This window comes from Saccopteryx leptura, chromosome X (genome assembly GCF_036850995.1).
Source record: "Saccopteryx leptura isolate mSacLep1 chromosome X, mSacLep1_pri_phased_curated, whole genome shotgun sequence".
NCBI lineage: Eukaryota > Metazoa > Chordata > Mammalia > Chiroptera > Emballonuridae > Saccopteryx > Saccopteryx leptura.
The window spans coordinates 78,483,315-79,636,747 of record NC_089516.1 but is presented as its reverse complement, the minus strand read 5'-3'; the positions used below and the strand labels follow the sequence as shown (position 1 = coordinate 79,636,747).

The 1,153,433-nt window shown below is 36.1% G+C and overlaps 3 protein-coding genes and 3 non-coding genes across 8 annotated transcripts; 3 read left to right on the top strand and 3 right to left on the bottom strand.

The window, feature by feature from the left end:
• Window positions 1–151,078: 151,078 nt before the first annotated feature.
• Window positions 151,079–151,154, bottom strand: TRNAV-AAC (transfer RNA valine (anticodon AAC)). Its single transcript has one exon. It is a non-coding gene; the product is annotated as a tRNA-Val (tRNA).
• Window positions 151,155–250,787: 99,633 nt separating this feature from the next.
• Window positions 250,788–833,997, top strand: IL1RAPL2 (interleukin 1 receptor accessory protein like 2). Its single transcript, XM_066357822.1, has 10 exons — window positions 250,788–250,836; window positions 251,120–251,393; window positions 276,243–276,429; window positions 299,535–299,688; window positions 505,812–505,886; window positions 753,297–753,426; window positions 772,313–772,458; window positions 784,356–784,499; window positions 819,590–819,760; window positions 833,295–833,997. The coding sequence occupies exons 1-10, from the start codon at window positions 250,788–250,790 to the stop codon at window positions 833,990–833,992; spliced, it is 2,028 nt and encodes a 675-aa protein (XP_066213919.1). The 3' UTR covers window positions 833,993–833,997.
• TRNAT-AGU (transfer RNA threonine (anticodon AGU)) lies at window positions 481,588–481,663 on the bottom strand. The gene has a single exon. It is a non-coding gene; the product is annotated as a tRNA-Thr (tRNA).
• LOC136386675 (small Cajal body-specific RNA 20) lies at window positions 789,559–789,674 on the top strand. The gene has a single exon (XR_010748023.1). It is a non-coding gene; the product is annotated as a small Cajal body-specific RNA 20 (non-coding RNA).
• Window positions 833,998–893,080: 59,083 nt separating the features above from the next.
• On the top strand, window positions 893,081–1,048,299 carry NRK (Nik related kinase). Of its 3 annotated transcripts, none has more exons than XM_066357136.1 (28): window positions 893,081–893,197; window positions 900,177–900,242; window positions 973,286–973,342; window positions 974,729–974,800; window positions 988,922–989,047; window positions 990,984–991,094; window positions 992,563–992,653; window positions 995,252–995,382; window positions 997,077–997,131; window positions 1,001,956–1,002,034; window positions 1,003,036–1,003,211; window positions 1,004,761–1,004,824; window positions 1,005,256–1,006,423; window positions 1,007,986–1,008,093; window positions 1,014,739–1,014,806; window positions 1,016,935–1,017,029; window positions 1,019,811–1,019,905; window positions 1,021,043–1,021,287; window positions 1,023,211–1,023,541; window positions 1,026,655–1,026,841; window positions 1,027,297–1,027,452; window positions 1,029,227–1,029,370; window positions 1,031,278–1,031,436; window positions 1,036,426–1,036,526; window positions 1,038,585–1,038,734; window positions 1,041,879–1,042,014; window positions 1,045,838–1,045,977; window positions 1,047,741–1,048,299. In XM_066357136.1, exons 1-28 carry the CDS (start codon window positions 893,141–893,143, stop codon window positions 1,047,834–1,047,836), a joined length of 4,464 nt encoding a protein of 1,487 aa, XP_066213233.1. In that variant the 5' UTR covers window positions 893,081–893,140; the 3' UTR covers window positions 1,047,837–1,048,299. The 3 variants fall into 3 exon arrangements, with proteins under 3 accessions (XP_066213233.1, XP_066213232.1, XP_066213234.1); XM_066357135.1 differs by having other exon boundaries at window positions 1,041,855–1,042,014; XM_066357137.1 differs by lacking the exon at window positions 1,031,278–1,031,436 and having other exon boundaries at window positions 1,041,855–1,042,014.
• A 42,692-nt stretch (window positions 1,048,300–1,090,991) lies between these two features.
• SERPINA7 (serpin family A member 7) lies at window positions 1,090,992–1,094,820 on the bottom strand. The gene is given in 6 exon segments (XM_066357372.1): window positions 1,090,992–1,091,195; window positions 1,091,730–1,091,876; window positions 1,092,591–1,092,880; window positions 1,094,205–1,094,510; window positions 1,094,513–1,094,628; window positions 1,094,630–1,094,820. Coding segments are annotated over 6 exon segments (1,254 nt in total).
• Between the last annotated feature and the right edge of the window lie 58,613 nt (window positions 1,094,821–1,153,433).

Here is a 1,153,433-nt window from a genome sequence, read left to right as displayed (position 1 = left end):
TTCATTTCTCTTGCATATATACCTAGGAGTAGAATTGCTAAGTCAAATTGTAACTCATATGAAGAAATACCAAGCTGTTTTCCAGTGTGGCTGTATCGTTTTTGCATTTCCATCAGCGATGTACAAGTGTTTTAATTTCCCCACATCTTCACTAATGCAATAACATTATTCTTGATCATAGCCAATCTATTGGATTTTAAGTCATATCACATTGTGGTCTGTATTTACTTTTTCCTGATAACTAATAATGAGCATCTTTATATAAACTTAATGAAGAAAAGTCTATTCAGATCCTTGGCCCATTTTAAAGTTGGTTTCTTTATTTACTACTGAGTTGTTAATTATTTATATATTCTGGCTTCATATCTCTTGTTAGAGAAATGATTTTTTTCATTAGGTAAACATATTTTCCCATTCTATGCGTTGTCTTTTTCACTTTCTTGATTGTATCCTTAGAAGCACTAACAATTTTAACTTTGATGATATTCAAATTATTTTCTTTTCTTGCTTATGTTTTTAAAAACCATCATCTAATTAAAGATCTAAAGATTGACCTGTATTTTATAAAACATTTAATATTTTATAGTTTTAGCTTTTACATTAAGGCCTTTGTTTCATTTTAAGTTAACATTTTTGTATATAGCATGAAATAGTGGTGTGAATACATTCTGTTGCTTGTGGATATTGAGTTGTCCCAGTTTCATTTGTTGAAAAGAACTATTATTTCCCCATTAAATGATTTTGATATCCTGTGTAAAATCAATTGACCCTGTCAGCAACTCCTAGTGATTTATTCTTCCCCCTCCCCTTCCTCCTCCTCCTCCTCCTCTTCTTCTTCTTCTTCTTCTTCTTCTTCTTCTTCTTCTTCTTCTTCTTCTTCTTCTTCTTCTTCTTCTTCTTTTCATCCTCCTCCTCCTACTCTGCCTCTTCCTCCTCCTCCTCTTCTTCTTCTCCTCTTCCTCCTCTTTCTCCTCCTCCTCTTCTTCTTCTCATACTCTTCCTCCTCTGCCTCTTCCTCCTCCTCCTCCTCTTCTTCTTCTTCTTCTCCTCCTCCTCCTCCTCCTCCTCCTCTTCTTTTTCTTCTCCTCCTCCTCCTCCTCTGCCTCTTCCTTCTCTTCCTCTTCTGCCTCTTCCCCTCCTCCTCCTCTTCTTCTTCTTTTCATTCTCCTGCTCCTCCTCCTCTGTGTCTTCCTTCTCCTCCTCCTCCTCTTCTTCTTCTTCTTCTTCCTCTTCTTCTTCTTCTTCTTCTTCTTCTTCTTCTTCTTCTTCTTCTTCTTCTTCTCATCATCATCTTCCTCCTCCTCTACCTCCTCCACCTCATTCTCCTTTTCTTTTTCTTCTTTCATTTCTTTTTCTTTATCTTTTTAAATATAGTATTTATTATCATCATTAAACTCTTAGTATTCACTATCACATTGTCTGGTTGTTTAATGCTTTTGAGGACAGGAATAATGAGCTATGAACATTTATATTCCCCAAAGCACACTGCCCAATATTTTATATACAAAAAATAGGTTCTAGATTTGTTGAATGAATGTTGAATGGATGAAGAGTTTAAAATATTATCTGAACCTATTATCTTAAATTTATAATTTGAAGTGTGATTGAATCTTTCCCACCTCTATTTCCCAAAAGAAAACATAATTTTGAAGATATGTAAGAAGATGTTTTAATAATTGGATTAAATTTTTAAAATGACTTTAAATATAAACCACTTCTCTTTCAGTCTCCAAATTTTTTTCTCTCCATAATGTCAAGATTGCTTCCTTCTTAACATAGTGCCCTGCCATGAAAACATTTTTCTCCTTTTATATTTTTATAGAGCACAACATAATTTAATCAATTGGTATATGACTGGCATATTATTTTCTAATATCTTAAGAAACATGACAAATTACATTGCCAGCATTCAAGGAAATGTTTAGTTACTTGCAAGTACCAAAGCCAGTTCTCTAGTATTTGATGAAAATAGATGGTAGCATTTCAACCACAAGGAGTACTTTCCTTCCACAGGTGTGTATAAGAGCAAAGTCAAACTTAATATTCAGGTCAACATCTGATTGGATTTACTATAGAAATTATCCCAGTTTTTCCCAATTTCTTGAGAGTTTGCCAACAAATCTTGTGAATTGTTTATTATTTCTTAGCCTGCATAGTGTATGTGTTGAAACAGAGTGCTTAACAATTCAAAGTTAATTTAGCCCCAGAGACTTGAAACTTTTTAGATTTAGTCATGCTGAGGGAGCTATGTTGTTTCTCTATCAAGTTGAGACTGTGCCAGTAAAGAAATTTCTGAAAATAAAAAAAAACTGTTCTTAATTTTCTTCATATTTCATTTGCTTAAGGAAACAGTATCCTTTTTCATTAGGGTATCAGGAAAGGGAAAAATGATTTTCCTTTTATTTATTACCATTTATTAAAAGAAAAGGTATGCCATACTCTGAGTTGGCTTGTATACAAAATCAAGATTATAAAAAATTAATACATCTTGTTTCCATGAGCCCTTAGGCATGATAAGGAGCTTAAGACTGTTACAAATGTATTTATCAAATGTGACTTTGGGCTGATTTGTGGAACTCATGACATTTTTTATTTATGAATATGACAATAAGAATCATCAAAAAACACTTTATTTAGCTTTTTGTTTGTTCATGAGCCAGCTTCTCTTGACCCAATAGACTCAGCCTTATATTAATCACTGTGCTCAAGAGAACTCTATAACCACCCTGCAGGGGCCCACTTTCTATGCCATCTGCTGATTTTTGTTCCATACTATCAGTATTGACTGGTCTAGTTGCACCCTCTCTAGCAACACTAGTCCCAAAGAGCTTGGTCTGCCAATATCATCATGCAGTATTAGTTCCAGAATTCTAGCATCGTACCTCAAGTGTCACTTGTGCAGTGTTTAATTATGCTACTGCTTCATCAGATTTTATTTCTCTGACTCAGCTCCAGGTAATTTTTGCTCAATCTTTGGCAAGTTGTTAACCAGCATGTGTGTTTGAGGTAGCAATTCATTCATCCATTTTGACATCTACACCTGACATCTTCATTAATGCTCAGCACAAGTTTCTCAGTTTCAGGATCTGTTTCATGTCTCTGTATTCGTTCTGCGTTCAGTTCTTTTCCACAAAGTCTATTTTATATAAATGCCATTTCCCCCCTAAATGTTTCATATATTCTACAGTGAAAGCATATGCCTTATAGAAATGGTGACTTTCCAAGACTGTATCCAAACATAGCTTGTCAAGGACCTTTCCCAAATTCTAAGTCAGATTGTAAGCTTTTGCACTTTTCTGAAATAATTTCTTTAGGGCTTTTAAACTTCTTGCTATATTATTGCCTGTATTCTGTACTCCTGTGTTTTTTTGTTTGTTTGTTTGTTTGTTTTTATATTAACCACAACCACCTTACCACCTTTTTATTGTCCTTTCAATTAATCACTTTCAGCTGAACTACTGCCTCAGAAAAATGCTTTTTCTCTCTGCTTCTTAAGTTTTGAGCTATCTATGTCACAGAAATTCTTCTACTTTGGACTTTCTTTGATCCTGTGACCATTTGCTAAACTCTTCAAATGTCAGTGATGTTCAGTTCTTAAAAATCCTACGTTGTGTAAGAAATAGTATTGCAAATATTAGGAAAATATGTTAAGCTTTATGGTCAGTACTGTGAGTTGCTTACTTGAAGATGAGCAAGGAACCCCAAGAGAGCCATATTGACAGGCAAGTAGGTTGTGGCCTGATCTCTAAATATGATTTGAGAGTTGTTGGTTTTCTTCATTTATTAAATTGTCACCGTTGTTGCACAATTCTTAATATTTATTTAGTGTTCACTATGTGCTAGAGGGCTTTATGTGAAATATCTCATTTGATATTCAAAGTAGCCTTCTCATTAAGTTCTATTATTATCTCTGTTTTACAGATGAGGAAACAGATTTATGAGGGTAAATGACTTATTAAAGGACATATACCCAATAAGTGATAGATCAGGCAGTTGATCTTAGGTAGTATAACTTTAGAGTCCATATTTCAGAGTGCACAGCTTTCTTATAACAATATCTAAAGTTTATTGTGCATTTATGATGACCCGTGCACACAGTATAGTGAGTAATCATGTTTTTATTAATTTATTGAATAATTTTATCAGTCCTTGAAGACAGGTGACATTATTTTTCTTTTACAGATGAAGAAACTAAGGCTTACAGAAAATAAGTAGTGTCTCCAAAGATTTGAACTCATAGCTGCAAAATTAATATTTTATCTATAATGGAATTAAAACCAACAAACAGAAACCCTAATCTACAGGTTCCTATAACAAGAAGTGAAACTTATACCTTTAATCCTACTGTTTGCAGGGTCTATTTAAAAAGATGTTAAGATATATAATCAATATCAATAGTGTATGTGTAGTTATTCCTGATTTTAAAAATGTTGAAATTTGCCAAGGTGCATGGAATCAATACATTTCTTCATTAAGAGATGTGGCTTACCAGAGAATTTGGAACTATCTTGCAGAAGTAGCACTAAGGAGAGTTGGAGTAGACTGTGGTATGTACCCTTAGGAAAAGTGAATATGTATAAATGAGTATTACACTGAGCACAAAAACATAACAAAAGAAAGCATAAACTAAGGATTAAACTCTTATAATCTACCCCATCCCCACAAAAGAAAAACTTTCCAGTGAGCTCCTAGAATCTATAACTGTCCATTGGTCAGAAGAGAGTGACAAATTGAAGAAACAGGACATTTGACTTGAAAAATTGTGAAAAATTATTTAGGAATATGAGCTGCTGCCCAAGGAAGGCAGGCCAGAATGGATGAAAGCCCTAGGTCATAGGGGAATGTGTGGCATTAATTCTGAATACCCCACTGAGAAGATAAGAAAATCTATCAGAGATAGATTTTACCTATTTCAGAACTTTAATTATCTTTAACCTTTAACATATTATTTATTTCTACATCTGAGAATCTTAAAATTAACTGAAAGAGATGAAAAGACTTTTGTTTTAATTTTAGTGTTTAGGCTGGTAAACTTCTGCTTCCTAACATACTGATGATACCAGGGATTTAGAATTTGCTGCCAGGTTTCTCTTGGAATCTTCTTTCTTTGGCATAGCCTTAGAAATGCTAACTTTGATAAATGGCATCTGGCTGGCAGCCCCTAATACAGCCACTCTTGAATTTCCACTAAAGTACATATAAAGACAGAAAATGATAAAAACTCACAAAAATACTGATAATTTGGACTGACAACTCATTGCCAGAACTTGGCAGAAATTTCCATTTTCAAAATATTGAAAGAACTGGATTAAAAAGTGCAATCAGTGAATCACTCATACTATGCTACTAAAAATGTGTAAAGTAATGCACTGAGACTAGATAGAAAGATCTGTGCTTTGTACAGTCTAAATAATAGTTCCAAAACACAAATTCTATACCCCGAAAAATGGGGTAGTTGTCCTGTTGCATGGAAGGTACTATTTTAGAGTTAGATGGCTGGCCATTACTCTCTAAAATATTACCAGTTTTTCTATTTATACTTGGGAACTAAATTGCCAGAAAATAATTAGAGAAGAAGATAAATGATGGCCGTGGCTTTGGGAGTTTGAATATGAAGCAGTGGTGGATCATACCATTAAGGATCAGTCCCTGCAAACAATTTGCTGTATGTAGTAACAGAGAAAAGAAGAATCTTGGTAGGAGTTATAGTTTTTGTTTTGTTTTGTTTTTGTTATTGTTTTTTTTTTTTAATTAAGTGAGAGGTGGGAAGACAGAGACAGACACCCAAATTTCCAAATGTACCCAGACCAGTATCTACCTGACAAGCCCCATCAGGGGCAATGCTCTGCCCATCTGGGGCTATTGCTTTGTTACTGAGCAACCAAGCTATTCTCGAATTAATTGAGCCATGGCTGTGGGAGGGGGAGAGAGAGAGTAAAAAGGGGGAAGAGTTAGGGGTGGAGAAGCAGATTGTCACTTCTCCTGTGTTTTGTGACCCAGAATCAAATCCTGGACATCCTCATGCTGGGCCATTGCTCTACCACTGAGCTGACTGGCCAGGGCCTATGTATGCTTTCTTTGGCATATTTTTAGTAGACCAATAAAAAAGAGTTGATTTTTCCAATGGTTAGAAGAGGCACCAGCAAAGCCCTGGTTATTGAAAGAATTTTTGTACAGACTCAAAGAAAGAGCACATTTCTCAAAATGAATTTTTCAAGTAGTAAGAAAAATATGAAATATTTTGTTATTTTTAACTAAAATGCGATATAAATAAAAATAAAATTATTAAAATTAAAAACAAAACAAAACAACAAAAAACAAAAAAAAATAAAAAAATAAAAAAAATAAAATGCGATGTGACATAGCTTCTACAAGGCAAGGTGTAAAATGGCAAGTGTTCAGACCTTTTGTAGGTTCATGGGCCACTTTGAAAATTGATGAATATTAGACCTTCTGTCCATATAACATAAATTTGTAAATATACTCATTTATTTTTCATTCAGTTCCTGGGGTTTCACATATCCTCAGAAGTCTGTTTATAAAGTTCAATTTAAGAAACCCTGCTATAATCAAAGAACAGATGAAGATAATAACAGAATTTATTAAACATGAGTGATAAGATTAAGAAAGATTACAATTAAGTAAAACTCAATCACAGATTTATATTGTGAATGGATTATAGAGAGTACAATTGACAATGTTGACAATCAAATCAGTGAAAATGTCACCCATACTTGAAAAAAAAAAACATCCTCAGAAAACAGTGAAAAGTCAAAGACCCATGAGAGAAAAGATGATTAGTCTGGCCTAACCAGGCGGTGGTGCAGTGGATAGAGCAGGCATGGCCAACAGTTTTTGCCCCTGGGCCAGATTAGAAAGAAAACTTTTTTCATGGACCTGATGAAATATTAAAATTAAAAAATGTTAAATACAAGAATGATTCATTTAAGTAAACAAAATTTTATTATGTAATTTGTTTATGAATAAATGTGAGTGAAAAAATTAATATACAATATTATTTTAATAAAAATATATTTTAATAAAAATATTGCATACCATATAAATATCCAAACTATCACAATCAATTGAAACAATATTTAATTAATAGAATGAGCTTGAAGGAGTTATTCGCAAAAAAACCAATTATTTTGTTTTACAAACAGCCTGTACACGTTTTCAGTTATCAACTGCAGCTATTGTCTATGCTACAATGTCACTTGATTCAGCACAACTGACCACAAAAATAACAAATTCTTTGACCTTGGGTGCACACTGGAAAACTCTGTCGAAAAGAATGTAGGTTTCACATTGCCACTAAACGTCAAACAGTTCATATCTAGTACAGACGAGTATAAAAGTTGTAAATCTTTACAATGGGATTTTTTTTAAAAATAAAGAAGTATCGGAAATCCATTCAACCAATTATTAGAAGTTAACCCTAGATTAGTCACATGTGGACTTCTTTTCCGCGTATCACTATCTTCTTAAATATCTTGATTTCCAATAATCAAAGACGCTTCCACTTCTGAGTAGCTGAGGTTTTAAAGTAGCAGAAAATATTAAAAATTTAATACGGGCCACATAAACTCATTACACAGGCCAAATCTGGCCCATAGGTGTATGTTGGCCATGCCTGGGATAGAGCATCAGCCTGGGATACGGGGGACCCAGGTTCAAGAACTTGAGGTCACAAGCTTGAGCAAGGGCTCATCTGGTTTGAGCAAGGCTCACCAGCTTGAGCTCAAAGTCACTGGCTTGAGCAAGGGGTCACTTGGTCTGCTGTAGCCTCCTAGTCAAAGCACATATAAGAAAGCAATCAATGAACAACTAAGGTGCTGCAACAAGGAATTGATGCTTCTTATCTCTCTCCCTTCCTGTCTGTCTGTCCCTCTTTCTGACTCTCTCTGTCACACACACACAAAAAAAATGAGATGATGAGTCTGAAAATGGTCATCCAGTCTAATAATTTTAAATATTCCTAAAGAAAAAGCTAACTAAAAGAATAATGAGACATATATAAAGAAAAAGAAATGTTTTCTGAGTTGAAAAAAGACTTGAGTAGGTCCATTAGAGTCTAAGCAAAATTAGTAAAAAGAGAGAAGAAAGCCACACTTTTTAAAGTATTGATTGTTTGTCATACAAATATAGGTAGCCAAGAGAGATTATAAATAAGAAGAAATAGAAACAGGAAAAATATGACATAATGCTTAAGACCTTGTGCTGTGGAGTCAGGCCAGTTATACCACTTGGCAACTTTGTGTATTTGGACAAAGTAAGTAATTCTTTTCAATTTGTTTTCACATCTCTGAAACAGGACTATTTATAGTTACCTCACAAGACTATGGTGAATATTAGATGAGATCATTTATGAAAATGCTTTCAAAAAGGTCAAGTACTTAAGAGGCACTGCTTGTCTGTGAATAATAGTATTGCTGCTATTATCATTATCGTTATTATCATTATCATCATGGGTGTTAGAAATCTATATAATTTTTAATTTACTATTTTCTATATTTTCCAAATTTCCTACAATGAGCATATATTACATTTATGATCAATAAAATATGTTATTTTAAAAATAACTATACAAATTGGTATACAGAGTTGTGGGCCAACATAGAGGCATGACAAGGCCATAGAAATATCAAATTTTAGACACATTTTTCTAATTTTTGTTAAAAAGCTTATATTAATTTTATAATAAAAACCTTATTTTATTTTAAAAACTTGTTTTATTTAAAAGACATTTGTGCTATATATGCTCACTGTAAAGGGTTGGGACCTTGTAAAAGCACAAGAAATGACCACTGGTGACTATTGGGTGTACATTTGTGTGTACATTTTATATGTTTATTTCCATCTATGTTTATTGTACATATTAGATCATACCAAACATAGAGTTTCATATCTTGATATTTTAACCTAATATTTTACTGGGAAAACTTATCTATACAATTGAAATATCCATAAACATCATTTTTAATACTTGCTCAGATGATTCAGATCTTCTCTGATTGTGGTTTATCTAGATAGTTTATGTTTGTGGTTATTATATTTGATGGTATAGCAAACATCCATGACTGTACCCCTTATTCTGAATTTCTAGAAACAGAGATAGTATGTCAAAAAGTATGCATATTTTTAAGACACTTGATGAATTTTGATGCTGTCCAGAAAGGTTGTAATAATTTGTACTCCTCTTCCAACAACTCCTTTAACTCTCAAATAGATCAATGGAACAGAATAGAGACCCCAGAAATAAATTCACATAAATGTAGACAAGTAAACTTGGACAAAGGAGCAAAGGCAATACAATGTAGCAAAGATAGTATTTTGGACAACTGGTGCTGAAACAACTAAACATCCACATGTAAAAATAAATGATTAAATCTAGGTACAGACCTTACACCTTTCAGATAAATTTACTCAATAAGGATCACAGACCATAAAACATGAAACTATAAACTCCTAGAAGATAACATCAAAACTTGATAACCTTGTGTAGATGATAACTTTTTAGATAAAAAACCAAAGATGTGATATATCAAAGAAATAATTGATAAGCTGAAAGTCTTTAAAGTCATGAACTTCTCTGAGGAAGACAATGTCAAGAGAAAATATTTGCAGAAGGCACATCTAATAAAATATTATTATCCTAAATATACAAAGAACTCTTGAATCTCAATGATAAGAAATAATTAACCTAATTAAATAATGGCCAAAGATATTAATAGACACCTCACCAAACAATATACAGATGGGAATAAGCCTATGAAAAGATGCTCCACACTATATGCTGAGGGAAATGGAAATCAAAACAATAATGACATAATATTGTACATTTATGATATGGCCAAAATTCAAAACATTGACAATACCAAATGGTAGCAAGGATGTGTACAATAAGAACTCTGGTGGGAATGCAAAATTGTACAGCAACATTGGAAGACAGTTTAGTGGTTTCTTATAAAACAAAATATAATCTTACCACATTATCCAGCAATTGGGCTCCTACATATTTACCTAAAGGAGTGGAAAACTTACATCTACATAAAAACTTCCATAGAGATGTATATAGCAGCTTTGTTCATTATTTCCAAAACTTAGAAACAACCAAGATCTCATTCACATGATGAATGGATAAATAAACTGTGATACATTCAGACAGTGAAATAATAGTCACCACCAAAAAAAAAAAAAAAGCTATCAAGCAATGGAAAGACATGGAGGAACCTTCTTAAACGAATGCTACTGGTGAAACAAGCCAATCTGACAAGGCTATATACCATATAATTCCAATGATATAACCTTATTGGAAAAGCACAACTATAGAGGCAGTAAAGAGATCAGTTACTGCCACAGGCTGTGAAGTTGTGGATAAGAGACTGAATAGGCTGAACCCAGAGTATTTTTAGGGCAGTAAAACTACTCTGTATGATAACATAATAATAGATACATGTCATTATACATTTTTCCAAACCAATAGACTGTGCAGGGGTGGACAGAAGTACGCTTACAGTTGTGAGTACAGAAAACACAGTTTATTCTTGTATTATTATTCATTAATTATTGTATTATTTTCCATACAAACAACTATAAACCTATTCTTGCACACCCCTATACAACATAAAGAGTGAATCTAATTGTAAACTATGAACTTTGAGTGATTATATTGTGTCAATGTTTGCTTATCAATTGCAACAAATATACCACTTTAGTGAGGGATATTGATAATAGGGGAGATTATTAATGCTGTGGGACTAGAGGATATCTAGGAAATTTTTGTAGCTTTCCCTCAATTTTGCTGTGAACCTAAAGCTGCTCTAAAAATAAACAATTTAATAAATAAAATTTTGTTTTAAAATATGAAAAATTTTATAATACTTTTTAGCAATGTGACCAGAGACCATAAGTTTTATGGAAAAGGGGAAAAAAGAAAGAAGGCTTCATATATCAATACTGTATATAAATGTTCCTTTGGAGAGAATCTGTTACTTCTAGCCAAGGCTTTCCTTCTAAGCATGTGAAAATTAACATATCATCTGTTTTAACCCATAAATATACTCTTCAACAATCATTTTCACTTGAAGAGTGTGTCATACTTGCAGAGCCAAAATGTTTTTTTCATTTGTTCTGTGCTACTGTCTTAGAAGGCCCAGAACGAATTGGACACTTTCCAAGGCTGAAATTAAATATGATCTTACAGAATCTCAGTTCTTGGAAATTTCATGAATGTGTATGTAACTATTGTGACAGAGCAAGAATGTAGTATAGTAAGAGCATAAAATTCTCAATTAGTATGGCCCCGGCTCTTTTTTCTCAAGGTTTTTCAATATCTTCTTGTATATATTCAGAACTGAAACCTCTGGCATTACTCTTACCTAGGCAAAATCTTCCTATTATTCCACAGTTGGACTACCTCAGACACTGTCTCCTAATACAATATAAACAGAGCCAAAACATTCCCATTGAGAATATATTCTACATTAGCATAGTTGATTATGTTTTATCATTCCTTGATAATATCTTCTCTTCCATTTCACAAGTACCATTATTTCTTTCTCTCCTTTTTTTCACCTTTAACCATTTTACCATACTTTTCTTTCTTTATTTAATTCCATTTGAGTTTATCTTCCCTTTTTCATTCCAAAAGTCAAAGCCAAATACCAGTCAGAAGGGTCCATCAAGACTGTTTTTCAAACTATGTTATGACCCACAAGTGTATGTGTAAACCATTTAATGGGTTGTAACTAGCACTTTATTATAAAAATGGGGAAAAAAGAGAATATATGAGAGTTTATCATGTTTTCAGTCACCTTTCTCATAAAACAAACTTAGGAGGGTCCTGGATCCAATGTAAAAAAAATATTTTGTACTGTGGGCCACGGTCAAAATGCTTGAGAAACACTGCTATAAGCACAATTCAGGTTGTAAAACAGATTTGGAGCCAGATTAAGTGCTCTACCAGCTGGACATCTGCACTGTGTGCCAATGTATACATGCAAAAACATTTTACAGGTACTATAATCAGATGGAAAAATTGCATTTACTGGGACTCTTTGATAGGAGAATAGTTTATGTAAGGTAGATGCCTTTGTAGATAAGATTGTATTGTTTAGAGCAGCAGGCAGAAACTGAGACTTTGTTCTTCCCCATCTTCACACAGAGGTTAGCCTGCTGTTTCAACAGATGTTGAACAAATATCTAAAATATTTTGACCCGAGGGCACCAAAATAGTAGCCTGAATTTGCTCATATGTCTTGACTTAAATCTGTGTTCAGCTTTTTCAGAGGAAAAAATGATGTTATAAAAATGTATTTATCAGTTAAGATGGTAATAGCTTCTGTAACATTTCAGTGCCTTTGCACAATAGATTTCTTCTTATTCATGTAATTCACAGTGCAGGTGTGGACAATTAAGTGGGTAGCTTTGCTTTAAATGTTGATTCAGAAACTCAGATTTCTTCCATGCTATGGCTCTCCCATAGGGTTTTCAGAATCTTCTGCATGCAGCCCAAAGATAGGGAAAGAGCTAGTGGAAAAGACGTATCCACTTACTAAAAATTTCCATCTAGAAGTTATAACCATCACTCTGATCACATTTCATTGGAATGAACTGGTTACATGGCCATGCCTGGATGCAAGGAGAGGCTAGGAAATGTAGTCCCTGACTAAGCAGCTTCCTCTAAACACATCACAACACCATGAAAAGGGGCATACATTTTTGTTGAACAGTCAAAATAAGTGACAGTACTCATCAAAGCGTCTCTGGAAATTGCCAACACAAGGTTTTGGACGTTCCTCTTTTTTTTAAGCATGCTCTTTTGCAGTGTGACAGGGTTGTGCTCATCACTGGTGCTTATACTCTTTTGGATAAAAATAATTTCTATCTTAATAAGGAGGTGATTTTGACATCTTCACATTCAGATGCATATTACTTTTAGTTTAAATGAATGCAGTTAGCTAGCATGAAGTATATAAGATAGTAAATCCTAAATTGTAGGCAACCATCTCATTTATTCAGCTGCTGATTTCCATTTGATTGACCAGAGCACTTTGCAATCTGTTTTTTTGATATTTGGATTCAGTTGAATGGTTTAAGTTTTTATTAAATAGAAAGCTTGAAAAGGTATGAAAGGTAAGCCAGTAATATTGAAAACATTATAATCTGTTTTAAATAAGCAATTATCTGAATGAATTGGATATAAACATTTATTTTGAGAAGAAAGCACTTGTTTAGAAATTGCTTTTATGATATAACTTTTACTTAAGCTTATGAATATTAAAATGTTTGTAGTTATGTATGAAATAGTTAGCAAATGCATCATCATTTTATTAAAATTCTTGCCCAATACTATATGGTACTATTATTTCATTATCACTTTAGTTTTTGTTCTCTGGTGATTAGAACAAAATATTAAAATTTAAAATCTTCTAATGGCAATGCAAAATTTTTCCAAAGATACCTGTTAGTGCTGTGAGTATGGAAAATGGCGCTTCCTGTGTCTGATATGCGATGTGCAAATATCTTCAAAATAATGAATGCAATACATTTGTGAAATTACTACTGGTAAAATAACTCTGCCATCACTAAAATGAATTGCGCTCTCTTTCTCTCTCTCTCTCTCTTTTGATTTGTTTCCTGCTTTTGTTTAGTGAACAAGCTAATTAAGTGCTAATAATTAAATTCACTAGAGTATACAAAAAAAAAAACCCCAAAAATAAAAGAAACACACAAAGGAATAATGTGTGCACTGTTGATTAAATGGCTAGGTAGAAGACTGGCCATGATGTTTAACCATAAATGTGGGAGCTGTTCGTTTCTTTATTTATGATGATTAACTGAAAGTTGATTTTTTTCAAACAAATGACCAAGAAAAAGAGGAAAATGGTGACATCAGTAAATAGCATTTTCTCATTTTAAAAATAATTGATAAATAGCCATATGGAATTAGTCATTACTTTACATCAGTGTTTTGCAATGTGTGTTCTACTGAAATATCGGTCCTGTGTAACACTCTACAAAAAAGTCTCCAAAAACAAATGTTAGGGAAACCTTGAATCCTTTTACACAGAGCATGACACGTCAGTATTTTATGGACTTTGAGAAACCCTTTAGTTAGGAAGCCTATTTGCCTTTTTATTTATTTATTTTTCACCTGGAGACTTCGTTTTAAGTCACTAGTTTTGTACAGGAAGTAATAACTATAATCCCTGGATCTCTTCCCAACTTCTTTTTCCCCCTTAGGAGAAAGAGGTAAAAATATTGCTTGTAGTTTTAAAAAGACAGAAATCGTTCTTGTTTTCAAAACCAAAGGTAAAGTATATACCTAAAACAATTGAAAACAGGTTTTCAAACAAAAACGTGGACACAAATGTTCATAATAGGACTATACATAATACTTAAAAGGTGAAAACAACTAAACTACCCATCAATAAATGAATGAATTTTTTTAAAATGAGGCATATCCATATAATAAAATATTATTATTTGGCCATAAATGGAAATGAAGTATTGATATCTGCTACAACATGGATGAACTTTAAAAACATGTTAAGCAAAAAAAGCCAGTCACATAAAAAACATATTAGATGATTTCATTTATATGAAATGTTCAGAATAGGCAAATCTTTATAACAGAAAGTAGATTAGTGAGTGATTGCTTGTGACTGGGAAGATGAGGTCTCCTAGGGGGATAACAGCTAAAAGGTATAGGGTATCTCTTTATGGTGATGACAATGTTGTAAAATTGATGGTGGTGATAATGGCACATATCTGTGAATATACTAAAAATCATTGAATTTCACATTTATAATGAATTAATTGTATGGTATGTGAATAATATCTCAATAAAACTTTTACAAAAATGGTAATCCTCATTTGGTCCTCTTCTTAAATTTAAGACATTTTTTTAAAAGGTGGGGCTGTAGTGAAAAAATTTCTCACAATTTTATGATTTTTTAAATTTAAATCATTAATAATAATATTATATACATCATATATATATGCTACATATGGATTTTTATTCATGTGTAGGTATATACATATTTTCCAATAGCCTAGTTTGGAGTAATATGTAAAAATATATTATCAACATTTTCAAAGAAGGTTTAGTAAAAATATAAAGTAATATAAAAATGTGAACAACCCAAGAAAACATATTTGGGAGAATTCAGGCCTCAATATTTTATTGTGAATTCTAAACAGGGTAGACCAAATTAGCATTTTAGGGTCTGTTTATTTTGGTTTGATCTCACTGGCTTTCATCTCAGTTTCTTTCTCTGGCTCTTCTTCTTTTTTTTGTGACAGAGACAGAGAGAGGGACAGATAGGGACAGACAGACAAGAAGAGAGAGAGAGATGAGAAACATCAATTCTTCATTTCAGCACCTTAGTTGTTCATTGACTGCTTTCTTATATGTGCCTTGACCAGGGGGCTCCAGCTGAGGCAGTGACCCCCTTGCTCAAGCCAGTGACCTTGGGCTCAAGCTGCTGACCCTTGCTCAAACCAGATGAGCCCGCACTCAAGCCGGTGACATCGGGGTTTCGAACCTGGGTCCTCTGCTTCCCAGTTTGACACTCTATCTACTGTTCCACTGCCTGGTCAGGCTGTCTCCTCTTCTTATCTTGGATTTCTTAACATTGGAGTGCCCCAGTGTTCAATTCTTAGACCCATGCTTTTCTTCCTCTCCACTGATTCCCTTGAAGATCTAATCCAGTTTTCTGGATTTAAATATCTTTATGTTAATAATGCCAACATTTCTCCCACCAGACTTCTGCCATGAACTCTAGACATGTATAGACAACTTGCCTACTTATCATCTCCATTTGAAAATCTAATAGTTATCTCGCATTCAACATGTCTCCAATGAAACTAATCTTTTTCTAAACCCTGCTCTATGTAATCTTCACTTTTCAGTTAACAGCTAATCCATCTTTCTTATTTCTAAGGTTAAAACCTTTGAGTCATCTTCATTCATCTCTTCTCTCACACTTCAATCATGCTGCCACATTTAGGGCCTTGCACTCAGTTTTCTGTCTGCCTAAAAAGGTTCTTCCCCTGATATCTATATGCTTGGGTACCTATCTTCCTTCAATTTTTTGTTCATACATCACCTTCCTTGTTCAGTGAAGGCTACATCAATAACACCATTTAAAATTGCAAACACTCAGAACCATTGATCAATTTCCTACTCTGTTTTTTCTATAATACTTACCAACAGCTAACATACTATAAAATTTCCTTACTTGTCGTGTTAATATTTAATGTTCTCTCCCTACTAGAATGTAAACTCCATGAAGGCAGAGGTTTTTCTCTTTGGGTTCCTATATGCATCCAGTGCCAGAAATTGTGACCAGCACATGATTAGCACTCAATAGACATTTGTTCAATGAATGGATTGTATGTCACCATATAGTCTCCATTAATTTTAATGACCCTAAAAATGGCTCATGTATTTGGAAGTAACTAGTATGGATTTTCCAAAACAAACAAAACACTTCTTTTCATAGGATAAAAGATGTGTGTTTTCTGACTGAACCAACATGTACAATTTAATTATAACAATCATCATATGTGCTCTCTACCCACAGCTATCTACAACTCAAATAAATATCAATTTACAATCTTAAACAGTTACTGAAAACAGTTTTATACTTTCTCTACTAGAAAGTCAGCAAGGGCCTTGATTTCCAGATTTTCTCTTCTTTCTTTTCTAAGCATTTCCTCCTGACACATATAGTCTATAAGTCATATGGTGTCCAGTGAGAAACACTGCTTAAGAATTCATTTTCTAAGCCTTAGTTCCAGTCATTTCATTAACTTTTTGTGTGATTTCAGACTAATTATTTAATTTCTGTACCTCGGGGGTTTTTAAATATAAAAATTCAGAAAAATATTCTTCTGCTCTACATGTCTTAAGAAAAGGATTCATTAATGTGTGCTGGACAGAGCACAGGGTTTGGAATCAAATTCTGTCTCAGTGACTCAATAGTTTTGTGGTTTTAGGGAACTCAATATTACTGAGCCTTATTTCTGTCATCTACATAATGGTGATAAGACATGCTTTGCAAGGTTGTGAGGACTAGGTAAGTAATTTGGAAAGTGCTTGGCATCTTAGCATAGTGGCAAGAACAATTATTAGTCCTTTTTCTCTTCTTATTCCTCCACTTGCTTCTGCTCTGGATGTAAAGTGAGGTATATGAGTATTGCATTTCATTTAAGTGACTGTCATGTAGTAGGGGCTTAATAAGTGTTAAGTCTCTTGGATATGCTATAAGGTAATTAATTAAGGGTACTTAATAAGGAAGAATAAATATAATAGTGGGAAAAGAAAAATGAGACAATAATTTTTTTTAAGAACTTGAGAACTTATACTATATGTTTATATGCTCCCAGAGTGAAATAGTATATACGAATATGTACTAAAGATGAATGTTTGTTAATGTCTTGAGGAAAGGCTATTATTAGCAAGTTCATTGATTGTGGTCCTATTACAATGAGAATTTATTTGTAATACATCTTGCCTTGATTTAATTCACTATTAGTCATATATAAGTAACAATGTGTTCCAATCTATATAGAACATTTTTTATATTTATGCAATTAACTATCTTCTTTCTTAGCCTATTTTAGAATCAAATGAGTTAACACCTTTTTTTTCTATTTTAGAATTATAAGAGTAGTCCTATTCCTCTGAGCTTTTTAAAAGATACATAAATATAGCTTAATTATGAGATGCAAGCTGATTTTACTACTTTAAACTAAATTAAAAATGTATGATACATAATTGCATAGCATTGTTACAATTCCATATCTAGATGTCAGGAGATACATATTTTTAAATATAAAATAGATTAAAATATTTTAAACACTCATTACCAAAAAAGAAATATATAGGTGAGAAAATGTAAGACCTAAAGTTATAATACTCTTTTTTATACTTCTATTATATTTTAAAATTAGAAAAATACAACTCAAAGTGAATATAGTCATTATATTCAACTGTCTGAGTTGATGTTACCAAAATAGAATGAAAGTAACACATTTTTGCCTCCTATTGGAAAATGCTAAATAAAACCTAATTCATAAAAGTAACTTTAAATTTTTGATGTTCAACTTAGGAGTTCAGTTTGACAAACATCTGCCCTGAGCAGTCTACTATGATGTTTAAGAGAATGAGCCTTGCAGTCAAATGACCTGGGTTCATTTCCCCATTACAATTTACTGTCTGACTTTGAGTGAGTTATTCAACCACTAATTGTCTCAGCTTCTTCATATATACAGCTGGACTCTCATACCTACTATGCAAAGGCATAGTTAAATCCTCAGAGTCAGGATTTAACAAGAAACTATGTCAGTGCCTGGCTATAGTAAGCACTCAAATGTGGCAACTGCTAATACAAACTATGTAACAGATTATATAAGTTGGTTATAAAAAAAGATAAATAAGACATCATCTAGTATTGAACTGAGAATAAACTATAAGCAGAGTATATACTGAGACATGACTGAATGCAGTGTAGCTGACTTGACAACCCATATCAATAGCCACATTACTTACTTGTCTGTATAGCACATATTATAGGAAATATATACCATTCAAATAATGTTAAAATGGCTCTCTGTGATTCGATGGATGTATAATTCTCAAATCCTGATATAAAATCCTTGTGGAAAATAAGTTTGTTATTTCTTTACAGTACAAACTATGCTAGTTATAAAATGTAAATTAATTTTACCTTTAGCATCTTTGGAACGATATCAACATTTAAGAAAAGCAGTTTTCTTGGCTTTAAGGTGACTCATTTAAAATAAAATCGGCATTTTGGAAAGTAGGTATGATTTTTTGTTGTTCAGAAGCTTCACATGAAAGTTTCTGAGTCCAAAAAAGAATGCCTCCATCTTCTACAGGTTTATTGCACAATCTCTGTAGATAGCTTTATAGTCAAAACAGCCTCCAGAATACAGCAAAATTATAATAAATCATAAGAACACAATATGATACTTTTTCATGCAAAGAGTGTATTTATTATTTTAACAAGGGAAACATCAACAAACAAAATAATATCAAAATTATCTCATTGAGAGTTATGTATTAATTTCTCAGAAGGGAAGAACTTTTGGGGTATGACATAGGCCCTGATCATTCATGAGTTAAAGGCAACCTAGATATTAGGTTATGTGGTAGATAAATTTTAAAAAAGTTGTTTTCCATAACATCTACTCCCCTCCTGCATCCACAAACTGATAGAGCTACAAGAGTATCATTAGACTAATAACAAATACTTTTTTTGTGTGTGTGTGTGTTTCCGAAGTGAGAAGTTTGGAGTGGCAGACAGACTCCTGCATGCTCCAGACTGGAATCCACCCGGCATGCTCACCAGGGGGTGATGCTCAACCTATCTGGGGCATTGCTCAGCTGAAACTGGAGCCATTCTAGTGGCTGAGGCGGAGGCCATTGAGTCATCTTCAGCACTTAGGCCAACTTTGCTCCCATGGAGCCTTGGCTGTGGGAGGGGAAGAGACAGAGAGAATGGAGAGGGGGAAGGGTGGAGAAGCAGATTGGCAGTTCTCCTGTGTGCTCTGGCTGGGAATCAAATCCAGGACTTCCATATGCTGGGCTGATACTCTACCGCTGTGCCAACTGACCAGGGCCTCCAAATTCTTCTTGCACCTAATTTAAAAAATTCAGTTGTCCAATTAATTTAGCATTTTATGTAGAAAGAGCTCTTTGTAAACTAGCAATCTGTGTTTTCCAAATTCTGATCAGAGCTCACAAAGCTGACTTCCAAGGCTGGCAAGGTTCTTTTTCAACAAGAAAAAGAGATTCATGTATATCCATTGTAATACTTAAGTATGGGCTATATTTCCTTGTATCCTTTAGCAATTCATCATTCCTAGACAGTATATTAGATGTGATTACAAATAATGAAAATGTTCTTCTTGGGTGGCTTGTAAATGGATTTTAAAGGTAATTGTAAAGGGAGAGTTCAAAAAGTATCTTCAACAACTCCATTGTTATAAGAATATGTACATACTTACCTCCCATAGCTACCACACTGAAAAGTCACTTTGTTATTGATACTGTTCACAGCTGAGAGGTTACAGAGCTGAGAAAGACTTGGCCCTGTCCTCAAGGATGCTATTGTTGAAGAGGTTAACAGGTGACCAGGCATTTATAGTACAAATGGCAGTGGTCTTATACAAGAAAACACAGATACTATGGCAGCCCAGAGGAGAAGCACATAACTAAGTTAGAGAAGCCTTTGTAAATTGGTATGAAAACATACATTTGGATAGATAAGTTCTGAGATTTACATGTAATATTATATTATAACATCTATGATTATATGTCATATTTTGACAGATTTAAATTTTTTTAATGTTTATTTTATTGACTTTAGATAGAGGAATAGAAAGAGTGAGAGAGAGAGAGAAACAGGCAGACACATAAGAGTATTGATATTTTCGTGCATGTACCCTGACCAGGCATCAAACTGGCAACCTCTGTGCTTCAGAACAATGCTCTAACTAACCAAGTATCTGGCCAAGGCATATTTTGACATCATCTTTAGTGACAAAATCCTTAACAAAACATCCTAGATGAGAAAAAGTTACATAATTATTTTATATTCTCTCTAGTCCAAGGAATTCATAATATACCCAGTCTCAGAAAGTAGATTGAGAACTTTATTTGGCCTCTCTGTTTTGATACCCTGAAGCCAAGCTAATTGGCTTAGTATAAAATGAACAATGAATCAAGAAAATAAGGTTAAGTTTACAAAAAGGAACAGTGGTATTCATCATTATGAGTATAAATGTTCATTTTTTTTTCCTGTTAACTGCAACTATGGTATGTGTTCTAATGTGTTTCTGATTTTCCTGGTTATGTGAATCATAGATTCAATCACCCTAATCAAAGCCAAGCATGCTGTCTTGGACACTAACATATCTAATATAAGTTTTCTTAACATAAGTAGTAATTTAATTTTCTTTTCCTCCTCTTTGCACTATCTGTAGAGTGACGGTTCTTGTTGGACAGTGAATTGAACCAAAGTGAGGTGGATGGGCATTAGGCTGTGTTCCAAACTGAAAAAAATTAGGTTGTGCAAATCAAAAGGTGTCTAGAGACAGTTACACTGAACAGAGTTGGGGGATATTCTTCCTCTGTGCCTTGGGCCAATAGGTCCAACTAAATTAATTCAGCTGGCAAGGTATTTTAAAAATGCTGTATGTGTAAAATGTATTCAAAGGAAACAGTGTTACCCCTAAAGCACTTCATAGATAAGGAAAATTTTCACATAAGAGACACTGACTCCAGAGAAGAAGAAAGCCACAGTGGTTTTCATTTATTAATAGTAATATGTCTTCAAATCATAAGTAAATGTAACAGAGAAGTAATTTTTTTTTCTTCTTACCATCGTGATCCACAAAATGGTGGCTATTTCAAAGCATGAAATCAATTCAATTCAATATATATGTCTTGAAGTTCTTCTATGTCATATGTTCTGGAAATACACTGGCACATAAGAAAAACAGAGTTCCTGTTATTGTAGAGTTTCCAGTTTGGTGAGCAAGGCAGCTATTATCCAAGTAGTTACAGGTGTTATGACTGTTAAGAAAGTAAAGTCCATGTTGTTGTAAATGATCCAATGTCATTTCTTATGGCTGAATAGTATTCCATTGTATATATGTACCACATCTTCTTTATCCTATCCTCTATTGAAGGGCATTTCAGTTGTTTCCATGTCTTGGCCACTGTGAACAATGCTATGATGAACATGGGGGTGCATGTGTCTTTACGTACCAGTGGTCACAAGTTTTGGGCGGTATATATCCAGTAGGGATTGCTAGGTCATATGATAATTCTATTCTTAATTTTTTGAGGAACCACCATACTTTCTTTCATAATGGTGGTATGAATTTCACATCCCATGAACAGTGAATGAGGGTTCTTTTCTCTCTACAGCCTCTCCAACACTTGTTATTACCTGTCTTGTTGATAATAGCTAATCTAACAGGTGTGAGGTGGTATCTCATTATAGTTTTGATTTGCATTTCTCTAATAGCTAGTAAGATGAGCATCTTTTCATATATCTATTGGCCATTTGTATTTCTTCTTGTGAGAAGTATCTGTTCATTGCATTTTTTATTGAATTGTTTGCTTGTTTGTTGCTGAGTTTTGTGACTTCTTTATATATTTTGGATATTAGCCCCTGGATCTTGATAACATTATACTGAGTGAAATAAGTAAATCAGAAAAATCTAAGAACTGTATGATTCCATACATAGGTAGGATACAAAATTGAGACTCATGGACATAGATAAGACTGCAGTGGTTACCAGGGTGAGGGGAGCAAGGAGACAGAGGAGGACAGGGGAGTGGGAGGGAAATTAAGAGAGACAAATATAAGGTGATGAAGGATGATTTGACTTTGGGTGATGGGTATACAACATAATCAAGTGTCCAAATGATGTGGAGATGTTTTCTCTAAATCTATGTACTCTAGTTTACCAATGTCACCTTGTTAACTTTAATTGTCTAAATAAAAATATATTTTAGAAAAAGAAAGTAAAGTCAATGAGGTTATGGGAGTTTAAGAGAGAAACTCATCTAGCTTTGGAGCCTGTAGGTATGGTCAGAGGCCCACCTACACTGTAGCTTAGAGATAGTAGGGGCAGAAGAGAGAATAGTCAGCCTGTATTATCTGTCTGTAATTTTTACTGTAGCTGAAATAAGCCTCAAATTCACTTTGATACTTTCTTCAGGGGATTTGGGTGTAGGACAGCCTCTCCCTGGTTCACATGCTTTATACAGGGCAGGGCAAATGTAGATTTCATATGGAAAATAATACAATAATTAATAAATAATAATCCAAGAATAAAATCTGTGTTCTGTGTACTCATAACTGTAAACCTACTTTTGCCAAATTCGATATGTAGGTATTTTCTCTCTAATCTGAAATACTTGTTACTTTTCATCCCCCCACCCCAAGAAAGTGAAGTTAGTTCAATGCTAACCTCTCAATGCTCTGTAATTCTTCCAAGAAAATTAACTCTCTCCACTTCACCTGGGAACTTTTAAAGTATGTTTCTCAAGAATTCTATAGCATTCTCAGGCCCAGCACAATGCCTTTACCCTACTTTCATTTGGATTCAGAAGTTTGTCTCCCAGCAGGAAATGTAAAGAGTTAAATTTGATTTCAGCCACTGCTATATTTCATTTATTGAGCGTCTCCTTTGCTGAGCAGTGTATTGTCAGTAGGAGTTAGATTTCTCTATCAGTGAAAAACTACCAGAGAGCAAGAAGGTAATTAAAAGGGGGGAACTGTGAAATCCAACATTATTTGTTTTTGAACACAAAGTGATTCAGACTTGTTCTCTGGGGTGAAAGGAAGTTTATACAAAAAAGTTGAGGATCAGTACTTTTTTCTTTGCTCCGCAAGTTTCTGCAGAGAGCATGTCAAGTTATCTTTTTGAAAGTCTGTCCTGTTGTGGCCCAAGTAAAGGGCATAGAGAAGAGAGTGTCACTTTTCTTTCACACCCAACACTAGCTGACTTGGCAGGTACAAAAACATTCCTGGAATATGCTAAATCGTAGAGGGAGATCTGGGTTCTTATATTCTAGGCAGTTCCGCTGTCTCACACTAACCCCAGCCAATTAATTTTCAATGTCTTGGACTCAATTTTACCATCTGTAAAAATGAGAAGGTTCTACTATAATTCTGTGGCTTTCTTCATAGCCATTTGGCATTCAATGGATAGACCATTAGGAGGAATTCTGGTGGCTAAGTTTGCAACTCACACACACACCCAGCCCCTTGTTTTCATTAAGAGCAGCTCAGGTTTATCTGCTTTTATGTTTTCATTTTCATAAATAATTTCATTTGGCCAAAGAGGTCCATGTCTTATTTTTTTTCTATATGTACTTATTCATTTTTATTGAATTTATTAGGATGACATTGGTTAATAAAATTATATAGGTTTCAGGGGTACAGTTCTATAATATATCATCTACATATTATATTGTGTGTTCACCACCTCATGTCAAGTCTCCTTCCATCACCATTTATCCCCCCTTTACTATTGTCCATGTCCCTTTACCCTCCTATTTCTCTGGTGATCACCATACTGTTCTCTGTAAATTTTTTTCTTAATCCCTTCATTAAAAATATTAAACCCATTGGATCATAATTTCTAAGAAGTATGATTATTTTTATTGCTTTATATATTCTGCTCTGAAGGGTCCTCATACTGCTGGATAATTTAGAATGCCAGCTGATATAAGAGGATGTGGCTTAGCCAGAAGGTGCTTAAAAATCCTTGAAGCTCTACAGGAAAATAATTTCATCTTCTTGCATGCATATTTGCTGCTGCTGAGTTAAGATATGACAGAAGTAGCCCTGGCCGGTTGGCTCAGCGGTAGAGCGTCGGCCTGGCGTGCAGGGGTCCCGGGTTCGATTCCTGACCAGGGCACACAAGAGAAGCGCCCATCTGCTTCTCCGCCCCCCGCCCCCCTCCTTCCTCTCTGTCTCTCTCTTCCCCTCCCGCAGCCAAGGCTCCATTGGAGCAAAGATGGCCCGGGCACTGGGGATGGCTCCTTGGCCTCTGCCCCAGGTGCTAGAGTAGCTCTGGTCGCGGCAGAGCGACGCCCCAGAGGGGCAGAGCATCGCGCCCTGGTGGACAGAGCGTCGCCCCTGGTGGGCGTGCCGGGTGGATCCCGGTCGGGCGCATGCGAGAGTCTGTCTGACTGTCTCTCCCCGTTTCCAGCTTCAGAAAAATACAAAAAAAAAAAAAAAATGATATGACAGAAGTGAAAGGTGGGCTGCTCCTATGGGTGTAACCAGAAAGGTTTCCCTTGAATGAGGTTAGTGGATCTAAGAGTCGAAGCCCAGAAAGGTGTAGGTTAAAGAGCAGGTGCCCCAAAAGCATCCTTTTCCAGTGCCCTGGAGTTTTACAGTGAGCTAAGAAAAGCCTAAGGTCAAGAATTGCTTCTGAGTACAAAGTCTCTAGGAGTAAGATAGGAACAAGCCTTAAAATGTTCTGAGTTGTAAGAGAATTGTCCTTTTTCTTGGGATGGGATAAAGTGGGCAGGGAGACCAGTTCTAAAGAAGTGTCGAGGCAGGGTGACCCATAGGGGCCGTAAGACTGAGAGGTGAGCTGGGATTTGGAGCCAGGGAAACATGTACTGCTTCTATGAACCCATCCCACCTAATCAGAATGTGATCATTGTTATGTACTAAATGATATATCCCTAAAAAATTAATGTGTCGAAATTCAAACCCGTAAGACCTAATGTGATGCTATTAGGAGGTGGGGTTTTGGGGAGGTGTTTATGTCATAAAGGCAAAACCCTTATAAATGGGATTTGTGCTCTTAGAAAAGAAGCCCCAGAGAGATCCCTCACCCCTTCTACCATGTGAAGGTACGAGAAGTCTGTAGCCTGTAAGCATGCTGGCACCCTGATTTTAGACTTGCAGCTTCCAGAAACATGAGAATTATATTTCTGTTGTTTATAAGCAATGCAGTCTATGGTACTTTGTTATATCAGCCCTAATGAGCTAAGACAATCATCTTAAGGGAATTTGAAGGGCTTCAAGATCCAACAAAACACCCAAGTTGCTTTTATTTAGGATTTTTATAATCAAAGACTTGGTATTTGGAAATACGACTTTATACTGTTTTTATTATTACAATCATAATTATTTTGTATAGTTTCTTCTTTGTTTTGCTAAAGCTGTTTTTGAAAATGTCATGCCTTCATTATGTTCCAAAGGAAATGTGTTCCTTAGAGCATACTTGCCAGGGCTGGCATCATGGTTGTGTGACCCATGCAGTTGGTTTCTTGAAATTCTTAATAACCTTTGAAACAAGTGATCCTGCATTTTATTTGTTCCAGGTTCCACAAATTAAGTCAGTAATCCTGTCCCTTGGTGTGTATTTTATCCTACTTTTACTAGGTTATGTGGTCCATAGGTGGTTTGAGGGAAGGAAGTAGACAGAAAGGGTACAATGTGATTCGTTCTAGGCCCTGGGCAACCAGAATATGTCATCAAGCCTGACTCCGGGTTGATTGGCTAGAAACTGAGATATCCCTGGTTCTAGAGATTGAGAGGTAAAGTGTGAAATTCCCTGAGGTCTAGTTATAGTTATTTCTGTGTTGCTGCTTAAGTAATTCATACCTGTTACTTACTAATTATTTTTCAGGTACCTCCTGTGAGCTCTTCTGTAAAGTCAGAGTCAGAGCAGATAAAGTACTGGATAAGGGGAATTCCTATTACTCTGGAGTGCTATGTACAATACAGATTAATACATGAATGCTGGCACATGTCTTTCATTATCAAGATTCTTTATTGTTGATATATATATATAATCTTCATAGAGCCTCCTGGATGAGGCCTAATATGATGATTATCACTGCAGAGCTGTAGGAAGCAAAGAGAAGAAATAGATCTCAGGTTTAGCAACCTGGAGATAAGCTCCAAGTCAAACACAACAGGTTAAAAGCCTGTTTCACATGACTATAATGGCACCAATAGAGGTGTTAGTTACTGAGCTTCCATCACTGGGAAGTATACGTACTGAGGGGTTCTCAATGAGAAGCACTAGGTCACCTTTCCTTTCATAGGATCTCCTGGGAATGAGAAACATATATATATACTGGATATATGGAGACAGGGTGTGGCTGTAGGAATGTAGGAAGTTATTTTTTTGTTTGTTTTTGTTTTTTGTTTTGTTTTGTTTTTGAGAAAAGAAAGGTTTTTCAAGAAGGCCCAACACAAGAAGATAGGAGAACTAAGCTTTAAATCCATCTTAACCAATCTGGAATCTGGAATTCAGGCATCCTTTTTTTGACAGAGGAAGCGAGGAGGAGTGGAGCAAGGGGTAAGTACAGGCCTTAGCAGGTAGGCAGGGAAAAGGATCCAAGGAATAGCGTGAAATTTCTAAACCCCTTTGTTTTCAGTTGGTCTGTTGACCCCTGCTAATCTGAGTCCAGTCCTGGAGACTCCTATAAACTTTGAAAAACAATCATTACTTTGTGCCTATATTTAATTAGTATATTTATAGCAGGACCTATTAGCCTAAAGGCCATCATAGAGAGCAAGCATTTCACTCTGTTACAGTTCACACCTTTTCTGTTCATCTCTCACTCTTGAGGGAAATAGGTCAGCTGGCTCCAGGTTCAGTCAACAAGGAGGATTAATTAATTTATAAGATAGAGTCAGATTTGTTTGCCCATCATGACCCTCTTATCTGGATCTTAAAATCTCAATGTCCACCTCTTCCATGTTTTAAGACAAATTAGTTTGTTGGTCAATAACCAGGGCCTTTCTGGAGCCTCTTCTAACCACATGAAGAATCAACTGTCTTTTCTTGGTCTATTAAAAAATATTCTAAAGAAAGCATTTATATTCTAACTTCTCTCAGGCTAGGGAAAGAGCTTTAAGATGAGTATATCAGACTAATGGAGCTTTTCTGTGATAGTATTTGTTATTTTCAGCTTACATTGCTTTATCTGGAAATGGGGTGTCATGTGTCTTCTCATTTTTAAGCTAGGACTTGCATTTAATACAAAGCAGAGCTAGTATGCGGGTTTTCTACCAGCACATACTGTCGGTGCTCAGGGACTTACAGCAGTCTCTTACAGTTTCTGAAATCAATCTTGCTCTGAAATGAGGCCACCAAGTTTGTAGCTTCTCCCTCATACAGTCATTTACAGTTATTGATTTTCACTGAAAGAAATGAAAGCTAGAGCACATTTTTAATATATTCTCTTTTTTTCAAAAAAAAAAAAAAAAAAGCAGTAGAAAGATTGGCCCCTTTTCAAATATGATATAAGTTATTTGACTTAGTGCCTCATGCTTGAGGGTTTTTCTGGCATTTGAGGATACCAACTGGGGATCAAACCCTGTGAGCACAGTTGATTATATGTGTGGGTACAGCCAAGTAACTATTTACATTAAAGGACCCCATTCCTATGCCTCATGATTTCATTCTCTCTGGCCTGCTACAATGTCAGGAAAGCCTATATTATGCCTCTTCTTTGCTTCTATCAACCTCCCTGACTACAATGCCTTCCTTCCTTCTCACTCCCTGCCAAAAACAAAACAAAAAAAACAAAAACCCAAAACAAACAAAAAAACCCCCACAAAACCCCCCACATTCTTCTGGACTCCTTCATGTGCCACGATCTTCATGAAACCTTTTCTAAGTACTTCATTTCAAACCCATTATGCTGCCCTTGAAATTCAGATGGTGCTTAAGCTCTGGAGAATATTTTTTTTTTGTTTGACAGAGACAGAGAGAGTCAGAGAGAGGGACAGATAGAGACAGGAAGGGAGAGAGATGAGAAGCAACAATTCTTCATTGTGGTTCCTTCATTGTTCAGTGATTGCTTTCTCATATGTGCCTTGACCAGGGCAGAGCTACAGCAGAGCAAGTGACCCCTTGCTCAAAACAGCGACCTTGGGTGAGCCCACACTCAAGCCAGAGATCTCGGGGTTTCAAACCTGGGTCCTCCACATCCTAGTCCAACACTATCCACTGAGCTACTTCCTGGTCAGGCATGCAGAATAATATTTTATATTTAGCTATCCGCTACCTTAAGTTTCTTTTTTCTGTTATTGTTTAAGGTCTCTTTTGCCATTTAGCTCCTACAGGGTGTGTATGTATGTGTATGTATATATATATATATATATATATATATATATATATATATATATACACATATATATATGTATATATAATTCTGCAGAGCACGTACATCATTTAAAAAATATAGGGTGGGACAAAAGTAGGTTTACAGTTATTTGAATTGGAAATAATACATTTATTAATAAACAATAATCCAAGGATAAACGCTGTAGTTTGCACACTCACAACTATACACCTATTTTTGCCCCACTTTGTACATGATTGATTACTAAGTCAGTTGAAGGGGTAAATCTTTGATAGCTTGATTAAAAATGTAAGCATTATCTCAAAAAAAGCAGCCACTTCCACTTTCACAGAAACTAGCTTGTTAGTGTCACCTGAGATATAATGCTAGGGGTAGTGTATTGGAGAAAAAAGGAAAGGAGTCATTCTTAAGATGTTATTAGAGTAATAATCATTTAACAAGATAATCCTTGTTTTAAAAGGAGAAAATCAAGGCAGAATGATGTTAGCTGCCTTGCCTAGGATTATACATCTAATAAGTGACAGAACCAAATCTTGAACCCCAATTCTTCCACTAAATGCTATGGTCTTCCTCACGGTAAAACATGATAACCTGGCAACCTTGGGTGGGTAAGCGTCTTTCAGTTTTTCTGTATTTCTTAAAACTCAGCATATAGGAGAGTATGTGTGTGGGAGGGGGAAGGGAGAGGGTAGGAGGAACAGAAAACTATCCACTTACTTCTTAGAAATGTGAGTGCTGGCTAATTGCCATATGTGAATCAAACTGTAATGTTAATCTTTCTTCATCTTCCCCCTCATTCTTCTAACAATTACTCTCCTCCCCCATTTCACTCCTCTTCACATTCCACCTCCTCTCCTTCTCCCCCCAAGTATCTAATTACAGTTTTGCAAGAAAAATTACAGACTACATACTGTTAAATTCACACCTGGGATTTACATCAATTTTACTGAATTAAGATCTGAATGCTACTTTGCATTGCATTCTCATAGCAACATCAAATGGTAGAATGAGAGAAAGAAAAGAAAAGAGAGAGCTCAGCAGCCAAAACTCCTGAATCTTGTGCATTTATGACTTTACTTTTCCTGGTAAAGTTGCCTATTTATCTAAGTTTGTTTTTGAGAAGAAGACACAAATTAGAATGATATCACTTCATATTCTGATAGATTTGCATTTGAAAAATGCAATGAAGGGTGTTGCTCTACAGTAATAGAAAGTAATGATTTTTGGATAAGAGAAAGAGGAGAAGGTATTAAAAAGTTAAGAAAAAGCATCCTGAGAATTCTAGTCTCTTTGGCCTACTGCAGAAATAATCAAATAAATCTGGGAGACTCTGACACAGTCTTTTACCTGCTTCTTGGACCAATGTCACCTGTATGCAGAAGGAAAAAAATTAAATTATATGTTTCAGAAATTGAATTTTAAAAAAATCTGCCCGAGTAGAAAACATAACAAAACAAAACAAAAAGTAAGAATGAACAAACCAGAATATATGCGGGTATTAAAAGCTAGACTAAAGAACTTTGATTGTATTCTAAATGCAATCGAGAAACATTAAAAGCATGGCAGAAAGAGAACAAACAAGGTGTCCAGGCTCTAATGGCTAATTTGTGGCTGAGCCAGAGCCAAAATCAAAGGCCTTGACTCTAATTCCTGTCCATTGGTTTGCCTCTCTAAGTAACAGCATTTGTGATATTAATATAAAAGCAGTGATGGTTAAGAGGTTGGTCTCTAGCTTCAGACAGCCTTTGTTCCCATCTCAACTTCACCACCTTCTGACTGTGTGACATTTGACCCCAGTTTTCATATCTGTAAGTCTCCTGCCAGTCTCAGTTCAGCTGTCACTTCAACTGAGAGTTATTCCCTGACCAATTTATATGAAATAGCTCTCTTTACCACATCTCTTCTGGAAATGTCAATCTAATTATTTTATTTTGTTTTATTTTTCAATAGAATATATTATTGTAGAATGCACTGTAAAGAGGGAACACTATTTTCCCTGAGTGCAGAGGGTAGGAAACTCTAAATTGGCAGCCACGACTAATGAAAACCACCACCAAGACCGTTTAGTGCATAGCTTATTCTACACCAGGCACCATGCTAAATGTATTTACTCTGAAGAAGAGAAGGACACTTTAGGGCGGAGGCTGAAAGAACTTCATTTTTAGTATGTCATTAGGTCACTTCTTTAACTGAGATAAGACCCATTGACTACCTACTTTAGGGATGTTGGAAGGAGCAGTTTTACAGACCTCCATTGTGATTCTTTATTCCTCTCCACAATCCTGGGGTAATTCTACAGTCTCTATCTCTCAGCCTAGTTATTCACTCAACTTCTCTCAAACCCCAAATCCTCTATTTGTACAGTGAATTTGATGCTACAAGCCCTCCCTACCAAATAGGAGTGTTGATGACTATCTCATTTTCTTCATCTGGTGACTAGTTCATATAAATGCTAGGCATTATTTTGGCCATTGTTAACGGTAATCATTATGTGCCTCAGTTTTTTCATCCTGAAGAGCTGCTAATAGGAACCATTTCTTCTTATTAAATGTGTCTGCCTGCCAGAATCAAAGTACCCACAGTCTTTGGGGTCTCAGTGATCAGATATTGAATATTTTGCTGAATCTGATAGTATTTTGTTAGTGGAAGCCATGGTATTTCAGAAATAATATTTACATTAAACTGCATTATGATAGGTGTGTGTTTGTCAGGCTTTCCTTTTTAAAAGTTATAAAAATATATTGTTTGCACATTTTTTGATTCAGAAAAGAATTTTGAATATTCTTAAAGCAGTAGTTAACACATTTGCTCTTCCTACCAGGATATTTCACCATAAATCTAATTATTCATATATAATCTCACACAATAATGTTATTTGCATAGCAAGAAACCCTTTTCTTCAGAAATGTTGAAAATGCCCTACACACACCACTATGGCTTTATGGAAAACATTCTGACTTTGAGGTGTTTTCTTTTCTTTCTTTCTTTCTTTCTTTCTTTCTTTCTTTCTTTCTTTCTTTCTTTCTTTCTTTCTTTCTTTTTTCCTTTTTTTACAGAGACAGAGAGTCAGAGAGAGGGACAGACAGACAGGAATGGAGAGAAATGCGAAGCATCAATCATTAGTTTTTTGTTTGTTTTTTTTTTTCATTTTTTTTTTCTGAAGCTGGAAACAGGGAGAGACAGTCAGACAGACTCCCGCATGCGCCCGACCAGGATCCACCCGGCACGCCCACCATGGGGCGACGCTCTGCCCACCAGGGGGCAATGCTCTGCCCCTCCAGGGCATCGCTCTGCCATGACCAGAGCCACTCTAGCGCCTGGGGCAGAGGCCAAGGAGCCATCCCCAGTGCCCAGGCCATCTTTGCTCCAATGGAGCCTTGGCTGCGGGAGGGGAAGAGAGAGACAGAGAGGAAGGAGGGAGGGTGGAGAAGCAAATGGGCGCTTCTCCTGTGTGCCCTGGCTGGGAATTGAACCCGGGTCCTCCGCACGCTAGGCCGACGCTCTACCGCTGAGCCAACCGGCCAGGGCTCAATCATTAGTTTTTCATTGCAACACCTTAGTTGTTCATTGATTGCCTCCTCATATGTGCCTTGACTGTGGGGCTACAGCAGACCAAGTAACCCCTTGCTCAAGCCAGTGACCTTGGGTCCAAGCTGGTGAGCTTTGCTCAAACCAGATGAGCCCACACTCAAGCTGGCGACCTCGGGGTCTTGAACTTGGGTCCTCCAAATCCCAGTCTGATGCTTTATCCACTGCGCCACCACCTGGTCAGGCCGAGTTGTTTTTCAAAGACATTAATGAGGTCAATGCCTTCACCTGCCATTCAAAATTAGAAATCGCTAGTGGATCTTTTTGTGTCCTTAGGACTACTAAGTAGATCTCATGACCCTAGATCCAAACAACATATTAGCAGTGTCCATTACCTTCCTTGGGGTAGTCTAAGGAATAAATGAAGACTTTAAGTTGTAATCTGAATTGAGTTAGAAAAGAAACAAAATGCTTCCTTTGTTGACTTCTCCATGATTTGTTCACTTATATTCTAATATTTTTTATACCAAGTTTCTCTTAATTCTGTGTTGAGAAGTTCTTTCTCTAAAATTTAAAAATAAACAGGTTATCTTTGCAAATAATAATATATAAAGTTATGTATCTTTTAAGTATCTAGTATCCATTTTCCATAAATACCATAAATTAATGAAGGCACATGTGTGCATTTTTGTGTATACAATATTTATGTGTTTGGATACTAACTACTCTTTATGGATTTATGATAGGTTCAGAGGTAATTTGATAATCTGTGAAATCTGATGGTGAGCAAGTATTACTCAAAATTCATTCAAAAATCCAACTTAGGTGTTAAAATTTCCCAATAACTGCTTTACAGAACTAATATCATGTATATTAATAAATTTCACCCAATTTCTAAACAAAACCTTCAGTGAAAAAAAAATCCTTTGACTTTGCCTGAGAAATATGTGTAATGGTTGACTTATCACTTGTCTTTATTATCATACTACATTGGGCCAGAAATTAATTTTTCTACCTAAATCAGTATGAAAGATATACAGATATGATTATGAATACTATTTGGAATATATGGCAGACCAGATTGCCTTGGCCTCAAGTAGAGTGTCTTAAAGAAAAATCATCATGCATGACCAGGTGGTAGTGCAGTGGATAGAGCATTGACCTGGGATGCTGAGTGTCCAGATTCAAAACTTCGAGGTCACTGGCTTAAGTGTGAGCTCACCAGCTTGAGCATGGGGTTGCTGGCTTGAGCTTGGGATCATAGACATGACCCCAAGGTCTCTGGCTTGAGTCCAAAGGTCATTGGCTTGAAGCCCAAGGTCGCTAGTTTGAGCAAGGGGTCACTGGTTCAGCTGGAACTTCATGCCCCATCAAGTCACATACTAGAAAGCAATCAATGAACAACCAAAGAGCTGCCAACAAGAAGTTGATGCCTCTCGTCTTTCTCCTTTCCTGTCCATCTGTCCCTATGTGTCCCTGTTTTTTTTCTCTCTCTCAAAACAAAACAAAACAAACAAACAAAGAAACAAAAAAACAGTTCATGCATAGATCCAACCTAGGGATTCTCTTTAAGTGGTAGGTTTTGGGATTCTGGCATAAGTCTATTTTAAAGTATCCTGCCTGAACCAAATGTTTGGCCAAGGTGGAAAACCACTGCTCTAAGTCAGGGTTGGCAAACATTTTCTGTAAAGTGCCACATAGAAAATATTTAAAGTTTTAGAAGCCAGACAATGTGTATTGCAACTACCCAACTTCTCCATAAACAATATATAAATAAGTGCGGCTGTGTTTGAACAATACTTTATTTATAAAAACAGGAAGCAAGACCAGATTTGGCTTAATGGCTGTGATTGCTGATCTTTGTGCTAGGCCAGTGGTTCTCCAATTTTAGCATGCATTACATCACCTGGAAATCTTATTTAAAAAATACAGATAGTTGGGCTTCTCCCTAACATTTCTGATCCAGGAGATGAAGGAGGAAAGCAAAAATTTGTATTTCTAATAAGTTTCTAGGGATGCTGACGCTGCTGGTCTTGAAACCATACTTTCAGAACCAATGATCTAAAGGGGTCTACCCTTTTAGCTCTAGACCATTTTGTACATTGCTTCAGGGCTAGTCTACTACACTTTATATTTAGATGTCTAGATAAAGTTACTGGGAAAGCATATAACCCCTTGATAAAATGATGAAATATATTAATAAAGTATCAATACAAAATCAGCATAATAATTAGTAATAAAAATGTAAGAACATTCTCATTAAATCTGGAAATTCAGCCATATCACCACTATTTTATACTTAGTTGTCGATGTACCAGCTAATGCAATTAAATGAAAGAAAGAAGTAAAATACTTAAAAATTGAAAAAAGGATGCATAATGATTACTATTTACAAATTATATGGTTGTTATATCTGGAAAATCCAAGAGGATTAGCTGAAAATTATTATAATAATATAATATATAAATACATACATAGAAATATAGAAAATATATAATGGGTTCTCTGTATTAAAGGAGCCAAAACCAAGAATAAATATTTACTGATCATTAAGAAAAGTATTGAACAAATATGAAGATAAAATTTAAAACATATTGAGGGACATGAATAAAAAGAAAGAGATATCTTGTATTTAGATAAGAAGATATATTGAAAAGATATTAAAATATAATGTCATACAACTAAAATACCAAGGATACTTGAATTTGGCATCATAATTCAAAAATGCACACAAAAATGAAAATAAACATGTAAGGATATCTAGGAAAAATATGAAAAATAGGAATAATAAAGAATGGTTAACTTTATAATAAATATATATAATATGAAGTATAGTAATTAAGGTGCAGGAATCAGAAGACATGTAAAAAAATATTTTGTTTTATGCCAGAAATAGACCCAAGTAATGTTGTACAATTAAAGACCCATATTATTAGCCTGACCAGATGGTGGTGCAGTGGATAGAGCATCGGACTGGGATGCGGAGGACCCAAGTTCAAGACCCTGAGGTCGCCAGCTTGAGCGTGGGCTCATCTGGTTTGAGCAAAGCTCACCAGCTTGGAACCAAGGTCGCTGGCTTGAGCAAGGGGTTACTCGGTCTGCTGTACCCCCTCTGTCAAGGCACATATGAGAAAGCAATCAATGAACAACTAAGGTGTCACAACAAAAAACTGATGATTGATGCTTCTCATCTCTCTCTGTTCCTGTCTGTCCGTCCCTATCTATCACTCTCTCTGACTCTCTCTCTGTCTCTGTAAAAAAATAATCAAATGTCAAAATAACCTAGAGATGTTTTCTCTGAACATATGTACCCTGATTTATCAATGTCACCCCATTAAAATTAATAAAATAAATAAATAAAATAAAATAAAGAACCATATTAAAATAGAAAATTATATTGAAACTGACTATTGAGAGAAAAACAGGAAATAAAAATTACTCCCTATCTCATTCTTTATACCATCACTAATTCCATGGTGATCATAGATTTAAAAACAAATATGTGAAAAATAAAAATATTAGAAGTAAACAGCAGCCATGAAAAGGGGAAATGGTCTTGAAATATAATAGGCCTAAGACACAAAATATAGTCAGCTCTCAGTATCCATGGGTTCCACATAGATTCAACCAGACATAGTTTAAAAATATTTTTTCTTTTATTTAGAAAATTACATTTGAAATTTAATGGGATGACATTGATCAATAAGAATACAAAGGTTTTACATAAGCACTTCAGTAATATCTTTTTTTTAATTGGTACACTGTTGCTCATATATACTATGTAGTTAGGCCAATAATGGTTGCAATTGCTTCTATACTAAACATCTATAGTATATTTTTTCTTGTCATTATTCTATAAATAACATAACAACTATTTACATGTCATTCAATTGTGTTAGACATTATAAGTAATCTAGAGATGATTTGAAGTATACAAGAGACTGTACAAAGGTTATATGCAAATACTATATAATTTTATATAAGGGACTTGAGTATTTGTGAATTTTAGTGTCCATGGGGGTCCTGGAAACAATCCCCCAAAATACCAAGGTCTGACTATACAGAAAATCTAGTTGTAAATAGTAATAAATTTCTCTATATAATTTTTAAATTTCTACATAGAAAAAATAAAGTGATTATAGGCAAAAGCTAGAAAATATTTTGCAACACAGATGACAGCTAAACGGCTAATAATCTGCATTTCTATGAATCAATACAAGATTACCACCCAATACAAAAGAAGAGATAACAAGCAGTTCAATTAGATAGAAATTCAAATAACTTATAAACATAGGAGACAATTTTCAGTTTCACTCATGAGTAAATGCAGATTAAAGTCAGTGATAAATATTAATTTTGATCTTATGCAGTGCTGGCAAGTGAACATGATAATAGAGAAGCAAATCCATTACTAGAGATTTGTTCTACCAATTGTGGTTCTCAACCTGGGGTGACTTACCCTTAAGGGGACATTTGTTAATGTGTGGAGACATTTTTAATGGTCACACGTGGGATGGGGGAGAAGCTACTGAAATCTAGTGGATAAAAACCAGGGGCATTGCTAAACATCCTACAATATATAGAACAACAGCCTACTACAAAGTAGTATCTGACCAAAAGTGTCAATTGTGCTGAGGCTGAGAAAGTCTGCTATAAATATACATGTGTACAGAGATGTATGTTCAAGGGTATTTTGCAGCAGCATTGGTAAAAGCAAAAGATTGGAAGCAACCTCCATTTCCATTAACAGGAATCAGATCAAATAATATATGATGTATCCACAGAATGCTATTATACAGTCTATAAAAATAATAGGGTAGCTATATGCTGACAGGAAAATATTTACAAAATATGATAAAGAAAAAATCAGGATACAGAATAGTGCAAGCAATATGTCCCTATTTGTGAAATAGAAAGGTTATGCATATAAATATATTTAATGCATGCATACATATGTAATCATGTATGTATATATGCATATGCATGTGAAAATCTGTAATGATATACAAGAAATTATTGAAAACGGTAGTTGTTTATTCTTGTGTAATTGGTTTATTATAGAAAAATCACCTTTTATAGTGTTTCCTTTGTGTCATTTGAAATTTTACTTTATGGAAGTGTTATTTTTATAATTTTTAAGAAACCCAGGCTAATATTACCCCATCTTACTTTCCTAAGCCTTCTCTCCCACTTCCTCCCTAAACAGAACCTACTCTCCAGGGAAGATGAACCAAGTATATATAATTTGCTCTGTGAAGTTCTTCTCCTTATTCTCATTTTCTTTGTAAAATCTCTCAAGGAAAGTCCCATCTGAAAGCCCACTGTCTACATCTATTTTTTGGGGAGGGGTGTTGTTGTTTTTTTCTTTTAGCGCGTGCATGCGCGTGCGCACGAGAGAGAGAGAGAGAGAGAGAGAGAGAGAGAGAGAGAGAGGGACAAGAAGGGAGAGATGAGAAGCATCAATTATTTGTTGTGACACCTTAGTCGTTCATTGATTGATTTCTCATATGTGCCTTGACAGGTGGGCTCCAGTTGAGCCAGTGATATTGGGCTTCAAGCCAGCGACCTTTGGGCTTAAGCCAGTGACCATGGAGTCATGTCTATAATCCCACGCTCAAGCCAGTGACCCCATGCTCAAACTGGATGAGCTTGTGCTCAAGCCAGCGACCTTGGGGTTTTGAATTTGGGTCCTCTGTGTCCCAGGCCGATGCTCTATTCACTACACTACTGCCTGGTCAGGCTACACCTCATATTTTCTAGTACCCTCAGTCATGTGGGATCACCCTTCATTTGCATATACATAATACTGCATATTTTAAAGCATCCATATCATGGATTGTATTGATTTATGAAATCTTAAGATTTTCTTACTGCCTCCACCCCAAGCACCCAGATTAGATTATGAGCTTTTAAGGATATAATCATATTCATCTTAAGCTGGTTATAGTGTGCAATGTAGTGCCTGAGGTCATTGGTCAATAAATATTAGGATGAATTGAATTGAATGAGGATTTATAATATATAGGGAAATAGAAGCAAGTAAACATAAAACCAAAAACAAATAAAAAAAGATTTCCTCAGTCTGTTAGCAGCTTAAACTCTGGTGTTCTTTAGTAATTTTTTACCTTAATAGTTAAGTATATATTGCATTTTTTTAAAAAATGAAAACCAGCCCTGTATACTGTAATATACCTAGATAATGTTTTTATATTGTATTTGCTTTAATAAAATCTTTTCAATTTTTAAAGCAGTTCTACTGAAATTATAATTGCTACTTTTAAATGTCAGTCATTTTTTGTAAGTCTCACTGGACAAAGTAATATTTGTTTTTATTTGACATGCGATGCTTCAACTGCACAAGTGAATGAGACTCTTCCTTCTCTATTTCTAGCCTCTGTGTTTCCTGACTGTTATAGGATTCTGCTGAGAATCAGTATTTCAGATATGCATGATGCTGAAACATGTTCACCATCATCACACCCCCCTTTTTCTTCAGAAGCAACATGATATATGGTGGAGAAACTGATTAAGATGTTTCTTGAGGCATGCTTTATCATATATTTTATACCTATTCTATGATAATGTCAAATTATGGTAGGCATTTTATTATGAAATTAACAGTTATTGATCTTTTGAAATATTATAGGTTCTCCCAAAACTTTTTTAAAATCAGGTCTGAACTTGGTTGTAGGTGTGACAGTATTGAGTCTTGACATATCCTAGTCTTTCCTATTAGCTTAATAGGCTCTTCATGCATATGTATATTTCATAAGTGTTTCCAAGTAAGAATTTGACATATTTATTACTATATCTCTGATTTTTTTACTAGAAGGGAGAAGAATTTGGCAGTATCTAATAGTTCATATAAAGAGAACTCTTCATTCCTGGCACAATTCTAGTATCTAATACACATGGGGCATGCTTTTGTCTCCCTGGTAAGCAGTACTGAAGCCAATAACTGCCCACACACTGTACTTCAATGCCCATGCTACTGCTGGAATGCAAGCTCATCCCTCAGTACATCCTCCTTGTAACTGCAAAGTGAATGAGCTCCCTTTCTATTTACAGTATACTAGCTATACAGAAATTCTGCTTGTTTTCCAATGTAAAAATCAAATCACATTAGCAAGAGTAGATATAGAATTTTAGGAACCTCTGGCCTTTTTACAGGTACTTTCTTTGGCAAGGGCCCAATTGAGTTAGCCATTTAGTAACCTACATTTTGAGGGCATATTAATAAAAAGCACACAGACATACATCTAGATCTAACTTTTAGCTCCCCAGATAGAAGTCACAATATAAAAATGAGGTGTTGCAAAAGTGTGGTGGTTACATGGGGGGGGGGAGAGGGAGGGAGGGGGGGGAGAGGGAGGGAGAGGGGGGAGAGGAGGGGCACAAAGAAAACCAGATAGAAGGTGACAGAGGACAATTTGACTTTGGGTGATGGGTATGCAACATAATTAAATGACAAGATGACCTGAAGATGTTTTCTCTGAATATATGTACCCTGATTTATTAATGTCACTCCATTAAAATTAATAAAAATCAAAAAATGAGGTGTTGCAGTCATTACTTTTATTATTTTAGGCAGTTGTAGTGTTTATTTGATTTCAGCTTTGGATAAACTTAAGGAAGGAAAGGGGAGATAATTAATTTATATTTAAAAAACATAAAGCCAATATAAAAAAAAAAAACCCGTACTATGGCTAGTTATAATGTCCAAATAAATAACTTTCAGGCTCTCCTAGAATAATTTATGAGCTAATCACACCTGTGGGATTTTCAAAACCTTTAATTTAGTAAAAATATGAAAAGCGCTTTTGAGAAAACGTGGTGTACAACAACCCCATTTGCCCTACTCTCCAACTTCCCCACTGCTGTTATTAAACTTAATCATTCCTATCTCTGACCTTGCTAGGTGCTATGTGAGGGCATAAGACTTGATCTTTGCCTTAAAGCAGCTCTAGAGATTGTAACTGATATGAAAAAAAAAAACAACAACACTGCATTGGGTGACACCTAAAAGTATGACAGAAACGGAATTTCAAATGGACTGAGGTAATCAGAACAGGTTATGTGATGTAGGTGGGTCTTGAGGATGGAATACAACATTACTGTAGTGTCAAATAAGGCTAATTGTGGGTTAGAGATTTCATCCTACCTTCAGTTCAAGGAATATTTTCAGAATACAGAAAATATGTTTTAAAATAGCACCCTTAATGCATTTGGAAGTGTATTTACTGTTTTGTTATTGGAAAGTAGCAGACAGCAGAAATGAAACTGATCTTATTATTTTTAACTTATACTTAAGAACTAAATAGAAAGAAAATGATTAAGTCTTTTTCAAGTAATAGAAATAAAAATAATTAAAAAGTATGAAGGTGGTATTTAGAAAAAAATTGATGAAAATTTGTTTTGATTAAAGCACATTAAAAATCAAAATCACCTCATTTTTCTTTCTTTATGTTTATAGATTAGATTAAATGACCTTTCAGTTTCAAAATCTGTAAACTTATTAAAACATTAGTGCTTATAAGTTTCTAGAATAGATTTGAGTATTTTCAGATAATAGTGGATCTAATAGCAGAGTTCCTTATAGCAAATAATTTGATTACAAAAATAAACATTAAAAAGACCTCATTGATGTTTCACAGCTAGACTGATTGACCATATGACTGATAAGTGAGTGATGCCAGGAATGATACATGCTGGGAATGGGTAGGAATCTTACTCTAACCTGTAACTGTTCTCACAGATGTTAACTTATAATTATTGCCTTTGGTCAGAATAACCCTGCCCACATGGATTTCCCAGAATTTAGCAAAAGGTGTCAAAGTTGAGAGAGTAATGGAGCTTCTGGCTTGGTGCTAAAAGGATGGGACTATAGAACAGTTTCTTTTGCTAAAAAACAACAAACAAAAACCTTTCTCAGCATAAATGAAGTATTTAATGAATGTCTTTGGAACTAACAAATACTTGTCTTTCTTTAAGATCCAGCTGCATCACATTTATAAACTGCCCCTTTGTGTGTACCTGGATTTCAGTGTTGGCATTTTAGCTTTGAAAGTCTTGATATACAGAAAGAAATGAAAAGCTGGCAGTAGACTCTCCATGTCAATCTTATAAACTCAAACCAATCTGTTAATTTTGTATTAGATAATGTCACCTGTTTGTCTTTGGCATCTTTGGTCACATTATTTTCCTTCCTACTTACTATTTTGCCCTTCAGGGTTCTGCTCTAATTCTAAGCGTTTCCTTTCTGTTTATCTCCATATTCTTCTTCCTGTTATCTGAATGTCTCTGTAGCACTAAGGGCTTGATTTCACATGATATTACATTGGTCTCTAGATTCTTATTTTGATGTGCCTCATCATAGCGCTTGCTCTTCCAGTACTTGGCAGTTCTCCAAACCTGTTTCTTTCTCTATACCATGGAGGTGATAATATAGCTTGCTTAAATGATTTTTTGAAAGATTCAATGAGATAAACCATCGTAGTTGTATAGCACAGAGTCTGGCACACAGTAAAGAGCCAATAAACTATGGCTATTATTACTGTGCACTTCATAAATGCTTAGTAATTAATAGTTTGATTAAGCTTCAATTCTGTATTCTAAGAGAATACAATTATTTTCCTGCTTGAAAGAGCCTCAGGCCATGTCTACAAGAGCAAAACAACTAGTTAAAAATTGAAAATACCATTTGGGTTATATAATTAGCTGCTTAGGTGTCTTGGCATCAGAATGTGCAAAATACATAGATTTCCACAAAAATCATTGCTAAGGAAAAGAGGGCAAAGAATAAAATCATGTCCTAAAAAATGGAGCATTTAGATAAGCTCGCCATATAACTCAGTAAAACAACCATTTGACAGGTATTTAAAAAAATTTCTCACTTCATCAGTTGATTCTCTAAATTGATAAATCGCCTAGGATTTTGTATATAGAAACAAGTTCACACTCTTTTAGTTCTGTCCTGATTTCTTTTAAGTACCAAATATGCAGACCAATACTTAGTCTCTTTATTATTCCACTCTGGGAAATTTTTCCAGTTGCAACAAAGCATAAAGGAATGGCATGAAATGCACGTGCAGCATCTGCCTGCCTCATAGACACTATGTTAATATGATGCATTTTTCTGGGCAAAACAGCACTACACGAAGAAAGACTTTCTTACACATATTCTTCCATATAGTGGTCTGCACTGCATCCCCGTTTCTTCACATTTTGGTGGTGAGAAATGCATTCCATTTTGAAATGGACTTCACTGGCTACCCAAACAATAAGCACACAATTCCATCAGACTGTGTGGAAATACCTTACTCAGCAGTCAAGGCCATGCTGGGGAATAACCCTTTTAGCACAAGAAATAGTATTGTTCCAGCAATGTGAGTCAATGCAGCTTCTGAAAAGGATAATATACCTTGTTGAGAATGTGATTCAATGTGATATATGCTTCTGTCAAATGTACAGAATAATTGTAGTAATTTATTTATTTGGAATTTATACCTCGATTTCTTTCAGAAGCTTTTGAAGTAGTTTTTAAGTTGAGCATAATGCAGAAAATATGAACAAGCAGGGACTAAATCAGAAAAGACCATACTAATAATGAGTACAGCTATGCCTTTCCAAAATATGAAATAATACTGCTCCTTACTTATATAATTAGTGAGTTGTGTTTTTTTTTTTTCTTGCTCTGCGCCCTATTTCAAATTAGGCTCTGAATGAATTGTTTGGGACATGCTTTATTGTTGATTATATTCCTGATGGTCTCAGGTTTCTGCCCCCCTCCTTCGCCACTGATCAGAAACATTGCCCACTGAGATGGTCTACATTGTAGCTTCATCAGAAACAGACTGGGGACAAAGACGGCCCCACTGAAATACCTAGAGCATCCCTCAGCTCCTTTATGACAGCAAGTACAAATGGGTATGACTTGCATGTGTGCTTCTCAGTGAAGCATTCATTACCTGCATGATGTGTCTCTCTCCAGACAATAGCATGATGGCACAAACCCTGCAGTAAAGTGTGTCTGATAAATTTTGTAGACTGTTAGTAGAAAATTTCAGTGTTTTTCTTTTTAAATGCTTTGGTTTATCTTGCCAACCAAAGGCATTATACAAACACCTTTGCTAACATCCATGAGGCTCGAAGACCAAGCTCTAGTTTTAAACATTTTGGGAAATGACTTTTTAAGTCTTTAGTCTACCAGAGTGAAGACTTACTGTTTTCACAGCTATGGCTTTGATGGTTTTCCCTTGACCACTGGCCGACTGTTATAGTGCAGAAATATTTCCTACAAGGATACATGCCTTAGCAAATTTTTGTCACCACTGTCATATAAACTCAGCATTTTCTTGTCATCTTTCAGTTCTTATAAACTGCTTCTGAATTGACAGCTGTCACTAAGATGCTTAGGTAGCAATTTAGAGGTTAGCTTAATTGACCAAGGTTAAATTTTCTACTTGCTCACTAAACACTAAGAAATTGGGGGTGATATATAGATAGGATCTAATGTCTGGTTATGTATAATTTTATAAATGAATTATGAGACATTGTAGTATCTATGGATCCTCATAGAAATTCCTCATACAGAACTGGATGTAGTATTTTGTTTCTTTATTTATTAAAGATTAAATTCTCAGGCATTTAAAAGCTCATTTTATTTATTACAGCTTTATTCCTAAAAAAGCACCAAATATTGACTTTGTTATCTTTTGTTAACACGTGGTATCTAATCTTATTCTAGTTAAATCTTGAGTGTCTGAGAAGGTACTGTGACAATATTGGTACGTATTTTACTTTCTATTGTGCTTTCAGTGAAGACTATTTTTTTAAGTTAAAAACATGCACTCCACACAAAATAAAGTCACAAAAGGACACGTACTGCATGATTCTACTTGCTACAGTTCAGCAACTTGGACAATTGGATTATATTGTTTAGGATGCAAACATATGTGGTAGAATTCTAGGGGAGAAATAAGGCAATGAGCATCATAGAGCTTAGGATGCAGATTACCTCTGGAATGGGTGTGGGATGGGATTCTGACTAGGGCAGGGTCCTCAGGGCTCCTGAAGTGTTCTTATCCATTCTCTGTCTTAACCTAGATGGTGGTCACAGGACATTTGCTAAATAATTGTGCAACCGTATAAATGCATTCTATGCCTTTTACTTTATGTATATCATTTCACAAAAACATAACACCTAAGGTAATAAGTAAAATAAAATAAAATGCTCTTGAGAAGTTATATTTTGAAAACTATGTGTCCAACAAATTCACTGATTAAGGACAGCTACCCTTAATCTTCAGTTGGATGTACTATTTTTTTAGTGAGCATGGACATATACTTTTCTTTTTTTTGTTTAATTTTAATGTTTTTATTAATTGTAGAGAGTGGAAAGGAGAGAGACAGAGATAGAAATATCAATATGTTCCTGTATGTACTCCGACTGGGGATTGAACACACAGACTTTGTAAATTGGAAGAATGCTCCAATCAATAGAGTTTATCCAGCCAGGGCTGTACTTTTCTGATTTCCAGCCACGCAAACTGCGTGACGATAAGTGAACTGGTGACAGTGTTTGCACTACCCTTCAGATAATATAGAGTTTTACACAGAGCTGACTACAAAGTGAGCTTGCAGAAAGTGAAATATATTTTTTCTATTTTATTACTTTATTGTTCTTCTTTTCCTTTCCATCTAGATAGGCAAGTGCCAATTGTGATTACCTCACCTTAGCCACAATGTCACAGTTGTTAGACAAATAGTATATACTCTTGTTCAGACAATCCAGGTAATCTTCTGGAAATTCACTATATAAGAAATGTATGTGCTCTTTCACTCAATACCTTGCCATTACTTTCACTGCAGACATACTGGGGTGTATACCTTAAGCTCTGATGGCAAATGAAGCATAGAGCTTAGTCTTTCTTAGGGTACTTTGGATAATGAATACCCTAACATCATTACAATTTCCTCTAGAATGGGTTTTCTTTCTTATAAATCTGTACTTCTAGTCCTACAGAGGATGGGATGAGTGAGGGTGAATGGTTCAACCTACCATAAAAACTGGGAGACCAAATCAGAATTCACAGTTTATCACTGATGCTGGGAGTGAGCAATACATGTGAGAAAGTCAAGAATCATATTATTGGCAAGGGTAATGTTCATTAAACATTTTCTCAGGTTTATGACTTTTTTATGTCCATCATTGGCAGCTCTTGCTTTGTTGGACTATATCTTTTCACAGGACAAGTGTCATGCCTGTTATTTACTCTTGTATAATGCCTCTCACTGTCCAATTTTAGATGTTTTAAGTTTGGGGATGAAGTGAACATGTCTTTCATTACAGAATTATTTTCTATGTCAGTGATATATATATCCCATATATGTATGGGATTCAAGTACAAGTTTATATCAGATGTTGTTTGTAACCCCTTCTGAGTTACCTTTCTGGAGCTATCACTCTGTTTACTGTTTGTGGCTGTATCTGCTGTGCTTGGGTGTGTATAGGAGGGGTCAATCTGTGTATAAGGTTCAACTTCCTCCTGCTTATAGCAGAAGGAAGCTCTATAGAAGGGCCAAGCTCCCTGAAGTTCACTTTTACCTGTCACCTGCTTCACCTCCCTTTGCAGTTTCCTGGTCTTTCCACAGAACCTTCTGCAGAAAGATGGTAGGGTGGGCCCAGATTGGCCTCACCCACAGACCCTTCCACAAGCTCAATTGGGCACAAAAACCAGGGTCAGAAGGACAGCATTAGTGGGTCCCTACTTGGGAGTCACTTAACAAGCACTTATTGAGGAGAAAGTTGTCCCTACTCCAGAGCCAAATCCCTCAGTTACTGCCAGAGAGTTCAACTCTATCTCCCACAGGAAGGATGAGATGCAGGTTTAGGTTGGGTAGGGCCAGCAGTATCCTCTGGAAGGGTGCTTTCAGCTGACGAGCCACTGGTCTCAGAGATCCAGATTGACAGTCTTCCACTGGGGCTGATGGTGGCCCAGCCCACAGGAAGGGGCTAAACACTTTGTCTGGATTTCTGACAATATGCTCCAAGGAACTCACACTTTGAATGTTTCAGCTCTAAGCCCCTCTCCCTCCACTCTACAGAACTGAGGCCAACGAGGTGGGAAATCTAGTGCTTGGCATCGCTAATCCAAACAGCTTTCCCTTGAAGGGGTGTGCCTGCAAGCCTGCAGAAAGGGATTGGACACTTCTTCTCTTCTGGAGGTAGATCAAGCTTAGATCTCAAGGGAGGCAGAAGTCACTCTCTTACTGCAAAGTTTCCACATACCCTGTACCTGCCCATCTGGCTCTTGGAACAAAACTTCCCTGAGGTAACATGCTTGGGAAATCCTGGCTTTCTGTACAGCATTCTGCTCTTCAGTGTACCTTGTGTGAGGCTGTATTCTAACATCCTGGCTCTTTGTGCAATGCTCCACTCTTCTAGCATACCTTGCTCTCTTTCCATAGCCCTAACAACAGCCCCAATTTGGGGATGGTGCCTGCAAACCTGTAGAAGGGGAGCAGGTACTTCTTACCCTTTCCAGAGTAGCTCAGGCTAAGCTCACAAGAAAGACAGTAGTCATCCCTAAACCCTCACTGTGAAACATTTATACACCTGTCCATCTGGCTTCCAGACCAAAACTTGCCTAGGACATCAGTCTAGGAAGCCCTGGCTCACTTCATGGCCCTGCTCCCTCTCAGCACTCCATGTGTGTGGTTGTTGTAGGCAAGACCAGGTCCTAAAGTCCTGACTTTCTGCATGGCACTCTGCTCTCTCAGCATGCTATGTTCTTCTTTCAGGGCCCCACCAAAATTTTCCCTTTGGAGATGGTGACTGCAAGCCTGTTGAAGGGGAGCTGGGAACTCTTTCCCTTCTGGGGTAGTAGGGGTTGTGCTCACCAGGGAGAGAGTACTTGTGCCCCCATGATGCCTTCACATACCCCAACTCCCACCCTTCTGGTTCCTGGACAAAAGCTTCTCCAGAGACAGCTTGTACTGGAGTTAGGCGAGGCTGGTCCTCTTTCCAAGGCCACACAGTTTTATCACTGTCTGAGTCTTTACCAAAATCCTCCCCAGAAAAGGGGTGCCACAAAAGACACTGCCAGGAATATGCATGGCGTATGGGCCCCACCAGCCATTGAAGATGAGCTGTGTTACTCCCCTGGCTGGTTCTGCAATAATACGAGTGCTGGTACTTAGGAAGATGGTGTCTGGTTCTCTGACTTTTACTACCTGAGAGCATGTGGGGTCCTCTTCCTGTCTCTGTTGTTCTGCGCTGGGGGTGGTAGCTCCACGGCTGCAATATCCCTCTGCCCTCTGCCTTTTCAGTCCTGCACATGAGTGCAGGGGCTAGCCCTTTCTGCACCTCTGCTCTTCTTACCTATTTTTATGTGGCTTCTTCTGTAAATCCTTGGTTATAATATTTTAGTTCAGCTAGCCTTCTGTTGGTTATTCTGGTTGATTGCTCTATATTTTAGCTATAAATTGATTTTGGGCTGAGAGCAGGTAAATATGGCATTTACCTACTTTGCAGCCATCTTGAAAATCTCTAGTACAAGGAATAATGTTCAGTGATTTAGCTTGAGAAAAAATAAAATATATTTTAGATTTTAGAATTTAAGTTGCTCTTGATTTGGAGTTCACAGCTACATCAGTGATTACAGTTTCCTTTGGAAGCAAAACCAAAGGTCATTGTTACGTGTTTTGCATTGTGGCCTTGGCATTTGCTACAGTTATGAAATTAAACAGCTGGAAAGAATTACTAAAAAGGAAAGAAAGATTCCCCTGATATTTGCATATTTTTTCATTGCTTAATACTAGCCAACCAAAACTATATTCAGCAGAGTCTATAATTGATTTTATTGGAATTGTTAAGTAAAATATATAAATTAGTAATTGACAAGTCATAAAATGTTTTTTATAGCTTAGGCATCTTTATGCGTAGGTCTGACATTAATTGTCTCTAATGATGTTGCTGAATTGATCCTCCTATTAATATTATGCAAGTTCAGCTGTTATTATTGGCACTCTCTGTGAATGTCAACAATCTATTCACAGGGAAGTGAGAACGTATCAGGCTTATGTATCTAAACTAACATTATTTAACAAAGAGATATGACGTTGCTTAAGATTAAGTTTGTCTGAAGAGTGAAGGTAAACAAGTAATCGATATTTGGTTGTGCATGAATTATTAAGGGGATCATTTAACTTTAATGTTTCTTATTAAACTCAGTTTTGTCTTTCATTGTGACTTAATTACATAACTTTTGGTGTATACTACTTCTCATTATGCTGTTATATTCACTGAAGCATTCAGAGAGGTACAATAGAGCCTAGGTCCCCTGTTCCCCAAGTCAGTATTCATTGAAAATTTATGAAGTTGCTAGGTTCTCTTTTAACTACTTTTAATCTCCAATACACAATCATATGAGACAAATGTATTTTATATATAACAAATCCAAGGTCCACGGACATTAAATAATATACTAAAATGTCAACTTAGGTAGTCTAAGTTTAGAAACCTTACTCATTAGCTACTATACTATACTCTTTTATACAGTGTTGTTGTTTTATCCAGCAAGAGTCAAGACTGTCAGCACTCCAAAGAAGGTTCTTACCAGCACCAACAGGTAGTCTAGCTACAGAGCCAATATATAATATACATTAAAATTCTTAATCTTATCATATCCTGTGATTCAACTTCCTCTCCTAGATAATTACCTCAGAGAAATAAAAACCTATGTCCACATAAAGACTTTTCTCAAATGTTTATAACTGTTTTATTTATAATAACCTAAATAGAAAAAAATCTAATTTTCTATCAATAGGTAAATAGATTGTAATATACTCATACAATAGAATACTACTCAACAATTAAAAGAGATTAATTGCTAATATATACAACATGGATGAATTTTACAGACATAATGATAAATGAAAGAAGCCAGGCACCCCCAAGTATGTACACTAAGATTGCATTTATATAAAGTTCAAGAATATCCAAATCTAAGTTGTGGTGAAAATAATCAAAATAGTAATTACCTCTGGAGAAGGATTGACTAAAAAGGCTACAAAAGAACATTCTAGAGTAATGGAAATAGCATTTAACTTGATTGGATTATGGGACACATAGGTTTATGCATTTGGAAAAACTCACTCAACTATATACTTAAGATTGTACATTACATTCCTTAGAAATTGTACCCCAGTAAAACTGTCACCAAGCAATAACAAAAGCAAAACTTCTCCCTCAAAATAACTTTCACATAGCCGAATTGTATAGAGCACAGGCCAAGGGTCCAGAATCAAAGGAATCTACTCTGAGGAGACTGGGATAGGGCTTTTTAAGAATCACAGTGTTGTAGATGGAATGTGTCTAGCCAGGTGATACAAAGAGTTTTGGCCAAAATGACAGGATATCAGAGCTCAAGCCTATCCCAAAGAAATGACTGTGATCTACTGGAGGGAAGACCCATGGATTTTGATCTCTGTAATGCCAGTATTAAATACACTAGAAAAAGATCCAGTAGGTAACTGGGATGCCAGATGACTTTTTTCTGGGTACCTATTATGGAGGGGAACCGCAAAAGCCTGGGTATTTCAGACTTTCCAAGCAGAAGAGGGTCACAGAAACAGGCTGAAACATTTCTGAAATGTCTTAACTTAGGTTAATAAAAGAAGGGGAAATTATGATACTAAAAAATACATAGTTTTATGTTTATTATCCTCTCCTATCATAGAGTCATTTAACAAACAAAAATTTCAATTTTTACTTTCTAGCATTTATAACTGAATATGACAATTACCTATCCACTTATCAGTCATAGAGCCGTAAGCTTTGTGGTAGTAAAGACTTACTGTGCTTGCCATTATATACTGTGTCTAGAATAATGCCTGGAACATGGTAGATGCAAAATAAATAACCGAACCTCCCAAGTACCAGCTCTCTTATGCCTTCATTTCCAGTAAATCTCCTTCTCTCTCTCTCTCTCTTTGCCTTTGTACAAACTTCCAATTCCTTGAACCTCCATCTGCTGCTGACCCTACCAAACCCTCATTTGCATAAAGGTCTCTCCCTTGAGTCTTGTAGACTAAATTCTAACCTAGAGTATGAAGGGCAAAGCTCCATGACACAGGGCAAAATACAACTGCTGACGAAAGAACATTTACAGAGGAGTTGTAATGCATAAAATCACCCCTACCAAGCCCTCTCATGGTCTTTCTCCCCCTCCCATTTCTAGCTCCTTCATACCACCCTCCTTCATAACTAGGTTTGGGCTCTATATTGAGCACTTCAACTCTTACCAGCATCCTTGATTATCTTATATCCTTACATTTCAAGTGTGTCATGCCAGAACACCAACCTTTAAGTAAAGTCTTGTAAAAATTCTCTGAGCCACCTACATTTTGTACATCAATATAAACTTACAGTCATCAGCTTCATTCTCAGGACTACCTGTTAGTTCCTTCACTATTACAGCTTCAGCTTCCTACTATCTCCTTTTACCATTCTTTGCAACTTTCCTCAGTCTACTTCTGATCCTAAATCAAGTTGTTCATATACTCTCTTATTATCTTTAGTGTCTGTGGGTCTAAAGTTATCTCCCCTCTTTTATTCCTAATACTGGTTATTACATATGCCTTCTTTTTTTTCTTGGTCAGTCTGGCTAGAAATTTATCAATTTACTTAATTATTTTTTAAGAGTCAGTTTTGGTTTCATTGATTGTCTCAGTTATGTTTCACTCCTCAATTTCATTGATTTGTACTCTATTATTTCCTGCCTTCTCTTTCCTTGGGCTTAATTTGCTCTTCTTTCTCTAGTTTCTTAAAATGGAAGCTTAGATTACTGACTTATATACATATATATTTTTTAATTAAATGAGAGACGTGGAGGCAAAGACAGATTCCCACATGTGCCTCAACCAGGATCTACCCAGCAGGCCCCCTACCAGGCCATGCTCTGCCCTTCTGGGCCACTGCTCTGTTACTCAGTAACCAAGTTAGCGCCTGAGGCAAGACATCCTCAGCTTTTGCTCTAACCATTTGAACCATGGCTGCAGGAAGGTAAAGAGAGAGAGAGAGAGAAAGATTAGGGGGGGAGGTGGGGAAGCAGATGGTTGCCTCTCCTGTGTGCCCTAACCAGGAATCAAACCTGGGACTTCCACATGTAAGGCTGACACTCTACCACTGAGCAAACCAGCCAGGGACATGACTTAGATCTTTATGATTTGTACTATAAGTATTTGTAGTAGCTGCATCCACAAATATTGACATAGTGTATTTTCATACACACACACACACACACACACACACACACACACACACATATTTATTTTTATTTCCCTTGAGATTTCCTCTTTGACTCATGGATTATTGTGGGAGGCACAATAATGTCTTTCTTCTTCCTCTTATTCCCACCTTCCACAAGGTGTTTTTTATTCTTTTTTCTTTTTAGTGATTTTAACTTATTGTGTTTACATAGATTCTAGTGTTACCCAAAATGCACCCCCCGCCCCCATATTCCCCTCAACATCTCCCTTGCCCCCCTCCTTATATAGTGCCCTACCCCCTTCCCTTCAGGTTTATCCCATCCTATCATCCCCTTTCCCTCTGTCCTCTTTTCCTCTGGTCCCTTTGATCCCTCCTCAGTCTCACTTCCATTCCTCAGTTCTCATTATTCCTTGGATTCCTCAAATGAGTGAGGTCATATCATATTTTTCTTTCTCTGCCTGGCTTATTTCACTTAACATAATAGTTTCCATGTCCATCCATGTTTTCACAAAAGGTAAGATTTCCTTCTTTTTCACAGCCCAATAGTATTCCATTGTATATATGTACCACTGCTTTTTAATCCACTCAACCACTGATGGACACATGGGCTGTTTCCAGATCTTGCTATTGTGAACAATGCTGCCATAAACATGGGGGTGCATTTCTCCTTTTGAAACAGTGCTATACTGTTCTTGAGGTATATTCCTAAAAGTGGGATAGCTGGGTCAAAAGGCACTTCGATTTTTAATTTTTTGAGGAATCTCCATACTGTTTTCCACAGTGGCTGCACCAGTCTGCATTCCCACCAGCAGTGCAGGAGGGTTCCCTTTTCTCCACATCCTTGCCAGCACTTATTCTGTGTTGTTTTGTTGATAAGCACCTTTCTGACTGGTGTGAGGTGATAACTCATTATGGCTTTAATTTGCAATTCTCTAATGATTAGTGATGTAGAGCATTTTTTCATATGCCTATTGGCCATCTGTATGTACTCTTTGGAGCAGTGTCTATTCATTTCTTTTGCCCATTTTTTGATTGGACTCTTCATATTCTTGGTGTTGAGTTTTACAAGTTCTTTATAAATTTTGGTCATCAAACCCTTATCAGACTTATTGTTGAATATGTTCTCCCATTGTGTAGTTTGTCTTTTTATTCTGTTCATAGTGTCTTTAGCTGTGCAAAAGCTGTTTAGTTTGATATAGTCCCATTTGTTTATCCTGACTTTTATTTCACTTGCCTGTGGAGATAAATGAGCAAATATATTGCTGCGAGAGATGTCGGAGGGAGAGCTTACTGCCTATGTTTTCTTCTAAGATGCTTATGGTTTCACACCTTACATTTAAGTCTTTTATCCATTTTGAGTTTATTTTTGTGAATGGTGTAAGTTGGTAGTCTAGTTTCATTTTTTTGCAGGTACCTTTCCAATTTTCCCAGCACCAATTGTTGAAGAGGATGTCCTTACTCCATTGTATGCTCTTACCTCCTTTGTCAAATATCAGTTGTCCATAAAAGTGTGGATTTATTTCTGGATTCTCTGTTCTGTTCCATTGATCTATATGCTTATTCTTATACCAGTACCAAGCTGTTTTGAGTACAATGGCCTTGTAGTATAACTTGATATCAGGAAGTGTGATATCTTTTACTTTATTCTTCCTTTTCAAGATTGCTGAGGCTATTCGTGTTCTTTATTGGTTCCACATAAATTTTTGGAATATGTGTTCTATATCTTTGAAGTATGTCATTGGTATTTTAATTGGTATAGCATTGAATATATAAATTGCTCTGGGTAATATAGATATTTTAATGACGTTTACACTTCCTAACCATGAGCACAGTAAATGGTTCCATTTGTTTGTATCTTCCTTGATTTCTTTTATAAATGTTTATAATTTTCCAAACACAAATCTTTTATTTTTTTTTAGGATCTATCTACTCTCCTTTTTAAAATAATTTTATTAATTTTAATGGGATGACATTAATACATCAGGGTACTATGTTCAAAGAAAACATCTCCAGGTTATATTATCATTCAGTTATCTTGCATACCCATCACCCAAAGTCAAATTGTCCTCCATGACCTTCTTTCTGGTTTTCTTTGTGCCCCTCCCCTACCACTGCTCCTCCATCTCCTCCCTCCGCCCCCCACCCCAGTAACCACCATACTCTTGTCCATGTCTCTTAGTCTCGTTTTTATGTCCCACCTATGTATGGAATCATGCAGTTCTTAGTTTTTTCTGATTTACTTATTTCACTCTGTATAATGTTATCAAGATCTATTTATTTTGTTGTAAATGATCTGATGTCATCATTTCTTATGGCTGAGTAGTATTCCATAGTATAATCTATTTGTACCACATCTTCTTTATCCAGTCATCTATTGAAGGGCTTTTTGGTTGTTTCCATGTCTTGGCCACTGTGAACAATGCTGCAATGGACACGGGGCTGCAAGTGTCTTTATGTATCAATGTTTCTGAGTTTTTGGGGTATATACCCAGTAGAGGGATTGCTGGATCATAGGCAGTTCTATTTTCAGTTTTTTGAAGAACCACTATACTTTCTTTCATAATGGTTCTACCACTTTACATTCCCACCAAGAGTGAATGAGGGTTCCTTTTTCTCCACAGCCTCTCCAACATTTGTTATTACCTGTCTTGTTGATAATAACTAATCTAAAAGGTATGAGGTGGTATCTCATTGTAGTTTTGATTTGCATTTCTCTAATAACTAATGACGATGAGCATCTTTTCATATATCTGTTGGACATTTGTATTTCTTCCTGGGAGAAGTGTCTGTTCATGTCCTCTTCCCATATTTTTTATTGGATTGTTTATTTGTTTTTTGTTGAGTTTTATGAGTTCTTGGTATATTTTGGATATTAGGCCCTCATCTGTGCTGTTGTTTGAAAATATCATTTCCCATTTAGTTGGCTGTCTGTTTATTTTGTTGTCAGTTTCTCTTGCTGTGCAAAAGCTTCTTAGTCTGATGTAGTCCCATTCATTTATCTTTGCCTTCAATTCTCTTGCCTTTGGAGTCAAATTCATAAAATGCTCTTTAAAGCCCAGGTCCATGAGTTTAGTACCTATGTCTTCTTCTATGTACTGTATTGTTTCAGGTCTTATATTTAGGTCTTTGATCCATTTTGAATTAATTTTAGTACAAGGGGACAAACTGTAGTCGAGTTGCATTCTTTTGCAGGTGGCTTTCCAGTTTTCCCAGCACAATTTGTTGAAGAGGCTTTCTTTTCTCCATTGTGTGTTGTTGGCTCCTTTATAGAAAATTATTTGACCATATATATGTAGTTTTATTTCTGGGCTTTCTATTCTGTTCTGTTGGTCTAAGTGTCTATTTTTCTGCCAATATGATACTGTTTTGTTTGTCGTGGCTCTATAATACAATTTGAAGTCAGGTATTATAATGCCCCCAGCTTTGAGCTTTTTCCTTAGAATTGCTTTGGCTATTCGGGGATTTTTATAGTTCCATATAAATCTGATTATTTTTTTGTTTCATTTCTTGAAAAAATATCATTGGAATTTTGACGGGAATTGCGTAATGTGGTCATTTTGATTATATTTATTCTTCCTATATAAGAACAAGGAATATTTTTCCATTTCATTGTATATTTTTCAATTTCCCTTAACAGTGCTTTGTAGTTTTTATTATATTGGTCCTTTACATTCTTTGTTTTGTTTATTCCTAGGTATTTTATTTTTTTGATGCAACCATGAAGGGTATTATTTTTTTGAGTTTGTTTTCTAATGTTTCATTGTTGGCATATAAAAAGGCTATGGAATTCTGTATATTAATTTTGTATCCTGCGACCTTACTGTATTGGTTTATTGTTTCTAGTAATCTTTTTGTGGAGTCTTTGGGGTTTTTGATGTATAGGATCATATCATCTGCAAAAAGTAATACCTTTACTACTTCTTTTTTGATATGGATGCCTTTTATTTCTTTCTCTTGTATGATTGCTCTGGCTAGAACTTCTAGCACCAAGTTAAATAAGAATGAAGAGAGTGGACAACCCTATCTTGTTCCTGATTTAAGGGGGAAAGTCCTCAGTTTTATTCCATTTAATATGATGCTAGCTGATGGTTTATCATAAATGGCTTTTATCATGTTGAGATATTTTCCTTCTATAGCCATTTTGTTGAGTGTTTTAAACATAAAATTGTGTTGTATTTTATTGAATGCCTTTTCTGCATCTATTGGTAAGATCATGTGGTTTTGTTCCTTGTTTTGTTGATATGGTGTATTATGTTAAGCATTTTACGTATGTTGAACCATCCTTGAGATTCTGGGATGAATCCCACTTGATCATGATGTATTATTTTTTAATATGTTGTTGTATTCGATTTGCTAGTATTTTGTTTAGTATTTTAGCATCTGTATTCATTAGAGTTATTGGTCTGTAGTTTTCTTTTTTTGTGCCATCTTTGCCAGGTTTCGGTATGAGGGTTATGTTAGCCTCATAAAATATGTTTGGAAGTATTGCTTCTTCTTCAAATTTTTGGAAGACTTTGAGTAGAATAGGAACCAAGTCTTCTTTGAATGTTTGTTAGAATTCACTAGTATAGCCGTCTAACCCTGGACTTTTATTTTTGGGGAGGTTTTTAATAGTTTTTTTTCTATTTCCTCCCTGCTTATGGGTCTGTTTAGGTTTTCTGCTTCTTCATGACTCAGTTAGGAAGGTTGTATTGTTCTAGGAATTTATGCATTTCTTCTAGATTGTTGAATTTGTTGGTATATATTTTTTCATAGTATTCTACAATAATTCTTTGTATATCTATGATATCTGTGGTGATTTCACCTATTTCACTTTGGATTTTGTTTATATGAGTCCTTTCTCTTTTTTCCTTGGTGAGTCTTGCCAAGGGTTTGTCAATTTTATTGATCTTTTCAAAGAACCAGCTTTTTGTTTTATTAATTTTTCTATAGTTTTTCTGTTCTCTATTTCATTTATTTCTGCTCTGATTTCTATTATTTTCTTTTTTCGGCTGGTTTTGGGTTGTCTTTTTTCTTCTTTTTTCAGATCCTTAAGATGTAAAGTTAAGTGGTTTACTTGGGCTCTCTCTTGTTTGTTCATATAGGCCTGAAGGGATATGAACTTCCCTCTTATTACTGCTTTTGCTGCATCCCAGAGATTCTGATATGTCATATTGTTATTTTCATTTCTTTGTATGTATTCTCTGTTATTTTCATTTCTATGTATCTTTTGAAATCTGTGCTTATTTCTTCTTTGACTCACTCATTTAAAAAAATATATGTTGTTTAGTTTCCACATTTTTGTGAGGGTTTTTTACCTCTTTTTTTGCAGTTGAATTCTAGTTTCAAGGCTTTATAATCAGAAAATATGCTTGGTACAATTTCAATTTTTTTGAATTTGCTGATGTTATTTTTGTGGCCCAACACATGGGCATTCTTGAGAATGTTCCATGTACACTAGAGAAAAATGTGTACTCTATCACTTTGGGATGTAATGTCCTGTAGATGTCTGTAATATCCAATTGCTCTAGTGTTTCATTTAAGGCCAATATATCTTTATTGATTTTCTGTTTGGATGAATGAACTCGAGCCACCAGCGTTGTATTGCGGTCTCAAAGTATGATTGTACTTTTGTCAGTTTTTGTTTTTAGGTCAGTCAGTAGCTGTCTTATATATTTTAGTGCTTCTTGGTTTGGTGCATATATATTAAGAAGTATTATGTCTTCTTTATTCTGTATTAATCATTATGAAATATCCATTTTTGTCTCTGATTACTTTTGCTGTCTTGTAGTCAGCATTGTTAGATATGAGTATTGCTACACCTGCTTTTTTATGGATGTTATTTGCTTGGAGTATTGTTTTCCAGCCTTTCACTTTGTATTTGTTTTTATCCTTGTTGCTTAGATTTTTTTTTTTTAGGCAGCATACAGTTGGATTTTCTTTTTTAATCCATTCTGCTGCTTTGTGTCTTTTTATTGGTGAGTTTAATCCATTTACATTTAGTGTAAATATTGACACTTGAGTGTTTCCTCTTGACATTTTATATATTGCTTCCTGTTAGTTTTGTATCTTCTTTAATTGTTCTTTCTTGTTTTTCTATCATTTGTTTTTGTTTGGTTGTAATCCATACTTCTTTCCTCTGTTACTTCCTTTTTCAAGTCATGTGCTTTTGTGGTGCTTTTTCAGGGGTGGTTACCATTAAGTAATGGAAAGTGTATCTACCATTTTGATTGTAGTACACTATCTCATGAGTGCTTCTGCACTCCATCGTCCTTCGCTACTGTTAATCTTTGTCCCTTCCCCTTTTTTGTTTTTGTTGTCACAGTGTAAATTTGGTATTATTGTGTTCTTGGTGGAGCTTTTACTTATAGTTTTGTTTTGTTTTGTTCTTTGTATCTGGTTGGAAAACCGCCTTTAGTATTTCCTGAAGTGAGTGTTTTTCTTATGATAAATTTTTTCATCTTTTCTGTATCTGGGAGTGTTTTTACTTCTCCTTTGTATTTGAAGGATAACTTTGATGGGTATAGTATTCTTGGCTGGAAGTTCCTCTCTTTCAAAACTTTAAATATTGGGGTTCACTCACTTCCACTTTTTACAGTTTCTGCTGAGAAATTTGATGATAATCTAATAGTCCTTCCTTTATATGTTGTATTCTCCTTTTCCCTGGCTGCCTTGAGAATTTTTTCTTTCTCTTTGGTTTGTGCCAATTTCTTTATGATGTGCCTTGAATAGGTTTGTTGGGGTTAAGATAACTCGGCGTTCTCTTTGCTTCTTGAATTCGAGGCTTTAGTTCTTTCCACAGGCTTGGGAAGTTTTCATCTATTATTTGTTTGAATATGTTCTCCATTTCATTTTCTCTCTCTTCTCCTTCTGATATACCTATTATTCTTATATTCTGAGTACAAGTCTTTAATCTTCTTTGTTAAATTTACATCTAGGAACTTTATTTTTTTGGTTGCAGTAGTAAAGGGGATTGTTTCTTAATTTCTCTATCTGACAGTTCATTGTTGGTGTATAAAAGTGCCTCTGAATTCTGAGTATTAATTTTATATCCTGCCATCTTGCTAAATGCATTTATCAGATCCAGTATTTTTATTTTTTTGACTGAGACTGCAGGGTTTTGTATATACAATATTAGGTCATCTATAAATAATGATAGTTTTACTTCTTTTTTTCCAGTTTGGATGCTTTTTATTTCTTTTTCTTGTCTGAAATCTTTGGCTAGGACTTCCAGAACTATGTTGAATAAAAGTGGTGAAATGGGACACCCTGCCTTGTTCTTGATATTAAGAGGATTGCTTTTAATTTTTGCCCATTGAGAATGATGTTGGCTGTGGGTTTGTCAGAGATGGCCTTTATAATGTTGAGTTATGTTCCCTGTATTGCCACATTGCTGAGAGTTTTGATCATGAAGGGGTGCAGAATTTTATCAAATGCTTTTTCTGAATCTATTGAAATCATCATGTGTTTTTTCTCCTTTCTTTTGTTTATGTGATAAATCACATTGATTTATTTGCAAATATTGTGCCAGAGTTGCCTCACCAGAATAAATCCCACTTGATCATGGTATATGATTTTTTCCATATATTGCTGGATCCAGTTTGCTAGTATTTTGTTTAGGATTTTAGCATCTAAATTCATCAGGGATATTGGCCTATAATTTTCTTTGTTTGTGTTGTCTTTGCGTGGTTTTGGAATCAGAATTATGCTTGCCTCATAGAAAAAGCTTGGAAGTCTTTTGTCCTCTTGAATTTTTTGAAATAGCTTGAGAAGAATAGGAGTTAGTTCTTCTTTCAATATTTGGTAAAATTCACTTGTGAAGCCATTGGGCTCCAGGCTTTATTTGTTGGGAATTTTTTGATAACTGTTTTGATCTCATTTGGTATAATCGGTCTGTTTTGATTTTCTGATTCTTCCAGATTGCTTTTTAAAATATTATATGTTTCAAGGAATTAGTCCATTTTATCTAGGTTGTCTAATTTTTCACATACAGTTGTTCATAGTATTTTTTTACAATCCTTTTTATTTCTGTTGTGTCAGTTGTTATTTCTCCACTCTCATTTCTAATTTTATTTATTTGAGTCTTCTCTCTTTTTTTCATGGTGAGTCTGATTAAAGGTTCATCAATATTGTTTACCTTTTCAAAGAACCAGCTCCTAGCTTCATTGATCCTCTGTAATGTTTCTTTATCCTCTATGTCATTTATTTTTTTCTTTCTTCTACTACCTCTGGGCTTTGCTTGCTGTTCTTTTTGTGGTTCTTTTAGATGCAGGGTTAAGTTTTTATTTGAGGTTTTTTTAGCTTTTTAAGGTATACTTGTAATGCTATGAACTTCCCTCTCAGTACTGCTTTTGCTGTGTCCCATAAATTTTGAGTTGTATGCTCATTATCATTCATTTCTAGGGATTTTTTTATTTCTTCTTTGTCTCATTGTTAAGCCATTCATTATTTAATAACATGCTATTTAGTTTCAAAGTGTTTAAGTATTTTTCAGTTTTTCTGTTGTGGTTGATTTCTAGTTTCATGCCATTGTGATTAGAGAAAGTGCTGGATATGATTTCAATCTTCTTAAATTTGTTGAGACCACTTTTGTGCCCTAACATGTGGTCTATTCTAGAGTATGTACCATGAGCATTGGAAAAGAATGTATATTCTCTTGCTTTAGGGTGAAAAGTTCTGAAAATATCTATTAAATTGAGTTGATCAAGGGTGTCCTTTAAGTCTGTTATTTCTTTGTTAATTTTCTTTTTTGAGGATCTATCTAGTAATGTTAGTGGGGTATTGAAATCCCCTGCTATTATAGTGTTGCTCTTGATCTCGCCCTTTATATCCATCAAAGTCAGCTTTATATATTTATGTGCTCCTATATTAGGTGCGTAGATATTTATAACGGTTATATCTTCCCGTTGGATCACTCCCTTTATCATTATGTACTGACCTTCTTTATCTTTTACTATATCCTTTGTTTTAAAGTCCATTTTGTCTGATATAAGTATTGCTACCCAAGGTTTTTTTTAATTTCCATTTGCATGAAATATTTTTCCATCCTTTTACCTTAAGCCTATGTACATGTTCTGTTTTGAGGTTTGTCTCCTATACATAGCATATGTATGGGTCCTGTTTTCTTATCCACACAGCTACCCTATGTCTTTTGATTTGATCATTTAATCCATTTACATTTAAGGTTATTATTGATATGTAGTTGTTTATTGCCATTTTATTCTTTAAAGCTGTATTCCTCTTTTGCTTATTCTTTCCCCCCTTTGATCTGTTTACAACAGGCCCTTTAACATGCCTTCTAGCATTGGTTTCATTGTATTGAATTCCTCATGGGTTTGTTTTTTCTTTTGGAAAGCTTTTTATTTCTCCTTCAATTTTAAATGATAGCCTTGCTGGATAAAGTAGTCTTGGTTGTAGGTTCTTGTTCTGCATTACTTTGAATATTTCTTGCCATTCCCTTCTGGTCTCAAGTGTTTCTGTAGAAAAGTTGGATGTCATCCTTATGAGGGCTCCTTTGTAGGTGATAGCCTTTTTTTCTCCAGCAGCTTTTAATATTTTCCCTTTATCACTTAGGTTTGGTATTTTAATTATGATTTGTCTTGGTGTAGATTTCTCTTTAATGGAATTATGTGTGCTTCTTTAACTTGTGTGACTTTTTCCTGCATTAATTTAGGAAAGTTTTCAGCTATGATATGATTGAACACAGTCTCTTTACCTCGTTCTTTCTCTTCTTCTTCAGGAACCCCTATGATGCAGATGTTATTTCTCTTCATGTTGTCACAGAGCTGTCTTAGAGTTTCATCATACTTTTTGAGTCTCTTCACCTTTTGATGCTCTGCTTCTGTGCCTTCATTTATCTTGTCCTCTAACTCACTGATTTTATCCTGGCTTCATCCGTCCTGCTTTTAATTCCTTCCATTGTGGTCTTCATTTCTGATATTTATTGGTCATTTCTGACTGATTCTTTTAAATTATTTCAATGTCCTTTTTATACTTGCTATCTATTTAGTTGTTCATTATGACCATCTATTGTTCTAAGATCTTTGCGCATCCTAACCATCATTGTTTTAAATTCTGCATCTGGTAATTTGGTTATATTTGACTCATTTAAGTCCTTTTCTGGGGATTTCTCTTGATTCAATTGGGTTGCATTTCTCTGCCTTCGCATTTTGTCTATGTATAAGAAGTGTGTGGCCACTGCAGTCCAGTGGGTGTGGTCTCTGTGTTCTCTAGGTCATCCTGTCTGAAGGCCCACCACCTCCTCTGCCACTGCCTCAGGAATTTGGGTATGGGCATTGCTGGTGCCGACCAACTGTGGCTCTTGCTGCGTTTTCTGCCTCTCCTTCATGAGTGGGGCTGTGTTCATGTTCCTGGGTCTACAAACCTCAGCTGGCCTCGACCATTGCCCTGCCCCTGTGTGTGTGGCTGTGCGCCATGCCCAGGGCTGCAGCCTTTGCACCGCAGGCAAGGGTGAGCACCTTTTCTCAGCTGCAGGTCTCTCCCTATTCTCGGGCTTTTGCCCCACCCCTGCACGTGGAGCTATGCTTGCGCTTTGGACCACAAGCCCTAGCTTTGCAGGCCCAGTGGAGCTGCACACCTGCACTCAGCCAGGGGTCCCCACCTGTTCCGGGGCTTTTGCCCCACCCCCGCAGGTGGAGTTGCGTTCATGCGTTGGCCACAAACTCTGGCTCCGTGTGCCGGGCTGGGCTACGCACCTGTGCTCAGCTATGAGTCTCTTCAGTTCCCATGATTTTGCCTTTCCCCTGTGGGCAGGATTGCAGGTGGGTCCACAGCCAGCCATACCACTTTTGTGCACCCCTTTCACCTCTGCCAGGTGAGGCTGAGCTCATGCCAGGTCTCAGTCAAGGCTGGCCTGGCTTCCGCCCCCACCAAGATCATGCTTCCGCATCCTGCAGCCCACTCTCCATCAAGCCCTCAGCAGTGTGGGTGGTGGCACTGCAGCTCAGACCCTAGCACTCAATGTTGTATTCCTTAAGGCTCCCTCCTTCTAAGCGACTCTGCTCTGAGTGCCGCAAGAGAGCTTTTTTGGCTCATGTCCTGCTTTCCTTTGCTGGTATTGTTGGTTTCAGGGTAAATATTCACTTCAGATTTGGGGATTGACTCAGCCCAGAGGTTAGGGTGGCTGTCCCTCAAAGTGTTTCTGTCTGTGCCTCCTAGATTACCCTCTCTTCCTGCTACTCTGAGTCTCTCCTCTCTCCCCATCTCCTGGATCCCCAAGTGAGTGTTTGTGAGAGAGGTGTCTGCATGGTTCCTTTAAGAATAATTCTGGTCTGAGAAATCTGTCTCTTTCTCACAAACAGTATCCTGACTGTTTCACAGCTAAATACTGTCCCTACGCTTCTTCTAGGCTCTGGGGCTACAGGTTGGGGCTTTGTTCCTAGGGCCCAGGACCCTCTCCTCTCCACTAAACTCACTTCCCACCACGTGAGTCTCCGGGCTGCCATTCACTCTCGGGAGCTGGGCAGCCCTCTCCGCATTTCCGCTTTTCCTACCAGTCTCAGTGTGGCTTCTTTGGTGTTCCTTGGTTAAAGAGTCCTCTTAGTTTAGTCCAAAGTTGGTGTTTCCAGATGATGATTCTTAACATTAAGTTGTAATCCACTTTGGTTCTGGGAGGTGGAAGTTGGTACATTTGCCTTCTCCATTGCCATCTTGCCACCCCCTCCTCAAGATATTTTTATCCTAAAAAATTTCAATTTTCTTTCACAGTTTCTTAGATTCACTCCATATTCAAGTATATACTGAGGTTCAGACTTACTAGCCTTAATATCAGTGTCAGCCAGTTCAGTTCAATTAAATCCAGTAAATATTTAATGAACCCTTGCTCCATGTTAGACACTGTACTAGATAAAGTGATAAACAAAACCTCATGGAGAATATAGTCCACAAGTATGTGACAAGTAATTAAATGTATAACAAATAACATAATGGCGGATATGATGGGTAGATAAGTACAAACAGCATTAAGAAAATAGTCTTTAGGATCAAAAAATGTTTCCCTAAGGAGTCAATATTTAAGAAAAAAACTGCAAGAAATGTGAAAATTAAGCATGAATAGAGTAAAAATGGTTATTGTTTTCCACATAAAAGACTACATGTTTTAATTCTAGCATACATGCTAGCATACAACATTCCAAACCTATTGGTATTTTTTACACACACACATACACACACACACACAATTTATTGAAATGACATTGGTGAACATAATTATATAGGTTTCAGGTGTACAATTCTATATTACATCATCTCTATATTGTATTGTGTGTTCATAACCTCAATTCATGTCTCCTTTAATCACCATTTATTTACCTTTTAAAATCTTCTATCTCCCCCAACCCCTTTTTCCTCTGGTAATGACCATACTGTTGTCTGTGTCTATGAGGTTTTTAATTTCTCTGCTTAATCCCTTCATCTTTTTCACCCACTCCCAAGCACCCTACCTTCTGACAGCTGTCAGTCTGTTCCCTTATTTATGAATCTGTTACTATTTTGTTTTTCAGTTTATTTATTTTTATTAGATTACACATATAAGTAAATTCATATGGTACTTGTCCTTCTCTTCCTGGCTTATTTCATTTAATGTAATAATCTCCAGATCCATCCGTGCTGTTACAAAAGGTAACATTTCCTTCTTTTTTACAGCCAAGTACCATTCCATTCTTTAAATGTACCATTGCTTTTTTTTTTTTTTTCTAAAGCTGTCATCTTTTTTTTTTTTTTTATTCACTCATCTACTGAAGGGCATTTGGTCTGTTTCCAGATCTTAACTATTGTAAATAATGCTGTAATGAACATAGAGGTGCATATATTCATTTGAATCAGTGTTTCAGGTTTCTTCAGCTATATTCTCAGAAGTGGAATCACTGGCTCATAAGGCAGTTCCATTTTTAAACTTTTGAAGTTACTACATACTGTTTTCCACACGGCTGCACCAACCTGCTCCCCTACAACAATGTATATGGGTTCCCTTTTTTCCACATCCTTGACAGTACTTTTTGGTTGTTGATTTATTGATAATAGCCATTCTGACAGGTTGGTGATATTTCATTGTGGTTTTAATTTACATTTCTCTGGTGATTAGTGATATTGAACATTATTTCATATGTCTATGTCTTCTTTGGAGAAATGTTTATTCAGGTCCTTTGCTCATTTTTAAATTGGTTGTTTGTCTTCTTGGTGTTGAATTGTATATGTTTTTTGTTTTGTTTTGTTTTTTGTTTGTTTTTTGTTGTTTTTTTTTGTACTTCTCTGAAGCTGGAACCAGGGAGAGACAGTCAGATAGACACCTGCATGCGCCCGACCGGGATTCACCCGGCACACCCACCAGGGGCAACGATCTGCCCACCAGGGGGTGATGCTCTGCCCCTCCGGGGCGTCGCTCTGCCGTGACCAGAGCCACTCCAACGCCTAGGGCAGAGGCCAAAGAGCCATCCCCAGCGCCCGGGCCATCTTTGCTCCAATGGAGCCTTGGCTGCAGGAGGGGAAGAGAGAGACAGAGAGGAAGGAGGGGGTGGGGGTGGAGAAGCAAATGAGCGCTTCTCCTATGTGCCCTGGCCGGGAATTGAACCCGGGTCCCCTGCACGCCAGGCCGACTGGCCAGGGCCTATATGTTTTTTTTTAATAACCCCTTATCCAGTGTATCATTAGCAAATATGTTCTATTTGGTGGATTTGCTATTTTTTTTTTCTGTGTAAAATAATTTTAGCTTGATGTCCCATATATATATAATCAGTATATATTGCTACAAAAAAATGTCTGAAATTTTACTGCCTATGTTTTCCTCTAGGATTTTTATGGTATTAAGTCTAATATTTAAGTCTTTATAATCCATTTTGGTTTTATTCTTGTGTTTGGTATAAGAAGATGATCTAGTTTATTTTTTCACATGTATCTACCTAATTTTCCTAACACTATTTATTGAATAGATTATTTTGCCCCATTGTATGTTTTTGCCTCCTTTGTAAAATATTAATTGACCACAAACATATGGGTTTATTTCTGGGTTCTCTATTCTTTTCCATTGATCTATAGGTCCATTTTTATGCTAGTACTATGCTGTTTTGATTACAATGGACTTGTAGTATAGTTTGATATCAGATAGTGTGATTCTTTCAACTTTATTCTTCTTTCTCAAGATTGAAGTACCTATTTGGGGTCTTTTGTGGCTCCACATAAATTTTTAGAATGTATTTTCTAGTTCGGTTAAATGCACCATTGGTATCGTGATAGGAATTGGGTTGAATTTATAGATTGTTTTATGTAGTTTGGACATTTTAATGACATTAATTATTCCTATCCATAAACACAATATACATTTCAACTTATGTGTCTTCTTCATTTTTTTGTTTAGTGTTTTATAATTTTCTGGGTACAGGTTTTTTACATCCTTGGTTAAATTTATTTATAGGTTTTTTAAAATATAATTGTAAATGTAGTTGTTTTCTTAGTTTTACTTTCTGATAGCTCAATATTAATGTATAAAAAGTAACTGATTTCTGGATGTTTATTTTGTATTTTTCTAATTTACTGAATTCACTTATTGGTTTTAGTAGTTTTTTGGTGGACTCTTTAGAGTTCTTTATATACGGTATCATATCATCTGCAAATAATGACAGTTTTACTTCTTCTTTTTCCAATTTTTATGCCTTTTATTTCTTTTTCTTGTCTGATTGCTGTGGCTAGTATTTCTAGTACTATGTTGAATAAGAGTGGTGAAAGTGAATATCCCTTCTTTTTCTTGATCCTAAGGAAAATACTGATAGTTTTTGCCCATTGATTATGATGTTGGCTGTGTGTTTGTCATATTTGGCCTTTATTACATTGAGGTCTGTCCTTTTTATTCCCATTTTGCTAAAGGTATAGTTTTTTATCATACATGCTAAATTTTATAAAATGCTTTTTCTGTATCTATTAATTGGATTATATGGTTTTTATCCTTCATTTTGTTTATGTGGTGCATCATGTTTATTGGTTTGCAGATATTGTATGAATCTTGCTTCCCCAGAATAAATCCCAGTTTATCATGGTTTATTATTTTTTAAATATATTGCCAGATCCAGTTTGCTAATATTTTGTTGAGAACTTAAGTATTTATGTTCATCAGGAATAATATTCTTTCATTTTTGTTTATCTGGTTTTGTAATAAGGATAATGCTGGCTCCATAAAATGAGATTGAGGGTCTTCTCTCCTCTTGATTTTTTTGAATAATTTAAGAAGATTGGCATCAGTTCTTCTTTAAATGTTTAGGAGAATTCACCTTTAAATCCATCTAGTCAAGGACTTTTGTTTATTGGGAGTTTTTTTTTTATTACTGCTTCAATTTCATTGCTTGTAATCTGTTTATTCAGATTCTCTGTTTTTTCTGGTCAGTTTTGGAAGAATTTATGTTCCAAGGATAAGGATAATTTTATTAACCTAGCCTGAGCTCCAGGAAAAAAAATGCATATCATTACTATGGAATTATAATTAAAAGTCTACTTTATATTTATTAATGTAGATTTTTTTATCATTTGATATTAATAATTAAACTGAAAATTGATTGTTGAAGACTTGAGACAGAAAAATACAGATAAAAACTTGAGATATTTCATGGGTAGTGCTAGGAGTCTGGGACATGTTTGTCCTTTGTTTGTTAAGATAATAGGTGTTAGGGTTTTTAACTGAGACTGTTCTGTGAATCTGAAAGCACTGATCATAGTATCATCAGTCTCCAGACTTATTGTTGGCATAAATATATATTTTTATTTAGAAAATTAAATTTAATGGAGTGATGTTGATCAAGGAGAGCTTGTAGGTTTCAGGGAAACATTTTCATAGCATTTGAACTGTTGACTGTGTTGTGTGCCCATCACCCAAAGTCAAATTATTTTCCCTCACCATATATTTGTTTCTCTTTACACTCTTCCCTCTGCCCCCCATAACCACTTTACTTTTATCTATGTCCATGAGTGTCAGTTTTGTATCCCACCTATGAGTAAATCATATAGTTTTTAGCTTTTTCTAATATTTTTTCACTTAGTGTAATGTTATCAAGGTATATCCATGTTGATTTTAATTTTCAAAAATAGTATTATGACTTCCTCATTAACTCTAGTTCTTTTATGAAAAACAAAATAAAATAAAAAACAAAAAGAACTCTCACTTAATCATTAATTACATGTACTGAAAATTAACTTTGAATTAAGAAAGCTTTTAAAATGCTTTCAAGAAAGTCTCATCTCTGATATTTTTAAACACTCTAAATATTAAAGGTCACATTAAAATGGAACCTATTGTTTACAACAATTACACTAATCTCAGTGTGTTATACAAATTCCAAAAAGCTAAAGGTTGATGATAATTAAATTACAGTTATTAACCACTAGAATCTGTCAATATCAAACTTCAGCTATAAAATTGTTTTTCTGTCTCCCTGCCTTTAGTCTCCATGGCTTGCACATTTTTACCCCAAGCATTGCACTAGCACCTGAAGACCATATGGCCCCTTATCAGAGAAAATATTAAGATCTATTAGAGCCTGTAGACTAACAGCAACTCAAACGTCATCTACTCTTAATTGTTTCTTGTGACCACATCCTTGTCTAAGTTTAAGTAACTGGGGTCCCATTTTTTTCCCTCATCACTTGATCTCCTTACCCTGTATTTGGTCTTCTCTGGTACTTCCCACTAACCTATTGATCCCAAATTACCCTAAAAATTGGCCCAACTCACTTATTGAGATGTCCTACATTACCTAACATTGGGTCCTCTTATTGTCACATGCTTATCTAATTAGAATTCTAATATTGTTTTCTGCTGTGATCTATACAGAATACCTGTAATACTCAGGTGAATATATCTAGTCTACAGGATTTGGGGCATCCCCTCTCTAATATGCTCTATAGTCATTTTCTCTATGCCTTCTGTAATAGTTACTCAGTGTAATCATTAGCAAAAGAACTGAGTTCTTTAATTTTGTTCACTAAACAATAACAGATCAAGGTGAGGAAGCTGGCTTCAGGAGGCTAAACCTGTTTTATCATTAAGGTATTAATATAGCAGGCAGTGAGACAGACATGAGCAGAGCAAGAATGTTAAGCCAGGTATGGAGGACCACTAAGTCATAAAGCCCTGGCTACCTAGCAACAGGCAGAAATGTGAAAAAAAAATATTGTACTGTAGGACCTTGCCCCTAAAGTGACCTTCCTCACTGGTCGTGTGGTTCAGACTCTCCCCTGATCTTTTCTCCCTTGGCATGTTGTTAGTCATGTGGTCGTTCCCCTTACAGGAGGAAAAGGGGACCAGAGAAAGCTTCATATGACTCCCATACAAGTCCTTGCATGACTACATCCTTAAGCATTAAGTCCCCAAGATGATGAGGTTTTGACCCACATCAAACAATTTTAGAAACAAAGCCTGGGGTCTGTTGACCACAGAGAAAGAGTTCTGGTCAAACTGGAGATAACATTTAGGTCTCAGTTGTATTTCACCTCCAAGCCCAGAAAAGCAGCAAGGCCAGGAGAGGCAATGCCATGGCTGATATCAGGACCAGCTTCGATGACTAATGACCCCTTACCCTACTGCGAAACAATCATTGAATACCAAGACCCTGAAAAGACACACCTGGAAAGCTGATGAATATTCCATTGAGGTCTTCCCCTGGGACCTCTAAAACCTTGGCCTTTAAAAAACAGATAAAAACCCTTAAGACAAAGGACCCAGTGCATGTGCACTCTCTCTCTCTCTAGAGCACACCCACACCTTTCCCCACCCCCTTCTTTCCATAGGTACCCTCTCCCTGGAGTATGCCAGAACCTTCCTTCCTCTCCTTCCTCTAGGTGTGTATTCTTTGTTTGTTTTTTCTCCTAACAACCAGCGGCCCTTCTTTTGCCTCTCTAAATTTTTTCCTAAGTCCACAACAGCCCAGCTTGCTCACTTTTTCCATGGCTTACTTCTACCCCTGTGACTTTCTAAATAAATTTTGCTTGTATTTGAGTTCCTTGGCTCTAAATTCCTTTCTTAGACAAACTCAGTGACTGAGTGAGGTCTAACATCCTGTGCCATTCACCATTAACAGTATGATTATCTTATCTCTATTTGAGGCTTTCTAGACAAACCATCATAACCAGAACAGTAAAATGAAACTTTGTTAATGCTTAAATCAGATAGAATTAAGGACAGTTAAATAACTGCTTCTAAAGAGGGCAAACCAAACAAAGGAAGCTGGAGAGTGTTGACTCTTAGTAGAATGAACTTCATAGGAAAATTGGGCATCTTTTAAAGTGAAGTTTGGAGGTGATAGATGGATATACCAAGCAATGTGATAAGGACATGGTAAAGGGGATTCTTATGACACAGTAGATAAACTCAGGAGAGGGAAGGCAGAAGTAATTCATAGGTTTAGGTTTGCATATCAAAAGACTAAAAAATGATGTGAAAAAAATATGTGAATAGTGGGGGTGCTTTTGAAGTGAATGAATTCAGAATCTAGTTAAGTTGGTAATTGGTACCAAAGTGAAAGAAAAGGGGGTAAACATAAAAGTGATGAGTTTCCATAGAATAAATTTGGGAAGATTGCAGGAAGAGCTGTGTGAAATTAAATGAGTGGAAGCAGGACACAGCTAAGAATAGAAATGCAAAGCAGTAAAAGTCCTTCAATAGGTTCCTAAGGGTTCAGCCTGTCATCCACCAATAACAATAATAGGAGCTAAAGAGGCCTTCTGTGTCTGAACTGCTGTATGCAAAATGCATGGCAGGACAAAGGGATGTCTATTCAAGGAATAAAACATCAGGTTTACAGGGAAACAGAAAATTATCACCGAACAAGTTTGAGTGTAAAATAAAGATAAGCCTGACAAAGAAAGAGAATGAAAAGAACTAACATACATAAGATGCCTCGAAAGCCCATCCATTCCACAATTTTTGTTTTCTGATTTATAGGCACACATAAAATCCACCTAAATAGCACCTTTTGTGATCTAAAGTTGTGCCTTACATATTTTGAAATGTCTCCTTGTTGGGGAATGAAGTCTTGGAATCCTTTTTGAAGTCACAGAAACTGAATGTTCTAAATTTTGTAAATGATCATTGGCCTCTGCATTCTCCAGGGAAGACAGTATTAAACTTTATTTTCTTTATGGTAGAATTAATATTGTTTACATTAAAAACTATCCTTACTAAAGTAAAGGATGTCAGTAGTCATGATCTCAACCCTCGGAACATACCCACACATGCACCAAAGACATTATGTATTCATACTAGAGGGAAAGGAACTTTTTTCTGAAGAGATTCTATAAATTAAGGCCTTCTGAAATAGAGTATTCTTAAGGATGAAGAATGGATTAAGGAAAAATATGTTCTATGATATCATAGAAGACCCACAACTTCAGATGATATAGCTCTGTAAATGCAAACATAATGTTATTTCATTTCATATTGTCTTACTGAGATGACATAATTCTAAGGTTTTTCATGTCCCAGATTGTTGTTGAGATTGGTAAAGAAATGGGTTGTTTGTTTAAAACAATAGTATTACTCTGGATCGGAGACTGTAATTAGTGGGATTACTGTGTTGCTGTACCTTTTTTCACCTTGTCATGGTATTTAGATATGATAGACTTGCTTATATATCAGTATTAAGTAGTAAAATTGCCCAGGATATGCTTAAATTATATTTCAGCCCCTTTTGTCTCTCCCAAATACATAATGCACAGTTGTTTTTAAACAACCATTCAGCATGTTATTTAATTTTTATTATTTTGCCTTACTCTAAAAGTCCAGTGAATATGAGAATGAAATCTGGTATGGACTCTAAACTCAATGAGCCATCAAAGACTTAACAACAATTTTAATAGATGTTTAGAGTTATTTTATCACCCAAAGTATAGGTACTGAATTTAATATTTGCTCCACATGCTTCTTATAATAGCAAATACTTAGGATCCTCACTTAGAGATTTGGTTGTTCAGGTGAACATAACAAAGCCCTAATTTATAGTACTTAACAATTTTTTGCATCCAAGGTAAATTATGCTTGGTTGCTTGCTCTCTCTCTCTCTCTTTCACATACATACACACACACACACACACACACACACACACACACACACACCCTCAAACATACACACTCACACTCCACAGATATTTACAAAAAGATAATCACTTTTTTATCTTCTGTATGTCTTTTTGTAATAGTTTTCCCTATATTTCCAATTTTCTGTAGCAGGTTTTATTACTGTTCGTTTATAACCGGGTCACCTGATAAGGGAGGAAGAAGAAGCTACTCTTCTTCTCCATCACATCTTGTATACCTAATTTTGAAGGTTTTTGCTTTAGTTATCTGTTCATTCACTTATTACTCATTATTTCCCCCTGTATCTCTGGCTCCCCCATTCTCTCCTTCCATTCCCATACACTCACAACCATACCTGCAGAAATCATTCCTCCTCTCTTCCAGGATGAGAAATAATAATTGATATTAAAGTAGCTATTATTTATTGACTTCTTACTATGTGCCAAGCGCTATTCTAAGAGATTTATAGATATTAACTCATCTAATACTCATTATAGCCCTATAAGATTGGTACTATTATTATTTTATTATTATTATCATTATCATTATCACTTAACAGATGAGGAAATTAAGGCATAGATAGGCTATATAAATCTCTTAAGTTTTCACAGTGGCAAAGACAGAATTCAAATTCCAAATTATTTGGCTCCAGAAACAATACTTATCAATATATTGTTATATTAGTTGAAGAAACCTAAGATGCTGATCTATCTCAAAGATTCCCTACATGGAATGCTAGAGTTTTTTCTAATTTTATTCCAAAATTCCAAGAAAATTTCAAAATAGTAAGGTAACAAAAAGAAAAAAATCAGATTTCTCACTCATGAGATATCCTTCTCCAGGTTTGAAGAACCTTAAAGGAAAGATACTTTAAGATTTTCAGATCATTAACCACCAAGAAAGGCTCCCCATTCACTATTGCAGTTAGATTTCTTGGTGTCTTTGTTTAATGTACACATCTCTGCTGATGAAGTTGTTTCTAAGTCATCAGAAAAAAAAGGAGAAACTTGGATTTCAAACGATGAATGACTACAATAAACATCATGAAGACAGGTTGAAATTAAAATGCTCGATAAAGTGCTTGGACAGGGAGAAGTTGAAGCTGAAAGCTGCAGCTTAAAGTCATAGTAGTAGAAGCTGATGTCACAAACATGGAGTAAACTTTTTTCTTAATGTTTAGAAAAAAATTTTGTAATGCTAGATGTAGAATTTTATTTTTTTATATTGGGTCATTACAAATTATGAGAAACATGCACTTAGTGATAAGAGAACAAGTTGAATCTGTGATAAAAAGTGGTATCTTGACCCTGGCCGGTTGGCTCAGCGGTAGAGCGTCGGCCTAGCGTGCAGAGGACCCGGGTTCGATTCCTGGCCAGGGCACACAGGAGAAGCGCCCATTTGCTTCTCCACCCCTCCGCTGCACTTTCCTCTCTGTCTCTCTCTTCCCCTCCCACAGCCGAGGCTCCACTGGAGCAAGGATGGCCCGGGTGCTGGGGATGGCTCTGTGGCCTCTGCCTCAGGCGCTACAGTGGCTCTGGTCACAACATGGCGACGCCCAGGATGGGCAGAGCATCGCCCCCTGGTGGGCAGAGCGTCGCCCCTGGTGGGCGTGCTGGGTGGATCCCAGTCGGGCGCATGCGGGAGTCTGTCTGACTGTCTCTCCCTGTTTCCAGCTTCAGAAAAATGAAAAAAAAAAAAAAAAAAAAAGTGGTATCTTGCTCTCAGAGTTCAGCGATATAATTTTATTTTTATTGCAATCCGACCTATCCCTAACATTGACTATAATGGTAAGGAAGAAAATGTTGAGGAGTGTGTACCTTTCAAAATTTGGGAATGTAATTTGATTTTTACCCAACTATGATTACAGGAAATGTTAAAAAACTCATTGAAGGATAAAATGTTGAGAAAACCTTAAATCTTATTTTCACCTATTTTTAATAAAGAACTTGTGATACTGAGAGACCCACAATTTGTCTTAAAATGATGTTCACCATACCCCTCCTTTATATGTTGTTAAATTTCATCTTTAGAATATGCTATTTAATTCACACATTTATTTCAAGGTTAAATGCCCCCCCCCCACAATGAGGAGGGAAGAAGAAAAACACTTTGTTCAATGTTAATGGAAAAATTTGTACCTGTGAAATAGCTTCAGAGTGTGAAATTAAATCCTGCATCTATGTTCTATGCTCACTCCCTCAGTCTTCCTCCCTTTATCCAACCAGCACTGTCTTTGGATTCTCCCAAGAAAGTATATATTTAAACACCATGTTGCACGGAGGGTAAATTAACAGGTCTGACCATGAAGGACAATTTTAGAGACCTTAGAGAAAAGTATTCCTTTTAAATATTAACTCTCCAACCAGATTATAAGATTAATAAGAAAGGGAAGAGATATTTACTTTCCTGTATCCTCTTATAATGTCTCGCATAGGGAGGGTGCATAATAAAGGTTTAATAATGCTGATCTGAAAAAGGCAGTATATTTGACCAGTAACACCCCAGAATATTCAACATCTTGGTTGTCTATGAACATGTCTATGTCCATGTCTATGGTGTATAGGCCAACAAGAGCATCACCCAGAAGCTTATAATACATTCAGAATCTCAGGCCCCCCCTGAGACCTACTCAATCTTAATATGCATTGAAGAAGATTTCCATAGGATTTGTATGCACATGAATATCTGTCAGATACTGTTCTACTACATTAAGGCTACATTTTACTAATCATCCCAATAATACCTTTCTTTTTATCTTATATTTCTTCTTGTGTGTCCTAAACAATTATTTCCCCTTTCTTTTTCTTCTGCTTACATTAGTGGCCTACTAATTCTACCTTATTAGGTCACTATATAGTTCCAAGTTTTATAAGGGTTAGTCCTCACTGTAATGTTCTGAACTCTTTATAAAATAACAATTAATCATCTCTGCCTTCTCAGCTAGCTTTGTTAAAATTATGTAGATTTATATAACAGAGGGGATAATTTTCAGTCTTCTCAGTCTTGTGTGTCCTATGCTGAAGTTACCTGTCATTTACTCTAAAAACATGAATTACAATGTTATTTCCTATAAATAATGAGGTTTTTGGTGGGGATATAGTTTACACAAAGGAAATGACTTTTGATTCTAATCACTGTGGAACCTTACTTAACGTTTTGTGGTAAGGGGCAAGGCAACTAAAATAATCTTATTCTGAGATTTTAGACACTTAAGGAATTTTTATCTTTACCAAATGTGGATTTTTACTGTCTTTTGTCTTTCTAAAAGCCATGATGCTTCAAAATTTAATGAGATTATATGATGTATTATAATTTACGAATGTAATTATCAGCTGTGATTAATCTTACTCCTTCCGAGGAGCAGTATTTGGTGTTATTTTTTCCCTTCTTGGTGGGTATTTGAATCAGTCTTACTTTATAAATGTTGACCACAAAGACTGACCAAGGGAGGGGAAAGCAAATGAGGTGTTTGAAATACGACTTTTTATGACTGACTTTTTTATGGGCTGTTGCGAGAGTCTGGGAGGAAACACCTAACAAAAACTCACATCACCTGGAAAGAAAACAACTTATATCTTTTTTAAAAAGATAATTTTCTGAAGTGAGAAACTGGGAGACAGAGAGGCAGACTCCCACATGCGCCCAACTGGGATCCACCCGGCATGCCCACCAGGGGGCGATGCTCTGCTCATCTGGGGCCTTGCTTCATTGCAACTGGAGCCATTCTAGCACCTGAGGTGGAGGCCATGGAGCCATCCTCAGCGCCCAGGCCAACTTTGCTCCAGTGGAGCCTTGGCTGCGGGAGGGGAAGAAAGAGACAGAGAGAAAGGAGAAGGGGAAGGGTCTCAGCAGATGAGAGCTTCTCCTTTGTGCCCTGACTGGGAATTGAACCCAGGAGTTCCAGACACCATGCTGATGCTCTACCGCTGAAACAACTGGCCAGGGCCAACAATTTAAATCTTTATATAAAGACATATATTACTAATTTATAGAAGAAATAATAATAGTTAATATTTCCTGTTGAATGAAAGCATGTGTTTGCTTAAATTAGAGGAACCTCACCTCCTTTTATATGAGTTTCTCGGGACACCTGTGTAGGCCTTGCATTTCAAGGAAGATACAGGTGATTAGCTCAATAGTTCTGAGATCTATACAGGGAAGCAAATATAAGTCTAAAGCAATTCTTCTATGCAATTAAGCAATAAATTTTTATAGTCACAAGATTCCAAACCAGTTAATCAATTATTAAACAGATGCACCCACCTGAAATCCTGAGAACCATGATCTGCAAGAATGAACCAAGAATATATTTGAAGATTCTGTCACTGTTGAGTGCCTGTTGTGACATCTTTCTACCACCATATCTCTACCCTTTCAGAAGCATGATAACTGAATCCTTTGTTACTTCCTTTCTTTAAGGATATTTTAAGGCCCTAGTTTTTGGGACAATCCCTTTAAAACACTCATCAAGTTGTTACTACTCATTGACAACTTAGTGTCAATGAAGTATCTGAGCTCGAATTTGTAAAAGAAAGAATAGACACAACAATGAGGGTCCTAGATCTCTAGTACAGGCAAATGAAGCACAATATAGATGCTAGACAGTGACAGGCAAATAACCCACTTCACAATTTTGCCTCAGATGGGCTTAGAGGTTTATTAGGCAAGTGAATGGATAATATTAATCCCATTAATTGGATTTAGGAGGTAGTGAAGTTTGGGGCCATACTACTAGATGCTGAAGGAGACACAGAAGAAGCAGAAGGCATAGTCATAGGCTCTCAGAACTAGAAAGAATTTCAGCAGATACAACAAAGACTGAAAGAGATAAAGCAACTTGTCCAAGATTTGAAAAGAGGAACAAGCTCTGACCAATGAATGAGAAACACTCATATTTTCTTTTTGTCTTAGATTTTCAATTACAAAACTAATGTGGTGAAAATAGAGTTTTCATTTCTTTGTAATACTGTTTTTGTTATGTGTAACTTTCCAAAACAGTGCTTTTCATGGAGTATTTCCCTCTGACTATGGCAGATGCTTACCACCCTCTTGAAGAAACCTCTACCTGATACCTTAAATAAGCTTATCTTTTAGATCTACACACTCTAAAAATAACCTGTGCAGAATTTTTAAATTCAATTTTAATATTTTAAATTAACTGTGCATGTTTTAACAATTTATCTTCTGTCACCTCACAAAATAATTCTTGTCATCCTTTCTATAGAGTTTTTATTTTATTTTATTTTTTGCCAAACTATGTTAAGAGCAGTTGGGTCTCTAGAATAAATAATGAGCCCTGGCTGGTTTGCTCAGTGGTAGAGTAATGACCTGGTGTGTGAAAGTCCTGGGTTTGATTTCCGGTCAACACACACAAGAGAAACGACCATCTGCTTCTCTTTCCCTCTCTCTCCTACTATTCTCCCTCTTTCCCTCCTGCAGCCAGTGGCTCAACTGATTCAAGCATTGGCCAGGGCACTGAGGATAGCTTGGTTGGTCCAAATGTGTCAGCCTCAGGCACCAAAAATAGCTCAGCACCAGAGCATCTACCCAGATGGGGTTGTCTGGAAGATTCAGTTGGGGCGCATGCAGGAGCCTATCTCCTCTCCTCTCAGTTAAGAAAAAAGAGTAAATAATTAATTTCATATTTAAATGACTTTTTGTAAAAGTTAGAATAGGCCCTGGCCGGTTGGCTCCACGGTAGAGTGTCGGCCGGGCATGTGAAAGTCAATTCCTGGTCAGAACACACAGAAGGACCCATCTGCTTATCCACTCTTCCCCTTCTACTTTCTCTCTATCACTCTCTCTTCCCCTCCCACAGCCAAGGCTCCATTGGAGCAAAGTTAGCCCGGGTGTTGAGGATGGCTCCACAGCCTTCACCTCAGGCAGTAGAATGGCTCTGGTTGCAATAAAGCAACACCCCAGATGGGCAGAGCATTGCCCCCTAGTGGGCATGCCAGGTGGATTCCTGTCAGACGCATGCCAGACTCTGTCTTTCTGCCTCCCCTTTTCTCACTTCAGAAAAAAACAACAACAAGAAAATAAAAATAAATAAATAAATAAAAGTTAAGATATATATATATTTTTTTTTTTTTCATTTTTTCTGAAGCCGGAAACAGGGAGAGACAGTCAGACAGACTCCCGCATGCGCCCGACCGGGATCCACCCGGCATGCCCACCAGGGGCGACGCTCTGCCCACCCTGGGGGTCGCCATGTTGCGACCAGAGCCACTCTAGCGCCTGAGGCAGAGGCCACAGAGCCATCTCCAGCGCCCGGGCCATCTCCGCTCCAATGGAGCCTTGGCTGCAGGAGGGGAAGAGAGAGACAGAGAGGAAAGCGCGGCAGAGGGGCGGAGAAGCAAATGGGCGCTTCCCCCCGTGTGCCCTGGCCGGGAATTGAACCCGGGTCCTCCGCACGCTAGGCCGACGCTCTACCGCTGAGCCAACTGGCCAGGGCCAAGATATATTCTATTAACCCAGAAATTTCAGTTTGATGTAGTGCAAATAGAGGGTTTTTTTTTTTCAAAATAGCATTTGGCACTTTGCCAGTATGCCTATTTCTGCCTATTTTATTACTTATTTAACTGCAAGAATTTTATGCTCATTCTGGGATGGACTTTGAGTGTTTCATTTGTTTGCTTGTTATAAAGGTAATAAATTATAATGTTTTTGAAGGTACAGCTTTACTTTTTATCATCACTTGTTTCTCTTTACAAGACTAAAATTTTTCTAGTTAGGCCCACAAGGGAGATATTTCTGTCTTTAAATGTTTATATTAGAAGGTTTAATGGAAGAGAGAGAGTGTCATCATGGTAACTGGCCATTTACCCCACCTTAATAGCATTTCAGAGCAAAGTTTTTTTAGATAACAATGCTCAACGAAAGGAATTTGTGCCCTTTCATCTTTGATTCATCCAGTCTTACATTTTCATGAATGTTTTGAAGACCTTTGCCAAATGTGCTTACCAAGGATTCTAGGCCTGCTGTTTGGCATTTGTTGCATGGTTGGAGCCAGAGGAAGGATTAACTAAGAAAAAATTAACAAAAACAATTAGAGATTTTTGAAACACTGGAGAAATAAAAATTAACAAGTGTTTATGGTATTGGATCAGTCCCATCTACAAAACAATTTAAATTATTTAGAAAAAACTCTCAAATTACTTATCATTTCATAATGGAAATTACAGGAAGTAGGCAGACTGAGGATAAGTCAGTGGAAAACTGAGGGAAGGGTCTTGAATGGGAGTTAGAAGTAAGAAATTTACTTGAGCCTGACCAGGCAGTGGATAGAGCATTGGACTGGAATGCAGAGGACACAGGTTTGAAACCCTGAGGTCACTGACCTGAGTGCGTGCTCATCCACCTTGAGCACGAAGTTGCTGGCTTGAGCGTGGAATCACAGACATGACCCCATGGTCACTGGCTTGAGCCCAAAGGTCACTGGCTTGAAGCCCAGGGTTGCTGGCCTAAACCCAAGGTTGCTGGCTTGAGAAAGGGGTCATTTGCTCTCCTGTAGCTCCCCGGTCAAAGCTCATATGAGAAAGCAGTCAATGAACAACTAAGGTGCCACAACGAAGAATTGATGGTTCTCATCTCTCTCCCTTCCTGTCTGTCTGTCCCTAGCTATTCCTCTCTCTGTCTCTTTCTCTATGTCTCTGTTACACACACACACACACACACACACACACACACACACACACACACACACACACACACACACAATTTACTTGAAAATTACAGCATACAGTAAGTATTTGGTATTTTTCTCCAAAGCCTGGTTCTGCCCTTTACCAGTTGTGTGACTTTGGATATTTTACTTAAATTCTATGAGCCTGGTCCCTAATATATGAAGGTGGTATAGTAACTCAAATTCATACTGTTGCTGTGATATTCAAAGGAGATAATCTACATTAGTGAAATGCCTGGCACATAGTAAGTTTTCAATAAATGGAAAATGACATTGCTCTTTTACTTAAATCTCATTGTTTATTATGACCTCCCCCAGTTTCTCCTTTTATTGAAGTATCTCCAAAAAATGCTGTTTTACCTTTCTTCCTTTTTAAAAAAATTTACTGAGGTATAACTTTACATACCATAAAAATAATCTATTTTTGGCCCTGGCTGGTGTTGGCTCAGTGGTAGAGTATCAGCCCAGCATGTGGAAGTCCCAGGTTCGATTCTTGGCCAGGGCACACAGGAGGAGTGCCTATCTGCTTCTCTACCCTTCACCCTCTCCTTTCTCTCTATCTCTCTCTTCCCCCCTTGCAAGCAAGACTCCATTGGAGCAAAGTTGGCCCTGGCCCTGAGGAAGGCTCCATGGCTACTGCCTCAGGCTCTGAAATGGCTCCAGTTTCAACAGAGAAAAGCCCCAGATGGGCAGAGCATCGCCCCCTACTGGGCATGCTGCGTAGATGCAGGTCGGGCACATGTAGGAGTCTGTCTCTCTGTCTCCCTGCCTCTCACTTCAGAAAAATAGAAAAAGAAATCTGTTTTAACTGTTCAATTATATGAATTCTGTAAATTTAACAAATTTACAACCATCATTATAATTAAGGTTAGAACGTTTTCATCAAAACCATTCCTAGGCAACCAATAATCTACTTTCTGTCTCTACGGTTTTGATTATCCTGGACAATTCATATAAATGTAATATACTATTTTTGCTCTTTTGTGACTGGCTTCTTTCACTTATCATGATGTTTTTTTAAGGTCCATGTTGAAACATCCATGTTATAGCATGAATCAGTACTTCATTTCTTTTTTATAGCTAAGTAATATTTCATTGTGTGGATACCATATTTTAAATCCACTTATTAGTTGGTAGGCATATGGATATATTTTTTCTTTTTTGCTACTATGAATAATACTGCTCTGAACATTTGTGTAACAATCTTTGTGTAAACATATTTTTCTCATCTATTTGGTAGATGCATAGAAGTGGGATTTTGGTGGCATTACTATTAGTATTAGCTGTAGAATTTACCACTATATCATAGTTCAACTGACAGTCAGGTGATTGATTCCTGTGGCAAAACAAAGTAAGTACCTTATGATGCCTTTAAAGAAGCATCTTTAGAAACAAACAAAACAAAACAAAAACAACAACCTTTAAATAAATTTAAAAAATTAAAGATTCCTGCAGTAAAACAAGATTTATCGCAGGACAGAGTGAAGACATTTTACTCATATCACCTTAGGGAGAGTTCTGCAGACAATGCTTTTATTTAGTTTTTAACATCTCAAGTTTTGTCTTTTCTATACTTTTGTAAGATAATTATCTGAATGTCAGTAGGACATATGATGCCTCAGGATGGCACAGATATCCCAGTGATTAATACAAGGTATAAATATCAGTGTCTGAATCTGGGCATCAAAGCAAGTAGGATATATCTTGTGACATCCTTGTTTATTTTCCCCCTGGGATGCACAAATCAGACCTTAACAGAAGTGGGGGAGAAAAGGAATGCTTTCACAACAGCCAGTGGAATTAATTATAATTATATGGCAAGGAAAACTACAGTGGTTTTTCCACTGTGAAGGCACTAGAACTTTCTAGGTTTCCAGCAGAAGGGTCATTCATATTCTGATGTTTCTCACTTAAAGCAATGAGTTACTGAAAAGTAGTAGCTGTTTATATTGTGGGCCTATTGTTGGTATGCATTTTAGTACCAACTGTGTGTACAACTTGTAGAATTGGTCTTTTGGCCAGAGAAACAAAACTATATGCATACACATTCCAACAGAGAATGACAAAATACAATATCTTTATGTTCTAATTTATATGAGACCATGGGATTTCAACAAAGGCAAGGTAGCTTAGTATACTCAGGTTAAGAAATCAATGAGACCATATTTTACATTTTCTTTCATCATAGTGTTTTTGGTTCCTAGGCCTTCTCCTATTCACATCTTTTATATGAAGGAAATGAGTTATTCTGATTTGAACTCTGATAGTAAAACCCATTGAGTAATACGCCGTGTCAAAAGTATTTAGTCAGGTTAGATGGCTGTGGCGCAATGTTCCTCAAAGTATGGTCCAGGGAATTTTCTTCATCCAAATAACCTAGAGCAAATGTTAATAATGCATGGAAGTGGGGCCTAGAAACATTCAGTTTAATCACACTCTCCAAATGACTGTGATGCCCACTGGCTTGAGAACATTGAAGTGGAGATCTTGATATTATCTTTGCTTTCCCTGTGTCAGTTACTCAAATGTAACTTCATGGAAAAGAATTCAGTGGGGTATTAAGTGTAAGCTATAACTGAACAAATAGTTGATAGTATATATGTAAAGCCTCCCATTGCTTCCATCAAAGTCTCAAGCAGTCTATGACCCAGGAAAGATTTAGAACCACTGTTATGGCTGTCTCGAGTGAGATCTCTTGCTTTAGACACATTTCTTTTGTGCATCAGAGCTGAATCCATAGACCTGACTATCATGTTGGGAGGGAGTAGTGGTCCCAATACAACTTCACAAGTACTAGGGATGGCTGTAGAGGACCCATATTGAAAGAGGCCTCTAAGAAGTACAGACAATCATCTTCTATCCAAAAAGTTTTCCATACTTCCTGACCATAGACAGAGGTATCATGTTAATCAGATTTTAGAGTAGTAATATTTCATATGGTAGAGGAAGAACCTGAGTCCTTATTTGCTGGTATTTGTGAATAAACTAGAGAAAGGTTTCTGGGGTGTGATGGTGTATATAGCTCTAGGCCCTGATGACTCTTATCCCTCTCTGAGGAAATCACCTGTGTTCTACCCACCGTTTTTTTTTTTTTTGGAATGCCCAATTTCTTGCCCTTCTACTTACCAAAAATCATCTCCACTATTGAAAGACTAGTTCAAACTTTATCTCCTCCAAGTTTTTCCAGGAATACTTTTCTATCTCACTGATTTCTTTCTTTTACCTCTTATAGCACATAAGTAATGTCTCATATTGCCTTAGTTGCTGCATGTGTTTGTTTTATCTCCTCAGTTAGATTGTAAACTACTGGTACACAGGACAAAGCTGCTTTCATTCCTATGGTATGACTTAACTTATCTAGCATAATATGCACTAGATTTATAGTAGGTATCCAGTCACCCGAAGTGAAGTGCCTGGAATGTTAATTTCATAAGGGTTTTTCAATACAACACCACCATATATGCCTAATTGGCATATTGGCTACTTTGAGCTAAATGCAGTTTAGAGAAAGCAGATGTAGGAAGTATTCTGTGACCTCCTCCTTTCTACCTAAAAGCAAATCACAAAAACAGAAGAACATTCTTATCACTGGAGGCTGACAGTCAGTGCTAAAATGGATCTGTACAAACATACCTATTGACATTACGCTTATTTTATAGATTGCCCTATACATTTGTACTCATTGTCCCACATTTACTGACCCTAGTCCAACCTCCTTTGTCTTGTCACATCTCCACAATTTATTTTTCTTTGTTTCAAAAAATATACAAGCTTTTGGGCCTAATGGCTTCTTTCAGTAATTATTTTCTTTTTTAAAATTAATTAATTAATTTATTTATTTTAATAATTTTATTTTTTTAACGGGGTGACATCAGTAAATCAGGGTACATAGATACAAAGATAACAAGATAACATGTTCAGGTTATCTTGTCGTTCAATTATGTTGCATACCCATCACCCAAAGTCAGATTGTCCTCTGTCACCTTCTATCTAGTTTTCTTTGTGCCCCTCCCCCTCCCCCTTTCCCTCTCCCTCTCCCGCCTCCCCCCGTAACCACCACACTCTTATCAATGTCTCTTAGTCTCACTTTTATGTCCCACCTACGTATGGAATAATGCAGTTCCTGGTTTTTTCTGATTTCCATATTTCACTCCGAATAATGTTATCAAGATCCCACCATTTTGCTGTAAATGATCCAGTGTCATCATTTCTTATGGCTGAGTAGTATTCCATAGTGTATATGTGCCACATCTTCTTTATCCAGTCATCTATTGACGGGCTTTTTGGTTGTTTCCATGTCCTGGCCACTGTGAACAATGCTGCAATAAACATGGGGCTGCATGTGTCTTTACGTATCAATGTTTCTGAGTTTTTGGGGTATATACCCAGTAGAGGGATTGCTGGGTCATAAGGTAGTTCTATTTTCAGTTTTTTGAGGAACCACCATACTTTCTTCCATAATGGTTGTACTACTTTACATTCCCACCAACAGTGGATGTGGGTTCCTTTTTCTCCACAGCCTCTCCAACATTTGCTATTACCTGTCTTGTTAATAATAGCTAATCTAACAGGTGTGAGGTGGTATCTCATTGCAGTTTTGATTTGCATTTCTCTAATAACTAAAGAAGATGAGCATCTTTTCATATATCTGTTGGCCATTTGTATTTCTTCCTGGGAGAAGTGTCTGTTCATGTCCTCTTCCCATTTTTTTATTGGATTGTTTGTTTGTTTGTTGTTGAGTTTTATGAGTTCTTTGTATATTTTGGATATTAGGCCCTTATCTGAGTTGCTGTTTGAAAATATCATTTCCCATTTAGTTGGCTTTCTGTTTATTTTGTTATCAGTTTCTCTTACTGAGCAAAAACTTCTTAGTCTGATGTAGTCCCATTCATTAATTTTTGCCTTCACTTCTCTTACCTTTGGAGTCAAATTCATAAAATGCTCTTTAAAACCCAGGTCCATGAGTTGAGTACCTATGTCTTCTATGTACTTAATTATTTCAGGTCTTATGTTTAGATCTTTGATCCATTTTGTGTTAATTTTAATACAGGGGGACAAACTGTAGTCCAGTTTCATTCTTTTGCATGTGGCTTTCCAGTTTTTCCAGCACCATTTGTTGAAGAGGCTTTCTTTTGTCCATTGTGTGTTGTTGGCCCCTTTATCAAAAATTATTTGACTATATATGTGGTTTTATTTCTGGGTTTTCTATTCTGTGCCATTGGTCTGAGTGTCTACTTTTCTGCCAATAGCATGCTGTTTTGATTGTCGTGGCCCTATAATATAGTTTGAAGTCAGATATTGTAATTCCCCCAGCTTCATTCTTTTTCTTTAGGATTGTTTTGGCTATTCGGGGGTTTTTATATTTCTATATAAATCTGATGATTTTTTGCTCCATTTATTTAAAAATGTCATTGGAATTTTGATGGGAATGGCATTAAATTTGTATATTACTTTGGTAATATGGCCATCTTGATTATATTTATTCTTCCTAACCAAGAACAAGGAATATTCTTCCATCTCATTATATCTTTTTCGATTTCCCTTAACAATGGTTTGTAGTTTTCATTATATAAGTCTTTTACATTCTTTGTTATGTTTATTCCTAGGTATTTTATTTTTTTGTTGTTGCAATTGTGGAGGGGATTATTCTTTTGAGTTAATTCTCAAATGTGTCATTGTTGGCATATAGAAAGGCTATTGACTTCTGTATGTTAATTTTGTATCCTGTGACCTTACTGTATTGGCTTATTGTTTCTAATAGACTTTTTGTGGATTCTTTGGGGTTTTTGATGTATAGGATCATATCATCTGCAAAAAGTGATACCTTTACTTCTTCTTTTCCGATATGGATGCCTTTTATTTCTTTGTCTTGTCTGATTGCTCTGACTAGAACCTCTAGTACCACATTAAATAAGAGTGGAGAGAGTAGACAATCCTGTCTTGTTCCTGATTTAAGGGGGAAAGCCTTCAGTTTTGTGCCATTTAATATGATGTTAGCTGATGGTTTATCATATATGGCCTTTATCATGTTGAGATATTTTCCTTCTATACACATTTTGTTGAGAGTCTTAAATATAAAATTGTGTTGTATTTTATTGAATGCCTTTTCTGCATCTCTTGATAAGATCATGTGGTTTTTGTTCCTTGTTTTGTTGATATGGTGTATTATGTTAAGCATTTTACGTATGTTGAACCATCCTTGATATTCTGGGATGAATCCCACTTGATCATGATGTATTATTTTTTTAATATGTTGTTGTATTCGATTTGCTAGTATTTTGTTTAGTATTTTAGCATCTGTATTCATTAGAGATATTGGTCTGTAGTTTTCTTTTTTTTTTTACCATCCTTGCCTGGTTTTGGTATGAGGGTTATGTTGGCCTCATAAAATGTGTTTGGAAGTATTGCTTCTTCTTCAATTTTTTGGAAGACTTTCAGTAGAATAGGAACCAAGTATTCTTTGAATGTTTCATAAAATTCGCTCGTATAGCCGTCTGGGCCTGGACTTTTATTTTTGGGGAGGTTTTTAATGTTTTTTTCTATTTCTTCTCTACTAATAGGTCTGTTTAGGCATTCTGCTTCTTCTTGACTCAGTCTAGGAAGGTTGTATTGTTCTAGGAATTTATCCATTTCTTCTAGGTTGTTGAATTTAGTGGCATAAAGTTTTTCATAGTATTCTACAATAATTCTTTGTATATCTACGGTGTCCGTGGTGATTTCTCCTCTTTCATTTTGAATTTTGTTTATATGAGTTCTTTCTCTTTTTTCCTTGCTAAGTCTTGCCAAGGGTTTGTCAATTTTGTTGATTTTTTCAAAGAACCAGCTCCTTGTTCTATTAATTTTTTCTATAGTTTTTCTGTTCTCTATTTCATTTATTTCTGCTCTGATTTTTATTATCTCCTCTCTTCAGCTGGTTTTGGGTTTTCTTTGTTCTTCTTTTTCTAGTTCCTTAAGGTGTGAAGTTAAGTGGTTCACTTGGGCTCTCTCTTATTTGTTCATATAGGCCTGAAGTGATATGAATTTCCCTCTTATCACTGCTTTTGCTGCATCCCATAGATTCTGATATGTCGTATTGTCATTTTCATTTGTCTGTATATATCTTCTGATCTCTGCACTTATTTCTTCTTTGACCCATTCATTTTTTGAAAGTATGTTGTTTAGTTTCCACATTTTTTGGGGATTTTTTTCCTCTTTTTTGCAGTTGAATTCTAGTTTCAAGGCTTTATGATCAGAAAATATGCTTGGTACAACTTCGATTTTTCTGAATTTGCTGATGTTGTTTTTGTGGCCCAACATATGGTCAGTTCTTGAGAATGATCCATGTACACTGGAGAAATATGTATACTCAGACACTTTGGGATGAAATGTCCTGTAGATGTCTATCATATCCAGGTGCTCTAGTGTTTTGTTTAAGGCCACTATTTCTTTGTTGATTCTCTGTTTGGATGACCGATCTAGAGCCGTCAGCGGTGTATTGAGGTCTCCAAGTACGATTGTATTTTTGTCAGTTTTGTTTTAGGGTCAATAAGTAGCTGTCTTATATATTTTGGTACTCCTTGGTTTGGTGCATATATATTAAGAATTGTTATGTCTTCTTGATTCAGTGTCCCCTTAGCCATTATGAAATGGCCATTTTTGTCTCTGAGTACTTTTGCTGTCTTGTAATCAGCATTATCAGATATGAGTATTGCTACACCTGCTTTTTTTTGGATGTTATTTGCTTGAGTATTGTTTTCCAGCCTTTCACTTTGAATTTGTTTTTATCCTTGTTACTTATATGAGTTTCTTGTAGGCAGCATACAGTTGGATTTTCTTTTTTAATCCATTCTGCTATTCTGTGCCTTTTTATTGGTAAGTTTAATCCATTTACATTTAGTGTAATTATTGACACTTGTGAGTTCCCTATTGCCATTTTATAGATTGCTTTCTGTTAGTTTTGTGTCTTGTTTGATCCTTTGCTTTCATTTTTCTATCTTTTGTTTTTATTTGGTTGTATTCCATACATCTTTCCTCTGTTGGTATCTTTTTTAAATCATGTGCTTCTGTGGTGGTTTTTTCAATGGTGGTTACCTTTAAGTTATGAAAAGGGTTCCTACCCTGTTCATTGTAGTGCACTATTTTGTGAGTACTTTTGCACTCCAGCATCCTTTGCTACTGTTAATCTCCATCCTCTCCTCCCCCTTTCTTTTTGTTGTTGTCACAGTTTAAATTTGGTTTTATTGTGTTCTTCTTGGAGCTTTTACTTGTGGCTTTGTTTTTTTGTTTTTTTTTGTTTTTTTTTTGTTCTTTGTATCTAATTGGAGATCCCCCTTTAGTAATTCCTGGAGTGGGGGTTTTCTGATGATAAATTCCCTCATCTTTTCTGTATCTGTGAATGTTTTTATTTCTCCTTCATATTTGAAGGATAGCTTTGATGGGTATAGTATTCGTGGCTGAAAGTTCCTCTCCTTCAGGACTTTAAATATTGGGGTCCATTCTCTTCTAGCTTGTAGAGTTTCTGTTGAGAAATCTGATGATAATGTAATGGGCCTTCCTTTATATGTTGTATTCTTCTTTTCCCTGGCTGCCTTGAGAATTTTTTCTTTGCTGTTGGTTTGTGCCAATTTCATTATGATGTGCCTTGGAGTAGGTTTGTTGGGGTTAAGAAAACTCGGAGTTCTGTTTGCTTCTTGAATTTGAAGTTTTAGTTCTTTCCACAGGCTTGGGAAGTTCTCATCTATTATTTGTTTGAGTATGTTCTCCATTCCATTTTCTCTCTCTTCTCCCTCTGATATACCTATTATTCTTATGTTATTCTTTTTGATGGAGTCAGATAATTCCTGTAGGGCTATCTCATATTTTTTTTAATTTTTGAGTCTCTTTCTTCTTCTCTCTGTTGTGCCTCAAGTTGCTTGTCTTCTATTTCACTAATCCTACCTTCTATCTGGCCTGTTCTATTAGCTAAGCTTGTTACCTCGTTTTTCAGATCGTGAATTGAGTTTTTCATCTCTGTTTGATTTATTTTTATAGTTTCAATTTCCTTGGAAATATATTCTTTCTGTTCATTGAGTTGTTTTCTGAGCTCCTTAAATTGCCTTTCTGTGTTTTCTTGTATATCTCTGAGTATTTTTAGGATTTCTATTTTAAATTCCCTGTCGTTTAACTCCAAGGTTTCCAATATATTAAATTTTTTCTCCATATATTTTTCCTCATCTATCTGTGTTACCTCTCTTTCTTTTGTATCCATGATAATCGATTTTCTCTTTCCTAATGGCATCTGAGGGTGGTTTTGTTGATAGTATTAATGAGATTTAATAAAGAATAAAAAGTTACAAAAATAAAAATAAAAAATCAAAAAGAGTTGTTTTTTAAAAAAATTAATAATTAAATGAAGAAAAATAAAATAAAATAAAAATGAAAAAAATTATTCCCCCCCACCATTTTTCCTCTCCTCTTCTCTCCCCTCTTTCTTGAGAAATCTGGTGGTGAACTGTGAATTATATTGTACTGAATAGAACAAACAATGACTGTACTTGAGGGCCTGAATTGGGGAGAAGTAATAAAGGGGCAAAAAAAAAAAAAAAACAGAAAAAAAGGTGGTATGAACCCACAAAAAGCAAATAAAGAAAAAATTTGGGTCAAGAATAAAATGATTTGCTTTTAGGTGTTGGTTGACTAAGAGTTATGGTGAAAGGAATAAGAGGGAAACAGGAAAATGGGGGGACAAATGAAAAAATTACTATTGTATTTAGTGGCACAAGAACTAGATAAAATGGAGAGCCAGGGATGGGAGCACTGCTAGTGAGTTAAAAAGGTGAAGTAAAAACCCCCCAAAATGCCACAAACATAAGTTTGAGTCCCAGATAAAATAATTTGTTCATTATTGAGGTTTGAATGAGGGGAGATGTAAAGGAGAAAGGAAGAAACTAACATAGAGGGAGAAAAGAAAGAGATAGAGAAAAAAAAGAAGGAACCACTAAACAAAGTAAAACGATAAAAGAGGAGAAAGAGAGAGAGAGTTAAGGGTTTTACAGTGCAACCCTTATAGAGAGAAAGGAAGAGGAAAGAAAAGATAATGGGAGATGTAACACTTATGGGTAGTGTAGTTCAAGGAGAGGAGAGCGTAAGACCGGCAGAGAGTTAAACAACAAAATTGGAGGAGGGAAAAAAAATCAAGAATGAAGATAAGAGAAACAAACGAACAAATATAATAAAATGGGATAGGTTATAAAGTCTGCGGATTATTCTTGATTTTGAGAGGTTATCTTCTTGCTTTTTCTTTTCTCTCCCTCTTCCTGGTCGGTGACTCTGTACCCCGGGTTCTGCCCCTTTGGCATGCTCAGGTAGAGGTTTGCAGTTGATAAGTCTCTATGGCAATGTCATGTATTGTGCTTCAGTCTCATTGGCAGTTGAGGCTCATTAGCATTTATAGGCTCTGCCAGTGAGAGAGTCCGTGTTCCTGGAGCCTCTCTCCTAGTCTTTCCTTCCTCAATTAGTAGCCTGATAATCCAGCTATGGGGTTGCTGCTGCCTCTGCCTGGATAGTAAGAGGCTCAAAGAGCTGGCAACGCCCCACTCTATTCCCACTCAGCACAGGGCTCTGGGTTAGGCTCAATCAGTCAGAGTTGTTAGCATAATCAGGCAGGGCTTCTGCCCACTCAAAGACCTCTGGCTCTGCCACTCTGTCCGGTAACAGGGGCGGGCGCCCACTCCTGGGGCGCTTGGAGGAAACTCTTGCTCACTATCTGTGCGCAGACCAGGATATCAGGCCGAAAGTCTCACACTCTGAGTGAAACCCCTGCCCCCACGGAAAAGTTCCAGCATGGGAATTGGCTCTCACTCCCTCCCCGTGTGCGGCTTTTTCATGGCACTGGGGCGACCAGAAATTCCACTTTTGGCCCACACAAAGGCCTCTGACTCTGCCTCTCTGTGGGGTAACACGAGCGCCCACTGCTGAGGCACTCGGACGAATCTCTCGCCCACTATCTGCACGTGCTGACCAGGAGATCGGGGAAAATGGCTGCCCTGCTTTTCTTTCTTTGTCTGGGTTTGGCATGAGTGTTAGCTTGTATTGCCTGGGTTGCCAGAGGCACAGTTTTCCTCGGCTTGGATCTCCGTGCCACAGCCTGGTTCAGCCGTTTGTGCCACGGCCTAGATCTATTCACCCCCTTTGCCCGCCTCAGTTTCTATATTCTCAGTTCCCAGTGAAAGCAGCCCTATTTAGGTTAGTGAGAAAAGCAGAGCATTTCTTACTCCCTATGTCCTTCGGTGTTTGATTATATATTTAGCCAATTTTTCGCTCGACCGTACCTTCGGGTGTATTGCGAAACATCTGGAGCCTCCAAGGATAGGTTTTTCTGTTTCTGGTTGAAGATCTTGTTGAGTTTTGGGGGAGATTTATCGGTATCGCTTCCTACCATGCCATTACTCTGATGTCATCTCTCAGTCATTATTTTCCTTTGAAGATTCCTCTGTGCATCTAAAAATATTAAATAAAATGTGCATGCTTTTCTCCTGTTAACCTGTCTTTCATGATTTTATCCTAGGCCTAGCCAGAGAAACTATGAACATAGAAGGAACTTTTTTTCTTCCCTAACATTACATATAATTCTATTCTTATAATTGTATATCTTCAAAGCTAATGTTCTATAAGGGATGTAGGAAGAATGCTGGTAAAGATATGGGAAGTTCATAGAAGAAGAAAGACACTTTTATTAAATGATAACCAACTAAATTGAATATGGAAAGATTTAAATAAATAATGCATGCATCTGAAAGTCCTTAGTTCAGCTATTTTAAGCCTCTAGATATAGAAAAAATAATAAAAATATAACAAGAATAGGAGTCAAGAAAATTGAGTGCTATTTTGAATTTCTGCATTGACTCACTTTATATTCCCAGCAAGTTATTGAAGTCCCTTATTTTTTCTATTTCCTAAAAAGAAAGAACAAAAGAACAGAAAAAAATCAAAATATTGTTGTCACCATAACTATGAGAAATACATTTTTGTGGTTTATAAGGGAAAAAAAATATTGGTCTCTTGCATTTTCTATGTGACTATTGAGTTTAAACAGGGAGTAACCTAAAAGGAGCTTATAGCTTCTCAGAGTGAGATTTCTAAGAAATGCCAGGTGTTGTTATGGCCATCTGAAAAATAACTAATAATTTAATAACAATTGTTACCATTTCTTGAAGGCTTACTTATAATCTATTTTTAATCAAGTATAGACCAAGGCTGATTGATCACCAAATATGCAATGAGTTTCAGCTATGGAATAGGGTAGCCTGGCAGTATATAGCTCCAGTTTTCTTTTTTTTTTTTTTTTAATTTTTTATTCATTTTAGAAAGAAGAGAGAGAGAGAAGGGGGGAGGAGCAGGAAGCATCAACTCCCATATGTGCCTTGACCAGGCAAGCCCAGGGTTTCGAACCGGCGACCTCAGCATTTCCAGGTCGACGCTTTATCCACTGCGCCACCACAGGTCAGGCCTAGCTCCAGTTTTCAGTAGCATCTTTTGCTTTCTTATTTTTTTTTACAGAGACAGAGAGAGAGTCAGAGAGTCAGAGAGAGGGATAGATAGGGACAGACAGGAATGGAGAGAGATGAGAAGCATCAATCATCAGTGTTTTATTGTGGCACTTTAGTTGTTCATTGATTGCTTTCTCATATGTGCCTTGACAGAGGGCAGCAAACCGAGAAACCCCTTGTTCAAGCCAGCGACCTTGAGTCCAAGCTGGTGAACTTGACTCAAACCAGATGAGCCCACGCTCAAGCTGGCGACCTCGGGGTCTTGAACCTGGCTCTTCTGCATCCCAGTCCGATGCTCTATCCGCTGCGCCACCACCTGGTCAGGCTCTTTTGCTTCCTTACAGAATCAATTTTCTCTTCCCTTTCCATCCCTTTTCTTTGTGTCCCTCTAGACATTTTTTCTTTGTTCAAAGCAACATGAAGAGAACTACAGTATACCTTCAACCATTCTGTGAAGTCCTATAGTCACATCTGGAAAATAGTTCACGATGAATGCTAAAAAGTTGAAACACCGGCTTTATTAAAACAGCCATAAGTGCCTTATTACTGGAGTAAAGTTGCTGTTAGGGTATAATTAGTAGTAACACATATATTAGTAATTAGAAAGTCAGGGGAATCAAGACATGAACAAAAGACCATCTGTTATGAGAAAAATATCCAACCCTCAAAATCAGTACGTAATAGATGCTCTCTTCAAACATAATAAATAGTTCAAGAATAGCAAAAGAATGTGATATTGCTAGCTAAAAATATCATACTCCTGGGAATTCCTCCAGAAGAACTACACAATAGTAGTAAAAGTTCTGATTTTTAAAACAATTGAGCTAGAATGAAGAAATGGAAACAATTTTCCTGACCTTATTCCAATACTGAGGGACGCCCTCAAAAGTAATTGCAGACCTAGACTGTTAATTGTTCAGAAAAGCAATTTCTGTTTATGATTAAAACAGACTTTGAATTAAAATGTCTTCACCTCATTTATGAAAATCACATGAAGAACATTGGTTTTCCTTGTGCAACAAACAGACCACAAGGAGTCTCAGATGACCCTGGGGGGCTGGGGAAAAGGCTCAGATTTTAGAACCAAGACCCCTGAGTGATTAACATCTATCAGCCTTCCACTTAATGTGGGAGCCTGGGGCATTTCTCAACTTCATTAATCCTCAGTTCCTTTCTCTATAAAATGGAAACAATATTTCCCAGCACATAGTGTTATTAGGAAGTTTAAAAGAAACAATTTAATCAAACATTTAACCTGTAGAGTAAATGTTGCTGTTTTTGTTGCTTTGTTGTTTCGTTGTTGTTGTTATCTCTGTGACAAAGTCTGATTTTTTTACCTCATGGAGGCAGATTGATCTGGAAATCTGTAAAATGAGGGTGAATAGTATTAGTACTCACTAAATGAGACAATGAGAACACAAGAAAGTGATACAAGTAAAAGAGCACATGTACTAAGCACTCAATATATTTTAGCTACTATTATTATTTAGCACAGTAGTTGGTGGGCTCTCAATATGTATTAGCTCTTTATTGTTTCTCCTTAGAACTCATAGTAACAATAAATAATTATCAGAGAGCAAAGATGCCTCAACTTTGGCTAGTATTTGGGGAAAATTCTACACTGCTGGTGGACTTGAGCCATGACTCAGGGGACAGATAGAGAGAGACAAAAGAAATGATACCACTTCTATAATGTAGATCTTATTTGAGGGACTGAGGACTTTATGCTACATTAAGATGATGAAGCATTCATTTAAACATGTTCCATCCCTGCCTTAGCATATCCACTTTTTATATCATTTATCATAATTATTGGAACAGTATCAGCAGGTTTCTAAGACAAAGCTACACTGCTAAATAAGTTGATGTCCTGTTTTTCTTCAGTTTCAATTTGATTGTCAGATCTAAATTGGGGAGGTAGAGTTGAATTATTTCCAGATAATCTATGAAAACATTCTGCAGATCTTTTGAAACATACTCAAGTCGAAGTTCTGGCTTGCCTTCAGGAGTAATGTAAGGCCAGAGCCTCCAATGTAGCTGTCATTTCAGTCTTTTAATGCTTATTTCCTCAGCATTGATTACTATTGTACTTTCAGGGTGCCGTGGCCTTAGGGCCATCTAAAGGATGGTGTGTGCCAAGAAGAAGTGCCCTTCATATTTTTAGTCCCCAAAAAACTGATTAAAAGTATCAAAAGCAATTTGTGAGAATGAAGGGTAAGCAATCTCTGAGGATGGGTGTGATGCCACGAGTTTGTGGTGGTTATGGGGCTTGGACATAAATGAACAAGCTAGGGAACTGAAGAATTCTCCATTGGCTGCCTCAATGGGTCACTGCTCAGTCCATCAACAGTGTAGGGATTCCCATAACACCAGCCATGGCCCAGATGTTTCTGCTGATGGTATGAAAATTGTTTCAGAAGGCTCAGATATTAAAGACAGAGTTCAAAAAAAAAAAAAAAAAAAAAAAAAAAAGAAAAAGACAGAGTTCACCTATTCACTTGTTACTCCCATAGTGTTAAGTTTATTTGTTTGGATGGTTTGAATCATGTCTAAGATTGGATTGCCCAAATCAGTAAGTGGGTGTTTGCCTGAGTCTCCTTTCCCCCTTGATTCCTTTATCTTTCCCTATTTATTCAACAAGTAAATAATACTTGAACGCATACCTACCATATGACAGATAGAGTGTAGGTATGTAGATACATAATGGCAATCGAAGTATGCATGGTCCTTGCTTACCATTAGTACAATTGTGGTTTAAGCAGCGATATCAATGATAAAATTGTAGAAAGTGACAAGTCAATGGGGGGTACTCTCTAATACACACTTCTGAATAGGTATATGTTAACATCCTTTACAAAATTTATGTCAGTTCTCTTTTCTCATGAGGAACTTTTTTTAAAAAAACCCAACTAAAATATGTATTAAGATGCAGAGTACCATTCTCTCTCTCACACATTCTCTCTCTACATATATATGTATCTATGTACACTCATACATACATATATACATATATGTAAATTTTAGCATACAGATTTGAACTATGTATAGTTCAAGGTTATTGAAATTCTTGTAAAGATAGGGACCTGACACATGGGGGAATGAGGAGTTTTAACAGATGTTACTGCTTCTAAAGAGTTTACTTATTTTCATTCCAATAGAAGAGAAAATCAGGAAGTACGAGAGGGTAATCTTTCTTTTCTGACATGTACTATAAGTGCTAAGTGACTTATAGATGCGTCCTTTCTCTATCTCAGTGAAGTGCTTGATCAAGAAGCAGAAAAAAAAAAAAGAAAAAAAAACTTAAGTTATCTTCTCCTCCATATTCCAGGCTATTAGAGTAATAAGAAGTGTCTGTTTTAGGGATGATATTCCATGCTCCCTGGCTTTCAGCTCTGTGATCATTAACAGGTGCTGACCCCACAGGTAGATGGCATAAGAGACTGCCTGTTAAATAGGATGCAAGAGACACTGAATTTCAGTCTCCAGACTCCTCAGAAATAGACACTTTCCCATTTCAGAGACTCCTTTTGGGCCCATGGGAACCTGTATTTGAATGTCAAACATCTGATCTGAGAGGACAGTGACACATAGTTCTATCTCATGCAGGAGATGGTTAGTGGGCTAGTGGATTTTCCCGTGTGAAGAACTCAGAAAATGTCCAAAATCTGAAATGCCTTCAGGTAGATTTCTACATTTTATGTTCAGTGGGTCTGAAAGCTACTGAATCTTGTTACTTCTTGATACCAGCTGCAAGCTTATTATCTATCATCTATCTATCTATCTATCATCTATCTATCTATCTATCTATCTATCTATCTATCATCTATCATCTATCATCTATCTATCATCTTCTATCTATCTATCAATGAAAAACATAGGCCACTAATTGAGAGGAAAATAGACATGGAAAGGAGGTAGATTGTGAATGACCTAACATAAACCTTCTTTATTTCATAATGTTTTTAGGTAGACACATTGCCAATCTTTATAGGGCTGATTGCATTGTAAGAATTAGAGTCCTCAGGTTTTGTGTCTATCTGTTCCATTTGAATGCAAGCCCTTTAAAGGTGGGAACCTGAATTTTAGTTGTATTGTATCACTTGTCCCTAGGTCTGGCCTGATACATGATAAGTGTTCAGACGTGTTGGAGAAAAAATGTGTTTTCAGGTTTCTGAAACTTCTGAATTTTCTCTTACATTCTTTAATCTGGTCAAATATCTTCTTATGGGATGACTTCCTTGAATACCCTATCTAGAATTGTACCTTCATGCTGCAGTGCTTTAACTTGCTATATTTTGCTCTATACCAATTTCAGGTAGTGACCTGAAATTATATTATATAATCAATTCTTATTTTGTTTATTGTTTGTCTTTGCTGCTAGAATATAACCTTCATGATGACGGAAGTTGTTTGTTTGTTCAATGCTGAATATCTAGTGCTCAAGTAGTGTCCAACACAAAATAGTATCTCAAAAATATTTTATTAAAATAAGGTAAAAAATATGAAAATATAATAGCAATAAATACATATTCACTAACAATTGAATCTAAAAAAAGTAAATAAACAGAACAGAAAAATAAATATTTGTTGAAGAATGTACCAACAGCTCTAGAAATGGTTGCCCAAACAGTTTTACTTGATTAATTTTGTTAGATTTGGTTTCCAAAGAATGTTAGATAAATTCAGAAGATTATATTAAACAAAGCACCTTGAGGAGTGAATTTTTTTCTTTTTCCAGGTTTCATTGCCCCAAATAGTCAATTAAATGGTAAGAAGAATAAAAAGTAGAGCAAGTATTGAATAAGAAATCTTCTTGGTAACATCAGTATGCTTTCGCTTTATCAAGGGTTGGTGGCTTTATAAGTATTTGTTTATTTCAAAAGGGTGGCATTTGACTTAATTTACTGGTTACAGCCCTCAGTGCCTAAAATTTATTTTTCCCATTTAAATTATCTTCATTTTCTAAAATATTTTCAAGGACAGTGACTTTATGCTGAGGTTAAAGAACATGCTTGAAAAGATATATTTAACTCATGATTAACTGAACCTCTGGGCAATGAACCTTTTCATGTGTTTGGCAATTATTATACTTCTTTAAAATAAGATCCAAATGATAGAAAGCATATTTTACAACCAAAATAAACTTATTTGCCTTGATTTATTGAATGTCCTGCACCTAATACCTCACTTGGTGAAAACTGTCCTTGGTGTCAAATTCAAAATCTCATTTAGAGTTCTTTGAAGCAAATAGCTTTCTACCCATAATGCAATTTTTCCCTGAAGCATCTTGGTAGTGGACAACATAGGGAGACTTAGAATCAAATTCTGTTTTTAATCTAAAACCAGAAATAATCCTTTTATATTCTAGGTTAATCTTTAGATGTTATATATGTGACACTTTCATTTTCAGAAGTTTCCTCTCTGGATTAAGCTATGGACACTGTTGTGTGTAGACAGTTAAAAACTTAAGCTTTTACCATGTTTAAAATAACACAGTATTGAGTGAAAAAGGACAAAAATAAAATACCACAAGACAAGATAGTAGATATGACCATTGTGTTAACAGAAATAATAGCAAAAAACTTTCTATGTGGAATAAGACATGATTAAATAAAGCAAAAACAATTTTGTGATAAGCAAATTTTGACTTAGAGGTTTTTTGTTTGTTTGTTTCTTAAACAGGTGAAGAGTGAGTAGCAAAGAAGATATTATGGAAAATAGATATTGCTGATTTTGTTGTTTGGAGCTAGTAGTGGTGGTTCCTATAATATTTAGTGGTTGAACAGAAGGTGTATTTCTACAAACAAAAGGATAAAAAGAATTATTACCATTAGCTGCGAGTCTTTACAACTCTGTTCAATTTCCCTATAAAGTATAGATCCTGGGAATTGTATGGGAATAAGTGAATGAAAAAAGAGACGTCGCTAAGGACAGAGAACATATAATGTGGCGGGCAAATGGTGGTTTGTTGAGTTGTGTACTTGAAACTTGTGTGGTTTTGCAAGCTAGTCATGCCAATAAATTCAATAAAATAATAAAAAGAAAGGAAAAGACAGAATATTGATGTTGAAAGAGGTGGAGCAGTTATAAATTTGGCAAGTAATTTTCATTAATTGTCTTTCTGTTAACTTCTTTCCAACTATTGATTTGTGAGTGGAGTTGCTATGTTGTTTTTCACACTTTTCTTTTGCTTTTCTTTAGTTGCATTGCTGGGGGTTTTTTTGATGGAAATTTATTTTCTATGACTACTGATATCAGGTCAATATTTTTCTTTCCCAGTTATTTTCTCTGTGATGACATTTGAAAACAAAGTTGCAATGTTTTCCACTGTGTATGCAGGGGAATTATAGACAAAAAACAAACAAACAAAAAAAAAACTCTCTTAAGTTTTCTTCTTTTGTTCCTGCTTATAACTATTATCAGTTTCACACAATCTTTAGTCTTTTTGTCTTTAAGTAAGATCGAAGAAGAGAGAAATCTCAAAATTTATTTTTCTAGTTCTCCCTGACTATAATTATCAGAAGAAGAAGTAAAACTTCCTTACTTAATACAACTGGATCATTTAATATGATTTTACTTGAGAACTTTTATTTATAATTTTACACAACTATGTTGTCAGGATCAATTTTTTAAAAACAGATTTGAAGAAAAAACCATTCCCTATGCCCTATCAGTAGCTAGGCTACTTTACTTTCCTTAAGCAGGCAACTAACCAGTCTTTATCTTTGATTTTAGCATATTTATGTCATGCCTTAAATGCCATATTAATCTTAAAAAAGTCAATGAGATTAATGTTAAAAATTATCCCTGTGACTGACCTGTGGTGGCAAAGTGGATAAAGCATTGACCTGAATGGATAAACCAGCTGAAGTTGCTGGTTTGAAACCCATGGATTGCCTGGTCAAGGCACATATAGGAGCTGATGCTTCCTGCTCTCTCCCCCCCCTACTTCTCTTTCTCTCTCTAAAAATGAATAAATAAAATCTAAAAAATATTCCTTTTTATCTGTTAGTTCAGCAATACCACAATACACTACCCTTTTCATCTTTTGGGGGGTGTAGGGGCTATATACTTCATTTGATTTCTTGAAGCACAAAACAGTCGCATTAATAACATAACTTAACTCATTAAATTATGTAACTTCAAAAGAAAAGTAAAAAATTACAATGTGTAAAGGTATTTATAAGTTATTTACAAGGTAAAGTCACTCATAAAAGGTTGTCTGTATTTTTTATAATCTCTCCCTTTTCATGTTTTCAGGAATCCATTAAGAGTCCCAATATTCTTTTATATTAGAGGAAAGGTATTTGTTGTAAGAAAATATCATTGTTTAGATAACTATGGATGTTTCTGTAATCAAGGTAGGAAGAAGAACAAAGACAACTGGTTTATTTAAGGAAAAACATTAAGCATTTTAGTTATGAAGGAAAGGCCTGGAGCTGAAGGTAGAGGTTAAAGCAAAGGCGCTTAATTGTTCTTCCCAATAAGGGAATAGCATTTCAAATTTCCCACCAGGAAGCCAAAGAGACAAGAGTAAAACTAAGAATATGTGGCAAAGAGTTGATAGGGGAATGGGCTCCAGAATCCTGGCAACTGGCAAGTAATGACACATAAAATTATAGCAAGAACTGATGTCTGAGTGTTTTTACAAGTTGTTAACTGCCTTGTGTACTAATCTCCCTCCATTAGCCCACCGTTAACATTAGCAAAAGCACTCTGTCAGTAAATTGAGGGGTCATGGAGAGTGGGTTTTATCTGCACATGGAATGAAACAGTGCAGACAAAAGACAGTTATCAACAAGAATGGTGCTGAAGTAGATAAAGAATTGAGCTAGAAGCAGGAACATACAATTAAAGGTAAATAGTGATCAGGAAATACAAGGGAATGTGGAGAAGAATGCTAGACTTCTTGCAGTTATATAAGAATAGGGACTTGAGTTCATTAAATGCTAAAAGGAAGAGCTAGGGGCATTTCAGTTTAAATATATGAGGGAGCCCAAGCATAAACACATACCTCTGGGGCATGGTAAATTTGTGAATATTGGTGTATTCATATTTTATATATTTTTTATTATTGTACTTGGTCAGATTTGCTATCTTTAAATAAAGTTGTTCAAGATATATTTGCAGTACCTTTATATTTTGCTTGAGTACTTCATTTTGTATTTTAGATTTATAAAGTCCAGTTATGATTTTATATCTTTGCTGAAGTCCTTGGTATATTTGCTAGTTGTTCTTTATCCGAATTTTAAGTTAATGATTATAATACTACCAGTATTTTATGAGTTTCTTATTAAAAACTGTTTCCTAGAATGTTCTATGACATACCTAATTCCCTTCAGAAATGGAATCATGTTAAAACAAATTTGAGAAACACTGACCAGATTTTACCAAGAGCAGATTCTCAGTTTGAATCAACAAAATAATAGCTCTAAAAGGTAACCCGGAGTGGGGGTACTATTTAGGGTGGTTTAAACAGCTTTATTTGACTACTGAACTCACTTTTTACCTAATACCTATTTATATCTCATAGATCTAATGTTCATTGAAACAAAAGAAACCAAAGTGGTTTTATATTCTCAATTATTTCCCAAATATAGTTTAAAAAAGGAATTTACTGGTCAAAGAGGAAAATCATTTAGCTCCATTTGTGTTTAATGCATCTTTATATATATATATATAAAGAAATTATACTGAAAACAATTTTTTGCTTTTTATTCCATACAAAAATTAAATTCAATCGGACTTCTTCCATCTTATACTGGTGCTACTTACACTTACTGAGCATTTTGTTCTCTCTTTATTCTCTTCAATATAAAGTTAACTATAGATATATTGTGTTCCACTGCATATTACAAAATATTTATCTGATGCTTTAATATAGTAATGTAGTTTTTTTCTTTTTTTTTTTGTATGAGTTCTTCATTTCTGAATCTAGCATCTCATGTAATTTATACAGCTTCTTCTACCAAAAGTGACCTCCATGGAAGATCACAGAGCATCCTTATCATTCTTTTAGTAATGAGGCAAACACAAAAATAGCATAAACAACTGTCTATGAGAAAGAAACTTTACTTTAATTTAAGGCTTCTTAATTCTAAAACTTTGGTTAACTTAGTACTCTCCTCCACTCCCAGCAGGCCACGATATGGGTTCCTGAAATACCTTGGAGCATAGATAACCATGGATCCAAGCAAAATCCCCTCACTAAGATTATAAGAAATCAGAGCACAAAAAGTTTAATCTAATTAGCCGAAATTACACAACTAGTTAGTAGCAAGGTAGAAACAATAACTTAAGTTGTTCAACTGAGCCCTGGATTCTCTTTCCTTTAAAATAATCCCATGTACTTTGGAGTTTCCAAAGTAGATTGTTCTACTTTCTGCTGTCGTAAATAAACAAGCAAATGAAACTTCTCAATCTTCACTCCTCCCTTAGCTACTGCCCCATTTCTCTATTCCCTTTTATAGAAAAAACTTCTTGAAAGTTTTTCATACTCATTGATTTCAATCCCAAACCTATAATTGGCTATTGAACGTAGTTAGAGGTGGAGTAGGGGGAATACTCTTTCCTCTTGAAGACAAATTCTCTACAAGTATTATGTTGTCATGAAAGTCATTAAGAATATAGTATAGTGTAAAATTGTTAGGGTAAGCTGTGGAAAATCATGACCATATAATAGAGAAAGTATTTAAAAGTTTTTTTGTCTTTATATAATGCACTCTACTCGATTCCCTACCAATGGCTTAAACCTTGCCCCTTTGGTCTGGACAGACCCACAGTTTCATGCTTACACTTCTGCTAGTCAGTGCACTCCAATCTGGCCTATGTCCATTCCAATCAATGAAAATAGATCTTGTTAAAATCACCAATGATCACCATGTTGCATAATTAAATGTTAACTTCTCTGTCTTCTTCTTAATGTCTCAGAAGCACCTAATACTGTCAGTCATGTATTTTTGAACCACTATTTCTCCTGGATTGCATGACATTATATTCTCCTGGAATACTGTCCAGTTATTCTTTCTCTCCTTTCCTTGCTGTTCTTTCTTTACCTGACCCTTAAATCTTGGACTTTAAGACACTGTGGCAGAGGAGGAGTGATATTAGATATCTTATCATGCCACTTTGGTAGAAGAGCACACTGGGTATAGAATCTCTTTCTAGATACAAAAATAATGACTGAATCTTCAGTGTCCTATCTCCTGGTGCTGGAAGGTTAATATCTACATCTTGCATTAACTTTTAGTTCCTTCTTTGTACCTATGCCTTCTGTCTGCATTTTGTGTCCCTTCAGGAATGTGTCCTTTGAAATTTATCCATTTGAATCCACATCTTAACTAAATTAACATATTAAAGGAGACAAAAAGAAATATAAGGTAAGAGGCCTATAAATTACAATACCATATCAAGGAAAATGCTATATTTCATTAGTATGAAGAAATAGGCATTCTTTGGTTTAAGGACTAAGAAGGGGTTATTTACAAAGATGATTAAAGGAACAAAATAAATATAACTTGGCTTAAGGGGAGTGCTAAAGAGCCTCAAAATATCTCCAACTGGGCAAACATTAGCAAGGAAAATATTTTTTTAATTTTTTTTAATATTTAATTTTTTCTTTTATTAATGTTTAGAGAGGAGAGAGTGAGCAAGAGAGAGAGAGAGAGAGAGAGAGAGAGAGAGAGAGAGAGAGAGAAGGGGGAGGGAGGAGCAGGAAGCATCAACTCCCATATGTGCCTTAACCAGGCAAGCCCAGGGTTTTGAACCGGTGACCTCCGCGTTCCAGGTCGATGCTTTATCCACTGTGCCACCACAGGTCAGGCAGCAAGGAAAAATTGATTTGCTCAGTAAAAGATACATTCAGACTGTAACTAAGAATAATGAAATTACACTTAAAGAAACCAGAGGGGATGCAATGGACGTATTAGAATAAACATATGGAATAAGTCATAGACAGTCCTTTAAAAAGGAGTTTTTGCTAATAAAGGAAAACCAACAGTATGCAATGAAACAATCAGCCATTATGCAAGATCAATGACATCCTCAATTCTAAGTCTGCACAGAAGTCAAGAACACTATTCCATTTTTCTTTTTTCACTGTCTTTTAAGATTGCAGTGAAATAATTCCCTCCTTTTTTCCCCTTTACCCATCCTCTTCTTTACCCAGTTATTGCTTTGATAACATAGTCCAATTTTCCCCAAGACCCATACAATGTAGAAAGAGAGCCACAGTCAATACATCCTCAGGAAGCAATTGGGAAATTTTTTAGTTCTCTAGGAATCATCTGAGTTTACTTCTACCTGGTGGAAGGGAAGCAATTTCCACAAACTTCATAAACTGTCCAATGAAAGTTTACCCACTTAATATTTAGGTTGTTCTTTTCATCCTGAAAAAAGGCACAGTTTATCAAATACCACCATGGAGTTTTAATCTTTTTGAAGTTGCTAAATCAAAATAGGAACAACAAAAAAAGATTCTAAAGTTATTGAATCTAATTTTAAGAAAGCAACTACAATATTATAATTATGTAGTCTTCAACAAAACTAGGGTTAAATATTGTTTAAAAATTAGCAAAACAAATAATTCTTAGAACAACAAACCAACATGTAATACACAGGCCTCTAAATGCCTTAAACCTTTACTCAAAATTCATAATACAAAGCTATAAACACTTCTTAGAATGTCAAAACAATTGAGAAGATAGCAGTCTTTGCATCTGAGATGGTCAGAAGAATAAGTGGAAAGTGAACTGAACCAAGATTTAGGAGTTTTTGGTTTTCTCTAGACCTGATTCTATTTTTTGCAAATATTGTTGACTTTAATCCCAGGGCTTGATTGCCTCATATTTTTAAATAAATGAACTTATACATGGTGCATTGAACATGAACACATGTCTCCATTCCATCTTCCAAACCCCACTAAAATCTAACTGAAGCACTAAAAAAATGCATAGTTACCAAAGATAAGAAAACAACCTTAACTGTCTAAATATGGCAATAGACAAGCTATGGAAACAAAAATTTGGAAGTTGGAAAGCAGTTGGACAAGTGTTAACACTTACTCAACAATCTTTGGATAAATGAAACCCTAATCCTACAGAGGAGACAGCATGGGGAGAAAAGAAGAAATCCCATTCTTATCATAGATCGCCAGAAAGTTTCAATAACTAGAAATATCAAATACTTCCTTAGGCAGGATGTAAGGTGAGATGAAAAACGGGTATCCTGATGAAATGTCTTTAAAGCAAAGAACTAGGCTCCCAAACCAGATCCCATTCCCACCCTGTACTCCAAGACAACTGCTTCTGCTACTGCCATTCTGATTGAAAACAATACATTTATTGCTTACATTAAAAATTAATTTTTAAAAGAATGCTAAGTTTGACTAAATAGTCTTTGATGACCTCTATTTTGAAAATGTAGTGATTAGGAAAAAATTTACTACTTTCTTCTCCCAAGATACACATATTTAATAAATGACATTCATTATTATATCAAAATATTATCAGAAATTTAGTAACTTATTTATTAAATGGATACTACTTAGGAACTGAGTACATTAAGAATTCTAGGCCCTGGCTGGTTGGCTCAGTGGTAGAGCGTCGGCCTGGCGTGCAGAAGTCCTGGGTTCGATTTCCGGCCAGGGCACACAGGAGAAGCGCCCATCTGCTTCTCCACCCCTCCCCTCTCCTTTTTCTCTGTCTCTTTCTTCCCCTCCTGCAGCCGAGGCTCCTTTGGAGCAAAGATGGCCCGGGCACTGGGGATGGCTCTGTGGCCTCTGCCTCAGGCGCTAGAGTGGCTCTGGTCGCAGCAGAGTGATGCCCCGGATGGGCAGAGCATCGCCCCCTGGTGGGCAGAGCGTCGCCCCTTGGTGGGTGTGCCGGGTGGATCCCGGTCGGGCGCATGCGGGAGTCTGTCTGACCGTCTCCCCGTTTCTAGCTTCAGAAAAAAAAAAAAAAAAAGAATTCTAAACCCTCATAGACTCTCGAGTATATGAAAAGATCAAGTTACTCATGTTGGTTATTTACACTGCTGTTTAAATTCAGTTTGGTGAATGTACTCCCTGCCACAAATACATGGCTCTTTTTACTTTGAATATTGCATGAGCTTCTCACGTTTTTTTTTTTTTTTTTCTGAAATATTGATGGAAAGCAAATATGTCCTGAAGCAACAAAGGAATAAAGGCTATCTTGAATAGTATTCTGACTAAGGAGTGAATTGTTTTATGTCCAACAACTGACACTCACCCCATCTCCCAGGGTAGGATGGGAAGTGTTCCAGTACTGTTTGCTTCCTGATCTTAATTTCTCCCTGGATTATAACTTTTAGGCTCTTCACTTTACTTGATTCTTTTTCTTTCAACAGAGATAGAGAAAGGGATAAATAGAAACAGATACACAGGAAGTGAGAGAGATAAGCATCAATTCTTTGTTGTGGCACCTTAGTTGTTCATTGATTGCTTTCTCATATGTGCCTTGATGAGGGGGGGTGGGCTACAGCAGAGTGAGTGACATTGGGCTCAAGCCAGCGACCATTGGGCTCAAGTCAGTGACCATGGAATCATGTCTATGATCCTGTGCTCAAGGTAGAGTCCCCGCACTCAAGCTTGTGAGCCTGTGCTCAAGCCAGTGACTTTGGGGTTTTGAACCGGAATCCTCTGTGTCCCAACTTGATGCTCTATTCACTGCACCACCTCCTGGTCAGGCTATTTGGTTCTTGTTTCATTAACAATTCCAGGTACCAATTCTTACAGACCTCACTCGCAGTAGCTTTGAAATTTTAGACTAAACTCATTTCTTGTCTGTTCATGAATTCAAGGGCTTATTCTTCTCTTTCAATTCCTGTCTTTGTACAGCACCTGCATTGTATTCAGTGCATTCCAACAATAAATAAATTATACTTGACTGAATAAGAAGCTCATTTTTAAAATAGCAGGTTGGTGACTATAAAAATGACATGCAAGTCTTGCTTACTAGTAGCTTTAGGCACACTGTTATTTCTTCTTATATTCTTACTAGTTGCTTCTCTGTTTACATGCTCTCCTTTTATTGTCCATTCTCCACAGTGCTTCATTTACCTTCATAAACATTAAGACATTTTTTTGTTGTTTTTGTTGCCAAACCTAGTAAAATGGCCAACACAAGCTTATTTGTCTTTGGGGCATTACTTTAACTCCCTTACTCTTCTCTCTTCCTCCCATTTGTCAGTGCAGACCTTTTCACAAGGATCAACATCCTCATCTTGCCTTCTCCCTTTGCTTCTGAATGTCTAAAGAAACCTGGTATGGTTCTTTCCAGATGTGATGAAACATCCTGTATCTAGACCTACAATATTTCCCCAGGTATTAGATGCACCCTTTTTTGAAAACTTGGGGTCTAAAAACTGGGTGTGTCTTATATAGTGGTTGTAAACTTTTTTACTTGCATTTCCTGCTTTTTCGTGCTTGTGGTCTTTGTGCTCATTGTTTCATGCTTGTTACCAGTGTATTACAATAGGTTATGTTTTGCTATGTTCTGCCCGAAAATGGCTCAGAAAAGATATTTGTACAGTGCTGAATTCAAGTTAAAAGTGATTCAGTTTGCAAAAGTGAGTGGAAATCATGCTGCTGAATGTAAGTTTGGTCCTCTTCCAACTGAGAAATCAATCCAAGACTGGCTACGGGAGGAAGAAACCCTACTGAAAACACTACAGCAGAAGAAGGCCATGAGAGGCAAGTCAGCAAAATGGCCTGACTTAGAGAGGGAATTGAAGATATGGATTGAAGAACAAAATGCAATTGTAATTCCTGTTTCCACAAAGATGGTTCAGCATGAGGCAAGAAGAATTGCTGATGAAAAAGAAGTTACCGATTTCAAAGGAAGACATAGTTGGTGCTTCAGGTTCATAAAACGGAATGGACTAAGTGTGTGTACACACACCAACCAAACTTGCCCATAAGTTGCCTTGAAAGCTATGAGCAGAAGGTCCTTGAATTTCATCATTTTGTCGTTCAATGTCAAAAGACACATCAGTTTGAGTTGGGACAAATTGCAAATATGGACGAAGTCCCCCTTCAATTTGAGGTCCTAAGTAACAGAACTGTTGATAAGAAGGAGGTGAAAATTGTAATTGTGAAGACAGGTGGACATGAAAAGAGCCATTATACAGTTGTTCCAGCTTGTTGTGCCAACGGAACCAAGCTGCTCCTATGCTGGTTTTCAATGCAAAGCAATGCCAAAAGAAGACATTCCTCAAGGAGTGATGGTCCACGTTCATGACAAGGGTTGGATGGATTGGGATGGGATAGAGATGTGGTTGAAGAAAGTTTGGAGAAGGAGGCCAAGTGCACTGTTATGCAAACCTGTCCTATTGGTGCTTGATAAGTTCAGGGTACACGTAACAAAAAACACAAAAATGATTGCTGCAGAGCTTAAAACAAAACGTGCCATCATACCTTCATACCTAGAGATTTGACTTCTGTAGGGCCAGTAGTCGCGGCCATCACCACCATTCACATGCAGATTCCCATGAGATTTGGAAAGATGGTAAAGAAACTGCAGAGCCAAAAACTGGTGATCCATTCATTTATTCTAGCCTCGCACGTGGCAGGTGATTAAAAACACACAGGGCTCTAAAACCCACTGATTCAGCGCTCACAAAGCTACTGACACATCCAAGTTTTCTTAGAATCAAAGTCCCCCCCTCCAGTCTAAGTCACCTCTGGTTCCCCATCTGCAACATGGCTTCTTACTCTGCACAACTGGCTTCTCTGTCCTTCCCTTCCATCTTGGCTTCTTCTTCTCCTTCTTACTCACCACTCAAGGGTGGTGGCAGCTTTATACCAATCTGATCCGAATCCTGCCACAAACTACACCAAATGTAAGGCCAACCAGGTTCAGGAGTTGTGCCTGGAAATGGAGCGGTCTCAGGAAAAGGCCATATGGGTTTGTGAGTTGTAGTTTTGCCCTGGAAGTTTAACATTGGCAGAAGCAGTTGTTGGAAGAACAACTCTGGGTTCACCTTCATGAGAGCCGCAGCTGCAAGAGCCTAAGATGGATCCGTGCCATTGGAGTAGATCTGAGTCAGTGGGAGGAGTCATTTTCAGCTTTTCTTCAAAGGATGAGGAGAATTGGGCTGATGCTTCTGTCTGCAGACTTCAGAAGGTAAAAACCCAGCAGCAAGGAGTACTTACTAAGCCTCTGATAAGTTTGTGCAGAGAGAAGAAGGGAGACGGCATGCAGATGGGGAACCAGAGGTGAATGAGGCTGGAGGGACCCTTTGATTCTAGGGAAAACAGGAAAAAATTCTCCTAGTTGTGGAACCAGAGAATGTGTGAGTGGGTTTTGGAACCCTATGTGTTTTTACTAACCTGCCAGATGTGAGGCTAGAATAAAGGAATTGCCCACCATTTTTTAGATCCACTGTTTCTCTACCATCTGTCCAAAGCTAATGGGAACCTGCACCTCCCTGGGTGTGATGGCCATGACTGCTGGCCTTACAATATCCCAGCTCCAACCACTTAATTTCAGCATTAACAAACCATTCAAAGTTTCCAATGGAGACTAATGGATGGAGTCTTCTGGGAATAATTTGAGACCAGCAGGATGAGTGAAGAAACCAACTATAAGAGAAGTTTGTACCTGGGTGAAAAGATCCTGGGATAATATCAAGAAGAGATCATTGTCAGGTCATTCAAGAAGTGTGGCATTTCAAATGACATAGATAGAACTGAGGATGAGGCAATATATGAAGATAGTGATTCATCATGAGACACAGATGAGGACAAGCTATTGGATAGGAGTTTTGACAGTGATGAGGAGTTGTCTGAATTTTATGATGAATAAAACTTGAGTTCAATAACTTTGTGTAATACTTTATTTTTTTTTTCAAATTTTGGGCCCCAAACTTAAGGTGTGTCTTATATATGGGGAAATACAGTATATCACTTTCCCATACCTAATAAAACATAGCTGTCTAGATTTCTGTTTACCATGGACAATGTTCTCTGCTAGGAAATTGAAACTGAAAACCTAATTAAGATGGTAGTTGAGATTCCTTCAATCTAATTCCCCTCCCAGGCAATAGTTGTACCTTAATGGTTTCCTTCATTCTACATTATTTAAAGACAGTACAGGTGTGTGTATGTGTGTGTGTGTGTGTGCGCGCACGCACATGCACATGTATGCACATGTGTGTGCTTGTATAGAAAAGGATGGTTAATAATAGTGGTAGGGGAAGAAGAAAAGAAGGTGGTATTCCTGGTACCTTTCACTTCTCACCATGTGCAGGGAGATGCATATTCCCCTTACATAAAGAGTTCTGTTCTTTAAATTTTTTTTTTTAGTAAATTAAATTTAATGGGGTACATTGATCAGTAAGAGTACATAGGCTTCAGGTAAACATTTCTATATCTTGAACTCTTGATTGTGTTGTGTGCCCATCACACAAAAGCAAATCATTTTTTGTCACCATATATTTGTCCCTCTTCATTCCCTTTCCACCCACTTCCCTCCCCTAAAACCTCCTTCTCCTAGAAACCTCTTCACCTTTATCTATGTCCATGAGTCTCACTTTTGTATCCCACCTATGTGTGAAATCATACAGTTCTTAGATTTTTCTGATTTACTTATTTTACTTACTATAATGTTCTCAAGGTCCATCCATGTTGATGTAAATGGCAATACATCATCATTACTTAGTAGTATTCCATTGTATATATGTACCACTTCTTCTTTTTCAAATCCTCTATTGAAGGACACTTTGGTGGTTTCCATGTCTTGGCCACTATGAATAATGCTGCAATAAACACTGGGGTGCATATGGCTTTGCAAACCTATGTTTTCTAGTTTTATGAGTAGATACACATTAGAGGTTCTATTCTTAATTTTTTGAGGAGCCACCATACTTTCTTCCATAATGGCTTTGCCAGTTTACATTCCCACTAAGAGTGAATAATTGTTTCTTTTTCCCCAAAGCCTCTCCAACACTTGTTATTACCTGTCTTTTTGATAATACCCAATCTAACAGGTGTGAGATGGTATCTCATTGTAGATTTGATTTAAGTTTCTTTTATAGCTGGCAAAGATGAGCTTCTTTTCATATATCTGTTGGCCATTTGTATGTCCTCTAGGGAGAAATGTCCTTTCAGGTCCTCTCCCTATTTTTTAATTGAATTGTTTGCTTGTTTTTTGCTGAGCTTTGTGAGTTCTTCATATATTTTGAATATATTAACCCCTTATCACAGCTATTGTTTGCAAATGTCATCTCCTATTTTGTTGGCTGCCTTTTTGTTTTGTTGTCTGTTTCTTTTGCTTTGCAGAAACTTTTTAGTTTGCTATAGTACTATTCACTTATTTTTGCCTTTACTTCCCTTGCCTTTGGGGTCAAATTCATAAAATGTTCACTATGGCCAAGGTCCATAAATTTAGCACTAATGTTTTCTTCTATGCAATTTGTTGTTTCAGTTCTGATACTTAGGTCTTTGATCCATTTTGAATTAATTTTTGTTCAGGGAAACAAGGCATAGTCAAGTTTCATTCTATTGCATGTGACTTTCCAATATTTTCAGCACCATTTATTGAAGAGGTTTCTTTTTCTCCATTGTGTGTTTTTGATTCCTTTATCAAAGAATATTTGTCTATCTATACATGGCTATATTTATGAGCTCTTATTAAATTTTGACTTGGAGGATGGCAAGTATTTAATAGGCATCATTCATTATTATATCAAAATATTATCAAAAATTTGGTAATTATATTTTATTTTAACTTCCTTTTTCTTTCATATCTCAAATAATTTTGAAACTTCTATGCATCTTTGATATGCCATTTTATTGTGTGTAAGATTTGTGTGATGTTTTATCCAGTAAAAACAGAATATGACTTTTATATTGTTTTAAGTAATTAATCTATTTGTTCATTTATTTTTGTCAAGAAAGGGAATTCATTTCTCTGAAATATTTCCTTCTAGTTGATAATTCTTGACATTAGCTTAGATATTATGGTTTCTAGTCCAGCTGCTAATGATATCGGATTCCTAGGCTCTATAGAGAAGATTTTAGAAGTAATTAAGTGTAAATGCCTCATCATTTACTTGTCTTCTAGTTTAAAAAGAGCTTTTCTGCTTAAAAATTTAGCTCTTGCCCATTTCTTTCAGCATGTGCACTTTAGGATTACTGAGCAGGCATGTAGTCTCTTCTTATTCAGTCCTCTTATTTTGGAAAAAGAGACAATATGTTGAAAAGTGAGGATGCTAACAACAACAAAAACTGTCAATTTCTATCACCAAGAGAAATTGGATGGCATCATAGAAAATCATTGGTGGCAATCATGCCTAAAACATGTTTAATCTGAGTAAAGGACTCTCTTCCTGGGTATCAATAGATTAGGAGGAGGGAAAGAATAGAAAGAAAAGGGGATGGCAGATATACAACAAACCTAATAAAAGAATGATGACTGAACAGCTTGAAAGATCTGTTATAGGTACAACTTCACAAACCTCCGCTGAAACCAATGCAAATGCAGAAATAAGGAGAGATGTAGAGATATAGAGAAGGGAGTATTATAGCTATGAGGGACAATAAGATATGAAGTATTCATGACATGTGTCATGAAGCACATGGTAAGGAAAGTGCTTGTTTAATAGTGGATTCATCAGTCAACGAATTGCAAAGTTTTGCAGCATTCCTTCAATGCTTTTTCACTGATAAAGTATTTTCATGCCTAAGGAATGAAATTATTGGCCTGATTTCTTTAAGCAGCACTGTCCAATAGAAATTGATGTGTTACATTTTCGCTTTTAAAATTTCTAGTAGCCAAGTTTAAAAATGTAAAATAAAATAGGTAAAATTAAACTTCATAATTTCACACACTATTATTAAAAATATAGTTTCACCAGGTAATCAATATTAAAATTTCAATGGAATACAATTAATACTTTTTTTCATACTAATACTTAGAAACCCAGTGTGTATTTTGCACTTACATTGTATCTTAATTTAGATTAGGACCATTTCATGTGCTAATTTTATATGTGGCTACTGGCTGCTATATTAGGGAGTACAGGTTTAGAAGAATCCATGTTTGCATCGCAACCTATGAAATAGTCTAGGAAATAAAACAAAAGAAAATGAAATTTGATTATATTGCTAGGTCTGCACTGTCCAATACAGTAACTACTAGCAATATGTAAAAATTTATATCTAAATGAATATAAATTAATTAAAACTAAAAATGTAATTCCTTGGTTGCACTAGAAATATTTCAAGTTTGGAATAACCATGATATTAGGCTAGTGCCTACACTATTAGGCACCACAGATTTAGAGACTTAATGCTTTTATAATCTAGACAGAATATTAGAGAATAATGTCTATATCACAGGGAATTTGTAATACCCTTGATGAAAACAAATATTTCTTCTTTTCCATTTCATTCCAACATCCTATTTTACCCTGTGAATTTCTTTCTGTCCTCTCCTTTCAATAAAACTTTATGATGACCTTGCCTATAGGATGCAATATGTCCAAGAGAATTCTGAAAAATTCAATTATGTGTATCATAATAATTGCACTTTTTAAAGTATCATAAAGATGTGTGGCATCTTGAGTTTGGAATATATGGCACATCTGGAAAAGAATTGTGAGGACTGATTTTTTTTTAATATGCTGACATACCTTCTAAAACATAATTGTAGCTGGCACTATGACAATTGTAGGATATGCAGTTGGGAAATTAAAAAGAAAGATGCAAATATATAGCAATACTCTTTCTTCCCCTTTCTCCTACAATTTAGGCATTTTTTTCTTGTCTGTGCTCTGGGCAGTGTTCTAACTTGATATTTGCAAGTCAATGGCAAAACCCGCTCAGCGCAGAGGGAATTACATAGTCACAGACAATTAGTCTTTTAAAAGGTCTGCTGCCTGGAAATTTGCCACTAAACTTAGTATAGCCTCAGCACATAATGTAAATTTTTAATGATTATAACTTTTCTAAATTCAGCCTTTAACAAATCTTATAGTAGTGTTTTGAAACTTTTAAATCAAACATAACCCAATTAGGTTTGTATTTGATTAAACTAAACTGCCACTTCACTGAACTGTTTAAATAAATCAACATTAATATACTTTTACTACAGTAAATAAAGTTACGTCTATATAGTTGAAATGTCAATACTCACACATGGCTCTTGAAAATTAAGTACTCCATGCACTCTGAATAACAAATCCAGTATTAATTTAAGGAAAACTATTGATTTCTTTTGAAAGCCTGTGGAAGTACTTTGACCCCCCAAACTATACCTGTTCTTAGTTCTTAAAAAATAATAAACCAAATAGTTGTTGAATTTTAAAATCACTGAGTTTTCCTAATAATGATTCTGATTAATGATTTCCCCCCTAAAATACAATACTGATTGATTATCCAAAGAATAGCTATAAGGAAGCTTTTTCATTTTAATAAAATAAAATCATTAGAATACCTTGACTGCATTGCTTCTCCAATCTACCACCAAGGACTTGCTTTGTTTGCCTAATAATAGATTTTATATAACATATGGTCTTCATCCATGGTCAAGTAAAATCAGCCAACAGGGAAAAAAACCTATGCTTCTGTCCACAGGTACAGCATGATGAATTAAATATCTCATCTAAGGGTAGAAGATTTTTGGAAGCAGAACTTAGGTACACTGAAAAATGTAGCTTTCCATTTCTATTTCTATTGCTGCTCAAGAGAGACTTACTTGAAGATGGTCCTACATTTTCCATGGCATTCATAGTTCTACATTTCATTGATATTTCCTACTTGTGTGTCATTTTTTTAAATTTTTTGGCAGACAGAGAGTGTGCCAGAGAAAGGGACAGATAGGGCCAGACAGACAGGAAAGGAGAGAGATGAAAAGCATCAGTCATTCATTGAGACACCTTAGTTGTTTGTTCATTGATTACTTTCTCACATGTGCCTTGACTGGGAGGCTACAGCAGATCTAGGGACCCCTTGCTCAAGCCTCAAGCCAATGACCATAGGATCACGTCTATGATCTATGATCCCACGCTCAAGCCAGCAACTGCGGGGTCAAGCTAGTGAGCCCATGCTCAAGCCAGATGAGTCTGTCCTCAAGCCAGTGACATTAAGGTTTCAAACCTGGGTCCTCCATGTCCTAGTCTGATGTTCTATCCACTGTGCCACTGCCTGGTCAGGCTATTTTTGTGTCCTGTAGCAGCCTATTTGAGTTTTGACTGGTCCCCTGAATCCTGTATAGGATGAGCTTCAAAGTACACTAAATTCTTATTTAAGTACCGCTAGTTACCTTTAAAAAAGGTAAATCAAAACATGTCTGCCTTGGAACTCATGTTCACTGGGAAGAGATGTTTATACAGTCTAAGCTGGAACACCTATGATGAGTTAGAATTAGGTTTGACTGCGAGTGACAGAAATCCTTAAATAAGAGTGACTTAAACAAGATAATTTGTTTGTCTCATGCGTTCAAGTGCAGTGGTACATAGCAGGGCTGGTATGGTCTAGACCAGGGGTCGGGAACCTTTTTGACTGAGAGAGCCATGAACACCACATATTTTAAAATGTAATTCCCTGAGAGCCATACAATATGTTTAACACTAAATACAAGTAAATGGGTGCATTTTATGGAAGACCAACACTTTTAAAGTACAATAAGTCTCTGAATTCTTTTTAATAACGTTGTTATGTTGTTGCTAACCAATGATGAATAAAATACTTCTTACCATTAATGCGACTTCTGGTGCTGCATGGTTTTGCTGATGGCTTTGTAGTCTGGTTGATACATGGTGAGGTTAAGCTTCATGCAGGCGTTGAGACTTCCATCCGTTACATGTGATCGTAGGTTGGTCTTAACATTCTTTAGATGTGAGAAAGACTGCTCACATGCATATGTAGAGCCAAACATTGTCAGTACAACAATACTCACAGGCTGCAGTGTGTGGTATGTGATGGGAAGCACATTCCAAGTTTTGACCATCAGCTGGTCCGCAGGTTGAAGTTTTTTTCATTTTTCCCCACTTGTGTTTGCTCGCCAACTCTGCTTGCTGTTGTGCAAGTCTTTCCAAATCTTTATTCAGTGACTTGAACTTATTCACTCACATGTCTGAGGCCTTAGCTCAAAATCTCTGATGGAATACCGGGAATGTAACTCAGGTCGGCGCTGTCCACTGCACACTTGTGTGGATGGGTGATGAACTTAAAAAGACGAGTGCACTCACGAAATTCTCCAAAGCGCACTTTGAATGAGTGCAGGAGATTAGATGTGAAGCCCGCTAGCTGCTGGAGATCAAGATGTTGAGCAGGGTCACTTGCTGTGCATGCATCTTTAAATTCTCCCAGTTTTCCAAAGTGTAGTAAATGACCTGTCTCAATGTCAGCAATGAAGAGTTCCAGCTTGTTTTCAAATGCAAACACTGCTTGTTTAAGGGATAAGACTGTATTTCCAACACCTTACATTTTCACATTGAGATGGTTTAGATGTTCAGTCATTTCCACAAGATAGTAGGACTTCAGGAGCCACTCAGTGTTAGCTAACTCATGATGCTCGATGTTTTTCATTTCAAGAAATGTCCGGATTTCGCTCAGACAAGCCGCGAAATGGCTGAGCACCTTCCATCTTGACAACCAATGCACATTGCTGTGCAGAAACAGACCAAGATAATTATTCCCAACTTCATCCAGCAGTGTTTTAAACGGACAATCATTTAAAGCTTGACCAACAATAAAATTGACCACCTGAATGACCAGCGACATCACCTCACCAAGCTGCTCGACACACATCTGAGCACAAAGTGCCTCCTGATGTAGGATGCAGTGAAAACTTAGGATGGGTCTCTTTTCATGTTCATGAAGAAGCACTATGAATTCTCTGTTTTTCCCCACCATGCATGGAGCACCATCAGTACACATCGAAATAAGTTTATCCATTGGTAGATTTTTTCTTTAGCGAACTCAGTGAAAGACTTGAATAAATCTTCCCCTCTTGTTGTCTCTTTCATAGGCAAAACAACAAGACTTTCCTGTACTGTGTCACTGACAACATACCTTGCAATCATGCTGAACTGGGATAAATGGCTTACGTCTGTTGACCTATCCAATGTGAGAGAAAAGAATGGTGCTGCATTTATGTCCTTCACTTGTGTTGCCTCAATTTGATTTGCCATCATGGTGGTATAATAGTGAACGGTTCTTGCCGACAGAGGCATGTCTTTTATTCGTTTATCTTGTCTTTATCCGAAAAGTCGTCAAAAAGTTCATTGGCAACATCAAGCATAAATGTTTTGTCATACTCTCCATCTGTGAATGGCTTTCCGTTTCTCACAATTGCTAAAGCACCAGCAAAGCTAGCCAAACTCCAGTCACCTTGTTGGGTCCAAACACGAGTTGCTGCTGACTAGCTTGCACTCTGCACAGTAGCTCTTGACATGCTTTCTTCCTGCTGTCCCTCACTGGATATTTCGATGCAAATGTAGGATGGCGTGTGACAAAGTGCCGCTTTATATTTGACTGTTTCATCGATGCAATTTTCATTGCATATTAGACACACTGCAGAACCTGCTCTCTCCACCAAGGCGAATTCCTCTGTCTATTTCTGCTGAAAAGTATGATACTCCTCTTTTTTTCTTTTAGCCATCTTCTTCGTCAAAAGGGTTTCTGCAATTAGCTAGCTGACTACTTGATTAAAAGGAGGGAATTTTACTTCCTGACCTCACAATGACTGGTGTATATTATGCATTATCTAATAAAAATTTGGTGTAGTCCCGGAGGACACCTGTGATTGGGTCCATGAACATGAGCGGTAGGAAATGAATGGATTGTAATACATGAGAATGTTTTATTTTTAACATTATTAATTTTTATTAAAGATTTGTTTTATTTTTAATGTTATTATTTTATTTTTAACATTATTTTTTTTATTAAAGATTTGTCTGCGAGCCAGATGCAGCCATCAAAAGAGCCATATCTGGCTTGTGAGCTATAGGTTCCCGACCCCTGTTCTAGACTTTTGATCTTGTAGATTTCTTGTGCCTGACCTCCATTCTGATCTCATAGTCAAAGAGGGCTTCCTCCAGCTGTTATGTCTGCATTCTAGCCAGCAAGAAGGAAAAATGGGAAGAGAAGGAAAAACTCCTCCCTTGCAGAACATATCCCAGAATTTGAATTTGCATGCTCCACCTCCACTTATATCCCTTTTAACAGGACTTAGTCTCCTGGCCAAAAGGAGTCTACTGGGAAATACAATCTTTATACTGGGTGACCATAAGGTCACCTAAAAATTTAGAATTTAGTTACTACAGTAAAAAAGGGATATTGGGAGGGAAACAAGGTGTCTGTGTCATACTGTTCTATGCTATGCAACTTTTGGTCAGCAAAAGACACTTTCAGAGTCTAGCAGTGACTGCTTGAAAAATAAAGGAAGTGACTAAGTTCCTGGTATCACTTCCTAAAATAATTACTTATAATGCCTTTATTATTTTCTGCACCCCTCTCACTATAGCCTATAAAACTTCTGATCCTCTCATAGATTTTAAAATCCCTTATATTTCAACTGATTCTTATCAAAACTTCCTATACTGCTGTGATAAGTAGTAACTTTCAAATTTTCTCCCTTGGCACAATATGTCATGAAGAGAAAAAAAAAAAGTTGAATGCTTTTCTAATATGCCTGACCATTTAATTCTTTTATGTTCAGGTTTTTTTTTTTTAATTGTCACACATTGAAACACTTCTGTTGATATTAAAACTGTCTACTTAACCCAAAATTAATTGAAGTTTTGAAGTTGATCAAGTAACATTAATATCCACTGTGTTTTCAGTGGTTATACTATGCTAAGCATTTCACTGTGGGTTTTACTTATAATATGTCATTGAATCTTCATAACACCTCTATGAGGTAGAAATAATATTATTGCCCTTAGTTTCTAAATGCAGAATTGAAGTTCATAGAGATTGCATAACTTGTCCAAATCCCCACAGCTAGTGAGTGATAGAGTCTAGGATTCATCCCGAGAAAAATTTAATCCAGATATCCACCTGCTGTACCACAACCACCCTGAATACTCCCCTATCTTAACCACAATATGCCCTGATCCATTGACATTATTCTATATGCAAAAAAGTTGTATCTATGTTGTCTAGTATGGTAGCCTTTAAGCACATATGTTATTTACATTTCAATTTGAATTTAAGCAAAACATGCACAAATAATTTGAGTGAAAATGTGGAGATTCATTGAATACTGTCTTTAAAATCATCCCAATCTATTATTATGACCTAATTATAGCCCTTATTGTTATATAAATGTTTATATTCTACTGATGAAACCATGTCAGACATATATCTATCTTATATAGTCATTGTCTGATATAATACTACTTGATGTATATAATATCTGTTAGTTCTTTCAGTATTATATTGGAATAACTTGCTTCTTCTTTTCACATTATGCAGTGAATGCTTTGACAATGATAAAATGAGAAGCTCAAAAGTGCATACCTATAGGCACCAAATAGAATCATTTCTAATCTTATCCTTTTTCTATTTTATAAATTTATATTAAAGACCAAAGGGTGGATACTTAGAAATGAAGCTAGAGTCATCTGTGGATTTGGTATACAGTCAAATTCAACATCTTATCCTTTAGAATCGCCAATAGTTATGGCTTCAAAACCTTTGTGGTAAAAGGGCCCAGTCTCACTAAACTGAAAGAGCTTTTACTGAAAAAGCCCAGTAGGTATGCCCATTTGAAAATTCTATATTAAGAGAACTCTGGTAGTTGGCCAGGGAAAGAGCAACCAAAATGAATTAATACACTGCAGCATTTGATTAGGCCTACTTTTCTTTTTTCAAAGGTGAAAGGAGGAACTTCTAACTTTAAGAAGCAACATCTCCCTGTAATTGGAATATTTATTCTTTGTGTGCCTGCGAAAATATATTCAGAAGATAAATTACCTTGGTTATTTTAATTTTGAAAAGAAAAAAAGGGCAGGTTTCTTCCTGTGAGCATCACAGTCAAATCAGTAATTTTCCTAACTGTATTCCTTTTGAATTAAAGAGCTCCAACTGAAAATAAGATGTCATATTAAGGAAGCTTATATTCTAATCTCCATATACTGGACTTTTTCTTAGCACTAGTTGGTATTTTAGAAAAAGTAGATTTGCATTTCAATCAAAAGAACGTCAGCCATTGGACAGAAGAGATTGATGATCTTTCAAAGTTCCATTTCAATGAACTTCTGAGATAAAAAGGGCTTTTAACCATTTTCATCACCCTGTGTTGCACAGTCTAATTTGAAGTATTGTGTAAAATCCAAAAATGTGCTTTGTCATTACAATACCCATCCTTCTGAACTAATTATTATTTTTTAAGCATTTTAAAGCAGCTATGGTAATTACAGTCTTGATTTGAAGAAATCAAAAAATTTAGGGTTGGGAGAGACAGTTAAGATCATGAAGACTAATCCTGTATTTGAGAGAAAGGAAAACATAACGCCAGAGAATTTTTGATTGGTAATGGGTGTATAACTCAAACACTGAATTCTGAAAGAGGAGATCTGGATGTAGGGATAAGCACTAAAATTACCCGTGGGACTTTGGCTAAGTCACTTTCACTTCCCCCTGGATTTTGTTTCTTCCTCTATAAAAATAAATAAAATTAAAAATATTAAACTTTTCAGTTCTTAGGATCTATGTATGATTACTAGTTATTTGCCAAAATATTAAGCAACTAGTAAATATTTTAGCAAACTTCTCTAAACATGTAATTAGCCAGAATAAATCATTACATTATTATTATTATTATTGCTACTATTTTTATTATTTGTTTAATTGGGGGGGGGGGGTAAAGAAGCTATGACCTGAGCAAGCTAGTATCAGGGATTCGTTTTAAAAATGGCTCTCAGGAAATGTTTTTAGGTCAAACCACAGTCTTAAACACTATAATTTTTCATCTTTTGCTCTAGAGAGTGAGTGTTGGTGTGCTCTCTGATGACTATAAAGTCTTAAATGATTCTAATTCCTCAGTAAAACTGTAACTCTGTGTACTAGGTTTCACTGGAAATTTACCTTGACCATTTAAAAATAATGTTTAACAAAGGTTAACAATAAGAGAAATGTTTTCTGCTCAACTTTTGATTAGACAATTCAGTTACCCATAATATTCTATTCCCAATGCATACCAATTAATAAAGGTATTACTGTGCATTCTTGTTTTTTTTTGAGACAGAGACAGAGAAAGAGACAGATAAGAACAGAGAGACAGGAAGGAAGACAGATGAGAAGTATCAATTATTTGTTGTGTATCTTAGTTGTTCATTGACTGCTTTCTCATTTATACCTTGACTAGGGGGCTACAGCAGAATCAGTGACCCCTTGCTCAAGCCAGCAACCTTGGGCTCAAGCCAGTGATGTTGGGCTTCAAGCAAGCAACCTTGGGCTTCAAACCAGTGACCTTTGGGCTCAAGTCAGCGACCTTTGCACTCAAGCCAGTGACCATAGTGTCATGTCTATGATCCCATGCTCAAGGCAGCGACTCCACACTCAAGCTGGGGACCTCAAGGTTTTAAACCTGGGTCTTCCACATCCCAGTGAGATGCTCTATCCACTGCTCCACTGCCTGGTGAGGCATACTGTGCATTCTTTAAACTAGCTAGTAAGTTAATTAATTGGAGTAAATGAATGAACTGTCTAGATGTCTGAGTAATGTGATTGCTTGGATTTTATTATTCTGTTTAATAAAGAGTAAATTGCAGGAAGAGTCACATATGTAGGTTTAGCTGACAAAAATAACACTTTATATATGATGACCATGGTCAGTCTTTAGCAGAAGTAGTTGAAATTACTGGACCATGATGATAGTTTCCCAGCCAACTCAGTAAATGATATTGAGTCCCTTTACCTACTTCTAGAAGCAATTGCTAGTCAGTTTTATTCTCTGGCCTTATTTTCCACTCCAAGTCATACTCTAGCTACCTCCACCTCCTTCTAGCAACTTTCTTTTGTAGTAAATGGTAGAATCTCTGTATTGTGAGGAAAGAACTGAGGATTTCATCATCACAACTCTAGCACATAGTAGATGCTTCATAAATAACTAATGAACTAATCAGTGGAAACAAGGATTATCTTTGACTAACAGATTGCTATTTCAAAGTTACTTTTGTAGTTATCTTAAATTAGATTCCTCAAACTAATTTTAGCTAACATGAGACAGCAAGTTTTCTGAATGTATTTGGAAAGTTACTTCTCACTTTCTTTCTCCTTGCTGTCCATAAGAAAACATTGGCAAAATCATTGATAACAAATGGCTTTCATAGACACACAGTAGAGATTCAATTAAATTGTTGAGTGAATGTGTTAGAAACAAAGGCAGCTTACAAAACAATAGCAGAACCGTTTTTGCAAGCCTCTTCTTTTGCTCCAGAAAGGAAAAAAAAAACTACAACTATATAACTTAGAATTAACTCAGTTTAGTTGATGCAATTGACAAAAAGTAAAGAAGGTATGCACACGGAAAAGAAGAGTCGACATAATAAAGAAACATTTTTTTCTTAAATGTGAATGTAACTTAACACCAAGTGAGAAAACTTCCATGTCAGTTTTCATAATAAAAACCAAAAACAGTAATGAAGGCAGTTACTTACTTCAATGCTTAAAAATGCAAGAGTAGGATTAAGTCAGTTTTATCTCCAAGTGGTATCTTGAAAACCAAGAGCAAACATGGCTGTAAATTGTTGGCAGATGATTATCAACAATTACCTGCTTCGGAGAAACACAAATGTGCACACTAAGGCCATGCTTCATGATAGTCTTGGACTGACTGGACATGAGGTGCTGAAAATGCTATTCATGTAGAAAGAGGTTGGTTCCTGCTTCTTCACTGAGTAAAGAAGAACCTGGTTTAATACCAGCTACAATGTTAATGGTTTAACTCATGGTAAATAATAATAGGCTCTCACCTCCATCAATAGAACACAAGCTAGACCTTATTGCCACAAATAAAAATTCTTGGTTAGTCTTTGAGGATTTCATGTTTTCATCTTTGATCTCTGTGCCAAAGAATCAGGAATTGGTTTTATCTTCATTATACAGGGTGTGGCCAAAGTATGTCTGCAGTTTTGAGTACGTGAAGGTTTATTTTGTATTAATATTTATCAATCACTGTATTATTTTCAATACCAACAACTGTAAAACTACATTTGCCCTACCCTGTATACATTCCATGCCCACTGCAAACTAAATGCTGAGAAACCTGAAATTTACTTCATGGAAAGTATTGAACAATGTTCTTTTTCAGTACTCCTGAAAAAAATTTGGAACCACGTGGTTTGAGTAGCTACTACATAGGTGTGAATTTTCACCATCAGTCTCCTGTCAGCCAGTTTTCTTTGAGTCAAAGGAAAAACAAATCTGTTGGCCAAATGTACTGAACCTATAAATGAAGAAATCATTTTAAATGATTTAAAAGATTGCATGTTTCATATTATGTAGTTTTTAGAAAAAAAGCTATGACGATGAAACAGGCAGTTCTATATCGTAATAGCATTTGATTGGGGAGGAAAAAAACCTTGCTGGTAATGGAGTATTAGCCCCTGAAGATCACCAAGTACAATTTAAGTGTTTAGAATGGTCAACTAGAAAAACAAGACTTTGAGGATTCAAATGCATACACATAAGCACAATACAGTTTGGTTTTTATTTTGACATATAATAGAATTTCTCTAATGGAGTTTGATAGAAACTGATGGTTATAAAAATACCTTCTGGCCTGACCAGGCGGTGGCACAGTGGATAGAGTGTTGGACTGGGATGTGGAAGGACCCAGGTTCGAGACCCCCAGATCACCAGCTTGAGTGCGGGCTCATCTAGCTTGAGCAAAAGCTCAGCAGCTTGGACCCAGGGTCGCTGGCTCCAGCAAGGGGTTACTCAGTCTGCTGAAGGCCTGCGGTCAAGGCACATATGAGAAAGCAATCAATGAACAACTAAGAAGTCACAATGCACAACAAAAAACTAATGATTGATGCTTCTCATCTCTCCGTTCCTGTCTGTCCCTGTCTATCCCTCTCTCTGACTCTCTCTCTGTCTCTGTAAAAAAAAAAATGTCTTCTGGGTAGTTTGACTCCTGATATTATACTTACGTGATTATTTATATTATTTCTATTAGACTCATATAAATATCTCTTATTAACATCTTGACCTATAAAGCAGTAGTTTCTTACTCTGGGTAGGCATATCTTTCTGCTCCCTCACAGGATAAGACTTGAGATGATGGAAATAGATAAAAATGAAGTTGTTACCTGGATAAAGGGAGTAAAGAGGGATAAATATATGGTATGGTAACAGAAAATGATTTGACTTTGGGTGATGGGCATACAACACAGTCAAGAGTTCACCAGAAACATATGTACTCTTATTAATCAATGTCACCTCATTAAATATAATTTCAAAGTAACAAAAAAAAATTGGGAGCTGGTGAGGAGGAACAGGGAGTCAGGGCTAAAGCTATTTTGAGAAAAATAAAAACCAGAAATATGGTCTTAAGAGAGTAATCTACTGTCAATCTTAGAGAAGAGCTAGAACTTAAGAGTATGAAAGACGTTGCAAAAATGTATAAAAACTCTCAATGTTCAAATACATAAAAACTCTCCCTTTTACAAAGAATGCTGACAGTGGGGTTGTGTTGCCATTGTTTATTAAGTAATTTTTTTCTGTACTTTGCTTTAATTGTTGTTTACATGTTACAGGTATTAAGACCTACTGCATAGAAGCTGTTATGTTAGGCAGGGGTTGTATGAAATTTGGTAACTGAGAGGCTACCTGGCTGCTGGAAGGTGATCCTTCTTAAGTTTTCATATTTGTGTCTCCTATTGCCATTCCTTGCTTTCCAAATCTGGAGTGAAGTTCCCTGAGACGATTTCTAGATTAGTACTGGTTTAGGCAGAGGGTGAAAAGGAGGTTGGCATTAGCTGAACACTGTGAGTTACTGGTGGTAGGAGAGACGGGAAGTATGCTGAAGGGAGGGGTGAAGACTGCTTGTGAGGCAGGCTGAAATGCTTTGGCACAGGAACCTGAAAGGCTTTTACTGTTTTTGAAACACTGATGCCAAAATTCCCCTTTCTCTTTGGACTCTCAGAATTCTATCTCTTTTTTGCTTCTCCCTAGTACTTCAGTGAGGCAGTTGTCTCTGTTCTGGTCTCAGAACATCTGTTCATCAGTTCCGCTTAGCAATCTTGCCTGCTTACCCCATCCAACCCTTGTTGCCTAATAAATTTTAACCACTTCATAGCCAAAATTGTACTTGATTTTTTGATTAAAATTTTATTAAAGAAAAACTTACTAGTACCAACTATGATACTAGTTAAACTCAAATGTGTCCTAGGAGCAACTGCTGACATTCTGACTGACACATATATTAATGGCTGTGAGGACTGTGTAAATAATTGAAACTGAGAGCCACCACCACACCCAGTACATATAATAAATATTTTGAACTTAAAAAATAATAATGGTTGTAAAGGACAAAGTAAATGAATTTTATGAAATATATATATATATATATTTGTCTCAGAATTGTGAAACCCAACAAGAACCATTATGAATTTAGTATTGATAGGGCAGCCTTTACTTTATTACCGTGACCCCCCTTTCCTCCTCAGCACACATTTTAATTGGCTGTTATTAAATATGCTTCATTGCCAAGAAAAATCAGGGCAGGGTATAAAAAGTAGCTTTGGGCCTGACTAGGCAGTGGCACAGTGAATACAACATTGGACTGGGACACAGAGGACCCAGGATCTAAACTCTGAGGTTGCCAGCTTGAGCATAGGCTCATCTGGCTTGAACATGGGCTCACCAGATTGTGTGCAGGGTTGCTGGCTTGAGCGTGGGATCATAGACATGACCCCATGGTTGCTAGCATGAGTCCAAAGTTTGCTAGCTTAAAGCCCAAGGTCACTGGCTTGATCCCAAGGTCAATGGCTTTATCAAGGGGTCACTCACTCTTCTGTAGCCTCCCCAGTCAAGGCACATATGAGAAGCAATCAGAGAACAACTAAGCTGCTGCAATGAAGAATTGATGCTTCGCATTCTTCTCCCTTCCTGTCTTTCAGTCCTTACCTATCCCTCTCTCTGTCTCTTTCTCTCTGTCTCTGTCACCAAAAAAAAAAAGTAGCTTTGGAAATATTACAGTGAACTTTCCTTTAAGCTAAGGTAGAGGAGGCAGTAGATTTCCAAATGATATGACAAAACTCCAACTTCCCAGAATCCTCTTTGAAATGCTATCTGAATTAATATGATCTCTTTAAATATAGACATTTTAAACATATTTTAGAACAGAAATGGTTCAGAAGGCTGCTTCAGGAATTTTGTACTTGGGGTAGTTTGGAAGGATTGGTTAGTACTAATGAATTAAAAAGGAGTACCAAATTCATTAGCTCAGGTTTCAGGATTCCATAGAAAGCTAGAAAATGCTTCACATTATCACTAGTACCCAGACCAAAGGTTCTTAACCAAGTGTATCTATAAACTTTAAAACATAGAAACTTATATACAAATACAAACATACACATGTGCACAAACTTACAGAGAACATTTCTACTCAAATTTTCTCTCTACTGGAAGCTCATCAGTAGATCTGAAGTAGGGCCTGAACATCTGAGTTTTGAAATAATTTCTAGAACATTCTGATATAAAGACAATATTGAAAAAAACTCTTGCCCTAGATGTTTACATTTGGTCCCAAGTTTGATAACATGTAGGTGCTTTATTGGGTAACAAATTTATTTAATAAATACAATTTGCCAAACACTGTTTCAAGTACTTTAAAAATTAACTCATTTAATACCTTCATATTAATCCTATGAAGTAGATACTATTATCACCATTCTCATTTTATAAATCAAGGCGAAGAGAGGAATCTAGCTCTATAAGTAAAAACCCCCCCACAAATTATATTTTATAAATATATTGATTATTAAGTTTGGATATCAAAGTTTTATGAACCTTGTAAAATAACTATATATGATGAAACATACAACATTAACCAAAATGAAAGGCAATTGGACCTGGTTTGTGAACATGAAAGCACATGAATGACCTTTACTCTCTAAATCTCTAAAACAACAGGAATAGCTGACTAAGTTCTCTAGTGAAACTTCATTCCTGGGGAAGGGAAGAGGAAAACAAGACACAAATAAAACACTTTATTATATGAACATTTACTACTTTCATTAAAATTTGGGATTGTAATTACCTTTCTTGCATTTTTTAGAAATCCAGAAAAACTCTGGTTTTCTCAATGAACTTAAAATAAACTCCAATGATCTGACCTGCTACTACCAAATCCAGCAACCAGAACTTAGAAACTAGTTCATAAATTCGGGCTTCTGTCTTTGTTAATCCATTGTACTGTGCTGACCTTTCAAAAATAGTATTTTTATTGATTTTAATTTGTGTTTACATAGATTCAAGTGTCCCACCGAATAAATCCCCCCATCCCTGTGTTCCCCTCAAAAATGGTATTTTAGGCCCTGGCCAATTGGCTCAGCAGTAGAGCGTCGGCCTGGCGTGCGGGGGACCCGGGTTTGATTCCCGGCCAGGGCACATAGGAGAAGCGTCCATTTGCTTCTCCACCCCCCCTTCCTCTCTGTCTCTCTCTTCCCCTCCCGCAGCCAAGGCTCCATTGGAGCAAAGATGGCCCGGGCGCTGGGGATGGCTCCTTGGCCTCTGCCCCAGGTGCTAAAGTGGCTCTGGTTGTGGCAGAGCGATGCCCCGGAGGGGCAGAGCATCGCCCCCTGGTGGGCAGAGCATCGCCCCTGGTGGGCGTGCCGGGTGGATCCCGGTCAGGCGCATGCGGGAGTCTGTCTGACTGTCTCTCCCTGTTTCCAGCTTCAGAAAAATAAAAAAAAAAGGTATTTTATTAGTAAATTAGACCAGAGAGTAATCTAGATATAAAGGGGCTTGGGTTCTAGTCTCAGATCTGAGATTAATGAAATCTATATTCTTTTCCCTATCTAAGCCTCGGTTTTTTCAATTACAAAATGAATGGGTTTGCCCTATATAATCTCTCCAGGGTTTCTACCAGTATTAACATGCTCTTAAGAGCCATTGTGACAAGAAGCTAATAACTTCTATTTCTTCAAAGTAATAATTTGTTCCTGCCTACTTTCTCAGGGTTTGTGACTGAGCATCAATTAGAAAGAATTTAGTACTTTATGGTGGACAAGCTGATTTCTCCTACCTAGCAGAAATGAATCTGTCAACTTTCATTAGGTGTTGTCAGGTAACATCATACTCAGTGATAGACTGCACCAGAAGTAGTATTAGACTAACATTCAGTTATACCAGGCTTCTGAAGAGGCAGTGCATTTATCAGTCTTTAAATTCCTGAGAATTGAGGATGTTGCCAAAATGTAAAATGGTTGAAAGGATGCAAGAAATTGTGTCCTGTGCAATTTAATATTTCCATTTTGAAATGGTTGACCCTGAGTCTCGTTTTATCAACATTTTTATTTATTTATTTATTTTTTACAGAGACAGAGAGTGAGTCAGAGAGAGGGATAGACAGGGACAGACAGACAGGAAAGGAGAGAGATGAGAAGCATCAATCATTAGTTTTTCATTGTGCGTTGCAACACCTTAGTTGTTCATTGATTGCTTTCTCATATGTGCCTTGACTGCAGGCCTTCAGCAGACGGGCAACGCCTTGCTGGAGCCAGCGACCTTGGGTTCAAGCTAGTGGGCTTTTGCTCAAACCAGATGAGCCTGTGCTCAAGCTGGCGACCCCGGGGTCTTGAACCTGGGTTCTCTGCATCCTAGTCCTATGCTCTATCCACTGCGCCACCGCCTGGTCAGGCGTCAGCTTTTAAATTTTGTCAAGATCAGAAGAAAAGGTTTTTGGAAAATCTCAATCTGGCAAACTTTTGTGCTTTTAGCAAAGTTACTCCTTGGCCTGCCCCCCAAGATAACAAAAGGTGAGATGAGCTTCCTTCTAGGAAAAATGGCCTAGGAAAGAGCAAGGATGGGTGATGTTTTTAGGAAGTGGGGGAAGGCTGAGGGCTTTAGGGAATATTTTTTTTTCTTCTGACAGGAGTTGAATTGTCAGAGCCCTTTTTATGATCAGGTTTTCTTCTTTAATCTAAAAGTTAAAAGTGATTGTAGATACTGGGATTGATTTTCTGTTTCTTGCTTTCCTTCATCAACCTTTTGGGAGAGGAGACATGGAATAATTCAGAAAATTCTCCCTAAGGTTTTAAACAAGTTGGCACGGCTAGCCCCAGCTCTTTGGCCCCTTGCCTGGGTGAAGAAGCGCTCACGATAGCTTCTTTTGGTGGGCATGATTTGTGATTTTCTTGATATGCTTATTGCTTGATATTTCAGGACATGCTCTAATTTTGGCTTGGGAATCTTTTGGACTGTGACAGGGCAGGCTGAAGAAGCTGTTTTTACCCCTTGGAAAATTGTATCTTACAAAGTCTCCTTATTAATTGAGCTCAAAGAAAAAACCCACTCCTCTATCCCTGGCCATAGCATAGCCTCTTTCTAATTAATACTTTATTTGGCAGCAAGTGTTTGCTGTGTACCAGATACTGAGGAAACAGTTAAGCAGAGTCCTTATCTGAATATTTTTTATTAGGAAGAGTACCTGTCCTTATCCCTTTAGGCTTTTTTAGTTTGCTTAGGGAGAACTTCCTTATTCTAAGGTCTGAAAATAATATATCATTTTTTCAGTTTGTTTACCTTTTGGAACAGGTATTTTTCTTAGATTTCAAAAATAATAATTAATTTATTTCCTTCAAGAAATCAGAAAGCATACAGAACAAATAATGAATGTCCTTCTTAAACTCCTGCCCCATCCTAAATGGTCTCATTTGCATCTTTTCTATTCATTTACATATACATATATATAGAAAGCTAAGTGTTTTTTTTTTTCTTTGTGTCCAATGAAAATTTCTCTGATGTGGAAAAGTATTCTAAATGTGAGCTACCCAATATGTAGCTATTAGCTACATGTTTTTGTTTAATACTCTAAATGTAACTAGTGTGACTAAGAGACTGAGTTTTCAATTTTGTTATTTTAATTTGTTTAAATTTACATTTTAATAGCTGCCTGGGGCCATTGGCTATCATACTAGGCAATGCAAATTGAACTAGCAGAAACTAGGAACTCAGACAAGAAAACAGCAACCATGTAAAGAATATATCTATGCGTGCTAGCTAGAGTATTTATGTTTTTTCTGGAGTTGCATCATCTCACTTAATCTTTACAACCCCATGAGATAGGATCTGTCATTTACAGATGAAATAACAGAGGCATGGAGAGATTCGGTACCTTGTCCAAGACAGAAAGTGTTAGAATGTGTATTCAAACCCAATATAGCTCCAGAAAGTACCACCCTGATTTTAAGCATATGGGGAACCATGTGGGGAACTGGAAATGAGCTTCCTCATAGACAAAACTAGGTTTGAACTTTGATCCTGACACTTACTACTGAATGCCTTACTATGTGACATTAAGCCGCTTAGCCTTTTTGATTCTTGGTTATAAAATTTATAAAACAGGGCTTATAATATCTTCTGTCTTACCTTTAATGGGATATCTACTCTAAGACAGTTCATGTACTTCCTCTTGTTTCATACCTTTTCAATAATATTTGCTTTTGGGTGATAATCTATCTAGAGTTGAGATTTTGTTATGGGCCATTACACACACATATTTAAAATAAATGGCTTTAAAACAGTTGAAAATTAATCACTCATTGGTACTTTAGGGCCAGACCTTATTAGCACAGAAATCTCACCAGCTGAGAAAATTGAGAATTTGCCCTCAAGGGAGGCCAGAGAGTCTCTTGAACTACTGCACTGAGTATAAAGCTAAAGATAGGGAGGGAGCAGTTGGTTTGCTGGAGACAATCCCTTAATGCTTAGGATTGGTAGTCAGACTGTGGGTCATTTCCCAGTTTTAATGCTTATTATGACTATGTGAAGGTCACCGACCCTCTTTCTGTATCAGTCTCCTCATCTATAAAATAAAGGGAATACTAGGATGTACCTCACTGTACTGTGAGGATTCAGGGAAAAGTGCATGGTAAATTTAGAGCCAGATGCAGTGTGTACAGCAGCAACTGTTGCATCTGCTGCTACTGCCATTTTCTCTTCTTTTAACAGCAGCAACTGCAGTACCTCAGTCATCACCACTACCAATCAGGGGCTGCAGATGTTGGTGACTTAAATTCTAATCTCTACTCTGCAACACCCTCAGAGACAATGAGCAGTTACCCAAACCCTTATGTGCTCCAGGTGTTCACTCTGTCCAAGCAATATAATGACAACTCTTTCTACAGGGTTGTTGTGATAATTAATTAGAAACTGTAAAGCCAGAAGACAGGGCTGCCACTATCAAAGCCGCCGCCCAGCCTATGCAGGTTCGCACTGGATTCGGACAGTCAATAAAGAAACAACGGAGCCAGAAACTGATGGGCCAACATCTTTAATCCTAGCTTGCACCTGGCGGGCAAGTACAAACACACACTGGGCTCCAAAACCCACTCACATTCAGTGCTCACAAAGCTACTGACTTAATCCGAGTTCTCCTAGAATCAAAGGTTTCTAGCTCACCAGACTTATTCACCTCTGTTCCCCATCTCCTTCCTTCTCCCTGCACAAACTCTGCCCAAACTGGCTTCTCACTCAACACTCCGCCATCTTGGCTGCTTCTCCTGGCCTCTTCCACGTGGCCTTTCTCTGCTCTCTGCTCTCTCCTCTAATGATAATCTCAGGAACCAAGAGAGCAAGCTCCCGTGCTGCCCCCATTTTATAGTGTAGAAATCAAAACCTTTAATCCAATATACAAAATAGGGAAGTCTCTAATACAAAGTCACTTATCTGGGGCATGATGGGATTGTACCACCCCACATCAAAAAGGGTAGGAAAGGCTTAATCCCAAAACCAAGCCCCAGGCTACAAGGATTCTGCCTGCCCACAGCCTACAGAGACACACATTAATATCACCTGGGCAATGGCCTACACATGGGCAGCGCCATCTTTAACAAAGTGAGCATAATACATTTTTATCTGCCCAACAGAAACACTTACCAAATCTTTTGCGTAGCTATGACATGCACATCTATCCACTTGAAAGTGTTGTTTTTAAGAGTTGGTGCCTATAAAGGAGACAGTTGCTTATCAAGATTTTATGATATATCTAATTTTTTCACTGGGCCCTGTCTCCCACTTAATCACACCCCAATTCCATAGAATGATGTTACATTTAAGGAAACAAAATATTTAAAGTGTACTTCCTTGAAATTTAGTGCTGGGTTGTTTTTTATTCTTGATTCTCCCTTCATTTTCTTAACTCTAAGAGAAACAGTCATTTCTGACTATGTGGTTTTTGAATCTTGCCATGTTTCAATTAGAATAATGTATTTTTGTAACATATTTGAAATATAGGTTTGTGACATACTTCCTTGCATGATTCTTTCTCTAAGGTCTACTGGAAATGTCAGTGGGTTTAAAAGGAATTTTACATGTTATCATAAGAATGGTTTTGAAGCTCTGCCAGAAAAAGATACTGTGTAATCCAAATGGTCAAATAATTAGCCACTATTAATTCAGACTAATTTTGGAACAGACCATGGTGATGAATCTAAATAGTAAAATATGTGTAAAGGATATTTCACATATCCTGGGTAGTTGATGAGTAAGAATCATGTTGGGCCTGCTTTAATGAAAGGTAAGATTCGTTTGTAATTGTAATCACTGTAATAATAGGATGGAATTAAAGTATTTGAAAGCAGAGTTTGGTCTGTTAAGTAGTTTGAGTATTCCTTCAGGATTTCTGTTTATATTGTTAATTTGCTTAGCAAAGACTTTATTCATAGATGAATAAAGGTCAACTTAAACCCAGCCTGTTTGCAAATGATCACAAAATATGAGTTTGTAAGGTCCACATTGATGAGGAATTATTACAATAATAAATCGAAAAAGATTGAAACCTAGAGAACACTATAGGTTATATTGTTTTTTATTTTATTTAATTGCTTTGGTTTTTTGTTATGGTTTTCACCTTTAGTGCCACTCTATATGTGATGTTGGGATTAGACTGGTCCCTTGGAAACACCAGAACTAAATGTGTATTTTTAAATGGAGACCCACTTATTAGTGCCAGTTAAATTTCAATGGGTAAAATCATCAGTAAAATAAGTAGATGATAAAAGAATATTAAATTTTATTACTAATCTTAAAATTCTGCTTTAGGGTGAACAAAAATAATAGTATTATGGCTAGAGTCAAGTCACACTAGATTAGTGTTGTTGTACATTAATGAAAAGAACTGAGTCTGATTAGTGTCACTTAAAGTTTTCTGAGTCAGAAATATAGCCTTACAAATTAAACAGTTTTAATACTGAATAAAGAGTCTAGGAAAATAATTCTTATTAAAAAGTTAAAACCTTCACTTCTCTTCAAAAGGAAAATTTATCATTGGTATAAAATGATATACTCTGTAGCATAAAAAGGATGGAACTTTGTGGACCATAAAAGTGTAAAAAAGTAGCTACTAAAATTGATTTTCTTTAAGTAGATTAGCAGTGTTTTTATTTTTTCTTAAATGGAGGAAGCGATATTTACTCCTCCTAAATATTTTCTGCCACAATGCTTTTTCTACATGCATGATTAGACACCACCTTATTTGAGAATGCTTAAATACCTCTTGTTATTCCCATCCTCCAATCCAAAACCTTCATCAGCCTAGCAAGAGAATAGGAAACCTATAGAAAAATTTTGCAAAATTTTCCATGTATAAAGGTAAACCAATCTTTTTTTATTTAAAAAAATAAATGTAACAGGGTGACATTGATCAACAAGAGTATACAGATTTCAGGTAAACATCACATCTTTGAACAGTCAATTATATTGTATACCCATCACTATAAGTAAAATCATTTCCCATTACCTTGTATTTGTGCCTCTGTACACCCTTCCCCCAACCTCCTTCCCTTTCCCTATCCAATATTCACCCCCCTTGGTAACCAATGCACTCTTATCTATGTCCATGAGTCTCAGTTTTGTATCCCTACTTATGTGTGAAATCGTACAGGTTTTAGCTTTTTCTGATTTACTTATTTCACTCAGTATAATGTTCTCAAGGTCCATCCATGTTGTTGTAAATGGCACTATGTCATCATTTCTTATGGCTGAGTAGTATTCCATTGTATACATGTACCACATCTTCTTTATCCTATCCTCTATCAAAGGACACTTTGGTTGTTTCCATGTATTGGCCACTGCGAACAATGCTGTGATTAACATGGGGGTGCATGTGTCTTTATGTACCAATGTTTTCAAGTTTTTTGGGTTATATACTCAGTAGAGGAATTGCTGGGTCATATGGTAATTCTACTCTTAATTTTCTGAGGAACCACCATTCTCCAAATTTTGAGGTAGGTTGAGTAGGTCCACATTGTCCTTCTTACTCTGCATGCTTCTTCTTCTTTAACCCTACCCAACTCTAATATGTCCAGTGGTCTTTTCACTAGCCCAAATCTTCTAGTACAATATCCCAGAGAAGCCTGTACACCCCCCCCTCACCTTCTTTTCTATCCTGGACTTGGAATTTACATAACTTAACTTGTACTGATCCCATTTTTTCAGACCCCTGGTGTCACTCAAGAGTGTTATTATTATTAGTAATGGCTGTTGGGGGAATTATAATGTAACAATGAAAACAAGAGCCAGTGTTGAGTATACTGACTGTTTTATTTTCCTCCAGGCAGTCTTTGAACATTTTACATTCACTACTTCATGTAATCTTCACTTTTAAAGATGATGAAATTGAAGTTTAGAAGGATGAAATTACTTTTTAAGGTCCCACAGTGAGTACACGGACTCACTTTTGTTTGTTTAATTCCAAAGTTCCAGTCTCTAAACCTCTACTACTCTATCCTGCCTTCTTATTTTTGGAAAAGTAAATAAGAGTTAATATCCCAGAAAGCAGTTTGAAAAAATGTGTTAATGGTTGTTACCTCCTAACTATTTATAGTCCATTATCAAATTTTGCTGTATTCTGTCTGTTTGAAAAATAGAGGGAAGGAAGAGGGTAAAGTAAAGTGAAGAAGAACAGAAGGAAGAGGAGGAATAAGTAATTCTCAGTATGGAATAGATAGTTTGCCCTAGTTAAAAACCCAAGTAAAGAACTACCTCTAGGCTTCTTATTCTCCTTGGTGAGGTGTGAGCCACCCAAAGCTGAGACGATGCAGTAAAAATGATGTAAATATTCCTCCATCTTCCTTGCCTATCTGTGCACAAATTTCTAATCCAATCATCTGTGGCCAGGGTAGCAAGGTTGATTTCACCCAACACAAGTCATAACAACTTATGTGAGAAAGAACAAATTTAGGACATCTTCTACAATCCTGGCAGGCATGCGAGGTTACCTCAACTTCTCTTAGAGCTCATCAAATACAAATCTATATAATTCTCCTAGGGCTAAATCAATTGGTGGACAATATAAAAATTGAGGACAGCCTCTAGATGACAGGAAGTGGCCTTGTCTCAGTCAGGTATGAGAGTTCTTCCAACCCCGAAACTATGTCCTGAAATATTTGCTGCTACATCTTTGCTTCTTCCCCACTTCCAAAACCACTAATCTCTCCTGGGTACACTCTGGGGTCATAACAGTTTTCAACTTCCATTCTTAATTATCCATGCATGATTCTGACTCTCTGAATATAAAAATTATTTTATTTTCAATATGAGCCCTAAGAGCTCAGGATCCAGCTGGCCCTAAATCCTTAGGGGACCTGTTATGCACTGCATTAGTGGCAATTGTCTTTGCTGGTTGAAAGCTCCATTTTGCTCCCCAACTGTGTTTTTCTGTGACATATAAATTAACTTCTTTTGAAACTGCAGGTGATTTTAAGATAAAAACTTTACTTTTATAAAAGCATAAGTGAGAGCCATAACTTTTAAAACTAATTTGAATCTTCTGTTGCTCATTAGAAATGGTTCTTTATAACATCCACACATAACAAGAATTGTCTTTACAACAAGAAGAGCCAAGTCACTGGATACTAAACTTTAGAGTGAGCAACCATCCTGGTTTGCCGAATATTGTTCTATGTTTAGCACTGAAAATCCTGACAATGGGAACCCCTTAGTCCAAAGCAAAACAGGATGCTCGGTCACACAACTTGGTCTATCTTAGGCCATATAGAGTATTAAAACACTAGCTTTAAAATATATGGACTGAAGTCCTGTCAGTGTAGCTTATTATTATATTTAACTATATCCACTTCAGTTTTTTCATAGTATTTATCAAACTTTTAATTCTATATTTTGACATTTATTTGTTTAATGCTTGTCTCTTTTACCAGAAAATAACCCCATGAGTGCTACTGTCATATCTTTTTCGTTCCTCACTCACTGCATCACCAACACTTCCTCACATGATGCCTCATATGAACTAAGTACTCAACCTTTCCCCACTGAGTACATTAATTAATAAGTCACTTAACTGCACTAGTCCTCATTTATTTTCATGTGTAGTGTAGATATTGATTACTTAAGTCCAAGAATCATAGAAGAATTGAGACAATGTATAAATGAACGAAACAGCATATATATTTTCTAAGCCATTCAGAAAAGATTATTGGTGATAGTGATTATGACGTGTACCTGGTAATAACACCTGCCTTTTATTGAGGAGTCTACTGAAGCCATTTTAATGTCTTATTTTATTTCATCTTTCTAATAATCCTTCAAGTAGGTAGGTAGGCATCAGTCCTATTTTAGAAATGAGAAGAGTAATGTTGCAAATATTTCGGACCAACTAAAAGTTAGAAGGAACATTCCTCAAAACAACCCTCACTTCTGACACCAAATACAAGTTGTAATGGTTCCCAAAACCACCCTTATATAAGTAAGATATTTCACTTGACTCACAAAACTTACTGAAAGGTGCTATATACACAGTTATGGTTTATTACAAGAAAAAATACAAATTTAAAACCAACAAAAGGAAGAAGCACATAAAGTAGAAGAATGCAAAAAATAAACAAGGAGCTTCATATATATGTATTTTTTTAAATTGACCTTGTTATAGACAAGGGTGCCAAAACTCTTCAATCAGGAATGAATAGTCTTTTCAACAAATGGTGCTGAAAAAACTCGATATCCACATGTAATATATATATTACAGATATATATATATATTAGAACAGAAATAGATATAAATTTCTGTGACCAGTGATTTCTTAGATATGACATAAAGCACAAGCAACTAAATAAAAAGTAAATAAACTAGACTCCATTAAACTGAGCAACTTAATGGTTTAAAAGTTGTGCTTTAAGGGCACTATCGAGAAAATTAAAAGACATCCTTAATAATGGTAGAAACAATTACAAACTGTATATACAATATATAAAATACATCAAAAACTCTTACAAGTCAACAATAAAAAGATAACATAATTTTTAAAATGACAAATTATTTAAATAGACACTTCTTCAAAGAAAATATACATATCACAAATAGGCACATGAAAAAGATTCTCAATAGTATTAGTCATTAGTGAAATGCAAATCAAAACCACTACTAGATACAACTTCATATCACTTAGAAAGGCTATAATAGAAAAAGGAGGGGGAATGTTCGTGGGGACATGGAGAAATTAGAAACCTAATTCATTGCTGAAGGGAATGTAAAATGGTGCAAAAATGGAAAATAATTTGGCAGTTCCTCAAAAAGTTAATCCTAGAGTTACCATATGACCTAGATATATATACACAAGAGAAATGAAAACATATTTAACTTGACTCACAAAACTTACTTTATATATATATATATATATTTGTACATGGAATGTTCATAGCAACATTATTTATACCAGTCAAAAGTAGAAACAATACAAATGTCCACTGCTTGATAAATGGGAAAAAATGTGTGTTATAGCCACACCATGGCATGTTATTTAGCCATGAAATAATAATAATAATGTACTTCAGCCTGACCAGGCAGTGGTTCAGCGGATAGAGCGTTGGACTGGGATGCGGAAAGACCCAGGTTTGAGACCCCGAGGTCACCAGTTTGAGTGCAGGCTCATCTGGTTTGAGCAAAGGCTCACCAGTGTGGACCCCAGATCGCTGGCTTGAGCAAGCGGTTACTCGGTCTGCTGAAGGCCCATGGTCAAGGCACATATGAGAAAGCAATCAATGAGCAACTAAGGCATTGCAACGAAAAACTGATGATTGATGCTTCTCATCTCCCTCCGTTCCTGTCTGTCTGTCCCTATCTATCCCTCTCTCTGACTCTCTCTGTCTCTGTAAAAAAAATTAATAAATTATTTCATACATACGACAGTATGATTGAACCTTGAAAACATTATGCTAAGTGAAAGAGGTCAGATACAGAGACCAGTTATTGTGTGATTTCTTTTATTTGAAATATCCAGAAGAGTCAAATCTATTGAGACAGAAAAGCAAATTAGTGGTTGTTGAGGGCTTGGGGAGGGGAGAATAGGGAGTCACTGCTTAATAGAAATGGTACTTCTTTTTGGATAATAAAAATGTTTTGAAATAAAATAGTGGTGATAGTTGTACAACTTTGTGAATATACTAAAACTGCTGAATTTTGCATTTTAAAAGGGTGGTTTTATAATTTGTTAAATTATATATCAATAAAAGGATAACTTTTGATCCTAAGAGCTGTTAGAAAACAACAACAACAAAAACCTGATCTGAGTCAGAAATACACACACACACACACACACACACACATACACACACTTACAATACAAATACTAATCTCCTGCCCTAACTCTAGTCAGATAAGCTATAGCAGTTTAAAGGTGCCAGGGTCCCCTCAGGATACTGGCTCAGGTCCTGACTAACAGATTTTGTAGACCTTTCTTCTTAGGCAACAGAAATGAACAAGTGTGTCTCATTTCTGGGAGGAATAATAGGGATCAGAATACCATGGTTTTATACCTTCAAGGTCAACTCAGATAAAACCTCAGCCTGAAGGTTAAGCAACATTCAACTGCAGCTGGAATTGCATATCTTTTTTTTTTACTTCCACTGTATAAAATTCCTCCATTTAAGATGACACCAAAGCCTATTTGTTCAGTTGTACACACTACTAAAATCTGAAACTTTGACATTCATATGTTGTTGTTGCTGTTTTTGTATGGCAGCAATGAACTATAATTCGGAAAATATCCCATTTTATGGTTCTCTGAACTCTTTCATTGATATTTTCCCCTACTTCCTTCCTTACCCCTAACTCCAACTATATTATAGCTTGACTTTTCCCCTGACCCACACAAAAACTGCCTTGTTAGAAATTTAAGTAACATTTCCTGCATAAAATTTTAATATTTGCAGGGATCCTATAAAATCTCCTAGGTTTGGGCTATCTTTAATATATGTGATTTTATGCCTGAAAATGTAGGGAACAGAGCTGTAAAATATACCCATCAAATAGGTAATAAGCGTTCTAGTATCTTCATTTTTGTCCTTCTTACTTTCCTTAAGAATGGAACACAAAAGTCCATTCTAACCTGACAAGCCTGTGGCACAGTGGACAGAGCATTGGACTGGGATGCGGAGGACCCAGGTTCGAGACTCTGATGTTGCCAGCTTGAGCGCAGGCTCATCTGGTTTGAGCAAAGCTCACCAGCTTGGACCAAGATCACTGGCTTGAGCAAGGGGTTACTCAGTCTGCTGTAGCCTCATGGTCAAGGCACATATGAGAAAGCAATCAATGAACAATTAAGGAACCACAACAAAAAACTAATGATTGATGCTTCTCATCTCTCTTCGTTCCTGTCTGTCCCTATCTATCCCTCTCTCTGACTCTCTCTTTGTCTCTGAAAAAGAAAAAAAAAAGGACATTCTAGAAATATATGTGGAAAATACTTCTGAAATAGCATGGGTAGAAACATCTACACTTTCATACGGGTCCCCAAGAGGCAAAACGTGCTTTTTAAGGCTAGGAAATTCTGAACATTAGATTATCACCCTCCTCATTCTATGATATTCACATATATCTCTTACAGAATTTTTATCTTTTACTGACCCCCTTTCATTTCTTTCTTTTGCCTCTTGCTTTCAATCCATAGTTTTCATTTTCTCTTTTTTTCTTTCGCATTCTGTTTCTTTGATAAAGCACAGCCTATAACTATTTTATTTTTTATTATCTAAACAGGATTTTCATAAGTAGGTATGCCTACTTTTCTTGATCAGTCTCCTGTGTTCTATCCTGACTCATCTCTTTCTGGTTCAACCCATAATTCTTAGCTAGACTTCACGCTTGAAACTATTACAGGTGATAAACTACCAGGAAAAATCCCTCTGGAAAATCTTTCATTTGAATTTTTTTTTTCTTTTGTCTTATTTCAGCATTACAGAAATTTGGTCACCTAAGTAAAATAAATATATTTTTAAATACTTAACAAAGTATTTTCATTGGCTCGATCTGAAATCACTCCTAGGAAAAATTTCTGACCTTGTGGTCCCAGATATTTAGATTAATTTTGATCTGTAGGCCTATATACTATCCACACTTTGTTTGAAAGGAGTGTGCTTTGTAAAGCATCGGACTGAATACAAGAAAATCAATAAGCAATCTGTGTGATAATTAATTAAGATGCCAGAATGAATTACTGTTTTTTACCCTCATGGTTTGGGTCAGAGTCACGTTTGATTTGGGAAGTTGTTCATTTTCAATTATGGTTTGTTCTGTGTTCTTTTGATGTGACTGGAATGAATGACTGGCAAAACATCAGGTTATGGCAGAAAATTATGAGGTAAGTTGTATTAGGCAAAGGTGTGAGTTGAAAAAGTTTTCTTCCAAACAGGCCTGATATCACATGGCAAGGTAGTGTGGGAGAAAGCTCTTTCTTCACATATGTAGACAAGAGTATGGTAAACTCAACTTTGTTCTCTGTGGATTGCTTTCAGTTTTTGGTATATTTATTCAGCAAACATTTAGTGAGCAAATACTCTATGTAAAGCATTGTGCAGTGTGCACTAGGGGTACAGCCATGTCAAGAATGGCATGGCCCCTGGGAGAACTTAGTCTAAAAGGGAAACTACATTAAACAAAGTCATATACATAATTGATTAATGACAATGTTTAAGTACTACAAAAGTAGTACTTTGTGGATTTTTCCACAAAGATTACTATATTAAGAGGATATCTTGATAAGATTTATATTTTAATATTATATTTTCTTCACTGATGAGATGAATTTGAGCAAAAGGTGAAAATGACTTGGATTATAGCAGTGGTGAAGAGAATGAAAGTAGAGGGTTGGGCATTATTTTGTGGTATAACAAAAACTAATGTTCATTGAATGATACCTATATTTCAGGTACTGCTCTAAACATTATATGTGGATTAATGTATCTAATCCTCACAACTATTCTATAAGATTGGTACTATCATTATCTCCATTTTACAGATGAGGATGCTAAACACAGACAGAGTTAATAATAACCTGTAGTTCCATGACTCCAGAGCCTGTATTACTTAGTACCATAGGATACTATCTTGTAAAGTAGAAAAAAGACAGACCTGTGGTGGCGCAGTGGATAAAGCGTCAACCTGGAAACGCTGAGGTTGCCGGTTCAAAACCCTGGGCTTGCCTGGTCAAGGCACATATGGGAGTTGATGCTTCCTGCTCCTACCCCCCCTCTCTCTCACTCTCTCTCCCCTCTCTATAATGAATAAATTAAAAAATCTTAAAAAAAATTTGCCTGACCTGTGGTGGCACAGTGGATAAAGCTTCGACCTGAAAGGCTGAGGTCGCTGGTTCAAAACCCTGGGCTTGCCTGGTCAAGGCACATATGGGAGTTGATGCTTTCTGCTACTCCCTTCTCTCTCTCTCTCTCTCTCTCTCTCTATCTCTCTCTCTCTCTCTCTCTCCTCTCTAAAATGAATAAATAAAGTTTAAAAAAATTTAAAAAAAAGAAAAACAAACAAACATGATTAGATCCTTTGAGGCATTCACCTGCCCTTCCCTAACTATATAATTTAAGCATTAATATCTAGTTTTGTTTTTCAGATTGCCTAGATAGAAAGTCATTACTCACTAAGGCTGTTGGAATGGCACAATCATTGCCAAAGTTTTCATCAACACATTCATGCCCAGATAACCACATACTCAGTTTACTGGTTGTACAAATATCTTAAGATGCTAAAAATCATATATGTTTAATATCCTTCAGATCAAGCAGATATTGGTTATAGCTTATATGCAAATAGAGTCAGAATGAGCCATACAAAAAATGTTATTCACAAAAGATATCAGAAATGTTCTACATACCACGTATTCTGCAATGGGGCTAATTATTCAAATGCAGCATCTTTGGGCATAAAGGTGTACCAGACAACTAACATTTAGTATTTGTCTGGCATAGATGCTAGGTAAAACTCTTGTGCATACTTCACGTTTTTCCAAGTTGAATGAAGTAGGGCCAACTAAACTCTATCTAGATTTAAAACCTGACCTTTGAGAACCCACTGGAGTTTAGGTCTGTGTTGAAGACATTTTTACTATAAAACTAATTAATCATATGCCCATAGGGGAGAGAAAGGGGCAGTTACTCATTCCCTAAGTTAAGTATAATTACACTAAATCAAGTTAGGAAAATTGAGCGCTTTTAGGCTAAGACCCTCACATCGGATATAAGTAATGTCTCTGTCTATGTGACATATACATAAGAAGGTACATAGAGCTAAAAATAAATTGGCACCAACAAGTGATCTTTAAATGTGTGTTTAAGAAAAGTAAAGTTGACATTCAGCCATTCTTCTAAGAGTGCTAGTGCCTCAGCAACTCAAACTTCATAGAATTGTATATCTGAAGAAATCTGTTGCAGGTCCCCTGCCTTCCAGCTGATGATACCTATATCTTCCAGAATAATTATGAACCTTTTCATTTGTTGAAGTCCTTCAACTTTCTTCAATCTTTCTGATACTTTTAACACCAAGCAATCCAGAAGTACTTTCTATTAAGAATACTTCTCTGTCAGAGATTGGATCTGTCATAATACCCCTCTCCCACCAGCATTTATTGACTATAACACAGCCTATTCATTTTCAGAAGTTTAAATCAACAATTTACTTTTTACATGTTTTTATTTTTCAAGATTCTTATTATTGGCTTGTCTTCAAGGCCATGTTCAATGACGACTAGTTATCACTAAGTAAAACAAGCATCAGGGAAGCTGAGATTGGGACCAGGTAACAGGTAACAAGGTGCATTACAGGATTGAAGGCTTTCCTTAGTTGGAACAAGCTGTCTGAAGCTCTGAAAACTGGAGTGACAGGGACCTTTGACTTCATGCCTGGGAAGGAGTTCCTTTATTCATTCTTTACTTTGTCTTTGACCTTTATGATATACAGCAGGCCATAGAAAGCTTTCAAGATGTTTTCTGACCTTAGTTTAAATGTACTGCTCACAAAAATTAAGGGATATTTTATCACTTCATATTCATTTTGAAAGATCCCCTAATTTCTGTGAGGTGTATATTTATTAAGGGCCTAAAATGTGCCAGACCCCACTCTAGGGCTCCTGGAACATTATATTTTACATTGTATAATGCAATTGCATTGTGCATTACATAATACAGATAAAAAAATCACTACACTCTTGAAGATTATTTTCTACTAAGTTTGGATAGACAGTAAGAAAATAAATAATAAACTATATCATATGCAAGATAAAAAAGCAAAAACAAAAAAAACAAAAAAAACAAAACAAAAAAAAAAAACAAGTGGAAATAATAATAATGAATGCCCTATGGTTAGTACTGGTGGTGGTGATGGTGGTGGTATGTGTGTGTGTATATGTATGTGCATGTGTGTGTGTGTGTCATTTTTAAATAAGAGTGTCACGAATGACCTCAGGGACAAGGGCATATTTGAGTAAAGACAAGAGGCTGAGTGTTGAAGCCATCTGTATTTTGAGGGGAAGGATCAAGTACAAATACCCTGGTGTAGAAGAAGCAAGCATAGTGTATTCAAAGAACAACAAGGGACCCACTGTGCCTGGAGTAGAGTGACTGAGATGTGGAGTGGCAGGAGGTGAGATCAGAGTAAGTAATGTAAGGAGGGGTGGTCAGATCATGTAGGGCAAAGGAGTCATAGTAAGGTCTGTGGGTTTTCTCCTGAGTTGCATGGAGTGCAAGTGGCTCAATTTGTATAAACGAATGACATGATTTATGTTTTAGAGGCCTCTATCTGGCTTCTGAATGGAAAATATTCCATAGGAGAGCAAGGGTAGAAGAAGAAAGGATAATTAATAAGCTATTTCAATAATACATAGTAGGAGATGATGGTGATGTGGACTTAGTGGTAACAGTGAAGATGGTGAGAAGTGGTCAGGGTATACTCTGCACATATTTTGAAAGCATAGGCAATTATATTTGCTGATGGGTTGAAATGAGGGTTATGAGAAAAAGGCATTAAGTTGACAGCTTGTTTTTTTGTCCTTAGAAACTGAAAAGATGAAGTTGCTATTTTCTATGACAAGAAAGACTGTGAAAGGTTTTTGGGGGTTAAAGAATGATTAATGTAGTTTTAAACACATTAAGTTCAAGGCCTTATTTTATATTATTTAAATGAGAGGAAGGAAGATAGTGAAACAGATTCCTGCATGCATTCTGAATGGGATTCACCTGGCAACCTTGTCTGTGACTGATGCTCAAACCTACCAAGCTATTTTTAGCACCTGAGGCCAATGCTCACACCAACCAAGCTATCCTCAGTACCCAAGGTAATACTTGAACCAATTTGAGCTGCTGCTGTGGCAGGACAAGAGCAAGAGAAGAGGAAGAGGGAAGGAAAGAGAAACAGATGGTCACTTCTTTTGTGTGCCATACTGGGAATGAAACCAAAATGTCCATATGCCGGGCCGACATTCTATTTACTGAGCCAGCTGGCCAGGGCCAATTCAATACCTTTTAGATTTCATTTTTGAGATACAAATTAGGTATCTTTTTTACCTAGAACAGTGCCAACAGTGGGGTAAGCACTCAATAAATATTTTTAACTGAATGAATGAATGCCCTTTAAGTTCCCTCTCCATACTCTCGGTTATAAACATATCATCTTACCAAGTGAGTGTACTCCCTCTCTAGGATGGATTGTCTCATTTGATGTCAAGTGAGCCTTGAAAATATGATAATTTCCTTTGACCTCTTTCTAAATTATCTTTACTTAGTCTTACACATTTTCTGATTTCTAGAGGTATCAAGAAAACACGATTTGCTCTGGTTTCTACTCAGCAGTGAAAAAAACAACAACTAAGAACCCTGTTATTAATCTTGCATCAATGGTTACATTGTAAATTTATACCATCTTCTTTCATTAGTGACAGAGAAGATTAATCATACTGACCAGACCAATGAACTCAGTATGCAAGTGTTCATGTAATGAGATAATCTGCTCAACTTTCCACTGCAGTTTAGCAAATATTTCCCTAATCCAGATTATACAATAAAGCCAGGAAATTTCAGAAAATGTCCACAGTTTACTAATGTTAATATATGAATATGTATGTGTACATTTTTGGTCTTAGAGGCTCTGGGTACATAAACATGTACAACCGGGCATATATACACATCTTTAAAACATGATGATGGACAAAGCAGAACAGGGTGCTCAGCCCAAGAAAGGCATCTCATGAATGTCTGTGTGTTCTAGGATTGTATGATAGAGATTTATAAACCAGCACCAGCACAGATGCATTCTTACAACCTGAGGGAGAGCAGAGTGATCCAAGATTATCTCTACTCTCCTAATGGTAAACGGGAAGATTAAGAACATTACTGATTCCTAAATAAAAGACAAACGATTCATTATTTTGTGTAGGGAAGCTCTCAAATGCCTAGTTTTTTTTTCCTGAAGGGATGACCTGACTCACTAGAAGTTACCCAGCAACTCCAATAACTGTGATGATCATTGTGAGAAGTTGGCAAACAATATTCTTGCCAGAGAAAAGTGAGCTTCAGGGCCTCTCTCTTCATTGATGGGTTTTAGTGAGGCTGAGACCTGTGGAATGAAGATAATGTAAACTCCTGAGACTAGCCCTGTAATAACAGCTTTAATTCCAGAAAAAAAGGTCTTTTGTAATGCAAAATGAGTCATTGGCTATAACTTTTATCTCCAGAAACAAAGAGCAGTAATTAAAGATCATGTGTAATAGAGGAAACATTCTGTTTTGACTAAAAATGACAAAATAACCTAGACATGTTTTCTTTGAATATATGTACCCTGATTTATTAATGTCATCCCATGATCATTAATAAAAATTTATTAAAAAAAAAAAAAGCCTGACCAGGCGGTGGTGCAGTGGATAGAGCATCAGACTGGAATGCGGAGGACCCAGGTTCGAAATGCCGAGGTTGCCAGCTTGAGACCAAGGTCACTGGCTTGGGCAAGGCTCACCATCTTGAGCCCAACGTCATTGGCTTGAGAAAGGAGTCACTAGGTCAGCTGTAGCCTTCCTCCCCCACGCTGGTCAAAGCACATATGAGAAAGCAATCAATGAACAACTAAAGTGTCACAACGAAAAATTGATGCTTCTCATCTCTCTCCCTTCCTGTCTGTCTTTCCCTGTCTGTCCCTCTCTCTGACTCTTTCTGTCTCTCAAAACATTTTTTTTAAATCCAGTGAGTCTAACATCACTAGATAGATCCTCAAGAAAGAAAATTAACAAAGAATCAGCAGACTTAAAGACACACTAGATCAACTCGATTTAACAGATATCTTCAGAATCTTTCACCCCAAAGCAGCAGAATATATATTCTTTTCAAGTGCTTATGATACATTCTCTAGGATAGACCACATGTTAGGGCACAAAAGCGGTCTCAACAAATTTAAGAAGATTGAAATCATATTAAGCACTTTCTCTGATCATAATGGCATGAAACTAGAAATCAACCACAACAGAAAAACTGAAAAATATTCAAACACTTGGAAACTAAATAGCATGTTATTAAATAACGAGTGGGTTAACAATGAGATCAAAGAAGAAATAAAAAAATTCCTAGAAACAAACGATAATGAGCATACATCAACTCAAAATTTATGGGACACAGCAAAAGTAGTCCTGAGAGAGAAGTTCATAGCATTACAGGCTTACCTCAAGAAGCTAGAAAAAGCTCAAATAAACAACTTAACCCTGCATCTAAAAGAACTAGAAAAAGAACAGCAAGTAAAGCCCCAAGGTAATAGAAGGAAGGAAATAATAAAGATCAGAGTGGAAATAAATGAAATAGAGGCTAAAGAAACAATACAGAGGATCAATGAAATCAGGACCTGGTTCTTTGAAAAGGTAAACAAGATCGGTGAACCTTTACATAGACTCACCAAGACAAAAAAAGAGAGGACTCAAATAAATAAAATTAGAAATGAGAGTGGAGAAATAACAACTGACACAACAGAAATACAAAATATTGTAAGAAAATACTATGAAGAACTGTAAGCCAAAAAACTAGACAACTTAGATGAAATGGACAAATTCCTTGAAACATATAATCTTCCAAAAATTAATCTAGAAGAATCAGAAAACCTAAACAGACCGATTACAACAAATGAGATTGAAACAATTATCAAAAACTCCCAACAAAGAAAAGTCCTGGGCCTTATGGCTTCACAAGTGAATTCTACCAAATATGCAAAGAAGAACTAATTTCTATCCTCCTCAAGCTATTTCAAAAAATTCAGAGGAAGGAAGACTTCCAAGCTCCTTTTATGAGGTGAGCATAATTCTGATTCCAAAACCAGGCAAAGACAACACACACAAAAAAGAAAATTATAGGCCAATATCTCTGATGAATAAAGATGCTAAAATCCTCAACAAAATGTTGGCAAACCGAATCCAGCAATATATGAAAAAAAATCATACACCATGATCAAGTGGGATTTATTCTTGGGAGGCAAGGCTGGTACAATATTCGCAAATCAATCAATGTGATTCATCACTTAAACAAAAGAAAGGAGAAAAACCACATGATACTTTCAATAGATACAGAAAAAGCATTTGGTAAAATCCAGCATCCTTTCATGATCAAAACTCTCAGCAAAGTGGGAATACAGGGAACATACCTCAACATGATAAAGGCCATCTATGACAAACCCACAGCCAACATCATACTCAATGGGCAAAAATTAAAAGCAATCCCCTTAAGCTCAGGAACAAGGCAGGGGTGCCCCCTTTTACCACCCTTATTCAACAGAGTTCCGGAAGTCCTAGCCACAACAATCAGACAAAAGAAAGAAATATAAGGCATCCAAATTGGAAAAGAAGAAGTAAAACTATCATTATTTGCAGATGATATATTGTATATAGAAAACCCTAAAGTCTCAGTCAAAAAACTACTGGACCTCATAAATGAATTCGGCAAGGTGGCAGGATATAACATTAATACTCAGAAATCAGAGGCATTTTTATACACTAACAATGAACTGTCAGAAAGAGAAATTAAGGAAGCAATCCCCTTCACCATTGCAACCAAAAAAATAAAGTACCTAGAAATAAATTTAACCAGGGAGATTAAAGACTTGTACATGGAAAGTTATAAAACATTGACAAAAGAAATCAGGGAAGATACAAACAAGTGGAAGCATATACCGTGCTCATGGTTAGGAAGAATAAACATCATTAAAATGTCTATATTACCCAAAGCAATTTATAAATTCAATGCAATACCAATTAACATACCAATGACATACTTCAAAGATACAGAACACATTTTCCAAAAATTTATATGGAACCAAAAGCGAACACGAATAGCCTCAGCAATCTTGAAAAGGAAGAATAAAGTGGGAGGTATCACACTTCCTGATATTAAGTTATACTACAAGGCCATTGTACTCAAAACATTCTGGTACTGGCATAAGAACAGGCATATGGATCAATGGAACAAAACAGAGAACCCAGAAATAAACCCACACCTTTATGTACAACTGATATTTGACAAAGGAGGTAAGAGCATACAATGAAGTAAAGACAGCCTCTTCAACAAATGGTGCTGGGAAAATTGGACAGCTACCTGCAAAAAAATGAAACTAGACCACAACTTACACCATTCACAAAAATAAACTCAAAATGGATAAAAGACTTAAATGTAAGCCATAAAACCATAAGCATCTTAGAAGAAAACATAGGCAATAAGCTCTCTGACATCTCTCGCAGCAATATATTTGCCAATTTATCTCCACGGGCAAGTGATATAAAAGGATATACAAATGGGACTATATCAAACTAAAAAGCTTTTGCACAGATAAAGACAATAAGGACAGAATAAAATGACAAACTACACAATGGGAGAACATATTTGACAATACATCTGATAAGGGGTTAATAACCAAAATTTATAAGGAACTTGTAAAACTCAACACCAGGAAGGCAAATAATCCAATCAAAAAATAGACAAAAGAAATGAATAGACACTTCTCCAAAGAGGACATACAGATGGCCAATAGGCATATGAAAAAATGCTCAACATCACTAATCATTAGAAAAATGGAAATTAAAACCACAATGAGATATCACCTCACAGCAGTCAGAATGGCACTCATCAACAAAACAACACAGAGTAAGTGCTGGCCAGGATGTGGAGTAAAGGGAACCCTCCTGCACTGCTGGTGGGAATGCCAACTGGTGCAGCCACTGTGGAAAACAGTATGGAAATTCCTCAAAAATTTGACCCAGATATCCCATTTTTAGGAATATACCCCAAGAACACCATAGCACTGTTTCAATAGGAGAGATGCACCCCCATGTTTATGGCAGCATTGCTCACAATAGCGAAGATCTGGAAACAGCCCAAGTGTCCATCAGTGGATGAGTGGATTAAAAAGCTTTGGTACATATATACTATGGAATACTACTCACCCATAAGAAATGATGACATCAGATCATTTACAGCAACATGGATGGACCTTGATAGCATTATACGGAGTGAAATAAGTAAATCTGAAAAAAACTAAGAACTATATGATTCCATACATAGGTGGGACATAAAAATGAGACTCAGAGACATGGACAAGAGTGTGGTGGTTACGGGGGGAGGGGAGGAGGAAAGGGAATGGGTTGGGGGAGAGGAGGGGCAAAATGGAAACCAGTTAGAAGGTGATGGAAGACAATTGGACTTTGGGTGATGGGAATGCAGTATATAATCAAATGTCAAAATAACCTTGAGCTGTTTTCTCTGAACATATGTACCCTGATTTATCAATGTCACCCCATTAAAATTAATAATATATAAAAATAATTAAAATGATATGAATGAAAAATAAATAAAAATAAATAAAAATCTAGTGAGTAGGCTTTATGACAGGTATTGGAGGAACAGAGTTGTTTTGTTATTATTGTATGTATGTGTATGTGTGCACAGATGTGCAAAGAAGATTAGTATAACACCTCGGAATTAAATGAAAAGCAGATAAGAATTGGGAAGTAAGAAGAAAATCTATTTTGAAATCTAGTGAGTACAGCTGAATGGACAGCGGATCCAAATGTGAATAGCTTGGCATGTCCAAAAGTGGGGTAGAGCCCTTGCTTGGACTCTAGAATAGTCAGGGACAGGAAGAATTTACTGATCCAGGGGTTCTAGGGGATCAGAAAGAGAAAACTTAGTCATTCTTTCATTATTCATTTATTTACTCGATCAACAAACATTTTTTTCAAGTGCTTTTATTTTATGACTAAAATACTATTTTGTTCTGTGATATATTGAATATAGTTCTAGATTGAAAATAGATTTTTTTCATATAAATGAAGGCACTGCTACATCTAATGGTTGTCTTTCCCAATTAGCAAAAATTTTAAACTATTATATGCAATATTTATTTCATATAATGTAAAGAAACTATTGAAAATTCTATGAGTATTATTTACTTGATATCAGATTCCCACTGCATATGACTTAGTATTCATTTTATACAGATTTCCTAATATTTTATTGCATTGCTTCAGTGTTGCTAATGAGTTGGTACCTATATAATTATCATAACTTTGTATATAATTTTTGCTTCTTGGAAGTTTGTTGGTTCTTGCCTTATTTATTTATTTTGTGAAAGAGACAGAGAGAGACAAAGAGAAGGAGGGAGAGACAGACAAGAAGGGAATGAGATGAGAACCATCAATTCTTCACTGCAGCACCTTAGTTGTTCATTGATTGCCCTCTCATATGTGCTCTGACTTGGCTACAGCCAAGTCAGTGACCCTTTGCTCAAGCCAATGACCTTGGGTTCAAGCTGGTGAGCCTTGCTCAAACCAGATGAGTCTGCATTCAAGCTGAGGACCTCACGGTTTCAAACCTGTGTCTTCAGCATCCCACTTAGATACTCTCTCCACTGCGCCCCTGCCTGTTCAGGCTTGCCTTACTTTTCATGTTCTAAAATTTCACCTTGTCCTGTCTAGTTATGAGTTTGCTTCCACATACATGCATTGTTGTGTTTTGGTGAAGGTGTGTACATGTCCACACATGAGTGTTTCACTGGTCACCCTGGTCTCTATTGGGGCCTTAGTTTACATTGGTAGATCAAATAGACCTGATTGTTCTGGAATTCATATCTCACTGGCCAAAACAGGTAAATACAAAAGGAAATAAATATAATAATAAAAAGTATGATAAATGCAATTGATTGTTGATCATGTGACAAATACTGTACAACATAACTAAATCTTATTTCAAGCAAGGATGGATTCTGCCACTTTCTAGCATTTTTGACTACTTGAAATTATTTTAATTCTTCATTTTTATATTTATTGTCTGTTTCCCCCAACCACACTCAAAGCTCCATGAAAACAAGGACTTTGCATATGTTTTTTACAACTATACATGCAAGGCCTTACACTGTTCAATAACTATTCGTTAAGTGATTGAATGAATGGATCTTATCTTTATGTTAGCTCTGTTATATTGTAAGTATATAAATTATTATAACCTTCCAGAGATAAAGATATGAGACTTTGGAAAGAATATGGACCTGGCAACCAGAATTAAAAACACCACTATGATACTAATTATTAATAATACTTTTTTTTTTTTTTTCTGAAGCTAGAAACGGGGAGAGACAGTCAGACAGACTCCCGCATGCGCCCGACCGGGATCCATCTGGCACGCCCACCAGGGGGCGACGCTTTGCCCACCAGGGGGCGATGCTCTGCCCATCCTCGACATCGCCATATTGCGACCAGAGCCACTCTAGCGCCTGAAGCAAGGGCCACAGAGCCATCCCCAGCGCCCAGGCCATCTTTGCTCCAATGGAGCTTTGGCTGCGGGAGGGGAAGAGAGAGACAGAGAGGAAAGCACGGCGGAGGGGTGGAGAAGCAAATGGGCGCTTCTCCTGTGTGCACTGGCCGGGAATCGAACCCGGGTCCTCCGCACGTTAGGCCGACGCTCTACCGCTGAGCCAACCGGCCAGGGCTAATAATACTTTATTGAGTGCTTACTATGTCTAAGAAAGTGTGCTATGTTCCCCATGTGGACTATGTTGTTGAATCCGCACAACATTATGTAAGGTCAGTACTATTATTATTCCCTTTTTATACATGGAGAGTCTGAGAATCAAAGAGACGAAGTGATTCATTTAAGGTTAAACAGCTAGGAGGTGACAGAATCTGGAGTCAATTATCATGTCAGTTTTCAAGGGATAGGCTTTTTCCACTACACCAACATCCTTGTCTTGGGCTGTGAGGCCTTCTTAGGCTCTATGTACTACAAAATAATGCCACATACTGTATTTCTGACTTATTTCACTGGCATTTGTGCTCATTAGGTTAGTTGAAGTAAAGAGGAAGAAATAGAATCATAAAGGGAAAGTTAGTTGCTCAAGGTTTACACAGTCTCTTAGGATAAAGCTAAGACCAAAACTAGGCCTCTTGACTTCCAGTTCAGTTTTTCTTTAACATAAACATATTATCTCCTTCCTTGTCTCAGTGGCTTTTTAAATCCCTTCTAGAAAGGGTTGCTTTCTGAATGGGGTTACAAATATTAAAAGCTCCTGGTCTTTCAGCACCTTGAACTTAAAGAAATATACATGACAACTGTATGTATCTGGGCAACCTCCAACTCCATAGTTACTATTGAGTATGAAGAAAATGACCTGAATGCCTGACCAGGCGATGGTGCAGTGGATAGATCATCAGACTGGAATGCAGAGGACCCAAGTTAAAATCCCAAGGTTGCTAGCTTGAGCATGGGCTCATCTGGCTTGACTGCAGGCTCACCAGCTTGAGTGCGGGGTCACTGGCTTCAGCCTAAAGGTCACTGGCTTGAAGCCCAAGGTTTCTGGCTTGAGCCCAAGGTCACTGGCTTGAGCAAGGGGTCACTCGCTCTGCTGTAGCTCCCCTGGTCAATGCATATATGAAAAAGCAGTCAATGAACAACTAAAAAGGAGCTGTAATGAAGAATTGATGCTTCTCATCTCTCTTCCTTCCTGCCTGTCTGTTCCTATATTTCTGTGTCTGTGACTCTCTCTCTTTGTCTCTGTCACAAAAGTAAATGACCTGAGCAAAATAGAGTATAAGTTCTCAGTTTGAAAACCTATTCTCAGCTTTATTGTCCTCAAAATAAATCTATAGCATATTTGTAGAAGAGAAGTGGTCAAAAGACCCCAAAATAAAAGCAGATAGTGTAAAGACAGCTAGGTAAAATGAGCTCAGTGAAGGTTTTTTTTTTTCTATTTTATTTAGAAAATTAAAAATAAATTGAAATTGACCAATAAGAGTACATAGGTTTCAGGTAAATATTTCAATGGCATTTGAACTGTTGATTGTGTTATGTGCCCATTATCCAAAGTCAGATCATTTTCCATCACCATATATTTGTTTCTCTTTACTCACTTCCATCCTACCTCCCTTTCTTCTAAACCACCCCATTTTGAAGAGTGCAGATATAGTAAGCAGCATCCTATTTGATGTGGTCTTCAGGGACCTCAACTCCTGACAGCCCCATCATTCCCTTTAAAAAACTATTTGTATATGAATTTGATTTAATTTAGAAGTGTAAGAACATCTGAAATAAGGAAATATAAAAATGTAATGGCACTATTTGTCACTGGTTCATTTATCAGTACATCTGTCACCTAGGAAAGTAAAATGAATGTAACGTAGAATAATGAAGTTCAGATGAGAGACAGTGTTCATAGTTAAGAGCTTGGCCTTGGGAATTCTAACTGCATTTGAAGCCTGGACCTTTCATTTTCTAGTTTTATCGACATAGAGGAGTCACTTTATTTTTCTGATGCTCAGAGGCCCCATCTATAAAATGGGGCTAATAATAGTACCTACAACCTAGAGTTTTTATAAATACTAAATGAGATTATATGAACAAATGTCTTAGAACAGTGTCTGGTGTAATTAAAAATGATAATAATTGTGATTATATTGGAAGAAAGACCTAAAAATTAAAAATTGTTTCCTTGTGATTCAGCAAACATTTATTGTGCCTTCCCTCTTAGCCAACCACTGTGCTAGGCACAGGGGAGAGACATGAGATACACCCTCTGCCCTCCTGGATTGCTCAGTCTAAGAGGGTACAAACTAAATACAATGCCATTTCTTTCCTCAATAAGCAATTCCAACCACAAGAATTATTTGTCATTATTTATCTCCTGTTCGTCACTTAGCTATTCAGCATACAGAATGTTAAGACCAGATGGTGTTAAGCTGCCTATTTCAGGACTAGTTGTAAAAGTTCATTACTTATATTTAACACAGTATCTTAATGAGAAAATTATTCACAAAGCATTTATAAAGTACTTACCCTTAGTGGGTATCTTGAGAAGAATATAAAATGAAATGCAGCTATGAGGCTTTGATAAATGTTTCAGACTTAAAATCGGAAAATTTGGGTTTGAGTCAGGGCTTTCCCATTGACAAATTGAGTGACCTTGAATGAATCACTCAACAACTGTGTTGCTAGTGATATTAAATGAACTAGAAAAAGGAAAAGCAGCTGGCTTAAAGAATTATCCAGTAATTCAGTCTTTCATTCATTCAGCAGAAGACACAAGGGAATCTGCTTATAATGAATTCATTCTCTTTGAGAATATTTAGAAAAACATGAACAGCCATAACTGGCTTCCCATTCTCTCATCCTCTATCATATCACCTAATTGTCTTGCTAAGTTTATTGTTGACTTTATGATCAATAAACATGGTAGTCACTTCTGAATCTGCATTTTATCTGACTTTTCAGCAGTATTCACCATAGTTGACCCCTCTCTACTTCTTAATATAATGTCTTCCTTGGGCTTCTGTGACACATTTTCCTGGTTTTCCCTGTAGTTGCTCTTCTTTGGTCTCCATTTTGAACCCCTCCACTCAGTCCTCAAGGCTGAATCTTATATCTTCTTTTGTTCTTGCTGTTAGTCTGTCTTTCGTAGACTTCAATTACTGTCTGTACATGCCATAAATGGGACCCAGATTTACTCACCTTTAGCCAAGCTCTCCTGGGCTCCAGACCCACATAGCCAATTGCCTTGTCAACAGTCTCTCGTGACAGAGTTAAAGCCAGAATTAAGACATCAAGATGTCCATATTCTACAACCATCTTAAAGTCAATATGTCACAAGATGAATTCATCAACTAACCTCCCCCACTGCCGCAACTCATTGTACTCCTACACTTTTTTTCCCATTTCAGTAAAGGGTAAGACCATCCACTTATTTATTTAATTTGGAAACCTAGGCTTCACATTTGAAATTATTTTTCTTCCTTGACAAATTCTGTTATTTTTACACAAAAATATGTCTTGTCTTATGTTAGTCTCTTAATCTTCTTTGCCACCACCCTATTCTAAGTCTCAATTCAGTGTGCTAGACCACTGAAACATTCTCTTCACTGAACCTGGCCTATGCACTCTTCCCCATTCCCTCACCCCAAGTTTATTTGCCTGAGTAATCTTTTACAAATTATCAAGGAAATAAAATTAGACAATTATATTTCCTTGTTTAAAACTCCTTATTAAGGCCTGACCAGGAGGTTGTGCAGTGGATAGAGCATTGGACTGGGATGTGGAGGACTGAGGTTTGAGACCCCGAGGTTGCCAGCTTGAGCTCAGGCTCATCTAGTTTGAGCAAGGCTCACCAGCTTGAGCCCAAGATCGCTGGCTTGAGCAAGGGGTCACTCTGTCTGCTGTAGTCCCCCGGTCAAGGCACGTATGAGAAAGCAATCAATGAACAACTAAGGTGCTGCAATGTAGAACTGATGCTTCTCATCTCTCCCTTCTTGTCTGTCTGTCCCTCTCTCTGTCTTTCTCTGTCTCTGTCACACATACACACACAAAACAACAACAACAAAACAAAAAACACTCCTCATTAGGTCCACATTGTGCTCACAATAAGGCCTCCAAATTATTATCCTGCTCTCTAAGGCCCTGCATGACCTGACACATGATCACTTCTCCGACTTCGTCTAGTACCATTCTCTCATTTGCTTTCCTCTCCTCATGCTACAAACATAGTGAATTTCCTGTCTTGGCATCTTTATCATGCTCTTTCTCTTTCCCCTCCTCACATTTTAGGTTTTAGTTTAAATATCACCTCCACTAAGATACCCTCCCTGACTAAGCCTTGACCCCAAGCCAGGTTTGTTTACCTGTTTTATGTTCCACAAAGCCCTACATTTTACTTATTACTCATTCAGCAACCATTTAATTATTTGTTCAGCCTTTTTCCTCCACAGTAAATAGTAATTTACATAAGGGCAGAAACAGTTTGTTTTATTCTTCAAGCATGATACCTGACGTATAAGTATATACTTTAAAATGAATCTCACACAAATGTTCACAATAACATCATTCATAATAGCAGAAAGTAAAAAATGTAGGATAGCCATACCACAGAATATTATTTAGCCATACAAAATAATACATCATTGGTTCATGCTACAGCACAAGTGAACCTTGAAACATTGCCATGAATGAAGAAAAGAAAAGACCACACATTGTATGAGTCTACTTAGTGACAAATGTCCCAAATAGGCAAATCTATAGAGAGAGATTAATGGTTGCCTGCCACTGGAAAGAAGGAAGAATGAGGATCGCCTACCAACAGATATGGGATTACTTTTTAAGGTGATAAAAATGTTTTAAAATCATATGGTGCCCTGGCCGGTTGGCTCAGTGGTAGAGCATCGGCCTGGCGTGCAGGAGTCCCAGATTCGATTCCCGGCCAGGGCACACAGGAGAAGCGCCCATCTGGTTCTCCACCCCTCCTCCTCTCCTTCCTCTCTGTCTCTCTCTTCCCCTCCTGCGGCCGAGGCTCCATTGGAGCAAAGATGGCCCGGGCGCTGGGGATGGCTCTGTGGCCTCTGCCTCAGGCGCTAGGATGGCTCTGGATGCAACAGAGCAACGCCCCAAAGGGGCAGAGCATCGCCCCCTGGTGGGCATGCCGGTGGATCCTGGTTGGGCACATGTGGTAGTCTGTATGACTGCCTCCCAGTTTCCAGCTTTGGAAAAATGCAAAAAAAAAATAAAAAATAAAAAAAAATAAAATCATATGGTGTTTTTGGGTAGATAACTCTGTAAATATATTTTTTAAAAACCCACTAAACTTTACATTTTAAATGAGGAGATATATAGTGAGTATATTATATCTCAATAAACTCGTTAAAAGTGAAGGTACCTACTGTAAACTTATATCAGTATAAAAACTATCTATAAACACTGTAAACTAATACTGAGTGATTTTAACATTACTGGAGGGTAAGAAACCCCAAAGAAAATAGGAAAGTTTCATCTTATGAATTGCACACATTCACTTCATGCCTCTGGTTACTTTTTTTTTTTTTTTTTTTAATATTCTTGGAACTTGGCAACTGGGAAAGAAAGCAGATGGTCCTAAATTTGGAAAGGACCTCAGAGTATATGTAGTTCAATTGTCTGACTCTACATATGAGAAGATGGAGGTTCAGAGGAAAAGTTACTCACCAAGTTCACACAGCAAGTTAGTAACCAAATCTGTATTAAAGCTGTAATCTCCTGACTTTCACTTCAGAGTTTTCCTGTTATACCCAGCCAAGTCAGCCTCCTTAATAATTCTCCCAGAGGCCTTTTACAACAACTTTTGCTTACAAATTATTGTTCACCCCTATCTGCAAGGAAGGCTGAAAAAATGTAGTTTCTGTTAGTAAGAAAGAAAAGGGGAATGAACTATAGGGAAGAAACTTGTAGTTTCTGCCACAGATTCTTTTGCTGAAATTTTGGATGGGCAAGTATTTAGTTCTGAAAGATTCCAGTATTCTCTGAGGTTATTTCTGAAGACAGCATCAGCACTTCCAGTACAGTTTGAATACAATAATCACACATTGAACCCTTTCATGATAAACATCTCCAGGTTCAGTCCAAAGGCGCAGCAGTTCCTGAGTAAATTGCATTTGGCCGGGACTGACTGCAAGGCGTCACTAGCTCAAATGAATGCAACTTTACTTTAGAAACAAATCAAGACAACATTCACTATCCTGGAATAAAGAAACAGAAGGTGAAAGGCCTGTTTTGAATGCAAATTGCAACCTGGAAGGTAAAAATACTAACTTGTGTGTTTTTTTTTAAAGCTCAAGATATTTTCTTACATGTCTTCTTTGCTACATCTAATTACAGTAGCTTAAGGAAAAGGGCTGACAAAAACAAATAATATTTCTATTTAAAATTATTCATAAATATAACAAAAATTCTGGAATTTGAATATTTTTAATCTTCCAGTTTACTCTTGACCATGCTAGTTTTTTAATAAGAAGTGATTGACAACACTGTCTACATTTTTCTATTTGTTTTCTCTATTTCTTGGAAACAACTCTTCTAAAGGGAAATTTTATTGGAGATGTTTAGGTTGCATATCATAGTGGCCTCTTATCTCTTGAAACTTGCAACAACTTTCCCCAAGGAAATTAATGTTAATGGTACTGAAAATACCTAGCAGCTTTAAGTCTAGAGGACAAAAATGAAAGGGTGGCTATTTCTTGCCTATACACTGTATTGATTAAAAACAAGGACTGAAAAAAATCTCTTTTACTTTTCTGAGTTTCATATCTATCTACCCCAAGAGCCATGGAATATTGTTCATTTGCAGGTATTGACCTAAAAAATAAAACAACTGTTTTACCAGCAAAAAATGGGTTTATTCAGAAACAACAAAGAATTGCAATTTAGGACATGCACACTGTGGCTAAATCATAAGCAAGTCTACAGAACTAAGGAGAGGAGCGTTCCTTAATAGAGGAAAGAGAGGGGTGGGGAATTAGGATGGGCTGTTTCAAACAAAAAGCTCATTAGAGGAAACTGAGTGTTCAAAATGTAGTAGCTTTTCATTGTGACAGCCTGTCATCGGCCGAGCTATTGCTAGACAAGGAGAAAATCTTCCTTCTGCTGGGGTAGTAAGTAGAAAACATCCTTCAGAGTAACTGAAGATTAATAGTAGGGCAAGAGAGCTCCCCCTTCTGGCTTCGTGACTCAATTTTAGTGAGCTTTCGTTTTATTAATTTTTCCACAGGAAAGAATACAATAACACTTCTTTCAGATAAGTTAATTATCTGCCTTGAAGAATGCTTCAATTTTCTTGATCTACTAATGATATTAGATAGCATGGGTTGTTCTGAGGCATTTTGTTGCACCCATGAAGCAACAACAGTTTTTAGGAAAATATTTCTTACTTCTAATTAACTTATAAAGTTTCCTTGTTCTTTGTTTGTTTATTTTGAAATTGAAAATGAGGGAAGGAAATTATATGGTTGGTAGTTAATGCATTCTTTCTAAATCTCTCTCTAGATGACATAAATTAATGGCTGGTCTCATTTTTCATGCTCCCGTGCATGAAAAGAAAGATATTAAGATAGTGGTGCTATTTAACTGTTAAAAGAATATATCTTTGATCAAAATTTTCTAGAGCTTTTTACCTCTGGCATTTATGTACTTTACTGGGCATCTCTCAGGCCCATGAACCAACTCATGTTCTGCCAGGTGGAACCATTTAATGTTTAGCGTGTCTGGCCCCAAACCTTACTATCTGTGTCAACAGCATCAAGAGGACACCTATTCTGAAGCATGAGGAATTCTATTATCCAGCAGCTTGGGCCAAGTTAAATTAGTCTGTAGACAATTTAACTACAGGAGCACTTGCCTCTAGGAAAACCATTAATTTTGTTTAAAGTGACTATATTGCTGTTGTTGGGGCCTTTCCAAATTATTTTGTGCTCACAGAGCCTTGCTTAAGGAGAAGAATGTTGATTGACTACATATTTTTGTGCTCCTCTCCCCCCTCACCAAAAAAAAAAAAAAAAAAAAAGATTACATACACAAAATGGCAAATATTCTAGCTAAATTTTGATTGAACTTTTTAAATGGGTTTTCTAGACAATTAAAGTAGGGCTTTTATAGATTCAAAAGAGAAACAAGACTCTGGAACTGGACTTACACTCAGCTCTGCACTAATTAAAATGTCTCACATACAGCCATTATATAGAATAGTGAACAGAAAGGAATTTGCATAAGACATTTTGGGTAATGTAAGATTTGTAGCCTATTAGTCAAAAGCAGAAGCTCACTGCTTGGGCTCACTGCTTGAATATATTTGTCAGAGTGCATGTTTGTGACATGAAAGCCTCAAATGCAACCCAGGTTTTTATATGTTAAATCTCATGTCCCGCTCCACATCTCTGCATATACAAGCATATTTGCATCCATAGTTGCTACAAAGGAAACTGGTAAAATAGATTAATTCTGCTTGTAGCTTTCTAGATGTCCTTAAGGTCAGCAAAAATTCTTTGAGGGGATTATGCATTTTCGTTCTTGACTGTTTGCTCTAAAGGGATCACATTATCAGTGATATGCCCTATTTGTCTCAGACCTATATTAGAAGTGGTTTTTAAAGATTTCTAGGCTGCCTAGCAAGTAAGTAAAAGAAAAAGTCAGTCTGCACAGATCTCACCTCTGGTAACCAAAGGCCAGCATCTTGGCTACAAACCTTACATCTGTTGCAATAAGTACAAAGGGAAATGGCTGTAATTATTTCAGGATGATACCAAATCTCTACTTAGAGATCAGAACTCTATTAGAAGTGCGTTCTCCACGGTCTGACTGCCATCAAACAGGAAATAAGCCTATCTACCTTGAGGAAGCATATCTATTTCCTTAGGGAGTTTCATTAGGGATAGCAGTGATGCTGTTGTGAGCTACTACTGGATTGGGCTCTTCTCTGTGTGGGTCATGTTAAGTAGAAATTAAGTTATTTTCCTAGCCTTTCTGCTCACTTCCTCTATCATAAATAACCGCATTATGAGGCCTTGAGTATCCTTCCACAGCTATAGGACCAAGTATTATTCTGTGTGTGTGTGTGTTTATATGTGTTGAGTTTTATTATTTTTGTATTTTTTTACATTTATTTATTTATTTATTTATTTATTTATTTAGCAAGAGAAACAGAGGGACAGATAGGGACAGACAAATAGGAAGGGAGAGAGATGAGAAGCATCAGTTCTTTGTTGCAGCATTTTAGTTGTTCATTGATTGCTTTCTCATATGTACCTTGACTGGGAGACTCAACTCCTTGCTCAAGCCAGTAAGCTTGGGCTCAAGCCAGTGATCCTTCGGATCAAGCCAATGACCATGGAGCATGTCTATGATCCCACACTCAGGCTGGAGACCCCATGCTCAAGCTGGTGAGCCTGCACTTAAGCTGAATGAGTCCACACTCCAGTCAGTGACCTCAGTCGGGGTTTCGTACCTGGGTCCTCAGCATTTTAGGCTGATGCTCTATCCACTGAGTCACCATCTGGTCAGACTATGTGTGTTGAGGGTTTTTTTATTTTTTATTTTTTATTTTTATTTTTATTTATTTTTTTTTTCATTTTTCTGAAGCTGGAAACAGGGAGAGACAGTCAGACAGACTCCCGCATGCGCCCGACCGGGATCCACCTGGCACGCCCACCATGGGGCGATGCTCTGCCCACCAGGGGGCGATGCTCTGTCCATCCTGGGCGTCGCCATATTGCGACCAGAGCCATTCTAGCGCCTGAGGCAGAGGCCACAGAGCCATCCCCAGTGTCCGGGCCATCTTTGCTCCAATGGAGCCTTGGCTGCGGGAGGGGAAGAGAGAGACAGAGAGGAAAGCGCGGCGGAGGGGTGGAGAAGCAAATGGGCGCTTCTCCTGTGTGCCCTGGCCGGGAATCAAACCCGGGTCCTCTGCACGCTAGGCCGACGCTCTACCGCTGAGCCAAGCAGCCAGGGTGTGTGTTGAGTTTTAAAAGAGATATCTGAAAGTGGTGAGTATAGCAAAATAATCTTTGTCACATAATTATTCATAAATATGTTAAACAACAGTTCATGTACAGCAAAATGAGATTTTCTGTGTTGCCAGTTTTTCAGAAATAGATGCCCATTCACACTGCCTTCTTACAGTGGAACATTGTGCTTCCTCTTTGATTAGTACCGTGCTTTGAATTCTAGCTATACTTTTGTATCCCTACCGTTTGTCTTCCAAACTCCATTTGCCTTCTCTGAATCCTCTCTGATATTCAGCTTATTGTAAATTTTATACTATAATAATGAAATCTAACCAAATTTTTTCATTTGTTGTTGTTGCTATTGTTTCTTTTTCTTCTCCATATTCGGACTTCAGATTGAGGAATTGTTAAAACTCTTGATTACCTATGATAATTGTGGGTGCATGAATGCTATTAATTCAAAGTGTAGTATTGAAAGAGTGCGGATTTTAGAGCTACAGAGGCCTAGATTCAAGTCTTAATCCTTCCATTTATTAGTTACCATATTTGGGGCACATTATTTTACTTCTCTGAGCCTCAGTTACTGTACTTCCTCCAGAAAATGGGACTAATAAGAGTACCAAGGGTTGAGATTTTAGGATTGAAAATAATTTCCCTTTTTTTTTTTTTTTTTTTTTTTTGTATTTTTCTGAAGCTGGAAATGGGGAGAGACAGACAGACTCCCGCATGCGCCCGACCGGGATCCACCCGGCACGCCCACCAGGGGCGATGCTCTGCCCACCAGGGGGCGATGCTCTGCCCCTCCGGGGCGTCGCTCTACCGTGACCAGAGCCACTCTAGCGCCTGGGGCAGAGGCCAAGGAGCCATCCCCAGTGCCTGGGCCATCTTTGCTCCAATGGAGCCTCCGCTGCGGGAGGGGAAGAGAGAGACAGAGAGGAAGGAGGGGGTGGGGGATGGAGAAGCAAATGGGCGCTTCTCCTATGTGCCCTGGCCGGGAATCGAACCCGGGTCCCCCGCACGCCAGGCCGACGCTCTACCACTGAGCCAACCGGCCAGGGCCAATTTCCCTTTTAATATTCTAAATTATGAGCCACTCTTTGAGTCAAACAAATGAAGATCAAAATTTCAACCTCATAATTAATGAAGTTTATTCAAATCCAAGTCTAATTACTGCTAATAGTTTCCTATATCACCAACTTGAATGAAATGTACCCAATCAGGCAGTCACAGGCAGAACAAAACAAATAAAATCCTTCCCCTCAAGGGCAAATCCTTCCTCAAAATTTTCCTAATGTTTGTTCTTGGAAAGAGAAAAGACTGAAAACTCAGAAATGAATAATTCATACTTAAACAGTCCATTCTTTCAGTCTTGCCAAGTAGAAATGTCCTTCTTCTATTAGGCAGGAGTGGTGAAGGATAGAGAATTAGTCCTCTTCTACTTCTAATTCCCCTCTACACAAATTTGAGTATTGAGGCATGAAAGTTCTCCTTTTAACAGCTAGAATTCTTGTGAAGATTAAATGAGATATTGCTTATGAAGTATCTTACTTACACAGTGCCTGACTCATAATAGAAGTGCAGGCAGATGATAAAAATCCAGTTCTACTAACTTACCGGGTGGTTTATGGCAAGTTATCAAACGTTTCTGAACTTCTAGTTTTTAATCACTAAAAGTGGCACTTAGTAAATGACAACTGTTATCATTATATAGTTATAGCAATTTGTTTGTACAATATTTCACACATTTTTTTCCCACAGCAAATTGATGTTTCTAAATTTAGTTGGCATTGACTTATATGGCTTGGCAGCCACAGTGCTCAGATTTATTGATGCAACTAGTCAAGAGGCAGATTGGTGTTAAAGTAGCAGAGAAGTAATACCAGAAACCAAAGAAAGTATAGTATGCTGGGAATGAAAGAATTTCTGTGGCTCATTCACAGAACTGCAAACCCACATGTAAATATTTGAGAGGTGTCTGAAGTATAAACTGTCCTTTATAATTTAATAATATTTTTGAAGATAAAAAAAATGTGTTTTTTCTTGTTCTGTTTTGTTTTGCTTTTGCAAAAAGGTTTTTTCCAGTATAGACTAATTTTTTGTTAGGAATTTAGAATTTTAGAGCAAAGGTTTTAATGTTTTTTTACTCTCTTTTGGATGAATATTCCCTATCTGGGCCCCTGGTTATTTTTGGCTGACTTAACATTGCTGGAAAATGTGCCTATGGTTCAACTAAGTCTTATTTAAATCCAGGGAAAAATTGCCAAGCTATTTCAGAGAACTGGTCTTTAAAAAAATGAAGTTTTTCCCTAGAGAGTAATTTGGTCCAATGGCATCTTCTTGAAACTTTTTTTTGACCTTTCAATTTGGTGAGTTTATAGCTGTTTTACTTTATTTCTGTGTATCTGTGTTGTACCTTCTATACCAAAACCACTATTCAAGATACTTTGTGATTTAAGGTAAGATATACTTTTTCAAGAAGAATATGGCTTTTTTTCTTATATAAGTTAAGTACAAATGTGAGAATTCAGTATCTAAAAGTCAGGATTGGATTGTCCAGTTGTTTGTGGGAAACTAGGGAATTGGATCAGCAGTAGAGTGGGGAGACTGGTATGGTAAAGAGAATGAAATATTTTGTCTTGGTGTCTAGGTTTTTTGTTTGTTTGTTTTTGCAAGGGAATCTCTAGAAATGTTGTTTTCTTTTTTTTTTTTTTTCAGAGATAGAAAGAGAGTCAGAGAGAGGGATACACAGGGACAGACAGGAACGGAGAGGTGAGAAGCACCAATCATTAGTTTTTTGTTGCGACACCTTAGTTGTTCATTGATTGCTTTCTCATATGTGCCTTGACCGCGGGCCTTCAGCAGACCAAGTAACCCCTTGCTCGAGCCAGCGACCTTGGGTCCAAGCCGGTGAGCTTTTGCTCAAACCAGATGAGCCTGTACTCAAGCTGGCAACCTCGGGGTCTCGAACCTGGGTCTTCCGCATCCCAGTCCGACGCTCTATCCACTGCGCCACCACCTGGTCAGGCGAGAAATGTTGTTTTCTTTTTTTTCTTTCTTTTGGTATTTTTCTGAAGCTGGAAACGGGGAGAGACAGTCAGACAGACTCCCGCATGAGCCTGACCGGGATCCACCCGGCATACCCACCAGGTGGCGATGCTCTGCCCACCAGGGGGCGATGCTCTGCCCCTCCGGGGCATTGCTCTGCTGCGACCAGAGCCACTCTAGTGCCTGGGGCAGAGGCCAAGGAGCCATCCCCAGCGCCCGGGCCATCTTTGCTCCAGTGGAGCCTCGCTGCGGGAGGGGAAGAGAGAGACAGAGAGGAAGGAGAGGGGGAGGGGTGGAGAAGCAAATGGGTGCCTCTCCTGTGTGCCCTGGCCGGGAATCGAACCCGGGACTTCTGCACGCCAGGCCGACGCTCTACCACTTAGCCAACCGGCCAGGGCCAAATGTTGTTTTCTTAACATCTCATTTATAATGGAATAATAGTAATCATTGGGTTCAACCCTTCAAACAAAAGCAAGGCAACACGTGATTACAAGCCCTCTGACCTTGACATTGTACTATTCACTCCGTAACCCAGCCACACTACTATATAAACAAGCCAAAGTTTCAAGTTTTTGTTGAGGTCATTAACATAATTTAGGAGTATGAGGTAAATGACCTACTTTTTACTTTGCAAAACTTTGCAGAGCAAAGACAGAAATAAACTGCACTTTTAAACTTGTCTCTATTAGTTGTTGCCTGACAGCCTCAAAGTCACATTTGGACCCATAAACCTCAGCAAATATTCAAATAGAAATTCTGAAATAGTTGTTGAAAGTGACTAAATTATCACCCCACGGTAGAGACCAAAATAGTCAGGGTGTACTGTTACTGGTTCAATAAAATATTCAGGGTGGCACTATCCAACAATTTAAATGGAGCCTTTGGTAATCCAGAAACAAAAAGCCACTGAACAAGGTGTTAATCTATGTTATCACCAAAGGCCAGGCAATAGTGTAAAAGAACACACTTACTCCATTCACAAATGTGTGAGTAAATTGAAGCCAATTTGTGTTAGGACTAAATTTACCACAACGAGGTGGCTCACTTGACTGGTCTGAGCAGACTAGCATTTTAGCTGCTACAGCTCTATAAGTTAGTTTAGAAATATCAAGTTGACAATATAAAAATGTTTAAAAGAAAAACATATTACAGAAGTCTAAAATCTCCATGGCTTATATGCAATTTCTGGTGTTCTGAAATATATTGCTTTTTTTTCCTCCAGATTTGGTATTTAAATGATATGTGTTTCTTCTTTGGAAAAGCTCATAGAGGGATATCTATTTCCCTGTAAACAGAGATGTGTGAGTATATTGTGAAATGTAGTTCGAAAAACATATGGTACAGAACCCTAATAAGAATGAGATGCAAATATCTAATGGATGGGTGTTTCTGGGTTTTTGTTGTTGTTCATCTCTTACCCATATGCAGACTTTATTTTTTTAAGTGAATTACTGATAGACTGGTTAGCCAAACCACTATCTTGGGAATAGGCCTTATAGATATCAGTCTTACAGAGAGACCATTCTCAGCAGTACCACTGTTATAATTTATAGGACTCACTTAGACCTGTGATGTAGCCAAGTTTTTAGCTACATGCTCTATCATAACAGGGTTCTGTTGTGCTTTACATAGTTCAATAAATCGACTTGAACACCTGTGTCTGATGTTGGGAAGAACTTAGGCCAGGTTTAAAAGAAATGAAGAAGCAAGTAAGGACTTGAACACAAATTGAGGTATACCATTATGTGTCTTAGATGTTATTTAATTGCAAGAAACAGAAACCATCACATGCTCAGCTGGGGTAAAGGAAAATGCATTTTAAGGGGAAAGAGAGTCTCATGGAACCTCATCTGACAGGGAATTGGAAACTGCCTGGAAGTTCATCTATCCATCTCTTGTTCTCTGTAATCACACAACCTGTCCTCTTTGCATCTTCTGCACAGTTGCTTCATCCTGTCTTCTGCAGAATGGCTTCTTCTGTCTGGTTCTTAATTTTGACTCCAGAATACCTCCAACTCACCTGGGGCTTTAGGTTGTCTTCACAAATATTCTGTTGTCAAATGCTTCTGACCTTACATTTCCAGTGCTACATAACTTCTGATCTAGTCTTTGTTTCTCTTTGTTCAAATTCTTAAGAGCATTAGACTGGCTTTTGTTAGCCACTGGGTTCACTCATTTCCAGCATGAATGTTCACCTACTCAGTGCTGGGGAGAAAGGGTGTTGACAAAGGATGCACAACTGTGAGCAATGTAGTTTAAGCCAAAACAGTTAGTTGGGCATTACTGAATATGTGACTAATATATTTAATAGAGTCATTATTGAAATGATGGTGATAACAATAACTATAGTAATTAAAACAGCTACACTTGTGAAGCTCTTGTCAAGCACATTACATACACTCTTATTTAATCTTCTCAAACACCCTGTAAGCATATTTTATTATTATCCTAATTTTTACTGACAGGAAAATTTAGGCACAATGAGGTTAAGTGACATGACCAAGGTCACAAACCCAGACAGTGTGACACCAGAACCTGTGCTTTTCACTAATATGGCCTTAAGGCCTTAATTAACTGATGATTCTCACACTATCATAATAAATTTGTAAAATATGGGATACTTTCTTTGTGAAGAAAAAATAAAGTTCATTTTAACCATCAAAAATTTTATATTATGTATGTATAATCTAAAGGCCTCAAAAATATTTGTGTCTGTATGTAAGTGAAAGAGAAGAAATAATCTTATATTTGAATTATTCTAGTGTTTTCAAATAAATGAAATTACCTTGAAATATTTGTAATCAGAGCATTACCCATTTGTGTTCTTGCCTTAATAATTTTTTGAATGCAAATTAAATCTGCGTTTTAGCAAAGACCAAGATTAAAATCTCTTTTGAGTGCAAGCTGAATATGGTGTATTTGATATTACTGCCCTCTTCCCAAGCTACCATTTTATTGCCTTTCTGGGAATCCAGTTAAATTACAGCTGCTGATATATTATGGACTGTGGATCTAAATTCTGGCTTTGACCAAGTCAAGGGCTGGTTTCTTGGGGCATATTTTACCTCCTGTTTTATCTGTGTTGTCACCTAAATTTAACACTTAGACTATACTCCCCTATGTCTGCAGAAGTCTTAAATTATTTTCTAGTGATGTATACCATGTCCATGCAGAGTTGCATGTGACAGATTTGCAGTAAAATCTCGGAGTTCCCCAACTCTTTTTTAAAATAAATTAGATCAGTAGCTCCCACAGATTTAACTTTGGGATAGATTGTAAGGTGATGTGTTTCCCACAAAACTGATTGAGTTTTCTCCAGGTTATTTTTTCCTGCTATGCATTTCACCATTTGGCAGACCAATCACTTTCTTGAAAGCAAAAGATGGGTGCCCTTGCCTGGATCTGAGGAGATGTCAAATACCTGGTGCATTAAGACACTTCCCCACTGGTAGCAGGAATGATGGCTCTGTGCAGACCTAGAATAGTGCTCTAAATTGAGGAATCTTGAATAAGACATAAATCCAAATTCTACACCTTTTTATATGGTCTTCAATAAGCATAAGCCGTAATTGGTAGAACAGACTGACCTATTAATTCATAGATAAAAATAATTCAATTAAAGTAAAATATAAACATTGAAGGTAATGTAAAATCAAATGAGGCACATCACAGAATTTATGTGCAAATAAATTCACTGAATAAAAATTATCCAGTACATACAAAGTCCATATGCTGTCTTGGTAATGCTATAATTAAGTCAGAGAGTCATGTCATATTGGCTTTTTCCATCTGCTCTGTGATCTGTTAAGGGACCCATTCAAACAGAATGACAGTTGGCCTCAAAATGATACATTTCCCTAATGCCCATTTTAATAGGGCTGTTCGTTATGCACATTTTGTCTTCATTTCTACTGGGCTATGAGTGATTTTCTGTTAAATCAAGTAAAATAAAGCACCTGGTTCTCTATTAAATAGTTTATTTAAACTACCATTTCATTTTCTGAATAAATTATTTTTTCAGTTTTCACAGGCAATACATGGTGTAGCAAAAGTAGGCTTACAGTTTTTTGTATGGAAAATAATATAATAATTAATAATGCTAGAATAAACTGTTTTATGTACTCACAGTTATAAACCAACTTTTGCCTTACCCCATCAATTGTGTTGGAGAGTTTTTTAAATTGTGTTTTCTATAAATTCAAGTGGTATTAGAAAGAGACAATGATTAGAAATAGCAAAATAAAGGCATCTATCTCTCTCTTTTTAGTTTTTGTTATCTGATTAAAGCAAGGTGGTGGTTAATTCTTGGAGCCTCAAGATTCTATGTATGTGTAATTGACATGAAAGACATGTGAGTGAGGAACGAATATTTATAATACTAATTGATTTCATTTATTTTGCTTCCCTTGTGCATGCCTCTCTGTCATTCTTGCCATTATCTTAATGTTGTTGTTTCCAATAACACTCAGAAAAGTCATTTTAAAGGCAGGGGATCTGGAACACAGATGTGTCAGGTGTAAAGGACTCTCATCCTCAGAGACATTCAAATTGGCTGAAGGAAACCCCACTGAATGATGCAGCTGAAGATCCAGCATTTGTCCATCTGTTTGTATCCAGGTTACCTTCTGACAGCCTATTTAATTTCTGGTCCCTGGAGTGTCTCTACTTCAATAGTACATGCATTTATTTTCATTATTATTAGAACTGCACAAAAGGAAAATTGGCAACCCTTGGAATCAGGGTGACATTTAGTACATTATATTTGTGTCTTGTTTTGTACAAACAGTACAACTAACAAGAGGATTTGCTCTAGTTAAGCTTCCAACTTCTTGAAGGGGATATTTAATGTCTCTTCTTTGGGTTTGAAGGAGAAGAAAAAGGAAGAAAGAAAAAAATTACACAGAAAGTACTTTGAAAACTGAGGTTTATAATATACATCAATTTTAAAACTTCTTAAAGAAAATCTGATCCACAATCAGGGACAAGCAGTATCCATGGAGAGAATCAGAGTAACTCATATAACAGGCTGAAAAATTATAAGAGAATGACAACCAGATAAATGCCCATTATTCTCTGGGGAAGTGTGACTTTGGCACAGTGGTTTCTGAATTAAATCAGAGAAGCTAATTTGCCAGTGTAAAAACTGTCACATTAGGCCCTGGCTGGTTGGCTCATTGCATAAAGCGTTGGCCCAGCATGCAGACATCCCGGATTCAATCCTGACTCACAGCACACATGAGAAGCGACCATCTGCTTCTCTTCCTCTCTCCCCTTTCTCTCTCTCTTACCTCTTTTCACAGCCAGTGGCTCAACAGTCAGCTCCGAACACTGAGGATCAGTTGATTCGAGCATTGGCCCCAGATGGGGGTTGCTGGGTGGATCCCAGTTGGTGTGCATACAGAAATCTATGTCCTCTCCTCTCACTTAAAATAAAAACCCTCACATTATATGTGGGATCTTATTTACAGATAACTCAAATGGAATTTCCTAGCAAAATGTAAGGGGGTATGCCTACAAGAGGCAGGAATCATTTTCATTTATGCATTCAGGAAATATCTGCTAAAAATCTAATAGGTTCCAACACTGTTTTAAGGTTGAAGGGATTTTCTAGTGAACAAAACAAAGTCTATGTTCTCATAAAGATAACATTTTTGTGGGGAGAAGGCAGGCAACAAACAGATAAACCTGTTATCTGTTCTGTACAGTGCCCAGGACACATTCATTAGTCTTGTATTTGGATGTTGTTTCAAGAATAAGGATAAATATTTATGATGCTTTCCTGATATTCCAAACTGTATACTGAACAACACCTTGATAAGCAAAACTGAAATGAAACATATATACTCATTACAATAAAATAATGTTGTTAGCCATTTACTATGAAAATTTCCCTTTTGTTTTCCCCAAGTCCATGTAGTTCTTGATTGTAGGATGGTGGGAATAATAAAAAATTACATTCTGCCACCCTGGCCAATTGGCTTAGTGGTAGAGCATAGGCCTGGCATGTAGAAGTCTCGGGTTTGATTCCTGGCCAGGGCACACAGGAGAAGCGCCCATCTGCTTCTCCACCCCTCCCCCTCTTCTTTCTATCTCTCTCTTCCCTTCCCACAGCCAAGGCTCCATTGGAGCAAAGTTGGCCCAGGCACTGAGGATGGCTCCATGGCCTCTGCCTTGGGCACTAAAATGGCTCCGGTTGAAATGGAGCAATGCTCTAGATGGGCAGAGCATTGCTCCCTAGTTGGCTTGCTGGGTGGATCTCAGTTGAGCACATGCGGAAGTCTGTCACTCTGCCCCCCACTTCTCACTTCAGAAAAAAAATTACATTCTGCTTAGACAACTTTATCTAAGGTTCTTATATCTTGATAAGGAAGGAAGGGAGGGAGGAAGGGAGGAAGGAAGGAAGGAAGGAACAAGAAGCTGAGCCAGAGAAGGAAAGATGGTTGTAGGGGTCAGGAAAACATTTTCATGTGATCCTATTTAATGAATTTTTTTCGTATTGGTACAATATCCAAGTAGCTTAGTTTAGTTGGTTGGACTCCCTGTTAGGATGGCATCATAGTTAAAGATTCAGTCTTTTTTTGAACCAGTTATCTCAGATCTAGCCCCACAGTCTCCCCTGGCAACCAGTCATCAAATGCAAGCCACAGATCTCAACCAGGTGCATGTATTTCCCCCACTCCTGAAAAAAGGAATGGAATGGATCAAACATATCCTCTTTCTGTATGATCAGTGATGCATGGGAATAATTGGTAGATATATTATCTGAGATTTAGTTTGTGAATTAGAACTATTAATTCTACAAGAGCTGTCAGAGCAAAGAGAATACTGAATAAAATTTTTTGTGGGTGGTAATGGCTGTTTTAATGGGGAAGAGGTATATTTAAACGCCTATTTGAACATTCAAAGCTGTACACAAATACTGGTATGTAATGAACAATTATATCTGTTGCCTTCAGTGACCTTAATATAAGGCTTCAGTTATCAAAGTTCTTATTTTATCACTCTCTGTTACAGTCCTCCTTCAAAACAATAAACACCCTCCATGTCTAGTCAACATATCTGTTCCTGGGTGTCTTCCTCAAGATAATTTAAAGATAACTAACTTCAAACGTGACTCGATTCAGTGCTATAATCATTAGTGATATCTTTTGGAGGTAGCAAATTCTTATGAACTTCAATCCTACTAATCATGTACATAAATGTAGCATCGTCAGGACATTTCAAGTTTTTAATTTATTTTTTCTTAAGATAAAACCTTGACTTTCTATCATTTTTAAACTGGCTCATAATGCCCTGGTATTCTGCTAAAGTGATTAACTGGTCATTATTTCTTCCTGTACTACAAAGCTTTTAAGTTGTCAATAGCCCATGTCACCTTTCTGGTGTGTCTTGACATGTTACCATAAAAACAATGATTTTTAAAAAACTTTTCAGTGGGTGGGTTGGAAAACTAGAACGAGTCACAGACCGTTTCTGAGAATTGAAGAAAAATTTGAAATCTCTCCACAGAGAAAAAATATACATATATGCAGGTTTTTCATACATTTTCAGGGGATTTATAACCTTGAGAAGCCCATCCACAGACCTCAGATTCCAACATCTCAGTGTCAAGATTATATGATTAACAAATATATCTATTTGGAGTAAGTATTTCCTGTCCCCACTTATAAGCTCATTTATATTATCATATTTTAAAATGATTTTATTATAAGGTGTACGTATTTCTGTTTTTTTCTCCACTGAATTTCCTTTGAAATTTTTCACCTGCTTCAAAGGGCTTGACTTCATTAAGTTAATCACATTGACAAATGTATAAAATTTGAATAAATTACCGAGATAATCAATGGACATACAGACCAATGGAACAGAATCGAGAGCCCAGAAATAAAACCACATATATATGAACAAATCATATTCAACAAAAGAGCCAAAAACACACAATGGAGAAAAGAAAGCCTCTTCAATAAATGGTGCTGGGAAAATTGGAAAGCCACATGCAAAAGAATGAAACTTGACTATAGTTTGTCACCCTGCAAAGAAGTCAATTCAAAATAGATCAAGGACCTAAATATAAGATCCAAAACAATAAATTACATAGAAGAAAACATAGGTACTAAGCTCATGGATCTTGGCTATAGAGAACAACTTATGAATTTGACCCCAAAGGTAAGAGAAGTAAAGGCAAAAGTAAATGAACAGAACTATATCAAACTAAGAAACTTCTTCTACACAGCAAAAGAAACTGACAACAAAAGAAATAGGCAGCCAACTAAATGGGAGATGATATTTTAAAAAAACATCTCCAAAGGAGTTAATATCCAAAATATATAAAGAATTCACAAAGCTCAGTAACAAACAAGCAAACATTCCAATTAAAAAATGGGAAAGGACCTGAACAGACACTTCTCCCAAGGAGACATACAAATGGCCAACAGATATATGAAAAGATGCTCATCTTCACTAACTATTCGAGAAATGCAAATCAAAACTACAAAGAGATACACCTCACAACTGTTAGATTAGCTATTATCAATAAGACAGATAATAACAAGTGTTGGAGAGGCTGTGGAGAAAAAATAACCCTCATTCACTGCTAGTGGGAATGTAAAATAGTACAGCCATTATGGAAGAATGTATGGTGGTTCCTCAAAAACTCAAGAATAAATTTTGGTTATTAACCCCTTATCAGACATATTGTCGAATATGTTCTCCCATTGTGTGGTTTGTCTTCTATTCTGTTCATATTGTCTTTAGCTGTACAAAAGCTTTTTAGTTTGTTATAGTCCCATTTGTTTATCCTGTCTTTTATTTCACTTGCCCGTGGAGATAAATTAGCAAATATATTGCTGCGAGAGATGTCGGAGAGCTTACTGCCTATGTTTTCTTCTAAGATGCTTATGGATCTGCCTTTTGACCCAACCATTCCACTTTTAGGAATATATCACAAGAACACCATATCACCGACTGAAAAAAAGAAATGCACCTCCATGTTTATGGCAGCATTGTTCACAATAGCGAAGATCTGGAAACATCCCAAGTGTCCGTCAGTTGGAGAGTGGATTAAAAAACTGTGGTACATATATATGTACAATGGAATACTATGGGGCCATGACAAAGAAGGAAATCTTACCTTTTGCGACAACATGAATGGACATGGAAACTATTATATTAAGTGAAATAAGCCAGGCAGAAAAAGAAAAATATCATATGATCTCACTCATTTGAGAAATCCAACGAACAATGTGAACTGAGGAACAGAATTGAGACAGAGGAGAGATCAAAGGGATCAGAGGAAAAGAGGACAGAGGGAAAGGGGATGATAGGATGGGATAAACCTGAAGGGAAGTGGGGAGGGCACTATAGAGAGGTAGATAAGGGAGATGTCGAGGGGAATACGGGGGGAGGGGGATGCACTGAGGCAACACCAGAATCTATGTAAACACAATAAATTAAAATCAATAATAAAAAAATCAAGAATAAAATTACCATATGATCTAGCAATCACTCTACCTGGTATCTACCCCAACAATTCAAAAACAAAGACACATGCACCCCCATATTTATCACAGCATTATTCACAGTGGCCAAAATATGGAAACAACCAAAGTGCCCTTGATAGAGAGTTGGATAAAGAAGTGGTACATATATACAATGGAATACTGCTCAGCCATAAGAAATGAGACCTAATGACATTATGACAACATGGGTGTACCTTGAAAATATTATACTGAGTGAAATAAGTAAATCAGAAAAAGGTAAGAACTGTATGATTTTACACATAGGTGGGATATAAGACTGAGATGCATGAACATAGATAAAAGTGAAGTGGTTACCAGGGGGTAGGGAACATGGTACAGGGAGACCGGGATGTGGCGGATTGGGGAGGAAGGAGGGGGTAGGGCTAAGGGTGAAAAGAGGGACAAATATAAGGCGACTGAAAATGATTTGACTTTGGGTGATGGGCATACATCATAATGAAGATTTCAGATACTATAGAAATGTTCCTCTGAAACCTATGTACTCTTACTGATTAATGTCACCCTGTTGAAGTTAATTTTCTAAATAAAATAACAAAATAAATAATTAAAATGTTCTCAATATGTTTTTATGTTTCTTAAATGTATTTTCTTGCTTTATTTATTTGTTTACTTATTTTTACTTAAAGAATAATTTTTAATGTATCCACATCTTTCACAACCATATATTTATTTAAAAACAGTCTGAACTTTCCTTGTTCCTATGACACAAAGTTTGTGTTACTTCCTCTTTCAGCTGCTTGTGGTTAATTTCCAGGCATTTCCAAGAGAGGATACTGTTTGTTAAATACAAATACATGTCTTCACTAAAATTACAATGGTCAATGTTATAAACTCTAAAAAAAGGGTGTGTATGTTTATTTTCCTTTGTATCTATTCCCAGAGTTTAGCACAGTGCCTAGCAAACAAAGTACACAAGAAATGCAGGTGAAATGTATAATGAGGCATTAAATATTGCTAATTTGGAAAATATTAATGTTTACAAATGTTGTTTAATCATCCTAATTCTGCAATTTTCCTCAATGCTCATCTATTTTTTTCAAAGTCATATGCTAACTCTTTACTAATTCTGACTGAATGGTGATTATAGTGATAGGTGTCCCATAGGAGGAAGGACAGTCAAAATAACAAAATATACTGCTCACAAAAATTAGGGGACCAGAGAATGTGCAGATACTCCAGTACTTTCAGCCTTTTGTATATAGTTCATTTTCACCGATGAAATAAAAGTTGGTTTTGCATCTCATTTGCATAATCAAACAACTTTCTTTGACTTGTCATTTGCTTTTCTGATGTTCTTTTTAATAAAATAATGAAATACTTTTTTATCGCTTCATATTCATTTTGAAATATCCCCTATTTTTTGTGAGCAGTACATTTAAAAAAAAATTTTACAGAGACAGAGATAGAGTCAGAGAGAGAGATAGACAGGGACGGAGAGATGAGAACCATCAATCATTAGTTTTTTGTTGCGCGTTGCAACACCTTAGTTGTTCATTGATTGCTTTCTCATATGTGCCTTGACCACAGGCCTTCAGCTAACTGAGTAAACCCTTGCTTGAGCCAGCGACCTTGGGCTCAAGCTGGTGAGCTTTTGCTCAAACCAAATGAGCCCTTGCTCAAGCTGGCGACCTCGGGATCTCGAACCTGGGTCTTCTGCATCCCAGTCCGACGCTCTATCCACTGCGCCACCACCCGGTCAGGCGTGAGCAGTACATTTTTTAAAGTCATGTAACTTTATTTCACCCAAGCGTAGAAATATACCCAAATTAACAAAACCTGTTGCTAAATAGGTTTTCTTTTGGTTGTGTTTAAGAAAGAGGTAAACAAAATTTGTTATTATTATTTTTTCTAATTAAGTATATGCCTACTTAACTACTTAAAATCAGTTATCTCCAGTAGGTTAAACATAATCCTACCAAACGATTTTGGAAACTATGCAGTACAAACTCCCAACCAGTATAGGAAATCCTTTGACAATATCCATCTACAATGACAGAGAACAGTCTATTTTTTTAATAAACTTTGAAGAATTTTTATTATGCTTACTAAGCATTAATACTATATTATTAATTCCAATATGTATGCATTGCAATATATATTAGAATTGCTATATGTTTGCATTTTTAACAAATAATTCCCAGTTCAAAATGACAGCTATAAAGGGTCCCTCTTAATTAGCAGTATGATTAATAAGATAGTCATTTATTCCTTTATTGTTGTTAATTTTATTCATTAGATTCCACATATAAGTGAAATCATATGGTACTTGTCTTTCCCTGACTGGCTTATTTCACTCAATATAAAACTCCCAGGTCCATTCATACTGTCACAAAAAGGTAAAATTTCCTGCTTTTTTATGGCTGAGTAGTTTCCACTGTGTAAATGTACCACAACTTTTTTATCCACTAATCTATTGATGGATACTTCAGCTGCTTCCAAATCTTTGCTATTATAAATAGCACAGCTATGAAAATAGAGGTGCATCTATAGTTTTGAATTAGTGTTTCAGGGTTTTTTGGATATATTCCAGAAGGAGAATTGCAAGGTCATAAGGCAGTTTCATTTTTAATTATTTTTAATTTTTAATTTATTGTGATGACATGGTTTCAGGTGTCCCATTCAATATAACTCCCTCTTCACACTACATCATGCTTCTCATACCCCATACAAAGTCTCTTTCCACCTCCATGTCCGTCCTTTGCCTCACACCCCCTACCTCCACATTCTCTTTCCCTCTGGTTATTGCTACCCTGTTGTCTGTACAGATGTAATATATATCTATCTATATCTATCTATCTATCTATCTATATATATATTTGAAGTAACTCCATACTGTTTTCCACAATGGCTGTACCAACCTGCATTCCCACTAACACTGTGTGACGGTTTCCTTTTCTCCACATTCTCTCCAACACTTGTTTCTGCATTTATTAATGATAACCATTCTGACAAGTATGAGGTGATATCACATTGTGGTTTTAATTTACATTTCTTTGATGATTAGTGAGGTTGAGCATCTTTTCATATGTCTGTTGGCCATTTTTATGTCTCTTTGGAAAAAATGTGTATTCAGATCCTTTGCCCATTTCTTAATTGGCTAGCTTGGGGGTATTTTGGTGTTGAGTTTTATAAATTTCTTATAAATTTTGGATATTAATCCCTTATCAGATGTATCAACCAATATGTTCTGCCCTTCAGTGGGTGGTCTTTTTATTTTGTTGATGATTAGCTTTGCTTTGCTGTACAAAAACTTTTTGAGGTAGTTCCATTTGTTTATTTTTTCTTTTGTTTCACTTGGCCAAGGAGATATACCAGAAAAGAATATTACTGCAAGACATATCCAAGTTTTTACTGCCTATGTCTTATTCTGGGATTTTTACGGTCTCAAGTGTTTATTCCATTTTTAGTTTATTCTTGTAGATCATGTAAGAAAGCAATCCAATTTCATTTTTTGCACATATCTGTTCAACTTTCCCAATGCCATTTAATGAATAGACTATCATTACTCCATTGCATGTTCTTACCTCCTTTATCAAATATTAATTGACTCTAAAGACATAGGTTTATTTCTAAGATCTCTATTCTGTTCCATTAATCTGTATGTATGTTTTTATGCCTATGCCATGCTGTTTTGATTACTATGACCTTGTAGTATAGGTTGATATCAAGTAGTATGATTTCTCCAACTTTGTTTTCTTTCTCAAGATTGCTGTTCTATTTGGAGCCTTTTGTGGTTCCATATACATTTTTAGAATATTTGTTCTAGTTCTGTGAAATATACCATTGGTATCGTGACAGGAGTTGCATTGAATCTATAGATTGCTTTAAGTAGTATGGACCTTTCGATGATGTTAATTTTTCCAATCCATGAACATGATATGTGCTTCCACTTACTTGTATCTTCTTCAGTTTCTTTTTCTTCAGTGTCTTATAATTTTCTGAATACAGGTATTTTACATACTGGTTAAATTTATTCCTACATATTTTATTGTTTTTAAAACAATTGTGAGTGAGATTGTCTTCTTAGTTTTCCTTTCTGGTAGTTCATTATTGGTGTATAAAAATGCAACTGATTTCTGGATATTTCTTTTGTATCTTGCTACTTTACTGAGTTAATTTATCAGTTCTTGTAGTTTTTTGGTTGAATCTATAGAGTTCTCTATGTACAGTATCATATCATCTGCAAATAATGGTAGCTTTACTTCTTTTCAATTTGAATGTCTTTTATTTATTATTCTTGTCTGATTGCTGTGGCTAGTACTTACAATACTATATTGAATAAGAGTGGTGAAAACAGACATCCTTATCTTTTCCCAAACTTAAGGGAAATGCTTGCATTTTTTGCACATTGAGTATGATATTGTCTGTGGGTTTGTTATATATAGCCTTTATTACGGAGAGTCATACTCCCTCTATTTCCACTTTAGTGAGATTTTTTTTTTATCATAAATGGATGATGGATTGACAATAGGCTATTTTTGTAGGCAATCTATTCCATTGCTGAAAAGATCTCCTTTTGTTCTGAATCAAATTAGGCCTGGTGTAATTGTTCTATATTTGGTCCTAGTTAAACCTCTATAGCCACAGAGGATAAGTTTATTTTGTCTTCTACATGAAAATGCCTCATGTATTTGATAACATCAAATAGAGCTTACAGACTGACCTATTGACCAAGCATGTAACTCTACACTGATATGTCCTAGCTGGTGTCTGAAAAATTTCAATCAGCGAACCGTTTGGAGACTATAGATTACATCCACAATTTTCTCTTTTATCTGTCTCCTCTCTATAGGAAATCACTTCTGAAGATGATTATAAGCACCATTCATTTATAAGCACTATTTTCCTTTTTTTCTTCCCAGATATATTAAAAAGCAAACTTCATCAAAGTTTTTTTCTGAATTGTTACAAGCTCCAAACTAGTGGTATTTATGTAGTTTTGCTGTGATGCTTTTCCCCACCCAAAGATTAAATAAGCTCCACATTTAGCCATTTGCTAGAGTGGAAATTTTTTTTCTTATTATTTGGAGTTGAGTATAACAGATACATCAAAGTGAATTAATATGCTTCTAAAATATGTCAGAAATTTTAATATGGAGACCATTCTCTTCATCTTAGTTGTCATTACAGATGATTGAGCAAAAGAGGTTTATGTTGTGATATAGGTGTCAGTTGTATTAATTTTCTCCAAATGCCAGCAGAACATTTCTCTGAATGCCAGGAGAACATTTCCTTAGTAACAAATATAACAAATCAATATTCCAGAGACTAGGTATTTTTCCCAAGTTGGTAAGGTATTGCTACAGAGTTCTGTCAGAAGGGTGTCACCACATATAGGAGAGAGCATAGCCCTCCCCTTTATGACCTTTGATATTGTCCCCAGAAATATTGTTGAGAATTAATTATAGTGTAGCAAATAGCAAAAAGCTACACACATCAGTTAAAGGTTTATCGTTGCTTCCATTTTTTTCCTTTTTGAAAATTTGAGTCCTATGATTTTCCTCTAGTTTTTACATGTGTTCTATAGAGACACACAGAAGAGCAAGCAAGAAAAGAAATTTAATTGCTAGATACATTTGAGTAGATCTCAGCTAAGGACAGGGTAATCAGTAAACTTATAAAGTAGTAAGAAATCAATAACTTTTTCCCTCCTAACAATGGTTTCAATATTTGAAAGTTTGACAGCCTTACAAATAGATTTTTTTCATTTCAACATAGGAAGAGCTATATTGCTAACTACTTCCCCAAAGACTGTCAACAATATTAATTCAATACATTTATCATGCTTTATTATTCTATTTTATGTGCAGTATCTGCATGATATACTGAAAAATGCATGTGAGTGAGGACCATCAGTGCCTGGTTTGAGCATGAGTGTAAGTTTTGGATTGTTGGAAACAGATCTTTTGAGATTCCAGCCACATTAAACTAAGCAAATAAATGATAGACTAACAGGACTAGAGTGACTTTTCCAAAGCCACACAGCTGGTGCATGAGAAGCATAGTGATAGAACATTTTATATGATCCTATTTAGAAGTCCTTGTATGAAAAATATGAAAAAGCCACTAAAATAATATCTTCAGTCTTTAAAACAAATTTATGCCTTAGAAATAAGTTATATTAAACAAAATATTTCTTTTATGAAGCACATTTTTGATGCCTAAATAGCTGTATTAACTTTTAGATCTTGAAGATACCACAAGAAAAGGTAAAACAAATGAAAACAAATTTTTATTGAGAATTTTAAAACAATTAAACAACTGCCAAGTATAAAATATCCAACTTTGAGAGTGTACTACTTACATACATATTCAGTCTATTCTCCTACATCATTTCATTTAAAGATATGGGAAATTTTATAATATATATAGTACAAAGACAGAGATATTTTTGTGAGAATGCATTATGATTTGGTATGTATAGTTCCATACAATCAAATCAAAATAATATCCAAAGGACTCTGCTATCCATTTCCAATTCCTATTGCCTAAGGAACTTATACTAACCATTAAACAGTAGATGAGAGAAAGATCTGATCCTCCTTTTTGTGTCCCTAGGCTTCTCCCAGTAAGATTTTGGTGAAATATTTCTTCTTTTCCTCAAGACCATCATTGCTTACCCTTTGTTTCTTTGGTTTTTTTGAAGCACTTGCTCAAAAATTATACTATGTTGTCTTTTTCTTACTCTTTCCATTTCCTATTACCTTATAATTAATTCCCCATTCCCTCAAAACCTCCGACCTACCACTATCCTCAAGTTAATATTAACAACCTGGTGTATATCTTACATAACTTTCTATACACATAAGCACATACATGGGAGAATGCTTTGTTTTACTATATGGGTTTATGCTGCATACATTTCTTGTCATTCTCATTTAATGGTACATGTCGGAAATTCCTCCAAATAGTCTGATGTGGTATGTCTAACTAATTTTTAAAATTATTTTATAATGTAAGGTATGAGTATATCATAATTTTTTCAACCATTCCTACAGTGTTCCCTGACTCCATACATTTGATAATGGTGCTGACTCACCCTGTTGATGCTGCTACTTTAGATCCCATGTTTTCCAAGTGCCACTTCTCTTACTGCTATTGCCCTGACAATCCCACCTGTTCTGGCATTTGCTTCTAGCATGTCTTTCATGGCTCTCTAGTGATTTTTTTTTTTGTATTTTGGTCTTAGCAATATAAATTAATTGTAAGTTCCTTAAAGGCTTGCATGGATTATGCCAAATATCAACCACAGTTAAAAGCACTCACAGAGCTAGTGTCAGTTTAATAATTTGGCAATGGTGGAGTAGAACTTTTAGAGCTGTGAGTCTAGACTAATGAAGAGTAAAAGAATCTCAGATCCTTAATTTTTCTTTGTGCTGTTATTTCTGAGAAACATTTCGTTTTTTTCTAAACACAACTCAAATATGTCTTTTATATAAAGATGCTTAGTTTTATGCATTTTTGGTCCCCATTAAGTTACGGTTTCCTCCTAGACCTTTGAGGTTTTTTCAGCCCCTTGCCTAATCTTAGCCAATGTGATTGATTTACTGGCAAAATAGAAATACTTCAGGAGTTTTAGATCTGAGGGTCATTCTAAATCTCAGGTGTCTCTGGAATTGCTGAGAAGGTGTCTCTGAGATACCAAGATATCTCTGATAAAATATTATCTGATCAACTATTATCTAACTTACATATTGAAAATGTCTAGGATTAGAATTCTTAGAATTCAATGCAATACCACAGATCCTGTTGAGAACTAAGTAATCCTTCTTCACCTTTTTTATTCTAGATTCCCTTACTATCCACCAAGGTCAAGTTCATTGAAACTTGAGTGACACCTCTGCTAAAAACTTTTCAGTGGTTCTTTGGTATGTGTAACTTAAAGTACAAGTTGATTAGTGTGGGATCAAGGCCCTAGATGATCTCTTTTCATCTCACCTACACATTGAGTTTAACTTTTCACCACTCCTGACAGTAATGATCATAATGATGATGCTGGTAGTGCTGCTGTTCCTAATCCTGATGATAATAGCTAATGTTTACTGAGTGCTTACTATATGCCAGACATACTTATTCTATAAATAGATTTTTACAAATCCTAAATGGTTGTCATTTGATTATCCTTATTTTACAGATGACTAACCCAAGTCTCACGTTGGCTAAGTAATGTGATATCACAGAGCTATTAACATTAAGTGAGAGAACAAGGAATGTTTCAAAAAAATATATTTTTAACCACTACTTCAGTGCTTCTTAAATATTATTATTCATTTATAATAATCTCCTGAAGTGTTTTAAAGGAACATAATTTTCAGACCTCATACAAGGCATTCAGATTCAATAGGTATAGAGTCAGGGCCAACCAATATGCACCTTCACTTAGTCCACCCCAGTGATTCTTTATGTATCAAAGCCCACTGTTTGGGAAGTACTGTCTTACACCAGTGCTTTTTAAATTTTAAAATGCTAGAAATCATTTGGAGATCTTGTTAAACTGCAGATGCTGATTCAGTAAGTCTAGGGTGAGTCCTGATTTTCTATACTTCTAACAGGGTATACATATTGCTTGTTCAGAGACCACATTGAAGTAGAAAGTTTTTATACTACCACATGCCTTAGTCAGTGGACCAAGATTGAATGTGAGTTTAGCATAAACATGGGGTTAATTTTAGTTAAATAGTATGTGATATAATAGATAGATCCCAGAAAACTCATGTGCAAATTTAATTTCTGTTACTTGAAATAGATAGATCCCAGAAAACTCATGAGTAAATTTAATTTCTGTTACTTGAATTCTATTTTCTCATTGATTTTCATGATCATTTTAGAGTCACTGCCATTATTTATTTCTGATAGATCTCTAATAGTTTACCACTTTAATTTTGTTGATTAGTCAAGTGCTTGGTAAGGGATGACCTCTTGCATAAATACTCAAGTACTCTATAAGGAAGAACTTGTCAGAAATAGATACTGTTTGGTGAGTCTTTTAGAAAAGTGAATAATCTTTTTGTTATGTATTTAAGAAATTTAAAAACAGAAGAAGAAAATCTTAGGTTCCTATAACTGAGAAAGACCACAGAAATCATTTTATTCAAACTTTTAGCTTTATAGTTATGAAAGGAACAGCAAGAAAGGGAAAATAGTGTGACTAAATTCACACAGGGAGTTTAGTAGAAGAACTGGAATGCAAACCTTATTCTGGTTGGAGTTTTTATTTGTCTTTTTTGGCTAGTTGTTTTTGTTTTCACAAAGTATTCTCAATTCTATCTTGGCCTAAGTGTTTGAGAGCTGTATTTTTACTGCTTCAAGTAAAGGTAAAGGGATCAACACTTATAGCTGTTTTTCTCTAATTAAATATGACTTTAGGCCAGGTTCAGTAAACTCTTATTCTGAAAAGATCCAGGTACTAAATAATTTAGGTTTTATGGGCCATCTGGTCTCTGTCACAACTACACACCCACAGTTGTATCATGGAAACAACTATATATAATATACATAAGAGATACAGCTATATTGATATTTATATTGATGCAGATATATATAAAACAGATGACTATGGCTTTGGACACATAATTTTGAATTTTTACATGCCATGAAATATTGTTCTTTCATTTTTTAAAACCATTTAAATTAAACTGTAAAATCAATATTTAGGTCATAAGCCATTAAAAAATAAGCCACAAGGTAGATTTGGCCAAAAGGCTATAATTTGCTGATCCCTCTCCTGTAAATTAGTTTAATTTTTCCAATCAAATGTTAATATAATCTTTCTTCAAGTTGAGCAGGTATTTATTTCTTGAACATCATGGAAAACAAGTTAGCCTTTCAAAGTTCACTTGTAGCTTGATGGTATTACCTGAGTTCTATTTATAAATAGAAGCTTAGTGTTAAAAAAAAAAAAAAAGCACGGAGCAGTTTATGAAAGAACACTTCTTCTGTTTTCCTACATTATTTCTAATTTCTGGAATGGGGGAGGGGAAATCCCAAATAGTAGGCAAGTATGCTAAAAAGCAATTTGTTTCACTATATTTACACCAGTTCTTTTGTTTATTTTTGTTTTTGTTTTTAGTTAAGGACATTGCATTTCTTTTAAAGCAGATCTATGTTACTCACAGGTTAGGGAAAGTAAATGAAACTTTAATGTAGGCTGTTCCTTTAACTCATGGCAAGAAGGCCAAAAAATGACAATGGTTTGAAAGCAACTGATGTATAGGTGGCAGTTGGTCAAATACCAAAGGTTTCAAAAGATGTCTTCTTGGTTCATTGTCAGATGATACCCAAGTACGAAGAAAAAAATGAAAATGTCATATTAGCATAGTTGTTTTGCAAATGTCAGCTTTAACAATGTCCAGGTGACAAAGTTGGGTCTCTACTATTTATTTATTTATTTTAATCAAAAGAAAATCACAGCTGGAAATCCAACCAGAATGATGTCAAATGTCACTAACCTTTTCATGCTTTCTTCAAAATGGTGGGCAGGCTGCCTCTTCTCAAAAAAGGTTCAATTAAGATAATTTTCTGCATTTAAAAGTTGGTAAGATCCTTATGGTCATCATCATCATCATCATTATCATCATCAACAACAAAGAATTCAGAATTCGTTTAAAAAAATAAGATTCCCAGGAGAAAACACAAGCATGAAATTAATCATTCCAGTGTGATATTTTCACTGGCTTCTCAGCCTTGGGATAACCAGCTGCAGCAAGAAAATGGTTTAGAAAGAAGGGCAGTGTGCTTGGCTGGTTTCCCATCTTACTTTCTTTCCTAAGTCAGTGTCTTCCCTTATAAATAGTTAACCCATAAGAAAACTTAGGAAAGGATTCTTGTTAAGAATATATGTGAAAGAAAGAATTAAACTCTCTAAATATTTACTAAGAATAGGTCATGCTGTTTCTTGTAATCCCTGTATTGTGGTTAAAGCAGAGAGAACGCATTTTGGGGAAACTCATTACTGGGAAAAGAGCACAGTTTGAAGTTTCTTGGGTTCTCAGAGGTGAAACAACTAAAATCAATATAAGAAAATGCAAAGAGTAAAAAGTGCTGCTTTCCATGTAGAAAATTTGAATCAGCTAAAAGCATGATATATGTAGAGTTCCTGTGGAGTCGAAGTTAGTTCAATAAAAATTTATTCTATGAAGTTATGTTGCTTTTCCTATTTCACTGGCAACAGTTGAGCCTCAGAATTCACCATTATTGTTTCTTTTATTTTAAACTTCACACATTCATAAATCTGAAGATATCTATAATTATCTAAAAATCTACCGAAATATAAAAATGGAGGCAGACTTCATTTTTCCCAGTAAGGGTATTACTGGAAATATTATGTATAAATAGAATCTCTGAGTCAAATTCTATTTACAGAGACTTTTAACACTATTTTTATTATTGATTTTCAATAAACTATGGTTGCTAACACTTCAGTATTGTTTCTTTCCCCTCCTACTACTAGCTTCTGTCAAATAGCAAATTAGAAACAAAGATTTAAATGTACTTGCAACTTAACTTTTATATATTCTACATTATGAAAACAATTTTTACACAAATAACTATATCAATATATATGCTTTTAATTGTATATAATTTTAGTGAATTCTACCTGCATGTGTATATTAGTGTGTGTGCATGTGTATATACCCTAAGTATCTTTCATATACATTTATAAATTTTCTCTCAGGATCAACAATCAAATAATTCCTAAATATTATATTATTATTTCTTTACCTTATACCATCACAGAAAGACCTGCAGATGAATTTGTATCAGAAAATAAGGCATTATACTACTTTTCTATTTCTGTGAGATCTATTATAGTATTATAGCTTAGTATTTGTAAAATTGTCTTATTAATCTTGGACTGAATTCTATTTTCTGATTGACTTCTTCAGCTTCGGTGATGTCTAATGCCACAGAATGATTTTATTAACTGTAAACATTTACCTCTGATTCCAGAATAATTCAAAGTTGATTCCATCATAGTATTTAATTACCTGATTAACCCAGTAATCAAGTTCAATTCAAACTCTTTTCTGATGGAATTGGCCAATGGTTTGAATGAAATTTCTGGTCAATTAAGTAAAAATTGTAGAAAAAGTAGTTTTATGTAGACACAGCCATACTATGAGATTTTGCCCTTCTACTCTATGTTGCTGAGGTATTGCAATATGTTATACACTCATTCATTCAACAAATATGTATTGATTTCCTATTATATGATAGACACTGTACTATGCTCTAAAGATATAGTGTGGGATAACACAATGTCTCCCTTCAGTATCCTTACAGACAGCATTATTTAAAGGCAACTGCTTACTTAGTTTTTCTTACTCTAGTGTCAATATCGTGATTTGAATAGCTAAGTAGAGTTCATTAGATCAGGTATTTAATACTATCTACAGGGGCTCTTTATCTGAGGGGCAAGAAGAGACTTTATGAGTAAAAGTGTTGATAATTATGGAATTCCACTCTCTCTAATTAGGATTTATATGCATTATACAAGGTGATATGGTGGTTTCTAATATCAGTCTCCATTTATTCTTCAGAAAGGATCCAGTGCTGTTTTGGTCTAGGATGGATCTTCTTGTGTGTGCCCTATATTTGTGCCTATTCCACTGAGTTTGATCTGCCTACCGCCTTTTTCCCTTTGTAAGATCTTTAATTATAAGATTTAATCTTTGGTCCATAAGTGCAGAAATTACTGTGAAATTGCCATACTCTGCATCTCCAACTGTCTTATATCAGTCCAGTCTCTCCACTGAAGTTGTTCTGAGGATTGGGTCCCAGATGGAGCAGAAAAAAGAGGAGTGCTACTTTGGAAAAAAAATCTTACTTAGATTTGGAGTGAAAATATGGAACGCTACTTGGTACTCTTAGTGCTAGTTGTCCATGCCATTTTCTTAGTAACACAATTAAGCATCTCCAGGTAACAGTAGTTACTATTTAATATATTTAATAAGTATGTCTTGGCATACCTTGTCATATATCCTCCTGTTGCTTTTATTTCAGTTGTTCTCAGGACTTTAACTTCTATAGTTGGTCACTGGTGGTTCAGGACTTAGAGCAGCCATTCAATGATTTATTGTGTTTGTAGGCTTCCCTTAAGAATACATATGTTACTGTTATTGAGTTTTATTTTTTGTTTGTTTAAAGGCTGATAAAATAGCACATTTATCGGTTGTTTTCTAGATTAAAATAAAAGGAGAATTTCAAAAGTAATTCTTTATGTTATCTAAACATTTCATTATCCATTTGCATACTACATGATATTGGAAAGTCTCATTTTGCAATAGTACAGATAATGGCTAAATAAATATTTTTGACATTACTAAATACATGATAGTAGAACTAGAGTGGAGAATTAAACTGTAAGGCCCTTGGGAATGTGAGCTTTATCTTAAATCATATTTTTAATCCTTTGTAACTGCACAATGATAGGCACATACATGCTCAAAAATTATTTGATGATTTTATAAAATCAAAATGATTATGTTGGTAATTTTTTACTGCTCTAGCTTAGGGAATCTCAGAGGAATCTTAGGAAATATTTACCAGCCACAATCTTCCACTAGAAGATATTTTATGCTGGTGGCCAGATCCTTCTAAAGACTACTGCCTTTGCATTTTGTGTCAGGAGCAGTTTAGCATTTTTAATTAGTAGATGTTGTTCTGCTCGACTAAAACCTTAAGCAGAGGTTCTAAAATCTCAAGCTGTGGATTTGGATCTATATCCACACCATAGCACTTCTTTGGGATTGCCACCTCAATGAGACCTGAGAGAGAAAACAGTTCCACAGAGAGCCTAGAGGGTGGTATCATTAGCTTTAATGGAGTTGGTTCTATGCATGTCAGATAGTGTGGAATTAAAACTAACTGCGAGCACCAGGGAAGGTAGTGTTTTGTGACTTCATGAATTATCAAGTGTATTCAAGAGCTAACAAGATGATTATTCATCGCATCTGAGTATCCATCCAGGTTAGTGTTTCCCTATTGAAATGAGATTTCATTAGGATGGTATTTAGTCCACATTAATCCAGTTGACATTAATCCAGAAGATTTGTCTACAACCAACAACTTTTATAAGTCCCAAGCTTATATTAGATTTTCCCTAGTACTTATTTTGATTACTTTAAACTTTATTATATGTTTCTCCTAAACCCTTCTTTCTGGGCAGTTGAAAATAGGTGCAGTAAATATTTTCCACACAGGCATGTACAAATTTTATCTATATTTTCTGTCACCCTCTGCTACATGCAGTGCACAAATGCTATGCAGCTAATGAGCACCTGAATGACTATAGTGAGTCATACGGTTAAGGAGGCTGTGCTCAAGTATAATGTTTATTTACATGCGCTACTTGACTCTAAAAAATGTGATCATAATTTGCTCATGGTGTATGTATTCAGAATTTTTCTTTTAAAAAACTGAAGTCATAGCCTGACACCAGGTGGTGGCGCAGTGGATAGAGCATTAGACTGGGATGTAGAGGACCCAGGTTCGAGATCCCGAGGTCGCCAGCTTGAGCGAGGGCTCATCTGGTTTGAGCAAAAGCTCACTAGCTTGATCCTAAGGTCGCTGGCTTAAGCAAGGGGTTACTCGGTGTGCTGAAGGCCCATGGTCAAGGCACATATGAGAAAGCAATCAATGAACAACTAAGGTATCGCAACAAAGAACTGATGATTGATGCTTCTCATCTCTCTCCATTCCTGTCTGTCTGTCCCTATCTGACTCTCTGTCTCTGTAAAAAAGCAAACAAAAAACAAACAAACAGAAAACAACCCGAAGTCATCATAAAAAATTACAGTATTATTTCAATATTTGGCAGTAGGTTGTAACAGCAAACTCTTTTTCTTCTAACCCTTCCACATTGCATCACTGACTTTGTTCATTGTATACTAAAATGAATTAGCAATTAGCAAAAGATTAGTGGAATAGGAATAGAGAATGGGTAGGCCTAATGTGACATTTTCTGGGAAAGTCAACTTCTAATTAGTTTGTAAGATGTGAGGGTTAGGCATCAGAGAGCCAGAGAGTCAAACTAGAATGTCCATCTAAGTTTTCTAATGCCCTGGCTTAGAGATATCTTGACCAGAGATAAAGCTATATAAGTGCTTATTGGAGAGAGTAGTCCCACTACTGTGAGTAAGTGAGCAATCGCCTGCCCTGCCAAATAAGCCAAGTTAAGACTATGGATTAAAAATATACATGGTATCTGAGTCATTCATTGTCTGCTTTCCAGTGGGAGAATGAAGACTTTACAATAGGAGAAACTTGACAAATAAAGAAGGAAGAATACCAGATAGCCTGAGGCAGGTAGAGAGTAGACAGGACTGTGTAAAGGGGCCTGTTTTTCCACATATTCAGGAGTTGTGCTGTCCAACGCAATAGTTACATGTGCCTATATAAATGTAAAATACAAACCAATTCAATTACAAATTCAGTTCTTTAGTCACACTAGCTACATTTCAACTTCTCAATAGCCACATGTGGTTAACCACTACTCAATTGTATAGCACAGAAATAGGACATTTCCACTACTGCATGAAGTTGTGTTGGGCAGCATTTTTCCGAATCAATGAGCAGGAATAACTATTTGATGTATTAGGTGATAGGTGGCTCCTAGAGAGTTATGATTGCCAATATGACCACAAAACTCTTTTTTGTGGAGTAAATGAGAACACCAGTGATATCAAACGACAAAGCAGAAATAAAAAACATGTAAGTTTCAAGTTCATGCTCCTGGAAAGTTCAAATGCACTTCTGTAATGGTTTTTACTGGATGAGTAAAGTTGGCCATACACTGTCACAAACAAGGTGATTGAAGGTTTATTCTTTTTCTTTTTGTTTGTGTTGATTGGTCTGGTGCTTCTCATTAAAGGCTTCTATTTGGTAAACTTACTGGTTAAAATCTTACCTATTTTAGTCTGGTTTAGGCCCAATCCCTACTCTGTGTGGGGCTATTGCTTTTATGTCAAGGTATACCAAACTGTTGCTGCCTGCACTTCCAGTATAAAAACAAAGCTGTGTAAGGGACACTATATTCTGTGAAAGGAAACTTATTTATTTATTTCTACTGTATAATAGTTTGTTATCAGCTTCAAGTAGATAAGGGATAAGGAAGCTTCTTGACAGGCATTAAGTACTAATCAAGCTTCCAGCAAAGATGCCATCATAGGTAAATGCAGTACTTGCATCCTCTCAGGACCACATCAAAATTATACATAAGCTACAGAACAACCTTACTGACTGCCTGAAGTCTAGCTGGACAGAAATACTATAACTAAGACTAAAGATACAAAGAAAAAGCCATGTGAAGACTGGAAGGAAGAGTGAAGACACTGATGGTACACACACATGTGGTGATTAAAAATTAGGAGAGACATTTTGGTAGTAGAGATCCCCCCTGAGGAGTGGGGAGTCCTGGTCCAAAATTGGGCTATCCAGTTTAACGTTCCAGTGCCAGGAGAAGAAGTCCCCTTAACTTAACTGTGAAAATCAGGGAAGGTTGTGGTTGAGTGAAAAGGAAAATTGTGGGAGTCAAAGGCATTCCTCCTAAAGGGCCCACACACAGATTTACTCAGACTCAGTCTCTATGAGCCTTAGCTCAGGGGTAGCAGCTCAAAAAGCACTGGAAATATTTGGGAAGAACTGAATTAATTGGCTGCAGTATAAGGATTAAAGAGCCAGCTTTCTCCCAGACAAAAGTCCTGGCAGTGCCTGACCTGTGGTGGTGCAGTGGATAAAGCGTCGACCTGGAAATGCTGAGGTTGCCGGTTTGAAACCCTGGGCTTGCCTGGTCAAGGCACATATGGGAGTTGATGCTTCCAGCTTCTCCCCCCTGTCTCTCTCTTCTCTCTCTCTCTCTCTCTCTCTCTCTCTCTCTCTCTCCTCTCTAAAATGAATAAATGAAATTTTTTTAAAAAAAGAAGCAAACATTATTTGCCTGACCTGTGGTGGCGCAGTGGATAAAGCGTCGACCTGGAAATGCTGAGGTCGCCGGTTCAAAACCCTGAGCTTGCCCGGTCAAGGCACATATGGGAGTTGATGCTTCCAGCTCCTCCCCCCTTCTCTCTCTCTGTCTCTCCCTCTCCTCTCTAAAGTGAATAAATGAATAAAAAATAATTAAAAAAAAAAGTCCTGGCAGAAGCCATTGTTCCTCTGATGGGTCCACCCCTCTGCATGCAGGCTCAGGTTGGTGCAGTATCTGAGTCATTATCAACTTGGCTAACACTGTTCACTCTGCCCTGGTGATTCCCTGAGACCACACCCCACTAAAATTTCAGGGCCACCCAAACTGTTTCCAGTGGCTTTCCATACAAGTGGCCTGTCGTGAATCATGCTTAAGTCTCTTAAAATCCCTAAAGGATCCACCAAACCCAAACAAGCTGCATCTGGCTTTGGCAAGCCTTATACCTCTTGCTAAGTATGCCCAAGTCCATCAGTTGAAGCAACCAGCCCCAGCTCTCAGATTAGCCTCTCTCAGGTACTACCTCCAAATAACACAGGTGGCAATTTTTTTATGGATTGATTTGTAGCTAATGGTGGGTGGCTTCAGGCAGAGCACAAGCAGTTGTTGACATTGGCCTGCACGTCCTCTTAGCCACAGAGTCAGGGCACCCAGTGGATAGCTTCAGACCACACCAGAGCACCATTCAACCACTGCCATGAGTGACACACTCCAGAGGCATATTCTATGGGCATAAAAACTCTTTGGAAGTAAGTCCTGTTCCACGGGGTAGGTCCCTACACAGCACCTCCTCCTCTGTAGTCAGGGCCAGTTCTTACAGCTGATTGGCCTAGGAGTAGGTAAATCTTTCCTACTGTTGTGCCAACAGCAATCAAGGCTCAACTGCAATAGAATGTGCACACAGACTACACACAGGGCACTCCTAGAACAGCCCACCTGGGGGACTGCAAAGCCTGCACCACTGGGCCCTATGGGACACCTATTAAAAAGGCTACTCTAGCAACCCTGAAAGACATAGCAGCTCTACCTAGTATATAGAAACACAGGGAGACAGACAAAATGAGGAGAAAAAGAAACATGTCCCAAATGAAAGAACAGGACAAAACTCTAAAAAATAACTAAACAAAATGGAGACAATTTACCAAATGTAGAGTTCAAAACACTGGTTATAAGGATGCTTAATGAGCTTAGGGGAAGAATAAATCAACTTAGTGAGAATATCAACAAAAAGATAGAAAATGTAAAAATGAAAATAGAAAACAAAAAAGGGCCCAGTCAGAAATGGAGAATATAATAACTAAAATGAAGAATATACTAGAAGAAATCAAAAGTAGATTAGATGAAGCAGAGGATCAGATCAGTGATTTGAAACAAAACATAGCAGAAAAAACCCAATCAAAACATCAGAAAGAAAAAAAAATTCAAAGAAATGAAGATAGTCTAAGGGTCCTCTTGGACAACATCAAGCATGCCAACATTTGCATCACTGGAGTGCAAGAAGAACAAGGCAGCAAGGAATTGAAAACCCATTTGAAAAAAATAATGACAGAAAACTCCTAACCTCGTGAAAGAAATAGACATACAAGTCCAGGAAGCATAGAGAATCCCAAACAAGATGAACCCAAATAGGCTCATGCCAAGACATATTATAATTAAAATGCCAAAGGTTAAAGACAAAGAGAAAAAATTAAAAGAAGCAAGAGCAAAGCAGTTCTAAAAGAGTTAACACTAAACTGGTATTATAAGAAATGTTAAGGTGTCTTCTTTAAGAAGAAAGAGGAGAAAGAGTAGAATGAGAAAAAAAAGGGAAAAGTAGAAGGAAGAGGATGGGGAGAAGTAGAGGAGGAAAAGGAGAAGATGAAGAAAGGGGAGGAAAAGGAAAAGAAAAATAAGGAGGAGGATGAGGAGGAGGATGCAGAGGAGGGGGGAAGATAAAAAAATTAATAATAATTTTAAAACTATGAATAATAAAATGACAATGAATACACATCTATCAACAATTACTTTAAATGCAGATGAATTAATTTTTCAATCAAAATATACAGGGTGGCTGAATGAATAAAAAAACAAAACCCATACATATGCTGTCTACAAAACATTAACTTCAGGTCAAAATATACATACAGACTGAAAATAAAAGGATGAAAAAAGATATTTTATTTATTTATTTTTTTTGAAAAAAGATATTTTATAGAAACGGAAGTGAGAAAAAAAAACTGGATTGCAATACTTATACCAGACAAAATAAACTTTAAAACAAAGGCATTAAAAAGAGACAAAAAAGGACCCAGCAATTCAATTTCTGGATATTTACCCAAAGAAACACGAAACACTAATTCAAAAAGCCATATGCATGCATATATTCATTGCAGCATTATTTTACAATAGCCAAAATATGGAAGCAATGTAAGTGCCTATGAGTTGACGATGGATAAAGAAGAAGTGGTGTATATATACAATGAAATATATCTCAGCCATAAAAAAAAAATGAATTCTTGTGGTTTGAGACAATATGAAGGGACCTAAAGGGTATTGTGCTGAATAAGTCAAATAAAGAAAGACAAAAACAAATGCAGAATCTAAAGAACAAAATAAAGAAACCTAACAGAAACAGCCTCTCAGAAACAAAGAACATCTTGATGGTTTTCAGAGGGAAGGGGTGTTGGAAGACTAGCTGGAAAAGTTGAAGAGATTAAGAAGCACAAATTGGTAGTTATAAAACAGTGGTGGGAATGTAACGTGTAGAATAGGGAATATAGTCAACATTGGTGAGAATGTAATGTATAACATAGTGAACATAGTCAATAGATAACTATGTATGGTGCCAAATGGCTGCTAGATTTATTGAGGTAATCACTTTGTAAGTTATTTAAATGTCTCTAATCACTACGTTGCATACCTGAAACTAACATACTATGGTACATCATCTGTAATTGAAAAATTAAAAAAAAAATTAAAGTACTAATGAAATGTAAAGCTGTAAGAAAAAATGAAATACTGCCATTTGTGACATGGATGAATCTTGAGAATATTGTGCTAAGCAAAATAAGTAAGACAGAAAAAGTTAACACTTGTATGGGGGATATAAATCTGCAAGAAAAAAGAAAAACAGAAACTTAGAGATATAGGCAATGGTATGGTGGTTACTAAAGAGAATGGGCATGGGAGAGTAGTGAAAAGTAAAGGAGATTAAATATATGGTGACAGAAGAAGATCTAACTTTGGGTGGCGGGCACACAATACAATATATAGATGATGCACTATAGAATTATACGCTTGACACCTATATAATCTTATTAACTGTTGTCATCCCAATAAATAGAAATTAAAAATAATAAAAGTAAATAAAAAAGCAAGTAAAATTTCAAGCTCTATAGTTATATTACCCACAATATTTAAAAGGTTATACACATTTTTATTTTTTGCTTTTATAATAATGTTTATTTGTTGTTTGTTCTAATGACATTAGCATACAAACTTATGATAATTTTAAAATACATAGATAGATAAGTAAAAAATAAGGAGAAATCAAATTACTTATAATCCAATTATCCAGAGAAAATTACATTACCATTTTGGTTTACAGTGGTACCTTGAGATACGAGTTTAATTCATTCTGTAACTGAGCTCATAAATCAGTCAACTCATATATCAAACAAATTCTCCCATTTTCAATAACTGAAATAGATTTAATCTATTCCAGCCCTGTGAAACATCCCCGAACCATCCTAAATTATGAAAAAAGATATGTTTTTTTGAAAAAAGGTATGTTTTTAATTAAGAAACACACATGTATACTTTACCAATACATAACAAAATATATGAAATAAAAGAAAAATGTTATTTAGTACTGTATTCTTACCTTGGAGACAGATGAGTGTAGCTAACGGAGGTGAATGGCAGAGGAGGGAGGGAGGGAGGAAGGGATGCAGGCACTGTAGACACGTAAACTAAAACTGCACTTTCTTAACACTAAATATAAACTAAAACTGCATTTTCTTTAAACAAAACGAAAACTGCACTTTCTTTACTTAAAATGAAATCACAAAAACTTAATTGTAAAAAATGCACTTTCTTAAACTTTAACTTAAACTTAACATTATGTATTTTTCATTTAATCATCACCTGTTTTTGCCTTTTTGGCTGCACTTTCAGCACTTTCACTTTCAGAAATTTTGAATAAAAATCTATCCAAAGAGGTTTGCTTTTGCCTGCCTTTTAAAATGTTATGGAACTGTGACAAACAAGTATCATTAAAAAGTGCTGAAGCACAACCAGTTGAAGCTTTTCCTGGGTGTTTCTTTTCAATGAAACTTGAAAGCTTCTCCCACATTGCCAGCATGTCTTAAACTTCACATGTAGAAATCACTTTCTCCGACTCTACCTTCTTCTCACTACTAATCTCTTGCACAAGCTCCATAGGTTGCATCATTTGTAGCTCCTTCAACTCCTCAGTTGAGAGTTCCTCCTCATGTTTCTCAAGGAGCTCATTTACATCACCCTCATCTACCTCCAAACCCATCAACTTTCAGCGGGACACAATCTCCTCCAATGCTTTTACCTCAGTCTCCGTCTCTGGTTAGAATCCTTCGAAGTCCTTATCTGCAACAACATCAGGCCATAACTTTTTCCATGCTGAGTTCAAGGTTCTTTATGTAACCTCTTGCCATGCCAAGTCAATAATGTGTAAACATATCACAATGTTGTAGTAATCTTTCCAAAACTCTTGAAGGGTTAGAATTGTATTCTCAGTCACCTCAAAGCAGCGGCAGAACAAGTGCTTTGTGTAAAGCCTTTTAAAGTTGAAAATAACCTGCTGATCCATAGGTTGCAAGATTGAAGTCGTGTTGGGTGGGAGGTAGAGGACTTTCACGAATTTGAACTCATCGAGAATGTCATCTTCAAGACCAGGTGGGTGGGCTGGAGCATTATCAAGGATTAGTAACACTTTCATCAGGAGTTTATTTTCTTGAAGATATTTCTTCACTGCAGGACCAAAGATGAGATTTACCCATTCAATAAAAAACTGCCAAGAGAAATGGTGCCATGAGTAGGGCTCCCGATACCTCTCCCCAAAATTTCAACAAATTCGACAACTAGAGACAGAAAAATGATTGCAGGAGCATCTGAAAGACACACACACTGAACAAAGGTATGATTGGGCAAAAAAGTGGCTAAATATATAATTGACCCAGAAGGAAATAAAACAGAGAACGGAACACTCTGCCTTCCTCACTGACCTGAGCAAGGACTGTTTTCACTTGGAACTGAGAGAAAGTGAGGGCTGGAGGTGTGGAAGTGGCTCAGCCCATGTGAGCTAAAGCCGATGGGAGACCCCGGCAGAGGTGGGCGAGCAGTTGTCTTGTTTACTCCTGAAATCCTGGTTGGCAAGTGTGGAAAGTGTGAGAGTGGTTCCTCCTAGCACCCCAGGTGTGGGCTCCTGCATTCCCAGACAGAGAGGCAGGGCTGAAGACTGTCAGCAGTAGCCTTCTTCATGGGCTGCGACCAGAGTCTCAGTGTAATCTCTGCTCCCCAAAAAACAGCACGTGGGAATGCACGAAAGCCGACTTCCCTAAGCCCGGACCACTCCAGGCAGGTGGGGCACCTCCACCAGCCATACAGGCTAACAAAGCATATTCCTGGGGAAGAAAAAATATGGAAGTTCTAGGGGGAAGGACACGCAGGCAGCTTGCAGACAGTCTCTGGAGCAGATCGGTGGATCCAATTGCTGAAATTAGCTTAACACACAGTCTGCTCACTGCCCAGCTGGCTTACACTGGCAGCGGCTCTGGCTGACAAGGTCTTCTTTCTCAGGTCAGCGATCTAAGAGAACTGGATGGAGAGACATGATATTTTCTAGTGCCTCTTGCTCTGAACGCAGGGGTGGGGGCAACTTTCTGCCAGCCGATACAGGGTGAAAAACACATTCCTACGGAACAGACCTCAGAGAACACTGAAGAAGTTGGCAGTCTAGGCTGTAGGCTTTTTAACAAGGGAGAAGCCTGCAGTGAGCAATCCCATGGAATGCTAAGGTAAATTTAACTAGATATACCCAGGGAACCTTAGAAAGGAGCCTGAACAGAGGTCAACACGCCCCCTACCTGCTTATGCTGGTAGCTCTGATTGGCAGAGCTTTCATACTCAGGGCTGTGCTCTATAAGGAGAGACTTGGCAGCTTTTAAGACCTCCTGTTCTGCAGGCAGTGACTAGGGAATCTTCTACCTAGCCAATACAGGTTACAAAGTGCAAAAAGCCTGGAGAGAGTGGTCCCACAGAGTGCTGAGGCATACTAGAAACACCTGGAGGCTCAAAGAAAGACACCTTGAGAGTAATTGGCTCCAAACCCTGGCTGATTAAGCTGGTGGCTCTGACTGGAAGAGCCTTACCCACAGCCCTGCATTGAGAGGGGATATTGTGGGGATTTGCCAGCTCTTAGGGCCTCTTACTCTCCAGGCAGGGGCAGCAGCAACCTCATAGCTGGATCACCAGGCTGCTGGTTCAGGAAGAAGAGACTTGGAGAAAGGCTCCGGAAAAACAGACTCTCCCACTGTTGGAGCCTGCAAATGCTAACAAGCCCCAACTACCAATGAGACTGAGGCCTAGTATATGTCATTGCCATAGCGACACATCAACTGCAAATCTCTACTTAACTGTGCCACAGAGGCAGAGCCTGGGGTACAGTGCCACCAACTAGGAAGAGGGAGAAGAAGGAAAAAGGAAGAAGTTAATCTCTCAGAATCAAGAAAAATCCACAGTCTTTATAACTTTTTCCATTTTTTTTTGTTTCTTTCATTTCCTTAACTTTATTTTTTTTCTTCCACCTTGGTCCTTTTATCATCTTCTCATCTTATTCTTTTCTCTTAATCTTGAACTACATTACCCATAGGTGTTACATTTCCCATTTTTTTCTTTTTTCATTCTCTCTATGAGGGTTACACTCCAAAAACCTAACTCTCTCCCTTTCTTCTTTTTCTTTTTCTATTTTCTCCCTCTCTCTTAGTTTTTTCTTTTTCTTTCACTTTTCCTCTCATTTGATCCTCACTCACAAACAAAATGTTTGATTTGGGATTCAATTTTTTTCTTTGTGGCATTTTGTCTGCTTTTTACTTCGCTTTTTTAACTCATTAGCATTCCCCCCAACCTCAACTCTCCATTCTATGTAGTTTTTGTTCCACTTAGTACAATAGTATTTTTATTCTTTTTCTTGTTTCCTTCCTATCTCTTTCACTATATCTCTCATTCGACCCTCATTTACAAGCAAATTATTTTATTCTTGATCCAAATTTTTTTCTTTTTTGCATTTTGTAGGTACATACCTCGTTTTTTGCCAGTTTGTCACTTCTCCCCAACTCAGGCCCTTCATTCTAGGTAGTTTTTGTTCCATTTAGCACAATATAATTTTCAGTTTTTCATGGTATTATCTCAAAAATAATAATAATTATTTATTTATTTATTTATTTTACTTTTTATTATTTATCAATTATTATTAGTGTCATTAACAAAACCACCCTCAGATGCCATTAAGGAAAAGGAAATTGAATATCATAGATACAAAAGACAGAGATGTAGCACAGATAGATGAGGAAAAATCTATAAAAAATTTTTAATAGATTGGAAACCTTGGAGTTAAATGACAGAGAATTTAAAATAGAAATCCTAAAATTACTCAGAGATATACAAGAAAACACAGAAAGGCAATTTAAGGAGCTCAAAAAACAACTCAATGAACAGAAAGAATATATTACCAAGGAAATTGAAACTATGAAAATAAATTAAACAGAGATGAATAACTCAATTCGTGAACTGAAAAATGAGGCAACAAGCTTAGCTAATAGAACAGGCCAGATAAAAGAGAGAATTAGTGACATAGAAGACAGGTAACTAGAGGCACAATGAAGAGAAGAGGAGAGAGACTCATGAATTTAAAAAAATGAGAAAGCCCTACAGGAACTGTCTGACTCCATCAAAAAGAACAACATAAGAATAGTAGGCATATCAGAAGGAGAAGAGAGAGAAAATGGAATGGAGAACACATTCAATCCAATAATAGATGAGAACTTCCCAAGCCTATGGAAAGAACTAAAGCCTCAAATTCAAGAAGCAAACAGAACACCGAATTATCTTAACCTTAACAAACCTACCCCAAGGTATATCATAATGAATTTGGCATAAGCCAATGACAAAGAAAAAATTCTCAAGGCAGCCAGGGAAAGAAGAATACAACATATAAAGGAAGGCCTATTTGATTATCATCAAATTTCTCAGCAGAAACCCTACAAGCCAGAAGAGAGTATACCCCAATATTTAAAGTTCAGAAAGAGAGGAACTTCCAGCCAAGAATACTATACCCATCAAAGCTATCCTTCAAATACAAAGAAGAAATAAAAACATTCACAGATACAGAAAAGATGAGGGGATTAATCACCAGAAACCCCCACTTCAGGAAATACTAAAGGGGGTTTTCCAACCAGATACAAAGAACAAAACAAAACAAAACCACAAGTAAAAGCTCCACCAAGAACACAATAAAACCAAATTTAAACTGTGACTACAAAAACAAAAACAAAGGGGAGAAGACAAAGATTAACAGTATCAAAGGAGGATGGAGTGCAAAAGCACTCCTAAGATAGTGTACTACAATGAACATGGTAGGTACCCTTTCCATGACTTAATGGTAACCACCCCTGAAACAACCACCAAAGAAGCACATGACTTGAAGAAAAAAGTAACAGAGGAAAGAAGTATGGATTACAACCAAACAAAAACAAATGATAGAAAAACAAAAAAGAGAAGCAAGATACAGAACTAACAGGAAGTAATTTATAAAATGGCAATAGGAAACCCTCAAGTGTCAATAATTACACTAAATGTAAATGGATTGAACTCACCAATAAAAAGACAAAGCCTGACCAAGCGGTGGTGCAGTGGATAGAGCGTCGAACTGGGATGTGGAGGACCCAGGTACAAGACCCAGAGGTTGCCAGCTTGAGCACAGGCTCATCTGGTTAGAGCAAAAGCTCACCAGCTTGGACCCAAGGTCGCTGGCTCGAGCAAGGGTTACTCGGTTCACTGAAGGCCCGTAGTCAAGGCACATATGAGAAAGCGATCAATGAACAACTAAAGTGTTACAATGCACAAGGAAAAACTAATGATTGATGCTTCTCATCTCTCCGTTCCTGTCTGTCTGTTTCTGTCTATCCCTCTTTCTGACTCTCTGTCTCTGTAAAAACAATAAATAAATAAATGAATAATAGTAAATTTTAAAAAATAAAAGACACAGAGTAGCAAAATGGATTAAAAAAAGAAAATCCAACTGTATGGTGCCTACAAGAAACACATCTAAACAAGAAGGATAAAAACAAATTTAAGGTGAAACGCTTAAAAACAATACTCCAAACAAACAACATCCAAAAAAAAAAGCAGGGATAACAATACTCATATCTAACAATGCTGAATACAAGATAGCAAAAGTAATCAGAGATAAAAATGGTCATTTCATAATGATTAAGGGACACTGAATAAAGAAGACATAACACTTCTTCATATATATGCACCAAACCAAGGAGCACCAAAATATATAAGATAGCTACTGACCAACCTAAAAACAAAAACTGACAAAAATACAATCATACTTGGAGACTTCAATACATCGCTGATGGCTCTAGATTGTTCATCCAAACAGAAAATCATTAAAGAAATATTGGCCTTATATGAAACACTAGAACAATTGAATATGATAGACATCTACAGGACATTTCATCCCAAAGTGTCAGAGTGTACATTTTTTTCTAGTGTACATGGAACATTCTCAAGAATTGACCATATGTTGGGCCACAAAAATAACATCAGCAAATTCAGAAAAATTGAAATTATACGAAGCATATTTTCTGATCATAAAGCCTTGAAACTAGAATTCAACTGCAAAAAAGAGGTTAAAAAACCCACAAAAAAGTGGAAACTAAACAACATATTTTTAAAAAATGAATGGGTCAAAGAGAAAATAAGCGCAGAGATTAAAAAATACGTACAGACAAATGAAAATAACAATACAACATATCAGAATTTCTAAGATGCAGAAAAAACAGTAATAAGAGGAAAGTTCATATCACTATAGGCATATATGAACAAACAAGAGAGAGCCCAAGTAAACCACTTAACTTCACATCTTAAGGAACTAGAAAAAGAAGGTCAAAGACAACCCAAAACCAGCAGAAGAAAGGAAATAATAAAAATCGGAGCAGAAATAAATGAAATAGAGAACAGAAAAACTATAGAAAAAATTAATAAAACAAAAAGCTGGTTCTTTGAAAAGATCAACAAAATTGACAAACGCTTGGCAAGACTCACCAAGGAAAAAAGAAAGGACTCATATAAACAAAATCCAAAATGAAAGAGAAGAAATCACCACAGACACTGTAGATATACAAAGAATTATTGTAGAATACTATGAAAAACTATATGCCACAAAATTCAACAATCTAGAGCAGGGGTCTCAAACTCGCGGCCCGCAGAATAATCCATGAAGTTCAAAATATTTTATCCAACTTTAATGAACTTCATGGATTAGTCTGTGGGCCGCACAAAATTGTTCGGCAGGCCGCATGTGGCCCGCGGGCCGCGAGTTTGAGACCCCTGATCTAGAGGAAATTAATAAATTTCTAGAACAATACAATCTTCCTAGACTCAGTCATGAAGAAGCAGAAAGCCTAAACAGACCCATAAGCAGGGAGGAAATAGAAAAAAAAAACTATTAAAAACCTCCCCAAAAATAAAAATACAGGGACAGATGGATATACTAGTGAATTCTATCAAACATTCAAAGAAGACTTGGTTCCTATTCTACTCAAAGTCTTCCAAAAAATTGAAGAAGAAGCAATACTTCCAAACACATTTTATGAGGCCAACATAACCCTCATACCAAAATCTGGCCACGATGGCACAAAAAAAGAAAACTACAAACCAATATCTCTAATGAATACAGATGCTAAAGTACTAAACAAAATATCAGCAAATCGAATACAACATATTAAAAAATAATACATCATGATCAAATGGGATTCATCTCAGAATCACAAGGATGGTTAAACATACGTAAAACGGTTAAAGTAATACACCATTATCAACAAAACAAAGAAAAAAGCCCACATGATCTTATCAATAGATGCAGAAAAGGCATTCAATAAAATACAATTTCTTGTTTAAAACACTCAACAAAATGGGTATAGAAGGAAAATATCTCAATATAATAAAGGCCATTTGTGATAAAACATCAGTTAGCATCATATTAAATGGCATAAAACTGAGGACTTTTCCCCTTAAATCAGGAACAAGACAGGGTTGTCCACTCTCTCCACTCTTATTTAACGTAGTGCTAGAAGTTCTAGCCAGAGCAATCATCCAAGATAAAGAAATAAAAGGCATTCATATCGGAAAAGAAGAAGTAAAGGTTTCACTTTTGGCAGATGACATGATCCTATACATGGAAAACCCAAAGACTCCACAAAATGATTACTAGAAACAATAAACCAATACAGTAAGGTCGCAGGGTGCAAAATTAATATACAAAAGTCCATTGCCTTCCTATATGCCAACAAGAAAACATCAGAAAACAAACTAAAAAAAATAATCCCTTTCATGGTTGCAACAACAACAAAAATCCCTAGGAATAAACATAACAAAGAATGTAAAGGACCTATATAATGAAAACTACAAAGCATTGTTAAGGGAAATAGAAAAAGATACAATGAGATGAAAAAATATTCCTTGTTCTTGGATAGGAAGAATAAATACAATCAAAATGACCATATTACCCAAAGCAATATACAAATTCAATGCAATTCCCATCAAAATTCCAATGACATTTTTTAAAGAAATGGAACAAAAAATCATCAGATTTATATGAAACTCTAAAAAACCCCGATTAACCAAAGCAATCTTAAGGAAAAAGAATGAAGCTGGGGGCATTACAATACCTGACTTCAAATTGTATTATAGAGCCACGACAATCAAAACAGCATGGTATTGGCAGAAAAATAAACACTCAGACCAATGGAACAGAATAGAAAGGCCAGAAATAAAACCACATATATATGGTCAAATAATTTTCCATAAATAGTCCAACAACACACAATGAAGAAAAGAAAGCCTCTTCAATAAATGGTGCTGGGAAAACTGGAAAGCCTCATGCAAAAGAATGAAACTCGACTACAGTTTATCCCCTTTTACTAAAATTAATTCAAAAATGGATCAAAGATCTAAATATAAGACCTGAAACAATAAAGTACATAGAAGAAAACATAAGTACTAAACTCATGGACCTTGGTTATAAAGAGCATTTTATGAATTTGACTCCAAAGGCAAAGATAAATTAATGGGATTACATGAGACTAAGAAGCTTTTGCACAGCAAGAGAAACTGACAAGAAAACAAACAGTGAACTAAATGGAAGATGATATTTTCAAACAACAGCTCAGATAAGGGCCTAATATCCAAAATATACAAAAAACTCAACAACAAACAAACAAACAATCCAATAAAAACTGGGAAGAGGACATGAACAGACACTTCTCCCAGGAAGAAATACAAATGGCCAACAGATATATGAAAAGATGCTCATCTTCATTAGTTATTAGAGAAATGCAAATCAAAACTACAATGAGATACCACCTCACACCTGTTAGATTAGCTATTATCAACAAGACATGTAATAGCAAGTGTTAGAAAAGCTGTGGAAAAAAAGGAACTCTCATCCACTGTTGGTGGGAATGTAAAGGAATACAGCCATTATGGAAGAAAGTATGGTGGTTCCTCAAAAAAATAAAAATAGAACTACCATATGACCCAGCAATTTCTCTACTGGGTATGTACCCCCAAAACTCAGAAACACTGGTACATAAGATACATGCAGTCCATGTTCATTGCAGTATTGTTCACAGTGGCCAAGACATGGAAACAACCAAAAAGCCCTTTGATAGATGACTGGATAAAGAAGATGTGGCACATGTACACTATGGAATACTACTCAGCCATAAGAAATGATGACATTGGATCATTTACAACAACATGGATGGATCTTGATAACATTATTCAGAGTGAAATAAGTAAATCAGAAAAAACTAAGAACTGCATGATTCCATGTATAGGTGGAACATAAAAACAAAACTAAGAGACATGGACAAGAGTGTGGTGCTTATGGGGTGGGGAGGGGAGGAGAGGGAAGGAATGGTGAGAGTGGAGGGGCACAAAGAAAACCAGATAAAAGGTGACAGAAGACAATTTGACTTTGGTTGAGGGGTATGCAACATAATCAAATGTCATAATAACCTGGAGATGTTTTCTCTGAACATATGTACCCTGATTTATTAATGTCATCCCATTAAAATTAATAAAAAAAAAGAAAAAAATAACTGCTGCATAACCCATGCCCTAGCATTGGTGCGCCACATAACCTGCAGTTATTCTTTAAGAATCTTGTGAGTCTTAAAGGCTCAAGGATTTTTGGAATGATACACTAGCAGTGGCTTTACTTTACAGTCATCGCTAGCATTTGCACACAATGAAAGGGTCAGAAGGTCCTTCATGGGTTTATGGCCTGGCAGCTTATTCTCCTCTGTAATTATGAAAGTCCTTCAGGGCATTTTTTTCCAAAACAGTCCTGTTTTGTCACAGTTGAACATTTGTTGGGGGATGTAGCCTTCCTTTGTGATAAGCACTGCAAAACGTGCAATGTACTCCTCAGCTGCCTTAATGTCAGCACTCGAAGCCTCACCACCGAGTGTATGCCAGATCTCTTCTTGACATTTTCAAGCAAGCCGTAACTTGCCTTAAATATATCTTCTGCTGCCTCTTTTGAGGTTGATGGTTCTTTCTTCTTCAAGTCACCATAAATAATATATACGTGCTTTTCCGCATATTGCAGTCTCTGTCACTGTATCTCCTGCCAGCTCTTTCTCTTTCACCCACACCAGCAGAAGCTTCTCCATTTCTTCATGGATATTTGTCCTTAACTGGGACAGAATTGTAGTTCCTTTTGCTGGATTTGCACTTTTGATTGCATACTTTTGTTTAAGGATGGTACAAGTTGTAGATGTATTGCGGTTGTAAAGCCTTGGTGCAATCACTCGTACACCACGCTCATGTTTTTCTGTTATTTCTTGCTTTACTTCTATCGACATCATTCTCTTCTTCTTCTCACCACTGTCCTTTACACTCACTTTCTTCGGCCCCATGATAGCACACAAAAAAGTTAGTTAAAAATGCAAAAATGATGCAAGAATGAGTACAACGCATGAGATTCAACTTGATTCTGCAAGTAACAGGTATGAAAGAACGAGATGCTAGTGTTGGGCTGCCGATACTGGACCCATGCGTCAACACGCCAACTAGTGGCAGCTTCCCATCATGACTCGTTATCTCGGAATTTCGCTCAAATCTCGAAAAAAATACGGGCCAAGTCACAGCTCGTATCTTAAAAAAAAATTTTATGTTGGTCTGATCATAGCTCAAGGTACCACTGTATATTCTTTTATATACACTAGAGTCCTGGCTATGTTGGCTTATGGCACATATCATAGAAGCTTGTGAGGCTATCTTTGTTGGATCTACGCTGGTTCTTTTAGATTTTCACAAAGATAAGTACTTTTAGATTATTGATATTAGAAAAATATAAATAGAAATAAATGTCTTTATTTGTAAAAGTGATAATTTCTTGTTTCTAACTTTGCCTATAGTACTAAAAGAGCACTTACCATACACAAGGGGTAAGGTGGGAAAGTGGCTGTAGAAGCATAACACTTTGTTTGCTCCCTCTCTCAATAATCACATACTTATATTATCTCATGTAATCATAAAAGATTTTGGGAAAGACTTAGAAGGAATTGAATATTTAATTTGGTAGGAGGACAAGAGCCAGGGTTTCTTTTTCTTTGTCATGGCTTGTTTGTTTTCTTTTTGTTCAGTTAAGCATATTACACAAAGTAGTCACATATACATTAAAATCAGAACAGTGAGTAGTTCATTTTGAGTAAAGAAATGGAATATGGAAAGGAGCAGTGGGACATAAAGTTTAAGAGATTGGTAGAGAGAGACGATTTTGGAGAGGGTCTCAAATTCCAGGTAGAATTTATTGATAGGAAAAAGAATTATTAGAATTATTTGGTAGGAAAAAAGGAGCCACACTTCCATCCAATGTGACTAGCTTTTTTAAAATGACACACGTTCCTTGCTCTCTTTTTATGAACTAAACTCATATTCACACAGAAAAATGACATCTAGTTAAATTAAGTGGTACAAGAGAATTGTGGTAGAACTGCCTAGTTGGTTCATTCAATTACATCAGACATGGAACGGTTCAAGTATGCTAAGTGAAGGAGGGAGATACAAAAGAAATAAAATTAATAACCTATAACATGAGAGAGTCTATAGTTTAATTAGGGAATAGATTTTGGTCAGACTTAACATGACTGGAGAACATTGTAGCACTAAATGCTACTGAAATGTCATTAGTCATTCCCGTTTTTACCAGAGCCCTGATTTTGTGGAGTGCCGCAACTTGCCTTCTCAGATTCACTTGCAATTATGGTGACTCCGTGATAAAATTCTGTTGAAGAGCAGAACTATTGAGATTAGGCACTACCTATCTCTTCTTTCTTTCCTTTTTTGAATAGCATACAAACATTATTAGGCTGGAGGTAGAGTGGCCATTCTGCGACAATGAAGTGACAAGCACAAGGATGAAAATCAAATGCAAAGGATAAAGTATAAGGATATAATGAACCCGGAATGCTGATGACACTGTGAAGGAGCTATACAAGCCCTGGCTGCTTATCTCTGGTCTGTCATTATGCAAGAGGGGGGAAACCTGCCTATTTGTTTCAGCCACTGAGGTTGAGTTTTCTGTTACACTCAAAGCCAAATGCAAACCCAACTGATACAATACTTAAGAAGTAGTAGCTTATCCCAAAGTGCAAATGAGTATGTAAATGCTAACAACCTAAGAAGGCTTTATGGAAAAAAAAATAAGCTTATGTGGAAGCTTTGAAGGATTAAAGGAGCAACTTCAGATGTTTGATAGCAAATGCTAATACAGGTAATGAGAAATTATGTTCATGAGAGGAAAGCATTTTTAAAAATCCAGTTGTAGAATGAATTAAAATTATGGGTTTAATAAGTGTATGTGGATGGGTGTGTAGAGGAGAAGAAGTGCAAGTTGTGGGTATCAGAAATCTTGGGGTTCAAACAGTGACTATAAAATCCTTCAACTTAATTGGCCCACAAAGAGGTTGCAGGGATGTGACCCAGACAAAATGCAAAGCCCCTTCCCTAGGATTCACATCCTCATTTATTCTTATAAATGGATCTATGCTGTGTCTCAAGACAAGCCTAAATTATGTCATTCTTTTTCATTAGAAAGTTATTTAAAAACAATAATGTTTTCTTTAAGGGAAGCTTTAGCTTTTGCTAATTTATATCTCATTAACTTTTTACTTTGTTTCCCAGGGTTTGATCTAAGGTACATCTTTCATTTAGATTTTAAGCAACAGATTGTATATAATTCTATGGCTATACCCTGGACAAATTGGGTGTTTGAAACCCATTGGTGAACATTGGTTTAGAAAACTTTGAATTTTGAAAGCCTTTGGAGAAGGTTATCTTTATAGGTCACTTAAGGAATTTCAAGTAGAATTAAATGGTGGTATCATAGGTGAAAGAGAGAGGAAGGGTGAGAGAGAGAGAGAGAGAGAGAGAAAGAGAGAGAGAGAGAGAGAGAGAGAGAGAGATACCTTTTCCCATCTTAAGTTTGTAACTGAAGATAAATTAGGTTACTTCTTTTTTTTTTTTTTCTTATTATATACAGAAGCTAAGGCAGCCTACTATGTCTCAAAGAAAGGACGCCTCATATCTCATTCTGGATGCCATATTTAAGGATATTTTATTTTAAATAGGACCACAAAATAACATTATATATATAAGGTTATGTAGCTTAAGGCAAGCTGTCACAGAGACTAAAACCTTAATATAGTTTTCCTACAAAAATAGTTGGCTCAAAATAGAACATCAGTACCTTTATATTTTCCTTGCATAAAATTAACATCACAACCAATGATTATTTTCAATTACATGGCATCAAATGAGTTTTAAAAGAGATTACAACAAGATCTGTAGTAGCTTCGGAGAATTCATACAATTGACAGTTTGACACAGCATGGTTTCAGATTATGTCAAATTCTACAAAAGCACGTGTAGTCTTCTTGGAAGGAGGGATTCTTTTCAATTTCATCCTGTTGGAAATATTTGCCACAAAGTAATAATAATGCCTTTAATATGCAAATGCTTATAATTGCATTTATTACACTGTCAATACAAGTTCAAACAGGGATTCTTTGTTTTGCAACCCAGCACATCACACAAAACAAGACAAATGACTACTTTCATCATTGAGTTCATAAGAGGAAGAACAAATTCTCTTCTCCCCAAAGTTTTTTTTTCTTTCAGATGTATTCTTTGCCTCCAACCTTGAGAAATATTAAAGAGTTTAGCTGATAAATGAAGTATTTTGGCATTCAGATTTTCTCTTTAGTCTTCATCTGTATCCCAACAGTTCTATATGCACACAACACTTTTTCTAAGACAAATTGTACCTTTGAAGGGGACTTTGCAATAAAGTACCCGTATAACTACCTTTATTCTTTTTTTTTCTACCTTTATTCTTATCTATTATTTGATCTCATTGCATGTTTTAAATCTGTCCCAGGTGACTCATTTTTCCCTCATCACTTAAAAAAGAATAATGTTTTGTCTCATTAATTTTTCTAGAAACCTCCAGTTCATTCATCGGGGCTCATTTTATCTCCCACTTCTTGCTGGAGAGGCCTTTCCCTGGATGTGCTTTACCCATTGTTAGGAACTTGGGGGTGCTGAGGGAAAGGTGGGAAGGAGCAGTGAGGATTATTTATATCTGTGACTTTCAGAAGACATTTCTAGTATATGGCACTTGTCTGTTTTCTCACATAGAGATTCTTTGATTTGGAACATTAGATACTTAGTTCTCTTGATATACCTCCTAAATTTAAAAGATTACAGCCAGAGTCTCCTTTGGACTAATAGATATGAAAGTTTGCAAATGTATTCTTTCCTCTGTTTCTGTGCTTCTCCTATTTGCTCCTGCCAAGCTTTCCTGTTCCCACAATTTCTTTTCCTCCCCCTGCCCCTTGGTGGAAGCAAACACTTATACCATTACTTCACTGTTAGCAACACTATTTCTTTTTTTTTAATTATTTTTAAGTTTTATTGAATGTATTGGGGTGACATAGACTCTGAAAAGCTTTGTTACATTCACACAATGGAATACTGCTCGGCTGTAAAAAAAGGAAACCTACCCTTTGAGACAGCATAGATGGACCAGGTGATTATTATGCTAAGTGAAATAAGCCAGTCAGAAAAAGAAAAACGCTGTACAATTTCACTCATATGTGGAATCTAATGAACAAAAAAAGCTAATACACAAAACTGAAACAGACTCATAGATACAGAGAACATACTGGCATCTGTTAGAAGGGAGGGAATTGGAGTCTGGATAAAAAAAGCTGAAGGGATTAAAGAGCAGTATTTCTTTAGGTTTTCACTTTCCTATGTTTTTCCTTCCATCTATCTCTATTATAGGTAAATGAGCAGACTTATCACCAATACTGGGAGTTTCTGGTCTAAGACATTTTGTTCTTTCTTTTCTCTCCTTTGAATCACAGACAATTCAAAGTCTTAAGATGCCCATTTTAGGAAGGCAGTTGTTAAACTCAATGTCAGCTATTAACTCCTCTATACTAATTAGGTTTTTAAAAGTTGGCTTTACTATCAGTCAGTCTCTAAGGGGAAGGAGAGCTAAGATATAAGAGATAAATTTGGATGCCAAGGGAGAAGGAAGGGCCTGTATGTGGGATCCTCACAAGAAAGGTCTAATCTCCTCATACCATTGTCCTTATGCAAGCACTTTATTCAGTAATTTCCCCAGTGTCAGCCCCTCAAATTAATTGTCTGCTCTGCAGCCAGAGTGGTCTTTTTAAAACTCCCGTATCCTACTTAAACCTTCAGTAGCTTCCTATTGTTTACAGGATTAAAAAAAAATTGTTCTTTAGCTTAATTAAGATCCTTCCAGATTTGGCCTAATGCCTATTTTCTCTCTCACTGTTATGCACCATCTTCTCACTTTGCTTTCTCGTCATGCAGAATTGTTTCTACTTGGCCCATGTACCACAGGTGGCTTGATGCCTCTGTGTTCTTGTTCATAATATGTCCTATACCAAAAAGAAAACACATTATTTTTCTCATTCTTTGGCAGACTATGCATCACCAGCACCTACCACAAAGCCTGGTACTAGTTGATTCTCAAATTATATTGGTTAGAAAATTGATGAATTAATAATTTACATATATATCTCTCAAGACTTTGTTCAGGGATTCCTTCATTGACTGTATCCACATAGCTTCGTAACAAGTCCAAACTAGGTAGGAACTTCTCCTTGCTCCCAAAGCATCCTACACTTTCCCAGCATATCATTTTACATGGAATAAGGATGTGAGCCTCTCTAAAGGCAAGGACCATGCTTTATTCTGTTCTATGTTGCCAAACCTGACAAAATGCCTGGTCAAGAAGGGGTGTTCAGTAAATTCTTCTTGAACCAGTTCTTATTTTGGAGAATAAAAAGCTACAAATCCCTGGTCAAATGAAACCTAATTTCTGTTCTTCCAACATCAAACCAACCGCCTGAAGTCACAATGATTCTTAAGTCCTTTTAACAGTGGTCACTACTCTGGATATTACACTGAGATAGTATTATAAAGTTGCTTCTTGAACTCTGAACTATTACGCTAATAAACTGCATGATTATACACTTTATACATGTCAACTGAGAGAAATTACTCAGATCACTTCCACTCAAATTCAGGGCCCTACATTTTTCTATGTGAACCTTCTGCTATTCTCTTTGGTTCCTAAAACCCCTAGATTTCTCCAGCAGTAGTTCAGTACACTGAATAATGTAGGTTGGTGAGAAACTATCAGAGTGGAGATTATTCACAAAGGATTGAATTAGTTAAGGTATATCTTTCTTAGATTCTAAATCACCTAGCTGCTGAGATGGCCCTACAGACTTGGGTTTACCAGGTACTCCTAGCATGGCCATTTCCTTTTAATATGCTCCCAGTCTTTGAGAGCTATACAAAGTTCTTCTTGGTCCCTGTGGAAGCCTGGTCATTTATTTTGGGGATGCAGGTCTAACACAGTAATCCACACTACATCAATACCACAGTCATCTCCTCTGATACTAAGGCTATATACCTCTCACTCATAAAAAACAAAACAAAACAAAACTCATACTGGGCTATTAATGATATTAATCTTGTTCTGCCACTTCTTGCTCTGCCTTTAATCTAGGCTGGTCCAAGGTCCAAGGGGATACTTGGATACTCTAATATTGATCTTATGCCATATAATTTGCATTGTAGACCTTCATTGGGTCTCTACTTCCTATTCTTGCTTTAAAGTTTTAAAAAGTATGAGTTAATATCCTATAGCCCTGATCTATGAGAGGGTTGGGGAAGATTCCTGACCCCACACATTCCATTTTTTTCTCTGAGCACTCTAGAGTTTTTCATAATCTCTCATGTAGCTAATATAAATCTTTTGTTGGTATTTTGTATTTCAGAAGCTACTGTACTTGCTTTCTAATTTACTCCTAATTTTTATTATAACAGTTTTATTGAAATATAGTTCAAATATCATACAAATCAGACTTTTAAACTGTACAATGTGATGGTCTTTGGTATATTCACAGAACTGTGCAACTATTACCCCAATAAGTTGTCAAACATTTTCACCACTCTCCCCAAAATATTCAGACTTATTAACAGTCACTCCTCCACCTTTCCAAACTGGCCCTGGGCAATCACGAATCTAATTTGTGTCTCTGTTCCTATTCTGGACATTTTATATAAAAGGGATCATATACGTGGACTTCTGTGCCTTCTTTCATTTAGCATAATGTTTTCAAAGGTCATCTATGTTGTAGCTTGTGTCAGAACTTCATTCTGTTTTATGGTTAATACAGTGTGTCCATAAAGTCATGGTGCACTTTTGACCAGTCACAGGAAAGCAACAAAAGATGATAGAAATGTGAAATCTACACCAAATAAAAGGAAAACTCTCCCAGTTTCATACCTATTCAGTGCAGTTCGATGTGGGCTCATGCACAGATTTTTTTAGGGCTCCTTAGTTAGCTATCCCGTATAGCCTCTACAGACTCATCACTGACCGATGGCCTCTCAGAACGGGGTTTCTCCACCAAACTGCCGGTTTCCTTCATCTGCTTATCCCACCGAGTAATGTTATTCCTATGTGGTGGGGCTTCATTATAAACACGCCGATATTCACATTGCACTTTGGTCACGGATTCAAATTTAGTGAGCCACAGAACACACTGAACTTTTCTCTGTACTGTCCACATCTCGATTGGCATGGCCGTGGGCTGCTCCGCTCTATATACGGTGTTATGTCATCATCTGCGCATGCACACATGCTGCCACATCATCCTACAGAAACTGGGAGGGTTTTCTTTTTATTTGGTGCAGATTTCACATTTCTATCATCTTTTTTTGCTTTCCTGTGACCGGTCAAAAGTGCACCATGACTTTACGGACACACTGTATTTCATTTTGTGGCTATACCATATTTTGTTTATCCTTTCATCAGTTGATGGACATTTGGGTATTTCTACTTTTTGCCTATTAGTAACAATACTGCTATGATCACTCATGTACAGGTTTTTGTGTGGACATGTTTTTAGTTCCTTTGGCAATATCCCTAGTAGTGGAACTGCTAATTCATTTTTAATATTAGGGCTCCAGACTTCTATAGAAACACAAGTATCTTCTGTGTTTCCTTATGAGGGTACAAGAGGGCATTGCCACACCCACCCCTATAAATTAGTAAACAAACCTAATTGTTAAAGAAAGTTGCCTTTTTCCTGCCTTCAAAGTAAACAAAGCAGGGTATTCTTTTGTTTACAAACCCCATGTAATGAGGTAATTGTTCTCTTTTTTACTGCCTACTCAAAGTCAATGATAAATTGACATTTGCATGATGAACCATCTCATTCCAAAGTGATAACACATCCTTCTCCCAGGAAACTATTTTTCTCTACATATGAACAAGCTAATTACCAAACATCCCTATACACTGTAACCCATATTCTTTAGTCTCAAGAATCAGTATCAGTACAAATAACAAATCTAATGGCAAATATAATGTCCTTTTATTTTATAACTGAGCAACAGCATATATTGACAGTATACAAAGAAATTCATTTGAAAGTGTACTATCTGGATTTTATAACTAGTATGCTTATGAAAGTGTCATCTGATTGATTTTATGAACACTCTCTTTTTCTTCTTAAATTTACTGAACATTTTATTGGAATCTAGGAAGGCTGTTTCGTTGCATAGAAAACTTGTTTTGGAGGCAGGTGTGAGAGTGGAGAAGATGGTGATTTATAGTTTTCCCTTAAAGAGAGACCTGAGTTGCCATTTCATATCTATTCATGAATTTTAGTTTCTTCCTGAATTTAAGACATTCTTTTAAAAAAGTGTCCTTGTTTAGCAAGGAAATTTTCATAGGTCACCAGATGTACATGATCTTTGACTCTGTCTGTAAGGCCAAAAATAAAACAGTACATTCATGAAGGATGAGAAGATGAGAGCAGCGGAAGCCAACTCCCATGCACTGAGGATTAACGACAACAGACCGCACTATTCTTTTAGTCTAAGACCTTATCTTCAATTTTTTTTATGGGAAGAATCTATGGAATCTTCTTTTAAAATGCCAAGCATATGGTTAAGATATGTTTATATGCATGATCTCTATAGACTAAATTTCAATTGAGTGACCTCAGAACCAGGATGAAGGAACATAATGAAAGCGCTTAAGTGGAAAATATGCAAAATCTTTAGAAAGTGGCAGGGATAGGGGAGAAAGAGTAGTAAACTAATTTAAGTCCTACTTCTGCCACATACTATTGCTTAACTATTCTGTGCTATAACTTCCTCATCTGTAAAATGGGGGAAAATAATAAAAATACCTACCTCATAATGTTGTGGAGATTGAATGAGGACATGTATCTGAACGCACTGTGCAAATGAGAAATGACAATAAATATTTGCACTTTAAGTCATTATTTTTAAAAATTCATTTAAATTTACTCTTTGTAAAGTATATAACTGTCTAAACACTATTCTATACACTTGAAACTAGTAGAAAATAACATTGAATGTAAACTGTAATTAAAAAACATAAAAATAAAAAAATAAAATAAGTAGAAATAAATTTTAATTTTAATTAATGACATAAAGACATTGTTCTTTATAGAAAGGCAATTCTATGATATTTGAATGAAGTGAAGGAGGAGCTTAGATTTAAATGTATTTAAATTTTCATTAGTTAACAAATGTTCCTTTCAAAATCTAGACTTTTGTACTATGTTCCTTTACTTTTTCACAGTAAAATATATAAAAGGAAGACACTCACGTATCAGATTAATTTGGCATCAGTATAAAATCACTAGCCATGCAGGGAAGTCACATTACAACACAAACCAAATGCTAGTTTATTAACTGAGCACTAAAACATCCAAACAGTATTATCAAATGACACACTGCACCTTCACTACTTGATTGTAGTTATTCTCTTTGCAATTGGGTCAGAGTTTGGTATTTAACATTTGTCTGCAACTATGGCAGATTGGTAGCAAGGTAGACCAACCTCTATCTCCAGGGTCCTGAGGTAGAAGCCAGGTCCCAGCTGCATCTGTTTCCATGAAACCCACAGCGGGTTAAAAATCTGTTAGGAATTTCCCTGGACCAAGAAGAAACTGCTAGTTTAAAGGGCCCCCGGTTGACTTCCTCTACACAGCACATTATTTCTGACCTTGCCTTACTTCCTGATCTTGTTAAACATCTTCATTCCTTTGAGTAAATGAACAGCTGCCACAGTAGGAAGGATATCACTGTCTGTCTCAGACTGGACTGAGCTGACAGTTCTCAGGCTGCCTAAGCCTTAAGTGAAAGAACTAAGTGGTTTGTCTTTCATGGAGGTTAATAAGTGCTTCTTTTCTTGGTTCATCTATAACTGCTCAGGTTTGACACTCAATCTGTCATGGATCTTAATAAATCACCCTTTGGTTATGAACTAGAAACAACAGTTACATTACTAATAGAGAAAGCAAATATCAAAGCAAATCACCATAGGTGACAAACAAAGCTTAAACCATTCGCCCCACTGTTTCCTTGACCTGTCGCGGAAAGCGAAGAAATGACAAAAGAATCAGGTGCTAGGAATGTCCTACATTTGTGGAAAAACAGGAAAAAAAATCCCTGTATTTTTAGGAAAAACGTATTTCAACCATTGTATATTATTAGAGAGATTGTTTTAAATATGTCATTGTTTCATAGTTTGTTTTAGATTTCAAATTGTCAGAAAATCTTTGTAAATGATGTTTACTTTTCTATCTTAACAAAATGTTACTCAAATTGAAAGAAACTTTTCTTTAATGATGGAACTCTTGTAGTGTTTTTGAGCAACTTTATTGTGTAATTATGTTGCCAAGTGTCTCCGGACTATCAATCAGCAATGTCCACAGTCATAGACGGAGATGTAAATGGTTTAGATTGAGCTGGAATGTATTGAGCTCTTCATCCATTCCCTGGAAGTGTTTTTAATAAAATTACTGCTATGATTTTGGTCTCCACACATGGACTGCTACTTCCCTTTTTCTCCATGTGATTTGCCACTTCCTTTTCTTTGTAGAGTATTCAAATCACAAGTTGAGAGTTTTCTTGATTGTGCTAATTGTGACCTAGCTAATCAAGACTTTATTCTAGTAGAAAAATTAGGAGTAGCAAAGAAAAGAAGAGGAAGGGCTGGACAACCAGGAGGAGAGGGAAGAAGAGATTACAATAACCAAAAATGGTGTGTCCATACTATGGGCACGTTTACAGTGTAGAAGGTTTCTTTTTTTTTTTTTTTTTCTTCAAACTTCACTGTTGTTTTATTTTAAGAAATTGCCAGTGTAGAAAGTTTTTAGAAGGTGTTCAGATTTATCAAAATGGACAGGATAGTGGACAGGAGAAAATTAAAGTAGAAGGAAAACTCCATTTCTATTATTTTACTGCCTATTGGGGATAAGGGTAAGATGGCGAACATAAATTTAAAAAAATGGGATAGTATTCAGAGCCTATGTTATTTCAACATATTAAAAATGGGCTATATGACTACTTGACAAATTTTGGCTCCTAGAAAAATTATTTTTTAGGTATATACTGCTGACTATAGTATATTCAATTCATCTGATAAAAGATAAACTTTTTAGCTGTCTGACTATCATCCTTTTTATTTATAGTTCATTGAGTGTGCTCTATGGCCCATAAAAATAACAAGGAGCATTTTTATTATTAGATACAGCATTATTCTAAACAGCCACTATATAGCAACACCTACTTCATTTGCTGTTTACTAAATTCTCCAATCAAATTAAATGAGGCATTTTATATGCTCTGTAATTCATTTAACCCATTTCACATGTCAGAGATGATGTGCAGAATCCTGACTATTCATAGGTAGCCTGCCTATGCCCTGTTTGAGGGCATTTAAATGTCTAGAGACAGAAGACTCAATTTATGAACATCCAAAATGTAATTCAATCAGTTAATTGTTTTGTTTATTTAGCTTAGCTGAACTCAGAGACAACTTGACATCTCTATATTAGTCCTCTTTCAACATGCATTAACACCAGGGTTGAATTTGAATAGTTCTTACAACTCAGAATATTGGGCAAATGTGTATGTGTCTGTTAAGGGCCAATGTATGAACTCAATCATGTAGAAATAATAAACACCATCAAAATAAAACTAACATGTATTGAACATCTTTTATATTCCAATCATATAATCTATATTAACTTAATTTAGACAACAACCCAATCAAGTGGTATTATTTTCATTTTCCTCAATTCATATATATGGAAAGTGAATCAGAGGGGGATTATACAAATTATCCAATTTTCCACAGGTTCAAAGTGGCAGGCCTGGAATATCAGCCAGGCTGACATTAGAATCTATACTCTTAATCACTAAACCAAACAACTCAGCAATGATAAAGCCCCATTACAGCAAAATTATGGATTTGCCCTTCTGTGCCTTTTAGTTTCTGTCTCATTTTTTCCCTTATTTTAATCTCAGTGCCAAATACCTATTGCCCTCATTTTCTTATCACTCAGGGCATCCTACATCCAATGCTGATTGCTTTGGTCCCAAATTTCTGCCATTATAGTGGATACTACTGATCTTCTAGTAATCAGAATCAGTGTAGTTGAGGTTTTTGTTTTGTTTTGTTATTGTGTTCAAGCTCTTTGTTTATTTAACTGCTATTTCTTTCTAATGCTCCTGTGTTCCCTCAACTGGATGCTCTTCTCTTGCTCCTTCCCCCTTGTTTTCTCATTCTTTATTCTTTCTCTTTATAAATGTATTTATATTAGTGGCTTCAGTTACTACCTTTATGCAGCTTTCTCTTCAACTTTATCACTAGCTCTCCTTATTTTTACCAACTCTTTTCTCCCTAATCACATACTCTACTCTGCCAGGAGCTTAATTAGCCTAAAAACAAACTTATAACCTCCTTCACCAAAACAATTTCACTCTTTCTTTTCAATTGTAATGGTTTGATTCAACTTCCAAACTCATTTGTTATTTATCCCTTTCATTCCTTTATTTCCTCAATTATCAAGTCCTATTCATCTCTCATTTGTAACATACCTCACCCATTAATTCCTTTGTATTCTTAGGTCCTGAATATTTTCCTGGCATCATTAACTCTTGCTTGTGAAAGTACAATAACTTTCTAATTGATCTCCTGGCTACTGTGGTGCTTACCCCCTAGTGTCTTTTCATATACCTATGGCCGTCTTGCTAAGGTTAGGGGGGAGAAATACACCCATAAAAATTAGAGTGAAAATAAGTGCCATAGAATAGTTTGAAGTCAGGGGAGCAAGGTCTTGTTAGCTGGGCTATCAGGGAAAACTTTATGAAGGAAATGAGATGCAGAATTTATATCAATAAAGAAGACTGCGAGAAACGTTTAAAATTAGGATAATTGTGTGAACAGAAACTTTAGATGGAAATATAAGAGAACTTTAGAGATAGATAGTAGCCTGGGCTAATCCAGAACATTACTGTAGGAAAAATGAGGATAGAAATATAGCCTGGGCCCTCATTGTAGAGAGCTCTGAAAAGCAGGCAAAGGAATTGAAAGTATATCCTGTATGAAATGGACAGAGACATGATGAAATTGGCATTTCAGGAAGATGAATCTAGCAGCTGTGTGAAGGGCAAATTAGTGAAAGAAAAGACTGAAGGAAGGCCTGGTTAGGAGGTTGTAATGGAATTCAGATGTGAGTTAATGAAGACTTTCAATAGAATGACAGTGGGAACAGAACTAATGAGATGGATGAAGATGTGAGAAGCATTAGGGGAGGAGATTTGATAAGGCTTTATAAAAGACTGAATTTACCAAGAGTCACAAGGCGAGAGTGAGTGAGAGGGTTGGAGTCCAGATAAGCAGGAGACTATCTATCAAAAATTTTCCATATTTCAAGCACCAGTGCTTCTTTCTATAAGACTTGTCCTAAAAGAGCACTGAGCAGGGTTCTTGTCCGTAATTGATGCTCACAGACCAATTGAAAGCTCACTGGAAGTGGTGTGCTTTGAAGTCCTAGAGACCTAATGACTATACTTTTAGTAAGCACTTAACAGAAACTTCTTAGCTTCTAGTAAACTGGAGTTTAATTTGAGTATGTTTTACTTCTACTGTAAAAGAGATTAGGAGCATCTTAAGGGAAGCAACCATGTCCTTAGATCCCCATACTATCTAGTCCAGTTCTTAGACCCATAGTAGTTGTTAAAATCATTTTCCTTGATTGTTACCTTTCATTCTCTCAAGGGGCTTGGATCAGGCATTTTACAGGCCTATTTCTCTGTCCAATACTTTGAGAAAGATTACATTTTAACCAGATATCTGAGTCTCAGGTATTCACAGACACTTTAAGTATCTCTTCCATAGTCTCTTTTCTTCTTACAGTGGTAATCGCTGAATAATATCACTTATTTTATGTTTCATGAGTTTTTTGGTAATTGTTGGTCAATTTTATTCTAACACTCCTGGCTGTGGTATGGGCTTGGCTTCATAGCTAATACAGTTTTAACTCTATTTTCAAACTTAGGAACAATCCAGAAAATAAATGTATTTGCACAAATAACAGATTTTTTTTTTTGGTTTTGTTTTGTAAACTGTTTAAAAATTGGTTCACTTTCAAATATTTTTATTGAGGTGTACTATATAACTATTCATATCTGAAAATATTTGCTACTGCCTGAAAAACACAGTTTGCTTTTTGATCCTAATATTATAAAGCAACTAGACAATGCAAGATCTCTATAAACACAATATTTGATTATATAGGTTAAGTCAAGTGCCTAACATTACTCAATTGATTACATAGGTTAAGTCAAGTGCCTGCCTAACATTACTCAATTAATGATATCATATAACTTGTTTAAAGAGCTAACAGACATGTTGTTATTTCTGTTGTTTGTAATGAAAATGTATACTTCACAGAACATAATCTGTTGGGACCTGACCTAGTGATCCGACCAAGGCCCATGCTCCTTTGAACATTTGTTATTATCTAGATTCCAAAGAAAACCTTTACCAACTTCTGTTTTCCTGTGTTTCTCCTTTCCAGAAAGGTAGACAGTGAGGATCCACAGAACTATTAAACTTTCTTTGCAGTTCATTTACAAATGTGTAATTCAATTCTTGTTTCTCCTGGATGATTATGAGTAATCTCATAGTTTTTAATAATTCATTGGTCTCTGCACTCATTTCACAGTCCAATGCAAGCAGATATGGAAATTGTTCTGGTATCTGTATGCATTCTACTGCATTATTTCTGTTCTACTATGTGATGAAATTTTATAATTGTGTTTACACCACATCCAGGGATGTCTGCACAATTTAAGGGCAGTGCTACCATTAAAAAGAAGAATGTGAGAATGGACTTGGAAATATATATATATATATATGATTGATTTTAGAGAGACAGAGAGAGAGAGAGGGAGAGAGAGAGAGAGAGAAGAATTCAGGTGTTGTTCTACTTAGTTGTTGCATTCATTGGTTGCTTTCCGTATGTGCTCTGACTGACGAATGTTCTTCTAATCTTGGTGCCCTGGGATAAGTCTCTTACAGGCAGGGGTAAACTATCCAGGGCCAAAGTTATATATATATATATATATATATATATATATATATATATATATATATATATATATATATATATATATATTGCTCCTTATACCTTTAGGGGATTTCCGTATTCAATTTTGCAAGATCTCTGAAAAGTTTCTCTGAATGTTTATGTGTATATATTCAAATATTATATGTATGTATGTGTGTGTTCAAATTTTCAAACTAGTTTATCTATCTGGCCTTCATTCCATACTCCCCAAACTAGTTATTGAGAATTTAAAACAAGTAAGCCATAAATCTAAAAAGAAGGAAAGGAGGAAGGGATGGGGAGGAGCTATAGTTTGAGATTGATTAATTTCAATTTATCTGTGATCACCAAAAGGGCACCTAAATTTCCTATTCACTCTTCTTTCAAAATTCAGAAGTCTACCCACTTAATTTATCTAAATATAGGAAAGGAAACTCAATAGTATATGTAATTGAAAAATCTGCTCCAGGCCCAAGACATGCAACTACTTGAAATGACCTGGCTTGTAACCTCTAGATGTTACCTGATAAGTAGACTGTGCTCCCTTTGAATTGTGTATGATTAAGATAACTTGCTACTTAACTCACTAGCCTGTTTTAAAAAGTACATCATCAAATTACTGTGATTTTTTAAATTTACCTGAATTTATAATTAGATTTAGGGTAATAACATTTGAGACAAATGAACATAACAACTCTATAGTAAAAATTGTTCCAGGTGACATAGCAAAATGATTACAGGCAGATTTAAGATGTAAAATTATTTGACAGCAAGCAGAAAGACAAATTACTCAGAGACTGTGTACATATGCTTTTATAATTGCTCATAAATTATTATGGTTCATGCTAAAATTTACACTGCCCATCTATATCATATGATTTTATTTTAAATAAAATCTGCAAATTGTTAGGCATTGGAAAATATAATACACATTATAAATTGAATACTAACATTGGAACATGGCAATTTGTGTGGAATTTTTCATTGGTTGTCACCTATTTGTCTAAATCATTTCATGACAGCTTTTAAGACCACATACTTGCAAAACCAGAGCAGAAAAATGACACTGTAATTTCACTAAAATATTATTTGCCAAAAATTAGGGTTCATTGTAAAGTTAATATACTTTCGACCTTCTCCAAGGGGATTTAGTTACTGAATGGCACAGGTACTTTCTATTATAATATGGCTTTCCTGGCTCTGATACTAAAAACTGTGTTAGGGGATGCTTCAGCAAACTTATCTAGGCCTAGCTTTTAAAACTGAGTTTTGTATTCAGAATAAATTTCCAAAGCCCCAAAGTAAATGTTTAGTTATTCAACTCAGTTTTTGTCTATTCACCATGGTTAGATAATAGTTTAGTTAAAAAGTTATATAATAATATAAACTATGTAGTTGTCTTATGGTACAGTAACAAGAGAGCATTGGCTGTGCAAACAGGAATGGAGCTTTAACTTAGTGTGTGACATCAGTAAGTTACATAGTTTCTCTAGGCCTGTTTCCTATATAACTTGTAATAATCATGTACTCATCTATCATCCATGATTGTTGTGAGGAAAAAATAAAAGTTTGTGGGAAATGTTTCAAAAATGAGGAAATGGAAGGTATATATTTTGCTGCTGAAATGAACATCAGTTGTTTTACAATGTTATTCAATGCGTATGTGTTCAGGAACAGCTGTAGAATTTAGGAAACACTTAACTCAGGCACAAAAGTTTCAGGGCATGTTACATATATAGTGGCTAAAATTGTCTGAGGAGAAAATATCCACAAATCTAAACAATTAGATCTCTTGTTTCAAATGTATTAGGGCAAGTATGTTTCATTCATTACTTCAAATAACTGATTTGCTATGTTTATTACAATACTGAAGGAAATTTAATGAGTGCTCTTTTACACACACACTAACATACTAAATGACGTATAAAAAGGTGGACAGTGGCCATAAAGTCTTTGTATGGTAGGAGAGTTACACAATTGTCTTGGAGTTCTTCCAACCTCTAGATCAGGTATAAGCAAACTATGATCAAGGGATCAAACCTTACCCACTGCCTGTTTTTACAGAGTTCTATTGAAACACAGCCATGCTTAATTGTTTATGTGCTGTGTATGGCTGCTTACTAATTAAAATGGCAAAGATGAGTATTTATGACAGACCGTATAGCCTATAAGCTGAAAATATTTATTATCAGACCCTTTACAGAAAAAGTTTGCTGACTTCTGTTCTATTCCTTACAGAAAAGGCTGCTCAAAAAGTCCTTTCTTCTTCCACATGAAATGCACCTGTTTCCCCTGATGTGCACCAGCGTTTTAGGGACTTATTTTTGTCCAATGAAAGCAGCTGCAAAGGTCAGCTGACAAGGTCCCTGCTTTTGCTTTTGGTTCTTTTCAATATTCTTTTCAACGTTGCCCATAAAATCAATAAGAATAGTAGGTAACCTTCACTAACTGGAGTTCCCTAGCAAGTTTCAAATATTTTTCATACAAGTATTAGAGGGAGGTAAATCATGTTTTCTATAACCATTAATATATCTCTGCTAATATATCATGCATATTTCACATTGAATTAGCAGAGCTTGTACGTGTCATATATAACAAATACCCTCAGTACTTTCTACCCTGTCTCTGGGATTTTCTATCATGTCTGGATCCCCAGATCTTGTGGATGTCTGCAGAAACCACACCCCATTTCTAAGAAGATGGCCATTTCATACTCAGGAAAGAAGAGCTGCTCATAGTCAGGCCTGGTCCAAGGAAGGAAGAGACTGGTCTAAGGTCCTTTCTAATTTGCACTTGTTCCTCATGTCACTGGACTCTATTTAAAGGCCACATTTGCTTTATGCCCTACATGCATTCTAAAGAAGAGAGTTAAGAACTCTTCCAAGGGTATGAAACTCTATGCAAAGTATATGGGAAGCTGGTGAATTAGTTGTTGTCATAAATTGAGGACATTCATATGTTCCTGTCAACAGCTGAAGGTCAGGAAAAATAATCTAAAGGATATCAAATATTTTTGAAAAACCAAACAGAAATATTGTACTATATTGGAATTTCCTAATCCTGACCTGACAAAAGATAGTCCAGTAATCAGGCTGTGTCCCAGAAGCAGTGAATCATCAAAATCTCATATTTTTCTTTAGAAGAGAGATGTTGGTATGATTGAAATTGGCCAGGGCTTATCTCAAAGCTTCCTATTTTTGACTATGTTTAAATGTGTCCAGGGCAACTGATTTATACTGGTTTGCCCAGAACTATTGTAGTTTTAAAACAGAAAGTCCTGTGTTCTGGGAAACTTTTTAGTATCAAACAAACTGAGAAAAGTTGGTCATTCCATGTATGCCTATTGGGTAATACAATAGCTCAACACTAGGTACTGTGCAAAAAAACATGGAAAAGATAGGTGACCAAATGCCAAGTGGTTGTAGAGGTAAGATGTGTTAACAAGCAAAATGAACAGGGCAAGGAAAAGCGCTCTGTTAGGTTATTGCAACAGACAACATAATGCAGGGGTTCCCTGGATTAACCACATCTTCCGTTAGGTACTTTCAATTCATGTGCTGTCTCTTCTATGGATTAGCACTATTGCATAGTGCTTAGAACCTCAATTGTGGGAATTGGACAGGGTGGGTCTAAGTCTCAGCTCTACGACTTATAAGCTGTATGTCTTTGAATAGGTTATTTTAACCTGTGTCTTAATTTCACTATTTCTAAATAAAGATACTTATAGTAGTAGCTAAATTGTGCAATTTAAAGAAATATTAAGCAAGTCATTACAAAGCACTTACGAACAGTGTCTAGAATTTAGAATGCACTTAGTGTTAGCTACGGTTTTGTAAATCATTTAAAATTTTTTTTCAATGACAGTTGGCATAAAATATTATATTAGTTTTACGTGTATACTCCAGTGATTAGATATTATAAACTTACTAAGTGATCATCCTAAGTTTCGTACCCATATGACACCATACATACTTACTAGAATATTATAGAATATTTTCTCTATACTGTACTTAACGTCCATCATGCTATTTGTAACAACCAATTTGTACTTATTTATCTCTTCACCTTTTTATCCATCTCCCAACCCCTCTTCTATTTGGCAACCATCAAAATGTTCTCTGCATTCACGAGTCTGTTTCTGTCCTGCTTGTTCATTTATTTAGTGTGTTTCTTTAATTCGATTATTAATAGGTATATATTTATTTTCATTTCATTGTTAATATTTTATCTTAATTTTTTCTTCTTCTTAAAGTATACCCTTTAACATTTCACATAATACTGATTTGGTGGTGATGAACTCCTTTAGCTTTTCTTGTCTGGGAAGCTCTTTATATGTCCTTCATTTTAAATGAGAGCTGTACTGGGGACAGTAATCTTGGTTATTAATCATTATTTGTCATCATTTTTAATATTTCTTGCCACTCCTTTATGGTCTTCAAAGTTTTCATTGGGAAATCAGCTGCAAGTCTTGTGTGTGTGTGTGTGTGTGTGTGTGTGTGTCTGTGACAGAGAGAGGGACATATAGGGCCAGATAGAAAAGAAGGGAGAGAAATGAGAAACATCTTTGTTGCAGCACCTTAATTATTCATTGATTGCTTTCTTATATGTGCCTTGACCATGGGGCTACAGCAGACTGAGTGACCCCTTGCTCGAGCCAGCAACCTTAGGCTCAAGCAGGTGAGCTTTGTTCAAACCATATGAGCCCATGCTCAAGCTGGTGACCTCAGGGTTTCAAATCTGGGTCCTCTACATCCCAGTCCGATGCTCTATCCACTGTGCCTGGTCAGGCTCAGCTGTTAGTTTTATAGGAGCTCCCTTGGAGGTAACTAACTGCTTTTCTCAAAGAAACATGTCCCAAATGAAAGAACAGGTGAAATCTCCAGAACATGAGCTGCACAAAATGGAGTCAAGCAAATTATTAGATGTAGAATTCAAAACAATAGTTATAAAAATGCTCAAAGAACTTAGTGAGAACTTCAATGAAGAAATAATAATTATAAATAAAGACATAGAAAGCACAAAAAAGAACCGATCAGAAATGACAGATATAATATACTGCTCACAAAAATTAGGGGATATTTCAAAATAAATATGAAGCTATAAAATAGCCCCTAGTTTTTGTGAGCAGTGTAATTGAAATGAAAAATAATTTATAAGGAATCAACAGTAGAGTAGATGAAGCCAATAATCAAATCAGTGATTTGTAATATAAGGAAGCAAAAAGACATCCAAGCAAAACAGCAAAAAGAACCCCAAAAATGGAGATAGTGTAAGAAGCTTCTGTAACAACTTCAGGATTACCAACATTTCCATGATGGGGGTGCTGAAAGGAGAAGAGAGTGAGCAAAAAGTTGAAAACCTTTTTGAAAAATAATGACAGATACTTTTCCTAACCTGGTGAAGAAAATAGACATACAATTTCCGGAAGCACAGAGAGTCCCAAACAAGATGAACCTAAAGAGTCCCACATAGGCACCTCCAACTCAATGTATTTAAATTTGAATTCCTCATTCCTGTCCCCAACTGCTCCTCCTCCTCCTGTTTTGCTTTCTCAATGAAGGAAGGAACTTATCTGAGTCAGAAATCTTGACCATTCTAGACTCCTTTCTTTATTTCACTCTCTACATCCAGGGAATGACCTTTATACATTCTAAATATCTAACAGTGACTATTCATTTACTATTTTATTAATACAGTATTCATTTATTATAAAGTTTTTTTTAATTTTTTTTTTTTTTTTACAGAGGCAGAGATAGACAGGGACAGACAGACAGGAGCGGAAAGAGATGAGAAGCATCAATCATCAGTTTCTTGTTGCGCGTTGCGACTTCTTAGTTGTTCATTGATTGCTTTCTCACATGTGCCTTGACCATGGGCCTTCAGCAGACCGAGTAACCCCTTGCTCAAGCCAGCAATCTTGGGTCCATGCTGGTGAGCTTTTGCTCAAGCCAGATGAGCCCGCACTCAAGCTGGTGACCTCGGGGTCTCGAACCTGGGTCCTTCCGCATCCCAGTCCAACGCTCTATCCACTGTGCCACCACCTGGTCAGGCTACTATAAAGATTTTAATGGTTTCCATTAATTGTGTTAAAAATTTTGAGAGCTTGGTCCAAGAAATATGGGAGCCACTAACTTCTTCCTATTCCTCATTTTCCCCATGCAATTTTGTACAAGGCCAATCTTTCTATCTCCTTAGCATTGCTTATATTCATCCACTCTTCTTTTTGCCACCTGAGTTCATATTCATAATTTTTTAACTCACCTGTGGTAATAATTTCATAGATAATGTCTATGCTTCCAGTATTTTCTCAATATTATAACCACAATTATCTGTGTAAAACAATGATTCTAAAGATACTTCAGTGGCTCCACAGAGCTTTCAAGATAATTTTCAAACTTCTTGCTTTACTCTACAAAGCCTTTTATGATCTGTCCTTTATTTACCTCAGTAGAATCTTTTCTGGACATTTACCCATATGTTACAGCCATATAGGTATACTTGTGGTTTTCTGAACATATCACAGTGTTTCAGGCCCCCATGACTTCACATGCGTGGTTTCTTCTGCTTGGAATGGCCTCTCCTCTGTATTTATCTCATATTGGCCCTTCATTCTTCAAAACTTAGTTCAAAACTCACACTTTCTACAAAGCCCTCCTTGAACTTTTGATCTGGTTTAGCAGCTCTCATTACACCTCTTTCCTCTGTAGTATCACCTTTTTAAAGAGGTGCTATGCTTAATAGTTGAAAGCATTACCTCAGGAACAGTCTCCCTGGATTTTTATATTGGCTCTCACACTTTACAACAATATGGTTTTGAGAGGATAACCTAATACTCACTGTCTTTATTTATAAATTTGGGAAATAATAATAATAGAAACTAACTCAAAGAGTAATTGTGAGGATTAAATGAGTTAATACATGTAAAAGGCTTAGAATGGCACCTGGAACATGACGAGCATTTTGTATTACTTACTAATATCACTATTAACACAACCATTTATTTATTAATACTAGTAGACTTTAAGCTTCCTGAGAGCAAGGACCATGTATTTTTTGACAGTTTGGCCCCAGGGACTACCCTAATGCCTTGAGACATAATTGCTCAATAAATGCTTGCTATAAAAATCACTGTGTAAATAAATGAAATAATAAGATGGAGTACTGTAATGCCTTCTCAATAAAAAGACAATTACCATCTTGACACACCAAGCCTCATTTAGCTTCACATACCTGTAAGAGGCAAAGGCTAATGGCTTCAGCTGAACTTTTCTTTTTGCATACGTAGTATCTACTGTGATAGTTGGGGGATGGTGGACAGTATACAAGTTTAGTTGCATTTTCAATTACTAAGAATTTTTGCCTTTACTATCACTTTAAGCCTTGGAAAAATAATCAAAGAATAACATCATGCCCTATTCCAAAAGTAAAGTCCTAGCAAATTGTAAAAGAAGAAAATAGTAAAAAGCCTTCTTAATCATGTAACTAGCTGTGCTCCATCCAGCTCATTTTAGACACATGGAGAGATAATTCTTGAGAAATGGCCAGATTTCAGATTAATCAGAAAGCACATGAACTGGGATGACTGACAGCACAGTAAGAAGAACATCTCTGCTTCACATAAACAGAGACAGGCTGACCTAGATTTGAGACTGCAGTTACACAAGAGAAGACTTTCTGATGACATATTTTAATGGGGAGTGAAGAAGAATCATTTATTTGATAAGCAACACTTTTATAATTAAGATTCAGACAAAACTTACTGTAAGATCATTTTTTAAAAATGCTATCAATGTTACAAGCCTTATTATAAATTATTATATTACTTCCATCCATATCACTTTGTCATCATTACTAATCTGTGAGATTCAATCTTGCCTTTCTCCAACAACAAAAATAGGCAAGTTGGTCTTACTACTCCAACTCCTCACCTCTTTTCTGAACCTACAATCAAGGAGTCCTAGATCAATGACTAGAGCAGTGAAATAGATGTTTGAATTCTGATATTCAGAGATAATAAGGTGAAGGAAACTTTGGCCTGGCACTCTGTGATGAAGAAGTGGAAGTATTAATCATTTCAGGACCAACAATTTTGCTGGCCCCCCATAGGGGGCCTCTTATTAAGAAATGAATCCTTCACTGTAAGCCTTCTCTGTGGACTAAAACCAGATTTTCAGGCGATAAATATTACTTTTTTAATCAATTTTATTTTTCCTTCTCATGGACTTGCTCTAGCTGCAACACCACACTCTTGGACTGTAGCTAATGATGGCAAAGCACCTGGTTCATGTGGTTGATTCAGTTGGTCCACTGGTCAATCACTTTAACAGGAGATGATAAACAAACACATTTCTGTGAAAACAGCTTTGAGAGTGTTATGGGCAGAACTGAGAGAGCATGACACTGTCCTACTCTATCCCCTTGACACATACATACACACCAACATAGCAGCTTCCAGAATAGCCTTGCCTGCAATAGACATGGGGGCGGCTTCAACACAATTGTATAAAGCTGGGGAAGTGTGTCTTCAGGAAGGGCAATGAAAGAACATGCACTTTGGAATCAAGATATTATTTTGCTATTTTATTGTTATTATTATTATTATTGTTACTATTAGTGGCTGAATTCATATTTATAGAATATTTACATTAATTCTCTAATAACTCAAGAGAAAGGTACTCTTATAATCCTCATTTTATAGATGGGGAAACTAAGGTACAGAGAGGTTTCCTATTTGTTCAGTGTCACACAGCTACAACTGATAGCAGATTCTGATTTCAAACATAGGTATGCCTAATTCCAATTCCTAAATTCTTAAAAAAAAGTTCCTCTTCTGATTTTCTAACAAACATGTAACTGTGACCAAGTAGTTTAAGCACAAATTTCCTAATCAATGTGCCACATATAAGCTATGAGGCTTCTAACACTTTGATCTTTCAACTCTTGGTATGCCCAGTAAGGCCTAGGATGGCCAGTTATTTCAAGCTGCTAGAAATCTTGCCATTTCATCCCAATGAGTAAACATATTTTATTATTTTTATGTATACAGTTGTATGGACAAGTTTAGGCAGTACATTTTAATTTCTGTGAAATTCAGTGTCCTCCTCTATAGTGTAGGACTAATATATTTATTGTGGGTTTTGGTGAGGATTAAATAAGACAGTGTACTTAAGTCACTGTATTAGTGTTCTTCAGAGAATATCTATCTATCCTTAGACTGTGTGTGTGTGTGTGTGTGTGTGCGCGCACACACACACACACACACACACACACACGTATAAAATAAGGAATTGGCCTATGTGATTTTGGAGCCTGGCAAGTCACAAGACCAGCAGTCAGCAAGCTGGAGACCCAAGAGATCCAATGGTGTAAGTTCCAGTCCAATTACCAGCAGACTCGACCTAGGAAGAGCTGATGTTTTATTTTGAGTCCAAAAGCAGGAGAAAACCAATGTCCCAGCACAAATCAGTCAAGGAGGAGAAAATTCTCTTACTCAAAGCTAAGGTCAGCCTTTTTGTTTTAGTGAGAAATTCAACTGATTGGATGAAGTCCATATGCATGTATAAGAGAAATTTGTTTTACTCAGTCTACTGCTTCAAATGGTAATCTTACTCAAAAACATCTTTACAGACATACCCAGAATAATGTGTGACCAAATATCTGGGCACCCTGTGGCCTAGTCAAATTGACACATAAAATTGACCATCAGAGTTACCTAGCATTATGTCAGACATGTGATAAGGACTTAATAAAAGATCCCACCCCTCAGGCCTTTTTCCTCGATCTTTTATTTACTTATTTATTTATTTATTTACAGAGACAGAGAGTGAGTCAGAGAGAGGGATAGACAGGGACAGACAGACAGGAACGGAGAGAGATGAGAAGCATCAATCATTAGTTTTTCATTGCGTGTTGCAACACCTTAGTTGTTCATTGATTGCTTTCTCATATGTGCCTTGACCGTGGGCCTTCAGCAGACCAAGTAACCCCTTGCTGGAGCCAGCGACCTTGGGTTCAAGCTGGTGAGCTTTTTGCTCAAACCAGATGAGCCCGCACTCAAGCTGGCGACCTCAGGGTCTCGAACCTGGGTCGTCTGCATCCCAGTCAGAAGCTCTATCCACTGTGCCACCGCCTGGTCAGGCTCCTCGATCTTTTAAACAGTCCTCTACAATGACTAAGGCTAGTATCTCCATTTTACAGAGAATAAAATCAGATTCAACCCAGATATTCTCAAGTGTTGTGTTTTTTTGACTATACCATCGAACCTTCAAGTGACTGTTTCATGAATGGCATGACTTACTAAGGTTGAGAGAACTCCTAAGAGCCAAGTACACCTTTTCTATTTCCTTCTCCCATCTCTACTTAATCAAAGCTATCCATTCCGGGTCCCATTTTCTCAATAGAGTAGTGCTGGGTGATGATAGGGGTAATGAATTAATAAGATAAAGGAACCCATGGTAATATATAATAATAATAATATCTCTGCAAGGAGGTTTGTCACTCTTCCTAAGGAGCAATGAATTCTAATTCAGCAAATCTGCATGCTTCCCAAAGATTCTAAAGGTTGACACAAAGGACGTTAACCCAGGTAAATACCTTTCATTTGGGAGACCTTTCAGTGCCCCTCAAAATGAACATGATCTGGTGGGTGTAAGTGGTGTGGGGCGGGGAAGTTCTCTTGTTCCGCCTATAAATTGAGCTGGTCTTCAGGATCAGCCAGGAAGAGCCTCAGGCTTTGAATGCTAGAGCTTTGAAAGTGAGCAGACACTAGCAAGGTGTCCACCTCAGAGCTCCTCTCCCAGTTGCCTCATAATACTGAAGTCAATGTCACAAAGGACAAAATATAGGTAGCCACACCTTTGGCCTTGTTCCAAAAAATTTTCATGAAACTTCCTAATAATGAGCCAATACAAAGAAATGCATGACAATGTTTTGAATCTCTTGTATTTGTAATCTGGAAAGCATTGTGCAAATATCATGGTAATTGGAAGAACAATTTTAAATGATCATATTAAAGTATAATATTTTAAGGGGAGATTATCAGGATAATTAGTTAAATTACAGTTCTCAGTGTAAATTGAATTATCACTACTGATATTATACATTATTTCTAATAAAATATTATTTGTAATATTAAACATTATTTTAATACCATTCATTATATTACTGATAAGAATTATTACTCTGCTAAAGTTATAAATCAAACTATATTTACTATCACTACTATTAACAATAACAAATACCTATTGAGTGCTTAATAGTTGCTAGATACTGTGTTCTGAGTGCCTGGTATTTATTCATCATCAATTCCTTACAATGATGCTATGAAATAAGCACAGATACTATCTCTATTTTGCTAATATGGAAACTGGAGCATGGAGATGTTAAAATGACTTCTCTAAGAAAGCACAGTTTAGGCATTGCAGGAGTTTTACACTGCCTGTCTAGTAACTTCTTTTCTAGACTTTTCTAGTACTTCATCCACTTTAGAATCTGTTGGAATTAGAAAAAGAGTAGTCTAAAGAGTCCAAAGAGGCCTGGTTTTTTTTGAGGGGTGGGATGAAACCCTGCTCTTTTTTTTTAATAGGGTACAGAGAAGTATAGACACTGGCTAGAAATCACACAGCATTAAGAAAGTCAATCAGAGACTGAAGCCTGGGCCTGCAGTCCCTCATTTAGCAAGGTGACAGGCAGAGGGAGAAGGTGGTAGACTTATCACAGTGATGTCAAGCTCGTTTGGGAGTTGTTGAGCCAGGAGGACCTCAGACAGGAGCATTTAAAGAAGAAAGTTCAGTTTTGGAAGGGGTCTAAGGTACTCTGTCAGGCTCCACCTCTGCTACAGAAAGGACATTCAAATATGGGAATTGACCTTTTGACCTTAACATTCAAACAGAATGGCCCCATCTAACAATAGGAGCTGTGGTATCTCGGGCGGCAGACCACATTCTTAGCTGGTTTTCCCAGAGTGTGTCCCTAAAGAGCCTGTGACAGAGACTTCTGGGGCCAATGGTAAGAGGAAGTTTCTGTGGGGAGGTCCTCTGGAATATCCTACATCTAACATGCAGTACAAGGTCTGTGGATGTGAATGCAGAAGACACACATGTCACTAAAGATGGTTATATGCAGAAATAGAGTGAACAGGATTACAGAAGTTAGGGAAGTACATGGAGCTTATGGTAGGTGGCAGAGACAACAAGCTCTCCTCCATCTAGCTTGGTCCCCATCCTCTCTTTGTTCCCAGTTCCTACCCACCTGCTGCATGGGGAATAAGGCTAGGTTTATATTTTGAGAGATAGTATTTTTATACTGCCACATATTTTGGGGGACTCTGGAGGAAAGTGTTCTAGCCTCTATCATACACGAGGGAGCATATCTTGGGACTTTGGTCATGACATCCCCATTTATTTTTGTTTAGGTTGCAAGTCTGATAAGCTCAGTACTGACTAAAGTAGTCAAAACCTCTGTGTGTATGTGTGTGACTGTGGCCTGCGCAGACCCTGTTAAGCATACTTCTTCTAATCTATACCCCAACTCACCTGGCCTGCTGACCTTTTTATGTCTGTCTAGAACATACAGACCCCAAAGGGTGGAGGCTAGTGCTGGAGAAACAAGGAGTGTCCGTACTTGGCTACCAACACCCCACAGGTGATTCAGGAAATCTTTCTGAGGATTCACAATGTGACTGAGTCAAATCTGAGATCTCTCTGAATAAAAACCCTTCTCTGTTTTAGAGCTCATGTTCTTGATATAGTGAGGATATAGAGAATGATATGGAAATGGAATTGCACCAAGAGTGTGGGTAATGGGTCAAAGAGAGAAGTAAGAAGCAAATGAGGAACTGATAAAAAGAGGAGGAAGGTTCATCAATGGTGGGGGTTGTTGTCAGGGTATTTGTTGTGGGTCAATTTTATTAAAGTATAAAGATGTGTTCCTACACAGCTTGCTGGGTATGCCTAGAGTGCAATGTCCTGACCACTCTTTACTTGGGCCATTCCTCAAAGTTGTGTTTGAAGCATGCAGCCTTGAAGGATAAGATAATGTCTCTCTCTGGACAAAGAGCAAGTTTATTTACTGCTTTCCACAAGTTGGTGGGTTCCCTAAGCCCATTGTTCCTCAATTCTAATGCACAGCAGCCACATGGACTGCTGTGTCATTCCTGTGAAAATTGTGGGACAAAGGGAACCTATGCAAATATACTGATGTTCATGCTGCAGTTATTCCACAAATTTGTTTCGAACCCAGAAGTCTTATCCTTCTACCTGCATCCATTAAACAATAATTTATGAGCTTATAAGTAACATAAAATAAAGTCTCAGACATGGCATAAGATGTATAAAATGTGAGTGTATTTTAAATCTACAGCTTGAGAAATTGACTCATACTTGAGAAAGTGAACATACTTGTGGTTAAGTAACCAGATCAATAAACAGAATCTGACTAGCACATCAGAACAGCCAGGAGCTGATGCTCTTGGGAAGGTTGAGGATCTTAAGGAAGATGATCATCTTCAGAAAAGGAACAAGTCATGGGGAGCCTGCACCAGGTGTAGGACTAACACCTGGGACCACAAAGGATCTTGTCACATGTCCAAGGCCCCTTGGGTAGGCAGCATGTGGCATTGTTTAGTTGATGGGGTGGTTGATACTCATCAACCCACAGGCATTATGTGTCACTGACTTTGGAGCATGGAGTTGGGCAAGGAAGTCAGGGAAGCAACTGTGAGTGGAGGAGTAAAAGCATTTCCCCTTTCACCTCCACTCTTCCTCTAGCCAAAAATGAGAAAAGCAATAGGGATCTTAAGAGAGGCATAAGGACCAGGGACAACTGGAAGTCACAGGGAGCAGACCCTGAGTCAGCAGAAACACCTAGGGAGGGAACATTCACAGAGCTGTCACATCTTTTCTAGGAGACCTTGTCTCAGCTAAGCTTGTACAGAAGTACAGCATATTGCATTTTTTTAATAAATAAATTTTTATTTTAATGGGGTGATATCAATAAATCAGGATACATATATTCAAAGAAAACATTTCCAGGTTATCTTGTCATTTAGTTCTGTTGCATACCCATTACCCAAAGAGAGATCGTCCTCCGTCACCCTCTATCGAGTTTTCTTTGTACCCCTCCCCCTCTCCCTCCTTCCCTCCCCCGACCCCCCGTAATCACCACACTCCTGTCCATGTCTCTTAGTCTCGCTTTTATGTCCTGCCAATGTATGGAATCCTGCAGTTCTTGTTTTTTTCTGATTCGCTTATTTCACTCTGCATAATGTTATCCAGATTCCACCATTCTGCTGTAAGTGATCCGATGTCATCATTTCTTCTAGCTGAATAGTATACCATGGTGTATATGTGCCCCATCTTCTTTATCCAGTCCTCTATTTTTTTTCAGTGATTAAAAGCCTTTAAGCAAACTCTTGGCCAATACAGCAAGAATCCATAAAAGAGTAGTGTCCTTAACATGTTCACCAAGTCCAAGTTGGCCCCGTCACCATGCCAAATCCCTGAAAAATGCAACCCAACCACAGTTCAGTCTGTTAGGAGCTGTCACAGGGAGCAGGAGTCCAGGAAAAGTCCACACAGGAAAAGTCCGCATGGCACTGGAATTGTTGTCACCATTCTATACCTTGCAGCTCATGTCCAAATCCCAGTGACCGTTGCTTCTAGCTGGTAATGATTCAGGTAGAGCATATTGCATTTTTGAGAATTGCATATTCTTAACCCTAAAGACCTTGAAAAGGGGCAGAGACCTTGCCAAGAGAATCAGCATAGTGTGCCCCTGGACAAAGATACTGTGTGGTCTGCCGACCATCAGTATCAGAGGGCCAAGATGTTCTGGGATGAGGAGAAAATCAGCTCTGTATGCCCGTCCTGGGAGGACATTTAGGGGAAACTCAGTGGGAAAAATGCATGCAAGGAAAGTCTAAGGGAAAAGAGCTAGAGCAGGGGCAAAGGCAGGAAGGGCAAGAGGCTAGGAACACTACCTTATCGACAAAAGCAGACAAACTCCTGGATAGTCAAGGAAAGGAACTAATGTGTGAGGCCTCCTCAAGGCCCTGAAAATCTCTGAAGGGAAAGAGAAATGGGTAAGGATTAAGAATTTATATTAGAGTGCCTGACCAGGCAGTGACACAGAGGATAGAGCATTGGACTGGGATACAGAGGACCCAGGTTCAAAACTCTGAGGTTGCTGGCTTGAACACAGGCTCACCAGTTTAAGCACAGGATCTCTGGCTTGAGCATGGAATCATAGATTTGATCCCATGGTTGCTGGCTTGAGCCTAAGGTCGCTGGTGGTTTGAGCAAGGGACTCATTCTGCTGTAGTCCTCCAGTCAAGGCACATATGAGAATGCAATCAATGAAAACTAAGGAGCTGCAATGAAGAGTGATGCTTCTCATCTCTCTCCCTTCTTGTCTGTCTGTTGCTCTCTCTCTCTCTCTGTCTCTGTCACACAAAAGAAGAATTTATATTAGAGTGACATTGGTTAATAAAGTATATAGGTTCCAGGAGTATAATTCTATTTTACATCATCTGTATATTGCATTGTGTGTTCATTATTCCAAGTCAAGTCTCCTTCCATCACCATTTATCCAATCTATGCACTCCTCTACATCCCCCAATCCCTGGCATTCATCATATTCTTCTTTGTGTCTATGAGGATTTTTTTTTAATAAAAACAAGTATACTTAAAAGAAAATCACATTTATATGTGTGTGTGGGGCTAAGGTATCATATTTTTAAAAGCATTAATGTTATAAGCAAAATGTTGCAGATATAAAATTCAAAACACACAATATCCTTGAAATTTAAAAAGATTAAGAAATTTCTTTTAGAAAGAAATTGATTGATATGGAAAATATATTATTGTTGCTAAAGAAATTGCAATCTTGACATAGATATGAACCGCTCTGTTGTAGACACAAACTAAAAGTGAGAAGAAAATCAATTTTTAAAAGTAATATTAGTTTTCTATTGCTGCCACTGTAAATTACAACAAATTTAGCACCTTAAAAGTATACCCATTTATTAGATCAATATTTTGTAGATCAGAAATCTAGGTGGGCTTACCTGAGTTTTCTGTTTAGGGTCTCACAGGCCAAAGTCAAGTGTCAGCTGGGCTGAACTCTTAGATGGAGGCTCTGGAGGGAATCCCCTTGTATGCTCATTCATGGTGTGGGCAAGGGTCAGGAGTCTAGTCACTCTTGGTGCCTCAAGGCTGCTTTTGTCCCTCCTCAGGTGTCCCTTTCCATCTTCAAGCCAGCAATCCTGAATTGTATCATTTTCACACTTCAACTTTCTGTGACTTCCCTTTCTTCTGCGAGCTAGACAAAGCTTCCTGCTTTGCAGCTTCCATGTGACTAAGTCAGGTCCACTTGAATAATCGGTCAATTTCATGGTCAAATGTGCCATATAAACTTACTATTATCACAGAAGTAATATTTCATCATATTCACAGGTTCTGGGGAAGAAAACAGGGCATCTTGGTTGGAGGGAGTCATTGTAGAATTTCTGTCAACTATTGTAAAATAGTGTCTCTGAAGTTTGGGGACAAGGGCTCAGTATTTGACTAGGAACATCAGGCTCCAAAGACCCACCCCACATCAGCCAAATCAGTGTCTAGGAGGTAATGCTTTGTTTGAGGAGATAGGTGTGTGTGTGAGGGGAAGATAGGCATACCCTGACAATGACGAGCTCTTAAAAATTTACGGTCTCCTGATGTTGATAGGCCCCTGAAATTGACCTGCAATGACCGGGGGAGAGGGTGGAAGGAGGCAGAAACAGGTCAGAAGGGCCCTTTGAGTTCTGGGGCTTAAGATTCTCACATTTTTACATCTCCAATAAAAGAGTGTGGAGAGTCCTCCTCATGACCCAGCCACCTAAATCAGGGCAGTACTTATCCCTCTGAAACTTCTTGGTGAAACGTATGTGGCAGGAACATATCTGGTGTCCAAACTCATCTGCATCTGAGACACACTGAATTACCTAGAAATATGATGGGTGACAACTATAAGCTTGCTCAGGAGTGGTTTGGGATAGATATAAAACTAAAGCAGGGTCCCTCGGCAAAAGGAGATCTCTGGTATGTAACTCTGGTTTTCTAAGAGTGTTGAAGGAGGAAAAGGGATTGTTCTGGCTTTTCACAGTCTGGTGGAGCGAAGGAACACTGAGTCTGGGACTCCTTATCTCAGTGACTCTAACTCTGGTGTTCTGGGATATGCTATCCTCAAAAGGCTCTACAAAATGCCCAGGACCTTTGGTAGATAAATAATCATTAACAGGAAGCTGTGGCCTGGACTGTGTAAGCATGCCAGAGACCTTTCATCCAGCCTTCTACTAGTGTGTGGCAATGATATTGGGGTGAAGTACCTGGGGTTCTATTTCTTAAGCATACTTATAACCAATCCTGTTTTTAAGTCTTACCTTCAATTTTCCACCACTCCTACAATGGACTCTTGCCTCCAATTGCTGACAAACTTCTATCCCGTTAACATCTCTCCTGTTCCTTTTCTCAGTTTCTCATTCAGGCAGACATCATCATCATTCATCCCTTCCTCCTCCCAGGGAAGGGAGTCTCATTTCATGTCCTTCATGGGATCCCAGGCCATATCAATTGAACTGGACTTTTTCCAAGTACATACTGGACACATGAAGGCCAGAAGCCTTGTACTACTGTGTGATATCAAATGCTAGCTACATAACTAGCCATAAACAACAGGCTATTGACATGAATGTATCTTCCTTTGAGCAGTGAGGGCAGGACAGTTGTATAAAAGTGAAGAGGGAGGGGCCACAGATGGAGTGAAAGAAGAACACTCATTAAAACACTCCATGACCAAGCAGTATCTTTGCATTTTTCCTTTTTAAAGTTTGCTTGCTCTTTTTACCTAGACTACTAAGAAGCTAAGCACCATAATAAAGAACAAACTAATATTTGAGAAGCATTTATTATGCACCAACACTCCACTGGGTGCTTTTGGCCTGAGCTATTTAAAATGAGTCTCCTGACAACATCTGGAGGGAGAGATCTATCCCCCTCACCTGTACAACTGAACAGCTCCACCCCTGCCTAGATCCCCAACATCAGCACTTCTAACACAACCACTGTATGTGCCTATGACCATTTTATGATGAAAAAGAAGAAACACTCTTTCTTATACATCACAATCATAAGATAATGACTTAGATAAAAAATATTAGTTATATGTGATAATTCTTCCCATTAATACCCAGGGGAGCAGTAGAGGTTAAAATAGAACATGGACTTAAACTGGCTGGGAAGGCAGAGGCAGGATTTTTAACCTCTCTGAGTCATAACCAGTATAAACTGAGGATATCTGTAATACCTATGTTATATATAAGGTTGTTCTGAAGATTACATGAGCCAATGCATGTGAAGCATTTAAAGCAGTGTCTAATACATGATAAGGAGTTAAGAAAATCTATTATTAATATTATCATCATTATATTGTACTATGTACCAGGTTCTAACTCTTTAAATCTCACAAAAATCCCATGAGGTCTGAATTTCTCCCTAGTTTATGAGAAACACTCATTCCTAATAGTAGCATTAATTACAAATATAGTATCAACATAAATGCTAATCAGAATACTAGTGATGCCTCATAATTAGGTCCATTTTACAGATGCATGCCAAGACTCTCAAGAGTGGCATTAATTATGAGTATAATATAATATATTATAAATTATCATATTCCAAAACCATCTCCACTTCACAGTCAGAGAATAGATAACACTATTATTCTTATACTGGTATCCATCATTAGGATAACTGTAATAATAATAATTATTATATCTATTATTATACTAGTAATAATAATAGCATTAACCATTTCCCAAGGGGAAAATACCACACCATAGTGGTTAGATCAGGGGTCTCAAACTCAACTCAGCATGTGGGCCGCAGAGCAAGATCACAGCCGTTCGGCGGGCTGCACTAGGTCTACAAAAGGCAACTGTTACGCAACACTTTTCTCACTGCAGTTGAAAACAAAAAAAAATCAGTACAACAAGCACAATCGTACATACAGTTTACTCAGTGTCACAAAACGACCAGAAACTGTAGTTCGCATCACAACTGCTGTTAACTGAGCTAATATCTAACTAGGATGCTAGAGAAATGAAAAATACAAGTAGGCCCCTAGGCTTACTTAATTTTATCCAAAATATTTTGAACTTCGTGGATTAGTCTGCGGGCCGCACAAAATTGTTCGGCGGGCCGCAAGTTTGAGACCCCTGGGTTAGATAATCATGTACTTTACAAAGTATTTCCCCCAAAATTTCTTGGCACTATATATATTTGTAATATCACAATAATGCAAGTAACTGCATTAATGCTTTGCCTCAGTTATCCTGATTCTGTCAAGATGAAAAGGTTAACACAAGGGTTTCTTGTCAGTATAGAATTTAGTTATAGTAATTTATTAGTGAATTATTAAAACTGTATTGCACTTACTCTAATACTTATAATAAATAATACAATTATAGTATATGTAATATTTGGTAATAATACAATTTTGGTATTCATTATAATAAATAATGATATAATCATTTAATTATGATAATTATAATAATATGTTATAAAGATAGAATAAGTAAATAATATAAATAAAAAGTAATAGTATAAACATAAATAATAACTGTGGATGCACAATTATACTTGATTAACAAAAGGTAAAGCATACATCAAGCCTTCCTGGTGTTGTTGCCTACTTAACTAATAGTATAACATTATAGCCTGACAAGGTAGTGGCACAGTGGATATAGTGTCAGACTGGGATGTGGAGGACCCAGGTTCGAGACCCTGAGGTCACCAGCTTGAGCATGCGCTCATCTGGTTTGAGCAAAGCTCACCAGCTTGGACCCAAGGTCGCTGTCTCAAGCAAGGAGTTACTCGGTGTGCTGAAGGCCCATGGTCAAGGCACATGTGAGAAAGCAATCAATGAACAACTAAGGGGTTGCAACGAAAACTAATGATTGATGCTTTTCATCTCTCTCTGTTTCTGTCTGTCTGTCCCTGTCTATTCCTCTCTCTGACTCTGTAAAAAAAATTTTTTTAGTATAACATTATAATATTAATATAACTACAAATAATATTATATGGATACACTATAATTTTGTATCTTTTACCACGAGGATGGACTATCAGTACCTGGGCACTGTGGCATATATGAATCCTCTAATGTTATGCTAAGTGTGCATAATGGTATTATAGACTGTCCTGTAAACATACCCATTTCTGAGAGGGAAGTGAAACTGATTATGGTGCTAATACTCAGATGCAGGCTATATCCAGGAAGTACTCTGAATGTGGCCATTTCCTTGGCAGGAAAGGCCTGGAAAGCTCTGCAGTTACTGCACCCCCTTGAGCATGGGACTTGGCCATGTAGGTGCTACAGGTACCTAGCCTCACAGAGCCGCACGTCATATATACTGCACCCCCTAAGCTCATCACCATTTTAAAGGACCCAGCCAGCGTTCCCTCATGGCACAGCATTCTTCTCCTGGCTGTCTTGGAATGCATTATCTTCTGCTGGTTGCTGAAGAGTGGCTCTCTACCTACCGTGCCAGAGGCTTGGAAATTTCCTCCTTGAGGCCATGCAGGTTGACCAGAACTTCGAGGTGTCCCACAGTCCCCATGGCCCCAAGGAGTCGAGTAGGCTGCCACCGGGGAAACAGAGGGGAGAAACTGTTTGCATCTTTCTTGACAGTACCTCTTCCACACCCACCTGGATGAGGCTGGGGATCATGGTGCAGACTGTGAGCACGTTCCCAGTGGATGGGAATCCACTTGCTCAGGGCCTGGGGTCTGTGTCTGCAGGTGATATGAGTCTGTAGAAGGTGGGAAGCCACCCATCTCTTTGTCCCATCAATTCAGGGACCAATAAATTTCCTTACCCTCCAACTTATTTGAACAGATAAATGAAAGAAATTGCCAGCCAGTGAGCCATGTAGATATCTGAAGGAACAGTGTACTAGTCACCCGACATAGCCATTGCAAAAGCCTGGAGCCTAAGAAAAAGCTCTGCTGGTTTTATGAACTATCAAAAGGGCCCTTGCAGGGACCGATTTGTGTTGACAAATAATAACAGTATTTACCAAAACATAGAAGTTCTCAACCCTATCTTGCTTTATCTCCCCTTTTTAAGATAGTTATAATTTTATATAATGAATGTTTACTTAAGTTTATGATACTTCATGCAATATTTGTTAGGATTAATCATATGAAATTGTCAATATTTGACCTGTTTGACTTATGAAAACATCAAATTAATACAATTCAATCTATTATAGTTAACTTATAAATACATCACAAATATAGTCATAAAAATTTATTTATATTATAAACTGATGTTATATGACTATATAAATATAAAATCAACAGATTACACAAATGTCTGTGTAAATGGCAAATGGTACCAGATGTTAGACCCGAGAAACTATTCAGAGGCCAGACTCAACTACAAGTGAAAATTTATTTAGAAAGTTCACAGCAGTAGAAGTGAGCCATAGAAGAAGTGAGCTAGCTGGGCTGTGTGGACTCAGGAAACAAGTTAGAGCTGAAAGAAGGGCCCTTGGAGCTTAGGAGAAAGAAAAGCAAAGAAAACAGACCTTGAGAGAATAAAGGGGGAGGAAAAGCGAGGATGTGCTCAAAAGAAAGAGAGAAAGCATGCCTGAGGAAAGAAGGGGTTGGAGAAAAAACAAGTATGAGAAAGAGAGAGAAAGAGAAAGAGAGAAAGAGAGAGAGAGAGAGAGAGGTAGAGTCCTTCTTGGTTGGCCCTAGTGTATGGGTCATTAGTCAGTACAGCTGGTCCTAATGTAAGCCACAACATTACTTCATCTGATTTTGCTGCTTTTCTGGGCCTGTAGTTAAAATACAATTGAGGCTTCGATGTAATCTTTACTTTGATCAAAAACTGTGTCTCTGAGGTCAACAGATCTGAAGCTTTTTTCCTAAGATTATTTGATGCAGGCCAGACCCTCATAGGCCTGAGAGCTTAATGCTTCAAAGAGTGGTTGTGCAAGGGTTTGTATGGGAGTCATATGAAGCTATTCTCTGCCCCCCCTTTTCCTCCTCTAAGGGGATCTACTGCATGTCTAGCGACATGCCAAGGGAGGAAAGATCAGGGGAGAAACTGAACCACATGACCACCAATATGCTAGGGGAGGAAAGGTCATCTGGGGGTGAAGTCCAACCTTACAACAATTTTCCCCCCAATTTTGCCCATTGCTAGGCCAGGAAATTTTCCTGGGATTTCCCTGGTGATCTTCTGTACACTATGGCTATGTGTGTAAGAGGTGCAGGGTGCTTGTGTATCGGGAGTGTGCATACCTCAAAGGACACCCTCTTAGACCTAAGTTGACCGGTCACAAGAGTGAGTAAACTGACATTTATTCACATGCCCCCACTCACTGTAAGGCAGATTTTTAATAACTAATATAACTTTTCTTCAGAATACATACCTATGTTATGCAGGTCTAAAAGTTGGAAGAAATAGTGGTTATATTCAGTCAGGGACCTGAGGTAGGAATGGGACTGTGTACGGTGTTTAAAGAAGACATTAACTATATCTGCGATGCTTTATTTCTTTAATAAAACAAAGCTACTGAAAGCAAATTGGGAAAAAAAAGTTAGCATTATTAAGTCTGTATGGTGAAATCATGGGAGTTTGTAATATTGTTCTTTTTATTTCTCTATAACTTTGAAATTAAGAAAAAATCAAAACAAAGATTACTAGGGGAGAGTTTCCAATTTAGAACATGTGCAGCTCATCTTTATGGGCAGAGACCTTAGTAACCATCCAATAATCAGCTTTCTCTTTCTTTCTTTCTTTCTTTCTTTCTTTCTTTCTTTCTTTCTTTCTTTCTTTCTTTCTTTCTTTCTTTCTTTGTTGTTGCTGGGTTAGAGTGTGTTTATTTTAATGCCTCCATTTCTTTTGGGAGTAGAAATTGACTTTTTCAAAGTCACATCTCCTTCAGAAGGTAAGGGTGGAATGGGAACTGAGAGTTTCTGACTTCTACCTCATTCTATGCTCTTTTCACGCTGCTCTTCTTATACTGCCTTGACATTGGGGTCTATGATAATGACCAAGAGGGCCTGACAAATCTTCAGATAACCCAGATAGATTTTATTCTTTTCATGGTTCTCTACTTACTGAGGAAGAAAAGTATATTTTTACATTTTGAAAATAGTTTTAGCAATCCAAAGGTTAACCTAAACCTAATATAAAAATTACTTGATTAAAGCAGTTTACTCCACTAGCAATTAATTGTGTGATATCTCATGGCATGAGGATACATACACGTACATTTAGTAAGACGCACTACCTATCTGGTCCAGGAGGTACTTGAAGAAAAAAGAAAAAAAACAACAACAAAAAAACATAAGGAATCTGTGATTATGACTAATATTTAATATGCCAATCAATATGGTAGAAAAACCAGGATGCCACTTCTAACTTGACATCTACGCAAACACAGCTCAATGCATGGCTAGAATTTGGTTGGAGAAGCCTGGAAGTTGGGAGAAGTGGTACGAGTTTAGGTACAAGAAACAGCTGAATGAGCAAGAGCCCACAGCATAACTGCTCTCCGATGAGGCGAGCTAGGATAGGACAGGGAGGGAGGAGGTCAGCCTGTCAACAACAGGATTTTTCTCTTGGAGAATGGTAGGCAGCCATTTTCATTGGGCAGAGACTGATTTGGAAAGGCTTGAGTAGTAGACTGGGTGATTTTGGCCTAGTTCCCAGGGAATCGTAACTTCTGGAGCAGGGATGTGGCAGAGTTCATTTTGTTATTTCTGTTTCTAGTGATGCTAGCTAAGAGAAGAGAAAGGTGGCAGTCATTTGTTATGGGGAACCCATATTGTTCATTGTGGCCTCTCCTCTGACATTCCTATCAGAGATTGGCCATAACACTGATCTGCTGTGTAGCAGAAGAAGGAGGAATTTAAAGATATCTTATGAATGCAAAAAACTCTTGACTATTAGGAAATTTGGAAAACAAATGCATGATTTCATTCCATAAATATTTAATAAGTGCCTATTATGTGCAATGCACGCACCCACCTAACTGAGAAGGAGATGTGTAGACAAACACATGGACAACAGGGGAAAGAATTCTCTTGGAGCAATGAAGTACAGTTTAATAAAACAAGTGGCATTTGAAGTTGGACCTTGGAATATGGGTAGGATCTCAATAGAGAGGCACAGAGGCCAAGGACATTCTAAGTCAAATGAATCAGAATAGCAAAGGCAGAGAAGTGAATAGTATGTGCAGGGAACTGTGAGTCTTGACTGAAGTGTAGGATGTGTGAAGAGCTGTGGATGGGAGTAGAAATGACAGTCTGTCTTTTCAGGTAAACCAGGGGGAAATACACTTAGGGATTTGCATATCAGGAGCCACTGCAGGTTTTGAACAGTAAAGAAACATGGCCATATACTTCAGGGAGTTCACTTTGGTAACAGTTTGAAGAACAAATTGGAATGGAAATGTTGAAAGACCATTCAGAGGGTATTGCAATAGTCCTAGCAAGATATGAAAAGGGTCAGGACTTTCATATCTATGAGAATAGAGAGGAGGGAAGGAATTTAAGTTACTTTTTAGAAATTGCAAATTTTAATGTTTTATGGGAGGAGCAGGGGGAGATCAATGAGAAGGGAAAGACAAAATTCAGGGATGGCTTCCAAAGTTTTGGGCTCAGATGACTGTTCACATAGAAGGCAGAGATTTGGCAGGGGAGATAAGCTCACTGCCAAGCTTCCTGGATTTGAGGGAGCAGCAGAAAGCCTGCTAGAGGGATTGGCGGGCAGTTCTGATATCTTGTCTCCCACAGGCACATTTGCTGCTGTAACCTTGGAATTAACATCAGTGTATCTGAGAAGAGCTCCTGGTTAGTGGCTGATTCCCAAGGAGGCTTATCGAGCCTCAGGTAATCAGGAGTTGAGGGTTTAGTTGTAATGCCTTACATGGCTTTATCTCCACAACGTAATTGAGGCTCATTTGTCGGATAAAAATCGAAGGAATGATCTTGACAAAGCATAGCACAGATCCTGTAATGAAAGGGAAATGAAGATGGTTACCAGCCCATTATTAAGCGTAATAACTAGGTTGAAACAAGATGAAAGACTTCTTTTAGGCAAAATTTCCCATTGACAAATAGTAGGGGGTAAAAGTGTGAAAGGAAAACATCTAATCCAATTCATAAAAAAATGTAGAAATGCTTTTTAAAACCTGAAGCAATAATCCTTCATTGCATTTATAGAGCTAAAGTGAGGGATATTCTCTCTATTGATGGATATTGATGCTTAGATGAAATTTTAGAAATCCAATTCTTTTTTCCCACTGACAGAAAAATATTTTAAAAATGAAGAAACAGCTCTGTCCATATTTCCAGGCTGGGGGCAAGGAAGCAAGGGTCCAAAAGCAGGAGTAAAGGCCACTCACTTCATGAAGAATTTGACTTCTTGGGTTTGGAGACAGCCCACTTGAGGCAGGCAGCCTCCACCGTGATAGGTATAAATAAAAAGAAATTTGTCATTAAGTGTGTGTTTGAGGGATAACATAGAGATTCAGAAAGCATTCAACTTCCACATTAAAATATTAAGAATGAGAAAAACTTTATATTCAATTAATATAATACATAAGTACAAATGTTAAGACAAATACAATCTGGTTTATAATTTTAGGAGTTGAGTGATCATTCCTAGATATTTAATTTTAAATATATCAATACAGGTCAGATATAATTTATCCAAGATTTAGATCTGATCTTCAGAGGTTGAAACAAGTACACAAAATATTAATAATGCATTACTCTCTAAATATTGTGTGTAGTTCATTGATAAATAACTCGCATATGTTATTTTATGGCTGTTATTTCCACAATGGTTATTATTTGAGGATATAATATTACTCAACTGGAAAGGTCTACTCTACTGGACAAGTATGTGCTCTTTGGAATACACATGACAATTTGGATAGCACCAAGTGAATTTTAGCCTTTTAATGACTCATGTGCTAGGCTGAAGATTATAGGGGGCAGTATATGAAACATACAGTAATTAAGAACATAGGTTCTGGAGTCCAACCTTCTTGGGTTAGGGTCCGAACTCTGTTACTGCAACCTGAATGACCTAGAGCACATTGCTTTAATTCTTTTTTTCTCTTCAGTTATAATGGGAATAATGAGAGTCACTACCTACCAAAGTTAACATAATAATGAAGTGAGAAAAATAGGTACAAAGCACCTAGCACAGCGCCCCACTGTTCTGTGGTAAGGGCTTGATGAGCGCCCAATAACTGCTTCTGTTGAATCTTTCTGTGCTTGGTCATACACCTGGCGTGTATGCAACCTGGTCACCAGTTTGAATATGCTTAACTTGGCTGCATCCCTAGAGGTGTGCTGTGATTCCTTCTCAGTATTCAGTGGTTGGCAGACAGCAAATCCTGAGTTTTAGAGATTAGATAAGGAAAATGTTAAGTGCTACAGAAAAACTTGGACAATCTGCCCTCTAGTGGTTATTTGATGAACTGCCCCCAACAATTGTTCTTGATTGAAAAACAGAGCAGGCCATATAAATGCATGGAATGTAGTTGAAATACTTCAAAGGAAACCTGGTTTAACAAACGAAATTAGTAAACAGAAACACATAAAGATAATATTGAATGTACATCTCCAAGCAAATGACCTAAGTTGCAATTAATGTCCTCAAGATATCTGTAACTTCCATATTTTTAAATTTGTGAAAATGAGCCATTTTACTTAAAGGGATTTCCAATTTGGGGCAAAAATCCAAAATATAAAATTACAAAAAAACCTCTCAAAAACAAACAAAAAAACCCCCAAAATACAGAATTTTCAATTCTTTCCATTTCCTGTTCCACCAATAAAAATTGTCATGTATATAGCCATTAGAGTTTGTAGTTTTACAACACACAATACTTGTTTTATAAATTAATATTATAATCATTGTTGATGATAATAACATATCATCCTCTTTTAGGGATTTATAAACTTTTATCAGGACTTCATTTTCACAGCAGGTAGGAGTGATAGGATTTGTTCTACTGTTGTATTGAGGAGAAAGCAGAAGCTTATTAATAAAGAGGCTAAATAGGTTTGCTTTGGTCACCCAGGGTACTTTCCAGGGTATTGAATTAGTTTTTACCCCTGGAAGTCTCTTTTTGGAAAAATAAATTGTATAGGCTCCAGCATGTGCCTTTATATACTTCATACACTCCCTTTGTTTGAATCTTAATGTCAAATACTTTCACCATACACTTGTTTTTCAGATTGAAATAAAAATGATTAAAATAGAGACCTGGGTTTTAAAGTGACTTCCTTTGCTCCATTATAATTATTTTGGATAGCTTAGATATTAAAGCATTTCTGCCAACAAGGCTAAACCAAGAGTAATAACTGTGAGCCTTACTGAAAACTAAATCAAGGGAGTAGAGATGAGAATCCAAAGAAACACAACTGTTATTTAAAATACTTGAATTGCTGTTCATATAACTCAATAATGATCAGAAAATGGATAATTTTAAAATAGGAGGTGTTTGCAAATGCAATGACAAGAATATTTAAAATACCAAATGATTGTGAAGCAGAGGATAGGCATGCACTTATACTGGGTTTAATCTGTAGCAAGCTTCACTCCAACTGCAGAATTTTACTGGTTTTTGAATAAAAGTGTTTTTCTTCTAGCAATGCCTTATTTACACTTTCGGCTTCATCAGTGAAACCCAGTTAGGAAACCATCTGAGGGAGAAGCCAGTCTGATCAGAAACCACTTTTCTCAGAAGCCCGTCAAGGGCCAACAAAAACAGGTGCCACTGGAAATATAAACAGAATAGGGCGAGATTGCTTTCTGAATAGAGACTTGTGCTGATGAGGTCAAGCTTGACGGTTGGCTTCCACTGTAGGCTACTCAGTTCCACGGTGTCTCCAACTTATATAGACTGCACCCTTGCCAGTTGCCTCACAGAACTATTCATTCAGCTATTTGCCCAATGAGTAGAGAATGTCAACATGCAAGAAGCTGTGAAAGTATGGCCTGTTATTGCAAACTCTCTCTCATTACGGAGTGTGACTAGCACTGGTGACTTCAGATAGCACCATCTTTGATTCCTGGAATGGCCTTTGACCAATTGAATTTCATGTGATGTTTTTCTCCCTTCTGCCTTTCTGTCACCCTCTCACACCTTTCAGTGCTTAAACTCAAGGTTTCAGTCCCTGCATGTTGCCTTGCCATCAGATTGTCCAGGTCTCTTTCCTTATATGTCCTTCTTAGTTGGTTCACTAGTCCTAGATCTAAAAATAAATGCACTCTATCCTATTCCATCCCCTCTTGCCCCACTATTGGTTTGTTTTCCTAAGAGTAGAAAGTCAATAAAAACAAATTATACCATTTTTTGCAACCTAGTAGTGATCTAGAACCCCCTAGAGGAAGCTTCAGTATGGGAAAATATTTAGTGGCTGGTGGGCTTCGTGGATCCCTGGCATCATATTTGTCTACTTTTTGGAAAAATTTTCTCAGGTCTCTTCAGATGCCTTATATTGTTACCTTGTATTGTGAATACTAAAGTAAAAGAATAAAGGAGGTGATGTTTGGCAATAATTATCCATTATTATCTGTCCTCTGCCTACTGACAACCTTAAAACCAATACTCCCTCTCTGCTACCCAAAGCAAGAGAACATAAGGAAACAGTCTATTAAATCAAAGACATTTTGTTCAAATAGTACTTAAAAGAAAATGAATTCTTGGTGAAATCTCAAGGTCTGTGTGATAAAGCTAATTGTAACAGCAGTTAAATGTCTTCAACTGACTTTGAGCATGATTGTTGTGTCTGAGGAGCAGATATTTTGATTATCTTCAATTACAATCGTACTTTGTCACTAATGGGTGAAACAGGCCATTAACATTGTAAAGGTATGGATTATGCAAAAGATGGTTTAAAGGAGGTAACTAAAGGGATTTAGCAAATGGAAGGACCATTCTGAAAGTTTTTTTTTTTATCAGTTAGATAATTACAGAGGTTGAATCTACTTTGCCAAGATAACATTTTTAATTCAAAAATACTTGTTCTGCACCTTAGGGTTAGGGGAAAACAAAACCGTGAATATTAAAGAGGTTTTTTTTTTTTAAATTTATGCCCATGTTTTCTTTCTGTTAATGAACTTTTGAAATAAAGCTATGAGAAACTACATATTTCTTTTAAAATATTTATATCGTTACCTCTCAACTGTGTTAATTCATTGGAACAGTCATACAGATAATCCATAAAGAGGAATAATATAAAAGTAATTCAAATATGATAAACAATATTAATATTAAGTATTAAATATTAAATTTGCATTTGATCTAGAGATGTATCACCTGCAATTTATCATGACCCAGAATGTTTAACTTATGCAGATTTTCCTCTCTGTTTTTGACAGTTATGAGAGAAATGACACGTAAATGACTGATGCCAGGGAGTGAGTGAAAAAACCCCCAAGATATAGCCAGTAATCAGCACATTCTTAGTCTAATACAGATGTGCTTTCTTGACTTCAACAATACACAGTCCGTAGTGATGGATCTTGTGCCATTTGATTCTTGAAGAAAGTTCAGATGCCCTACAACATAAATTTAGAATGAGTTGTTTATTTACCTGTCTGAAATGGATAGTTCACATATTATAAGAAGATTTGGAGAAGCTTATAATTAAAATTCATATGCAGCAGGGCAGTGAAAAATAAAACCAGACAGATTAGAAACCACAGAGTTCAAAAACTGTCTTGGGCCCTAGACCCCTGTGAAGATCTAAGAAAGAGCTGTGGAACATCGTCCCAGAAAAGTTTAACCATGCATATAGGCACATTTTACTAACGATCGAGAAGTCTATTCAGGTACCCTTACCCCTCTGTGTTCTTGAACCTCATGTAAAAAAAAAAACCCACCAAAAAACCTCTTATATAGAAAGCAAAATTCTGAGGTAAGATAGTTATTACACTTGAGCATTGCATTTAGCTTTAAGGTTGCTGTTAACTGAGATTGAAAGAGTAACATGTTGGTTTATAGAGTTCTCAACATCTAAAAGAAGGATACAGATCAGTTCATAAATTATGAAACAACTTTTAAATGATAGTGATTATATAATTTATGAGAGGATTATTTTATAAAGGTAATCAAGTAATATTAATGAATATAGCATAATATGATGCAACTTCTGAAAATATACAACTGGAGGTAGAATTTCTATGCTAATTGACTGATTAGCATATTAAATTAACCACAGTGTCTCATTTCCAGACCTTATGTAAAAGAGGGAATTTACTGTATATGTCTTTTTTAATGGTAGACTTATCAAGCTAATATTATTTGATTAAACCTGACATTAATATAACATAGTCCCATGAGCACACACCAGCAGCAAGGGAGGCCTAAGGGTATAAAAAGAAATCAAATTGTGATTAAATGTCTGCTATTAATAGGTCATACTATGGAAAACTGGCATGTAGATAATGGCACATAATTATTTTAGGTTTCTACTACTTCCATCCTGGGCATTTACTTTCTCGAAAACATATAAAAAGTGTAGTGGTGCGTGTTGGTTTTAAGCAAAGGTAGTATAGTGTAGGGGTTAAAAACACAGTCACTGGAATCAGAGACTGTTTTTCTACCACTTATTAGCTGTGTAACCTTGGGCAAAGTAACTGAAATCTGAGTCTCTTTTTTCTCATCTGTAAAATAAGAATAATAAAAGTGTCAATCTCAGGGTTGTTCCTAGGCTAGACAGGAGCCCTGTGGAAGTATTTGTTTTGTGGGGCTCCTGTCTATATAATCAATTTGAGTCAACTAAAATCAACATGTCAATGTCACTCTGGCAATTCAATCTCACACTGTGTTGGCATTGGGACCAAACAATGGGGCCTCAGGCAAACCCCCGAGGCATGAGTCCTGGAGCTCCTTTGGGTACCTAATCAACCCAGGCAGGCAGAAGGTTATACCATACAGTATTGGAAATAATCAAAAGGCACAGGGGTCCATCAGGAATACTGCTTGCTCAGGCCTATGAAAGACATTGCTCTGCCTCATAAGACCACTGGGAAGACTGAATGAGGTGATCTATGTAAAGCAATTGACATAGTGCCCGGCTCATAGTAAATCCTCAGTACATGTTGGCAATGATTGTTGCTCATAGCATTATCATCTACAACGCTCACTGTATCTCATACCTCATCTGGTTTTCTTTCAGTGGATGGATGCATTGACTGGTCAGTGGATCTCAAGACATACATGGCTTTGGCAGGTGAACCAGTCCGAGTGAAATGTGCCCTTTTCTACAGTTATATTCGCACCAACTATAGCATGGCCCAGAGCACTGGGCTCAGACTTATGTGGTATAAAAACCAAGGAGATTTGGAAGAGCCCATAATCTTTTCAGAAGTCAGGATGAGCAAAGAAGAAGATTCAATATGGTTTCACTCAGCTGAGGCACAAGACAGTGGGTTCTACACTTGTGTTCTAAGGTGAGTGTGTGCATGAAAATATTGCTCCATTCCATAGCTGGTAGCCTTTTGATTGGAGCTGTAGTGTGTTCAGATGTTCCTCACCTCATACAGTAGGTAGGGTTTTGAAAATTTGTAAGAAATGCAGAGATTAAATAAATTCAATTCTAATTATTGAAAGTACATTGCAAATTGTGTACAACTTTCATAAAACAAGACTCACATTTACTGTGTGTGCTTATTTATTTAGAAGATTGTGTGATTAATTTCTTCCCCAACTCCACTGCTGCCCCAGGGCCTTATTAACAGTTGCTTTTGCATAGAGCCAGTTGGTTCAATGGTCTCCCTATCTGGCCATGAAAATAACTTTAAGTATCACTTAGGCCAATGTCTGTCCTTAATTTTTGATGGAAGATAGCTTCAAATGCTGTTGGGAGATCTTTTTACCAATGAGCTACTGTTGAGATTCTTCATAGTATTGCAATGTGAGTTTGGGTCCACAGTTTTGAAATATTCAGCATGGACCCCTGTAAACACACAGTCAGCCTGAGTTCCTAGGTACTATGCAAGGAAGATTTCACATACAATTCTTGTATGCAAGAAATGTACAGTGAAAAACAATCTTTTTCCCTACGGATTCCACAATATGTATGCTCTTCCTTCCCACTCCACGCCAGTGCTAAAATCTAGAATCTAGAGTCTCAGAGAAACTGCACTAGGTATTGAAGTAGGTAGCTGATATGACCTTTAAACCACATTTCAATGCTGCCATTTTGGGAGCCTCTGATCTTGCTCACCAGGGACCTGCATTCTAATATTTTATTTTACCTTCTTAGAAATGCAGACCCTTCCTATTTTTGTCTACTGTGGCCTTTGTCTGATGCTAAAGCTATGTCACCTCTTCATCAAAAGAACTTGGAAACCCCTAGTGAGGGCTTATTGTTCAAAAGGCTGGGAGAACAAGGTGTTGTATAAATAGAGAACGCTCTTGATACTCTTAGAATCACTTTTATATATTTGTGGAGGGAGTTTGGGGGAAGCAAATAGTGAGTTTAGTTTTTGTTTGTGGTGGGCAAAACCTACAGGATATTAGCAGAACTAGAAATCATTCTGATCACAACCTTAGTGATAATCAATATTTCACCTACTTGGGCAGCTTTTGGCAAAATTGGTAGGTGGGTTTAATTTAGCCTCTGTAACTGACACTATATTCTTTAGTGTGCTGTTACCCTGACCTGATTTCCCACTGTCCATCTCCCACCCTCATCAAATCCTGCCAGTCAAAATAGAACTATTTCCCCCTCCAACTCCATTTACTTTTTGTTGTTGTTATTTCTTGTTTTCACAAATCTAAAATTTTATTTGCAAAGCCTCAGCCCACCATATACATTCACAAGTGGAACTTCCCAATGCCCTTGAAATCCTTTCCTGTAGCTGTCCCTGTGTTTCAAGTACATATGAGTTGACTGTCTTTGTATCTACCATAGATAGCCTCTAAGTCACTGGTCCTCAACTCACATCTAGCTCAATAGAAGAAAAAGGGATGGTATTCCACTGAGCAGAGGCTTCATTCAAGTATAACTAGTGATCTATTAGTTAGGGATTTGAACTGATATATGTGGGTGAAATTTTAAATATTATCCTTCATGTGTGCCTTGATAAGAAAAAAAGTTTGGGAACTGCTTTTCTGAAGGAAGCAACAGTGTTTTGTCAACTTAGACATATAGGAATCTCTTCTAGAATGACATAAATAAAGTAGGTAGCATTTGTTTGTGAATAATAAACATGTTTTTCAGATCTAGCAGTGGCTACTGATTCCAGATATGTGCAAGTGAGAAAGTCAATTCATAGGTGTGATTTTGTGCCATTGCCAAGAGCATGACATAGTATAAAAGGCTCTGAATTCGGCAATGTCTATATTCACCTAAAGTCTCTAATTTGATACCACATTAACATAATCATGGATAATTTTATATGCTTTATTGACCTCATTAAAATTACTCTATTGCTGAATTATTAATGTCATCCCATTAACATTAATAAAAATTTATAAAAAAAATTACTCTATTGATTTTTTGTGTGCTTAAAAATGCAGATATGAGGTATTTATTAATATTCTCCCCTCAATTGAATCATAGCAAGAAAAGTTTACTATTTGTTATCTTTCAGTAGCTAATTAATCTTTTATTTGCTTGTTTTTCTTTGGCCAGTCTCAAGAGTGATTTGTTGAATTTTTTAGCATGTTAATTGTTTGGTAATAGCAAAATTGTGGACAAGTGAGTCATATTTTGAGGAGCAGTTCCAGATTAAGAATTACTGTCTCCCTCCCTCTATTCCCACCTGAATCTTTTTAGTGGAGGAACTTGGTAGGAAAAATGAAGAAAGTAATCTTATTTGACAAAATCTCACACATTACTTTCTCAGTAAGTTGGTACAAGGGGTGACTTAAGCTATGGATGAAGATAATGTATTCATATAATCTTGAATTGAACTCACAGCTATTGAAAAGAACGATTAAATATAATTGAACATCTGTAGACATTTGTGTATTTGGGGATCACAATATTCAAGTGCAGAGAACCTGTTATCGGTTCAAAAAACATTGTGACCATTTACGTCTCCAATTAAGTAGGCAGAACAAAGAAACTTCTTCTTAAATGGGAACATAATCAGATAATTCTTGGTCTTTGGTAATTATTTAAGTAAATGAGGCTCTCAAAATATGAATGCCTCAAACTTTCTAAGGCTCCTCAGGGCATTTATCAGCTCTGAGGTATGACTTTACCTTGCTATTCATTGCATTTGTGTAATTCTTACTCCAGAAAAGCAACATCGCCTGAAGAGTTGAGGGAGGTGGAGATATTTGAAATAAGAACTGCATCATGTTACTAATTATTGAATCTGTGAAATGAGTACATGAGGGTTCATTATATTGTTATTTTTATTTTTAGTATGTTTCAAATGTTTTATAATATAAAATAAAAATAAATAATTGTAAGTGTAAAGTAATTGTGCCTGATTTTAATGATCCTTAAATGATCCTGACCTTTAAGTAGCTGTGCAGGATATATTAAAGAAGTTTACATTTCAAAGAACAATCACTAAGCATTTGTCATAGGAATCACTTTATGTCATATTGCAAAAAAACCTATCTCTTTAAAAAGAGAAGTAATTGTCTTATCTTCCTAAGACTCTAAGAAATAGCTTTTATCACTTTCATCCTCCTGCTCTACTCCCCATCATGTTTGCCAAGAGATTTTAAGGACAGTGCGCATTTCTTATAATGCAATTCCAACTTAACTATTGATCTTTAAAAATAGGAGTCAAAAGTCAGTTAACTGGGCAGCAATTTCCAGGAGAGAAGATAATTTCTTGTAGAAAAAAATTAGAGTCTAGATCTTGAAGAATTAATTGACTTCAGAAAAGGTCAAGATTGTGCAGGATCTTGAGAAAGTGACAACGCCTTCTCTGGCCTATGTAGGCTAAAGTGTAATGTGATCAGTTTTTTTCTACATATTTTTGGTTTTAAGTGAGAGTGCCTCACTTACTTATTTTTTGTAGCAATTTTGCATAAAGGAACACTTACGTAACCTGAAAAGTTTATTTTCTAAACCTTCAAAATTTAATAATCTACTTGTTTATAAAATTGTAAGTAATTTAAACAACAAAGTAGTGGAAATTTGTATCTATTTTTATTTTATTAATAGTGAATTTCATATGCTGTAATGTTTAAAAATATAGCCTGACTGTTGTTCATTAGCTCAAAGATATAATTATATAGTACAATACCTACATAATTTATACTCTATTTAGTTTGTTTATTGGGAGGAAGCAGATATTTAGAGTTTAGTCAGTTAGCAGAGTTATCTACTTTGTAAGAATTAATGGATTATATTTGATAATCATAAAACAAGAATTGATTTCAAATAATTACTGGTGAGCTAGCTGACATTGGTATTCATTTTGTTGTTTTTTATCTCTTTATCATTACACAACCTTAAGTGTCTTTTTGCTCTATGTTTGTTTTCTCATATCTAGATTTTAACTTATTGCTTGAGTTGCAAATTCAAAAATATTTTCAGGGGCCAAGAAGTAATAAATGATTATGGCTGGCCATCTGAAACATTTTGGAGGATTGCGGACTGTAACAATCCCTCCATAATTTTATTTTCATGTATTTTATTCTTGCCACCACTTCTAGCTCACTCTTTTTATACCCCAATTCCACTAATCTATTGTGCTAACCCAGAGTTGCAGCTTATTGGTCCCACGATTTTTTTATTCCACTTTGCTTTATTCTCACCTAGCATAGTTTACATCCCATGAACAATCATTTTTATCACTTCCATAAATATCTTCTTGATTTGCTTGGCCCTTTCTCCCTTTATCTTACTTATTTATAAAAACCACACCACTGTTTAAACCCAGCCCTTCATCTACACTTGTATCTGCTTCCTTACTGCTGAACTTGACAGAAAGGAAATAAATAATGTTATCTGGTCTCACTTTAAATTTGTCATCATGAACCTCAAATGTACCCCTAATGCTGCCAAGTAATCATACTATATAGTCTTATTCCATTCATTCTCCTGTCCTCTTAGATGACTATTTCACATTGCCTGCTCTCCTGAAACTTCCAACATCTCCTCCCCTTTCTTCCTAATTTACTAAAAAAAATAGAAGCAATGAAGAAAGAACATCCACTACTTCTATTTGTCTACTGGCATCGGTACTTACATACTCTGCTTTCAAGTTTGTTAACATTGATGGACTGTTCTTGCTCCTATGGAAGACCAATCGCTTCATTTGTGCAAACTCTCTAGAAAACTTTTGACTTTGATTCAATATGACCTTCAGCAAATATCAAAAAGCATTGTTGTTTCTAAATAAAATATTGCTTTAGTTAATTTACTTTATTTTAGAGACAGATGTAGTCAAATTTGACTTGCTGGTGTATAGATAGGTCATTAGAAAGAGGAAAATCAACAGAGACTCCTTCCTTGGTCATTCTCTTTCACTACTTTGATTGCTTTTATCTCAAATGACAAGCCCATTGAGAATCACTACTATTTTTTCTAGAGATAAAAATTACTGGTTTTGACCAAAACATTAGCACCCTGTGAAATTTCTACTTTCTTTCCTTACCCATTAGTGCTGGTTTTTCTTCCAGCAACATTGTTTTTAAAGCTGTCTTTTAAACTGTTCATCTCACTAAGCATGCTAACACAATGATTTTTAACTGCTGGTCCACAGACCAGTGATGTTCTGATATAAATTTTAGGGTCCAGAAAAGTGCTAACCATCCATATGTTATATGAAGATTACAGAGTCTATAATCATTGGGTTTATTCAGCCACGGTTGAAAACCACTGAGCTAGTTGATCTAATAACCTAGTCAGTACTAATGTGTCACTCATTTTGTACTACGTACGTGCCCCTTAAATTCAGGACAATGCCTTAATCCAGCAGACAATTTTACTCTCAAGAACTTCTTGCAGCATGGCTAGCTGAGAAAGAAAATAGTTGGGGGAAGGCAGTTTCTTTCTTTCTTTCTTTCTTTCTTTCTTTCTTTCTTTCTTTCTTTCTTTCTTTCTTTTCTTTTCTTTTCTTTTCTTTTCTTTTCTTTTCTTTTCTTTCTTTCTTTCTTTCTTTCTTTCTTTTTTTCTTTCTTTCTTTCTTTCTTCTTTCTCCTTCCTTCCTTCCTTCCTTCCTTCCTTCCTTCCTTCCTTCCTTCCTTCCTTCCTTCCTTCCTTCTTTCCTTCCTTCCTTCCTTTCCTTCTTTCTTCTTTTCCTCACTGGATTGCTTATTTACTATCATAGAGTTTTGCTTTTTTTTAAAAGCTGAAAATAGATTTGTAGTTACAAAGTGGTGATAGTTTTCTGTCATCAGTGAACTTAGGGAACCACTTTGTCTCTGCACTACTCACAGAGAGCACAATTGCAATCTAAGGAGCTCTCACCCTCGTTCTCGTCTGAGTCCTCAGGTGGGACAATGAATGGAAGGGCAACAATCAGAATATGATGATAGATGTAGTACAAAACCATCCCTGAATCACTGAGTGGGTAATCTGGGGAGCTGGGGAGCCATTTTCCTGTGCCATGGGTCTCAGCAGTGACCCTGGGTCCACACATGATGTGCTTGGATGTGTCCTCCCCACTTGGGCTGCCTGACTCACTTGGGCCAAGGACTTCCATGGCAATGCTGGTGGACCACAGACCCAAGAACTGGAATGAGAAAAAGCCACTGTGTCCCTGAGCATTTGGAGCTTTCTCTTAGGCTTTTCGGTTGGCTTCTTTGGTGCTTTCCTTATGGTGAATTCATGCGGCCACTTGCTTCTTTTTCTTTGGAGGTGTTACACTGGTCCCTGACCAAGCTGTAATCATCCAGTTGCTTTTTCTCTTAATGTTCTCAATGAGCCAAGGTTTGTCTCTTTGAAGATTGGAGTTGCAATACATCTGAGGAAAAAAAAATTATCTTAGTTATTCTGAGTGAAAATATATCTATTTACCATCAACTGGATTCTCAGAGTCTTTAATCATCCCTACAGGTTACCTCTAAGGGGATTATATATAGTTTCATATGAAAATCTATATTTCGCCACCTTTCCATAAATACTGTCCCTTGTGAAATAGAGTTATCCCTTGAAATGAAATTCTTTCAGTAAATCATTCTCCTTGCTCTACTAAAAAGATGGTCAAGTCACAGAGAAGGTGGGAAACAGAAGGACTTTCTCTGTAACCATCATCCTGTTGTTCTCTGGCAAATAAATAGAAAAGTTATTTGGACCTACTTTGCTAAATCCATTCTACTGGTAGATGAAATTCTCCAGCCTGTCTGATTCAATGATTCTCTGTATGCCCCTCTAGCCAAGAACCTCCATCTGGAAAAGATCTTGGTTGGTGATCACTGAGTCTTTATTGTCACTCCAGCACACAGATGTGAAGGTGTTGTCCTCCACTATCCTCCAAAGCTTTCTTTGGAAGAAGAGCCTGCAAAGACCTTTGTTTCTTTCCATGTTATTGGCACCTTGGTTTGGGTCCTGTGGTTGCAGGTTGACACTGGTGCTTAGATTGTGACTCCCAGATTGGTCCCCATGTCTTCCCAAAGTCTCTCTTGGATTTATATCTGGATCCAGGTATTATATTGGAACCCCCTTGTTGGCTCTCCATCTACTGATGGGGCTGGCATGTCTTCATCTATCTCATCAGTAATCTAACTAGCCATGGCTAAGCTCAGAGATGCCTTTGGTCACAGCCTCTGCCCACTATATATTTTTATTTATTTATTTATTTATTTTTGTATTTTTCTGAAGTGAGAAGCAGGGAGGCAGAGAGACAGGCTCCCACATACGCCCTACTGAGATCCACCTGGCAAGCCCACCAGGGGGTGATGCTCTGCCCATCTGAGCTGTTGCTCCATTGCAACTGGAGCCATTCTAGCACCTGAGGCAGAGGCTGTGGAGCCATCCTCAGTTTTTCAAGCCAACTTTGCTACAATGGAGTGTTGGCAGCGGGAGGGGAAGAGAGAGGACAAATGGAGGGGGAAGGGTAGAAAAGCAGATGTTTGCTTCTCCTGTGTGCCTGGCCGGGAATCGAGCCTGGGATTTCCACACTCCAGGCCGACACTCTACCACTAAGCCCACTGGCAAGGGCCAGAGAGATGCCCACTATATATTGTCCTCAAAATTGTAGAGTCCTGATTAGGGGTTGACCGGCTGCAAAAATCACTGTTGTGTGATGTCACAAAAATGGTTCAGCACTGGCCTAAGAGTGGACCCTGTTAAAGTATGGGAGAATGGAAAATGTAGGGCCTCCAGCTTCTCTCTTTTTATAAAATTTAGTAAAATAGGGTTCAGATCACCAGAAAGTGCTCCCATATGCTAAGGCAGCCTGTCTTGTACCTCTGGAAGAGCATCATGTATGTAGCTATCTAGTCTTCCTGGGTCTACTATCTTTCATTTCCCATCAAGGACATTTTTCAAGTTAAACTGTTGTGGTTTCATACTCCATCTTTATGATCTTTGCTTTTCATATGGGCATCCTCTGATAATTGCCTCCCCCTGGTAAAGATGAAGGATTAGCCATCTTGACCCAGGGACCAAATCCAGTCTGCCATCTGCCTTTGTAAAGAAGCTGTATTGCCACACAGAGCTGCCCACTATTTATGTGACTGCTTCCACACTGAAATAGCAGTGCTGAGTCGCTGAGACAGAGGCAATATGACCCACAGACTAAAAACATTTATTGCCTAGTCCTTTACAAGAAGACCTTGCAGACCTTTAACATAGAACATATAGACAAAGGTGTCGAGGACAGATTCTGACTGGGAGTTCACAGACAAGACAACCCCTTGCTTTTCAGCTTTCAAATGCAGTCTTTTCTTAAGGGGGTATAGCTTTTGAGAAAATGGGAATTTGGAGTTTCCTTGGAAGAGATGTGTTTTCATGGTTGTTGATTACCCATCCCTTTCCCAGTGACGTTTTCTTCTTTATACATTGTCCCTGAGGCAGATATATTGCACTTCTCTAGAATGCTGAGCAGGACAGCTGCAGGGACTTAGCCCAGCCTCAGTGTGTGAAAGCCACGTTATGCTCAGCTATAAGTCCTGATTTCACCCATACATCCTTGGAGAGAAAAGACACACAGTGCCTGTATCATATAGAAATTCAATATATACTTTATATTCCAGATTTCCTCCCACTCTACCTATAGTGTGATACACAGAGCCTCATCAATGGAATGGTCTTTTGTCCTAATGAGGCCAGGATTTCTTGGTTTTGATTTTCAGTAGAAAACTCTCCTCAGTCTATATTTTTGGATCCCCATCCTTCAGTCTTAAATGTGAGCATCACTAAGGGTATACTGTTGGTCCTACAAAATTTTTCTTGTGCAATTTATATCTATTCTTTCCTGAGTTGTGATTTTATTCTTCAGTTCTAGACTCAAGTTTGTTGTTTGTTGGATGCCTATAACTAGATTCCCACAACTGTCTCAAGCTCAGTGTACTCAGAACGGAACTCATTACATCTTTTCCCAATTTCCTCCCATATTCTGTTTTGGTTATTGGCACAACTTGATATTTTCTTCACCATTTATATCTGTTCAATTCCAAGTGTATGTTGATTCTACCTGAAAGATCTTCATTTAACTGCCCAAGTGTTGGTATTTGCTGTCTTCCCCCCAGACTACTGCAATAATCTTTCCAGTCATCTGACTCCAGGCTTGCACCCTCTAAAATTAAAAATGAGTTCTCATAAGACTCAACAATACCATTTAAAGATATTTATCAAAATGACTAATTTGAAAATATATATATGCACCTCCTTAAGTTCATTGCAACATTATTTACAATTGGAAGATATGGAATCAGCAACCTAAGTATCTGTCAACAGATGAATGGATACATATGAAGTGGCATTTATATAAAAAATATTACTCAACAATAAAATAGAGTGTAATCTTGCCATTTATAACAAAGTAGAATGACTTAGAGGGTATTATGCTAGATGAAATAAGAGTGAAATACAAATACTGTATGATATCACCTCAATGTGGAATAAAAAAATAAGTAAATAGGAAAACAAAGCAAAATAAGAACAGATTCTTAGATATAATAAAAAGGTTATGTTTGCTAAAGAGGATAGAGGTGGAGGATAGGTGAAATAAGAAAGTAGTGCTTAAATCATAACAGAATAAAGTTTGTAGAAAAAGAATACTCAGCTTGTTTCAAAGGGAATCTTGTCTCATGGTTAATTTGTAAAAGTTGATGATGAGTTAATATTTCTATTGTTTTATAAAAAAGAAACCAGCCAATCTGATTTTGTAAAGATGTTTCTTTACTATCTGCTGTCTTTACCAGGATATCAGACATGGGTTTGTGCCTGCCCATAGGCCCTGCTGTCTACCTAGTGTTAGATAGTCAAAGAACAAACAAACCATGATTAAGTCTTTGAATATGGAAAGACCTAGTTGAGAGATTGGATAAGTGGAGAATTTTGAAACAGAATTGTGATGACTGTTAAACAATTTTATAAGTGAAATAAGTATGGGAAGGTGGAATAGAGGATGATTTTAAGGAATCTTTCTTGAGAATGTAGGTGATATGACTAGTGATGCCTCTAATCATGATAGCTATTATAGGAGGAAGAGCAGTCTGTAGGGGAAGGATAACAAGTTCAGTTTGGGATTTATAATTGTCTTTATGATAGTCATATAGAACCATAGTTAGATGATTCTGGATTGGAAAATAAGTGAGAGGACAGAACTGGAAAGTATTGTAGGCTTGAATATTTTCAGCACTTACTGTATTTCCTCATGTATAAGATGCTCCCATGTATAAGACATACATTAATTTTAGGGCACAAAATTTGAAAAAAAATACATAAAGTTATTAAACTTAAGTTTTATTCATCACAAAATTCATAAAACTCCTCAGCACTGTCAAAACTCCCACCCATTAGCTTGTCCTCATCTGTGTCTGATGATGAATCCCTGTCTTCAACAATTAGTGCAAAAACAAGCATGAAAAAGCGGAAAATGAAGTAAAAAAGTCTACAACCGTTGTATAAGACACACCCAGTTTTTAGACTCCAAAATTTTCGGGAAAGGGTGCGTCTTATACGTGGCAATTATGGTAGTTTATTGTTGAAACCTAGTGCTTAAACAAAATTGCTGGAGATGAAGGTTGGAGGGAGAGAAGAAAACACAGACAAACAAACAAAACAGAGGAAAGAATCCTAGGGTTTGGACAGAGATGGACATCATTTTGAGGATAGGACGAGGCAGAAAAGCCAGTAATAGAGTTATAAAGAATGATCAGAGAAGCAAACAATAATGAGGAGGTCTTAGAAGTAAGGAGAGGTTTAGAGAGTTGAAGGAGTTACAAGTTTCAAATCATGCACAGAGGACAGAGAGGATGAAGATGTTTAGATTTGGCTAATAAGATACTCAGTGAGTCTATAATAGCAATTCAATAGAATGATGGGACAGAAGCCAGATGATAGTGGGTCATAGAGTGAAATTAGAGCAGCACACAGAAAATTTGAATGTTGATAAGTTTTTCAAAATCTCTGAAAGTAACAGCTATGGTGGGTTGGCAGTGGTCCAAAAACAGATCATGGAGGCATAAGGTATGACAGCATAGTTGTTAGAGCACTTGTCAAATACAGTTTTCAACACAAAAACAGGGAGAAAACTATGGCATCTACTCTGTAGAGAGGAAGGTAACTTCATGTAATGAAACCTGAGTGATTTTGAAGACCTTGCAATTTAACTCAGGCAATAAAGCAAAACCTTTATAAATGAGATGGGAAGTAATTATGAAACAACATATTGGCAGATATGAAAATAGCAATGTAATCTAAATAAGAAGAGTGAAGAAGTATTAAATAGTTATTAGAGTCAGTGAAATTTTTTTTTTTGTATTTTTCTGAAGTTGGAAACGGGGAGGCAGTCAGACAGACTCCCACATGCACCCGACTGGGATCCACCCAGCATGCCCACCAGGGGGCCGATGCTCCACCCATCTGGGACGTTGCTCTGTTGCAACTAGAGCCATTCTAGCACCTGAGGCAGAGGCCACAGAGCCATCCTCAGTGCCCGGGCCAACTTTGCTCCAATGGAGCCTTGGCTGTGGGAGGAGAAGAGAGAGACAGCGAGGAAGGAGAGGGGAAGGGTTGGAGAAGCAGATGGGTGCTTCTCCTGTGTGCCCTGGCTGGGAATCGAACCTGGGACTCCTGCATGCCAGGCCAACACTCTACCACTGAGCCAACAGGCCAGGGCTAGAGTCAGTGAAATTTAAGGGGACTTTTTTCTGGAAGAGCGTTTTGTTGTTTTTAATATAAACATCTGGGTTCTCCACAGAAAAACTCTTTGGTAATGGTAGGATGTATAACAGATTGACTTTCTTAAAATTGTCTTCAACCACACAATAAAGTAGGGATCACTCATACTTTGGTAGATGTGATGGTGGTGGAAGGGAATCTATTAAATTTACCGTGATAATTTCCTTGTCTTTGCCTACAACTTGTTATTTGCAGACAGATTTTGAACTACATAGCCTTAAGTGGCTGCATGCAATTGCTTTATTTGAGACTGGTGACTTGAATTTACAATTGGAAATATCTATAGTCTTCAGTAATAAATGGATGAATGATCACATTTTTAAAGTTTTTTTTTCTTGAGTGGGTATCTGATTTAAATGCTGAGCCCCACCAGAGCAAAGGGTAGGTTTGCATAAAGCGTTAGAAAATATAGATAGCATCTCCTTCTGAAGTGAAGTGCTGTCATGCTTATAAGCCATTATTAAAAGATTAGTGTTTCCAGAGCTTGGAATTCTTCTCCTGTAATACAATTTACCACTTGTATCTGGACCTCTTTGTATTGTCTTCTAGGAGTTGGATTCCGAAAGGAAACACAAATGTTGATACCCTGGTTGCTTCTATTGCCGTGAATAATTAATTGTCTACTATGACCAAGGAGTTTCTTGTCTTCTACCAACACCCATGAAACTTTCAGGCTAATGTGTTAGTTTGAAAGTATGGTAAAATCTTAGACCCTTCACTGTTCTTAACACTTATGTAAATAACAATGCAAAAAGGATAACTGTTTTATTATCCTCATAGTATAGGTTCAAAAATTAAACCTCAATGAGCTGTCCAAAGATCCATAGTTAGCACATAATAGAGCTAGGATTTGAATCCAAGTCTCTCTAATTTCCAAGGCCACATTCTCAAGCAGTGAGCTACTCAAATCCAGTTCAGTTCAAGTCTCTGAGTTTACCTTGTATCCAACTGCATCATGAACCAGAAAAAAATTATTTTGGGATAATCCTGAGTCTAAGATGATCACCATCATCACCATCATGCAAAAGGCTGTGCATTTTTGTTAGGAGGAGAGAAGAACAATTAATAAATTGTTCTTTGCTCATACCTCCAATGAACTTTTGTTTGCTTACCAATTGGGTGTCTTCCTAATGAAGAAAAAGTACATAAACTCAATACCTTTAATATTGACATTCTTATAGACTAGAGCTGTCATCCATGAACAATGAAATACTTTGTTAAAAACAGACCAGAATAAAAAGACAAACTAGGCCTGACCTGTGGTGGCGCAGTGGGTTAAAATGTCAACCTGGAACACTGAGGTCGCCCATTTGAAACCTTGGGCTTGCCCGGTCAAGGCACATATGGGAGTCGAATCTTCCTGCTCCTCCCCCTTCTCTCTCTCTCTCTCTCTCTCTCTCTCTCTCTCTGTCTCTCTCTCTGTCTCTCTATCTCACTCCTCTCTCTCTAAAAAATCAATAAATAAAATATTAAAAAGACAAACTACTACACATAATGGGAGAACATATTTGAAAATGTGTCTGATAAGGGGTTAATAACCAAAACTTATAAAGAACTTGTAAAACTTAATACCAGGAAGACAAACAATCCAATCCAAAAATGAGCAAAAGAAATGAATAGACACTTCTCCAAAAAGGACATACAGATGGCCAATAGGCATATGAAAAAATGCTCAACATCACTAATCATTAGAGAAATGCAATAACCACAATGAGATATCACCTCACACCAGTCAGAATGGTGCTCATCAACAAAACAACACAGAATAAGTGCTTGCAAGAATGTGGAGAAAAGGGAACCCTCCTGCACTGCTGGTGGGAATACAGACTGGTGCAGCCACTGTGGAAAACAGTATGGAGATTCCTCAAAAAATTAAAAATCAAACTGCCTTTTGACCCAGCTATCCCACTGTTAGGAATATACCCCAAGAACACCATAGCACTGTTTCAAAAGAAGAAATGTACCCCCATGTTTATGGCAGCATTGTTCACAATAGCGAAGATCTGGAAACAGCCCAAGTGTCCGTCAGTGGATGAGTGGATTAAAAAGCCTTGATACATATATACTATGGAATACTACTCAGCCATAAGAAATGATGACATCGGATCATTTACAACATGGATGAAACTTGATAACATTATATTGAGCAAAATAAGTAAATCAGAAAAAAACTAAGAACTATATGATTCGATACATAGGTGGGACATAAAGATGAGACTCAGAGACATGGACAAGAGTGTGGGGGTTATGGGGTGGGAGGGAGAAGAGGGAGGGGGATGGGGGAGGAGAGAGGCACAAAGAAAACCAGTTAGAAGGTGACGAAAGACAATTGGACTTTGGGTGATGGGAATACAGCATAAGCAAATGGCAAAATAACCTAGAGCTGTTTTCTCTGAACATATGTACCCTGATTTATCAATGTCACCCCATTAAAATTAATAAAAAAAAACAGACCAAAAACAAACAAAACCTGAACTCTTCACAACTCTAAATATATCTAATTAGAGACTAAAAAAGGCAAAAGTGAGTTTTGCAAAGATCTTCAGTTCTCCCAACTTCTTATTGTTGCAAAAATACTTTAATGATTGTATTAAATTTATATCTGTTTTTCAATATATTTTTATAAGCAGGATTGCACATAACAGGTGCTCAATAAATGTCATTTTAGTGTATTTAAAAAGTTGTGACTCTTCATAAAATTGCATTAGGAAATTGGTCAGAACTTTAGTTCTTGTCCTTTTTATTAAGACTCCTTTTTGGAGAAGTTTTAGGTTTACAGCAAAATTGAGAGAGATACAGAGATTTCTCATATGCCTCCTGCCCTCACACATGCATGCACTATTATCAACATGTCCCACCAGGACAGCACATTTGTTACAACTCATTACCCTACATTGACACATCATTACCACCTTAAGTCTATAGTTGTCATTGTATTTCAACTTTGATGATGTACATTCTATGCATTTGGCCAAATACATAGTGACATGTATCCACCATTATAATATTCATACAGAGTATCAGTGCCCTAAAAATCCTCTGTGCTCCACCTACTTATCCCTGCCCCCTACCCTTTGGCAACCACTGATCTTTTTGCTGTTTCCATAGTTCTGACTTTTCTAAAGTATCATGTAGCTGAAATCCTATACTGTGTAGCTTTTTCAGATTGTCTTCTTTCACCTATTATATACATTTAAGGTTTCTCCATACCTCTACCTGGCTTTTTAGCTCATTTCTTTTTAGCATTTAATAGTATTCCATTGTCTGGATGTACTACAGTTTATTTATCTATTTACCTACTGAATTACATTTTAATTGCTTCCAAAACTTGATGTTTGTATAGACATAATTGTTCCACTTCTTTGGGTAGATTTGAAAGAGCATGAATGCTAGATCATACAGTAAGAGTATGTTTAATTTTGTAAGAAACTGCCAAACTATCTTCCAAAGTGTCTGTAACATTTTTTTTTATTATTATTAAGTGAGAATCAGGGAGGCAGAGAGACAGACTATGACATGTGCCCCGACCGGATCAACCCAGCAAACCCCTACCACAGGGATGCCCTGCCCATCTGGGGCTGCTGCTCCATTGCTTGGCACCTGAGCCATTTTAGTGCCTGAGGCGAGGCCATGGAGCCATCTTTAGTGCCCGGGGTGAACTTTGCTGGAACCAGTTGAGTCATGGCTTCAGAAGGGGGTAAGAGAGAAGGAGAGAGAGAGAAAGGGGATACTTAGAGAAGTAGATGGTTGCTTCTTCTATGTGCCCTGACTGGGAATCAAACCCAGGGCATCCACACTCTGGTCCGATGCTCTACCACTGAGCCAACTGGCCAGGACTAGCTGTAACATTTTGAACTCCTAAAAGTAATAAATGAGAGTTCCTGTTGCTTCACATCATCACCTGCTGTTAGTGTTGTCAGTGTTCTGGATTTTAGCCATTCTAATAAGTGTGCAGTAGTATCTTGTTGTTTTAATTTACATCCCCCAGTTGATATATAATATACATCTTTTCAAATGAGTGTTTACCATCTGTATATTTTCTTTGGTGAGACATAGGTCAAGGTCTTTGGCCCATTTTAACATTGGATTGTTCTATTTCTTATTGTTAAGTTTTAAGAGATTTAAAAAATATATATTTTGGATAACCTTCAACAGATATCTTCTGCAAACATTTTCTCACAGTCTGGAGCTTGTCTTCCAATTCTCTTGACATTGTCTTTTGTACAGAAGCTTTTAATTAAGTCCAGCTTATCAATTATTTCTTTCATGTACAGTGGCTTTGGTGTTTTAATTTAAAAATTATTGCCATATCTAAGATCCTCCAGGTTTTCTCCCACATTGTCTTCTAAGAGTTTCATAGTTTTGCATTTTTCATTTAGGCCTGTGATCTATCTTGAGATACTATTTGTGATGGTTGTAAGATCTGTGTCTAGCTTCTCTTTTTTTGTTGTTGTTGTTTTGTTTTGTTTTGTATGTGGTCCAGCTCTTTCAGCATCATTTGTTGAAAAGATTTCTTTTGCTCCATTGTTCTGCCTTTGCTTCTTTGTCAAAGAGCAGCTGGCTGTATTTATGTGGGTCTGTTTCCAGGATCAATATTCTGTTTGATTGATCTGTTTATCTAGTCTCTCACCAATGCCACATTGTTTTGATTACTGTAATTTTAGAGTAAGTCTTTTTTTTATTTTTTTATTTTTTTGTATTTTTCTGAAGCTGGAAACGGGGAGAGACAGTCAGACAGACTTCCGCATGCGCCCGACCGGGATCCACCTGGCACGCCCACCAGGGGGTGACGCTCTGCCCACCAGGGGGCGATGCTCTGCCCCTTCGGGGCATCGTTTTGTTGCAACCAGAGCCACTCCAGCACCCGGGCAGAGGCCAAGGAGCCATCCCCAGCACCTGGGCCATCTTTGCTCCAATGGAGCCTCGCTGCGGGAGGGGAAGAGAGAAAGACAGAGAGGAAGGAGAGGGGGAGGGGTGGAGAAGCAGATGGGCACTTCTCCTGTGTGCCCTGGCCAGGAATCGAACCCGGGACTTCTGCATGCCAGGCCGACGCTCTACCACTGAGCCAACTGGCCAGGGCCTTACAGTAAGTCTTAAAGTCAGGTAGTGTTATTTTCAATTTTGTAGTAATTCTTATATATACCTTGTACATATTTATTAGGTATACCTAAGTACTTCATTTTGGGGTTTTCTTATCTAAATGGTATTGTTTTAATTTCATATTAAAAACTTGTTCATAGCTGACATAATGGAAATTAATTGATTTTGTGTATTAACTTGATGTCCTACAACCTTGCTATAATTGCTTATTAGTTCTATATTAGTTCTAATTTTTTGTCAATTCTTTCAGATTTTCTACATAGGCAATCATGGTTGTTGTTGTTTTTTTTTTGTGAACAAAAATAATTTTACTTTTTTTTCCTCTGAATCAGTATAACTTTATACTTTTTATTTCATTTTCTTGTCTACTGGACTAGCTAATATTTCCAGTGTGATGTTGGATAAGAGCGGTGATAGGGTATAGCCTTGCTTTATTTCTGATCCCAGTGGGAAAACTTCACTTTTCTCACCATTATGTGTATTGTTAGCTATAGGCTCTTGGTAAATATTCTTTATCAAGTTGAGGCACTTATTCTCTATTCCTGGTTTACTGAGGAATGAAGGAGTCACTCCATGAATAGGTGTTGAATTTTGTCAAATGCTTTTACTGATATTCTGTGAGTTTTCTTTTTTAGTCTTGCTATGATGGATTGCATTAATTGATTTTTGAATATTGAACCAGCCTTTCATACTTGAAATAAATCCCACTTGGGCATAATATATAATTCTTTTTATACATTGCTAGATTTAATTTGTTACTATTTTACATTTATGTTCATGGAGGTATTGATCTGTAATTTTATTTATTTATTTATGTTTGTAATGTCTTGGGTTTTGGTATTAGGGTAATGCTGGCCTTATAGATTGAGTTAGGAAGTATTCCTGCCACTTTTATCTTCTGAAAGAGATTGTAGATAATGGATATAATTTCTTCCTTAAATATTTGATAGAATCCACCAGTGAATCTATCTTGTCCTAGTGCTTTCTGTTATGGAAGTTTATTAATTACAGATTCAATTTCTTTAATTGCTATAAGCCTATTCATATTGTCTGTTTCTTCTTATATCAGTCTTGGCAGATTGTACCTTTCAAGGAATTGGTCCATTTTACCTAAGTTATCAAATTTTGGAGCATGGCATTATTTGTAGCAGTCTTTAATTATCTTTTTACTATCCATGTGACCTGTAGTTATGTCACCTCCTGTTTCATTTCTTTATTTTTCTTTTCTTTGAATTTTTAAAATTATAGTTAACATTCAATATTATATTAGTTTCCATGTACAACTTCATGGTTAGACACTTATATAATTTATGAAGTAATGACCCCAATAAGTCTAGTACCCATCTGCCATTAATAATAGTTATTACAATACACTGACTATGTTCCTTGTGCTGTATTTTACATTTCTAATGACTATTTTGTAACTGCCAATTTGTACTTCTTAATCCCTTCACCTTTTTTACCCAATCACATACCCCTTCCCATCTGGCAGCTTTGTATCTATGAGACTGAAAGTAATAATTTGGTTCCTCTCTCTCTTTTGTCTCTTCTTGATCTTTAAAAGTATTAATGCTAAATAATTTTAGTTATATACATTTATTTCTGCACTTATCTGAAGGTCTCTTTTACAACAAGATCAAAGATATTTTTCATCAAATTTTCTTTTTTTGTGTGATGATTTTCAAAAATGGACTTCTTCAAAAATCCTGAGATCCTGTTTACTTATTTATTTGTGCCACTTCCCTGAATTTTCTGTAAAGTCATTTCATAGTTCTTATGTTTTGAGGAAGACAATATCATCCAAGGATCATAGATTGATTAATTGATGTGGCTTTGCATTGCAGTCAATTCACATTTCAAAAACATCAGAAAGCAAAGTTTGTTTTAGTGTACTGGTCATCAGATGGTTCTGGAATTTGCAAGGAAAGACTTTTGAAGTAAGGATAAAACAATTAAAGTAATCATTTAGAAAAAAAATTAACTATATCCTAAGGCATTTTATCTGTGCTTCTGTTTTTAGATGTATATAAAAAAGTTTTCTAATTTATTTAGTTTCTTTTCAATAGGTTAGCTCTGGTGATATAACAAATTCACATAAACTCAAATTTTGAAATAAAACTTTAGATTTAATAAAGTAATCTTGTTTTATAAGTGGGAGTTAGAAAGAGACATCTGAATTTTCATGTATATTTTTAATTCTGAGTCTTACTTTTTTCCTCAGCGACCCCAAGATTTGTCAAAAATTTTCCTTAGAAATACTTATCAAAAAAAGTATAATTTATGACTTAAAGTAGCTAATATTAAAATTTTGGAATTGAAAGTGAGGTTTGCTCATAAATTTGTAAATTCTTCTGTGCTATAGCATTTTTATTTAAATATTACCTTTACACATCTGTACTTATTTATATAAGCTTCTCCAAGTTGGTATGAGTTATTCCAAAGTAACTATGAGTTATTTTGATTGTCAACCAATGCTAGCATCGATTTGTGAGAATAGTGGAGGAGAAAGTTTGGCTTTCATCCACTGACCATGTATATGAGCTTGACTAGGTCATTTGTCTTCTCTGTGTCCATCTTGTACTTCTCTGCAAAGTGTAGGTGACACCCTGTACATTTTCCTAGATTATTAGCAGAATTATGTAAAATAAGAAATATGGAAGTACTTGAAATGCATGCAAATATATAAAACATTGCTGCAATAGCACTGCAAAGGTCCTCTGCTCCTATTGAGTCTAACCGTGCTCCTCATCTTCAGGATGTGAAGGGAAGACAGAAAAATACAGTCCCTGTTCTTGCACACTGTTCAGTTGGCCTCTTCAAACTTGCATAGCTCTAATTGTACCTAATGAAAGACATGTAACATTTTTAAGACTTAGTTGCAGAAAACATTTTAAATAGAACTGGCCTGGGGCATTTTTCAAAATAAAATCTAAATAATGCAAGAGTGTTAGTGGGAACTATGCCAGGGCTAGATTACACAACTAATAAAAATCACCCTGAGTCTCAAACTATCAGGCAGCCTTGATCACACTTCATCCAGGTCAGCAACAGAAACAGTAGCCTTAGTAGCCTTTTCTCTGAGTTCTAGAGACCTTGGTTATCACCAGGCACTTCATACTAGTGCTTGACAAACAAGCAATTTGTCAGCAGCCTTTTACATGAGAGAGACCAGAGCAACAGTGAATTCATGCAGAGCTCTGGCCTAAGGTTGTTTATGGGTAAAGCTTAGAGAAGACTGAAACCCATATTTTTTTCCTCCTTCTATCCTTCAGCCATCTCCAGCATGCGTTCTCTGTCCTCATCCCCATCCCAAGTCAATAAAAGTACTGGTAGCATGACCTACTTTGTTTATACTCTTGAGGGATAAAGGAGGGAGAATATTAGGAGTATTTTTTGTCCTTGATCCCTGGAAAACATGCCTAGAGAGCTGGTCATTATTATAGAAGTCATTTGTCTAAGGAAATCCCAGAAGGCTTAGTGTAACTCTTACTAATAATTTGACCTCCAAAGTTCTGGTTTTTGCCTAGTAGCTCATATTCATAGTACCTGGAAGATTTTCCTAACTTAGCTGCTTTCTCTTGATTCACTTCTTTTTGTGCCTATATATATATATTTCATTTTAATTTATTGTGTTTACATAGATTCTAGTGTCCCTCCCGAATGTATCCCCTCCCCCATGTTCTCCTCAACATCCTCCTTGCCCCCCTCCCCATAGCACCATCCCCCTTCCCTCCAGGATTTGCTTTTCTGCTCTCTATAATGCTGTGTTAGGTATATATAATTTCACCAATCTCTTTTCCTTCTCTGATCCCCTTTCCTTCTGACTAAATATATATTTTTAAATCCAGAGAGCATATCATGGCTCTCTGGTACTAAGCTTGTTGTTCAATTGACCTCCTCTTGATGCTTTCCTATCAAGTAGCTCTCCAAACACAGTGGCATATCTTAGCCCATTGTTACCAGTATATTGTTTTTATTATATTAGTTGTTGTTCATAATCATTATATCACATACAAATTTTACTTATTACTCTTTGAAATATGCATAAAATAATCCTAGAAACAATACCAATTCTAACTACAATTTATTAAATATATACTATGTAGCAGATGCTGTATTATGTGTTTTATATCTGTTATTTTAATAGTTACCACAGCCTGGAGATGTCAGGTATTTTCATCATTCCAACTGAAAATGATAAACATATTTTTGCCCATGTTTGTACAAGGAAAGGAACTCCTTTAATAGAAACACCACAAAGGACTTCTTATTCTCATTTTTCAGTTGAGGAAACAGACTGAAAGACATTATATAATTTTCCCAAGTACACAGAGTGAGTTGAACCCAGTGAATCTTACTTCAAATCTGGTGCTTTGTTAAGAAACCACTACATTATTATTGATCCCACAGTCCACCTTATTTTCTTCCCAGGATTAAATACATTTCAGATAGATTCTTTCAGAGCATTAGATACTTTATCTACTTCTGTTGTTGAGACTGCTGGTTAATAGCTCTCTTTTGTTGGGATTAAAACATAATAATGGCGAGATATTTAACAAGTAAGTTTCTTTCACCTATGTAGATGAACATCATAGAACAGATATGATCAATGTCTGTAACATTAAAAACTGTTTAGAAAACAGCATACCTAGCAGAAGCAATTATTTTTCTTCTGTGTTTTTAATTCAGAATTAAAAACTGAATATTTATCTTATTTCCATCCTCTATACCTACCCTGCTTCCGTTTATCTTCAGATGTTGCCAGTATATTCTTTTTTGATGAAATGCTGATGCACAAAACCTTCACTAATCCTTACTGTTGCAGTACAAGAATATCTGAAAAATTACTCTGAGTCATATTTAAATAGGAAATGTGATATTTTACCAGCCATTTACCTGAACCTATAGTATGGAGAGGGAGGGTCGATGCAAAAGTGGAGCAGAAAGAATGTGTCTCTTGAGTACATAATTTTTGATATCTACTCATTTAATCAGCTAACATTTACTGAGTATAGAGTCTGTATTCATTTAGATCCCAGCAGTAGAGTGATTGAAAATAGCAACAAATTTTTTTGCTTGCACTTACCAAATAAACAAATAATAAGATATCAGCGAGAAGAACAAATGTAAAAGTTTCTATTTTGAGTAGGCTTAGTGTATGCAAGGAACAGAGGATATGCCATTGTGACTGTCCTCTAATGAGTGAAGGACAGAGTATTATGATATAACAGATCATATAGGGCCTTAAAGGAAATAAGAAGACATAAAAATGTTTATCACTGAAGTATTGAATATGGGGTCAAGAGGAGCCAAATTGATCAATACAAACTTTAGATTCTTGCCTAAGACTTAAAAAAATTCTAGTGAATTTAGCTTTCTAGGTTTTGGAGAAGCTGTCAAATATCTAACAAGAGAATGAAATGGTCTTTTATTTAATCTCCAAGAGGCGTAAGTTATGTCATTAGGTTCTAGAAACCTATACAGCTAGTGCACGACTTACGACCACGATTAGTTCCAACAGACTGGTCGTAACACGATTTGGTCATAAGTTGAGTAAGCTATATGTACAGTACTGTGAAATGATGTTATAAAAATCTTTAAGTCATATTTTATCATAATTTTCTTTCATTATTGTTATATATCATAATTTTCTTTGTTCATTTTATGCCATTTGTATCATCTGTACACCATTTTGTTTCTTATTTTTACATTCGTCAGGTTTAAGTAAAACACTGCATTACCAGTACAACTGGTTTAATATTTGCAAAGACAATTTCCTCTTGGTAGACATCTTGGGAGGGGTTTGATGAAAAATATCCAAGACACAAAACACAAATTGCTGTACCGAGTCTGGGATAACAGGTGAAATGGTGCACACGGAGATGGTAGTGCTGCCAGAAGCTGGTCCGTACTGTCGTATGCCCAGCTGGGCAACACTTGTGCTGCCAGATGCGGAGCAGTCCTGGCTAGCTATTGTGGTCGTAAAGTCGAATGGTCATAAGTTGCATAGCTCATAAGTCAATCAATATTTGTACTTAGGAATAAAAAAAAGTGATAGTGCACAATTTACATTGAATAACAGGGTTGCATCTGAACATCAGAAAGGGAGTGACTTGTTAGCATCATTCACAAATGACAGAGACATGGGCATAGTCATAAATACTTGCCCAGTAATTAACTTTACTAGAACTCCAAGTAGCAGTTATTTTGATTAACTTAGTTTATAAATTCAATGGGCAGCAGTAATATGATATGTACTCCTGTGATTTCTATCAGTGGTCCCCAACCTTTTTTGAGCCACTGACTGGTTTAATGTCAGAAAATATTTTTACAGACCGGCTTTTAGGGTGAGGCGGATAAATGTATCACATGACCGAGACAAGCATCAAGAGTGAGTCTTAGACAGATGTAACAGAGGGAATCTGGTCATTTTTTAAAAATAAAACATTGGCCTGACCTGTGGTGGCGCAGTGGATAAAGCATCGACCTGGAAATGCTGATGTCACCGGTTCGAAACCCGGGGCTTGCCTGCTCAAGGCACATATGGGAGTTGATGCTTCCAGCTCCTCCCCCCTTCTCTTTCTCTGTCTCTCCTCTCTCTGTCTCTCCCTCTCCTCTAAAATGAATAAATAAAAAATTAAAAAAAATAAAATAAAAATAAAACATTGTTCAGACTTAAGTAAAATGAAAATAATGTAAGTTATTTATTCTTTCTCTGTGGACCGGTACCAAATGGCCCACAGACTGGTACCGGTCCATGGCCCAGGGGTTGGGGACCACTGGTTTATATGATACCTGGTATTTTGTGAAATTTCAGTGAGTACTAAGTAGTATGAATGCTAACAATTTTTTGAGACCATGTTAAACTTATTGGTTTCCATGCTCATCTGTCAGTACTGTTATTACTTGATTTTTAAAATATTTGGTTTTAAAGTACTCTTAGAATTTTTAATTTTAATAGCAGTCATCCATTGACATTTAGAACAGATATGGTTGTGATATAGCCCATAAAGAGATAAGATATTTAACCTTGTTTTAAGTCTTACTAGATTATTTCTGATTTTTTCTTCACACTTTTCAGTTTTCTTTTCTGTGGTTGATATCTTCTGGAGGCCATGTATAACAAAGCAGGGAAAGGTGATGGAGTATATAGAGGGAAATGAAGGCAGTATTGTTTTCCATAAATACCCTTATATAATGAGTTAGCCAGTTAATGGCCAATTCCTAAAATGGCCTTATGGTCAAATCCAATGTTGAAACTCATTTACAATGCCAGTTTGGGTGGTAAAAATTAATCCAGGTTGACCATTTTCTACTAGCATTTGGCCTTTGTAGAAAGCCAGAATTTTACCCCTTACATATCTCAGTAAACACTGTACAAAGCTATGTAACTTAACAGGTATCTTCTGTATGTTGATCTGGTTTTTGGTGTATATCCTATAAAGGTACCTGTTGGTTTATAAATCAATGGAAAAATTAAAGAAACTTTGCAATACCTAGTAAAGTACTGGTCATAAGAGCAGAGCAGAAATAGGTATGTTTCTAGTTACAGACTTTTTCACAAGTTTTCAGTATCAGATTTTCAACATAAAATAATTATCTCTCATTAATCAATGCTACCACAATAAATTTAATAAAAAATACTTATCCCGGGGAAAGATGTCTGACCATACTACAGTTCAGAAAATGGGTACAGCTGTTCTATGTAGCTCTGTAGCTACCTCCTGGTCAGAAATGTTGATATTAACATTTTGCTTCATATCTTCCTGTCAGTCAAAGTAGAAAATGGTTCTGTGGTTTTTTTATGTTGTTTCTGATTATCGGTAATGTCCTAAATGAAAAAGTCAATGCTCTTGAATATATAGAGAGTACAAATGAAGTTGTATATACCCAATAAAGCCATTTTGCTATTTCTCTATTCCTACAGAAACTCAACATATTGCATGAAGGTGTCAATGTCTTTGACTGTTGCAGAGAATGAATCAGGCCTGTGCTATAATAGCAGGATCCGCTATTTGGAAAAATCTGAAGTCACTAAAAGAAAAGAGATCTCCTGCCCAGACATGGATGACTTTAAAAAATCTGATCAGGAACCTGATGTTGTGTGGTACAAGGTAACTCAACATGGTGTTAACTATATTTTTGTACCTTAATTCAATAACTAGTTTAGGAATAGGAGAAGAGAGATATTTTGTTTCTAGTTTTTGGTATTTTTACTGAGAAATCACCACATGTATAGCTAAATAATTCAGAGCTATAAATTGTATATACTGCTGGTTTTCATGCACTTCAATCAACAGGTGTCAGAAGCAATCCCACCTTTTCCAAATACTAAAAAATAAGTAAAATTTCCCTTCATCCAAATCATGAGAGCAAATAGGAAGAAGTGCTAAAGTTTAAGAAATTATTTGAGTGATGTATAATTTACTATTAAGAACAAAGGCCCATTACTATTATAAGTAATCATACTTATGAATAATAACAACTGTTATCATGGTCTATATCAGAGGTCCCCAAACTTTTTACACAGGGGGCCAGTTCACTGTCCCTCAGACCATTGGGGGGCTGGACTATAAAAAAAACTATGAACAAATCCCTATGCACACTGCACATATCTTATTTTAAAGTAAAAAAAAAACCCAAAACGGGAACAAATACAATATTTAAAATAAAGAACGAGTAAATTTAAATCAACAAACTGACCAGTATTTGAATGGGAACTATGGGCCTGCTTTTGGCTAATGAGATGGTCAATGTGCTCCTCTCACTGACCACCAATGAAAGAGGTGTCCCTTCTGGAAGTGCGGCGGGGCCAGATAAATGGCCTCAGGGGGCCACATGAGGCCAGCTGGCCATAGTTTGGGGACCCCTGGTCTACATTGTCAAAGCCACTCAGTTCATACAAAGTAGAGAAATGGGACCAGTGTAGAGTGTGTGGACACCAGAAATAACATGTTTAGCTAGAAATAGACCACACTAAAAAGTTGAATAGAAGAGACCTAAAATAATTATTTAAAGATGTGTGGCAAGGAGAAGGAGTAGTGTCCCTGGAACCTTGCAAAAGTGGTACAGACCTGTCCAGAGTTGTGGTCTTAGTAGAACATATAGACTATGGCAAATAGAGAGACAGTGAGAAAGATAAATACCCTAACCCTTCTTAACTTTTGCCTTCTAGTTTGCAGCTAGTACATCTCCCACCCTGCCCCCCACATGAACTCAAGCAGAAGTTGGAGGGCAAAGCCAGAGACAGCATAGTCTTCAGCTTCCCTGGGGACACAGTAGGTGAACAAAGGCAGAGTTTGGATCTAAGGGAGGAAGCAGAGAAATAACCTTACATTCTAGTTATGATACTTTGAGTGCTGGCTAGAGGCCCTGTGGTCCTAGAACAGGACTGAGCATTTTCTGCCCACTCTTTCTTTCTTTTTTATTTTTTTCTTGGCATATATATATAAGGTCTACCGGAAAGTTCTGTCCGTTTCTATCACAACAAGTTTCTACACGTAAGCACGTTTATTTGGCGCATGTGAGCCTCTCTATTTTTTATCACTTAATGTATACATACTGACGTAGCAAATTAACTAAAACAAAGTTGATTCACGTTAGTCTTAGGTGTGAAGCGATAGTGTACCCATGGCTACTGATAAAGTTCATTTACGCCACTATAATTTTTATGAATTTCAACAAGGAAGAAATGCTACAGAAGCATGTCTGTCGCATCCACCATATTCCCCGGACTTAGCACCCTCCAACTATCACTTGTTTTTGTCCTTACAAAATTTTTTGAAGGGCAAAAAATTCAAAAATGAAGAAGATGTCAAACAAGCACTGGTTCAATTTTTCGCATCAAAAGATAAAACATTTTTCAAAAATAGGATATACAAATTGCCCTCACGCTGGCAAGAAATCATCAATAATAATGGTAATTATATTATTTAATAAAGTTTATTGATGGTAAGAAAATTTTATTTTGTTTTATTTCAAAAATGGACAGAACTTTCCGGTACACCATATATATATATATATTTAAAATTGGAGAAAATAATAATTTAGGGTTACAGAAAGCAGTTGAATACATTTATTCCCCTACTCAAATACAGGCAGTCCCTAGGTTACGAACAAGGTAGGTTTGAAAATGTTTAAGTAGTTATATGCACAAAAAGGTAAAAATAAATACTATGTTAAAACAAACATCTGTCTAAGTTGCATTTACTAGATCTATGTACCTGTTCCAACTTAAATACAAATTCAACATAAGAACAAACCTATAGAATTAATCCTATTTTTAACCTGGGGACTTCCTGCAAGAGTTTAAGGAAAACTTACGAAGAGGAAAAGGGAAATGACAATGATTACTAGCTGAGCACTAAAGAGTATGTATGTGTTCAACATGTTACACCCTACCAGTGTTTGCCTATTTTATAATCTTGACCAGTTGTATTAGTTATTTAAGGAGATGTTACTTAAATAATTGGGCTGTTTAATGAGAAGCTTTAGGTAATTTTAAAGTGATTTGAGAAACTCTATTCTTTATAATATAGGTTCAGGTATTTCTGAAGTCCTTGGGTAATTTTCTATTCTAATCAAATTTATATAATCTTTCCAGTAACGAGAACCCAGTGAATTAAAATCTACAATTGTACATATTTTCAGAAAATATGTTTTTTTTTCTGCAGGTTATAAGGAAATTATTTTTGAATATAAATTAATCTGCCATTAACATCTCATTCCCATATATCCTAGTCATGTAACCACTTTAACATAGCATTTTTGCTTCGAATTTTATCTTCTAAACAAAGCCTCCAATTTGGAGAGTAAATATACAGTCTGATTAAAATGTTTAAATATATCAAATACATAAAGTATATAAGAACCTAATTGCTATTGATCCACTGATCCTCTTTTCCTGTTTCTTTCTTCTTCTCTCGGTGGTGATCTGCAGTCCAAAATGTGAGTTTTGGAGTATTTGCTGCAGAAGTTTAAGAGAGATGGAAGATATTGACTTTCTAAAATTATAGTATTTTTACCAATGCAGTCAAGATACACGGCAGAGTTTTAAGTGTGATGGCCAAAGATGAGCAAAAATGTTTTCTGTACAGGCCCGTGTGCACATAGTTGAAAGCAAACTTACATGAATTGTGGAATAGTTGTTTCTATAGAATCTGACAGACCCTCAGTTCCAGGGCAGCCTGAACCTAACTCCAACAGCTGCCCATTATTTTACATTTGGAAGCTTCTTCATCTGATGCCCGGACAACTCACCAGTAGGCACCAAGAATATGTTGTGAACTAGGACCTCAAGTCTCTATGTGAATTGCCCTCCCCATTTTTTTCCTTAAGGAAGATAAGCTTCTGACAGATAAAAAAGAACATGATGTTCATTATGCATAAATATATAATAGTCACACATTTGTAGATTTCTTCATGTCACTATTAGCTTTGTAAGTATTATGCACTTGCTATGTGCCATTCATTGTGGTATGCTTGGTCACTGCATTACCTCATTTAGATCCCAGTGCAAGTCTGTGTGGTGGGCACTAGTATCCTCATTTAATAGAGAAAAAACTGGAGCCTAGAGGGATGTAGAAACTTGTCAAGTGGTAATCAGCTAACAAGTCTGGTTTTATATTTAAGGTCTTGTGAATCCAGAGTTTATTAAGGGTCTTAATCACTACCCTCTCCTAAAATGGTCCTGGGGCTAAATCCAGTCTTGATCACATGTGCTTCTCTAAGATGTAGCCCTGGTACAGAGGCTCCCACCAAAAGACAGAGTAAGACAGTTTTATTTCATTTTTATGGTTGAAGAACGGAAGTTAACCAACTTAAAAGTTAGCAGCTAGGAGTACAATTCAGTTCATTAGCCTTCTCTTACAATATTCATTCTATTAATTCATCTTCTTATCTTTCTGCTAAATTCTTTCTTCCCTTTTCTTTATATCTGTATCTGTAGACTTTATTATCATAATTATATATGAAAGTGATGTATTCATTGATCAATGCTCACCCTCAATATTTCTTAGAAATAGACCAACAATGGTGAAGCAAATGGCTTTTCCTGCTATGCCTGGATAATATCATTTAATATTTATATTATATTTTACAACTGATGAATAGTAATTATAATAATAGCTAATACTTATTGATTACTTACTATATTCCAGGCTCTGTCTTAAGTGCTTTATTTGGATTAACTCAATCTCTAGGTGATGTAGGCATTATTATCTCCATTTTATAGAAATGATTGGAGACTCAGAAAAATTAAGTGACTTCACAAAAGTCACACAGCAGTTTTTAACTTACAGTTTGGCTAGTAGACCCATCCTCTTAGTCACTGTGCTGTATTAGTGGATCAAGATAAAATGCCAGACTCCAATTTAAACAGTCCCTGAAACTCCCAGATAGGTGTTAACTCCACTTCTAACACAAAGTTTCCAGTAAATCTTTGAAAAAATTGTATTGGTGTATTAGTAAGATGTTTCTTTTTTAATCAATATTTCAATCATCTTCCCTGCTTGCTTTGCAGTTGTGCATTCCCTGCCAGGCTGAGCGTGAAGTGATTTTGCACTGGTTACATCAATATAAAGAGTAGGACATACTTGTTCAGAATTTGTTCTGTTTTACACTCAAAGTTAGAAGTGTATAATGTATTATCCCCAATGTTTTAACATTGAAAAGCAGGTGTATAGCATGATACTTTTCCCTGTTATATTTTCGGATATATGTAGTATTTGAACTGGTTTCTTTTTCATACATTCTGTTTTTTGTTTACTCTCCAATCATATCACTCTCATGTTCTGTTATGGTTTCCTAGCCTGTCTGGAATATGCTATGGTAGGCCTTTAAGACCTATCTTTTCTTTTGTGCCTGCACATAATCACAGCTGGATAGCAAGGTAGGGACAGATCAGGTGGCACTGGATCAAGTTCATCAAGATGACTGAGTAAGACTATCCTGGCTGTTCAGGGAATGTAAAAGATATGTGTAAAGGGGCTATATCTCCTTTATTTTACTCTATCAGTTGTCAAAAGGAAGTAAGGAGAGGGGCTATGCTTTTAGCACTTCCTCCTGATACTATTTCAGTGAGGCTTAGACTTTAGAAAAGGATATATAGTAATATTAGTGTTTTTAGAAACAATTTTGAAATGACAGCTATGCATTTTTGTTCAACTAAGAACACTAGAATAGGCCCTGGCCGGTTGGCTCAGTGGTAGAGCGTCGGCCTGGCGTGCAGGGATCCTGGGTTCGATTCCCAGCCAGGGCACACAGGAGAAGCGCCCATCTGCTTCTCTACCCCTCCCCCTCTCCTTCCTCTCTGTCTCTCTCTCTTCCCCTCCCGCAGCGAGGCTCCGTTGGAGCAAAGATGGCCCGAGCGCTGGGGTTGGCTCCTTGGCCTCTGCCCCAGGCACTAGAGTGGCTCTGGCGGCGACAGAGCGACGCCCCGGAGGGACAGAGCATCGCCCCCTAGTGGGCAGAGCGTTGCCCCCTGGTGGGCGTGCCGTGTGGATCCCGGTCCGGCGCATGCGGGAGTCTGTCTGACTGTCTCTCCCCGTTTCCAGCTTTGGAAAAATACAAAAAAAAAAAAAAAAAAAAAAAGAACAAAAGAACACTAGAATAATCTCATTATTCACTGAGAACACTTGTCACAGAAGTATAAAGCCCCTCCATCCCATTTCTAAACAAAAAATACCCTAACTTTAACAAAACATCATTAATGAAAATACAACTACATACCTTGGGGTAAACAAACAAAAAACAAAAATTCATCTGTGACTAATTACCTCAGTTGATAAAAAAAGTGATGCTAATGTGGGCTACCAGTTTGAATCTTCCTTTTTTTTTTTTTTTGCTACAATGTTCTCAATTTCAGTTGTCTGTCATTAGTTACATAGGATGGATTGGGACATTAATGGATGGTTTAGTGAAAATTTACTAATTCATATGAAACAACTCTTCATTTTATTGAACACATTTATTGGTTACCTACCATATGCTACGCACCACACTAGGAACTGGGAATAGTGAAGTGACCAACATAAAGATATTCCCTTGTTCTCATGGATGCAGATAGATAAGTAAACAGTTCTCCTCAACACTCCAGGAAGGAGCTACATCAATTACAACATGAAGAACAGTTCCTACTTGAAATCAACAACATTTGTTTCAAGTAAAGGGCAGTAGACATACCTCTGTTTTAAACCATAGTCATGAATATGTTTGCAAATGCAATTTTCTAAATGACTATGATGGGTTAATATTTCCACAGGAAGGTAATTGGGTGACCTGCTCTGAGGGCTTAGGCTGTTCCAGAGACCATGTGACTGATTTAGGGCTGAAATACAGATCACTGTGTCTATTCATTAATCTATTTGCTAGGATCCCACTGTGCTGTGGCCCAGTGGTCTGGCCTATTGATCTACTTTTCCACAAAATGTAGCATATAATTATTTACTTTTTTGAGATATAATGATATTAATATGTGCTTTACCACCATAAAATTGCACTCCATTTTTAGCTTTTTAATATCATAACTGGAACTTTCAAAGATATTTTTTCTCCAGATGACCTTTGAAATCCATGAAATCTTCAGTTTGGTGTGCCCAAAAACCACACTCTGTGACAAAAGATTAAAGACTTATTTTTCCTTGTATATTTTGCTCCATAGATATGCCATTAGAAGTGAGAGAAAGATTTTTACTACTTCTAAATTATAAACAATATGGATTAATATGTTCAGAATGGATATTTGGTATCTGTAAGAATCACCAATCTTTAAGTCAGGGGACCTGGACTCTGATCTCTATTTCACCATTAATGTGTATAATTAATATCACTGAACCTCTATTTCCCCACACATAAATAGATGGAACAATGTCTACCGTATATCCGAGACTTGTTACAAAAATCTAGTGACTGAAGTTCTGCCTTGATATTTGCTGCTACTATAGAAATGGAAATACTACATGGGAAGCTAGCCATATGGTTACCCTAAGTCTCAGACTCTAATTGACAATTTAATACTGAGAAGGGTTTTTTTTTTAATTTTTAAAATGTCACTTATAAAATTAAATTTAATGTGGTGACACTGATCAATAAGAATACATAAGTTTCAGGTAAATATCTCTATAGCATTTGAAATGTTGATTGTGTTGTGTGCCCATCACCCAAAGTCTAATAATTTTCCATCACCCTATATTTGTCCCTTTTTACTCCCCTCCACTCCTCAACTCCCTCCTCCTGGTAACCATTTCAATTTTATCTATGTCCATGAGTCTCATTTTTATGTCCCATCTATGTATGAATTCTTAGCTTTTCTGATTTATTTATTTCACTCAGAATAATGTCCTCAAGGTCCATCATGTTGTCATAAATGGAAATATATTATTTCTTCTGGCTGAGTAATATTCCACTATATATATGTACCACTTCTTCTTTATCCAGTCCTCTGTTGGGGACACTATGATTGTTTCCAAGTTTGGGAACTGAATAATGATGTGATGAACATGGAGGTGCAAGTGCCTTTACATGCCAATGTTTTCAAGTTTTTTGGATATATACCCAGGAGAGGGATTGCTGAGTCATATGGTAGTTCTATTCTTAATTTTTTGAGGCACCACCATACTTTCTTCTATAACGGTGATACCAGTTTACATTCCCACCAGTAGTGAATGAAGATTTTATTTTATCCACAGCCTCTTCAACACTTGTTAGTACCTGTTTTGTTGATAACAGCCAATCTAACAAATGTGAGGTGGTATCTCATTGTATTTTTATTTGCATTTCTCTATAAGCTAGTAAAGATAAGTATCTTTCCATATATATCTTGGGCATATACCATGTTTCCCCATGTATAAGAAGCTCCCATGTATAAGACGCACCATAATTTTGGGGCTCAAAATTTGAAAAAAGTGTATTATATTAAGCTATTGAACTCAAATTTTATTCATCATTAAACAATGAGTACAAAGACAACAAGCTTGAAAAAGTGGAAAATACAAATAAAAAAATCTACAACCACTGTTTAAGATGCATCCAGTTTTTAGACCCCAAATCTGGGGGAAAAGAGTGCATCTTATACATGGGGAAATATGGTATGTGCCATCTTGGGAGAAGTGTCTGTTCAGGTCCTCTCCCCATTTTTTAATTGGATTGTTTACTTGTTTGTTGCTGACCTTTGTGAATTCTTTATATATTTTGAATATTATCCCCTTATCAGAGCTGTTGTTTGTAAATATTATGTCTCATTTGTTTGGCTGCCTTGTTGTTTTGTTGTTGATTTCTTTTGCTGTACAGAAGCTTTTTAGTTTGATATAGTCCCATTCACTTGTCTTTTCCTTTACTTACTTTGCTTTTGGAGTCAAATTTATAAAATGTTCTCTATGACCATGGTGCATAATTTTAGTAACTATTTTTCTTCTATGTAATTTATTGTTTCAGATTTTATATTTAGGTGATTGGGCCATTTTGAGTTGATTTTTGTGCAGGGGAACAAGGTGTAGTTAAGTTTCATTCTTTTGCATGTGGCTTTCCAATTTTTCTCGCACCATTTATTGAAGAGGCTTTCTTTTCTCCACTGTATTTTTGGCTCTATTGTCAAAGTTTATTTGTTCATATATATGTAGTTTTATTTCTGGGCTCCCAATTCTGTTCCATTGGTCTGTATGTTGGTTTTTCCACCAATACCATGCTGTTTCAATTATTATAACTTTGCAGTATAATTTGACATTTGGTAATGTGATGCCTCCTGCTTCATTTTTTTCCCCTCAGGATTGCTTTGGTTATTCAGGGGCTTTTTGGTTCCATACAAACCTGGTGATTATTTTGTTCTATTTCTTTAAAAAATTACATTGGAATTTTAATGAGGACTGCATTAAATTTTCATGTTGCTTTGGGTAATATAGCCATTTTAACTATGTTGATCCTTCTAATCCATGAACATGGACTATTTTTTCCATTTCATTGTATCTTTTAAATTTCTTTCATTAATGCTTTGTAATATTCAGTATATAGGTCCTTCACATTCTTTGTTAAATTTATTCTTAGGTATTTTATTTTTTGTTGTTGCAATTTTAAAAATAATTCTTTCCTGAAATCTCATTGTTGGCATATAAAAAAGCAATAGAGTTTTATTTATTGTTTTTGTATCTTGTGTCTTTACTGTATCGGTTTATTGTTTCTAATAGTTTTTCAGTGGAGTCTTTGGGGTTTTCTATATATAGGATAATGTTATCTGCAAAATATGATACCTTTATTCTTCTTTCCTGATATGGATACCTTCTATTTCTTTCTTTTGCCTGATCGCTCTGGCTAACACTTCCAGAAAAATGTTGAATAAGAGTGGAAAGAGTGGGTAACCTTGTCTTTTTCCTGATTTTAAAGAAAAAGTCTTCATTTTATTTTGCCATTTAGTATATTAGCTAATGTTTTTTCTTATGTGCCCTTTTTTTATGTTGAGCTACTTTCCCTTCTATACCCATTTTATTAAGTGTTATCAACATAAATGAATGTTGTATCTTATTAAGTGCCTTTTCTACATCTATTGTAGGATCATATGAATTTTGTTCTTTGTTTTGTTGATGTGGTGTATTATGTTGATCAATTTCTGTATGTTAAACCATCTTTATATACTCCTAGAATGAATCCTGCTTGATTGTGATGTATTATTGTTTTAATGTGTTGCTGTATTCGCTTTGCTAGTATTTTGTTCAGGAGTTTTGAATCTCTATTCATTGGAGATATTGGTATGTAGTTTTCTTTTTTGTATGTTGTCCTTGCCAGGTTTTGGTATCAGGGATATCTTGGCCTTATAAAATGTGTTAGGGAGTATTGTTTCCTCTTTTTTTTTATTGGAAGACTTTTAGAATAGTTACCAAATCTTCTTTGAATGTTTGGTAGAATTCACTAGTGTAGCAATCTGGTCCTGAACTTTTGTTTTAGGGGAGGCTTTTGATAGTTGTTTCTATTTCCTCCCTGTTTATGTATGGGTCTATTAAATTTTCCAATATTTCTTCATTCAGTCTAGGAAGACTGTATAATTCTAGTCACTTATCTTTTTCTTCTAGATTGTTAAATTTGGTGGCATATAATCTTTCACAGCATTCTTGTATGAATCTTTTTATATCTATGCTGTCTGTGGTCATTTCTCCTGTTTCGTTTCAGATTTTGTTTATATGAGGTCTTTCTCTTCTTTCCTTTGAGAATCTAGCCAGTGATTTGTCAATTTTATTGATCTTTTCAATGAACCAGCTTTCTGTTTTAGTAATTTTTTCAAAAAAAATTTTTTGTTTTCTATTTTATTTAGTTGTGCTTTGATTTTTGCCATTTCTTCTGCTGACTTTGGGTTGCCTTTGTTCTACTTTTTCTAGTTCTTTAATATGTGATGTTAGGTTTTTCTCTTGAGATCTCCCTTGCTTCTTGATATAAGCCTGTTGCAATATCAACTTCTCTCTTATTACTGCTTTCACTGCATCCTAAAAATTTTGATGTATTTTGTTGTCATTCTTTTTTGTATGTATATATCTTTTGATCTCTGCTTTTATTTCTTCCTTGACCTAGTCATTTCTAGAAATATGTTGTTTAATTTTTACATTTTTATAGGTTTCTTTACTTTCTTTTTGCAGTTGAATTATAATTTCAAAGCCTTATGGTCAGAGAATATGCTTGGTATAATTTCAATATTCCTGAATTTGTTGATGTTAGTTTTGTGGCCCAGCATATGATCTATCTTTGAAAATATTTCATGCACACTGGAAAAGAATGTATAATTTGATGTTCTGGGATGAAATATCCTTTAAAAGTCTATTATGACCATTTGGTCTAGTGTATCATTTAAGGTGGATAGATCTTTCTTGATTTTCTGTCTAGATTATCTATCTAAAGCTAGTAATGGTGTGTTGAGTTCTCCAAGTTTGATTGTGTTTTTGTCTGTTCCTATTTTTAAATCAGTTAAGAGATGTCTTACATATTTTGATGCTCTTGGATTCAGTGCATATATATTAAAAACTGTTATGATTTATTGATATAGTGTCCCCTTTATTATTATGAAATGTCTGTCTGTCTCTTGTTACTTTGTTGTCTTGAAGTCAGCATTATCAGATATTAATATGACTACACTTGCTTTCCTTTGGGTTTATTTGCTTGGAGAATTATTTTTCCAATCTTTCACTTTGAGTCTACTTTTGTCCTTGTCACTTATGTGTGTCTCTTGAAGGCAGCATATGGTTGTATTTCGCTTTAGAAATAATCTGCTACTCTGTGTATCTTTATTAGTGAGTTCAGTCCATTTACATTAGGGTAATTATTGATGCTTGAAGATTACTGACAACCCTTTTATATTTTGTTTTCTGGTAGCTCTGTGTCTTCTTTGGTTCTTCTCTTTTGTGTTTCTGTCAGCTGTTTTTATTTGGTGGTATTCCATACTTCTTTCTCTTGTTTCTCCTTTTATAAAGCTATCTGCTTCAGTGTTGGTTTTTTGTGGGTGGTTTCCATTAAGTTATTAAGAGAAAAAATTTTATATATACAAGAGTCCTTTGTCTTATGAGTGCTTCTGCACTCCATCCTCATTGCTACTGAAGATCTTTATCCTCTCCTACGTCTTTAAAAAAAGTTACTGATTTTTTTGGAGAGAGAAAGGAAGAGAGTGAAAAAGAGGCAGGAATGTTTATTATTGTAAGTGATCTGACTGGGGATCAAACTGGAAACTTCTTTGCTTCAGGACAATACTCCAACCAACTAAGCCATTCATCCACGGCATCTGCTGCTTTTTTATGTTATTGTTTCTACAGATTATCCTTGTTTTTATTGTAACATTTTGGGGGTTTTACTTGTGGTTTTCCTTTTTTATGTTCTTTGTGTTCATTAGAATAATAACCCCTTTGACTATAAACTACATTGGGGAGTTTCTGGTGATAAATTCTTTCAGCTTTTATGTCTCAGAGTTTATATTTCTCCTTCATATTTGAAGGATAACTTTGATGGATATAGTATTCCTGCCTGGTAATTTCTCTCTTTCAGTTCTTTGAATGTTTGGGTCCACTCTCCTCTGCCTTGTAGAGTTTTTGCTGAGAAGTGAGATGATAATCTAATGGGCTTTCCTTTTTTTGTTATGTTCTTCTTATCCCTAGGTGCCTAGAGGATTCTTTCTTTCTCATTGATGTTTGACAATTTTATTATGATGTGCCTTGGAAAAGATTTTTTTGGGTTGAGTTGACTTCATGTTCTGTTTGTTTCTTGGATTCAAGGATCTAACACTTTCCATATGCTTAGCAAGTTATCATCAGTTATTTGTTTAAGTAATTTCTCCACTCCCTTCTCCCTCTCTTTTTTTTTCTGATATACCCATTATTCTTATATAGCTTTTTCTGATGGAGTCAGATAATTCTTGTAGAGCTCCATCATTTTTTTTAAGTTTTGTGAGTCTGTCTTCTTCTATCTGTAGCATCTCTAGTTGCTTGTCTTCCATATCACTGATTCTCTCCCCTATTCAGCATGTTCTATTAGCTAAACTTGCTGCCTCATTTTTCAATTCATGTATTGAGTTCTTCATCTCTGTTTTTAAAGTTTCAGTCTCCTTGGTGAAGCAAATATTTTGTTTACTCCTTGGTTTTATGAACTAGTTAAATTGCCTATAAGTAGTTTCTCACATGTCATTGAGTATTTTCAGAACTTCAATTTTTAGTTCTCTATTGCTTAACTCCAAGGTCTCCATGTGATTGAGATTGTTTTTTAGAGATTTTTCGTTTTCTTTCTAAACTATGTTTCTTTCTTGTGTAGACATGGTATTCATTTACTTTTTCCTTAATAACATTTGAGAGTGGTATTATTAAGAAATTTAACAAAAAATAAAATAAAATAACAACTAAAAATTAGAAATACAGTGGAAAGTAAAAAAATTAAAATAATGAAAAGATAAAGGGAAAATTAACAAAAATCAAAGAGCAAAACCAAGAACATAATCCAATGCACACAAAACATACACAAAATAAGAATAAAAATATAAAAATTAAAGAAAATTAATTTCAAAAGAAAAAATAGATTTATTTTCAGAGATTTTTTTGTTTTCTTCCAGTAGGTGGCACTGTATTACAAGGTTTAGCTCTGAAATCATTTGGTTGACCTCTGCTGGGTCATTGCTGTTGCAATCATGGAAGCAGGGCTGTAGTGCAATGGTGGGTAAAGCATGCTGTGAAGTCTTTATTGCTCTAGCAATGGCTATCTCAGGCTTCCTGGCACTCCTCCCCATGATTCAACAGATGAGCAGACTAGACACAGAGCACATCTGCTTTTCAAGGGAGAGAGTGGCTCTGGAGAGTTAGTTGTGAGATCTGTCTCTGCCACTCTCCTTATCCATGAGATGAAGGAGGCAGAATCTGGGAGGCTGGAAGCCACACTTTGGTTTTCTTTGTGCTGTGTGTGGGCTGCTGGCAGATCACAAGAATGCTAGCCATGATCCCTCATTCTGCTGTCACCTTGGTTTAGTATCTTCCCCTCTGCCAGTCAGTCTCATTGTTTCTCCCAGCAGAAGGTGACCCAGTCACTCCGGACCTCACTCCTCTCTGGAACTGACCATGAGTGTGTCTTATCTTCAGCCCCTTTTCTCAACCTTTCTCACCTTTAATCCATTTGGTGGACAGATCTTTTAGACAAGACTGCAAGACCAGCTGGGGTTCCTTCCTTGAGTTATAACTATTTAATTTGTTGAAATTTCAAGGGGAGAGTTCAAGGTTATCTCTCATGTTGCTATTACTCTGAAGTCCAGATCAATAGTGAGTTTTTATGTCATGCTATTTTGTATAATCTACATACATAAAATTCATCATTTTTACTTATGCAATTTGATGTTTTGTCAAATGTAACCACAATTAAAGTATAGAACATTTTCATTACTCAAAGTTTTTCTATGTCCCTTTGTAGTCAATTCCCTCCTCCTAGCCCCTGTCCTTGATAAAAACCCAGCTGTTTTCTACTTCTGTAGTTTAATATTTTCAAAAGTGTCATATAAATGGAACTGTATGAAATGTGGCCTTCTGTGCCTGTCTTCTTTTATGTAACATAATACATTTGATATTTGTTTTGTTGTGCTATGTATTAATAGTTCAATCCTTTTGTTTTGAGTTGGAGAACAATATTGTACTCTAGACTCGTACCAATGTTTATCCACTCACCTTTTTACCATTTGGGTCACCAATGATTTTTGGTGATTAGGAATAAAGGTCTTGGCCCTGGCCAGTATGCTCAGTGGGAAGAACATCAGCCCAGCAAGCAGACATCCTGGGTTTGATCTCTGGTCAGGGCACACATGAGAAGTGACCATCTGCTTCTCTTCCCCTCTCACTCCCCATTCTCTCTCTCTTCTCCTCTTGTAGCTAGTGGCTTCAGTGGTTCAAGTCTCAGCCCTGAGAACTGAGGATAGCTCAGTTGGTACTAGCATTGGCCCCAGACAGGAGTTGCCAGGTACATCCTGGTCAGGGTACAGGTGGGAGTCTGTCTCTCAATCTCCCTTCTGTCACTTAAAAAAAGAAATAAATGTCTTATAAGTCTGACTTTTCAGTGTACAATTTATTGATTTACTGAAATGATATATTTTGTCAACATTTATAATCTTCCTACTATGTGTATGTTTCCCTCTAATTTTACAGGAGTTTGCAGTTTATCTTTCCCACTTTGTTGTTAGAATCCAGGCTTAGAAGGTACTTCTTGTACACCCTTAATGACATTAAAGTGATACAATCTGGTCAAAGCAAATTAAACCCTCTTGAGCAATGTCTGTTTATAGTCAAACCACCTTCTGTTTATCCACTTGAATGACCTCTATGATCTCTCAGAAATGCACATCTGAACATAGGATGCCACTATTTTAAGTGTTCGAATAATTACATAAAACCATTGAATGGATAGCTTCTTTTTATTGTTTATAGGGTCTGACCCTGTTGCAAGCATGTTTATTAACTATCTAATTCAATTCTTAGAACTTATGAGAGATATGTTATACATAGAAGAGATGATATTTGATCCCTGACAATGTGTCTTGGATTGGAATTTAAGGTTTTTAGTATCTGATATGAGCGTACTCAGTGCCACTCTCAACAAGGAAAAATATTTATATATATATATATATATATATATATATATATATATATTTTTGTCCAACCCATGCTTTTTCGCATCTGGGTGCTTCTGCACATGTTATTTCTTTGTTCAGCATGTTCATATATTGTTCAAAACTCGACTTAGATGTGTAAAGAAGCCTACCTTGCACTAGACTTCTTTGTCTATGCCCAGTCTGCTGTAATCGTGGGTGTTCCAGAATTAGAATTACTTCAACTACCTTTGTTCCTTTCTCCCTTTCTTCTTCTAGTGTTCCCATTGCACTAATGCTATACCTCTTTTGTACTTCTCCCGAAGTTTTAGATATCATTTTATTTCCTATTCTTTTTTCTTTTAGCTTCTCAGTTTGATGGGTTTCTATTGACATACTTTTAAACTCACTGATTCTTTTCTCAGCCATATCCAGTCTGTTAATGTGCCTTTCAAACGCATTCCTTATTTCTGTTACAGTGTTTTGATTTATAAAATTTTCTTTTTCATTCTTTCTAAAAGTTTCCATGTCTCTTCTGTTTTTACATGCTGTCCATTATTTTAGTGCCATTAATATTAATTATAAAAAATTGCAATACTCATAATTGTAATTTAAAATTTTCTCCCATATCTGAATGTGGTTCTGAAGCTTTCTCTCTCTCTTCAAATGCTATTTTTTTGTCTTTTTGTATATCTTATAAATTTTTGTTAAAAACCATATATAATGTCCTGGGTAAAAGGAATTGAGGGAAATAAACCTTTCATGTGAGCTTGTTATATTTATACTCTTAACCATTGTGGGGTATCAACACCAAAATTTGGACTGTGAAGATAGAATGTTGGAGAAATAGACTTGGGGAGAGGAAAGGTTTTATGTAGTGGGTTATTCTAGGTATTTTGAGTAGAGATAGAGATGAGAAGAGCAAAGTTGATATCCAGTTTACAGTTGTGCTCCTATGTTTCCATCTTTAAGTTGAAGAAAGTTCAGGATTCCTTCAGACACTTAGGCAGATGCCTAGATACTCTCTGAAGTAGCTCATTTTGGGGGGAGAAAGATAGAAATTAAGTCTGAGAGGTGTTAGTTATTTGAACAAAGGAGATATAAAGATAAGAGGGTATATCATTGACTTAGGCTTGCACAGCTGTTTTGTGCCTAAAGTTAAGCATCAGTGTCACTATTTAAATAAATCTTCCTGGTATTCTTGCCATGTGAAATGAGTCATGTGACCTGAATAGCACTGAAGTATCCATGACCAACAAACCAGACTGACTGAAAAATACTTGTGGATATGATGATAATGTATTGGAAATGGGCTGTGAATACAGAAGTGAATATTTCAGGGTGGAAACACCAAGATCCAAATATAGCTGGCAACAGGTAACTTCAAGGGGCTTGGTTAATAGATGTTTTTGTTGAACATCCTGAACTTCTAACCCAGCAATTGTTGGCAAATGACACCTGCCACTCAGAGAGGGAGAGAAGGACACTTGTTTTTAAACCTGATATTATTTTGACTAATCAAAGATGGCCTATAACAAACTGCTCTGAGAGAGGACAGCCAGACTGTAAAGTGGAAGTATTTGTTGAACTTAGGCATTTCCAGAGAGACTGGCCTTCAACAAAACTTTCAAGTTTATGGCACTATTTTAATGTTCTCAGGGGCATTAAATAATAGAGAAATTATATACTGAAGACAATATTAGGGACCTGTTCATACTTGAGCCTTTGATGGTATGTTCTTGCCTCAGATAAATAACCATCTGACACTGGACCAAAACGTTTTAAACTTTTTTGCCTATCAGGCTACCAGAATTAAATAAATAGATCTGGAAGCAATGAGTATTGGGATGTTGTGTGTCCACTAGGAAAGAGATGATGTGATGATTGCAGGCAGGAAATAAGTGACAGTATTAACTCCAACAGCCAGCAGTTTGAGGAAGAGATACTGCAAATAATGTAATAAAGGACTTGGAATACCTCTGAAATTGTATATAGGCACCCAGATGTGAATTGGATAGCCAGTGACTCTGTGAAGGATGGGTTTGTGGGTAACAAGATGGTCATCTATAAAGCTCTTTTGACCAAAATATAGTTCCTCTACTTACCTACTAAAATTAATGTAGTGGCCTTTTAGGAGCTATACATGTTTCCTGTGTTAGAGTATTATGTTACTTGAGAATGGTTAAACAATTAGCATAGTTTTTATTTTTATTTAGTTATTTGTTAGTACTAACTTTCACAAGCAGATTTGGGGGTTTGGAAGAAATGTTATTCAGGATTGCAAAAGTTTAGGGATGAAAAACAATATATGTGATGTATAACCATGAGTTTAATCAATAAATCCTGCAAGCTTCTAGATTCCACCACTCACATGACAGTGTATATTACCCCCGTAGGCAGTGGGGTCCCCAAATGGGACCTAAAGAAGTTAAGCAAGTGTGCCCAAGATTACAAACCTTGAATGAACCCCAGATTTTGAGCTAGAGTTGTCTTGCTCTAAATCAATTTGCCTTTTCAATTATATAGCATTGTCTGAAGAAGGGTAGAGTTGACCTGAAGATTATATTTTTCTATGCCACAGTTAAAAACCGAGCAACCAAGCAAACAAAGCTCTATTGTGTGTAAATAAGGCTAGATGGCAACTTGGAAAGTACTTAGGACTATCTAGATCTAGCCCAAAGAACATGTAAAGATTGTAGGCTATTCTTCATCAGGAATTATTTTCTAATTTTTATATGTGCTTTAGATTTTACTTCCTAAGTAAAAAACCAAGGCAGTGTGCAGAGAAAATGAAAATGGATTGGAGCTAATTGCATATGAATGTTCCCTGCAAAATGACATTAGAAAACAATGCCATTTGTCTTTGATTAAAATAAGTGTGTGGGCTCATTTGTTTGCCCTCACCACCACTATGTGAAAGTGAAGCAGCTTAATTTTCATTTTCCTTTCCTCTAAAAATGCCCAGAGGGACCATATTTTGTTTAATGACCTTCAAAATTATTCTTTAGAAATCTGAGGCTATCAGAGTTGGAAGCAATGCGGAAATAATTGTGGATTATTATTGTATGGTGATAGTGGCAGCTGGGCTATTTTTTTCTTTCTGTTCAGACTTCTTATTCATTTTCCCAGAAACCTGATATCCCAAGGTTTAAGTCAGAAGCAAATTTCATATAGGTGATAAAACTCGCCAGACATGGTGTGTAATGTAATTTCAGACAGACCTTTAACTGTTCTTTGGAAACACCCTAGGGAGTGAAGCAGTCTTATATCTAGATGCCCTAGATAATTTACTTTTATTTACTCTCTGACAATGTGTGTAGGTAGTCGCATTGGACATAAAGAAAGCATATCTCTTAAATATTATACTTGTGAACTTAAGTGCTAGTTTTTGTGTTGTTTTTTTTTTTGTCTAAACTCCCGTTATCATAAAAGAAAAAAATTGTTACAATAAAAAGTAATAACTAATAACTGGAAACTTGCTTTTCCAAATTATGTATATACATTTACAAAGACACACAAACACATATGCAGAGCTGGAATTTGAACATCAACACTGCTTCTATCTTTACATGAATTTTTAAGATGTGTTTAAGGAGGGCAGGAATGAATGGGTGAGGAGAGGTCGAGAAGATTTTTTTGTACCATAGTTTGAAAAGTAGAAAGTGCTCTCAACTATTATTTACATAATCTGCCTCACAATCAATTTTCATTTCCTTAATTAAGAGATTCAGAATTTACATGGGATTCCAAAAATAAAGTGCATTAATTGGAAAAAATAAAAAGAGGCCCTTGCCTTTTGGTGCAGTGGTAGAGCTTTGGCCCAGCATGTGGAAATCCCGGGTTCGATTCATGACCAGTGCACACAGGAGAAGCGCCCATCTGCTTCTCCACCCCTCCCCCTCTCCTTCCTCTCTATCTCTCTCTTCCTCTCTTGCAGCCAAGGCTCCATTGGAGCAAAATTGGCCCGGGCACTGAGGATGGCTCCATGACCTCTGTCTCAGGTGCTAGAATGTCTCTGGTAGCAATGGAGCAGTGGCCCAGATGGGCTGACCATTACCTCCTGGTGGACATGTTGAGTGAATCCTGGTCAGGTGCATGTGGAAATCTTTCTGCCTCCCTGCTTCTCACTTCAGAAATATACAAAAAAAACAAAACAAAAACAAAAACGAATTGATATGGTAAAATACTTTACCTTATTTCCTTGTTTATTAAGCAGTCACTCACAGCTCTTTCTTACATCTCCACTGATGTTTTTACAGTTTTTGATTACCGCTTTGTTTGAACATTTGAGATGAGTGACAAACAAACCAGATTAATATTTTAAGAAAAGTCTGAGAATATTCCCCAAAGTTAAAGCTACTTGACTGAGTATTCTTACATATTTTGCTATTGTTATATCCTTCTTATTCTCTGGAAAAGGGTTATACATTCCTTGATAGGGAAGTTCAATCCCAGTAGCAAGATTCCTTTACATTCTTATTAGGGGAGTAGAAGAATTCACTTCTTATTCTCTGGTCATTTATCACTGAACCCAAAAAATAGATTGATAATATCTCCATTCTGTTACTAAAACAAAGTATGCCCTCATTTAACCTAGCTATTTTTCTAAAGAACTCTTGAAACCTAATTTTCTAGACCACATGTGCCACCACCCAAATGAATCTCTTGACTATGAGGAAGGAAACTTTGGAATATTATTTTTTTTAGTATAAGAACTAAATAATTAAATCATTATAAACATCACTGCTAATGTAAAAGCCTATTATACATTTTTTTATTTTAATAATTTTATTTTTTAATGGGGTGACATCAATAAATCAGGATACATTTATTCAAAGAAAACATGTCCAGGTATTCTTGTTGTTCAATTATGTTGTATACACACCACCCAAAGTCAGATTGTCCTCTGTCATCTTCTATCTAGTTTTCTGTGTGTCCCTCCCCCTCCCCCTTTCCCTCTCCCTCTCCCCCCTCCCCCAGTAACCACCACACTCTTATCAATGTCTCTTAGTCTCACTTTTATGTCCCACCTACGTATGGAATAATGCAGTTCCTGTTTTTTTCTGATTTACTTATTTCACTCCGTATAATGTTATCAAGATCCCACCATTTTGCTGTAAATGATCTGATGTCATCATTTCTTATGGCTGAGTAGTATTCCATAGTGTATATGTGCCACATCTTCTTTATCCAGTCATCTATTGACAGGCTTTTTGGTTGTTTCCATGTCCTGGCCACTATGAACAATGCTGCAATGAACATGGGGCTGCATGTGTCTTTACGTATCAATGTTTCTGAGTTTTTGGGGTATATACCCAGTAGAGGGATTGCTGGGTCATAAGGTAGTTCTATTTTCAGTTTTTTGAGGAACCACCATACTTTCTTCCATAATGGTTGTACTACTTTACATTCCCCCCAACAGTGAATTAGGGTTCCTTTTTCTAAACAGCCTCTCCAACATTTATTATTACCTGTCTTGTTAATAATAGCTAATCTAACAGGTGTGAGGTGGTATCTCATTGCAGTTTTGATTTGCATTTCTCTAATAACTAAAGAAGATGAGCATCTTTTCATATATCTGTTGGCCATTTGTATTTCTTCCTGGGAGAAGTGTCTGTTCATGTCCTCTTCCCATTTTTTTATTGGATTGTTTGTTGTTGAGTTTTATGAGTTCTTTGTATATTTTGGATATTAGGCCCTTATCTGAGCAGTTGTTTGAAAATATCATTTCCCACTTAGTTGGCTGTCTGTTTATTTTGTTATCAGTTTCTCTTGCTGAGCAAAAACTTCTTAGTCTGATGTAGTCCCATTCATTAATTTTTGCCTTCACTTCTCTTGCCTTTGGAGTCAAATTCATAAAATGCTCTTTAAAACCCAGGTCCATGAGTTTAGTACCTATGTCTTCTTCTATGTACTTTATTGTTTCAGGTCTTATGTTTAGATCTTTGATCCATTTTGAGTTAATTTTAGTACAGGGGGACAAACTGTAGTCCAGTTTCATTCTTTTGATGTGGCTTTCCAGTTTTCCCAGCACCATTTGTTGAAGAGGCTTTCTTTTCTCCATTGTGTGTTGTTGGCCCTTTTATCAAAAATTATTTGACTGTATATATGTGGTTTTATTTCTGAGTTTTCTATTCTGTTCCATTGGTCTGAGTGTCTATTTTTCTGCCAATACCATGCTGTTTTCATTGTCATGGTCATATAATATAGTTTGAAGTCAGGTATCAAAACTAGGCAAGGATGGCACAAAAAAAGAAAACTACAAACCAGTATCTTTTTTTTTTTTCAGAACCACACATTGTGTGGTCTTTTTTTTTTTTTTTTTTGTATTTTTCTGAATCTGGAAACAGGGAGAGACAGTCAGACAGACTCCCGCATGTGCCCGACCGGGATCCACCCGGCATGCCCACCAGGGGCAACGCTCTGCCCACCAGGGGGCGATGCTCTGCCCCTCCGGGGCGTCGCTCTGCCAGGACCATAGCCATTCTAGCGCCTGGGGCAGAGGCCAAGGAGCCATCCCCAGTGCCCGGGCCATCTTTGCTCCAATGGAGCCTTTGCTGCGGGAGGGGAAGAGAGAGACAGAGAGGAAGGAGGGGGGGTGGAGCAGCAAATGGGCGCTTCTCCTATGTGCCCTGGCTGGGAATCGAACGCGGGTTTCCCGCACGTCAGGCCGATGCTCTACCGCTGAGCCAACCGGCCAGGGCCCAAACCAATATCTTTAATGAATACAGATGCTAAAATACTAAAGAAAATACTAGCAAATCAAATACAACAACATATTAAAAAATAATACATCATGATCAAGTGGGATTCATCCCAGAATCTCAAGGATGGTTCAACATATGTAAAACGGTTAACGTAATACACCATATCAACAAAACAAAGAACAAAAACTACATGATCTTATCAATAGATGCAGAAAAGGCTTTCGATAAAATACAACACAATTTTATGTTTAAGACTCTCAACAAAATGGGTATAGAAGGAAAATATCTCAACATGATAAAGGCCATATATGATAAACCATCAGCTAACATCATATTAAATGGCACTAAACTGAAGGCTTTCCCCCTTAAATCAGGAACAAGACAGGGTTGTCCACTCTCTCCACTCTTATTTAATGTGGTACTAGAGGTTCTAGCCAGAGCAATCAGACAAGACAAAGAAATAAAAGGCATCCATATCGGAAAAGAAGAAGTAAAGGTATCACTTTTTGCAGATGATCTGATCCTATACATTGAAAACCCCAAAGAATCCACAAAAAGACTACTAGAAACAATAAGCCAATACAGTAAGGTTGCAGGATACAAAATTAACATACAGAAGTTCATAGCCTTTCTATATGACAACAATGAAACATTTGAGAATGAACTCAAAAGTATAATCCCCTTCCCGATTGCAACAAAAAAAATAAAATACCTAGGAATAAACATAACAAAGAATGTAAAGGACTTATATAATGAAAACTACAAACCATTGTTAAGGGAAATCGAAAAAGATATAATGAGCTTGTTCTTGGTTAGGAAGAATAAATATAATCAAGATGGCCATATTACCCAAAGCAACATACAAATTTAATGCAATTCCCATCAAAATTCCAGTGACATTTTTTAAAGAAATGGAGCAAAAAATCATCAGATTTATATGGAACTATAAAAAACCCTGAATAGCCAAAGCAATCCTAAAGAAAAAGAATGAAGCTGGGGGCATTACAATACATTTTTAATAATGCCTAACATTATTTTGTAATATAGTATGTTGCTAAGTGAACACTCTCCTCTTAGGACTCTTAGGAAGTATCCCTGTCAAATAAAAAAGTATCAAAACATTATGATGACATTTAGAGACTTTTGAGGTTTTGCTATACCAATTTTGTATTTGAGGAGCTTATATACTTTTTTATTTAGACAGAATGTCTCTAGACATTTTTGCAGCTAAGATTGGACTTTTAAAATGGCTCTTAGTATGATAGTTGTAATATATGAACTGGACACATCCTAATGTTGTCTTGTAATTGACTTAACTCTTCAGTTAGATATTTTGAAAACTAAAGAGAAGAGTACAAACAGTGAAAGTACAAACTTGTCAGTGCTAAGACAGTGATAGGAATATTTATTTTTCGCTTACTTGAAAATTTTTTCTCTGTAGGAATGTAAGCCGAAAATGTGGAGAAGCATAATAATACAGAAAGGAAATGCTCTTCTAATCCAGGAAGTTCATGAAGAGGATGGAGGAAACTACACTTGTGAACTTAAGTATGAAGGAAAACTTGTAAGACGAACAACTGAATTGAAAGTTACAGGTAGGAATTGGTTCTTCCAAATTATGGCAAGTGCAATTTTAAATATAATTTTGTATGGGGAAAAATTCAAGTTTCCTAAAAAATCCAACTTGCTTTGAATTTAGAATTAGCTGCAAATCAAATAGATGAGAAGCTTACTATTAAAAAGTTTTACTGATAAGCTATATGCATAATATGAACAATTAATTTAGGAAACAAGTGCCCAATTACTGTTTATCTGTTCTGTGCCTTTATGAAAGATTCTTAACTCTTCAAAATGTCATTGATTGTTACTGAACATCTCAGAAGAGGTAAGATATACTAGAACCACTCTAGAATGCTGATTTACCCCATTTGTAGAAGCTCTGTGTGAAAGCTGCCTCAAAATGAAGTTCTTTTGAACTTTTGGAATGAAATCTTCTTTGATTACATCCCAAATATAATTTATGCAAAATTGATTATGAATGAGTGATGTTATTGTGAGCTTCCAGTGATTCTTGAATGGAGCCACTCCAAAAGACTGGTGTGCATGTGTTTTTTAAATCTGCACTAAAATTAAAGCGTGAACTAGTAATTATACATATAGTAATGGAAGAGAGAAACTCAGGATATTTTTACCTGGTGGAGAATGTTAGAAAATAATCTTCGAAGACGAAGGACATAACCTGGTACCATAAATGTTATCCTTGACAAAAAATGTAGTGTACCCTAAGAAACCATATGACAAGTCTACCTGCCTTTTTTCCTCAACAAATCTTGACTAGTTTTCTTCTTATATATGTTTTAGGCATGTGTATAAGTACATACTCACTTGTATTGTAGATAAAATCTGAAGCATGGTCAAATTTGACATTCTGATAATTATAATATTTATTGTATTAATTAAATTTTACTAATTCACTTGGATGTTACCTATTTAGATATATAATGTTGATATTAACTTATTGGTTAATTATATTATACTCTCACTTATGATAGGGATACAAATTTTCTTCCATGTTACTTTTGTTTATATCTAGCAACATTCAGGATTTGAGATAATTTTAAAATCAGCCTACTGATAATGGCACTTGCTTAGTAAGTTCATTGCTATAATTCATATATTTAGTTAAATTTTTGATCCCTGAGTGTCAAGTTGTCTTTGTGTCAATTTTAGAATTCTGAATGTTATCACTAGGAGTACAAAATATATTTTATTAGAAATGTATACAGACAGACACACACACACACACACATGCACTTTAGGTCACTCTGTATCCTAATATATGACAGTTTTACTTCTTAGTCTGAATTTGTAGAGTACCTTCTATGAAGGTTTAAATTATTCCTTTGATTAGAACTACATGTTCCTTCCCCATTAGCCTTCAAATTAACTACAATATTGGGCGAATCTCAAATTAGCAAAGATCTGCTTTTGCTTAATTTCTCATTTCCTCAACATGAACTAGACTTTTTGCCTCATTCAAGCAGAAGAGTCAATCATAGGCAATGAGGCATCATTAATAAGTGACTTAACTGTGTACAGATCCTTGCAGCAGCAACACTTTGACCACAGTCACACAATCCTATTAGACGCTTGCAGAGCATTTCCATTTGGAAATCATTTACTAAAGTTTGAAACAATATGATATTTGGCTAGGGTTTTAAGTAGGACCAGAATAAAGTAAATGCCAAACCTGCTTATACTTCTAGCTAATTGGTAATGATGATAACACATTTGGTTCTTTAGTTTCCTTTTAGAATCTGGAAAAAGAGTCTTAGAGCTATTTATTTTGTGTACTTTGTAAGGTGTTAATTTGCGTGCCCCAAACTTTCAGTGTAGCTGGACTACAGATTTTGAGTCTCACCTGAACTCAATATTCCAGAGGTTCTCCAAATGTAGTGTGTATAAGAATCATGTGGAAGAACCCAGATAAGATGGAGATAAGGCTCTTTAGATACAGATTTTAGGATCTCTCCCTCAGATTTTAATTCAGTGCATCAACTTGGAATTTGCCTTTTTGTACAGGTAATTCTGGTGTCTGCCTTCTAAGGATTATGCTTTGAGAAACACTAGTTGAGATAATGGTGCTAAATTAGTCAAAAGTATAGGTTTGAATCCTTTGAGCATCTGTTAGTCCAAACACACACACACACACACACACACACACACACACACACACACACACCTGAAAACTAATTTTCATAGGCTCCAAATTGTTTCACCTACATTCTTAACAGGTATCATGAAAATACCTGTTCACCAAGATTCTTAGTCACCAAGATAAACCTGTCAAAGAAGTGTGTATATAAAGCAACATTAATCACTAAGTAGTCATATGTTCATTTACTATTTAAATAAAGAAGTATTGAATATGTATTTTGCTAAAAATAATTTAAATTGATTTTGGATCAACAGTCATTTGTTTATATAAGAAGATATGAGGTTTATTTATTAATTCAAACACTAATCCTTACTGTTTTCTCACCTCTTATCCTTAGCTTGAGTTATTTTTTTTCTTAAGTGAGAAGCATGGAGGCAGAGAGACAGATTCTTGCATGCACCCCAACTGGGATCCACACAGCAAACCACTTATGGGGCAATGCTCTGCTTATTTGGGGCCACTGCTCTGTTGCTCAGCAACAGAGGTATTTTAGTGCCTAAGATGAGGCCATGGAGCTATCTTTAGTGCCCAGGGCCAACTTGCTCCAACAGAGCCATGGCTGTGGGAGGGGAAGAGAGAGATAAAGAGAGAGAAGGAACAAGGGGAAGGGTGGAGAAGCAGATGGTCACTTCTCCTGTGTGCACTAATTGGGAATCAAACCTGGGACATCCTCATGCCCACCAACTCTCTACCACTGAACAAACCAGCCAGGGCCAGCCTGGAATATTTCAACCCTTATCCTTTAGTTCTACCTGGAGGATTTTTTTTTTAAATAACTCAAAGTTAAGGCCACTTACCTTAAAATACGAAGGTTGGTAATTCTAAGAAAAACTCACCTAAATTCATCTTATATAAAGCTAAGAGTTGGGCTCCTGCTAGTATATAATATGACTCTGGGTCTGCAAGTTGATCCTGAGCGGGCTTCTTTAGAATCCTGCCACAGTATGCCAACTAAATATTAATATAGGAAATGTGCAAACCTGTAAAAAGTTTTATGAGTTTATTTGAGCAAAAATGACAATTGCCAGAAAGAAAATTCTCAATGGATTGGGAAAATGTTCCAGAAAAAAACAGTTTTGCATCTTATTTTATATGTTAGAATCAAAGGGGAAGATATAAGGGGTTTACTTGAAATATAGTAGTGATAGATTAGGGAAGTGGGAGAAAGCAAAACAGGGAAATCTCTGAAATTTAGTAAAAAGTGAAATGGATCAATACTTCTTTTAGGTTGGTGGATTTAGGATAGTTAACAATTAATATTTACAGCACATAGAGATGGTATATGGGGAATAAGATAACAATAAGGAGTTCTGTAGTCCCTATTCTTGTGGAAGATTGTGTGCTGAGGGGTCTGGATAAAGAAGATTATTCTGACATTCCAAAGGCATGTTATTGTAGATGCACAAAGACAACAGAGAGGCTCAGTTAATGTAAAGAATGACCTTTATCAAAAAAGAGACAGTCCTAGGAACTGACTGCCCACCATGACTCATTTTTAGTTGGAAAGTTTTGATTATAAACTTTCTTATGTAGTTATTTTAGCTCTCAGTATGTAAGACTGGTCATGCAGGCCTTCTTTGAGCTTGTCAGGTTTAGTATGCGGCTCCTTTTTCATCCACAAATTCAAATATTCTGCGTGATGTAGAAAGAAAATGGCTTCTTGGTAGAGAAGTTGAAGAGGTTGCTCTGTGAAGGTTTATTCTTATTTGCAGTATCTTATAGTTACATTTACTTGATATGCTCAGTATTAAACAACAATGAACATATTTTTTTCTCATCATTCAAAATATAAGGTTGGAATTATTTAAAGAGTAACCCACTCATCCTTGTTTTGAGTTTAGCAATAGGAATTTCAATATGAAATTAGTATGACTGGTTCAATAACAAAATTATGTAGATTGCAGTTTTTTTAAGACTGTGTATGATGTGAGTATACAAGTTTTGAAAGATTATCAAAGTTTTGAAAGGTAATTTTATGACACTTCTTTTTAAATTTATGAATCTGATAAATATTTCTTCAGTGTAAAGCCAGTAGCCACGGCCACCATCACAACTTCCTGGCACATGTAGGTTTGCATTAGATTTGGACAAACGGTGTAAAGCCAGTAGCCATGGCCATCATCACAGCCTCCTTGATCATGCAGGTTCGCATTGGATTCAGACAGTCGGTAAAGAAACAACAGAGCCAAAAACTGATGGACCATCATCTTTAATCCTAGCTTGCACCCAGGGGGCAAGTAAAAACACACACTGGGGTCCAAAACCCACTCATTCAGTATTCACAAAGCTACTGACTTATCTGAGTTTCCTAGAATCAAAGGTTTCTAGCTCACCAGACTTATTCACCTCTGTTCCCCATCTCCTTCCTTCTCCCTGCACAAACTCTGCACAAACTGGCTTCTCACTCAGCACTCCACCATCTTGGCTGCTTCTCCTGGCCTCCTCCACGTGGCCTCTCTCTGCTCTCTCCTCTAATATTAATCTCAGGAAACCAGAGCGAGCTCCTGTTCTGCCCCCATTTTATAGTGTAGAAATCAAAACCTTTAATCCAATATACAAAATAAGGAAGTCTCTGATACAAAGTCACTTATCTGAGCCATAATGGAATTGTACCACCCCACATCAATAAGGGTGGGAAAGGCTTAGTCCTAAAACCAAGCCTCAGGCTACAAGGATCCTGCCTGCCCACAGCCCACCCCCAAATCACATTAATATCACCTGGGCAACAGGCTTCCATGTGGGCAGTGCCACCTTTAACAAAGTGAGCACAATATATTTTATCTGCCCAACATTCAGTAAAACAAGTGTTCTTTAAAGTATATAGATGCTACTGTCTTTAAATAAATCACTTATAAAAAGATCTAGATATTCAAAACTAATAAATTAGAAGGCAGTCATTGACTTTATAAAATTATTTTTGAAGTAATTTCTCATAGGATTTCTTTAAATAATCAGATTTCTTACTGCATTAGAATAGAATTTGATTTAAGTGCAACTTTTCTATAACACACTTTTAATATATAAATCATAAAAGACCTGTGTGATATTATTGTGGAAATTTCATTCTTTTTGAAACCTGCAAATGAAAGGGGGAGGGGGTTAACAACAAATAGGCATATGTAATAGTGTGCCCTGGTCAATTGGCCAAAGTGCCAACAGTTAACAGTTTTATTTCCCACAACATATTTTAGTTGGCTACTTGTTATTTTACAAACACATTTTCTTTTCTTCTCACATTGTATTTTGTGCAGTGGGCATAGTGAGAAGGGAAATTTGGTGATATGATGGTGAGAATGTAGAACTAGAACAGGTGATAGAGGAAGAAGGAGGAGAAAGGAGAAAGGGTGGGCATACTAATGGAATAGTCTCCCAAGATTAGAGGAGACAAGCTGCTTTGAGAAGGTCAAAGGCAGACATAAATTATAGAGGCTTCTAACACAAGCAGGAAGCCAGCACTAATTAACTGTATTTGGAAGATAATTCACCATTCACCTTGCAAATAATTCACAAATGCATGATTTTATGCACCTTTTAGGAAATGCTATTTAGAAAAAACACTAACTTGCCCTCAGGTGAATATGCAAATAATGCCCCTTCTTGGGGTTATTGTTGAGAGCTCTAGAGTTCCTAATTTTGGACTTTTCACACACAGGATACTCTCTTGACCCATTGGTATCTGAAGCCATGGCTAAAAAGAAAGGTTTATTCTATGAATATATGCCAAAAATTTGCTGCTGGGTTACTGTTAACTTGGTAAGTGTCAAAGTGGAAATTGTTGAAGATATCATTCAGACTGCTTAGCTTGTTGAATAACCCTCCTCTGGTGTGGATAATAACAGCTATTTACACATAGAGAAAACAATTTTTTGGGCAGATAAAATATATTATGCTCACTTTGTTAAAGATGGCACTGCCCACATGGAAGCCCGTCGCCCAGGTGATATTAATGTTGGGGGTGGGCTGTGGGCAGGCAAGATGCTTGTAGCCTGGGGCTTGGTTTTAGGACAGCCTTTCCCACCCTTTTTGATGTGGGATACTGCAATCCCATCATGCCCCAGATAAGCGACTTTGTATTAGATACTTCCCTGTTTTGTATATTGGATTAAAGGTTTTGATTTCTACACTATAAAATGGGGGCAGAACGGGAGCTTGCTCTCTTGGTTCCTGAGATTATCATTAGAGGAGAAAGCAGAGAGGAGAAAGAGGCCACGTGGAGGAGGCCAGGAGAAGCAGCCAAATGGTGGAGTGCTGAGTGAGAAGCCAGTTTGTGCAGAGTTTGTGCAGGGAGAAGGAAGGAGATGGGAAACAGAGGTGAATAAGTCTGGTGAGCTAGAAACCATTGATTCTAGGAAACTCGGATAAGTCAGTAGCTTTGTGAGCACTTAATGTGAGTGGGTTTTGGACCCCAGTGTGTATTTTTACTTGCCTGCCAGTTGCAAGCTAGGATTAAAGATGATGGCCCACCAGTTTTTGGCTCTGTTGTTTCTTTACCGACTGTCTGAATCCAATGCGAACCTGCATGGCCCGGGCGACTGTGATGGTAGCCCTGGCTACTGGCTTTACACAATTTTACATCATATTTGAAAACAGGCCTTTTATAGCTTTGGCTTTTTGTTCCCTTATATCTCTACAGTTATTGCTGAGACATTGGAGAGAGAGAGGATTTAGGAAAAACAGAGGAACATAGGGATATGGTAGAAGTTGGGGAATAAACACAACTGAATATTTTGATTCAATAATGGTAACACAACATAAAGGGTCTTCAAACCAACATAAAATCATAATATGGAGTTCCAGAGGGCTAATGTATATAGAAAGCTCACTGTGGGTAGACATTGTTGTTGGGCAGATAAGATATATTATGCTCACTTTGTTAAAGATGGTGCTGCCCACATGGAAGCCTGTTGGGCAGATAAAATATATTATGCTCACTTTGTTAAAGATGGTGCTGCCCACATGGAAGCCCATCGCTCAGGTGATTGCTTGGGATGGGCGTGATTATGTTAATATGTGTTGAGAGAGGGCTTTCATGCCAAAAGGTTTTTGAAAGAAAAAAGGATCACGTTGTTCCAGGGGAAGAGTGATTATGTTCTAGGAGGAGCCCATGCTGTAGAAGAGCAGAGAAAGGCCATGTAGAGAAGAAGTGAAGCAGCTACGATGGCAGGGTGCTAAAGGAGAAGCCTGTTTGTGCAGAGTTTGTGTAGAGAGAAGGAGATGGGGAACAGAGGTGAATAAGGCTGGTGAGCTAGAAACCTTTGATTCAAAGAAACTCGGATAAGTCAGTGCTTTTGAAAGCCCTGAATGGAAAGGGAAGTGTCTTCCCACTGTGTGTATTGCTTGCCTGTCGGGTGCAAGCTAGGATTAAAGCTGATGGCTCACCAGCTTTTGGCTCCACTGTTTCATTACCGTCTGTCCGAATCTATTGTGAACCTGCATGGACCAGGCAGCTGTGATGGTGGCCGTGGCTACTGGCTTTACAGTTGTGCTTAGTGATTCCTACTCATTTTCTTATTTAATCTTCACAACAACCATATGAAAGTGGATACTATTATTGTCTTTGTTTTATACAGGAAGAAACTAAAATTTAGACAAGTATTAACATAAGAAAATTTCGAACCTATAGAACATTTTATGAATTTATTTAAGCCAAACTGTTGACAATTGCTAGGAAGTAAAATCTCAATGGATTGAGAATGCTCTGGAAAATGGCTGTTTCACCACATATTTTATACATCAGAATAAAAGGGAAAGATGTAAGGGAATTACATGAAATTGACTAGTATTATATTAGGGAGGCAGTAGATACCAAAGTGGAAATCTCTGGTATTGGACAAAAAGAAAAAATGTATATACTGAAACTTTATTTATATAGGCAGAAATAAGATAGTCAATAGTTAATTAACATGATAATAACAACATTGGGAATATTTATTGGTTCCTGCTCTAGTAAATGCCTGCCCTGAGGGGACAGGAAAGGAAGATTACAAACTTGTTATCAGGTATATTATTGTAGATGCAAAAGACAACAGACAGTTTAGAAAGTTTTAATTTCAGACCATCCTTTGTGGTTACTTTAAGTCTCTGGGTCTGCAAGACCACCATGCAGGCTTTCCCTGAGCTTGCCAGGTTCAACATGTGGCCCCTTTTTTATCCACACAGATGAATGATGTGCCCAAAATTATACATACTTTATAATGAATTGGAAGAGCACAGATATGAATCTAGGTCTTTATGACTCTTACATACATGTAACTTTTAAAGTACTTCCAAGCACAAACTATAAAATTAATTTTTTTTCAGAGAATACCTCTTACATACTTTTGGTCAAGTAAGTTTGTAAAATATGATTTTTATGTTTGCTCACTTATAGTTTCCATTGGGGGCTGGGAAGTGCCAGGTATATGTGGTCTGTGAAATTGCAAATTACCTTCTTGCTTGGGAAGGGCAGTTGTTTTGCTAATGTGTGCTGGAAGAAAGGTTTTTGCACCAGAAATTTTTGAAAAGGCAGCAGAAAGAGAAAGAGAAAGAAGCCATGTTGGCAGAGAGAGAGAGAAAGTATGCATGTGGGGACCAGAGAGGAGGTGCATTTGCGAGCTCCACTAAGACTGGTGCAGCCTTTGATTCTAGGACAGTGGTCGGCAAACTCATTAGTCAACAGACCAAATATCAACAGTAGAACAATTGAAATTTCTTTTGAGAGTCAAATTTTTTAAACCTAAACTATATAGGTAGGTACATTGTTATTATAACCTGCATGCCTTCATGTGGTATTTTGTGGAAGAGCCACAGTCAAGGGGCCAAAGAGCCACATGTGGCACACAAGCTGCAGTTTGCTGACCACTGTTCTAGGAGGAACTGGAAGACTCTCCTGGTTGTGGAACCAGAGAATGTGTTGGGGCTTTGGAAGCTCTGAATGACTGAAAGGGAAGTGCCTGTTTGCTCGTCAGCCAGTGTGAGACTTTAATGAAGGAATGGCCCACCATTTTTTGGCTCCACTGTTTACTTACCATCTGTCCAAATCCAATGAGAATCTGCATGTGCATGGCCGTGATGGCCACAAGTACTGGACATACACAATGAAAACAAATGCTGAAATATCAACCACGAAGTTCATCATTCCATTATGTGTTTTTTGTTTTGGCTGTTCACTATTTGGACTTCAATAACTCTATTGGAATTTAGATACTCCTAAAAAGGATAAATTAAACACTTTGGAGCCTAATACTTACCTTTCAGTGTGCACCTTAGAGCATATTGGTAGGAATGTGTTGGGCAACTGAGTTTGTAAAATTTGTATTTTTTGAGCTTGCTCACTTTTATTGTTGGAAAATGGCACTGGGCAGCCAGGTGTGTGCTTGCCTTCAGTAAGGGGCAGTTAATGCAAATTGCGGATTACATTCCTGCTTGGGAGGGACCATTGTTTTGTTAATGTTTACTGGAGGAGTGGTCTTTGTGGGCCCCAGCAGTTTTACAGGGATGAGTGGAGAGAATGCAGATTGCTGAAAAAGAAACCAGTTTATGCAGAGGAGGGAAGGTGTGCAGATGGGGAACCAGAGCTGAGGGGCTTTTGTGAGCTCCACTGAGACATGTGGGGCCTTTGATTCTAAGAGGAACCGGTAAAGATTCTCCTGGTTGTGGAACTGGAGAATGTTTTCACTGGCTTTGGGAGCCCTGTGTGTTTGCTTGTCAGCCAGTGCAAGACTTGACTAAATGAATGGCCCACCATTTTTTCGATTCACTGTTTCTCTACCATTTGTCTGAATAAATGAGAACCTCTATGGCCATGATGGTGGTGGCCCCTGGCCCTACAGAATGGAACACAGAATTTTTTATTAATTTTTAAAAATATTTTATTTATTTATTTTAGAAAGGAAAGACAGAGAGAGAGAGAAAGAGAGAGAGAAGGGAGGAAAAAGGGAGAGGGACAGGAAGCATCAACTCCCCTTTGTGCCTTGACCAGGCAAGTGCAGGGTTTCAAAACTGCAACCTCAGCATTCTAGGTTGACCCTTTATCCACTGTGCCACCAGGTCAGGCCAAAATACAGAATTAAATCTGAGTTATGATGTGCTAGAAGAGAAGCAAGGTAAAGTGTAGTACCAGAAAAATCAAGAATGTATGGTGAAATTTTCTAAGTTTTATGTTTTGTTGTCAGATGGTCTTTGTAAAGCCAGTATCCAGGGCCACTGTCACAGCAGCCCGGCCCATGCAGGTTCGCATTGGATTCGGACAGTTGGTAAAGAAACCATGGAGCCAAAAACTGGTGGGCCATAGCCTTTAATCCTACCTTGCACCCGGCGGGCAAGTAAAAATACAAACTGGGCTCCAAAACCCAGTCACACTCAGTGCTCACAAAGCCACTGACTTATCCGAGTTTCCTAGAATCAAAGGTTTCTAGCTCACCAGACTTATTCTCCTCAGTTCCCCATCTCCTTCCTTATCCCAGATACAAACTCTACACAAACTACCATCTCACTCAGCACTCCGCCATCTTGGCTGCTTCTCCTGGCCTCCTCCACGTGGCCTCCTTTAGCTGCTGGCTCTACTCTCTCCACTCTCTCATGCTAACCTCAGGAACCAAGAGCCAAACTCCCGCTCCGTTCCCATTTTATAGTGTAGAAATCCAAACCCTTAATCCAATATACATAATAGGGAAGTCTCTTAATACAAAGTCACTTCTCTGAGGCATGATAGGATTGTACCACCTTACACCAAAAAGGGTAGGAAAGGCTTAATCCCAAAACCAAGCCCCAGGCTACAAGGATTCTGCCTGCCTTTAGCCCACCCCAACACACATTAATATCACCTGGGCAACGGCCTCTTTAACAAAGTGAGCATAATACATTTTATCTTCCCAACAGTCTTATAAATATGTAAATCCATATTGAGAAAAAATGGACTCCAGGAAGGTTGGTTTATAACAGCTGATATGATTTTAAGACAGTGAAAGTGAAGCAATGGAGAGTAGTCTAGTTAAATAATGTTGATTCAGTTGGTAAAGACAAATAATACATAATCAGTGCTCACTCTGTGCAACAAAGTATTCAAGATCAGTTTCTAACATGGTTTTGAATGCAGTAAGGTACAGACAAAATTATTTTTCTTCTGGAAACTGTGAAAAATTTAAATTTATTTCATTAGAATAGTATATCCAAAACTGAGTTTTGGGTGCTCTAATTCCAAGAGAGGTTAATAGTTATTTCTAGGAGAGAGAAACAATAAGAGGGAAGGAGAGTGGACGGAGGTTCTGTGGCAATGTGTTTATCTGCTAGGTCAAAGTTCAGAAGTTTTCTTTGTTGCAAGGTCTCTCAGGGTATCTTAGTGTTTGCAATTTTCTAATATGTATTGTAATTTTCTAAAAAGAGAATGATATATAGTTTAAGACCTTTCCAAAACATATATGACCATATAATATTGTCCTCTCCCTACCTTAGAATATCTGTGGATGCTAAATTTCCACAAGAAAAGCCTCTAAGAAAACTGAGTAGTCAAGTGAGTACTTACCTTTATTGGCATCTTACTATCCTATTATCTTCAACAGTTTCAATAACATAATTAACAAGCATTAACTTTATGTAACAATTATAATCTTTTATTGTTTTCTTTTTTTCATTAATTTTTTTAATTTTTATTTATTCATTTTAGAGAGAAGAGAGAGAGGGAGAGAGAGACAGAGAGACAGAGAGAGAGAGAGAGAGAGAGAGGGAGAGAGAGGAGAGAGAGACAGGGGGGAGGAGTTGGAAGCATCAACTCCCATATGTGCCTTGACCAGGCAAGCCCAGGGTTTCAAACCGGCGACCTCAGCATTTCCAGGTCGACACTTTATCCACTGTGCCACCACAGGTCAGGCTCTTTTATTGTTTTCTATTGTTTATTTTATTTCCTTAAAAGGCTTATAAGCTCATGAGTGGATAAAAAAGCAGTGGTACATTTACACAATAGACTATTAGTTGGCCATAAAATGAAACTAGATCACCAACTTACACCATTCACAAAAATAAACTCAAAATGGATAAAAGACTTAAATGTAAGCCATAAAACCATAAGCATCTTAGAAGAAAACATAGGCAGTAAGCTCCCTGACATCTCTCGCAGCAATATATTTGCTGATTTATCTCCACGGGCAAGTGAAATAAAAGTCAGGATAAACAAATGGGACTATATCAAACTAAAAAGCTTTTGCACAGCTAAAGACAATAAGAACAGAATAAAAAGACAAACTACACAATGGGAGAATATATTTGACAATATGTCTGATAAGGGGTTAATAACCAAAATTTATAAAGAACTTGTAAATCTCAACACCAGGAAGACAAACAATCCAATCAAAAAATGGGTGAAAGAAATGAATAGACACTTCTCCAAAGAGGACATACAGATGGCCAATAGGCATATGAAAAAATGCTCAGCATCACTAATCATTAGAGAAATGCAAATTAAAACGACAATGAGATATCATCTCACAGCAGTCAGAATGGCGCTCATCAACAAAACAACACAGAATAAGTGCTGGCGAGGATGTGGAGAAAAGGGAACCCTCCTGCACTGCTGGTGGGAATGCAGACTGGTGCAGCCACTGTAGAAAACAGTATGGAGATTCCTCAAAAAACTGAAAATCGAACTGCCTTTTGACCCAGCTATCCCACTTTTAGGAATATGCCCCAAGAACATCATAGCACTGTTTGAAAAGAAGAAATGCACCCCATGTTTATGGCAGCATTGTTCACAATAGCAAAGATCTGGAAACAGCCCAAGTGTCCATCAGTGGACGAGTGGATTAAAAAGCTTTGGTACATATATACTATGGAATACTACTCAGCCATAAGAAATGATGACATTGGATCATTTACAACAACACGGATGGACCTTGATAACATTATACTGAGCGAAATAAGTAAATCAGAAAAACCTAAGAACTGCATGATTCCATACAGAGATGGGACATAAAAATGAGATTCAGAGACATGGACAAGAGTGTGGGGGTTACGGGGTGGGGGGAGAAGAGGGGCACAAAGAAAACCAGTTAGAAGGTGATGGAAGACAATTGGACTTTGGGTGATGGGAAAGCAGCATAATCAAATGTCAAAATAACCTAGAGATTTTTTCTCTGAACATACGTACCCTGATTTATCAATGTCACCCCATTAAAATTAATTTAAAAAATAAAGAGATCTTACCATTTGCAATAATGTCTACATACATTTTTGTTTGTCATAAATAGGAAGGAATGATGTAGCTGACATCTAGTGTCTCTTACCATGAACAGGATGCCCTAACAACAGAAGTTCAATGAATCCAAAATGACAAGAATACCAAGGTTAAAAAATTTTGATTTAGTTTGCAAATTTTTGTTTTTATGTGTAATAATTGGCATAGATGATTTTTCATGGAGTATCTCATACCATATTTATGTTTTTCCTTCTAACTTTTATTCTATCCCTGTTGTATAATATTAATCAAGATTTTACCATTAAAAGAAAAAGCTTATAAGATCCTTAAGGACAGATATTTGTTGATCATTTCCTTTCTATCTCCCCAAGTGCTGAGCCTGTAGCAGGTACTCAAACATTATGTAAATCTTGAATTGGTTGGGTGCTTATTTCATTGTTGAGTATTTTGTTTAGGTACACATAAGACAGTCTTGTATTTGTAGAGTACTTTAAAATTTCAAAACATTTTTACTTCTGGAATCTCATTCTGTTTTTTACACAACTTTATGTAGTTCACAGCAAATATATATATTATTATTATTAACTTGTATTTTTCTGAAGAATAAACTATGGCTCAGAGAGTTTAAATCATTTTCCTTAGGGTAGCATCTGGTGAATGGCATGGCCAGAACTAGCAGTCTAATATTCTCATCTCTTGCATAATACTTTCCTGTCCTATTTCACTTTTACTTTGTCCATAGTCTCCAAATCCCGAGTTCTGATAGGGAACAAAAGGAGATACAACCCCACGAGGACTCCAAAGTTGGTGACTGCAGACCTTAGGTATAAGAACCTCAGAAATAACCTGTTTCTTATAATGTTTATTTGCAAATCCATTGTTTTGTCTTTAAAAAGAAATAACTCAGATTCTATTCCTATAAATAGAAAAATATTTGCTGCTAATGGCTGAATCCAAGCCAGCAAAGGGGTAATGTGCTAATCAATCAATATTCAAATGGTTCTAGAAACTAGGCAGGTTATGTACGTGAGTGGGTATGCAAGGCAACAAGGAGGGGCAACCTGCAGAGTTTTAGCAACACTGACTCAACACTAGCTGATTGCTGTCATGTGAAATTGAGTATCTAATACTGCTAAACCCTGTCATTTTGAAGAGATGCTAGAAGTCTGGATTTTATGTGGAAATCCATGACTTGTAGAGTACTGTGATAGACCTAATAAAACATACCTTTAAGCTAAATTCAGTTGAGGATCTGCCTGATTGTGGCTTTTGTCTTAAAGTATTTTGAGAATGTGTCTGGCCCATACTCTGCTCTACTGTTTCCATCTCCAGCAGCAAGTGTGTGTGTGTTTGTGGGCGGGGGGACAACCCTTAAGTGGCCTGCACAGCAGTTTATAGACAATCTGAAAAGAGCACTCAGAAGGCATCCTAATCACACCATCCAATAGACTGGTCGATCTAAGCAGAGAGTGAAGGGCACAATTTATGGATTCAATACTACCAGAGGGATATTGACAAATTGATCACCTTACAGAGAAGAGCCATTTAGATGATGAAGCAAACTAGTCTCAAATGTTACAGATAAATGAAGAGCCCTGGGGATAAAGCACCTTGAAGCTGCCCTAAAGCAATGTGATGTGAAGTACCTAGGGGAACAAATCAATGGCATATGTTCCCTCTCCTTCATGTTCTCTGAGCAGCCAGATAACATGATTTTTTTAATTTTTTTATCCTTTTTAAATTAATTTTAATGCAGTGACATTGATAAATCAGGGTACATATGTTCAGAGGAAACATCTCCAGATTATTTTGACATTTGATTATGTTGCATACCCCTCACCCAAAGTCAAATTGTCTTCTGTCACCTTCTATCTGGTTTTCTTTGTGCCCCTCCCCTCCCCCCATCCCCCCTCTCTCTCCCTCCTTGCCCCCTCCCCACCCCCCTTACCATCACATTCTTGTCCATATAACATTATTTGAATGCAGTTGTCCTGATTATCACGTGAGAATATATCTCCTTTATACCATTTGTGTGACTTAATGAGGAAAGATTCAGCAGTCAATAGTTCTTGGCTACATTAAGGGAATTTTCGCATGACTGACTGTGCATTTCATAATTGACTGTTCTTTTGCACAGTCGCAGGTACAGAAATCTCATGACCAAAACCGGCTTGCAGCAGCTCATTTGCCTTTTTTCCTAGGCTTCTCTCTCCCTTCCTGGATGACGCTGGCCTTTCTTAGCCTACCCAACCCACCCTGAATGACATATTTGTCCTTTATCTGACTTTTAAATGTCCTAATGTCCTGCATTTTCTGTTGTCCATCTCCTTATATCCTTCCTTTCTGCTGGGGCTAATCTAGTACCTAAGTAAGATAAAGAATTCATAACTAATAATGGACAAAAATGTTTTCCTTCTCAGCTAATATATTTGCAATTTAATAGATATTTTAGTTCTGTAACTCATAGGCATGACTAATGGTGGGAACTTCTGGCAGCTTTACAGCACCTGTGGGGGGCCATTCCCAGAGTGTCACAATTTATACCCTGAAGGGTGACTGCTTGCTCTTTCTAGACACAAGGTTAACTCTACTCATGACCTTGGGGAGTAGGAGGAAAAAAAATCCTGCTTAAAATTAATAGTAGGAGGGCCTTGAATGTCAGTCTAAAGAGTGATGCTTTTCACCTTCCTCTTCTGCCACTTTTATTTTTTCTCTCCTTATTTTCCTCCTTCTGCCTTAACCTATGGCACAGGGCTATTCATTAACCTTGTTGGTGACATCCAGGATCAAAGAGATTTTCAATCTCTGTCCTAGCAAAATGTTAGTATCATGTTGTTATGCCCTACAGGGAGATGAAAAAATACTATGAACTGTCCCATCAGCAGAAAGATGGTCTTGTTTCTCTGCAAAATCAGGGACTGTGAGAACATTCATTCCCGTGGTTTATTTCACAAATAGCTGCGTAGGAGACCTGCTTGCAGGGCTAAGGGTGAACAAGTTAGAGCACACGGCAGCAGGATATGGCAAACGTGCCCAATCCAGGCCAGTTCCGCTCAGTTGCTCTCTTCTAGCACCTGAGGTGATCATTGACTGCTTGGCTGACTTCTCTCACTTTAATTAAAGATGAGGAGGGGGTTCTTGGGAAGGGATTGCATTGTGACTCTTAGGTGTGTAGACCCCTGAGGAAATCCATGGGCACAAATTTTCCTAGGTCCTTTATGTTTATTTGTGAGAGTCTTGGCTACTATGCTCTCCCATAACCTGAAAGCAGTGGTTTGAGCAAGCTGAGATTAGTCTATCAAGCACCTCTCTAAAATAATAAAAATTAAGAGCTTGGTATCGCAAGAGATCAGCCATGAACTGTACTCAGTAGAATGGAATACATGCTCAGGGAACCAACATTTATTGAGTCAGCATTGTATTTTATGGTAAGTCAAAATTTACAACAACATTAGAAATTTGGGGATTTTTTTTGTTTTATAAGGGAAGAAATAGAGACTCAGACTTGTCTCTGATCACACAGCTACTATCTGGTGGAGCTTGGATTTGAAGCCACATTTATTCCAAAATCCTGCTCTTAAAACAACCTGCTACAAACTCCAGTATAGCTCCTGCAAACAACAGTGCTCAATAAATGCCACTAACCCTGGCCAGACAACTGAGTTGGTTAGAGCATTGTCCTGAAGTGCAGAGGTTGCTGTTTTGATCCCCGTCAGCACACAGACAAGGGTATTTCCTTTGTTCCTCTCTCTCTCTGTCTCTCTCTGTCCCTTCTGCTCTCTCTAAAATCAATAAATAAAAAATAAATAAATAAATGCCACCAGGTCCTTTCTATCATGATTGCTGCCTATTTCTTCCCTTTCATTCCTCTTTACCAAGACACATTTGCACTTCTGTACTTTCTTCATGAAGCCTTCACAGATTAACTTCATTTTACAATCACCTGTTTCTTCTTTCTTTGGCAATTTTACAAAAATGTTCACTACACTATCTGTTGCTAATTTATAATTAATTGTCTTAGAGATCTACTTTGCATAGGTTTTGTCTTACCATAGATTAATGTCCTCCCAGAGTCAATGTTCCCCATAAAAAGGTTTATGTTACCATTTCGATATAACATACAACTATGGAACTTGAAGCTTCACTCTGTGTTTTCACATATATGGTCTAATTTAAGCATCTCAAGATCTGTGAAATATTATCATTTAGCCCTATTTTATAGATGTTGAAGTTAAAATTCGCAGAAGTAATTTTTCTCAATTTTCTACAGCAACTAAATGATAGAACTGAAATAAAGATGAAAGTTGTTATTGTTTTCTCAAAGCCTGAACCCTTTCCACTAATAAATGCTTATAAAAATATATTGCTCATAGAACTATGATCTGATTTGACTAGAACTAATTTTCTTATATGTAGAAGGATGAGTAAATATCTTGAAAAATATCTAGAGAAAATTGTTTCTAAGAAATATATATATATTTATAACAATATATATATATATATATAACAATATAAACAAATTATATATATATATATAACAATATAAACAAATAATTTAACTTGAAGGGAAATCCTATAAAAAACTTGGAAAAAATAACTTGCTTCCTTGGACCCTGCTTCAGAACCACATAAAACATGATTCATATCCTCGTTCTGACAGAAGCTGTATGACCTTGAGAAAAATAATTTACTCTTCTGAACTTCAGTTTTTTCCTTTGTAAAATAGGAGCTGTTGTTGTGTTGAAATTAATATATGAAAAATACTTATGGCTGACCAGGCAGTGGTACAGTGGATAGAGTATTGGGCTGGGACACATAGGGTCCAGGTTTGAAACCCCAAGGTTGCCAGCTTGAACATGACCTCATTGGCTTGAGTTCACGGTCACCAGCTTGAGCAAGGGGTCGCTGACTTGAGCATGGGATCATAAGCATGACACCATGGTCACTGGCTTGAACCCAAAGGTTGCTGGCTTGAAGACCAAGGTCACAGGCTTGAGCCCAAGGTCACTGGCTTGGCTACAACCCCCCAATCAAGGCAAATATGAGAAAGCAGTCAATGAACAACTAAAGTGCCACAATGAAAAATTAATGCTTCTCATCTCTCTCGCTTTCTGTCTGTCTGTCCTTTTTTCTGTCTCTCTCTTGCTAGCTAAAAAACAAAACAAAACAAAACAAAAACCCTTATAATTGTGCCTGGGAAATAATAGGTATGCAATAAGTGATATTATTATGGTTATTATTGTTGTTTGTATCATTGTTACTTTACTGGAAAGCTTGTAAAGATGACCTCACAGCCATTTCACCACAAGAAAACAATCTGACAAATAGTCCAAGACAAATTGCTATTTTTAGTAGGGTGCTTCATTTATAGGGGATGAATTTTAAAAATTAAGAAGTTAACCAGTGACCATGACCAACTCATGCAAAGGGTTACTTACATAGGTATTGCAGACTAATCTATTTTGTTCAGGGAAATGCAATCATGTGGAATAATTTGTCAATTAAGGTGGTCACAGGAAATATTGTTGTCTGCACAAATGAGCTTTTGCAATCAGCAAAACATTTTAATGATGTGTGAGCCAAGAGCAAAGACTGCTGACACAGTTCTGAGGTAGAAATGGGTCCCAAGGACAAGTATGTTAAGGAGAGTGGCCTTTTCCTGTCCAGCAATTCCTTATGTCATTATGATTCATTACTGGGGGTTTATAATGACAGTTAAATAGCCTACTTTGGCTGTCAAATAGGAAAATAATTCATCAGTTCAAGTTCATAAATCATTTCTTGGTACCAGGAGTACTTTATATAGCTAGAGATCTCTTCGTGATTTGGCACTATCCTTCTTTGGGGATCCTGAGGAACAACTGGGAAGTACCAGATGCAAAAGACTAAGTGATGAGCTAAATAGGCATGGGTTTGCAGGCACAGAAAGTTAACTCTTTTTGTGGGTACATGGCCTTCATTCTCTCTGACTTGTTAGGAAAAATACCCACTGTGTGTGGGATATAATCGTCACTTGGTCTGTTTGTTGTGAGTGAATTTAGATGTTTGTGTTTGTGTGTTTTGAATACTTTGCATCAGAGCCTACCTACAGTGTCTGATAACTCTTTCCAGCCACATTCTGGGGAAATGAAATGTCAAGTCAGTGATAATTATGTTCAGAAGATATTGGCATAATACCCTAAGATGTTTGCTCTATTTTGATAAGGTATCATAACTTAACTATAAACTCAGGCTTAAAAATTGCATGAAAAATAATTAGGCTTTATTTTTTCTAATAAAAAGCATGTAAATCATAATTTAATATTCTAATCCTTATTGCTCCTAAAACCTAACATTGATATCTTATCTTTATATTTTGTGGCAGTATAATTATCTTCATGTTGTTATTTAACTTATTTCCTGACTAGTATATGAAGTGAAAAGTAAAAAGAACATTCTAGGACAAGTAAATAATTATTGATTATCTTATCTAGTGATTATCAAGCTTGGTTCTACAATTAATATATTTGATATTTTTTTTAACTTTCATTAAATATTCATAATACATAGTGAATAGAGAAAAACTTAAACAAACAAGCAAAACACATGGTTTCTGCCCTAATTGGGCTTATAGTGTAATGGGAGGAGGAAATAGAGATTAAACAATTAAGCATGTAATTAATAATTGCAATAAGTGATAGGAAGGAAAATAACAAAGACTGAGAGATAAATGGGCCTCTATTTTATATTGGAAAATTGGAAAAATACTTGAAGCAAGATACCATTTAAACTGGACTCCGAAGTTTAAGAAAAAGACATGTGCGTGAGGGATAGTCAAAACAATACTTCAGAGACAACAGAATATGCTGGCTTTGAGGTGCCAAAGGTCTTTCCATGCTTAGGGAACAGGCTGGATTATGGGAAGTAGTGGGTATAGTGGGGCTAAATGAGATTAGAAAGGTGGCAAGAACCAGAAAACATAGGGTCATATTAGATTTTCTTTATCCCAAGAGCAAGAGGAAGATCATCAGATGATTTTAAGTAGAGAAATTTAACATTCTTTTTGTCTTACATTAAACAAAATAAAAAATTTTCCCTACATGACCCATCAAGAATAGACTGAAGGAGGCAGGAAGACAAGATAAGAGGCTACTATTATAGTATTTCAAAAATGTTGGTGTATTGGATCAGATTGGTGGCACTAGAGATAGAAAAATGTGGGCAGATTCAAGAACTTTGTAGAGAGAAATGGCTGAAATTTCTCATGATGAGTCAGATGACTTTTGTTTTAATCATACAGTAGTGCTATTTACTGAAATGGAGGAAACTGGAGGAAGGCAAGGCTTTGTAGCAAGATTCAACAGTTCTGTTTTGGCCATGTTGTATTTGAGATACCCATTAGATATCCTAGAGGAAATGTTGAGTAGACAGTTGGATATATGAGTCTGGCATTCAGGGAGAAGCCTGGGATAGAGATATAAATTCTGGAGTTTATCTGCATGGTATATAGGGAAGGATACAATAAAGTAATAAATTGTGTAGAGCAACTGATGATTACTAGAGGAGATCGATGTAAACTGTAGTTCCTAGGCTCTGTGTTTCGTATTTTTTCCATAATTATGATAGTGTAAAAAAGATACTTGTCATGATTTTTTCAAACCTCATCAAATTATTAAATATCAAGCATGATTTTTGTACCCATATTTTTCCTGATGAGTGGGATGACATCCTACATTTAGCTGACATTTGAATTGCTCAGAGCTAGAGGTATATACTTGATGCCATAATAAATATAGTCAATATTTATTAAATTTGCCAGGCACCATATTAATCACTTTACATATATTTATTTCTAATCATTACCACAACCGTGACAAAATATGAGACCCAATTCATAGATAAAGAAACTTAGACTGAAGAAGTTATATGACTTGTCCAAGGCCATACAGAAAGTATATAGTTGTCTATTCCCCATTACAATCCCACATTTTAGGAAAATTACTCTAAATTTTCTTTCAGATTTTTTCCAATTTTCTAGGTCTTTTACACCCTTGGGAAAAGGAAGAAAAGATTGAAATGGGCAAACTTGCTGCTAGTTCTCTTCAATTTTGAATAAAAGACTGCTGATGTTGAATTGTGGTACAGAGCCTGTCCCTAGACTTCTGCTGCACTTTCACAGCCTGCTGTAGGGATACTATCACTTTCTGGTCATTCTCCACACATCCAGGTTTACTGAGATAAAACTGACATATAATCTTGCTGATCATTCTAAGTGACTACCTGCCTAAACTAATAGTAATTATCTTCAAAGCCTCTAGATACTCTTTCTGAATTCTTAATTTGAGGTGTACACCCAAGAGGAGGACAACTCCCTAAGTGTGGTACAATAAAAGGAGCTTAGAGCCTGGTATATAGTTGATTCACAATAAATTATAACTACTGCCTGACCAGGTGGTGGCGCAATGGATACAGCATTAGACTGGGACACAGAGGACCCAAGTTCAAGACCCTGAGGTAGCCAGCTTGAACGTGGGCTCATATGGTTTCAGCAAAGCTCACCAGCATGAGCCCATAGTTGCTGGCTTGAGCAAGGGGTCACTCAGTCTGCCGTAGCCCCCCCCCCCCGTCAAGGCACATATGAGAAAGCAATCAATGAACAACTAAGGTGCTGCAACGAATAATTGATGCTTCTCATCTCTCTCCCTTCCTGTTGGTCTGTCCCTATCTGTCCCTCTCTGACTCTCTGTTTCTGTCACAATAAATAAATAAATTAATTAATTAAAAATAAATTATAACTATTATAATTTTCATGATCTCATTGTACGATAACTTCACAAAAGCCCTATCAAGTATGTGTTGTTATTTTTTTTTATGTGTTGTTATTTTAACTGGTGAGAAATGATGACAGTGAGGTTATCTAACTTGCCCAAGGTCACACAGCTAATAAAGGACTGGATTGGAATTCTTAGATTGATATTTCTGATTCCTAAGCTTATGATTCATACATTCTCAAGCTTAATGACCAGGTGAAACCAAGAGACTACATTAGAAGCATTAGGAGGTAATGTTAGATAGGTAAAGTAGACTGAGTTGATTACTGGAGAATCTTGAATGCCAAGGAGAATAATCATATTCTTGGAACATTTGGGAATATGCACAATGTGAGAGTTATGATTTTTCTTCAGTGATAAATAAGGTTCAGCTTTTGGACTTTAGGTACTGATTTCCCAGCTGAAATCCTTCAAAACTGTGCTTCTTAACTTCTGCCTGTTAAAGCCCAGAAGGCACGCCTTCCCTGTGCTGTCTGGTTTGCAAACCTTTCCTTCTTGCAGTTTCTCATGTTAACACAACTCAAGGAAGATTTTTCTGAATCTCTTCTCTGCAAAGGCACTATCTAGTTACTACTGCATTGGTTATTGGAAGTGTGCAGGTACACTTCATTGCACCAGCTGGTTCATGTAAAGTCTGGGCAATGGGGAGAATAGGAAAAATGATACTGGAGAGACAGACAATATTATTTTTTGGAGCCTTTACAGGAGAAAGCATGCATTTGTCCTGTCTTGCCAACCAATATTCTTCAATTTTTGTAAGCTTTTAAAAAAGTAATTAATTAAGTACTTCCTACTTACTTAAAGTTCTAGCTACACAGACTTTTAACTCATCCAGTAATATTTGCAAACTAGAAGTAGCTAAAAGAGTGGACAAGAGCTAGAAAGAACTGTGAAGAACATACAATCTGGTCCTCCCACTCTGTAGATGAGGTAGCAGAACCCAAACAAGTTAATCTGTGTGACCAAAGACACAGTTTGGAGTAAATAAACTGTGACTTTTTTTCCAATACAATACTTTTTAGCATTCCCTGGTGCCTTTCTAATTTAGTCTGAGATCTTGCCTTGGAGGTTTCTTTTTTAATGCCAAATGCAATTGGTCTTCATAATAATTGAAATATTTAAGTCATATTAACGTAAAGCCTTAGGAGAATTCTACTGATCTAGTTTATAAAAGTCATTCAAGCAAAACTGTGGAAGTATATGGGATCTTTGACATTTTTCAGAAGTCACTAGCTTACATTCTTCAATACCTCTCAGAATTTACAATAAAATAGTGTAATTTTCAAGTTAACCTTTCCAGACTCCATATTTATTCCCTTTGGTTAGTTCAAAGTCAGTTTTCTAGTCCACAGATTTTTTGATTCTCAAAACATGCATCCTTTCTTAGTGATTATATAAATATATATACTAAAATATCACCTCATGAACTGCTTCATGAACACTAAAGTCTATTAACAGAAAGATTCTAGGAAGCAGAACTGAGAAAATAATTTCTGCAGCTTCTGTTGCTCTAGAGGAAATATTATTAGAGTGAGAAGAGCACAGGATAAAATCAGAAAGATTTGGTTTCAAATTTCATCTTTACCATTAACTTAACTTGCTGAGTGACTAGGAAATTTATTGAACTTAAGTCTCCCTTTTTACATCTGTTTGCATATCTTTATCTTGCAGAATTCTTGGGAGAATTTGAGGTAACACTTTAAATTATAGCTATTTCTACTATTGTTGCTGTTATGATTATTATTTTCTGCTCCTATGACTATTAGTAGTACTACCATTGCTGTTACTATTACTATCACTAATCTATCTAATAAATTGTAAAGGAGGAAAATACCCCCATGTATATTGTTAAGCCTAATCCGGAGGGACTGAAAACATTGAAGACACGAACAAAATCCGTCGATTCCACACCATAGCTTTATTGTCTAGCTTGGCCAAGCGGCGGCAACTTTGACAGAAATCTGAGGGAGAGCGCGCTGGCCCTTTGTTCTACCTAGTTTTTATAGTTTTGTAAGTGGGAAGTACAGAAGCAAAAATTGTAATTAGGAGGCCTTTACCATTATTGGTTATAGTCTTATGTCCTTTAACATGATAGGACCATGTACAATTTACAAGCCATACATCATTTTGGAGAAAACAAAATTTGTAAGTCAACACAATGGTAGAAAGATGTCTCTTTACATATTAAAAGTGTTAAGCCTAATCCAGAGGGACCCAAAACATTAAAGACACGAACAAAGTCCGATGATTACACATCAAAGCTTTATTATCTAGTTTGGCCAAGCAGCGGGAACTCCAACAGAGGTCTGAGGGAGAGCGTGCGCTGGCCCTTTGTTCTACTTAGTTTTTATAGTTTTGTAAGTGGAAAGTGCAGAAACAAAAATTGTAATTAGGAGCCCCTTACCACTATTGGTTATAGTCATATGTCCTTTAACATGATAGGACCACGTTCAATTTGCAAGCCATACATTATTTTGGAGAAAACAAAATTTACAAGTCAACACAATGGTAGAAAGATGTCTTTTTACATATTAAAAGGCATTCCTATATTATCTAGTGTTTATCTGCTATCTCTCTGTCCAGAGTCACACGTGTTAACCACACGCATTTACATAGGAGAGGTAGTTTCTGTGGGGACAAATGCCCACAAATGATTCATTGCTATAAGAAAAGGTTTATTTTGGCTTTTCTCTCCCTGCACCTGGCTAGCCATTCACCCCTTTCCCCACAGGTGTGTTGGAATGTCTGGGGATCCATGTTTTCCTCCCCTTTGCGTTTACAATACAATGCCAAGGGCCATCCTGGTCATGCCAATCACACAGTACAGAGACTATTTCTCACAATTTCTCTGCACACCTTAACCCAAATTAATAAAATGTTCTTCAAGCCTCCCAAAATATTAATATTAATTCTATAGCTTTTGGTACTTTACAACACCTGCTGGTGAGGTGGTGCAGTGGCTCCTCAAAGGCATTCCTATATTTTGTAGTGTTCATCCACCATCTCTCTGTCCAGAGTCACACATATTAACCACATGCATTTACATAGGAGAGGTAGTTTCCATGGGGACAAATGCCCGCAAATGGTTCATTGCTATAAGAAAAGGTTTATTTTGGCTTTTCTCTCCCTGTACCTGGCTAGCCATTCACCCCTTTCCCCACAGGCGTGGTGAAATGTCTGGGAATCCATATTTTACCCTCCTTTGCATTTACAATACAATGCCAAGGGCCATCCTGGTTATGCCAATCACACAGAACAGAGACTATTTCTCACAATTTCTCTGCACACCTTAACCTAAATTAATAAAATGTTCTTCAAGCCTCTCAAAATATTAATTCTGTAGTTTTTGGTACTTTACAACACCTGTGGCTGAAGTGGCGCAGTGGCTCCACATATATATTGGCACATGGAATCAGCTCAAGGGCAGAAAGATTTGAGATAGGGTAAGACAGAAAAAAATAGAACCAAACAGCTTCTAATAACACATTACAAGCCAGAAAGTTCAAATAACCTACTCAAGAAAAGTAGTAGCTTATTTAAGTTATAGAAAATATAACTTTATAAATGAAATTATTGGAAAAATAACCCTTTGGTTAAACTAGCTAATACGTTCCATTAGGACAGAAATTATATCTATCTTCCCTCTTTCCATTTCTACCACTTTAGCACAGTGCTTGACACAGAGTACACAATTAAAGAATATTTGTTGAATGAATGAAAGAAATTCCTAAAAGTAAACATATGTATTATTTAGTTGCTATTATTTTTATATAACTGCATTTATTTATTTATTTATTTAAAATATATTTGGGATCCTACTGTATGACAAGCACTGTGCAAAGCCCTGGGAATTCAGTGGTAAGAAAAATCACACATAACTATTACCTTTAATAGTTTAAAACTTAGTGGGATAAACAGACCTTAAACAATTACAAATAAATATGAAGTTTTAATTTTGAAGTGCTGTGAAGGATAGAGGTCCAGGGACTAAAAGAACTTGTATTAGGGGGATTTGACCTAATCTGAGAGGTCACTTGAGGCTTCTTAAAGGAAGGAAAGCTTAAGCAGAATTAGAGAGGGAAAGTAAGCATTAACAGGAAAGGGGAGAAAGGAAGGAATTTTTCAGCAAAAACATCAGCCTGTATAAGGGTGCTCTGTGGAAAGATCATGGTAAATACTGGCAGCTAAAGTAAGGCTGACTGCAGGAGGCTGGAGTGAAGTGAGCGAAGAGAAAACTAGAACAGGCTGAGACAAGAAGAGTGGTAAGGAGGCAGTGTTGGGCAGATGAAATATATTATGCTCACTTTGTTAAAGGTGGTGCTGCCTCCGAGGAAGCCCGGAACCCAGGTGATGGGCGTGATTATGTTAATATGTGTTGGGGGAGGGCTTTTGCGCCAAAAGGTTTTAAAAGGAAGAGAGATCACGTTGTTCTGGGAGAAGAGTAACTACGTTCTAAGAGGAGCCCATGCTGTAGGAGAGCAGAGAAAGGCCACATAGAGGAGAGGAGAAGCAGCCAAGATGGTGGAGTACTGAAGGAGAAGCCCATTTGTGCAGAGTTTGTGCAGAAAGAGGGAGATGGGGAACAAAGGAGAATGAGGCTGGTGAGTTAGAAACCTTTGATTCTAGGAAACTCAGATAAGTCAGTAGCTTTGTGAGCGCTGAATGAGTGGGTTTTGGAGCCCAGTGTGTGTTTTTACTTGCCCGCTGGGTGCAAGCTAGGATTAAAGGTAATGGCCCACCAGTTTTTGGCTTCATTGTTTCATTACCAGCTGTCTGAATCAAATGCGAACCTGCATGGGCCAGGCGGTTGCGATGGTGGCTATGGCTACTGGCTTTACAGGGAGTCAATACTGAATCTTTTCTTTTTTTTTGACAGAAGCCAGAGGTGGATTAAGGTTGGTTGATGCCCTGGGTGCAGAAGAAAATATTGGGCCCCTTAAGAAAAAAGATAGGAGCAGGGAAATAAAAATACATGTTAACCATATTTTTAAACAAATAAAAAATATTATGTATGATTAATGTTAAAATTGCACATATGAAACCAAACTTGGTGTCATTGGAAGAAAGTGTAAAGTTGGGGTTTTGTGGGGCTCTTCAGAAGTCAGGGCCCAGGGTGCATGCCCGGTGCACCTGCCATTAAATCCACCTCTGACAGAGACAGAGAGACAGACAGAGAGGAAGGGAGAGATATGAGAAGCATCAATTCTTCATTGTGGCTTCTTAGTTGTTCATTGATTGCTTTCTCATATGTGCCTTGACTGAGGGGGGGGGCTCCAACCAAGCCAATGACCTCTCGCTCAAGCCAATGACCTTGGACTTAAGCCAGCAACCTTTGAGCTCAAGCCAGTGACCATGGGGTCATATATATGATCCCACACTCAAGCTGGGTGAGCCCATGCTAAAGCCAGCAACCTCAGGGTTTCAAACCTGGGTCCTCTGCCTCCCAGTCTGATGCTCTATGCTCTATCCACTGCACCACTGCCTGGTCAGGCAATACTGAATCTTTTTGCCACATTAAGGATTTCCTCTTTATACTAAGAACACTGGGAAGCCATTAAAATGAATTTAAGGAAAGACATGGGTGTGCTATCACCAGGTGTGTTCAATATGGAAATTGATAGGAAGGTAGCCAGAATTGATGTTATTTCACTAGTCGATGCTAGAGATATAGTAATGAATGAGAATGAAAGTGTAGCTATGGAGAGAAGTAAGGGGACTTAAGGGGCTAGTTGGAGGATAAAATCAAGAAGACTTGTTGATGAATTAGATATGGAGTATTATATTAGATAAACAGATTGTCTGCCTCTTAAGTGATGCTTAGGTCTCTTGCTTGTTCAACTTGATGGGTGGTGGGACCTGTTAGTGAGAGGTCCAGATATAATGAGGTTAATTCAGTCACAAATAATTCTTTATGCTAGTATGTACCATATACTTTGCTAGGTTTGGAAATTAGAGATGCATAAATTATGGTCCTTATTCTTAGGAAGCTCAAAATGTAGTGGTAGAGGGATTACAGAAAATCATCAGATAGTTTCAGTGAGTGCAATGATGGGCTAAATATTTTTATAGCTCTCTACTAAGGGTGCAATGGAAACCCAGAGGAGGGAAATCACTTCAAGCTGGACCGATTGGAGGAATTTTTGATGGGGGAGGCCAGGGAAGAGAAATGCCAATACCGAGTTGAGTTATTTTGAATTTGATGCACATTCATTTTTCAGACCTGTTCACTAGACATTAAACTTTGAAAGAAAAATACGTTTTTTTCCCACTTCTCATCTCTATCCTCTGTTTTGTATAATAAGCATCCTGGCTGTATATTTCTTGCCCATGAATCAAGAGGCAATTGCTAGTGTCACTGACTGATTTGTTCATCTCTGGCAGTGTTACTCTCCCTTTACAAGATACAAAACCTCCCGAAAAGTAGTGTGTAAATTATATTGGGGTAAATTAAATCTTGCTTTAAATAAACTGAGTAGTTTTTCATCTATTTCTATAAATTAAAAAAAAAATCTTTTCTAATCTCTTCCCATAATCTTTCATTTCATTCCTCATGTTTACTAAAGGAAGCACCCATTTTATTTTTTATTTAAATAGGTTTTCTCTCATGCATTTATTTTTAAACAGACTTTAGATATAATTCACATTTCATAAGATGCACCCATTAATGAGTTTTGACAAATACATGTACCCATGTGACATTAAATGCTGCAGTTAATCTCTTTCACCCCTGATGTCAAGCAACCATCTATCTATTCTTTTGTCACTAGATTAGTTTTGGCAGAGCTCACATTTAATGGCCTCTGGTAAATATGGTTGTGTGCATATGCCTGGGAAAGCCACCCTCCACTTTATTTTTTATTTTAAATTAAAATATGTATATCCCAATCTTATGGCTATATATGAGTGACTACATAGAATAGGGAAAAATGCCAATCACATCATGCTTATTTTAATATGTTTCCTGTAGTTGTAGTTGAACTAGTATTTTCAAAGAAGACATTTTGGGAAAGACAATTTACGAGAGATACAAAATAATGGACCTTTATTCACAGGCAGTCAGTCTTTTCCACACAACCTAAATTACCATTATGTATTTCCACTTTCTTTTTGTTTTTGCTTAAAACTGTTATTTTGATTCTTCACAGGCAAAGGGTATTTTATTGGAGTGGGTACAAAACTTGCCATACAGACCAGGATTTAAATCTTTGCTTTACTCTTTTGTCAGCTATTTGAACTGGAACAAGGCAATTAGCCTTTCTGAGCCTCAGTTTCTCCCATCTTTAAATTGGAAATAATAATATATTCCTTATGGGATTAGTGTTAGTTTTAAAGGAGATGTTGTATATAAAAACTGATTAGCACAGAAGAGCTCTTAACAAATACAGGTCCTTCAAATCCCAAATCATAGACAATAAACAAGTATTTACTAAATATATACTGTCCATAATAGTGTCCTAAGTAATTCACAGAGGATTCAGAAGTATACAGTTAATTCAGAGAAGGATGAAACTGGAGAAAGCCTTAGTCTAACTAAACCTTTTATTTTCCTGGATATCACAAGAATCTAAAGGGTTAATGTGAACTTTAAAAAAATATTTTATTTATGGATTTGAGAGAGAGAGAGAGAAAGAAAGAGAGAGAGAGAAAGGGTGAGGAAGAGCAGGAGGCATCAACTTGCCATAGTTGCTTATCGTCTGTGCCTTGACTAGGCAAACCCAGAGATTTCCAAAATAGCAACCTCAGCATTCCAGGTTGACACTTTATCTACTGCACCACCACAGGTCTGGCTTAATGTGAACATGCTTGAGGTCAACAGCCAGTATATTAATTCATCCATACAGTCAACAAATATTTATTGAGTATCTACTCTATTCTGGGTGTTGTTCTAGGAGATGAAGATTAGCAGTGGCTAAAAAAGAATACAACTGTCTTTTTAAATAACAAAAGAGAGAGAGACAGACAGGCAGACAGAAAGGAAATGACAGAGATGAGAAGCATCAATTCAACTCATAGTTGTGGCATTTTAGTTGTTCATTGACTGATTCTCATAAACACCTTGATTGAGAGGCTCTAGCCAAACCAGTGACCCCTTTTTCAAGCTAGCAACCATGGGTTCAAGTTGATTATCCCATGCTTAAGCCAGTGACCCTGTGCTTAAGCCATATGAGCCCATGCTTAAACTGGCACCCTTAGCGTTTTGAACCTGGGATATCAGCATCCGAGGTCAACATTCTATCCCCTGAACAACCACCTGCCAAAACCCAACTATTTTTATGGAGTGTACATTCTAGTGTGGGAAGATAGGAAGATATACAGTAAATAAATGAGCATTGTGTGTATGTGTTTGTGTGTGTGAGAGAGCGAGAGAGAAAGAGAGAAGGAGCTGAAGGTGGGAAATGGAGAGAGAGAGATGCTATAGAGAAAAGCAAGCAAGATGCCAGAAAATTGTTACTGTATTATACAGAATGGTCAAGGGAAGCTTTGATAATTAACAGAAGGGATGAAGTTAGCCGTGCTGATATTTCAGGAGCACTTTATTCTAGGCAAAGGATAGCGAAGAAAAATGCCCTGGGCTGGAGCCTTTAAACCACAAAGAAAAAGAAGGATGCCAGAGTGGCTGGAGCAGCGTGAGTAGTGGAGAGAGAATTAGAAGATGAGGTCAGAGAGGTGGTAATGGTAGAGTCAGATATTGTGGGACTGTAGAGACCTTTGCAAGGATTTGGGCTTTTACTTATAAATGAAAAGCTTTTACTTATAGAGGGTTTTGAAGAGAAGATCAACCATGGTCTTGTACATTTTATAAGGAGCATTTTGGACTTTGGGTGGAACACAGATGGAAGAGGAAAGACTGTAGAAGTCCAGTCCAATTATGAGGGTATTGCTGTAGTCCAGAAGGAAGATGATGGTGACTTGATCTAGGGTGTTAGCAGAGAACAGAATTAAAAATAATAGAAATATGATTGTATTTTGAAAGTATAGACCAGTGGTAGTCAACCTAGTCCCTACTGTCCACTAGTGGGTGTTCCAGCTTTCATGATGGGCCGTAGTGGAGCAACCAAAGTATAAAGAAAAAGATAGAATTAACTATAGTAAGTTGTTTTATAAAGATTTATTCTGCCAAACTTAGCAAAAATCTGACATAAAGTACTTGGTAAGTAATTATTATTATATGCTTTAACCTGCTGTAACTCTGCTTTATAAATTTTATAAAGTAAAGTTACTTCCCTACTTTATAAATCACCATTACTGTGAAACCAGTGGGCGGTTAAAAAATTTTACTACTAACAGAGATACAAAAGTGAGCAGTAGGTATAAAAAAGTTGACTACGCCTGGTATAGATAATATGTTTTTTGATATATGATTTTAATTTTTTTGTTCTGTGTAATTAAAAGATTGGAGTTGTTGATTATTGAAATGAGGAAGACTGAGAATCAAGATTTTGGTTTTGTACATGTTATATTTGAGATGTCTCCTAGGCATCTAAGTGGAGATTTTGGATGGACAGTTGAATATGTGACTTTAAAGAAGTTTACCATGGAGAAATAAATATGGGAGTGAACAGCATATAAATGATAAGCAAATCCATGAGCTCATGTAGGAAATGTAGGTAATGACAGATATCCAAATTCTGAACCTTCAATATATGCCCGCATCAGAGTCTGGAGAGACAAGAAGGAAACTGCAACGGAGATTGAGGAGAGCATCCAATGAAGCAGAAGGAAAACCAAGAGGAGTAATTAAAGACAGTTAATCAGGAAGAACTGTGTTGACTGCTGTTTGGTCATACAAGATAAAATCAGAATTGACTTTTTGATTTAGAAACATTCATACTGCTAGATGACAAAAAACATTAATCTTCAACTTTATGTTCCCTTCATTATACCATGCTGCCTTTTGAGATTTTGTCCTGGGAAGTATTTTTCACTTCTTTACATAGCATTTACTTAAGAGCTTATTGTGTGCTAGGCATTGTCCTAAGTTCTAGAAACCCAAAGATAAATAAGCTTTGGTCTGTTCCTTTACAGAGACCATGGTATAATAAATAAATGAGCTGAATTAACAGTGATAATACAGTATGTTTACTGCTGCATCAGAAACATGTATAAAATATTATGGAAACCCAGGATTCATCTTAGGTGAAGATGAGACATGGTGGAAGGTTTTGCAAATGGGTGAATTTTAACAAACAGAATTCAGTGATGAGTTAAAAGTTAAGAAAAAAAGTAAAAATATACAGGAATGTTTTACAGAGCTTAAATATCTGAGTATTGTTTTGAGAAACAGGTTGTAATTTACTAAGTGGACAAGTTGGAGAAGCACTAGAGAGATAAGCAAGGGCCAGATAAATCAGGGTTCTTGGTGCCATGTTAAGGACTTCAAATTTTATCTTGTAGATGATTGGTTGCTATTGAAGACTTTCAAGTGGAAGAATATTTCTATACTAGAGGATTGGGTGGTAACAAATTGGAAAAGGAAAGAGAAAAAGAGTCGAGTGAATGACTTTCTCATTTCTGCTTGGGTGATTGAGTTGATGGTTATTCCAAAATATACTAAATTCACTGAAGTCGCATTGAGTATATCAAAAAGAGTACAGATCTATTGCTTAAATTTGATTAGACTTGAGTACCTTTATACTAGAGAACTGAACACTGAATATCCAGATGCCTCTCTAAAACTTAATGGAGTTGGATTTTTCTCGAAATGAACCATCTGAGTTAATCAAACTTTACTTTTTTAATAGGGCTATTTCTCTTTTGTTAAAGCAAAAGTGGGTCAAGTTCTAGGACACACAGCTCTGAAGGGCTATCACATGAGATCCACAGCTGGGCCCTTAGCCTGTTATACAGATCATTTCTGCCTATTGAAAACCTCTTTTAGGCTTGATCAAAATCAAAATCACTTTGAGATATAATGAATTATTACATTTTGTGCTATATTGCTATTTGTTGAAACCTCGTATAAAACAGGATGTTTGAGAACTAAGTTCACAAGGACATTTTTTAACATTTGTGCCTTAAAAAAGAAATGAGACTCTTACAAAAGAAATATGTTAGAAGTATATATATTTTTTGTGGCAAAAGGCCTGCATACTGCCATTAAATATTTGTTTACTCTTGATTAATCACTTAACAGAAAGTCAGTAGAACCAAGAATGAAACTCATGTGATGATCTGTGTCCACCTGAATTATAATGCTTTTCATGCTATCATGATGAATTTGTGGTATTTATAAAATGATCCCCAAATCATCAGGAATATAAGCCATAGTTATAAACCATAGATGTTTTGCTCTGTTAGGAATTATTGTTAAAATAAAATAGTTTTATTAAGAAAGCTAAGAGAATATTTCTGCCAGTCTTTATTTATTTATTTTTAAATTTTAATTTATTAATTTTAATATGGTGACATTGATAAATCAGGGTGCATATGTTCAGAGAAAACATCTCCATATTATTTTAACATTTGATTATGTTGCATATTCCTCACCCAAACTCAAATTGTCTTCCGTCACCTTCTATCTGCTTTTCTTTGTGACCCTCCCCTCCCCCCAACCCCCTTCTTCTTCCTCTCCCCCCTCTCCCTCCCCATTACCATCACATTCTTGTCCATGTCTCTGAGTCTCATTTTTATGTCCCATCTATGTATGGATTCATATAGTTCTTAGTTTTTTCTGATTTATTTATTTCACCAGTATAATGTTATCAAGGTCCATCCATATTATTGTAAATGATCCAATGCCATCATTTCTTAGGGCTGAGTAGTATTCCATAGTATATAGGTACCAAAGCTTTTTAATCCACTTGTCCACTGATGGACATTTGGGCTGTTTCCAAATCTTTACTATTGTGAACAACGCTGCCATAAACATAGGGGTGCATTTTTCCTTTTGGAACAGTTTTATGGTGTTCTTAGGTTATATTCCTAAAAGTGGGATAGCTGAGTAAAAAGGCAGTCTCCAAAGAGGACATACAGATGGCCAATAGGCATATGAAAAAATGCTCAACATCACTAATCATTAGAGAATTGCAAATTAAAACCACAATGAGATATCACTTCACACCAGTCAGAATGGCGCTCATCAACAAAACAACACAGAATAAGTGCTGGCGAAGATGTGGAGAAAAGGGAACCCTCCTGCACTGCTGGTGGGAATGCAGACTGGTGCACCCACTGTGGAAAACAGTATGGAGATTTCTCAAAAAATTAAAAATTGATCTGTCAGTCTTTATATATGACTACACAGTACATATACAAAGTAAACATTTTAATGTAAAAATGTGTGTACACTAAAAAAATTTGTCTTCCACCTCAAACTCCTTAATCAGATGTAATAATTTTTTTCTAGTGTTTTGGATATGTTTCATAAGCATTCTATTGCATGTAACAGTGGTTATCAAAGTGTGGCCAAATTATTCTTAGGGCCCCAAGACCCTTTTATGGGATCCACACAAGTTCAAAATTATTTTTATAATAATGCTGATAGAATCAACAGTATTGTTAACAAATACCCAGAAATTCAACTTCCAGGAATTGTATACATATGTCTAATGACACCAACAGCATATTAGGATACCTGATTGTTCAAAATCTTGTTAACACAGTTTTTCTACAACTGTTTTGTTTTTTGTCAAGCAGATTGGAGAAACCATGTACCTCAGTTGTTGGTTTATTTGTATCTTATTATGATTGGAGAATCAACAATATAAAGAAGGAACATGCCATATGCGTTAATGGGATTAATCAATCTACATTGAACATGAGGAATTGTAGAAAGTGAAATTGGATTAGAAAGGTGGAGATACCGTATTTCCCCATGTATAAGATGGCACACTTTATGGAAAAATTTGGGGTCTAAAGACTGGGTGCATCTTATATGGTGGTTGTAGAAATTTTACTTGCATTTCCTGCTTTTTCAAGCTTGTTGTTGTACTCATTGTTGTAGCTTTTTTTACTTACATTTCCTGCTTTTTCACGCTTGTTGTCTTTGCATGCATTGTTTCGCACTAGTTCCTGATATATTATGGTAGGTTACATATTTACACATTATTCCCAGAAATGGCTCAGAAAAGATTTTCATACAGTGTTGAATTCAAGTTAAAAGTGATCCAGTTTACAAAAGTGAATAAAAATAGTGCTGCTGAACGTAAATTGGTGCTCCACCAACTGAGAAATCAATCCAAGACTGGCTACAGGAAGAAGAAACCCTACTGAAAATGCCATAGCAGAAGAAGGCCATGAGAGTCAAGTCAGCAAAATGGCCTGATTTAGATAGGAAATTGAAAATATGGATTGAAGAGCAAATGGCAATTGGAATTCCTGTGTCCACAAAGATGATTCAGCATGAGGCAAAAAGAATTGCTGATGAAAAAGAAGTTACTGATTTCAAAGGAGGACACAATTGGTGCTTCAGTGTGGACTAAGAATGTGTACATGAACCAGACCTGCTCAAAAGATGCCTAAATCTTATGAGCAGAAGGTTCTTGAATTTCTTCGTTTTGTCATTCACTGTTGGAAGCTACATCAGTTTGAGTTGGCACAGATTGCAAATATGGATGAAGTCCCCCTTCAGTTTGATGTCCCCAGTTAACAGAACTGTTGATAAGAAAGGGGTAAAAACTAACTGTGAAGACAAGTGGACATGAAAAGAGCCATTAAACAGTTGTTCTAGCTTGTTGTGCCAATGGAACCAAGCTGCCTCCTATGCTGGTTTTCAGACACAAAACAATGCCAAGAGAAGATATTTCTCAAGGAGTGATTGTCCACGTTCATTACAAAGGTTAGATGGATCAGGATGGGATGAAGATGTGGTCGTAGAAAGTTTGGAGAAGGGGCCCAGGTGGGCTCTTATGCAAACCTGCCCTATTGGTGCTTGATCAATTCAGAGCATACATAACAAAAAACACAAAGAAGTTTGTTGCAGAGAAAAAAACAAAACTTGCCATCATATCTGGAGGCTTGACATCCCGGCTCCAATCACTTGATGTCAAGATAGCAAATGTTGGAGAGGCTGTGGAGAAAAAAGAACCCTCATACACTGTTGGTGGGAATGTAAAGTAGTACAACCATTATGGAAGAAAGTATGGTGGTTCCTCAAAAAACTGAAAATAGAACTACCTTATGACCCAGTAATCCCTCTACTGAGTATATACCCCCAAAACTCAGAAACATTGATACGCAAGGACACATGCAGCCCCATGTTCATTGCAGCATTGTTCACAGTGGCCAGGACATGGAAACAACCAAAAAGCCCATCAATAGATGACTGGATAAAGAAGATGTGGCACATATACACTATGGAATACTACTCAGCCATAAGAAATGATGACATCGGATCATTTACAGCAAAATGGTGGGATCTTGATAACATTATACGAAGTGAAATAAGTAAATCAGAAAAAAACAGGAACTGCATTATTCCATACGTAGGTGGGACATAAAAGTGAGACTAAGAGACATTGATAAGAGTGTGGTGGTTACGGGGGGAGAGGGGAGAGGGAAAGGGAAAAGGGGAGGGGGAGGGGCACAAAGAAAACTAGATAGAAGGTGACAGAGGACAATCTGACTTTGGGTGATGGGTATGCAACATAATTGAACGACAAGATAACCTGGACATGTTATCTTTGAATATATGTATCCTGATTTATTGATGTCACCCCATTAAAAAAATGAAAGTATATAAAAAAAAAAGATTAACAAACCCTTCAAAGCAGCCATGAGAGGCAAACGGAACCAATGGATGAAGTCTCCCAGGACAATTTGACACCAGCAGGAAGAGCGAAGAAACCAGCTATAGGAGAAGTTTGTACCTGGGTGAAAAGACCCTGGTATAATATCAAGATTGAGATCATTGTCAAGTCATTTAAGAAGTGTGGCATTTCAAATCTGATAGATGGAATTGAGGACGAGGCAATATATGAAGACAGTGATTCATCATCAGACACAGATGAGTACACGCTACTGGGTGGGAGTTTTGACAGTGATGAGGAGTTGTAGGAATTTTATGATGAATAAAACTTGAGTCCAGTAACTTTATGTAATACATTTTTTTTTCAAATTTTGGGCCACAAAATTAAGATGTGTCTCATACATGGGGAAATACAGTTTAATTTTCTTGTATTTTTTTTTTTTTAGCTTCTTAATGTAGAAATTTAAGTAATTGATTTTCAACTTTTTTCTTGTCTTTTCTTTTTTCTTCTTTTTTTTTTTTTTTTTGCATTTTTCTGAAGCTAGAAACAGGGAGGCAGACAGACTCCCACATGAGCCCGACCGGGATCCACCCGGCATGCCCACCAGGGGGCGATGCCCTGCCCCTCTGGGGTGTCACTCTGTTGCAACCAGAGCCATTCTAGCGCCTGAGGCAGAGGCCATAGAGCCATCCCCAGCGCCCGGGCCATCTTTGCTCCAATGGAGCCTTGGCTGCAGGAGGGTAAGAGAGAGACAGAGAGGAAGGAGAGGGGGAGGGGTGGAGAAGCAGATGGGCACTTCTCCTGCGTGCTCTGGCCAGGAATTGAACCCCGGACTCCTGCACGCCAGGCCGATGCTCTACCACTGAGCCAACCAGCCAGGGCCGATTTTCAACTTTTTAAACATAAACATTTAAATTCTGAAATTTCCTGTAGGAAAGGGAAGGGTGTGAGGAGATAGAAGAAAGTAAAGGGCAATAAATGGTGCTGGAAGGAGACTTGGCTTGGGGTTGGTGAAAACCATATAATATACAGATGATGTATTATAGAACTATACATCCGAAACTTATATAATTTTATTAACCAATGTCACCCCAATAAATTCAATTAAAAATAACAAAAATTACAGGCAATCCCTGGGTTACAAACAAGATAGGTTCTGTAGGTGTGTTCTCAAGTTGAATTTGTATGTAAATTGGAACAGGTACATTTACCTATTAAATACAATTTAGAGAGTTGTTTATCTTAATATAGTATTTATTTTTACCTTTCTGTAGATATTAATACTTAAACATTTTCAAACCTGTAGAACCTCTCTTGTAGTAACCCAGGGAATTCTTGCAGTGCTTTCCCTAATTCACTGCAGCATTATCCACAATAATCACAATGTAAAAACAATATAAATGTCTACTTATGGGTGATGGATAAAGAAAATGTACTATACATATATGTGACAAGTATATATATACCTATATCTATATCAATATAATGGAATATTATTCAGCTTAAAAAGAAAAAGAAATCTTACCATTTGTGACAACATGGTTGAACCCGTAGGACATTATATAAGAAAAATGTGGTATATATAGATATGTGGTATATCTGTATACACCTACACATACAACTCTATCTACATTTGTATTTATATCTATACCTATATCTATATCTACAGAATAGAATACTATTTAGTCTTAAAAAAGGAAATCTCACCATTTGTGACAACATGGATGAACCTAGAGGACATTATTCTAAGTGAAATAAGTCACACACAGAAAAACAAATAGTGATTATTTCTCTTATATGTGAATTTTTGAAAGCTGAATTTCATAATAACCAAGATTAAAATGGTAGTTAACTAAAGCTAGGGTGTGGAAGAAAATGGGGAGAATAAAGGAAAAAATGAAAGTAGAACGGTGGTTTCTATATGCCAGAAAGACGGAGTCATGAAAAGCTATTGTTTAAAAGGTACAGAGTTTCCGTTTTGCAAGATGAAAAGAATTCTGGAGATGGATAGTGGTGATGGTTGCACAACAATATGAATGCATTTTATACCATTGAACTGGACACTTAAAAATGGTTAACATGATAAGTTTTGTGTTCTGTGTATTTTACATTAAAATAAAATGGTACTAAAGATAAAATAAAATTTCCTCTAATATTTCTTTAGCCAAATCCCATTTTTTTGTATGTTGCATTTTCATAATTATTTAGTTTAAATATTTCTAGTTACTGTTGTGATTTGTTGTTTAATTAATAGCATATTTAGACTTGTGTGGTTTTACTTTCAAACATTAGGGCTTTTTAAAGCTGCCTCATTGCTTTATTGTTATTCTTTCCTAATTTAACTTCAATGCATTCAAAGAATGTATTTGTAATATTTTAAAATGGAAATTTATCAGAACATAAATTATGGCACATATCTATTTATTCTTCTCTCTCTCTCTGTTTCCCTTTCTTTCATATATATATATATTTGGTATATATTTCTATTAGTCTCATCTGATCTTTTTTCTTCTATTATACTTCTGTGCCTTTTTTGGGGAATTAATAAAATATCTCTAGTTTTTTATGGCCATTTAAACTATATTTCTTTACAATCTTTTTTATTTTATTTTTATTTTTTATTTAGAAATTAAATTTAATGGGGTGACATTGTTCAATAAGAGTACATAGGTCTCAGGGAACATCTCTACAGCATTTGAACTGTTGATTGTGTTGTGTGTCCATCACTCAAAGCCAAACCATTTTCTGTCACTGTATATTTGTCCCTCTTTTCTCCCCTCCCCCACACTTTCTCCCCCTAGTAACCGCTTTACTTTTATCTTTGTCTATGAGTATCAGTTTTATATCCCATTTAGATGTTTCTATAGGGATGAAAATCTGTGCCTCTATTTTATCCCAGTATACTTAGAGTTAATTTTCTACTTCATATAAAACATAGGAACTTTGAAACAGTATATATTTTTATCTACCCTCATCCTTTGTGGATGATTGTGTGTATATATTTATAATTTATATTTGTGTTTATGTTACATTTTATATATATTATAACCCAATACAATGTTATAATTTTTAAATAAAAAAGGAGCTAGGGGGCAACTACAAGTAAGTATATAGGCAGCATCAAAAAGTGACAGTTAATAAACCAAGAGCTAGAAGGGAGATAGAAAAGCTATAGAAACAGAACTAAAATTTGATAGCCTACTGAGACCATGTAGTGTGAGTAAAACTCTAAGATAACTGCAACGTAACACAGAAATTGCTGGTCTTAGTGATATTGCACATCAACAATATTAAATATTATTAAGTATTAATTACCAAGGATGATTTCCAAATGCAGTAAGTAAGTATACAATAATATTTTAGAAAGCTTTCAAATTCAGAGCTTTATATAAAAACTTTGCTTACATGAATATAGTATTAATTCCTTGGTAATACAGGATAATTCACAAGTTACTATCAATTTATGTGTATGTACATTTACATAGCAAAATATTTGTGTGCAAATTCATTTGTGTGACATTATTTACAAGGAAATTGGGCAAAGGAGTTACCAATTCAAGAGTCTCTTCTACTCATGGTTGTGATCATGTTAACTGTCCTCTTTATACACATCATTTAACCCTTTGAGTAGTGAGGTTTTTTCCATGCTCGCTGACCTGTGAGAGTAAGTTTTTTTTCAAAAAATGAAATTAGTTCCAGTTACACTTTTATTAACTTAAAATCATATTTGTTTGATAACCAATTTATGGAAACAAGAAGAACATATGTTTGCCTTTTTTTAATGTTGCCTTACACATTTTTAAAATAAATTGATCATACTCTGTATGGTCAGGAGGCACGAGGACGTACATGAACATTCGTACTTCTCAAAGGGTTAAACACTTTCTTTGCTAATAACCATGTGAACCTAAGTTATTACTTTAGTACCTAGATAGAGTGTAAAACAAATTATTTCAGGTTAGGACAGGACAACTTGACCTTAATTGCAAAGAATGAGCAGAAATATGATACTCCTTCTAAAAAATTAAAATAAAATACACAATTTAGCTGAAGCAGTGACATGCATCCAATTATCTTTTATTGGAAGTATATATGATCTAGTTTAGCATCTAAAACTTTAAGAAGTCACTTAACTATAACTTTGAATTAGATGTTATCATAGCAATACTGCCAGTGGCTCAAAATAGTTCCATTATGGAAAAGGTCTTAAATTTCAACCTTATGTGATATAATCAGATAACTTGTATTCTACCATTGTTTTCTGAGAGACAAACTACTCTTTGTTCTTCATCAGAAAATCTGTTCAGATCCATAAATACAAATTTGACATGGCAGTTCATGTATTTATGTAGTATTACACATGAGGAAGGCTCAAGAATTAGTATGAAATGTTTAAAATTTTGAAAGCATATTCAGAACTTTAAAAATTATAGTTAATCTCAGAATTTATATATATATTATATATATATATTATATATTATATATTATATATACTGTATAATAGTTAAGATAGAAGGCAACTTTGGACTTTTGCTCTTTTCCCATGTGCCCACTAGATTCAAACAACAATTGAGTATCAGCTGAATGAATTAAAGGCATAAAATAATTAAAAAATTAAATTGTGAGAAATATGTATTGAACTGTGGTTAAATGTATTGTTATTTCTAATGCTGGTATCTCCTTATGTGAGCACTCACATAACTTGCTATTATTTACTTTAAAAATAACTTATATTAGTGATAATTTGGGAATTAATTTATCCTCTGGTAGATATTGATATTTCCAAGTATTAGCTTGACACTCGGGCTTTCAAAAGGGTTCTTTTCTTTGTATGTATTCATATGATTATTGGCTTCTGAGGAAAAAAAAAAAACAAGACCAAAGAAACTCCACCTGACTGTTTCAGATCACATCACAAGTTATAGGCAGATAGATTTTTGTCAATCTAGTGTTGCTTTTGACTCATTAGGTCACTCAGCATTTTCTCCCTCCTTTTATCTTTTATTATTATTTTTTTTTTTCTTCATTTCTCTGAAGCTGGAAACAGGGAGAGACAGTCAGACAGACTCCCGCATGCGCCCGACCGAGATCCACCCGGCACGCCCACCAGGGGCGGTGCTCTGCCCCCCAGGGGGCGATGCTCTGCCCATCCTGGGCGTCGCCATATTGCGACCAGAGCCACTCTAGCGCCTGAGGCAGAGGCCACAGAGCCATGCCCAGCGCCCGGGCCATCTTTGCTCCAATGGAGCCTTGGCTGCGGGAGGGGAAGAGAGAGACAGAGAGGAAGGAGGGGGGGGTGGAGAAGCAAATGGGCGCTTCTCCTATGTGCCCTGGCCGGGAATCGAACCCGGGTCCTCCGCACGCTAGGCCGACGCTCTACCGCTGAGCCAACCGGCCAGGGCCTATCTTTTATTATTTTTATACCCCACTTCATTCCCCAAAAGGCTGGAACCAGCTTATGAAAATACATAAAATTTGTGGAAATGAATTAAGGGTGACTAAGCTAAGATGAAGCCAAGATAAGGTCAGGTAGCAAATGCAAGCCATCCTCCTGTGAGATTCAGCTGCAGGTACTGAAGAACCTTTTTTAACATAACCTGATGCAACAAGGGTCAACATAGGGTGAGATGAGGAACACAAAAGTATTTAATGTTTGCAGCACTTCTGTAGCCATCTTAGTCTAGCTCTCCAGGGAAATGGTCAGTCTCTCTGGAAAAGAAAAAAGAGGGGAAGCAGAAAGAATGCATTTATTTTTAAAATTTGTCAGATGATTAATATTTTTGAAACAAAAATTTAATAGAAAACAGGCAAACAACGTGGATTTTTACCACCTCCATATATATCTTAATGCACTCCTCAGAATTATTTTGTTCTTCTGTTGAGAAACTGTTGACTTATTGCAAGCAACCATTGACCAAAATGTCTATTGAAATTTTAACCAAAAATATAAGTGCTTCCATTTACTTATAGAAATAGAAGGTCTAAATGATAATCAATGCCAGCCCTGATCCAAAGTGTTATTCTTATTTAATACAGTTTTGGAAAAGCAAAACAGAACAATAGACAGAAAATGAGTTGACCTCAGAGGCTCCTCAGAAAAGATAGTGATTTTTTTAGTTTCACCAAAACTTCAAGTCAGAAAAAAGCAACTTTGAATTGATAGTCCTCCAGATTCCTTTGGGACCTTGGGGCCTTTGCATTTGCTATTTCCTGAGCCTGGAGTACTCTTCTACTTTATATCATTTTGCTCACTTTTTTAGTGTCAAATCTTTACTTAATGCTGGCCTTTCAGTGAGGTCTTCTTTTAAAACCATATCCCCTTTCTCCAGTACAAACTTGCTTAATTTTTCTCTTTGACATTTTGTACCTTTTAAGATAGAATATAATTTACTTTTTTTTTAACATCTTTCTTCCAGTAGGATATATGTGATGTGTCAGCATATAATTCTTAGTACATTCACAATTTTGTGTAACCATTACCTCTGTTTAGTTAAAAAATATTTTCATTGCCCCTAAATGAAACTCCATATCATTAGCTAGTCATTCCCTATCTCCACTGTCCACCTAGCCCCGGGTAACCACTAATTTGCTTTTTGTTGTACATCCATTTTTGACTGTATGCCGTTTGATGAGTCTGATGAAAACAGATGGAACTAATTCTGAGTAAATTAGCCTGGTGCAGTAACAAGGTTATTAAAAAATAAATATAGCTAGATATGGGCCATCATAGAAAATCAGCTTGTTAATCAAATGAAAACAAACAAAAAAAAGCATGAAATGAGTGATGGCTAGGACTGTGTACTCAATAGTTATCTGGCTTTAACCATAAAAATGAAGCAAAGATATGTAGACAGTTTGGTTATAATAAAGACATTTCAAAAACTATTTGATGGAACCAGGCAGGAAAAAAGAAAAATCAGGAAATTTGAGTATTTACATGTGTAGGCTTTCCACCTTAAAGAGTAAAGAATCAGTTACTGTATAATACAAACACTGTTCTCTTTTGTAAAATGAGAACTTGAAGACAAAATTAAAGAAACATATAATAAAGACATTGACTCATAAGCAGCAAATTCAACTTAATTCATATTTAGATGTTTGATCATGTTGTTCTGAAGCAGCGGCTAATGGGTATAAACTGACAGAACGACAATGGGTATAAACTGGAGAAGCCATTTAATGCCAGATAAAAACCCAGTTTTGCATTTGCTGCCTAATGGCACAACTCATCTTCTGTTCAGTGACTCTTGAGTCTCTTGGAATCAGAAGCACTAGAAACATGGAGGGGGGTTGATTTAGGCATTCAATTTTAACACATGACTCAGGGGTAAAGGTCTCCAGTATATATATATTGAGGAAAAAAGCGCATTATCTATCAAGCCAAACCAGAGATAGCTAGATTAGGAATCACGAGGTTGTAATCTGGGCTTCATTTGCAATTAGCTTGTTAACCTTTAGATAGTAATTTACCCTTTCTCATCTTGTTTTCTAGTTTTACTCTATCTCATACTGATATTTCAAAGTAAAAATAATCTCTATGTTGAAAATCTTTTAAATAAAACTCAGGAATTTATAGTTTGACTATATACAGGTATCTGTTGGGTGAGTGAAAATCAGGAAAAAATATCCTTTCTATGGGACTTAAAACTTTTTAATGTCTGACCTGTGGTGGTGCAGTGGATAAAGCATTGACCTGGAACGCTGAGGTTGCCAGTTCGAAACCCTGGGCTTGCCTGTTCAAGGCATATATGGGAGTTGATGCTTCCTGCTCCTCTCCCTTCTCTCTCTCTCTCTCTCTCTCTCTCCCCTGTCTAAAATAAATAAATAAAATATTATAAAAAACTTTTTTTTGTAATAATTTTATTTTTTTAATGGGGCAGCATCAATAAATCAGGATCCATATATTCAAAGATAACATGTCCAGGTTATCTTGTTGTTCAATTATGTTGCATACCCATCACCCAAAGTCAGATTGTCCTCTGTCACCTTCTATCTAGTTTTCTTTGTGCCCCTCCCCCTCCCCCTTTCCCTCTCCCTCTCCCCCCTCCCCCCATAACCACCACACTCTTATCAATGTCTCTTAGTCTCACTTTTATGTCCCACCTACATATGGAATAATGCAGTTCCTGGTTTTTTCTGATTTACTTATTTCACTTCGTATAATGTTATCAAGATCCCACCATTTTGCTGTAAATGATCCGATGTCATCATTTCTTATGGCTGAGTAGTATTCCATAGTGTATATGTGCCACATCTTCTTTATCCAGTCATCTATTGATGGGCTTTTTGGTTTTAATTATTAGAACAAATTTCCTCTATAAAATACAGTCACTAGTATTTTAAATTTTTAAAATATAATTTGCAAATACAAAAAAAAGCACTAATCGTCTCTATCCATTTGCGCATGGTTTCTACTCTTTTTGCTCTGAGTGTCTGATGAAGATTCTCTTAAAGCCCTCAGCAACCTCTTGTATTCCTTTCATCTAAACCATGATATTTTCTCTCTATGTCCTATGATTTGAAAGGAGCCAGGGCATTTTTGAAGAATGTAATTGTTTTTATTGTTTCAATATATATTTGGGGAAGGATGTGCTTATAAGAGTTTACCTGTACAGTTATACATAATTCAAGTCATGAAGTATCTTTTGTGATGTGAGTCAGCTTAAGAACTTTAATTTTTTCATTATTAATGCAATTGTGAGCCACTGAAAAGTTTTATGCAAAGTATGATATTAACAGTTTTGTATTTTAGAAATATCACTCCAGCTGTCCTCCAGACTAGAAGTGGGAAAGACTAGAGTAAAGAGACCAGTTAAGAGGCAAGAGATGGTGACAATGCCTAAACTAAGGTGGTGACTCTGGGAAAGAAGAGAATAAACAGATTTAAGAACAATATGGGAGGTAGACTCTATGGGATTTGGTGAGTCATTGGATGTAGAAGGTCAGGGAGAAAAATTAGGCAAGTATGCCATTCAGATTTCTGGTATCATTCACTTAAATTTAAACCAACCAATCTACCTTGTAACCATATTTATTTGGAAAACTAAAATTATTAGGTTTATTTTTCTTTTCTTTTTTTTCTAAATGTTACTGAAGACTCAATATGAAATAATGATTAGAAACACAAGTTGTAGAGCTAGATAGATCTGGATTTATACCCTGTCTCCTTACTCTCTATATAACCTTAGGAAAACTGCTTAATCCTTCTTTACCTCAGACTTCTTATCTATGACATGAGGATAATCATAATACCTACCTCATAGCATTCTAATAAACACAAAATGAACTAAATTATGGAAATTCTTTAGAACAGCACCTGGCACTTAGTAAATACTGAGGAAATGTCAGTAAATGTTAGAATATTAGTTGTTGTTGTTGTTATTATTATTATTATTATTATTACTATTAGTTTTAGGCCACTTTTGAAAATATTACCTCAGGCTATGTTTCTTATTTTCAGCAACTTTCAGGAGCCCACTTTTAGGATATGAATGAGCATCAGTGATTCCTAACATTCCCATTAGTACCTTGAGTTTAGATTTGAAAAGATAGGGGGTAAAGTTATGAAACATCCCCTATTTGTAGTTCCTTATTTTAGGTAAAAAATTATGTATCATGGCCATTCAACCCAGTGAGTCAGTCTATCTGCAATAGCCCTCTTATTAAGCAAGGTAGACCAAAGACTGTTGGAAAGGAAATTTATCATATTTTTTTTCTCTAAGAAGTAAAAGCAATGTAAATATGATAATAGAAATAAACTTTGTGGAAAAGACAGAGTTAATTCTGTGAGGTAGCTATTTTTATAGTCAGCCCTCTGTATTCACAGGTTTTAAATCTACAAATTCAACCAACCATGCATCCAAACAGTATTTGTTAAAAATTTTATTCAGAAAATTAAATTTAAGGTGGTGACATTTATCAATAAGACTACATAGGTTTCATGTAAACATTTCTATAGCCTTTGAATTGTTGATTATGTTGTGTACCCATCATCCCAAATCGAATCATTTTCTATCACTGTTTATTTGTCCCTCTTTATTCCTTTCCCCCTTCCCTCCCCCTGGTAACCACTTCACTCTTATCTATGTCCGTGAGTCTCAGTTTTATATTCCACCTATGTGTAAAATCATGTAGGTCTTAGCTTTTTCTGATTTACTTATTTCATTCAGTATAATATTCTCAAGATCCATCCATATTGTCGTAAATAGCAATATGTCATCATTTCTTATGTCTGAGTAGCACTCCATTGTATATCAACACAAAACAATATTTTTAATATGCAATTGAGAACTCACATATGCAGAAGGTCAATTGTATGCATAATTCTACACCATTTTATATAAGGGACTTGAGCATCCGCAGACTTTGGTATCTTCAGGGAGGTCTTGGAACCAATTCCCTATGGATACCTAGAGGCTACTCTATTTCCATTTCACAGATGTGGATCCTGGATTTTAGTATAAAAATTAAATAACTTGCCTGTAATCACAAACATAACTTTAGAGTTGAGATTCAAAGATCACACATTTTACCACTGAACAGTAAGTATTTTAGAAATTCCTATGTGATGAACATTCTTAGGCATTATGGGAGTATAAGTTCCTTATCTCCAGAAGTTTTATATTAGAGAACATGTAAAAGCAGGGACCAGGCTATATGGTGCAGCTAGGAAGCACTAAATAAAGAAACAGAAGGAAGATATCACTGGGCTTTGTTAAGTAAGGGAAGTCTTTTGGAAGGAGATATGACCTGGGTAGCTCTCAAAGGAAAATGTAAGAAGTAGAATGTTTGAAGTTGGAAGTAGGAGAGGGGATCATTCCAAGCAAGTCAAGAATAGAGTGAAGACACAGGGAGAGGCCCTGGCCGGTTGGCTCAGCGGTAGAGCCTCGGCCTGGCGTGCGGGGGACCCAGGTTCGATTCCCAGCCAGGGCACATAGGAGAAGTGCCCATCTGCTTCTCCACCCCCCCTTCCTCTCTGTCTCTTCCCCTCCCACAGCCAAGGCTCCATTGGAGCAAAGATGGCCCGGGCGCTGGGGATGGCTCCTTGGCCTCTGCCCCAGGCGCTAGAGTGGCTCTGGTCGCAACAGAGCGACGCCCCGGAGGGGCAGAGCGTCGCCCCTGGTGGGCGTGCCGGGTGGATACCGGTCGGGTGCATGCGGGAGTCTGTCTGACTGTCTCTCCCCATTTCCAGCTTCAGAAAAATACAAAAAAAAGAAAAAAAAAGAAAAAAAAAGACACAGGGAGAGGAATGAGTATAATGTGTGCTGAAAGAATTCATGACCTGTTCATGGTAGAGAGCAGTGAACTGAGGTCTGGTGTGGGAGAGTAAGCTAAGCAGAAAGTCTTGAATGGCAACCTCAGGAGTTTCCTTCTGCCTTACAGTTGTTTATTCAATAAGTAAATTTCTGCTTGTTCTAACTTAATTTTACTATTTGTATTCATCAAGCAGCACTTGAGACACATTGGCTTTCCAAAGTGCTGTTTCATATTATATTTGTAAGGGGAAATGTGACGAGTTCAAGTGGCCAAAGGGAAACGTAACTATTACTTTCAATATAAGACATGATTCCACTCAAGCTTCTGGGATTTTCATGGTCACCAGCAGCTTAGAGACACATTATTTAGATTTCAAATTATATCATTTTTTCTCCTTTCTCTAATGGGCCTATGTTTCTTTCAATGCTCTGCCAATTCTAGCAAGTCCAGCTGTTGCTGTCACACTCAATAAGGCCATTGTGGAGCTGAAATATTGTGCTACTGCACAACTTTCCCACAGCCCAGGAAAAGAGCTTTGAGATGAGCTGTTCTTTCGGTATTGGCTAATGTTTAGGTTTCAACCTAACAAAGATTCCCAGTTGACCTGCAGCTTATGAGTAAGGAGGTAACAGTCAGTAAGCTTTGCTCTCTCTAATGCCATAGCAAGGTCACTCACAAAGCTGGTAGCTTGTCAAATTGTATGAAATGATCCAAGCTACAGCAAAATTCCCAATGTATTAAATGTCGGTGCTTGCATCTGCAAAGACAGGCATCTGAATTTTGCCTGGTATGAAGCATTAGGCAGGGGTAATAGTAAATTGAGCTCAATGGTGGAAACATCATAACATTAAAATTATTGGCATTGACATGCTTATTTCCACCCATTGTGATGGGAATATGTTCATAAAAGAAGGCAGATGATTTTGAAAAGTGCCATGGAATTATGAGCTATTGGTGGATTTAAAAAGGATGCTTGCTTTTCTGCTACTGACTTTTTGTTCCTATTTTATTTATGTTAGTCTACATGTCAGTCAAATAAAATATAATTCATATTGTTTACTATTTGGTGACTTTAATTTTGATTGTATAACATATGCAGATGTTCTGAATGTGTCAATAATTTTAGGATATCACAAATAAGTACATATATAATGGAAATAACACTGTATACACTCACACACACACAAGCAAAGAGGAGTCTGATCTTGAGAGACTCAGATAAACCATAGATGACTCTTATGGAAAAGAATGCTAGCAAAAGAGGCAGAGCTCACATTTCCACTGACAAAATAACAGAAGTATTTATGTCCTCAAAAAGAGAAGTGGGAAAAAACAAAACATGGCCAATTTGTTTATACACAAACAAATTGTGTGTATGTGAGTGTTTGTGTGTGTGAAGTGCTCAATGATACAGAAGAGGACTGTGGGCCACAGTGAGAGACAGTACCAGACCTTGATAGGAACCAGCTCATGAGCCCATGCTTTGTACCTGTTATCATTTCTCTCTTTGTACATAAATGTTATCTCTCACTGTAAAAATATTTCCCTCCATATTTGTCTGGGAAACCCTATCCTATCCCTCATGGTTCAGCTCAAGTAAAGCCTCCTTCATGAAGCCTCCCTGGATTTCATGTCCCCCACCTCAAAACATGTGTCCTCTCAAGTGGCTATGGGATAAGGGTGGGACATCAGCGCTTGGGTACAAGGGATTGTTAGAGACAATGGGGTGAGAGCAAGCTTGCAGAAAGAATTAGAAGCTTACACTCAGAATTTATACTTTATAGTCATAGCAGTCATCCTTGGTGATTCCTATCATCAGGGAAATTTGGGAAACACTGACCCAGTATCATCCACTTAATTTATAGAAGAGACAACTGAAGCTCAGAGAAATAATTGACTTATGTAAGATCATGCAATCATTTAGTAACAGACTATAATATAGATAACCCACTATCCTTTTAGTCCACTCATGTAACCCTATAGCAAGGCTTGCTACATAATTTGTAGAGCCCATTGTAAAATCAAAACATAGGGTACCTTGTTAAAAAAAAAACGACTAGAAATTTCAAGATTACAAAGAAAAGCATTAAAAAACAGGCACAGAGACCTTCTACATACTGAATTCTGTGCAATTGCACAGATCACAGACCCTTGAAGCTGGCTCTACCCCACAGAGAATGTTGATTGTATCTAGCATGTGATAAGTTATTCTGTTAATATTTGTTGGATGAATGCATAGATCAGGTTAATACCTCTAATTTGCTAAGAATCTGTGAGAATGGACACTAGACAAGTATGTTTTGTTGGAAACATAGGAGAAAAGACATATAAGTCTGGTACATTAGACATGGGGTTACCAATGTTTATGTTGGGATAGGAATGTGAATTTTTGCACAAAATCTGATATTACAGGGGCTGTTCAGTATAAGCTACTTCTAAGTAACTAAGGCAGGGTTTATGATTGGTAAGAACAATGAATTTCAAACACTTAGCAACCATGACTGGAGAGGAGATTTGGCAACCATATCAGGCCAAGGGGCTTGGAGGAAAAGGAAAATAACTGTCTATTGGGCAACTGTACATATTTAATAAGTAATGGTTCAGGGTGAAAAAATAAATTTGAGTTTATTAGATCTAATCTGCCTGGGGAATTGGTGTATAACTAGTTCCCTTATTAAAGTTTAGACCTAAAAAATAATCAAAGCTTTTCTGACAAAACTGAAATTCTTAATGCTACCACCTGACCTTTGAAAGTCACAATGTCTATGGAATATTGTATGCACAGTCCATATTATCCCTTTAGGCCACAGGTTAATAGTTTATTGTTGTATTAGTTTTCTATTGCTATATAACAAATTACCACAAATGTAATGGTTTCTAAGCCACCTATTTTTATAACACCTTTCCTATAGGTCGGAAGTCCAGGTATAGGGTAGTTGGATTCAATGATCAGAGTGTTACAAAGCTGAAATCAAATTAATGTGTGGGCTGTGATCTCATCTGGAGCTTTGGGGTTTCTTTAAGTTAATTCAGGTCATTGGCAGAATTGTGTCTCCCGTGATTATAAGAATGTGGTCTTCATTTTTTTCCTTCACTGTAATCTGTAGTTCATTCTGAGTTTCTAGAAGCTGTTTTCAGATCCTAGTTGCATGGCCTTCTACAGAGGTAGCTCCTGAAATCATCATTTGCTTTCTTCCAGACCAGCAGGTGAACATCTGTGCTACTTAGAATTTCTCTGACTTTTCTAGTCTTTTGAGGTTTCACATGATTAAAGAAAGATTAAATCAGAATAATCTCCCTTTTAGTAACTCAAATCAACTGAACTGGGACATTAATTTTATCTGCAAAATTCTGTCACTTTTACCATTGAACATAACCTAATTATGAGGATGATATTTTATCATATTCACACATGGGATTACATAAAGTATATATACCAGGGATCAGGATTCTTGGAAGCCATTTTAGAATTGATTCTACCAAAATGTGCATAAATAAATCCCTCCTTCAGTTATACCTTAGTTTCCGTCTTTGACAGAAGTACCAACAAACGATTTATGGGAGGAATGTTTTTCAAAAGAGGAACTCAGCAAATTCTTGCTTATTGTTACAATTTATTTGGCAGATTCTTACTACATAATGAAAAGCATTAAAATGCTTTTAAATATCTATGCATTAAAATCCTTTTAAATATCTATGCATTAAAATGCTTTCAAATATCCATGCATTAAAATATCTATGTGAAATAATGCAAATATTGTTTCTAGTACTGATCAAAACTGCACATATGATGTGTATGTTCACAAACCAAACTTGAAAGTGAATTGAAAGATAATAAAGTATAAAAGATTGTGTGGATAGGCATGGGTAAAGAGTCAACATGATGGCCCTGACTGGTTGGCTCAGTGGTAGAGCATCGGCCTGGCATGCAGGAGTCCCGGGTTTGATTTTCGGCCAGGGCACACAGGAGAGCGCCCATCTGCTTCTCCACCCCTCCCCCTCTCCTTCCTCTCTGTCTCTCTCTTCCCCTCCTGCAGCCAAGGCTCCATTGGAGCAAAGTTGGTCCGAGTGCTGAGGATGGCTCTGTGGCCTCTGCCTCAGGTACTAGAATGGCTCTGGTTGCAGCAGAGCAATGACCCAGATGGGCAGAGCATCGCCCCCTGGTGGGCATGCCGGGTGGATCCCGGTCGGGCGCATGCAGGAGTCTGTCTGACTGCCTCCTCGTTTCCAACTTCAGAGAAATACAAAAAAATAAAAATAGAAATAAAGAAAAAAAAATTGAAAAAAAAAGAGTCAACATGAATATGTAGAAGTTTAGGAGCAACCAGGAGGGGCTGATGAACACCAAAATGGCCTCACAGGCCTCTTTGGGTATAAATCCCCGCCCCAACAGATCAGAATCAGGAATTTTTCTTTTTATTGTACCAGAGATGATTAGGTCCAAGGATACTGATACTGACCAAGTTCACGGGGGCTGATATATAAACCCAGAAGGCCAATTTATTTAACTTAGAATAAGATTTATAACAGTTAGAGTGGTTAGTTGCTGTCATCTACCGGTCCTTGCTTTCTCGCTTTATGGGCAACATACAGGGAGAGTCGAATTATTATTTTCAGAAAAACATATAGAATCAGAATGAGCACATTAACTAAGTATTTTAAAAGTTTAATAGACTCAGGATAAGGTGTCTGGGATCCTCCTTCTCTGCAAATGAGGTTTGCCTGAAACTGATACCAGTTAGGCAGGGACCTCTGTCTTAGACTTTTCTGGAATGAAACGCATGCACTTTTATGGCTGAATAGTTCCCTAGAATTGAAAGTTTTTCCTTTTGCTGCCCTAGAAGATTCCTCTAAGGGTATACAGTTATATGAATGAACTTTGGAGGCATATAGAAAAATCATCTAAAATGTTATGCAAAAAAATGTGCATTTTTCCTGGGAAACAATTGTCAGTTTTCATTAAAGGAGGTTCATGCCCAAATGCCATTAAGAACCTCTGATGAGACAGATAGTATTCATTGACAAGAAGTAACTTAGAAGAAAATACCTATTTGTAAAAGAAGTTTACCAGTGTCTCTTCAGGGAACCAAATAATTTGAGTATAGTGTTTATTAAAATGAGACAGGAGATAGCTCAGTTTTCATTTAAGACATCTTTTGTTGTGCAAGTTTGTTTTAAACTAATGACTAATGGACATTTCCAACAAACTTTGTTAACAGTGTGCTTGTTGGCCTGACCTGTGGTGGCGCAGTGGGATAAAGCGTCGACCTGGAACACTGAGGTCGCCAGTTCAAAACCTTGGGCTTGCCCGGTCAAGGCACATATGGGAGTCGAAGCTTCCTGCTCCTCCCCCTTCTCTCTCTCTCTGTCTCTCTCTCTCACTCCTCTCTCTCTAAAAAATCAATAAATAAAATATTTTAAAAAAGAATTAAAAAAAAAACCAGTGTGCTTGTTTGTTTTTAGTTTACCATTGAGGGAACATCTGCCCTTCTATTGCATTTGTTTAACTGTGTCTCTCCTTTCCTTCTCCATCTTGGCTAATGATAAGGAGTGGCTATGTCAGAAAGAATTTACTGCTGGGTCAGACAGTCACCAGCTCTGAATGCATTACATTTTGTTTCCTATCATTTTGTAAATTATTGCACATGAAGCTTGGGATCTTCTGGCTAGGCTGTAAGCAGCTTGAGGACAAGAATCAGGTTCTATGCCGTACTCTATCTAGCATGATATTGGGCAAACAATACCTATTCAGTGAATTTACTCCAATTCAGAAAATAATTTCAAGAAAGCACTGTGTGTAGGAACTATAGTAAAGAATACAATAAAATGCTGTACTTCAGGTTTACCATCTAGGGAGTAAAAAATGATCACAACCTAAAGACTGTAATGTGATACTAGGTTAGAACAGTGCCAAATGAAAGATATGAACAAAGTATTAGTTCAGTTCTGTCACATCTGGAAAACGGGGATTGATGTGTAGCGTACTGTACCAGAGAATAGCAAAGCAGTGGAAATTTGCAGTTTGTGAATAGAAGTGGAACTCAGATGGAGAAAGCCTTTCAGTTGTAAGAAGGGATAAGGAAGCAAGAAACCATACTTTCGATAAACACATGTGTATTACATACCCTTTGTGCATCCCACACTTCTCCTGACTTTTCTGTCTTGTCCCCCTGTTCTTTCTTTACTGGTTCAAATAGAAATAGCCATCATGGTCCAGTTTAAATATCAGCATCTCCATGAAACTTTTCTGTTCACTCAGGCCAAAAAAGAAGCATCTCTTCTTTCTCCAAAATTCTGTAGTACCCTATCTATATCTCTCTCAGGTCACTTTCTGCTCTTTAGCATAATTTATGTATTTGTACATTTTATTTTCTCTACCATTACTAATAAAATGTCTCTTTAATATATATTATAATTTATGTTTAAAAAGAAATTTCAAATAAATGGTTATATTATTCTCTTGGTTGTAGATTGAAAAAAATAAAATTAAAAGCTTACAAAGCCTCAAGTTCTACTGTTAGAGCCTGAATATGAATTCAGATTTTCAGAATTCATAGCCCGTTTGTCTTTTTTTGTTTGTTTGTTTTCACCAGATCATTTTTTTTTGTGCACATGTACATAAAAATAACTGTGAAGGTAACAGAAGATTTGCTGATATTTAAAATATTGCTAGTTCTGATCACTTCAGTTCAGATAGATGTCCAGGAAGATGTCTGCTCACCTGGCATATCCGCCTTTATAAATCATCATTTTCATAAGCAAATTGTGTGAAAGGTTGAGTCTAATTCTGTTTCATATTCCTACATTCCTTTTAATATGGGTCTTTAATACATATTTCACAGATTTATAAAGATTTAATTTAAATATTATAAAATTTATTCATTTTAACTGTACAACTAAATGATGTGGAACATTTTTTCATGTGCTTGCTGAGCATTTGTATAATATATCTTCTTTGGAGAAAAGTCTGTCCAGACCTTTGCCCAATTTTAATTATCAATAGATTGTCTTTTTATTCTTAGAGTTTTAAGAGTATATTTATGTGTATTAGATCCATCTTTTTTATCAGATATATGATTTGCAAATTATTTTTTCCCAATCTGAGACTTGTCTTCATTTTCTTAATGGTGACCCTTGAAGCACACATACATTTTTACATTTTGATGAAGTTTAATTGACCTATTCTTTATTTTGTTACTTTTGATTTTGTTATCATTGCTAAGAAATTTTTGCATATCCCAAGATCACAAAGATTTACTACAATATTTTTTCTAAGAATTTTATAGTTTTAGCTGTTATATTTAGGTCTATAACCAATTTTGGGTAAATTTTATATGATATGAGGCAGAGCTGTAAATTAATCTTTTTCTGTTGTCTCAGTACCATTTTTTTTAAAAAGACTATAATTTTCCTACTGAAATCCCTTTCTACCTTTGTCAAAAATTTGCTGACTATAAACATGAAGTTCCATTGATCTATATGTCTGTCCTTAGGAAAGTATAAGTCTTCTGACTTTGTCCTTCTTTTTCAAAATTGTTCTAGCTATTCTAGGTTCTTTGCCTTTCCATACAAATATTAAGATTATCTTGGCAGTTTCTTTGAATTAAAAAGAAAAACTACTTGGATTATTATGATAGGTATTTTGTTGTGTTTATATATCAATTTAAGGATAATGTGGTCTTAATAATATAGAATATTTAATCCAGGGACATCAAATGCTTCTTCATTTACTTGGACTTTTTAATAATATGTATTTCTTAAATAAATACATAAATGATATACTTGATTCTGTAAGCTAGTGAGCTTTCCAGTTTTATTGTAGCTAAGTCTGTTCATATGAAGAAGGAAAATGCTGGATGGTATACTAACACAAATTATGTTGTCTAGCAGTTTTTGAGAACTTAATCAAAGATGAGTGATTATATTCTTTTTGTATTCATGAATGAATGAATGAGAAAGAGATAAAAAAGTTGAGTGGAAAAATTCTTCACTGCTCAACAACCTATGGACGTTTTGACAGGCCACCAGTTAGTCCTCAAACCAAAGTCTACCAAAAAGGTGTTTTCTGTCCTTCAGGAGTAGACCTGCAGTAGAATCTCTGCCATGGCTCAGTTAGTGATTGGGAGAAGCCCATGGGACAAATGGTCCCAATGTAAATGTGGTAGTGCATTTCACCACACAGCAGCTAGAGCCCTTGGACAATTATATTCCTTATAGTTGGAGGTCTGAGGTACATTCCAATGGCCATCTTAACACATCTCAATAAAGATGAGCTTCAAAAAATGGGTCTAATACTCTGTCCAAGAACAAGTTTCCTTGATGTTCAGTCTTACTGTATGCCTAATAGTATGCAACATATAGTTGCCTACATTCAGTCTGTCACTGCATTCATGTGCTTGACTGAATCATGGTTTTCCTGGAGAAGTAGCAAGGAGAATGTTACTGGACCTCAACAACATTGATTAAGATCTAGTAGTAAGTCCTGCTAAGGAACTTACCAGGTAAATTAAATATGAGATTACCTCTACATACCTCTGTGCTTCTTGCTTTTACACTATGAGAGCAAACTGAGTAGGACAGTCATGGGGGATGGTGGGAGAGCTTCATTTCAGAGGATGTGGACTTTGTGTCTATAAAAATGAACGTTGCCTGACCAGGCAGTGGCGCAGTGGATAGAGCATCGGACTGGGATGCAGAGGACCCAGGTTCGAGACCCCGAGGTCGCCAGCTTGAGCACGGGCTCATCTGGTTTGAGCAAAGCTCACAAGCTTGGATCCAAGGTCGCTGGCTCGAGCAAGGGGTTACTCGGTCTGCTGAAGGCCAGCGGTCAAGGCACATATGAGAAAGCAATCAACGAACAACTATGGTGTTGCAATGAAAAATTGATGATTGATGCTTTTCATCTCTCTATGTTCCTGTCTGTCTGTCCCTATCCCTCTCTCTGACTCTCTCTCTGTAAAAAAAAACAAACAAACAAACAAACAAAAACCCAAAAATTAATGTCACAGAAGAGTTAGGTTAAGGAAGTAGACCAGAAGAATGGTCTTGGGAACAGCATGTAGGTACAGTAGGGAGGCTACTGAGAAGGTGAATTCCCTGAAGCAGGCACTTCAGTGGCATCTCACCTTCTACACATATGAGGGAATTTTACATTTAAGTCAGTAAACTATGGGGTAGTATAATTTCTCATCTATGCTTTAATCTCTTCATATCTCTAAAATTCAATCTTCTTCTGAGGGTGATTTAACAATGAACCCCATGCTATCCTGTGATTTTAAGGTACTTTCTATTATGATGTATTTTTAGCTTCCAAAGAAGACAAGAGATGAGTTGAGAACTGAATAGTTCTTTATACATTAAGACATTTAAAAAAAGTTGTCAATACTACAACTATGAAAAAAAAAAAGCAGGAGTACTGTCTGAGGCAAATAATTTATTTTAATCTAACTAGTACATCTAGTCCCTTTGTTAAATTCTTTTGTGGACATAAGAGGAAGTTGTAACAGTCTTAAAATCACCCCATGTGCTCCAAAAAAGTCAGTAAAATTTCAATAATATATTCAAACTTTTTTTGGAAGCCATGGGGAGCCTCACCATTATAAAGTTAAATTATGCTTTACTTTCTATGATTTTAACTGTGCTGATTCCATTTAAGTTGAATCAGTTAATTTTCATGGCTTCTAACTCATCCTGATATACTTACACATAGTAGATTAAGTAGTTTTTTCCAACTTGAAACAGGCAAGATATTTTAACTTGTTATAGTTTTGTCATCCGAGTGGCATAATAGATAGACAAATTCTTTTCTTTTTTCTTGATTTGTATCTGCTTGCTTAAATTTGACCTTGGCATGACCTGTTCCAAGCAGCAAAACCCTACAGAGTTCAGTTGAGGATTTAGGCAGCTAACTCTGATTGAGTTGTTGGGTGGTGTTTATCAAAGCTCTATTCCTGGCCAGTCACTGCTGCCATAGCAAAAGCTATTTCTCTTTGTTGAGTGATTGTAGATTCAGTTATTAGAAAATATTTGGCTATTGATTCTCATTCAAAGCTCATTAATCACCATAATTGATATATTGTTGAAATGACTCAGGGCCTAGAAATGTTGGCTTATGTCCATCATTGCTTCAAGTGTTGACTTGTACTTAGAATGTGCACACAATGCATAACATTAGAAACAGATTAGTAAAAAAATGAAAACTGAGAGGAATTTTAGAGATCATCTGCTCCAACTCCTCTCCGCCCCCTGACACACACACACACACACACACACACACACACACACACACACACACACATTTTACCAAGCAGAAAACTTTGTATGGGCCAAGTCACAAGGAAGTAAATGGGGGCAAATTGTTGAGCCTGAATTGATATCTCCGACCTCCTACCCTGGTGCTCATTCTACTACCTGTTCAATTTCTTAAGAGGACTGGTCTGAAATGAGTTTATCACATATTTGGTAGCTACATGGAAATTGAAAATGAACATATTCTAAGCTAAATGACTGTATGACTTCACATTAAAAATTAAGGCTTCCTTTTGGTGGCCAAAAATTACCTATATCCCATGCCTGTGTATTTAAATACATTTGTGAACTGTGGTTATCTAAGGCTGGAAGTGTATATTTTTCACTTGATAAATGTCTAACTGGAATGTATGGCTACATTTCAGGTTTTACTTCCACGGACATTCAAATCAAAGTAACCAAAGCTCTCCCACACAGTGAACTGAACAGCTAATTTTTGTAAACCAAACAGCAGGTGGTCTCCTAATTTATACAAACTCAGAGGAAAAAGGTGCTTATAACCTTCAAAGAGGTACTGTTAATGTAAAAAATGAATTTGGTCAGCTTGTTTATATGTAAAGTTTTGAAGCATTCTTGCTTGATGTTTTTCTCCTGTTTCATTTGAAATAATGAATTCTAATTAAAATTACAGGCATGAATTTCTAGTCTAGAAGAGATATAGTTCAATGAAATTATTTCAAATAGAATATAACTATAGTGGCATTAAGCACTGTGGAATTTAAAAGAATCTAATAATGACTCCTACAAGATGTCACCTCCTAAAAATATTTCCTTAAGTGTGGACTCTGAAAACCTGCATCAGCATCCCTGTTAAACTTCCTAATTCTTCAGCAGTACCCAAGACCTATTGAAGCAAAATCTATGGGAACAGGTTCAAAATTTTTCATTTTTAGCAAACCATCCCCTAGAGTAATTCAGATATACATAAGTGTCTGAGAACCACTGTATTAAAGCTTCAGTTTTGTCCATGTACATTTGCTGCTGATTCCCAACAGGAACCTTCTGCTATAGTTCATTTGTATTGCTATGCTAATTCTTTGAACATGGCATTGCTCCTTTGTCTCTACCTAGCTCTTCTGTCTTTGATCAACATCTTATCATTGTCTCTTATTCCCATCTTTCACTATTTTATTTGTTTTTCAAATATTCTCTACTTAAAAATGCTTTCTCTAGATTCTGCTGCTGGGAACAAACTCTTTCTCTTGGTTTGCCCTTAATATATAGAACTCATGAAATCTTGCACATATTGACTTGAGCTCCTGATATGTGAATTTACATCTTAGTTTTATTTCTCCTCAGATTAATCTCAATGTCTTATTTGCCATTCAAATCCTACATTTGCATATGAGCACACACAACATTCTTCATACAGTAAAAACATGATACTAAACTTGAAAATTAATTAGAAGAAAAAGTGAATCAATTTTTATTTTATTATTTTTAAAGAGGTTATTTAAATATTTATTTTAATTTTATTTAGAAAATTAAATTTAATGGGGTGACATTGATCAATAAGAGCACATAGGTTTTGCCTGACCAGGTGGTGGCTCAGTGGATAGAGTGTTGGACTGGGATGCGGAGGACCCAGGTTCGAAACCCTGAGGTCGCCAGCTTGAGCGCAGGCTTATCTGGCTTGAGCAAAAAAAGCTCACCAGCTTGGACCCAAGATCACTGGCTTGAACAAGGGGTTACTCGGTCTGCTGAAGGCCCGCGGTCAAGGCACATATAAAAAAGCAATCAATTCACAACTAATGGTGTTGCAATGAAAAATTGATGATTGATGCTTCTCATCTCTCTCTGTTCCTATCTGTCCCTATCTATCCCTCTCTCTGTCCCTGTAAATTAATAAATAAAAAAAGCACATAGGTTTTAAGTAAACTGTTCCATAGCATTTGAACTGTTGATTGTGTTATATGCCTATCACACAAAGTCAAATCATTTTCCATCACTATATTTGTCCCTCTTTACTCCCCTACCTAAATCCTCTCCCCTTGGTAACTATGTCACCTTTATCTGTGTCCGTGAGTCTCAGTTTTATATCCCACCTACATGTGAAATCATGTAGTCCTTAGCTTTTTTTGAATAATTTATTTCACTCAGTATAATGTTCTCAAGGTCCATCCATGTTGTCATAAATGTCACTGTCATCATTTCTTATGGCTGAGTAGTATTCCATATTAGAGATGTACCACATCTTCTTTATACAATCCTCAATCGAAGGACATTTTGATTCCTTTTTATATAGAGGTTTTTAAAAGTATTGGTATAATTCAGCAGGGTGACTGGATGCTAGGGAGAATCCTTGAAACAAAGGCTTGACTTTGTGTGGCTTGGTATAGTAAAGCCTTAAGATATAATCTATAACTTCGACTTCCCAGCCTCCTGTAATGCTGAGGCCCTCTCTGTTCTTCTGCCTCCTATATGCCAAAGGTTTCTATGTTGCTTCTCTAGTATTGTGACCTTATATGGATGCCTCCATCAAGAATTTGGCCTTTGGGTTCCTTTTCTCTGATATTTTTCTCTGATATTAGACTCTCATTCTTAGCCAGATTAGCTATATTATAGCTGTTTGGTGGTAAGGGCAAGATCCTGTCCTTAATAAGTGTATGTATGTATGTATGCATGCATGCATGTATGTATGTATGTATGTATGTAAGAAGATGTTTTCTCTCAATTGATGATGCAACTAACTTTGAGCTAATTAATGTCTGTTGTGGCACAGAGCAGTGTCACACGATGAAATCTCAGTGGGTCTCTCTGAAACAAAGAAAAGGGTGATTGTTATTCTGATATCTTTCTTGTAGCAGCCACAACATTGCCTTAGCTCCTTGCCTAATTATTTCAAATTTAAAAGCCATGATATTGAACCACGACATAGTTGAAGCCCAGGATAGAGATTTTAAATGAATATCTGAATTATACAATGATGTGAGAGCATAGACACATACATGTAAAACCCATTTATACCAGATACCAGAACATAGATGGAAATGATATTTCAGTTGATTACCTTAAATAGCTGAATCCATTTTTAATCAATGTTGTGCTGTTTTGGGAAAACCATTTTTGAATTAAGACCAGAAGTGATAGATGGTTTAATGTTGCCCTGTTGTAGAAAACTCTTTACATTGAGAATCTGGTCTCACTACACAAAGCAGAAACCATGGGTGAGAGACATTGATGTCCTTAGTTTTTCTCTAGAGATATCCTTTTGCTTTGATACAGAATATTTACCAATAAAAATGCACAAACCAATAGTTACTGGTAGAGATTAAATGTTTCTCATTTAGATCTTTCATGGCTCTTTTGAAGAACACTTCTGCAGCCCTTCACAAACCTTGAAACTGAGTTATAGTACTGGTCAGTAACCACACACCTTTTCCATTTGGAAGATACATGTGATTAGAGAGCAATTCAGCTTGAAAGAAAATGATTACTAGTCAAGCAGGAACTTTGTTGAGCCTCACAGAACAGAGCAGCTCAACCTGTAAAGTTATAGTATCCTCACTTACTGCAGTTATAATTGTGATGCCCAGTTGCTGGTGGGAGCTGAGATGCTCTTGTCTAGAAAAGTCCTCTAATGTGGCCTGATTTTCTTGCTTTCTCTGTATTTTTCTGAAGCTGGAAACGGGGAGAGACAGTCAGACAGACTCCCGCATACGCCCGACCGGGATCCACCCGGCACACCCACCAGGGGCGATGCTCTGCCCACCAGGGGGCGATGCTCTGCCCCTCCAGGGCGTCGCTCTGCCATGACCAGAGCCACTCTAGCGCCTGGGGCAGAGGCCAAGGAGCCATCCCCAGCGCTCGGGCCATCTTTGCTCCAATGGAACCTTGGCTGCGGGAGGGGAAGAGAGAGACAGAGAGGAAGGGAGGGGGGGTGGAGAAGCAAATGGGCGCTTCTCCTATGTGCCCTGGCCGGGAATCGAACCTGGGTCCCCCGCACGCCAGGCCGACGCTCTACCGCTGAGCCAACCGGCCAGGGCCCATTCAATAAATTTTTATCATATGTTTACTATGTGACAAACACTTTGATAATCTTTCAAAGCTATCCTATTTTATGAATGCAGCCTACTTTTTTCTCTATTGATCTATACAAATGCAGGTGTTTTCTAGGGCTTTGTCCTTGGTTGTTTTCTGTTCTTGTTCTACACCCTTTCTGGGTAACATCACATACTCAAAATGACACTTAAAATCTATATCTCTGCCTCTAGCTTTTCTCCTGAGTTCTACAGAAAAACTTCTAGCTTCTGTCCTGGGAAAGTCATCATGGCTACTCTGTTGATACCTTATTTAATATCTGAACCACACATGTTATCTTCTATCTAATACTAATCTTTGATGTTACCAGAGTGCACTGTTCCCTGAAACTCTACCAAGCCTAACACATACATACACACACACACACACACACACACACACACACACACACACACACACACACACACACACCAGGAGATAGAGAGAGAGATAGAGAGAGAGAGAGAGAGAGACCACTACATCTTACCTTAGAGTGCTCCAGGCTTAATCTATGCATTTGCTTTTCTTTTCTGTCTGAATTTACTCCTTTAAGTGATTTGCATATGCTTATTACTCTCAAATTATTGTCTCTGTATTTGTACACCTGCGAGCTCCACATCTGTACATGGAATTCTAATAAACACATCACATATATTAACAAAATTAAATTTCTGATATTATTGTAAAACCTGTATTCTTCCCCATCTCAGTTGATGGGAACTTTGTCCTTCTAGTTGCCAGACCAAAAGTCTTGCAGTCGTCCTTGACTCATTCTCCTCCCAAACAGCACAACCAATCCATCAGGACATTATCTTGGCTCTAACTTTAAAAAAAATTAGTTTATAAGGACTTCTGTCTAAACCACAATTATCTCTTGCCTTATGTATTGTAAAACCCTCCCAGCTGGTCTCATTGCTTTACTAAGAATAGAAACTGAGGTGCTATTAAGGCCCAGAAGACCATAGACATCTGGTATCCTGACACCTCTGTGATGTCATCTCCTACATCACTCCCTTCGCTCAGTGACACTGGACACTTTGCTTCTCCTTGAACATACAGAACACTCCCTAGACTCCCGGGAATTTCTTCTACCTGTAATGCTCTTCCACCTTGATATTTGCATGTTTCACTCCCTCCTCTCCTTTAGGTCTTTGTTCCAGTAGCACGTTCTCAATGAGGCCTATCCTGATCTGCCTGTTTAATATACAACTTGTCTGCACTTCATGCCTATCTCCCCACACTGTCTATCTACCTTACCATAATCTAAATTTTTCTTTTTTCCATATAACTTATTAAGTGTTGACATTCTGTGAAATTGACTTATTAGTTTTGCTTATTGTTTACTGTCTGTCTACCTTCAGTATAAGGTAAGCATGGATTTTTTTCTTTTGTTCATTCACATATTCCTAGTGCCTAGAATAGTTATTTGTGATGTGTACTATGTATTCATTAAGTTATTGTTGAATAAATAAATGTATTTTATTTAACTACATCTGCCTCGTTGCTTATGAAAATAACTAACAGGAGATAGAGAAATACAGGCATGTGGCAGGTCTATACAGAATAATCAGGCACTTCAGTATAAACTTGCTTGCACTCTGAAAAATTTGTAGATGCTTGTGTGTTGTATTGTTTAGACTATAACCTAATTCTTAACAGAAATTGTAAATACTTACTGGTATACACTTGGAATCCCTTACTCTCTCCCAACCTAGATGGAGAACACATTATAAGAACAAGACTCCTGTTTCAGCAAATGTCAGTTACACTAATTCCCTCTTACACATCAGCATATTCACTCTTTGTGTGGTTTGTTTTGTCCATTACTGAGTATTGTTTTGAAAGTAACTACACTGGACTTTTTTCAGTCTGCATGATGTTTACCTGTTCACTCAATTACCCAGATATTTTCAGTGAGAATAAAGTAAAGCAACAAAGAGAAATCACCTAGAATTTTACTAAATTAACTCTTAATTAACTGGCATTTAATACTAACAATTAGTCTCTAATTGATCTGTAAACAAAATATCACTTTACTACTTTGAGTTATGTATAAACAAACAGGCTTTATCATATGTATAACCTTATGAAATCCTCTGCCAACAACACAACATGTTAAGATTTATTTCCCTCTTGCAGGTAAAGAAGGTAATTCAGTAATTTCTTACAGAGGCCTATACTGAAATTCTTTTTTCTGTTTTGTTTTTTATTTATGATTTTAATTTTATTGTGTTTACATAGATTTCAGTGTCCCACCAAATATATCTCCCCCCTCTTGAAATGTTTTATTTTAAACATTTTTAGTTATCTGATCTTTTCTTTTCAATCATTACTCATGATTTTTCTTTTCAGATTCTCTTTACAACTTTTCACAAGGAGATACTGCTGATACTTTTAGCCACATATAGCGCAATTGTCCCCAAGGGCTTTTGTTGAAGAGGGAAAAAAATCAGTAACTAGCTTCATAAGGTAGAGTAGAATAGGATGAGAAGTATAACCTCAGAGGAGATTCAGTCCATTCTATTTTAACCATCAATCATCCAGGGAAACCAACTGTAGTTATAAAACTGAACCAATGGTTGAAACAGGCAAAATATAACTATCTAGGACAAAATGTAGAAAATATCAATTCTATAATAAGATTAAACCTATTTGTTATTTAGTTAATCTCAATGAAGGCATAGCAGACCATTTATTGATTTATTTAAATAGAAACAAAAAGAAATATGTTGCAGTTATATTGAACTTTTAAGTCAAAAGGACCTGGCAATTTGGTCTTATACTATATTACTCTGGGGAATAAATTTTGAAAATTTCTACTCTGCATTAAGGAAGACTTCATTTCTATCTTTCCAAGGTCTCATACATCATGTTTTATTTTAAAAGAAAAACAGCAAAGTATAGCAATTGGCTGTGTACTAAATGTAGGCAATAGATCTGCCATAGCTACCCATTGAAAAAAATGAGGAATCCTCTAAAATAGAAAGGCTAGTCAGATAGCTAAGTTGAAGAGTTATAGTCCTTTGAAGGCATATTTATCTTCAGAAAATCATTAAACATAGCTATTGAACTTCTGACTTTCTGACTTTGCATTAAACAAGACGAGACTAGCCTTATACATAGGTAGTATATTCTTTCAAGTATTTGTTTATTTTATGTATTTAAAATGGAAAATAATTATTAGAAAAACTGTATTATAAACATTTATAAAATATAAAATGAATTTTATAATATTATCCAATTAGTACTGTTCTTATAGAACTCTATTAAATTTTTGGTGTATGTGACTTCAATCTTTTTTCCCATCCATAAAGTTTACATAGCTGTAATTGCACTACCCTTACAATTTTCTATGCTGCTTTTGAAAACTGCATATTATATCATAAACAGTTCCCCAAACTGTTCCAAAATTCTTATAATCATGATTTTAATGGCCATAGAATGGCCCATTGAATAAATGTACCATGATACATATTTTTATTGGAGTATAATTGACATACAATATAATATTAGTTTCATGTGTACAATGTAGTAATTTAACATTTGTATACACTGCAAATGATTAACACAATAAATCTAGTTGTCATCTGTCACCACACAAAGTTAATACAATGTTAACTGTATTCCCCATGCTGTACATTTTATCCCCATGACTTATTTATTTTATAACTGAAAGTTTGTACCTCTTGGTCCCTTTTATCCATTTATTCCTTCCTTACCCCCCTACCTTCTTACTTTCTGACAACTACCAATCTGTTCTCTGTATCTATGAGTCAGGATTTTAAAAATTTGCTTGTTTGTTTTTTAGATTCCACATATAACATGTGGCATTTGTCTTTATCTCCATCTGACTTCTTTTTCTTAGTATAATGCCTTCCAGGTTCATTCTTATTGTCACAAATGCAAGAATTTCATTCTTATTATTGTCCATAGTATACTGTGATAAAATATTCCCTAATTTTTGTGAGCAGAATATTATGGTCACTACATCTTTGTATTATAATTTGAATTCAGGGAGGGTGATACCTTCGGCTTTGTTCTTTTTTTCTCAGGTTGTTTTAGCTATTCAGGGTCTTTTATGGTGCCATAGGAATTTTAAAATTTGTCGTAGTTCTGTGAAAAATGCCATTGGAACTTTGAGAGAAAATGTTTTGAATCTGTTGATTGGTTTAGATAGTATGGACATTTTAATACTTTATTTTTTCTCCGATTTTTTAGCATAGAATATCTATTTGTGTCTTCCATTTCTTTTATTGATATCATATAGTTTTCAGCGAATAAGTCTTTCACTTCCTTGGTAAAATTTAATCCTAGATATTTCATGTACTTGTCGATAGGATAGTTTTCTTGATTTTGTTTCTGTTAGTTCATTATTAGATGATAAAAATGCAACATATTTATGTATGTTGCATTTATGTAATTAAGTTTGTATCTGGAAATCTTACTGAATTTACTTATTAGTTCTAAGAGATTTTTTTAATGTAGTATTTAGGATTCTCTATATATGTTTCATCTCATCTCTAAGTAGTGTCAGTTTTACATCTTTTCTAATTTGAATGCCCCCTTTCTCTTGCCTAATTGCTATGCCTAGGACTTCTAATACTGTGTTGAGTAAAAGTAGAGAAAGTGGGCTTCTTTGTTTTGTACCTAATGTTAAAGGAAAGTATTTCTGCTTTACATCATTAAGTATGATGTTTTCTGTGGATTTGTCACATATGACCTTTATTATCTTGGCATTTCCTTTATATTCATTTCACTGAGAGTTTTTTTTTTTTTTCCTGATGGAAATTTGAATTATTTTCAATTTGGGCCATTGAAAATAAGTATTCTGTCGGCATGTATCTATGTCATTATTACTCCCTAATTGGATAGTTTTCTTTGGAGTTGGCACCCACAAATCAAACCATTAGGTAAAAGAGTATAGTTCTTTATAAAATGATATTACATTTAGATTTTATTTTTGTAAAAGGTGTGTGTGGGACTTGTCTAGAAAGATAGATATACTTAAATTAACCAGCGACCTCAGCGTTCCAGGTCAATGCTTTTATCCACTGCGCCACCGCATGTCTAAAATTAAACAGTGATTATTTCTGCTGGTGGGTTTGAAAATAAAGAACTGCTTTTATTTATTTTGTATTTTAGTTATTGTCTAATTTTTCTACAATAAATATGTACTACTTTATAAATTCAGAAATAATAATTAAACAAAAGCAGAGTAAAGTGTATTGACTTACAGTACAGGCTCTAGAGACAGCCTGCTCAAGTTTGATTTTCTGTATCTTTGTATTACAGTTTGAATTCAGGGAGGGTGATACCTTCGGCTTTGTTCTTTCTAGCTTATTTGCTCTGTGATTTCAGGCAAGTAACGTATCCTCTCTTTGACTTTTGTATAAATTGGGATAATAATGGTGCATAGCTCATAAAGCTGTTGACTCCATAACTGTGAATTGAGGATTAATGAGTTAATCCATGTAAAGTGCTGAGAACAATGTCTAGTATATAATAAATACCCCACAGATCTCAGCTATCATTATTATTTGGGGCTGATATAGCAACTAAATCCTACCACTGCTCACATTGATCACCCCCTATGAAATTCTAGCATCAGCAATTCAATTCAGTACAGTCCATTTGCAGAAATACACATCACTTTACTAAAGAGTTTCCGTGATTAAGGGAGGCAGCATCTAAAGCTGAGATTTTTCTACTATTATATATATGTATATATTGTATATACATTGTCTTGTCTACTCTCCAAAATAGTTTTATGAAAGAAGAAAGCAGAATATCCTGAGAGCTCTGGGTACTTGGACAGGGAGAAAAACAAGCTTTTAAAGATAATCTTCACATCCCTTACAAATTTATCTATGATTGGTAGTGAAATATAAATCTGAAAATTTGTGGGAGTGTAAAAGTCATGCTAAAAATCTGTATAATTTCTTTTACAAAGGGGCTTACCCCTAAAAGCAGAATTGAGTTACTTCATCAAGCATTGAAAAACTAAATATCTTGTTTGATGTTTCTCTTACATCAAAGATTTACAAGATACAATCAGTCAGTAACTATAAAAATAAAAACTAGGTTTTATTTAATAATTTCAAAATGAATAATCTACTTAGAGACTCACATTTAATTCTGGGTAACAATTTATAAATTCTTGAACAGATATAAGATATTAATGCCTATTTATCACAAGTGCTTCCATTTAAAACTTATTTACCAATACCTTCTCAATTATCTACTCCCTACCGTTTTAGTTTCCTAAAACATAAATAAGCAAGTATACTAGAGAAACTCACTATGTGAAGGAATGCCAGAGACATTATTTCAATCAGTAAATAATTATTATTTTACATATGTGGATGATGTCTTTTTAACAGGAGGCCTTTCTGAGACCCATAATAGACCTTTTCAGCCTTCAGATACAATAATTCTTTGAAGAAAGAAAAGTAAATATCTATATTCATCTAGTTATGTAAAAATTTATTTCATTCCAAAGGTTTTAAAGCATATGTGAAATGGATGCCAAATCAGTACCTTTCAATTAAAATCTTCTTGCTGTTATCGTGATAATGGCACTTTAGGCCATTCACCAAACATTGTGCCCTCCTCCAGATGTTACCATCTTGTCTCCACACCCTGGGGTATATACCACAGAATATATCCTCTGGAGGTGGTTAGGAATTTAATTTGCTTACTCCCCTAACCCTCAAATCAAAAAATACTTCAACTTCTGGTATATGTTAGTTATAGCATAAACACAATATATATTTAAGGTATTTGTCTGTATTTCTATTGTAGGGAACAATATGAGAATTGCACCAACATTATAATAAGGTACTTGAAGCTTAGGGTATAAAAGTTATCTCCTTTGTGGCAAGCTCCAGACAAGAAGTTATTATCTGGGCCATCAAGGTAGGGAGTGTACCCAATAACTATGACATCACTAAAGACTACTCTCAGTTTTTCTTAAACTCTCCCTCACTTAGGTATAAAGTACTATAAAGTTAACACGCACATACACACACACACACACACACGCACGCGCACGCACACACACACACACACACACACACTTTATCTTAAGCAGAAGCCACTAAATATAAAACCTAATAGGATTTTGAACAAGTTACCCCTTGCTTAGGCCTAATAAACTCTGATTGAATTTAGGAAATGCAGTTTAATAATTTATGTAAGCCAGAAGTTAGTAATTCTGTGTCCCAAGAAAATAAAATGGAATGCAAACAGTTGGGTAGAATTGAGAACATGGAATACACAACACAGTGTCTGAACCTCTAGGCATTTCACTTTTGATTTCTATGAACAGGTGATTTTTTTTTCTGCTTTAAAAATAGAAAAAGAAAACTACTGATATGTTCAGATATTCACTTCCCCTTACTACTACAATCCACAAGAAAACAAAAGCCCTGCTTTGGAATAAGGCCTAAAATCTATCAGACATGAAAGTGCCTTCATTTTCATTGTCACCAGTGAGTATTCTACTAAATGAGGAAGTAGATGTTGTACTGACTTAGTCTTTATTTTGTGACTACAAGAAAATAGAATCTGACTATAAAGGCCCTGAAGAAGAATGTCAGGCCTTTTTATTTCTGGTTTTGAGAGACAGGACTAACGTCAGTGTCACAAGCTAGCTGGGGTAAAGCTGGCTTTGACTGAATGAGGCTGTTATACTTCCAAGATGCAGCCTGGTTTCTGGATATCATACACAGCTCAAATGTAAAGGGGACCTACTCTACACCAAAAGCATTTTTTTTAAAGACTTCATTGTGTAATAATCTAGCCTCAAAAAATAGTAAACATTGTTATTTTTCTTCAGGTAGAATTGTTGAAAGGGACAATTTTAAAAAGCTTTCTCCACTTTTAACAGAGATAATATATAGGTTGTCCTTGACGAGAAAACAGTCTGGCTGCTAAGCCTAGAAGGAATGTGAATGTGAAATTGAGTTTGAAATAAATTGATTTTCAATGCTCCCTTTCATAAAACTGTCTACAAAACTGCTTGTCAAGTGATACAGAATCTATCAGAAAATTGATTGATTTATATCAGTGATTTTTTCTTCTCAAACTCTTCTTCATGGACATCCTCCTCCTCTTCACCTCTCTTCAGTACCTAGAAAGATTTATCTTGTATCCAATTCTGGCTCCTGAATCTTTAACTAAGTGCTAGCCCTTAGCCATTTGTACACTAGTATAATGTGTAGAATGTAATGGTGTCTGGGGTTAGACAGACTTAGATGTCAATCTTGACTGGGTCACTTGCTAGTTACATTATTCTGGAAAAGGTACTTCACTTCTCTGAACCTCTTTTTCCACATATATAAAGTTGGACTCATGTCACTTATGTCATAGGTTTGCTTTGAGAATTAAGTAAGATAATGTAATAAGAGATTTGCACAGTGTCCAATAAACTCTCAAAATGGTAGATTCTGCTTTTTTGTTGGGGTATTTAATTCATACTTCTTTGTTATTATTATCAACGACATGACCATCACCATCATCATCATTGTCATCATCCTTGGCCAACATAGTCTATAGATTATGACTCATTGGGGTTGATCACAGAATAAAGGTGATCTCTACAGGATAGAATTTCTTGATAATGGTATCCTTGCCATTTGGAGGTAGATAATTATTGGCTGGAGTGGAAGGGAACTGTCCTGTGCATTATATTGAATAGGATGTCTTACAGCATCCTTGGCTTCTATCTCCCGGAAAACAGTAGCATACCAGTATTTCTATTCAAGCTGTGCATCCAAAATTGTCTCCAGACATTGTCTTATGTCCTTTGGGGCCGATATTGCCCCCCAGTAGAGAACAACTACTCTAGATGATTATTAGTTTAATAATTTCCTTTAAAACTTTCTGCCATTTTACCATTCAAATATACTTGTTTTTTTCCATTATTATTATTATTATTTTGTATTTTTCTGAAGTGAGAAGCAGGGAGGCAGAGAGACAGACTTCTGCATATGCATGACCAGGATCCATCTGGCAAGCCCACTAGGGGGCAATGCTCTGTCCATCTGGGGTATTGCTTTGTCGCAGCTGGAACCATTCTAGCACCTGAGGTGGAGGCCATGGAGCACTCCGGCCAAATTTGCTTTGCTGTGGGAGGGGAAGAGAGAGAGAGAGAGAGAGAGAGAGAGAGAGAGAGAGAGAGAGAGAAGAGGGAGAAGGGTGGAGAAGCAGATGGCCACTACTCCTGTGTGCCCTGGCCGGGAATCGAACCTGAGACTTCCACATACTGGGCCGACACTCCACCACTGAACCAACTGGCCAGGGCTCTTTTTTCATTATCTTGACTCAACAACTTTGGTCTTTATTTTTAATTTTCCTTTAGTTTCTCAGGTGTTTGTCTTTATTTTGGAACCTGAATTCTATTCTTTACTTGACTTATTTCAAACCTGGCAACTCTGTGACAGCCAGTTCTGAACCTTAATATAGCTCTGGACCAAAAACTTATTGTTACCTGCTTTGGCCTTCTAGCCCTTATCCATCATTCATTTTATTATTATTATTGATTTTAATTTATTGTGTTTACATAGATTCTAGTGTTGCCTCGAATGCATCCCCCCTCCCCCGTATTCCCCTCAACATCTAACTTGCCCCACTCTGCATAGCACCCTCACCCCTTCCCTTCAGCTTTATCCCATCCTATCATCCCCTTTCCCTCTGTCCTCTTTTCCTCTGGTCCCTTTGATCTCTCCTCTGTCTCAATTCTGTTCCTCAGTTCACATTGTTCATTGGATTCCTCAAATGAGTGAGCTCTTATGATATTTTTCTTTCTCTGCCTGGCTTATTTCACTTAACATAGTAGTTTCCAGGTCCATCCATTTTGTCGCAAAAGGAAAGATTTCCTTCTTTTTCATGGCCCCATAGTATTCCATTGTATACATCAGGAGTAGTCAACATTTTTATACCTACCACCCACTTTTGTATCTCTGTTATGAGTAAAATTTTCTAATCGCCCACCAGTTCCACAGTAATGGTGATTTATAAAGTAGGGAAGTAACTTTAATTTATAAAATTTATAAAGCAAAGTTATAGCAAGATAAAGCATATAAAAATAATTACTTACCAAGTACTTTATGTTGGATTTTCGCTAAGTTTGGCAGAATAAATCTTTTTATAAACAACTTACTACAGTTAAATCTATCTTTTTATTTATACTTTGGTTGCTCCACTACTGCCCACCATGAAAGCTGGAATGCCCATTAGTGGGCGGTAGGGACTAGGTTGACTACTACTGATATATATGTAACACTGCTTTTTAATCGACTTGTCCACTGATGGACACTTGGGCTGTTTCCAGATCTATGCTATTGTGAACAATGTTGGGATGCATTACTCATTTTGAAATAGTGCTATGGTGTTCTTGGGATATATTCCTAAAAGTGGGATAGCTGGGTCAAAAGGCAGTTCGATTTTCAGTTTTTTGAGGAATCTCCATACTGTTTTCCACAGTGGCTGCACCAGTCTGCATTCCCACCAGCAGTGCAGGAGGGTTCTCTTTTCTCCACATCCTTACCAGCACTTATTCTGTGTTGTTTTGTTGATAAGCGCCATTCTGACTGGTGTGAGGTGATATCTCATTGTGGTTTTAATTTGCATTTCTCTAATGGTTAGTGATGTTGAGCATTTTTACATATTGGCCATCAGTATGTCCTCGTTGCAGAAGTGTCTATTCATTTCTTTAGCCCATTTTTTGATTGGATTATTTGTCTTCCTGGTGTTGAGTTTTACAAGTTCTTTATAAATTTTGGTTATTAACCCCTTATCAGACGTATTGTCAAATATGTTCTCTCATTATGTGGTTTGTCTTTTTATTCTGTTCATATTGTCTTTAGCTGTGCAAAAGCTTTTTAGTTTGATATAGTCCCATTTGTTTATCTCGTCTTTTATTTCACTTGGCCGTGGAGATAAATCAGCAAATATATCACTGCGAGAGATATTGGAGAGCTTACAGCCTATGTTTTCTTCTAAGATGCTTATGGTTTTATGACTTACATTTAAGTCTTTTATCCACTTTGAGTTTATTTTTGTGAATGGTGTAAGTTGGTGGACTGGTTTCATTTTTTCTGCAGGTAGCTGTCCAATTTTCCCAACACCATTTGTTGAAGAGGCTGTCTTTACTCCATTGTATACTCTTACTTTCTTTGTCAAATATCAGTTGTCCATAAAGGTGTGGGTTTATTTCTGGGTTCTCTGTTCACTTCCATTGATCTATATGCCTGTTTCTATGCCAGTACCAAGCTGTTTTGAGTACAATAACCTTGTACTATAACTTGATATCAGGAAGTGTGATACCTCTCACTTTATTCTTCCTTTTCAAGATTGCTGAGGATGTTCTTGTTCCTTTTTTGATTCCATATACATTTTTAGAATATGTGTTCTATATCTTTGAAATATGTCATTGTTTTTTAATTGGTATTGCATTGAATTTATAAATTGCTTTGAGTAATATAGACATTTTAATGATATTTATTCTTCCTATCCATGAACACGATAAATGCTTCCACTTGTTTGTATCTTCCTTGATTTCTTTTATCAATGCTTTATAATTTTCTGAGTTATTATTCTCCTTGCTTAATTTTTTTAAGCAAGTCTTTAATCTCCTTGCTTAATTTTTTTTCTAGGTACTTTATGTTTTTGGTTGCAATAGTGAAGGAGATTTTTTTCTTTAATTTCTTTGCCTGACAGTTCATTATTGTTGTATAAAAATGCCTCTGATTTCTGAGTATTAATTTTATATCCTGCCACCTTGCTGAATTAATCTATCAGGTCCAGTAGTTTTTTGACTAAGATTTAGGGTTTTCTATATACAGTATCATATCATCAGCAAATAGTAATAGTTTTACTTCTTCTTTTCTAATTTGGATGCCTTTTATTTCTTCTTCTTGTCGATTGCTAGGATTCCAGGACTATGTTGAATAAGAGTGGTGAAAGGGAGCATCCCTGCTTTGTTCCTGATCTTAATGGGATTGTTTTTAATTTTTGCCCATTGAGTATGATGTTGGCTGTGGGTTTGGCATAGATGGCCTTTATCATGATGAGGTATGTTCCCTGTATTCCCACTTTGCTGAGAGTTTTCATCATGAATGGGTGCTGGATTTTTTCAAATGCTTTTTTTGCATCTATTGAAATTATCATGTGGTTTTTCTCCTTCCTTTTGTTTATGTGATGAATCACATTGATTGATTTGCAAATGTTGTACCATCTTTGCCTCCCCAGAATAAATCCCACTTGATCATGGTATATGATTTTTTTCATATATTGCTGGATCTAGTTGGCTAATATTTTGTTGAGGATTTTAGCATCTAAATTCATCAAGAATATTGGCCTATAATTTTCTTTCTTTGTGTTGTCTTTGCCTGGTTTTAGAATCAGAATTATACTCACCTCATAAAAGGAGCTTTGAAGTCTTCCGTCCTCTTGAACTTTTTGAAATAGTTTGAGAAGGATTGCAGTTAGTTCTTCTTTGAATATTTGGTAGAATTCACTTGTGAAGCCATCTGACCCAGGGCTTTTGTTTGTTGGGAGTATTTGATAACTGTTTCAATCTCTTTTGTTGTATTCTGTCTCTTTAGGTTTTCTGATTCTTCCAGATTTTTAAAAGATGATAAGTTTCAAGGAATGTATCTATTTCATCTAGATTGTCTAATTTTTTGGCATACAGTTCTTCATAGTATTTTCTTACAATCCTTTGTATTTCTGTTGTGTCAGTTGTTTTTTCTACACTCTCATTTCTAATTTTATGTATTTGAGTGCTCTCTCTTCTTTTCCTGGTGAGTCTGGTTAAAAGTTCATCGATCTTGTTTACCTTTTCAAAGAACCAGCTCCTTGTTTCATTGATCATCTGTATTGTTTCTTTAGCCAGTCTATGTCATTTATTTCCATTCTGATTTTTATTATTTCCTTCCTTCTACTACCTCTGGGCTTTACTTGCTGTTCCTTTTCTAGTTCTTTCAGATGCAGGGTGAAGTTGTTTATTTGAGCTTTTTGTAGCTTCTTAAGTTATGCTTGTAATGCTATGAACTTCCCTCTCAGTACTCCTTTTGCTGTGTCTCATAAATTTTGAGTTGTTGTATGCTCATTATCATTTGTTTCTAGGATTTTTTTTATTTCTTCTTTGATCTCATTGTTAACCCATTCATTATTGAATAACACGCTATTTAGTTTCCAAGTGTTTGAGTATTTTTCAGTTTTTCTGTTGTGGTTGATTTCTAGTTTCATGCCATTGTGATCAGAGAACATGGTTGATCTGATTTCAATTTTCTTAAATTTTTCAGACCGCTTTTTTACCCTAACACATGATCTATCCTAGAGAATGTACCATGAGCACTTGGAAAGAATGTATATTCTCTGCTTAAGGGTAAAGTGTTCTGAAGAAATCTATTAAATCCAGTTGATCTAGTGTGTCTATTAAGTCTTCTGTTTGTTAATTTTCTTTCTTAAGGATTTATCTAATGGCCCTGGCCGGTTGGCTCAGCGGTAGAGCGTCGGCCTAGCGTGCAGAGGACTGGGGTTCGATTCCCGGCCAGGGCACACAGGAGAAGCGCCCATTTGCTTCTCCACCCCTCCGCCGTGCTTTCCTCTCTGTCTCTCTCTTCCCCTCCAGCAGCCAAGGCTCCATTGGAGCAAAGATGGCCCGGGCGCTGGGGATGGCTCTGTGGCCTCTGCCTCAGGCGCTAGAGTGGCTCTGGTTGTAACATGGTGACACCCAGGATGGGCAGAGCATCGCCCCCTGGTGGGCAGAGTGTCGCCCCTGGTGGGCGTGCCAGGTGGATCCCGGTCGGGCGCATGCGGGAGTCTGTCTGACTGTCTCTCCCTGTTTCCAGCTTCAGAAAAATGAAAAAAAAAAACAAAAAAAAGGATTTATCTAGTGATGTTTGTGGGGTTTGTGATGTATGTTTGAAATCTCCTACTATTATGGTATTGCTGTTGATCTCGTCCTCTTTATCCATCAAAGTCTGCTTTATATATTTAGATGCTGCTATATTAGGTGTGTAGATATTTATAATGGTAATATCTTCCTGTTGGATTGCTCTCTTTATTATTATATAGTGTACTTCTTTATCTCTTACTATAACCTTTGTTTAAAGTCCATTTTTTCTGATATAAGTATTGCTACCTCAGCTTTTTTAAAATTTCTATTTGCATGAAATATTTTTTTTCCATCCTTTTGTCTTCAGTCTATGTGCATCTTTTGTTTTAAGGTGTGTCTCTTGTAGACAGCATATGTATGGGTCTTGTTTTCTTATCCATGCAGCTACCCTATGTGTTTTGATTGGATCATTTAATCCATTTACATTTAAGGTTATTATTGATATGTAGTTGTTTATTGCCAGTTATTCTTTAAATCTATATTCCTCTTTTACTATATTCTTTTCCCCCTTTTATATGTTTACAACAAGCCCTTTAACATTTCTTGCAGCATTGGTTTGGTTGTCATGAACTTTTTGTGTTTTATGTTTGTTTGTTTTTTGTCTGGGAAGCTTTTTATTTCTCTTTCAATTTTAAATGATAGCCTTGCTGGATAAAGTAGTCTTGGTTGTAGGCTCTTGTTTGCATTACTTTGAATATTTCTTGCCATTCCCTTCTGGCCTCAAGTGTTTCTGTTGAGAAGTTGGATGTCATCCTTATGAGGGCTCCTTTGTATGTGATAGCCTTTTTCTCTCTAGCAGCTTTTAATGTTTTTTCTTTATCTCTTAGCTTTGGTATTTTAATTATGATGTGTCTTGGTGTAGATTTCTTTGGGTTTCTCTTTAAGGGAATTCTCTGTGCTTCTTTAAGTTCTGTAACTTTTTTCTGCATCAATTTAGGGAAGTTTTCAGCTATGATTTGATTGAACAAAGTCTATCCCTTGTTCTTTCTCTTCTTCTTCAGGAACCCCTATGATGTGGATGTTATTTCTCTTCATGTTTTCACAGAGCTTTCTTAGAGTTTCCTCAGACTAATTGAGTTTCTTTTCTTTTTGCTGCTCTGCTTCTGTGCCTTTGTTTATCTTGTCCTCTAACTCGCTAATTTGATCCTCAGCTTCATCCATCCTGCGTTTAATTCCTTCCATTGTGGTCTTCATTTCTGATATTGTATTTGTCATTTCTGACTGATTCTTTTTTTATTAATTCAATGTCTCTTTTTATACTTGCTATCTCTTTATTTAGGTTTTTGTTATGTCCTTTATTCTAATATCTTTGAGCATTCTAGCAATCATTATTTTAAACTCTGCATCTGGTAATTTGGTTATATGTAACTCTTTCAGTCCTTTTCTGGGGATTTCTCTTAATTCATTTGGATTACATTTCTCTGCCTTTCATTTTGTCTGTGTATAAGAAGGGTGTGGGCACTGGAGTCAAATGGGTATGGCCTCTGTGTTCCCCAGGTGTGGTCTGTCTGCAAGCCCACCACACCCTTTGTCATTGCCTCCGGCATTCGTGTATGGGCGTTGCTGGGGTTGCCTCAGTCGCTGTAATTTCAATCTCTCCTCCACCGGAGGGTCTGTGTTCATGTGCCTGGGTCTACAAACCTTGGTAGGCCTTGGCTTTCACCCTGCCCACACGGGTGGGGCTGCACATCTATGTTCAGCTGCAGGTCTCTGCCTATTCCTTGGCTTTCACCCCACCCCCACAGGCTGAGTTGTGCTTGCATGTTGGGCCAAATGCCCTGGCTCCATAAGTCGGGAGGAGCTTCACACCTGTGCTCAGCCACAGGTCTCTGCAGTTCCCCGGCTTTTGCCTTTCCCCTATGGGTGGGATTGTAGGCAGGACCGCTCTTGCTCACCTGGCCCACAACCAGGTTGGACTACTTTTGTGCATCCCTGACTGAGCTCACGCCGGCCTCATTCATAGCCAGCCTGGCTTCTGCCCCAGCTGACGGGACCAAGCTTCCATGTCTCACCAACACCCGCCCTCCGTCGAGCCCTCAACAGTGTGTGTGGGGGCGCTGCTTCTCAGACCTTAGCACTCAATATTGTATTCCTGATGGTTCCCTCCTTCTAAGCAACTCTGCTCTGAGTGCACAGGAGAGCTTGTTTGGCTGGTGTCCTGCTTCCCTTTGCTGGTACTGCTGGTTCCAGGGGAAATATTCACTTTAGATTTGGGGGATGACTCAGCCCAGGGGTTAGGGTGGCTGTCCCTCAAAGTGTTTCTCCCTGTGCCTCCTAGATTACACTCTCTTCCTGCTACTCTGATCCTCTCAACTCTCCCAGTCTCCCAGAGTCCCAGGTTAGTGATTGTGAAAGAACTTTTCTACACATTCCCTTTAGGAAGAATCTTGGGTCTGAAAAATCTGTCTCTTTCTCACAAACAGTATCCTGACTTGTTTCACAGCTAAATACTGTCCATACACTTCTTCTAGGCTCTGAGGATGCAGGCTGAGGCTTCGATCCTGGGGCCCAGGACCCTCCCCTCTCCACTAAACTTGCTTCCCACTATGCGAGTCCCTCTGGGCTGCCATTCTCTCCCGGGAGCTGGGCAGCCCCCTCTGTGTTTCCGCTTTTCCTACCAGTTTCAGTGTGGCTTTTTCAGTGTTCCTTGGTTAAAGAATCATCTTAGTTTCGTCCAAAGTTTGTTTTTCCAGATGATTGTTCTTAAAATTAAATTGTAACCCACTTTGGTTCTGGGAAGAGGAAGTTGGTACATCTGCCTACTCCATTGCCATCTTGCCACCTTCAAAATCAACTTTAAATGATATCTATCATTCCTTAGTGCTAAAACAGTGGCCTCCTACTGCTGACTTTCCTTTACATTTTTGAATAGAAAGTAGTTAAAATGAAGATTCTGGTGCCACATATACTGAGTTGGAATCCCAGCTCTGCCAGCTACTGGCTTAGTGACCCTAACCTTAACTTTTCCATTGGTAAAATAAATATATTAATAGTTAGTACTTTCTGGTTTGTTGTGTAATTTAGTGGGTTAAAATATACTTAGAACATTGCCTGACACGATGGTAAACACCATGTAAATGTAAGCTATTATTATTACTACTCAAAGAATCTTATTTGAGATCTATTAACATAATGCAAGAGTTAACTAACCTCCTCCAGGCACCATCTTGGTACTCCAAAAAGGCTGCCATTTTTTTCATGCTATGTGCATATTGAAAATTATAAATATTTGTTCAGCAAAAGAGTAAAGGGATAAGAGTCTGACCACCTGAGTGCTGAGGATATCAATATATCAGCCATGTGTAACCCATTTGTGACATGCAGTAGTCTATAGAAATATGGTTTGAAAGCTTTATACCAGGCTCATCAAAATTAAAGGAGACTGTTTCCAAATTGTGTTCCATTTAGAAATTTTGATTTTGAGTTCTGACACTGAGATGCCAGCATCTTATATGTCTACAGGCCTGCAAGGTCTGTTGCTGTTTTGTGATTTTCCTCTTTGAAAAATTAAAATTAAATGAAACAAAGGCAACTTCTGTTGAATATCGTGACCTTTTATACATGTATACATTTTTTTCTCTAAAACTTTAGAATCTAGCAAATTCCACAAGTGTAAAATTATGATTTTTTAACTCAATAATCTTATAGTAGTCCTTCAATCAAATTTTACATGATGACTCATTCTTTTTATTTTGTAATTTTTATTAAAATGGTTGGGCAAAAATAGCTCAGGGTATAAAACGGACTATTTTCTCTGATTTTCTTTTTGACTCCTTTGGCTTAGATTTTTATGGCATGATAGAACACCCTTTCATTTGTGACCTCTCCAGCACTTATTTTAATCAACTTATTAGCATATGCTTCGTCTGCATGATTCATCCTATTCAAGCGATTGATTCCTTGGTCTCTTCAGTACGTTATGAATAATATACTATCTTTCACCCAGAGACATTCTAAATTGTAGTTTGAATATGTTAAGCCAGGAAAATATGCTGTTTGTGAGTTAAGTTCCTGAAAAGTCTATTACACAAAAAGATGGACCTTTTGAGGTAAATAGTTGGCTAAAAAAGTCAACTCTCCCAATCAAAGTCTGGCTTATACAATATACTAGTACAATCTATAACACTGGACACATTTAATTTTTCATTCCTATTATCAATGTCTTTGTGTCATTGTTAGTCCATGGTTCATCTTTGGTGTTAGCTATGTGAGTGAACTTACTTTTCTTTTTCTAAGGTTTCCCATAATAACTTCCTAAAACATAACTGATAATATCATTTCACTCCACAAAGTTCTTTATATGATCCCTAATGCTTTATGGATAAACTCTTAGGAATCAGAGAAATCTTAGAATATCCTCATTGGAAGGAATCTTAGAGTATAATTCAATAGTTATCAAATCCTGGTCTCTGGATCAGTGCCAGAAATTTATACCAATCTTCAGTGTAAAGAGGAAAATGAAGACAAGTGGGTATTTCGTAAAAATAAATTTATTCATTTAAAATTATTTGAAATTAGCATATACTTTTGTTTTGTAATATCCTTTATTTTATGTCATAATGCTACTAAGTGGATGGTCATTTTTATTTATTTTTTTGTTTTTAATGTCTATACTTGGCAAAATGATATTGGTAACACTTTGTTGTTTCATGCTTACCCCTTTTCAAAAAGAAAAGAAAAATTTACTTATCCATGAATTCCAAAAGTCAGGGAACCACTCATTTTATAACTTAAAAAATTGAAGAAAGAAAAATTAAGTAACTTACCTAAAGTCATACTGCTAGTGTCAATCCTGGACTGCAAACCTTGATGTTAACCTCAACACTATCATGGTATTCAATACTTGCTGTATTTACTTCCTATATGACTTTGCATCTTTACTATCAGAATGTCTCAAAAAGAAACCTTATGTCCTAAATAGCCAAAATGGTAGGCCATTCCTTGAATGTGCCTTGCATTCTTTCACTAACCTAACTATTCTCTTAAAATCCCACCCAGTTCAAGTTCTGCCCCACTTATAATAATTCAATGTCAGAAGGTATCCTATTCTTTTTTGTGCTCCCATACATTTATACCACTTATCAGCATACCATATTTGCTCAGGCTTTCATCATTCATAGTTTATAACCCCTCCTATATTCTCTATCTCAGAGAATATCATCACTATCTACCAAACTGCTTAAGCTGGAAACCTTGAAGTTATCCCTTACCAATACCTACTAACTAATTAAGAAACCCTGTCATCTTTATCTCCTAAGTTCATCTTGTATGTGTTTACTTTGATCCTTTAAATGGGCTACTGCAAAGACCACTGTTTCTCCTCTTGTTTCACCCTGCAATTCATTCTTTACTTCGCCACTAATTTTAGACTGATACCTCTCCTTATAAATTCCTTGAGTGGTTTTCTTTAGCCTTTAAGATAAAATCTAGAATGTCCAATGTTATATAAGATATATAACATTCTTGCTGACTTTCCCAGCCTCATCTCTTGCTATTCTTTTGTTTGCACACTTTCCTTCAGGTTTACTGAACTTTTAATTCATTGAATGCATTATTCTTGCTATTACATTCTCTTGCTTGCTGACTTTAATTGCCTCTCACCTCTATGAACATAAACATATGCTGTTTACATTATGTGGAATACTTCCTCCAGGAAACTTTCCTTTAATCTCTAAGATTTTATTGGATGCCCTGTGGCATAATACACTTCTCTTACCATAGCACTCACCAAGTCATATTATAATTGCTTGTTTAATTAACTTCTTTACTGGCTAGTCTGTATGAACTATGAAGTCAGAGATCATGTCTATTATGTTTAACATTATATTATAGCTCTTACCTCTAGTATATAGTAAGCACTCAATTAATTCTGTGTGACTGAAAGTCTCATACTACATTTCTTCTTATACTATTGAGACTTGCACACCTGTTTTATTCCCTTGGTTTGATTATAATTACTTTTATGATGTCTTTTATGAAATAATACCCTTTTATAATACCATACATATTATAGACTTCTGGTAAATATCAATACATGATTAAGCTACTTTTCTTAAGGACCAGAGAATAGGGTACAGCCAGGTGTAAGAATTACCATACACATTTTTAATAAATGTAAGATGCAGCAAAGTCTTATACAATCCAAGGATTTTAGGCCAATACTAGATTACTAGCACTAATTATTTATAGCCTTGCATTTTGGGTGCTGTCCCCCCATTAAATATACCTATCTTACCTGTTTTAAATTAGGAAATATCCTAAAGCTTCATTAAGGTAAAATATGATGGTACAAATAGGGATTCTTCTGTATTTGGATAATAAAAGTTCTAAAAATCTTAAAGTGACCTAGGATGCTAGGGCCTTAATTTGTGTGTATGTGTGTTTCTTGAAGAATGATCTTAGGGTGGACTTTACAGAAAGGTATAGTTTGGATGATAGTTTCATATTGAAAGCAAATATTTTCCTTTAACCATCTAAACGTCAGTCCAAGGTTGTTGTCTTCTCTCTTTCTTTCTCTCTCTCTCTCTCTCTCTCTCTCTCTCTCCCTCTCTCTCTCTCTATCTGGAGGAATTTTATATATTGAAAAGATATTTTTGAATTTCTTGTTTATTATTATCTTTTAAATAGCCAGTACATAGGAGATGTTGTCAATCATAGATACTTCATATTGCACATAATGGACTCTAATCTCAGCCTCTTTGCAGGCATCATAATACCTGAATTTTTCAACAAAATAACCTATAAGGCAAAAAGGTTCTCTTAGATTTGATTATTTGTTTGTTTTGTTTTCAACAGACTTAATCAAAATGGATAGTTTTCTTTTTTAAAGGTGAAGTAAACATCTGCACAGGTAATTTGCTTTTACAGGTTGTGCCTCAAGCCTGGCTCCCTCCTCCTGCATATAAGTGTATTCCCTCCTCAGTTTGGATTGGTTGAATCAAGAGCAAACTGAAACAGAATGATGAGAATACTGTGTAACTCTTAAGTGACCAATCTGAACAATAGCAGATTATTCAGAAATAAAGTAAATAGAAATAAAGTAAAAAGGTTAAATCGAGTAATTTGGGGACAGAATTAATCTCCATTTTATTTTCAAACTAAATAAAATATTTTATATAAGGGGTTAATAACTCTAAAAATCCAGATTTTCTGTCATGTTTTGAGTCATTTGCACCAATAACATGATCCTAGAGAAAAGTGTGACCTTGTTGATATGGTAAGTAAGCCTGAAAGTAGCTGCCTATTGATATAATCATTAAAATATTTATAAATGTATTGATGACCTGTTTATTCAAAAAAGGAATTTAAACAAGCTACAGAGCTCTGCATATAAGGCACAAGACAAAAAAAGATAAAATTAGGAGGAAATAATAAAATACAGAGAGAGAGTTAAGGTATGATGCAAGTAGAATAAAACTGCCTAAACTGCATGTTCTGTGATCCTGTAGTTAACTAGAGAAAAAGAATACACATAAAGCCCTGAAATATCAAAAAACAACTGGAATCACCCAGGAAATGATTTGCTTTTGTTTTATATGTAGCTCCTGTAAAATAAAAATTAACTAGAAGTTCAAGAGTGACAGAAGAGAAATTTTGTCCTCTCTATGGCAGACCGAACAGCTTGCAACTACTAGAAGTAGAGTGTGATTCCCTGACTGAGAGTTATCAAGAAGATGGGACCTCAGTCCTACAACCACATAAGGATAAATTCATCAACAATATGAATTAACTTGAAAGTAACAAAGGGAATGAAATGGGATGGGGAAAGGGGGGAAAAGGAGGGAAAGGGAGATAAGATGAGACTTTGCTCGGGGCAATAGTTGGCCAATGCAGTGTGCAGATTGAGTTGTGTTTTATTGAGTTGTACACTTGAAACCTGTATGGTTTTGCAAACCAATGTCACCCCAATAAATTCAATTAAATTTCTTTAATTTTTTTTAAAATAAGAATTACTTTGAAAGGAGATATTTCCTTGTTCACAGGTATGTTAGGACCACAGCACCAGCCAACATCTCTATTGTAGCCTGGGGAGACCTGGTAACAGTGGGTCTAGCTAAGCTCTGCCTGGACTTTTGATTCGTGGTAACTATGATGTAATCAACTTGCCTTCTTTTAATCCACTAAACGCTGTTTCAAATTCTTCTCAGGTCTCACTTTTTTATAGATGCATCACCATAGGGATTTGGAGACTAATTTCAATGGGACTTTTCACTTCTTGTTGAGGTTTTAGCAACAATTATTATAGAAGCAGGATAAATAAACTATGTGGCTAAGGTTTCTAGATCTTTTCTCATATACAGAACCTTGCCTTGGTTTTTGAGCTACTTGAATATACCAAACTAAAACTTCTAGAATAAAGTATGTCACCTTCTGCATGGGACTCTCTTTTGTATGGTATCTACTCTTGCATTTTGAACACTTTGGGCTCTTACTTAGTGTGTAATTATGCTACTGACTGTTAAATAACAATATCATTTACTGAATTCCTTCATTACTATGCACATAATCATCTGTTTGAAAACAATTATGCAGGATTCTCATTGATCATCAGAATGTCTTTAAAGCTTTTCAGCTTACAGTTAACACATATACTTGCATTCTTTGCTTTAGCAAATGTGAAACAGAATGCTTTCTCTGCTGTGGAAGTTTGATCATTCTCCTCTCTTTGCTGTAATCCTTGAAAATGTGAAGGTGGATGGGTGCTTTTTTCTTAACAAGTCAGTGTGATAAAAGCTATAGCTATTGGCCCTGTCCGGTTGGCTCAGTGGTAGAGCATCAGCTTGGCGTGCAGGAGTCCCGGGTTCAACTCCTGGCCAGGGCACACAGGAGAAGTGCCCATCTGCTTCTCCACCCTTCCCCCTCTCTTTCCTCTCTGTCTCTCTTCCCTTCCCGGAGCTGAGGCTGCATTGGAGCAAAGTTGGCCCGGGCGCTGAGAATGGCTCCATGGCCTCTGCCTCAGGTGCTAGAAGGGCTCTGGTCGCAACAGAGCCATGCCCCAGATGGGCAGAGCATCGCCCCCTGGTGGGCATGCCGGGTGGATCTCAGTTGGGCGCATGCGGGAGTCTGTCTGACTGCCTTCCCGTTTCCAACTTCAGGAAAAAAACAAAAGCTATAGCTACTGTTCGAGTTTCATTTAATTTTAAAGAGAAAGGGACAGCTTTTATTCTAAATTAATACATTTTATCATGCAGGATACTGATGGAAATATGTAATTATCTTAATTGAAGTAGATAATAAAGTATTAAGACATATTTTCAACTTTTCACTCTCATAGACTACATGGAAGTCTAGACTTTTTTATTTTTCTTCACAGCATGAGGGAGTAAGAACTTTTGCAAACTACATCTTTTATGAAGAAATAACAGGTTTTATCCTCAACAATTTCCAACCTTACTTTTTCATAAGTGAAGGAAAATATTCTGAATAAATAAACTAGTTATTTCTTTAAAATACTGCTTGTGCCTTCCAAACCAAACTCTACAGCAAATATTTGTGAAAGGAGGCTGGTTATCAATACTAAACAAACAAACAAACAAACAAACAAACAAAAAAGGAAACACAACAGAGCATTTTACTTAAGTAATAATCAATTTGATGTATGGCCTTGAACTGTTCATTCATTTTGTTCAGGGTGAATTATAGTCATAAAAGTTAGGACTAAAATCAACATGGGCATTTGTAGGGTTTTATTTCCCACCAAGCTAATGGCATTGCATTCAAATGCCATGAAACTACTAGGAACAGAAAATGTTTTCCTCTACCCTCTTAGGTTTAGTAGCTGAGGCCTGTGAATTGAACTGGCAAAAGACAGGAGAAATGGTTTATTTTGCATGAACATGAGAATTTCACGGAAAAGAAGTGAAGACTCAAAGAAGTGTTTAGGCTTGAGAATTTATGTGCCACCTTATCAAAGGGCAATGCATTGCAAAAATGTGACAAGACAACAGAAAAAGGGGGTTTGTGCTTCTAGGGGCCTTATATAGTGAGAAGGTAAATATATGAGGAAACTAATGGAAGATAAAGATTATTTCAGTAAAGTTTATGCTGATCATTCTGACTTTCTTCCTTCTGTTATATGTTTTCCTTGATATGGGAGAAAGCAGAGAGGACATTTTCACAAAAGAACATTTTTATTCTGCTTTAGGTAGGGTAAAAGGGCAGAAAGTTCCTCTTATATCTGCTGTTTCTTCATGGCTTTCAGTTCAAAATAATCCTTATGCCAAAATGAGGTTTTGGTGTGGCATATTATGATTCCCTTCATTACTGAAGTCTTGATTCATCAATATGCAAAGTATTGTGAATCTAAATTAACAAAACATTTTTATTCACTAAATCATTAGCAATCAAACTGATTTTAAAAATATTTTTAAGGAAATCAACAACTCTTGACATGGAGTCCCCATACATATAAGATTGGTCTACATATTTTTCTGTCTCCATCTTCTACCCTTTTCAATGAGTGGTGATTCTTCTGCTCATGGTGCTGAGACACATGTAAATAAGAGAATCACTACAGTAAGTATATTAACAATAACAGTAGTTGATATTTACTGTTTAGTTCTCATAATACTTCACTGTAATTATTTACATTTTTAAAGTTAGAAAAAAATGCAGCTTAGAGAAGTTAGTAACTTTCCCAAGGTCAGTGGGTAGTTAGTAAGGCAGAAATAGGACCAAAGGCCAATTTTCCTAGTTCCTTGTCTATTGTATTTTCCATTAAGTTTTCATATTCATTCATAAGGTAAAACTAATGAAATCATAACGTTTAAAAATAGCATAAAGTCATATATATTCCAAGTTTGTACTACTAGATATATGGTTTAGGGAATGTTACTTAACCTTACTGAAATTTAGTTTCTTTATTTGGAGTTCTTAGCTGTATCAGTATCATAGGGTTAGTTATTGTAAGCGTTAAATGAGGCAAACCATATAAAGTATAGAGTATCTTATCTATAATAAGTGTTTAATGTCGATTATATAGTTATTATTGCCAATAATAACATTATTAGTTGTACTAGTTTATCAGTCAATTATCATCATAATCGTTTCCGCACAGTTGTTAATTATTTCCATAGGCCAAGCCCAACTTTCAGGCCAACTAGTCACACCTGATTAGAAATGCCTTGAGGGTTTATTACTAGACCTCCTTGAACTTAAATGTCTTTCCATAGACCTCACATAATATTCTGTCATTAACATTAATTTTATAGACTTTTTGAATATGCATGCACACACATTAGCTTTCCATTAACCCATTCCTAGTGAAGACCAATGCCCTTAGGGAAATGAAAATTGGGTCAGTCATTTTTAATGGGACTGGCCATATGAAAAACATTATCATTATATATACACTGCCAAGCAGTATTCTAAGTTTTTCACTTTAATCCCCAGAACAAACTTATAAAGTAGGCTTTACTGTTCTCCTCATTTTACTGATAGGAAACAGAGAGATAAAGGGGTTAATTGACTTGTCCACATTAAGTCACTACTACCAACTAGGATCAAACCCAAATTTGACAAACTGCAATATCACTGCTCTCAAAGACAAGTGTATGCTGCTACCACATAATCTTCTCAGTAGTAGAACTCAGCAACCAGATGGACACAAGACTGACCTGTTACAACCAATATTAGCCCATTATAAAAAAATGAATCAAATATAGCTAAAATGGCCATTTACCCAAAGCAATATACAAATTTAATGCAATTCCCATCAAAATTCCAATGTCATTTTTTGAACAAATGGAACAAAAAATTATCAGGTTTGTATGAAACCATAATAAAACCCCAAATAATTAAAGTAATCTTGAGAAGAAAAAAAGCAAAAAAAACAACAAAAACAAAACAAAACAAAAAAAACAAAGCTGAAGGCATTACAATACCTGACTTCAAATTAAACTATAGAGCCATGATAATCAAAACAGTGTGGTACTGGCAGAAAAATAGACACACAACCAATGGAACAGAATCAAGATCCCAGAAATAAAACCATATATATATATATATATATATATATATATATATATATATATATATATGAAAATCATCTTTGATTAAGGATCCAAAGATACACAATGGAGAAAAGAAAGCCTCTTCAATAAATGGTGCTGGAAAAATTGGAAAGCTGCATGCAAAAGAATGAAAATTGACTACAGTTTTTCTCCTTGCAAAAAATAAAAAATTAATTCAAAATGGATCAAAGACCTAAATATAAGATCTGAAACAATAAATTACGTAGAAGAAAACATAGATACTAAACTCATGTACCTTGGCCGTAGAGAACATTTTATGAATTTGACCCCAAAGGCAAAGGAACTAAAGGCAAAAATAAATGAATGGGACTATATCAAACTAAGAAGCTTCTGCACAGCAAAAGAAACTGATCCTGTTCAATTGCAAAGAACTGAATTTATCATTTCGGTTATTAGTCAAGTTGTTCAAAGGAAATATGTTAACTACTTATTGTTACATGGTTTGCGTTTCAGATAATTGACATTTTTCCTCATCTATAAGATATTAAAAGCTAGCTCAGTTTGTTGAAAGGTCATCATCAATGATCTGAACTGCAATATTCATAATCTGTTCTTTATAACCCAGACTTCCTTACATAATGACTTTTATTATTCTCTAGTTCATGTGCACAAGTCTTTTCTTGCCAACTGTTTCATAAGCCTTTTGGATCCAAGGCTCATGTCTTTTATTCCTTTTGGTTCCCTCCACACCGACTCTGCCACCTCACAGCATCTAGTACAGTTAGCACTTAATAATTACTTCTTAACTAAACAAGATCTGAATGTGGGCTGTGTAGCTTGGCTCCATTTTGACATTGCAGTTTATGCCATTAACCCCACCCAGCTTTCTAGGAAGACTTCAGTCACATGGGAACTGGGCAGGCAAGTTTAGATGACTTAGAGAAGCCAAACTTCAATACTGGATGGAAAACTAAAAGTTTCTGTGCTGCTGCTTAGATATCAGGCACCCCACTCATATAGACAGTGCATTCTTTGAGGCTAGCTGATCCTAGCAAGTTTAAGGCTTAAACATGCTTTTTGGGGACCACTGATAAAGAGTGTTTACAGATTAGGTCAACTGCTCCCTCAAGTCATGATTTCATGTTTACTTTGGGAAATTTACTCTTCCTTCTGGTGAATATTTCTTCCTCTTTCTCCTGTAAGAAATATGAATTTTGTCTCCAGTCATGAAGATTTTTATATTAACCTATTTTTCAATCTTCACTGAAGAAAATCCTTTTTTTTGCTGCTCTCATTTTGATCAACTGAAATATGGCAACCACCTTATTCTAGTGCCTCTAAGTCTAGTACACAGCATTTTTCAAATGACCTGAGATTTTGTTGTTCTTCACGATAGAGGACAAACCTTTATACTCCTTTTTTCTTTCATTCTTTTTATTTTTTTTTATTTTTTTAGAAATTATCACTACTCTAAAAGAGCCACTGAGATGTTCAGATTAAAAAAAAACAAAACACAAGTGTTCCAACCATTCTTCTCTCCAAGTAATGTTAGCACAATAGAAGTATATATATGGAAGGAAAACTATTTATTAAAGAGATTTTATTAGTACTGAATGTCCTATTTTATAACATCGACCTGTAGAGAACTCTTAAGATAAAATTAGCAGTTTTTTTCTTCTTGAATATCTACATGTGGTTTGTTAAATATTGAACAAAGATGTCAAATCAGCTATACCATCAGTCATCTGATAAATTCATACATCAAAATTTAAAACTAATAGTTTTATTACTTGAAAAATGAATACTTATATAAAGAGAAAATATTCAAGCACATTAACACTGCATGTAACAAAAGTAAGTCTATCTTCTGACACACACCTTCTGTCTTGCTTATGAGCAACAATAACTCTTAATAAGATTTTGTATGAAGTACTCCAAAATTTTTATAATATAAAGCTCTATATCCTGGGTCCCCCCCCCTCACTTCATAATATATCATGGAGATCATTACAATTCAGCATATACTGCTTTGCTCATCCTTTTGAACTATTGCATATAAATTTAGTATATAATATTTCATAGTTTATTTTTACCTCCCCATCCAGGATATTCAAGTGTTTGTGTGTGTGGGGGGGGATGCTGAAAGAACCTTAACTATTCAACTTTTCAATGTATGAATTCACCCACTAGATTAAACTGACCATATGTTAGCATAATCTTTTTCTTGATATTTCACAATCACTGCAGTTGGGCAAAAAGAAAATTACCAATTCAATTCTGTAAGTATTTATGAAGGTTTACTCTGTGTTCAGTACTGTGCTAGACATTGTTGTATATAACAATGTACAAGAAAATATTCTTGCTTACACATATTTTTCTTGGTAGTTAAGACCAGAGTCATACACATGAAATAATTAAGAGTATGTGATTGACTACTCTGGAAAATTAGTTCCAATGTAAACTCCTTAGGTACTCATTATAAACAAGGAGGCACACAGATAGAAGCAGGCTGTGAATGTAAGGCATCTGAAGTGACTCTCTCCATTGGAAGAATTGTATACTGGGAACGTGGCCTGCTTCTATGGTACATCTGAGCTTTATCAAATTTGAAGTATGTGGACAAAATTTCAGGTTTATTTCCTCACAGAGACAACTGTATAGGAAATTTAAAAAATCTGGCAAAACAATCAAACAAACTACAAATTAAAATATTTCTCTGTATAAAGGCATATAAAGGCTATTTTTGTCCTAAGAAAAACTGAATAGTAGTTTTTCCAGTGTGCACAGATATGAGTTTATCTGCACTACAAAGATGCAGTGGCATGACCATTCTAATTTAGTTTTAAAAGGACATTCTACTTGTTTCTCTGGAAACTGCTCTTTGTGGGGTGGAGTGGGGGAGTAGTTCCAATTTCAGAGAAACAAAGAAGACATAGTAAGAGAGAAGCCTGATGTTTGTTAAAGTGCTAATTTTTGAGGTTTTGGAATGATAGAAGATTATTGAGATTTACAACATTGTACGTAGATATTGAGAGGCTAAGACAGGCATGGCCAACATACAGCCCGTGGGCCGTATCCGGCCTGCGTAATGAGTTTATGCGGCCCGCGGTTAAATTTTTAATATTCTCCCCTGCTTTAAAATCTCAGCTACTCAGAAGCGGAAGCATCTTTGATTATTGGAAATAGAGATATTTAAGAAGATAGTGATATGAGGAAAAGAATTCCACATGTGACTAATCTAGAGTTAACTTCCAATAATTGGGTGAATGGATTCGTGATACTTCTTTATTTTTTTAAAAAAATCCATTATTCCTGCTTGGGAAGAGCCATTGTTTTGTTAGTGTTTTCTGGAGGAGAGGTTTTCACACCAGAAAGTTTTGAAAAGAAAGAGAAGAAGGAGAAGAGGCAGAAAAAAGCTATGTTTGCAAAGTGAGAAAGGAGAGAATCCAGGGGTCCCACAGGAAGAGACAGCGTCAGCACGAATCGAGTGAGTGAGCCGAATTCTTTTTTAGCTCATCTGCCAGGCATGTCTGCCAGTGGCTAGTATAGCTTTATTTTTATACACTGTTATAATTACATGCTATGTGGAATACATTGAAATTACAATCAAATGGAATGCAGAATAATTTAACAGTTATTTTTGCTTTAATATGAGTAAATATTCCATGACAGGGTTAGGACATTTCTTTAAACTATGAATCAGGTGGTAAGTCATTAAGTACAGTTATACAATAACTTGAGCAGCAGCAACAACAATATTGGTGCAAGCTTCTAAAAAGACCCTGTTTATTCTATCTTACTTAGCAACCTATTGTCTAGTAAAAACTATGTTTGCCTACTATTTTTCATCTATTAGTAATTTCAACTATTACTCCCAGAACATTCCACTACCTGAAGGCTAGGTATGTGAGAGGCTATGTGAGACTAAAGTTTTTCTATTCTTTTATAATGAGTAATGGACTAGGGGGGTAAAGCAGTAGAATGGGTAAAGGCTGAAAGGTGCTTTTGTGTTTAGTCTCTGAATCCTACCTATTCATAAGTCGCAATCTTTATTTTTCTAATAGGATTTTAGGAGGGAGTTTTTCTATAAATCTAGCCCCTTTTGGGGGGCTATCATAGCCAACCTCCTAGATCTATGAACCCAGGTAAAGATGTTTATAGGCTTTTCTTGTGGAATTTACACACTCTGTCTCACTTCCAGAGAAATTACTGCAAATCTGCAGGGAAAGTACGGTGCTATTCTCCCTGTGTCATACATGATAGCACACACACACCCCAGAGAAAAAGGAGGGGAATAAAAAAACAAATTAATTCAAAAAGTTAAAGGGGGAAGTATCATTGTGCCTTTTCTTTGCTGAGACTGTGTAAACTAGCAATTGTTGATCTTCTTTCCTGTGACTGTGTCCAACAAGCAGTTGTTGATCAGCTTTCGACATTGATCTATTTTGAAACACACACACACAAATATTCTCATAGAAAAGTTCGGTTCCCCCAAAATTCCATTTTGCAAAATACTGATTTGAAGGTAAGAATATACACACAGAATTATTGTGGCTTAATACATTACAACATTTCACTGTCTAAAATAAAAGTAATTCTGCCCTTGATGATCATATAGTGAAGGTGAAATTAAAAGGATGAGCCGTCAACCTGGCTCTGTCACAATCATGTTATGGAACCTTAATGAAAGTGTTTTACCTCTCTGAACCTGTTTTCTTTGTCTATAAAATGGGCAGTTGGGAGAAAAAGAAAAGATAAACAATCAAGATCTTTAAGTTCCTTCTGATTCTCAAGTCTGCCATTCTTTTGAATTTTAAAGTAGATGAAATACACATATATGTATTTTGGAATGCAGAACATGACCCCAAATTCATGATAAAGTTTATTCATTTTGCTGCTGTTTTGAACCTGTAATCAGACATTGTGTGTCTATTTGTTAATTTTGCCAACTGTGTATCTTTCATCACAACTTTCACTGTTAGCATTTTCTTAAAATGTATCTAACTTAATAATTATAGGTGGGCAGTTCTGTTTCATTTTATTTATGCAATTACAGTAATCAAGATAATTTCTTTACTATGAAATTTATAAAATTACTACACTCCTAAGTGAAACATTTCATTACAATGTGTAATTATTTCATCATGGCATTTAATTTAATAAAGATTTATTTGCAAATTGGGTAATAAAGTACTTGGCATTTGCAATACACTTTAAGAAATTAAGTCCTCTTCAGCTTCTAAAGAATTTAGGTTAATTTATGGAATGGAAAGTGATTGGCTTGTATTATGCTTTGTGTCACTAGAAAATGGGCAATTGAAGAAAACAAGCCAATCCATAAAAGAATAAATTAGTAACTCTGAACATGTCAGCTGTCACAATTATGCCTGCCTAAACAAAGCATTTGGAATATACATACTTATATTGAGAAACACCACAGGAAGTTTGAGATCAAAAAAGTACTTTTCTAAAACAGAAAGTTCTTGTTACGAATCACAATTCAAAGTTAACACCATTAAAAAAAATTGTAACTACAGATTTTCTGCAAACATCATTTAAAACTTGGCAACTTTATGATTATTAGTGGAGAGGTCTGTATAATTTCCAGCTTAATGTCTTCAAGTTGTAAGAACAAGCCAGTTTTATCACTGGGGTGGGGGAAGGAGAGACAGAGCAATAATCACTCTATGAGGAGATCAATGCAGTAATTATCTAATTTACCTTTTAAAATAGTAGAAGGCTTGCATCTCTCTATCTAGCAGCCAATGACTATTTTATTCTTGAAATCACCCTTTAATTAAAACAAATTTTACATTTTCTTGTGTCTAAATTTGTAAGATTTTTTTTGCATAAAGTCTCTCGCATCCACAATTCAGCTTTATTTAATACATCCTGATTACATCTTGTTATCATTTTTTGTCTTGATTTGCTTTGTGTCTAATTACATAAAAAGGGGTACTAATCTTTGGGAATTAGCTCCTTATTAGAGTCAATTGAAATTTTGCAACTTGAGTTCCAAGCTTGTATTTCTGATTATAATTAATTGACTACAAAGGAAGTCCTAGTATAATATATTATCAGCATAAATTTTTATGTTATAATTTTAATGTGTTTTAAAAATATACTCAAAAGAATGGTTTCCTCCTTAGTTTGCTAGATTAGCATGTTTTCCCACTCCATTTCTAATTTGGATTCCAAGATACATCACTTGCTTAATAGTGCCATTTTGTTACTATTGGAAAGGACATTTTATTCATAATTTTAAAAGTTTATTTGACATAAAGTGAATCACCATATTGAGTTGGATTTTTTTTTTATTTTGGAATCAAAGTATATCTTTAGTACTAAACACCAGCTGACACTTACTGGCCCAGTCTAGAGATAAACCTTAAAAAAATTCTTTTTCAAAAAAGATATTGCCATTTCTTGGATTCCTCACTTTCTTTTACAGCCAGGAGCTGTACATAGGCATTAAATTGCCATTATTTTATTAGATGATTCATTCTATTATATGACTCCCTCTCCTTAATTAAGTTGCTACTATTATAACTTGAACTTAAGTATATACAATTGTTACGCAAGAACTATTCAGAATATGTGAATGTCTTAGAGAAGTTTCCCTAGAGTAATTATACTCAATGTTTTCATGGTAGGAAATGAAAAATAGTCAGCCATAGGTTTTAGAAACATACCATTAGCTACCCCCCTTTTTTCCCTTTTAGGGGTATTTTTTTGCCTTTTGCAGTAGAGTCAATGTAGTGGATGTTTCAGTTTGTTCTGTCTAGATGACCAGCTGGGATCTCCAAGATAGTTCCTTTTTAAATTACTTCCAAGGTGGTGAATTGATATTTTGTTGGTAAAGGTAACCTTTAGTTAGGCTGGCTTATAATTTATCATCTGTAAGGCCAGGGGCCACGGCCATTGTGACCATTCACATGCAGGTTTTCATTGAATTCGGGCAGACAGTAAATAAAGAATGGAACCAAAAAATGGTGAGCCATTTCTTTATTAAATTCTTGCACTGGCCAATGAACAAACAGGCAGGGAAAACACTTCCTTTTCATTCAGAGCTCCTAAAGCCCTGATACATTCTCTGGTTCCACAACCAGAAGAATCTTCTCCTGTTTCCTCCTAGAATCAAAGGCCCCCACAAGCTTCAGGAGGACTCCCAAAGCCCCTCAGCACTCTGCATCTTTACTCTTTCTGCAAACATGGCTTCTTCTTCAGCACTCTGCATTCTCTCCTTTATCACTTTGCAAACATAGCTTCTTTCTGCCTCTTCTCCTTCTTCTCTTTCTTTTCAAAACTTCCTGGTGTGAAAACCTCTCCTCCAGCAAACACTAGTAAAACAATGGCTCTTCCCAAGCAGGAAGGCAATTTGCAATTTCACAGACCACATATACCTGGTGCTGCCCAGCAACATTTTTTTTTTAACAATAAAAGTGAGCAAACTAAAAAACTACAAATTTTAAAAACTCATTTGCCCAACATCATCTTAATTGAAAAACCTGAGAATAGAAGAGGTTATTACTAATAATGATGCTGGAACAATTGGCATAAACTGGAACTGTCCCAGACAACTAACTGCCTTATACAATACACTCAACTTTGAACAACATAAAGACTTGCCTCAACCCTACCTCATTCTCTGCCCTCACACTTTCTCTTACCCACTCCCTGAACTTCCCTCGCCCCAGTGTATAGAAATATTCTATATAACGTACATATCTCAGAGTCAACTTCAGTCATATTGATTTGTGTTGTTTCAGGAGTCACTTAAAAAATAAACATCTCCTACTCTGTCTTCAAGTAAAAAAATAAAGACGTTTTTCATCTTATATTTCCACATACTCCTCCTCTGTTGTTGTGCACCTTAATAGACAGACTTTCAGAGAAAAAAGAAGATGACACCATGTTCTTTCTAAAATGCAAAATCTAATACTACATTATGCCTGACCAGGCAGTGGTGCAGTGGACAGAGCGTTGGACTGGGATGTGGAGGACCCAATTCGAAACCCCAAGGTCGCCAGATAGAGCGAGGGCTTACCAGGTTGAGCCCAAGGTTGCTGGCTTGAGCTACGGGTCACTGGGTCTGCTGTAGACTGGTCAAGATACATATGAGAAAACCATCAATGAACAACTAAGGGGCCACAACAAATAATTGATGCTTCTTATCTTTCTCCCTTCTGGACTGTCTGTCCGTATCTCTCTCTCTCTCTCTCTCTCTCTCTCTCTCTCTCTCTCTCTCTCTCTCTGTAACACACACACAAAAATATAATCACATTATTTCACTACATAAAACACTTTAGAGGGTGTCCTTCACCAAAGTCTTGGTAATCTCGTCCCCACTACCCTCCTTTCACCACTCACAAATTTTTCTCTGCTTATAAGATGGCATTCCAATGATACAGAAACATTCATGCTATTGAATCTTGGGCTAATAGTATGCCTGTACAATAAAAATTGTCTCATTATCTAGCATGGTGCCTGTTGTATAACTGATATTTAATAAATATTTGCTGAATAAGGGATAACTGAAGAATTAAATAATCTAGGATAAATTGTATTTAAGGAAATTTATTTGTAAAATGAATACAGTAACCATTATCCTTTTGATCTGTTTAGTAGGATGTTTCCTACATTATTTTTAAACATAGTACACAGACATTGCTTTCTAACAAGTATTCCCTACTATCATAATGGGTCTTTAATATGCTTAGGGAAAGTTAATGTGTTAGTAATATGAAGCCAATTCCCAAGAGCTTAATTAACCAAATTTCATTTTTTTCAATTCTGTGTGAGGAAAATAAATTCATAGATAGTTACATTATGCATAGTATGCATTTTTGCCTCTGGTTATATAGGTTGAAAAGCTAACCTTGCAAATATGCATTTCACATGCCTTTCTTCAGATAAGTCTGGTAAGAAATTCACTGATATAAAATAAATTTTTAAAATCAACATGCAAAGAATATATGTGATAAAATAGTATATTAAAGATCTCAAAACACTATCACCAACTTTACAATAATGCTTTACATGATAACATACAAACAATTTTCACAAAAATTTTCTTCATTTAATCCTTGGACTTATGGAAAGCACTCTGTAAGGTAGACCAGACAAAGCAATTTTTATTATCCATTTTTTACACATGAAGAAATTAGCTTGTGATATTTTGTTCATTTATTTCAGCCAATGTAATTAGCTTTCAATTATTTTTGAAATATCCGAGTGAATAATAATCATGTTGTAGAGTACTCCAAGAAATTAATGATATCTAAGGAGCATCTGACCTTAGCATAACTTTAGTTTATTGAAAAGATGCTGTTCTGAAAAACCAAACTACTAGGCTTGAAGAAGACTGACTGTGTCTGAAGAGTAGAATGACAAAAATTAGACAGGTTTTATTCACTATTTACTCTGAATTCTTAAGAGGCATAATCAAAAGCCAGTGAGATTTTATTTACTTGTGCATTTAGGTCCTCTCGACAGCAAGCAACAGTTCACAGAGCTAATATAAAACATCCTTAAAAAACAGAGATTGTACAAAAAAAATATTTTGTTACTCTCCTCTGTAAAAAAAACTAAAAAAAGATAGGAAGGAAGGAAGGAAGGAAGGAAGGAAGGAAGGAAGGAAGGAAGGAAGGAAGGAAGGAAGGAAGGAAGGAGAGAGAATAAATGATGTCCTCTGATCTTGATCTCAGCTGAGCTCTAGCTGTAGACTAGTTATGATTATTTGCCATTTCACTAATATTTGGAGTACTAAATTGTTACCAAAATGTATATTCAATATTTTTCACATTTAAAACATTGTACAGAACATCACAGATCCCAGGAGAAGATGACAAACTTTAACAGTGACGTATTTTTAAAGGTGCAAGTGGCATATTTTTTAGTTATGAGCCATATTCTTAGTGGTCATAATAATGTATTTATCCCCCTTAGTGAAAGGGCCTCATAAATTAACTGTGGCAATATATAGTATCCTCAAATTCATATATAAAGATATATGTATACCTTTAGTATTCCCATCAGTTGTTCTGAAATGAGTGTGTTTCCTCTAGACTTTGACTTTGATGAAAACATTCAAAATTTCAAATAGACCCCTTCCTCAAGTTATAAAAGCTTATTACATGCCTTTTGTCTGTACTCTCTAAGTTCCTGGTTCTTTTGGCATACATTTTAAATTTGGGATACTTGCTGCAATATAATTAGAATTAAGGCATAGTAGAAAGGAATTTTCTTAGAATCTGGTGATCTCATAAAATTGTCAAATAAATTAATATTTTGATTATATATATAATGCATATAGACAATTCTAGACACTTAGACATACCTTATCTCATCTACTATAATTACAACACACATTTTAGTACTTAAATTCTCTCTAATTACTTGATAAATGTCGGTTTTGTCTCTATATCCAGACTATAATTCTCCAGAGTCTAGTGGAATACTACACAGTGAGTACCCAATAATTAAATAAATATTCTTATTTGTTTATGAGCCAGACATTATAGAGGCTCCATGAATATAACAATATCTAATTTGACTATACAGAATTAGGAATAGTGTATATGGTGATGTATATTTTTCTGTCATTCACAAATATATGGGCTTTCTTCAAATACTCATGTATTGACACTAAAAGATACCAGGTACCACTTCTCCAGTCAGTCTTCCTCCCTCAGGCTTAAGTATTTTCTTATACATCCTTATGTAACAATCATAAAGAAAAAGATATATTATTCTTTTTTTTTTTTTTTTTTTTTGTATTTTTCTGAAGCTGGAAACGAGGAGAGACAGTCAGACAGACTCCCGCATGCGCCCGACCCACCCGGCACGCCCATTAGGGGCGAAGCTCTGCCCACCAGGGGGCGATGCTCTGCCCCTCCGGGGCATCGCTCTGCCGCGACCAGAGCCACTCTAGTGCCTGAAGCAGAGACCAAGGAGCCATCCCCAGCGCCCGGGCCATCTTTGCTCCAATGGAGCCTTGGCTGTGGGAGGGGAAGAGAGAGACAGAGAGGAAGGAGGGGGGGTGGAGAAGCAAATGGGTGCTTCTCCTGTGTGCCCTGGCCAGGAATCGAACCCGGGTCCCCTGCACGCCAGGCCGACGCTCTACTGCTGAGCCAACCGGCCAGGGCCAGATATATTATTCTTAAGCTCAATTTAGAAATGAGAAAGTAGAGACTATGAAGGGATGATTAAAAGGATGGTGAGATGCTTAAGTTGAGTCATGACAGTCAAGTAGAATATTCACAAGAAGAAAAGGTGAGAGGAAAAGCAATTTCATATATATGAGTTCCCAGAAGAGAGACATGATATATCTTCATTACATTAAATGTCTTCTAAGTGGCACAAGATGGCCGGAACCTAAAGTTAGTTCAAGGCAAGTAAGGGTATGGAAATAGAGGACAGAGATTAAAAAAAATCTTTAACATTTCCCAAATTGAGCTTATCCCGCCTTTGCTGTCCTCTTTCCAACTAACTCTACATATCTTTCTTTTCAGCGATTGAACCACCATCCAACCAAATTCTTACATTTCTAGTGACAGAATTTCAATTTTCCTCTAGACTTCTCTCTTGTTTCTCTACTTGCCCAGCTATGTGTTAAATTCTTCTATATATGAATACAAATTAACCTGAAAAAATTATTAGAAAAAAATTCTGAGACCCAACACCAAAGCTGCTGAATCAGAAACCCTCAGGAATAAAGCTGAAGGTAATAGGACCACTTGATAGTAGAATTTTTAAAAAAATCCAAAATGAGATAGATGAAAATATAGATTTATGAGATATTAAAGAGTTATAATATATCAATTATATTACTATTTGGATGCACAGGATGACAAAGAGGAATTAGGTGACTGGTCTTGTACACCAAATATGATGATCAGGGTTTGAAGAAAATGAATGCTCTATTTTTATTTTTACCCTTCTATCTTCTCTTCTCTTCTCTTCTCTTCTCTTCTCTTCTCTTCTCTTCTCTTCTCTTCTCTTCTCTGCTCTGCTCTGCTCTGCTCTGCTCTGCTCTGCTCTTCTCTCTTTTTCTCTCTTGAGTAGAGTAAATTTAGGGTTCCAGGTATCAATGTAAAATACTGGATATTTGAATATTTGAGTCTGGACCTCAGGAGAGATGTCATGGTCTACAGATAAAGCTTTGAAGTTAACTGTGTTAGGTGGTAAAAGACATTTTCTGAATGGTCTAAATAACAAAGAAGAACATTTGGGGTGAGAAGAGGACCAAAGATGAAATTGTGGAGAACCCCAATATCTAAAGAGGCCTACAGAAATGACTGAGGAATAGTTCGGGATAAGGTAGAGATCCAGAAATATGTATCTTGGAGGCAGGAAGATAGAATTTCAATGAGGTCAGCATCATCAAAGCCATAGAAAAAGCAAGTTAAGATAATAACTAATCAATTATTTTTGTCATTTAGGGAGTCACTGATGTTATTAGTAATCATAACTTTGGGAAAGTTTTGAGAGCAGAAAACAGCAGTAAAGTGAGGAGTGAATTTAAAAAGATAAAGTAGGAAAATTAAGTAAAACTTGTATATGAAAAGAAGGAAAGAGGGAGGGAGTGACAGCTAGACTGAGATTCAACATCAGTAGAATTTTTTTTTATAAAATGAGAAAAGTGTATATGTTTATAATCTGAAAGCAAAAGAATGAAATAGAAAGGAAAATTTGAAAAGAAATAGATGAAATGGGTCAATGATGGAATAAAATCTCTGAGATTAATGAGGAGATAAGATCCAAAATACAGAAGGAGGTATTGGCATTGAATATTGTGCTATTATTATTTATTATTATTTTTTTGGTAGTTTCCCAAAGAGAGAAGCTGCAGACTCCCGCATGCACCTGACTGGGATGCACCCAGCATACCCACTAGTGTCCGATGCTTGTCCCCTCTGGGGCATTGCTCTGCTGCAATCTGAGCCATTGCAGCACCTGAGGTGGAGGCCATGGAGTCATCCTCAGTGACCGAGCCAACTTTGCTCCAATGGAGACCTGGCTGCAGGAGGGGAAGAGAGAGAGAGAAAGGAGAAGGGGAAGGGTGAAAAAGCAGATGGGCGCTTCTCCTGTGTGCCTTGGCCAGGAAATGAACCCGGGACTTGCACACACCAGGCTAATGCTCTATTGCTGAGCCAACCTGCCAGTGCCTATTTTTATTTATTAATGCATCTGCATCACTCTACAAAGCTGAGAACTTCTCAGGTGAAAGACAGTCTTTTTTCAGTATTTACTATATACAAGGCTCAATAAATGTTTGTTGAATAAATAAAGATCATTTCTTTCTTTTTTTTTTTTTTTCTGTGACAGAGCCAGAGAGAAACAAGGAGAGGGACAGAGAGGGATAGACAGACAGGAAGAGAGAGAGATGAGAAGCATCAATTCTTTGTTGAGACACCTTAGTTGTTCATTGATTGCTTTCTCATATGTGCCTTGACTGGGGCAGGGGGGGACGGTGGGTGGGAGAGGCTACAGCAGACCTTGCTCAAGCCAGCGACTTTGGGCTCAACCTGGTGAGCCTTGCTCAAACCAGATGAGCCTGCACTCAAACCAGCAACCTTGGGGTTTCAAACCTGGCTCATCTGTGTCCCGGCCTGATGCTCTATTCACTGTGCCACCACTTGGTCAGGTAAGACCATTTCTTTTGATACAGTGGTACCTTGAGACATGAATTTAATTCATTCTGTAACCGAGCTCGTAAGTCAGTCAACTGGTATATCACACTGCCGATACTGGACCATGCGCCAACACACCAAGTGGTGGCAGTTTCCCGAATCACGACTCGTATCTCAGAATTTTGTTCAGATCTCTAACAAAAATACAGATCAAGTCGCAGATCATATCTTAAAAATTTTGTATGTTGGTCTGTTCATGTTATTTTTTTTAATAATTTTATTTTTAATGGGGCAACATCAATAAATCAGGATACATATATTCAAAGATAACAACTCCAGGTTATCTTGTCGTTCACTTATGTTGCATACCCATCACCCAAAGTCAGATTCATATCTCAAGGTTACCACTGTACTTCCTCTGTCCCCTATTTATTTTTTGTTGGTTTTTCCCCAATTTTCCATCTTCACCACCTTTCTTTTGTCACCATATGCAAGCTCTTGAAATCTCACCCATGTCCAATGTTTTCCTTTCTGAGACAGAAGATGTTGAATTTTGAGGAGATCTTTTATTTGTCTTTTTTGCTAAATTTATTTGGCTAACATTGGTTAATAAAGTTTCATGTGTACATTTTTTATGATACATAATCTTCATATCGCATTGTGTACCCACCATCCAAAGTCAAACTTTTTTCCGTCACCATATGTTTGACCCCCTATATCTTTTACTATCCCCCATCACCACCCTTCCCTCTGGTAACCACCATGCTGATGTGTGGGTCTATTTGTTTTGTTTGTTTGTTTTTCTTATTTATTCATTTGTTGCTTTCAGTTTTATATCCCACATATGAGTGAAATCATGTGGTTCTTAACTTTTTCTGTCTGACTTATTTTCTTAGCATAATTATCTCAAGGTCCATCATGTCACAAATGGCAATATATTAACATTTCTTACAGCTGAGCAGTATCCCATTGTATATACGTACCACATCTTCTTTATTCAGTCATCTAAGAAAGGACACTTGACTTGTTTTCATGTCTTGGCCACTGTGAATAATGCTACAATGTACACGGGGTGAATATATCTTTGCAAATAAATGTTTTTATATTTTTCAGTTAGATACCAGAAGAGAAATTGCTAGGTCATATGGTAACTCTGTTCTTAATTTGTGAGATCCATTCATATTGTTTTCCACAGTGACTGTACCTGTTTACTTTCCAACCAACAACGAATGATGGTGACTTTTTCTTCATAACCTCTCCAACCCTGTTATTACTTTCTCATTAATAATAGCCATTCTAACAGGTATGAGGTGGTATCTCATTGTAGAGTTTTCTTTCCTTTTTATTGAATTTATTAGGGTGATACTGAACAAAAAAATTATACAGATTTCAGGTACGCAATTCCAGAATATATCATCTGTACACTGTATTGTGTGTCCACCCCAAGTCAAGTCCCATTGTAGTTTTCATTTTCATTTCAATAATAGCTAGTGAGGTTGAGCATTTTTCATATATCTGTTGGCCATTTATATGTCTTCTTGGGAGAAGTGTCTGTTCAGATCATGTGCTCATTCTTAAATTAGATTGTTTGATGTTGAGTTGTATGAGTTCCTTATATATTTTGTATATTAACTCCTTGTTAAAGTTATTGTTTGCAAATATCTTCTCCCTTTCAGGTGGTTGCCTTTTTCTTTTGTTGGTTGTTTCTTTTTGCTGTTTCTTAATTTGATATAGTCTCATTCATTTATTTTTGCCTTTACTTTCTTTGTCTTTGAGGTCGAATTTATAAAATCTTCTCTAAGACTAAGTTCCATAAGTTTAGTACCTATATTTTCTTCTATGTAATTTATTTTTTCAGGTATCAGGGAAACACTGAATAATTATACTGCCCCTAGTTTCCTGGTTGCCTTCTCATTGTGCTGTCATAAGTAGAACTGGATTGGCTTGGAGGATCATTTTCCAATATGCTGCAGATACTTAATGTACATTATGTCAACTCTTAGTCTTCAGGCTAGGCCCCTTTTGAAACCATCCATCCTCAGAAATATTCTATTTCCAGTGCTCACTCAGTTCCTTCAGTAGGAAGTAACCATTATTGCATATCTTCTTGATCTGGGAAGACCTTCAGAGAAATTTATTTGATGGTGATTCTAAAAGGCATCAGAGTATGTTTCTGTTTTGTGTGTTCATTTATATTGCTCTTTAGGATAAACTGTAATTGAAAAAAAATAAATAAATGAAAGGCATCATTGTAACCTACCTGTCCCAATAGACTTTGTTGACTCATAATTTGCTGAAAGATATAAATAGCTTCATGATAAAGGTATGAATATTAAATATAGGTTGAAACAAGATAATTGTGTTCTAAGAGATAAATTTGATCTAAAGATATATTTTATTTTTCCATGCATGTAATTAGGAATGACCATTTGTAAAAAGAAACAGAGATGTCCAAGAGTCCAATTTCCAAAGTAGTAATTTGCTATATTTATTTTAAAGTAAGACTTTAAGGCTAAATTGAGGAAAGGACTTGAAACTGACCCAATATGCTTTAGAAAGTTTTGGATGTTTATTTTTTAATCCTTCTATATTGCTTTAAAATTTTTAATAGTGGCCTATGAATTAGATATGTTATATGTATGAGAAAAAGTATATTTCCATTTCAGTGTGTTTATGCAGCAACTGGCAGGTGACTTAGAATGCCAACTATTATAAAAGAGAACATTAATCTTCCTCTAGGGAAGTACTGGTCTTTTTCTCCTGCCTTTTCCATAATGCCTAACACAGTGCCAGGGGAAAAGTAGAAACATAGTTTATACTTGTTGACTTGAAAGTTTACAGAAACAACATCTTGTCCTCTGCCATTTCCTTGAGTATATCCCTGTCAATGACAAATTTAGAAAATAAGTTCTTGTCTAAGTCTGGAAACAAGGTTATATCTGTGGAACAGATGCTCATTATAGTTTACATGCATACTGATCAAAACTGCAGAAAAACAATGAGGTACTTTATATAATCTTCAGAAGTCTCTTCATAGGAACCACAAGCATGGGAGACAGGTAAACTCTTCCTTCTAAATTAGATGACTTAATCTAGGAGAAAGTGATAGTTGAGCTAAGATATGAAAGATTACTTGATATTACCTAGGTAAATAGTAAAAGAAAATGTTCCAGAAGTAAGAACAGTGCCCTACAAGGTTTGATTAGAGGCAGCAAAAGGAAGAGATGAAGCTGGAGAAATAGGCAGGTGCTAAATCATGTAGCACTTTACATAGGCCATGTTAAGGAATTTTTGTCTTTATCCTAAAAGCTATGGGAAACATATCTCACATTATATTTTGTCTTCATGTTGTTTTACAAAACTATAAATCTTAGTCTTCATACTTCTAACTACTGTATTTTCCACTTGTATTCTAATCACCACTTCTTTCCAATAATGCAGATTGTGTAAGTCATTCAGGTATGTCATTCAAAATTATTCCTTGATTATATCAGTCCAGATGGAGTAACCTTTTAATTTTTATAGCACTGATTTTTACTATTAATATACTCATTTAATGGCTCATATATCATCTGACCTTGTATGTTTATAATGGCTTCATATATGTCTTTAATTTCCTAAATATTCATAGTCTAGTTCTTTATTCAGGTATGTGACCACATACCAACCAGTACTTAGAGTAGAAGAAGGGAAATACTTTGAAACTCATGTTCTTCCTGATGATACAAAGCAACCATTCAAAAAATAAAAAACAATCACATCAACTCATTTTATTGGTTATGACATAGCAATTATTTTATTAAGGTAACTTGTCTTCTCACTACATTTATTAATTATCATTTTAATCATTCAAGAAGAATATAGGCCTGGCCTGTGCAGTGAGTAAAGCGTCTACCTGGAATGCAGAAGTCAGTGGTTTGAAACCCTGGGCTTGCCTGGTCAAGGCACATGTGGAAGTCGATGCTTCCAGCTCTTCCTTCCCTTTTCTCTCTCTCTCTCTCTCCTCTCTAAAATTAAATAATAAAAAAATAAAAAATAAAGAAGAATATATTGAATGCATATTATGGGGATGCCATTTTTGCAAGTAGGTATGGAGAATAAAAGATGAGTATAACATAGACTTGCCCATTACAAAGCTCAAAAAGATGGTATCCATAGTTATTAACATATTTTAATTCCCAAAAATGGTTAATATGGATTCGTTGACACTCTTAATTATTAAGCAGTTTGCAAATAATGCACTTTATTTTCATAAGGAATGCAATCTCACCATAAGATTAGAAAAAGCAAAACATGGCTATTGTAAGATATATTTAGTATTAAAATATTGCAAAAAATTATTTCCTTTACTATTGTAGTTATTAATATTGAACCTCTAAGCATTGTATAGGTAATGCAAAAAGCACAGTTTTTGTAGTTATTAATATTGAACCTCTAAGCATTGTATAGGTAATGCAAAAAGCACAGTTTTGTGGGGATAGCAGCTCATCCACATTTTATAATAGTGCTAGGCAAAATTGCTTCCAACTGTGAGACAATTCATAGCCAGGACTCCCTGACGTCTGATTCCCTTTTTGATGCCACTAACAAGTAATGAAGTCCACAGATAAACATCAGCAATCAACCACTGAGTATTACCTTTTTTTTTTTTTTTTTTTTAGAAAGACTTTGGCCAGTTATGTAAAAATCTAATTATTCACTCTAATTTATGATGCTGACTAAAATCTGAATAAAATCCATGTTCTGTCAGAGGGATACAGCAAGTCAATTATTCTAACATCAATCAGCATATGTTTTTAAATATACTGAAGGTAATTAAAACAGTTTAGGTGCTTGAAAACAATTTCTGCTTCCTGAACTGACATTTAAGAAATGTTTCTAAATCTAAACAATTTAATAAATCATTTAATTTATTAACACTTGATTGATTAATTAATGTTACATCAGAAGCTTTTGCTCAAAGACTTCATAAAGAATTAGCCAACCTACTTGACCAGGCGGTGGTGCAGTGGATAGAGCATCGAACTGGGACACAGTGGACCCAGGTTCAATACCCGAGGTTGCTGGCTTGAGCATGATCTCATCCGGCTTGAGTGGCTTGAGTGAGGGATCATAGACATGACCCCATGGTCAGTTGCTAGCTTGAGCCCAAGGTCGCTGGCTTAACTGAGCAAGGGGTCACTTGCTCTGCTGTAGACCCCTGGTCAAGTCTCATATGAGAAAGCAATCAATGAGCAACCAAGATGATGCAACGAATTGATGCTTCTCATCTCTCCCTTCCTGTCTGCCTCTCTCTCTGACTCTCCCTTAAAAAAAAAAGAGTACTCAACAAAAGTTACAAAAATGAAATGAAAACAAAATATAAAAATAAACTAATATACACTGAGATATTTTTTTTGCATCTTTAGATGTTCTATCTATAGCAATACAGTTTTAAATCATTCTTATTAAATTATAAGATTTTCAAAAAGGGTATAATGCCCTGCTATGATATGCTCATTTAAAAATATTAATGATTGGGTGCATGAACTTCTGTAAACATACTTCTCAAGTTTGAATACTGGCAAAGCTTTCAGCAAGAGTTTGAAGAATGATAGTAGGAGGAGTATTGTAGCTATTTCCTGAAAGGACTATTTAAGTCTGTTTTTGTTCATACCTTCTTTGTCTCTACCTTATCAATTGTTATCTTATATGATGAAAATAGGATAAAAGAAGATAACTGAAAGTATCTACATTGTCTTTGTTGCTGGAGGACAGACTGTAACCCAAGTCACGGGCTGCTTCGGCTTTGATTAAAATTAAAATCTTGTACAGATTCCAATTCTGAATATATGTCTCAAACTATATACCCACAGTATGATGCATTCAAAATATTTTATATTAACGCATTATAGTGGGTAACAATATGCTTTGGTTTCCTGCAGAGGAATAAGTCAGTAAATTGTTCTACTTAGTGGTAAAAAGGACCAGTTCAAGATGAAAATATATCCCAATAGTTCTTTACTATATCCCACTGTAATTCCTTCTACTTTAAGACATTTATGAACTCATAAAGGAAGCTCAAACTCTTTGTATTTCTAGCTTATTTTATTTATTTTTCTCTTATCTGTTCCACCAAAAACTTTGGAAATCTTGATAATCCTGTAATTAAAGGAGAGACTTTATCAGTTAAATGGACAGTAACTAATAAAAAAATAGATCCATTGTATGGATCATAGAGCACAATATGATTTATATGAGTTTGTTTTTCTTTCTCTAATTAGTTATACCAGCCAACGTTACCTAGTCATCTAATGATTATAAGGTTTTAAGTTCTTCACTTAGACTCTTATTTCAAAGTACCTGTTTTATTTGTTGAGAAGAATGCCATTTTTATTTTTACAAAGAGGGATTTGGTGAAACAGAGGTTAATGTAACACTTTTCTTTCTAAATGCTTTCTATGAATAAGTAAAAGTATATAGTTTATTAAAGAGATTCAGTAGTGTCATATTTCTGTATTCTTACCAAGTTAATGACATTTTGAAATACTCTTTTTTCCCCCCTAAAGAATAAAGTACTCATTCAACCATTATATAAAAAGAAGAAACTCTACTTGTGTTAATGTCTTGAATCTAGTCTCAGGGTAGCTGTTTTATGAGATTTACTGATGCAGTTTGGTTGCAGATGCTTGTGATTTATAAAGACACTCATGGAAATAGACAGAATCTGTATAAAGAACCAAAACAAAAACAAAGGCATTAGGTAAACTCACATGGAGACCATGTCACATCCATCATGCTTTTGCCATGTTGGTTTAGTGATAATGTCCTGGGGAATATTTTGGACTCATGTTCTGTGACCTTCAAGTGTCTTGGGAATGGTTCAGGGTGAAACTCTGATAAGAATCTCGTGTGATAATATTTGCATTACCCTTCACCTCAGCATCCATGATTTGAAACTCTCCCCATATCCTGACCCTAACCAATTTATCTTAATTTTCAAAACACTTTAAAGCTTTCCAATTCTACTACTGTTAAGTTCTTTGTTCCTTCTTTTGCTAATGTAATAATTTGATAACTAATTTATCTTCAGGAAACAAAAATATATTGCTGCAATAGCTGATATTTGTATGCAATGTTTTAGATGGCACACTTTTTACAGATAGGTATATAGACATATATTTCTTTTTCCCAATATACCTCACACAGTGATAACTATAAGACTGATGTTCAGGAAAGATTTATTAATTGATAGATTCTTGTCACTCAAGTAGTTTTAGACATTTAGTCAGAAGGTAAATAGAGGAGAGAATTTTTCACTTTGCCTCACGGCTCCTCCAACTGCAGAGACACGAGCCCCCTAGTGACAAAGTACCAGAAAAAAGATCAGACAGTAAACTTCATTCTTATCTATCAGAGCATGAGACTGGTTCAGATGATTTTCTTAGTTAATGTTAACCGTGTTCTCATTTCACATGTTCAGCCTTCCACATCACCTAGACTACAGTATTGTCATAACATATTCTCACATCTTTTTCCATCCCCTAAGGTACTTCCTCTCACTACCATGGACTAAACTGTTAGTAGTCATTGCTTTTGTTGCAGATGATTTCTAATATGTAATTTGTTTTCCCTGCAAGACTGTGATTTTTATTTCTTCCCTAAACTTTTTTTCTTTCTTTTTCTGGTTTTTTTTTCTCTTCCCTACAGAGACAGAAGGGAGAAAATTTTTTTTCTGACAAAGAGGACAGATACAGTGGTTAGTAAGAATGGCAGGGTTTCCTGATCTTACAATTCTATATTTTACATATTTATATTCAAGTTGTCCAACAATTATGTAAGCCTGTATCCTACCATTTTCAGCACTGGTGATAAGTCATCTGAACAGGGATTTCTTCCTGTTCAATCAAGGCTCTCAGTATACATTCAAACTGTATGATGAAAAAGAAGAATATTTTGGCTTCCAGCATGAAGACATAGCATATTAATATATTTTATTATAATTTTTCACAATATTATTTCATAACCAGGTGATATGTTTCCCTAACTGATAAAAATTCCATAAACTAGCATATTTTTCATACAAGTAGATTGTTTGTGTTTTGAAAACATTCTAAGCCAATGGTATATACTTTATTCTAACATATAATAATATACAATGTGTCCATAAAGTAATGGTGCACTTTTGACCGGTCACAAGAAAGCAACAAGAGATGATAGAAATGTGAAATCTGCACCAAAGAAAAGGAAAACCTTCCCAGTTTCTGTAGGATGAGTGGCAGCATGTGCACATGTGCAGATGATAACGTAACACCGTGTATACAGCAGAGCAGCCCACGGCCATGCCAGTCTAGATGTGGATGGTACAGAGGAAAGTTTAGCGTGTTCTGTGGCTTGCTAAAGTCAAATCCGTGACCAAAGTGTAACATGAATATCGGCGCGTTTATAATGAAGTGCCACCACATAGGAATAACATTACTCGGTGGGATAAGCAGTTGAAGGAAAGTGGCAATTTGGTGGAGAAACCCCGTTCTGGTAGGCTATCAATCAGTGACGATTCTGTAGAGGCTATACGGGATAGCTACCTAAGGAGCCCTAAAAAATTTGTGCGTGAGCCCACATGGAACTGCACTGAATAGGTATGAAACCAGGAGAGTTTTCCTTTTATTTGGTGCAGATTTCACATTTCTATCGTCTTTTGTTGCTTTCCTGTGACCGGTGAAAAGTGCACCATGACTTTACGGACACACTGTATAAGTATAGGTATGTTTATTTTTGATAGGTGGTGCATGATTTATGTAAAATTTCACTGCAATTGTTCTGTTTATGTTAGTTTGGGCAGATGTGTTTAATTTGACTTTTTGAATTTTATAACTGAAAATTGTTTTGGTTCAGAATAATATATAATATAATTAATAAAATCCATATGATTTTTATATATCTGTACAGAACTTTCACTGAGCATATAAATACTCAAACATTCTTCCTTTATTTACTCCTAAGTTTCACTTTTATTTCATTTAGTAACATCAGGTTAATGATGAGATAAATTTGGTTTGCTCTTTGGAAAATAATATTTGAGACCACTAAAATGAAATACCCTGCATTAATATCCTGTAATTATATGAGAATTTACAGGGAATCAAAATATAATATATGATAGGATCATTTTATAACATCATATAGTATTTACTTTGAGCTTGACCTGGAAGTTAGGAGAAATGTAGCCTAGGATTTATTTATACCTCTACCACATAACTTGGTATATGACCTTGGGCAAATTATTTTTCATTTCTGGGTCTTAATTCCATTTTCTGTAAAATACAGTATTGCAGCAGATCATTCTAAGTAAGAGCCTAAAACTAATTTTTTTCTTATTGCTGTCACTAGGTTTACATCCTAAATTTCTATCTAATGAAATGCTTAGGTATGTCTGCAAGCATATAACTTAAATGTCAAGCAAAATGTTCATCTTTACCTTTATTAACTTTTTTCATAAGTTTAATCAGTGAATTCTGTGTATAATGTATTTATTGAAAGCATACATAAAATTCAAAGTAAATTACCACTGGCCCCCCAAAAATGCTACAGAATAACTATTATTTAAAATTTTATACAATAATTACTTTTTAAATTCTTTTTAATTTGTTGAGTTTAGAGTGAGAGAAATATGGATTTGTGGTTCCACTTATTTATGCATTCATTGGTTGATTTTTGTATGTGCCCTGACCAGGGAACAGATCTGTAACATCTGCATATCAAGATGTCACTCTAAGCAACTGAACTACCTGGCCAATTTTCAAGATTCTAGTATGTTTTAGGCATCGTTTTAGGAGCAAGTGATATAAAAATGACAAATAAGGCCCCTGTACTCACAGAGAATATTTACTTTGGAAAAGGGAGAAAATGTGGATAAGGAAACAAACAATAAAAATATCAACTGGTGGAAAACACCATTCAGGGAAACAACATGTGTGTTGTGGTAGAGAGTGATAAGATGGGATGTATTACATAATAGGTGAAGGCCAAGATCTGAGTGCCACAAAAGAACCATCCACATAAAGATGAGTGGAGAAAACATTCCAGACTGTTGTTATTCAAAGGCCCAGAGCAAAAGTAAGCTCAGCATGTTTGAGAATTTTAAAGGATATTAGACATTCCAATATTTAGAAGCTACACAGAGAAGGAGGAATTGGCAAAGAGAAAGGTTGGTCATTGAGGTAGGAGGAAAATGAGGAGAGGCTGGTATGAAGGAAGCCAAGGGAAAGAAAACATTTCAAGAGGGAGGAAGTACTAAACTAAGTCATATGTTGATGAAAGGATAATTAGGATATAAGAACTGGGAAATAACAATTGAATGTGGCGGTATACAGATCACTGAGCACTGTAAAAGAAGCCCAATTAATGTTGACTGAAAAGAGAGAATGTAGAGTGATGAAACAAAGTCAGCTATTCCATGCAACTCTCAAGAAATTTTTCTGTGAAAGGGAGAAGAGCTATAAGGCTGTAGTTAAAGGGGCATATTAAGTCAAGAGAGAGCTTTAATTTTATTGTTTTGAGTATGGAGATACTGAAGCTTTATATTTCTTGATGGGAATAAATCAATAAAGAGGGAAATATTTTTGCTAGAGAAGAGAAAAGGGATAATTGTAGGAACAAAGTTGATGAAGAGATGAAAATGGCAGTATCCATTGCACAAAAGGTGATGTGACCTTTTAAAGTAGAAGCTTTTTATCCATAGCCACAGAAATAATGAAAGATTCTAGCTATTTATATTTAAATTTTTCTTTCTGCATTCTTACATTTTCTTTTTTTAATGATTTAAAAAATTTATTTATTTATTTATTTATTATTACGTGGAAGCAGAGAGGCAGAGACAGACTCCCCCATGCACCTCACCCTGTACCACCCCACAAACCCTCTATCAGGTAGTGCTCTGCCTGTCTGGGACACTGTTCTTTTGCTTGGCAACTGAGCTATTTTAGTGCCTGAGGCAAGGCCATGGAGCTATCCTCAGCAACAGGGTCCAACTTTGCTCAAACCATTGAAGCCATGAATGTGGGAGGGGAAGAGAAAGAGAAAGAGAGAGATAGAAGGAGTTGAGGGTTTGAGAAGCAGATGGGCGCTTCTCCCGTGTGCCCTGGCTGGGAATTGAACCCAGGATTTCCACACGCTGGGCAGACACTCTACTACTGAGCCTACTGGCCTTGGCCTTTTTAAATTTTTTTAATTACAGTTTACATACCCTATTATATTAGTTTCCAGTGTACAACCCAGTGATTAGATATTATATAACTTACTAAATTATCATCCTGATAAGTCTCATGACCATCTGACACCACACATAGTTGTTTGAATATTATTGACTGTACTTCCTCTGCTGAACTTTATATCCCTATGACTATTGTGTAACCACAAGTTCGCATTGCTTTAAGCCACTAAGTTAATGGTACTTTGTAACAGCAGCCATAGAAAACAAATATATTTGATTTCACCCATCCCTCTCCAGTTTGTTCTCTACAGAAGCTCAAATAAACTTGATAAATCTGCATTGCTCAGTATTATAGTCACTGGCCACTGTGGCCGATAAGCACTTGAAATGTGGGTGGTTTGAACTGGAGTGTGCTGAATGTGTAAAACATACCCTGGATTTTAAAGACTTAGTATAAGAAATGCAAAATATTTCATTAATGATTTCTTACATTTACTTCAATTTGAAATAATAACATTTTGTAAATACTGGATTAAACAAAATACATTAAATTAATTTACCTCTTTCATTTTACTTTTTATTTATTTATTTTGATTAAATTTATTGGGATGACATTGTTTAATAAGATTATATAGGTTTCAAATGTACATTTCTACAATACATGATCTGTATATTGCATTGTGTGCCTACCACCCAAAGTAAAATCATTTTCTATCACCATATATTGGCCTTCTTTGCCATCGATGACCTCCTACCCACCTACCCTGTGGTAACCACCATAGTGGTTTGTGTCTATGAGTTTCAGTTTTATACCCCATGTATAAGTGAAAACATGTGGTTCTTAGTTTTTTCTGACTAACTTATTTTGCTTATCATGATGTTCTCAAGGTTCATTCATGTTGTTGCAAATGGCAGTATTTCATTTTTCTTTGGCTAAGTAGTATTTTTTTATTAATTTAATGGGGTGACATTGATAAATCAGGGTACATATGTTCAGAACAAACATCTCCAGGTTATTTTAACATTTGATTATGCTGCATTCCCATCACCCAAAGTCAAATTGCTTCCATCACCTTCTATCTGGTTTCTTTGCGCCCCTCCCTTCCCTCACTCCTCTCTCTCCTCTCCCCGCCCAGTAACTACCACACTGTTGTCCATGTCTCTGAGTCTCATTTTTATGTCCCACCTATGTATGGAATCATATAGTTCTTAGTTTTTTTTCTGATTTACTTATTTCACTCCATCTATGTTGTTGTAAATGATCTGATGTCATCATTTCTTATGGCTGACTAGTATTCCATAGTATATATGTACCATATCTTTTTTATCCAGTCATCTATTGAAGGGCTTTTTGGTTGTTTCCATGTCTTGGCCACTGTGAACAATGCTGCAGTGAACATGGGGCTGCATGTGTCTTTACGTACCAATGTTTTTGAGTTTTGGGGGTATATACCCAGTAGAGGGATTGCTGAGTCATATGGTAGCTCTATTTTTAATTTTTTGAGAAACCACCATACTTTCTTCCAAAAAAGAAAGTATGGTTGTACTACTTTACATTCCCACCAACAGTGGATGAGGGTTCCTTTTTCTTCACGACCTCTCCAGCATTTATTACCAGTCTTGTTGATAATAGCTAATCTAACAGGTGTGAGGTGGTATCTCATTGTAGTTTTGATTTGCATTTCTCTAATAGCTAATGAAGATGAGCATTTTTTCATATATCTGTTGGCCACTTGTATTTCTTCCTGGGCGAAGTGGCTGTTCATGTCCTCTTCCCATTTTTTTATTGGATTGTTTGTTTGTTGTTGAGTTTTATGAGTTCTTTGTATATTTTGGCTAAGTAGTATTCTAATGTACATATGTATCATATCTTCTTTTTTGGGGGGATCGAAGAATTTTATTGAGGGCCTTCGGGGGAGGTTGGAAGGGTTGGAAAGACCATAAAATCTGATGTCCTCGACCCAGCCATGATGTCTACATCTTCCCAGCTGCCGAAAGCCCATATCTTCTTTATCCAATCCTTTATCAAAGGACATTTTGGTTGTGTCTATGTTTTGGTCAGCATGAATAATGTTGCAATGAACATAGAGGTACATATAACTTTGCAAATAAATGTTTTCAAAATTTTAGCATAGGTACCCAGAAAAGGGATGGCTGTGTCATATGGTAACTCTATTCTTAATTTTTGAGGACCCTCCATACTGTTTTTCACAGTGGCTTTACCAATTTACATTCCCACCGAGAGTGGTGAGGTTTTTTTTCTTCTTCATAACCTCTTCAAAACTTGTTATTACTTGTCACGTTAGTAACAGCCATTCTAACAGGTGTGAGGTTCTATCTCATTTTAGTTTTGATTTGCATTTCCCAGTAGCTAGTGAAGTGGAGCATCTTTTCATATGGCTGTTGGCCACTAGTATGTCTCTATGGGTGAAGTGTCTGTTCATGTCCTATCCTCATTTCTTAATTGGATTGATTCTTTGGTGTTAAATTGTATGAGTTCTTTATATATTTTGGATATTAACCCTTTGTTGCAGTCATTGTTTGTAATTATCTTTTCTCATTCAGTTGGTTGGAGCTTTATTTTTTTATTTTATTTATTTATTTTTGGTGGTGGTGGTTTCTTTTGCTGTGCAGAAGCTTTATAGTGTAATATATATCCATTCATTTATTTTTGCCTTTACTTCCCTTTTGTCTTTTAAGTCAATTTCATAGAATCTTCTCTAAGACCAAGCTTCATAAGTTTAGTGCCTATGTTTTCTTCTAAGTCATTTATTGTTTGAAGTATTATGTTTAGGTCATTGATCTATTTTAAATTAATTGTTGTACATGGGAACAAACTGTAGTCTGGTTTCATTCTTCTGCATGTGGCTATCCAATTTTCCTTGCACCATTTATTGAAGAGGCTTTTTCCCCCCTTCATTGTATATTTTTGGCTTCATTATCAAAAATCATTTACCCATATACAAGTGGCTTTATTTATGCACTCTCAATTCTCTTCCATTGGTCTTTGTGTCTGTTATCCTGCCAATATCATTTCCTTAGTATCTTGGTTTATATCTTCAAATCATTGGGAATAAATAATAAAGTAGACAGATATATTACACTGCCTTATTAAAACACTTGTATTTTCCAAGACATATTTCTTCTTAAAGGAAGTTCATCTTAAATTTACATGTCTTTCTCCTTGAAAAATGTTTTCTTACAAGAAATTTTTAAAACTGCTTGCGACTCAGATTCCCACTTGCCTTCTTTAAGGCATACATCTCTATTTCCACAGTGGAAGGCACCATAGCAGTGGATTGGGACGGGTAGAGAAAGAAACATAAAAACAACACAGCAAATAATTTTTATAGTAGTTATATAATGAGAAATTGTAATATAAATGGATCAATAAAAATAATATTTTTACCATCCATTGACACCTTTGATTTTCTATTTGTCTATTTTCTCCTGCTTCTCTTATTTCATCACTCATTGGGAATTTGAACAACTGAAGTTATCATTAACAGCACTATTCACAATTTTTTAAAAATTAAATCTAGAATCATTGATGTACTAGCCTTGGGCAAATACACAGAGGGTGTGAGAAAGCATTTACAAGCCATTGCGTTGGGCAGTAGAGCATGAATCACTATTTTGGAGGTCTAAAATAGGAAATTGAATACTGAGGAAGATAGAGCTTTGGGGAGATTAAGGAAGTCCCAAATAAATAACAAGCCATTCTGAAATCACTCTTTTAGGGCCTTGAGTAATTGATCATATTTAGGAGAGTAGTTGCAGTGGTAACAAGTATTTGCAGTCTGTCAATTCACTATTTGTACTATAGGTGAAGCTATTCAGAGATATATGTCTACTTCAGCCTGTTAGGTTTTGCAACACTGAAATGAAATAATTGCCCCTTAGTGTAATGCTCAGCAGCATTGCTATAAATAAGTATGATTGCACTGTGCTTTCTTTATATTTTTTCTAATATACTTCTTTTTTCACTGACAAAGTCAAAGTTTAAGCCTAGCCTTAGTTAAATGACCTAAAAGTAAATTTTCTTACCTTTATGGCTTTTCAACAATAGTTTCTGTCTTCAAATTAACCTTTACATTAGCATTTTAATAGACAGAAAATCTACTCTGTACATAGTTACACATTATAATATGCATTTAAATAGGAATGTTGTAAAAGAACAACATAAAATTACGTTAGAAAAGTTGTTTTCTGTGGTGTTTTCTTTGTGTTTTTCTCATGGCATAAGTTCTCTCTATATTAGACAAAGAAGAAGGCCATTCTTTGAAGTCACTGAATTAATTTTTGAGAAAAGGTTATCAGAGCTAATCTTCTTTCTTTAGTAAAAATATTTTAATTTGATATGTGAATTGAATTGAAGCTTTCAGAGTGAAAATCATTCTGCTCATTTCAGATTTCGAAAATCAAAAGCAAACTAAAATATTTTAGCACATATTTGTTTGATGTAGATAGAGAGATGATAGATAGATAGATAGATAGATAGATAGATAGATAGATAGATAGATAGATAGAATCAGACTTAAGACTGTTTAAATAATAGAAATGTCACATTATTCCAAGATACCACTTAATAAGCCACAACCCAAAAAGTACTATTGCATAATTCCTAGATACCTCACGTTATTTGCCATAGGTAAATTTTTATCTCTTTTTGGCTACCATCTTCCCCTACACCCATACACACATCAATTTTATCTCTATTAGAGTATCCCAATTGCTCCCATCTCTGCTTCCATCTTCTCCAGTCATGATTTTCTTAATTCGAACTGCCTGAGTTCAAATCTCTTTTCACTGATTCCTAGCTTTGACAAATTATCCAATCTTTCTGTACTTCAATATTCGTATCTTTAAAGTGGGGATAATGATGATACTCCTTCACAGACTTGTTATGAGGATGAAATTGATGCATGTGAAGTACCTTAACATGGTGCTTATAATAAAGGTAAGCTATTATTTTTATTACTTTAAATTATGCTTTTAATGCTACTACTATTTTTCTACCATCAGCTCTCTAAATGCCCTACAGTTATTAAACCAGCTCCTTAAAGCATCCTTTTCCTCAGCCTTCCTGTGTTAAAGAGAAACTATAAGGTCTTTTTCTTCACCCCACTTTTGCCTCAGTCTCATTGTCAAGAGAAAGAGACCAGCAAGATTAAAGAGGCATATTTTTGGCTAATGTACTCCAACCCCAAAAAACAAAATATTAAAAACAATGCATAACATCAAAGCTAGTTCTCTAATAACTCTATTTTTCTCAGCTTCCTGACACCTAGGCCACAGTATTTATTCATACTTTGTCTTAGTCCCCTGTCCTATGTCTTCTCAACCTAACTTCACTTTTGAAATTGCAACACTTTCTTCCTTATTCTGTAGTCAGTTAATTTCATTCTGGATCAACAAGTGTTTACTGAGCAACTGGCCTTGTGCTAGGAAATCCAGAGAGATCAGGGGAATTTTTATAAAATACAAGTCTTGAAGTAGCATCCCCCTTTTTTTTACCAAACAATAAATTAAATTTGCATAAAATTAAAATAGTTAGAAAATCCTGCAAGAAGATTTATTTATTTCATTTTATCTATTGCAATAATTTGTTTTTATGTTTTTCTTTATCACCATAATATGAGTTCCTTCAGGGCAAATCAGTGCCTCAATGATGCTGTCTACCTGTTGTACTCTTTATTTTGTAGGGGATACTCAGAAGATATTTATTGAATGAACAGGTGGAAGGATAAAAAGATGAGACCTGGATTTGAACCTCAAGAAGCTAATAGTCTTGTAGAAAAGACAACTTGTGTATACATAAATAACACTAATCCTCATCTTAGCCTACTTTTCTAGTTCCCAATCTCCTCCCCTCCCTCCCAATCACTCAGTCCAGAGAAAATATGACCAGTATGCTTACACCTCTCTTGCACAGTTTCTTCTGCCTAGGATGCCCTTCCTGCCATTTTCTTCCTAGTGAACCGTTATGTATTAGGTATAGCTCTAATAGAATCTTCTGAGTTAAATCTTTTCTGAGCCTCCTTCTCAAGCATAATGAATACCTCTGTTTTCTGTCTACCTGAATTCATTTTCACATACCTCTCTTAACACTTAGCACATTGAACCATATTTACCTATTTATCATCTTTTCAGCTTTAATGTCATTGAGACTTTAATTGATATGTGTAATTTTAGGGCTCATGACAGTGTTTGGTATATAGTTACTTCTCAATACACAAATGAGTGAGAAAATGAATGATTAATTAATCAATTCAATAAATAATTACTATAAATACTGTAAGAATAGTAAAATAAAGATAAAATTGCTATATTGTGTTCTGTGGTTTCAGGTGCCAAGTTCAAATTCCCCTTTTCATGGTTAAATTTCTTACCACCTCAATCCCACTCCTCTTTTAATTTTGTCAGTTCTTGTACCGTCTATCTGTCCTTGACTTTGTCATTAGTATTGTCTGTTATTATGGTAGACTCTGTGAACATCCAACACAGATGTGTGTAGAGAAACAAACAAAACAAAATTAACCATAGGTGAAATTATATCACCTGAAGCACAATATTAACATATATAAGTAATTGAGAGATATTCTGGTTAATTGCAGTTTTTTAAATTCTTTTGCAGAGAATAATTATTGACTAATTTTCATGGAATTGGAAGGCAGTAATATATACTCAATATTATAATTATACTAAACATCACTGAACTTTGATCTGATACTTTCTGATGCATCCTCTGATCATTAGGTGATAGAGATGGCAGGAAAAGAAGATTGGTTTAAATCTACACTAATTCCAAAATGTACATGACCATTTGTTAATGACAACCTGCTCATTTGTTGCTTACCTTATTACTATAAAAGTTAAAACAGAAAATACTACTTTTGCTTTTTAGTTGTCTGGAGATTTGATAAAATGAAGCAATTTGAAAGTGACTGGACTATAACTTACAAAAGCCCATAATAACTTATATATTTCTTTATCCTCAGTAGCACCATTGATTTATTTTACCGGCATTAGCAGATTCCTTAATATCTGTAGTTGTTGGATAGGGAGTGAAAATATACAGCCCCAGAAGTATATCATGTAGTTGCCACCACAAAAAGAGATTAGTTCTATATCTGAGTGCTTTAAAAATTCAGAATAAGAAATGAGAAATTTAATTATAACAATTGGAAAATGGACATCTACAATTTATATTTTCTTAAAATTTACACTGAAACAAGTAGGTCAGCAGCCACATCATTAAAATCTACTTGTTATATAGGAAAATTCCTATGTTCTAATACTTGTTTTCATGGAGTTTGTCCTGTATTATCAATCTACTATTACTTGAGAAATATGACAGTAATCTTTTGTTGTTATTTGTTTTTATTTAGATTTTCCTGGTTTTCTAAGTACTGATTGAACTTGTGGGAGAAATACTCAATATAATAAGCACTTTAGAGTCATCATGTACAGTTGTTTTGAATGTTTGCTTTTATTCTATATGTACCAAGGATTCTGCGTGTATTTTCATAAGCCTTTCTCAATGTCTGAATTCCACTGAATTGAGAGTGGGGGTGTTGTTTGTTGTTTTCCAAAATTAAATTAGCATGCTCCTATATTTTGGACAAATGATCACAAACACATCCATATAATAAGGCAACACATGTAAAGAAAAAAACATTGTATTTACTTCAAATCCAGAGAGCAAAGTAAGTATCACAGAAAATTTATGCCAATTATTATATATATTCTATTGCAGACAACATGGTCTACAAAGCTGATATATGTAGTGCAGCAGCAAGTGTAACCCAAATTCAACTCCAAACTGATAGATACTATTTGATTCATTAAATGAAATCAAGTAGGAGTTTTAAAACCAGTTACATATCCTTTCCTCAAACATTTCTTCATCTTGTCACTTTTTTATGTATTATACAGTAGAAGTAATATGAAATGTTATCTGCAGGCTATTTTCCCCTTGTTGTCAAACAAGGCTATTTGTGAAAGATGGGAATCATTATATATGCATGTTTGTTACCGATAAATAATAGTATGTATGATCCAGGGTATCACAGTCCCTTTAATATTAAAAATAAGTTTAAGATGAAAAAAAATGAAAGCCAGGTGTTTTGTTTTAAGTACAACAGATAGAAGGAAATTTGAATCTACAAGAGATTTTTGAAGTTTTTGGTTTGCTGATTCCCAAACTTCTCTTAACATTATAAATCATCTACAAGCACTTTTTAAATTTTATACTTATTGATTTTAGAGAGAGAAAGGGTGAGGGAGAAGTAGCAGGGAGCATCAACTCATAGTAGTTGCTTCTCATATGTGTCTTGACCGGGCAAGCCCAGGGTTTTGAATCAGTTACCTCAGCATTTCAGGTCAACACTTTATTCACTTTACCACAACAGGTCAAACTATGAGCACTTTTTAAAAATACAGGCTTGGGCTTCACTCTGAGATTTCAATTCAGAGATCTGAAATGGGATCTGAGAACCTGCATTATAAGCAATCCTACTATATATTTTCAGTATAATATGTCCATGTACTATTTTAGAACTACTGATGTAGTCCAACTTCTTTATCAATATGAAATCCCTGTTATAAAATTCTTAACATGTGGCCATTCAGTGACTTAAGGCATTTCATCCCAGTGTTAGATGATTCTATTAGAAAGTTCTTGCATATTAAACAAAAGTCCTAGAAATTTATCCCCAATAGTGTGTTTCCAGCAACTTCAGAATAAACCCTCTATAGTCAGACATGCAGTTGGCCTATTGGGGATTCATCGTTTTATTTTAAATAATTCTGTTTCAAGGACTGAAGAATGTGTTTATTAAAGAACCAAATTGTGCCTGACCAGGTGGTGGCACAAAGGATAGAATATCAGACTGGGATGCAGAGGTCCCAGGTTCAAAACACCAAGTTCTCTGGCTTGAGCATGGATTCATAGACATGACCCCATGGTCGCTGGTTTGGGCCCAGAGGTCTCTGGCTTGAAGCCCAAGGTCGTTGGCTTGAGCCCAAACATCTCTGGATTGAATCCCAAGGTCGCTGGCTTGAGTCCAAGGTCATTGGCTTGAGCAAGGGGTTACTCTCTCAGCTGTAGCCTCCCAGTCAGGGCACATATGAGAAAGCAATCAATGAGCAGCTAAAGTGCTGCAACAAAGAATTTATGCTTCTCATCTTTCTTCCTTCCTGTCTTTCTGCACTTATCTCTCTCTCTCTCTCTCTCTCTCTCTCTCTCTGTCTCTCTTGCTAATAAATAAATAAATAAATAAATAAAACAAAGAAAAAACACACAAGAGTTTTTTTCTTTTTTTATAACACCACTAATTTTCCAGATTTAATTTAGTTTATTTCAATAAAAAATGCTAAAAACTCCAACAGCAGCTAAAAAATTAATGTAAGTGCAGCCTAATCAGCTGGTGGCACAGTAGATGGAATGTCGAACTGGGATGTGGAAGACCCAGGTTTGAGACCCTGAGGTCGCTGGCTTGAGCACAGGCTCATCTGGTTTGAACAGGGCTCAGTAGCTTGAGCCCAAGGTAGCTGGCTTGAGCAAGGGGTCACTCAGTCTGCTATAGCTCCCCTCCCCCCCTGGTCAAGGCACATATGAGAAAGCAATCAGTGAACAACTAAGGTGCCATAACAAAGAATTGATGGTTCTCATCTCTCTTCCTTCCTGTTTGTCCCTCTCTCTGACTCTCTCTGTCTCTGTCACACACACACACAATAATTAATGTAAGTGCAGCTAGATGCAAAGCCTCATGTCACGAAATTAAATTGATTAAAGGGGATCCTCTCTCTGTTATTCTTTATAACAGCAGTTATCAATTTCTGCCATAGTACTTCAAAATCTGTAATTTTGTTTATTTTTTCTGTTTTCTGATTTACTGCCTATCTCCCAGTAGAATGTCAGATCATGAAGGCAGGAATTATTGACTCTTTTATTTCCTATTACGTATATTCTCAGGACCTGGAAGAATACCTGTACATAGCAGGAACTCATTAAACATTAAATGAATGAATAAATGAATGAATGAATGAATGAATGAATGAATGATGAGGCTCACTGAGCAGGCAGAAGAAACCCTTTGGAGACATTCAAACTACTAGCCAGTAAACTCCTGTGTCTTCTAAATCCTGTCTACTTCCCAAACCTTATAATCTGGTCTTCCCTAGGCATTTCAATTTCTTTCACACACCATGTACTTCCTACCTCAGAATATTGTCACATGTTCCATTTCATTTAACTAAGATGCTTCTCTGTAGCTTGGCAACCTCTCATCCTTCAGTTCTCTTTCAGAAAGGCAACTAAGTGAAAACACCTAGGCCATCCCTCCATCTAAGTAGTTTCAACTTTACACCTTGCTGTTCTCTCACTTTACCCTGTTCATTTCCTCCAAAGCACTATTTTTGGTAATTTTTAATTAAATATCAAAATGCTTCTTTATTGTCTATACTGCTCCCCCCACTGTGATGTTCATAAAGACTGGGACTATATCTATTTTTGCTCAACACTATCCCCAACACCTAAAACTATCTTTGGCTAAGGGATGATAATGAAATATTTGCTTGTTGAATAAGTACTCACAGAAATGAATATATCCTTCCCCTCTCCCTCAAAGTGTAGGCATGCCATCCTGAAGCCTAGTGCTTTTATGATATTCTAAGAATAGCCATATGATCTCAGCCCACACCAGAAGAAACCTCAGGTAAAGAAAGTCTTGATAACGTCAATTATACATCAATGATTTGTAATGAAAAATACAAAAGTAATTTATATTGAAAGGGGGAACTATAAGGAAGGGATACTATTTTGTTTTCATTTCTTATGCCCAAAGTAGTTTGGGTCTAAAACTATATTTTCTTTAGAACTATAATACACTTTCAGCAACACAATATACCATCTTATTATTGCCACAAGCAGTAAATTCCCAATTGGATGCTACAGAACCTTTTGGGAGTTTATGTATTTAGGCCTACTAAGGCATTTTAATTAGTTTACCTTGGATTAGTTGCTATCCAGGGCTGAGCTTCTTTCTTTCTTTTGCTTGCTTGAGGCAGAGCTTATATAGGCTCCTGATAAGTCCTCCTGATGCTAGCACTAGCTGTCCCCCTCGCTCTCCTGATTCTTTATCCTCCCACCTGTTCTGGAACTTTCTAACACTCCATGACTTCTAGCAGCTGTTTTCTCTGCTTTTTGGTCTGGCACATGTCCAACGGGGGGGGGGTGTATACAATTTGGCCCTGAGAGGGAATTTTCTCAATTGAGCCACCTCAAATATTTTATTTACTTTAGGATAAATCATATCTGCCATCCTATTCTTTCTAGTAAGTATCATGACTCTAAAGTTTCTAGAGTCATGTTTATAAATACAGCAGATGTATGTACTACATATAGATCTTGTTGATTTGTCTCTCCTGACTCCAATCCTTGTCTCTACCAGACATTCAGTAAGTATTGTTTAATAAAATTGAATTAAATCTGTACACTGTTGATGTCATCAGAGGAAGTATAATCCAAAAATACTGTCCTCCTAGGACAGAAATATTTTCATCTTTTTTGAGAATTACATTTGTGTAACTACCATGTGTAGGTAAAATTTAGACCATAGTTTAAGAAAAGTTACTAACTACAGGCCTCTGTCAGTAATGGGAGAGGTATTTAGTAGTAAGTCTGTGGTTGAATTTCTGATTTAGTTACTACTGAAAGAATCTAAAATAATATATATACAGAGTCATTTTAACTAGATGTTGATGGTTTGGAATATTCCAACAAAGATTCTGGTATAAAATACTGAAAAATATGTCTTTAATATACACAAATTCAAAAAGTACATGAGACAATTAAAAGGAAGATAGGAATCATAAACTAAAAGTTTTAGTTAATGCTGGAACAGAAAATAAAATTGAATCATATAATGAAATCTAGGTTTCTTGATTTTCCAAAAATCAGGAAACAATAATATCTAAAAGAAAAAAAAAAAACTATAAAATAGTTGGTGCTCTCCATCAGTAGATGAGTGTATTAAAAAGTTGTGGTACATTGCCTGACCTGTGGTGGCACAGTGGATAAAGTGTCAACCTGGAACGCTGAGGTCGCCGGTTCAAAACCCTGGGCTTGCCCGGTCAAGACACATATGGGAGTTGATACTTTCTGCTCCTCCCCCCTTCTCTTTCTCTCTCTCTTTCTCTCTCTCTCTCTCTCTCTGTCTGTCTCTCTCTCTCTTTCTTTCTCTCTCTCCTCTAAAATGAATAAATAAAAATAATTTAAAAAAATTTGTGGTACATTAACACAATGGAATACTACTCAGATGTAAAAAGAAAAGAAAAGAAAAAGATAAAGAAGGAAATCTTACCTTTTTCAACATCATGGATGGACCTGAAGATTATTATGCTAGATGAAATAAGCCAGTCAGAGAAAGACAAGTAAGTACTACATGATTTCACTTATATATGGAATGTAATGAACAAAATAAACTAACAAACAAAATAGAATCAGACTCATAGATACAGAGCACAGAGTGGAAGGGGGTTGGGGAGCTGAGTGAAAAAGGTGAAGGGATTAAGGAAAAAAAACCTTATAAACACAGATAACAGTATAGTGATTACCAAAGGAAAAAGAGGGTGGGAGAGACAGAGGAGGTTAAAGGGGGATAAATGGTGATGGAAGGAGACTTGACTTAGGGTTATGAACACATAGTACAACATACAGATGATGAATTATAGAATTGTACAGCTAAAATCTATATAATTATATTAACCAATTTCATCCCAATGAATTCAATATAAAAAAGAAATATTTGATACTGTTGGGCAGATAAAATGTATTATGCTCACTTTGTTAAAAATGGCGCTGCCCACGTGAGGCCGTCGCCCAGGTGATATTAATGTGTGTTGAGAATCCTTCTAGCCTGGGGCTTGGTTTTGGGATTAAGCCTTTCCCACCCTTTTTGATGTGGGGTGGTACAATCCAATCATGCCTCAGAGAAGTGACTTTGTATTAGAGACTTCCCTATTTTGTATATTGGATTAGAGGTTGTGAAGCTACAATATAAAATGGGGGCAGAACGAGAGTTTGCTCTCTTGGTTCCTGAGATTATCATTAGAGGAGAGAGCAGAGCAGAGAGCAGAAAGAGGTCATGTGGCCAGGAGAAGCAGCCAAGATGGTGGAGTGCTGAATGAGATGCCAGTTTGTGCAGTTTGTATCTGGGAGAAGGAAGGAGATGGGGAACTGAGGAGAATAAGGCTGGTGAGCTAGAAACCTTTGATTCTAGGAAACTCAGATAAGTCAGTGGCTTTGTGAGCACTGAATGTGAGTGGGTTTTGGAGCCCAGTGTGTGTTTTTACTTGCCTGCCAGGTGCAAGCTAGAATTAAAGACTATGGCCCATCAGTTTTTGGCTCCATTGTTTCTTTACCGACTATCCGAATCCAGTGCGAACCTGCATGGGCTGGGCGGCTGTGATGGCAGCCCTGGCCACGGCTTCTGGCTTTACAGATACATTAAATAAATTGATCTACCAAAGATTTTCAAAAGTGGCAAGTTTCTTACATAGAGTCACTAGCGGTCAAAATTTGTGTGAGTTTTACAAACTCTCCTGCTCCTGACCCCAAGTATACAAATAAATATTGTAGTTTTCCCTTTCTTTGTTGAAATTGAATTCCACTAACTTTTCGCCTTTTTTTATTCCTGGATCATGACATCGCTAACTCAGTTTACTTTGTCTAAATGCCATTTACTTTGATAATCTCAGAAAACTTTTACTTCAGAGATCCTGACAGCAGCAACCAGCTCTGTCTGAGACTTCCTAAATTTCTAGGGGTCAGTTGACTCCACCTCTACTGTGCATTTTCTGCTTCTTTCATTTACTTCCACAACAACAACAAAAATGGTTTACTCATTTTATTTTTGCATTTAGCCAAAGATACTAACTAAATAGTATTTACAATGTTCAACATACACAATTGAGAGATAATCAAAACAGAAAAAATTTAAAGCATACTTTCAAGATGTACTCAATAATAAATCTATAGTACATTTGTATAGTATCTTGATCTAGGCACTTTGGGGATGTGGTGTTCCATTTATAGGGTTCGCCATTTGTGCTTAGCCATCATTTATTTTCTTACTTCCAATATTAGCATGATTTATGTAAAATGAGTTTAAAAATGTCTGTTCCCTTTAGAATTTAAATCTGGTTGAATGACTTAGAAACTAGGTGGACTGTGCTTGTTTTCATTTTGTTTTGTTTTCTGAATCTGAAAACCTACTTTCCCTTTCCCTGGAGGCAGTCTGCTGGATTAGATGGAAACAAGTCCTTTTCAAAGACAGAAGCTTAAGAACACCCAAATATATCTTGATCTGAAATAAAAACCATGCAAGACTACATTGAAGAAAGCTTTGGAATATAAAAATAAGATTAGAATTAGAATTTCAGAGTCTTACCCTACATCTTACATCTTAATAACATAAATCATTCGCTACTTACCATTTGATCTAATGGTATACAGATACTAAATAAAAATGTGATTATATAAATTAATATAATAATCAAAATTTTGAATATTCAGAAGAAAAACAGATAAAATTTTCATTATTTAGTTCTAGCAACACCATGAAAATAATCTTGCAAATTAAATATACTGCAGATATCCCTTACTATGAAGATATTTGATTCACACTGTACTTATAAACTTTGGAGACACAAAATAATAGTTTCATGCACTTAATATGCACTTAATTTTGGTAAGATGCAGATATTTGGCCTCTAACCAAAGAGAGTCAATTTGGTGTTGTTTCAGGAATCTGCATTTTAATGAACAAAGCAAGGTGATCATAGACTACATTGGAAACTACTCAACTCTGCTGTTGTAGCATGAAAGCAGCCATAGACAATACATAGCAAATGGTACCAACTGTGTTCTAATAAAATTTTGTATATAAAAACATGCCCAATGCTGGTTTTGACCCATGGGACATTCATAGTAAGCATTACTTTCAGACCCTGACCATTGACCTATAAAATTAACTCTTTTTACAAGCTTAAAATTTCCAATCTCATTATTATTATTATTATTATTATTATTATTATTATTGTAATAGATTGTATACAGTTTATGTGAGAAAGAAACCTCTATTTGTCAACTATGATAGTGAAGCCCAGCTCCACTTACAAAATAAGAGGAAGAATAAATTTTCTTGAGTTGTACACATAAAATAAAGAATTTTTATTATGAATTTCCTCCAGAAAATCTTTCTAGTTAACCAAGCTCTATTTCTAATTAGCCAACACACTCTTGTGCATATGTTTTTTTATGATTCATATTAGTAATTTTTAACCCCTCTATGATAATAGTTTGAGGCAACAGGATTGAGCAAAGACCATTTTGATAGAGCAAGGATGGAATACACTGGCATTTGTGCTGTCATTTCTTATACCCATGGCACATTGCCAACAGTTTATAGTACTGCTTACTTTCAAGTAAATATATGGCTATGAAATCTTTTTTAAGAATTCCAGTTATTAATTACCATCTAACCAGAGATGAAAATTATATGTTATTCCTTAATAAATTTGACTATCTATGGACAGTGGTTATTCTGTCTGGGACAGTTCATATGATTTCTATTACATCTTAACCAACATAATTATAAGCCTTGCCCAATGGAGTTCCATAGTATATATTTTGATTAGTTGTCATTGTTTTCTTGTTAGAACATAAATATTTTAAATTTAGGGACTATGCCTAATTTATCATGTTATACTCTAATGTTATTCCAGAAACACTTGTTGCCCATTTTATACAGCATCTTTTTTCATTAGAATATTAATGGTCATGACTATAATATTATTAGTGTACTAAAATTGCTATTAATATTAAATTAATTAAGGGGTATATTAAGACACAAAAATGATGTTATTGGCAATTTAGAAATTGAAGAAAACTTGGTTTGCTTTTTTGATCATATATATGTACAAAGCTATAGCATTTATTCAATATAACATTTTAGAGCAATTTGGGTTGATAGTTACTGTTAAAAATGTTTGGCTACATAATCAAAATGTTTGCTTACTAAGTACAATATAGTTTATACCATTAAATAGATTTGGTTGCATAGCATAGTACTGACTCTGCAAACTCATTATGTCATGCTAGCTGTTTTAGTAACTTCTTGAGTAAAACTTAAAGAAAAATTACCATTTGACAAAGCCAAGCAATTTTTAAAGAATTTCCAATTTTACCCTGGTTCATAAAGCTCGTATGTAATATGACTGCATCTAAATATTTATAAGCTCACAGTGTTTACTGTTGGTAGAATTGATTACTAAAATGAGTTGACCAGAAACTCAAATTAAAACTAAGTGCAAAGGCCTAATACAATCTTACCGTAGCTTATCTCAAAATTTCTAGGATAAAATAATCAGTAAATGTGACTTTTTCAGTGGCATGTGAATTGAGAAGTAATCTCCATCAGACACCCAGCTTTTTAGCTAACAAATTTGATAGAAGCTCAAATACCAAAATAAAAGAGATGGCTATTAGCATCACTTTATATCTAATAAGTATATTTCAGCACTAAAACCTCCCTTTTAGCCAAAACATATGCTCCAGCTTTTCCTACAGTCCCATTTTAGGCCTTAGAAATCTATACCTGACCTCTGAAATTTCCAAATCCTCCTAACAGGGCATTACTGTTTATTTTTAACCAGCTTGCTTTTCCTAAAATATGGAAAAATCTCTTCTTGCTACTCAACAAAACTGTTAACAGCTTAAGGCAAAGAAAGGGTATTAGAGAGTCTAGGGAGAAACTTCTCCAGAAATGGCATGTTCCTCACCTTCATAATTTTAATGGCTATCGTTGAGACAGATAAGAACCTGTGTACTATAGGTATTCTCTAGTCTTGACACTTACCAAGAGGATACAGGAAGTAGGAGGAGTTTGTAAGTGAATTTAAGAGAATTAAAAACATGGAAATTATGTGCAAATTCTAGAAAAAGAAAAGACATTGGAAAAGAAATGTTGGTGTAAAAGGAGCCTTGTAAAAGAAACTAAGGTTAGGAAATCTGTAATAAGATCTCTAAATATATTGCAGGAAATCAGATCCAGATGTTTTTAGGACACATTTTGACCAAAACTTTGACCAAGCTTGTAAACTACTTATTGACAATCTCAGTTTAACAAACCAGAACCCTCATGGTACAAGGTGTAGGTAAGCAGAACCAGACCCCAGTAAATTTAGATAAAAATTCAGTGTCCTTAGTCTGTATATTCTGTACTTTTCTCACCCCAGAATGTTCCCACCATAACTGTCATGTCTGCTGCTTAGTATACTCTCTCTGGAAAATCATAGCATCTGGAAAAAATTTAGGGGGTCCATTCACTCTACAGTGTTAATGATTAGTGGGGGAATTCATTGTTTTTCCTTTCCCATAGGGATGTATCTTAGGTGAAGGAATGACCTATTTGAGCAATTTAGGATATTCCTCAGTCACATAGATGAGATATTGGTAATATAGCTGGGCTTCTTACTGCCATTGAAATCATAATACCTATAGGCAATTGACCACTCATTAAGTCTCCTCTGTGGCTAACCATAGGAATATAGGTAGGGAAGTTGGGATAAGCTAGTTTTCCCAGTGTTTGACTTGGACCTGTCACTAAGATTTATTTATATTTTTGCTTCTGTTCAGGTAACTTTGAATTTAGTTTTCTTTTTTATATAATAATTTTATTTTTTTAATGGGGCGACATCAATAAATCAGGATACATATATTCAAAGATAACATGTCCAGGTTATCTTGTCGTTCAATTATGTTGCATACCTATCACTCAAAGTCAGATTGTCCTCTGTCACCTTCTATCTAGTTTTCTTTGTGCCCCTCTCCCTCCCCCTTTCCCTCTCCCTCTCCCCCCTCCTCCTGTAACCACCACACTCTTATCAATGTCTCTTAGTCTCACTTTTATGTCCCACCTACGTATGGAATAATGCAGTTCCTGGTTTTTTCTGATTTACTTATTTCACTTCGTATAATGTTATCAAGATCCCACCATTTTGCTGTAAATGATCCGATGTCATCATTTCTTATAGCTGAGTAGTATTCCATAAAGAATTTAGTTTTCTTTAAATGAAACTATTGTACAAGTGCTAGAGAGTTCTGAAAGATGTATCCAAAGATTTTCTAAAAAATAATGTATATTTTATTTTTTCTATAAAGTTATTTGGGGAATGAGATTGAGGAGCATTTAGAGAGTTCAGGGTAAACCCCTAGGATATAGAAACCAATTATAAAATCCCAGCCAGACCTTGGGGAACTACTTTCCACACCTAAAAGGCTCATTGCTAAATAAAGTGACCAATTTGTTGTTTTTAATCCATTAAAAGCCTAATAAAATAGCTAACACAAAAAAATCCCAACAATACCAATTGCTGACAAGGATGTGAAGGTGCTAGAATTTTCTTATACCCTGGTAGGAGTGGAAGATGGGACAGCCACTTTGAAAAATAACTGAGCAGCTTCTTATAATGTTAAACATATATATATATATATATACATACCATATTTATCCCAGCAATCTCAAAATGAACCCCTATGCTCACAAGAAAACACCTGTGCACAATTATTTATTGCAACAATATTTATAATTGCCACAAACTAGAAAAAACCCAAATGTCCTTCAACAAGTGAAAGAATAGAGAAACAATAATGTATCCGCACAATGAAACGACATTCAGTAACGGAAAGGAATAAACTATCAACACAAGCAATAACATGAATAAATCACAAATATATCATGTTTGGTGAAAAAGACCAGACAAAACAGATTATATAGTGTACTATATTTAGACAACATTCTGAAAAATGTGAAACTATGTGGAAAAAAAAATCAGTGGTTACCAAGGCTTTAAGGATGGTACTGGAGACTGACTTTACAGGGACAGCATATGGGAAGTCTTTGGGATGTTAGAACTATTCTGTACCCTGTTTATGGTGGTAGTTACAATAATCTATGCATGTGTTAAAACTCATAGATCTTGATATGTAAAAATGTTAATAAGATAATTATTATGCATTAGTCCTTATAGTTAAAATTTACCTTAGCAAAAATTTTAAAATAAGTGAGGTTTGAATTCAGCACCACATACTACTTTATTTTCATCAGCAACACTCCTCTAGGCATTGAATCTCTCATCATTTCCTCATTTCAGCTTTCAGGATATTATCTGATGAACTGATTCACACAAATATTCAAATGACTGCTAATGGTTACAGAAGTTTCTTCTACTAGGGTCAATTTAATTTGAGCAAGTTACCAAATTAAAGTCTTAAAGTAATGCATCTCAGTGAGTGGGATTCCAAACATTGGCCAGTGAGTAGAAGAGGCATTGTAGGGAGAAAGACCCAGGACAGCCTTTCATGTATTTCTGAATTGGAAGCATGATTACTTAACTTTTTACTTTTTATTTGGTGGTTGTATAAGAATATGACATAGTCTATGTGGTCCCATAGATTTATAAATGAATGAGTGAATGAATGAATGAATTAATGAATAAATAAATAAGCAAACAAATAATCTATCACCTTCCTGAATACTAAATACATTCAGGCCAGGAAAGGAAATCGTAGTTGGAATAAAAATAAGGGTCTTAAAACCTTAGCTTCTTTTTATTTATTTATTAAATTTAATGCGGTGACATTGATAAATCAGGGTACATATGTTGAGAGAAAACATCTCTAGATTATTTTGACATTTGATTGTGCTGTATACCCCTCCCCCAAAGTTAAATTGTCTTCTGTCGCCTTCTATCTGGTTTTCTTTGTTCCCCTCCCCTTCCCCAACCCCTCACTCCTTCTTCGCCCCATGCCCCCTCCCCCCACCCTCCACCCCTGTTGCCATCACATTCTTGTGTCTCATGTCTCTGAGTCTCATTTTTATGTCCCTTCTATGTATGGATTCATATAGTTCTTAGTTTTTTTTTTTTCTGATTTACTTATTTCACTCCGTATAATGTTATCAAGGTCCATCCATGTTATTGTAAATGATCCGATGTCATCATTTCTTATGGCTGAGTAGTATTTCATAGTATATATGTACCAAAGCTTTTTAATCCACTCGTCCTCTGACGGACACTTGGGCTGTTTCCACGTCTTCGCTATTGTGAACAATGCTGCCACAAACATGGGGGTGCATTTCTCCTTTTCGAGCCGTTCTATGGTGTCCTTGGGGTATATTCCTAAAAGTGGGATAGCTAGGTCAAAAGGCAGTTCGATTTTCAGTTTTTTGATGAATCTCCATACTGTTTTCCACAGTGGCTGCACCAGTCTGCATTCCCACCAGCAGTGCAGGAGGGTTCCCTTTTCTCCACATCCTCGCCAGCATTTATTCTGTGTTGTTTTGATGATGAGCGCCATTCTGGCTGGTGTGAGGTGATATCTCATTGTGGTTTTAATTTGCATTTCTCTAATGATTAGTGATGTTGAGCATTTTTTCATATGCCTATTGGCCATCTGTATGTCCTCTTTGGAAAATTGTCTATTCATTTCTTTTGCCCATTTTTTGATTGGATTGTTTGTCTTCCTGGTGTTGAGATTTACAAGTTTTTTATAAATTTTAGTTATTAACCCCTTATCAGACGTATTGTAAAATATGTTCTCCCATTGTGTAGTTTGTCTTTTTATTCTGTTCTTGATTTCTGTAGCTGTGCAAAAGCTTTTTAGTTTGATATAATTCCATTTGTTTATCCTGTCTTTTATTTCATTTCCCCGTGGAGATAAATCAGCAAATATATTGCTCCGAGAGATGTATGAGAGCTTACTGCCTATGTTTTTTTCTAAGATGCTTATGGTTTCACGGCCTACATTTAAGTCTTTTATCCATTTTGAGTTTATTTTTGTGAGTGGTGTAAACTGGTGATCTAGTTTCATTTTTTTGCAGGTAGCTGTCCAATTTTCCCAACACCATTTGTTAAGGAGGTTATCTTTACTCCCTTGTATTTCCTTACCTCCTTTGTCAAATATCAGTTGTCCATAGAACTGTGGGTTTATTTCTGGGTTCTCTGTTCTGTTCCATTGATCTATATGCCTGTTCTTATGCCAGTACCAGGCTCTTTTGAGTACAATGGCCTTGTAGTATAACTTGATATCAGGAAGTGTGATACCTCCCACTTTCTTCTTCTTTTTTAAGATTGCTGAGGCTATTCGTGTTCTTTTTTGGTTCCATATAAATTTTTGGAATATGTGGTCTATATCTTTGAAGTATGTCATTGGTATTTTAATTGGTATTGCATTGAATTTATAGATTGCTTTGGGTAATATATACATTTTAATGATGTTTATTCTTCCTAACCATGAGCACGGTATATGCTTCCACTTGTTTGTATCTTCCTTGATTTCTTTTATCAATGTTTTGTAATTTTCCGAGTACAAGTCTTTAGTCTCCTTAATTAAGTTTACTCCTAGGTACTTTATTTTTTGGGTTTAATTGTGAAGGGGATTGTTTCCTTAATTTCTCTTTCTGACTGTTCATTGTTGGTGTATAAAAATGCCTCTGATTTCTGAGTATTGATTTTATATCCTACCACTTTGCTGAATTCATTTATCAGGTCCAGTAGCTCTTTGACTGAGACTTTAGGGTTTTCTATATACAATATCATATCATCTGCAAATAATGATAGCTTTACTTCTTCTTTTCCAACTTGAATGTCTTTTATTTCTTCTTCTTGTCTGATTGCTGTGGCTAGGACTTCCAGGACTATGTTAAATAAGAGTGGTGAAAGGGGGCACCCCTGTCTTGTTCCTGATCTTAAGTGTATTGCTTTTAATTTTTTCCCATTGAGTATGATGTTGGATGTGGGTTTTTCATAGATGGCTTTTATCATGTTGAGGTATGTTCCCTGTATTCCCACTTTGCTGAGAGTTTTGATCATGAATGGGTGCTGGATTTTATCAAATGCTTTTTCTGCATCTATTGAAATTATCATATGGTTTTTCTCCTTCTTTTTGTTTATCTGATGAATCACATTGATTGATTTACAAATATTGTACCAGCCTTGCCTCCCCAGAATAAATCCCACTTGATCATGGTGTATGATTTTTTCCACATAATGTTGGATCCGGTTTGCTAATATTTTGTTGAGGATTTTAGCATCTATATTAATCAGATATATTGGCCTATAATTTTCTTTCTTTGTGTTGTCTTTGCCTGGTTGTGGAATCAGAATTATACTTGCCTCATAAAAGGAGCTTGGAAGTCTTCCTTACTCTTGAATTTTTTGAAATAGTTTGAGAAGAATAGGAGTTAGTTCTTTGAATATTTGGTAGAATTCCGTTGTGAAGCCATCGGGCCCTGTACTTTTCTTTGTTGGGAGTTTTTTGATAACTGTTTCGATCTCATTTGGTGTAATCGGTCTGTTTAGGTTTTCTGATTCTTCCAGATTGATTATTGGAAGATTGTATGTTTCAAGGAATGTGTCCATTTCATCTAGGTTGTCTAGTTTTTTGGCATACAGTTTTTCATAGTATTTTCTTACAATATTTTGTATTTCTGTTGTGTCAGTTGTTATTTCTCCTCTCTCATTTCTAATTTTATTTATTTGAGTCCTCTCTCTCTTTTTCTTGGTGAGTCTAGTTAAAGGTTCATCGATCTTGTTTACCTTTTCAAAGAACCAGCTTCTAGGTTCATTGATCCTCTGTATTGTTTCTTTAGCCTATATGTCATTTATTTCTGCTCTGATCTTTATTATTTCCTTACTTCTACTACCTTTGGGCTTTACTTGCTGTTCTTTTTCTAGTTCTTTTAGATGCAGGGTTAAGTTGTTTATTTGAGCTTTTTCTAGCTTCTGAAAGTGTGCCTGTAGTGCTATGAACTTCCCTCTCAGTACTGCTTTTGCTGTGTCCCATAAATTTTGAGTTGTTGTATGCTCATTGTCATTCGTTTCTAGGAATTTTTTTATTTCTTCTTTGATCTCATTCTTAATGCACTCATTATTTAACAACCTGCTATTTAGTTTCCATGTGTTTGAGAATTTTTGTGCTTTTCTGTTGTGGTTGATTTCTAGTTTCATGCCGTTGTGATCAGAGAAAGTGTTTGATATGATTTCAGTCTTCTTAAAGTTGTTGAGAGCACTTTTGTGCCCTAACATGTGGTCTATCCTAGAGAATGTACCATGAGCACTTGAAAAGAATGTATATTCTGCTGCTTTAGGGTGAAAGGTTCTGAAGATATTAAATCGAGTTGATCTAGTTTGTCCAATAAGTCTGCTGTTTCTTTGTTAATTTTCTTACTTGAGGATCTATCTAGTGATGTTAGTGGGGTATTGAAATCCCCTACTATTATAGTATTGCTGTTGATCTCGCCCTTTAAATCCATCAAAGTCTGCTTTATATATTTGGGTGATCCTATATTAGGTGCATAGATATTTATAATAGTCATATCTTCCTGTTGGATTACTCCCTTTATCATTATGTAGTGGCCTTCTTTATCTCTTACTATATCCTTTGTTTTAAAGTCCAATTTGTCTGATATAAGTATTGCTACCCCAGCTTTTTTTTCATTTCCATTTGCATGAAATGTTTTTTTCCATCCTTTTACCTTCAATCTATGTGTATCTTTTGTTCTAAGGTGTGTCTCTTATAGACAGCATATGTATGGGTCCTGTTTTCTTATCCACGCAGCTACCCTATGTCTTTTGATTGGATCATTTAATCCATTTACATTTAAGGTTATTATTGATATGTAGTTGTTTATTGCCATTTTCTTCTTTAAAGGTATATTCCTTTTTGCTATATTCTTTTTATACTTTGATCTGTTTACAACAGGCCCCTTAACATTTCCTGCAGCATTGGTTTGGTTGTAATGAATTCCTTGAGTTGTTTTTTGTCTGGGAAGCTTTTTATTTCTCCTTCGATTTTAAACAATAGCCTTGCTGGATAAAGTAGTCTTGGTTGTAGGTTCTTGTTCTGCATTACTTTGAATATTTCTTGCCATTCCCTTCTGGCCTCAAGTGTTTCTGTTGAGAAGTTGGATGTCATCCTTATGGGGGCTTCTTTGTAGGTGATAACTTTTTTTTTCTCTTGCAGCTTTTAATATTTTCTCTTTATCACTTAGCTTTGGTATTTTAATTATGATGTGTCTTGGTGTACGTTTCTTTGGGTTTCTCTTTAATGGAGTCCTCTGTGCTTCTTGGACTTGTGCGAGTTTCTCTTGCATTAATTTAGGGAAGTTTTCAGCTATGATATGATTGAACAAACTCTCTATCCCTTGTTTTTTTTTTTCTTCTTCAGGAACCCCTATGATGCGGATGTTATTTCTCTTCATGTTTCACAGAGCTCTCTAAGGGTTTCCTCTGACTTTTTGAGTCTCTTTTCTCTTCTCTGCTTTCATGCCTTCATTCCAGTTGTCCTCCAACTCACTGATTCGATCCTCAGCTCTATCTATCCTGTTTTTAATTCCTTCCATTGTCATCTTTATTTCTGAAATTGTATTTGTCATCTCCGACTGATTCTTTTTTATACTTGCTATTTCTTTATTTAGGTGTTCATAATGACCATCCATTGTTGTTCTAAGAACTCCGCATGTGGAAGTTTGATTATTTCCATATCACTCAGTTCATCTCCTGAAGGTGTCTCTTGTGGTTTCATTTGGATTGCACTTCTTTGTCTTCTCATTGTCTGTTTTGGGGTGTTTTATTTGTAGAGTTGGTTGAGTCTAGGCTTGGTGTTGTCTGCCTCCAGTTTTCAGTTGTGTTATTTCTAGGTCTTCTTGGGTTGGTATCAGCTGTTATCTGTAATCCACTTTCGGATTTTGGCAGCTTTGAAGTCTTGATTTGTTTGTTTTCTTAACAAGTGTTAGTCTTGTTAATGATCTCAGCAGGGGGCTTCCTTGAAACTGTATCCAGGAATGCTATGGGTGTAACCTGAGACTCTGAAGGCCTCTTTAGTCAACTAATCTCACTGGAGGCAGGGTGTTTTCTCAGCTTCAGTAGGGGCAGGTGTATCTCAGATCTCCATGGAGACCTGAGTTACTGCCCCTCCTCCCCACTTGTTGTTTTCAGCTGTGTCTTGTTGCGCTGATTGGAGCTGGATAGATGTCCGGAGATCTCTGCTCTGGAAGCACTTCAGTTCTGTTTTGTGAAAGGTTCAGTCCCTCCCCCAGCTATGGCCACCTCCAGCACAGATGATTCAGCTTTTTTAGGTCATCTCCTTCATTCCTTAGCCCCTCACAGTCTGTCCCTCTCTCTTTTTTTTCCACTTGGGAGATAAGCTGGTCTTTTCAACACACCTTGCTTCCTGGTCACCAAGCAAGTGGCTGTGAGCAGTAGTTTCTGCTCTTTTCCCTTGTGTGAGATCCCCTCTGGGCTCTCAGCCTCACCCCCCTTTGTTCCTGTAAGCAGGGGAGATTCAGGCGCTACCTACCAGGTTTGTTGTGGCTTCTTCTTTGCTCCTAGGTTTTTGAGAGCTGTTCTTGCAGTTCAGAGTTGGTTTTTCATGCTGATTTTTTCTAAATTAATTTGTATTCCAGTTTGGTGGTGAGAGCTGGGTGTCTGTGCATCCGCCTACTCCGCTGCCATCTTTTTCTCTTCAAAACCTTAGCTTCTTATTAAAAGAAAGCACTAAATTGATGACTTTGTTATGTCAAAATTTTGAATCTATTCAAGCTTGTTGTAACTGTAAATATATACATACATACCATGGAATACTAATTAGCCCAAAAATGATGAAATATTGCCATTTGAAACAATGTGATTGGATCTTGTGAGTATTATGCTCAGTGAAATAGGTCAGATGGAATTGGAAAAGCATTGTGATTTCACTAATAAGTGGGTTATAAAATAAAAAGTAATGAACAAACTCATAAATACAGACAACAGAATGCTAGTTACCAGAGGGGAAGAAGTTTGATGGGGGAGGATGAAGAGCATAAAGTGGGTCAAACATATGGTAATGGAAGGAAACTATACTTTTGCTGGTGAGCAACAATAATATATAAAGATATAGAATTATATTGTTGTATAGCTGAAATTAATTAAAAAATTTTGAGGAATGTCCATACTTGTTTTCATAGTGTCAATATAATTTAAACACCTATCGGCCCTGGCCGGTTGGCTCAGCGGTAGAGCGTCGGCCTAGCGTGCGGAGGACCCGGGTTCGATTCCCGGCCAGGGCACATAGGAGAAGCGCCCATTTGCTTCTCCACCCCTCCGCCGCGCTTTCCTCTCTGTTTCTCTCTTCCCCTCCCGCAGCCAAGGCTCCATTGGAGCAAAGATGGCCCGGGCGCTGGGCATGGCTCTGTGGCCTCTGCCTCAGGCGCTAGAGTGGCTCTGGTCGCAATATGGCGACGCCCAGGATGGGCAGAGCATCCCCCCCTGGGGGGCAGAGCGTCGCCCCTGGTGGGCGTGCCGGGTGGATCCCGGTCGGGCGCATGCGGGAGTCTGTCTGACTGTCTATCCCCGTTTCCAGCTTCAGAAAAATGAAAAAAAAGAAAAAAAAAAAAAAAAAAAAAAAAAAAAAAAATAAACACCTATCAACAGTGCAGAAGATTATACTTTTCTCCATATCTTGATGAACATCTCTTATTTGCTGACTTTTTGAAAATAGCTATTCTTTTTGTGTGTATGTTGGGATTATTATTTTTTTATTATTAATTTCAATGGGGTGCCATTATTAAATCAGGGTACATATGTTCAGAGCAAACATCTCCAGATTATTTTGACATTTGATTATGTTGCATACCCCTCATCCAAAGTCAAATTGTCTTCCGTCACCTTCTATCTGGTTTTCTTTGTGCCCCTCCCCTTCCCCCACTCCATCTTCTCCCCCCCATTACCATTACATTCTTGTCCATGTCTCTGAGTCTCATTTTTATGTCCCATGTATGTATGGATTCATATAGTTCTTAGTTTATTCTGAGTTATTGATTTCACTCAGTATAATGTTATCAAGGTCCATCCATGTTATTGTAAATGATCTGATGTCATATATATATACACACACACACACCAAGGCTCTTTACCATTCATCCACTGGCGGACACTTGGGCTGTTTCCAGATCTTCGCTATTGTGAACAATGCTGTCATAAACATGGGGGTGCATTTCTCCTTTTGGAACAGTTTGATGGTATTCTTAGGGTATATTTCTAAAAGTGGGAGAGCTGGGTCAAAAGGCAGTTCAATTTTTAATTTGTTGAGGAATCTCCATACTGTTTTCCACAGTGGCTGCACCAGTCTGCATTCCCACCAGCAGTGCAGGAGGGTTCCCTTTTTTCCACATCCTCACCAGCATTTATTCTGTGTTGTTTTGTTCATGAGCGCCATTCAGACTGGTGTGAGGTGGGATCTCATTGTGGTTTTAATTTGCATTTCTCTAATGATTAGTGATGTTGAGCATTTTTACATATGCCTATTGGCCATCAGTATGTCCTCTTTGCAGAAGTGTCTACTCATTTCTTTTGCCGATTTTCTGATTGGATTATTTGTCTTCCTGGTGTTGAGTTTTACAAGTTCTTTATAAATTTTGGTTACTAACCCCTTATCAGATGTTTTGTCGAATATGTTCTCCCATTGTGTAGTTTGTCCTTTTATTCTGTTCTTATTGTCTTTAGCTGTGAAAAAGCTTTTTATTTTGATATAGTCCCATTTGTTTATCCTGTCTTTTATTTTACTTGCCTGTGGAGATAAATCAGCAAATATATTGCTGCGAGAGATATCGGAGAGCTTACTGCCTATGTTTTCTTCTAAGATGCTTATGTTTTCGCGGCTTACATTTAAATCTTTTATCCATTTTGAGTTTATTTTTATGAATGGTGTAAGTTGGTGGTCTAGTTTCATTTTTTTGCAGGCAGATGTCCAATTTTCCCAACACCATTTATTAAGGTGGCTCTCTTTACTGCATTGTATGCTCTTATTTCCTTTGTCAAAAATCAGTTGTCCATAAAGCTGTGGGTTTATTTCTGGGTTCTCTGTTCAGTTCCATTGATCTATATGCCTGTTCTTATGCCAGTACCAGGCTCTTTTGTGTACAATGGCCTTGTAGTATATCAGGAAATGTGGTACCTCCCACTTTATATTTTCTTTTCAAGATTGCTGAGGCTATTTGTGTTCTTTTTTAGTTCTATATCTTTGAAGTATGTCATTGGTATTGCATTAAATTTATGAATTGCTTTGGGTAATATAGACATCTTAATGATGTTTATTCTTCCTAACCATGAGCACAGTATATGCTTCCACTTGTTTGTATCTTTCTTGATTTCTTTTATCAATGTTTTATAATTTTCCGAGTACAAATCTTTAACCTTCTTGGTTAAATTTACTCCTAGGTACTTTGTTTTTTTGGTTGTAATAGTGAAGAGGATTGTTTCCTTAATTTCTCTTTCAGACAGTTCATTGTTGGTGTATATAAATGTGTCTGATTTCTGAGTATTAATTTTATATCCTGCCACCTTGCTAAATTCATTTATCAGGTCCAGTAGTTTTTACTGAGACTTTAGGATTTTCTATATACAATATCATATCATCTTTTTTTTTGTTAGAGATTTTTTAAAATTTATTTATTAAATTTAATGCAGTGACATTGATAAATCAAGGTACATATGTTGAGAGAAAACATCTCTAGATTATTTTGACATTTGATTGTGCTGCATACCCCTCCCCCAAAGTTAAATTGTCTTCTGTCACCTTCTATCTGGTTTTCTTTGTGCCCCTCCTCTCCCCCAACCCCTCACTCCTTCTTCGCCCCATGCCTCCTCCCCCCACCCCCACCCCTGTTGCCAACTTATTCTTGTTCATGTCTCTGAGTCTCATTTTTATGTCCTTTCTATGTATGGATTCATATAGTTCATAGTTTTTTTCTGATTTACTTATTTCACTCCGTATAATGTTATCAAGGTCCATCCATGTTATTGTAAATGTTCCGATGTCATCATTTCTTATGGCTGAGTAGTATTCCATAGTATATATGTACCACAGCTTTTTAATCCACTCGTCCTCTGACGGACACTTGGGCTGTTTCCAGATCTTCGCTATTGTGAACAATGCTGCCACAAACATGGGGGTGCATTTCTCCTTTTGGAGCCGTTCTATGGTGTCCTTGGGGTATATTCCTAAAAGTCGGATAGCTGGGTCAATCTACAAATAATCATAGTTTTACTTCTTATTTTCCAATATGGATGCCTATTATTTCTTCTTTTTGTCTGATATCTGTGGCTAGGACTTCCAGGACTATGTTGAACAAGAGTGTTGAAAGGGGGCAACCCTGCCTTGTTCCTGATCATAAGGGGGTTGCTTTTAATTTTTTCCCATTGAGTATGATGTTGGCTGTGGGTTTATCATAGATGGTCTTTATCATGTTGAGGTATTTTCCTGTATTTCCACTTTTCTGAGTTTTGATCATGAATGGGTGCTGGATTTTGTCAGATGCTTTTTCTGCATCTATTGAAATTAACATGTGGTTTTTCTCCTTCCTTTTGTTTATGTGATGAATCACATTGATTGATTTGCTAATATTTTACCAACCTTGCCTCCCCAGAAAAAATCCCACTTGATCATGATGTATGATTTTTTATATATATTGCTGGATCTGGTGTGCTAATATTTTGTTGTGGATTTTAGCATCTAAATTTATCAGGAATATTAGCCTATAATTTTCTTTCTTTGTGTTGTTTTTGCGTAGTTTTGGAATCAGAATTATGCTCGCCTCATAAAAGGAGCTTGGAAGTCTTCATTCCTCTTGAATTTTTTGAAATAACTTGAGAAGGATAGGAGTTAGTTTTTTTGAATATTTGGTAGAATTCACTTGTGAAGCCATTAGGCCAAACATTTTTCTTTGTTGGGATTTTTTTTTTTTTGGTAACTGTTTTGATATCATTTGTTGTAATCCGTCTGTTTAAGTTTTTTGGTTCTTCTAGATTGATTTTTGGAAGATTGTGTGTTTCAAGGAATTTCGTCCATTTCATCTAGCTTGTCTAGTTTTTTGGCAACAGTTCTTCATTCTATTTTCTTACAATATTTTGTATTTCTGTTTTGTCTGTTATTTCTCCACTCTCATTTCTAATTTTATTTATTTGAATCTTCTCTCTTTTTTTCTTGGTGAGTCTAGTTAAAGGTTCATTGATCTTGTTTACCCTTTCAAAGAACAAGCTAATAGTTTCATTGATCCTCTGTATTGTTTCTTTAGCCTCTGTCATTTATTTCCACTCTGATTTTTATTATTTTCTTCCTTCTTGTACATCTGGGCTTTACTTGCTGTTCTTTTTCTAGTTCTTTTAGATGCAGGGCCAAGGTGTTTATTTGAGCTTTTTCTAGCTATGTAAAGTATGCCTGTAGTGCTATGAATTTTCTTCTCAGGTCTGCTTTTGCTGTGTCCCATAAATTTTGAGTTGTTATATGCTCATTATCACTTGTTTCTATGAAGTTTTTTATTTCTTCTTTGATCTCATTCTTAATCCACTCATTATTTAACAACCTGCTATTTAGTTTCTATGTTTTTGACAATTTTTGATTTTTTCTGTTGTGGTTGATTTCTAGTTTCATGCCATTTTGATCAGAGAAACTGCTTGATATGATTTCAATCTTCTTAAATTTGTTGAGACCACTTTTGTGCCCTAACATGTGGTCTATCATAGAGAATGCACCATGAGCACTTGAAAAAAATGTATATTCTGCTGCTTTAGGGTGAAAGGTTCTGAAGATATCTATTAAATCCAGTTGATTTAATGTGTCCTTTAAGTCTGCTGTTTCTTTGTTAATTTTCTTCTTGAGGGTCTATCTAGTGATGTTAGTGGGGTATTGAAATCCTCTACTATTATAGTATTGCTGTTGTTTTTGCCTTTATATTCATCAAAGTCTGCATTATATATTTATGTGCTCCTATATTAGGTGTGTAGATATTTATAATGGTTAATTTTTTCTGTTGAATTACTCCTTTTATCATTATGTAGTGACCTTCTTTATCTCTTATTATAGCCTTTTTTTTAAAGTCCATTTTGTCTGATTTAAATATTGCTACCGCAGCTTTTTTTTTTCATTTCCATTTGCATGAAATATTTTTTCCATCCTTTTACCTTCATTTTATGTGCATCTTTTGGTTTAAGGAATGTCTCTTCTAGACAGCATATGTATGGGTCCTGTTTTTTATCCATGCAGCTACCCTATGTATTTTATTTGGATCATTTAATCCATTTAAATTTAAGGTATTATTGATATGAAGTTGTTTTTTGCCATTTTATTCTTTAAAATAACTTGAGAAGGATATATTTTGCTATATTCTTTTGCTATATTCTTTTTCCACTTTAATCTGTTTACAACAGGCCCCTTAACATTTCCTTCAGCATTGGTTTGGTTGTAATGAATTCCTTGAGTTAAGTGTTTTTTTGTTTTTGTTTTTTTTTTTGTCTGGGAAACTTTTTATTTCTTGTTCAATTTTAAATGATATCCTTGCTGGATAAAGTAGCTTTGGTTGTATGTTCTTGTTCTGCATTACTTTGAATATTTCTTGCCATTCCCTTCTGGCCTCAAGTGTTTCTGTTGAGACGTCGGATATCATCTTATGGGGGCTCCTTTGTAGGTGATAGCATTTTTTTCTCTAGCAGCTTTTAATATTTTCTTTTTATCACTTAGCTTTGGTATTTTAATTATGATGTGTCTTGGTGTAGATTTCTTTGTGCTTCTCTTTAATGGAGTCCTCTGTGCTTCTTGACCTTGTGAGAGTTTTTCCTGCATTAATTTAGGGAAGTTTTCAGCTATGATATGTTTGAACAATGTCTCTATCCTTGTTATTTCTCTTCTTCTTCAGAACCACTATGATGCGGATGTTATTTCTCTTCATGTTCTCACAGAGCTCTTTAAGAATTTCTTCAGACTTTTTGAGTCTCTGTTTTTTTTTTTTGGTTTTTTTTTTGCTCTACTTCCATGCCTTCATTCAACTTGTCCTCTAGCTCACTGATTCGATCCTCAGCTTCATCCATCTTGTTTTTAATTTCTTCCATTGTGGTCTTCATTTCTGGTATTATATTTGTCATCTCCAACTGATTCTTTTTTAATATTTCAATGTCCTTTTTTATACTTGCTATTTCTTTATTTAGGTGTTCATAATGACCATCCATTTTTTTTCTAAGATCCCTAAGCATCCTTACAATCATTATTTTAAACTCTGCATCTGGAAGTTTGGTTATTTCCATATCACTCAGTTCATTTCCTGGAGGTTTCTCTGTGGTTTCATTTAAATTGCACTTCTCTGTCTTCTCATTATTTCTGTGTGTTTGGGTGTATTGTTTGTAGAACTGGTTGAGTCTAGGCTTGGTGTTGTCTACCTAAAGTTTTCAGTTGTGTTCTTTCTAGTATCTTCTTAGGTTGGCATCAGCTGTTATTTGTAATCCACTGTGGGATTTAGCTTTTCTAGTAGAGCTGCTTTGAAGTCTTATTTTGTTTGTTTTCTTCTCAGTTTAATTAACATGTGGTAGTCTTGTTTACTGATCTTAGCAGGGGGCTTATTTTAAACTGTATCCAGGAATGGGTGGGTGTAACCTGAGACTCTTTAGGCCTGATTTGCCAGATACTCTGTCTGGGGGTGGGGTGCTTTCTCTACTTCAGTAGGGGGATGTTTATCTCAGATCTTTATGGATTCCTGAGTTATTGCCCTTCCTCTCCACTTGTTTTCAACTGTGTCTTGTTGCACTGAATTGAGCTGAAGAGATATCTTGAGATCAGTGACCATTTTAGTCTTGTGTTATGTGGAAGAATCAACCTCTCCCCCAGCTATGGCTACCTCCAGCACTGGATGAGTCAGCTTCTCAGGTCCTCCCATGGATTCCTCTGCTCATCACTGTCTGTCTCTCTCTCCCCCTTTCCTTTTGGAAGATAAGCCAGCCCTTTCAAGACACCTTGTTCTCAGGTCTTCAGGCAAGTGGCTGTGAGCAATATTTTCTACTCTTTTTCTTGTAATGAGACCCTTTCTGGGCTCTCAGCATACCCCCCCACTCCATTCCTGTAAGCAGGAGAGACCCACTGCTCCTTGGCACTCCACACCAGGATCAGTATGGCTTCTTCTTTGATCCTTGGTTTTTGAGAGCTGTTTTTGTAGTCCAGAGTTGGTTTTTCATGCTGATTGTTTCTAAATTAATTTATAATCCAGTTTGGTGATGTGAGCTGGGAGTCTGTGCATCTGCCTACTCTGCTGCCATCTTTGGGATTATTTCTTTAGGTAAATTTAATGGGGTGATATTGGTCCATAGGAACACTTAGGTTTCAGGTATACATCTCTATAACATTTGAACTGTTGATTATGCTGTGTATCCATCAACCAAAGTCAAATCATTTTTCATCACTATATATTTGTCTCTCTTTCTCCCCTTCCCCACCCCCTTCCCCACATCCCTCTCCACCAGTTAACCACTTTACTTTTATCTTGTCCATGAGTCTCAGTTTTATATCCTACCTATGTGCGAAATCATATAGCTTTTTCTGATTTACTTATTTCATTCAGTATAATGTTTTCAAGTCCCATCCATGTTGTCTTCAATTGTAATATGTCATTGTAAAGCCAGTAGCCATGGTCACCTACAGAGCTGTCTGGCCCATATAGGTTCACATTTGATTCGGACAGACAGTAATGAAAAATAGAGCCAAGAACTGGTGGGCCATTACCTTTAATCCTAGTCTGCATCTGGCAGGCGAGAAATACACACAATGTGAAAACACTTTCCTTTCCATTCAGTGCTCCCAAAGCTACTGACTCATCTGAGTTTCATAGAATCAAAGGTTTGTACCTCACCAGCCTTATTCATCTCTGTTTCCCATCTCCTTCTCTCTGCACAAACTCTACACAAACTTGCTTCTTCTTCAGCACTCTGCCATCTTGGTTGCCTCTCCTATGCAATGCTAATTTCGGGAACCAAAAGAGAGAGCTCTATTTTATAGGGCACAAATCAAAACCTTTAGACCAATATACAAATAAGGAAGTCTCTGATTCAAAGTCCCTTATCTGGCATAAATGGGATTCCTCATAAGAGAACACCACCCCACATCATGCAACAGCCAAGGATGTGGGGAAAATATTAGTGCTGAGAAGATTTTAGGATTAAAAGGGTGGGAAAAGCTTAGTCTTAAAACTAAGCCTTAGGCTATAAGGACTCTGCTTGCTTACAGCCTCTCTCCACACACAATGCAAACTATAAGTGAGCAAACATATATATCATATTTGCAAGGTTATTTGACCCACAGTCATCATTTCTTCCATTGTATATATGTACCACATCTTCTTTATCCAATGTTTAATCTTGGACACTTTGGTTGTTTCTATGGCTTGGCCACTGTGAATGATGCTGCAATGAGCATGGGGGTGCATGTGTCTTTGCATACAAAGGTTTTCAAGTTTTTGAGGTAGATACCAAGTAGAGGGATTGCTGGGTTATATAGTAGCTCTATACTGAAGTTTTTGAGGAACCACTGCACTGTCTTCCACAATGGTTGTACCAGTTTACATTTCCACCCTCTTGAGATTGTAACATCCCCTGGGACCAGCCCTCAAGCAATGACTGACAGAAGTTGCTGTATGAATATCCCAGCTTCCTGGAGTACCACACGGTGGGTGCCATAACTTGATAATAGCTATTCTGACAGGTATGAGGTGAGAGATACCTCGTTGTTTTGACTTGCATTTCCCTGATGATTGGGGATGTTGAGAATTTTTGTGATAGTGTGTTTACCTTATTCATCTAGAGGCCAGTGCTAGAAACTCTTAGTATTGGATTGTATCTACCCAATCCCAATATCACTGATCAATTCCATTTAAAAGCACACCAAGCCAGTGTCTTTCTTGAGGAGAACAACAGTATAATAGAAAATGTTACAACAGGTTAAGAAAAACAGTTGAGTAGCAAAATATTTGGCCACATATATTAAACTTTAATCTGAATGGTTTGGATCTAGGAAGAATACTTTTTTTCAGCATGATATATGAATCAATTAATGATTTGATTTAAGGTTATAAGAGTTTAGAAGTATGAGATGGGATTACAGTATCAGAGATGCTAGTGAAGCCACCAAATACATGATTTCAACCTGAAGAAGAGAAGAGTTCATTAAAACTACAGCCAAGAGAAGCCTAAATATTTGCATTTTATCAAAATAAAATGTTTGTGATTCAGTGTTTAAGTATTAACAGCTCTTTGTTCTTCTAGGTATTCTACATCCTTCCATCCCCTCCAACTCTAAGCACATTTCACCTTTCCAAGATCCTCTAAGTAGGAAGATGTCTAAGATTAAATGAAGAGTTGAGAATGAAGGTGGATTACTTGGGAAATACTGACGTGGTTAAAATAAGGATATATGCCAAGGATTAAGGAAAAGCTTTGGCTAGAAACAAAGGAATGATTGCAATGGTATAAGACATAAGATCCTGAAGCAGTCAGCTCCGTAAAAGGATATAAGGAATATTATTAAATCAATCAGTCAAGAAATAGGAAATAGAGGTAAAAGACTACACTTGGTAACCTAAAGAAGTAACTATTAAGGGGTGACTGAAGAAGTAAGTCTGGGATGGGTTATCTGTATGCCACAAAGAGAAGTGCTATGTAGGGTATATGTATCTTGGAGATATAGAATCCCTTTTTGTGCTATGCTTTGGACTAAGCTGAAATTGCTACAGCTTTTGATCTTGTCAGATGGGCTGCTTTCTATTGAACTGCAACAAAGTTGGTTTTACTTAAAATTGAGTTTTTCAACACATCGCAGTGGCAAGATTGCATTCTCCCTCTCCCTTTAGTTCTCAACACCCCAAAGACAAATAACTGGGAATAAGGAAGTTGTGCATACTTGAGGTTCATGTAGAAAATGAGAAGCCACATTGTGACCTGCCTTTTGTCAGTTAGTTATCCACCTTTCTGCCCCTACCCTGTTACTATATGTGAGCTTGAACCCCACCTTTTCTGTGATCTTGGCTGTGTTATTGGTCCCATCTTGTATGCTTATGGCCTCACTTCTTATTTGCTGTGTTTGCTTTATTTCAGATCCTGATTAGATTCTGTGTTTCTGAGCCTAAAATTGCAATTATAATCCCTAAGTATTCCTGGCATGAATGTTTGCTTTTAGAATTTTTACTTAGACTGTGTTCTGATTCTTGTTTTTCCTACTTCAGGAGCTCAGCCCAAAGTGTCCAAGATCCTTCCCCTAGCAATGTGACCTTTTATGAACAAGAAAATATAGTAAGAAGAGGGTTAGAAGGGAAATAATACTAAGGAGTCATTAAGGTAGTTCAGAAATCTTGCTTAGCATTTTGTATTTCATTTCAGGGAATAAGGACCACCTTCTATAAAATGTTTCTTGGTACAGGTTAAAGAAAACCATAGTGCACAGGACGGATAATTGCTGTGACCCAGAGTAGTGTTATATAGGTCTGGAAAGGAACCAGGCCCAATGAGGACAGAAAATACCAATGAGAACAGTATACAAAATAGAAATTCAAGATTATCCTGCATAATGAAAAACATGTGGTGACCTTAGCTGACTACTAAATTAAACCTGACTTAATATATGGTTTGGGAATTTAGGAACAAGAGTCTTCAGGTATATTTCCCTTTGAAAACTGTTTGTGACAGCAAAACAAGATGAGGGCTGCCTGGGTGAATGTCTTTCACAGCTAAATCGAAACATACAGACACACGTAGAAAAAAAGTCACAGAGGTATACCTTTCAAAATAAATTCATATACCAACCCAGAAATCATCCCCCTAAATGACAGCACGTGAAAGGCTGTCCCCTTGGAAAAGAAATTCAATTTTGAATTATCTATACTGTAGACCTTGAAAGTCTTCAGTCACTTCATCCAAGGAAAAATGGAGATTTTGGACTCTGTGACAGATGATCTGCGCAACACTGTCTTCTTTCTTGTATTGATACTTCAATTGTATATTTAGTGAATTATTTGTGATATGTGATAACATTTTAAGCAATTCCTAGTTTTTCTGGTAAAAAATATGACATATTTAACTATATTAATAGTTTTAAGTGTAAATGCAGCACAATACATTTTTATAATCCTTAAATAGTGAAACCACAACTTATACAAATGGATACATTCTGTCTTTAGACCAAGCAACTCTGATGAAAAGATGTCATTTAAAGTTTAAAGTAATGTTCATGGTTCAGAGGTACAAAAGCTGAAGGCTACATTGTCTGATATGGAGTAACTGTGGTTTTGAATGCCTGGTAAAAATCTGTATATACTACTAACAATAACTTAAGCCAAATGTAATCTTGAGGAGAAAATATTACCACATTTTTAATTTTAAAATAAATAATAAGACTGAAGAAAATTTTGTTCAGAAATACAGAATTTCCTAAAAACTGGTAATGCAATATTCAAGCAATTTAAACATTTATTAATATAAGTGCATTATATGTTGGTAAATACAATAGAGAGTAGGGTAGCTGTTTTACCTTAGGTACTATTATTTGGAGGTTGATATATATATATGAAATTTAGAGTGAGTGCCCTTAAACTTTAGAAGAAATTATATCAGTGGAATATTTTCTACTTGGTCTATTCCTCAGTGAATAATAATAGTTTATAAACTTATTTAGTAAATATCACTGTGAGATAGGAAATACAAGGGTCTGTTAATAATCATCTCCTTCAGTATAATTACCACATTGCAATACTTTATAGCTCTTAGTGGTATGTAAATGTTAATAGCTAAGTTTTATAAATGAAGAAGAAAGAATTTGGGAAATTAATTGATAAGAGATGAAGTTCTTTCTTTGTAGTCCAGATGATGAAGTATTCACTTAAACCCCCAGACCATGAGGAGAAATCTCAATAATTCTAATAATGAATGAACTTAAATCTCTCCTAAAACATCACCAGTTCAAAATATTATAATCACAAGATTCAAATCATTCACTCAGCCTGACCTGTGGTGGTGCAGTGGATAAAGCGTCGACCTGGAAATGCTGAGGTCGCTGGTTTGAAACCCTGGGCTTGCCTGGTCAAGGCACATATGGGAGTTGATGCTTCCAACTCCTTACACCCTTCTCTCTCTCTGACTCTCCTCTCTCTCTCTCTCTCTCTCTCTCTCTCTCTCTCTCTGTCTCTCCCTCTCCTCTCTAAAATGAATAAATTTAAAAAAATTTTAAAAAAATCATTCACTCATACTGACAGCCTTGAAATGAGATATACTAATTTTTTGAATTCAAATGTAGGCATGACAAGATTTGAAAGACATGTAAGCATAACTCTAATAAATGTGCTGGAAGTTGGAATTTCTTTACAGGTAATAGCCTCCATTTTGTTCTAGATAAGTGTGTAAACATCTGAAGTTTTGATATGTGTATGTGTTTCTGTAGAGCCTTTGGATGGTGCCTCATCAGTTACAGGGAGATAGTTGGCACCCAGAAATAAAAGACTTCCTTTGCAGGTGATGTATAGTAGTACCTTGATTGATCCATGCTTACTAAGGTTTGAAGTACACATAATACTATAAATGGTTTTCACATAAAGTATTTGATTTATAGCATTCATAAGTAACAACAATTACAAAAAAAGGCTCATTATCATGAATTAGGTTTTTGTATACCTAGAGTATAAGAATCCAGTCTCCTGATCATAAGCCCAGGCAAACAAATTCATGATGGGTAAACTTTGTTGAATACCTTCAGTAATACCCTTTATTGCTATTCACAGATATTAACTCCCTATTGTCCCCAAACTTGGCAGTATATTTAAAAGCTGTCTCCGATCTCTAATGACCACAAATAAAACCAAGCTCCTATATCCTTCATGATTATAACTTTCAGCTCCAACAGAAGCACATATAAAGCTCTGCCTAAATTCCCATTATTAGCACCCCCACCTTTGTCATACTTCCACACCTGACCCCCATAATAATCTGCAACAGAGGCTCTGTGTCTATATTGCAAGGGTCGGGAAACTTTTTGGCTGAGAGAACCATGAACGCCACATATTTTAAAATGTAATTCCATGAGAGCCATACAACTACCCATGTACATTATGCATTATCCAATAAAAATTTGGTGTTGTCCCGGAGGATAGCTGTGATTGGCTCCAGCCACCCGCAACCATGAACATGAGCAGTAGGAGATTAATGGATTGTAATACATGAGAATGTTTTATTTTTTAATGTTATTATTTTTTTATTAAAGATTTGTCTGCAAGCCAGATGCAGCCATCAAAAGAGCCACATCTGGCTCGCGAGCCATAGGTTCCTGACCCCTGCTATATTGTTTTGTTATATGTTTATATGCTAGGTCTTTTCTTTAAGGGAGGAAAAAGTGTTATTTCACAGGGCATATCATAATCTATGAGCACTTCAAATAGAAAGTCTTCATTGGGTTGAAAATGTAAACCTATGTAGATGGTCTCTAGTTCAGTATAACAGCCAACTAGTAACCAGTTAAATCCATTAAACCACTAACAAATTTAGATTTTGCTTGTCTGATAGCTAGCCTCATACCCTCAATTGTCTTCATGGAGCACTTCATAAATAGTCCAGTGAAGAACTCTGAGAGGAAGAAGCTAAACAGTTTTTATTGAAGTTTTCAATCAGTGTTTCTGGGGATTTTCCAAGAAAAGATGTTTGTGAGGAAAATATTTGCATACTGTAGTATAAAAAAACTAATCTCTTCCATTAGAGTAATCTTTATATTTACAGAGCACATTCACATACATTTTTGGATTGGATTTCTATAGCAATCTTAAGAGGAAAGTAGGACAGTCTTTGTTATTTTCATCTTAGAGATGAAGAAACTTCTTGCCCTGGCCGGATGGCTTAGTTGAAAAAAAGTGTCAGCCCAAGCACAAAGGTTGCTGGTTCGATCTTCGGTCAGGGCACATACAGGAACAGATAATGGTTCCTGTCTCTTTCTCTCCTCTTCATCTCTCTCTCTAAAATCAATCAATAAATGGTAATAGCTATCTGCTGTTAAAAAAAAAAAAGATAAATTTCATAAACCTGGTCAGGGATGCACAGACATAAATGATGGAGACAACAATTCAATCTTCAATTTCTTCTTGGTTTTTTATTTTTTTATACTTCTCTCTTAGAATTATAGACATCATTGTTGGTATTAGTTTTTTTAATGAAATAGATTAATTGATGACATTACTCAATGGTATTTCTGTGTCCTTTCACAATGTGTTCTGTTGCCCAGAATTGTCTCCTCTCCTTTCTCCTAGGCCTAGCTTAAATCCTTGAAATACCTCCTTCATGAAGCCTTCTCTGGTTATTCATAGATCACCCTCTTCTCAGTATTTCTACAGGACTTCTTGTTTATACCCTAAAATCCATCATTTAATTTCCATTAATTTTGACCAAATCGAACTGTGGGAACAGAACAGAAACTGCTCTCTTTGTTCAAATGGCCTTTAAACATCTTTATGGGCCCAGCACGTTTCCGCTGTGCCACTCTGCTGCCTTTAAACATCTTTATCTCTGCCCTCCCCCTTCCTCCCTCAGGCCTATCTGATGGCCTATGCCCAGAATTATTCATTCACAGGGAAATTTCCAGACTTATCTTTCTTAGTTTTCTTTCATGCCAGATGGGGATAATAATGACTATTTTACAGGACTGTGGAGGTTGAATGTGAATGAATGCAAAAGTGCCTGTCATTGTTTCTAGCACAAGGTAAGGGACTCAATAAATTGCATTTACTAGTATATAATACAGGTATTATTTTTTAAAAATTTTTAAAAGAAAAAGTAAAGACAGTTTCAAGGCAGATTTAGCATTTTTAGTGATTTCCTTTGCTTTAAGCATGTTGGCATTTTGCTGGTCCCTCTGTGAACATCTGTGCTTTGATTACATAAGTATTCTTGTTTCCTAGATTAGTCTTTCCATAACAATATCTGTGAAAAGATGAGGTATGTGCATAGGCATAATATACTGCTCACAAAAATTAGAGGATATTTTAAAATGAATATGAAGCTATAAAATATTCCCTAATTTTTGTGAGCTACTGTATATCTATAAAGAGAGTTTAAAAACACATCTGAACACATATTGTCTGCAGGTCTCCACGTTACTCAGTCCAATTTTATGCTCCTTTTGGGTGTGTACTAAATAAAAGATACGAAGATATATAGGGGCTAACACACTAACCACATTTAATAGATAAGTAGAAGTCTTAAAATAAATAAGCATATTTAAGCCTGACTTGTGGTGGCACAGTAGCTAAAGGGTCAACCTGGAACACTGAGGTCACCGGTTTAAAACCCTGGGCTTGCCTGGTCAAGGTACATATGGGAGTTGATGCTCCCTGCTCTTCCCCCTTCTCTCTCTCTCTCTCTCTCTCTCTCTTTCTCTCTCTCTCCCTCTCTCTAAAATTAATAAAGTCTTTAAAAAAGATAAGTATAGTTTTTCTCCACTGATAATCATAAACTTATAGATATTGTCTCATGAGTGTCCTGTGAAAAGTCTTCCAGTATATAATTTTTAATTCAAATATAATCATGTGGCTCAAAATAAACTATCTATAATACTTTACTTTAAAATGGTTCCTAAGGCTACATTTTCAATTTTATCTTTTGATGTGAGATACTTAAAATATGCTTTATCCCTGGCTAAATCTCCAATGTCGAATCCTTTCCGTTATTATAAATAACACCATTGAAATAATATTGGATTTTAGTTGTTATGAGGACTACAGACAATGTCTAAAAGGTATAGGGTCTGGCTCAATAAATAGCAGTTGTTATTATATTGTTGATTCTAATACATTAGTGACTAAAAATAAATGTTTTCAATAAAAAAAATAATATTGGGTTATCTTGCAGTGATCTAAACTTGGAGTATACATTAAAACAAGTGGTGGAAAAATCAGCATATATATATATATATATATATATATATATATATATATATATATATATATATGCATTGCCATTTTGGTTAATTTTAGAATCAAATTGAAACTCTCTTCTATTTTTGAAGCTGATAATTATCTTTTTAAACTTGCTTTTTCTAATAAAGTAGAAAAAAGAATACAGTTATGAGAAATCAAGACTTTTGACACAGGAAAGTTTCAGCTGTGATCATACCCAGCTTCCTTCCCAAACTAGTGAATAAAGTGTCACTACTAACTGATGATTTAGAAACACTACCTATGGAAGCCTTAGTAAAACTCATATACAGAGAACTTCTGAGTAATTTACATTCCATTTAACAAATTTCATTTTGATCCTTTATACACCAAGAAAATCATAAAATATTCCCCATGAGGAAGACTTGACTTCTTGATATATCTGACATATTTTTCTACTTTTATTGGACTCTGCCTTTATTGCTCCATGGAGAGCAAGAACTGTTTCTTGTTGCATTTACATCTAATAGATATTAAAAGGGGTATTGACTGTCTTAAAGATTCTCAATATCATAAATTATGATCTTAAGTTTTCCAAGGACCAAATTCTCAATCAAATATTTTTTCAGACTCAATTCTACTTGTCATTTTTCTCTTGTATGTCTCAATTATTCATCCCACTAAAGCATGAAAAATTAGAAGAATTTTGACAGATTTGGTGCTGAGTTTTAGATATAAATAATTTTAATCCTACAATTGGACATTTTTATTGACATTTTGAAAATATTTTTAAAAACTTGTAAAACATGGAATTGAAGAGACTTGATGGGTATAATAAAATGATGCATGGTGTGTATTCACTTCAAAAATAAAAGTTGAACATTGTAGAAAATCTTTAATGGTTGATATCTGCTTTACAGGAGGAAAACTGGGCTATTCAAAATACCTCCACTCAGAAGCAAAATTGAGAAATAGCCTAAGTGTGTTTTTAGGATTCCCCTCCCCCATCCCACTCTCCATACCTGTTTTTGGTGAACTTTCACCAATCAAGTGTCTTATGTCATCACACGGACACAGAACCACACACAGACTCTTCCATATCTTAAACATGGGTAGACACTTGTCAAGTATTGGCAAATGGTGAGAATAAAACTCCCCTTGATATTATTTTAGCCACTTTGCCCCATGCACAAAGCTGCTTTCATCAGAGGTTATGGATTAATGGTTCCAAAATAATTTACGCTTGTTATACTCCATGTCAAATCAGTAATCTATGTTTCATTCAATTTTTTGACCATTGATACTGAATCCAATCTAATCCACTTGTTCAGTCCTATTTAATCATTAAGGTAAATCATATAACCTTGACAAAATTTGCATCCTAATGAATTTGTATGTCCAAAAAATCTAATCAGATTGACATTTTTGCAGTCTAGTCTGTTGCTTAACGTTTGACCTGTAAATAGCCAGTCCAGCCAGGAATAAAGATGCAGCCTTAAGCAGATACAAAATATCAAGTCTCTTTTCCTCTTAGATTCTCTAAATTCCCATCCTTTAGGGCAAGGAAGAGAACTCATACATCCTGTGTACTTTTTTCATGCTATTATTCATCTTTATGATATAATTCTATCTTTATCCCTATCTCCTTTCTTTTTTCTTTATCCCCCTCTCCCTGTCTCAATCCCTCTGTTCCTTGACCTTGATATCTCTCTCTCTCTCTCTCTCCCCCCACACACACACACCTCTTTGTCTTATATATCAGCCACTGCTCTAGTAATTTCTCTGAAGTGAGATCATAGAGCCAAGTCAACAGGAAAGAGGGGATAAAAAACAAGTCTTTTAGGACATCATACAAAATTATTAAAAATGCTGTATATTCTTTACATTTATAACATGTGGAATATAATTGGTCTAGGCAAGCTGTGCTTCCAGTTCTTTTCAGTTACATTGCAATCATCTTAGCCTCTTAAAGCAGCTTTAAATCACTACTTGTTTGATTTTAAAATAATTGCAGATTAAAATGTAGCTATAAGATACAATGTAGAAATCCCATGTACTCTTTACCTAGTTCCTTTCCAACGGTAACATCTTGCAAAACTATAGTATAACATTATAGTCCAGATATTGACATTGATACAATCCACTAAGGGAAGGATGGGAAGGAACTGAGTCACTCATATATTGCTGTCAAGATAAAATAGTACAAATAATCTGGAAAACACTTTGTTAGATCCTTATAAAAATAAATATTTTCCTACTATATAACTTAACAGTTTCAGTTTGAGGCATTTATCCTAGAGTAATGAAAGATTACTTCACAGAAAAACCTGTCCACAAATGTTTATAGTGGCTTTATTCATAATAACCCAAAACTGATAAGAGTCCAGATATTCTTCAACAAGCAAATGGTTAAACAAACTGTGGAATATCTATAATAAGGAATACTGTAGTCCTCCAGCCTACTGAGAACTACTGACATAATGTGGATAAAACTGCTCAAGATACAAACTGTTGTAAAGTGAAGAGGGAGAGGCAGTCAAGAGAGACTAAGCTGAATCTACCTTCTCCCAGAGCTCTTATTGATCTGAAGCAGAACAAAGGTAAAGGTAACAGGATTACAGGGGAGGGAGATCAGGTCATAAGAGAAAAGAATGACTAATGTTCTTGTTGATGTGGAAAAAAGGCTAGTTTTGGTCAGTACATTCTTTTTCTTTAGCTAATTAACAAGCACAAAAGGAAGGGGAAATCTAGAACCTCTAGGCTAATTTTCTAAACCCTGTGCACATGCATTCCTTTGCGTTTGCACAAAGGTCACTCACACAGTTTCTTGGTGTTTGCATCCAAGTAACCTGCCTCCCCCATGTCTGCATCAGGAGAGCACATTCACATCACCATTCACAGTCAGGGCTTTTTAACTAAAGTTCCTTAATCCAAGTTATAGAGGGTCCAAGATCAAATAGGTGATTCCCTACAGAATGCTATTCAGCAATAAAAAGGAATAAACTTTTGATAAATGCACTAACTAGGATGAATCTCCAAATAATTATTCTGAGAGGGGAAGAAAGCCATCCAAAATGTTACAGCCTGTATGATCAATTTATGTAACATTTTAAACCAGATTAGTGATTGCCAGGATTTAGTACTAGCAAATGTGAGGCAAGAGCAAGAGGGAGGTTAATGTAGTTATAAAAAGGCCTCAGCTTTGTTTTTATTTTCATTTTTAATGAATATTTTTTTCCATCCCTTCATTTTAAGTTTGTGTGTATCTTTATTCTGGGGTGAGGTGGGTCTCCTGTAGACAGCATATACATGGGTCATGTTTTCTTATCCATTTAGCTGCCCTATGTCTTTTGATTGGAGCATTTAAGCCATTTACATTTGTTTATTATTGATATGTACTTATTTATTGCCATTTTATTCATTATACCCATAACCTTCTCTTGATTTCTTTTTTCCTTTCCTCCTCTTAAAGCAGACCCTTTAACATTTCTTTCAATACTGGTTTGGTAGTAATGAACTCCTTTAGCTTTATCTTCTTTGGGAAGTTCTTTATTTTCATTCAATTTTAAATGTTAACCTTGTTGGGTAAATTATCCTTGGTTGTAAGACTTTGCTTTTCACCACTTAAATATCTTTTTTTTTTTTTTTTTTTTTTTTTTTTTACCAATCCTTCCCGGCTTGAAATGTTTTTTTGAAAAATCAGGGAAAGTCTTAGGGGAAGTCTCTTTCTTGTAGGTAACAATTGTCTTTCTTTTGCTGTTTTTAATATCCTCTCTCTTTTTAACCTTTCCCATTTTAATTATAATGTGTCTTGGTAAGGCCCTGTTAGTGTTCATCCTGTTGAGACTTTCTGTGCTTCCTGAACTTGTGTGCACTTTTTCTTCAGCGGGTTAGGGGACTTTTGGTCATTATTTCTTCAAATAAGTTCTCAATCTCTTGCTCTCTCTCTCTGCCCCTACAATATCATTATAATGTGGTTGTCATTACACTTCATATTGTCCAAAATGTCCCTTAAACTGTCCTCACTTTTTAATTTTTTTTTCTTTTTGTTGTGCTGGTTGAGTGTTTTCTGCTACCTTGTCTTCTAAATCACTAATTGAATCCTTTGCTTCATTCAATCTACTCTTTATTACTTTTAGAGTATTCTTCAATTGAGATATTGCATTCTTCCTTTCTGAATGTTTTTTTTATTTATGGTTTCTATGTGGGGTTTTTTTTCTATCTCTTTGTTGAAGTTCTCACTAAGTGCCTTGAGCATACTTATAATATTTTTTAAACTCTATATCTAGTAGTTTGATTACCTCCATTTCATTAAGTACTTTTTGTTTTGGATATTTCTCCTGTCTTTTTTTTAGGGGGGGGGGATACACTTCTTTGTATCCTCATTTTGGCTGCCTTGCCGTGTGTGTGTGTGTGTGTGTGTGTGTGTGTGTGTGTGTGTGTGTAATAGGTAGATTTGTTAAATCTCTCAGTCTTGGTAGTGTGGCTTTATGTAGTAGGCATCCTATGGGACCCAGCAGCATAGTTTCTTTGATTACCTGGTGTAAAGCCAGTAGCCACGGCCACCATCACAGCCCCCTGGCCCATGCAGGTTCACATTATTTTTAAGAATGTTGTTCAATTTCCAAGTTTTTAGAGTTTTTGCTGTTGTCGTTCTGTTATTGATTTCTAATTTGATTCCATTATGATCAGATAATTTAATCTATATGATTTCAATTATTTTAAATTGGTTGGGGTTTATTTTATGATGCATGATATGGTCTGTTTTGATGAGTGTTCTCTGGGCACTTAAAATTGTGTAACGATATTAGGTGAAGTGTTCAATGAGATTGAGTGGTTGATTTTGTTTTCAGTTTTTCTATATAATTGGTGATTTTATATCTGGTAATTCTATTAGTTGCTGAGATGAAGTTGTTGAAGTATCCAACTGTAATTGTTGATTTGTCTATTTCTCTTGAAAGCTCCATGAGGTTTTCTGGGTTTTTTTTTTTTTTTTTTTTTTTTTTTTTTTGTGTGTGTGTGTGTGTGTGTGTGTTTGTTTGTTTTTTACTTTGTTTTGTTTTGCTTAAACAACAAGCATTTATTTCTTACAGTTCTAGAGGCTGTGAAGTTCAAGATCAAGATGTTGATAGATTCACTCTCTGGTGACAACTGGATTTCTGGTTCTTTTTCCACCTCTCTTTTATTTAATATAAGTCTAGTCAGCCATCTTCTCATTCTGTCCTCACCTTTTTTATAAGGTTGCTCCCAATCACAAGACCTGAACGCACATGATTCATTAGGTTTTGCTTCTTGTATTTTGAGCTGATTTGTTTGGTGTGTACACATTTTAGGATCATTGTGTCTTCTTAATTGATTGATTGTTATGTACTATGTTATATATTATATGTGTAATCTAAATAATGTTACTATAATTATTTTTATTATTAAATATTATATAATGTACCTCTTTGTCTATAGTTACTTTCTTTGCTTTGAAGTCTACTTTGTCTGATATTAATATAGCCACTCCTGCTCCTTTTCTGGTTAATAATTATGTAGTATATCTTTTTTCATCTTTTTACATTAAACATATCTCTACTGTTGAAATTCAAAGAGTTCATATAATCAGTATATATTTGAGTGGCACTCTTTTATCCATTCTGCCAATTTCAGGTATATGGTGCATTTAGATAATTTCTATTAAAGATAATCATTGCGTTTATTATTTATTTATGTTTAGTCTTTGTATTACGATAACATATACATCACATAATATTTATAATTTTAAGAAATTTCAGTTGTATAATATATTGACATTAAATACACTCACAGTGTTGTGAATTGATGACCACTGTCTAGAACTAAACATTTTTCAACATCTTAAATACAAACCCTTTATGCATTAAAAATAGCTCCTCATTTCCCCTCCCCCATTTTCCTATAACCTCTTTTTTACTTTCTGTCTTTATTAATTTGTTTATTATAGGCACTTCATATAAATTAACTCATATATTTGTCTTTATGTTTCTAGTTTATTTTATACAGCATCATGTTTTCAAGGTCCATTCATGTTGCAGCATATATCAAAATTTCACTCCTTTTAATGGCTGAATAATATTCCATTATATGTATATAACATATTTGTGTTCTCTCTCTCTTTTTCTCTCTCTCACATTAATAACAATCTTTGCAATTTATTTTTATCCAGGCCTACCTGAGAATGAAAAAAAAAAATCTTTTTCCCAAAAGATTATTTTACCAATTTTTCTTATAGTTCTTAAAACATAATATTTATATATACCAAACATACATAATATACATGTATATTATAAAATTATATAATAAACACTCAATAACTTATTTATCAACCAAGAACCAAATATTATCAGTGACTTATCCATACTGTTTTAGCACTAAACTTCATTACAATGTAAATTTATCTTTGTGTCTCTGACTTTTCTGTCACTTCTTTTCTTTCCTCCTTCCTTCATTTTCTCTTTCTTTCTTTCTTTCTTTCTTTCTTTCTTTCTTTCTTTCTTTCTTTCTTTCTTTCTTTCTTTCTTTCTTTCTCTCTCTCTCTTTCTTTCTCTTTCTTTCTTTCTTTCTTTCTTTCTTTCTTTCTTTCTTTCTTTCTTTCTTCTTTCTTTTATTTCCCTTCCTTCCTTCCTTCCTTCCTTCCTTCCTTCCTTCCTTCCTTCCTTCCTTCCTTCCTTCCTTCCTTCTTTCCTTCCTTCCTTCCTTCCTTCCTTCCTTCCTTCCTTCCTTCCTTCCTTCCTTCCTTTCCCCCCCCTCTATTCTTTACTTCAAGGCATATGTAAAACATTTTTTTCTTATACTATGTCTCTCAAATATAGAATATTAATCACATAAGCATATACATAACAACACACTGTTCATCTGGGAATTTTTCCAAGCAACAGAGGCTAAGAAGTTATATATTGAGCTTGCTGTAATCCTTCCCCTTCCTTCACCCTGATATAAATGATAAGAATCTGTAACTAAAATAATACAATACTAAACAGACCAAACATCTGAAATTGTTTACTTACCAATGAACAGTAGATCTTTCCTTGGACTCTTCCATCTTTATGTTTTTAATCCACTTAGAAACCATTTATATTCAGTATATCATAAACTTTTATACCGATGTGTGCTAAAATTCAATCACCTATCAGCCTACACTAAAGAACAGAAGCAATTCACTCATTTACCCAGAATAATGCCATGCCTTTGAGCATACAAAGAAAGTGTAATTAAATGGGTCATTTCAATTTGTCTCTGTAGAGAAAATATTGAAGGAATACAGACACTTTAGTAGGACAAGACAGGTTTAAATCAATGTTTTGTTATGCATTTGCCAGTTTTCTTATATATAAAACATTAATTTCTTATATCATACTGAGGGTTGAGATTTTTGAGATCAGGAGGAATAAATAATAAATACAAAGTGCCTAACACTGCGCCTGGCACATAGTAAGCACTCAGTGATTATTGGGGAATGCTTATGATATTTAAGGAAATGTTTCAGGGCCCCAAGAGCCATGGATTCCCAAATGGAGCTGCATCATAATTTGTAAACAATTTTCTATATTGTCAGTTTTTCTTAGTGCCTTCTAGCAAGAGAAAAATAACCTTTCAGTATAGAGGGAGATGATTAAGGACTGGGGCAAAAAGAAGCTAGTGAAAATGAGGTTTTATCACATGAAACACATTTTTGGTTTTTTGCTTGTTTGTTTTTCAACATCACCAAAATCTATTTGAGTTAGAGTTTGTATCTTAATAAATATTTGAAAACTTTAATTTATTGGGGTTGACATTAACCAATAAAATTATACAGGTTTCAGGTGCACAGTTTTATAATACATCATCTGTATATTGACTGTGTGTTCAACACGCCAAGTTGTCTCCTTCCATCACCATCTATCCCCCCTTTACCCTCCTCTACCTTTCCCAGCCCCTTTCTCTCCTGCAATCCCCACAGTGTTGTTTATTTCTATAAGTGCTTTTCTTTGGTTAATCTCTTCACCGTTTTCACCAGCCCTCCAAAACTCACACCATCTGACAGCTGTCAGTCTGTTCTCTGAATCTATGCATCTGTTTCTATGTTGTTTGTTAGCTTATTTTTGTTATTAGATTACACATATAAGTAAAATCATATTGATACTTGTTTTTCTCTGACTGGTTTATTTAACTTAGCTTGATATACCAGTTCATCCATGCCGTTGCAAAAAGTAAGATTTCCTTCTTTTCATGACTGAGTGGTATTTCATTAGGTAAATGTACCACAGCTTTTTAATGCACTCATCTACTGATGGGCACTTAGGCTGCTTCCAAATCTTGGCTATTTTAAGTAACACTGCAATGAACATAGTGGTGCGTATATTCTTTCTAATTGGTATTTAGGGTTTCACTTACTATATTCCCAGAAGTGGAATTACTGTGTCATAAAGTAGCTCCATTTTTAATTTTTTGAAGTAACTCTATACTGCTTTCCACAGTGGCTGCACTAGCCTACTTTCCCACCAACGGTGCCCAAGGTTTCCCTTTACTCCACATTCTCACTAACACTTGTTCTTTTTGATTTAACAATGATTGTCATTCTGACAGGTGTGAGGTGATACCTCACTGTGGTTTTAATTTGTGTTTCTCAAATGATTAGTGACATTCACCATCTTTCCACATGTCTAGTGGCCATCTGTTTATCTTCTTTGGAGAAGAATCTATTCAGATTCTTTTCCATTTTTTAATTGGATTGTTTGGTTTTTTGGTGTTGAGTTTTATAAGATCCTGGTAAATTTTGAATATTAAGCCCTTATTAGATGTATTAATGAATATGTTCTCCTATTCAGTGAATTGTCTTTTCATTTTGTTGTTTCCTTTTCTCTTCAAACCCTTTTTAGTTTGATACAGTCCTATTTATTTATTTTTTTGTTTTACTTCCTTGCCTGAGGTTATATATCAGAAAAAATATTGCTATGAGACATGCCTGAGATCTTGCTTATGTTTTCTTCTAAAAATTTTATGATTTTTAATCTAATATTTACTTAATTGTGTTTTAGCTTATTCTTATGTATGGTGTAAGGAATTGGTCTTGTTCCATTTTTTTTTTTTTTTGCCCATATTTGTCTAATTTCCTGACACCATTTATTGAATAGTTTACAGTTACCCCATTGTATGTTCCTGACTCATTTGACAAATATTAATTGACCATAAAGGCATTAGTTTATTTCTAGACTTTCTATTCTGTTCCATTGATCTATATGTCTGTTTTTATGCCAGTATCACGCTATTTTGATTACTATAGTTGTAGTATCATTTGATATCAAGTAAAGTGATTCTTCCAATTTTGTTCTTTTTTCTCAAGATTGTTGGTGCTATTTGGGGTCTTTTGTAGTCCTATATTTATCTTACTAAATTTTACCCTAGTTATTTGAAAGAGCTAATGCCACTTTCAAAGGGAGCATGTTAGGCCCTAAAGAAAAAGAAATCTGAACACAAATCCTTATACATCTGTGTGAATTAATCTCAGTCTGTTTTGTTGGTTTTTTTCCCTGTGAAAGCTCAAGCTGTCTAAAAAGTAAGCTTATAGATTCTCTTAAGCAATCTGATTATTAAACTTTTCTTTATAAGCAGTTTGTGTCATTGTGGCAAACAACCATATCCTGTCATAAATCCACTGCACTAGAAATAAAGTAAATAACAGTAGCAGAATATAGTTTAATTGCAAGAAAAGAGGCTTAGGTTAACTATTGGCAGTAAGTATGTGAATGCTTAATTCAATGTTCAGAAGAAGGAAGCAATATCTATGCATATGTTTCCTGTATGTGTGTATGAATTTATATGAGTGTGAGTCTGTATGTGCATATAATTTATAAAGTATAGATCTTTAGAAAATACATATCTTATTAGACATGTTTCTCTATTCATTCCTAAACAAACTGGACATGTGAAAACATCCACCTTCAGAGCTGTTCTCTTGGTTTGCATTGCCCTCCCTCTCTGCCTTACTCTCCCATGCAAATCTTTCATAAGGAATTATTAATTCCTCCTGCCTGAGGATAGTCTTCAAATTATCTCATTACTAGGCTGCTTAGTGCTTTCAAAAGTTAGATTATTAAGGAGCTGTGTGAGGCCTTGCTTCCTGATAACTAAGGCACAATAGCCATCTGAATGAAGATTAATATCTCACTTGGGCTCATGTAATATTTTCTTTATTTTATTCCATTTGCAGCCCTCTTTCATAATTTTTCAAAATGCCACTGAAACTCATTTTATGAAATCGCAAAATAATCTGATAGTGATAAATCATTTTTAGAAAGAGAAATTTGCTGAAGCTATGAATTTGCATTTCCCATGTCATTTTACTTAAAATAAGGAATGATTGGAATTTGTACATAAACATTATTGTATTTTGTCCTTATTTATTAAAGAATGCTCTTGAGTGCCCTGGCTCGTTTGGTTACAGTATCTTCTTAAAATGCTGAAGTTGCTGGTTTTATCACTGGACAGGGCACATACAAGAACAGATCCATTGTTCCTGTCTCTCTCTCTCCTTTTCCTCCTTCTCTTCCTCTCTTACTGAAAGAAAGAAAGAAAGAAAGAAAGAAAGAAAGAAAGAAAGAAAGAAAGAAAGAAAGAAAGAAAGAAAGAAAGCTCTTGAAATAATGTTGGTTTTTCTTACACTCTGCAATTATTTAAAGAGAGAAAAAGTGTTTTCTTGCATTTAGGTATTTGTTGTCAGTTTAGGACTTTTAAGGGATAGTTTTAAAAATATTATTGAAAGAGTTGTCAAAATGATTGTTCTCAAAGACAAATCTGTGAATTCTCTGTCTGGCAATTTATCAAACCAGGGGCTCAGAAAGGCAACCCAATTGTTTTAGCAACAGTGTTTTCCCTTATTTTTCTGTCACCATTTTTTTCCAATTAAATTCTTCAGCCCTGCATCAAAAATAAGAAGTCAAATTCTCCCGCCCCAGCACACATAGCCTTTTGATAAACTCAGTCTGTTCATGCTACTCACCCTTGGTTCAAATGTTTGGAATATTCCCCAGATCTGCCACCTGCAAGCTGACCCCCATTTTCTCTTCCTCTGTTAGGTGTTAGAGAAATAGATTCAGTTTTCTGTCTCATGAAATCCCTATTTTGAAATCACTGAGCAATCCACTTAGCCTAATAGTTTACTTTGTAAAATGTGATTGTTGATGTAACAGTTAAGAATCTTGTTAATTTCATTGGTTTGAAATAGCAGAAAGGATCACCAGCTTTTTCTTCTCCAACATTTACTCTGTATAGAATATGCAAGTCCATGGATTTATTTTAACCAATGTTGAATCAAGCTACAGTGGTTTTCTTTACTAAATAAGCACCTATTGTGCACTCTGTGGCCTGTCCTTCCAATGGAGAATGAAGCATGGGAGTGTGGGTGGAGGCAAAATATGTTGAAGATGTGGGTCCTGCTCCTATAGACATGAATAAACTCTTGGCTTCCTTCGAAGGAACTGGGTTATTGATTTGATAATCTTTCTAGAGACTAAAGAGATGCTAAATAGTTCTGGCTCAGGGATCTAATTCCAATTTTACTAGTAAATACTTATTTGACTTTAGTCAATGTCATTTTACATTTTTTGGGTTTCCTGTTTATATAGAAGTAGGAGTTAGGGCTAGATATTTTGTTTCTCTCTCTCTCTCTCTCTCTCTCTCTCTCTCTCTCTCTCTCTCTCACACACACACACACACACACACACACGCACACACACACACACACATCACATCACACACAAACAAACACATGCAAATTAAACAACCAGTAGAGATAGTGATGAGTCAAAGAAATATTCTTTTGGACATAAGGCTTAAATTTTATTTTGTCTCTTAGTATACAGACGGATGTCTAAACCGAAGACTTTTTTTCTTTACTAAAGTTTCAGTTTTACCTAAAATCTGTGAATAAATTACTTTTCAATATGATCTTAATATTTGTCCTTCCACTTTAGTTCTGCATGCAGAAAGCAATCTAGGATAGTTTTATATTCTAGTCTGGGCATATTCTGCTCATTATAGATTAAACATTTCTAGCTTCTGTCAGAGAACATTTACAGTATTCTGCCAAAACTAATTTGCATACTCCAAATTTGACTGTACATTTCTTGAAGGCAGCAGCTATAAAAGCATCTTCTGTTTCTTTACATCTTTTAGCACAGTGACAGGCACATAACAGAATTGACTAAATACCTTAAGGCACCGATATTATTGGAAAATGCACTGAGATATAGCACTAATGTTTGGGCATTCTTATTCAAACTTTCTAATGCTTATAAAATGAACCAACAGAATAAAATTATAGTAATAATAAAAATCAGTTCTAATTTATCAAGTGCTTATTATATGCCAGGCATTTCACATATAATATCTTATTTAATTATTATAACAACCCTATAAGAAAAATGCTAATATTCTCGGTTACTTGTAGGGGGACTGAAATACAGAATAGTTACATTGATGTCATAAGGGCATATAGCTAATAAGTGCTAGGACTAGAACTTGAATCCATATTTGGTTAGTAAGCCTTTGCCCACTGTTATATTGACTACTTGGCATTAAAGAAAACCCCTTACTGTAAACTGGCAGTAGTCTAATTCCATAGTGTTTAGCTCAATTCCCATCTAGAAAGGAGACAACATAGCGTTCACGTCTTTTTCTAGATTCAATCTTGAGAGACATCCATGTTTTTTCTCATTCCAATGTGTTCTACAAAAGATTTTCTGTTATCCCAAAGCAAGTAAAGTGAACTTAGTATCAAAAATCACTTTGAATAGAAAAACACATTCTCATTTTGTACCATCAAGTCAGGGAAATGAATAATTATGGAACTTGAGAAATGGTTCCTATTTTATCAATAGATTTAGTTGTAAACTATTACTGATTTTTTTCCTCTATAATTACTTAAAGACAGCTATGTTGTTTTATAAATATACAAGGATCTTAATATTCTACTCAAAATTCAAGATTTTATGGAACCAGACCTTGTATTTGTTGACAACTAATCAGTCAATCGTGGTGAGGACTGCATCACCTACTGCTGACTTTTAAACTGATTATGGACCTGACTGGTTGGTTCAATGGATAGTGTTGGCCTGGCATGCAGACGTCCTGGGTTTGAGTTCCTGTCAGGGTACACATGAGAAGCAACCATCTGCTTATATTCATTTTCTTCTCCCATTCTCTCTCTCTTTCCCTCTTTCAGCCAGTAGCTCAATTGGTTTGAGCATTTCCCTGGGTGCTGAGGATAGCTCTGGTGATTCAAACATTGGCATTGGGTAGGGGTTGTCAGGTCGATCCCAACCAGAGCACATGAGGGAGTCTGTCTCTCTGTCTCCCCTCCCCTCCTCTCATTTAAAAATAAATAAGTAAATAAATAAACAAATTGGTTTTGGATGGACAGAAGGGACCACCCACAGATACACTTGCAAATATAAACAGTCAAGAAATCAGCCATTCTCCCACTTGGTAGATTACTGGTCCAGCAAAGAAAGTGCCTTCAACATCTCAGAGTGGGAAAACTGATCTGCCTTTTCTGTTCAAGGTTTCATGTGTATACCAGTAATTAGGCATTATATAACTTACTTAGTGATCATCCCCATAAATCTCTTACCCATCTGACACCATACCTAATTATTAGACAGTTATTGACTGTATTCTCTATGCTCTCATTTACATCCCCATGACTATTCTGTAACAATTTGTATTTCTTAATCCCTTTACCTTTTTCATCCATCCCCCTAAGTCCCCTCCCATCTAGCAACTGTCAAAATGTTCTCTATAACTATGAGTCTGTTTCTGTTGTGCATTTTTATTTATTTTTGTTTTCTTTAGATCCATTTGTTGGTAGATATGTATTTATTGCCATTTTATTCTTCATATTTTGATATAGTTTTCCTTCTTTTTAAAGAAGACTTTTTAACATTTCATGTACTACTGGTTTAGTAGTGAGTGATGAATTCCTTTAGTTTTTCTTGTCTGGGAAGTTCTTTATATGTACTTCAATTCTAAATGATAGTTTTGCTGGGTAGAGTAATCTTGGTTGTAAGTCCTTGTTTTCATCACTTTTACTATTATGTGCCAATTCCTTCTGTACTGCAAAGTTTCTGCTGAGAAATCACTTCACAGTCTTCTGGGAGCTTGCTTGTAGGTATCTAACTGCTTTTCTCTTGCTGCTTTTAAGATTATCTTTTTGTCTTTAACCTTTTGCATTTTAATTATGGTGGGTCTAGGTGTGGGCCTCTTTGGAATCATCTTGTTTGGGACCCTTTATACTTCCTGGACTTGTATATTTATTTCTTTCACCAGGTAGGGAAGTTTTCTGTCATTATTATTTTTTTCAACTAAGTTTTCAAATTCTTGTTCTCTTTCTTTTTCTGCACCATCATGATGTGAATGTTGGTAGGCTTTAAGTTGTCCCAGAGGCTCCTTACACTATCTTAATTTTTTTAATTCTTTTATTTTACTGTTATGATTGACTGTTTTTGATTGTTTATATTCCAAATCACTGATTTGATTTTCAGCTTCAGCTACCCTACTGTTGATTTTCTGTAAATTATTCTTTATTTCAGTTATTGTATCCTTCATTTCTGACTGGTTCTTTTTTATGGTTTTTATGGCCTTTTTTATGCTGATGAAGTTCTCAGTTAGTTCATCTCCTCTTCCCCTAAGTTCATTCTGAGCATCCTTATAACCAGTGTTTTAAACTTTGTATCTAGTAGATTGTCTTCATTTTGTTTAGTTATTTTTCTATAATTTTGTTATTTTCTCTTATCTGGACATATTTTTTTGTCTTCTAATTTTGGAAGCCTCCTATTTTGTTTCTATCTACTAAGTAAAGCTTCAACATCCCTAGGGCTTGGTAAAGTGGCCTTGTATAGTAAGTATCTTGTAGGATCTAGCGATACAGCCTCCCCAATCACCCAAACTGGACATTCCTGTTGTGCTCATTATGCAGGCTGTGTACACGCACCCTCTTGTTGTTGGTGAGACTTGATTGTGGTTTGCACATCAATGGGAAGGATTTACCTCCAGGCCAACTGGTGGCAAGGACTGGCTATGACCACTGACCACTGTATAAGATCAGTTCCTCAGGGGCTCACCCCACAGAACAAGACTTACTTCAATGGGGCTTTAGTGCTACTGAGTCCACCCCTGAGGTGTGTATTGCTGTGGAGGTGGTCAGGTACTCTTTGACATGGTCTGAAGCTGTCCATCAGGTACACTGGATTTTGGGCCTCCTGTGAGGAACAGACCAATGTCAGCTGCCACCTATGTTCTACCCAGGCTCACCCAGGTTAAGTTACAAAGTGATCTACAGATGACTGTTATTTGTGCTGGGCTTGGAGGTGCCCAGAAAAAACCAAGCTATGAATCATGGATGGCTTCTGCAAGTTCTTAGGCCATTTAGCAAGAGGTGTGGGATGCACTGAGGCCTGAAACTGCTTGTTTGAAAGATTTTAAGAAACTCTGAAGCATGGGGCAAGACAAGCCATTCATATGGAACTGGCACTACAAACAGCTTGAGTGGGACTGCATGTTGAAGAGCATGATATCTCAGGGAATCACCAGAGTGGGGAAAACAGTGTGAACCAGATTGATGGAGTCTCAGCTATAGTACCCACCTGCCACCTCTATGGGGGAAGAGGGTCAGCAAAAGAACAATGGCCTCTGCCAACACTTTTGTCTGGGTGAAAGATTTCATCTCGCCCAGCTCTCACATGATGCCACACCATATAGTTCTTCCCCTTATGTCTCTGGTGCCTTTCAGGTTACTCTCACAGTGCTAGAGCTCGGAATGAATGAGTCTGAGTAAGTCCATGCATGGGCCCTTCATGAGGAACTGTCTGGGACTTCAGCACCCTCCATCTCCCTCAGCCTCAAACTCTGCTTGGTTTTTAAGCAAGAAGTTATGGGTTCTTTTCTATCTGACTCTGGAACTCTGAGCTGGGGGGCCTGGTGTGGGGTTGAGTCCCCTTGCTTCTTAGGTGGCACTTCATAGCCTAGATATTCCTTCCAATTTTTATCCCTCATAACTGAGTGTGAGGCCTGCCCATTCTAAGTCTCTACCCCTTCTACCAGTTTCGATGTTGTTTCTTCTTAAAAATCCCTAATTTTAGAATTTCCACTCAGCCAGATTTCAGGTAGTTCTGAATGACAGTTGTTCTGTAGTTTAATTATAATTTTTATGTGGGGCATTTGAGTACCATGTTTACTTGCAGCACCATCTTGATTGAAGCCTAACTTTTCTATCTTTTAAGGACACAGGATCCCTTGAACATACTCAGTGGGACTAATTTATCCCTGACATCATTGATATCACACATTTGTTTTCTTAGCCATCCAAATTGGCATATCCCAAGGATTTCTAAAGGGTAGAGCTAGCACCAATAAAAGTCAGAATCAATGGTTCCAGGTCCTGGCCAGCTAGTTTATTGGTAGAGTGTCAGCCCAGTATGTGGAAGTCCGGGGTTCAATTCCTGGCCAGGGCACACAGGAGAAATGCCCATTTGTTTAGCCACTCTTCCCCTTCTGCTTTCTCTCTGTCTGTCTCTTCCCCTCCCATAGCCAAAGCTCCATTGGAGCAAAGTTGGCCTGAATGCTGTGGATGGCTTCATGACCTCTGCTTCAGGCACTAGAATGGCTCTGGATGCAATGGAGCAATGCCCCAGATGGGCGGAGCATCGCCCCCTGGTGGGCATGCCAGGTGGATCCTGGTCAGGAACATGCAGGAGTCTATCTCTCTGCCTCCTTGCTTCTCACTTCAGAAAAATACAAAAACAAATAAACAAACAAAAAAAATTGATGGTTCCAGTTACCCCTCCATGTGATATTATCTCCTGAATCACAGGTCTCCAGTCATGAGTATAGTCCTTAGGAGGCTGATCTTTGTGGGGCTATACTCCTTGGTGACATTACTATACATAGTACCTAATATCAAATATTTTAGGCTTTCTATTCAGCTCCTTTTCATTATTAAGACATACTTAGTAAAGATATATTGCTTGGAGCAATGAGCACATGATACAGTGTGCAGACAATGTTTTGTTGAGTTGTATACTTGAAAATGATATGGTTTTGTGAACCAATGACATCTCAATAAGTTCAATTAAATAAATAAATGACAAAAGAACAACATATAAATAAAAATCCATGCTTTTAGCATAAATAAATAATATATTGATTCAAGTTTGCTGGAAATCACAAGTTAAAAGTTCTCTATCTTCTGTAGCTAATAATTTTGGCACTGAGATTATGTTTCAGGATGGCAGAACATTCTGCATGAGTGCTCTGATTAGTCATGGAATATTAATTGGCTACAGACATAATGTTTAGAGCTCCAACTTAAGGTTGACAAGATAGCATTCATTTGTATGCTAAAACTCCAACTGTCCCTTCAGGATGAATGATTGGATCCTGCTTTATCTGTCACTCTTTCTTTACTTTTTAATACATGAAAAAGAAAGGAGAGTCAAAGACAGAACCATTATTATACATGCTTTGCAAAATCACCTTGCACCTCGATCATTTTCCTTTTCAATCGCACACTTATTTTCTTTTCATCAGATTAGCAGGAGCAGGAGCTGTACCCTAGTCCATTTGGGCTGCAATACCAAAAATATTGTAGACCAGATCACTTAAAAGTCAAAGAACTTTATTTCTTGCAGTTCTGGAGGCTGGGAACTCCAAGATGAAGACATTGGCAGATATGGCATCTGGTGAGGACCTGCTTCCTCAATGGAAATTGTCTTCTAATTGTAACCTCACATGACAGAAAGGACAAGGTATCTCTCTGGGGTCTCTATTATAAGGGCACTTCTCTCATTCATGCCCTCAACATAAGCACTTTCCAAATGCCCTACCTCCTAAAACTATTACACTGATTATTAAGTTTTGACATACGAATTTTTATTGAACACAAACATTTAGATCATAGCAAACTGGAATAAGGTGCATGTTTATTCATTGAAAAATACCAAACACAGTATATTGTCCCTGAGACTTTTACTTAAACAGTGATAATTCTAGCTTTGTATGAGACATTTTTTGATGAACAAAGATAAATACAACCTGAATAAAGATCCTAGTGTAATGAAGTATCAACTCCCATTGCCTCTGCCATGCCACTCAATTGCCTAAACAAATTACTCAGGGAAGTCCTGATTTTATATGATGGTGGAGAGCTACAATCAGCATAAGGAAATATATATATCATGGACTCTGGAAGAGCACCATATTCCAACATAATTTTCTGGGTTTAGGATTTAATTTTAAACATATGACAAGAAACCCTACTTGATTTTTTTTTTCTTAGTACTCACAAGCATTCATTTTATCAAGCAAAATAAAAATTAGAAAATATCAAAGTTAGTCCATGGTTAGTATGGAAGCTTCAAGAAGTCATCAGTGATCTATGCTTCTGCTCTCTTTTTATTCTTCCATTTCGTGCTTATAACTTCTGTTCCAAAATTAGAAGATGGCTGTTGGAGCTCAGTCACCAAAGCTGTATTACATGAAGCAGCTTAACTAAAGACATGGAATAAACGTTACCTGGTAAACAAGAATATAGAGAAAATTGAAAATAAGACAGGGTGCATTGTGATAAGGAAGCTTAGAGTAATGGGTGTTCAAACTTGCCTTATTAGTAAAATCAGCTCTGGGATACTGGTTAACAAATATAGATTCTCACTCCCTACCTCAGACACACTGGATTGCATTTTCTAGTAGAAGGACCTAGGAACATGAATTTCAGCTATCCCTCTAGGTAATTGTATTTTTTAGGGTGACACTAGCAGGTGCAAGAAGCAAATCCACAAATATGTAATAGTTCAATGTTAATAGAAATTTATTTTTTAATCACACTAATTTCTAAGAAGGTGTTCTTAATTCAAGGAACTATATTTTTACCGTCTATTGAATGTGACCTCCAAAGTCTCCATTATTAGCTATACAAAGCTGATGAAAGAGAAATAAGCTTGAAGAATTTTGTGTGGGAAGTTTCTATGGGCCAGACATGGAAGTAGTACATATCACTTCCATTCAAGTTGTGTTAGCTAAACCCCATGGTCACACCTAATTGCAATAGAAGTTAATACATGTAGTTTAAGTATGTATTTAGAAAGAAAGAAAAAAACAGATTTTGCTAGCAGTCTCTGTCACAGAAAAGTTTGGGTACATGATTGGCTTCATGGTCATGTGACTTGTGTATTCACACAGTATACCATGCCAGAAGGGCTTCACACGTGATTTAATGATCTTAATGATCTGCTGTTACTATCTTAAAATTCTTAATAACTTTTGAATAAGGAGACTTACATTTTTGTTTTGTGCTGAACTCCACAAATTATTTAGCTGGCCCAGTTTAGGAAAGAATGGCCTAGATCATAAGACAGAGACAGAGAAGTATGTCATGGTGGGGAATTTTGGGCAGTCAGCATGTATTTACTTCAAATGTGTTGATTAATGAACCATTACTATTGACCACTAGAGAGCCCTCTCTCAGGGTGCTGTCCTGCATTTTTTATTAGTGAGTTAGATGACATATAAATTATACTTATCACATTTGCAAGTGAGAGGAAGTTGGGAGGGACAGTTAATTCTTTGGAGGACATAACTCTTATTCGAAAAGATCTCAGTAGTTTGGAATGATGGGTTGAAACTAACCAGATGACATTTAATCAGAAAAAAATGTAAAGTTTTTCATTCAGGTCCAAATATCCAACTACAAAAGTACAGTCTTGGGATTTTATTTGGCTAAGAGCAAAAACAGGGTGACTAGTTTGCCAAAAATGCTAATTCAATCTTAGTCTGCATCATTGGAAGGTAGGATCCAAAACAATAGAAGTATTGGCTCTATTGCACTTTAGATGACATATCAAATTGTGTTTAGTTTTCTGTACCATACACACACACACGATAGAGAGAGACAGATAAGAAGGGAGAATGATGAGAAGCATCAACTTGTGGTTGTGTCACTTTTGTTTTTCATGTTTTGTGTGTGACAGAGACAGAGACAGAGACAGAAAGAGGGACAGACAGAAACAGACAAGAAGGGAGTGAGATGAGAAGCATCAATTCTTTGTTGTGGCACCTTAGTTGTTCATTGATTGCTTTCTCATATATGCCTTGACCAGGGGGCTACTGCAGACCGAGTGACCCCTTGCTCAAGCCAGAGACCTTGGGTCCAAGCTGGTGAGCCTTGTTCAAATAAATGAGCCCATACTCAAGCCAGTGACCTTAGGGTTTCAAACCTGAGTCCTCCTTATCTCAGTCTGATGCTCTATCCACTGTGCCCCCGCCTGGTCAAGCTAGTTATTCATTAATTGCTTTTCATATGTACCTTGATTGGGGAGCTTCAACTAAGCCAGTGACCCCTTGCTTAAACCAGTGATCTGAGGCTCACGTCAGTGACCTTGGGATTCAAGCCAGTGACCTTTGGGCTCAATCCAGCAACCATAGAATCATGTCTATGATCCTACATTCAAGTGAGCTATCCCACCCTCAAGCTGGTGAACCTGCACTCAATCCAGAGACCTTAGGCTTTTGAACCTGGGTCCTCAGTGTCCGAGGTCAATGCTCTATCTACTATGCCACCACTGGTCAGCCTGTGCCATATTTAAGAGGCCTATTGACAGACTAGATTGTGCCCAAAAAAGGATGTCTAAGATAGTAAAGGGTTTTAGAATACATGTCCCCGAAAATACAATAGACAATTGAAGGAATTAGCAGTGTTTAACCTAGAAAGAGGAAGATTTTCAGAAAGTCAGAAAATCTTTGGGTGAAAGAGATCAAGAAATCTGCCAACAAATATTTTAGGCATTGATATATAGCAGCCCTACTGGCTTATTTTGTGTTATTCTCGAAATAAGAAATAATATAAGTAGATAAAACATGCAAAATGAGACTTTTCCTGAATGTAAAGAATATATTTTAATAGAGTTATTCAATACTGAAGTGATCAAACTTGTGAGGGAATGAGCCTATTGAAGAAGAGTTATTAAGCCAAAACTGGATGCTGGGAACTTTTTAGAGGGAACTCACGTGTTAGAAGGATAGAGTCTTTCCAATTATGATTCTTTTGAACTAAATGATTGTTGACATGACACAAATTGATCAGGATTCTCTTTAGCTTATATTTAACAAGTACTCAAGCCAGACTGTCTAAGTTCAAACCTCAGTTCTGTTTTTTACTAGCTATGTAACCTTTGGTAAGTTGTCTAATTTGATGCCTCAGTTTTTTATCTGCAAAATAGAGATAATTATAATATGTTTCTGATACATAGACTTGTAAGCATTAAATGAAATAATATTTTCTATGTCCTTGGAACAGTACTTAACTTTTAGGAAATGCCATTTAATTGTTATTATTTTCCAGAAATGTAGTTGATGATGATTATTCTCCCTTTTCTTCAGTAAATGTAGACTTTCATTAAAGTTACATAAACTTATACTAGATATAAAATAGAAAACCATGATGGCAAAATGTTTTAAAACTGAACAGGAAACTGAAATTTCCCTATAGATTTTGTTTTCAGGAACCTCTAAAAATGGCATAAGACATCTACATTTTATCTGTGGGATGTCTTTTAGGATGTTGTAACTTTAGGAAGACATTTCCCGTTTGATAGCTTCTATTTTTAGAGTTTTAAAAATCTCATAAGGCTGTTATGCTATTTCTTAGTTTATTTAATCCTCATATTTACCATACTAACTGCACAAAGGATTAGAACTTAGGTCTCTTAAATTTTAGCTCAGGGCATGAGCAATATACCAAATGAAGAGTGAACTGGTTTTAGTCTGTCTGTTTTGGGGAAGACATTTTATTAAGCAGATGAAGTGGCTTCTATTATTCTGCCAATAATTTACCTATCTCCTTTTTACAAACATTGATTATCAGCCTGAAACTCCAGCCATGCAACTTAATTTCCTTCTGATTTTATAGGTTTACAAGAAGTCAATAAAATCATTGACTTAAGCTCAGTGTATTATCTATATTGTTACTATTGAAACACACCTATCAGCTCATTTATTTACTTATATATTATTATGGATAATTTTTAAGCTTACAGAGGAAAATGCAATCCCCTTAATAAAGTAGAAGTTAACCATATGATTTTTTTATCTGAGTCTCTATACACAAGTACTGGCTCAAAATATTGGAAAATTAAATTTTTGGAATGAGACTTGCTTTGGTGATTTTGGTACTCTGTCTCTCCACTACTGCCTTTTCTTCTCTTTAGTGCCCCACCCTTGTTTTTTTTCAATCTTTATATCCTTGTCATATGTATTCTAAGTCATCCATTATATTGGTTCCCTACCCTAAAAATATATACAGCTGAATATTTTCTTTAATTGGCAAATTAATAATAATTGATACTGCTTATTGAGAACAAAATATGAGTTAGGCCTGTACTTTGCACTTTGTTTTTTGTTTTTTTTACAGGGACAGAGAGAGAGAGTCAGATAGAGGGATAGATAGGGACAGACAGACAGGAATGGAGAGAGATGAGAAGCATCAATCATCAGTTTTTCATTGCGACACCTTAGTTGTTCTGTTCATTGGTTGCTTTCTCATATGTGCCTTGACCGTGGGCCTTCAGCAGACCGAGTAACCCCCCGCTCGAGCCAGTGACCTTGGGTCCAAGCTGGTGAGCTTTTTGCTCAAGCTGGCACCCTGGGGTCTCGAACCTGGTTCCTTTCACATCCCAGTTCGATGCTCTATCCACTACGCCACTGCCTGGTCAGGCTGTACTTTGCACTTTGAAGACATGATTTCATTTGATCCTTATAACAGTCCATAGCAAGTAGGTAATATTACCATCCATAGTTAGGTACACATTGATGAAATGGAATCCCAAAGAAGTTAAGAAACACTGCCAAGGTCACATAGTAAGTAACAGAGCCAGGATTCAAACTCCGGTCTTCTTAACCTAGAGCCTATGCTTTCAACATCAACATTATAGGGTTTGTGTCCCAGATAGTGGGTAGAAGATATTTTTGAAAGTTGGAAGAGGCTTTCCTTATAAAATCATAGCATATAAGCAGCCATCTGCTCTGAATTAGGGTGAGATCAGTCCTATGCTAATGAAAATCACAGACATTTCCAAGGTCTGGATATGCATAAGACAGGCAGGGATGAGCAGCTTTGTCATTGCAGGAACTAAAATTCCCTCCTCAATAACTAGACAATGCCTTTTTCTTCTTTTGGGTTATCTGAGACTAGAAGGATAGATTTTCGTGATATCCAGTTGTCAGGCTCACACTAAAGCATTGATAAGGCATTGTCAATAAACAAAGATCCTAAAAGCCTGAATTTCATTCAAACATTTAACTAGCACTTCAGGCTAAATTCAGAGAAGTAGACAACAGGTCACCTAACACAGCAGGATTGATTTACAGTATCTTCCTTGGTTTGAAATTCCAGGTAGCACCTCCCCACCAACACACACACAGAGAAGATTTTTCTGTAAAACCTTTTGTTCTTTACCAAATGACCTGACCACTTCTTGATTAAAGATAGTCTTAGATAAAGTGTATGCTTGCTATAGAAACATTCAATGGTATAAAATCAATGAGGCATAAGGCCAGAACAACCTTGAGTACCTGGTTTTTCATCTGTACTGGAATGTTCTGAGGAAAGCATTAATCTACATCAGGGTATGATGGTGTGGGGAGAGAAGACATTCAGACTCTCAGGTGAATTAGACCACAACTGGAAGCTGATTTATTTATTCCAGTATAAAGGAGACTGTAGTATGGAGTGACAAAGATTTACTACCATGTCAAAACATTAACCTGCTTTATGATATTCAAAGACTTTTTATTCAGAACTGCAGATTCCCTTTTTAAGCATTGAGCCCAATCTCTTGACAAAATCATATCAGGAGATGAATGTTAATGACAGCTGAGGAAATATATATTTTATCAGAAAATATGAGGCCATCTTTAAATTTTCACAGTGAGTGGGCCAGTTTTTGAGGTTGACTCAGAAAGGCAAGGCAGTCGGTTTCAGGAGACTTCCTGCTTTGAAATTTTTTTGAGATTTTGTATTTCCATTTCTGGAGACAACAATCTTTACTAGCATCCCAGTTGGACTTAATGAGATAATAATTGAAAGGGGAAAGTGCTATATAAGTTCAGTTTATTATTTTTCTTTTTTCTTTGATTATTATTCATTCAATAATCACATCTTGAAATCAGCTAACCTGAATCTTCCCTTGGAACTGTGAATAGTCACAATTGGCTTCATTTGGAAATCAATTTCAACATTCTGGGTCAACTTATATTTGGTTAATTAACTTAGTGCTCATCAGTGTGACAAAGACAAAGAACAAGCTTGGAAAACTCCCATGGGGCTGTCATCATGTAGGAAGTTTTTCAAGACTTATAAGAGCAAGTTTTTTACTTCAGTGATGAAATGAAAGCAAAATGAATTTATTGTCGGATATTGTTCTAGTAGGATTTAGCTCATTTGAAATATTATTACTTATTCATCCTAGAGAAATGTAGTGGGAAAGATCCCAGCTTTAAAGTTAGAGACATATATTGAGTAACAGTTCTGCCACTTTTGCTAGCTGAGTGACCTTGGTTAAGTTACTCAACCTCTCTGAACCTTAATTTCCTCAACAATGAAACAAGAGTCAGGGAATTGAGATTAAATCTTAGTTCTGGCCCATAGTAGCTGTATATCCTTAAATGAGGAATTTAATTTCTTCAACCTCAGTTTCCTCATCTGTGGAAAGTAAAAATAACACTCTGAATTTCATAGGTTTTTGATGACCGTGTGTTAGACTTGTGCGTGCAAATAGATTATTCAAGATTATAAAACATTATCTGGAAATGCAAAAAGGAAGAGAAGGAGGGTAAAGGGATAATACCTTAGATTGATACCATGTCTGTTTTCAACTTTAGACCCCAAACTACATAAGTCTTTATGTTGGCATGGTTCTACACTAGGAGGACAATTTCTTCCTGAGTTCAAAGTATCACATTATGTTTAATGTCCACCAAAATACTATTCCGTAAGTTAGAAAATTATTCTTGTCATAAAACATTTCATTGTAAAGCAATTGCTTATTTAATATATACAGTTGTGGTCATAATTAGGGACCATTAACACGTTCAAATAGTTAAAATTGCTTGTTATATTTTGTTTTTTTCATATATTTTGCACTACAAATATGTTGATAGGCTACTAAAGCCTAATGAGTTTAGCAGCCAAAAATAAATACTAAATAACTAAATAAGCTGAAAGAAGCAAAGTATCAAAGCCAGCCCAATCTATTCCAATAATTGCCTTGATGAACTTCTGTTTGAAATGCATCTCTTTTGTTTATATTCACAAACTGGTATGGCTGAAATGAGTCCAGAACAGAAAAGTTTATTTCATAAAAATACGACACATGTAATGTATTAGTTATTCCGTATGACAACCAAGATTTAATGTTCCTCTTTAATTTTCTCTTTATTTGACTTGATTACCCCCTGTGTCATTTTTGTGGGCAAAATAATGCTCCCCCAAAAACATGTTCACACCTTAATGTGTTATGAGGCTATGTTAGGTTGTATAGCAAAGGTAAATTAAATTTGAACATGGAATTATGGTTTCTAATAAACTGAATTTAAAGAAGGGAAATGATCCTGACTTATCCAGGTGACTCTAATGTAATCATAGGGTCCTTAAAAGTAGAAGAGAAGGTTAGAGTGATGTAAACTGAGAAGGAATAAACCTGTCATTGCTCATTTTGAATATGGTAGAATGATAAGCACCAAGGAATGTGGACAGCTCTAGCAGTTGGTAAAGGAAAGGAAATAAATTCTCTCTAGGACCTTAAAAAAGAGCACAACCTAGCCAAAATATTAATTTTTACCAGTAAGAGCCACAACAGACTTCTGACTTCCCCAACTACAAGATACTAATAAATGTGTTGTTTTATTTTTATTTTGAAATGAATTTATTAGGGTAATACTGGTTAACCTAATTACACAGGTTACAAGTGCCCACTTCTACAACATATCTCTGTACACCTTATTGTTTCTTCAGCCCCACCCCATCGAGTCTTCATCCACTACCATTTATCGCCCTATACCTTCCTCCACTACAGCCAGCAATCACCACACTGTTTTTCATGTCCATGAGTTTTCTTTCTTTCCTCTTTTTTTGCTCTATCCCTTCACCTGCCTCATCCGCTTGCCTATGAAAACTGTCTGTCTACTTTATGTGTATGAGTCTGTATCTTTTTTGCTTCTTGGTTGATTTAGATTCCACATAGGCAGAGGTGGATTAAGGTTGGTTGAGGACCAGGCACAGAAGAAAATATTGGGCTCCTTAAGAAAAAGAGAGATACAGGGAAAATAAAAATACATGTTAACCACATTTTTAAATAAATAAAAAATATTATGTACAATTAATGTTAAAATTGCACACATGAAACCAAACTTGATGTCATTAGAAAAAAGTGTAAAGTTGGGGTTTTGCAGGGCCCTTCAGAATTCGGGGCTCAAGGCACACACCTGGTGCACCAACTGTTAAATCTGCCTCTGTACATGTGAGTGAAATCACATGGGAATTGTTTGGATGATTTCACTTAGCATAATTATCTCTAGGTCCATTCCCAGTGTTCGAAATGGTAAGATTTCCCTCTTTTTATTTATTTATTTTATTTTATTTTATTTTATTTTTATTTTTCTGAAGCTGGAAACAGGGAGAGACAGTCAGACAGACTCCCGCATGCGCCCGACCAGGATCCACCCGGCACGCCCACCAGGGGCGACGCTCTGCCCACCAGGGGGCGATGCTCTGCCCATCCTGGGCGTCGCCATGTTGCGACCAGAGCCACTCTAGCGCCTGGGGCAGAGGCCACAGAGCCATCCCCAGTGCCCGGGCCATCTTTGCTCCAATGGAGCCTTGGCTGCGGGAGGGGAAGAGAGAGACAGAGAGGAAAGCGTGGCGGAGGGGTGGAGAAGCAAATGGGCGCTTCTCCTGTGTGCCCTGGCCGGGAATCGAACCCGGGTCCTCCGCACACTAGGCCGACGCTCTACCGCTGAGCCAACCGGCCAGGGCGATTTCCCTCTTTTTAATGACCATGTAATATTCCACTGTGTAAATGTGCCATAGTTTATTCACTCATCTACTGATGGACATTGGTGGTTTCAGACCTTGGCTATTGTCAATAATGCTGGAATGAACACAGGAGTGCATACATTTTTTTGAATTCATGTTTTGGAATTCTTAGGATTTATTCCCAAAGTGGGATTGTTGGGTTAAAAGGAAGTTCCATTTTTAATTTTTTAAAGGTAACTCAATACTGCTTTCCACAGTGGCTATGCCAATCTCCATTCCCACCAACAATACACGAGGGTTCCCTTTTCTCTATACCCTCAGCAAAACTTGTTTGTTGATTTATTGATGGTAGCCATTCTGACATGAGTGAAGAGATATCACATTGAGGTTTTAATTTGCTTTCTTTCTGATCATTAGTGATGTTCAGCATCTTTTCATATGTATATTGTACATCTGTATGTCCTCTTTAGAGAAGTGTCTATTCAGATCTTTTCCACATTTTTTGTGTTTTTTTTGTTGTTGTTATTTTTTGTGTTTCTTTTTTTTTTTTTTTTTTTCTCTTGTTTTGGTTTTTGGTGTTGAGTTTTATGAGGTCCTTGTAATTTTTGGATATTAATCCCTTATGAGATGTACTAGCATATATGTTCATCTATTCAGTGGGTTTTGCTTCCATTTTGTTGATGTTTCCTTTGCTCTGTAAAAACTAATTTGATGTACTCTTATTTGCTTATCCTTTCTCTTGTTTATCTTCCTTGAGGAAGTATTTCATAAAATTATTGCTACAAGAAATGTCTGAATTTCTCTAATAACTAAAGAAGATGAGCATCTTTTCATATATCTGTTGGCCATTTGTATTTCTTCCTGGGAGAAGTGTCTGTTCATGTCCTCTTCCCATTTTTTTATTGGATTGTTTGTTTGTTTGTTGTTGAGTTTTATGAGTTCTTTGTATATTTTGTATATTAGGCCCTTATCTGAGCTGTTGTTTGAAAATATCATTTCCCATTTAGTTGGCTGTCTGTTTATTTTGCTATCAGTTTCTCTTGCTGAGCAAAAACTTCTTAGTCTGATGTAGTGCCATTCATTAATTTTTGCCTTCACTTCTCTTGCCTTTGGAGTCAAATTCATAAAATGCTCTTTAAAACCCAGGTCCATGAGTTGAGTACCTATGTCTTCTTCTATGTACTTAATTGTTTCAGGTCTTATGTTTAGATCTTTGATCCATTTTGAGTTAATTTTAGTACAGGGGGACAAACTGTAGTCCAGTTTCATTCTTTTACATGTGGCTTTCCAGTTTTCCCAGTTATTGAAGAGGCTTTCTTTTCTCCATTGTGTGTTGTTGGCCCCTTTATCAAAAATTATTTGACTGTATATATGTGGTTTTATTTCTGGGTTTTCTATTCTGTTCCATTGGTCTGAGTGTCTATTTTTCTGCCAATACCATGCTGTTTTGATTGTCGTGGCCCTATCAAAACTGCAATGAGATACCACCTCACACCTGTTAGATTAGCTATTATTAACAAGACAGGTAATAGCAAATGTTGGAGAGGCTGTGGAGAAAAAGGAACCCTCATACACTGTTGGTGGGAATGTAAAGTAGTACAACCATTATGGAAGAAAGTATGGTGGTTCCTCAAAAAACTGAAAATAGAACTACCTTATGACCCAGCAATCCCTCTATTGGGTATATACCCCCAAAACTCAGAAACATTGATACGTAAAGACACATGCAGCCCCATGTTCATTGCAGCATTGTTCACAGTGGCCAGGACATGGAAACAACCAAAAAGCCCGTCAATAGATGACTGGATAAAGAAGATGTAGCACATATACACTATGGAATACTACTCAGCCATAAGAAATGATGACATCAGATCATTTACAGCAAAATGGTGGGATCTTGATAACATTATACGAAGCGAAATAAGTAAATCAGAAAAAAACAGGAACTGCATTATTCCATACGTAGGTGGGACATAAGTGAAACTAAGAGACATTGATAAGAGTGTGGTGGTTACAGGGGGGGGAGGAGGGAAAGGGAGAGGAAAAGTGGGAGGGGGAGGGGCACAAAGAAAACTAGATAGAAGGTGACAGAGGACAATCTGACTTTGGGTTATGGGTATGCAGCATAATTGAACGAGAAGATAACCTGGACTTGTTATCTTTGAATATATGTATCCTGATTTATTGATGTCGCCCCATTAAAAAAAAATTAATTTAAAAAAAAAGGAAATGTCTGAAATTTTAGTCTATATTTTCTCCTAGGATTTTTATAGTTTTTTCTTTAATATTTAAGTCTTTAATCCATTTTGAGTTTATTCTTGTGTATCATGAAAGAAGGTGGTGTAGTTTCTTTTTCTTTCTTTTGCATGTATCTGTCCAATTTTCCCAACACCATTTGTTGATTAGCTGTCTTTGTCCCCTTTGTCAAGTAATAATTGACCATATATGTGAGTTGATTTCTGGGCTCTTGCTTGTGTGCCATTGATCTATGTGTCTGTTTTTATGTCAGTACCATGCTTTTGAGTTACTATGACTTTGTAGTATATTTGCTATCAGATAGTGTGATTCCTCCAACTTTGTTCTTCTTTCTCAAGATTGCTGTGGCAATTTGGGGTCTTTGTGATTCCATATAGCTTTTGGGAATACTTGTTGTAGCTCTGTGAAATACACCATTGATATGTTGATAAGAATTGCATTGAATCTATATATTGCTTTGGGTAATATGGACACTATAATGATATTTCCTTCCCATGAACACGATATATGCTTCCACTTACTTTAATCTTCTTCAGTCTGTCATATACTTTTCTGAGTACAGGTCTTTTATATACTTGGTTAAATTTATTCCTAGGTATTTTGTTTTCTTTTAGAAGCAATTGTGAATGGTACTTTTTGTATGTTTGTTTGTTTCCCTTTCTGATAGATCATTATTGGTGTATGAAAATGCAGCTGATTTTTGGATATTTATTTTGTATTATGCTACTTTACTGAATTCATTTATCAGTTCTAGCATTCTTTTGTTGGAATCTTTAGGGTTCTCTAAATACAGTATTATGCCATTGGCAAATAATGACAGTACTTTTTCTTCCTTTCCAATTTGGATGCCTTTTATTTAGTCTTCTTTGATTGTCATGGCTAGGACTTCTAGTATTTTATTGAATTATAGTGGTAATACCAGACATCCCTGCCTTGTTTCTGATCTTAAGGAAATTACTTTTAGTTTTTGCCTGTTGAGTATGATATTGGCTGTGGGTTTGTCATATATTACCTTGGTTATATTGAGATATGTTTCTTCTGTTCTTATTTTGATGACAGTTTTTAACATAAATGGGTGCTGGATTTTATCGAATGCTTTTTCTGCATCTATTGATATGATCATGTGATTTTTATCCTTTATTTTGCTTATGTGCTTTATTATGTTTTTTAGTTTGTGAATGTTTTACCAACCTTGTATCATGCAAATAAATTCCACTTTATTATGGTGTATAACCTTCTAAATATATTGCTGTATATGGTTTGTTAATTTTTTTTTAACATTTTAGTGTCTATGTTGATCATGGACGTTGGCTTATAACTTTCTTTGTAGTGTCTTTATCTGGTTTTGGAATTACAATAATGCTGGCCTCGTAAAATGAGCTTGGGACACTTCCCTCCTCTTGAATTTTTTGGAATAGTTTGAGAAGGATGATTGTTATTAATTATTTGAATGTTTGGTAAACTTCACTAGTGAAGCCATCCAGTCCAGGACTTTGTTTCTTGGACATTTTTTTGATTACTGCTTCAATTTTACTAGCTCTAAACTGTCTCTTTAGATTCTCTTATACTTCCTGATTCAGTTTTGGCAGATTCTATGTTTTCAGGAATTTATCTATTTCATGCAGATTGTCCAATTTGTTGGCATATAGTTGTTCATAATATTTTCTTACAGTGCCTTGTATTTCTTTGGTGTCTGTTGTTTTTTTCTCCTCTTTCATTTCTGATTTTATATATTTATTGGGATCCTTTCATTCTTTTTTCTTAATTAGTATGTTTAAAGGTTTATCAATCTTATTTATCTTTTTATAGAACCAGCTCTTCATTTTCTTGATCTTTTGTATTGTTTTTTAGTGTCTATTTATTTTATTTATGCTCTTATCTTTAGTATTTCCTTCCTTCTACTCACTTTGGGCTTTGTGTGTTGTTCTTTTCCAAGTTCCTTTAAGTGTAGTTAGATTGCTCATTTGATATTTTTCTTGTTTCTTGAGGTAGGTCTCTAATGCTATGAATTATCTTCTAAGGATTGCTTTCTCTATGTCCTAATGATTTTGGTTTGCTATGTTCTCATTTACATTTGTTTCAAGGTGTATTTTGATTTGTTCCTTGATTTCATTGTTAACCCATATATTGTTAGTAACATGTTATGTAGCCTCCATGTGTTTGTGTACTTTTTTTTTACTTCTGAGTGATATCAAGTTTCACACCATTATGGTAAAAAAAGATGCTTTGTCAATCTTCTTATATTTTTTGAGATTTGTTTTGTGTCCTTACAAGTCTTCTTTCCTAAAAATGTTTCATTGTATACTTGAAAAGAATGTATATTCTGCTGCTTTGGGGTAAAATGCCCTGATAATATCAATTAAGTCTAGCTAATCTAATGAGTCATTTAAGACTGCCATTTCCTTGTTCATTTTCTCTCTGGAAAATATATCCATTGATATCAATGGGGTGTTAAAATCCCCCATCACTATATTACTGTTGATCTCTCCTTTTATGTCTATCAAGTTTTGCTTTACATATTTAGATGTTTCTACATTGGGCCCATAAATGTTTGTAAAGGTTATGTGCTGTTGTTGGATTGCTCCCTTTATCATTATGTAGTGTCTTTCTTTATCTTTTACTATAACCTTTGTTTTAAAATCTATTTTGTCAGGTATAAGTATTGCTACCCCAGTTTTTTTTTTATTCCATTTGCATAAAATAACTTTTTCCATCTTTTTACTTTCAGTTTGTGTGTATCAACCCCATTCTGGTAGGCCATCAGTCAGTGACGAGTCTGTAGATGCTATACGGGATAGCTACCTAAGGAGCCCTAAAAAATCTGTGTGTGAGCCCACATCAAACTGCACTGAATAGGAATGAAACTGGGAGAGTTTTCCTTTTATTTGGTACAGATTTCACATTTCTATCGTCTTTTGTTGCTTTCCTGTGACTGGTCAAAAGTGCACCATGACTTTACAGACACACTGTATATGGGTCTTGCTTTCTCATCCATACAGCTACACTGCCTTTTGATTGGAACATTTGAGCCATTACATTTATTTGTTTGTTTGTTTGTTTGTTTGTTTAGTGAAAGGAGGGGATGCAGAGAGACATCCCACATGTACCCCAACAGAGATCCACACGGCAAGCCCACTAGCCCATCTGGTGTGGTGCTGTTGCTCAGCAACCAAGCCATTTTTTTTTCTAGAGCTTGAGGTGGAGGCCGTGGAGCCATCCTCAGTTTCTGAAGCCAACTCGCTTGAGCCAATCAAGGTATAAGTCATTACATTTAAAATGAATACTGATAGGCACATATTATTGTCATTTTATTCTTTTAATGTCTTTCTCTGTTCCTCCTCCTCCCCTTCCTCCTCCTCCTCCTCCTCCTCCTCCTCCTTCTCTTCCTCCCCTTCTTCCTCCCCTTCTTCTTCTTCTTCTTCTTCTTCTTCTTCTTCTTCTTCTTCTTCTTCTTCTTCTTCTTCTTCTTCTTTTTCTTCTTTTTCAGGCTCTTTAACATTTCTTGTAATACTAGTTTGGTGGTACAGACTTCTTTTAGCTTTTTCTTGTATGGGAATATCTTTATTTCTCCTTTGATTTTAAATGATAACCTTGCTGGATAAAGGAAACTTGTTTGTAGGTCCTTGCTTTCCATCACTTTGAATATTTCATGCCAATTTTCTCTGGTCTGAAATGTTTTTCTTGATAAGTCAACTGACAGCCTTATAGGAGCTCACTGTAAATAACTAATTGCTTTTGTCTTGCTACCTTTAAGATTTTATCTTTGTTTTTAACTTTTGCTATTTTAATTATGATGTGTCTTAGTGTCAGCCTCTTTGGGTCCATCCTGTTTGGGACTCTGCACTTCCTGAACCCATGTGTCTTTTACCTTCACCAGGTTAGGGAAATACTTGGTCATTATTTCTTCAAACAGGTTCTTTATCTCTTGCTTTCTCTCTTCTCCTGGATCCCGATGATATGGATATTGCTCTATTTCATGTTGTTTGAAAGGTCTCTTAAACACTCCTCATTCTTTATGATTCTCTGTTTTTCCTTTTGCTACTCTAATAGGATGGCTTTATTCTATCTTATATTACAAATTGCTTATTCCATCCTCTGTATTATCCAATCTATTGTTTATTCTTTCCAGTGTATTTTTGATGTTAGATATTGTATTCTTTATTCCTGACTGTTTTCTTTTTATGGTTTCTGTGTCCTTTCTTATACTTGTTATATCTTTCTTAAAATTCTCACTTTGTTTTTTGAGCATCCAAATAACCCTTACTTTGAATTCTATATCTAATAAATCACTTATCCCCACTTTATGTAGCTCTTTTTCTGTAGATTTCTTCTGTTTGGTCACTTGGGTCCTATTTAATTTTCTCTCAGTTTTGGCTGCCTCTTTGTGTATGCTTCTATGTATTAGATAGATCTGCTTTGATTCCCAGTCTTCATAGGGTGGTCTTATTGGTGTTTTGTTGGTATAGTGGTGTGGACTCATTATTCATCTGAGCTGGGTACTCTAGAAATGGCCCTAGTATGAATTATATAAGCTTTTGTATTGTAGTTATGTCCTGATTACTATTGGCTTTTGTGCATGGGATCAACCCTCAGGTTGGCTGACTATGAGGCTCTACGTCAACCTATGTGGGTGAAATGATGTGCAGGTGCTGATGATAGGAATAAGATTTCACTTCATCTGGGTTTGGTGCCTGACAAGCTCTCCCTTTAGATTTCACTTCTTTTAAAGTTTATTGGATCCTGTACTGATGTTGTCTGAAGCTGGCCACTAGGTAGGTTGGTTGTGGGCCTCTTAGGAGGGTACCTGGTACAATATAATGTAAGTTGCTGCCTGTGACTGGACCTCAGCAACCTGTTTGTAGCTATTAGTGATTCAAAGTTTGTGGCTGCCTCTGCTGTGCATAGGTGCATGTGGAAAGACCAAGCTGCACAGCAAGGCTAGCTTTTACCAACATCGGACCTGGGGGAAGATCAGCAAAAGATCCAAACTACCCTGAGTTCTTCCTCTGACTGCTTCAGTCTGCTAGATGCCTGTTAGGTTCAGTCACTTAAAAGAGCCTGTGGTGGAGTCTGGAAGATGAGGCAATTGATCTCCCCTGAGGGTGAGGTACATGTCAGGATTCAGCAACAGTGATGGTATAGCCCCCACCCCAGAGCCACAGTTCTTGGTCTGTTTCAGATTTTTCCTCTGACCTCAGCAAGGCAGAGCTGCTAGGAGTTGGGGAGTTGGGTAGGAAGCCAGGAAAATGGTTCTGCTGACTCTCCCATGTGTGGAAAGCACCAGTAAGATTCTAGTGAAAGTGAAGGGAACAGGTCCCACCTCAAAACCAGACAATCAAATCACTGTTACGCCCCCCAAGTCTGTCTAGAACTGCACTACTCAGCCAAGGCTACTCATTCCTCAGCAGGGCCAAATCTCTGTAGGGTGGAGAGAGAGAAATTCTCAAGGTTGGGGAAGTCGCTTTCCCCCAGGCAAATGATGCAAAGAGGAGAGTGCTTTACCTAAGAAAGAAGAAGACAGCAGTGTTGGAGAATATCTCAGCACAGGAGCTGTGGTAGCTCTCCTCCACCATGTTCCTCCCCAGAGCTACCAACTTAGGGCTCTTCTCATACATCACTAGTCTGCATAGCACTCCACCAAGTCCAGTGTAAATGGTTATGAAAGAGATTTTGTGTGTTGGCTCTTTAAGTGTTTGTCTGCATCTCTGTGGACTCCTAGCTCTCTTTGGCAGAAGAAACCTCACTGATTTTTACTGCCCAATGGAATGTGGATGCTTTTTTGGCTCTGGTGTTCTGAGCTGGAGTCCAGCTTGGAGTTTAAAACCCACACTTCTAAGTATGAACCTCACCCCACACATCAGAGATATCCTTCTGGAACCTCAGCCACTGATTGTGGGAGCAGAGAGCAGCCCTTTTTGCATCTCTGCCCTTCTTACTAGTCTCAGTGTAGTTTAATCTATAAGTCCTAGGTTATAAGACTCCTCTTCATCTAATCTTGAGTTAGTTATTCAGGATGAGTGTTCTTAAATTTAGTTGTAATTCCAGCTTGGTCCTGGAAGGAGGTGAGTTTAGTATCCACTCTACTCTGCTATAATCATGGACCCCCTTAAATGTGTTGTTTTTAACCACTAAGTTTGTGGTAACTTGTTACAACAGCAATGAAATTAAAACAACAACAAATTACCACTTCCTGTCATTTACTACAACCATTTATATATGCCCATCTTCTGTGCTACATTAACCCTTTTGATATAACACTTTGTGTTCTTCAAATGTGTACTTTACGTCTTTAATCCCAGCATAGTCACACACTTGTTTACTACAGTACTTTTCTATAAAAAAAAGAACTATAAATTTTGTTAAGATTGAAATAAGGAATGCCACTAAGTAATCTAAGATAGAATTCCCATCCCACTTTTTAACCTGTAGAATTGTGTAGATACAGCTAAAATTATTCTGTCATTTCATACCATAAAGCCTATCAATTCAATAAAATTTCTATTTTTTAGTGATGCTTACAGAAGAACAGGCTACATTTTAAATTAAGAAGAAACAGGCTTAGATCAAATGACAAGGAAAAGGAGTGACTTTATGAAGTAGTGGCTATAAGCTAAGACTCAAAAGTCAAATAGACTTAAATTGAATCATGGACCCATAATATATTTATCAGAAATATTACTTGAGGCAAGTCTTTTAGCCTCATTTATTCCATCTGTTAAATATTGATAATAGTAAGAATTACTTTGTACATTGTGGGGATTTAATGTGGGAATGAGTGTACAAGAGCTTGGCATGTATTGTATGCTTAAGCAGTGTTAGTCATGGTGCATTGACAAAATATTAAACTTCAATTCAGGAAACATCAGTTTTGGTTTTCTTTGGCACTACTATTCAATATGATATTCAGCCAATCCTTTATTTTTCTGCCTTTTAATTTCTTTATATGTCATAATAGCCAGATGTACTAGACAAATAAAAGTTTGTGTAGCTCAAGCATTATCTATTCATGTGTATCTTCTTATGTTCTTAAACACTGCTATCTGTGTCAAGTTTCTAGAATATGAGGGAATTTTAATCACAGATCCAAATCAGGATCTTGATGCAAGTTAAAAATTGATCCATGCCATAAAGATGTTATATATATGAATAGTATTCAGCTTTGATGCAGAAGGAAATTCTGTCATTTGTGACAACATAGATGGGTCTTGTGTTCATTATGCTAAATAAAATTAGGCAGAGAAATACTTGGTGATATAATTTATTTTCAGAATCTAGAATAAGTGGAACTGATAGAAATAGAATAAAATGGTGGTTGCCAAGGTTTGGAGTGAGGGGAAAAATAGGGAGTTAGTGAAAGAGTACAAACTCCCAGGTGGAAGATAAATAAATTCTGGGGATTTAATGCACAGCATATTGGCTTATTGTTAATAATACTGTACCATCCATATACTTGAAAGTTGCTAAGAGGATAGATCTTAAATCTTAGTTCTCACAACAACAAGAAATGGTAAATATGAGGCATGATGGAGTGTTAGTTAAAACTATGGTGGTAGTAATAATTTTGCGATTTATAAGTGCATCAAATCAACATATTGTACACCTTAAACTTACATAATGTTATATTTCCATTATATATCCATAAAGTTAAACAAATTTAAATTTTATCCATTCTTTATGTTTAATCTTTCATATTTATTTTAATGTTTAGTACATCTCAAGTTCTGTGTGGAACCCAGAAGTCCACTATCTCATATAATTTGGTAATACTCATATTTGGAATGTGTTGGACATCAACAAGGTAGGAGTCTAGGGAGTACTATTTTAGAGACAGAAGGTGAAATCTTACTTGAGGGGGTAAAGACAAAGTGAAGAAAAAGCATGCTCTGTGAAAAGAGAGAAGAAGAAAAAAACTACAATTAGAACCTCTGTTTAAGTTTTCATTTCCCCTAAATTTGTATTTTTTTTTCAAAATTGAAGAAGTCGTTTTATATCTTGGCAGATTTGTGCTGGATAAACATGCTTCTCTCCAAAGAAGGACCTTGTGTCAAATGGCTTTGAGAAGAAATTGTCCTGTCTTTATCCTCAAACTTTCCTAAAACTCTCATACTGCTCAAAAATCAAATATTACTGGAAATAAATATGGAATCTAAAGGAAAAAACACCTCAGGACAACTTCACAGCAACCCTGACTATTCACAATTCTCAAGGCACATCCACTGAATTGCAAGGCAAGATGCACACTCTGAGCAAGATGCCCAGAGCAGTAGCTATAGAAACCCTGAGCTGTGTAAGGGCAAACTTGCTCATGACATCCCAGGCAAATTTCATCTACATGTTAAAGGATCATTTATGCTGTGAAAGAAAATATCTGGCTTTAAGTTATATGCTAGTAAAGGAAAATACAGAGGTCCTTGTGTTCCGACAGTCTCGACATATGACGCTTCAAGTTTACGATGCACACTCCCATAAAAACTTTAAAAAATTGAGACGTGAGTGTTTTGGCTTATGCTATTAGCATTGTACTTATGGACTATGTGGGCAAAGTAGTTTGATTGTGTGTGAAGGAAGAACATGCAGTAACTTGGTGTATGAGTGAGGGAGTTGGCATCCCCCAGTATGCTTACCTACACCATTTTAGACTGTTAAAAGTGCAAATGTTCCATCTGTGTTAGGGTGTATTTCTACTTACACCAAAATTCGCGTCATGCCACTGTTGTAGAAATGAATCTTTGCTGTAACCCAAGAACATCTTGTAATTGCAAATGGCTTCAAATGATGGCAGGATTATTTTTTAATGCAATAAAAATATGTCTGTTTTAAAAGCACTTTCTACAACTCTGCGGTTTTAAGGAATTTTATCCTCCAAATATAATGTAAGAGCCAACACCATCAATAATAACGATTTAACAAAAGAAATTATTCTTTTTTTTTTTTTTTTTCATTTTTCTGAAGCTGGAAACGGGGAGAGACAGTCAGACAGACTCCCGCATGCGCCCGACCGGAATCCACCCAGCACGCCCACCAGGGGCGACGCTCTGCCCACCAGGGGGCGATGCTCTGCCCATCCTGGGCATCGCCATGTTGCGACCAGAGCCACTCTAGCGCCTGAGGCAGAGGCCACAGAGCCATCCCCAGCGCCCGGGCCATCTTTGCTCCAATGGAGCCTTGGCTGCGGGAGGGGAAGAGACAGACAGAGAGGAAAGCGCGGCGGAGGAGTGGAGAAGCAAATGGGCGCTTCTCCTGTGTGCCCTGGCCGGGAATCGAACCCGGGTCCTCCGCACGCTAGGCCGACGCTCTACCGCTGAGCCAACCGGCCAGGGCAAGAAATTATTCTTAATGAAGTTTGTAAGGATTTTTTTGTGTGAGAGAGAAAGAGAGAGAGACAGACAGACAGATGGGCAGACAGACGGACAGACTGAGAGAGAGATGATACAGCTCATAGTTATATCACTTTAGTTGTTCATTGATTGCTTCTCGTATGTGCCTTGACCAGGGTCCTGCAACTGAGCCAGTGACCTTTTGCTCAAGTCAGCTACCTTGGGCTTAAGGCAGCAACCTTTGATCTCAAGCTAAAGACCATAGAAACATGTCTATGATCCTACACTAAAGCCAGAGTCCCCATGCTCAAACTGGTGAGCCTGAGCTCAAGCTATTGAGCCTGTGTTCAAGCTGGCAACCCCTGGGTTTCGAACTTGGGTCCTCAATGTCCCAGGTCAATGCTCCACCACCTGGTCAGGCAGGATGGCTTTCTCTTTTAATCTGAACTCTTCACAAACTTTCTATTATAGATGGAGCACCTAAAGAATACATATTCTCTTTGGATAAAGTTGATAAACATATAATATGTCAGTCTGTCCTTTCCTGTTTTAAATAAGGCAGAGAATATTAGAATTTTGGTGGAGAAATATTTATAAGAAATGAATTTCTCTAGTGCAGGGGTCTCAAACTCATGGCCCGCGGGCTGCATGTGGCCCGCCGAACAATTTTGTGTGGCCCGCAGACTAATCCACAAAGTTCAAAATATTTTGGATAAAATTAAGTAAGCCTAGGGGCCTACTTGTATTTTTCATTTCTCTAGCATCCTAGCTAGATATTAGCTTAGTTAACAGCAGTTATGATGCGAACTACAGTTTCTGGTTGTTTTGTGACACTGAGTAAACTGCATGTACGATTGTGCTTGTTGTACTGATTTTTTTTTTGTTTTCAACTGCAGTGAGAAAAGTGTTGCGTAACAGTTGCCTTTTGTAGACCTAGTGCGGCCCTCCGAAGGGCTGTGATCTTGCTCTGCGGCCCACATGCTGAGTTGAGTTTGAGACTCCTGCTCTAGTGCTTGCCTGACTAGGCGGTGGCTCAGTGGGTAGAACATTAGATTGGGACACCGACGACCCAGATTTGAAACCACAAGGTAGCTAGCTTGAGCACAGGCTCACCTGGTTTGAGCAAGGCTCACCAGCTTGAACCCAAGGTCACTGGCTTGAGCAAGGGGTCACTCGGTCTGCTGAAGGCCCACAGTCAAGGCACATATGAGAAAGCAATCAATGAACAACTAAAGTGCCACAACAAAGAATCGACGCTTCTCATCTCTTTCTTCCTGTCTATCTATCTCTAACTGCCCCTCTCTCTTTCTCTGTCTCTGTCACAAAAATAAATAAATAAAAATAATTGCTATAGTGCTTAATTGATAGAGTTAATAACAAGCTGAAATAAAAACAAAGCTTGACTTTTAATGGTCATTAATGTTTTTGTATTTTGTTTTGTTTTTAGTTTAAGATATACTTGCATTCTTATTTTTAAGATATTAAGAATACAATAATCACTCAAAACAATGCTTGTTGGAATCTTGAGGAAAATAACTTTATCTGTTTTAACTTCTCCTGGTAACCACCCTGTCTGTTTACCAACACCACTGTGTAGCCCGGAGTTCAGGGAAGAGTCCTGGGGCCCAACATTTGCCTGATATTTAATTACCTACTAAGTATTAAAACCTGTCATTCCACATTTACAGACAATCTTTCAAAAGAAGCTAGCTGTAGAAGAGGAGGTACAGATACCTTCTTTTAATTCGATAATTTTAAAATAATTAATAATAACATAACTGATTTCTTTTTTTATTTTTTTAATAATTTTATTAATGGGGCGACATCAATAAATCAGGATACATATATTCAAAGATAACATGTCCAGGTTATCTTGTTGTTCAATTATGTTGCATACCCATCACCCAAAGTCAGATTGTCCTCTGTCACCTTCTATCTAGTTTTCTTTGTGCCCCTCCCCCTCCCCCTTTTCCTCTCCCTCTCCCCCCTCCCCCAGTAACCACCACACTCTTATCAATGTCTCTTAGTCTCACTTCATAACTGATTTCTTAATAATTGTATCTTACACTTATATTTTTTTTCAAGTTTCATTTATACTAAATTATTTCTTTATATTTTGTTTTTTTTTATCTTTTTTATTTTTTTTACTTTAATGGGGTGACATTAATAAATCAAGGTACATATGTTCAGAGAAAACATCTGGTTATTTTGACATTTGATTATGTTGCATACCCATCACCCAAAGTCAAATTGTCTTCCATCATCTTCTATCTGGCTTTCTTTGTGCCCCTCCCCTTCCCCCCCCTCTCTCCTTCCCCCCTACTCCGTAACCACCACACTCTTGTCCATGTCTCTTAGTCTCGTTTTTATGTCCCAACTATGTATGGAATCATGCAGTTCTTAGTTTTTTCTGATTTACTTATTTCACTCTGTATAATGCTATCAAGATCCATCCATGTTGTTGTAAATGATCCATTGTCATCATTTCTTATGACTGAGTAGTATTCAATGGTATATATTTTTAAAAGTAAAAAAATCAACAGTTCCTAATGTAAAAATATACTTTGGTAAAAGAAGGTGGATAGGTACGGAAGTACCTTTTTCTCATTAAGAATGCATTCCAAAACTCCTTGTCAGTTAGATAAGCAAAAAATTATTTAAATAACCTGATTCTGATTTCTAAAATTGAAGAATTCTACACACATGTGCATGTAAAATTATTAAATAAATAGAAATAGTTCAAATTATGCATAAATCCAATAAGAGAATGTCTTTCAATGCATTAAAACTTACAGATTTACAAAAGTTGATGTATACTTACAAATGCATTGATTAACATTTATACACATATAAATATATGAATTCATTATTAACTTAAATGTTATATAAATCTGTTTTAGATAAATGCCAATTTATATTTTTTATTTCTTAATGTTTTTAATTGTCAACTGTAAATATACAGAGTATGCTTACCTAAATGTCAGAAATTAAGCAAAAATTATTTAATTATAAAATATGTTAATGTACTTAAACATTTCTGAAATTATTTAAAAACATTGCAAAGCTAAAGAAAAACTCTAAACAACATATAATATGTGTAGTGTAGGGGGAAAATAGTTACTGATGAAAGCTTTACCAAACTCTTAAAAATGGTAAATTCCATGGAGTTGGGTACAAATGTCTTAAGTTCATACTAAGCTTTTAGTCATAGAGACTTCTTTGTGCAAGTTTTGATTAGAAGGACATAACCTTGGTTGACTAAAATCAGGCTAGAGAAGAAACTTCGCCAAAGTAGGGTATGCAAAATGATGAAACAGTGTAAATTAGAAACATTATATTAAAAACTGGTCTTGTTTGGGCATATAAGTTTGGAGGAATAATGATGAATATTAAGTAATTGTGTTTGTTTTGTATTTTTTCTAGATGATTACCTAATTTAAGGGTTCCTCAGACTAGTAATCCTAGTAATTAAATATTTATAATATATGGGAATTTAGATTCACTAAGTGGCCAGTGAATGGTGTGAATCATAATTCAAAATTAAAAAGTCTATGTAGAAAGAGATTACTTTCCAAAGAAACTATTGTGCTTATGATGTTTCCACAACTCAGAAATTTCTGGATTTATTTTGTGTTTAACTTATGAAATCTTAAAACTAGTCAACTATTTTGGCTAGATTTGGTTAATCTCCATTCATGATTACAGGAAACATTTAAGGGTACTAATAAGATCCCCTGGCTCTCTTTAGATCCAATTTTCTTAGTAAGGACCTCCATTTTGTTTTCCCACATGAAAACTATTCCCAAGTCTTCTTTTCCAAAATCTTCAATTACCTTAGAATATCATGTAACCCAAGTTCGCTGAATGACAGTGTTTCTTAACCAAGGGTGATCCCCAAGCGGCATTTGCCAATGTGTGGAGAGATATTTAGTTGCCGCAACTGGGGGATATGCTACCTGGCACTTAGTGGGTGGAAGACAACGATGATGTTAAACATCATTCTAGAACAAGTCACGACAGAGAATTATTTGTCACTGAAAGTTGATACTGCTCAGGTTGAGAAATCCTGCATTAGAGGATTTTTCTTTTCCTTAAGGTGTGCATGCAGTCTTGGCTAGGGCTGGAGCTCAAAACTTGCCCATTCAGTGTCTCTTTCATGGGAATTTTAATCTTGATCTAAATGACACAAGGATCAAAAGCAAGACAGATAACAAAACAAAGTTGTTGTTTTTTTTAATAAGAGGATAAAGAAATGCAACACCAATTAAAATGAATTCAGTTCAATGATGGGATATAGATAAAATTATTGTGTAGTCTCTTTTGCTCATACATCTAAGAATTGGCTTAGTTTCTTCCTTCTCTAAACTTAGTTTCCCAGATATCCTGTCCATCCTTGAGATATCCATCTGATAAATTCTCTTTTTGCTTAAATTCGCAAGACCTTCCTTCTGTTCATTATAACTTAAGAACCCTATAGGAAGCACCTGTTTTTAAAGAAAGAATACTGCCTGACCTGTGGTGGTGCAGTGGAGAAGACATCTACCTGGAACACTGAGGTCACTGGTTCAAAACCGTGGGCTTCCCTGGTCAAGGCACATATGGGAGTTGATGCTTCCTTCTCCTCCTTCCTTCTCTCTCTTTGTCTTTCTCTCCCTCTCATCTCTCTCTCTAAAAATGAATAAGTAAAATCTAAAAAAGTAAAAAAAAAAAGAATACCATGAGAAGGTTGATTTAGAGATTATGTTTATTTGTTCTACAGTGTCACCCACTATCTCAAATAGTGGTTTATGTGAGGCAGGATCCTTTTCTTCCAGAAGTTTAAAAATCTACTTAGAGAGAGTAGACATACCCATATAAGTTGAGTTTTAATTTATATTCAAAGCAATGTATGCTATTAACCAAATTAGTGGTTCAAAGAAATAGTAAATGCTGTAGGATTTCAGGGAAAGGAAAGATCAGTTGCGCTTTTATTAGGAACGACTTTCTGGAGGATATATCACTTAAACTGGCTTTAGGGGGATAGATAGGACTTAGGATGGTGAAAAGAACAGGAGGATTTTAGAGAGGCATTGTGGGCATGGTGAAGTAAGACTGAACTCAGTTCTGGTCCCAGATTTACTAGTCAAAAGGTGCTTGACTATGGGAAATTTATCTATAAAGCTAATCAAAAATGCCTTAGAACAGTACCTAACACAAGTACATACTAAATAAATGATAACTATCATTAACTATTATTATATGATTCCAAACTTAGGGAAAGTGCTTAGGCTAAGATGCAGAACTGGAAATTAATGCACTGTGTTAATGGGGCAAATAGTAAAGTAACTTGGATATACAGCGTTGTTAAAGTATGAGAGTGGCAAAAGAGTCAGGAAAATTTGTTTTAAGGCTATGTTTGAATCCCTTTGTGTTTCCATCTGAGCAGTTTAGATTCTGTCCTGTTGGAAATGTAGGAGACATTGGTAGATTTTGAATGGTTAAATGTTGTGATAAAAATAAATTATTTTGAAATGTGATTTCAATGTTTCTGTGTTGAGTGGACAAAAGAATCCCTTTTATTAACTTTAACATACACATTCCATAATGGCTTTATTCATAGAAATTAATGAGTTGTTTTATGATCCTAATTATATGGGTTGATACACTTAATGTCCTTTTCTTCAAGCTGCCCTTCTACTCCCTCCCTCTTGGCTCTCTGACAAGTCTAATTAAACAGACAAGTCAACAGGAAAAGAGGATAATGAAACTTGTAATAATAGTATATAATACTTAGGCACTATAGTCAAACTGATTTATTCACTCAAACAATCAATTCTACTGATTCATTATATTAGTTTATGGAAATTGACCAATATTTTCAGTCAAACCAATTGATCTAGTTGTACCACTAGACACAATCTTTGTCTGCAATAGAAAAGAAAGAGTTTATTTGGAAATTCTACTCAGGGAGGTTAGTGTCAAACATATAAAACCTAGCTTTAGGAAAAAGCAGGCAGTTTAAGTAATAGCTTAAATAGCATATTAAGACGAGTGTCATGTTATACTCAGTAGAGCAATTATATAGTATATTTAAGGATAATTAAACATAAGCAGCTATAAAGGGAAATGCAAGGGAGGAATGTAGACTGAGACAGTAGCACTAAAGTACATCCCTTACTCCCACTATTTCCATCAAAATATCAAGCTTGAGCAGCAAATTCAAAGACTAGCTCAGACCCCAATTTTTCCCTCCAGAGGTTCAAGATAAGTTTTCTAATAAAATTATCAATCTCCACTTTGTTGTTCAGGGTGCTTGATATTGACAGTCCCTCCCCACACCTTCATTTACCAAAGAGTAATTGTGAAATTCAGATGATATTTTAAAATAAAATGGCAGCATGTGCTCTAGCTAATGTGCAAATGCTCTAATTATGCTGGGTGCTGATAGATTTGTCTCTGGCTGGTGGTCAGGATTCAGATGAACTGCAACATTTCCTGTTTTATCATCACAAATGCTCTGTACTTCTTGGCGTTTCTCGGGCCTAGACATGATATTAGAATTTAATGACGTTCCAGTCCCATTTATCCCACAGGGATGTGTTAAGGTTCATCCTCTTTCATTTATGGGTTTAGAAAAACAAAACAAAACAAAACAAAACAAAATGTGTGTGCGGAATGTCCTATGGAGTCATGTTTCAGTGGGCTGTTTGCCAAAAAGCCATGCACACTCACCGAGGAACCTTAGTTTAGTGAATTAGTGTGTACTCAAAGAGGCTAAAACCATTGGTTCAGTATTGAGCATTTTTACCAGTCTCCTGCCTCCAATTTATATCTGTCTTTCTATCTATCCTGCTACTGGGGGCTTTTGGACACAGAGGGCTCCAAATGAGACAGCATAAGCTTCATTTTACTTTATCTCTAAATTAGTCATAATTGTAACTATCTTCCTTACCTCCCAAGGTAATTATGTAGATTAATTCAGCTAATGTATTTGAAAGCACTTTGAAAATTGCAATCTACCTACAAATGTAACGTACTTAAAATTATTATTAATATTAATAAATGTCACTTCAGTAATTGACATTTAACAATAATAAAATTAAAGTAAATATAGTCATAGACCATGGCAGGAGGTAAGCTGAGGATAGGAGACAACAATGACTCCATATTCATATTCTGATTAAAGTAGGACAAAATATTCATCTTCAAGCATGAAATATATTACTTATGATTGCTTCCCACCTATTCCATTTTAGTTCATTCATTTGAAGGCAAAGCACATTTGAAAATAAGTCTAAGAGCAGTTTTTGTAAAGCTGTGTCTATAATCTAGATGTGAAAGACAAAATGACAATAATTCTACAAAAACAAAAACAAAGTAATTTTTATAAATAAAATGTGATTGCATTTAATTTAATTTTAATTTTATTCATGTTTTGAAAACAGTTTATGTATACTGTTCAAATGCACAAAAGGTATATAGTGAAAATTAAATATTCGTCCTCCTGCTCATACTGCCCTTCCCCCATTACTAACCATGTCTCAGCCACCCAGTTCCTCTCCTCAGAGGAAATATCAGTTTCACATGTATCCATTCAGAAATATTCCATGCTTACACAAGTACATTTAAATATGCATATATATACATACCATATATGTGTGTCTTTCAAGTAGTCATGTATTTTATTCAACGGATTGTGTACTGTGCACACTGTTTAGAACCTTGCTTTTAGGCCCTGGCCGGTTGGCTCAGCGGTGGAGCGTCAGCCTGGCGTGCGGGGGACCCGGGTTCGATTCCTGGCCAGGGCACATAGGAAAAGTGCCCATTTGCTTCTCCATCCCCCCCCTCCTTCCTCTCTGTCTTCCTCTCTGTCTTTCTCTTCCCCTCCCGCAGCCAAGGCTCCATTGGAGCAAAGATGGCCCGGGCGCTGGGGATGGCTCCTTGGCCTCTGCCCCAGGCGCTGGAGTGGCTCTGGTCGCAACACAGCGCACAGCGACGCCCCGGAGGGGCAGAGCATCGCCCCCTGGTGGTCAGAGTATCTGGCGTGCCGGGTGGATCCCAGTCGGGCGCATGCGGAAGTCTGTCTGACTGTCTCTCCCCGTTTCCAGCTTCAGAAAAAAAAAAAAAAAAAAAAATGAACCTTGCTTTTATATTGAACAATTTATCATGGAGATATTTTTATAATAGGTATATAAATTAAACTAATTATTTTAAATAGTTGTATAATAATGTATAATTATATAAAAGTACCATAATATTATTTAACCATTTTCTTACTGATGGATATTTTGTTTTTTTTCCAATATTTTGCTATTATAAAGAAAAACAAGCAACAACAAAATTGAACATTTATTATGACTTGATTTTGAATCCAAATATATAAATTTTGTTTAAAGTATATTCTTTATGTTTCAAATAATATTTCAATATTAGATTATTAAGAGTAACTCAAATAATTTAAAAAATGAAGACTATGCATATTATAGTTCTATTTGTCTATATTATGCCAAAATCAACTTAGTTAGGAAAATATGTTCTTTGATTCCATAAAGACAAGATGTGGCCATCAATAAAAATTTGTTAAAAAAAATGAGAATAATTCACTAAAATTTTCCATTTTCAATCAATTCGAGTATCAGGAAAATGAAGCTAATTATATATATAGCTTTCTTAAGTGAATTTATGGTGAATTTGTTTGCTATCAACAACCATTTTGGGTATCTCACCAAATTTATATATTTTCCTATCTTTTCCTATCATGTGATTAACTTTTCTTTCTCTTCTAAACTTTCTTAAAAATATGAGGTGAATGTCTCTCATGTCTGCAGAAAATTCTTAAGCCAGTCCATTAATGATAGTTTAGTGATTCTCTTATATGCCCAGCTTCATTCTGTCTCCTGTGAATTATAAAGAAGTATAAAACATTTGCCCTTAGCACATAAGAGTCCAGTTGAATAGTTAAAACATGACATAATTATAAGAACAACTAAAAATAATTTAGAATATAAATAATGATATAAGGTTTGTCATAAATAATTTTTTATCTGTGTTCCTAGTTCTCTTATTTCTTTATCCCAGATGCCTCTCTAAGTTGCTTCTTTTTTTTAATTTTTCCAGATTCTACCACTTTGACTCTTTATTCCCCCGCCTGCACAGCATTTCTTACATCTTCTTAGTGGGTTTTGTTCTTCTCCACACCATTCTGTATATTAAGCAAATCATGTTTAGATAACACTTGCCTTCAGTCTTTTGTTGTTCTTGATCCATGAATCTACAGTGGCTTTCTGGTTTATTATATCATGTCCAAATCCTTTTGCCTGTTTCTCTGGATCCTACAGAACTGAGCTCCATCTTATCTATCTAGTTTCAGTTCTAGTTACTCTACATCATATGCATCTTGCTTTTTACCCCACCTCACCCCACCCAAATCCTTATCACCAAATTATTCTCCTCTAATCACACTATGCTTGATAAATTCTAACTCTCTCACTTGTGTTGGTAATCTTTCCTGCATTTCTTCTTCCTCACTCCCCCTTTTTAAATCTTCTCCACCTCCACTCCTTAATGTCTATGAAGGAGACCATTTCCTTCATAAAAGTTTCTTTGTTATTGACCTCTCTTGTCACCATTATAGCCTTATAGCTCAAATGCTACAGTATTTATTAGGCTTGTAGGGCCAGTAGCCACGGCCACCATCACAGCCGCCTGGCCTGTGCAGGTTCACATTTGATTCAAACAGACAGTAATGAAACAATGGAGCCAATAACTGGTGGGCCATTAGCTTTAATCCTAGCTTGCACCTGGTGGGCAAGAAATACACACAGTGGGAAAACACTTCCCTTTTCATTCAGGTCTCCCAAAACCAATGACTTATCCAAGTTTCCTAGAATCAAAGGTTTCTAGCTCACCAGCCTTATTCACCTCTGCTCCCCATTTCCCTCTCTCTGCACAAACTCTGAACAAACTGGCTTCTCCTTCAGTATTCCACCATATTGGCCTCTTCTCCTCTCCTCCACATGGCCTTTCTCTGCTCTCCCCCAGCATGAGCTCCTCTGCCCCATTTTACAGTGTAGAAATAAAAACCTTTAATCCAATATACAAATGAGGAAGTCTCTGATACAAAGTCACTTATCTGAGGCATAATGGGATTCCTCATGAGAGTGCACCACCCCACATCATGCAACAGTAAAGGGTGTGGGAAAAAGCTTAGCTTTGAAAATATCTTAGTTTTAAAAGGGTGGGAAAAGCTTAGTCTTAAAATTAAGCCTTAGGCTATAAAGACCCTGCCTGCTTACAGCCTGTCCCCCACACCCAATGCAAACTATAAGCGAGAAAACATATATATATATTTACAAACTTATTTGACCAATATTCCACCCCTTTTGCTCGCTTCACAATCTAAAGCACAGGTATTCGTGCACAGGGAAATTAGGCACATTACACAAATTACAACATGACAAATCATACAATTTCAACAATTACAAAGGTATACTTCACCAGTCTCTGAGCACTTTGCCAAAACCGCAAAATGTCCTCTGACTTCTTTCTAGCCATGGGAAAAACCTCCTGGGACAGGGGAAGGGCCTCTAGAAAAGCCACTCCCCAACCCCATCAGGGTATTTCACATTGTCCAAAATCTGTAAGTCCATCCAACAAAGGAGCCAGTGCCCACTCTGGTTATAATCCAGGAATCAGTCCACACACATGAAGCCTCAGCCACCCCCATCATCCCTGTCATCCTGGTAGGTCTTACACTGTCCCAAAGAGGAGCCCGTGGCAATGGCAGTCAGCATTTCCATCTCTGCTTCAGAGAGCGTGATGGCATCCACACCTACGTCCCAAAATCGCAGACCTACCAGGGGCGTAGTAGGTATTCCTTGCTGCTGGGCTCTCATCTTCTGGAGACTGTGAATTGAAACTCCAGCCTGATTCTCCTCATCTTCCAAAGAAGAGCTGCAAACACCAGCTCTCACTGCCTTCTTCTCCATGGGCCTTGCAGCCCCAGTCCCGGCCTCAACCCTGGCCTCCTGCCACTGCTGGCTCTCCACAATGTCCAGGGCAATCTGCAACTCACAAACCTGTGATGCCTTCTCCAGAAGCTGCTCCATTTCCAAGCGAATCTCACGAACCTGGTCAACTTCCTCCCATGCTTGCTTTAGCTCCAGGGTCGGCATCTCTTTCTCCTACGTTTGTTCCATCTCCTTCCACTGCTCGGTTTGCAGGTCCTGGGCAGCCTCTTCCACAGAGCTCTTGGTTTCCTCACACATGGCTGTAAAAGTCAGCCAGCCTACAGTCCCCAAAAGGACAGCCATAGGGAACCATAACAGCAGCCAGTCCCCTACTCCACCATTCAAAGGTGGTCATGGCTCCATAATAATCTGTTTCAAATCCTGCCAACTATGCCAAATGTAGGGCCAGTAGCCAAGGCCACCATCACAGCTACCTGGCCCATGCAGGTTTGCATTTGATTCAGATGGACGGTAATGAAACAACGGGGCCAATAACTGGTGGGCCATTAGCTTTAATCCTAGCTTGCACCTGGCAAGCAAGAAATACACACAGTGGGAAAACACTTCCCTTTTCCATTCGGGGCTCCCAAAGCCACTGACTTATCTGAATTTCCTAGAATCAAAGGTTTCTAGCTCACCAGCCTTATTCACCTCTGTTCCCCATCTCCTTCTCTCTGCACAAACTCTGCACAAACTGGCTTCTCCTTCAGCACTCTGCCATCTTGGCTGCTTCTCCTCTCTTCCACATGGCCTTTCTCTGCTTTCCTCCTGCATGGGCTCCTCTGCCCCACTTTATAGTGTAGAAATTAAAACCTTTAATCCAATATACAAACAAGGAAGTCTCTGATACAAATTAACTTATCTGAGGCATAATGGGATTCCTCATGAGAGTGCACCACACACATCATGCAACTCAAGGGTGTGGGGAAAAGCTTAGTTTTGAAAAGATCTTAGTATTAAAAGACTTAGTCTTAAAACTAAGACTTAGGCTATAATGACCCTGCCTGCTTACAACCTGTCCCCCATACCCAATGCAAACTATAAGTGAGCAAATGTATATATCATATTTGCAAACTTATTTGACCACTATAAGTGAGCAAACATATATATCATATTTGCAAACTTATTTGACCAATACTAGTGCTTTACTATATTGCTTTGGAGGTTGGGCTAAGATTCAGAAGTGTAGAAGGTTAAATTCACCAGAAATGTCAATTAGGGTTATAGTTCATTAAGAATGTATCATACCACAAAAGAGGTATGAAGATTTAATGTCTATCTGACTATAACTTTAAAATCTATATTTCTTTACATTTATAAGCCTATAAAAACCATTCAACATAGTCTATTTGTTTGACTTTGTTAGAAAGTGTAGCTGTCAAAATGGCCTATTTGTAGTGATCAATGGTGCTCTAAATATGCTGTAAAATGGATATTGTACAGATAGAGTAACAACTCAAGTAGGAATACTGTCTAATAAATGTTTACACACCATTAAAGTCTACAAACATTAAATATCATACACATAAAATCTTTCTTGTAATTTATCTCAATGTTTTCATAATCTTCTTTCATTTTCTCTTCTAGCTTTAGTCACAGACAAGCCTCCCAAGCCATTGTTCCCCATGGAGAATCAGCCAAGCGTTATAGATGTCCAGCTGGGTAAGTCCCCTTTTGGGAATAATAGATCCTAAACTTGCTCTCTGTTAACAGATGGGGAAAATTGCATGAACCAAGAAAGGTTTATTGCTACCGTTATTACATGCAAATCAATTTATATCTGCTCATTTATAACCTTGGAGTTCAACGCAATAGCTGTTTAAGGAAATGAGTTTGTATTGCATCAACGTATGATAATACTAATTGGTTATACTGGGTATTAAGTGTACTGTAGAATAGAGCTTTTTTAACTGTGATTGATAGTTGATAGATTCATGAGTGTCATGTATTAGTGCAGGGGTTGGGAACCTATGGCTCACGAGCCAGACGTGGCTCTTTTGATGGCTGCAACTGGCTCACAGACAAGTCTTTAATAAAAAAAATAATAATAACTTTAAAAATATAAAACATTCTCATGTATTACAATACATTCATTTCCTACCGCTCATGTTCATAGTTGTGGGTGGCTGGAGCCAATCACTACTGTCCTCTGGGACAACACCAAATTTTTATTGGATAATGCGTAACATACATGGGTCGTTGTATGGCTCTCACGGAATTACATTTTAAAATATGTGGCGTTCATGGTTCTCTCAGCCAAAAAGGTTCCTGACCCCTGGTGGTACAGAAAACTTTTCATGGTTGTCAATCTAATTTTTATTCCAAATTTTGAGATTATTAACTCTTGGGGAACAAGCACTTTTTCAAAAATAAGAGTCCCTCACAAAAGCCGTTAAAATGTTTTGATATTTTTCCCAATTGCACAATCTATGAATATTTACAACTTATTTTAGAGTGAAATCCTGAATAACTATGAATCATATGATGTTGGGACAAGTAAAAAAAAAAAAAGTTGATTTATGCTGCTATCTTTCCACAGTCTCAAATAAGGACACAAGGTATTGGGCTTTTTTTCTGTGTTTTCCTTAACACTAATCCTTCTTTAAAACAAAAACAAAACAAAACAAAACAATACAAAAAAGCTGTAAGCTTAAAACTTGGAAGCCTGCTAGTATCTCTTTTAAACCATGGGTTTTACTCTAAACCATGTATTGTAGAATCTTTAAACTTTCACCTGTTGCCCTTCATTTTATTCTTCAATTCTAAAAATGTCTTCCATTCTTAGCAAGAGAATTGAATAAATATGATGGAAATTTATTAGACTTTCTTTAGGTATAGTATTTTTTTAAAATATGTAACTATAGTGTTACCTACATATTATATAGCCAGAGAAGATAAATAGGCCCAAATTTGTCACTCATTTTAGAAGTCGTTTGCTCAACTTTAAAAATAGTGAATTTATTGGTATGCCATTGGTTAATAAAATTATATAGGTTTCAGGTATACAATTCCATATAAACCATCTGTATATTGTATTGTATGTTCAGCACCCCAAGTCAAGTCTCCTTCCATCACCATTTATCCCCCCTTTTACCTCTTCTATCTCCCTCACCCCCTTTCCCTCTAGTAATCACCACACTGTTGTCTCTGCCTATAAGTTTTTTTTTCCCTTAATCCCTTCACTTTTCTCAATCAGCCCTAGCTTTCTCCCCTTTGACAGCTGTCAGTCAATTCTCTGTATCTATGAGTCTGTTTTCCTTTGTTTGTTTATTTTGTTCATTAGATTTTACATATAAAGGAAATTATATGGCACTTATATTTTTCTGACTGGTTTATTTCACTTAACATAATACTGTCCAGGTCCATCTATGCACTCACAAAATGTAAGATTTCCTTTTTTTTTTATGAATAAGTAGTACTCTGTTGTATAAATGAACAACAGCTTTTTTTATTCACTTACCCACTGATGGGCATTTGGAATGCAATTTTACCATGCCATTTATTAAATATACTCTCTTTACCCCATTGTATGTTCTTGCTTCCTTTGTCAATTGTAATTGACCATAAAGTTGTATTTATATTTCTGGTTTCTCTAATCTGTTTCATTGAGCTATATGTCTGTCTTTATGCTAGTACCATCTTGTTTTGATTACTATGATGTTGTAGTATACTTTGATATTAGGTAGCATAATTCCTTCAACCTTGTTCTTCTTTCTCAAGATTACTGTGACTCTTCAGGGTCATTTGTTGTTTTATATAAATGTTTGAAATATTTGTTCTAATTCCGTGAAATACACCATTGGGTCATTGGTATCTTGATAGGAATTGCATTGAATCTATAGATTGCTTTGGGCAGTATGGGCATTTTAATGATATTAATTTTTGCTATCCATGAACACAGCATATTATTCCACTTAATTGTATCTCCTTCCGTTTATTTCTTTTTTTTTAAATTTTTTTTAATTTTTAAATTTTTCTTTATTTGTTTGTTTGTTGTTGTTGTTGTTGTTTTTGTATTTTTCTAAAGATGGAAACGGAGAGGCAGTCAGACAGACTCCCGCATGTGCCCAACCGGGATCCACCCGGCATGCCCACCAGGGGGCGATGCTCTGCCCATCTGGGGCATAGCTCTGTTGCAACCAGAGCCATTCTAATGCCTGAGGCAGAGGCCATAGAGCCATCTTCAGCGCCCGGGCCATCTTTGCTCCAATGGAGCCTCGCTACGGGAGGGGAAGAGAGAGACAGAGAGGAAGGAGAGGGGGAGGGGTGGAGAAGCAGATAGGCACTTCCCCTGTGTGCCCTGGCTGGGAATCGAACCTGGGACTCCTGCATGCCAGGCCAACACTCTACCACTGAGCCTACCAGCCAGGGCCCAGTTTATTTCTTTAGGGACTCAACTTTTGATCTTTCCAAATTAACTAAGGTTGTTAGACTTATTTCTATCTTGAAACTAGGGGAGAGAGAATTGCATTCCTAAGAACTTATTTATTTATCTAGAAAGATATATAAAACATTGTAGTTAATGCAACCTAGCAGTGTAAGTATCAAAGTCCAGTATTTTAAAACAAAAAGAACAGAGAATAGTAAATATATTTTCAAGAGTGGGCTATGGGAATGGTGAATATTTTGTAGATAATGGTAAAGTGTTGGGCTATAGTTCACCCACTACCACTTGTATTATTGTGTACTCATTACATTTTGTTAAAGCCAAATCTAGATAGGTTTACATGCCCCCTCAGTAATTTCTACTTAGACCTTTCCATCTATTTTGAGATAAAAACACCTCAGGGGTAATCTTTGGTTTGCCAGGGGATACATAAAGCCATAAAATTATATTGTATCATTAGTTTTCATGGAGATTAAAGTTTTAAGTTGATTTTATATGAAACCTTTTATATTAAGCAGTGGAAAGCAAAATTTGGCTCTGGACAGTGGCTCAGTGGATAGAGCATTGGTCCAGCATATGGACATCCTGAGTTTGATTCCTGGTCAGGGCACATAGAAGTGACCATCTGCTTATTCTTCCCTCCCCATTTACTTTCTTTCCCCCTTTTCCTCCCACATCCAGTGGCTTGATTGGTTCGATTGTGGCCCTGGGTGCTGAAAATAGCTTGGTTGGTCTGAGTGCAACCGCCTCCTGTGCTAAAAATAGCTTGGTACTTGAGCATCAGCCCCAGAGAATGTTGCCAGGTTGTTCCCGGTCCAGGCACATGTGGGAGTCAGACTTACTATCTCCCTTCTTCTCGCCTAAACAAAAAATAAAGCAAAATTCATTAGCTATTTCAATTAAGGCATGAGTAAATGTTATTGTTTATGGGCCTGGGTGAATACTTCTTTCTTCTCTGCCATTAGGCAAACTTCCACAGAAAACTCTGAGTAATATTTTTCTAAAGCATGGACAAAGGCACTTGTAGGAACTATATTTTATTCAGATGTACTGGCTGCAACAGTTGTATAATATATACGCTATTCGGGATATCTGTACAATATGTATTTCATATAAACATGTATTTCAACATAGATATATATGCCAATATAACCCCCCACTACCAACATCACCCTGTAAAATTAATGAAGTAATTTGCTTCCAACTTACGTTAGATGCAAGGCTGAACTTTTTATTTTTATTTTGTAACACAATTTGAAAACAACTTTATTGTCAGAAAGGTGGAGACCTGACTATTTTTAATCCCCAAACTGGCTGTTTCTCTGAACTACTAAAGCAACCATATTATTAAAAGAAAGAAAAACAAAATCAATTACACCATATATTTGCCATTTCAAAATGCACATGAATGGTTAATTTTAAGTGATTTTAACTTTTCTACAGATTTACTTAGCATCATTTATTTTTCAAATAGGAATAATTTTATAAATTGTTCTTAAGCCTCAATAATAAGGTGATGTTAGGAGCACTGAAATTCCCAGAGTACACCTCAGCTTTGTAGTCAGAATGATCAGGGTTTTGAAACCCAAAAGGTAAAAAAAAAAATAATTGGGGCAATTCGACAACCTTGTCTATATGTGGAAAATTTTCAGAATTCAGTAAGATTATGCAAAATTCTGGATTTATTTTCTTTTATCTATTAAAGTTTATAAATCACATTCAGCTTTAAACATCCTCAAACTAGAACTACGAAAAATGACAACAGTGCAGTACAAATAGCTAAGCACATTTCGAAGATTAAGTTTTAAATTTTAGTGCTTAAAATTTGAGAAAACTTTGTAGTAGATTTAAAGCTGCACACAGATTGTTTACTACTCTTATCATTAAAACAGAGTTTCTCATTCCCCTTCCCTTGAAACTGGGTGGGCCTAAGGTCATGATTGACAAATACAGTATGGAATAAGTGATATTCTGGGATTTTGGAGGTTGATTAAAGAAATCTTGCAACTTCTGTTTGAGTGTCTTGGTTTGCTCTGAAGCTACCATGCTATAAGAAGCTTCAGCCATATAGAAGGGCCTAGAGAATTAGTAACTATGTGAGAATGAGAAGCCAACAAGTACCAAAGCACTAGATATGTATGTGAAGAAGCCATCTTGGAAATGGATCCTCCAGCTCCAGCTGCTCTGGTTTATGCCATGCAGGTCAGAGACAAATCTCAAATTTCTGACTCAAAAAGTCATGAACAAAATAAAATGCTTGTCATTTGTCACTAACTCAGGTGTAGTATGTTAAACAATAAATAACCAGAACAACCATTAATTAGTTTGCTGTAGAAGTGAAATTTCTCTAAATTCTATCTTCCCCATGCTCAGGAATCCTATAGAGGCATTTTATGGGAAATGATAAATATTGTGGATAAACCTGAGTACTAGCTTCAAGATAGTTTTAGAAAACATAGTCTGGAATGATTGCTCATGTGCTTATCTGAGAGTTACACTCAGTTTTCAATTCTGCATATTTCTAAAGTCAATGTAGTAAGTGAAAATTTTCAGTAGAAATAAATACTTGTTAGTGCATGAATTTGGCATTTGTACAGATATTTTGTTGTGTCTCTAGACACATACATCTTGACTCTCTTTCCTATAATGTAATTGATTAGTCATCCTCAAGGTTCTAGAAATTTACATACTTTTTGATGACATAGTGATGACAGTTTGGTTTTTGCTAAATTGTGTTCACACTGTAATGCTGAAAGAAGGTTCATCTTAACCAAATAACTATATTTTCAGATGATAAGCATATTCTAAACAAAATAATCTTAAAACTATTGCTCTAAAAATGCAAGCCTATTCAGTTGCAGCTGCCTGTGGTAATGTATGAAATATAAAGACTGAAGCAGAACACACAAAATGTACTGAACACACAAAAATCTAATTTGATTCTGTTATCTTCCATTTATTCTCTCTTTCTGAAGGTATATTTAGCTTTTAAGTTAATCAATAAACCATAACTCTACCACCAGGGCTAATTCATTTTATGTCAGTTAGAAAGAAATGTATTTTCAATATTTTTAAAGAAAAAGATAGTACTGCATTGCAGCATACTGATTTATATTGCACATAGTACTAAAGTAGTAAAACATCATAGCAATATGGCACCCCTTGTAATGTATTAACGTGACATAGATGCTTATTTGAACAGTTTGTGTGTGTGTGTGTGTGTGTGTGTGTGTGTGCATGTGTGACAGAGACAGAGACAGAGAGAGGGACAGATAGACACAGATAGACAGGAAGGGAGAGATGAAAAACATCAGTTCTTCGTTGCGGCACCTTAGCTGCTCATTGATTGCTTTTCATATGTGCCTTGACTAGGGGGCTACAGCAGACCGAGTATCCCCTTGCTCGAACCAGTGACCTTGGGCTCGAGCTGGTGAGCCTTGTTCAAACCAGAGTTGCCCACGCTCAAGCTGGTGACCTCAGGGTTTCAAACCTTGGTCCTCCGCATCCCAGTCCAATGCTCTATCCACTGTGCCACCGCCCGGTCACATCACTGTTTTGTTTTGTTTTCTTTTTTTTTATAAAGAACCCAAATACACACCTTACAAACTGTAACAGACTCCCAGAAGCTTTGAAAAAGCAAACAATTGGATATCTATCATCAAATTTCAATTAATGGTGAATTTGGTAATGTGCTTTGTTTTCCTCATTGATAACTTTCTTCTTGGACATTTTTTAAGGCTTAAAATAAGCCAGTCAGTGTTATGCAGAAAATAAATATAAACACCGTTTACTTTCTCTTTTTTGTTTAAGGAAACAAACAAACAAAAATAGCCTGGGGTGCCAAAATCATAAGAAACTTAGACCAGTCTCAATACACAAACATTAACTTAAGCTAAATTACACGGTTAAATGTAAGCCCTAAAATAATAAAACTCCTAGAAAAAAATATAGGGAGAAACTTCATAACATTAGTATTAGAAATAAGTTTTAGGGTATGATACTAAAAGACAGGCAACAAAGTAAAGATAGGCAAGTTGATCAAAACAAAGTATCTGCACAGTAAAGGTAACAATCTATAAAGGCAACCTACAGAATGGGAGAATATTTGCAAACCATATTTCTGATAAGGGACTAATATTCAAATTATATAAAGAACTCCTGCCCTGGCCGGTTGGCTCAGTGGTAGAGCGTCGGCCTGGCATGCAGAAGTCCCGGGTTCGATTCCCGGCCAGGGCACACAGGAGAAGTGCCCATCTGCTTCTCCACCCCTCCCCCTCTCCTTCCTCTCTGTCTCTCTCTTCCCCTCCCGCAGCCGAGGCTCCATTGGAGCAAAGATGGCCCGGGCGCTGGGGATGGCTCCTTGGCCTCTGCCTCAGGCGCTAGAGTGGCTCTGGTCGCAACAGAGCGACCCCCGGGAGGGGCAGAGCATCGCCCCCTGGTGGGCAGAGCCTCGCCCCTGGTGGGCGTGCCGGGTGGATCCTGGTCGGGCGCATGCGGGAGTCTGTCTGACTGTCTCCCCATTTCCAGCTTCAGAAAAATACAAAAAAAAAAAAAAAGAACTCCTACAACTTAACAACAACAAACAAAGCCCGATTTTAAAAATTGGCAAAGAAGTTGAATAGATATTCATCCAAGTTTTGAGATACATAAATGGTCAACAGGTGTATGAAAAGACGGTCAACATTATTAATCATTAGGGAGATGCAAGGCAAAATTCCAATAAGATATGAACTCATATCTATTAGAATGTGCATTATGAAAAGATGACAACAACAAAGAAATACCCAGAATGTAACAGGTGCTGTTGAGGATGTGAATAAATTGGTCTCCTTATACACAGTGGTAGAGATGTAAAATGATGCAACAGCTATGAGAAATAGTATGAATGCTCCTCAAAATATTCAAGCTAGAACTACCATTTGATTCAGCAATCCCATTTATTAGTTTTTACCCAAAATAATTGGAATCATTGTTGTTGTTGTTGTTTTCTATCTTATGGTCCCATCTATCTAAAGTTTGAAAATTGGTAAAATAAATCTTAGGTGATAAAAGTGTTAGAATGATAGTGATAACTACCCTAGACAGGATAATGAGGGGAACTACTGTCCTGCCAATATTCTCTTTTTTCACCTGCGTACTGGTTACAAGGACATTAATCTCTGTGCATTTTTTTTTACATTTGAATAAATTTATTGGAGTGACACTGGTTAACAATTATACAGGCTTTAGGCGCCTAATTCTACAACATATCTCTATATACCATATTGTCTGTTTATCCTCCTCAGTTCAAGTTTTTGTTCATCACAACTTATCCCTACACCCTCTTTCATTTGTCTCCCACAATCACCACACTATTCTCCTTGTCCATGAGTTTTTCTTTTTTTGTTGTTCTTTTTTGCTCAATCTCTTCAACCCCCACATCCAGACACCTGCCCCCCGACAACTGTCAGCCTACTCTGTATGTATGAGTCTGTCTTATTTTGCTTATTCATTTTATTCATTAGATTCCACAGATAAGTGAAATCATATGGTACTTGTCTTCTTCTGATTGGCTTATTTCACTCAGCACAATGCTCTCAAAGTCCATTCATGCTGTTGCAAAAAATATGATTTCCTTTTTTGTGGCAATGTAGTATTCCATTATGTAAATGGACAACAGCTTTTTTATCCACCCATCTTCTAATGGAAACTTAGACTGTTTCCAAATCTTGGCTGTTGTAAATAATGCTGCAATGACTATAAAAACACATATATTCTTTTGAAATAGTGTTTTAGGATTTTTAGGATATATTCCTAGATATGAAATTACTGGGTCAATACACAGTTCCATATTTAATTTTTTGAGGTAACTCCATATTGCTTTCCACAATAGGTGTACCAATCTGCATTCTCAGCAGCAGTGCACGAGAGTTCCCTTTTTGCCATACCCTTGCTAGCACTTATTGTTTGTTGATTTATTGATGATAGCCATTCTGACAGGTGTGAAGTGATATATCATTATGGTTTTAATTTGCATTTTTCTGATGATTGGTGATGTTAAGCATCTTTTCATATATCTATTGTTCATCCACGTGTCTTCTTTAGAAAAGTGTCTGTTCAGGTCCTTTACTCATTTTTAATTGAAGAGTTTTTGGTATTGAGTATTATAAGTTCTTATAAGTTCTGAATATTAATTCCTTACTGGATATATTGGCTAATATATTTTCCAATTTAGTGGGTTGTCTTTTCATTTTGTTGATTTCCTTTGTTATCCAAAAACTCTTTTAGTTTTATGTAGTTCCCTTTGTTTATTCTTTCTTTTGTTTCCCATGCTTGAGGAGAATTTTCAGGAAAATAATTGCTACAAAAAGTTTTACTGTTATCTTCTGTCTTTAGTGGTTTCAAGTCTAATATTTAAGTCTTTAATCAATTTATTTTTGTGTATGGTATAAGAAGATGGTCTAGTTTCAGTCTCTTGCACATATCTGTCTAATTTTCCTAACACCATTTTATGAATACATGGTCCTTACCCTATTATATGATCTTGCCTCCTTTGTCAAATGTTAATTGACCATATAGTCTTGAGTTGATTTCTGGGCTCTCTATTGTATCATTGATATATGTGTCTGCTTTTATGTCAGTATCTTGCTATTTTGGTTACTATGACCTTGCAGTATAGTTTGCTATCAGGCAACAAGATTCCTCCAACTTCATTCTTTTTTCTCAATATTACTGTGGCAATTGGGGTCTTTTGTGGTTCCATATGACTATTTGGAGTATTTGTTCTACTTCTGTGATACATGTCATTGGTATCTTGATAAGAATTGCATTAAATCTATAAACTGCTTTGGGTAATATAGACATATTTTTTACTTCTTTTTTCTTCTTTTTTATTTTTTATTTATTCATTTTAGAGAGGAGAGAGAGAGAGAAAGGAGGGAGGAGCTGGGAGCATCAACTCCCTTATGTGCCTTAACCAGACAAGTTCAGGGTTTTGAACCGGCGATTTTAGCATTCCAGGTTGATGCTTTATACACTGCCCCACCACAGGTCAGGCCTATATAGACATTTTAATGTTGTTAGTTTTTTCTATGCATGAACACAGTATATGCTTCTACTTCTTTGTCTCTTCTTCAGTTTCTTTCTTCAGTCTTATAATTTTCTGAATACAAGTCTTTTATATACTTGCTTTAATTTTTCCTAGATATTTTATTCTTTTTGAAGTACTTGTGAATAGTATTGTTTTGTTTTGTTCCCTCTTTTCGTAGATCATTATTGGTATATAAAAATGCAACTGATTTTTGCATTTTTTTATTTATTTTGTATCTTGCTACTTTGTTGATTCATTTATCACTTCTGGAAGTTTTTTTGATGGAATCAAACACAGCAATTTTGATAAAGAGAAACAAATTTGGAGAAATCATGCTAGCTGATGTCAAACCAAACTACAAGGCCATTCTACTCAAAACAGCATGATACTGACATAAACGTAAGGATTATAATCAACTGAGCAGAGTAGAGAGCCCAGAGATCAACCTACATCTATATGGTCCATTATTATTTGACAAAGGAGATAAGAACATAAAAGACAGTCTCTATATATAGTTACATGTCATATGAAAATAATAAGTTTTACTCTTTCCTTTCCAATTTGAATGTATTTTATTTCTTCTTCTTGCATGATTGCTGTGGCTAGGACTTCCAGTACTGTATTGAATAAGGTGGTGATAAGGTACATTTCTGTGTTGTTCCTGATCTTAGGGAAATGCTTGCAATTTTTTTCCCTTTGAGTATGATGTTGGTATAGGTTTATCATATATGGCCTTTATTGCATTGAGGTATGTACTCTCAATTCCACTTTGCAGAAGTTTTTAGCATCAATGTCTGCTGTATTTTATCAAGACTCTTTTGGCATCTGTTGATATGATCATGTGGTTTTTATCCTTCATTTTATTTATGTGGTATATCAAGTTTATTGATTTGTGAAAGTTCTACCAACCTAGCATCCCTGAAATAAATCTCACTGGATCATGGTGTATGATCTTTTTAATATATTGCTAGATTCAGTTTGCTAACATTTTGTTGAGGATTTTAGCATTTATGTTCATTAGTGTCATTCGTGTATAATTTTCTTTCTTTATAGTGTCTCTGTGTGGTTTTGGAATTAGAATAATGCTGACCTCATAAAATGGGCTTGGAAATCTTCCCTCCTCTTGAATTTTCTGGAATGGGTTGAGAAGTATAGTTGCTAATTCTTTGAAAGCTTGGTGAAATTCTCTGGTGAAGCCATTTGGTCTGAAACTTTCGTTTCTAAATGCTATGAATTACCCTAATTACCCGTAATTCATAGCATTACGTCTAATGCTATGAATTACCCTCTCAGGCTGCTTTCTCTGTGTTACATTGATTTTGGTTTGGTGTGTTCTCATTTACATTTGTTTCAAGGTATCTGTTTCTTTCTTCCTTGATCTCATTATCTCATTTTGTTTAATGACATGTTATTTAGTCTCCATGTCTTTGTGTGCTTTTCTGTTTCTTGTTGTATATTTTATTTCATTTTGGTCAGAGAAGATGCTTGATATAATTTCAATCATCTTAAATTTATTAAGACTTGTGTTTTGACCTAACGTGGTCTATCTCCCAAAATGTTCAATGTGCCCTTGAAAATAATGTATATTATATTCCTTTGTGATCAAATATTCTGAAGATATCAGTAAAACCCAGCTATCTAATGTGTTATTTAAGGCTGCACTTTTCTTGCTGATTTTCTGTCTCAAAAATTTATCCATTGAAATCAGTGGAGTGTTAAAATCCCCTACTATGAATGTATTGCTACCAATCTTTCCCTTTATGTTCATCAAGTTTTGCTTTACATATGTAGGTGCTCCTACTTTGGCTTTGTAAATGTTTCTAAGGGTTATATCTTGTTGGATTGCTCCCTTTATTTTAAGTAATGTCCTTCTTTATCTCTTACTATAGTCTTTGTTTCAAAGACTAATTATCAGATATGAGTATTGCTACCCCAGGTTTTTGTTGACTTTTTTTTTTCCATTTCCATTTGCATGAAACATCTTTTTTTTTCATCCCTTTACTTTTAGTCTGTGAGTATCTTTCATTCCAAGGTGAGTCCCCTATAGACAGCATATACATGAGTCTTGCTTTCTCATTCATACAGCTACCCTATGTCTTTTGATAGAGGCATTTAAGCCATTTACATTTAAACTGATTATTGATAGGTATATTATTGCCATTTTATTCTTTTAAATTTGTTTCTGTGGTATTTCTCTTCCTCATCATCCTCCTCCTCCTCTCCTTTTCCTCCTCCTCCTTTTCCTCCTCCTCCTCCTCCTCCACCTCCTCTTCTTCCTCTTCCTCCTCTTCTTCTTCTTCTTCTTCTTCTTCTTCTTCTTCTTCTTCTTCTTCTTCTTCTTCTTCTTCTTCTTCTTTCTTCTCCTCCTCCTCCTCCTCCTCCTCCTCCTCCTCCTTCACCTCCTCCTCCTTCACCTCCTCCTCCTTCACCTCCTCCTCCTCTTTCTAGAAGTCTTTTTAAAATTTCTTGTAATACTGGTTTGGTGGTAGCAAACTCTTCAGCTTTTTCTTTTCTGAGAAGTTCCTTATTTCTCCTTCACTTTTAAAAGGTATCCTTGCTGTGTAAAGTAGTGTTGGTTATATCTCCTTGCTTTATATCACTTTGAATATTTCATGCCAATCCTTTCTGGCCTGAAATGTTTCTATTAAGAAATCACCTGATAGCTTTATGGGAGCTCCTTTGTAAGTAACTAACTGCTTTTCCTCTACAGCTTTTACAATTCTATTTCTTTAACTTTTGCCATTTTAATTATAGCGAGCCTTAATGTAGGCCTCTTTGGGTCAATCTTGTTTGGGAATCTCTGTGTTTCCTGGAATTGTGTGTCTTTTTCCTTCACCAGGTGAGGAAAATTTTTTGTCATTATATCCTCAAATAAGTTCTTGATTCCTTGCTCTCTTTCTTTTCCTTCTTGTATCCTTATGTTATGGATTTTGTTTTGTTTCATATTGTCTCAAGATCCTTTAAGCTCTCCTTATTCTTTTTATTTGTTTTTAATGTTTCACTGATTGAATGAGAGAGAAAGAGAAGAAGGTAGAGAGAAGGAGTAAAGGAGAAAGAAAATACAAGAGAAACAGAGAAGCATGAGCTCACTGTTTCACTTAGTTGTTCTATTTATTAGTGTATTCATTGATGACCTCTCATATCAGCCATGACTGGTGATCAGGCCTGCAACCTCAGTGCACTGGGATCACACTTTACCCACTGAGCTACCCGGCTAGAGCTAATTATTTTTTTCTTTGCCTGGTCTGATTGGGTGATTTTTTTTCCTACCCTGTCTTCCAAATTCCTGATTTGATCCTCTGCTTCATTGAACCTACTGTTTATTTCTTCTGCTGTATTTTTTATATCAGAGATTATAGTCTTCATTTTTGATAGTTCCTTTTTTATGGTTTCTATGTTTTTTTTTGTACTTTCTTTTTGTTGATGTTTTCCCTTTTTCGTTGAGCATCTTTATAACCATTGCTTTGAACTCCATATCTGATACATTTCTTATCTCTATTTCAGTTAGATCTTTTTCTGGCAATTTCTCCTGTTCTGTCATTTGGGGCCTGTTTCTTTTTCTTTTTATTCTGGTTGCCTCTTTATATGTATGTGTATGTAGGGGTATCTGTTTTATATATATATATATATATATATATTAGATAGATCTCCTATGATTCCCAGTCTTTCTGGGGTGGCCTTATTTAGTTAGTGATTGTTGGGTCCAGTGGTGTGGACTCATTGATCATCTGAGCTGGGTGTTCCAAGAATGTCCCTTGTGTGGGTTTTGTGGGCCCTGCTGTTGTAATTGAGCCTTGACTGCAATTGGCCCAATGTGTGTGGGGTAGACCCTAAGGCTAACTGCCTGTGAGATTCTACTTCAAACAATTCCTGCAAGCTGCTGTTCAGGTGCTGATCACAGGAAGCAGAATTCACCTCAGCTGAGTTTTCTGCCTGTCAAGCTCTTCTTTTGGATATACTGCTTGGGAAATTAATTGGATCCTGCTCTGATGTTGTCTGAAGCTGGTCACTGGGTATGCTGGTTTGGGGATTCTTGGAAAGAACTCTGGTGCAGGCCAATGTAAAACACTGCTTGTGACTACCTCAGTCACTCGTTTGTGGTTATAAGCCATCCACAGCTTGTTTCCATCTTTGCCAGGCTTAGGTGTGGGCAGGAAGGACCAAGCTCACACTAAGTCTTCTTTTACCAGAATTGGACCTGGGGGTGGGTGAGCAAAAGACTCAAGGCACCCTGAGATCCACCTTTGGCTGTCTCCATCTGCTGACTGCCTGTTATGCTTGATCACTGAAAGAGCGTCTGGTGGAATCAAGAGGATGGGGCTAGTGATTCTACCTCGAGGGTGAGGTGCATGTCAGGCTTCAAGAAAGGTGGTGAATGTGGTCCTCACCTCAGAGCCACAGGTTTCAGTATGTCCCAGATTTTACTCTGACCTCAGCAAAACATAATCACTAAGAATCACTTGAATGGAACCTCTGGAGCTAGGAGATTGTTCTACTAAATTTCCTGTGAGGGGGAAGCACCAGTCAGATTTTCAGGAGAATAGGGCACACAGTTCCCACCTCTAAGCCAGACAACTGAGTTATTGTCATCTCCTGAATTTGTTCAAATCTCTATGCCCTGGTCAAAGCTGCTGACTCCTCAGCAAAGCTTAATCTCTACAGGGTGGGGGGGGAGGATTCTTGCATTTGGAGCAATTGCTTATCTTCAAACTCATGCCACATGGAAGGGAGTGCTCTGCCCAAGAAAGATGGCAACTGTGATATTGGAGAATGATTCAGCATCAGTGTCCTGTTGGCTGTCTGTCTCTCACCATGTCTCTACATAGAGCAGCTAACTACAGACTCCCATCATGCATCTCTAGTGCTCTCAGCCTTCCTTCTACCAAAGCCCAATGTAAGTGGCTCAAAACTAGTTTTTATTCATTGGCCCTTTAAAAATGTGCTTACACCTCTGCAGACTCCTGTCTAGTTTTTATGTTTTGTTTTTGCTTTTTTTTTTTTTTTTTTTTTTGTTCAGACATAAACCTTTCCACTTTTCACAACCTAATTCTATGTGGGCACCTTTTCTCAGCTCTGATGCTCTGAGCTGGGGAGCCCAGCTTGGAGTTTAGGTTCCGTACTTGTCAGGGCTAACCAACCCCATCCCCCCTGCAGCTGAGATATCTCTCCAGAACCTCAGGGGCCAGACCTTTTTGTGTCTCTTCCCTTCCTTCCAGTCTCACTGTGGCTTCTTCTGTAAATCCTGAGTTTTAAGATTTCCTTTCATTTAGTCTTTTGTGATTTGAGATGATTGTTATTAAATTTTGTTATAAGTACAGTTTGGTCCTGGGACATCTCCTTACTCTGCCACCATCTTGTATCTTTAAAGTCAGTATCTTGAAGACATATTTTTATGTTCATGTTCACTGCAGCACAACTCATTACAGCCAGGTTTTGGTAACCCTTAAAAGTCCATCAACAGATGAATGATTAAATAAAATGTGTTATATGCATATAATGGAATATCAAGATATGTATCCTGTCATATGCTACAGCATGGGTGAAACTTGAGGATATTATGCTAAGTGGAATAAGTGAATCCCAGAAAGACAAATACTGCATGCTTACACTTTTAGGTAAAACTGTTAAGAACAGAAAGTTGAATGGCGGAAGGTGGTGAATAAAAATAGTGTATTGTTCAATGGATACAGACTTTCAGTTACACAAGATGAAAAGTTAGAGTTGTTTGTTTTTTTGGTATAACAATGGGCATATATTTAACAATACTGTGCTCTATGCTTAGAGATTTATTGAGAAGGTATGTTACATGCTATCTGTTACAAAAAATATATAGGATAGGTGAAGTATTTTAACAGAGGTCTGCCAAGCCAGAAACCTCATGCTTAAAATGCACTCCTCTCTCTATCTTATCTTGCTTATCCTGCCAACAATGCTTAGGATTTTCCCTCCTAAAATATTTTATATCATTGCTTTAACAGCTTCAGATCAGGCTTCAATATCTCTCACTGGGACAAGTATTCTAATCAATTCCAGTTTGTTCTCTTTGCCTCCAGTGTTTTTTACACACCTTCAGTCAGTTCTTATCACTATAAACAGTAAAATGTAAAAAGAAAAAATGTAAATCTTATCTTTCTTTCCTGATTAATAGCTTCATTAGCTCTCCATTACCTCCTGACCAGGCGGTGGCACAGTGGATAGAGTGTTGGACTGGGACTCGGAGGACTCAGGTTCAAAACCCTGAGGTTGTTGGCTTGAGCGCAGGCTCATCTCGTTTGAGCAAGACTCACCAGCTTGAGCCCAAGGTTGCTGGCTTGAGCAAGGGGTTACTTGGTCTGCTGTAGCACATATGACAAAGCAATCAATGAGCAACTAAGGTGCTGCAACTACAAGTTGATGCTTCTCATCTCTCTCTCGTCTGTCTGTCCCTATCTGTCCCTCTCTCTGACTCTGTCACAAAAACAAACAAATAAACAAAAACTCTTCATTACCTATTTAGGAACGAAAAGCCCAGTTTTCACCTTCATTAGTGGCTGCCACCTACTTCTCTAGTCCCATCCTTTACTAGCACCCATTATTCCAACTATACCAAACTGTTTCCATTAATTTCGTTTATGAAGCATATCAGGCCCCTCCATACCTCCAAATACCTGGCAAACACTTCTTTATATAGTAATATTGAGTTTAGCATCATCTCCTAGTGATGCTTTTCTGATCCCTGATCCATAACTCCAGGAAAATGTATGCCTCTTTTTAAAATAATATCCTCACTATATCCTAAGTGATTCTGCACCAGCATAATAGCTTTAAAATATAACTTAATTTCTGATATGTCTGTCTCTGTTTACTAGACTATGAACTTGACACTGAAATATTTTGTTCGACATTCTTCCCCAAAAGTTAGCACAGTGCCTGATGGTTAGTAAATATTTGTTATATGTATATAAACATATACAAATGAGTTAATAAACAAGTGAGTGAATTTCTGAGGTAACCAAATTCCAAATGACTGGCAACATCTCTTATGATAGCCCTCCTGTTAACTTCTGTTATGTTTTAAATCAATCTTTACTTTATAAGACAACTTTGTGATTGTATTTCATACTAACAAGAACCATAAAATCTTCAAATTGGAAGGAATCTCAGTGGTTTTCTTTTTCTTTCTTTTTTTCATCTGTAGTTGTTTCTTTTGCTCACAGACTTTTTTGAAATAAGCAAATCTATCCACACAGATAACTGTTTTAGAACTTTCTCAAAACACCTTATCTAACGTTCCTGTGAAAAGCCAAACTTGGACGGTTGTGCTCTCGGTATGGTGCCTGGTCGCAAGCCTTTCTGGGGTATCTCCTCCCTATCTTCTCCCTCCCGGCCCTAGGGTCACCTCCTGGTCTGTGGCTCTCTGGGAGACAGGAGTACTAGGTGGCTATGTAACCTGGCAGAGTCTGGTTTCTAAGGGAAGAGCCAAAAGAATGGAGCTGGTGGGGATCATACACTTTTCATCCTTTGCTATTCTGGATGTTTGACATGACTGATTTTTGTCCCCACAAAATGGCAAATATATACTCCTTCATGCTCAGAATGAGGCACTTAGAAGTGCTTTGGTGGCTCTAGAATCCAACCCTGAAGTGTCTTAAAAATCTATCTCATGAGTCAGTGGTTTTCTTAATAAGGGTAAATAACTCCAGCAAATATAACAAATAACCACAAAATTACAATGGGTAACAAAGAAAGCTTACATTTGCTAGCACAAAGTTGAGTTTTGTGTTTAGTTGATCCATGATCGTAGTTTTACCTTCTCCTAGTGGAACGACCATTTTAGTTCAAGAACACAAAGTAGTGTATATTACTTCTCACTACATTTTATTGTCTAGATTTCAGCTACATGTTCATTCTAATTTCAAGGGAGGCTACAGAATGTAGAAGAACACAAGCACATGGGTGAATACTGACTGTCCCTACAGCAGTCATCTAGTCGTATTCACCACAGAGAACTTCCAGGAACATCCCCAAAAGACGGTTGTCTGGAAGAAGAGGGTTCTACGACATCAGAGAACTCTATTTCTACAAGGCAGCCTGTTCAATTATTTTATGATTCCGTTCACTAGAAACCTGTTCATTATGCTGTTCTATGATTTCCTTCTTACATTAAGACAGAGTTAACCTGTTTGTCTTCTAGTATAAACCCTTTAAATATCTGAATAAAGTAGCAGATTCTCCAAGGATCTTGCCTTGTTTAGGATATTTTAAGTTTTTAATAATTTCTTATAGGTACTTTACACAGTTATACTACTTTCTTATGGAAATACTGTACTAAAAGCTGTCAGTGTATTTCTTAGTATGAGGTCATATATGAAATGAGGCCGAAATCTTGTAGGGAACAGTATACTGACTTCCTGTTATCTGTCCGCTCTGTAAAATGATATCATCTGTATGAATGCACGAATGCACTTTTCACAATGTAAAGCAGCATGCTGATGGAAGGTGTCATTACTATTATAAATGTATCTTGAGATTGTGTGAACTTATTCAGCAGCCACATCACACTGTTGGCCAGTATTTTAAACTTGTGGTCATTTAATTCCCAAATCATTTTCACAAGAGTTGCTACATGAAAGAGAACCATGATCAGTGATGCATGTGCTATTCATTTTCCACCTTAGAGAAAATAGGCTTAATATTGTCTAGATTACTGTTGTTAATGACCAAGTTAAAATTTTTGACTAGTTTTCAGTTCTATCAACCCACACAAACCACTCTAACCAAATTCAGTCTTTTTAAAGTAGAAATTTAGTTACTGAAGTATCTTTAAAAATTTCTGTGTGCATGACACCAAACACTTGAATTAAGGCCTCTTCTATCCACTTGTGGCATTAATGTGGGAACAGCCTACAACTTTTGATTTCTCTGTAGTAACTAGTGAGTTTTTTCATTAACTGCTCACTGTTGTGAAGAACTGCACATTTTCTTGGAATTTGCAAACAATGTAAGCATTTTAAATTGTACAGAAGCATAGAAATATCAGCCTTGAAATCTTACAGTTAATATATTTAAAGCAGATATTTAGGAAAACATACATTTGCCACCATATTCTTCTCCTTTCTAGTAACATTCTGGATCATTTATGTATTTCTCAAGCCTATAAATCCAAGTCATCTCTTAAATCCAGGATTAGGTGTTCATAATTTAAGGATCAGAAAAAAAATTGTAATGCAGTTATTTTATTTGCTTAATTTATTTGTACTTTTCCATTGAGCATGTAATAAAGTTTTCAAATATTGAGCTTTTTAAATAGTTACCAGTGAATTAATTGGACTACTTCAACCAGGCAACTATGCTATGTAACGTTTGAAGTATGTTAACCCTCTTCAGGCTTGGTTGACCAAAACTTCACTTTTGTAAGAGAAAAAAATGAAATAAGCTTCCATCTTAAATTGTGAAAAGTAGATTGTGATTTTGATTAACCCTAAAAACCTCAAACTATCTCACTGAGTATTTACCATTAATAGTACATTGGTGTACCCTATGTAAGTGCATCCTACATAAGTGGGCTGGTTGCATTTTATGACATACCTACCCCTTAGCCTTACTAAATATACTAATTTCCTTGGGCTGCTGTAACAAAGTGTCATATATCGGTAGGCTTTTTTTGTGTTTATGCAAGTGTCTTTCTTTTCTTTTTTAAAATTTAAAACAATTTTTCAATTACAGTTGACATTCAGTATTATGTTAGGTTTAATTATCTAGTGTAGTGGTTAAATATTTATATAACTTATGAAGTGACCCCCTTAATAAGTCTAGAACTCACCTGCACCATACATAGTTATTATAATGTTATTGATTAAAATAATAGACATTTATTATCTCATAGTTCCAGAGACCAGCAGTCAGAAATCATAGTATCAGCATTATTGGTTCCTTCTGGAGGCTTCAGGGGAGAATCTGCTCCATGTCTCTCTCTCAGCTTCCAGCAGTTGCCAGTAGTTTTGGTGTTCCTTGTCTTGTTGATGTTTCTTTCCCTGCATTACATGTTGTTTTCTCACTGTCTGTGTCTCTTTTTGTCTCTAAATTCCCCTCTTCTTATTAGGACATCAGTAATTAGATTACAGGTCTCAACTTACTTCTGTCTAACCCAGTAGTCAGGAACCTTTTTGGCTGAGAAAGCCATGAACACCACATATTTTAAAATGTAATTCTGTGAGAGCCATACAATGACCTGTGTACATTATGCATTATCCAATAAAAATTTGGTGTTGTCCCAGAGGACAGCTGTGATTAGCTCCAGCCACCCACAACCGTGAACATGAGCAGTAGGAAATAAATGGATTGTAATACATGAGAATGTTTTATATTTTTAATGTTATTATTTTTTTTATTAAAGATTTGTCTGCGAACCAGATGCAGCCATCAAAAGAGCCACATCTCACGAGCCATAGGTTCCTGACCCTTGGCTAACCTCACCTCAAGTCTTCAAAGACTCTATTTTCAAATAAGGCCACATTCACAAGTACCAGGAGTAAAGTGCATAGCTTTTGGGAGACACAATTCAATCCATAATATCACATATACTTACATTAATATCTATATGACAGTGAACATCTGGATGTGAAGTAAAATCTTCAGTCTCAAAGTGAGAATTTTGCTGTATTAAATATGAACGTTTGAAAGCCCAAGCATTTGAGGTTTTATATCATTACTGGGTTCTGGAAAACTAAATACACAGATCAATCTTAAAAGAGAAGTCTTATTTAAAAATAGTCCTTGTGCTGTATCTACCAGTCTAGCTTAATAAGTCCAAGGGTGCTAATCCTTGTTTATATATAAAGCACTTTTCAAAATTGGGCCTTATTTGAAGTTTTTTATTTCTCCCTGTCTGAGGGCCATAAGGGTTAACCCATTTTAGCTGTTACCCTTGACAGAAATTTTCTCATTGCTGGGAAAATTCTGAGATCCTGCTGTGTTTATAGAGTTGGTATTTATGAAGCAATATCAGTTTACAGATCAGAAAATATTTGAATAAAAATATTCATTATTATATAACACTGAAGAAAGCAACATCTTAAGGGTATATGTACATATTCTAGAAGTGGTATCTGACCTGTGGTGGCGCATTTGATAAAACGTTGACCTGGAACACTGAGGTCACTGGTTCAAAACCCTGGACTTGCCTGGTCAAGGCACATATGAGAGTTGATGCTTCCTGCTCCTCCCCCATTCTCTCCCTCTATCACTATCCTTTCTAAAATGAATAAATAAAATATTAAGAATAACAACAAAAAAAAGTGGTATAATAAGCCAATGAAATTTCACAATTATGCTTCTTGCTTATCTTAGCACAAAAATGGTGGAGAAAAGAGGTAGTTTGAGAAGTGGAAGAAAATAGCTTGCACGGTTTTATTGTTTTCCTCTAAGTAAATTACAAATCGAGTTTCTAGATTATTGTTGTAATAAGTGTTGGATTAATGTATTTCTATCTATTACTGGGATTTCTTTTGGTCTAAACATATGATACAATGAGGGTTTTCTTTCTAATACCTGGCAGTGTATATGCTATATGTAGTCTATGTAGAAAATAGGCAGTTCAGAAAGCAGATGATTATACAGAACTGAATAAATAAATGTAGCATTACTGTGACTCAATAAATAAAGGTATAACATTCATCTCTTTTGCAATCCCTAGGTCTTTTAGTGCTGGTATGATCATGTGGGATGCTTTACCTTTGTACTGTCTTGAACCATAAAATAACCTCTCATCCTTTCTTTCTTACCTGAGGATGCTTCTTCACCTAGCTTAGTTAAAAGATAATTACAGTATTTTTGAGAAATGATGAAGGTGACACAGACTAAGCTGTGTGTGGAAGTAAGATCAATGGCATTTACCTTAAATTAGCCTACTTTGTCTCAGACACTGCGTTAAATGCTGGAGATACAATAGTGAGCAAGAGAGACATAGTTTCTGTCTTCAAGATGCTTGCAGTCTAGTGGAGTTAGAACTAGATTGGCTATGGGTCAGTGAAAAAGAGGATAATGTAATGAAAGTGTTTCAGATTTCTGACTTGAATAATTGAGTGAGTAGAGATGCCATTTACTAAAGTGGGCATTTCAATTGTCTGTTGCTCTATAACAACCATCCTGAAAAATGTAGTGGCTTAAAAACAACTATTGTTTCTTATGATGCTGGGATAGGTTGGGTGTTTTTGCTGCTGCACATAATTTTGACTGTCGTTGTTCTTATAGTTGCATTTAGCTGAGAGCTTGGCTGAGCCTGAAGCACCCATCATGGCCTCACACTCACATTTCTGAGGCTTTGGTATTGACCTTTGTCAGAAGCACCTCTTTTGTCCTCAACGTGACTTCTCTTTCCAGGCATTTTATTATTGACTCATTTAATCCAAATTTCTTTACTTAGTGTCTCTAAGACAGGCAGAAGATACCAGATCTCTTAACTATGCCTGGAATGGACATCACTTTCACTATATTCTATTGGTCAAAGCATGGCATATTGCAAGCCCAATTTCAAGAGGAAACAAAATTGATTTTTGCCCTTGAAAGGAGAATCTGCATGCAGTTAATTTGGGAGCATTCTTTGGAAACAATCTATCACTGTGGAACTTCTGGAAGGAGATTTGAATTATAAATTATAAGATAAAATGAAAGGACAGAATATTATATCTGGGAGATCCTAAGTGAGCTTCTGGTCCAATCTCATTGTTTTTCACATAAGGAAATTTATACCTAGAGAACAAAAGTGACATTTTTAAGGTTCTACAGATAATTTGTTAGTTTTCTTTTTCTTTTTTTTCAGACTTTACTTATTCATTTTAGAGAGGAGAGAGGAGAGAGAGAGAGGGGGGGGAGGAGCAGGAAGCATCAACCCCCATATGTGCCTTGACCAGGCAAGCCAGGGTTTTGAACCGGCAACCTCAGCATTCCAGGTTGACATTTTATCCACTGCGCCACCACACATCAGGCAGTTCTACAGATAATTTGTACATGAAATCTGAGATAGGGTTATCTCAAGTCAGCCAGTGTGTTTAATTCTACATCCCTGCTCTTTTTCTAACAAAATGAGTCTACTCTTGAATTTTTCTTCTTTCAACAATTTTTAAGCTAAAATTTCAAGTAAACATTACTTGTTTTTCATGGAACCTCGTGTGTTCCTAGTGTCTGTGGAAAAATAAGTAAAGGGAGCATCACTTAGGAAACCAAGAAAGAAAATAGGCTTTGGATATGTTTTTTGTTTTTGTGCTGTATTCCAAATGGATTCATGTTGTGCCATTTCATGTTGTTTTACTCTCTCAAGAGAAAGAGTTATTTGATTTTGAATAATTTATATATTTTTTAAATTACAAATGGCAACATTCAGCTCTACCATTCTGACCTTTTCAACAATGTATAATTTTCAGGGTATGTCATTGTATATGTTCTCTTGTTTATAGCCTCAGTAAACTGTGGAAAAGAGGTGGAATGGCCCTCAAATCAAAATATATAATACTGAGAAGGTCAAAATAATGTATCATGAGATTATTTTTCAAAGCAAAGATTAATCAGGATAAGTCTGTTTTACTACTCTCTCCATTTCCCTCCTCCTTTACCATACACACACGATAGGAATATCTGATTCAAAAGACTGTGTGAATGATGATGGTGTTGATAACAAAACTGAACAATGTAATAACTAAAGTTGTAGAAAGTTTTGAATTCATTTGGAAAGGGATTTTACTATGTATGAGCAATTTCTAGATCCACTTCAAAAATGAGTTTAATAATGCTACATTCATTAACTCTAATCTTGAAACTTTTTAGAAATCTCTAATTATCTCAATTTTCTAAATTTTAATTAAAATTTTAATTTACTGTCAATATTAAAAATCATTTATCATTTACTTATGAGAAGCACAAGGTATCAAATCAAAATGATAGTATTAGAACTTTAAAGAATCATTATCTATTTCAGTGGCATTTCCCTTTTAGTTGTAAGATCATTTTTACAACAATTTAAAGCTGAAATCTCATATGAAAAGATATGGAAAGAAAGTAGTTTTAGTAAAGGAATAGATCTCTGATAATGTCCCAATCCTGTTGTGGTCCAACCACTGTCATTGATCTAGGGTTTTGCAGAGTGGTTTTGCTAACCTTTGTCCTATTGCAATGTACTTCTGCTTGATTAAGTTGCTGATCCTCTATAAAGCTAACTTTCATTATTTTTCCCCAAGAAAGGATGAGACCCAGAATCTTTCTGAGTGCAGGAGATAGATATTTTTAAATTTATTTTAGACTCCATATAGCAAAATTGACAATACTATGTTCACAGTTAGATTCCATTCAAAATTTGGGACTACCTTTACCATCAGACTCCTTTTTATAGATGATATTGCTAAGATTAGCATAAGTCACTGATTTCTGAAACAATATCCAAAGATAATAGCAGCCATAAGCCATAGATGTAGGGCTACATTATTCATATCACATATAATCATTAAATCCTTTCCTTTTATCAAAATTAATGAAAACTAGTGTTTAATTTTTACATTGCTTCTATACTGCTACTTGCATATCATAAGGTCTACTTCAAGGTGCTAATGTCTGTCAGCTCTGAAAATGTTTCCTTAGTAAATGCCCTTGAGCTTCAGAAATTGGAAATGATAGTGGTAGAGTCACTCATAGAATATCCCTACAGATATGGCAGAAAAAGAAAGGAAATTGTTTCTCTACTGATGACTTATAAAAAGAAAGAAATGTAAACTTTCCCAGTTCTCTCTGTTTCTAATAGGAGTAGATATATTCATTGACCAAGCAAAAGTGTTTACAGTCATTCTCAAAGCAGTGAGATAAAGTATTGACTAGTAGTTACCAACTAAATGACAGTAAACCCACAAAGCAGTAGTTAGAAAATTATTTTCTAGAAAGCAAAAAAAAAAAAAAAAAAAAACACTTAAGAATTGAGTGACAAGGGATATGGTCCTAGTTGTGTCACAAACAAAACAAAACACAAAAAGCATATGAAATTCTTAGAAGTGATAGATATGTTTAGTACCTCCATTGTGGTGTTAGTACCATAAGTGTATGCCATATGTTCAAAATTATAAAGATGCATATATCATATTTGAGCAAATTTTTGTATAAAATTATACTTTGATAATGTTAAACGATAATATATTTCTGTGATTTTACATCACCAGGTTTATAATAACTTCTTATAGCAGCAGCAGATAACTAATACACTTTATCTTGTGAGTAGACTGCATTGTGCTGGCAGAGAAACCAATACCATATAGAGAGCACCTTTAGCAGACTACTCTGTTGATATGACAGAGAATACAGTTCTCTCAGCCACATTAGCCAGGCATACTATTGAAGTTGGATACTCTCACTTACATAGAAAGCAAATGCAAATCAAGATCTAATTAAGCTTTATAAGGCATACAAAGTATAGATATTATTTTACTTAGCAGTATTTTAATCTTTTCACTGGTTATGTTTAACCAGATCTTAGGATTTTTAAACAAAATCACTAGTTATGTTGAGATAACTGATTTACTTAGCATCAGCTTTGTAGCATCTGGTCCACAGGACATAGTCAGTATGAAAGATGTCTATTTTTACTCACTTTATTTTTGCAGGAAGTGTTCTTACATCTTGTTTCTTAAAAGCTGAAAGAATTTTTCTCCCCTCCCCAAAAAAATACTACTTACAGTACACTATTTTGTGCTGTCCTATATATACAATAATGTTCTATGAACCAGACCTCTGGAGAGCATGTAATTTGAGTTGTTCTAGCCATAAAGAATTTTTTCCTGAATCACTTCCCACCCATATGTGCCCCTCCATGACAAATAGCCAGCATTTCATTGGCCAGCATCAAGATTACAGACCAAACCCTGGCTAAGGAGCTCAGTTGGTTAGAGTGTCATTCCAATATGCCAAGGTTGTGGGTTCAATCTCTGGTCAGGGTATATACAAAAATCAACCAATGAATGTATAAATAAGTAGGTCAACAAACTGATGTTTCTCTTTATCTTTCTCTCTCTAAAATCAATCAATAAATTTCTAAAATTTAAATTAAAAAATAAAAAAGATTACAGAATGAGATAATGATTATAAGACTGATTAGCTTTTATGAAGTGAGCTCCATTAGAAGCCAGGTAAACCAAGAGGAAAACATTTAATTTAGTTTTGAATATTATTATCTTAACATCTTCTGTTTATTACAGTATTGAGCAAAAGGATATCTATTCTTTATATCAAAAATCTTGAAATACATCCAAATATAAGAAATTGTTGATATTCCATGCTTAGCTGAATGAAATAATATATTTTGTGTTTTGAATTATACTCCAGTATATTTATATACTAATACTACATATATACAAGTCTTTTTTCAGATGGTTAGCTCCTTCAATAATAGCCAACAGAGAAACTAATAATTTGAGTGAATCAAGCCTAAAATATTGTATGTGGTATAAATACTTAGAGATTCTAATTCCAAAGTTTTAAAGCCTTTTTTTTCATAATTCCAGTGCTACCAAATGGCCCTCTGGGCAAAAAAATTGTCACAGACTATTTTGTTTTCATGGATTATTAAATTTGTTCCAATCAAACAGCTCTCAAAATAGATATTACAATTAGACATGGGCCTTTCACCTCTTCTCTGTGGTTTCTTTCTGTGTGTGTGTGTGTGTGTGAGAGAGAGAGAGAGAGAGAGAGAGAGAGAGAGATTAAAAAAATAATTGCAGTATAACTGACAAATAAAATTAAATTGTAAAATATTTAGTATACAATATGATGGTTTGGTATACATTGTGAAAGAATTTTTCACATCGATTTCATTAACACGTGCATCAACTCACACATTTTGTTTTGTTTTGTTATGGTAGCAACATTTAAGTTTTATATTCTTAGCAAATTGCAATTGTATAATACAATGTTATTAACTATACCACAGATCCTCAGACTTTATATATCTTATAAATAAAAGTTTTACTCTTTTATCAAACTTTCTCACTTCCCCTGAACCCTTTGTCAACCTTAAGAATGGTTTTCTAGTCTCTGTTTATATGAGTTTGATATTTATTTTTTGCACTATAATCATGCATTAATTGTATTTTTCTGATTGGCTTATTTTACTTTACATAATGCTCTCCAGATTCACCTATATTGTCAGAAATGACAGAGTTCTCTTCTTTTTTAAAGCTGAAAGTATTTCATATTTTCTTGATCCATTCATGTGTTTATATGCACTTAGGTTGTTTTCATACTTTGCCTAATGTGAATATGCTGCTATGAATATGGGAGTAGAGATACTTTATTTCCCATGAATATCTACCAAAACTGGAATTGTTGCATTATATGGTAGTTCTATTTTTAACTTCTTGAAGAACCTTGTTTGCCAAAGTGGCCATATCGGTTTACATTTCCACCAACAGAGCACAAGTGTTCCCCTTTCTCCACATCTTCACCAAACTTGCTATTTCTTGTCTGTTTTGATAATAGCCATCCTAACAGGTGTGAAGTGATATCTCATAGTGCTCTTACGTTTCTCTGATGATTAGTGATGTTGAGCACCTTTTCAGGTATTTATGGTTCATTTATATATCTTCCTTGGAAAAATGTTTATTCAAAATTTTTTCCTATTTTTAATTGGGTTATTTTTTGTTATTATTGAGTCTTATAAGTTTCCTCTGTATTTGGATATTGATCTCTTATTGGATACATGGTTTGCAAATATTTCCTTCCATTTCATAGGGTGTTTTTTTTATTTTTATTCTGTTGATGGTTTCCTTTGCTTGTAGTCTTACCTAATTATTTTTGCTTGTGTTGTCTTCAGTTTTAGTGTCAAAGCAAAAAATAAATCATTGCCAAAACACTGTTTTCTTTTTGTTTTATCGCATTAGGATTTATGTTCAAGTCTTTAATCTATTTGAGTTAATTTTCGTGTCTGATATAAGATAGTGTTCGACTTTCATTCTTTTGCATGTGGCTCTAGAGTTTTCCCAGCACCATATTGAAGAGACTATTTTTCCCCATTGCATATTCTTTTCTCCTTTATTGTAAATTAACCAACCATATATGCATAAGTTTATTTATGGATTCTCTATTCTGTTCCATTGATCTGTGTGTCCATTTTTATGTCAATGCCATGCTGTTTTGATTACTATAGGTTTGCAATATAAGTTGAAAATAAGAAATTGTGATGCTTCTTTCTTTGCTCTTTCTCAAAAGTGCTTCGATTCTTTGGCTATTTTGTGGTTTTATTTTGATTTAAAAATTGTTTTATTTCTGTGAAAATGTGCTTTAAATTTTGGTAGGGATTAAATTGAGTTTGTTGTATGGATATTTTAACAATAATAATTTTTCCAATCCATGAGCACAAAATATTGTTCCATTTATTTCTGTCTTCTTCAATTTCTTTCATTAATGTCTTTAGTTTTCAGTGTACAGATATTTTAACTATGTTAAATTTAGTCCTAAATAACTTACTATGTGTGATACTATGCTGAATGGTATTCTTTTATGTATTTCTCTTTTTGGCACTTTGTTATTAATGCATAGAAATATAACATATTTTTGCATATTGATTTTGTATCCTTAAATTTTACTAAACTTATTTATTATTAGTTCTAAAAGTTTTTTGATAGATTCTTAAGGATTTTTATTTTTACATATAATAACATGCTGTCTTCAACTAGAGACAATTTTGCTTCCTCTTTTCCAATTTGGATGCTATTTTATTTATTTTTTTTCCTAATTCCTCTTGCTAGTGCTTCCAAATACTGTGTTGAATTAAAGTGGTAAGAGTGGTCATCCTTGTCTTTTTCTTGACCTTAAAGGAAAAGCTTTCAGCTTTTCACCATTGAGTATGATGTTAGCTGTGGGCTTGACATACATGACTTTTATTACATTGAAGTATATTGAGGTGTATTCCCTCTATACACAGTTTGTTGAGAGCTTTTATCATGAAAACATGTTGAATTTTATCAAATGCTTTTTATGTATCTATTGAAGGGATCATATGATTTTTATTTTTTATTTTATTAATGTGGCATATCACATCTATTGATTTGTGGATGTTGAACTTCCTTTGTAGCCCTGGAATAAATCCCACTTTATCATGTTTTATGATCTTTTCAATGTATTTCTAAAATTGGTTTGCTAATATTTTGTTGAGGAATTTTACAACATGTTCATCATGGATATTAATCTATAATTTTATTTTCTTGTAGTATCTTTATCTGGCTTTTGTTATTAGGGTAATGCTGGCTTCATAAAATGCATTTGAAACTATTCACTCTTCTTCACAATTGATATTAGTTCTTTAAATACTTGCTAAAATTCATCAGTGAAACCGTCTCATCTTAGACTTTTTTTCTTTTTTGCCTCTTTGTTTTACTTTGTGGTTTCTTATTGGGCTCAGGTAAGTGGTAAGAGGGAGCACTAGACTCTTTTCTTAGTGCCATTTCTTCAGAGCTATCTCTCTGATTCCACAAGGCAATATGTTCCTGGTGTTTTTCTATAAGTAAGAAGCTTTTATCTATATATTTTTGAAACATGTAGGCAAATGTTATACTTCAACAATGACTTTTCTTTCTTTCTCTCCTGAAACCCATTAAAGTATTAATAACCATATTTTCTGAACCAAAAGTTATAATACATTATTTAACATTTTCTCCTTAATTTGTTAATTTATATATGTGGAAAATTTTACAATTTAAAAAATAATATCACACTTGCTTATTTATTTAACATATCACATTTACTGAAAAATATTAAATGTATTAGATGAAAACAATTTTAGAAACTCAAATAATAAGAGTCATCTTTCAAATAAGGTCAGAAAGTATCCAAAAACAAATCAGAGGGATTAAATCCAGGAGTAGTTCCTGATCTATTTTTCTCTATACTAATATATAGTTATAGGAAACAGATGAATATATTTTTTAAAAACTTTTCAGCCAGCCCTATATTGATTTATAAAACTTTATTCAAATCACATGGGCATATATTACATATGCACACATATATACACACACAGTCATAAACAGTGCTGTTCAGTAATGTAGTGCTTATGTAATTTGATACAATTATTTTATTGAACTTGTTTTTTTTTTTAATCTACTGAATTCTATCAGTTGCAAAAAATGAATTTTCAAGAGCAAATGCCTTCAAAGTGAAGGCTTACCAAGGCTGAATATTATTTCTGACTGGGAATTGTTCTCTTCTAAAACTGTAACATCTCATTTTTCCTAAAGAGTTCAATCATGTGACTAAATTATTAACACTAATTCATTCAGGACCTGACAACTCTATTTACCTTTAGGGTTTAGGTCAGTTGGTATACAAGATGAGATTATATTACCTCTGAATATACTCCTTGTCAGAAGCACCAATAGAACACTTTTCTAGTCCTTTCCTTCACTTAATTTATTTGAAATATTAGACTTTGTAAGAATTCTAAGTCATTGTTTATGGCCTGTTTCTGTTAGTCTTTCATGAATTTATAAAAATTTAAGAAGAAAGGGAACAAAGATATCTATCTGACTTTACTGTTGGCAGTAAGAGATGATTGTGGAATTAGGTAGGGGGCAAGAGAACATTGGGAGGCATGTGTATAAACTTTTAATTTTCTAGTTGTACTCTAGATTGAAACCAGCAATGTTTAAAAGTTTACGCTAACTCCAACAAATCTAATTTAGATTCTCTATCAAATAAAAAAAAAATGGAAAAAGAATGTGGAACACCACTGTTCACTAACTATATATCTGTAGGTTGTTAGAAAAATGATTAGTCAAAAACCACCTGGTTTTAACAAACATCAATCTACCATCAGTAGGTATTTCTTAGAGGAATTGAGTGTCTAGATAATTTTTTATCTTCAGGCTTTGGCAAACTAACCAAAGACTTTCTTACTAGATAACACCTTAAAAAAACTGCCTATCCCAGTTTTTCATTTACAAGCAATGACCATTGGCACCCCAGTGATTAATTTCTCCAGTGTAGGAGAAGCAGAGTGACCCACTGTAATGGGGAGGTATAAGGCCAGGAGCCGCCATCATGGCCATTCACATGCAGGTTCGCATTGGATTCAGACAGTTGATAAAGAAACAACGGAGCCAAAAATTGATGGGCCAATGTTGGGCAGATAAAATATATTATGCTCACTTTGTAAAAGATAACGTTGCCCACATGGAGGCCATTGCCCAGGTGATATTAATGTGTGTTGGTGATATTAATGTTGCCCAGGCAGGATCGTTGTAGCCTGGGGCTTGGTTTTGGGATTAAGCCTTTCCCACACTTTTTGATGTGGGGTGGTACAATCCAATCATGCCTCAGAGAAGTGACTTTGTATTAGAGACTTCCCTATTTTGTATATTGGATTAAAGGGTTTGAATCTACACTATAAAATGGGGGCAGAACGAGAGTTTGCTCTCTCTTGGTTCCTGGGATGATTAGCATGAGAGAGCAGAGGGAGCAGAGCAGAGAGCAGAAAGAGGCCATGTGGCCAGGAGAAGCAGCCAAGATGGCGGAGTGCTGAGTGAGATGCCAGTTTGTACAGAGTTTGTATATGGGATAAGGAAGGAGATGGGGAACTGAGGAGAATAAGGCTGGTGAGCTAGAAACCTTTGATTCTAGGAAACTCGGATAAGTCAGTAGCTTTGTGAGCACTGAATGTGAGTGGGTTTTGGAGCCCAGTGTGTGTTTTTTACTTGCCCGCCGAGTGCAAGCTAGGATTAAAGACTATGGCCCATCAGCTTTTGGCTCCGTTGTTTCTTTACCGACTGTCCGAATCCTATGCGAACCTGCATGGGCCGGGCTGCTGTGATGCTGGCCCCGGTTTCTGGCTTTACAGCCAACATCTTTAATCCTAGCTTGTACCCATCGGGCAAGCAAAAAACACACACTGGGCTCCAAAACCCACTCACATTCAGTGCTCACAAAGCTACTGACTTATCAGAGTTTCCTAGAATCAAAGGTTTCTAGCTCACCAGACTTTATTCACCTCTGTTCCCCATCACCTTCCTTCTCCAGCGTCAAACTGCACAAACTGGCCTCTCAATCAACACTCCGCCATCTTGGCTGCTTCCCCTGGCCTCCTCCATGTGGCCTCTCTTTGCTCTGCTCTCTAATGCTAATTCCAGGAACCAAGAGAGAGCAAGCTCCTCTCTGCCTCTATTTTATAGTGTAGAAATCCAAACCTTTAATCCAATATACAAAATAGGGAAGTCTCTAATACAAAGTCACTCCTCTGAGGCATGATTGGATTGTACCACCCCACATCAAAAAGGGTGGGAAAGGCTTAAGCCCAAAACCAATCCCCAGGCTATAACGATCCTGCCTGCTCCCAACACACATTAATATCACCTGGGCAACAGCCTCCACGTGGGCAGCGTCATCTTTTACAAAGTGAGCATAATACATTTTATTTGCCCAACAGGAGGCAGGTAGGACAACAAAAAACTCTTGTCTCCAACCCTGCTGAATCTTCAGTGAGTTTCCAGAGTCTTCAGTCCTTTAATCTATTCATTTACCAAGTGAGAGGAAAGATGCCTGCTAAAGCACAGTAAGAAAACAAAATCTCATATGTGGTAAAAGACTTCTGAAACATGTACTATAAAAGTCCCAAAACATAGAATGTTGCTAGAAATAAGCATTACATTGTAAACCACAAGGTTAAGTATAGCTAAGAAATATGTGTAGATATTTCACAGAAGTACATAAGGTAGTTTGTGAATCAAAGGTGGGCAATTAAAGGAGGCTTTTGAGGAGAAAGTACATTGTTGTGCACTGGGACAGGGAGAGCCACAAAAAGGAAGCAAAAAGCTAATAGAAGTCTGGCTTTTACAGTTCTATCTAACCAAATTCCTTAAGGATCAGCTGCACCAGTAAACCACTATAAACAAAGGGTTTACTTTCTTTAATTTGTTTAAAACTGTAACCTTTGTCAGTCTCCAGGGAAGATCCTGCTAGAACAAGTCAATCAAATCAAGGGTAAGGAACAGTAGAGATGAGGGGAAGGATGTTAAGATAGGAATAAGCATAGTGTTAAGAAGAATTTTTAAATTGTCCAACACTATGCACACGTCAGTAAATAAATAAATACTACTACTAATAATACTACTGCTCCTAAGCTTTTAACAGAGTCCTTTTCTTTAGGGACATCTATGAATTTGTAGCTATTTTCTCCTTCACTGTCACTGGAAGTCATAGATGTATATTCACTAATCACAACATCCTTTCAGCCAGAGATAAAAACACCAGACCAACATTCTCCTGAAAAAGCCAGGACATATAACCCACCCACACAGTTATTAATTATTTTGTAATCATAGTTCATTTTGAGACTCTAATGAAAACTATATAAACTACAGAGAAAATAAGGTTCGTATCCTGAGAATTATGCAGGTAATTTGAGAAAATTTATAGAAACTTGAACCCCAGTTTAGAAACCACTCTGACCGTCTTTTTGTATGCTCATTTGTCAGGTCATCTACAAGAACAGAGATTAGTGGGGACATTAAAATATTTTCTGACTTGGATAATTAGGCCTTAGACAGATTTAACAAAGGGTCAGATTAGGGATTAGCAAATTGGAGGGTGACTGGTGTTGGGCAGATAAAATGTATTATGCTCACTTTGTTAAAGATAACACGAGGAAGCCGTCGCCCAGGTGATATTAATGTGTGTTGGGGTGGGCTAAAGGCAGGCGGAATCCTTGTAGCCTGGGGCTTGGTTTTGGGATTAAGCCTTTCCTACCCTTTTTGATGTGGGGTGGTGCAATCCAATCATGCCTCAGAAGGTGACTTTGGGTTGGAGACTTCCCTACTTTGTATATTGGATTAAAGGTTGTGAAGCTACACTATAAAATGGGGGCAAAACGGGACTTGGCTTGGTTCCTGAGGTTAGCATGAGAGAGCGGAGAGAGTAGAGCCAGCAGCTAAAGGAGGCCGCATGGAGGAGGCCAGGAGAAGCAGCCAAGATGGCGGAGTGCTGAGTGAGATGCCAGTTTGTGTAGAGTTTGTATCTGGGATAAGGATGCAGATGGGGAACTGAGGAGAAGAAGGCTGGTGAGCTAGAAACCTTTGATTCTAGGAAACTTGGATAAGTCAGTGGCTTTGTGAGCACTGAGTGTGACTGGGTTTTGGAGCCCAGTGTGTATTTTTACTTGCCCGCCGGGTGCAAGGTAGGATTAAAGGCTATGGCCCATCAGTTTTTGGCTCCGCTGTTTCTTTACCGACTGTCCGAATCCAATGCGAACCTGCATGGGCCGGGCTGCTGTGATGGTGGCCCTGGCCGTGGCTCCTGGCCTTACAACTGGGATGCAATAAATAATAATGGTTTGGGAACTCACTGTAGTCTTGAGTGATCAAGAGAATCTTCAGTGAGTCTCAAGGATTTTAACTGTGCTTGGAACATTTAAAGCAAAATAGAGAGAAGAAAAGACTTGCTTTGACTAGTACTTAAGAACATCTTAATTGGATAGATTCCTGTTAAGGGTGTGGTGGAGAAGAAAATCAGGAATTTGTGATCAGGAACAGTGGAAGGTAGAACAGCTATGATCTGAATTATCTGATATCTGCTTTGTGACTCTGCATCAGGGAAATGGATCTAGCTTCTTGGATAAAAGTAAATAGGAAAATATCACATAAACTGATAAGAAGTGTGCCTTTATCTTTGTTACTTGCTTTAGTATAAGTGACAAGTGCTTGGATTCACAGAAAATCTACACCAAGATAAATTGAGGTTTGTCGATAAGATTTAGAAGTTGGAAGGTGTAAGGAAGTATTTTTTAGCAAAGTTCAAAGCCCACAAGTTAGGTGAAAGAGTGGGAAATGAATATGAATAAATAATATGGAAAACAAACATTTTCTTTTAAATATGTTATCCAGGATCTGAAGACAGCTTGTTGTAATGTTTTTCTCCAGTCAGACCATGTTCTCATTGAGTGTGTATTGTTTATTTAGATAGCAAATAATCCTGTGCAGCAGTGATTTGGCAAAAAGAAACTTTATTTCTCTTGCACTGAGCAGAGAATTTTCATTTAATCTATCATGCGGAACTTGCACTGTTTCTAAAAGTCACAGCAAGTTATTCAGAGTATACTTTGACAGCTCCCCTAGGATATGGGGAGACTTAGCCCATAATTACAAGGTGGCATGACATCTGAGGAAAAGTTAGGCATCATCCAGGTGTTGGGTATCCAGGATGTCAAACTGCAATAAAGGCTTTGTGGGCAGTAAAAACACCTGCAGCCCTGGCCAGTTGGCTCAGTGGTGGAGCGTCGGCCTGGTGTGCAGGGGTCCCGGGTTCGATTCCCGGCCAGGGCACACAGGAGAAGCACCCATCTGCTTCTCCACCCCTCCCCCTCTCCTTCCTCTCTGTCTCTCTCTTCCCCTCCCGCAGCGAGGCTCCATTGGAGCAAGGATGGCCCGGGCGCTGAGGATGGCTCCTTGGCCTCTGCCCCAGGCGCTAGAGTGGCTCTGGTCGCGGCAGAGCGACGCCCGGGAGGGGCAGAGCATCGCCCCCTGGTGGGCAGAGCGTCGCCCCCTGGTGGGCATGCCGGGTGGATCCCAGTCGGGCGCATGCGGGAGTCTGTCTGTCTCTCCCCGTTTCCAGCTTCAGAAAGATTAAAAAAACAAACAAACAAACAAAAAAAACACCTGCTTGGAAATTGTTTAGGTGACCTTTTATAGTTTGTGCATATATATATATGTATATGTGATATATATATGTATATCACATCTTCCTTAGTAGACAAAAAAACTATTTGAAGACATAATCAATTTGATAAGATGTTATACTAATTAGAGTATCATGTATATAGTAAACAATAAATGCAAAAGTGAGTAGTAACATTGAAAACAGACTGGAACAATCATCCTACATTCACTGGATGATATTTTAGTGCCTACTATGTCCTAGGCACATGCCCTAGGATACAGAAATAATGCATAGTGTTTTTCTAGAAGGATCTCACAGCCTAGTAGAAGATATATACGAGTATATGCATAACTAGAGTGCATGGTGAGTCATAGTTTGATACATATATGCAGAGTTCTAAAATATTTCAGAAGAGGGGCATTTTATCAAGATTGGAGGGTTGAACAGTAGTCCAGGCATAGAGGAGATGTGGTGTGACTAGTTAACATGGTATTAGTAGAACACTTGAAATGGAGCTCCATCATAGAAATCATAGATAAGGAGTCTCTTGAAATGTTGCCAGTAATTAAGCAAGCATCAATTATTCCTTTATTGACTCCAGAATACCACAATAAATGCTGAGGGTGAGATAGGTGATAAATGTTAAATAAATACAGATCATTCTCTCAAGAAACTAAATAACAGCAAGGTATATTACTATATCCATAGGGGCACTTACATTTTGTAGGCATTTGGTGAATTGCAACACCATGGCCGGAACACATGTGGGTTGAGCCCAAACATTATGCAGCAGAAGACAAAGGTAAATCACTGCATATTTTTTCTCAATTTTTATTTTTCTTACCCTGAGAATCCTATAATGGGACTGGTTACTTATTCTTGGGTCATCAGGAATCAGAGCTGACTCAAAGGCATTTAACAACATAATATTGTAAGTGTAGTAGTGAATTTTTTTTCATAATTTCAATTTAATGCATATAGCTCCTTACTGTATGTGTCAACCTAGTGGTCCTTCTAGTACCTTAGTTCAAATACAGTCAAAAGTCCCTTGGTTATCATTTAAGTTTCCTACAATTCTCAGCAAACATTAATTCTTAGTACTCCTTTCATTCATTTTATAATGCAAACTGAAATGCTTGCTGTTTCACATACATGCTCTATGTTTCCCTCAATGAGTTTTTGCTCAACCTATTTTCTCTACTGGAAAACTTTTCCTACCCTTTTGCATAGTCAAATCTTACTCCAGAATTTAAGACCTCTTTCAGAAGTCATCTATCCACCAGGAAACTTTTGATTCCCACTTTATTATTCCTATCTCAAAGTGCCATTTTATTCAAGCTTTTGTAGCAGTACATGTGTACTTCTCTCACACTAAACAAAGAGGTTTGGGTGTCATCTAAACAGGTATAATAATTAAAGCCTTAAGAAAAAATGAAAATGGCAAATAACAAAGTACAATGAGATAACAGAAGAATATAAAGGTCAGAGTTTAAGAAAACATACTTCAGTTGTTTGAGGGGAAAAGGAGTAAAAAAAAGGGACAGATAAGTAGCTCAGAACTGTAAGAGAACAAGGAGAAAAGGATACTTTAACAGTGTTTGTTAAGGTAGGAAAATCGAGGAAGAAGAATGAACAAACAATGAATATCTGTTAAATGAATGAATGAAAAGAAGAAAGAATAGACAAGGGAAATAAGAAAGAACAATAGAGGTTATGGCATTGACTAGATCTTTGGAGGCAAACTGTGACGATATAGAGAAATTTTAATAGGGTTCAGAAAAAATAAAGAACTGGAATCTGAAAATCTGTGCTGGACTCCTGGATCTTTTATTGTGTAATTTTAAGCAAGTCACATAACTTCTATAAAACTCTTTCTCCATATCCAAAATTAGGGAAATGACCACTTTCTTCACCTATATCTCAGGTTTATTGCTTGAATTTAGTAGGAATGTAAGCAAAAGAGACCAGCAAATTGTAAACTTATTTACAAATGTAAGATGGAATAATTAATAGCATCACTTTAAAGTACTCTACAAATGAAAAGGCATTCCATCGCCAGTCCAAAATAATATGAGGAGCAGTGAGTTTGCAGAGCTCCAGTTCAGCTGTCATGACTTTTTATGCATCTGCCAGATTTGAGGTCAGTACCAGGTATTTTAAGAATTTGCTTTTATTTTCAGATATGAAATTTTTAGAAAGCTATGTGGTTTGTATTAATTTAGAAAATTAACTATCACATTATTTTAAAAGGAAAAGAGATTTATTTTCTGTGAGTTTCTGTAAGAGTGCAGAATCCAAGTCTTTCAGACCAGCAGTTTTCAGCCTCCAGGTTACTATTTACTAGTGACATATTTCAAGTATGTGGCTACTAGTAAAATTTGTAAATAGGTTCAAGTATAACCCTATAATATCATCACTCACTGGCTTACATTTTTATCTTCTGGAATGAGTGAGAAAGGCTGGTATGCCAGGAATTGTTTATAATCCCCAACCTGCTTTATTTAGGTTACAACCAAGACATCTGTACATTTTTCACCATGAGTGTCTTGGTACCGGGAAAAAAATATATATATATTTGGCATATATATATATATATATATATATATATATATATATATATATATATATATGCCCAAACATTACATTTTCAGAGATCATCCAGTCCTATCATTTCATTTACAGGTGGGAAATTTAAGACCCCTCTAAGGGGAGTGATTTACTCCCAAGACACAAGTAGTTAGAAGCAGAAATACAGATTTCTTAATATTAGTTGAAGAAGCATTTTACATACACACAGAGGAACGTACAAACATTCATTCACATGTATATGCATACATATGTTAGGGGGTCAAATAAATTTATAAAATAATGTGTACTATACTACACTTTTGAAGATTCTATCATGAAGTCTCTGCAAATACAACCAACACAACATGTAGATAAGAAAAAGTTGGATTTATTGCTTAGACACCTTCCTTGAAAAACTTTGGGTATGCCTCCAAGTGGGGAAGGCAAGGACAGAATTCACTAAGCATTGGCAATTTGGTTTATGTTGGGTGCTTCAATGTGGGGTTTTATTAAAAATGACAAAAATCACAATGCAACATTCTAGAATGTGTTTTCATTTTAAACACATTCTGGAAAGCTGCACTATATTTTGTTCTTTCTAAAATTAATACGTTTTTAGAACCTATTGAAAAGTTCATCAGTTATGAATTGTCTGAAAAGATTGACTCTAAGAACCTGATCAGGTGGTGGTGCAGTGGATAGAGCGTCAGACTGGGATGTGGAGAACACAGGTTCGAGACTCCAAGGTCGCCAGCTTGAGTGCGGACTTATCTGGTTTGAGCAAAGCTCACCAGCTTGGACCCAAGGTCCCTGGCTCGAGCAAGGGGTTACTCAGTCTGCTGTAGCCCCATGGTCAAGGCACATATGAGAAAGCAAGCAATGAACAACTAAGGTGTCACAACAAAAAACTAATAAGTGATGCTTTTCATCTATCTCCGTTCCTGTCTGTCTGTCCCTATCTATCCCTCTCTCTGACTCTCTCTTTGTTTCTGAAAAAAAAAAAAAAGATTGACTCTAAGACAGTGGTAGTCAACCTGGTCCCTACTGCCCACTAGTGGGCATTCCAGCTTTCATGATGGGTGGTAGCGGAGCAACCAAAGTATAAATAAAAAGATAGATTTAACTATAGTAAGTTGTTTTATAAAGATGTATTCTGCCAAACTTAGCAAAAATCTGACATAAAGTACTTGGTAAGTAATTATTATTATATGCTTTAACTTGCTGTAACTCTGCTTTATAAATTTTATAAAGTAAAGTTACTTCCCTACTTTATAAATCACCATTACTGTGGAACTGGTGGGTGGTTAGAAAATTTTACTACTAACAGAGATACAAAAGTGGGCAGTAGGTATAAAAAGGTTGACTACCCCTGCTCTAAGAGAACAAGTACCCTTATAAATAGTATGATCTAACCAGTCTGCTTGACTATGCTCCTTCTATTATATGCTACATAATGATTACTCTCCCTGATGAGAACTTCTCAAGTACTAAAGCTTTTAATTGAGGACCTTTTGGTGCTGCAAGAATTAAGTTTCTAGAATGAATCATTCTATTTACCTTTTCATCAATTTGAACCAGACTATTCTTTCTTTGTACCTATATTGCTTATTTCTTATTTGTCAATGAGTAGGTATCATGATTTGCATTTTGAGATGCTCATGCTAAGGTGATTTTCAGATATTGCTCTTCAAGGGTGGTTTAATATACTTTTTGAAATTGTTTTCCAGTCTATTTTAATTAATATATATTATAGATTAACCACCTGTCAATTTTGATTTACAAAAAGGTGGCCATTTTGAGTTATACTAGCTGCATAAAAAAACTCTGCCTGAAGCCTTAAATTCTTTATCTAATTTTAAACCCCAAGGCAGTCAAGATGTGCATTTTTCTTCTTTTAAACTTAAAATTGTGCCATATATTTTTTCTTTTTTAAATAACAGTTTATGACCCACCCCTTTACCTACATAACTCAGGCACATACAGATACTTAGTTACAGGGGCATGTAGAACTTTAAGTGGGAATAGACTCAATGACTACACAGGCAATTGTGTCAGCCCAAATGAATTGAAAGGAAATTCACAAATCAGGGATGTGACTAACATGCTTTCTTAGCTAAGACTTCAACTGCTTTGACTCCTCCATTGGATTACACTTAGTTGATGCCATGATATTAACTGGATATTTCCTCTATTATAACTATTTCTAAGAGAACAGGGGAATTTATGTTTGGGTTATCTTAATTTTGCCAGCTGCATTAAATGTGTCAGGTGCTCACATGGGATTTAGAAGGCAACAATGACAACAAAGACAGCAAAATGCTACCAGAGAAGAGCAAATAAACTGTGACTAACTCTATAACTAAAATTATATGACACCAGACATTTAAAGGAAAGAAAACAATCACTCAACTAATGTCTGGGTACATATTATGAAGCTACTGTGTGTAGGTGATGTATATTATCCTCACCATCAACTAACAGAAGACGTCGCTAAGTAGTAGTTATCTATATAGACAACTATAGCCCATAAGCCCAAAGGATGAATATATGGTTTGCAGAAATTTCATTAAATCAATTTTAATGTTTAACATTATTTTAGCATTTACTGTTGACTGGCACTTTCATATATATTGTTACAGTTAATCCTCTCAATCACAGTTGTCTTGGTTATTATCATCTAACCTTAATCTCATGCATCCTTAATATACAGGGTGGAACAAAAGTAGGTTTATTGTTGTGAGTATGTGAGACACAGAGTTTATTCTTGTATTATTATTTATTAAATATTGTATTATTTTTCACACAAACAATTATAAACCTATTTTTCCTCACCCTGTATATGAAATCAAGTAATTCAGTACATGGAATGCCATCAATAAATTTTAATTAAATTCAAAGCTTCAGTTTCAAGAGTTGGAACTTTATCCTATGACTATGGCAAGGTTATAGGTAGCATTATCAAGATTTTGCTTTAAGGAATTATTTGGTTTGAAAGAGGTGATTTGACATATAGTACATCTGAGTCATAATAATAAATCACATAGCTATATAGTTAGTACCTTTGTGTAGCGACACATTAGTTAAAAAGTTAAATTTTATTTAGTCAAGATGAATTTTCTACATTATATCAAGCATCTGAATATTCAGAACCATACATCAATCAAATTTGGAGCCACCTAGACATTTAGCATTATTTAGAAACAAATAACATAATATGCTTGCCTGCATACATTACTCAAATATTCATGTTGAGACCAGTAAATACATACCTATAGGTTTAATCCCACCCCAGCTTCAGGGATACTTTATAAGTCCACATAGATTTATATATAGTTTCTCCATGACTCGGTTCATCATTTAGTGTTTTAAACCTTGTGTACATATTATAATCCATGGGGAACATAAAAACTGTTGGTGCCTTGATCTCATCCCAAGAGATTCTGATATGGTTTAGAGCAGTGGTCCCCAACCTTTTTTGGGCCATGGACTGGTTTAATGTCAGAAAATATTTTCACGGACCGGCCTTTAGGGTGGGACAGATAAATATATCACATGACTGAGACAAGCATCAAGAGTGAGTCTTAGATGGATGTAACAGAGGGAATCTGGTCATTTTTAAAAAATAAAACATCGTTCAGACTTAAATATAAATAAAACAGAAATAATGTAAGTTATTTATTCTTTCTCTGCGGACCGGTACCAAATGGCCCATGGACCAGTACCAGTCCACAGCCCGGGGGGTGGGGACCACTGGTTTAGAGTATAGCCTGGACATCAGGAATTTTTAAAAGTTCACTAAGTAGTTCTAATATGAAACTAACATTAAGAACCATGGATCTAGATTATGCACTTGCTGGACTTATGCTGCCCTTAGTATCTCAATACTTTCCTAATTTCCTGTTTAGCATATCAATTCCCCAGTGGTTCTCAATATTAGGTCCAGAAAACTTATCTCCTATTAATCACTTCTCTATTTGGACTCCTAACAAATTCTTTCTACTTAAAAATCAATTATGTGTTTCTTGCTTGGCTAGAAACAGTAAGTCTTAGTTTCTGGTCTTTGTTGACAAGTTCCTTATTTTCTAGAGTACTGTGCATTTTCCCCATGTTCTAACCCCTAATCTTTGCCCAAATCTAAGGCTCTTTTTAGATTTTCGGTCCTGATCCCATTCAGTCTGTCCCAACTTAGCACTAGATATTTTATTTACAACAGAAGTATTTACCTGATATGAATTGTTTTCTTTCTATCCTCTAGTTTGGCATCATGCTGCCACAGATGATATAACATGGTAGTGAGTTCAGAGCTAGGCTGTCTGAAATGAAATCTTGGTTTTACCATTTCCTAGCTACATGACCTTGGGTCACTTAAATAACTTCTCTTAACCTCAGTTTTCACATTTATGCACTAGAGATAATAATCATAATTTTTAGAGTTGTGAGCATTAAGTACAATAATTTTCATAGCATGTTTTACACAGATCCTGGAACATAGTAAGTGTTCAAATTCATGTTGGCATCTCTATCTGTTATTATGTGATAAAAAAAAGTCAGGCAATAATTACAGTTTGTTTAAAATCAAAAAACAATATTTGGCAACAAAACAAACTGTATGACCCATATCATTTGCCATTCACATGCTAGACTTCTCAGATTGGCACATCTTTCAGAACAGTGAATTTGTTTTGGGAGTACTGAATCTCTCATAAGAAAACTAGATAAGGATCTACTTGAGTTCAAATGCATGCAAAGTCCATTGCCTTTGATATCATAGATAAAGATACTTACTTTATAATTGCTTTATTGCCAGTAGTTGTCAATGAAGCCATAAAAGAAAAAAAGTGATCACCTTAATTGCCTCAAGATGTATATGAAATGCACACATCTCTTGTCTAATGGATCTAGTAATAAGCCACCTGTTTCCCCTGCCTACTTCCCAGTTCAGTATATGAATGACTAGCTCTTTACAAAGTGAACAAACCAGACATTAAACTGCTATAATGTTGTAATTTAATGACAACTCATTTCAATTTTGCATCTGACATAATCAGATAATTCTAGATGTTAAGAAAAGATCCATGTCTTTCTTATCACTTTTATGCACAGTCATCATTGAGATATCCTCCAAAAAGAAGTTCTGGGCTTAAAGGCCCCATTTAGAAGATAAATAAAAATTAAGTAGAGGAAAGAAGGTAGAGATAGGCAGATGGTGGGATACTTTGTTGATTTGTTCACAACAAACAAATGCACAGCATAGTTGCATATTGAATTTAACATTCAGTCAGGCTGCTCAACCATCATTTCCTACCATTTGAATTCATTATTTAATCTATCACAGCATTCAAAAACTGCCACACATGATCCTATCTACAATGAGTATAAATTAAGTCTAAATTAGCCTTGCCACTTTTGACATGTCAGAGATGTAGGCACCAATAATTCAAAACTTTAGATGAATCAAACTTCTCTAAACAAAGGACTGCAATTATTCTGAGCAGATTGTGTTAGTAGATAGAGGGAGGTATGTTTGATTCACTTAAATACATTGTTTTTAAACACCTATAAACACATAAACTCATTTGCTACAAATATTTGATAGGTTAATTATAAGTTATTATGACAAAGCAGTGATACTTGTCCATGTATTTACAATAACAATGCTTTTTGAGAATGTTATTCTTTATTTGCTCTACAGAAACCCATGGGGTATATATTTCTCTCTGGTCTCACTACAGTGGTACCTTGAGATACAAACAGACCAACATATGAATTTTTTTAAGAAACAAGCTGCGACTCAGTCCGTATTTTTGTTCGAGATCTGAGTGAAATTCCGAGATACGAGTCGTGATTTGGAAAACTGCTGCTAGTTGGCGCGTTGTTGCACGAGTCCAGTATCGGCAGTTTGATATACGAGTTGACTGACTTATGAGCTCTGTTACAGAATGAATTAAATTCTTATCTCAAGGTACCACTGTATTAGGAGAAGTCACACTTACCAGGAGCAAAGACAGTATTCATTAGAGATTAAACTGTAGGCTTACTAGTGAGGACTAGCTGTGGTTAAATCAAGGGTCCCCAAACTACGGCCCGCGGGCCACATGCGGCCCCCTGAGGCCATTTATCCGGCCCCCGCCGCACTTCCAGAAGGAGCACCTCTTTCATTGGTGGTCAGTGAGAGGAGCATCTGCATCCTGTGCTCCTGGAGTACTGTATGTGGCGGCGCCGCAAAGCGCTGAGTCGCTCACGTACAGTACTACTTCTGGTGACACAGGACGCACGCGTCATGGCTCCGGAAGCACGTCATATCACTTGTTATGACTAGCAGTGACAAATATGGAACCAGACAGTGACCATCTCATTAGCCAAAAGCAGGCCCATAGTTCCCATTGAAATAGTGGTCAGTTTGTTGATTTAAATTTACTTGTTCTTTATTTTAAATATTGTATTTGTCCCCGTTTTAATTTTTTAAATTTAAAATAAGATATGTGCAGTGTGCATAGGGATTTGTTCATAATTTTTTTATAATCCGGCCCTCCAGCGGTCTGAGGGACAGTGAACTGGCCCCCTGTGTAAAAAGTTTGGGGACCCCTGGGTTAAATGCTCACTCCATCGCTTTCTAGCTATATACCTTTTTGAAAATCACTTGACCTATATAAGCCTCTATTTCCTCACCTGTAAAATGAAAATAAACCTATTCCTACAGTGAGAATTCAATGAATTTATACATAACAATAGAACTATGTCTTACACATGTGGAAATTGCTCAGCAAATATCAGCTAAAAACAAAACAAAACCTATTTTTCCCCCTTAGAAACCAGTTTACTTTTTCCTAAATAAATATTGTATGAATATTTTTTTCTTCATGTTGCTGTCAGATAGCTCAAGGTTCACTTTGTAGCCCAATTCACACAAGGGTAAGGACTTGAATGTTGTGATTCCTTCTTACAGTCTAACAATTATTTAAATTTATTTGACTGTTCAATTGTTTGAACCACTGTAAATCCTTTTTAGAACAGGGCACATATCAATCAGACTAATGATAAAATATAAGGCAAAACTACCTTAGCTTATGCAACTATGAAGAATAAAGAAAAAACTCTTTCATAAGTTGTCATTCAGAATTTTTTTTGTATTTTTCTGAAGTGAGAAACAGGGAAGCAGAGAAATAGAGCCCCACATGTGCCTGACCAGGATCCACCCAGCATGCCCACCAGGGGGCAATGCTCTGCTCATCTGGGCCATTGCTTTGTTGCAGCTGAAGCCATTCTAGCGCCTGAGGCAGAGGCCATGGAGTCGTCCTCAGTGCCCAGGCCAACTTTGCTATGGAACCTTGGCTGCAGGAGGGGATGAGAGAGACAGAGAGGAAGGAGAGGGGGAGGGGTGGAAAAGCAGATGGGCGCTTCTTCTGTGTGCCCTGGCTGGGAATCGAACCCAGGGCATGCACACACAGGGCAGGCACTCTGGCACTCTACCACTGAGCCAACCGGCTAAGGCTCATTTAGATATTTTTATGATATAAATTGGATTTCTCCCATTAATCTGAATTGTTAAAAAATATTATAGTTTAAAGTTTGAAGAAATGCAGAAAAGCTAAAATAGTAGAATAATTAATATCCATATATAGACTACTTAGATTTTACAGTTGTTAACATTTTGCCACATTTGTAGCAAATTTATATTGTAACAATATAATTTTTTACAAATTTATATTTAAGGTAATTACAAATACATTATGTTTCACCCCTAAGTATTTCAGCATGCATATCTGACAAAATAAGGACATTTTCTTTTGTAGCCATAATACTATTGAAACACCCTACAAAATTAACAATATAAATTAATACTTTTTTAGAGATTTTAGACTATTTGAAAGGCAAGGATAGTGATTTCTAATATTTCTTATATCAAAGATTGATACAGACATTTGTATTCTCAGTGCATTCTAGTGAATAGCCTAGCCATTTAGTTGCTTTATGCTGTTTTAGTGTATTTCTTCAGTTCTTCCCTCTGGAGTATAAAAGGTAGAAAACTCTTCTCTGCTGCTCTTATTTCCACTTTCCTGTCCCTTCTGAAATCATCAAGAGAGAAAAGAATGAAGGGAAATTAAAATCTTTTCTCTCTGTAAAAATATTCAAGTTGTCCCTTCCCCATGACTCCCTGCATCTATGGCCAAGTTAATTACTCTTTCCCTACCAGAAAAAATCACTGACTTCTCACCAACTGTGGTAGTGTGTGTTAGATACTTTGAGATTCATAGATGAAGTTGCAATATAACCCAGAGCTATGCTAATCCCACACTGAAGTGAATTTTGTTAGTGTTAATTAAAATTATTACCATATTATTCTAACAGCAACAGTGCTAAGACAAACCATTTTAACCACTAGCCCAATATTTTCCACCTTTTCCTGTATAGACTATCTTTATCTCTTTTCTTTTGCTAAATATTATTTTATCATTTTGGAAAACATTTAATAACTATGCATATAGAAGATACGAAACTGCCTTGAATTTTATCAGATATGCTTAGTGTGTTGTCCATTTGTGACTTTGCTGTTGTTTTTTAAGAAATGCATGATTTAACCACACCCTTCTCCTCTGGGTAACAAACTAAAATAATGCTATTAGAAAAATCAAACCCTACAAAATGCTTCACCACCTGGAACATGTACCTAATTATTTAATAATAGAATATTTTATTAATGTTTCCCTCAATTCATTCTTTTTTGATGTTTTCTCACATGTATTAGAGATTAAATCTTCAGTCAAATATTTAATCTTGGACCAAGTATCACATTTAGAAATAGCATGGCTTCCATCATGCCTAGACAAGCACTGTGGACTCTTATTCCCATGCTGCTGGTTATTGACAGGACTGCTGTCACTCTTTGCTATTATAGGCTCCATTAATGCTGCCAGGAAAAAGGGACTCTGGCATTTTGGCATTTGCTCTTTGCCAGTCTCTGAACGTTCTTCTAAGCTTTACAATTTGTCTACACAGAAATTTTAAGAGTGGTATTTGACATCTCCTCCATTGATTTAATCGTTATTAAAAAGTACATGAAGTTGTCTTAGTGTTGTCTTATACTTTTTCTAATTTAGTGCTTTCTGGGAATGAGACATGTATTTCACATATATCAAAGTTTGATTAAAATAGTAGTCACTTTTGTAAGTAGGGGTCACCTTAAACGCATTTCTGGATTTGATCATTATCTTAACACTAATGTTGAGCAAGGACTAATATGTCCATTTTATAGATGAGCAAGCTAAGAACATTTTTTTTTATTTTAATGTACTAAGATCATAAAGTTTAGGAAGAGAGTCTAGCTTTTTAAAATTCTGGCTAAGTGTAATATGCTGCCTTCTAATCTGACTTGATTATCTTATTAATGAGAGATTGACCAATACCCCAACCATAAACCAGAAGAGTAGGTTCTAGAGTCAGTTGTAAGAATTTAATGAGTGAATGGCATCATGTATAATTTAGAGAAGACAATATTGATCATTATCCTTTATTCTTAAGTTGGTATAATTGAAGGAACCTGGGTTTCTAGGTCTCTACTATCTATACCCCCATGTTGATCAAGATCTCCACCAAATAAATAATAAATAATGTGGTCATAAGTCATAAGTGAATTCTTCCCAAAGCCTACAACAGAAAGAAGACATGTAGACATGTAGTGAATGTGAATGTATATATGTGTTTTTCCATTCTGAAATTGTTTGAGAAATATTTATTCTTTTTACCAAAAGTTACTTTTAGAGTAACTGTGGTGCAATGTATATGCCAAGGATACTGGATCAATAATTCATTGAAAAATGAGTCCTGCCCCTTGTAATGATTATTGAAAAAGAACTGACTTGGTTATTTCCAAAGGATGTAAATGAGACATTGACTTTTGGACAGCTGTCTCACCACTAACCACATGGCAAATTGGTGATTAGTGGTAAGTGGTTGTTCTAGTGAAATATTAGGTCACCACAAGGAAATACATATCTATGTAACAAGTTTCAGAACTTCTGATCCTCTCCATTAAAATGTATCAAGTAGTTTCTTCATGACCCTGCCACCTTTTCTTCCTCTTTCCTTCCACCAACCTCTTTTCTGCTCACCATCTTCTCTAGTTACATACACTTGATTTAACCAGAACTCCTACCACTGACTCAAATGGAAAATATGCAGAACTGCTGCCCAGAAAGCAGGCATGTGGCAGAATCCTCTTGGACGCCAGTGGTCTCATTCAGTGCTAATGATAGCCTGAAAGGGCTATCAATCATGTCAGGGAATGCCCATGTCATAGAATACAGAGATTTTAAAAGTAAAGGGATAAATGCACACCATAAAAAATGTGTAAATCCATAGTTGTCAGTTTCCAGAAACAAATTTGGTAGTAGCAATGTAAAATTATTTTAAGATTACAATAACAGTAAGAGAGTTTTGAATTCGAATAACATTTTCCCCTTGTCAGTGTACTTTCTCACCTGTTATCTCATTTTAATCCTCACAACAGCCCTATAAAGTAGGCATGGCAAGGAGGTATTATCACTCCCTATTTGACCCATGAGAAAACCCAAGTGAAATAACAAATTAATGACAGAACCTGGCTAGAATTTAGAGCATCTGATTCTGACTATTTATCCAGCCATTCCTTTCTTTCTTCATATATAGCAGCTTTAGTCACAGCAAATTAGTTTCTTTTAAGGAGAGAGAATGCATATGTTTTAAAAATATTTTCATTTTGTTTCTATAACTCTATTTCATGGGGAAAAAACATCAAACATATAAAAACTGCAAGAAACTTACAGTTAACATATAGAATACACAGATATATTTTAACTAGATTCAACTATTGTTAAAATTGTTCCATATTTTGTATTATCTCTATGTTTACATGTATGCCTAAGCATGTCTGTATGTGTTTCTTTATCCTGAACTATTTGAAAGTTAGCTGCAGGTATAATACTTCTCTCCTAAATAAACATGTCTGTACCTCATTAAAATAAGGAAATTCTCCTAGGTAACTATTGTAGAATACAATTATCATATTCAGGTAGTTTAACATTGATACAATACTATGTATATCCAATATGCATTTTGTTTTCAACTTTTCTCAGTTTTTTCAATAATGTCCTATTTAGTATTTTTCTGATCCAGAATTCAATAGAATGTTATATTTATTGCATTTATTTATCATGTCTTCATCCTTTAATTTGGACCACTTTCTTAGTCTTTTATAAATTAAAATTTATTTTAAATTGATTTTATAACTGACATTTTTAAGCAACTAGGCCAATTGTATATAAATATTTTCTAATTGAACTTGACTGATTATTTCCTCATGATTAAATTCACATTATACATTTTATACCAGAATTCTACTTGGGTGATGCTTGTGTCTTTCTCTGTGCCTAACTTCAAGAAGCACATGGTTTATCTTGGTCTGATTTTTGGTTATTCTGAGTTTGATTAGTTGTTTGAAGAAGTAGCTGACCTACTAATTTACTAAAAAGACATATTTTAACCTGTATAATTAACTATAATGTCTTGGGTGATACCTTCGGATGATTTGAATACTCCATCCCACAAAACCGTTTGTTGATAATTCTTTCCTGAATCAATTATTACAATGGTGGTTGCCAATTGGTTAATTCTAACTCCTTCTGCATGTATTAGTTGGTATTCTTACATAAAAAGTACGTCTCCTCATTTTTATTAGTATTATGGTGAACTCATAGATTCTTTTCTATCCAATACTGTCCATTTTGTAATGTACACATCTTCTTTGTACAGCTCAGTGAATTATTCTTGTTGCATATTTTTATTGAATTTATTAGGGTGACACTAATTAACAACATTATACAGGTTTTAGGTGCAAAATTCTACAACATGTCATCTGTACACTGTATTGTGTGCTCACCACCCTAATTCAAGTCTCCACCCATCACCATTTATCTTTCTATCCTCTCCTCCACCTTCCTCACTCCCTATATTTATTAGAATTTTACCCATGTTTAAGTGTCAAGTTCAGGGCATTTAGAACATTTGCATCTTTTTCAATCACCAATATTCAGAAATTATTTTATCTTCCCAAATTAAAAAAAACATACCCACTAAACATTAAGTCTCCATTCTTCTCTACCCTAACCTGCTGGCAACAACCATTCTACTTTCTGTCTCTACAAATTTGACCATTCTAGGTACGTCATATAAGTGAAATAATAAAATATGTATTCTTTTGGACTGGATTATTTCATATAGTACAGTGTCTTCAAGATTTATCCATATTGTAGCATATGTCAGCATTTCCATTTTTAAATACTGAATAATTATTCAGTTTTGCGGATATACCTCATTTTGTTCTTATATGAACACATGGTTTGCTATCTCTTTGTAGTTTTATAAAAAATGCTTCTCTGAAGATTGGTGTACAAATATGTTTGAGTTCCTGCTTTCAATTTTATTTATTTTTATTTTTTTTGGTATAAACCCAGAAGTGGAATTTCTGTATTATAAAGTACTTATATATTTAAATTTTTGAGGAACTGCCATACTGTTTTTATATCAGCTGTGCCATTTTGCATTCCTAAAGGATTGTGCAAGGGTTTCAACTTTTCCATACCCTTACCAACATTTTTTTGATATTTTTTATAATAATCATCCTAATAGATGTGTGATGATATCTCATTATCTTAGTATGGTTTTGATTTGTTTCTTTAATAATTACTGATGTTGAGCATCTTTTAATATGCTTATTGGCCATTTGTATAACTTCTTTGGAGAATTTCTACTCAAGTCCTTTGTTCATTTTAAATCAGATTATTTGTATTATCTTTGTTGTTGAATTGTAAGGTTTCTTTATACATCTTGAATATTAACCCCTTATCAGATATACAATTTACAGATATTTTCTCCCATTCTGTTGGTTGCTTTTACATTCTGTTGGTTGTATCCTTTGATGCACAAAAGTTTTTAATTTTGATGAACTTCAATTTCTTTATTTTTTTTCAATTGTTACCTGTGCTTGTGATGTCATACCTAAGGAATTATGGTGAAATTCAATGCCATGAAACATTCTCCCTATGCTTTCTTCTAAGAGTTTTATAATTTTTTCCCTTATGTTTAGATTTTTAAATCTATTTTGAGTTAATTTTTATACAGTGGTACCTTGAGATACAAACAGACCAATACAATTTTTAAGATACGAGCTGTGACTCAGTCTGTATTTTTGTTCAAGATCTGAGCGAAATTCTGAGATACGAGTCATGATTCAGAAAGCTGCCGCTAGTTGGTGTGTTGGTGCACGGGTCCAGTATCGGCAGTTTGATATATGAGTTGACTGACTTATGAGCTCGGTTACAGAACGAATTAAATTCTTATCTCAAGGTATCACTGTATATGGTTAAGATAAGGGTTGAATTTTATTTTTTTGCATGTGGATATCCCAATACCATTTGTTCAAAAGACTGCCTTTCTACATGGAGAGACCTTGGAACCCTTATAAAAAATCATTTAACCATATATGGGAAAGTTTATTTCTGGGTTTCTATTCTAGTTTATTGGTTTAAATATCTTCATTTATGCTAATACTAAAGTTTTAATTAATGTAACTTTGTAATAACTTTTGAAATTAGGAAGTGTGAGGCCTCTAATTATATATTTTTTCAAGATTGCTTTGGCTGTTTAAAGTCCCTTGAGATTCCATGTGGATTTTATGATGGATTTTTCTATTTATACAAAATAAAAAAAAAAAGCCATTGGGATTTTGATAGTGATTTTGTTGAACCTGTAGATAGCTTTCAGTGTTACTGGCACATTAACAATATTAAATTTCATATCTATTACTGAAGAATGTCTACTTATTCCTGCCTTTATTTGAGTAACATTTGTACTTTTTGGTATACAGTTTTTCTCACTAAGTTTATTTCTAAGTATTTTATTATTTTGATGCTATTGTAAATAAAATTATTTTCTTAGTTTGTATTTAATTATTCATTGATAGTATGCACAAACAACTGATTGTTTGTGTTGATTCTTATCTAGCTCAGTAAATTTTTATATATAAATGCATCCATGTAATCAGCACATCGAAATATAAAACTTGTATAATCTCTGAAAATTCTCTCATGTTCCTTTCCAGCCAATACTCCTCAATCACTATTGTGGAGTCTATTAACATAGATTTTATTGGTAAGTTTTTTAACTTCATATTATAGATTCAAACAGTATGGTACCACATTGCACAGTTTTTTAGGGTTTTTTCTTTTTTTAATGAACAGAATTTTATTAGCTACCTCCATGTTGTTAATTAAATATTTCAAGTATTTGGCAGCTACACAGAAACATGAAACAAAGTCTCTACCTTCCAGGCCCTTAAATTTTAGTAAGAGAAAGAAGTTACCAGCACTCAAAGATGTGAAGTATAGGCTACATGCAAGCTGAACTGGATAGACAGGCTTGGATCAATCACATGGCTCTCATGGTTCTAGAATGTTTCCTGCAAGAAGTAATATAAGAAAGCTATGTCAGATAAAAGAAAAAAATGTGCAAGTACAAGGACATGGTAAGCTTGTTAGAGAAACTATACAGCAATTGGTTTTATTTTATTGTAGCTGCATGGCTACAGTCCAGTTGTGGACAAGCAAGGGTTTGTTGTACTCAATAATTTTGAGATACACTCATATTATCCTTGGGTCAGCATCATAAATTCACGTGAGATAGCAAAGAATATATAAGAAAGTCTTTTATATTCTTACCCCAGCTTCCCCGAATGACAACATCTTATAAACTGTGGTAAAATATTAATACCAAGGAATTCAACATTGGTACAATCCACAGAATTTATTCAGATTTTACTAGTTATACATGCATTCATTTGTGTTTGATGTTTTCAGGTTTTTGAAGTTTTATCAAATATATAGACTTATGTGACTACTACCACAACCAGAACATTTGGCCATATCACCAAAAGGCTCCCCTGAATATGTGAAGAAAAGGTACCCCTTGTACACTGTTGCTGAGGATATAAATTGGTAGAGCCACTATGGACAACAGTATGGAACTTCCTCAAAAAATTATAGTGCAACTACCATATGATCCAATAATTCCACTTCTGGGTATATATCTGAAGGGAATGAAATAAGTATCTTAAAGAGATATCTGTACTCCATATTCACTGCAGCATTTTCACAATAGTCAAGACAGGGAAACAACCGAAGTGTTTGTCAACAGATGAATAGACAAAGAAAATGTGACACACAATAGAATATTATTCAGCTACAAAAAGACAGAAATCCTATAATTTGTAACATGAATGACTCTTGAGAGCATTATCCTAAGTGAACTAAGTCAGACAGAAAAAGACAAGTACTGTATGCTCTCATTTGTATGCAGAGTCTAAAAAACGTGAACTCAGAGAAACAGAGTAGATTGGTGGGTGGAGAAGCCTAGAAGTGTGGAGGTGGTAGAAATGGAGAGAGGTTATTCAAAGGGTCAAGACTTTCAGTTATAACATGAATAAGTTCTTGGTACTACTGTAGAGCATGGTGAGTATATTAAACAATGTTGTATCATATGCTTGACCATTGTTAAAATAGTAAATCTTAAATGTTATCACGACACACAAACATGCATACATGTATGTGCACACACACAAATGATAACTATGTAAATTGATAGAGGTGTTAACTTACCTTGTGGTAACGTTTTCATGATATATGCATGTATAAAATCACGTTGTACACTTTCAACTGAGACAACGTTATATGTCAATTGTATCTCATTAAAGCCAGAACAAAAAAGACTCCTTCAAGTTATTCTTTTAACCCTTTACTCCCCCATTATCCTTAACACCCAGGAACCAGTAATCTGCTTCTTTTGTACCTATAACTATGCTATTTTACAAATATTAAATGAATGAAATCATGAAATATGTGTCCTTTTAGGATCAGATGTTTCTTTACTCAGAAAAATTTCCTTGAGGTTTATCCAAGTGGTATGTGTTTGTAGTTTGTTCTTTGTTATTGCTGAGAAGTATTCTATAGAATAAATGTGCCAGTTTATTTAACTATTTATTTAACAACTGAGGGAGCCTGACCAAGTGGTGGTGCAGTAAATATGCATCAGACTGGGATGCAGAGGACCCTGGTTTGAAACCCCAAGATCTCTAGTTTGAGCAGGGGCTCATCTGGTTTGAGCAAGACTCACCAGCTTGTGCCCAAGGTCTCTGGCTTGAGCAAGGGGTCACTTGGTCTGCTGTAGCCCCCTGGTCGAGGCACATATGAGAAAGCAATCAATGAACAACTAAGGTGCAGCAACAAAAAATTTGATGCTTCTTATCTCTCTCCTTTCCTGTCTGTCTGCCCCTATCTGTCTCTCTCTGTCTCTATCTCTTTCACAAAAAAATAAAAATAAAAATAAAACAACTGAAGGACATTAGGGTAGTTCCCAGTTTTATATCTATAACTAATAAAGCAGGTCTGAATATTTATATATGTTTCTTTACCTTCATTTTTGCAGCCACATAAAACTTTATTGTGTGGATTTCTTATGTATGGAGATATAGATTGCTTCCAAATTTTTGTTATAATGAACAATCCTGCAATGAATAATTTTGTGCATATGCACTTTTGTATTGTTGAAATTATATCTTCACAGTAAATTCCTAGAAGTAGGAATTCAGCAGTTTCAGTGATGTTCAGAAGGCGGTTCATACTGGTTTTCAAGAATCAGTTGTTAATTTGCCTGACAAGGTGGTGGAGAAGTGGATAGAGTGTTGACCTGGGGTGCTGAGGAGGACCCAGATTCAAAACTCCAAGGATGCTGGCTTGAGAGTGGGCTCACCAGCTTGGGTGTGAAATCACAGACATGACCCCATGGTCTCTGGCTTGAAGCCCAAGGTCGCTGGCTTGAGCAAGGGGTCACTGACAATAATTTTGTGAGCTAATTGTAAAATATAGACAGTAACTATTAAACAATATAAACTTACCATTTAAATTTACTACATTTAAGATAATAAATACTTAAAACTCATCACTCCTAATTATTTTTAACTATTCTTTGCTACTAGCTATATTCTTTCATTTATTTGTGTGAATTGTAACTATATGGTGGAAAAATTATGCAGGATGGGGCAAAAGTAGGTCAGTAGGTTTACAGCTATTTGTATGAAAAACAATATAGTAATTGATATAGAATAAAAGAATAAACTCTGTGTTTTGCAAACCCACAACTGTAAACCTATTTTGGCCCACCCTGTATAACTGGGTACAATTTGTGTTCAGTGACTTCACCTTGATAGCCTGAAATGGGCTATGATGGGTAATTTTCATCAAAGAAAGCAGCAAATGCTATACATCAGGGCTTTTTGGTTTTGTTTTGTTTGTTTGTTTGTTTTTTCCAGAGAACCAGCTGTCGAACATTTATGAGTACACCATTGTGTATTTCAAAATTCCCCTTGAAGGAGTCATTATTCTACAGTCTTACCAGCAATATATGAGATTGCTTGTTTCCACACAGCCTTACCAACAGTATATTGTCAAAGGTTTGAAGTTCTTCAAACTGATTGAAAGAAATTGTTACTCAGTGTAGTTTTTGTTTGAATTTTTCTTATTGCAAATAATTGAACATCATACTTTTGTATATTTATGAAATAATTGTACATATTTGTGTGAACTGTTTGTTCATATTTTTGTTCATGTTTCTTACACAATTTTAAACTTGTTTTTCCTCTATTTTAAGGGGTACATATCTATGTATTAAGGATCTCAACTTTTTTTGAGGTGCATGTTGCAAATAAAATTTTTTACTAGTTTGTCATTTGACTTTTTGCTTTACTTGCGAATTTTTGCAATGAAGACTTTTTATGTAATAAAATTAGTCAGTATTTTATTAAACTGAGAGTTTGAATTATAGTTAGAAGAATTAGCAGTCCTCTCTCATATGAGTTTAATTGAGAGCAGTAGATCAAACAAATTCAATTAGATTGACTTTAGGTGCCTGTTATTTGCAAGATGTTGTAGTGAATACAAAAACAATAAAAAAATAATATCCACCATAATTTCATGGGAAACATAGAGCTACACATGAATTTTCTAAATATGCTGTTAATTCTATCAGACTGGGTTCTATTTAATTTAAATCTCAAGTCTAAAAGAGGTATGTAGTACTACATACAGCTAGTGCTTGAGTTACAACGACGATTGGTCCCAACAGACCGGTCATAACACAATTTGGTCGTAAATTGAGTAGGCTATATATACAGTACTGTGAAATGATGTTATAACAATCTTTAAGTCATACTTTATCATAATTTTCTTTCATTATTGTTATATATCATAATTTTCTTTGTTCATTTTATGCCATTTGTATCATTGCTACACCATTTTGTTTCTTATTTTTACATTTGTCAGGTTTAAGTAAAACACTGCATTACCAGTACAACTGGTTTAATATTCACAAAGATAATTTCCTCTTAGTAGACATCTTGGGAGGGGTTTGATGAAAAATATCCAAGACACAAAACACAAATTGCTGTACCAAGTCTGGGATAACAGTTGAAATGGAGATGGTAGTGTTGCTGGAAGCTGGTCTACACTGTTGTACGCCCAGCTGGGCAACGCTTGCGCTGCCAGACGTGGAGCAGTCGTGGCTAGTGATTGTGGTTGTAAAGTTGAATAGTCGTAAGTTGCAGAGGTCGTAAGTCGATTAATATTTGTAGTAATTCTATTACATTTGTGTTTAGGCTTACCTTCCCACTTATCATGATGAATATTTTATATACATTTTTTCTTTCATCCAAGCATCAATCTTTGCATATATCACATTACTTTTTTTTTTTTTTTTACCTCACTTAAAAGGTTGCATGTGGCCTGACGAAGCAGTGGTGCAGTGGATAGAGCATCGAACTGGGATGCGGAGGACTCAGGTTCGAGACTCCAAAGTCGCCAGCTTGAACACGGGCTCATCTGGTTTGAGCAAAGCTCACCAGCTTGGACCCAAGGTCACTAGCTAGTGCAAGGGGTTACTCGGTCTACTGAAGGCCACAGTCAAGGCACATATGAGAAAGCAATCAATGAACAACTAAGGCATCACAACGAAAAACTGATGATCGATGCTTCTCATATCTCTCTGTTCCTGTCTGTCCCTATCTGTCCCTCTCTCTGACTCTCTCTCTGTCTCTGTAAAAAAAAAAAAAGTTGCATGTGGTTAAAAGCATGAACTTTGCGTGTAATGACTAGATGTGAACTGTGGCTGCATAACACTGAGCAAATTTCTTATGCTTCATGTTTTTCAGTTTCTTCATCTGTAAAATGGGCATAATAGTAATATTTGCCTGATATACCAGAATAAATATACATGTGTATATGTAATACCTAGCAAATAAGAAGTGTTTGCTATTATAATCATCATTATCTTTATCTTAAGCAATCTTCCCATGCCAAAATTTGTAGCCCTACCTTTCTCAGTATTCATATTCTTTCCCTTTTCTACAGTTTCTGAAGGGAGATGTATGTACCCCTCCTTATATCAAAGGCAAATCATTCCATCTGGTTTTTAGTTCCCATTTTCTGCCTCCTCTTCAATAATTTTGCTTCTTCAGTTATCTTCTTCCTTTTCTATTGATACATCATTAACTTACCACTTTTTTACAAGAACATTTCCATCAACATTAGCATGCCTTTCTTTTCCTACTCTTCCATTTTCCAAAGATTTTACAAACTTTATTTTACCCCACCTCTACCTCATTATTCCATTTCTCTGCTATTTGCCCTAGGCAAAATCTTTGAAAGATATATCCACATTTACTATTTTCAATTTATGAGCTTCAACTCTCAACATTCTGGCTTCTTTCTCCTAAACTTAACTGAAACCACTCTTGACATAGTCAACAAATGCTTCCATGATGCAAAATCCAGTGGACCCTTCTTTGTCATCATCTTATTCGACCCAAGTAGTATATGGACCAATTTACCTCACTATTTCTCTTGAAATATGCTCTGTTTTCAGCAACATCACTTTCTTTCTCTCTTTTTTTCCTTCTATCTCAATAGCTGCTTTAAATAAATCTCCATTTTAGTCCTCTTCTCTACCTTCTAAATGTTAGACCCTTTCAGGACTGTTTTGTCTTCTTCTTTTCACTCTCTATATTTTATCCCTAAGCAATCTCTTTTAATATCTGTTGATTCTACAGTAATTTACTCTAGCTTATTCTGTTCCACCATGACCCTGATTTATAGCCCATTGCCCAACTGGCATTTTCCTTTGTTGCCTAATTTGTATCTTCAAAATAAAGATGTGCAAAATTTAACTCTTTCTTTGACCCCTTTAAAATCTACCTCCTAAATGCATAGCCTGCATGTTAGTAAAAGATACTAATTAATTGCTTACAGAAACTTAATTATTACCCTTGATAACTTCTTTTCTCCCACATCCAATTTTTCAGTACTTCCTGACAATTTTGTCTCCAAACTATATACTAAATCTGCCCTTTGATTCATATATATTGACATTTCCTTAGATCAAGTAACCATTATTATTTTTTATAATTGAGTTTTATTGGGGTGGGACTGGTTAACACAATTGTACAGGTTTCAGGTGCCCAGTTTCATATTACACAGCTACAAAAAGAAGGAAACCTTACCTTTTGTGACTGCATGGCTGGATCTGGAGATCATCATAGTAATTGAAATAAGCCAGTCAGAGAAAGACAAATACCACATGCTTTCACTCATTTGTGGAATCTAACAGACAAAAGAAACTAACAAACAAAATGGAAACAGACTTATACATAGAGAACAGGCTGTCAGCTTTCGGGGGAGGTATTAGGTAAGATAGGTAGAGAGATAGAGCAAAAAAAAAAATACTATTGTTTTGTGCTTGGACTACTGCAATAACTTCCAAACTAGACTCTGTTTAAACATTCATATTCCTAAATTACCTAGTGAAAACTAAAAGTAATAATTTTAAATGTTAATTAAATCATATTACTCTCCTGTTTATTATTCTTAAATGAATTCCCACTGAAATTGAAGAAAAAGCTCCAGTCCTTACATTACCCACACAGCCTAAGCTTATGCTTATCCTCCTTTAGCCTTGTCTCATACCATTCTTCTCATCACTGTGCTCAACTCCGCATTAGGGTCTTTGGTTGTTTATTTTGTTTGTTTCTGTTTGTTTAGTTCTTTGATTATAACAAGGTTTTTTCTATCACAGTACTTTTGCATATTCTATTCTCTTTTCCTGAAATAACATTCTTCAAACTCCTCAGAAAACTACTTTCTCCTTATCCCTTAAATCTGACCTTACATGCATGTCCTCAATGAAGCCTTTTTGACCACCTTATTTAAAATAGAACATTCCTCTTCTTCTTCTTCTTCTTCTTCTTCTTCTTCTTCTTCTTCTTCTTCTTCTTCTCCTCCTCCTCCTTCCTCTTCTTCTTCTTCCTCTTCCTCTTCTTCTTCTCCTCCTCCTCCTCCTCCTCTTTCTTCTTCTTCTTCTTCTTCTTCTTCTTCTTCTTCTTCTTCATCTTCTTCTTTTTCTTCTTCTTCTTCTTCTTCTTCTTCTTCTTCTTCTTCTTCTTCTTCTTCTTCTTTTTGTATTTTTTTGAAGCTGGAAATGGGGAGAGACAGTCAGACAGACTCCCGCATGTGCCCAACCGGGATCCACCCGGCATGCCCACCAGGGGGCGACGCTCTGCCCACCAGGGGGCAATGCTTTGCTCCTCCGGGGCGTCGCTCTGTTGCTACCAGAGCCACTCCAGCGCCTGGGGCAGAGGCCAAGGAGCCATCCCCAGCGCCCGGGCCATCCTTGCTCCAATGGAGCCTCGCTGCGGGAGGGGAAGAGAGAGACAGAGAGAAAGGAGAGGAGGAGGGGTGGAGAAGCAGATGGGCGCTTCTCCTGTGTGCCCTGGCCGGGAATCGAACCCAACCCGGGACTTCTGCACACCAGGCCAACGCTCTACCACTGAGCCAACTGGCCAGGGCTCTTCCTCCTCCTCCTCCTCCTCCTCCTCCTCCTCCTCCTCCTCCTCTTCCTCCTCCTCCTCCTCTTCTTCTTCTTCTTCTTCTTCCTCTTCCTCTTCCTCTTCCTCTTCTTCTTCTTCTAACAGAGAGAGAGAGTCAAAGAGAGGGACAGACAGACAGGAAGGGAGAGAGTTGACAAGCATCAATTCTTTGTTGCGGCTCCTTAGTTATTCATTGATTGCTTTCTCTTATGTGCCTTGATGGTGGGGGGGTTACAGCTGACTGAGTGACCCCTTGCTCAAGCCAGCGACCTTGGGCTCAAGCCAGCAACCATACGGTCATGTCTATAATCCCAGGTTTAAGCCATAACCCTGCACTCAAGCTGGTGAACCCATGCTCAAGCCAGATGAGCCCATGCTGAAGCCAGTGATCTTGGGGTTTTAAACCTGGGTCGTTTGCATCCCAGTCTGATGCTTTATCCATTGTACCACTGCCTGGTCAGGTGAACTTTCCTGTTCTTGATCTGCATTATTCTTCATATTAGCACCTTGCTCATGTCCTTCATATCACTGACTACAACTCTAAATGAATTTATTTATTTGTTTGTTTTTGCCTGCCTCTTTTAGTAGAATGTATGCTCCATAAGATTAAGCACTATGTCTTTCTTATTTCTTATTTTATCTGAAGGACACAGCAAAGTGATTGTTATATATTAATTATGCAAATATTTGTTAAATGATTTAATTAACAAATTAAATAATGACCAAATAACTATTTTTTGTTGTTGTTGTTAGAGGCCTTGGATTTCATGGTAAGGATTTTAGACATTATTTTGTGGGTAATAAAATACTGTGCAATGTATGTACAAAATAAGATGAATGCTAAACCAGAGGTAAAATTTAAATGCTGTGGAAAAAGTGGGGAGAGAGGTAATTTGGGTTGGAGAAAAATTAGGTAAGGTTGATAACAGAGATTACATTAACTGAACTTTCAAGGATGAGTAGAATTTTGACATGTGGATATAAGGGGATTATGTGGAAATGTGTAAGGTATACTTTAATAATAAAAGAATACAACCCAATACAACATGGAGAATTAGGTATGCCTAGTGCAAGAGAAATTTGAAGAAAGTAATTGGAACAGATTGTGGAGAATATTGAGTGCTGAGCTGTGTCATATACTAAGCAGAGCAGGGGTGTTAAAGATTGTCAAATTTTCATTCATGTTTCTTCCTGAAATTTCTCTTGCGTCTATCCCCTCCTTAACATTCTACACTTCCTCTTCCCTGATTCTAACTTAAGTTACCTATTGCCTTGACTGCTCAAACAACTTAGTAATTAGACCCGTGTCTTCTCCATTTCCTAACCTTCTACACCAGCATAATCTTTTTAATGCACAGCTCTGATCATACCATATCCTTCTTCAAGAAAATTCAGTCATTCTGTGTTGCCCACAGGGTAAAATAAAAACTGCATAACAGGGAGTTTAAGCTCCACTCCGCTGCCTCCTACTTCCCTTCACACTCACACCAGGCAATTTATCCTACATTTCCAGTTTGTATCTTTTAACCACCTCTTCATGAATTTTACTTACATGCATACTGTCTGCTCTATACCTCCCATGATTTTCTTCTATCTCTTTGCACACAGTTGCTTCTTATATACTTTTTTCTAGTTATTTTTCTCTCCAGCTGGACATGTCTAAACCCAGCCCATCTCTAGCATCTTTTCCACTGAGGTTTCAGGCTTTTCCACTTCCTCAAGGTATTAGTTATTTCTATCTTCTAAATCTCTTTAACATATTACATGTACTTCTCTCATAGAAACATTGTGTTAGCCACTGAAGATACAAAGGTAAATAAGACATGACCTTACATTATTATTTATGCTATGCTACATTTTAAAGATCAAAAATGTAGGATGTTGTGTGATATACCCCACTGTAGTGAGACAGTCTGGTTTGATTAATTTCTCCAAAGAATGTAGAATAAATCTCCCTCTTGGCTTTTATGAATAATAGGCTATATAAATACTTTTTTATAAGCAAATTTTTATTAATGTTAATAGGGTGACATCAATAAATCAGGATACATATATTCAAAGAAAACATGTCCAGGTTATCTTGTCATTCAATTATGTTGCATACCCATCACCCAAAGTCAGATTGTTCTCTGTCACCTTCTATCTAGTTTTCTTTGTGCCCCTCCCCCTCCCCTTCCCCTCTCCCTCCCTCTCCTCCCTCCCCCCCACCCCCGGTAACCACCACACTCTTGTCCATGTCTCTTAGTCTCGTTTTTATGTCCCACCAATGTATGGAATCATGTGTTATTGTTTTTTTCTGATTTACTTATTTCACTCCATATAATGTTATCAAATACCTTTTATTTGAGAATCTTGTTTATATACCATCTTATACTAATAATAGCACTGTGAAAATATCTTTGAGATTGTGTTTTTTTCTAACTCTTTTACTAAGAATGTTATGGAAGAGAAAGGGGGAGTCATCAACATTTATTGAACACTTCCTATGGGCCATTTAATTCTTACCACAATCTGATAACAATATCCTATTATCTTCATTTTACATATGAGAAAACTGAAGCATTGAGTGATTGGATAAGTAAGGATGAAAATTCAGTCTAAAAATTGAAATTGATACTAAAATCCATGCAGTATGGTTCTATAGGGTTTACTACTTCCCAATGTTATACTACATAGCTACCACTATTTAACAAATATCAATATATTAGTTCACTGATGAGGAATTTTTTTATGACTTCTGAGAAGAATTTGTAACACTTTTCTCTTTGTAAGAAAACATAATGCTTTTTTGTACAGAATCATGGGAAAATAATTCCTAATGCAAGCATGTTTCCAAGGAAGTAACCTGTCATCTTTCATCTAAATCCTATGAAATTGTAAACACATCTGCAAAGTTCAACCAATAAATCAAATACTAAATCTTAAGTGTATACCATGGGATCTAAGCCTCTAATGCAGTAGTTCTCAAACTTTTTGAAGTTGAGGTGCATTTAAAATCCTACAACTAATTGTAGGTGCACTATATACAAATTTCTGAGAAATACGTTATAATAATTAAGTCAAGTATTAAAGAAAAAAATTTAAAGTCCAAGCATGCTTTTATGGTAATTAAACAAAATAAACACAACAAAATTAAATTTATTCTGACATTAAAAAATATTTTTATGTTACATTTTTTGAGTTATGCTTCTAAAAGAATTCATAAAAAGAGAGGTTAAAAAGAACAACAAAAAAGTTATATATACACACACATTCTTAGTAAGATTTAAATAATTCGGTAGGTCCCAGCGTGAATGAGTTAAGTTTTTTTCATTCTTGTGTTTATGAGAAACATGAGCCTGATGTGTCCTAGCGATTTCTTCAATGTTTGGGCATATATTTGAAAGGCAAACTCTCATTTTCTCATCAAAACATTGAAGAATTCTTCTCTTTTTACTCTTCATTGTGTTGAGTACAGAAACTGCCCACCATACATATCATCTTAACTTTACACCAAAGGATAGAAGAAACTTGCCTCCAGTATTTCCGGGAAACATGGGGGGGTAGTATAAACAATCCAGCACCACAGTTTAACAGCATTTTGCAACCTAATCAGGCAAGTAAGTTGGGGGTGGGCAAACTGTCAGCTTACAGCCAATTCCACTCACCTTTGTCCCCCCAAAATTTAAACTCCAAATCCTTGTTTGTTTTCTGGTCCCCAACAGGCACATATTTCTTTGAAATACCATAGGGTGCACCTGCACAATCTTTTAGGGTGCACACTTTGAGAACCACTGCTCAAGGAATAGGAAAGAAATAAATACGGTTATATAAAAATATGCAAAAAAGTCAGAAACAATTCATTGAATGGGTTGAAATGTTTTTGAATGAGTGCTGTCGACTTGGAGAAGAAACCCAAATATGAACACTCCCAATCTTTTCCCATAACTCACGCAGTGGCCACCTCTTCCCCAGACAGCACATTCAGTCTATGCAAATGCGTTAAATGTGACATACCCTGAGCTTATCTGTAATGTCTCTTCTGGATGCCATTGACGGTTACATAACCTGGAAAGCTGACTGAGATTGTGAACATTCCTGGACAATTGGCATGAGATTCTGAAGACAAGAAAGAACACAGCAGGGACTGAACACCTACTGTGAGTTAAGCATTATTTATTTATTATGTAATCATATAATATGTGGTCCTCTATAAATGGCTTTTTTCACTTAGTACACTGTTTTTATGTTCATCCATGTTGTAACATGTGTTAGTACTTTGCTTTTTTTCATGGCTGAATAATATTTACTCGTATGGATATATCACCTATGTTTATTAATTCATCAATTGATGGAAATATGTGTGCTTTTTCACTTTTTGAATACCATGACTCACCACTATGAACATTCATGTGCAAGTTTTTGTCTGGACATGTTTTTATTTCTCTTTGGTATATATCTAGAAGTGGAATTTCTGGGTGGATCATAAGCACAAATATTGATCAACATATGACCTATGCAACTTATGATCATTTGACTTTATGACCACAATTGCGAGCCATGACTGCTCCACATCTGGCAGCAAAAGTGTTGTCCAGCTGGGTGTACGACAGTGCAGACCAGCTTCCGGCAGCACTGCCATCTCCGTGTGCACCATTTCTTGTGTGTGTGTGTGTGTGTGTGTGTGTGTGTGTGTGTGTATAAATTTTTATTAATTTTAATGGGGTGACATCAATAAATCAGGGTACATATGTTCAAAGAAAACATCTCCAGGTTATCTTGTCATTCAATTGTGTTGCATACCCATCACTCAAAGTCAGATTGTTCTCCGTCACTTTCTATCTGGTTTTCTTTGTGCCCCACCCCCTCCCCTTCCCTGCTCCCTCCCTCTCCTCCCTTCCAATGTAACCACCACACTCTTGTCCATGTCTCTTAGTCTCGTTTTTATGTCCACCTATGTATGGAATCATGCAGTTATTCTTTTCTGATTTACTTATTTTGCTCCATATAATGTTATCAAGATCATCAGACTAATAAGTTTTTGCTGAGCAAGAGAAGCTGACAACAAAATAAACAGACAGCCAACTAAATGGGAAATGATATTTTCAAACAACAGCTCAGATAAGGGCCTAATATCCAAAATATACAAAGAACTCATAAAACTCAACAACAAACAAACAAACAATCCAATAAAAAAATGGGAAGAGGACATGAACAGACACTTCTCCCAGGAAGAAATACAAATGGCCAACAGATACATGAAAAAGATGCTCATCTTCATTAATTATTAGAGAAATGCAAGTCAAAACTACAATGAGATACCACCTCACACCTGTTAGATTAGCTATTATCAACAAGACAGGTAATAGCAAGTGTTGGAAAGGCTGTGGAAAAAAAGGAACTCTCATCCACTGTTGGTGGGAATGTAAAGTAATACAACCATTATGGAAGAAAGTATAGTTGTTCCTCAAAAAAATGAAAATGGTACTACCTTATGACCCAGCAATCCCTCTACTGGGTATATACCCCCAAAACTCAGAAACATTGATACGTAAAGACACATGTAGCCCCATGTTCATTACAGCATTGTTCACAGTGGCCAAGACATGGAAACAACCAAAATGCACCATTTCAACTGTTATCCCAGACCCGGTACAGCAATTTATTTTGTGTCTTGGATATTTTTCATCAAACCCCTCCCAAGATGTCTACCAAGAAGAAATTGTCTTTGTAAATATTAAACCAGTTGTACTGATAATGCAGTGTTTTACTTAAACCTGACGAATGTAAAAATAAGAAACAAAATGGTGTAGAGATGATACAAATGGCATAAAATGAACAAAGAAAATTATGATATATTATAACAATAATGAAAGGAAATTATGATAAAATACAACTTAAAGATTTTTATAACATCATTTCACAGTACTGTACATATAGCCTACTCAACTTATGACCAAATCGTGTTACGACCAGTCTGTCGGAATCAATCGTGGTCGTAAGTCGAGCACTAGCTGTATAAAACTTTGAGGAATTGTGGGATTTTAAAATCCTACTAGCAATTTGTTAGTCTTTCATTTTCTTCACATCCCCACCAACACATGTTATTGTCTGAATTTTTAATTATAGTCTTTTTAGTTGGCATATAGTGGTATGTCATTGTGCTTTGGATTTTCATTTCCCTAATGACTAATAATGTTGACATTTTTTTCATAGCCATGTCTGTGTCTTTATTAGATAAATATCTATTCAAATCCTTTTGCTCATTTTAAAATTCAATCACTTATCTTTTCATTATTGACTTGTAAGAGTTATTTATATAATACCTGAGGATGTTATTTATCAGATATAGTATTTGCAAATATGTTCTCCCAGTCTGTGTCTTGTCTTTTCGTGTTATTTGTGGTGTCTTTTGAACTACAGTTCAAAATTTTGATTTACCTCAATTTATCAACATTTTCTTATATAGATTGTGCTTTCTTTCCTAAAAATACTCCCCCCCCCTAAAAATGCTTTACTCATGTTAGGGTCACCAAGTTTTCTCTTATTTTTTTTTAAGTTTATATATTAACTTTTATTATTATGCCAGTGATCCATTTTGGGTAAATTTTTGTGCTCATGACACCTTTGTAAAAATTTAATTGACCATAAATATAAAGGTTTATTTCTGAGCTCTCATTTCTGTTCCTCTGAATCTATATGGCCATTTTTATGCTAATACCACACTAGTGATTTATAGTAAGTTTTGAAATCAGGGAACGTGAGTCCTAATTACTCTATTTCAAGACTGTTTTAACTATTCTGAGTTTCTTGCATCACCATATAAAATTTAGCACAGCATGTCTACTTCTATTTTGAAAAAGCTTGCTGGATGAAGACTTTAGCTTATAATAATACTATAATTTAAACTTGAAATTTGTGAAGAGTATATCTTAAGTGTTCTCACTATGAATAAAAAAGGTAACTTTGTGATTTGATGAATGTGTTAATTAACTTGATGTTGATAAGTATTTCACAATATTTATGTATATCAAATTGTCATGCTGTATGTTTTAAATATATTTAAACTTACTTAGCAATTATATCTCAACAAATTGAAGATAGGGTGAGGAGTTGAACATGCTTGTTAGAATTTTGGCAGGGATTATTTTCAGTTTATATATCAATTTGAGGAGAATTGGCATGTTAAAATTATGTACATGGATTGTGTTTCTATTTTTATTTTCTTTAATTTCTTTCAAAAGTAATTAGTACTTTTTAGTGTATAAATCTTACACTACTTTGATGAACTTATACATGAGTATTTTATTCTTTTCAATGATATTTTGAATGAAATTATTTCTTTACTTTTATTCTGGGACTATCCATTAGTATCATTTAGATACGCAATTTTTTGTATGTTATTCTAACATCTTGCAACTTTGATAAATTCATTTATTGATTTTGGTATTTTTTTAATAGATCCCAAGTATCTTGAAAATTTTTTATTTGTTGACAAAAGTTTTATTTCTTCCTTTCTCACTTAAATGACTAAATAACTTGTATTCTTTTATTTCCCTTTATTTTCCTTATTTTTGTTTTTTTCTTTTTTTCTTATTGCCCTGAAAAGAACTTCTTATTCAATTTCAAACAAATGTGAAAAAAGCAGACAAGTTTTTCTCATTGCTCATCTTAAGGGGAAAGCATTCAGTCCTGCAAAATTAGTATTATGCTTGTTGTGGGTTATTTGTAGATGTACGGTATCATTTTGTAGAAGTTCTCTTATATTCCTAACTTGCTGAGTTTCTTTACAAGAGAGTTAATTCCTGTCCAATTCTTTTTCAGCATCTATTGAGATTATCATGTGGTTTTTATTTTATTTTTATGGTATATTAAATGAATTAATTTTCAGTTGTTAACCTAAACCTTATATTCATGGTATAAATACCACTACTTTGCTTTGTATAGTTTTTTTTACACATGTTGCTAGATTTGGTTTGATAGTCTTCTGTTGAGGTTTTTTTGTGTCTATAATCATAGGGATATTGGTCTATAGTTTGCTTGTGTTTGGTTTTGGCATCAGCCTTCTGCTGGCCTCACAAGATGACTTGGAATGTATTCTCTCCTCCTCTTCTACTTTTTCTTTATTTATTTTTGCAAGAGACAGAAAGTGGGACAGACAGACAGGAGGGGGAAAGAGATAAGAAGTATCAACTGATGGTTGCAACACTTTAGTTGTTTATTGATTGTTTTCTCATATATGTTTTGACTGGGGTGGGGCTACAGCTGAGTTAGTGACCCTTTCCTCAAGCCAGCAACCTTGGGCTTCAAGTCAGCGACCATGGAGTCATGTTTATGATCCCACACTCAAGCTGGTGACCCGCACTCAAGCTGATGAGCCCACACTCAATCTGGCAACCTCAGGGTTTTGAACCTAGGTCCTCAGCATCCCAGGCTGATGCTCTATCTACCACACTAGCACTTGGTCAGGCTCCTCTTCTATTTTTAAAATAGTTTGTAAAGAGTTGGTATTAATTCTTTAAATATTCAGTATAATTCACCAAGGAAGCTACCTGGGCCCAGGCTTTTCTTTAATTCAGTTGGGCTAAGTGATATATTTTGTATGATTTTAACCTTTTAAGGTTTAATGATTTATTTTATGGAATAGCATATAATATATTCTAAAGAATATTTCAGGTATCCTTTAAAATATGTATTTAGTAGTCATTGGCACATAAAAATCTATATATGTCAGTTAGGTTGAATTAGTGATAGAATTTTTTATACCTTCTTTTTCCTTCTTATATTCTGTCTAATTGTTTTATCTACTGTTGAGAGCAGGGTATCTAAAACCCCAACTCTTACTGAATTGTGAATTCCCTTTTCAATTCTTGCTAGTTTTGCTTCATCTGTTTTTGGGGGTTTTTTTTTGTTGTTGTTTTATTTATTTTTTGGCTCTATTGTTAGATGCATATGTACATTATTAGTATATCTTCCTGATGTATTTTATTATCACAAAATAATGTACTTTTTATTTTTTCCTCTGCCCACCCTCCACCCAAATTTCTGGCAAACACCAATTTCTTCTCAATGTCTATAAGTTGTTGTTTTTTTAATTTTAAGATTTCACATGTGTGAAGCCCTGGCTAGTTGGCTCAGCAGTAGTGTGTTGGCCCAGCATGGGAAGGTCCCTGGTTCGATTGCCAGTCAGGGCACACAGGAGAAGTGCCCATCTGCTTCTCCACCCTTGCCCCTCTCCTTCCTTCCTCTCTATCTCTCTTCCCCTCCCACAGCCAAGGCTCCATTGGAACAAAGTTGGCCTGGGCGCTGAGGATGGCTACATGGCCATCCTCTGGCACTAGAATGCCTCCAGCTGCAACAGAGCAACGCCCCAGATGGGCAGAGCATCGCCCCCTGGTGGGCATGCTGGGTGGATCCCGGTCAGGCACATGCAGGAGTCTCTCTGACTGCCTCCCTGCTTCTAAGTTTAGAAAAATACAAAAAAAAAAAAAAAAAAAAAAGATTCCACATGTGTGAGATCATATGGTATTTGTCTTTCTCTGTCTGACTCCTTTACTTTTTATCTTAGAATAACTGCCCTCAGGGCCTGATCAGGCGATGACACAGTGGGTAGAGCATCGGACTGGGACATGGAGGACCCAGATTCAAAACCCTGTGGTCACCAGTTTAAGCGCTGGCTCATCAGCATGAGCAAAGGTCACTGGCTTGAGCTCAAAGGTTGCTGGTTTGAGCAAGGGGTCACTGGCTCTGCTGTAGCCCCCCCCACACCTCTTCTAGGCACATATGAGAAAACAATCGATGAACAAGCAATCAATGAACAACGAAGATACCTCAATGAGGAATTGATGCTTCTCATCTCTATCCCTTCCTGTCTGTCTGTCCCTCTCTTTGACTCTCTCTGATTTTCTCTGTCTCTGTCCAAAAATAAAATAATTGCCTTTATATTTCATCCATATTGTTGCATTGGAGGGATTTTCTTATTTTTTTACGTCTGAATAATATTTTATTGCACACACACACCTAATTTCCTTTATCGATTCATTTGTCAGCATAGGTTGGTTCCACATTTTAGACATTGTAAATATCATTGTAATGAACATGGAAGTTCAGGTATGTTTCTGAGTTATGGATCATATGGTAGGTTGATTATTAATATCCTGGAGAACCTTCGTGCTGTTTTTCAAAGTGGTTGCACCAATTTACATTTTCATCAACAGTACACAAGGGTACCTTTTTCTCCATCCTTGGCAACAGTTTTTATTCTTTTTGATGATAGCCATTCTAATAGATGTTAAGTGTTACCTCATTGTTGTTTTGATTTGCATTTCCCTGATGTTTGATAATATGGAGCATCTTTTGACATAGGGGACAGTTGTATTGACTGACTTTTTGTCCTGTGTATAGGTCATGCTTTCATGTTTCTTTGCATATTTTATCATTTTGGCTGAAAACTAAGCATTTTATTTTTTGATTGAAATTGTGGTGACATTGGTTAATAAAATTATATAGGTTTCAGCTATACAATTCTGTAATACGTCATCTTTATACTGTATCTTTGTTTATCATCCTGTCAAATATCCTTCTATCATTACCTTTCCTTTACCCTCTACAACCACTGCACCCCCCGTTCCCTCTGGTAATCACCATTCTGTTGTCTCTGTTTATGTGTTTTTATCATTGCTTAATCACTTCCCCTTTTTCACCCAGCTCTAAGCCCTTTTCTTCTGACAGCTGTCAGTCTGTTCTCTGAATCTATCAGTCTGTTTCAAGTACCATATGATTTCACTTATATGTGGAATCTGGTGAAACAAATAAACTAACAAACAAAATAGAAAACCAAGCATTTAAGTAACTTATTATAGGAACTCTGGGTTTTGATCTCCACATTACCACTGTAGCTAAATGTAATTGCTGTTTTCTGCTGTTTTTCCTTTGTTTAGGGACTTGGCTAACCTAACTCAATATAGTCTATTTTGTCCACAGTTTGTAGCCCCTAAAATCAATGCTAAGTTTTTCTTCTTTGCTCTCATTTTTAAACCTGGCTTCACTGAAGTTGCTCCTGGGTCAGTATAGCTTAGTTGTTAGCCAATAATTTATCATAGTTGTACTAAATAAAGTCCCTCAGGCCAATAAATTCTGCTGATTGATTTGTGTGCATGTAGGGAAGTACATTCAAAGTTCAGGCCATGCAGATTTTACTTTTCTATGAGCCCTTTAAAATATTATCAGAATCTATTTCTGATAAGAATGTACACATGTGCAGCCTCAAGGATGACCAGAAATGTATACCTATATTGGGCCCTCATTAAAGTGTATGTCTGTTCCTACCATAACTGAAACTTTGAATTAATGAAACTATTGGCCCTTCTCATCCACTTGCTTCCGAGATTATAATTTCCACTGACAACACTGCTAGTCTTAAATTTTGCAAATGTTCACGTTTCCAATGCATATGAGCCCCCAATGATCATGACAGAGAAGATGCCAGTTCTCATAGCTTGCCACCCCTTGACAGAATCTCTGCCTTGGCTGTGTAGGGTAATGGAGGGGAAAGAGGAGATGGTGAGAGAATATAAGTTGTGCTATTTTTTAATCCAGTATTTGAATTCACATGATTTATACATCCTCAAGGAACTTAATATTTAGTTAGGAAAAAAAGACAAGCAGATAAAAATACAGTAAGTTTATTCAAATGTAAAGAAGGAGGAGGGAAAATAAAGATGTTGGGCAGATAAAATATATTATGCTCACTTTATTAAAGATGGCACTGCCCACACAGAAGCCGTCGCCCAGGTGATATTAATGTGTGTTGGGGCCAGGCTGTGGGCACGCAGGATTGTTGTAGCCTGGGGCTTGGTTTTGGGATTAAGCCTTTTCTACCCTTTTTGATGTGGGGTGGTACAATCCAATCATGCCTCAGAGAAGTGACTTTGTATTAGAGACTTCCCTATTTTGTATATTGGATTAAAGGTTTTGAATCTACACTATAAAATGGAGACAGAACAGGAGCTTGCGCTCTTGGTTCCTGAGATTATCATTAGAGAGCAGAGAGAGGCCACGTGGAAGAGGCCAGGAGAAGCAGCCAAGATGGTGGAGTGTTGAGTGAGAAGCCAGTTTGTGCAGTTTATGCAGGAAGAAGGAAGGAGATGGGGAACAGAGGTGAATAAGTCTGATAAGCTAGAAACCTTTGATTCTAGGAAACTCGGATAAGTCAGTAGCTTTGTGAGCACTGAATGTGAGTGGGTTTTGGAGCCCAGTGTGTGTTTTTACTTGCCCGCCGGGTGCAAACTAGGATTAAAGACTATGGCCCACCAGTTTTTGGCTCAGCTGTTTCTTTACCGACTGTCCGAATCCAATGCGAACCTGCATGGGCCGGGCTGCTGGGATGGTGGCCTTGGCCGCTGGCTTTACAAAAGATAACACTAGAAATTCCTGATGCTAGAAAGAATCCTACAATGAGCTTTTGTAAAGTTAATAATATTCACTATCTAGTAATACATACAAAATGAGTTTAGAATTGGGTGGGCATAATGGGTAGGAGAAATCTGCATGGATTTTGTTGCATCTGAGTGGATGTTCTGAAAACTATGAGATTGGAGCCTGACCTTTGAAGGAAGAGAAACTTAAATTATGGCTAAAGAAGTAAAACATCCACCATGAGTAATTTAATTAATCTTTATCAGAGGTCTAGTTACCATTAGATACAAACTACATTTCTATAGATCCATGCGATTTTCAAATGATTTGAAGTTTAACACACACAATGTAATGAGGAGAATTATATTCTCTTCAATTCTATTTTCTGAAATATATTATAGTTGATTATTATCAGTGAGGCTGAGCATATGGTTTTAAAATGGCTCTAAATGATTTTATATATCTTCTGTTTTATTATTATCCATCTGATACTTTGAATGAGGCATCATACGGCAGTTAATTTTTTCCTCTGGTCTCTTGTGCACAATATTAAAACAATTCAAAGCAGTGCATATTTCAGCTGTCTTTTATGGATGAATTATACCTTCTGCAGTCTGTACATGGAAATATAGAACAGGTCATAAAACAGATTTCAGCATAAATGTTATTTTGCTTGCTAGGAAAGATTTAGAGAATGTATTTAAAATTATGTGAGCTTTAAGTACAAACAAAATGCTAAAATGTATCTTTAATTATGGCATATACAGTAAATTCAAACAAAACAGATGAATAGCCTATATGGTACATTTTTAATATGGAGGGTCCTGTTAGCTTTTAAAATTACATTTGAGTATTTAAAAAAGATATCCAGTACAGTTATAGAGTCTTAAGACTGATAGGTCCATTTAAGGTCATTTAGTCAACATTTCTATCTGTTATTAGAAATCTTCTATTCTATCACCTGATTTCGCTATCTATTGCTATCTATGTAACCCTCTCAAAATCCAGTGGCCTGGCCCTGGCCGGTTGGCTCAGCGGTATAGCATCGGCCTGGCGTGTGGGGGACCCGGGTTCAATTCCTGGCCAGGGCACATAGGAGAAGCGCCCATTTGCTTCTCCATCCCCTCCCCCTCCTTCCTCTCTGTCTCTCTCTTCCCCTCCCGCAGCCAAGGCTCCATTGGAGCAAAGATGTCCCGGGTGCTGGGGATGGCTCCTTGGGCCTCTGCCCCAGGTGCTAGAGTGGCTCTGGTCGCTCATGGCAGAGCATCACCCCGGAGGGGCAGAGCATCGCCCCTGGTGGGCAGAGCGTCACCCCTGGTGGGTGTGCCAGGTGGATCCCGGTCGGGCGCATGCGGGAGTCTGTCTGACTGTCTCTCCCCGTTTCCAGCTTCTAAAAAAAAAAAAAAAAATCCAATGGCCTAAAACAACTAGCATTTTTTTTCCATGATTTTGTAGGTTAAAATTTTGGTCTATGCTTAACTATACAGTTCTCTTTTGAACTCATGTGACTGCATTTATCTGGTAGTTTTACCATTTAGCAGTGGTCTTTATGACCTCACTCATAGGTCCAGTGGCTATTACTGACTGTTGGCTCCATCTCTATGTGTGTTTTCTCATTCTCAAGATTAGTTCAATCTGCAAATGATAGCAACTATATTTCAAGAGAGGACAAATTTTAATGTGTACACACTTTGTCAGTCTCTATTTCTGTCATGTTTGTATATGTCCTGTTGCAAAGGGTGAATAAATAGACATTATGTCTTAATGAGAGGAGTGGAAAAGTCACATTGCTTGCATACAAGTATGTAACAAAAATGTGGTGGTTAAGTAATTTATCAAATTCTATTATTGTGGCTGTATATCTTTTGTCTTACCATCTCCAATGAAAGAAGTTAAGTACCTTCCAAAATAAACACTTTTATTATAGTTCATCTTTGACTTCCTTTAGCTTCCACTCATTAGTGATAGATTTTCATACATGCATACAAATATTGAGCCAGCCAGCAAGCAATTACCTAACATGCTAATCACTAAATAATGTAGAAAAATATAGTGAATAAAAAAATAAGAGCCCTGGCCGGTTGGCTCAGTGGTAGAGCTTCAGCCTGGCATGCAGGAGTCCCAGGTTCAATTCCCAGCCAGGGCACACAGGAGAAGTGTCCATCTGCTTCTCCACCCCTGCCCCTCTCCTTCCTCTCTGTCTCTCTCTTCCCCTCCCACAGCCAAGGCTCCATTGGAACAAAGTTGGCCCGGGTGCTGAGGATGGCTCCATGGTCTCTGCCTCAAGCACTAGAATGGCTCTGGTTGCAACAGAGCAATGCCCCAGATGGGCAGAGCATGGCCCCCTGGTGGGCATGCTGGGTGGATCCTGGTCAGGCACATGCGAGAGTCTGTCTGACTGCCTCCCCATTTCCAACTTCCAAAATACAAAAAAAAAAATCTTTACTCTCACGACAATCATATTTACTGTTAGTAAGCAGACAATAAATAAGAAAATAAACAAATGTATTTTGAAAAATTAGACAGCCTTGAAGTAGTCAGTTGAATGAACCATGAAAGTATGTAACAGGCATGTCCAAGCTAGTCTGAGGAAGAGGGGGTCAGAATTAGCTTAATTGAAGAAGTGATCTGAGGATTAGACAGGGAAGAGTGGGAGAGGATAACATTTTATGCAGAGTAAACGGCATATGTAAAGGCCCTAAGATGGAAAAAACAAACAAAAAGAACCAAAACAAAAACAAACAACTTGTTCCAAGCCAGTATATTTGGAACAAAGTGAGAAAGGTTGCAAAATACTTGTGGAGAAGTGTACAGCAGACAGGTGTAAGGCTTTGTGAAGTTTTGTAGTTTTATTTTTTGTATCATAAAGAAAAATCAAGTCTCTCCTTCATGTAATAGTGGTTCAAGATGGTGGTTAAGAGTGCAGGCTTTGGAGGCAGACTCTCTAGATAAGAATCTGTACTCTACTGTTTACTCTGTGATCTTGGACCCATTTCTTTATCAGTAAAATGGAGATTATAATAGATACCTTAGTTATATGAATTAAATAGAATAATTTACATAAAGAGGCTAGCATAATCTCTGGCACAATAAATGAATAATTGGTAGTTACCATCATTGTCATCATCATCCTCATCATCATCATAATCACTCCTTTTATTTGTCCCTTCACCATATTAGGTCATTATAAATGAAATAAATTCTAAACATATAGTTTTAATTGGGCTTTCTCATTTGACTATCCTGATATGCATCAGTGTGTATTTGTGTGTGTGTGTGTGTGTGTGTATTTAATTAGTCATGGTCTCCAAGTTCATAACAATGACTGGAATTTCTTCTCTATAATCTGGTGGTTATACTTCTCTATATTTCTCTCTGAACAACAGGAATTCAGTTTTTTTAAATAACCTAACCTCAATCTGTTATGATATCTGCTATTATTCTTAAAACTATAAATTTTTAGAGCTACTAGAAACCTTAACCTTCATCTGATGTAACTCTTTCTCATCTCAATCCCCTTTTTGTGGTAGACAGATAGATGTTCTGCCCAGTTTACCCTTAAAGGGAGGACTTATTTCATCTGTGGGAGTGCTGTGAGCAAACAGCCTTCCACTATTACCTGCTTCATAGTTTATCTGAGCAATAGAGCAAAATTTCTCCTATGGGCATACCCTTCCTATCCAATGACTAATTACAATGGGAATATATGGTCCCAGCCATCCTAGACCAATACAAAACATACTGATAAGACATATTTACGCCAGAGTTCCCTGAGGGATTGTCCGACAAGGAAGTTTTACTTGACCCACATAATGCTGCTTACTCTCCCTCACTTCAATAACTGTGTATTTCTAATAAACACCCAGCATTCCCTAATAAACTCTACTTCTATATCTACTTTATGAGAACCTACACGTAACATCTTTTCACTCCTGTAGCTCACATATACTTGGAACCTAGACCTAGAATTCAGTCTCTTTTTAAAATATTATTTTTAGTTTTTTTTTAATTAAAGTTGACATAAAAAAATTTTGTCACTCTGGCCTCTTCTTCATTAAGTCTTTTTTCATAGCTTCTGTTTTCCATTTCTTTAATTCTTTGCATTGCTTTTTTATATCCCCAGAAGTTAATGTGCATACCTCTTTGTTTACAAATCTTGTTGAGACTTGACTGATTTTATACTGACATATATTTCTATATCAGGAATGATTTCTGAGTCTGAGAATGACTCTACTATACAAACCAACAGCTTTTACATTGCAACTCAATTCCAGAAGATGGGATCTGAGAAGTCTGAAACTGTCATTGATAAAGAGGGAAGGGCAAGGGAATAGGCAGTAGTCAGGAAGATGAACAGATAATTCACTGGGCTGCACCACCCTCAGTGTCCTCCACCTCAATTAGCTCAGCCATTTTAAACTCCCTCATCTCTCATGTTCTGTATTGTCACCTGGATCTCCCTGAGTATAATCTTTTCTCAGTGCCACTTACTAAAAATGCTGACTTTCAAAGAGCTCTATAAATTTTTTTAAACATCCCCCAACTCAATAAAAAAGGATGGAATTGAACACTAAGGCTATATTCCATTGTCTAACTCCCAAGAGTATTTGAATAAACTATAAAATAAATCTTTCTATTCCATCCAGGTCATTTCACCAGCTTTAATATTATTTGCAAACCTTTTCATACAATCCCTTTTCCTTACCCTGAATTCATCAGCATGTTTTTTTGTGTGTGTGTTGCAAGCTCACAGATTCTTTCAGAATGAAAATAGCTGATGCCTCTAATACTGATAATGGAAAAAATGCTCTCCTGTTTGCTTGTAGACTGTTTCTCAAAATGCGATTAATTCACATATGCAGAAAAACGATTTTTAAAATTTAGGGCGTGGTCCCAAGGCATACTAACAGTGGCAACGATTCTAAGACATTATGTTTACCAAAGGACAAAAAAGTCTGGGAAGTTATACTGTATTCATGTTATCCTAGAATAATAATGCAGCAGCATCTGCATTCTAGAAAATGCTCATGCTACACATTCATCTACACACATGAACACACAAATATATATACATGTATGTGTATGTGTATATGTATATGTAGAATTTTCTTCTGATATACAGCCTAATGTTCTTTCCACAACCCTATGCTAATTTTAGAAAGAAGTTGGGAAGTTGCCCTAAAGGACATTTTCCTCAAAATTTCAGGATCTTATTATATTTTTTAATATGCCTGTCATTACGAGTATTTTAACAGCATCATTTATACAAATGGAATGGAATAGAATAAATGTATTTTCTAAGAAAAAATGCATTGGTACCCAGTTGTCAATGATGCCTTATTTCTTTATGATGAAGGAAAAAGAGGCCTTTGACTTAAAAAATTTTAAATGTTCCATACTTGATAAAATCAATTTTATTATATCTATGAAATTTATTCTTTTTCACTTTTAGACATTTTTGTGGAAAATTTCTTACCCCAACTTCTTTCATGTCCCTCAAACTAGCAGGTTTGTAAGAAAATTCTACTTAATAGCTAAAAATAATTATCCTTCAATTCACTTAAAAATGTTGATAAGGTACATAAAACAGAGCATTTAGTGAATGTTAAATAAGAAAGAATTTAGCTTCATGAAGTATGATGTATATATATAACTTCTAGTCTGCAAATAAGAATGTCCACAATGTAGGAAAGAAGTAAGAAAGGTTATGAATTCCTTCTAATTACCTACCCCACACTCCTTAATATGCAGTAAAAATGTCATTTCTCCAGAGCTAAAAGGTGGGAAAATGATAAATGAGAAGAATTCCCTTAAGAAACAAGATCTTTGATTCTTTGTTTTTATTTCTCCAATGACATTTATGACTCTGAATGGCAACAATCAGTTTATATGTGTTTTCCTCATTGTACCATGAACAAATGAAAAAATAATAAGTAGAGCCTAATTTTTCTTCAATTCTGATACTTAATTCAGTGCAAGTTCATAGTAACTCCTCAATAAATATCTGTTAGGTGGTATTATTAAACCTGTGGCAAAAATTTGTGGTAAACAAGACCATATTTAGTATCCTCAGCATTTACATCTTGTGGCCGAGATAGTCTAATTGCTCATCAAACATATTGCCCTTAGCACATAGCTAGGATACTCCACCATGACCTTCCTTAAGTTAGATGGAGCATATTGACTGAAATTCCAGCCAGTGACAAGTAATTGGAAATTATGTAAGTTACATTCAGACCTGGCACATAAAAGCTTCCCAAGCTAGGCCCTGGCCAGTTAGTTCAGTCGGTCAGAGTCTCATCCTGAAACACCAAGGTTGCCGGTTTGATCCCGAGTCAGGGCACATAAGGGAAGCAGCCAGTGAATACACAACTAAGTGAACAACAAATGAATGCTTCCCCCCCCCTTTTCTCTATCTCCTTTCCTCTCTTTATCTCTATAATATCAATCAATAAATTAAAACAAACAAAAACTTCCCAAGCTCCTCTGTCTTCTCTTTCAATTCCCCCACCTGCTGGCTATATATTTTATCCCAAATTAATGGTAGAAATCCATACATTGAAGATAACAGAGGCTGGGTGTCTGAATAAATGAGAAATACATTTCTATTATATTAAGACATTGAAATTTCTTGATTTATCTGCTGCTACAGCTAAAGTTACTGTGATACATGTCTGTAATGCTTAGTGTCAAAATATTACTGTTTAATGTCAGAAAATACTTCAATTAAGGTACATACAATTTATTGAAATACTACTGAATTTAAATTTTGTCCTGTTAAGTTTAAATTGAGTGAAATATTTTTGTACTCTAATTGATTCTTTTTTAAAATTTCATATTATTAATATGGCATTATCATCAGCTTTTTTTCTTTTTTTCAACTTAAAAAATAAAATGAAATAAAATGTCATATTATTATCATAATGCTTTGATATCTGACAAATTGTTTTTTGAAAAATTTACAGTAAGAAGGCATAGCCTTCATGCTTTAACAAGAAATTTTAACCAAAGTTCACTAGTAAACATTCTTAGTAACACAGCTTAGTGAATAGCTGTTCTTTAGCAATAATGTGGAAAAAATCTCTGACTGACTCTGAACTTCCTTAGAGAAAAGTAAACCACACAGGAATGGTTACAAAGATAAGAAAAAGATAATATTAGAAAAGCATGGCCCAGAGAATTGTGAGTGACTGTGTGTTTTGGGAGCTTTTTTTGTCATTAGTTGGCATGGACCTTGAAGCAAAAAAGTCATCTATATATCAGGTCACAGATTGGCATGTTGAGATCAGCAGCAAATCAACCAAGAAGGAACTTTCACTAGACAATTAATGTGGGTAAAAAGAAAGTGCCAACAAGGCATTTTAACTCCAGAGCTACAAATGACTTAATCATTGGTTGAGACAATGATTAGAGCTTTTTTAAAGTTACATGTTTTACTAATAGTGTACAAAAGGAAGCCTCAATTTAATCAGGGTGATTAATAATTACTGTGTGTTTAAATAATAAACTTATATAGCCCTTACTGGGTAGCTCAGTTGGTTAGAACATTGTCCCAATGTGCAGAGGTTGCTGGTTCAATCCTCGGTCAGGACAAGAACAGGAATAGACTGTTTGTCTCTCTTTCTCCCTACCTCTATCTCTAAATTCAATCAATAAATAACAATTTTTTAAAATAAACATATATAACATTTATACCAATGTATATTTGTTTTAAAATTATTATATTTTTAAATGAGTTTAGTTAACTAATATTTATACTATTATTTTAGTAATTGTTTTTTTAAATGAACCATTTCAAGTAAAAATAATCTATTTTATTTCTCTCTCAATTTTCCAGACTTGTAGCAACCCCAAATATATGACTTAATTGCCATAAACCAAAGGACCACTGATCACTTAGGGGTAGGACTTGGAAATCTTAGGCTTTAGTGCCTACACAAAAATTAGCTAACTCAATAAGACTGGCCTTAGAAATCCAACTATGTAAAGTTATAGCTTTTTGTCAATTTTGAAAAGGTTTTCTATTCAACATTAAGCTACACAACCATGATCTTTAGTTTGAGACCACAGTCATCCTGAATTTCAAGATTTCAAAGTTGAAAAAAAAAAGTTCTTTCTCTATATTTTTACCTCCCCTATTAATAACACATCACTTAGGTTTGCCCCCCACACCAGGGCTCATTCACATTTATCTAACATATGCTCCTTTGCCTCAGGGCACTACTCTATATCAACGTCCTATTCTAAAGTAATCCTGAAACTACTCTACAGGATAGTTTGCATCATATAATGTGTTCTCTCCTCGAGTATTTTTTGGGAATCCACTGTACAGCATGGTGCTTATAGTTAATAATACTGTATTGTATTCTAAGAGAGTAGATCATAAATTTTTCAACATAAAAATGAAGTGATGGTTATGTGACATGATAGAGGTGATACGTAATTGTACGATGGTAACATATTTGCACTGTATAAGTGTATAAAGTCAAAATGTTATACACTGTAAACTTATGTAGTTATATGTCAATAGTATCCCAGTAAAGCTGGGTAGGAAAGAGTATTTGCATTTTAATCAAGGACTCTATTAAAACAATGCACCTTGAAAGCAAGAAACTTTTGTTGTTGTTTTATCTCTCTGGCTGCCATAAAAATTATCTATTTTTCATTGGTTTTCAGCAATTTGATTATATATCTTGCTGTAGTATTATTTGTGCTTATTCTACATGGTATTCACTGACCTAAAATTTCTGATTGCTATTTTTAATCTAATTTGGAAAACTTCAGCCCAAATTTCTTCATATGGTTTTTCTGTCATTCCCTTTCTTGTATAATATGTGCAATATGCAATTATATGTATATTAAACTGTGTGATATTATTTAACAGGGTACTGATGATCTGTGTAATTTTCAGGACTTTTTCTCAAAGTACTTCAGTTTTAATAATTTCAATTGCTTAATATGAAAGTTTATTGTTTTTGCTACTACACTGCTTAATTTTCTATTAAGCACATCCCATGAATTTTCCATCTTTTTGAATCTAGTTGTATTTAGTTCTCTTTATATTTTCATTTCTATCTTCACTAGGTTCATCTTTTCCTTTATACCCTCCACTGTATTTATCATAAGTGTTTTAAAGTTTTTCTGCAATAATTCCATTATCTTTGTCATTTCTGGATCTGATTTTATTGACTATTTTCTTTCCTAGTTAAGCATGATATTTTACTACTAAGGCTAGAAACTTTTGCATTTTCTGTTCATTGCCCTAGTCATTCAGTGAGGTTTCTCCACTCTGGATGAGCAAAACACAAATTTTCATAGCTTTCTATGAGTTTTAGGAATTATTCAGCTTACATCTCCTGGTAGTTTTTTTCTTGACTGACAGTGTAGAGTTCTACCTTATGCAGTTTGATATTATGACCAAACAAAAAACAAACAAACAAACAAAAAAAACAAAACAAAAAAACTTAGGAGGATTCTATGGAGATTTGTGAAGCTATTTCTCTGAATAGGCTCACTCTCTTCAACGTTCTGTCTTGCAAATCCCAGCCATTTCAGCCTCCCCATACTTCAGTCTCTGTCTCTTCAACTCAGAAAGACTACTGTGCTCTGTTTGGATTCTCCTGCCCTACGGTGCAGTTCAAAAAAAATCTGCTAGGTGGAAAGCCAGTGTAATTGTTAGAGTGATCTTGCTTGTTTCCCTTTTATTAGGGATCAAAAATATCCTGTGTTTCCTATTTTCTAATATTTGAAAAATTGTTTCATATCTTTTGTCTACTTCTCTAGTTGTTTATCATGAGAGGATAAGTCCAATATTAATTACTCCTTCATAGCCAGAAGCAGAGGTCCCAAAGAGCCCTTTTGAAATCTCTCATTCATATTCCCGAGATGATTTCCCTCTGTAGCTTAGCATAAAATCTGATCTCTTGAAAGTTCCAGGTTATTGAAGGTCGTTTCAGATAATAAAAGCTCTTCATTAGTTGAAAAATAGATGGATTTTAACGTGTCATGACGTATCTTGTTTTTATACACTCTTTTCCGGTTCAGCCCAAACCATACCATACTATGAGGCTGCATTGAAGCTATAGCTTTGAAGGAAAGTTTCTGAGATTAAAGCTTCTAATGAGAGGTATATTCACTTGTCCACACTGAGTAGCTAAACATTCATGAGATGTTCTTTGGCCTGAAAGACTATTGGGAGTTCCAGAAGGAGGATAAGACCTTTTCCTACTCTTTTAAAAAACAAACCTTAGACCTTTGTGAATTTGAAATGCAAGTCTTGTTTTATTAATCTCTCATTTGCATTATGTACTTTTAGTAGTCAGTGATCAGAAAATCATTTGGATTTTTGAAGCCTTTGCAAAATGTGATCAAACAGGCCAAGATTATTTTAGTCATTTATTTTTTTTCTTCTTGAAACCAGACTTGTTATTTACCATCTACCCCACCCCAATTTAGGATTTCACCATACATAAAAGACATAATGAAATTAATGATTATTTTGTTCACATTGTCAAAATGTGCCATTTCATAAGAGGGACATTACCAAAAGTGTAGAATACCTGCTTTTTCTTTGGATTATCAGAAATTTTATTTTGCTCTTACTAGATGCTTGTGGAATAATTCTTAATAAAGAATTATATACAACTACTTGACAGTACTATTTAATGTTTTTCACCACAGGGAATTGATAGCCAATAATAAGACATTTTATTGAAGAGTACTCAGCAATCAAGAACTGAAATTAAAATATAAAACTCTATCTTTGGAGCCTTTAAACCAAGCTATCCTTTTCTACTGAGATAGATTCTTGATCAAACTAACACAGCCTGCCTCTAACATCATCATCACATCTCTAATATCATTGTACCACCCCAATACAATTGTGCCATCAAGATACATATGAGTTACTACATCTCCTTAAACTCTTCATTCCATTGTTTGTGTAATAATTACTATTGATAGAAATAATAATACACAAAAATATAAGTAATAATAACAATCTCAATGTTATTTGAGGACTTATAGGTGAGAGAATGTCTTGGTAATTATCATTTTCCAGTCAAAGTTCATTCTTTTCTTTAGTCTTTATTTCTTTTTTTTTATGGGTTTTTTTTATTTGGAACTAACATATTTTTAAATTTTTTTAAATACTTTTATTTTTTTAATGGGGCGACATCAATAAATCAGGATAAATATATTCAAAGATAACATATCCAGGTTATCTTGTCGTTCATTTATGTTGCATACCTATCACCCAAAGTCAGATTGTCCTCTGTCATCTTCTATCTAGTTTTCTTTGTGCCTCTCCCCCTCCCCCTCTCCCTCTCCCTCTCCCCCCTCCCCCCGTAACCACCACACTCTTATCAATGTCTCTTAGTCTCACTTTTATGTCCCACCTACTATTGGAATAATGCAGTTCTGGTTTTTTCTGATTTACTTATTTCACTTCGTATAATGTTATCAAGATCCCACCATTTTGCTGTAAATGATCTGATATCATCATTTCTTATGGCTGAGTAGTATTCCATAGTGTTTATGTGCCACATCTTCTTTATCCAGTCATCTATTGATGGGCTTTTTGGTTGTTTCCATGTCCTGGCCACTGTGAACAGTGCTGCAATGAACATGGGGCTACATGTGTCTTTACAAATCAATGTTTCTGAGTTTTGGGGGTATATACCCAGTAGAGGGATTGCTGGGTCATGAGGTAGTTCTATTTTCAGTTTTTTTGAGGAACCACCATACTTTCTTCTATAATGGTTTTACTACTTTACATTCCCACCAACAGTGGATGAGGGTTCCTTTTTCTCCACAGCCTCTCCAACATTTGCTATTACCTGCTTGTTAATAATAGCTAATATAACAGGTGTGAGGTGGTATCTCATTGCAGTTTTGATTTGCATTTCTCTAATAACTAACGAAGGTGAGCATCTTTTCATATATCTGTTGGACATTTGTATTTCTTCCTGGGAGAAGTGTCTGTTCATGTCCTCTTCCCATTTTTTCATTGGATTTTTTGTTTGTTTGTTGTTGAGTTTTATGAGTTCTTTGTATATTTTGGATATTAGGCCCTTATCTGAGCTGTTGTTTGAAAATATCATTTCCCATTTAGTTAGCTGTCTGTTTATTTGGTTATCAGTTTCTCTTGCTGAGCAAAAACTTCTTAGTCTGATGTAGTCCCATTCATTAATTTTTGCCTTCACTTCTCTTGCCTTTGGAGTCAAATTCATAAAATGCTCTTTAAAGCCCAGGTCCATGAGTTTAGTACCTATGTCTTCTTCTATGTACTTAATTGTTTCAGGTCTTATGTTTAGATCTTTGATCCATTTTGAGTTAATTTTAGTACAGGGGGACAAACTGTAGTCCAGTTTCATTCTTTTGCATGTGGCTTTCCAGTTTACCCAGCACCATTTATTGAAGAGGCTTTCTTTTTTCCATTGTGTGTTCTTGGCCCCTTTATCAAAAATTATTTGAATAATTATTGAATATATATATGCATTTATTCAAAAATTATTTGAATATATATATATATGTGTTTATTTCTGGGTTTTCTATTCTGTTCCATTGGTCTGAGTGTCTATTTTTCTGCAAATAGCATGCTGTTTTGATTGTCGTGGCCCTATAATATAGTTTGAAGTCAGGTATTGTAATGCCCCCAGCTTCATTCTTTTTCTTTAGGATTGCTTTGGCTATTCAGGGCTTTTTATAGTTCCATATAAATCTGATGATTTTTTGCTCCATTTCTTTAAAAAATGTCATTGGGATTTTGATGGGAATTGCATTAAATTTGTATATTGCTTTGGGTAATACAACCATCTTGATTATATTTATTCTTCCTATCCAAGAACAAGGAATATTCTTCCATCTCATTATATCTTTTTCTATTTCCCTTAACAATGGTTTATAGTTTTCATTATATAAGTTCTTTACATTCTTTGTTATGTTTATTCCTAAGTATTTTATTTTTTTTGTTGCAATCGTGAAGGGGATTATTCTTTTGAGTTCGTTCTCAAATGTTTCATTGTTGGCATATAGAAAGGCTATTGACTTCTGTATGTTAATTTTGTATCCTGCAACCTTACTGTACTGGCTTATTGTTTCTAGTAGTCTTTTTGTGGATTCTTTGGGGTTTTCGATGTATAGGATCATATCATCTGCACAAAGTGATACCTTTACTTCTTCTTTTCCAATATGGATGCCTTTTATTTCTTTGTCTTGTCTGATTGCTCTGGCTAGAACCTCTAATACCACATTAAATAAGAGTGGAGAGAGTGGACACCCCTGTCTTGTTCCTGATTTACAGGGGAAAGCCTTCAGTTTTGTGCCATTTAATATGATGTTAGCTGATGGTTTATCATATATGGCCTTTATCATGTTGAGATATTTTCCTTCTATACCCATTTTGTTGAGTCTTAAACATTGAATTGTGTTGTATTTTATCAAAAGCCTTTTCTGCATTTATTGATAAGATCATGTGGTTTTTGTTCTTTGTTTTGTTGATATGTTTTATTACGTTAACCGTTTTACGTATGTTGAACCATCCTTGAGATTCTGGGATGAATCCCACTTGATCATGATGTATTATTTTTTTAATATGTTGTTGTATTCGATTTGCTAGTATTTTGTTTAGTATTTTAGCATCTGTATTCATTAGAGATATTGGTCTGTAGTTTTCTTTTTTTGTGCCATCCTTGCCTGGTTTTGGTATGAGGGTTATGTTGGCCTCATAAAATGTGTTTGGAAGTATTGCTTCTTCTTCAATTTTTTGGAAGACTTTCATTAGAATAGGAACCAAGTCTTCTTTGAATGTTTGATAAAATTCGCTGGTATAGCCGTCAGGGCCTGGACTTTTATTTTGGGGGAGGTTTTTAATGGTTTTTTCTATTTCTTCTCTACTAATAGGTCTGTTTAGGCTTTCTGCTTCTTCTTCACTTAGTCTAAGAAGGTTGTATTGTTCTAGGAATTTATCCATTTCTTCTAGGTTGTTGAATTTAGTGACATAAAGTTTTTTTATAGTATTCTACAATAATTCTTTGTATATCTACGGTGTCCGTGATGATTCCTCCTCTTTCATTTTGGATTTTGTTTATATGAGTTCTTTCTCTTTTTTCCTTGGTAAGTCTTGCCAAGGGTTTGTCAATTTTGTTGATCATTTCAAAGAACCAGCTCCTTGTTCTATTAATTTTTTCTATAGTTTTTCTGTTCTCTATTTCATTTATTTCTGCTCTGATTTTTATTATCTCCTTTCTTCAGCTGGTTTTGGGTTGTCTTTGTTCTTCTTTTTTTAGTTCCTTAAGGTGTGAAGTTAAGTGGTTCACTTGGGCTCTCTTGTTTGTTCATATATGCCTGAAGTGATATGAACTTCCTTCTTATCACTGCTTTTGCTGTATCCCATAGATTCTGATATATTGTATTGTCATTTTCATTTGTCTGTATATATCTTTTGATTTCTGCACTTATTTCTTCTTTAACCCATTCATTTTTTAAAAGTATGTTGTTTAGTTTCCACATTTTTGTGGGATTTTTTTCCTCTTTTTTGCAGTTGAATTCTAGTTTCAAGGCTTTATGATCAGAAAATATGCTTGGTACAACTTCGATTTTTCTGAATTTGCTGATGTTGTTTTTGTGGCCCAACATATGGTCAATTCTTGAGAATGATCCATGTACACTGGAGAAAAATGTATACTCAGTCACTTTGGGATGAAATGTCCTGTAGATGTCTATCATTTCCAGGTGCTCTAGTGTTTTGTTTAAGGCCACTATATCTTTGTTGATTCTCTGTTTGGATGACCGATCTAGAGGCGTCAGCGGTGTATTGAGGTGTCCAAGTATCACTGTATTTTTGTCAGTTTTTGTTTTAAGGTCAATAAGTAGCTGTCATATATTTTGGTGCTCCTGGGTTTGGTGCATCTATATTAAGAATTGTTATGTCTTGATTCAGTGTCCCTGTAGCCATTATGAAATGGCCATTTTTGTCTCTGAGTACTTTTTCTGTCTTGTAGTCTTGTCGTCAGCATTATCAGAAATGAGTATTGCTACGCCTGCTTTTTTTTTTTTTTTTTTTTGGATGTTATTTGCTTGGAGTATTGTTTTCCAGCCTTTCACTTTGAGTTTGTTTTTATCCTTGTTACTTAGATGAGTTTCCTGTAGGCAGCATATAGTTGGATTTTCTTTTTTAATCCATTCTGCTACTCTGTGCCTTTTTATTGGTGAGTTTAATCCGTTTACATTTAGTGTAATTATTGACACTTGTGAGTTCCCTATTGTCATTTTATAGATTGCTTTCTGTTAGTTTTGTGTCTTGTTTGATCCTTTTCTTTCATTTTTCTATCTTTTCTTTTTATTTGGTTGTATTCCATTCATCTTTCCTCTGTTGCTATCTTTTTTAAATCAAGTGCTTCTGTGGTGGTTTTTTTAATGGTGGTTACCTTTAAGTAATGAAAAGGGTTCCTACCCTGTTTATTGTAGTGCACTATTTTGTGAGTCCTTTTGCACTGCATTGTCCTTTGCTACTGTTAATCTCCATCCTCTCCCCCCCTTTCTTTTTGTTGTTATCACAGTTTAAATTTGGTTTTATTGTGTTCTTCTTGGAGCTTTTACTTGTGGCTTTGTTTTTTTTTTGTTGTTTTGTTTTGTTTTTTGTATCTGATTGGAGAACCCCCTTTAGTAATTCCTGGAGTGGGGGTTTTCTGATGGTAAATTCCCTCATCTTTTCTGTATCTGTGAATGTTTTTATTTCTAATTCATATTTGAAGGATAGCTTTGATGGGTATAGTATTCGTGGCTGAAAGTTCCACTCTTTCAGGACTTTAAATATTGGGGTCCACTCTCTTTTACCTTTTAGAGTTTCTGTTGAGAAATCGTATGATAATCTAATGGGCCTTCCTTTATATGTTATATTCTTCTTTTCCCTGGCTGCCTTGAGAATTTTTTCTTTGCCGTTGGTTTGTGCCAATTTCATTATGATGTGCCCTGGAGTAGGTTTGTTGGGGTTAAGAAAACTCGGAGTTCTGTTTGTTTCTTGAATTTGAGGCTTTAGTTCTTTCCACAGGCTTGGGAAGTTCTCAACTATTATTTGTTTGAGTATGTTCTCCACTCCATTTTCTCTCTCTTCTCCCTCTGATATACCTATTATTCTTATGTTATTCTTTTTGATGGAGTCAGATAATTCCTGTAGGGCTATCTCATTTTTTTTTTTAATTTTTGAGTCTCTTTCTTCTTCACTCTGTTGTGCCTCAAGTTGCTTGTCTTCTATTTCACTAACCCTACCTTCTATCTGGCCTGTTCTATTAGCTAAGCTTGTTACCTCATTTTTCAGCTCGTGAATTGAGTTTTTCATCTCTGTTTGATTTGTTTTTATAGTTTCAATTTCCTTGGAAATATATTATTTGTGTTCATTGAGTTGTTTTCTGAGCTACCTAAATTGCCTTTCTGTGTTTTCTTGTATATCTCTGAGTATTTTTAGGATTTCTATTTTAAATTCTCTGTCGTTTAACTCCAAGGTTTCCAATATATTAAATTTTTTCTCCATAGATTTTTCCTTATCTATCTGTGTTATCTCTCTTTCTTTTGTATCCATGATATTCGATTTTTTCTTCCTTAATGGCATCTCAAGATGGTTTTTTTGATAGTATTGATGAGATTTAATAAAGAATAAAAAGTTAAGAAAAATAAAAAAAATCAGAGTTGTGTTTTTTTAAATAATTAATAATTAAATAAATAAAAATTAAATAAAATAAAAATTAAAAAAAAAGAAAATGATTCCCCCCTCCTTTTTTCCTTTCCTCTCCTCTCCCCTCTTTCTTGAGAAAATCTTGTGGTGAATTGTGAATTATATTGTACTAAATAGAACAAACAATGCCTGTAATGGAGGGCCTGAATTTGGGAGAATTAATAAAGGGGCAAAAAAAAAACCCTAATAAAAAAAGGGGCGGTGGACCCACAAAAAGCAAATAAGGAAAAAATTTGGGTCAAGAATAAAATGATTTGCTTTTAGGTGTTGGTTGACTAAGAGGTATGATGAGAGGAATAAGAGGGAAACAGGAAGATGGGGGAACAAATTAAAAAATTACTATTGTATTTAGTGGAACAAGAACTAGATAAAATGGAGAGCCAAGGATGGGAGTACTGCTAGTGAGCTAAAAAGGTACAGTAAAAACCCTCCAAAATGCCACAAACATAAGTTTGAGTCCCAGATAAGATAATTTGTTTGTTATTGAGGTTTGAATGAGAGGAGACGTAAAGGAGATAAGAAGAAACTATTATAGAGGGAGAAAAGAAAGAGAGAGAGAAAAAAGAGGGAACCACTAAAAGAAGAAAAAAGAAAAAAGAGGAGAGAGAGAGAGAGTGTTAAGGGTTTTGGAGTGCAACCCTCATAGAGAGAAAGGAAGAGGAAAGAAAAGATAATGGGAGATGTAACACTTATGGGTAGTGTAGTTCAAGGAGAGGAGAGAGTAAGACCGCAGAGAGTTAAAGGATCAAATTGGAGAAGGAAGAAAAATATCAAGAATGAAGATAAGAGAAACAAATGAACAAATATAATAAAATGGGATAGGTTATAAAGTCTGCAGATTATTCTTGATTTTGAGAGGTTATCTTGCTTTTTCTTTTCTCTCCCTCTTCCTGGTCAGTGACTCTGTACCCCGGGTTCTGCCCCTTTGGCACGCTCAGGTAGAGGTTTGCAGTTGATAAGTCTCTATGGCGATGTCATGTATTGTACTTCAATCTCGTTGGCAATCGAGGCTCATTAGCATTCATAGGCTCCGACAGTGAGAGAGTCTGTGTTCCTGGAGCCTCTCTCCTAGTCTTTCCTTCCTCAATTATTAGCCTGGTAATCCAGCTATGGGGTTGCTGCTGCCTCCGCCTGGATAGTAAGAGGCTCAAAGAGCTGGCAACTCCCCACTCTATTGCCACTCAGCACAGGGCTCTGGGTAAGGCTCTATCAGTCAGAGCTGCGAGCATAATCAGGCGGGGCTTCTGCCCACTCAAAGACCTCTGGCTCTGCCACTCTGTCCGGTAACACGGCGGACGCCCACTCCTGGGGCGCTTGGAGGAAACTCTCGCTCACTATCTGTGCGCAGACCAGGATATCAGGCCGGAAGTCTCACACTCTGAGTGAAACCCCCGCCCACACGGAAAAGTTCCAGCATTAGAATTGGCTCTCACTCCCTCCCCGTGCATGGCTTTTTCTGGGCACTGGGGCGGCCCAGAGAGTCCGCTTTCAGCCCACACAAAGGCCTCTGACTCTGCCTCTCTGTGGGGTAACACAAGCGCCCACTGCTGAGGCACTCAGAGGAATCTCTCGCCCACTATCTGCGTGCGCCAACCAGGAGATCGGGGAAAATGGCTGCCCCACTTGTCTTTCTTTGTCTGGGTTTGGCGCGAGTGTTAGCTTGTATTGACTGGGTTGCCACAGGCACAGTTTTTCCTCGACTAGGATCTCCGTGCCACAGCCTGGTTCAGCCGTTTGTGCTGCGGCCTGGATCTATTCACCCCCTTTGCCCGCCTCAGTTTCTATATTCTCAGTTCCCAGTGAAAGCAGCCCTATTGAGGTTAGTGAGGAAGGTGGAGCATTTTTTACTCCCTATTTCCTTCGGGGTTTGATTATATATTTAGCAAATTTTTCACTCGATCATACCTTCAGGTGTATTGCGAAACATCTGGAGGCTCCAAGGATAGGTTTTTCTGTTTCTGGTTGAAGATCTTGTTGAGTTTTGGGGGAGATTTATCAGTATCGCTTCCTACTGCGCCATTACTCTGACGTCATCCTAGTCTTTATTTCTTTGCCACATATTATTAGCATTTAATGGAAGATTTACTCATCTTCTTTATAAACATTAAAATATATTTGCTAACTAAATATTACAGAAAGAAATACTAAAAATATGTCAGAATAATAAGGAAAATGAGACAACAAAAATCTTTCCTATTCTTAAATCACCCTTTAGAGAATCGGAAATACATAAGATAGTTGTTTGCTTCATATGGTCTACCATATTGCTAAGAACTCCAACCCCCCCCCCACACACACACACACATACAGGGTAATATAATATTTCCTTTTCTTTTTCTCTCATATGGGCATGTTTATTTATTGTCTGGTTATTTGAAATTGAAATCTTTTTGTAGCATCTTAGAATAACATACCATATCATACTGTGTGCGGTGGCTTAGAGAAGATTTAGAGAGCTGTCCTGCAAGTATTCTAACTTTGAATCCATCTGTTTACAACCCTGCTCTTCCCCAACACTGTTATGAGAGATGGGCTGTCACATTTGCAAAGAGATGAGAGACCATTGTTCCAAAGTCTATTAAATGAAATACAGATAATGGAATAATACAATGTAATCCCAGCCAGAAACTCTGTTATTTTTCTGGAAATCCTAGAAGTTGTAATATTTTGTGACACAAGTTTTACATTCTTCCAGATCCTAAAAAACTAACAGGTATATGCATATTTTTTAGTGATTTCAAATATTAGCAGCTTTACATGGGGCAGAAACCACTTCTTGGTGCTTTGTCTCTGTGTATTCAAAAATTATGTCTTGTGAGTACCATTTAATTTGGGCAACAAATTATACTGTTCCTTCGCAGTTTTTATGCTATTATTCTCTTTCCCTGAAATAGAAAGGTACCAATAGAAAGGTTACTCTTCCTAATTCTATCCTAGAGCATAACTTCAAATATTATTAACATAATTGCCCATTTTCATGTCCTTGACACTTAACGAATATATATCTCAATGCTGGATAAGAGTTAGAAAGATTGGTCTTTCCCCCAAACCTGAACAAAAAAAAAGTTTTAGTTAAAAATTCATATAGTTTTGAATAGTTTCACTGGAAACATGTTATGACTTCACAGGAAATTGCCATGTACTCTATAGAACTGCTGACTTGCTAATAATCTGCACTGCATTTATTTAGTTATTTATGTACTTATGTCAGAAGTTAAAGAAGCTTGCAATCATTGTCTTTGGGATTTTTACTTTTTATTTCATGTGTATGTTTTAAAGTTATTTGCTCATTCAAACTGATAAAGTAATCCTGAATATTTAAGGATTTGTACTCCAAATACTTTTATTACCTGTATTGAGAAGCAGCATGTTATGATGGTTAAAAGTATAGACTTTAGGATCAAAAAGCCTACAGTCAAGTCCCAGTTCTACCAATTACTGCTCTTGTGACCTTGGGCAAGTCTTGTCACCTCTTTTTGCCTCTGTTTTTTTGTTTTGTTTTGTTTTGTTTACTGTAAAATGGGGATATAGTAGTACATATCTTACAGGATTGTGGTAACAAGTGAACATATGCAAAATACTTAGTTTTCCTGGCTAATAGTAGGCTATACTCAGGTCCTAGCTATAAATAAGAAGTATGCAATAGCAAAAAACAAACAAACAAACAAACACATATCTCACCATCTTCGTTTCCTACTTCCAGATTGGCTAGAATGGAATGAATCCCTCCACTCCAATTTCACTGTTTTCTCTTTTTATTCTTTAAGGTAAAGGGAAACTTGGTTAAATAATCATTTTCTTAATCTGAATGCTTTGCATATATTGACACTCAATAAATATTTATCTATCTGAATAAAAAGTACAACCACATTTAGTTTTACAATTTCCCAAAAAGTGACTGAATGTTTGGTTCAAACCTCATGTACTTTTAGATATCTAATGTAAAATTTTCCTTTCAAATGAAGTAGAAAGTAGCAGTATCTATAGAAATGTTCTAATTATGGTCTTCTCCTAAATAGTGAACACATTTTATATGTGTAATAGAATTTGAATATTAGTAGCATCTGCTATTCCTTAATCAGGTCCTAAAAAGTATAACAAATAATCATAGAAAATGGATTTAAGAAGACTGTGTTTCAATTAAATCTGTTTACCTCAAATTTTGATACTTTTTTTTTCATTAGCTCGGTGTAGGTTCCAGTCTGTCTCTAGGCACAGTTTTAATCCCCGCCAAAAGCAGACACTTACCTTTATTCTACATTGCTTCGTCTAACTCTCTGGCCATTCACTCAGACAGTCTTCTAATTATTACTCAGAACCAACTTTTTTATCGTGTTTCTGAGACTCTTGAGTTTCTAATGTTCAGAAAGAACATATTTTTTCAGTATCATGGCTAGTTACCTCAGATGGCTAGAAAGTACTAATAAGGTCAAGACTATGGGTTCAAATCTTCTAAGGGCCACTTAGCTTTATGCTTTTCACCAGGATAGCTTTGAAAAAGATGTGTACTTTTGACCAAGGGAAATTTGTTTAAAAGTTGAGTATCCTTAAGCAGAAAGCTTTATTCATTACTGGAAAAGAAAAAAAGAAAAGAAAAACAAAACTCAGATGCACATTTATCAAGTTCTGAATCAGTAGAGACATCTTTGTTTATGCTTGTGAATACCTCAACCTTTCAAGCCAGTGGCTGCAAATGAGGTCACATGAACTGTAATAATGCCAATATCACTCTCTTATTACTTCACTTGCATATTTCAGGATTTCTTGGTCTCGCCAAAGGTCACCCATTTTTAGAGTATCCCTGAAGGTGTCTAACCTGGGCTCACAAACAGTATTTTTCTATTCATGTACTTCTAGCCTTTTGTTGACGTCTGTTCCTCAAGAAAACTTGAAAATGTCATTTACTTCTGTCACTGCTGCCATGCTATTTTGTATAACCATGAATTCTTTCTTAAGGTAATCATTTCTAGTACTCTTCAAAGTAACAAAACTTATGAGGAGCCAAAATAATACCTAAGGTCTTTTTAGGTCTCATTCTACTGGTGCTATTCTAGGTAAAATGGGGAGAGTGTTCTCTGACCCCAGTCTATAGCACTTTTTCACTGGGGCAGTAAAGCAACATAGCTCATGTTTCTAGCTTTCTCTATTGTTATTGTAAAAACTGCTTCTTTGGCTTCTATCTTAAGTCTTGCTCTCCATGGGGCTTAAATTCTAATCTTTGAGACTGGGTGGGACACCATAAACCATTTTGAACCCCCCATTTCTCTTTATTTCCTCCAGAATCTGTGCAAAGCATGGACAAAATCCTCCCTGTAACTTCAATCTCCATATAAAGGAACTCTGCTAGTTTACCATAGTAATACCGACTTGCCTGAACTCTGGCAGTGGACGTAACATGGATCAAACTGAGATTGCAACCATATGTTTAAAGATGGAAACCTCCTTGAGAATCTATTTAAAGACTGCTGTTTCTTACCCAGGCCAGCTTAGAGTAAGTTATACTCTGTGGTAAAATTTCAAGAGAACAGGGAAGATATTGATACCTACTTGTGGTCCACACATTCAGTCTAGTCCTCCTTAAACCACTGGCTGGTTACCTACACTTTGCTCCCAGATGTGTTTCCTTTCACTTAAGTCTTTTGATCTTTTAAAAGAAGATTTCCTGGAAGAGGGAATATGTCACATTCTTATCAGTCATTTACAGCTGATTGGAAATAAAAAAGCTGAGCAGGTTTTGATAGGAAAAAAGCAGCAGAGAGTCAAAGCCAGAGAGAAAAGCTGGAGTATGGGCTCCATAGGGAGGAACATGGTGAAATACAGAGAGGATGTGAATATGAAGATAAACTCACTGACCTCATAGTGCCTTCAGAGGACGATGCTTTTTTTTTTTTTTTTTTTTTTTTTATTAAGTGAGAGAACGGGGATAGAGAGACAGACTCCAGCATGCACGCTGACTGGGTTCCAACCAGCAATTCCTCTCTGGGGCCAATGCTTGAATCAACTGAGCCACTAGCTGTGAGAGCAGAAGAGAGAGAGAGAAGAGGGAGAGGGAGGGGAAGAGAAGCAGATGATTGCTTCTTCAGTGTGCCTTGACTCAGGATAGAAGCTGGGATGTCTGCATGCCAGGCTGACACACTATCCACCTAGCCAACCAACCACGGCCAGAGGACCATGCTTTTAATTAAGTACATTTCCTCATAATCAAATCTCTGACACTGCCTTCTTCATCCTACTGTATGGAGGGATGCAGTTTTTCATTTTTAAATGTTACTTTGATGCCCTGTAACAAAAAGAGGGTAACATTCTGTTCCTCTTATTTCTAGAAATTTTACACATTCTTTCTTCTTCCACCTCTGATTTTTTATTACAATAACAAAACCAACAGCAATGGAAGGAAATAATGCAAAGACTCCACCATTGGCCTATCCTCTATGAAACCAAATAAGAGAAATAGAAACAGAGAGATAATCCAGAAGTAAGCAGCCTAGTTTCCATTAGCAGGTAATCCCTAGGGATCCATTAATTTCTTTCTTTACTTTCAGATTTGACCTAAATAAGCTATTTTTTTATTTTTATGGATGATCTGTGACATCATAGAAGTTAGTTCATCATAATTCATTTGAGTCACAGAATGCATCAACCCTAAAAAGGTCAGTCTTAAACTTAACAAAGGAATTCTATTCTCTAGAAAAATGTCAGTAATAAAATGCCTTACCTATAACAAGACCAATAGCATGGCCCCTTATAAATGTTCTGGATTATTACAGTACTCAGAGGGATGGGGCCCCCTAGTACCATATACTCATTGAGATATGGTTGCTAACCATTAATTAGGATGTGGCCAAGTAAATACAATGCTCACAGCTAACCTTCAGAAGCCATTATAAGATTCAGCTTCACCATGGGAGTCAGGTCTAAAGTGAAAAAGTGCTGACAGAAATCTTCTTTGATCCATTTTTGCTTTGAAAGCCCTGACCTAGAATTGGTAGGTGGATAAGAGCAGGAGTTATCCAAGCAGCCATACATGCTGAGGGGCATGTAGCCCTTAATAAGTCACAGCTGGTAGTTATCAATTCTAAATGGACTTGAGATTCCCACCAGCACAGAAAAATCAATATTTATCAACAGGAAAAGTTATGTTCATTACTGCCATTTGAAGGTCATGCATATAAAGCTTATATGAGTAATGCTAAACCTCAGAGCTATTTCCTCTCACAATCTGGTAGATTGAGTGCCTCTGTTTCATTTTGCCATGACACAGTAGCTAATGCCTAATCTCTTCTTTCTCTTGACCTTTGCTACAATATATTTCTTGAAAACAATAGTGCAATGTAAGGATAAGCAGAAGCAAAGCTTTGGGGAAAATGTAGTCTTTTGAATCAGAAGGGGGAAAAGATTCACAATGCTCAGTCAAGTATAAAGTCAAGGTAACACAGCTGGGAAGAGACAGAGCTGGGGTTTGAACTCAAGCAATCTGGCACGAAATGCCATGCTTAGAATCACTGTAATGCTTGGAATTTTGGACTCTGAATAAAGGCAGAGGGATGTGAATAATGTTCAGTTGGCCCTGCAAGGCACCAGTGGGACAATGCAGTGGAAGCAAAAGGAAGTACCTGACAGCAATAGTACAGAAAAGGAGACATAAAAGGGCTAATATTCAAGTATTTTCTAAGTGTAAGCTATTTTAAACATAAAATCTTATTTAACCTTTTCAAATAAACTATAAAGTAGTCATAAGCATAACTATTGTGCAGATGAAAAAATTACACAGTAGCTAAGCAAATTGTCCAAGGTCTCATGGTCACAAAGGACAAGACTGTAAATTTGAGTCAGTCTATCATTGAAGTCCATGCTGTTTTTAGTATGCCATGCTGTCTCCAGAGAGAAGAAAATGAAAAACAAAGAAATCCAGAGTGAAATACCTGGAGCCAAAGAGAGAAAGAGGGAGAGACAGCAAAATAATGACTTAATAAGTTTCAAGGTCCAAAGGAAAGACAATGGCTTGAGAAACATTTTTTTGTGACAGAGACAAAGAGAGATGCAGAGAGAGACACATAGGAAGGGAGAGAGATGAGAAGCATCAATTCTTTGTTGCGGCACCTTAGTTGTTCATTGATTGCTTTGCCATATGTGCCTTGACTGGGGGGCTACAGCAAACTGAGTGACCCCTTGCTCTAGCCAGTGACTCTGGGCTCAAGTTGGTGAGCCTTGCTCAAACCGGATAAGTCCGCTATCAAGCTGGTGACCTTGGGGTTTTGAAACTGGGTCCTCCGCACCCCAGTCCGACACTCTATCCATTGTGCCACCAGCCAGTCAGGCTTGACAAACTTTTAAAAGCACCTTCTTCCTCAGCCTTTTTATCCACACCAATTTAGGTGGATTCTTGAGTTTCTGTAGTTTGAGGATTTCAAGAATTGGCATTTCTAGTTTTTCTAGAAAACTTGGGTTTGTATATGAAATCAGAAGCGGATTAAGGTCTGTTGAGGCCCCAGGCACAGAAGAAAATACTGGTCCCCTAGTCATTAGAAAAAAAGTATAAAGTCGGGGTTTTGTGGGGCCCTTTAGAATTTGGGGCCCAGTATATGCACCCAGTGCACCTGCCATTAAATCCGCCTCTGTATGAAATAGCCCTTGAGCAGTGCAACATCTTCTATGGCTGTTACTGTCATTAAATCAGGTGCTCTGGAAAATAATTTAAGTAAACTTAGTAAGGAAATGGAGGAATATTTGAGACACATTAGAAAATTGAGGACTAGCATGTAGTTGTTTGATAACTAGTTCTTTTTCTTTCTTCAGAAACACATTCTGAAGCTGTCAACTTTGATGAAACAACTTTAGATATGCCTTACCTACCAACCTTCTCCTTCCTAAAGGTATTGTAGGAACACTGTGGAATGTCAGAATAATAGGCTAATGGGCAGTGTTAGCAACAAAAGCCAAATGGAGCACTGACTGTCTTGTGTCATAGTTTTTGTGTGGTATGGAGAAGCCAAGATGTGGTCATATCACTTGTGGCATGAGGCCCATTCAACTCATTTATTTTTCTGGACAAGCAGCAGGTCTGCTTCTCATCCCATGCCTGCTCTGCCTTGCCTTGCCTTTCTCTTGCCTCTCCTTCTTTTCCCATACTCAGTCAGTGTCTTTGATTTTTGCTGAATATTAGACAACGAACAAATAAAGTAGCAAAGAGACTTGTCTATTTTAGCCCTAACAGAGCCTTAGGTGGCTCCCGGAAAAGGAAAGAAGGAAGCCCAGCATGGGAGGCTAGCCATTTCCATTATTTGTATTCTTCAGATAATTCTTTTAAGCCTCCATTTTATTTTCAGCTGTAAAATGCTATCTCAGTGGCTATTGTTTCTCAAAAGTCTCTAGAATTCATTATATATTCTTTGAGAACTAGGTGTATGTGAATTTATTAGATATTGGGAAAATTGGTATTTAAAAAGGAAAAATGTAGTTATTTTTAGAATATACTGAGGAGACCAGACAAAACATTTAAATGTACCCCTGACTCTCTCGAACTAGGCAATGGGCTTATAATTCATTATTTTAAAATGGAGTTAGAACTGGCAGTTGAATATAAATAATGAATGAAGTTGATTTTAAGAAGATTTGTCCAGGCTTTGGCCAGCTAGCTCAGTGGTAGAGCATCAGCCCAGTGTGTGAAAGTCCCAGGTTCAATTATCTGCCAGGGCACACAGTAAGAAGGACCCATTTGTTTTTTCACCCTTCCCCCTCTCCTTTCTCTCTGTCTCTCTCTTCCCTTCCTGCAGCCAAGGCTCCATTGGAGCAAAGTTGGCCCAGGTGCTGAGGATGGCTCCATGGCCTCTGCCTCAGGTGCTAGAATGGCTCAAGTTGCAACGGAGCAATGCCCTGGATGGGCACAGCATCGCCCCCTAGTGGGCTTTGCCGAGTGGATCCCGGTTGGGTGCATTCGGGAATCTGTCTCTGCCTCCCTAATTCTCACTTCAGAAAAATAAAAAATAAAAAAAGAAGATTTTTGCCAGTACATAGACTTTGAGAACCTAGAAACCAAGAAATTCTATTCTTTTATGTATTTCCCAATTTTGCTATGGGGAATTAAAGTCTCACTTCTATGACATCTTCTTTTATCAATGCCCATCTTTAAAAAGTTGCAATGCCATTTTAACCATGAATATTTTGAGTCAATGTCTTCCAGGAATTTTAATCTTAATTTATAAACAAAGTACAGATGAATCAGTTTGAATATTCATGGACTGATATGGTATGATTGCAAATCTGAACATTGTCTCTGTAGTACTTTCCACATTATACCTCCACCCTTAGCCGTTGGCATCTAGGCAATCAGTAAGGAAAAGTGTTGCCTCCCATCAAAGTCTATCCTTGGTAGATAACTGTTTTTTGTTTTTAATTTTTTTTTTTTGTATTTTTCTGAAGCTGGAAACGGGGAGAGACAGTCAGACAGACTCCCGCATGCGCCCAACCGGGATCTACCCGGCATGCCCACCAGGGGGCGATGCTCTGCCCCTCCGGGGCGTCGCTCTGCCACGACCAGAGCCACTCTAGCGCCTGGGGCAGAGGCCAAGGAGCCATCCCCAGCACCCGGGCCATCTTTGCTCCAATGGAGCCTTGGCTGAGGGAGGGGAAGAGAGAGACAGAGAGGAAGGAGGGGGGGTGGAGAAGCAAATGGGGGCTTCTCCTATGTGCCCTGGCCGGGAATCGAACCTGGGTCCCCCGCATGCCAGGCCGACGCTCTACCACTGAGCCAACCGGCCAGGGCCAGCAGATAACTGTTAATTGAAGCACATTTTCTGTTATTTTGGGTCAGTGGTCCAAGATATCATGGACCACCTCCTGTCAGCAAGGGAAAGTACACTGGACAAATAAATAAAAGAAATGTTGTAGGGTAGTCAAGAGAAATGTGATTATAGAATGTGTTCTACAAATTAAGCAATCTATGGAGAGTAATTTGACTGGTGAAGATCTTTAGAGTGTCATATCAGTCAGAATCTGAGAGCTGCCATCTTTCCTTGCTTTATAGTAATTCATGTGGGAAGTAGGGGAAAGGAAGTTAGTATGGATGGAAGCCAGACAAGAGACAAACAAAACAAAGTGTTTTGTTTTCAAAAGTATCTTCAGAGAAATAAAATCATTGTCAACTCCACAAATGAAACAGCCACAAAGACATAAAAGTGTGTGGCCTGTTTACAAAACAAGTGACCCAATACAATGGGGAAACATATGGCACAAACGGAGAAATGCTAGTTATTGAAACCAAAGTGGTAAGCTAGAGCAAGCCCATGTAGAATCTCCTAAGATTAGTTTAAAAACAAAAATTTTAATCTACGCAGTAGTGACTGTCTGACAATTTTAAGCAGAAGAAATATGTTTCAAATTCCATTTTAGGAAATTAGTTTTGTGGTATTGTCTGAAAGACAAATTGGATGGCAACACTGAAAATGGAAAAACTACTTAAGAACCTGTTGCAAAGACTTTCATCCAAACTGCTGAGGAGTACTGCATTGCATTTTTTGGGGGGAGGTCAGCGATGGGGAAGAGAGTTAGCAAGCAATGATGGAAGCGAAGAGAAGAGGTTGGTTTCAGAAATAAGAGTAGAAATGACAGGGTTCAATAACTGATTGAATGTGTAGCAGAAAGGAGAGGAAGGAGTAGGAGGCTGATATCCAGGTTTGATTTTGACTAAAGGGTGAATGGTAGTGCAGTAAAACTATATGCCTTCCTAAACTATTGCTCTCTTTCTTTATCTTCTCTTTCTTCATTATTGGCTGACATTTTTCTCTTATCTCAGATAATCTCTTGGCAAGAACCATGCCAAGAGGTTTGAGAAACCTAGACTATTAACAAATTAGGACATCTGAAAACCCATGCAGCTGGCAAAGCTTTGGATTGAAGGGTAACCAAAATAATATCTGCAAGTATAAGAAAGATTTTTAGAGAAGATTTTTAAACTCTTGCTTTATATCTATGAAGAAGAGGTGGGTAGTGGGATAAAATTATAGCAAAGAATATCTCAGTGGTATACAAGGAAAATGTTTTTAACTTCTAGAGAAACAATAAAGTAAAACAATGGGATGGAAGCTATGTGGTTATTCAAGGAAAGATATGATAATCCTGAGACCTAAATAATTTAACATACCAGCCTGAAGGCAGGGGCCTGGATTAGATAATCTCTCTGAGTGCTTGTTCTAATAATATTCTTTTATTCTGCCCCACCCAAACATTCCCAGAGGAACCATCATCCCATTGATCTGTTAAGTAGAAACACTAAGGGAAAGGGCACAGCAATAATTAAAATGATCCAACCCTGATGGTGCTATAAATGGAGATAAAGGTCAAGAGAGTGGGAAAAAGTCTTACTTTAGAAAGGATTTTTAAATGGAATCTTTCTTTCTTCAGTGTTTTTCTGTTTTGTTTTTGGTTTGTTTTGTTTTGTTTTAAGTGAGAGGAGGGAAAATAGTGTAACAAACTTCCTTATGCACCCTGACTCGGATCCACCTGGCAACCTCCATCTGGGGCAATGCTCCAATCAACCAAGCTACCCTCATAGGCTCGGGCCATGCTTGAACCAATAGAATCACTGGCTGTGGCAGGGGAAGAGTGAGAGAGTCACTGGCTGTGGCAGAGGAAGAGTGAGAGAAGGGGAAGAAAAAGGGGAAGAGAAGCAGATGGTTGCTTCTCATGTGTGCCCTGACTGAGAATGGAACCTGAGACTTCCACAAACCGGACTGATGCTGCTCTATCCACTGAGCCACCAGCCAAGGTCACAGTTTATTTTTTAAAATTTTGTATTGAATTTATTTGGGTGAGATTGGTTAATAAAATTTATAGGTTTCAGGTGTACAACTCTATAGTACACCTGGCACATGGCAGTGTGTGTTCACCATCCTAAGTCAAGTCTCCCTCCATCACCATTTATTCTCCCTCTACCCTCCTGTACCTCCCCCACTCCCTACCCTTCCTGCAACCCCCACAGTGTTATCTAGTTCTATGAGTTATTTTACTTAATCTCTTTACCTTTTCACACAGACATACCACCCCCCATACCCTCTGACAGTTGTCAGTCCTTCATATCTTTGAGTCTGTTTCTATTTTGTTTATTTTGCTCATTAGATTCCAAATATAAGTGAAATAATATGGTACTTGTCTTTCTCTGACTGTATATGCGGAATCTTTCAGGCTAGCTCCTGATAAGGGGGAAAATGCACATACGAGCCAGAACTTAGAACATACTAGCTATCCAAGATAAAGGAAGGAATGGAGAGGAGTGGTACAGGAAAACAGATGCAAAACAATGGATGCATTAACCATGAAACCAGTGCTTTACACTGCCTCTAGACTAAAGCTGTAGATTTTTGAAGAGAGTATCTTAGATTTGAGGCCCATGGATTATAAAAGCATGAGCTCTCTCTATACTCTGGCATACATTCATACACATTCAGCACAAACAGTACACATGTCTAAACCATGGCTCCAGCAGAATATAAAAATACAGTATTTTAATAATTATAAATGAGCCAGACTCTTGGTGGAGAATTATGCCAAGAGTACAAGAAGACCAGAGGACTTCAGCTAAATAAAACAGCATCTCACCAGGGTATAGATTCTGAGTAATGGATAATCTTTGCCCCCTGTCTTCCTGAAAGTTCATTTACATTTAAATCATTAATTCCACTGCAGTGGATTATGTCATTCGGAATTATTTTATATCTTCTACCATACTATTATTTGTGGATGAATCTGGAAGACTGATATAGAAAATCTCATTTGTAAATTTATCTTGGATTTTCTTAGCTTGGAAAATTTATAGCCTTTGTTAAATATAACATTATTGATTCCTTAGAAATTTTATACTTTTCCCCCCAGAGAATTTTTGCCAAATATCTATAACACATGATATTTTTCCAGGGATTTGTGGAAAGTTTCCATCAAAGGGAGGTAAAGCCCTAAAAAAAAGAAAAAGAAAATTTAGAGAGCCGCCTTCATAGGGTCCCTTCTCTTTAGTACTTTCTTTCATTAATTAAATTTTACAAAGACTGTTCTCTACTACCAAGCTCCTGGGCATATTAATATAATTCAAATAGCAGAAGAGAATAAATGTGTCATTGCGTGTGTGTGTTTGTTATGTAAAAAGAGAAAGAGAGAGAGAGAGAGAGGAAAAAGGAGAGTGTCAAAGACAAAGACAGAGAAAGACAGAAACAAAAGCAACAGCCATAAACACAGTAGTCACCACATCATTTTATGTTATTGCTGCCTGTCAGAAAGAACCTTCTTGCTGTAAGGCCAATATCCATGTCCGCTATCACAGCGGCCTGGCTCATGCAGGTTCACATTGGATTCGGACAGTCGGTAAAGAAACAACAGAGCCAAAAACTAGTGGGCCATCATCTTTAATCCTAGCTTGCACCTGGCGGGCAAGTAAAAACACACACTGGGCTCCAAAACCCATGCATTCAGCGCTCACAAAGCTACTGACTTATCCGAGTTTCCTAGAATCAAAGGTTTCTAACTCACCGGTCTTATTCACCTTTGTTCGCCATCTCCTTCTCTCTGCACAAACTCTGCATTAACTGGTTTCTCTTTCAGCACTTCACCATCTGTAAAGCCAGCAGGCAGGGCCAGGGCCGCTATCACAGCAGCCTTCTGGCCTATGCAGGTTCGCATTGGATTCGGACAGTTGGTAAAGAAACAGCGGAGCCAAAAACTGATGGGCCATAGTCTTTAATTCTAGCTTGCACCCGGCGGGCAAGTAAAAATACACACTGGGCTCCAAAACCCAGTCACATTCAGTGCTCACAAAGCCACTGACTTATCCGAGTTTCCTAGAATCAAAGGTTTCTAGCTTACCAACCTTATTCACCTCTGTTCCCCATCTCCTTCCTTATCCCAAATACAAACTCTACACAAACTGGCATCTCACTCAGCACTCCACCATCTTGGCTGCTTCTCCTGGCCTCCTCCATGTGGCCTTTCTCTGCTCTCCTCTGCTCTCTCTTCTAATGATAATCTCAGGAACCAAGCGCCCAAACTCCCGTTTTGCCCCCACTTTATACTGTAGCTTCACAACCTCTAATCCAATATACAAAGTAGGGAAGTCTCTAATACAAACTCACTTCTCTGAGGCATGATTGGATTGTACCGCCCTACATCAAAAAGGGTGGGAAAAGCTTAATCCCAAAACCAAGCCCCAGGCTACAAGGATTCTCAACACACATTAATATCACCTGGGCGATGGCCTCACGTGGGCAACGTCATCTTTAAGAAAGTGAGCATAATATATTTTATCTGCCCAACACCATCTTACCTGCCTCTCCTCTCCTCCACGTGGCCTTACTCTCCTCTCTGCTCTCTCCTCTAATGCTAATCTCAGGAACCAAGAGAGAGCAAATTCCCGGTCTGCCCCACTTTATAGTGCAGAAATCAAAACTTTAATCCAATATATAAAATAGGGAAGTCTCTAATACAAAGTCACTTATCTGAGGCATGATGGGATTGTACCACCCCACATCAAAAAGGCTGGGAAAGGCTTAGTCCTAAAACCAAGCCTTAGGCTATAAGAATCCTGCCTGCTTACAGCCTGTCCCCCACATCCAATACAAACTATAAGCGAGCAAACATATATATCATATTTAAAAACTTATTTGACCAACACTTGCTTAAGAAGATGAATCATGAGTAGTGATAACTCTCTTCTTTCTTCAACCAGTATCCCCTATCACCATAACTTTGATTTTGTGGCATTCTCTGCCTTTCATAGATGTGCCATATAACATACATTTATTAAAAAGAAAATCAGGCCTGACCTGTGGTGGCACAGTAGAAAAAACGTCGACCTAGAATGTTGATGTCACGGTTTGAAACCCTGGGCTTGCCCAGTCAAGGCATATCTGAGAAGCAACTACTATGAGTTGATGTTTTCCGCTCCCTCCCCCTTTTTTTTATCTTTCTCACTTCTCTCTAAAGTCAATGAACAAAATCCTAAAAATAAAAATCAGGTATGCCAGGTTTATCTCAATAAAGCTCTTATTTAAAAAAGAAAGAAAGAAGATAGTTAAAAAGCAATTCACTTTCGCATCATTATTAGAATCTTTTTTTTTTAATTTATTTATTCATTTTTAGAGAGGACAGAGAGAGGGAGAGAGAGAGACAGAGAGAGAGAGAAGGGGGGAGGAGCTGGAAGCATCAACTCCCATATGTGCCTTGACCAGGCAAGCCCAGGGTTTCGAACCGGCGACCTCAGCATTTCCAGGTCGACGTTTTATCCACTGCACCACCACAGGTCAGGCCATTATTAGAATCTTATAACACCTTTTGAGATAACTCAAAATACCCCAGGGGCAGGTGATGGAAAATGGGGAGTGTCATAAACCGATGTTAGGCTGTCCTAGCATAGTGTATACCTGATATGTAGGTGTAACAATATTTTAAGCATCCTGCAAAGTTGGCTCAGTGGTAGAGCGTTGGCCTGGCGAGTAGGAGTCCGGGGTTCAATTCCCGGCCAGGGCACACAGGAGAAATGCCCATCTGCTTCTCCACCCCTGCCCCTCTCCTTCCTCTCTGTCTCTCTCTTCCCCTCCCGCAGCCAAGGCTCCACTGGAGCAAAGTTTGCCGGGGCGCTGAGGGTGGCTCTATGGCCTCTGCCTCAGGCACTAGAATGGCTCTGATTGTGGCAGAGCAACACCCCAAGGTGGGCAGAGCATCGCCCCCTGGTGGGCATGCCAAGTGGATCCCGGTCGGGCGCATGTGGGAGTCTGTCTGACTGCCTCCCCGTTTCCAGCTTCAGAAAAAAAAAAATTTAAAAGACTGGTAGTTATTTGACTTCTTCAGAGAAGTAAAGAGGGAATTTTTGTTTACCACCTTGCTAAAATTTTTACCCCTTTCTCTACGCATGTCAATCCAAGAATTATCAACTGGGTACATTTTAATTAAGGCCAATTTTAAATGTAGAAATTCACTGAATTAATACTTTCCATTACTACATTGTGTGGAATGCCAACTTTTAAAAATAAATTATGTGAGTTTGAGAATAGGCGCAAACTTTATTGAATGCATTAAATAATCGGCATTGCTGCTAACCCTCTCTCAACTCAGACCCTAATCTCTGGAGTATGTCACTCACCCCAGAGCTACACTGGCAGTAGTTTCATTTTTTATGAAGAGTCAAATCTCACACCATTTCAAGGAACTAATTGTGTATATACATTTTATGAATAGTAATTTATTGTTGAATGGTTGTTCTTATTTGATTGCCATAACAAATCTCTACAAATTCAATTTTTATACTCTGTATACATAATCATCGTTCATGCCCTTATTTTCAGATAAAATAATTTATCATAAAACAATATAAAATTAAATATTATTTCATATTTTATTACCTTTCTTTTGTGATTGTAAAAAATGAATCAAGATGGATTCTTCTTCGGCCCTGGCTGGTTGGCTCAGTGGTAGAGCATCGGCCTGGCATGCAGGAGTCCTGGTTCGATTCCCAGCCAGAGCACACAGGAGAAGCACCCATCTGCTTCTCCACCCCTCCCCCTCTCCTTCCTCTCTGTCTCTCTCTTCCCCTCCTGCAGCCAGGGCTCCACTGGAGCAAAGTTGGCCCGGGCGCTGAGGATGGCTCTGTGGCCTCTGCCTTAGGCGCTAGAATGGCTCTGGTTGCAACAGAGCAATGCCCTAGATGGGCAGAGCATCACCCCCTGGTGGGCATGCCGGGTGGATCCTGGTTGGGCACATGCAGGAGTCTGTCTGACTGCCTCCCCATTTCCAACTTCAGAAAAATACAAAAAAAAAAAAAAAAAGGATGGATTCTTCTTCAACCTGAGTCCTTAATTGGTTATCATGAACAGAAACACCACACTGCCAACATGAAATCTAAATAAGGTGCTGGTGGGTTAGCTCAATCAGTTATGAGCATTGCCCCCAAATGATAAGTTTTTAGGTTCAATCCCCAGTCAGGGCACACACAGGAAGCAACCAATGAATACACAATTGAGTGGAACAACAAATGAATATTTTCTTTCCCCTTCCTTCTCTCTCCCTTTATCTTTTTATCTCTATCAATAAATAAAAAAAAATTGAGTCCTGGCCAGATAGCTCCTTTGGTTGAAGTGTCCTCCCAGAGCATGTTACTGGTTCGATTCCCTGGTCAGGGCACATACAGAAGCAGATATTACTGTCTCTTTCTCCCAGAGTATCTCAAAAAAGAGAAAAAAAGAAAAAGAAAAGAAAGAAAAATAAATAAAAATAAACCTAAATAAGAAATAAACCTTTCTTTAATATAATTAGATTTTCATTATTGTTGTTGAAAAACCTAACCTATCCTGACTTAAAGATAGACTCTGTCCATAGGAATGACCACAATATTCTCACTCGAGTATGCCTTCCTTATAGCTTCATATCTGTCAAAACTCACTCATCTGGGGCCAGCACTATTTTTGCATAGCACCATTAAAAACATTTTATTACTACTGTCAAATTAAAGCATTTTGAATTTGTAGGTGTGCTGAAATGAGAGTAAGTTTTCTATTCTCTTCAAGTATAATAAGGATAGATTAATTACAGATTGAGAGCTTGAAGGAATTTCATATGTCCAACAATTCCACTTTGAAGCAGGTCGACACTTTCTCATCCTCTACTGTACATGCTTTTTATCACAAAGGAAAATATTTGACATGAAAGGAGAAGATTATGAATAGAAGTAGAGAAGAGCATGCAGTGATCACAGTGCTATGCATTTGGAGACTCCCAGCCCTAGTAAGCTTAAGTGCACTTCAGATATCACCACTATGAAAGAAAGAAAGGGAGAACAATGTATAATAATTAAGGTGGGAGGACACTTTTTTTTTTTTTTGGTGACAGAGACAGAGTCAGAGAGAGGGGCAGATAGGGACAGACAGACAGGAAGGGAGAGAGATGAGAAGCATCAATTCTTCATTGTTGCACCTTAGTTTTTCATTGATTTCTGTATCATATGTACCTTGACCAGGTGGGGAGGGCTACAGCAGATTGAGTGACCTCTTGCTCAAGCCAGTGTCCTTGGCCTCAAGCTGGTGAGCCTTGCTCAAACCAGATGAACCCACACTCAATCTGGCAACCTTGGAGTCTCAAACCTGGGTCCTCCATGTCCCAGTCCAATGCTCTATCCACTCTACCACCACCTGGTCAGGCAGGATACTTCCTTTTAACACTAATTTAGAACCAAAAATTTTCTTCTGTCAGGTTAGAAGTGGATTTCTCTGACTATAATTTATTATATTTGAAAATGCACATTTTAGATGTTTTTATCACAGTATTTTAAATAAGAAAACTTAGTAGTCAACTTCTAGCAGCCATAATTCAAGCTTAAATGTGGCTTATTCATTGCCATGTTCAAAATCCCATTCTCTTTCCTTGATTAATCTCACGAAATTATCCACAAGCAAAAATTCAGTAGAGCCTATAGATTCTTATAACCTTAGTAAATGGAAGGGGCCTTAGAAATCATGTAATACAACTTCTTCTCATCCAGGTGAGGAGACTGAGACCCAGAAAGAAGAAAAGACTTGGCTCAGTTCACATAAAAATATTTACATTTTAGGATTCATATATATTTAATAAAATCTTAATTTTTTAAATTTTTATTTATTTTAGTGAGAAGAAAGAGAGAGAGAGAGAGAAAGGGGGAGGAGCAGGAAGCATCAACTCCCATATGTGCCTTGACCAGGCAAGAAGTTGACTACTAAGTTTTCTTATTTAAAATACTGTGATAAAAACATCTAAAATGTGCATTTTCAAATATAATAAATTATGGTCAGAGAAATCCACTTCTATCCTGACAGAAGAAAATTTTTGGTTCTAAATTAGTGTTAAAAGGAAGTATCCTGCCTGACCAGGTGGTGGTAGAATAGATAGAGCATTGGACTGGGACATGGAGGACCCAGGGTTTTGAACTGGCGTCCTCAGCATTCCAAGTCAATGCTTTATCCACTGCACTACCACAGGTCAGGCTATTTAATCAAATCTTAAAAGTATCTCATGGGCAAGTTCCTAACTTCTCTGAAAGTCACATTGGTAACCTGAAATATAAACTAGATCCCCTGTTGATAAACGATGAAGATAATAAATTTTTCAAATTAGTTATAAGAGGTTAGACTCCAAAGAAACTTAAATACTCGTTGCTTTAACGAAGATTGTAATGGTCTGGATTATTCCCCCTTCACATATTCATCTACATGTAAGTAGTCCAGGAATGATATAGTGGATCCATGCTATGAAGAATCCAGACACCATCATTCTGAGATACCACTATCCACTGTTGCCCTTATCCACAGGGTCAAAGATGATAATCTCATCCATGGTCATAATGGGTAATAATTACTTCATCTGTTACTCCTTCTTAATAATTTATTTTTAATTAACTTATTTTTGAAGTAAATTACCTTAATTCAAATGGAATATTGCCTAGAGTAATTAACATACCAAGCTTATCAGATCTGTCTTTGAAAAGAGAGTAGTAAGGGAGGAAATAATAGCACATATCTACTAATTCTTTGTAAATTGACAGTATGGTAAAGAAGAATTAGGGGGAGATACACAAAGACTATCCCACAAGTAACTACCCACTCTATTTATATATAAGAGTAAACTCTAGCTTTGCCCCTAATTTTGTTTTTACTACTAAGGAGGGAATTATCAAAACCTTCTTTAATGATAAGTCCATTGTTGAAACCTCAGAATCAGATTTTTAGCATTTTACCTTCATCCCTAGGAAAGACATCCCGACAATTTCTATTTTCACTTTCCTTCAGAGTGAGGACACTCAGTCTGCATGTCTGATTATATAATAGGTCATAGGAGCATATGGTGATATCAGGCTTTCTATTACCTGTCCAATATTTGTCAAGCTCTGGATTTCCTCCTGTTCTAGAAGCAAAAACATCTAGAAATAGACAGAAAATGATTTACAAGAAACTTTAGCATCAGAAAAAAATATATACCACAGGAAGAAATGAACGTGTCAAATCCAATGAAGCAAACTCTTCTTAGAAAATTACTTATTTTTTGAGTGAAAATTCAGAAGTATGGAATATTTAGGAAAGCTTAAATCTGTGCTATTACTAGGAAGATAATTCATGGGTAAAAATTACTTTTTTTGTCTTATATCTTGTTGGGCAGATAAAATATATTATGCTCACTTTGTTAAAGATGGTGCTGCCCATGTGGAAGCCATCGCCCAGGTGATATTAATGTGTGTTTGGGGGCAGGCTGTGGGCAGGCAGGATCCTTGTAGCCTGGGGCTTGGTTTTAGGACTAAGCTTTTCCCACTCCTTTTGATGTGGGGTGGTGCAATCCCATCATGCCTCAGATAAGTGACTTTGTATTAGAGACTTCCCTATTTTGTATATTGGATTAAAGGTTTTGATTTCTGCACTATTATGTGGAGTAGACTGGGAGTTTAGTCTCTCGGTTCCTGAGATTAGCATTAGAGGAGAGAGCAGAGAGCAGGTTGGAGAAGCCAGTTAGTGCGAGTTTGTGTAAAGAAAAGGAGATGGGGAACAAAGGAGAATGAGGCTAGTGAGCTAGAAACCTTTGATTCTAGGAAACTCGGATAAGTCAGTAGTTTTGTGAGCACTGAATGAGTGGATTTTGGAGCCCAGTGTGTGTTTTTACTTGCCTGCCGGGTGCAAGCTAGGATTAAAGATGATGACCCACCAGGTTTTGGCTCCGTTGTTTCATTACCGACTATCCGAATCAAATGTGGACCTGCATGGGCCAGGTGGCTGTGTAGATGGCCATGGCCACTGGCCATACATATCTCTCTGAGTTTAATGACTTCTACATAATATCTTAAGTGTAAGTGTATCTCATTGTAAGTAAACCTAACATTTAAAAATCTTAATTGACACAAAAATAAAAATTAGTTCTTAGCTCTATAAAAAGATTCAAGAAGGCTTTCTTTGTATACCAGGGTCCTCTAATTCAATAGTCAGCAAAATAAGACACAATGACCAAATCTGGTTGGACCCTATTTTTGTAAATACAGTTTTATGACAACACAATTTGCCCATTAATTTCATTTATGAATTCTTTATGGCTCTTTTCACACTTTGTTAATAAAGTTGTAGGAACAAGGAACTGTATGTGTGGCAAAGAACAAATTGTTCACTATTTTGCTTTTTATAGAAAAAGTTTGCTAAACTGTACTCTAATAATACATTAAAATGTTATTCAAGTTGCATTAACATGAATTATTTAGGAAAATTAAACATTTTGATATGGCTACAGAAACATGCACAAGTACAAAAGTGATAAAGCTAGTGGAGTAGATAGAGATTCTTTGTTGTGGCATCTTAGTTGCTCACTGATTGCTTTCTCATATGTGCCTCAACTGGGGGGCTCCAGCAAAGCAAGTGACCATTTGCTCAAGCTAATGACCTTGGGCTCAAGCCAGCAACCTTGTGCTTCAAGCCAGTGACCTTTGGGCTCAAGCCAGCAACCATGAGGTCATGTCTATGATCCCATGATCAAACCAGCAACCCCGTACTCAAGCTGGTGAGCCTGTGCTCAAGCCAGTTGAGCCCGTGCTCAAGCCAGTGACCTTGGGGTTTCAAACCTGGGTCCTTTGGATAACAGTCTGATACTTTGTCCACTGCACCACCACCTAGTCAAGATCTCATGCTAAATTCTGATGGCACTAACACAGTGAAACATGATTTACCACATTCTGTGTATTTTTTGTCATCTCAAATATGTGGTAGTTGTATCAAAGATAGTCTATATCTTCTGATTTTCTTTTCCTCTTACACATTAGGCACTAAGTACATACTATTGTGTTGATTGATTAAAAAAATAAATATACCCCTCCTTAGCCAAAGTTGAGGGCACATACTTTTAGACTGCACTGATTCATGAGAAAGTGTATTCCCACCCTCCCACTATCCCATCCATAACCTTATACTGAGGAAGTTTAAAGTGCCAGAATGGTTTCCACTCTATTAACCACACTACTCCACTCCCCTCATCAAACCCTTCTTTTTTTCCACTTTGTGGTAGGACATAGGACACAGTAAAAAAATGTGGTTTCCACTGCTCTGAAGTTATGTGAGCCTTGAAGAGTTCAAGATGTTTCCATTTGTAGGAAATTTTTCACTTTCCTTGTACAAGGCTTACTTTATAATCATCTATAATAGCAGAAAGACTGTAAGTACTTTTGACCAGCTTCCATGAAAATGCTTATATATGATTGTCTTACACTGGGGTAAGTTCTGAAACAAACTCTTTTTTTGAAAGAGGAGTCACCTACTATGTTCAAGGTTAAGTGATATGTCAAACATGGGGTTGTATAAGACATAGACCATGCCTTCTAAGCTTGGTTTGATATTTTAATATTTACATTTGACATTTTTCCTGCAAGTAAGTTTAATTATGTTTTAAATCATTTTAAATTACAGTGACTAATACCTTTTTTGAAGCAATACAGCCTGCCTCACTTGAATTGGAATATTTACTTTTTATTTTAAAGCTCTAGAATTCCAAATACCAAAGTTAAAGAGACATAAAAGCCAAGAAAACTCTGGTACAAGTGTTACTGGAGCTCAGTGTGAGGTGAAATGCTTTCAATGCTATTGGTCCCTTGAAAGTATACCAATAATTATTACAAAGGCAACAGAAACCAAACTCTAGTCCCAATACTTAAGGCACAAATTCATACTGTTCTTACCACTATGGTTAACAAGAAATTGAAAATCAATCAGTGATTTCCAAAGCCTGTATAATGGACCCTTGCTTTAATAACTTTGTAGAGCTGTGTAATCAATAAATGTTTGTCGAATAAATTAATAAAATAACTAGTTCATGATGTGCTGAAGGTTCATATTGTGAGTGTCTTGTAATAGGCATATATATTTATATAGGGTTTTCTGCTTCTTCAGTAGCTGAATTCCACAGGATAGAAATACCAGTTAGTTGAATATCCAGCCATCTCTACTCAGGAATAATGTTTGAGGTAGAACTCCTGTTACTTGCCAACTGCCTGACTTTTGCTTGATCTGCAAGTCTTGAAGATGAGCTCTCTACTGAGAGGAAAAAAATCTTTTGGCTGGTTATGTTTACCCAGCATTTGGGAATATTAGTGCTAAGATAAAAAAATATATATTTTCCCTCCAACTAACTATTCATGTCTGTCTTGTCATATTAATAACTTTGGTTTCACTTTCAGGAAATGTAACTTCCTGAAAAATGCAAACCCTATAATGATTTTCAACCCCTAAAATAAATCACATGAATAAAAAAAGTTTCAATACAACTGTGGTTAAAACTTTTAAAAAATATCTTAAACTTAAATAAAAGAAAACCAAACACATGTATTGTTTTTATTTCTCCAGGGTAATATTAGCAAATAAGCCTCCATTATGACATCCAGTAATTTGTACTTAGTAATCACTAAAATGACAGGCTAAAAATAAATAATAATAACATTTCTACTTACACTACTTTTACTATTTATGCTACTATTTCTAATAAACATTGAGACATTACTATGAGCCAGATACTAAGCTAATTGTTTTTGTTAATTATCATATATTCTTCACAATAAATCTGCATAATAAGTTTCAATATTCCACATAAAAGACAAAGACCTAAATCTTAAAGGGGAACATTAATTGTTCAAGGTCATGTAAGTATGAAGATTTGAAAGCCAATACTCAATTCTTATTCTATCTAGCAAAAATCTAAATCATTACTGATTAATCCATATTGCCTCAGAATTTTAACAGGTTGGTAAAAATGCCACATATCAAAACGTTGGACATCTTTACTAAGCCCTAAAAAATAATTAGGAATGGTTGTAGTGTCCCAAAAAACAATGCATACCAACGAATAGGGTGTATATTATGCTCTTTGTCTCTGTCTGTCTGTCTCTGTCTCTCTAAAATATTGTAACACAGATTGCTTTTACAACTTATTTGGTTCAAGTTAAATGTTCAGGTAAAACTTTATTTGCACTCCACACTCATTAGATGTGTATTACTAGATAAATCTATGATATTTTTAAGGCTGTTCAATGGAGCATTTATAGCAAATCAGCCTTTGTGCTTTCTTTCCCAAGTCCCACATTTGTATCCAGTGATATCAATCTGAAATAAACCAAAATGGAAAGAGCTCTTTAATAGGAAGCCTCATTACATATAGAGAAATAGATTTGGAGAAGCATATTCCTAGGTGATGTTTATACCTTGGTGTTGGTAGGAAGTGGAAGGCTAAGAAGTATTAGTAAGTGATCCTCATGTATTTTTTTGGCATACTCTGGAAAAAGCCATTTCTCTTCTGTCCACCAGCAGGATAAATGTACAGCTGCCAAAAGTATATATTATGTATTGTCCCTAATGATGAGTACAGGGCAATCAACTTGAATCACCCATCTTAGGGACAGCTACAACAATAGTAGAAAAGCAAGAATTCTGGAAGAGATGAGCCAGCATCAGGCAGACTTCATACCATAAGTAGATACAGTTTGGAGGGCAGGGCAAGCACACACATTTGTCAAACCCCGAAATCATCAAACCAAGACCTTTAACTTTCAAGAAAGGCTTCTCAGAGAGTGAAGCAGAAAAGTATCCCAAAGATAAGCTTTGAAGGTAGAAGCTTTTTTGCTAGGCCTCACAAGGCCAATTTTGTAAAACTTAAAGTATTTTATGAAAATTTTAAAAAGAGATTCCAAAAAAATCTTAAATTTTCATGCTACTAAGTAGGAGGGAAAAGGTTAACATACTTTCTAAGAAGGAGAAGGGAGGAGAAATAATCCTAAATCATTGACATTTTGGTTGGAAATGCATTCTGAGTTTTTTTTTTTTCTTTTTCTTTCTGAGAATTCGCATTAGGTTTTGTTCAGACTCACATCTAAAGTAATTGAAGGTCCCTGAATACAACCAAGTGGCTTAGGATAGGGAACGTCTAAGTAAGGGCTTAACCTAGAATCTGGGATGTAGCAAAACGAACTACAAAAGAGATTAAGTGCACAAAATTAATCTGGGCTTGACTGTACTGCTCTTTTCATGCAATTTCTGTTTCCACAGCTAAAAAGTAACATTAAAAATATAATTTGTTTCTCTAATTTAAAAATAATGTTGACAGCTGTTTATTTGCTGTGTATAAAATCACAAGTGTTCATTATAAAAATTTTGAAAATATAAGAATGATAATAAAGAAAATAATCACATATAATGCCACCATTTGAAGATAATGGCTATTAATTTTTTCGTGTATTTTTGGGAAGATTTCATACATAATTATAAATACAGAGAGATTATAAAGTTTAGGTCTAACTATAATTTTATCACTTTTTATTTAATATTGAATGAGGAGCATTTCCCATGTAGTTAAACATTTTTAACAAGCAAATTGAATTATGTTTGATGCTTTTTTACCACGTGGAAACACCATGATTATTTAATCATTTCCCTCTTCTTAAACATGTAGGATGTGTCTAAGTTTTCATTAAGATAGTAAGTGTTACTGTGAACAATTTTTAAAATATATATGCTTATTTCCTTTATATAGGGTCTGAAACATGGGGATTATTATATCAAAGAGAATACATATATTTGAAACTCTTGATAATATAGTTAAACTGGTTTCCAAAAAGGTTGTACAAAGCTAAAACCATACATGTGTCCATCTTGCCACACCCTCCAACACCTGTACAGTTTAAGAAGGAAAATCATATGTCAATTTCTAGTGTTTTTAAATGTATTTTTATTTTTTTAGATTTTGTATGTTCATTTTTAGAGAGAAAGGAGAGACAAGAGAGAGAGAAAGAAAGAGCAAGAGAGAGAGCGAGAGAGAGAGAGAGAGAGAGAGAGAGAGAGAGAGAGAGAGTAAAAGGGGATAGGAGCAGGAAAAATCAACTCCCATATGTGCCTTGAACAGGTAATCCTGGGCTTTTGAACTGACAACTTCACTGTTCCAGGTCGACACTTTATTGACTACACCACCACAGGTCAGGCAATTTCTAGTGTTTTCATTACTTTTATTTGAGTTAAGATTTAGGCTTATAAGCTATTTGTATTTTTTTTCTTGAGATAGCTGTTCATGTACTTCAGCAATTTTTCACTTGAATGCTAAATTTTTTCTCATTGATTTATACTACAACTTCATATATCAGGTTTATAAACCCTTTATCTGCCAAGATTTTTGCAAACTTTATTCCAGCTTCCTGGAGAAATAATTTAAATGCATTAAAATTAATCAATTTTAGGTGTACAGTTTAATGAGTTTTGATAATGGTTAGTTGCGTAACCATCACAACAGTCAAGATGTCAAATATTTTCAATACTCCCCCAAATTCCCTTGTTACCATTTATAGTCAATCCCTCTTTCCTATCTATTCTCACACAACCAATGATCTGTTTTATAGAATTGTAATTTTGTCTTTTCTAGAATATTATAAAATGAAGAAATGCAGTACATGGTATTCTGTGCCTGGCATTTTCACTTAGCATAGTTCTTTTGAGATCATACAGGCTGTTTTTTGTTTGTTTTATTTTAGAGAGAGGGGAAGGGAGGAAAAATGATCTGTTCCTGTATATGCCCTGACCAGGGATCAAACTGGCAAATTTTGTGTTGGGCGGATACTCTATCAACTGAGCTATCTGGCCAGGGTCATCAGGCTGCTTTAATATATTTCTACTGATTAATTTTTTTCTTGTGGTTATGGTCATCTTTATTCTCTTCTTTTAATGCTATTGATTATACATTTTACATTATTAGGTATTTGGGTTATTTGTATTTCTTTAAATATTATTGGATTTTGTTCCAGGATGCAGTTGTCACTTAGAATCAATTTTATCCTTTCAAAGATTGTTCTTAAAATTTTAGTTTAGGTACAGAGAAGCCTGTAGTCTAAAGCTAATTTTTCCCCAAGACTAAGGCAATATCCTTCTATTCCATCTAATATATGAGGTGATCCTTCTACTCTGGCTGGTAGGAACAGAAGCTACATCCAGCCTGATGATTCTGTGAGGACTGTCTCCTTCCCCCCCCCCATACCTCATTCTGATGATTGGTATTTTCCTGGCGTTAGTAAATTTCTCCCATGTATGCACAAGCCAATGCTCAGCCACAGACTTGCGAGTACCCCTCTGAAAACCTCGAGTTCTCTTTCTATGTGTGGAGCTCTATCCTCTCTAGTATTTAAACCACAAATTATAGATTCCCTGACCTCTGAAACTCCAAATTCTGTTTCCTTAACTCAAATATAGTACTGGCCTCTGTTGGATTCCCTTTCCCTGTGTTGCAGCCTGGAAACTCCCCTCAAGCAGAAAACTGGGACACCATAGGGATTACTTCATTTGCTCCTTCTCACAGAGACCATTGCCCTATTCTGTTTTTTGGTCTAATGTCTAAAAATTATCATTTCATATATTTTTTTCAGCCATCTCTTTGTTTAAGAGAATAAATTTAATCTGGCCCTATTACTTTATCATGGACAACAGAGGTAGTCATGTACAGTCATCCCTCGCCTTATCCTGGTTCACTTTTCGCATTCTCACTGTATCGCAGGTTTTTAAATTGTATATATCTAATTTTGTATCATGGGTTTTTGCTATATTGCGGAATTTTGTGGTGTATAGGCTTTTTCTTGTTTCTTTTTTTTTAACAGAGACAGAGAGAGAGAGTCAGAGATAGAGACAGATAGGGACAGACAGACAGGAAGGGAGAGAGATGAGAAGCATCAATTCTTCGTTGCAGCTCCTTAGTTTTTCATTCATTGCTTTTTCATATGTACCTTGAATGGGGCGGCAGGCTACAGCATACTGAGTGACTCCTTGCTCAAGCCGGCAACCTTGGGCTCAAGCCAGTGACTTTAGGCTTCATGCCAGCGATCATGGGGTCATGTCTATTATCTCACAATCAAACCAGGGACCTTGCATTCAAGCCTATGATCCCACGCTCAAGCCAGCGAACCCATGCTCAAGCCTGCCACCTTGGGGTTTCAAACCTGGGTCTACTGCATCCTAGTTCAATACTCTATCCACTGCCAATACTCTATCTAGCCACCACCTGGTCAGGTTCTAGGTATTTTTATATATTTATTATGTTAATTATTTTTTGTGATAAAATAAGCAAAACAACTGTGGGAAAGGTTAATAACAGTGTGGGAAAGATTTATAAGAGTGTGGGAAGGGTTTATAAAGCCTTAAATATATGTATAAATAATAAAATAAATATACAAAGCTACTTCATGGATTTTTGCCTATTGCAGGGGTTTTTGGAATCTAACCCCCCACAATAGAAGAAGGATCACTCTATTTCTTTTTAAATCAAATATGTGAATGTATATTTTTCTATACATTTTCCCATTTTATTACGTGTTTTAGTTTATTGAGTTAAACTTGTTGATAAATTTTATTTTTAATATCTGATACCTGTAGCTAAATCTCTTTTCTTATAAAAATACATTTACTTGTGCCTTTTTTTCTTGCTTAATCTTTCCAAAACTCTGTAGAATTTGTTAGACTCTTTTTTGTGACAGAGACAGAGAGAGACAGAAGAGGGACAGACAGACAGGAAGGCAGAGAGATGAGAATCATCAATTAATTCTTTGTTGCGGCACCTTAGTTGTTCATTGATTGCTTTCTCATATATGCCTTGACCAGGGGACTACAGCAGACGGAGTGACCCCTTGCTCAAGCCAGTGACCTTGGGCCCAAGCTGGTGAGCCCTGCTCAAACTAGATGATCCTGCCCTCAAGCTGGCGACCTCGGGGTCTCAAACCTGGGTCCTCTGCATCCCAGTCCGATGCTCTATCCACTACGCCACTGTCTGATCAGGCTGTTAGACTCTTCATTAAACCAGCTTTTTCTTTTGTTGACCCTTTTCATTACTTATTTATTTTCCATTTACATGATATTTCTATTTATTATCCTTCCTTCTACTTTCTTTGAATTTTTTCTGTCATACCTCTTCTATTTTCTTTTTTAGTTGAACATTTGCCCTATTAATTTTCTTCCTTTATTCTTTCAGTAGTATAACCATTTAAGGCTATAAACTTGTCTGGAAATGTCTTTCACTGCATTCCACGTACTTTGATGTATTGTAGTTCATTGCCAACTTTTAAGTATTTTTAAAATTCCTTCACAATTTCTCTTTTAATGCTGAAAGTATTTTTTAAATTGCACATTTATGAGAATGTACTATTGCTTATTTTAATAAGTTATTATTAATTTATATTATTAACTTCTTTTGTCTCTTATAATTAATGTCTAATTTAATTGTACTATGGACAGAGAATATTATGTGTATGGTACCTACTCTTCTAAATTTGTTAAGACTTTCTTTATAGCTGTGCACATGATCAAAATTTTTGTAAAACATAAGCTTGAGAGCAATTTGCTTTGTTTAAATGCAGAATGGGATTTTAAGTTGATAGTCTTAATGAGAGCATAAAATATATTAGACTTTTCCTCTTTCTGTTTCTCATTGATTTTTATGCTCATTAAGTTGCACCTTTTCCATAATTTGATAAATATTCATCTATATACTTTTTCTTTTCTATGTGTTTCTATCTTTTTTTAGCATTTCCAATGCATTTGGAATTTAGGTATAATGTATAAAATTAAAACCTAACTTTTTAATTATTAAATAAATGACATAACCCTATAAACATTAATAGAATAACTTTTATGGCCATATTTTCTTGATTTATCATGTCACCTTTAACATAAACCATTCTTAAATATATTTTAATAGGTCTCTGTGTTATCTATTCTAATATACTAATATTTTTCAAACTAATACTACAATTTTATATTTTTACCTTCATAGTTAATTTTGGTATCTAATCAGATAAATTCTGCCTTATTATTTTTTCAATATGGTATAAACTATTCATTTTAACTTATTTTTATGATGAAATTTAGAATGACTCTCAAGTAAAAAGATCATACTGTGATAGAGTAATTACTTCGGTACAATTAGTTGAATAAATCTTAATTACATCTTGTTACTTCTTTGTCACTATATTGCCATAACAATAGCACAAATAATTTTATAATCATATCAAAAGAAAGATTTTTTTGATGGCTAAAAACTGTAAAATATATCTTAGAATAATATTTTCCTCTCATTTTTCCTTTCAACATGCCCTGTTATCTAGAAATTTCCCAGGATATATTCAATTGGAAAACTGGTGTAGATAAAAGTTTATTGATAAAAATATTTTTCCACTGAATGAATTTGTGAGCATCTGGGTTAAAGGATATTAAAAAGGCATTTTACCACTGCATTTTCTCTAAATCTTTTATTCTGTTGAAATTGTTCTGATGAGCATATTACTGAAGCAATTTAGTATTGAAATATAGTTAAGTTGCATTTTCTAAATATTTTAACTTGACAATGAGTTTTCTATGATCACAACCTAGTATCATAGAATTGATATGAAGAATGAGTTAAAACCTATAAGGCACTTAGAACAGTGCCTGACACATAATTATTAGTCAATATATGTGAGTATTTTTGTTAATTACTTAAGTTTCTCCATCTGCCAAGAATGCTTTTCTCCCCATCTCCAAATATATAGAAGACAAAATTGCAATAAAACTTCTTCTATAAAGTGTTTCCTGACTCCCAAAATTCCTTCCCCTCCCAACATCACTGGGGCTATAATCTATCCTTTAAAAAAAATTAAAAAGTGCCAAATAACCCTTTCAAATTGTCATTTGTACAACCAAAATGCATCCTTAATGATTCCCAAATTCCCTTATGGGGGCTTTAGTGCTCCTGGTTGAGAACCACTGAGAGTTGAGTGTTCAATAAATATGAGTTCCTTGGGTTTTTCCCTAAATATATATGAAAAATTTAAATGATCAATCAATGGTTTACCTTTCATGTATTCTTTTATCAAAATAAGGTGAAATGAATAAACCTTATTTCAAGTCTACACAGGTTTGATTCTTTTCTTGAAGAGTGTGGGTCAAACTACTCAAGTACTAAATAATTCATGTCCTACATTTGACAGTACTTTTTTCCCCATTTTTCCCTGATAGATAGTGAGTAATGCAAAGTATAAGTGATCCCATGAGTTACGTGCCAAGGTTAAAACTCAATTGCCATAAAGTGTGAAGCACAACTATGTGGAATATATATAAAGCACATTATCATTGGGAGATAGCATAAACCATTGAACTAATGAACAAACCAAAATCAATGATAGGAAAATTTTGAATTGGTAAACATGAACTTTGAGTCTAATGATCCTGAGTTTGAATTCTGACTGTATTATTTACTAGCTCACTAGCTGTGTGGCCTTAGACCAACTCCACATCTGTAAAATGAATATTATAATACCAGACACACAATGTTGTTTCACAGGGTTTGCACACATTCAGTGGAGAGGTGAGTGGGGCACCAAAAAGCTAAGTAATTGAGATAACTAATATTTAACGCAATCTTTTAAAAATAAAAATTAACTCAAAGATCCATAATGAGCAAAATACAATTTGTTTTTTACAGAGACAGAGAGAGAGAGTCAGAGAAAGGGATAGACAGGGATAGACAGACAGGAATGGAGAGATGAGAAGCATCAATCATTATTTTTTTGTTGCACATTGCAACGTGACACCTTAGTTGTTCATTGATTGCTTTCTCATATGTGCCTTGACCGCAGGCCTTCAGCAGACCTAGTAACCCCTTGCTCGAGCCAGTGACCTTGGGTCCAAGCTGGTGAGCTTTTTGCTCAAACCAGATGAGCCTACGCTCAAGCTACCGACCTCGGGGTCTCGAACCTGGGTCCTTCCACATCCCAGTCCGATGCTCTATCCACTGTGCCACTGCCTGGTCAGGCAGCAAAATACAATTTTTAAAATAAAGGCAAAATCCAGTTCTGTATTTGGGTTACTTGATCTTACTCATGTCTTCCTAATATTTGCCCTTGTTGCTAAGGAAGCTAAGTGACATAATATGTGTAGAATCATGTCTTTGTTCCAGTCTCTGCCTTGAATAGTCTATTATAAACTGTAAGATTGAGGAAAGTAGTCTTTTAGTCTTGCAAAGAACAATTCATAGTGAATAATATTTAAAAAGAAAGACACCTGACATATTTGATATTCTTTTTTATTGAAGTTATTGGGGTGACATTGATTAATAAAATAGCATAGGTTTCAGGTATAAATGATCTGCATATTATATTGTGTGTTTACCACCACAATAAACTATTTTTAAATTCTTAATTATATAAGTAGCATGTAAATATATAATTGGTAAGATTAGCATACCCTCAAACCAGAACTTTTTCTAAGCACTTACCTACAAAGGTATGTATAAATAGAAAATATATAGTATTATTTTTGTTTCTTATTTTTTATGAAATCAGCATTCTCATGTAAAATAAATTTGCAGGTTTGGTTTTGCTTTATTTAACACTGTATTTTATCAGTACCTCATCCTAGTAAAATACTGCATAGTGTTCCATAGTATAGACATACTGCAGTTTGTTTATTCAGTCTCCCTATTGATATTTATGTAAGGTTACCAATCAACCACTATTACAAACTACATTGCAGTGAGTATCCTTATACATCCACATAACATTTTTTATAGTTTAGATACTGGAAAGTAGAATTTCTTGATCTTATGATATCATCAAACTAATTTATTACTTGTTAATCTGAGGGTTTTTTCTTTTTGAAAAATTTTTATTTTTTAATTTATTGTATTAACATGGATTCAAGTGTCCCACTGAATATAAGTCCCTCACCCCCCACCCCTGTGTCCCTTTTTATACCCCCTTTGCCCCCCTACCTTTAACTCCCTCCCAGCTTCCCTGTGGGATTTGCTGTCCTCTTATCTGTATCTTTGTGTTATGTATATATAGTTTCACTAATCCGTTCACCTTCTCTGATCTCATCCCCTCATTCCTCTTCCCTCTGACTGCTGTCCCTCTGGTCCCTGTGACCCCATCTCTGCCTCTATTCTGTTTCTCAGTTCACTTTGTTCATTACATTCTACATATATTTAAGATGATGTGATATTTTTCTTTCTCTGCCTAGCTTATTTCACTTAGCATGGTGTTGGGAAAATTGGACAGGTACATGCAAGAAAATGAAACTAGACCACCAAAGCACACCATTCACAAAAATAAACTCAAAATGGATAAAAGACTTAAATTTAAATCGTGAAATCATAAACATCTTGGAAGAAAACATAGGCAGTAAACTTTCTGATATCTCTCGTAGCAATATTTTTGCTGATTCTTCTCCATGGGCTAGTGAAATAAAGGACAGGATGAACAAATGGGACTAACTATATCGAACTGAAAAGCTTTTACACAGCAAAAGACCCATGAACAAAATAATCTGAGGTTTAAAAATAGTACCTCATTGTGGCTTTGGCTGGATCGCTCAACGGTAAAGTGTTGGCCTGGCGTGTGAAAGTCCCAGATTTGATTCCCGGCCAGGGCACACAAGAGAAGTGCCCATCTGCTTCTCCACCCCTCCCCATCTCCTTTCTCTCTATCCCTCCCTTCCCCTCATGCAGCCAAGGTTCCATTGGAGCAAAGTTGGCCCTTCCCTCCAGGATTTGCTTCCTGTTCTCTATAATGCTGTGTTATGCATATATAATTTCATTAATCTCTTTCCTTTCTCTGATCCCATCTTCTCTTCTACTTTCTCTCTGACTGCTTTCCCTCTGGTCCCTTTGAGCCTGCCTCTGACTCTCTTCCATCACTCAGTTCACACTGTTCATTGGATTCCTCAAATGAGTGAGGTCATATGGTATTTTTCTTTCTCTGCCTCTTTTATTTCACTTAGCATAATAGTTTCCATGTCTATCCATGTTGTCACGAAAGGTAAGATTTCCTTTTTCCTCACAAATGCGTAGTATTCCATAGTATATATGTACCACAGCTTTTTAATCCACTTGTCCACTGACAGACACTTGGGCTCTTTCCAGATTTTGGCTATTGTAAACAATGCTGACATAAACATGGTGGTGCATTTCTTCTTTTGAATCAGTGATTTGGTATTCATAGGATATATTCTTAAAAGTGGGATGGCTGGTTCAAAGGGCAGTTCAGATATTTTACTCACTACTAAAATATCATACAGTCTTATATGTTGACTTCTATTTTATATAATAGTATTTTATAGCTCATTTTTAAAAGTCAATTTGAGCCTGACCAGGTGGTTGCACAGTGGATTGAGCATCAGCTTGGGATGCTGAGGATCCAAGTTCAAAACTTCAAGGTCACAGTTTGACTGAAGGCTCACCAGCTTAAACACAGGTTCGTCAGCTTGAGCGTGAGCTTATGGACATATCCTCATGGTCAGTGACTTGAGCCCAAGGTCACATTGGCTTGAGCGCAAAGGTCACTGGCTTAAACCCAGGGTCACTAGCTTAAGCAAGGGGTCACTGGCTCAGCTGGATCCTTCCAGGCAAGGCACATATGAGAAAGCAATCAATGAACAACTAAGGTGCAGCAATTATAAGCCGATTCTTTTCATGTCTCTCCTTTACTGTCTGCCTATCCCTGTCTGTCTGTCTGCCTGTTTCTCTCTCTCTCTCTCTCTCTCTCTCTCTCAAGTAAAATAAGTAAATAAAAGATCTATTTGATATTTTTAGTGGTATGTGATAAGTTTCTTTTTTGATTATTTTTTTATTTTGAAGCAAATGGCTGATTGTTCCAGCATTTTTTTTTTAATTTAAAATGTTCCCTTTACCTTACACTAAATTATCAGATATATGAGTCTGGTTTGGAGCTCTATTATGTTTCATTTACATATTAGTCTATTGCTGTACCAGTGCTGCACTGTTAATTATGGAAACTTCTTATGTTAGTTTGGCTTATGAGAGAAAAGTTTTCACAAAGGAAGTTGCTCTTGACCAGATATTTCTTTATTTATTGGCACATGTTTCTTAAAAGAAACATGTGCCAATAAACAAAGTTATGGAATTGTGGCATATATAAGGAGTCACAAGTTGTGTAATATCACAAGAAGGTAGTACTTCTAGTCCAGGGTGGGTGTTGAGGCCAGAGAAGATCTGGGCCATGTTATAAGGGTTTAATTCCTGTTTTAAGGTTTTAGAATTATCCTCAAGGCAGAAATAAAAGTTTTAAGCAAGGGAATAACATGATCAATTGTCCTTGATAGAGCGGTGAAGATGGTTTAAAGGAAAGACCCTTTGTTACTGCTATAGGAATTCATGGAAAGAGTAGACCTTTGCAAACTGGATTAGTCAGATAAAGCTTTATAAGGAAACTGTTAAATTATGAAGGAATGAAGGGATGTAGTTAACCTAAAGAGAGCACGCTGATGCATGGGTTCATGAAGCGAAATCTGTAATATGTTTATTTAAGTAATATTTGTGTTATTTTGATCCAATATCCCTGTTAGAATAAGGTAAATGATAAGTACTTTGGGTGTGGATACCTTCCCACTTACTCTAACTTAAGCCAAGGTTGTCTTTGTTACAAAATGGTACAGTATGACTCCTTTAAGTAATCAAACTTTAAAATGTCAAATAAAGAGTTTTCATTCACTGAAAAAAAAGCAGTCCTGAGAGATTATTTTTACACATCTAAAGTTACACATACCTCCAGTTTGGCTTGGTAACTGAGAATGCAGGAAAGAGCAAGTGGGCAAATAAAGTGACTTCAAGTTGAAGGCTAAACAGAAATGAGTTATTTTAGCAGGCAGTAAACAAAAAGGCTAGAAAATTAATGTTTCTGACTTAACTATTTCTGACTTCTAGTACAGAGCAAGAAGATGTTAATGGGACATTTAACTTTGAAATGTAATTGTTTAAAAACTGATTAATCTGAATTAAATAAGGCCAGAGTTCTTTTTAAATAGAGGAGATAATTGTGATGGACAGAGACTTGACTTGGTGGTGGTGAACAAACAATACTGTGTACAGATAATGTGTTGTAGAACTGTGCACCTGAAATCTGTACAATTTTGTTAACCAATGTCACTGCGATAAATTAAATTTAAAGGAAAATAAAATAACTAGAACAACTCACTGATAAAAGTAAGATAACTAAAACAAAAGTTCAAAAACTTTGAGACTTCTATAATTTTTCCTACTTGTTTTATTTCAAATTTCATGGCTAAGTTAATTATTTACTGAGTATAACTAATTTATTATATTAAAATAAGTTTAAAGAGAAATTTTAGTGAGCAAATAGCATGGACTATACTAGTTTTTTTCTTAATTTGTTTATGTCTAAGAAAATTCAAGCTAAATGCCACTATTCTAGCCTGGTGATTCACCATGAATTACACAGTGGCAACTTCCTGAAATAAAGACAGAGTTCAGTAGGGTGAAATGCGACTCCTCTCTAGGATCTGTTCTGAAACTTCACCCTCTGAATCATGGAAGAATGTCACACCCCTTGTGCTATAATGTTTCTGTGAGTAAACTGCTACTCTGAGTAACTACTTGAAAATGGTTTGGTTCTGTATGTACAAAATACTTTAAAAGTGTTAGAAAGAAAAAAAGGAGGGTGTCTGAGCCTGATAGATAACTCTTTTAAAGGCCAGTTCATTATATACAGCAAATAAGTTGATCAGAAATTAGAGATTTTTAAGTGTAGAGATCAATATTAATATTATTATTCATAAAGAAGAGAGAGAGTTTGGGATGATCAAAAAGTTCTGGAAATGGATTGTGCTGATAATTGCAAAACATCATGAATGTAATTATTACCACTCAGTCGTACATGTAAAATGGTTAAATGGTAACTTTTAGGTATATTTTGCCACAACTAATTTGAGGGGGTGGGGGAGGAAGAGTATTAAAAGAGATCCCCAAAAGGATCTTCTTTGCTGATAAGGGAAAAATTATTCTATAAACTACTGCCTTTGTAAAGCTTTAGTTTCTCCTTTTTAAGCACATGGAACCTGAGTAGGGTCAAGTTGTTCTCTCTCCATCTTATATCCAGGAAGAATATCAGAAGTTTAATCTGAAGTGAGAACAGTCTGTGAGTCATAAATAAATAAGGTCTTAGCAGAGCATAATTATAGTTAGCAAGTGATTATGAGGTTTCAGTGCCTAAAGTGACCAGCTTTATGCCAAACCTTGATGCCGCACAACCTCAAGCAGAGCTATGTCAGGCAGGTGGTGAACAGCACTTGTGCCCAACATCTAGGGCAACTTTCAAAGCTGGAATGGTTCAAAGTGAGTTCTGATTAGATTGAGGGGATAGAAGGATCTGATTAAGCTTATTAGGGTTGACAACAGTCTCTTTTATGATAGTAGGTATTCTTTTTACTTTAGATATTTTGCCTTATGATTTTTATTTTGATAGATTTGTGCCACTTAGCCATTAAACTCATAAAGTTATTTTTAATAGAGTATATATGTTGACAGAAAAAAATGAGATATGGTTATCTATGGCTTTTCTTAGTGATTCATGCCTACAGGTAGGTGAAGAGCAAGAATTAATTGGGTACCCATATTTATACCACAATGTGATGGCAGCTATCTGACTTGTAAATTTATTCAACTAAGCTAAAATAATCCAACTGTTAATGACATGACTGGAATATGGATTGTTTGAAATTCTAGAAATATAATCTATCTTTATTTTTAAACAATATGTTAATTTTTCACCAACCTTCAAATATTTCACTAGCAAAGTGACACTAATTATGTCATGGGAACAATCACTAGTTTACCTGGACCTTACATGTTATACAGTATGCAATAGATAGAACTTCTAGTTGCCTTTGTGAATCATAAGGAGAAAAGCGAAGCCCTTCTATTAATTAGTCCCACTGAATTCTGATTATGTCTTTCACCCAGGGTTTCTTTTATTCTTAAAAGACTCTAAACTTGAAATTAGGTCCATATTAAAAATTTAGTTTGAAAAAAAAAATTTAGTTTGTATCTCAAATTTTGAAAATGGTAGAATATCTGTGGCTGTGCCTTGATGCTTAATGCAAGAAGCAAAGAGAACTTTGAGGCTTGGGTTCAGATATTACCAGGAAAGATTAATGGGCTCCCTGCTTAAACTTCTAAGAGCACCCTCAGAGAGTGTTTGTCAACAAGAAAAATTGCTGGGCTCGCTGCCTACCTGTGGCTGCCTTTGGTAACAGCTATAAGTGGGAAAAAATGAAACCACAATCCATAAGAATAGGAACTTTGAATACTCATTTTTTAAAATATTTTTTATTTTTATTTTTGTATTTTTCTAAAGTGAAAAGTGGAGAGAGGCAGACAGACAGATTCCCGCATGTGCCCGGCCAGGATCCACGTGGCATGCCCAGTAGGGGGTGATTCTCGGCCCATATGGGGCATTGCTCCTCTGAAATCAGAGCCATTCTAACACCTGAGGCGGAAGCCATGGAACCATCCTCAGCGCCCAGACCAACTTTGCTCCCATGGAGCCTTGGCTGCAGGAGGGGAAGAGAGAGACAGAGAGAGTAAGGAGAGGGTGAAGAGTGAAGAAGCAGATGGGCTCTTCTCCTGTGTTCCCTGGCCGGGAATCAAACCCAGGACTTCCACACACCGGGCCGATGCTCTACCACTGAACCAACCCACCAGGGCCTCATTTGTTTTTATTTTTATTTAGTTATTTTTAACGGAGTTTATTGAGGATGACATGGGTTAGTAAAATTATATAGGCTTTGGGTATACAATTCTATAATATATTATCTGCATATTGTACTGTGTTCATTCTCCCAAGTCAAGTCTTTCTTCATTACCATTTATTCCCCTTAAACCTCATCTTCCTCCCCCAACACTCAGAGTTCCCTCTAGTAATCACCATACTGTTGTCTGTGTCTACAAGTTTTTATTTTTATTTTTTAATCCCTGCATATTCATTTTTATGTAATAAGTAGTTCCCTAGTTGGATTGGTTTTCATGATCAAAAAATGATTCTTAAACACCATCTTAACAACAGTGATTTTGTATTGACTTTACAAACTTGAACCACATTTTATTTCAATCAGGGCAGACTTTAAAGGCATTTTTACTTAAAATAATTTTAAATACTTCTTTATTGAATTATAGTTTACATATAAGGAAACTCACATATTTTAACTGTACAGATTGATAATGTTAGACAAACAAACACACACATAATGACTATATCAATTAAGGTATAAACCATTTTCATCTTTGTGCTCCTTGGTAACTCATCCTCAACACCTCCCACATCTTTGACTCAAACTAACCAGTGATCTTATTTTAACTATAGATTAATTTTATCCATTCTAGAATTTCCTATAAATGGAATTGTGTCGAATGGAATCATATTCCTTGATATATGGCTAATTTTGCTTAACCTAAGGTCTATGAACTTTATTCAAGATTTTGTGTATACCAGCAACTTTCTATTGTTACTATTATTATTAGTAGTAGTAGTAGTAGTAGATAAGCATAACACACATTTTATCGGTTCAACAGCATAGGGGCCTTTGAATTTTTTTTGGTTTTGGTTATTATGAATTATGTTCCTATGGACTTTCATTTGCAAATCTTTCTGTAGATGTATGTTTTTGTTTCTCTTGAGTAGACTTGTTAGGTCATGTGACAAATATTTGTTTATCTTTATAAGAAATGATAAAATTGTTTTAAAAAGTCATATCATTTTACAATTTCACCATCAGTAGATGAAAATTGCAGTTGCTTCACTTCCCTACCAACATGTGATATTTTCAGTCTTTTAAATTATACCTCTTATAATAGATGTGAAGGGATATTTATTTTATATAAATTTATTTTATTTCATTTTTAAAGGTTTTATTTATTGATTTTACAGAAAGAAGAGAGAGAGAAGGGAGTAGAGTAAGAAGTATCAACTCGTAGTTACTTCACACTTTAGTTGTTCATTGATTGCTTCTCGTATGTGCCTTGACCAGGCAAATTCAGGGTTTCAAACTGGTGACCTCAGTATTTCAGGTTGATGCCTATTTACTACATGACCACAGGCCAGGCAAGGTGGTATTTAATTGTGTTTTTAATTTGCATTTCCCTGATGAGTAATGATGTCAAACTTCTTTTCATGTGCTTATTAGGCATTACAGTATTTTTTTTTTTTTTTTTTTGGTATGAAATATCTATAGAAGTCTTGTGCAAATTTTTATTTGATAGTTTGTTTATTTTTGAATTGGAAGGGTCCTTTTCATATATTGAATAATGATCCTTTGCCAGATATAGATGTTGCAAATAGTTTATCCTTGCTTATGTCTTGCCTTTTCATTTTCTTAATAGTGCCTTTTGAAGAGTAGAAATTTTTGAATTTTATGAAACTCAATTATCAGGGTTTTTTTGTGACTCGTATTTTTGGTCCTATCTGATAAATTATTATGTTAAGGAATATTTTTATAGTAATAATAATTGTTATTTTGTTAACATTATTGCAAGTTACTTAGACCTGGGTTCCAGAGGCACTGCCAATTACTTTGTCATACTGGTCAAGTGGCCTCTCTCTTTCTTCTCTATTTCTCACAATCCTCACATAAAAATGAGGATAATTCTATTATTTACCTTCAAAGACTGTTGTGAAGATTAAAATTGATAATATATGTAAAATATGTGATGCAGTTTCTGGAGTAGCAGGCACTTATTAAATAGTAGTTACTATTATTTACAAATATCTATTTTGATCTTTGTCATCAGCTTCTTAAAACCCTTCCTTCTTTTTCTCCTCTTACACAGGCAACCAAGAAATTTTCCCTACATGCATTGAATGTCCAACTCTGTAAGAGGACTGGACCTAAAAGTGGTTCTAGCATACTTAAGCACTTAATAAAGCAGGCAAGGTAATACTCCCTGAAAAAAAATAATAAAAAAGATAGAGAATTATAGGAACAAATGAGCAAGACCCTGAATCATTATTGAACACCATATGAAGCAGCTACCCTATTCTGAGGACTTCCTTGTGTGGGCCTCAAAGAATCAAATAACTTATATGAGATAACCAGGCTCTCTTTTTTATACCTGGATTCCTATATTTGATTTTGAATCTCATTCTACTCTAAGACATTTTCATTATTTTTAATATCCTCTAAAATTTGGAAAGATACCACTTTCTTGACCTTGTCATAATTAACAATAGCTATTTCTTGCTAATGAGCTATTATCTGCAACTTTACATAATTCTTCTGACAGGCTGACAGGCTGACTAATTAACAAGGTTTGACAACCTTCTCAAAGCAGTTGGCAAAACTTTGGACTTTGAAACTAAAAAATGTTCTTTGAAGTTTACTTACCAATCTTTCTTACGGTATGTGAAAAATAAACCCAGGGTTGCTGAATGTGTAAGTTTGTCTTCAGCATGTCCTTAGCATACCAAGCATTTTAAATTCTCAGTAATGGATTATCTGCTAAAAATTAGATATAGTCTCAAGTACCCTCCTCATGGATAAACACCTACTTAGAATATAATCATGAAATAATTTTCATAGAGAACAACTGATTTTTTTAAGGAACCATTCAAAAATACTATGAATCAGACAAGTCCTTCAAGAGGGCTTTAACCTGATTACTTCAAAGATTGGTTTTGCCTTTTATTAATATATGTGTCAGTTTTACCCACACTTATAATAAACACAAACACACTCACACACACATACACGTACATACCTATGCAGAAAGAACAGAGAAAAAAGAGTATGGGAGCTTTCAGCTAAGCATAATAGGAAATGGAATTTTCTGCTCAATAAACTCTCTGGTTAGGTTGGCAGTGAAGCATGATTAAAGGAATGCTGGAGTTTAGAGTCAAAGTAAGGATTTAAGTCTCCTTTTCACCTGCATGACCTTGAGTTACAACCTCTCTGATCCTGTCTGCTTATGCGAAAAATTGGTATGGAAATGCTTATGTTACAGAGCCATTGAGAAAATTCAAATTTAGGCATAAAACTTTAATGCTGTACAACATTAAGGGAATATTAGAGTTACCCATTTATGTCCTGGAACCATCCAGGAAAGAGCTTTCAATCAGGATATCTATTGTGATGCACATGGAATTGCACTACTCAGATTACCCTTTAACAAGGCACTTGTTGGCCCAATCATTGAAAGTGTGTCAGCAGACAGTATTCAGCTTGTAATCAATTCAGCAGCTGCCTAACCTGCATGGAGCTGCGTCATGCTCATCCCAAGGAGGACCACATCTAACAATTGATTCAGACAAAGATATGAAGGCCCAATTCAGAAGTGGAAAGATCAATTAAGATGTTTTAGTAATTGCCTGGGGAAGAGATGATAGAGGCTTGGCCAAGAGTTGTAGCAGTCACAATAGGTAGATTAAGGATATACTTTGGATGTAGATTCAACAAGACTCAGGAGTGAGGGAAGAGTGGAGTGAGGGATATGCCATAGAGTTTTGGCTAGGTATGTGAAGAAGTTATATTTTTAGTCATATTAATTTTGAGATACCTAGTAGACTTCCAGGTGGAGATGTAAAGGGGCTAGGTAAATGCATGAATTTGGAACTCAGAGGAAAAATCAGGGCAGGAAATACAGATAGCAATCAAATGCATAAAAGAATGCAACTAAATAACTTATCTCCCTAGAATATGGGAATCTAAGTCTCTATATTGCTTAGTTGTGAAGAAAAGTATTTGTTGATCTCACAGTTAATATCAAAAAGTCAGCAGTTAATCAACTATATGATTTAAATTCAGTAACCAGACTATTTAGAAAATAGTCTCAAAAATAAAGATTTTTGGTTTTGCTGTTATATTTATTGTTTAAGGTAATAATTATGGAGTTCCTCCTATGTGCTAAGTGTTCTATATTTATCATGTTATTTAATCCTAATGATATATCTGTGTGAACATTGCTGTCATCATGATATTACAGATGAGGAAACTGAGGTCCAGGGAAGTGTAGCAATTTGGGCCAGATTACACAGTCAGTAAATGATGCAGGAAGTCTCATGGCTCTTTAGTCTCTACATGCATTGCATTTCAATAATAGCAGCATAGCAGCCATTAATCGAGTACTTAGTATGTCCAGGTCCAGTGCGAAACCACTTTACATGTATTATCTCATTCTCATAAAACCCTATTTATTATCTTCATTTTATAGATGATGAAAACTAGACTTAGAAATGCTAAGCAATGTGGCCAAAATCTTACAGTTAGTAAATGGTAGAGTGGGATTTCAAATATACTTTTGTATGATTCTAGAACTTATAATCTTAACCATTTTCATCTCCTGTAAGTAGAAGGGAAAATATTCCCTCCCAAAGGGAACAATAATATCCCTAAATGCCAAGCCAATTGAAAATACAGCATTAAAAATTATGAGTATTTAAAAATATATATTAGAAAGAAGAAGCTGAAGGTGATTATTAAAAATCAACAAGATACCTGTGTTTGGAAAGCATCTGTTCAAGCATTTTCTAAAGCTATCATCTTTAAATAAACAATGGTACAAATATTAATCTAATTTTGCCCTTTTTCTAAATTGTAGCCATGAAAGAGAATGAGCATCGCTAACCAACATGGGATTGAACCCATGGCCTTGGCTTGGGTGGACAGTTTTTTTTTTTAATTGATTGAATTGCTTATTTATTTATTTACTATTTATTTTTTAGAGAGAGACAGACAGGAAGGGAGAGAGAGTAGCATTCATTTCTTGTTCCACTTAGTTGTGCATTCATTGGTCACTTTCCATGAGAACAGTGTTTTAAAACTTAATGAACTTGAAGATTCTTCTTTTAGCCATTTTGGAAAGATCAGGAAATACCTTAAAGACAAAGAGACTTATTTATTAGGTCCAAATCCCTCAACATAATGGTATACCTGTGGTTTCTCCTCTCGTATCATTGTTTTGTTTTGGATTTTTATTTTTTAGTTCTGAAGGAAAAAGTTTCTAAACATGTCATAAATATAATTCATGGGGGTGATCCAGATTATGAGCATCCATTTGACCCATTCCAAGTCCTGTGCCTTTTTTTTTTTTTTTACAGAGACAGAGATAGAGTCAGAGAGAGGGATAGATAGGGACAGACAGACAGGAACGAAGAGAGATGAGAAGCATCAATCATCAGTTTTTCCTTGCGACACCTTAGTTGTTCATTGATTGCTTTCTCATATGTGCCTTGACCGTGGGCTCTCAGCAGACCAAGTAACCTTCTTTCTCGAGCCAGCGACCTTGGGTCCAAGCTGGTGGGCTTTGCTCAAACTAGATAAGCCCACGCTCAAACTGGCAACCCCTGGGTCTCGAACCTGGGTCTTTGGCATCCCAGTTCGACGCTCTATCCACTGCGCCACCGCCTGCTCAGGCTCCTCTGCCTTTTTAATCATATCATAGTTAATACCAAATTTGATAATGGCTTGATAAGCAACTATTTTTAAATATGCATTTAAGGGCTTATATACATATTTTAAATATGTATTCAGTAGAAGCACAGCAAATAATGCCAGTTTTATGTACTGAATTAAAGGTAACTAATAAGTAACAATAATAATGATTGAAGTATAAAGACTACCTAGCATTTCCAAAATACTAGTTTAGCTAAACATTATGTCCTGTGTACAAATGCACAGCTAAATACCCAGCAACCATCAGACACCAGCTAGAACAGCAGGAGTGTCTTTCTCAGCAGGAATTCTTCTGTCTTCTGACATTTAGGTTCTGGAATAAATAGTACGCATTGGTATATTTCTGTTGTTATATTTCAATTATAGCATCTGAAAATACATAGGATCTTTGAGTTGATCTCTCCCAGCTTCTCTCCAAATGAAATTATCCTTTCTGTAACACCTAAGACAGATGACTATTTAGGCTTTATTTGAATGTGTTCAGTGACAAGTAACATACATCCTAAAAAAGCAGCCTTTTCTACTGCTGAAGAATGCTGACTTTTAGAAAAGTAACTTTTTGTGTGGGTTATAACTCTAATCATCACTACTCCTTTTACTACTACTACTTTTGAAGTAAAATATTGACTAATATTGAATAAGCCTAACCCTTTCTAAATAACAGTAGTTAACATTTTTTAATACAGCTACCAATGCCCAACCATCTGTGACAACACCCACCTCCACTAAAGCCTTTTCAAGTTTGAAAACACATCAATTCCACAACTATTAATGTAAGGTCATCTTAAACATGTCCCTTTTTTTTCGAGATATATAGATCTGGGCTTAAATATTGGCTTCCCACTATGTGTACTTCAAAACAGGGAAAATGATTACTACCACAGAGATTTTGTGAAAATTAAATTGACTTGTAATTCTTTTTTTCTTTTCTTTTTTTTTATTTAGACAACTAAATTTAACAGGGTGACATTGATCAACCAGTGTACATAGATTTAGATTTAATATTATTGCTTAAGCATTTTTCTACATGTGTTACACATTAATTCATTTCATTTTAATAACAAAACTATGAGATAGTTATTGTTATTTCCCAAAATTTACATAAGAATGTTGAAACAATATACTTGTCTGAGGTCACATAACTAATTGTAACAGGGTAATTATTTGAACCCAGGCAGCAATCTGGCTCTATAGCTTTCATCTTTATCCACCATTACTTATACTTACTAGCTTTATTAAATAATATATATATAAATTAATATATATATTAGTGTACTTTAGTGTCTGATATAGTAGTAACTTGATAAATGTTTTATTTCTCACTTACTATTCAACTACCTCTCTTCTGAGTACACTTCAGTTTTTCAAAAGCCTAATTGTGGGCTTGATACTCTAGATGAAACCTAATAATCTAAAACAGGGGGGGCAATTTCTTTGTTTTAGGACCAGGTTTCATTTGAACGCAAAGTACATTCTGCTGTTTCTGACAGCTATATGAAGATCCTTCTCTTAGTTATGGTGATTCATTCAACAAGCATATATTGAGCTTCTGTCACAATTTGGGCACAGTATCATTATTGAGAATATAATAGGTGATAAAGAAACATATGTTAGCCCTGGCTGGTTGGTTCAACGGCAGAGTGTTGACCCGGCATGTGGAAGTCCCAAGTTTAATTCCTAGTCAGGGCACACAGGAGAGGCAACCATCTTCTCTACCCCTACCCCTCCCCACTCTCTCTCTCTTCCCCTGCTGCAGCCATGGTTCAATTGACTCGAGCACGTCAGCCCAGGTTTTGAGGATGGTTCCATCGAGCCTCTGCCTCAGGTACTAAAAATACCTCAGTTGCCAGTGGCCTCAGATGGGCCAAGCATTAGCTCCAGGTGGGGGTTGCTGGGTGAATCCTGGTTGGTGCACATGTGGAAGTCTGTCTCTGTATCTCCCCTATTCTCACTAAAACATATAATAATAATAAATAAAAGAAAAAAAAAAGAAAAGAAAAAAATTAAACAAATATATACAGCCTGACCTGTGGTGGCGCAGTAGGATAAAGCGTCAACCTGGAAATGCTGAGGTCGCCGGTTCAAAACCCTGGGCTTGCCTGGTCAAGGCACATATGGGAGTTGATGCTTCCAGCTCCTCCCCCCTTCTCTCTCTCTGTCTCTCTTCTCTCTCCCTCTCCTCTCTAAAATGAATAAATAAAAAAAACAAATATATACAAAAATAAGCATTTGATGACTATTAGTAAGAGATTAGTGATATATGAAGACTTGATTTGAGGGGGTAAACACATAATACAGTATACAGAGATATGTTGTAAACTTGGGCACCTGAAGTCTGTATAGATATGTTAACTAGCATCGCGCCAATAACTTCAATTAACAAGAAAAAATAATAAATAAATAAAAATGACAAAAGTGGTTATGAGGGAAAAGAATAGGATGCAATAAGAATGAATAAAACATGTAATGTATTCTAAATTGGGCCAATAGGTGCCTAAGGAAAGGTCTTTTAATGGACGAAAATAAACATGTGATCAGTCAATAAATACTGGTAAACCTTTTTCATTAACACCCCCACTAAGCAATCACCTGCATCTACAACTCACTTTTTTTTATGATATTTTTAATTTTTTTTTCTGAAGTTGGAAATGGGGAGGCAGTCAGACAGACTCCCGCATGCGCCCGACCGGGATCCACCGGCATGCCCACCAGGGGGCGATGCTCTGCCCATCTGGGGCGTTGCTCTGCCACGACCAGAGTCATTCTAGCACCTGAGGCAGAGGCCACGGAGCCATCCTCAGCGCCCGGGCCAACTTTGCTCCAATGGAGCCTTGGCTGTGGGAGGGGAAGAGAGAGACAGAGAGGAAGGAGAGAGGGAGGGGTGGAGAAGCAGATGGGCGCTTCTCCTGTGTGCCCTGGCCAGGAATCGAACCTGGGACTCCTGCACGCCAGGCTGATGCTTTACCACTGAGCCAACCGGCCAGGGCCTACAACTCACTTTTAAGTTGCCGGTTTGTACCTAATTTTTGCTCTCCAGTCTTCCTAAGATAGTTTTTCTAATCAGAGGTCACCTATACAGTTGTGTTGAACGTAATAGTACACAAACATCATTTACCCCTAGATCAGGAGTCAGGAATCTATGGCTCACAAGCCAGATATGGCTCTTTTGATGGCTGCATCTGGCTTGCATACAAATCTTTAATAAAAAAATAATAATGTTAAAAATATAAAACATTCTCATGTATTACAATCCATTCATTTCCTACTGCTCATGTTCATGGTTGCGGGTGGCTGGAGCCAATCACAGCTGTCGTCCGAGACATCAAATTTTTATTGGATAATGCATAATGTACACGAGTCGTTGTATGGCTCTCATGGAATTACATTTTAAAATATGTGGCGTTCATGGCTCTCTCAGCCAAAAAGTTTCCCGACCCCTGCCCTAGATATAGGGACAGAATCTATACACAGAAAAGGTTGAGGCTAACCATGTGCCAGCTGATTTTTTCAGTAGCAATCATCAAGTCTCAAAGTTAAGCTGTGGAATCACACTAATGTATGAATTCATAACTATGGATTAGTTCTGCCACTAATATCCTGTGTAACATTGAACAAATAAGTTAATGTTTCTGAGCTTCAGTTTTCACATTTGAAAGATGGTACTAATGATACTTATCTAAGAGGATAGTTGTGAGAATTAAATAAGATACTTAATCTGTGTGAAATCACCAGCCACAATGCCTGACATGTAGTAGATACTCAATAAATGATAATATATTTTATGATATGAAAGTGAATAAGTCTCATTCATAAGTCACCATAGGGTAATCCTTCACACCCAAATCATAAATATGATACTTATTTATGTTTTAGTATACTTATATATAGACTTCTTATTTGAATATTGCTAACTTTAATTGCTACAATATTTTTATGGAACCATAGTACTAGCATCTGAAAGGAGCTTTAGGAAACTACATCTCAGCTTTTAGTGAAAATAATGATGAAGAATCCTAATCCTAAATCATACACTACACACACATACATAAATATCACAAAATGCAAGTTTGTTGTTTTCTTTGTGCCAGACTGTGCTAGGTACTGGAGATATTAAAGATTAATAAACATGATCCCATACCCTCAAGAAGTTCCTGGTCCAATGGGTAAGACAGATTTGTGTGAAACTATGTTACAAGACAGGATCAAACAAGTGTTAAATAGATTTTCTCGGAGCACAGAGGATGGAGCAATAAATTATGGTTATGGATATAGCCACAGTGAATAGCACTCTTATTGTTTGTCCCTGAGCTCAGTTAGACATGCTGATATTTCCAAACTCACTTGCTTCACAGCAAGTTAAAAGTTTCATTTCATTGTGACACACTGTAACTTGGAGTGTGTTTTCCTCAGATCAATTGACAAGAGTTTCCTGACTGTCTACTCTGTGCTGGGGGTTTGAGGGGATAAAGGAGAAGCAGATTTTTGGTCCCTACCCTCAAGTGCCAAGAGGCCAGACAGATGAGAATGATAAGTCCCCCGAGGTGGCAGTTAGAGAACAATAAACTATTCACTCCCTGGCCGGTTGACTCAGCAGTAGAGCGTCGGCCTGGTGTGCGGGGGACCCGGGTTCGATTCCCGGCCAGGGCACATAGGAGAAGCGCCCATTTGCTTCTCCACCCTCCCCCCTCCTTCCTCTCTGTCTCTCTCTTCCCCTCCCGCAGCCAAGGCTCCATTGGAGCAAAGATGGCCCGAGCACTGGGGATGGCTCCTTGGCCTCTGCCCCAGGAGCTAGAGTGGCTCTGGTCCCGGCAGAGCGACCCCCTGGAGGGACAGAGCATCGCCCCCTGGTGGGCAGAGCATCGCCCCTGGTGGGCGTGCTGGGTGTATCCCGGTCTGGCGCATGCGGAGTCTGTCTGACTGTCTCTCCCCGTTTCCAGCTTCAGAAAAATACAAAAAAAAAAAAAAAAAAAAAAAAAAAAAAAAAACCCAAAAAAAAAAAAAACAAAACAAAACTATTCACTGTGGAGGTGCTTTGGAGTATAATAAGAGAAAGAGCTCAGGGTGAGTTGGACTAGTTAGAAAAAAGCAAAAATTATTGTTCTTACAGACACACACCTCACTTCAGACTTCTAGAAACTACCTACAGATATTCAAATAGCCATTTAAATATTCTGCACTGAATAATAATTCAAAGAGAAAAATAAGTTCAGTGTATCAGAGTCTCTCCCAATGCTTGTTAATCTGAATTTATAGCTCAGTGCTTTAGTAGTGCTTAATTTAAATTGTTAAAAACCTTAGCTGGAATATTCTTAGCTGGTTCAAAGACAGGTAGGTTAAGCCTGTATTAGCAAAGATAATAGGCTTATAGACCCTCAGAGCTGTATATGTTTCCGAATAAGAGCAACATGACCCCCCACCAAAAAAAAAAACAAAAAAAAAACCTCAGGGATGCAATGAAATGCTTTCAAAACTTGCTCTTTGTCAGATAAGCCTTTGAAAGGAGTGTTTTGAATTTTTAGGTGCCCACACATTCTTTTGTCAGTGAAATGCAACAAGAAGTGTATTTGGGAGGCAGCTGATGATGAAAGGCATTAATGAGTTGGAAGAAGGTCAACAGCCCATTTCAAGCTCATTAAATCTATTATCTCACTTCAGAGTGGTCCCAGGTGGAAATTCTGCTGACATACCCAGAACTCCCTTTCCTAAACATGATGGTGGTTTTCAGGCTACCTCTTACTTCTAAGTATGATGAATGGAAATTTCAGACTCTTTGGTTTAGGGGTAAGATTTTAAATATAAACATGGTCAATTCAACTTTGCTTAAGAAATGAACATTTTTATTAACCTTTAAATTGAAAACACATAAAAATTTAAAAGTTTTCCATGACAGTCATTTTAAATTCATCGAGATATTATTTTCTATCTGGCGTTGAAATCACTCTTGTCTTCTAAGCCTAGCAGTTCTCAAAGTTCAGTCTGTATCAGAAATAATTGGAGAAATTTTACAGAATGCAGACTCCTTCTCCCCTTCTCACCAACAATTCTCATTCAGTAGCTCTCAGGTTTGGCCCAGGGATCTACAGGACTATTGACATGAAAACGTTAAGTAATAGCAAGAAGGAACCAGCTTTTCGATTCAACTTAGAAACTATCTTTACATTTATCTAGCATTGTTTTTAATGGAATGGAATTGAAGCACAAATCTTTCCTGCACTTTAAAAGGCTTTTTTATGTAATAAGAGCCAATATGCCTTTTTATGAAATCCTGATTTCTCTAAACAAAGAATGCATTTTTGGTCAGACTGACATTTATTTCTTTATCTAAATTTAAAAATAAATTGTTATTTTGTCTATAATGGCTCACATTTAAACATCACCTTCTAATAAATACCGTCCTTTTAAGATTATGAATTTTTTCAATTCAGAACAAACATTATCAATTTTACACTTATAACTCTAATTTACAAATGAAAAATCAAATGCAGAGAAGCTAAGTGACTAGGCTAATATCACACAGTAACTATTGGCAGAGAGAAGGAGAGAATCTATATTTTCTGAATCTCAATGCAGTGTTCAGTCAGGTAATTCTGCTTCAGATAGAATATATGGATGAAAGTCTAGGAACTGACATTTCAGCCACGTATACTAAAATGGTTCCCTGTCCCACCTGGTTAATCCTGACCCAATTACCATTTACCTGTACCTTCAGCCTTAAGTTCTCTTTCCATTCCTTAAGAATTAATGCTATTACTTCAAACCCTTATCAAGTCAAGAAGTTGTTCGTTCAATGACATAAAGTTGTGCTGATAACCATTTGAAATCAGATCTATCCCTGAGCCCTGATTTATATATATATATATATATATATATATAAGCAATACAGGCCCTGGCCTGTTGGCTCAGTGGTAAAGCATCAGCCCAGCATGTGGAAGTCCCAGGTTTGATTCGCAGCCAGGGCACACAAGAGAAGCACCCATCTGCTTCTCCACCCTTCCCCCTGTGCTTTTTCTCTACCTCTCTCTTCCCCTCCCACAGTCAAGGCCAGTGGAGCAAAGTTTGCCTGGGCTCCATGGCCTCTGTCTCAGGAGCTAGAATGGCTCCGTTGCAGCAGAGAAATGCCCGAGATGGGCAGAGCATCGCCCTCTAGTGGGCATGCCGGGTGGATCCCATTTGGGCACATGTGGGAGTCTGTCTTTCTGCCTCCCCACTTCTCACCCTAGAAAAATATAAAAAGAAAAAAATAAAATAAAAGCCATACAAAAACAGTTTTAACACATCATTTGGTGGCTTGGATGTGAAGAGGCTCAGAGTTGTATACTGAGCATTCATCCCAGAATCCCATCCTATAATTAAGGAAGCTAGTTGCCTTCACAAAGTCAGCTGTCCTCAGCCATTCTACTTATAGAAGGTTCAAGAATGGTACTCAAGTTGCTGAAATCATTGACTATGGAATCTCTGTAAGACTTTACTTTTCCTGTGTCAGGCAAGACTGTGTCAGCAGAATTTTGTTATTGTGCTGCAACTTGTTTGTTATGGAAATGAAGAGGTTGGGTGGGAGAGGGAGGAGCATTTTCTGGGTGTGCCTTTTGATCTTTTCTATCTTATTTTTATTAATTTTAATGCAGTGACATTGATAAATCAGGATACATATGTTCAGAGAAAACATCTCCAGATTATTTTGACATTTGATTATGTTGCATACCCCTCACCCAAAGTCAAATTGTCTTCCGTCACCTTCTTTTATCTGGTTTTCTTTGTGCCCTCCCCTTCCTCCCACCCCCCTCTCTCTCCTTCCTTGCCCATTTCCACTCCCCCACCCCACCCCCTGTTACCATCACATTCTTGTCCATGTCTCTGAGTCTCATTTTTATGTCCCATCTATGTATGGATTCATATAGTTCTTAGTTTTTTCTGATTTACTTATTTCACTCAGTATAATGTTATCAAGGTCCATCCATGCTATTGTAAATGATCCTATGTCATCATTTCTTATGGCTGAGTAGTATTCCATAGTATGTATGTACCAAAGCTTTTAATCCACTCATCCACTGATGGACACTTGGGCTGTTTCCAGATCTTCACTATTGTAAACAATGCTGCCATAAACACGGGGGTGCCTTTCTCCTTCTGGAAAAGCTTTTGCACAGCCAAAGACAACAAGAAAAGAATAAAAAGACAAACTACACAATGGGAGAACATATTTGACAATACGTCTGATAAGGGGTTAATAACCAAAATTTACAAAGAACTTGTAAATCTCAAAACCAGGAAGACAAAGAATCCAATCAAAAAATGGGCAAAAGAAATGAATAGACACTTCTCCAAAGAGGACATACAGATGACCAATAGGCATATGAAAAAATGCTCAACATCACTAACCATTAGAGAAATGCAAATTGAAACCACAAATGAGATACCACCTCACACCAGTCAGAATGGCGCTCATGAACAAAACAACACAGAATAAGTGCTGGCGAAGATGTGGAGAAAAGGGAACCCTCCTGCAGTGCTGGTGGGAATGCAGACTGGTGCAGCCACTGTGGAAAACAGTATGGAGATTCCTCAAAAAATTAAAAATCAAACTGCCTTTTGACCCAGCTATCCCACTTTTAAGAATATACCCTAAGAACGCCTTTTGATCTTTTTGCAAATAGACTTGCAAGCTATCCTGGGGGAGTTGCCTTGATGCCACGGTGCATTGGTCTCACTGCCCACTTCAAAAATTAAAAGAGCCAGCTTACTTACTCTAGCTCAGCAAAGAGATTAGTCCACCAAACATGAGGAAATCATGACTTGCCAACAACTACTTCAGAAAGATCTCAGTTATCATTAACCAAAATCTCCCTAAATTTTAAATCAGCTGTTCAATACGTAAGTTGTCTAGATACCCAAAGAGAAAGGGGCCTTTTATATATTTGGCATAGCTTTTATGAAAAGATAATTTTACAAAAAAAAGTAAATTCATTATTCTTATACAGATATAAAAATGAACAAATGCTAAATGTTTAACTCATTAATGAGAAAACTGGTGAGGTGTTATACAACCAATAGGAGGGAAAATTCAAGAAAAAAGGGCATATATATCAGGAATATTAAAATGGATGTACAAATAGAAGCATACTGGCCTCTTTCAAAATCTGTGTATGAGGGTACTATTGAACATCCAGTGGGTAGAATTTACATGTCTATGGATTACAATCATTTATCAAAGCTATTCATTTTCTACAGTTTACAGAGATGTAAAATTTCTCAGGCAATGAAAGACTAGAACTATATATAGCAGAGGGGTGTGATCTAGACAATGCATAGTTTTCTGTTCAGAGATATTTTTTTTCTTGCACTGTGTTGGGAGAAATGGTCCAGGCCTTGACAAGACTAACCATTGGGCTTAAAGCCATAGGCTCCCTGCTGCCCTGCCAAGTATCCTTAATCCTGAACTGGCCAATTTACAAAAACATTTCATGAACCTTGTTTTAGGATGCCTTCAGCATGCTGTTGGGTTTCCCTCCTTCATTCCCTGTGAAATGACAGTTTGTTCAGGTGACAGTTGCAGTTTTGTAGCAGGGAAACAAAAGATGAGATTAGCCACTTCATAGTAAAAGTTAGGAGCTAAAATTTCACATTTTCCCATTTACTTTTCTCTCCAGATTCCCTTTTCCCACAGAGAATACTCCAAATTGTTATTTTTTCTTAATCATAAACCATAGCTTGTCGCAGAAGTCTGTTCTTGACTTGGTAAACTTGCTTTCAGTCTTCTATTTAACAGATTTGCTCTTTTTTCTGTTATGCATATTTCACTAACTGAGAGTACATGCAAGGAGACCTGACAGACACATGCATCATAGACACACTCTTTAGGAATTAAATCTTCAAATTTACCCCCAAATTATGTTATCATACACTTGATTATTCATGCTAAAGTTATAAAGAGGAGCAGTGACATGGTTTACCCAAAATGCTAATACCCAAATCATATGATGTATGTTTTTGTGCTGTATGAAATGAGATGTGCCTTGTGGAAGCAGGCAATATAGAGAAAATGTCCTGGGAAAAAGCACTTAAAAACTCAAAGTATGGTCTTACCTCAACTAAGTTTGTGACCATAGTGAACTCAGTTTATCTCTAAGCTTCATGTTCCAACTTTATAAAATGAGAGATTTGAACAAAGTGACCAATAAATTTCCTTTTAATTCTGACAATTTCAGGATATTCTAGAGATTGACTTAAAGCCAACAGCAAAGGAAAAAAGCAAACCAAATTCTAACTCAAGGGGGCACTGTGAAGCCTTGACCCTCTGTTTATCTCTTTCCTGTCATGGTCCTCTTGAAAGTAGACTCTTCTCACTTTCAAATATTCATCCACACCCACACTAAGTAATTCAAATAGCCCCCATTTATTGAGTATTTACTAGTACAGGCACTCTTCCAGAGACTCTATATGGCTGACCTCAGTTATCACAACAACCCCATGAGGTAGATACCATTATTAGTTCAATTTTATCAAAAACAGAAATGAGGCTCCAATATAACAAATAACTTACTGAAGGTCCTGTAGCTGGTAATCATCAGTGCTGAAATGAAAACTAAGTCTGGGTGGCTTCAAATTCAGAGGTCTTTTTATGAAAATGTGCTGCTTCCTTATGTATTTGTCAAATGAGTTAAGTGCAAGAACTGTGAAAGGCATTACAGAGAACAAAACATTGTATGAGATTTAACAACTGCCTTTAACAGTTTTAACCAAGGTAAAAAATTGATTATTCATTTGGGTTTCAGGGGAAAAAATAAAGTGTCTGAAACTAAGCATTAAGTCAGTTAAGTGTGAATAAGTTGAAAAGCATAATATCAGAAGACTAAATCACCTAAGAAAAGAAAACAGAACAATTAAGTAAGAAATTTCTTATGCTCCTATTTATCTACTTCTGCTCTAGTCAAAGGACCAGCTCTACACTGAATTGCTATGTGAATGTGGGAAATTTTTGTTTCCTGTCTGAGTCTTGATTTTCTCACTTCTTGAGTGATGTGGATAACTGATGGTCTCTACTTCCCTCTTACTAAGCTTGTGTGATTATATGATAACATGAAACTCTTTTGTCTACATCATCTGGAATTGAAGATTGAGACTGAGGAGGATTTTATGCAGCGACCTGATCCTATTGTTGGGTAAGAATTCTTTAAAAGAAATGTGTATCTCTAGAAAAGCAGCCCATAGAACTCACATAACCTTTTTATGTACAAAAACCCAATGGTTATAAGGGTGGTGAAAGGTTTCCACAACATCTTTTTAAATAGAAAACATTTGTGTCAGAAGGAAGGGTTCAGGAAAATATGGGGTGCTATGGAGGTAGAGACAGGTTTAGTCAGTGCTTCTGGTGCATTTCGAGAAATGTATATATAGTCCAGCCAAAGAGTTAAACTGAATAGCCCTAATTACTGAGAATTGAGATTAGGCGTATTCAACAGCCGTAAACACCCCAGCTATATCCAACATCCCGTCTGGTCCTTCTTCACAGCAAATGGGGAGGGAGGGTAAAAGCATGCTTCCTTGACACAGTCTCCAATTTCATTAGAAAACAACCCTTCTTCCTTCACCATCCGGAATCCAATTTCAGGAATGAATAAACAAACAAACCCAGACCTGCTACTCTAGAGGGCAATATAGTAACCCAGGCACTTATTGACTGGAAATGTTGCCTTGCTATACGAAGAAGCATGATCTGGCACTGTTCAAGCCTTCATGATTTATGTAATGAGAATACAAGATTCACTCCGTGCAAATTTCAGAACTTTCAAGACCTTGATGTTGTAATGGGCAGATTAAGATTGTCAAAAACCCCTGTCCTTTGTCCTTCCTTTAAGAGCTTTCAGCACAAAACCACAACTAATCCACCTGTAGGTCCTGACTTTTGACTAAAGGAATATAGGACTTTAAAACTGTGGTGGATAATAATTAAAGAGGGGAGTCATCCTAAAATTTATTTCCCCAAGGTAGTCTTCCTTCTTTCTAAATAATGCTTTCTCCTGCCCCCCCCCATTTTTGTACTTTATTTTTTTCAGTCTCACATTATCTTTCCTTTCCGTTATAGTTTCCCAGGTCTTCTATTATGTCTCTCCTTTTTTTTCCTGTCATTTCTACCTGTGTCTTCACCCTGTCTGAACTGACTATAGCTTAACTCTGATGACAGCCACACAGAACTAAAAAAGGTACTGGCTCCGGACCTTCAGGATCTTCAGGTGCGGTTTATAAATATTTTGAGATTAAAGACCCTGCTGTATTCTTTTGCATTTTTCATCACAACTAAGGCTGGATGCTGAGCAAATGACCAATAAATCTTTTTTCAGTTAAATGTAACAAATGAGTCATTCCTCTAGGATTCCATTTGTTTCTGGAAAGAAGATATTTTGGCTTTCAACAGCTGATAGCATTTGACATTGACAATGAAGACTCAGAATTTGGCCCGCATGAGAGTCCATAGATTTTTAGTGTTTCTATTATTTCAGTATTGCATGAGACTTGTTAAAAACCTCAAGAATAAAGTCAAAGTTGTTATTTTTTATTGAAGGTGGTGGACAAAGGAGTTGGAGAAACTTATTTATAACAATTCTTGGCAACAAGCATTCTTCTCTTTTGCCCTCATACATCTCACTTTTAGAAAATGATTTCAAATCATAAGCAAGATGTTAGCTCAGTTTAATTTCTGCTGAATAAAAATGAAGTTTTAATACTTGAGTTCTACTAGTCTATGGGTCTCCCACCCTTCCATTATAGTGTGCCTTCACTGAAGCCATGTAATCTAACTTGTGTAAAAAATGTCATATTGAGGAACTGTTTCCAAATGCAACAAATCAAAATGGTTAACTTTCTCAGTTGGGAGGCCTCACTCCCAGACAGATATAGTCATGAATGCCAGTTCTCCCTGTGAGGAGTTTCAGACATACCTGGTTGTGAAAGTATTACATCAAGTTTCTCTTTCTTGCTGCCTTGAAGAAAGGGATTTGACACAAATTTTTTTCTTAGTGCTCAACTGTGAAGATGCACTGTCAACACATCTGTCCATATAATTCACTTCCCAGTAAGGGAAACTCCTGTGACCTCTCAGAGAGAAAAAAGAAATATCCAAACATGTAAGACAGATCAAGTGTATTGATCCTAGAGATGCTGCTTCTCTACTACAATTTAGTTTGTGATTTCATTCCTTGTTAAACCATTTTTTTTGTATTTTTCTGAAGTTAGAAATGGGGAGGCAGTCAGACAGACTCGCGCATGCGCCTGACGGGGATCCACCTGGCATGCCCACCAGGGGGGCGATGCTCTGCCCATCTGGGGCGTCGCTCTGTTGCGACCAGAGCCATTCTAGCACCTGAGGCAGAGGCCATGGAGCCATCCTCAGTGCCCAGGCCAACTTTGCTCCAATGGAGCCTTGGCTGAGGGAGGGGAAGAGAGAGACAGAGAGGAAGGAGAGGGAGAGGGGTGGAGAAGCAGATGGGTGCTTCTCCTGTGTGCCCTGGCCGGGAATCGAACCCAGGACTCCTGCATGCCAGGCCGATGCTCTACCACTGAGCCAACCAGCCAGGGCCTGTTAAACCATTTTTTACTGTCATATATGCATTTGGACCAAGAGACCTTGTAGATAGAGGGAGTGACCAAGAAATAAGTCAGCAATGTCTTATGCAGCCTGTTATGAATCTAAAATAGAATGAACACATTCATAAATTTATAAACCCTTACTTAAGATATTTTTGAAAATTATTTTTTGATATATTTTCCCCAGAGAGATACAATATAACCAACCTGACCTCTGGTTAACATTTTAGTTCAGCTTATCTGACTGCATACTAATTTCCCCTTTGTTTAATTGATCTTCAAAGGATATGAACACAGGGTGAAATGGTTACTTTGAGGTGTGAAATTTCAAAATAAAGAGAAAAACTAATAATTTTGTTATTGAGCCTTATACAAATTTTATAGTAAGTTTTTCAGGATAAGATATTATATTTAGACAGAGCTGGTGACCTATATGATATGAACTCAAAAGCCCTAGGCAAGCTTCCCTATCACCTGAGTTTCTACCACTACTTCCACCTATTGACTAATGTTTAAAATCTAACTTTAAGACTTAAAGTTTTAATTTCTGTTAAAATGTAATACATACATATACACCCGCTAAAACTCCCTAAGCTGTTCTCAGCAATTTGTACCTGAATGTGCATGAGAGACAAATACTTGATATTGAATTTGAGTCTAGTGAAAAACAAAACAAAACAAAACAAAACAAAACAAAATAACCAAAAACATTTGGTGACCAGCAGCTGAAGAAGGCCACAAAAAAGGTTACATAAAGGGACCAGGAAGCAAGCACATGTACACATGAAGTGGCTTTGTTTCACAATTTTGCCTATATTTGACTTTAATAATGTCCCTATGAGAGTAGTTTTCATTCTTTCCTTCATCTTTTAAGGTTCTGTGTGACAGCTCAGGAAAAAGACTGCGAAGCTAAACTGAGCTCTTTTTAGAATTGAGAGTATGTCTTCTGTTCTCTTATATGTTTTTCAATGCCTAAGGGTATATACACCAAAATAAATCAATAAATAATGTTGAAACCCATTCCTAGTTCAAAAAGAGAGCATAGATGAGTGTTTTAAAAAAAAGAGTACAGAAAAGCAAGTTTTGCCCTTTTTATAATCACTTTCAATTTCTCCCATTAAATTCACAGTTAAACTTATCCCCAGTCAGCACAATTTCTAAGTAAATAGTTCCCTCTGACAGAACAGAGAAAGATAGAAGGAAAATTTTATAATTAAATTTCTTATATTTTTACAGCAATCACTACTGATTCCTTTAAAACTAAACAAAAGAGGAGGGAAAAAATAAAAATTCCTCAAGGGACAAGCAGTGAGTAGGATTTCATTTATTTAAATTCAACATAAACATATTGTGACCCTGCACCATAAGATAAGGAAGATATGGTTCTTGTACTCATATTCTGATAGTTGGAGCGGGTTAACAACAGGTGTCAACCATGTTGACAAATAGTCTTAATAAAAAATTAGAATTAGAAAAGTTCAATAAAAGAAGCAGAACTCAATTGCTCTTCAGTTCCAAATGAAGATATGGTAATATCAGCAGTGGTAGTGGCAGTAACAGCAGTGGTAGTAACAGTAACTACTAGCATCTATTGAGGTAATTATAGGTAAAATTCTGTACAAACTACGTTTTTTTTTTTTCCTTTAAGCCCCAAAAAGGCTCCCTCACAAAGCACTTTTATAATAATTTTTTTCTCATTTAATTTAATCCTCATAACAACTTGATCAGTTAAGGCCAATGATTATTCTCATGTTTTGAATAAGAAATTGGACCTGAGAGAGTAACTTTCACATGGTCACACAGCTAAAAAGTATTAGGCTTAGAATTATTATTTTAGAGTTTATGATAGGAAACATTTCACAGAAGAGGCAATATTTAAGATGGTCTTTGAGAAATGGATTGGATTTTAACTAAGCCAATAGAAGCAAAAGTGTGGTGGTATAAAGCATGTGTTGCATGTTTAGAGGGCTGTAAATGGTACAATTTAGTTTCAGCAAAGCCAAATCTGTAGTGATGCTGACAGAAAGAGCCAAGTTAGGAGGAAAACCAGTTTAAAAGAAAAGATGATGAGTGTGGCTGTGGGTTTGCAATAACCTTGCACCAGACTCCAAGAACCATCTTTTCATCTTTAATGATGGAAAGACTGAGAAAGAAATAAAAAATCAAGAACAAAATCATAGGACACAATCAAACTGATGGATAGGAAGAGGAAGAGCCATTAGCAATGTGAATGGAAACAAAGCAATTAGATTTGTAAGAGAAAACCCAGAAGTTTTCAGTATGGTAGATGTTATGGAAGGTCACGGGGCCACAAGGAGGCATTTAGTTCCTAGTGTAAAATGCTATAAAAGTTGGGAGAATCAAGACTTAGAGTAGGCTATTTTGCTACTTCTTGTTAGTCACTTTCTATGTTCCAGATACTGCACTATATACACTTTACAGAAATTGTCCTATTTAATCCTCTCTAACTAGTTAATAGGCTGGACTTAAACCTCAATTTGTTTAACTCTGAAACTCATGTTCTTAATCTCTAAGATCTATTTACTGCCATTGAATTTATGGTCACCTTTGTGAGAGAGGTTTCAGCGGACAAATAAGGATTGGAGTCAAATAGCAAAGATTGATAGGAAAGGAGAGGACAGATGTGAGAATGACTGTGGAATGAGTGGGTAGTTAAAGTGGAGGATAGAGGTATTAACTTATTCTGTCTCAAGTTTAGAAGGGCTGGCAAAGGAAGATAAACAGTGGGGGAGGGTATATTGAGGAGATAGAATAGTCAAGGGAAGTTTTTTAATGATGGGGGAAGATGAATCCAATTGTTAGGTGCTGAAGAGTAGCCGGTAGAGAGGGAAAGAGAGGGCATAATATATGGGACAGGAATTTAGAAAAGAAAGGAAGGGTAAAATAAAAGACAATGGAAAATGTTCAATTTAGAAAGAAAGGAGGATATAACTAAGTAAACCATTTTCTTATCTTTTTTTGATCCTGTCAAAATGTGACTTCTCTATCTCTGATTCAGTTAACACCTTACATGATTAAGCTAAATTACTTATTGATTATTATTGGGGTATACTATATGAACCTTTATTCATACAAATATAATTAAAATAAAAAATTTATATGAAATTACTAAAGTAATACATTAGAATTATAAGTAATAAATAAATTAGAGGTATCAGCCTATTAGATAATATATTATGTTTACACTGTGATAGTTGTATTTTTGTATAAATGTTTGAAACAAGAAATTTTTAAAATAATGTTTTTGAATTTATTGGGATGATATTGGTTCACAAAATCCTATAGATTTCAGGTGTAAAAGTTAATATAACACCATCTGGACACCGTATCATGCACACTCTACCCCAAGCAAAGTCTCTTTCTGTCCTCATTACTGCCCTTTACCCACCTCCACACCTCCTTTCCCTCTGGCTATTGCCACCCTGTTATCTGTAAATACATAACACATACAAACAGAAGAAATTTACACCGTCCCCGAAAGGAACTTTAGATACAGAGTATGGTAGACTGAACCTGGCATTCACTCAGCAAACATTTCTTGAAAGTCTGTATATGCCAAATTCTATGCTAGGCATCAGATACAGAGATAAAAGACAAAGTTTACATCTCCAAAGTTTCACAGCTTAGTGAATGAGGCAGAAAAATCAACACAGTATAGTGTAGCACGATAAATGCTGTGATAGAGGCAAAAACCATGAATTACTAGAACACTTTGGTAAGGAGTCAGAGGGTCGTGTGCAGGGAGGCTTCCCAAAGGAGGTGATATTTGAGATGAGTTTGACCTTGTACTGTTGCTTTTATAGGGACCTGCACAAAGGGCCAGGCATTCCCCTAAGGGATCATATTACAGGCAACAGCTGCAACTCACCACCCTGGCTTCATCCTCACTGTCTGACATCAAGGTCACTGAGTGGATGGTTTAAGGGGAATGGTATATAAAATAGCTCTAAATCTAACCTGTAGGCTATTGAGTAGTAAGAGAACATGAGGGCTATAAGTTCCAAACTATAATCAAAGTAAGTAGCTTTCCATTTTCCTGGGTTGGGATGATGGGAAAACAGAACAGGAAAGTGGGAAAGGGCTGGACAAAGGAAGGGATAGTTAACCTTGCTAATATATCTTTCACCTATTGGGAAGAAATCTTTCTCTCTTCATCTACACCACTTGTCTTGTTTCAGTCTTTATTCTTGCACCTTTCCCACATGAAAAAGGAAGTGCATATATCTCACCTCAGTGCAGACACTTGGAAATGAAAAACAACCTCAACTAAGCTCTATTTCTTTTTCCCTTGAAACTAGAGAGTGATTGTAGGTCAGTTTCTATTTTATCTGAGCCACTTGGCCCATCTGGAATAGTCACTCTAGGAAATTGAAAACTAAATTTAAATTTTATAAAGAGGAAATTCTGAATTGGCTCCCTCAATCTGATCAGACACACTTCATTGCATCCCTCCTTCTTGGCATTATGCCCAGCCTCCCAACAAACTGAATGGCAATCGCCTATTCTCAGTATTAAATTATGTGGCATTGCCCCCTATATCCATTCATTTGCAGACTCAGAAATACTATAGAAAAGACTCAACTTGAATAGTTTGCCTTTTAAATTTGCCTCTTATTTTTCTTTTTCTTAACAAGAGGGAATAGCAATAAATTGAAATAGGAAAGACTATGGTTAGACATAAGGAAGGTTATTAGATAAATAAAATATTAAGCTTAGCAGTATTGGAAAATATAAACTTTATACTCCTGCAGATTTTTGAAAGTTTCCTGTTTCTAGTTTACCTTTAAATTATTTATTTGAGGTTTTATTTTTGCTATTTCGGCAAAGAATTTTTTTTTTAATAAAGGAAATATGCTTACTAAAAACAAATTGAAGGGAAAAAGAAACAGCCATATATCCTGGATAGTTTTCCAGTCTGAAGGGGTATGAAGGATATTTTCTGCCTGGAAATTCCAGGACTCTATTTTATGATCCTCATAAATACAAACTCATCAGCCCTACAACACGGAGAATGTTCTGTTGTACCTCGGAAGATTTCCTGCTTTATAAGAACCTGTAATGGTGTAGAATAAGCATAATTATGATCAGTGAGTGCAAAAAGCATTGGAAATGAACCACTAGTAGTTCAAATATGGCTTTTCAATGGAAAAGAAAAAAATGCAATATAATTATAAATAATTAAAACTTTTGGAAGAAATTAAATTGCAACTGAGTTAAATTTTATTTAAACATGAAAGATTTCAGTTGTGGTAGCAGGGATTTTATACACTGTGGGCACAGCACCATGTATGGTGCCAAGTAGTTTCTTCTGAAAAGAACAGAACTGCTTTGACCTGTGGTGGCGCAGTGGATAAAGTGTTGTCGACCTGGAAATGCTGAGGTCACTGGTTCGAAACCCTGGGCTTGCCTGGTCAAGGCACATATGGGAGTTGATGCTTCCAGCTCCTCCTCTCTCTCTCTCTGTATCTCTCTCCCTCTCTCTCTCCTCTCTAAAATGAATAAATAAAATAAAAATTAAAAAAAAATTAGAAAGTATGAAAAGAACAGAACTTTTTTCTTTCTTGTGCTGTCAACACCTGATCTGGCTCAGGCTTATATGTTGACAATGGTAGTAGTTTTCTCGTATTCTTTGTCCAGAATCATCCAGACATGATGCTTCATGGACAAGCAATGGAGAAGAAAATTATATTAATGATAAAATTAATGTTTTGTTTCTAAACCTGAATTAGCCCGTAGTATAATCTAGCCATAGAGGGAATCTAAGTAGAAAGATGTTCTGTTTCGGGAGGTTTATTTTTGCTTTTCTTGTAAGTGTTCCCAGTTAATATTAGGTTGTATCCAGTTTATTATTATATATTAGTATATAGTATGGATTTTGTCAGATTTGTTCTTAGGACAAAATTGAGTGATTCTTTCAAATTTAAAATTGTTCTGGATATCTCCATATTATATCAATTTACAATTTTAAAACACTTCTGTCTTAAATTGATTTTATATCATGATCATAATCTCTTTAATCCTCAAATAAGAGAGTTATTAGAAACTTACTGCATTACACAGGAGAAAACCTACTAAAACTCTCCATTGGGCATTTTCATATACAGCCAAGTTAAATCCTTACTCTTGTGAAATCTGGCACAAGGAAGATGTGAACATTTGTGCAGCACTCAGAATGTCACCATTAAGAAGATACTGAAAATGGCAATTCTAAAAGGATGAGTAACAGAAGAATACATCAGAAAGCAGAGGAGTTCTGTGCTTGAAATTAAAGATAATACCTTCAAGAAAAGGAGAACTTAAAAAAGGTGATCACTCATAGAAAACTAGATTTAATTATTTTCTCTCCTCAAACAAGATTTTTTTAAATTTTAATTTATTAATTTTAATGCAGTGAAATTGATAAATCAGGGTATATATGTTCAGATAAAACATCTCCAGATTATTGTGACATTTGATTATGTTGCATACCCCTCACCCAAAGTCAAATTGTCTTCCGTCACCTTCTATATTGTTTTCTTTGTGCCTCTCCCCTCCCCCACTTCCTCTCTCTCCTTCCTCCCCTCCCCCCATTACCATCACATTCTTGTCCATGTCTCTGAGTCTCATTTTTATGTCCCATTTATATATTGATTCATATAGTTCTTAGATTTTTCTGATTTACTTATTTCACTCCATATAATGTTATCAAGGTCCATCCATGTTATTGTAAATGATCCGATGTCATCATTTCTTATGGCTGAGTAGTATTCCATAGTATATATGTACCAAAGCTTTTTAATCCACTTGTCCACTGATGGACACTTGGGATGTTTCCTAATCTTTGCTATTGTGAATAATGCTGCCATAAACATGGGGGTGTATTTCTCCTTTTGGAACAGTTTGATGGTGTTCTTAGGGTATATTCCTAAAAGTGGGATAGCTGGGTCAAAAGGCAGTTTGATTTTTAATTTTTTGAGGAATCTCCATACTGTTTTCCACAGTGGCTGCACCAGTCTGCATTCCCACCAGCAGTACAGGAGGGTTCCCTTTTCTCCACATCCTCGCCAGCACTTATTCTGTGTTGTTTTGTTGATGAACGCCATTCTGACTGGTGTGATGTGATATCTCATTGAGGTTTTAATTTGCATTTCTCTAATGATTAGTTATGTCAAGTACTTTTTCATATGTCTATTGGCCTTCTGTATGTCCTCTCTGGAGAAGTGTCTATTCATTTCTTTTGCCCATTTTTGGATTGAATTGTTTGTCTTCCTGGTATTGAGTTTCACAAGTTCTTTATAAATTTTGGTTATTAACCCCTTATCAGACGTATTGTCGAATATGTTCTCCCATTGTGTAGCTTGTCTTTTTATTCTGTTCTTGTTGTCTTTAGCTGTGCAAAAGCTTTTCAGTTTGATATAGTCCCATTTGTTTATCCTGTCTTTTATTTCACTTGGCCGTGGAGATAAATCAGCAAATATATTGCTGCAAGAGATGTCGGAGAGCTTACTGCCTATGTTTTCTTCTACAATGTTTATGGTTTCATGGCTTACTTTCCAAACAAGATTTTTAAATTTACTTTATTTTCACACCAGTAATAATTATCACTCATGTTTATTATAGGATAACTATACAGTCCTACCTCCATTTTTTTTTTTTACTAGAATCTCATTGTCATCCACTCCCTCTGCCTGCAAACAAGAAAAAGAATGATAGACATAAAGGGAAAAAAGAACCCTACAAACTTACATACAACAATGCCACGAGTTAAAAAACCCAAGACATGAAGCGTATTGATGGAAGTGACATGTACCTTTTGGCTCACTATTTTTTATGGTCCTCTGTGGAGTCATTGGTTTCTCATTACAACCAGTTAAATCAAGTCAAACTTGGAGTCTGCTCTTTGCTATCATTTATATCTGCTAAAACTCAAAAAAATGATCTGTGAAAAGTCACAACTGTGTCTATCTATCCATATCCATTATGTTTTACACCTAGCTGAAGATTATATGAATTACTTTTTTTTAAAATATAGGGGAGGAGCTTTTAGTAGTTGTTACTAATGATAAACTCACATCTAAATTCATTCAGGTTTATGTTCGGGATTTAAATTAGGACCAAAAATTTACCTGAATAAATGAATATGCATAAGAATTTTAGTGGCTTAACTGCTCAGGAATGCGTAGCACCAATAAGGACTAGTCTGCAGAAGTAAATGCATGGTACTTCCCTCAAGAACCCTCCGCCTCCGTATCAGCCAGGACAGGAATCTCTTGCTATTTCAGTCATTTTTGTTTTGTACTGTAACTACAAATAATGCTGCAGCAGGCTCAAAATGTCCATGTGTATTGAGGCCTAGTTACAAGAGGATCATTCATGCCAGATTTTTGTCTGTTTAGAAATCAAACTGCTGACAGTGTTTGTTTTCATTGTGCATAAATGTGACCAAAAAGACTGGGGGAAACTATTGGCCTAAAAGCCATAAACCATTTCAAAGTTTTTTTTGTTGTTGTTGTTGTTTTTGTTTTTAGTAATGTAAAGCTTAGTCATTAAAGTATACAAAGATTTTTCAGTAAAAATATTAAGACAGTGGCCCTGGCTGGGTAGCAAAATTGATTAGAGCATGCTCCTGACATGCCAAGGTTATGGGTTCAATCCCCTGTCAGGGCACATATAAGAAATAACCAATGACGACATGAATAAGTGGGAATACAAATCAATGTATTTTTCCCTCCCTTTCTGTCTGGTGATGTGCAAAGATATGAAATGATTAGAATTATATCTTAGATTACTCTTACTGCATTATAGAGGATATGACAGCTTTATCATGTGAGGGGGCTGAATATAGGCAGATCAAATACAAGGTTATTGTAGTAATCTAATCACTAAGCAAGGAAGACTTGAACTATGGTAATGACAGAATATGGAGAGAAAGTAACAAATATTTTAATTTATTTTAAAGAAAAAAAACCTTGCATCTAAGTAAGAGTTTCGTGATGATGTAAGCAAATTGCAAGATTCTGGAAGGAGGCCCTGGCCGGTTGGCTCAGTGGTAGAGCGTCAGCCTGGCGTGTGGGGGACCCGGGTTCGATTCCCGGCCAGGGCACATAGGAGAGGAGCCCATTTGCTTCTCCACCCCCCCTCCTTCCTCTCTGTCTCTCTCTTCCCCTCCCACAGTGCCCCAGGCACTAGTGTCGCTCTGGTTGCGACAGAGCGAAGCCCCGGAGGGGCAGAGCATCGCCCCCTGGTGGGCAGAGCATCGCCCCCTGATGGGCGTGCTGGGTGGATCCTGGTCGGGCGCATGCGGGAGTCTGTCTGACTGTCTCTCCCCGTTTCCAGCTTCAGAAAAATACAAAAAAAAAAAAAAAAGATTCTGGAAGGAATTCTGTATTTCTGATTTGGATGACAAGATAATTATTGGTAGTCCAGTCCCATCAACCAATACAGAAAATAACAGAATAGTAACCGATGCCAGTGATTCTTTTTGCTGTGGTTATATTTTGTTTTCGAGGTGCTTGGTGAGACACCCAGATATGGATGTCCACTATTTAACTTAATGCATGGCTGTGGAACTCAGGAGTAAAGCTTGAAATTTTAAAAAATGATTTATTTTTTTACTGTAGTAGCACAGTGAATAAAACATGGACCTGGATTCTAGGTCACTGGTTCAAAACCCTGGGCTTGCCCAAAGCACATATGAGAAGCAATTACTATGAGTTGATGATTTCCATTCCTGTTCACCCCTCTTATCTCTCCTCCCTCTAAAATCAATAAATAAAATCTTTAAAAATATACATTATTTTTTCAATTATACTTTATATTCAATATTATTTGGCATTGGTTTCAGGTATACAGCATAGTGGTTAGACAACCATATAATTTACAAAGTATTCCCTATTCACCAGCCACAATACACAGTTATTACAATATTATTGACTATATTTTCTGTGCTGTACTTCAGTGGTCCCCAAACCCCGGGCTGTGGACTGGTACCGGGCAGTGGACCGATACCGGTCCATGGGCCATTTGGTACCGGTCTGCAGAGAAAGAATAAATAACTTACATTATTTCCGTTTTATTTATATTTAAGTCTGAACAATGTTTTATTTTTTAAAAATGATCAGAATACCTCTGTTACATCCTTCTAAGACTCACTCTTGACGCTTGTCTCAGTCACGTGATACATTTATCTGTCCCACCCTAAAGGCCGGTCTGCGGAAATATTTTCTGACATTAAACCAGTCCGTGGCCCAAAAAAGTTGGGAACCACTGCTGTATTTTACATCCCTGTGACGATGCTGTCACTACCAATATGTACCTCTCAATCCCTTTACCATTTTCAGCCAGTCCCCCACCCTCCTCCCCTTTGGCAATCATCAGTCTGTTCTTTGTATGTATGAGTCTGTTTCTGTTTGGGTTGTTCTTTAGATTCCACATATGTGACACCACATGGTAATTGTCTTTATCTTGAATTATTTCACTTAACACTGCAGGTCCATCCATGTTGCTGTAAATCAGGGGTCTCAAACTCGGGCCCGCGGGCTGCATGCGGCCCGCCCACCAATTTTGTGCGGCCCGTAGACTGGCCCACAGACTAATCCACGAAGTTTGATTAGTCTGCGGGCCGCACAAAATTGGTGGGTGGGCCGCATGCGGCCCTGTAAATGGTAAGATTTCAATCTTACCTGCTGTAAATGGTAAGATTTCAATCTTTTTTATGCCTGAGTAATGTTCTATTGTATATATGTACCAACACTTTTTTTTACCCAACCATTTGATGGGCACTTGGTTTACTTTCATAGCTTCACTATTTTAAATAACTCTGCAATGAACATAGGGATGCTTATATTCTTTTAAATTAATGTTTTGAGTTTCTTTGGATATATATCCAGAAGTGAAATCGCAGGATCATAAGGCAGTTCCATTTTTAACTTTTTGAGAAAACTCCGAAATGTTTTCCACAGAGGTACACCAATCTGCATTCCCACGAATAGTGCATGAGGCTTCTTTTCTCCACAGTTTTGTCAACACTTGTTGACATTGATGATAGCTATTCTGATAAGTGTGAAATGATATCTCATTGTGGTTTTAATTTTCATTTATCTGATGACATTGAGCATCTTTTCATATCTCTATTGAACCTGTGTTTCCTCTGTGAAGAAGTATATTCAGGTCCTTCACTCAGTTTTTAATTGGGTTATTTATTTTTGGTATTGAGTTGTATAAGTCATTATAAAATTTGGATATCAACGCTTTATCATTGGTAATTATAACCTCCGATTAGGTAAGTTTTCTTTTTATTTTGTGAATGATTTCATTTGCTGGGCAAACTCTTTTTAGTTTAATGTAGTTCTATGTATTTATTTTTTCCTTTGTTTTCTTTGCCTGAGTAAAGTTTTCAGAAAAAAATATATTGCTAAGAAAAATGTCAGAGATTTTACTGCTGATATTTTCTTCTAGGAGTTTTATGATTTCTGGTCTTATATTTAAGTCTTTAATTCATTTTGAGTTTTTCCTTGTGTATGGTATAAGAAGGTGATCTAGTTTATTTTTCTTTCTTTCTTTTCTTGTTTCTCTCTCTCTTTTCTTTCTTCCCTTTTCTTCCTTCCTTCCTTCCTTTTTTCCTTCCTTCCTTTCTTTTTCATTCCTTCCTTCCTTCCTTCCTTCCTTCCTTCCTTCCTTCCTTCCTTCCTTCCTTCCTTCCTTCCTTCCTTCCTTCCCTCCTGCTTCCTTCCCTCCCTCCTTTCTTTTTTTCCTTCCTTCCTTCCTTCCTTCCTTCCTTCCTTCCTTCCTTCCTTCCTCCCTCCCTCCCTCCCTCCCTCCCTCCCTCCTTTCTTTTTCTTTCTTTCTTTCTTTCTTTCTTTTTTTTTTCTTTCTTTCTTTCTTTCTTTCTTTCTTTCTTTCTTTCTTTCCTTCTTTCTTTTTTTCCTCCCTCCCTCTTCCCTCCCTCCCTCCCCCTCTCTCTTCCTTCTCCCTTCCTCCCCTTCCTCCTTCCTTCCTCCTTCCTTCCTTCCTTCCTTCCTTCCTTCCTTCCTTCCTTCCTTCCTTCCTCCCTCCCTCCCTCCCTCCTTTCTTTTTCTTTCTTTCTTTCTTTCTTTCTTTCTTTCTTTCTTTCTTTCTTTCTTTCTTTCTTTCTTTCTTTCTTTTATTCCTTCTTTCTTTTTTCCTCCCTCCCTCTTCTCTCCCTCTCTCCCTCTCTCTCTTCCTTCTCCCTTCTTCTCTTCCTTCCTTCCTTCCTTCCTTCCTTCCTTCCTTCCTTCCTTCCTTCCTTCCTTCCCTCTCTCCCTTCCTCTTTCTTTCTTTCTTTCTTTCTTTCTTTCTTTCTTTCTTTCTTTCTTTCTTTCTTTCTTTCTTTCTTTCCTTCTTTCTTTCTTTTTCTTTCTTTCTTTCTTTCTTTCTTTCTTTCTTTCTTTCTTTCTTTCTTTCTTTCTTTCATTCCTTCTTTCTTTTTTTCCTCCCTCCCTCTTCCCTCCCTCCCCCTCTCTTCCTTCTCCCTTCTTCCCCTCCTTCCTTCCTTCCTTCCTTCTTTCCTTCCTTCCTTCCTTTCTTCCTTCCTTCCCTCTCTCCCTTCCTCTTTCTTTCTTTCTTTCTTTCTTTCTTTCTTTCTTTCTTTCTTTCTTTCTTTCTTTTTTCTTCTTTGCACATATCTATTCAATTTTCTCAATATCCTCTATTGAATAGATTGTCTTTACCTCATTGTATATTTTTACTTCTTTGTCAAATATTGACTGACCATATAGGTATGGGTTTATTTCTGGATTTTCTATTCTGTCCCATTGGTCTATATGTCTGTTTTTATAACAGTATCATCCTCTCTTAATCACTATAGCCTTGTAGTATAGTTTCATATCAAGTAGCATGATAACTCCAACTTCATTCTTCTTTCTAAAAATTGCTATAGGCTATTGGGGATCTTATATGGTTCCATGTAAATTTTTGGATTATTTCTTCTAGTTCTGTGAAATATGCCATTATTACTTTGATAGGAATTTGATTGAATCTACAGATTGCTTTGTGTAATATGGACATTTTAACAACAATTTATCCCATTGATTAACATGGTATATTTTCTCATTTATATTTATCTTTACAATTTCTTTCTTCAGTGTCTTATAATTTTTTGTGTATAGGTCTTTTACCACATCGGTTAAATTTATTCCTAAATATTTTTTTGATGCAACTGTAAATGGAATTGTTTTCTTAGTTTCCCTTTCTGGGAGTTCATTACTGGTGCATAAAAATGCAACTGATTAATGAATATTTCTTTTGTATCTTGTTATTTTACTGAATTTTTCAGTTTTGTAGTTTTTGCTGAACTCCTGGGTGTTCTCTATACACAGAACTATAAAAAATAACAGTTTTACAATTAGGATGTCTTTTATTTCTTCATATTATTTTTATTGCAATTGTTTTTGAAATCTTGTTCTATATTGCATAAAAGTGGTGAAAATGGACATAGCTGTCTTGTTCTTTCAGTGTTTCCTGACTAAAAGGGAAATGCTTTCAGTGTTTCCTGACTGAATATAGTATGAAATGTGGGTTTGTTATACATGGCCTTTATTATTTTAAGGTATGTCCCTTGCTTTTCCCCTTTGATGAGACTTTTTCTTAATCCAAAATGGGTGCTGATTTTGTGAAATGCATTATTCTAAATGTAATCATATGACTTTTATTCTTCATTTTGTTTATGTGGCATATCATGTTAATTGACTTGCAAACTTTGTACCAATCTTGCATTCTAGGGATAAATCTCATTTGATCATGATAGATATGGTTTGCTAGTACTTTGCTCCAGATTTCTGCATTTATGTTCATCAGGGATATTGGCCTATACTTTTAGTCTTTGTGGTATATGTATCTTCTTATAGAATTAGGATAATGCTGACATAATAAAATGAGCTTGGGAGTCTTCTCTCATCTTGAATTTTTAAAAATATTTTGAACAGTAAGTGTTAATTTTTCTTTGACTAATTGATGAACTTCACCTCTGAAGTCATGTGGTACAAGACTTTTGTTTATTAGAAGCTTTTTTATTATTATTACTGCTTCTCTTTTATCATTTAAATTTGGTCTAGTCAGATTTTCTGTTTCTTCTTGATTCAGTTTTGGAAGATTGTATATATCTAGAATTTGTCCATTTTTTGCAGATTGCCAATTTGTTAGCATAGAGTTATTTGTAATATTTTCTTATAATCTTCCATATTTCATTGGAGTCAGTTGTTACTTCTTTTTCATATCTGATTTTATTTATTTGGGATATCTCTTTTTTATTCTTTATAAGATTAGTAAAAAAATTCACCAATCTTGTTCATCTTGCCTAAGAACCAGCCCTTGGTTTCATTGATATTTTGTATTGCTTTTCAAGACTCTATTTTGTTTATTTCTGCTCTGATTTTTATTATTTTCTTTCTTCTACTCACGTTGAGCTTATTTTTTTCCTACTTACCATAGGTATAAGGTTAGATTGTTTGAGATTTTTATTTCTTATGGTTCGCTATTAATGCTCTGAATTTCCCTGTATAACTGCTTTTTCTATGCCCCATAGACTTTGGGTGAAGTTGACTAATTTCCATTTGTCTAAAGGTATTTTTTAAAATTTCTTCTTTTATTTTATTGTTAGGCTAGTCATTGTTTACTGATATGTTATGCAGCCTCCATATGTTCCTGCGTTTTCTATGTTTTTTTCTATTTTTTTTTATTTCATACAATGTGGTTGGTCAACATGCCGAATATTATTTTAATCTTCTTAAATTTACTGAGACTTGTTTTGTGTCCTAACATGAGGTATAATTTAGAAAATGTTACAGGTGCACTTGAAAATAATGAATATTATGCTGTTTTAGTGTTAAATACTCTGAAAAATATCAATTAAATTTATATGATCCCAATTGATTTTTTAAAAAGTATTATATGTTTCAAGGAATTTGTCCATTTCATCTAGGTTGTCCAATTTTTTGGATTACAGTTCTTCATAGTATTTTCTTAAAATCCTTTGTATTTCTGTTGTGTCAGTTGTTATTTCTCCACTCTCATTCCTAATTTTACTTATTTGAGTCCTCTCTCTTTTTTTCATAGTCAGTCTGGATAAAGGGTCATCAATCTTGTTTACATTTTCAAAGAACCAGCTCCTGGTTTCATTGATCCTCAATATTATTTCTTTAGCCTCTATGTCATTTATTTCTGCTCTGAACTTTATTATTTCCTTCTTTCTACTACCTCTGGGCTTTACTTGCTGTTCTTTTTCTAGTTCTTTTAGATGCAGGGTTAAGTTGTTTATTTGAGCTTTTTCTAGCTTCTTAAGGTATGCCTGTAGTGCTATGAACTTCCCTCCCAGTACTGCTTTTGCTGTGACCCATAAATTTTTACTTCTTTTATGCACATTATCATTTGTTTGTAGGATTTTTTAAATTTCTTCTTTGATTTCATTGTTAACCCATTCATTATTTAATAACATGTGATTTAGTTTTCAACTGTTTGAGTATTTTTCAGTTTTTCTGTTGTTGTTGATTTCTAGTTTCATGCCATTGTGATCAGAGAAGATGCTTGATATAATTTCAATCTTCTTAAATTTGTTGAAACCACTTTTGTGCCCTAATATGTGGTCTATCCTAGAGAATGTACCATGAGCACTTGAAAAGAATGTATACTCTGCTGCTTTAGGGTGAAAGGTTCTGAAGATATTTACTAAATCGAGTTGATCTAGTGTGTCCTATAAGTCTGCTGTTTCTTTGTTAGTTTTCTTTCTTGAGGGTCTATCTAGTGATGTTAGAGAGGTATTGAAATCCCCTACTATTATGGTATTGCTGTTGATCTCACCCTTTATATTCATCAAAGTCTGATTTATATATTTAGATGATCCTAAATTATGTGCGTAGATATTTATAATGGTTATATCTTCCTGTTGGATTGCTCCCTTTATCATTATGTAGTGACTGTCTTTATCTCTTGTATAGCCTTTGTTTTAAAGTCCATTTTGTCAGATATAAGTATTGTTACCCCAGCTTTTTTTTCATTTCCATTTGCATGAAATATTTTTCCACCCTTTTACCTTCAGTCTATGTGCATCTTTTGTTTTAAGGTGTGTCTTTTGTAGACAGCATATGGATGAGTCCTGTTTTCTTATCTACACAGCTACCCTGTCTTTTGATTGGATCATTTAATCCATTTACATTTAAGGTTATTATTGATATGTAGTTGTTCATTGACATTTTATTTTTTGAAGCTGTATTCCTCTTTTGCTGTATTCTTTTCCCACTTTGATGTGTTTACAACTGGCCCCTTAACATTTCTTGCAGCATTGGTTTGGTTGTAATAAATTCCTTGAGGTTGTTTTGTTTTGTTCTTTTTGTTTGTTTTTTGTTTTGTTTTGTTTTGTTTTGGTCTGGGAAGCTTTTTATTTCTCCTTTAATTTTAAATGATAGCTTTGGTGGATAAAGTAATCTTGGTGGTAGGCTCTTGTTCTGTATTACTTTGAATATTTCTTGCATTTTCTGCTGGCCTCAAGTGTTTCTATTGAGAAGTTGGATGTCATCGTTTTGGGGGCTCCTTTGTAGGTGATAGCCTTTTTTTCTCTTCCAGCTTTTAATATTTTCTCTTTGTCACTTAGCTTTGGTATTTTAATTATGATGTGTCTTGATGTAGATTTCTTTGGGTATCTCTTTAATGGAATTCTCTGTGCTTCTTGAACTTGTGTGATTTTTTCCTGCATAAATTTAGGGAAGTTTTCTGCTGTGATTTGATTGAACAAAGTCTCTATCCCTTGTTCTTTCTCTTCTTCTTCAGGAACCCCTATGAAGCGAATGTTATTTCTCTTCATGTTGTCACAGAGCTCTCTTAGAGTTTCCTCAGACCTTTTGAGTCTCTTCTCTTTTTGCTGCTCTGCTTCCATGCCTTTGTTTATCTTGTCCTCTAACTTGCGGATTCGATCCTCAGCTTCATTGATCCTGCTTTTAATTCCTTCCATTGTGGTCTTCATTTCTGACACTGTGTTTGTCATTTCTGACTGATTCTTTATTATTATTTCAATATCCTTTTTTATGCTTGCTATCTCTTTATTTAGGTGTTCATTATGCCCATCTATTGTTTTTCTAAGATCTTTGAGCATCCTTACAATCATTATTTTAAACTCTGCATCCAGTAATTTGGTTATATCTGACTCATTCAAGTCCTTTTCTGGGAATTTCTTTTGATTCAATTGGATTGCATTTCTCTGCCTTCCCAGTTTGTCTGTGTGTAAGAAGAGTGTGGCCACTGGAGTCCTATGGTTGTGGCCTCTGTGTTCCCTAGGTGTGGTCTGTCTACAAGCCCGCCACCCCCTCTGCTGCTGCCTCAGGCGTTTGAGTATGGACATTGCCGGTGCCTGCTGACTACAGTTGTTGCTGTGGTTTCTGCCTCTCCTCCACAACAGAAGCTGTGTTCACATGCCTGGGTCTACAAGCTTTGGCCTTCACCCCAACCTCACAGGTGGGGCTGCAAGTCTCTGAACCATGGGCAGGGGGAGCACCTTTGCTCAGCCATGTGTCTCTGCCTATTCCCAGGCTTTCACCCCATCCCCACAGGCAGAGTTTTGCTCACTAGTTGAGCAGCAAGCCCCAGCTTTGTGGGCCAGGCAAGGTTGAGTGCCCACACTTAGCTGTGGTCTCTGCAGTTCCCAGGCTTTCGCCTTTCCCCTGTGGGTAGGAATACAGAAGGGCCCACAGCCAGCCAGACCACTTTTGTGCTCTCCTTCCACTCCAGCCAGGTGAGACTAAGCTCATGCTGGGCCTCAGTCATGGCCAGCCCAGCTTCTGCTTCTGCCAACAGGACTGCACTTCCATGTACCACCACCACCTGCCCTCTGGTGAGCCCTCAGCAGTGTGGTTGCGGGCGCTGCAGTTCAGAATCCAGCACTCAATACTGTATTTCTTTAGGCTTCCTCCTTCTAAGCAACTCTGCTCTGAGTGCCACAGAAAAGTTTGCTTGTCTGGCATCCTGCTTCCCTTTGCTGGTATTGCTGGGTGCAGGGGAAATATTCACTTCAGATTTGGGGAATGACTCAGCCCAGGGGTTGGGGTGGCTGTCCCTCAAAATGTTTCTACTTATGCCTCTTAGATTACACTCTCTTCCTGCTACTCCAGTCCTCTCATCTCTCCCCATCCCCCAGAGCCCCAGGTGAGTGGTTGTGAAAAAGATTTTGTGCATGGTCCCTTTAAGAATTCTGGGTCTGAGAATTCTGTCTCTTTCTCACAAACAGTATCCTGACTTGTTTTTCAGCTAAATACTGTCCATATGCTTCTTCTAGGCTCTGGGGCTGCAAGCTTGGACTTTGTTCCTGGGGCCCAGGACCCTCCCCTCTCCACTAAACTCACTTCTCACCACGCGAATCTCTCCAGGCTGCCGTTCACTCTGGGGAACTGGGCAGCCCTCTCTGTGTTTCCGCTTTCCCTACCAGTCTCAGTGTGGCTTCTTCAGTGTTCCTTGGTTAAAGAGTCATCTTAGTTAAGTCCAAAGTTGGTTTTTCCAGATGTTGATTCTTAAAATTAAGTTGTAATCCACTTTGGTTCTGGGAGGTGGAAGTTGGTACGTCCACCTACTCCATCACCATCTTGCAGTGCCCTCTAGTGTATTCTTCACTTCAGATATTTTGCATTTCTGACTGGTACTTTTTTATGTTTTCTATGTCATTTTTCACACTTACTCTCTCTTTATTGAGTTCTCACTAAGTCCCTTTTGAGCATCCATGGAACCATTTTTTTTTTTTTTTTTTTTGTAAACTCTGTATCTGGTAAATTGCTTGTCTGCATTTAACTTAGATATGTTTCTGGAAATATCTTTTATTCTTTCATTTAGGGCATGTTTCTTCGTCTCCTCATTTTGGCTGCCTTTTTGTATTTGATTTTATGTTTTAAGTAGATCTTCTATATATGTAATAGATGTTCTATGGGGTGGAGTGGTACAGTCTGCTTGATCACTTGAGCTGGGTGCTCCAGACATGTCCATTGTGTGTGTTATGTGGGCCCTCTTGTTGTAATTGAATCTTAATTACCATTGGCCATTTTGAGTATATAGTCGACCCTCAGGCTGGTTGACTGTGATGATTGACCTGGACCACAGTATTCAAGCTGGTGTAAGCAGAATTTTTCTCAGCCAATTCTAATGTCTGTAGAAATCTATCTTCCTTTGGATTTGCCATTCATGATCCTAATTGCTGTTATTTTCTGAAGTTTGCTACTGAGCACGTTGGTACTTGGGCCTCTTGTGTGAGTCTCTGGTGCAGGCCAATGTCAGATACTTCTTGTGACTGACCCTGTATACAACCTGTTTGGAATTACCAAGCAATCCACAGTGTGTGGCTGCCTCCAATGGGCCTGGGTGGGAAGTGCCAAGTTGTGCACCAAGGCCAGTTTCCACCAGCACCAAGCCCAGGGTCAGGTCATCAAAATGCTCAAGACACTCTGAGATCCACATCTACCTGCCTCTGCCTGCCAGCTGCATGTTAAGCTCAATTGCTAAAAGAGCCTCTGGCAAAGTGTGAGTTGTGTGAGGTAAGTTTTCAGTGAGTCACCATGTAAGGGTCACTGGTATTCACCAATCTGAAATAGTCAAACTTAGTGCCAGTGCTGGGTTTGAGGCCACTCAGCCAAAGAGTACACCAAAGCTACCTTTAACTACTGAGTGTCCACCAGACCTTTCTGTTGTGCTGGGGGGTCACAGGAAGTCATCAGGGTGAGTCCAGCAGAGTTTATCAAACCCCAACAGACTAAGATTTAATTGTGTGAAAGGAGGGCTCTGAACTGTTATGGCATGAAAATGAAACATACCCCCCCCCATCCTAGAGCCTCATAACTCTGCCTGTCCTGGAGTTTTACTAAAATTCCTGGAAAGCTGGAGGTTATCAGGTATGGACTTCTGTAAATCAGGACAGTGAAGCTAATGGATCTCCTGGGGGTGGCACAGATCAGGCTCACAAGGAAGTAGAGGGAATGGCCTCTGCCCCAGAACCACACAATTTAGTCTCTGATACTCTTCAAGTCCACCTGGACTTCTATATCTCAGGCCCAGGAAGCTGACTTGTCTGTATGGTATGAGCTTTCCAGGGCCAGTGACAGGGTCAGATCCTCCTGTGCTGATGCTGAATAGAAGGGAGTGCTTGACCCAAGAAAATCATGTCATTTGGGTGAGAGAGGGACTCAGAACAGGGATTTTGGTGGCTGTCCCTTCAGTTCTCTCCCCAGAACCTCACAACACAGTCTCTCTTTGTAGTATTCTGGTCTGCTCCAAGCCACCCTCCCTTTGCTAGAGCCCAGGGTGAGTGACTGCACATGAGATTTTGTGCATTGGTCCTTTAAGAAAGTACCAGAAACAGAATTGTTGCTGATTTTTACAAGCAGGTGCTATGTGGGTTCCTACTCCAAGCTCTGGCTCTCTGAGATAGGAAATCCACATGAGTGAGACCCCACACTTCTTAGAGTGGGACTTTGCAGCTGACATATCCCTCTATATTCTCAGATGCAACTAGTGGCTGTAGATTCAACCCTTTTCATGTCTCCACACTCTCTACCAATCTGGATGTGGCCTTTTCTATAAATCCTTGGTTATAATACTTCTGTTTAGCTAGTCTTCAGTTGGTTATGCATTATGATTGTTCTATATTTTAGTTATAATTACAGTTTGGCCCTGGGAGGAGGTGAGTGTAGCTTCCAACTACTCCACCACCATCTTGGATTCCCAGCTTAAACTTTTATGGTTTTTTTCTTTGTTTGTTTTGTTTTGCTGCTTTTGCTTTCTGTCCCTTTCTATGCATTCTCTTCTCCAAAGCCCTGAGTTTCCTTGAGTTCCTTAGAGCCTCACAGTATTCACTCACTAACTAAGGGTCCCTACTAGGGAGGAAGGACAGAGTGCATTACATGATCTCTACTCCTAAATAGCCTCCCACATTCTGGATCATTTTCCCTTTTATATACTGACTCCTGCCCACATGTTCTTCTATCAGCATTTACCTATTTTGCATTCTATATTTTTACAGCCCTGCTAGGAGATTGGCTAATCTGAAGAAATTAGTTCATTATTGGATGTAAATGATGAATTCTGGCTTTATGTGCCATACTTTCTTAGTAATATACTTGCTTTTTTAAAAGACTTTATTAATTTTTCAGAAAGAGAGAGAGGGAGAGAGGAAGAGAGAGCGAGAGAGAGAAGGGGGAGGAGCAGGATGCATCAACTCCCATATGTGCCTTGACCAGGCAAGCCCAGGGTTTCGAACCGGCAACCTCAGTGTTCCAGGTCGACGCTTTATCCTCTGCACCACCACAGGTCAGGCCGATATACTTGCTTTTTTAACAGACAAAAAGTATGTGGGAGTTACAATTTAATGGTAGAAAAATAGAGAAGGCATTGAGCATTAATTGAACCTTTTCAGTGTTCCTCAACATTTTCAGTTAAACATTATTGCTCACATATATTCCAGTTTCATTAAAAACCCTGCTTTTCGGCCCTGGCCGGTTGGCTCAGCGGTAGAGCGTCGGCCTAGCGTGCGGAGGACCCGGGTTCGATTCCCGGCCAGGGCACACAGGAGAAGCGCCCATTTGCTTCTCCACCCCTCCGCCGCGCTTTCCTCTCTGTCTCTCTCTTCCCCTCCCGCAGCCAAGGCTCCATTGGAGCAAAGATGGCCCGGGCGCTGGGGATGGCTCCTCGGCCTCTGCCCCAGGCGCTAGAGTGGCTCTGGTCGCAATATGGCGACGCCCAGGATGGGCAGAGCATCGCCCCCTGGTGGGCAGAGCGCCGCCCCATGGTGGGCGTGCCGGGTGGATCCCGGTCGGGCGCATGCGGGAGTCTGTCTGACTGTCTCTCCCTGTTTCCAGCTTCAGAAAAATGAAAAAAAAAAAAAAACCCTGCTTTTGAACTTCAGTCCATCAAGGGCTTTTGCTTCAAGTGAATTACTCCTCACTAATTTTACCCCCCACCTTGAATCCACAACACACAACCTATGACCAATTCTTAATTTCCCCTTTTCAGCCTACCCATTTATTGCTTTTGTTTTCCAGCAATAAAGCTTCCTCACTCTCAATCATTTTTTAAGGTGTCCACATTTCAGGGTGTTTTAAGAGTAATTTCTGCCCTTTCTACCTGCCCATTAACCAATCATTTAGTCCTGGATGATAAGAGGTGGAATTGACACCAGAAGGTCACATAATAAGTTACAATCTTTTTTTTTTTTTTTGTACTTTTCTGAAGCTGGAAACGGGGAGACAGTCAGACAGACTCCTGCATGTGCCCAACCGGGATCCACCCGGCATGCTCACCAGGGGGCGATGCTCTGCCCATCTGGGGCATTGCTCTGTCACGACCAGAGCCACTCTAGCACCTGGGGCAGAGGCCAAGAAGCTATCCCCAGCGCCCGGGCCATCTTTTGCTCCAATGGAGCTTCGGCTGCAGGAGGGGAAGAGAGAAACAGAGAGGAAGGAGAGGGGGAGGGGTAGAGAAGCAGATGGGTGCCTCTCCTGTGTGCCCTGGCCAGGAATCGAACCTGGGACTTCTGCACGCCAGGCCGACGCTCTACCACTGACCCAACCGGCCAGGGCCATAAGTTACTATCTTTATTAAATAAGAAAGCAAGGCCCAGAGAGGGGACAAGATGGACTCAAGCTTATACAACTATTTGGAGCTAGCTGATTTTGGCTAGAACTTATATCTCCTGATACTTAGACTAGTTTTCTTTCCGTTATATCACAACTGCTTCTGTGGGCATGCTGCTATTACCCATTCTCAAAAACAAACAAATAAACAAAAAAAAAAAAAAAAAAAAAACTATCACCTTTCACACCTTAGAATTAATCATTTTGCCTGACAAGGCTGTCTCTGTCTTCTATAATTCCCCATTAGGCCTTTGATTATGCAACCAAATTCAAATTTTGGATTTTTCAAGGTTTTTTTTTCAATAGAGAAATATTCTTCTATGTCAGATTTCACATCTCTTATCTTAGCAAGGATTCCAAACAAACTTACATAACTAGAGTTGGCTCTATTGGTTTGACGTGGGTGGAAGTATTGTCTTTTCTCCAAAGCTGCAGGTGTTTGTGATGCTGATGTTGTATACAAAATTGAAAGTTAAAAATTGTATCCAGAGTGTTGAGGTAAATAAACCAGAGAAATAATTCTAAATAAATTTTCAAAGCAAGGAGGGCCTAAGGTAAGCATTAGCAGTCAGAGTATTATTGGGGTCTAAGAATTAGGACAAAGATCTGGTTGAAAGGACAAATAGAAAAGTTAGAGGCTAAAGATCTGAGGTAGAGTATTGTTGACTAACTTGGGTTTCTGTGTGTTCATTTTAGTATGTTACAGAGATAGACCAATTCATGTAAAGGACCAGGGACAAAAACAATACCACAGGGTAATCCAAAACAGTTCAAATGTGTTTTTTCCTGGGTCACGCTTCTGGCCCTTTACTTCTTTGCTAGAAAATTGAACTCACATTGATGGTCCCAGAATTTTACCTTCTCTGGACCAGAAAAAGTTTCACAGCTGGACAAAGTTTTACACAGTGTCAGCAGCTTGGCAAACTCCTTTTTTACACTGGCCATCTGCCACCTTTCATGCCCTGTCAGCCTTTGGCTAAAACTGCTCTAGAGGGTACCATTTGTGCTGGTGATTTGATCCCACCCAGTGGTAACACATTCTGGATGATGACCCATCTGGCTCAGATTGACAATGTTATGCTATGGTACAATAATATATTCAAGCAAGCCCCGTCAACACCAAGATTATTATTATCGATATGTTACTTTCTCCAGAATAAGTTCAGATTTTACTTTTCTTTCTCTCTCCTCTGTTCTTCTCTCCTTGCCCTTACTTACTTCAAATCTTTCAGAACCTTAGTCCTCTCACTCCTGTTTTATTTTTCTATCCTGTTCATGACATGGATTTGATTCTATCCTCAGTACCCAGGAGGTTTTCTAAATTCTGTCTCTTTCTTTAATAGTGAGCCTGGAGGTAAAGACAGCTACCCTGGGTGTTCAGATTTGCTTTGCATTCCAGAGGGAAGGCATGGCCATATTATATACAGTTCAAAGTAGATCACAGGAAGGTTTGGAATGATGATTGTCTGTGCATATGTGTGGGTCTGTCTCAGTTTGTGTGCATTGATTTATCAGTGATTTTGTGAAACTTGGGTCAGTATTTCAAATCCTAAGGTTTTTCATTTTGCTAAAAGGGGCTAGATTAGGAAGGGCAAAGGATTTTAATTACAGATATTATTCTTAATTATTATAACTATAAAGAGAAGTATTTGTTTTTTTAGTGCTAGTAATTTTAGAAGACATTTAAATAAACTATCATCTCATATTTGTAAACTGTCAACAAATCATTTTTGTTACTTTGTAAGAGGTCAGACTGCTGTTGCTCAAGCCATGTTCAATCCTGATTAATCAACAATTAATAGCACCTAATCAAGTGCTATGTAAGATACAAAAATGAGTAAGAGAAAACCTCTACCCTCCAAAGAATTTGGTTAATAAAATATGGGTGAATAGATTTTCCTAATTAAGTCAAAAGCCCCGAGAAGACCCCTTAATCGCCCAGCCTATAACTCCATGGTTATAATGAAATTCTGACTCTCAGTTCTCCTTCTGTGGGAAGGAATGTAGTTGATAAATAGCCTCAGCTGCTGTGCTCAGACTCTGCCATTGCATTGGAAGCCACACACTCATAGGCTTCTCATAGCCAGTGCTTGTGCTTGGCAAGGACACTAGGCAGGCCCATTCCTGGGAGATGCAGGATTCCTCTGCTGAATATCATTAGCTCAAAGATTCCCCTTTGACTTTGGCTAAAGTTTCTTAGAATTGCTATGCAATTTAAAATTTACTAACTAACTCTTCTTCCTACCCTCTCCACAAGACTCAGGACTGCATTGCAATCTGTCACAGTCTGTTGGAGCTTATGGCCTCTTTCGTTTACCATCCTTCCTTTCTATTTCTCTTTATTCCCCACCCCTACTTCAATAAAGCTCCTTTACATTTATTCCTGGCATGGTATCTGCATCTCAGACAACCTGAACCAACAGATCCTACATTTCCATTAGCTGACTTGAGAAGTGGCTTGGTCACAAGAAAGACCTGAGGAGCAGTGCAATGTTTCAAATAGCCATAGCATAACATAAGAAAAAGAACATAAACTTTTCATTTAAGTTCTCTGTCCATGTTGCCGTATCTAAAAAATGGGGTTCATAATAGTACTTTGCAGTATTGTTGGAAAGAATGATAATATACACAAAATCCCTATAACATTATAATCACTTGATAATACTTATTCATATTAATGAGAAAATTAATGCCATATTCATAATAATGGCAGATATTATGCAGCATCTTGTAAATAAATGACAGTACAGCATATTTGTAAATAAATGACAGTACTTTCTCATTAGGCAAAAAAAAAAAAAAAAGCTAATCTACAGAAGGAAATCAAGAAATTTTTTCGTGCTTAGGATTATTATTATTTTTTTATTTTCTAGTAGAAATAATGAGAGGTAGAAAATGTTCAATATGGAGATATGAGCTCCTGAAAACTCTACTTATGGCCTAAAATGCTAGGAATTTGTCCAGCTTTCTTTGTTCAGCTTATCTTAGGCTGGAAGGAGACTAAAACATGACAAAAATTAATGAAAGAAATGATAAATAACTAAGGCAAAATTCAAGTCCTTAGATGTAAATTAGTAATCAAATTTGGCTATGTTGAACTACCCTCACAACCTCACTGGGTCTATGATATTGCACAGAATCTGTAAAGCAGTGAAGTACTCTGCAAGAAGAGAAAAAGGAAGACAGGGAAAATTCTGATTCCCCCCCTTGGGCTGCATCTTTATAGCCTTCTAGCATTTGCTGCACTGAGAGAAAATTTTAGATGTTTATTGTACACAGCACAGAGCTATTGTATTCTGTTTTCTAAGGCAACAAAACAAAATTGTGATATTTCCTTTAGAAAAAGGCACAGGCAAGCTAGTCATTAAGTTTGTTCGTGAAGAATTCCTGTGAAGCCACCAAAAAGTTCAGAGAAAGCAAAAAGGCCAAGGTTTCTAGTGAAGTCAACCATCAAGTGCCAGTGTGGTCTCAGAACCCTAGGCTGAAGGCAAAACAGAATACAGTACACCTAGTGACAGTGGTGGGTGAAGAAAGTCAATAAGTTATTTATTAGGGTTGAAGCCTTTTAGATTGTCAAAGTGCCATTTTCTGAGCTACTGGTAGATAATAGGAAATTACAACTGAGAGATCAAATATGTAACTGAGGGTACGATTTTTGGCTTTCTTCTTTTCATGTCTTCTGTGTTTCTGGGTTTAAAAAAATGTCAAGATTTAGGAAACAGATTTCAACAATGGGGTAGCCTTTACCCCCTGCCAAAGTCAGCTAGTAATATTTGCTCAGGGCTAATCGAACTGATTCCTCTACCCAGTGTCAGTAAAGCAAAATGAGACAAAAAGAGGGGATTCTAATGATGACCCTAAGTCCATAAAAGATCATAATGAGCAATTTAAATTGTCAAGTAAAGATTAAATGATGTTCTAATAATAATAATACTATAATTTTAGTGTGTAGTGTGTTTGCTTTCTTTCCAATTCCTTGATAAAACAGTGAGTGATTCTGGCATGGTATTTCTAATGACTCTCAGTTAACCAGAGTGTTTGATTAACCAGAAACAGGCATATTGCTTCCAGTATTTTACCCAGGATATTATAGTCATTAAAAACTTGGAAACAGCCTGACCTGTGGTGGCGCAGTGGATAAAGCGTTGACCTGGAATGCTGAGGTCGCTGATTCGAAACCTGCACTTGTCTGGTCAAGGCACATATGGGAGTTGATGCTTCCTGCTCCTCCCCCTTTCTCTCTCACTGTCCTCTCTAAAATGAATAAATAAAAAAATTAAAAAAACAAAAACAAAAACTTGGAAACATAATAGGCTTAAATCAATATATAGGTAACTTTCCAACAAATACTTGAGTTAAAGTGCATTCAAATGTAGCCAGAAGCTACAATGAGGTAGGGCCAAACCTGGAGATATAGAGAATCTGTGTGGGGGTAGAAATGGAAGTGTTCAAGCAGTAGGGTACAGCAGTTTGGCTCTTCTGGGAAATTGAGAAGAGCATTCTTGTCATCTCATAAAGGAAAAGGCATATGTTCCTTCTGTAATTTTCCACACAGCTAGAGATTAGAGAGCAGGCAGCAGGAAGTGCCCTTTAGGGTTACAAATTGCCATTGTCTTCCCAAGGAGGTAAAGAAGGAACACTGAGTCTTTGAAGGTCTTCCCATCTTTCATAAAAGTAAGGAGAAGAGATGTAGCTGGGCCAAAAGTGTAGCACATGGTAGAGAAGTGAAATAGTGAGTAAAACAGATTGAAACATAGGGTCCAGAATGCAACAAGAGCTGTTCTCCTCCTAGACAGTGGTGTCGGGGGCTACTCTTTAGCTTAAACCAGGATTCCTAACCTCAGCACTCTTGACATTTTAGGCTGGATAGTTTTTTGTTGTATGTTGAGGGCTAAATCTTGTGCTCTGCAAATGTTTATCAACATCTTTGGCATCAATCCACTGGATGCCAGTAACCCTACCACACCTATTTGTGGCAATCAAATGTTAAATTTCTCCAGAAGTTGCCAAATACACTGGTGGGAGGGGGGATGGGATTTTACCTAGTTGAGAGTCACTAATTTACAGGTACATTTGGAGGAGCACCTCATGGTTATGTAGGGCAATGACACTCTCAAATGGTGGTTGAGTTTCAGCTATTAGTCTATTAGTGGGTAATGCCAAATTTCCTTTTTTGGTGTGTATGTGTGTATGTGTGTGTGTGTGTGTGTGTGTGTGTGTGTGTGTGTGTGTGTGTCAGAGAGAGAGACATACAGAAAGACAGACAAACTACTGTTATTGTAACCCATATTCTTTAATTTTTAATAAATCAAACTGATGGGGAACTGATAGGGAATGGGTGAAATGCTTGTGATCATGGAAATAATAATACTGTACTGAAAGATAGCATTGAACCTGTAAAGAACTCAATGCTAACCTCTTCTCTAAACAACAGAGCACTGGCACAGCCTTTATTCTATATTACAGATTGAAGAGGTTTTCAGTGCCTATGTAACAGAATGAATCAAAACAAAACAACAAAAACTTGCATGGGAGTCAAGCTACAACACTAACCACTTTATTATGAGACTTACTCCTACATTTTAGCAGTGGCACATGGGCCCAGCTCTCAGTAAGCAGAAAAATGATCAAGACTTTGTAAATGGCATAATTATAGTCTCACAGGTAAATTATATTGCCTTCGAAACAGTACATATCCAGCTTTCATCTGAATTGCAGTAGTGAAGTAGCAGTTCAGAGTTGGCTTACTATATTTTATGGCTCAAATATTTCTAAAATTGGTTATGGCTTTCTCAACCTTCTGCTAGTATTTGTCCCTTAGGTTTTGGGGAAAATGTTACTTTATCATTTGAAGGCCTGGAGTTTTCCCTCTATCATTAGCTCTTTCTAGGTTACTGAGAATAAAGAAAGGTAGGTTCAGAGTTCAGGAACGTAACCTTTGCCAGAGGCTATGTAAGTTGGTAAAACTCGCTATGGCAGTGACACTTTAAGTAATTTTTCCTTTTATGTAACTACACGATTTATCCATAAAGACAGAAAAAGAAAAGGTTGGTCTCTGTCCATAGCAGAAATAATTCTTCTGCACTGTTCAACTCCTTAGAGAAATACTGTTTTTTAGGTTAAGTAAGATTTTCCACTGGCATTTGTTATCGAGAAAGGAAAAGAGACTAATTTTAAAAATATTCTTGGCCTTAGGAGCCTAGGCGGATATATGCTCTTTTTAAAGTTAGAGCTTTAATTATGTGAATATTTGGCATGAACAGCGGCAAGATTGTTTGTTTTATTATAAAGCTATCCCAGAGCTGTGATGACAAACAGCAGGAAAATAAGCTGAAGAAGAGAAAACCAAAGGGGATTGAAATTGTTCAGCCCATAGAAAAGCTGACTAAGAGGTGACTTTGTAACAATCTTTCAGGACCTGAAGGGCAATCATTAGGACCAGATGCTCCCCATTTGCAGTGAGGGTAGAGGCACAGGAAATGATACTATAGCATGAGAAAGTTTAAGAAATAAATTACTGGCAGTGAAGGCTGTCAAACATCAGAATATATTACTATGTAGGTTATGAAATTACCTCTGAGCTGTTTTACATTTTGGTTTCAAACAGGATAGATTCTCTCTTGTCTAGAATGATTGAGGTGATGTTTTACTCGAAGATCAAGGCAACGGACAAAATAATATCTCAAGATTTTTAAGTTCTATGATTCTGTGAAGTCTTGAATTGCATTATGTTCACTAAGGTGCTAGTTTTACAATATGCTTTTAGCACTGTATTTACACTTAATGCAATTTTAATTTCTCAGCTACAGAAGTTTTTTAAAATTTTATTTAGAAAATTAACTTTAACAGGGTGACATTAATCAATAAGAGTACATAGATTTCAGGTAAATATTTCTATAGCATTTGAACAGTTGATTATGTTGTATACCCATCACCCAAAGTCAAATTTCCTGTCACCGAATATTTGTCTGTTTACTTCCCTCTCACCCAACCCCTCTCCCTGGAAACCACTTTACTCTTATCTATTTCCATGAGTCTCAATTTTATATCCCACCTATGTGTGAAATAATGCAGTTCTTAGCTTTTTCTGATTTACTTATTTCACTCAATATAATGTACAGGTCCATCTGTTACAGGACTACAACCAGTCTGGGGTTCATGTCACCTACTGCTATAAAAGCCAATAAGTAGAGACTGGGTATGAGAAGGAAAAAGGTGTTTCTTTTTTTTTTTTAATAATTTTATTTTTTTAATGGGGCGACATCAATAAATCAGGATACATATATTCAAAGATAACATGTCCAGGTTATCTTGTCGTTCAATTATGTGCATACCCATCACCCAAAGTCAGATTGTCCTCTGTCACCTTCTATCTAGTTTTCTTTGTGCCCCTCCCCCTCCCTCTTTCCCTCTCCCTCTCCCCCCTCCCCCCGTAACCACCACACTCTTATCAATGTCTCTTAGTCTCATGAAAAAGGTGTTTCTAATCAAGATTGCTAGCAACTTGAGAAGACAGGGGGCATATCCTAGGCCAAAGCCTGCCTTACAATCTTAGTTGTGAGGGCCGATTATATATATACTTTTTCAGGTGAGGTTAGCACAATGGAGGGACATGTAGTTAGTTGTCCATAAAGTAAGATAGCTGGTTCACGGCATTGTAAGCATCATCAAGCAGGATGGCTAGTTCCCGGAATCATAATTTCTTCTCCATGGCATTCCAATCTAATCATGGGGTTTTTTGTTTTGTTTTGTTTTGTTTTTTTCTTTTTTTCTCTTTTTTGTATTTTTCTGAAGCTGGAAACGGGGAGAGACAGTCAGACAGACTCCCGCATGAGCCCGACCGGGATCCACCTGGCATGCCCACCAGGGGCAACGCTCTGCCCACCAGTGGGCGATGCTCTGCCCCTCCGGGGCGTCGCTCTGCCGCGACCAGAGCCACTCTAGCGCCTGGGGCAGAGGCCAAGAAGCCATCCCCAGCGCCCGGGCCATCTTTGCTCCAATGAAGCCTTGGCTGTGGGAGGGGAAGAGAGAGAGACAGAGAGGAAGGAGGGGGGGGGGTGGAGAAGCAAATGGGCGCTTCTCCTATGTGCCCTGGCCGGGAGTCGAACCTGGGTCCCCCGCACACCAGGCTGACGCTCTACCGCTGAGCCAACCGGCCAGGGCCCTAATCATGGTTTTATTCCTTCTTGGACACTAGTCATTCCCCCAGGGGCGTATGGGCATGTTCTGCTTCAGTAGTTCTCCTCAGGGAGTATGGTAATATACAAATGTCTATCTTCAGTAGTTTTCCTGCATTCCTGGGTGGGGATGCTAAGAAATAGGTTACATACGGCACATATATATGATTGTATACTATATTAATACTCTATCATATCCATGTTGTCATAAATGGCAATATATCATCATTTCTTAGTAGTAGTCCATTGTACATATGTACCACATCTTTTTTATTCAATCCTTTATCAAGGGATATATTGGTGTCTCCATGTCCTGGCCATTGTGAGTAATGCTATGATGAACACAAGGGTGCATGTGTCCTTATGTACTAATGTTTTCGAGTTTGGGGGGTATATGCCCAGTACAGGGATAGCTAGGTAATATGGTAATTCTATTGTTAATTTTTTGAGAAACCACCATACTTTCTTCCATAATGGTTGTACTAGTTTGCATTCCCACCAGCAGTGAATGAGGGTTCTTTTTCTCCACAACCTCTCCAACACTTAATACCTGTCTTTTTGATAATAGCCAGTCGAACAGGTGTGAGGTGGTATCTCATTGTAGTTTGATTTGCATTTCTCTAATAGCTAGTGAACATGTGAAAATTTTTATATATCTGTTGACCATTTGTATGTCTTCTCGGGAGAAGTATCTGTTTATGTCCTCTCCCCATTTTAAATTGGATTGTTTGCTTCTTTGTTGCTGAGTTTTGTTGGTTCTTTATATATTTTGAATATTAACTCCTTATTGGATATGTTGTTTGTAAATATTTCCCATTTAATTGGCTGCCTATTTGTTTTGTTGTCAGTTTCTTTTTCTGTACAGAAGCTTTGTAGTTTTATATAGTACCATTCATTTATTTTTGCCTTTGCTTCCCTTGCCTTTGGGGTCAAATTCATAAAAATGTTCTCTATGACTGAGGTTCATGAGTTTAGTACCTACATTTTCTTCTATGTAATTTATTGTTTCAGATCTTATATTTAAGTCTTTGATCCATTTTGAATGGAATTTTGTGCAGGGGGACAAACTGTAGTCAGGTTTCATTCTTTTGCATGTGGCTTTCCGATTTTCCCAACTCCATTTATTGAAGAAGTTTTCTTTTCTCCATTGTGTGTTTTTGGCTCCTTTGTCAAAGATAATTTGTCCATATGTATGTGGCTTTATTTCTAGGATTTTGATTCTGTTCCATTGGTTTGTATGTCCTGTTTTTCTGCCAATTCCATGCTGTTTTGATTATCATGGCTCTATAGTATAATTTGAAATCAAGTAGTGTGATACCTCTGACTTCATTTTTTTCCCTCAGGATAGTGTTTGCCATTTTTTTAATGGCTACATATAAATTTGGTGATTTTATTTTCTGTTTTTTTAAAAAAATGACATTGGTATTTTGATGAAAATTGCATTAAATCTGAATATTGCTTTAGGTAATATAGCCGTTTTAGCTATGTTGATTCTTCTAATCCATGAATATGGGATATTTTTTCATTTCATTATGTTTTTTTCATTTTTTTCAATAATACTTTGTAGTTTTCAATATATAGTTCCTTCACACCTTTTGTTAAGTTTATTGTTAGTTATTTTTGTTGTTGTTGTTGCAATTGTAAAAAGAATTTTTTTTTAGTTCATTTTCCAAGTTTCATCATTGGTGTAGATAGTAAAGCAATAGATTTCTGTGTATTGATTTTGTATACTGTGACTTTACTGTATTGCCATTTTGTTTCTAATAGTTTTTGGGGGGGTAAAGACTTTGGAGTTTTCTATATATGGGATCATGTCATCTGCAAAACATGATACCTTTACTTCCTTTTTACTTATGGATGTTTTATTTTTTTTCTCTTGCCTGATTTCTTTGGCTAAAACTTCCAGAACTATGTTGAATAGGAGTGAAAAGAGTGGGCAGCCTTGCCTTGCTCCTGATTTTAGAGGGAAAGTCTTCATTTTTTCACTATTTAGTATGATATTGCCTGATGGTTTGTCATATATGGCTATTATTATATTGATTTATTTTCCTTTATTCCAATTTTATTGAGGGTTTTAAACATAAAGTGATGTTCTATCTTATTGAATTTCTTTTCTGCTTCTATTCATAGGATTATATGACTACTGATCTTTGTTTTGTTTTTTGGTAGCTCTCTGTGTCTTTTGGTAAATCAAAAACAAACAAACAAAAAAAACACCCTCCAAAAATAAGAGTAAAAGATATAAAAATTAAAGAAAATGAAGTTCAAAAGAGAAATAAAACAATAAAAAGGAAAAAAAATCAGTTTTGAGAGATTACTATTTTTTTTCCAGTAGGTATCACTGTATTACAAGTTTTAGCTCTGAAATTCCTGGGATGACCTCCACTGATATGGTGCTGTTGCAATGATGTAGATAGGACTTCAGTCACATTGGTGGGTGGGGTATATTGTGAGAGCTTTATGGCTTCGGCTCTAAGGTTTTAGCAATGGAGATTTCAGGCCCTCAGGACTCCTCCCTATGTTTCAATAGACCAGGGGACCAGACCTCCATTCTTCAAGGGAGATAGTGGCTCTGGAGAGATAGCTGTGGGATCAGTCACTGCCACTCTCGATATCCATGGAAGGCTGGTGCTGCTCTTTGGTTTTCTCTGTCTCTGCACTGAGTGCAAGCTGTGGTCACAAGGCAGAGCCATAGGCCATGACCCTGCACTCTACCACTGTTTTGGTTGAGTATCTCTTCCACTGCCCCTCATTATCACTGCTCCTCCCGGAAGGAGGAAACCTAGTCAGTCACTCAGAGCTTCTCTCCTCTCTGTAATCCTGGCAGAAAAAATAAAATCCAGTCACTCCAGCTTCTCTCTGGAGTAAACCAAAAGTGTATTTTATCTTCTGCCCTACTTTTCAACCCTTCCCACCTTTAGTCCATTCAATGCAAGGATCTTCCAGGCATGCCTCTAAGCCCAGCTAGGGTTCCTTTCCTGCATTACAGTTATTCAATTCTTTGAAATTTCAAGGAGGGAAATCAGGAGTATTTTACACCACCATTATTTTGACATCATCTCCTCAGTTATGGAAGTGTATTGTGTGACTTTACTACCCTCTTGGATTATGAAAATCTTGAATTCTACCTCACTGCTTTTCCTCTTCATTTTTCAACTATTGCCTTTCTCATTTTGCTAATTCTATCACTTTTATTTTTGTGTTGACTAGTGGTGGGATTCAAATAATTTAACAACAAGTGCTCTGCCCTAATGACCATTTACAGTATAAAAAAATGATGTACCAAAAAGTAGTTTATTATTTCATGCATTTAATACTTAAATAAGAACAATAAAATAGGTTCTCAAAACTAGATTATATAATAAAAACAGTTTTAAAATATCAATGAAAAATATTAAATAATACCTGAAAAAAATAACAATGAAACTGTTAATCAAAATATTTCCAGGCCATGGACAATTAGCTCACCAGTAGAGGATTGGCCTGGCTTGTGGAAGTCCTGGGTTTGATTCCTGGTTAGGACACACAGAAGAAGTAATCATCTGCTTTTCCTGTTCCTCCTCCTCCTCCTCCTCCTCCTCCTCCTCCTCCTCCTCCTCCTCCTCCTCTTCCTCCTCCTCCTCCTCCTCCTCCTCTTCTTCTTCTTCTTCTTCTTCTTCTTCTTCTTCTTCTTCTTCTTCTTCTTCTTCTTCTTCTTCTTCTTTTCTCTCTCTTTTTTTTTCTCTCTCTCTCTTCTCCTTCTACAGCCATGGCTCGAGTGGTTTGAGCAAGTCAGCCCCGGGAGCTAAGGATGCTCACCTCAGGTGCTGAAATAGCTTCATTGCAAAACAATGGAGTAGCAGCCCCAGATGGACAGAGTACTGCCCTGTTAAGAGGCTGGCTGGGTGGATCCCAGTCAGAGCACATGTGAGAGTCTGTCTCTCTGCCTCCCCACTTCTCATATTAATAATAATAATAATAATAATAATAATAATAATAATAATAATAAAAGATATATCCAATGATAGCTTGTCACCCTCTTGTTGTTTGGCATCTTTTCTCTACATTTTATATTTGTTTACTGAAGTAACAAACGTGAAAGAATTAAAATGTAGTATTTCATCAAAGGTATAATGAGTTTTATGAAATGAATAAATAAATATTACAAGCATAGTTCCATCAAAATTTTTTTTCATCTATGGACAGAATGAACATTACTACAGGCACCTAGAATACACTGTTGGGCAGATGAATGTTAAAATAGAGTAGGGAATATAAATTTGTGATTTCCACATTGGGTGGCTTCCCAGTCACCCACCTTACAGAGAATCCTGATGACAAGTGCCATTTTAACAACTGGTTTCCTGAACTCAACAAAAAATTAGGTATTAGTTCTGCCAAACCATTGAGAACCAGCTAAATCCCACCACTGGTGTTGACTCTCATGCAGAGACCTCCTAGAAGCATGTGTAGGCTTTGCAAAATATTTAGCACATTAAATGTTTGAGGAGTATATAATAGCTATTATTGTTTTATAATTTCAGGATGTGATACAATATGAGAGAATGGAATCTCATACAATGATAATTTCAACATAATTTATAATCTTTTCCCATGACCTTCACTGAATATATGTCTTTGCAGCCACATTTGCTTCATCTACATTAAAATAGCCATTTGATTCAGCCATTGAAAGGCAGGGGATTAGAGACTGGAGTTATAGAAAATATTGATCCACTTAATAGACAAATTTAAATAAAATTTTTCAATTAATTTCCTGAATCTTTCTTTGCAGTGAGTTGTGTTAGGGAAATGCAGCAGACCATGGTATGCCCATGTTTGTGTAAGGACCTAAAGCTCCATTACACTGCAACAAGAACTTGTCAAATGCCAAGAGGTCCTTACTGTCTATTAAAAAGCACACTGTAATGTGTCAGCCTGACATTCAAATTCCTTACCAATCTTGACATGGGCTCTACTCTGTTTTATTCATTCTTCAGAATGAATCATCTATATTCACTTAACTTTATTCACCATATCATGCTTATCCTAAAACCTACTGTTTTCTCAGATGTTTTTACTACTGAAAATTACCAACATTTTCATCTTTTCATTCCTCCTTCTCTTCATCTTTCTCTTATCATCCTCATTTTCATTATGGATACTATTTGTTAAGTTTTTACTATGTTTAAGACATTGTGTTAAGCCTTCAAATCATTAGACTACTTAATATTTGCAAGAGCACAATAAGGTAGACATTGTTCAGAGCTCATTTCTAATAGCTTCTTTTCTAAGAGACCTCTTTTAACCCCAGTAATGTTTCCTTCTTTAAATCCATGATACCTATAGTCTTTACAGTGTATAAAGGCTCTAAATCTTAACGGTTTCTCATGTTAACATTAATTCTCTAGTTAAACTGTAAGGTCTTTTCAATGGAAAACTGTAGCTTATACTAATTTTTATACTAGTATAATGTAAAATACATAATAGGCACAGAATAATTGTAATTCTGTAAGTAAAGAAGGTGTGCACATATAGAGGGCAATATAATAACAATCAGAAAACAAAACAAGAGCTCAAAAAAACAAAACAAAACAAGGACACAATACCCACACAATACTGAACTGAGTGGTACTGTATAGTAGTAGAATGGGAAAAGAATACCTTTGGGACCCCTAGAAAATATTCTCTGTTTTGATTTCAGTTTTCCTTGACAACTCAATACTCACATTTTCCATATGCTTGGCATCAAAAAATGCATGAGAATATGACACAGCAGAATATTGGAAATAATTTATTATAATCAACATGTTTGATAAAGTAATGGCATTCTTGAAGATGCAGTTTAAAATGGAACATAGTTGAAACTCAATGAGTTTAGGAATCCAAGCAAAGAGTTTCACACAATATCTGATATAACAAAGCTATTTTATGCATCTTAGGCTATGGGTCTTTTTCTTCTTCCTTCTTTCCTCCCATCCTTTCCTTCTTTCCTCCCAGCCCCCTTCCCTCTCTTCCCCCCTCATTCCCTCCCTCTCTCCCTCCCTCCCACCCTCCCTCCTTTTCCTTCTCCCTCCCTCCCTCCCTCCCTCTCTTCCTTCCTTCCTTCCTTCGTTCCTTCCCTCCTTCCTTCCTTATTGCTGATGATTTTTTTCTTTTATTGGTAGACTATCATATTATATTTTAAACCTCAGAAGTAGAACAATTTAAACACCTAGAAAGAAAGAGAAACTGTTCCCTTCCTTCTTCAAACAATTATGATTCATAAGAAGTTTATATTAAAGGCATATCTTCCAAATTTCTTAAGGTAAATACTGCTTCCTCTGAGCTTAAATCTTTTTTTAAGCTCAGAACAGAGCCATCCAGTACATTGAGTGTATATGTGTGTTTGTCTGTGCATATATGGGTGGGGAGGCATGAGTCAGGACAATGAATTTCATCCCCATTATAACTTTATTTTGAAGTCTTATTTTGTAGCTCCCACAGTATCTGCATTATAATGTTTGTGTACACACACACACACACACACACACACACACACACAGCCCTTACATTATAGAATCGCAGTGCTGCATGTAGAATCCTTCAAATGTGCTTGACTTGATCTAGGGATGAAAAGAAGCCACAGAAATGTCAAAAGTAAGCCTTAGGGACTCCAGGGACTTGGCTGAGTGTTAGTCATCCTTTGACCTTTGAGGTGATGGCTGAAACTGAATGCTTAAATCTTTTGAACTCTTCACTCCAGAAGAACTTTTTGAAGTATTATGAAATCAATATTTCTGGAGGTCAGGAGAAGACAAAAATTAAGTCTCTTTCTCCCCTGCCCAAATGGGGTAGGGGGGGGGCAAGAGTTAGTTTTTCTTTTAAACAATTTATTTCTTTTCTAGGTTAATGCTCCATAGACTCGAATTCCACCTTTCATTTACCTCTTTTAATCTCTTTCCTTAGCCTGTGAGACATGAAGTTTTAACCCTGGAATAAAAGAAGTTTTTTCTTTGAAATTTTGAATGAAAGTCATGTTAAAGTTAAGGTCAATATCTAATATTAATATGAAGTATATCAATTAATTCAAAAAGTACTTGATAAGTGGCTTGCCTTTAAAGGTGCATCAGATATGGTATTTTTAACTATTTTGAGTCAAAATATTTTTTTAAACAAAAGACTCTATCCTTTATTTCTTGTCCTTCTTCAATGTTTGTGTCCCAACATCTATTCACAAACACACTAAAGACTTATTTTGTTTGCTCTGCTGAAAAGAAGCTCTATTTTAATACTATACCCAAGGCCATTTTCCTGGATTTTATTAGCTTTCCACTTTAGAATATTTTCCCCTCTTGGCCATAGTGAAGTAGCTCAGTTGGTTAAAGCATTCTCCCAATATGCCAAGGTTGTGGGTTCAGTCCTCAGTCAGGGTACATATAAGAATCAACCAGTGATAGCATGAATAAGTGGAACAACAAATTGATGTCTCTCTCTCCTTCCCTCCTTCCATTCTTCTCTCTCTAAAATCAATAAATAAATCATTTAAAGATGTTTCCCCCTCTTTGTTTCTCAAAACACTCCACTGTGGTTCTCAGAATCACATCAGCACCTTTTCTTGTCATAAGATTTGGGCTGAAATAGAATTAATTTGTATAATCCATGAGGCATAGGTACAGGTCACTCTTCAGTTTATTTATTTTTTTACTGTCCTTCTCATCTAAACCACTAACAAACAATCCCTGGAGCAGAAGATAGGAAGAAACAACAGGAAATGTGAAATTTTCAAGCAATTTTAGAAATGATTAAAATGGTGGAAAACCCCCATGTGGCACTGAGAGTGAAGCTTCTTCAGTAGGACTACGTAGGCTGACTGCTTTTAATTAGAATTTTATTTGCATGTTTCCTATTGTTGAAAGTCCAACATAAGGAAAGGAACATTATGTCATACCCCTGATATATTGAGCAAGAAATTCTGTTCCTAACAAGTGTCCAAGTATCACATTTCTGTACTGAAAGTGAACATGTATCTTGGGCTTTAAGCCAGAAGCCAGGCACCAAGCACCAGTCTTTGGCATGTCACAATACAAACTCAAGGGATATCCCATTTCTCTTACCATACTACATTCCATGCCATCTCTTTCCAATCCACCCCATTTTGTATACATATATAATATCTTTAATAAAAAACAAACAGTTCTCTTCTAATTCTTTGTCTTTATTGCCAATTACTTTGTAACTTTTGGATTGCTGAGCTTTGTAATATTGTCCAGGCAATATTACACATTTTATGTTCTAATGGATGTGTTTGGCTGAAAAATGTTATGAATAGTCATGCTTCTTTGCAAAATATCTGTATTACTTCAATCTCAGAACACACTTTTGAGAGAGAGAATCCATTTACCATGTTAGCCATAATGCTGGGTCCTTGAAAAAAGCATGAAATAAAACAATAAAATATATCTCAATGAGATCACAATTCATTTCTGATTTTACATTTTCTAACAATGATATTTTGTTGATTAATGAATTAGATTATTGGTAGCAACATAGCACATCTGATAGAAGTTTTACCTTACAATAGTAATTATCTAACTCTTGTCTGAGTTAAAATATTGGGAGATTAAGCTGTGTCTTTTATCTTCACTTTTGTCTTCATTTTTAAACTTACTATTGTGGAGAAGAGCAGGTGGAGAGAGAAGAAAGAAGAAAGTGAGCTGTATGTATGCCTACCTTCATTATTTTTATTTGTTTCTTTTGGGGTGGAGAATAGACAGATGGGAGAAAAAATCATCATAACTTGATAGCAAATCTTGAAATAACATCCTATATTTTGTTTTTTGTTTTTTTGTTTTATTCAATGGAAGAGATAGGACAAAATATATTTATTAAGCAACTATTTTGTACAAAGTACTTTATCAAGTACTTGGGGAGACATATGGATATGTATCTCTAAAAGTTGCATTAATTAGTAGTTATCTTTATTTTTTCTCTTTTAGTATTTACATTATCTTCTTTTGTTTGGTTTCCTTGCAAAATGGAGAGCATAAGACCTAACCCATCACTTATTTAGGTCCCTGTTGATAAGTGGTACTTTGGTTTCTACTGGCCTTTGTGACAGTATCTTTGGCTCATAAGTTCTCTTTGGATTTTCCTTCTCCTTTCACAATGTATATAATTGATAGAATTTCAAAGGATTTCATAGATTTATCTGTTTCTCAAACTGGCAGTCCTGGATTTAACTGCGCAATAAATACATTTTCTGTTCTAAAGAAAGCAACAACTCCTTGTTGAGAATCCCGATTGTTCTATTTCTGACTTTCTCCAAACTAATGTGTCACAGATAGGTTATACATAAGTTTTCTTAATATCTTTAACAATGAAAAAAAATTAGGATTTATTTATTTATTTATTTTACTTTTACAAATAGAGTTCATTCCCTCCTTGTCATATTTATAGGCCCTACTACATTTACCGTTCCTTCCTCCCTGGCCCCATGCACTATATGACTATGGTAGGCTCATGCTATTCATGATGTCAACACAGTAAATTAAGCACATACCAATATATTTCTATTTGTCCTTATTTTATTGTGAGTCTATCAGCTAAGAATTTATTGACTTATCATTAGCCTAATTCTATTTTCATCCACTATTATCTCTTGGTAATGAGATCAATGTGCCTACTATCCACCGTGGGAAATGTAAATGTTCTCTCTCATTTTACTAAAAATATTTGTAAAGTAGTTCCTCTCATTTGGTTTGTCTTCAGAATTTGGTGACCAATTTTGTGTTCTCTTATGAATCTCTCATAATATTCTAAGCATATACCCATGTACTTATTTTGCTTCCATCTTCCAGTAAGGTTCAGAATGTAGTAGTGTATTAAAGACTTAAATCAACATCATCATTCTAATGGACTTGAACAATCAGGATCAATTGTGTTTGGGAGTATCAAGTAAGAAATTGTTTCTAGAATCTACTAAAACAGATGTTAATTCAATTAATAAGATTATTATAATGTGCTTGACAAACCAGACCAGCTAGCCTATGAGAAATTTGAAATGAGTTAAAGACCCATTATTCTCTGAGAAAGCTACATGAACTAAGAAATCAGAAAAGATCCATTCAAGATTAAGAGAATATGATGTATATATGTATATATACAATGGAATGCTACTCAGCCATTAAAAAAGAAGAAGTAAATCCTTCCATTTTCAAGAAAATTGATGAACCTAAAGGGCATTATGCTAAATGAAATAAGCCAGAGAAAGACAAATATTATATTTGGAAACTTTTTTTAAAAACATGATTACATAGAAACAGAATAAATTGGTAGCTTCCAGGAGCTGAGGGAGGAGAAAATAGACATATGTAGGTCAAATGGTATTATTGTTTTTGTGAGTGTGTGTGACAGAAACAGAGAGAGACAGAGAGGGGGACAGATAGGGACAAACAGGAAAGGAGAGAGATGAGAAGCATTAACACTTTGTTATGGTGCCTTAGTTCTTCATTGATTGCTTTCTCATGTGGGCCTTGACCGGGGGGCTACAGCAGACCGAGTGACCCCTTGCTCAAGCCAGTGACCTTGGGTCCAAGCTGGTGAGCCTTACTCAAACCAGATGAGCCCATGCTCAAGCTGGTGACCTCAGGGCTTCGAACCTGGGTCCTCCTCCATGTCCCAGTCCGACTCTCCATTTACTGCACTACCGTCGGGTCTGGCAAAATGTCTGATTTTCTTTTTTTTTTTTAATAGTTTTAATTTTTAATGGGGCGACATCAATAAATCAGGATACATATATTTAAAGATAACAAGTCCAGGTTATCTTGTCGTAAAATTATGTTGCACACCCATCACCCAAAGTCAGATTGTCCTCTGTCACCTTCTATCTATATAGTTTTCTTTGTGCCCCTCCCCCTCCCCCTTTCCCTCTCCCTCTCCCCCCTCCCCCCCGTAACCACCACACTCTTATCAATGTCTCTTAGTCTCACTTTTATGTCCCACTTACGTATGGAATAATGCAGTTCCTGGCTTTTTCTGATTTACTTATTTCACTTCGTATAATGTTATCAAGATCTCACCATTTTGCTGTAAATGATCTGATGTCATCATTTCTTATGACTGAGTAGTATTCCATAGTGTGTATGTGCCACATCTTCTTTATCCAGTCATCTATTGACGGGCTTTTTGGTTGTTTCCATGTCCTGGCCACTGTGAACAATGCTGCAATGAACATGGGGCTGCATGTGTCTTTACGTATCAATGTTTCTGAGTTTTGGGAGTATATACCCAGTAGAGGGATTGCTAAGTCATAAGGTAGTTCTATTTTCAGTTTTTTGAGGAACCACCATACTTTCCTCCATAATGGTTGTACTACTTTACATTCCCACCAACAGTGAATGAGGGTTCCTTTTTCTCCACAGCCTCTCCAACATTTGCTATTGCCTGTCTTGTTAATAATAGCTAATCTAACAGGTGTGAGGTGGTATCTCATTGCAGTTTTGATTTGCATTTCTCTAATAACTAACGAAGATGAGCATCTTTTCATATATCTGTTGGCCATTTGTATTTCTTCCTGGGAGAAGTGTCTGTTCATGTCCTCTTCCCATTTTTTTATTGGATTGTTTGTTTGTTTGTTGTTGAGTTTTATGAGTTCTTTGTATATTTTGGATATTAGGCCCTTATCTGAGCTGTTGTTTGAAAATATCATTTCCCATTTAGTTGGCTTTCTGTTTATTTTGTTATCAGTTTCTCTTGCTGAGCAAATACTTCTTAGTCTGATGTAGTCCCATTCATTAATTTTTGCCTTCACTTCTCTTGCCTTTGGAGTCAAATTCATAGAACGCTCTTTAAAACCCAGGTCCATGAGTTTAGTACATATGTCTTCTTCTATGTACTTAATTGTTTCAGGTCTTATGTTTAGATCTTTGATCCATTTTGAGTTAATTTTAGTACAGGGGGACAAACTGTAGTCCAGTTTCATTCTTTTGCATGTGGCTTTCCAGTTTTCCCAGCACCATTTCTTGAAGAGGCTTTCTTTTGTCCATTGTTTGTTGTTGGCCCCTTTATCAAAAATTATTTGACTATATATATGTGGTTTTATTTCTGGGTTTTCTATTCTGTTCCATTGGTCTGAGTGTCTATTTTTCTGCCAATACCATGCTGTTTTGATTGTCGTGCCCTATAATATAGTTTGAAGTCAGGTATTGTAATGCCCCCAGCTTCATTCTTTTTCCTTAGGATTGCTTTGGCTATTCGGGGTTTTTTATAGTTCCATATAAATCTGATGATTTTTTGTTCTATTTCTTTAAAAAATGTCATTGGAATTTTGATGGGAATTACATTAAATTTGTATATTGCTTTGGGTAATATGGCCATCTTGATTATATTTATTCTTCCTAATCAAGAACAAGGTATATTCTTCCATCTCATTATATCTTTTTAGATTTCCCTTAACAATGGTTTATAGTTTTTATTATATAAGTCCTTTATATTCTTTGTTATGTTTATTCCTAAGTATTTGATTTTTTTTGTTGCAATCGTGAAGGGGATTGTTCTTTTGAGTTCGTTCTCTAATGTTTCATTGTTGGCATATAGAAAGGCTATTGACTTCTGTATCTTAATTTTGTATCCTGCGACTTTACTGTATTGGCTTATTGTTTCTAGTAGTCTTTTTGTGGATTCTTTGGGATTTTCGATGTATAGGATCATATCATCTGCAAAAAGTGATACCTTTACTTCTTCTTTTCCGATATGGATGCCTTTTATTTCTTTGTCTTGTCTGATTGCTCTGTCTAGAACCTCTAGTACCACATTAAATAAGAGTGGAGAGAGTGGAAAACCCTGTCTTGTTCCTGATTTAAGGGGGAAAGCCTTCAGTTTAGTGCCATTTAATATGATCTTAGCTGATGGTTTATTATATATGGCCTTTATCATGTTGAGATATTTCCTTCTATACCCATTTTGTTGAGAGTCTTAAACATAAAATTATGTTGTATTTTATCAAAAGCCCTTTCTGCATCTATTGATAAGATCATGTGGTTTTTGTTCTTTGTTTTGTTAATATGGTGTATTACGTTAACTGTTTTACGTATGTTGAACCATTCTTGAGATTCTGGGATGAATCCCACTTGATCATGATGTATTATTTTTTTAATATGTTGTTGTATTTGATTTGCTAGTATTTTGTTTAGTATTTTAGCATCTGTATTCATTAGAGATATTGGTCTGTAGTTTTCTTTTTTTGTGCAGTCCTTGCCTGGTTTTGTTATGAGGGTTATGTTGGCCTCATAAAATGTGTTTGGAAGTATTGCTTCTTCTTTAATTTTTTGGAAGACTTTCAGTAGAATAGGAACCAAGTCTTCTTTGAATGTTTGATAAAATTCGCTGGTATAGCCATCAGGGCCTGGAGTTTTATTTTTGGGGAGGTTTTTAATGGTTTTTTCTATTTCTTCTCTACTAATAGGTCTGTTTAGGCTATGTGCTGTTTCTTGACTCAATCTAAGAAGGTTGTATTGTTCTAGGAATTTATCCATTTCTTCTAGGTTTTTGAATTTAGTGGCATAAAGTTTTTCATAGTATTCTACAATAATTCTTTGTATATCTATGGTGTCCGTGGTGATTTCTCCTCTTTCATTTTGGATTTTGTTTATATGAGTTCTTTCTCTTTTTTCCTTGGTAAGTCTTGCCAAGGGTTTGTCAATTTTGTTGATCTTTTCAAAGAACCAGCTCTTTGTTCTGTTACTTTTTTTTTATAGTTTTTCTGTTATCTATTTCATTTATTTCTGCTCTGATTTTTATTATCTCCTTTCTTCAGCTGGTTTCGAGTTGTCTTCGTTCTCCTTTTTCTAGTTCCTTAAGGTGTGTGAAGTTAAGTGGTTCACTTGGGCTCTCTCTTGTTTGTTCATATATGCCTGAAGTGATATGAACTTCCCTCTTATCACTGCTTTTGCTGCATCCCATAGATTCTGATATGTCGTATTGTCATTTTCATTAGTCTGTATATATCTTTTGATCTCTGCACTTATTTCTTCTTTGACCCATTCATTTTTTAAAACTATGTTGTTTAGTTTCCAAATTTTTGTGGGATTTTTTTTCTCTTTTTTGCAGTTGAATTCTAGTTTCAAGGCTTTATGATCAGAAAATATGCTTGGTACAACTTTGATTTTTCTGAATTTGCTGATATTGTTTTTGTGGGCCAACATATGGTCAATTCTTGAGAATGATCCATGTGCACTGGAGAAAAATGTATACTCAGTCACTTTGGGATGAAATGTCCTGTATATATGTATCATATCCAGGTGCTCTAGTGTTTTGTTTCAGGCCACTATATTTTTGTTGATTCTCTGTTTGGATGACCGATCTAGAGCCGTCAGCGGTGTATTGAGGTCAGCTAGTATGATTGTATTTCTGTCAGTTTTTGTTTTAAGGTCAATAAGTCGCTGTCTTATATATTTTGGTGCTCCTTGGTTTGGTGCATATATATTAAGAATTGTTATGTCTTCTTGATTCAGTGTCCCCTTACCCATTATGAAATGGCCATTTTTGTCTCTGAGTACTTTTGCTGTCTTGTAGTCAGCATTATCAGATATGAGTATTGCTATGCCTGATTTTTTTTTGGATGTTATTTGCTTGGAGTATTGTTTTCCAGCCTTTCACTTTGAATTTGTTTTTATCCTTGTTACTTAGATGAGTTTCCTGTAGGCAGCATACAGTTGGATTTTCTTTTTTAATCCATTCTGCTACTCTGTGCCTTTTTATTGATGAGTTTAATCCGTTTACATTTAGTGTAATTATTGACACTTGTGAGTTCCCTATTGCCATTTTATAGATTGCTTTCTGTTAGTTTTGTGTCTTTTTTGATCCTTTTCTTTTGTTTTTCTTTCTTTTGTTTTTACTTGGTTGTATCCCATACATCTTTCCTCTGTTGCTATCTTTTTTATCTCATGTGCTTCTGTGGTGGTTTTTTCAATGTTGGTTACCTTTAAGTAATTAGAAGGGTTCTTACCCTGTTCATTGTAGCACACTATTTTGTGAGTACTTTTGCTCTCCATTGTCCTTTGCTACTTTTAATCTCCATCCTCTCCCTCCCTTTCTTTTTGTTGTTATCACAGTTTAAATTTGGTTTCATTGTGTTCTTCTTGGAGCTTTTACTTGTGGCTTTGTTTTTTTCTTTTTTATTTGTATGTGATTGGAGAACCCCCTTTAGTAATTCCTGGAGTGGGGGTTTTCTGATGATAAATTCCCTCATCTTTTCTGTATCTGTGAATATTTTTATTTCTCCTTCATATTTGAAGGATAGCTTTGATGGGTATAGTATTCTTGGCTGAAAGTTCCTCTCTTTCAGGACTTTAAATATTGGGGTCCACTCTCTTCTAGCTTGCAGAGTTTCTGCTGAAAAATCTGATGATAATCTAATGGGCCTTCCTTCATATGTTGTATTCTTCTTTTCCCTGTCTGCCTTGAGAATTTTTTCTTTGCCGTTGGTTTGTGCCAATTTCATTATGATGTGCCTTGGAGTAGGTTTGCTGGGGTTAAGAAAACTCAGAGTTCTGTTTGCTTCTTGAATTTGAGGCTTTAGTTCTTTCCACAGGCTTGGGAAGTTCTCAACTATTATTTGTTTGAGTATGTTCTCCATTCCATTTTCTCTCTCTTCTCCCTCTGATATACCTATTATTCTTATGTTATTCTTTTTGATGGAATCAGATAATTCTTGTAGGGCTATCTCATTTTTTTTTTTAGTTTTTGAGTCTCTTTCTTCTTCTCTCTGTTGTGCCTCAAGTTGCTTGTCTTCTATTTCACTAATCCTCTCTTCTATCTGGCCTGTTCTATTAGCTAAGCTTGTTACCTCGTTTTTCAGCTTGTGAATTGAGTTTTTCATCTCTGTTTGATTTGTTTTTATAGTTTCAATTTCCTTGGAAATATATCCTTTGTGTTCATTGAGTTGTTTTCTGAGCTCCCTAAATTGCCTTTCTGTGTTTTCTTGTATATCTCGGAGGATTTTTAGAATTTCTATCTTAAATTCTCTGTCATTTAGCTCCAAGGTTTCCAATATATTAAATTTTTTCTCTATAGATTTTTCCTCATCTAGCTGTGTTACCTCTCTTTCTTTTGTATCCATGACATTCGATTTTCTCTTCCTTAATGGCATTTGAGGGTGGTTTTGTTGATAGTATTAATGAGATTTAATAAAGAATAAAAAGTTAAAAAAATAAAAAACCAAAGAGTTGTTTTTTTTAAAAAAATTAATGCAATAAAGAAACATAAAATAAAATAAAATAAAAATTTAAAAAAGGAAAATTTATTCCCCCCCTCCTTTTTTCCTCTCCTCTCCTCTCCTCTCCCCTCTTTCTTGAGAAAATCTTGTGGTGAACTGTGAATTATATTGTACTAAATAGAACAAACAATGCCCGTAATGGAGGGCCTGAATTGTGGAAAAGTAATAAAGGGGCAAAAAAGGGGGGGTATGGCCCCACAAAAAACATATAAGGAAAAAATTTGGGTCAAGAATAAAATGATTTGCTTTTAGGTGTTGGTTGACTAAGAGTTATGATGAGAGGAATAAGAGGGAAACAGGAAAATGGGGGGACAAATTAAAAAATTACTGTTGTATTTAGTGGAACAAGCACTAGATAAAATGGAGAGCCAGGGATCGGAGCACTGCTAGTGAGTTAAATAGGTGAAGTAAAACCCCCCCAAAATGCCACAAACATAAGTTTGAGTCCCAGATAAGATAATTTGTTCATTATTGAGGTTTGAATGAGAGGAGACATAAAGGAGAAAGGAAGAAACTAATATAGAGGGAGAAAAGAAAGAGAGAGAGAGAGAAAAAAAGAGGGAACCACTAAAAGAAGAAAAAAGAAAAAAGAGGAGAGAGAGAGAGAGAGAGTTAAGGGTTTTGGAGTGCAACCCTCATAGAGAGAAAGGAAGAGAAAAGAAAAGATAATGGGAGATGTAACACTTATGGGTAGTGTAGTTCAAGGAGAGGAAAGAGTAAGACTGGCAGAAAGTTAAATGACCAAATTGGAGGAGGAATAAAAAATATCAAGAATGAAGATAAGAGAAACAAACGAACAAATATAATAAAATGGGATAGGCTATAAAGTCTGCGTATTATTCTTGATTTTGAGAGGTTATCTTCTTGCTTTTTCTTTTCTCTCCCTCTTCCTGGTCGGTGACTCTGTACCTCGGGTTCTGCCCCTTTGGCACGCTCAGGTAGAGGTTTGCAGTTGATAAGTCTCTATGGCGATGTCGTGTATTGTGCTTCAGTCTCATTGGCAGTCGAGGCTCATTAGCATTTATAGTTCTCACCTGTGAGAGAGTCCGTGTTCCTGGAGCCTTTCTCCTAGTCTTTCCTTCCTCAATTAGTAGCCTGATAATCCAGCTATGGGGTTGCTGCTGCCTCCTCTGCCTGGATAGTAAGAGGCTCAAAGAGCTGGCAACTTCCCATTCTATTCCCACTTAGCATAGGGCTCTGGGTAAGGCTCAGTCAGTCAGAGCTGCTAGCATAATCAGGCGGGCTCCCGCCCACTCAAAGTCATCTGGCTCTGCCACTCTGTCCAGTAACACGGTCGGCCGCCTACTCCCGGGGTGCTTGAAGGAATCTCTCGCTCACTATCTGTGCGCGCAGACCAGGATATCAGGCCGGAAGTCTCACCCTCTGAGTGAAACCCCCGCCCGCATGGAAAAGTTCCAGCATTGGAATTGCCTCTTGCTCCATTCCCGTGCGCAGCTTTTTCAAGGTGCTGGGCGGCCCGAGATTCTGCTTTTGGCCCAAACAAAGGCCCCTGACTCTGCTCCTCTGTGGGATAACATGGGCGCACACTGCTGAGGCACTCGGAGGAATCTCTCACTCACTATCTGCATGCACAAACCAGGCTATCAGGCCGGTTGCCTCACCCTTTGAGTGAAATCCCCGCCCACACGGAAAAGTTTCAGCATTCGAATAGGCTCTTGCTCCTTCCCTGTGTGCGGCTTTTTCAGAGCACTGGGGCGGCCCGGATATTCCGCTTTCAGCCCACACAAAGGACCCTGACTCTGCCTCTCTGTGGGATAACACAGGTGCTCACTCCCGGGGATTTGGAAGGAATCTCTCTCCCACTATCTACATGCACTGACCAGGGGATTGGGTTAAATGGCTGTCCCACTTGTCTTTCTTTGTCTGGGTTTGGCACGAGTGTTAGCTTGTATTGCCTGGGTTGCCACAGGAACAGTTTTTCCTCGGCTTAGACCTCTGTACCACAGCCTGGTTTAGCCATTTGTGCCGCGGCCTGGATCTATTCACCCCCTTTGCCCGCCTTAGTTTCTATATTCTCAGTTCCCAGTGAAAGCCGCCCTGTTTAAGTTAGTGAGGAAGGTGGAGCATTTCTTACTCCCTATTTCCTTCGGGGTTTGATTATATATTAGGCAATTTTTCGCTCGACCATAACTTTGAGTGTATTGCGCAACCTCTGGAGGCTCCAAGGATAGGTTTTTCTGTTTCTGGTTGAAGATCTTGTTGAGTTTTGGGGGAGATTTATCGGTATCACTTCCTACCCCGCCATTACTCTGACATCATCCTGTATGACTTTTCAACTCTAAAATGAGTAGGTTCTAAGGATCTGATACATAGCATGGTGTCTATAGTTAATTATATGGTATTGTGTATTTTAAAATTATTGAGAATAGATCTTAAGCTTTCTCACCAAAAATAAAAAATAAAAATGTTAACTATTTGAGGTGATGGATATGTTAAATATCTTGATCTTGATAATAATTATTTCACTATGTATATGTATGTTAAATCATCTTTTTGTACATTATAAATATATATAAACATATTTGTCAATTATTCTTCATTGAAGCTGAAGCAAAAAAATGAATGCAGAATATCAAGCCCATCTCAAACCTGCTAAATCAGAATATGCATTTAATTGAATTTATTGGGGTTACATTGGTTGATAAAATCATATAAGTTTAAAGTGTACAGTTCTATACTACATCATCTGTACATTGTATTGTGTATTCAGACCACAAGTCAAGACACCTTACATCACCATTTATCACCCCCATACTTTCTCTGCCTCTTTCTTTCCTCTAGTAATGACCATACTGTTGTCTGTGTATATGGTTTATTTTTTCTTAATTTATTCTTTTTTTTTTTTTACCTAGCCTCACCACCCTTGTCCCCTCCTTCAATTGTCAGAATCTGCACTTTCACAATATCTCCAGCTGGGTCATTAAAATATGAGAGGTGATGCACATGAAATTATTAACTATGGGCTTCTTTTGGGAAAAGAACCAGGATTAGGGCTAGTGGTCAACTTCTGAACTCTTTACTAGTTTCATATATAATGTTTGAATAATTGCAATGAATACTTATTAATGTAATACTTTTCAAATTAAAATTATTATATTTTTAATTTAAAAAATAAAAAATTGAATGAAGTTTTTGCTCATTTACATTATCTTGAGCCCAGTTTTCTTTTCTTTTTTTTTTATAAATTTTTATTAATGATAATGGGATGACATTAATAAATCAGGGTACATATATTCAAAGAAAACATGTCTAGGTTATTTTGTCATTAAATTATGTTGCATACCCCTCGCCCAAAGTCAGATTGTCCTCCGCCTCCCTCTATCTAGTTCTCTGTGCCTCTCCCCATCCCCCTAACTCTCTCCCTCCCTCCCTCCCATGTCCTCCCTCCCCCCACCCCTGGTAACCACCACACTCTTGTCCATGTCTCTTAGTCTCGTTTTTATATTCCACCAATGTATGGAATCATGTAGTTCTTGTTTTTTTCTGATTTACTTATTTCACTCCGTATAATGTTATCACGATCCCACCATTTTGCTGTAAATGATCTGATGTCATCATTTCTTATGGCTGAGTAGTATTCCATAGTGTATATGTGTCACATCTTCTTTATCCAGTCTTCTATTGAAGGGCTTTTTGGTTGTTTCCATGTCTTGGCCACTGTGAACAGTGCTGCAATGAACATGGGGCTACATGTGTCTTCACGTATCAATGTTTCTGAGGTTTTGGGGTATATACCCAGTAGAGGGATTGCTGGGTCATAAGGTAGTTCTGTTTGCAGTTTTTTGAGGAACCACCATACTTTCCTCCATAATGGTTATACTAGTTTACAGTCCCACCAACAGTGGATGAGAGTTCCCTTTTCTCCGCAGCCTCTCCAACATTTGCTATTACCCTTCTTGTTGATAATAGCTAATCTAACAGGGGTGAGGTGGTATCTCATTGTAGTTTTGATTTGCATTTCTCTAATAACTAATGAAGCTGAGCATCTTTTCATATATCTGTTGGCCATTTGTATTTCTTCCTGGGAGAAGTGTCTGTTCATGTCCTCTTCCCATTTTTTTATTGGATTGTTTGTTTGTTTGTTGTTGAGTTTTATGAGTTCTTTGTAAATTTTGGATATTAGGCCCTTATCTGAGCTGTTGTTTGAAAATATCATTTCCCATTTAGCTGGCTGTCTGTTTATTTTGATATCAGTTTCTCTTGCTGAGCAAAAACTTTTAATTCTGATGTAGTCCCATTCATTTATCTTTGCCTTCACTTCTCTTGCCATTGGAGTCAAGTTCATAAAATGTTCTTTAAAACCCAGGTCCATGAGTTTAGTACCTATGTCTTCTTCTATGTACTTTATTGTTTCAGGTCTTATATTTAGGTCTTTGATCCATTTTGAATTAATTTTAGTACACGGGGACAGGCTGTAGTCGAGTTTCATTCTTTTGCATGTGGCTTTCCAGTTTTCCCAACACCATTTGTTGAAGAGGCTTTCTTTTCTCCATTGTGTGTTGTTGGCCCCTTTATCAAAGATTATTTGACCATATATATGTGGTTTTATTTCTGGGCTTTCTATTCTGTTCCATTGGTCTGAGTGTCTATTTTTCTGCCAATACCATGCTGTTTTGATTATCGTGGCCCTATAATATAGTTTAAAGTCAGGTATTGTAATGCCCCCAGCTTCATTCTTTTTCCTTAGGATTGTTTTGGCTATTCGGGGTTTTTTATAGTTCCATATAAATCTGATGATTTTTTGTTACATTTCTTTAAAAAATCTCATAGGAATTTTGATGGGAATTGCATTAAATTTATATATTGCTTTGGGTAATATGGCCATTTTAATTATATTTATTCTATCCAAGAACAAGGAATATTTTTCCATCTCATTGTGTCTTTTTCTATTTCTCTTAATAATGCCTTGTAGTTTTCGTTATATACGTCCTTTACATTCTTTGTTATGTTTATTCCTAGGTATTTTTTTTTCTTGCAATCGTGAAGGGGATTATTTTTTTGAGTTTGTTTTCTAATATTTCATTGTTGGCATATAGAAAGGCTATGGGCTTTTGTATGTTAATTTTGTATCCTGCGACCTTACTGTATTGGTTTATTGTTTCTAATAATCTTTTTGTGGAGTCCTTCGGGTTTTCGATGTATAGGATCATATCATCAGCAAAAAGTGATACCTTTACTTCTTCTTTTCCGATATGGATGCCTTTTATTTCTTTGTCTTTTCTGATTGCTCTGGCCAGAACTTCTAGCACCACGTTAAATAAGAGTGGAGAGAGTGGACAACCCTGTCTTGTTCCTGATTTAAGGGGGAAAGTCCTCAGTTTTATGTCATTTAATATGATGTTGGCTGATGGTTTATCATATATGGCCTTTATCATTTTGAGATATTTTCCTTCTATACCCATTTTGTTGAGAGTCTTAAACATAAAATTGTGTTGTATTTTATCAAAAGCCTTTTCTGCATCTATTGATAAGATCATGTGGTTTTTGTTCTTTGTTTTGTTGATATGGTGTATTACGTTAACCTTTTTGCGTATGTTGAACCATCCTTGAGATTCTGGGATGAATCCCACTTGATCATGATGTATTATTTTTTTAATATGTTGTTGTATTCGGTTTGCCAGTATTTTGTTTAGTATTTTAGCATCTGTATTCATTAGAGATATTGGTCTGTAGTTTTCTTTTTTTGTGCAGTCCTTGCCTGGTTTTGGTATGAGGGTTATGTTGGCCTCATAAAATGTGTTTGGAAGTATTGCTTCTTCTTCAATTTTTTGGAAGACTTTGAGTAGAATAGGAACCAAGTCGTCTTTGAATGTTTGATAGAATTCACTAGTATAACCGTCTGGGCCTGGACTTTTATTTTTGGGGAGGTTTTTAATAGTTTTTTCTATTTCCTCCCTGCTGATTGGTCTGTTTAGGCTTTCCGCTTCTTCATGACTCAGTCTAGGAAGGTTGTATTGTTCTAGGAATTTATCCATTTCTTCTAGATTGTTGTATTTGGTGGCATATAATTTTTCATAGTATTCTACAATAATTCTTTGTATATCTATGATGTCTGTGGTGATCTCTCCTCTTTCATTTTGGGTTTCATTTATTTGAGTCCTGTGCCTCTTTTCCTTGGTGAGTCTTGCCAAGGGTTTGTCAATTTTGTTGATCTTTTCAAAGAACCAGCTCCTTGTTTTATTGATTTTTCTATAGTTTTTCTGTTCTCTATTTCATTTATTTCTGCTCTGATTTTTATTATCTCCTTTCTTCGGCTGGTTTTGGGTTGTCTTTGTTCTTCTTTTTCTAGTTCCTTAAGGTGTGAAGTTAAGTGGTTTACTTAGGCTCTCTCTTGTTTGTTCATATAGGCCTGAAGTGATATGAACTTTCTTCTTATTCCTGCTTTTGCTGCATCCCATAGATTCTGATATGTCGTATTTTCATTTTCATTTGTCTGTATATATCTTTTGATCTCTGCGCTTATTTCTTCTTTGACCCATTCATTTTTTAGAAGTATGTTTAGTTTCCACATTTTTGTGGGTTTTCCCCCCTCTTTTTTGCAGTTGAATTCTAGTTTCAAGGCTTTATGATCAGAAAATATGCTTGGTACAATTTCAATTTTTCTAAATTTGCTGATATTTTCTTTGTGGCCCAACATATGGTCAATTCTTGAGAATGATCCATGTACACTAGAGAAAAATGTATACTCTGTCACTTTGAGATGAAGTGTCCTGTAGATGTCTATCATATCCAGGTGTTCTAGTATTTCGTTTAAGGCCACTATATCTTTATTGATTCTCTGTTTGGATGACCGATCTAGAGCCGTCAGCGGTGTATTGAGGTCTCCAAGTATGATTGTATTTTTGTTAGTTTTTGTTTTAAGGTCAATAAGTAGCTGTCTTATATATTTTGGTGCTCCTTGGTTTGGTGCATATATATTAAGGATTGTTATGTCTTCTTGATTCAACTTCCCCTTAATCATTATGAAATGACCATTTTTGTCTCTGAGTACTTTTTCTGTCTTGTAGTCAGCATTATTAGATATGAGTATTGCTACACCTGCTTTTTTTGGGGTGTTTGCTTGGAGTATTGTTTTCCAGCCTTTCACTTTGAATTTGTTTTTATCCTTGTTGCTTAGATGTGTTTCTTGTAGGCAGCATATAGTTGGATTTTCTTTTTTAATCCATTCTGCTACTCTGTGTCTTTTTATTGATGAGTTTAATCCGTTTACATTTAGTGTAATTATTGACACTTGTGGGTTCCCTACTGCCATTTTATAAATTGCTTTCTGTTAGTTTTGTATCTTGTTTGATTCCTCTCTTTTGTTTTTCTATCATTTGTTTTTGTTTGTTTGTGTTCCATACTTCTTTCCTCTGTTGCTACCTTTTTTAAGTCAAGTGTTTTTGTGGTGGTTTTTTCAAGGGTGGTTACCATTAAGTAATGAAAAGGGTACCTACCATATTCATTGTAGTACCCTATCTTATGAGTATTTCTGCACTTCATCGTCCTTTGCTACTGTTAATCTCTATCCTCTCCCCCCCTCCCCCTTTTTTTTCTTTGTTGTCACAGTTTAAGTTTGGTTTTATTGTGTTCTTGGTGGAGCTGTTACTTGTGGTGTTGTTTTCTTTTGTTCTTTGAATCTGGTTGGAAAACCCCCTTTAGTATTTCCTGGAGTGGGAGATTTCTGCTGATAAATTCTCTCATCTTTTCTGTATTAGTGAATGTTTTTATATCTCCTTCATACTTGAAGGATAGCTTTGATGGGTATAGTATTCTTGGCTGAAAGTTCCTCTCTTTCAGGGCTTTAAATATTGGGGTCCACTCTCTTCTAGCTTGTAGAGTTTCTGCTGAGAAATCTGATGATAATCTAATAGGCCTTCCTTTATATGTTGTACTCTTCTTTTCCCTGGCTGCCTTGAGAATTTTTTCTTTGTCATTGGTTTGTGTCATCTTTATTATGATGTGCCTTGGAATGGGTTTGTTGGGGTTAAGAAAACTTGGTGTCCTGTTTGCTTCTTGAATTTGAGGCTTTAGTTCTTTCCACAGGCTTGGGAAGTTCTCGTCTATTATTTGTTTGAGTATATTCTCTATTCCATTTTCTTTCTCTTCTCTCTCTGATATACCTGTTATTCTTATGTTATTCTTTCTGATGGAGTCAGACAATTTCTGTAGGGCTTTCTCGTTTTTTATTATTTTTGAGTCTCTTTCTTCTTCTCTCTGTTGTGCCTCAAGTTGTTTGTCTTCTATTTCACTAATCCTATCTTCTATCTGGGCTGTTCTGTTAGCTAAGCTTGTTACCTCGTTTTTCAGCTCGTGAATTGAGTTTTTCATTTCTGTTTGATTTGTTTTTATAGTTTCAATTTCCTTGGTAATATATTCTTTGTGTTCATTGAGTTGTTTTCTGATCTCCCTAAATTGCCTTTCTGTGTTTTCTTGTATATCTCTGAGTATTTTTAATATTTCTATTTTAAATTCTCTGTCATTTAGCTCCAAGGCTTCCAATATGTTAAGTCTTTTCTCCATAGATTTTTCCACATCTATTTGTGTTACCTCTCTTTCTTTTGTATCCATAATATTCTATTTCCTCTTTCTTATTGGCATCTGAGGGTGGTCTTGTTGATAGCACTAATTAGAATTAATAAAGAGTAAAAAGTTAAAAAAAAAAAAAGGTAAAACACCCCACACACAAAAAAAGTAATAATTTATTATTTCTCCCTTTTTTCTTTCTTCTCTTTCCCTCCTCTCCCCTCCTCAGGGAAATATCGTGATGACCTGTGAATTATATCATGCTAAATGCAACAAAAACTGCCTATAATGGAGGGCCTGATTTGGAGTGAAGAGTTCAAGGGGCAAAAAAAGGGAGTAGGGACCTACTAAATGCAAAAAAAAAAAAAAAAAAAAAAAAAAAAAAAAAAAAAAAAGGAAGAAGATCTTAGACAAGCATAAGATGATTTGCTTCTAAGTGATGGTCGACTAAGAGATATAATGAGAGGTATAAGAGGGAACCAGAAAAAAGGAGAAAAAAAAAGAATAATAAAGAAAAAAATAAAAATAATAAGTAAAAATCTGTTGTATTAAGTTGAGCGAAGCCTAAATACAATGGAGACCTTGGGTTGGGAGGAATGCTAGTGAGTTAAAAAGCAACGTAAAAAGTACCCAAAATGCCACAAAAATAAACAAACAAAAAAAAAAAAACAAAAAAAAAAGCGAAAAAGAAAAATAAAACCAAAAAAAACCATCGAGTCCCAAATTAACTAATTTGTTCGTGATTGAGGATTAAATGGGAGGAAAAGTAAAACGAGAAAAGAAAAAACGAATAGAAAGGAAAAAATAAGAAAAAGAGAAAAACGAAGAAAGAAAAAAAAAAGGAAGAGAAAAAAAAAGAAAATAAAGCAAAACAAAAGAGGAGAGAGTGAGAGTCAAGTGTTTTGGAGTATAACCTTAAAGGAGGGTGAAGATGAAGATAAGGGAAAAAATGTAACACTCATGGGTAGTGTAGTTCAAGAAAAGGGAAGCATTAGATGGGCAGAGAATAGAAGGACCGAGGTGGAGGAAACAGAAATAATAATAATAAAGGCAATAAGATAGAAGAAACAAACAACAGCAAAAAAAAAATTAGTGGAACAAGTTGTAAAGTCTGTGGATTTTTCTTGATTTTGAGAGGTTAACTTCTTCCTTTTTCTTTTCTCTCCCTCTTCCTGGTTGGTGACTCTGTACCCCAGGCTCTGCCCCTGTGTCACACTTAGGTAGGGATTTGCAGTTGATGAGATTCTATGGCAATGTCATATAATTGGCTTTAGTCTTGCTGGTAGTCAAGGCTTGTTGGCGTTTGCAGGGTCCAATGATGAGAGAGTTTGCTTTCCTGGAGTCTCTCTCCTAGTCCCCCCTTCCTGAATTAGCAGCCTGGTGATCTAGCTATAAGGCTGCTACTGCTTCTGCCTGGGGTGTAAGAGGCTCAAAGAGCTAGGAAATCCCCACTCTATCCCCACTCAGCGCAAGGCTTTGGGAAAGGCTCTGGTAGTCAGAGCCTCCAGTGTAATCAGGCGGGGTGGGAGTCAATTGTTGTCAAGGTGCCTGTTCAGCGCCTAGCATTCAGTTGGACCACTCAACCCAGGCTTTCCACACTTTGTAGCCTGTTTTGGCTGGGAAGAAGAGGCACTAGTCTCTGCTTGCGACTAGTGTAGTAAAGATCTTATTATCTGCCAAGTCCCTCTTGTTAGCGTTTATCCCTGAATATGGAGGCTCTTTCAATCAGAAGTTGCCCTCGCCCCTTTAGCGAGAGGCACTAAGAAATATCATGCCTCTTGTCTTGTATCGCTGAACTGAGAGAGACCTTATCAATTAGAGCCCGTGGGTGCGCAGATTTCATGGGTTAAGCTAATTTCAGTGATTGGGTCCGCAGCTGTGCTCCCGAAGGTATTTCAGGCTGCCTGCGCGCCCCTCCCCCAACACTTGATTGTTAGCTTGAATGGCTGGGTGAGGTGCCCCTCCCACGGAGAGAATCTCCCAAGTAGGGAAGATCGCCCTGGCGCCTCTCCCGCTCGCCCCGCCGCTGGCGGCTGGGGCGCACCGTGCGCAGGATAATGGAGCACCCTGGATGTGCGGGCCAGTAGGTCGCACCGGGCGCAGGATTTTGGGGCATCCTGGGTGTGCGGGCCAGTAGGGCACGTGCGCGAATGGGGTGCTCCAGGCACCGGTGGCTGGGGACTCTCACTCGCAGTGCACGGGCCGCTGGGAACGTTAGTGGTGCTCGCTCTGCAACCGGACTGGGCTCGCGCCGCTTCCGAGTGTGGGCCGACTCACCACAGGCACACTCCCTCCGCGGCTTGAATGAACATCCCTGCGGTAGTTAGCTTCCTCCACACCCTCGTCTCTCAGATACAAGTGATAACAGTCTTTTCGCTTTCAGCATATGTGGAACTCCAGAATGCTCCGAGGATAAATTTTTCTGTTTCTGGTTGATAAATTTGTTGTGATTTTGGGGAGATCTGTCGGACGCGCTGCTCACAGCGCCATTTCCGTGACGTCTGAGCCCAGTTTTCTAAGTGTGGCTAATATGCTGGTGAGATATTGTTACTCCAGATGTCAGTTTTGGTGGCAGTAGCAGCCTATGGACAACCCGATTGTCTTTTTCCTTTATGTACATCAAATCTTCTTCAACCAACTTCTTCACTGCAACCTCTTCAGAGCTGCTGAGCCAAAACCAACAAACTAAGGTTTTCTCAAATTCCTGGTCAACAAAAACTGTGAAATAATAATAATGTTTGTTATTTTAAGCCACTGAGTTTTAGGATAATTTGCTTATAGAAATATAGATAAGGCAATAATTGGTTTAAACAATTAGACTATCAAATCCTCAAAAAAATATAAGGATGTTTTCTACATAATACTTTCCTATACTGGATATATGATAGTTCAAGCCATGAAGCAGAAAATATTTTCATAGTTTGACTTTTGCCTTGAATGGTTATAAGCTAAGAAGCTAAGTTTTAAATAAAAGTAAATTTAATGAACCTTTGTTTTCTACATGTGTATGTGTAAAATTTTAACCACCTTAACAGAACACTACCATGTACCATTTTTTCCTCCTATCATTTGGGAGTATGAAACCAAGCTAGAAGATTAAACCCATTATATTTTTATGGATGGATTTCTAAAATACTTGACCTTTACAAAAATTAATTCTACCATAATATTATTTAATGATATTTATTTTTATGAAAGGACAAAATAATAAAATGCTTTTTTTTTTCCATTTTTGACAGATTAGAAATGATTAATTCCATTTTAAGTTGTTTACTGTGTTACTGAAATAAAATATTAATTCACTATCTGAGTATGTATTTATTGAACTGAATTTATTTTTCAATCTATTTTGTATAGTTTTCTCAAAAATAGGTTTTTACTTCTTTGAGCACTGGATTGCAAAAAATAGAATTGTTTAATAATTTCCCCCAATTTAAAAGCTAAAACAATAAAAACCATCTAAAGTTTTGTGATCCTATTTTAAGTAGCTTTAAACTTATCTAAATTATTTTACTATAAAGTCATAGCTCATAGTTGAATTCTTCCTGATTTTTAAAATGTTTTCAATATTAATGTTCAAATAAAAATAGAATTATTTTTTTGAATGGTATAAATTAGAAAAATGCTTAGGATAAAAATATGGGTTCCTTAATCTTAGACAAAGAAGCCCATTTATTTCTCTTCTTGTTTCCAGTGTTCAAGTTTTCTCAGTCATTCTGGACATGTATGCATTATCACTGAAGTACAGGAAAGCAGCAAGCATTTTATACTAGTTATGTATAGAAAATCTTGGCTTGTCCTATCCAGAAACCAACCTTGGTTCTCATAGCTAACTACTTCTTATTTCATTTCTTTCTTTTTAAAATTAATTTAATTTCTTGAAAGACAAAGCCAAGCATCACATGTCATTATTTTTCTGCTTTCTTTTTTTCCCTCAGAATAATTTTTCTAATTAAGATTTTTAATTTGAGAGACGATAAGTAAAATAAATAATATAAAGAGCTGTCATGTACTCTACCCAGTTTTACCCAAAGATAGCCTCTTGCAGGACTACAGTCCAATATCACAACCAGGATGTTGACAGTCATACAGTCATGTCACAGAACTGTTCCGTCACTAAAAAGATCCTTCATGTTGCCCTTTTATAGCAAAAGCCTTTTCACTCCCATCTCCATCCCCTCCTTGACTTCTAGAAACCACTGAAATGCTCTTCATTTCTGTAACTATGTCATTTTAAGAGTGTTACTAAATAAAATCATACAGATTAAAAAAAAAACTTTTGGATTACCAAATTTCATTCAGTATAATCTCATGGAGATTTATCTAAATTGTATGTTATTCAATAGTTTTTTTTTTATTGTTTAATAGTAGTCCATGATAAAAATGTTGCAAAGTTTGTTTAAATATTATTCATTAAATGCCAACTACACTGTCCAGATTTTTACTGTTGTGAATAAAGCTGGTATAAACATTCATGTACAGGTTTTTGTGTATGTGTAGAAATGTAAATCTTCATTTATTTAGGATAAATGACCAGGAATATAATTGCTGGTTCAGATTTTAATTTTTAAATTTTTTATCAACTGTTCCAGATTGGCTATACCATTTTACATTCTCACTAGCAGTATAGGAATGGTTGAAATTCATCATATCCTCCCCAGCATTTAACATTGTCACTACACAGGGTCCTCGGGTTATGACATAGTTCCATTCCTACAACAGTGACATAACCCGAATTTTGGTGTAAGTTGAAACACACTCTAGCCTAAGTCACTTACCTATCCTAACACAGTTGTAAATCATAATCTAGAACATAAAAACACAATTATGCCACAGAAAAAGGAAAAGGACATAAATATACTGTACTGTACACTGTACTGTAGTAATAGAGAAAATGACAAACAATGAAAGTAAAACAAAATTTCTTACCTTTATTCCTGTGGCTGGCTTGCACACTGGAAGGGGCATTGCAAGGTGGAAGAGAGTGACCAATTGTGAGGAGGAAGCTGGAGAGGCAGGAGAACCTGCAGAAGGTGCTGGAGATACTGGGTCAGGTGAATCAGGATTGCCTAAGGAACATGCAGGAAACAAAACACTCACATCTCAATTTTTTAAAGTTTTGTTGGAGTGAGCATTGTAAACTTGAAACATCATATGTTGAGACTATTGTAACCCAAGGACACCCTGTATTTTGTTTTCAGTAATTTTGATAGGTTCTTAGTGATATCTCATTTTGGTTTTAATTTGTATTTTCCTACTCTGTAGTAATGTTAAACCTGTCTTCATGTGCTAGTGACAACCTTTACATCCTCTTCAGTGAAGTATCTCTCCATATCCTTTACCTATTTTCTTCTAATTTTTTGTTTGGCTTTCTTACTATACAATTTTGAAATATTATTTCAATTACTAGGCAGTATTCTAGATATTGTCTTGATTTGATTTGATACTATTCTTTGTCAGATATGTGGTTTGCATATATTTTCTCTCATTCTTGCCTTTTTACACTTTTAATGGTATTTTACAGAGCAAAACATTTAATTTTTAGGAAGTATAATTCATCATTTTTCCTTTCATGGATTGTGCTTTTGGTGTCAAATCTAAGTACTCTTTGCTTAGCTTTAAGTTCCAAAGATTTTCCCCCAAAGCTTTTTTATCCAGAAAATTTTATAGTTTTATGTTTATTTAACATTTAAGTTCTTGAGACATTTTGAGTTAATTTTATATAAGTTGTGAGACTTATTTCAAGGTTCATTATTTTACCTTAAGAAATTTTCATTATTTCAACACAATTCTTTAAAAAGCTATCTTTCTTTTATTGACTTTCTTTTACATTTTTTGTAAAAATATCAGTTGGTCGTATTTGTGTGGGTCTATTTCTGGGTTTTCTGTTCTCTTGACCTATGTGTCTATCTCTCCACCAGCACTACACCATCTTGATGATTGTAGTTATATAATCAATCTTGAAATCACAGGATAATTCCTCCTACTTTCTTCTTTTTCATTATTGTTTTAGATATTCTAGGTTCTTTGGTTTTCCATATAAATTTAGAATAATCTTGTCTTAACATGCAAAAAAAATTTATAGGAATGTTTCTAAGAATAAATTAAAATGTAATATCAATTTCTGGAGAACTGACATCTTTATTCTGTTAAACCATTTTTTTAAAGAGAGAGACAGACAGGAAGGGAGAGAGAAAGAGAGAGAGATGAAAAGCATCAATTCTTCATTGTGGCATCTTAGTTCATTGATCGTTTTCTTATATGTGCTTTGTCTGGGGGGCTACAGCAGAGTGAGTGACCCCTTGCTCAAGCCAATGAACTTTGGCTTCAAGCAAGCAACCTGCAGGCTCAAGCCAGTGACCATAGGGTCATGTTTATGATCCCATGCTCCAGCTAGCGACCCTGTGCTCAAGCTAGTGAACCCAGGTTCAAGCTGGTGACTTTGGGGTATCGAATCTGGGTCCTCAGCATTCCAAGTCAATGCTTTATCTACTGCACCACCACCAGGTCAGGCATCTATTGAATCTTCTAAACCATGAACAAAGTGTGTCTCCCCATTTGCTTAGATCCTTCTTTTGGATTTATCTATTTATTATTTTGTAGTTTTTAGCACATAAATCTTGTACATGTTTTGTTAGATTTACACCTATTTAATATTTTAATGATTTTAAATTATATTGTACATTTTATGTTTAATTTTTTATTTTTAATTTAATATCTATGGCTTTGTAATAGTTTATAGAAATATTGATTTTTTTTGACAGAGACAGTCAGAGAAAGGGACAGATAGGGACATACAGACAAGAAGGGAGAGAGATGAGAAGCATCAGTTCTTTGTTGTGGCACCTTAGTTGTTTATTGATTGCTTTCTCATATGTGCCTTGCCTGGGGGCCTACAGCAGAGTCAGGGACCCCTAGCTCAAGCCAGTGACCTTGGACTTCAAGCCAGTGACCTCTTGACTCAAGTCAGCAACCATGGGATCATGTCTATAATCCCACGTTTAAGCCAGTGACCCCGTGCTCAAGCTGGTGAGCCTATGCTCAAGCCAGATGAGGCTATGCTCAAGCTGTGAGCTCAAGGTTTCGAACCTGGGTCCTCTGCATCCCAGTCTGACACTCTATCCATTATGCCATCACCTGGTCAGACTATAAATATTGATTCTTGAATACTTATATCTTGAAATATTACTGACATAAATTTTGGGAGGTTTTGTTTAGATTCATTGGTATTTTTGACATTGATATCATGTCATCTGCAAATAAGGACAGTTTTATTTCTTTCCTTCTAATCTGCATGCCTTTTATTTCTTTTTCTAATCTTATGGCACTAGTTAAAATTTCCCACATTTTCAATAAGAGTAGTAATTTTTACCTATAGGTAAAGACTAATTTCTCTCTGCCTGCTTTTAAATTTTATCTTTGTGTTTCTTTTTCAGAAATTTAAATATAGTACCTTGGTATGGATTTCATTTTTTGTGTTTATCTTGTTTGGGTTTCATTCAACTTTTATAATGTATAGGTTTTTGTTATATGTCATCTATGGGACACTTTCAGCCATTATTTGAGTACTTTTCAGCCCCACCTTCATATTCTTCTCCTCCTAAAACTATAAGGACATGAATGTTCTCTTATTATAGTCCCAGGGATCCTAGACACTGTGCACTTTTTCCAGCCTATTTTATCTATCTATATCTATTTATATCTATCTATCTAGATATAGATATAGATATAGATATAGATATAGATATAGATATAGGTATATATGTTTTTTGTTTGTTTGTTTTTTACAGAGACAGAGAGAGAGTCAGAGAGAGGAATAGATAGAGACAGCCGGGAACAGAGAGAGATGAGAAGCATCAATTATTAGTTTCTTGTTGCGACACCTTAGTTGTTCATTGATTGCTTTCTCATATGTGCCTTGACCATGGGCGTTCAGCAGACCGTAACCCCTTGCTGGAGCCAGCGACCTTGGGTTCAAGCTGGTGAGCCCTGCTCAAACCAGATGAGCCTGCGCTCAATCTGGCGACCTCGGGGTCTCGAACTTAGGTCTTCCGCATCCCAGTCTGATGCTCTATCTACTGCGCCACTGCCTGATCAGGTTCTATATTTTTCATAATTAGTTATTTTTATTGTTCTTTTTGCATTCCACTGATTCTTTCTTCATCCTTCCATTCTGTTGTTGAGCCCAACCACTGGGCTTTTTATTTTGGTTATTGTATTTTTTTCACTTCTAAAATTTCCTTTTGATTCTCCTTTATATCTTCTAATTTTTTGTTGTCACTATTCTTTACTGATATTTCTTTATATTTTTATTTGATTCAAGTGTGTTAATAATTGTTGAAACATTTTTATCATGGTTGTTTAAATCATTGATTGATAATCCTAGTATTGCTATCAACTTAATAATGATGTCTATTCATTCCTTTTTTTTTTTTCATTTAGTTGATATTTTTCTAGTTTTTTTCTATAGTAGTTTTCAATTTAAATTTAGACATTTTTTGTGTTATTCTTTTATGTAAACCTTCTATTTTATCTGGCTTTCTATGACATTGCTCTAACAGGAAAAAAGCAGAAGTGATCACATTATTGCTAGGGAAGGTAGAAATCTAAGTTCACTACTCATTGAAACTGAAGGATCTTCTTCCTACTGTCATGTAGGTGAGATTTTTAGGTACTTCCATGGTATCCACTGAGACCATGGTATGAGTGGTCTCATTATTACCTGGCAATGGTAAAAGACCTCCTCTGACAACAACACAGTGAAAAAGTGGAAGGATGCCTCATTATGTCGAGGTAACAGTATAAGTCCTGACTTGCTACATGGTTTCCATTAACATCACAGAGTAAAGTCGGTCCTTGTTAATAGCTGGTAGGGGAGAAACTCTTGGCTTCCTGTTTGACCATCTCTAATACCACCTTGAAGAAGTATTAGGACACCTTATTTTAGCAACCTGAAACTAGATGTGTATGCTCCCCAATAAGCCTTTGTCAACCTGGGGGAGAGTGGGGCTATAGATTTTTTTCCTGTGATGTCTGGCTAGAGCATGGCAATATTGACTGAAATTTTTCTGTCTCGCTAAACTTCTCACTTTTTGTTCTTTTGGTGAGAGAAATCTGGGCTTTGGTTGAAATTTTTATTTTATTTCATTTTATTTTATTCTTTTGTCTATGCCTGTTGTTGACATTTCTAAGTTGCTGGCTTGTTCACCAACAAATCTTGGATATGTGAGAACAAACAGACAAACAAACAAAAAGACTCAGAGAACTCAACATCATGTTATTTCTTGGGTCCTGAGGTTCCTACCCTATCTGTCACCTTCTATCTGCCTTTAAGAATATTCTCATGTTTGTTTTCTAAATAATATTCAGAATTTAGTATACTTAGCAGGAGGAATAGAAGAAAGTATACCTGTACCATTTTCTCAGGAATAGAAGCATTATTATGCAATTGCAGTTTCTCTCCTGGGGATCTATCCAAAGAAACAAGAAACAATAATTTGAAAGAATATATGCACCTTTATGTTTATTTTAGCATTATTTACAATAGCCAAGATAAGGAAGCAGCCCAAGTGCTCATCAGTAGATGAGTGAATAAGACAGCTGTGGTATAGTTACACAATAAAATACTAGTGAGCCATAAAAAAGAAGGAAATCTTACCTTTTGTGACAGCATGGTTGGGCCTGGAGATTATTATGCTGAGTTAAATAAGCCAGTCAGAGAAAAACCAGTACCATATAATTTCACTTATATGGGGAATCTAATAAACAAATGAACTAACACACAAAATAGAAACAGACTGATAGATACAGAGAGAAGACTGATAGCTGTCACAGGGGATGGGAGCAATCTGGGTAAAAAAAGTAAAGGAATTAAGCAAAATAACTCATAGAAACAGGTAACAGTGTGGAGATTTCCGGAGAGCAAGGGAGTAGGGAAAGTAAAGGAAGGCAGAAGGGGAATAAATGGTGATGGGCAACACTTGACATATGGTAGTGAACACACATGCCATGTACAGATGATGAATAATACAGTCATGCACCTCAAACCTATATAATTTTATATTTATTTTACCCCAATAAATCAAATTAAAAATTAAAAATAAATAAAAAAAATTTGTACACGAGTACCTGTATTGTTGGTAAATAGTAATAAGTTCTTTCAAGATCAATGAAACATCACAAGCAAGACTAGAACTCATTCAGAGTAACCTTACTCATCTCATGGCAATTTGATATAGGAGGGTGGTGGTGATAAATATTCTCTCAGACATAATTTTTTATTTATTGGCCAGTTGAAAGGCAGAAGAGACTTTTAGAATCTCCATAGGTGGTTAGTATTAATTACAAAGAAACTACCCCAAAAAAATCATCTTTGCCTTGATGGTATTAGACTCACTAGAATCTGCTTAGGAACTTCTCAGAATCTAGCAAGACAGGGCCAACTAAAACGATGTAGGAGAAAGGTATTCCTTTGTACCCATTGACTTTCCCTTTAACTAAAAGTATTTTCTTGAACATCTACATCCCCGAAAGAACCTGCTAAATATTACTGCAACAAATCTTGGGAGATTTATTTCACCATTAGGCTCTGCTTGGTACCATATTGCAGGAGCTGTTGCCCAAGGCACAAGAAATATTAAATAAATGGCCTCTTCAGTAATTGCATAGATGTAAGTGAATGTGCAACTACAGAGCACCTTGTCAAAACTGCATGATAATTACATGGTTTTTTTTTTATTTTTCATTTTTTCTCAACTAGTACTCTTATATTAGAAAAACAGCTTGATACTAAGTTATAATGCTTTAGTAACTATACGTTTATTTACTAAATAACCAGGTAGGACATAAAATTGTATTCTTATGTAATATTTGACAAGACCTACAGTAATTTTAATATTTCTTCTGTTTTCTGTGTAAACCTCTCATTGTATAAAGTTTCAAATGTCTCTTGAAGTTGTTATGATTGTTTCTTTTATTACAGTGTTTTATTAACACTCATGTTTCATTAAAGTGGCACTTGACTCTGTAAATGAATAATGTAAATAATTTAGTATAGTTTCAACCTACCAGTTTTCAGTTCTGAGCATTGAAGATTTTAAAGTTGATCATTTATATTACAAGGAAAATTTGTCACTGAGCACTCATAGATCAGGAAAAAAATGTTATCAGTTTTAAGAATTCCTGAAATATTGCCATTGTTCATATTAAATGTAAATTTTGGATCCCATAACTTATGTAAAACTTGCTTAACTATTTAGAATAATTTTATTCACTAAGTATCTACATGTAGTGCATAGTCTCAAGTTTGTACTATTTCCCCCATTCAGTGGGTAGAGCATTAGATTGGGACGCAGAGGACCCAGGTTTGAAACCCTGAGGTCGCCAGCTTGAGCACGGGTTCATCTGGTTTGAGCAAGGATGAACAGCTTGAGCCCAAGGTTGCTGGCTTGAGCAAGGGGTCACTCAGTCTGCTATAGCTTTCCAGTCATGGCACATATAAGAAAGCAATCAATGAACACCTAAGGTGCTGCAACAACAACAAAAAAAATGCTTCTCATCTCTCTCCCTTCCTGTCTGTCTGTCCCTATCTGTCCCTCTCTTTGTCTCTCTCTGTCTCTATCACAAAAAAAAGAAAGAAAATAAAATTGGTGAATGAAAGAAAAGTTTGAAGGTATGGGCAGAGGTGAGTTTGGAGTTTGGATATAGTCTTGAATACCACGAGAAATAACTTTGATTTTATCTTGAAGGCTAAGGGAAACAATTGTAAGATTTTAAGAAGAATTATCGTTCAGATAGATTACTCAAGCAGCAGTATGGAAAAGGTATTAAAAAGACAGTAAGTCTGGATCCAGAGGAATGGATTTATCAGTTGTCTGGGGAGGGGGGGGTGGAACCTGAAAATTCAGTAGACTATTTATTTGCTCATGATTCTGTGCATCAGCAATTTGATCTGTGCTCAGTTGTGCCATTCTTCTGCAAATCTCTTTTGGGGCCTCATCCAGACATCTGATCATTTGTTCTAGCTGTTTGCTAGGCATCTCTACCCCTGTGATTTTTCATCTTCACGGATAGTGTAAGCTTCTTTACATAGTATGGTAGGCAGAATAATGCTCCCCAAAGATACCCTTGGTCTTATCCCCAGAACCTGTATTTATATTACTTTATGTGGCAAAAAAGACATTGTAGATATGATTAAATTAAGGATCTTGTGACAGGTAGATTACCCTGGATTACCAAGGTTACTCCAACCTAATCACAAGGGTACTGAGAAGAGGGAAGCAAGAGGGCGAGTCAGTAAAATAGATGTAATGACAGAACAGAAGTGAAAGAGATTTTATACTGCTGAATTTGAAGTTGCAGAAATAAGCCATGAGCCAAGAAATGCAGGTGATATATAAAAACTGAAAAACACAAGGAAACAGTCTATCTTCCAGACTCAGATGTTAACTAGATCAGTCAACACCTTGACTTTAAGTCAGTGAGCCTGATTTTGTACTTCTGACCTTCAGAACTATATGATAAATTTGTGTTATTTTAAGCCACTAAATTTGTAGTAATTTATTATAACAGCAGCAATAGGAAATATATATGTATATGACAGTCTCAGAGCAGCAAGTTATCAAATATTAACAGAAGCAACAAGGTCTCTTGAGGCCTTGATCAGAAGTTACCCAATGCTGCTATTGCCCAATTCTGTTGGTGAAAGAAAGTGATTAGGCCAGCCCAGATGCAGAAGTAAGGAAATAGATTTCATCTCTTGATGAGAAGAACTATAAAAACTTGTTGTCTTTTTAATTACACCACAAGAAATTAGAGTAATCCAGGTAAGAAGTGAAAAGGAATTTAAGTTGCCATAGAAGGAATGAAAAGAAGGAAGAGGTTCAAAAACTTGAGTAGGTAAAACCATCAAAGTTTGATGATTAAATGAATGAGAAAGATGAGGAAAATTAAACTTATCTGAACCTCACATGAAGTTAAGTAAATTATCTACCTACTTTAAGTGCAGAAAGATAAGTTATAACCAATATTTACTCTGGAGAGGTTAAATGATTTGTTTGATGTCCCATACATCAAACTAGAACAAAAGATTCCTTACTTTCTGATCTCTTCTCCTAGCTGGACTATGTTGCTTAAATATCCTCATATTTCTGACTTTATCACATCCCATCCTGAAATTCCAGATTAATGAAAATATTCTTCTGTTTGTTCTTTTATATGGAATGATTGCCCATATTTACTTTCACTCTTGAGATTTTATATAACTGGTATAGCAATATCAAGTTCCATGCCAGTTATAGGAAAATCAGTAGAGAAGCTAATAATGAAAAAAATACAAAAAAAGGTCATATTTTAGCAATCATAGCAATAGGACAGCAGGTATAAGATGCTGAGTTGACTAAGATTTAAAATACTTTGAATTTTAATATAAAAAGCTACATATTAATATTTGGTCTCAATTCTGGTAGAAAATTCTTCTAATATTATTTTATGAACCAAAAGATAAGTGCTGTTGCAAAGAAATAAGAATTATATTTTCAGGGATATTTTATTTTCAAATAAAAAGTAAACTTTCACATTGAAAATCTCTATGCCACCAAATACTGTGTCATGTATTATGGAACATTTATATTGCTTCCATGAGACTTACAGCTGAATGGTATTAGCCTAGGGACCTTTTCCTATGTCAGAAAATCTAACCAACATAAATAGGGTAGTGTTCAATAAATGATAGATGTTTTTATAATTGTTATTATATTAGAAATTTATAGGAAAGTATCTTAAAAAAGAAATGCATCTACTTCCTTGATATATATTATTTATGTACAAAAGGCCATAGCCTTATTTAGGCCTAAGGTTACAAAGCAAGTAACTATAGTAGCAATATAAAATCTACCCTTTATTGAGCATTATTATGTGTCAAGGCACTCTGCTAGGCATTTAGAGGTATCATTGCATTTAGTCATCACAAAAACATTATATTGAAATTACTATCATCCTCATGATTTTAAAAGAGAGCTGATAGAAGAGGAATAAGTGACCCAATTGATCGAATACCTACAACTGAGAAGTGACTAAGCTGAGAATTAAATCCATGATTCAAATTCTTTTCTGCCTAATTCTAAAGACATGCAATTAATCAATTGCTCTTTTGCATATACTGCAATGTCTGTGTACAATCTTCTCTAATGGTGTCCCACTAAGTCCAGAAGAAGAATTAAAGGACTGGGAGAAGGATCCCCATTTAACTGTCACTTCTCCCCCAACCCTATTACTTGACAAATTTATGTATCTTCACTCTGCTTTGGAAAATTCAAACACAATTTGTTAATACTCGTGTATCCAGGACCATGGAAAGATGTAAACATAAACGTAGGCATAATTTCTCTTCTCAAGGAGTTCATAATCTAGTTAAAGAGATAAGGCAAACAAATGAAATAACTGGAGAAGCATACATAATTGAATAAAAGAAAATGTCTAAATCAATTCTGTTTTATCTAAGGCATGTGAGGCTTCAGATACATAAGACAGTAAAGCGGGAGGGATAGGTCAGCCACAGACTACTAAAAGTTAGTTGGACTAACACAGCTGGAAGGCCTCATTCTAGGAGATTAGTTATCATCCCAGTGTGTCATATATGAGGAGATATACTATCGAAAGGGAAGTGTGTATCTGGACAATGGTGAATAAAAACCAGGAGCCCAATCTGATGTTTAAGTCTAGCAGTAATTAAAAGCTGACAAAGTGCTAACAATATGGTTATGGATGATGAGTGATTATATAATGCCATACTGAACCTTCATCAAGAAAGAGTTGAGGGACAGGGACAAATTATGGAGAAGATTATTGTTCTAATCAAATGGACTGGAATTCAAGGACAGTGACAAGTCTCATCAGGGAAATTGTAAGAATTGGGTAAATATAACAAGGATAAGGAGGAACATGGCAGTTCCTCCTTAAAGCACATGTAAAAACCAAAGGTTCACCTTAAGGATACCATATGCTAGGCCTATTATCCAGTTTCCACTCATATGACCAGAGAAAATTTAGTAAGAAATCTCAGATTAGGAGTTTCTGGGATTCAAATATAGCCAAAACAAGGGATTAATTTGGAGTGGCCAAAGGCAACATAGCTGAAAAAGAGAAACAAAATGTCAGTCAAGAAGGGAAAGCAAGGACCTACATAAAAATGCAGTGTTAAATGTAAAACCTGAAGTTGAAGCAGGACCATCAACGGGAGAAGGAAGAGGATTTGGTAACAGAGGAATCAGTAGTTGACTGAGTGGTAGTGCTCAGAATAGGTAGGAATAAGCTCTTCAGTGCTGCAATTCTATATGGTGAGAGATTGAGACTTTTGTTTATATGGTGCCAACTGAATGGCGAGGAGTTACAATAGACCTAGTGGCTTAAAGAATATCAAGAAAGAATAATAAACTCCAGCCTTACTAGGTGGTGGCACAGTGGATAGAATCTTGACCTGAGATGCTGAGGACCCAGGATCAAATCTCTGAGGTCGCCAGCTTGAGCATGAGGTTGCCAGTTTGATCATGGGATCATAGAAATTACCCCATAGTCACTGGCTTGAAGGCCAAGGTCACTGGCTTGAGTCCAAGGTTTCTGGCATGAGCAAGGGATTGCTGGCTCAACTGAAGCCCCTGGTCAAGGCATGTATGAGAAGCAATTAATGAGCAGTTAAGGTACAGCAACAAAGAATTGATGCTTCTCATCTCTCTCCCTTCCTGTTTGTCTCTGTCTCTGCTTCTGTTTCTCTGTGTCTCTTTTTCTCTTTATCTTGCTAAGAAGAAAGGAAGGAAGGAAGGAAGGAAGGAAGGAAGGAAGGAAGAGAAAGAAAGTAAGAAAGAAAGAAAGAGGGAAAATAAAGAAAGGAAGGAAGGAAGGAAATATAGAAGGAAGAAAAGAAGAAAGAAAGGATGAGAAAGAAAGAAAGAAAGAAAAAAAAGAGAAAGAAAGAAAGAAAGGAAAGGAAGGAAGGAAGGAAGAGAAAAGAAAGAAAGGAAGGAAGGAAAGATAGAAGGAAGGAAGAAAGGAAGGGAGGGAGGAAGGAAGGGAGGAAGGAAGGGAGGAAGGAAGGAAAAAGATAAAGGGAGGAAGGAAGGAAGGAAGAGAAAGGAAGAAAGAAAGAAAGAAAGAAAAGAAAGAAAGGAAGGAAGGAAGGAAAAAGAAAAAGGGAGGAAAGAAGGAAGGAAAGAAGGGAAAGAAAGAAAGAAAGAAAGAAAGAAAAAAGAAAAAGAAAGAAAGAAAGAGAAAAGGAAGGATAGAAGGAAGGAAAGATGGAAGGAAGGAAGGAAGGAAGGAAGGAAAGAAGGAAGAAAAGAAGAAAGGAAGGAAGGAAAAAGAAAAAGGGAGGGAGGGAGGAAGGAAGGAAGGAAGGAAGGAGGGAAGGAAAGGAAGGGAGGAAGGAAGGAAGGAAGGAAAAGAAAGAAAGAAAAGAGAAAGGAAGGAACGAAATATTGAAGGAAGAAAGAAAAAAGAAAGAAAAAGAAAAAAGAAAGAAAAGAAAGAAAGAAAAAGAAAGAAAGAAAGAGAAAAGAAGAAAGGAAGGAAGGAAAAAGAAAAAGGGAGGGAGGAAGGAAGGAAGGAAGGAAGGAAGGAGGGAAGGAAAGGAAGGGAGGAAGGAAGGAAGGAAAAGAAAGAAAGAAAAGAGAAAGGAAGGAAGGAAATATGGAAGGAAGAAAGGAAGGAAGAAATAAAAAAGAAAGAAAAAGAAAAGAAAGAAAGAAAGAAAAAGAAAGAAAGAAAGAGAAAAGAAAGAAAGGAAGAAAGGAAATATGAAAGGAAGGAAGGAAAAAGAAAAAGGGAGGAAGGAAGGAAGGAAGGAAGGAAGGAAGGAAGGAAAAAAGGAAGGAAAGAAAGAAGGAAGAAAAGAAGAAAGGAAGGAAGGAAAAAGAAAAAGGGAGGGAGGGAGGAGGGAAGGAAAGGAAGGGAGGAAGGAAGGAAGGAAAAGAAAGAAAGAAAAAGAAAAAGAAAAGAAAGAAAGGAAGGAAATATGGAAGGAAGAAAGGAAGGAAGGAAGGATGGAAATATGGAAGGAAGAAAGGAAGGAAGGAAGAAAGAAAAAAGAAAGAGAAAGAAAGAGAAAGAAAGAAAGAAAGAAAAGAAAGAAAGAAAAGAAATAAAGGAAGGAAGAAAGAAAAAAGAAAGAGAAAGAGAAAAGAAAGAAAGAAAGAAAGAAAGAAAGAAAGAAAGAAAGAAAGAAAGAAAGAAAGGAAGGAAGGAAGGAAAAAGAAAAAGGGAGGAAGGAAGGAAGGAAGGAAGGAAGGAAGGAAGGAAGGAAGGAAAAAGAAAAAGGGAGGAAAGAAGGAAGGAAGGAAGGAAGGAAGGAAGGAAGGAAGGAAGGAAGGAAGGAAGGAAAAGAAAGAAAGAAAGAAAGAAAGAAAGAAAGAAAGAAAGAAAGAAAGAAAGAAAGAAAGAAAGAAAGAAAAAGAAAAGAAAAGGAAGGATAGAAGGAAGGAAAGAAGGAAGGAAAGATGGAAGGAAGGAAGAAAGGAAGGAAGGAAGGAAGGAAGGAAGGAAAGATGGAAGGAAAGAAGGCAGGAAGGAAGGAAGGAAGGAAGGAAGGAAGGAAGGAAGGAAGGAAGGAAGGAAGGAAGACAAAGAAAGAAAGAAAGAAAAAGAAAAAGAAAGAAAAAAGAAATTCCACACCCCACACATGTGTGAGATAGATAGACAATCCTAATGTACTATCCTCTTAGGTCAGAATTGGCTTAAAAACCGCAAGGGCTCATGAAGCTATATACATATGTGGCACCTGAAATTGAATCACTATTATGCCTTCTTCATATATATATATACCACTAATTTTGTTATTGAATTTATGGGGGTGACACTGGTTAACATAATTATTTGGATTTCAGGTGCCCAATTCTACAACACATTTAAAATTGTGTATGGATGCTGATGTGATGAATATAATGCCAGTTTATTTCAAACCATCAGTGAATTAGTAGACATTTTCTGTCAGTATAATAAATACACTATATTTTTCTAAAAAAATACATAAAGAAGTAAAAGTGGTAATCCAGGGAATTTTTACAAGAAATTATCCAACCACCCCTTGTGCTGATTCACTCAGTGACCTGAAGCTGCAGAACCAAAAGTCCTGTTACCTCAAGAACATGTGCTAAAATGTTTGACAACAAAAGTAAAAGTGAATGCCAGAGAAATTAGCTTTTAAATATATAGAGCTAAAATCAGTGTGTGCAAATCATTACATATTTAAAAGAAATTTTATTTTAAAATTAGTAGACGTTCTTCCTAAATTTGACAGCAGTTTTCAAACTTCACATGGCATCATAAGTTCTAAAGCTGAAGGAAACTTCTTAACTTATCAATACTACTACTAATAATAATCATTAACCATGTGAGAGAAAAGATTGAAAGATCTTTTTATTCTATCCATAGAAAATATTTTGGAATCATTTTCGTATGAGAAAGAAAACAAGGATGCAATAAAAATGCAAGGAATAAGAGTATTATAGAATTGTGTCAGGCACTTAATTTGTGAAACTCTTTATGTAGTTTTTTCTCCATTTTAATTGTTTGTGACATTTTTCAACTTTCAAAAAAGAGTACTATAAAGTGGTTTAATTTTCTCATTCTAAAAATATATTTATTGTCAAGCCAAATCTTGTATTTTTAATTCTATATTATTTTTTTAAAAAAAATACCCCTTCAAAATGTATAAACTTTAGACCCACAAAACCTGGATTGGTCCCTGTACGTGCGTTATGTTGCCTATACTCCTAGATATATACATTTTATGAATTAGAAAGGTAACTTCACTCTTTCAACAAATATTTGTTGAAGACCTACTATGTGTTAATTATTTTTCTAGGTTCTGGGAATACAGCAGTGAATATCATAGATCATATCAAACAAAAAAACCTGCCTCATATTTCATATATTCTAGTTTTATAGATAAATTGTTATTTACAATGTGTCATGTCCTAGAATTGAAAAAGAGTTAACCTTGGCCTTAAACCTAGATATTTTTTTCTCCAGTTCATTTATAATTCATTGCTTAGCTCCACCTACCAGAGCCCTTAGTTTTTTCTTTCCACGTTTCTACATGAGATAGGTTTTGTAATTAATACACTTCTAATCTTGGTTACATCTCTGCTTTTCCTGTGATATTCTCAAGGGTTTTAGTGGGAAGCGAGATGCATTTCTTAGGAAACCTTTATTTTTCACATAACTTTATTTTATACTGTTTTGAATGAAACACACTCTGAACATAAATTTTGGGAGGCATTTTTGTTTTTTTTCTCTATGTCACTGCTTAGATTATTTTTTTCTTTTTCAAGTTGCAGGAGGCTCATGTTACAGAGAACAGATTATTAGCCATCAATTTTTTCTTTCTAGGTAAAAAATAATAAGAGGTTACCCATTTCAAAAGTTTTTCAGCAGCTGCTGAATTTTTATCAGTTCTATCTATCTATCTATCTATCTATCTATCTATCTATCTATCTATCATCTATCTATCTATCATCTATCTATCTTTCTTCATCATCAACATCATCATCTATCTATTCTGTATTATTATTTTGGGGGTTCTTTGTTTTTCTAGAGCTTTTTGCTCTGGCAATTTCTCCCATTTTTATTCATTGTGGGAGTGGTTGGTGTTAAGAAACGGTAAAATTTCCCAAGGTCATGGAATACAATAAAAGCAGCAATATAATTTGAAGTGGCTAAATTGTTAGAGTCACATATTCTGCAATGCTTCTGGTTTCATCATGCATTCAGAGAAAAGTGAGTTCTGAAGTCAATTTCCTAGACACATTTGGCAGGGAGCTAAATCTGAAACTGAAGCAAGAGTAGGCTATTTTGGGCTTGAATTATTAAGATAATTGAGTCATATACCACTTTATTCTCCATGTTTAGACAATGTTATACATCATATGATTTTCTTCAACGGTATACATTATAATTTTTTTCTTTAAATGATTCACCTACTCTTCACGACTCAAATCCTATAATTTGATTTACTTCATTCCAGCATAGTTGCCTATCATTCTCTCAGGACTTGAGGTTAAAGTTCTTGAAAAGTGCTTGTATCTCAGTTGGGCTTCATGGTGACATTGTGCTAATGTGCTTTGGTAACAAAAACATTCTAGATTTTAAAACCAAAGCCCACTTTTATTATTTTGTTTTTATTTTAAACATGCTATTAAGAAAGAGAATATGTCAGAGGTCAAACTTACTGCTTCAGTATTCCTTTGATTTATTACTGGTCTGAAATTTATTTATTAACATGTATTTATAGTATTCATAATTTTATACTTTTTCTTAGCTAAAGAATAAAAAAGACCTCTTCATAATCATGTTGATTGAATCTGCAGATGAAACATCAGGTTTTTAAATCATTTTCTTACTACTAATTTGATAAAATTTGAAATCTTTATTATCCTATTGTCTTTTTTAATATTCCTCTTCCTTCTGAAGTTCTCCACACTGGTCTCCATGTTTACCCCTGTCTCCCCTTCCTCTGAATCACATCAATATTTCCTCCTAGACCACATGCCCTGTTTCCCTTCGGACTTTGCAATCAGGTACCCTAATGAGTACCTAACTTAAAATGAATTGAGGTTTGAATAATGAGAACAACTTTATTTGTTGTCTCTCTTCTTCTTCCCAGAGTTTTGGGGTTTTGATAAAGGAAAATGGAAAGTAAATTGCATTGACCTGAGGAAGGAATGATAGATGGAATTTCAGGCACTATGCAAGCCAATTAAGTTTGTAGAAGGGAAGAAGGTTATGGAGAATCAAGAGAAAAGTTTGGACCTTTACACTATAAACCATATAGTGGTCTATTATGTACAAATCTATGCCTAGCCTTTGAGATAACTCATAGCATGATTCTAATCCAATGATTTACACATTTGACATCTGTTTTAAAAATCAATTTTTACAACTACTGTTTTTTAAATAACCAGGCCCAGAGAATTTATTCCCTACTATATTGCTGTGTTGCACTCTTGCAATTCCTCTTACCATATATATATGTCATTTCAGTCTAGTTAGATCTGTGGCAAGCTGATCACTTCAGTGCAACTGCAGGTTGATGTCCAAAGTCTTAGAAGAAGAGGCTGTTTACCTGGTTGCCTGCCAGGTAGAGCAATTGTTGTTTTTTAACTCTCTCATGCACTCAGTAGTGACTGCTCAACCTAGTACCAATTCATTGATCATTTTAAGAGAATCCTTATAGATTTCAACTGAAAAATTACATCCTTAACTTTTTAACTTGATATTGGTGTGTCTATGTGTTGGTGTTGATAGATTTTTTTTTGTTTTGTTTTGTTGTTTTATTTGCAGCATTTCGTTCTTAGATTGCAAGAGTGACCTCTAGTGAGAAACATCTGTATAGTTATAATCTCAATCTCCAACCTTCATTTCCACAGGTATTAATGTTATGAAAAATATAGCTAGCCAAACCTCCATGAATAAAAAAAAAATCTATATCATCCAGGAATAAAACTTGTAAGTCAAGTTTCTTGTTATTAGTTGTCATATATGTTATTCCAAAACTTTGGCTACCAAAGGACTCATGCATTCTGGGAATTATGGGATGGCAAGGACAACACTTCCAAAAATGTCCTTGTAAAAAACTCAAAGTAAATTATGACATTCTTTATGAGCTGAATGTATTTGACTGCAGAAAAAATGTTTTTCAGGTCTTTTGTTGCCCCTGGCAATCCTGTTGTAAATAATTGGCTGGTCCACTCATCTGTTCTCTTTCTACTACAGAGAAAGGAAGTGTTTTTCTTACCACCATTCAGGGTAGACACAAGGCATAAAGAACACACTGTACTCTTCAACGACAAAATTAAAGTAAACTTAAACATATGTCCTACCCTCATACAAGGTCAGCCAGAAAATTTGCAGTGTGGTCAATGCCATTTCTTATTCCCTACACAAGGTTAAAAGGAAGTTTTACCTACCTTTCAAAGACTAGCTTCCCTTGCAATAAAAATAACAATCACTTACATTGGCATTGTGCTTTCAAACTTATAAAGCACTTTCATTTATATAATTTTACTTCTCCTTTTTACCATTTTTCAGAAGTATTATTTATCCCATTTAAGTGATAAAAAATATTAGGCCCAGTGATACTAAGTAGCATGTCCAAGGTAACACACACTTAATAAATGGTGCAATCATAAGTCTTTGGACTTGGTATACTTTTTTTTTTCACAGCTGCTTCATAGTCTGATAATAAGACTTTCCCCACACAATGTCATTTTCCCCAAAATAACCTAAATACAAAGTGTTAAGAGGCTTGAGAAGAGAAAACAAAGAAATGATCTAGTTGTAAGGATCAGAGAAAAGTTTGATGGTGAAAGTCAAATATAGTTTAATCTTTAACAAATTTGAAGGATGTGTAAAGATGAGGAAAACCATTTCACATTAAGCAAAGTCAAGCCAATGGGGAAGTATGGAACACTTATAAGAAATAAGAAGTAGTCTAAATTATCAAAGTGTCAAAAGGTAATGGAAAATAAGGTTGGAAAAAGTTGAAATCAACACATGGAAGTCTTTTAATTTTATAAAATGGTCTATCAACCTCCCTCAACACTGTTGACATTTAAGGCCACATAATTCTTTATTGTGGGTGGGGGGCTTCCTTATGAAGTGAAGGATGTTTAATAGCACCCTTGCTTCTACTCACTAGATGCCAAAAATATTTCCTCCCCAAGTTGTAACAACCAAAATTGTCTCCAGATATTTCTAAGTGTCCCCTTCTAAGATAAAATTTCCCTATCCTGGAGAGCTATTTCAGATTTTGAAACAGAGAAGTGTGATAAAGGAATATATGCTTAGGGAAGACTATCATGGCAAATGTCTACAGACAAATTGGAAGGGGGGAAGAATTGAAGACAAAATGGCCTAACCTTAAGATATGGCAGTGGTCTCAGTGGACAGGCCAGAGGGAGCTGCTATATTGGAAAGGGCATTTAACTTAGAGGCAAGCTACTTTGATTGCATTGCAAGCTCTGCCTACAGTTACTTGGAAAAGTCATTTAAAACATCGTGTCCTCTGTTTTTTTTGTCTACAGAGTCAGGTAGAAGGTGATGCATGATGATCACAGGTTTCCTTTCTGAGCTGCATATATTCTGAGTATGTTAAAAACAGATATGCAAATGTGTCATTAACTTTAATTGCATCTACTCTTCTCTATATGTCTTTCAAAAGAATCTTGCTGGGTATCAAATGAGTGTCTGACTTTATGCATAAACATAAACTGTGTGACCTCACTTCTCAGATTAAGTTGGGAGATAAGACAAGTCAAAAACAATGAAAAATCTGAATTATGAAATGCTTTTTAAAGGCATGTAGATATATTTCATTCAAGTACTTGAAGGACTTAGAACATAGATGTTAAAGTATTATCTAGAAGAGGTATTTTGGAAGTTAGTTTAACTAATTAATTTAGCATTTACTGAAAGCATACTAAGTACAAGATACAATAATAGGCTTCACAGAGGTTACAAAGATGGATTATTTATGGGGCCTGTAAAAAAGTTACAGTATATTAATGGAGGTCAGCAACATACATAACTACATATAATACGGAGTAGAAAGTAATACATTCCAGACAAACTATGTGTGCAAGTCTCATAAACATTAACAGGCTGATTTTCAAGCGGCTTAATAGTATACAGTACAGATTAATTCTAGGTTTAAAAATAAATCAACTTTTAAAATTCCTACAAATTCTGTATTGTGTTGCTAAAAATATTTGAGTAAGAAAAAATACACAGCAAACAATTATCCATCAGCTCAATTAAGATCTCTGAGTAATATATAACATAATTGTAGTAATTCCACACATAAACTTGCCTCATTTGCTAGTGGAGCCTTAACAAGGAGACAAGAATAGTTGGCAACTAGCAAATTGCTTATATGTAAACTAGAAAGCCCGGCGGTCATACGAAATGACGCTGTTCTAGATATTATAAATTGTAATTAAAATGATTTGTGCAAAGCTGTCTGCTAATTCAAACTGAATTACCCAGGGTAGGCGGCGAGGATGCCCCTTTGCTTAGTGCCCCACGGGGTTTCCCCCTTCTACTTGCTTAATTGCTTAAAGTAGAGTGCAATGAAGGAAACCACTGGCAGTACATTTCTTAAGAGCCACTGCTAGCTCAATAAATAAAGGTGATTTAAATAATAAAGTGTTAATTCACATGTCAAAGATCTCTTTGTACACAACATTTCTTGTGTAGATCTTTCCATCATTTTTAAGCTCGCCTTGCAGAGGACCATCAATTATTTTTAATTTTACGTCCGTTCTTTCACGAACTCTTGAACAGGCAACATAAAGTTGACCATGTCCAAATGCAGGCTCAGGTAAAAAAATGCCAACACGCTTAAGCGTTTGGCCCTGAGACTTATTGATGGTCATAGCAAAGGCAAGTTTTACAGGAAATTGTCTACGTCTCAATTGAAACGGCAACCCTGCTTGAGATGGAGCCAAATCAATTCTTGGAATGACATGTATTTCACCTTTAGAGGAGCCAAAGACTTAGCTATTATGACATTATTTTTCAATTGGAGAACCTCTAGTCTTGTACCATTGCAAAGACCCCTTCTGGTGTTAAGATTTCTTAACAGCATAATAATTGCTCCAATCTTTAACCTCAATTTGTGAGGTGGCATGCCAGAAGGCGGGACTATTTGAATGCTGTGGCAACTTCACCCCATTGGCTAGTACAGTTACACAAGCAACCAATAAGCTATCGGCGACACACAGACACTTAAGCCGCATATAATAAAGATGGTTGTTTTAAAAAAATTAGAATAGCTCTGGCTAGATACCTTAGTTGGTTAGAGTGTTGTCCCAAAGCAGAGAAGTTTCCTGTTTGATCCTTAGTTAGGGCACAAACAGGAACCTATTAATGGTCTTGTCTCCCTCCCTTCCTCTCTCACTAAAGTCAATTAAAAAATTTAAAATAATTCTTTTTATAAAGGTTTTATACATTAAATACTCTTTTAAAAATCTTATCTATACTATTTTGTTTCCTGATTTAGCAATCTTTGTTCAAAATTAACATTTCTAATGTTCAAGTTTTAGTATATTCCATATAACATAGTACAAATTTTGTAAGAACACTTTTCTTTTTAAGCTGTTTTTTGTTATTTTCTTTTTTCCCCTGTTAACTAACTATCAGCAGAGCTATGTATACAGCAGATATATTACTTTGGTAAATGAGTCCTATTTGTTATAATTTTTAAGCACATACATACTCATGTGCATACACACACAGCCTAAGGAAATGTGGCAGAGATAAATGTAATTAATTTGGAGAGAAAAAGACATGTTAGAGACAAATATATAGATATAGATAGAACATGACAAATAATATCTACAGTGGACATTTGTGTGTGAGTAGGTGTATACCTGAGTGTGTATGTATGTCTAGACCAAAGAGAAAAAATACTGACAACTATTCAGGAACTAGTTATATCTTTTGGACATCTTATTTTCCTCCATTGTACCTGTTAAGTTACTGTACTACATTTTTTTGTCTGTATTTAATGAACAAGAAGAGAAAAGAATTAACAGACAAGTCAATTTGTCTCCTTTAGCTGTCTTTGGTAAAGAGGGACTATAAAGAGAACTTTAAACTAAATCAGAAAATGTGGTTTCCTACTATTTATGGATTTCAATAAATTCTGTTTTCCCTGTTCCCTCTTTGTAGATAACCATGGCTAATAATGTTCAACTAATTTTTACCTTGAAAAGAAAACATCTGGAATGATTCATATATAACATATATATATATATATATATATATATATATATATATATATATATATATATATGAATATATATATATATTCATATATATATATATGAAGAATGGGGATAAAAAAAGGAAAATCTGAAATATAAACTAGAAAAAGAAAAAAAAGTTTTAAATAAAGACTAATAAAAAGAAAAAGATGCTAAATACAAGAGGTTACTCTAGTAAGGACCTAGCTCCAAGTTCCTGTCTATAAATATATTCAGTGTAACAATGTAAAAACATTACCAACATAGGAAGGAAATTATTCACAGAACTTGGGAGAGCTAAGAGTAGCCATTTGTAGATAAGAAAGAAAGGGTAGAGCATAAATATTAGGAATAATGAAATAAAAGAAAGTGCAATTGAGAATAGACTACTACAGGAAAACCTAGAAGTTGCGGTTGGTTAAGAAACTAAAAAAGTGATAATAGCGAAAATGAACCTGACTAGGTGGTGGCACAGTGGATAAAGTGTCAAACGGGGATGCTGAGAATCTGTTTGAAACCCTAAGGTTTCCAGCTTGAGCGTAGATTATAGACTCATGGTTGCTGACTTGAGCCCAAAGGTCGCTGGCTTAAAGCCCAAGGTTGTTAGATTGAGCCCAAGGTCACCAGCTTGAGCAAGGGGTCACTGCCTCTGCTGGAGCTCCCCAGTCAAGGCACATATAAAAAAGCAATAACGAACAACTAATGAGCCACAACTACAAGTTGATGCTTCTCATCTCTCTACCTTCCTTTCTGTCTGTCCCTGTCTATCTCTCCCTCTAATATAAATATATAAAATAAAACTATGATCCAGAGCACAATTTCTTTAACAAGAAAGGTATAAATGAAACGGGATTTAATTAAAACAAGCTTAGCTTCCTTTACTGTGGCCGATCACAACCATCCTTAAACTGAGGGTATTGTTTTCAGGAAAGCAATTCAAAGCTTCTAGGTGCCTAATACTGTGCTAGCTACTGCAGAACATAAAAGAGATCCAATTCTTTATCCTCAAGTAGTTAAATTTCTGATACTCTTGAAAAAATCATGCAGAAAACCAAGGTCTTTTTTTCTGGTTCAGATGATAAATACAATATATAGAAATAAGAACATTGGGTCTTTGGCATCACTACCTACCTATACTTCTAGTTGCAAAGCCTAGTTGACATTATCAGCTTTATTATTTTTACCAAAAGCTGTATTCTTATTTCCTTTGCTTATACGCTGTCTTCCTACATCACTTCTAGCTAGAAAATTGGACACCTTTCCTCAGTCAAGACTGACATACTTCCTTGCAGATAAGATAAACTGCTTCTTCCATCAGAGTATGTATGGCAGAATATTGATATGGCAGAGGACCAGTTTATTTCCATAAAGTATGACTCACATTGGCCAGTTTCCTGCCCAAATGCATTAAGAAAAAAATAAGATTTCCTTCATCTTCTATGTTAGAGAGTTAAGGAAAACCATATTTGAGTATCCACTTAACTTGAAAGCTACAGGATAAGGAGTGTGTTTTCAATCAGGCCTTGGCTACATAAAGTAAGTGAAAGAGGGTGTAGAAAATGGGCCGGGGTAAAAGGATATTAAAAGGTCCCTGTTGGCTCCAGTTAAACAGAAAGGAGACTGTGACCAAAACAATTGTTTTTGAGATTTTTTTCTAAGTAGGTCACTACTGGCCTATAGCTAGTACAACATTCACACTGCGGGAAATTTGGGACAGTATAAGGCATGGTACTGGCCTAGGAAGCATGTGAAAATGTTCTTTGATAAAGACTTCTTAGTAACACAGTGAACCCTTTGAAGACAGGGAACAACTGCATATTATTTAATGTTATAATCACCTTAACACATATGAAAAGACCTTGCTTATAGTAAACATTTGTTATATGTTTGTTGAAATTAAGTGCCATACTTGTAGAGGACACCATAAAAACTATGGAAATTCAAAATATGAAGAAATCATTGTTTCCATAAACCTATTTACAAGATACTTATAAAGCAATTAACAGTATAATTGGGAGGTTACGGTATTGGGAAAATAGAGTTTGATTTTTTTTTTCTGTTTTGTGCACCATACACTATTAAATTTTATAAACATTCATTATTTTCATACAAAAAATCACAGCCTTTATAAAGGACAAGATGGGGAGAAACTCAAGAAATATAGGATTAGATCCAGAGGACAGGAAGAGTGGGGACAGTTGAGGAAGACAAGAGAGTTCCCTGTGGATTTAGGAAAGAGTTTTAGAGGAGACAGAGAAGATTGTTGTGCAGCTGCTTTGAGGACTTTGAATCAGTACATAAGTAGAGAGAAATTTTAGAAAGCTCTGCTATATGAAGCAATTAATAAACTGCCCTCTTCTTTGAGAAACTTTGCTAAAGATGCACATTAATTTTCAAACAAAAATGTACATTACATGAAAGTGTATAGGGAACCTCCCTCTTTACCTTTCTCCCATATTAGGAGATGATCAGAAATTATTTAAAATTAATCAATTGTTTCACCACGGAAATATCAAAGAATTAATAATGTAAAGTTACAGTGGGGGAGAGATATTTAAACTGCAAGCCTGAGTGGTTAGAAGCAGTGTCGTCTGCCAACAGAGAAAGGCAGACAAATGATGGCATGAGTATTCCAAATCCAGCAGTGTGAATGGCTAAGTGTTGCTGTAGGAAAAAAGTGAGGAACCAGAACTAAGGATCCTACAGAATGGGAATAAAGTATTGGAGGATACACAAGCTTCCCAAGAACACTTCATTGGTTTTCAGAATTTGATTTTAAGCTGTTCCTGGCATAAGAGTCAGAACTTTTCATCTGCCTTTCTCTGTAAGCAACCATAGGTGTTTGTTTCTTTTAATCATTATGCCTTTCAGTAAAGGCATAAAGAAGAGATGACTGCTTATGCATCATGACATTGCTAAGTGTAATACTTAGCTTCAAAATATTTTGATTTTGGTATTCGTGTTTCCTGCTTTCTATAAAGAATAAAATGTTTATTTAAACTTATTAAAAGAATGAAATGTAAATGTTCCACTCTCTTTCTGGCTCTATTGAACTCTCTCCTTTCCTTTTCTTCAATTTATGGACATAGGAAGAGAAAGATTCTGTACATAGAATAATGCAAGATAAAAATCCAACATTCAAGCAAAAAGTGATGATTCTCTCTGATTGGCTTTGCATGAACACAGCACTCTGCATGATACACACAGTCATATAAACATTGAAGTTATCTCCTCTCATTTTATGTTGATCATGCCTTAATGGAATTTTTCTAAAAGTAACATAGAACATCTCTGTCCCTGTTTCTTTTTCTTCATCCTCTCTCTTTAAGATATTGGGGAAAGGCAAATCTTCAATGCATTTTATTTATTTATTTATTTATTTATTTATTTTCTTCTTTTTCAAGTGACAGGAGGAGAGATAAAGAAACAGACTCCAGCATGTGCCCCAACTGGGATCCACCCAGTACCCCCAGTCTGAGACTGATTCTCTGCCCATCTTGGGCCATGCTCAAAACTGAACTATTTTTAGTATCTAAGGTGGAGGCTCCATGGAGACATCCTCAGTGCCCAGGGCCAATGTGCTTCAACCAATCGAACCATGGCTGCAGGAGAAGAAGAAAGAGAGAGAGAGAGAATGGGGAGGAGGAGGGTGGAGGAGCAAATGGTTGCTTCTCCTGTCTGGTCTTACTGGGAATTAAACCCAAGACATACACATGCTAGGGTGATTCTTAACCACTGAGGCAACTAGCCAGGGAGACATTTATTTATTATTTCTAACCTGATTTATTACAAAATGGATTTCTGATGTGTTACAGGGATACATTCAATGCCAAAAGAGGAAAAAAAATAAAATAAAAAATAAGAAATTTGAACTAAGCTTTTAAGAATCAGACGAATACTATTGGACACAACTGTATGCCTTACACTATGTTAGTCTCTTTAGGGAAATGAGAGTGAAATATAAGAAATGGTTTCCAGTGTTGATGATTATATATAACAGATGGGAAGATGAGACAAAAAATCTGTGAAAAGGCAATATGGAAGCGTGGTTAGAATCTGACTGTGGAGTCAAATAGTCTGGTTTTACATTTCTATCATTTATAATATTTGTGGCTTTGAATGGGATGTTTAAATTCTATCTGCTTCTGTTTGCTCAATTGTAAAGTGAGAATATAATATCTTTACTCACTTGGTTTATGTGAGGATTAACAGAATATATAAGGCACTTAGGTTATTTTGTTCAGAAAATTATATGAAGTGGATCACAACTAAATGTTTAACTCCCTAGGAACATATCCAATGGGACTCAGAGAAAGGAGAAAGTCACTGTTCACATAAGGTACTCGGGGCTGGCTTTGTGGCATAAGTAATACTTTAGCTAGACATGGAAGTTTGAGGCTTTAAGTGAGCAAAGGAAGAAAGTAAAAGCATGCCAATCAAGTGGGCAGCAAAATAGAGTATAATGAATAGCAAGACCAGGAAGATTTGTAATCAAAGGAAATTAAGAGTCTAAAAGAACTCTTATGGGACTTCAGAAAATCATTAGTGCGGCATGAATCAGATCAATAATCTGTGTATAGCTTTTTGTTTCATTTCCTCAACTGGGCATTCAACCTTGCTATTTCCATTTTCTAGTGATTTAAGGGTCTTTGTGGGATTATTTAAAACATTATTTATGGAGTCACAACCTACAGACAGCCAACAAGACTAATTAAAGTGAATGGCACTGCACTCTTACCTACATATGTTCATGAGTCTTAGCTTTGTATCTCACCTATGTGTGAAGTCACAGAGTTCTTAGCTTTTTATCAGGAGAAGGAAGATGTAGGGGAGTGAGGTGTTAGAGGAAGGGTGTAAAGAGGTACAAATATAAGGTGAAGGAAAATGATTTGGCACTACATGATGGATATACAATATAATTGACTAATTAAATGATGGAGTGATGTTTGCCTGGAATCTATGTACACTTATTGATCAATGTCACCCTGTTAAAATTAATTTTCTAAATAATAAATGAATAAATAAATAAGATAAAGTGAATGGCACCTATGTTAAAAGCAGTCACATTTTATTTATTATTTTTTTATATTTAAAGATTTTTTAAAAAGTTTTCCACAGCCACATTTTCTTGTTCTTTTTTTTTTCGTTAATTTTATTTAGAAAATTAAATTGAAAAGTGTGACATCCATCAATAAGAATACATAAGTTTCAGGTAAACATTTCTATAGCGTTTGCACTGCTGATTACATTGGGTACCCATCACCCAAAATCAGATCATTTTCCGTCACACTATATTTGCCCCTCTTTACTCCTTGCCTGCCCTCTAACCCCTCTAACCCCCTCTTGCCAGTAACCACTTTACTTTTATCTCTATGAAGCTCATTTTTATATCCCACCTAAGTGTGAAATTATATAGTTCTTAGCTTTTTCTGATTTATTCATTTCACTCAGTATAATGTTCTCAAGGTCCATCCATGTTGTTGTAAATGATCCGATGTCATCATTTCTTATGGATGAGTAGTATATTACATTGTATATATGTACCATATCTTCTTTACCCAATCCACTATCAAAGGACACTTGAGTCGTTTCCATGTCTTGGCCACTGTGAATAAATGCTGCAATGAACATTGGGGTGCACATGTCTTTACATACCAATGTTTTTAAGTTTTTTGGGTAGATACCCAGTAGAGAGATTGCTTGGTCAACTGATAATTCTATTATTAATTTTTTGAGGAACCACCATAATTTCTTCCATAATGGTTATACTACTTTACATTCTTACCAGCAGTGAATGAGGGTTCCTTTTTCTCCACAACCTTGTTAATACCTGTCTTGTTGATAATAGTCAGTCTAACAGGTGTGAGGTGTTATCTCATTGTAGTTTTGATTTGCGTTTCTCTAATACTTAGTGAAGATGAGCATCTTTTTATATATTTGTTTGTCATTTGTATGTTTTCATGGGAGAAGTATCTGTTCAGGTCCTCTCCCCATTTTTTAATTGGATTGTTTTTTTTTGTTTGTTTGGTTGTTTGTTGCTGAGCTTTGTGAGTTTTTAATATATTTTGGATATTAACTCTTTATCTGAGCTGTTTGAAAATATCATCTCCCATTTGGTTGGCTGCTTTTTTGTTTTGTTGTCAGTTTCTTTTTCTGTGCAGAAGCTTTGTTGTTTGATAGTCCTATTCATTTATTTTTAGCTTTACTTCCCTTGCCCTTCAGGTCAAATTTATAATATATTCTCTATGGCCAAGATCCATGAGTTTAGCACCATGTTTTCTTCTATGTAATTTATTGTTTCAGATTTTATATTTAGGTCTTTGATACATTTTGAATGGATTTTTGTTCAGGAGGACAAACTGTAGTCAGGTTTCATCCTTTTGCATGTGGCTTTCCAATTTTCTCAACTCCATTTATTAAAGATTTTTTGGTTTTTTCATTGTGTGTTTTTGGCTCCTTTGTTGATTAGTACATATATGTGTGGTTTTATTTCTGGGCTCTACATTCTTTTCCATTGGTCTGTATGTCTTCTTTTCTGCCAATACCATGCTGTTTTGATTATCATGACTCTGAAGTATAATTTGATGTCAAATAGTGTGATACCTTTGGCTTTATTTATTTTTTCTCAGAAATTTTGGCACAGCCACATTTTAATTTATACTATAATGCTAAAGAAACACATCAGTATTTTATTCAATCACTATGTAATACCTAAATCAATGTTGAGGTACTCTTTAAAAATTGCCATGGTTGTATCAATAGCTTTCTCCACTGAACTGGTATAGCAAGATTTAACTATGAACTCATTAGTAGCACCAGAAGTTGTGATCTAATTAGGAAGGAATTCACAAGGACTTTTAATCATTCAACAGGAGAGAATGTGAAAAGGATTATTTTTTCCAATCAGATGTTTTTAAATGACAAAGGCAAACTCATCTGGAAGTAATGGTTGTTACCTTATATTGAGTCTCTACAGTTTTCTTGCCTGGCTACTACAGCAGACCTAACATTAAACACCTTTACACTTAATCTCATATAGTTTGAAACTAAGTAAATAAGTTTTAAAACAAAGAAAATAACATTAAATATGAATTTCATACAGATTTAAGTCATTTTTCAATTGATATCATTATACAAATTGGCTACTCTACAAACCTGTATTTCTAGATCTATAACAGAATTTTTTAAAGAGTAATTTAATTTTAATACATTTATAAAAGTTACTTATTTTTTTTTCCACTTAAAAATTATAAAAAAATCATGTGCATTTAATTTTGAACTACCAGTTTAATCCAAATGAATTATTTTGCAACCATATGAACGCTTGCATACAGGCATAAAGATAAAGTGTTTATTTGCTGCAACTCCCCTGACATCTCCATTTGCTGAGTAGGAATTGGACCTGTTAGTATAATGAGTTAATATCTAAGGTTTTTGTCCTTTCCCAATGGGAGCTTTTAAAAATCCCTTTGTCAAACTGAGATATGGAAAGCATTGGGTCAAGGATAGCAGGGCCATAAGCCAAGATCTTCAGAGCCAACATAATCAGCCAGGAGCCAGTGGGGCAAAGAGAAACTAGGGTTCAAGTTAAAATAAGGTTCATAAGCAGAAAACCCACTCTGCAGTAAGCAGTCAGAGATTAAGATATACACAGGAACTGGGACTACAGGCACAGCAGGCAGGGAGAATCAAACACAAAACACCAGGGTCAAAGGACCTTGGAATTAAAACCAAAATCTGCCAGTGGCAGAAAGATTCACATCCTCTCTCCCTTTTACAAAGAGAACCAGTGACTGGTAGGTATCCCAAGACTAGGAATTCAAATGAAACAATTCTTCCCACCTGGAAAATTCTAACATTGATTATTCTAGGCCAGCTTCTTGATACATAAAAATGCCAGACATGAAAGGTTCTTAGTAAAGCTCCTAGCTGATTCTATTATTTTTTAGAAAAATAAACTGAGGCTGTTTGGGAGAATGAAGTTGTCAAAAAATCACAGTAAATTAGTGGAAGGACTGGAACTACAATTTCAGTGTCCTGACCATAGTACTCTTTCCATGACATGTCTTTGCCTTGCCTACATGGGTTACCCTTGAATGGGAGATATGACTGAGGAAACTAGTATTTTCAGACACTGAGCCAGCCAGTTCTTGTTTCAAGGAAATAAAAGAGGAGAAAGTAAATTAGATTTATAGACATGATATGTAGTCACAATGAAAATTTTATTTATTAGCCCTTGATGAAATTCAGTAACAGAAATTTTTATTGGGATGAGACAGCTTGGTAAGTCCTGTAACTATACAATTCATTTTCCAGTGGACATTGCACCACTTATCCATATGAGTCAGTTATAAGCCTGACACTGTTCTAACTTGTCTCTAGAATAGACAAATAACTGGGCATGTTCCCCTACTATCCTTAAAGAGATTTCCAGGATTGACATGCCTTGCTAAACAAGAAACAGGAAATTTGAGCCTTATTTTCACTCTCACTCTCTCTCACACAAACATTTTAAGCATTTACAAATACTTAATCTTAGGGTCTTCAAAGATTTATTCCAAGTCTTTTTCCTTCCTTTTGGCACCCACTTTCTTCTCTCACAAAGTCTAACTATTTTCTGGGTAGGAAGCTCTGATATCCTGTTGTTCACACCATGCAGGACAATTATCCCATGTCTCTGCCTCTCTAACTCTTCATTTACCTGTAGATATTATTGAAAAAAATACTTTTCTTCTGCCTTTATTTTCATAATAGCTTGCTCTCAACTATAATTTAGAATTCATTTCAGTAGCTATATAATTTAATTTAAAAATAAAAACAATGAGGAGACAGGGTTTTTTTTTTTAAGAATAAAGGAAGGGGAGAAGCTGCACAAAAACCACTTTGAAATGTCAAGTCTGCTTTACTTTCTAAATCTATAAAAACATGAAGACAACATTGTTTCTAGTAGATTGGACACTGTACTATATATTAGAAAATATGAATTATTTTTCTTCATTGAAGTTGAGTCATTGCTTCACATCAGGAAAATCAATTTATTTCTTTCTGAACCTGTTTCTAAATTTTAATGATCCATTAGGTTTGAAACTGTAAGCTCAGAGAAAGCGAGGACCCTAGTGTTTTAACAAATATAGTTTTGGCTGAAAATGTTTACTTAATATATTAGTTAACTGATGGGAACAGCGAGTATGAGCAATGAATAGTATCAATGGGCATCCCTTATATGCAAGTTATTACTGTATCTTTTATCTAACACTCAAGAAATAACATACCAGCCAGACCAGGCAGTGGTGCAGTGGATATAAAATAGGACTGGGATGCAGAGGACCCAGGTTCAAAACCCCAAGGTCATCGGCTTGAGATTGGGTTCATCCAGCTTGAGCACAAGCTCACCAGCTTGAGTGCAGGGTCGCAAGCTTGAACATGGGATCATGGACATGACCCTATGGTCACTGGCTTGAGTCCAAATGTCTCTGGCTTGAAGCCCAAGGTCACTGGTTTGAGCAAAGGATTACTCACTCTACTGAAGTCCCCCGGTCAAAGTACATATGAGAAAGCAATCAATGAACAACTAAGGTGCCGCAACAAAGAATCGATGCTTCTCATCTCTCTCCCTTCCTGTCTGTCTGTCCCTGTCTGTCCTTCTCCTGATGTCTCTCTTTGTCTCTGTTAAAAAGAAAAGAAAAGAAAAGGAAAGGAAAGAAAAGAAAAGAAAAAATAGTGTACCAGAATGCATATGTGTAAGAATGACAATGATAACCTTAGTTCTGCTGCAAATTTTTAAGAAACAAATTCACAAACTATAGTAAATTACTAGTACAAACTTCTTAAAACATTTCTCACAACTGAAAGAACATGTCCCTTTGATTTGTGTGTTCTGATAGTAACCAAGTTACTAGACTGGGGTACATGCCATAAAATACTCTTAGCACCTACCTCATGGACAAAAGAACAAAAGTTGTATGCCCTAATTATGGATTCTGTTCTGAAGGAATAATTCTCTTGAATGTTGAAGCTACAAACTTAAGTACATAAAGCACAGGAGGAAGTTGAATGGCTTTTACATTAGCATCATGACTATCTTTTCTTCATCTCATTCTGTAAAGGCCAAATGTAAGTGTGAGCATAGGAAAGAAAGGAGAACCTCCATTTATGTTAGTTAACAGTTACGGGAATTGAAATTTTGCATTTAACTCCTTGAATAGAAATAAAATTAACTCAATCATTCAAGTCTAAAATATACAACTTACAAATCTCTGTGGTAGAACACCAGACACTTATTTATTATGGCAAACCGAATTTATATGGTAAAAACTCCTGTACTAAACCCAGAGAAATACTGGTCAAAATAAAAGAGAAACTGCACATGGTTTGCCCAGCTTAAAAGCCAATTAGAGGCCCTGGCCAGTTGGCTCAGTGGTAGAGCGTTGGCCTGGCATGCAGGAGTCCCAGGTTCAATTCCCTGCCAGGGCACACAGGAGAAGTGCCCATCTGCTTCTCCACCCCTCCCTCTCTCCTTCCTCTCTGTCTCTCTCTTCCCCTCCCACAGTGAGGCTCCATTGGAACAAAGTTTGCCTGGGCACTGAGGATGGCTCCATGACCTCTGCCTCAGGTGCTAGAATGGCTCTGGTTGCAACAGAGCAACGCCCCAGATGGGCAGAGCATCGCCCCCTGGTGGGCATTCCAGGGGATCCTGGTCGGGCACATGCGGGAGTCTGTCTGACTGCCTCCTTGTTTCCAACTTCAGAAAAATACAAAATAATAATAATAATATGAATAATATGAATAAATTTAAAAAAAGAAATAAAAAAAGCCAATTAGGAAAATCCCTAGGCTTTAAAATTGAAAAGAGAACTCAAACCCAAAGAAGGGAGTAAAAAGCAAAACTAAATTTCTTTGGCATCTCCTGGGGGTTTAAGAACAGATATGAACTTCAGGGGTCTAAGGCTTGAGCTGAAAGTCAGAACCATAGAGCCATAGATCTGTGTAAAAAGTCGCACTAGAACTGAGATCCCAACAAAAACTTAGGAGCCTAAATGGACTATGCAGCCTGAAAGTATATGAAATGAGGACTACAAAACTCTGTTCATTGGTTCAGGAAAGTAGCCAGGAAATTCACATTCAGTCCAAGGCCATGTCGTGAATAAAAATAGATACTCAAAAGAAATCAGAACTTTATGAAGCATGAGTGTGGACTCTAAATTCATAGTACCCACAAGTAGTACAAACCATCAAGCTAAGAAATTAATAGAAAAACTGGTTTCAAACCAGTGAAACTTGTAAGGCCTTGGCAGAGACAAACTTAGAACCAGTGTGAGGGAATGTCTTCACAGCGCTCGTGACCCAGGAGTCACACTGGAAACAATCATGCTGTTGATAAGCACACAATAATATTGAGGAGAAAGGTAGAGATAGATTAAGAAATTGAAAGCCAAATTGTTGTTCTTGAGAAATTCTTAGAAATTCCTAGTACGGGGGGAGAATAGAATCATAAGAAATGATGACATATTAACATTTATGACATCATGAATGGACTTTGAGAACATTATACTAAGTGAAACAAGTAAATCAGAAAAAGTGAAGACCTGTATGATTTCACACATAGGTGGAATATAAAAATGAGACTCATGGGAATAGATAAGAGTGCAGTAGTTACCAGGAAGAGGGGTTGGGAAGGATGGGCGTAAAGAGGGACAAATATATGGTGACAGAAATGATCTTACTTTGGGTGATGAGCACACAATACAATCAACAGTTCAAATGCTATAGAGATGTTTACCTGGAACCTATGCACTCTTATTGATCAGTGTCACCCCATTAAATTGAATTTTTCAAAAAAGAATTTTTTTAAATGTGTAAAGAAATTAAAAATGTTCTACCTTTCCACAGTTACCTGAAATTATTTCACATTAGATATATCACTATCTCTTTCTTTTAAAGTTGCACAAGAGCAATTATATGGATTTGAAATGCAAAACATAACTTCTTTGGGCTACTGGAGGCTTATTCATAGACCATTCAGTGATTAGTGATTTTGGTTTTGGAAAAACAAACATAATATATCTTAAATCCTGAATAGAACTAACATTATTTATGGTTGACCCTTGAACAATGCTTAGGAAAGTCCTGCCAGAGCAATTAGACAAGAAAGAGAAATAAAAATCATTTATATTGAAAAAGAGATAAAAAAAATTGTCCCTGTTTGTAGATGACATGACATTATATATGGAAAACCCTAAAGATAACATTTAAAACTGTTAGAACTTATAAAAAATTTAGTAAAGTTGCAGTATACAAAATCAATGTAGAAAAATCTGTTCTGTTTTCATACACTAATAATTAACTACTAGAAAGAGAAAATAAGAAGGCAATCCTTTTTACAATTTTATCAAAATAATAAAATACTTAGCTATAAATTTAACCAAAGAGGTAAAAGAACTGTACACTGGAAAATGTGAGATACTTGTTTAAAACATTGAAGAAGACACAAATAAATGGAAAGTTCATTAATTCTCATAGATTGGAAGAATTAATATTATTAAAATATCCATACTATCCAAAGCAATATAGAGATTCAATGAAATCCTACTAAAAGTTTGTCATTTATCACAGAAATAGAAAAATATCCTCCTAAGGTTTCTCTGAAACCACAAGAGACTAAAATAGCCAAAGCAATTTTGAAACACAAGAACAAAGCTGGAGGGATTATGCTTCCATATTTCAAACTATATGACAAAGTGATAGCAGCCAAAACAGTAAGGTATTGGCATAAGAGCCACATAGATAAATGTAACAGAATAAAGAATCGAGAAATAAACTTCCACATATATGTATGGTCAGTTAATTTATGGCAAAGGAGCAAAGAATAATGCAATAGAAAAGGACAGATTCTTTAATAAATTGCTTTAGGAAAACTATGCAGCCAAAAGCAAAAAAAAAAAAAAAAAAAAATATGTACTACTATCTTAAACCATATGCAAAAATTAACATGAAATGGAATAAAGACTTGAATGTAAAACCTGAAATTATGAAACTCCTACAAGGAAACATAGGCAGTCAGATCCTTGATATCAGTCTTGGCAATGATTTTTCAGATATAACTCCAAAACCAAAGGCAACAAAAGAAAAACAAGTAAGACTACATCTAACTAAAAAATTCTGCACAGCAAATGAAAATATTTAAAAAATGAACAGGCAACCTATTGAGTGGTAGAAAATATGTGATATGTGCAAATGATATGTTTGATAAATGGTTAATATCCAAAGCATAAAGAAGTCATGCAACACAATAGCAAAAGAACAAACATCCAATAAAAAATAAGCAGAAAATTTTAAAAAGAAAAAACCAAAACATTTTTCTAAAGAAGAAATTTTAGTTAATCAACAAACCCATGAAAAGATGTTCAACATCACTAAGCATAAGTAAAATGCAAATTAGTACAATGAGACAGCACCTCCACCTGTTACAATTAGCTATTATAAAAAGACAAGAAATAACAAATGTTGGTGAAAAGGGAACCCTTGTGCTCTCTTGGACATATAAATTGTTGCCACCACTATAGAGAACAGAATAGAGGTTTCTCAGAAAATTAAAAATGGAACTATTGTATGACCCAACAATTCTATTTCTGAATTATTTATCCAATGAAAACCAAAACACCAACTCAAAAAGATATATGTACTCCCACATTCATTGCAGCTTTATTTACAATAGCCAAGATATGGAAACAACTTAAGTGTTCATCGATGGATGCATAAATAAAAATGGATGGTCCTTGAGGGCATTATGCTAAGTGAATTAACTCTGAGTTATTTCACTTGCCATATGATCTCACTTATATGTGGAATCTTAAAAATAAAAAAGCTCATTAGATACAAAGAAGTTGAAGTAGAGATGGGAGAAAAGGTGAAGGAGGTCAAAGGTGTAAACTTTCGGCCTGACCTGTGGTGGCACAGTGGATAAAGTGTCGACCTGGAAATGCTGAGGTCGCCGGTTTGAAACCCTGGGCTTGCCTGGTCAAGGCACATATGGGAGTTGATGCTTCTGGCTCCTCCCTCCTTCTCTCTCTCTGTCTCTCTCTCCTCTCTCTCCCTCTCTGTCTCTCTCTCCTCTTTAAAAATGAATAAATAAAATAAAATTTTAAAAAAAGGTATAAACTTTCAGTTATAAAGGAAGTAAGTCATTGGGACATAATGTACAGAATGGTGACTATAGTTAATAAAACTATTGAATATATGAAAGTTAAGAGTAAATGTTAAAAGTTATTATCACAAGAAAAAATTAACTATGTATGGTGATAAATGTTAACTAGAATTAGTGTGGTGATCATTTTATAATATATATAAATATTGAATCATATGTTATATAGCTAAAACTAATATATGTGTCAATTTACCTCAGTAAAAAGCAAATAAAGGTGAGATGAATATTTTTGTACAAGTTTTTATTATGGACATAGGCTTTGATATGGAATTTTTGGATTACGTGGCATATATGCATGTTTAACTTTTTAAGAAACGGTTAATTTTAACTTCATAGAATTTCATTTAAATAGAATGTAAAGCATGCACTTTTTTGTTTGTATTCTTTAACTAAGCATAATTGTTTTGAAATCTCAAAATATTTATGTTGTTTTATATCAACACTTCATTCTTTCTCATACTGATTAATATTTTATTGTATGATGTAACAGATTGTCCATTCAAATGTTGATGATGATCATTTAGACTATTTCCATTTTTTTGTCTATTAAAAGTAAAGGTGTTATAAATGTTCATATACAAGTCTTTGTGTAGACATATGTTTTGTTGACTGTTTAGACCTTAGAAAGTGATAAAGCAAATATTAGTAATGCAGTTTAAACCTAAAAGAGAGTCATGTCTAAAGCTATTCACTTGTAAGAAACACAGAAAACTGAGAAACTCACAATGTTTTTCATATTTTGATAGACTTTGAACTACTATACTGTCCCCCTTAGATAAAAATGTTATCAATCATCTCTATTAGATGAATGGATTTTTTTTTTTTTTGTATTTTTCTGAAGCTGGATACGGGGAGGCAGTCAGACAGACTCCCACATGTGCCCGACTGGGATCCACCCGGCACACCCACCAGGGGGCGATGCTCTACCCATTGGGGTGTCGCTCTGTCACGACCAGAGCCACTCTAGCGCCTGGGGCAGAGGCCAAGGAGCCATCCCCAGTGCCCGGGCCATCTTTTTGCTCCAATGGAGCCTCGGCTGCGGGAGGGGAAGAGAGAAACAGAGAGGAAGGAGAGGGGGAAGGGTGGAGAAGCAGATGGGCACCTCTCCTGTGTGCCCTGGCCAGGAATCTAACCTGGGACTTCCGCACACCAGGCCGACGCTCTACCACTGAGCCAACCGTCCAGGGCCAGATGAATGGATATTAAACAACATAGGAATGACGAAAATTGTCTGCAGGAGAAACAATATAGTAGCAAACAGATGCTAATGATAGATAAGAGTGTTACATGCACATAGCCTAGATTTTAAAAATACCTGGATAGATTCTTTTTCAAGTTATTTGTCCAGTCCAACCAGAGATCTCTCACACACCTTTTGGAAGAGAAGATGCCTACTCCCTGGAACACATTGAGTCTCTCTATTTGGCACAATAGCTGGTCCTTTGGGGATATTCATCGGAGTGTGGCATATGGTGGTTGGATGGGTTTTGTTTTGGCCTTTGAGAAAAGCTTTCAAGATATTATTTCAGCATTTGTAGAAATTAAACTACTGCAATATCTGTCTCTTGCATTTATTTAACCAGAACTTGTCTGATGGGAGAGTACAAACATTCTTAGGATAAAGTGCAGCAATGTTTAGTACTCATTGTGTAATACCAAAGATAAGGAAGGCACTGTCATTTTTGATAGACCACCTTGAGGAAGCCCCTTGTTACACATTGGTATAATTGTCTTTCTTTATTAAAATCAAACTAGGCCTGAGCAGTCACATGCTGGATTCATTGGAAGGTTTTTATTTGTTTGTTTGTTTTGGGGGGTTTTTTTTGTGTGTGACAGAGACAGAGAGAGCAACAGTTAGAAACAGACAGACAGGAAGGGAGAGAGATGAGAAGCATCAATTCTTCATTGCGGCACTTTAGTTGTTCAACGATTGCTTTCTCATATGTACCTTGACTGGGGGGCTACAACAGACTGAGTGACCCCTTGCTCGAGCCACTGACCTTGGGCTCAAGCTGGTGAGCCTTGCTCAAGCCAGATGAGCCCGTGCTTAGACAGGCGACCTCAGGGTTTTGAACCTAGGTCCTCTGAGTCCCAGTCCAACGCTCTATCTACTGCACAATCATCTGGTCAGGCTGAAAGGTATTTTATTTGATATAATCTTTCAACATAGCCCAAAGGAATGACAACCAGAATTTTTATGTATAAATGTATATATTGGTAGTTTTTATCAATGGGGATTCCTTGTAATAATGTTTATTACAGTCTTTGGATTTTCTGCCACATGGTTTGACATTCCTTAATACCTTCAATTTCATGGAAATGATGAACAGTATTGCATAGAAAAGACCCTGTAATTTCATATATGCAAAATGATTTTATGAAAGGTTAGGTAATCTGCTCAGGGCCAGGTAGTCTGTTTTTCTTCACAATAGATCTAAAATTAAGATCCAAGTCTCCTCTTAGTCCAGTGTACTTTCCACTATATAAGGCTGCCTTTCATTATTATACATGTTTATATCACAAAGTGTGTGTTCAAAACAATAATGAATAATCTTGTTTCAGTTTTATTAGATTTTTACAACAGAAAAATGACATCAAAGCTTTTGACAATAATTAAGTAATCCTATTAACATGCTATTTTTTTCTAAGATATAGATTTGCACTGTAAGACTTGTATATTTGTAAACAAGTCACTTGTAAGTCCAGCTTCTCACCAGAGTCCACATGTTTATGAGGTTTTCTTAATTTCCACATTGTCTTATGTAGACCCCTATTCCCATTAAATTTTTTTCTTTGTAAAAATGGAACTCAAAAATGCCTTCTGCTAGTCATGGTGATTAAACAGAAAGGGTTCACAAGAAAGTAATTAGTCTTAGAACATTGAAGTTTCCATAAATTTAAGAACAGAATGAAAAATTTTCCATAGCTCAGAAAAGTTATAGGAACAAGACTACCATGTATTATACAAGGAAAAAACATATTTTTCAAATTGCATTATCTAGGGTTCCAACCATGGCAAAATTGCATGTTATAAGGAAAATGAAATACTATATTACAATTCATGAATTGGAGGATTCCTTTGTTAAAAATATCAAGATTGTGATCTCTGTATCATTCTTCTCTTACTAATCTATTTTGTAAGAAAAAAATAAAATCAATGCCAGCAAAAAAATAATAATTGCTTATGTGTTTTATAATAAATTTGCAACTTAAAAAGTTTTTAGCTACAGCCACAGAGGTGAATAATAAAAAAGTGCTTAGGTATTGGCTACAATTATTTAAGTACTGTTGGTGACACAAAAACTATAGAAGATATGATTAGACTGAGTTTTCCCTGCTTGTCCTTTTTATAGAAGTCTCTGTAATTAAAAGAAATTCTCCCTTTGGTTTATATTATTCATTTTTTAGAATAGATAGCCATAATCAACAATTTTCTCTATGAAATCTTAATAATAGTAGATAGTCTATTATGTGTTTTCTTACCAATCAAATATCAACCTATACTCTGGATAAATGTTAGCTTCTAAGACAATTCCAAATAAATAATAATTAACGTTCTCAACAAAGCATAAAAACAAAAGGGGATTCTTTCCATTTGATTCTTTTATATTAGTTCCAGGGAGGAAGTCAATAAACATTAGCTGTTTTAAAAACTGATTTTTTAACCTTCTGACTTTTAATAAAACTTGGTACTAAAATTTGCCAGAAGTCCTCGTAACATTCAATTTTTCTCATGTACATTGTGTGATTAGATGATTGGAAGAAGAATTTAAAATGGGTCACTTCTGAGTTTTCCCTTGAATGTTAAAAGTTCTTTTTTCTTTCTTTCTATCTTCCAGCAATAACCAGCATCCAGTTGCTCATTTCTTTTTCTTTGTCATTCTAGGTAAGCCTCTGAACATCCCTTGCAAAGCATTCTTTGGATTTAGTGGAGAGTCTGGACCAATGATCTACTGGATGAAAGGGGAGAAGTTCATTGAAGAACTGGCAGGTCACATTAGAGAAGGTGAAATAAGGTACAGAACTTGAATTGCCAATTTTTCTTTGCTGTCTTTGTGGTAAAGCAATGGAACATCTTAGAAGAGCTTCTTCCAGGGATTTTAATTGCAATTCCAAACCATTTCATTTTCTAAAAGCTGATTGGGTGGAGAGAGTGAGGCTGACTGCCTTAATGAATGACAATGTGTAAACCTCCAATATAAGTAGGTTTTCTCAGGTTCTAAGAATATGGCATGAGATGTAATGACCTTCTCAAAATTGCCTAAGCAAAATTCTCTAAGTTTCCAAAGCTTAGCTCACTGTTATACCTTCCAGTTACAGCAAAGAATCAAACCACTTAGCAAATGCTCCTTTTCTCCCTAGGAACAGACAACTTTCACATGTCATAGGTGTAAAGCTACTGTGGCAATAGCAAGCTAGTACTCACCAAAATAACTGTTGGTTTTTGTTGCATAGTGTTTTGGTTTTTTTTAGTACCAATACCAAATGCTCATACTGAAAGTTACTGATCTTTCAGGTTAGTGCCTCCCTGGACCTCTTTTCACTCTCTTGTTACATAGATACTTTCTTGGTGTACAAGCATCTATTTTGTTGGTTTTCTAATCCAATATTGCATGATATCATTTGTATAAATAAAGGATAAGTAATTTTTCTTTCCTCAGTCTGAGGTGGCCTTTGACTTCAGACATGGTAGCATATAATAAACATTTCTTATTCCTATAAGAATTGGAACCCTTTCCCCTCCAATCCTATTAAGAGTCATGTGGTGGAAACCAGTACAATATTGCAGTGTGACTAATGTCAAAATGTATTATTTCACCTTTTTATTGAATATATAATGGCATAAAAGGAACAAGTATACTTTACATTATTTACTATGATTATAATTTATAACAACTACCACAACAGTTTCTATCTATGTTTTGACTTAATAACTCCACTCTAAGGGTTTGTAATGTTGAGGGCCCATGAACCCCTGATAGCCTATGTAAAATAGTGACTATGTGAAGAAGGTACATAAAAATGTGCCTGATATAATTAGTCATTAAGGAAATTAAAATCAAACCCTGTGATAACACTTTATATTCACCAGGATTATAACAAGTGTTGGAAAGAATGTGGAGAAATCGACACCTCCATATAATATTGGTGAGAAAGCAAAATGGTGCAACAACTTTGGCTAACAATATGGCAGTTTCTCAAATGGTTAAACAGAGTTACTAGCAATTCCACTCTTAGATATATTAATAAAAGCAATCAAAACATACAACTTCATAAAACTTATACACAAAGATTTACAGAAACATTATTCATAACAGACAAAAAGTGGAAATAACTGAAATGCCCATAAACTGGTGAATGAATAAATAAAATGTTGTATATTTATACAATAAAATATTATTTATCCATAAGAGAATAAATGAAGTACTAATATAAACTATAACATGGATGAACATTGAAAACATTCAGTGAAAAAAGCCAGCGACAAAATATCACACATTATATTATTTCATTTATTATATGGAATGTCCAAAACAAGCAAATATATAGAGACAGAAAGTATATTAGTGGTTTCTTGGGGCTGGCAAAATAGAAGCATGAAGGTAGAAATTTAAAGTGTATTTTTTAGTTTTAGTGTGGTAGATACAATATAGCATAAGATGCACTGTTTAAAAGTCTACAATTCAATGAAATTGAATATATCCACAATGTTGTGCAACTGCCACTATCGAATCACAGAAAATTTTCATTGCCCAAAAAGGGAACCCTGTACCCATTAAATAGTCTGGGGCCTCTTTACACAGTAATGAAAATATTATAAAATTTCCTGTGCTGGTGGTTGCGCATATCTGTGAATGTACTAAAAAACAGCATTGTACATTTTTAATGGGTGAATTGCATGGAATGTAAGTTATACCTCAATAAAGATATTTGAAGAAATTTTTCATTTAATGCCTAGCACAAAAAGATGTTCAAAAAAAATAAACAATATAGCATTTGAAAATAGGTCTTAACTATTAGTTTCCACTTAAACATTATTTCCTAATTAGTGACACTATCAACCAATTTCATGTTAAGGTTTATGAAATTAATGTGACTGAATTTTTAAAATTATTTTTAATTATATTTTTATTAAATGTATTGGGGTGACTGGTTAATATGATCATATAGGTTTCAAGTGTATATTTATATGATATATGAACTATAAATGTCATTGTGTTTCCACCACCCAAAGTCAAATCACCTTGCATAATTATGTATTTGAAGCCCCCTTTACACTTTATGACTGTACCACCCTCTTTCCTCTGGTTGTAACCATACTGTTTTCTGTGTCTATGAGTTTCCACTTTATATTCCACATATGAGTGAAATCATATGGTTTTTAGCTTTCTGTGGATTACTTGTTTCACTTAGCATAATATTCTCAAGGTCCATCCATGTTGTCAAAAATGACAGTATTTCATCCTTTTTATACCTGAGTAGTATTCTATAGTATATATGTACCACATCCCCTTTTCCCTTTAACTTGATTTCTGATTACTTTTTCCCTTTTTTATTGAATTCATTTGGCTGACATTAGCAAAAAAAATTATACAGGTTTTAGGTTCACAATTCTACAACATATTATCTGTACACTATTGTTTGTGTTCACCACTCCAAGTCAAGTCTCCATCCATCACCACATCTTCTTTATTCAATCCTCTATCAAAGGACACTTTGGTTCTCTCCATTTCTAGAAGCTATATGTTTAGAATTATTTTCAATGTATCTGCTTAAAAAGTTCTTTAAGGGCTATCTTCCCTATTCAGCAAAAGAAACTGGTATTCAGAGGGGCAAATGGTAGGTACAATGGTACATAGTAGCAAAATTTCCAATACTAAAAAGCTCAGAGGTACGTTTCTTAATCAAAGGTAGTATTTATATGAGCCGGAGACAATTATTTCCTTTTTCCTGTACATGACTGACTAAAGTTGGCAAAATAAAGTTTTGTTGAGGTATAATTGACATACATTAAACAGCACACAAGTTAAAGTGTATAGTCCGTATATGCCTGTGAGACCATCACATAATCAAAATAGTGAATATGTCAGTCATCCACACATTTCTTGGTCCACTTTTCATCCCTCACTCTTGCCTTTCTTTCACAACACTGACCTTTCTGTCACTATAAATAAATTTGCATTTTCTAGAGATTTGTATAAATAAAATCATACAGGTTGCATATTTTTAAATCTGCATTGTTTTACTTAAAGCAATTATTTAAGATTCATCTATCTTACTATATGTATAAATAGTTCATTCTTTTTTATTGCTGAGTAGTATTTGAATATATGGATATAGACCACTTGGTTATTCATTCAATTGTTGTTGGACATTTAGGTTGTTCACAGTTAGAGGGCTATTACAGATGTGAACCTGAAAAGAACAATTCATTTGATGTGAATTCTATGAAATAATTTATCACTGGAATAACTTCCCCATGGTTAACCAAGGGCTCAAATTTTATTTAAAAAGCCTAGAAACCGTTTGCTGAGAATGTTTCTCACTTGCTTTGTATACCGGGTAGAACCTCATATTGAACTCTGTTTCCTTCACTAGCTCAGCTCACTCGAGCTATGCGACTCAACTATTATAAGAGAAAGCCTGATTCTGTCTTTCTACCAAGAACTGAGGCCTCTCCATCCAACCAGAACAGCACAATTTGGATACCTCACTAAATTTAAAAAGGACTTAATTGGGAAGTTGGGTGGGAGATTTCATAACAAAAGGCAGCCTCGCTTTTATTTCAATGGAACACAATCTTAGTTTCTACCTGGACTTGTGTCTCCCTGGCTGTAGATATTTTACTTAAATAAATGCTTATGGTTATTTATTAAAATATAAATTTAATTTTGGTTTACACAGATAAGCTGTTGTGAGCATTCATATATTTATATTTGTATGTACATATATATTTATTTTCTTAGGATGATAACTAGACAGGGAGATGCTGGATTATTTAGCAGGTATGCATTTGACTGTTTTAGTTCCCTTTTTAGATTCTTTTGAATACATACTTTATTTTTTAATAATAATTTTTGATTTACTAAAAAATTATGAAGGTAGTATCTTAGTCACCTTGGGCTGCTATATCAAAAATCCCATTATCTGGGTGGTTTAAAAGGTACATTTAATTCTCACAGTTCTGGAGACTGGGAAGTCTGAGATCAAGGAACCATCAGATTCAATGGCTGAAAAATGACCACATCCTGATTCATAGTTGGTAGTCTTCTCACTGTACCTTCACATATTCTCACAGAGTAGAAGAGAGATTTTTCTCTGGAATCTTTTTTATTATAAAGGCATAGATGCTACCCATTAGAGCTTGGCTCTCATGATTTAAATCACCTCCCAAAAGCTTCACCTCCTAATACCTCACATTAAGGGTCAGGGTTTGAACATATGAAGAAGGGTAGGAGCAAATATTCAGTATAGAGCAGTGGTTTTTAACCTTTTCACACTTGGGGACGGGTGAAAAGAAGAAAATTATTTTGGGGATTACTAAGGCAGAAATAAAAACGATTATTAGTGTTTTGTGCATTATCTTTTAATTTTAATACTCTAAAATAAAAACTTCCTAAATTAGCCAGATGAACACTAATAAGTATATAACTAGAATACAACTGAAATTTCTACAGATCAATATTTAATTCAAGTAATACTAGTGCAAATTTGGCTGTTTCTTTTTTGCAAGAATACTTGATACTGAGGGTGCAGTTTAGTTTTCAAGAGATGAGGCACTGCATTAACATCCATTCAGTTTCTCTGTTTGGTTTTTATTAGTAGTAGGGTCAAAAAAAGTGTTTTCACACAAGTATTAGGAAATTTGATTAAGATTTTAATAGCTTTGTAACCAAGAAATGGATATTCTTCTTCCAGTGGTATGTCAAATTGTGACCATGATTGCATGATTGCATTTTATGTTTGAACAGCAGAGTGATATCAGAATATAAGTCTATCAGTTTTTCTTTCTCATAATAACTAAAGGGACAGGAGTTTATACATTCCATGAATGGGTTAGTGATCCAAAGATTACCATTATGGAGATCCTCATTTTCAGGGTAATAATGGTCAAAGTTTTGAACTAACATGTTTAAATGTTAACTCATTATATTAAATATGAATTTCCAGTTGATGTTTGCAGCAATCAAAAATCTTTGGAAAAGTAAGGAAATTTCTACATTTTCTTCTTTTATGCAACTTTCCCAAAGAACAAGTTTTTTGGGTTTTTTTTAATGCATCTTAATATAGAAATGTTTGTGCTAAATCCCTGAAAAATCTTCAGTTCATTTAAGAAGTTGAATATATCCACCATGCATACAAGCTTGGCCATACATTTTTTTATCCAACAAAAACTCTACTAATGCAGAGTTTTGCTCTTACAGAAACTGTTTCAATTCTCAGCTCAAAGAGCCATGAAAGAACCCTTCCTCTTAAGAGCCACTTCATTTCTGTATAAAGAAGGAGATGTTGGTTGTTTGTGAATCTATGCTTTTACATAGTGTCAGGAACAGTCTGGAGATCAAACATCAACTACAAATATCATTGACAATCTTCACTGCGTCATTCAACACTATGTTTAATTCAAGGAAGGGTTTATTTGCAACTAAATGCTGCCAGTGAATCATACAGTGTGTGGATAACATTTCTGTGTGTGCAATGTTTTTTATTTTCACAGCTACCCCTGAGTGATGTCCAACCATGCTCATAGCTCAATCCATACACACTCTGATGCACTTTCCCCATTCTAAGCCCTCTACTTGAAAATCTCATTAAGAGCATTACCAGCAAATACCTCTGAACTAGTGATCCAACCAAGTAAATCGTGACAAGAGCTGTTCTTCCCTGAAGTCTTTGTCATCAGTATACATCATGAAGCAAAGTAGAATAACATGGTTACTTACATCAGTTAATTAATCAAGTTGAAAGGCAAAATATTTTTATTTCTTTATCCCATATACAATTTGCTCTTCAAAATCATTGGCCTTATCAACAATTTTTCTCAGAACAATATTGTCCAAACGTGGTATAGCTTTAAGGTTATTTTTTTTCTTTTTTAAAATTAATTTATTTTTATTTATACAATCAAATTCAACAGGGTGATATTGAGCAGTCAGAGTACATAGATTTAGAAAAAAAACATATCCATATCATTTGGACATTTGATTATGTTGTATACCCATCACCAAAATTCAAATCATCCTCAGTCACCTTATATTTGTTTCTCTTTATGCCCCTCCCTTCCTCTGCTCCCCTCCCTCGCCTCCCTTCCCTTCTCCCTGGTAACCACTCCACTGTTATCTATGTTCCATAAGTCTCAATTTTGTGTCCTACCTATGTATGGAACCATATAGTTCTTAATTTTTTCTGATTTACTTATTTCACACAGTATAATGTTATCAAGTTTCATCCATGTTGTTGTAAATGTCACTATGCCATAATTTCTTATGGCTGAGTATTATTCTATTGTATATATGTACCACATCTTCTTTATCCAATCCTCTATTGAAGAGCATTTCAGTTGTTTCCATGTCTTGGCCACCATGAACAATGCTGCTATAAACATCCTTTTATGTTTAAAACACTCAACGAAATAGGTAAAGAAGAAAAATATCTCAACATAATAAAGGCCATTTATGAGAAACCATCAGCTAATATCATACTAAGTGGTAAAAAACGAAAACTTTTCTTCTAAAATCAGGAACAAGACAAGGCTGCCCACTCTTTCCAATCCTATTCAACATAGGGCTGAAAGTTCTAGCCAGAGCAATCAGACAAGAGAAAGAAATAAAAGGCATTCATATTGGGAAAGAAGAAGTAAAAGTTTCGTGTTTTGCAGATGATATGTATATAGAAAACCCCAAAGACTCCACAGAAAAACAATTAGAAACAATAAACCAATATAGTAAGGTTGCAGGAAACAAAATTAATATACAGAAATCTATTGCTTTCTTATATGCCAACAATGCAACTTCAGAAAATGAACTAAAAAAAATAATCCCTTTTATACTTGCAACAACAACAAAAAATACCTGGGAATAAATATAACAAAGAATGTAAAAGACCTATATCCTGAAAACTACAAAGCATTGTTAAAGGAAATTTTTTTTATTAATTAATTAATTTATTTATTTTTAATGGGGTAACATCAGTAAATCAAGATACATATATTCAAAGATAACATATCCAGGTTATCTTGTCATTCAATTATGTTGCATACCCATCACCCAAAGTCAGATTGTCCTGTCACCCTCTATCTAGTTCTCTTTGTGCCCCTCCCCCTCCCCCTTCCCTCTCCCTCTCCCTCCTCTCCCCGTAACCACCACACTCTTATCAACGTCTCTTGGTTTCACTTTTATGTCCCATCTACGTATGGAATAATGCAGTTCCTGGTTTTTTCTGATTTACTTATTTCACTCCGTAAATAATGTCAAGATCCCACCATTTTGCTATAAATGATCCGATGTCATCATTTCTTATGGCTGAGTAGTATTCCATAGTGTATATGTGCCACATCTTCTTTATACAGTCATCTATTGATGGGCTTTTTGGTTGTTTCCATGTCCTGGCCACTGTGAACAATGCTGCAATGAACATGAGACTGCATGTGTCTTTACGCATCAATGTTTCTGAGTTTTTGGGGTATATACCCAGTAGAGGGATTGCTGGGTCATAAGGTAGTTCTATTTTCAGTTTTTTGAGGAACCACCATACTTTCTTCCATAATGGTTGTACTACTTTACATTCCCACCAACAGTGGATGAGGGTTCCTTTTTCTCCACAACCTCTCCAACATTTGCTATTACCTGTCTTGTTAATAATAGCTAATCTAACAGGTGTGAGGTGGTATCTCATTGCAGTTTTAATTTGCATTTCTCTAATAACTAAAGAAGATGAGCATCTTTTCATATATCTGTTGGCCATTTGTACTTCCTCCTGGGAGAAGTGTCTGTTCATATCCTCTTCCCATTTTTTTATTGGATTGTTTGTTTGTTTGTTGTTGAGTTTTATGAGTTCTTTGTATATTTTGGATATTAGGCCCTTATCTGAGCTGTTGTTTGAAAATATCATTTCCCATTTAGTTGGCTTTCTGTTTATTTTGTTATCAGTTTCTCTTGCTGAGCAAAAACTTCTTAGTCTGATGTAGTCCCATTCATTAATTTTTGCTTTCACTTCTCTTGCCTGTGGAGTCAAATTCATAAAATGCTCTTTAAAGCCCAGGTCCATGAGTTTAGTACTTATGTCTTCTTCTATGTACTTAATTGTTTCAGGTCTTATGTTTAGATCTTTGATCCATTTTGAGTTAATTTTAGTACAGGGGGACAAACTGTAGCCCAGTTTCACTCTTTTGCATGTGGCTTTCCAGTTTTCCCAGCACCATTTGTTGAAGAGTCTTTCTTTTCTCCATTGTGTGTTGTTGGCCCCTTTATCAAAAATTATTTGACTGTATATATGTGGTTTTATTTCTGGGCTTTCTATTCTGTTCCATTGGTCTGAGTGTCTATTTTTCTGCCAATACCATGCTGTTTTGATTGTCGTGGCCCTATAATAGAGTTTGAAGTCAGGTATTGAAATGCCCCCAGCTTCATTCCTTTTCTTTAGGATTGCTTTGGCTATTCAGGGCTTTTTATAGTTCCATATAAATCTAATTATTTTTTTTAAAGAAATTAAAGGAAATTTAAAAAGACACAACGAAATGGAGAAATACTTCTTGTTCTTAGATAGGAAGAACAAATATAGTTAAAATGACCATATTACCAAAGGCAATATACAAATTTAATGCAATTTCCATCAAAATTCTAATGTCATTTATTAAAAACATGGAATAAAAAATCATCAGGTTTATATGGAATCATAAAAAACCCTGAATAATCAAAGCTTCAAGTTTTGGTGCAGCTTGAGGATGCAAAATTTCCCAAGTGACATCTAAGATGCAAGATTGTAGTAATTCTTCACTAATAGTAAACTTTTGTTTTTCATTTTTAGTATTTGAAGGACAGCTAAATAAGATGCTCAATGTAGGAATTTGTCACGAGTCATTTTCTTCACTTGAATTTTCTGACTTTTCATTTGATTGCGTAACCTTTAAAAAACTGCAGTGGCTTGTCAATATGATTGCTATGCTTTGAATGCAAATGATGAGTCAGTTTGGAAGGTTTCATTGCATCATTTGAGAGAACTTCAGACATACAATACTCAAGGGCTATGGCGATCATTCACTACCAGGTGTTACAGTGAAATTAAGTTTTAAATATTCCTTATCCTACTGCTTAACAAATTTTTTCTTTACCTTTTTGTTCCTGTTGTAAATAATAAATTATCAATACACTTTCTCACTGTTTCTTTTAAACTTAAAGCACTAGTACTTGTTTATTTTCAGTGCCATTACTATTCTTTTGACTATTATTTTTGCTTTTGATGAAGGTTAGAATGTTTTTGTTTATTTTTATGTTTATTTTGTATGGTTTAAAATTTACAGCACAGTGATACTAAAATACACATTTTTTTTGCCTATATTGACACATTCTAAACATGAGAATAAATGCACAACTATTTGTACAAGTGTGAAAAAATACCATTGAGCCCTGGCCAGTTGGTTCAGTGGTAGAGCGCCTGCACAGTGTATGGATGTCCCAAGTTCAATTCCCAGTCAGGGCACACAGGAGAAGCACCCATCTGCCTCTCCACCTCTCCCCCTCTCACTTCTTTCTCTCTCTCTCTCTCTCTCTCTCTCTCTCTCTCTCTCTCTCTCTTTATCCCCTCCTGCACCCATGGCTCTATTAAAGTGAGTTGGCCCAGGCACTGAGGATGGCTTTATGGCCTCCACATCAGGTGCTAAAAAATGGCTCCAGTTGCAATAGAACAAGGGCACCAGATGGGAAGAGCATGCCACCCTAGTGGGCTTGCCCCGTGGAAGTCTGACTCTGCCTCCCCTTCTCTCACTAAATTAAAAAAAAATACCATTGAGAGATGGAGGGAACTGGAAATAGAAACATGCAACAGATTAAATTTTATCATACTGCGCACAATAGTGCATTACAGTGCAAGCTGATACTTGGTTTCTGAATGTCACTTGTTACCAAGCATTGAATCCTACATAAGTTTGCCCGAACACTATTTGTGCAAGCATGAAAAAGTGAACTACAGAGGGGGTGGGAGTTAGAGACAGCACATAAGCTAGCTGGCTGGAAACAGTAACCACAATAATAAAGTTTTGTCTTACCATGCATAACAGTACAACACTGTACAAGCTGGTGCTTGATTTCTGAACTCCGCATGGACGATGCATTAAATACTACATAGGTGCATCCAAATATTTTTTATCTAATGCACATGATTTGTAAGTGTTCTGCACCGTTCCAAAGTTTCTTCAGCCTGACCAGGCAGTGGAGCAATGAATAGAGCATGAGACTGGGATGAGAAGGACCCAGGTTCAAAACTCCAAGGTTGCCGGCTTGATCACAGGCTCACCAGCTTGAGCTCATATTTTGGTTATATTTTATTTTAAATTATGTTTATTACTTTATTATTTTTATTGAATTTACTAGTTATATTTTACTACCATTTAATTTTTTTTTTAGTTTATTCATTTGAGAGAGAGAGAGAGAGGGAAAGAGAAGAGGGGGAGGAGCAGGAAGCATCAATTCTCATATGTGCCCGGACCAGGCAAGCCTGGGGTTTTGAACTGGTGACCTCAGCATTCCAGGTTGACAGTTTACCCTCTGAGCTACCACAGGTCAGGCCTATCTTACCATTTTAAAGTCATCACAACAAGCTGCTCTCTACAAGCTCTATTATGTCTTTTCAGAGAACTCAAATAATTATTTGGAGGAGACCCAGTGAAAATCATCATTAGGAGAGAACTTCTTAATTTATGACCCTCTGTTAAAACTCAATGGCAAAGACTTCCAAAGTGGTATAAGAGAGTTCATGAAAATGATAGTCTTTGGTTGTAAACAATGTAAGAAGGACAACCAAGGCCCATACCTTTACAGAATTTCCTCTTTATTAATCTTACTAGAATCTTGGCAACTTAAAAGAATAAATAATGTGGTAGTGAGTATTCCACAGTGCTAGTGAAAAATGTCAGAGACATTGACCAATTCTATTGAACAAGAAATAATATCTTTTAAGCTTGCCTGCAAGGCTGTGAATTGCATCTGATTGTGGAAGGGAATCGCATGAATTTAAATGCAATTGTTTTGCCCCAATGAAAAGTAACATTTGGATTACACATTTCATTTCACAAATCTCCTTATCAATATCTAATGTGTTTTTTTCTCAAGAAATACCATAAAGCAGTTTACCAAATCTTTTAAAATTCTTGATCTGAAAAACATATTCAATTTTTCTTGAGGTTTTTCAGGTAAGCTCCTTAAAATGCAAATAATTTCATTTACTTTCAATTAGCAAAAGGCTGCAAGTTGAATATGGGCTTTGGTTTTATTTTTGGTTTTCTTATTCTTGCTCCATCACTTTCTGCCCTTCTGTTTCCATCTCTTTACCTCAACATTCTCTCCATGAATGAGTGAAATGCTCTTAACAAAAGAGGAGATGTGATATAGGTATGAAAAGATTGTATTTTTTGAAATAAAGTGAGTTAATCTTTAGACTTTAAATAACCTTTTAATAACTCACCAATTTTTAAAAATAGATGGAGCTGTGAACATGTTTGTTATAGTTTGTTCTCAAAGTATAAAGGAAATTATTGGAGCTACAGGCAGGTTGAAGCAAAATGATGGGCTCTTTTTGACAACTTGCCACCAAACTTTTTCAGTGCCTTAGAGCACCCACCTGTTCTGGCATTCCCAAAATAAAGCAACACACACACACACACACACACACACACACACACACACACACACACACACATACACACACCATGTCTTTCCTCCTCCAAAACTCATCCTGCTGGAAGAAGAAACACTGATCAATCATTTTGACTTGATTTAAATAAGTTTCAAATCTCATCATGCCTGTCTATGAATGTAGATTTTGTAAGTCACAAGAAGCCATCAGTGGAAAAGTCAACACATAAGCATAGTGTTTTACTTTTGGGCAGTGTTAATTGTCACTTCTCTGAAGGAGGATTTTTGGAAGAGTGGTGATTCTACTGTTCACAATTTAATTTCCACAGTGGGTCTTAAAGTTGACCTAGGCATAAAATATTTCAAATCTACTTAAGAAATATTTGTTATATATCTATTTAGTAAACATACTTTTAAGATGGCTATTCTCAAATATGGTGTCTTGTATAGTAAGCTTCTCTAGATTGGAACCTATAATTAGTAAATAAAAATAATGATTCCACTTCATATTTTTATACTACACAGTTGATAGCAAATTGTGGCATCCTAAATTACATTAAGATTTTCATGATAGTTGTCTGAGATAAATAGATTCATACTATTTTACAGATAAAGAATCCTGAATTTTAGAGACTTGGGCAGTTTGTTCACAATTCTATTGGATCTAGATTGAATTCATCAAAACACAACTAGTAACCAAGAAACAAGAGAGATCTCAAGCAAACAATCCAACATCATATCTAAAAGAACTAGAAAAAGAAGAAGAAAGGCAAACCAAAGTCAGTAGAAGAGAGAAAATAGTAAAAATTAGAGCAGAACTAAATGAAATAGAAAACAATAATAAGAAAAAAAAAAGCTAGAGAGCCTAAACAGGCAGTGGTGCAGTGGATAGAGTGTCAGACTGGAACGCAGAGGATCCAGGTTCAAAACCTCAAGGTCACCGACTTGAGCGCAGGCTCATCTGGTTTGAGCAAGGCTCACCAGCTTGAGCCCAAGGTTGCTAGTTTGAGCAAGGGGTCACTCGATCTGCTGTAGCCCCTCTGTCAAGGCACATATGAGAAAGCAATCAATGAACAACTAAGGTGCCACAAAGAAGAATTGATGCTTCTCATCTCTCTCCCTTCCTGTCTGTCTATCCCTATCTGTCCATCTCTCTGTCTTTCCCTGTCTCTGTCACCAAACAAAAAAAAATTAGGAGTATCCATAGACTTTGAAATATACATTTACAAATCATCTAAGTCCACTTTCGAATAATACTGTACTGCTTCACAGTCAGTGCAGGTACCTTATAACAGAGTATTCTCAAATCCTCCTGCATTGCATCTTTTATATCGTTAATTTTACTTACCCTTACACTGCAAACACAAATATATTGATGCTGGCCCTGGCTGGTTGGCTTAGTGATAGAGCATTGGCCCAGCATATGGATGTCCTGGGTTTGATTCCCAGGGCACACAGGAAAAGCACCCATCTGCTTCTCCACCCCTCTCCCTCTCACTTCTCTCTCTTGTCTCTTCCTGAAGCCATGGATCGATTTGAAAGAGTTGGCCCCAGGCACTGAAGATGGTTCCATGGCCTCCACCTCACATGCTAAAAAGAGCTCAGTTGCCAAATAATGGAGCAATGCCCCAGATGGGCAGAGCATTACCTCCTAGAGGGCTTGCCAGATGGATCCCAGTTGGGGCACATACAGGAGTCTGTCTCTCTGCCTCCCCTCCTCTCACTAAATAAAATACATACATATGTGTGTATGCTATTCTTGTCACGTTTTTAACTAAAGTTAAAGAACAATTGAAAAATAAAATTGTATAATTTAAAGTATACAATATGATGATTTGATATATATATATATATATTGAAGAATTGTTACCAAGATCAAGATAATACATTCATCACCTCTCATAGTTAACCTAATTAATTCTTTTTTTAATGTGGTAAGAATGTCAAGATATACTCATACCAACTTCCAAGTATACCATATATTATTAATAATAGTCAGTGTGCTATATATAAGATCCTCAGAACATTTTGTTTTGTTTTGTTTTGTATTTTTCTTAAGTGAGAACCTGGGAGGCACAGACTCCTGCATATGCCTGACTGGGATCTACCTGGCAAACCCACTGGAGGGTGATGCTCTGCCCATCTGGGGCACTGCTCGTTTCAACCAGAGCCATTTTAGTGCCTGAGGCAAGGCCATGGAGCCATCCTCAGCACCTGGGTCAACTTGCTCCAGTGCAGCCTTGGCTGCTGGAGGGGAAGAGAGAGATAGAGAGAAGTGAGAGGGGGAAGGGTGGAGAAGCACATGGGTGCTTCTCCTGTGTGCCCTGACCAGGATCGAACCCAGTACTTCTACACACCAGGATGATGCCCTACCACTGAGCCAGCCAGCCAGGGCCCAGAACTTTTTATAACTTCTAGTATTGCCAATATTATTTTAAATAAACTCTTACCTATGAGATCAATTGTGTATAGAAATACAATGTTTTATCTTCATTTATTATTTCTCTAACAATTTTTTCATTATTTAGATAAAAATTTCTTACCTATATTATTTTCATATTCTCTTAAAAACTTCTTTTAGCATTCCTTGTAAGCCAGGTCTACTGGAAATAATTCCCTCAGTGTTTTGTTTTGTTAGAAAGTCTGTATATCTCTTTTACTTTTAAGGGTAATTTAAATAGATGCTGTATTCTAATTTGGTGCTTGTTTTATTTAATATTAAATATTTTACCCCATTTTATTCTTGCTTAATTGATTTCTAAAGAGAAATATGATGTATTACTGATTCTTGATCCTCTATAGGTAATTTTTTTTCCTTCTGGATTCATTCAAGATTTTCTCTTTTTTTTCTGATTCTCTGCAGTTAGAATATGGTATATCAAGGTAATTTTTTTTAGTATTCATTCTGCTTAATATTCTCTTAGCTTTTTGCATCTGTGGTTTGGTATCTTTTCTTAACTTTGGACAATTCTCAACTATTAACATTCACACATATTTATTATTTATTTGTCTCTTCTCTTTTTACTATTTCTATGACATGTATGATCCTCTAATAATTATCCATCAGGTGCTTGGATATTTTGTTTCAGTTTTTTATGGTTTTCTCTTTTTTTATTCCAGTTCAGGGTGTTTCTATTGACATAATTTCACAATCACTTGATTTTTAGCCATGTACAGTCTACTGATGAGCCCATGAAAGGCATTCTTTATTTCTGTTGCTATGTTTTGATTTCTTACATTTCCTTCTACTCTTTCCTAGAGTTTCCATCTTTCTAATTACATTACCTATTAGTTGATAAATCTTGTTCACTTTTCCATTAGAGCCCTTGACATATTCATTATAATTATTGTATATTCCCAGTATAACACTTCTAATATTTGTGCTATATCTGAATATGATTTTGATACTTGAATTATCTCTTCATATTTTTTTTCTTGGCTTTTTAACATGCCTTCTATTTGTGTTGTTATTTTTTGTTGTTGAAAGCAACATATAATGTGTCAAGTAAAAGATGGATAATACACCTTTAGTGTGACATTTTATGTTTATATGGCTAGGAGTTAAGCTGTGCCCACTGTTTGCTGTAGTTGCTGGTATAAGAGGCTAAAATTTTCTAGAAAGTACTTGTTTATATTCCCATTGTTTTAGGAGATTTCCTAGAGATTGCTTCTTAAATAGAGTCTGAGATTTGCAGTTCTTTCAGCTTGAAAGCCCTTGTTATCATAACAAAGCCTGATAGATGTGGTGGAAAGCATACTATTTTTCTATGGTAAAGTTTCAGTCTTTCAGTTAGCCTGTGCTTATAGGCTGTAACCTTCACAAGTACTTCTCGGCTTTCCTCCACTTCTTAGGTGAGACAGGAAACCTTGAGAAGGCTAGAATTGGGCATTTTCCTTCCTTCAGGTAAACTTGATTTGGTAAAACCAAAGTCTTTTAGGCTCTTGTGAAGAGTTTCCTTAAAGGCAGGAGGACAGAGTTCTCTTTGTTTATTTCAAGATAGTTGCCTTTTCTCTTCCCCTACCAGAGGAATAAGGGAAGCTTTCTCTGATCTTCACCCTGAGACCCAAGAAACAAAACTCACGAAAGCATGGAGCACTTTTACAATTCAATCTCATGGACTAACTCTCAAGTATTTGGGTATACATTGACTCATCAATTACAGTTTAAGTGTTTCTATTGCTAATGGCTGCTGCTCCTGGCTTTCTGCTCCAGGACACTGCAATTCTCAGAATTTGCTTCTAAATTGCTTCTAGCTTGCATTCAGCTTCAAGTTTTAGGGTCAGGAGTTTGGCCTATGACCTCAACTTTCTGATAAACTTAAGAAGAGTTGTTAATTTTTATTTTGTTCATAATTTTTCTTGTTTTATAGAAGAGAATGACAACTTTTGAGCTTTTTCTAGTGTTTCTTTTAATCATGGGTGTTAACTACATTAAGCTTTTATAGGTAGTGACATCTGTCACCTGAATTTATTTCCTTTTTTATTTTCTCAGTGTTCACTTTTACATATAACTTGTCTTCAATGTTAATCCTTGGAATGAGTTATCTGTAGTTATTTGTAATATATCCCAGATCCCCTCATTTGTATCCTTCATTTTAAAACCAGTCTCTTCAGTGTGTCTGCTTCACAATTCTCCAATAACCTTCTTCTATATTCCCTCCTTAGAAAACTCTCCCTTTTTTTGTCTAGTCAAAGTATTCTCATGCTTTTAATAGCTAATTTAGTAAATAATAGTGTTTACTTTCTTTGAAATCCCATTGCAAGCATGACGATACCACTCTGCGTTACCTCATTTTGTCTGTATATTTTTAACTGTGCAGATACTGTTTTATTGTTAAATTTTTTTATTGTATTTTTCTGAAGTGAGAAGTGGGGAGGCAGAGAGACAGACTCACACTGCACCCAACCAGGATCCACTTGACATGCCCACCAGGGGGCGATGCTCTGCCCATCTGGACCTTTTCTCCATTGCAACCAGAGCCATTCTAGTGCCTGAGGCTGAGGTCATGGAGCCATCCTCAGCACCCGGGCCAACTTTACTGCAATGGAGCCTTGGCTGCCAGAGAAGAAGAGAGAGATAGAGAGGAAGGAGAGGGGGAAGGGTGGAGAAGCATATGGGCACTCTCCTGTGTGCCCTGGCCAGGAATTGAACTTGGGACTTCCACAAACCAGGCCATTGCTCTACTGCTGAGCTAGCTGGCCAGGGCTATTGTTAAATTTTAATGTGTATTTGGAGTAGAGACCTGGTCTTTTAATGATTATGTTTCTCTTAAATCAAATATATAGCTCACAGCTAAGCACTTATTAGGGAATTGATAAAAAATCATTGATACATTGTTCTATATCAATATTTGCTAGGAAATTGTGACTGCTCTGCAGAATTATTTGTAGACATAAACATCAACTTGCCCTTTAATTACAAACAAAGCAGGTTACCCCTAGATTTTTAAGAGTTGATAATTAAGACACCTCATTTATATTAATAGACAGATGAAGGATCATTTTTCAAATCCTCTCTCCAGATTCTTTTTGCAGCCTGTAAAGAGCTGTTTTTGGAAACTGTATTAGAAATGAAGACTGGTCTAGAGAGACAGGATCAGCTTTCTGCCTCATGCCTGGCAGAGGCTGTGGCTGCCCTACATGTGAAGCTGTAAATCAAATTTAATTCAGTATGCTTTAGTAGTTCCTACACTAAAGGGGATTCTTCCATGACAAGTTACACAGAATTAAAAGAACTGATTTATCCATAACAAAGAGAAAATGGAAAGAGTCAAATTCAACATAAACTGTGAAGACTATAAATTATCATTTTTTCATTGATTTGATATATTTTGGGAGAGAAGAAAGAGAGGAAAACCAACAAGGAAGAGAAAAATAATAGATAGATACTTGTTTGTGTCAGTAGCAGCACATCAGTGTAAAGGGCAAGAGGAGATTTACTTCAGTTATAAACTCCAGAATCATCAACTCTCAGATATGTATATTATTGGAAATGAATAAAAACAGGGTTAATTTTAAAAGCATATCTATTTGCAATATAATCTGGATTTCAGATTTCATATGGAACAGTCTTAAATTCTAGGAACTGTCTTCTACTAACCCAAGTTTAAGACCTTTCTTCTTTTGGAAGACAGCCAAAGAGATTAACCCAAGCCAATTTTTAAGTATGAACAAATGTAAATACAGATATTTCTGGAGGAGCCAAGATGTAAAAAATCTACCTTTGGATAATGAATTGTTGATGTTTAATAATATTCCTTTGCATGAGCATAGTGCTATTTACTTTTAAATCACTTTAACTTATTTACTCCCCCCAACAAAGTTAAGGTAAATATGGTAGGCATTTTTCCCAATTTAAAGGTGAGTAAAATAAGGCCCACTGAATTAATGACTTTATATGGATTCTTCATGAGCTTGTTAGTGGAAGGTCTGTACTTAGATAGAACCCAGTTTTATCTGAGCACAGTTGTCTTTCCAATTTTATGTTAATGACAATAAATTAGAGCACTCTTCTCAGCATTCATTACCAAGTGTCCAAAATAGAGATAAAACTTGGATATAGAAGGGTACTAACATCCTCAGTGTACTTATTATAAGGCAACTGTTTTCAAGGCCCCTTTCTTTACCCTCTCACCCACTGTTGTCAAAACTCTAATGTCTGTCATAAGCCCTACACTCCTATAGATTTTCATCCTCACGTCGTAGTGCAAAAATATAATTTGTTTTATAAATTCATTTTAGAATATGAAGCCCAATACTTCCTTTTATTTTTTTTTGCCACACAAATTATGTTGACTTCATTTATCAAAACTCAGTGGCATGCTAATATTTCTTTTTGCTGAGTGAATTTCTCACTTCTTTCTTTTCGCATCTGATCTTCACACCAACAGATATTTTTTGTGTTTACCTGTTGAAGATTCTGCACATATACCTAGTCAGGACTCTCCATGGCCATTGAAAACCTGTGTGAGCTTTGTAAGCATCTATAGTCCTTTTATTGTTGCTTTCTTCCCAAATAAAACCAATTTATCCAAGAATATTGTATTTATTTCAGGCTACTCAAAGAACATCTTGGAGAAAAAGAAGTTGAGTTGGCACTCATCTTTGATTCAGTGGTGGAAGCTGACCTGGCAAATTATACCTGCCATGTGGAAAATCGAAATGGACGGAAACATGCCAGTATTCTGCTGCGTAAAAAGGGTATTTAGTTTTGTAATGATTACTATGGTTTGTTTACTTACCAAGTAACTATCAAAGTTAGATTTGTTTTCTGATTTTATGTTATCATTTAGCATAAACTTCTATTAAACATTCTGTCTTTTTAAAAAAGACTTTATTAATTCAGTTTAGATAGAGGGTAGAGAGGGGGAGAGCAGGAAGCATCATCTTCCATATGTGCCTTGACCAGGCAAGCTCAGGGTTTCAAACCAGTCACCTCAGCATTCCAAGTCATTGCTTTATCCACTGTGCCACCACAGGTCAGGCTCCTATCTCTTTTTAGGGAAAAAAAAATGTCTGTCTCTCTCTTGCTGTGGATATTAGCAAAAATAACTATAGTATTCTATACAATTAGGAGGTGGGTAAATGAAATGAAATATTATTATGTGTTAAAACCATAAGATAAAATATACCTTGGTTATAAATAAGGGTTACTTAAAATTGTCATAGGTATTAACATATAAAATTAACTATATTTCACTCCATCTTATGAAATCTTATAAATTTCATTATTGATTGGAAACAAACTACTAAAATGTAAATATAAATAATTAATAATAGCATTTAATTTTTTACAATTGTTATAATAAACATTATAAACAATGTTTAATGATAGGACTTGATGTTAAGAGGAAGTGCATACATTTTTAAATAATTTGGAATTTATGAAAATCCCTCTCTAGAGTTGATTCCAGATGAGGTGGAAGTTGTATTAATGAGAAAAGAAAATAAATTGTAAATTTACAAATAAAGGAGAAAAAACAGCAACAATCCCAGCAGCTGGAGCAGCTTCTGACATTGACTCTTACCCTGCCACAACTCTTGATTATTGCAAAAGGTTAAATAAGTTCTGTATGTGTGCATCTGGCAAAGGTTTTGTTAATGTAACAGAACAAATGTTCTTAATCAGTGTTCTTGTTGTCTAGGCTATAGAGCAATAGAACAGATTCAGTCAGCGAGGTCACTAGTTGTAGCTCCTTGCCAAATGGAATTGTTATTTTCCAGCCAGCTCTTTAATACTTGACCTTGACTTGCAGCTCCAGGAGAACTAGGGAAATTTCATTATTTTGAAATAATGCTTTTATTTCTCTAGTACCACTTCTTACAGTGTTGTAATTTGTTTCATCTTAAAATAATGGAATATTTAAGTATAAATGAGTGTAATATGGAAAGTGAAGGCAGGAGACCCTGGTTGACAAGATCTTGGTTCAGCCACTGATTCAACTGCCTGGTTCGGTATGACTAAGATGTCTGATTAGACATTCTGAACCTCTGTTTTCTCATCTGTAAAATAAGAATAATAATATCTAACCTGTATAGTTACTTTGAGATTAAAACGATAACAATACGGTGTGAAACATACCAGTGTCAAACAGGGTTCGTTATTGTACAGAACTTACACAAGTTGTCCTATGCACTAGCCAACCTTTTAGTCCAGCTACATGAAGAGCAGCCACTGATCATGTCCAGATAGCTTACAACCAGAATCACTTTGTTCTTGTCCATCTCAGTTTTATTTTAGGTTCAGAGTTCCTCTAAGCCAGGGTCTGCTGCACCTCTGAATACTCAGCAACTTGGGCTATGTCTGGCAAGTAACAGACACTCAGAACCAATTCTGGTTAATGAATGAAGTTTTCTTTTATTATTAAGGTTGGCTTAGCAAGCGTTGTGCCAGATTCTAGAGAATAGCATGCTGAATGAGCTAGAGATCCCAAAGTCTGTGCGAGGCTTATAGTTTTCAAGGCAGACAAAGACAAACAAGCAAAAAAATTGTGCAAAACATATATAGTGTTATTAATTTAAAAATATGCTATGAGAAAAATAATGAGGTTCCTAACATCCAGCCAGTGGAGATAGAAATAGGTGTATTTAAGTTTTAAAATAAACCCATTTCTCTTTAATAAGTAAAGCCACAACTATCAGTCTTAAAATGTCTAATATTCTGACATTAGAAACCAAGGATACTGTAAAACTGTCACCCCTCATGGCTTCTGCAAGGAAAGGTGTCTAAATAATAAGTACCTGTGAAGACTATTAATTCTTATTTACCTGATATCTGAGTATTAGATTTGCCCAGAGTTTAGGTCCTCTGTTCTCATTCCCTTCATTTATTTATTTATTTATTTTTATAAATTTTTATTAATTTTAATGGGGTGACATTAATAAATCAGGGTAAATATGTTCAAAGAAAACATCGCCAGGTTATCCTGTCATTCAATTATGTTGCATACCCATCACCCAAAGTCAAATTGTCCTCAGTCACCTTCTATCTGGTTTTCTTTGTTCCCCTCCCCTCCCCCCCTCTCCCTCTTTCTCCCCCTCCCTGTTAACCACCACACTCTTGTCCATGTCTCTTAGTCTCATTTTTATGTCCCACCTATATATGGAATCATGCAGTTCTTAGTTTTTTCTGATTTACTTATTTCACTTCATATAATGTTATCAAGGTCCATTCATGTTGTTGTGGCTGAGTAGTATTCCATAGTGTATATGTACCACATCTTCTTTATCCAGTCATCTATTGAAGGGCTTTTTGGTTGTTTCCATGTCTTGGCCACTGTGAACAATGCTGCAATGAACATGGGGCTGCATGTGTCTTTACGTATCAATGTTTCTGAGTTTTGGGGGTATATACCCAGTAGAGGGATTGCTGGGTCTTATCGTAGTTCTATTTTCAGTTTTTTGAGGAACCACCATACTTACTTCCATAATGGTTGTACTACTTTACATTCCCACCAACAGTGGATGAGGGTTCCTTTTTCTCCACAGCCTCTCCAACACTTGCTGTTACCTGTCTTGTTGATAATAGCTAATCTAACGGTGTGAGGTGGTATCTTCATTTATTTTTAATTGAGTTTACTGGGTTTACATTGTTTTATGAAATTACATAGGTTTCCAGTGAAAAATTCTATAATACATCAGCTGTACATTGTATTGTGTGTTCAGCAACCCAAGTCTAGAATCCTTCCATAACCATTTATCCCCCCTATTTCCTCTTCCACTTCTTTCACCTCCCTTTCCCTCTGCTAACTGCTATGCTGATGTCTCTCTGTGAGGTTTTTGTTTGTTTTGGTTTGGTTTAGTATTTTTTGCTTCATCCCTTTACATTTTTTATATAGCTCTGCATTCTTCCTGCCCTCTGACAGCTGTCAGTTTGTTCTCTATCTATGAGTCTGTTTCTATTTTATTTGTTAGTTTATTTTGTTCATTGGATTCCACATATAAGTGAAATAATATTGTGCTTGTCTTTCTCTGACTGGCTAATTTCACTTAGCATAGTGCTTTCCAGATCCATGCATGCTGTTGCAAAAGGTAAGATTTCTTTCTTTTTTACAGCCAAGTAGTATTCCATGGTGTAGATGCACCACATCTTTTTTTATATAGTCATATACTTTTGAGCACTGGGGCTGCTTCCAATTCTTGGTTGTTGTAAATAACATTGCAATGAACAACAGGGGTCCATATATTCTTTTGAATCAGTGTTTTTTGTTTCTTTGGCTATATTCCCAGAAGTGGGATGCTTGGGTCAAAAGGCAGTTCCATTTTTAAATTTTGAGTTAAATCCCTACCGTTTTCCACAGTAGCTACACCAATCTGCATTTCCTCCAACAATGCACAAGGGTTCTTTTCTCCTCACCCTTGCTGATACTTGTTTGTTGATTTATTGATGATAGCCATGCTGGCAGTTGTGAGGTGATATCTCATGATGGTTCTAATGTTTATTTTTCTTATGATTAGTGATGTTGAACATCTTTTCACATGTATATTGGCCATCTGCATGTCCTCTTTAGAGAAGTGTGTGTTCAAGTACTTTGTCTATTTCTTAATTGAATTGTTTGTGGTTTTTGGTTTTTGGGGGGTTTTTTTTGGTGTTCAGTACTATAGGTTTTTAATAAATAAATTATGTTAACCCCTTATCTGATGCGTCATTGGTAAATGTGAAAAGACAACTCAGTGGGTTGTCTTTTCATTTTGTTGATCGTTTTGGTTGTTTTATTCCATCTCCATCTTGAGACTTTATGATTTATTGATTTACAACTCCCAAATTTATATCTCTGGCCTGGACTTCCTACCTAAATTCCAGAGTCTTATTTCTAACTGCCTATTCAATAACTATCTTAAACACCCCACTAATGGACATATCAAACTTCACTTGTTCCAAACAGGGTTCCTGATTTCTCCTCCCTATAAACCTAATCCTCTGGTTTTTTTCTCTTTGGTTATCACCATCCTTTCAGTTGTTCAATACAAAATACTTGAAATTATCTTTTACTTTTTATTTTCTCTATCCACGTGCTACATCTACTCTGCCAGCAAGTATCACAGTCCTACTTTCAAAATATACCCAAACTCAACCATTTTCCTTACCTTCACTGTTACCACCCTAGCCTAAACCAACAGCATCAATTGCTTGACTCACTGCAATAGCTTCCTAACTGGTCTCTCTGCTTCCCCATTCTTCCTTACAGACCATTATCAAAGCAGCCAGAATGATCATTTTATATGTAAGTCAGATCATATTATTTGTCTAATCAGAACCATCCAATTATAGAAGCCTCACTGTTACAGTTAGAATAAAATCCCAAATAATTATCATGGCCTAAAAATCATTAAATATCTGTTTTAATTTCTGATCCTGTCTATCTGAATCTGTCTTGAATATCACCTGCACTATCTCATTTTCTATTTCTCATGCTCATAAAGCACAGTCCTGGCTCATAGTCTTTGAATTTGGTATTTCCTCTGCCTGGAGCTCTTTTCAACAAGCTTTCCCATGTCTCATTTCTTCTTTTCATATAGATCTCTGCTTACATACTTGATAGAGTTTCCCTGGCCACCTTACATAAAATAATATTACTCATCACTCTCTTTTTATTATCTTTACTGTATTGATGTAAAATTGACAAATAAAATTGTAAGGTATTTAAAATGTACAAGATGATGACTATATAGATAATGAAAGGATTCCTTCCATTGAAGTAATCAACACATCCACCACTACTTTACATATTTACTTCTTTTGTAAGCACATTTATTTTCTAGACTCTTAGCAAATTTCGATTATATAATACAGTGTTTTCAACTCTAGTCATCATGTTATACATTAGATCCTCAGACACTATAAATCCTAAAAATGAAAATTTCTATCCTTTTACCAACATGCCTAGTTCTCCTCCACCACCAGCTTCTGACAATCACTTTTTGGGGTTTTTTTTTAGTTTTATTTAGAAAATTAAATTTAACGGGATGACATTGATAAATAAGAGTACATAGGTTTCAGATAAACATCTTTATAGCATTTGAACTGTTGATTATGTTGTATACCCATCACCAAAGTCAAATAATTTTCCATCACCTTATATTTCTCCTTCTTTACTCCCTTCCCCTCACTCCCTCCCCCATATCTCCCTCCCCCCTGGTAACTGCTTCACTTTTATCTATGTCCATAAGTCTCAGTTTTATATACCAACTATGTGTGAATTCATATAGTTCTTAGCTTCTTCTGATTTACTTATTTCACTCAGGATAATGTTCTCAAGGTCCATCCATGTTGTCGTAAATGTCACTATGTCATCATTTCTTATGGATGAGTAGTATTTCATTGTATATATGTACCACATCTTCTTTATCCCATCCTCTATCAAAGAATATTTTGATTGTTTCCATGTCTTGGCTAGTGTGAATAATGATGCAATGAACATAAGGGTGCATATGTCTTTACATACCAATGTTTCTGAGTTTTGGGGGTAGATAACCAGTAGAGAGATTGCTGGGTCATGTGGTAGTTCTGCTCTTAATTTTTTGAGGAACCACCACACTTTCTTTTCTGCTGTTTGTTTATATGACTTCAGCATTTTTTTTCTTAGATTCCACAAATGAGTGATACCATACCATATGGTAGTGATATTTCTCTGACTGGCTTATTTCATTTAGCATAATTTCCTCTAGGTTCTTCCATGTTCTAAAAAATAACAGGGTTTTCTTCCTTTCTTGGGATCAATAATATTATGTATAATATACATAATAAATATATGTGTGTGTGTGTATATATATATATATATGTGTGTGTGTGTGTGTGTGTGTGTGTGTATATATATTTGCTATATTTTCTTGATCCACTTATTTTTTTTTCCTTTTTTTCTTTTTTGTATTTTTCTGAAATGAGAAGCAGGGATGCAGACAGACAGACTCTGGCATGCACCCGATGTGGATTCACCAGGCATGCCCACCAGGGGGCAATGCTCTTCCCATCTGGGGCGTTGCTCCATTGCAACCGGAGCCATTCTAGCACCTGAGGCAAAGGCCATGGAGCCATCCTCAGTGTTCGGGCCAACTTTGCTCCAATGGAGCCTTGGCTATGGGAGCTAAAGAGAGAGAGAGAGTGAAAGGAGAGGGGAAAGGTTGGAGAAAAAGATGGGCACTTCTCCTGTGTGCCCTGACTAAGAATCGAACCCAGGACTTCCACACACTGGGTCGAGGACTTACCACTGAGATAACTGTCCAGGGCTCCACTTATATTTGATGAATTACTTATCATGCTTTATTTTTCCTCTAATTTGGCTCTATTTGTGTATTGTATTCATTACTTTTATTTTTTAGAAATTAAATTTAATGGGATGACATTGATCAATAAGAAAACAGAGGTTTCAGGTAAACATTTCTATGGCATTTGAACTGTTGATTGCGTTGTGTGCCTATCACTGAAAGTCAAATCATTTTCCATCTGCCTATATTTGTCTCTTTTTACTCCCCTCCCCCTACCCCTTTCCTTAAGTGTTAATTTGTTTCTTGTCTCCCCTTTACCCCACTAGAAGGTAACTTGCATGAAAACAAGGACTTGTTCTGCTTTATTTACTGCTATATCCAGTGCATAAAGCAGAGTAAGTGATTAAAAATATAATTGAGTGAAAATGCTCTTTCTATAAGATCAATGCAGTTAAGCTGGTGGATGGATAACAAGGATTGGTAAAAAGAAAATTTCTGGCCTGACCAGGCAGTGGCACAGTGGATACAGCATCGGACTGGGATGCAGAGAACCCAGGTTCGAGACCCCGAGGTAGCCAGCTTGGGCGCGAGTTCATCTGGTTTGAGCAAAGCGCACCAGCTTGGACCCAAGGTTGCTATCTCGAGCAAGGGGTCACTTGGTCTGCTGAAGGCCCGTGGTCAAGGAACATATGAGAAAGCAATCAATGAACAACCAAGGAACTGCAACGAAAAACTGATCATTGATGCTTCTCATCTCTCTCCGTTCCTGTCTGTCTGTCCTTATCTATTCCTCTCTCTGTCTGTGTAAAAAAAAAAGAAAAGAAAAGAAAATTTCTGTGATCTTGTCTTGATTAGTATATGCTCAAGGTTATTTCAGTGCATTCTGTTTTCCAAGACATTCACTTTCCAGATTGGGGGGTTGAAAACTAAAATACCTCATGGGCCAGGCATACATTAAAAAATTTTTAAATGAGGACTGCACATTACAAATAAAAAATCACAAGCTGCAGAATATATGCCTTGCTTTAAAGAGGCAATCACTACTTTTTCTAGATTATTTGTCATGCATGCTGCAATGTGAACCCAGGGAAATGAGAACTTCGGAGTTTTCAAATGAAGTTGAAAGACTAGATATGAAATCATTTTTAAATATTAGTATCCACCTTCTTGAGACATTTTATAGACAGAAACAGATTCTTTTTTGCTCATAGTCTACCAGTTTTTACTCTCTATTTTAAGTAGCAGTTAAATTTTTTCATTGCACTTTGTAGAATGACTAAGTTCATCTTTCCTTAATCCATTTTCCATAAGGGCCTTCTACAATATGCTGGAGCTCAAGGAAACTGCCAAAAGCACTATTGTTGTGCTACAGTATTTTTAATCAGACAAAAGTTGGGCTGGTCTTATGAAAGTTCAGATGTTCCCTTTGAAGATGAGCATTTCAGGGTTTATCACATCATAGCTTAGCCTCAGTGGCTGCAGTGTCTCCACCTGCAGTACGAGTGTGGCTTGTTTTATAGAACAATACTTTCCTGTTGATCTATAAGTCAAATAGTAAAAAAATACCCTAAGTGACAATTATGAAGAAGAAGCATTTGATGAATTTTTCATAAACTGAAAAGGCATTCTGTAAAATGAAAAAATTGTGTCTAATATATCAAATTAATAGGGTTTGGTTTTCTCCAAGAAAGACTTTCTACTTTTGCATATTCTACTTGCATGACCAATTCATTACTCTCTGATGAACTATTTGACAATAAATACCACTAACATTTCAGTAAGACATCATTCTTTTTTTTTTTTTTTTTTGGTGACTCTGAACTTACGCTAAAGAAATCTGATAATTTTTCCATCTCTGTACATATTCTCTTTCCAAAAAAAGTTAACTAAATCACTGAACATTAAATACCTTCCACTCTCTTTCTCTCTACTTTCTCTCTTTATTCCCACTCTTTCATTGATCTTAATGCTATTGCTTCATCTTGAAACCCCAACTGCTCTAGGAAATCCTCAGGTGGAATCTCCTAACTTGATTTCCAACTTATAAACAAGCTCAGAATATTTCTAACCTTCCATCTCTCTAGTCCCGTGGCTTTGACTGCTTTTTGTCCCAGTCCATAATGTCTGATCTTTGTGTTCAAACTGAAAAAAAAAAGAGTTGGGTTCAAACTAAGAAGGTTAAAAAGAATTACACTTGTATGTTGGGTGCCTAGAGAAAGTTACAATCCCATAAATATTTGCTGTTCAGCCTATAGACTTTTTGTGAAGAATATACAATATACAGTCCAAATAAAATAACATTTATCTTCTCAGTAAGCAAAGATGACTAAAAGTATACACCCTGTTTAGCTGGAACACAGCAGTTGAAAACAGAAGACAAAATAAAAGCTAGGTGTCATCTGGGTGATGACGATTCTACCTCTCGATTATACAGCATATAGTTCCCTTTCTATGTGACTGCTTGGGCTGAATCAAAAAATACTGGTTGAGTGTCAGGAATTAGGTCCACAGTTTTCAACATAAATGGCCAGCATTAGGTGATATCTTTAAAAAACATTTTTATAAAATGAACCCCAAAACCAAAAAGATGCTTTTCATACCATCATTTTCTTCTATAAATTTGCTGCTGCAAATGGTCTGCTACTTTGGGTCACAAAGTGTTCCTGCTGCTGAATTTTTCCATCCACCTAATAGCTACTTTACTCTGTAAATAATGTAGAAATTGCTAAGAAAAAAACCCCCCAATTCAGTGAATTTGAAACAGTTGAAAGCTGTTCTGATTAGAAAGAGACAGGGAGAGACAGAGAGAGGGAGAGAGAGAGATCAAAAAGTGTACAACTTAAAATAAACATTTTACAGCAAAAAACATTTTCAGTCATGTCAGTCAATGTCATGAGACCAAAGAGAAGTCAGTTTTTAGAGTAAGAAAAAAATTATATTCCTCTGTCAATTTAACACTGACTATTAAGAATGCATAATTGATGTAAGATGGTGAGAAAATAAGCAAAGATTGTGATACGCAGCCCCACAAAGGGTTCATAAGCAAGTCTGTCTATGATCTACATAGTGGCAGGCAGTAGTTCCCAGGGAACCACTTTCTATATAGAGGGTAAGAGGCAGTGCTAATTTGTGGTAGGAGTTTTTTTTTGTTTTGTTTTTTACCTGAAATTTTGTGGCTTAATTTTTAAAATGACCACAGTTTACAGCAGGCAAGAGAGAGAGAGAGATTCCAGTTTCCTAATCCTACTCATTGCATGTCCATTCATACTGTTCTTTATTGACATATTTTGTCCTTCAGGGCAGTTCTACTCCCTTTCTTTTTCTACCTTTCCCCTTCTCTCTTAATTCAGAAGGAGTGACATTTATTTGTGTTTCATACATTTCCACACAGTGACTCTTTTGACTGCCCATGTTTCCTCTGGCCACCACCATCTCCTCTCTCACTCGCTCTCTTTTCCAACACCGGATTCCTTCTCTCCCCATGAAACCTAAAACTTTCCTTCATAGTCTAAACTCTGAGAAGACCCTTCCTCATCCCTCTAACACCTACAGGATGCTTCAGTACCCTCTAATAAAGTACCTGAGATCTACTCAGTCCTTTCATTTTACCTGGTGAATTATAACTTAGTTTCTTTCCTTGAACTCGAAAGGGTACAGGGGCCAAAATTCACTAGAAGTCATGTGTTCTTGAGAAGCATTAACAACATGGAGGAACAGGAAGAAGAATTGCCATTGTTACTTTCCAGGATGGGGCTTATAAAGCTGTGTTGTAATAAAAACAGTCTTGAATTTGAAGTTAAAATATCTGGGCTCAAGTCCCATCTTTGTCGCTTGTTAAGTGTATGACTTTGGGTAAGTGAATGAAAGTATTGAGTCTTGGATTCTTCATCTATAAATTTACACTGACAATTCTTGCCCTAAAAAATTACTTAGAGAATAGATAGTAGAGTAGTTGAAAAATGTTTTATCTATAATATATATTACTTGTTACACATCTTATATGTTTTTTTTTTCTTAATCTTATTTGTTATATTGAGCATGACTAATTTCTCTTAAGCAATAAGCTTATATAGAAACAAAGGGCATTCTCAGGAAAAGGTTGATGATATGGTTGTCAAAAATCCTTAAAAAGTGGTAGTCTTTCATGGTCATAAATTTGATTTTGACTGTGCCCTAAAATTGATCCATCCAGGGAGGCAGATTGATGCCAATCAAACTCATAAGAAACTGATGTAAAAACTAGAATAAAACTCCCATTTTCAGTTTCTAGTTACATGTTAAGCTGAATTAATAATAAAATAGTCACTTGGTAATTATAAAAAAATTAAGGGTATGTTAGCTAATTTTTTAGTTAATTCTATCTATATTATATTGAAACCAATAAATGTCCCCATCTTACAGTGGAAAATATGGCTTTAGCCTGGTATCTTTTGGATTCAACATTTCTCTATTAGAAATTGCTTAATTTACATTCTAAATTCTTCTCTCTTTCTTACTTCTATAAATTCTATGATATGATACCCTTTTTTGATGATATACACTATATATGTTAATATCACTAATTAGGATACAGGTAATTTACTATTCTCTGAGCCTGGGACACATCATGTGTTCTTCCATTCTGTATTGATTTAATTGTCCCAACTCCAGGATATCTAAGGGTGTCACATTGCAGTAGCCTAAAGCTGCTATCAGGTAGTTTGGTGTTGGCTGAATAGGCCAAATGATTAGCCTGGATATTTCATTTTCATTCTCTTTTAGGCTCTCTGGGCATATTATATTACATATATATTATAGTCATTTATCCAAATAAGTAAGGGAAATGGATAAGCTAATTTCCCCTGCTTACTTTCTATTGGCTTATGTTCTCCTAAGGTTAAATGAAACAGTTAAATCCTGCAAGCTCATTAGATTTTATTTGATTCTGAGAATAATTTCATGGCTGCTGTTCTTTAGAAGAATAGGGTCTGTGGCCTAAAAAGTATTATATTGTAATCTTTCTAAGCCAGTAAGATAATTTAACAAAAAACAACAACAAAATATTGGTCCTATACCCAGAAAAAGGCAGCTATAAGAGTTTACTGAAACACACCTAAATCAAAAGTATATATGTGAGTTTTACACATGTTCAAAGAAAATTTGTAGTGAATATTCTTTTTCATATAGACTTATCATTTTCAATAGTAAAATTATTCCAATGTTTAGAAGAAAGTGAATTTTATAAATGTTTGATTTACACAAACATATAAAAAACAATGGTATATACTGTATTAACCAAGAATCTTCTGGAAAGTAAAACAGAATAGGTTGTACATCTTACAGATTATAATTATGAGAAGATCTCAAGCATTGCTGATTTCATTACCTTTCTCTGTTTATTATGTATGTTTCAGACTTAATATACAAAATCGAGCTTGCAGGTGGCGTGGGAGCAATCTTTCTCCTCCTTATATTTTTCGTGGTCATGTACAAATGCTACAATATTGAATTGATGCTCTTCTACAGACAGCATTTTGGAGGTGATGAACTTTCTGATGGTAAGTTGTCTCCTATTCAAATTCAATTAAAAGGCACAAGTCTGTGATTATGTAAGAGAATACCCTTACTCTTAGGAGACAGGGGTCTCAAACTTGCGGCCCGCCCACCAATTTTGTGCGGCCTGCAGACTAATCAAACTTCATAGATTAGTCTGCGGGCCAGTCTGCGGGCCGCACAAAATTGGTGGGCGGGCTGCATGCGGCCCTCGGGCCCTGAGTTTGAGACCCCTGAAAAGCATCTAGAATTAAAGTGATATGACTAATGCAACTTACCCTCAAGTACTTCAGAGAACTTTTATTACCTATCAAGAAAGAGAGGGGACCTGGCTGGTTGGCTCAGCGGTAGAGCATTGGCCTGGCGTGTGGGGGACCCGGGTTCGATTCCCAGCCAGGGCACATAGGAGAAGCGCCCATCTGCTTCTCCACCCCCCCTTCCTCTCTGTCTCTCTATTCCCCTCCCGCAGCCAAGGCTTCATTGGAGCAAAGATGGCCCAGGCGCTGGGGATGGCTCCTTGGCCTCTGCCCCAGGTGCTAGAGTGGCTCTGGTCGCAGCAGAGCAACGCCCAGAGGGGCAGAGCATCGCCCTCTGGTGGGCAGAGCATCGCCCCTGGTGGGCGTGCCGGGTGGATCCAGGTCGGGCGCATGCGGGAGTCTGTCTGACTGTCTCTCCCCATTTCCAGCTTCAGAAAAATACAAAAAAAAAAAAAAAGGATAAATCAGTTTTTTCTATGTCTTGGCCAACATTAATTATGCTACAATAAACATAAGGGTGTGTATATCTTTGCAAAAAAATGTTTTCCAACTTTTTAGGCTGGTTTGCAGAAGAAATGTTGCTGGGTCATATGGTGACTCTATTCTTAATTTTTTGAGGAACCTTCATACTCTTTTCCACAGTGACTGCACCAGGAGCCAAAAACACACAATGGAGAAAAGAAAACCTTTTCAATAAATGGTGCTGGGAAAATTGGAAAGCGGCATGCAAAACAACGAAACTAGATTGCATTTTGCGCCATATACAAGAATTAACTCAAAACAAATATAAGACCTAAATATAAGATCTGGAAAAATAAATTACATAGAAGAAAATATAGACACCAAACTTATGGACTTTAGACTTACAGCACACTTTATAAATTTAACTTCAAAGGCAAGAGCAATAAAGGCAAAAATAAATGAATGGAATTACACTGCTCACAAAAATTAGGGGTTATTTTAAAGCTTCATAATTATGTTGAAATATCCCCTAATTTTTCTGAGCAGTATATATCAAAATAAAAAAGCTTCTGCACAACAAAAGTAACTGCCAACAAAACAAAAAGCAAGCAGCTCCTGCAAGGGGTTAATATCCAAAATATACAAAGAACACATACATCTCAACATCAAAAAATCTAATTGAAAAATGGAAAAAGAATGGACACTTCTTCCAAAAAAATATACAGATGTCCAGCAGATATATATGTAAAGATGTTCAACTTCACTAGCTATTAGAGAAATGCAAATCAAAACTACAAGACTTTTCCCATTACCATTTATCCCCTACCCCCTCCTCCCTCTACTACCCACCCTTTCCCCTCTGGTAATCACCATGCTGTTGTCTGTATCTATGAGGTATTTTTGTTGTTGTTGTCTATTTGTTTCAATTTATCCTTTACTTTTTTCATCCAGTCCTGCAACCCCTTTCCTCTCTGAGAGCTGTCATTCTGTTCTCTGTCTTTATACAGTCTATTTCTATTCTGTTAGTTTAATTTGTTCATTACATTCCACATAAGATAACACATAATACAATATATACATAATGCATTATGGGATTGTAGAACTGAAAGCAATATTACTTTATTAACTAATGCTCACCCCAATAAATTCAATTTAAAAAAGAAAAAAAAACTACAATAAGATAGCACCTCATACCTGTTAGATTAGCTATTATCAACAAGGCAAGTAATAACAAGTGTTGGAGAGGGTGTGGAGAAAATGGAATTCTCATTAACTGCTGGTGGGAATGTAAACTGCTACACTCACTGTGAAAAACAGTATGGAGTTTATTTAGCCATTCTTGGCATCCAGAAAACAAGCAAGAAGAAACTGGTTAAAAGCTATAGAGATACACTTTTTAAAGCTCACAGTACATCTGTCCCACATATTTTGGATGATTGTAGCACCATTCTCAAAGGTGATCTCAAAAGGGTAGAAATTCAGAATGTGGTCTGTCATTTTCTTATGTTTCCTGTTCATGGCTCTTGGAAACATTATGAATGACATATCAATTAAGCACTGTATTGAGCCTTGTTTCATTGAACATTCAAAAATTGATTAATTTTTCAAGAGAACAAATTAACTTTTCCAATCAATACCAATAAGTAATCATGGCATGTCACTCTTTATGCATAATATCTTTACCTACAAACTACTGTAAACCTTGGAATGTGTGTAGCATGACTTAGGTAAGCCAAGATAAAAAAAAAAGAAGACTGTAAGTCACTACCTTAAAAAGGCAAATGTAAATCTTAGATTTTATTATATTGAAATAGTGAAGATTAGAATTTTTATTTGTGTGTTTTTTTTACATCATAGTTTTACCTCAAAGTAGATGAGTTTATTATGTTTTATTTTTTATTAATTTTAATGGGGTGACATTGATCAATCAGGATATATAGACCAATGGAACAGAATAGAACGGCCCAGAAATAAAACCACATGTATATGGTCAAATAATTTTTGATAAAGGGGCCAACAACACACAATGGAGAAAAGAAAGCTTCTTCAACAAATGGTGCTGGGAAAACTGGAAAGCCACATGCAAAAGAATGAAACTCAGCTATACTTTGTCTCCTTGTACTAAAATTAATTCAAAATGGATCAAAGACATAAATATAAGACCTGAAACAATAAAATATATAGAAGAAAACATAAGTACTAAACTCATGGAGTTTGGTTATAAAGAGCACTTTATGAATTTGACTCCAAAGGCAAGGGAATTGAAGGCAAAGATAAATGAATGGGACCACATCAGACTAAGAAGTGTTTTTTTTATGTTTTATTTTTATAGCGATAGAAAAAAAGCAGAGTGGTGACTAACATCAAAATTTTTGAGTTATCTTTAATTTTAGTTTTATTGTTGCTATTATATAAACAATGTGAGTGGGTTTTAATTAACTTTTTTGTTTCCACAGCAAATTAGAGAAATGCTATTTGATGAGTACATATACATGCTCTTTATCAAGGTATTGTGTGTACCTAACCATTATAGCAGACCATTTATAAGTATTATTCACCTTTATTGAGACATATCTTCAAAATGAGAAAATGGAATGTGCCGAGCATAATTATATGTTCCAAAAAAATATGAGAATTTGGTCACTTACCTATAGTTTTTATATACAACAATAGCTAAAAACCTGAGTTCTTACCTGTACACATAAAATAACGAGGTAAAATATGCTACTGATGAAAATGTTACTGGTTCCTAGGTGTCAGTAAGTGTAAAGTATCCAATTGGGAATAGAAAAGGTGCCTTTTCTATATGAGAACATGAAAGGAAGGATACTGTGATTCATTTGTTTTGAGTCTTGATTTTTAGATGATACAATTTATTAAGTTAACCTGCAGAAATTAAATATTTTCTTCCCCTATGTTCATAACTGAGACTGAGGCCTGACCTGTGGTGGCGCAGTGGATAAAGCATCGACCTGGAAATGCTGAGGTCGCCGGTTCGAAACCCTGGGCTTGCCTGGTCAAGGCACATATGGGAGTTGATGCTTCCAGCTCCTCCCCTCCTTCTCTCTCTCTCTCTCTCCCTCTCTATCTCTCTCTCTCCCTTTCTCTCTCCTCTCTAAAATGAATAAAAAAAAATTAAAAAAAAATAACTGAGACTGATCAGTTGTAGTACATATTTGTAAGATTAAATTCATGCTAATATTATACAATATTTCAAGGATCAACTATTCCATTTGGCATCTATATCTCCAATGTGGTCCATATTGTCAAGGATAATTGAGTGAGATAGAACATTTTGATTAGAATACTTTATGTTTTGACTCAAATCCAGTTGTTTTAAGGGGAAAAATTCAATGTGGTGGAGAGAGACTTCAAAGATTTTCATTAAGAAGGAGAGTTAAAATGGTTTATATTCCTATATGGAGTATAAACTTTGCACCTTAAATACACAATCTCTGTACTTGCTGAAGGGGATGCTAAAAAGTTAACATGTATACAGTGAAGATTAATAAATAAATATTAAATCTCCTTAAGAAATATTCAGTTTCATAATGCCAAATGTCATCTAAATAACTTATCCAAATTTTTTATTTCTTTATTTAAATATTTTGGCACCTCATATTACAACTTAGTTTTACCTATATATATTTTGTTCATGTTTCCTGTTGATTCATATCTAAGGCAGTATTTACTGGAAGTTTTTATAAAATAATATTTTTGGTTTTTTTCTATTTTTAATTTTTTTATTTAAAAAAATTAAATAGCACTTTAAATTCAGTATTATTTTATATTAGTTTTAGTTGTACAGCATAGTGTATAATCATTTATTTTACAAAGAATTTCCCGTGATATTTCCAGTTACCTAATAGGCACCATACATAGTTATCACAATATTATTTACTATACTTCTTATGCTGTACTTTACCTCTGCATGACTCATTGAAATATGTACTTCTCTAACCTAACCTTCCTCCCTTCCAGAAACTATCAATCTGTCGTCTGTGTCTATGAGTCTATTTCTTTTTTATTTAAATTTTTTTTTTTATTTATTCATTTTTAGAGAGGAGAGATAGAGGGAGAGAGAGAGAGACAGGGAGGGAGGGAGAGAGAGGAGAGAGAGACAGAGAGAAGGGGGAGGAGCTGGAAGCATCAACTCCCATATGTGCCTTGACCAGGCAAGCCCAGGGTTTCGAATTGGCGACTTCAGCATTTCTAGGTCGACACTTTATCCACTGCGCCACCACAGATCAGGCTATGAGTCTATTTCTGTCTTGTTTGTTCATTTATATTATTCTTTAGATTCCACATAATAGCAAAATCATGTATTATTTGTTTTTCTCTAACTGACTTATTTTACTAGGCATAATAACCTTTAAGTTCTGGAGGCCAAGATCAGCCTTTGAGGATCATTGTCAGGGCTGCTATGAGCTGGGTAGTCCTGTTTTCCTACCTCAAATATTTGTTTTGGGGAGCCCATACTTGATGGTGTATGCTGACCTCACAGCCAGACTAGGGCCTGAAGTGGCAGCAGTGGGCATTGAGCCTCTAGCTTAGTGTAGATAACTGCTAGGCTCTTGTGAGCCAATCCTGGCCTAGGTTGCCCCAAAAGTAGTCTTGCCCCCTGCCTGCCCGCCTACCACAAAGATGCCTGCGAGAGAGTGGGGACTTGCACCTCCTGTTCTACTAAATAAACTGCTTTGACCCCAGTGATGTTACCAGGGTAGGGGAGTTGTCCAGAAGTGGGACTTATATTGTAGAAGGGGCATCTGAGGCCACCTAACTCAAAGGAAGCTCACTATTTTTCTCTGCCTGGATTAATTTTGGTGCCAGCCAGCCTGCTTCATCAACTCACAGCTGTGTCTCCTGCACAGAAAAAAAAAAAAAAAAAAAAAAAAAAAAAAAAAGGTCATCTATGCTGTCACAAATGGTAAGATATCATCCTATTTTATGGCCAAGTAACATTTCATTGTATATATGTATCACCACTTTTTTACCCACCTATCTACTAATGGGCACTTGTGTGGCTTCCATAGCTTGGTTATTGTAAACAATGCTGCAATTAACAATAAATGTGCATATATTCTTTCAAATTAACGTTTTGGTTTCCTTTGGATATATACCCAGAAGTAGAATTGCTGGGTCATCAGGCAGTTCCATTTTTAATCTTTTGAGGAAACACCATACTGTTTTCCACAGTGACTGCACCAATTTGCATTGAAACCAAGAGTGCACAAGAGTTCCCTTTTCTTTACATCCTCACCAGCGTTTGTTTGTTAATTTATTGATAATAGCCATTCTTACAAGTGTGAGCTGATATCTCATTTTGGTTTTAATTTATTCCCTATAAGCATCTTTTAACATTTCTTTTGGCTATCTGTATATCCTCTTTTGAGAAGTGTCAATTTAATTTCTTAACCCATTTTTTTTTAATTGGAAAGTTTGTTTATTTGGTGTTGAGCTGTATGAGTTCTTTAGAAGTTTTGGATATTAACCGCTTATCAGGTGTATCACTGGAGAATATTTTCTCCCATTCAGTGGGTTGCCTTTTTCATTTTGTTGATGGTTTCTTTCGCAAAAACTTTAGTTTGATGTAGTCCCTATATTTATTATTTTTTCTTTAGTTACCCTTGCTCAAGGAGATACATTAAAAAAAAAAAAAAACATTACTAAGAGAAAATCTGAGAATTTACTGCCTATATTTTCTTCTAGGATTTTTATTGTATCGTTTTACGTATATGTCTTTAATCCATTTTAAGTTTATCTTATTTATAGTGTAAGAAAGTGGTCTAGTTTCAATTTTTGCATGTGTTTGTACAATTTTTCCAATACCATCTAATAAATATAATAGATTGTCTTTAATCATTGTATGTTCTTGCCACCTTTGTCAAAAATTAATAGGCCATGAAAGTGTAAGTTTGTTTTTGAGCTACATGTTCTGTTGCATTGATCTATATTTCTGTTTTTATGCCAGTAGCATCCTATTTTGATTACTATGGCCTTGTAGCATAGTGTGATATCAGGTAGTGTGACACATCAAACTTTGTTCTTCTTTCTCAAGATTGTTGTAGCTCTTCAAGCTCTTTTGTGGTTCTGTGTACATTTTTTGTGTGTGTGACAGAGAAAGAGAGAGAGACAGAAAGAGGGACAGTTAGGGAAGACAGACAGAAAGGGAGAGAGATGAGAAGCATCAATTTTTCATTGTGGCACCTTCGTTGTTCATTGATTGCTTTCTCATATGTACCTTGATCAAGGGTGGGGGGCTAAAGCAGACTGAGTGACCACTTGCTCAAGCCAGCCACCTTGGGCTCAAGCTAGTGAGCCTTGCTCAAACCAGATGAGCCTGTGTTCAAGCTGGTGACCTCAGGGTTTTGAACCTGGGTCCTCTAAGTCACAATCCAATTCTCTATCCACTGTGCCACTGCCTGGTCAGGCCCATGTACATTTTTTGATTATTTGTTTTAGTTCTGTGAAGCATGCCATTGGTATTTTGATAGGAATTGTTTTGAATCTATTAATTGTTATGGGTAGTCTGAACATTTTAAAATGTTAATTATTTCAATCCATGAGCATATGCTTCCATGTATTTGTATCTTCTTGAATTTCTTTCTTCAGTGACATAATTTTCAGAGTATGGGTCTTTTACCTCCTTGGCTAGATTTATTCTTAGTATTTTTTTGTTTTTGTTTTCTTTTTTCTCTTTTGATACAATTGTTAATAGAACTGTTTTCTTAGTTTTTTGTTTGTTTTTTGTCTTTTGGTTCTTTATTACTGTATACAAATGTTACTGATTTTTGTACATTTATTTTGTATACTGCTACTTTATTGAATTTATTTATTAGTCTTAGTAGTTTTTGGTTTGTATTTCATAAGATTCTTTATATGCAGTGTCATATCATCTGCAAATGACAATTTTACTTCTTTCCTTCCAATTTGGATGACTTTCATTTATTTTATTTTTTTATCTGATTGCTGTGGTTAGAACTTCCCATACTATGCTAAATAAGAGTGGTGAATGTGTACATTTCCTGCATGTTCCTGACTTTAAGGCAAATGCTTTTAGTTTTTGAATATGGTGTTAGCTATGGGTTTGTTATATATGGAATTTATTAGGTTAAGATATGTTTTTTTAATATTTTTTATTTTTTGATTGTTGAGAGAGAGGAAGGGAGAGAGATAGAGAGACAGAAACTTAGATTTGTTTCTGTATGTCCCCCGACCAGGGATCAAACTGGCAAACATTACGTATCAAGGCAATGCTCTAACTATTCAAGCTGTCCAGCCAGGGGGAGATATGTTTTCTTTATTCCCACTTCTGCTGAGAGTTGTTCGTTTTAATTATAAATGAGTGCGGGATTTATTCAAAAAGTTTTTGTATATCTATTGATATGAGCATATGATTCTTACTCTTCACTTTGTTTATATCGTGTATCATTTTAATTGATTTGTGGACATTGTACTAATCTTGAATCCCATAAATGAATCTAATTTGATTACAACATGTATTCTTTTTAATATATTTCAGGATTTGGTTTGCTAATACTTTGTTAAGGTTTTTGCATTTATGTTCATCAGGGTTATTGACCTATACTTTTATTTTTCTTTGTAGTGTCTGCATCTTATTGTAGAATAATTTTGGCCTTGTAAAGTGAGCTTGGGAGTCTTTTCTCCTCTTGAATTTTTTGAATATTTTGAGATGCCTTGCTATTAGTTTTTTGAATGGTTGTTAAAATTTCACTGTGGCCTAACCAGGCAGTAGCGCAGTGGATAGAGCATCAGACTGGGATGCAGAGGACCCAGGTTTGAATCCCCAAGGTCGCAAGCTTGAGTGCGAGCTCATCTGGTTTAAGCAAGGCTCACCAGCTTGAACTCAAGGTCGCTGGCTTGAGCGAGGGGTCACTCAGTCTGCTGTAGCCTCCAGATCAAGGCACATATGAGAAAGCAATCAATGAGCAACTAAAGTGACATAACTACAATTTGATGCTTCTCATCTTTCTCCCTTTCTGTCTGTCTCTCTCTGTCTCTGTCACAAAATTTTAAAAAAACAAACAAAAAACAAACAAACAAAAAAAAACTCCCTTGTGGAGTTGTCTGATCAAAGACTCTTGTTTATTGGAAGTCTTTGGATTAGTGCTTCAATTTTATTAGTTGTGATTGATTTCTTTAGATTTTCTGTTTCTTCTTGATTCAGTTTTGGGACAATATATGCTTCTAAGAATTATTTATTTAGGCCTTCTCTCTGTTTCTTCATGTGTCTGGTTAAAAGCTTGTCATTCTGTTTATCTTTTCAGGTAACTACCTGATGGTTTCATTGTTATTTTATGTTGTTGGTGTTTTTTTAAACTATATTTTGCTTTTTTTCTACTGTGGACTTTATAATTTCTTTCCTTCTCACTTTGATCTTTGATTGTTGTTATTTTTCTAGTTCATTAGGTATAAGGTTATATTATTTGATTTTTGTTTGTTTCTTGTGGCAAGTCTGTAATACTATGAATTTTCCCCTTAAGACTGCTTTTACGGTGTTCAGTAAATTTTGTGGTGTGCTCTCATTTTTATTTGTTTCAAAGTATATTTTTATTTCTTTTTTTAATCCCATTGTTAACCTATTCATTGTTAGTAACATTTTATTTAACCAGTATGGGTTTTGTGTTTTTCAGTTTTTTTCTTGTGATTGATTTCTAGTTTCACACCATTGTGGTCAAAGAAGATGTTCCATATGATTTCAATCTTTTTAAATGTATAAAGACTACTTTGTGTTTCAACACATGATCTATCTTAGAGAATGTCCATGTGCACTTGTAAAGAATGTATATTCTCCTGCTTTAGGGTGAAATTCTTTGGAGATATTATTTAAATTCATCTGCCCTAGTGTATCATTTAAAGCCACTGTTTCTTTGTTAATTTTCTGTCTGGAAGATTTATTCATTGATGTCAATGGATTGTTAACATCTTCTACTATAACTATATTCCTGTTGATCTCTTTCTTTATGTCCATCAATATTTTCTTTATATATGTGTGTGTGTGTGTGTGTGTGTGTGTGTGTGTGTTATGAGAGAAGGAGAGATAATGAGACAAACTCCTGCATGCACTCCTGCCAGGATCCACCCAGCAACCTATGTCTGGTGCCAATGCTCTAATTAACCAAGCTATCCCCAGCACCCAAGGCTTATGCTTGAGCCAATTGCACAAAGCTGTGAAAGGAAAGAGAGAGAAGGGGGAAAAGGGAGGGAAGAGAAGTAGATGATAGTTTCTAATGTGTGCCCTGACCGGAGATTGAACCCAGGATGTCTGCACAACAGGCTGATGCTCTATCCACTGAGCCAACAGGCCAGGGACTGCTTTATATAGTTAGGTGCTCTTATGTTGGGTGCATAAATGTTTACAATGGTTACATTATCTTGATATATTTATTTTTTATTGTTATATAGTGTCCTTTGTCTGTTATGGTAGCCCTTGTTTTAAAGTCTGTTTTGTCTGATATGTGTTACTACACCAGCTTTTTTTTAATATGCATTTTCATAAAATATATTTTTCCATCCCTTTACTTTTAGTCTGGGTGCACCTTTCATTCTAACTTTGGCCTCTGGTAGACAGCCTATATATAGGTCTTGTTTCTTATCCATTCACATACCCTATTTATTTTGATTGATGCATCTAAACCATTTACATATAAAGTGATCATTGAGGAGTACATATTTATTTCCATTTTATTCTTTATAACTATGCCCCAATTTTTTTCTTTTTTCTTCTTAAAAAAAAAGAACCTTTAACATTTCTTTTAATACTAGTTTGGTGGTAATAAACTCCTTTTCTTTTTCTAGTCTGGAAAGCTCTTCATTTCTCCTTCAATTTTAAAGTACAGCCTTGCTGCATATAGTAGTCTTAGTTGTATGTCCTTGCTTTCCATAACTTTGAAAAATTCATGCAATGTCTGTCTTCTGCCTTGAAATATTTCTATTGAGAAATCAACTGATAGTCTTATGGGAGCTTCCTTGTGAATAACTGTCTTTCCCTTGATGCTTTTTAACACTCTCTTTGTCTTTAACAATTGCCATTTAAATTATGATGTATCTTTTTGTGTATCACTTTCGATTCATTTTGTTTGGGACTCTGCACTTCCTGAACTTATGTGTCTTTTTTCTTCACTTGTTACGGAAGTTTTCAGTCATTCTTTCCTCAGAATGTTCTCAATCCTTTACTTTCTCTCTCTTCTTCTTTTAGCACCCATATGATTTGGATTTTGTTGTGCTTCATATTATCTCAAAGTTCCCTTAAATCAACCTTATTTTTTATAAATGTTTATTAAAATTTTAATGGAGTAACATTAATAAATCAGGGTAAATATGTTCAAAGAAAACATCTCCAGGTTATCTTGTCATTCAATTATGTTGCATACCCATCACTCAAAGTCAAATTGTCCTCTGCCACCTTCTATCTGGTTTTCTTTGTTCCCCTCCCCTCCCCCCTCTCCCTCCTTCTCCCCGTCCCCGGTAACCACCATACTCTTGTCCATGTCTCTTAGTCTCATTTTTATGTCCCACCTATGTATGGAATCATGCAGTTCTTAGTTTTTTCTGATTTACTTATTTCACTCAGTATAATGTTATCAAGGTCCATCCATGTTGTTGTAAATGATCCGATGTCATCATTTCTTATGGCTGAGTAGTATTCCATAGTGTATATGTACCACATCTTCTTTATCCAGTCATCTACTTTTTTTAAATTTATTTATTCATTTTTAGAGAGGGGAGAGAGAGAGACAGAGAGAGAGAAGAGGGGAGGAGCTGGAAGCATCAACTCCCATATGTGCCTTGACCAGGCAAGCCCAGGGTTTCGAACTGGCGACCTCAGCATTTCCAGGTCGACGCTTTATCCACTGTGCCACCACAGGTCAGGCTATCCAGTCTTCTATTGAAGGGTTTTTTGGTTGTTTCCATGTCTTGGCCACTGTGAACAGTGTTGCAATGAACATGAGGCTGCATGTGTCTTTATGTACCAATATTTTTGAGTTTTGGGGGTATATACCCAGTAGAGGGATTTCTGGGTCATATGGTAGTTCTATTTTTAGTTTTTTGAGGAACAACCATATTTTCTTCCATAATGGTTGTATTACTTTACATTCCCACCAACAGTGGATGAGGGTTCCTTTTTCTCCACAAACTCTCCAACACTTGCTATTACCTGTCTTGTTGATAATAGCTAATCTAACAGGTGTGAGGTGGTATCTCATTGCAGTTTTGATTTGCATTTCTCTAATAACTAATGAAGATGAGCATCTTTTCATATATCTGTTGGCCATTTGTATTTCTTCCTGGGAGAAGTGTCTGTTCATGTCCTCTTCCCATTTTTTTTTATTGGATTGTTTGTTTGTTTGTTGTTGAGTTTTATAAGTTCTTTGTATATTTTGGATATTAGGTCCTTAGCTGAGCTGTTGTTTGAAAATATTATCTCCCATTTAGTTGGCCGTCTCTTTATTTTGTTGTCAGTTTCTCTTGCTGTGCAAAAACTTCTTAGTTTGATGTGGTCCCATTCATTTATCTTTGCCTTCACTTCTCTTGCTTTTGGAGTCAAATTTATAAAATGCTTTTTAAAACCAAGGTACATGAGTTTAGAACCTATGTTTTCTCCTATGTACTTTATTGTTTCAGGTCTTATATTTAGGTCTTTGATCCATTTTGAATTAATTTTAGTACAAGGGGACAAACTGTAGTCGAGTTTCATTCTTTTGCATGTGGTTTTCCAGTTTTCCCAGCACCATTTGTTGAAGAGGCTTTCTTTTCTCCATTGTGTGTTGTTGGCCTTTTTATCGAAAATTATTTGACCATATATATGTGGTTTTATTTCTGGACTTTCTATTCATTTCCATTGGTCTGAATGTCTATATTTCTGCCAATACCATGCTGTTTTTATTGGGGTGGCTCTATAACATAATTTGAAGTCAGGTATTGTAATGCCCCCAGCTTCATTCTTTTTCTTTAGGATTGCTTTGGCTATTTGGGGTTTTTTATAGTTCCATATAAATTTGATGATTTTTTGTTCCATTTCTTTAAAAAATGTCATTGGAATTTTGATGGGAATTGCATTAAAATTGTATATTGCTTTGGGTAATATGGTCATTTTGATTATATTTATTCTTCCTATCCAAGAACAAGGAATATTTTTCCATTTCATTGTATCTCTTTTGATTTTCCTTAGAAATGCTTTGTAGTTTTCATTATATAGGTCCTCTACATTCTTTATTATGTTTATTCCTAGATTTTTGTTGTTGTTGTTGTTGTTGCAACTGTGAAGGGAATTATTTTTTTGAGTTCGTTTTCTAATGTTTCCTTGTTGGCATATAGAAAGGCTATGGGCTTTTGTATTTTAATTTTGTATACTGCGAACTTACTGTATTAGTTTATTGTATCTAGTAATCTCTTTGTGGAATCTTTGGGGTTTTCTATATATAGGATCATATCATCTGCAAAAAGTAAAACCTTTACTTCTTCTTATCTGATATGGATGTCATTTATTTCTTTGTCTTGTCTGATTGCAAAGGGTAGAACTTCTAGCACCATGTTAAATAAGAGTGGAGAGAGTGGACAACCCTGTCTTGTTCTGGATTTAAGGAGGAAATTCCTCAGTTTTGTGCCATTTAATATGATCTTAGCTGATGGTTTATCATAAATGGCCTTCATCATGTTCAGATATTTTCCTTCTATACCCATTTTATTGAGTGTTTTAAACATAAAATTGTATTGTATTTTATTGAATGCCTTGTCTGCATCTATTAATAGGATCATGTGGTTTTTGTTCTTTGTTGTGTTGATATGGTGTATTACGTTAACCGTTTCTCATATGATGAATCATCCTTGAGATTCTGGGATGAATCCCACTTGATCATGATGTATTATTTTTTTAATATGTTGCATTCAATTTGCTAGTATTTTGCTTAGTATTTTAGCATCTGTATTCATTAGAGATATTGGTTTGTAGTTTTTCTTTTTTTCTGCCTTCCTTGCCAGGTTTTGGTATGAGGGTTATGATGGCCTCATAAAATGTGTTTGGAAGTATTGCTTCTCCTTCAATATTTTGGAAGACTTTGAGTAGAATAGGAACCAAGTCTTCTTTGAATATTTGATAGAATTCGCTAGTATAACCATCTGGGTCTGCATTTTTATTTTTGGGTAGGTTTTTAATAGTTTTTTCTATTTCCTCCCTGGTTATTGGTCTGTTTAGGCTTTCTGCTTCTTCATGCCTCAGTCTAGGAACATTGTATTGTTCTAAGAATTTTTCCATTTCTTCTAGATCGTTGAATTTGGTGGCATATAGTTTTTCATAGTATACTACAATAATTCTTTGTATATCTTTGATATCTGTGGTGATTTCTTCTCTTTCATTTTGGATTTTGTTTATATGAGTCCTTTCTCATTTTTCCTTGGTAAGTCTTGCCAAGAGTTTGTCAATTTTGTTGATCTTTTCAAAGAACCAGCTCCTTGTTTTATTAATTTTTTCTAGAGTTTTTCTGTTTTCTGTTTCATTTATTTCTGCTCCGATTTTTATTATTTCCTTTCTTCGGCTGGTTTTGAGTTGTCTTTGTTCTTCTTTTTCTAGTACCTTAAGGTGTGCAGTTAAGTGGTTTACTTGGGCTCTCTCTTGTTTGTTTATATAGGCTTGAAGTGATATGATCTTTCCTCTTATCATTGCTTTTGCTGTATCTCAGAGATTCTGATATGTCGTATTGTCATTCTCATTTGTCTGTATATATCTTTTGATCTCTGCACTTATTTCTTCTTTGACCCATTCATTTTTTAAAAGTATGTTGTTTAGTTTCCACATTTTTGTGGGTTTTTTACCTCTTTTTTGCAGTTGAATTCTAGTTTCAAGGCTTTGTGATCAGAAAATATGCTTGGTACAATTTCAATTTTTCTGAATTTGCTGATGTTATTTTTGTGGCCCAACATATGGTCAATTCTTGAGAATGTTCCATGTACACTAGAGAAAAATGTTTACTCTGTCATTTTGGGATGAAATGTCCTGTAGATGTCTATCATATCCAATTGCTCTAGTGTTTCGTTTAAGGGCAATATTTCTTTATTGATTCTCTGTTTGGATGAATGATCTAGAGCCGTCAGTGGTATATTGAGGTCTCCAAGTATGATTGTATTTTTGTCAGTTTTTGTTTTTAGATCAGTCAGTAGCTGTCTTATATATTTTGGTGCTCCTTGGTTTGGTGCATAGATATTAGGAAGTGTTATGTCTTCTTAATTCAGTGTCTTCTTAATCATTATAAAATGACCATTTTTGTCTCTGATTACTTTTGCCGTCTTGTAGTCAACATTGTAAGATATGAGTATTGCTACACCTGCTTTTTTTTTTGGATGTTATTTTCCTGGAATATTGATTTCCAGCCTTTCACTTTGAATTTGTTTTTATCCTTATAGCTTAGATGTGTTTCTTGTGGCAGCATACAGTTGGATTTTCTTTTGTAATCCATTCTGCTACTCTGTGTTTTTTTATTGATGAGTTTAAACCATTTACATTTAGTGTAATTATTGACACTTGAGGGTCCCCTATTGCCATTTTATATATTGCTTTCTGTTAGTTTTATATCTTGTTTGATTATTCTCTTTTGTTTTTCTATAATTTGTTTTTGTTTGATTGTAATTCATACTTCTTTCCTCAGTTACTACCTTTTTTAAGTCATGTACTTCTGTAGTGGTTTTTTCTGAGGTGGTTACCATTAAGTAATGGAAAGGGTACCTACCATGTTCATTGTATTACACTATCTTATAAGTGCTTCTGCACTCCATCATCCTTTTCTACTGTTAATCTTTGTCCTCTCCCCTTTTTTTGTTTTTGTTGTCACAGTTTAAATTTGGTTTTATTGTGTTCTTGGTGGAGCTTTTACTTGTCGTTTTGTTTTGTTTTGTTCTTTGTGTCTGGATAGAAAACCCCCTTTAGTATTTCCTGAAGTGGGGATTTTCTGATGGTAAATTCCCTCATCTTTTCTGGATCTGTGAATGTTTTTATTTCTTCTTTGTATTTGAAGGAAAGCTTTGATGGGTATAGTATTATTGGCTGAAAGTTCCTCTCTTTCAGAAATTTAAAATTGAGGTCCACTCTCTTCTAGCTTGTAGAGTTTCTGCTGAGAAATCTGATGATAATCAAATAGGCCTTCCTTTATATGTTGTATTCTTCTTTTCCCTGGCGGCCTTGAGAATTTTTTCTTTGTTGTTGGTTTCTGCCAATTTCATTATGATATGCCTTGGAGTAGGTTTGCTGCGGTTAAGAAAACTCAGTGTTCTGTTTGCTTCTTGAATTCAAGGCTTTAGTTCTTTCCACGGGCTTGGGAAGTTCTCATCTATTATTTGTTTTAGTATGTTCTCCATTCCATTTTCTCTCTCTTCTCCTTCTGATATACCTATTATTCTTATGTTACTCTTTTTGATGGAGTCAGACAATTCCTATAGGGCTTTCTCATTTTTTTTTTTAATTCTTGAGTCTCTCTTCTTCTCTCTGTTGTGCTTCAAGTTGCCTGTCTTCTATGTCACTAATCCACTTTTCTATCTGGCCTGTTCTATTAGCTAAGCTTGTTACCTCATTTTTCAATTCATGAATTGAGTTTTTCATCATTGTTTGATTTGTTTTCATAGTTTCTACTTCTTTGGTAATATATTCTTTGTGTTCATTGAGTTGTTTTTTGAGCTCCCTAAACTGCCTTTCTGTATTTTCTTGTATATCTCTGAGTATTTTTAGGACTTCTATTTTAAATTCTCTATTATTTAACTCAAAGCTTTCCAATCTATTAAATATTTTTGTATAGATTTTTCCTCATCTATTTGTGCTACATCTCTGTCTTTTGTATCCATGATATTCTATTTCCTTTTCCTTAATGGCATCTGAGGGTGGTTTTGTTAATACCACTAATGAGAATTAGTAAACAATAAAAAGAAATAAAAAAGACAATAAAAATAATTTTAAAAATATTATTTCTTTTTTTCCTTTTTTCTTTCCTTCTTTGAGAAAATACCGTGAAAAACTGAGAATTATATTGTGCTAAATGGAACAAAAACTACCCATAACAGAGGGCCTGAATTGAGGAGAGGTGATAAAGGTGCAAAAATGTGGTAGGGACTCACAAAATGCAAAAAAGGAAAAAATTTGGATCAAGAATAAAATAATTTGCTTGTAAATGATGGTTGACTGAGAGATATAGTGAAAAGGATAAGAAGGAAACAAGAAAAAGAAAAAAAAATTTTTGTTGTATTAAGTGGAACAAAAACTACATAGAATGGAGAGCCGGGGTTGAGGGAATGCTAATGAGTTAAAAAGCAAAGTAAAAAGCACAAAAAATGCTACAAAGAAAAAATTTGAATCCAAAATAAAATAATTTGTTCATGAGTGAGGATCGAATGAGAGGAAAAGTAAAGGAGAAAAGAAGAAACTATTAGTGAGGGAGAAAAAAGAAAAAGGGAAAAAAGAGGAAAAAAAAGGAGAGAATTAAGGGTTTTGGAGTGTAACCCTGATAGAGAAAAAGAAAAAAGAAAAGAAAAAAAATGGGAAATGTAACACTTGTGGGTAATGTAGTTCAAGATGAAGAGATAAGAATCAGATGAGCAGAGAATAAAAGGACAAAGGTGGAAGAACAAAAATAAATAAAGATGAGAAGATGAAAGAAACAAAAAAAAAGTCGAAAAAGTTATAAAGACTGTTAAACACTGTGGATTTTTCTTAATTTTGAGAGGTTAACTTCTTCCTTTTTCTTTCTTCTCCCTCTTCCTGGTCAGTGGCTCTATACCCCAGGCTCTGCCCCTGTGGCACGCTTAGGTAGAGATTTGCAGTTGATGTGCCTCTACGGCGATGTCATATATTAGGCATCAGTCTCGTTGGTAGTCGGGGCTTGTTAGCATTTGCAGGCTCCAACAATGGGGGAGTTCGTTTTCAAAAGGCCTCTCTCCTAGTCTCTTCTTCCTGAATTAGCAACCTGATGATCCAGCTATGAGGTTGCTGCTGCCACTGCCTGGAGATTAAGAGGCTCAAAGAGCTGGCAGATCCCCACTCTATCCCCACTCAGCACAGGGTTCTGGGTAAGGCTTTGTCAGTCAGAGCCGCTAGCTTAATCAGGCAGGGCTGGTAGCCAATTGCTCTCAAGGTGTCTTTCTATGAGCTTCCTGGTGTGTCCACTATGTCTCAGCACTCTGTGGGACCGCTCTCCCCAGGCTTTTTGCACTTTGTAACCTGTATTGGCTGGGAAGAAGATGCCCTAGTTGCTGCCTGCAGCATAGGAGGTCTTAAAAGCTGACAAGTCCCTCTTTTTAGACACATCCCTGAGTATGAAAGCTCTGCCAATCAGAGCCACCAGCTTAAGCAGGTAAGGGGGCGTGTTAACTTCTATTCAGTTCCCCAGGTATATCTAGTTAAATTTGACTTAGCGTTCCATGGGATTGCTTTCTGCAGGCTTCTGCCTTGTTAAAAAAAAAAGCCTACAGCCTAGCCTGTCTAACTTCTGCAGTGTTCTTTAAGGTTTGTTCTGTAGGAATGTGTTTTTCACCCTGTATCAGCTGACAGGAAGTTGCTCCCACCCCTACATGCAAAGCAAGAGGCACTAAAAATATTACGTCTCTTGTCTTAGATCGCTGATCTGAAAGAGACCTTGTCAACTAGAACCGCGTAAGCCAGTTGGGAGGTGAGCAGACTGTGGGTTAAGCTAATTTCAGTGATTGGATCTGCAGATCTGCTCCAGAGACAGTCTGCAAGCTGCCTGCACACCCCTACCCCTAGCGCTTCCATATATTTTTTCTTCCCTGGGATGTTAGCCTGAATGGCTGCATGAGGCATCCCACCCACCCAGAGAAGTCCGGGTGCAGGGATGTTCGCTTTTGCGCACTCCCTGTGCGCCGCTCTTCAGGGAGCAGGAATTACACCAAGACTCTGGTCGCAGCCCACACAGAAGTCTCTGACCCTGCCCCTCTGTCCGGGAACACGGGCGCCCATGCCCAGGGCACTAGGAGGAACCTCTCGCACACTGTCCCCGCTCGGCGACCAGGATATCAGAGGTTATGGCAGCAGCTGCTCGCCCGCCTTTGCCAGGGTCCAGAGCCAGTGTTAGCTTGCGTGGGCTGAGTCGCTGCGGGCACACTCTTTCCTTGGCTTGAACGTCTGTGCCCCAGCCCGGCTCCCTCCACGCCCCCAACCCCCACTCTCTCTCAGTTTGAAGTGAAAGCAGCCCTTGCTCAGGTTAGTGAGGAAGGCGGAGTGTTCCATTCTCCATCTTATTTCCTTCGGGCTTGATTATATATTAGTCAATTTTTCACCCAATCATACACATTCTTGTTCACTGTGTGGAACTTCCAGACGCTCCAGGGATAGATATTTCTGTCTCTGGTTGTAGAACTTGTTGAAATTTTGGGGAGAGGTATAGGGAGCGCTCCTCATGGCGCCATTTCTCTGATGTCACTCAATCGTCCTTATTTTTAAAAATTCTTTTTCCTTTTTGTATGCTGATTAGTTGTTTTCTGCTACCTTGTCTTCCAAATCGTTGACTCAATCCTTTCTTTCATGTAACTTACCATTTATTCCTTCTAGTGCATTCTTCATTTCAGATATAGTATTCTTCATATATGGCTTCTTGTTTTTTTATGATTTCTCTATCATTTTTCATACTGTTGATGTTCTCACTAAGTTTCCTGAACATTCTTATGCCCATTTCTTGAACTGCATATCTGATAGATTGCTTGCTTCTACTTCATTTACCTCTTTTTCTGGGGATTTCTCCTGTTTTTTAATTTGGGTCATATTTCTTTGTCTCCCATTTTGGATACTTCTTTGGGTTTATTTCTGTGTATTAGGCATATCTGCTTTGACTACCAGTCTTGGTAGGGTGGCCTTATGTAGTTAGTGTCCTGTGGGACACAGTGGTGCAGTCTTTTTGATCACTTGAGTTGGGTACTCCAGAAATGTTTTTCTTTTTTTAAATTTTTTTATTTTTAAATTTTTATTTTTTATTACAAATCCTCTTTTTTATATAAATAAATTTTTATTAATGTTAATGGGGTGACATCAATAAATCAGGGTACATATATTCAAAGAAAACATCTCCAGGTTAACTTGTCATTCAATTATGTTGCATACCGATCACCCAAAGTCAGATTGTTCTCCGTCACCCTCTATTTAGTTTTTTTCTGCCCCTCCCCCTCCCCTTCCTCTCTCCCTCCTTCCTTCCCACACCCCCCTCCCTCCCACCCCCAGTAACCACTACACTCTTGTCCATGTCTCTTAGTCTCGTTTTTATGTCCCACCAATGTATGGAATCATGTAGTTTTTGTTTTTTTCTGATTTACTTATTTCACTCCGTATAATGTTATCAAGATCCCACCATTTTGTTGTAAATGATCTGACGTCATCATTTCTTATGGCTGAGTAGTATTCCATAGTGTATATGTGCCACATCTTCTTTATCCAGTCTTCTATTGAAGGGCTTTTTGGTTGTTTCCATGTCCTGGCCACTGTGAACAATGCTGCAATGAACATGGGACTACATGTGTCTTTACGTATCAATATTTCTGAGTTTTTTGGGTATATACCCAGTAGAGGGATTGCTGGGTCATAGGTAGTTCTATTTTCAGTTTTTTGAGGAACCACCATACTTTGTTCCATAATGGTTGTACTACTTTACATTCCCACCAACAGTGAATGAGGGTTCCTTTTTCTCCACAGTGTCTCCAACATTTGCTATTACCTGTCTCGTTGATAATAGCTAATCTAACAAGTGTGAGGTGGTATCTCATTGTAGTTTTGATTTGCATTTCTCTAATAATTAATGAAGATGAGCATCTTTTCATATATCTGTTGGCCATTTGTATTTCTTCCTGGGAAAAGTGTCTGTTTCTGTCCTCTTCCCATTTTTTTTATTGGATTGTTTGTTTGTTGTTGAGTTTTATGAGTTCTTTGTGTATTTTGGATATTAGGCTCTTATCTGAGCTGTTGTTTAAAAATACCATTTCCCATTTAGTTGGCTGTCTGTTTATTTTGTTGTTAGTTTCTCTTGTTGAGCAAAAAGTTTTTAGTCTGATGTAGTCCAATTCATTTATCTTTGCCTTCACTTCTCTTGCCTTTGGAGTCAAATTCATAAAATGCTCTTTAAAACCCAGGTCCATGAGTTTAGTACCTATGTCTTCTTCTATGTACCTTATTGTTTCCGGTCTTATATTTAGGTCTTTGATCCATTTTGAATTAAATTTTAGTACTAGGCGACAAGCTGTAGTTGAGTTTCATTCTTTTGCATGTGGTTTTCCAGTTTTCCCAGCACCTATTATTGAAGAGGCTTTGTTTTCTTCATTGTGTGTTGTTGGCCTTTTTATCGAAAATTATTTGACCATATATATGTGGTTTTATTTTGGTATTTTTATTCTGTTCCATTGGTCTGAATGTATATATTTCTGCCAATACCATGCTGTTTTGATTGTCGTGGCCCTATAATATAGTTTGAAGTCAGGTATTGTAATGCCCCCAGCTTCATTCTTTTTCCTTAGGATTGCTTTGGCTATTTGGGGTTTTTTATACTTCCATATAAATCTGATGATTTTTTGTTCCATTTCTTTAAAAAATGTCGTAGTAATTTTGATGGGAATTGCATTAAATTTATAAATTGTTTTGGGTAATATGGTCATCTTGATTATATTTATTTTTCCTATCCAAGAACAAGAAATATTTTTCCATCTCATTGTATCTTTCTCGAATTCCTTTAACAATGCTTTGTAGTTTTCATTATTTAGGTTCTTTACATTCTTTGTTATGTTTATTCCTAGGTATTTTATTTTTTTTTTGTTGCAATCGTGAAGGGGATTATTTTTTTGAGTTTGTTTTCTAATATTTCATTGTTGGCATATAGAAAGGCTATGGACTTTTGTATGTTAATTTTGTATTCTGCAACCTTATGGTATTGGTTTATTGTTTCTAGTAATCTTTTTGTGGAGTCTTTGGGGTTTTCGATGTATAGGATCATATCATCTGCAAAAAGTGTTACCTTTACTTCTTCTTTTCCGATATGGATGCCTTTTATTTCTTTCATTTGTATGATTGCTCTGGCCAGAACATCTAGCACCATGTTAAATAAGAGTGGAGAGAGTGGACAAACCTGTCTTGTTACTGATTTAAGGTGGAAAGTCCTCAGTTTTAAGTCATTTAATATGATGTTGGCTGATGGTTTATCATATATGGCCTTTATCATATTGAGATATTTTCCTTCTATACCCATTTTGTTGAGTGTCTTAAACATAAAGTTGTGTTGTATTTTATCGAATGCCTTTTCTGCATCTATTGATAAGATCATGTGGTTTTTGTCTTTGTTTTGTTGATATGGTGTATTACGTTAACCGTTTTACATATGTTGAACCATTTTTGAGATTCTGGGATGAATCCCACTTGATCATGATGTATTATTTTTTAATATGTTATTGTATTCAATTTGACAGAATTTTGTTTAGTATTTCAGCATTTGTATTCATTAGAGATATTGGTCTGTAGTTTTATTTTTTTGTGCCGTCCTTACCAGGTTTCAGTATAAGGGTTATGTTGGCCACATAAAATGTGTTTGGAAGTATTGCTTCTTCAATTTTTTGGAAGACTTTCAGTAGAATAGGAACCAAGTCTTCTTTGAATGTTTGATAGAATTCACTAGTATAACCGTCTGGCCCTGGACTTTTATTTTTGGGGAGGTTATTAATAGTTTTTTCTATTTCCTCCCTACTAATTGGTCTATTTAGGTTTTCTGCTTCTTCATGACTCAGTCTAGGAAGGTTGTATTGTTCTAGGAATTTATCCATTTTTTGTAGATTATTGAATTTGGTGGCATATAGTTTTTCATAGTATTCTACAATAATTCTTTTATATATGTGATGTCTGTGGTGATTTCTTCTCTTTCATTTTGGATTTTGTTTATATGAGTCCTTTCTCATTTTTCCTTGGTGAGTCTTGCCAAGTGTTTGTCAATTTTGTTGATCTTTTCAAAGAACCAGCTCCTTGTTTTATTAATTTTTTCTATAGTTTTTCCGTTCTCTGTTTCATTTATTTCTGCTCTGATTTTTATTATTTCCTTTCTTCGGCTGGTTTTGAGTTGTCTTTGTTCTTCTTTTTATAGTTCCTTAAGGTGTGAAGTTAAGTGGTTCACTTGGGCTCCTCTTGTTTGTTTATATAGGCCTAAAGTGATATGAACTTCCCTCTTATCACTGCTTTTGCTGTATCCCATAGATTCTTTTATTTTGTATTGTCATTTTCATTTGTCTGTATATATCTTTTGATCTCTGCGCTTATTTCTTCTTTGACCCATTCATTTTTTTAAAGTATGTTGTTTAGTTTCCACATTTTTGTGGGTTTTTTATACCTCTTTTTTGCAGTTGAATTCTAGTTTCAAGGCTTTATGATCAGAAAATATACTTTGTAAAATTTCAATTTTTCTGAATTTGCTGATGTTATTTTTGTGGCCCAACATGTGGTCAATTCTTAAGTATGTTCCATGTACACTAGAGAAAAATGTATACTCTGTCACTTTGGGATGAAATGTCCTATAGATGTCTATCATATCCAATTGCTCTAGTGTTTCATTTAAGGGCAATATTTCTTTATTTATTCTCTGTCTGGATGACCGATCTAGAGCTGTCAGCAGCATATTGAGGTCTCCAAGTATGATTGTATTTTTGTCAGTTTTTATTTTTAGGTCAATAAGTAGCTGTCTTATATATTTTGGTGCTCCTTGGTTTGGTGCATATATATTAAGGATTGTTATGTCTTCTTGATTCAGTGTCCCCTTAGTCTTTATGAAATGACCATTTATGTCTCTGAGTACTTTTTCTGTTGTGTAGTCAGCATTATTAGATATGAGTATTGCTACACCTGCTTTTTTTTTTTTTGGATGTTATTTGCTTGGAGTATTGTTTTCCAGCCTTTCACTTTGAATTTTTTTTTTATCCTTGTTGCTTTGATATGTTTCTTGTAGACAGCATACAATTGGATTTTCTTTTTTAATCCATTCTGCTACTCTGTGTCTTTTTATTGGTGAGTTTAAACCATTTACATTTAGTGTAATTATTGACACTTGCGGGTTCCCTATTGCCATTTTATAAATTGCTTTCTGTTAGTTTTGTATCTTGTTTGATTCTTCTCTTTTGTATTTCTATCATTTGTTTTTGTTTGTTTGTATTCCATACTTCTTTCCTCTGTTGCTACCTTTTTAAGTCATGTGCTTCTTTGGTGGTTTTTTCAAGGATGGTTGCCATTCAGTAATGAAAAGGGTACCTACCATATTCATTGTAGTACTCTATGGTATGAGTGTTTCTGCACTCCATCGTCCTTTGCTACTGTTAATCTTCGTCTTCTCCCCTTTTTTTTGCTTTTGTTGTCATAGTTTAAATTTGGTTTTATTGTGTTCTTGGTGGAGCTTTTACTTGTGGTTTTGTTTTATTTTGTTCTTTGAATCTGGTTGGAAAACCCCCTTTATTATTTCCTGGAGTGAGGGTTTTCTTATGATAAATACCCTCATCTTTTCTGTATTTGTGAATGTTTTTATTTCTCCTTCATATTTGAAGGAAAGCTTTGATGGGTATTGTATTCTTGGCTGATAGTTCCTCTCTTTCAGGGCTTTAAATATTGGGGTACACTCTCTTCTAGTTTGTAGAGTTTCTGGTGAGAAATCTGATGATAATCTAATAGGCCTTCCTTTATATGTTGTCTTGAATTAGCACCCTGATGATCCAGCTATGAGGCTGCCGCTGCCTCTGCCTTAGCCTTCAGTGTGTGCAACTCCCGACACTCCGAGGATAGATTTTTTTCTGTCTCTGGTTGATGAACTTGTTGAAATTTTGGGGTGATTTGTCGGTTGCACTTCTCACAGCACCATTTCTCTGACGTCACTCACTGTTTTTCTTTTTGTGGTGTGTTTTGCGAGCCCTTCTATTGTGATTGAGTCTTTATTGCTGTTGACCCATCCATACTTTGGGTCAACCCTCATGCTGTGTGACTGTGAGAATTGACCCTGACCCTAATATATGGTCAGCTGTGCCAGTGCTGACCATACAAAACAGAATTTGTCTAGCAAGGTTTAATGTGACCAAGATATCCTTTTGGATGTGCCACTTGTGAGGCTAATTGAATTCTGCTCTTGTGTTTTCTGAAACCTGCCAATTTGTTTATGATTATAGGCCTCTTGAGAGGGACAATGGTACAGGTCAATCTCAGATGCTACTTGGTATTGGCCTTGGGCAATCTGTTTGGAGCTACAAAGTAATCCAGATCATGGGGCTGCTTCTGATGGGCCTGGATATGTGTGGGAAGGACCAAGCTGGTCTTCCATTATCACCATGCCTGAAGTCACTGGGAGCAGGTCAGCAAAAGGCCCAAAGCACTCTGAGATTCACCTCTGCCTGCCTCCTCCTACTGTCTGCCTGTTAGGTTAAGTCACTGAAAGAGCCTCTGGTAGTACTTGAGTTGTAAGAGTTAGCTTTTCAATAAGTCATCAGGTAGGTGAGTGTGGTATTCAGCCAGACTGATACAGATTCAAAATCATTGCCTGTGCTGGGTTTAAGGCCACTCAGCAGAAGCTACAGGGTACACCAAGTCTAGCTGCCACCTACCATGTTTCCTCAAGCCTTTGTGGTTGGGCTGGGTCTCAGGGAATCATCAGGGTGAGACCAGCAGAGTTTATCAGGTCCAAACAAACCAATATTTAGCTGTCTTAAAGAAGGGCTCTGCAGTGATCAGGTGTAGTAGGGAAAAATGGACCCCTTCCTAGAGCTACGCAGAACTCAGTCAATTCCTGGATTCATCCCATAGGTACCCCAGATCTATAGGGTAGGAGCAATAGTAGTCCAGAGGATTGATGCCCCTAGAGTTTGGAGGGTAAGGTTAGTGGATATCAGTGAGTGAGACACACTGCTCAAGTTTACAGGAAATGAGGTGGTGGGAGGAATGGTCCTGATTTCAGAACCATACAATTCAGTCACTGACACCCTCTGAGTCTGTCTGGACCTGAACACTCTGGACCCAGGCAGCTGACTCCTCCAAAGGGTATGAACTTCACCAGGTGGGGTGACAGGGAGATTAGAGAATAGGATTTTTGCATCACCCCAGGCTGATGCTATAAGTAGGGTAGTAATTCACCCAAGAAAGATATAATCTTCCATGTGGGAGAGGTACTCAGCAAAGTGACACTAGTAGCTGTCTCTTCAGCTCTCTGCTCTAAGCCACAAACTTCAGTCTCTCCTCACAGAAATCTAGACCACTCTGCCCTCCCTCCACCAAAGCCCAGGTGAGTCACTGCAAATTAATTTTTGTGCACTAGATTTTAAAAAAATAGTTTTATTTATTCATTTTAGAGAGAGAGAGAGACAAACAGATAGACAGAAAGGAGGAGCAGGAAGCATCAACTCCCATATGTGCCTTGACCAGGCAAGCCCAGAGTTTTGAACCAGCGACCTCAGTGTTTCCAGGTCAACACTTTATCCACTGCACCACCACAGGTCAGGCTGTGCATTAGATTTTTAAAGGGTGCCTGGATCTCTAGCAGACTCCCAACTTTACCTGGAAGACAGATTTCTACTGACTTTCACAGCCACGTGTTATGTGGGTACCTCTTCCAGGCTCTGGTGCTCTGGGCTGGGGAGTCTAGCATGGGATTGAGAACCTTTGCCACTTGGTGGGACCTTTGCACTGAGATATTTCTCCAGAATTTCAGCCACTGCTCCCATGGCAGTGGGGTCAGCCATTTTCATGTCTCTGCCCTTCCTTTCAGTCCGGATGTACCTTCTATAAATCCTTGGTTATAGGATTTCTGTTCAGCTAGTCTTATATTGATTATTCAGATTGATATTTCTATATTTTAGTTTTAATTCCAGTTTGATCCTGGAAACAGGTGAATATAACTTCTTAATTGACCATCATCTTTTATCTCAAAATGCCTTCATTTTTAATCTTTTTGATTTTTCATTGTATTCCTATGTAAAGATATAGATGAAATAATGAAAAAAAAATTTAATTGCCAATAAATAAAATGACAAAAATACATGAACAGGCATGTCACATCAAAAAAAGATAAAATAAAAATATGAAAACAGGGCCCTGGCCGGTTGGCTCAGTGGTAGAGCGTCGGCCTGGCGTGATTCCCAGCCAGGGCACACAGGAGAGGCGCCCATCTGCTTCTCCACCCCTCCCCCTCTCCTTCTTCTCTGTCTCTCTCTTCCCCTCATGCAGCGAGGCTCCATTGGAGCAAAGATGGCCCGGGCACTGAGAATGGCTCCTTGGCCTCTGCCCCAGGCGCTAGAGTGGCTCTGGTTGCAACAGAGCGATGCCCCGGAGGGGCAGAGCATCACCCCCTGGTGGGCAGAGCGTCGCCCCCTGGTGGGTGTGCCGGGTGGATCCTGGTCAGGCGCATGCGAGAGTCTGTCTGACTGTCTCTCCCCCCATTTCCAGCTTCAGAAAAATACAAAAAAAAATATGAAAACAATGTTCCATTTCATTTGAATTTAAAATGTCTTATTTGCCTGACCTATGGTGGTGCAGTAGATAAATTGTTAATCTGGAATAATAAGGTTGTCGGTTCAAAACCTTGGGCTTGCCTAGTCAAGGCATATACGAGAAGCAACTACTACAAGTTGATGCTTCCTGCTCCTCTCCTATCACCTTTTTCTTTCTCTCCACCCCTTCTAAAATCAATAAATTAAACACTTTATTTTTCAATTTTATTTAGAAAATTAAATTTAATGGGTGACACTGATCAATAAGAGTACATAGTTTTCAGGTAAACATTTCCATAGCATTTGAACTGTTGATTGTGTCATGTGCCCATCACCCAAAGTCAGATCATTTCCTGTCACCATATATTTGTCCATCTTTACTCCCTTCCCCCACCCACTCCCCCGGTAACTATTTCAATTTTATCTATGTCCATGAATCTCATTTTTATATCTCACCTATGTGAAATCATATAGTTCTTAGCTTCTTCTGATTTACTTATTTCACTCAGTATCATGTTCTCAAAGTCCATCCATGTTGTAAATGTCAATATGTCATTATTTCTTATGGCTGAGTAGTATTCCATTGTATATAAGTACCACATCTTCTTTATTCAATCCTCTATTGAAGGACACTTTGAGTTTTTTCATTTCTGGGCCACTGTAAATAATGAAATAGTGAACATAGAGGTTCATGTGTCTGTGTACCAATGTTTTCAAGTTTTTTTGGTAGATACCCAGTAGAGGGGTTGCTGGGTTATGGTAGTTCTGGTCTTAATTTTTTGAGGAACCATTATACTTTCTTCCATACTGGCTGTGCCAGTTTACATTCCCAGCAACAATGAATGAGGGTTTATTTTTCTTTACAGCCTCTCCAACACTTGTTATTACCTCTCTTGTTGATAATAGCCAATCTAACAGGTATGAGATGGTATCATATTATACTTTTTATTTGAATTTCTCTAATAGCTAGCAAAGAGAAGGATCTTTTCATATAAATTCCTTATATTTTATAAAATAAAATTTATCTAACAGACTTACATATTAGCCATTTTTATATAATCAATACCATTTTGATCTACCAATGATTGCTTTTTAAATTTTATCTTTACATTATTCAATCATTAAATATTTATTAATTTCTACTATGTGGAAAGCACTATGCATGATATATTTACTTATATTCTTCATCTAGATCAGCATTACATACATACACACACACACATGCAGATACTATAGTAGGCAGTAGGGCTATAATAATCAATAAAGTTGCACAATCTTCATACTTTTGAAACTAAGGGGTTAGGACTATGTTTAGCATTGCACCAGAAGAACAGGGTTGTACACAAGAATGGCTTTCTGATGGTGAATAGGATTAAAATGGGGTTTCAAAACAAAAAAAGACAGGTGTGACAACAGGAAATTCTTCCACGGAGATTTTTTTCCTTCCCTTTCACTTCTCTTTTCATTGGGGGCTGCATACCTATGTTGACCATTGTGTGAGCCCTTTCCTCTATAATGCTCTTTCTGCATTTGGCATTATTTTCTGGTTTCTCAGATGAACTTAATCAGCACAATTCAACACAGAGGAAGGCTCATTAGTCTTGCTGGGCAAAGTAGTGTTGCTGAATTGCTATTTAGTTTTAAAACAATGTTTAGGCTTTGCTGTTAACCTTATTTGAATCATGTTGGTGATTTTGCTCTATCCATCTTGCTCTTCTCTGTGAGAAACAGCTGTGACTGTTCATGAGGTTTTCTTGGCTGTGTACATAAAGCTGAAGTGCATTTTTTAAACTGTGGCATCCGCATCATTGCTTGCTTGCTACCTGGCATCTCAGAGATTCTGGGACATCTGACATAGTAGTTTTGAGAGCTCTCTTCCTGCTTTGGCCATCACCTTCAGTTTATCTTAAAGGGGAATGACTGAAACAAGAAGCAACCATTTTCCAAAGAATGATGTGCTGCTAGACTATTAAGTAAAAATTATTATCTGGATAAATTAGATGTTAACACATATCAAAGATATCCATGTTCTTTGTCATAACTTAATTCGGGTTATGCAAGTATGGCAACAGGTGAAACAAGTTAAGGATTGGGCCAGGAATATGTGTGTTTATATATGGTTGGAGGCCAAAAGTCGTAGTAAGACCAGCAATGGGGAAAGAGTTTAAAAGACCTGGTCAGGTGAAAGAGTCAGTGTAGGGAAAACAGCTGTGGTTGGGCTTCCTCACTTGTTTTCTGGCTGCAAGCATTTTGCATAATTAGTTCTTGAACACGTCACAGAAAGCCACATGTGTGTATAGCCTATATAAGGCTATGGATATTTTCCCTAGAGACAGATCACTTGCCTGCCATTGTGAGGGCCATGGGTTTTCCTGATCGCTCACTTTCTGCTCTGAGTGGTGATTTTCCTGTTTGCTCACCTACCATTGCAAGAATTCAAAAATTGGGAATGGACAAATGCCTTTTGACTCCATGGTTTTTCTGCAGTCTGCCCAAATCCAGCGTGAACCTGCGTGGTCTCGACAATGGCATTACACCTGGTATTCACTTTAGATCCGTATGGAAACAGAATTACACCTGTTGCTATGGGCAGGATTCAATTCGGACAGGTATGAAGCTGCCAGCACCTTTGCAGGGTGGCATAGTGGAGTGGCCATTCTTGAGCACGTGGTTTCCTGTGGCTATCCTGTTGGGGGCCATTTGCTGGGTGTTTTTTTACAGCCCTGTGACCAGAAACTGAAAATTCTGTGTGAGAAGCTGCCTGAATGTGAGAACTCTAGTGCAAGGTGGAGGCTGAGTGCTGGCAGTGGCAGGAACTGGAGAAGGAGTGGCAAGTTTGAGAGCATGTGTGAGCTGGAGAACGAGTTCCAGCAATGGTAGGAGCTGGAATAGTTCATGGAGAAGTAGCTGCGAGTTCTAGAGCACCAGTGTGAGCTGGAGGCTGACTCTTGGCAGCAATAGGCGCTGAAGGACATTAAGCAGTTGCTGGAGAAAGAGGCTTCCTAAGTCTAAGAGCTCAAGTGTGAACTGAAGGCTGAGCACCAGCAGCAGCTGGCAGAGGAGGAAGAGCTGCATGTGTGCTGGTGGAGTGGCTGTGCATCAGCAGTAGTAGTTGTTTCTGACTCCTCTGACGAGGAGAGCGTTCAGGCTGAAACTGCCTTTGGCAGACTCAGACCCAGGCTGGTGGTCACCCAGCAGGTGAAAACTCACAGCAGAAAGTGCCTCAGGGGCAGGCACAGCCTCCTCCACAACTAGTGAGCACTCTGTGGTCTGGCCCCACACCCAGACGGAGTTGATGGAGTTAGGGGCAAAATTCAGGCAGAAACCCACCAAGTCTCTGGCAGCTTGGTTGCTATGATTGTGGGACATAGGGTGGATGGTATTGTGCTCTCTGGAGCAGAGATTGAGAAATTATCTGCCATCACCACACACTCCTCCTTAAGGCAGAGTCTTCAGAATGGCCACGATAACCTGGTAATTCTAACTTATTAGAATGGGTGATGGCTGCCATTCATATGGTCTGGCAAAATGCCAGAAACTTGCCAGGGCCAGTGCATTGGTGGCAGTCATACTGAATTGCATCAGGTACTCTGGGAACTGGGTATGAAGAATCCTGCACCCAACTGCAGTCCTGTGGGCCGCATGAGGAACTATTTACAGCAGGGATGAGGACCTTATTCTCCTGATTGCCCAGTCCACCCTTTTGGGGTCACTGGTGGCCATCTTGGGCCCCTATATGGGACAGCACATCAGTAATGTTATGTTATATGGATGATGGCAGATTTAGGGGAGGTAGAAGCAATGCAGCATAGTAAGGATGTGCAGGCTACCACCCATGCTGTTCCCCCTCCCCACTGACTAACAAGAAAAACGGGCCTATAAAAGTTACCCAAACACAGATGTGGGTGTGATTTGATTGTGGGTGGGGAAGATAGGGATAAATTAGATGACAAATCTAATAAAATATTTTTTAGAGTTTGGCAGTACCTTAGACTGTAACAGAGGTTCCAGCTACTGGGAAAGCTGGAGAAATGAACGGCCCTGGAAGGTGCCAAGAAAATAGTTGATGTTTGTGCTACACAGCGGCAAGATTACATACTGGAAGAAGTTGCCAAGAAAACAGTTGGTGCTCATGTCTCACAGCTTCAAGATTACATGATGGATGCAGTTGAGGGAGAGGAGGATCCCCAAGACACGTTGTTCCAGTTTGAATAGAGGGAAGGCAGAGGGACCTGTCTAATGGGGACGGATGGATGGGGGGCTAGAGGCCCCATGTGGAACTGGAAATTCACTCTAATGTATAGCAGGTGTTGGCCTTAGTAGAAAATAGGCACTTCTGCAGCAGCTAAGAGAACTGTCAAGGTGGCACAGGCCTTGAATATTTGATGTTGCCAGCCCCTATGAGCTTGACATACCTCTAAGGCATTTAGATGGGGCTTGTGGCAACAGAGTGCTTATAGAAAGGCACTGAGGTTCATTATCAAAGAGCTGTATGGCTAGTTGCCTGTAATGAACCTTGACCTTGGGTGATTTGCACAGACAGCTGGGCTACCTATCGTGGACTGATTATTGGGTGGTATAATGGACTTTTGAAGCAGGGACTGCAGCAAGAGGGTGACATTAGCTTGCTTGCTAGATGGACTTGCTGCTTGTGGACAGTAGGAGAGACCCCAACAGGGGGCACAGCAGCTGTGGAGGCCCTTCTGTACCAGGCAGCTGCTCCCATCCAGTAGCAATTATGCAGCAAGGATACATTACTCATACCAAGCTTTGGGTAGCAGGGCAACATGTTCCTGCCTGCCCCACCAACCCTCCTTAAAGGCCAACAGCTTCAAAGGACATGTCCCTGAACTGCACATGCCTCCCCACCTACAATGGGTGGCCTTGTTGGCACTGTGGGGTAAGGGGGGATAAAGGTAGGCTTCCAGTTAATTCTCTGGGCAGTCAGCACCTGGACGTCTAAGGAAGAAGTGTATTACCATTTGGATGATCAGGGAGACATCATTGTGAAGGGCACCTTCGTAATTTTTGTAATTTTTGGTAGAGCTTGTGCCTTAGTAGTCTGTTGCTGTAGTCTCTACTATTTCTGTAAAATGCAGATGCAATGTACCTCATTCCTTGCACAGGGACCATCAGGGAAGATACCTGTTGTGTAAATTGTGAGGCAAGGAACCATAAAGGAGCAGAGTGTAGAGAAAACAGCTGTGGTTAGGCTTGCTCACTTGTTTCCTGGCTGCAAGCACGTGGCAGAAAGCCACATGTGTGTATAACCTATATAAGGCTATGGGTACTTTCCCTAGAGTCAGATTGCTTGCCCACCACTGCAAGGAGTGATTTTTGCATTTGCTCACCCGCTGCTGCAAGAAGTGGTTTCCCCTGCCTGTTTGTTCGCCCACCATTGTGATCATTCAATAAACAGGAATGACCTAACACCTTTCAGTTTCATGGTTCTTCTGTGATCTCCCCAAATCCACGGTGAACCTACCTAATCTCAACTACCAGCATTACAGTCAGGCAGTTATTGCAGATTTCTGGCTCGTAGTAAATGTTCAACAAATTATAGCCAATGATACACAGCTGGAATGAATTAATAAGCAGTTGAATTTAGGGAGGTTTGTGAGGTAGGGAAGTTACCAAAATCAGAGAATAAAAGGTTTAGTCTGGCCTGACCAGGCGGTGGCACAGCAGATAGAGCATTGATCTGGGATGCTGAGGACCCACGTTCAAAACCACGAGGTTGCCAGCTTGAGTGCAGGGTCACCAGTTTCAGAGTGGAATCATAGACATGACTCCATGGTTACTGGCTTGAGCCCAAGGTCACTGACTTAAGCAAGAGGTTACTGGCTCAGCTGGAGCCCCCCAGTCAAGCATGTATGAGAAAACAATCAATGAACAACTAAAGTGCTGCAACAACAAATTGATGCCTCTCTTCTCTCCTTGTCTGTCTGTCCCTGCCCATCCCTCCTGCTGTCTAAAAAAAAAGAAAAGAAAGAAAACAAACAAACAAAATTCTAAAGTCTGGTCTAACATTATGGGTATTATGGAGTTTGCAGCAGAAAAACCATCCTCCAGGAACAATGAAATATATTCTGCTCTTAGGAATGGAGCTGTTTATCCTTTGGCCTATTTTATTCTTCCAGCTGTGTATCATTGGCAACTCTAAGTCCCAGGTGAATACTTATAGCTGGAGAAAGTCAAGGGCCTGCAGGTGCATCCTGAGCTTGATTGGAAGAGGGGCAGAGGTGCTAGCATTACCAGGAGGTTCTTTCATTAGCATCACATATGAACATTCTCTCTTCCAAGTGGTATTTTCTGTATAATAGCAGAATTTTCCCCCCTTTGTAAGCTAAATGATCTCAACTATCCAGGAATGCCCTTCATGTGCATTTGCTTCTACAAAATCAAGTAACCCAACCAAGGTTTATGGAAGCCTTTTTCCAGCCAGGGGACATGCTAAAGTGAAGTTCCTGGCTTCAGGCACCATCTTAACATAAATAATCATAGTTACTTTTATGCAATAGTGGTCAAGGTGGAAATTTTTCTAGAATTAAAATAACATAATCCTGCCTCAGATAGCTTTAGATAGTCAGAGGATCCTGCCTACTCTTACTGTAGGTATTTCATTTTACGTGCTTATCCTTTGTTCCTCCTTCAGCAAGTAGAACCAAATTATTAATGGGTCAGGTGAGTAGCTGCTTCACTCACTAAATTGTCTTTTGGTCAGGTTTTAACTATATTTTAATCAGATCTATTTTAATGAAAAAAAACTGATGTGTTTTATATTTTTTATTTAGAAATTAAATTTAATTGGGTACCATTGGTCAATAAGAATACATAGGTGTTTTAGAAACAAATCTTGAAATGTTTGTATGTCTTTTTAAATTGTTATTTGCAAATATCTAGGTTCAATAAATACTGATAGTTCCATATGAGTTTATGTTTACCACATTAATTTTTTAAAATAAAATTTCTATAAATAAGGAAATTTTTAAAATCACTATAACTTTTCCAGTATGGCCCTTCTAAAACCAGTGGGGACTAATAGCATAAGTTATGATATTCATTAATATTTTTCAGAACAAAAACAGTAGAGAGAATTCAGCTCTGAGCTAATATAGCAAAAGAGAAAAATTATACATTCTCAAAGCACAGTTAACTACCTGGCTAAATGTGTGATGGTAAAACCTAATTTTCCAGTACTAGGAGGATGTATATTTTGAAACAAAGGCTTCTTTTGGAAGCTTGTGACAAATTAGTTGGCCATGGATTGAACAAGAATAATAGGAAATACACTTGCATTAAACCCAACAGCTGTCTCTAATATTTGGTAATGAAGTGCTTTTTGTATATGAAGATGATGACACTAACCAACTGGAAGTATTGCATGTTCTATGAGTAGTGTCTCCAGGAGTTAGACTGGATTATTTCGATCTTCCACACTCTAGGGCCCAGCCCCTCTTGGATCTCTTGCTCATATTTGTGCAAAATTAGGTATAGTCTGTGACCAAGCAACAGAGTCAAGCCAACTGGCACAGAAAAAGTTCAAATCCATGTCTTTGGTCTATTTAGTCCTGCATTCAAATACACTGAGCTAATCATTGACACATCACTGAACATCACAAATATGTATAGTCACCAAGAGTCACAAATAACAATTCCCTCTAGTTTTCTGTCCTGACTCCTGCCCATTGCATAAAACTTTCTGGTCATGTCATATGACTAGGGTATGTTAAAATGTATTAGATTTCTTATAACATGGCAAGTAGCTTATTTTTCCAATTAAAGACAGTCACTGATTATAGTGCTTATCCCAGCTTATTAGTGTTTATAGATTTTTAGTACTTAAAGAGAACTGGCTAATATGTACAACCTTTTTGTTCTTTTTATTTAAGACAACAAGGAATATGATGCCTATCTCTCTTACACAAAAGTGGACCAAGATACTTTAGACTGTGACAATCCTGAAGAAGAGCAGTTTGCTCTTGAAATACTGCCAGATGTCCTAGAAAAACACTATGGATATAAACTCTTCATCCCAGAAAGAGACCTGATTCCAAGTGGAAGTAAGTACTTTCAAGTTTTGTATTTTAAAAGTTTGGTTTCTTTTATGAAGTTATATGGAGGCTTCAAACATTAGAGTCAAATAATTAGTTGCTTTTCAAAGGAGATTGTATTAACTTCAAATTTCCCCTTTATGTCAATGTTCTGAGTTTACAACATCTACATTTTTAAAGAGCACTCTTACTTATATTTTAGGTATGGTTTTAAAATTGTGCCTTATTAGGTTTTTTATTATTATTATATTGCCTTTGTGTTTTGAGAAAATGATATTCCTTAAAAAAATAATTCATATCAGTTAAAAGTATTTTCAATGCATTTCAGTTCCAAAGCTGATCTTTGTCATTGTGTTTCTACGTATACCTAGAATCATTGTCATGAATAACTCTAAATTTATGCCTTGTTACTCATTTTCAGATTTGTAGAAAAAATCCACTTTAAAATGTATGTCAGGACTGCACTGGGAACTGCACTTTCACTGTGTATTTAAATTATTTTTTTAAAAATTCTGGATTATGTGGGCTTGATGCTACTTTTAAATTATGTTACATATTGAAAGCTATTTTTGAGCTTTCAGAATAAATTAGGTAGGGTTCAGATAAAAATATATACTTTGTTTCTGTTAATGTTTAGAGTGCTGTACAGGATAAAGTGTAAGGGGAAGACAGAAATGCCTAAAATATGGTCCCTGCCCTCAAAGACCTTAAAATGACATTAAGGGAAAATGAAAGTACTAGAATTAATTTTCATGTGAGTTTATGTTAATATCCTTGAAAGGTGAAAGCTTAAATGTGACCACAAATCAGAATATGATCATTTATACACGTGATAACAAAATTAAAAGCTTCTATTTTTAGTACTTCACAGTATATAAAATATTTTCATATACATTATTTTATTTCATTTTTATAATAAACTGATGTAGACAGAGAGGAGGTACTATCCTCCTACAGATGAGGAAATAAGGCCTTAAAGAAGTCCAAGATCAGACAGCTGGCAAATGTTAGAGCTGGAATTAGAACCTAGATCTGTTTGACTTTGGTTCTCACTTCACTAGGTCATGCTATTCCTTTATTAACATTTACTCAGATCAGGGGTCCCCAAACTACAGCCTGCGGGCCACATGCAGCCCTCTGAGGCCATTTATCTGGCCCTGGCCACACTTCCGGAAGGGGCACCTGTTTCATTGGTGGTCAGTGAGAGGAGCACATTGACTATCGCATTAGCCAAAAGCAGGCCCATAGTTCCCATTGAAATACTGGTCAGTTTGTTGATTTAAATTTACTTGTTCTTTATTTTAAATATTGTATTTGTTCCCATTTTGTTTTTTTTTAATTTTAAAATAAGATATGTGCAGTATGCATAGGGATTTGTTCATATTTTTTTTATAGTCCGGCCCTCCAATGGTCTGAGGGACAGTGAACTGGCCCCCTGTGTAAAAAGTTTGGGGACCCCTGACTCAGATTATCAGCAGGCCACGGTGGTCATTCAACTGACAAGATACAAACTGAACAAAATGAGTTTTGGTTGTTTATCTCTTTTCTCACAGTGCATATGTATCTATGTGTATTTGTGTGTGCACTTGAGTATGTACATTTACACATGCATAGAAAATAATAAAGAAAATTGTATTTTCTGGTCTATTACTTTCCTGTACCACAAAGGAAACAATTCCCCAAACTTCTTTCCATGTTCCTCTGATTCTTTCCCTCTGTAATTTTCTTCATTTTTGTGAGTTGACAAATCATTTCTACATTTACGAAGTCCCACTAAACATGCTGAGACCTGAGCCGTTTTTTATTCTTCTGTATCTCTCTCCCAAATCAAGTGTGAATTGCATCTTTTCCATTCTTATTTCTACCATACTAGCACAAACCCTATTTACCTCATTTCTGCAATGTTGATTACTCTCCACCTTTCCTATTTTTCCTCTCATCCATAAAGCCCCACTAATATGTATAACTCCTTGGTCATATCACTCCCCTAATCAACATCCTTAAATTGTTCACCATGTCCTATAGAATAAAATTTAAAACTCTTAGCAAAACACTTCTACAGTCTGCTCCAACCCAAATTTATCTTCTAAAATGGTCTCTTACCATTTCCCCTACATATATCTTTTTTTTTTTTTTTTTTTTTTTTTTTTTTTTTTTTTTTTTTTTTTTTTTTTTTGGTATTTTTCTGAAGTTGGAAACGGGGAGGCAGTCAGACAGACTCCCGCATGTGCCCAACTCGGATCCACCCGGCACGCCCACCAGGGGGTGATGCTCTGCCCATCTGGGGCATCGCTCTGTTGCAACCAGAGCCATCCTCAGTGCCCAGGCCAACTTTGCTCCAGTGGAGCCTTGGCTGCGGGAAGGGAAGAGAGAGACAGAGAGGAAGGAGAGGGGGAGGGGTGGAGAAGCAGATGGGCGCTTCTCCTGTGTTCCCTGGCCAGGAATCGAACCCAAGACTCCTGCACGCCAGGCTGACACTCTACCACTGAGCCAACTGGCCAGGGCCCCTACATATATCTTTAACTCTAGTCAAACTGTACCTTTGATATACACTGTCTGTCCCTGCAATGCTTTTGTTCATGTTAGTCTTTTATACATTTATAAATCCTATAAATTCTCCATATAACTGCCTCTGTAAAAAGTCCACAATAGGTATGACCTGTGGTGGCGCAGTGGATAAAGCGTCAACCTGGAAATGCTGAGGTTGCCGGTTTGAAGCCTTGGGCTTGCCTGGTCAAGGCACATATGGAAGTTGATGCCTCCAGCTCCTCGCCCCTTCTCTCTCTCTGTCTCTCTCTCCTCTCTCTCCCTCTCCCCCTCTCTCTCCTCTCTAAAAAAAAGGAATAAATAAAAAAAGTCCACAATAGCTTCTATAGCCCCAAAGTCCATGATATATAATCACTTGTTTGACTATACATTTGGTATTTTGGGATATTTTGTATTATGTTATGCACATTTCTATTTTTATGTCAGTAAGATTGCAAGTTTCATAAGGGCTTGCAATTTATCCTCATGCCCTTACCATCATTAGCAGAGTACTTTAGCTCATTGGATGCTTCCTATATGCTTATTGATTTTGTTTGAACAGTGTTGGTTTAATACAGAAGGAAATAATGAGAATAAAATGTGTGAGAACTTAATTTTTTATTGTTTTTTACATTTTAGTTTTCAATTAGTCTACATTTAATATTATTATTAGTTTTAGGTGTACAACATAGATTTTTCCCTGACAGTATGTAATAGACATTTTTCTTTCACAAAGTAAATATGAAAGCTACAGAAGGGTTTCTGCTGAAAGAAAAAAATTGTGAGTAATTTATAGGAATAGTGTCAGTCCTTAAAACAGGCTAATGAGTACTTTTATTTTTTTCCAGATATCTGCAAAAACAGCTACAAGGGATTGATTAATCACTGATAAAAAAATTTAAATGTCTTTACTAATTTTTGTCTTTTTTACTTCTAATTTTTACTAATCCATTAGATTATTATGTACTTTTTGCATTTTTTGCCAAGAACATTTAGTTAAATGTAGAAATTCTGTAAAATCTGTTTTTAGAATGATAATAGCCTAAATTGTATTAAAGTAATATGATTACCAAAGTAGAAGTTATATTCAATGTCAAATCATCTTCAGCAGAGTTCAGTGTGGTGCCTTCTTGCATTCCAAAATTGTTAGCTTCAAATTTTCCAGCCTTTATCAACCCCACCAAATAATTAAAAATGGCAGTCTCTCCTGACCTGTGGTGTTGCAGTGGATAAAGCGTCGACCTGGAAATGCTGAGGTCGCCAGTTCAAAACCCTGGGCTTGCCTGGTCAAGGCACATATGGGAGTTGATGCTTCCTGCTCCTCCCCCCTTCTCTCTCTGTCTCTCTCTCCTCTCTCTCCCTCTCTGTCTCTCTCTCCCCCCCTCTCCTCTCTAAAAATTAATTAAAAAATGGCAGTCTCTCTATACAAATACTTCCACATCATCTTTATTTTGAACTACAAAACAGTGATTCACCATTGTGCACATTAGAAAGGGAAATGGGGACAATATAAAACATAGGAGACCTACTTTACCTGAGACTCAGTAGATGACACTTGCCTATAGTGTAAGAAGCAGCTATTTTTACATGGGGAGTGTGAGACCCAGTGAACATGTATGGGAGTGAGCTGCGTCTCAAAGTTGTGTGCTCTTAGTACTCCCAATGGTCTGTTTTGATTATGTGACAGATCAGTTGAATCAAACTACTGTGTCAATTTAGCCAAACTTGTGTTAGAATATTTTACACCTCAGAGAGTCTTGTTTGGCTGAATTGATTGAAATTAATTAGTTTGTTTTTTGCTGTATCATAGACAGACAGGTAAACATCCTTCTTAATTGTAGGGCATAAGGATAATACAAGCTGTATTATCTAGCTCAAAATTACAATAGTTGAGGACTATAACACACTGAATAAAGATGAAAGGAAGTTGTCACCTATTATACATTGACATTTAAAGAACTAAACATAAAAAACACCCAAGGTAATGCCATCATAATAGGCAGAGATTTTGTAGTCCATAGCAATCATTTTAATTTCTGAGATTAAACAACTATCAGATTGAATATGAATTTAGATCCTGGGTACTCAGTAGTGTGCAAGAAGACTACTTTTACAAGTAAGCCATTGAAACAACTATGCAATTTTTAGATGCAACCACTGGAGGGTGTTTGATTTTAATCCTTCCTTCCTGAACGAGGAAATTCATGTTCTCTGAATTCCAATTTGCGAGTATAACCTGCAGAATTTTTTAAAAAGGCCCTTTGACAATTTTTCTTTTCCATCAACATTTCAGAGCTGGCTGAGCAGTCACCATGTCACGATTAATGAGTTTTTCCTTGGCATTTTTAGCATGCATTCAGGAAGTCGATGAAGTATATGAATAATACACTTGATTTACACATGAATGACAGAGTAAAACATTTTGGACTTGGTGTATGTATGTTATTAAAGAAACTTCTGTGGTCTGTATTTGCAGCCATTGGTACAAATTTAACAGGTTGTGCTATATAAATATAGACAAATTCCTGTGTGGGGGGGAACATAGTCACAATATTATAAGTTCTGTTTGTCCCTCACATCTCATTTAAAACATGTTGACCCAAGACTACTCCTTCCTCCAAAAACTAGCAATGAGACTTTTGAGGATTGTACAAGCAGACTTCATAATATTGTTGATCTACAACAAAAATTTTCTGTGAATCAAATTAATAAAGTCTATGGTATAAACCCAATTATATTTAATGCCTTCAATTTAGATGTATCTTCAATTTCTTTTGTGCCATTCTCATGCTATTCCAACTCAAAATCATTAACACACAAATCTTTCCAATGCATACAGTGTCAAAAGTATGTGAATGGGAATTGGGTGTCCCTCCACAACTCTCTCTCTCTCTCTCTCTCTCTCTCTCACTATCTCTCTCTCTCTCTTCCTTTCTCTTTCTTTCTTCCTCTCTCTTACAAGAATTCTCAAAAGCTCCAATACAATCATGGCACTTTCCAAGGTGAGGCAGAAATGTTTGTAACCTTTTTGCATGGACTACTTGGGAATTGACCTTTGATCCTCACAAACCAGCAGAGATGGGAGATTGACATAAATATTTTCTCTTAATGCTAAAACTAAATGTTCAGATCTGGACATTATTTTCCTGGCAGTAGCCAACCTTTCCATTCTTGGGCCTGTGTCCAGGATCTTTCTTATGTTTTCTCAGGTTCGGTGCCTGAATATGGCAAGAATTCTTACTTTCCAGTAAAAGTTTGGTCTGACTCTTCTCAGGCTAGAAACATCTGTCTTGAGAATAGCAAAAGCAACTTCGTTGCCAACAGACATCTGAATGTCAGAAATGACAGCAACCAAAAGAAAGCCAGATAAAAAACACCCTACTCAAAACTGCCTAGAGACACAAACTTGAGAAGTAGAGATTTTCTCACCCCTGCAGCTGCTGGGTTTTGTGGTGTAAAGTACTCTACACAGAGCACATTGTGTTCATGGGGACTAGTGGATCCTTGAGGAATGAACAGATGTGATCTGAAGCTGACATGTGACCAACAGAACCCAGCTGTGTAACTGAGATCCTGAGATTGGGGACATTTTTGGATGAGTACCATTTAGGCTCTTGAGTCCATCTTATCTCAGCATTTCTGCAAAGCTTAAAAAACACAAAAAAATTAAAAGTGTATTAAATTGGGCATAGGGCCAATGTTCAGATGGAAAAAAATAGAATTCTAAGACTGAGAGTAGAAACAACACAAACCTATAACTTTTGTCTGCCTTTAAAAAAAACAAGTGAAGTGCTTAAATATACATTTGATCTATTTATTATTAACAATTATAAGTTCAGCCAGTTCTGGCTGGAAATTTAGAAAAATCTAAGGAAGTCTAAATGCACTTTGTATAGGAAAAAATCTATCAAAAGCTTTAACCTAAATTTTGCCTTTTATTAATAGAAAGGCTATGGAAAGCTCTATGTGGGTTATCCATGAATTATTGCATCTGAGAAAGATACTAGTGAAATAAAAATATTATCATGCATATAATCTTTGTCTGCGAAAGTTATATTTATCAGTTTGGCCTCAAGTATTAAGTTGTTTTTCAATTTATTTTCATAAACAATTTTTCTGTGAGTTTTTCTCTCTCAATAATCTTAGGACTTTCTCAATAGTTTAAGAAAAACATATAATGTCTGATTACATTCTTAAATTTTCTATACTTTTCTTACTAGTCTAATCCTTAGTTCTTTAATGCTTAGCACTAGCCATGTGATTGTGCTGACAATGAAATGACAAATGACTAGAGAATACATCTGGTGTCAGATGATCCCTAGTCACTTCTGAAGTGAGGCATGCAAAAAACTTGTTTGTACATGGATCTGTAGTGCTCATTGCCAATAGTTCCTCTAATAGCTGGACATATTGGACACTATTCCAGTAAATTGTCCTCAGGGAGTAATAAAATCCTTTTCCAGGCAATCTGACGTCTGTGGCCTAAAAAGTGTAAGGCAAGGGTGACATGTACAAGCATGGAAATTTAACACATTGTGTGCAGTTTACTCACATTTAATAAAATTAGATATGCCCACCATTCCCTTTATGTTAGAGTCAAGAGGGATGAAACTGGACTCTGTTGTACTCAGGAATGTACTGAGGTCAATGGACTAAGGTGTCTCATCAAAGTTTGAAGTAAAGGAAGAATACATTGTGCAAAATTTCTATCAGGAAAGTTATTGTTTGGGTAGCACAAAAATAGGCACCTTTAAGGAAGAGAGAGCAAGAGAGTAGGAGATCGGGATAAAATTGTTTAAGTACTAAAGGGACCACAGAAAACACTATATAAGGAGCAAGTTTCTTTGTTCATATTTACTAAGATTGCACCGATTGTAAGTTTCCAGGGTATGAAGTTAACGGATATTAGAAGAGGAGGACATTTTGCAGATTCTCTGTGTTACTCTCAACATTATCTTTCTCTTGGTATTCTCCAAACATGTTTCATTATCTACCTCTACTCTTGGTGAGAAGGTGAAGAAGAGAAGGAATTTAGAGAAATGGGCAACATTTCAGAGTAGATTCTGACCACTACCATGCTCTCCTGCCCACCCACTAGTGAAATGCAATAGCAAATGTAAAGAAGTCACTTCCAGAAATGTAACCTCCAAAGTCAAAATTGTTTAACAGTTTTGTTAAAAGTTGTCTTTCCACTTGTTTTCATGAACAATTTTTCTGTGAGATTCTCTCCCTCAGGAATCTTAATAAACAGTTTTTACCATAACTAACTTTTTATTAATATAGTTTCCCACATCACAGAGTCTCAGCAAATCTGTTAACTGCTGATCAGGAAAAAAAACTCCTGCCCCCCCCAAAAAAAAATTATCCCAATGATCTATGTGTGAGTTATCAAGCCAAGGACTTGGAGAGGGCAGGGACATGGAAGGTTTTTGTAGGGTGAATAATATCACACCCTGTTTAAGAAAACCCCTCCTCTCCTCACACACACCTAGCTAAACAAAATTTTCATAGCCTCAATCTCTGTGGCAAACTACATAGATGGAATCTTACATCTGCCAGAGGCAAAATTAGTACCCCAAAGCTTTAACAACATCAGCCAAGGTAAAGAATCAGGTTGTCAACCTGTATAACTCTTTCAGTAGGTTAGTATTAAGCATCATTATTTAAAATACATATAGTATTTTCAGTGAGACCACATTATAAAGTACCTCACTGTAAGCCTCTGGTTATACCACAGGTCTATTTTTTTTCAACTATATAATGCTGAATCGTGCATTTTTCTTTGATACATGGAAAACCTATATTATTTTTGCTGGTTTCTCCAAACTAGTAATAGGAAGGGAGCCATCTTAGTCACTGTCAGATACTGTCTTTATGTTAAGTCTTACTATATTATCACATAATTATTTTATGTTAACTAGTATAAACGATAGGTATTATTAGTATTATTCTTTTTTTTGTGTGTGTGTGACAGAGACAGAGAGAGGCAGAGAGAGGGAAGATAGGGACAGACAGGAAGGGAGAGAGATGAGAAGCATCAATTCTTCATTGCGGCTCCTTAGTTGTTCATTGATTGCTTTCTCATATGTGCCTTGACGGGGGGGGGGGGCTATAGCAGAGCAAGTGACCCCTTGCTCAACTAGGGTCAAGCTGGTGAGCCTTGCTCAAACCAGATGAGCCCGCGCTCAAGCTGGCGACATCGGGGTCTCAAACCTCAGTCTTTCACATCCCTGTCCAACGCTCTATTCACTGCGCCACTGCCTGGTCAGGCAGTATTATTCTTGATAGCTACCAATTAACTAATGCTCACCAAAAATAAAGTATAAACAAAAGAAAAAGATTCTGTGCAGGTATACTTATAATGTGAAAAATAAATGTATACGAACTAAACTACCACTATAAAAACTATGCTCAAGGGGATTCTTTCTTTACCAAATTGTGAATGTCACAAATAAGTTCAGAGTAATTAGCTTTGTTTCATGTCTAATAATCTGGTTTGGTTTCACAGCCTTGTCTAGAGAAGCAGAAAGCTGCCAGACACAATGCTGTTTAGTTTATTTTGTCATTGTAAGTTATTTCAAATTTTACAAAGAAATAATGACATTTAATTTAAAGAACACTTTATATTATTTTGTAGAAAAAAAGAGTTTTTAAGGGATTCCTGCCCCTCAGTTGCTAAATTTACCTGTATAAGTCAGGGGAAGATACAGCAAATATTCATATGTACTATGGATTTAGTGATTGTTTTGGAAAAAAATGTGTCCTTATTATCTGTGATAACAAGCTTTTAAAAATAGTTTCTGAAGTTTTCTAAAATGTCTTTAACAAAACCATAGCCCTACACATGAGTAACACTATTCCCTGTCAAACACTACACAAGTTGTTGTCAGCAATGTCTTTACTTGATACCTGTTTTTTTTTTTTTTAATACATTGGTAACTTTTTGAAGTTTACACACCGTGATTGAACTCTAATTCAGAGACAACAAACTTTTTCTGTAAAAATCTGGATAATAATTCATGCTGTGTGGGTTATATATGGTCTCTGTTGTATCATCACCATCATTGTCAACTTTCTTTTTTCTTTTTACAATATTTTGAACATGTTTAGAAACCATTCTTAGTTCACAGGCCATATAAAAACAGGACATGATCTTAATGGATCAGGTTCAAATTCAGTCATTGGCCTGACCAGGAGGTGATGCAATGGATAGAGCATCTGAATGGGATGCAGAGGACCCAGGTACTAAACCCCGAGGTCACCAGCTTGAGAGCGGGTTCATCTGGCTTGAACGTGCACTCACCAGCTTGAGCACGGGGTCACTGGATTAAGCATGGGATCATAGACATGACCCCATGGTCACTGGCTTCAGCGAGGGATCATTGACATGATCCCAGAGTCACTGGTTTGAGCCCAAAGGTCACTGGCTTGGCTGAAGCCCCCAGACAAGGCACATATGAGAAAGCAATCAATGAACAACTAAGGTGACACAGTGAAGAACTGATGCTTCTCATCTCTCTCCCTTCCTGTCTGTCCTCCTCTCTCTCTCTCTCTCTCTCTCTCTCTCTCTCTCTCTCTCTCGCTTTCTCTTTCTCTCTTTCTCTGCCACACACATGCAGACACACACAAATTCAGTCATTTTATGCAGACATGCAACCCACGGGTAAGGAGGAAATTATTTTGGGCACTTGTTATATAGAAGCCAGCAACAACTCCCTGGCCAAAGATTAATAAATAAAAAGTATTAACTACCTCTTTGGTCTCTTAATAATTAACTTATATTTTTCATACTGACTAAGTCCTTGTTTGTTCTTTCAGAAAGGTAAAGAGAAAGAGAGCAAGACTTAGGAAGGAAGGGGAGGAGCAACGAGGCAAAGGGAAATAGACAAGAGAGGAAGACAGAATAAAAGAGAAAGGCAGAAGGAAAGAGTAAGAAAGAGAGCAAAGAGGGAAGTAAAAGAACAAGAGAGATATGAAACAGAAAAGAAGAAGAAGAAGAAAAAGAAAAATGAACTGTAGAAAGAGAGGAAGGGAGGAGCAAAGGGAGAAGTAGAAGAAGAAAAGCAAAGAGTGAAAAACAGAGGGAGTTGTTGAAAGCTAGGGCACACTCTCTTTTTTTCCCTAGAGCCAGGCAGATCTGAGCGGCACCTCCCCAGCTGCTTTCAAACATTGAGGTTGCTGCCCAGCCAATGATCACCATCCCAAAAAGTGAAATGTGGGCTTCACATCTGAAAACTTCCACTTGGTTTTTCACCAAGTGAAATGGAACACAAAATTCAGGGCCCAAGCAAATGGCTCATGTTTTCTTTGGGACATTTGGGCTGTGTCTACCCAAGGAATATTTTGAGGTACTGACTGACTCCAGTGCATATGATTAATGTATATATAGGGCAAACCAGGATAATTCAGACCATTTTTATTCCACAGGAGGTTTTCAGCCTTAATAATCTGGAGGGTTGCCTCAACTCTCCACTAGGCTTTGCCAGGATAAGCACAGCGAGAGTAGTATACAGGAGACAGGGACCACTCCCTCTCTCCAAGGTTCCCTTTAACACCCACACACTACACAGCTGAGCATGGTGGGTCCGTCCTGATGGGCATTCATTCTAGGGGCAAAAGTAACTCCTGTCTAATGAATCTTAAGAATCCTAAGTGTTGCATTCTTCATAGCTTCCAAATGGCAAAATATAATAGGTGAAGGGGAACAACAATATTAATAGGAAAAAACATATCCACTTATTTTCCTCATTTGAGAAAGAGGATAGCAAAACTAAAATCCATGAGTTCTCCATAAAAATGATTGGTATGTATGTGTATATTTTTTCTAATTACTATGAACAACTGGGTTGTATTTTTTTTCCTTTAAGTATATAGATAGATGTATAGATATAACTTTTGTTTTTAAAAGTATAGTTCAAAAGTAAATTAAGCTACATCTCAAAACATAGAAGTAATATTTTTCAGTGGCATGAAGATGTGCTTCATAGAGGTATGGTTTATGTTACAGAGGTTTGTGTATACAATTTTAAAAAATTAAATGAAAAGCTGAACTAATGAGGGAAGAACACTAGACAGAATATTATTTTGTAAAAAGATTTCTTCTATAAATATCATAATGCACTCATAATTTACCTCATAAAATTGCATTTTTATGGATTCCTGCACTTATATTGTGATGCTGGGTTTGGGCTTTGTTTGTTTTGTTTTGTTTAGAGGAAAGGTGAAAAGAATAATGGGAAAGATGCATGATAGTTTATTTTACTGTATCTTACAGATCCAACTACTAGTGATGAAGCTTCCCACATAAGTTCTTTCTTTTTGGGAGCAGAAAGAAAGGAAGAAAACGAAGAGTCAGAGCTGTTGATACATTGGGATAATAATTTTCCATTCTATTGAAACTTTCTACCTTTCCTCCTGTTCTGTTTCACCAGTTCTCTAAATGATAATTACTGAGTGAGAACTTCCCCACTGCTATTTCTGTGATGTTTTTGTTTCATTTTGGGTTTTTTTCTTTTGTTTTTATTTTTTGCTGATTTTAATCTGATCTCCCCCTTGAATACATAATCTCTAAAAACATGCTTAAATTTCTTAAAAGGTTCTTACCTCACTTAGAAGTTGCTTTATCCTCTTAGATACAGTCATTGTAACTGCTGCATGAGAAAGTCCTAAAATGTATAAGCAAAAACCAAAACAGCAGTGACAATGAATTGTAAAATGGACAATTCTATGTGTATCTCCTAAAAAAGTTATTGGTTTTTTCTGTAGCATATGTACAAAGTCTGCTCATATTTTCACTTGTGAAATTGTTCTAGCTGCCAAGTGGTGGAAATAAACCCTGGAAAAAAAGAGATCATCTGTAAAATATGCATCTGTGAAATAAGTTTCTCTTTTCAAATGGCTTGCACTGGGCTGTTTGGTAGCCCCATACTATGTACTGGACGTGACTCCCTGAAAGCAGTCTGTATCCTTGGGCAGATTTGCAGTGACAAATGTTGCTATGCTTCTGTAAGCACTGCTTCTGCTAGAGGGCACTGTACATTAGACAAGGTCTTGTGCTCTGCTTAGTAAAGACAGTTCTCTTTTGCAGCACCTGTGTCCAAGTCTCCATTTGTTCACACATGTGTGCGTTTCCCTTTTTGGCAAATAAGACTTTGGGGAGGATGATTGTAAAAGGATTATTCCATGGTATAAATAAATTCCAAGTTATTTGAGTGTTTTTCTACCATAGAAAGGCCATAACAGATTCACCTCACTCTCAGAATTGCTCCACAAAGTAGAACAAAAACTTCCTTTTCATTTGATAGACTCCTCCTTCATTCCTGTTCATTCCACACCATCCCCCACTTCCAGTTCAGCCCCTCTCTCTTCCTCTGAACACAGAGCAGCTGGTTCACATTAAATTCACGGGCACATACACACTACTTCCCTATCTCCGGGTTTCAAGGGTAAAATGGGGACCCTAAGGTTACAAATAAAAGAAAGTGTTCTGAGAAAGAAGCCGTGATTCTAGAAGAGTTTTTCTGCCATCTCTTTCACAATATATTTGAAGTACTTCATATACATATTCCCCCTTCCTTGTTTAGCAGTTGAAAACTAGGAGAAAAAACAAACTGAACCCATAAATACAGTGACTCTTCAGTCATTGAAAATGTTCCATTTCTCTTTTCATCAACTGATTGATTGCTTGTTTCCTTAGAGTACTAGCTTGGAAACCTGCCTTAAATTAAATAATCAAATAAATAAAAAATAACTGAAATACACCTAAGCTCTGAAGAAGTTAGATTGAATATTAACCAACAAAGCAATGTAAGTAATAAGGAGAAAGAAAATTAATATTTTAAGGTTTCTTTTTCATTTTTCTTTTTAAGGAATTAGGCTTTCTGAATGTGCAATACAACAAAAAATGTGATATACATTAGTGAAAGACTGGATCTTTACTATGTGCAAGTGCAAACCTAATGCTTTAAAGACTGGAAATGTCTTTGTTTTACTCTTTTTCTCTTTCTGTGATTTGTAGCCTACATTGAAGATCTCACAAGATGTGTTGAGCAAAGCAGAAGACTTATCATCGTGCTAACTCCAGACTACATTCTCAGACGAGGATGGAGTATTTTCGAATTGGAAAGCAGACTCCATAACATGCTAGTCAGTGGAGAAATTAAAGTGATTTTGATTGAGTGTACAGAATTACAAGGGAAGGTGAATTGCCAAGAAGTGGAATCACTAAAGCGCAGCATCAAACTTCTATCACTGATCAAGTGGAAGGGACCCAAAAGCAGCAAATTAAATTCTAAATTTTGGAAGCACTTAGTATATGAAATGCCTTTGAAGAAAAAAGAAGTGCTTTCTCAGTGCCATGTTCTGGACTCTGCAGAACAAGGACTTTTTGGAGAACTCCAGCCTATACCCTCTATTGCCATGACAAGTACCTCAGCCTCTCTGGTGTCATCTCAGGCTGATCTCCCTGACTTCCACCATTCAGATTCGATGCAAACAAGGCACTGTTGCAGGGGTTATAAACATGAGATCCCTACCACCACCTTGTCAGTACCTTCTTTAGGCAGCCACCACACATATTGTAACCTGCCTCTAACACTACTTAATGGACAACTACCTCTTAATAATCCCCTGAAAGATACACAGGAATTTCATAGAAACAGTTCCCTGCTACCTTTATCATCAAAAGAGATTAGCTTCACCAGTGATATTTGGTAGTGAAAAATTTGACATCCTCAGACCAGCCATGTGAGCATAGAGAATTTCCACTATTTCAAGCATAGAGTACGCCTACTAACATCAAAGTTATGAAAAAGTGTTTGAATAAAAAGGCACAGAAATTGTTTTTGTATTCCATTTTTGTTTACATTTCCAGAACAGTGGGGGGAAGAAAGACCTGGTTTTGTAGTATAGTCACTTGTTCCAATGTACAGTTTTAATTGCTCCCTGAAAAGAAAAAGAAAAAAAAAAGAATCCCATTGTTTTAGAGTAGATTTTATGGTCTCACTTGAATGTCAAGCTTAGTAGGTGACCTTCCTTCCATATATTTATGAATATTACAGCATTTACATGGAATTTGAGACAGGGAAAATTTAGAGACTTTTATTGAATTTAAAAATTCTGGACTACATTTAAGGGGAAAGAACTTCTATAGAGTAAATGAAAAACCAGCAATTACCAAGAAAGAAGTGTGGAGGCACCCAAAATGGAACATTGCTTGTAGAGGAAGATCAGTTAATGAAAAATGTGATTGAAACATTAGAACTTCTTCAATATAATGGACAACTTCTGTAGACTAAATCAACAGTTTATAATACTAGCTTTTAGTTTTATTAGGCAAGCATATATTCTGTAGGCAAACTGGTAGGTAGGTAAACAATGTGCATTTCTTAAGCAAATAAATAGACTGTTCTTTTAGAATGATTTTGAACAACCCTTATGGCTTTCTAGCCTATTTTGAAAGTTTCACAGATTTGAAAAACACATTTTAAGGTGTACGTTTTAGTATTAGCTAGAAAATTCACATTTGGATTTTTCCAGATAATCTTTCAACCTTCTATAAGCTTTATATGAAGATGTGAACATCTTCCTACTTTTTCCAGTATTGCTGGAATCTGAATTTAAATAAATATTGACTGCACATTGTTAGCAGTACAAAAGAAATAAAACAACAATAATAACAGATGAAATGATAAATAATTCAAGTGTACTAGTGGTAGAGCAACATTGCAGTGATTCTCATCTGAAATGTAGTTGTGAAACAAACTATTCTGTACATACACAATATCTGCTTGGCCACGTGTGCAAGGCTCCTGCAGAAGTATCTCTATTCCTGGCACTTCTAAGCATATATTTTATAGACTAAACTTCTCTATCCTTATGTTGTGACTGTGATGGTACCCTACCAGAAAATCTCTGTGAATAATTTAAAATATATTGATTTTCTGTGAGAAATGTTCCCCTATTTTCATATTTATTATGGATTACTACTTTATATTCTGTCCAATTAATTCACTTTGGTGTGTTCTCCACCAAGATGTTCATGAGAATCAATTGTTAATCAAACTTGATTCTGGCATTTTGCAAATATTTCTTAAATTATGTTTTCAGACAAGTATCAGGAAGGACAAATGTACACAGTGTGTAAAAATTAATTTTCTCTGCTATTATAATTGTGAAACTCAAATATATAAGAGAACGTTAGATAATATGTTTTGATTATCTTTTAACCTCTTTACATTATTGACTCCCTGTTTTCCATAGGTTTTGTTCAATGTACTTGTTCCTCTGTGTTCCTCTGTTGCTTTATCATATCAAGCTGCTCAAGAAATACATTATGTCCCAAGAGTATGTGAAAGCATAGCAGTGGTACACGTTCATTTCATACTGGGGCAATTAGTTGCTACTCTGAAAAGTCCTATTCAACACATACAGGTGTTTTATTGTTTTTTTTCCTACTGAAAAGGGTTATTTTGCTTCTGTAAAAACTATAGCCATTTAAAAAGAGAATTTTATCAATTATGAACTGTTTCCCGGTGTTACAAAGTTGTATTTGCTCTCATTGTTCTTTAATGATACATGTAATTACTAAGTTAATAACTTGCATGAAGCGAGTAGTATATGTTTCAGTGACCAATTGTACTTTTTATTATTTTGTATTTCACAGAAGTCTAGATTAATTCAAACAGAATGTTGAGTGCTATTTTTAAGCTAATAGTTCTGTATTGAGCATGCCAGTTCTGAAAATATAACATGGGTCTCTCTGCTTCCTTTATTTACAATGATTAAACGTGGGTAGCAATTTGAGTTGGCTGGCCACAATGTGTCCTTTCACTACTAGTAGTTACTCAAAAACAGAGCATTCACACTTGTGCGAGGGAACTTGACAAGAAACCTTTTCTACCATTTTCAGGAACCAATGTGTATACTATCTATAAACTTTATTTCTAGATGAAAATTTGAAATTTGATTTTCATCTGAGATTTTTAAAATATATAGCCAATAAGGGAATAATAAGTATTTAGTTTAGAGCATGATATATTCTTCCAATTTATTTCACAGTGGGAATTTTTTTTCTTCTCAATTTTTCACTGGAATGGATTTTGGAAATTTACAAAAAAAAAATACTGGTGCAACTAGTTTCTACTAGTTTCTACACATTTGTAACAAATTTATTTAGCTTATCCATCAACATTATATATACTTTAAAAGTTGAGGCTATATTTGCCTGACCTGTGGTGGTGCAGGGGATAAAGCTTCGACCTGGAATGCTGAGGTCGCTGGTTTAAAACCCTGGGATTGCCTGGTCAAGGCACATATGGGAGTTGATGCTTTCTGCTCCTTCCTTCTCTCTCTCTCTCTTTATCTCTCTCTCTCCTCTTTAAAATGAATAAAGTTTAAAAACTTTTTTAAAAAATTGAGGCTATTTTTAAGGTAAAATATGCTAAAAATGTCAAAATTATGAAACCAATGAAAAATGCACAAAACAACAGATACATAGAAAATGAAAACTGCATTGAAAATAATACTCAGGGAGATAGACAACATGTACATGCTTTAAATTTGGGAAAATCTGGCAGGTTTAGTGATATATGGGCTCTAATCTAACTTTTGAGACTCAAAGGTAGCTGGATAGTTCCTGAATGGAAGTAAGCAGGCATCTCTCCACACTGCCTCCAAACCTTAATTAAGTTAGATCCAAATCTGCTCAATTTTCATTCCCTTTCATTTAACAGATGGGTACAAAGCCACTTGGGGGGTTCTGGTAAGGCTTTAAACCAAGGTAGCATCATGGAAAAAGATAATATTTTGTTTGAGGGTTGGTGGTTAGCACTGTAGGGCTCAAAAGTAGGAACCAGACTGCAATGAGAGAACAAACAAGTTATGAAAGAGAAGTTTATAGAGGAGTTTCAAAAGAACATGGAAATAAGGTATCTTATAGGTTACTTGTGTAACAAATTGGAAAATGGCAGGTGTGAAAAAGAAGAAAATTCTTCCAAGAGAAGAAAAGTTCTCCCAGATACACTTAGTAACTGAAGGACTTATAAGAGTGTAGAACCACAAGTTTCAAGCATTTATGCGTTTTGGCATTTTATTTTTAAATAAATTGGTTTTCACCAAGTGTTTTCCAAAAAGTTAAGTAATGACCAAGGGAAATATCCTGAAAATTGCACATATAAATCTTTAAACTCATATTCATTTCCCAAGGTGCAGTAGTGAACTGATAAAACCAGAGTGAAGTTAAGACAGAAAATAGTTCCATAATGACCAGTTAAGTTTGAACACTTGCAATTTTTGTTGCTGTTTTCTGGGAGAGAATTTAATGTTGAAAGGAGTCTGGCTCAAATTCCTCTATTACTCATGCGTTTTTGTTCTAAAATGTTTGATAGAAGATCACAGTGTTGGATATTAATGTTATCTGATAAATGTATGGGGTTGTTTGATAAACAAAAATTATTTTTTCAAATGCTTTCACATAAAACTTAGCTTTTTTAGAACTGATATCAGTCATAGGCCATTTAAGAAGGTTATTCAGCACTTTGTATAATTACTGTGAAATTAGAAGTTATAAAATCACCTATAGCCATCGAAAGTTGTCACTCTGAAGGATCACTGCTGTTTAATCAACAACATTTTCTCCAGATAGTACTGAAATCAATTATGAATATTTATTGAATGACACTGTAATGTCCACTACATAAAGTATAATAGAATTTTTTAAATGAAATCTTTGTTTTCAAATAATTTATATATTATAGGCATGAAGAATGGCTATTTGCAAAACATATTCAAGCATAGAAAAACTAATTTTATACCTGCAGAATAGATATGTGAGGTGGGGTGATTCAGTCCTAATTGGGCAAGAGGTATGTTTGGAATTGAGGTAAAAGTAGTGAAGAATGGTGATTTCCCAAGTGTAGAGAATAGCACATATGAAGACTGAGGGGAAACTAAGAAAGTTTTATTATCTAAAAATAAGCATATTTACTACCAAGAAGAGAAATCTGTGAGAGAACATAATAAGAAATAAGGCTGGGAGAGATGCTGGAACATTGATCTGGTAGCAAATGTTGGAAAAAATTAAGCTGGGAAAGAGTATGATGGCAGGGAAATCATTTGGGAGTTTTTTTTTCATACTACATGTATGAGTTGATAAGAGATGGAGGGTGGTGACCTGGTACCCTCAGAAAAAGCACATCTGAGAAGGAAGAGGAATTGTTGGAATGTGGTGATGTGAAAGTGGAAAATGAAGTAACAGTGGAGTCAATAAAATTCCAAGGATCAAGAAAGTTAGTTGCATCAAAGGAATTCATTTAGAGTATTTAATTTACTTCCTTAACTGAGCATCCTCATAGGACAAGAATAAAGACAACACAATGGTAGGTATATTTGCTACTGGAACAACCCCGGGGAGTGTTTGTAAGGAAAGGCAAAGTGTTTCTGCAAATCAGCTCTGAAATAAATTCACTCAAATGAATATAGTCCATAAAAGCCACTCACATTCTAAGAGGAGAGGCATAAGGAGTAGGGGGTAGGAAACATAGTCTAGCTGTTTACCTAGAAGAAAAAGGAAGTTTAATGAACAAACGAACATAGTCTCCAACAGTAAGGCATTGAACAGTTCTTTTTTATAATGTCAGAAAATGAAACAAAAATAGACAGTAAATTTATATGAAAAGCCTTTGTCTCTAAAACAGAAAACATCAGAATAGATGATTAGTTTCTGAAGATTAGTGTCCATAACGTATTTCTTGCTGTAGTCCAAGGACCCATAACAGTGCTGATCTCAGAGGAGGTGCTCACATCACATTTATTGATTAAAGAGACAAATGAATTTGGGAGCATTTATGAAATTTCAATTCCTTGAATCTTTAAAATTATGAGGGATATTTTTATTTGCTTATTTTTTGTTCTTAGTTTTTGAAAAGGAAAGAAAAGTGGATTAGATTGTATCCTTATGTCCTGTCTAGGTCTAGAATTTTAGGATTGTAAGTTCATTTGTGGTTGGAGATCAAAGTTTCTTAAGCGTTTTACCAGTAAAACAATCATTTTTCCTCAGAGGATTCAGACAATTTAGTTCTATGAGGCCACCCAATGTAGTCCATTGCTCCTAAATGTATAGTCCTTTTTCTAAAATATATACTTTACATACAGATTTATCACCAATTAAAACAATGCCTTTTTTTTTTGCAAAGGGTACTTTTATACCTATAATTATCATACTGGTTGGAAGAATAGAGATTAGATTAACCTCCTTTACCAGGCACAGGATGTGCCACAGTAGCAGTTCCACCAATGAATTCAGTATGTAGAAATATCCAAGCTTCCGTCCTACTTTGACACATTTTCTAGGCACCCAATACATTGTGAGCTATGCTTCCCCACCTTCTTAACATAGAAGGTATAAGAAAATAAAAAAAAATATGAGAATACCATTTATTTTCATCATGGGGAACTTATTTAACCTCCTGTGCCTTTATTCCTTTACCTGTAAAATGGAGACAATGACAATACACATAAGGTTGTTATAAACATCAAAAATTAATGTGTGTGAGGTGCTTAGAACACTGTTTGACACAAAACAAAGGAAGCACTATTATAATTATTATCTTTGTACAAAATGGCAACTTTGACCCCCTACCCATGGGAAATTAATTTTTATTTTAATTTCCAAGGGGTAGAGATTGGCTTTTCAGTTTCTTGCATGACTGCCTGTAGGACTGAGGACACTCACTTTTCAGACAGCTGGCTGAGACTAGAGGTGCAATCTGTGGTCATGGAACAGTCAGAATTCACTGGCCCATTCAAAAAAAAAAAACAAATGTACAGTAATTTTGACTTATTAGTAATGTATTCTGAGCTAGACAAAAAACAGGACTCTCAGAACACGGATTATTCAGATTTGTTGTCCATGTTAATCAGCGTCCCCAGATGATTTCTTGATGTTCTCCTTCACTTTAGCTAGGTTTACATAAGACCAAAACATCTGTATAAGAAGTGAAAAAATACAGATGTTTAAGCCACATGATGAGAAACATCCAGATGTCTCAAATTTGGATTTCTCATTTTGTTCTTGTTTTAAAAGAAAAAGAATCCCCACCCCCCAAAAAAAGAAACCCTCTTCCATGATTTGTCTGTTTCTTTAACTTGCATAAAAATCAAGCCAGTTTTGTGCACAGAAATTTAAAATCCCCAAAAACTGATTAGGAGACTTGTGAATAATATCACAAGATGAGCTGTGCTTCCAAATGAAATTTTCTTTTACTTTTTTTTTCTTATTTTTTTTTACTTAAAGAAGACATCTGACTCCTGACTTGCATTTGAGAGAAGTGATTTCTTTTAGAGTGAGACAATATTTTGGAACAGTTGATCATAATGAACTTTCTGGGAAAGTATAAGTATGGCAAGGATGATACCAACAGTAAAGGAGAATTTGCGAAAGACACTCCTCAGATATATTATTTGCTAAGAGGATCAGAGCTCAACTAAATGACTAAGTAAGGAGTTAAGTCTGGAATAATACATATAAATCTCTTCTGTTTATAAAATGACTGGATATTTGCTACCTGGAAACCAACAGAGAAGGTTGCTATAGACATAACAAAATAGGTAGCCATTTATAGAGTATGATTTGAAGGAAATAAAATTTAATAAGAAAGTCCCTGAAATGCCTATTATTAGTATTCTAAAATAATTTTAACTAGGCAAAAGCATGTTCCCAGGAAGTTACCACATCTTGGCCTTTAGGACTATACCAAACTCTTCTATCTAAAGTAAAAGCACATTTACTAGTACCACATTAATACAGGTATTGAGTCATGGAAATTTAGACCTGAATGGGCCCTTCAAGGTCATCTATTTCAAAATATTTACTTGCGAAAAACTAAGGCCAAGAAACTAAATGACTTGTTCAAGTGGTGTAGAATACAGAAGCCTACAATTATGGGACAATTGATGGGTAAGTTTTGATAAGGATGGACAGAGACAGACAGAAAGTAGAAAGTATTCTAGAATTCATAAAGATTTTTGGTAGACAGGAATTCTGGTAAGATGCTGAAAATGGGAGTGGGAGTTAGGTAGACACCAAGCAGAAGACAAAACCTGAGTAAGCTTCACCTTAACATTACCTTCAAATTAACATTACCTTCACTTTCAAATTAACAAAATACTTTTGTTAATATACACAATACTAAACACAAATAGCAGCCTTTTTGTGATTATGCCATCTTTCACAATGATTAAAAAACGTTGAGTACCATGTTTCAAACAGTGATCTAAGTTCATTGAATGAATAAAGATATAAAGGTCTAAACCTTTCCCCCAAAGACTCAAATAATGCATCAAAGGACGAAACTCAAGGTTTGGAAGTGGGTTTTGATTATCAAGTAGTGGTCATTGCATAAGAACATGGCAAGCAAAACTACCTCCACATCAAAATAAGTCTTTCCAGGTCTCTAGCATTGTCTTTGGCAATGTGTGTGAAGAAAATACAAATCAACTGTTTTCAAATGCTTTGAAAAGCACAGATAACAAAATAGAAAAATATTCTGCACACGTGGGTTCCCTTAAGTAAAAAAACAAAAAAAGAGGAATTCTCCTTACAGTTCCTGGTTTGAGCAAAAGTACTTCCAAATAATGCAGAAAAGCCTAAATTAGAACATACCTTTTTTTCAAGTCTTAGACCAAAATCTATATGATTGTTCACTGATTATAATGATCACATATAGTTTTTTTGTCTAACACAGAAGAAATTTATCTGGGAATAAAAATCTGAGCATTAAAGATAAATATAAATATCAATATAAGATCCAACCATTACAGTATACCCAACCATTTATCCTTTCAATTTAAAAACAGTAATGCTGCCAGTGGAAACAGAAAACAAGTTGTCAACATTTTTCCTTGAGCACGATGGAATCACAAAGCCATAGACTAAGCAGTAAAATTTGTTTTAAAACTCAATGTTTCAAGACAAGCTAGATTATTATGGGAGAAATACTACTCACCTACTTAATTTGCACTGATGTTAATTCCATGAAATTAGCTGTATTGGGTTAAAATTTGTTTTCCCCTTTCCCTTCCCTTTCCCTTCCCTTCCCTTCCCTTCCCTTCCCTTCCCTTCCCTTCCCTTCCCTTCCCTTCCCTTCCCTTCTCTTCCATTCCCTTCCCTTCTTTTCCAAAGTGAGTAAATCCAGTTCTGGACAACACTGTGGAGGACAGGGTCATCAATCTCCCTTTTTTTCCTTTTCAAATGCAGTTACAACCCAGGATGATTAATATGGTGAAGCTAAGGCTAGACTTTATTCCTTCTCTTATGGTAGTTCTTTAAAGATTTTACTTCTCTAATATTGATTTCCTTTAATCTCCTTAAATATGGAATGTTAGGATTGAAAGGAGATGAAGCATCTAATGTTTTTGTTTTAAAGATAGAAAAACTGAAAATCAGATAGGTTAAATGACTTATCCAAAGCCAGAGAACTAATTAGTGACAGAGCTAAAACTAGAATCTAGGGTTCCTAATTGACTTCTCTTTTCACTATCTCAGTCAAGTCTCAGCAATTCATAGAGTTGATTCTTACAATATTTATCCACCCATCTACTATTCTTAGGTGGAGGGCATCTAATGTCTGCTAATTCATAACTTTTTCTAATATCTTTATTTCACACAGATTCATCTATAAAACTCTAAAGTGTTTAAATAAATATATTACATACACAAGAGAACTGAAACCAATTGTAAAACTACCCCCCCACACACACACAACGACCACCACCACTGGCAAAAGAGAAGACATATTAATCTAGATTGTGGAAATTTAATTTACCATTAAATTTGGTCTTCTTATCCCAAGCAAGTTGGGAACATTTCTAGATTCTGTAAGACATTATTTGAGTTTTTATCATTCTGATTGAGATTAGTATTTGCATATGAGAAGCACTATAAGCATCAACCTTAGGGCCAGACCTTCTGGATTCAAATTCCGAATTTATTGGCTTTTTTACTTTGGAAAAGTACTTAAATATCAGTATTTCCATTTCCTCAGCTGTAAAATAGAGATCAGGAACAACAGTGTCCACTAGGGAAGGACTGTTGAGAACTTTAAATAAGCATATAATGTGCTTAGAAGAAAGTCTCACATACAAGTACATGCTACAAAAATGTTAACTGTTACTTGTATTTTCTTCTTTTTGTTAGGAGGAGAAAAATTTACTCAACAAATCAATGCCTGACATTGAGCATTACAGGAACTATTTTAAAGGGTTTTAACCATGAAATGTATGTAAGGAAATGTGATGTTAACTTACTAATCATTTCTATTAATTAAAGCTGGTTTAGTATGCATTTTCTTTGAAAATGTCATCATAGTCTTCATTCCATTTAATATTTTTATTGAAAATAACATTTTTTATATTAGAAAGCAATTCATACTTTTCATTAATTCAGGAAATAGATCTTCCAAGTACTCTTGAATTGGTGTGTTGTGACTCAATTTCAACACTTCCCTCTCCCCCCAGTGATAACAAACCTAGACATTTTTTAGAAAGAAGCAGTTTTTTCAACTTGCCAAGTCCTCCAGATTTTCCAGTCACAAAGATCTCAACAGGTTTGAAAGTTCAAAATAATAAGAAGGAAGTTCATCAGGTCAATAGCTATTGCATTGTTGTGGTTTTTAGGCAATCACCAGTTGAAATGAGTCAATAGTGTGATGTGGCTGCTTAGAAAGCAAGTGCTATGTTATAATAGAACAATACAAATAGAATGCCCAGTTCAAGGGAGTGTTTGGCACGAGTCTGACCACTTCTGGTAGGTTGTGTTCATTCCTGGGCACCCACATTCTAATAGAAACCTTATCAGTCTAGAGAGATTTCAGAAGATAGTCCAGATGGTGAAACTTTTTAAATCATGCTGTGGAAAGATGATTAAAAAACAAAACCTGGAAGTGTTCTTTTCCTGAAAAAGAGAAAATTTAGCCAGAATGTGACATGGAAGCAAAACTAGACATATTCAGTGTAGCTCCAATGGGAGAAACAGACTAATGAGAAGAACTCATGTGGAGGCAAATTTAGGCTCATGATTAGAAAGCTCTACCTAAGGATACAAAATGCCCATAAACGGAATGCGCTGACTTGTAAAATAGTAAACTCTGTCACTGGAAACCATCAGAGACTAGGAGAAGGCAGAAAGGATTTGTATTTTAAGTGTAAGGTTAAAATAGTTGATATATAAGTACATTTCCAACTCAGATCTATGATTATAGCCCCATGACTATATTCTCAGATAGCTAGAATATCCACCTAGCTGATTTATCTTTTCCATGCTGAACACTACTGTCATACTAATTTTTCTACTCATATTTTATTTGCCACTTGTTTCTCTCTTTCTCTCTCCATTTCCCTCTTCCTCCCTCTCTTTTTACCTCCTTCCTTTCTCACCCTCCTCTTTCCTTTCTTTCCTTCTCTCCTCCCCCATGATTGTTAGACATATATGTAGTTCACTGTGTAGCAAGCACTGTTCTAAGCACTATGTATACACAGACACACATATACTTTATATATGATTACTTCTTATCTACTGAATTGGGTCCAGTTCTGTCTTCTGACACTGTACCTCCTACTACATGAATTCTTTCATGTATTCTCCACTATTGAAGACATTTTAGCTATGTCAAACTCATATTTTACTCCATGCCTTTGTATGTGTTGCACTGTTTCCTGAAATTCTCCCAATCCTTTCCTCCAGAAAAATATATGATAGTTATCTTTGAAGGCCAAGTTCTAACCCATATTTTATCTGACACTTTCTCTGGCTAGTACAGCCCACTTTGTCCATGTTTTGTTGCATTTATAAATGCAACACTGTCATATTTTTAATCTCTAAGTGTACATAATCCAGTTTTCCAAATGAGGAAATGATAGTGCCCACAAATAAAGTACTTGTCCAAGCTAACCCAGTAAATTAGTAGCAGAGCCACAAAGATGATTCAAACTTTTCTTTCCTTACTCTGGGTACTTTAACATGTACCTTTTTTGTATTTATGCTTTTCATCTTCTCAGGTGAATTGTAAACTTGTGGAGGATAAGGGCTGCCCCCCCTTTTTAATTTTCTTTGTATCTTCAGAGAAGTTACTACTTGATTAAGCATATAGTTACTGTTCACTAAGCTCTTACTGATTGATTGAGTCTGCTTGGAAAGTGTTATAGAGTACCCTCTGTGCCAGGGACTGTTGTAGTCACTAGGTTACCAAAGGAAACAAACAAAATACACACACATTCTCCTATAGAGCTTACATTTTTATGGATGGCCAACAAATTTCTAAAAAAGTAAGACTTTAAATAATAGTTCATCTGACTTGCCTTTCTATAAAACTTCCTTGCACACTACCGAAATGACTTAAACTAAACAACACTGACTTTACCATGTAAAACAATTTTGGAAACTGGATTATTTTCCCTGTGTTTAAATATACCTATTAGAAGGGTCATATTCCGTGCATGTGGGAATGATAGTATGCCCTGAAAGCTTCTAGTCTTGTCCAGTCTAATTACATCCAAACCAAATTGACCATCCCTAAGACAGAATGAATGAATTTGTATATCCAAAGTCACATTTGCTCAGTGAGCTCTGTTCTTTGTAATCTTAAATGAAAATTCAACTCCCTCATTTCTAGGAGTTCAAGCTATTAAGTCACTAATTGTCAGAAATTGCTAGTCAATATCAAATTGAAATCCATCAGTAGATACTGAGTACCTAGTATATGCTGAGCATTGTGCATATAGATTATAAATCATTGACCCTGCTTTCATGATGCTAGGAGAGGGGGAAAATGTACTATGTAAAATATAAGGATTTCTTATGAAATTGCATCTTATCTCACCAAATCAAGCATATGCCTAAGGAATGGTACTAGGGAATGAGACTTACAGGCAGAAATGGGAGCTACAAGTTGGAAAAAAAATACCTGAAAATGTCCCAATTCTGATTTTGTGCCTCAATAGCTGAAAACATGTTTCTGAGAAAGCAGTTTAAGAAGTTGAAGGAGCTCTTTTTCTCCCCACTCTTCACTTTCCCCACAGACCAATGCAGACTATGGAATGTAAGTCCACAAACCGCCACATCTCCACTCTTTACCTTGTGAGGAGGCCAAAAATGTTTAGCTATGTCAGTGGGTGTAATAGCCAAACCTCATATTTTTATGCATAAATAATTCAGAGTATGTGTAACACTCTGTCCTCGGGGTTTTCAGGGGCTGGGAGGGTGTAAATCATCTTAGAGTGCTGAATAAATGCAGATTGATAAAGAAATGTACACAAATTTACACATATAAATTCATAGATATTAATATGCTGGAACATTTTCTCCAGCAACCAACAAATAACAACTGAACCTCAAATATTTGGGGAAAAAAAGATTTATAAATCTAGCAACAGTTCCTTTGCTGTTTCTCCTTTAGGAGTTACAACTGGTGATTTTTATGTGTCTTCTAACAGCTCAGCTAGTAGCCTGTAAGTTCCAGCAGTTTGAATAAGGAGACTCAATCTGAAGGTTTGCAGGCACAATCCCAAAACCAGTTTTTACAATTCAGAAAGATCTAGTGTCATTTCATGAGAGCTTTCCAAAGAAAGAGAAAACTCTTCTTGAGAAGAAATCTCTTTTTGGGCCAGAGACCCTATTTTATTTTTTGAAGAGGTCTCTTAAAGCAGATTTGTCTAAGTTTATTTACAATGTTAGTTCTGAACATATTTTTGGCTCATAGACCATGTAGAGAATCTGGTTGAATTTATGAATCCTATTCCTCAGAAAAAAATGCACACATATAATTATATACATAATATTGCTCAACTCACAATCTGAGAGGGTTCATGTATTTCCAGAAGCCCATTTATGGATATCATTAACCAACACCCTTCAAATTAAGAGTGCCTCTTCTAGAAATTGAAAACTGAACATTGGCAGGTTGCATAAGAAAAGAAAAGGTAGGGTATACAACTTAACATTTTCAATTAAAACACATACTCAAAAAATGTAAACAATTTAAAATTATAAATGTGATAGCCCTATCCTAGAAACAAAAAAAACAAAAATGATGAAAAGAGCTGTCACAAAAATATGGGCTTTTTACTTTGCAAAATATATTTAAAGATATTCTTGCAGAATGTAAAAACTGTGACCCTTGGCTGCTATCACTTTTTTTTTTTATTTTTCTTGCCAAACAAGTGTTATGAAAGAGTATCTGCGGACATTCATTCTACCCTGAGGGTTAAAAACATGTACAGGATAGAAACTGGCAGAGTGCTGAGTTTGGTGGACTCATCTGCTTGCTAAAGCTTCTAGAGACCTTCAAGGGCTCTAGGGATGAGGGAGTTGTCTTTTTTAGAGAAAATCAGGCCAAAAAAAGATGTGTCCAAGTCTTCAGAACAATTGAGCCATGGCAGCAGATACAAATAGAAAAAATGTTCTTCAGTGTAGATCCCATGGTCTCAGAATGCTGTATTTTACATTAAGAGCACTTTCAGGAAATACTCTTGCCAGCACAAATAATAAGGAACCGTGCTAAATTGAAAAAACTGGAAACAAAATAGCAGAAGCATTATATCTTGGGAGGAGATAAATGATTGAGGCTTTGAGACAGGACACTTTGGGGCTAAAATTCTCAAAAATGGCAGCTGAAATCATCATAAGGTATCACTTGGTTTCCAAGGATCTTTCCATTATTCGCCTGCCTCCAGGAAAAGCAACATCATACTGCCTTTTACATAATTAAGTGTCTCAACATACTCTTTTGAGTTCCGCTTATAGGCCCTGCACTTTTCTAAGCAAAAAGAATACAACAAAGAACATAGTGAATAAGGATTTTATCTTTAAAGAGTTCAGAGTCTAGTCTAGTAGGGAAATAGAAATGCAAGCAAATAATTATAACTGTACCCTAAGTGAATTAATGGAAGTATATAAAAGATATTAGGTAGAACAGAAAGAGAAGAAACTAAATCTTCTTGAGGAAGTGACCCTTTGCCTTAAATCTTGGAAGAAGTTCGCTAAGTGACCAAGGAAAAGGGCATTCTAAGCAAAAAGTACAGAAAATACAAAGAGATCAAGAAATGAAATAACATGTAAATCTGAAGAAGTGCAAACAAGTCCCTGGCCAGTTGGCTCAGTGGTAGAGCATTGGTCTGGCATGCAGAAGTCCCGGGTTCGATTCCTGGCCAGGGCACACAGGAGAAGCACCCATCTGCTACTCCACCCCTCCCCTTCTCCTTCCTCTCTGTCTCTCTCTTTTCCTCCTGCAGCCAAGGTTTCATTGGATCACAGATGGCCCGGGCGCTGGGAATGGCTCCTTGGCCAATGCCCCAGGCGCTAGAGTGGCTCTGGTCGCAGCAGAGCGACGCCCCGGAGGGGCAGAGCATCGCCCCCTGGTGGGCAGAGCGTCGCCCCCTGGTGGGCGTGCCGGGTGGATCCCGGTCGGGCGCATGCGGGAGTCTGTCTGACTGTCTCTCCCCGTTTCCAGCTTCATAAAAAAAAAAAAAAAAAAAAAAAAAAAATTGCAAACAAGATATTGTTACTGGATAATAACATGTCACAAGTAAAACAGAAGGAAGTTAGTGTTTCAGTAAGATGCTTTGATTTTCAATGGGCATGACTTTTGACCCCAAAGGGGTAAGGAATAAAGGTTGATCTAGATTCTAGATGATGACTCTAAGAAGCTTTTAGGTTGATACTGAGAGCTGTCAAAATGTATACAAAAATATATACTTCTACCTCAAAAAAGCATTTTTCTGTATCTTCTGCCACCTAAACTCAATTTATTTCAGAGTGCAACCTCAGTGTTGGACCACAGATTTCCACAAAAGCTGAAAAGTGACGGCTTACCACCATCTAAAAAAAGTCAGCAGAATTCCTTGCTAAACCATTAAGATAAAATTTTTATTTATATTTTAGATGAAATTTATGTAAAAGATAATTAACCATTTAAAGTGTATAATTCAGTGACACTCAGTAAGTGATCATTTCTTCTTCCTTCTTTCCCCTCGTCCTTAGCAACCACAGTCTGCTTCCTGTCTCCATGTATGTACCTATTCAGGCTATTTCATAAAAATAAAGCCTTTCAATATGTGGCCTTCTACATCTGGCATGTTTTAGTTCACGTAACATTTGTGAGGTTCATCAATATTATAGCATGTATCAGTACTTTACTTCTTTTTTATGGTTCAGTAATATTCCATTGTCTGAATATACCATATTCTGCTTATCTTCTTATCAGGTGATAGCTGTTTGGTTTTTGGATATTTTGAGTAGTGCTGCTATGCACATTCATGTACAGGATGTTTTGAATATATGTTTTCAATTCTTTGAGGTACATACTGAGGAAAGACATTGCTGGGTCAGATAGAAATTTCATGATTAACTTTCTGAAGAACTGCTAAACTGTTTCAACAATAGTGGCACCATTTCACATTCCTAACAGCAGTGTATAATGGTTTAAATTTCTCCACATCCTCAACAACATTTGTTCTTTTATGTTTTTTTTTAAAAAAACTTTGGCTATCCTAGTGGGTATTAGTAATATAGAATTTGCAAAATATAAGACAAAAAATCTACTTCAAGTCCACTTTGGTCAACTGGTCAGTCTCTGCCTAGAGCATTAAAATTTGCAAAACATTAGCACCGTCGTTGAAAACCATGATCATCTCTGAGTCACAAATATTGTTTAAAAAATCATACATATATATGACATATATATATATCAAAAATAGAATAAAGCATTTAACCACATCCCACCACACAAGTAGGAAAAGAAAGAAAACTATACTCAAATCTCATGATGACAGTTTGGAACATCTTTATCTCATATGAAAAATATATTATTAACATTAAAGCCTATAGATATTATTTTCTCTGTCAAAAGCTTATTTTTATAAAATATCTGAGCTTTCTAAACCTTAGAGTAAGTTCAAAATTTCTTTATTATCAATAAGAGCTGCAATAATTTTTCCAGTGATTTCAATTCTGATCACACCCTTGAGGGACCTAAGTTTCTTGGGTGGGGTAGAAAGCAAAGAGCCTTATATGAAAATTCTGGTATTGAGCAGCTTCTGGCAAGCGAAAGCATCTGGATGAACAGCATAGAAAAATTCATATGAACCTGGGACCACATTATATGATGATCTCTTACTTCCAGAGCACTAGGCCAGCAAATACTGCCAAAATTAATTATCCCGCAAATGAACCCCACAGCCAAAAGCAGCATAAAATCCACAAGAGAAAACAACATTTTAGCATGTTTTCAATCTTAACTTATACATTGTATAAGTTGTGAATGATACCAATGGGCAGTTAGTGAAAATCTTCTAGGTATTTAGGTCTATGACTCCAGGTATACAACTCAAGACTAAGGAAGAGCTTCTTAAACAAAGAGACAAAAAGCCATAATGGAAGACTAAATAAAGGTGAGGTAGGGTGCAGAAAGATTTCACTGTTGAAGTTCTTCAAGACAAAAAGAAATACTCAACTGCTGTCCTTATTGGGCCTTCCCTGGTATGTTGACTACATGGTGCCTTCTTGCATAAAGAGCAATTTGATGGATGCTTCAGGAAGTTTACTCCTGATCACACCTCCCAAAAATAAAAATTCCATATTAGTCTGCCTTAGTACCTCAGAATTTCAACACTAAGTTTAATTATTTTGTTTAATTATTTCAGCTTTAGCCATTATCACCAGGAGAACTCAGAGCCAAAATATTAACAAAAAAAGAAAAGACAGAATCAACACAAAATCTTTGCCTCAGAGAAATATATTAATAATAACTTTTCAGATAGCATGATACATATATTTATATAGTATTTACTTGTGTGAAACACTATGCTACATATTTTCAATATATTATCTAATTTAATCTACACTATGAGAAAGCCTTGGCTGGTTGGCTCAGTGGTAGAACATCAGCCTGGCTGATGTGGAAGTCCCAGGTTTAGTTCCCAGTCAGGGCACACAGGAATAGTGACCATCTGCTTCTCTATCTCTTTCTCTTTTCCCTTCCCACAGCCATGGCTTGATTGATTCAAGCACCTTGTCCCCCACACTTAGGATGGTCCAGTGGAGTCTCTGCCTCAGGTGCCAAAAATAGCTCACTTGCATGCATCCGCCCCAGATGGGCAGAACATTCTTCCCTGACAGGGGTTTCGGAACGGATCTTGGTTAGGTCGCATGTGGGAGTGTTTCTCACTATCTCCCCCTCCTCTCACTTAAAAAAAATAAAGAAGAAAAATTCAATATTAATCCTCACTTACTAATGGAGAGACAAAAGATCCAACATTTTAAGAGGCTAGCACAACTTCATACAATTTGCTGGTAACAAAACAAGAACTCATTATGTATCTAAAGATTCTTATTTATATAGGAATAAAAAAGGTATAAATCTTCCTTTTTCAACCAAGTGATTGAACTAAGAGTGAATATTCCTATCAAAAAATAAAATATATTTTTTCCATTACAAAAAAGATATCAGCCTTCCTTAGAGAACCCACTATACTGCAAAATTAAGGAAGAGAGGTTGCTGAGATTGGAGATCAGTGAGAAAAAAATTAGCTAAACCACTGTAATCATTTTGAAATTAGACTGTATGTTCCTGGAAAAAAAGTTCTTTGCCACAAAGTATTTTTTATTTATTCTGTGACACCTGGGTTAGAACACTATTTTTTTATTAATTTTAATGGGGTGACATTGATAAATCAATGTACATATGTTCAGAGAAAACATCTCGAGATTATTTTGACATTTGATTATGTTGCATACCCCTCATTCAAACTCAAATTGTCTTCCATCACCTTCTATCTGGTTTTCTTTGTGCCCCTCCCCTCCCCCAAAACACTCCCTCTCCTCCCCTCCCCACCTCATTACCATCACATTCTTGTCCATGTCTCTGAGTCTCATTTTTATGTCCCATCTACGTATGGAATCATATAGTTCTCAGTTGTTTTCTGATTTACTTATTTTACTCAGTATAATGTTATCAAGGTCTATCCATGTTATTGTAAATGATCCGATCTCATCATTTCTTATGGCTGAGTAGTAGTATTCCATAGTATATATGTGCCAAAGCTTTTTAATCCCCTCGTACACTAACGGACAGTTGGGCTGTTTCCATATCTTCACTACTGTGAAAAATACTGCCATAAACATGGGGGTGCATTTCTTCTTTTGGAACGGTGTTATGGTGTTCTTAGGGTATATTGCTAAACATGCGATAGCTGGGTCAAAAGGCAGTTCGATTTTTAATTTTTTGAGGAATCTCCATACTGTTTTTCACAGAGGCTGCACCAGTCTGCATTCCCACCAGCAGTGCAGGAGGGTTCCCTTTTCTCCACATCCTCGCCAGCACTTATTCTGTGTTGTTTTGTTGATGAGCGCCATTCTGACTGGTGTGAGGTGATATCTCATTGTGGTTTTAATTTGCATTTCTCTAATGATTAGTAATGTTGAGCATTTTTTCATATGCCTATTGGCCATCTGTATGTCCTCCTTGCAGAAGTGTCTATTCATTTCTTTTGCCCATTTTTTGATTGGATTGTTTGCCTTCCTGGTGTTGAGTTTTACAAGTTCTTTATAAATTTTGGTTAAAACCCCTTATCAGATGTCGAATATGTTCTCTCATTGTATAGTTTGTCTTTTTATTCCATTCTTATTGAAAAGCTTTTTAGTTTGATATAGTCCCATTTGTTTATCCTGTCTTTTATTTCACTTGCCCATGGAGATAAATCAGCAAATATATTGCTGCAAGAGATGTCGGAGAGCTTACTGCCTATGTTTTCTTCTAAGATGCTTATGGTTTCATGGCTTACATTTAAGTCTTTTATCCATTTTGAGTTTATTTTTGTGAGTGATGTAAGTTTGTGGTCTAGTTTCTTTTTTTTTTCTTTTTTTTTTTTTTTTTTTGCAGGTAGATGTCCAATTTTCCCAACACCATTTATTAAAGAAGCTGTCTTTTGTCTTTACTCCATTTTATGCTCTTATCAACTTTGTCAAATATCAGTTGTCCATAAAGCTGTGGGTTTATTTCTGGGTTCTCTGTTCTGTTCCACTGATTTATAAGCCTGTTCTTATGCCAGTACTAGGCTGTTTTGAGTACAATGGCCTTGTAGTATAACTTGATATCAGGAAATGTGATACCTCCAGCTTTATTCTTTTATTCTTCTTTTTCAAGATTGCTGAGGCTATTCATGTTCTTTTTTGGTTCCATATAAATTTTTGGAATATGTGTTCTATATCTTTGAAGTATGTCATTGGTATTTTAATTGGTATTGCATTGAATTTATAAATTGCTTTAGATAATATAGACATTTTAATAATGTTTATTCTTCCTAACCATGAGCATGGTATATGTTTCCACTTGTTTGTATTTTCCTTGATTTTTTTATCAATGTTTTATAATTTTCCGTGTATAAGTCTTTAATCTCCTTGGCTAAATTTACTCCTAGGTACTGTATTTTTTTTGGTTGCAATAGTGAAGGGGATTGTTTCTTTAATTTCTCTTTCAGAGAGTTCATTGTTGGTGTATAAAAATGCCTCTGATTTCTGAGTATTAATTTTATATCCTGACACTTTGCTGGATTCATTTATCAGGTCCAGTAGTTTTTTGACTGAGACTTTAGGGTTTTCTATAAACAATATCATATCATCTGCAAATAATGATAGACTTCCTTCTTCTTTTCAAATTTGGGTGCCCTTTATTTCTTCTTCTCTGATTGCTGTGGCTAGGACTTCCAGGACTATGTTGAATAAGAGTGGTGAAAGGGGGCATGCCTGCCTTGTTTCTGATCTTAAGGGGATTGCTTTTAATTTTTGCCCATTGAGTATGATGTTGGCTGTGGGTTTGTCATAGATGGCCTTTATCATGTTGAGGTATGTTCCCTGTATTCCCACTTTGCTGAGAGCTATGATCATGAATGGGTGCTGGATTTTATCAAATGCTTTTTCTACATCTATTGAAATTATCATGTGGTTTTTCTCCTTCCTTTTGTTTATGTGATGAATCACATTGATTGATTTGCAAATATTGTACCAGCCTTGCCTCTCAAGAATAAATCCCACTTGATCATGGTGTATGATTTTTTCATATATTTCTAGATCCGGTTTGCTCATATTTTGTTGAGGATTTTAGCATCTAACTTCATCAGGGATATTGGCCTATAATTTTCTTTCTTTGTGTTGTCTTCGCCTGGTTTTGGAATCAGAATTATGCTTGCCTAATAAAAGAAGCTTGGAAGTCTTCCTTCCTCTTGAATTTTTTGAAATAGCTTGAGAAGCATAGGAGTTAATTCTTCTTTGAATATTTGGTAGAATTCACTTGTGAAGCCATCAGGCCTAGGAATTTTCTTTGTTGGGAGTTTTTTAATAACTATTTCGATCTCATTTGTTGTAATCAGTCTGTTTAGGTTTTTTTATTATTCCAGATTGATTTTTGGAAGATCTTTCAAGGAATGAGTCCATTTCATCTAGGTTGTCTAGTTTTTTGGCATACAGTTCTTCATAGTATTTTCTTACAATCCTTTGTATTTCTGTTGTGTCAGTTGTTATTTCTCCACTCTCATTTCTAATTTTATTTATTTGAGTCCTCCCTCTTTTTTTCTTGGTGAGTCTAGTTAAAGGTTCATCGATCTTGTTTACCTTTTTAAAGAACCAGCTCCTAGTTTCATTGATCCTCTGTATTGGTGCTTTAGCCTCTATGTTATTTATTTCCATTCTGATCTTTATTCTTTCCTTCCTTCTACTACCTCTGAACTTTACTTGCTGTTCTTTTTCTAGTTCTTTTAGACACAGGGTTAAGTTGTTTATTTTTGCTTTTTCTAGCTTCCTAAAGTATGCCTTTCGTGCTATGAACTTCCCTCTCAGTACTGCTATTGCTGTGTCACATAAATTTTGAGTTGTTGTATGCTCATTATAATTCCTTTCTAGAATTTTTTTTATTTCTTCTTTGATCTCATTGTTAATCTATTTGTTATTTAACAACCTGCAATTTAGTTTCCATGTGTTTGAGAATTTTTGAGTTTTTCTGTTGTGGTTGATTTCTAGTTTCATGGCATTGTGATAAAAGAAAGTGCTTGATATGATTTCAGTCTTCTTAAATTTGTTGAGACCACTTTTGTGCCCAAACATGTAGTCTATCCTAGAAAATGTACCATGAGCCCTTGAAAAGAATGTATATTTTGCTGCTTTAGGGTGAAAGTTTCTGAAGATATCTATTAAATCTAGTTGATCTAGTGTGTTCATTAAGTCTGCTGTTTCTTTGTTGATTTTCTTTCTTGAGGATCTATCTAGTGATGTTTGTGGGGTATTGAAAACCCCTACTACTGTAGTATTGCTGTTGATCTCACCCTTTATGTCCATCAAAATTTGCTTTATATATTTAGGTGCTCCTATATTAGGTGCATAGATATTTATAATGGTTATATCTTCCTGTTGGATTGCTCCCTGTATCATTATGTAGTGGCCTTCTTTATCTCTTAATATAGCCTTTGTTTTCAAGACCATTTTGTCTGATATAAGTATTGCTACCCCAGCTTTTTTTTTTTTTCCATTTTCATGAAATATTTTTTCTATCTTTTACCTTTAGTCTATGTGCATCAGAACACTATATTTTTTTTGAGGGATAACTGACATATAACATTATATTAGTTTCAGGTGTACAACATAATGATTCAATATCATGTTGCAAAACAATCACCACAATAAGTCTAATTAACATAAGTCACAATATTTAGTTACAAAGGTTTTTTGTGTGTAGTTTGATGAGAACTTTTTGGATTGACTCTCTTAACAGTCCTCAAATACACATTAAAGTATTATTAACTATAGTTACCAAGCTGTACATTACATCCCCATATATCTTTTGACTCCTTTTACCCATTTAACCCACACCTGATCCCTTACCTCTGGCAACCACCAATTTGTCTTCTATAACTATAATTATTTTTTTCTTAGATACCACATATAACTTAAATCCCACAGTATTTGTCTTTCTCTGTCTGACTTATTTCTTTCAGCATAATTCCCTCAAAGACCATCCATATTGTCACATAAGGCAAATATCTTCCTTTTTTTGGCTGAATAATACTCCAGTGTGTGTGTGTGTGTGTGTTTATCTATTGAAGGCAAACTTTGTCACTTTCATATTTTGGTTATTAAAAATAATTTTACAATATACCTAGAGGTGTGTATATCTTTTCACATTAATGTTTTAATGTTTTTCATATAAACAGCCAGAAGTGGAATTTCTGGATCATATGTTAGTTTTCATCTTAGTTTTATAATGTATTTCCTAGTAGTTACACCAGTTTACATTCCTATCAACAGTGCACAACTGTTCCCTTTTCTTTACATCCTAGAGAACACTTGTTATTTTCTGGGGTTTTTAAAAATAGCTATTCTAAGAGCTTTGAGGTGATATCTCATTGTGGTTTCAATTTGCATTTCTCTGATGATTAGTGAAGGTGAGCATTTCTTCATGTACTTGTTGGCTATTTGAAAATCTTCTTTGGCAAAATGTCTAGTCAGATTTTTCTCCCACTTTTTAATAAAATTATTTGATGTTTTGCTATTGCGTTGTATGTGTTCTTTTTTTTTTTTTTTTTTTTTTGTATTTTTCTGAAGTTGGAAATGGGGAGGCAGGCAGACAGACTCCCGCATGCACCCGACTGGGATCCACCTGGCATGCCCACCATGGGGCGATGCTCTGCCCATCTGGGGCATCACTCTGTTGCAACCAGAGCCATTCTAGCACATGAGGCAGAGGCCACAGAGTCATCCTCAGCGCCTGGGCCAACTTTGCTCCAATGGAGCCTTGGCTGTGGGAGGGGAAGAGAGAGACAGAGAGGAAGGAGAGGGGGAGGGGTGGAGAAGCAGATGAGCGCTTCTACTGTGTGCCCTGCCCGGGAATCAAACGGGGACTCCTGCACGCCAGGCTGATGCTCTACCACTGAGCCAACCAGCCAGGGCCTATGTGTTCTTTATATATTTTTTATATTAACTCCTTAGCAGATATATGATTTGCAAAGACTTTTCTCCCATTTAGTAAGTTGCCTTTTCATTTTGTTAATGGTTTCTTTAGCTGTGCAGAAGCTTTTCAGTTTGATGTAGTCCCATTTGTTTATATTTGCTTTCATTGACTTTGCTTTTGATACCAGATACAAAATGTCATTTCCAAGACCAAAGTCAAGGACTTCACAAGCTATATTTTCTTCTAGGCATCTTCAGGTTTCATTCAATTTTTTAATTTATTTCTTAATTTTTTTTTTTTTTAGTTTTCAATTTTATTTTTTATTTAATTTACTGGTATCATATTGGTTAATAAAACTATATAGGTTTCAGATGTACAATTCTATAATACTTCATCTATATATTGTATTGTGTGTTCACCACTTCAACTCATTTCTCTTTCTATTACCATTCATCCCCCCTTTACCCTTTTCTACCTCCCCCCACTCTCCTTTCCCTCTGGTAATCATACTGTTGTCTTTCTATGAGTTTTATTAATCCTTTTAATTTTTCACCATTTTGAGTTAACTTTTGTGTATTGTGCAAAGTAAGGGTCCAGGTTCATTCTTTTACATGTGTCTAATATGCTTTCTGAACACCTTTTATTAAAGAAAATGCGTTCCTTGCCTGACCAGGCAGTTGTGCAGTGGATAGAGCATTGGATTGGGAGGCAGAGGACCCACATTCGAAATTCTGAAGGTACTGGCTTGAACCTGGCCTCATCTGGCTTGAGCACAGGCCATCAGTTTGAGTGCAGGGTCACTGGCTTGAGTGTGAGATCATAGATATGACCCCATGGTCACTGGCTTGAGCCCAAAGGTCATTCACTCAGCTGTAGCCCCCTCAGTCAAGGCACATATGAGAAAGCAATCAAGGAACAACTAAAGAGCCACAATATAGAATTGATGCTTCTCATCTCTTTCCCTTCTGGTCTGTCTGTCCCTCTTGCTGACTTTGTCTCTGTAAAAAAAAAAAAAAAAAAAAAAAAAAAAAAAAAAAAAAAAAAAGAAAGAAACTGTCTTTCTCATTGGGTCTTTTTACCCCCTTTGTTATAGATTCATTGATCACATAGGGTGAGTTGAGTTAATTCCTGGGATTTATATTCTGGTCCATTGATCTAAGTGTCCGTTTTTGTGCCAATACCATACTGTTTTGTTTACTACAACTTTATAGTGTTGTTTGAAATCAAGGAGCTTGACACCTCGAACTGTTATTCTTTCTTATGATTGCTTTGTATGTTTGAGGTCTTTTTATGCCTCTATGCATATTTATATTTTAGAATTATTTACTCTAGTTTTGTGAAAAATTCAATTGGTATTTTGATAGAAAATGCATTAAACCTGTAGTTTACTTTGGTTAGCATAGACTCACATTTTAATGACAAGTTTTTTTAGTCCATGATCATGGACTATCTTTCTATTTAGTTGCATTATTTTAAGTTTTTTTTTTTATTAATACGTTATAGTTTTCAGTGCACAAGCCCCATCACCTTCTTGGTTAAATTTATTTCTCAGTGTTTTATTATTTTTGATGCACAGAAATAAGCCTTAAATATTTCTCAAGTATTAAGAATACTGTTAGACACCATTATTTTTTAAGACCAAATTTTTCTTCAAGTGACAGTTTAACCCAAAATAAAAAAGTAGATATTGTACATTCTGTTGTACAGGTAAGTATAAGTGATCTGGATTAGTATTATAAAAATAATCTCAGAAGTCCAAGTTTCTTTTTCCCTGCTTGTTTGAACCTCATGATTCAAAATAATTGCTAGAGTTTCAGCCATTATTTTTTATATCAGCTATCAAGAGGGAAGTGCAGAGGAAAGACACACATTCTTTAAGAACACATTCTAGAATGCATACATTTTACTGCCATATTTATCCCTGCATAAATTACCTATTGCTGCATAACAAAATTATCCCAATAATCAGTAGCTTAAAACAACTCACAATTGTGTTTGTCAGTAATCTAAGCATGGCTTAGCTGCATCCTGTGTCTTACAATATCTCATAAGGCAATATCTCAAAGTGTTGGTTGAGACTATCTGGGGATAAGTCTATTTCTAAAATTCTCACATGAACGTTGACAGAATTTTTTTTTTTTTTTTTGCTGGCAGGTGGATGTTGCACCCTATTCCTTACCAGCTCATTTTTCTCCAACTTGACCCCTTCGGTAAGAACTGTCACATATATAAACACAGATTCAAAAGAGCCCAAGAAATGTAGTTTTTACTCTAAGTGAACAAGTGACAAAATAAAATTAATATTTCTACTACTAAAGAAGAAGAGTAGTATAAAGTATTGGAGATCCATTCATTGTTTGTAGCACATATATTTTAAAAATATCACCCATTTATTATCATAGTTACTTTATAAGTTAAATAATATTTCTCCCCTTATACAGATGAAGACTTTAAGTCTCAGTCTCTGTTAAGTAACTTTTCCAGAGATAGAAAACCAATTCAGTTGGGTGGAAAAAAAAAGGAGATAAAGGATGGAACAATGCTCTTGAAGAGTATCGGTCACCTTAATCTTCCAATGTGTATGAAGGCAAGACCTCCTATTTTATGTACATTCCATAACTTATTGTTTAATTAGAATCATGCTTCCATGCAAATGAGTGTGTGATCTTGCTCAAATCTCGGCCATTTTAAAGCATTGTGAGTGTGGCATATAATTATAAGTTAGCTAAGGAGAACTGGAAAACGAAGGGGATTCTACAAGCTGCTAAAGTACTAAGAGAAAACCAGGGAAATTGTCCATTCCTTGAAAGTAGCATATATTACTTTTTTATTTACAAAGGTAAAGTGATGATAATCACCGCAAATTTCTTGGAGTGTGATGGGGTGTATTTTTTAAGCAGGCCAAGGTATTTTAGTTGTCACATTGATGATTTAAATAGACAAGTATAATACAGAAGAAAATAAATGACTAACACTGAAATAATTACAACTTTGATTATTCAAATGGTTGCTTCAATGAACTTAGCTGAGTGAATACCTGAGATGAGAAAAAAATTATTTTAATTGATGAGTCCTGTCTTTTATAAAGTTTGAGACGATTTCATAACCAAAGACCCTAAACTAGGACTTAAAATTAGTTTGTACAAAGAAAGTATAGTTCCTATTCTCCAGTGAGCTCAGATTCTTAGAAACTTCCCTAAAGTAACTAACTTTTGGCCACCTATACACTTAAGCTCACACTGGTCTCATAGAGCTCCTGGTTCCAACTTCCATTTTCTCTTGCTCCCTAAACCCCTAAATCCCATTATGATACCTCAGCTTTGGCTGTAATTTCTATGATATGTTCTTTGCCCTTTGACCTACATAACTCATGAAAGCATGTTTGTAACAGAACTTGGACAACCTCTTAATTTTGGCATAGCTTCCCAAGAGTGTCCTAAAAGACAAAAGAAATCTAGGGCATATAGGATACTTGGGAGACAATGCTCATTAGAAAGGCAAGAATAATCCCTGGCTAGTTGGCTCAGTGGTAGAGCGTCGGCCTGGCGTGCAGAAGTCCCGGGTTCGATTCCCGGCCAGGGCACACAGGAGAAGCACCCATCTGCTTCTCCACCCCTCCCCCTCTCCTTCCTCTCTGTCTCTCTCTTCCCCTCCCGCAGCCGAGGCTCCATTAGAGCAAAAGATGGCCCGGATGCTAGGGATGGCTCCTTGGCCTCTGCCCCAGGCGCTAGAGTGGCTCTGGTCGCGACAGAGCAATGCCCCAGATGGGCAGAGCATTGCCCCCTGGTGGGCGTGCCGGGTGGATCCCGGTCAGGCGCATGCAGGAGTCTGTCTGACTGTCTCCACATTTCCAGCTTCAGAAAAATACAAAAAAAAAAAAAAAAAACCAAAAAAAACCTGTAAAAGAAAAAAAAAAAAGAGAGAGGCAAGAATATCACTGAATCATGAAAACCTCATTTGTAAATTATAATGACAGATGAGGTTGATATCAACAAATTTATGTGTCAGTCAAACATTATAAAAGAAAACTGTAGAAGATAATTCATATATTACATTCCACATATAAAAACCACCAGGCTCTATTGTAGTTAAGTACTGCTTTGTTGGAAAATGACCAATCAACTTTGCCTAAACATATAAAAATATCAAAGGCTATACAAAGCCAAAGGAAATGTCAAAGTGCTGAGAAAAGGTTATCAGAAGTGGCAATGCATTAATTTGGAGTCCTTCGAAGGAGTGCACAGTTGTTCCAGTAACATTAACCAAAGAACATAGGCCTCTCTTTGTGAAGGTCAGCTTCTTCTGACAAGTGTTCAGATCCATGAGAGACCCATAAGTAGGACTGATCATTGCTGCAGCCTGATAATTTCAGATTTAATGGAATTTTACTTCCTTTATAATAATCATCTTAACCAAACTACAAAATCCAGAAAAAGATTTTAGTAGAACTGGACATTTTGAAAAGGTGGGAATCAATAACTAACACAAAATAGAAGTTCTACTTTGATAAGTTTTCTCCATGCTATTTCTCTATTTCTTTCTTTTCTTTTCTTTCTTTCTTTCTTTCTTTCTTTCTTTCTTTCTTTCTTTCTTTCTTTCTTTCTTTCTTTCTTTCTTTCTTTCTTTTTCTTTCTCTCTCTCTCTCTCTCTCTCTCTCTCTCTTTCTTTCTTTCTTTTTTTCTTTCTTCTTTGGGAGAGAGACAGACAGGAAGGAAGAGAGATCGATGCGTAAGCATCGATGAGTAGTTGTGGTACTTTAGTTATTTATTGATTGCTTTCCCATAACTGCCTTGACCAGTGGACTGCAGCTGAGCCATTGAACCCTTGCTGAAGCCAGAGACCATGGCCTTCGAGCCAGTGACCTTTAAACTCAAGCCAGCAACTATAGGGTCATGTCTATAATTCCACGCTCAAGCTGGTGACCCCGTGCTCAAGCTGTTGAGCCCTCGCTCAAGCCAGATGAGCCTGCGCTCAAGCCAGCCACTTCAGGGTTTTGAACCTGGGTCTCAGCATCTCTCTATCCTCTGCATCACCACCTGCTCGGGCTCTTCATGCTTTTAATGTTCAATTGCAATGGAACCAGTGTGATGTGTGAGTGTGTGTGTGTATGTGTGTGTGTTGGAGGGGGTGGGCTACAATTTATTATGTATCTACTGTGTTCCAAGTACTATATATTTGCTTTTCATATATCATCCTATTTAATCCTCTCAATAGTTGTGTTAGGTAGATTTTATTATCTTTGTTTTATAGGAGATGAATTCAAGGACTATAAAACTTAAGTAATTGATCCAATGACTACAACTAAAAAGTGACAATTCAGAATCAAATACATCACCTGATTCCAAGACCAGTGCTCACTCTGAGACATTTTCAGCCAAAGAAAAAAAAACTATAAAGGTTTTTTTTATGACTTCTTTTGAGGAGAAACTTGCAGCTTGACTTTTAGAATTATATTTGTGTAATTCTTTTTTACAAGATGCTTTCACTTACATTATCTCTTTTAATTCCCACAAAACCTATGAGGTAAATGTTAGTATTCTCAACAATAAACACAAACCTTAATACAAAATCTTTTTGAAGATTTTTCTGGAATGTTCATAACCTTGCCTCTTTCTGTTATGCTACTTTCTAGTCCCTGTAAATAGTACATATCCCGGTTAACATTCCTTCTTTCAACTTGCTCTTTAATTTATCTTTTTAAACACTTACTCTCATCCTTTAATTATCATTCAAAGTGCCACCAAAAAAGCATGGGAAGAAGACCACTTCTACCATAAGGGTGAAAAATTGGAAACCACAATGTAAGCTTGATTATTTTAAGTTCTATTGATTGGAATAAAGTCATTAACCTTTCAGCAGAGATAGCTAATGCCTCCTATAGCTTTTTACTTCAGTGAGTTAAAAGGATAACAGATTGAATTTTCCTTGTTTGAGAGGCAAAGAAATAATTTAAGAAACTCATTGTTAGTCCTTGAATGCTTTAAAATTTTCAAAAGGTAACTTCTTATTTTTTTATGATTTTTATTATTTTGAATTAATTTTATTTGGGTGGCCATATAAAAGAAGGAAATCTTGTCTTTTGTGACATCATGGACCTGCAGAATATTATGCTAAGTGAAATAAGCCTGTCAAAAAGGTAGCTTTTTTTTCCCAGTTTTTACCTGAGTTTCTCAAGTTCTAAATGAATCTTTATTCAGAGTTTGAAACTATGTGGAGAGAAGAAGAATTTGACAGATTTAAACAACCACCAATAGAAAATCCAGAATTCCAAGATAGTTATAGAGTAGGTGGAAGTTATACTTACCTGCTCTCAGCCTCAGACCAGATTTATAGCTACATTATAGAGTAATCAACTTGAATAACCAACTGAAGGCTAGCTGAACTGAAATATATAACCAAAGATTTACAGAAGAAGCCACATAGAGACTGGTAAGCAAGAAAGATATGTGGAAAGGGCAAGCACCCATACCCAAGTGCAGCCGAGAAGCCAGAGGCATTTTGCAGGTGCTAAAGTCTGTCTCCACAGGAGTGTGGGGTCTCAACCCCACACAGGGATTCCCAATCCAGAGCAACAGAGACTAGAAGAGGAGCCCACATAGCATCTAATAGTGATAATCACTGGTTAGTTAGTCAGTCTGGGAAATCCAAACACCACTTTCCAAAGGATGAACACTCCTGTTTTTACAGCACCAGCATGGGGAATGCACTGCTCAGTTCCCAACAGCAGGTGAGGCCAATTTGCCATACTTGGGTTTTGTGAAGTGGTCTGCTGATTGCAACCAGCAGTGACTTTTGGGACCCTCTTTTCCTGGAGAGGCTCTTGACATAAATTTAGACAATAACTTAACTCTGTGGCTTTGGGAATATGGCTGGTATCCAATATCTTGTGCCCACAGTCAGAGCCCTCCCAGCAGCTTGTTGAATCAATCATCCCCATTCTGGGGAGTTTAGACACACAGGGACCAAAATGCCATGCAGAACTGGGATTTTTAGAACATGTCTCCCAGAAAAGCTATTGTTTGAGAAGCAGATGGGCAGGTGCTAGGGTGTGTGGTTAGTTCACAAGAGCAAGAGCCAGTGCCATTTCTCATGTAAACTCAGCTGATGCCACCCTGGGAAGGGGCAGAGTGCCTGCCCTCCTTCCTACAGGCTTGCAGGTACCACACAATGGGAGACTGTTGGGGTAAGCCTTGCCAAGTCCCATATACCCTGCCCCACTGGGCTCAATTCAGTGGGGGAAAGGAAAAGCAGCTCAGAACTGAGATATTCAGATTATGAGTCTCTCAGAGGCTATTGTCTAGGACTGGGATGATGTGCTTAGCTCAATCCTGTGGGCTGGGCTGGAATTTTGACTGGTGGTAGTCTCATTTGATCTATTCCTCTGAGCCTGGGGTGGCTGAGCTTATAACTGCAGAGGGGTTGGCTGGCTGCATCCAACCTGAACCTGTGTCATACCCTTCCTGGTGAAACTAGAGTTGAAGACTCTGGAAGAGACTGAATGGTCTGACTCTAAAATAGATTCTACTTTCCCCTGATTGACTGCTTGGTCATGTGAGCCCCAGGTAAGGGATCCACTAATTATGCCACAGAGTTGTCAACCTATGGAAAGGTCTGTGGTTTGCAATTAGCCTGAGACCACTCTTTAGTCTTTCTTTAAAGTGTTCTGGAAAAATATCAGGCATCCTCACTGGGAAGCAAAATTAGCTGACAGGTAGAGGCAGACCTCAGGGATCCTTGTTCTTTTTACAGTTCTGTCCCTAACTCTAAGCTGAAGGAAGCTGACCCTTATGAACAGATTGATCCATTCCATGCACACCCATGCCCAGTAGGTACAACCACAATCATTGAAAAGTGTGGTAGCTTCAGATAAGTAATTCAAAGCAAGTTACACACAATGACCTCATGGTCACTGGCTTAAGCCCAGCATTGCTGGCTTGAGCAAGGGGTCACTGGCTTGTCTGGAGCCCCCCAGTAAAGGCAAATATGAGAAAGCAATCAATGAACAACTAATATGTGATATTAGCCTACACCTGATCCTCAAACAAGTAGACCCAGAACCAACACAATCAGTGCTGGCTTCAGACCACACCAGAGTTCAAACCAACTAGCATCAGAAGCAGCAAACCCAAAGTGGGATTCCTTGCTGATAACTTCACCATGGAGTGGGGGCATCCCCTGCATATCATCTCATTCATGGTTATCAAGGTTTACCCTTATAGTCAGCTACCCTGAACTGTTAACTCCACCCACATAAGGGTCAACATCATTCAAAACACAACTATAACAGGAGGGTGCATATCACCCATAAAAAACATTCCTGGAACATGACGCTCAGTTGATTTAAAAGGTTGTTCCACTGACACATTCATCATAAAACCATAATGGCAAACTTAGAATCATAGCAGATTTACCTAATACACAGAGATGAAAGGAAGAGACAAAGAAATATATTCCAAATGAATGAACAAGAGAAATGCCCAGAAAAAAAATTAAACAGAAAGGAAGCAACCAAAATAGCAGATGCAAAGTTAGAAACAATAGTTATAAGGATGCTCAAGGACCTTAAGGAAAGAATGGATAATCTCAGTGGGAACTTAAATAAAGAGAAAAGAGGCATTAAAAAGGACATAGAAACCATAAGAACCAGTCAAAAATAAGGAATACACTAGAAAGAATCAACAGCATGTTAAATGAGGCAGATAATTGAACCAGTGATTTGGAGAAAAATATGACAGTAAGCATCCAAGCAGAGCATCAAAAAGAAAAGAGAATATTAAAAACTGAGGAAATTGAAAGGGACTTCTGGGACAACATCAAGCATAACAATATCTACATCATAATGGTACCAGAAAGAGAAAAAAGTGAACAAGAGATAAAAAAACCTCTTTGAGGTAATAATGGCTGAAAATTTTCCTAAGCTGGTGAAATAAAATGACACACAAATCCAGGAAGTGCAAAGAGCCCCAAACAAAATGGAACCAAAGAGGCCCACTTCAAGACATATCATAATCAAAATGCCAAAGATTAAAGACAAAGAGAGAATCTTAAAACAACAGAATGAAAGCAATTAGTTATTTACAAAGGAGTTCCCATAAGGCTGTCACGTGATTGCTCAACAGAAATACTTCAAGCCACAAGAAATTGCCATAAAATATTAAAAGGAATAAAAAACAAGGACCTCCAATCAAGAATATTTTACCCAGAAAAACTATCATTTAAAATTGAAGATAAAATAAAGAGCTTCTACCCCCCAAAAAAAAATTGGTTAAAGGACTTCAATACTAGGAAACTGGTTTTACAAGAAATATTAAAGGTCTTGCTTTAAAAAGAAGAAAAAAAGAACAGAAATCAACAGAGGGAGGGACATAGGCAAAAGGATAAAATGACGATAAATAAGTACCTATCAATAATAACCTTAAATATAAATGTGTTGAATTCTTCCATCAAAAGACATAGAACCTGACCAGGCAGTGGCACAGTAGATAGAATGTCAAACTGGGATACAGAGGACCCAGGTTCAAAACTCTGAGATAGCTGGCTTGACAGCAGGCTCATCCAGTTTGAGTGTGGGTTCACCAACTTGAACACAGGGTCACTGGCTTGAGCATGGGATCATAGACATGACCTCATGGTTGCTGGCTTGAGCCCAACACTGCTGGCTTGAGCAAGGGGACAGTAACTTGACTGTAGCCCCCCCCCCCCATCAAGGCACATGTGAGAAAGCAATCAATGAATAAGGTGCCACAAAGAGGAATTGATGCTTTTCATCTCTCTCTCTTCCTGCCTGACTGTCCCTATCTGTCCTTCACTGTTTCTTTCTGTCTCTGTCACACACAAAAAAAGGCATAGGGTAGCAGAATGGATAAGAAAACATGACCCATATATACTGTATAAAAGATACTCACCTCAGAATAAAAGATATACACAAACTGGAAGTGAAGGGATGAAAAACATATCTTATGCAAAAAGAAACAAAAAAGAAGCTCAAGTAACAATATTTATAGTGACAAAATAAATATAAACAAAGGACATAACAAGAAACAAAGAAGGTCACTACATAATACTAAAGGAATCAATCCAACAAAAGGATATAACCCTTGCAAACATATATGCACTCAACGTAGGGTTACCTAAATACATAAAGATAATCATGGTAGACATTAAGGGAGAGATCAACAGCAATATAGTCATAATATGGGATTTTAACACCTCCCTTTCATCAATGGACAGATCTTCCAGGCGGGACATCAACAAAGAAACAGTGGCCTTAAATGATACACTATATCAACTGGATTTAATTGATTTAATTTCATCCAAAAGCAGCAGAAGATATATTATTCTCAATTACACATGGAACATTCCCAAAGATAGACCACATGTTAGAACAAAAAATAAGTCTTAATAAATTCAGAAAGATTGAAATCATATCAAACACCTTTATTGACCACAATTATATTAAATAAGAAATAAACTACAATACAAAAACCTGAAATAAATTTAAATACATGGAGGCTAAATAGCATGTTATTAAACAATGAATGGGTTACCAAGGAGATCAAGGAAGAAATAAAAAATTACCTAGAAACAAATGAAAATGAACACACAACAACACAAAATCTATGGAACACAATGAAACCAGTCTTGAGATGGAATTTCATAGTATTATGGGCCTGCCTCAAAAAGCAAAGATAAATAAATAAAAAGTCTTAAATAAGCAATATAACCCTAAACTTAAAAAGAAAAAATCCAGAAAAAGAACAACAAAGCCCAGAATAAGCAGACAGAAGGAAATAATCAAGCTCAGAGAGTAATAAATGACATAGAGTCTAGAACTACAATACAAGATATCAAAAAAAAAAAAAAATCAAGAGCTAAGTTTTTGAAAGGACAAATAAGATTAATGAAACTTGAACCAGATTCATCATGAAAAAAAGAAAGATAACACAAATTTAAATAAGAAAGAAACAAAAGAAATAAAAGTTAAAAAGTAACAATGATATACAGAAACACAATGGATTGGAAAAATAATACTATGAACAGCTATATGCCATCAAATTGAACAAACTGGGTTAAATGGATAAATTCCTAGAAAGTTACAATCTTCCAAAACTAATCAAAAAGAATCACTAAACCTGAATCGACCAATTACACATAATGAAATTGAAGTAGTAATCAAGCAAACAAAAGTTCTGAAACAGATAGCTTTACAGATAAGTTTTACCAAATATTCAAAGAACTAATACTTATCATTCTCAAACTATGCCAAAAAATTTAAGAGTGAAGATTTACAGCTCTTTTTACTTTCAATTTTTCAATTTTATTTAGAGAATTAACTTGAACATAGTGAAATTGATCAATTAGATTACATAGGTTTTAGGTAATCATCTCTATAGCATGTGAACATATGATTATGTTGTATACCCATCATCCAAAGTCAAATCATTTTCTGCAATGAGCAACTAAGTTGTCACAACAAAAAACTGATGATTGGTGCTTCTTATCTCTCTCTCCTTTCCTGTCTATCTGTCCCTATCTATCCCTCTGTCTGAATCTCTGTCTGTCCCTGTAAAAAAAAAATCATTTTCTGTTACCTTATATTTGTTCCTTTTTACACCCTTCCAACCACCTCATCCCCCTCCCCCTCCCCCACATTCCCTTCCCCATGGTAACCAATTCACTTTTATCTATGTCCATGAGTCTCAGTTTTATATCACCCCTATGTGTGAAATCATACAGTTCTTAGCTTTTTATGATTTACTTATTTCACTCAGTATAACATTCTCAGGGTTCATCCATGTTGTCATAAATGTCACTATGTCATCATTTCTTATGGCTGAATAGTATTCCATTGTATATATGTGCCACATCTTCTTTATTCAGTCCTCTACCAAGGGACACTTTGGTTGTTTCCATGTCTTGGCCACTGTGAATAATGCTATAATGAACACAGGGGTGCATGTGTCTTTACGTACCAGTGTTTTCGAGTTTTGGAGATAGATAACCAATGGAGGGATTGCTGGGTCATATGGTAATTATATTCCTAATTTTTTGAAGAACCACCATACTTTCTTTTATAATGGTTGTATTAATTTGCATACCCACCAGCAGTGAATGAGAGTTTCTTTTTCTACACAGCCTCTCCAACACTTGTTATTACCTGTCTTATTGATAATCACCAATCTAACAGGTATGAGGTACTATCTCATCGTAGTTTTGATATGCACTTCTCTAATAGCTAGTAAAAATGAGCATCTTTTCATATATCTGATGGACATTTGTATGTCCTATTGGCAGAGGTGTCTGTTCAGGACCTCTCCCCATTAATTGGGTTGTTGGCTTGTTTTTGCTGACCTTTGTAAGTTCTTTATATATTTTTATATTAACCCCTTATTGGATCTGTTCTTTGCAAATATTGTCTCCCATATTGTTGGCTGTCTATTATTTTTGTTGTCAGTTTCTTTCACTGTGCAGAAGTGTTTTAGTTTGATATAGTCCCATTCATTTATTTTTGCCTTTACTCCCGTTGTCTTTGGGGTCAAATTCATAAATTGTTCCCTATGATAAAGGTCTATGAGCTTAGTACCTATGTTTTCTTTCATGTAATTTATAGTTTCAGGTCTTATATTTAGGTCTTTGATACATTTTGAATTGATTTTTGTTCACAGAAATAAACTGTAGTCAAGTTTAATTTTTTTTGCATGTGGCTTTCCAATTTTCCCAGTGCCATTTTCCTGGGCTTTCTTTGCTCCAGTCCACTGTGTGTTTTTGGCTCCTTTATAGAGGATGATTTGTCCATATATATGTGGTTTTATTTCTGGTTTTACTCTGTTCCATTGGTCTGTATGTTTTTTTCTGTCAATACCATGCTGTTGATTATTGTGGCTCTATATTACAATTTGAAGTCAGATAGTGTGATACCTCTATCTTCATTCTTTTTCCTCAGGACTGCTTTGGCTATTCAGGGTTTTTTTTATAGTTCCATACAAACCTGATAAGTTTTTGTTCTATTTCTTTAAAAAATGACATTGGAATTTTCACAGGGATTACATTAAATTTGTATATTACTTTGGGTAATATGGCCATTTTAAATATGTTGATTCTTATAATTCATGAACATTAAATATTTTTCCATTTCATTTTGCTTTTTTCAACTTCTTCCCATAATGTTTTGTATTTTTCAGTATATAGGTTCTTGACATCCTTTGTTAAGTTTATTCCTAGGCATTTTTTTGTTGTTGTTGCAATTGTAAAAAAAAAAAAAAAAAAAAGTTTTTTGAGATCATTTTCCAATGTTTCATCATTGGTGTATAAGAAAGCAGTGAAATTTTTTATATTGATTTTATATCCTGCAACTTTACTGTATCGGTTTATTGTTTCTAATAATTTTTTGATGGATTCTTTGGGGTTTTCTATATACAGGATCATGTTGTCTGCAAAAATTGATAACTTTACTTCTTCTTTTCTGATATGGATGCACTTTATTTCTTTTTCTTGCCTGATCATTCTGGCTAAAATTTCCAAAACTATATTGAATAACAGTGGAGAGAGTGGGCAGTCTTTTCTTGTTCCTAACTTTAGAGGAAAAGCCTTTACTTTTTTCAACATTTAGTATGATACTAGCTGATGGTTTGTCATAAATGGCCTTTATTATGTTGAGGTACTTTCCTTCTACTCCGATTTTATGGAGTGTTTTAAACATAAAGAGATGTTGTGTCTTATAAAATGACATTTCTGCATCTATTGATAGGATCATATGAATTTTTTTCTTTGTTTTGTTGACGTAGTGTATTACATTGATTGATTTCCATATGTTGAACCGTGCTTGTGCTCCTGGAATGAATCCCACTTGATAGTGGTTTATTATATTTTTAATGTGTTGTATTCGATTTGCTAGTATTTTGTTTGGAATTTTTGCATCTGTATTCATTAGAGATATTGGTCTGTAGTTTTGCGTGTGTTTGCATTTGTTGTCATTGCCAGGTTTTGTTATGAGGGTTATGTTGGCCTCATAAAATGTGTTGGGGAGTATTGCTTCTTCTTGTGTATTTTGGTAGACTTTGAGAAGGATAGGTATATTCAAAATCTTCTTTGAATATTTGGTAGAATTCACCAGTGTAGCCATCTGGTCCTTGACTTTTGATTTTGGGGAGGTTTTTGATAGTTGTTTCTATTTCCTCCCTGCTTATAAGTTTATTTAGGTTTCCCACTTCTTTGTGATTCCATATAAGAAGATTGTATAGTTCTAGGAATTTATTCATTTCCTCTAGGTTGTTTAATTTGGTGGCATATAATCTTTCATAATATTCTATTCTGATCCTTTGTATATCTATGATGTCTGCGATAATTTCTCCTCTTTAATTTTAGATTTTTTATATTAGTCCTTTCTCTTTTTTTCTTAGTGATTCTAGCCAGTTGTTTGTTGATTTTATTGATCTTTTCAAAGAACCAGCTCTTTGTTGTATAATTTTTTCTATGTTTTTTTTTTGTTGTTGTTGTTGTTCTCTATTTCTTTTAATACTGCTCTAATTTTTACTATTTACTTACTTTTGCTGACTTTGGGCTGCCTTTGTTTATCTTTTTCTTGTTCTTTAAGGTGTGATATTAGGTTTACATGAGATCTTTCTTATTTCTTTTATTTCTTTTTTTTTCTGTATTTTTCTGAAGTGAGAAGTGGAGAGGCAGAGAGACAGACAACAACATGTGCCCGACTGGGATCCACCTGGTAAACCCACTAGGGGACGATGTTCTGCCCATCCGGGACATTGCTCTGTTGCAACTGGAGCCATTCTAGCACCTGAGGCGGAGGCCAATGGATCACTTATTTCTTGATATAAGCTTGTAATGATGTAAACTTCCCTCTTATTACTGCTTTTGCTGTATCCCAGAAATTTTGATATATTGTTGTGTCATTTTCATTTTTCTATATATATCTTTTGATTTCTTCTTTTATTTTTTCTTTGACCCAGTCAATATTTAGAAATATAATGTTTAATTTCCACATTTTTGTGGGTTTCTTTACTTCCTTTTTACAGCTGAATTCTAATTTCAAAGCCTTATGATCAGAAACTATGCTTGATATAATTTCAATCTTCCTGAATTTGTTGATGTTAGTTTTGTGAACCAATATATTGTCTATTCTTGAGAATGTTCCATGCACACTGGAGAAGAATGTATAATCAGATAGTTTGAGATGAAATGACTGTTATGTCTATTTGGTCCAGAATGTCATTAAAGGCCAATATTTGTTTGCTGATTTTCTGTTCAGTTGTTCTATCTAAAGCTGTCAATGGTGTGTTGAACTCTCCAAATATGATCATGTTCTCATCTACTTCTATTTTTATATCAGGTAGTAGATTTCTAATATATTTTAGTGCTCCCTGGTTTGGTGCATATATATTAAGAAGTGTTATGTCTTCTTGGTACAAAGTCCACTTTATCATTATGAAATGTCCATCTTTGTCTCTGGTTACCTTTGTTGTCTTGAAGTCCACATTTTTAGATATGACTATGGCTAGATCTGCTTTTCTTTGGATATTATTTACTTGGAGAATCGTTTTCCTACCTCTCACTTTGAAAGTACTTTTGTTCTTGTAGTTTAGATGTGTCTTGTGAAGGCAGTATATGGTTGGGTTTTTCTTTTTGATCCAATTGGCTAATCTGTGCTTCTTTATTGGTGAGATCAGTCCATTTACATTTAGGATAATTATTGACACTTGAGGATTTTCTATAGCCATTTTATGCTTGTTATCTGGTAGCTCTGTGTCTTGTTTGGTTCTTCTCTTTTTTGTTTCTGTCAGTTGTTTTTGTTAGGTGGTATTCTAGACTTCTTTCCCCTGTTTCTTCTATTTTTAAGCTGTGGGATTTTGTGGTGGCTTTTTTGTGATTAGCTACAATTAAGATATTAAGAGAAAAATGTTCCTATGTATAAAAGAGTCCCTTGTTTTATTAGTGCTTCTACACTCCATCCTCCTTTGTTACTGCAGATCTTTATCCTCTTCCTTTTTATGTTGTCATTTTCACAGATTATTCTTATTTTTATTGTGAATTTTTTGGAGCTTTTACTTATAGTTATGATTTGTTTTGGTCTTTGTATCTGGTTGAATAACCCCCTTGAATATTTCCTGCAGTAGGGGTTTTCTGGTGATAAATTCCCTCAGTTTCTGTATGGTTTTAAAAGTTTTTATTTTTCCTTTGTATTTGAAAGATACCTTTGATGGATATAGTATTCCTGGCTGGTAATTCCTCTCTTTTAGTACTTTGAATGTTTGGGTCCACTCTCTTCTGGCTTGTAGAATATCTGCTGAGAAGTCTAATAATAACTGAATTGGCTTTCCTTTACATGTTATGTTCTTCTTTTCCTTAGCTTCCTTGAAATCATTCCTTTGTCACTGATTTTTGGCAATTTTATTACAATGTGCCTTGAAGTAGGTCTGTTTTGGTTGTGGTAACTTGGCATTCTCTTTCTTGGAATCAGGCTCTAATACTTTCCATAGGCTTGGGAAATTCTCATCAATTATTTGTTTGAATGAGGTCTCCATTCCCTTCTCCCTCTCTTCTTCTGGTATACCCATTATTCTTATATTGCTCTTTCTGATGAAGTCAGACTATTCTCATAGAGCTCTCTCAGTTTTTTTTTTAATTTGTGAGTCTCTTCTCTCTGTAGCATCTCTAGTTGCCTGTCTTTTATATCACTGATTCTTTCCTCTATCTGGCATGTTCTATTAGCAAAACTTGCTACCTCAATCTTCAATTTATGTATTGAATTCTTCATTTCTGTTTTTAAAGTTTCAATCTCCTTAGTAAAATATTTGTTTTGTTCATTAACTTGTTTCCTGAGCCCATTAAGTTGCCTATTGGTGTCTTCTTGCATATCATTGTGTATTTTCAGAACTTCAATTTTGAATTCCCTTTCACATAACCCCAAGGTTTCCATGAGATTGAGATTTTTTTTCTGTAGACTTTTTATTAGTATTTTTTTGTGAACCATGTTTCTTTCCTATGTAGCTACGGTATTTGATTTCTTCTTCCTTGATGGCATTTGAGAGTGGTATTCTTAAGAATGATAACAAAAAAACAATTAAAGACAATATAAAATTAAAATAAAAATACAATAAAAATATAAAAATTTAAAAAATTATGACAAGTAAAACTACAGGAAAAAATATCAAAAGTGAACAAAAAATCAAAAACAAAACACCACTCAAAATAAGAATAAAAAATATACAATTTAAAGATGAAAATATCCAAAAGAGAAAAAAAGAAAAAGAAGAATAAAAGAAAAAAAATATATATATATTTATTTTGAGAGGTTTCTTCCAGTAGGTGTCACTGTATTATAACTTTTAGCTCTGTGAAGTTCCTGGGCTGTCTAGTACTGAGATGTTGCTGTTGCAATGATGTAGGTGATGCCACAGTCGTGTTGGTGGGTGGAGCATGTTGTGAGGGCTTTACAGCTTTAGCTTAATGGCTTTATGGATCTAGCAATAGTGATCTTAGGCTTCTGTGCACTCCTTCCCATGTGTCAACAGACCTGGGGACTGGACATGGTACACCTCTGTTCTTCAGGGGAGAGAGTGGTAGAAAACCACTCTCCATAAAACTAGGTGAGGGTGCTGTGCTCTGGAAGGTTGGGGCCCACACTTTAATTTTCTCTGTCTCTCCTGGGTGTGGGCTTAAGGCAGGCCACAGGAACACTGGCCATGAACCCGCACTCTGGGCATTTTGGTTTATCTGCCTTTCTGCCCCTATATCTCCCTGCTCCTCTGAGCAGGAGACCCATTCACTCTGTATTTCCCTCTATGTACCTTTCAGACAAAATCCAAAGAGCTTGAGCTTCCCTCCTCCCTATAGTACAACTGATAAAATTTAAAAACCTAGTCATTCCAGGTTTGTCTTCTTTCTTCTCCAAAGCCCATTGTGAATGTATTTTATCTTCCACCACCCTTTTCACCCCATTTCACCATTACTCCATTTGATGCACAGATCTTTCAGGTGCACCTGCAAGCCCAGCTAGGGTTTCTCTGCTGTGTTATACTTGTTCAATTTGTTGAAATTTTAAGGGCAGAGATCAGAAGTATCTCTCACATTGCCATTACTCTGACATCATTCTTCCAAGCTCTTTTTACAAAGCCAGTATTATCCTAATTCCAAAATTAGATAAATACGCTAAAAAGAAAGGTATTTATAGGCCAATATCCCTGATAAACAATGTGGTACATATATACTATGGAATACTACTCAGCCATAAGAAATGATGACATCGGGTCATTTACAACAACATGGATGGACCTTGATAACATTATACTGAGTGAAATAAGTAAATCAGGAAAAAACTAAGAATTATATGATTCCATACATAGGTACGACATAAAAATGAGACTCAGAGACATGGACAAGAGTGTGGTGGTTATGGGGGAGGGGTACAAAGAAAACCAGATAGAAGGTGATGGAAGACTATATGACTTTGGGTGATGGGTATACAACATAATCAAATGTCAAAATAACCTGAAGACATTTTCTCTGAATCTATGTACTCTAATTAATCAATGTCACCCCATTAAAATTAATAATAAAAATAAATTAATTAATTTTAAAAGACATACATATAACCAACATACATATCAAAAGATTCTTGACATCCCTAATCACCAGGGAAACATTAATCAAAACCACAATACCTCACACCTGTTAGAATAGCTATTATAAAAAAGTTTCAATTAACAAGTATTGCAAGGATGTAGAGAAAAATGAGCCCTTATGCACTGTTGGTGATATTATAAATTGATGCAGCCTTTATGAAAAAGAGTATGAAGTTTCTCAAAAAAATTCAAATAGAACTATCATATGACTCAGATATACCACTTGTAGATATTTATATGAACAAAGTAAAAAAAAATTAAAAGATATATGCACCCCTATCTTCATTATTTTGGAATGTGGTCAATAAATAGTGGCTTATATCAGTTATTTATTTTTTATTTATTCAATGCCTTCTGCCTAGACAAGATAGCTAAACATGGTTACTGCCCTTCTTTTCTCAGGTTCTCCATAAATCTACTTTTTATTGAAGAATTATTTACAATAGCCAAAATATAGAAGCAACCTAAGTATCTATCAATAGGTAAATGGATAAAGAAAATGTATGTGTGTGTGTGTATATGTGTGTGTGTGTGTGTGTGTGTGTGTATAATTGCTGTTATCACACTGCCAGCAGCTAATGGCTCAAATAGTTCATATAGAAAGTGACATTGGCAACAAAACTAAAACAGCCAATTAAATTGAATAAACAGTTAAAAGTTGCTCAATTAAAGTTGAAAATAAAAATATAGAATGACAATTTTTCATCAGAATTTCTGTAGAAAATATTTATATATGAGGGTGATATATTTCAAACATATATTTAAAGAGAAATAAATAGACATACTTGGTGAGCATTTTCCTTTCACTGAAACTTACTTCATCTAAATCTTTACATTATTATTACATAATAATACTCTTTGATATCTGTTGGGCAGATAAAATGTATTATGCTCACTTTGTTAAAGATGGCGCTGCTGCTCACGTGGAGGCCGTTGCCCAGGTGATATTAATGTGTTTTGGGGGCAGGCAGGATCGTTGTAGCCTGGGGCTTGGTTTTGGGATTAAGCCTTTCCCACCCTTTTTGATGTGGGGTGGTACAATCCAATCATGCCTCAGAGAAGTGACTTTGTATTAGAGACTTCCCTATTTTGTATATTGGATTAGAGGTTGTGAAGCTACAATATAAAATGGGGGCAGAACGAGAGTTTGCGCTCTTGGTTCCTGGGATGATTAGCATGCGAGAGTTGAGGGAGCAGAGCAGAAAGAGGCCATGTGGCCAGGAGAAGCAGCCAAGATGGCGGAGTGCTGAGTGAAAGGCCAGTTTGTGCAGTGTGACGCTGGTGAAGGAAGGAGATGGGGATCTGAGGAGAATAAGGCTGGTAAGCTAGAAACCTTTGATTCTAGGAAACTCGGATAAGTCAGCGGCTTTGTGAGCACTGAATGTGAGTGGGTTTTGGATCCCAGTGTGTATTTTTACTTGCCCGCCGGGTGCAAGCTAGAATTAAAGAAAATGGCCTATCAGTTTTTGGCTCCGTTGTTTCTTTACCGACTGTCCGAATCCAATGCGAACCTGCATGAGTCGGGCTGCTGTGATGGTGGCCGTGGCTTCTGACTTTACAATATCAATAGCTCTTTAAAGACAATGAAAGTTCATCATAATATGGGCAATAGAAAACAAACAGCTATGCTCCAGTAACACTGCTTTAAATGAACCTGAAAGTAGTTATTTGTTGTATGGCCAGCAGTCGCGGCCATCGTGGCCATGCACATGCCGGTTCTCATTGAATTCGAACAGACAGTAAAGAAACAGCGGAGCCAAAAATTGGTGGGCCATTCCTTTATTAAAGTCTCTCACCAGCCGACGAGCACCACACAGGGCTCCCAAAGACACTAATGCATTCTCTGCTTCCACAACCAGGAGAATTTTCTCTGGTTTCTCCTAGAATCAAAGGCCCCACCAGTTTTAGCAGAGTTTGCAAAGACCCGCATCTCTGGTTCCCATCTGCACAGCTTCTCCTCTCTGCAAAAAACTGGCTTCTTCTTCAGCACTCTGCATTCTCTCTGCTCTCCCTGCTAAACATGGCTTCTTTCTCTCTCCTTCTTCTCGTTCTTCTCTCTCTTTTCAAAACTTTCTGGCTCAAAAACCTCTCCTCTAGCAAACATTAGCAAAACAATGGCCCTTCCCAAGCAGGAAAGTAATTTGCAATTTCAAAGACCCACATATACCCGGTGCTGCCCAGCTCCCAATGCAAATTAAAAGCTAGCGAACATAAAAGTCATATTTTACAAACTGATTTGACCAACATTTGTCTTTTAGAAATCAACAAAATAAAGTATTTCTTTTAATAAGCTTGAGGATTTTTTATGACAAAATAGTTTGTTTTAGAAACATTTATAAAATATTTAAATAATATTTTTTAAAATTTAATTTTAATTTATAAGTTTAATATACTTTATATTTAAAAAAATATTCACCAAAAGTAAACAAACCAAAAAGTTCTTATTAGTTTAGGTCCTCATTTGCTTAGATGAAATTTTATTCCAAGCCAAGAGCATACAAAGAAAGCCAAATCCTAGCCCAGTGGAGAAAACATTAATATATATATATATATATATATATATATATATATATATATATATATATATATATATATATGTAATCAAACAAGTCTGGGCAAATATTGTTGAGAATTTTCCCAAAGTAAAATTCACTGTGTGAGTGTGTTTGTAAATATAAAAGGAAAACCTCCAACAACCAATATTACTTGAGAAAGAAAGTCACAATGTCATGAAATAAAATGAGCTTGGGGGGTAATCTGGTGAAGAGAAGATATATATTATTATTCTGGGGAACCTAGAAACATTGCCTGAGACATGCTACTTGGCATAAATTAAATGGGTGATATTTTTCAGTAAAACATCAGAGTCCCTTTTTGAATTACTAAGGAATGGTGTCAGGCTTGGAGTTCACATTTGGCTAAAGAGATTACCAATAGAGGGTATAATATGATTAATGACTAAGGCCCTCTTCTAGTGGAGAGATTCATCCAGTTTGCACCAGTTTGGCAGAACCAATACTTAATTTGTTGTTGAGTTTGGTGAACCGGTTGTTAAAATGGCACTTGTAATCAGGGTTCTATCTAAGGTAGGCACCTGGAAAGTTGCCCAATGTGGAAATCACAAAGTTACATTCTTTACTCTTTTGTTCAGTGAAATCTAGAATATTTGAATAGGTCTTTAGAAAATGATTACTTTCTGCCAAATAAAATTAGTATATATATGGTACTGAATAGACTAATGTCTCCAAAAAAGGCTTAGAAGTATACACAAGTGACTGACTCATATTGAGGTAATGAGGGGAAGTAAAGTGGTTGATGAAGTCCTTCAACTATGTGGTTGGTAGGTTCTGCAACCTTTGTGATACCATAGAATAGGGGCCAGCAAATTATGGCTGCATAAACCAAATCTGGATCAACACCTGTTTTTGTATGATCCATGAGCTAAGAAGGTTTTTACTTTTATTTTTATTTTTTATTTTTTGTATTTTTCTGAAGTGAGAAGCAGGGAGGCAGAGAGACAGACTCCCACATGATGCACCCAACCAGGATCTATCCAGCATGCCCACTAGGGGGCTGTGCTCTGCCCATCTGGGGCATTGCTCAGTTGCAACCAGAGCCATTCTAGTACCTGAGGGAGAGGCCATGGAGTACCTGGACCAGCTTTACTCCCATGAAGCCTTGGCTGTGGGAAGGGAAGAGAGAGACAGAGAGAAAGGAGGGGAGAAGGGTGGAGAAGCAGATGGGCGCTTCTCCTGTGTGCCCTGGCCTTGAATCAAACCCGAAACTTCCACATGCCCGGCTGATGATCTACCACTGTGCTAGCTGGACAGGATTTGGTTTTCCCATTTTGAAATGGTCGAAGAATCAAACAAAAAAACAATATTTCACATTATGTGAAAATTATGTGGCATTCAAATTTCAGTATCTTCAAAGAAAGTGTCAATAGAATAGAGCCATTTTCATTTGCTTCTGTATTACCTATTTCTACTTTCATGCTACAATAGCAGAAAGGAATTTGTAGTTGCAACAAGACTGCATGGTTTACAAAGTCAAAAATATTTATTATATGACTGTTTATAGAAAAAGTTTGATGGACCTTGCCACAGACCGTAGTAGCTTTAAAGATTCCTAGAATCGGGTTCAAGCTCTCATTCTGCTTTGTGCAAATTAGTTAACTTCTGTGAGCATCAATTTTCTTGTGCAAAAACTGTAGATATTTAAAGTATCCTCATAGAATTCATATGAGATAATGAATATAAAGCATTATCTCATTGTTTATTATGATTTAAGTATTCCAAAGCTATTTCAAATACTCCTATCTAGGTCAGAGACAAAATGCTGGGCTTAATTAAAAAATGAAAAAACCTTAGGTGGCATTTTTACTGCTTTTACTGAGATATCTAACATAGAAGCTCTAAGTTGAACTCAGGAAAACCACTTACTCTTGATTATTCTTTCTTTTATCCCAAATTAAGCATTGGCACCTTCTTTTTAGAAGGTACAAGTCTCCACTATTATCTCCATATGGATATATTACTACAATGATAACTTATTTCCACAGTAAATGATAATTATCATACTAATCTGGACAAGTGGTGTGCAAAAATATAGACTCCAAATTTTAGTTGAAACATTGCCAGTATTAGTTGAAAATCCTATAATCAGTCTACCAGATGGTGTAAGATTATCAAACACCAAGGAACAAGCTGAAATGAAGAATTCTGCAGAGATAGGTAAAAAGAATCGAGTGATAGACCTTAATATAATAACACTTTGCTATACTTAAACACGTTTTCCCCGCCATTATCACACCATCTCACAAATTCATACTCATGAAAGAAAAAAAAGATTAACAGATTCAAGTTCTGGTTCTGTATGTTATTTTAGGCACCTAGAAGTTACCACTGTATCCTAACAACAAATAAAAAGCTGAAAAGACTAAAAAATCAACAACTATTCTTAGATTTATAAGAGAGGGGAAGACACAGGCAAAACCACTGGCTTCATTTTTGGAAAGATAAACAGGTAAATACAGAGAATTGCAATTTATAGAAACTAAAACTGAAGAACAGAAACTGCTGTGGGAACCAGTGCCAGGATAGGTAAAACTGAACAATAAGTAAGGAATTGTTGGAGGCTTAGGGTGGTCAAGTCTAAGAGTTAAAACTCGCAGGGGACTCAGTCATATGACATCCCCATGATATAGTGAAATTTACCACCAGGAACTTAAATACATTCTCACAGTACATATTAGAGAAAAAAATATGCTTGTGCTTCCAGCATGGGGAAGGGTAAAAGAAGCATTTTGAAATATATGGCTCTCTGTCTTCTTAATAAGGCTCACACTCATAGGAAACCAATTATATAGAGCTTAAGCTGCCAGGATATAATCAGAGCTTAAATGACCAGGGGGAAGTGAAATTTTCAAATTTAGTTCACTCTAATTATCTATGTCAATTTGAGGAGAGTGTAATAGAAAGAAATAAGAAAGAAAGAAAGAAAGAAAGAAAGAAAGAAAGAAAGAAAGAAAGAAGAAAGAAAGAAGAAAGAAAGAAGAAAGAAAGAAAGAAAGAAAGAAGTAAGGAAGGAAGGAAGGAAGTTAGGAAGGAAGGAAGGAAGGAAGGAAGGAAGGAAGGAAGGAAGTAGAAAGAAAGGAAGAAAGAAAGAAAGAAAGAAAGAAAGAAAGAAAGAAAGAAAGAAAGAAGAAAGAAAGAAGAAAGAAAGAAAGAAAGAAAGAAAGAAAGAAAGAAAGAAAGAAAGAAAGAAAGAAGTAGAAAGAACCCAAATTAATAAAATCAGAAATGAAAATGAGAGGTAACTACTGACCATAAAAGTACAAAGTATTATAAGAAAATATTATGAACAACTACTAGTCAAAATATTGGACAATCTAGAAAAAAATGAATGAATTATTAAGAAACATACAATCTTCTAAAACATTATCAGGAAGACCTGAATTATCTGGATAGATAAATGACAACTAGTAAAATTGAAGCAATAATAAAAAAAAAAAAATCCCCCCCAAATTCCTTGATCAGATGTTTTTACAGGCGAATTTATCATTCAAAAAAGAAATATTGCCTATCCTTCTCAAAATGTTTCAAATCATTCAACAGGAGGGAAGACTCCTAACTTCATTTTACGAGGCCAGCCTTATCCTAATTCCAAACCAGATAAAGACACTATAAAGAAAATAATTGTAACCTAGAATCCCTGATAAACCTAGAAAGTAAAATCCTCCACAAAAAATTAGCAAACTGGATCCAGCAATACATTTAAAAAGTCATAAACCATGATCAAGTTGGATTTATTCCAAGGATACAAGGTTGGTACAACATCAACAAATCAATAAACGTGATATACCACATAAACATATTGAAGGGTAAAAATCACATGATTATATCAGTAGATGCAGAAAAAGCATTTGATAAAATACAGAGCCTATTTATGATAAAGTTCTCAGCAAAGTGGGATTAACAGGAACATTCCTCAATATAATAAAGGTCATTCAGGACAAACACAAAGTCTATATCATAGTTAATAGGCAAAAACTAAAAGTGTTTCCTTTAAGACTGGGAATAAGACAGAGATGTCTCTTTTCATCACTCTTATTCAACACACTACTTGAAGTCCTAGCCACAGGAACCAGACAAAAAGAAGAAATAAAAATCATCCAAATTGGAAAGGAGGAATTAGAACTCTCATTATTTGCAGATGACATGGTACCATATTTAGAGTACCCTAAAAATCCATCAAAAAACTACTAGAACTGATAAATAAGTTCAAAAATATATCAGGATACAAAATAAATTCTCAGAAATAATTTGCATATTTATACACCAATTAGAAACTATCAGAAAGAAAATTTAAGAAAACAATCTCATTCACAATTGTTCCAAAAGTATAAAATTTTTAGGAATAAATTTAACCAAGGATATAAAAGACCTGTACTCAGAATTTTATTAAACACCAAAGAAACTGAAAAAGATACAAAACAAGTGTAAGCATATACCATGTTCATGAATAAAAAGAATTTACATCATTGAAAAAGCTAAGTAAGAACTATATGATTTCACACATAGGTGGTATATAAATCTGAGACTAATGGACATAGATACAAGTGAAGTGGTTACCAAGGGGCAGGGCTTGTGATGAAGTGAGGTGGGGGGAAGAGAGTAAAGAGGGACAAATATACAGTGACAGAAAATGGTTTGATTTTGGGTGATGGGTATATAACATAATCAACAGTTCAAATGCTGTAGAAATGTTTACCCAATAATATATACTGTTATTGATCAACATTACTCATTAAATTTAATTTTCTAAATTAAAAATTAAAAATAGCCATACCACCTAAAATAATTAATAAATTTAATGCAATTCCTATCAAGAAACCAATAGCATATTTCATAGAAGTTGAGTAAATATTCCAAAAATTTATATGCAACCACAGAAGACCCTGAATAGCCACAGCAATCTTGAGAAAAAAAAACCACACAATTTGGATGAGTTACATTACCTAATATTGAACTATACTACAAGGCCATAGTAATTAAAACAGTATGCCATTGTCATAAAAACAGACATATGGATCAAAAGAACAGAATAGCAAGCCCAGAAATAAACCCACACCTTTATGGTCAACTGATATCTGACAGAGAATGCAAAAATATACAATGGGGTAAAGATAGTTTATTCAATAAATGGTGTTGGGAAAATTGGACAGATAAGTGCAACAAAACAAAACAAAACTGAAAGTAGACCACCTTCTTAAACTATACACAAAAATAAATTTAAAATAAATTAAAAACTTAAATGTTGAACTCAAAACCTAGAAGAAACTTAGGCAGTAAAATCTCAAACACTTTTTATAGCATTATTTTTTTTCTGATATCATCTTGGGTAGGGGAAACAAAAATACATAAACAAATGAGACTTTATCAAACTAAAAAAAAAATACACAACAAAGGAAACCATCAAACAATGAAAAGACAACCCAACAAATGGGAGAACATAGTTGCCAATCATATATTGGAAAAGGGGTCAATTCTCAAATTAAAAATGGGCAAAAGTCCTGAATAGATACTTCTCCAAAAAAGATATACAAGTGGCCAATAGACATATGAAAATATGCTCAAAGTCACTAATCATCAGAGAATGCAAATTAAAACCACAATGAGATATTATTTCATATCTGCCAGAATGGCTATCATCAATAAATTCACAAACAAGAAAATATTGGGATCATCTATTGAAGCAAGAATATGGAAGTATAAGAACCATGTAAAGTACTAGTGGGAATGTATTACCAAACATTTAAAAAGTAATGTGGAAATCAGATACTAAAATGTTTAAATATATATGTCCTTCAAGACAGAAATTTTAGTTTTTGAAATCTGTACTTGATTATATAAGCATCAGCAAATAAAATATAGTTATAAGAATATTTATTGAATGATTACTTATAAAGAAATAAAATCTTTCAAGTAGTTTCCACCAATAGCTTAAGTAAATTGTGGTAGATCTAGCCTATAAAGTATGATTACGTAGCTATTCAAAACAATGGGTATCCAGTTCTTGGAGGATGCCTGAAACAATGTGGAGGTGGATGAGTTTTGTTGCAGGAAATGAATGACTTGGAGCTGGAAGATGATGAGGATCATCCGGACTACAATCCTACTGACCCAGAGAGTGACTTAACTGATTGATGGACCATCCCTATCTGCAGAGAGGCTTGACTGGCACAGCATCTGTGGCCCTGCTGAGAGGGTGTTAATTTTCCTTTCTTTATTCTTAAAAGAAATAATTTTCAGCAGAATATACTTCTGAAAGTTTTCATCAATTAACTTCATAAACTAACTTTAAACACACACACACACACACACACACACACACACACACACACACACACACACACACACACACTAGATTGGATCTTTGCACATTGCCCAGAAAGATGTTCATGAAGATAGCTACAAATTCATGATAAGGATGTTAAGTACTGTATAGGGAATACAGTCAATAATATTGTAATAACTATATATTATGCCATTTGGATATTTGAAATACCAGGAGGAACGCTTTGTAAAGTTATGATTGTCTAACTACTATGCTATACATCTGAACTAATACAAAATAAAACTGAATGTAATCTGTAAGTGACAAACATTTTTTAAAAGTTTGCAAGGTGATATATTTAAGATACCTTCATTTTATTTAAAATAGCCTTTGTTATGATTTTTTTATGTATGTTTATAGCAAATATGGTTAACTTGTGGGAAGTGAGAATGCAAGGGTGAAGGTAAAATTATTTTTCTTTATACAAGTTTATATAGTTTTACTATTACCCTGTTTTTACAGTGATGTTTTTGTTACTTTCATAATTTTAATGAACTAAGCTTTTTATTTGGGTTTACATTTCCATGACTACTATGAAGTTGAACACATTTTCATATATTTATTAGTAACTTGTATATCTTCTGGGAATTGCCCATTCATAGCTTTTTCCTGTTCTTCCATTGGAGAGTTTTTTTTCTCTATCAATTTATAAGAGCTCCTTGTTTATTAGTGATATTAACCATTTTTCATTCGCATGTGTTGCAAATATTTTACCTGGTCCACTGAATTGTTAAAGTTTTTTTTTTTATTTGTGATCAAACTTATCAATTTTTTCCTGCAGCTCTTAAAACAGTAAATTAGTCTATATGTCTTGACATCTATTAACAAATTAAGTGAAATAAAGCAAGTTGCTAAATGATACATAGAGTATAATCCTATCTTCTTATTTTAAAATACAGAGGAAATATACTACGTTTGTGTATGTTTACATATATTTCTATTATCAAAGATAAAAGTGTAGAAAGAAATCCAGACTTAACATTATCTCAGTGGTGTGAGATGAAGGAAGAAGCAATTATTAAGTTCTTCTATACACAATCCTATATGATTTGGCTTCTGATATCAACTATATATGATTATTGTCATTTTAAAAAAATTTAATAAATAAAAAATATTAAATATCTTAAAAAATGCCATCACTGCCCCTGGCCGGCTGGCTCAGTGGTAGAGAGTTCATCTTGCATGAGGAAGTTCCAGGTTCAATTCCTGGCCAGGGCACACAGGAGAAGCTCCCATTTGCTTCTCCACCCTTCCCCCTCTCATTCCTCTCTATCTCTCTCTTCCCCTCCTGCAGCTAAGGCTGCATTGGTTCCAAGTTGGCCCTGGCACTGAGGACGGCTCTATGGCCTCTGCCTCAGGTGCTAGAATGGCTCCAATTGCAGCTGAGCAACCCTCCAGATGGGCAGAGCATCACCTCCTAGTGGGCATGCCAGGTGGATCCTGGTCGGGCTAATGTGAGAGTCTGTCTCTCTGCCTCCCCATTTCTCACTTCAGAAAAATACAAAAAATAAATAATAATAAATTCCATCACTGTGTTTTCTGCATACTTTTTGAAGGAGAATATATAGCATGTTGGGCAAACACCATTCTCACAGATTTCCCCTGGATGCACTACAGGAGGCATAATTAACTGAATGTGTTCAATAACTTGTGGGTGGATGAGTAGCACAGTCACTCAGACACATTCCCAGAGGCGTCATTTTACCCCACCCAACATATAAAACACACACATACACGTACACACAACCTGACCTTAAAGACCCTCTTTAATGTGTCAACACCACAGAGAAAAACAGAAGAGATAGAAGTAGGTACTTGCAGATAGCAATGGGAGTGTACTTTGCATGGTAACATTTAGGATGTAGAGGAGGTTAAAGGGAGAGGAAAGAAGTGGTGGCAATGTTTGCATTGCTTGGTATTTCCCCACATATAAAAATAGCTAATTAACTCTTTGCATTCTAACCAAGTGTAGAATTTGTTCTGTGACTTTATATAAAATATAATTTCATGGCTGTGACTTAAGTATAATACATGTCCCAAAGTTGGAAATAGAATAGCCATATTTTCTGAATAAATAACCAAAGACCACAAGAGATAGAGGGAATTAATGGTAGTTGTTCCAGTTTGAGAGTTCTATCTTTTATAAAATAACTAATTATTTGCTGTGATAATTACAAGAGTGTTCTTCCTTAATTGCTATGAGTTTTACCTCTTTAGAGCCTCTATCACGTTATCCTTCTTCCTTACGACTTCCCATTAATAAGTGAAGATAGCTACTCCATCTCTCCAACTAAGCATTTTCTTCATCACCATCCTTGGAATTTTGTGAATGTCATCATTTCTAAATTATTCACCATTCTACTTTCTCTAGTTTGATGAATATTTAACTGTTATAAAATGCAATAATTTACAGATTTTTTTTTAACTTGGCATAAGGTGAAATTAGTAAAACTGTCCCTGATTTAAATATTTTACTGGTATTTCTGGTATCACAGCAATATTAGATGGTCATCTCTCAAAGTTAAGTTTCTCGTGCTTATGAAATTGATTGCTTTTTAAAGTGTCTTTTTTATTTTTTTTTACAGAGACAGAGAGTCAGAGAGAGGGATAGACAGGGACAGACAGACAGGAACAGACAGATGAGAAGCACAAATCATTAGTTTTTCGTTGCGCGTTGCAACACCTTAGTTGTTCATTGATTGTTTTCTCATATGTGCCTTGACTGCGGGCCTTCAGCAGACTGAGTAACCCCTTGCTTGAGCCAGCGACCTTGGGTCCAAGCTGGTGAGCTTTGCTCAAACCAGATGAGCCCGCGCTCAAGCTGGCAACGTCAGGGTCTTGAACCTGGGTCTCCCGCATCCCAGTCCGACGCTCTATCTACTGCGCCACCGCCTGGTCAGGCAAAACAATTGTCTTTTTATAGAGTAGCATTCCAGTTTTCAACAACAACGAGACCTGTGCTCAGCTAGAATCAGATTTCCCAGGCCTCATTTTAGAAACAAGCATAGCTCAAATCATGCCGAGCTTAAGAGCATTCCATAACAATGGACAGAGCTTTACAAACTATGGTCAGAAGGCATATTTCATGACCTTTAGCCTGAGAAACATCAGGTGGCTTGTTGTTTTGTCCTCAGAAAAGTAGCACATAAAAAAAATTAAAATGAGTGGTGGCAACAGTATTTGAGACTGTGGCAGAAATCCTACATTTGCAAAGGTGTCTGCATAAAGAAGAAAGAAAACCATAAGATGATCTTTTAGCCCAGCGGTTCCCAAAAGAAGTTCCTCCCTCAACAAAGACTTCCTGAGTTACTGTGAGATAAGCTGCCCTAGTCTCTCACAGATATGCTGGGAAACACTGGACCTGAAGTGTTTGCAATCACAAATGTGTGAAAATATCTTTTTTGTGTGTATTTTTCTGAAGTGAGAAGTAGGGAGGCAGAAAGACAGACTCCTGCATGTGCCTGACTGGGATTTACCTGGCATATCCACCAGGGGGCGATGCTCTGTCCATCTCCGCATTGCTCTGTTGTAACCTGAGCCATTCTAGCGCCTGAGGTGGAGGCCATAGAGCCATCCTCAGTGCCCAGGCCAACTTTGCTCCAATGGAGGCTTGGCTGTGGGAGGGGAAGGGAGAGACAGAGAGAAAGGAGAGGGGGAGGAGTGAGGAAACATATGGATGCTTCTCCTGTGTGCCTTGGCCGGAAATTGAACCTGGGACTAACACATGCTAGACCAATGCTCTACCAACTGGTCTGGGCCTGAAAATATCTTTTCCAGAAGATTTATATAACCTTATTTTACTATTCTCACCCAAGACCAGTGATGGTATATACCAAATTTGTCCAAATAGAAGTTTGCATGATACTCATTTTTATACATGGCATATATGAAAGTAGAGGGAAAACAATAAATGACAGAAATTTTGGTGCATTTAAGTGCTTAGTAAATAATTAATAAAGCATGTTATGAGATTCATTTGTAAGGTGTCTAAGATACATTCTGCCAATCTTAAATGTGTAAGTGAAAAAAAGAAGAAGAAAAAGTAGCCTAGAATCTTTTGAATTTATTCTTTATATGACACACACAGGTTCTTGCATTATAATTTCTCCATATTATGGTTATTAGTAATTTATATGAAGAAATGAATATACAGTTATTTGTAGAAGTTTTTTTATTTCTGGAAAAAGAATGGCTGGCTGTACAGAGGAGAGGTGTTCCCAGGGGCCAAAGAGTGGAGAGAAGCACATTGACCCCATGGGGGATCAAACCCATACCCTTGGCAGTACACCTACCAACAGAGTTAGCACTATAACATTGCACTTAACATCTCAGCTCTGTTAAGCACGATTGCTCAAATACATAGCTTCCTTCAAGTCTTCACTGAATAAGGTTTATTCTCAGCCAAAGTCTCTGGAAGAAATGGGAATAATTTTAATATTTTTAAAGCATGAAAATTGTGTGCCCCCACCCCCGAAGTCTCTTAAGCTTAAAATTAATTTTTTGTTGTGAGGTGATCCACTTGGTAATCTCTGCCCAGGCAGGTTACTGACTATTCTAGGGCTATAACTGGGTTCCATTTCTTTTTATAAAGCTCTTGTTATTTCTGTTAGGAGGGCTTGAAGGCTGAAAAGGGGAAAGGGGAACTGGATAGCTCAGGGGCCTAGCTAATGTCATCTGATCTCAATTACCCTGAGGCTTTTTTGAATTTGGCTCCTCTTCACACAGTCTCAAAATATGCACCAGCCCATCAACAGTCATTGACAAGTGGGCTCTGGAGTCAGACTGCCTAAGTTGGAAGCCAGGCTCCTCCAATGACTAGCTGTGAGGCTTCAGAAAAGGCACTTCATCTCTCTGAGCCTCATTTTCTTGGCCTATGAAATAGAGTTAACCAAGAACCTGGAAAATTTTTTTTCCCAAAATTAAATTAGATAATATATACAAAACAGTTCATCCAGAATAGCAAGCACTTGATAAATTCTAGCTATTTAAAAAATACTAATAAATGTCACAAAGCATTTAATATCTTAAGATAACAGAATGGAATAGAGGAGAAAGGGATGGGATAAATATAGGACGTAGAGTTTGGCAGAGAAATTTCTTCTGGGTAAAACACAGTTTGACAAGTTTCTAGAGTCTAGATGGAGTAGGATTATTTTTATGCAGTTTGAGGTGATGAAAGAAGACAAAAAGAAAGAAGGAAAGAAAGAAAGAAAGAAAGAAAGAAAGAAAGAAAGAAAGAAAGAAAGAAAGAAAGGAGGGAGGGAGGGAGGGAGGAAGGAAAAAAGGGAGGGAGGGAGGGAAGGAAGGAAGGAAGGAAGGAAGGAAGGAAAAAAGGGAGGGAGGGAGGGAAGGAAGGAAGGAAGGAAGGAGGGAGGGAGGGAGGGAGGGAGAAAGGAAGGAAGGAAGGAAGGAGGGAGGGAGGGAGGGAGGGAGAAAGGAAGGAAGGAAGGAAAGAAGGAAGGAAGAAAGGAGAGAAAGAAAGAAAGAAAGAAAGAAAGAAAGAAAGAAAGAAAGAGAAAGAAAGAAAGGAAGGAAGAAAGAAAGAGAAAGAGAAAGAAAGAAAGAAAGAAAGAAAGAAAGAAAGAAAGAAAGAAAGAAAGAAAGAAAGAAAGAAAGAAGAAAGAACACTTTGGAAGAGGGGAAGGGAAGTGGTAGTTGTGGGATGAACGGACAAGAAGTCTTAAAGTTGGAAAATAAGTGCTCTATTTCAAGATTTCTCTCATGGCTGACCCTAATGCTTGGGGGCCAAATATTTGCCTTCTGGTCTGCTGGCTGGACTGACCTTCCCCAAGCGGACCACAAAAATCCCCATAATGCCAGTTTACAAGGCAAAGTTTCTATGCTCTTCCATGCTTCTTTTTTCATCAAAAATAATAACTTTCAAATGTATAGGTTCTCTGTCAAGTTCTGATCAAACACTTAAGCTTGCACTCCCCGCGCTGCATGGGAGTCCAAATGTATATTGGAGCTAAACCCTACGGAGTGAGAAAGCTGCTAGCTTCCCTCCGAGCCTTGCAAGTAGAGAGCCCAAAGATATAGCCTGGCTTCTTTTGCCTGGTCTGGACATGTCACCTTGGACAGGCTAAAATATTCTCTGCCATCTGGGGGCCACAGGATATTTCCCCACCTTACCTTCAAAACAACACAGTGTCAAAAAAAAGAAAAGAAAAGAAAAGAAAAAAGCCTTTACTAATGAACGGTTCTTGCTGAGTTCCTTTAAATGTTGGATTTCTTGACTCCGTGTCTTCATTTCTAAAATCTAGATGTGAATATAAAAGCGTAACTTTTTATTAGCTAGCTCACCTACCTATCTGTAGTTCTGAAATGTTATTTTCAGACGCACGATTTGCAAGATCCAGAAGAGGATTACTGATCATCCAGGAATTCTTAGAGGGTGTTTTAAAAGGGCAAGATTTTGTGCAGTGGAGTTCTCAAGATGTGAATTCTTGGGGAATATAATTTCTGTATGGTTTACATCATATTTGAATTTATATAAAAATTCGATCCAGGACACTGTAATTTCTTTTTGTGCAGAGGTGGTAGTTCGTTTTCTCCGCATCCGTTAACAGAAAATTTCGTTCATTTAGCGAGACCTGGTTTCTCAAACAGGCTGTGGAGATTACAGAGCTCACTAAGTCTCTGAGTTGAAGAAATGTAAATAGGTCAAACTCCGATGTTGAGAGATACGAAATAAACAAAATCCACCAACATGTTTAAAAAAGTAATTACAAAAGTTGGAAGCGTGGGTCAGAAATAGCGTGCAGGTCGTTGTAAAGAATTACTTAGGTAAATCTTCCTAGCGGAGGTAGAAATTATCAAAAAAAGAAAGAAAAAGGAAGCGAACTTCCTACATCACGTTCCGACCCCGGAGCGCGGGTGCGCGAACGATCTGTGAGCTCCAGGAAAAAAAGAGAGTAACAGCTTCAGGACATTTTTCTAAAGTGCTCTTGGCCGTGCAATTGCTTAGAGTGCATTCAGTTTTACGCATAAATTCTTAAAAAGGAAACTTGTTTCTCAAGGCTGAATCGCGCTTGTCAGATTCTTTTAAACCACGTCTTAGAACCACTGAGCTTTGTGGGAGAACGGGGACGAACAGCCTGGGCGCCCAGGAACGTTTTTAACGAATGAGTGAATGAATGAAATCCAGCGCGAGAGCTGGAGGCCAGGAAGGACGCAGGGTCTCTCTCTGGGCGTTGCATTGCGAGCACAGCAAAGTGCAAATTAAAGACCGGGGTCAACGGGGCTTCACAAACTCAGTCAGGCTCTCTTAATCCCCAGCACCTGTAACAGGTGTGATTCCGACTGAGCTGGAGTGGAGGGCCTGGTACCAATGAAGTCCGGGCCGGAAGAGATGCGGCTTTGCCATAAGGGGGACTTCGTAGCGGCCGTGTTCGCGCTGCAGTGCCCTGGGTTTTGGAAGCTTTGGAAGCTTCGCTTGTGGTGGCCGTGCAACGTACTTGGTGCTCTCTTGCTGCCCGCACGGGGTCTCGCTTAGGTCTGATCCCTAAGCCAGTGGCAAATCATTTCCTTCTCTAACTTAAGGAGTCTTTGTAGTCGATGGAACAAAAACGTAAAAAGGGAAGAAAGAGAAAACAGACATCTAGGAAAGTCGCAAGTGTTTGGTGGGGAGATGGGGGCGCGGACTGTTTGCACTGCGGCAGAGCTGTGGGGCCCAGACTGGGAGCGCCGCGGACCAGGACCGGTGTTCCCGGGCTGGCAGCTGCCTGGAGAAAGTTTCCTGTGGAACACTGGCCAGCAGCGGGGGCGGCGGACCCAGCAGGGGCAGCAGGGCGGGGGAGGCCGCGAGAGGCTGGCGCAAGAACCGTTCGAGCCCTTCGGCACCTCCCTCCTCCTGTGGCCCCCGCCTGCCTGCCTCTCTGCCGCTGGGCTGCCCACCTGGCGACGTGACGCTGCACCAATCCCTTTCGAGCTGCTCCGGGGGCCCCCCCGCCGCCTTGCACCGCCTCCCTCCCCACACTGAAAGAGGCGCACCCCGCCGGTGCAGACACAGCGCTCTCCGCGGCGAGCACCCCTCTCTAGCTTCTTGGTCTCAGAGACGGACACTCCGGCTCTTCTCTCACCTTAGCCAAACTCGCTTTCCCGCCTCTCTCACTCCGACTTCCCTCCACTCTCAGCTCTTTCCCCTACACTTTCCCCTCCTCTATCTCCCACGCCACAAAATCCCGTCCCGCACTCCTTCCCCCTGCCCTTTCCCTTCTCCCTTCCTCTCCCCCTTTTCAACTTCCTAACCGCTTCCACCTCAGACTCCCTCCCCCCACCACCACACACACACACAGCGTGCCTAAACCAGTCGCCTGCTCTCATTCCGCTCGTTCGGAGCCATGGCAGGACCTGGGGGTTGGAGGGACAAGGAGGTAACGGATTTGGGCCACTTGCCGGTGAGTAGAAGTGACTAATACCCCCCAAAGTGCTGCTTCTTTGGGTTTTAAGCACCCGGGGAGGGAACAGACGTCCAAAAGTTAGGCTAGGCTAGAACTTCGACGGGACCGCGGGTGCAGGAGGGAACCCGGAGAGCGAGCTTACGGAAAAGACGCCCCCTGGATACCCCGTCCACGCCAAACTTAAAGAAAGGCAAAGGGACTGGTGAAGGTAGAGAAGGGATAATAATATGTGGCGGTTCTGTGACCCTAAACAGCAGGACGTTTTCTAAATGTGCTGCCAGCAGCAGCGCTCCTGTACCTGTCCTAGCTGGGCTCCAGGAGAGACTACAGGGGGAGACGAAGCATGCTTTCCTGAAAGCAGTCCTCCCTGTCACCCTACCGCCCCATCGTCGTTTCCATCTTCTCTTGCCAGCAGAGATGCCCACTGTCGCGAAATGACCTTTCCTTGTGGATGACAGAGGGCTAGAAAATTAAAGCATTGGAGTTTCACTTCTCTTGCTTTCTAAAAGCACTTTCTAAAACCTCGTTCTGCCAGGGCACTGTTCCCGATTGGATATTGCTGGAGGGAAAAACTCGACGTCTCTTGAAGAAGTGAATTTTGCACACCCCAATTTAAAAACAAAAGTATTGCTCACACTAGCCATCCAGATTGAGCCTTTTCTTATGTTTTGATTGTGAATTCTCATTTTTCCGAATGTCCAACTTTTTTCCAAAGTTATAACTGATTGGTGAGCTATTATCACCATCGTTATTACTAGACTTATTATTTTAGCAGTGTCATTTATTTCATTGGCATCTAGTTTCTGGCAGATACTGGATCTCACCCAAATCCGTTTTTTAGGTTCTCTTTTTAGATTGGCATTTCACTAGCACCCTCTCTTGAATGCAAAGGGCCCCTGGACTCTGAAAGGGAATAAGCATGCATGTGCTGGAATGATCCCCAGGCAATTGTAGTTCAGGCAGGCCTGCTTGCTTTGGAAAAGCTAAATATTAACCTTGAGGTTATAGGGCTATTCAAAGATGCAGTCTCTTAATTTTATTCATATTTGGCATTTAAAGATTGTTTTCTTAATGATAGCAGACGCCTGTGCCCCGCAAAAATAGGACATTTCCCAACCTCACCTATATAATTTCACACTAGAATGCTGTGGAGCAGGAAGTGATACACGTGGACATTTTAGCGAGTTGTTCTTAGCCTTTAAATAAACATGCTTAATTACAAATATTAACATTGTGGTTATTGATGCAGCTTGATAAAGCCGCAGAATTTTAAAAGACTCAATCTCCTTCAATTCTGCATGCACCCCATGCGTACATGAATATGGAGGCCTTGATTGGTGGTTTTCTCTCTGAACAAAACTTTCAAAATATGCTTAGAATTGCTCCCAAGTAAAAGTGTTAAACCAACAAATGATACATTTCCCTCCTCCAAAAGTCTCTGTGTATGGTGGGAGAAAGAGAGATAGGGAGAGAAAAAGAAAAGCACGAATCAGAGCAAATATGTAAAGCCACACATGGGCAAACTGAAATAAACTCTTTCCTAAATTTGACTAGAGAGGAATGGGAAGGACCTCATAGAAATGACAGAGCAAGGAATTTCAAACCCACAGAAAGAGAAGAGAAGGTTTTATTGCCACACACAGAAAAAATGGAGGGAAATGGCCCAGACTAGCAGACTGGTCATGGCCCCAGGACATAAGAATTTGGTGAGAGCAGAGGAGCTAAAGAGAAAGGCTATAATCTTTACATTGCAGTTCCATGGAATATTAGTTTTCTGAGGATTAATGGTGGTGTGGATGGGAAAAAATCCAAAATTGGTTTTGAAAGTAGGAGTAGGGGTAACACACAAAACCACGCATTGATGCTTGGCTTCATTTTACAGGCTTTATGAAAGTCTCATTAAAATTTTTACCTTCTAACAATTTCTAAATTTTTATCATACAGGAGTAATTTTATAACATACTGCAAATGTCGTCATCATCTGAACAAATTATGCATAATTATTCCCTCTCCTCAAACGTCCAGCTCTAACTTCTAAGATATCTAGCAGAAAAGTAGCATCTCTTTTACAATTTTTTATGTCATATTTTTAGAGATGAGGGAAGTTCACTGTTACTTTGATCACTGGGGCATTATTTTTAGTGATTTGGAACTTCTTGGCATTTGACTTACTTCCTGAGCCTCTGAGAAAGTAAAGGTAAATGAAGAGGCCAAGCAACATCTAAGTCAGCCCCTTGGAAGTTTTGATAAAAAGTTTTGCAGTTTGATAAAAAGTAAAGATGATAAAGCAAGGAAAGAAACCTGCATATGATGGGAACCCTTTCAGTAATTATCCTCAATAGGATATATATAAAGTTTAGAAGGTTGGCATCTGTGAACACCAAATATACCAATTTGGAAACTGCCACATAACAAGGGATTGATTTAGAGCTTAGAGTTTCACACTGAGAAAAAAAATCTTGCAGAGTATAGAATAATTAAACATGGGTCTAGTTTAAGATTGATATATTATGCCTTTTGTAGAGCTGGCCAGCTAAAAGAGGACACAAAACCTTGAGAGAGTCAGGCTTACTGTGCAAATTGGGATTTAAAGACAGTGATGGAAGTTATTTTGGGTATTCTTGTTATTACACAGATATTGTATTTTAAACCTAAAATAGTAAGAATGAAAACTGGAAAGCAGGAGAGGGGCAAGGGCTAACTTTTTTTTTTTTTTGCATAACACCCTAAAGTTAGAAACATAAGGGAATCAATATAACCAGAGAATGACAAATCAACTACATTTTTGTTTGTTAATTTTAGGTTGCTGTAATTTTTTTCTGATTGACTATTGAAGAAATATTTACCATAGCTGACAAAATAAAAAAAAAGTATAGATTTGTGGTTTCTGCTGTTTTTTTGGAAAAAATTGCAATGCCTTATGTCTTTGTGTGTATGTGTGTGTGTTTCTTCTTCTTCCTCCTCCTCCTCCTCCTCCTCCTCCTCCTCCTCCTCCTCCTCCTCCTCTTTCCTATGCCAATGTCACTCAATCCTTGGGACTGGAAAGTATTTCTTCATCTCCAAATCTGGCATGTCTTCAGTATGATAGTTGCCTTTGCCTTCTGAGCCCAGTATGGTAATGACATTCCTTACGGCTGTGGCCTTGGTATTTGACACTGCCATGTGTAGTCCTAATCTATATTGGGGTCAGGATTAGACAGGTTTGGAGGACAGTAGTAGCAGTGGTGATCTGAAATAGCACATGATCCAAAAACTGTATTTGAATTACATTAGGTTTATATTTAAATATAAATGCCAGCTCTTCCAGTCTTCCACCATCCAGACCAAACCTGTTTTCCACACCCAGTCATGAGAACCTTTCCATTTAACCAAGTCCATTAGCCTGCCTTTTTGAAGCATTTTTGCTTTCTTGTCCGCAAAAATGGAAATATTCAGGATATCTTCCATTACACATTCTAGAGCATCACCTCAGCATGACACTGTATTTCAATCTGTTTTCTCTGTCTTTTTTTCTAGTTGCTTGAACAGTGGGATTTATGTTAATGCACAAGAATAGTACAAAAGGATCATCTGGGAATATTAGAGCTCATCCCCAGAAATTCCGATTTCACAACTCCATGGTAGGGCCAAGAAGTTTGTTTTAAATAAAATTCCCTACATGATTCTCATGTAGTGAGAGTCAATATAGTTCAGTTTGAGAAACACATGTCTAGAAGAAAAGATTATTTTTCTAAGTTTTCAAGTTGAATTTTAAAGTCTATTCTTCCAACTAGCTCTGAAACTCACTCCGGCACTGACACTGTAATATCTGCTTTTCTCAGGTTTTTTCTCCATTAAGACTTTACATAAAATTGCTACCTGTAATATTTAAAACAAAAGAAGAAAAGCCTCTGCTATTTCTTCTAGGTACTGTGCAATCTTTTTCTTTCCTGTAGTTGACTACTGAAATGTGTTTCTTAGATCTACTTCATTGCTACCCTAAATCTGAAATTTATTGCTATCCATACTGACCATTTAATGGTTCCCTTTTTTTCTTAATTTAATTTCTGCCATATTTCAGTTCTGTTCAATCAGCCTCTATCTCTCAGTCTCTTTCACAACCAGTGAACACTGCCTTCTAGTGGTTCTTTTTCTTTCTGTTACCCCCATCTCTGCCATTAATAAAATTATCCATTAAGATTCTTATTCTTTCTCCTCTCTTTAAATTCAGAAGACAAAAATAAGTCCCCCAAAATACTAGGTGTCGGGGGAGGGGGCAATCAGTCTAGGACGTTTAAATTGTAGCAGATCATTTAGATACAGAAAAAATACAACACAATATAAAGTGTTTGCCTAACATCTTATGCTTCAAAAATGTTTTACTCATTTATTTTGAAAAGTAACTTTTACAAATTGGGATTTCTTGATTGCTAATTCTTTTCTCCCCACCAAAAGAAACACCAATGCATCCCAAACCACTAAATAATCTCCAAATTGACATAGCAATCATAAATGAAAAGATCTTCTGGTTTGCTTATCTTGTTTTGGTGTGGTACAGAAGAGAAGAAGACCGTATAATTGTGGAGATCTCTCTGATGTAGTCCTTTAACTTCACAGTGACAAAAAAAAATTTTTTTTTTCTTTTTCATGTTTCCATCCTTAGGGGACCAGATTAAACTTTCTTTGACTATAATTAAGTGGAAATTTTGATCTAAGAAAGTGAGTAATATTATCCTAGTAATTAGCATAGCTCTTCTTTTTCCCAAGTTTGACAATAATTTAATCTTGAAAGATACTAGTGTGAAGATGGGGGATGAGAACTATTACATAATAGCATTATAGAATAGATGAATACTATGCTGAGCTGCCTTTAAAAACAAAAAAAAATTAACACCTTTATTTAAATTAAAAGTGAGCATGAGGAGAGAATCAAGATATTTTGGTCATTTGTGAGTAGGACAAATTTTCTATACAAGATGAGTATTAATAAAATAAGGCCACCAAGAATCTCACAGGCATTTATAGTTCCTGTACATTTACTTTTTTGTTTACTTATTTGTTTTTCTTTTCTTTCTTTTTTTCCTTTTCTTTCCTCTTGAGTAATTAGATACCTGAATTCAAAATTTATGACCAAGATATTTATGTTATTGAGGGGTAGAAAAATGATGAAAGTAACTTAGGATGTTTGTGCTCAAAGATTCAGAAATAAAGTTCAGATAATTCAGTACTTTTCTAATATATGGTATCTGTTTCAGCTCAAGTTCAACCTTAACTATAACAAAGAGTGGTTTACTAATATGAATTGTTTAACATAAACGATTCTTTTGACAGATGGCCAGATTTAATATTTCTCCAGAATTAATATTTTTTCATATAAATCTCTCATTGATATCCTTCAAAGAAATATGTTAAAGTAATAAAATTGTCAAGTCAAAGCTTAGCAACTCATTTGTTGGCTAACATTTTCCCATAAAATTTTCATTGAGTTATAATAACAATGATATGCTTAATATTAGGTCACTATAAAATATATTTTTCTTTTCTCTTGAATCCTAAAAATTGTTATTATAAGTAACTTTTAAATTTTCATTGGAAGTATATTCCCTGAGCTGTTTATAATGATAGTCTGTGTGTATTTTGTGACATTAATTTTGATGATGATTTTAAGAAAGTAAACTGCTGTTTTCTCTAACAATGGTTGTATCAATCCAGTGAAAGCATGTGGATTTTAAAATGCTGAAATCTGATTTTCTTTCTTATAAAATTTTAGAGCTAGATCTAGAAAATCACCTAACACAGCACGTTTATTTTATATATGTAAAAAGTAAGTCTCAAAGAGAGTAAATAACTTAACCAAAGTCATATAATTAATTAATGGCAGAGCTGGGGTTAAAACTCCAGTCTACTGATTCTGTCCAGTTGAATACTTGTTGACTGAAGTAATCACAGAGCTGTGTCATTTTCCTAAGACAGTTATACAAATATCACACCAGCTTTAAGGAGTCTATAGTTTTGGTATACACCTTGCATATACTCAATATTTTTTTGTTTAGCTCACATTTGTCACAGTAACAAAAGTGTTTTCAAATAAGATTAAACAAAGTTTATATATATAAAATATGTTTTCTATAAGGCACATGAACTTTCAAGAATTTGCCAATACACTTACCACTTTGTGTATACTGGCTTATACTCATATGTCATATAAGTTTTGATAAAATTGCATAATAATCCTCTATACTAAAAGCTTAAGCAGTGATAAAATTTTTAAAAAAATTTGTTTTGTGGTGAATGAGAAGGGAATATCCATATTTTAAGGTAAGAAAGCAATGTTCAAGGGTGAATATCGAAACCTTAGAAATTTACCAATGAACATGTTACATTTTGTCTTCTATGATGCCACATTTAAGCTTGAGATAATGAAAATATCAGTGAACTGTGTCATAAAAATATATGCAAAGATTAGTTTGAAAACAAACAAAACCAGTTTTGCCTAGTATTTTTGGTGATTAACTTTTAATTGCATAATCTTGCTTTGTTATGCATATTTAGAAATGATATACTTTCTTAAGAATTATTATATTTAAAGTTATCTAGATTTTATATCCACTATGTACTCATCATTGCTGTAACCTAATCCTTCTGAAGCCTATTTGGTTAGCACTCAAAAAATAGATATTAAAAAGGTATTTCAATGGTAAGTAAATGACCTTATTCTATTTTAATATTCTCTCTTATTATATTATGAGGTATATATACAACTAAATACAATTGTATGTATTTTACAGTTTTATGATAATTAATGTACAATTACTGTTTCTTTTTTATAAATGACTACACTTAGTCCAGCCAGATTGTGACATGTATATTCTTTTGTTAAGTGACACATTCTTCCCATTCTAAGGGAACAAGGTAGATTTGAAATACCATTCTAGATAACTGAATACTTGCATATTTTTTCAAAAAGATTGACAATTTTGTTCTACATGTTTTTTAGGATCCAACTGGAATATTCTCACTGGATAAAACCATTGGCCTTGGCACTTATGGAAGAATCTATTTGGTAAGTGTAGATAGATTACATATTTATACTTACTTTTCTAACAACAGCAGTGATTGCAAGTCAAAACTCTACACTACAAATCAAATAATGCCAAAACACAATATTTTATTTTGAGAGATGAATCAAATTAAATTAGCACAGTGACATCTGTGACAACTATTTCACAAAGAATAGATTGTTAATCTATAGTGACCCAAACAACCAAACATAAGATCTAAAAATTACTAAGAGAGAATTAATAAAATCACCAATGGAAAAAGAAATTAATTTAAATAAGATGTACTGAAATAAAAACACCTTTTATTTTATATTATACTTCCATACCATTCTATTTACTCATATTCAACTTTTAAACTGAATGTAACAAAAAGGAAATTTTTTATACATTCTATATCATACTGTGTACATGAGTATGCACATGTGTGTGACAGAGTTTGCCTAAGAATCTAACAAGAAAAGCTCTGTATTTATTTAGTGATTATTTATTAGGCATAAGTATGTACCAGGGACCGTGATACCCTCTGGAGATAAAGTGATGAACAAAACAGATGGTTCCAGTTCACCTGGAGCTTATGGTCTAGAAATGTGTAAATGATTAAATGTGTGTGAGGTGGGTGGGGAAGGTACATATATAGGTAAACAAACAAATAAATAACTGTATGATTGAAATTGTAATATATTCTCTGTAAGAAAATTCCTAGTGATATAATAGAATATAACAGGAGAGCTAACTTTAGATTGAACTCCTTGCAGAAGTGGTAGGTAAACAGATCAGGAGAATAAATATGAGATAACCAAGGAAAAGGCTGGTTTTGGAACATGATGTTGATGCACTGTAGGCAGAAGCAGGGCAGTGTTAAAAGATGGCTTGGAGTTGAGGGTGCTTTCGTGGCCCTCTCACCTTGATTGGTTGCCCTCTTCCCTCTCTAAAATGGGGAACAGACATTTTTTCAATCTTGCATAAGTTTCTATACAAATTTAGTGTTCCTTTTTTCCAATCCTTTCCTTCAAAAGCCATATCACTGTTCCTAGGCTGATCCTTACTGTAGGCTGATCACAGGTCTTCTGTGTTAGGGTTGTACAAAGATGTCCTGTTCTAAGTCTAGCAAACCTTCTTTCTAGTTGAGATAAGCCTTGTACCTTTAGGGCTGCAGCTTCCCAGAATGTTTTTTTTTTTTTTTTTTTTTTTTTAATTTATCTACCTGGGTTGGGATGCGGGAGATGGTTAAATTTTTCACAAAAGTGCTTATAATATTGAAGTTGAGTAGTAAAAAAAAAAAAAAAAAAAGTATTGTGGAAGTGCCCTATAAGCAGAAAGAGTATAAGAAACAAAGACAATACTAATGTTCATGACAAAAGCCTTTTTCAAACCATTTTGTCTTTCCTTATTAATAGACCCAGAGCTATAGACAGTGTGATCATACAGATGCAAATATATTGCCAAGGTCACCTCAGTTGCATCTCAGACTGAATGCTTAGTTAACATTTGTGTGATCTAGGTGAATTTTGCCATGTTATACATAAATATCTACACATTATACATAGAAGTTCATCTTCTTTATGGCACATTGATCATCTTCATGGATCTACATACACTTTAATTATGAGTGGTGCATGCGTGTGTGTGTGTGTGTGTGTGTGTATGTGTACTTGGTTTGATTTGAAGGTATAGAGCTCTCTACACCACTATATCTTAAGAATAAAAACCTCACTTGTAAAATGTAAAACAAAAAGGTAAGATTAGATAGCACAAAAAGATGGGTTCTCATCATCAGTCATCAGAGCTGTGATGCCACAAACAAGAGAAAATTCAAGAGTGTAAAAAGGTGAGTTATGCATGATAATTCCTTTTTATTTTTAACTACAGTTTATTGAGGTACATAGCAGTATCCTCAAATAACATTGTTTCATTGAGTGTCGTTTTGCTAAAATGTTGATGAGATGCTATAGTAATTTAAATCTTTTTATATCAATTAGACAATGGTAAAATTGATTTTCATTATATGTTATATTATCAAAATTTGGAGAAGCTATAAACAACATCAAGGACTTACTAGTTTGTATTTAGTAAATTTTATTACTTTCAGCCTTACCAGGTGGTGGCAGAGTGGATAGAGCGTCGATCTGGGATGCTGAGGACCCAGGTTTGAAACCCCGAGGTCACCTGCTTGAGTGCAGGATCATAAACATGACCCCATGGTCATTAGCTTGAAACCCAAGGTTGCTGCCTTGAGCTCAAGGCTGCTGCCTTGAGCAAGAGGTCGCTGACTCAGCTGTAACCCATCCCCCTCAAGGCAGGTATGAGCAAGAAATCAATGAACAACTAAACTGCCACAACTAACACATGATGTTTATTGCTGCAACTCCTCTCTCATTCCCTTCTGAAAAAAAAAAATCACTACTTTCAGTGCACAATTTTATCATGTAACTACCATCCAAATGAAGATTTTGTGTGTGTGTGTGTGTGTGTGTGTGTGTGTGTGTGTGTGTGTGTGTGACAGAGAAAGGGAAAGATAGGAACAGACAGACAGGAAGGGAGAGAGACGAGAAGCATCAATTCTTCGTTGCGGCTCCTTATTTGTTCATTGATTGGTTTCTCATATATGCCTTGACGGGGGGGTGTGTGTGCTACAGCAGATGGACTGACCCCTTGTTTAAGCCAGAGACCTTGGTTGGGTTCAAGCTGGTCAGCTGTGCTCAAACCAGATGAGACTGTGCTCATGCTGGTGACCTCGGGGTTTTAAACCTGGGCCCTCTGTGTCCCAGTCTGATGTTCTATCCACTGTGCTACCACCTTGTCAGGCAATATTTTTCAAAATACATCTTGAATTACATGGTATACTTTCAAGTAATATTCTATTACCACACAGTATGATGTCCTACCTTGTGTACTATGGTTATTATTGTTATATGTTTTGCTTTTACGTATGATAAAATCCCACAGTACTACTTCATTTCCTATATTCCATGCAACTACTTTTTAGTCAATTGTATTTTAAAATACAATTTAAAAAGAAAAAAATATATATACTTATATTCATTTGAGCTATTTCTTGAATCTTTATTTATTTGAGTACATCCAGCTTTCTGTCTGGATATAATATGCCTTAAGCCTGAAAATCTTCCTTTAATGTTTCTTATAGTGCAGGACATCTGGTAATGAACTCTCTGCTTTTTTGGTGAGAAGTCCTCATTTCTCCTGAATTTTTGAAAAATATTTACACTGGGTGTAGAATTTGGGGTTGACAATCTTTTTCAGAACTTTAAAGATACCACTTTATTGTCCTCCTGTGTTTGCTCTTTTGTATTTTTTCTTCAAATACCTTTAAGAGTTGTCTCTTTATCTTTGTTTTTCAGCAGTTTAAATATAAAACTTCATGTGTGTATGTGGGGGGGTATTTATCGTCCTTGGGGTTCTCTGAGCTTCTTGTATGTGTAATTTGGAATATTATTTGGAGGACCTCTGTCTCTTTGAATATTTTTTCCTTGTTCTCTTCTCCTTGTTTAAATATAATTTTGTATGTGTTAGACCATTTGATATTAACTCACAGCTCTTGGGTGCTGTGTTTTGTTTTTTATTTGTTTGTGTGCATGTATATGTTCCTATGTTCATTTATTTGTTTTCATTTTTTCTTTCTGTGTTTTAGTTTGGGTCAATTTTCCCTCCTTTTTTTTCATTTTACTGATTCCTTTCTCAGCTTTTGCATTTACTAATGAAACTGTCAAAGACATTCATTAGCTTTATTAGTATTTTTTTTACCAGCATTTCCACTAAGTTCTTATAGGTAATATCTATACTGAAATCTCCACTTGTTTATACATGTTTTTCATGTTGCACTAAAGCCTTTAACATATAAATCAGAGTTATATTAACTATTCTGTTTTATACTTTGAATATCCAAGTCATTTATAAGGTAGGTTATACTGATTGTTTTGTCTCTTAAGAGTGGGCTTTTCCCCCCTTCCTTTTTGTATCTCAGATTTATTGTTTGAATGCCAGACATCATATGTAAAACAGTATTTATGCCTTCAGACAGTCACTCCTGTCCTATTAGGCCATTAATATTGGAGGTTGAGTCAATATAATAATATGAGCTATGTTTTGGTTATGTTGTTGCTATGGTTACCTTCAGTTCATCACCTGCTTCAAATTCTTCTATTGCCTTGTGCTAAGCACCAGGGTCTGTTTGCTGAATGCTTTCTCTCAATATTCCACTCTACTCTCAGTCTTAGACCTTCCCTATGCACCTGTGCCTTGGAGATTCTCTCTCCATGCTGTTGTGGTTCCCTTGGTGGTATACTGCTATTGTTTTCATACTAAGTGTTTGTAAACTGGTGTGGCTCAGGGAGGAGTTCTCTGTTTTCCTGATTCAGCTTCATTCACAAGCAGATCCTGTGCCTCTAGATTATGAGAGTTGGACTTTATTAGTTATTTTTATCTTCTGCTACTGATAGGACACTTCTAAATGGTCAAGTCACAGGACTAATTCCTGGTCTTCCCCAAGAAATAAAGGACTTACTATTTTTTTTTTTTTTTACATTTCGCCAAGCTGTAGTACATCTTCATCTGTACCTTGGAAGAGAGGGGCAGTGTTTGCTGCCCTTTCCATAGAGCTTAAGACTTTTATTCATAACCAAGAAAAGAATTGGACATGGTAGCATGCTTTTCTTACTGCAATGGCATCTCCTCTTCACCAGGTTATTATTATAAATCCATGGAGAAAAGCCTGCACATATGTATAAATTCTTATTGTATCTGTGGCTTCTAAGGACACTGTGCTCTCATGTTAGCCTTTAGCAGTTCATAAAACTTTAGCTGAATTCTTTGCACCAGGTACTATGGTGACCCTGTCTTCCCCAGGCAGCCACAGTGGAGCCAGTACACATGTCCCATCTCCCCTTGAAGTTGCTTTTCTTTCTTCAGATTTAAGTCCAGTTGGTTGCCTTTGAGATTCTTTTGGGGTTCAAGAAAATTATGATTTTGTAGATTATTCAACTTTTTTGTTGTTGGAGTAGGGACTGTACTCTTGCCAGCTTTATACATCATCAGCAGGAGCCAGAAGTCCATGTCAATTCCTTGTAATCAAACCTTCATAAAGCATTTAACATATGCTAGGCCTATACACATTTATAATTCTTAAAAATGTTATATGTACCTATTCAGATACAATGATAAAGAAAACTTTCTACCATCAAATCTTCAAAGTAGCCTCTGTGTTACAGAAGGTCGACGATTACAGATGCTTTATTTATGTTAGTTTTTCTTTTTTCACTTACTGATGTGACATTATTTTTTTCTACCTTAGGTTAATTTTTTCTGTAAAAAGTTTTGAGATGGTAAAACTATACAGCAAAACCTTCTTCATGGAAAACAATTTTGAAAATGAAGTAAACATTTAAAAAGTGTTCATGTTCTTTACATTAATAACCCTACTTATGGAAATATATGACAAGTACCAAAAATATAGAAATAGCATAAAGCTGTCCACTTTAGCACAAAAATGGCATATTATAGTGGAAAAAAGGCCTATATTGAAACCGGGCAGACTGATTTATCTTTTAATTGGCCATTAATTAGTTACGACTTTGAGCAACTCAGTTAACCTCTGAGTATAAATTTCACTATTTTTAATTGGAGCTAAATAAGTGGCCCCAGATGGGCAGAACATCAGCTCTAGATGAGGTTTGCTGGGTAGAGCCCAGTCGGGGTGTATGTGGGAGTCTGTCTCTGCCACCCTGCCTCTCACTTAATTTAGAAACAATAAATAAATAAATAAATAAATAAATAAATAAATAAATACATAAATAAATACATAAATAAATAAATGGAGTTAAATAATACCTACCTTGCAATATTTGATAAACTTAGAAACAATTTTATGTATGAACTGCTTGGCACATGGTAGATATCTTTTAGAGGTAGTTATTGGTATCATTATTACTACTGCTATTATTTGTAAAAAGAAAAATTCAGCATAATGCTAAATAGTAAAAAATAAGATGAAGTACATTGCCTTATACCCACGCAATATATCATTGCTCTGAAAAACAACATTTATGAAGATATCTAGCAACACAGAACTATATGTAAGTCGTTAAGTATTTCATATTATATGTACACTCTGATTATAGTTATATTAAAACATGTACATAAACATGGTTAATAGTGAGATACTGAATATAATACTTATTCTGTATTTTTCTTTTGTGTATGTCTATTGTTGGTAATGTAGTATTATTTAGGTTAAGAACATATGTATGCATGTATATATATGATAGCAGCAAACTCTGTAAAACAAAATGAAAGCATGATACCATTCAAAATTAATGTCAGAGTGACTAATAGAGTCCTTTGCTTTTTCAGTGCTGCCAAACACATCCCCTGCTGGTGTTTGTTTTGGTTAAAATCTCTTCAATGTCTTCCAGCTTGTTTCCAAGTCCTCGTTCTCTGGCAAGTTTCCAGCTATCTGCTGAGGTCTGTGCATGTTGAAATGAGGGCTGCGTCACACTCTCTACATCACAAATCCTTTTCCTTTCCTTCTTTTCCTTCTAATTAGATACCTATCTCTCTACTCGCTTCCACATCCTGCCAATACAAACCTCACTTAAAATAATGACTTTTATTTTTTTCTCTTGTTTTAAAAGAAAGTACTGTTCTTTTTTTGGTCCTAATAGACTTATAAAATGTAGTTTCCTTTTCACCATTATACTTTTCACTTAGTCTCATGATGTAAGAGTTGTCATTTGAATTGAAGGAATATTTAGAATTTGCTCATTTGTGTGAGGTTATGTTAGCAAAAAGAAAATAGGTTGGAACTAATTTATAATGGTACTACTAAAAACTAAAATTTCCCAAAGAATTGTATACACAGAGATACCACAGTTATTTCATGACATCTTAAGAAAGAGACCAAGACCCTTTAAGGGTTGAACAGTGGATGGCAACCTGAATCTCCTACTGATACTGTGTAATCAACTTGTCTTTCTGGGCCCTTTTCCTCATCTATAAAATATATGTATTAGAATAGATAATCTCTAGGGCTTCTTCTAGCTCTTCAACAATATACCGAGCACAGTGCCTAGAGCTCAATAAAATGTAAACTATTCTTGTTCTTAGTGTCATCAAAATATTAATAACTATCTTATAATCCCTTTACTGCTTTGAAAAATGGAAGTTGATTTTGGCTACTAGTTTGAGTAGTCCCCATTTCATCAAGTAAAATTATTTTCTTATGTTTTTTAAATTATTTTCTCTACTTTACCATTTGATAGTGAGACCTTATTTTTAGCTCAGTAACTACTATGTTATCCAATGCAATGGTTTACCTGGGTAGCCAGTAAATTGGCAAAGCAAGATGCTTCATTATGTTGTTAGTTAACATCATTTTGTTAAGCAGAATGCTAGTGGGATAAAACAATAAGCTAAATCTCTAAAATGAATGAACCAGTTTGTTGATCTTAACAAAATCTTGACTGCATCCTGAACCTCAATCACTTATTCTCACATAGCCACTTGTAGGTACTGAGGGAAGAAACAGGAGTCGTTAAAGGTTCAAAGCAGCCATTCCAGAAAAGGACAAATGAACCTAAAATAGGGTAAACTTTTACAATTGGGTCTACAACTTCCTTGTCACATGTGCCTGATGCCTAGTTGAAACCCAGTTAAGGTTGGTGGAAGGAAAAAACTGCCCCAAATATCTTATTGTTCTTAAACTGAAATCATACCAGGGTTTAAGTAAGCAGCCATTCTTGAGAGATATCAGAGCAGCCATCTGTTCTTTGGTAGTCAGCAGGTTGTTGGATGTGTGAAGGTGTGGCATTATGATCATAAGCAAATTCCTGAATAGCTTGCACTCCGGAAGTTCACCACTGAAAATGGATTGTTTTTAAAACACTAGCCAATGCTTAACTCTTAAATTTGATTTTTTAAATATCTACCGGACACATTGTTACTTGGAATTCTCACCAGACAGGTGAGATTTAGGTTTATTAGATACATTTTTTAGATTTGAAGTTGGGGCAGGGAATAAGAACAGAGAGGCATGAAAGAAAGGTCCTCAAATTTGATGACATACAATTTATGATATTTTAAATTAAGTTTCAGAAAAATGGTGCTGACATTTGAGTTGCCTAGCTACTAGACCTATTGGATAGGGTTTGAGTATTTTTCCTTTTAGACTGAAATTATACTGTTTATTTGCCTACCAAATGTCTAGCACTGTGAATGCTTTCTTTTTAGGTAGGAAAATTTCCTCACATCCTTGCCATTTTGCAAATATAGCTCAATTAAGTCAGCCAACAAATATTGCTTGAGCATCCATAAAGTGCATAACACTGTATGTTTCATTATACATTACAAGACTTATAAGCAGGAACGGAAGCTAAATCTGAGTTGAGGCCACCCACTCTTTAGGCTGTTGTGCCTTTCCAGTGTAGTATCATAAGTCCATAGCCCTCTCTTGTTCCACCTTTTTCCTGCAACATCACTCTCTTGAGATAATAGGCTTCAAATATAGCAATTAATTTTTATTAAATAATCCCTCAGGTTGCACTATTATAAGAAATATTGAATTTATCCATTGAATTAAAATGTTGCTTTCAACATTTAAAAATTTCCATGATAAAAAAAATTTTAAATATCAGTTGAATGCCCTCTATGTTCCAAGAACTGTGTCAGACACTTAGAGCTAGTTAGAATGATCAGAAAATATATTTTTGGAGGGGGGATCATTTTATTGATTTAGTTTAGTAAACATGAGGAAGGAGATTATTTTCCCTATGATTGTGGCCTCTATATTTGATGGGTTACAGAAAGGAAAGGTAGAATTACAGTGAGATTGGGTAAAAGGAGGGAAGAAATAAGATTATCATCCCCCCCCCCCCGGGTGAAGAAAGTCTAATGAAGTTTCTAACTGAGAATCTTGGAACAAGTTTTTCCTCAGTAAGAGAACTGATATTGAATATTTGCAAAGGTGATGAAATGAACCAACATAGGCTAAATAAACTGAGGCTCAGGGTACCAAATTAGTGGAAAGTACTGAGGCTTAAAGGCCTTGGAAAAAAAGAAATATTTCTGTCTTGGTCATGATACCTCTCCAACTGTAGAATATAACCTAGGCTGAGTTGTAGGCTTGTCTTTTTTTCTTTTTGCATTATTCCAAAATTTTGTTCTGCTTCTTGATAAATATTAAAGATAGAAGAGGCATTAGCATGATAAGAACAAAAGGTAAAAGTAAAAATCACAGGTGGGGTTTGTGCTCTCAAGACACCCCAATTAAAATTTTTTAACAGTTAAAAATTTTTCCCAAAACTACCCTAATCTGTTCAGTAAGTTCATACAGATATTTGGAGATATATTCAAATTCTATATTTGGTATGTATGAATAATGCAATATATGAGCTCATATCTTTAATAACATAATCAATTTGATTTTATAAAGTTGTTCCAAGGGCAGAAAAGACATATTAAAGTGTATGGAGGATACAAATTTATATTTCTAAACAAAAGCTGAGACTGATAATCTATAATATGGTATCTTTGGTCATTCATATAAAAGTATCCCAATTATTGCCTGACCTGTGGTGGCACAGTGGATAGAGCATTGACCTGGAATGCTGAGGTCTCCAGTTTGAAACACCGGGCTTGCCCAGTCAAGGCACATACAAGAAGCAATTATGAGTTTATACTTCCCACTCTTTACCCCACTTTCTCTTTCTCTCTCCAGTCTCTAAAATTAATAAACATAAATTTTTTTAAGAAAAACATCTGATGACATAGGATCATTTAAGACAACATGGATGGACCTTGGTAACATTATACTGAGTGAAATAAGTAAATCAGAAAAAACTAAGAACTGTAGGATTCCATCATAGATGGGACACAGAATTGACTGAGGAACATAGATAAGAGTGCAATGGTTACCAGGAGGCGAGGAAGGGAAAAGAGGGAGGGGGTAGGGGGAAGGGAGGGGCATAAAGAAAACCAAATAAAAGGTGACAGAGGACGATTTGACTTTGGGTGATGGGTATACAATATAACCGAATGTCAAAATGATCTGGAGATGTTTTCTCTAAATCTATGTACTCTAGTTGACCAATGTCACCTCATTAAAATTAATTGTCTAAATAAAATCTAAAAAATATTTTAAAAAGCATCTCAATTACAATTTTAATTAAATATAAGTGTAAATATTTCTGTGTGTGGAAATAATACAGTTACCTAAAAATAGATATACAAAAATAGCATAGTTGATATTAGCTTATAAATTTAAAATTGGTTTTAATATATCAGTTTTAGGAAAATTTGTGAAGAAAAGGTTTTTTCAACCAGTTTAAACAGCAGTGGAAGTAGGTAGGAGCAGTGCTTGAAACACTGATGTGATCTTTGTTTAGTATATTGAAAATTAGCCTGACCTGTGGTGGCTCAGTGGATAAAGTGTCGACCTGGATTGCTGAGGTCATTGGCTCAAAACACTGGGCTTGCCTGGTCAAGGCACATATGGGAGTTGATGTTTCCGGCTCCTCTTTTCTCTCTCTCTCTCTCTCTCTCCTCTATAAAATGAATAAAGTCTTTAAAAATAGCTTAAAAATCAAGTTTATTTTGCATATACATATGCATATATGCATATATATTAATATATACTATGTATGTACATATATGTATATCTATTTACATATACATATATGTTTATAAATATTTATTTGTGAAATATATGTATATGTATATATACTATATATTTATATATAAATTATACTACATAGAATATAAATTGAATATATATATATATGATTATGGTTAGAGTCTCAATAAATTCAGTAAAAGTGTTTGGTTTTTGAGTATCAAGAGATTTTGTTTTTCTTGATCCTCTAGTAGTTGACCACTAACTAGTTAGCTAGGTCCTCACCACATTCCATCAAACAGACACTTTGGGAAATAGCATTTAAGCAATTCTAACTCTTGAAATAAGAATGAGTCCTACCTTGGTTTAGGACTTTCTAACTTACTGTATTTGTATATGTGTGTCTAAGGTAGTTTTGTGGGTGATGCCACTCTTGCATTTAGAAATTAATGTGCCAATATAGCTGTCTGAAGGTACCAAAGGAAAGTCTGAGCTCTTACCCATTTAACCTACAGGGTTATTTTTTCCTGCTCGGCTTCATTCAGGTGATAACAAATTTCTCCTCTACCAGAGCATGGATAAAGGAACAATGAGGTATAAATCGTGTCATTTCAGTTGGAGAAATGATGATATGGACATGTTTTGTGTCAGTGGTTTTCAACCTATTCATACTTGGGGACTGGTGAAAATAAGAGAATTATTTCAGGGACTGCTAAGACAGAAATCACCCTGAGCATAACAAATTTGACTAAGATCATTGGGACTATAATCTTTATACAACATCTGGGTGGTTAACTCTTTTGCAGACCATCACAAAATTTCTAATGGACCGGTCTGTGGACCAGTGTTAAAAAACACTGGTTTGTGTATAATTTGTATTGAAAAAATAAGAAGCTACTTTCAGGTATGTCATTTATAGTCAGAGTCCCTTTATGACTAGCAGAAGAAAATTGAATTATTAAGGATATCCTGGGGGGAAATAAGATTGATTATATTCTAAGCATTGCCATTAACATTTTTTTTTATAAATCATTAACTCTGAAAAGAAACAAAACATAAAAACTACAGTGATCAAAAAGGACAAATCTAAGAGTTTTCAAAGAAGGACAGCTCTCGACTCTGAAAAAAAATGAAATAAAATTATTTGGTATATGAATTGTGTGAGGGAAAAAAAAGACTAAGAAAAATATTAAAAACTTTAAAGATAATGAGCTCAGTGTCCTAAAAATAGGTAATATTTACTAAGCGTTTACATCATGCCTAGTTCTTAATTTGTATTATATTACTTATATGTTATAAGAGTGTTTTGAGGTGGGTACTATTGTTATCAACATCCTCCCATCTTATAAATTAGAAAACTGAGAATCTAAAAACAATTGTGCTCTGGCTGGTTGGCTCAGTGGTAGAGCATCGGATGTCCCAGGTTCAATTCCCAGTCAGGGCACACAGAAGAAGCAACCGTCTGCTTCACTATTCCTCCCTCTCTTCTTTCTCTTCCTCTTTATCTCCCTCTCCCCCTCCTACAACCATGGCTCAGTTTGTTTGAGCAAGTTTGCCCCAGGTGCTGAGGATGGCTCTGTGACCTCTACCTCAAGCACTAAAAATAGCTTGTTTGCTGAGCAAGGGAGCAACAGTCCCAGATGGGCAGAACACTGCTCCAAAGGGGGCTTGCTGGGTGCATCCCAGTCGGGGTGAATGTGGTGTCCATCTTTCAGCCTTCTCTCCTTTCACTTAATAAAAGAAAAAAAATTGAGTAACTTAATAAGTTCACAAAGCTACTAAGTTGAAAATTCAGTAGTAAAACCAAAATTTGTCTGCTCCTTATGTCTGTGCTCTTTACTATATTATAGTCAGCTCAACATGTACAAGCTAGAGTTAAAAAGTATTCAACTAGATCAGTCAGTTGAAAAAAATAAAATAAATAAATCTTCCCAAGTACAGAAGTCTACAGGAAACTACTGAACTGAGGTCAGTGATGAAGATCACTCATGATGTGTCCCTCTAGCATATTTGCTCATGATGGGCATAACAGTCACATTCTAACTGAGGGATTATTCTGGGATTTAGTATAATTTCAGAAGTAGATGGGAACAAGCAGATAGGCTTTATAGGATACTGAAGCTCGTGACTAAATTCCTACTCAGACTCCTGGAAGTCATAAGAAGGCAGAGAAGTGCTTGTTGTCACTACTTTACTCTGTTCTAGTGAGCAGGGGCTCGTCTCCAGGACAAGACACCTTTTGCCTCAGTCATTGCTCCTACTGGGAGCCCGAGGAAGGAGGGATGCAACAAAGTATCATTGAAATTCTTCCTATCTCACAAAGATGAAACAGAACTTCAGCATTTCTTTTGTGGATGATTGGTTTCTGAATGGTGGGGTTTTTAAAACTTAGTAAGTTAAAAACGAATTTGTGCATTTTTAATACTTGCATTTTTAGGAGCATGCGAGGAAATGTATATATATATATATATATATATATATATATATATATATATATATGAATGTATATTGTGTCTGTGTATATATATCATTAGGGCACCCTTGCTGTTCATTACCCCTAGCAGATCTCCTAGAATCTAGGCTGGAATAAATTACATGAAGAGGCTAAGTGGCTATAGCTTGGAAGGTTAGATGTGGGCAAAGGAAGAGAGCTAAGTAGGTTAACAGAAGTAGGTTTGCATTGAGATGAGGAAGTGAAGTTTATACCAGGTGTGTTGCTTAAGTAAAATCCTCCTTATATTATCTCATCAGAGAAGGACACAGGCTGCAAGGGAACTTACTGCATAAGGTTATCTTGATAGTTAACCTATACAAGAATTTTGCAAGCAGCCAAGTTCCTCCTACATTGTCACAAAGTAAAGTGTTACGATGACAGTAGAAAACCAGCTAAAAGGCTTGGATTAGGTGCCTAAGAATTCATTAATCTTTAAAACTAGTTCACAAATTTCTTCGGGGACAAGGACCAGTACTTTTTCATTTTGGCTCTACCTCACGAACACCTAGTAAAGTGTCTTTCACATAGTAAGCACAAAGGCATCAGAGATATATGGCAAGCAAAAATTTCAATGTAGATGTGTATGTTTTCTATTGTTCACACTCATTTTCTTCTTTTATTACTAGTGTTGTCATTCTATAAAAAGGTATTATGGATAATTAGTTATGTCCGAAGATCTATTATAATCACTTTCATAATATTTTGGGGACTAGCAGAATAACTTATACATATGGTGTTTGGAACAATTTTTTTGTGGGAATAGATGTGCGTAAAAGCAACCTTCTCTTAAATGTCATTTTAATGGGGCCTCTATGAAGATGTGCCTTGATGGAAAGGATTAACTAATGAAACCCTGTTAAGCAAATGCTGGAGACAGGTCAGCCTTTCAAAATTATACCTCCTAAGTAACTTTCTACTCTGACTATAAAAAAGGTGGTACTGTGTAGAGATAAATATTTCCAAAGGATGGAAATATTAGTCTTACTTTTTTTTTTATTACTTTCTGCTGAATGAGTCATTTAAGAAGCTTGAAAGGGTATATTTTTTCTCGGGGGTACTGTAGTTTGCTGTAGTGTTGTTGGCATGACTGAGTGTAAGGATGGTTTGAAGAGAGCCTCATGCCTTCAGGAAGATGTCTAGAACATGTGCAAATATTTCCTGACTTGGAAGATTGACAGCAGTTAGAAAGAAAAACACATAAATAAGAGCCTACAAATGTCCTTGCTTCTCTTAGCCTTTTACTAACTCTTGCCAGTTGCTGTAACAATTTTTTTAAATCTTAAACTTTAGTGAGTTTCAAAAAAAATAAATTTCCTTAAATGGTAAAATGTTAAGCTTTTAATGTTTTATAAATGTAGATTTTTTTCATGTCTTACGTGCACACACATACGTGTATGCAATATGGTCATGCAGTGGTCATTGGCACCAACTCAACACCAACAGGGGTGTACTGAAGAAGAAAATTGTATTTAATGCAAACAGTTCAATTGTGATGTGGCATGGCTGTGAGAACTGTACAGCACAGCTATAAGAACAGCTTAGTAGTGTTACAGATCTATTATGAAACAGCACTGTTGTGTAACAACAAGGCTGTGAGTCTTTAATGGAGCAAAGCAGCCCTCTCTGGCTAAACAGTTATGTTTTCCTAGTGTACTTCACCTACTCCAGTCTTGATCACCCTGCCCCATGCAAGTCTGCTTCACTCTGCTCTTGCACTAGACTTCGTGGCTCTACTCTGGTTAGAAGCCTTTTGTGTTTCAACTCCAGCCAGGGAAACACAATCTTCAGTTTTAATGCATTCCCAGAGACAGAGAGGAGCTGACATACAGAGAGTTGTCCTTGTCTATGGTCCCTGATTAACCAATTCTCATGCAAGTGAAGATTCCAAATTCTCGCAATTTGATTGGTCCAAGGAGCACTTTCTTGACTGGTCAGATTGGAACTTCTGTAATTGGTCAGTGAAGATGCTGTTGAGGATATAACTGTGTAGCTCCAATTGGATGGTGAAAGCTTCAGTCCTATTTGTCGCAGTACAATTACAGGAACTCCTTAATAAGGTCTGGCTCAAGTGTCACGAACAAAGAGCAGGCAGGCAGTTCATTGCAGGTTTCACCCTGAATTGCAGTTTGCATGAGAAGCACCTAAAAATAGTTCCTGAGCTCTGATTTACTTTTTATTTGAATCCAATTAGCAACCAGGAGCCTTTCTTAGTAGGTATGTAAGTATCTTCTTTCTCAGGACCATACACACACACACACACACACACACACACACACACACAGAAAACATAGATAAACATATAAACTATCAGATTCTGGAACATCATATGTATATGTATATCTCTTTTCATATTTTAGCAACACATTCTACTGAGTAAAAACTAGTTGTATCCTTTCCACTGCACTAAGGACAAAAACAAACATTATGTGAACAGAAATGTGCAAATTACTCTAAGAGAAGTGAAAAACAGAGCAGTGATATTTGAAGGGTGCAGAGTCTTTGTTTACTCCAGCCAATGCAATGTAAATGTTGGTTTGACCGATTTCTTCTCACATTTAAAAATATACAGAAAATAATGACTTTAGGTGATGGGCATACAACACAACCAACAGTTCAAATGTTCGAGAAATGTCTACCTGAAACCTATGTACTCATATTGATCAATGTCAACCCATTAAATTTAATTTTTCAAATAATTTAAAAAATACAGACAGACTTCATCAACTGGCTATTAATGGAAATTACCAAAATGTCTGCTAGCATTTAGTACACATGACCTTACTAAAATGAAAAATGGAAATTTTACATTGAATCCAAAATTCCCTTTAAAAGTGACTTCTCAGGTAGATTTTATTGCTTGGACTTCAAAGGAGAGAGATTAGAGAAGCATAACTCACTATCATTTTACCTCCCTGAAACTCTTCAGCTGAGATGTTCTGGTATGAGTCCAGAAATTTTCAGATTAACCTCTCCCCGTTTTTTCTATATCTTTGGATCTAGCAGTGGCACGAATGATAGGTAAGTTGGGTTGGGTGAAGGTTTACACAAATCAATTAGAATATGGCCATTTAATTGGTGGAGAATAATTAGTTTAAAGAAAGAAATAGCAAAGTCAGTTTTTCTGTGATTCTATTAAGGCTGAGTTGTAAAGCCTTTCTTCCTCTCTACAAATCAGGAGAATTTGTATTACTTTTAAAATAGGCAAAATATATGCTTCTCTACAGTAACTGGTAAATATAGTAATGTGCTCTCTATTCTTTTATAAATTATTATTTCCTTTGAGTCCTGTTGGTGCTATGCATTATATAGCCATTTACATATATTTTATATATCATTATGCACTTTTGGTAGAAAATTACACTGCAGTTTGAATAAGTTACAGCAACAGGTTTAGTGCCTGAGAATGTGTCTCAGGTTTATATAGAAGCAAATATCACTTGAGACTTCTTGAAGTGTACCTAAGTAACTTTACTTGATCTCAATCAAACTTTTATTCTAAAAAGTCTATGAGGGCAGGGGCTTGGTAATACACATTGCCTTTTTACTGTCTCCTGTAGTAGTTCTGTGCTAATTCAAATTTTATTGGTTAATTCTATATTTTGTGGTTTTTCTTATTCAAATCTTATATTTCAGGTTCCTGATGATCAGGTAGAAAAATAGGGGAAATATAGAGAAAAGAGGAAGGGAGATAAAAGTATAAAGGAGATATTACTGCCTGACCTGTGCTGGCGCAGTGGGTAAAACATTGACCTGGAACCCTGAGGTCACTAGTTCGAAACCTTGGGCTCCCTCAGTCAAAGCACATATGGGAGTTGATGCTTCTTGCTCCTCCCACTTCTCTCTGTCTTTCTCTCTCTGTCTCTTCTCTTTAAAATAAACAAACAAAAGATTTAAAATAAATAAATAAATAAATAAATAAATAAATAAATAAATAAATGAATGAGACATTACTACTCAGGTTGCAAGACCTGACAAATGAAAATACAGGATGCCCAGTTAAACTTGAAGCTCCATAAAGAACAATATTTTTAGTATGTACTTATACTAAGAAATTATGTGTTTATTTGAAATTTAAATTTAACTGAACCTGTCCTTTACTATCTTTATCTGTTAAACTTATCTAGAACCCACCTTATAAATTTACTACCAGCCAACTCTGTGTTAAGAAATAAGAAGGAGAGACTGTTCCACTTTCTGTGGTATGGCAGTGAATGCGTGAATGCTGGTTGAGCCTATCTAAAAGCTGCCAAAGGTGGCAGGAGGTCATCTTGTCCTAGAGTAGCTGCTACTCTTTCCTGCTTCTGGAAAATGTTTGGTGCTGCTTTCAAAGCTTTTAGCGAAGTTGCTTTGTTGGTCATGTAGGGGCCACTGAGTCTGAGTAAGTAATTATTTCTCTACTGAGGGGCTGCATAGGAGAAAGGAAATTTTTCTCTTTGACATGCAAAGGAGATTCCTTTGCCTGCAAAGTCCCCTGGACTGGAGAAAAGAAACAAAATCACTTTTCTTTTCCTTATTCCAAAAGTTAAAGGGCACTGGGCTGGTGACTTAATTGACCAATATCCTGTTTTACTGATCATTATCTGGGTCCAAGCACCTAGTATGATTGCAATCAATACCAATTAATGATTTTTGTTTGTTTGTTTGTTTCACGAAAGACCTTATGTTCTTTTGTTTCATAGGGCAGGCTATCACTGGCTTCAGTGTAGCAATTGCTCAAAGAAAAATCATTTGTGTTGTTTTGCACCCCATTGCATGAGGTCCATTTCTTTTGAGAGTTGTAAGTTAAATCACTCATTTTTCTTACAGTACTGGGACCTTAAGAAAGGATACAATGGCATGGCTTACAGGGCAAAATAGAGGTAGTCAACAGAACTGTTTTAATCCAACTGTCATATCATGCTGCTCCTAATTCCCTCAAGATGACTCTGGGAATGTACAATATATATTCTCTTTTGTAAATAATGTTTCCTAATGGACAACTGATAATCTGAAAAGGTAGAATGTGTCTGTAGATTTTAAGAAGATTTCGATTGGACAGCAATTACTAGGGGTCTCCAGTTGATGAGGTCTTGTTAATTATACCCACTTTGGATTTGTTGAGAGTCCTAGTAGAGAGAGAAATATAGCCTGAAACAATGTCACTGTTTCTCGGTTCTCTCAGTAATTTCATTTGCTAGACCTTCTACTACCATTAATTCTTTCAAGTACATCAAGCAAAAGTAGTTCCTAAATAAAAAGTGGAAAAAGCCATGCACTTTAACATATAAATACAAATGAAATGTCTTGAAATCTATCCAATAACAATTCAAGTTACCACTAAATGCTTACTACATACTAGATACTAGTATATAGACTTTGTAGACATTAACTCATTTGATCCTTATTGAAATCCCATGAGGTAGCTTTTATAAATGTTAGTATCATTTTGCATATGAAACTGAGGCATACAGAAGTTAAATAACTTACCTAAAGTCATACAATAAGTGGCTAAGCCAGGATTGAAACCAGATCTCTGGCGTTTACAGGCCTTGCTTTTAACTATGCTATATAAAGCCACAGGAGGATTAAGTAAAAAAGGAACACCTATCTACATGATATATTTGGATCAGTGATAATCTGGAAGGTGGTTCCATCAAGTCCCCAAGAAGTATATATGATGAGGTTCCAATTTTATTATAGCATTATTGTTTCTTCCAGCCAAACTCAGAGAGCCTTCTTTGTTGAAGACAGAAAGAATTAGAGAATTGTCCGTTCAGTCAATTGACAAAGCCAGATTATATGGAACATTTTATGGGGAATATTAGAAGCAACATGAGAAATTAATTAGCCATTTAGGAAGTGCCTATTCTGAATAGTAAATGTTGAAGAGAGATTCAATTCAGTTTTCTCATTGAGAACTAGCTTTTACTTTTTAGAATACATTTTGTGTAAAATATTTCAACAGCAAATTCTCTGGTACACAGTATAGGTTTTAAAGGGTTTTTTTGTTTGTTAGTTTGTTTATTTTAAAGTCCAGAAACCTCAGTTCTTTTTAAAATATTTTATTTATTCATTATTTTATTAGAGAGAGGGGGGAATAGATAGAGAGAACAAGGGGAGTAGCAGGAAGCATCAACTCTCATATGTGCCCTGGCCAGGCAAGCCCAGGGTTTTGAACGAACTTCAGCATTCCAGGTTGACAATTTATCCACTGTGCCACCACAGATCAGGCCAGTATAGGTTTTAGAACCAACCAGAACAGAAATAAGTTAGATACGCTATCAATATTGTGTTATATAATTTTAAAAGGGAAAGCTCTTCTCTCAAAAAAAAAGAAGACACTAGACACATAGCATTTAAAAATTATATATCTTGATAAGAGCACTGGCCAAGAAGGGATCATTTTAGGTTTATGAAATAGATTCTAAATAGTCAGTTAAAAATTCCCATAGGGGCTTATTTTGAAACAAGTTTGAAGTATGCTGCTTACATCCATGTACAATCAAGTCTGCATAGTCTTCTGCCATGCCACAGTGGCAGCATGTCTTTTGGTGTTACACAGGTCTGAATTTAACTTCATGAAGTGAATGACTAGGAGGTGAGTCACTTAACTTTCTAAACTTCAGTTTCACAAAAATAATTGAGACAATACATTATGCAGTGTAGCTATCATTATCTCCACTAAGGAACATGCAAAAAAGAGAGAGCGAGAGACTCTCATCAGTACTAAAACATCATAAAAGTAATTGCCTTTGAAAGTGAGGACTTTGGTGAAGGAATGCCTTCCTTTAGTGTAAAGTTTATTTTAATTTTACTATACAGAAAGCTGAGGAACATGAGGAAGAATCATATTCTACTGTTTGACAGAGCTGGAAAGACTCCCTAGAGGTTGTATTATTTACAGATGGCAAAACTCAAGCCCTGAGAGGGCAAGTGACTTACTTAAGGTCAAGTAACTAAAGGTGTAAAGCCTCACTTTGTTATAGAAATACCATGTTCTTATCCCGTGTTAACTAACAATCTTTCAAGGCTTCTCAGATATTAATTAATATTCTGAATTACATGTAGTCATCTCCTAAGAATTCTACTTCTTCCTAGAAAGCTGAGGATGCATTACTTAGCTCAGAATATTTCATTTTCCTTTCTAATACCAGACTGTAAACAATTGAAACTGATAATTCAAGTTTATAGTAAGAACTATAACCAGTGAAATTATAATGTTTTTGAAATAAGAAATAACAATTCAAATATACTATGTGTGAAGGATATTATTCAATTTACTTAACCACTGATAATAGATATGCAGCGGGGCTCAAGGTAGTGAGGGAGAGAGAATGCATGAAAGACTATATACTCACAAATCTCAATGCTGCAATCTTTTCAGAACAATCCATAACTTGACATAAACTGAGAAACTGTGTATAAGCAAAATTGTGAGCAGTGACAGTATCAAGCCAGGACTTGTTGCCTTCCGATGGAGCAGAATGCCCTTATTTTTGTAAGGTCATGGTTCTCAAGCAGGAGTGCTTATTGGAATCCTCTGGAGGAATCATTTGGCAATGCAAAATGTCTAAGAGGTCCTGATTGGGAACCACTGCCTAGCTGAATTTGAGATTCTAAATGTGAACTAGAAATAAATGGAAAAAAAATAAGCATATGTGTGGATAAGAAAGAGATTTGACTCCATACGGTATAATTTGCAGAAAAGTTATCCCACATCAAAAATTTGGCTCACAGACAAACCTGCCACATTCTTTGAAATTCCCATTATGAGAGCCATTCTCTCTAACTTCTTGTCAGAAATTACCTGTTCACTTGCATATTTTTAATTAAGTAATGCATTAAACCACTAATTAACACTTTATCACAGATGAGATTAGTTCTCACCTTAATTAATCTCAAGGGAAAGGAGGCAGGTAAACTATTTTAGATGGCTGTGTGAGAAAGGAGAGGGAGAGTTTTATAACATGGGGCGCTGTTCCCAAGGAAAGGAAAGCTAGAGGTAGCACTTTTGTAAGAGAAGCCTTAGGGTTAACATGGTTAGGGTTCAGTGAAAGGGGGGCTGGGGAAGAATGCAAAGTACACTTTGCCAAAGGTTATCCAATTGCCCTTGTTGGAGGGTGCCTGTTTCTCTCACTCTTAGAAAGTCAAGTCTCTTGTGTTTAGAATGACCCTCCACTGACCCTGGTTCATTTAAATGCAAAGCAACAAAAAGAGAGCCTGGAGGACTTAATTCTACCATTTAGGTTACACAGTATTAAACAGCTGATTGATTTTGCTTATGCAGTGAAGAGAAAATACACATGTGCACACGCACACACATGCACATATTCATTTGTCAATTCAGGCAAAACAGTTAAGGTATTTTAGACCAATGGAGAAACAACTTTCTCAATATTTTTTAAAATGCCACTTTCTGTTTGTCCATAAGAAACAGCTAGGCTTACAGGTACTACTAAGTCCTCTGGTGGGTAAGGGAATTGACTTCTGGGTCAAAGAAAAAAAGTCCTTCAGAACCTTTCAATATGATGAAAATGCCAGCACAGGGATCTAGGCTGGAGGTAGGATAGAGAGGAAAGGGGAAAGGGTCATCTAGATTTGGCCGTTCTGAAAGTTACTCAAAAAATAGTGAAAGGTCTAGTTTTGGTTGTAAAAGAAGTTTTGAGAAATTGGTAATCATAAATTATACTATGAATTTTATCTCTCTTTGTTGATTTTAATAAAGTCCATCTGACCAGATATCCTGGGCAGCAGCATACAGTTAAGAGACAATGATACTACTACATAAGACCACCCCACAAAGTCTGGTAGTCATAACAGAGCTAACTAATACATAGAAATAAACACAAAGATAGAGTAAATGAAGAGAACACAAAGCAGGCCCAAAATTAACAATAGGAGATATCTCCAGAAAAATAAACTTAATGAAATGGAGGTAAACATTTATCAGATATAGAATTCAAAGTTATAATTATAAGGATGTTCATCAGCATGTGGAAGGACATAGAAACCATAAAAAATAGTCAGAAATGAAGAACATAATATCTGAAAAGAATACACTAAAAGAAATAAAAACTAGGTTATATGAAGCAAAGGATCAAATTAGTGATTTGAAACACAAGGAAGAAAATACACCCAATCAAAGCAGTAAAAATAAATTAGAATTTTTAAAAAATGGGATACTTTAAGGGACTTTTGGACAACATGAAGCATAACAACATACATATGATAGGGGTACCAGAAAAAAAAAAGAGCAAGAACAAGGGATCAAGAACCTATTTGAAGAAATTGTGACCAAAAACTTTCCTAATTGGAAAAGGGAGAAGACACACAAATCCAGGAATGGCAGAGTCCCAGAAAAGATAAACACGAAGAGGCCCACACCAAGACACATAATTTAAAATGACAAAGGTTAAAGACAAAGAGAAAAATTTAGAAGTTTCAAGAGAAAGACAATTAGTAAATTATAAGGGAGCCCCCATAAGACTGCTAGCAGATTTCAGAATAGAAATATCCTAGGCCAGAAGGGTTCAGCATGAAATAGTCAAAATGATGAAGAGCAAAGACCAACAACCAAGAATAATTTGCACGGCAAGACTATCATTTAAAATTAAAGGAAAAATAAAAAGTTTCCCAGACAACAGAAAGGTAAAGTAGTTTATTACCACCAAATCAGTATTCTAAGAAATATTAAAGGGTCAGCTTTAAGAAGAGGAAGAGGAAGAAGGAGGAGAAAGAAAAGGAGAAGGAGGAGAAAAAAAAGAGTAAGAAGACAGAAGAACACAGTTAAAAGAATAAAATGGCATTAAATACCTACCTATCAATAATCACTTCAAAGGTAAATGGCTTACATTGCTGAATGGATAAGAAAACAAGACTCACATATAAGCTGTCACAAGAGACCCACCTCTGAATAAAAAATATTTCATGGAAATATAAAAAATAAAAGCAAATCTAGAATAACGATACTTATATCTGACAAAATAGACTTTAAACAAAAGTTATAAAAAGAGTCAAAGAAGGACACTACATAATAATAGACCACTGCAACAAGAAGATAAAACCCTTGTAAATATTTGTACACCCAACATAGAAGCACCTAAATATGTACAGCAAATATTGATGGACATAAAAGGAGAGATTGACAGTAATACAGTTATAGTAGGTGATTTTAATACCCCACTGACATCAATGGATAGATCTTCCAGACAGAAAATCAACAATGAAATAGCAGCCTTAATTGACATACTAGAACAGATGGATTTACTTGATATATTTAGAGCATTTAATTTGAAAGCAGCAGGTTATATATTATTTTCAAGTACACACGGAACATTCTCAAAGACAGACCCATGTTAGGCCACAAAATAAGTCTTAATAAATTTAAAAAGATGAAAATCATATCAAGCAAGCACCTTCTCTTACCATAAAGTTATAAAACTAGAAATACTTCACAAGAAAAACAATAAAAAGCACACAAAGATATGGAGGTTAAATAACCTGTTACAAACAATGAATGGGTTAAAAATTAGGTCAAGAAAGAAATCAAAAGATACCTTGAAACAAATGTAAATAAGAATACAAAAACCTTAATTCTATGAGACAAAGTAAAAGCAATCCCAAGAGGTAAATACATAGTATTAGAAGCCTACTTCAAAAATCAAGAAAAATCTCAAATAAACAGTCCAACTTTACACATAAAGAAAGTTATGGCCTGACCTGTGGTGGCGCAGTGGGATAAAGCGTCAACCTGGAACGCTGAGGTCGCCTGTCCGATACCCTGGGCTTGCCTGGTCAAGGCACGTATGGGAGTTGATGCTTCCTGCTCCTCCCCTTTCTCTCTCTCTCTCTCTCTCTCTCTCTCTCTCTCTCTCCTCTCTGAAAATTGAATAAATAAAATCTTTAAAAGAAAGAAAAAGAAATTTAAAAAAGAACAACAATCAAAGGCCAAAGTAAGTAGAAGGAGGGAGATACTAAAGATCAGAGCATAAATAAACAACATAGATTCTAAAATATAAAAAAAAAATTAATGAAATTGTGAGCTGGTTCTTTGAAAAGATAAACAAGATTGACAAACCTTTAACTAGATTCATCAAGGAAAAAGAGATAAGAACAAGATAAATAAAATCAGAAATGAGAGAGAAGAAGTAAAAACTGACACCAAAGAAATACAAAGCATTGCAAGAAAATATTACATATAACTATTTGCCAACAATATTGGACAATTTTGAAGAGGTAGATACATCCCTAGAAACATTCAATCTTCTAAAACTAAATCAAGAAGAAATAGATAATCTGCAAAAACATATTACAACTAGTGAAATTGAAACAACAATAAAAAAAACTCCCAGCAAACAAAAGTCCTGGACTGAATGTCTTCACAGGTGAATTTTATCAAACATTCAAAGAAGAACTAACATTTGTTCTCAAATTATTCCAAGGAATTCAAAAGGCAGAAAGACCTCCCAAGCTTATTTTACTAGGCCTGCTTATCCAAAATTCAAAATCAGATAAAGACACTACAAAGAAATAAAATTATAGGCCAGTATCCCCAATCAACCTAGATGCTAAATTCCTCAAAAAAATATTAGCAAACAAGAGCCACCAATACATTAAAAAGATCATACACCATGATAAAGTGGGATTTATTCTGGGGATGCAAAGTTAACACAATAACCTCAAATTAATAAATGTGATATACCACATAAAGAAATGAAGGATAAAACCCACATGAGTTTATCAATAGATGCAGAAAAAGAATTTGATAAAATATAGCAACAATTTATGATAAAAATCTCTCATCAAAATAAGAGTAGCAGGAACATAATTCAACATAATAAAGGCCATATGTGACAAACCCAGAGACAACATCATGCTCAATGGGCAACACTACAAGTGTTTTCCTTATGATTGGGAATAAGACAGGGATGTCCGCTTTTACCACTCTTACTCAACATAGTACTGGAATTCCTAGCCACAGCAATCAGAAAACAACAACAACAATAAGAAACAAAAAAGAACATTTAAATTGGATAGGAAGAAGTAAAATTGTCATTATTCACATCTGACATGTATACTGCATATAGCAAAATTTTAAGAGTCTACCAAAAACTATTAAATATGATAAATGAATTCAATAAAGTAGCAGGATACAAAATAAATATTCAGAAATGAGTTGCACTTTTATACACCAATAATGAACTATCAGAAAATGAAACTAAGAAAACAATCCCATTCACAATTGCTTCAAAAAGTATAAAATGTATAGGAATAAATTTAACCAAGGATATAAAAGAATTTTAACTGAGGATTATAATCAGAAAATTATAAGACATTGAAAAAAGAAATGAGAAAGATACAAATAAATGGAAACATATACCATGTTCATGGATAGAAAAAAATTACCATCATTAAAACGGTTATGCTACCCAAAGCAATCTATAGATTTAATGCAATTGCTATCAATAGTGCATTTCACAGAACTAGTACAAATATTCAAAATATTTATGCAACTACAAAAGACTTCCAATAGCCACATAAATCTTGGTAAAAAAAGAACAAAGTCGGAGGTATTATGTTCCCTGATATTAGACTATACTAAAGAGTGTAGTAATCAAAACATCATGATACTGTTATAAAAACAAACCTAAAGATCAATGGAACAGAATAGAGAACCCAGAAATAAACACATGCCTTTAGAATTAAAGGAGGCAAAAAACATACAATGGAGTAAAGATAACCTATTTAAGATATAGTGTTCAGAATATTAGACTGATATGAAATTGGACCACCCTCTTAACTCATACACCAGAGTGACTTCAAAATGGTTTAAAGAGTAAAATGTTAGACTCAAAATATAAACATTCTAGAAGAAAACTTAGTAAAAGCTCAGATATTTCTCATAGCAATATTTTTTCTGTTATATCTCCTTAGACAAGGGAAGCAAAATAATCAAATTTTAAAAATGGACTACATTATTTGCCTGACCTGTGGTGGTATAGTGGATAGTGTTGACCTGGAATACTGAGGTCACTGGTTGAAAACCCCCAACCTGCCTAGTCAAGGCATATATGAGAAGCAAATACTATGAGGTGATGCTTCCTGCTCCTTCCCCCTTTTTCTCTTTCTAAAATTAATAAATAAAATATTTTTTAAAAATGGACTACATCAAAAAAAAATGGACTACATCAAATTAAAATGTTTTTAGTATATGTCTTTTATGTATTTTTCCATATAAAAGATGCATTAAGGAACATATTGAAATTAAGCAGTAGGATGTATCCAAAGCCAAGCTTATGAACGTGCTTTCTTACCAACATCCCCCACCCCCACCAAGTCCGTGAGCTAGTGCCAGTCTGCCAGAAATTTCATACTCTTTCCACAGATCTGCAAGAAATTTCTGGCAGACCAGCACTGGTCAGTGGACCAGTGGTTGAAAAACACTACCCTATAGCACAACTAATGTTTTCAATCAAATAAGCCAGCTGGAGTGACATGAGTGTGGACTACTTTCTTAAGGGAAGCCCTCGAATCCAGGAAGCCAGGACCTAAGTCATGGTATATAATATAGTGGAATTTAAATCAATTCAATATGGATTTACTGGAAATATGCTCAGTTTTCCTCAAAGCCCCAAAACCTTAATAGTAGTGGTGGCAAAGGAGGGTAAGCTGTAGAAATATAAAAAAGTTAATACCTTATTAAAGCCTATTATGAGCTTCAAATCTAGAAATGAAATAATACAATTATTTTTCTTTCTCTGGCCTACCAGGGTTTTGTTTTTTTTTTCCTGTAAAATTCAGTGCCCTGTTGCATTCATCTTTGGAATGATCCTTGAGTCTTTGTTTTATGACTTTTTTAGTGTGGTTGATTCACAGGTTTTATTTTTATAACTTATTACCTTTAGTACAGTGCTTCTCAAATTCTGGCCTCTGGACCAACAGCATCAGTATCACTTAGGAACTTGTTACAAGTGCAAATTCCTGGTTGCCACCATAGAACTAGTAAATCAGACACTCAATCTCTGGGTAGGGAGATAAAGATCCCGAACTGTAGGGGCAGGCAATTTGTGTTTTAACATATCAGTTAACTCTGATGCATGCACTGTGTTAAAAGGCCAGTGTTTCATTATATTCCTTAGTTATATCACATCCTTGAAAGTGCTGTTTTGTCTCTCTATTGTACCTACTACATGTTTTCATCTTAGGTATACACATTTATGTATATTATCTTCAAGCTTAATTTCTTAGTGTATAAAGATTAGAATAAGTTATTTAAGATTCTCTTTCACAATAAAAATAAATTATAAACTGAAAAATGTCCTTGAACATTAATAAAAGCAAATTTCTTGACTCCTTTTCTCCCATAGCATAAATCGCTAAATGTTTAGAAATACATGTAGCCCTGGATTTTATTATAGAATTAAGTTACTTTTTCCTGCTTTGCATATGTATCTTGTTAGTGAATTGGCAACTTAAACAATTTGTTCCTTACATCTTAATACACAGTCGAGTAGCATTTTAGAACTCTCTTCACAAATTTCTTTCTTGGCAAGTTAGTGGCAGCAGCTTAGTGCCATGGGTTGGAATACTGTAACAACATTCTGCAGTAAATTTTCCTGTGATGATGGCTTAGAATTTACTAAATGTTTCTGCAGAACTTTCAGATCTGGAAACCTACACAAGATTTCTCAGTGAGAGCAAAGTTAAGGATGGTAGTGGGGAGCTGTGTCATTCTGTCTCATGGTAAGATTTACAGAGATTTACATGGAAAGATTTTGCAAATAATTTGAGAACTTTCATTGTTCTCCCACCAAAAAGATTGATCTATTTAGTCAACATGGTCAATCAATTTAATAATAAAAGAGAACTTTGTCAAACCAGTTGTTTGACTAGATTAGTTATTGATTAACTATACGGGTGGTATTTCATTAAAGATACACAGTCTCAAGACACAGCCTTTGGTTTACTCCTTGTAAGAATCTGGGAAAACACTAACACCTGACAGCCACAGGAATATGATTTTACATCTGCTTAATTCACGTCAGATGAAATTTAATCATTTGCATCACAGGACGCACCAAACCTTTTATAGTCTAGTACACTTCACCTTCATTTCCTTTAACCTGCATCCAAGTTGACTAAACCCATGTTCATTAGGGTCTGGTACTTAAATTCTGAGTGCATGTGTCAGGTGATAAATGTCCTTTTGCTCTCTCTGAGGTTGGGTTTCAGTATTTATAAGGGAATCCTTATTTATATTAGCCCTCTTTATTCTTTTTTTAAATAAATAAAGTCCAGATTGCTTTGGGAAGCTGTAGAGTTTATTGAAGAAAGCATCAACTTTGGAGTCACTCAGACCTGTGTTTTAACCCTAACTCTGCCTACTTTCTGTATGACCTTAGTCAAATTACCTAACCTATCCCTGAACTTTGGGTTTCTTCATTAGTAAAATTGTGGATAAAACTTACCTCTCAAGATACAGTGCCTGGTACTTAAGAAGTACTCAATAAATATTACTTATCTTCTTTCAGTACAGAAGAGTCTACAACAGAATATAATCTTATTTAAGAGGCTTAAACACTGAGTTGGGTTAGTGAACTGGAGAGAGTATACTGTTTGTCTTCGCCACAGAGTCAATCATAAACTGTTCTTATGGTAATATATAAGCTGCTGAACAGAGGGTAAGAGAAGGGTAAAGGGCCTGAATTTAACATCTCTGTGTTTTGATTTAATAACAATAATTTTTAAAAGTTTTGATTCAATGGTGGAAACAATACCAAATGATAAAATGAAAAAAAAAAGAAAGTATAAAATTCTGAGAGAAGTAAAAAGTATAATTGGGAGAAGAAGAGAAAATGTATCTTCATAATTTGACTAGGACAGAATTCAGTGCATATTGTAATAAGTACTATAAAGAGAGCTAGTGGGAAACTATAGGAAATTAGGAGGGAGAGACATATTGAAATTTTTCTGATTGAGAAGATTGGGTGGGAGAGCTTTCAGTACCTTTTCCCCCATGCCCTCTCACCTCCTGGAGCTAGGAGACAAGTCTTCATTTGCAGCATATATATTAACCATCTCCTCAGGTGACTATTCCTGAAGAATGATCTTTATCTAATTATAAAACAAAAAAAATGAAGGGAAATTATTGGCAGTGAGGAAATATAGATATTCATGCATCAGTTTTTGAGGCACTAATTTTTGTGTGATTTTTAATAGAATTTATTGAGGTATAGGTTTCAGATGCACAACTCAATAAAACATCATTGGCACACTGTGCTCTGACTCTAACACAAAGAAGATAGCATGAATACACTAAACCACTGCAGATAATACATATTTGTGGAAAATAAAATGTGCTATTAAAGTATCACCTTATGCCCCACTTTTTTTCATGCCTCACTTTTTAATATAACCCCAATGTACCTAAAATTAAGTACAACAATTTAAATTTAAATAACTAAACTAAAGATAAATTGATGAATAGTCACTATAGCTATTAGTCAATCAACAATAGTTATAGTTTTTCCTGAGAGCCATTTGATCCATGAAAATAATCTTTACCTAATATTTTACCATTTTTCAAGTTTTATGTTTATCAACCATATCCCACTCCCCCCCCCCAAAACAAGGTAGTAACATTTTGTTGCTTCTACTGATCTATTTTCTGTAATAATTTCTTCTTTAATTAAAAAGAAATAGTTTGGACCATTTCAAAGCCTTAAATTGATAACTTATGGAAATATATCCAAATATATCATTTAGATACATTAATAATTGTTTACAACAAATTAGAAAACAAATGTATGAGAAAACTCTGCTGAGGAAGTGCCTAGATACCTAAAAACATTCATTAGAATTCTTGTATTTAAAGGAATCCTGAGTTCTGGGACTGTGTTTATTTTTCACTTTTGCCACTTGATCTTTAATGGTATGAAAACTGTAATAAAGTAACACTAATCCTCTTGGAATGCGATGAAAAATATCCTTTTAGTCCAATTTGTCATAGGGTTAGTGATCATGTACATAAGATACAAAACATTTTATATTTGACATTTGAATGTCACAGCATCACATTGCTATTGCAATGTGCATGCTTTTATTTAGTAATCTTCGTGGATGCAACAGCAATAGAGAAAACCGTCAATATTTATTTTGTTTATAGGCCATCCCATTTTCAGTAAAGTAAAAAAAAAATATATATATATATATATATATATATATATATATATATATATATATATATATATAATAGGGAATTCAAGATAACTTATAAAAATAAAAGGATCTGATTTTCTTAGATACAGCAGTATCTATATTGAACTATATCCATGTATATGAGGCTATTTTAAACAGATGCTAAATCAAATAGGTTTGATCAGTATGTAGTTGTGTTCGGTTAAGGCTATTATTTGACTCAAAAAATAACAAAAGGAAGTAGTGTATAATCATTAAAAACATAGGATCTGGATTTTCTGGAGTTGTATACTGGCTCTGATACTTAAGTATCTACGTGATCTTGGGCATGTGAATTTTCTCATTTGCACAGTGAGTATAATACTACTACTTAACCTTATAGGGTAGTAGTGAGGATTAACTGAGTTTCTGTATGTAACAAGTCTTAGAACAGAACCTGATACATAAAAACCCATCTGAAATTTTTTTTTGCTTAGTTTTTTTTTTTATTTATTCATTTAGAGAGGAGAGGGAGAGACAGAGAGAGAGAGAGGAGAAACAGAGAGAGAGAAGGGGGGGAGGAGCTGGAAGCATCAACTCCCATATGTGCCTTGACCAGGCAAGCCCAGGGTTTCGAACCGGCGACCTCAGCATTTCTAGGTCGACGCTTTATCCACTGCGCCACCACAGGTCAGGCCCTGAAAATTATTTTTATCATTATTATTAGTTATTTCAGTCTAGTGTTTTTTTGTCTTAGATTAATGGTGAGGCAATAATCAACATATTGAAGAAATTGAGATTGATTCATTTCCTTTTTTAGGCAATCATTATTTTTATAGCTTTTATCTACTAGTCATTGTATGGCTCTGTAATCTTTAATTAGAATTGCACTCCTCTTAAACTATAGGATACAGTTAAGAAGCAAAAGGTTGTTGGAACAGGTTTACATTTCACCTTACTCCTTTTTACCAGTTACCAAGCAAGCGAGATGTAAATAATTTATACATTAAACTTCACCTTTTGTCAGGGGATTTCAGGTAATTTATAATGTTAATATGCTGTGTTAAGATCAAGGTGAGAGATCAGAAACCAATTAGAGAAGAATAAAGATAATTATCCCAATAATCTAAGGTCTGATTTTCCTCACAAATGAGGTCAAAAGAAAAAAGAAAAACCACTCCAAAAACTATGATGACATTTATTTTCATTTATAGAGAACTATATATTCTAAAAGAAAGAACATTAATTTTGTTTCAATATCTTGATTGGTTAAGTCAAACTAAAGGAAGACTTAATTTACTGGGGTTTTGTTACATAAATAACCTATAGGACATGAGAGAAATAACAAAAGTGGAAAAACTATTTCCAGGCATTTGATAGCAGGTGGGCCCACATTCCGTAGAGGTTCACAAATTTGCTTATATCGAACTTTAAGACTGACTCTGTAAAATATATAAAAAGGCAAAATTCCTCATGCCATTTCCCCTACCTCTTTTGTTGCTCATTTCTTCTTTTCATCCTCCCTTCCACTCTCCGTTCCTTCCTCATTTAATTCTCCCTTTCTTCTTTCATTTGATAGAATTCCTGTCAGGCTTGTCACCTGAGGAAACTTGCCTGATCAAGTAAATTGGCCTATACCTTCTGCCTTTCTCTTCTATATTTAGTAAGGCAACAAATGGACTCTGGCATTTTAGAAAGCCTTTCAGGAAAAGTGGGGGAAAAATGTACTTTTTGGTTACTTCACAGTTAAACTAAACATTTATTCAAACAGAACTTTCTATTAATAAGTCCATTATAAGCAGTGTCAAAATAGTAAGAATAAAGTGCCATACAAAGGGACTTTAGAGAAGACACTAGTCTATATCTTGATTGTGATGGTGGTTACATGACTGCATGTGTTTCTCAAAATTCATAGAAATATACACTAAAACAGGTAAATTTTACTAATGTAAATTATACTTCAATAATCTCCCCCAAAGTGTGTGCTATCTTTAATTTTTTTTCTTCTTCTTTGCATTAGAAAGAAGAGGTTTGGAAGATGTGTGGATATAAGAATGAATAGATATTCAAAGTAGAATATAAATAAAATTATGTATTTTTAAAAAATGAACCGAGACCCCAAAGACATAATTTCAGGCTCAGCTACACCACTGGCCTTCAAGTGACACCAATAAGGTTACTTTCCCTTTCTGGGGATTGTTTCAGCCTCTTGTATAAACTTAATGTGGTGGGCTAGAATCTCACTAAATTCAAGCAATTTTCTGTTGAGGAGATCTGATTTAGGGGGAGGAGCCATTAGGGAGATTTGTTTAAGTGTCAGGAAGTAAATCATCTGTCACAAAAACAGGTGGAATGGATAATGTCATGTGAAATTTGAGAAACATCTGTTTGCCTACATAGCAATGTCTGGGTCAAAATGGAGCCACCTGGGTTGAATGACGTATCAAGTAACAAAATTGGAATCTACTTGACCCAAGATATTTTGGTCAGCATAAAAAAATGACTATTATAATTTTTATACTTTTTAAGATTGTTTTTACTTTCTTTAATTTCTGGGAATTGTTTTTACCTGAAGTTACTGGGGCAAGAGAGAAAGTGAATTAATGAACAGTTATTCTCTGTTTAAGATAAATATATTTAGAAGAATAAAGATTGTTTCTAAGATGAGTAGGTATTATTTATAAATATTTTACTGGCTTGCTTTCTTGTATTGCTTGCTCAAATAAATATCTTTCAGTTGAAGAAATGAGAAAACCTGTATTATTTATTAAATCACTATTAAAATATGAAAGAATAATTCTTAGAGCAATATTGATATGTTCTATAATATAACCTGAGTATGTGTGGGAGACCTAGATTTCCATTTTAAGCTCAATTAAACCTACATTAATTAGTAAACTTTATAAAATGATGATTTAAAAAAAGAAATAATAGAAGCTAAGATGAACCATATTCTCTGGTTAACCTTAGTTGTCTTTAACCTGTAAAGAGTAGGTATAAATGGAACCTACCAGATAAAATTCTCCAGTAAAAAATTAGAGTACTTTCAATGCCACTGATTTGCCAAATAATTATATATAGCCAGAACCAGCATGATTTTCGTGACTCTTAAGTCAATGAAAGTGTATTTAAGGTGAAATGTGGCTTGAATCTCGAGAACAGCAGCAACTGAGGAGTCAGTATGTGTCTCAGAAACACCCTGGAATGTGTTCCTCAACAGAGTGTATTGAAGCCAGTCATCTGTTGTAAAATATTTTTGAAAAATGTATTACAAATAACACCAGTGAGAGATAACAGCTTTATAATATTCTCTCAACAGGGACTTGCATAAGTAGACATCTTTGTACTAGTTTATTTGATGTTTCTATAAGCCTGTATGACAGTGGGGAATGAGAATGTGTAGAAACATTCTGAGGGGCCAAGGGGGTAGTTGGAGATCCTGTGCCACACAGAAATCTTGAAAAGAATAATAAAACTGACTGATGGTAATGTGTGTGAGGGGGTGGGGGAGGGAGAGAGATAAGAGGCATCAACTTGTAATTGCGTCACTCTTGTTGTTCATTGATTGCTTCACATATGTGCTTTGACTGGGGGGCTCAATCTGAGCCAGTGACCCCTTGCTCAAGCCAGCGACCTTGGGCTTCAAGCAAGTGACCTTCAAATCATATTGATGAGCCCATGCTCAAGCCAGTAATCTTGGAGTCTCGAACAAATTTCGAAGCTAGGACTTCAGAGTCCCAGGTTGATTCTCTATCCACTGAGCCACCACCAGTCAGGCTGGCTGATGATAATTTTTAAAAGTTTAGTTGACCCTGAACCTCTTGAAGGTGAAGCCCTGACTAATTTGTTTCTTCTCAAGACGTAATTTGTTTCTGAAGTTCAAGTCCAGCACCTTGCACTGAATGAATTACTTCTGTTGTAAATGTTTCTATGTGTGTGTGCTTACTGTGTGTCAGGTAATATGCTACTCCCTTCATGAGCATTATTTCTTTTCATCTCCAAAGCATTCCTGTGAGAAAGGTATTGTTGTTCTTATTTTACACGTGAAGAAACAGAGACTCAAAGAGGTCAAGTAACTAGCTTAATAATTGGCCACATAATTAGGTAATGGTAAACAGCTGAAATTCAAAGCTTGCTTCATGGTCCAAATATTAATGTGCCCTTGTAATATTAGTAATCATTATTCTGCTGTTTCTTTTGCTAAAGTTTTCTGCTAAAACTAGAAGTAATTCATACTTAACATTCCCAAAATTATTGTTTAACTTATTATCATTTTTAAATAACAGCTTTATTTAGATAAAATTAATGTATCATTAACCTTTCAGAAGTGTGTAATTCAGTGGGTTTTTAGTATATTCACAAATTGGTGCAACCTTGGCCACTATCTGATTCCAGAACATTTTTATCACTCATGAAATATCCACTGTAATCATTAGTAATTTTTCCCTATTTCCCACTTTCCTCAGCTACTGGCAATCACTGATGCACTCTCATAATATTTGCATATTCTGGAAATTTCACATAAATTGAATGATACAATACAGTATGTGACTTTTTGTGAATAGCTACATTCACTTAGCATATGAATTTCAAGGTTTATCATGTTGTGGTATGAATCATTACACATTTTTATGGCCAAATTATATTTCATTGTATGGCTATAACACATTTTGTTTATCCATTCTTCAGTTTTGCTGGACATTTGTGTTGTTTCAAGGTTTGGGGCTATTATGAATAATGGTGCTATGATTATTCGTTTACAAGTTTTTGCATAGATGTGTCTTCAATCTTATTGGGTATACAAACTTGGGATGGAATTGCTGGGTTATATAGTAAATATAGGTGACTTTTTGAGGAATTACAAGACTTTTTCACAGTGGCTGCATCATCTTACCATCTCATTAACAGTATATAAAAATTGTGATTATTTTCCATTCTTACCAACACTTTTTTCCTTTAAAAATATATGTTATAGCCGTTCTTGTGGATGTGGGGTGATATATTATAGTGATTTTAATTTGCACTTTCCCAATGACTAAAGATATTGAGTATATTTTCAAGTGCTTTTTGACCATTTAGATATCTTGTTGGGTAAATGTGGTTTAAGCCAGCCAAAACAGTCATTAGTATTTTCTCTCATGTAAATATTTTTTCCATTCTGTTTTCATTTAATGTTGATGGAGGCCAATTTACCTATATTTTATTTAGTTGTCCTAAAAAAACCCATTACCTAATCCAGTGTCACAAAAATTTACTCTTACGTTTCCTTCTAAGAGTTTTATAGATTTAACTCTTACATTTAAGTAGCTAGTCTGTTTTGGCTTAATTTTTATATATGGTATGAGGGAGAGGTACAATTTTATTCTTTTGTGATTTGTCCCAGTAGCATTTTAAAAAAAGAATTATTCCTTCTTAATAATTGTCTTAACACTCTTGCCAAAAATCATTTTACTATAAATACAAATTTAATGGTTTAATTAATTTTCATCTAATTATGAAAGGTTTTTATGATGCCTGCTATGATTTGATTTAGATATTTGAGCTTCACACAAAATGGGACCATGAGTGATAACATACAAATTTTGCTTACTTTCTGTAAAAATAGTTATTAAATACTTTTGTCATAAAGGAAGCAAAAGTGACTGGTTTCTAACTTTGAACATAATGATACTAAAATATTTGTTACAGTAAATTATTCTCTACTATGGTTTAAACTTAACTAGAAAGTGGATTACCCAACAGCTAGTTGTGAATTAGATAATATATTAATGCCATTATTGATGGCCTTCTATTAAATGCAAAGAGAATTTCTTACTGGTTTGCCACTTAAATTATGAAGAAAAAGAGAAACCCAGCCAGATAATTACTTTACATAAATTAAATATAATCATAAGACATTTTAAAATAAGAATAAAAAGAAGTTGCCATTCATATTCAAAATGAAGAAATATATTTTATTGTTTTTGAACAACTTTTCTCCTCATAATTTTTTTGGCTGAGATTATCCAGAGATTTATTTAAAAAACAGCAATAGGTGACAGAATATTTGATACTATGACGTGGACCATTTGATAAACGAAATATACAGAGAAAAAATTTTTTTCAAAATGGGTGTGTTTGTGGCTTTAACTTTCCTATGTCAATGTTTATGATGACAATTAGTGGAAGATGTTAAAATCAAGGTAAAGTGGTTTGTGTTTATGGTGATCTTAATGCAAGTTAATTAAATTTGATTCCATTGGGCAATACATTTGTGTCAGAGAGGTCTTGCATAGTCCTTAGCAAGTTCATACTTTAACTGTCCTTAAATCTTAAAAATGATGAATGGCTGGTTTGAAAATGGGATTTTAGTAATTTAAAAAGTTAGAAGTATAAGAGAGACTATAATCCATTTATCCTGCAGTATAGGCCAGGTACAAATAAAATCAATATTATGTAAAAGGAAGACAAGGAATATTATGTGATATGATTTTTGCAAAACCTTAGACCAGGCTTTTGTACCCCACTGATTGCATTTCTTTATTTTTTAAAATTTATTTAGAAATTAAATTTATACTCTTATTGATCAATGTCACGCCATTAAATTTAAATTTCTAAATAACAAAAATAAAAAGAAATTTAATTTAATGGGATAACATTGGTCAATAAGAATGCACAGATTTCAGCCTGACCAGGTGGCGACACGGTAGATAGAGCATTGTACTAGGATGCGAAGGACCCAGGTTCAAAACTCCAAGGTCACCAGTTCGGGTATGGACTCATCCAGCTTGAATGTGGGATCATAGACATGACCCCATGGTCGCTGGCTTGAGTCTAAGGTCACTGGCTTGAGCAAGGGGTCACTTGCTCTGCTGTAGCCCCCTGGTCAAGGCACATACGAGAAAGCAATCAATGAACAATTAAGGTGCCACAATGAAAATTTTATGCTTCTCATCTCTCCCTTCCTGTCTGTCTGTCCCTACCTGTCCCTCCCTCTGACTCTCTCTGTCTCTGGAAAAAAAATAAGAATACCTAGGTTTCAGGTAATCATCTCTATAACACATAAGAAGTAACGATATATGGCATTTCTTTAAAAGCAAAGGAAACAAGTGAAGTCACTATGAAACACTAGGGATGATTATAAAGATGCTGAACTTGCAAAAGTTAAGAATAAAGTTGTATACTGAGTGCTATTACTATCAGGAAATAAAGAGTTTTGTTCCAACACCCTGTATTTAGACTGACTGAACTTCAAACTTTTGGTTAGTTATACATGCACCGCCCCCCACACACAGAGTTTTTAAAAGTCTATGTGAAAAGTAACTTATTCCAATATGTTGCCACCCTAATTGTCAAAAAATTCTTGTTGATGTTACAATCTTTCCTGCTTTAATTAAAAACAATTTTCTTTTCATCTGTTTTGGTAGTCACATCAGTATTTATGACCTTCTGCAGGTTAGAAGACAATCCTTCAGGTTACCATTGAATCTTCTCTCAGTTTAACAATCCTAATACATCTAAACGTTCTTAGAAAGATTAACTTTTCATCAGCTCAATAATTTTTGGTATTCTTTGTAAAAGAGTATTTTTCACTTTAAAAGATAATAATATTCAAATTAGCTTAAGTAGAGTCTCTTCAGTAGATTCTGTGCATTCTGTACTTTTTTCAGATGAAGGATGAACCCTAACAATCTCAGAGTTCTGTCTAGAAGACCTCCATTTCTCAATTTGACACCTTGCAAACATAGAGTAAATCTTGAAATATTTATGGGCCAGTGGCCAGTTATGATTGGCTAAGTCTGCAAATTTACACACCTATTTATTAGAAAAATCTCTTTTTGTTATTTGAATAAAAGTTTCTAAACCTTTAAAATTAAGAGGAATAGAAAAGTATTAGTGGGAAAATTCTGAAACCATCCAATATACCAAGTAGCAGGACAAATCAGATTTTTATAGAAATCAATATTTATTTTAGCTGGTGACAAGGATTTATCAGAATGTACAAAGTTTAATGGATACATAACTATACTGCTCACATACATATGGTTCTCAATACCTGAATAATCTTATTGATGTAATTTGGGAGTGTAAATTGTCAGAATTGTCAGGGTAAAAAAACTAGTTTTTATTTAGCTTTCTCTATGGCAAGACTTCTCAGGCCAGAGTAAATTTGGGAAAATAAAACTACATCATTTTTGGGTGTCTCAATTTTCTTAAGAGACTAGTAATTTTCACAGATGCTAGGCAAAATAGACAAATAGGATGAATTGTTTTTAATGTAGACTTTGCTCACTTTCTAAGGAGAGTTAGTCCCCCCCTTCCTCCTCCTCCTTCTTCTTTGTCTTCTCTTTCTCTTTCTGTCTTCTGTCTCTTTCTCTCTTCTCCCTTCCTTCCTCCTCCCATCCTCTCTCCTTCTCTCCCTCATCTCTCCAGAGTCCAATATAGACACCAAGGCATCTTATAGCTAATCATCCCATCAATTGCCCCATTGTCACCAGGTCAAAGTGGTTGGGTCTATTCCTCCATCTACACATCTCTTTAGGCTCTTCTTGGAAGATTTTTTTCTCCTTCAAGATTGCCTTTGATTTTTACTTTAATCTGTGACTCTCTGAATTTAAATCCTTGGTGTACTCCTTAACTGATGCAAAAATGTACTGTCAAAGTTTATTTCAGCAAGAAAACTATAAAAAAATCTTACTATCTCTCTAAGCCCACAGGAGTTGTGGTAGGTTGGAGAAAGTAGGAGGGGAGTTACGTAAAGGAAAGCTGAATTTTGACAGGTACAGTGTCTTCTTTAAGGTGGCCCCTGAGCTCATACACTTTCAAGTACTGCTCCATAATGATATCGGAATTTTTTGACTCCCCATAGTTCACAACAAAATAAAAAAATATATATGATTAAAAAAACAATTTATTAATTACCTTACTGGCAGTAACTCATGATCACAACACTAGCATGTAACGGAAGTGCTTTCATTTTGTGAAATCCTGTAGGCTTAGAGAGATAGTGGGATTACATATATATGTGGATTCCATATATATATTAACATATATATATATGTTAAATATATGTAACTCTCTTTTTGAAATGGAAATCCTGCAATTAAAAATAGTTTTAGTAACTGTTAATGAGTACAACTAACATTTAAACCCACACAAATGGTGAAGGCTGCTGAGATATTATTTATGTAAATATTGTAATTTGGGCCTGAAAGAAATTGGATTTTATGTATTAACAAACAGAATTGGGATAGTATCATTGTCACCTTTCTTTGAAGGTTTCTAGCTCTATTTCTATATCTATTGAAGAGTTATTAAGGAAAAAGATATCATTGGTCTTACAGCTTTGTAGGCACTGCTTTGGAAAAATAAAATTTTCCTTATTTATATTCTTTCAGCGCAACCATTTGATGGTCAATTCAGTGAAAAATCAGTTCAGTCAGTTATTTTGTTTTCAAAGTTTGGGCCAAGAAATACTGTTTGACCTGGGGAGTACTGTAGGTAACATAGCTCTTAAGAAACCTAAGTCAGGCACTTGAAACAAAACAAAACAAAAAAGTAAGCAATAAAAGTCAGCAGGTTTTTTCATGATAGATTTTACTTTGTGTTATGAAGTTCCAAAGAAATATTTTTATTGGATTAAATATACTTTTATTATTGATAAAATAATTTTACTATATTATGATAAAATTAAAAATCTATTGGTTAAGTATTATAATATGCACACAAATACATACCCTAAAACTAAGTGACAGAATTGAAAGGATATATTTATTGATCCATCTGTAAACACAATAGAAATATTTGACACCTGTCCCTGATTTTTACTGATCAACTTGACAAAACAAAATATAAGTCAATTAGAAAGCATATTTTCTTAGAAATATGTAGAATTTCTGAAATCAAATATTAGAGAATAAACATTCCTCCCCAGCACATAAGTGACATTTTAAAAAATTGAGTTTAAGTTGGTCTATAAAGAAAATCTTATCTACAAAGGAACCCATATCCAGGAGACCATACTCTAAAATTCAATGAAGTTTAGGAAAAAACAGCAAATTTGTGACAAAAATTCTCATGCATTTAGAAAGTAAACACAGGCATATGTAAATAATTCATAGAGAAATGAATATTTAATATATACTGAAACATATTTAATCATATACAATTCAATAGTGTGGACAAGTCCTGTCGAGGTGAGGACAATGAAGACACAGAGACCAGACTCTGGAGACCAGGTTCAGCGACACAGATCTGCTTTATTCAGGAAGTAAGCTAGCTTATATACACAGGTTCAGCCTATAGGGTGTTACAGCACGTTCTTCATAGCCAATGGCTAAAAAGGCCAGGGAGCTGCCTAGTTAGCATTGAGTCACTTCCTTATAGCGGGCAAGCTCCCTCCTGGGTGTGCCTAGGAGGGTTTCAAGTGCTGGAGTATTCTCACAGCATTGCATCAGCTGCAACTGCTAGGAATGCACTCTGCACTCTACCTACATTTCCCCTTTCTCTTTTAATTAGGGCCAATTGGACTTGATGAATGACAGCTTGCTGTTGTTGTCTCTACAGGCAGGATAATGCCAGGGTGGGGAAAAGCAGCCCAGACATGGGGGTCCGCCCACATCTGTGAGTCAGCAGTCACTATAGCACACACAAGCAAGAACAGAGCACCAGGGCCTGGGGGCCCATCAGGGGCAATTCTCTGGGCCTGCCCCGCCAAAGCCTCCACATCTCCCCAGGTGATGGGGCATGCATGCCGGCCACGAGGTCTTCTTCTGGAGCGCTGAGGACCTCCTCCCCTCAGGCATAGTCGGTATGGAAAAGGCCAGGGCTGTGGCTTTGGATGGGTGAAGACTGAACCACTTAGTGGGTGCCCAGAAAACACTGTTAAGCAGGTTGGGGGGTTCCTGGGATCCAAATTGGCTGAAAAACACAAGCATAACCTCTCTCTTGTGTTAGAAGAGGGTGTGGTCCCCACCACTGTGCTGTGGCTGGGTCCTTCCAGCATCATTTCAGAGAGTGGGGCAGGGGAGAGAAAGAGAGCAAAAGATACAGAAAAATAGACAAGACAGACAGACAAATAAGGGGGGGGGAGAAAAAAGACATGTGGGGGCATATAGGCTAGCCCATGGGTCTACAGCAGAAACACGGGTTGTAGTTAAAGCTGGGGTAGAAAATGACGTCTGAGAGGCTGGAGTGAAGCACTGAGCCCTGGCAGGGAATGCGGAAGTAGCAACTTCTGCTTTTCCGGGGCAGGGCTGATGGCGCAGTTAGCAATTTGGTTGGCTTTGTTTCTGTGCACTCAGCCGTGATTTTGTCAAACTCAGAGGCTAAACTACTTTCCTCCTCAGTGGAGGGGGGTGAATGGGAAGATAGGGACTCCCCAGAGAGAGGGGTAGCCTGTAATATATTTGGCACTGGCGCAGGGTCCCCAGCAGGAACACTGATCAGACAGGCGTGTATCGCTAACAGGGCAGGAATGAGTCTGAGAGGGAAGGTTTGTCCTTCATGTACTTCAGCCAAATGGACGTGCCAGAAAGCTCAGGCCCAAGTATCCGGATCCCAGAGGGGTGCATCCTCAATCCAGGGATTGAAACCAGAGAGAATCTCCCAGTAAGTACATGGATCCTTTTCACAAACTTTAACTAGCCTACTCTGCAATAGGGCATGCAGGGCTCGAGCCTGCAGGGCTTGGGAGTAAGGGAGAAGGTTTTCCATTGCAGAGGGTCACTCACCTGTCCCTTGAATGCCGGTTGGGTCCCTGTTTGGGCGCCAGTTGTAGACAAGTCCCACCAGGGGTGAGGACAACGGAGACACAGAGACTCAACTCCAGGGACCAGGTTCAGTGATGCAGATCTGCTTTATTCAGGAAGTAGGCTAGCTTATATACACAGGTTCAGCCTATAGGGTGTTACAGTGTGTCCTTCATAGCCAATGGCTGAAAAGATCAGGGAGCTGTGTGGTTGGCGCTAAGTCACTTCCTTATAGTGGGCAAGCTTCCTTCCTGGGTGTGCCCAGGAGGGTTTCAGATGCTGGAGTGTTCTCACAGCATTGCATTAGCCACAGCTGTTAGGAATGCACTCTGTGCTCTACCTACACAATAGTACTTTTCTTGTTTAGTGAGAGACAGACAGATACGGACAGACAGAGAGGAAAGGAGAGAGATAAAAAGCATCAACTCATAGTTGCGGCATCTTAGTTTTTCATTGATTGCTTTCTCAAATGTGCCTTGACCAGGGGCCACCAGTCGAGACAGAGACCCCCTTGCTCAAGCCAGCAACCTTGGGCTCAAGCTAGCGACCTTGTGCTTCAAGCCAGCGACCTTTGGGCTCAAGCCAGTGACCTTGGGCTTCAAGCCAGTGACCTTTGGGCTCACTCCACTGACCATGGAGTCATGTCTATCATCCCATGTTGAAGCCAGTGATCCTGTGCTCAAGCTTGTGAGACTGTGCTCAAGCTGGTGAGCCCATGCTCAATCCTGATGAGCCTATGCTCAAGCCAGAGACCTCAGAGTTTCGAAACTGGGTCCTCAGTATCCCAGTCCGACACTCTACCCACTATGCCACCACCTAGTCAGGCCAATAATACTTTAGAGATTAAATAGGAAAACAGCATTTTAAATTTCCCGCACATGTCAAATAATAATAGTAAACCCATATCATAATAATTCCTAAATTATTGTTGATAAAAAAAAGTGCTGTTATACAAGTTAATATATTAAACAATCATAAGAAGGTTATTTAATTGATTTAGGTTAACAATTGTTTAAGTTCTTTGGCAGCACTAGATTTTCTATAACACTTCCTAGCACAATGCTTTGCAAACAGATATCCTGTGATTTTTCTTGGGTTGTATACAGTAGAAAATAGTGAAAAACTATAGCTTGCCATATATAGTTTTAATGAGTTAATAAAAAAAATCATTGTTACCCAATTATTAAAGTAGATTACCTAAGGTTGCCTATTAGAATTTGAAGTATTGCAGATTGACAGTGATGAAAATTCTGCTAAATTCATGAATAATATAATTTTTTATTCTTTTTGAGTAAGCAAAATGATTCTTTTATTATTTATTATTTTTTATTTTTCCTTTTACAGAGACAGAGAGAGAGAGTCAAAGAGAGGGATAGACAGGGACAGACAGACAGGAATGGAGAGATGAGAAGCATCAATCATTGATTGCTTTCTCACATATGCCTTGACCGCGGGCCTTCAGCAGACCGAGTAACCCCTTGCTTGAGCCAGCGACCTTGGGCTCAAGGTGGTGAGGTTGTTTTTGCTCAAACCAGATGAACTCGCACTCAAGCTGGCAACCTCAGGGTCTCGAACCTGGGTCTTCCACATCCCAGTCCGACGCTTTACCCACTGCGCCACCGCCTGGTCAGGCAGAAAATGACTCTTAAAGCTATATCTTCCAGATGTTCTCTTGTCCAAGTCAGGCATGGGTGAAGCGTCTTCTCTGAACTCCATATTCTGATCCTAAGCTAAGTGTGGATATATGGCTTTTGAAAGGTCCAATGGTTAGCCAAGCTGAGCTTTCTAAGGTTATGCATAGGCCCTAATTCCAGATAAATAATTACACCTCAGTCCTTGATTTATGCAAGCCTATCTTGATAATATAAAACTCATAACACACACACACACACACACACACATAATTTAATAAGTCCCAACATAGTCAGAGAAATACTTAACCTGGTAACCTGGTTAAGGCAATATTTAAACAGTAAATTTGTGCCTGAATTTAAATCACTCAGATCTTTATACATGAAACACTTTCTTCCATTATAAGTAGAAGTTAAAACATTAAAAAATAATTATCCTTTTATAGTAGTTGATTTCCTTATATCCTCCAATACTAGAATTTTCTCCATAAGATTTAATCATAGGTCCCCCTTGAAGCTTATGTTTTCAACAGTAATATGTGGCATTGCAACCAATATGAGACCATATAGAAAGTATGACCTAAAAACTTGGCTGTTACTTATGAATTCAAATATATGCTAAGATTTTGAAAATAGTCAAATATATAGAATCTCACTGATATGGGTGAATGCTGTTCTGGAGTTGTGAAATATTTTCAATAATTCTAATACTTTAAGGGACCTTGTAGCTTTCCATTTGCCCCCCTAATGAAAATTGCCACATTCTTTCCTGAATTATGGTAGTTTGTGTATCTTTATTATCATATTAAAAGTTCCCTGAAAGAAGCTGTAATTATTTTTTATAATATTTTGCCTATTTTCTATCACTTAGGTGGAAGTGAATCAATACTTCTATTTTTTTTTTTACAGAGACAGAGAGAGAGTCAGAGATAGGGACAGACAGTAACGGAGAGAGATGAGGAGCATCAATCATTAGTTTTTCGTTGCGACACCTTAGTTGTTCATTGATTGCTCTCTCATATGTGCCTTGACTGTGGGGCTACAGCAGACCGAGTAACCCCTTGCTCTAGCCAGCGACCTTGGGTCCAAGCTGGTGAGCTTTTCTCAAATCAGATAAGCCCGCACTCAAGCTGGCAACCTCAGGGTCTCGAACCTGGGTCCTCCGCATCCCAGTGTGATGCTCTACCCACTGCACCACCGCCTGGTCAGGCAAATCAATACTTCTTAAGTAAGAAATGTTGAATGAAGGAGTGGAAATCTCTCTAGAGTGGGAAGGGAGTCTTGGGCTTAGCTGTAACTATGCTACTAAACTTGGAGACTAGTGATAAAAAATATAGCAGAAGAAAGAGGCAAAAATAATTTAAAAACACAAAATAATGAAGAAGGCAAAGTTGGTTTTTTGACATTCCCATGATCTTTTAGATTTCTTTAGTTCCTTTCCTCCAAATCTGAGAATCATCATTGCTACACATACACTGTTCACCCACAGAGACAGAGATTTTATAGACATAGCCAGATATTTGAAATAAATGTATGTATCCAACTTTATTGTATTCAGCCCTTATTATTCAGCCTTATTATTGCCTTAGTTGTCCATATTGCCTTACTAGATTTGACTTGCCTCAGTGAATTTTCTCTTTTGGCTAGATATTTCTGTATTTCGATTTTATTTTCCTGTATACTAGCATCATTCTACTTTGATCATGTTACAATTTTCAGCCCAAAATATTTTAGGTAGTTATATTCTACTATCCTTTCCCCCCACCCACCTCTGTCTGCCATACAACTGTGAGGAATACAATGAAGTGTTTAACTTTCAGCCTTTTAATTGATTTCACACTTCAGATTTCATTTATGTAGGCTTGATGTAAATAGCCTGTTATTGGCAAATCCAGCACTATACAATATAGTAGCCAAGATATGCTGAAATTCCCACCATCTAGTTAATTCCTGAGAGTTAAAAAAGTCCTCCAAAAAGCCAACAGCTCCCATTAAAATACAAATGTAATATTTTGGTGATAAGGGAAGTCACACACAAAATCTTCCTAGTATATCAGTAAGGGAAGATTAGTTAATGCTTTGATTTTGAAAAGGCTGGAGCAGTATCCTAAAAGAATGAGGTAACAGAGTGGAGAGTTAAGGGAGTAAACATCTGGGGCATTGAGCATTACCAATAAAGGTCAAATCAAGGTCAATTCAAGGAGAAGTCACTTTAATTCAATTAAAGGCCTAGAATGAAGACTCCAGGTAGTTAGTAGTAAATTACCACATTGATATTGATGAAAGATGCCTTTTACTTTCTTCACACACTTATGCTTTAAAACAAGGGTAGTCAACCTTTTTATACCTACCACCCACTTTTGTATCTGTTAGTAGTAAAATTTTCTAACTGCTCACTGGTTCCATAGTAATGGTGATTTATAAATTAGGGAAGTAACTTTACTTTATAAAATATATAACGCAGAGTTACAGCAAGTTAAAGCATATAATAATAATTACTTATCAAGTACTTTATGTCGGATTTTCGCTAAGTTTAGCAGAATAAATCTTTATAAAACAACTTACTATAGTTAAATCTATCTTTTTATTTATGCTTTGGTTGCTCTGCTACCTCCCACCATGAAAGGTGGAACGCCCACTAGTGGGCAGTAGGGACCAGGTTGACTACCACTGCTTTAAAATATTGACTAGACCCTGAAGGCAGCTGTTTTTTGTTTGTTCTTTTTTTTTTACCTATCTTTTCAATGGAAGCTATTTTTTTGCCCTTATCTCCTTTCTCAATCTTTTCTACTCCTTGCCTCTTCTCTCGTTTACTCTACTATGCCTTTCTTCTCTATTGTTTCTCCTTTCTTACCCATTTTTGTAATTTCCCTAAGTCTTAGTGCCCATCCTAATCAAAGGAAAGTGCTTCTAATGTACCTTTGAGAACTGCTAATCCTTGATATAAATTGTAGAGACAATTCAGTTTATAATGATTTTTTGCCCTTTTAAAGCATCAACATCCTCTCTCCCTTAACTTCATGCTAAGGGCTTTTGCGTTTGTATCTCTATGGATAGAACTGAAAAATTTGAGAATCCTGGATAGATTTTGAGGCAGAGCTGCTTTTTTCAGTTGAGTCACTCCCCTTACCCATAACCCATCTGTCTGAGTACTTTCCTTTCAACTAGCTGTGCTATTTTCTAGAAACACTGCAGCTTACATCAGTCTGAAAAGATGGAATATATTTTGCATGACTGTTACCTGATTTATGAACTGCATAAAGCAAGCAATCTGTTTAAAACATTGTGACATTGCAGTGAAACATTATCTGTTGTGTGATGAAACCTGTTTGCTTATAGACAGTTTGTGACTTTGCCCTTTCCCATACCTTCACCCACCACTGCATGATCAAGCCTGGACAAACATTAAAGAAAAAATGTATGCTGTGTGTGACAATGGGAGAAAATGGGAAACCTAGAGGAAAAATTCTGGTTACAAAAGTGGCTTCAGGTGACTGAGTTCCTTTTATTTTTGTAGTGTATGATTTTTCAGAAGGAAAATTATTGTGGACAAGTTTCACACACGAAGAACTAAATCTTCATTTCTCACTTAATCATGATTTCACTACATTTTACAGATAAAATTGGTTGGAAGCATTTTCAGAGTGTTTGACATGGTGTGAGATCTGGTCTCACAGAGTTCTTATACTTTCCTCAGCATGATCAAACACATCTACAGACTTTAAACTTTAAACCTGAATTTCTGAACAACATTGAAGGTTTGATGATGTCACTCAGTTGGAGCTCCAATTCTCAGTGGCTTTGTACTTTTGTCCCCTGTAGAACAGGATACAGTTGTGACATACCAGTGCATTAAGGTCTTCCTTTAATTGCCTACTAGTTGCTATTCATTTATTTCTAGCAAGTGTTGCCTTTATCTTGCAGCCAAGAACATTGAACTTTATTGTCCATTTTGTGCAATTCACTGTTTAAATGCTGTAATGCAATAGAGAGTAACTCCATTTGCAAATGTTACTTCTTATTTTGACCTATTTTTTTCCCTGCAAGAGTAATAACAAGGGTAATAAAACTGAGCTGAAGCTGCTATAGAAGCACACATAACTGCCTGAAATTACAGGGAAGTTTCTAAGCTAAAAAACCACTGAAACCACAAAGGCCCTCTTCCGGCCTCTTTCACAGTTCTAATAAGTAGGACTGTGACTTTGCCAGATTTCTTGATGGAGAAAAAAAAACCAAAACATTATTCTGTTGGATTATAATGGTAGTTCAGTAACATTTTAGCTTCCAATTTTTTTATTTCAGTAAAACTTATTTGGCTCCATTTAGTCAGGGTTTGGATAATTTGGGGTTTTGCCAAAGGAAAAAAAGAGATGAGGAACTTGGAGCTTCACCATCTCATGTCTGTTAGTTGATACAGCCACAAGGGATTACAAACAAGGGACATTTGGGGAAGAAGTTTGGGGAGTAGTAGCCACAGGTTACCAGAAGCATGGATAAAAATTAGGTAAAAATAATTGGCAAACCAAACTTGTACTGATTTGGCAAGAATCTTGATACTTCTATTACTTTTGTAGGCTTATATCCTCTGAAATTGACTAGCTCATACATGATCCCTTGAGGCTCTCAAGTTGAAGAGAGTTGTGAGGAACTTTGAATAGCTTCATTGTAGAACCACAAAGATTATTATAGGGTCAAAAATGAAATTCATCTATGCACAAATAATGGTCTTTGAGTTGGAGTACACTGCCGCAGTATCTCAGTCTTTGTCAGGAAACCTCAGTGTATCTTGGGGCACATTGGACTTTGGTTTTCTTCTAACTTTTCACCCTCATAACTTAGTATAAAATGTATTCTTACGACCAACCACATACACTGACACACCACTGCCTACAAATTTCCCTTAATTTAGAGCTCCTTGTGGAAACTGATTTGATTTATTTAGTTCAACACATATTTACCAAGTTCTGGTGATGTGCCAGGCATAATGCTAGACTCAGAAGATACACAGAGAAGAAATTTGCTCTTGTGTAGTTGCTAGTCTAAAAGTTAAGATCCATAGGTAAATAGACTAATTAGATAAAAAATTTATGAGGTCTTAGGAAAATTACATACCAGCTTAAAATACAAGTTTCAATCCTGAAACAACTTGAATGCAAATTTACTCTCATGATATATTAATAAAGATAGGACTTGTGCCATGAAAAATATTTATATTAATAAAGTCTAGAAGCTATATCTTTGTTACTATTGTTGAAGGAAGTGCAGCTGCTATCTTCCTCTCCCATGGTTCAACATTTTCCCTGAAACTTGTAGCAGCTTGTTCATAGAAATCTTCAATTCTAATGTGTCAAGGTTAGATAATAGTATTTATTCAACTCCAGGCTCCATATGATCAAGTCCAGAAATATCTGCTTTCGCTTATTCTGAATTCACTTCAAAATTGGAAATTTATACCCAAAAATAATTTTCCAACTTAGATACATTTGGCTGAAAGAGGAGATGTTACAATTAATACCAGAGAAATAAAAAGAATGATAGGACACTACTATAAAAAATACATTAACAAATTGGTCAACCTACAAGAAATGAATAAATTTCAAGAAATATACAACCTATCAAGACTGAGTCCCAGTAAATAGAAAATCTGAACAGACTAGTGCCTACTGAGGAAATTTTATCAGTAATCAAAAACTACCCAGCAAACAAATATCCAGGACCAGATAGCTTCACTGGTGCATTCCATTAAACATTTAAAGAAAAATTAATGCCAATGTTTCCAAATCCTTTCAAAACAGAATGGGAGAAAACTTTTCCAAACTCATATTATGAAGCCAACATTATTACTCTGATACTAAGACCAGAGAATGATACGATAGGAAAAGAAATTTGGAGGCCCATATTGCTGATCAACATAGAGACAAATTTCCTCAAGAAAATATTGGCAAACCTAATTCAACAAAACATTAAAAACATAATTTTTCATGATCATGTGGAATATATTGCATGGTGAATAAGATGGAAGGATGGTTAAATATCCACAAATTAGTCAATGTGGTACAGTACATGAACAAAATGAAGGATAAAGATCATTATGATCATCTTAATGCATATGGAAAAAAGCACTTTATGAAATTCAACATCCATCCATTTATGATTTTTAAAAATTTCAATAAAATGAGGGGAACATACCAAAACATAATAAAGGCATATACAACAAGTCTACCACTAACATCATACTCAATGGTGAAAAACTGAAAGCATTTCCTATAAGATTAAAGAAGACAAGGAAGCAAACTCTCACCACTTTTATTCAACATAGTATTGGAAGTGTTAGCCATATTAAATAGGCAATAAAAAGAAATAAAAGGCATCCCATTGAAAAAAACAGAAGTGGCCTGACCTGTGGTGGCGCAGTGGATAAAGCGTCGACCTGGAAATGCTGAGGTCGCTGGTTCAAAACCCTGGGCTTGCCTGGTCAAGGCACATATGGGAGTTGATGCTTCCAGCTCCTCCCCCCTTCTCTCTCTCTCTCTCTCTCTTTCTCTCTGTCTCTCTCCTCTCTAAAAATGAATAAATTAAAATAAATAAATAAAATTAAAAAAAAAAAGAAAAAAACAGAAGTGAACTGTGATTATTTACAGATGTTATGATACTATATATAGAAAACCCTAAAGACACCATCAAAAACCTCTTAGAACTACTAAAACATTTCAGTAAAACTGCAGGAACAAAATTACTATATAAATATATGTTGTGTTTCTATACACTAACATTGAACTACTAGAAAAAGAAATGAAGAAAATAATTTCACTTATATGCATTAAAAATAAAATAACTAAAATTTAACCAAGGAAGGGAAAGGTCTAAACACGAAAAATTACAAAATACTATAAAAAGAAATCAAAGAAGACACAAATAAATGGAAAGATATTCCATGCTTATGGATAAGTTAATATTGTTAAAATGTTCATACTACCCAAATCGAAACACAGATTCAAAGCAATACTTATCAAAATTCCAATGGCATTTTTTACATAAATAGAAAAAATAATTCTAAAATTTGTATGGAATTATAAAAGACCCTGAATAACCAAAGCAATGTTGAGAAATAAGAACAAAGCTAGGAGTATCATCTTCTATATTACAAAGCTATAATAATTAATATAGACAGATAGATCAGTTTAAAGAATAGAAAACAGAGAAATAAGCCCACACATATATGACCAATTAATTTGCAACAAAAGAGCAAGAAGATTCAATGAAAAAAGGACAGTACCTTTAATAAATGGTATTGGAAAAAAACAGAAAACTACATTCAAAAGAATGCAAATGGACCACTATCTTACATCATATACAAAAGTTAATTGAAAATGGATTAAAGACCTGAATGTAAGAACTAAAACAATAAACCTCCTAGAATAAAATGTAGGCAGTAAGCTTCTTGACATTGGCCTTGGTGGTGATTTTTTCTACCTGACACTAAAAATAAAGGCAATAAAATCATAAACAAACAAGTGGGACTGCATTAAACTAAAAAGCTTTTGAACAACAAAGGAAACCAAAGTAAAAATTCAGTCTACTGAATGGAAAAAAATACTTGAAATCATGTACCTGATATGGGGCAAATATACCAAATATATAAAGAACTTCTAGAACTCAATACAGAAAAAAAAAAAAGAAAGAAAAATGGGGATATATGAATAAACATTTTTATGGAAAAGACAAATATGTAGATGAATAACATCAAATGAAGAAGTGCTTTACATCATTATTCACCAGAGAAACACACATTAAAACTGAAATAGATACCACACCACACCTGTTGTAATAGCTATTATCAAAGAGACAAGAAATAACAAGTGGTGGTGAAAATATGGATAAAAGGAAACACTTGCACACTGTTGGTAGGAATGTAAATTAATGCAGCCACTATGAAGAATAGTATGCTGTTCCTCTAAACAAACAAACAAACAAACAAACAAATAAATGTATTCTATGATCCAGGAATTCCATTTCCTAGCATTCATCCAAAGAAACTAAACCACTCTTTGAAGGGGAACATGCACTCTCATTTCATTTCAACATTATTTACAATAGCCAAAATGTGGAAACAACCTAAATCTCTATTGGTGGGTGAATGGAGAAACAAATTTTCAACAACTTTAGTGGACTTCAAGAACATTATGATAAGTGAAATGTGTCAGACAGAGAAAGACAAATACCACATGATCTCTCTTATGTGTGGACTACAAAGACACATACACACACACACACACACACACAAGCTCAAAGAATAAGACTGATTAATAATTGCAAGATGTGAGGTCTGGGGGGGGTTGGGTGAAATGAGTGAACTTATTTTTTTTTTAGTTAAAATAAATTGACAAGAAATAGTTTGTAATGATGTTATACTTATGCAAATATCAAATCAGAGTCTCTTTAGTACACTTTGGGAGCCAAATGACTTTTGCTCCTCAATCAAATGTAATGAATATAGGCTTTGGGGCTTAGTGCTATACTACTGTGCTTTGTAGGAGTCATACAAAAGTGTGTCTTAATAATTTTGTCAATTATCAAATAACATTAACAAACACGTGCACAACTGTGAGTTCCTTTAAATGTTTGATACAAATCTCAAGACTGTAGAATTCCTTTAAGGATCTCCCTAAACAGGCTGCTTCTCTTTCTTTGAAAATATTTAGAAATAAGCAAAATTTCCTGATGGATAAAGTGTGAGGCGGAAGGTAATTAATATGTGTCCTTATATGTCCCCAACTCTATGCACCCACCACCACTATAAGTCTGTGCTAGGTTCTCTTCAATCTTGGCCACACTTCTAAACCTTTCCTTCTCTGAATCCATTTGTACCTTTAGTGTAGTTGAGCTTCTTGGTAGTGAGGAAAATTAAAAAGGGAAGCAGTTAAAACAATTCCAAATAGAAACCAGCCATTATATTCCATCTCAAGCAGTGGCTTAGAAAAGGCCTTGCTTGGGGTCAGGAATAAGGACTTCTTAAACTTTGAAGTCTTTCTCCAGCACCATGTTATTTTTTTCTGCAGACACAATGCTGACAAAAAGTATCCTGCTGATGGCATTGTCTCATCCCCCCACAGCACAGCACAGCACAAAGTACTCCTAGATGCTGTATATACCTACACTTTTGGTAGCCTTAAAGCATCATTTGGTTCATTTGCTAGGAGAAAGCTGGAACCCAACGAATGAGTAGAACAAAACTGAATGAAAAACAAGGTTACCGAATGGACATGTGTGTAGTGTGTGTCCTGTGGCGTCCCGCCACCACAAAAACCAATTGAAAAGGAAAAAAGAATGCCCTTGGGATTATGTGGTTAGTTTGCCAACAGAAGGCAAAGCAAATAATTAGAAGGTCTAGGCAGAAACTGCTGAATAGTCGGCAGTCTTTCCACACAGTTTCCTTAACTGCCTGATTAAAAATAAAGTTTTTAACCTAATCAAAATTACAAGGCCGTCAAGGACTGTCATGTATTCTTTCCAGGGAAAATGTGGTAATTAACTGCCACAGAATGATGGATTTTTCCAGCACAGCTGTCACAACTGCTATTTTAAATCATTTGTTATGGTTTAAAATGTGTAATCCCCAAGAAATTGATCATTACTGCAATTCAGTGAGAGTTTTTCAGAGCCTTAACCACCCTGAGCTTTGCTTTAGACCATTAACAAACAAAAACCAGTGATAAAGTATTAAATTACTAATGGCTAATTTCTCAATGATCACTTCTGTTTTCATTTAAACAAGATTTGATTCAAAACAGTTTTACCCTGAAATATCTAGCATGATACAAACAAGTGGACTCTTACATTTCTTCTTTTCATCTCTCTTCTCTTTATGGCCACTCCCAACATTTTTCTTCTTCTTCAGCGGCTATGTGTTCATATTCAGTATTATCTCATAGTCTTTACTCATGGTCTGTACTGGATCCACCCTTCAGGATCTGTTCAAATTCTATGCTGTCTTCATGATCCAGTTGACAATCTACCTCTTATAGAAATCTGTTCTGGTTACTTTATTCAATATTCACCCATCTAGTATCTATTAAAGGGTCTTATGTGCCAGCCATTGTCCTAAGCACTAGATAATTCAAATGAAACAAATATATTCCCAAAGAATTTTCATGTTTCACCTGATTTTATTGATAGAGTAGCTAAATCCTTGACATAACAATGTCTTTGATAATGAGCCTTTATTACCGTAATGTATTTTTCCATTGTAATTTTCTATGTGTAATTAATTTACCCAATGTACCTTGCTTGTCATTGTCAATGTGGTTCTTATAAAGTTTTTGAGAAGACTGAGTCCACTTAAGGCCATCATCTGTTCCCTGCTCTACCATTACTACTCTCCTTACTCTCCCTTCCACATTTATATCTATCTCCTAGATTTGCTAACAAACATTATCATAATAACTGGAATAGCCATTTATCTCCATTGGAGGAGGCCCAAAAGCAGAGAACAGACATATAAATCAAAAGTGAAAATCGTGAGATGCTATGTGCTAAAGGATATGGTGGACTGGTTGGTCAATTAGAAGTCAGCAAGGCTAAGTGCCAAGTGATCTGGTACTGACAATTTGTAATTTTCTTCTGCAATTACTAAGTAACCTATAGTTTGATTATGAATCCCTGCTGTACTAATTGACCTCTTTTTTTTTTTTTTCATTGATTTGGTTGGGAGGAGAGAGAAATATCAATCCATTTCTGTTTGTGCCCTGAATGGTAATAAAACCAAGAAACTTTGCATACCAGGAAGACATTCTAACCAACTGAGCTATCTGGCCAGGGCTTGACCTTGTTTTCCTACATTTGTGATACTCCTACCCAAATTGAAAGTGTTTTGATATATGGTAATTTGACTTTCCAAGATAAATTTTAGGAGTTTCGTGCTTAACGAAAATTAGTACAAGTTCATTTATAAATTACACAGTTATTTATGACCATCTTTTCATATTCTCTGTATACATACTTTCCTGCAGGAACATATACCTTTCAAAAATTTTCTAGTATGTGACAAATATCCTAAATTCAGAAAACATGCTACATATTCTGTTTACAGTATAGATTCAGAATGCCAATATTCAGCTTGAAGCCATTGAACAACAACACAGTAATAAACTTTGTTTTTCTTAGGGAAAATTGACTAAATAATGCTGGTTATATGATTATCTAAATTAATTCACTAAGATCACAAATCCTTGCAAAATTGAAATAAACAAACAGAGGAGTTTATATTCTCTCTCCCCTTAGGTAATTTCAAATGGTCTTGGAAAAAAAAATACACGTTTCTCTCAATTACTATATTTTGGAGTACAATCTGAGAAAATTGTTGTGAAAGCATAAATTAGACAGGGAAGATTTGGGGAATTTATTTATCACCTTCACATGGTATCATATATTTATCTCTTGAACCCTTTATACTATATTTAGACTGTATTTGGGACCCAAGAATTGACATTATTAACTAGTTTTGCATTTGGTTTTATTTTCTAATTGTTTCAGATGTATACATCTTAAAAACTGTAAATTTCTCCAGAAAAATTTTAACATGGTATAATTTGTTTTTTCACCCTTACATTCTCTTTGCTCCTTTGTTTATGCTCTTCACACTTTGAGGACCCCTTCCTACTCACCCTTTCCCTTGCTTTCTGTTCCAGTCACCTGCTGAGGAATGACCTCTCCTGAACTCATCAGACTTTAGCCTTTTCTACCCCACTTCTGCTTCCATCAACGCTTAACTGTTTATTATTTTTCTTGCAGTTATCTAATCTGATCATCTAAGTCATACTAAAGTGTTAATGATACATAATAACTAAATGTGTCTTTCTCTCAGTTAATATGTGACTAATCAGGGAGTTTTATAACTTTAATAAAATTGAGGATATAATAAATGGTTTTTTAATTTATAGCAAATTGTGAGGTAGAGGGGGGATTCTTAGTACAGTTGACCTTCTGTTGCCCTTAAAATCATATCATATGAGGTGCATCTATTAGTAATTAAACTTGCATAAGTTGAATAGGCTTCATGAAAAGACAAAGAGTTGCTGGAGGTGAAGATATAGATTATTTGATTCTAAATGTCAATAGGCTTCAGCCTAGAATCAAGAATAGCTACAAAGTATTGTTGCTATATATAATCTTCTTTTACTCAAATATGAGAGGGCTTATGAATTTACTCAAAATATTAAATAACAGTTTGTCTTATGATAAGAATGAAAGCTAGGAGAATTTTATTCTCCTTGCTCTGTGATGCTTGAGAATTAAAAGGTCAATCTTTGCACACAAAATTTATTTAAAGGAACATTGTTAATCCAGTGCAGCTAGTGGCTCCTATATATTAGTGATATTATTGACAGTAGAAAAACCATACAAAATCCTATACATTTATATTTTAAGGAGTCCTTCTGATTTTTGTGTATACTATTCACTAAGTGGGAACTGTGAAGATATTTAACACTTACTATAGAATGCAAAACCAAACTCCTTTCTTAGCATTCTCTATGTGTGTTTGTAACAAATGGTGTTTTAAATTAATTTGTTATAAAGCATACACTGTAATTTATAAAAGGCGCATTCTAGAAATTGAATTTCCTCTTACTGGTTCAAGTTCTCATTAACAAGACAGTTTATTTTTTGACATACTGCCTTCAGCTAAGGAGATCACAAAAAAGTTTCTATACACTCAGTGAACCACAAGATGGCACCACTGAACAATTAGTTTATCTCAAGATAAGTTCTAAATTTGCTAGATAAATGCTCAAAAACTGTGTCATTTTTATAAGCCTATGAAAATTTCTTCTAATGAAGGGAGTGTGAAAGGAAAAAATAGTAACTTTATAGTAAAGAAACCTGGAAAACATCACTTAAATTTAGTGCCCAAGTTTAATGTCACTTGTCATCAGCCATGGTCATACCATATATCCGTGATATAACGTGATGAGAAGAGTACTTCACATTTGTGATGTTCTTTCTCCAAACCCATAACCCCAATCTAATCATGAGAAAATATCAGACAAACTCACAGTGAGAGACATTTTACAAAATACTTGACCAGTACTCTTGAAAAATGTCAAGGTCATTAAAAACAAAAACAAAAAACAGGAAAGAAGACTGTGGAATTGTCAAAGACTGGAAAAGCATCAGGAGCCCTGTTAGCTAAATGGAATGTGGAATCTTAGTTTGAGTTCTAAAAAAAAGAGATATTAATGGAAAACCTGGAGAAATCCAGATAAAGACTACAATGTACTTAAAAGTATTGTGTGTGTTACATGCCACTGAATGGGTTCTGATTCCTAGTAACCTTATGAATGCGTGATGCCTATAATGACTGCCCTCAACAGCCCTGTTCAGCTCTTGTAGACCCGTGAACACGACTTTTTTATGAAGTCAATCAATCTCAAATTTGGTCTTCCTCTTTTCCTGCTATCATTTCCCCCACCAACATTATTATCTTTTCCAAGGAGCCCTGCCTTCTCATGATATGTCTGAAGTAACACTTCAGCTTTGACATTTTTCCTCTGATGATATTCCAGTCTTAATTTTCTCTAGGACCCACTTGGTTTTCTTTCTGGTAGCCTCAGGTATCTGTAGAGATTTCCTCCAGCACCATGTTTCAAAAAATCATTTTTTTTCTGTCTTACCCTTCTACATTTTCCAACTGTCTCATCTGTACTTAGTGTACAAGGGTGTTAATTATCTTAGCCTTAGTCTCTAATAACACATCGTTGCTCTTGGTGATATTTTCCAATTCTTTCATTGCTGCTCTTGCAAGTGTCAACCTTCTTTTCATTTCTTATAAGAGTATTGGACCGTCATTTTCTTAGTTTTGACAATGGTACCATGGTCATTTACTCTGTACTAACTTGAAATCATTCTTTAAGCTTATAATTATTTCAAAATAAAAAAAATAAGTCACAATTCAGAGGGAACTCTTTGAAATAGTAGATTAACAAGCAGCAATTTTCCAATTATTTATTATCGGGATATACTAAACTTCTATGAAAGCTGCATAATGGTTAGGTATATTAACTTAGTACATGTTCCCAAGATTACAGGTTTATTTCCTTTATAATACAGGAGCATGTTTTCCAAACTCCATGTTAGAATACCTTGTCTGACAAAATAATTTTATCCAACTTCCAAGTGAGAGACTAAATCACAGATAAAGAGGTTAGAAACAAGTTTTTATTTTATTTTTTCTGTTCTATGGCAACTGGTAACAACTATTAAAGACATTCCGCTATCTCACTAATGTGTGTCCATTTCTGACATATGGCCCCATTTACAAACAATCACTTGCTCATTAGGATTGAAGTAACCTTAAATACATGGAATTAAATCCTATCAGTTTTATCAGTGAAAAAAATGGAAAAGTGTTGACACTCAGATGTAGCATGTAACATTGTAATAGTTATAATCATAGTGATACTAGATTTTTCCCCTTTTGTACTTCTATGATTAGCTTTATTTTGATGAAAAACTTGTTGGTATCACCTAAAAACAATACTCATATATAAAAGAGATTTGACAACAAACAAACAATATAGTTAAGGATTACCTTCTTGAAATCAAGGATCCTTGATCTTGTGCATATTTACCCATTTGACAGGTTACTTAAGATATTAACAATACTATTCCAACAAACCAATTCTTATTTCATAATTCTATAAGTGAAATAGTGTCTTTACATCTAAGCTGTGACTAATGAGTCTTTTGGTTTGAATGACTCTATTCGTTTTCTATAGCTGTGGTAACAAATCCATAAATTAGGTGACTTATAACAATAAAAATTTATTTATTTATATTTCTTGAGACTATAAATCCTCAAGGACATTTTCCCTTTGCATGTTCTAGGGAAGAATCCTTTCTTCCCTAGCTTCAAGTGGTTGCCATCAATTCTTGGCATCCCTCGGTTTATAAGGTCACTGCTCTAATTTGTTCCTGTCTTCACATAGTCATCTTCCCTTTGTGTGAGTGTCTGTTTCTTGGTGTCCAAATCTTCCACCCCTTTCTCTGATAAAGACACTAGTCATTGGCCACTGAAATCAAGTATGACCTCATTTAACTTTATTATCTCTGCAAAAGGCCTGTTTTTAAGCTCATGTTGTAACATTATGGGAGAGACTGAATTTTGAAGAGACACCATCTAACCCAGTAAACCCACCAAACCGCTATATTTATTTTTGAAAATTATATGTCTGTAAGTTATAATTGCATTTAGGATAACACTAAGTTCTTAAAGCTTATGATATTTACAGGGAGGAACAACCTTTTAAAACTTTGTCCTTTTATAAATATATTTGTACCATATGATTGAGGGCATACTGAATGCATTAGAAACCAATAAATTATGTACCACTCTTACCTGTGATAAGTATGAAAAAACTTGTTGAGTGTGTGAAGAGTGATCCAGTGGAAAGATGTCTGCACATACTCACATGAAAACATCTCCTTTTTTTCTTCTCTAATCTAAATTTTTTACTTTTCATCTGGATGTTTTTGTACCATACAAATCTAGACTAAATATACAAAGAAAGCAGTGCCTTCAAATGACCAATTATGTCCACTATTAATACAAACATAAAAAGCAAAACTAGAACTGGGTTAGTGTAATTGGGTAAGAAAACCTTGAGCCTATCTCCTCCCACATACACATCAAAACTACAAACCTAGGCCCTGGCCGGTTGGTTCAGTGGTAGAGCGTCGGCCTGGCGGGCAGAAGTCCCGGGTTCGATTCCCGGCCAGGGCACACAGGAGAAGCGCCCATCTGCTTCTCCACCCCTCCCCCTCTCCTTCCTCTCTGTCTCTCTCTTCTCCTCCCGCAGCCGAGGCTCCACTGGAGCAAAGATGGCCCAGGCGCTGGGGATGGCTCCTCGGCCTCTGCCCCAGGCGCTAGAGTGGCTCTGGTTGCAACAGAGCGATGCCCCGGAGGGGCAGAGCATCATCCCCTGGTGGGCAGAGCGTCGCCCCCGGTGGGCGTGCCAGGTGGATCCCGGTCGGGCGCATGCAGGAGTCTGTCTGACTGTCTCTCCCCATTTCCGGCTTCAGAAAAATACAGGAAAAAAACCCCTACAAACCTATATAGAACAGGTATTTCTCACAATAACCTTAAGACAAGAAGAGATTTTCTACAACTAAGGATAGAAAGAAAAAAGCCACATTGAGAAGAGTAGGAGGAACAGAGATGTAGTCTAGTCAAGACCAAACTCCAAGGGAAGAAAACCACAAGTGGGCCTGACCAGGTGGTAATTGCTGGATAGAGCATTAGAGTAGAATGCAAAGGACCCAAGTTTGAAACCCCAAGGTAATCAGCTTGAGGGTGGGCTCATCCCTGGCTTGAGCATGGGCACACAAGCTTTAGCGTGAGATTGCTGGCTTGAGTGTGGGATCATAGACATGGTGCCATAGTTGTTGGCTTGAGCCCAAGGTCATTGGCTTGAAGCCAAAGGTCATTGGCTTGAGCAAGGGGTCACTTGCTCTGCTATAGTCTGCAGGTCACAGCACATATGAGAAAGCAATCAATAAACAACCAAGGTGCTGCAACAAATAATTAATGCTTCTCATTTCTCTCCCTTCCTGTCTGCCTGTTCCTCTCTCTGTCCCTCTCTCAGTCTCTGTCAAACACACAAAAGAAAACCATAAGTGGGAGCATTATCCCAACCATGGAGGTACCCCATGAGGAGTAAAAGGTCTGAACTCCACACTAGGTTTCCTGGCCTAGGCAACCTGCATTGGGAAGATGAAGTGCCCTAACCTCTGATATGAAATTTTACAGGACTTATGTCAAAGAGAACCAAAAGGCTATGGGTACCCAAAAGTATTGATATAATCTTAATGGAGCACACAAAGTCACTCAGTCCTTGTCTCAGTAAAGAGGCAGCAGTTCGAAACTGTCTAAATCATTTGTGAAATAGATACATTAACTAAGTATGGAATATACATTGAGTAAGTTTAGAGTGGCAGAAATTTGATAGAACTATCTCCAGTGACAAAAGTACTGGCAGGAGCCATTTTCTTTATTTCTTTTCTTTATTCTTTTTAAGTTCTTTTCCCCAGCTAGTTCAGAACTGGCAGGTACCATTTCTGACACTCTCTATTAAATTTGCTAATTTTGTTTTCCTAAACCTGACATTCCCTTGAGAACTCATCCCACCCAATAAGCCTTCCCTGAGTGATGCAGGTTCTTACTAACACATCTGGAAAGAATATTAAGTCTGCACTTGTGTTCCTCTATAGTGGCCCCTGCTTCACCACATCTATTGGGTGGTCTCAGTGAGCACTGACACCCCTCCAAGCATCTCTTGTTCTGCTGGTCCAACCCACACACCACCATGCCTGCAGGAGTCATGGTAGAGCCTCACAAACAGCAAAGTCAGGGCTAACCTCACCCACCAGTATACCCACAACAGTCATATCTTAGCCCACCAGACAAGTTGGCAGAAGACCAGCCCTACCCACAAGGGTAGCTGCAGCAATCATGGCCATGCCTTACAATCATTTGGCTTAGAACTCAACATAACCCACCAGACCACACATAAGGAAACTGTGGCCCAACCACAACAAGAGGTTTCACAAGACTCTTCTCAGATTACTTGGCTTTGCTTAGCAGGGGAGATTGTGTCACTGAGCTCTACAGGACAATTTCTGCATAAAGCCACTCTATTACTGGTAGATTTAGCTTATATAACTCATACATAGAAACAGATAGAGAGTTTGACAAACTAAGGAGACAAAAAAATATATTTCCAATGGGAAAATAAAACAAGACAAAAACCCTGAAAAATGTAAGTGAAATGGAGATTAACAGTCTGCCATATAGATTTCAATAAAATGACCATAAAGTTACTCACCAAATTTGGAAGAAGAATAGCTCAACATAGCAGCTACTTAAGCAAGGATTTAGAAAATATTTTTTTAAAAATCAGACCTCAAGAATACAATACATAAAATGAAAAAAAGCACATTAGAAAGAATCAACACTAGATTAAATGATGCACAAGAGCAGATAAGTGATCTAGAAGACAAAGTTGTAAAAACCACCTAATTGGAATAGCAAAATCAAACCAACGAACAAACAGAAAATACTTTTAAAAAATGACAATAGTATACTAACATTTACATCATAGGGTTTCCTTAAAGAAGAGAGAAAAAGGGACAAAATATTATTTGAAGAAATGAAACAATGTTAAAAAGGGACAAAATATTATTTGAAGAAATGAAACACAATGTTCCAAATACCATAGGACACAGCAAAGGCACTTCTAAGAGAGAAATTTACATCAATACAAGTCTACCTCAAAACAAACAAACAAACAAACAAAAAACAACAAAAAATAAAAGAAGGAAAATCTGAAATATATACAGTGTGTCAGTAAAGTCATGGTGCACTTTAGACCGGTCACAGGAAAGCAACAAAAGACAATAGAAATGTGAAATCTGCACCAAATAAAAGGACAACTCTCCCAGTTTCATACCTATTCAATGCAGTTCGATGTGGGCTCGCACACAGATTTTTTAGGGCTCCTTAGGTAGCTATCCCATATAGCCTCTACAGACTCGTCACTGACTGATGGCCTACCAGAATGGGGTTTCTCCACCAAACTACTGGTTTCCTTCAACTGCTTATCTCACCGAGTAATGTGATTCCTATGTGGTGGTGCTTTGTTATAAACATGCCAATATTCAAATTGCACTTTGGTCACAGATTCGAAGTTAGCGAGCCACAGAACAAACTGAACTTTCTTCTGTACCATCCACATCTCGACTGGCATGGCCCTGGGCTGCTCCGCTGTATACATGGTGTTACGTCATCATCTGCACATGCGCACATGCTGCCACATCATCCTACAGAAACTGGGACCGGTCAAAAGTGCACCATGACTTTACGGACACACTGTGTGTGTGTGTGTGTGTGTATTTATATATATATAAATATATATAAGGAGATATATATATCATATATATATATATATATATCTTATATATATATATATATCCTTATATATATATATATCCTTACACAAAAAGTGCTAGCAAAGAAGAACAAGTTCAAAGTAACTAGAAAAGAAGTAAATAATAAAGATTAGAGTAGAAATAAATGAAACAGAGACTAAAACATAATAGAAAGGATCAATGAAACTAGGAGAAGCTTCACTGAAAAAAATAAACAAAAATGCTAAACCTTTAGACACATAAAATCTTCCATAACTGAACCAGAAAGAAACAGAAAATATGAACAGGCCAATTACTACTAATGCAACTAAATCACTAATCAAAAACTTCCAGCAAATTAAAGTCCTAGACCAGACATCTTTATAGTTAATTTCTACTAATGCTTTAAAGAAGAATAGATACCTATTCTTCTAAAATGCTGCAAAAAATTAAAGAGAAATGAATGGTTTCAATAATACTCTATGATGCCAGTATTATACTGATACCAAAATCAAACAAAGGACATTACAAAAAAGTAAAATTACAGGGTGACATACCTAATGAACACAGATATAATAATTTAAAATATAATATTAGCAAAACAATTCAACAATACATTAAAAGGGTCATCAAACTTGATTAAGAAGAATTAAATCCGGCCTGACCTGTGGTGGCACAGTGGGATAAAGCGTCGACCTGGAACACTGAGGTCGCTGGTTCGAAACCTTGGGTTTGCCTGGTCAAGGCACATATGGGAGTTGATGCTTCCTGCTCCTCCCCCTTCTCTCTCTCTCTCTGTCTCTCTCTCTCACTCCTCTCTCTCTAAAAAAATCAATAAATAAAATATAAAAAAAAAGAATTAAATCCATGGATGCAAGAATGACTCAACATCTACAAATCAGTCATCATGGTTCACCACGTTGATGAAGCAAAGAATAAAAATCATATAATCATCTTCAGAGAAAAAGCACTTAACATCATGTAATTTCCATATATGATAAAAAACATTCAATAAAATGGATATACAGGAAACATACCTCAACAAAACAAAGGCCATAAAAGACACACCCACAGCTAGTATTATATAGGGCCTACTGGAAAGTTCTGTCCATTTTTGGAATAAAACAAAATACAAATTCTTCTGACTTAATTCATGTGGCACTCATCTTAAATATTTCCACATCAATCCTATCTTCTGAATATGGTCCAAAATGGTTTGCTGAGCTGAATTAAGCCTTTCTGTGATCTCTGATGTTGTCAGAAAAGGATCTTGCTCCAACATGGTCTTAACAACATTGTCATCCATCAAAGATGGTCACCTAGAACGTGGCTTATCAGAAAGGTCGAAATCACCTGTTTCGAATTTTTCAAACCATCTTCTGCATGTCCTATCAGAAATTGTACCTTCCCCAAACACTTTCAATAAATTTCTACATGCTTCTTTAGCATTTCTTCCTTGTTGAAATTCGTAAAAATACAGTGGCATAAATGAACTTTATCAGTAGCCATGGGTACACTATCACTTCATACATAAGACTAACGTGAATCAACTTTGTTTTAATTTGCTACATCAGTATATATACATTAAGTGATAAAAATATAGAGGCACACATGCGCCAAATAAACATGTGCTTACATGTCGAAACTTGTTGTGATAAAAATGGACAGAATTTTCCAGTAGACCTTATATTTAATGGTACAATATTGAAAAAAAATTCCTTTTAGATCAGGAGCAAGACCAGGATGCCTACTCTAACATCTTTTATTCAATATCATATTGGAAGCCCTAACCATAGCAATCAGACAAGAAAAAGAAATGCAGCCATCCAAATTGAGAAGAGAAGAGTAAAACAATCACTATTTGCAGATGAAATGAAACTATATAGAGAAAAACTTAAACACTTCATAGAAAACTATTACAACTAGTAAATAAATTTAGTAAAGTTGCAGGAGAGAAAGTGAATACACAGAAATATGCCTGACCTGTGGTGGCACAATGGATAAAATGTTGACTTGGAATGCTAAGGTCATTGGTTCAAAACCCCAGGTTTGCCTGGCCAAGGCACATATAAGAAGCAACTATTACAAGTGGATGCTTCCTGTTCACCCCATCCCTCCTTTCTCTTTATATTCTCTCTCTAAAGTCAATAAATAAAAAAAACAATTTAAGAATATAGTGAAATCACTTGTGTCTTTGTACTCTAATAATGGATTCTCAGAAAGAGAAATTAAGAAAACAATTTTATTTACAAATGCATTTAAAATAATAAAGTACATGAAATTGAATTTAGCTAAGGAGGTAAAATATCTATATTCTGAAATCTATAAGACATTGCTGAAAAAAAAATTAAAGATGACACAGATGAATCAAATGAATGGAAGGATTGACTATACACATAGATCAGAAAAACTGATGTTAAAATGTTAATACTGAGACCTGAAGATGGCAGTGGAGTAGGCAGACACACAGACTCCCAGCTCACACCACCGAACTGGATTACAAACTAATTTATGAAAAATAACCATGAAAAACCAACTCTGGACTATAAAAACAGCTCTCAAAAACCAAGGAGCAAAGAAGAAGCCACAAAACAAACCTAGTAGAGAGTGCCTAAATCTCCCCTGCTTACAGGAAAAGAGGGGGCTGAGGCTGAGATCCCAGAAGGGTTCTCACTCCAAGGAAAAGAGCAGAAAATACTGCTCACAGCCACTTGCCTGGAGACCAGGGAGAGAAGTGTATTGAAAGAGACAGCTTGAAAAGGGCAGAAAGGTGAGAGAGAGAGAGAGACAGATGGTGAGGGGCAGAGGAATGCAGGGGATGACCTGAGAAGCTGACTCATCCAGTACTGGAGGTGGTCATAGCTGGAGGAGGGGCTGATCCTTCCACAAAAGAAAAGACAAAATGCTTCCAGGTCACAGATCTCCAAACATCTCTCCAGCTCCAATCAGCACAACAAGAAACAGCTGAAAACAAGAAGAGAGGAGGAGGGGCAGAAACTCAGGTCTCCATGGAGATTTGAGATATATGTCTTCCTACTGAAGCTGAGAAAACACCCTGCCCCCAGAGAAAGTAACTGGTAGAAGAGGCCTTCAGAGTCTCAGGTTACATCCACTGCATTCCTGAATACAGTTTCAAATAAGCTCCCTGCTGAGATCAGTAAACAAGACTATTACCTGTTAAGAAAACAAACAAATCAAGATTTCAAAGTGGCCCAAATTCGAAAGTGGATTACAAATAATAGCTGATGCCAACCCAAGAAGACCTAGAAATAACACAATTGAAAACTGGAGGCAGACAACACCAAGCCTAGACTCAACCAGCTCTACAAACAAAACAACCAAACACACAGACATAATGAGAAGACAGAGAAGTGCAATCCAAATGAAACCCCAGGAGAAACCTCCAGGAAATGAACTGAGTAATATGGAGATAACCAAACTTCTAGATGCGGAGTTCAAAATAATGATTGTAAGGATGTTTAGGGATCTTAGAACAACAATGGATGGTCATTACAAACACCTAAATAAAGAATTAGCAAGTATAGAAAAGGATATTGAAATATTAAAAGAGAAGCAGTCGGAGATGACAAATACATGATCAGAAATGAAGACCACAATGGAAGGAATTAAAAACAGGATGGATAAAGCTGAGGATCGAATCAGTGAGTTGGAGGACAAGTGGAATGAAGGCATGAAAGCAGAGAAGAAAAAAGAAAAGAGAATCAAAAAGTCTGAGGAAACTCTCAGAGAGCTCTGTGACAACATAAAGAGAAATAACATCTGCATCATAAGGGTTCCTGAAGAAGAAGAGAAAGAACAAAGGATAGAGATTTTGTTCAATCATATCATAGCTGAAAACTTCCCTAAATTAATGCAGGAGAAACTCTCAAAAGTTCAAGAAGCACAGAGAACTCCATTAAAGTGAAACCCAAATAAACCTACAAAAAGACACATCATAATTAAAATACCAAAGCTAAGTAATAAAAAGAAAATATTAAAAGCTGCTAGAGAAAAAAAAGACTATCACCTACAAAGGAGCCCCCATAAAGATGACTTCTGACTTCTCAACAGAAACACTTGAGGTCAGAAGGGAATGGCAAGAAATATTCAAAGTAATGCAGAACAAGAACCTACAACCAAGACTACTTTATCCAGCAAGGCTATTATTTAAAATTGAAGGAGAAATAAAAAGCTTCCCAGACCAAAAAAAAAAAAAAGAAAAAGAAAAAAACTCAAAGAATTCATTACAAACAAACCAATGCTGCAGGACATGTTAAGGTGCCTGTTGTAAACAGATCAAAGTGGGAAAAGAATATAGCAAAAGAGGAATACAGCTTTAAAAAATAAAATGGCAATAAACAACTACATATCATCAATAAAATTTAAATGTAAATGGATTAAATGATCCAATCAAAAGACATAGGGTAGCTGCATGGATAAGAAAACAGGACCCATACATATGCTGTCTACAAGAGACACACCTTAAAACAAAAGATTCACATAGACTGAAGATAAAAGGATGGAAAAAATATTTCACAAAATTGGAAATGAAAAAGGAGCTGGGGTAGCAATACTTATATCAGACAAAATAGACTTTAAAACAAAAGATATAGTAAAAGATAAAGAAGGCCACTACATAATGATAAAGGGACAATCCAACAGGAAGATATAACTATTATAAATATCTACGCACTTAATATAGGAGCACCTAAATATATAAAGCAAACTTTGATGGATATAAAGGGTGAAATCCACACCAATACTATAATAGTTGGGGATTTCAGTAACTCACTAACATCACTAGATAGATCCTCAACAATGAAAATGAACAAAGAAACAGCAGACTTAAAGGACACACTAGACCAACTCGATTTAATAGATATCTTTAGAACCTTTCACCCTAAAGCAGCAGAATATACATTCTTTTCAAGTGCTCATGGTACATTCTCTAGGATAACCACATATTAGGGCACAAAAGTGGTCTCAACAAATTTAAGAAGATTGAAATCATATCAAGCACTTTCTCTGATCACAGGGGCATGAAACTAGAAATAAACCACAACAGAAAAACGTAAAAATTCTCAAACACATGAAAACTAAATAGCAGGTTCTTAAATAACAAATGGATTAACAATGAGATCAAAGAAGAAATAAAAAAATTCCTAGAAGAGTATTATAATGAGCATACAACATCTCAAAATTTATGGGACACAGCAAAAGCAGTACTGAGAGAGAAGTTCATAGCAGTACAATCACACTTTAAGAAGCTAGAAAAAGCTCAAATGAACAACTTAACTCTGCACCTAAAAGAACTAGAAAAAGAACATCAAGAAAAACCAACTGTAGTAGAAAGAAGGAAATAATAAAGGTCAGAGCAGAAATAAATGGCATAGAGGCTAAAAAAACAATACAGAGGATCAATGAAACAAGGAGCTAGTTCTTTGAAAAGGTAAACAAGATCCATGAATTTTTAACCAGACTCACCAACAAGAAAAGAGAGAGGACTCAAATAAATAAAATTAGAAATGAGAGTGGAAAAATAACAACTGACACAACAGAAAAGCAAAATATTGTAAGAAAATACTATGAAGAGCTGTATTCCAAAAAACTAGAACCTAGATGAAATGGACAAATTCCTTGAAACATACATTCTTCCAAAAATCAATCTGAAAGAATCAGAAAAAATAAACAGACCGATTACAACAAATGAGATCAAAACAGTTATCAAAAAACTCCCAACAAAGAAAAGTCCTGGACTTGATGGCTTCACAAGTGAGTTCTACCAAATATTCAAAGAAGAACTAACTTCTATCCTTCTTAAGCTATTTCAAAAAATTCAAGAGGAAGAAAGACTTCCAAGCTACTTTTATGAGGCGAGCATAATTCTGATTCCTAAACCAAGTAAAGACAACACAAAGAAAGAAAATTATAGGCCAATATCTCTGATGAATATAGATGCTAAAATCCTCAACAAAATATTAGCAAACCAGATCCAGCAATATATGAAAAAAATCATACACCATGATCAAGTGGGATTTATTCTGGGGAGGCAAAGCTGGTACAATATTCACAAATCAATCAATGTGATCCATCGGATAAACAAAAGGAAGGACAATAAACACCTGATAATTTCAATAAATGTAGAAAAAGCATTTGATAAAATCCAGCACCCATTCATGATCAAAACTTAAAAACATGGGAATACAGGAAACATACCTCAGCATGATAAAAGCCATCTATGACAAACCCACAGCCAAAATTATACTCAATGAGCAAAAATTAAAAGCAATCCCCTTAAGATCGGGACAGGCAGGGGTACCCCTTTCACCACTCCTATTCAACATAGTCCTGGAAGTTCTAGCCACAGCAATCAGACAAGAAGAAGAAATAAAAGGCATTTAGTTGGAAAAGAAGAAGTAAAACTATCATTATTTGCAGATGATATGATATTGTATATAGAAAACCCTACAGTCTCAGTCAAAAAACTGCTGGACCTGATAAAGGAATTTAGCAAAGTGCCAAGATATAAAATTAATACTCATAAATCAGAGGCATTTTTATACACCAGCAATGAACAGTTAGAAAGAGAATTTAAGGAAACAATCTCCTTCACTATCATAACCCAAAAATTAAAGTACCTAGGAGTAAATTTAACCAAGGAGACTAATAACTTATACTCGGAAAATTATAAAACATTGATGAAAGAAGTCAAGGAAAATACAAACAAGTGGAAGCATATACCGTGCTCATGGTTTGGAAGAATAAACATCATTAAAATGTCTATTTTACCCAAAGCAATTTATAAATTCAATGCAATACCAATTAAAATACCAATGACATACTTTAAAGATATAGATCACATATTCCAAAAATTTATATGGAACCAAAAAAGAACATGAATAGCCTCAGCATTCTTCAAAAAGAAGGATAAAGTGGGAGATATCACACTTTCTGATATCAAGTTATACTACAAGGCCATTGTACTCAAAACAGCCTGGTACTGGCATATGAACAGGCATATAGATCAATGGAACAGAACTGACAACCCAGATATACCCCACAGCTCTATAGACAACTGATATTTGACAAAGGAGGTAAGGGCATACATTGGAGTAAAGACAGCCTCTTTAATAAATGGTGTTGGGAAAATTGGACATCTACCTGCAAAGAAAGAAACTAGACCACCAACTTACACCATTCACAAAAATAAACTCAAAATGGATAAAAGACTTAAATGTAAACTGTGAAACCATAAGCATCTTAGAAGAAAACATAGACAGTAAGCTCTCTAATATCTCTCGCAGCAATATATTTGCTGATTTATCTCCATGGGCAAATGGAATAAAAGACAGGATAAACAAATGGGACTATATCAAACTAAAAAGCTTTTGCACAGCCAAAGATAATAAAAACAGAACAAAAAGACAAACTACACAATGGGAGAACATATTTGACAATATGTCTGATAAGGGGTTGATAACCAAAATTTATAAAGAACTTTTAAATCTCAACACCAGGAAGACAAACAATTCAATAAAAAAATGGGCAAAAGAAATGAATAGACACTTCTCCATAGAGGACATACAGATGGCCAATAGGTATATGAAGAAATGCTCAACATCACTAATCATTAGAGAAATGCAAATTAAAACCACAGTGAGATACCACCTTACACCAATCAGAATGGTGCTCATCAACAAAACAACACAGAATAAGTGCTGGAGAGGATATCGAGAAAAGGGAACCCTCCTGCACTGCTGGTGGGAATGCAGACTGGTGCAGGCTCTGTGAAAAACAGTATGGAGATTCCTCAAAAAATTGAAAATTGAACTGCCTTTTGACCCAGCTATCCCACTTTTAGGTATATACCCTAAGAACACTATAGAACTATTTCAAAAGGAGAAATGCACCCTCATGTTTATTGCAGCATTGTTCACAATAGTGAAGATCTGGAAACAGCCCAAGTTTCCATCAGTGGACGAGTGGATTAAAAAGCTTTGGTACATATATACTATGGATTACTGCTCAGCCATAAGAAATGATGGCATCGGATCATTTACAATAACATGGATGGACCTTGATAACATTATACGGAGTGAAATAATATAATCAGAAAAATCTAAGAACTATATGAACCCATACATAGATGGGACATAAAAATGTGACTCAGAGACATGGACAAGAATGTGTTGGTAACAGGGGGCAGGGTGGGGGGTGGAGAGGGGGCAAGGAAGGAGAGAGAGGGGTGGGGGAGAGGAGGGGCACAAAGAAAACCAGATAGAAGGTGATTGAAAACAATTTGAGTTTGGGTGAGTTATATGCAACATAATCAAATGTCAAAATAATCTGGAGATGTTTTCTCGGAACGTATGTACCCTGGTTTATCGATGTCACTGCATTAAAATTAATAAAAATAAGACTAAAAAATGTTAATATTACTCAAAGCTATCTACAGCCTGACAAGTGGTGGCACAGTGGACAGAGCATCAAACTGGGACACTGAGGTTTCCAGTTCGAAACTCAAACGTTGTTGCTTGAGCATGGGCTCATCCAGAGCACAAGCTCCCCAGCTTGAGCACTAAATCACCAGCTTCAGGGTGGGATCATCAAAATGATCCCATGGTCACTTGCTTGAGTCCAAAGGTTGCTGGCTTGAAGCCAAAGTTTGCTGGTTTGAGCGCAAGGTTGCTAGCTTGAGCAAGGGGTCAGTGACTCAGCTGGAGGCTCCCCATAGAAGCAATCAATGAACAACTAAGGTAACATAACCACTAGTTCATGCTTCTCATCTCTGTCTTCCCTCCCCCTCTCTCTTGCTAACAAAAAGGAAAAAAAAGGAACAAAGGAATAGCAATCTACAGATTAAATGCAGTCTCTATCAAAGTACCAATAGTATTTTTCAAATAACTAAAACAAATAATTTAAAAATTGGTATGTAGCACATAACACCCTAAATAGCCAAAGCAATCATAAGAAAGAAGAACAAAGATGGAAGCGTCACGTTCAAACTATACTATACTACAATGTATAGTAATCAAAACAGTATGATACTGTCACAGAAATAGACATATAGATCAATGGAACAGAGTAGAAAATCCATAAATAAATCCATGTTTATATAATCAGTTAATCTATGATAAAGTAAGCAAGAATACACACTGGAGAAAAGACAGTCTGTTCAAGAAATGGTGTTGGAAAACTGGACTGCTATATGCAAAAACAGTTTAATTGGATTACTTTCTTGCTCGATATACAAAAATAAATTCAAAATTAATTAAAGTTAATTATGATATCTGATACCATAATACTCTTGGAAGAAAACACAGGTATTTAATATCAACCTTAGAAATATTTTTTTGATTATGACTCTTCAAGCAAGGACAACAAAAACAAAAAGCATCAAATAAGACTACATGAAACTAAAAACCTTTTACACAGCAAAGAACAACATCAACAATACAAAAAGGCAACCTACTGAATGGTAGAAGATGTTTGCAAATAGTATAGTCAGGGGTTGATATGCAAAATATATAAAGAAAGTAAAAAAAAAAAAAACATAAAAAAACAAAGAACATGATTTAAACATTGGCAATCTATGTGAGTAGACAATTTTTTTTCCCCAAAGAAAACAGAGATTGCCAGCAGACACACACAAAGATGCTCAGCATCACTAATCTTCATGGAAATAAAAATCAACATAACAATGAAATATCACCTCACTCCTGTCAGATTGACTATTATAAAAAAAATAATAATAACAAGTGTTGGTGAGAATGTGAAACAAAGAGAATCTTTGTATGCTGTTGATAAAACTGTTAATTGGTGCAGCTACTACAGAAAACATAATAGAGGTTCCTCAAAAAATTAAAAATAAAATCCAAAGTAAAAGGAAGGACATAACAAAGTAAACTCTTCAAAGTAAGCTACCATACAACCCAACAATTCCACTTTTGAGTATGTATTTATCTAAAGAACACAAAAACACCAATTAGAAAAGATGCATGAACCTCTATATTTATGGCAGTATTATTTACATTGTGATTTTCAACCTTTTTTGAGCCGCGGCACATTTTTTACATTTACAAAATCCTGGGGCACACCACCTACCAAAATGACACAAAATAACACTCTAACACAGTACATATTATTACATATAATTAATAACATAGTTTCTAAATGTATTTATACTCACACCTGACCATGTCTCATGGCACACTAGTGTGCCGCGGCATGCTGGTTGAAAAACACTGATAAGTGTTCATTGATAGAGGAATGGATAAAGATGTGTTCATAATTTAATAATTTTTATATAATACCTTATATTTACTCTCTGTATAATATTTTGTGTCATGATAAGGTATAATGTTTGACCTTATTTAATTTTAATATTTTTCACTTTGCTGTTATATTGCTTGATTACATAGCTGCATTTGATCTTTATTATTATCTTGTGTTTCAGGGACTCCATGAAAAAACTGGTGCATTTACAGCTGTTAAAGTTATGAATGCTCGTAAGGTAATATTATATCTTATCTGTGTTTTATTCCCTTAATGGACTATAGTCTAAGGCTAAACAACTCAGGAAATACCATTTTATTTTTTAAGTCATGAGTATGTATAATTCTAATTATGCTAACCTGGATTTGTTATATTTATCATTTAATATTTTTCTACTCATTATTGTATTTATCATTTAATACTTTCCTACCCATTAGTATAATATTTTTATTGTTGATTAATTATATTTATAGATTAAATATTTTTATTTTGGTATTTTATAAGAATGTAGAAATTATCTGTATTTATACCTATTTCTAGTTGATTATCTGTTTCAAAGGATAGCAAAGAAGAGGTTTCTTCTCATATCGTATTAATCTTTCTGTGTTCCATCATATTCTTTTTCTTCTCCAATTATTCTTTTTGAGAATTGAGGCCATAAAAATTCTCAGTGACAGGTAGAAGGAAAGAACTTGTCAGAGATATACATTTTTTCTTGTATTTTCTGAAAGATGAGTAAGAGACAGTTTAATTGACACTGTTCTTGCTAACATTCATAAATTTATGTCACAGTTCATAACATATTGTCATAGGATTTGCTAAACACTGATTTCTGTCCTCTTTCTTTAGCATGAGTGCCTCACTTTCTCAAGATAATATTAGCATGAACAAAGCAAAGGTCAAAAAAATTTCATTTTACTATGCTTAAAGGAAAATTCTCAAATATTATGTTTGAAAAGCTATGTATTCACTGAACTCTGGTTAATGACATAAACTGTTCTTTTAGAATTTATGTAGGGAGTGGATTGCTGAAACTATTTGAAGAGTTACATGCTTTCTGTTTTGTCAGTAAATGTCAAACTTTGCAAACCAATGTGATTTTAAACTGATTTTGAGGTTTTGTTGATTTATATTGCCCTACAAACGATGACTATACAACACAGAGTCTAGTACAACTTGAGTGAGACTCTCTAAAATACTTATTTCCTTGTTTTAACTTAGAAACCTTGACCTACATTTAATTTAACTTAGAGACCTTGACCCACATTTAACTTAAAGACCTTGACCCACTTTTTAGAGACTCTAACTTTTGAAATATTTAAAAATCATATTCAGCCCACTGATAGTGTCAGTTATCTTGTTTTGTAAGGGAATATAGCACTTTAACAACAAATTGTAATTTTCTCAATAATATGGCTGTAAAATCTGTTATTATGATTTTGGTGTCAAGTTTCTGCCTACTTAAAAATAGGGTTTTTCAATTTAAACTATTAGCAAAAATTGAAAAAGGAATAATATTATGTTTCTCTTCGATTTAGTACTAAAGGAGCCCACAGTACTAAAGAATAAACCATTTCCAGAGTGTACCAGTGGGTCTAATAGCATTTTATTCTTGTTTTTGCAGACCCCTTTACCTGAAATAGGAAGGCGTGTGAGAGTGAATAAATATCAAAAGTCTGTCGGGTGGAGATACAGCGTGAGTACTGAAAGTCCTTATTAGTCCCCAAGTAGTATTCCTTTTAGATTCCAACTTTAAATTAATTCCTTTGTATTGTATTATTATCTTTAGAAAGCCACTACTAAAATGGTCTTGTCTGGAAGTGATAACTTATGTATACCAGAAAACAGGTGAATAGAATAAATCATCATATTTGAACACTAGCACCTTTCAGGGGGAAAAAAAAAAGGCCTAGAAGAAATGGTTCCCTGAACAAATAAGTGTTGACTTATTTGTTCAGATGAAGAACTGAGTAAATCTCCAGATCATAGAGCCTTCTAGCTGAGTAGCAACGAAGAAGATGATGGGACAGAGAGCAAATTTTGCCTAAAATTGACCTTGAAAATGTCTTTTTTCACAATTTCTACATGGTATTTTGGATCAGTTGTTTTCCCCATTATGATTCTAAGAAACATTGCAAGTGTATATGAGCCAAATAAGGACTACTCTTTTTTACTGTAAGAACAAAGTGGACAGAAAACCAACAGGCTACCCAGCTTAAAAGTTTTCAGATTTCTGACACAGTACTTAAATAGATGAAGGGCTGTGAAGATATTTCTACTTGAAGCATTTTAACTGCCTTACAAAACATTCTCTATAATTCCAATAATTTTCTGGCTGTACAGTAAGAACAGGAAAATAAATTTTTTTTCCAGTAGATGTTGGTGATTTAGATGTTAGTAACCTATCAAAGTATTTTGTGAGCCAAAATCAGAATCCTTGCTCTTATAGATATATCTTTTTTTCAACCTTTTGTGTCTTAATAAATATTCTCTCAGGCATATTAAAATAACTCTTTTTATTTACATAATCGCATTCAGAAAACTTTTCTAGTTATATTAAAAAGTATTGGTAAATAGATTCATGCTTCATCTAGTATTAGGCTCCTACTTTATTTATAATATACCTTGGGAGACAAATCATATCTAAATGAAATAAGTAGTACTGATTTATGAAATGCTTTAATATGTTAAGAAACTGCAAAAGGTAAGGTAAGAAAAAACTAATTATTTGACCAATTCTGGTTTTATCAAACATTTGTGTTAATAAACCCCATCTAAAGATCTTTCCCAGATTCTCTCTGGTATTCTTTCCATAGGAAAAAATATTTTGATTCTATAAATGGGTGAAATTACAGAGGAAGTTTGGCATTCTTGAACTGCCTCTTCCTGAGAAAAACCAGGATATTCAGGGCATGCTGGGATAAACTGGCCTTGGACCAGGAAATGCTATAGCATCATATTATTGGGATGTTTGTGAGAGTTTTAAATTACCCAATTAGTCTTGATGGATATAAGGTACTTATGTGTTTCTCACAAAAACAACTTCCTGTTAATTGAGAATGGCAAACATATTAATGCTTTCCAAACATCTGATCTTGGTTTATTGGTTTTGAGGGAATTTACATTTATGTGGGAAACCTATTCTTAAAAGTTTTTCTAGTTGGGAACTTTGAATTATCTGATTATATATTTTAGTAAGAAAAATAAATGTCAGCTGATCAGCTAAGTCATCTCTAAGTCATCTTTTATCCTTTGGGATAAGAAATTTGTGATTTGCACACACAACTAACTCATTCAGGAGTTTATAGAAGTAGCAGTAATGTGGCATTCAGAAATGAGTTTATATATCACGTCTACCACTAAATAGCCAAGAACTACTTGAGAAAAGTGGTCTTACCTGTCTAGACCTCAGGTCTTCATAGATGAAATGACATCATAATATTTTGATTATCTTTAAATAGTGTTAAAAAGTAAGGTCAAAAGCAACTACATAGCTCCTTAGAGCCCAGCCATTAACCTATTCTTGCTTGGGGGCATGGGCTTCCTAATTCAGATACAAAATGAAGCTCCTTGGTATCAAACCACCAAACAAGTCAAAGGAATCAGCCTGGTCTTTGCTTCTCTTTAACCTATTCCTTGTACTCTTATCCTAACACCTTCATCTCATTTCTATTTATAGCACTCTTTTTTTTTTTTTTTTGTATTTTTCTGAAGCTGGAAACGGGGATAGACAGTCAGACAGACTCCCGCATGCGCCCGACTGGGATCCACCCAGCACGCCCACCAGGGGGCGACGCTCTGCCCACCAGGGGGCGATGCTCTGCCCCTCCGGAGCGTCGCTCTGTCACGACCAGAGCCACTCTAGTGCCTGGGGCAGAGGGCAAGGAGCCATCCCCAGCGCCCGGGCCATCTTTGCTCCAATGGAGCCTTGCTGCGGGAGGGAAAGAGAGAGACAGAGAGGAAGGAGAGGGGGAGGGGTGGAGAAGCAGATGGGTGCTTCTCCTATGTGCCCTGGCCGGGAATCGAACCCGGGACTTCTGCACACCAGGCCGATGCTCTACCACTGAGCCAACCGGCCAGGGCCTTATTTTTTTTTTTTTACAGAAGCATGTAGAAATTTGTTGAAAGTGTTTGGTGAAGGTACAGTTTCTTTTTTTTTTTTTTTTTTTACAGAAGCATGTAGAAATTTATTGAAAGTGTTTGGTAAAGGTACAGCTTCTTTCTTTTTTTTTTTTTTTTTTTACAGAAGCATGTAGAAATTTATTGAAAGTGTTTGGTAAAGGTACAGTTTCTTTTTCTTTTTTTTTTTTTTTTTACAGAAGCATGTAGAAATTTATTGAAAGTGTTTGGTAAAGGTACAGTTTCTTTTTTTTTGTATTTTTCTGAAGATAGAAACCTGGAGAGACAGTCAGACAGACTCCTGCATGCGCCCGACCGGGATCCACCCAGCATGCCCACCAGGGGGCGATGCTCTGCCCCTCCGGGGCATTGCTCTGTTGCGACCAGAGCCACTCTAGCGCCTGGGGCAGAGACCAAGGAACTATCCCCAGCGCCCGGGCCATCTTTGCTCCAATGGAGCCTTGGCTGTGGGAGGGGAAGAGAGAGACAGAGAGGAAGGAGAGGGGGAGGGGTGGAGAAGCAAATGGGCGCTTCTCCTGTGTGCCCTGGCCGGGAATCGAACCCGGGACTTCTGTATGCCAGGCCGACACTCTACCACTGAGCCAACCAGCCAGGGCCACAGGGCCTTATTTATAGCACTCTTTATGATTGTATGATATATTCATCCTAGCAGGACACAGGGGCCTTATTAGGAAATGAGGTTGCCCACATACACAAAGAATTGCAACTTCCTGTGTTTTATTTCTATGTGATAGCAGATATTGTTATTATTTTAAAGGAGAGCCATATCACAGAGGAAGCAGAAAGTTTAGGGTCTTCCATGGCAGAAATGAAAGCCACAAGATCAACTTTTAACTTTGTAGAAAACAGATAAAGAGAATTAGATAGGAACTTATTACAAGATGGGACGAGACTGGGACTTGAACTTTCATATAACTCTCATGCTCCAAGTTGATTGCTTTATTCATTCATGCCTTTGTTATACAATTAACACAAAAAGACATCCTGCCATTAGGGGTTCCAACTAGAAAAATTATGTTCCAACCCTTTTGCCTAAAGACAAATAGGTGTCTAAATTTGTTCTCTGGTAGTTCATTGTTTGGTAAATACACTGGAAAATCATTAGGAAATGCTAAAGAATGTTCTTCAGCTGCCAGTTATTTCTGGGATGTCAAAAAATAATTTATAAAATATATTATGAATACTTAGGGACACTTAAAAAATCTAGTTTTGGAGAAAACAAGATGGCGATGGAGTAGTCGGACGTACCAACTTCCACCTCTCAGAACCAAAGTGTACTACAAAGTAATTTTAAGAACCATCATCTGGAAAACCAACTTTGGACTAAACTAAGAGGACTCTTCAACCAAAGAACACTGAAGAAGCCACACTGAAACTGGTAGGAAAAGCAGAAACACAGACAGGGCTGCCCAGCTCTCTGGAGCAAACAGCAGCTGGGAGAGACTTACATGGTGGGAAGTGAGTTTAGCAGAGAAGGGAGGGTCCTGAGCCCCAGGAACAAAGCCCCAGCCTGCAGCCCCAGAGCCTAGAAGAGGCGTACGGACAGTACTTAGCTGGAAACAAGACAGGATAGTGTTTGTGAGAAAGAGACTGATTTCTCAGACCCAGGATTCTTCTTAAAGGGATGGCGCAGAAAACCTCTCTCACAACCACTCACCTGGGGCTCCAGGGGATGGGGAGAGAGGAGAGGAGCGCAGTAGAGGGAAGAGAGTGTAATCTAGGAGGCACAAGGAGAAACATTTTGAGAGACAGCCACCCTAACCTCTGGAATGAGTCACTCACCAATTCTGAAGTGAATATTTCCCCTGGAAACAGCAATACCAGCAAAGGAAAGCAGGAGACCAGCCAAACAAGCTCTTTTGCGGCACTCAGAGCAGAGTCGCTTAGAAGGAGGGAGCTTTCAGGACTACAGTAGTGAGTGTTAGGGTCTGAGCTTCAGTGCCCCCACCCACACAGCTGACAGCTCACCTGAGGGTGGGCGGCAGCAGGAAGGAGAAGCGCAGTTCTGTTGGCAAGGGCGGAAGCCGGCTGGCCACCACTGAGGCCCAGGTGTGAGCTCAGTCTTGCCTGGAATGGGAGGAGGAGAAGTGCAAAAGTAGTAAAGCCCAGCTGTGGACCCCCTGCAATCCAGCCGGGGGAGGAAGGGCAGGAGTCCTGGAAGGGGTGGAGACCTGCCCTTGAGCAAGGGTGCAGGAGCACAGCCTTGCCCCGCCTGTGGAACCAAGGCTTGTGGACTGACTTGGGAGCCAGCTCCTCCCGCAGGGGTGGAGCCAAAAGCCCAGAACAGGTGGATTTCTGTTACTGAGTGTGGGCATGCAGTCTCACCTGGCCTGTTGAACCAAGGTTTGCAGCTGTGCCACAGGTGGGCTTCCCTTGCAGGGGCGGTGAGGGGGGAGAGCCCAGAATCAGGTGGAGACTGCAGCTGAGTAAAGGTGCTCACCCCTCCCCTCAGGGCTAAGCATAACACCACCCGCAGGGGCAGGGCGAAGGCCAAGGCCACCCAGGCTTGTACACACAAGCAAGTGATCACAGCCACTCCCGTGAAGGAGAGGCGGAAACCACAGCAAGAGCCCCAGTGGGGAGGCTACAGCAATGCCCATACCTGAATACCATAGGCAGCAACAGCAGAGGGGGTGGTGGGCCTGCAGATAGACCACATGTAGTGAAAACAGAGGCCACACTCAGTGAACTCCAGTGGCCAAAATCTTTTCTTACACAGACAAAATGAGAAAGCAGAGAAATGCAACACAAATGAATCAAGAGAAGTCCCCAGAAAAGGACCTGAATGAGTCAGATATAACCAAATTACCAGATGCAGAGATTAAAATAACGATTGTTAGGATGCTCAAAGATATTAGAAAAACAATAGATGGTCATTACAAACACCTAAATAGATAGCAAATATAAAAAAAGGATATTGAAATAATAAAAAAGAGTCAGAAATGAAAAATATAATATCAGAAATGAGGAACACAAATGGAAGGAATTAAAAGCAGGATGGATGAAGCTGAGAATAGAATCAGCAAGTTAGAGGACAACATAAATAAAGGCACAGAAGCAGAGCAGAAAAAAAGAAAAGAGACTCAAAAAGTTGAGGAAATCTAAGAGAGCTCTATGACAACATGAAGAGAAATAACATCCGCATCATAAGGGTTCCTGAAGAAGAAGAGAAAGAACAAGGGACAGAGACTTTGTTCAAACATATCATAGCTGAAAACTTTCCTCAATTAAGGCAGGAAAAGATCTCACAAGTTCAAGAAGCACAGAGAACTCCATTAAAGAGAAACCCAAAGAAATCTACACCAAGACACATCATAATGAAAATACCAAAGCTAAGTGATAAAGAGAAAATATTAAAAGCTGCTAGAGAAAAAAAGACTATCACCTACAAAGGAGCCCCCATAAAGATGACTTCTGATTTCTCAACAGAAACACTTGAGGCCAGAAGGGAATGGCAAAAAATATTCCAAGTAATGCAGAACAAGAGCCTACAACCAAGATTACTTTATGTAGCAAGGCTATCATTTAAAATTGAAGGAGAAATAAAAAGCTTTCCTGAAAAGAAAAACTCAAGGAATTCACTACAAACAAACCAAGGTTGCAAGAAATGCTAAGGGGCCTGTTGTAAACAGATCAAAGAAGAAAAAGAATATAGCAAAAGAGGAATATAGTTTTAAAGAATAAAATGGCAATAAACAACTACATATCAATAATAACCTTAAACATAAATGGATTAAATGATCCAATCAAAAGACATAGGGTAGCTGCATGGATAAGAAAACAGGACCCATACATATGCTGTCTACAAGAGACACACCTTAAAACAAAAGATGCACATAGACTGAAGATAAAAGGATGGAAAAAATATTTCATGCAAATGGAAATGAAAAAAAGCTGGGGTAGCAATACTTATATCAGACAAAATGGACTTTAAAACAAAGGCTATAGTAAAAGATAAAGAAGGTCACTACATAATGATAAAGGGAGCAATCCAACAGGAAGATATAACCAATATAAATATCTATACACCTAATATAGGAGCACCTAACTATATAAAGCAGACTTTGATGGATTTAAAGGGCAAGATCAAAAGCAATACTATAATAGTAGGGGATTTCAATACGCCACTAACATCACTAGATAGATCCTCATGAAAGAAAATTAACAAAGAAACAGCAGACTTAAGGAACATACAGATCAACTCGATTTAATAGAAGAACTTTTAACACTAAAGTAGAAGAATATACATTCTTTTCAAGTACTCATGGTACATTCTCTAGAATAGACCACATGTTAGGGCACAAAAGCGGTCTATACAAATTTAAGAAGATTGAAATTATATCAAGCACTTTCTCTGATCACAATGGCATGAAACTAGAAATCAACCACAACAGGAAAACTGAAAAATACTCAAACACTTGGAAACTAAATAGCATGTTATTAAATAACGAATGGATTAACAGCGAGATCAAAGAAGAAATAAAAAAATTCAACTCAAAATTTATGGGACACAGTGAAAGCAGTCCTGACAGGGAAGTTCATAACATTACAGGCATACCATAAGAAGCTAGAAAAAGCTCAAATAAACAACTTCACCTGGCATCTAAAACAACTAGAAAAAGAACAGCAAGTAAAGAGCAGAGGTAGTAGAAGGAAGGAAATACTAAAAATCAGAGCAGAAATAAATGACATAGAGGCTGAAAAGCATTACAGAGGATCAATGAAACTAGGAGCTGGTTCTTTGAAAAGGTAAACAAGATCGATGAACCTTAAGCCAGCCTTACCAAGAAAAAAAGAGAGAGGATTCAAATAAATAAAATTAGAAATGAGAGTAGAGAAATAACAACTGACACAACAGAAAAACAAAATATTGTAAGAAAATACTATAAAGAACTGTATGCCAAAAAACTAGACAACCTAAATGAAATGGACACATTCCTTGAAACATATAATCTTGCAAAAATTAATCTGGAAGAATCAGAAAACCTAAACAGATCAACTACAACAAATGAGATTGAAAGAGTTATCCAAAAACTCCCAAAAAAGAAAAGTCCTGGGCCTGATGGCTTCACAAGTGAATTCTACCAAATATTCAAAGAAGAACTAACTCCTATCCTTCTCTTGAAAAAATTCAAGAGGAAGGAAGACTTCCAAGCTCCTTTTATGAGGAGAGTATAATTCTGATTCCAAAATCAGGCAAAGACAACACAAAGAAAGAAAATTATAGGCCAATATCTCTGATGAATTTAGATGCTAAAATCCTCAACAAAATATTAGCAATCAGGATCCAGAAATATATGAAAAAAAATCATACACCATGATCAAGTGGGATTTATTCTGGGGAGGCAAGGCTGGTACAATATTCGCAAATCAATGAATGTGATTCATCACATAAACAAAAGGAAGAAAAAAACCCACATGATAATTTCAATAGATGCAGAAAAAGCATTTGAAAAAATCCAGCACCCATTCATGATCAAAACTTTCATCAAAGTGGGAATACAGAGAACATACCTCACCATGATAAAGTCCATCTATGACAAACCCACAGCTAACACCATACTCAATGGGCAAAAATTAAAAGCAATCTCCTTAAGACCAGGAACATGGCAGGAGTGCACCCTTTCTTCACTCTTATTCAACATAGTCCTGGAAGTCCTAGCCACAGCAATCAGACAAGAAGAAGAAATAAAAGGCATACAAATTGGAAAAGAAGAAGTGAAACTATCATTATTTGCAGATTATATGATATTGTATATAGAAAACCCTAAAATGTCAGTCAAAAAACTACTGGTCCTGATAAATGAATTCAGCAAGGTGGCAGGCTATAAAATTAATACTCAGTAATCAGAGGCATTTTTATACACTAACAATGAATTGTCAGAAAGAGAAATTAAAGAAAGAATCCCCTTCACCATTGCAACCAAAAATATAAAGTACCTAGGAATAAATTTAACCAGGGAGATTAAAGACTTGTACTTGGAAAATTATAAAACATTGATAAAAGAAATCAGGGAAAATACAAACAAGTGGAAGCATATACCGTGCTCATGGTTTGGAAGAATAAACATTATTAAAATGTCTATATTACCCAAAGCAATTTATAAATTCAATGCAATACCAATTAAAATACCAATGACATACTTCAAAGATATAGAACACATATTCCAAAACTTTATATGGAACCAAAAGGGAACACGAATGGCCTCAGCAATCTTGAAAAGGAGGAATAAAGTGGTAGGTTTTACACTTCCTGATATCAAGTTATACTACAAGGCCATTGTACTCAAAACAGCCTAGTACTGGCATAAGAATAGGCATATAGATCAATGAAACAGAACTGAGAACCCAGAAATAAACCCACACTTTTATGGACAACTGATATTTGACAAAGGAGGTACGAGCATACATTGGAATAAAGACAGCCTCTTCAACAAATGGTGTTGGGAAAATTGGACATCTACCTGCAAAAGAATGAAGCTAGACCACCAACTTACACCATTCACAAAAATAAACTCAAAGTGATAAAAGACTTAAATGTAAGTTGTAAAACCATAAGCATCTTAGAAGAAAACATAGGCAGTAAGCTCTCTGACATCTCTCGGAGTAATATATTGATATTTGCCGATGTATCTCCACGGGCAAGTGAAATAAAAGGCAGGATAAACAAATGAGACTATATCAAACTAAAAAGCTTTTGCACAGCCAAAGACAATAAGAACAGAATAAAAAGACAAACTACACAATGGGAGAACATATTTGACAAAACGTCTGATAAGGGGTTAATAACCAAAATTTATAAAGAACTTTTAAATCTCAACACCAGGAAGACAAACAATGCAATCAAAAAATGGGCAAAAGAAATGAATATACACTTCTCCAAAGAGGACATACAGATGGCCAATAGACATATGAAGAAATGCTCAACATCACTAATCGTTAGGGAAGTGCAAATTAAAACCACAACGAGATATCATCTCACACCAGTCAGAATGGTGCTCATCAACAAACAACACAGAATAAGTGCTGGCAAGAATGTGGAGAAAAGGGAACCCTCCTGCACTGCTGGTGGGAATGCCGACTGGTGCAGCCACTGTGGAAAACATTATGGAGATTTCTCAAAAAATTAAAAATCAAACTGCCTTTTGACCTAGCTATACCACTTTTAGGAATATACCCCAAGGACACCATAGCACTGTTTGAAAAGAAGAAATGCACCCCCATGTTTATGGCAGCATTGTTCACAATAGCAAAGACCTGGAAACAGCCCAAGTGTCCGTCAATGGACGAGTGGATTAAAAAGCTTTGGTACATATATACTTTGGTACATATATACTGTACTCAGCCATAAGAAATGATGACATAATATCATTTACAACAACATGTATGGACCTTGATAACATTATACTGAGCGAAATAAGTAAATCCGAAAAAATCTATTATATGATTCCATACATAGGTGGGACATAAAAATGAGACTCAGAGACATGGACAAGAGTGTGGGGGTTATGGGGTGAGTGGGGAGGAGAATGAGGGGATTGAGGGAGGAGAGGGGCACAAAGAAAATCAGTTAGCATGTGACGGAAGACAATTGGACTTTGGGTGATGGGAATGCAACAGAATCAGATGTCAAAATAACCTAGAGATGTTTTCTATGAACATATGTACCCTGATTTTTCAATTTCGCCCCACTAAAATTAATTTAAAAAAAAGAAAAACAAAAAAAACCAAAAAACATCTAGTTTTGCCTTATATTTATTTCATAAATATTTTTAAGCCCCAGCCACAATATAGCTAAATATAAAAAGTAATTGCCTGTCTTTTCTACTTGGTCTTAGAGAATAAGTTAAGAAGGAAAGAATATTACTGACTAAATATATTCAGTTACCTGTTCATTTCAGTGAAAAATAAGATGTAGATTTCCTTAATCTCAGTTCATCAGGGCAAGGTAATTGACAGAAATTCTGGGGAGAGCTAAAGATAGTTAGAGGTTAACCTTCAATTGCTTTTATTTCTTTTTTTTTTTTTTTTTTTTTGTATTTTTCTGCAGCTGGAAACGGGGAGGCAGTCAGACAGACTCCCGTATGTGCCCGACCGGGATCCACCCGGCATGCCCACCAGGGGGCAATGCTCTGCTGGGGCATCACTCTGTTGCAACCAGAGCCATTCTTAGCGCCTGAGGCAGAGGCCATGGAGCAATCCTCAGCGCCCGGGCCATCTTTTGCTCCAGTGGAGACTCAGCTGCGGGAGGGGAAGAGAGAGACAGAGAGAAAGGAGGGGGGGTGGAGAAGCAGATGGGCACTTCTCCTGTGTGCCCTGGCTGGGAATCGAACCCAGGACTCCTGCATGCCAGGCCGACACTTTACCACTGAGCCAACTGGCTAGAGCCAACCTTCAATTGCTTTTCATTTCAATTGGCCCTTTCCTAATTCACTGCCCAAAAGTAGTCAATGGTGTCCTTTTTCACTGGATTTCAAAACAGGTGTTTAACTGTATCTTTAGTTTAAAAGTCTTTAATTTACTTACTATTAACATATTTCACTTTGTACAATAAAAGTATTCCTGAAGAGGTTATATAAATTAAACTTTTATCTTTCAGTACAGAGCTTTTTAAATTACAATCAAATGAAATTTAGAGCTAAGTTTCAAAGGACCTCAGCGGTGGGTGATCCATTTGTCAAGTGCAGCATCACTTCATGAGTCATTCTATGTCGTCTTTAACCTCATTATGCTCTATTTTGTATTCATCAGAAGTTAATGTCATTCATGTATTTTCTTTTACGTAAATTCTTTTAAGACTATGATACCTAAATGAGTAAACCAGTGATACGTTCATTAAAAATTCCCAACAGTTTGAGCACCTTTGTAAATTAATATTTTAAGACATATTTCTCTAGTGTATTATACATGTACACACAAAAACGTGTGATGGTTTCAAATTATTAAGAAGTGAAGAGCTTTTTTAAATTGGCTAAGAAAGTTTCAGAAGAATTAGGAAACTACTTGGTTGTCATGGTACAATGAGATATAGTTGAATATTAGGAAGAGACATTTCCTTCCCATTTCATTCCACTATAACAAATGTGCTGGAAATGAAGTTTGCTGATGTTTATAGATTAGTGTAATAAGTGAAGAGAGGTTTATATTTCTGATAACACTGAAAAATTCAAATGAGGTCAAGTAACAAAGATTCTATATCGTAACACTTTGCATTTATGGCATTTTCTTCCAAAAATTTCAAAAAAATTAATTATATTCTCTCATTTGTTTCCACTAACATTCCATGGCTGCCATGTTCCATGAAATTTCTGAGGATAAATTAGACCTTTGGAAGATTAAGTGAATTTCCAACTCTTAGCTATTAGTGTGAAGTCAAGTTGTCCTAATGCCCAATGTAGATGTTCCTTTCTGATGATGTCATATAATCTTGTTCTAGAAATATCTCTTGAAATTATGTACTCTACTTTGGTGGTCTCATCCCAAAAGATGGTATTAATTATCTCTATATAGATAATCCTCAAAAAATTACCTCTAGCCCTGACATGTGTCCTGAGTGGCAGACTCGTATCCCCAATTTATGCAGGTATGTGCATACATAAAAATGAAGTACATCTATGTTTATTGATATAAAAGATGCTCTTCAGTTATTGAATAAAAAGTGAGAACTGCAAAATACTGAGAAAATATAAGCTTGTTTAAAATAAAAACCAAATATATATGTTTAATGCCTTGATTATATCTACTCATTTATCTCCATCACCTCTAGTTATGACACTAACATATAAAATGTCTGGAGAAATATATACCCAACTGTTACCATTGGTAGGCATAAAAGTGTAATGAAAATAGACTACTTACATATTTTAATTCCTATATATAGATATATCTATATAAATAGATAGATATGTATATATACACACACACACAGTCATACATATATAATACATTTTAAGCATACATACCATTGTAATGACTTAAAGTATATCATTTAAAATAGATCACACAGATCAAACCAGTACCATTAATTGCAATGAATCACTAATTAAGACTTTTTGGTATAAGCATAAGAGTAGACATGTATGTAGAACAATAGAATAGAAGTATTTCTATATAGATATAGTAAACTGATTTTTGACAAAGATATGGTGGTAATTCATGGAGACAGGATAGTCTTTTCAATAAATAATGATCAAACAACTGGATATCCACATGTAAAAGAATGAAGTTGGACCTCTACTTTATATGATCATTAACCCAAAATGGATCAAAGACTTAAATGTATGAGCTAAAACTATAAAATTCTTACAAGATAACATTGGGACAATCTTTGTGACTTTAGATTTGGCAATGTGTCTTTAGACTTGGTATCAAGTATACAAACAGCAGAAGGAGAAATCAATAAATTAGACTTTATCAAAATAAAAATAATTGTGCCTCTATGGACACTGTCAAAAAGTGGAAAGACCACTCACAACATGGGAGAAATATTTGCAAATCATATACATTATGAAGAACTTATATCTATAATATATAATCTTACATTTCAATAATAAAAAAAGAAAACAATTAAAAAACAGGGGCAAAGATTTTTGAGTAGACATTCCTCTGAAGATTATAAACAAATGACCAAGAAGCACATGAAAAAATTCTAAAAATCATTAGTCATCAAGGATTTGCAAATCAGAACCATAATGAAATACCAGTTTTCACCCATTAAGATGGTTACAATAATAGAAAATGTTTGTGAGGAGATGAGTAAATTGGAATGATTATTGTTGTTGGAGATGGGTATAGCCACTGTGGCAAACAGTTTGGCATTTCTACCAAAGTGTTAAATATAGTTAGTATTTGACCTAACCATGTTATTCCTAGGTATATACCAAAGAGAAATAAAAACATATATCCATACAAATATTTGATATGAATGTTCACACTAGCATTATAAATAATAGATCAGTGGTGGAAATAACAAAATAACCTATATGTCCATTATTTAGTGAATAGTAAATGAAAGGAATGGAATGCTGATTTGTGCTATAACATGAATGAATCTTTGGAGAAATGATAGTCACAAAAGTCTACATATTTTATGATTGTCATTTATGTAAAATGTTCAGTATAAATAAATCTACAGAGATAGAAAATATATAGTGGTTGCTTAAAGCTGAGATGTGTGTGTGGGAGAATTTTGGGGTGATAGCTAAAGGGATTAAGATTTCTTCTGGGGGTAATAAAAATGTTCTAACATTCATTGTGGTAATGATTGCATAATTCTGTTAAATACTGAAAAACATTGAAGTTTACACTTTAAATGAGTTTATGTGGTATATAAGTTATATCTCAGTAAAACTATTACAAAACAAATAAACAAATCTATAATTATATAATTCAGTGAAAACTTTATATTTATACAATGGCTATTGCTGCTGGTCCAAGGATCACATATTGAGAAACATTGAATTAAAAGATTTTCAATTAACCTTTATTTTCTCCCAAATTCCCAGTGTACTAGAAATCTCTGTTCTTTGACAATTCTAGTTGAGATTTTCTTACAAACTGCAGTATGATAAAATGCATTGCTATAGGATTTTCCTTCTTTGATTTTACTGTAGTTTAGAGTCTTACAGTCATTTAATGGCAGAGTTTAGAAACTTTTTTCTCTGTTCTTATTCTGCAGGATGAGGAAGAGGATCTCAGGACTGAACTCAACCTTTTGAAGAAGTACTCTTTCCACAAAAACATTGTGTCCTTTTATGGTGCATTTTTCAAGATGAGCCCCCCTGGACAGAGGCACCAACTTTGGGTATGTATTAAATGACTTGATCATATTCTATAAGACTAGATCACACTGAGGACATACACCTTCATAAGTTTAGATATTACACAACCAAAAAAATTTAAGTTCTACTCCAGTCATAATTCAGGTTTGATTCCTGCCCAAACTTCTTTCTAAGGGCATGTAGTCATGTTTTCAATAAACTGTGTATTCTTCCTTCTCGGCATATCCAAAACTACCTCTCCTTTAGGACTTACCTCAAATCTCACCTCTTGGTCAAATATACTTATACTTATTGTGGTACCTGTATTCCATCCTTCCCCAAATATTTAGATTTTTTTCCAACTCTTTTACTCTTAATTTTCATTGAATTTTTAGGGTAGCATTTAGTTAATAATATATAGGTTCCAAGGCCCTGGCCGGTTGGCTCAGTGGTAGAGTGGTGACCTGGCGTGCAGGAGTCCCGGGTTCGATTCCCGGTCAGGGAACACAGGAGAAGTGCCCATCTGCTTCTCCACCCCTCCCCCTCTCCTTCCTCTCTGTCTCTCTCTTCCCCTCCCACAGCCGAAGCTCCATTGGAGCAAAGATGGCCTGGGCACTGAGGATGGCTCTATGGCCTCTGCCTCAGGCGCTAAAATGGCTCTGGATGCAACAGAGCTATGCCCCAGAGGGGCAAAGCATCGCCCTCTGGTGGGCATGCCGGGTGGATCCTGGTCGGGTGCATGCAGGAGTCTGTCTGACTGCCTCCCCATTTCCAGCTTCGGAAAAATGCAAAAAAACAAAACAAAACAAAACAAACAAACAAAAAAACAAAACAAAAAAAACCCCAATAATATATAGGTTCCAGGTGTAAAATTTTATAATACATTATCTGTATATTATATTATGTGTTCACCACTTCAATTCAAGTCTCCTTCCATCACCATTTGTCCCCCTTACTGTCATGTACCTCCCCCTACCCCCTTTACCTCTAGTAATCACCATACTCTTTATTTGTCTATGAGGGTTTTTTTTTTATTTGCTTAATCCCTTCACTGTTTTCATCCAGCCCTCCAAGTCCCCTCTGCTCTGAAAGTTGTCTGTCTGTTTATTGTATCTATGAGTCTGTTTCTATTTTTTGTTAGTTTATTTTGTTCATTAGATTCTACATATAAGTGAAATCATATAGTACTAGTCTTTTTCTGACTGGCTTATTTCACTTAGCATAATACTGTCCAGGTCCGTCAATGTTGTCACAAAAGGTAAGAGTTACATTTTCGTTTATATTAGAAGTATTTCATGTCTAAATGTACCACAGCTTTTCTTTTATCTACTCTTCTACTGACAAGTGAGCAATGGGTCAGAACAAATATTTCTCCAAAGAGGACATTGAAAAGATGTTCAATGTCACTAATGATCAGAGAAGTACAAATTAAAACCACAATAAGATATTACCGCACACCTGTCAGAAAGCCAGATTTATTTATTGGCTTTCATCAATAAATCAACAAACAAGTGCTGGTGAGGTTGTAGAGAAAAGGGGACCCTCTTGTACTGTTGGTAGGAATATAGAATGATGCAACCACTGTGGAAAGCAGTGCGAAGTTACCTCAAAAAATTAAAAATGGAACTGCCTTATGACACAGAAATTCCACTTCTGAGAATATATCCAAAGGAAATCAAAACACTATTTTGATTATATATATATCCCTATGTTCACTGCAGCATTATTTACAATAGATAAGATTTAGAAGCAACCCAAGAGTCCACCAATAGATGAGTGGATAAAAAGGTTGTGACACATTTTCCAACTCTTTCTAATTTCATTATCCTTTGGATTCTTTCATCAGAAAATTAATCCAGTCTTTGCAGTGTCTTAATCTCTAAACATTACATATAAATACAACCCATATGGACTAAAAGTCTGAAGATATTTTCAAAGAATTACCTTCTAATTCTTGATACTTTGTTGGCTTCCCTGAAGATGGTGATGGAGTTATGTGCAGCAGGCTCTGTCACTGATGTAGTGAGAATGACCAGAAATCAGAGTTTGAAAGAAGATTGGATTGCTTATATCTGCCGAGAAATACTTCAGGTGAGTCTTTATATACTCATTGTCTTCTGACCTTGAAATCCCTGGGAGTAATATATACAAAGTACTTTATAACTGTTCATATAGAATGGCTTAAGAATTCTAAACATAATTTCCTGTTTAGAATACCAAAAAAGATCAAAAGCCTTTAAGAAAAAGTAATTTTTCAGATGAGGTCCTAAACTTTAAGTTAGACCACAATATTTGTAACCAGGTCCTTTGAAATAGTGCCCTTTAATGGTTATGTCAAATTCAAACTATTGTGTTTGATAGATTATGGTCATAGTCATAACCACTTGTAATATTTACTATGTTATTATGATTTTAGAGTTATTTTTTGAAGCATAACAGTGTCATAGATTAATGTAGAGGTGAGGGAGAAGGCAGTGTTTTTATAAAATGACCCCATACCATCTTCAAGCATTTTGTAGACAGATACCCCTTTTAATAATGCCCTACTTTTAAAACTTTATGTATTTCAAACACCAAATTTGATTAGAGTGACAATATTCTTGACCTTCAAGCTAAAATTTTTCTTTGTGGCTTAAATGCTTATGAAAAGCCAAGAGAAATATTAACAGAACTTAACAGCACCACTGATAGGAAGTTAAAATGCCCTTCCTTCCACTACTTGAGGTAATAGTGTAAAACATTAAGAGTGAAAACTCTAGACTGAGTTTGAGTTCTGGGTCATTATGTTTTAGCTGTGTGTCCTTCAGTCAGTTACTTAATTTTTTCAAATCTCACCTTTCTCATCTGTAATATTGGAGTGATAGTAGCACCTTCCTCAAAGGTTTGCTTTGAGGATTTAATAATTTATTGCATGTAAAACACTTAGCACAGTGCTTGGCAAAGAATAAGAACTCAATAAGTAGTGGCTGTTTTTACTGTTACTTCCATTATTAATCCCCAGTTAGTATCTGGAACAATCTCATTGAAGCCAGGTCTTGCATTAGCCAGGTCACGGGTTAGTTTCAGTGGAGCCAGAGTGGTAAGCCAACACAAATTGCAAATGCTTTAAAATGAATGTCTACATTCCTCCAAATTTTCAGCCTACAAGTTTGACTAGGAAATATTTTGGACTAAACAAATGGTTGTGTGAGTGATAGAGAAAAACAATGACTGAGCTATGATTTTAAAATATTCCTGTCTTCACTCTTATGGTTTGTTGGAAATATGGAGGCTAGAAAAAGAAGGTTATGGCCCAATGTACACACAAATATTACTCTTTGGTGTTTTTTTTTTCTTTTGTGGGTATCCGGAGTTATTTTCCTTTCCTTATAGCCAAAAGTAGTATTTCTTGGAAACGGTTTTTGTAATTCCAGCCTAAAGAAAGAATTTTGTCTGAAAAATAAAAATCTGGGCCATTTTTATTACTAGAAATTTTTTTCCAAAAGTATTAGAGCATTATCAGAAGAAGAAAATATATACATACTGATGTGGCTCTTAAAAATGCATATGTTATATGCAGGGCTTAGTTCATCTTCATGCACACCGTGTAATTCACCGGGACATCAAGGGTCAGAATGTGCTATTGACTCATAATGCTGAAGTAAAACTAGGTAAGTTTATTCTAACAACATTTTAAGTGAAGCCTAAAATATTTAATGAAGAAAAATCCTATAAGATAATTGTGTTTCCTGCCGTGTTTCTAACGATATTATTAACTTGTTTTGGCAGTGTCTTCCCTGCCTGCAACACCAGTCAAAATTTGAAGGTTTATTTGGAAAGGGAGGTTGAGTAAGACAAAAGTTGCACCTAACTGCTTCTCTGAAATCATATAGATAAAAAACTATTAAATTAGGATTGGAGGTTTACATTTTACTCATTGCTTTACTCCCTATTAGACCTAGCTATTATATTTATTTTAACAATTGAATTGAGTATGTACCATTTTCAAGTTTCTATGCCATGGAGAGGGATCAAACAAAAAGAAATTTCTTCCACATTACAGAGCTATACTTTCCAAAGAATATCAAAGACTTTTAAATTACTTATGCACAAATTGCTTCTTTGGAATTTCCCTCAAATGTTTAAAGAACTGATATCAATTAGAAATGATGACCCACTAATATCCAGATCAAATTCAGAATTAAAAAATCAAAATACCAGAAAGTCCCTGGCTTTCTATTCGAGGACTCAGAATGGCAAGATTTATTTGAAAATAACCACAAACATTGTCACAGGGATATAGGGAACAATATATTATACCCTCTAAAATTTAAAATAAGTATTATTGATTGGATTTTTAATAATACTATATGAATAATGTCAGTACTGTGTAATGGCAGATAACCTCATTGACATAAAGCATAAATCACTGGTATAAAATTCTGTATTATTTTTAATTATTCCAATTCTGGTATGTCTCTAGTATGTTTCCAGCATGACCTTAAGATAGTTTCCAGTTTCCTGCTAAACAAATACAACCACAGTAGAGAGTTTGTTCATTTACTGAGAATATTTTTCACTGAATATTTGTAGAAGAATCATGAGGCAATTGTTCTTGAAATAAGTGAAAAATAATTTTATGAAAATATATTATGTCTTTTGTGTCTAACAGCTATGAAGCTGGGAACACAATTTTAAGACACTGTGTTTTAAATACATGAGGGGAATTTGAATCTCACATTCAAATGTGCAAGATAGATAGTCTGTCACAAGGCTGGCTACATACTATGTTTACATGTGACTGCACTCTCATATATTTGGGTCAAGTTACTGGCCATCCCTAACCATTTACAACACAGATTGTAAATAAGTAAAAAGCTACTGAAAATCCGACACAAAGTCCATGCACTAAAGTTCATTTACTTTACTCTGAGGGAGAGACCTTTTAACATTGCATTAGAACTTGTTTGTATTTATTTTACACATAACCCTTGTGCATGTGATTTTAGATTTATCAGATTCTAGTACAATATTTTTTAAAGCAATGTTTTCTAAAGCAAAGATTCCAGAAGGCAAACCCAACTCCAGTCACAGAAAAGAGAATGGAAAATTATTGTATTGCAATTGCAATTGATTAATAATCCTCATATTCTGGTCCCTAAATCATTAAAGAAAAGGTTCAATTATGCCACTGTTGGGATCTGATCTCTATTTTTAATTTCAGCTTCTCTCTTTTTCCTGTTAGTCTATTGATCACTGTTTCTTCAGTTTTTTCTTTTTTCACTTTCTTTCTTAAGTGTCATATATCAATTTATAGCCTTGATAGGTACTTCTTGGCCCTTAAAGTTAGCCCTCAAGTATAGTTAGAATGCTGAGTTCTGCTTTAGCTTATTCTCCAAAAATGATGTAGATAATGTGCAGTACCCAATGATAAATTTCACATTTTATGGGCTTTTAATTGTTGCTTTTGTTAGATCCTTCAAGACAGCCTTAAATATTTAACTTTTTAATTTTCCTTAATTCTTCAAACTACTTTAGTCAATGTTTTCTCCATCCTCTTGATTCCTGGAAACCATTCTAAATTAGAAAATCTACTTCACTTTTTTATCCATGTCCTATTTTTTCTGGACTAAATAATGCCAGTCTACTTTAGCCGTTTTCTGTCTGTTTCTGGGGATACCACACTAAATATTTTCATATAATGTATCCCACAGATGAATGGAAAAGACAAGTTTTATAGTCTAAGTTAAGATATGAATACTACAGTAAATATTTGCATTTGATTCAGGAGATCTGTAGAAGAACTTAAATTAAATTCTAGCAGAAAATTCATTGTTCTATATCAATGTGATAGGAATTTCTAATGTTGTGAGGTTTTCTAATAAACTACTAGTAGGTTTTAGATTTCTTAGATATTGCTTACAGTGCTGGTCTTCCTCCAGCTTGCTGTCAGGTCCAACCACTACATATGTTATCACTTCAGAGGTTTAGGGTGTACTGATGGAACTTTATTTTTAATATTCATGGTAAATGTTCAGCCAAACCTACTGTAGATTTATCATAGCACTGCTGAACCTCCTTCCAACATAAATAGCAGAGATTGCCTATTTCCCAGTATTTCTGGAGTAGACTTCATAGTAAAGTTTGCTGTGCTGGAATAAAAATTTGTTATCCATTGTGGTTTTTGTATTGTCTTTCTAAGTTAAAGCAATGCCTTATTGAGCTTTTTGTTACTTATTAATTACTTTGACATATGCTGAATTTTGCAGTGGATTTTGGAGTGAGCGCCCAGGTTAGCAGAACTAATGGAAGGAGAAATAGCTTCATTGGGACACCATACTGGATGGCTCCTGAGGTGATTGACTGTGATGAAGATCCAAGACGCTCCTATGATTACAGAGTAAGTGTGAGGATTCAAATAGTTGAAATCAAAATTTGGAAAAGACTTTAAACTAATGTTTATTTTTAAATGATTAAACCAAAGAATAAAAGGCAGATAGCTCCTCTTTTCACATTAAACTCTAATAGGTAATACTAGCCATTATTCCCATATATGGTTTGATTATGTACAGAAAAATAATAGTTTCTAAGAATGTAGACAAATTAAACCTTTGGGAGTTATCAATATTTAAGGAAGAATGTCTAGTTCGTGTTGTTTGCAACTTCTTGGTAAAAAATTATATTATGTGGTTTTATATGGAAATTTAACTTTCAGAGACAGAGGACTTTGTAAATTTATAAATGAGAAATTTAAAGTCAATTATTAATCCCCAGAGTAACTTGGCTCCAAAAAGAAAAAAATAGTAATTTGGTAGGGTAATTGTGAAAATTCTTAGCATGATTCACCTCAAACCACAGAGTAGACAAATTAAGTAACAATTTATGTTATTTATTATAATTTCCATTGAAGCTGCAATTTGGATAATGTACATACACGTACACATTTCAAAAAGCTAATATTGAAGTAAAAGTCTCCATTTGCTATAGACTGGAAAACCACACTCACTCTCCACATCATAACTCATCCAAACAATTTGCTGTGGTTTCATTGTGTGGAACCTAGGATTCTATACTTGAAGTTGATTAATTCAAGTTCCATCCCCTTTCCTTTTCCCTTCCCCTTAAGTGCCCTCTGCTTGATCTGCAAACAGATTTATTGAAATCTTATCATATAATTCAGTGCTAATAATACCTATGGAGACTATGGAGACATATTCTTCTTAAGTGGCTTACTGAAAAGATAATGCTTTATAATTATACAACTTTTTGCAGTCTTCCAAGGATTTCACAATATTAATGATTTCTTTTTAATTTTTAGCTCCATATAACTAAAAGAAAGCTGGAAATTAAACCATCCCAGCAACCCTTTACAGCTAAGAGATCTGTAAACTGGTGTTCTAAGAATTCAATTAAGTTGATTAGGAGTCTTAAGAGTCATTCAGCCAGTGTACTCCTAGCCATTTCCACATTCTAAAAGAAACAAAGTATAGTTAATAGTAGTGAAGATAATTTCCTAGCACATTCTTGAATGTAATTTCTTAGAATTATAATAATTCTATCTATCATCAACTTACCATGTAAAAGAAACTTCTTAAAGTGTGTATATATATAATTGTGTGTGTGTATATATATATATATATATATATATATATATATATATATATATATATATATATCCTATAAGTGGATACAATTATTATCTCAATTTTACATAAGGTGAAATTAAGGTACACAGAGTTAAATTGTATATTTAAGATTGCACTTTTAGTGAGTAGATATATATAATAATTTTTCTTTACAGAAGATTTCTTTTGGTATTTCAGTTAAAGCTATTACAGCAATATAAATAAGATGATTTTCCTTACATTTAACCCCATCACATATCAACTTGCTGTGTAGAACAGTACTAGCTAGTCACAAACTCAGAAAATATCTTCCTATAAGATTAGTCTATAATGAAACTTCCTTATAGAAAATCCATAAAATCACTTTGGCAATGACACGCCCCCCCCAACCAAGGATTATTTTGAGATTCTAAATGCTATAAATGTCTCATTTTTAAGTGACTCTTTTGGGTCATCTTTTCCTTTACAGAGTGATGTGTGGTCCGTGGGAATCACCGCTATTGAAATGGCTGAAGGGGCTCCTCGTGAGTAAAAATATATAATATTTATTAAAAGTTAAGGAAATAAAAGAAACAAATGAAAAAGAAATAAAAAAAGTTAAGGAAATAAGTTGTATAAATCTGCCACTTGTCAATGCTTTATCCACTGTGCCACCACAGGTCATAAATCTGCCACTTGTACTAGTGACAAAGATGCCACACTGTATGCCAAACTCTAAATGGTGGCTTTGTCAGTGATTACTAAATGCTCTAGTCAGAGTGGCAAGATATGTCTATACAAAGAGATTTTGCTTTTCTCTCTTATGTATCTTATTTTAGGCTGATTGAGTAATGTTTCAATTTAGCTTTCATAGTATTTGATCCTGACAGTCCTGACCAACCAGAATTTAAAGGCATTTCAATAAATATTGATCAAATGGAATACTTAAGGTCCAGAATATTTACAGTCACACACTGTTATTACTACAGAAAGTGACACTTGAGAAAATCCTCCAATGGCTGGTTGAAATTGAGCCAATGTCGGAAAGTAACCCCCCCCTTCCTCCTGAGAGTCAGTCAAGTTTACCTTTGGTGCCTTTCGTGCTTATTTCAGCCACTCCAGTACCCTTAATAGCTCAGAGGGCTCCATTTCCTCTTGTTTTTCCTTCCTCCCCATCATTTAAATGACCTATTAGCATCCTGTTTCAGGACACTGCTTGCTGGTCAGAAAGTGAAACGGAACATGAATTTGGGTGTAAATGATTAACAGCCATCAAATGTATGGCCCCATAAACAGAGACTACTTGCTGTTTTAATTACCTAAACTCAAAAATATAAATTATAAGCACCTTCCTGATATTGTTGAATAAGAAGTGAGAGAAATATCTGGAGTGTGTGTTGGAGGAAGGTTGGGAGGGGATGGGATTGCTTTGCTTTCACTTCGCCAAGGAGATCCTATAGGTTCCTATGTTCCTGCATACTCCTTCTGCACAGTGTCCACAAGTCAAGCTTTATTAGCTTGGACTACCTTTTTACTGTGTTTCAAGGGCAATGGAGTAAGTTCAATGAGGTAAAATAGTCATAACATAATTTTTTTAAGAACTGCTGGTGTCCGTCAGAATATCATAGCAGGGGTTTGGATTAGAGCTGGGGTAGACTTCGAGATCAGGTTGCTGTTTCTTTTCCTCTAGTATCCAAAAGAAAAAAAAACTACAAGTGTTTTTATGTTGGTGAGTAAAAATATAAATGTTGGAGAAAATTATATATGCTACATATGAAAAGTTGAAGTGAGACTGGGAAGATTCATACTACTGTTCATCACTCGATTATTTTTTGTGAAAAAATATATTTAGATGATGTTAGATTGAGAAGTAGCTTCCTCATTCTCCTCCTCCTCCTTCTCTCTTCTCCACTTACCCCTCTTTTACTCTCTTTAAGTACACAATATGGTATTTCATATGAGTACTGATACATGTACTATTTGGTCAGAATTCATCACTGTATCAAGTAGTATTTATATATTTTTCTATTGTTTGTGAGTGTTCCTCACTATGTCTTTTCTAAAATCTGGCTCTCTGCATTTTATAGGTCTGTACTTCTTAGTTCACCTTTTTTGATTAATTTTTTAATGCTAAAGTATGATATAGTATACAGAGATGTGTTGTATGATTGGGCACCTGAAATTTGTATAATTATGTTAACCAGTGTTGCCCCAGTAAAATTTAATTAAAAGATAAAGTATGAAATTAGAGAAGAAAAGGAGGTAATGAGAAAACTCACAAAAGGAGTGTAGAGAAGATTTGCACAGAGTACATAAATGGCAAACTTCTTGCAAAAGATAAGTGAGGACCAAGAGATTCTTAACAATCAATGAGAGAAAATAAGATAAATATTCCTGGATAAGTAATTGGAATGATGAGACTTCTGGTCATGAGTAACCTGAAATAGCCACACTGATAAAAAAAAATGGTTTTCACCAGCCTTCAGCCTCCTTTATTACCTAAATTATTAACTTTATACGGAAATCCTTTAGGTTATAATTATTGTCTTAGACGGAATGGACTTCCAATGCAATAGTTCTGTGATAATTGTCTCTGAGGTCCAGATAACAAAATCCACTTCTTTCTTTGGCGAGTCTCTCCTAAAGAAGTAAATAGAGAGGGAGAATGCCTTCTCGTAGAAGCAATATAATTCTCTTGGCATTGCTACAGAGGCTCTCAAAGAAGAGAAGATCTGGACCATTGCTCATCAAGACTTTTTTAAGTTCTTGGGTTCTGAGTAGGAACTTAAACAATGTGCAGACTTCCAAACCAAGACCAGAACATTGCCAATAATTGTTCAAACATCAGAATATCATAGACCAATTAATATTGAATAGATATGCTTCTTGGTTTCTTTGTTGTTATTTGAAAAGTAAAGTATTGCCCAGTGGAGAAGCAGGATAGGGTTGATAGTTTACTGCAACTCTCCTTTCTTGTCAAAGATCTACATCAGCCAATTTACCTTATTTTATTTTTATTTTTTATTTTATTATATTTTCTGAAGTGTGAAGCAGGGAGGCAGAGACAGACTCCTGTATGTACCAGACTGAGATCCACCTGACATGCCCACTAGGGGGGCAATGCTTTGCCCATCTGGGCCATTGCTCCATTGCAACCAGAGCCATTCTAGCACCTGAGGTGGAGGCCATGAAGCCATCCTCAGTGCCCGGGCCAACTTTGCTCCAATGGAGCCTTGGCTGAAGAAGGGGAAGAAAGAGCTAGAGAGAAAGGAAAGACGGAAAAATGGAGAAGCAGATGGGTGCTTCTCCTATGTGCCTGGCCGGGAATCTAACCCAGGACTTCCACATGTCGTGCCATGCTCCACCACTGAGCCAACCAGCCAGGGCCATCTAATTTACCTTAATCTAAACTATATTTTTTATATCATATATAAACCATATAATTCCCCTTGGTGTTGCAGAGATTAGGTTTAATATTGTTACCCATGCTTATTCACAGTCCTACTTCTATTTCTTGTTGTGTCCCTCCCTTACACACTGATCAATCTTTACATTAGTGTCTCATGACTCAAATTTACTGCTGTCCTATCAGAAGACCCATTTCTTCAGTATTCAGAAGATTTCATCAGATCTCAACATATTGTAGGAATAAAACACGTTATTTAAATCAATTCAAATTGCTTCCAGTTTTTTGTTTCCAACTCATCAAAAGATGTATTTTTAGAGGAGGTTTGCTGTTTTAAACGAATGATCCTCTAATGGTGAAAATGTAAGCAATGTTAAGAGATATTGTGTGAAGAGCTTATTTATTGGCATTCTTAAAATTAGACAATATAGGAAACCTCTACAACTTCTCTTTGATATAGCTTTTTTACCCACCCTGTGCTCTATTCCTTTATGGACTTCTCCTTTCCCTTAATGAAAACTTACCTAGTCTGTGCCTTAACACTCTTGACTCTGAAAGATGTTGTGAGTTGACTGAATGATGCTCAGATGTTAATAAATGACAACTGCTTAATATTCTACAAACTCACTTGCAATATGTTTAAGGGACAGAATGACTGATTGGACACAGTAAAGGAATAATGATGACAGTCAAATATGATCCAGACCTTTTGAGCTTGGGGCTCATTCTGCTTTCAATTATAAACCTGCACTTTCTATTAATTTATACCCATGTAATTGAAACAAAAATGTGACCTTTGAACAATTGCCTTTATATCACTCTAACGAAATGGCTCTGAGGAGCTTTTTTGTACTGCTATGAGAAGTTAGTTTGGCATTGTAGTTTTCTGGAGATGAATTTTGGAAGAGGAAGGATAACTTTAAAGGGGCATTAGTATAAAATTGTCCTCACAAGAATGACACATTTGTAGTATTAGGTAAAATTTGCACTATTGTTCTCCTTTGGGAATGTTTTTGCACTGCCAGTTTTCTTTAATCAAAATACAAGAGGAAAGAAGTGAAGTGAGACACATATTTAAATGCTTATAGAACAGTGAAGAATTCTCAAACCAATGAGGTAATTAAGTTATATAGCTCAATTTGGAATAGGCTTTTTTTGTAGGACTATGTGTCTGAAAAATGGAATGAAAGTCGCATAATTTGACACAGACTTGAAGTGCCACATAGTTAAATTGTTTATTACAATATCAATAGCTTATATTTATCAAGTGCCTACTTTGTGCTAAACACTTATATGTAGGTGGTCATTTAATCTTCACAACAACTCTTTGAAGGAATTATTGATGTATTTCCTGCTTTTTAATGAAAAAATATGAGGCACAGATAGGTAATTTTCCTGAAGTCACAAAGGCAGAGCTACAATTTGAACTCAGGTCTCTTGCTCTAGAAAGTATGTTTTTAACATTTAATTACATTATATCTCCCTCTTTTCCTAGGATCATCAGCTTCCAAACAGATTATTCACAGCTTTTTAGACTAGTAAATCATCCTCAAACATTATTTTGATTAGCTTCAAATCTGATTTATTTTCTCACTTTATAATTACATATTCTGATTTCACAACTATAGATATTTGCAATACAGAAACAGAAGAGTGCTTTGTCTCCACATTTGGTTTACTTCTATAGGTAAAAATCATCAATCACACAATTCAAAAATTATTTAGTGTAAATTAACATTGATTTGTCACATCTAGCAATAGGGAAGGTTTAGGATCTTATACAAATAACTGTTTTTGTTAAAATGAGCTTTTCCTGAACTATATATTTTTTGAATTTATTTATTTCTTAGTGTCTGTTCAACAACAACATGTGAGAGAACACTTAGAATTCCATCCAGAATGAGGAGTCTGCTCTGTAGTGACCCTTATCATTCATTCTAAACTTATCTATTTTCCTTTGCAGCGTTGTGTAACCTTCAACCCTTGGAAGCCCTCTTCGTTATTTTGAGGGAATCTGCTCCTAAAGTCAAATCCAGTGGATGGTAAAGTTGAATGACTTAATCTCCCAAACATATTAACTTGATATTATTCTTAGTAAGCAGAGAAGTTTTAATTCATTTGGTCAGTCCTGCTATAGCATCCTTGTTGGACACTATTTCTTAAAATTCAATACCTTAAGTGTGGGGTCTAAGTGACTAGTTTTCTTGAAGAACTAGCTAGCTAACTAGAATAAGTAATGCCATCAGAATATATTATGATGACAATACAGCCGTGGCATTAATAGCATATTCAGTTGTTTCCCCAGAAATAAGATGGACCAATGGAAACTATTTGTAACATTTCTCATTATGCCTAGATAGGCAGTCAGTAAGTTTGATACACAGCCCAGCTGTTTGGCCTATTAAACTAAACATCCACAGACCTAGAAAAGAAAGCTTGTTTTCCCAGGTGCTACATGGAAACTAAACTTGGGAAACTTTTTTCAATGAAACTTTTTGATCTAGTACTGGACACTGTTGCTTATTCTTAGTATTTATTATCACTTACCCTGATAGAAGTGGTGACTATGATTTGATTACTAACATTCTTGCTTGTGAGTCAATTTAGCCCTTCCCATAGATACAGGCTTTCTGGCTACTCATGTTTTCATGGGCTATTTTATAAAATCAGTCTCAATAACATATTTTTTGTAGGATCATCATATGTACACCTCTGTAGTTCAAAGTCCAGTTAGTCAAGTTAAGCATCAGGCTTCAAAGTATGACTGCTTCAGGCTGACCAGTCTAGTCTTGTGCTCTACATTTATCACATTAACCATGTAATTGCCATTCTACCACTTGACTTTTTACCAAGTACATACTTCTAAACTCATTGAAGTTTCTATTATTATCTAGATAGAGAACGCCAATAACTCGTATCTCTTCTAAGGTTTGAGTGACATTGCTGCATAATGTATATCATCACGGTGCAGGGTATTTGGCCAAATGGGTGGGTGTGGCAGGTCTGAGATTGCTCTTTTACCTCTTTGACTCTTGTCTTTTAGGTCCCGCAAGTTCCACAATTTCATGGAAAAGTGCATGATAAAAAATTTCCTATTTCGTCCAACTTCGGCAAATATGCTTCATCATCCATTTGTTCGGAATATAAAAAATGAAGGACATGTTGTTGAGTCACTAAAGAAGCATCTTACTGGAATCATTAAAAAGAGACAGAAAAAAGGTAGAGTATATTACATTTCATTTTACTGGAATGATATTAGATGAGAGCAGAACTTACTCATTTTTTTCAGGAAAAATATCTTGTTTAAGAATTTTCTTGAAAGTAAAAATTCTGAGGCTCTTGATAATTAGTTTTTCTACTAATGTGCCATGTGCACTAAATCCATTATCTCTGGCCAGTTACAAGTAGTAAGCATTCATATTTGCAAAGACCTCAAAAACTTCAGGAAGAATTTTGTGATGTGCCAATTTAATTTTTTTAAGTCCTTAATGAAGAAATAAAATAAATAAAATATAAAACCTATATCTTACTGTTATTTTTTGGTTGACATTTTAATAAACTCCAATGAGATAAATGTCTTTGTAATTAATCATGTATTAACTTTTAATTTTGAAGTCTATGTACCATACAAAGTTTGTTTTATATACTAATCTCTAACTATAAGATGCAATCAAAGGAGTTTTACCAATAAAAGTAAGCTTCTATATATTAATGCCAAAAATGACAAAATGGATGTTCATCAAATCCAAAGGAAACTACTTAGGAAGTTCTACTTTGTAGGCTGTCTGGTATATTCCACCTTTAATTTGGAACACCATAGACAAAGTTGAGAACTTGAAAAATACAGCAGTAATTCTCAAATTAGCTACAGGATTGATTGCAGTGGAATTTCTTCTATCTTCACAAATACACACACACACACACACACACACACACACACACACACATATATATATATAGGATATATATATATCCTATTTTGGCATGAGGAGCAGAAGGAATGAATTTATTTAACCATGGTGGAGAATTCACTGAATAAACATCATGAAAGCCAGCCAGTCTCAAATGGGTGCAGGGAGACTCCACATCTACTTGATTTGCTAACTTCTAGGGTTGCTAGTTTTTGAGATTGTTACTTTCAGGAAAAGTCACATTTATATGAAGATTACATAGATGTAAATAGAGTTTCCCTACACACTTTAATATAGGAATTAAAAAAATTTTGTAAGTGTGTATATTTCAGTATAGCACAGCTGAGAGGAAAGAAGTTGATCTTTTCAGTGCATTAAGTGTAAAACCCAGAATTTAGATTATTAAACTTCTCTTTGAAAGGACCAAAGATCTTTACCCTCATTTTTAAAAAACCTGTTTGAAAAGACTAAAGATAGGTGTGGGTCCAAGTTCTAAAGTCTTCACATCGAAAGCACACACCAATAAGACATGTTCACCAAACAGCTAGGGTTACTCTTGTTCCTTTCTCACCTTGCTTTTCTCAATTCTTTCTTTTTAGAACTGTAGAAATCAGATTGCTATTTTTTTTCCCTATGGCCAGAGAAATTAGTCTGTATGGAATAGATGAACTGTACTTCAAAAGTGGACCTAAGAACCTAGATATTGTCAACATCACCAACCAGACGTGATTTGAATTATTACCCTCTTCTTGTCCTTTTAAGTTCAAACAACATCTTGACAAAGGGCAAAAATTAGATAAGCTGAATTACATTAATATCTGCTGATTGTGATGCATTATTTTTTCTTTCATAAAAAGGAATACCTCTGATCTTTGAAAGAGAAGAAGCTATTAAAGAGCAGTACACCATGAGAAGATACAGGTGCGTTGGATAAATTACATATAGTACATATAGGATTGGATATTAGCAATTCATGAAAGGCAGTTGATTTTCATACTGTTGTATTTGACTCATAAAAACTTAATCTTTTCTCATACAACAAATAACAGATCTCTATTTTCAAGAAATGTTTGAATGGAATAGTTGAGGGGAAAGTTTGATTACCACTGAAAGATTTCTTAATTTCTGCCAATAGAATGATCAAGTTGATTATCAAAACCATTAATGTTGAGTATATTAGTAACACAAAGAATATTTTAAACATTACAAGAATGATTCAATCAAGATTTACTAAAAAAATATCTTTGGTTCAGAAAATAATTCATCTTTTAAAATAAAAGCACTTCCCCTGAATGGCTTCACTCCACTGACAATTCTAACTGTATGGCAAACACTTGTATGTTTATTTCTAGAGGACCTTATTGCACACATGAGCTTCTGAGACTGCCAACCAGCAGTAGATGCAGACCACTTAGAGTGTTACATGGAGAACCCTCTCAGCCAAGGTGGTTACCTGATCGGGAAGAGCCACAGGTCCAGGCATTTCAGAATCTAAAAGGAGCAGCCAGGGTTTTCAAGCCACTACAGGCTCAGGACAATGCACCTAGGTCTCTCCAGGGGAGACCGCAGTCATCTCAGCGACTACGAGGGGCAGCTCAGGTGTTCATGCCACTACATGCTCAGGTTAAGGCTAAAACATCAAGGCCCCTACAGATGCAGATGAAAGCACCTCCAAGAGTACGGAGGGGAGCCTGGATGCTCATGCCACTACAGGCTCAGGCTAAGGTGCCTAGGCCTGTACAGCTACCGGCCCAAGCACCCAAAGAGAAGCAAGCTGAGGCCCAGCCTCAGCCACCAGAAAAACCACAGGATCTGGACCAGGTACCAGAGGAATTTCAGGGGCAAGATCAGGTACCTGAACAACCACAAAGGCAAGGACAAGCCCCAGAACAACAACAGGGGCAGAACCAGGTACCTGAACAACAGTTGGAGCAGAACCAGATACCTGAGCAGCCACAGGTACAGGAACAGGCTGCTGATCCTGCACAAGCAGAGCCTGAGGCAGAGGAACCAGAGCCATTACGAGTACATGCCCAAGTGTTTTTACCCCTACTGTCACAGAACCACCATGTGCTGTTGCCACTACATTTGGATACTCAGGTGCTCATTCCAGTAGAGGAGCAATCCAAAGAGTCAGCTCAGGCACAAGCCTGGGCACAGGAGCCCCCACAGGCAGCTGGCTCAGTTCAAGCACTGATAGAGGGACTATCAAGAGACTTACTTCGAGCACCAAACTCACAAAGCTCAAAGCCCCTTGGTCCACTTCAAACCCTGATGGAAAACCTGTCATCAAACATGTTTTACTCTCAACCAGAACAGGCACAGAAGAAAAAATCAAAGGTTTCTAGCCTAAAGCAGGCATTGGCAAAAAGACTATCACCAAAGAGGTTCCAGGCAAAGTTATCACGGAGACCTGAAGAGTTTGAGCTCTCCGATTTAGAAGCCTGCAGGCGAAGACGCCAACGCAGATGGGAGGACATCTTTAATCAACATGAACAACAATTGAGACAAGTTGCAAGTGTAAGTTTCTGATACTTTTACTAAGCAAATATTCGGAGAAAATATGCTAGTTAACATTTGCTTTCCCTCTGTAAAACCAAATGAAATAAATATTCTTAGCGTTTCAAAGATTAGCTAAATATTTGTGTTTCAAATAAATTATTCTGAAATTTCCAGATAATTGTGACTTAATATGAGAAAGAAAAAATTTCTTGAATAATCCAAGTAATTGCTTAATTTCTCTATGTAGATACAGCTGTAATTACTAGTATTCTACCTATTATTTCCTTAACAAATAAAGGGACATTCTACACATATTTAAAATTATTAGTTGGATCTTTAAAAATCACTTGTAAAGTTCAAACTTTTCAATACCTATATAATATTTATTTACCAATGTCACCCCCATAAATTAAATAAAAATTAAGAAAAACTTTCCAATATAACATTAAAAATAAACACCAAAACAAATTTGGTTTTATTTCTCTAACTTCCAAGTTAATTTATTTGCTCTTTCTGTTCATGGAAAGTTGAACTGTACCATTTAAGTGAATTAAACTAATTTTTGTACTTCAAGATATTTAAGTCAAGCTTCAAACGAGAAGAAAAATCAGTTTCCAAAATATTTGGTATATAGATATCATAAGTATGATGCATCTCAAAAATTCCCCCCATTTTACATAATTAATAAATGAAGTGACTGCATAGAACATGACACTTTACAAATTTGTATGTACATTCTTTCAAAATGTGGGACACAATATGTTAATCTCTTTATCTTACTTTGGAATAGTCAACACATCTTTATTCTTTCAAAATTCTCTAATATAAGTGGATATAATTTGGTTAAAGTTGATTAATTCAACCTGGCAAATCTGATCTAAAAATGAGGGTTTCTGGGTTTCATAAGCACATTAAAGGGGTCAACAAGATTAGGAGAACATTTGTTTTCTAATACTTCAAAGCATCCATTTACATAAAAGTAATCATTAGGAAAATCCTAAATTAAACCCTTGTATAAACATCTATTTATCTATTAATAATTAATGTGGTAATTAAAAATAAACCTTGTCTGAATTGTCTGGATAAAAGAGTTTTTTGGTTTGTGTCCATTGAGCCAATTGAACAAATGTTATTTCCCTGATATATTTAACATGAGAAAAATTAAAAGCAGCAATAGGAGAAATGCCCCAAAGGGGAAATGGATATCTATGGTAATCTCCCAAAACGTTGGATATACGGAGAAAAAGATACCATATAAGATAAAGGAGATGTTAGTCTAGAATTCTGATTTTTCTCTGAAATTAGGGCATCTAAAATGATAATTACTATTTTCAATGAGCACTAGTAATAACTCAAGCTAATGGGTTTTGAATTTGTGAAAGACTTTTATACGTCTCTGCAAAACTTAAAGTATTAGTAGCATGCACATACTTAATGTCATTTAATATTTTAAATATATATGTGAGAAGCTACAATAAAATATTTTTAAATTATTTATATTATGCAACAGGATGATGAGGTTGATTCTGTTTTTGCATTTTAGCAACAATTAAAACTTATTTTCATTTTTGTTTCAAAAGGACAGAGAAGATGAATCATCAGACAATGATGAAGTATTTCATTCAATTCAGGCTGAAGTCCAAATAGAACCATTGCAGCCAGACGCCCCAAATCCTAAAGGAAATGATGTAAGTTTCTCAGTATTTGTAAGCAGCTAAACAGTGGTTCTTTCTCCTTCTCCTTCTCCTTCTCCTTCTCCTTCTCCTTCTCCTTCTCCTTCTTCTTCTTCTTCTTCTTCTTACAAGTGAGAAGAGGGGAGATAGAGAATCAGATTCCCTCATGCACCCTGACCAAGATCCACCCAGCAACACTCGTCTGGGGCCGATGCTCTGTCCATCTGAGGCCATGCTCCCAACAAGCTATTTTTAGCACCAGAGGCCTAGGCTCCACCAAGCTGTCTTCAGTGCCTGGGGTTGATGTGCTCAAACCAATGGAGCCATGGCTGCAGGAGGAGAAGAGAGAGAGAGAACGAGAGAGAAAGTGGGGAGGGGTGGAGAAGCAGATGGTCGATTCTGCTGTATGCCCTGACCAGGAATCAAACCCAGGACATCGACATGCAGAGCCAATGCTCTAACACTGAGCCATCCAGCCAGGGCTAGAGCAGTGATTCTTAAACATTTTGGTCTCAGGATTTCTTTATATTCTTAAACATTGCAGACCTCAAAACTCTTTTGTTTATGTGATTTGTGGCATTCAATATTTAATATAATTAGAAATTAAAACCAAAAACTTAAAATGTGTATTAACACATTTTAAAATAAAAAAATGTTATATGTTAACCTACAAAATAATTTTTAATGAAAAATATCTACTATTCAATTTGCTTGCTGGATTTTCATAACTGCTTCTACATTTAATTTGTTTCCATATGTTGTTTAGGTTAAAGTTTATGAGTAAAAGCAGGCTTCTCCTATAAAGGTAGTTTGAAAGAGAAAATTGTCATAGCTTTTTCAAATAATTGTGGTATTGTTTGAAATTAGAACAAAACTGGAATCTAAACCATATAACTAAAATTTTGTATACTTGGTAACATTGAAATCCAATGGTCTAATATATATATATATCTCAAAAATTAGGGGATATTTCAAAAGGAATATGAAACGATATAATATCCCCTAATTTTTGTGAACAGTATATATATATGAATAGATGTTTTATTCATGCATTATTTTGTATCTTTATGTATTGGCTAGTTGAAAAATATTGGTCACTATTTCTGCAGATCTTTCTAAATGTTTACACATTACATTTTGTTATACAACATTTATAAACAGCATTTGTTATTATTACAATTTCATCATAAACATTAAGAATCAATAAGCTGTCAAGTGCAAGGTGATAGATATACCAAAATAAACCTAAAACACTCATTCAAAAGAATATATGCTCTCCTATGTTCATTACAGCATTATTTACAATAGTCAGGATATTAAAGCAGCCCAAGTGTCCATCAGTAGATGCGTAGATGAAAAGACTGTGGTACACTTACACAATGGGATATTGCTTAGACGTAAAAAAAAAAAAAATCTTACCCTTTGTGACTGCTTGGATGGACCTGGAGATTATTATGCTAAGTGGCTAAGTGAAATAAACTAGTTAGATAAAGACAAGTACCACATGATTTAACTTATATGTGAAATCTAATGAAGAAAATAAACTAACAAACAAAACAGAAAAAGACTGATAAACACAGAGAACAGACTGACAGCTGTCAGAGGGGAGGGCAGTGGGGGAGCTGGGGGAAAAAGTTGAAGGGATTAAGCAAAGAAAAAAACAAACATCAGTGTGGTTATTGTGGGAGGGAAAGGGGCGTGGCAGATGAAGCAGAGGGTAAAGAAAGATAAAGGGTGATGAAAAGAGACTTCGAATTAGGGTGGTAAATGTTCAGTGCAGTGTATAGATGATGTATTACGGAATGGTACACCTGAAACTCGTGTAAATTTATTAACCAATGTCACTCAAATCAATTCAATTTAAAAATGATAAAAAAATAAATAAAACATTTTAATTTTCACCCAAAGCTCAATTTTAACATCGCTAAAAAATAACATCAGCAGTTTGTACTTTTTATTATTAATAGGCTTACTTTACTGATTTTTTTTTAATTTTGTATTTGGTACTTTACTGAACTTATTTATTTTTCATTTAAATTATTGGGGTGACGCTAGTAACATGAATAAGCAATATATGGAAACAGCCCAAGTGTCCATCAGTAAATAAGTGGGTAAAAAAAAAAACTACTATATTTATAAAATGAAATACTATGCAGTTATAAAAAAGATGGAAATTTTGCCTTTTGTGACAACAAGGATGGACCTGGAGAGCATTATGCTAAGTAAAATAAGTCAGTCAGAGAAAGACAAGTACCATATGATTTCACTCATATGTGGATTCTTATGAACAAAATGAGCTTCACTTATTTTATATAAAATTCCTGCCAGGTATCTAAGTTAAATAATTAGAATTTGTCTTGTTAGCCATTCTTTTAAGTAAAATAGTGCCTAATAGTGTTTGACACTTCAGCTTATAACATTAATAAATGCCATTACTAAGTGCTTAGAAAAGTAGTTCTTAAACTTTTTGGTCTCAGGATATCTTTATACTCAATTGCACATATCTTCCTCCTTAATCCTCTCTGTTCTGGGATGGAGTTTACAACAGGCTCTGGTTTATATAATCAGTGTTTTATTTTCTTACACTTATGGGAATAATTAAATCAGTCCTGGTGTCAAGGTTGGCTTTTGTTTTCACAAGTATACTAATAGCGGATTAGCACATGGTATCGGTGAGGTTCAAGTTGCAATTTAAATTCCTATGTGGACCAGGTAGTATCATCATATCCAGCATTTCTAATAACTAAGCATATACAAATTTCTTAGCACTAAGGATGAACAGGTGAATGGGTGAAGAGTTCTAATATTCTTGCCTTACTGGTAGTGGGCCAGAAATCTCATTGTTCTTCTTATTCAACAAAAGGGACTGAGATAACTGTAATTCTTCCTTCAGAACTTAGTTTACTATGACATCTGTCATGAACAATTATCTATCTTAAGTGTTATTTGTCTGACACTAACATTCCTCTGATGTGAATAATAGAATATTGTTTTATAAATACTAACCTGTGGCAGAAGAAACTTAAATTGGATTGCATTATTTAGTTACAAACAGCAATGTCTCCCTTTCTACTGTGCATTATAAAATGATAATTTTACTGTTACTTTTACATAACAATGATTACCTTAAAAATGATACTTAAAGCAGGAAATGTAATGAGATGTGTCTGATTAGTTTAGAATGCATTATTTAGCCTAGAGTATGCTGTTTGGTTTTTGTTTATTTGTTTGTTTTGTTTTGTATTTTTCTGAAGTGAGAAGCAGGGAGGCAAAAAGACAGACTCCCATATGTGCCATATGTGCCAGACCAGGATCCACCCAGCAATCCCACCAGGGAGGGGGCAATGCTCTGCCCATCTGGGGAGTTGTATCTTTGCAACTGGAGCCATTCTATTGCCTGAGCCATGGAGCCATCCTCAGTGCCGGGGCCAACTTTTCTCCAATGGAGCCTTGGCTGTGGGAGAAGAGAGAGATAGAGAGAAAGGAGAGGGGGAAGGGTGGAGAAGCAGATGGACACATCTCCTGTGTTCCCTGGTCAGGAATTAAATACAGGACTTCCACACTCCGGGCTGATGCTCTATCACTGAGAAAACTGGCCAAGGCCACTGTTATTTTTAAATTGAATTTATTAGGGAGACACAAGTCAACATAATTATACAAGTTTCAGATGCTCAATCCTATAACACATCTCTGTATAGCATATTGTGTGCACCTTCATACCCTCCGCCACCTCCACCCTTCAGCAATCATCAAACTGTTGTCCTTGTCCATGAGGGGATTTTTTCTTTTTCTTTTTGTTCTATCCCTCCACCTAACCTTGCCCAGCTCCTCCCCCTACAACAACTGTTGGCCTACTCTGTATGTATAAGTCTGTCTCTATTCCCCTTCATTGGTTCATTAGCTTCCACATATGAGTGAAGTCATATGATACTTGACTTTCTTTGACTGGCTTATTTCAATTAGCATAATGATCTTGAGGTCCATCCATGCTGTCATGAAAGGTAACATTCAATATCTTTATGGCAATTGTATAAATGTATCACAGCTTTTTTATCCATTTATCTACTGATGGGAGCTTAGTCTGTTCCAGAACTTAGGTATGGTAAGTAACACTGCAATGAACGTAGGGGTGCATATATTCTTTAGAATTAGTGTTTCAGGCTTCTTAATCTATATCCCAGGGGTGGGATAACTGAGTCAAAAGGTAGTTCTATTTTTAATTTTTGAGATTACTTCATACTGCTTTCCAAAGTGGTTGTTCCAATCTGCATTCCAACCAACAATTCATGTTCCCTTTTCTCTAAACCTTCTCCAACATTTGCTGTTTGTTGATTTATTGATGATAGTCATTCTGGAAGTTATGAGGTGATATCTTATTGTGGTTTTAATTTGCATCTCTCTAGATTTTTCTAAGATTAGTAACATTGAGTATTTTTTAATATGTTTATTGGCTATCTGTAAATTCTCTTTGGAAAAGTATCTTATTCTAGTCCTTTGTCCATTATTTAGTTTGGTTATTTGTCTTTCTAGTATTGAGTTGTATAAGTCTTTTATATATACTACTTACAAAAATTAGGGGACATTTTATAGTTTCATATTCATTTTGAAACATCCCCTAATTTTTATGAGCAGTATAGATTGGAAATTAACCCCTTATCTTATGTATTATTTGAAAATATGTTCTACCTTGGGTTTCTTTTTTATTTTCTTGATGGTTTCTTTTGCTATGCAAAAGATTTTTAATTTGTTGTAGTCCTATTTTTTTTCTTTGTTTCCCTTTCCCAAAGAGATACATCTGCAAAAATATTGCTACGAGATATGGCTAAGTTTTCACTGCTTATGTTTCCTTCTTGGATTTTTATGATTTGTGACTTACAATTGTCTTTTATCCACTGTGAGTTTATTTTTGTGAATAGTGTAAGTTGGTGGTCTACTTTTTCTTTCTTTTTTTGTATATACCTGCCCAATTTTTCCAACACCATTTACTGAAGAGACTGACTTTACTCCATTTTTATGCTTTTGCCTCTTTTGTCAAATATTAATTGATGGTAAAGGTGTGAGATTATTTCTGTCCTCTCTATTTTGTTTCCTTGATTTATATGCCTGTTTCATGCCAATACCAGGTGATTTTTATTGCATTGGCCTTGTAGTAGTTTATTATTAAATAGCATGACTTCTCCAACTTTGTTTTTCTTAATCAAGATTGCTGAGGATTTTCAGGGTCTTTTTTGGCTACCTTTAAATTTTTGGACTGTTTGATCTAGAAGTATGAAAGATGCAGTTAGTATTTTAATAGAAATTTTGTTGAATCTGTAGATTGCTTAGGGTAGTTTGAACATTTTAATGATGTTAATTTTTTCAATCCATTAACATGGTATATGTTTACACTTATTTGTATCTTTCTCCATTTCTTTCTGCAATATTACATACATAATTTTCTGAGTACAGGTATTTACCTCCTTGTTTAAATTTATTTCCAGGGACCTTATTTTCTTGTTGCATTAGTAATGAGATTTTTTCTTAATTTCTCTTTTTGATGATTCATTTTTGGTGAATGAAAGTGATGCTGATTTTTTAATATTAATTTTGAATCTTGCTACTTTGCAGAATTCATTTACTATTTCTAGTAGTTTTTAGTGGATTCTTTAGGGTTTTCTACATACAGTATTATATCATCTGTGAATAAGGACAGTTTTACTTCCTCCTTTTCAATTTGCATGCCTTTTATTTCTTCTTTTCTGATAGTTGTGGCTAGTACTTCTAGTACTATGTTGAATAAGAGTGGTGAAAGTGGATATCCCTCTTCTATCACTGATTTAAAGGGAAGCACTTTTAGTTTTTGCCCATTAAGTATTATGCTGGTTGCAGAGTTGTCACATATGATCTTGCAGCCTTCTTGTAATCAAGTGAAAAACACTTTTTTTAAAATTGTGAGACTTTTGACTCAAGAGATTTTAATGATGTATATGTGTATGTATTACACTATTTGAAAATCTAGGTTTAGTTTAAAGGGTGAGTGAGTGAAATATTTGGACTTGATATAAAAAGTAATATGAAAACATAAAAAGAACATTAAATTAGAAGTTGAAAGACATTTATTCTGACAATAAATATTTTTTTTTACTTGGCATATAATTCTTAAGAAAATTATTTTCCCTTTCTGGGCTAAAGATTTCTCAATAACAAAATAAGGGCATTTGTTATATGATCTTTGGAATCTGTTATTATACTAAATTCAAGGCTATCATCAGATATTATAGGTCCTGACTTGTTAGCTCAGTCGATTAGAGTATTGTCTCACAAAACCAAGGTGTTGGGTTTGATCCTCGGTGAGGACACATATGAGAAACTATGAATGAATGTACAACTAAATAGAAAAATCTCTCTCTCTCTCTCTCTCTCTCTCTCTCTCTCCCTCTTTCTTTCTCCTTTCCTCTCTCTGTCCCTCTAAAGTCAATCAATAAAAAAGGAAATAAGAAATTATAATTAAGAAATTCTAATAAGTAATTATAAAAATATAATCTATTAATAAAAATTACATTTTATAAGTTAGATTTTTAGGAAAATATCTTTATATAAAGAAAGGCATATTTCTGTAAATTAAACTCAAAAGAATTTATGATGGGGAATTTTATAGAAGTACTGTATTTTGTCTTTAAGGTCCAAGACAGATCTACTTCCATGCCTTACAATCAAGATCATGAACATAATGTCAAGTTTTCTTCAAGGTATGTGCCTTTGATTTTTTTATTTACTATTTACTATCACATGGAAAATTAAAGCTTATTTATTTGATACTAAGTTCTATGTTAACTCAAAACCCAACTATTAACATTATCATCATCAACGGCCCATATTTGAATCCTAAATTGCAATGATCCATTAACTAGATCTTTCATATTTGGACATACACAATCTCAGTGTCATTTACTTTGATAATTAAATGGTAAGTTCCAAAATTTAGTAAAAGTAGCAACAATGAATTTTTGACAGCTTTCAACTATAAATTTACATAAAATATGTGTAATTTCACTTGTTTTATGTACTTCAATTAAAATTTTATCATTTACTATGTGATAAAATGTCCACATAAAATAGTCCCTAACCTCCAAAGTTAATGATACAGAATGTGTAAGCCTAAAGTGATCTATAGGGAAAATCAAATCTAAAACTCAACATTATATGAATGATAGTTTGTACCAGTCACTGTATTTCTTACATGTGTAATATTGGTGAATTTCAATAATTTTCAAATTCATGTTTCATATATTAGATATTGTGTGCAATGTGTTATATTTGAAAGCTAAATTTTAATGTAGATTTTCCTTGAAAATCATACCCCCTCCAACACCAATATGTAATGGATAAAATTTAGCCTAAATTCATTCACTCAGTCATTCAGTAAATATTTATTGAGCACTGACTATATTCAAAATACTGATTAGTATGTCCAGATGGCATAGAGGTGATATAATATACTATGTATATTCCTACCTTGTTATATTTTAAAAGTCCATATACTTATGTACTTAGATTTACATTACGTGTAGATATCGTGGAAAATTCAAAAGCTAGATTAGAAACTTTCTCTTTATTTGATGAATGAGTTTTCATGGACCTTCTGACTACAAAGGAAGGAAAGACCCACTTTAGTTTTGTGTTTCTGTTTCTAATATAATGGGGTATGACTTCAATATAATATTATATAAACATTGATAATGCTTTTAAACTGAAATTTGTTAATCATGTTAAAAAAGGATTTTTAAATTTATGAATAGCAAATATATTAACTTTAATTATGGTTAATTCTATAAAATTGATTTTAGTGAAACTTGAGTCTTTCCTGAAATGTTGGGTCATAGAAAAAACTCTAGTCTTAAATAAGTAGCCATAGTGCTTCTTATACAAAAAATTCCAAAGCAACTGTAAAATTTAGCAACACTAGTTCCAAAAATCTTTTTAAATACTCCTTGAATTTGAATAGTAAAAACTAAAGTTTCTAGCTAGGTGTTCATCCATCTGTCTCTATATCTGGAAAAAGACATTAAAAATAATGTTTTCCAAGCATTTTCAATCAGGATGATAAAAGTGGAATATTGGGAAAAAAATTTTTCTTTTTTATTTTTTTTGTATTTTTCTGAAGTTGGAAACGGGGAGGCAGTCAAACAGACTCCCACATGTGCCCGACCGGGATCCACCCGGCATGCCCACCAGGGGGTGATGCTCTGCCCATCCGAGGCGTCGCTGTGTTGCAACCAGGTCCATTCTAGTGCCTGAGGCAGAGGCCATAGAGCCATCCTCAGCGCCTGGGCCAACTTTGCTCCAATGGAGCCTTGGCTGTGGGAGGGGAAGAGAGAGACAGCGAGGAAGGAGAGGGGGAGGGGTGGAGAAGCAGATGGGTGCTTCTCCTGTGTGCCCTGGCCGGGAATCGAACCCAGGACTCCTGCACGCCAGGCCGACGCTCTACCACTGAGCCAACCGGACAGGGTAAAAATAATTTTCTTAATGTTTATATCATGTTGAAATCCTCACCTACACTATAAAGTTATGTTTATTGTTGTATTACCCAGGTATAATAACATTTACATATTTACTGAAATAAACTTTAAAGGACTTTTTTTAGAAATAAATCTGTAAACGAAACATAACTAAATGGGAATATATTTCAAAAATAATTTCTTTGATTAAATAGCAGGTTTGGGGAAAATTGAAAAATATTACTCAAGCTCTACTTCTTTCCAATTTGGCATATACCCATATATTTTTATCAAAACGTATTATTTGTCTTGATGTTGAGTTGTATATTCCATTTCTGAATGTTAGGACATGACACATACTTTTCTGTCTTTTCATTAGCGTTCCTCAGTGGTCTCTTTTGGAACAAGCTCAGAAGCCCATTGACACCAGACAAAGGAGCTTGCAAAATCCTCAAAATTGCTCAGCAACACCAGGTGATTCAAAGCACAGTCAAAACACAGAGCTAATGATTCATAATTTATATTGTGGAAGTCAAGAAATAATTTGAGTAAGAAATTAATCAAAAGTATCAGGTGGCCAAGTAAATTAAGACAAAGAGGCCATTGGATTGGCAGTTGGGTGGTCAGCAGTGAACTATGAGAAATAGAAATAAATTTTTCGGAAGTTTCTTCGTTCAGTGGAGTAGTAGTACTAGCAATTTGTCTTGGCAAGTGGGTTTAACGTCAACTTTAGTTTCTATATGTGTGAAATATATGAGAAATATATGGGAAAGAAACTTGAGGGAAGCCTCTCCAATAGGCTTAAATTTATACGCTATTTTTAGTACATGGAAATATTAGATGAAATAGTTTCAAGTATTTGCTTTATTTATCAGTTTGTTATTTCAGCTCCTGATGTAAAAGACATACCGTACCTCATAAACATTTCAAAAGGTTACAGATTAATGTTTTAATCAAAATTCATAGAATATTAATCAATAAAATCCTAGAAAATAACTTCAAAAATTGTGATATGACTTTCAAACAAGTCTTTTATTTTATGATGTGCTTTAAAGAGAGCTTAAATTATAGATTTGTGAAATATTGGGTAAACAAAGGCAAAAGTTGTGCCTGGGTTAACAAAATCCTGCATTACTTACTTTTAAGCAGTACAAGTAAGGTAAGCAAGGACCAAATACCTGACTGAATCTCCTAGTCATCTGTAAAAATGTAGCACATAGATTTTATTAAAATGTTGATAACTGTAAAATCAAATTTTAAAGACCTGAAATCAAAACATCATTCTTCTTAGGAGGCTCAAATAATGGCAGAATTATTTTAAACAATGGTGTCTCCTTGTGCAGAAATATTTTTTGAAAAATAAGATAAGCCTGTGTGAAGAGTAACTTTAGGAATCCCCCCCCCCCAGAATCTTTCTGATTTACCTACAGTAATTTGGCTAATACTGGAAAATAACTAAAAATTTAAGGTTTGTTCATATCATTTATCTTAAAATAAGAAAATTATGAATTCAGCTCCAATGCAGTCTGAACAATGGTTAGAGAGAGAAGGGGATGGATTGCATCTGTGTGGATAATAGCTAAAGTTATTTTTGGCTCACATAGTTTATTATTTTATTGCGTGTGCTACATAAAACATTCTAAGTCCCCATGAGACTGCATTCTTTATCATGCAGGAAAGCAGAACACCTTACTATAAATTTGCCACAAATCTCGAACACTCACCCAAACTTCTTATTTAACCTAATAACAAATTAAGAGCCTTAAGTGAAAATGGTTTTCTGCAGAATAAGAAACTACAAATGTTCAACAGTGCCAGAAAATGCAGACACAAATTATGTGTGTTTAGTCTAATATTCTCAAAAGATAGCAATATATGCAAATACATGTTTTCTGCAGTGAAGTGCCATTAATTTCAGTATATATGCCACTGTTGTAAATAAAAGTGGGATAGTATTATTCTTTGTCAAAACTCCAGACAACTAATTAATATAAACTGCATTTTAAGTAGAAGTATTTACATCATAAAATTGTGACATTAATTTTGATAGTAACTAGACAGATGTAGTTATCAATATTAAAACTAAAATGAAAAGTAAAAAAAAATTATAAAGTCAACCCCTCTGGCACACTGATCATATTTCAAATGCTCAATATGCACCTGTGTTTAGTGGTTACTATATTAGACAGTAGAGATGCATAACGCTTCTATTGCTGAAGAAAGTTCTATTACACAACACCACTATAGAAAGGCTATCAGTTTCATGAAAAGGGCTACATTTTGTCTTTTCAGTTGTTTACTTTTTGCCTGTATAGAAACACTTAAGTTTGTAACCCTGAATGGAAATCAGATGATTGTGATTACAGTCATCTCTCCTTTTGAGAGTTTTGTGTAAGCTATCATCTTCTAATCCACTGTTAAATTTTTTTCCCACTGATTACTATGGCAGGCCAGTGGTCCCACCCAATTCTTTATATTCTTTTTTTAATAATTGAACTGTCTTTCAGTCTTACTGTGTAACTATCTGTCTACTGATCTTACTGTGTACCTTCTACACAGATAGAAATATTTAGCAAGCATTCCTTTAATTTTGAAAACAAAATAGTCACATACCTGAATAATTTTGTTAACAAGTATCACCCCAAGAAATTCAATAAAAAGGTAAAAAGAAAAAGAATAGCCATGTAGTTCTATAGACAATACACACCTTGAGCCTGTCACTGTCACTGAAAACAGAAACTAGGATCTTGGTCTCATGAGAATTTATCAGGTGATATTTTCTGTATGGAATAAGTCTACATCAGTGGTAGTCAACCTGGTCCCTACTTTCCACTAATGGGCATTCCAGCTTTCATGGTGGGCAGTAATGGAGCAACCAAAGTGTAAATAAAAAGATAGATTTAACTATAGTAAGTTGTTTTATAAAGATTCATTCTGCCAAACTTAGCGAAAATCCAACATAAAGTACTTGGTAAGTAATTATTATTATATGCTTTAACTTGCTGTAACTCTGCTTTATAAATTTTATAAAGTAAAATTACTTCCCTACTTTATAAATCACCATTAGTGTGGAACCAGTGGGCAGTTAGAAAATTTTACTACTAACAGAGATACAAAAATGAGCAGTAGGTATAAAAAAGTTGACTACCTCTGCTCTACATAAAAAATACCAAAAGATAGAACTGATATACTATAAATATGAAGGCAATGACTGTGATCACCAACTGTTACTAATGTCTTCTTGGCCTTCCACAGAATCTTCCAAGGAAGAAAGTCCAGCGACTGGGGAAAGGTCCCAGTCATCAACTCCTTATTCTACAGTTGATCAGAAATTGCTGGCTGATGTCCATGTAGGTTTCCATCTTAGATCTTAATACATTTATGTCTGTTCTCTTTCATTTTCAATTTATTTTGATTTATATATTTTTATCTTTTTTTGAGAGAAAGGCTAATGTGTTAACTTTTTACATTAATCTTTCAAAGATGGATCTCCATTGCTGAGTGTGTACAAGATGAAATCTAGAAAATAAATTAAAAAACATTTAATTAATCATAAAATAATTTATTATTTTATTTTCACATTCTTGTGTCAGAACATATTCAAAAGAGGATTATAAAAAATGATAGAAGATAATCTCAAATTGAAGAGTACAGCCTAGATGCTCAAATTTTGTTTTATATCATTTCTTGGATGATCAGGCAATATGTAAAAATGAAGAAATATATTGAAAAATAAAATTCCCTCTGATTTCATACCCACAAAGTCTTCCAAATCTTTGTGCAGTGTGTTTTTAGATAATTCCATTTTACTTTTGTAATTACCCCTATTTTACCACACATGCACATCCTTTTCAGGTTGTCCAATGGTTGTTTATATGACACATAACAGATGTGGATTTGTTAATTTGCTTAAAAGTGCTTGAGTTACTTACAGATAACCTATGCTGTATGAAACTAGACTTGGGAAATTAACCTATCAATTTTAAGAGTTATGTGTTAATCCTAATGTCAGAGGATAAAATGAAAGGAAAAAGTGACTATATCTTCCATAGGGCATCAAATCATCTGTTCTATTCCCCAGTACCAAAACCAAATGTTTAGTCCTCAGAGGACAAGTAGGGGGTAACAAAAAAAAAGTGAGTAAACTTTTTCTTCTTTGTTCCAGAAAGTCCATTAATCATCACAGCCTGAAGTTTGAGTTTTGGCATCTCATTGTCACAAAAATGTTGCCTTTATCTACTGAGTAAACATATTTATTTCAATTGAAAATATATTTAAAAATAGTGTCAGCTTGGAAAAGTTCCAATCTAGAACAAAATGAAAGGATATTAAAGACTATATTAGCCTTTCTTATGCACACAGATTCCAGATAGAATTAAAGTAGGGAAACTATCACCCTTGTTTACTTGACATATGAATGGATAGACTGTAATGTACTCTCTGAAATCTTCTGGAATGATTACTTAACTCCTGCACCTTTCATTCAGCTACCTGAAGAAAATGGTGATTATGTTGAACTCTATGATGCTGGTACTGATACTGATACTGATGGTGATGATGAGGATTCTAATGATGCATATGAAGATACCTACAACCATGACAATGGCAATGATGCCTCAGATAACCAGGTTGTTCAGGCTAATGATGTCAGTGAAGACCACAATGATGATGGCAATGATGAGATTGTTGAGGACAAAGACAATAATCATGACGATGCTTCTAGTTGGCCAAGGTTAGTTTTTCTGTATTATTTTCACTATTCATGTTTTATAATTTCAAAACTATTTGCATCTTTGGTTTACTTTCAAAATTTTTTACTAAAAGAGTGAAAGAATTGTATTTGCATATTGGTAAATTTTGTGCACTATATTTTATTGGTATTCAAGTATGTGTTAGGTTCTTTAATTTCATAAACAAAAAACTCATTTATTCATTTTTATGTTCATTTCCCTTTCATATAATTTATTAAGGTGACACTGGTTAACAAAATTATATAGAATTTAGGCATACAATTCCACAACATACCATCTGTACACTGTATTTTGTGTTCACCACCCCAAGCCATCTGTTAACATTAATGCTACTGAATCATCCTACCCCATAAAACTGAAATAAGTATGAAAAATGGAGTGACAAATTGAGCAGTGTGCTACTTAGTAACTATATGACAAAGCCCTAGTATTTGTGAACAAAATATCTAAATTTGCTTTAAAATGAGTAAAACTTGACTTCCATTTGTTGGTTTTAGGTAGCAACTTACTAATATGGCATTATTCTCGGAATCTTAAAAACTGCTGTACCTAAATTTAGTATTCATTAAATTTTATATTTTTATAAAGTAGTTCCCCAAATTAATAATATTTAGTGAAATAGTGTTTTGGGCATGGTACCAGTTGTTTGCTATGTATATATATTTTCTTGTTCCTGCTCTAAACAGCCTGTGTGTTTTTATATGCTCATATTTCGTTTTTAAACTGCTTTCAAAAAAGATTAATTACTATAACATATTTTTACATTTTTTATAAAAATAATTAGTAAACCAGAAAAAGCTAAGAATGGTATGATTTCATATATAGGTGGGATATAAAACTTAGACTGATGGACATAGATAAAAGTGAAGTGGTCACCAGGGGGAGGAGGTGGAGATAGGACGATGGTAGGGTGTACAGAGGGACAACTATAAGGTGATGGAAAATGATTTGACTTTGGGTGATAGGTGTACAACATAATCAACAGTTCAAACGTTATAGAAATGTTTACCTGAAACCTATGTACTCTTACAGATCAATATCACTTTGCTAATGTCAATTTTCTAAACAAAATTAAAAAACAATTAGCAGTGAGAGAATTGTTTTCTTTATAATATTGAAATTCATATACTGGTTTGTTACATTTTAAATATTATTGGTGGATTATATGACAGAACAGATCGGGTTTTTTTCTTTTTGCCAATTAAAAAAACCTATTAAGCATTCCACTGTCAAATAAATTTCCTTTTAGAATTATAATAGGTACATGTTAATGATGTCTCTTATGCAAAAGATCATTGAAACATTTTGTTAAGTTTGGTGTTCTTAGCAACTAGTTAAACAACTATCTTAGCTTAATGAGATCTATATTACTGAACTTCCTAGTGGGAGTAAAGCAATCAATGAGATTCTGTAACAAAGCAGTCAATACACATGTTAGAAAATCAAGGCACATGTTAACATTAGCATAAATTAATATATATTGAAAAAAAGAACTACTCAAATATTATTGAGCCAAGAATATGGGCTTAATTATTCATGTGAATGTGAAGTTGCTAATGAATGAAACAGTCCATTATTTAAAAAAAAAAATACATATTTTTGCTACCAACCTAACATGTGTTCCTAATAAAGGATTAGAGTTCTCTTCCATCTGCCATCCAAATGCAGCTAGGGAATAGATGGTGGCTATGGTATTAATTCAGTATTTAAGAATGAAAAGACATAGAGGCATTTCTCCTCTCAATATCATATCAGTAGTATTCACATATCACATAGAGCAAAAATGTGCCTAAAGATAGTATATATGTATAGGAAGCATCCTAATTCTGTTTAATTTGCTGACTTTCAGATATGTTATTGTTGGGTCACCTTTCACCCAGTCATTAATTGAATCTCATTATCAGGTCAAGCTATGACAGAAGTGGAAACTGGAAACAAAATGGTAGAGATGGAGGTGATGAAGAAGGAACGTGCAGCAACTACGGAAGCCAGAGAACCAGTAGAAGCCACGAAGGATATGCAGCCAGTGGGGACAATGCAGCTATTGAAGATTATGGAGAAGACAGAGCCTATAAAGGGAACAGAAGAGGCATGGAGAGTAATGGAGGTAGGGGAGTCAGTGGAACTAATGAAGAGATTGAAGACCTTGAACTCGATGAAGGATCATATTGCTCAGACAGAGATGGTTCAGGATTGGAAAGACCAGCATCGCAGGACTTTGAACATCAACAGGAGGTAATGCACCACTTGAAAAGGCGAATGGATTCCACTCCTTGTTAGTGTGTTTCTTCATTTGATATGTCATATTTCCAGGCATTCCACATATAATTTCAACTTCTATCCCAAAGCCTTAAAGATTTTTAATTATAGCTATAGGCAGATCTTTGATTTTTCTAATTTGGATGGTTTCTATTTACTTCCATGGACAAAAATATCTTCTTTATTGGCTTTTATTTCTTACATTGTATGTTTGGGATAATATCTGTTAACATATACATTTTTTTCTCAGTTTTTATTTTGTAAAATATATATGTTTTTTTATTTTTCCAATTGTAAATATAAAATTCAATTAAATTAAATTCATTCACAATGTTGTTCAACTATTACTACTAGTTATTTTTAGAACATTTTTGTGATAAAGACAGAGAGAGGGACAGATAGGAACAGACAGACAGGAAGGGAGAGAGATGAGAAGCATCAATTCGTTGCAGCTCCTTAGTTGCTCATTGACTGCTTTCTCATATGTGCCTTGACCAGGATGCCCCAGCAGAGTGAGTGACCCCTTGCTCAAGCCAATGACCTTGGGCTTCAAGCCAAAGACTTTTGAGCTCAAGCCAGTGACCATGTGTTTATATCTAGGATCCCACGCTCAAACTGGCTGAGCCTGCGCTCAAGCCAGTGACCTTGGGGTTTTAAACCTGGGTCTTCTGCATCCCAATCTGATGCTCTAACCACTGCACAATCACCTGGTCAGGCTAGAACTTTTCTTATAATCCCCCCAAACTAAACAATTAACTCTCCATCATCTCTTCCTCCATCCCTAGTAACCTTTATTCTACTTTTTATCTAGGTACCTTATATAAGCAGTCATCCAATATTTGTTCTTTTTTTTGTCTGGCTTATTACACTCAGCATACCATTTTTAAGGTTCATTCATGTTTTTAGCATGTGTCTGAATTATTTTCCATTTTAAGGTTAAATAATTTGTCATAATATGAACATACTGAATTTTGTGTGACTAATCATTTGTACAGGAACATTTGATTTAAGCTTTTTGCTATCATGAATAATACTTCTGTGAAAATTGGTATACAAGTATCTGTTTTTGGAGACACTGTTTTCAATTCTTTGTTGTAGTGGTATTGCTAGGTTCTGTTTCAATTTTTTAAGGAACTGTTAACGCATACAGTTAAAACTTAATTAACAAACTGTGTTTACATAATGAATTGTCATTCAAAAAAGATTTACTGACTTTATAAATAGGTTTAAAAATATTCAGATAGCTTCACAGATGCTAGATCAATAGGAATTATCACCGAAAAGATTTTCTGGAGCACGTCATATTTGAACTAATTCTTGATAAATGGAAAGTATTTGGATATCTGCAAACGCAGGTGAGATTCCGGACAGAGGAAACATTTTGCCAGTCTATCTCCTCACCCTTTTGTCCTATCACACAAAGTGGCTTAGAAGATGCCATAGTGTTTCATAAATTAGTGCCCTTGTGCAAGTTGTTCACTAGCCATCCTTCGTAATTCAACTCATATATCACCTTTGACATCCAGGCAGAATTATACACCCCTTCCTCTGTGCTTGCAAGAATTTTGCCCATAGTTTCATTTTCATGCTTATGACATTGTAATTTGGTTGTTTGCTTGCTCTTCAATCACACTTAATTGTGAATTCCCTAAAATGCAGTAACTATGTTTAATTCATCTTTGTTTACTTTTCTTTACTCACTTACCCAGTCTCAGGGCCTATCTTAATGCTTGTTCCATGATAGAAGCATAATAATTATGGAAGAAATCAATGAAGGAAGAAAACAAAAAGACAGAAAGGAAAATCCCTAGATGGATTCCAATAAGAAAGCAGTATCAGTTGGAAAGTAGCGATGTCTGTCTCTGTCTGTCTGTCTACCTGCCTGCCTACTTACCTATCTATTTTAATTAGAGACATTTAAAAAGGATGTCCCAACATAGTTTTTATAGCACCCTTGGGTATGTCCAATTATCGCAAGGAATATTTTGACATTTACAGAGTGAATTGATCTTACTTCCATTTTAATTTATAAAAGACAGGTACCCTACCACAATTTTGTGGTTATAATGGTCATAAAAACAAGTTTCTTAAAGAATAGCACAACTCCTTTAATACCAAGAATACATGTTTGGACACCAAAACATTCTTATTAAAAGACAGGCTTGCCAAAAACAGTTGGTAGGTTTTTCTAAAGGTTTTAGCATTCTGCATAAAATCTGTCACATTTTGTGGCTTTTATCCCTTAGTTTCTCTTCATAAGTTAATGGAAGCTAGCTACATTTTCAGTGAAGCATGTTTACATTGAGTTTGTGTTGGTTGATTTTCCATCAATAGCTTTTCAATTTCACAAAGTGAAACTAAATTTCTTACACTGGTGTTTTTAATTTTTTCAAATGTTTGTGGGGCATAGTATAGCTGAATGTAAGCTTTGGAATCAAACAGAAATAGCTCATTTTAATAGAGCTATGTATGAAAAGATAGAATTTTTTGCTATTCATTTAGATATGCCTTCAGAAAATGGTTATTAGGGTGTCATACACACACACAAATACTCTACCTATTATCTGACAACTACATTCTTACTAGGATATGATGCTGGTTTAGGGCAAATTGCCATTCCTTCTACCTATAATGCAGTCAAACAGACTTTGACTTCTAACTCTGGACTCCTTACTTATCTCTATGACTTTGAATACATTCTTGAACTTTGCTAAGTTTTAGTTTCTTTGTAAGTGAAATGGAGATAATTATACTTACTTTATGACCCTCAATGATACATAAGTAAGATGGCTGACAAGAGTTCCTGATACATAATACAAATTCCACAAATGTTAGGTCTCCAAATTTAACAGCTAAGGACTTCAGGCTCCTTGAATTTCTTCTCTGACATCAATTATCTCAACATAGCTTATGTCTTTCTCTTCAGATAACATTGTTGAGTTCCTCTGGTAAATGTGGATTTTATAAGGGTGCAGAATTATAGATGTTAATAAATTTTGCAATTCATTTTTCAAATGACCCCTAGGCATATTATATTTCTCTCACTGTTAAGTTGCTAATAATGTCAAAATTAATTTTTCATCTTGTAGGAGTCAGTTAGTAGAAGTGAGGCCTCAAATGCCATTGCCTTAGGCACTGCACCTGCAGCATCTGTTGATGAGAATGAGAGTATGGACATATCGGAAGCATCAACAGAATCGAGTTTTTCTGCCAGCCATTCATCTCCTTCCATCACTTCTGGGAAGGCTGCAAATGCTGAGTTTGCCAGTGCCATCTGTAAGTGTATTTAATGTAACCTCCAAATGCTGTAGTCTTTTCATATATTAACACAGTGTTTGAACACTGGCTCATGATCTGAAAAAAATCAAATCAATGATATTCAACTGACATATATCCAGATATGTACCTACTTTTGAAATCTACACTTCACTGAGACTTTATGGCACCTAAATTTGAACTACAATTGAGAAAATGAGTTCATCATTTGGATTTTTTTGCAATGTAATCATAGTAACTTGAAGTACATTTGTATTAAAAAATGTATTATAACTGTCATGGTTTGTGTTATCTGATGGGTTAGGAGTTATAGAAATGATACTTTCATTAAACATTAAAATATAATAAAAGAAACACATTTTTTGAGGCTGGTTTTTCATTTGTGGAAACACTCACACACATCTGGTGTGTGCACTAGTAATTTTTCTCAATATCTTCTCCTTACTTCTTGACAGTCTATTCTGGATTACTGGAAGTACCTGAGAAATTACTTAAGAAGCCCTCTGACGTAAATGTGAACCCACTATATGTCTCTCCTATATGTAAAAAACCACTAATCCACATGTATGAGAAGGAATTCACTTCTGAGGTCTGCTGTGGTTCTCTGTGGGGTGAGTTTGATTTTTTAGAAGTAGGTTGTTGTTCTTTGAAGATTAAATTCTATCTAGGTAGCAAACTTGTGAAAAATCATAGGGATAAAACATTTGTTTGCTATTCCCAAATTATTATCAAGCTGATAAAATATATACTTATAGCAATTAAATTGCTCTTTTTGATTGATTTATTTTCACTGAATGTAGTTTGATGTTTGAATTAGTGCTTCCTTTCCTTTTTATTCTGTTTCTTTTTAATCTGAATTAACTGAGATAGGTATAAAATTGAACTAGATTATGAGCTTTTCAAAATTGAGCTTAGTATTTCTCTTTAATTTAAGAGTATGTACAGTAAACAATATCTAATGAGATACTATAAGAAATATTTCTGCAAGTTATTGTTTTAAAATAATCATCATGATTTGACAAGACAGATCCGTCTATGTCTTACATAGACTGTTTTTCAGTCCTTTGTTCCAGAAGCATAAATTATAACCTCTTTGGTAATGCTGAGACAATATTTTACCACAAACCAATCTGTATCATAAATGAACAAAGGAAGGAGAGAAATCCAAAGTAAATGCCAACCTCTGATTTGCAATTTCATAGATTTTACAGAATGTATCATTGAACAAAGGACATAATTTTAAATTAAGAATAGAGCAGTATGGTAGACATTATAATTATATGGATCGAACAATTTTGGGAAAAATGTAATCCTCTAAGTTTTGCTCATGTAATGTGTCCAATTATAAGAAAGCCAAGTTTACTTCATTATTATTTCAGTCAGGCAACTACCCAGTTTATGTCTAGTAACTCATTTGTATAGCTCATAATAAATTATTTTGAAAAATAAAAAATTGCAGTAAAAAATGACTGCACTTCCTTCTACCTCTCGGATCCTCCTATGGGAGGAAAATAGAGTTTGTAAATCTGCCACTGGCCTGGGCATTCACTAGAGGACTGGTAAATAACAGAGTGGGAAACTGAAAGCAGAGACCCTCGCCTTCACTCTTATACCCTTGGACACAAATATTCTCCAAATAGAGGAAAGACATTGAAGTATGCTCTCTTATATTACTTGGCTAATTTTGTCCTGTGTTTTAAGATATGGGGGAAACTCTGACATTGGTTTGAAGTATATGTTGAACTTTAGTTCAATTTTCTGTTTCAATCCTATCATTCTGGTCTTTTAAAAGAGTGCTTATATTTGAGTGACTAGAGCCAGCAAACAAGTAACAGTGTAGAAATTTAAATACATAAAAGCAGGAATTAATTTTCTAGGCAGTTAATTATGTAAATTTTAAAATATTGTCATGAACAAAGAATCATTCAATTTTAAGTTGGTTTACACATAATTATTCTCAAAACATTAAAGTTTTAAATTATAATTAAGAATGAGGAATCAACTGAATTAAAGTCTTTGTAGGTGCTAGACATCCTTAATGTTTAATGGTAACTTTCCAAAAGGTTGACTGATTTTTATAAAGTTTCAGACACAAGTAAAGGGTGCTAAGATTTATCTAAAGTTTTATTGGTAAAATGGCACACTAAACAGCAGCCAGTACAATATTGTCAGAAGGTATTAGCTTGTATATTTATATGTATTTCAGTGAAATATGTCCTGTTGGTAGGTATTCCACTGTTACACAGAATGAGGCTAACATTAGCCTAAAATGATAAATCACCTTTACATAAATCAGAACACTGGAGTAGCAAAAACACTAATATAAATAAATTCCAAAAATGTAATCTAAGCTAATATAGAACTTTTCTTTTTACATACAAACAGGAGTGAATTTGCTGTTGGGAACCCGATCTAATCTGTACCTTATGGACAGAAGCGGAAAGGCAGATATTACAAAACTTATAAAGCGAAGACCATTTCGTCAGATTCAAGTTGTAGAGCCACTCAATTTGCTGATTACCATCTCCGGTTTGTTTAAGAACTAAAATTAGCTTAGTAATTACACAGATTAATTAGGTTGCAAACTGGGCTAAAGGTTTTCTCAGGAGAAAGTGTTCACAGGAAAGCACTTTAAATATTACATTTAATTGGGACACCAGAGTTTCTAACTAGTATTTTCTTACCTATTTGCAATTTAAAGTAACTTCTGACTCTTCTCTGATATTTGAACATTTGACTGTAATACACCAAATCCAAGTCAGTGATAAGAAAAGCCACACTGTCTGCATTTCTTCCAGTCTTTTCTGAGTAGCCACCTATTACTTCACAACTCACAATTGTATCTACCCATGCACATATGAGCACACAAACATCCACTATGTACCTTTCTTGTGATGTATTCAAAGCAACAAAGAATGAAGTAAAGAATTAGAAAAGAATCAGACTGTGTTGTCCCTGGCACAAATTTATAAGGGCTTACAGATAGTGTTAGTAACAAGAATGGATTCCCTAAGACCTTTTCACCCTCCCCATATAGTAGTTGAATTTCTTAGCTTTGGTAAGTCTGAACCTGAACCTTTGAATATGAGAGAGCAAGTAAATGGATGTTAGTAATGATTGTTTTTGTTAAATAGTAATGAAAGCTCTAGAATTAAATCTAATTATATGCCAAAGATAGCAAATGAAAGGACAGACAAATTTTAAGAAATGGTTTGAATCTAGAATAAAATGATGCAAATCACAGTCATTTATATATATTTGTATGTTTCCTGTCTATACCTAATAGCCATATTGAACATCAGTGAATGATTACATGTATCCCTAAATATGATTAATTTTGCTTTAAGTTTTAGTAAGAGAAGAGAATCCTCTCTAGATATGCTAAAGCTTCACATTTTTTAAAATCATATTCCACAGTCATCCATTTACAATTGCTTGTGGTATATAGGAGCAACATTGAGTTTTGAAAATATCTGGGTGTCTGGATAATAGCATTCTTTACTTTTCACCCAGCTTTCTCTAACCCAAATGTGCCATTTTTTATGCTTAACTTTCTCTCAAATATGAATTATTTCTGCATCAAATAGTACTGAGAACATCAGTGTAGAAAGATGCTTAATTCTTTAGAGCACAAGTCGTTGTGGGTTTTTTACTATTTAAGAATAGTAATAGACATAGATGTCTAAAGTCTAACACTGTTTTTTAAAAGTATCATGTAAAATATAAATTTAACATTTATTGCATAGGTAAAAATCATATTATTTGGTCCAGAAATCTTGTAATCATAAACCCTAAAAATAATATAAATTCACTATATGTAAAAAAGATATGTGTAGTTTTAATGGCCCATTTTTCCTAAAGGAATTGTAAAATTTTGATAGGAATTTACAATTAAAAAATTAACATTGAAAATGAACTGAGTTGAGAGAAAATAATAATAAAACCATTCAACTAATTTGTAAGGATATTGAAATGAAAGAGCACAAAGAAATTCACCCCACTGTTCCTGAATGCTTAATAGTCAATGGAGTAGACACCCCTCTCATACATATGCAATGCCAAGGACAGCTTCTGGGTCTCTAAATCCTAGAAGGGTCATGATTTAAATAAAAGCCAAGGTACAAATGAATAGATAGTAATTTTTTTTGCCTGCATAGTGCCAGTCTTAACCTATCCCAAAGAAGTAGTCTACATTCACTCCAGACAGGCACATAGGTAGCTGGTAGACACTTTGACTATCTTTTGGAAGCAAGAAACATTGCTATCACATTTCTAAACTCTGAAGTTAAGACTGATACAATGTAGTTTTTAAAAGTGATTTTTACCTTAATGGAAACATTTGGTTACAAAGGAAAAAGCCTTTAGTTTTGTTCTTCTAATTTTTATATGAAAAAAATTAGATTGAAACACTGTATCATTTTGTTTTAAACTATCAGGCCATAAAAACAGACTTAGGGTGTATCATTTGACCTGGCTGAGGAACAAGATTTTGAATGATGATCCAGAAAGTAAAAGAAGACAAGAAGAAATGCTAAAGACAGAGGAAGCCTGCAAAGCTATTGATAAGTTGACAGGCTGTGAACACTTCAGTGTTCGTAAGTCCCATTTCATATTTTTTATTGGGATACAAATTTGCCTCCCTTCACTTGGTGAGGTACGTTATTATGAAAGGGAGAGTAAGGGAAAAAAGACAAAACTTCGTATACAAATATGATAGAACTTCATTACAGTATCATCCAGGTCTTTTATCCCACAGTGATGGCTATTATTGAGAAAATATTGACTAAAATAACTTTTGAAGTTAAATTTGGTTTAGTTGCACCTTTCTTCCATTCCCAGTCATGCTAATCAGTCCAGATACACTGATATTATTTTCCTGTTTCTATATAACTTCAACTATTAAATGCTTTGATGTACCATCAATAACACCCAAGGTGATTTATATGACATTCCTTGAAACAGCAATAAAATAGAATCACATAATAATTTCTTTTATTTTTAATTGCAAATCTCTCTTAATACTGATCAGGAAACTTGACAATGATTCAAAAGGAAAATTCTCCTATGACCTGCTGGCTCTTGTTCCACTGTCAAGATTCATAAATATAACTGATAAATATTTCCTGTCTGATTAGAATGTTTTCACATCCCCTGCCTCTTCACAACCATCCACTGTGAAATGAAGTAACAACTCCAGGGCCTCAAAATCCTGCTCTTATCTGTAAATAACTTGGAAGAATGTTACCCCTTATGTTCTGTTTCTGAAGCAAACTTTTTTACTCTCAGCTTCCATTTTCTGTTTTCCTCCTCATTAATTGCCCCTTCAGGCAGAACCAGTGACATAGGTAAGAGATAACTGGAATCACATAATTTGAGTTGCATCAGGGTATTCTTATCCTGACTGACCATTTCTGTTCTGTATATAAAGAGGCTTTCCCAGGATAGATCTTCCTATATGTTTACAGATGTATACAAATACCACTGGAGAGAGAAATGAGTACCCAAATAAGACACTAGATAAATACATTATTTTCTCCTAATATCATGTGTCACCACTTTCTTTCAAATCATATTACGTAAATTTGGTAGCCTAAGGTGAAAGATATCCCCAGATGTTAATTCAGGAGTTAATATAGCAGAACTCATTTCTACCAAATTATAAATATTTTAGTTCAATAAAAGAGTTTATGAATTTATCTAACTATCTTACAAATCTGTGCTTTTGGTAGGCAGAAAGACTAAGTCTAGTTTTCCTAGCTGACCTCATTCCAACCCATCCCAGCTCTCATAAAAAACAAAAATTTTTGTCCTATTGACAGAACAGTAGAATTTTTTTCTTGTTGGGGGTTTATTAATCATATTTATTTTACCACCTTGGGAACAGTGTAAAAGCAAAAGAATGTGTGTGTATCCTTGTGTGTGTGTGAGAGAGAGAGAGATTGAGAAAGAAAGAGAGACCTTATACAGAGTGGAACAAAATTACAATTACAATTGTGAGTATGTGAAACACAAAATGTATTCGTGTATTATTATTTGTTAATTACTGTATTATTTTCCAAAAGAACAACTGTAAACCTATTTTTATCCAACCCTGTATATTGGTCACAGATAAAGTATGATTAAGTATGGCTAGAAAGAACAGAAGCAATGTCACTACCAAGTAAGAAATTTTAGCACAAAGTGTAAATCTAGCAGGTAGGTAACATATCCCATAGAAAACAAAGGTCTAGATAAGAATGAGCATATGTTTTTTCTATATTTCTCTCTTTTAAAAAAAACTCTATTGAAATAATTTACACACCATAAAATGTACCAATTTAAAAGTATACAATTCAATGGTTTTTAATATGTTTAGAGAGTTGTGTAACTATCACCACAATCTGATTTTCATCATCGCTCCCCCAAAACCCCATTAGCAATCATTCTTCATTCAATCCCTCTTACATTCACATTATTCCCCTCACAATCCAAGATAATGTCAACTAATGGTTTTTGGCTCCATTTCCATGCCAACAGGAATCCCCAATTTGGGGTGCAGTGAAGAAGGAAACTTTATTACTGCAAACAGCTCAACTATGATAGAGCACGGCTAACACAGCTGTGAAACACAGCTCAATAACTTTATACTTCAATTATAAAGCTCCATGGCTGTGAGGAGGCCCTGAGACTAGGCATCCCTGGAGCAATGCAGGCCTGGGGCGAGATCCCTCTCAGGCTGGACAGATCTGCTCTGCTCTGGTCTGCTCTATCCGCTCTGGCCTGGCCTTCTGTGTCTCAGCTCCCTCAAGGGAAATGCAGCCTTTAGCCTTAGATGGAAAGTGTGCTCTCCAAGGGAGCTGATGACAGAAGTCTCCATACCTGGTCCTTGATTGGCCAATTATCATGCAAATTAGGACTCAAAATCCTAGCAGTTTGATTGGTCCAAAAGGCACTGTACTGATTAGTCAGATGGAGCCACTCTGATTCGGCAGTGAAAATGCTAATGGGGGCTATAGCTGTGTAGCTCCAATTGGACAGGGAGGGCAAGCCTCAGTCCTATGGATTGAAATAGGATTCCAGGAACTCTATTAAAAGGACTAGCTAAGATGTCAGGAACACAGTTCAGGCAGGCAGTTCAGCGTAGGCTTCTCCCTGAAGAGTAGTTTGCATGAGAGACCTTTGTTTAGAAGAACCTGCTAGGCTCTGATATTAATGTTGAGCCCAGTTAGCCACCAGAAGCCCTTCTTAGTTGGCATCTTCTTTCTCCGTGTCCACAGAAGCTACTGATCTACTTTCTTTAGCTATAAAAATTTCCCAAAACAATTTATTAAATGCAATTATACATTATGTGGCCTTTTATGAAAGGCTTCTGTCACTTATATTTTTAGGGTCCATCCATTCTGGGTTTTTTTTTTTCTGTTTAATCTTTTATTCAGTATATTTCAATTCAGGAAACATCTGTTTTGTTTTCTGCATTCAAAGCTTTAGCATTCCATTTGGGAACATTGCCACTTATTATGACTTATTTTTATCTTTTTAAAGTCATTTTTTGGTATTGCTCACCTTTTAGCGTGCATTCTGTAGCCTATGCAATATCTATCAGTACTTCTTTTTTTTATTGCTGAACAGTATTACCCTTTATAGATATATCACCTTCTGTTTATCCGATTTTTTATATACCATTGTTTATACATTTGCACTTTCCACTTTCTGACGATTTGGGATAATGCTGGTATGAACATTTCCATCATTGTACACAGAAATGCATAGTTTCATTGTTTCCTCTTGGATTGTACTTCTGGTTTGTCAAAGTCACTGCACTATTTTGTATTCCCTGAAGTATAGAGGTTTTGTTTCTTTTTTCATTCTTGTTAACACCTGCAGTCTGTCTTTTGATTCTGCCTTTCAGTGAGTGTAATGCTGCATCTCTTTATAGTATTTATTTGTCTTTTCTTGATAGCTAATGTTATTGAGCTTATTTTTAAGTGGTTACTGGTCATTTGTATATTATCATAAGGTTATTTGTCTTTTTGTTGCTGAGTTGTAAGCAACTTTTTTGTTTGTTTGTTTGTTTTTTGGTTTTGTTTTTTTTTGTGTGTATTTTTCCGAAGCCAGAAACCGGGAGGCAGTCAGACAGACTCCCGCATGCGTCCGACCGGGATCCACCTGGCACGCCCACCAGGGGGTGATGTTCTGCCCTTCTGGGGCGTTGCTCTGCCACAATCAGAGCCATTCTAGCACCTGAGGCAGATGCCATAGAGCCATCCCCAGCGCCCGGGCAAACCTTGCTCCAATGGAGCCTTGGCTGCGGGAGGGGAAGAGAGAGACAGAGAGGAAGGAGAGGGGGAGGGGTGGAGAAGCAGATGGGCGCTTCTCCTGTGTGCCTTGGCCGGGAATCGAACCTGGGACTCCTGCATGCCAGGCCGACGCTCTACCACTGAGCCGACAGGCCAGGGCTAAGCAACTTTTTTATATATTCTGTAAAGTGGACTCTTGTCAGGTAAATGATTTGCAAAGATATCTTCCCACTCCATAGGTTGTCTTTTCACTTCCTTGAAAGTGTCCTTTAATGCACAGAAGTTTCCATTTTGATAAAACCCAATTTATCTACTTTTTTCCTTTGTTGTTTATGCCTTTGATATCATATGTAAGAACCTATTGCCATGAAGATTTATTTTATAATTACTTCTAAGATTTTATAACTTTAACTCTTACATTTAGGTCTTTAATTGATTTTGAGTTAATTTTTATATACAGTGTGGGGCAAAGTTAGATTTACAGCTGTATGTGAAACACAGTTTATTCTTGTATTATTATGTATTAGTTATTGTATTATTTTATAGCCAAAAGACTGTAAACTTACTTTTGCTCCACCATGGTATAAGGCAGAGGGTCCAATTGCACTCTTTTGAATGTGAATATTCAGTCATACCATACCATTTATTGAAGAGACTATTCTTTCACTGTTGAATGGTCTTCACATTATTGACCATAGATGTAGGTGTTTATTTGTAGACTCCTAATAATACTCCATTGATCTATATGCATATGCTTACATAATCACTACTCAATTTTGATTAGTGTAGCTTGTAGTAAGTTTTGAAACTGCGAAGTGTGAGTTCTCAAACTTTGTTTTTCTTTTCTAAGATTGTTTTTGGCTATGTAGGTTTTCTTTCAACTCCATGTGAATTTTAAAACCAGCATCTACATTTCTACCTAGAAAGTCATTGGGATTTCAAGACAGATTGTATTGAATCTGTAGATCACTTTGGATAGTACTGCACTCTTAACAATGGCCCATCCATGAACAAAGGAAGCCTTTTGATTTATTTAGGTTTTCTTTCATTTCTTTGAGCAATGTTCTGCAGTTTGTAGTGTGCAATTTAGAGTTCTTTTAAAAGTTAATGCTTGCACTCCATTAAACTACACAGTATTTTTGTTGCTTTTTGAGGGGGGGCATCAAGCAGTAACCAAATAACTTTTCTAAAAATATTTGATCCATGATCTTACATTATGGTTTTGACATTTTCAATAACAAATAAAAATAGATGAGTGTTCTTGTTAACTCTGTAGCATTGTTACCTCTTTGTGTTTTGTCATTGTAGTCCAACATGAAGAAACAACATATATTGCAGTTGCTTTGAAATCATCGATTCACCTTTATGCCTGGGCACCAAAGTCCTTTGATGAAAGCACTGCTATTAAAGTGAGTAGTTTCTTATTTCTTTTGAATTTTTTTTTATTTTGAAATAGTTTAAACAGAAAATATTTTTGAATATAGTAGCAGAAATATATACCATTCTTCTAAAGTTATTTTAATTTGACTATACCTTGCCAATCATTATTATTTAACCTTTTTCTTTTCAATAATTCACAGGCAGCACAGCAAGGGAAAGTGTGAGGGAAATCCCTGACCTCTTCCCTTAGAGGGAAGCTCCTCACTCCCAATTACTATATTCAACATAAAGTACTTGCTCTTCTAGAGCCCCGACACAGGCTTTGAATGACACCTCAATGACAGGAAGCTAATAAAGTCCCTGTTTAATCTTAATGGGGGGTGGAGAGCAAAGGGAAGGTAAGGAAAGGTGTGAAAATGGTACAGGGCATCACCCAATGGTAGAAGGATGAAGGAAGAGAAAGTCTTTAATTATCAGGGCTACAATAGATTAGCCCTGATAGTCTTTAATTATCAGGGCTACAATAGATTAGCCTTTCCAGGGGAGGAAAAAGTGGGTCTATATGCCGTCCAAGCTGAAACTTTAAATACATTTCTCTCTAGAACCATTGCAAAGAATGGTGGTTAGGCTTATTTGAATTACCAGTACTATTTCTATATGTATATGGTTTCATTGAACTTCTATGGATCAGCCTCTTAAGGTAACCATTTGGCATCCCAAACAATTAAGTTTCTGATGAATTTTTAATCATATTTTATAAACCGGGGACTCTTCTTAGCTGTATTATCTTTTCATAATGCTCCAGAATTCCACATAAATAGAATTATTTTTCTCATCCCTTAGTAATGAGAACTGATTAATAAACTTACAGCAGTATATAGAGTCTTAATCTGGGGTATGCATTAGAATCATCTGGAGCATTTGTTAAAAGTTAAGATCTCAGACCCAACCCCAGGCCAATTAGGACTAGAGTGGGGCCTGAAAATTTATTTATTTAAAAAATATTCCAGTTAATTTTGAATAAGTTGGTCCATCTACAAATTTTTACAAAGTGCTGATAATGATACATTATCATAGACCTCAACAAGGTATTTATGAAATACTTTTGTATCTTAGATCTGGATCTCTTTGCATGGTATATTTTGTAGGCCAAAATATCACATGTATATGATAAATATAAGGTAATTTTTATGATTGCCCCTCAATGTCTATTTGCATGTAAATATGTTCTCTTATAAATAATATAGAATACTATACTGACAGTGTTTGCTTACCCTGACAAAATTACATCCTTGATCTGATCTCCCTAATTTGGGCCTTGGGTCAGCTGTCAGTATTTGGATGTGGGTTTGTTCTTGGGTGTCTGCTGATTGGTCAGAGCTGCCTGGTATGGGGCTGGAAAGCAAAGAAGATAAATACCAACAGTCTGTCTAGCCTGACACATAGTCTCTGGTTCAAGTACTTACTCAAGTTCTTGAATCGCACCTCATCACTACAGTATGGTGAATCTTGTGATGCCCATTACTCCACTGTGACATGAACTTGGTAATGAATATTGTTTGGCTTTTTTTTTTCCTTGAACTAAGAACCGCAGGAGCCTAGAGTACATCCAGTCTATGGTAGGTTAACATGTATGGCCTTTTTCATTCCCTACCAAGTATGCATTGATCAATCAGCAGATTCCAAAGGAGACTACATGTCCTATGAAGCCTATATACGAATACTGGCAAAAATACAGGCAGCTGATCCAGCGAACCGTTTTAAGAGACCAGATGAGCTCCTTCATTTGCTGAAGCTCAAGGCAAGAAATTTAAAGACATCAAACGCAAGGCAGGGTCACACAAGGCTCTTAGGCTTATCAGAGATTTGACCTTTAAGGAAAACTCAATATTTAAGACCTAAAGATAATTATGTCCTTATTGTAGTACCAACCTTAATGAAAGTTGCAATACATAGGGCTCTAAATACATTATGTAATTTTTGACAATCACTTGGGTTTTATAAAACTGTTAAGCAAAGGGCAGGAGACTTTTTGCCTTAGAGTGTCAATTTTGGCCTTTGGGCCATATTTGGTTTTATATCTACAGGTATTTTCAACACTTGGTCATAAGCCAGTGACTGTTGACCTGGCTATTGGTTCTGAAAAAAGACTAAAGATTTTCTTCAGCTCAGCAGACGGATATCACATCATTGATGCAGAATCTGAGGTCATGTCTGATGTGACCCTGCCAAATAACGTAAGATCCCTTGAAATTATTTTTTATCATAATTTCAGTTATCCACAACTATCAAAACCCTTAAAGATTTAAATAAATGATTATCAATATTTATACTGGAACTGAAAAATAAAAGGTAACTATACAGTGCCAGAAAGTAGTAATAGGTAAACAAAAACTCACAGATAGTTTCCTTAGTCCAGACAACTGAGTCTGTTCTGCAGACAAATAGATTTTGTCTGGCAAGTTGGGTTTTTTTGTTGTTGTTTGTTTGTTTGTTAATAAAAAAATCAAGACTTCTATTGATAAACCAACAGATCTGACAACATCAGGCCCACATTACTTTCTAACCATTATCAACTGAAACTGATCTGTGCCTGTCTCCTTTTAGATAGAATATATGTTGTACATTCTCTATTCATTCATCTTGATGTATTTACAATAACTGGCACTGATAGGCATATTAGTTTACAGTCCTTACTTTAGTCCTTCGGAATGCCATAATGCATTAACAGATTCTTTAAAAATACACCACCAATATTGTAACATTACTATGTATTTCTCTCTTCTTTATCCAGAATATAGTACTTTAACTGTGATATATAGAAAATTATATAGAGAATTATTATAGGCCCTGACTGGTTTGCTCAGTGGATAAAGCATTAGCTAAGCATACGGATGTCTTGGGTTTGTCTGCTGATCAGGGCACATAGGAGAAGCAACCATCTGCTTTACTCCCCCTCCATCTTCCCCTTTTCTCCCTTTTCCCTTCCTGCCATCAGTGGCTTGATTGGTTCAAGCACCAGCTTCTGTGCTGAGGGTAGCCTGGTTGACTTGAGCATCAGCCCCACACAGGGGTTGCCAGTGGATCCCTGTCAGGTCATATGTGAGAGTCTGTCTCACTAACTCTCCTCCTCTCACTTAAAATGAATATTATTAAATGTTTTCTTATAGTGACAATTATAGTTAAAATTTCCAAAGGATTCAGCATTTAAAAAGCTAATTCACCTCAACTCTTAAATAATTGTAAATAATGAAAATATGACACATCCAAAAAATGGGGAGTTGTAAAAATACTATACACATAATTTATATAAAAATTTGGGACACATGATACCCTTCTCACACAACAAACACCATCCCAAATATAATTCTGCTGTGTCTCAGATTTGTTGGTGACAATATTTGTCCCATTGAAAATTATAATTAAAAGGAAGGGCTAGTCAACAAATCTGCTTTCTTAATTCCCCAACTTGTAAACAACTAAAATTTTAGCAGCTTAGCATCATACAAAAGTCCAAGAGAAGGCTTTTTATACTTTTAAATCACTGTAGTAATGTGATATTTTGCATAACTTTCAGTATTATTTCATACATCTCTGACAAATTACATAGAGAAGTTGTCAGATCATTAATGGAGACATTTTTGTCAGATCATAAGTGGAGTTTTTTTTTAAGTTTGGTCATATTAACAAAATAATTAACTGATCACTCAGTTGTCACATATGATTACATAGAAATCACCCTGTTTATAATGTGGAAAATACTAAACCAAGCCATGCTAAAGCCGCTTACTATGAGTTCAAGTTCATTTTAATATATTATAGTACTATTCAGTTGGAATATCTCCCATAACTTTATGCATCTTATTTTTAAATGTCATGACATATAGCTTTATTCTGAAACTAGGCAGCATTGAATATGGCAGCACTGGTCCACGTTTACACTTCCTTCAAAGGCGTTCAAGGTGATTAAACCCTGCATTCCACTTGACTCTTAAGCAAGGAAATTTATTTCCTTTTGAAGCAACCAGATAATTATTGTGGAAGCAAGGAGAGAAGATGGGTTTGTTAAAAAAAATCTGACCTCATTAGGATACATTAAAAAATAGTATTTTTAGCTAAACACCCTAGTGTCTCGACCCACTAAATGAGAAAGGACTCTAATAAAAGGGGATAAAGAGTGTCTTCTGAAACAATGTGTACTAAAAATAATATTTTTTCAAGAGTGCTCGATCACAAAAGCTGTAATGCTACAAGGAGGCTGTGTGTACAAAGAATATCTGGTCACTTCAGGATCGGAGAAGCAAGAGAATTACTTTGCAGGCTGTCTGGAATTACAGCAGTCCAGCTTTATTTATTTATTTTGTTTGTTTTGTTTTTGTTTTGTTTTATTTTGTTTTGTGTTTGAGGCAACTTTCTTCAAATTTCTTTTTCTCTCTTCCTTCATTTCTTTTTCTGATTCAATTGTTCATGCAAGTGCCCAGAGAGCGCATAAAAATTGCTTTTTGCCTCTGGATCCCCATTTTAATTGTAAGGATTGTTGTTGCTGAGACATGGCCTCAAGCACTTGACCTGAGTACACTGGGTTTGGCAAGTATAGTTTCTGACTTTATTTCCCCTGTAGGTGGCTAATTTAGAGAAATGTAATTGTTCATTTCAGGGAAATAATATCAACCTAACATTTTCTGTTGTTTAAGCCAATTTTGTCACATTGTTTACTACATCATGAAATCTAGAAATTCTTAGATATTTTTTAGTAGTTAATATTATGTAAACTAATATATTGCTAAATTTCTGTATTGAAGGTATTTTAATATTTTATAAACTTCATAAGAAATCCTACATTTTTGTGAAAGGAGGATGGCATATTTCAAACAGTGAAAAGTATAAAGATGCCTCTTGTAAAAATTTTAAACTCAAGCTATTTTTAATTTTCTATTTTTGATTTGAAGGAATTGGGAGATAACCAATGATTGTGTATGTTATTTGATTCACACATTCATTGCTAAAATATTCATTAATGTGCTGGAATCCAACTTTAATAAGTAATAATACTTCTATCATTATACCTAATATATTGTGAAATTTCAATGAATTTCTCTGTTTTAGAAATATAGCTCTGCTTTTCTCAAAGATTTATCTTAAATATAAAGGAGAATATTAAATGGTGATAACTTTTTGACATAAGGAAGGCTCTTTTTAAGTGTTGGGTAGCATGTTGTTTAATATTGAGATTAAAATATTTCTTCCTTCCTGTACTTTGAACCACCTTTTGGTCTTTATTGTTCAACCAATCTGCATCAATTAAGGTAGTAGTGATTAAATTTGGACATAAAAATCCTTATGAAACATAATTCCAGCCCCTGGAAATCATTATACCACAGAATATCATCATTTTACCTGATTCCTTGGGAATTGGCATGATGCTCACCTTTAATGCTGAAGCCCTTTCTATGGAACCAAATGAACAACTCTTCAAGAAGATCCTTGAAGTGTGGAAAGACATACCATCTTCAGTAGGTATGTATACATTTTTTCCTCTTTTACATGTTCCCATAGAAGCTTCCATTTCCTGAGGTATCCTATTTTCTCCAAACATTTAGGGTTAATTTGTGATACTGCATAGTTGTTCCCTCAGGTTATGCGTGGTTGTCCTATATGCTTAATGAATCCACAAGGTTACTACAAAAGGACTGATTTTGGCTTAGTTCTCATTTTCAATAATCATATAATAAAAATAGGAAAGGAATTTCTTTCCATAAAAAAGTACTTTTTTTCTTTTTACTCCCTTTGCTTGCAGATTTTACACAAATTTTGAAAATGTTTCATTCTATTACATTGATTTGGGGTCTACTACCTTTTCCTGAGGAGAATGGCAAATAGCCATTAAAAAGAGCAAAATGTTTCTATTTCACATAGTCCATAGTGTTCTTTTTAGTGAGTAATAGTCTTGTGAAGAATTAAATACAGGGTGCGCCAAAAGTAAGTTTACAGTTGTTCATATGGAAAATAATTCAGTAACTAATAAATAATAACCGAATAAATTGTGTTTCACATACTCACAAGTATAAACATTCTTTGGCCTACATTGTACAAACTGAATATATGACATATTGCTTGTCACTAAGATTTCATCACTTTTCATTTACAAAAAAAAAAAAAAAAAAAAAAAAAAAGGTAAATATGAGTCACTGGAATGTCAGTTAGGAACCACCCATATGGCAAAATAAAGAAAACTGCTTTTTAATCAGTTTCTTCCTGACCAGTGCAGAACTGAAGATCTGGGTAATGTGAATAACTTCAGACTCTAGTATATGTCTCTGAGGTTTGGTGACTACACAGGTGATTCTAGGTAGGGAACAGAATGCATACGAATAGTAAAAATATTAGAGGAGAATGATTTGATGGAGGATAAATATTCTTGGAAGGAGAAGGAGTTTAATGAAGCAAATAAAACAGAAGGGGGAGAGAGAGACAGAGAAAGATAGAGAAAGGTAGTTTGTCATTAGAGAAGCCAGAAGCTTCTAAAATCTTTAATAAAGGGCTAAATGTGATACTTATGGGGCTATTAAATCCAGTTTAAAAGAACTGCTTTTTAGTGGACGTTTTTTCATCTTGGGATCATGGAACTTTGCATTGCATCTGCAGAATCATTTCTTTTTGCATACATAGTATTAAGGATTGTCTTGAAAACCTCCTCCAATTTCTTCAAACAGGTAAGAACTCAAAGAGGGTTTAAAACCATTTTAAAGTGATGGAAGATAAATGCTTACAATATAATTAATAGATGTGAGGCATAAGAAACTAAAAATGATGAATCTTGATTTAACCATTACAGTAGTACTTTTTGAGCAATTTGTTAATCAAATATTGGAATAAGAAAATTCAGGTCAAATGGGAAACTGAACAAACCCCTGTATATGACACTATACAATCTTAAGAATCAAAAGGGTCTTAAAAAGTCACCTGGTATATCTCTTGTCTTTAGAACAACTTCTAACCTAAATCAAAAATATACTTTAGCTGTTAGAACTTGAAAACCATCTCAAGTTATAGCACTATAATAACATGATATTTTGGTCTATGTGTTAAGGGTATTTTGAGAGTATACTAAAGAATACAGTAGTGTAACACTAATATTAAGGAAATAAATTACTCTTCTTTTTTTTTCTAAAAACAACTATTTTGTTATTTAAAACTAACCCAGATTTTCCCAATCTAAAACTCACATTTCTAAAGATACATTCACTGTGTTCAATGTTATTTCTATAAATGTTCATAATATATATGGAAGCTTAACAATCACAGCAAGTATCACTAAGTATTCCCATCCAAATCATTGGATTGCACATCATAACCAGGTTAGCTCAGTAGCTAGGTTAAGTAACAGATTAGTGTATTTCAAAATTAAGTTGGAAATAATGTAATGCCATATGAATTGTGTACTTGACTCAGCATGTAATCTGTGCATTAAGTTTAGAAGTTTTTGTTCTCTGTGGTTGTTGAAAAAAATTCAGTTTTAATATGGAAAATAATACAGTAACTAATAAATAATAACCGAATAAATTGTGTTTATACTTCACCTATGTGAATCCAGATAGACTAAATCTATTACTTTTTCCCATTATTCAGGCTGTAGATTCCTTTTATTTGACTTACATCTGGAGTAATTTTAATTCTAGTCTAAAATTGGACTTATAAAGTCTCCTTAGGAGACCATTGTCTCAAGAAAATATGATTGTAATTTAATTAGTTTTATGTCAATTCCATATATATAAATATTTGAATTGTAATATAAAAGAGAAAAAATAATAGATTCTTAGAAAGTTTTAGTTGATGGATTCAAAGTGGCTCACACTGCCTATGAAAAGTCACTTTCATAAAGGTTTAATAATTTTTTTCATGAGTCTTTTTATGCATATTTAATATATGTACATATAGGCCAGGTAAAGTTTGGTTTAAACCAATGTATCCTAGAACCTTTGAGGAACATAAGAAAAAAAATTAAATTATATTTTATTTTATTTATTTATTTATTTTCCTGAAGCCGGAAACGGGGAGAGACAGTCAGACAGACTCCCGCATGCGCCCCACCGGGATCCACCCGGCACGCCCACCAGGGGCGATGCTCTGCCCCTCCCGGGCGTCGCTCTATCGAGATCAGAGCCACTCTAGCGCCTGGGGCAGAGGCCAAGGAGCCATCCCCAGCGCCCGGGACATCTTTGCTCCAATGGAGCCTTGGCTGCGGGAGGGGAAGAGAGACAGAGAGGAAGGAGGGGGTGGGGGTGGAGAAGCAAATGGGCGCTTCTCCTATGTGCCCTGGCCGGGAATCGAACCTGGGTCCCCCGCACGCCAGGCCGACGCTCTACCGCTGAGCCAACCGGCCAGGGCAAAAAATTAAATTATATTTTAATTACATCAATGCAAAGTTTATTGTCTTTATAATAGAAAAAAATGAATATAGACTAGTGAGTTGAGTTCTAATTTTAGTCATGTTATTATGGGAATGAAAGTGCCTTATTTTAGTGTATTCTAGATTATTTTATCTTGATTTAAATTTTTGATATTATTTTAAGTGCAAGATTGTCTTTATGGAAATTTGTTTTCCCAAAAAGTAGATAAAGAATAAGAACTCTAAAATTAAACATTTAACCATCATACTGCCTCCTGTGTCAAAAATACCTTACAGCACTGGCTGACAATATGGCTATTTACATTGTTAGGCTTTCTGCTTTAAAGCAGTTGTCCTAATCTTTATTGTCACCAAGGAATATAAAACAAGGTACAAAAGTTGAAGTCTTATAAAAATTTCCTGACCAAGAGAAAACATTAACAATATCAAATTAACTTTACATCTCTTTATAACATAGTGATTCATTGAAGTGCATTAAATTTGTTAAATTCATTATTTGAGCAAGTCATTTTTTAACAGTTTAATTTTGAAAAGTTAGTTTTCCGTGTGTGTTGGTTGAACATGATTACAAACCCTTATGCCTGGCTTCAACTAGCCTAGAAAATAAAGAATGGCTATGGATAGATTTGACCTTCTATCAACACGGTAGAATTAACTCTTGGCTTTTTCTGTAATATTGGAGAATATGAATACCGAGATTAACTGAGATCTAGTTATTCAGTATTGATTACAATGCTGAAAATAAATAGCTGTTTTTAACACCACTGCTGAGCAGCATAATGACCAGATGACTGACTATAGAAGAAGGAAAAATAATATGTTTACTGGAACTATAATCATCTTTTTAATAATCAAGTGGTAACTGATTATAATTTTCTATCAGTGATAGAACTATTTTGAATTTTTCTAATTTTTAATTTTTTACTACAGCTTTTGAATGTACACAGAGAACCACAGGATGGGGCCAAAAGGCTATTGAAGTTCGTTCTTTGCAATCAAGGCTTCTGGAAGGTGAACTGAAGCGCAGGTCGATTAAGAAGCTGAGATTTCTGTGTACCCGAGGTGACAAGGTATAATTTATTGCCTCTAGTTAAAGAAAAACCTAAAACAAGCAATGAAAAGTAACTAAATAAATTTATATTCCTTTCCTTCTGACCATAAATATATGCTATATTTCTTAAATTGACATACTATTGATAAAAAAATATATATTGCATTTGGCTGTAGAAGCATTGACTTGGTAAATGATGAAATTTGATTTCAGAAAGAAGCAAGCTTCAAAAAAAGTTTTTAAAGAATCTAATTATGTCCTAAGCAAAGCTTAGCCATTACTTGGTTTGGTGCAAAATCCATTATTGTCTTTAATGCATAATTCTTTTCATGTTCATATTAATATATATTGCTCACAAAAATTAGGGGATATTTCAAAATAAATATAAAGCAATAAAACATCCCCTAATTTTTGTGAGAAGTATATGTGAAACAAAATGCTTCAATAAATTTGGTTTTTATAGTTTCCTACATAATTTAATAACAGAAAGAAAAGCACTTAAGTATGCTGAACACCTACTTATATACTCGAGTTTGTGTTAACTACTTTTAAAGCTACATTTAATCTTCACAAGTGGGTATTATTATGTCCATTTTACAGGAATTAAACATAAAATCAATATTTGGCAATTATTTGTGTAGTGCGATCAATTTTAACAACCCATTTAAGGAGTTTAGATGGAAAATGAATAAAATCATTACAGTCTTGCATAACAAGAAGAAAAAAATCCTAATAAGGGTAGGAAAAAATCACATTTAAAAGAGATTGCAGAGTTTTTCACTTAATATCAGAAGGTAAAATACTGTACATCAAGGAAAGGTACTAGTTTGCGATATAAAGGGATATAATGGCAAAAACTGGTCGCTAAAATCAAATAGACCTAGAATACAATTCGGGCTTTGGTGTCTGACTAGGTGTAAAAACCCAGAAGTTTGATTAATCTTTCTGGGCCTTTAGTCTCTTCATCCCCAAAATGGGATATCTGCTTTTGGAACAATTCTGAAATTAGTGATAATGTGTATATAATAAACATCTCACAGATTGCCTGGCACATAAAATGTGTTAAGTCAAAGATAGTTAGTGTTATCATCATTTCCACTGTTGTCACAAACCCTTCTAAAAATATCCAAAATGGATTTTGAAGGACTGAGTACCAACAAGGAGGCCTCTATTTTGCTATTTAGTCTCATGTTTTCTTCTAATTATCTTTAGGGCACAGACCTTATTTTTACAACATATTTGTAAGTCAATCATTTTAGCTCATAATATCAATCTCTTGATGTTAGTGTATTCCATCGATAGAGAAAATTAAATTTTCACCAAGTAGAAAATTTCAAATACACCAGAAACAATGGGGAATAGCATCAAAATAACTTAATCATTTCCCTATATTAAAAAACGAAAGCCAAACTGAAGAAAAGTAGATTTTTCTAAGGACAGAATTGTTCACCAAAACTAATCAAGAAGTTTAGCAGATAATTGTCATTTATAAAAAGCAAATTTTATTTTAATTGTATTAAGTTCCATTATATAGAACATGATAAAAGGTTGCTTTAATATATAATTTAAACTATATACTATTTTAAATTCTAATTTTTTTAATTTGAGCAAGTCTTATTCTGAAAAACAGTATGGCTTAATATTTTAATTGGTTGATGCAGATAAATTGAAGTTATTATAGTTGTAGCTATCAAATATCAGGTTTCAATGTATGAAATATTTACTGATGGTGTCTTTCTTTCTTTCTTTCTTTCTTTCATTCTTTCTTTCTTTTTTTTAAAGCTGTTCTTTACCTCCACCCTGCGCAATCGCCATAGCCGGGTTTACATTATGACCCTTGGGAAACTTGAAGAGCTCCAAAGCAATTATGCTGTTTAAAAGTTTTCAACGATTTATTACAACATTTATAAACATCATAAATATGCAGTTTGCATATTAAAATTTCTGAGTTTAATTAAACATTCACTTTTATTATTAGGTAAAATTAAATCAGATACTTTACTTTTTCATGTAGCACAGAATAGTTGTAATGAGAAATGCAGCTTTATATATAAAATTAACTATAGCAAGCTCTATGTACTCCAATGGTGTACAACGTCTTTTGCACAAAATTTGCAACTTTTGTTACTGTGAATTCAGACACTATTTTTGGATAGTTTGGACAGTATCTATATTCAGATTTTATAACATGGAGTAAGGAAACCTGTAATGAGTTAGATTTTAAGCAGCTTTCTAAAGAATTGGCACTGAATGAGATTTTTCAGAAAAAATAAAAGTAGCATCAAACTATACAGGAATTTGCAAAGTCATATAAAGAACTAAAGGTTAGATTATGAAGTGAAAATAAGAAGAACCTACATGCCTGGAGAAAGTACTTCAGTGATAAAGAGGAAAGGGCCATCCATTTCTCATTACTCCATGACAGTTTAGCACACAGAGACCAGTTGTGTTCTTTTCACCGCATATTAAGCTGATTTTCTCCTGATAAGAAGAAAGAAAGAAAACCTCAGATACTTCCTTTTCCTCAGAACCTCCAAAGATGTGCAATAGCTTTTAAAATACCACCAAATAATATACTTGCAAGTCTGAATACAGGACTCAACTCTTATAAACATGTACTATAGAATTAGCTTGTTGTTGTTGTTTTTAATACTTTACTACAGACGTCAAATTCTACCCCCAAGAATGGATTGATTGATTTATCAAAATTCTTATCTGGCCAATAGTGTGACTATCAGACAACATTAAATATTTTCCCAATCCCAGATTAAACTATATAAAAAGTTGACCTTCAGTTGTGAAAAAATAAAACAACCAAAACGTTGGCTGCTAATTTTTTTTATATTTTTATTTCTGTAAAACTGGAAATTAATCTAAAGTGATAAGTCCACATATAAGGATTTGATGTTATAGGTAAAAATTTAAAAAGTTTCTGAAAAATATATAAATTTAATTAAGTACCTAAGTCCACGTATTTAGAATACTGAAAACCATGCTAGTTTATCATCATGAAATGTATTGACGCTATAAATGATGGTTTTGGTCACCTATGGTTACTGCTATCTGGTGAAAAGTATAATTTTTGTATATCCATCCTCAACACCATGGTTAGTTCTGGGGTAGTAGAGAGGCAACAGAACTACCACAAAGTATACCTCAATATAATCCCTCTAGTGCTTCTTAAATCTGAAGACAATGCTAGTGGGATCATAATTTTCAAACTACCTGGTTAACCAAAATACAAAAGCAGCTTATTTTGTGATTTCATTTAACACATTATTTTCTTGGCAGCTTAGAGCCAGGAATGGTGATTTGGATTTTCCTAACAACTTATATCAAGAGTTTAGTAGCTCAACAATGATAATTTAGGAGAACCTGAATCCACGAATTAAAAAATAAATGTGATTCACATTTCTGTTACTGTGAAACAATAATGTGATCCTGAAACTGGCTTATTCTTGAGTGTTTACAACTCACATGACTTTTTAAGTACAGTAGTTTAAAGAAAAAAAAAAGCGCTTTCACGTCAAATTATTTCTACAGAAGTGGTTTTCATTATTATAAATTTGTACACCAAAAAGGCCATGAGGAACTTTGTGCAAGGATCTCATTGCTGAGCAAATGGAGCTTGCTATGTTTGAATTTCAGAAAATTTTCTCCTTTAAGTAGCATGTAGAATCAAGTTTTTTAAGTATTCATTTTTAAATAATATTTACTCAAAGTTAAGTTTCAAAAATAGGTTTTATCTTAAAATCATATTTTAATTCAGTAAGAGAGTAAACTATTTTAGGAACTCAACTCCCATTGTACTCTGTGGTTGCTATTCTAATGAACAGAAAATAGTGGCTTCATAGACAGAATTGTCCCAAAATAAGCCAGAGAGATTGCAAAATGTGTAACTGAGCTTTAAGGAAAAAGGGGTTAGTGAAGAAAGCAAGGTGGGCATATATTAAGAAGAAACATTGGAATGCTGGGTAGCCAAATGGGACTGAAACTATTTAAAGTGGTTCATAGGTAATGAACATGTTCAATTAAGATGTAAATCCATCTAGAATTTCTACATCCTTTGCCAGCTAAAGTAAGGGAAGGGACAATTAAATTTCATAGTCTGTGCACAGTAATAGAAGAAATTATGTCAACACCTTCCCTTGTAGCAGCAGTACCTGGAAGTCCTAGCCCATCACAGAAATGTGTGAGGGATTTTGAGAAGCCAATTCTCTAGCCCTATGATTTCAAGCATGAAAGTTGTGGTAGGTTGTGAGTAATATAGGGACAGTGTACAGTTTTACTTTAGTGTACCTTAATTTTTTTTAACCAGAACCCTTACCAAAATAAAAGGCATTATTGGGAATATTTGAAAGGAAGAAAATGATGTAGGAAAAAGATTGCCAAGAAAAGTACTGAGTGATTAGGTATGTTGAAGTAAGGTAAGATACTCAGAGGAAACAGGAAGAAAGGATAATGATTAAGAGTGAAATAGACAAAGGAGAAATCACACATGTGCAGACACACATACACTCAAACAATTAGAATGCATAAATTTAAATATTTTCAGTGCAACCAGTTTCTAAAGAAATTAATCACTAATAATTTTGTGCCAGTATTTACTTAGTTAAGACAGTATCCTTAAAACTAGGAATAATGCCATATGTATACAATGGGATCTCTTAGGTATTCTTTCATTCTTTTTGAAAATTTGCTTATTTAAATTGATTTGTATTTAGTCTCTTCTCTAACTTTGAAAATTATTAAAATTATCTTTGAGACTGCTAATTGTTTCATCAGAAAGTCTTCAATGAAATATTGTTCAACCTCTACAAATAAAGGAAAAATTAAATTATTGGTTGATGTCATTATTTGAAATATATTTGTCTAATGTCTCAGAAGAATGGCTCATTCAAGGAAATATTCATTTCTTTAAAGTGTGTAACAATGCACTGATTGAAAGGTGTCAGGATTTCTGCCTGCTGTTTCATTATGAATTTTGGTCAAGTAACACTGTATTAAGCTGGCTAAAATATTTCTGTGTATAGTGGTGGAATTAGAAACTGATTACTTTTCCTTCAAGTGTGAACATTTACACAAACACAGGCTCATGGAGTGTGGGTAAAACCCAAGCATATTATACTGCTGACTTCCTTCCCATCCCACCATTAGTGTCCTGAATTCTTATGAAGAAGAGAAGGAACCTTACCTAAATGGTAACCTAATCCAAAGAGAGGGGTAAAGATATATAGTTTTTTTAGCATTTAAGAAAAAGTTTAGTGTGGGCTGATGGTGGGAAGTAGGAGGTGGAGTGATTATTGCATGTTGTCAAGGAAGCTGAGCCTTTAACCAGGGGCCAGAGAATAGCACTTCTCTCAGCAGGTCACAGAAGCATTAAAGACACAGTGCCATGAATATCTATTGTCTTGGAACATTATGGAGAGATGTTCATCAAGCTTGTCCAGTAAGGCCAGGTAGATGTGGTCCCAATTTATCAAGTGTGGCCCAGCATTCAAGAGTCTGGTTACTCAGACATGACAACCTTGTCTGGGCTTTTAAGACTAAATTCAAAGTGTTCCGTTGCAATCAAATTGATTCATTCTACTTGATCACAAACTTTCAACTGTTGAGGGACAATGTTATGAACCAAAGAAAAAAAATATCACAGATTGATATTAGAATGGGCAGGGTGATGCTTCAAGGATGAGAGGGGGACATTATCTTAGGGATCCTTTACCAAAACACAGGGATGGGATATTTCATGAATAGAAATTGCCAATTATTAATTTTATCACTCAAAGGGAGTAGTGGGTTTAAAAATTTCAATACTGAATGTTTATTATGTGAATCTTTTTCCAACACTGTGATTTCCAATATAATAGCACTTTATTATTTACTGTGGACAAGTCCTGCCAGGGGTGAAGACGACGGAGACGCAGACCCGACTCCAGGGACCAGGTTCTGTGACACAGATCCACTTTATTCAGGAAGTAAGCAAGCTTATATAGATGGGTCCAGCCTATAGGGTGTTACAGTGTGTTCCTCAAAGCCAATGGCTGAAAAGATCAGGGAGCTGCGTGGTTGGCGCTAAGTCACTTCCTTAAAGCAGGTGAGCTTCCTTCCTGAGTATGCCCAGGAGGCTTCTGGGAGCTAGAGTATTCTCATAGCATTGCATCAGCCACAGCTGCTAGGAATGCGCTCTGCGCTCCACCCACAATTTACAGAAACTTTAGCACTTACTTAAGGATCCTCAGATTCTTGGAGATAATATAAAGCCATTGAATATGACTACTCTTTAGTTCCAAAAATTGAATGCAGGCAGCCAATGAATTAAAAGCCAAAGATGTTTTAGAAAACAGTGCTATTCCCAAAACCTCAGAATCATTGATACGTAAAGACACATGTAGCCCCATGTTCATTGCAGCACTGTTCACAGTGGCCAAGACATGGAAACAACCAAAAAGCCCTTCAATAGAAGACTGGATAAAGAAGATGTGGCACATATACACTATGGAATACTACTCAGCCATAAGAAATGATGACATCAGATCATTTACAGCAAAATGGTGGGATCTTGATAACATTATATGGAGTGAAATAAGTAAATCAGAAAAAAACAAGAACTACATGATTCCATACATTGGTGGAACATAAAAACGAGACTAAGAGACATGGACAAGAGAGCAGTGGTTACCAGGGGTGGGGGGAGGGAGGACGCAGGAGGGAAGGAGGGAGAGAGTTAGGGGGAGGGGGAGGGGCACAGAGAAAAATAGATAGAGGGTAACGGAGGACAATCTGACTCTGGGTGAGGGGTATGCAACATAATTTAATGACAAGATAATCTAGACATGTTTTCTTTGAATATATGTACCCTGAATTATTAATGTCATCCCATTAACATTAATAAAAAAATAGAAAGAAAAAGAAAACAGTGCTATATGGCATGCCTTATGTTGATCACAACCATGTCAATTAATTTAAAAAGAATGGTTTCTAAGGGAGTAAAATTGATTTTATATGGATTTATATTTTCTGAAGCCATTCCATTGCCTACTTTATAGATGAGCAAAATAATCAGATTCGGGATTGACTTTTATTCATAGCTTTTCTACCCCATATGTCAAAGTGCATCACTTGGTGCTTAACCTGCAGCAAAGGTTCAAGAAAAACATGAAATAAAGGGACAACTGGGCCTTTTTTACCTTGATTTTCCTTATTGCTATTTTATATACAACGGCTTAAAATGAAAATTCAGAAATCCATTAGATTCATCTAAGTACTATCTGTATTCTGTTGACCAAAATTACCTATTTTGGGCAATTTTAAGTGATTTTATCTCACAGACCTGAAATTTAAAAAAGATTAGCTAAAAATAAAATTAAAATAGTATCTTTTTAAGCTTCATTTACCTTTAAAAGCCACACACAAGGGGCCAATATGCCCCTTTAGTAATTAACCAAGGATGATGACTAATGACAAAGATTGTTTAATAACATAAAAATAGCACAAAAAAACTATTTAACTAGCTGTTTTGTACAAACATTTGGTTTAAATATGATTTTTCCCCCCAAGATTGACTCTGAAGTAGAACCCTGAGATATATTTAGTGATCATCAAAGCTTGTCAATATATACTTTTTGATCCAAAAATTTAAATTTTGTTTCCAAATTACTGACATACCTCGAAGGGACTTTTTGAGCAGATGAAAGAGTGTGTATGACTTGCAGGTGAACAGGTAACCATTAAAATGCATGCTAATTGGGACCGTCTTTCTAAAAGTCTAAAAGCATACATGCAACACCATGAAATTGGGTTTCACATGTTAAGATAGTCAGAAATGAATTAAAGAAGTTCAAAACAAAATGGATGACACAAAAATGAAAATATTCTCCCTGTAGTTAAAATTAAGATTATGTTACACTGGAAAAATAGGTTCTTCACTTGACAATGCAAGAAGTATTTATGATTTTTACTTCACAAACCCAAATATGTAAGAAACAAACCAAAGCCAGAAATGGTTATTTGAACTGCATTTCTCCCCTACCAGTCTGAGGGAAAAGTTAAACGTAATCATTATCTGGCCTTTCTTCATTCACCCTATAGGATTGTACAAAAGTCTGGGGGATCAAAAAATTCAGGGTTACCCCAATGGTTTATAATTCACACTGGTCAACATTGATACACTTACTGCTTACTTCTTGCAGTGATTCAGACTTCTGTGTCATATGGGGTCATGGAAATTTCTGTCAAAGGAGGGAGCCCTGATATCTAGGGTCATATCCACTGTGATCAGACTGTCTTCTTGGGTGTTGGGTGAGCATGGGTCCTTGCTGCTTTATTAACCACAGCTCTTCATATTCTCTTTTATTCCTGGTGAATTTTTTGCTCTCTCACCAAGTTCTTATACTTCTGTCCCTACTTCATTCAATATTAATATAATTGCATATTTTGCTTCTTTTTATCAGAATGACCTTACACTAGTGGCCTCCAACCTTTTTTGGGCCACGGACCAGTTTAATGTCAGAAAATATTTTCACGGACCAACCTTTAGGGTGGGATGGATAAATGCACAAAATAAAATTATGCGACTGGCGTAAAAACTGTGGTATTTTTAAATATAATTGTCGAACTTATGATATTTATTAGGCTAAGTTAAAGGAGGAACGAGCATGTCCTCATTATTCAGGCTGTATTTAAATTTGTTATTCTGACAACATTTCATGTCTGACATCAATATGTAATATGATAGGTTCAGGCTCGCTACCAATCATGAACCTATGACAACAAAAATAAACATGAATCCACTGTGTACTCGTATGCAACTTTATTAGAAGCGTCCTCTTAACATCGCACCAACAACATAACATGAGTAATATCCTCTCTGCCTCCAAACACTTTCCAGTCACTATGGTAACGTTTAAACATGCCTTAAAAATAAGATACAACACAAAAACAAATATAAAGTGCATGAAAAATACAACTCACCATTGTTATAAATATTGTAAGTTAAGGGTTATTTATTATAATGTTTTTATAGAATGAGAGATAGTAGCCTATCTCTCAACAACTATAACGCTAAATCAGTGGGAGCCCTGAGCTTGTTTCTCTGCAATGATAGGGTCCCATCTAGGGGTAATGGGAGACAATGACACCCGAAGTTTGTTGCTTATGTCCAGTCTATTCTGTAATTTTGTTTTGGTTGCTGTCACAGCAGAAAATCCCACTTCACACAAATATGATGTCAGAAATGGTAACAAGGTTTTTAGTGCTTTTGTGGCGATCTCAGAGTATTCTGCCATGACTGTAATCTAGAACATCGGCAGAGCTGAGGTCTCGAACATATTTTTAAGGCCACCGTCATTTGCGATCTCCAGTAGTTGATCTTGCATAGACACGCTGGATTCACCTGGTTTATTGACAAATGGATCGCGGATTCATTCCTTGGCATTTCGTGGGTCTTTTGTGGTTGGGAAGTAGAATTAAAACTCTTTTAAAAGCAAATACAGGTGATAGTGCACCAGCTGGGACAATGAAGGCTTGGGCTCAGTCTCTTCCAAAATTCCCGCGAATGTTTGAAACATGTCAAATATACTCCTGTTCATGCGTCATCCCCACAAATCCAGTCTGGCTTTAAATGCAGCTACTTTATCTGCCAACTTGAAGACAGTTGTCATTTTCCCCTGAAGTGACCGATTGAGTTCATTGAGGAGGTTAAATATGTTGCACAAGTAAGCGATGTTTGCGACTCATTCCTTGTCAGCGAAATGTGCTGCTAGCAGTGACTTTTTTTCTGAGAGAAATCTCTGCAGAGGCTCTCGTAATTCAAACACTCTGGCCAGGGACCTCCTTTGGGAAAACCATCTTATTTCTGTGTATAAGAGAAGGTGTCTGTGCTCTGCGTTCATTTCCTCACAAAGCTGCTCGAAAAGGAGCAAGTGAAGGGTGTGTGCTTTGATGTCGTTAATAACTTTAATGACATCATTCAATACACTGTTAAGTTCCGGTGGTATATTTCGGCTAGCCAGCATTTCCCTGTGAATGACACAATGCGTAGACTCGCATTCAGGTGCAACCTCCTTAATCCGAGTAGTTAAACCAGACATCCTTCCGGTAATGGCAGCAGCTCCATCTGTGCATATGCCAACACAAAAAGACCATTTCAGTTTTCCTGATATATAGTCATGCAGCAATTTAAATAGTTCTGCAGCTGTGGTTTTGGATGGCAATGATAGTGCACATAACATACTCATGCACATCCTCTTGAAAAGATAACGCACGTAAACAAGTAGCATTGCCTTGTTGTCAATATCTGTAGATTCGTCAACCTGGAGAGCATACCACGGTGATTTATTAATCCTTTCCAACAATTGTGATTCAATGTCCTCTGCTATTTCCTCAATGCGCCGTGTGACGGTGGTAGCCGAAAGAGGCATCTGTGCTATCTTTTTAACCACAGCCTCTCCTAGAAGTTCACGACAAATGTCTTTAGTTGCTGGAAGGATCAATTCTTCACCAATGGTGAATGGCTTCTTAGCCTTAGCAATACGATTAGCCACCAAGTATGATGCTCTCAGTGCACTCGCATTTATTGATGTAGTGGCCATCAGTAATAGTTTCTGTCCTTCTTGTTTATGCTTTTTTCTTTCGAAATACTCAGAAAGCTTATCTTTTAAAATAGGGTCCTTGGTCTCCAAGTGGCGAAGCAGTTTTGAAGGCTTCATTGCCTCATTACTTAGCCGGTCACCACACATTATGCAGAGCGGCTTTGGTGCGCAAGAATCACCAGTTGCGATAAATCCATACTTCAAATAGGACTCCTGGTATTGTCTGTTAAATGAAGCCTTCTTTTTCTTCGAGGTCGTAGGTTCTTCTTCTGTCTCCTCACTGGCCCTTTTCCACTTAGCAAAAAAAAAAAACTTTTAATGAAACTTTGTTTTTCACTCATTTTGCTAGTTTATGGGTTTAATTTTAGCGGCAATGTGTCACGTGACCAAGACAAGCATCAGGAGTGAGTCTTAGATGGATGTAACAGAGGGATCTGGTCATTTTTTAAAAATAAAACATCGTTCAGACTTAAATATAAATAAAATGGAAATAATGTAAGTTATTTATTCTTTCTCTGTGGACCAGTACCAAATGGCCCATGGACCGGTACCAGTCCATGGCCCAGGGGTTGGGGACCACTGCCTTACACAGTTGTGTAAAGGAGTTTAGGCTTAAAAAATCCAACAAGAAATTTTGAGACATTTTTTGTTTTCCATTTCAGAATATAACCTCTGTACTTGACCAAGAAAAGGGAACCTTCCATAAACTAGGGGAGAGAAAATTCAGTGAGAACAAATTAAGACAACAATTAGTAATCCTATCACTTACATATAAAAGAATTTGACTTAATATAATCATAGAAACAAAAATTTGGAAAACAAGACACTAATATTACTGATGAAGTAGTCCAGAAATGATCTCTCATTATCCTCTTTACAATCACTTCTCTATGGTCCTTATCATTTCTTTTATGCCTAACAACTGTCTCTTTTCAGTTTATTATCCCTCCTTTCTCCATGACAACCTCCACTGATTAATCTCTTGCTATCAAACTATACTACCTATTGCCCATCTTTGTTACAGTAAAGTATAGACACCGACATCATTCCTCATTATTACTTAAAAATTTTAGCACTACTTAACTGTCATTTCCTCCAACACCACTTCTAATTCTTGGTAAAGTTGATACCTACTTATATGATTCTGTTAATATTGCTATTCCGTCATCTGTTACTTCCTATCCAAATAAATTTGACCATATTATCTCAACCACCCACTCTCACAGTAATGAACTATATCATTAGCAATAACTACACTTCTTTCATAAGCTTGGCTTCTATTATCCCACTCGCAAACCACCACTTCATTTTTTGAGCAGACTCTATCACTGGACTACAAAAAAATATTTTTCCTCATATGAACAGAAAATCCATTTATCCTAACACCGTTTTACTGTCCTTCACTCTCCCTCAAAGAAGTTCTCAATTTCTTATTCAGCTAAGATTTCATGTTTTATCAACATAAACAATCCTTTGCATGGACCCTTACCTCCATTGCCTTTCTTTAGGTTGTCAAAGTCACAGATTTCCTTGAATCCAACTGTTTATCTCCTCCACACCACATCAATGCAGCTAATTATGGCTATAAGAAATACACAACTATATAAACAGGTCACATTTTTTAAATTTATGACTGAAAGTCATGCAGCAACTTATATTATATTTCCCTAGTCTACTTACTCTTCCCACTCACATTTAGAGATGATAAATTCATATTTTCTTTTCTGTCTTTACAATCCTCTAAAATCTCCTCTTTCATTCTCCTTTTCAGCTAATGACCTGTATTAGGTGACCTGTATTCTTACTTCACCAAGAAAATAAAGTCATATGTTTCCACCATCTTATCTACCCATGTATCACATTGAGTCTCTGAAACTCCTCTGCCCCAAATCAGTTTTATATTCATCCCAATCGGACTTTCAAACTCACCACTCCAGGAAAAGAGCTGTAGAGCTCTTGTCAAGTTCATCAATGACCTCTATATTGTTCAATGCAATGCTAATTCTTTCCAGTCCTTTTTTAGTTAACATATCAGCAATGTTTGGCAAAATTGATTACTTCCTCTTGAAACAATTTCATCTCTTGGTTCATGGGATACCACCTTCTCCTGAATTGTCTCCTGCATCATTACTGCTGCTGATTATGGCTATAAAAAAATAAATAACTCTTCTAACTACTCTGATCATTTACTGTCTCCTCTTCTGGTTTCTTCTCATCTCTCTTATCTCTAAATGTAGTGCTTCAGGGCTCATTTCTAGTACCTTATATCTCTTCTCCCTACAGTGTTTTTAGGTGATATCTATTTTTGTGCATTTTAAAGTCATCTATACACTGGCAGCACTCAAATAATTATCTTAAGTCTGAACCACTTTTCTGAGATCCAAATTCTTATAACCTGCTGCTTACATGGTATATTTATTTTTATATATATTCATTTTTAAAATGCGTTATTGACATTTAATTTGCATATCATAAAGGTCACTGTTTTGCATGCACAATACAGTGGCTCTTAATATATTTTATCTTAATATCAATACTAATTGTGCAAGAATCACCATAAACAAATTTTGGAACATTTTATCACCTCAGAAAGAAACTTCATACCCACTAGTAGTGACTCACCATTATCCCTCACAACCTTAGGCAAACTGTAATATTCTATCTGCCTCTATAAATTTGCCTACTCTGGATAGTATATTTAAATGAAATTACACAATATGTAGCATTTTACAATTGGCTCTTTTCAGTTAGAAAAATGTTTTTGATATTAATTCATGTTTTAACATATGTCAGTACCTCATTCCTTTTATTGCTGAATAATATTCCATGGTATGGATATACTACATTTTATTTATCCATTTATCAGTTGGTAGACATTTGGGTTGTATCTACTTTGGATTAATAGAAATAACACTGCTGTGAGCCTTTGCACATACATCTTTGTGTATATATTTTTTTTCATTGCTCTTGTGGATGTACCTAGGAGTACAATTGCTGGGGGATATGGTAACTCTATGCTTAATATTTTATGGTTTGCCACACTCTATCATCTTCTTTATAGCTTTGATTTTCATTTCCATAAAGACTAATAGTATTGACTATCTTGTCAGATGCTTATTGGACATTTGTACATCTTCTTTGGAAAAATATATATCATATTCTTTGACAAATTTTAATTGGGTAATTTGTCTTTTTGTTGTGGTTGAGTTTAAGAATCCCATATATATTCTGGATCCAAACCATTAAACACATAGGTGACTCATATATACTTTCTTATATTTTTTTTACTTTTTATTGAATTTATTAAGGTGAAATTTATTAATAAAAGTATAGGTTTTCAGGCAAGGATGGCACAAAAAAAGAAAACTACAGATCAATATCTCTAATGAATACAGATGCTAAAAAAATACTAAACAAAATACTAGCAAATCGAATACAACAACATATTAAAAAAATAATACATCATAATCAAGTGGGATTCATCCCAGAATCTCAAGGATGGTTCAACATATGTAAAACGGTTAATGTAATACACCATATCAACAAAACAAAGAACAAAAACCACATGATCTTATCAATAGACGCAGAAAAGGCTTTCGATAAAATACAACACAATTTTATGTTTAAGACTCTCAACAAAATGGGTATAGAAGGAAAATATCTCAACATGATAAAGGCCATATATGATAAACTATCAGCTAACATCATATTAAATGGCACTAAACTGAAGGCTTTCCCCCTTAAATCAGGAACAAGACAGGGTTGTCCACTCTCTCCACTCTTATTTAATGTGGTACTAGAGGTTCTAGCCAGAGCAATCAGACAAGACAAAGAAATAAAAGGCATTCATATCAGAAAAGAAGAAGTAAAGGTATCACTTTTTGCAGATATGATCCTATACATCAAAAACCCCAACGAATCCACAAAAAGACTACTAGAAACAATAAGCCAATACAGTAAGGTTGCAGGATACAAAATTAAGATACAGAAGTCAATAACCTTTTTATATGCCAACAATGAAACAATTGAGAACGAACTCAAAAGAATAATCCCCTTCACGATTGCAACAAAAAAAAATAAAATACTTAGGAATAAACATAACAAAGAATGTAAAGGAGTTAGGGGGAGGGGGAGGGGCACAGAGAACAAGATAGAGGGAGGCAGAGAACAATCTGACTTTGGGCGAGGGGTATGCAACATAATTTAATGACAAAATAACCTAGACATGTTTTCTTTGAATATATGTACCCTGATTTATTAATGTCATCCCATTATCATTAATAAAAACTTATTAAAAAAAAATTCCAAGAAAAAAAAAAAAAGAATGTAAAGGACTTATATAATGAAAACTATAAACCATTGTTAAGGGAAATCGAAAAAGATATAATGAGATGGAAGAATATATCTTGTTCTTGGTTAGGAAGAATAAATATAATCAAGATGGCTATATTACCCAAAGCAATATACAAATTTAATGCAATTCCCATCAAAATTCCAATGACATTTTTTAAAGAAATAGAGCAAAAAATCATCAGATTTATATGGAACTATAAAAAACCCTGAATAGCCAAAGCAATTCTAAAGAAAAAGAATGAAGCTGGGGGCATTATAATACCTGACTTCAAACTATATTATAGGGCCACGACAATCAAAACAGCATGGTATTGGCAGAAAAATAGACACTCAGACCAATGGAACAGAATAGAAAACCCAGAAATAAAACCACATATATATAGTCAAATAATTTTTGATAAAGGGGCCAACAACACACAATGGAGAAAAGAAAGCCTCTTCAAGAAATGGTGCTGGGAAAACTGGAAAGCCACATGCAAAAGAATGAAACTGGACTACAGTTTGTCCCCCTGTACTAAAATTAACTCAAAATGGATCAAAGATCTAAACATAAGACCTGAAACAATTAAGTACATAGAAGAAGACATAGGTACTCAACTCATGGACCTGGGTTTTAAAGAGCATTTTATGAATTTGACTCCAAAGGCAAGAGAAGTGAAGGCAAAAATTAATGAATGGGACTACATCAGACTAAGAAGTTTTTGCTCAGCAAGAGAAACTGATAACAAAATCAACAGAAAGCCAACTAAATGGGAAATGATATTTTCAAACAACAGCTCAGATAAGGGCCTAATATAAAAATTTACAAAGAACTCATAAAACTCAACAACAAACAAACAATCCAATAAAAAAATGGGAAGAGGACATGAACAGACACTTCTCCCAGGAAGAAATACAAATGGCCAACAGATATATGAAAAGATGCTCATCTTCTTTAGCTATTAGAGAAATGCAAATCAAAACTGCAATGAGATACCACCTCACACCTGTTAGATTAGCTATTATTAACAAGACAGGTAATAGCAAATGTTGGAGAGGCTGTGGAGAAAAAGGAACCCTCATACACTGTTGGTGGGAATGTAAAGTAGTACAACCATTATGGAAGAAAGTATGGTGGTTCCTCAAAAAACTGAAAATAGAACTACCTTATGACCCAGCAATCCCTATACTGGGTATATACCCCCAAAACTCAGAAACATTGATACGTAAAGACACATGCAGCCCCATGTTCATTGCAGCATTGTTCACAGTGGCCAGGACATGGAAACAACCAAAAAGCCCGTCAATAGATGACTGGATAAAGAAGATGTGGCACATATACACTATGGAATACTACTCAGCCATAAGAAATGATGACATCGGATCATTTACAGCAAAATGGTGGGATCTTGATAACATTATACAAAGTGAAATAAGTAAATCAGAAAAAAACCAGGAACTGCATTATTCCATACGTAGGTGGGACATAAAAGTGAAACTAAGAGACATTGATAAGAGTGTGGTGGTTACAGGGGGAGGGGGGAAAGGGAGAGGGAAAGGGGGAGGGGGAAGGGCACAAAGAAAATTAGATAGAAGGTGACAGAGGACAATCTGACTTTGGGTGATGGGTATGCAACATAATTGAACGACAAGATAACCTGGACTTGTTATCTTTGAATATATGTATCCTGATTTATTGATGTTGCCCCATTAAAAAAATAAAATTATTTAAAAAAAAATAAAATAAATTAAAAAAATAAAATAAAAAATAAAAGTATCAGTTTCAAGTGTATGATTCTATAATACATCTGTATATTATATTTTGTATTCACTACCAAAGTTAAGTTTCCTTCCATAACAATTTTATCCCCCCTTTAAACTCTTCTACTTTCCCTCAACCCACTACTTCACACAGACAACCATAAAGTTGTCTGTGGCTATATTTTTTGGCTTAATCCTCTCACCTATTTCAACCAGCTCCGAACATCCCTTCCCTCTGACAGCTGTCACTCTGTTCTCTGTACCTATAAGTTGTTTCTATTTTGTTTTGAGTTTGTTTTGTTCATTAGATTCCACATATAAGTGAATCATAAGGTGCTTGTCTTTCTCTGGCTGGTTTATTTCACTTACCATAATACTCTCCAGGTCCATCCATACAGTTGCAAAGGATAAGACTACCTTTTTTTTATGGCTGGGTAGTATTTCATTTTGTAAATGTATCACAGCATTTTTATACACTCATCCACTGATGTACACTTGCACTGTTCCAGAGCTTGGCACTTGTAAATAATGCTGCAATGAACATAGGGGTGCATATATTTATTCAAATTCAGGTTTCTTCAGATATATTCCAGAAGTGCAATCTGGGTAATAAGGCAGTTCCATTTTTAATTTTTTTGAAGAAGCGTCATAATTTTTCCATTGTGACTGCACCAATCTGCATTCCCAGCAGCAGTGCACGAGGGTCCCTTTTCTCTACACCCTTGCCAGCAGTTATTTATTGATGTATTTTTAAGTTTATTTTTTTATTTTTTTCTTTACAGGGACAGAGAGAGAGAGTCAGAGAGAGGGATAGATAGGGACAGACAGACAGGAACGGAGAGAGATGAGAAGCATCAATCATCAGTTTTTCGTTGCAGTACCTTAGTTGTTCATTGATTGCTTTCTCATATGTGCCTTGACCGCGGGCCTTCAGCAGACTGAGTAACCCCTTGCTTGAGCCAGTGACCTTGGGTCTAAGCTGGTGAGCACTCTTTTTTTTTTTTTTTTTTTTTTTTTTGCTCAAGCCAGATGAGCCCGAGCTCAAGCTGGCGACCTCGGGGTCTCAAACCTGGGTCCTCAGCATCCCAGTCCAATGCTCTATCCACTGTGCCACCACCTGGTCAGGCTATTGATGTATTTATAATAACCATTCTGACAGGTGTGAGGTGGTATGTCATTGCGGTATTCATTTGTATCTCTCTGATGATCAGTGAAGTTGAGCATCTTTTCATATACCTAATGGCTATCTGTAAGCCCTCTTGGGAGAAGTGTCTATTCAGGATCTTTGCTTGTTTTTTAATTGTATTGTTTGTTTATAGTTTTGGGTTTGTTTGGGGTTTTTTTTGTGTGTGTGTGTGTGAGTTGAATTGGACTCATAAATATTTTCTATGCATTTCGTGGGTAGTCTTTTAACTTCATTAGTGGTATCATTTGTACCAGATAAGATTTTAAGTTTTATATCCCCAATTTACATTTTTTCTATGGTTCTTATGGATTTTGGTATTATATTCAAGAAGTTGTTTCCAAATTCAATGTCCTGAAGCTTTCCCCCTATATTTTCTTTGGAGGATTTAATCACTTTAGCTCTTACATTTGGGTGTTTGACCCATTTTGAGTTCATTTCTGTGAATGATGTGACAGAGGAGTCAAAAATTTTATTTTGGGCAGGTGGATACACAGTTGTCCTAGAACCTTTTGTTCAAGATACATTTTTTCCTCAATTGAATCATCATTTCCCATTTTGAAAAGCAATTGGTATACATGTATGTTTTATTCCTGAACTCTCAATTCCATAATTTTATGTCTATTCTTATAATGGTACCATGCTGTTTTAATTACTGTGTATTTTGACTAAGTCTTGAAATTGGGAGTGTGAGTCTTCTAACTTTGTTCTGCTCTCTCAAGATTGATTTTGGTCCCTTTCAGTTCACCTTTAACTTTTATACTATAGTTAAGTGGTTCACACATCTTTGTATTATAGAATTAAAGTTTCTTTTTTTCTAGGTAGATATTTATCTTTACCACTATGTTGTACATCTTTTAAGTTTTCATGTTACTAATTAGTATCCTTTCATTTCTACTTTTTTTTTTTTTTTTGTATTTTTCTGAAGCTGGAAACGGGGATAGACAGTCAGACAGACTCCCGCATGCGCCCGACCGGGATCCACCCAGCACGCCCACCAGGGGGTGACGCTCTACCCATCCGAGGTGATGCTCTGTCCCTCCGGGGCGTCGCTCTGTCGCGAACAGAGCCACTCCAGCGCCTGGGGCAGAGGCCAAGGAGCCATCCCCAGCGCCCGGGCCATCTTTGCTCCAATGGAGCCTCGCTGCGGGAAGGGAAGAGAGAGACAGGGAGGAAGGAGAGGGGAAGGGGTGGAGAAGCAGATGGGCGCCTCTCCTGTGTGCCCTGGCCAGGAATCGAATCCGGGACTTCTGCACGCCAGGCCGACGCTCTACCACTGAGCAAACCAGCCAGGGCCTATCATTTCTGCTTTTAAAATCTCTTGTAACTTTTCTTGTAAGGCATGTCTAGTATTGATGAACTCTTTCAGGTTTAGTTTATCTAGAAAAGTCTTTATTTCTCCTCAAAATTTTTTTTAACAATAACTTTGCCAGATCGAATACTGTAGGTTGGCAATAAACTTTAAATGTATTATCAACTCTCTCTTACCGGTAAGGTTTCTGTTGAGAAAGCCACTTATGGTCAAATGGAGGTTCCTTTGTAAATTACAATATCTTTTTTTTTTTTTTTTTTTACTTTCTGCCCTTAGAATTCTCTCACTGTTTGATTTTTGACAGTTTAATTATAATGTGTCTTGGGTAAGATTTTTTGGATTGAAATAATAGGGTGTTCTATTAGCTTTATGAACGTGTCTGTTCAAATCTCTCCCTAGTTTTTGGAAGTTTTTAGCTATTCTTTATATAAATAATCTTTCTGATCTCTTTTTCTTTTTTCCTTTTTGTGACAGAGACAGAAAGAATCAGAGAGGGGGACAGATAGGGACACACAGACAGGAAGGGAGAGAGATGAGAAGCATCAATTCTTCCTTATGGCTTTTTAGTTGTTCATGGATTGTTTTCTCATATGTGCCTTGAGTGGGGGCTATAACAGATCAAGTGATCCCTTGCTCAAGTCAGCGACCTTGAGCTCAAGTTGAGCTCAAACCACATGAGCCTGAACTCTAGCCTGCGACCTGGGGGTTTCAAACCTGAGTCCTCCGAGGCCCAGTCTGATGCTCTATCCACTGCGCCACCACCTGGTAAAGCATGTGATCCCTTTTTCTTTTTATTGTTGCTTTCTGAAACTCCAATGATTTGATTATTGGTGTATTTTTTTTTTCTTTTCTTTTCTGAAGCTGGAAACCGGGAGAGACAGTCAGACAGACTCCCGCATGCGCCCGACCGGGATCCACCCGGCACGCCCACCAGGGGCGACGCTCTGCCCACCAGGGGGCGATGCTCTGCCCCTCCCGGGCATCGCTCTGCTGCGACCAGAGCCACTCTAGCGCCTGGGGCAGAGGCCAAGGAGCCATCCCCAGCGCCCGGGCCATCTTTGTTCCAATGGAGCCTTGGCTGCGGGAGGGGAAGAGAGAGACAGAGAGGAAGGAGGGGGGGGTGGAGAAGCAAATGGGCGCTTCTCCTATTGTGCCCTGGCCGGGAATCGAGCCCGGGTCCCCCACACGCCAGGCCGACGCTCTACCACTGAGCCAACTGGCCAGGGCCGATTATTGGTGTATTTTTTGATGGTCTTTCATAGATTACAGAGGCTTTCTTTTACCCATTTTGCTTTGTTTTCCTCTGGCTGGGTTATTTTTAAGTTCTTATTCTTTATCTCACTGATATTTTACTTCTCTCTGATCTATTCAGCTCATGTATGTTATTGCATTTTGTTATTTTATTTAAAAATTTTGGCTTAGTCAGAGTGTCATCCCAAAACAAGGTTTGATCCCTGATCAGGGCACACACAGGAAGGAAACAGCAAATGCATGAGTGAATGGAACAACAAATGAATGCTTCCCTTCCCCCTCCCCTCTCTCTCTCCCTTCTCTCTGTCTCTAAAAGTCAATCAATAAATAATAAATTAAGCCCTGGACAGATAGCTCAGTTGGTTGGAGCATTGTCTGGAAGCACAGATGTTCCCAGTTCGATCCTCAGTCAGGACACAGGAATAGTTCACTGTTCCTGTCTCTCTGTCTCTCTCTCCTTGCCTTTCTCTAATAATAATAGTAATAATAATAATTAAAAAACTTATTTTGCAGCTCCAGTATATGTTTTGTCTTTTTCTATGTTTTCTAACTTTTTATTATTGTCTTATTTTGATCATATATGGTTTTTCTTTTTCTTTTTTTTTTTTTTTCTTTTTCTTTTTCTTTCTGAAGCTGGAAACGGGGAGAGACAGTCAGACAGACTCCCGCATGCGCCCGACCGGGATCCACCCGGCACGCCCACCAGGGGCGACGCTCTGCCCACCAGGGGGCGATGCTCTGCCCCTCCGGGGCGTCGCTCTGCTGCGACCAGAGCCACTCTAGCGCCTGGGGCAGAGGCCAAGGAGCCATCCCCAGCGCCCGGGCCATCTTTGCTCCAATGGAGCCTTGGCTGTGGGAGGGGAAGAGAGAGACAGAGAGGAAGGAGGGGGTGGGGGGTGGAGAAGCAAATGGGCGCTTCTCCTATGTGCCCTGGCCGGGAATCGAACCCGGGTCCCCCGCACGCCAGGCCGACGCTCTACTGCTGAGCCAACCGGCCAGGGCCATATATGGTTTTTCTAATTTTATTGAATTGTTTTCTGTGTTGTTTTGTTTTGTTTGGTAATTCATTAAGTTTTCTTAAAACAGCTTTTTTTCCCCTTTATTCTCCATATCTTTGTGTTTAGATACCATAAAATTATTGTGATCTCTTAGTGATGTCATCTTTCTTTGATTTTTGATGTTTCTTGGAGTTTTTTTTATTGTTGTTGTTTTTTTTTGTTGTTTTTTTTTGTTTTGTTTTGTTTGTATTTTTACGAAGCTGGAAACGGGGAGGCAGTCAGACAGACTCCCACATGCGCCCGACCGGGATCCACCGGGCACGCCCACCAGGGGGCGATGCTCTGCCCATCTGGGACATCGCTCTGTTGCGACCAGAGCCACTCTAGTGCCTGAGGCAGAGGCCATGGAGCCATCCTCAGTTCCCGGGCCATCTCTGCTCCAATGGAGCCTTGGCTGCAGAAGGGGAAGAGAGAGACAGAGAGGAAGGAGAGGGGGAGGGGTGGAGAAGCAGACGGGCACTTCTCCTGTGTGCCCTGGCAGGGAATCGAACCCGGGACTCCCGCACACCAGACTGACGCTCAACCACTGAGCCAACCGGTCAGGGCCTGTTTCTTGGAGTTTTGTGTTGCAGTTTTCCATTTGAAGTAACATTCATCTCCTCCAATGTTAACAAACTACAATTAGAGTAGAAATACTTTTTATCAGTGCTGTAGTAAACTTTTCAGCTCTCTCAGCCCTTGCATGAGTATAGCTTCTTTATACTTCTTGTTTCCTCTTGTGGCAGAAATTTTAAGCTTGTATGTCTTCTCTCAAACCTACAATGCAGCAGGCCAGCTGCTGACACCCAATTTTTGGTTTTCTTTTCATTGGTCTTACAGATCAAATGTGTACTTTTTCCTTTGCCTGCAGACCCTGGCTTGCATTCTGTGCATGTTCTCTAGTCTTCTTCATCACCACTGCAGGAAGCCAGCTGCCGAGTTCACTTCAGCTTTAAAGATACACCTAGGCTTAAACTGAAGGGATGGAAAAAGATATTCCATGCAAGTGGAAACCAAAAGGGAGCATGGTAGGTTTGCTTATGTCAGACAAAGTAGTCTTTAAGACAAAAATGATAACAAGAAGAAAACAAGGTATGGGTTTGATATGCAGTACACTGGTGGTATCTGTGGGTCAGTGGGTCGAATCTGTGGATGACTTTTCTTGCAGCTTGAGAGGAGACATCCTAATGGAGTCTAGAATAAAATTGGCAGGAACTGTGTCCCATGAATACCCTCTTGGAATCTTATGTGACACTCTCCCAATTTGTTCTTCTCTTCCATAGTTATGAGGCTCCCAAGTCAATACTTGGGAAACTGTGAGAGAAAAATGAGTTTATTTGGCAATATTCCACATAACTGGGGAAGCCAGGTGTTCGCTCAGCCATTCTCCCTTTTCTTCTAAGAGAAAGATCATGGACTAATTCATTTAGCTTTAGGCTGTGCTTCCTTGGGGGAAGGGTGATGATTTCAAAGTAAAGTGGGTTTCTTTTGTTTGTTTGTATGTGTGTGTATATATTTTTTCCCATTCTAATTTGTCCAAATGTATATTTGCTCCAAGGGAGGGCTAAAATTTCTCCTCTGGAAATTTGGACTTCTACCAAGTTTCTCTCATTCATAACTGTCTGCCCAATTTAGTGATCTCTAAATGCTCCCAAACCCTGGCCAAAGAGAACTGGAACTGGTATACAATATTCTGTAGTTTCCACACCATTTCCAGGGTCTGTCTACATATTACCCAATATATGAGGGTGAGACTTTTCTCAAGTCCTTTGACATCCACAGCTGGATTCTATATCTCCCCCCCCAAGGCACTTTTGTTCATGAATACTTGCCTAAGTTTTGTTGTTAAAGGGAGAGACAAACACAAGCGATGTGCTATGCTACTATGATGCTGCTATCAGATGATTCTAATGTTTGATTCATGTTACTATTGGATTTGTTGAATATCTATTCTTATTTAATTTATAGTTTACCTGCTTGTTCATATGATAGATTTATATTGTTTCTGACACATTTTATATATTATCTTAGGATGTTTCTATTTACATCTTTTATCTCAACAAGCACTCACCCTGCTTAGTTTCAGGACCTAGATCTTGGTCTACCTTTTTAGTCTGTGGTTACAATAATAATGTACTTATTTTCAGGGGCTTTCAGTATTATTTTGGTCGGCTTGGTTTAGGTGGTGCTGCTTAACACCCGCTGGTTCCTGCCAATGGTACAGAAAATGCTTCCCTTGGCTTGGATAGTGTCTGGGTGAGGAAGGAGTTCTCACACCATGGATACAAAGAGACTTCTCTAGCAGTGAAGTTGTAGCATACTTTCCTCTGTTTGCGGATGATGGAGAGTAGTTCTCTGACTGGGCACTTATTCCTGGAACCCGTCTACCCTTCTGTGCCCTAAACTCTGGGTAAGAAAGGAGAGTCTTATGCCAATGGAGACAAGTAACATTTTGAGATTAGGCTGATTTTTGGTGATGGAACCCCTTTTCCTAGTATTAACAGACAGCTCCAGTATCTTCCAGTGTGGTAATGGAGTTCCCAGCACAGTGGAGAAAGAGAGTGCCTTCTTTGATCCCTTACTGTTCTTGAAGTTCCTGAAAAATCTCTTTTCTGGTGGTGTGGGACTTTCCTGATATTGTCAGAGGAACTCTTGCTAGATCTGAGGGAAGAATGAATCTATCTGGGCTATTTTCTGTTAATCATTTGGTAGTTGGAAAACCTTAAGAAGCTTGTCACTGTGTTGTTTCTTCAGTCTTGCTAGTCCCAAAGCACCCTGTCTTCCTGTTACCATCTTTCAAAATTCACTTGTGGTTTCCACATGCATTATCAATCCAGAGTTCGTAGTTAGTTGTACTTGGTGAGAAGGGGCAGGGGGAAATGAGTCTTCTACATTGTGTACCTAAAACTTACAGTGACCTAAATAATACATTCATACATCTTTTTATTGCTTTTTGTTCCTCTCTAACTCACTCTGCCAACTCTCTAACTCTTGTTTTCTGTGATCATGTTTAAAATAAACCATCTAAACCAAAGTCCTTGTATCAAGTTTTGCTTGCACTGGAAGCCAACAAAGACAAATCTAATAGGGTAACAACATGAAAATATGATCATCAAAAGAAATAAGAATAACATAAACTTATTAAAATATGTTTGGCCCACTAATAATAAAAGAAACAACAATGAGAATAAAGATAACGTTTTTATCTGTCAGATTGGTAGAGATTAAAGAATTTTATATTATACCCTTGTATGTGATAGTGTTGTAATCCCTTCTCAAGGCAATTTTGACACTAGCTCTCAGCATACACATTTCCTTTGATTTAGCAATTTTGCCTCTAGAAATATATGTCAAAGATGCACTCACAAATGTACACCGCTATATGCACAAGGATGATTTTTTTTTTGAAGTATCGGATGTATTAAAGCACTGGACTAAGGATAAAAAATACTGAATTTCTATCAGTAAGTTATTGGTTTTATAACTTACTGTTTTAAAATATGGTAAATCCCTACAGTAAAAAATATTTTACCAAAAAATAAAGTATATTTATATGGCTTGATATGGAAAAAATATCTCAGAGTCATTAAAGGGATAATGCAAGGTGCAAAAAAATGTACATGATATAACTGAGAGTTATTTATACTATTACATTACATAATAACTTTTAACATTAATGGATATTGCCTCTGAGAAAGAAAAATAATGTTAGAGTAGAAGAAATATCTAGTTTTCTAGTCATGCTCATATATTTTTTTCAATTATTAAAAATTCAACAAATAAATACGAGATACATGTTTCTTTTTAAATTGATTTTCAAGAGAGAGGAAGGAGGAGAAAGAGAGAGAGAAATACAGGACTTTTCCTGTCTGTGCCCTGACTGGGGGTCGGACTGGCAACCTTTGCATTTCAGGACGATGCTTTAGCCAACTAAGCTATCTGGCCAGGGAAAATAATGAATGTGTGTTTCTTGACTGTAATTGAAATTAACTTTGATTTAATTTTAACTACTGTTTTGATTTCACAGTGAAAAAATGATTTGTTCTGTAAAGCTTGTACACAGAAATTATACACACAGACCAAAATGTCAAAAGTAATTATCTATATAGAGATAAGCCTATAAATTATTTTATTTATTCTACATAATTTTCTGAATTATTTTTAATATACATACATGTATTGCTTTAATTATTAAAAGACTTATTCCCTCAAAATATATATAATTTAAAACTCTATATGACATGTACGGTTGTAGTCATAAACCTCACTTAAAACTATGTTACCCTATTGCTAGTTGTCTCTTTTCCCTTGACTATTCTACCTTGGTCTATCTGATGCTTTTGGAGCAGAGTCAGGAAGTACAAGAAAGAAAGAGGCCCCTGACTTGTACACTTGAGCTTAGGACTCTAATGCAATACCTATCAAGGAAGAATATGGCCAGACCAGGCGGTGGCGCAGTGGATAGAGCATCGAACTGGGATGTGAAGGACCCAGGTTCTAAACCCCGAGATTGCTGGCTAGATGGAGTGTGCGTTCATCTGCTTTGAACAAGGCTCACGAGCTTGAGCCCAAGGTTGCTGCCTTCAGCAAGGGGTCACTGGGTCTGCTGTAGCTCCCCAGTCAAGGCACATATAAGAAAGCAATCAATGAACAACTAAGCTACAACAATGAAGAATTGATGTTTCTCATCTCTCTCCCTTCTTGTCTGTCTGTCCATATCTGTCCCTCTCTCTGTCTCTGTCTGTCTCTGTCACAAAAAAGAGAGAGACAATATGATTTTCCTTGAGATTAGATGAAATGACAATTCTTTCATATTTGAATTATAATTCTGCTGCACTTGATTATTTTAAGTGAGTGTTGTATCAAAATCAGAAGATAGAAATAATATCTATTTTCTTACCAGTTTTAGGAAACTACTGTTGAACTTGCTTTTTCTATGAACCATACCAGCCACTAAGTGGAGCTATAAGCTCAAGTATGAGAAACATAAAGCATGAAATCAGTTATGAAAATAGATATAAGAATGTTCTTGAAGCCCTCCAAGAACAATGATTTAAAAAATCAGGCTTATTTTTTCCCTAGTTTAAACCCCTGGTTAGAAATGAATATTCAGGAGCTGTGATATTGGAAGACCAGATGATGTCATTTAGAAGGGCCAGGGGTGAGATATATAGCTGACACGCAGTTTCATTATTTCAATTTATAGCATATTATTTAAAACATTGGCAATGTTATAAAATGTACAACAATTTCAGAATTATAGAATGTCTTTTTTTATTCGTCATTCTAATATAAATCTGTGATTATTGTCATATATAACTTTACACACCAGGAGACTACAAAGGAAAGATGCCTTAAAGTTATCTCATATTTAATACAATTTCTATTAAATGATTTGCATTCTGAAGTGTAACTTTATCATTTGTTTTTTTCAATACTTTATAGTCTTGAGTACAGGTTTGCAACTGGGAGCAAATTTTGTCCCCAGAGGATACCTGAAACCATAAACATCTTGGAGTAAAACATTGGCAGTTAACTCTCCCATATCTCTCATAGCAATATTTTTTTATTTATCTCCATGGGCAAGTGAAATAAAGGACAAAATAAACAAATAGGACTATATCAAACTAAAAAGCTTTTACACAGCAAACATAACATTAACAAAATAAAAAAAAAAAACCCACACAATGAGAAAACATATTTACCAATACGTCTGATAAGGAATTAATAATCAAAATTTATAAAGAACTTCTAAAACTCAATACCAGAAAGGTAAACAGTCCAATTAAAAAATGGTCAAAGAGGCCCTGGTCAGTTGGCTCAGTGGTAGAACGTTGACCTGGAGTGTGGAGGTCCCGGGTTCGACTGCCGGCCAGGGCACACAGGAGAAGTGCCCATCTGCTTCTCCACCCCTCCCCCTCTCCTTCTTCTCTGTCTCTCTCTTCCCCTCCCACAGCCAAGGCTCCATTGAAGCAAAGATGGCCCGGGCACTGGGGATGGCTTTGTGGCCTCTGCCTCAGGCGCTAGACTGGCTCTGGTCGCAACAGAGCGACCCCCTGGATGGGCAGAGCATCGCCCCCTGGTGAGTGTGCCAGGTGGATCCTGGTCGGGTGCATGCGGGAATCTGTCTGACTGCCTCCCTGTTTCCAGCTTCAGAAAAATGCAAAAAAAAAAAGGTCCAAGAGGTGAATAAACACTTCTCCAAAGATGACATACAGATGACCAATAGGCATATGAAAAAATACTCAACATCACTAATCATTAGAGAAATGCAAATTAGAACCACAATGAGATATGACCTCACACCTGTCAGAATGGTACTCATTAACAAATCAACACACAAAAAAATAAGTGCTGGCGATGGTGTGGAGAAAAGGGAACCCTCCTGCACTGCTGGTGGGAATGCAGACTTGTGCAACAACTGTAGGAAACAGAATAGCGTTTCTTCAAAAAATTAAGAATGGAACCGCCTTTTGACCCAGCTATCCCACTTTTAGAAGAATATCCTAAGAATCCAAAATCACTGATTCAAAAGAAGATATGCATCCTCATGTTTATTGCAGCATTGTTTACAATAGCCAAGATCTTGAAACAGCTCAAGTGTCCATCAGTGGACTAATGGATTAAAAAGTTGAGGTACATATGCACAATGGAATACTATGCGGCCATGAAAAAGAAGGAAATCTTACTTTTTGTGACAGCATGAATGAACCTGGAGATTACTATGTTAAGTGAGATAAGCCAGGCAGAGAAGACAAATATCATATGATCTCACTTATATGTGGAATCTAATGAACAAACTGAACTGAGTAACAGAATATAGGTAGAGACAGAGTCACAGGTACCAGAGGGACAGCAGTCAGAGGGAAGGGGGATGAGGGAATGGGACAAGAGAAGGTAAAGGGATTAGTGAAATGATATATAAATAACACAGAGATATAAATAACAAGACAGTAAATCCCAGAGGGAAAGGGGGAGGGAGTTAGGGGCAGGGGGCAAAAGGAGTGTAATGGGGGACACGGGGGTGGTGGGTGAGGGTGTTATATTGAGTGGGGCACTTGAATCAATGTTAACACAATAAATTAAAATTAATAAATATATATATATAACTATATTTATAGTTATATAAATATATATTGTCTTTATAAGTAATTAAACTTAGAAATCAGCTATGTCTCTTAGAGAAATGCAAATCAAAACTGCAATGAGATACCACCTCACACCTGTTAGATTAGCTATTATTAACAAGACAGGTAATAGCAAATGTTGGAGAGGCTGTGGAGAAAAAGGAACCCTCATACACTGTTGGTGGGAATGTAAAGTAGTACAACCATTATGGAAGAAAGTATGGTGGTTCCTCAAAAAACTGAAAATAGAACTACCTTATGACCCAGCAATCCCTCTACTGGGTATATACCCCCAAAACTCAGAAACATTGATACGTAAAGACACATGCAGCCCCATGTTTATTGCAGCATTGTTCACAGTGGCCAGGACATGGGAACAACCAAAAAGTCCATCAATAGATGACTGGATAAAGAAGATGTGACACATATACACTATGGAATACTACTCAGCCATAAGAAATGATGACATCGGATCATTTACAGCAAAATGGTGGGATCTTGATAACATTATACAAAGTGAAATAAGTAAATCAGAAAAAAACAGGAACTGCATTATTCCATACATAGTTGGGACATAAAAGTGAAACTAAGAGACATTGATAAGAGTGTGGTGGTTACGGGGGGAGGGGGGAAAGGGAGAGGGAAAGGGGGAGGGGGAGGGGCACAAAGAAAACTAGATAGAAGGTGACAGAGGACAATCTGACTTTGGGTGATGGGTATGCAACATAATTGAAAGACAAGATAACCTGGACTTGTTGATCTTTGAATATATGTATCCTGATTTATTGATGTCGCCCCATTAAAAAAAATAAAATTATAAAAATAAATAAATAAATAAATAAAAAGAAATCAGCTATGCATAGTTTATTTTCAAAATAGATATGCCAATACAACTGTATTCTGTTATTACAAACTATAAATGACCATTCCTAGTAAAAAAATTAATAGTTTCTAATATTTCCATAGTCAAAGCATTATGCTGAATGGTATCTGAGGAACGAAGAAATAAACTCAGTGCTTTGATGATGGTCTGTCTGAGCCTACACCTTCTCCGGTCTGAAATAACATGATTATATCCTACTCTCATAAGTTTCAAAGTTCTCACCCCCTCCTCAAGAATTTCAGAAGTGAACTACCACTTTATTTTTATTCTCATAACCTGTAATCACTCCATACAAACTACTATTCAAATGAAATGTTTGAATCAAATTTAATTATTTCAACTAAAACAATATGTATTGAGCATCTACTATGTATGTGAGGCCTGGTGGTACAAACTAAATAAGACATTTCTATTCAATACAGAAGTTTATAATTTAGCAAGCAGACAGACATCTACCCAAATCCCAAAGTATTGCTGTAAAATTATTTGAGCATTGTAATGAAAAATATAAAGACTACAAGAGTGTAAAAAAAAAATACCTTAGAACTATCTTGTGGCTCATTTGAACAGTTCAGAAATATTTTACATTGAGGACCAGGTATCATGGCAGCTCTTCCTGCAGAAAAAGAGACTAATCAGGTAAGAGAATTTTCCCACTGGGTGGAGAGCACATACAGTGAGAGCAGATGAACTCACAGCTAGCCACTAGAGACACTGCAAGTCTCAAAGATGTCAAGGCAGCACATGGAATTTCAGGTCTTATAAAACAAAGCTAAAGAAACTAGATATAAAGGAATATGTCTGTGGACTATTGAGTACACTTACATTTAACTAACCTATAATTATAAAAATGGAAATGATTGTTTAAAGTGCAGATTGATTCCAAAGAAACATGAGGACACTTTCTGGATTTATGTATTTTAAATCTCTTTTTGAAGAAAGATTTTTATATTTGTGTAAACTCACTGAACTGTGTAATTTTAATATAATTATGTCACTCATATAAATTATAATAAAACATGTGCGTGTGCATGCATAAGAAATAGGAAAAGAGAGCGAGAGAATAAAGAGTAGAATGAGAGGAATTGCAGACATCAGGTATTAATAAATTTTTAAATGTTGCTGTGCAGTAACAGCATAAAAGAATATGGTGCTGGTTAACAGGGACATGAGATCCAGAACCATTATATTTTATGGTGGAAGAAATAATAGGAAATGTACATGTTTATTGAAATGATCTACTAAAGAGCAAAAGAATTTTCCCAAGTTAATCTGTCAGTATGACAGAAAGCTAAGAGGTTCAAGAGCATATGCAAAAAAATTATTATTGTGATTAACCATGGAAGTTGAGCTGGACAGATACCTAGATATAAGGAATATTATGCTATTCTTCCAACAAAATGGCCTCAGAAGGAAGGAGTTATAAGTTTTAAAAATGTATAACTATAAAATTGTCACATATTCCTTGTTTGATAAAAATGAATACATACAATAAAAATTACAATACCCAACATCAACACTTCCATCCTCCACTACTGTTAAATGCTTTGTATGTATGCTTGCACATCAAAAATGTCGTTTTCAATTCTTCTCCTTACAGATACAGCATTTTGAGGAGTAAATCTCTTGCATTCCTAGAAAGAGAAGCATTCATGGTGGAATAAATTCAGGCTCCTGAAGAATTAATAATTTCTGGGAACATAAATTAAGATAAGCAATAAAAAAGATTTCCCTCAAATAATTAGTTTTATGAAAAGCAGAGATTTTTCTCAAGTTGAACCCTGGCTGGAGTAAAACTTGTTACTACCTGATACAAAAGTCGAAGTGCTTAATGGAGAAAGTTTAAAGATCCACAGTGTTTTCAAAGTAAACACTGGTTAAATAATACTATGGAAATGCTTTAGAACTCTGAGACAGGCCAATGGAAATGTTATGAACCATAGGGACTATTCGAATCAAATATTTAACTATTTGTTTGTAAGCAATGATGACTTGATTACAGAAAACAATAATAAAATGGGCACAGATAAAGTACTGATAAACATTGCTTAGAAAAGAAATTATTGAGAAAGTGGGAAAGAAAGAATACTTCAGGTGAAGCTGTCAAGAACTGATCAAGGGAAGACCCCTCCTTTGTATTATACACACATCTAATTTATTTTAATTAATACAAAGTAAAGGTTGTTGTAGGTGCTCAGTTACACCACTGACATTATAGTCAAAAGATTCCAGACCAATAGGCAAAAACTTATTGCAAATTAATTTTAGCCCTGGCTGGTTGCTCAGTGGCTTTGTCTCAGGGGCTAAAATAGCTTAGCTGCAGAGCAATGGAGCAATTGCTCCAAATGGGCAGAGCATTGCCTGGTAGGGAGCTTGCTAGGTGGATCCCGGTTGGGACACATACAAGAGTCTGTCACTCTGCTTCCCCTCTTCTCACTTAAGAAAAAAAAAATTAAGAAAAAAAATCAATTTGAAGTACTGTATTCACATTTTCTTAGAAGTAACTCCTGGTCCTTTCCAATGTAAATTCAGCTAACCTTTTTCTGGTCCTTCACTTCTGCAGCTCTACTCCAATCCACACAATAAAATCCCATGTCTGAGAACTGCAAATGTTATAAGAGATTCCTTTTTATAACAAAGTAGTGAAGGTCAAAGGGCAGGAATATTTAAGAAAATTTAGTCAGTTACATACATTTATTAGGCACTTACCACACAACAAGTGTAATGTAGGTGCCTTTTTTTTTATTATCTCCTTCTCAAAAATAATAAAACTGAGACCCCGAGAGTTTAAGTGGTGGGACCAGAATTTAAACCCATGCTCTGATGCTGGTAGCCATGTACATCATTGGTTTATTATATATGACCTTTCTACTGAATTTTTTAAAAGGAAAAAAAGAGAAAATTTGGGCACATTTAAGCAAAACTGAATTTTTATAATGATATTAAGATTTCAGAGCACCAACAGGAAATGACAACTGGGTTAGGTAGGAGTGACTGGGAGTGATGGGGTAGCATAATATTGACTTTGTTTTCCTAGTCCTCAGACACTTTCAGTCTGTTTTTCCCTATGATTAAGATCCAAACTCTAGCCACAGAGCATTTGATTATTGTGATTTAGTTCAGGATGTGCCTGCCTTATGGTTAGAGTAGAGCAGTGCTTTTCCTTTAAGTAGACTTAATATAAGGGCCAAGGTAGTTTTATAAAAGATAATTGGAACATAATCAGGAAGGGGAAAGTTGATGCTAGGTAGCCAAAAAGCAATGCATATCTATTAGAAATCATGCACATGACTGCTCAACATCTACATACCCTTCTTTCCAAATACTTTCTTCCAAAAATGTCCCTGTATAAAAAAATAATCAATTATTTCCTGTAGAGCTCAAAAATTATTGTGTCACTCCCCACATCTCTTCAGTCACTTAATGGAGATTCAATTCCAGAATCAATGGGTAATACTCAAACCTCTTCTAGATCCGTCATGATGATCTCTCAATGTTATTCAACCTGTGGACTAAATTCAGCCACCATAATCAAAGTTTTTACACAGTTTTGGGGAAAAATATTATATATATTTAATATATATCTATATTTATATATCTTAATCTATATAGATATAGATATAGATATAGATATATAGATATACAGTGTGTCCGTAAAGTCATGGTGCACTTTTGACCGGTCACAGGAAAGCAACAAAAGACGCTAGAAATGTGAAATCTGCACCAATTAAAAGGAAATCCCTCCCAGTTTCTGTAGGATGATGTGGCAGCATGTGCACATGTACATATGATGACGTAACACCATGTATACAGCAGAGCATCCCACAGCCATGCCAGTCGAGATGTAGACAGTACAGAGAAAAGTTCAGTGTGTTCTGTGGCTCGCTAAATTCAAATCTGTGACCAAAGTGCAACGTGAATATCGGCACGTTTTTAACGAAGCGCCACCACATAGGAATAACATTACTAGGTGGGGTAAGCAGTTGAAGGAAACCGGCAGTTTGGTGGAGAAACCCCGTTCTGGTAGGCCATCAGTCAGTGATACAGGATAGCTACCTAAGGAGCCCTAAAAATCTGTGCATGAGCCCACATCAAACTGCACTGAATGGGTATGAAACTGGGAGAGTTTTCCTTTAATTTGGTGCAGATTTCACATTTCTATCATCCTTTGTTGCTTTCCTGTGATCAGTCAAAGGTGCACCATGACTTTACGGACACACATTGTATTAAAATACATAGTTATAAATACATGACCAGGAAAAAAGAACCTATTTGCATAGACTGAAGTCCTCAGTTCTGTAGCTGATGTTGAGGTCATATTTAGTATTTATGATTTTCTCCATGCTCCATTTAATATCCCCTTTTCTTTTTACCAGCACCTTAGCAGTTAGGCTTCATTGTTAATTGGTATACTCAAACTTTCATTTTGGCTGATCTGAGCCCGTTGATACCCTGCCTGAGAAGAATGTTATTGATTTACATTTTGTAGCCAACCTCTCAGTCTAGGTAATGACTTCAGATTGTTTCCCTAGCATTAGATCCATTTCATGCTATTCACACATTAAGTAATTTGTCAGACTGTCCATAGGCAGTAAGTAGGAGAACTAACCTTTAACTCAGGCTCTTCTGATTCTCAAATTTACATTTGTGATGCTAACCCAGCTCTCTGAAGAAAAAAAAAAAGAGAGAGAGAGACTGAGATGAGCAGAAAGTAAGAGGAGCAATATCAGAGGGAAGTTTTTGTTTGTTGGGTGGGTGGCTGGTTTTGTTGTTGTTGTTTCATCATAGGCTCACAATCAGCAAAGAGGAGTCCTGTTGGGTAGGCAGTAGGAAGAGGGAGAATAGATAAGACAGTTGCCACAATGGAATGGGGGCAGAGGACTGCAAACTGAGACAAGTCCTTGCAACATCATACCTTGCCAAGTTAATAATTTGCATGGAAATAAAACAAATAAGTGATAGGAGGAACAAAAATCAACTTAGACCTTGTAGGGGCATTTCATCTCAAGTTCTGGGAAGTGTGATATATCAAACGAAAAGAGTAACCCTTATTTCTCCAGCCTACAGAAAGAAATCATTTAATGAATGGCTATATTTTCCTTCCTCTCTGCTTTATTGTTCTCTGTGGTACTCTTCACCATGTAAAACCTGGCATATTTTACTTATTTAGTTCACCATCTATCTCTCCAAACTTGCAATATAAGCTCCATTAATTTTCGTTCTGTTTCGTTAGAACATATTTTGGCACATTACTGTCTGTTGAATAAATGAGTGAATGAATGCATCAAGAAGATTCATCAGTCTCTCCCTTCTGATAGACTTGCTGAGACTCTGATACTAGGTTCCAAATTTCCAGCTGGCATCTTAGAAACTCATGGCTTCTTCTCAAAACCTGACGAAGCTTTCTGACTGCATTTGTTTACTGCTTTCTATTTTCTTTGTGGGTGGTCCCCTGCTTCAGCAAGATGTAACTTTGGAAAGATACCATTACTGCTGGCACTGCCGTTTCTCCTGCTATTTCCCAGGAGACAAGTCAGGTGTTAGCAAAGAACAAAAGCTCAGGAGTAAGATGGCCTGAGTAAGAATCCTCATTTCAATGCTAGAGAGCCATGTGCTTTTAGAACAGTTCCTTCATTCTCTGAGCCTTTATTTCTTTTCAGTTACATTGTTTACCTAACACAATATATGACACTCAAGCCCTGCTTTTTTCTCAGCACTTGGGAGAAAGGGGAGTCCTGAGCAGTTGAGGCCTGGGAGAAAACAAACAACAAAAAACATTTAACTCCCATGAAAATGACTAATTCAATTCCTTACATGTTATAAGTTATTCATATATTATATTCCTCCTTGAGTTAATTCATATAAATTGTATCTTTTTATAAATTTTCAATTTTATCTATATAATCTAAGTATTGACATGCAATGAGATATTGCTTCTTCTTTACAATTCTTTTTATTTCCTTAAGGTCAGTAGTAATGTCTCCTATTTCATTTCCAATTTTGCTCATTTTGTTATTTCCTCTTGGCCAGGCTACCTAGAGTATGTCAATATTGTTGATCTTTTCAAAGAACTAATTTTCAATTTTGTTAATCCTGTCTAGTGTTTTGATATTTTCAATTTTCTTTCTTCCTGATATAATTTTTTTCCTGCTTTTCAGTTTTCTACTTTTATTTTTTTCTTGTTTGGTGAGGTGGAAGTTTAGGCTATTGTGATTTTTTTGGTTCTTTTTTAATCTGGATATTTATAGGTATGTATTTCCATTTAAGTAATTCTTTTGCAACATCTCATAAGTATTAGTATGTCGAGTTTTTTATTTATCTCCAAGTATTTTCTAATTTCTCTTAAGATTTCTTTCTTAACCAATTTGTTGTTTAATAGTATAATGTTTAATTTTCACATATTTGTGAGATTTCTAGATTTTATTGTTATTGATTCTTAATTTTATTTCCTGTGACCAGGGAAGATAATTTATATGATTTCAAACATTTTTAAATGTATTGAGACAAATTTTATGGGTTAACACATGATCTATCCTGTAATAGGTTGTAAGGGCACATGAAAAATAAAAACAAACTTGTATTCTGCTGTCCTTGAGTGATATGCTCTATATATACTGCTCACAAAAATTAGACGATATTTCAAAATGAATATGAAGCAATGAAGTATTTTCTAATTTTTGTGAGCAGTATATGTGTGTTACATCTACCTGCTCTACTATATTATTTATATTTTTCATTTCCTTGCTGGCACTTCATTTAGCTATTCTATCCAGAAATGAATATGAAGACTTGAACCCTCTAACTATTATTGTTGAACTTGCTGTTTCTTCCTTGGATTCTGTCTGCTTTTGCTTCATATATTTTAGACTCTGCTGTCAGGTATATATATGTTCATAATTATTATATTTTCTTGATGAATTAAAATTTTATTATATAATGTCCTTTTGCTTTTGTAATAACTTTTGTCATAAAGAATATTTTGTCTAATGGTATAGCTAAACAACCTCTCATTTTTTAACTTTCTATTGAATTTATCGGGGTGACATTTGTTCATGAAATAGGTTGCAGGTACACAGTATTATAACACATCATCTGTATACTGTACTGTGTGTTCACCACCCCAAGTCAAGTGTCTTACCATCACCATTTCTCCTCCCTTTGCACTCTTCTACTTCTTCAACCTGCCTTTTCATCTTTTAATCCCCATACTGTTGTCTGTGTCTAAGTTTTCTTTTTCTTTTTTTTGCTTAATCCCTGCACCTTTTTCACCCAGATCCTTAACCCCCATACTTTTTCTTCCTTTTACTTTCAAACCAATTGTGTATTTTTCATCTAAGGAATTTCTATTTGGTTTCTTTCTGTATTTTTTATCTCTTTATTGATATTTTCTATTTGGTGAGACATTATTATCAAGGTTTCCTTTCATTCTTATTACTTTGTTTTCTTTAGTTCTTTCAGTATATTTAACATTGTTATTTCAAAGCCTTTGTCTAATAATTCCAGTGCATAGGTTCCACAGGAACAGTTTCTATGAAATTCTTTTTGTCCCCACTACATTGGCTGTACATTCTTGTTTACTTTTATACCATGTACATTTTTACTGAAAGTTAGGCATTTTGAATATTATAATGTGGCAATTCTGGATAACAGATACTCCCTTATTTCCAAAGCTTTTTTGTTACTGTTATTTTAATCATTATTTTTGTTTATTTAATAACTTTCCTAAAATCATTTTTTAAAGTCAATCTTTAAGTGTATGTAGCCAATGAAATCTTTGCTCCATTAGCTTAATTGTGAGCTAGTGCATAGACATGGATTTCTTCATATGCCTGAAACAGAGAAACAAAATAGATCTTTCTAAATGGGTTCTCTGTGTGTATTAGGGCATGCCTGTAATACTCAGCATGGCCATTTATAACTTTGCTTTAGACTATGTTCTGTTTGCACAGAGTCTGAAGTTCAGCCAGAAGTAAGGCCTAAGTTTTCCTAAGGTATTTTCTGAGAATGTACTCATCCATAGGCATGTATGTGGACTTATAAATTTCAAAAATTATTGTATAAATTTTTGAAGGCCTTTATTTCCAAAAGCATTTCATTTACCTACTTTGATTTCTAACCTTATTGGATAATCTTTTGTTTGCCCCATCTATTATTGATTTTTTTTCATGGAACACTAACTAAGTCATTACCCTTTAAATGTTTTCAAAAAAATTGTCCCTTGCAAGCCATATCACCAGTGGAAGAATTCACAGCTGAAATAAAGGCAAGGTTTTTCAGGATGCTCTCCAGGGAACCACCAGATACATCAAAAAGAAGAATTGTAACTCTTTAAGGAAAAAGATTTGTTATGCTCACTCTGGTACTTATATCTCTACTCAGAATGTAGGCTGTTGTCTTCAAGACCACCAGTGAGATATGGCACAGAATACGGGATCAGAATAATTTAAATTGTATAAAGATCACTCTTAATACTGAGACTCACTTACATTCTCTTGATTAAATAGTCTACTCATCACTCTAAGTATTTTGGTAGTTTCCAGAGTTTGAAAAAATTTACCCTGACCAGTTTTGTCAAATTATCAGTTAATTTATTTTGAAGGAATGGACATTTAAAGGTCTCTATTCTGCCATCTTGTTTCTAACTGAACAAACTAAATGATATTTTTTGCTTTAAGACCTTTTCAACCTGCCTGGCATATGGTGATGCAATGGAGAAAGAATTGACCTGGAACACTAAGGTTGCTGGTTCAAAACCCTAGGCTTGCCTGCTCAAGGCACATACAACAAGTAATCAATAAACAACTAAAGTGAAGTAACTATGAGTTGATACTTCTTGTAACCCTCCCCTTTTCTCTGTAAAATCAATAAATAAAATACTTAAAAAATTTAAAAAACCTTTTCAACCTAAAATCTTTCTATGTAGAGTCCAGCAGTACTTTTCAGTTTAAACCTTACAAGGTCCCTATTGTGGACACTGAATTGCGCCACTCGAAAATTTTATCTTAAATTTCTTACTTGCAACGTGATTGTATTTGGAGACAAATCTTTTAGGATTCAATGAAGGTAAAATTAGACCATAATTTTGGGGTCCTAATTCAATAGTATGTATTGGTGGTCATACAAGAAGAGAGAGAGGTCACTTGCTTTCCATTTACACACACTGAGAAAAGGCCATGTCAGGGGAGAGTAAGATGTTGGCTGTCTGTAAGCCAGGAGGACCGTACTCATCAGAAACTGACCCTGTCTCAACTTGATCTTGTACTTCTAGCCTCTAGAACTCTGAGAAAATCAATTTCTGTTGTTTAAGCACCCTAGTCTCTGTTATTTTATGTCTGCTTGATTAGACTAAGGCTTTCTCTATTGCTTTCTGTCTTTATTCTCAAACCAGTAAGTATTACAATGAGAATCATTTTTTCCATTTTTTGACATGTCTTGCTAAATGTAGCAAGTAACAACTAAAACAGACTATCGCATTCTATTATTCAATATTTCCTCCTGGAGATTCTAGATGTATTTGGTCTGGTTTATAAATGATCATAGATGACAAATTCACCCAATGTTTACCACTGCATTTGGGTCTCCAAATCCCCAATTTTTATCTTCAACTTTCTCAGTTACATACAAATTACCCACTAAGCCAAAGCCACAAGTTATAGATTTTTTATTTGAATGAGTACCACTTTAATGTACCAATATCTATATTCTTTAATATACTGTTAGTTGTTGGTACAAAAACATCCCAACATTTATGGGATTTAAAATAATAAAATGTTATGTTTACACTCATATAACAGTACAATGTAGGTATTCCTGGGAAGAAAGTAACTTTTCTCTACAGGATGACTCTGAGAAAACACAATTTTCTTTCAGTGCAAGCTGCTGAGATGGTATTTTTTCCAAAAGAAAAAAAATAGGAAGGCACACAGCCTCAATAATCTCCACAGTCCAGAAGTGATATGCATCATAGGCCTGTCAATTATTCACAGAAGAAATGGACACATGAAGTAACCTTGGCCAGAGAAGAGTATGGTAACCAATGGCTTCAAGGATTATCAGAGATGAGAGCCCTGGTCATGTAACCAGGTGAGCTACCAGCTGAACTATGGAGACAAATTGGGAAGACGGAGAATCTAGAAAGGCTAGAGAAGGAACCTGGAGGATCTACTTCCTGGACTTGTATAAAGAAGTCAATTTCAGCAGCATAAAGAGTGGCCTATGTTTGGCATGAAGGTGCAGTATACAGATTCCTCTTCAAGAAAGGACTTGTTCTAGAATTTACAATGCTGTCTACTTTTAGCCCATTAAAAGACAAGTTGTAGAGAAGTGTCTGGCCTATATCTAATAAGTGATTGAGGTGATTTTACGAAGGACCATCTATTTTAAAGCATCAATACCAAGGGCACTAAACAACCTGTACAATAAACTCTGTTGCAAAAACTGCTTCCTAGAAAATATAGTCTACAACATCCTCACTAGTACTATCAATGTCTGTATTACTTGGAATGAGGGTAACATTATGGACTGAATGTATGTTCACTACTCCCCCCCACACACACACATACACACACTGCAACTCATACGGTAAAGCCACAATCCCATTGTGGTTAAATGAGAAATATGAGAATAAGGATGCAATTAAGGTTCAATGAGGGCATAAGAGAAGGGTCTTGATGTAATAAGATTAATGTCCTCATAAAATAAATCTGAGAGCTCAATCTCTCTCTCTCTCTCTCTACTCACACACATTGGAGAAAAAGTAATGTGAGAACATAGTATGAAGGCTAAAACAGGAAAAGAGATCTCACCAGAAACAAAATTTACTGGAGGATGATTTGACTTTGAGTGATGGTTGTACAACATAATCAACTGTCCAAATGATATTGAGATGTTTGCTCAAAATCTATATATTCTTGTTGACAAATGTCACCCTGTTAAATTTAATTTTCTAAATTAAAAAAGATTATCAACACCTTGTTCATAGACTTCTAGCCTCCAGAACTGTGAGAAAAAATTTTTTTTTCTTATTTCAAACCAATTAGTTTGTGATATTTTGTTATGGCAGCTTGATCAGTCTAATACAGCCAGACTGCTCAATAAATAGGCCAGGAATAAATTCAGTAGTTTTTTTTTTTCTTTTTTTTTCTTTCTTTTTTTCATTTTTTCCGAAGCTGGAAATGGGGAGGCAGTCAGACAGACTCCCGCATGTGCCCAACCGGGATCCACCCGGCATGCCCACCAGGGGGCGATGCTCTGCCCCTCTGGGGCGACACTCTGTTGCATCCAGAGCCAGTCCAGCACCCGAGGCAGAGGCCACAGAGCCATCCCCAGCGCCCGGGCCATCCCTGCTCCAATGGAGCCTCGCTGCGGGAGGGGAAGAGAGAGACAGAGAGGAAGGAGAGGGGGAGGGGTGGAGAAGCAGATGGGCGCTTCTCCTGTGTGCCCTGGCCGGGAATCGAACCCAGGACTTCTGCATGCCAGGCTGACGCTCTACCGCTGAGCCAACCGGCTAGGGCCAATTCAGTTCTTATAGAAGATAAAAATTTATTTCTGCTCACCTAATTATCTGGCATAAGCATTTTAGGTTAGTGGCAGTTCTTTTCCATGTGAGTATTCAGATATCCAGGTCTTTTTCATCATGCTTTCTGCCAAAGTGGAGTTTTTAACCTGGAGTCCATAGAACCTTCAAGGAAGTCTAAGGATAAAATTCACAGTATCTATAAATTTGTTTACTAAAAGTTTCATCTTTAATTTATCAACTACCAAGTAAAATGTTGCATTTTGTTTATTTATTTATTTATTTATTTATTTATTTATTTATTTTTGTATTTTTCTGAAGCTGGAAACGGGGAGAGACAGTCAGACAGACTCCCGCATGCGCCCAACTGGGATCCACCCAGCACGCCCACCAGGGGCGATGCTCTGCCCCTCCGGGGCGTCGCTCTGCCGTGACCAGAGCCACTCTAGCGCCTGGGGCAGAGGCCAAGGAGCCATCCCAGCGCCCTGCCATCTTTGCTCCAATGGAGCCTTGGCTGCAGGAGGGGAAGAGAGAGACAGAGAGGAAGGAGGGGGGGTGGAGAAGCAAATGGGCGCTTCTCCTATGTGCCCTGGCCAGGAATCGAACCTGGGTCCCCCGCACGCCAGGCCGACGCTCTACCGCTGAGCCAACCGGCCAGGGCCTCATTTTGTGTATTTATTAATGTGGGCACAAAATAAAGTAGTGGAAACTGTATCTGTGATTTTGTCATATGCACAATTCCAATAATTTCAGAGCACATTCATTGTTACAGAGATCTTGAAATATCATTCATACTTTCTATTACTTTGAAAGTAATGCATTCATTATACATGTTATAAGATCTTATTAATTAATGTTATTGTGGAAGCACACATACCACTTTATAAGTATTTTAAATTGTATTATTTTTATAATTGTTTCACCATTACTGATGGATTTTGCGATTCTGAAAAAAAATGGTATTTAAAATATATTCTGAAAATAGGTTCATACATTGCACTAAACTATCAAAGAGTTCTTCATTGGCTTGGTGTTCAAACTGGATCATAAGTAAGTCCACAATCCAGTTCAAAGGAGATGGAAAGAAAATGAAAAAAGGTGCCCAACTGTTGCAATATACTGGTCAACAAATGTCACACATCACTTATACTCATATTACATTGATGAGAACTTATATGGCTACAGTTAACTTCAAGATAGGCTAGGAAATATAGTATAACATGGAAGTTATGTGGTCCTAATTCTAGCACAATGGGAAAAGATAAATAAAGTTGGTGAATTCTGTATGATTGGTAATACTACTCTCTGGTACTTTGTTCCCAAATAAGTTTTCTCCCTTCATTCTAAAAGTTTATCCATAAATTTTATTTTTTTCCTTGTAGACAGATAAGTTTCTTTCCACTTCATCTGTGTAATATTTATTTTTTTGTTTTGATGTATTGACTAAGACCTCCAGTATAATGGTAAAAACAAACAATACTATAGGGAATTTTTGTCTTGATCCCAACTTAATAGAAATTCTGCTTAAAACTTTCACTATTAAGTGACATTTTTCCTAAAGTTATTTTATGGATAACCCCCATGAGGTTAAAGAAGTTATTATTTATTCCTAATTTGCTAAAATGAGTTGAGATTTATAAGGTTAGTAATGGTGGCCATTTATACTCTAGACACAAGAATGAATGATTTGGATGTTTCTTCTGTGATAATCTACATGAATTACTTGAAGTATAGTGTCTTGATAATTCCAATCTTCCCTGTAGATATTTATATTCCTTACAGAACAATCTCTGATCTGACTCATTTAGGGAGATTTAGTAAGGGGACTGTATGACAGTTATTCTAGCCTGTGGAGGTAGGGTCTGAGCTAGAAAACATAAATGTGCAAACCAGGACACCCACACTACAACCTTTGTTCTGACACCAGCCCACTGTCTGATGTTGACCAAAAGGAATAACAGCTAATATTTACAAGTCTTTTTATCAGATGTCTGGCTCTGTGATGAGCACATTACATATACTGCAGCATGGAATGTTTAAAAAATCCTGGTGATGTGAATATTATTAGTGTTATCATTTCATAGATAAAGAAAATAAGATATGAGGGCTTTAGGATCTTTTCCAGGATCACAAAATAGCATAAGTAACAGAGCTAGGATTGTAATACAACTTAGATGAAACCAAACTCCAAGTGAGCAAGGAATTTTCTGTACCACAAGTCATTTTCCTTCTTCGGGTTTCAAATTTCTTATCCATAAAACCTAAGTGTAAATTATATGAGGAATAAGTAAGCATCCATGCAAATAGGTCTAATAAAAAAACACTAGAAGGTTTGTGGTCTATATACTTTTCTAAACATACACATTTATTTTAATCTTTAAGTACAATATCTTAAAAAACAAACAAACAAAAAATAATATGCATTTGTTACTATTTTCCTGTTGTTGAAAAGTTTCACATTATGACTAGAATTTCTAGCATCATCTCATTAACATCTACTGTCCTGTTTGTATATACTAAATTTTAATATTTTGACTTTAAACACCAATTGTCTACTATGAAATTTAGTTTGGTCATTGGGAGTAAGATAACATGTATATGCAAATGGTGGTTGTGGAAGGATCTAGAGATAAGGAGATATCAAACTTTGGTAAAATTAGACAAAAAGACAGACATCAAAAGATTTGTACTTGAGAGAAGTGGGACAAAAGTGGAACATTTAGAAAGGAGTCCGATTACGAAATAGAAAAGTAAGGTCTGTCTCTGACTAAGTAGCTCAGTTGGTTTAAGGGTCATCTTGATAGGTTAAGTATGCAGGTTTGATCCGTAGTCAGGGCACATACAAAGAATCAACCAATGAATGCATAAATAAGTGGAACAATAAATTAATATCTGTCTCTCTTTCTCTCTCTCTTTCTCTCTGTCTAAAATCAATAAATAAACTTTAACAAACAAAAAGTAAGGCTATGAGATATGATGTGAAAGAATGCCTCTTTTTCCACTCTGAGTTTATGAATTACTAGTAAGAGAATTTTTGAAGGAGAGATGAACTCATACAAGAAAGTTTATCTCTGTCTCACTTGTTCTTTTGTTTCACACTTGTTAAGTAACAAAAGCCACATCACTAGCAGTAACTCTCAGTCTGTGACTAAGTACTGTAGTGGAAGCACATTTTTACAATTTACCAATGAGCTCTGGCTGGTTGGCTTAGCAGTAGAGTGTTGGTCCAGTGTGCAGAAGTCCTGGTTATGATTCCCAGTCAGGGAACACAGGAAAAGTGACTATCTGTTTCTCCACGTCTACAGCTTCTCTCTCCTCCCCCTCCCTTTTCTGTCTCTCTCTTTTACTGTCTCTCTCTCTCTCCCTCCCCCCCTCCCACAGCCATGGTTCCATTCAAACAAGTTGGTCCTGGGTGCTGAAGATGGCCCCACAACCTCGCCTCAGGCACTGAAATAGCTTGGTTGCTGAGCAACAAAGCACAGCCCCAGATGGGCAGAGCACCCACTGTGGGGGGCTTACCAGGTAGATTCCGGTTGTAGCACATGTGGGAGTCTATCTCTCTGCCTCCCTGCCTCTAAGGAAAAGAAAAAAAAAACAATTTACCAATGACAGTTATGGGAAGGACATACAGAACTATTCTGATGGGATGGAAGAAAGGAGGTTGAGAAATCCACATATAATCCAGTGTATTTGCATTGCTTTATACTCACCTGTTTGCATTTGAACTATTTTCTGGATGGCAGAAGAGGGAGCATTTGCCACCCAAGTCAAAGTCCTTGAACCTAACTAATTGGGGAGATATATGATGAAGAGGAATTCACTGACATGAGCCCTTCCTGCGCTTCAGGAAATGAGTCACTCATTGATTATCTGAATAGTTGGTTATAGGAGTGGCCTATTTCACACCCAAAGCAGTTCATCTAGGTTCCATTCTCTACCCCTGCCCAAGGAAAGCACATTCTGCCCATATAATCATATCAGGCTACACTATTTATTTCCCATTTCAATAAGCACATGCAATTAGCTAACAGCCACTTTTCCAACTAAGCTTTTGTTGGGTCCACAAATATCCCTAGAAAGAGAATGCTCCTGATGTTTTTCTCCAAAATTAACAACAAGAAAGCTCTATCTAATTGGATGATAGGGTGAAGGAAAGTTATCTCAGCCTGATCCAGAAATCTGACTTGAGGGGCAGCTACTGCTTCGGTTCCCTTTTCACCAATGTGAAGCACAGCCATGTGGGTAGCCTGTAGAGGAAGAACAAACACTGCTGATCCCTTGGAGTAACACAAATAGTCTTTGGAATGGTTTGGAAGTAAGAAATGAAAAAGAAAAAGGGGTTACTGCTTTACCATACTATGTTGAAGGTGCTTGAAAATGAAGTCTACCTGGCCAAGCATAATGAATGAATATCTGACTAGTTTAGAGCTAGCTCTCAGGGAACCATACCTTTTTCCATGGCTTCCTGCCTCTATAACTCACTTCGCAAGCTCTCTCCTGCCCCCATCATTTCCTCCAGAACTGTAACTCGGGAGATTCGATTCTGATCATTAAGTTTTTCTATCAGGATCACTTTAGGACATGAAAGTCAGGGATAGAAATAACAGTCACAGTGACTTCCTTTAGAGCAATAAGAATAACTCTGGAGTGAATCTGCCCTAGGAAGAGTCATTTTGCTTCCTTATACTTCAGAATTGTCATTGATAAAATCAGAGTTGATTAACAGACTCTCAATGGTCCTTCCAGCTCATACATTCAGGGACTCTAATTTATTAACTTACTTTGGAAAGTTTAAGACCATGGTCTTCTGTGAGTGCAGTTAAACCTGCATTGTTAGCAAAGGCATCCTGCATGCCCATCTTCAGAAGGATGGCTCCAAAGTCGTATGTGGCAGAAATGAAAAACTTTGGAACAAATAAGTCTATGAACTTGTGGGGGGAGGGAATACATGACTATCAGCACACTAAACTCATAATTCCCTTCCTCTCTCTGTTGCCATGGCATTTTTTTGGACTCTGATTCTCCTCTAGATATAGACAAGTATTGCTATGTAGGTTAGGTCAACACATGAAACCAAAACCACAGAAGCTATCCTGGAAAAAATACACCCTAGTTCAGCCAATGTCAGACTGCAGCACTGGAAGTAGGGAGATGTGACTCATTTATAATAAAAAAGAAACATATGTGTGGAGTTTACCAAGGTTGGGGAATCAATGGCATGAATTTTAATGGATCGCAAAAGTGACTGGAACATTTTATTTTCCATCTAGCATCCCAGCCCAGTATGGCAGCTATCCACATGTTAACGTGAAAGTCCTATCCTTCCCCCAAACTCTAGTAGGCCTTTGGGAAGGCATCAGTTTATTTGCTGATTGACTTTGGAGAGCTCATTTTATCTTTCTAGTTCTGACTTTCTCATTGATAAATGCCTATGATACTATCTTTTTTGCTTGTTTGTTGATGTACTTAAATGAAATGAAGTATGTAAAGTGTCCAGCAAAGGGACTGGCATAGAATATGATCTTGGTATCCTTTAGTGGTCATCACACAGCTGTTATAGTTGAAGGTGATTCTCCTGCCTCTGATTTTCCACTGAATTCAATTTTCTCTGTACTATTAGGTCCAGCCTTTATTTATCACACCATCTAAGATGTTTACCCCTTCTGCAGTAAGCGGTTCCACTTCTTCAGTGTTTTAGATGACATGGCTCCTTCTACCCACTCCATTTGGCCTTCTTTGGGAAGGACGAAGAGTGCCAGAGCATTCTTGCTATAGTCCATTTGAAGCACCGTGCAGTTCAGCTCTGAGTCCACCAGGTGATAATATTGTCCCATCTAGTGCATCATGGACACTTGCACTGTTCTGTTCTTGTCCACTAAGAAGCTGGCACCCTCTTCTGTCTTGGATGGATCAAAAGGATTTTCCCACTGGGCTTGAAATACAGAAAGACAAAAGTTGTTTGATTTAAACCAGTATAAATACCAGTGTGAGCTTTCCCATTAGCCATCTCATCTAGTAATTAAGACCACCACAAAGGGAAGTACCTACTATCAACCAGTTATACAAGTGACTAACTGCTGTTCATGAAGAGAAAGTGTCTTTACATGATCTCCCAGCTAGCCAGTGGCAGAGCCAAGAGTCACACCCAAGAATGTTGAACTAAACGTTCAACAGATGTTTCATCTGTGTTCAAAACCACTATACTTACACTAAACCCATCAGAGCCACAGTTTCCTCTTCTGTAAAAAGGTATAAGCACATCCAACACAGAGAGTGAAATGAGACAAAAGATCTGTTCTACTGTATTATCCATCTACAAGTATGTGGTTTGTGGCCAAGAATTGTTCATTTCTCCACCAAACATGGCTGACATGTGCTGTAGAACAGTGGTTCCCAACCCCAGGTCTGCAGAGAAAAGAATAAATAACTTACATTATTTCTTTTTTATTTATATTTAAGTCTGAACGATGTTTTATTTTTAAAAAATGACCAGATTCCGTCTGTTACATCCATCTAAGACTCACTCTTGACGCTTGTCTCGGTCACATAATACATTTATCCATCCCACCCTAAAGGCCGGTCCGTGAAAATATTTTCTGACATTAAACCAGTCCGTGGCCCAAAAAAGGTTGGGGACCACTGCTGTAGAGCCAGGAGATATCATTTGGACAGAGCACCTTCAGAAAAGAGTCACATGATTCTTGTTGTTACAAGCACCAGCTTTAGAATCAGACAAACCTAGGTGGAAATACCACCTACAAAATTTGTTAGCTCTGTGAACCTGGGCAGTTGTGTGGATCAGATGCAACAATGTAGGTAAATCACATACATAGCATGGTGCTGATACATAATGGGTGCATAGTACACAATAGAAGTATGGATGTAATGTGCCCAAGAATGCACAGCAAGTGAGGGTGACAGTGAGGTTTAAACCCAAATTTGTTTACCTGCCAAGTGTTCTACCTCAAAAAGTCATTTGGAAACCATGATTGGCTAGCTAGGTATGAGCAAGATAATTATACCATTGTCATTCACCTCTCTGAAAGTACCCTCTCCCTAGAAAATTCCTGGTCTATCCTCAGAGCTATATGTCCTTCTGGAAGATTCAAAACTGTACACAGCTATATCTGGCAGAGCCGGTCACTATGGCATGAAGGATATTCCCTGATGCTAGTGAAAAGAGACTGTAAGCTTCTCCCAGTGTCCCACCAAATTCTCAGAACACTGAACTAGAACTGGACATCTTAGAGTCTTACCTTTAAAGTGAATATAGTTCACCAGAACCATGACAGTGTTTGGTTTGAGGTCCTGGATGAGGCCCATGAGTTTCCCTTTGGTATGATTCTCCACATGACTGTTGATTGCCTGTTGGGCTGAAGAAACATTAGAGAAGTCGGTAGAAAAGACTTCATTCTCATAGAGGTTTTTGACATCATCCAAGAACTTTGGTGATGGTTTCAGTTGCTTTCCAATGAAGAGGGCATTTCCCATCTGTAATTCCAGCTCTTTCTTTGGAAAATTCAGTGAACAGATCAGGTGTTGAAAGCCCTGCTGGACTCTGACATTGGAATATCTGTGAGGTTAAACCCTAAGGTTTCCAGAATTTGAGTTTCAGTGCTGGAGCAAGCCCCAGTAGAGAGCATGACCAAAGCTGCAGAAATGATCACAGGGGAAAAAAAATTTCTCATCTGGGGTCTCCACAATGAACCTCCGGTACAGGTTGAATGCAAAGTCAGCATTGGTGTATGACATCTTATACAAAGTGGCATTTTTTTGAAGGGAATGGCAGGTGGTTACTTTGCCTTCAGAACTGTTAGGTGACACACAATGAAGCCCAAGTACCAAGAGAACCAGAGAGAGGAACAGTGGCATTTTGGAAGGATGGTAACCTATAAGAAATGAGGTGAGAAAACCATGGCAGATCTCAGCTGGATGGAATCTCTGAGTCAGGAACACCTAATAGTCACTTATTATGATTAGTAAAACAATAGCAAATATGTAATGATGTGCTCACCAGTGATCTTTTGGAGGTCTATCTCCCCTGAAAAACTGATGAAACATCTAGAGGCAGGGAGCAGAAGTGGCTTGCTGTAACCATAGAAATAATGGCACATACTGTCATTCAGATGTAATAGCAATGTATGAAAACTCCGTGAGTGAATTCAATTTATGAGAATTGAATTACTTTTTATTTTAACTGGAGACAGCCTTTTAGAGAAGGAAGAATCCTGAGATAAACTAGTGCTCCATCTGCTTACATTATTATTTGTTGATTAGAATTTTAAATTGTTTTAATTTGCCATTTTTATTAATATAAAAGCTATAAGCAATGAAATGAGAGAATACTCATACTTTCACTTACATAAAAGACAAAAAGCCACAATTTTCACAATATAAGTTTGGTTGAAGTGAAAGGAAGGGCAGTGGCTTATAGAGCCATATACAAGGCCATATGCTGAAATTAATGTGTTCATGCAACACATGGAAGCCACAGGAGTATTTTCAAAAAATAGTATGATAGAAGTATAACATTTTGCAATTCAAATCTTTCTCACCATCATTATCATCTAAAGAGAAATCTCTAAATTACAAAAGACTTTTCACTATTATTTTTATTGTAAGAGCAGAAGCTAGAAAATATGATATAAGATTCTCTGAGCCCAGAAGAGTACAAGGCAATGGAGTAAGAAAGACAGCTGTGAAATCCAACGACCATGAACATGAGTGATCAGAAAGAAGAAACCCGTGGGGTCAAAGCAAGATTCCTCCCACACACACAAAAAAAGAATCCTCCCACAGCCTTTCATTCTCTTTCTGAGTGATCTCAGCCACTCCCAGGAACACAACTGCCACCCCACAAAACTACATACTCTAGTTTAGACTGTTCTCCTGTGTTCCCAAATATTTTTCCAGCTCCCTGTTGGTTATATCCACCAGAATGTTCCACACATTCCTCAGTTTCAGTTTGAAAATCAAAGTTTCCAATGGTAAACACATCATCTCCCTAGGTTTCGAGCCCATTCTTCATCATTATCCTATGTTGCTGTCCACTGAGACTTTCATGCCAGAAACCTCGGAGTCACTTTAGGGGTTTCTTTCATTCTCATTCCCCACATCTGATGAGAGTACTACCTTTCTATCTCCCTTCATTAATTTTTCTCTAATTTTTAATTTATTGTGTTGACACAGTTTCAATTGTTCCATTCAATATGTCACCCTCTGCCCCCTGCATCATACTTCTGATGCCCCATGCAAAATCTCAGAATACTAGCTTTTAAATGCCAGTCAAAACACTTTTCTCTCCCTTTCTACTGTCACTGCCTCAGATCCCAGCCTGGAAACTTCACCAGCTCCTAGCAGGTCATACTGATTTCAGTCTCTGCCACCCCAACCCTCCTTATTCTATCTGTCTCCTCAATTTCAACATGTCACCAGAGTTCTCTTTCTGTAAAAGTCACAAAGGCTCAGGAATTCCACTATCAGATGACCACCTTTAGACCTTGGCCTCTGGAGCTAGGAATTTGGAGTCCATGGTTAGTTGGGATTCTGACTTGCTGATAGTAATGTGAAAAGTTTCCAAAAAGGGAGAAAAACAAACAAACAATACTTACAGCACATGCCAAAGAAGCTACTTACATCTCTCAGAAAGTAAAATCTTTCCATCTTTATAACATTCCCCATTTGTAAAAGTGGAGCATGCTTAGTTACCCATTAACCCCAGCATCAACCCTGGGATGATATTTCCAAAGCTGATGCACTATACCAAGGCCAAAAGGAACAAAGTGAAAAATAATAAGAATGGAACTTTATTTAATTATTTTTTTTTAATTTTTCTGAAGCTGGAAATGGGGAGAGACAGTCAGACAGACTCCTGAATGCGCCCGACCGGGATCCACCCGGCACGCCCACCAGGGGGCGACGTTCTGCCCACCAGGGGGCGATGCTCTGCCCCTCCAGGGGGTCGCTGTGTTGCAACCAGAGCCACTCCAGCGCCTGGGGCAGAGGCCAAGGAGCCATCCCCAGTGCCTGGGCCATCCCTGCTCCAGTGGAGCCTCGCTGCGGGAGGGGAAGAGAGAGACAGAGAGGAAGGAGAAGGGGAGGGGTGGAGAATCAGATGGGCGCTTCTCCTGTGTGCCCTGGCTGGGAATCAAACCCGGGACTTCTGCACTCCAGGCCAATGCTCTACCACTGAGCCAACCAGTCAGGGCCAAGAATGGAACTTTAAATGGTTGCTTTGGCTGCCAGATCCTTCATCTATAACAAAAGAGAAAGGCTTGTCCGACCTGGCAGGGTGCAGGTTTGTGCTAGGAAATGTGTGTTTTCAGCATGCAGAATGAAGACCAGGGACAAAAGGGCCAAGAAGCATCAGGAAAAAGATGGCTCTCTCCACCAAAGCCAAACAGTGCTGGGATCATCAGCATTTTGATGGAAAGGTGTACACAGGCAGTAGCTGGATGAGCCTTTCTAACAGGTGCTACAGAAATGACTGATGTATTTCCTTGGAGGAGATGATAGCCAAGTAACATGCGACACCAGACTTCTGATGCTATACACACCTTTGTCTGCTCAGGGAAAACCCAGTTTTGTTCTCTGGTTATTACAGTGTCCAGTTCACTGTATACTGAATTGTGTGCTGCAAAGAAGCAATGGGAGCAAAGAGCACTAGAGTAAGTCAGGAGACCTAAGTTGAGCCTTGCCTCTGCCAGTTTCTAGCTCCAGTAGTAGCAGTAACAGTAATAGTAGTAACAGCAATGCCTGCTTAGTGAGTATTTTCCATGTGAAGGGCATGACAGGAAGTGTCTAATTTTAGACACTGACCACTTCAAGACTACATTAAGGATGTGTATATGTTAAGTGATGGGTTGAAGATTCCGGAATGTAGGCTGGTTAGGTATAAGCCTAGACTGCATTCTATGGTGGGATTCAGAAGCCAAGCTAAATAGTGCAATTTTGCCATGAAAGCATTAGAAAACCACTGAGAGGGTTTGAATAGTCAGTGGCTAGACAGAGGGTGACTGTGTTTTGACGTTGTATCTTCGAAAGAAAACAGACAGATCTCCTACTTTGTGGAAAAGATCATACTCAGGACTGGGATTTCAGAGGTGAATGTTAAATATCAGCCCCAAACCCAAGGGAAGTTTCTAACTACGTGACATTCACTGCCCAAACAAAACAGGAAAGGCACACCTCACATATAAGATGGTCACTGGTGCACGTGTCCAGCATTAAGGCAACGGAAAGCTCAAATATCCCAACACTTAAGTCAGTCCATGCTCACTCCTGGTATACTTACTACCCATAGTCTGCTCTCTAAGCTGTAAGCAGTTGCTGCAGGAGAAACAGGAAGACAGTCTAGAAAGAAAACTTCCAAACATGTGCCCTCTGGCGGTGGAGTCTGACAATGGCACAGCATGTTTACTGTGGCATCTCGCTGTGCTTTGCTGTGCTTTGCTAACCAGCAGTAACTGCAGGGGACTTACTGCTGACAAAAGAAAAGGGCAGGCTTCCCCTGAAGACTTCCCTGTTCTGAGCTCTAGAGTCCTGTGTTCCTGCCATGTCTTTGCCACCTAGTAACTGTGTAATTTGGGACAAGTTACTTACTGTCCCTAAACCTGTTTCCCCACCTCTATAATGGAATGATAAAAATCTCATATCATGTGGTGATTGGGAATATCAAATGAAATTTAGAGGTGGTGTCTGGAAGCTCCTATATAGTCCCCTGCACAGAGCAGGGATCCATAGCCTGTTAATTTTCTTCAACTACTATCCTGATTCTCTTGCTTCAACCCAAGTCTCCACCTCCCTACCCTGCCCTCATTCCTGACGGCTGTTCAGTTAGGCTGTTCCTGACTGCTTTCTGGAAGTGCATTCTCCCTAAGATAAAATAGATTGGTTGAATGCTTATGTGTAAGATAGTCTTTAAAACTTATATTTAGAAGAATAATTTGTCTTATGTAAAGCTGCTGGAGCATTCAATCAGATCTAAAATTATGTATCTCCCTCTTGGAATGAACAATAGCATTATCCATTCCCACACCAATTCCTTAGAATTTTGTTTTAGAAATTCCATAGTTCAAAGTTCCACAGTTTCACAGTTCTTTTGATGGACAAACAGTTTTCTTTTGCTTTTGATTTCATATTTGATGTTCTACCCCAGCCTGGGAGTCAATGATGGGATCTTACTCTGTCTATATGTTTGGAAACATTACTGGGTGTGTGTGGGGGGGCTGACATTAGGAAAATTGGCCTCTCATTGCAATTTAGGTTTCACAAGCATAGAAATTACTAGGTTCTTAAGCAAGAGAGAAACAGCCAAATTGGACAAAGAGAGGATCTGTTCCATCAGCAAGGGAAGCTTGGTGAGCATTTTGGGCTTGAGATTCCTTTAAGTCTCTCAAATTTCCTATTCTTAAGTTCTCACATTTTTACTTTAGTGACTAACTTTGACAAAAGTGACTAGTTAATGCTGGAAAATCAATTACTTCTGATATTTGGTAATTCACAGGATCAAGACCTAAGTATTGATTTAGCTAATTTAGCCCTCTAGCTGCATTACATAAAAAAATTCTACCTGCATGAACACTGGCTTCAGTATATGCTTTAAATACATGAGCCAAGAATTTGGGGTTTTGATCATGTTGGGTTCTTTTTTCCTTAAGCATTCTAATGCCATCAAAAGCTTAAAACTCATGGCACAAACTCTGAATTCCTTACAGCTTTCAGACTTCTCTCTATAGCAGCAATGAGATTCTCCAAACATGCCTTCAAAAAGCTCTATAGTTCAGCAAACTACTTAAGTAATTGCTTTGTTATTTTATTTAATTTTATGGGCATTGTTGTTTCATTTCCTACTCCCCTTCTAGATACAAATTGGTTTCCAACTGCTTTTATGCCTGCTAGACCACATAGATAATCAACTTTAAAGGTCAATAATTTCCTTAAATTTTATTGCATGAAACCTAATTTTTAATATAAATATCTGTATTAGTCAGTGATCATAGCTCTAGACAACAGTAACTGCTGTTGGATAACCTCAAAAGAAAATATATTTACTGGAAGATATAACTTTATGCAAAATTAACAAGAATGCCAGGGAATCTTGCTCATTTTCTTTGGAAGGAGATGTGGGGACAAAGTTATGAATTTACCTAGGTCTATAGATACTGTGTAATGGCTTATCTGAATGTGCATTGGAAGTAAGACAATTGTAAAATAGCTAATCAAAAGATATAGAAAAGAAGTATGTGTGTAGACCTATGCAAAAGGAAACAAAAGTGTTTATGTGTTGGTGACTTACGTGAATTTCATCAAAAGCAACATCGTCAGAGTAAAATTTTAACAATCAGGTGGATAAGATGATGTAATCTGTAAAGGTCAGTAGACATTTCTGCCCCCAAATACCCATCTCAGAAACACGAACCTTCATTTAACATGGCTGATATGACTATAGCTGTGCTGGATAGTAAGACAACATGGCACCATCTCCCAGGGGTCTAGTGAGCTACCTGATTTTAGCTTGATTATTCTGAAGTACTTCTACCATTGAAGGGACATTGTTTTGTTTTCACCTTCCTTTCCTGAAATATTTTTGCCAAAGCCACCATCCAAGGACTTATGAACCATCATATATCACCATACTACTCTACATAGCATCCCTTCTGACAAAAACAATTATTTCACACCAAAGCATAACAATGGGCTGATACTCATGAAATTTCAGGGCTCTGACCATGTTTCCCAGCACCTTCAAAGACTTGGCTTAACAGAGAGTAGAATGGCCTTTTGATGGCCAAGTTAAAGAGCCAGCTAGATGACATTAGTAATAGGGCAGGACAATGACCTCTGTGATGTGTTATATGCTCTAAGTCTGCATCAGGATATGGTATTGTTTCTTCTATAGCTTTAATTTGTATTTTGGGGAATCAGGAATTGAAAATGTATGTGGATTTTCTCATTATTCCCCTCCTAATCCAGTAGCACTATCTTGCTTCCTCTCACACTGAACTAAACTTTTATGCTTTTAATGCATTAATTTTCAAATGGATGCATGCTTCCACCATGGGAGTCAGCAAGGATTTCATTGAAATTCCTTACAATTTTGAGATTGCTACCTGGCCACCTCAGGTTACTCATACCAGTGCATCAATGGGAAAATAAGGCAGTCAGAATACTAATTGGGTTGGCAGATCCTGACTACCAAGAGAAAATGTTATTGCTACACAAATTTCTGAGCCAGATTCAGGAGGGACTTTGTAGAAGAGTTCTACCTTTCCCACACATCATTCATGACAGCAAATTCTTAGGCATGAAGATAGACATAGTTCAACATGAGTTTCTGTTGGAATCCATGGGAGTCCGATAGACCAGAGTAACAGGCTTTATTGAAAGGAAGAAAGGATCCCTACCAGGTACTTCTCCTAGGGAGAAGAGCCTCAGTACAAGCTATGGAGATGAATTTATAGGGTTAAAAGGAGGGTCTCAAGCAAGTGAGTGTTGAATCAAAAGTCCTGGTATGCTTCCTTCTGTGGTTTTATGATATCGGCTTCTTGGAATGCTTCTACTCAGGGCGGTGGACCAGCTTCCTAGAACTTTTCTGTTTCAGGAGCGATAGTCCAGTAAGTAAGGGTGGGGTCAGATAGACAAGTGGAATAGCAAAAGGGAAGTTTGGAAGTTTTGGTAAATTCATGTATCTATCAGTTTCAATGAGAAAAAAGTTGCAGCTTTCATTTTGTTTCATGTAGCCATTTTCCCTACATTTCCTCAGTTCATATTCATTCTTTCTTCATGATCAAATGATTTATGAGTTAGGGATCAGTAGAAGCCAGAGTAACAGCTGAGTCAAGACTGCTTTACCAGTTCCCACAATAGTGTAAAGTCCAATCTCTGTTGTAAATCCATTATTAGAAACAGCCAAGAACTTTCTGAGAGGACAAAAGATTTTAAGGGTCAAAGTGAAAACTGTCCTAACCCATCCGAGGTTATTTATTAATTTATTTTAAATTAATTATTTTTTTTAGACAAGAGGAAGGGAGATAGTGAGGCAGACTCCCACATGCACCTCTACCAGGATCCACTTGGCAACCCCTATCTGGGGCCAGTGCTTCAATGCCAAGCTATTTTTACTATCTGAGGCTGATGCACTTGGACCAACCAAGCTATCCTCAGCACCCTTGGGCCATGCCCGAACGAATAGAGCCACTGGTTGTGGGAGGGAACGAGTGAGAGAAAGGGGATTGTGAGGAGGAAAAAGCAGATGGTTGCTTCTCCTGTGTGCCCTGACCGGGAATCAAACCCAGGACTTCACATGCCAGGTTGACACTCTATCCACTGAGCTACCAGCCAAGGCCAGATTACAGAATCTGGAACTACATTCAACTAATAATGTTATCACTCCCAGAATTATGACATTTAAAGAGTGATTCAAAAACCACAAAGAATTGAGGAATTACGTAAGTGATAAAATGTTTTGTGACTGTAGTGTCAGCTGTACCCTCTATAGAAAACACTCGGAACTTTGCCTGGAAAAAATAAGTAGTTTATAAATATATTTTATCATACCACCCCAAAACATACCCTCCTCCATCTAACTTTACCTCTTCTCCCTGCTGACTGGCCAAATATTTAGAAATTATTTTTAACTAAGTTGTACATATGTAATATACATAAATCAGAGTTCAATAGAGTCGTAGAGCTTGTTTTATATAAGTACCTAAATATATACATATTTTCCTAAAATTTTCCAAGTCCCCCAGATATCTGAGCTTCATGGAAGCAAACATTATGAACTATTTTAACTGACTTTTTAAAAATTTTCATAATAACCACTCAGAGTATAGTTTGTGAGTTAAGTAATACCTGAAGACTAGTTGTAGCAATAATAAAATCTGAAAATGTTAGTTATCATATATGCTGTATAAACCAAAAGTATGACAAGACATAAAATTTAATTTTTTATTTTGTAATTTTATTACTGTATAAGACATTTTATGGTTAGAAACACAACTCTGTAAGAGGTTAACTGCTGTAGTTCATTCATTTATAAAATCTCTATTGAAAGAATCACTAAAAAACTATTTTTTAAATGAAACAAGTAATAAAATAATGCAGCCAGTGTCTCAAAAATGCATGAAGCTCTAATATAAAACTACTATTTTTGTATAAGATTATTTTAATTAAATTTTTAAAAACTTAAAATTTGAATAATGGTACTGAGGAGAACAAAGGTTTAAATATTTCTATTTGTTTAATTTGAGAATTATAAGAAGGAAAAAGGATAGGTTGTATAAAATGGAAGAGAAAAAAGTGGGGTCAAAATTGAACAAATCATATATTGTACCTAAACAGAAGACATTTTATATCCAAGGACTAATAATTTTACTGACTTAGCTGGTAAGTTCCAAGGGTTAACTCTACTTACATTTTGGGGAGGAAATAGGCATCAAAGATCATCGATGTTAAGTACAATAGGATATTTAATAAAAATGTAATTTTTGTCATTGTAATATAATACTGACAGTTGAACTGGAGACAATAGATTCCTTCCTCTTTTTATTCCAATGCTGTTTTATCCATTTTTAACTCAAGATGCCCCTCTGCTGGAGAATTAGATTATTGAAATACTAAGTAATTCTTTGCACAAGCATGTTCAGATTTCCAAAATGAATGATCTAACATACTTCTATTGGTTTCTTAAAAATTACCTACACCATGTTATTGTTGAACTATGTTAAGGTAAAGCAATATAAATGTACATATCTAAGTATCCATAAATTTAGAGAATTTCTTCTAAGACATATACTCTATACCAATCCTTTGTCCAAGTGCAAACGCAAGTTCCATCCCTGCTCCCCTCACACTCAACAGATAACCTCTATTTCACATAGAGTATGAGTGAGATAAGCCCCTTCACATACTAATTTTCTTAATACAAATTCATGTTTTGTTAATTTTTGACGACCCTTCTCCTGTTCCTACTCATATAACCTTCATTCTAAAGCAATTTCACTTGCTAATTTTTTCTCAACTTCATCTAAATTCTTCCACATTAAATGATGCTCTCCTTTTATAGCATCAATTATTTTTTGGTAATAAAATGCACATAATAAAATTTAACAATTTAATTTTTCTAAGTGTACAATTCAGTGGCATGGAGGATACTCATATGGTTGTAAAACTATCATTATTAACTGTAAAGCCAGTAGCCACGGCCACCATCACAGCTGCCTGGCCCGTGCAGGTTCACATTTGATTTGGACAGATGGTAATTGTTGGGCAGATAAAATATATTGTGCTGACATTGTTAAAGATGGCACGACCCGCATGGAAGCCCATTGCCCAGGTGATATTAGTTCCCTTCTTGCTTAGGATGGGCGTGATTATATTAATATGTGTTGGGGGTACAGGCTGTAAGCAGGCAGGATCCTTGTAGCCGAAGGCTTAGTTTTAAGACTAAGCCTTTCCCACCCTTTTTGATGTGGGGTGGTGCACTCTTAGGAGGAATCCCATTTATACCTCAGATAAGTGACTTTGTATCAGAGACTTTCTTATTTGTACATTGGATTAAATGTTTTGATTTCTACACTATAAAATGGGGGCAGACTGGGAGTTTGGTCTCTCGGTTCCTGAGATTAGCATTAGAGGAGAGAGCAGAGAGGAGAGCAGAGAGAGGCCACGTGGAGGAGGCCGGGAGAAGCAGCCAAGATGGCGGAGTGTTGAAGGAGAAGCCAGTTTGTGCAGAGTTTGTGCAGGGAGAAGGAGATGGGGAACAGAGGTGAATAAGGCTGGTGAGCCAGAAACCTTTGATTCTAGGAAACTCGGGTAAGTCAATAGCTTTGTAAGCACTGAATGAGTGTGTTTTGGTGCCTAGTGTGTGTTTTTACTTGCCCGCCAGGTGCAAGCTAGGATTAAAGATAATGGCCTGCCAGTTCTTGGCTCCATTGTTTCTTTACCGACTGTCCAAATCCATTGCGAACCTGCATGGGCCAGGTGGCTGTGATGGTGCCCATGGATACTGGCTTTACATTTAGTGTAGTCTGTGGCAGGATTCGATACAGATCAGCAAGGAGTCACCACCACCTTTGAGCGGTGGAGTAGAGGACTGGCTGCTGTTATAGTACCTCATGGCTGTCATTTTGGGGGCCATACGCTGGCTTACTTTTACAGCCATGTGTGAGGAAACCAAGAGCTTTGTGGAAGAGGCTGTCCAGGACTTGCAAACCGAGCAGTGGAAGGAGCTGGAGCAAATGTGGAAGAAACAGATGCTGACCATGGAGCTGGAGGAAGCACTGGAGAAGAAGGCTGACCAGGTTGGCGAGATTTACCGGGAAATGGAGCAGCTTCTGCAGGAGGATTCACAGGTTCATGAGTTGCAGATTGCCCTGGACATTGTGGAGAGCCAGCAGTAGCAGGAGGCTGGGGCCGGAGCTGCAAGTTCTACAGAGCAGAAGGTGGCGGCATCCCGGAGCTTGAGCCCGGCAGCGGGAGCTGGTGTTTTCAGTTCCTCTTTAGAGGATGAGGAGAATCAGGCTGGAGTTGCAATCCACAGTCTCCAGAAGATGAGAGCCCAGCTGGAAGAAGAACCTACTATGGCCCTGGTAGGTCTGCGATTTTGGGACAGAGGGGTGAATGCCATCATGCTCTCCGGAGCAGAGATGGAAATGCTGACTGCCATTGCCATGTGCTCCTTTTTGGGACAGTGTAAGACCTGCCAGAATGGCAGGAATGAGGGGGATGGCTGATGCCCCATGTGCGTGGACTGATTTCCTGGACTATGACCAGAGTGGGCACTAGCTCCTTTGTTGGATGGACTTAGGAATTTTGGACAATGTGAAATACCCTGATGGGGGTGGGGTGGCTTTGCTGGAGGCCCTTCCCCTGCCCCAGGAAATTTTCCCATGGCTAGAAAAAAGGCCAAGGACATTTTGCGCTTTGGGCTAAGTGCTCAGAGACTGGTGAAATGTACCTTTGCAATTGTTGAAATTGTATGATTTGTCATGTTGTTGTAATTTATGTAACATGCCTAATTTCCTTGCACTGGGATGCTGGGGGTGTAGATTGTGGGTAGTAAAATGAGCATAGGGGTGGATTGTTGAGCAGATGAAATACATTATGCTCACTTTGTTAAAGATGATGCTGCCCATGTGGAAGCCCGTCACCCAGGTGATGATATTAGTTGCCCTTATGCTTGAAATGGGCATAATTATATTAATGTGTGTTGGGGGTGGGCTGTGGGCAGGCAGGATCCTTGTAGCCTGGGACTTGGTTTTAGGACTAAACCTTTCCCACTCTTTTTGACATGGGGTGGTGCACTCTCATGAGGAATCCCATTATGCCTGAGATAAGTGACTTTGTATCAGAGACTTCCTTGTTTGTATATTGGATTAAAGGTTTTGATTTCTGCACTATAAAGTGGGGCAGATCTGGAGCTTGCTTTCTTGGTTCCTGAGATTAGCATTAGAGAAAAGAGCAGAAAGAAGAGCAGAGTAAGGTCATGTGGAGGAGGCCAGGAGAAGCAGCAAGATGGTGGAGTGCTGAGGGAGAAGCCAGTTTGTGCAGAGTTTGTGGAGAGAGAAGGAAGGAGATGGGGAACAGAGGTGAATAAGGCTGGTGAGGTCGAAACCTTTGATTCTAGGGAACTCGGATAAGTCAGTAACTTTGTGAGCACTGAATGAGTGGGTTTTGGAGTCCAGTGTGTGTTTTTACTTGCCCACCGAGTGCGAAGTAGGATTAAAGATAATGGCCCACCAGTTCTTGGCTCCATTGTTTCTTTACCGACTGTCCAAATCCATTGCGAACCTGCATGGGCCAGGCGGCTGTGATGGTGCCCATGGCTTCTGGCTTTACACCAACATTATCTTTTTCCAAAACCTCTTTATATGTCAAAATTGAAACTCTGTACTCATAAAATAATCACTCTCTAATGCCCCCTCCCTACAGCCATTAGTAACCGTTAGAGTCATGAATCGCATGAGGATGTTTTGCTCTATGAAGCATCACATATACAGTGATGGTTCTGTACATTTATAATAGATTATAAGCAAAGTTTCCTTCCAAAAAGTGAAGAGAAAAATGTAATATTTTAAAATGTGATTGAACTTAAATGCCTGTCAGCTTAAAATAGACTGATATAGATATACATGGATATATATATGAACCTCAGGATAAACATAAAACAAAAACATTTTTAAAATACACACAAAAAAATGTAGGGAAGGAAATCCAATGAAGCATTAAATAAAACCAAAAAGTCAAAAGGAAAAAAAAATCAAGAGAAGAAAAAATAACAAAGAACAATAATAACATCCATAAAAAATCATCAATTATTACTTTAAATGTAAATGAACTAAATGCTTCAATCCAAAGAAAAAGACATATGGTGACAAAGTGAATAAAAAAAACGCGTCCCATCTAATATACTCCTTGTAGGAGACTCACTTTAGATCAAAAGACACATGGACTGAATGTGAAGGGATGAAAACAATATTCCTCACAAATGGAAACAAATAGAAGCTTGGGTAACAATACTCATATCGGACAAAATAAATTTTAAAGACACAAAGAAGAACATCAACATCTTTTTTTTTATTTTTCGATAAAGACAGGAAAGCAGACAGAGGGAAGAGAGATGAGAAACATCAAGTCATACTTGCTTCATTCTAGTTGTTTATTGATTGCTTGTCATACATGCCTTGACAGGGCAGGGGGGTTCAAGCTGAGCCACAGACTGCTTGCTCAAACCAGTGACCTTGGGATCATGTCAATGATCCCACACTCAAGCTCAGAACCCCACGTCCAAGCTGGTGAGCCCACACTTAAGCTGACAAGTTCGCATTCTTAGTGGCAACCTCAGGGTTTCAAACCTGGGCCCAGATTGTCCCAGGCAAATGCTCAATCCACTGTGTTACTGCTTGGTCAGGTAAAGAAAATTATATGATTTTAAAAGGGGAAATCCAGGAAGAGGGTTTAACAATTATAAATATCTATGCATACAATATAAGAACATCTAAATATGTAAAAACAAATATTGTTAGACAAAAGGCAAAATGAACAGTAATACTATGACAGTTTGGGAACTTAATACTTCACTTACTTCAATAGATAGATCCTCCACATAGAAAATTAATATGGAAATATGAGCCTTAAATTCCTAGTACACTACCTAGCAATCTAAGAACCAAACGAGCTATACAGGTAATTTCTCTTCTTGTTGCTTTAGGAAGCCTAGAGAATTTGTATACATGGAGTCAGTGGTTTCACACAAACTGGGCGTCTTGACAATCTTTCATTGGTCTACTCACTCTCCTATTTATTTTTCTAACTTTTAGACCCTGCCTCTTACGTTTGTTTACTAGTTTCTTACAGAACCGCATGCAGACCTTCGCGAATCAGAAAATTAGAAAAATCTACCTAACCCTACACACCAACCCTGAAACCTGCCCTTGTGAAACAGAAAAATCTGAAACCCTATATCAGCAAACCTCCTAAATCCTATCTTTTGACCCTTACAGGTCCCTTAACCCTAAAGCTCTCCCATATCCCTGAAGAACTAGGAGAATGAATGGCACTCACCTCTTACTACTTTTCAGTCTTTTTACACTTCACATAGTAAGAGGACAAGACTGCTGGGTCTTCTTGGCTGAAGAAGAGCCTACAAACGAACATGAAACATTTCTTTTAGCTCAAGCTAACTGCTCTCTCCAGGGCTGCCAGGAAAAAAAATATCTCTAACTTTACAATGGAAGAACTTTCACTACCCCCCGCTATACAACTCTCCTTATCTCTGCATTCCTAATCTCCAAATACTTGCCCCCTTCTTTATCAAGTTCCTACAGGCCTGAATGAGAGAAATCTCTAGGATTACCTACAATCAAATGCTCCTACACTCCTATTCCCCAATACCCCAAGGAGAACTTCATGAGGGAAATATCAAATAGGTTCTGTTGGGCAGATAAAATGTATTATGCTCACTTTGTTAAAGTGGCGCTGCCCACATGGAAGCCATTGCCCAGGTAATATTAATGTGTGTTGGGGGCAGGCAGGATCGTTGTAGCCTGGGGCTTGGTTTGGGGATTAAGCCTTTCCCACCCTTTTTGATGTGGGGTGGTACAATCCAATCATGCCTCAGAGAAGTGACGTTGTATTAGAGACTTCCCTGTTTTGTATATTGGATTAAAGGTTTGGATTTCTACACTATAAAATGGGGGCAGAACGGGAGCTTGCCCTCTTGGTTCCTGGGATGATAGCATGAGAGAGCAGAGGGAGCAGAGCAGAGAACAGTGGGAAGAGGCCACATGGAGGAGGCCAGGAGAAGCAGCCAAGATGGTGGAGTGCTGAGTGAAAAGAGAGTTGGTGCAGGGTTTCTATCTGGGATAAGGAAGGAGATGGAGAACAGAGGAGAATAAGGCTGGTGAGCTAGAAGCCTTTGATTCTAGGAAACTCGGATAAGTCAGTGGCTTTGTGAGGACTGAATGTGAGTGGGTTTTGGAGCCCAGTGTGTGTTTTTACTTGCCCGCCAGGTGCAAGCTAGAATTAAAGACTATGGCCCACCAGTTCTTGGCTCCATTGTTTCTTTACCAACTGTCCGAATCCAATGCGAACCTGCATGGGCCAGGCGGCTGCTGTGATGGCAGCTCTGGCCCTGACTGCTGGCTTTACAGGTTCCCTGTCTCTAAAAATCTCCACATGTCCTCCCATTCAAGAGGAACCAGACCAGCACGTCTCATGAGGCTCATCCAGGAGACCATGTATCACCATGTCACTCTGTCCACTCAGCACTCACAGCAAGGAATTCACAATTATTTCCTCGCAAAATTTTTTTTTACTTCCTCACTCAGGTTTTCGGAGACATTGCCTGGTTCAGACCTTACAGCATGGAAATTGATGACCTCCTTAACTGGATGAGGGACTTGGCTTGGCAAGGTTCCCTTCTTGAGTTCTCTCCAGAAGAAGCAGTAATTTTCCAATTTTTTCTCCTCTTTCTCCTCATCACCCCTTACCATATATTATAAAATTAATAACTGCCTTTCTTTTATATGTAACCACAGAGCTGAGAAATGATAGATATGTAAATTCCAAACTGCCCTCTTGATGTTCCGCTTATCTGTCAGACCTCACCCTTACTGTACTAATACCCCTGAGACAAAGTGTTGGGCAGATAAAATGTATTATGCTCACTTTGTTAAAGAGGCCATCGCCCAGGTGATATTAATGTGTGTTGGAGATCGTTGTAACCTGGGGCTTGGTTTGGGGATTAAGCCTTTCCCACCCTTTTTGCTGTAGGGCGGTACAATCCAATCATGCCTCAGAGAAGTGATTTTGTATTAGAGACTACCCTATTTTGTATATTGGATTAAAGGTTGTGAAGCTACACTATAAAATAGGGGTAGACGGGAACTTGGCTCTTGGTTTCCTGAGGTTAGCATGAGAGAGCGGAGAGAGTAGAGCCAGCAGCTAAAGGAGGCCACGTGGAGGAGGCCAGGAGAAGCAGCCAAGATGGCGGAGTGCTGAGTGAGATGCCAGTTTGTGTAGAGTTTGTATCTGGGATAAGGAAGGAGACGGGGAACTGAGGAGAATAAGGCTGGTGAGCTAGAAACCTTTGATTCTAGGAAACTCGGATAAGTCAGTGGCTTTGTGAGCACTGAGTGTGACTGGGTTTTGGAGCCCAGTGTGTATTTTTACTTGCCCGCCGGGTGCAAGGTAGGATTAAAGGCTATGGCCCACCAGTTTTTGGCTCCATGGTTTCTTTGCCGACTGTCCGAATCCAATGCGAACCTGCATGGGCCGGGCTGCTGTGATAGTGGCCCCGGCCCTGCCTACTGGCTTTACACAAAGGAATTCCAAAAAGCTGAGAACCCGCCCCAAGGAGGGGCTCTGGACATACCAGGACTTTTGCCTCAGTTTCCCTTCAGGCTCTCCCAAACACTATATAACTCGCCCCTAGTCTGTAACCGGTGCTCTTCTCCTGGAGAAGTGCCTGGCAGGGTTCCTTTCTTCCTTTCAATAAAGCCTGTTACTCTGGTCTTTCGGACTCCCATGGATTCCAACACATTAGACTAGTTTGACTTAGGTATTTATAAAGCCTATTATCTAAACACTGTTGATGATACATTTTCCCTCAATTGTACACGAAACAATTTTTCCGGAAAAATCATATTCTAGTTCACAAAAGAAACTTCCCCATCCAAGAGGATTAAAATCATATCAAGCATATATTCTGATAGCAGTGTCATTAAACTAGAATTCAAATACTGGGAAAATACATAAATATGTGGAGATTAAACAACATGATTCTAAACAACCAATGGATAAAACAGCAAATGAAATAGGAATTTTAAAACTACATTGGGAAGGGAATTCCAAGATGGTGATGGAGTAGGTGGATGTACTAATTGTGCCCTCCCGGGTCCAAACTGGAGTTACAACTAAATTTAAGAACAATCATTCTGAAAAACCAACTTATGACTAATGAAGAGAAGCACATCACCAAGGATCACAGGAGCCACAGGGAGACAGAAGGGCAGAGACACCGACAGGGCTGTCCACTTCTGGAGATCTGGGCTGAGGGTGGAAGTGTTGTAAAGTACCGTACTCCCAAATGTTGTAAAGTACCATACCTCTCTTCCGCGGGTTTACATAAAGACACTGTTGGGCAGCTAAAATGTATTATGCTCACTTTGTTAAAGATGGCGCTGCCCACGTGGAGGTCATTGCCCAGGTGATATTAATGTGTGTCTCTGTGGGCTGTGTGCAGGCAGGATCCTTGTAGCCTGGGGCTTGGTTTTAGGATTAAGCCTTTCCCACCCATTTTGATGTGGGGTGGTACAATCCCATCAAGCCCCAGATAAGTGACTTTGTATTGAAGACTTCCCTGTTTTGTATATTGGATTAAAGGTTTTAATTTCTACACTATAAAATGAGAGCAGAACAGGAGCTTGCTCTCTTGCTTCCTGAGATTAACCTTAGAGGAGAGAGCAGAGAGGAGAGCAGAGAAAGGCCACATGGAGGAGGCCAGAAGTGGCCAAGATGGTGGAGTGCTGAGTGAGAAGCCAGTTTGTGCAGAGTTTGTGCAGGGAGAAGGAAGGAGATGGGGAACAGAGGTGAATAAGTCTGGTGAGCTAGAAACCTTTGATTCTAGGAAACTCGGATAAGTCAGTAGCTTTGTGAGCACTGAATGTGAGTGGGTTTTGGAGCCAAGTGTGAGTTTTTACTTGCCCGCCGGGTGCAAGCTAGGATTAAAGATGATTGCCCATCAGTGTTTGGCTCCATTGTTTCTTTACCGACTGTCCGAATCCAATGTGAACCTGCATGGGCCGGGCTGCTGTGATAGTGGCCCTGGCTACTGGCTTTACAGACACCAAGTCCAGATGAATTTTGAAGGGTTTTATTAAAAGAAGGAGATTTATTAATATGCCAGCCACATATGACTGACATGGGGCATATCTGACCCAAATCGTGAATCCCCAAATACATCTAAGAGGCTGGTTATATAACCTTTGACCACATATAGGTTGAGGGGATCATAACAGCATGACACAATCATTAACAGGATTATAACATTTATCTAGGGAATTTAAAAAACGTTAAAACTTTCAAGGTAACACAATGGTGATGTCATTTTACATATCAAAATACATTCATAAGCCTTTTAGTGTCTATCTCTCCTTTCTTGCCTAGAGGTACATGTTAATCTCATGATTCCAGGAAGGGAGGGAGAGCTAAAATCAGTGTAGGGTGGTATGTAAATTTTGTCACTTATTGAAAGGGAAAGGAAGTTATTTGGATAATTTTAATCCTTTCAGAGAACTAAGACTAAATGACCCAGTTGTCCTTGTAAATCAGGAGATTTCTATATCCTTTTCCCTCCATGTAAAGCCAGTATCCAGGCCAATATCACAGCCACCTGGCCCATGCAGGTTTACATTGGATTCTGACAGTTGGTAAAGAAACAAAGGAGCCAAAAACTGGTGAGACATCATCTTTAATCCTAGCTTGCACCTGACGGGCAAGTAAAAAAACACAATGGGCTCCAAAACCCACTCATTCAGCACTCACAAAGCCACTGACTTATCCAAGTTTCCCTAGAATCAAAGATTTCTAGCTCACCAGACTTATTCACCTCTGTTCCCCATCTCCTTCCTTCTCCCTGCACAAACTGCACAAACTGGCTTCTCACTCAGCACTCCGCCATCTTGGCTGCTTCTCCTCTCCTCCACATGACCTTACTCTGCTCTCCTCTCTAATACTAATCTCAGGAACCAAGAAAGCAAGCTACCGGTCTACCCCACTTTATAGTGTAAAAATCAAAACCTTTAATACAATATACAAAATAGGAAAGTCTCTAATACAAAGTCACTTATCTGAGGCATGATGGGATTGTACTACCCCACATCAAAAAGGGTGGGAAAGGCTTAATCCTAAAACCAAGCCCCACATTACAATACCTAACTTTAAACTATATTATAGGGCCACAATAATCAAAACAGCATGGTATTGGCAGAAAAATAGACACTCAGACCAATGGAACAGAATAGAAAGCCCAGAAATAAAACCACATATATATGGTCAAATAATCTTTGATAAAGGGGCCAACAACACACAATGGAGAAAAGAAAGCCTCTTCAACAAATGGTGTTGGGAAAACTGGAAAGCCACATGCAAAAGAATGAAACTCGACTACAGCCTGTCCCCGTGTACTAAAATTAATTCAAAATGGATCAAAGACCTAAATATAAGACCTGAAACAATAAAGTACATAGAAGAAGACATAGGTACTAAACTCATGGACCTGGGTTTTAAAGAACATTTTATGAACTTGACTCCAATGGCAAGAGAAGTGAAGGCAAAGATAAATGAATGGGACTACATCAGAATAAAAAGTTTTTGCTCAGCAAGAGAAACTGATATAAAAATAAACAGACAGCCAACTAAATGGGAAATGATATTTTCAAACAACAGCTCAGATAAAGGCCTAATTTCCAAAATTTACAAAGAACTCATAAAACTCAACAACAAACAAACAAACAATCCAATAAAAAAATGGGAAGAAGACATGAATAGACACTTCTCCCAGGAAGAGATACAAATGGCCAACAGATATATGAAAAAATGCTCAGCTTCATTAGTTATTAGGGAAATGCAAATCAAAACTACAATGAGATACCACCTCACCCCTGTTAGATTAGCTATTATCAACAAGACGGGTAATAGCAAATGTTGGAGAGGCTGTGGAGAAAAAGGAACCCTCATTCACTGTTGGTGGGACTGTAAAGTAGTACAACCATTATGGAGGAAAGTATGGTGGTTCCTCAAAAAACTGCAAATAGAACTACCTTATGACCCAGCAATCCCTCTACTGGGTATATACCCCAAAACCTCAGAAACATTGATACGTGAAGACACATGTAGCCCCATGTTCACTGCAGCACTGTTCACAGTGGCCAAGACATGGAAACAACCAAAAAGCCCTTCAATAGAAGACTGGATAAAGAAGATGTGGCACATATACACTATGGAATACTACTCAGCCATAAGAAACGATGACATCAGATCATTTACAGCAAAATGGTGGGATCTTGATAACATTATAAGGAGTGAAATAAGTAAATCAGAAAAAAACAAGAACTACATGATTCCATACATTGGTGGAACATAAAAATGAGACTAAGAGACATGGACAAGAGTGTGGTGGTTACCAGGGGTGGGGGGAGGGAGGACAGGGGGAGAGTTAGGGGGAGGGGGAGGGGCACAGAGAACTAGATAGAGGGTGGCGAAGGACAATCTGACTTTGGGCGAGGGGTATGCAACATAATTTAATGACAAAATAACCTAGACTTGTTTTCTTTGAATATATGTACCCTGATTTATTAATGTCATCCCATTACCATTAATAAAAATTTATTTAAAAAAAAAAAAAAAAAACCAAGCCCCAGGCTACAAGAATCTTGCCTGTCCACAGTCCTCCCCCAACACACATTAATATAATTATGCCCATTCCAAGCATAAGGGCAACTAATATCATCGCCTAGGTGACGGGCTTCCACATGGGCAGCACCATCTTTCACAAAGTGAGCATAATATATTTTATCTGCCCAACACTCCATTTTCCAAGGAAAGGACAGGACAGAAAGTTTGACTTTTCCTTTTTAAAATGGCGTTGCCAATACTAAGTTTTACAGTTCTCTGGCACCTTACCACAGAAGGACTTACTGCGAGAAGAGTCAACCAAGAGGGGAGGGCCCTCAGCCTAGAGCCCCAGAATCTGGAAGAGGTGCTGTTGGTCAAATAAATTTGTAAATATGTTATATATGTTTGTTTGCTTATAGTTTGCATTGGGTGTGGGGGACAGGCTGTAAGCAGGCAGGGTCCTTATAGCCTAAGGCTTAGTTTTAAGACTTAGCCTTTCCCACCCTAAGTGACTTTGTATCAGAGACTTTCTTGTTTGTATATTGGATTAAAGGTTTTAATTTCTACACTATAAAATGGGGCAGATTGAGAGCTTGCTCTATTTTGGTTCCTGAGATTAGCATTAGAGAAAGGCCACGTGGAGGAGAGGAGAAGCAGCCAAGATGGCGGAGTGCTGAAGGAGAAGCCAGTTTGTGCAGAGTTTGTGCAGAGAGAAGGAGATGGGGAACAGAGGTAAATAAATCTGGTGAGGTACAAACCTTTGATCCTAGGAAACTTGGATAAGTCAGTGGTTTGGGGAGCCCTGAATGGAAAGGGAAGTATTTTCCCACTGTGTGTATTTCTTGCCCACCGGGTACAAGCTAGTATTTAAAGGTAATGGCCCAACAGTTCTTGGCTTTGTTTTTCATTACCATCTGCCCAAATCAAATGCATACCTGCACAGGCCAAGCGACTGTGATGGTGGCCGTAGATACTGGCTTTACACGTGCTCACACAGCACATCATGGTAAAAAGAGCCAAGGTTTCTGTCTGTGAGAAAGAGATTGAGCTCTCACAGGTTCTATTTTAAAGGGCCAACACAAAGAAGTCTCATTCATAGCCACTTACCTGGAGCTCCAGTGGGGGAGGGCTGAGAGGACTGGAGTCGTGTGAGGAGATTGTGATGTTTGTGGCCCAGGGAGAGACACTGTGGGGAGTGGGCACCAGAATCTCTGTGCTGCCGAGTTTTTCTCCAGTGCTGCAAGTCTCCATTTTTATTGGGTGGAGCATCCCCTCCATGCAGCATCAGCCTGTGGGGGAGCAGCTGTCCCATCCTCAGGGGTCTTTTCTACCCTACCTAGAGGAGACTGGGCCCTGATAAGAAGTCAGCCAGGAAGCAGAGCATGCATCAGTGACTCATTTTTTTGGTACTGAGGCCAGACCTTTCTCCCGCACACTCCTGAGACTATAACTGACGCTTCTTACTCATGGTAGACTCAGTAGACACTGCCAGGACTGCGTGCAAACCTCTCTTCTGGGTCTGGGGCAGACCTCTTCTCTGGGTCTGAGGCCATACATACCCTCCAGACTAAAAGCAGCAGAATATATATTTTTTTCAAATGCTCATGGTACATTTTCTAAGATAGACCACATGCTAGGACACAAAACAAGTCTCGATAAATTTAGGAAGATTTTTTGGTCAAATAAGTTTGTAAATATGATATATCAGTTTGCTTGCTTATAGTTTGCATTGTGTGTGGGGTACAGGCTGTAAGCAGGCAGGGTTGTTATACTCTAAGGCTTAGTTTTAAGACTAAGCCTTTCCCACCCTAAGTGACTTTGTATCAGAGACTTCCTTGTTTGTATATTGGATTAAAGGTTTTGATTTCTACACTGTAAAATGGGGCAGACCAGAAGCTTGCTCTCTCTCGGTTCCTGAGATTAGCATTAGAGTAGAGAGCAGGGAAAGGAGAGCAGAGAAAGGCCACATGGAGGAGAGGAGAAGCAGCCAAGATGGCAGAGTGCTGAAGGAGAAGCAAGTTTGTGCAGAGAGAAGGAGATGGGGAACAGAGGTGAATAAGCCTGATGAGGTAGAAAACTTTGATTCTAAAACTCAGATAAGTCAGTGGCTTTGGAAGCCCTGAATGGAAAGGGAATTGTTTTCCTACTGTGTATATTTCTTGCTGGCCGGGTGCAAGCTTGGATAAAGATGAAAGCCTACCAGTTCTTAGCTCCATTGTTTCATTACCGTCTCTCCAAATCAAATGTGAACCTGCATGGGCCAGGTGGCTGTGATGGTGGATGTGGATACTGGCTTTACAAGATTGAAATCAAATCAAGCATCTTCTCTGATCAAAATGGCATGAAAGTGGAATAAACTACAATAGAAAATCAGAAAAACATTTTACAATTGGAGGCTAAATAGCATGTTATTAAATAATGAATGGGTTAACAATAAGATTAAGGAAGAAATAAAAAATTTTCTTAAAACAAATGGAAACAAACCTACAACAACCAAAATCTGTGGGACACAGCAAGAGCAGTCTTGAGAGGGAAACTCATACCATTATAGGCATACCTTAAAAAGATAAAGCTCAAATAAACAATCTAATGCTGCACCTAAAAAAAAAAAAAAAAAAAAAAAAAAAAAAAAAAAAAAAAAAAAAAAAAAACAGAAAAAGAACAACAAATAAAGCCCAGAGAAAGTGGAAGGAAGGAAATAATGAAGATGAGAGGGGAAATAAGTGACATAGAGGTCAAAAATAAAAATATATCAATGAAACCAAGAGCTGTTTCTTTGAAAAGGTAAACAAGGTTGATATAATTTTAACTAGACACATCAAGATAAAAAAGAGAGAAGACTCAAATAATAAAAATAGAAATAAGGGAGGAGAAATAACAAAATACATCACAGAAAGACAAAAGATTGTAAGAAAATACTGTAAAGAACTATATACCAAAATATTGAAAAATGTGGGCAAAATAGAAAAGTTATTAAAAACTTACAGTCTTCCAAAACCGAATGTAGAAGGATCAGAAAACCTTAGCAAACCAATTACAACAAATGAACTTAAAACAGTTATCAAAAAAGTCCCAGCAAACAAAAACCTTGGACCACATGGCTTCACAGGTGAATTTTACCAAATACATTGTGTCCGTAAAGTCATGTTGCACTTTTGACTGGTCACAGGAAAGCAGCAAAAGATGATAGAAATGTGAAATCTGCACCAAATAAAAGGAAAACTCTCCCAGTTTCATACCTATTCAGTGCAGTTCGATGTGGGCTCACACACAGATTTTTAGGGCTCCTTAGGTAGCTATCCCATATAGCCTCTACAGACTCATCACTGACTGATGGCCTACCAGAACAGGGTTTCTCCACCAAATTGCCAGTTTCCTTCAACTGCTTATCCCACCGAGTAATGTTATTCCTATGTGGTGGCACTTCATTATAAACACACCGATATTCACATTGCACTTTGGTCACAGATTCGAATTTAGTGAGCCACAGAACACACTGAACTTTCCTCTGTACTGTCCACATCTCGACTGGCATGGCCGTGGGCTGCTCCGCTGTATACACGGTGTTACGTCATCATCTGCGCATGTGTACATGCTGCCACATCATCTTACGGAACTGGGAGGAATTTCCTTTTAATTGGTGCAGATTTCACATTTCTATCATCTTTTCTTGCTTTCCTGTGACCGGTCAAAAGTGCACCATGACTTTACGGACACATTATATTCAAAGAAGAACTAACTCCTATTCTTAAGCTATTCCAAAAAATTCAAGAGGGGGGAAGACTTCCAAGCTCACTTTATGAGACAGCATTATCCTAATTCCAAAAGCAGGTGAAAGACACTATAAAGAATGAATATTATAGGCCAATATCCCTGCTGAACATAGATGCTAAAATTCTCAACAAAATATTAACAAACTGGATCTAACAATACATTAAAAAAGATCAGACATCATGACTAAGTGGAATTTATTCCAGGGAGTCAAGGCTGGTATAATATTTGCAAATCAATAAACATGATTAATCATGTAAACAAAATGAAGAATAAAAATCACATGATTATATCAATAGATACAGAAAAGGCATTCAATAAAACCCAGCACTCATTTAAGATCAAAACTCAGCTAAGTGGTAATAAAAGGAACATATGTCAACATAATAAAGGCCACATTTAACAAACTGACAGCCAACATCATACTCAAAGGACAAAAATTAAAAGCAATTCCCTGAAGACTAAGAACAAAGCAGGGGTGCCCCCTTTTATCACTTTTATTTAACATAGTACAGAAAGTCCTACACATAGCAATCAGATAAGCAGAAGAAATAAAAGGCATCCAAATTTGAAAAGACAAAGTAAAGCTGTCATTATTTGCTGAGGACATGATTCGGTACATAGAATACCTTATAGTCTCAAGCAAAAAACTATTAGACCTGATAAATGAATTCAGCAAGGTGGCAGGATATAAAATTAATATTCAGAGATCAGTGCCATTTTTATACACCAATAATAAATAGCCATAAAGAGAAATTTAGGAAACAATCCCCTTCACTATTGCAACAACAAGAAAATAAGGTACCTAGGACTAAATTTAACCAAAGAGGTAAAAGGTTTATACTGATTAAATTATAAGACAATGAAAAAAGAAATCAAGAAAGATACCAACAAGTGTAAGCATATTGTGTTCATGTATAGAAAAAATTAACATCATTAGAATGTCTATACTACCCAGAGCAATCTATAGAGTCAATTCTATTCCTATTAAAATGCCAATAGAATACTTCACAGACCTAGAACAAATATATATTTCAAAACTTTGTCTGTAACCAAAAAAGAACCTGAATAGCCTCATCAATCTTGAAAATGAAGAACAAAGTAGAAGTTATCACACTTTTTGATATCAAGCTATTGTAATCAACCCAGCTTGGTAATGGCATAAGAATAAGTATATAGATAAATGGAACAGAACAAAGAACCCAGAAATAAACCCATGCCTTTACGGTCAATTAAGATTTGACAAAGGAGGCAAGAGTATACAATGGAATAAAGGCAGTCTCTTTAATAGTGTTGGGAAAATTGGACAAGTATATTCAATAAAATGAAACCAGAACAACAGCTTACATCATTCACAAAAAGAAACCCAAAATGGATAAAATAATTTAATGTAAGTCATGAAATCATAAAAATCTTAGAAGAAAACATAGGCAGTGGACTATCAGACATCTCTCATAGCAATGTATTTGCCAATATATCTCCACAAGCAAGTGAAATAAAGGACAAAATAAACAAATGGGACTATATCAAACTGAAAAGCTTTTTCACAGCAAAGACACTATTAACAAAATAAAAAGACCACACACCCAATGGGAGAACATATTTACTGCTATGTCTGATAAGGGGTTAATATACAAAATTTATAAACAACTTCTAAAACTCAACAACAGGAAAGTAATCAATCCAATTAAAAATAGGCAAAGGATCTGAATAGACATTTCTCCAAAGAGGACATACTGATGTCCAAAAGGCATATGAAAAAATGTTCAATGCCACGAATCATCAGAAAAATGAAAATTAAAATCACAATGAGATACCACCTCACACCTGTCAGAATGGTGCTCATTAACAAATCAACACACAATAAGTGCTGGTGAGGGTGTGGAGAAAAGAGAACCCTCATGTGCTGTTGGTAGTAAAGCAGACTTGTGCAGCCACTGTGGAAAATAGTATGGAGTTTCCTCAAAAAATTAAAAATGGAACTGTACCTGACCTGTGGTGGCGCAGTGGATAAAATGTCAACCTGGAATGTTGAGATACCAGTTCAAAAGCCTGGGCTTGCCTAGTCAAGGCACATATGGGAATTGATGCTTCCTGCTCTTTCCCTCTCTCTCTCTCTCTCTCTCTCTCTCTCTCTCTCCTCTTTAAAATGAATAAATAAAATCTTAAAAAAATAAAAATGGAACTACACTTTGACCCAGTTATCCCACTTTTAGGAATATATCCTAAGAATATCAAATCACTGATACAAAAGAAGATATGTACCCCCATGTTTATTGCTGCATTGTTTACAGTAGCCAAGGTCTGGAAATAGCCCAAGTGTCTGTGAGTGGACGAGTGGATAAAAAGCTGTGGTACATTTACAAAACCAAATACTATGCAGCCATGAAAAAGAAGAGAAATCTTACCTTTTGTGATAAGAGGGATGAACCTGGAGACTATTTTGCTAAGTAAAATAAGTCAGGCAGAGAAAGACAAATATCATATGACTTCACTTATATGTGGAATCAAATACAATGAACTGAAGAAGAAAATAGAAACAGAAGCAAGGTCACAGGGAATAAATGGTCAGCTGTCAGAGTCAGAGGGAAGAGGGAGAGGAGATGAGATTAGCCAAATTATATATACATAACACATAAATACAAGCAATAGGGTACCAAGTCCCAGAGGGAAAGAGGGGATGGTGGTAGGAAGTCAGAGTCACAGGGTGAGAAATGGGAATGGAAAGAGACTTTGCATGAGGTGTGGTGGGGCACAATGCAAGGAGGAGTGAGGGTATTATATTGAGTGGGACACTTGAAACCATGTTAACACAACAAATTAAAAATAATATTTAGAAAAAGGAAAAACAAACAATAAATAATGTTGAGAAAATGAAAACAAAATCTTAAAAATTTGGGGGATGCAACAAAAGCAGTTATAAAAGAAAGTTTATAGCAATACAGGCTTACCTCAAGAAGCAGGAAAAAAATCCTAAAATAAACAATTTAAATTTACACCTAAAAAAACAGAAAAGAAGGAAAATCAAAAGCAATACAAAAGAAAGAAATAAAATCAAAAGCAATACAAAAGAAAGAAATACTGAACATCAGAGCAGAAATAAAGAATATAGAAAAACAATAGCATATATCAGTGAAACTTGGAGTTGGGTTCATTCAAAGTATAAATAAAATGGACAAGTCTTAAGTAGGACTCACCAAGAAAAAAGAGGACACAAATAAATAAAATCAGAAATAAAAGAATAGAGATTACAACCAACACCACAGAAGTACAAAGGATATGATAAACAATCATATGTCAACAAATTGAGTGATCCAGAAGAAAATAATTTCTAGAAATATGCAAACTTCCAAGACCAAACCAGAAAAAAAAAAACACAGGGAATTTGAACAGACTTATTATTAGCAATGAAATTGAAGCATTAATTTAAAAACTAACTAATAAAAGCCCAGAGCCAGATGACATCACAGGTAAACTCTACCATAGCATAAAGATAAGTACCTATTCTTTTTAAACAATTCCAGAATATCGATTAAGAAGGAATGCTTTCAAACTTATTCTATGAAGCTAAAATAACCTTGACACCAAAATCAGACAAAGCCACTATAACAAAAACTATATATAATTACAGGCCAATATTCCTGAAAGACAGAGATGCTAAAATTTTCACACAAAAAATATTAATAAACCAAATTAAAAAGTACATTAAATATATTATACACTAGTTTTGGTAGGGAGAACTTATGGAGTAGGTCTCCTATGGGCCCTAGTCATGCAATCTTCTTGATCATCTGGGTGTTCCAAGAATGTCCCTTGTGTGAGTAATATGAACTCTCAAGTTATCACTGAGTCTTTTTTTTTAATTTTTATTTATTCATTTTGGAGAGGAGAGAGAGAGACAGAGAGAGAGGAGAGAGAGACAGGGGGGAGGAGCTGGAAGCATCAACTCCCATATGTGCCTTGACCAGGCAAGCCCAGGGTTTCGAACCGGCGACCTCAGCATTTCCAGGTCGACACTTTATCCACTGCACCACCACAGGTCAGGCCTATCACTGAGTCTTGATTGCTATTGTCACATTCATGCCTGGAGTTGACCCTCAGACTGACTGTGAGGATTGACCCAGTTGACTGTGTATGAGTTGCTGTGCAGGTGCTGACCACATAAAGTGGAATTAGCCTCAGTAGTGTCTGATGCCTGCCAAGATCTCACTTTTGATATGGTGCTTGTGAAACAAATTGGATCCTGCTTCACTGTTATCTGAAGGTGACCACTGGGTATGTCTGCTCTGAGGCTGTTTGGGAGCAACTCTGATGCCAGTCAAGATCATTGCCACCTGTGACTGGCCCTGTGCAATTTTTTTTTTAGCTACAAAATTATCCACAGTTTTTGGATGCCTCTGGGTCTTGGTGTGCCTGGGAAGAACCAAGCTTCACACCAAACCCAGCTTCCATGAGCACCTAGCTTGGGAGCAGGTCAGCACAAAGTACTGTGTACCTGGTAAATCATTTCCACCTACCTCTACCTGTCAGCTGCCTGTTAGGTTTAGTAAATGACAGAGACTCTGACAGTACTTGAGTTGCATGAGGTAGGTTCTCAGTGAGTCACTGGTTAGGAGTGAGTGTTGTTCACCAAATTGGTACAGGTTCAAACTCAGTGCCAGTGCTGGGTCTGAGGTCACTTAGCTAAAGTCTCAGGATATACCAACTCTAGCTGACCCCTTCTGGGTGCCCACAGACCTTTGTGGTGGGTCAGATAAGGCTGAGACCAGTAGAGTTTAAGAGTTTATCAGACCCAAGCAGAACAATATTTGGCCACAAGAATGGAAGGCTCTGCCCAGTTGAGAGTGCGAGGGGAAAATGGGCCATGACTTAGAGCCACACAACCCATTATGTCTAGTACCTGAGCTCAGCTGGATGGGGCCACTGGGAGTAGGGAGGCTGTGGCTAGTAGAAATCCCCTAAGGGAGTGACCCCCATAAAACTTGGTAGAAGGTGGGGAAAGTGGCCCCCATCTCAGAGCCACACAAATTAGTCTGTCTCTGATTCTGCCCAGATGGCTTCAACAAGGCAGGTCCAACAGTTGGGAGGTTGGGGCCACTGAAAGCTCAGAGGGTGGGTCTGGTGTATACCCCTGAGGGGAAGTGTTGGTCAGGTTCATTAAAATGTGGGGGAAATGGCCTCTGACTCAAAGATACACAACTCAGTCACTGACACCCCTTGAGTCTGCTTGGACTTCTGGACCTCTACATCCTGTCTCAGGCAGATGATGCCTCAGAAGGGTGTGAGCTTTGCAGGTTGGGGCAACTGGGTGTCCAAAGTGTGGTGATATTTCATTCCTCCAGGTTGATGCCATAAGAAGGGGAGTGTTCCACCCAAGAAAGATGGTCTTCTTCGCTGTGGAAGAGGGACTCAATTCAGGAATCCTAGAGGCTATCCCTTCAGGTCTTTACCCAGAGCCACAAACCCCAGTCTCTATTCATGTGACTTTAGTTTTCTCAGCCCTACCTTCACAAAAGCCCAGGGTTAGTGGCTGTAAATTAGGGATTTTTTCCTCATTGATTTGAGAAAGAGAGATAAAGAAAGAGTGAGAGAGAGAGAGAGTAAGGGAGAAAGAGGGGAAGGGAGGGGAAAAGGGAGAGATAGAGAAAAGCATCAAATGGTAATTCTTCAATTTACCATTTAGTTGTGCATTTATTGATTGCTTCTCATATTTGCCTTGATCAGGAATTGAACCTGCAACCTCAGGGTGCCAGGAAGATGCTCTATCCACCGACTCATCTTGCCAGGGACACAAATTAATTTTTTAGCACTAGCCCTTTAAGAGGGCATCGGTGTCTCCAGCAGACTATTGTCTCTCCCTGGCAGAAAGAATCTTCTGATTTTCAAAGCCATATATTATGTGGACTCCTTCTCCTGTCTTTGGTGCTCTGGATTGGAAAACCTAGTATGGGCTTAAGACCCCATGCTCCTCAGGGCAAAATTTTGCTGCTGAAATATCCTTCGAACAACTCAGTTGCTACCTATGGGAACAAGGCTAACCCTTTCTGCGTCTACACCCTTCCTACCAGTCTTGATGTGGCTTCTTCTATAAATCCTTGGTTGTAAGAATTCTCTTCAGCTACACTTCAGTTGGTTAGTCAAGTTGACTATTTTATATTTTAGTTGTAATTTCAGTTTGGTCCTGCAAAGAAATGAGTGTAACTTCCAACTTTTGTATTCTTAACTCTTCTACCACCAAGTTGGACTTCTATTAGATGTTGTTTGGCTTTCTTGTTTGCTCATTTGCTGCTTTCAGTTTTATATACCATATATGAATGAAATCATATGGTTCTTATATATATTTTTTCTGACTTATTTCATTTAGCATAATATTCTCAGTGTCCATCCATGCTGTCATGGATGACAGTATTTCATCTTTCCTTATGGATAAGTGTATTTCATTATATACGGGTACCACATGTTCTTTAACCAATCTTCTATCAAAAGTCACTTTAGTTTTTGCCATGTCTTGGCCATCATGAATAATACTAAAATAAACATAGGAGTGCATATGTCTTTGTGAATAAATGTTTTAAAATATCTTGGGTAGATATCCAAAAGAGGGGTTCCTGGGACATATGGTAACTTTATTCATATTTTTTTGAGGAAACTCCATACTGTTTTTCTTTTTTTTTCTTCTTTTTTTTTCCTGAAGCTGGAAACGGGGAGAGACAGTCAGACAGACTCCCGCATGCGCCCGACCGGGATCCACCCGGCATGCCCACCAGGGGCAACGCTCTGCCCACCAGGGGGCGATGCTCTGCCCCTCCAGGGCGTCGCTCTGCCGCGACCAGAGCCACTCTAGAGCCTGGGGCAGAGGCCAAGGAGCCATCCCCAGCGCCCAGGCCATCTTTGCTCCAATGGAGTCTCGGCTGCGGGAGGGGAAGAGAGAGACAGAGAGGAAGGAGGGGGAGGGGGTGGAGAAGCAAATGGGCGCTTCTCCTATGTGCCCTGGCCGGGAATCGAACCCGGGTCCCCCGCACGCCAGGCCGACGCTCTACCGCTGAGCCAACCGGCCAGGGCCAATACTGTTTTTCATAGTGGCTTCACCAGTGAACATTCCCATGTTCAGTGAGTGAAGTTCTTTTTTCTCCATAGCTTCTCCAATACTTGATATTACTTGTCTTGTTGGCTTGACTTTAGCACAGCAGTTCCTTCTAGTTAAGCCAGTTCACTTGTTAACCACTCTCTAACTTTTCTTTTCCATTTTCCTGGAAAATCAAAATAAGGAAAATAAAGTAGATCAATACTTGAAAATTAGAAATAAAACTCTGTTTAATACGACATTACTGCAAGTTACTCTTAAGTACTTGAAATCACTATCTTCTTTTTGATACTGACTAGTTTAAGAAAGAAAGATTAATAAACTGACTCTTCGAAGCTATCATCATAGTTTGCTTGAAACTTTTAAATGTTCTTTATGCCATTATTATGGATTTTCGGTTTCTACATATTTTGAAATTTTGTTTACTAATGAGGCTTTTCATTTTGGTATCTTTTGAAAATACCCTTCCCCTCAAGCAATAAATAAAATATTTACATACATATTTTTACATTTATATATATTCAAAAGGTTTTTATTTTTATTCATGAGGCAAATTCTGAGGGTTTTTTTTAACTTAGTACAGAAACCCACAATTGACTAAAACAAAACAAACAAATGGAAAACCATTTTGTTGGTAAATGAACTTAGTGACAATTGTTTTAAATATACATCTTTGTTTGACTTACACAGCATTTTCCCTTGATAAGTTTACTTACAAAGTGCTTATCTTTCTTTGTTAATTTTCTTCCAAGGAAGTGTTGCCCTGCTGTTTTGAATTTCAGTGTGTGAGTTAAAATAGTCTTATCAAATGGCTTTAGTAGCTGAATATGCTAGAGAGGCAAGATTAGTTGGGGGGGTTATCAATTAATTTCATAACAAAGGCAGAATGGCCACTTTATTAAAACTCCTGTAGAGCAGGTATCAAATCTCATCGTGATCTTAAATTAAAATTATTACAAGTATAGGAGGTACCATCCTTCAGAGGACAATTGAAGGTCTTCGGAGCTTTCTTTCAGATATGATAGTCCTGTAACATGGGTAAACTTATCAGCAGCAAAGAAAATATAATTTCCTATTTTTAGATTCCTGGTTAAAGGTGTTTTGTACTGAAAGAACAGATTCATAAATGTGATATAATCACTTAAGTTTGTAAAGGGCACCTAAAGAATGTTAATTTATTTTTCTCAGCAGCAGTTGAAAAATCTTTACACTTAGGGTCTGATTGGGGGGGAGATGTATATGTATATGTATATGTATATGTATATGTATATAGATATGTATACGTACATGTACATGTATATGTGTGTATACATATATAACAGAGAACTCAACAAATTATGAATATAATTTCTCTACTCCCTTCCCTTGAAACTTATGCCTATGATATTATTCAAAAAACTTTATATTATTTCCCTTATTTTTTAGGCATAAATTCTATCAGAATAATAGTTAGAGTTCACTAACCATCCTATTAGAGTTAAACCCATCAAAAAAAAAAAAGCTGGATCTTAAAGAATGAGCAAGATATCAAGGAAAGTATGCATAAGAAAGTCATTGATGGAGTCACTAACTTCAGTTTGAGACTGGTTATATATGAGGATAACAGGAGGGGAGAAAGTAGCCATTTAGGCTAAATGAAGATGGTAGTAATACTAACAGCAATAGAAATCTGTGGGGAAAGGAGAAAGGTAAATTCAATTATTAGACATGTTTAGTTGAAGTAACAAGACGTCTATGCAGAGATGCCCTTTATTTGTGTAGAATTGTTTCACTGGAGACTGATGAAGGGGTTAGCAGTCATCCATGTAAAAGAGACGTATTCAGATTGAATGGATACACATTTTTTAAAGTTGAGAAACAAATAGAAACTGCAGAGTTCAGTGAGAAATGAAAAACAATCCCCCTTGAATTCATTGATAATGTGATTCTTCTGCTACATGTATGCATTCAGACATCACCAGTGTCCTTTTACTTGGCATGTCATGAAAGTAGTTTAAGAATATGTATAGTGATGTAATGTTTTCTTAATTCCATACACTGATCTTCATACACATTTTTGGAAAATCAAAATAAAAGAAAATAAAGTAGGTCAATGCTTTAAAATTGGAAATAGAACTCTGTTTAATTACTGCAAGTTACTATTAAGTACTTGAAATCACTATCTTCTTTTTGATACTGACTAGTATAAGAAAGAAATATTAATAAACTGACTCTTTGAAGCTATCATCATAGTTTGTTTGAAACTTTTAAATGTTCTTGAATCAGCATTAATTTCAGCTTTGTTGACTTCCCAGAGTAATAAAGATTATGTGGATAAAAAGCACTCAAAGCCATACCTCCTTCCTCAAAAATCAGCAGGAAACTCTATAACCAAATTTTTATTTGGTGCTATATAACAATCTTGAAGCATGCGAAGGATATAAGCTAATGTGCAGTGGGATATTTTCTTTATATCTTTCACCTTTCAACATAATAGTAACCTGAAAGATTGCATAAATAAATTTTAATAAAATTCAGTAGAAATTATATAATTCTGTTAGGTTTTCCTGTATTCAAAAGTGACAATCTAATCACCACAGATTATTATTTTGCTCTACATTTAAAAGATTCTAGGAACATTGCACCAGGAAATAAATGGATAAGATTATAGTTCTAAATCCCAGTAGTTCAATACTGACATGTAGATTTTTTTCTTGTTTTTTCTTTTTGTTTTTTTCCGAAGTTAGAAATGGGGAGGCAGTCAGACAGATTCTTGCATGCACTCAACTGGAATCCACCAGGCATGTCTACCAGGAGGCAATGCTCTGCCCATCTGTGGCATTGCTCCATTCAAACTGGAGCCATTCTAGTGCCTAAGGAGGAGGCCATGGAGCCATTCTCAGTGCCCTGGCCAATCTTGCTGTAATGGAGCCTTGGCTGCAGGAGGGGAAGAGAGAAACAGAGAGGAAGGAGAGAGGGAAGGGTGGAGAAGCAGGTGGGTGCTTCTCCTGTGTGCCCTGGCCGGGAATCAAACCCAGGACTTCCACACACCAGGCCAACACTCCAACAGTGAGCCAACTGACCAGGGCCAACATGTAGATTTTTAAAATCATTTATAGTAAACAAATACTTGAGCTTGAAATAGTTTACCATCAGTACAAAGTTTATTTTGAGAAGATGAACATTGTAAACTTCAGAAAATATTTTTGTCTCTGCTGAAGGAAACAGAAAGTAGCTGTTATTTTCACTTAAACAAATGGATTAAACAGAGAAATCATAGTAAAGAAATTTATTGAAGTATAGGAAGACTCTAAGCCAGTGGTCATCAACCTGGTCCATACTGACCACTAGTGGGCATTTCAGCTTTCATGGTGGGCGGTAGCGGAGCAACCAAAGTATAAATAAAAAGATAGATTTAACTATAGTAAGTTGTTTTATAAAGATTTATTCTGCCAAACTTAGCGAAAATCCGCCATAAAGTACTTGGTAAGTAATTATCATTATATGCTTTAACTTGCTGTAACTCTGCTTTATAAATTTTATAAAGTAAAGTTACTTCCCTACTTTATAAGTCATCATTACTGTGGAACCGTTGGGCAGTTAGAAAGTTTTACTACTAACAGAAATACAAGAGTGGGCATTAGATATAAAAAGGTTAACTACCCGTGCTCTAAGCCCTGGCCAATTGGTTCAGTGGTAGAGCATCAGCCCGGCATGTGGAAGTCTCAGGTTCGATTCCCAGCCAGGGCATACTGGAGAAGCACCCATATGCTTCTCCACCCTTCTCCTTCTCCTTCTTCTTTATCTCTTTCTTCCCCTCACACAGCCAAGGCTCCATTGGAGCAAAGTTGGTCGGGCACTGAGGATGATTCCATGGCCTCTGCCTCAAGCGCTAGAATGACTCTGGATGCAGTGGGACAATACCCCAGATGGGCAGAGCATTGCCCCCTGGTGGGCATGCCAGGTGGATCCTGGTTGGGCACATGTGGGAGTCTGTCTCTCTGCCTCCCTGCTTTTCACTTCAGAAAGTTACAAAATAAAAGTATAGGAAGAGTCTAGTTATCTTAGATTCCGCCAAGATTAAAATCACCAGGGTTAATTTTTTTTTAGGGATTGCATAACATTTTACTGTGAAACTACATAAGATTGGAAGAAAAAAACAAACTTTTGAAAGGGAGACTAAGATCACAAAGGTCTTAATCTCAGTAGGCATTTAACAAACATAGAACACCAGCAAAATAACATATTCATTTTTAAAGAAATTATTAAAAAAAATATTGCAACATAATCAAATACCTTTGAATCACAGTTATTGTCCAGGTATAATAATAATACTTCATGGAAAAGAAAAATAAGAAATCTGTATGGTGCCTGTTTCACTCAACAACTACCTGGTTTTTCATTGTGAGTAATTTCTGCTATTATTACCAGTAATAAACAAATAACACTAATACAATGGACTATTTTAGAAAATTAAAGAGAATAAGTTTTGATATATGTACAAAAAAACTACAGATAACACAAACTGTCATTGGACAATAATTATAAAGAGATAGTGGGCACAAAGTAAATAGCACATAATGAAACTCTTATTTCCTATTATAGGAACCATATCTCTCTATGAAGAGATGTATTTTGATGATGAAAAAGTGAGCATTCAGTAAGGTAAATTAGATACCCAAGGTAAAGTTTGTCAGAAATATGAATAATGTGAATAAGCTTTGTAAAGAGGAAATAAATGCAGCTATGTGGGAACTTTTATTTTTGAGTGGTTTATGCAATCTAAAATTATTGTTGGATTGCTAAAGGAGCACAGTGGTTTTAGCAGCATGTGGAGAAACAGAAAGTGAAATGAAGCAACTGATCTATTATAAGGAACTTCAGGGAAAAATAGAGAGCTAATAACAATCATTAAGAATGTTATTCTGAGGCCCTGGCCGGTTGGCTCAGTGGTAGAGCGTCGGCCTAGCGTGCGGAGGACCCGGGTTCGATTCCCGGCCAGGGCACACAGGAGAAGCGCCCATTTGCTTCTCCACCCCTCCGCCGCGCCTTCCTCTCTGTCTCTCTCTTCCCCTCCCGCAGCCAAGGCTCCGTTGGAGCAAAGATGGCCCGGGCGCTGGGGATGGCTCTGTGGCCTCTGCCTCAGGCGCTAGAGTGGCTCTGGTCGCAACATGGCGACGCCCAGGATGGGCAGAGCATCGCCCCCTGGTGGGCAGAGCGTCGCCCCATGGTGGGCGTGCCGGGTGGATCCCGGTCGGGCGCATGCGGGAGTCTGTCTGACTGTCTCTCCCTGTTTCCAGCTTCAGAAAAATGCAAAAAAAAAAAAAAAAAAAAAAAAAAAAAGAATGTTATTCTGTATGATAACCCTTTATTCTGCCTAACATGATATACTTAGATGAAAAATCCTTTCTAATACACTATAGGACTGAGTCATTTTCTTTAGAGAGATAGTAAAATCTTAAGTATAGCATGAGAATGGAGTCAGAATAGAGGGTCCACCTAAGGGATCAGGACGTAACTTTGTTATACATACGGGCTTTTGCTTTTATTGACTATAGCAAGATGTAAGAGATATATCATTGTTCATGGTGCTGCACAAATTATATTTTATTACTTATGTTTCTGCTCAATAAAGGATTCATTTATTGTGTCATATGTTTAGTTTTATTTATAAAAATAACCTGGTTGTGGTATAAATAACACGCATGTATTTGACATATATGAGCACATAATCTGTTAACATGTGGGCACATATGCTGTCACTTGTCTTGAATGAATAAATGGCTATGAGTAGGATGGCTGGATCTTAGGATAGGTGAGTGTTTAAATTTGTAAGAAATTTCTAAAGGGCCCTGGCTGAGTTGCTCAGTTGATTTAAACATCATCCCAATATGCTAAGATTGTAGATTTGATCCCCAGTCAAGGCATATTAAAGAATAAACCAATGAGTGTATGAATGGGCAGTACAACAAATAAAAGTTTCTATCCCTCTCTCCAAAAATCAATCAATAAATATAAAATTTAAAAATAAAATGTCAGCCCTGGTCAGCTGGCTCAGCGGTAGAGCGTCAGCCAGTGTGTAGAGGTCAAGGGTTCGATTCTTGGTCAGGGCACACAGAAGTGCCTGCCTGCTTATCTACGGTTCTCCTTCTCTTTTCTCTCTCTCTCTCTTCCTCTCCCACAGCCAGGGCTCCATTGGAGCAAAGTTGGCCCAGGCACTGAAGATGGCTCCATGGCCTCCACCTCAGGCACTAGAAAGGATCCAGCCGCATCAGAGCAACGCCCCAGATGAGCAGAGCATCGCCCCCTGGTGGGCATGTCCGGTGAATCTCAGTCAGGCATATGTGGGAGTCTGTGTCTGCCTCCCTGCTTCTAACTTCGGAAAATACAAATAAATAAATAAATAAATAAATAAATAATAAATAAATAAATAAATAAATAAATAAATATAAAATGTTATCCTTTTAAGAAAAAGAAATTGTCCAAGTACTTTCCTAAGTGATTTCACCATTTTATATCCCCTCACCTGTGTATGAAGGTTACAGCTGCTCTGTAGAAGGATACATTTTAAATTAGACTTTTAATGCAAAACAACTTTTGCAATCAAAGAGAGCAAAATTAAATAATCATGCATGTACACAATAGACACAAATGTAATGCTTGAGAACTTGAAATTTTAAGTGGCTTAATAAATATAATCAATCGAATACTGAAGTAGGTACCGCAGTGTAGACTTTTTCAGAAAGAATTAAATTTACTAACCTGCTGACAATATAAAAAAGGAAGATTATCCAGTTGATCTCAGAGTAGTCACATGAACCCTTGAAAGCAGTACAGAAAACAAAAACGTCATACAGAGAAAGATTTCAGACAGGGAAGTTGGAGAAATTCAAAGCCTGAACAGGATTTGACCCACCATTGCTGGAAGGAGGTTGCATGAAGACAGAAGAAAGGAGTTGGGCATGTTTTAAGTAAAAAGACCCTAGTCTGACAGCAAGAAAATGAGGACATTAGTCCTACAAGTTATAAAGACCTGGATTCAGCCAACAACCAGAATGAACTTGATATGGATTCTCCAGAGAAGCTCCCTGAAAGAGCCCTGTCTGGCTGGTACCTTAATTTCCACATTGTGAAACCTGGAGCCAAGGAACCATCCAAGCTAAACTGAATGACTGATTTACACAACTATGAGACAAAAAATGTATAAAGTTTTCAGCTTTTATGTTCATGATGATTTGTTCCAGAAGCAAAGGAAAACAAATACAAAATGCAATGAGAAAAGACAAATTCACATTTATAGTTACAGGTTTCAATACTTCTTTTTCTATAATTGATAGAACACTAACTAATAAAATCAGTAAGTATATAATAGATTTAAATAAGACCATTGACTTACAAGATCCAATAATGCTTACAAAATATTCCACAATAATGGAAATCACATTCAAATTAAGTGATGATTTTAATCTGCTCCTTTTGGTTATAGAAGTCATTTGACAGTGGAGGGCTGGGTTTAAAAGGGATCCCTTTGGGAAGCAACAGGAAACCTCATTCATTGCTGATGGGAATATAAAATGGCATAATAACTTAGTAAAGCAATTTAATGGTTTCTTATCAGTTTAAGCACTCATCTAACCTATGTCCAGCCATTCTACTTGTAGGCATTTACCCAAAGATATGAAATCATATGACCATATAAAGACATGAACAAGCATATTCATAACAATTTTATTTATAATAATCAAAAACTAAAACTAATCCACATCCTTATCAGAAGGCAAATGGATAAACATTTTGTGGTAAATTCACAAAATAGCAATAAAAAGGTAAATTAGACACATCCAACAACATAGATGAATCTGAAAATAATTATACTGAATGAAAGAAGCCAGGTAAAACAGAGTATATATTGTATGATTGTGTTTACATAAAATTCTACAAAATACAATCTAATCTACTGTAGTGAGAAGCATATCAGTTGTTGACTGGGTTAGATTGTTCATGAATAGTCATAAGTGAGGGTTTACAAAGGTTCACTAGAGACCTTTTGAGGATGAGGAAATGTTTATTCTCTTGATTGTAATGATGGTTTCATGGGTGCATCCATATATCAAAACTTTTTAAATTGTATACTTTAAATATGTGCAGTTTATTGTATGTCAATTTTTCTGTTTAAAAAATTACTATAAGGTAATGATTATTCCAGAATAGAATAGAACGAGCCAAGAACTATGTAGGAAATGTTTGTTTGTTTTTTTAATCATCATGTGGAGGAAAAGTTCAGACAGAACCAAAAGAGAGCCTGCTCTTTTGGCCATAGTGGTTAAGACATATCACCAATTAGTAACAGTAGAAACTAGAAATTAAAATTTTAACTTTACAATAATTTTTTTGACCCTGGCCAGGTAGCTCACTTGGTTAGAGCATGGTCCCGATAAGCGAAGGGTACAGGTTCATTATCCCGTTCAGGGCACATACAAGAATCAACTAATGAATGCATAAATAAGTAAAAGAATAAATTGATCTCTCTCTCTCTCTCTCTCTCTCTCTCTCTTTCTCAAATCAATAAATAAAACTTTTAAAAGTTTTTCATATTTCATGGTATAATTTTATGTCTTATGTTTATAAGTAAATACATTACAAAATGTGTGCAGTTCTCATTCTTGAGTAATTACTCTTAGAAACTCAACTCATTTCAATGTTTCTAAATTAAAATGAAACTTTATATATTTGTGTGTGTGTTTGTGTGTGTGTGTGTGTGTGTCAAACTGTAGCAGTTTGTGTGTGGCAAACAGGATGAGATTGATCTTGAAATTAATTTTGAAGAACTATTAGGAATTAAGGAGGTAAAGAAATAGAGGTTGCTGTATATAGCCTAGGAAGTCACCCATTTAGAGACTCAAGAGAATCTAGCACATTCAGAAACCTGTAAATAGTTGGCAATAGCTGGAATGTAGAGTATGAATAGGAAAGCAACAGTAGGAATGGATGAAGGTGGTGGACAGAAAAATGGGTTCTGTGGAAAGTAACCTCTCAAGATGACCTGATCATAACTTCCTAACTGGGCAGGTCATACTGGGTAATCACATCCCAAGAAAACAATTTATTGTAAGGCTTATATCACATTTGCCTTAAGGAAGTCTTGTCCATTGATTCTGTACACCTAGGTTAATACACCTTTGAAATGCTCCCTTTCAGAGCCCTCCTTCTAATAACTGATTACCCTTTCTGACCCCTAAGAGAGCACACTATCTTAACTGTTTCGTAATCCACCCCTATGTTGCTTCCTTCCACCTTCATGTAATCTTCCTTAAGTTACCTCTTTAACTTCAAGTGCACAAAAAGAAGCTGCAAACTGTTGATTTCAATGTATTTTATATGTCAGTCTTTTGAGATCTCATTTAAAGGCATATTCTTTGTTTAGCTCAAATACATTTCTATTAAAATTCTATTCAGGTTTGGACATTATTACATTGACAAGACAAAAAGATACTTAAGACAGAGGTCAGAAAGTGCCTCTCATTATATATTAAAGAGTTAAGATCTTATCCTGGTTAGATATTTTCCCTCTAATAATTATTTCTGGTTTTACTGTTTTATTTCATTTTTCAGTTATAGTTTACATTCAATATTATTTTGTATTAATATCAGGTGTATAGCATAGTGGTTAGACAATCATATACTTCACAATGTGTTCCCCCTGATATTTCCAGTACCCCGAATAGTCATTAAGAAAATGAAAACCTTTATTGGGAGAATAAGAACAGCATTAACAATTACTGAGCGTCTACTTTTCCTGATGGTAATAAAGAGTTTGACTCCACGTTTGATATTTGACTGTGGAAAGCACTTACGCTCCAACCCTTTCCTTTTCTACTAACACATATCTGGTGCAATAGAAAATAAAACCTACATGTCTCTTGAGATCTTGGCTCCTCTGGCAATTTGAACCCTACAGCCTCAGCCTGCCAGCAGAATCCCTTCTTCAGCCCCTTTCTGTAGCCATTACAAAGCCAACTCAACTCTCTGATATGCTCATGTCATTCCTGACCAGATTGTACCTGCCTTTCTCTAAGCAAAGTGCCTTGTGTGAATAATAAATTTTCTTACAAGTTCTCAAGGTGTGTGATGTGTCATCAGTCTCCATATCTGACCTATTGATTGGGCAGACTTATTTTACTTTTGTGCAGGTGACCATAAAACACTAAAACTGATTAAAGATTTATCATCTATAACCTTGTTTAATTATTAGTACCACAATTTGAGTGTGTTATTATTTCTGTTTTGAAGAGAAAAAGAATCATCAGGAGGGTTGCTTAATCAGTAAAAAGCCATAGAGCTAATCAGTGGCAGTGTTAGGACTTGAATACAGTTCTGTCAAAATCCAAACCTTGTGCTGGAAAGAAAAGGCCTGTTGAGGGAGGATTTTGTCTTTGCATGACTAAAGGAAGCATTTCCTTATCTGCAAATTGAAGAAGTCTGGAAAGAAGTATAAATTACTACAAAAGGCTACCTAGTCTATATGGTCATAATCCATAGAAAAATATAATGTTGTGAATATAATCTAGCCAGATTTCCCCCCTAAAATTAGTGTGATGACTGCAAAGTATAAGTGATTAAAGTCATTCCAGGAAGCTTCTGCTGTTGAGGTAGCAAATAGTCCTTCCTTTTGGTCATGTTTACTCTATTATTTCTTACTTGGCTTTGCCCAGAAAGAGTTCTGACTTTTATCCTCAACTCCTATGGAATAATCTCTAAGTACTTGGAACATTATAAAGATAGGAATATGTTTTATTTATTGTTGACCCTAAAGCTATACCAAATAGTTTATACTAATGAGATGACTTATCGTAGGCCACCTGGATTAGGAGATATCAGCCCGACCTTCAGGGAGTAGGGTGGCCGAAGACTGACTTCAAACACATGAACAATCAATCAATCATTCCACCTACTGAAGTTTCATTGAAAACTCCAGACACCAAAGTTTAAGCAAATAACCCAGGCCATCAATACTCTGAGTGTATTGTCACACATTAATGGTAGGAGAGTATACTACAGACTGAATGTTTGTGTCTCCTCAAGATTCATGTTTTGAAATTTAATTCTTAGCATGATAGTTCTTGAGGGTGGAACCCTCAGGGATGAAATAATTCGCTTATAAAACAGACTCAAGAGAACTTTCTTGCCCTCTCTACCTTGTGAAGTTATAAGGAGAAGATGACAGTCTATGAATCAAGAAGCAGATTCTCCAGAGATGCTAAATCAACTGACACCTTTATCTTGGACTCCTGAGCCTCCAGAACTGTAAGCCACCCAATCCATGGCATTTCTGTCATATCTACCTAAGTTGACTAAGATTTAAGATAATGCATTCTGAAAACAATGTGAGTACTGCATTTGGAACCCTTGCAGACTCTGCCCTATGTGTCTCTTCTTTTGGCTCATTTCCTTTACCTACTTATTGTAATAAGCCATAGTAGGTTGTCGTGAGCTTTGTGACTCATTCTGAAGAACTGTTCATCTGAGGGTGGTTTGGGGAAACTTCCAGAGTTGTAGTTAGTGTCAAAAGTGAGGTGGTTTGGTGTGGATTTGTTATCAGAGACAGTCAAGGACCATCAAATAGTCTCCCCCATTGACAGACATGGATGCAGGACTATGTTCTTACACCGAGCTGCTGAAAGCTATAAGCATGAATGAACAGAAACTGACTATCACCAAAAAAGTTGGAAACATGAATGGGCAGGGTCCCAGCATGCCAGAAGCTAGCAAGGTAATTAAATAAGGAAAAATCTCTCCCTTCTCTATCTCTATAAGAACTGCAGGCTTGAGTAGGAACATGAGATGGTCTTTGAGAGGGGAGTCCACCATTCCTCCAGGTGGTGGCACCTGAATAAACCACTTGCCTTCTGTGGCACCTGACTCACAATTTTGAATTTTGTTGTGGCAGGCAGTTGAAACTGTGTTTGCCTTGTTAAGTTACAGATTCTTTCTTTTTTTTTTTCTAAGTATTTTTATTAACTTTATTGGGGTGACATTGGTTCGCAAAACCATACAGGTTTCAAGTATACACCTTAATAAAACACCATCTGTACAATTAACAATGTCCCCACTTTGTTCACCTCCATCAATTCCCCATCCCCCTTTCCCTCTGCCTATCAGTACACTCACTTTGTAATTATACTCTGTTTGTACTTGCAGTCAAAACTCCTGAGGAAGTAGTCTTGGCTATATGAAGGAATACCTTTAACCTCACAATTTGGTTAATTACAGGAATGTATATATCTAAATGGCAATGTTGTCACTTCTGACTTGAGGGAAAAGGATAACAAGTATTACAAAATTTCACCCATACTACAAATGTTAGCATTTGTTAGAGATTTCCATATCAGATGTATAAAAACAAATAGTTCAAATAAAGTCATATTATTTTAAAGTTTGAAAAAATACCAAATGCTTCAGTAGATTATTAAATATCTTATATATAACAGAAAATAACAAAAAATTATAAAATACAAATACTTGTAGCAAATCTTCATTTATTGGAGACTACTTCTATATTATTATTATAACATAAATCATGTATATGCAAATCCTTTAACTCTTAACTTATTAAAGCAGCAGGACTTTTCTTTTATGCCAAATTACAAACTATGCCACTAGAGTGTGCTAAAACATTTTCTTATATTTGAAAATTACTTCTAAAATTGATACTGTTAAAAACTGGTCTCATCAACATTTTTCATTTATCAACAGATTAATATTGTACAACATATTGGAGAAAATTAATGTCATAACTAGTTTTCATCTTTTTTATTAAATAGTGTAAATTTTTATACTAGCTTGTGATATCTATACCCTCCAGATTATGAAAGTATTAAAAATGCTAATTGTAAGGAGTTATATAATTCAGCCCTGGTTTTTGCTTTATTTTTTTTTGAAGGGATTCAATATCAGTAAGTGATAGCAGGGGCCAATCATCAAGGAAAATTAGTATATCTGTAGAAAATGCATTAGTTTTGTATCAGTGTGAAGTTAAAATATTACAATGAAATATTTTGGAATCAGGAAAATTTAGGGAAAAGATGGCAAAAAATTCAAATTTTGTTTACTTTGGTTTTACTCACAAGTTTAGTAGAAATATAGTTATACTGATTACATAATGAGCATAAAGTGTAACAGATTTTTAGTGTGAAGGCACAAAATAAAATTGATTGCCAGTATTGATTACTCATTTTATACCAAGCCCTGCTTTTAATACTTTAAAGATATTTCTTAATTTAAACCAGTTTTCCCGTATGATCTCATTTAATCCTCCCACAAATCTGAGAAAAAATGTTTGGAAGAAAACGTAGCTGACTACTTATATTATTTGGGAGTTTGTAAGATTTTTTTCAAGCACAAAAGAAACAGAAGTAATAAGAGAAAAGATTTACTGATGTTATTTCATAAATATTTAAATATACTGAACGTAAATATAAACAAAGGGAGCTCATGTACAAAATTAAAAGAGAAATAACAAATAAAAATATGACACATTGAGAAAAGAGAAGAACTCAGTAGAATTAATATAAACAGTTTTTGACAGGATAGTATGGAAGAGACAAACAGTGTAGTAGAAAACTAAGCAAAGGATATAAAAACAAATATCCCAGAGAAAAAAGACCAATGGCCATGGGCATGTGAAACAGCTTTTAATGTCAATTGTAACAGTAAAATTTAAATATGGATGAAATGCAATTTACTAACAATTAGCAGAATTTTTTAAAAGTATAATGCCTAATTTTGACATGTTATTTTAAAACACTATTTATAAAATTATTAATTAATCTTGACTTTCTCCAAGGTTGTTTCACAGATATATTAAGAATGTTATAAATGTCCCTATATAGCTCTGATTTTAAAAAGTAAGGTTTATTTATAGGGTGGAATATGATGGCAGACAAACAGAATAAAAATATATATTTTAAAATATATATAATTTCGCTCAATCCTTTCAAACCCTCCATCCAGCCCATGAACACTCCCCCAACAGCTGTCAGCCTACTCTCTATCTATGGCTCTGTCTCTTTTTTGCTGTTAGTTCCTTTTGTTCACTGGGTTCCATATATGAGTGAAATCATGTAGCACTTGTCTTTCTCTGACTGGCTTTTTTCACTTAGTATTGTGAGGGGGGATGGGAATGAAGAGCAGAGAAAGATAGAGAGAAGATAAACGGTGAGGAAGGAGATATGACTTGGAGTGGAGAACATAAAATACAGTGTACAAACTATGTGCTGTAGAATTGGGCACCTGAAGCCTGTATAATTTTGTTAACCAGTATAACCCCAATAAATTCAATGAAAATAAAAAATATATAGTTACAAATTTTAAATATATAGAAATAATAAATTTTAATTACCTTATTATTTATTTTACTTTCTCACTAAAATATAGTCCAAAGTTTCTATTTAATTTAGCTCAAATTTTTGTTGAATTCTTGAACAAGTAGCACAGAACCTGGTGTATAATAGATGCTTAGCAATATTTTTCAAATGAATGAATCAAAATTTAAAGATAAAGATGAATGTTCATGGTAAAGTGAAAAAAATACAAATGATAATCTACAGTTTAATTTTAATTTTGTGTTAAAAGTTAGAACAGGCATATATGTATGTTCATAGATAAAAGACTGGAATAACAGTACTGGCTGGTTGGCTCTGTGGTAGAGTGTTGACCTCGCATATGGAAGTCCTGGATTCGATTCCCGGTCAGGGAGCACAGGAGAAGCGCCCATCTGCTTCTCCACCCTTCCCCTCTCCTTCCTCTTTGTCTCTCTCTTTCCCTCCCACAGCCAAGGTTCCACTGGAATAAGGTTGGCCAGGGCACTGAGGATGGCTCCATGGCCTTTGCGTCAGGCGCTAGAATGGCTCTGAGTGCAACAGAGCAACACATGAGATGGACAGAGCATTGCCCCGTGGTGGGCATGCCGGGTGGATCCCAGTTGAGCATATGTGGGAGTCTGTCTGACTGCCTCCCTACTTTTAACTTCGGAAAAATACAAAAATAAAAGACTGGAATAAAATATATTTAGAAACTGGGTTTTGTTTTTTTTAATATTATTTATTCATTTTTTAGAGAGGAAAGAGAGAGAGGGAGAGAGAGAGACAGAGAGAGAGAAGGGGGGAGGAGCTGAAAGCATCAACTCCCATATGTGCCTTGACCAGGCAAGCCCAGGATTTTGAACCAGCGACCTCAGCATTTCCAGGTTGACACTTTATCCACTGTGCCACCACAGGTCAGGCCTGGAATAAAATATATTTATAGTAATTTATAGTCGATGAATTTATGGAAGAATTTAATTTTTTCTTTAGAAATGTCCAATTTTCTCAATGTCCTAAAAGAAACATAATTTAAAATAAAAACATTAAAATATTCTTTATATAAGCTTTCTAAAATTAAAACGTATTTCATAATTCATGTTTTGTATACAGATAAATCATATAAGTAGAAAAAAATAGCAAGGATCCAAGAAATAAAGAAAAAAAGGTTAAATGGCACTTTTTTCAAAAGTGAAAATTCAAATATAAATGAAATTCTAAAAATAGTTTAGGTTATACTTGTTATAATGGCTATTATTACAAAACAATAACAACAAGTGTTGGAGAGGTTGTGGAGAAAAAGGAACCTCATTCACTGGTGGTGGAAATGTAAACTGGAATCGCCACTATTAAAAAACAGTATAAAGGTTCCTCAAAAATTATGAATAATGCTACCATATGATCCATCAATCCCTCTTTTGAAAATTTTGAAAACATTTATTCACAAAGTTATATGTACCCCTTTACTCATTGCAGCGTTGTTCATTGTGGCCAACACGGAAGCAATTAACATGTTCTTCAGCAGAGGATTGGATAAAGAAGATGTACATGTATACAATGGAACACTACTCAGCCATAAGAAATGATGAAATACTGCTATTTGTGATAATGTATTAGATGGATCTTGAGAACATACTAAGTAAAATAAATCAGATGGAAAAATTAAAGAGCCATATGATTTCACTCATATGTGCGATATAAAACTGAAATCAATAAATGAACTAACAAGAAAAACAAACACACAGAAGCTCACAGACACAGACAACAATATAGTGGTTACCAGTAGGAAAGATGGATAGGGGGAGACAGTGATGGGTAGAAAGGGTCAAATATATAGTGAGGAAAAGAGGTTTGACTTTGAGTGTTAAACATAATGCAATATACAGATGATGCATCTAGAGTGGTACATTTGAACCCTTTTTAATTTTATTAATCAATATCACCCCAATAAATTTTATTTTAAATTAAAATTTTATTATTTATTTTTAATACTGCCACTCAACAGGCTGGGAGTCAGAAACACCTAATCAGTTATAGGAATTAGCTTTGTTGTTACATTCATGCTTTTTCTGTCAGATAGAAAGACCATATTCCTTTTTCCCCTCACTCCAGGATCCAAAAACATACTATTAAATTAATGCCCACTAAAAGAAGAAATGTGTGTACTTCTCAAAGGGCAGTTTAAAGCTTAGTGCATTTGTTAAGCTTATTGAGCTACAAATTTGATTCACCTATGAATCAGAAGGTTAATTAACATCCCTGACCTTCAATTTCTTCAACTATAACAGGGAGTCATAATAGTATATATGACAACATTCAAGTAATTCTTGACTTGATAAATGCTCAGTTAATACTAGTTAGTATTATTTTCTATTGTTTTCTTTTTCTATTAAATGCTAAGAGGACACTGCCAAGAATTTCAATGGAGTATAAATCACAGACCCTGGAATGATAGATTGTTAAATACATGCATAAATGAGGAGGAAGACCAGATGACACATAAAGAAAGGATTGTAGCAGCTGCAGCAGTAGTTGGTTCAGAGTGAACATGGAAGAAAGGACTATTTTGCTGATAATAAATAGAAGCAATTTGAGGAATAATTAGTTTGGGATATTTTAGTTTTATTTTTAAATTTCTATTAAATTTATTGGAGTGACATTCATTAATAAAATTATACAGGTTTCAGGTGCACATTTTTACATCATCTATATATTGCAACTTGTGCTTTCCCAGGAACTAAAAACAAGGGTAAAGCTGAAAAAAGGAACTTGCCACAGGTTGCAAGTGATAAAAGGTCAACCTGCCTTAAGAGGCCACATGTATATAGACAAGTTAGTATTGTTTCTGTGATATTCCCACAGCTGTTTGTGATTAGTTCTATCTAAAATAGTCTTTTTAAATAAGACTCTTAAGAAAATATATATATTGGGGGTTTATCGTGTTTTTGTTTTTGTTTTTTGTCTTTCCTCCAGATACTGTATCATACTACTGATTTACTTTGTTATTTTGTTTCCTAAGAAAGTCTTACCTTGAACTGCAGAGAAAGGAATAAACTACAGAGATAGGAATATCCCATGGGTAATGCCCAAAGTGTTACTGATTCCCTCAAGGGAGAATCAAGCTAAGATCAATTCTCTTAGCTTTATGACTATTTCATGATAGAATGCAACTAATAAAGGAAACTTAAACACAAGTGTGGTAAATGATTAAGAATCTACAAACACACACACACACACATGTGCATATATAAACATACAGATATATATATAGTGCCAAAACAACCAATTGAAACAAAACTGTTTGTTTTACTTAGAAAGTTTTTAATTATGTGACTATAAAAGAAATCTAATCATTCTTTAAAGAATAATTTATTGCATTCTAGTAATTTTAGGGTTTGTGAAAAACAAAAGAGCTAAATTTTAATCACGTTTTAGTTTGTAAGTAGGTGGACATTGTTCAAATTGTCAGCATTTCTAAGTCAATAATACTATGGGAGCTATTTTAAAATGATGCTTTTTATTAATTTTATTCATTATTAATTTATTGTTTATGGCTGCTACTTTTTCTATTGCATGTTGGTATGAGCTCGTCAGTATATGTTCAACTTTTGGAAAAAGAAAATAATACGCTATCTGACAAGTCCATGCTGTTTCAATTAGGAAAAGAAAAACTGGACTATAAGGCACCCTACTGAATAAAAGTGCAGATGGTACTACAACAAAATATTTTCAATATTTTAACAAGTCTGACAGATATAATAAACTTGTAATATTTTTATGTAAACCTGTTTAACTCTCATTACTTAGTTACAGCATTTGGCATCTGTTCTTTGTTTTGTAAGAAATTATATTCTCTTTAAAATCATTAAATATTTGATACTCCTGAATGATTTTACAAAGCCTTTTTTACTGCTTTATCTCCCATTTCATTTCCTTTAATACCTACACAAACTGAGAACCACACAAAAATGACATTGTTGCCTTGATATATTACCATATTATCGACATTCATAATTCCCAAAGCCAATCCTCACTGTGGTGATTGAAATTTCCAGGATGATATCAATGGCACTTAAAACACCTGAAAAAGTGATAGATTGTAAAGGTTGTACTTTAGCAATCTAATTCAGTCCCATAAGGACATGAAATAACTCACCAGTATATCCTGATAAGTAATCTAACAACCTAACTGACTTTTTAAAAACCCACCTCTTGCTGGATGACTCTCTGAGGACAAGAATGCTATTTGTGGTATTCAAAGAGAGAAATAAGCTAAAATAAAAATAACCTGGTTAACTGTATATAAATAAACAACACACAATAGAACTAGCTATAAATTCCATAGTACTAAACAATGCATCAAATTAGCAATATTTGCTAAAGCTTACACAGTAAGTGAATTTAAAAATATTTGGGGGTTCTGGCCAATGGCTCAGTGGATAAAGTGCCAGGCTGGTGTATAGGCGTTTTGGGTTCGATTTCAGTCAGGGCACACATGAGAAATGATCATCTGCTTCACTCCCTCTCCCCCTCCCCCTTCTGTCTCTTCTCCTCTCCTGCAGCCAGTGGCTCCATTGGTTCCAGCATGGCCCCAGGCACTGAGAATAGCTCAATTCAGGGGTCCCCAAACTTTTTACACAGGGGGCCAGTTCACTGTCCCTCAGACCATTGGAGGGCCAGACTATAAAAAAACTATGAACAAATCCTTGTGCACACTGCACATACCTTATTTTAAAGTAAGAAAACAAAATGGGAACAAATACAATATTTAGAATAAAGAACAAGTAAATTTAAATCAACAAGCTGACCAGTATTTCAATGGGAACTATGCTCCTGTCACTGACCACCAATGAAAGAGGTGCCCCTTCCAGAAGTGCGGTGGGAGCCAGATAAATGGCCTCAGGGGGCCGCATGTGGCCTGCGGGGCCGTAGTTTGGGGACCCCTGGCTCAATTGATTTAAGCATCAGACCCAGACAGGGGTTGCTTTGTGGATCCTGGAAAGTATACATGGGGGAATCTGTCTCTCTATTTCCGCTTTTCTCACTTAAAAAAATGGGTTACTATTAAGTACATTTCTCTTACTGATAATTTAAATTCTTATTTAATAAGTGAGACATAGGTAATTTTCAGTAGTTCTATCTGACCTTAAGAGTGAAATCATAGATATCAACAAAAAATTAAATCTCAATAATGTATGTCATTTATGGATGTGACTGAGTTAAAAATTCTGTGCTTGTATATTCTCAGAGATTTTGCTTCTGTCATCTACTTTCATAAGATAACATTTTGCAAATATAGTTCCTTTCACTATTTTTTGAAGTACAGATCCTAATAGTTCACATTTCAGTTTGGAACCATCAAAATAGCCTAATATTGAATAGCATTAAGTATATCAATCCAGCTCCAGAACAGAATAGTGTTTGACACATATAATTAAATAACCATCATCAGAGTTCCAGATAATAAAAAGATAATTTCTTATCTATTTCATAAAAGATTTGATGCTTCTATTTCTATGCACTTAAGACATGCATTGTACAATTACCAACTGAATACAATGACCCTAAGATAAGTCATTTTTCAGTCATACTCCTAAATATTTCATTTTTGTAGTAAATGTCATTCCTTCTTTATCATTGGTAAGGTGGATGTCATGAATTATAGTTGACCAGCAAGTATTCATAGATAGTTTAAATTACTGACCAAACAGAAAAGTGTCTCCATTTGAAATAAAATTAGGTATTATTATATAAATTAATATACCATTATTTTTTCTTCAAAAATTTATATTGTTCTGTCATCACACATTCTGTAAAATTACAAGATAAATTGTTTTAATGTAATAAGTACTAAGAATCAATGGTTTATGACTACATTTTCCATTTTGTCTTAAAAGCAGTATCAGTATTATATGAGCATATTCAAGAAAAAATAATACAAATAAATATAATGTATTACCTATAAGAAAATGTCCAAGATGTAACATAACAATTTTGTCTCAATATTTTATAAATATAGGGGTTTTCTTTTAATGAAATGTTTTTCTAAGTCTTTTTAGGTAATTTTCAAAAATCAATGGGAAAAAGCATATGTTGGTATGTTCAAACATCTATTCTTTACTAAAAAACATACAACTAAGAATTTTAAACTGTAATATTATCAGAAATTACAGGTATTATGGTCCTTTTTAAGTAGGCTATTACAGTTTTTTCACTCTCTATAAATACAATACATAAAAACCCTTATTTCAGAATGCCTTATTAACATCAGAAGACAGTCTTATGGAATGATTTACAACTGATTGATTTGCCTGAAAGCCACTATAATACTGTGGGAGAAGATTATTCTTCTCTAGAAAGAATGACAGAATGCAATAAATTATTTCTTCCATCATCTTACATAGCGATGAAGTTAAGGTTATCAGTTGGTACAAATCTAAATCAGGAGATGGTCCTTCGTATAAAAAAAAATAGAAAGTGCAGAGATGCCATTCTCATTTTCTGAATCTTACAATACTAAATAGGTAATACTAAAAATATCATGATGCATGTAACAGTAATTGGAACTTGGCTGAAACTATATAGAGCTCCTTGTCTCTTCATTGGTGTCTGCTTCAGATTCACTTTTAGATGTTTTAAACCATTTTCCCTTGAAAGTTATGCTTGCATAAATATAATGATTCACTAATGCACATTTAGCCTCAATTCATATTTTAAATAATTTGATAAGGTAATAGTAGTACAATTAAATATTCATCTGATACTACCAATTTATTATATCCATTGGTTAAATTGCATATTTTCAAGTTTGTGATAGACCTTACTGTTCTCTCTTAAATTACAGTTATGCATTATATATCTAGTTAATATTTCAAGTTATCCTTTATGTTTGGGGAAAAAAACAATCCAGTCTTTTAAAACTCTTTCTTTATAATATTTGAAGTATTAGGGCATAGAATTGATTAAAAAGTAAATAAATCAATAGACAAATAAATAAAGAGAAACCTCATTCTATTTTTAGAAAGCTTTTTTTATCAATAAAATATACTTTTTACATGAGGCAACCACTTTTATCTTATATAATCATACTGTCAAATATCCGAATTGGATCCTCTCAAAACAAACAAAAAGAATAAAATACACAACACATTGTACCTTGACAAGTGTTTTCCACTAGCAAATAAACTAGCTAAATCAGATGATATATTAAAATAAGTTTGCCTTTTCACAATAAGTCTAGGTGAAGAGATTATTTTTTAAAAAACTACATAACCCTTACTTCCATATTCTGCCTGTTAGATATTTGAGGGTTTTAAACAATTTCTGTCGGAAGCTTCAATCTAACCAGGTTTTACCCTCAATAAGATGTATACCAGAGAGTCCATAATTTCAACACTTTCAATGGCAACTGCCACGGTTTACCCGAGTAATCTTTCTCACCTCAAATAATAGTCTGCAATGTTGTCAATAGCTTCAACTTGCACTTCCAGAATGTTCAGGAACAGCATGTGCTCTGAAATTATGGTGACTTTCTTTCTTTCTTTTTTTGGTATATTTCTGAAGTGAGAAGCGGGGTGGGGGGGTACGGCAGACAGACAGACTCCCGCATGCACTGGACCTGGACCTACCCGGCATGCTCACAAGGGGGCGATGCTCTGTCCATCTGGGCCATTGCTCCAATGAGACCGGAGCCATTCTAGCACCTGAGGTGGAGGCCATAGAGCCATCCTCATTGCCTGGGCCAACTTTGCTTCCATGGAGCCTTGGCTGTGGGAAGGGAAGAGAGAGATAGAGAAAAAGGAGAGGGGGAAGGGTGGAGAAGCAGATGGGCGCTTCTCCTATGTACCCTGACTGGGAATTGAACCCAGGACTTTGACACGTGGGCCAACACTCTATTGCTGAGCCAACCAGCCAGGGCTGTGATGACTTTCTATTACGCTCTAGGGCCTTGATTTAGGATTGTAAATTTTGATGAGATTTATGGTCTCTAAACTTTGATAAAAAGTCAGGTGCAGATAGATGGAGGTGGGCAAAGGGAGGATAAATGTGGACAGAGACTGCTTGGTGTAATGGGTGCAGGATGAAATGTGCAGGTGATGCTTTCTTGAGTTGCACACTTGAAACCTGTATGGTTTTATGAACCAATGTCACTTTTATAAATTTATTTTTAAAGAAGTACTTGAGAAAGAAACAAATGTAATAGTTCCCACTATACAACACCATATTGCATCTAATTTTTTGCTATAGTTTGTGGCATAAAGTTCCCTGAAGCTACTTCTCTAGTAGCACAAGATATGTTCTCACCTTCTTTATTTGCAATCCCAGTAAAGATGATCTCAAACCACTTCGAAATCCCTCTGTATCCTGACTGAGTACACCCTTTGCTCAAGAAAATAGTGATTCTGTAGTACCAGTCCTTAGGTTTTCTGATATTGTGCTCCTCCACCACCAAAGGCAAAGGAAGACAAAGTTCTGGGAGTCTCTGAGAAAGTGGGATTCTGTGGCTTTATTTTTCTCTCTGAAAGGTAAATCACAAGAAAACCACAGCACCCAGGTGGAAAATCCTCCAAATTTCTTTGCTCCTCCTGTCTGAGGGAAGCACCCACCGATCACAGTTGGATTTCACCCCTCTCCAGGCTGAGACCTGTCTAGAGTTCCTAGTTGTAGGACTGCCTCAATGGCTCAACTGAGCCTTCCTTGCTTTTTGCTTCCTTCAAGTGTTCCTACTTCCCCACTTCAGTGTGAGGTTCTCTCAGGCATGCTTGTACGTCAACTAGGGAATCCTTTGTTGAGTTATATAGCTGTTCAAATTTTTGAAATTTCAAAGGAAGAGACCAAAGGTATTTCTCACACTGCCATTCCTCGGACATTACCCCTTGGATAATATATTTACACACGTAACATTTCTCAAAGTATTGATAGTTACAATTCCAACTCTTTATGGTTCCATGGTATATGTTTTTGATAATAGGCACATATCATTTATAGTAACAACATATACATAATACTTTTAGTCATAGCAAATAAATTACCATCATGGAAGAAAGCTAAATCCAATTGCATATTATTTTCTATGATAGCAACTGTTCTTGATTTCTATCACAACCTTCATTAAACCAACAGCAACCTTAAAGCTTCTTTTTATTTTATTCATTAACATAAATTTTGGTTTAGGTTTATATCATCAAGATGATTTTCTGAAGAGTTTTGTTAAATTAGGAAACATAAGCAGTAAATATAAATTATACTACTAATGCCATTAGACTAGAAGTTATTAATAAATAGTGTTTAATACTTTGGCTATGTAGTCAGACATTTCTATCTGGGTTATAGCTATGACTGATATTTAGTAGATGTGTTAGTAGATGTGTTTGGTCGAATTTATCTTCTTTTAACCAAAATTTTCTCATTTGTAAAGCGGATAATGATTTCTTATTCACAAGGTTGTATTGAGTGATAAAGTAATAATTTATATAAAATATTTAGCACAGATTAAGCCATATAGTCAGAGTGTACTAAAAGAATTGTACTTATTCTCTTATTACATGATCTAGATTCAATACTTGTGGTCCTGCTGATTTTAATGCTGCAATAGTGTCTTAGACGAAATTATATAAAAGATGTCTACAGAAATTAAAAAAAATATGTTGTTTCTAGTTCTTCTACACTCCTGAAGATTTAAGAATGATAAGTTCAGTTTAAAAGATTCCAGGACACTATTGTTCATGATATGGTATCTATATCAGTACAAACAAAATGTTATATAATTGCACATATGCTTACAAATATTTGTGTGAATAAAAATGAACACATGGAATGATGTATACTGAGTTGTTAAATTCAAACAATACAATCGGTGAGTGGCTAGACATTTGTCTTTAAATTTATGCATCCTTGTATTGTTTTGTTTTTCTGGTTAATTTAAGAAACACCAAATAAAAAATATTAAAGTGTAAAAATCCCCTCTTTTGTCTCAATTGGGGACACACAGGCATATGTATTCTGTACCGACACTTGCATCTACTTAACTAACCGACTGTACTTACCAATATGTTCCGTTCTCTGTTAAACATCCAGCAATAATTATTGTACATTGACTTGTGCAGCAGAGACTATGATGTAAAATGTGCTTATTCATGTATGTTTCCACCAGATGAGTTTTATGCTTAACAAGAATATTTTCAATCTTTCCTAAGATCCTGTTAGAGCAATTGTACTTCTTACTGTAATTACACATTTTCCTTTTATGCAGAATGATAACATGAGCATGAAAATAAATACATTATTTTTATAAAAACTAATTTAAATGCTTTGGAAAGACTTCATAAAAGTGTGGTATTTAAAGTTGTTATAAAACAATAATAGAAAAATTGTAAATCTATAAAATTCTAAAAGCATTTTGAATTCAGATTGATTTGAAAGTGGCTTTAACATCTCATTTCTATTAAAAGAAATTGAGCCTGACCAGGCGGTGGTGCAGTGGATAGAGCATTGGACTGGGATGCAGAGGACCCAGGTTCGAGACCCTGAGGTCGCCAGCTTGAGCGCAGGCTCATCTGGTTTGAGCAAGGCTCACCAGCTTGGACCCAAGGTCACTGGCTTGAGTGCGGGCTTATCTGGTTTGAGCAAAGCTCACCAGCTTGGACCCAAGGTCGCTGGCTCGAGCAAGGGGTTACTCAGTCTGCTGTAGCCTCCTGGGTCAAGGCACATATGAGAAAGCAATCAATGAACAACAAAGGTGTCGAAACAAAAAACTAATGATTGATGCTTCTTATCTCTCTCCGTTCCTGTCTGTCTGTCCCTATCTATCCCTCTCTCTGACTCTCTCTCTCTGTCTCTGTAAAAAAATGAAAAAATAAAAGAAATAGAAAATTGCAGAATAATGATTGTTATTGTGATATATGCAAACCCTTTTGCTACAAGCTGGCTCACATTCAAAAACTATCTTCTGTGTATCAAAGGCTGGTGAATGAATTGATCGTTAAGCATTTTAGCAAATAAAGCAACAAAGTGTAAGGAGTATATTCTACGTGTCAAGAGATTCTTTGCTTTCAGGAACTTTTTGTGTTGCCAGATCAATTACTGTCCTTGACTGTATAATAAAATAAAACTTCTACCAATGGGTTTTGAGTTTACCACATATTTCTGTACCAGGGAGGATGGTTTGGGAAAGGTTACTCTGATCCACCTATAAAAAATAGCAACCTGTGAAACTCTATTTGATGCAGAAATTTATAGCTTCAGTATAAAATTCTTAATTCACCTAAGGGAGATCAAAAGAGGAAAATATCTCACAGGATTTTTCTGCAGTGAAGTCAAGCATGCAAAAGTGTTCATTTGGGGTGCCATTGTTCACACAGTTTCCTTTGCTCTCCCTGGCATCCTGTGCATCAAACTGCAAATGCTTTAATGTCTTCCACTATAGAAGCTGCTCTATTGCTTTCCTTTCTGTCAGCTTTCTACCAGTAGATCTAAGTCAAAATGCAATATTTATTAGGATTAATTGCAACTAGAATTTCTGGGCTTCATTGCTGAAATTTAGAAAAGGATAAAGCATATATACATATATTAACTAAAAAAATAATTTACATTTCAAAAATTATATTTTATTTTGGAAATTAAAAAATAAGATAACACATAAATAGGCAAAGTTGGAGAATGATACAAAAGGTTACTTTTATATAAAGTACATATTTTATAGCATGTTTAGAGCTCTAAGAAATAAGTCCAAATATCAAAGTGGAACATCTGGTAAGTTTTAATATTTTGCATCATTTCTGAATTACTATATCTTAAAAATCCCTTCCTTGTAGAAGTTTTGAAAGATTAGTGTAGAAAAGTGGTACTTTTTCCTCAAGAAAAATGAGAGCAAATAAGATGGTAAAAAGCCTGTTGATAACAAATGAACTTGACATTTTTCTGCTGAACATGTAAATGTAGTGGCAAGTTACGATGAAAATGTGTGATGATTATGGAGAGAAACTATTTTTTAATGCATTTGAACCTTGGCTTTTTTGTGAGTGTAAGAAAAGAATATGACTTAATTTCATTTTTCAAATCACAATTGTGGATGATTGCCTCAAATTGCGATTTTCTCAGCAAAACAACCAAACAGACAAAATCTCCACTTGCTTGATTATGTCTTTTTTCAGTGAAAAAGGGACTGAATTAGAGTCATAATATTTCCTTTCAGAACAAAGCTATAGGGCAGTGTCTATATCTTCTATGTTTGTTTATGTGGGTGTGGGCATAAATATGGATATTTTCAGGCTACTTAGCGAGGATGACCAGTTAGTGGGGATGATTTATAAAGTGTGAATTAGGTCATCAGAGTAACTATTTTACCAGTTTCCAATTTAAACCTTAGGTTTGAACTAACCGACTGTCTAAAATTCTCTGCAAAGTTCTTTTGGGACAGTTGGGCAACTGGGAAATAATATGGGGTATATTGGTTCCTGAACATGAGATTTGAATAAAAGACCAGCAGTTCTTATTATAGTGTGATAACAGTGCCTATAACTTTCAAATCGGGAGAGTATCAAGAGACAAAGAAGTTTCAAACTAGATGACCCAGAGTCTAGTAGGTTTGATTTGTTAGAAAGTACTATCCTATGAAGCATGTCTATTTGAGTTCACTAATTTGTTTTACACACTTATACTTTCAACACAGCAAATCTTTATAAGGTACAGTCACTTTTGTTGGTGTTAGAGATGTGTCAATCCACAAAACAGGCAATGACCTCAAATAAATGTTAAATAATAAAAAGTAAAAAGTAATGTCAGGTATTACCAAGCAAATACCTAAAAGAAGAGTATTTGAAGCAGAACAAAAAGCTCATATAAATGCCTTAAGGTGACGGCATGATTAGGATACTGAATAGAGTGGCTATAACATAAGGAGAAGAAAAATAATAACAAATGAGGTAAAAAACCAATGGGATGGGTAAGAGTGAGCTGATCACGAGGGATATTGTAGGCCATTGTAAGGATTCAGAATGTTCCTCTAAGGAAAACTAGTTTTAAGCAGAGAAATGACATGATCTGAACCATTTAAAGGGTCATTCTTTTGTGTGCTATACACTAGAGGAAAATATAGATAGAAACAGAAAAATAAATTAGAAGGCTATCACAGGTATTGAAATAAAAGATGATGATTTAGCAGGGTAAAAAAAAGTGAAGGTAGTAAAAAATGATTTGATTTAAATTATATTTTGAAGGTATAGCTAACCAGATTTTCTATTAGAATGTATATGAATGTGAAAGAAAACAGAGTCAAAGACAACTCAGAGGTGCTTGACCTGAGCAATGCAACGATAGAATCACCACAAAATGAGACGGAGAGGGCTGAGAAAGAAGTAGGTTATGAGGTTTAAAAAAAGATCAAGAGATCAATT

Bases quoted from the DNA above. Each gene is read 5' to 3' on its own strand.
- IL1RAPL2 (XM_066357822.1), top strand. From the start codon at position 250,788: ATGGGGCCTCAGGCAAACCCCCGAGGCATGAGTCCTGGAGCTCCTTTG. The intron at 299,689-505,811 runs GTAGGAATTGGT...TTTCTCTTCTAG, and splicing joins AACTGAATTGAAAGTTACAG to CTTTAGTCACAGACAAGCCT. The intron at 784,500-819,589 runs GTAAGTTGTCTC...TTTTTATTTAAG, and splicing joins AGGTGATGAACTTTCTGATG to ACAACAAGGAATATGATGCC.
- NRK (XM_066357135.1), top strand. From the start codon at position 893,141: ATGGCAGGACCTGGGGGTTGGAGGGACAAGGAGGTAACGGATTTGGGC. The intron at 974,801-988,921 runs GTGAGTACTGAA...CTTATTCTGCAG, and splicing joins CTGTCGGGTGGAGATACAGC to GATGAGGAAGAGGATCTCAG. The intron at 991,095-992,562 runs GTGAGTCTTTAT...TGTTATATGCAG, and splicing joins TCTGCCGAGAAATACTTCAG to GGCTTAGTTCATCTTCATGC.